This window comes from Molossus molossus, unplaced genomic scaffold (assembly GCF_014108415.1).
Source record: "Molossus molossus isolate mMolMol1 unplaced genomic scaffold, mMolMol1.p scaffold_m16_p_14, whole genome shotgun sequence".
NCBI lineage: Eukaryota > Metazoa > Chordata > Mammalia > Chiroptera > Molossidae > Molossus > Molossus molossus.
The window spans coordinates 19915110-21043533 of NW_023425349.1; the positions used below are offsets into that span (position 1 = coordinate 19915110).

Sequence of the window (1128424 nt, forward strand, 5' to 3'; positions counted from 1 at the left end):
ATCGTTCTGTGGCTTACTAAACATTTAGGATGGGTCTGTTTGGTTCCTAGGATGAGAGCCGAGGGCTGGCTGACCCTTGGTGAGGAAAGACAGAGGACGGGAGAGCCTGCTTGCTGAGGAGAGCCTGGCCCGGAGAGAAGGCCGCGCACTGACGGCCATGGCCCGGCTGCCGGGGTTCTCAGCACGGCCTTGGGTCCCCAGGTTTCTGTTGAACCCGAATCATCATGCACACCGTGTTCCTCAGACACCCGGGAGCACTCCCTTCTCTGGGAAACACTTTGTGGGAAACACTCCACCCCCAAAGTCTGCATGGCCCCCCGCTCAGGACATTCTGGGCCCTGTGAGTCGCCTGACACAGAGGCCTCCTCTGAACCCCAAGCATGAGCAGTGCTCTTCCCCCACCTTCCTCGACCGGCCTCTCAGACTGAGCTGTTCACAGCCTGGTCCCACTGGCTGGAAGGTAAGTGCCATGAAGTCATGGAGCTGATTTTGGTCACTGCAAAGGCCAGCACCTGAATCGGTGCCCAGCTCCGGACACAGGCCCTCTGTGTGTGTTGGCTTCATCAGTGGTTCCCTGACCCGCACAGGACAGCCTGTGACTGCTTGGCCCAGTGAGAAGCGAGTGCACCGGGATTTCGAAAATCTCCCCAGGTGATTCAGAGTGCAGCCAAAGTTGAAAGGCGTTAATGTAAGGATTGCATGAGTGGGTTTCCCCACTTTTTTCTAAAGGAGAATCAAAGAGCTGGAATCAGGGAGCGGAGGCACATGAGCTGCCCAGACAATGCTTTGCAGATGGGGTAGGCAGTGATGAGTACAGATTGGCCCAGGTACTCAGAGCTCCACAGAATGGCTTAGGCCTCCTCACAGGTGACCCTGTACTTGCATTGCCTGGAGCCTGGATCCAGTGCCTTTAGGATCTTAGAAAGCAGCACCTGCCATAATAGCCCGGGGCCTCATCCCAGTCTCCTCTTGTGAGTTGTGTCAGCACAGGGCAGGGAACTCATTACTTCTGTCTTCCAACGACAGGCATTGCCCTGATTAACATCAGAAATGAAGCACCATGTTCATAAAAATCAGAGGTTTCATGTGCCAGTGCTGACTACAGTTACCTCCTATAGAATTCCGGTCAAGGTGGCGGCGTAGGTAAATGCAGTCTCCCTCCTCCCACAACCACATCAAAGTTACAACTAAACTACAACACAACCATCATTCAGAACCACCTGAAATCAAGCTGAATGGAAGTCTACAACTAGGAAATTAAAGAAACACTGAGACTGGTAGGAGGGGCGGAGACGAGGATAGGTAGAGCCCACACCAACGTGTGGCAGAAAAAAATCAGGAGGGACACTTCAACTGGGAAGGTCCTCTCTGAGGAGTGAGGGGTCCCCGTCCCACACTAGGTGCCCTGCTCAGGGTTCCAGTGCCAGAAAGAGAAGTGCCCATAAGTTCTGGCTAGAAAAACCAGCGGGAACTGAGGCTCAGCGAGGCTGTGGCTGCGGGAGCCCCAGGCAGCTCCTCTTAAAGGGCTCGCACAGGGACTTACTCAGACGTGCTCCCTCTGAGCTCAGAGGGGAGGCTGTTGAGGGGCTCCAGAGACATACAGGGAAGAACTGAGCTGTTTGGCCTTGGGAGGAGGGCTGGAGGGGCAGCTTTCTCCTGGACAGCGATGCTGGCAGAGGCTGATGTTCCTTTGGTGAGCCCTTCCCTGGGGTGGCAGACAGCCGGCCATATCTGGGACTCCGGCAACCTGGATCACACTGGTAGCCCCGCCCTGGTGATTCCCTGAGGCCCCGCCGCACCCAACTTTCAAGCCCACCCAAGCTGTTTCCAAAGGCTTTACCATAGGATTGGCCTGTCTTGGATCCTGCTTCAGGGTTTTCTAAAATCTCTCAAACAAGCAGCATCTGATCTCAGTGAGCCCCATACCTCTCGTTAAGTGGCCCCAGGCCTGGCACTAGAAGCAACCAGCCTTGGTTCACACCTTGGCTTTTCCTGGACACCTCCAAGCCCAGCAGGAGAAGCAGCCAACTGCAGATCACTTTGTAGCTTATGCCGGGTGACCCTGGATAGAACACAAGCAGTGGCTGACCTTGCCCCAGAGCCAGCACACCCAGTGGACAGTTTCAGACCACATCGGAACACCACCACCCAACCACCTCCACAATAACACACTCAATGAGCAGACTCAGTGGGTACCAGAGCCCTGATGAAGTAAGTCTTGCTCTGTGTGGTGGGCCCCTACACAGCTGATCGTCCAAGGTAGTCAAAGGCCAGTGGGCACAGCCAGTCCTTGCTGCTGATCAGCCTGAGTAAAACCGTGCCATTGATGTGCCAACAACAATCAAGACTCAATTACAACAGAAGGGTATACAGTCCACATTACGGGTGTACCTCGAGGGCCCAGCTGGTATTATTAGGGAGATTGCGCCACTGGATCCTACAGGACACCTATAACAATAGGCCACCCTATGAAGCTGAGAAGACATAGCAACTCTACCTAATACATAGAAACAATTGTAGGGAAGCAGCCAAAATGAGGAGACAAATAAACATGTCCCAAATGAAAGAAAAGAACATAACTCCAGGAAAAGAACTAAACAAAATGGAGATAAGCAATTAATCAGATTTAGAGTTCAAAACACAGGTTATAAGGTTGCTCAATGAACTTGGTGAGACATTCAAGGGACTTAGTGAGACCTTCAAGGAACATCAACAACATCAAATAGGACCAGTCAGAAATGAAGGATGCACTAACTGAAATAAAGAATAATTTACAGGGAAATAATAGTAGAGTAGGTAAAGCCAAAAAGCAAACCATTGATTTGGAATATAAGGAAGCAGAAAACACCCAGAACAGCAAAAAGAAAAATAATCCAAAAAATGAGGATAGTGTAAGGAGCCTCTGGGACAACTTTGAGTGTACCAACATTTGCATCATGGGGGTGCCAGAAGGAGAATAGAGATGGCAAGAAATTGAAAACCAATTTGAAATAATAATGAAAGAAAACTTCCCTAACTTGGTGAAGGAAATAGACATAAAAGTCCAGGTAGCAAATAGAGTCCCAAACAAGATGAACCCAAAGAGGTCCACACCAAGACACATCATCATCGAAATGCAAAAGGTTAAAGACAAAGAGAGAATCTTAAAAGCAGCAAGAGAAAAGCAGTTAGTTACCTACAAGAGAGATCCCATGAGGCTGTCAGCCAATTTCTCAAAAGAAACTTTGCAGGACAGGAGGGAGTGGCAAGAAATATTTAAAGTGATGAGAAGCAAGGACCGACAGCCAAGATTACTTCATCCTGCAAAGCTATCATTTAGAATTGATGGCCATATAAAGAGTTTCCCAGACAAGAAAAAGCTGAAGGAGTTCATCACCACCAAACCAGTATTATATGAAATGTTGAAGGGTCTTCTTGAAGAAGAAGATAAAAAAACATGAACAATAAAATGGGAATAAATACATATCTATCAACAAAATGAACAAGCAGAACAGAAACAGACTCATAGATACAGAGAACTTTTTGTTGGTTGCCAGAGGGGAGGCAAGTTGGGTGAAAAAGATGAAGGGATTAGCAAGTACAAGTTGGTTGTTAGACCGATGAACCTCAAAGGGAAGGGGGAAGGAGGGATGGAAAGACAAAAACCAAAGAACTTCTATGCATATATGCATAACCAATGGGGAAGGCAGGAGGGGGGCAGGATTGGGAAGGAGGGGGTCAAGGGGGAAAAAAGGGACATCTGTAATACATTCAACAATAAAGATAAGATAAAGAATTTTTTTTCAGTATGAAATTTGATAAGTTTTTACAAGGAGACACCCATGAAACCCCCACCACAATCAGGATAGTGAGTTTCTCATAGCAGTTTCTTTTGTAGTTCCCTTTGGGCCTCTGTGACCCCTCCCTCCCACTGTGCTACCCAAAGCCCCAGGCAACCACTGATCCTCTTTCTGTGTCTAGGGTTTACATTTTCAGGAGATTTATATAAAATGCTTCATCAATATGTTCTTTGTTATTGTTGTTCTGGCTATTTTCACTCAGCATAGTTATTTTGAGATGCATTCATGTTGTATTATTCAATAGTCTGTCCCTTTTATTGTTTGATCCTGTTCCCTTCATAAACATACCACCAATTATTTACCCATTTCTGTTGATGGACATTTTGCTTGGTCCTAGTTCTTGACTATTACAAACAAACAACGTTCCTATGAACATTCATATGCAAGTATCTGTGTGGACACATGTCAATATTTCTCTTGGATTATACCTAGGAGTGAAATGGCTGGGTCATAGAGTGGGTCTATGTTTAGTTTTTTAAAGAGATGACCAACTTTACTAGAGTGACCGTGCCGTTTTACGTTTTCAGCAGCAATGTATGAGAGGTCCAATGCTTGGCAGTTCAAGTAGGAAAAATGATAATGTGATCTACAGAACACAAAACTTCCCAGCAGTTTCCTAAAATCCAAGTAAAACACATCAAGTATCTATGTGAAAACAGAAAACTGTAATGTTGGACATAAAAAGCTTCAAGTATTGCTTCTTCACCCACAAAAACTAACATCGTTGCTTTGTGGTCAATATGCCTGTGATGCTTTTTTAGAAAATCAGAGGCACATCACTTTCACTGATGATTCTGATGTTCTACCAGTTGTATTTGGAATGGAACTCGGGTTTTCCACAGAAATTATAAAAAATGTAGCATTGCATTTAAAATATTTTTTTTCTTTATTGATTTTTAGAGAGAGAGGAAGAGAGAGGTAGGAAATGGAAACATTGATGAGAAAGAACATCGATTGGCTACCTCCTACATGCCCTCAACTGGGGATTTGGCCCCCAACCTGGGCATGTGCCCTTACTGGGAATCAAACCAGTAATCTCTTGGTGCATGGGTCAACACTCAACCACTGAGCCACACTGGTTGGGCTAGCATAGCATTCTTTGAATGTAATCATAAGTTTTCCCCAAATGATTGTCAAAAACCTTATATTGAAAGATACAATTATTTCATGAAGATTTGGATATTAAAAACTAAAAGACAGCGCTGGTGGGTTTGGCTCAGCATTTAGAGTATGGCCCATGGATTGAAAGGTGGTGGGTTCCATTCCAGTCAAGGGCATGTACGTGGGTTTCAGGTTTGCTCCTGGGCCCTGGTCGGGCAGTGCAAGAGAAACCGATTGATGTGTCACTCACATCTGTTTCTTTCCTGCCCACTTCTCTCTCGAAAAATCAATGGAAAAATTAACCTCTGGTGATGTATAACAACCACAAAAACTAAAAAAGTGGGGAAATATTCTGTGTGTATGCCTTTGTTTCTGGTTTTCTCTTGGGACACACAGTGGGAGTGCCCAGAAGCAGACAGTTGCAATATGGCGCTCTGACGTGGGTGCTGAGCTCAGAGGGGTGGTGGGATGAGGTAGAGATGGTGGGCAGCAACAGTGGCTGTCTCTCCCCTCAGCATCGTAGCGCAGGTCACCTTGCACACCTGCTTGCTCACAGGCTGCCATCTATTCTTGGAGAGACGCAGCTAGACAAAACGAAGTGCACAGCCTTGGCCACCCTTTGTCAAGCTCAGTCCTCTCTCTTGGAGAGGACGGCCTATAGCTCACACATGGTGCCTAAGGTTACATAGACCTCAAATACCAGTGACTGGATAGTGGTGGAGCATGGACTAGGATTAATCACATGGGGACTGGGGTGACTTTTGAAAGCAGAAATCCATAATTCCCAGGTTCATGGCCTTGTGCCCAGCTCCTCCTATGATATTGGCCTCTTTCTGTTTTTTGAGGGTGGAGAAGGGGACCATTAGCACAAGGTAGAAATGAGCACCAGCTGGGGTACAGGACCCTAAATCACAACATTCCTCTCACCAGGAAACTCCCCCTTCCCCGCCGCACATGCTGTTCAAATCCCACACCCTGCCTAACTTTCAGGACCTCCCCAAGACCCACCACCTCCCAGGAATAAGTCTCTGACACCATCAGCCCAATTGTGCCAGACATTAGTCTCAGGGTTCCACACACCCCATCCCACTGAATCCCTACAGCATCTATAGACAGATACCATTATCCCCATTAGGAGGACACTAAGGCTCCAAGAGGTTAAATGTGTCCTCATGGCTTCAAAATGACAGAAATAGGAATGAAGCCCAGGTCTGCATGATTTCAAAGCCCATGTTCTTAAGCACTTTCTATTTGATATCACCTCCCCAGCATCAACCCTTGTTCTGACCCACAATTGTCTGAACTTGGTCCCACTCTGCTGGGTTACTTTATATGCTTGAAGTAAAAAGGTTTTGTTGAGTATTTAAAACATTTCCTCGTCTTCATTGTAAGTTGCTTGAAGAAAGGGATGATTGCCCTGGCCAGTTTGGCTCAGCGGTAGAGCGTCAGCCTGCGGTCCACAGAGACCCGGGTTCGGTTCCCGCTAAGGGCATGTACCTTGGCTGCGGTTTGTTCCCGGTTGGGTTGTGTGGGTGGCGGCCACTTGATGTGTCCCTTTCACATCGATGTTTCTCTCTCTTCCTCTCTCTCCTTCCTGCTCTATCTGAATAAAAAATGGAAAAATGTCCTCGGGTGAGGATAAAAAAAAGAAAAGAAAGAGATGACATCTTCTACTTCTCTATTTCTCTCAGTGGGTTTATGGTATATAGCGAGGTATACATAGTGATTAACGTTTGTTCATTCACTGTGGTTGAACTCAGACAAGGAAAAGAAATTAAAATGTGCTCAATGCCAGACACCATACTTAAAGACATTATTTTATCCAACCCTTTTCTAATCTATTCCATCTGAAAGCTTTGTGATAGGTACTAACCTCTTTGGTAGAGATAGTTGCCTTGTTTCTGAGGCTAGTTAAAATGGAGTAACTCACCTGTTTCCACACAGTGTGAGAGTGGTGATACACGGTTGACCAGACATCCCAGTTCTACTCCGTTCCTGTCACATGTAATTAGTTTTCTGTTCCACAGTTAAATCTGGTTCCAAAAGGTAGCCTTTGATGGTATCCACTATTTTTTCTGAGTGTATGATTTGGGTAATTTTAGGTCACTAAGTAGATCTCAAAGAGATGAGAATGACGGGAACAATCTTGGTCACACATCAGTGAATACAGACCATCCATGGAGTGGGAGGAGAAAAGCTGGTGTCCCTTGGACAAAAAAACAAAAAACAAAAAACAAAAAAAACTGGATCCAGAATGAACATAAAGACAGAGAGCTGGGGAGTGGAGCCACCATCAGGGAAAGATTCACTCAAGCGACTGTAGCTGCATCAGTAGTGTTCCTCCCACGATGAAGCTGCTGCTGCTGTGTCTGGGGCTGACTCTCATCTGTGCCCACGATGAAGGAAGCCATGAAGTTGTGACAAGTGACTTTGATATGTCAAAGGTAGAGTCAGGGAGCATAGAGACTTCTGACTTTGGTAGTGTTTGGGGGGATTCTAATTCAAGGTGGCCCTTCTGGTGGGCAAGAGATTCTTTTTTCCCCTCCTTTTTATTGATTTTATTTATGTATGCATTTATTTATTACAGTCTATTTTTAATTTTATTTTTGTTACAGATGTTTCTCCTTTTTTACCCCATTGACACCCTCCTCCCCATCCCCCTGACCCCATCCTCAGCTTTGTTGTCCATGTCCATTGATTATGTGTACATGCATATAAGTTCTGTGGTTTATCTCTTCCCTCCTCCCGCCACCCCCTCTTCTGAGGGTTGTCAATCTGTACCCTACTTCCACGTCCCTGGGTCTACCCTATTCCTCAGACTGTTATGTTCATTATATTCCACAAATAAGTGATATCATGTGGTATTTGTCTTTTTCTGCTTGGCTTGTTTTGCTTAGGATAATACTTTCCAGGTCCCTCCATGTCGTCTCAAAGGATAAGAGATCTATCTTTCTTTCTTACAACTGCATAGTACTCCACATACCACAGCTTTTTTATCCATTCGTCTACTGATGGACACTTGGGCTGTTTCCAGATCTTAGCTATTGTAAATAGTGCTGCTACAAACATGGGGGTACATATATTCTTTCTGATTGGTGTTTCAGGCTTCTTAGGATATATTCCTAGAAGTGGGATCACTGGGTCAAATGGAAGTTCAATTTTTAATTTTTTGAGGTAACACCGTATTGTTTTCCATAGTGGCTGCACCAGTCTGCATTCCCACCAGCAGTGTACTAGAGTCCCCTTATCTCCACACCCTCGTCAACACTTGTTGTTTGATGATTTGTTGATGGCAGCCATTCTGACAGGTGTGAGGTGATACCTCATTGTTGTTTTAATTTGCATCTCTCTGATGATTAGTGATGTTGAGCATTTCTTCATATATCTCTTGGCCATTTGTATTTCCTGTTTGGAGAGAGGTCTATTCAGCTCCTCTGCCCATTTTTTAATTGGGTTCTTTGTCTTCCTTTTGTTGAGTTGTATGAGTACTCTATATATTTTGGAAATTAACCCCTTATCTGATGTATCATTGGCGGTATGCTCTCCCATACAGTGGGTTGCCTTTCCATTTTGACGGTTGTTTCTTTTGTTGTGCAGAAGCTTTTTAGTTTGATTTAGTCCCGTGTGTTCATTTTTTCCTTTGTTTCTGTTGCCTTAGGTGATGTATCAGTGAAAATTCTGTTGCATATGATGTCCAAAATTTTGTTGCCTACATTTTCTTCTAGAATTTTTATGCATTCACAGGTCACATTTAAGTCTTTTATCTATTTTGAGTTTATTTTTGTGTATGGTGTAAGTTGATGGTCTAGTTTCATTTTTTTTGCATGTAGCTGTCCAATTTTCCCAACACCATTTATTAAAGAGGCTGTCTTTACTCCATTGTATGCTCTTGCCTCCTTTGTCAAATATTAATTGAGCATAATGTCTTGGGTCCATTTCTGGGTTCTCTGTTCTGTTCCTCTGGTCTATATGCCTGTTCTTGTGCTAGTACCAAGCTGTTTTGATTACAGTGGCTTTGTAGTATAACCTGATATCTGGTATTGTGATCCCACCTACTTTGTCCTTCTTTTTCAAGATTGCTGTGGCTATTCGGGTTTTTTTGTTTGTTTGTTTTTGTTTTGTTTTTTTTGGTTCCATATGAACTTTTGAAGTATTTGTTCTAGTTCTGTGAAATATGTCATTGGTATTTTGATGGGGATTGCATTGAATCTATAGATTGTTTTGGGTAATATGGACATTTTAATGATGTTAATTCCTCCAATCCATGAACAAGGTATGTGCTTTCACTTTTTTTATATCTTCCTTTATTTCTTTTTTCAATGTCCTGTAGTTTTCTGCAAATAGGTTCTTTACTTCTTTGGTTAAGTTTATTCCTAGGTATCTTAATTTTTGGCCGTGATGGTAAATGGGATTTTTTTTCAGTTTCTCTTTCTGTGAGTTCATCATCGGTATATAAGAATGCCGTCGATTACGTTAATTTTGTATCCTGCTACTTTGATGGAGTCTTTAGGGGTTTTCTATGTATAATATCATGTCATCTGCAAATAATGACAGTTTCACTTCCTCCTTTCCAATTTGGATACCTTTTATTTTTTCTTCCTGTCTGATTGCTGTGGCTAAAACTTCCAGAACTATGTTAAATAAGAGTGGCAAAAGTGGGCATCCCTGTCTTGTTCCTGTTCTTAAGGGAAATGCTTTTAGTTTTTGCCCATGGAGTATGATGTTAACTGTAGGTATTTCATATATGGCCTTTATTGTGTTGAGATATAATCCCTCTATTCCCAGATTGCTGAGCGTTTTTATCAGAAATGGGTGCTGGATTTTGTTGAATGCTTTTTCAGCATCTATTGATATGATCATATGATTTTTATCTTTCATTTTGTTCATGTGGTGTATCACATTTATTGATTTGTACCAGCCTTGCATCCCTGAGATGAATCCCACTTGGTCATGGTAAAAATTTTTTTGATGTATTGCTGGATTCGATTTGCTAGTATTTTGTTCAGGATTTTGGCGTCTATGTTTGTCAGAGATATTGGCCTGTAGTTTTCTTTCTTTGTAATGTTTTTTTTGGGGGTTTTGGAATTAGAATTATGCTGGCCTCATAAAAACTCCCCTGTGAAGCCATTCAGGCCTGGGCTCTTGTTTGCTGGGAGAATCTTGATTACCTCTTCAATTTCCTTAGTTGTTATTGGTCTGTTCAAGTTTTCTATCCCTTCCCAGTCCAGCTTTGGGAGACTATGTGTTTGTAGAAATTTGTCCATTTCACTTAGATTGTCGAATTTGTTGCCATATAATTGTTCATAGTAGTTGTTAATGATCTTTTGTATTTCTGTGGTGTCAGTTGTTACTTGTCTTTCATTTCTGATTTTGTGTATTTGGGTTCTCTCTCTTTGTTTCTTGGTGAGTCTAGTTAAGGGTCCATCAATCTTGTTTATCTTTTCAAAAATCAGCTCTTTGTTTCATTGATCCTTTGAATTGTTTTTTTGGTCTCCATGTCATTTATTTCTGCTCTGATCTTTACTATTTCTTTCCTTCTACTTGCTCTGGGGTTTTCTTTGTGTTTGCTTTCTAGGTCTTTAAGTTGTGAGGTTAGATATTCTGTTAGAAATTTTTCTTGCTTGTTGAGGTAGGCCTGCAGTGCTATGAACTTGCCTCTTAGAACTGCTTTCGCTGCATCCCATTGATTTAGTGTTGTTCTGTGTTCATTTTCATTGGTTTCCAGGAAGTTTTTAATTTCTTCCTTGATCTCTATGGTAACCCATTCATTGTTCAATAACATGCTATTTAGCCTCCATGTTTTCAAATGTCTTTGCATGTTCTAGTTGCATGCCATTGTGATCTGAGAAGATGCTTGATATGATTTCAATCTTCTTGAACTTGTAGAGACTTAGTTTGTGTCCTAACATGTGGTCTATCTTTGAGAATGTCCCATGTGCACTTGAGAAGAACGTGAATTCTCTAGTTTTAGGGTGTAATTCTTTGTAGATATCTATTAAATCCAATGTGTTCTTTATTTCTGATATGTCATTCTTCATTTCTTCTTGGTGGTTTTTAATTTCCAATTGGTTGATTTTCAACATTTCTATATCTTTACTCATGGTGTTGATGTCCTTACTCATGCTGTTGAGTTTCCTTGGGATCATGGCACTGAATTCTATCTCTTAATTTGCTGAACTGCTCCACATTTATCTCATCTTTGATAGAGGTCTCTTGTTCTTTCATTTGGCTTTTGTTTCTGTGTTTCACCATTTTGGCTATCACAGTGGGCTTTGGAGCCTGCCAAATTTTCCCTGTGGGTGTTGGTGTTCTGCTGTTTGTGGCTCCCTCTCCTGGGTTTGGATGAGTGAGGGAGAACCCACGTTAAACACCACTGTCAAATATTACTTTCCTGGTTAGAGTTGCTAGCCCAGGAATGGTACAGTTATCCTCTAGTGTTTTGCCTGGAGGCTATTAGTAGTGGTTACTTGAAGAGCCTTGGGTTCTCAGTTGAATAGAAAACTCCCTCAGGTGCTCAGCATAAGGGGATTTCCCAAAGGTGGGGCAGATGCTGGTTGTTAGTGAGCCTCAATTTGCATTTTAATGGCCCACCTGGGTGGGGTTGAATCTCTGAGGGAGGGCACAGGGCCTCTCCCTAGAGCCCTGGGAAGGAGTAAGATGGCCACTGTCCTGCGTGCTGCAACTCAGCAAAAGCTCTGAGCCCCCTCCAATTTCCAAGTGTCCCCACACAGTTCCAGTCCAGTCCACCCTCCCTCTGCCAGAGCCTAAGGTAAGTGGCTGTGGCTATTTTAGCGTCTGTCTGGGCTCTGGGCTGTGGAGCTGCTTGGGAGTTTAACCACCAGGCCGCTGCTCTCTGTGGGCTCCCAGCCCCTCTCTTGTGCCTCCGCAATCCTACCGGGATAAGAGTCAGTGTCCCTGTTTATATGATCCTCACAAGCTGCTTTTCTGTTGCCTTTTTCCCATTAATTTGTCTTTATTTTAATTGTAATTCCAGTTTGGTCCTGGGAGACAGTCTGTGTGGTTTCCATTCACTCTGCTGCCATTTTGGAATTCTCAAGAGATTCTTGACATATCAGGCAAAAGGGGTGGTTTCTGACCTTGGACTAGGAGCAACCGTGACATGTGGAATGGTGACACGTCTTGGAGTCCTGCATTTTCACTGGAGGGACAGTAGAAAGAGCCTTATATAGTGTCAATTGACCTGAGTTCTAATTCCATGTTGACATCACCTCTATGAGTCCTGGCCCATGGGCCAGAGTTCAAGGAGACAAGTGTTCATGTGGTATCCCCTCTCTTCTTTTCTTCCCAATCATTTTACTGATTTATTGCAGATATCAGGGGAGTGGTATACCATACTCTTGGCCTCAAATGTCAAAGAAAGAATAGAAGAAAATAGTGCCATGAGGGGTTTTGTTGAATCTATCCAATCCTTGGACAACTCTTCTCTGACATTTAAATTTCATATAAAGTAAGTGTGGCCTTTTTACTTAAAAAAAAAAAAAAAAGTATAACAGAAGCTTGAGTATGATCTTGGACCAGTAACCACACATACTAACACACACAGATCACACACACATATGCACATATACACATACATTGTGGGCCTGTATCCAAAGTCAGAGTCTCTCATCTTGCACTGATGTAAGAATTGAGGAACTTGCCTTTTTTCTAGATTCAGAGATAAGAACTGGTAACAGGAATGAGTCTAACTGGGAGAAGAGGAGGTAAGAGATTTAGGGACATCAGGATCACAGGTAGTGTGGGAATAAAGCCTAGATTAAGGGTATAGGATTGGGGATCAACAGCCCAACTATCTCTTGAAAGTATCTCTTACTAGTTGTGTGACCATGCAAATTCATCCTTTTCCACCCCAATTTTTCCTTGGGTAAAGAGGGTAATAATAATTCTCTTTCATGGATTTTTTTTCTTTGCGAGGACCGAGTGAGGCGCTGTCTATAGGGTACTTACCTGAGAGGCAGGCACATCTAGACAAGTATCTGTAGTAGAAGCCAGAGTGATAACAATAGGGGTCGTGGTGACAGAGAAATAGTGATATGGTAGTAGACTCTTTCTTAAAGTATGAAATAAAGTGAAATAAGGTCAATAAAAGCACTTTCAAATTTATGCCAAGAATGTTGAACAGTTGGTTGGAATAAGATATATTATAGTGTGAGGGGGCCAGCCCCATCAATATCTCTTGGGCATCAACTCATTCTGTTTTACAGGGTGAATGGAGAGTGTACTGAAATTTCTTTGCTTGGTGACCCATTAGGAGGGAATGGTGTATATAATGTTATCTGTAAGTATACAAAAAATGTCTTTGTAAATTCTACTACCAACTACAATAAATACACTGAACTTCAATATCTTTAAGGTCTTGATCAATTCCTGATCAATGCTTATTTAGATAATATAAAGGGGCCATCTAATAGCCAATAAGTCCATCTGGGAGAGCCTTGTATGTAAAAACCAATGCCTGGCATATAATACCATCCAAACAAGATGGCAGTTTGGTCATATGTACCACCTAAAACAAAAGAAAATGGGCAAAACCGTGAAAACACAATAAAAAGTGTGAATCATCAGGACAGTTGCTCATTCTCTGCCCACATTCCACTGATTTTCAGTGGCCATTGCCACAGCACATTGCTCGGATAGAGTGCTGGGTATATAATGCCGGTGGGCTTATAGACGGAACAGAGACACGTAGTTGGCAGAGATGGCCCTGGGAGGTAGGTGAGCCTCAGGGAGGATGATTAAGGGGAAGTTGCTACTCTGGCTGAAATTTTCTACCGTTAGTGGTCAATGAGGAGCAGTGGAATTTCTGCCAGTAGTCACTTCTACCCTTAGAAGTCACCAGATGAAGCCTAGGGAGACAAAAATGGAAGGCCTTAGTTGGCGTTCTTTGTCTCCCGCAGGATATGCACTTGAATTTGTTCTGTGAGAGAGAGTAATAGGTTAGAGTTTCACTTGCTTCTCATGGAGCAAAGAAGTTCTGAGCTGTGTTCTTTCTGTTTCCTCCACAGATGCTGGATTCAATATATTGTTGATAAGTGAGGCGGTCTATAGTGACTATCTTATTTTTCAAGTCATTAATTTCAACCCTGAGAAGCCATTCGATATGATGGGACTCTATGGTAGAGTATATTTAATCTGACACTCATGTTGGGGTGGGGAGACAGGGGAATGAAGGAAACCCACAAACCAAGTAGTCCTCCCAATTTTATCCTGGGATATCACTCCTCTGAAGAGAGGTGCTCACCTGGGTAATCCCTCAGGCTACGTGATGGGAAGGTGATGACATTTCTCCTCATGCAGAAGATATCGCAAAGATGTCAAATTCAGGACAGGTTATAGCCCATCCCTAACTTCTGCCTAAGCACCAATCAGTGCCATCCAGTGCCATCCATCTGCCCCTCCCCCACCCCAAGAGCCCATGACCAAGTCACAAGACACAGCAGTTACTGTCACTCTTCCCACAGCCCGAAAACCAGATGTGAGTCCAAAACTCAAAGAGAGGTTTGGAGAACTTTGCCAAAAGTATGGAATTCCTGAGGAAAACATACTGGACCTGACCGATGATGGTACGTGAATCTATCTCTGGTCTTCTCTGCCTAAATCCCCATGTTACTGAATGGAGAGAGCCCAGAGAAACCTGGGGGATCATCTGGTTGCTCTCTGGGAAATAAACGAGATGGAGTTTGACTGCTCTGTTCTGCCTCTGCAGATCGCTGTCTCCAGGCCCGAGGGAGCCATGTGGCCCAGGACTCCAGGTGGGTGATGTGTGACGGAGAGGGGGTGCCAGGGATCACTGCCTTCCAACACCATTAGGGGGTTGTGTCCAAATATCACAATACCAGTAATTTGGTAAGGAAGCTTGTGGGGTGAGCTTGAAATTTGGAATTGGGGGTTTGGGTTCAGGACCTACTCCTTCCATGAGCGTTAGAGCAAACGGCCTAAGCAATGGAAAGGAGGACAGTAGCCTGGCCTGTGTTGCTCAGTGGATTGAGGTTTGGCCCCTGGACTAAGGGGTCCTGGATGGATTCTCGGTCAGGGCAGATGCCGGGGTTGTGGGCTCCATCGCCGGTAGGGGGCGGGCAGGACGTAGCCAATCAATGTATCTTTCTCACATCGATGTTTCTATCTCACTCCCTTCCTCTCTCTCTAAAAAAGTCAATAAAAATATATTTTTTAAAATAATAAAAATAAAAATAAAAGGAGGCCAATGATGTGTACTTTACTGTGTGGATATCCTGCTGGTGAAAAGGCCTTAGTAATTGTTAATGTCCTAATAAAAATCATTAAGACTTAAACTTTGAACTAAAAAAAGAGTATTAGGGTGTGAGTATGAAACTCAAATACATTTCTGTGTTTTGTCCGTCTGCCAAGGCCAAAATGTGTGGTGTCACCCTCCAATTTCGGGTAATACGGTCTTCCCTTCATCTCTGCACATCCTGCACTTCTGATCTGGAAACAGAGCTGACTGACCTTCCGGTGTCTTTCACCTGGAAAATAGGCTCTGAATGTCCTCCTGTTTCCCACCTCACCTTTATTGTGGGGCTTTATTCAGATAACATGGGAAAGTCTTAGCATCGATGGCTTGTATGAAGTCAGCCTTTAATAAAAGGTGGCTGTGGCTTTTGCCATTCTTCCTCACTTTATCAGTGATTCTTCCAAACACCGGATGCTGAGAATGGCAGAAACCAGCCTAGGGTCCTTCATTGATTCCTCTCTCTTTTTCCTACACTCAGTTGAGGAAAGGTTAAGCAATAGAAACAACGACAACAACAAAACACCAGCTATTGATTTAATGCCCTTCTTTCCCCTATTCTGGCAAAAAACATCGGTTGGAGTACAGGCTGATATCTATTTTTTCATTATTTTTCTCTGTAATAAGAACTCTCCATCTTTTTAGTTCAATCCAGAGAGTGCTTAATGGTTTCTGTGTTCTCTCTCTCTCTGTGCTTATTTTAGTGCCGAGTGAATGCTTCCTCACCTGAGCTCCAGGATCTTCATTCCATGGTCCCTGTGTCATCCTGTGTCAAGACCTGTGACCTCATTTCCATCACTATCATCCAGGAGGGCATTATCTCTGAAAATTAAGGATCTTCTCTAAGTGTCTAGACAAACTCATCAGCTCACCAAGAAAAAAGGTTTTCTCAAATTCCAGACTCTCTTTTTGCCTTACCCAGGAGAACTTAACAAGAATAAGACATCCTGTACCTGGTCAATAAATGATTATTTTTGCAGTCATGTGATTGTCTTTGTGTGTGTGAGAGGCCTCGGGCTGACAGCAATGGGTGAGGGGACTCTTGGCCCTCTACCTATAATGATCCTCTAGCATCTCAGTCTTCCTTGAGTTCCTACACATTCTCTGTCCCCGTGTAGCTACTTGTCCTTAAAAAAAAAAAAAAAAAAAAAAAAATCCCTTTATTGATTTTAGAGAGAGAGGAAGTAGAGGGAGAGAGAGATAGAAACATAGATGAGAGAGAATATTGATTGGCCACCTCCTGCCTGCTCCCCACTGGTGATTAGGCCCACAACCCGGGCATGTGTCCTGACTGGGAATCGAACCAGCGACCGCTTGGTGCATGTGTCGATGCTCAACCACTGAGTCACACCGGCTGGACCTGCTTGTCCTTAGATTGTCCTATATCTCAGTGACCCCATAAAGCAAACTATGAGAGTTTCCCCACATTTTTCTGTAACCAAAATTTTATTTCTCAAGAGGGTACTGAGAGACCGATGCTACTGGGGCTGACACTGGTCTCCATGATTTAGGACACTCCTCCAGGCCCCAGCATCCCTGTCATCCCTTCTATGACACAGTTGGAGACCTTTCCTGCTCCGGAAAACCTCCTTCAACCAGGGCTGTTATCACTGGGACCATGTTAAGTGAGAAGCCAGGAAGTGTGGGCAATAGCGATCTTTAGCAATCTGTACTTGGTAAGGTCAGGAGGCACCAAGGAGTCCAAATGGCTTTACTGTATTTTGGGGGAGCTTATGGGCTTTGAAGAAAAAACGTTAAAGTATTCTCTGCACTTTTAATCCTTTTCTTACATCAGATGATTAAAACCATGTAAACTGCTACCTCCGACTTAGCGGGTATAGTGGGGCCTGAGATTCTGATTCTCACAAGCTCCCAGTGATGCCAACGCTGTGCCACCTTGGGAGAGGGGTGCAACAGGTAAAGGGAACTTCTTACCTTCTTCAGTACATCAATGTCTTGGATTATTTTGCTTCACCTGGTGCTGGAACCTCTCAGTCGTCCTTCCGGACTCCCATAAAGGCATCCTCATCCACGAGTGGTTGTTAAACAGGTGTTTCTATGGGTCATGACAGCTGGCACCACGTATCCCATCGTCTTGTTCACATCAACCCAGATCAGTGATCGTTTCAACTAAAAGACACATAGAAAGACATTCCCAATTCAAGCCTATATTTTAATTTTCCAGAGTGTCTAATAAAACCAGGGATCAAATGAAAGTTATGGAGGAATCAGCCATCAGCGGGAGCTATGCTACTGCTTCTGGGTCACTTTGCTCAGGGACTCGAGGGCCAAGCTTATAGCCAAGGCCCAGTGGGGATTTTCCATCATGACATTTAAATTAAAGCTAAGTTGTTTTTTCACTAGTCCATAGCACTCTGCTAACACCTACTGTTCATCAACACATCCGTAGGGTCAGAAAACACGTTGAGTTGGTTAAAGAAAGGGAAATGAGCCTGTTGCAAAGAGCGCCACGGAGAATATCCCCAAAGCAGGCAGGGTGAACTGGGATGACTCGGTAGAACTTGCGTGCCGCGCTTCCTTCCAGAGTCAGCTCTGCCTGCGTATCAGAAACACAGTGGGGAAGCTCTGTTCTTGGCATCCAGCAGGCAGGAGAAACGGGTCCTGTATTAGTTTCCTCTTTATGTTGGAACAAATCACCACACACTCAGTGGCTTCCAACAGCCCTGTTTATTATACTACAGTTTTGGAGGTCAGAAGGCTGACAGGTGGCTCACTGGACTAAACCCCAAGGAGCCCCGTGTCTGCCAATGCATTCAGATCATCTCCTATGTCATTTCTTAGAGTTTTAAAATCCTGTCCTTGGTAGTCTCCTTGTGTATTCTTGGTTGCTAACTCCTATACATTGTCACCAGTTTGTTTGTGTGTCTTATAGTGTACAATTTTTATTTAGAATTGGCCAGTTGGGCTCAGTCCAGATGACCCCAATTTTGTTGGCAACACCCGAAGCATCATAGTTGGGAGACAGTCAAACATATGCTGCTTCTCTCCACCAGGCCTGATGAGGGTGTTGAGCTTGGTCCTGTCAATGTCCTAGAGCTTCTTCACAGCCTGTTTGATGTGGTGCGTGCGGGCCTTGCCGCCCACAAGGAACACAGGTGTGCTGTTGTCTTCTCTCGGCTTCATGGCTGACTCAGTAGTGAGGGGGAACTTGATGATGGCACAGTGGTCAAGCTTGTTTCTCCCCGGGTGCTCTTCCGAGGGTATTAGGCTTCCTTTGGAGCCCCAGTGTCCTTGGCCACTGAAGCTGGGTGTGGATATCTCTTTTCTTTGTGGCTGTGGATGCCTAGCACTGCTTTCTTTGCCTTCAAAGCCTTTGCTTTGGCTTCACCTTAGGAAAGGGAAGGGGCTTCCTTCTTTGGGCTCCATCGTTGTGAAAAGCTATTTGTTTTTCTTAACCATTAGTTATTATCCTGAGTGTTTGCTAGTATAGAGTAATGCTATTGACTTTTGTAATATAATGTCTCTAGCAGCCATGATAAGATTTTTATAATATAATAAAATTAGTTTCAATAATTTGTGGATTCTAATGATTTTCTAGGTACATGGTCATATTATAGCAAACACTGTCAAGGTGTCTTTTTCAATATCGATGCTTCTCTTCCCCCCTTCATTTCTCTCCTCCTTGTAACTTTAGACAGAACCTCCCAAGGCACTTAAATACTGACACCATGTTCTATACTCCAGAAGTTGGTATGGAACTGTGTGGCCCATAGCCCAAATCTATCCCACTGCCTATTTTTGTATTATCCATGAGCTAAGACATTTGCATCAATGTGATATAAGGAACACTATTTTCAACCCCAATGAAGCAAATTTCCAAAAATTTTATTCTAGAAAGTAATCCATCCCTCTCACTAATAGCTCTGTATTTTCAAAAACAAATTATACTCAATTTTCTATTTTGAATTTTATTTTAAAATATGGAAATGTGTTTTCTCTATTTTTATATAATATCTTTGATTTTGCCCCTTGGACTGCAGGACCTATATTGTTTCCTATTTGGCCCTTTAGAGAAGAAGTTTGCTGGCCCCTTCTCTGTACCATGGCTTCTCCCGACTGCCATTGGTTATAGTTATTGGTGCTGCCTTGTCCCCCAAATACACAAGTTTGTCAAATCGAACCCATCAGAGCGCCTTCAATGGAATGGCCATTAAATGATGTAACTGTGGGATTAAGGAGATGTTTCTAAGTTGCCCTCTTATTGCTCCCCTTGAATGACATAGCGCTGAATGGCGGGAGTGCAGATAAATGCAAATAAACTTCCAGAGCAAATGTCAAACCAGACAGCTGCGGTTATTTGGGGTTTCAAGAGCAATAACGAAGACTCCAGGTCTCCCGTCCAGCTTAGGAGACTCTGCCATCTGAGTCTCTGGTCCAGCGACAGACTGGAGTTGAAACTCTGCTCCTGGAAGCAGGCCCATCAAGATGCCAGCAGTTGTTCTTAAAAGTTAGCGTCTGAAACATCGTTCTGTGGCTTACTAAACATTTAGGATGGGTCTGTTTGGTTCCTAGGATGAGAGCCGAGGGCTGGCTGACCCTTGGTGAGGAAAGACAGAGGACGGGAGAGCCTGCTTGCTGAGGAGAGCCTGGCCCGGAGGAAGGCCGCGCACTGACGGCCATGGCCCGGCTGCCGGGGCTCCCAGCACGGCCTTGGGTCCCCAGGTTTCTGTTGAACCCGAATCGTCATGCACACCGTGTTCCTCAGACACCCGGGAGCACTCCCTTCTCTGGGCCCTTCGTGGGAAACACTCCACCCCCAAAGTCTGCATGGCCCCCCGCTCGGGACATTCTGGGCCCTGTGAGTCGCCTGACACAGAGGCCTCCTCTGAACCCCAAGCATGAGCAGTGCTCTTCCCCCACCTTCCTCGACCGGCCTCTCAGACTGAGCTGTTCACAGCCTGGTCCCACTGGCTGGAAGGTAAGTGCCATGAAGTCATGGAGCTGATTTTGATCACTGCAAAGGCCAGCACCTGAATCGGTGCCCAGCTCCGGACACGGGCCCTCCGTGTGTGTTGGCTTCGTCAGTGGTGTCCTGACCCGCACAGGACAGCCTGTGACCGCTTGGCCCAGTGAGAAGCGAGTGCACCGGGATTTCTAAAAGCTCCCCAGGTGATTCAAAGTGCAGCCAAAGTTGAAAGGCGTTAATGTAAGGATTGCATTAATGTAATGTAAGGAAAGGCGTTAATGTCAGGGAGCGGAGGCACCGGAGCTGCCCAGACAATGCTTTGCAGATGGGGTAGGCAGTGATGAGTACGGACTGGCCCGGGTACTCAGAGGAGCTCCACCCAACGGCTTAGGCCTCCTCACAGGTGACCTTAGTTACATTACCTGGAGCCTAAAACCATGTTCCTAGGACATCTGCGGGAAGCCTGGCGCCTCCTGGTGGCCACATGCACACATCGCAACCCTGTCTTCCTACTGTAGAAAGTACCAGGTGTCCTGTGATCTAGACTGAACAGGCACTAGGAGAATATGGGCCACTTTGGGAGGCTTCTTTTCTAAAGCCTGGGGCTCTAACTGGCTTCGCATAAGTTTTCCCCAAATAATTGTCAAAAAACTTATATTGAAAGATACAAATATTTCATGAAGATTTGGATATTAAAAACTAAAAGACAGAGCGCTGGTGGGTTTGGCTCAGCATTTAGAGTGTGGCCCATGGACTGAAAGGTGGTGGGTTCCATTCCAGTCAAGAGCATGTACGTGGGTTTCAGGTTTGCTCCTGGGCCCTGGTCGGGCAGTGCAAGAGAAACCGATTGATGTGTCACTCACATCTGTTTCTTTCCTGCCCACTTCTACTCTCTCGAAAAATCAATGGAAAAATTAACCTCTGGTGATGTATAACAACCACAAAAACTAAGAAAGTGGGGAAATATTCTGTGTGTATGCCTTTGTTTCTGGTTTTCTCTTGGGACACACAGTGGGAGTGCCCAGAAGCAGACAGTTGCAATATGGCGCTCTGACGTGGGTGCTGAGCTCAGAGGGGTGGTGGGATGGGATAGAGATGGTGGGCAGCAACAGTGGCTGTCTCTCCCCTCAGCATCGTAGCGCAGGTCACCTTGCACACCTGCTTGCTCACAGGCTGCCATCTATTCTTGGAGAGACGCAGCTAGACAAAACAAAGTGCCCAGCCTTGGCCACCCTTTGTCAAGCTCAGTCCTCTCTCTTGGGGAGGACGGCCTATAGCCCACTCATGGTGCCTAAGGTTACATAGACCTCAAATACCAGCGACTGGATAGTGGTGGAGCATGGACTAGGATTAATCACGTGGGGACTGGGGTGACTTTTGAAAGCAGGCCACAGGTAGAATACCATAATTCTAGGTTCACGGCCTTGTGCCCAGCTCCTCCCATGACATTGGCCTCTTTCTGTTTTTTGAGGGGTGCAGAAGGGGACCATTAGCACAAGGTGGAAATGAGCACCAGCTGGGGTACAGGACCCTAAATCACAACATTCCTCTCACCAGGAAACCCCCTCTCCCCCCGCCACACATGCTGTCCACATCCCTACACCCTGCCTAACTTTCAGGACCTCCCCGAGACTCACCTCCCAGGAATAATTATCTGACCCCAGCAGCCTAATTGTGCCAGATATTAGTCTCAGGGTTCCACACACCCCATCCCATTGAATTTCTATAGCATCTGTACACAGATACCATTATCCCCATTAGGAGGACACTAAGGCTCCAAGAGGTTAAATGTGTCTTCATGGCTTCAAAATGACAGAGATAGGAATGAAGCCCAGGTCCACATGATTCCAAAGTCTGAGTTCCTAAGCACTTTCTATGTGACGTCACCTCCCCAGCATCACCTCCTTTCTGACCCATAGTTGTCTGGACTTAATCCCACTTGTTGGGTTACTTTATATGCTTGGAGTATAAAGTTGTAGTTGAGTATATAAAGCATTTCTCCACTTTCATTGCAAGTTGCTTGAAGAAAGGATGACATCTTCTACTTCTCTATTTCTCTCAGGGGTCTATGGTATATAGCGAGGTATATATAGTGATTAACATTTGTTCATTCACTGTGGTTGAACTCAGACAACAAGGAAAAGGAATTAAAATATGCTCAGTGACAGACACCATACTTAAAAGACATCATTTTATCCAACCCTATTCTAATCTACTCTATCTGAAAGCTTTGTGATAGGTACTAGCCTCTTTGGGGAGACAGTTTTTTGTTTCTGAGGCTAGTTAAAATGGAGTACTCACCTGCTCCCACCAGCGTGTCCGTGGTGGAACATGGATTGTCCAGACATTCCGTTTCCAGTTCTACTCTATTCCTGCCACATGTAATTGTCTTTCTGATTTCACAGTTAACTCTGGTTCCAAAGGCAGCCTTTGATGGCATCCACTATTATTTTTTTTAAGTGTCTGATTTGAGTAATTTCAGGTCACTAAGTAGATCCAAAAGAGATGAGATTGACAGGAACAATCTAGGCCTCAATGAACACAGAACGTTTGTGAAGTGGGAGGAGAAGAGCTGGTGCCCCGTGGACAAAAATCTGGACCCAGAATGAATATAAAGACCAAGGAGCTGGGTTGTGGAGCCATCATCAAGGAAAGACTCACTCCAAGCAACTGTAGCTGAGTCAGTAGCGTCCCTTCCAAGATGAAGCTGCTGCTGCTGTGTCTGGGGCTGACTCTCGTCTGTGCCCAAGACGAAGAAAGCCGTGAAGTTGTGACAAACGACTTTGAAATGCCAAAGGTAGAGTCAGGGAGCATAGAGACTTCTGACTTTGGGGGTGGTTTGGGGGTTTCTGATTCAAGGTGGCCCTTCTGGTGGGCAAGAGATTCTTGGCATATCAGGCAAAGGGGGTGGTTTCTGACCTTGGACTAAGAGCAATAATAACATGTGGAAAGGTGGCAACACTTAGGGACCTCCATTCTCACTGAGGAACAGTGGAAAGAGCCTTATATATGGGATCAATTGACCTGAGTTCTAATTCCATGTTCACATCACCTCTATGAGTCCTGGCCCACGGGCCAGAGTTCAAGGAAACAAGCATTCATGTGGTATCCCCTCTCTTCTTTTCTTCCCAATCGTTTACTGATTTATTTCAGATTTCAGGGGAGTGGTATTCCATTCTCTTGGCTTCAGACCTGGGGATAAAAACAGGAGAAAATGATAGCATGAGACTGTTTGTGGAATCCATCCTAGTCTTAGACAACTCTTCTTTGTCACTTAAATATCATATAAAGTAAGTATGGCTTTTTTTACTTGTGTAAAAACTCTTTAGAAGCCTGAGTATGGTCTTGGAGCTCTACAGAACACACACACTCATGCATGTGTGCACTCACATTGTGAGCCTGTATCCAAAATCAGAGGAACTAATCAGGCATTGATCTACGACATGATGAACCTGAAGCTTTTCTAGATTCAGAGATAAGAATTGGTGACAGGAATAAATTTAAATGGGAGCAGAGGAGGTAAGAGGCAGTTTGTGTCAGAATCATAAGTAGTGTGGCAATATAGCATAGATTAAGGGCATAAGGCTGGGGATCAACAGCCTAGCTACCTCTTACTAATTGTGTGATACAGAAATTTTATCTCTTTCCACCCCAATTTTCCCTTGGGTAAAAGAGGATGATAATAGTTCTCTCTCATGGTTCTTTTTTGTGAGGACTGAGTGAAGCAATGTTTGTAGACCCCTTATCTGAGAGGCTGGCACAGATGAGCACTCAGCTAATTATCTAGACAAGTAGCTGTAATAATAGTAATAGTGCCAAATGGTGGTAGAGTATTAGTGATATCAGTAGTTGACTCATTCTTAAAGTAGCAAATAAAGTGAAATAAGGTAAATAAAAGCTCTTTCAAATTTGTACCAAAAATGTTCAACAGTTAAGTAGAATCGGGTACTCATGTTACAGGTAATCAGGTGGAGTGTGAGGGAGCAGGCCCCATCAATATCTCTTGGACATCAGTTCATTCTGTTTTACAGGGTCAATGGAGAGTGCACTGGAATTTCTTTAACTTGTGACAAAACAGAAGAGAAGAATATATATAGTGTTGACTGTAAGTATACATAAAAAAGCATTTGTAAATTTCACTTTCAACTTCAAGAAATTTGTTAAATCCTGAGGACTTCCTGTCAAGATGGTAGTGTAGGTAAACACGGCACGGGCCTCCTTTCACAATCACATCAAAATTACAACTAAACTACAGCACAACCATCATTCAGAACTGCCTGAGATTGAGCTGAATGGAAGTCCTGCAACTATGAAATTAAAGAAGAAGCCACATTGACTGGTAGGAGAGGCAGAGGTGCAGCTGGGCTGGTACCACACCCAGGTGTGGTGAATAAAAATCAGGAGGGATACCTTGGCTGGGAAGGTCCTCAGGGAGGGGTCCCATCCCACACCAGGCCTCCCAGCTCAGGGTTCCAGTGCCAGGAAGAGAAGTCCCCATAACTTCTGGCTGTAAAAACCAGTGGGAATTGAGGCTCAGGGAAGCTGAGGCTTCTTGAGTCCCAGGCAACTAGTTCCTCTTAAAGGGCTTGCACATGGACTCACTCAGACTCACCCACTCTGGCTGCAGCATGAGGGAGGCAGCTCAAAAGGCACCAGAGACATACGGGAAGACTTGAGTTGTTTGGCATTGGGGGAAAAGCTGAAGGGGCAGTTTCCTCCTGGACAGACATGCTGACAGAAGCTGTTGTTCCTATGGTGAGCCCTTCCCCCATGAGGCTGGTATGATAGCTTTCCTGGGTAGAGTAATCTTGATTGTAGGTCCAAAGAGAGAATGAGAAAAGCAGTTACTTACTTACAAGGGAGCTCCCACAAGACTATTAGCCAATTCCTCAAAAGAAACTTTGCAGTCCAGAAGGGAGTGGCAAGAAATATTCAAAGTGATGAAAAGTAAGGACCTACAACCAAGATTACTCTATCCTGCAAAGCTATCATTTAGAATCAATGGCCATATAAAGAGTTTTCCAGACAAGAAAAAGCTAAAGGAGTTCATCACCACCAAACCAGTATTATATGAAATCTTGAAGGGTCTTCTTGAAGAAGAAGATCAAACATATTAACAATAAAATGGCAATAAATACATACCTGTCAACAATTGAATCTACAAACAAAATGAATAAGCAGAACAGAAACAGACTCATGTATACAGAAAACCTTTTGTTGGTTACCAGATGGGAGGGGGGCTGGAGGGATGGGTGAAAAAGATGAAGGGATTAAGAAGTACAAATTGATTGTTATACTGGGGAACCTCAAAGGGAAGTGGGGAGGGGAGGCTGGAAGAGAAGAACCAAAGAACTTCTATGCATATATGCATAACCAAAGGACACAGACAATAATGTGGAGAAGGTAGGAGGGGGGTGGGAGCAAGGAGGAGGGGGTCAGTGGGAGAAAAAAGGGGGGACATCTGTAATACTTTCAACAATAAAGTTTAAAAAAATTTATTAAATCCCAATATCCTTAGGATCTTGATCAACTCGTGATCAATGTTTCTTTAGGTAATATAAATGAGGTCCTCTAATAGCCAATATCCTCAATTTGGGAGAGCCTTGTGTATAAAAGCCAATACCTGGCACATAATACCATCAGAATAAGATGGCAGTTTGGTCATATGTACCACCTGCAGCAAAAGAAAATGGGCACACAAAAAAGTAAATTTTTTGGATAATTTCTGATTCCCTGCTCACTCTGCTGATGTTTGGTGGCCACTACCACAGCACATTGCTCAGATGGAGTGCTGTGCATGTAATGCCAGTGGGCTTATAGACGGGATAGAGACACAAAGTGGGTAGAGATGAGCCTCAGGGTGGATAATAAAAGGTAAGTTTCAGCCGTGGCTAAATTTTCTACCACTAGCAATCAATGTTTGTTCATTCTATCCTTAGAAGTCGCCAGATGAAGCCTAGGGAGGTGCAAATGGAAGACATTAGGTATCATCACTCTTTATCTCTCCAGGACATGCACTTGGGTTTTCTCTGGGAACGAGAAGACGAAAAGAGTTTCACTTGCTTCCATGGACTAAAGAAGTTCTGAGCTGTGTTCTTTTTTCCTCCACAGATGATGGATTAACTACATTTCACATAATTGAAGCAGAATATAGTGACTATCTTATATTTTATGTCTTGAATTTCGACAATGAGATAGAAACTCAACTGCTGGAGCTCTACGGTAGAGTATTTTCATGTGGATATTAACCTTGGAGTGGGCTGGAGACAAGCTGATCCTCCCAACCTTATCCTGGGATATCACTCCTCCTCTGAAGAGAGGTGCTCACCTGGGGTAAAACCTCAGGCTCTGTGATGGGAAGGTGATGAAATTTCTCATCATGACATAAGGATATCCTAAAGATGTCAAATTCAGGACAGGTTATAGCCCATCCCTAACATCTACCTAAGCACCAATCAGTGCCATCCAGTGCCATCCATCTGCCCCTCCCCCGCCCCCAGGAGCCCATGACCATGACACAAGACACAGCAGTTACTGTCACTCTTCCCACAGCCCGAAAACCAGATGTGGGTCAAAAACTCAAGGACGAGTTTAGTGAACTTTGCCAATATTATGGAATTCCTGAGGAAAACATACTGGACCTGACCAAAACTGGTAAGTTTATCTATCTCTGGTCTTCTCTGCCTAAATCCCCATGTTACTGAATGGAGGGAGCCAAGAGAAGGTAACACCTCCAATCACTCCCCTCGTCCTAACCTGGGGAATCATCTGGTTGCTCTCTGGGAAATAAACGGGATGGAGTTTGACTGTGCTCTGTTCTGCCTCTGCAGATCGCTGTCTCCAGGCCCGAGGGAGCCATGTGGCCCAGGACTCCAGGTGGGTGATGTCTGACAGAGAGGGGGTGCCAGGGATCACTGCCTTCCAACACCATTAGGGGGTTGTGTCCAAATATTGCAATAACAATAATTTGATAAGGAAGCTTGTGGGGTGAGCTTGGAATCTGGAGTTGGGGGTCTTGTTTCAGGACCCAGTCCTTCCATGAGCTTCAGAGCAAATTACCTATTAAAAGGAAAACAATGATGTGTACCTTACGGAGATACTGTGTGGATATCCTGCTGGTGAAGAGGCCTTGGTAACTGATAATGTCCTAAAAATCATTAAGACTTAAACTTTGAACTAGGAAAGGAGTACTAGGGTGTGAGTATGAAACTCAAGTACATTTCTGTGTTTTGTCCGTCTGCCAAGGCCAAAATGTGTGGTGTCACCCTCCAATTTCGGGTAATACGGTCTTCCCTTCATCTCTGCACATCCTTCACTTCTGATCTGGAAACAGCTGTCTGACCTTCCGGTGTCTTTCACCTGGAAAATAGGCTCTGAATGTCCTCCTGTTTCCCACCTCACCTTTATTGGGGGGCTTTATTCAGATAACATGGGAAAGTCTTAGCATCGATGGCTTGTATAAAGTCAGCCTTTAATAAAAAGTAGCTATGTTTTTCTTGTGTTGTTTTGCCATTTGTCTTTAATTCATTGAAAATTTCCCAAAACATTTAATGCTGAAAATGGCAGAAACCAGCCAAGGGCTCCTCATTGATTCCTCTCTCTTTTTCATAGACTTGGCTGAGGAAAGGTTAAGCAATAGAAAAAAAAAAAAAACACAAAACAAAACAGCCATTGAGTCAATGCCCTCTTTTCCCCTGTATTTTTAGTCCTCACCCTAGGACATTCTGAGAGAGAGAGAGAGAGAGAGAGAGAGAGAGAGAGAGAGAGAGATCAATGTGAGAAATAGTAGCCTTCCATGCTCCCCCACTGGGGATCAAACCTGAAATGCAGGTGTGTGCCCTGACCTGGAATCAAACCATCAACTTTTGATGCATGGGATGATGTTCAACTAATTGAGCCACTTAGGCTAGGCCCCCTATTGTGGCATGTAACATAGGTTATAGTGCAGGTTGATATTTATTTTGTCATATTTTTCCCTGTGATAAAAATTCTCTTTGACTTCAATTCCATTCAGAAAGTGCTTAATGAGTTTGTGTTCTCTCTCTGTGCTTATTTTAGTGTTAAGTGACTGCTTCCTCACCTGAGCTCCAGGATCTTCATTCCATGGTCCCTGTGTCATCCTGTGACAAGATCTGTGACCTCATTTTCACCACTATCATCTATGAAGGCATTATCTCTGATTCTTAAGGCTCTTCTCTAATTGTCTAGACAGACTCATCAACTTACCAAGACTCAGAGGTTTTCTCCAAATTCCCCACTGTTGTTGCCATACCCAGGAGAACTTACCATGAAGAAGACTTCCTGTACCTGGTCAATAAATGAGTAGTCTTGCATCACGTGATTGTCTTTGTGTATGTGAGAGACATGGGTCTGACCGTAAAGGATGAGGGGACCCCCCCCCCCCGGCCCTGTACCCATAATGGTCCTCTAGCATCTCAGAATCTTCTGTGAGTTTCAGGATTCTCCCTCCCCTGCATCATTCTCTGTCCCTGCGAATGAGGGTTGCTTGCCCTTTTTTGGCCTATTTTTAGTGACCCCATAAAGCAAACTATGAGACTTGCCCCACAATTTGCCCCATCCTAGAATTTATTTCTGAAGGGGGTACTGATGAGGGTGTTGACCTTGGTCATGTCAATGTCATATAGCTTCTTCACAGCCTGGTTGATGTGGTGCTTGTGGGCCTTGACATCCACAATGAACACAAGTGTCCTATTGTCTTGTATGTGCTTCATGGCTGACTCAGTAGTGAGGGGGAACTTGATGGCACAGTGGTCAAGCTTGTTTCTCCTGGGAGCGCTCTTCCAAGGATATTTAGGCTGCCTTTGGAGCCCCAGGGTCTCCAGCCATCAAAGGTGGGTGATGTACGAGTCTTGTTTTTTTTCTGTGTGGCTGTGGATGCCTTTCAGCACTGCTTTCTTTGCCTTCAAAGCCTTTCCTCTGGCTAAGGCTGTGGAAGGGACAGGAGCTTCCTCCTACCCTTTGGGATCCATCTTCGTGTAAAGGCTGTTTTTTTTTTTTTATCCTCACCTGAGGACACTTCTCCACTTTTTGGTCAGACAGAGTGGGAGGGAGAGAGAGGAAGAGAGAGAGAGAGAGAGAAAGAGAGAGAGAGAGAGAGAGAGAGAGAGAGAGAGAGAGAGAGAAAACATCGACGTGAAAGGGACACATCAAGTGGCTGCCTCCCGCACAACCCAACCAGGGCCGGGGTGTTTGTTATTTTAACCATTAGTTACTATCATGAGTTTTTGCTGGTATAGAGAAATGCTATTGATTTTTGCAAGTTGATGTCTCTAGCAACCTTGATGAAATTTTTTAATAGTTATAATAAAATTAGTTCCACTACTTTGTAGTTTCTGTTGTTTTATATTGTCATGTTATTACAAATAATGTCAATGTCATCCCTCAGAAGAGGGGATGGGGGTGGGGGGGTGGGAAGAGATAAACCACAGAACTTATATACATGTATGCATGACCAATGGACATGGACAACTAAGCCGGGGACAGGGTGGGGGTGGGGTGGGGTGGGGGGTGCCAATGGGGTAAAAAGGTAAAATATCTGTAACAAAAAAATAAATAAAAATTCATTAAAAAAACAAAAACAAATAATGTCAATGTATCTCTTCCAAAACTTACTTCTCTCTCTGTTTTTCTTTTCTTTTTTTCTATTATTGTAACTTTAGCCAGAACCTCCTAAGGCACAGAAATATTGAAACCATGTTTTCTATACCAGCAGTGGTGTGGAACTGTGGCCCACAGGCCAAAACTTCCCACGGCCTATTTCTGTATAGCTCAAGAGCCGAGACGTTTGCAATCGATGTGATACTGGGAACACTATTTTCAACCCCTATTAAGAAAATTTCCACAACTTTTATTCTAGAAAAGAATCCATTCTTCTCACTACTAAATCTGTATTTTTTTTTAAAAAGTATATTAAATATTCTGTTTTGCATTTCATGAAAAATTGTGGAACTGTGTTTCTCTGTTATTCTGTTAGTACCTACATAATACCTTTGATATTGCCCTTTGACCTGCAAGACCTAACATGTTTCCTATCTGACCCTTTAGGGAAAAGTTTGCTGGCCCCTTCTCTGTACCATGGCCTCTCCTCTGACTGCCATTTGCTATCGTTATTGGTGCTACATTGTCCCCCAAATACACAAGTTTGTCAAATCGAACCCCTCAGAGCGCCTTCAATGGAATGGGCATTAAATGATGTAACTGTGGGATTAAGGAGATGTTTCTAAGTTGCCCTCTTATTGCTCCCCTTGAATGACATAGCGCTGAATGGCGGGAGTGCAGATAAATGGCAAATAAACTTCCAGAGTAAATGTCAAACCAGGACACCTGCGGTTTCAAGAGCAATACTGAAGACTCCAGATCTCCGACCAACTTAGGAGACTCTGCCATCTGAGTCTCTGGTCCAGCGACAGACTGGAGTTGAAACTCTGCTCCTGGAAGCAGGCCCATCAAGATGCCAGCAGTTGTTCTTAAAAGTTAGCGTCTCTGAAACATCGTTCTGTGGCTTACTAAACAGTTAGGATGGGTCTGTTTGGTTCCTAGGATGAGAGCCGAGGGCTGGCTGAGCCTTGGTGAGGAAAGACAGAGGACGGGAGAGCCTGCTTGCTGAGGAGAGCCTGGCCCGGAGGAAGGCCGCGCACTGACGGCCATGGCCCGGCTGCCGGGGCTCCCAGCACGGCCTTGGGTCCCCAGGTTTCTGCTGAACCCGAATCGTCATGCACACCGTGTTCCTCAGACACCCGGGAGCACTCCCTTCTCTGGGCCCTTCGTGGGAAACACTCCACCCCCACAGTCTGCATGGCCCCCTCTCGGGACATTCTGGGCCCTGTGAGTCACCTGACACAGAGGCCTCCTCTGAACCCCAAGCATGAGCAGTGCTCTTCCCCCACCTTCCTCGACCGGCCTCTCAGACTGAGCTGTTCACAGCCTGGTCCCACGGGCTGGAAGGTAAGTGCCATGAAGTCACGGAGCTGATTTTGGTCACTGCAAAGGCCAGCACCTGAATCGGTGCCCAGCTCCGGACACGGGCCCTCCGTGTGTGTTGGCTTCGTCAGTGGTTCCCTGACCCGCACAGGACAGCCTGTGACCACTTGGCCCAGTGAGAAGCGAGTGCACCGGGATTTCGAAAAGCTCCCCAGGTGATTCAAAGTGCAGCCAAGTTGGAAGATATCAGTGTCAGGATGGCAGGAGTGGGTGTCATCACGTGCCTGCAGTGCAGAGTCCCCGGGACTGCAGCTCGCACCGGTGCCTGCCAGGGCTTCCCCAGTAATGCTCTGCGGAGGGTGGTTGGGGCCTCGCAGCCTGGCCCCGGTGATCAGAGGAGCTCAGAGGATGGTTAGGCTAAATGTAGGCCAAGTTTTACTACTATTTCCTATGTATGCAGCAAGTAATTATATAAAACCCTTATTTGTCCTATTATTGCTTTAACAAGTTCAACCTTTTTAAATTTCCTCTTTGTCTGATAACATTGCCCCACCTGATTTGTTTTATGTCTCTTCAATCTTTTTGCCTTTCATTAAGTCACTCTAAAGACACTCAGCTGTGCTTTTTAAAAAACTATATAATTTTATTGATTTTTTTTTTTAGAGAGCGAGGAAGGGAGAGAGAGAGAAACATCAATCGGCTGACTCCTGTGCACCCCCTACTGGGGACCGAGCCCACAACCTGGGCATGTGCTCCGACCAGGAATTGAACTAGGCTCAGTCCATGGGGTGACGCTCAGTCCACTGAGCTACACCAGCTGAGCTCAGCTATGCTTTCTAATCCATGCTGACAGCCGATTGGAAAGAGGAAGAAGTATCTGTCTCCTGTTTCTCTGCTTTCTCGCCTTAGATTTCCTGTTTTCACTGTGCTTTCTCAGTTCCGTAGACTGACTGAGCTGATCACATGTTCTTCCTGTTTTCCCCTTATTAAATGAGATGTTCAGCAGTCTTGAATTCTGGGGTTATTGTCCTGCTCTCAAAAAAAATCTGTTTCTTTAAAACAAAAACAAAATTTTTTTTTTTCTTTATTGATTTTAAAGAGAGAGGAAGGAAGATGGAGAGAGAGAGAAACATCGATGAGAGAGAACATAGCAGCTGCCTCCTGCATGCCCCCCACTGGGGATCTGGCCCACAACCTGGGCATGTACCCTGACCAGGAATTGAACTGGTGCCCTCTGGTGCATGGGTTGATGCTCAACCACTGAGCCACACTGGCCTGGCCAAAATCTGTTTCTTTATTGCACTTGCTGTCATATAACTTGTACCATCTAAGGTGATGAACAAGGAACTGTTTTAGAAAGATATTAACTATTTCACATTTATACACACTGATATACATTAAAGTGGGCTTCTGGAGGAAGGAAAAAAATGCTATTTTGTGTGTGTGTGGAAGTCCAGTATACCACATGCAGTAGGAAGTCATATTGAACACCAAGAACATGATACATGTTCAAATGTGTAGAATCGAAGCACAGAGCTAAGAGAACCATGTTGTTATCAGGAAGGACAGGTACAAACAGAACAAAGCACACACTTACTCACAGAGTTCTATATCCAGATGACTCATTGATATTCCTGCGGTAGAAACATTTTCTCCATCTTCAAAATACTTCAACCTTCTCAGGCCACTCTCTAGATGGATTTAACTTTTGTTTTAATCTAAGGTTCTAGCAATGTCCTTAGTGTTTCAAGGCAAAACTTCTATATCTAAAATATTTGGAGAACATGTTAAGAAAATAGCACAATTACCTATGTGGGCTGTAAGGCTGCTTATATTTAAGAAACGACTGCTTAGGGCCCTGGCTGGTGTGGCTCAGCTGGTGGGGCATCATCCTGGACACTGGAAGTTTGGTGGTTCAATTCCCGGTCAGGGCACATGCCTAGGTTTCCGGCTCGATCTGTGCAGGAGGCAGCAGATTGATGTTGTGCTCTCACATCAATGTTTCTCTCTCTAAAATCAATTAAATTTTTAAAAAAAGGAAATTACTGCTAGGACTCCCAGTAAACATGGTATATTAGGCATATGATTGCCTGTGCTCCCTCCTGAAACCCCACTAAAATAAGTTTTAAAGTTTGGGTGGGAGGAGAGGGAGGTGGCAGCTGAATCCATCACAGACAAAAAAGAATGACAGAGGAAGTAATAGCAGAGGAGGGTGGACACAAATTTGGGAGTCGGCAAGCTGCTCTGCAAGGGCTGAGTTAGCAAACCAGAGAGAGTGAGCACCTGCAGGGGAGGGGGAGGCAAGAGGGGCTCAGCTCCCCAGTGGATCACTCGGGGAGGTGCCAACCCAGGAGGGAGGGAGGCAAAAGGAACACCTGGAATAATGGGCCAGAAAGGCACGTTAGCACAGCGCGCCTGAGACAGGCCAGGCTTTTCCATTGTTATGACTATATTTTAATTCTCTAAAAATTTAATCACTTTCTTCTAACTAAAACCATTGCTTGATTTATGATGTTTTTTTTTTTGTTGTGACATGCCTCATTCCATAAAGAAAATCTCATGCACACACACTTTACTTACTGGCTTTTATTTATTTATTTATTTATTTATTTATTTATTTTTTTATCCTCACCCAAGGACATTTTTCCATTTTTTGTTCAGATAGAGTGGGAGGGAGAGAGAGAGAGACAGACAGAAACATTGATGTGAAAGGGACACATCGAGTGGTTGCCACCCGCATGACCCAACCAGGGCTGGGGACAAACTGCAGCCAAGGTACCTGCCCTTAGTGGGAACCAAATCCAGGTCTCTCTGGACCGCAGGCCGACGCTCTAGCTGCTGAGCCAAACCAGCCAGGGCTGTTATTATTGTTTTAAAATATATTTTTATTGATCTTTAGAGAGATTGGCTGCCTCCTGCACCCCCCCCCCACACACACACTGGGGATCAAGACCACTACCTGGTATGTGCCCTGACTGGGAATTGAACTGGAGACCTTTTGGTCCATGGGTCGATGCTCAACCACTGAGCCACACCGACTGGGCCATAATGCTGTGCCTTTTCATTTCTACATGTTTGAGTCACTTAAAGATGAATTACATCAAGATGACAAAGACATATGGGGGTGCTTAACACCCTAAACCAGAATATTTGTCAATGAGAATATTTTTCAAATGGTCCCACAGGTAACCTTATAATTGCAGAATGAAAAACATACTTTACAATAGCGACATCTGGTGGTCACCCTCTTCACTAAAGCATCACCAATAACAGGTCCGTCCAAAATGATGTCTCCTTGTGTGAGGCAATACACAGTGCACTGCATCACCTATGACAAATTCTTGCCAAAAATGTTTCACTTGAAATTAATCAGACCTTTATCCCTAGTCCCCAGTATACAGGAAATTCAAGGGATATAGAAACAGGTTAAGCACTGAGAACACAGATAAATCCAGAGACAGGACATTTAAAAAACAAAAGTAGCCTAGTCTCTTAAAAAAGTCAGTATCATAGTGTATGCCAACTGTAATTGACATTAAAAATGTTTTTTAAGTCAATATCATGGGGGACAGAAATCAGTGATATAGAAAAACTGGGAGGATTGTTCCTAAGGTACAATTGATCACAGATCTGGTACTTGAAATTTCTAATAAGTTCACTATGGCTAAGGGTTGCATTCTTTGGTGCCCACATTTGACAAAATCTCAGGAAGTTATGAGATATTATTATCAATGAGTTGTGAAGTTGAAAGAAATGTTTCTAAACTATCCTTTAAAAAATTATTATCACATCAAAAGGTGATCAGAGTGTGCAAAGATCCTGAAAGAGGAAAAAATATTTTATTTCTCTAAATTTTGTGATGTTTGAAGTATAGTTTAGCTTTGTGAAATTTGTAATCTGCTGATTTATTTGCTCATTTTTTCTTAAAATTGTTTTTTCTTTATTGATTTAGAGAGAGAAAGGAAGGGAGAAGGAGAAAGAGATAGAAACATCGATGAGAGAGAACATTGGCCGCCTCCTGCATGCCCTCCACTGTGGATTGTGCCCACAACCTGGGCATGTGCCCTGACCAGGAATCAAACCAGTGACCTCTTCGTGCACGGGTCAATGCTCAACCACTGAGCCACACCGGTTGGGCTATTTTCTCATTCTTATTATGTAGTCATTTTGGTGTCTACTTTTGTTGGGGTCATTTTGAATTTTGTTAAGAAGGTCCCCACAATTTTACAAGCTTCAGGCCCCACAAAACTTTGATCTGAATGTGAGGTTAGACAAGTTGCTTTTCTGTCGGAGCCTGGAGAGTGAACAGGGACTACGGGCAAGGTGGCAGGAATGAGGGTAAGAAGAGGAATAGAGGCTAAACCACAAAAGGTCTGGATGCTATGGGACTTGGGGGGTCCTCTCCTGCAGAAAACAGGGAGCCAAGAAGAGTGTAGGCAAAGGCGTAATGTGATCAGAACTTCTGAGCACTGTGGGGGAGAATCTGGAGTAGGGAGACCTATGGCAACTTGAGGCAACAGGCCAGGTAAGAAAGGATGGTCAGACTTTCAATAACGGGGGAACCAGTCATGAGCTCACCAAGACCTTAGGGGAGACTGTGGCAAGAAGAGTTGCTTAAAACCCGATCATCAGAATATTCCCCTTTATAATATTGAGGTCTATACTTGGATTTTCTGTCCCCTTTATTTATTTATTTTTATAAACATTTTTAAATCATTAGAGTGAAAAGGAAGGAGAGAGAGACAGAGAGAAACATAGATGTGATAGAGCCATGTTGACTGGTTGCCTCCCTCACTACTCAACCAGGGCTGGGGATGAACCACAACTGAGCTACATGCCCTTGGCTGGAATCAAACCTGCGACTCTTTGGTCCAGGGGCGACACTCTAACCACTGAGCAAAACTGTCCAGGGCTTTCTGTCCCCTTTAGATATCTCTGCAGAAACTATTTATTATATGATTCTACAACTTAATCAGATTGCTAACATAGTTTTCCAATCAAGTGTTTACACATGGGGATTTGCTTCATTTCACTTGTACGCAATATTATAATGATGTCACGACTCAAGCGTCAGACCACCTTTTGGCATTACATGTAGCAAAAACTTTTTTTTAAAAGAAAGGCCAGTGTAGCTTGTGATTCAAATCAATTGCAATATGCAAATATGTTTCATACAATGGACCACAGCCAACCTGGGCCAACTTTGTATTTTATAAAACAAAAAATCATTTAGCCTTGTTGATTTGGAATGCCTGTCTGTTCTGAGATTTCCTCAACTTGCCATTATTTATGAAAGAAAGGTGAGTCATTTAGTGTTTTTCTCAAAGAGATCAAATAAACAGGCTGGCAGAAACAGGTTGGGTAGTGCAGATTGTACAGTACTTGCTGTAGGAGGACTGTTTGTTACACTGTAGTGCTAGGCAGTCATTCATATGTCCCTGCCCTTTATTTACCAAATGGCAGGATCCTTAAAGTTTTTGGTTAAGTATGACTAAAGAGAAAGAGAAAGAACTGTTGCATAGAAATACTGAACTTGAGTGACTTTGCTGTTGATACTCAGACCATGTTTTTAATAAGAAACCCTTTATACTAATTGGCCTGTTAAAGTATGAATAGAGAAATTGTCTTTTTCAAATATTTGATTAGAAAATAAGCACTTACATGTAACGGAATTCATGGTGTATAATACAACACATTGTGAGATGCTAAATTATATGCCATTTTAACTAGGTAGACAATGCCACAATCAATTGAAATGCAGAAAAATTTTTATATGGCTTTGTATGAGGGGGGTTGCTTAAAGGTTAATAAACACGTGTTTTCTACTTTAAGTACATACTCCCACAAATAAAGTGGATTCTCATGGGACATTGTTCAAGCTGAAACCAGACAAGTGTGTGATGCTCCTGATTGATCAGGCTGAGTCCTCTGGTCCAGGATCTCAACGGCATGTGAGGGTCAGAAGGGCTGCAGGCCAAGGAAGACAAGACCAAAACATTATGCAAGGAGGACGAGAACCAGAACGAAATCTCTCTCCCTCTTCTGCCTGTACAGAGGGTCCTCACCAATAGTGGATCATTTTATAAAACACACCTTTGTATGCCAGGGGTTACTTTAGTCACAAATATACTCTTTATTCTGAAATTAGAATGTCCTCTTTAATTTATTAATCAACATTTTGATGCTCATTGCAAAGATAGGCCTTCTTCCTTTTCCTAGGACGAAGGCCACTGCAGACTTCAGGGAAGTGTCTTTTCCTCTTTTCCCCACTTCTTCACTCCTCGATTCCTCAGGGCAGCTTCTGGCCAATAAGAGATTAAAGTGCAGCCTGGCGGTGTGGCTCAGTGGTTGAGCATCAACCCACGCACCGGGAGGCTGCCGGTTCAATTCTCGGTCAGGGCACATGCCCAAGTTGTGCGCCCAATCCCCTGTGGGGGGCATGCAGGAGGCAGCCAATCAACGTTCTCTCTCATTGATGTTTCTATCTCTCTCCCTCTCCCTTTCTCTCTTTCTAAAAATCAATAAAGAAAAAAAATTTTAAAAAGAGATTAGAGTGCAGAGAGGGAGAAGGAACAGGGAGGGAAAACTGGCTGATACTACCATAAGATGGCTTGTGCTCTATGCTTCGGCAGGTGTTTAAAGCTGACCCTTTCTCGTGTGTGTTCCCTTGAGAGGTTCCTCTGACTACCCCCCCCCCCCCAACACACACACACATGCTGTAGGCAGTGCTCCTTTGACTGGCTTCTTCTGATCTGCAACTCCCCCCCCCCCCCATCTAGTATCTTCCTGTAATGCATCTCAGTATCTCCTCTGGAAGGCCATCCTCTTGGGAAAAAATCTTTCTAATCCTGACCAATATTATCTGCACACACTTCTGAGAATTCTGGCCTTTGTCTTCAGTTATGGGGCGGTATCTCTAGGCTTTTGAAATATCCTACCTGATAAGAATGCCTTCGTTTACCTACAGGTCTTGGGCCACACCGGGGGTCCAACAGTGTGATTTGTGATGGGGGCTTTGGGCCATGCAGGATCAGCTCAGCCTGAGAGGGCTGGAGACTACAGGTCAGCCCCGCAGGTTGTCAACCACGGGACGTCAGTGTCTGCACGGTGCAGCTCCAACAAAAACTCGCCGCGAGGCTCGGGTGAGCTTCCCTGGTGGCAGTTCTCTGTGCAGTCGTCACAGTTTTGCCAGGAGAGGAGAGCGGTCCAGGCGTCCGCTGGGAGAGGGCCGGCGCAGGCTCTGTCCTTGGAACTGCCTGACTCTGCCCTGTGCTGCTCTCCTCTTGGCGGATTTTAATCTGTATTTTTTTGCTGTAAGAAGCATCAATGAAAGTTTAACAGCTTCCAGTGTGAGTTCTTTGAGTGAATTGTCAAACCTGAGGGTCATCCTGAGAACACCCCTAACTTGTCATTGCTGTCAAAAGTGAGGGTGGTCTTCTCCTGGCTGGTTTTGCTCAGTGGTTAGAGCGTCGGCCCGCAGACCAAAGAGTTGCAGGTTCGATTCTGGTCAAGGGCACATGCCTTGGTTGTGGTTTGGTCCCCGGCCCTGTTTGGGGTCGTGCAGGAGGCATACTCTTTCTGAAGATAAATGGGAAAATATCCTCGGGGGAGTAAAAAAAAAAAAGTAAGGGCAGTTTTGTAGACGGTCTCCCCCACATGCCAAGTGCCTTGTACAAGCAGATGTCCAATAAGTGTTCATTGAGTGAAGGAAAGAATGAAGGATTTGTATATACCAGCGAACGAAGCCATGCCAGTTACCGAAGGGTAGAGTTTTCTCAAATGCAGCATGATAAGGTTTATGTGCACATGTTTTGTATGACAAAATTAGATGTTTTAATCCTGTGACTTTTCTTCCCAAGTACACTTGGACTTTCCTGGTCACGCCTTATACATATTCAATTACCACACTACTTCAAAGACTAAACATTAAGTGCATTTCTGCCTGGAGAGTGGGAATAATAGCAACGTCATCAAGCTCTTTGCAGAACATAGACAGGGTTTGAGTGCGGCCTGAACAATTGCCTGTGTGTCTTTCTCCAGAGCTCCTCCAGTGGGGTCACCAAGGGGCAGCTGGCCACAGGAGAGACCCCCCACCCGTAGTTGGCAAAAGCTTCACAGTCAGGAAGGACCACTCCGAGAAACCTCAGGGACACAGCACACTCCCTAAACTGCTGTCCTCGGACAAAACGAGGTCTCCTCTCAGCAAGAGACCATGTTGTTTATGACCCAGAGAAGGACAAAGCCTGTAGACGGAACGTGGAGGCTTCCTCCTGTCCTCCCTCTTTGGAGGCCCAGGAAAGTCTTCTTCTGCCTTCTTTGGCACCTTTGACCTCAGGGTCAGAACCATCCCATCAGCAGGTTACTTTCCATAATCATTTCAGGGCTGCTATTTCCTCCCACACTGTTTTCAAGAGTGAGTAGCTGTGGGGCAGTTGCCATAGAATCATCATCAGCGAACAGAGAGTACTTTCTAATAGTCTGAGAATGAGGCCCAGCAGAGCTCAAAAAGAACTTCATATTCCTAAGTCCTTCTGCCTTCTTTATGGGCTGGTATCTGACTTTCTCCCAGAAGGCAAGTCTAGCCTCAGAAATCACCAAAGAAATATTGGCTACATTATCCAGACCTGGGGTCACTGTCTTTTTTTTTTTTTTTCTTTAATCCTCACCCAAGGATATTTTTCCATTGATTTTCAGATAGAGTGAGAAGGAGGGAGAGAGAGAGAGAGAAACATGGATGTGAGAAAGACATTGACTGGTTGCCTCCCACATGACCCTGACCAGGGCCGGGGATCGAACCACAACCGAGGTACATGCCCTTGACCAGAATTGAACTTGAGACTCTGGTCTGTAGGCCGTCGCATCAACTGCTGAGCCAAACCGACCAGGGCTGCCCTTTTAACTGTTAGATCCCCAACAGGGTGATACAATTTTTGATCAGATAGCCTCAGGTGTTGCAAAATTTTGCTGTAGATATCCATAGTCTCTCTGCAAGGATTTCTACTTCCATCCCAGAAATTTAAAGTCAGCTTCCATTTGCACACTTCCCCTGGTGGGGATGAGAAAACTTGTCATGCAATATTTTCCCAAGACATATTCAATGGAAAGGTATTTATCTTTAAGTACTTTATTTATTTATTTATTTTTTTAATCCTCACTCGAGGACATTTTTCCATTCTTTGCTCAGATAGAGTGGGAGGGAGAGAGAGGAACAGAGAGAGAGAGAGAAACATCAATGTGAAAGGAACACATCGAGTGGCTGCCACCCGCACGACCGACCAGGGCCGGGGACAAACTGCAACCAAGGTACGCGCCCCTAGCGGGAACCGAACCTGGGTCTCTCAGGACCGCAGGCCGACGCTCTAACCGCTGAGCCAAACTGGCCAGGGCTATCTTTAAGTACTTTAAAAGCTCAAACTGTCTAGAAAACAAGATGTTCTCCTCTAGGGTGCTTCTTCCCACATAATATCTCATCTTCATCTGCCCATCTTACCTACTTCCCTGTGACCTTCTCCAGTCCAAAAAGAGGCCAGCCCCTCCTCGCTACTGTAGGATCTTGATTCATCTCGGCCCTCTCCACCCTGATTCTTCAACCAATTCCTTTCCACTGGCTCTTTTCCCTCTGTCTAAAATCCTCCCCCAATAACCACACTTGAAGGCCAGGGATGCCATGTTGCACAACTGTAGAAGGCACCACTGACTCAGTCTGTGAATGGTGGCCCCTGGGGTTGAGCCGTGCACTTAATAGAATGAATGAACGATGAATGGGGAAAAGTAGCATTTCCTCTGCTCACTAGGTGGCGCTCAGGCATTTTTCAACTATGCGATGTGGCAATGGCTCAGAGATTCACTACAGCAACTCAGAAAACTCACTACTATTTTCTTAGTTAAGTAAACCTTTATTATAAGGGTCCTGAGATTATAGACTCAGATTCTAAAACAAGTTTTGGGTTTGCATATCCTCAGCTTGAAACATCTCCAGTGAAGAAGTACAATTCCCACTTAAAGAGCTCAGTCAGCTGTTCATGCATTCGTTCAAGAAGCATTTATTGAACACCTGCTACATATCAGACTCTGTGGTCCATGCTGAGGATTCAGGTGAGGATAAAAACAAACAAACAAACAAACAAACAAACAAACATGATCTCTGCACTCACAGACCTCTCAGGCAATGATTAAAATTCATACAAATACCATGAAATTACAATAGTGGAAAGACCTGCAAATGAGAGGTACATGATGCTATGAGAACATCTAATCGACCAAGACAGGAAGTTCAAGGAAGGCTGACTTGAGAACAGGATGGTTGCGTTAACATCTGAAGAGAGTAGTGGTTTCATGATATGGGAAAATGCTCTTGCTACAGTAAATGGGAAAAAAAGTTTTCAGTTTCAAAGTGCTAGAATGTTAACAGTGGTTATGTCTTCCTGTTGGATTATATTTTTATTCTTTCTTCAGAATTTGTCTGTATTTTTACATTTATTTTTACTATTTTATACTTAGAAAATAATATTCTTTTATTTAAAATATTTCTACCTTAGAAATGGCATTTACATTTGTTTATTATTAGAAAAAAATCCAGCATGAAAGATATCTGCAATTCTAGATACTTTTATGCGGCCACCTAACAATGTTTATAGAAAGTCATGACAAGCCCAGCCAGTGTGGCTCAGTGGTTGAGCATCGACCCATGCACCAGGAGGTCGCCAGTTTGATTCCTGACCCGGACACATGCCCAGGTTCTGGGCCAAATCCCCAGTGGGGAGCATGCAGGAGGCGGCCAATCAATGTCTCTCTCTCTCTCTCCCTCTCCCTTCCTCTCTCTCTAAAATCAATAAAGAAAAAAATTTTTTTAAAAATAAAGTCATGACAAGAATTGTTGCCCCATAATCAACAGAATATATATTTTTATTGCATATTTAAAATTATTTTGTTTTATTTTTCAACTAGTTATTCAGTATTATTTTATATTAGTTTCAGGTGTACAGCATACTGGTTAGACAATTATGTAATTTATGAAGTGCTCCCCCTGACAATTCTAGTACCCACCTGGCACCATCCAGAGTTATTACAATAGCAATATGCTGTACTTTCCATCCCGGGGCTATTTCATAACTACCAATTCGCTGTAGCATATTTTTTTAAGTGATTAGCTAAAAGAACACGATTTTCCATTCACTAAGTATCAGTGTAATAGACCCCACTAATTTCATGTTTGTCATTTAATTTCTGGATTCAGGAGTTAAGTGTTATAATCACAAATACAGGTTTATCCAAATAAGCTATAAGCTATCATTAGTCCACAAGAGCTGGACACTTCAAGATATAATATGGCTTTTATTCCAAGATGGTGGGGGGACATAAGCATTACTTCTCCTTCCTCTTAAAATATTATTCAATGCCAAATGAATACAAGTAAGAATAACTCAATGGAACCAAAGGTAAATAGGACAGATGCCATCAGTGAACAGAACCATCAAGACACATCTGGAAGATGCTAGGCAGAGCCAGATTGAAGTCAAAATCCGTGAAACAGAGAAGTCCCAAAGCTGGTTGGAGGAGAAGACAGCCCTGTTCTCCTTCCTCATTAAAGGGAAGTGACATGGAATACACTCTAGCCCAGATGTGTAATAACTCAACCTAAATATTCAAAACATTAACGGTTTCTGGAAGGGGAAGCAGCTGTATTTTCCCCTCGGCCCTCTGCGGGTCTGCGAATTTGATAATGTGTACAAGGGGGGCCCGGCCTGGCCTGCTTCTGTTCTCCCTCTGGTACGCCTTTTCCCGGGGCTCTGCTCACCTAACGCTTTCACCCCCTGAAGTCAGAAAGTGATTACGCGCCTAACTTGACCGAGCTCATTACGAAGATGACCGGTACGGGCCACATCTCGCCAAGATCGGCTCTTTGTGCTTCGAAGATGACCGGTACGGGCCACATCTCGCCAAGATCGGCTCTTTGTGCTTCGTAAAGCGAAGCTGACCGATGACATGACAGTGCGGGCAAGCACACCCCGGGTCAGGGTGACAGCAAGTGCATCGCCGCCCCTCCTTCCCTCCCTGAATTACACTGTGTGGTTTTTGAGACAAAACTTAATATTCAGGAACAGAAACTTCTTCTTCTTTTTTTTTTTGAGGCACAAAAACTTTCATTTCTTACTTTTTTTTTTAAACACTGTGGAGACTTTCACTTTGAGGCCGCTGATCAAGCGTTGGGTAAGGAGCAGAGCTCAGAGCCCCACTCCCTAAACTAGGGAAGGGGTCTCCACCGGCTCCTGACAAGTCCGGGGGGTGAAGCTCCTGCGTGGAGGGAGCAGGGCACTTCGTTTATGGGAGAGAGTGAGAAGCACAGGCGGGTGTGCGTTAAGAGTTGCCATATCCTGGCCTTGGAGGAGGGCTGGTTAGCTGCGATCGATGTAATCCCAAAGCCTCCTTTGCCAAACATGTCCTGGTATATTATATCAGGAGCTGCCAGGAAGTGATAAGACAGGAAATACGAGCTCCCAGCTCTACATCTAACTTTCGTGGCTGCAAAGTTTTCAATAAATCGGGACTTGGAGAAACAGCAGGATTCTGAGTTCACCTTTATAGATTTGCTTTAGGTAATAATTTGTCTACAGTGTAGCGCTAATGAAACTAAGAGTCTCATCCCAAAGATACCCGTGAGTTAAATCTACAACATGGTCACATGCTACCTGCTGCAAATCCACGCTAAGAGGGCCGAGGCTTTAGTTCCGTGTAACCCATCACCACCGCTGCATGGGAGGAAGGAGGTACAGGGAAGGTCTGAGCCACAGAACTGGAAGACTTGTCCTCACTAACTGTGGATTTGGAGCCTCAGGTTCTTTAGGAGGCTGGTCTAAATAATGACTGACATTTAACTTTTCTACCTCTGAAAGTCTAAACCCATGGTTTCCCCAGACAGTGGAATGTAATAGATCTTAATTTACTATTTAACACAAATTGACTGCGTGCCTTCTAAGTGCCAATGTGTCGGGCTCTGGGGCTTTGATGTCAACCAAAATATGGCCCCAGCTCTCACTGATTGTACAGTCTAATGTTGCCCAAAGACATGGGTCAAATTTATGACCAAAACACATTGCAATTGTGACAAGAAGAGGAGTTACGAGGTGCTAAGGAACCCTATAATGGGTATGGGGTGGAATACATGATTTAGCCAGAAAAGCAAGAAATGTTTTCCTGAGGAAGTGGCATGTAAGCTGAGACCCAAAGGAGAAGTAGATGTTAATTAGGCAAAAACAGAACTTTAGCAGGCTGTAGATAGAAGGAATCACATGTGCCAAGGCCTGTGGTAGGAGGAGCAAAGGACATTTGAGAAATAGACAGCCAATAGGGCTGGAGTAGAAACAGCAAGAGACACATGGTACAAGATGAAGGTGCAAAGGTAGGTAATTACCATGCAAGGCTGGCAGACCATGGTAAGAGGATTTGGCTTTAGAATAAGATGTGCATTTTGAAAAGATAAATCTTGTTTCAGTATTAGAGAGGAATGAAGTGGATACAGATAAAATATTAGTAGTTTATTGTGTGGGCCAAGCAAGAGAAAATGATACTTTGAACTAGGGTGCTGCTATGAAAATGGGGGAAATAATGAATGAAGTCCAGAGATATTTAATAGGTTAAATAAACATGATTTGGTAAGGAACTGCATAAAAAAGGTAAGAGAGAGAAAGATATCTAGCTTACACATCTGGATGTATGCAGTAGCCACAATGATAAGGAACACTGTAATGGGAGGGGAAAGGAGACTATGAGTTGTTGTTTTTTATCCTCACCCGAGGACATTTTTCCATTTTTTGTTCAGATAGAATGGGAGGGAGAGAGGAAGAGAGAGAAACATTGACTGGTTGCCACCCACATGACCCCAACTGGGGCCGGGGACAAACTGCAACTGAGGTACATGCCCCTAACGGGAACTGAACCCAGGTCTCTCTGGACTGCAGGCCGGCGCTCTAACCGCTCAGCCAAACTGGCCAGGGCGAGGAGACTATGAGTTTGATCTTGTATATGTTGAAAAGATATCAAGTAGGTGGTGGATATGTGGTCTGGAGCTGAGAGAAAGGTCTGGATTGGAGACACGATTTAATGAGTCAACGACATATAAATGGTAGTTGAAACTATGTGAGCAGGTGAGATTGGTTACACAAGGGACTGAGAAGAACGCCTATGACTGAGCCATATGGATTCTAACTTTGAAACTGGTTAGAGTTTGATGAGTCTGCAAAGATAAGTGAAGTGGTCAGAGAGAAAGGAGATAAGCCAGGAGGTGTGCTGCCACTAAAGAAGAGAATAAACCCTCAGAGGTTTAGGAGAGAGGTCAAAACTCTCAAGGGCTGCTCAGAGTCAAGTAGGATGAGGACTGAACATGTCTGTTGAATTTAATGACATGGAATTACTGATGACCTCCGAAAAGTCCATTGTAGTGACATGATAGAGCTAGAAGTAAAATAGAAAATCATAGAAGAGTTGGGAAGTTTGAAGGGAATGGCAAAATTCTGAACCTGAAATTTTGGAGAACTAAAGAGTGAGAGTTGGCTGGAGGAACATCACAGGACTGCGGAATTGTTTCGAGGACTCATTTGAGATTGGAGCTACTTCAATGCCGGCCGATAATCAGGTTCATCCAAGGCTGACATTTATTGAAAAGACAGAAGAACAGAGAGTTTGATCTATTGAAAAGGATGTTGTTAAAACGATGTGCCATAAAACCTAATTTGGATTATAGAGGAAGAGAGAAAAGGAAAAGCTACTGGTTTGGAAAATCATGTATTAGTATAGGGTCACACAAGTCCTGATAAGATCAAAGAATCATTGAAGTGGAAGTAGTTGAACAAGCAACACAGAAAGAGAACAGGCTGTAGGCAGAGAGTGGGCTATTTGGACTAATGACTTCGGAGGTGGCACAAAACAGTTGATCAGATACAGGATCCAAAGGAGTCTGTAGCTGAACAAGGTGGAAGTCACTAAAGATGAAAGGCCTTGGCTTTGAGGCCATCAAAATCTCTCATTTGCCATTGATTGAAAACCCAAATCAAACCTGAAAGGGAATGCAGAAACTTTGTTATTAAAATGTCAAGGGAGCCCTGGCTGGTTTGGCTCAGCGGTTACAGCTTCAGCCTGCGGACTGGAGAGTCCTGAGTTCAGTTCCTGCTTGGGGCACGTACCTCAGTTGCAGTTTGTCCCCGGCCCCGTTTGGGGTCATGTGGGTGGCAACCACTCGATGTGTCTCTCTCACATCGATGTTTCTCTCTCTCTCTTCCTCCCTCTCTCCCTCCTGCTCTACCTGAAGATAAAAAGTCAAGGGATAGTTTAGCTTCAGGTACAGCTCTTATGATGTCATTCGGATCTGGGCTCTCTTTCAACTCTGCTGCTCTCTGTATGGGCTCCAATCTCAGGTAAGCGCCTCTCCAGTGGTAGCAAAACAGCTGCCAGCAACTCTAGACTTTTATCATCACCAGTCTAAGAGGAGCAGAAAAGAATAAGCATAACTAAGCTTACATCCTGGGCTTATTCTGATTGGTCCAAACTTGGGTCACATTGCCATCTCCGAACCGATCACTGTGATCACAGGCACACATTTTTGGGACTGGCCAGACCTGAACCTCACATCTACTTGGAGGATGGTTCATAAAAAGAAAAATAGGGTGCCCTGGCTGGTTTGATTCAGCAGTTAAAGCGTCGACCTGCGGACCAAAGAATCATGGGTTCGATTCTGGTCAAGGGCACTTAGCTCCGCTGCAGATCAGTCCAGCCCTGGTTGGAGTCACGTGGGAGGAAACCAATCAGTGTGGCTCTCTCATGCTAATGTTTCTCTTTCTCTTCCTCTTCTCCCTCTCTCTTCCTCCCTCCCACTCTATATGAAGATAAACAGAAAAATATCCTCGAGTGAGGATTAAGAAAAAAGAAAAGAAAACTGGGGTGTTGTAGTTAACAGAAGAGTCAATGTGTGCTGGGCAGCAAGAACAACAGGTGTCTTCTTCTGCAGGGCTGAGCAGGTTGTTCATGAGGTTATTCAAGTTGGTAGCCGAGGATGGGGTGGAGAGGAATCCCACAAAGCCAGTCTTTGATGCAAGAGGAGGCATGGCCTGGCCGTCAGTGACTTCATATGTAAAACAGAACTTGGAGTGTTAGTACCAGTGCCTTTTGATAACTCTGCAGACTGAAAGATCTTTGAGGGCAAAGGAGTTTGTATCCCTGGTACCTACTGGTAGGCCTGATGCTCAAAATATCCCTGTGGATGGATGGATGGATGGATAGTAGATGACAGATGATGAATAGATGAACAAATGAACCACTATATTTGAATATCTCCTGGAAGAGTCTCACAGTATTTGAAGGAAAGTATTTAATTAACAAATGCCTTTTCAAAGTATCTCTTCTGTTCATTTACGTCAAAAATGGAGCATTGTGAAAATAGCACACACTTGGAAGTCACACAAACCTTGCTGTGGATCTTGGCTCTGTGTGAACCTTGTGCAAATTATTTAGCTACCCTAAGTCTTAGTTTCCCCATCGATAACATTGGGCAATGTTAGGGTGCCACCACAAGGTAAAGGTCAATGAAACAATCTCCCAAGAGTATCCATTTGTAACATTCTTTTTTTTTTTTTTTTGATACATTTATTATAGATAGGGCTTAGCTCTCAGCCTGAAAGAATTTTTAAAACTTCATTTCATCAGCACATGGAGAGAGAAGCCATTTCCCAAACAGGCTCACATGAACCAAACCAGACAGGCAGAGAGCGTACTCAGAATGCCAACTTATCCATTTACCATGAGAAATTATTTGGGGTGTCCAAGTAACTGAAATTTTCTCCCTGTGTGCAACTGTCTTTGGGGAGTAAAGTCATAACCAGAAGATTGTTGTGACCGGGCCAGGGGACTGGGCTGCGTCCTGCCAGCAGCGACGGACCCGCCACTGGGAACCCTCGGAGGAAGCGATCACTGACAGGGTTTGTCTCTGTGTCCTAGGAGGAGTTTCCACATCTTTGCTTTGTTCCAGTATATATTTATGTTTCAGAAGGCATCTTATTTTCCTCACTGGCAGTGTCTCGGGGAAAGGCTGGCCCCAACTCCTAAAATAATAATAAAAACAACACCTTTTTCATCAATGAAGCCTGCACGTCCGCGGCGGGCTCTGTCTGGCTTTCAAGATCTGGGTCAGATGGCTTAACTCCCAAGTCCATTGCCGTGAACATCTCCTCTTCCACCTGTTTCCTCATGATCTCCGCCCAGCGTATGTCAATCCACACATGAATCACAGCTGCTGCACTGATATCCATCAAAATGAAAAACAAAAAATCCCACTCATACAAACCATTCATGAGCGGACTTTTCTAAAGAACTGAGGAGGCAGGGAGAGGTCCCAGGAAGGATTCATAGACACACATGATACCGCAGCGTTCAGAGCCATAAGAGACATCTTATCCTCTAAGGTCCCTCTGATCACCCTGACTGCAGGGGTTCCTGTCCTGGCCCTTCCCACCAACAGTCCTCCTCACACCTCTTCCCCTCTCTCCCTCCCTTCTCCCTCCTTCGCTCTCTCTCCCACGCCTCCCTTTCCAGCACATCCAACAGCTTCCTCTCTTTGACTCCAAAACAGAGGCTCCACCCACTTCCTGGAGCCTCCTCCACAGCTGAAATCCAGGCCCCGGGGATTTCACCTTCTAATTGATCAAAGGTATTTTCCAAACAAAGATTGTTCCTTTCTAAATGGAATTTTGGGGCCACCTGTTATGAAAATAAAAGCACTTCCTCCTTGATTGCAAGGTGTCTGGATGAACATCCAATAAACAAGCCTCCATCCACGCCTCTAGCTCCTCTCCATTGATGCAATACATTGTGCATGAGTGATGGCTTCAAAATGATTAAGGTATTTCTGCTCCTCTCCACATTCCTATGTTGGTTGAGAGGACACCCTCAAATAAAAGTTCCCATGGCTACTGGCTTTTAAAGACTGGTGCCAAATGCTGGCTCCCCAACTTACTAGCTTTGTGATCTTGTGCAAATTACTTCACCTCATTGGCTTCAGTTTCTCCACCCAGAAAATGAGAGGGCAGATTAGCTTGAAGACTTCTCGGGAGTCCTATTAAATTAATTTACTCCTGTAAAGTGCTTAGTACATAGTAAGGGCTCAGTAAATGTTAGCTGCTTTAAAAAAAAAAAGTTTGTATTGATTTCAGAGAGAGGAAGGGAGAGGGAGAGAGAGCTAGAAACACCCACCAGCTGCCTCCTGCACACCCCCTGCTGAGAATAAAGCCCGAAACCCAGACATGTGCCCTACCCGGGAATCCAACCGGAGACCTTCTGGTGCATGGGCCGATGCTGAACCACTGAGCCACACCTGCTGCGTTGTTAGCTGCTTCAAAGAATTTTTTTGTTTCTTTCTCCTCAAATATGTGACTTTATCAATGAAAAAGATGAGAGAGTTTAACCTTTGCACTTTAATAAAGCCAGCCTTGAGCTAGAGACTTAAAGCAGTAGAGTCAGGGTTCAAACTGGCTACAGACTATCCCCCCCAGTACCCTACGTCACAGATGGCCAGGCACTAACTCAGGTGGGATCTGCACTCAGAGGTGGAGGGGTAGTAGAAACGTGATAAAAATACAACCCAAACCAGAGTAGCCTAAACTGGGAGAGACACCAACTGCCTGGGTCTAGTTCATTTCTGGGTCAGAGGATTCAGGTCCCAGGCCTGGAGGGTCCCGGGGCTGGCTAGCATCACGATGAGCCGCTCCCACCAGACCTGTCCTGTATCTCGTGTGAATCTCTCGGAGGCCTCTTAAATTTCCCTGGTTTCACAAGAGGAAAGAAGAACTGAGACATCACAGACCCTCCCCGAGAGGATGATGGCTGCCTCTTAGTGTCTGCAGCCCCAAGAACAGCCAGACTCTTCGATTACATGGCCGAAGGGGGCTCCGGTTCAGGCTGTGTTCTCATGGCCATACCTGATTGCTGAGTGCCATCTTCCCCCGTCACCTACCCACCCCCTGGAGCCTCTGCCCCTCACAGGAACAGGCTGGTTGGGCTGCTGGCTGCAGCCTCTGGGAAAACAGGGTTAGGAATGGAGTGGGAGAGCCAGGCATGGGTTGGGTGAAGCCAGCTCCTCCCAAGGTGGGCCTAGCTGAGGGGGAGGAAGAGGGAAGGAAGGAAGCATTGAGGGGACTGCCAGCCAGAGGACACATCTTGAAGGGAGAGACTAATTGCGTCTTTCTCTTTGCAGAAGGCACAGCTGTCTAGGCTTGGACACGGGGGTCTGAGCAGGAACAGGGAGGGGTAGAGAAGACTATAGCTCACCTAAAAACTACCTAAAGGACACATTTCTACAGAAACCCGTTAGAGTTTAGTCCTTACACCCAGAAGTGCATTATCCACTTGGCTTTATGAACTCTTCCTGCAGACTTGCATTCCCTCGAGTGACTTTGGGTTCCTGCGCATCCATGCTGTGGTGGCTGTCAGGGCTGAGCAGCCAGGAAGAGAAGTTGTGGATTTTGACCCTCCATCCCTGGGCAGGATCACTTCTGTCCCTGCACCCCCCATCACCCTGGTCCTCTTAGCAGAAGTGTAGAGGAGGAAGCAGGCAGCCTGGGGCTTCTGGGCCCCTGCTGTGACAAGCCCTAGGAGAAGCCCCGCGACCGTGGGAGGTCCGGGCACGCCCGGCTGTGGGGAAATCCGCGCTGGTCAGGCGGCCGCGCTCACTGGAGCAGCGTGACGCGTCGGCCACGGACGGTGGGGACTCGCTGTGCGCTTCCCTGTGCCTGGCTGCCCTGGGCAGATGCCAGCCCTGCTTGCCGGCGGGGGCGGGGGCGGAGGCGAGGGCGGAGCACAGCCTTTACTGACTGGGATGGGGTAGCGCTGGCCAGGAAGGTCACTCGGCAGCTGGGCTGGCTGCAGTCACCACACACGCACCCTGCGGCTTGGGGTTGTCCCCTCTCCTGCACTCACAGGCGGACGGTTTGCACTCCCGCTCTGGAGCAGCGACCACCCAGTCGGCTCCTCCATCCCCCATCAGAGAGACCACATGGGCCCCGAGTCCACCTGCCCTTGCAGGGGCTACCTGACTCGCCTCCAGGTGAGGACCTGGATTGAGCCCGTGGTGGCCTCCACTCAGGTGGCCAGCTCCCTCTATGATACGGGGCTGCTCCTAGTGCTGAAGGAATCCTTAGGGGTCAGAGCCTCCAACCACAGCACCAGCTTGTCTCCCCGGGGGGCTCTAGAGGACCAGCAGCAGAAGGCCATCTCCAACTTCTACATCATCTACAACCTCGTGACCGGCCTGACGCCCCTGCTGCCTGCCTACGTCCTGGGCTGGCTCAGCGACCGCTACCACCGCAAGATCTCCATTTGTGTGGCCCTGCTGGGCATCCTGCTCTGCCGCCTGGGGCTCCTGTTCAAGGTGCTGTGGGACTGGCCCATAGAGGTGATGTACTGGGCGGTGGGGCTGAACGGGCTCTGCGGAGGCCTCTCCGCGTACTGGTCCGGGGTTATATCCCTGGGATCCCTTGGCTCCTCCGAGGGCCGCCGCTCCATTCGCCTCATCTTTATCGACCTGATCCTGGGCTTGGCGGGATTCTGTGGGAGCATGGCCTCCGGGCATCTCTTCCAGCATGTGTCTGGGCAAGCCTGGCAGGGCCTGGCGCTGACAGCCTGCAGCGTGAGCTGTGCCTCCTTTGCCCTTCTCTACAGCCTCTTGGTCCTAAAGGTCCCTGTGTCAGTGGCCAAGCCCAAGGCACCCCCCACCGTGGATACCGTGTCTGGCACAGTTGGCACATATCGCACCCTGGATCCTGATCAGCCTGACAGGCAGAGTGTGGAGGGGCACCCCCTATCTCCTGAGAAAGCAAAGCCCCATAAATCCATTATTGTCCTGCTCTTTCTGGGTGCCATACTTTATGACCTGGCAGTGGTGGGCACAGTGGACGTGATGCCCCTGTTCGTGCTAAGGGAACCGCTCAGTTGGAACCAAGTGCAGGTGGGCTATGGTATGGCTTCAGGATACATCATCTTCATCACCAGCTTCTTGGGCGTCCTGGTCTTCTCCCGCTGCTTCCAGGACACCACCATGATCATGATTGGGATGGTCTCCTTTGGATCGGGAGCCCTCCTGTTGACTTTCGTGAAAGAGACATACATGTTCTACATTGGTGAGTCTGACGTTCTTGGGGAGGCAGGACAAAGACACTGGTCCCCTGAGTCATGGGGCTGACAGTAGGAATGCTGAGGTCCAGGTGTCCCAGCTTGGCACCAGGGATTGTATCTGCTACCTAGGAGGTTCAAGGAAGACAAGATTATGGGCACTTGAGTTAATTGTGTCGTATTGTGTTATCTGTATTGCCCACTGAAATGTTACAGAATGGTGTCCGTGGCTCTAGGAGGTCGTGGGAGGAGTGGTCAGTGTGCCTGGAGTCGGTAGAAAGGATTCAGAATGGCCTTGGATGAAGGAGATAGGAATGGGTTTCTCTTCCCCAATTTTAAAGGGATAAAACATTAAATCATTCAACTGAATAGGTACCTTAATTAAAATCATTTAGGGTCAAGCAAGAGCTTTTGAAAAATGGATTTAAAAAATTCTCCACGTATGCTTTCCAGAACCAATGTGAAAAATTCCTTCAGGGAAGCGGAATGGCTTCCACGCGAGGATGTCTTCAGACAACCACGAGCAGAGCGCGCTAGCCCACTGCTCCAACAGAACTGTCTGCAATGACCAAAACGCTCTAGATCTGTCTTGTCCCACAGAGTAGCCAAAAGCCACATGTGGCTGCTGAGGACTTGAAATGTGGCTAGTTCATGTAAAGAACAGAATTTTAAATTTTATTGCATTTTAATCAATTTAAATAGCCACACGTGGCTAGTGGCTAACGTATCAGAAGTAAGCCAGGTACCAGGAGGGTGTGTCTTCCAGGGCAAGCTGCACAGCAGTTATGGGCAGAGGGGACTCTAAGTGAGGCTTTTGCTTTATTCAGATTTACTCCTGGGCTGGGGCTGGGCCAAGTGAGGAGTGTCCTCATGTGATTTCTTTCCAGCTCGAGGCCTCATGCTGTTCGCTCTCATCCCTGTCACAACCATTCGATCGGCAATGTCCAAACTTATAAAGGACTCCTCCTATGGTGAGTAAAATGAATCCCCCTGAGTCTCCGACTGGGCTGTCCCAGAGCTGTTTGGCTTGTGGCACAGGGTTCAGACTTGCAGGAGGCACACGCGTAGAGTTCTAGAAGCAATCTCAAATACTCCAGGGACACACCGGTGTCCATTCAGGGCAGAGGGAGTGAACAGGAGGGTGGGGCCGACTCAGAAATCAGTCACTGAAAAGCCATAGTCAAAGGAGACACTGCCACCCACAGACCGCAGGTAGATCCACTGGACTACAGCAGGAGCCCTGGTGAATGAGCCATGAAGGCTGAGAGGGAGTCCTGGGGGAGGGAAGGGTCTCCGGTGAGCTCCCCAGAGACTCGGCTCGCGGGGGACAGGGAAGGAGAGTCAGCTCTGTTCCTTCCACAGGAAAGGTGTTCGTCATCCTGCAGCTGTCCCTGACTCTGACCTGGGTGGTTACCTCCACGATGTATAACAAGCTCTACCAGCTCACCATGGAGAAGTTCGTGGGTACCTGCTTCGCGCTCTCCTCCTCTCTCTCCTTCCTGGCCATCGTTCCGATTGGGTAAGACAGGGGCAGTGTCTGCCATTTGGGCTGGGGCCCTGGGGCTTTGGTCAAGGATTTCTGGACCATCTCTAGCCCATTATCAGAAAGCATCATTTGTTTTCAGTGGGTTCTCAGTAGATTCTCTCACAAAGAAAAAGTCCTGCTGTTCCCCCAAATTAATTATTTGGGAATTCCCGAGAGTCCTAAGTAATGAACAGGAGACTCCAACCAGCTGGCTCACTTCCTGGCGGGTTTGTAATACAATTTATTTATAGGAGCCTCATATACTTCCCTGTATTCAGAAGCTGAGATTAGAAAACATCTTGACCCTCTCAGACCTCTTTGGTTTAGCTCCCTTTAGGTGGGTAGGAGTCATACCTCCTCACATCCATTCTCACTTCCGTCTCTGTGCCTTCCCAGGGCTTGGCACCTGGCAGCTTCTCTACTCAGTGCCCCGGAGACCTCATGGCCACTGGACTGTGGGAGGTCCCCGTAGGACTCAGGCAATTCCCTTGACATCTTCTGGGGAAATCGTCTCATTCGTAAAACAAGAGCACTCAAGTCTGGGAGGTAACAGGCGGGCAAAAAGCTAGAAAAGCAAAGGATAGGCCCTCCAGTCCCATGGCCAGAACACCAGCCTGTCCCCACCGAACAGGACCACAGGGAGCAGTCTGGTCCTCGGCCAGCCCTGTCCAGAGAGAATACGGGACGAGCCACAAGTGCAAGCTATGTCCGTGACTTCAAACCTTCCAGTAGTCACATCTAAAAATGATAAAAATAACAGGTGAAATTGATTGAATAACATACTTGATTTAACCCACTGTATCCAAACTATCCTTTTCACAGGTAATCAATTTACAAAATTAATCAATGAGATTTTCTTTGTTTTTACCGAGTCTTTGAAACCTGGTATGGGTTGTATGCAGATAACACGTCTCCATTTGGACTGGTCACATTTCGAGTGGTTGGTAGCCTGCGGGACTGGTGGCTGCATATTAGGCAGCACAGCCTCTCCCCTCCCCTGAAGCCCAGGCTTGTATCAATCCCACCAGAGGAGACGGAGTTCAATAGATATACCCCAGCAAGGTGCAAGGATTCCTTGTAGAGTTGCATTTTAAAGGGACCTGCCTGGGGGCGCATGAGAGCTGTTTGGTAGTTAGCGGTGGCAGCAGAGCAGAAAGTAAGTGAAGGCAGGTGGGAGAAGCAGGAAGGGATGGTAATATGGCTCTTTTGAGTTCTCACATCACATCACATTTATGTCCCTGCCTGCGTAGAAAGTTGGACCTCCTGAGGCAGGGGCCCTCGATCACTGAGGCTTTTTCAGCTAGAACAGGCCAAGGCTGTACCATCAATCATTAAGCGACATCAATAGGAAAGACCAGTAGAACTCTCTAACCACGGGAAGAAAAGGTACATTCCAAGCACATAAGAACCCAGGAAGGTACATTCAGGTCAGGGGAGCAGAGGAGCCTGTGGAGGGCAGAAGGCTGGGGGGAGAGGTCCCTGGGCCACAGCTGCAAACAGCCTATTTGCGCCCACCCCTGGCCGATTCTGGTACCGACTTCACGTTACTGTAGAACCTGTCCCCTCTGCTGGCTTTTTCCTGTGCAATAGGGAGGGAGCCGCTGAGGAAATAACCGGCCCCGCCCTCTGCGCCCCCCCCCCACAGCGCGCATGCGCGCAGCTACTGCCATCAGAGGAGAATGGCCCCACGCCCCCAAAGGAAATCTACAGACCTACCCTCATGGGCACCCATCCTATGCTTCTCCTCCCCACCCTTTTCAAAATGATAATAATTGCAAACACTAAAGCGCCCTTAATATGTGCCAGGCACTACTTTAAATATTTTCATTAATTTAATTTTCTCAAACAGTCCTCTTATGTAATTACTGTTATTATCCCCATTTTGCAAATGAGGAAACAGACTCTAAGGTATTATGTAACTTCCCAAAGGATCCACAGCTAATACGTGGCAGAGGCAGGATTTGAACCCAGGCCCTCTCCCTTACCTACTAGGTGACATGGCTTCTTAGAGAAGTCACTAGGTGTCTGGGTGCCACCTCTCCCACCTCCTCAGAGAGCTCACTGCACTCTCTTCCCTGAATTCTTCCTACCAGAACTGACCTAGGATCCACTACCCTCTCTCCTCCCCCTCCCCCTACTACCCTCCCCGCCCCCTTTCTCCTCCCCCTCCCCCTCTTTTCTCCTCCTCCTTTTCTTCCCCCTCTCCTCCTCTTCCTCCTGCTCCCTTTTATAGCCAAGCTCTCCAAAGGCTGGTCAGCACATGCTGTCTCATGTCCTCCCCTCCAGTTCACTTTGCAGCCTTCTACAGACTAATGTCCCCAGCTCAACTCCCCAGAGCTGCTCTCACTGATGCTACGATACGACGTCTTCAAAGATGAATCCAGTGGGTTCCCATAATCCTCACCACACATGCTTTCTCAGTGGCCCCCAACACTGTCAGTCACTCTTTCCTTGGGAGGCACTTGTCACTGTCACTCACCTTTCTCAACACCTCGCTCTCCTGATTGTTCTCCTACCTCTATGATCACTGCTCCACAAGCCTCCAAACAGAAGAAGTCTTTGGGGCTCTGCTCTGGGTTGTCTTCTCACTTCATATTCTCTAAGTCATCTAAGTACTTTCAAAACTTCACATTATCACTTAAATTTTCAAAATTGGGTTCTTGACATCTGCTTAAGTCTGTTCTCCCTCCGGGCTTTCCCATCTCATTAAATGGCACCAGCACGCACCCGGGGAAGAGTCAGTCACCTGTGTCTTTCCTCTTCTTCCGCCCCCACCTCCAATCCATCAGGCCTCATCGATTCTACTTCCAGAATATACCTCACATTCATCTTTTTATTTTGATCTTGGTGCTGCCACACCTAGTCCAAGCAGTTGGATGACCAGTTAGCCTCTGAGCCACCTGCCCCACATCCACTCTTGTTCACCTCTCACCTTCTCCCCGCAGGTGGCCAGAGCAGTTTCCGAGAAGGGTAAATCAGGTCATGTCATCTCTTGCTCAAAGCTCTGCACCTGGCTTTCAGTGCTCTGAGGATGAAACTCACCATGACCACAGGGTCCGGCAGCATCTGGCCTTGCCAACCTCTCGGGGCTCCTGTTCCTGCCACGAACCACACTCTCGACTCGGCTTCAGCCCGTTGCCTCCGCTCACGCTCCTCCCTTTCTCGCCTACACCTTTCTTAACCCAACTAGCTGTGGTCTTAAACACCATTTTCTCCAAGAGGATTTGAGAATATCCTCTTCGTGATCTGAAATAGATCCTTTTATTATATGCTCCCCACGCCTCCTATACTTTTCCCCATAGTATGACAGTTGATTATTTAGTGATTATCTGCGGGGACCCTGTGACTGGCTCACCATGTATCCTGTGTGTCCAGTAGCAAGCCTGGCATAAAAGAAGCACTCAAGTGCATTTGATGAATGAATGAATGAATGAATGAATGAATGAATGAATGAATGAACGAACGAATGAACGGTCAAAGGGTTCGGCACCTATTAACAGCACTGCTGACCATCCACATCCCCTGGCTGACCTTGAGGTCAGGGGCTGGCCATCACCATGTGGCTCTTCCCGCTCTTGCTATAGTGGTCCACGACAGGGGTCAGCTGCAGAGTCAGGGCTGCAACCCAGAGTTCACGTGGTCCTGGGCTGGCTTGGCCTCTCCTCTCGCCAGGTTTGTAATATGATAAGTTTTAAGTACAGTAAGTGTCCCTCCCTGTAGAGCCTTTGGACTCATGGAAGGTGAGAAATCAGAGTGACTGGACGTTTCCACAAAGCTTTCCCTTCGAGGTTCGGATTTAAGCTCCTACCCCATCCAGCAGCTCCGAGTGTTTAATCTCATTCAAGAATAGCTTAGACCCCGAGGTACCCAGAGCTCAAACAGGCAAGGAAACCGAGGACCCCAGAGGCTGACAGACACACTGAAAGTTACACAGATCCAAGATGTCAACGTACAGCTATACATTCCTACATATTTAAATATTTTAAATCAATGCAATGATTTATGGAAGAGATAAAGGGGCTTGGAAAGGCAGAAGGTGAGGCAGCTAATTCTACTTGGGATTAGCAACCCTCGATCTTGAGATACATGTGGGAGTTCATCCTCAGGCAGAAGTAAGATGGACAGAGATTCCAGGAAAAGGAAAGGGCTGCAGAGGTACCACGGATGGAATGAGCCTGGAACGAGGGAAGTTCCCGTGGGCCACCTCTCTCCGACGGTGCAGCAGTCTGATGCTACAACGGACACAGCCTCTCAGTCTACCAGCGCTAAGGAGGCGGCCAGAGCCCTCCCCGCCACCCATGGGGAGGAAGCAGCGCGTCTTTGCCCCGCTCCAGCTGTTCCCTTGTAATTCTCTCTTGTAAATTCTTACAGCATCGTGGCCTATAAACAAGCCTCATGGTTGAAACATGCAGACATCCCGGGGACATGAAGGTGCTGACCCGCAGGAGGTGATAACACCAGCAGTGGCCCCTCGGAAAACCACGGGAGGGACCAGGAACTGGTGACCAAAGCAGCCCACTACCCAGAAACCTGAGTTCCAGCCAGAGTCAGCCTCAGAATCAGCTGCTCTGGCTCAGGGGTCCCTGGGGGCGGGGAAAGCGTTTTCCTGGGGATGGAAGAACTGTGTCAGCTTTCAGACACCCTGACAGGCAGAGGTTAGGCTCTGCGGGCAGCAGACTGTGACCTTTAATGGTTTATATTCAAGCTGCGTGCACAGCCGGGCCAGACGCTACAGGGAGCTTCAGACAGAGGCGCCTTTTCTTCCAGAAATTGTCTTCCGGGCTCCAAGGTGTGGCTCAGTAGTCACCTGGGTGCGGTGCTAGGAGTCCCGTGTGGGATGCAAACCCGCGGGGGACGTGGAAGGGGTGTTTTGTAAGAACTGCCAACAGTGAACATCAGTCAATATTTTTAAAATTAAAACAAAACCTTGGATAAATGTTACCTTTCTTCCCGTGGCCTTGTGAACACTCAGGACAGACTCAGAGCTCGGGCTCTTGGCTTCAGGGCAGTTTCGTTGTCGTTGTTACTGTTGTTTTTAAGAAGCAATGATCGCCCTGGCCCGTTTGGCTCAGCGGTTAGAGCGTCAGCCTGCAGTCCAGAGAGACCCAGGTTCAGTTCCCACTAAGGGCACGTACCTTGGTTGCAGTTTGTCCCCAGCCCTGGTTGGGTCATGTGGGTGGCAGCCACTCGATTTGTCCCTTTCACGTCGATGTTTCTCTCTCTCTCTCTTCCTTCCACTCTATCTCAACAAAATATTGAAAAATGTTCTCGGGTGAGGATTAAAGAAAATTAAGAAAGAAAAAAAAAGAAGCAATTATCAAGACATTTTTCTTTTTGAAAAAAATATCTTTATTGATCTTTGAGAGAGAGAGAGAGAGAGAAACATCGATGTGAGAGAGAAACACCTATCGGCTGCTTCCCACATGCCCCCTACTGGGGATTGAGCCCATGGCCCCGGCATGTGCCCTGACCAGGAATCGAACTGGGACCTCTCAGTCCATGGGACGACGCTCAGCCCACTGAGCTGCACCAGCTGGGCTCAAGACTTTTTCTTTAATGGAATATTAAATTGAATACTTTCACTCAACAATACTCGGAAAGTGAGAGGTGTGAAGGGAGGGGGAGAGGAAATACACAGAGAGCCATTTTATTTTGAGGTACTTTTATTGCCTATTTTACTTACATGTACAAAAGCAGACTGGCCTCCTCATAAAGTCACCATTCATAGTACGTATGTGATTCACTCTTTCCCAGGTGAGATTCCCTCTGTAAGTACAGGCGTGGCATTCTTATGCTGGGGTAAAACTTAAAGCTAGAGAATGCATTTAAATCTCAGAGCATTTGAGCTCAGAGGCTTTGTATCTCTGATCCCTTGCGGGGAGGAACAGAACCTCCTGGCACACCTACTAAGGTGCTGGCACCACGCGAGGTGCTGAGATACAGCGAGGACATGACTGCTCCCTCCTTAACAGCGTGTATTGTCTAGTGTGTGGAGCAGACAGGACAGCAGGCAGTGATTTATCCTATAATGAATGCTAACATAAGGGAGCATGTAATCCAGATTTCGGAGAGCAGAAAGGGCTTCTCAGAGGTGGCATATGAGGTGTGCTCTCTCTCTCTGGAGCACACCTGTGCCTTTCCCCTACTTCTTCCCCAGGCACGTTACCTTCGCCTTTTTCTCCTAAGCTCTAAGCGTCCTTCTTTTGCCTCTGTAACTTGTTTCCTGAGCCCATGCAACCCAACTGGCTCACTTCTTTTATGGCTCACCTTTTCTACCTCTGTGACTTTCTAAATAAACTTTTGGTTGCGGTTGGGGAACAAAGAAGCAGCAGCAGCATATGATAAGGTTGGAAGGATAAGGAGTTTCCAAGGCCAGAAGTTGAGAGACTTTCCAGGCAGATGGAACAACATTTGGGAAGGCCTGAAGGTGAAAATATTGTGAAATAAAGGAATTCAACGTGAGGGGGTAAAGAGGGAGGGAGCAGTATCAAGGAGGATGAGACTGGGCGGCAAGGAAGAACAACACAAAATCAAGCTTTTAGAAAATGTTTCCCTCTAGAGGAATGGGGCAGGCTGGCTATTGAAAGTTTTTCTTTTGTTTTTTTTGTTTTTGTTTTCCATTGATCTTCAAATAGAGTGGGAGGGAGGGAGGGACTGAGGGAGGGAGGGAGAGAGAAACAGCAATATGAGAGAGACTCATTGATTGGTTGCCTCCCACACAACCCGGACCAGGGCTAGGAATCGAACCACACCCAATGGTTCAGAATCACACCCACAACTCTTTGGTCCACGGGCCAACACTCTAACCACTGAGCGAAACTGGCCAGGGCAGGCTGAGGTCTTAAGCAGGAGGAAGAATGCTTACCTTCATGTCTCAGAAAGAGCTCCCTGGCAGCACGGAGGAGGAGCTGGTGGAAGAAGGATCGAGCAAGAAAGGGGACAAGCAGAGACCCTTGCGGCAGCTCAGATGAAGGATGATGGGGTACTGACACTAAGAAGCTACGAGGACGGAGAAAAGTGGGTGGACGTGGAGAAAATATTTGGAACTAGAGGTCAACCAGAGGTGGTGATGAATGGACTGTAGAGGGTGAGGTAGACCGAAGCAAGAATGACTCGGATTTGGGTTTCAGGCAACTAGGAAGAAGGTAGAGCTCCTCACTGAGACAGGCACCGTAAACCAGAAGGTGGGGTGGGGAAGGTGAGTTCAAGGTCATGCTCCTATCTAAACTCTCACCAATGTGCTCATTCCCCTTAACTCCCTGTCTCCCACCTCAGCCCCTGAATAATTCCCCCAACCTGAATGAATCTAATTCTTGGCTTCTTCATTCCTGTTCCTGAAAAACTGGCTCTGAACATCTAGAACATTCTTCTTATTTGCACGTTGACCCTGCCATCCACTGTGGTTTTAACCCAAGCTGGGCTCTGGCTCTCAGAGCCCTAGTGGTGGCTCCTGTACAGCCCACCTGTCACTACGGCAGCCGTCCGAACCTTTCCTACTCTCCCCCGGTCACCATTTCTTCTGACAGATGTTCCAACCCAAGAGTTCCCCAAGTGTGGTTCGGGGCCAGCAGCACCAGCAATCCCTGGGCACCTGTTAGAAATACAGGTTCCCTGGCCCCACCGGACTCAACCTCCACGGGTGGGCCCAACAATTGGTGTTTCATAAGCCCACAGGCCTCATTAAGAATCACTCTTCTAATCTGTGGTCCTGACTTTTTCTCCTTAAAATCTGCCCCTGAGTCCCCCTCCTCCTCTCCCTGCATCCTGAATTCTTGAGGTCCCCGAAGCCACGCCATCGGTTCTCTCTCCAAGTACGCTCGTCTACCCCCAGGCCCTCCAGAACTTTCCCACGATCGGGTCCACAGCGCCACCTGGATCTCCTCAAGCATAAATTCAACCCAAACCCTCCTCTCCTCCTCCTCATTTAAATTCATTTCATCTTTTATATTTTCCCCCTGATTTCACAGTTCGCCTCCCAGCTCCCAGGCTGCAGGTCTCCAAGTCACCTCCCTTCTCCTCACCACGGAAATCTCTTAAACCCAGCTTCCTGTCTATCATTTCTTGACACTTTTACAACCTATTCCCACTGAATCCTCCAGCACACTACTTCCATCATCTTTAAAAGAAACCAGTTGAAAAAGGTATAGCCTGCTTCTTAATTTTCAGTGGCAAAGCATCCAGGAAGGCCATATTCAAACAAGTAATGGAAGAGTCTTCCCATAAGGCTATCACATGATGGGTGCCCAGCAGCCTCTCGGGTGCTTTGTAAACATTATGGCTCGTCCAGTCAGCAACTTCAGGGGAGGCATGTCCTCATTCAAAAATCACAACACTGCCCTGGCCGGTTGGGCTCAGTGGTTAGAGTGTCGGCCTGCAGACCAGAGTCCCGGGTACAATTCTAATCAAGGGCACATGCCTCGGTTACGGTTTAGTCCCTGCCTCTGGTTGGGGTTGTGCAGGAGGCAATCAACTGATGTGTTTCTCTTGCATCAATCTCTCTCTCTCTCTCTCCCCCTCTCCCCCCGCCCTCCCTCCCACTCTGTCTGAAGATAAATGAAAAAATATCCTTGGGTGAGGATTAAAAAAAAATCACAACACTGTAGTTCACAGATGTGACCTGCCTAAAGCCACACAGTATGTAGAAAGCTGAAATCTGATCGCAAATCTCTCCTACCCCCTGGCTGTCTCTCTGTATGGCTGCATTATATTGATGATGTCTTCCATTTAACAGTGAGCCAAGTTTAACACCATTTCCAGGTCCTTGTCATCATTCGGCCTAACCGAGCATTAGTCTCTAACTTGCAACACACTGGGGCGCTCTAATGAACCAAACATTTCTTCTTTCCTTACAGGTTTTTAAATAACATCTAAGCAATCAAAAAGAAATCAGGAAATGATAGGTTCTGTCCCAGGATATGATGTTGTGTTTTGCTCTGGGATGGAGTAGGAAGAAATCCTTCGTGTCATTTCTTGGGCTGGCTTCTTGGTTTCATATATGGTTACGCTACAGACACTAGGTAGTTTCTTCATCTCCCCAAATGGGTGCCAACTTGTAGAGGTAGGAGACAGTAAACTGAGGATAAGTCTATGAAGAAGTACAGAAGAATAAAAACTGTTCAATTCTATTTTGTGTATTTTGTTTCTTTTGCTCTGTATATCCTGATTCTTGCAGGAAAACTTTAGAGAAGAAAAAAAAAGTAGGAGGCGTACATGCTTTCGCTCTTATAAAGGGGTACAAATGAGAACATGACTCGGGGTAAAGAAAGCATCTTTTATAGGTTTATTGGTCCGTTACTTTAACTGAGGTAAAGAAACCTTGGAGATATATATACAGGCTAACAGTTTATCAAGCAATACAAATTCTTTTGTTTACCTCAAAATGTAATACTAATCCCATAGTAAACAATGGACAGAATTTTTTATACACAGACATATGGAAAAAAAAGTGGACAAAATCCTCGTGCCAGCATCAAAAATGCAAAAGCTTTTTTTTTTCTTTTTATAATCTCTAGGTTTCATAACAAGGAAAAAAAAAAGGTGACATTTTTTAAAAAATTTGGTAGCTTCATGAAACAAAGACTTTGTAAATCAATCACTTTCTCACCGATCACATTCTCGAACACGTGTTTTTATTCACAGCTTTTGGTTTGGCTTCCTGGCAGCATGGGGAGAAAAATACATGTTTACACAGAGGATTTTATCAACACTTCAGAAGATTTTAGTTTATTTTTTCCTTTTAAAAATTTAAATGTAAAGAATGACTTCCAAACATAAGAAATACAGTCCATCATTTGGACATGACCTAAGCAAAAGTTTTATTTGTCTTTTTCAACAGTTAAAATACAAGTTAGAAAGTGTGCTGGCAGTTTATGTCATGGGAGCATCACGAGGTACACATCATTTCTCAGTGCACCCCCAGCCGCAGGCATCAAAGAGCAGTGCACAGGGGTACACTGCTGGGCCCCTGCTGGCCGGCCCCCAGACCTCAAAGGTGTCCAGGTGAATGGTGCTGACTGTTCAAAGATGCTGGTTTGTTATTCGATGGAGGCCCAGCTGACACGGGGGTCGTTTCAACATACTGAGTCCCATTTCTGTGTACAGTCTACTGTCATCGCTCCATTTCCACACCGAGGAGAAAGCAACCCCCTTCTTCTTTCCAGCATGTGACTGCGGGGCTGGTCTGAGACCGCGAACCAGCCTGTCAGAAGGGGTGTTGACAGGTGTCGCCTGCCCTCAGCTGGCCCAGGGAGCCAGAATCATGCGGTGAGAGCGCAGCAGGTGCCACACTCCATCACCGGTTTTCACTGAAAAAGCTCTGTTATCCTGGACAAAATGATGTGCGTCAACACAAGATGTCTTATGTTTTTGGCATCTGAACGTGCGGAGAATTTCTTTCTGAAATATGCTGCTCTGAGACCCCCCCCCCCACCAGTATCTCTTAAAAAGCTGTTCTGCAGAATCAGAGTAAACCTTTACTATTATCAAAACCTATATAGTTTTGTGTATCTGTATGATTTGTCTATAATCAGAAGTTGTGCCAAAAGGCACTAAATTAATCTTTCGTATTCTAAAACGAAAAGGGTTTTGTGGTCCCTGTGGCTCCTTGCATTATCAGAAATAGCATTTGGCAATAACAATACTTAAGCCTTCTCCTCCCAAAAGGCAGCCCTAATTATGAACCTCGCTTTCTTCCTTGTTTCTTTAAGAGGACGGAGGACTGGCTATGTTAGACTTCTAGTGTTTAAGCTGAACAACTGATTATGTTTCCAAAAACTCCTTTTATCCAGAATCTAAAAAACCCTCGTTGAAGAATAAGGCATTTTAACAGGTGTTGACAAATTCTCAAAGGGTAGAGTTAGGCTTTTAACAGTCTGTGGCATTTTTAAAAGTTTGGATTTGTTGATTTTTCAAGTGCTAAGTACACAGAATGTTTATGTACGAGACAAATAATTTTACTGGTTTGTTAAAGTTATTTTTTCAAAGCCCTTATTTACAGGCTCTCTATAGCAGTAAGAACTACCTGGATAATGTATTTTTCTGCCACCTAGACGGGGTTAGACAGCCACACCCAGAAAGCATTTCACACACATATGATCAAGAAAGAGCAGCCAGGTCCTGGCGGGTTTGGCTCAGCAGTTAGAACGTCGGCCTGTGGTCCGGAGAGACCCAGGTTCGGTTCCCACTAAGGGCACGTACCTCCGTTGCAGTTTGTCCCCGGCCCTGGTTGGTCGTGCGGGTGGCAGCCACTCGATGTGTCCCTTTCATGTCGATGTTTCTCTCTCTCTCTCCCTTCCACTCTGTCTGAACAAAATATAAAAAAAAAAAATGTCCTCGGGTGAGGATAAAAAAAAAAAAGAAAGAACAGTCAGCCTCCTGTAAAAGCCCCGCCCCACCTTTTCTAATGCCGTCAGCCCTGCGGCCCGAGGAGACCAGACATCCTTGGAACAGAAAGCTCGCCGCCGCCTGGGCAGGCTGATCAAAAATTGGTTTCTGGTGTAGTCACTGAATGTAAAAAACACAAGGGAGAGGACAACTCCAACACACCCAGCTCAACGTCTGGCCCAGGGGATGGTATTTTCCTCAAATTTCCTGGCAAATGCCACCTGCCCTCCGAACGGGGGGAACATCCGAAGTGAGGGGGCGTGTCCAATCTGTGGCATCTCCAGGACTTGAAAGTAAGAGGCAAACCCTGAATCCCAACATCATTCTGTAAATGGGGACGACCAAAGCAGAACTAGCCCAGCCTTATTCTTAGACCGCCCAGTTCCACAGGCCTTTCACGAAGGCGTCTAGGAGGGCGGGGTCCAGGACGGCGCCTTGGCCACAGGCAGCCCGTTTCTGAGCGGAAGCACCTCGCAGCTGCCAGATACAGCCCAGCTCTAACCCATCCCAAGGCCCAAACAGGAGGCCGACACAGACCTGGGAGGTGGCTCTGGCCCTCGCTGTCCCCCTCTCTCACCAGCCAGCACAGAGCACAGGGAATGACCACTCTGCAGTCCAGCGAGTGGCGTCTCGCAGGCCAGGTGCCCATGGCTTCTACGCCCCCAACCGCAGGGCCGTCATGCCCTCCTCTAAGGCGGAACTTGGAACGAGCAGCAAGTGTGCGCTTCCTTGTCTCACGTGCACGGCAACTGAGGAAACACATTCAATTCAACATGCAGAACACGCTCTGGGAGGGGCTGAAGTTTGGCCTGAAGACAAACTTACGTTACATTCACCACGATCCCCAGCGTGGTGCTGGGTTGTGTTATTTCAGCTAAAGAAAGGTGTCTGGTGAGTTCGAGGAGCAGCACAGTGAGGTACGAGCCAGCTGCCTCCATAATCGTGCTTGTCTGAGCTCACCAGGAATCATCGTTCAGTCTTATCGAAGGAGAGACCCCAATCCCGACCCTGGCTGTGCAGGGTGGTCCTCCTCCCCCTGGCCGTGCTCCCTGCAGGGGAGCCTGGCACCTTCTCGGAGACCCACCCAGGGATAAGGAAGGGCAGTGCTCACATCTGCTACCCGTCCCTGCTGCTCCCCTCAACACCATTTGCTCCCCAAAATCTGCTCGGTTTCGAGAAATTCTTCTGCCTTAGCCTGGATTTCTAACCTGGGTAAATGAAACCTTCCACTTCTCAGGCCCGGGGCAGTTGACAGGGATGACTGTCCATTCCCTAGGTGCTCAAGCCTCCAAACCTGTCCGTGTGTCTGTCTGCCTGAGGCAAGGTGCATCTGCAAACAAAAATCTCCCAAAAAATAAATACAAGGAGTCGGTGATCTCAGCACCACAGCTGTGTGGAGCCAAGGATGGGGGTGACGAGCCCTCTGTGAGGCAGTCTTTGGCACAGAAGTCTCTGAGTTACACATCACCTAGGGACTCGATCACCTTTGTGTCACTGAGACAGAAGGGAGTGCGTGGGGCTGCTGCCCTCGGGGCCGCGGGAGCCGTGGGAAGGACTGGAGAGCCCGCTTTGCTGCCTCGTGTCCCGCTCCTTCTGGTCCTGCCCCTCACCTCAGATGTCCCACTGGGCCATTTCTCCAGGGACATCTGCAACACACTGCTTTTCCCAGCTCTGCTGTCGAGGGCATGAGGGAGGACAGTTTGCCTTGTTCCAGCGCGCTCTGGTGTCTTAAAGCTCAGGAACACCCCACGGGGACCGAACAGAGGAAGATGAAATCCCAAGATGCCAAACCCTTCCAGAGCCTGTCTCCCGCCTGCAGGAGTGTGCAGGGGTGACCGTGGACCTCACTCCCTTTCCCACATGTCCCAGAGACGAGCCGCATGACTTCTGGAAGGGCTGCCTTCTTTCCCAACGAACCCTTCCACAAGGATGGCCCTGGGCTTTGGCAACTAGCGGCAGACTCGAGTCGAGGCTTCTCGTAACTCCTGCCAGGTTCTTTCCGAGAATTCCACACACTGGACAACGTTGTCAGAGCCCACATTCCACAGGCAGGGCTGCACACGTCCCCAGCCATGAGCTCTTGCTGCTCAGTCTAGTGTCTTCTCCCAAACGTCAGCAGAGGCCCATCAACCCCCCCACCCCCAGTCCACCAGCAAGCGGTCAGGCTGGCCCTGGGCATCCACACTCACACCAGGACGTGCCGGTTTAGAGGTAGAACGAAGCATTGAATCACCCTCCGGGTAGACGGACTGTCCTTATCCATCTACTTCAACGAATCATTTCTAATCGTACCAAACTGGAAATTCGCATCGAAGGATGTTAGAACCACGCGGATGGGGTCTAACAGTGCAGTGAAGTACCCATTGATATAAAAATCACAATTTAAACTGCGACTTTCTCAAACGTAGTGGGACAGAACCAAAGTGCCCTGTGCCATCCAGCTGCTGCCCCAACAGCAGCACAGCGTGGCCGCCGCAAGGTTGACTGCCGCGGGAAGCGGAGTGGAGTGACCTCAACACCGGCGCGCTGGCGGTGTCCGCGGGCGAACCCCCAGGCGCAGCGGTGTCTCAGCACAGCGTTTCATTAAAAAAAAAACAAATACTACCACTTAACTGAGGCTCAGATTTATACTTTTGTAGGGATGAGCCACAGAGGAAAGAACACAAGCAGGACGGCTGTAGCTTCATTTCAGGAGAAGAAACCGAACTGGAAGATATTTTTGGGGCGGGCGGTCTGCTCGTTTGATGTTGGCTTATAAAATAAACCTGGTAATAGTTTGAAATAGAAACTTTAGGTGCAGCCGGCAGCCCCCCACAACTCGGCTACAAATGGACTTTAGCTCAACTAGAAGCAGAGTTCACTGCTGCACCTGTCCCCTTGGAGGCCTGACCAGAGACTGACTTTTCTTCCCAAGCAGGAAACATTAAGGGTTAAAGCACTTCATGGAGGCCATTCACACTGAGTTTATAAAATCTTGACTGTGTCCAGACAACACACCAGCCTCTCACCAGAACTCTGCCCAAGCATTCAGTGGGCAGAACAGGAAACACTGAGCTAGACTTGGGGTGAGTAAAGGCAATTGCACAAAGCGGACGTGGGAGGCGGGGCTTGGCATCTGCCCCTCCATCTCAACCGTGTGGGAGCTACTCTGGCTTCAAGACAACAGATACTCCCCTATCAGGCCTACTCTCTACTCTGATGACATTTAACAAGCAAAAGAACAACATGGAAGAACTTCACAGAGAAAAACGCACCTTTTTTTTTTCCATTTTACACAAAAATAGTTTCCAATGTACCACATTCTGGTGTCAGAAACAAGTCGGGGGAGCACGGCCGCCCGGCCTCCCGAGACACCGTGTAGGGACGAGGATGCCGCCTTGCTCGCTCTAGCACAGGTGTCTGCAGACACTGATTTAAATGGTCCTAGGTGAGCCAGAAACCCCAACCACTTGCCACTCATCACGAGCAGGCAGCAGGCCACGTTCGTGGCCACTGTACGCTGAGGACGTCCCCGGAGGTGCCAACGCCTGCTTCTCGGCTGGAGCGCGCCAGTGCCCAGAGCTGCTGTGTGTCCACGGAAAGCAGGAGGGGCTCCTGTTCACACTGTCCTCACGTCCCTGAAAAGCAGGACCCGGTTCTCTTCCACAACAGGCAACTCCGCCGTCCCCAGACCGGAAACCGTAATGAGATGTCAGAACGCCAGCCGAGGAGGTCTGGTCCCTCACTTTCGAATCTTCGTAGTGTTCCATTACCTAGGCTCCTTCACAGCAGAGGCATGCTGCTTTGCTGAGAGATGATTACAGCCTCACAGACTCCACCAGGGAATAAATACTCATTGAAAACAACGGTCAAAAAAGGCGGGGGAGGGGGGAGACAGAAATACACGAGGAGAGATGATTCTGTGGTTGTTCTCTCAGCGCCTCTTCTCTGGCACAGCAGGGACATTCCAGGATGGGGTGCCGTGCCCTGTGTAGGTAGACGAGTCTCTGTCCCAAGAAGGGACTCACTTGGCCTCTTGCTTCTCCTGCAGAAGTGGAATAATCGACTCCCACGCCACGAGGCACTGAAACAACACGTGCACACGGGATGTCAGCATCGGGTTTCAGGTTGCGGGGAGGGCTTCTAATTCTGCCTGATTCCTGCCAGTCCTGCCGGGTCACCCCTGTCTAATGGTGGCCACATGCGTTATCCATAATAACTACTAGAAAGATCGGAGTAACAGGTGTTGGTTTTGAATACATCACCCCCATTTCTCCGAAAGACCACTGTCTGTCCCAGGTTGACATGCACTGTGCATTCTGAACGCTCATGAGTGGAAATGGAGTCAGTGAAAGACATTCTTTCCCTTTAAAAGGCAGAGGCGAGACCAGGCTGCAAACCCGTGATGAGGCCCTAGGTTCTCAGCCAGGACGGAGACATGGCTCCAGGTGTGGGGGGTACCTGCAGAAGGCTGTCAGTCACGCTGGAGTGAGTCAGCCGGCTGGCTTCCAGGAGGTGGAACCCGCCCTTCCTCAGCCACCACACCTTTGTTGGGATAGCTGCTACTGGGTCTCCCAGCAGCACAGTGGCGGGAGGGAACCCTATATTTGCGGTTTCATCATGTCCAAACTGCCGTGTACTTTACAGTCGCTCTCAGTAGTCCTCACAACACACATTTTCCAGATGGGGAAAATGAGACCCAGAGAGGTTAAATAACTTGCCCAAGACACCCAGCTAGTAAGTGGCAGAGCTCCTGATTCCAAAGCAAGTGTTCTTCCCACTATACTGATCCCCTTTCACCCCAGATCCTGAGACAACTTGGGCACTCTCCTCCAAGACCACCCCACTTAGCTGAAATGATTCTCCTTCTGAGAAGTCTTTTGCAAAGAGGGAAGGACAGGGGATCACACAAGGCCTTTCTCAGAAGCAGCCCAGCAGTGAAGCAGGAATTTGCGCTGAGTCGTCTGGGGGTGAGTTCTGAGGAGCTGGGAGGAGAGAGGCACCCTTAGGTCAAGCAGGGGGAAGAGTGGTAGAATCGCTCCCTGCTTCTGCTTGGTGACTCTGGGGCTGACGAAGCTAGCCTCAGAGCTTGCTTTCAACCAGAGACCCAGTGTGGGTCCAAGGCAGTCTGGGTCTGGCTCTCTTCCTAGGTCATCTCGGACCTGGAAGGATGCTTCTACATCAGTGATGGGAAACCAATGCTCTAGCTCTTCCTACCTCAGGACCCTTGCATAGGTTGCTCTCTTTGCCTGGAATACTTAGTCCCCAAGTCTTTGTCTCTGAGAATCAGATTAAATGCAATTTCCTCAATTTGGCCTTTCCTGGCAACTCCACTTGCCCTTTCCCATCCCCAATCTGCATTACGCCTCCTCGTACTTTCTCCCACAGTTCCTGCTCTCCCCCCGCCCCCAAGTGGTGGAATTATTGTATCAATGTGTATCCTCCACCAGGCTGAGGGCTCCTCAAAGGCAGGGGGCCTGCTGTTCTGTTCATTAATGTGTACCCATCCCTGAACACAGCAAGTACACAGAAAGCACTTGTTAAGTGCATGTAGGAGCCAAGACGAGGTCCCAAGACAGTGACCCTGTATCAGGGAATTCATGAAAAAGCTGTTTTTAATAGTTTTCCCTTGTAATCCTACATGCCTTTATTTTAAGCATTTAAAAGGAGAATTTTAAAGTACATTATTTAAAAAAGCAAACTATTTTGATAAGGGGTCAACAGGCTTCACTAGATGACCAAAGGGACCCGTAACACAATGGACACGAGGAACCCCTGTATGTAGAACCACCACAGGCGTTACTTTAAGCTGTAAACCAAAAGCCTCCATTAAAGTAACCCCAAAACCTCCTTTAACTGGGGGCACCCCTGCGCTGAAGGCCCGACTGGCTCTGGGGAGCAGCTAGCCACCAGGACCAAAGGGCACAGAAGAGAAAACTTCTGCCTTCAGCAGTGACTGCAGCCGAGACCCTGTGGGCACCGGGGCAGGGCAGGGTAGGGCGCTCTGCTCCCCAAAAGCACTGCATCTAGCACAGCTGGGCAGAGACACGCAGGGGCTGCTAAGAAGACCAATACAACAGGGAAGGCGCTGGGACCGGACAGGCGCTCCGGGAAGGCCCCGGCTGCCGGCGGCTTCCCTGGGAGAGCGCGGTGACCCGGCCGGGTGCTCACTACCTTCTCATAATACTGGATGTTCTTGTCAGCCATTCCCATGAGCAGCTGCCGGAAGTCCTGCCGCTTGCTGTTCTGCCACCTCTCCATGTCGGCTTTCAGGTCAGCGTTGAAACACTCCATCCGATCCTGACACTTCTCAACGTCCGCGGGCACCTGGAAGGGGACGCAGAAGTGGGTGCTCTGAGCGTGCACCTGGTTTCTGTGCCTCGAACTGCTCTGCTCACACTTCCGTGCAGGGCCGGATTCCTACGTTACGATGCCACAAACACTCCCCTCTGGAGGTATTCATCTGAAGGCGGAGCCCACTGTTGTCAGGTCTAAGAAGGAATTCTGAAAAAGACCATCCTGACCTAAATCTTCAAACCCATCCAAGCACAAGAGACTCGTGGGGGAAACACCCACCCCATATACAAACAGGAGGAAGAAACACTGCATTCAGAGTCATACATATCTTTTGTCTTTTTTTTTGTTTTTAAATTATTTCTATATTGATATTAGAAAGAGGGAGGAAGGGAAAGGGAGAGAGAGATAGAAACACCGATGAGAGAGAACATCGATTGGCCGCCTCCTGCATGCCCCCCGCTGGGGACTGGGCCTATAACCTGGGCATGTGCCCTGACTGGGAATTGAACTGGTGACCTCTTGGTGCGTGGGTCGATGCTCAACCACTGAGCCACACCAGCCAGGCAGTTTCTTTTTTTTTTAAATCCTCACCCGAGGATATTTTTCTATTTATCTTCAGATAGAGTGGGAGGGAGAGAAAGAGAAACATTGACGTGAGAGAGACACATTGACTGGTTGCCTCCTGCACAACCCCGACCAAGGCCGGGGACAAACCGCAAGCGAGATACATGCCCTTGCCAGGAATTAAAGCTGCGACTCACTGGTCCGCGGGCCGACGCTCTACTGCAGAGCCAAACCAGCCACGGGAGTTCCCTTTTTTTAAAAATACAAAAATGTGTGTAGAGCCCAGCCAGTGTGGTTCAGTGGCTTGAGCATCGACCTATGAATTGAGAGGTCCGGGTTTGATTCCCAGTCAGGGCATGTGCCCAGGCTGTGGGCACAATCCCCAGTAGGGGGCATGCAGGAGGCAGCCAATTGATGTTTCTCTCTCTCCCTTCCTCTCTTTCTAAAAAAAAGTCAATAAAACATATTTTTTTTGATGTGTGTAGATTTTGCAAATATCCAGCAGTATTTGCTGTGTCTAATAATGAGACTAGAAAAGGTTTTCCCATATCATGTAAACTATTCCATTACTTCTGATGCTTGATAATGTCTATCCTCATTAATCAGAGAATTAATTGCAATAAGACTACTGGCCAACTCCCTTCTCTGAATCCCACGTTACAGACAATCTGAAAACTCGCCTGTGCTCCCCAAGGCAGCAGATCCCCAACAAAGAAAAGTTAAAGTTAAGGAATTCTGGGGAAATAAGTAAGAGGAAAATAATTTATGTGTGTCAAAAGAATCTGAAATACAAATTCAAATTTTTCTTAAAGATGACTGTTTCAAATAGGAACACAGTCACCTTAATTTCACAATTCTCCTTTTGCTTCGGTGAGTTCCATCCATCCCACACAGCTAGAAGAGGGCCCAATGTTATGAACGCCCACAGGGAATTATTACCCTGGTTGCCAAAGCACAAAGTTAAACTCTCTCCTAACTCAAGAGCTCCCCTGGGTCCTGAGGGTGGCCAGCGGTCACATGCCCAACGCTGGGTCCACACCCACCTGCCAAGTGCTTCCCAACAACAAATAAGGCCTTTTGTGCACTGGGCCCTGTGAACCCCAGTGTCTCCAAGCTGTGGGTCACCTTCAGGGTCAATCTCTACCAACCAGGGAAGTTATACCCAGGCCTTATGGGCAAGGAGCCAACCCAGAAATACCAATAGTGATGAGGCCAAGGCTGAGGGAGCTGGACACCTTCAGGGCTTCTGAAAGTGCCGAGGGCACTGGCCTCATGCCACCGAGGACAGTCGGAGATGGCTGCAGGACACAGGAGCGAGCCCGAGGAAGCAGCTGGGTGCGGGAATTCACATGTGCCGGGCAGGGAGCTAAATGGGTGAGACAAGGATGGACTGGAGAGAAAGAACTAGGGAGGCCTCCTAGGCAATCGGAAAGGAACGAACTTTTCTTTTAAGAGGGGAAAAGGATGGCCGGTGTGGCTCAGTGGTTGGAGCATCCGCCTGTGGACCAGAGAGTCTCAGGTTCGGTTCCCGCTAGGGGCACGTACCAAAAAAGAAAAAAAAAAAAAAAAGATAAATTTCGCCCTGGCCAGTTTGGCTCAGCGGTTAGAACGTCGGCCTGCAGTCCGGAGAGACCTGGGTTCGGTTCCCGCTAAGGGCACGTACCTCGGTTGCAGTTTGTCCCCAGCCCTGGTTGGTCGTGCGGGTGGCAGCCACTCGATGTGTCCCTTCACGTCGATGTTTCTCTCTCTCTCCCTTCCTCTCTCTCCTTCCCACTCTATCTGTACAAAAAATGGAAAAATATCCTCGGGTGAGGATAAAAAAAAAAAAAAAAAAAGAGGGGAAAAGGAGCCCTGGTCGGTTTGGCTCTGTGGTTAGAGCGTCGGCCTGTGGTCCAGAGAGTCCTGGGTTCGGTTCCTGCTAAGGGCACGTACCTCAGTTGCAGTTTGTCCCCGGCCCTGGTTGGGTCATGCGGGTGGCAGCCACTCGATGTGTCCCTTTCACATCCATGTTTCTCTCTCCCTCCTACTCTATCTGAACAAAATATCAAAAAATGTCCTCAGGTGAGGACTAAAAAAAAAAAATAAGAGGGGAAAAGGAGCCTTCTTCAAAGCACTTAAGCTTCTGGAATTAAAAAAAAACCACAACTTGACTTTTTGTCCGGAGGCCATGCCTGAAGTCACGCTTGCCTTTCCCTGCTGATCCACCCATTGCCACTGGCCGCCTCAGGGGAAACGGACACTGAACAAGAGTGGCCTGGCTTTGCTGCACCCCAGCCATTCCCCACGAACGTCCAGGGCACAGCCTCACCCAGGGAGCCAGGTCTCTGCAGGCCTCAGCCCCCAGCAGGCGGTGGTTCCCTTACTCCTCTCCCGGGACAGCTCATTTTCTGCATGCGGGTGAGTGGGTGCCTGGAGCAACGTCCTGTGTGCTTAACAAAACCACCTCAGAACCAGGAGACGCAGAGCCCTGCAGAGAGGCCTTGGCCCAGGGAGGGGCGGGAGGCCGGCGCTCTGATTCACAGGGGTTCTTCTGTAGGAAGGGGGGCTTCTCACTGGAGGGGCGCTGTGGCTGACCCACACGCCGAGCCAGAGTGACAGCTCTGGAGTTTACGATCGCCCGAGCCTGGCTTTGGGAAACATTGTTAGCTCATCGTTTTCGCCCCACGCCCCACACTCGGCACTGAGGACACTGGCAGTGCTTCGGTCTCAGGCAAACTCGTCTCAAGTGGCGCAGTCGGCTTGGGAAGAGAATGAGCCTCCGGGACAGGGGGCTCGGGGCTCGGCCCGCACTAGAGCCCTGTGCTGAGCACACTGCCGGGCGAACTGGAGAGCGAGTCCAACTGGGAGGAGGGACCGGGCTTCCGTGAAGAAATGCCACGCAGGCGACTCCTTGGAGGTGACAGAGTGGCACGTGTGGTGATGGGGGAGCGGGCACTCCAGAGTGGCAGTCCGTGCAAGTGACAGAAGTGAGGCAGCACTGAGACCCTCCTCAGGAGTAGCTCACAGGCCACAGCGCCCACAGGCACAGAGAGAGAACTCCAGCTGCAAGACCGGGGGAAGGGGGAATGGGGTGCAGAAGATGCGAGCCTGGGACACCTCCCGGAGGCCAGGCTTCCCGGCCCATTTACCTCACGCCCCTGCTGGAACACAGCAAAGCACCTGCACAGACAGGTATGGAGCCGGGTTTCCAGAGCTGGAGAACCACACCTACCACTAACGAGACAGTGACTCGGGGCCTCTATGCCTCAGCTTCTTTTTCTAGATAATACCATCCACCTCACAAGGCGGTTATGAGATAGAATGCATAAAAATGTTAAATGAGACAGAATGCATAAAACACTTGGCGCCTAGCATATATTAAACACCCAACAATTATTTGTTAGTTCTGGTCAGTATCAATATTATACATCGAAGTTCATAAAAGATAATCTAGCATTTGCATAGCTCCTCAGGTCAGAATATTTTATCAAGCTTTATTCCACGTCTTATAAAAAGAGGTTACTTTTTTGTTTTCCAAATATAAACTATTATGATATAATCAAATATAGTCTTTCAAACTTCATGCCACTCCTCACCCTTGCTACTCCACCCAAGGTTTCGCCAGCGGTCAGAGATGAGTCAACACCAAGCTCTACCATCGCAGCTCAGCCTCAGCACCCTGGAGCCAGGGCAGTGGCCGCAACACCGGGAGGGAGAGGCGAGGTTAGGCCGACCCGGTGCCGACAGAACCGACAGACTGGGCAGCTGACCACACGTGAGATGTAAGATATAGAAAGTCAGAGAAAAGTCTGAAGTGTCTAGTCTGTGTGACCAGGGTAACAATAGTCCACTGCAGGGCTCAGGACAAGGGACAGATCCAAAGACCAGAAAAAGGAGGTCGCTGCAGCCATGGAAGGGTGAGACCTTCCCTCCACAAGAGGGGGCTGAAACAACTCAACAACAATGAAACGATCTGATTTTAAATCGAGCAAAGGGCTTCAATAGACATTCCTCCAAAGAAGACATACTAATGGCTAACAAGCACACGAAAAATGCTCCGCATCACTAGTCGTTGTGAAAACACAAATCAAAACCACAATGTGATACCACCTCACACCCATTAGGATGGTTATTATTTAAAACAGACAATAAGAAGTGTTGGTGAGATGTACATAAATTGGAACCCTCGTGTACTGTTAGGGGGGATGTAAAATGGTACAATCATTGCAGAAAACAGTGTGATAGTTCCTCAAAAAATAAAAATATAATTATAATATGATCCAACAATTGTACTTATAGGTGTATACCCCAAAGAATGGAAAGCAGGGTCTCAAAGATATATTTGAACACCCATAGCAGCATAATTCACAAAAAGCCAAAAGGTGGAAGCATTTCAAATGTCCATCCATAGATGAATGAATAAGCAAAATATGGTATTCACATACAATGGAATATTATTCAGCCTTAAGAAGGAAGGAAATTTTTTTTTTATCCTCACCCAAGGATATGTTTATTGATTTGAGAGCGAGAGGAAGGGAGAGAGAGAAACATCAGTTGGTTGCCTCCTGTGTGGGGATCGAACACACCACCTTTCGGTGTATTTGATGATGTTCCAACTGACTGAGCCACACGGCCAGGACAAGGAAGGACATTTTGACACATTCTACAACATGGATGAACTTTAAGGACATTGTGATAAGTGAAATAAGCAAGTCCCAAAAAGACAAATACTGTCTGATTCACAGAGACAGAAAGTAGACTGGTGGGTGCCAGGGGCCGGAGGGAGGGGAGAAGCAGAGCTACTGTTTAACGGGTGAAGAGTTCCAGTTCTGCAAGATGAAGAGAGTACTGGAGACTGGATGCATGACAATGTGAATCTGCTTAACACCACTGAACTGTACACTTAAAAATGGTTAAAACGAGCCCTGGCTCAGCGCTAGAGCATCGGCCCAAGGACCAGGGAGTCGCGGGTTCAATTCTGGTCAAGGGCATGTCCCTTGGTTGAGGTTCGCCCCCGGCTGTGTGGAAGGCAACCGGTTGATGTGTTTCTCTCACATCAATGTTTCTCTCTCTCTCCCCCTCCCTCCATCCCACTCTATCTGAAGAAAAATAGAAAAATTTCCTCAGGTGAGGATTAAAAAAAAATGGTTAAGATGATAATTTTATGTTATGTGTATTTTGCCACGATCTAAATTTTTTTCATATATGGGGGGATAAAAGAGGAGGCTGAGGAAAAGGGTTGGTGGGTAGAACTCATGGGGAAGCCTACATTATAGGGCTAGTAAAGGAATCGGCAAAGGGCACTGAGAAAGAGGGGCAGAGAAGCAGGAAGCGAGTGGGAAAGAGCGGAGCCGCAGCCTCAGGGCTGCAGGGGTGAGAAGGGGGCAGGGGGGCTTTCAGGAGAAGAGGACACGAGGAACCTGGCGAGCTGCCTGAAACGACCCGCTACTGAAGTTGCCCGACTTGGTCAAGAGGAGGCCGCTGGTATCAGACACTCAGGATCACATCTTTCTCGCTTTTGTTTCTTTTTGGATGGTGTTTTTGTGACACTCAGTTCACTGACCAGAAACATCCAGCCTTGCTTTTTATCTGAGTGTTTTGTTTTCGGACTGAGGTATTGTTAGAGCTAAGCTAGCTTGTGTCTGAAGGATGTGGACATGGCAACACTCGGTGCTAATGGTTGGGTGTTGCTTATCACAAGCCACCAAAAAAAAATTCACCAGATTAGACCTCAAAAGGAAAAAACTCCTAAACAGAGAGCAAGACTGCATTTCCTCATCGGGTTCTTCTCTCCCATGAGAACACCCACTACAGGATATGAGTAATTGAAGCGATGGGAGAAGGGTCGCAGGGGTGAAGTATTTTGCGTGGGAAGCAGGGTGGAAATGTCAGTTCACACAACATTCACTTTAAAATGTATTACTGAGCCCCTTCCGTGTGCCAGGCATTTCCAGGCCCTGGTACCCATCTCCACCCAGGCTTCCTCCTTGGAGCTAGGCTGGAGATGTCACCTCATCTGCTCCCACGGGGTACGTGAGGCGGACATGACCGCGAAGCCTGGGAAGAGGGGGCGCATGGCTGCTGCGGGGCGGGCGCCAGGACCAATGACAGAAACAGTTCAGGATGGGGGTGGGCCTCCTCGGCTCGGGGTGAGAGGTGGGTGGTCCGCGGCCCCCTGGGAAGCCAGGCCCGGGCGCTCACCTCCAGCGTCCAGCACCCTGCTGTTTGCCCGGTGCCATACAAGCGCCGTCGTTTTCCACGTGAGCTGTGAAATGGGAAAAGGCTGAGGGAACACTGAGAGAGGGTCAAGTTTGCCTTGAAAGAATGCTTTTTATTTTTAAAAAGAAAAAGAGAAACAAACGTCAGAGAATGGCAGGTGGGGGAGAAGAGAGGGCCCAGGCGAGCCAGAGCGGACACTGAACAGGAGCCCTGAGCTCACCTGCAGGCTGGCGGAAGGCGCGAGCGGACGGACGGAGGCCAGGGAAGGGCCGCTTCCTCCCCTCCCCGTCCCTCTAGCGTCCATCCACACATGCTCACCAAAGCCAGACCCGCCCCCTCCACGGAGCAGGGACCGCGGGGAGCCCGGGGAGCAGGAAAAAAGGACTCCAGCTCTGGAGCAAGACACGCCTGGGGGCCAGTCCCAGCTCCCCATTTGTTAGCTTGGGCACATAAGGTGTATGGAGAATCCCCCTGGACCCTGGTTCTTCATCTGTAGGATGCGCACAACCACACTGATAGGGGCCGAGGTAGGAATTAAATAAGATAAGGGAGCTGACAGAGTTCTGTCTTCTTTGGCTGATGTCACCTCTGCCTCGTTAGTCTGGCTTTCGACTGTGGCCGCTGCAGAGACAGTGGGGAACCTCAGGCAGGCTGTCCCCCAAACGAGGCATGCTCACTTCTCAGGTCTCTAGCCGCTCCAGAGGGGGGTCTCCTCGCTCCGTCTGCCACTTAGAGTCCTTGCTCTGTGGCAGTCTTTGCTAACCCAGAATGTGGTCCTAAGGGCTCTGTCCACAGCCTTGGAGAGGTTTGCCCCAGTGACCCCACACTCTCCTGCTTGTGCTGCACCTGAGAGCACAGCGCAGCACATCCTGCTCCCGCTCCCATGCCTCCACGAGACACACTGTCTCCCCTCCACCATGACACCGCCCACTTCCAACAGCTTCTCCACCGCACAGCACCCAGTGCCCGTAAGAACGCCCCACCTTTTCTCCTTTCAAAGACAACTGTAAGATTGTTATAAAGACTTCTCTCTTTTGAGTTTGATGTAGTCCCTTGTGTTCATTTTCTTCTTTGTTTCTATTGCCTTAGGTGATGATGTATCAGTGAAAATTCTGCTGCGTATGATGTGTGAAATTTTGTTGCCTACAGTTTCTTCTAGGATTTTTATGGATTCATCAGTTACATTTAAGTTTTTTATCCATTTTGAGTTTATTCTTGTGTAGGGTGTAAGTTGATGGTCTACATCAAACTCAAAAGCTTCTGCACAGCGAAAGATACAATCATCAAAATGAAAAGGCTACCCACTGTATGGGAGAGCATCATTGCCAGTGATATATCAGATAAGGGGTTAATTTCCAATATATATAGAGTGCTCATACAACTCCACAAAAGGAAGACAAAGAACCCAATTAAAAATGGGCAGAGGAACTAAATACATACCTCTCCAAACAGGACATACAAATGTCTAAGAGACATGAAGAAATGCTCATCATCACTAATCATCAGAGAGATGCAAATTAAAACAACAATGAGGTATCATCTCACACCTGTCAGGGTGGCTGCCATCAACAAATCATCAAACAAGTGCTGGGAGGGTGTGGAGAAAAGGGGACTCTAGCGCACTGCTGGTGGGAATGCTGACTGGCGCAGCCACTATAGAAAACAATACGGTGTTACCTCAAATAATTAAACATTGATCTGCCATTTGACCCAATGATTCCACTTCTAGGAATATACCCTAAGAAGCCTGAAACACCAATCAGAAAGAATATATGTACCCCCATGTTTGTAGCAGCACTATTTACAATTGCTAAGATCTGGAAACAGCCCAAGTGTCCATCAGTAGACGAATGGATAAAAAAGCTGTGGTACATATACACAGTGGAGTACTACGCAGCTGTAAGAAAGAAAGATCTCTTATCCTTTGAGACTACATGGAGGGACCTGGAAAGTATCATCCTAAGTGAAACAAGCCAAACAGAGAAAGACAAGTATCATATGATCTCACTTATTTGTGGAATATAATGAACATAACAGTCTGAGGAATGGGGTAGTCCCAGAGATGTGGAAGTGGGGTACAGACTGACAATCCCCAGAAGAGGGGGTGGTGGGGGAGAGATAAACCACAGAATTTACATGCATGTATGCATGAGCAGTGGACATGGACTATAAACTGGGGACAGGGCAGGGAGGGAGGGGGAGGGGGGAATCAGTGGGGAAAAAGGAGAAACATCTGTAACAAAAATTAATTAATAAAAAATAAAAAAAGACTTCTCTCTTGGCATCCCTTCTTTGTTCTTCTTTGAACTAATAACATTTGACAGTAGTAGCATTAAAAATAGTCAAATGTGCCCTGGCTGGTTTTGCTCAGCGGTTAGAGCGTTGGCCTGCAGTCCAGAGAGTTCTGGGTTCGGTTCCGCTAAGGGCATGTACCTCAGTTGCAGTTTGTCCCCGGCCCTGGTTGGGTCGTGTGGGTGGCAACCACTTGATGTGTCCCTTTCACGTCGATGTTTCTCTCTCTCTCTCTCTCCCCTCCTCCCTCCCACTCTATCTGAACAAGAAGTGGGGAAAGGTCCTCGGGTGAGGATAAAAAAAAAAAAGAGTCAAATGCAGAATAAACTTCAAGCTCCCTTCACAGTCCAACCTCAAAGTTCACATTCCTGTCCCATTTCATTATTTTTTTTAAATTTAATTTAAGTTTTTGTTGTTGTTGTTGTTAATCCTCACCCGAGGATATTTTTCCATTGACTTTTAGATAGAGTGGAAGGGAAGGAGGGGGGAGCGAGGGAGAGAGAAAGAGAAAGAGAGAAAATCAATTTCTCAAGTGAGAAAGACACATCGATTGGTTGCCTCCCACAGGACCCTGGAGACTAGGGCTGGGGTCGAACCTGCAACCCAGATACGTGCCCTTGACCGGGAATCAACTCCGAGATGCTTAGGTCCGAGGGCCTAGGTATGCTCTAACCGCTGAGCAAACTGGCCCGGACATCCTGTCTCGTTTTAAATGCGATTCCTGCCCCTCTGTTTCCAGGAACAGCTCTGATACCCTCCCTGGGGGGTCACACAGCCTGTGGCCCTGGCAGATCCAGCAGGAGGCAGCTGCCCCTGACGAAGGGCCTGTAATTTCTCCAACTTCAACATTAAAATGAGGAAAGCCAAGTCTGCGCCATCAAAGCTCCCTGGCTCCCTCTGCCTGAAAATAAACCTGCGCTTCCTCAACCTAAAGACAAGGCAGAGCCTGACACCCTCTGACGCGGACATCTGCCCTCAGCCGCACAGGCCGCCCGCAGAGCCTGACACCCTCTGGCGCGGACATCTGCCCTCAGCCGCACAGGCCGCCCGCAGAGCCTGACACCCTCTGACGCGGACATCTGCCCTCAGCCGCACAGGCCGCCCGCAGAGCCTGACACCCTCTGACGCGGACATCTGCCCTCAGCCGCACAGGCCGCCCGCAGAGCCTGACACCCTCTGGCGCGGACATCTGCCCTCAGCCGCACAGGCCGCCCGCAGAGCCTGACACCCTCTGGCGCGGACATCTGCCCTCAGCCGCACAGGCCGCCCGCAGAGCCTGACACCCTCTGGCACGGACATCTGCCCTCAGCCGCACAGGCCGCCCGCAGAGCCTGACACCCTCTGGCACGGACATCTGCCCTCAGCCGCACAGGCCGCCCGCAGAGCCTGACACCCTCTGACGCGGACATCTGCCCTCAGCCGCACAGGCCGCCCGCAGAGCCTGACACCCTCTGGCGCGGACATCTGCCCTCAGCCGCACAGGCCGCCCGCAGAGCCTGACACCCTCTGGCGCGGACATCTGCCCTCAGCCGCACAGGCCGCCCGCAGAGCCTGACACCCTCTGGCGCGGACATCTGCCCTCAGCCGCACAGGCCGCCCGCAGCTGGCCCGGGGCCCCCCCTCCACCACGTCGCTCCAGGGTGAAGTGCACAGGGGCCATGGAGGCCCGCCAGGCCATTTCCTCCCTCTGGGTTATGGAGAAGCGGTCAGATCTTGCTACTATTCCATGGCTTCACAAAAATCAACCTTTTCTCAGTCTTCAGAACAATTTTTCAAGATTTCACCTCAGGACAAGGTCAGCCCCTGGCCCCTCTCTGATCTGTCAACTTGCCCAGATCTGGACCCGCCCCTGTGGAAACTCCCCGTCCCCTCCATCCCTCCTCCTGGGCCGGAGCTGTTGATCCTCTCCCTCTGCGACTTACTAACAGCAGAACTCAGTGCGCCTCGGGTCCGGTCCGGCCTGACCCACTTCCTGGCACCTTGGCGTTCGTCTCACCGACAGCAGCTCGGGGAAGCGGGGCTCAAACCCACATAAGACAAAGCACAGCGGAAGCTTAGCCCCGCTCCCTAGACGTCTGTCTGCCGCTGGTGGTCAGGAGGACAGGTGGTCGGCAGGAGAGGGAGAGCAGGAGGAGCTTCAGGACGTGGAGAAATGATGCCCAAACGGGTATGCTCAGACGAAAAATGTTCTACCGTAAGTGACAACAAACTCAGAAAACCTGTTCAGCGTGCCCACGGCGCCCACTGGAGCTCGAATGGGAAGCAGAGGCTCCACCCAGGGAGCACCCGGGACCGCATCCAACTATGCCCATCTTTGCATCCGCACGGCAATCTCGTCTCTGAACCCCACAAAGGCTAATGCGCAGACCCGTCCAAGCTGGGGACAGCACTGGGATCTGAAGCCAGGGCTGTCCGATTCAAAATCCTGTGCTCTTTCTACTGAACCACAGTTGACTCGGACAGGCTGACAAAGGAGCCCCCTCCTCCACCACCAAAGGACCTGCTGCCCCGGATCCCAAATCGGAGGTACAATTTCCGCTGCCCGACTGTTACGGCTTCCATCGTGACAGTCCCTGCTCTCTGTTGAATAGCACCGCTGCTAAAGAGCTAGCAAGTTAACTGGGCAAGGCTCAGCATCCCACCAGGAAGGAGGAAGTGAAGACTGCCTGCCCATGGCCTAGAGAATGCAGCTGTGCTTGGACCCACTGACTCATCTCGTAGGCTGGAAAGAAACCTTCTCCCCTTGTAAGAGCTCCTGCGGCCAAGAGGCTGAGTCGTATGGGTCAGTGATGCTCCAGGGAAGATTTCAATCCCCACTGGGAGAAGAGAAGTCACCCAGGCCAGCAGGAAGGGGAGAGCATGAGGCAGGAGCACCTCCCCCCAACACACACACACACAGCTGGGCTGACTGGATGAAACTCGGGAGCCGGAAACAGCTGTTCCCTCTGCTCCCCCTGTCCCAAGGCAGGTGTCAACTGCAGCCAGCAAGCCAGGGCACGGTCAAGATTTAATTCGACCTATTCTTCACACCCTTCAGGTCCTGTCTTTGGAAAGAAACTGTCCCACACAGGGCTGAACATATATTAAATGACAAAGCCAGCCTCTGAGAAACCTGTATTCAGGGCTGAGCAGGTATAGATGCTGACAGAACTATTTAAGCGACACATTAAATACTGGATCCTCAGCTTCCAAACTAGACCAGTGGCAGAACCTGCTATCTCTCCTTCCCTCCCTAGCCAGGATAGTAACATCTATATTTATATTTGGCAGCTAAATTGTAACAATGAAAATTTAAAATATATAAATACGGTATTGTGTCATTCCTTTTGTTTTTGTTTTTTTAATCTTCACCAGAGGATATGTTTTTGCTGATTTTTAGGGAGAGAAGAAGAGAAAAAAACATCCACTGGTTGCCTCCCACACGCGCCCAGGCCAGAATCAAACCCACAACCTAGATATATGCCCTGACCGGGAATCAAACCCTCAACCTTTTTTTGGTGTACAGGATGATGCTCCAACCAACTGAGCCACCCAGCCCGGGTTCGGTGTCAACCCTTTATATGAGACTGAGACACGGGCTCAGCAGACAGCACCAGGGACAACCAGACTGCAATGGGACCGGCAGCAGAGAGGTAGAGCGCAGCTGTGGGCACAGCTGTACACAGCTGTATTTCCATCATCTCCTCCCTCGTGACACACAGGACGGAAGAGGGTGCCTAGCTCTCGGGCCAAGTTCCAGCTGCACACCCCGGGCCAGTGACAGGAGTCCCCATCTTTATCATCTGGCTCTCCGTGAAAACGATGCAGCCTTCACTCTCGTCCAGACACGTGGGTGACACATGACACAATGCGACGGGTGTATTCCTAGCTGCTGTGTCGAGCACACTGGATAAACCCCTTTGGCATCAACAAAACCAGGCAATTTATTGAGCTGCTTTGTGTCTTGTTTCCTCATCTATGACAAGAGGAAAGCACAGGGCCTTCCCTCTGGGGCTCAGATGGCTGCTGGGGTGATTGTGTGAAGCAATGAACACATAGAAGTCCTGTGCAGAGTCGGGGTGCCATTGCTGAGGTCTGGGTTTCAGATTCCCAAAGCCAGTTCCTTTGTCGGTGTATTTCAGCACAGAGGCAGCAATGAGGACCCAGGCGGAGGAGGGAAACCAAACAAACAGTTCTGACGTCAAACTATTTCCTTAAAAATTAATCTAATAACATTCCCTACCCCGCACCCCCTCTCTTTTTTGAAAACAAAGACATCTTCCAATTACAAACAGGAAGGGGCAGAGTGACATCCTGATGGCTGGCTAGGTTCTAAGTCGGACTGGAATCCGGGCTCTCGCCCCTGCTGGCTGCGTGACCTCGGGCCTCGGTCTGCCCACCTGCCGATGGGAATGACGACGGCCCCGGAACCACGAGACAGTTGTATGGAATACATGAGAAAATACAAACAGAAAGCGCTAGCCACATGGCAAGCACTCGCATGCTGGCTGCTATCACTCTCGTTTTTAACCCTGGCTGCCTGGGGGAAGGGAGAGACCACAAGTGGGAGCCGCCAACTCCACAGCGAAAGTTTGACAGCTGTGATCCTCTGGACCCACAGCACGGGAGCTGGACGGCAGCCTAAGCTGCATCAGTGCTTCTCGTTTTTTGTTGGCTTTTTTCCCCAACAGGGCACAACCCGCATGCAGCTCGCTCCATGGGCGACTCTCCACACTCGCGTGACACACTCGTCCTGAGCCTCTCTCAGCTTCTGTACTGGTCCCGTCAGGGACTGGTGGCGGTTGCTGGGCCAGTCTGCAAACCACACTTGAGAGCCCTGACTGAGACTGTTCTTCCCCCTCCCCAGTCCCATCCACACAGAGAACTGCCTATGATCAGCAGCGCTGGAAGTCTTGAGAAATAATCACTCCCAGGAAAGAGCAGGAAACTCAACCCAAGTGCACATTACGAAGCCCCAGAAATAAGACTTAAAGGGAGCAGAGAGAGGTAACAGTGGCATCACAGCCCAGCGGGCACCGAGCACCCCGGTGCTCCGCATCCAGGGACAGGATTCACTGGGCGCCCAGCCCGCAGCCCGGGGCAGTCACCCTCCCGGGGCTCCCTGACCTTGGGGCGGTCCTCCTTTCTCAGGGCCACAGCTTCCAGTTTGGCTTCGTACTCGGCTTGCACCTGGTCCCTCTTCTTCAACACGGTCTGTGGAAGGAGAAAGGGAAGCATGTGACAGAGTTCACAAAGGGGCCTCCCAGCCCCGGGCGCTGGCTTCTGTGCCCCCTTCCTCCCCAGATCATGGCGCCCAGGCCCGGCACGTGCTCCTAGGACAGTCTGGCTGTGGGCTGACATGTGACATGCAGTCTGGAGGAGGCAGAGTTTTTGTAAACTTATTTACTAATTCATGCAAACGTTTTCTAACTGGGGAAGAAAGGGGGCAAAGCCAATACAAAAGGCCTTCTGAGACACGAGCTTGGGTGAGAGAGAGATTGAAGACTTACCCCCCAAACCAATTCCAGGAGGAAACAATAACGATTTACAGAAACATTTTTACCACTTTTTTTTTTTTTCCCTCACCCGAGGACATTTTTCCATTTTTTGTTCAGGTAGAGTGGGAGGGAGAGAGAGGAACAGAGAGAGAGAGAGAGAGAAACATCGATGTGAAAGGGACACATCGAGTGGCTGCCACCTGCACAACCGACCAGGGCCGGGGACAAACTGCAACCGAGGTACATGCCCTTAGCGGGAACCGAACCCGGGTCTCTCAGGACCGCAGGCTGACGCTCTAACCGCTGAGCCAAACCGGCCAGGGCCATTTTTACCGCATTTGAACAAAATACAGTTTAAGCCATGATTTTCAACCTGATGTTGCGCTTTAAGGAGAGAAGGAAACCTTTCTCAGAGGCAGCTCTCTAGTGCGGTGACTCAGCCCGACTGAAAGTGTCAGGATCCTGGGGAAGGGCGAGTGGGGTGGCCGGGGCCCACCCATCGCCACGGTGAAGAGAGGACTCTCGGCTGAGAGAACTTCCTGTGCGGAAATGTGGAAGTCGGCAGGTGACAATGCAGGATGTCGTCTGAACTGTTCATGGAAAAGTCTAAGACAAGAGAGCTGATCCCTGACAGACGGACTCGCTCACTGATCCAGCAGCCACTTACCTGCCCTCCACTCTAGGCCAGGCGTACAAAGAGCCGAGAGACCCAGGCCCTACCTGAGGGGATCCGGCGAGGGGAGGGATACAGACACAGTATGAGGCTGCAGGTGACAGATGAGCTGTGTGCAAATCTGGAGTCTCGGCAACCATGCAGAGAGCCAGCCAGGACGGAGCTAAAGTTACAAACCAGGTGCCCAGGACGCGAAATTTAAAGGAGACACTCACCCAGGGTCTGCACAAGTACAAGGTCGGCCCCTGAGCATGAGTGTCTCCCTAGGTCCCCCAGTCCTGGCTCTGCTGCCAGACGCCACCAGGTGGAACCGAAAAGCATGCAGCGGACATTCTAAGAAAGCATCTGTTTCACCCAAGGCTTTCTTTTTTGTATAGATAGGAATTATTTTTTTCAAAATTTGTTTTTATTGGTTTAAGAGAGAGAAAGGGAGAGGGAGAGAGTTAGGGAAACATTAATGCTGCCTCCCGCACATCCCCTACTGGGATTGAACCCATGACCCAGGCATGTGTCCTGACTGGAAATCGACCCAGTGCACCGACCCAGGCATGTGTTCTGACTGGAAATCGACCCGGTGACCTCTCGGTGCACGGGAGGATGCTCAACCTACTGAGCCACACCAGCCAGGGCCCTTTTTCCTTCTTCTCGGAGAATTACAAGCGGCAAACCAACCGTGGTGAGAAGTTCTTTTCCCACTGACTCCGATGTCTCCTGTTGCTACAAACGTTTCTGATCTCGTCCTTCTCCCAGAGGGACCTTCCGGCAGCGTGAGGCCGGGCGGGAAGGCCGTGTCTTGGCTAAGCCGCGGGCATCCTGTGTCCCTGACAATGTGCTGAAAGGTGATGAGTGACTCAGTAGTTGAGAGCGCTCCGGGGACGACCTTCAAAGGGAATGTGTCAACACGTGGAACCTGACGTCTCCCCCTGAAGTAAGAACTTACTTCGAGAAGTGCTTTACCGTGAGAAGGACACGAGGTAAAACTTGCAGTAGCTGATTTTTCACTGTCGGCCCCTCATCTTTCTCCTGCGCGCTGGGGAGCTCCCTCCCCAGTCACCGGCCTTGGACTAGAAAGGTCTCCGGAGCCGCTCACCGGAGCACGGGGCTGCGACGGGCGGTTCCGTCGTCTAACTCAGCAGCGACCACCCCGTGTGCTGACTGAGCTCCTGAAATACGGCTTGTATGATTGAGGAGCTGGATTTAAATTTGTATTTAATTTTATCTTATTTGAATTTAAACTTAGTCACCGATGGCTAGTGGCTGCCATAAATCTAGAGAGTGAAACAAACAAAAATCAGGGGTCCTTTCTGAACTTCATAGTGCCCAGAAAATGTTCTAAATGTACCAGTCTGGGACCAGCAGCAGTAAAAATCCTAATCTCCATCCCCGAGAAATAGACACACGACACCATCCTTGGAGCCGCAGACGTGGCTCGCTGGGGGCAGGGAGACAGCAGGGAGGGGCCGCTGAATGCTGCCCACTGCCATGTCCTGCCTCCAGATGCTTCACACCCTACGGGGAGAAACACATATGTCCGGACGAGGAATGGGCACACGGATCAGTCATGCTGGTCATGCATTCTCGGTCAGCGTGGCAGGAACGGGGAGGGATGGGGGAGGTGTGTCAGCTCCACGCCGCTGCAACAGCCCCTCTCATCTCCTCTCCCTACCCCACAGCAGGCGAGGGGCCGACACTCAGCCATACTCCCTCCCCCAGCCCCTTTGGGCCTTCTCTGCCCTCTGTCTCCTCGGCCACTGTCACCCTCGCCACTCCCAGAGACCAGAACACTGCCTTCCTGCAGGCTGATGGAAGGATTTGTACTAACGCCCCCACATCACTGGACAGCCGGAAAAACTCGTAACAATAACAACAGCTTGCAACCACCCCGGGGAACCGAGAGGATACTGTCCCCATTTGAAATGTGGGAAGGCTGAGGCGCAGTGGCGTCCCCCCACCCCCACCCCGGGCCACCCTGCGGGCTGATACCACAGCGCTGACTCACTCAGGCCTTCCCAGCCCAGCCTGTGGGTTCCCAGTCAGACTGTGTCCAACCACAATACAGGTGGAGAACCAACCATGTTTTGAATCAAGATTATCTGTTTACAATGATCATCCTCTTCACAGGACCTTTGCACACTAGTGGTGATGGTCTGGAAGGACCGCCTCCACCCAAACAACAGGCTGTGTGGGCGACACAGTCAACTAGCCCATGGCAGATGGCGCCTCCACCCCAAACAACAGGCTGTGTGGACGACACAGTCAACCAGCCCATGGCGGATGGCGCCTCCACCCCAAACAACAGGCTGTGTGGACGACACAGTCAACCAGCCCATGGCAGATGGCGCCTCCACCCAAACAAGCTGTGTGGATGACACAGTCAACCAGCCCATGGCAGATGGCACCTCCACCCCAAACAACAGGCTGTGTGGACGACACAGTCAACCAGCCCATGGCGGATGGCGCCTCCACCCCAAACAACAGGCTGTGTGGACGACACAGTCAACCAGCCCATGGCTGATGGCGCCTCCACCCAAACAGGCTCTGTGGATGACACAGTCAACCAGCCCATGGCAGATGGCACCTCCACCCTGAACAACAGGCTCTGTGGACGACACAGTCAACCAGCCCATGGCGGATGGCGCCTCCACCCTGAACAACAGGCTCTGTGGACGACACGGGTCAACCAGCCCATGGCTGATAGAGCCTCCACCCCAAACAACAGGCTGTGTGGACGACACGGGTCAACCAGCCCATGGCTGATAGAGCCTCCACCCCAAACAACAGGCTGTGTGGACGACACGGGTCAACCAGCCCATGGCTGATGGTGCCTCCACCTGCAATGGGGCGAAAGGGCCAGCAGGCCACGTTGGCATCGGCAGACAGGTCCCTCCATCGCGGAGTGACGGCAGAGGCGTCCCTCCCCGAGCTTCTCACGGGACTGCACAGAGGGCTGAGTCAGGGCATACCAGGAATCGGAGAGGTGAGTGCGTGGAGATACTTCCGTGGTCACCCTCGGGTCCCTCCGGCCTCCCCCCGTTTCTGTGCGGCCTCAGCTTTCCCCGTCCACCTACCCAGCGCTGGGGATGCTGCGAGAACAAGCCCCGCACGCCCTCGCTTCGGGAACGCACGCACGGGAGGCAGACAGCGTGCAGGTAGACAGAGCGCAGAGCCCGGAGAGGGCGAGGTGCGGGAGGAAAGTGAGCAGGGAAGGGGGTTAAAGTGTCGAGGGTTTGCAACACGTCAGAACTGCTCATAAGGTGGCCAGGGAGGGCCTCCCTGACAAGGGGACGTTCTTTTTTAATCCTCACCCGAGGATACTTTTCCATTTATCTTCGGTCAGAGTGGGAGGAAGGAAAGGAGGGAGAAAGGGAGGGAGAGAGAAAGAGAAACATTGATGTGAGAGAGACGCATTGACCAGTTGCCTCCCGCACGACCCCGACCAGGGCCAGGGGCAAACCACAACCGAGGTACGTGCCCTTGACCAGAATCAAACCCACGACTCTTTGGTCCATGGACCGGTGCTCTAACCACTGAGCAAAACCGGCAAGGGCGACAAGGTGACTTAATTCACAACATGGAATAGCTCCCTCTCGAGCCCTGTCTTTTTTTTAATGTGGAGCATTTCATCCTGATTTCAAAATGGTTCTAGTAATTTGGAACTTCACTACCCTCTTTCCAAATATAAAGAGGGAAATGACTCTGTTTCTTTAACAAATAAATTGCAAGGAAAAATAAATAAATGGGGAGGTATTTTTAGAAGATTTAAGATACTTATCAATCAAAATACAGATTTTATTTGGATCCCAATTGGGAAAAAATACATAAAAACAGTGCTGATACAGCCAAGGAAATTGAAGGCTAACTGGATATTTGAGAATAATAAGGAGACAAATTTCTTTAGGTGTGATGATAATGCAGTTCTTTCTTTTTTAAAAAAAAATGCTTGTATTTTAGAGCTGTGTACTGTATTTTTTTTTTACATGAGATAACATGACATCTGGGGTTTGCTTTAAAACAACCCAGGGCTGGGGGCTGGGAGGGGGCGGGCACAGAGCTAGAACAAGATGGACTACGAGAGGGCAGCTGCTGGAGCTGGCTGACGGGTACACGGGGGATTGTATCCTTTCACTCTACTTTGGATAAGTCTGAATTTTCCTATAATAAAAGTTAAACAACGGAAACAGAATACTTGTCATACAAAGTATTTATCACAAAGTAATGACAGCCGCGAAACTACAGTGACCAGATACCTTTTGTGGTGTGGCTGCCAACACCTACACTGGATTCCTCCCGAGAAGGTGCCACAGTGGTTTCAACAGGAAAGCACAACGTGTCCACCCCCAAGCTCGCGCTCACACCTGCCCCCGGTGAGGCTGGGAGCTCGCACACTTGCAGGGGGAGGAAAAGGCAGTCCCCAAACTAGCCCCAATGAGCTACCAAAAAAAGCCTGCTCGGGTCCAGAAGGACTTTAAGCTTCAAATCCTTCTGTCAGAGGGGCATTCAGATGCAGGGTTGGGAAAGTATATGAAAGCAGTAGGAACAGCTTGGCCATGCAGAATGACCTGAGAACAGAATGCTCCATTCTCTGGTCAGGGGCTGACAGCAAAACAGACCCAAGAGGAATTCGTGTAGAATGAGTGTTTAGTAAAAAGGAGAAAGGAGAAAGGAGAAAGGAGAAAGAGAAGAGGAAGAGGAAGAAGGAGAAGGAGAAGGAGAAGAGGAAGAGGAAGAGGAAGAAGGAGGAGAAGGAGAAGCAGCAGCAGCAGTAGCTCAAGTGCAAGTAAAAATCGAACACCGGGCATGCTCTCCCTCCCGGGAGCACGCCCGCATCTTTCCCTTCTCCTCTTCTTCCCCCACAGGCATGCTCCTCCTAAACTCTAGGACCCCACAAGACCTGCAGCCAGGAGGGCAATGGGCAGTGGCAGCTCGTCCTGGGCTAACCTCCTGAACCTGTCCCCAAGGCCCCCTCTTCTCTGACTTCTCAGTGAACCAAAGCAGCTCAGGCTAAGTTTCTTTCTTTTCTATAACATTTCTGGAGGGCCAAAGCAGCCCTCTCTAATCTCTCTCCTGATGCTTCTTCTATCATAGGCCCTTTCATGTTTCACTGTCCCCAGCTTTAATACACATTCTTTCTAAATCACCTGGACTCATATCATGAAACCTTTCCTGCACAGTCAAGAACCCTCACAACTACTGGCGGCCTTAGGCAGACCACCCTAATGGCCAGGTCCCCTTTCCAGTAACATATTCTGGAGACCACAAAGGAACCTTGTTTTCTGAGCCTACGCAATGCAGCTGGCTCACTTCTACTACCTTCATAACACTCAACTTTGCTGGTAACAACTGGTGCCCTTTGGCCATCAACATCGCCAGCGCCATATGGTGCTGTGACGCAGATCACCTTATCGCGTTCTCGGTAAGTGGCCCTCACCTCCCTTGGTCCCCCAGGAGAGCATTTTCCTACAGGCAGAAAAATGAGTCTGACTTGTCTTGATAACATAACGTTTAATTAAATTTAAGTTGCCTCTTTCAACACACTCCTTATACACTAGGGCAATGTTGGTAATATTAACACCACACATTTCCCCTTAATTTTTATAGGATATTTGTTACAGAGAATTTGGAAGAGAGAAAAATGTAGAAGAGGGGAAAAGACATCCCTAAATCTCATCTTTCAGGCACAACCAGTAACACATTATGTTTTCATTTCTAGACTCTTCTCTTGAATGACTTCTTTGATGTTTTCCAATGGTCTGTTTTCTCTTCCTGTTATTCAGATGTTGAATATTATGGTCTAGGCCTCTCATTTTTATATCTTTTCTCTCCAAACCTCCATCTGCCTTTTCATTTCACTTTATATGCGATTTCCTTAAATTTTTCTTTTAACTCTTATATTGATCTGTTTTCCCATTTCTATCATGGTCTTAATTTCCATGAAGTCTTTGTTCTCTGGATTAAAAAAATAAATTCTTGCTTTATGGCTATACCTCTTCTCTTTTTGTAGATGTTAATAATTTTTTTCCCTAGAAATTTTCCTCTGCCTCAGTGATGCTTCACTTGATATGCTTTTTCTTCTTTGTTTAACTTGATATGCATATTAGAATCTTCTCTTAAATATTTGGTGACTTCTTGTCTGTCCGCTGATCCAAGAGGGAAACACTAAAAACTGACTGACCACTCTCTGCACATCGAGGGCTTGTTGCTCATTCTGCTGAGCCCCCTCCCCCCCAATGTCAGTATCTCCTAGTCTCTTCTGGCCTGTTCAGATGTTCTAGAAAAGGCTCGCCTACTCCTTACAAGAAAGATAGAAGGCCAAGAGCCAAAGAGAGGAAGATGACTAAGAGTCTCAACGTTCAGTAGCCTTTTACTTAACATCCTGATTTTAGGATTTTTGCTCCCTCCCCCCCCCCCGCCCCTCAACTGTGCCTGGTGTCCAGAGACCCTCTATTTTACCCCCTCTAGAGAACACGCCTCCAGCTCTGCCGGATGGGGAAGGGACAGTGTCTTCTGTGTGAGGAGTGAGAAAAGACTCAGAAGCTCTAACTGCTTCTTGGGTTCCTAACATTCTCATCAGCTCCAACTTGCCCTTAGTCCCAGAGGCGCTTGGTGCTCCCAATTCTTGACCTTTCTGGAAAGCTCCACAGTACAGACCAGGCGGCTTTTTGTTTTACCCCACAGGGAGCTCCTAAGGCAGCTTGTTTGGGTCACCTGAGACCCTCGTCATCTCTGGGTCTGCCTTCCAGCTCCCCTCCTGTCACTCTTTGTCCTTGCAGGCTTGTCTTCGAAAATCATTCCGGTGTCATTTCGGTGCAGTTTCATGACCGAGTTTAACAATGTATTCAGTCTGCCGTCACTGGGCATCTCAGAGTTTTATTTTTACACTTTCTAACTTTTAAAAAACAGTTGAGATCCTGTACATTTCTACATCCCACTTCTTCATATTTTCAAAAAATTAGGGCCTACGTCTATAATCACTTTTGTTTAGGAAAGATTTTTCTCTCCCAACTCAATCTCCTTTTTAGTTTTCGAAAGGCACTAGAACTTTAGGTCAACCTAAAGCAGCGATTTTCAAGTTTTTTCAACTCATGGCACACATACGCTAATTACTAAAATTCTGCAACACGTCAAAAATGTATTTTTTGCCAATCTGACAAAAAAAAGATATAATTTGATTCATTCATACTGGATGTCTACTATTGAGCTGGCTGTTGTCATTTTTAAATTTGACAATCTAAGGGAAAAGAGGTCAGTACCCCTGACTAAACAGTCCAGTATTGCATGCTGTCATCATTTTTAAATTTGACAATCTAAGGGAAAAGAGGTCAGTGCCCTTGACTAAATAGTCCAGTATTGCATGTTTTAAAAATTCTTGCAGCACGTGGTTGAAAATCGCTGACCTAAAGCATCAGCTCGTTACTTGACTCATTAGCTCCACCTGGTGGCTTCTGAGGGGAAAGGTGGGCAGGCTGTAGAAACCATCTCACCATTCAACAATTGGCACTGAGTATCTCTCACTTCAAAGACGAATTCTGTCTTGAAACCCAAATTTATGCATCCATATATGAGATCTCTAATTGCGATCACCAATGATGTCCATGTTATTAAATCCAATAGGTGCTGTTTATCATTTCCTTCTAAAAATATTTCTCTTGGTTTCACTGAGGGAATCCTCCACTTTTTTTTCTCCTACTACACTGACTATTTCTTTTCAGGCTCCTTTTCTAGGTGTTCCTCCTCCTCCTAATTAGGTGCTAGACCATCAAAGAGTACCATGCCTCAGGGCTCAGGCCTAGACTGCTAACCTCAATCTCGGTACTAGATGACCTTCCCTTCTCCCACAGATGTCAATGTCATCTCTGTACAAATGGCCCCCACAGTTCCATCCCCACTCTGAACCAAACTCAGCAGCAGCTGCCGGGACAGTGCTACTTTAATGAGCAACAGGCATTTTTAACTCAACATGGCCAAAGCAACTTGATTCCCAGCTGCCAGTCTGTTTCTCCCAGACTTCCCCTGCACGATGAACAGTACCACTGTCACCCAGTGAAGCCAGAAGCCAGTGGTCATTCCCAACTCCTGCCTTTCTCTCTTTTAAAAAAAATTGATTTGAGAGAGAGAGAGAGGAAGGGGGAGAAGGAGAGGGAGAGGGGTGAGAGAGAGAGTGAGAGAGAGAGAGAGAGCGCGCCACACTGATTTGTAGTTCCACTTGTTCATGCATTCATTGGTTGCTTCTTGTATGAGCCCTGACCGGACACCAAGCCCACAACCTTGACATATCAGGACTATGTTCTAACCAACAGAATTACCTGGCCAGGGCAATTCTTGCCTTTCTTACTTCACATTGACACAGCAAGTCTAGTTGGGCCCTCATCAAAAATATATTCCAAATCCACCCACTTCTCCATCACTGTTTAGTCCAAGCTCCAACACCTTGGTTACCCGCCCCTTGGCTACCTGGGATAGCCTCCTCAGTGGTCCCTACCCCCACTCCCACTTTCTACAACCTGTTCTCCACACTGCAGCACCAGTTGTCTCCTTAAAGTAAGAACTGCATCCTGTCATTCCCTGAATTAAACCAGAGAGCTTCTCTTTTATTCCTAAGAATAAAGTCCAGACTCTTACCAACCATGGCCTTTGAGATCCTACTGTATGTCCTGGCCCCTAACTATCTCTCCTCCTCCCACTTCCTCCCTTGCTCGTTGGGCTCCACTCACACCGGCCTCTCTCACCTGCGAAGACACCACGCTCCTTTCGGCTTTACAGCCTCTGCACTGGCTGTTCCTTCTGCGGAGGATGCTCAATCCTGTACGTCATTCACGTCTCCAACGGAAGCCACTTCCTCTGTGTGGCTTTTCCCTACCAGCCACTGTTCTCTCAGCTCACCCTAGTCATTCACCAGCACCTCTGAGATAAGCATGCTCTTTGACTTGTAAATAAACCTCTCTCTTAAAAAATAACAAGACACACCGCGTGCTCTAGTAATACAGGTGGGGCAAAAGTAGGTTTTCAGTTGTTCGAATGGAAAATAATACAATAATTAATAAATAATAATACAAGAATAAACTGTTTTGTACTCACAACTGTAAACGTACTTTTGCCCCACCCTGCACACCTGTCAATATTTCAACTTCACCACACTGTCAAATTCAATTAAATACTTGCTGACCACCTTCTATGAATTAGACAGTGTGAGAAATAAGATGATCTTGCCCTAACCTCCTTAAGTAAAGTTTCTCTAATTCTTGGCCTGGTCATAATGACACCAGTACTTAAAAAGAGCATCGCCAGAAATTTGGTAAAAACTCTAAGATATTCTCTCCTAGCCCATCACTAACCTAATTACATTACACACACACCATGGAGAGAATGTGAAATACCCTACCAGGGCTCACCTGCAGGTGTCTCAGGGTATTTAACTTGAGTCCTGGGCCTGAGGGAAACTTTGCCATCCCTCCTTCTCGGGCTCTGTTCACTCTGGCTCCACAGCGCCCTCGGAAGACACGTCTTCCACCACCTTCCTAGTACGAGATGTCCTCCTTGCTCCCTGAACACTGTGCACGTGTCCACGCGGCCTGGCGACGCCCTTTTTCTCTGTGCTTTCTCTCCACCTCCAAAGGGGACCGAACGTCCGCAACCATAACTGCACTTCAGGAGACAACCGAGACTCAGCCTTGAAGAGCAGGAGCTGATCTGGTTTCCTCCTTCGTTGATGTCAAGACACAGATTCAAGGTGGCCGATGGAGATCCAAGCTAACTGGTCATTAGAACGATGGCCGCGGGAGAAAGAAAAGACTTACCTGCCGGCCTGTTTCTTCATCTATAAAATAAGTGCGAGGAGGTGATCCCAAAGGCCTTTCAACCTCAGAGAAGAACCCAACCGTAGCCCCATTAGAAGAGGGCTGCATTGATCTCCAGCATTTTCTACACCCGGGGCTCGACCGACACTCAGCTCCTCCTAATTCCTAAGGCACAGGCCCAACTCCAAATCATGAGGACAAGTACTCACTTTGGTTCACTCAAGGCCATCACAGAAGGAGTCGACTGACAAAGGTCAGCACACCAGTTCCTTCCTACCAAGACAAAGTGGGCTTCCCCAGTCTGAAGACCACTTTGTGGTCGATAAGAACACACGTCACACCAGGCCCTCACAAGCCCTCTGCTCCCAGTTTAGTTTTCGTGCCGAATAACAAAGTCTGTCCCACTTATGCCTTAATAATCAGAAAGTTATTCTGGAAGTAAAATTATATGACCCTCTTAGAAAAAGAAAAGATAGTTAAGAATTCTTAAAAAGCAGCAATGTTGCCCAGCCGGTGTGGCTCCTGCCACCAAGAGATCACTGGTTCCATTCCCGCTCAGGGCACATGCCCGGGGTGCAGGCTTGATCCCGGAAGAGGTACACATGGATGTTGATGTTCCTCTCTCATCGATGTTTCTATCTTTCCCTCCCTCTTCCTTCCACTCTCTCTAAAACCAATTAAAAATATTTTTTAAAAAGGCAGCAAGGAGCCACTTAGGACACCTACCCCTCTCCGGTGCCCTTAGTCCCGGCCACACAGACCATGACAACCCTCCAGGTGGTCTTGGCTTTGCCACCAGGGACTCCTGTCCTGCCCAGGCCACTCTGCAGATAGTTTCTGTTGGAAAGATGGGGAGCAGGAGGCCTTGTTTCTTTCGAGCTGGGCTTCACTGGGCTCCTCGTGGGGCAGGGCTGGGGTTCCGGACACTGCCAGTCAGCGCGTCCTCCAGCACGCCCTTCCCAGACAACCCCGCACACCAGCGAGCCCAGCCCTTCTCCGCCCGTGTGCGCACAGGTTACTGGCATCCTGCGGCACACCAAAATGTATCTTTTTGGCCGATCTGACAAAAACAAACAGGTATGATTTTTCATTCACACCGAATGGCTATTGTGTTGGCTGTTGCCATTTTTCTATTTGACAGTCTCAGGGAGAAGAGGCCAGTGCCCCTGACTAACGAGCCCGGCGCTGCGCGTTTTAGTTCTTGGGCACAGGGTGAGAACCGCTGCTGGACTAACCCGATTACTACTTCTTTGGGCTCAGTGAACAAGAAACTTAATGCAGGAGAGCGAGCAAGCGTTTCTTTGACGCATAACTTCAGGCACTCACACAAGCTGATGATGTCTCTCTGTGTAAAAATATTTTAACAGAGAGGCCAGATAAATCCTTGCTAAATGACCATTTAAAATCCTGCTTCAAGTACAAATATATATTAAGTCCTAACATACTTGCCACGTGCAAGAACAAAGTAATGTGTACTGTGCCATCCCAAGATGATGTATGCTTCAGACTTTCAGTTGGGCAAGGTTAAGGGAGCATTTTGGATGAAGGGTATATTTATATAAGAGACAAGTTCAAGGACACCCCAGGGATTGTTTCTTGTTTGTTTTTTAATCTGTTTTCATTGACTTTTTTTTCGAGAGAGAAGAAGGGAGAGAGAGAGAGAAGCATCGATGTGAGAGAGAAACATCGATCGGCTGCCTCCTGCACACCCCGCACTGGGGATGAAGCCCACAACCTGGGCCTGTGCCCTGACCGGGAATTGAACCAGGACTGTCAGTCCACGGGACCACGCTCAATCCGCCGAGCCACACCAGCTGGGCAGGGATTGTAAAAATGTATTTTTGTTTACAAAAACAGATACTATCAACTTTATAAGTAAAGCAAAATATTCTGGTTCATATTAAGCAAGTCAGTATGCTTTTTTTATTGAGATATAAATCGCATATAACATTACATTATTTTTAGGTATATAACTTAATGATTTGATGATTTGTATATATTGTGAAATGGTCACAACAATAAGAGTTAACATCCATCATGATACAAAAAATAGTTACAATTTTTTTTCTTGTGTTGACAATTTTTAAGATCTACTCTTAGCAAACTTCAAGTACACAATACAATAGTAACTACAGTCACCATGCTGCACATTAGATCCCATGACTTACTTATTTTGTATTTGGGAGTTTGTACCTTTTGGCCCCCCCCCCCTTTGCCATCCCCCACCCCAGGATGCCTTTCTATACTTGTTTCAGCCACAGGATTAAAGATGCAATGTATAGATCTCAATTTTTAAAAACATACAATATAATAGAGGAGACTAAGATACAAATTTAAAATCAGAAGCCTTGGTTTTCAGCCTCGGTTCCAATAATAACCAACAAAACTGTCTCAGGTTAATGATCTCATGTGTGAGTTTTAGCCTCATTATCACCATCACTACCACTATTTCTACCTTACAGATAAGGAAACTTATACCATTTTCCCTGATCATCATGAGATCCAAGCCTGATCCTGTCTTTGAAAGTGTTTTATTAGCAGCTTTATAGAGTCCACATGAGACAGTGATTCATTCCACCAGAAACAGGTTTCATTTTCCATTGTTCACACGTGAATATGTATCAAGAGCCTTAAAACGTCCACCTGGCGGAACAAGAGTGGTGGCTATATGAGAGCCCAGCATGCTGTTCTCTCTGCTGTTGCATATGCTTTCAATTTTCCATAGTGAAACTTTTATAACTAGCTGATTCATTTCTCTTTTCACTCCCTCTCACAGAGCAAGATTTTTCTGGTTTCCATTTTTACAACCGAAGTTGGCCGACAGGTTTCTCTCTCGAGATTAGTCAGACCCTACCCACAGAGGTCTCCTTTGGAAGTAGAAAGGGAGCTGCTTGAAGGCAGAGATGCTCAACACTGAGCCACAGCTCCCCTGTTGGTCAGGAAGCTGACCCTTCCCCTAGCCAGTGTCCCCGTCGTAGGCGTCCCCAGCAGCTATGCTCTCCGACCAGCCCAAGTACAGGCTGGGGCCGTTGCCAGTGTGGGCTTAGACGTATCTGATCTTATATTTCATCCTTATCACCTTTATTCTAAAACATTACAATTATATGCTTTGGGTTGGTTCTCTGTTCATTCCTTTTGCTGGGTAATGAAAATGTCCTTTTAGCCCTGGCCAGTTAGGTTCAGCAGTTAAGAGCGTCGGCCAGCAGACCAGAGAGTCCTGGGTTCGGTTCCCGCTAAGGGCACGTACCTCGGTTGCCATTTGTCCCTGGCCCCGGTTGGGGTGGTGTGGGTGGCAACCACTTGATGTGTCTCTCTAACCGATGTTTCTCTCTCTTCCTCCCTCTCTCTCTCCCGCTCTATCTGAAGATACATGCAAAAATGTCCTCGTGTGGGGGGGGGGGGAGAAAAGTCCTTTTAATCTGAAGACTCATGTTCCTCAGCTTTGGAAGATTTTATATTATTATATCTTTCATAATTTCCTTCCCTCAGTTTCACTGTTCTTTCCATCAGAAATTCTGATCAGTCAGATATGCTGAACCTCTGAGTCTAATCCTTCTTACCATTCCTTCACATTTTCAGTATTTTTGCACTTTTGTTCTACTTTCCAATAACTTTGTTTTACTTTCCAAGATTTTTTCATCCTCAACTTCCAACTTTACTCTTCAATTTTATTTCAGCAATCATATATTAACTTCTTAAAGCATTAATTATTCCATTTTTCTTTTTCCACAACATCCTGTTCTTGTTTAGTACGAAGACTTTACACCCCCTTGAACTCTCAGTGAACACTAATAAGAATTTCTTTCAAACTATTTTTTTCTCTCTTAATTTGCGTGCTTGGTTCACTAAGTGTTTGTGTGTCCATGATGTCAGTCCACATGTCTGATCCTGGCTACCCAGGATAAAGGGAACCTGTACCACGTGCAAACAGGCAATAATCAATTACTTTTTGGAGAATAACTACAACAAAGAAAGTACACAAGACGTGAGCCAGCTTACCTTCATGGAGTCAGAGTATAAGATGTATTCCCTGAGCACAGGCAGGAAGTCTTCTGTCATGTCATCTGTCAGCTCTTCCAAGGCTGTGGAGCAGTTGCCAATGCATGCCGACACACCCTCCAGGGGTTCGGCCAGCTCCCCTTCCAACGCGCTCCACGTGGAGTACACAGGCCCATATTCTCTCAGCTCCACAAGGTACTCTAAAGTGGGAAGAGAAGCCAACAAGCTCTGGCTGGGCAGCAATTACTGGTATCGCCTCTCAAGGACCACTGCAGCCGAGAGCTCTCTACATGAAGGTGTGTTTCCTCATCCACTCATCCACCTAAGCATGCTGCCCTTTAAACACTGCTTATAACAATTTTTTTAAATCTCTAAAAGCTGATGTTGCAACCAACTGCACCCCATAATGAGAATGCCATGCCTCTGGGTAATGGGGGTCACGATGCCTTCTGGGGGGAAATGGTAGGAGCTACCAAATACCTTCAAAATTAACCTCTCTTCTACCCACACAGTGAAGCAGTATTTTAACAATGGTGGCAGAGTTTCCTATAGACTTAGGGGATGTTTAAAAAAAAAAATCAGTCACAATGGAAAAATAATGGAATTTTAGGAAATATTTGATACAGGAGATGTGGCCTTACCTAGGCTGACTCAGTCTCTCACTCGGGGGTCACCCAAACACCTGGCCTTTGGGTGTAGATGGTACCTAAAGCTAGCTCCGAAATCGGCAGGCCCCACATCATGCCGTCAGTGGGTAAAGAAGAATTAAAGCATGAGAAACAAGAGAAAGTGTGTTTTCCTCTCACAAAGAAAATGGTCCACCATTTGTCACCAGGACTCTTGCCACGACAATAAGTCACTGCTATTTTTTTAGTAACCAATGGGTGGAAACGATTGGAAAATTCTTTTCAATATTTCACATCACGTGCCAGCAGGTTCCAGAGCACTGTTCAGCTCTGTCTGGCTCACGTGTGTGCAAGAAGACCAAAGGCCCCAACATTCTAGGGTACAGAAAAGCAAGTGGCCAAAAGGTGGGGAGGAGGTGGCGGCAACAACCAGGAAGAACGGAGAAAAGCCTCGTAGCTCCCCAGGTCAGGAAGAGTGGGTTTGAAATGCAGCAGGTGTAGGGCAGGTGAGTCAACTTCACGTTGAGGGCTCTTTGGGACCCTAACTTTGGCAACCACAGGTCACCATGCTGTCCTTTTCCGCCAGAAAAGATGCCCACATTTGTGGGGTTTTTTTTTCAAATATGATTTTATTGATTTTCTTTCTTTCTTTCTTTTTAGACAGAGAAGAAGGGAGAGGGAGAGAGAAACCTCAATCAGCTGCCTCCTGTACACCTCCTACTGGGGACCAAGCCTGCAACCCGGGCATGTGCCCTGACCGGGAATCAAACCAGTAACCTCTTGGTGCATAAGGCAAAGCTCCATCCACTGAGCCACACCTGCCAGGCCCCAGGTTTGTCTTTTAAATGATCATTGCTATCAGTGAAGGGAGGTTTCGTCAATGTCTCCACTTCTGAAGTTCCAGTGAAGAGAGCAGGAAGCCTCCACGCTCAGATGTGGTTTGCCCTGGGGAAAGCAACCACAGGGCTGAAATGCAGGGTGGAGGAGGGAGCAGATTACACTCTGGTCCAGCTGCCTCCTGGCCTCCTTGTGTTTGTTGTTTCATAGCAAACGCGGCCCAGTTCCGTCACTCCAGCTCTTCTGCAGTCTGCTTCTACTTAGCACACTGGAAGGCCATTTCTGCAAATGTGGTCCCTGGGCACCATTAAAATCGCAACCAAGAGCTCACCTATTTCTTCTTTGATGATCCGCTGGGCTATCCGATCGATGGTTCCCAGTTTGAGTGCAAACGTGTCTAAGTATTCGCCTATGGCTGCAAACTCCAGAGGCCGACTCCTCAGCTTGTAGCCTCCGGTGACGTGCTTGACCGACTCGCCCACTCTGGTGAGCAGCGCCATCCCTTGCTTCTTGTAGGCATTCAGGTCCTAAGGATGACACATGAACAAACCAACTCAGAGGGCTCGATCACTCACACTGGCCAGCACTCGGTAACCCAACTCCTTCAGGCAGTTGCTTTCTGGAAGCGGAGGACTCAGAAAATAAGGAGCGTAGGTGGAGGACCTCACCACACACAAAGTGTCCTCTCCTCGCTGTCACCACACCCTGCTCACAGCCCACCTTTCTAACCAGGCGCACTCACCCGAGCGTGCTCTCCTTTAAACAACACTATGCTTCCAACATAATTTAAAAAAACTTTTGACCAAAACAAAAAGTTTCTTTCTCCCTTGCAAAATATCCTAAATTGTCTGTAGAACCAAAAAGTCAAGGGCTGAGATCCATTCCATTCATTATTTACATGTTAACCAAAGCCAAATAAGAAAAGTAGAGAGTAAAGGGTGGGAAGCTGGACAGGGAGGCAGAGAAGCCGGAGTGGACAGCTCAGGGCCAGGGCAGCTGCGGTGACGAGACAACTCTGGGAACTACGGTGAGCGGCACCACCCGCTGCCCCCAAGTTTACCAGGCGAAACACGCTTCTTCCCAGCGCTGAACGCTGGAGGGACTGACAGCACCTGCACAACGGTTTGTAGACGGTGCCGTCTGGTCCTTCTAACCACCCTCAGTGCAAACAGAACTGGCTCCTAGTCCTAGAAGCACATGTCTACAGGGAGAAGAGGGGACATGACACACGGCCAGTGCTTTCTGGTGACACAGCCTGAGGTAGGGACAGGCAGAGGACAGGGAATCGTGGTTAACACAGCTGTCCAACAGCCCCCCTCCCCCGCATATGACACAAACATGGGCTCAGGTCTCCATAAGGGTCTCCGCCTGGTCCACTTCCTTCTCCTCCTCCATGCAGTCAGGGCCTTCACCCTGCTCTTGATTCCACCCTCTCCTATCCGCCTCGCCCCGGCCAGGGCCCTTGCCCTATCAACCCTCCCCTCCCCTGTCTGTGTTTTCAACTTCTAATCCTTCAGCATGTAAACTATACCCAAGGCTCGCCCATCCTAAAAGCAGCCAAGTCTGCCTGGCCGGTGTGGCTCAGTGGACTGAGCATCGGCCCGTGGGCTGAGAGGTCCCAGTTCAACTCCCGGGTTGTGGACTCGGTCCCCAGTAGTGGGTGTGCAGGAGGCAGCCAATCGATGTTTCTTTCTCTCCCTTCCTTGCTCTCTAAAACGTCAATAAAAACATATTTTAAAAATATATATCTATTTTTAAAAAACAGCGGAAGTCACCTCTAGTCCCCTTCCTCCTCCTCCACTTCTCTCCTTTTCAGTTAGGCTGCTTGAGGGAATGTTCTAAAGATTCCATTTCCCCTTCTAACCTCATATGTTTTAAACAAACAAGATCCTCATAAGCACAGGCTTTCTCGAGGCTGTAAGTGAAGCCTTGGAATTCCCAGAGCTGCTTCCGTAGGCAATATTTTTTGGAGCCGGGCTAGATCCTTGGACCGCTTACGCTCCACTTCGGGTAGAGCTCTGAAAGGGTTAGTCAACGCGTCGAATAGTTATTTACAGGACCTGACTGCTGCACCCACTCTGCAAGACGAAAACACTGGTTTGAACAGAGTCGACACTGGCCGTCCCCGGCCTCCCCCAGCATTCCGCGCTGTTGCTTCAAGATGCTGCTGGTTAGTGATAGATCATGTCCTCACACGGAGAAGAATGCGTCTGCACTCACTGTGGCAGAGCATGTAAGTGGGTAATTTAAGAACAAGACCAAGTTTTTCGAGGTGTGTTAAAAGAAAAGATGGGGAGCCCGGCCGGTGTGGCTCAGTGGCTGAGCGTCGACCCATGCACTAAAAGGTCGCCAGTTCCATTCCTGGTCAGGGCACATGCCCAGGTTGGGGGCCCGATCCCCAGGGGGGGACATGCAGGAAGCGGACAATCCATGTTCTTTCTCATCGATGTTTCTCTCTCTCCCTCTCCCTTTCTCTCTCTAAAATCAATAAAGAAAAAATATTTAGAAAAAAAAAGATGGGGAGCTGGGGGGAGGAGGGATGAAGACATGGGGACTTGTTCTTTAACGTGTAGAGTGTTTCGCTTCTCAAGATGAAGAAATTCTGGAGGTTAGCTGTACAACAATGTGAATATACTTAACACTAAAGAACTGTACATTTTCACAATGGCTAAGACAGTAAATTTTATGTTATTTAAAAAGATAAAAGGAAAAGATGGGGTTATTTAGTGCATTTAAGTTCAACAAGTAACATTGAATTATGGCTACACTTTGTTCTGCCTAAATAAGCCAACTCCCTTTACTCACACATGAATTTGGATTTTGATTAAGACATTGAAGGACTATTTTAAAAAATCATTCCATAATGCTTGGCCCACAGATAAATTACACACACACACACACACACACACACACACACAATCTTCCTATTTATTCGTCACACAGATTCCTAATCACAAGGGGTCCAAGTTTTTTCCTCCTTTTGTCTCTCTGTATAACTAAAGTGATTAAGCTTGAGGCCTGCCTGGCCCCTGGACTTATAATTTGGGTGAATCAATGAGTTGTACCTTTTGGAGAACACGGTGGATTTTACTTCGTATGTAAGCTGAAAGAACTATATCCAAGGATCAGTTCATCAGGAAATACTTTTTAAAAAATAACACAAGTCTGACCCATCAGGGCAAAGGCCTCCCGGAAAAGGAGAAGATGATGGGAATGTCACTGATGAGGCCTGATGCCAGCCGAGGTTCAAAAACAGAACGAAAAACCTCAAACACTCAAGGACTCTGCCCTGTGATTGCCACTGTCTGGAATGGCACCTCCCCTAAAGGCATTAATGTCGACTGATGTTATCTGTAAATATTTCTCTCTTTTTTAAAAATATGTTTTTATTGATTTTTAGAGAGAGAGGAAGAGAGGAAAGAGAGATAGAAACACTGATGAGAGAGAGACATCGATCAGCTGCCTCCTGCACACCCCCCACTGGGGATTGAGCCCATGACCTGGGCATGTGCCCTGACCGGAATCGAACTGGTAACCTCTTGGTGCATGGGTCAATGCTCAACCACTCAGCCACACCAGCCAGGCTGTAACATTTCTCAATGTTGCCATTTCAAAAAAGAAAGCCGGAAAGTACCTGGGCCTCAATACGCTTGCCCCATGGGAAAAACGACCTATTTCTGAACATGGGAATGTGACACGTGAGAGCAAACAGAAGGAGCTGGAAGGCAGCTGGCGTGAGACCCCGTTTCTGCAGACGAGTGGACTGGAGCGCCGCCGCGGTGAGCGGGCCAGCTCTGCCAACGGGGAAGTGCGGAGCGAAGCCGGTGAGTCGCCGAGTTGAATTTGAATACACAGAACTTGGTACCTGGGGAGAACCCAACTATTTCTCTGGCAAAGGCTTGGAAAATGCCCCCCTGATCAGAAATTTGACTGTGAGCATGTAGTGCTGAACTGCTCTTGGCCAGGAAGTCTGTTACAGAGATAAAGGGCAGCCTCGAGGGCCACAAAGACCCAATTTCAAATCCCAGTGACACCACTGAACACGTACAAACTCCCCAAACTGCAGTTTCCTTGCCTATAAATGGGGTACGATAAACACACACAGCGCTTTTGTGAACAACACCTTACCAAACACTCAGCAAATGTTCGGACCCTTGCGCGCCCACTGTCGGCCAGAATGGCCTCACCCAGTAATGTGCCAAGAAGTGTTTAAAGAAACACTTATCCCTGCTTTGGGCAAGTGAAAATATTCGCACTTCCTCTGCTGCTGCAAGGGCTGTTTCTCCTAAATCCTGACGCACTAACCACGCTGATGCAAATGGGCTCCAAAAACACAGGGCAGTTCCATGAAGGTGGCTTGTGAGAGATGAAAACAACTTTTTTTTTTTTTTTTCATCCTTACCCGAGGACATTTTTCCATTTTTTACTCAGATAGAGTGGGAAGGAGAGAGAGGAAGAGAGAGAAACATCGATGTGAAAGGGACACATCGAGTGGCCGCCACCCACACGACCCAACCAGGGCCGGGGACAAACTGCAGCCAAGGTACATGCCCTTAGCGGGAACCGAACCCGGGTCTCTGTGGACCGCAGGCTGACGCTCTAACCGCTGAGCCAAACCGGCCAGGGCTGAAAACAACTTTTGAGAAAGAGCTCAGAGAATGCTGATTTGGGGGAAAGAATCATGAAAATGCTGTCGTTACCTTAGCAGTAAGGAAAACATTAAAGTGTTCATTGAAAGAAAGTACAGGATGATCCGTGATCCTTTTCAGGAATTTATCCAAAGCTTTTCTTCTGGTCTCCACAAACTCTTCTGAAAAACGATCCACAACACCTTTCACCACAAACTTCTCAGGAAGCGGCTGTGAAGACACGAAGAAAAATATTCAGAGCAATTGATAAAATGGTGCAAAGAAAAACCACCGGGCTAGCAAATCATTCCTATGACCCATCTACCCAAGAACAGTGTTTCTTAATCAGTCAGATCTTTAAGTAGTTGGTCATTAGCATAAACATTTTTGAGAAATATAAATAAAATCAATCAAAACCACCCTGTCAATTTTAAAATGCAAGAAACACCACACTGGAGCAGGTTTCTGGAAAACAGAGAGCAGCCAGTCAGTGCTCACCACTAAACCTGACAGTGAGTGATCCTTGCACTGCTTGAAGCGCAGATGACAGAACGGAAAATCAGGACAAGATAAAAGTCTAAGGAAAGAAGGTAGACGACAGCAACCACACAGAAACGTATTTAAACATAATGAGATTCTACTCCCAGTTCAAGGGGTGAAAGAACTTGGTGGATGGAGAAATAAGTACATTAGGCAAACCTGTGTAATTTAAAAAATACCTTTCCCTCTGCCTTTTTTGCTTGTTTAGGTTTACACTAAAAAGTTCTTTAAAATGTAACTTCCTTTACTTCCCTTACACAAACATATTTCTCTATCACATTTACTTTGAGCCAATGCTGTGGGCAGTATCAAAGTACCTGGCTACTCAAGTCTCTTGAGCTTTAACCTGTTTCTGTATAAGTAGCTTGATCAAATGTTTGATTAAAGGCTTCCTCTTTACTGCTACCACAAGGAAGAGAGTATTTGCTAATACATAATTTGAAATGTACTTGTTATGAAATATTAAAAGAGCATTTATATTAAAAATAGGCAAATGATCACCCAGCTGACGTGGCTCAGCAGATCCCATGGACTGAGAGGTCCCAATCTGATTCCCTGTCAGGGCACATGCCCGAGTTTCAGGCTCAATCTCCTGTAGGGGGCGTGTGGGAGGCAGCCGATCCATGTTTCTTTCTCTCTCCCTTCCTCTCTAAAAAAAAAAAAATCAATAAAAACATATTTTTTAAAATGGGCAAATGATCTGGTCAATATTTCTCCAAACAAGATAAATAAATGGCCCAATAAGCAATAAAAAGATGCTCAACATAATTAGTCATTAGGGAAGAACAAACAAAACCACAGTGAGATACCCCTTCACACCCACTAGAGTGGCCATAATAAAAAAGAAAAAAAGGAAGGAAAGGCCCTGGCTGGTGTGGCTCAGTTGGTTGGGCATTGTCCCATACGCCAACAGGTTGCTGGTTCGATTCCCCGTCAGGGCACATGCCTGGGTTTCGGGCTCGAGTAGGGGGCATGCAGGAGGTGACCATTCAGTGTCTCTCTCTCACATCAATGTTTCTCTCTCTCTTCCTTCCTCTCTCTCTTAAAATCATTTTTTAAAATAAATACTTTTTAAAAAAGTAAAGGAGAAAACAAGGATGTGTGAGGATGCAAAAAAATTGGAACAGGCATTTAAGCCCACAACCTCTTCCAGTTCCATAATATGACCATAAAGAGACTTTTTCTTTTAAGTTATAAACCCTCAAGAACAAAAAACAACAACAACAAACAACCCCACACCGCACCTCCCCCCAAAATCAACAACAGAAATAAGATACAGCAACAAGGACTTAGCCAACCCAAAAAAGTGGAATACTAAGCCATTTGGAGTGGGAAAGACAAGAAGCAACCCAGATTGATAACACGAAACCTTTGTAAGACTTAGAAACTGGCAACACCAGCACCCCTGAAAATGAAGTACTTGGGGTGTGTATGAATGCAACAGCCTCAACTTGAAAAAGCTTTGCAAAGTCAGTATGTTTTACTTCTCCTGGGATCACCTTTCACCTCTGCCAAGCTTTCTGACACTGGTCAAGTTCTATAATCTCTTGGTACCTCAGTTTTCTCATCTGTGGAAAACAGATAACAATAGTACCGGTCTCATGAGGATTAAATTAGCTATGAGGCTGACTGTGCTTCAAACAGTTCCTGCCACTGAGTAGACACCGGACAGAAGTTTGCATTGTTGGGCTGCAGGAGTGGCAGCAACCTCCGGGGACGACTAATGTGCAGGGGCAGCCAGTGTTTAGTGAAATCTTGAGACGGTGGGAGTGTTCAGAGATAAGGCTAAGAATTGAGGGACTTCTTTTTAACAGAGAAGGAGTTTTATTTTATTTTTTTAATCCTCCCTGAGGATACTTTTCTATCCATCTTCAGACAGAATGGGGCGGGGGGGGAGAGAGAGAGAGAGAGAGAGAGAGAGAAACATCGATGTGAGAGAGACACATCGATTGGTTGCCTCCTGCATGACCTGACCAGAGCCAGGACCAAACCACAACTGAGGTAGGTACCCTTTGACCGAAATCAAACCCATGACTCTTTGGTCCATAAGCCGACACTTTAACTGCTGAGCCAAACTGGCCAGGGCCAAAGAAGGAGTTTTGGAGGGCACAGTGGAAAGGGAGAGAGGGGAGAAAAGTCAGAAATAGAATGACGGAGCCACGCGGGGATACGTCCACGTCAGATCCCAGCAGCGCCTGCCCTTGGGCAGAGTGTTAGAGATGCACGACTGGGTCAGACACGGAGGCCACCCAGCCCGATGTCCTGGCGTCGGGGAAGCTGCTTGACAGGGTACGGCTGTCCTTTAGGATAAGTCCTTTATTCTGATCTACTCTTCTCTCATTTCCTTAGACAACCATCCTCCTGAAACCCTAACTCAACTGCTCACCTTTCGTGCTAAGCAGATTACCATCTCTCTGAAGAAGGAACCAGGGTAAGGGTGGCACATGGAAATTCCCTAACCATTTTGCTTCCTCCACAGAAACCCATCTACTGGGCACCACCCTCACCTCCATTCCTCAGGTCCTGTGGGCAGCATATCCCTCCCCAGAGCTAACTATTCCCTCTGTGTCCTGGGCCCACTAGTTCACTATGATGCAGATGTCATCATCAATTAATTATACCTTCTCTTCATATATTCAACATCTCCTCATCCAGCTCTACTCCCTGAGTCTACAAAGTATGGTTAGTTCTCTTTCTTCCTGAAAAAAATAAACCCAACTATTCCTTCTCTTATATCCTCTCTACTCCCCTTCTTGTCTTATTTAACCTTTTTGAAAAAATTATTTATCTTTAGTTCTACTCTTTCTATTGATTTCGTAATTCCATCCCCAAACAAACGTGTCTTTGGTTCTACCTTCAACGCTGCATTGCTCTGCCATTTCCCACCCAGTGTAGAAACTGTTCTTTGAAAGATGAGCAGGGACTTCCTGATTACCAAAAGCAGTGGATATGTTTCTGTTCTTACCTCATGAGTCTTATTGAGCATACTCTCATTTGCTTATGCTGAATAGGACTTGAGAGGAAGGCCTAGTGAGCAAATAAGTGGGTAGGTCTGCTTCATATAACATAACAGATAACCTCCTGAAATAATTATCCATTCTTCAGGTTTAGTACATTGAACTTCATGTTCAACGAATCAGGGAAGCTTGCTATTTAATGGAACCCTGGGGTGAATCCTTCTACAAACAGAATTTCCTTCTATAATAAGCATTATTATTTCCAAAACTACATGACTTCGAAAATTTGTTTCTTCCCAGCCCAAGTGTCCACCAGTAGACGAATGGATAAAAAAGCAGTGGTACATATACACAATGGAGTACTATGCAGCGGTAAGAAAGAAAGATCTCTTATCCTTTGAGACGACATGGAGGGACCTGGAAAGTATTATCCTAAGTGAAAGAAGCCAAGCAGAAAAAGACAAATACCACATGATCTCACTTATATACGGAATATAATGAACATAACAGTCTGAGGAATACAGTAGACCCAGAAACATGGAAGTAGGGCACAGACTGACATCCCTCAGAAGAGGGGGTGGGGGTGGAAAGAAATAAACCACAGAACTTATATGCATGTATGCATGACCAATGGACATGGACAACTAAGCCGGGGACGGGGCGGAGGTGGAGTGGGGTGGGGGGGTGCCAATGGGGTAAAAAGGTAAAATATCTGTAACAAAAAAATAAATAAAAATTCATAAAAAAAAAAAAGAAAATTTGTTTCTTCCTATTTCAAGCTTCCTTAAAGGGACATGCCTACTCTCAGCCTCACCTTTATAATTACCTTCCAGATTGTTTATGCATAGGAATCTGGGTTAGTGGTGCAATCAAGGGCATCTGAATGAGACAATTCATGTAAATGAAAAGCTGAACATAGCTCCTAACACATGGTAGATGTCAAATGAATAAGGGCTATTTTTATTAATTTGTAAACACTGAGAACAGAAAGCAAAAAAAAAAAAAAGAACTAAAGAGTGGAATGCCCATATATCTTTTAAAATATTTTTAAATTGTCCAGAATGCCATTTCACACCACTAGGATGGCTATAAAAGAACCAGCATTGGCAAGTATTTGAAGAAACTGGAATCCTCATACACTCTGGTGAGAAAGTAAAATGGTGCAGCCACTGTGGAAAGGTTTTGGTGGACCCTCAAAAAAGTAAACATAGAATTACCACATGACCCAGAAAACCCATTCCTTGGTATATGGCCAAGGTCACTGAAAGCAAGTGTTTAAACAAAAACTTGTACAATAAATGCTCAAGCAGCATTATTCATGATAATGGCTGGGGGAAAGGGAGAATGGGAAGTAACTGCTTAATGGGTACGGGGTTTCTTTAGAGGGTGATGAAGATGTTTCGGAATTAGGTAGTAGTGGTGATTACAAAACACTGTGGAGACCATCCAGTTGGTGTCTTTCCCTCCCCACCTTATTCCTGAAAAAATTAAATTAACCCCAAAACATTGTGAATCTCTTCAAAGCCACTGAGTGGTACCCTTTCAAATGGTGACCTTTATCTCAATTTTAAAAAAGAAAAAGATGTGATGATAGAAGATGTCAGAGAGGAGAGAAGATGCTGTGCTGCAGGCTTTGCGATGGAGGAAGGGGCCACGAGCCGAGGAATGCAGGCGGCTTGGGGAAGCTGGAAAAGCCAAAGAACACATCCTCCCCAGAGCCTCCGAAAGAAACGCAGCCCCGCCTGCACCTTGATACGAGCACACTGAGGTGGGTTCTGGACTTCTGATTCCAGAACTGCAAGATAATACATTTCTGTTGCTTAAGTTGCTCCTCTAAAAAAAAAAAAAATGTTTTTTTAATACTCATCCGAGGATATGTTTGTATTGATTTGTTAGAGAGAGCGAAATGGGGAAAGAGAGAAACATCAATGTGAGAGAGAAGTTATCAGCTGGTTGCCTCCCATACATGCCCTGACCGGGGATCAAACACGCAACCTAAGGATGTGCCCTGACCGGGAATTGAACCCGCAACCTTTTGGTGTACAAGATGACTCTCCAACCAACTGAACAACCCAGCCGGCCAGGGCCTAAGTTACCTGGTATGGAGGTGAGGGAGTGGGTAGGATAGAGACTACACAAGATTGGCCATAAATTGATAAATGTTGAAACTGGGTGATGAATACATGAGGGTTCATTGCACCGAATCTCTCTACTTTAATATTATTTGACATTTTCCATAATGAAAAATAACTTTTTTTAACTATACATGCATTTATATTTATATTTATATTTATATTTATATTTATATTTATATTTATATATGTTGGGACCTCCCCAAAATCCTATTTGCCAAGAAAGTATAACAATAACCCACTAAATATTTCAAGGTTTAATCTTAAAATGTTTACATTTTTTGCCCTGGCCAGTGTGGCTCAGTTGGTTGGAGCTTTGTCTCGTGCACCAAATGGCGGTGGGTTCAGTTCCCAATTGGGACACACATCCAGGTTGTGGGTTTGATCCCCGGTTGGGGACTGTGGGAGGCAACCAATCAATGTTTCTCTCTGTCTCCGTCTCTCTCTCTCTCTCTCCCTTCCACTTTCTAAAAAAAATCAATTAAAAAGATATTCACATTTTTATAGCACTTGATACTTTGGTAAAGCACTTTCATATGTATTTCATACTAGTTTATAAGAAAGTACTTTACAACTTGTGGAAAAAAGCATATTTCCTGTAGATTGTCACTGAAAAACTATTTCTGGGTGGGAAATCTGGATAAAGATTTCAATTGCTCAATCTTGAAATGTCCAACTGACTTCTGTCAGCATTTAAATTACTTCTATGAAATTCAACAAATATTCTGTGTACACTTCTACATGACAGAAAACTATTTTTCTTATATTTATCAAACTAAGAGAAAATACTGCTCCTAAGCAAAAACAACAAATAAATAAAAGAGCAACAAGGTGAAAAGCTTTGTCCCCAAGGAGAACAATCACCAAGCCTGGTTTAATTCAAAGCACTTCAAAGTTCAACCATTATTTACTACTTAGTAACTTATCTACTGGGTAGCTAAAGACATATAGATTTAATGGTACAAAAAAGGAGGGCCCAACTGGAAAATGAAGTTAGAGTCTTCACTGATTATTTCATAATAAGAAAAGCAGTTGCTGCATGACAAATTTCTTCTAATTAAGTCCTATGAGTTTACCACTACTCAAAACAAAATTGGGTGCTTAATAAGTACAAAGGCGCCCTTCCAGCAAAGCTTCCTTCCAAGTGAAATTAAATACTACAGGGTTTATAAATGTATTTGCTTCATCTCCAAAACCTGTCTGTGCCCACAGAATCATGACCTAGAACCACTGTGTGCCCCAGCAAACAAAGCAGTGTAAAACCCACTTCTAAGCCAAAGAACAAATGAATTCAAAACCAAAACCACATCACAGTGAAGACTCTGGTGGCTTCTGCAACTGGATAATCAAGACGTACAAAGTGAACTGCAGTTATGAGCTAACAAACACACACCACCAGCACACTTCTCATTTTAAGATGGCATATTAAAAGCATATGATTATTTCTTTCTGCTTTTAAAATTCCAGAGGAATAATGCAATATAAAAAGGGAAAAACCTGTCTCAGCTCCAGAAAATATATTGTTAACAGGACAGAGTTTGTTAAAGACACAAAGCAGAAAAGATTGGGTTGAGAGAAAAGTCAATCGATACCAACCATCTTGTGATTCCACCCAGGCCAAGGAAAGGTAGGCGTAAGGAATAAGGGGTTGGGTTTCTCCAGTGGAGCCCCAGAAGCTGCCAACTTCGGAGCCATAGAGGCTAGAAACAAGGGCAGGCCTCAGGACAGCCAACGGGGAAAGGCAAGAGAAAGGACGTGGGTGCCTCCCCAGAACCACAGTCTGGCTGACTGTTCACCTACCACGTCACATGACTGCAGTGCAGCCCAGGTGAAGGGGAACTTTATCTCCACACTCCTGACATAAGCAGTAGAATCTGAAACCTCAAGAATTCTCACACATTTTTAATCATAATTGACTTAAATTGGTTAAAAACAAAACAAAAACAAAACCACCTTACCACCATTCCCCCTAATTTTCCAAATGATTCAAAAGATTCTAAAGTTAATCTTGAAAAATAAAACATGTGAAAATAGTTAGAAAAGCTCTGAAAACAAAGTATATTGGGAGATGGGGGCAGAAGTAGAGGACCCGTCAACCAGATGTTAAAATGTTCTGTCAAGTTGCAATAATTTAGATAATGTAGGAGGGGTACCAGACTAGACAGATCAATGAAACAAAAGGTTCAGAAACAGCCCAAGAATACACAAGTCTAATGAATGATACAGTGAAATGCACACACTATGATAAAGGTGACTGGGTACATGAGTGATTGGACAACTCACCATGTGAAAAAAGTAAAGTCCTCCCATCTCATATCAGAATAAATTATACATTTACATATTAAAAATAAAGTCAAAAGTAATGGAAGAATATACAGAAGTATGTTTTTAACATCCCAGGTTACAAAAAGGCTTCACAGCCAAAAACTGAAAAGGGAAGATTAACTTAGCTGGGATGGGGTGGGTGTTATTTTTAATGGAGTCAAGTCTAAGACAGATGACAACTGAAGAAAAAAATAGATAGATATTCCAACTGGGTTCATTTCCTTTACAGATGTGGAGTTCTTACCACCAATAAGAAAAAACAGTGACAATAGAAAAATGAAGAGGAATTCATTTTTAAAAGAAATGCCAATGTCAAAAAGTCATGGAAAAGATATTCAGCCTCACTACTTAAAATAAAAATGTACTGCACAAAAATGAATTTGAAATGTGTAAGACCTAAATTTAAGAGCTAGAACTATAAAAATCTTAGAAGACAACCCAGGTAAATTTTCATGAGCTAGGATTAGTTCATGGTTTCTAAGTTGTGATACCAAAAGCATAAGCAGCCAAAGGAAAAAACAAAACAGATAAATTGGACATCACTGAAATTTAAAACCTTTGTGCTTCTGGGGACACCATCAGGAAAGAGACAACCCACTGAATGGGAGAAAAATTTTTGCAAATCATATATGTGATAAGGGACTGTGTCTAGATTATATAAAGAACAATTACAGCCCTGGCCGGTTTGGCTCAGCTGTTGGACCGATGAGTTGCGGGTTTGATTCCGGTCAAGGGCACATACCTCGACTGCTGTTTGTTCCTGGCCCTGGTCGAGGTCCTGCGGGAGGCAGCCACCCAATGTGTCCCTCTCACATCGGTGTTTCTCTCTCTCTCCTTCCCTCCCACTCTATCTGAAGATAAATAGAAAAATATCCTCAGGTGCGGATTTAAAAAAAAAAGAACTATTACAAACTAAATAATAAAAGGACAACCCAATTTTGGTTGGGCCAAGGATCTGAATAGATCTTTCTGCAAGGAAGATATCAAATAGCCAACAAGCACATAACAAATGTTCAACCTCATTATCTGCCAGGAAATGCAAATCAAAACCACAGTGAGATACCACTTCCCACCCACTAGGAGGGTTACTACCAAAACGAGGTAATAACCAATGCTGATGAAGGCGTGGAGAAACTGGACTCCTCACACACTGCTGGCGGGAATGTAAAATGATGCAGCCACTCTGGAGAACACTCTGGCAGTTCCTCAGAGGATCATTATAGAGTTACACATGATTTAGCAATCATATTAATAGGTATACGCCCAAGAAAACAAAAACATATACACAGATGTTCACAGCAGCATTAGTCATAATAGTGAAAAAGTGGAAACGACTCAGATGTTCATCAAAGGTGAGGACAGACAAAATGGGATACATTCACACAGTGGAATATTATTCAACAATAAAAAAAAAATGCAGTACTGATACATGCTCCTGCGTGGATTAACCTTGAAAATATGCTAAGTGATCCCTGGCCAGTTTGGCTCAGCGGTTAGAGTCGGCCTGTGGTTGGGAGAGACCTGGGTTCGGTTCCCACTAAGGGTGCATACCTTGGTGGCGGTCATGCAGGTGGCAGCCACTTGATGTGTACCTTTCACATCGATGTTTCTCTCTCTCTCTCTTCCTCTCTCTCCCTCCCACTCTATCTGAACAAAAAATGTCCTTGGGTGAGGATAAAAAATATATATATGCTAAGTGAAAAAAATCCAGTCACAAAAGATTACAAAGTGTGTGATTCTACTTATATGAAATGCCCAGACTAGGCAATTCTACAGACAGAAAGTAGACCCGTGGTTGCCAGGCACCAGGGAAGATAGAGGGTTTGGAAGTGAAAGGCAAGAAGTAGGAGGTTGCTTTTGGGGGTGATAAAAAGGTTCCAAAATTAATTGTGCTGATAGTGGCACAACTTATGTATACACTAAAAACCCCTGACTTGTACACTTTAAAAGAGTGGATTGTGTGGTATAGGAATTAGATCTCAATAAAGCTATTTTTTTAAATTTTGTTTTTGTTACAGATGTTTCTCCTTTTTTACCCCACTGACACTATTTTTTAAGGAAATAAATGAAAATTTAAGCAGGAGTGGGATGGGAGCGGGGAGGAGAGGGTTAATGGAGGAAAAGGGGGACATCTGTAATACTTCCAACAATAAAAAAAAAAAGATGAAAATTTAAACAATAATTACACTGCATGTTTGGTGGGTCTCCATCTGACAATAAACTCTGCAGGGTGGGAGTCTCTTGTCTTTCTTACAAGGGTACGCATCAGGCTTTGTAAAAAGACTAACACAAAGACGATGCTTAATAACAGGTAGATACCTCCCAGCAATGTTACTGTAAATTAATTTCTACAGGGGAAACATTTTTCTTGTTTTCAGTTTGACCTTCCTGTTTAAATCAGAGATGTTCTCCTATATTAAATTTCTCTCCAGCCCAGATATGCACTAAGAACTTATGAATAAATTTGTTTCCACTTGCTTCTAAAATATCTTCTTCCTCACTGTTTCTACCCTGATCATAGGAAACCATACTTACAGATACTCTGGATCATTCTGGGGCTTCTGGAGACTCATTCTCCTTCAGTTCTGGCTTCAGTGATGCCCATGAGTGCTACTATGTTCCACCAGCAGGGGTTGCTATCTAACCTTTGATGGTTAAGTACCAAACTTGAAATACACTCTCTGCCAGGAGGGGGAGCACAACTCCCCTTGAGCACACAGTGTCGGCTCTGCATCAAGAGTGACTCCCTTCCAAAGAATGTGGAAAGGGGGAGAAAACAAGAGCAACCACACGCTGGAGAAACCTGATAAGCATGACCTCAAGTCAGGTGATCAAGGTGAACATCAACCATGATAAATACTGTTGACAGTATGGACCCTGGATAAGAGGCAATGAGAATGTCACTTAACCTGTGTGCTTTTCCTCCACAAAGTGCATTGTCCCGGTCTAATCATGAGGGAAATACCAGATAAATCTCAACTGGGGGACACCGTACAAAAAGCCTGACTAGTAAACCTCAGAACTCCCAAAGTCATCAAAAACAAGGAAAGCCTGAGCAATTGTCACAATCAAGAAGAGCCTAAGGGGACCCGAGGACTAATGTAGTGCAGTATCTTGGATGGGATCCTGGGACAGAAAGAGGACATTGGGCAAAGACAGAGGAAAACCCGAGTAGAGGACTTGCAGGCAGTAATAATGTACCATGACTGGCTCCTCACTGTGACGAATGCGCCACACTGAAGTGTTCACAAGCAAAACTGAGTGTGGGGTACAGAACTCACTGTACGAACTTTGCAGTAATTCTGGAATTCTAAGACCGTTCTAAAATAAAAAGTCTATTTAAAAAAATTCACTAGCTGTCAATTTTGCCAAATTAAGTTTTTTGTAAAGGTTCTATTTTAAGGAACAGTTCCAATGGTTTCAAAGCTACAGTTTCTTCTTCGGGCACATTTTTAAGTGATTATAAGACAGAAAAGCAAAACTTTAGGCTTGAAGAGCAGAGGGGATACCTGGCGGGGCTGGGGGTGCAGGTGGAGGGTGGGGAGGGTCCCTGAGAAAGAACAGAGTCCCAGCCAAGTCCCATCATTCCCATCACAGCGCCAGCAACATGGCTGCTTCAGCCTTGAAAACCAAGAAAACCACCAGTGTCCCATCTATTCAGCCTCTTCCACCCGTGGGTAAAGAAGCGCTGGAAGAAGCAGTGGTAACAGGGAAATTGGTAGTGCTAAAATTATTCCACCAAGGTTATTGCTGAAAGCGACAGCCGCTGAAGAGGTTTATGACCTAAATTGCCCCAAAGCCACTAAAGCCGCAAGAAACATCTGGAGTGTAAATAGTTACTATTTCTGCTTTTTAAAAAAAGTAGTCAGAAAAGTACTCAATGTGTATGCTGATTCTAAGTAGTCTTTTCTATTTTATTTGCTCTGGTTCTATTTATTGTTTTCTTTATTGATTTTAGAGAGAGAGGAAGGGAGAGGGAGAGAGACAGAAACATCGATGAGAGAGAAGATCGACTGGCTGCCTCCTGCATGCCCCCCACTGGGGATCCGGCCCACACCCTGGGCATGCGCCCTGACTGGGAATTGAACCGGTGACCTCTTGGTTCATGGGTCAGTGCTCAACCACTGAGCCACACCTGCCGGGTTGGTCTGGTTCTGTTTTAAAATGTGCAGATGTAAGTAATAGATAAATATCATGCTGCTTAAATAAATAGAGGCAAGGTGGCTTTGGGGTTTGTTTTTTCGATGGAAAACTGGTTGAGTGGATTGTCTGCTGCGTTCTGGCTCCCTGAATTACCAGTGTCTAAAGAAAGCCCAGCCCGCTGTACCCGGAGGCACCCTTCTTCAGCTGGTGGCAGCTGTCCAAACCTCAAGAACAGTGTCGGGAAGGGGAAACAGTCTTCAGAGAGGTAGCAGATGAGAACTGGAACTCTCCGTGCTTGTCATAATGGAAGTGAAAACCTACCCCACCCCACCCGAGAAACCAGCATACTGTATTGCAAATCAGAAACCAAAACCCAAAAGGTAAAATATACTGTACAGTATCCATACACCTCTGATGAGTGAATCTGGTCTGCAATGTAAGGCAGGTCTGCCCGGTAACTTAAGGGGTGAGAGTTGAGGGGACAGTCTCCGGAAAGAAAATGCAGGAAAGGCAAGTAACAAGCTATGGTGACTTAGTACCTACGGGAATGAGATGAGTGGGCTGCGATTCTTCCAGTTTGGTCCTCAGCCAGTCAAAATCCTGGTATCTTCGACGGACGGAATATTCTGGCAGGTCGAACTCCACCCGAGTACTCTGCGAGTAAGAAGAATGGAGCAACATAAGCATACGGGAATGGGAGCCCGGCTTGGCAGGAGGGGAGGGAAAAAGCTCTCTGAATAACTAAACTGGCAAGAACATACTTTCCTTCCACCAAACACACCTGCCAAAGGGCAGTGTTGTACCAACACGGAATGATGGGTCTGGACCACAGGGCCCAGTTAAAAATTCAAGGATCTAGAATGAAAATATTGACTTTTTTTATTTCTATCCTCAGGAAATGGAACTCAACTATCCCTCAGAATTGTGTTCACAAACATTTGTTTCATTTCCTCCAAGCTCAACTTTGAGAATTTCTTTTAGCAGAATCATTCCACTGAGGATATATGTTGCTACTGAACCCGAATCTGGAAATCTGTTCAAAGGACTTACCGTTTCCACCTTCTGCTAAACAGCTGACACGTTTTGCCAAAGGCGGGGGGTGGGAGGGGGACAAACAAACAAAAAATAGAAAGAACAGACCACCTGCTCATTTAGGAGCCAGATTAGATGAAAATAGAACAAGTTTTGCTTCATCAGCCATATTCTGGCCAGAACCATAACCTTGAAATTATATTGTATTTCAGACGATAAGAAAAAAAATCTACAAGGAAATAATACCAAAATGTCATTGTATTGAAGAGAAATGTTCAACTCACCCCCATTTCTAAATCTGAGTTTTCTGAAATGTGACTGTATCTCTTTGATAATAAAAACCAATGTTACATAAAATTTAATTTATAAGAAAACAAGATTTTTACACATTAATTTGCCCAAATTAAAGTTGTGTCTAAGACAAACTAAAGTTGTGTCTCAGACAAACCATTTTTCCCTATGGGGGTACCAACTCGAAGAGTCACATTTTTCAGAAATTAAAGTATGGAATAAAAATGACTCAAGCTACATTTTGTAATTTACTCTTTAAAGCCAAAAGTCTGCTTTAACCCACAACACCAAGAATATCTTTAAAACACATGGACAAGAGCCATCCATCAAAAAAAAAAAAAGGCTTTTTAAAGGCTTTGGCATTGAAAGTTATGATTTCATCCTCCTCAAAAGCTGTGCTCACACAGTCTGGGCAAAATTGTGCACTTAAAGGACTTAGTCTTGGACTGACCCTTAATGAACTCTTTCTGCATCTTTTCCCCTTTTTAGAGCCCCACACACGAGCTTATACCCATGAAACACAACCTTTCCCTGTGATAGGGTACAGAGGTAGGAAGATACGGGGAAATTCAGTCAATTTTGGTTTTTGTGTTTTATTGGAAGACGCCCCAAAGGAATTAGCACTGTAGAATTGGAGAGGAAAACAAAGAATACTTAAATCCAAAGAACAAACCACTGCTGACAAATGCTCAGACATGCAGATCATGGAAATATTGAGAGCAGGTAGCCCGAAGAACCCTGTGCGTGACTAGTCCCAGCACCCAACCAGATTCCTGAGACACCACTCAGCCTCCTGGAGCCTTGGTTTCCTCCACAGAAGACAGCTGGAGAGGATGTCCCCTGACACCCCACAGAGCACCCCCAGCAGGCTCCATGAGGACCTGCCTGTGATTATGGGCCCAATGAAAAGTAGGTTTTGAAATGTGACAAATGAATGCAACTCATTTTCATTGTATACGGAACAGATGGAGGACTCGACTTTTTGCCTTCTTAAATGTTACATGGTATGAACTGATTGCTTCTCTCTCTCTCTTTTTTTTAATCCTCACCCAAGAACATTTTTCTATTTTCTGTTCAGATAAAGTGGGAGGGAGAGAGAGAGAGAAACATTGACGTGAAAGGGACACTTCGAGTGGCTGCCACCCACATGATCCAACCAGGGCCGGGGACAAACTGCAACCGAGGTACGCGCCCTTAGCGGGAACCGAACCCGGGTCTCTCTGGACTGCAGGCTGACGCTCAAACTGCTGAGCCAAATGGGCCAGGGCTGATTGCTTCTCTTTATTATGCTTTGCAAATCGACTTCATAAGTTATGGTTTATGTAACAATTCTACTCTAACTTTGAAATCAATATTTGGGAACCACAAAAAGCAGTATGATAAAACACATTTTTGTTTCTGCTGTAACCAATTTTACTTTTGGAAAACTGCTTTTTCCCCTCCTATTTAGTCAGTTTAGATATAACTTATTTTAAAACATCAGGAAAAATAAAGAAAAAATGAATAAAAGATCAGCCATACACCTTCTAAATAGAGAAAAATGCAATTAATATTATGGTTTATATCTTCTTATATTTTTTCTATGCATATTAATTCATTTACTCATATTTTTATAGTACTTTAACACATCTTGGACATATTTCTATGTCAGTAAATTCCTATCTACATAATAATTTTAACATATATATAGTAGTTCACAGAATGAATATATCATAATTAAACCAAATCCCCATTTAAGTCATTCCCAGTTTTTCAATCAATGGATAATGCTACAGTAAACATCACTGGGCACCTGTTTGAAAATTCTCTTAAAACAAATTCCTAAGGATAGAATTTCTGGATAAAAGTGATTATTTTATTTTATTTTATTTTTTATTTTATTATTTTATTTTTTTGGTACGTGCCCCTAGTGGGAACTGAACCCGGGACTCTCTGGTCCGCTGGCGACACTCCAACTGCTAAGCTAAACCAGCCAAGGCAGCGTATATGTATTTTTAGTTGGCAAATTGCTTCCAGAAATATACCAATTTATATTCTTACCAAATACTCTCGTCAACACTTTGATGGACTTTAACTAAAAAATATTATGTCATCTTTGTTGCACTTTTGTTTCTTTGATGACTATTAAGATGGAACATCCTCTCAAATATTTGTTGGCTGTAGCTTTTCCTCCTTTGTGAGATCTTTTTTAAAACTGTAAGTCAAGTCTTTTTCATTCGTGAAAGCTCTTCATAGCCAGCTTGTCTGTCATATTTGCAAATGGTTTTTCTGATACAGAATTTTTTAATTCATACATTCTTTTTTAAAAAAATACGTTTTCATTGATTTTTTTTTAGAGAGAAAGGGAGAGATAGAAACATCAATTGGCTGCCTCCTGCACACCCCCTACTGGGGACAGAGTCCACCACCCGAGCAGGTGGCTTGACCAGGAATTGAACTGGGACCTCTCAGTCCATGGGATGACTCTCAATCCACTGAGCCACACTAGTCGAGCTAAATTCATCCATTCTTTTCCCTTATGGCTGCGACTTTTGGTGTCATCCATAAGAAGGCTGTCTTCATTGCAAGCTATTAACAATATTTTCCTGGCTTTTATATTTATGTCTTTAATACTGCCACTCTACTTCTAGGAATCAATCATTAGAAGATGACTTTTCTGCTGTGGCAAGGATATCTGTATAATGATGTTCACTACAATATTATTTAAAATAAAATAGTAAAGAACCAAAGCAACCTCAATGTCCAGCATAAAAAAAGGTTAAGGAAGTTATGGCATATTTCGTTGATGATTACCAGTAGTCATTCTGTAACACATTGTCTTTGAAAAATATGTTTTTATTGATTTTTCTTTAGTGAGAGAGGAAGGGAGAGAGAGATAGAAACATCGATCAGCCACCTCCTGCACTCCCGCCACTGGGGATCGAGCCCACAACCCGGGCGTGTGCCCTGACTAGGAATCAAACCGAGACCTCTCAGTCCATGGGACAATGCTCAATCCACTGAGCCATACCAGCTGGGCATGTAACATATTTTTAATGACAAAAATGCTCCAGTATAGTTTTTGAGAAAACAGTAGGATACAAAATTAATTGTATATAAATTATTATTTCATTGGTGTTAAAAATTAGAATATAAATAGTTAGAAAAAAATGTAGAATTGATAATGACAACAGTCCTCCTTATACTCATCCTTATTTCCAAATTTCATACTATTTTCATACAATACTTTTATAGTCACACACACACACACACACACACACACACACGAATTGCTCATTTTTAAACAGCTCCTTTAAGGACAAAGGGGATGCAACTATGCAGCAAAACTTGTTTGATGCTTTAGAAAGTAATAAGATAAAAAGCATCATCGTGACACAGGGATGTTCACACTCTCTGACCAATATTTATTTTACTTATTTTTACCACAACTTGTTCTAGAAAAGATGTCGTGGTACGTGAAATATGACCAAATGACATAAATTAGAAGTAGGTGAGAAAGACAAAGGGAAAACAAGGACAGAGAGAAAAGCAGAGCCAGGAACGAGGCTAGCAACACACTCACCTCGGGATTCTGCACACTTGCTAAAACTGGGTCACAGACATTGCTGAATTTCTGGAGAGAAACCCAGTCACAGTACTCATAAAATATGCAAGCCAATAAAGCCCCAACTTGAGTTTGTAGTCAAGTTTTCCTCTGTGAAATCCAGGGTCTAACTTAGCAAGGAAATAAGTGTTTATCTCTATTTTCTAATATCTGTGGTAAACAAAACAATAAAAAAGAAAGAAAAGTGCACACCCACAATTCATAATCGGAGACAACACTATACCATTTTGTTCTGTGTATTTCCATATCGTGTTCCACAATCTAGAATGCCGCACAGAGATCATAAGGTCATGGGTTCACACCTAGAGTCAGATGAACAAATAGGTTACCACGTACAAGAGTGGTAATGAAGAATGTTAATTCACCATCACTCCATATGCGTATCTTCTTGGTGATCTCTCGGCATCCCTGCCAATTCTTTTTAAGTTCAACACTTATTTAATACCTAGCACAGAGCCAGAGTAAGAAACACCAGTGAGAGAAAATAAACTTAAACCCTAAAGAAGGAAATCAGACCCTGGCTGGGTAGTTCAGTTGGTTAGAGCGTCATTCAGATACACCAAGGTTGTGGGTTCTATCCCCGGTCAGGGCACATACAAGAATCTACCAGTGAATGCATAAATAAGTGGAAAAAGAAATCAATGTTTCTTTCTCTCTCTCTCTCCCCTTTCCTCTCTCTCTTCAAAATCAATACATTTTTTTTTTTTATCCTCACCCGAGGATATTTTTCCATTTTTTGTTCAGATAGAGTGGGAGGGAGAGAGAGGAAGAAAGAGACAGAGAGAAACATCGACGTGAAAGGGACACATCGAGTGGCTGCCACCCGCACAACCAACCAGGGCTGGGGACAAACTGCAACCGAGGTACATGCCCTTAGCGGGAACCGAACCCGGGTCTCTCTGGACCGCAGGCCGACGCTCTAACCGCTGAGCCAAACCAACCAGGGCCAAAATCAATATATTTTTAAAAAGGGAATTAAAAAGGGAAGTTTGTCAATGTGCACAGAGAACTAATCAATCACCCAGGAGGGTGCCCTGTCCCCTGAGCCTTGTCCAACCCCAGAAGGACTCCTCTTACTCCCCACAAGTGAAGTGTCCAATGACTGTGGCCTGGAGCCATTCCAAAGCATTTCCATTCAATCCAAAATTTACAGCCAACTCACTTGAGAGATTTGGTCTTTGTCAGAAATGCCATCTCTCCTGGCCATGAATGAATCTTAAGAAGTCAGAGTGACCCTGCTTCTCCAAAAGAAACCTCTTCCCTCATCAAATATTAGCCAGCTAATCACATTCTGCTCCAAACCCCGCAGCCCCAGGCGAACCCGAGAAGGGTGACTGGTGAGGCCCCCCTCCCCGCTCGCGGTCCTCTCGGCTCCCTCTCCCCTGACAGAAGCTGTCACTTAGCTGCTCTGTCTCAGCCGTCTTTGCCAAGCTCCCTGGAACACCCATTCCACGGCTAACAACAAAGCCTGTAGTTCAACCTGCCCGAGCGCGGGCCGCCGGCTCTGCCCGGAGAACACAGCCTCCCTCCGGTCCCATCAAGTGGGAAAGCTGCTCATGTTCCCACGTCACGAACCTCGTTTCCAAGACGAGAGTTGCCACTGACGTCCTCCTCATTCCACGCCGCTCCTACTGCCGCCCTGGCCCCGTGAAAACCCTGCGAGGCTCGTGCCGTCAAGGTACAGCCACCTGTCCCTCTTCCCGGGCCACCTACGAATAGCCCTGCCGTTTCTCCGGACTCCCTGCGAGCACTGGCTCCCAGGCTTCCTTTCCAAAGCCCTTCACGGCCTGGGCCCTCGAGAGCCCGGTGGTTCGCACATACAACACCCACTACTAAGCCCGACGCGTCTCCTTCCCACGGTCTCTCCACAAACTGTCATCGCGCAGGTATTTAGACATCTCCCTCTCCCGCCAGCACCCCCGTATTCTAGCCTGCCATTTCCCGATACCCCTTGGTTTTTCAGTCTCCTGGAGCTAGAGTTCCTTGACATTTTGTCCATCCCTGTCTTCCTTCCTTCCTTCCTTCCTCAGCATCAATCCCATGAACCATTACTTCAACCAGTGACTTGCCCACGTGCCCCCTTCCCCACCGTCCACACCACATCTCTGGCAAAAATGCAGCCACCCACTTCTTGCTCTAACAGACCTGGGTGTGTGAGCACATTCCTGAAGGAAAAACAAAAGCAGGCCAACACATTGATCAACACGGTAAATTCCACCACTGGACCCTCAACACTGGCAAGCGATCTTTCTTTACTTCCTCAACCAACTCTCGCCCTCATCTTCCACATCAGTTAATACAAAGCCTGTACAAGTTTTGAAAACGTGTCAGCCCCATTTCTAAACTTCCTTGCCACTCTCAGTAGAAGACCTAATACCTATCCATAGAGAAAACTGCAGCTGGAAGCAAAGAACCCTCAACTTTCTGCCACAGAAAAACTTCCCTTCTTTCTCCAGAAACAATGAAAAAAGTCCCCCTCCCTCAGCAGAGGACACTCCCCCTCCCCCCCACTTCTGCTCAGAATACTATCTCCTCCCTGGTGGCTTTCTACTCTCCGATCTTCAACCAATGTCCACTCTCCACCACACAGTCCACCTGGCACGTAAACAAGTCTCTTCCATCCTTAGAAAACAAACAAGCCCCTCACACGCCCCCTCCAGGGCCTGTTCTTCAGACTCACTTTCATTGCCAAACCACCAACAAACAGTCACAACGGCTTCCTTTCTCACTTCTCACTCAGCCTACCCCCCCCCCCCCCCCCCGCAAACTGGGTCCCGCCCACGACACCAGCGACACTGCTCTCACCACAGTCATCCACCCACAGCCTCCTTGCCGTTAAATCTGCCATTCACTTTGTAACCCTTACCTACGGCTTGACCTCTGCGCAGCACTTAGCCTGTTGACCACTGAGGCATTTGAAGAGAAAAGCTGGTTGGGACATGATCTCACTTATTTGTGGAATATAATGAACAGAAAAAGCTGATGAACAAAATAGACCCAGAGACACCGAAAGGAGTACAGTTCAGACAGACAATCCTCAGAGGAAGGGGGGGGGGGTGAGATAAACCAAATAACTTACATGCATGTGTGTGTAACCAATGGACATAGACAACAATGCTGGGGGGGAAGGTGGTAAGGAGGAGGGTGTCTGGGGGGAAAAAGGAAAAACATCTATAACAAAAATAAATTAATTAATAAAAATAAATAATTTTACTAAAGAAAAAAAATCCTTGCAGCACACGGGTTGAAAGCCGCTGCTATATGGCCTTGTTAAGTAGCAGCCAGAGCCTCCGTGACTGTCCTGGGGAAGGTGTGTGTGACTGCAGGAGAGCACAGGACCCCACGGTGCTGGCAATGTTCTGTTTCCTGATACGGGTGTAAGCTACACAAACGTGCTCACGCTGCAAATTTTCATCGAGCTACTTGCTTATGATATTTGCACCTGTCTCTTTATATAATTCTTCAATAAAAAAGTTTTTAAAAAGAAAAAACACCAACTGGTTGAGGCACGTGTTGGTAATGACTAACTGGTGACGGGGTAAAGACAAGAGGAGGATGGTTTCTCAAGGGAGCTGAAGGCTCCGCTCTCTTTCCTCAACCTCCAGTCGGCTTCCACATCATCACCAGCCTCAACAGCAGGGCCGAAGTAGTAAACCACAGCAATGGGGGAGGCGGGGGGGCGGGAGGAGGGGCATCCCTCTCTTGAAAATCATGTCATGTCCTGGATCCAAGTCCTAGCTTCACCACGTATTAGTTGCATATCTCTGAGCAATTTTCTTAATATCCCTGTGTCTCAGATTCCTCATCTGAAAAAGAAAAATACCAGCAGTATCTATTTTATTGAGTGTGAGGGTTAACTGATGACATATTGAAAGCACTTGGCACGTAACGAATGACAGCGCCTCCATACTGCAGCCTGGGGATTGACAGCATAAAAGCATGCTTACTGGCATTTACTAGCCTAGAAAGATATTTGCAATGTACTGCGGGAATTGACAGCCTGCAAAATACTCATTTTTGTAAGTGAATAGAGACAAATAGTTCCTAAAGTTATAAGTGATTATTTCTGGCTAGAGAGCTTATAGATCTTTTATTTCACTGTTTTAGCTTACTTGCGTTTTCTAACTTATCTATAATAAGCACTTATTACTTATATAAAATAAAATTTAAAGGGTTTGTATTGCAAACTAGTAGAGCACACGGTAAGTGTTCGATAATGAGTTGTTGTGATGATGTTCCTCTCTAGGAGCCAGCTGAGAAAACTACCACCTCAGCCTGCCCTGAAAGATGTCTCTCCACCTTAGAGAGAGAAGAAACTCACGACTTAGATTCGCCTTGCCTACATCAGCTCTCAGCCCTAGGCTCATTTAAAAAAAAAATTTTTTTTTTTTATTGATTGATTTTTAGAGAGAGGGAGAGAGAGACATTGATTTGTTGTTCTACTTATTTATGCATTCATTGTTTGATTCCTGTACATGCCCTGACCCAGGATCAAACCTGCAACCTTGGCACATCAGGACGACACTCTAACCAACTGAACCTCTAGGCTCATTTTAGCTCAGGAATAACCAACTCTGTACTCCGTCCAGCTTTGGTCATCAGGAATCTGATTAGGACTGGGAGTCAAAGTTCAAAGTAGTAGAATAAGTATATGTATGACCTTGACCTCTGACCATTAACTTTGCTTGAGAACCTCAGCAGAAGTGGGGGTTCTGGGGCAAGATCTGGTGTTTGGGGCCCCGTGTTCCTGTCTGTGCTCTCTCATCCCCACACTTTTCTAAGTGTCCTTTTGTACAACATTCAGAAAGAAGGCTCCAAATGAATGCATCACCAAGATTTGAAACCTGCTGTCGCTATCTGAAACAGGAAAAGAAAGGACTCAGTCTGAGATTAGAATTGGAATTGACGGTAATAAATAAACTTAATTTTGCAACAACTTTACCTGGAGGTGTTAACATCGCAGCCAAATGAAAATTCGGGATTAGAACTTGGAAAAAGTTATCCGAAGCCATAATCTGACTTACAGGCAAACAAATAGCCCCAGGAAAAGGAAGAGAAAGAAGAGCACAAGGAGAAAGGGGAAGGAAGGAAAGAGGCAAGGAAAGAGTGGTGAGTTGTAGCACGAGCCTTAGCCTGTGAATCTGAACAAAGGTCCTGCAGTACTAGCATTTTGGGAGGCAAACTGCAGGGCAGAGAATAAAGTAGGGGTGGGAAAACATCAGGGGAGGAAGCGTTGCCTTGCCAGCAAGGTAGTCACCTTGCCATTCAGCTGTTTATAGCGCAAATTCAAGAAAAACAGGTTTTGCATTTCACTGACTGCAGGGTAAAAAAATAAGTTGACCTTAGAGGGATAAAATAAGTAACTGGAAGTAATTCATGGAAATATGTATGTCAACCTAGGACCCCTGAGGAGATAATACACATCTGAGCACCTAGCCCACGGAGCCTGGGAAACAGCAGGAACCCAGTGGCCATGGCAATGGTGGAAGACTGAGAGCAGGTGCATGTGACAGATTTCAAACGTGAACCAGGTGTGAGAAAACAAGGCAGTAGTATCATAGCAGAAAGTCAATAAACATCAGTTTCCATCCTTCTTTTACTCCTTCTCCCCCTACCATCGGGTCTAGTTATACCAAATTATCATCAAGATCTCATCACAGAGGTTTAGTTTAATAGAATCATTCATAAGTTTCAAATGTAATGCGATGTTAAGATGTTAAATGGTATCATGAGAGAAAATCAGGGAAAGTCCAGTTGACCCTTGAATACAGTGGGGGTTAGGGGAGCTGACCCCTCCACACGCATATAACTTTTGACTCCTCATAAACTTAACTATTAATAGCCTACTGTCGCCCTGGCCAGTTTGGCTCAGCGGTTAGAGCGTCGGCCTGCGGTCCGGAGAGACCCGGGTTCGGTTCCCGCTAAGGGCACGTACTTCGGTTGCAGTTTGTCCCCGGCCCTGGTTGGTCGTGAGGGTGGCAGCCACTCGATGTGTCCCTTCACATCGATGTTTCTCTCTCTCTCTCTCCCTTCCTCTCTCTCCCTCCCACTCTAGCTGTACAAAAAATGGAAAAATGTCCTCGGGTGAGGATAAAAAAAAAAAAAAAATAGCCTACTGTCGACCAATAACATGAACAGTCAAGTAACACATCTTTTGTATGTTATGTATTAGATACTGTGTTCTTACAATAAAGTAAGCTGGAGAAAAGAAAATATTACAAAAATCATAACAGAAAACACATATACAGTATTTATTGAAAAAAAAATTCATGTATAAGTGGACCCGCGCCGTTTGCACCCATGTTGTTCAAGAGTCAACCACAGAAGAATAAAATGTTTTCTTTGAAAGACTGTAGTCACAATTTCTCCTTCATTTTAAGATTTAAAAAAATCTACCTATAACCCTTTTCATCGAATGCATCCACTCTCTCAGAAAACCGTACTCACAGTTATAATCAAGGGGAACAGAGTTGTACAAAAGAAGAGAGAAAGCAAAGGCAGAAACCATGGCAGTAGGACTCATTTGCCAAGACCGATCAACATGGGCATATGATAATAAAGGGACCTACTTTGGTGGTAATCCTGTATGTGATATAGGTCTCCATTGTACAGACGTGCTTCTTGGGATCATCGACCGTGACAAAGAGATCTCTGGTCTCACCATCCATGTCATCATCAAGCTGCAGTCTGTTGAGAAGGGAAGACGAAGAGGCTGGACTTGAAGTGCCCGCTGGAGTACCACCGTTAGGCAAAATGAGATCCTGGAAGAAGAAAAGAATCACTTTACAAATGAAATGAAAACAAACACCTGGAGAAATCAGCAAAAGTAGCTAGTTTAGCCAAACCAAGAAACACTTCTAAACAAAACAAAACAAAACAAAACTTTCAAAGACTCTGAGCCTCTCCCTATGTAACGTTTCTTAAGTGAACAGGTCTTTCATGATCAAGAGAAACAAACTGTGGCAGAGCCCTACACCAAACTCGCACTGATTCATCTTCCAGCAAGACTGGAGGAACCAACAGAAGCAAACAGTGTGGGGACAGAACACATAAAGCCCCCACCACCGTCAGACGTCAACAGAAAAGAAAGTGAGCACACCCTCCACATACTCTTTCCCACCTTCTCAAGACCACCACCTGGGCCCAGGTAAACGTGAAGGGACCTGAACCCTCTAAAATACTTAACACGTTTAAAAACTCAATCAACCAACACAAAGAGACAACTAAACATTTTGTGTCTCCTGAAAGAAGTTAATTCACAAAACCACCTACAAAGTAGGCTTGCCAAAAAATTGAATCGGAGTCCCAAACAAATCTTTGTACACAACAGAAATGTTCAGGAAATACAGAGGAGTGAGGGAGATATTAAACACTACGACAAGGATGCAATCAGCAAAATCTACCTTTGTGAAACTAAAGAGAACTAAAGACCCAGTGTCTTCAATAAACTGCAAGGGGGGAAAAGAGAGAGAGAGGAGCACCTAGAGATGTAAAGGTCCTATAAACAACTGCAATAGAACCTGATTAAAATAAAATGTTATAGTGATCAGTTATTTGGTGATATTAAGAATTTATTAGGGGCCCCGAGCCTGGGCGTCGGCTCCTCCCCTCCCCTCCCCTTCCCTTTCCTTCCCCTTCTCTCCTTTGTCTCCCTCTCTCTCTCTCAAATCAATAAATAAAATAAAATTATTAGGTGTGATAACAGAAGTATTAAGATTTTACAAAGTTTTCAGCTTTTAGAAATATATACTAAAATATTCGTGAATGAGCCCTGGCCAGTTTGGCTCAGCGGTTAGAGCGTCGGCCTGCGGTCCGGAGAGACCCAGGTTCGGTTCCCGCTAAGGGCGCGTGCTTCGGTTGCAGTTTGTCCCCGGCCCTGGTTGGTCGTGCGGTGGCAGCCACTCGATGTGTCCCTTCACGTCGATGTTTCTCTCTCTTTCTCCCTTCCTCTCTCTCCCTCCCACTCTATCTGTACAAAAAATGGAAAAATGTCCTCGGGTGAGGATAAAAAAATATATATATATTCGTGAATGAAATGATAGGATGTCTGGTATTTGCTTCAAAATAATTAAGGTGGTGGGCTCTAGATGATATAAGATGCTCCAAAGTTGGTCATTGTTGAAGCTGGTAATTGCAGGTTCATTATATAGTTCTCTCCTTTTTTGTATATGTTTAAAATTTTCCACAATTAAAAAAAAGGGGGGGGGGTGGAATGGGGCAAAGGCCAGGAAAAAAGGGAAGGGAAAAATTTTGAAAACTATGAACTTCTTTCTCTTTGGGCCCTAGTAGGAAACCAACTGAATAAATTATGTCCCTAATATCAAAGAAGGTGCAATCTTACAAGTTACTTTTTTCCGTTTTACGGTTTGATAGAACAAATCCCTGTCTAGATGTGAAAACCTCTGAATGTCACTTTGGAATCATCAGGAGACAAACACCAAGGAATACGGCAGGAAAGCAACGTGACACCACGGAGGTGCCTTGATCAGGAATGAAGAAAACATTCCTGACCGCAGGCCAGCAGATCCCAGCATGGGGTGGGAGATGCCTTCTCCTGAAGTCTCTGTTGCTGTATGCAGGCTGGATGCGACTGAGTCCCCCGATTAGGGGACACACAGGAATTAGAGGTCAACCTGGCCGTCCTGAGCTCCAGCCAATCATGGGGCATCTGGGGAAAGGGCTGGGACAAGGCATAGGGAAGCAAGGCCTGACAGATAATTGAATCACACACTTGATTACAAAACATCCAAAATATTTTTGTAGCTGCTGTACAGAAGGTGCTCACGAGAAGGGACCCCACGTCCCCATCCTCCGCGGGGAAGGCCGAGCCCTCGGCAGCTGCTCTGGGCGTGGACGTGACAGCGAGCCCAGCTACAGCGCAACCAGCTGATTGCAACTGCTTTTTCAGCGTGCTGACACAGAGCACGGTGTCCGGTGTCCGGGAGAGGCATCCTCTCTCTGAGGCTCTGAGACGACCATCACGTTTTCCTCATTTCAGGAAATATTTAAACAGGCACCATGCTTGGCATTGCAGGGGCTCACCCTTACATTTCTCTCTCGCTAGCACACTGGGCCCCGGAATGGCTCCATCAACGGCTAAACATTGCACACACAAAAATAATGAATTAAAGATCTTCAGTCAGCAGCCGGTGTGGCTCAGCGGACTGAGCACAGTCCCACAGACTGAGGTCCCAGTCCGATTCCCGGTCAGGGCACTGCCCGGGCTGCAGGCTTGACCCCCAGTGTGGGGCATGCAGGAGACAGCCAACTGATGTTTCTCTCTCACATCAGTGTTTCTCTCTCTCTCTAAAAAATCAATGAAAACATACACTTTTTAAATCTTCAGTCAGAGAAGCCCACAGCAGCTTACACCGCGGTTTCCACCGTCTGGCCCGGACTGATCGTAGCAGCCTCGTTTCTCGGGGCACCCGTTCCCGGAACCCCCCACGCTGTTCCGTACCCCTGCTCTTTGCTGGCAAAGCCCTCCCCTCCTTTTTATGTGCAGTTGTCCAGGTGCCTCACAGGAATCCATTCAAATCCCCTTCCCCTTGGAAGCCTTCCTTGATGCGCTCCCTGGCAGAATTAGTCACTCCCTTCTCAAAACCTGGATGATAACTGCCACTGAAGCAATTTTAATTACTAATTTACATATGTAACATCCTCAAATACTGTGAGTCTCCAATGACTGTGACTGTGCCTTGTTTACGTGCATGTGTGACTGTTTGCAGATCTCCCGTGCTCCCAGCCAACCTCCCTGACCTTTGCTATGGGGACTTCAGCCAATAACCTTCCAGGAATAGCCCACACGACGGCTAAAATGTATTGGCCAGACGGTGGGACATCAGCTTTCTGAAACCAGTCGTGGGTGAGGGAGGGGAGTCAGTCGGCTGGCTCTCATGGCACATTCTTTCCTCCCGGGGCTCTGTAACCAGGGAAAACACACACACACTCTCATGACGGGTGTTTCACAGAAAATTATCTGAGCCCATACCAACAGCCAGCAAGCTACAAGTATCTGTAATTTCCTGGAAAGGGGTGCCACCAGCTCAGATTTCCGTGGCACCTCTGGACACAGTGCCTCCACATTCTTATTTCATTGCACCCCCATATCGGCGTCGTGAGGTCAGCAGGACAGACGTGGTCTCTGCAGATGAGGAGGTAGACCCCAAAAGATTAAGCAACGTGCCCTGGCCGGTTTGGCTCAGCGGTTAGAGCATCGGCCTGCGGTCCCGAGAGACCCGGGTTCGGTTCCCGCTAAGGGCACGTACCTCGGTTGCAGTTTGTCCCCGGCCCTGGTCGGTCGTGCGGGTGGCAGCCACTCGATGTGCCCCTTTCACATCGATGTTTCTCTCTCTCTCTCTTCCTCTCTCTCCCTCCCACTCTACCTGAACAAAAAATGTCCTCGGGTGAGGATAAAAAAAAAAAGATTAAGCAACGTGTTCAAATGTATCGACACTAGTCATCACTATACTAAGAGCTGAGCCAGGCTTTTAGTTCCTAGTTTAAGGTTCTCATCAAACTGAATCCCCTTAGTATGGCTCTTCCCAACCCAACGCTGCCCCTCACCTCCACTCTCTGGCCATACATCCTCTGGGTAAACATGAAGCTTCTGTTTTTAAAGGCAGGCAAGGAAAGCTAACTTTCTCCTCAGGGTCTTTTTTTTTTTTATCCTCAACCGAGGACATTTTTCCATTTTTTGTTCAGATAGAGTGGGAGGGAGAGAGAAGAAGAGAGAGAGAGAGAGAGAGAAACATTGACGTGAAAGGGACACATCAAGTGGCCGCCACCCGCACGACCAGCCAGGGCCGGGGACAAACTGCAACCGAGGTACATGCCCTTAGTGGGAACCAAACCCAGGTCTCTCTGGACCGCAGGCCCACACTCTAACTGCTGAGTCAAACCGGCCAGGGCTCCTTAGGGTCTTAATACAAGTTATTCCCCAAATGACTCCCCTCAAGACAGGGTCCTTGTGTGGAGAGAAAATATGGACATCTTAGGAGGAAAGGGCAGGGGGTTAGGGGGGCGGCAAGGCCCAGGCTCCCTGCCCTCGAGTCCTCCAGCCGGGGTCTGCTGCGCTGAGACCTGAGCCTGCAGCAGGCATTGTGGGATAGCAGCACCTCTGTGACCAACGTGAAGTACAGAATTTGAGAAGTGAGAGATCCCTTTGGCTCAACACAAAAGCCTCCTGTTTCATTTTTGCTACCTTAGTCAGTCCTCCAACTGCAGCCAGAGCGCTCTGAAAAAGGTTAATCATTGCTAGATCAGTTAATACTATATTGCACATGTGAAAGCTGTTGAGAGAGTCCATCTTTAAGGTTCTCACTACAAGAAAAAGATTCAGGAGAGCTTGGCAAAGCCTCTGAAGGGACCCTTAAGCCAGGGGACAACGAGGGCTCCTGAATGTACCTGGCTTGCACCCCAACCCCCACCTAAGATGCTTCAAGAATGAATGTATCCTACACAAACTGATCAGAAACTTCTTGACTGCCAACTTCATCATAAAGTTATAGTTAAGCCCACGTTGGAGAATAAATTCATAAGAAAAAAATCTCAAAAATGTTTTGTTCAAAGATGTTCCTAACAGTAAAGAACACAGAGTGAAGTCTGGAAAAACCCCAAAGGCACAATAACCAGGAAATGCTACACACTCGTTTTAATTACAAATCTAGACTTCTTGATAAACTCAGTGAATTGAGCACCGGCCTTTGCTTTCTCCCCCTTTCCACCCTCTGGTCCTAATTTAACAACCAAGAGAATGGGAAAGAAAGAGTGGGGGACGAGGGAGGGCAGAAAGAATAAAAAAAAAAAAAAAAAACAGTGGCTGAAATTGTGCCAGACTGGAAACTAGGAAACGGTGGCATCCAAAACTCTCAAAGATTTTCTACTGGGTATAACTGGGACACAGCCGAGCAAAGAACGAAGAGGTATGTTTAACGCATGTCCCTGAGGTTACTGACGTTATCAAGGGTACCTACGAGGTAGCACATGTCCTGAACTCCTCACATCCACTCGCGTTTGAAAGAGGGGTTGTCTACGGAGCACTAGGGGGGCAGAAGGGCAGACAGTGGGGCAGAGCAAGACTACCAGAGTGTCTCCTGGTGTCAAAAAGGGGATGTCAAGCCAGGTGGATACGCCACGTGAGGGCTACCAGCAGAGGGCACCCTGCCCACATAGCTTCATTTCCCCATGATGGGTAGCGATATAACAGAAAGATCAGAGCAACAAACATGAAGGCAACTGGGTCAGCTGCCCTGGGCAGCTCCAAGCAGGGAGCAGGCAAGGCTGCACGTTCCGAAGGGGTGGTCGACGCAGATGGGGAGAGTACCTAAAACAAGAAGGAAGCCAGGCTACACTGGGTCCAACAGAGAGGAGCCAGACCAAGTTTCCCTGACCGGCGGTCCAGGACCCTGGCTTTCTTCCTTCTGACGCCTTTCCCCACTGACAGATTACTCTATTGATCTGTCAACTGATTACTTAACTCAACCTAAGATCCAAGAAGGCAATTCTGACACCAAGTAGAGACACAGGAAATCCAGTAACTCACTTGTTCTGGTGAGAGGCAAATCGCAGGCCTTCATTCTCTGATCAGACACAAGTAAACCGAAAAATAATTCCAGCTGCATTATCTCATCATTCAGACACAAGAAAACCAAAATATGAAGAAAGCAGCACAGTCCTTAAGAGCAAATATATACATTTGAAAAGATTTATCCCATGAAATAGAATACTTTAGGCTACATCTACTTTGTGCTCCCATTTAAAATAAAAGGAGCCCTGGCCAGTTTGGCTCAGCGGTTAGAGCGTCGACCTGCGGTCCCGAGAGGACCGGGTTCGGTTCCCGCTAAGGGTGCGTACCTCAGTTTGTCCCCGGCCCTGGTTGGTCGTGCGGGTGGCAGCCACTCGATGTGTCCCTTTCACATCGGTGTTTCTCTCTCTCTGTCTGTTCCTGTCTCTCCCTCCCATTCTACCTGAACAAAAAAGGAAAAATGTCCTCGGGTGAGGATTAAAAGAAATAATAAAATAAAATAAAAGGAAAAGAGAATTTTAAAATTCAAAGAACATGGGAGAATAAATAAATTAAAGCACAAATTGAAAACAAAAAGGAGTAGCCCTGGCCGGGTGGCTTGGTTACTCAGAATATTCCTATCTTAAACATTCCCCCAAACCTCCATGGGCATTTGCACGAGTTCTCTAAGTTCCTGAGGCCACCAGTCTGTGGTTTCTACAATCTTCCCTAAAGACTCATATTTGCCTACTTTGGATTCTGGACTATTTCTTATGAGGTAATGACTCTTCTTCGTCAGACCTGTTTTAAAGCCTTATTCGTAGGTTAGCAACGTTGTTTAGACTGAAAATATTTTCCTAGCTTTTCTATTAGTAAACCTGCCATTCAAATAAAATGCACCCATAGCCTGATGTGAAACAACCCCTCCAACGAGATCACAAGTGAGGTCAGGATGAAAGGACACAAGTTCACATTCCTTGGCTAAGTGTCCACTGTCTGTTGCTAGCTTTTTCTAAGAATCTCCAGACTAGCAATCGCTTCTCCAGACATTCTTGTGATTCCTGGGAGCAAAGGTTTTCCCCAACTCAGCTGAACTTAAACATGATCCCTTTCCATTCCTTCTAAGGAGGATCCACTATTCCAAGCACACACTGAATACCTAATACACATCAGCCAAAGTGCCGACTCAGGGCTACTAAATGAAATAGGATATGACATCTGTGTCTAAATAATTCAATCTAGCTGGGCACATGGACACGAGAACCTCTAACTATGATGCAACACAATATGGATGATATAGAGCTCTAGGCAAAATGCAGGTGCGCAAGGGATGCTGGGCAACTTGAGAAGCAGGAGTACATTTGCTACATGGGAAAACAAGGCAGAGAGCACGGTGTGGACATTCCAGGCTAAGAAGTCACTGCCATTGAAGGAGGAGAGGTATTTCCAGAAGTCTGTCCCTAACTGGATGATAACTAAGACCCGTAACACAAAGGTTCTGCCTCTATTGCTGGTCAAGTGTGTGCCTGCCATTTGGAGGACTCAAAACCCCAAGCAGACAGCTTCCTAAAGAGATGGATTAAACCTTCCTAAAAGCACATATTCAAAGAGAATGTGTCTCCAATACCTCTTAGCTATGCTATTTGTTCATCTTACAAAACCTGGTCCTAGTTTGCATGCTTTTGTACTGTCATCTGACACAGTCTTAAATATATGGAACACACTCAGTGCTATGTATTTACTTCCTTTATTGATTTGAGAGAGAGAGGAAGGGAGAGGGAGAGAGATAGAAACATCGATGAGAGAAAACATCGACTGGCTGCCTCCTGCATGCCCCACACTGGGGATCTGGCCCACAACCTGGGCATGTGCCCTGACTGGGAATCGAACTGGTGACCTCTTGGTGCATGGGTCGACGCTCAACCACGGAGACACAGGCTAGGCAACACACTCAGTGTATAATGAAACAAGATGGCTATGAAAAATTAAAGGGAAGGTGCTGGTCGGTGTGGCTCAACTGGTTGGGCCTCATCTTGTGCACAGAAAGTTGCTAGTTCAATTCCCGTTCAGGGCATATATATGCCCAGGTTGTGGGTTTGGTCCCGGTCGGGGTGCATACAGGAGGCAACTGATCTATGTTTCTCTCTCTCTTTCCCTCCCTCCTTTCCTCTCTCTCTAAAATCAATAAAAATACCCTGATGCCTAGCCCTGGCTAGTGTGGCTCAGTTGGTTGGGTGTTGTCCCATGCACCAAAAGGTTGCTGGTTCGATTCCTTGTCAAGGCACATGCCCAGCTCAATGCCCTGTAGTGGGTGTGCAGGAGGCAGATGACTGATGTTTTGTTCTTACATCGATGTTTCTCCTTCTTTCTCTCTCTCTAAAAAAAAAAAACAATAAAATTTTTAAATGAAATCCTGATGCCTAGGCCCCATCCTGATTTAATTGGTCTGGGATGCAGTCTGGGTGTCAGGTTTAGAAAATTGAAGAATAAAAAATAAAACAATTTTTTTAATTAAAGGAAAGGGCATTTTTGGTGTTCAGAACAAAGACCTAGACAAAACACTATACTATCCAGAGCTGAATATGTACCAGGTGATCAAATGCCTGTTGATGAATCATCAGCCCAGACCCAACCTTTTCAAAAACAGAAACCACTCAAGTGAGGAACAGAAGAGGGCAGGACTCAATGACCAACAGCAACTGCCAAGTGCTTCCTGTGAACTCCACGCCTGCAACCTGCACCACTCAGCTGTGCTTTAAAGAGCCCCGCACACTGAGCAAGACTGAAAGTGTCCTGGCTTCAGAAACTACTACAGGGACTCTTCCCTGGATCCCTAGGCACCTCGCACCAAAAGTATGTGCAGGTTTTGCGTGTGCACGTGCAAGTTTGAGTCTTCCTTCAGAGGGGACCTATCATTTTTAGAGTCCTAAAAATACCCGTGGGGGGAAAAGTCAGGCACTGCAGATTCTAAACTGTCTCTCAAATCTAAAAAGAGGAAACAGAGGTAACATTTGTATTTCCATGAGCTAGCCAAATTCAAACTGCCCCCTAGAATGCTCTCACATCCAATGATTTGTGACACATACACCCTTCCTTTGGGGGAGGGGGTGTCCTTAAACCCTCAACCCAAACCTAAAAGTAACCTGAGGTGAGAATTTGTTCAATTAGAAGGAAATAGGTGATGATACTGCAATAGCTCCCACTTGCTTGAAAAAAACATTTCGCTTCATTTTCTTCTCCCACAGGATCACAGCATTCTCCCAGGACGGGTTCTGTGGCACCGGGTACTGTCGCACTGACTCTGGAGCCTGCCCTCACCGCAGACGTCCTTCCTGGAACTCCTCGGAGCCTGCGACCGGCTCCCCCGTGGCATCTCTTCAGAAGCCCGAAGCCTCCCTGCCTCCGGCCCACCCGGCGACCTGGCTGCTCCAGTTCGAATTCTCACGTTCCTCCCCCCACGACTCAGACTGGACGTGGGGGATTCCTTTTCACCTCCATGGTTAAATGATTCTTGGGGTGGGGGGGCACTCAACAAGCAAGAGTCCGATCAGAGTCTAAACGGTGAAGAGTAAAAGAAAAAGCAGGAATGGGATATTCTAGAGCAGGACTGCTCAAAAGAGCCTCACAGCTAAGCAACCGGACAGGGAAAGCGGAGCGAGGCAGGGAGGACAGGAAAGGAAAAGGCCTTAGACTTCATTCTGGTCAGTCGGCCCCTCACATGACCTGAGGAGAGACCAGCCCGTGGATAAGGGCCGGTGGACGGATTTCAGACCAGGGTCAAGGAAAGAATGAGGAAAAAAATCTTACAAATGCATTTGTCTATAAACTACGAGGTTAAAACAAAGTCAGAAAGGAGGCAGTTCCCACATGTCGGCAGGGAGGTGTGGGGCCTGTTCTGAAGCCAATATACGAGAGATCAGTAGACAGCAAGCCTTTCTCAAGATGCTATTATTTACATTTCACATATGAGAGGAAAATGTCAACTGTCCAAAGTGAAGAATATGACTAAGTTTTAGGTAAGGCTGCTGTGGTGGAGGAGGTGTTGGTAGGTTAACTTTCCTCAAAGGCCCTCCTACGGTTAGCTGTTGTTTGACAAAATCTAGATAAAAGGAATAATATATATATATTACAGAACTATATAGGAATAGTCTAGATACATTCCTATAATACACATAATTAAATGTTTTAAGCACCTTTCTCCAAGTACTGAAAAACTTGATTATGTATGTCTCTACAAGATGGCAGAGGGGATGGGGTAAAATAATGATCACTTTCTATTTATTCTATAGACAAAAAGAGACATTTCAAACACATGGGAGATTTAAGTCACCTAATTACCAGGATGCTATACTCCCCCAAACCACACATTGGAGGCTATGGAAAAAAAATCCATTCATGTATTCATGCAAACAGATGCTGACCAGAGTTCCCGCTGAGGGGCAGGTACTATCCTCCATGCAGGGGAAAGCAAGCTGACAAGGAGTTTACTGGAGGAATCAAGTGTGAGGGGTGCGGCACACACCTAGGACAGACAGCAACATGGCATAAAGTGATAAATACATGCAGGAGAAACTGCTGTGCTAGAGTCTAGAGAGAGCCAGAGAAACTCTGCCCTGGGAGGAAGGCTTCGGAGAGGGCAGTCAGCTGGCTTCACAGGATGGCAGAGGCCTGGGTTTAAATTCCAGCTCTCCTACTGGCTGTACAGCCATCAGAAAACCACCTAAATGCACCCCCGTGGGCTGACAAACGGCAAGAGCTGGGGGCAGATGGCCAGGGGGCGTGTCTGGGACAGCCTGCTACAAGCAGTGCGGAGCACTCCACGGAGGGGAGGGGACACGGGAGGGGAGGGGACACGGGAGGGGAGGGGAGGGGAGGGCGCTCCGCCCGCAGCATTGCGTCGCAGAACCGGCTCGGGTAAGTGGCAGCCACAGCTGAGACTGTCCCCACGGACAGAACACGAGCCACCCAGCGACTAGCTCCAGGCTCAGGGATCTTAAGAATCTGAGGTGGATCTCCTGGGCAAAGGCTAGCTTTTAAGCAAGAAAGTGGCAATTACACATAACTTTGATAAAAAGAGTTTAGAAAAGGCACACAGAACAAAAAAAGGGATGAGAGGGATCAGTTAGGGAGCTACTGTAATGGTCCGGTCACCCCCGTCCCTCCCCCCGTGGGACCTGAATTGTGTGGCAGATGCCATGAAGAGGAAAGGACAGATAAGAAGTGTCGTCAGCATGAAGGTCAAATGGCCCGAGATACTATGAGGAATGTTACCCAAGTAGAAAAAACAAAGTCTGGCTATACCAGGGAACCATGTTTCAAACACAAGTAAATTACAGAGGATTAGAAACGCTGCAGTTCTAACAAAATCAAGTAAAACCAAGTTCAACAACCTTGTGTACTTGTCCTCAAATCCACAGAACCCATCGTCAGGACAACACAGAGGGAAATCCTGTGAAAATGACCCTGTTCGACCAAGGCTTACAGCAAGGCCACTGAGGACCTGACTTTCTTACCCAGGTGGGAGCTGCCTCCCCAAGTGGATTCCTCCCACTCACCTTCAGCCATCTGTTTCGGTGACACCTGATTCAAGTCATTTTTCAACTGTCACAAGCCAGCAACTCTCACTGAGGGAACTCACCGGGGGAACTGTGCACCAGGTCCATTTAAGGAGGCCAGACGACCAAAGAGCCCACCGGCCGCCATCACAGCCCGACTCTGACATGGCCAGAAGGTCTGCCTTGGATCATCTAACAAATGACCCAAAGAGCAGGGAGCAAAAGATGGTGAGCTGAGCGCCCCAGGAGCCTGGGCTATGATTTGACCCAGAAAGCAACCCCCAAACAGAAAGCAAACTCTTGGGGCTAAGAAATACTCAAGGACTCAGAGACAAAACCCATGCTTTTCACAGCAATCCACACATACACCTCGAAGTCAAGGAGGATAAAAGAAATTAAATGTCTTAAGCTCACACTCTCTGCCAGCGCTGGGCAAGCTTTACACATTATGTCTCATTTAACCCTTAAAATGACTTGAAGGTTGGGGAGGTCAAGGGAGGTGACCTTTATTATCCCTGTTTTCCTACAAGAGATCAGGCCCAGGGAGGTTAGAGGGTAGACAAGTAGAGGCTCACCCAAGAGTTCAGAACAGAGGCTAGTGGCCCTCCACCATCTGCCCCCTTGTCACAGGAGATTCCACTAAATAAGCACCTACCAGACAGGAGACCCACCCCCCTCCTCCCAACCACCAGATTCATCTTTGCATCTGTACCAGCATCTGGTCATGAGCAATTCTTCACGTGTCTCTTCAAACAATTCCTGATGCACCGGCCATTTCTCTCAGGGGATTTTAAGGGCCAGTCAGCTCCAGGAAAGAGCCAACACAAAGGACCAGAAACCATAACAAACAGTTCCATTTGGCTGTCAGCAATCCCCCACAGATGCCCACCACAGCGTCTGCACACAGAAATAAACCTGAGTGGTCAGACACCGTCATGCATGGGCACATCTGGTTGGAACAGTCAGGGACAATGCAGGGGATAAGGGTTTCTCATCCCCAGGGAACTTGTGGGTAACATATATCTTGCCCAAATGGTCTGATGATTCACCCTGCCATTCCTTACTTGATGGAACAGACCTGACTTCTAATATATGATAACTATGGAACTTCAAGCAGTGAGGAAAAAATGTTCAATAAATGCTGATGGAGAATTTAGTTAACCATCTAGAAAACAATTAAGTTATATTCTTCTCTAACTCCAAATGCAAAAATAAATAGAAGATCATATAAAGAATTAAATGCAAAATTTTTAAAAATAATATTAGATGATGGCCTGGTTGGTCTGGCACAGTGATTAGAGCGTCAGCCCACAGACCAAAGGGTCTGAGGTTTGATTACCAGTCAAGGGCACGTACCTGGGTCGTAGGTTTGATCCCCAGCCCTGGTCAAAGCGCATGCGGGAGGCAACCAATCAATGTTTCTCTCTCATATGGATGTCTCTCTCTTCCTCTATCCCTCCCTCCCTCCCTTCTACTCTCATTCAGAATCAATAGAAAAAATATCCTCAGGTGAGGATTAACAACAACAACAAAAGGAGCATTAGATGATGATTTTATCAGGGGTCGACAAACATTTCATGTAAAGGACCAGATAGCAAATATTTTCAGCTCTGCACACCCTACATCTTCATTGCAACATCCCAAGTGTGCTGTAATTGTGCAAAAGCAGCTGCAGACAGAAAGTAAGCAAATGAGTGTGGCTACGTTCCAATAAATTTTACTTATGAATACTGAAATTTGAATTACACCAATTTGCACATACATAAAATATAATTTTTTTTTCAGTCATTTAAAAATAGAAAAACCACTCTGAAGACTGACATTGTCAGGGCTTAGGGAGAGTAAGCATGGCTACAAAAGGGTAGCTTGATTGTGGTGGTGCTGGTTACAGAGACATACACATGTGACAGAACTGAGTACACACATGCACCTGAACACAGGGAGTATATACAAAACTGGGAAATCTGAACGTGTTCTGTGGACTGCACCAATGTCAGTTCCCTGGTATTGTTAGACAAGAAATTACCATTGGAGAAAACTGGTTAAAGGACACCTGGGACCTCCTTATCCACATTTTTTGGCAACTTCCTATGAATCTATAATTTTTCAAAATAAATTTTTCTTCTTTTTTTTTTTCCTTTGTTGATTTTAGAGAGAGTGGAAATGAGAGGGAGAGAGAGAAAGAGAAACATCAATGAGAGAGAACATCAATTGGCTGCCTCCTGCATGCCCCCCACTAGGGACCGGGCCCACAACCTAGGCATGTGCCCTGACCAGGAATCAAACCAGCGACCTTTTGGTGCATGGGTTGATGCTCAACCACTGAGCCACACCGGCTGGACAAAACATTTTTTAAAATTATTAACTGATGGGCTGTACTAAACCAGCGGCTGGCTAGATCTGACCTGTTGGCCTTTGTTTGATGGTTCCTGATTTACCTGAATAGCATATAAAATCCTGAGTTGGGGAGGGGCTTTCGAAACCCAAAACCAAAAGCAGCATCCATACAGAAAAAGACTGACAGATTTAACAATTTTCTTCTCTCTATGTCAAAAAGACACAATTAGCAAAACTAGAAAGATAACAGCAAACTGGGAAGAGGAGTTGAACATATAGGACTATAGGTTGGCTGCTTTGATAGAGTAAACATTTTGAAAATCAACATTAAAAAAGCCTGATACACAAATGGACAAATGATGGCCAATAAACAATAATTGTTCAATATGATTGGTAAACAACAAACTGAAAATGAAAATAAGACATCATTTCTCCCATCAAACTGACAAAGAGTAAAAAGATTACCTGATTCTAAAGCCACTTTGTTTCTACTAACCATACTAAAAATATTTAGAAAAACAAAGTAATAAATATTTAAATTTTTTTTTTTTTTTTTTCCCAAAGCTCTGTTCAGAGCCAAAAGAACAAGGAAGGACTCTGTAAACCGGAAGAGAGAATATGGGCTGGCTGACAAAGCTGTGGTTAGGGGACTCTGGGACTGGTTGATCAACCTTAGCTAAGGAGAAAATGTTCATAGTAGAACCAGTGTCTCTCACTTTCTCTGTTTTTGTTTTTTTTCTGCTGTACTTTCTTTTTAATTTTATAGATTCAGAAACTGAGGCACAAAGTGGCTAAAGTGGCCCTCCAGCTAGTTAATGGCAGAGTTTAGCCTAAAATAAGTTCCTTGACTCACCAGCAGGCTGTCTAGGTGCAATAGGAACCTTCCATTTTGGTCAAACAGATCACGCCTTTAAGGTATATAGTGGTAGAACCAGTGTCTCTTCCTCAATCTTCAGCCATGCCTAAGTGTCATCGATGTTGATGCCAAGGACAAAAATGCAGGAGATAATACCATTTGTCTTCAATGACCCAAGTGCTTTTCCTTTGTCAGCTGTGACTAATGGCAGATGGTAATATTTATGCTGGGTGAATTTCATCTTACTATGAAACTCAAGCCCCAGGAAAGTAGACAGTCCTCAAAATCACCCAAGGAAGCAAAGGACACAAATGGCAGTCATCCAAATGCTGTGCTAAAACTCGGCATGGAAATATTTTTAATTCTATGCACAATGGTGTTACCACACCAAGGGAGGAGTCCACACAGAAAAAGCAGGAAACCCATTCTTCTTGGGTTTTGGTGTGAAGACAACAGCTTCCAAAAGTGTAAGAAAAAAGCTTAGAGCTCTTCCAGCTGTCATCAGCGAACCCACACATCAAGTATTTTTAGGACTCTAGAATGATTTCGCTCCTACGCTAGACCAGGATGATCACTTTGGACATATATCCTGGAGATAAGCATGGGTCTGAGGGCATTGGGGAAGGAGCTTGCATTTCCTCATCTGTAAAACAGGGATAATACTGTATTATCTGCCTGCCTCAGAGAGTACCAAATGAGGGGAATCAGTGAAATGCTCAGGCAAGCCCCTTGCAATGAGTAGGTTCTTCAACTCTCACTCCCATCCATCGTGTCTTCCCTTATCTGCCTTTATCCTTCAACAACGAACATAATCCTTTTCTACATGCTCAACTGCACTACAGGTGGAGAAACAAAGACTGGGATAAGTAACAGAAGGGGAAACGAATGACGGAGAATGGACAGGATCCAGGAAATATCCCCAAGATGGAGTCGATGAGGCTTGCTTTGCTACCATCCCCTAAAGCAGCCCGTCCATCACTCCTAAGGAGATACGTGAGCTCCCCATGAACACCCTCGATACAGAACCAACTGAGGCCCTCACAGGCCAGGCCAAAGAATCACAGAATCTGAAGGTAGATCATAGTTTTGCTAGAGTTTCACCTCTCAGCACATGTGCCAGGAGCACCTAATTACTTACCCATCCTCAGTCTCCCAGTAATTCCCCCCAAAGTGCCATGAGCGCTCACACCCCCCCATCGTGTCTCTGTATGGGATGTTTTCTCTCCCCCTAAGATGACTTTCTCCTCCTTGTTCACGTACCTAATGCCCATCTGTGCTTCAAGACTCAGCTCCAGATATCCCCATCAAGATGCCTTCCTTCTCAACAGACTTCTGCATCCCCAATCCACCAGCACTTGCCAAGTCTGGGTTAGATATCCCCGACGATGCTCTCACCAGGCCCCTGTGCCTAGCGCTCTCATAACACTGACAGTTGCACTATCATTGCCTCTGCCACTGAAACATACGGCGTGAGGTGCTGTGGACCTGGTATCAGTTATCCTTCTATCTCCAGCACTGGTCTGTGTCAGCTGGTAATTTTTAAAAGATGGCTATAACGATACCTCCTATTGAACATGCCATGAACATGACCTGGCTGCTGCCCCTCAAGAGGCAGAGTCTACATCAATCCACTCTGTTGAACCTGGGCAGCCCCTAAGAATGCTTTGGCCAAAAGGATAAGGCAGAAGTGATGCTGTGCCAGTTCTGGGCATAGCCCCCAAGGGGCCCCGCAGCTTCCACGGCCTGTCTTGGAATGCTCGTTCTTGGAACACATCCCCTAGGAACCCATCCACCTTGCTCTGAGCAGCCCGAGACACATGGAGATGTCACTTAGGTCAACTGCCCGCCACAAGTGAGTCATCTTAGTCATCCAGTCCAGTTGAGCCCTCCAAGGACCACATGAAGACTTCAAATAAGAACCACATAGCTGCCCTGGCTGATGTGGTCTAATGGTTAGAGTGTTGGCCTGTGGACCAAAGGGTCACGGGTTCGATTCCTAGTCAAGGGCACGTACCTGGGTTGCAGGTTCGATCCCCAGCCCTGGTTGGGGTCCTGCGGAAGGCAACCAATCAATGTGTCTCTCTCATATTGATGTTTCTCTCTCTCTCCTCCCTTTCTCCCTTCCTTTGATTCACTCTAAAAAAAAAAAAAAAATCAGTGGAAAAAATATCCTCGGGTGAGGATTAACAACAACAACAAAAAAGAACCACATAGCTTGGCAACTCATAGAACCACAGGAGATATGAATACATTTGTGTTTTTACCCGCTTCGTTTGGGAGTGGTTTGCTAAGCAGCAAAGCATAAATTGCACAATGTCTGCCTGGTACACAGCGGGTACAAAGTGAAAGAGCAATTCAGTCAGCTCTGACAGGATTTATGGCACACAGCAAATACTCGTTTTAATAGCTGCTGTTATTAAAATGATGTGCAAGGGGAACAAATGAGGGGACAGACTGGTCACAGAGGCTGTTACCGCCCTGCCAGAGACAAGTATGAGGGGCCCTACGTCCACGCAGTGACGGGCTGAGCCCTGGGCTGGACTCTCCCGTCACTCCAAATTCCAAGGAAATGACAAAAGAAATATCAAAATAAGAATAAACCCATTTTAAAAGGCCAGAAAACAGGGGTGGGTGCTATCAGTTATTTTTTTAAAAATTTTTTTCAGGAATTTCTGGAAAAACAGCACACAGGATCAAATTTACAGAAAAATCTAAGTGAGCCCGAGTTGAGAAACCAAAAACTGAATGGGCCACAGTGGGAAATGCTGAATATGGGAAGCGTCTGGGAAAATCCCAAATTCAGGAGCGACAGTGACTGGGAACAGAAGCAAACACTGAGTTTCAACCGCAGCTTGAGTCAAGAAAAGAGGAAGGGCATTTCTGGATCCGCTGGGAAACACGCCATCTGCAGAGCAGCCCTTCCCCTTCCTGGAGCCCACCCAGCCTGGGGCTCTGTTAGCCACACCCGGACCCAGCCTCCATTCCCTCCTGCCCTCGTCCCATCACGCGACTCTAGAATGATCTCCAGAATGATTTCCTTAGGCTGTGCCAAGCAGGGTTTACGACTTTCCCCCTCTTTTTTTGAAACTTTAGTAAAATACACATAACATAAAATGTATCATCTTAACCAGTTTTAAGTGTACAACTCAGTAGCGTTAATTAAGTACATTCACACTGGGTGCAACCCATCTCCAGAACTCCTTTCACAACCTTCTTCTTTTTTAAAAAAATATGATTTTTTTTTAGAGAGGAAGGGAGAGAGAGAGAAACATCAATGTGAGAGGGAAACATCGATTGGCTGCCTCCAGCATGCCCCCTACTGGGGATCGAGCCTGCAACCAAAAGAAGCTAGGATTGGACTAGACGCCACCCCCACCCCAACTCAGCCCAAACTACAGTCAGGACCAAGGCCGACTGACCCCAGTCTTATACATACATGCTTATACGTACACACTCATACGTACATAGACACACTCATACGTACATAGACATGCATATGTGGCCACACAAACAAGCACCCAGTGGTGGCACAAGAACAAGTCTCACTGCTTGGAGCCACAGCATGTGCCTCCCCAAGAAGGTAGAGGCCACAGAGCCCCCCGTGTGCAGACCAGAAACTCGCTGCTCTCCATTCCAGGCGGTCGCTAGGGCAGGTGATTAACCCCTGCCCTAAGTCAAGACCATCACCTTGGACATCGCATTCTGAGAGCAGGTCTAAAAACATGAGTGCTAAAACAATCATAAGTGAGGTCAAATGTCGATTAAATAGAAAAGTAGAAATATTGGAATGGAATGGAATGAAATGATAACTAAATCCATCATTCAGAAAATCAAATTAAGGAATTCTGCCACATATACAGAGTGAAAATATAATGCAATTAAATAAGCCAAGAATAAAATGAAGCAAAAAAAAAAGGAGACTAAAACCCAAATATCCATAAGTCCTTCCTCCAGAAAAAGGGAATGAAAGATGAAAAGGACATAGACATAGCAGTAAAACTGCAAGGCTTTCCAGTGGAAATACCTAAGAAAAAATATATATCTAAATACCAGCAGGCTGGTGAAATTTCTAAATCTAAGAAGAAAAATCAAGTGATATGTGGAAGAGTACATGAAGAATGAAAAAAAAATCACTGTCAGAGACTTCTCATCTGGAACTCTAAATGCTGAACTAACTGAAACAATGAAATACTGTGCAGTCATTAAAAAGAAAGGAAGGGAGTGGAGGGAAAGGAAGAAGGAAGATCTTCCGGGACCAATATGCAACAATCTCCAAGATCTATGGCTGTGTAAAGCAAGGTACAAAACATTGTGTAAGGGACCACTCGAGGTTCTTTTAAAGATGACATTTATGCATTTTCATATTTATGCATAACATATATCTCTAGAAACTTTCTCCGGAAACTGGTAACATTGGCCACCTCTAGAAAGGGACACCTGCTGCTAGAGGAAGAGGGATGATGGGTCCAGGGCAAAAAGGAGACTCTTCACCAGATGAGTGTTTGCACCTTCTGAATTTTGTGCCATGTGAATGCACTGCCTACACCCCTCCCCAAAAATATATACATATATATCTGTCCCTCCCCCTTCTTCCCTCTCTTCCTCAAACACATACACAAATTGAACATAAAAACTACAAGACAGAAGGGGATAAAATGCATCTATCTGACAAGGCCTTGTATCCAGAATATATAAGAATTCTTAATAAGACTATATATGTAGGCAGTTTCCATCCCTGGCCCTCATCCATCAGTGATGGGAAGGGGCAGGCCCCAAGGGGAACCCACAATCCCCCCAAAGGCTCCCATGCCCCCTGCCAGCTTCCCACTGGGGATGTGACGCCCTCCACCTCTGCCTCTTTCCTGGCCAGAGGCTCAGATGGGCTGCAGGACCACCACCACTAGCAGAACACAGGCAGGAAGAGGCCCTGCAGGAGCAGCTAAAGTTGTAAGAGAAGAATCAGTAACAAAAGATGACAAGAGGAGAAACTACAGAGGGGTATAGGATGGTCTGCCATCTGACACTGTCAATATTACATCCAATCAAACAAAGACTGTATGAAAAAATTAGGAGAAAATAAAGACTCAATAACCAGGAAAGTGCCCATCAAGATTTGGAAGGAATTTCGCTCTGTGGGTCGCTGTAATGTGCACAGACATTTCCAAGGAAATTCTAAACAGCTGTCTGCACACACACACAATTCTGAAGTCTACAGTTAAAACCACGGGTACATGCTGAATGTTGTGGTACTAGAAAGAAACTGGTTAAACAACACACTCAGCTACAGAACCTTCTGGGCCCCACCTGCGTAAGACATGCTAACAAACTGTCACTGCCCAGTGTACTGTGCCTGGTAGCACTTTTACCCTGGTCATTCCACACAGCTCATGAAGATCATGTCTTTTCACTGATACCCTTTGACAGTTTTATATAACCTGAAGTCACATATTTACCTATTACCCTGTACTTCACATTAATTTTTAGCTGTAAAATTGTTAAACTGATTCTTACTGGCCCTGGCCGGTTTGGCTCAGCAGTTAGAGCGTCGGCCTGCGGACCAGAAAGCTAAACTGATTCTTACTGTTATTCCCCCCTTTTTTTTTCTATTTGGTTTTCAGCTTCATTTAAATGTCAGAGAATTTCCTTTATTAGCAACAATGTATTACATTGAATATTTTACAATTAACCACTGAAATTTGCATGCCATATGCACATGTTGCCTAACGTTCTATTTTCCTTCGTCAAAGGCTTATGTAACTTCAAATACTTCCAGCCATGGCGTCTCCCCATTCAGCCTTTGTGTAATCACGGCATCTCATCGTGTTAATTCTACACTTTTTGCAAGGATTTGTGAGTAAGGGTTAGTGGGATGTTTGGAAAGTTCTTAATTTGATAATTACCATGTGTATCCACACAGTTCTACAACGTAAATGACTCAACCTACCAATGTATTTCAAAATTAAGACATTTTTATCCCTCGCTTTTTCAAAAAAATAAAGTCTATGTGGTGTATCCATACAATATTATTCAGCTTTTAAAAAGGAAATCCTGCCATCTGCATCAACATGAATGAACCTGGAGGACATTAAGCTTGGTGAACTAAGCCAGTCACAGGACAAATATGACATGGTACCACTTATATAAGGAATCTGAAATAGTCAATCTCATAGAAGCAGAGACTGGAATGGTGGTTGCCAGAAGCTGGAGGAGGGCAAAATGGGGAGGTATTAGTGAAAGGGGTACAAGGTTTCAGTTACGCAAGATGAGTAAGTCCTAGAGACCTAATGTACAGCACAGTCCCTACTGTATTGTGCACTTAAACATTTGCTAAGAGGGTAGATCTTATGTTAAGTGTTCTTATCAATAATAATAATAACATAAATAAGAGGGTGGAAAGAAACTTTTGTGGGTGACAGATATGTTTATGGCATAAATTGCGGTGACGGTATCACAGGAGTATACTTATCTTCAAACTCATCAAGTTGTATAAATTAAATATATACAGCTTTTTGTATGTCAGTCATCCCTCAATAATATGATTTTTAAAGAATATATAAATAATAGGCAACTAATTCAATATGTATAGAGAGAAATAATTCAAGAAGACCGTGCAATAAAAATAGGCAAAATATTTTAAGATACTTCATAGAAGATATATACATGGCCAACGAGCATGTGAAAAGAAGCTCAACGTCATTAGTAATCAGGTAAAAGCAAATTAAAACCACAGTGAGATCCTAATACACGTCCACTAGGATTGATCAAACTACAAGGCTCACAATACAGTCTTGGCACAGGTGGGAGCTGCTGGTGTTCTCTTAAACTGCAACTCCACTACTTGGAATTCACCCAAAAGAAACAAAAACATTTCAACTGAAGGCTTGTACATAAATGTTCACAGCAGCTTTATTTGTGTCTAAGAATTTGTCCACTCCAGCTAAGTTATAGAATTTATTGGCCTAGAATTGTTCATAGTATTACTTTATTATCCTTTTTTATTTCTATAAGGCCAGTAGTAACTTCTGACTTTAGTCATTTGAATCTTCTCTTTTTCTTGGTCAATCTAGCTATACACTTGTCAATTTTGTTGATTTTTTTCCCCAAAGAACCAAATTTTGGTTCCATTAATTTTCTCTATTGTTTTTCTATTCTCTCGTCTCTCCATCTCCACTGTAATCTGTATTTCTTTTGCTTGTTTTAGGTTTAGTTTGCTCTTCTTTTTCTAAGTGTTGACGCTTAATTCAGTACCAAACTGGAAATAACCTACATGTCCATTAATGAGTGAATGGATGAACTGTGGCATAGTACAAACTACAGATATATCAACAATGCGGGTAAAGAGATTACGTTAAGTGCAAGAAGTCAGACACAAGAGAGTAGATATTTTATGATTCCAAATATACAAAATTCCAGAAAATACAAACGAATATAGTAACAGAAAGTAGATGAGTGGTTGGCTGGGGCCCAGGGTGCAGGGCAGTAGGGACTGCAGGAGGTAGGAGAAAACTTCTGGAGGTAACACTCTGCATCTTGACTGCAAGAGTGGTTTCACAGGTGCATACAGCTGCCAAAATTCATTGACTCCGTTATTTGAAACAGTTATTTTATATAAATTACACCCTGAAAAGTTGATTTTCAGAAAATGCTTTAACCTTCTGTAATGTTTTAAAGTAAAAAAGAAAACAATGAAGCAATCTCTATATATGTCTTAAGGGGGAAAACTCAGCCAAACTGCCATTCAGACAATAAAAGAGTAATGCACACCACTCAGTGTTGTTATATAATGTATACCATCCAGGGTTTTTATTTCCCTTATGTTACTCAGAGATATAACGCAGAACACTGAAAAATAAATCAGAATAAAGCTTCTTCAAGAAGACTTTAGTTTAATGGAGAGCTGCCGTTACTGTGAAGTTTGACACAAATGTTAAGAATTCATATAATAAAAGGGGCATTACTTTTTTAAAAAAAGAGACTGATCACAAGCAGGAACTCCAATTCCGAATGATTTCAAAGATGGGGAAGTAAAAGCAGGCCCAAGTTTTCTTCTTCTTCTGGAGAAAGTTACAGACACTAATTAAATCATGCCTATGTCGAAAAATATAATTATAAGCATTAGTCAAATAGAAACAGGAAATAGAAGTTGGAGGAAAATAAAATTGAACAAAGCAGACTTGATCAATCCACCCAAAGTCAGGAAATGGAGACACAGGAGAGAAAAACATAGCACAATAACAGAAGATATAGACTACACCTAAAATTCCATATAAAACACTAGCAAAGTGAACCCAAGACCAAGTAGGGCTTATCCTAAATATCTAAATGTAAGTAGGGTTCAATATTAAGAAATCAACTAATTACATTAAAAGATTAGTGCAGAAACATAAAATGATCATTTCCACAGATGTTAAGAAAGCATTTCGAGGCCCCTGCAGCTCTGAGGGCCTGGAATTCTGCAGCAGAAAGCCAGCCACTGAGGCTGTGTGAGCAGCGAGTGGGAGGGGCACGGCCTGGACCAGGGGACTCGCCGATGCTGAGGCAAGAGGCGGCAGATGGCGAGGCAGATGGAAGCAGTGCACAAAGACCCCTCATCCGAGGAGCCTGGCGTGATGGGAAGAGTGAGCGGGCAGAGGCAGCGAGCCTTAGGAAACTTCTCTAACAAGGCAGACTGCTACAGGGAGAGGGCAGAGGCTGAGAAAGCTAGACACTGAAGTAAGGGAAGAGACACGGGCTAAGATACAGGAGAGGCTGGTCACCCCCGCTGGCCTGAAGATGGTGCTTTGGGTGAGAAATGCAACACAGAGCGCCTAGTGCGTGTAAATGCTCCAAAAAAAGGGGGGCGAGGCTAGGGAAAGGATGACAGTCGTGAAGCAGTGGTGGTTAAGAGGCTGGTCTTTGAAGTCGGAAAGAACGGAGTTCAAATCCCAGGCTCACTCTCTTCGAGTTCTGAGAGCTTGAACATGCCACTTCACCGCTCAGAGCCTACATTTCCTCAGCTGTCAAAGGGGAATGGATAGTAACTGCGTCACAGGACAGTGCTCCCAACCAAAGTAAGTGTTCTGTAAATGTTAGCAATGGTGACAAACACACATTACTGTGACCTCTAGGTGAAGGTCACCATAACTGAGGGAGCATGTGCTGACTACCCTTGATGAGAAAGAGACCAGAACAAAGGAAAAGAAAAGAAGCAACAATTAGAAAAATGACAAGCAGTCCCAAGCACGTGTTACATGAAAACCTGGTCATAGAGGAGACCATGGTAAGTTTTTCTAGAACCAGGGAATACTAAAATGTTGACAGAGGTTGGATATTCCCGGCCAGCTCCATAGTCAGTCCAGACCAGAGAAGCAAGCCCTGTGACCCCAACTCATTGCAAGCATACCCAGGGGATGATAACAGCCCTGAACCAGAACACGGAGATGGATGACGGGTGATTTTAACAGGACCTGAAAACCACTACTTCCAAAGGATGCTCTCAGGGCCAGCTTCATCGGTGAGCAATTCATGTGATCACATGGGCTACTATTGCTATCTTGAAATTCTTAATTAATATTTTAACAAAGGGACAAGCATTTTAACTTTGCACTGGGTCCCACAAATGTTGTAGCCAATTTTGGATACACTGGTAAAGAACATTCACTAGACTAACAGATACATAATAAAATGTAAGGACTGAATGGTAAAGAATTTCCCATTATCATTAGACCAGAAAACAATTATTCAAATTCTCATTGAAATTCCAACACTGACCATTCATTTAAAAGACAAAATGTAGTTATTATCTAAAACAGAAAACCCAAGGTCTCCTTCAAACATGCTTCACTCTAGAATCTGTACAAAGAAATCACCCTGATTAGCATCTGTATAACACCCCTAGGTCGTGTTAAATTGCAAATATTTGCTTGTTCCTCCTCTGTCTCCGTTCCTGGACCTTGGGTGCCGAGAAGATAAGGTCATCTTGTTCATCTATGTATCCTTCAGGCACGGTGCATGATAGGCCCCCATAAATCTTGGGGAGTGAACAAAAAGTCCAAGTGTCCTTCACAACTGCTGGTGTAAGTCATGCAGTGAACTAGATGCTCCGGACCGGACAGGGCAGAGGAAGGCCGCGACACTGCATTTCTGCGGCATGGATGCTGAGGCCAGCAGGATGACAAGCCCGCTTCCTTAGAACATACCTCTGCCCTAGTAAATAGTCCTGAAGAAGGTCTGTGCTTCCATTGTTGCAATAAAACAACTCTTCCATAACCATTTTTATTCTAATTACAATAAGGTATCGTTTATCTGAACGTCTGAGGCCTGACCTCTCCCACTTGCTTTCCAATCTGGGTTCCCCGCTCAACGAGGGCGCCAAGGAGCATCAGCCTCCTAGACTAGAAAACCAGGCATCCCCACCTTACCCAAACTAGTCATCTTTCCATTTGCTACTCTTTCTTCTTCCAAGCAACAGCTCCACACGAAACCAGGCTAACTAACACTTTCCTAACCTGCCTCTTTCACGGTCAGCCTCTCCTCATCCCAGGCACCGATCACACATTCCCCAGCTCAAAAACCCTCTAGGGCTGGCTGCTGCCTACAGAATAAAAGCAAACTCCACATCGCACCAGTCAAAGCAGCCTCCAGCTTCCTCCTGCCCCGACTTCCCACCTCCTCTCACTAATCCCTACCTCTAGACTCTCAGAACCCACACATGACCCAACTTGATGCAACTCCAGCAGGCACGGGTCTGTTCCAGCTCCAAAGCTTTGCTCAGGCTACTCCCTCTGCCCATGGTGCTTCTCCACCCCACATCTGAAAGCCTCCTCAGACTTCAAGGACCCGGCGGAAACATCTCTGCCACCTTGGCTGATTCGCAGATGTACACCCCGGGAGTGGGGCTGAGCAATAGGAATTAAGCACCTGCTTCACAATACTCCCCACGTAAAACTCAGTTTTCATTTCACACGTTAAGGGGCAAACCAGAGGTTGAAACCAGAGTGAATGAAAGGGGGTTCCTGACCTCCGGTAACCAGGAAGCCCAGGGGGCGGGGCCGGCCAGCTGCAGGCAGAGTGTAGGAGGACCCAGGGGTCCAGGCGGCTTCGGGCCGTGCCCCCTCCTCCTCTCAGCTCTGCCTTCCTCGCTGGCTTCCATCTGAAGCAGGCGCTCTCCGCACTGCAGGAAACAAAGGACCACAATCTAATAGAGACATTCTTTTTCCCAGCAGCCATCTGAGCAAATCTCAGGAAAGACTGTTTGGCACATGTCCACCAAGGAAGATGTTTTGGCCGATGGAAGATACTAATGAAAGACCAGAAGGCAGGATGAGGAGAGAAGCCAGGGTATTTCTCTCTGGTTCAGATAGTGTCCCTGGCAGCTGTTGCTCCCTCTCCGGGGCACCCTTCCTCTGTGGTCCCAGCCCTTGTTGAGCAACCCCACCCTACCATGGTTCAGTTCCCACAGAAACTCCTGGACCCTGCAAACATCACCTCCTCCCACTGATCCTCCAACCCTGAGGGTGACAGCAGCCACCTGCTACTGCCACTGTCCAGGTTTCCTCTCCGTCCTCTGCTAGATTTCTCATGTTTTCCATCACATATGTAACCAATTCCCTGTATTACAGTCTCTCAGTTTGAAATACCTACAGTGGATTTTATTCTCTGAACCAGATCACAACTGATACAGAAACTGACAGAGACTAGGCCAAAAAAAAAAGGCTAGAAATAAAAACCACCACCACCTCACATCTGTGAAAGGCTCTCACTGTACACCAGCCACTCCTCAAGGTAGTGTGTTTTAGAAATGAACCCAGGGTTTGCACAGCAACCCTGCGATGCAGGCACTCTGTTATCCCCTTTCTCAGGCGAGGAAACTGAGGCTCACAGAGATGAAATAATTTGCTGTCACAAAGATTGTAAGTAGCAGAGCTGGGACAACCTGGCTCCAGAGTGCACACTCCAAAACACAAAGCCAAGTGCCGTGATTCAAGCAGGGAGGTACTTGACAGGATCAAGAGGTCAGGTAAGATAAAGGCTGTGAGGCCTCTGCTGGATTTAGCAATGAGGAAGTCACAAGGAGCGCTGAGTAGGAAAGTCAGACACCAGACAGCACGAGGCTGGCCAGTAAGCCAGAGGTAAGGAAGTACAGACAAGAGGAGCAAACCTTTCTTTCAACAAGTTTGGCTATGAAGAGGAGTCATAAAATCAGACAGGAGATGGAGGAGAAGGCAACATCTCAGCAGAGTCTTCTTCACTCTTGCTTTTAGAAATGAGAGCAACTTGAGCATGTTTAAATATTGATGGGAATGAGCGAGTTGGGAGAGTCTGAAGACACAAGCGTGAGGCAGGAGAACAACAGAGCAGTGTGGTCTCCAAGGGGCCAGAGGAGCGGACTGTATAATCCAGAATCCGCTTGGAATCTCTTCTTCTGCAACAGGGTAGTTTGGCGAAAAGAAGTTCTTCCACTGTGATTTCTGTCTTCTCGGAGCTGGAAAATGAGGCCACCAGCAGAAGGAAGGGTGAAGTAGAGAAGTGGAGGGTGTGGGGAGCACAGAAAAGCTCCAGGTCGTCACAGTGCTGAATGGGGTCCTACTGTGGAAAGAAAGGCGCGCCCGGCCCCGAGGCCCCGACTACGGCTGGAATCTGTGGTTTTACCCTGGCAGGGATTCTCAAGGTGCCTTCTCACCTAGGTGTGGGCAAAGGACATGAACACATGGAATGATCTGGATCAGGTGTAAAAGGAGAGCAGAGGAACTGAGTCAAGGACAGTGGCAGAAGCAACTGACAAGATGAGCCATGGAATCTAAAGGAGGCAGGTGTACGGAGAAAGTCAGAGAACAGGTATAGGCAGTTATTACTGACTCAGGAGAGGGTTAGGCAAGAAAAGATGGTATCTGATGGCATTACCTCTGAGCAGGAACAGTTTGGATGTTATAATACAAGGGTGTGCCCATGACAGAGGGCAGCGGAATTAGAAAAGAGGTGAAGGTGACTAGAAATAGGGTAAAAAAAAGGGGGGGAAACACCCCACAACAACAAAAGAAAAAAGAATTTTGCAGATTTGAACAGAGGTACATGAAATGAGGGCATGATTTGAGAAGACTGTGAGTTAGGGGGCAGGGAAATGAGGTGGTATGTCTAAAGATTTTCATGAATAGGAGTGAGGAACAGGGGAGTTAGGAAATGACAGGGAAGGAAAAGTTAGTGGAAAGTCTGCAGTGGATCTCTGCTGTTTCTGCTCGTCCAATATTAATTGGTTCTTACTTCTTCTAATCACAGCATCATCTTGATTTTGCTTTGGAAGCCACCTCTCTCCTCCCTGGGCACCGAGGGGACTTCCAAAATATTAGTGATGTTCTATAGTTTAACCTGGGGGGGTAGGAACATGAGTCTTTATGTTATTATTCTTCAAACCATATCGATACATTTTATTCTTTAGATTATACAGATACATTTCATATACTTTGGATAAAGATTTCACAGTTAAAATAAACAACAAAGCAAACATACAAAAACTTCCCTTTTCCACGTTCTAAAGATAAGGACCAGTGTCAGGTCTGGGCAAACAGAGTTACAAAGACTGGTTTCGGCGCCTGACCCAGTTTAGGCCCGGGAGACACGAGCCCAAGCTTTGGCTGGAACTATCAAGAAAGAGGTGCTCTCTTTCTGCTAGAGTTGTGGAGCTTGTTTGTATAACATAGCCCCTCACGAGCTAGGGAATCCAGCTAACACAGAAGAAAGCAGAGCCAAGCGGAAAGTGGCAGATTCCCAACATCATTTGAATACCTAGTTCCAGCCATCCCTGAAGCCAGATACCTGGGGTTTTTCAACAACATGAGCCAGTTTGCCTTGGGTTTGTGTCCTTTTAACTAAAAAGAAACCTAATGCAGTAGAATAGTCAAATAAAGGCTTCTCAATTTAATAGCCTGTGTGATCCTTTTCAACACATAAGCCAAACCATGCCCTCCTTCTCTGCTCAAGACCCTGCAATGGCTCTCAAAGGAAAGGCTCAAGTTCTCAGGGTGGCCTACCAGGCCCCACCGCACCACACCCTCAACCTATGACTTTCCACTGCTCACTCTACCCTAGCCACACTGGCCTCTGGGCTATTCCCTGCCTTCGGACCTCTGCTTTGGCTGTCCCCTCCACCTGGACACTCCTCTAGACATCCACTAGCAAATTCCCTCACTGTCTTTAAGTCTCTGCTCCAATCTCAAATTCTCAATAAGGCCCACCCGAATCCCCATCCCATGGCCAGTGACCCTGAACACTCCCCTCCCTGCCCTACCGTTCCTTCCTTCCATAGCATGTACTACATAATATGCTACATAATATTACATAAATACCCAATGAGGACAGGGGTCTTTAACTGGTTGATTCATCCCAAGTTCCCAGAATAGCACCTGACTCTTAACAGGCCCTCAAATATTTGCTGAACAAACAAATAAAAAGACATGAGCCTCAGCCCTGGCCAGTTTGGCTCAGCGGTTAGAGCGTTGGCCCGCGGACCAGAGAGTCCTGGGTTCAGTTCCCACTAAGGGCATGTACCTCAGTTGCAGTTTGTCCCTGGCCTTGGTTGGGGTTGTGCGGGTGGCAACCACTTGATGTGTCTCTCTCACATCAATGATTCTCTCTCTCTCTTCCTCCCTCTCTCCCTCCTGCTCTATCTAAAGATAAATGCAAAAATGTCCTCGAATGAGGATAAAAAAAAAGACATGAGACTCAAAAGAACAGAACTTGGCTCATAGGAGGCAATGGAGAGAGAAGACACTAACTTCTGTCTCCTGAACCTGATGTAAGTGGAGTATAGAAGTAAAAGACACCTCCATTTCAGCCCTGGCAGGTTTGACTCAGCAGTTAGAGCATCAGCCCATGGACCGGAAGGATTTGGAGTTCAATTCCTAGTCAAGGGCACATACCTGGGTTGCAGGTTTGATCCCTGGCCCTGGTCGGATCTTGCCAGAGGCAACCAATTGATATGTCTCTCTAACATCTCTCACATCGATGTTTCTTTTTTTCTCTCTCTGTCTCTCTTCCTCCCCTCTTCCTGCCTCCCCTCTTCCTTATCTCTCTATTTAAAAATCAATGGAAAAATATCCTCTGGTGAGGATTATCAGCAACAACAAAGACACCTCCATTTCAAAGACTTCAGGGAAAGCAATAACCTAAAGGGACAGAAAGCATGTGGAAGAGTTCAGTAAAGAGGTTGAGGATGTGGGTAGGGGTGTTAACCACAGCTGGGGCGGAAGAGGGCTTGATGTTAAGTTTTGGGAGGCAAACAGGAGTTGGAGGCGGCTGAGTCAGGGTAGAAGCAGCCCAGAGCAGTTTGCACATGAAAGGAAAAAAGAGACATGGAGCAGTGGTTTACTTACATTTTAGGTGCAGATGAAGGACAGAGTGACATGACCTGATGAGTTTAGGTGGCATTAAAAGAATTAGTCCTAGCAACTTTGGTAGATAGAACAGATTCCTCCCACCCTCCATGGTTTGAATAATTTTAGATTTTGTGGATGGGGGGTCCATCACATATGGACTCCTTCCCAGGACCTTAGAAGCCATTCAGAAGCTGGACCGAGACACAAGACTTCCCGATACATGGCACCATCCTGAATGCAATTCAGGCCCATGGAAAGCAATTCCCTTCACGTAATATAATAACCCTGCACTATAAGCAGCCTGTCAAATCCTCATTCTCCAGGCCCAGAACTGACTCTGAAGAGGGCATCCAGGATCACAACCCTAATATCCAAAAAGGCAAGAGAACAGGCTTCTTTTTAAAGACAGACCAGAGCACTGAACGTTCCCACCTGCCCTGCATGCTGCGTAGGCAAGCAAAAGCAGGCCAAAGGGAAGCCTTCCTTCCACTGGGCTTGATTCATCTGTTGCTTACTTGCTTCCCTTTACAGAGATTTCTCCAGAGTTATGGAAACATATGTGCATGCCAAAATTCAAGGAAAATGTTGCTCCCAGTCAGAGAAAGAAATTACATTGCTTAGCCTCTAAGGAAAAGTGGCTTACTATAAATCAGGCCCTTGGAGTGATGTTATTTTGATGTTCCTTACAGCTGTAAGGAGACTTATTAAATATTCAATAATTAATAATAAGGGCTTCATAGAACCATAAAGGCAGTCAGCAGTAATTAGACTTGGGCCTGACCTCCTGCCCATGAACAAGATCTTGGGGGTACAGGACATTTGTCCTCCCAATACTTATTAGTAAAATGCCCATACTTCTGAGTCAGGTATACTCCACGAGTGGATCATTAAGCAAATATTTTAAATAGCCACCTCTAGTAGCCAGCCTCCAAGATGGCCCCAAAGAGACCTAACTTAATGTTGTTGATCAGTTCTCAATTTTAAGTGAAACTACATATAACGAAGCCACAGGCTAATTATATAAACAAGAGTTACCTTCCTACGGCATCTCATCAACATTATGACAAAGCGATGTTATTCGAAGACCTATACTCATTCATACCCTCTTCCCACATTGTACCAGCAATGGTCTGTGACCAACAGAACATGGCAGAGGGGTGTCACTTCCAAGATTAGATTATACAAGATTGGGGCTTGAGTCTGCGATCTCTTGCTTTCTAGGATCACTTGCTCTGGAGGAAACCAGTTGCCACGTCAAGCAGCCTGATGGAGAGGATCTAAGGCCAGCCAAAAGCCAAATGAGTGAGCTTGGAAGCTCACCTCCCCCATCCAGTCTTCAGATGACCTATACCCTAGTCAACAGCTTGCCGACCACCTCATGAAAGACCTGAGTCAGAGCTACCCAACTAAACTGCTCCCAGATTTTTGACCCACAGGTACTATTTTCAGGTGCTGAATTTTGGAGAAATTCATTACACAGCAATAGATAATGAATTGACTATACTACACAGACCTGAAATGGAAATCAAGAGTTAACCTCAGTTCCTAACCAACATACAGGTAGGATAATTATTCTTTCCATAAGAAAGCAACAAATTATTCATTCAGTCATTTCAACAATTTCTTATTGAGTGTCAAATATGGAGAAGGTATTTCCAAGCAACATAAGCCTTCATATAGTTTATAATCTACAAAATGAATAAAAACAATCACAAAGAGCGCCCCCTCACACACACACACACACACACACACACACACACACACACACACAGTTTTACTCGCTTTTTAAGTCTTCTTGCTTCTAATGCTTTACCCCAAACTCCCCACTCTTTGTTTCTACAAACCCTCTAAAGAAGGCATATCAAGCACCCCTTCCTAGCTGTTGTGAGCGCTCAGTGCAGGCATACTCATTTTAATTGTACCTCATGCCCTCCCATCTAAGGGGGAAAGTTCGGTCCCTTAATTTCACTTAGTATTAGGACAAGAAGGAACTCAGTTCATATTTTACTAGGAGGAGGAAATCCTGATCACAAGTGTCGAGAACAATTCTAATTTCAGCAATTAGTGACAAGTGTCAACAGCAGCGCTAATACAATCACAGCTCAAGTCCTGTTCAAGGCTGAAATGGGGAGGGGTGGGGGGCGGCCCCTTACCGGTCCCTGGACTCTGCTGTTTCTCAAAGCAGCAGGAGGGTGAAGAGGCTCTAAGAAAATCAGAAGCCTCTCTGCACAAAGAAGGTCAAAGGGCGAGCTCTCTTTCCATCGACCACAAAACCACCCTCTGCCAAACCTAAACAGTGTGGGAGGCCGTCAGAGGTGAAGGGAGCCCCAGACAGAAAACCACAGCTGAGTCTCCTCCCGCCTCCGGCTGGGGTTTGAGTCAGGTGACTTCTCAGGGCACACAACAAACCTAAACAAAGATCCCTCCCCACAGGACAGACGTGGGGAAGGTGACTGGCAGTAAGACCGAAGCTGCCCAGTCCTACCTACACCAGAAAGCCATTAACTCTTAGTTCTTGGCAGCCCCGGCCAACTGGAGGAGCTACAAGTTACTCCGCAGCCCAGCCATCAGGGATGCACCAAGAGGAACTTGGGACCTCGTCCCAGGACACCGGCGCCCCGCGCTGCACACACGCCTCCGGCCCCAGCCCTCAGACGGGACCCCTCCCCTCCAGCTGTCACCAGCGCTGAGACCAGTCCCAGCCTGGCAAGCCCGTCCCTTCTGGCGCTTCCCCTGCGGCTGCGACCCTGATAGGGACCGCAGAGAGGAGATGCCTTTCCCAAAGGCTCTGGGGGCGAGGGCACGGCCGCCTCCCGAGAAGGGGCGCCTGGGTGGGGGAGGCCCGATGCCAAAGGGAGCTCGGAATCCATCATCCCCTTCGGGAGAGAAATGAACCTCCCAATCCCTAGCTAAGCGCGCCCCACCTTGTCGCCGAAGCTGCGGGCCATCAGCAGGTCCGGGCTGGGCGTGCTGTCGCCGCCCACGGCCTCCTCGCTGCTGGAGCCGGCCAGCGGGTGCGGCATGTCGCGCAAGGAGTGGGGCCCCGTGGACGGCAGGGCCTTGGGGAGCCCGCCCGACATGGCGTGCACTGCCTGGCGAGGCCCCGCTCGGCCGCAGCTCTGTCGGAGGCCCTGCACCGGCCGGGCTGGAAGCCGCCGCCGCCGCCGCCGCCGCCACCCGCCGACTCGCCTCTGCCCGCGCTGGGCTGGGCTGCTCCGCGCCGCGCGCCCCCGCTCCACGCCCGAGTCCGCCGCGGCCCGCTCGCACCTTGGCCGCGGGCGGCCAGCCAGCACCGCCACGCCGCCCAGCCAGCCCGCGGCCCCGCCCCCGCGGCGCCTCGGCCGCCCAGGAGGGGTGGGGCGGGGCGGGGCGGGGGCCCAGAGGGAGGCGGGAGACGGGCAGCTCCGCCCCCGCCCGCCACCCCGCAGGAAGTGCGCCCTGAGCCCGGGGCCACTGTCCTCCCAGTGTCCAACCTCGCCTCCCAGAGACGGCCCTGTGGAGGCTGCGCGCTGTGGCCAGAGCCAAGGTTTAACGGAAATCGGAGGTGGAAAAAGACGTTGGAGGATCCTGTTCCATTCCACCCGCGTTTACTGATGCGCCCACCCGCAGCCACGCTTGGAACTGGGCGCTCTGGAACACGCACGTGGGTCGGGATCTTCTGGCTTTGAAAATAACCCAAAATGGAAGGACATATGTGACATACTATGAGAGTGGCATAAAAGGCTGTTACTCGGCTCAAAGGAGATAGAGAACAGCAAGTCGAGGAAAGAGCCTGGGGTTTCTTCAAATGCACACTGAGATCCCCGTGCCATCTTGCTTTTGCAGCTAAGCTGAGTTTATGTAAGGTTAAACCTCAAGAGAGCATCAGTAAATAATGAGAGGGAGTGCTACATGTATATGACTTTTAAATTCACACCCTGACTGAACTGCCTTTTCAAAGAACAGTGAGGTTTAAGCTCTTTTTCGAGTTTTTGTGCTTCCTTTCTGGCCTTTGGCTGAGCTAGACTCTCAGCTTTATTTGCTAGCCGAGTGGAGATAGTCAAGGCATTGCTTCAGGTCTTTGGGATGGAAGTTCACTTTCTGTTCCCACCTTATCTGCCTGTGCCGCTTTTGCTTTAGGGCCAAGTCAGTAGAGGGTATATAGTCCAGGCAAGAACAGATTAATACTAACAAAGTAACAGGGAGGGTGACTTATTGTGAGAGAGCAAGTTTTCCCTATTTATTCCCAAACTCTATAGGTTTGTCCCGTTTCACATCTTGAAGTTGGGATTCACTGTGGTCTACACCACGCTTTTATCTAAAAACAAGTGATACTTCAGCAGAAGGAGAATGCAGAGAGTTGAAGCTGGCCCCAAATAATCACAGACTCGTTGAGCTTCAGAGACCTTCCTTATTCTCCCTGGTGTAATTCCTTGGGCCTTAGTCCTCAGTTATTATCTTTTATCTCCACGTGTGTCTGCCTTGTGGGGAGACCAGGACTCAGAGGGCACTGGGAACACTTATAAATACTGCATCTACCTCACAGGAATGCTAATGTCTGGTCCTCTTGGAATTGGGTAAAATTAACACTTTGATATTCAATGGCTACTTAACAACTATTTCAGACCCTATTCATGGTTCTTCTGATTGGCATTAAAATAAATAGTATGAATATAACTAGAAATGACTGTTCTGCAGGTGTACAGCATAGGTACTTCTTACTGAATGGCATTATTTATTTTAACAACGAGACTGCCTGAACATAGTAGAGATATTATTAGGACTCCATACAGATTTTTCTTCAGGACACCAGGGAAGAGTGAAAAGTGAGCTACATCGGAATTCCTGCTTGGTCACCACAAGTAGGTGACCATGAGCAAGTTGCCTAACCTTAATGGACCTGTTTTCTAACCTAAAAGGGAGGAGCACAGGGTAAATGATATTTACCTTAGGGAATGAAGTAGCAGTCTCTAACATTCCTAGCAAAATGCTGGCGTGGAATAGATTCTCCCTAGATGCCAGTTCCCTTCCTTTCCCTCTCTGTCAGGTTTTCTCTACTATTCTTATGAAATGATAATCGTATAGTTTTCATAATTAAACACGCTGCGCTCCAAACTCCTCTATTTCTTCAGTGTGGGTCAGAGTACCATTTTTTTTTTCTATGCTCCCACCAAAAAACCCAAAACAAAACAAAAACAAAAAACCAGAATTCCTGAAAGTCCATTGAAACAGTTTATTTATTTATTTTCCAATTTCCTGGTTGGTCGGTGGCATGTGGCCACAATGATCCAGTGGGCAGTCATCAAAACTAAAGAAAGTGAACCTTTGTGGAAAACATTTTGGTATAAAGTTTCCACCATTCAATTTTAGCCCAGGACTGCCTATTCATACTCACCATTTCCTGTTATATTTCAGTGTTCCTTGTGGTGGGAAACTGTCACTGAAATAAGTGTCCCAGAGTATGTGACTATGCTTCTACTTAAAACGTTTCCAAATCAACATGGTGGTAAGGAGGAAATGTGAAGTTTTATATGATTTTATTTTATTTTTTTATTGATTTTTAGAGAGAAAAGAAGGGAGAGAAAAAGAAACATTGATTTGTTGCTCCATCCATTTATGCATTCATTGGTTGATTCTTGTATGTGACCTACCCAGGGATCAAACCCACAACCTTGGTGCATCAGGACAATGCTCCAAACAACTGAGCTACTTGGCCAGGGCCTGAAATTTTTATATCAGAGCAGAAGTTTATAGCGTTTGGTGGAATTTGTGGAAGGAAACTTGGATTTCTAGGGCTAAGCTCTGAGGAAGAACACACTAGATATATGTGTGTGGGGGCCCAGGGGAGACGCCACCAGAACCCAAGAGCATCAGAACCCTTCCCCCATCCATAGGGAATCTTAGGCAGTTAGGCTGGCGCCTCTCAGGAGGCAGGGCTTCGGCCCCAGAACTCATAAGTTGGCCAAGCTGGAACCCTGTACGCTTCACTGGCAAGTCTGCGAGGACTTCACGTGGAGCACTCAGACCTCAGAAACAAAGCAGAGTCACAACAAAGCATTCTCTCTCTCTCCCCTGGTACAGCATGTGCTTAGGCTGTATTCGTGTTGTGTTAGCTGCTCACCCTCTTCTGGTTTTTAATACAATCATAGCTTTTTTCTACATGGCATCCCAAACCCTGCCTCGGAACAACACCAGCACTTCTGAAGTGGACGGCTGATGAGGACAAAGGAGGTTTTCAAAGAGCATTCAGAGTGACATGGAGAAAGCCACAGAGAGCTGTCTCAAACAAGAGGGGCAACTGAGAAGGCACTGTCGCCAACAGAGGCAAAATTGTGTAGACAATTTAATTTAGCCAACAATGTCCCAGGAAAAAGCAAAAGCCAGCAGATCCGCTTGAGACCAGGATCTGAAGAGTCTTGCAAACAAGAAATTGGACCTTGCCCCAGAACCAGGAGAGTTGCTCGGGGGTAAATGATAGGATCATTTCTCTTTGCCTGTGTACGTGCCTGGCCCCAGACGCATGGAGACTCTGCAGCGGGCAGTGCAGCCCAGATCATGGGCTCTGTGCCCAAGTACCACCTGTGAGTGGTTCTTCTAGACAAACTTCTAGACTCCACCTAAGAGATTCTGATTCTGGGGTGGGGACTGGAATCTAATTTTTAATTTATTTTATTTTACTTTTTTTCTGTATTGATTTTAGAGAAAGAGGAAAGGAGAGGAAGAGGGCGAGAGAGATAGAAACATCAATGAGAGGGAACATCGATTGGCTCCTCACTGGGGATTGGGCCCATGGTCCGGGCATGTGCTCTGACTGGGAATTGAACCAGAGACCTCTTGGTGCATGGATCGATGCTCAGTCACTGAGCCACAGCAGCCGGGAGTGGAATCTAAAATTTTTAATAGCCACCTACCTGATGCTTATGCTGATGCTGGTCTATAGACTGTACTTTGATAAACCCTGTTCTCAGAACTCCACCCATTTCTCTAAACCAGAAATTGACATTCCAAACCTCCTTTTGTAAATAGTGTTTTAAGTGCTTTCTTTGGAGAAACTTCCTGTTTGCTGAAAAGTGCTTAAAACACAAATTTCTCTTACAAAATGCTATTGCAGGGTACTCTACCCTGAACTCTTATGGTTATTTTTATTGAGGATCTATCAGGTGCTTGAAGTTTAGAAGGGCTCAGTGGAAAATTATCTGTTGACAGATTCATTTTGTAGTGCTGGCTGTGAAGGGCCTCACAGCGGAGTGAATACTTTCCAGAGCCCCAGACACTTCTTTTGGCCATGTGGGCTCCTGGTAATGTGGCCTCATCTGGCCAGAGAGAGGCAATTCACTGCCATCTCAAGGGACACCTGCTACCTGGCTTTCTTCACAAGTAGGCAGGCTCTGGAGTGTGTGGGTGTGGATGCATTCTTTTGTGGTGGCTACCCGAGGTTGGGCCAGAGAAGATGCTGAGCTGACAAGTACTTCGAGCCCTGGCACTGAGCCTTATTAACAGTGAATTTTGAATAAGATAGAAACACCTGTTTACTGGCTGTGTGCTCCATGACAATGTTTGGATCCATCTCTAGGAATGATCTTGAAAGGGAATCGAGAAGAGGAACATTCGGACATCATATGACCCAGAGTTCCACTCCCAGAACACAACAGCAATGCGTGTGTTTATTCATCAAAAGGTGGATTCAAGAATCTCCACACCAGCACTATTTATAAGTTTACATAATAAGGCATCTAGTGTGTGATCCTAACTTCATAAATGAAAAAGCTGAGGCCCAGCGGTACTAAGTAACTTGCTCAAGGCCAACCAGGTATTGCTTTTGCTGGTGTACCCTTCCATAGATGCATAGTGATTCACATGTAGGTTTGGGGAACACTGGTTTGGGTAAAGACAAAAGGTAAAGGAGGAGAGAGGGAGGGAGGGAGGGAGAGGTAGGGAGAGAGGGAGGGAGGGAGAGGGAGGAAGGGAGGGAGAGACAGAGAGAGGGACAGGGAGAGATCAGCAGCTATTATTCACAGACCAGTCATCTGCGTCTTTTCACCATTGTCCTGTTGATTTCTCCCTCTCCCTATAAATGCAGTTTTGTGAGGACCCGCTGCCTAGAGCTGCTACAGCCATCTTGTGGCCAAGTGTGGAGCAATTCCTGATACCCTGAGGATCTGGAGTGGATAAGAGCCTGGGTTCTGACGGCATCATTGAGCCGCTGCGCCTGACTCAACTTCTTAAGTAAACAATCAACACCCCTGTGGTCTCAGGCAGCTTAACTGGGACCCCTGTAACACGCAGCTGAACTCATCCTCAGAGAGTCAGAGGAGGAGGAATGCAAGCAGGCAGAAGCGAGTCTAAGAAGCAAGTTTCCCTTTGTGGATAGCAATGTTCTCAGCAGCAGAACCATCCCTCTATCACATGCATTCTCAAAAGGGGAAATTGATTCTCGGGGTGGGGGGTGGAGCAAAAAGTCTTAGATATTACAATGGCTTGTGGCCTTCCAAAGCTACCTGACAAAATCTTATGTCTTAGTATTTAATTTTTCCTTACAAGAAAAATTAAACCTGATCAACTTTCCCCCATTAGAGGTAGTGGGAAGGAAGGAAGGAAGGAAGGAAGGAAGGAAGGAAGGAAGGAAGGAAGGAAGGAAGGGAGGGAGGGAGGGAGGAAGGGTTGAAAAACTCTGCTCTCTAAAGATGCAGGAAAAACTCTAAAAAGAGGAACAGAGCTCCTGCCTTTCAAAGGCAGAGCTTCTGAGCCTTCCCAAAGCCTCTGAATTCCACCAGCTCTTCCCAGACTGTTGCCCCAGGTTCCACCACTGTGGCAGCTCCAGCGAGCTTGCTCTGCCTGCCCTTCCTGTGCTTTGCCACCCAGGTGATAAATGATCGTGCAGGCCCACAGACTCACCCTCGACATACAGAGGTAGTGAGACTGCAGACACGAGGCCTCGTCCTTCTGTACAACCTGTGAGCAGTGCAGCAAGGTGGTGCTGGGACAATAAGAAAATTATACTCAGTACTCAGGTTATAGGTACAGGCCAGGTGACTTGCTAAAGGCGGGGCTTCCCTTACACCCCCAGCTATATGAGGTAATTAATTATGCTGAAGTTTCAGGGTCCTGTGATTGGCAAAGCAGGCTTGGTTTTCCGTGTGTCCGCTTGGGCCTCCTAGATATGGCAGGTGGCTCACCACCATTCACGAAAAAAATGGGAGATTCAGGAAGCTGCACTCACTTCGTACTCATTAATCTGATTCTCTCCTCTTGCTGGAATAGTAGCCTTTGAGCTTCGGCCAAAAAAACTCTGGAAACGTCTAGAAGTTTTATCTGTTGGAATGCCAATCAAACCCAGTCCTCTACAAGACTTCTTAAACCATGCTGTCCTACACAAGAATGAAGGTTCATTCAACTCCAAACTTCTACTGCATGTGGTGTTTCTTGGTTCCTCCAGGTCAGCATCTTTGTGAGGTTGTCAGTCTCATTCAACTGCTTCTTGTCATCAAGTCAAGGCAGATCCAAGTTCTTCCTAGGAAAAGCTACACGTCTACTCCCTTGGAGTGGGATCTTCGGAGGTTACTGATGATACAAGTAAAGTAATGTAACACTGAAAGGAAAGCAGAGTTCTGGGCTCACCATGACCACTGGATTTCTGTACGGCCTCAGAATTAAGGTCTGTTGTGCTCACTATAGTCCATCCATCAGCCCCTGTACTACCCAGAACCCCCTGGAGTGTCGATACATAGGTACTTGGCCAGTACTGTCTGGGGATCAGGAAACTGAAGAGGACACCAGAAACTAAAGCATGTCACTGCTCCATTTACAAAATGGAGCATATGCTACAAAATCATAATTTGATATAGTAGTGTAATTACTAATAGAAGAGAATAGTATTTTTTAAAAAGCTGCCCTCATCTGGACAGCTCCCGTATTTTTCCTAGAGCAGAGAGGTTGCTGCAGAGAGGTTGCTGCATCATACACACTGTCCACTCCTTCCAACTGAGACCCAGGGGGGCCTTCGGCTAGTCGGGCAGTGAAAGGCGGTGGAAAGAATATCTCTCACCTGCAGCTTCAGGTGGTACAGAAATCAAGAGACTGTGCAGTTGGCCATGGCTGGGTAGCTCAGTTGGTTAGAGCATTGTGCTGATATACCAAGGCTGCAGGTTCAATCCCCAGTGAGGGCACATACAAGAATCAACCAATGAATGAACACAGATAGGTGGAAAAATGAATTGATGTTTTGTCTCTCTCTCCCCCTCTCAAATCAACAAATAATAAACAAATAAACAAACAAACAAATAAATAAAGATTGTGCAGAGCTGAGAGCGGAGCCAAGATTAAAAAAAAAAATTAGGGTAAGGTGTCTGAATGGGTCACTAAAGCAAGGTGTGTGTGTGGGGGGGGGTTGATCTAAGCAAGTGTCAATGGTGAAGAAAAGAGCCAGGTTCAAGAACCAGGACAACACGTCTAGAAAACGAGCCTCTGGTGATCCTGAGCAGTATCTTGGGGAGGGAGGAGATGGGGGACGCCACTGGGAGCCGCTGTGCTTGTGGGGTAGGCTGCACGGAATGGCCAGGACAGCCAGAATCCGCTTCTCTGAGCTAGCTGGGGGAATTGGACAGGGGAAATGACTTTTCAGAATTCCTTTCTGACCCACCCACATTATTTGTTCAAAGTAAGCAACTCATTGTCAGAAAGCAGGATGCTCTCTTGGCCTAGATATATTCCCTCAGGAAGAATGTGGCCAGCAAAAATCTCTCTGCCTCCCTCCAATTTAAACTTTTTATTTTAGAATACTTTTAGATTTACAGGAAAGTTGCAAAGATAGTAGAGTCCTCACATACTCCTTGCTGAGTCCCCTATTGTTAACACCCTAGGTCATCATGGTACATTTGTCACAACTAAGAAGCAACACTGGGACATTGCTATTAATATCCACACTATATTATGCAGCAATAAAAAATGAATTAGAGCTTTATGTATTGGGAAATCTATGATAAATTGAAAAGGCAAGTACTGAAGTAATACACAGTGGGATCACTGTATATGAATGAATGCAAATGTGTAACTGTTTACACAAGAATAGGAAAACACATGGTAGGATATGGACCAGACTGTTAAGGGTTTAACGGGGTGAGGAGGCAGCAGGGCAGGCAGGGACAGACCAGATTGCCATTTTCTTTCTGCAGCTTCATATTGTTTACTTTCACACATTACAATGAGCATTTATTTATTTTGTAATTCAAAAATTCTAATAAGAAAATTTTTTTAAATCAAAACACATGAAACATCTGAGTTAAATATTTACAATACCCCCGACCTCTTTTCCAAGGATAAGCAATATTATGTGTGTCAGCCAACCTCCTGCCTGCCATTCTCCACTCCAAAATTGATGTAATTATAAAAGGAACTTTAAGAAATCCCCTTTACACACCAGTTAACAGTGCATAGCATTAAAAAAAAAAACCTCTTATGACAGGCATTGCTTTCTATTTCAAATTAAATGTATAAGCCACTCAGGAGCAGCAAGAACACTTTTTTAGGCACAGCCCTAGACTTCCACCTTAGAGTTATGTCGCACCCCTCTCTTCCACTTCGCAGACTATTCCTCTGGTGCTACCTCACTCTTATCAGATGTGAGACATGTGTTCACAGGCAAGGTTGAATTCATGTCACATAATTTGAGATGCACTGCAGAAGTATTTCCCATTTTTAAAACATTTCACTTTTAATTGATAGAATTTTTTAATGCTTCAGAATTATGTTTCTTTGCCATTAACTTTATGGATAATGTGTTGTTTTTTAATCCTCACCTGAGGATATTTTTCTATTTATCTTCAGGTAGAAAGAGAGGGAGAGAAAAACACTGATGTGAGAGGGACACATTGACTGGTTGCCTCCTGCACGACCCTGACCGGTACGTGCCCTTGGCTGGAACTGAACCCGGGACTCATTGACCCGCGGGCCAATGCTCTAACCACTGAGCCAAACTGGCCAGGGCTATAATGTGTATTTTTAACTAGAGCTGGTATGTTTTCAGCATCTTTATTTTGATGATGATCTTAAAAGGTTTCTTAATATTCTGAATATAAAATACAACATAGCATATGCCGAGTAGTCTGGATAACCACTATTTAATCGACTAATGAAATAGATGTCAGTTCCCACATTTACATTTAAGATCAAGAAACTACCAAATATTTCGACTGTAATTTTCTTATGCTAATGAGGAAAGAACAGCAGCAGGCTTCACACAGGTACACCTCATCAGGCCCATCTGAGCATATGTGCGACCTGGGGCATGAGCACAGATGTAGGCTTACATCCATATGTCTAAATATGTGAAAGTGATAAATCAAGTTAATAGATATGGGTAACGCTATGGCTTTGAAATGACTGAAAATTGGCTAAATATCAAAGACAACTTACTCTATTATTTTTCATGTCTAGGTAGTCTGTTGATATTTGATATGAGTAACAAAATCAACACATAAACAGTTTATAAAATTTCTTGCTTGTATAGGAGCAAAACAATATTGACATTATTATAAGATGTAGCACATAAATCGTATTCCACTGACAGTGTTAAAAGATAAACTGAGGCATATTAACATTTTTAAGAGCTTATTTGAGCAGAAATCTATTCCGACTAGGCAGCACTACAGGGAAAGTGGTTAAGAGAATCTACGGACAGGAGCTAGGGAGAGACTTTATAGAGAAAAGGTAGAAGTAAAGTAAGAAAATTATTGCTCGGTTATAGCTGAAAGCCTAGTTGGCTGTTTGTGATGGGTTGTGTAACCTCAAGGTGTTTGCAGGTTTAGATCTGGGTTCGCTTGTAAAGGCTGCTACAGCGTTAGAAACACCTCAGTCTAAGGGCCTCCTTGTTTAATCAACTTAACAACAGTAACGTCCAATTAGACACATGTTCTTAAGTGATTATAGTTCTTAGATAGTTTTTTATTAATTTTACTTTGGATATATAAAACATGTCCCCTGGTAAGGAAGCAACAAGTAAAGCTGCCAATTATTAAAGTAATACTTAGATTCGAAACTGAATCACAAATGTTACATATCATGTTAAGACAACTGAAATGGGGATGCATGCAATAAATCATTATCACAGAATATCAGTTTATATTTTAATCTTATCCTAAACTACCACTTACAATGCAATTTTTACCATCCCTTAAAGCAGTATCTAGAATCATACAGCAAATAATCTGTGCCATGCTTCACTCATGTATTAAGAAATAACAGACCCCAACTGGAGTCACTCATGCTAAGCCCACTTCACCAAACCAAAACGTAATACCTAACTTAATTGCATTTTCGACCTTCCCTAGGGATGTAGTCTTAATCGGTCAGTCTGAAATTTCCTGGTCAGCACCAGTGAGGTAATCAACCTAGTAGATGCTTTTTGTCCCCCAAAGGAAGGTGATCTTGTCTGAAATAATCCTTTTTCTCCTTCAAGACTTCCTTGTCCCTCCCCTTCTCTGACTTTAAAAACCTTTCCTTTTCTGTAGCTCTTGGTGCTCCTTTCTGTTTGATAAATGAGATGCTGCCTGACTCATGAATTGTTGAATAAAGCCAATTTGATCTTTAAATTTACTCAGTTGAATTTTTGTTGTTTGACACAAGGTACATATAAACCAACACATACGAATATAGGAATATCAATTCCTTAACATTGCAGAAATGTTCCTCAGCCAAAAGTACAACTGTTGTGAATGCTGTACTAATTCATGAGTAACTCCAGAATCACAAATGAGGATAGGAAAAAAGTAAAAAAACGGACATTCAACACTAAACAGAAATAATCGTTGGCTTTGTAAGAATGTATTGAATTAATCTAATCTCAGAGGAAGTGTTCGGAAGTTAATAATTTGTTTTTTTTCCTTACCTAAGTACTTCTGCTCACCTATTCCCTGCACTAAAAAAATCAGTGTCCGTTGCTGACCTTGTGAGATCATAGAAAAAATATCTATTAGTCTTTACCCTCCCACCCCACATTCCTGGTACAGGGCTCCTGAAACCCTTGTAAATTCCTAAGTGGTAAGAGAAGTAGGAACATTCTTTTGTTCTAATATTTGATCTTTGGCATTTGAACTTTTAAACTTTCCTGTAAGTCTTCAATCCTGTGTTAGACATTATACAGACTATCATCAGTGCAGTATACATTGAGGTGCCTGGATTCCAGTCAAGTGTAAGGCCTCCTCAAAGAAGACCTCTACCTGCCCAGACTGCTTTATGCCCCTCTTGATGACCACCTGAAATTCATCATCATAATTATTGATACTACTGGACTCATCATTATGAACCAATCAAAGAGCTAAGATTGCAGGCCTCCTTTCTCTCTTGTGATTCAGTTACATTATAAAAATGAATAACTTTTCTTTGTTCTGTGGGAACACTTCTGGGTTTCGCCTAGCTGTGTTTCTAGTTTGCAAACTTTAAAACTCATGAATAAATCTTTGTCATTTATTTGTAGCCAAAGCGTCCCTCCATGGGGAAAGAGGCAGAGTGACCTAACGCCTTGGTATCTGTGCCATACAGATGGGCCTGCAAACTGTGGACAAGACCTAACTCCACACTGGGTCTCAATCTGCACCAGCGGGAAGTGATTAGGTCACTGTAGAGTTCTCATAAGTGGGATGAGTGCCCTTATAAAAGAGACAATCATCTATGAACCAGGAAGAGCATTCTCACCAGAATGTGATCATGCTGACACTTTGATCTTGGACTTCTTAGCCTCCAGACTGTGAGAAATAAAATTCTGTTGTATATGACACCCAGTCTATGGTATTGCATTATAGCAGCCTGAATGGACTAAGACAGTCCCCAATGATCCCACTTCCTGGTATTCACAGCCTTGTACACTGTATCAAGGTTGGTCTGTGTGATCAACAGTATATGGTAGAAACAATCACTTCCAAACTCAAGTTATAAAAGACATTGTGACTTGTATCTTGGTTGCTCTGTTTAATTCTTGTATCACTTGATCTGGCTGTGAGTTGTCATGTCATTAGCAATCCTATTGGAAAGGCCTGTGTAATAAGCAACTGAAGCTTCCCACCATTAGCCACCTGAGTGAGTTTTGCAAGCAGATCCTTCCATCCAGTTGAGCTCTCAAATGACCATATAATTCCGGGGGCATCTGGACTGCAACCTCACAAAAGGTCCCAAGCCATCTACACTGCCTGGATTCCAGCCCCTCAGAAACTGTAAGGGAGTACATATTTGTAGTTTTAAACTGAGAGCAGCAGCAGTGCAGATTAGCAGCTGAGACCCATCCCCAGCAGCATCAGCAGAGGCTGATGGGGAGTGGTGCCCCAGCCCAAGCAGCAGCAAGGCTAGGCAGCCAAGACCCGCCCCTAACAACTGCAGCAGCAAACTTGGAGTGGGGCCCCTCCCCCAGCAGCAGCAAAGTCCTGGGAGCTGAGCATCCTCAGCCCCCAACAGCAGCAAAGGATTGTGAGCTGAGAACACCCCCTGGCAACAGCAGCAGCAGTGCAAACCAGGTGCTGACACTCACCCGCAAGAGCATCAGCAGCGAGCGATCAGGAGTTGAGCCCCACCAGGCAGCAGTGCACCCCAGCAGTCCATCAGTTGGACCCACACACTGTGTCTATCATGAGCAATACCAGCCACTAGTTGTCAGTCCTCTAGGATCCACAGCAGGCAAGAGGCACCACACACCAGAAAGTCTGGGAGGCATAGCAGTGTTATTTGACACACACCAACCTACCTTTACATCCCAACATCCCTCACTGGGCCTAGAACCACCAGACTGCTAAATAGTGAGACAAAGAAATAACCCCCAAATGAAAGAAAAGGAGGAATCACCAGAAGAAAAAAAACTACATGAAATGGAAGCAAGCAATTTGTCAGATAAAGAATTCAAAGCAATGATTTTAAGGGTGCTCAAAAAATTTATTGAGAACTACAAGCAACTTAATGAAAATTATAAGAGGTCAGTGGGAACTACATCATCCTAAAAAAAAAGGTAGAAGCTATGAATAAAAATCAAGTGGAAATAAAGAATGACATAGCTGATATGAAAAATACCTTGGAAGAATTCAATAGCAGATTAGAAGAAGCTGAAGACTAAATCAGTGAGTTAGAAGACAAGGTAGAAAAAAACATCCAAATAGAGCAGCAAATGGGGGAAAAAAAAAAGCAGAAGGAGAGTTTAAGGGAGGTTGGGACAATATGACATGTAACAACATTTGCATCACAGGGGTACCAGAGGAGAAGAATCAGGGAAAGAAATAGAGAACCAGTTTGAAGAAATAATGACAGAAAACTTCCCTAACTTGATGAAGAAAAAAGTCACACAAGTCCAGGAAACACAGATAGTCCCAAGCAAAATAAACCCAAAATGACCCACAGCTAGACACATCATAAGTAAATGGCAAACATTAAAGACAAAGAAAGAATCTTTTTTTTTTTTTATCCTCACCCGAGGACACTTTTCCATTTTTTGTTCAGATATAGTGGGAGGGGAAGCGAGGAAGAGAGAGAGAGAGAAAGAGAGAGACACATCAACGTAAAAGGGACACATCGAGTGGCTGTCACCCACATGACCCAACCAGGGCCAGGGCCAAACTGCAACTGAGGTACATGCCCTAAGCAGGAACCGAACCTGGGTCTCTCTGGACCGCAGGCTGACACTCTAACCACTGAGCCAAACCGGCCAGGGCCAAAGAAAGAATCTTTAAGGAAACAAGAGAGAGACAGAGTTACCTGCAAGGGAGCTCCTATTAGACTGTCAGCTGATTTCTCAAGAGAAACACTGCAGGCCAGAAGGGAGTGGCATGAAGTATACAAAGTAATGAAAGGCAAGGTCCGGAATCCAAGACTACTCTATCCAGCAAGGCTATCATTCAAAATTGAGGTGAAATAAAAAGCTTCACAGACGAAAAAGAGCTAAAGGAATTTACTACCACCAAACTAGCACTGCAAAAAATGCTAAAAGGACTGTTGGAAGAAGAAGAAGTAGAGAGAGAGGGGAACACGGGCATAAAATAAAAATGGCAGCTAATAAGTATTTATCAATAATAACCTTAAATGTAAATGGCTTAAATGCTCCAATCAAGACATAGGGTAGCTGACTGGATAAGACATATGACCCATATATATGCTGTCTATAAGAGACCCACCTCACAACAAAAGACTCACACAGGATGAAAGTGAAGGGATAGGAAAAAATTTTCCAGGAAAATGGAAATGAAAAAAAAGCTGGTGTAGCAATACTCATATCTCATAAGATAGACTTCAAAATGAGGGCCATCATAAGAGACAAAGAAGGTCACTACATAATATTAAAGGGATCAATCCAACAAGAGAATATAATGCTGGTAAACATATATGCACTGAATATGCACCAAAATATATTTTAAAAACTTCCGGAGGACTTTAAAGGAGAGCTCAATAGCAATAGAATCATAGTGGGTGACTTTAACACTCCACTGACACCACTGGATAGATCTTTTAGACAAAAAATTAACAAGGACACAGAGTCCTTAAATGACGAACTAGATCAGTTAGACTTAATTGATATTTACAGAACATTTCACCCAAAAGCTGCAGAATATACATTCTTCTCAAGTGCACGCAGGACATTCTCAAAGATAGACCACATGTTAAGACACAAAGTAAGTCTCTACAAATTCAAGAAGACTGAAATTATATGACACATCTTCTCAGATAACAATGGCATAAAACTAGAAATCAATGGCAATAAAAACACTAAAAAACATTCAAACACATGGAGGCTAAATAGCATGTTATTAAATAACGAATGGGTTACCAATGAGATCAAGAAAGAAAAAAAAACTTTCTGGAACCTAATGAAAATGAGCACACAACAATATGAAATCTATGGGACACAGCAAAAGCAGTACTGAGAGAGAAGTTCATAGCAATACAGCCTACTTCAAAAAAGAACAAAACTGTCTAATAAACTATCTAACCCAACAACTTAAAGATTTAGAAGGAGAATAAAAAGAAAAACCCAGAGTTAGTAGAAGGAAGTAAATAATAAAGATCAGAGCAGAAATAAATGACTTAGAGACTAAAAAACAAAAACAAACAAACAAACAAACAAAACAATACAAAAGATCAATGAAACCAAGAGCTGGTTCTTCGAAAAGATAAACAAAATTGAGCAACCTTTAGCCAGATTTACCTAGAAACAAAGAGAGAGAACCCAAATTAATAAAATCAGAAATGAGCCCTGGCCAGTTTGGCTCAGCGGTTAGTCTGTCAGCCCATGAACCAGAGAGACTCAGGTTCGGTTCCTACTAGGGGCACATACCTTGGTTGCAGTTTGTCCCTGGCCCCGGTAAGGTTGTATGGGTGGTAACTACTCAATGTGTCTCTCTCTCATTGATGTCTCTCTCTCTCTCTCTCTCTCATCCTCCCACTCTCCCTCCCACTCTGTCTAAAGATAAATGCAAGAATGTCCTCAAGTGAGGATTAAAAAATAAATAAATAAATAAATAAAATCAGGAATCAAAGAGGTGAAGTAAAAATGTACACCACAGAAATACAAAGGATTGTAAGACAATACTGTGAATAATTACATGCCAACAAATGCAACAACCTAGGTGAAATGGACAAATTCTTAGAATCATATACTACTCCAAAACTCAACTGGGGAGAGTTGGAAAACCTGACCAAACCAATAACAATTAAGGAAATAGAAGAATAAATAAAATCCTAGCAAACAAAAGCCCTGGTCTGGATGGCTACACAGGGGAGTTTTACCAAACGTTCAAAGAAGAAGTATGACCTATTCTCCTCAAACTATTCCAAAAAATTCAAAAGGAAGGAAGACGTCCAAGCTCTTTTTATGAGGCCAGCCTAATCTTAATCCCCAAACCAGATAAAGACACTACAAAGAAAGAAAATTACAGGCCAATATCCCTGATGAACAAAGATGCCAAAATCCTTAACAAAATCTTACCAAATCGAGTCCAGCAATATATTAAAAAATTATACACCACAACCAAGTAGGATTTATTCCAGGGATGCAAGACTGGTATAATATTTGTAAATTAATACATGTGATATACCACATAAACGAAATGAAGATAAAAATCATATGATCATATCAATGGATGCTGAAAAAGCATTTGACATAATCCAGCATTCTTTTTTTTTGTTATCCTCACCCGAGGACATTTTTCCATTTTTTGTTCAGATAGAGTGGGAGGGAGAGAGGAAGAGAGAGAGAGAGAGAGAGAGAGAGAGAGAGAGAGAGAGAGAGAGAGAGAAACCGACGTGAAAGGGACACCTCGAGTGGCTGCCACCCGTACCACCAACCAGGGCCGGGGACAAACTGCAACCAAGGTACGCGCACTTAGCAGGAACCAAACCCGGGTCTCTCTAACTGCTGAGCCAAACCGGCCAGGGCCAGCATCCATTTTTTATAAAAACTCAGCCAAGTGGGAATAGAGGATCATATCTCAACATAATAAAGGCCATTTATGACAAACCTACAGCCAACAGCATACTCAGTGGACAAAAACTAAAAGCATTTCCCTTAAGAACAGGGACATCCACTTTTGCCACTTTTTTTAAATCCTTACCCAAGGATATTTTTAATTTATCTTCAGATAGAGTGGGAGGGAGAAACAGGGAGAGAGAGAGAAACATCGACGTGAGAGGGACACATCGACTAGTTGCCTCCTGCACGACCCTAACCAGGGCCAAGGGCGAACCACAACCGAGGTACATGCCCTTGGCAGGAATCCAACCCGTGACTCATTGGTCTGCAGGCCAATGCTCTACCACTGAGCCAAACCAGCCAGGGCTACTTTCACCACTCTTATTTATTATAGTACTGGAAGTCTTAGCCACAACAATCAGCCAAGAAGCAAAAATAAAAGGGATCCAAATTGAAAAGGAAGAAAATGTAGGCAGCAAAATTTCAGACATCACACACAGCATAATTCCCACTTATACAATGCCTAGGGCAAGAGAAACAAAGGAAAAAATTAATAAATGGAACTACATCAAACTAAAAAGTTTCTGCACAACAAAAAAAATAAGAATCAAAATGGAAAGGGAACCCACTGTATGGGAGAACATCATTGCCAATGATACATCTGATAATGGGTTAATTTCCAAATATACAGAGTACTCATACAACTCAACAAAAGGAAGACAAAGAACCCAATTAAAAAATGGGCAGAGGATCTAAAGAGACCCCTCTCCAAAGAGGACATACAAATGGCCTCAAGAGACATATAAAAAAATGCTCAGCGTCACTAATCATCAGAGAGATACAAATTAAAACGACTATAAGGTATCACCTCATACCTGCCAGAATGGCCACCATCAACAAATCACCAAACAACTGCTGGTGAGGGTGTGGAGAAAAGGGGTCTCTAGTACACTTCTGGTGGGAATGTAGACTGGTGCAGCCACTATGGAAAATAATATAGTGTTTCCTCAAAAAATTAAACATTGATCTGCCATTTGACCCAGTGATCCTACTTCTAGGAATATACCCCAAGAAGCCTGAAACACCAATCAGAAAGAATATATGTACCCCCTTGTTCATAGCAGCACTATTTACAATTGCTAAGATCTGGAAACAGCCCAAGTTTCCATCAGTAGATGAGTAGATAAAAGAGCTGTGGTACACATATACAATGGAATACTATGCAGCTTTAAGAAAAGAAAGATCTCGCCCTGGCCAGTTTGGCTCAGCGGTTAGAGCGTCGGCCTGCGGTCCGGAGAGACCCGGGTTCGGTTCCCGCTAAGGGCACGTACTTCGGTTGCAGTTTGTCCCCGGGCCTGGTTGGTCGTGCGGGTGGCAGCCACTCGATGTGTCCCTTCACGTCGATGTTTCTCTCTCTCTCTCTCCCTTCCTCTCTCTCCCTCCCACTCTATCTGTACCAAAAAAAAGAAAAAAGAAAAGAAAAGAAAGATCTCTTATCCTTTGAAACGACATGGAGGGACCTGGAGAGTATTATGCTAAGCAAAATAAGCCAGTCAGAGAAAAGACAAGTATCACATGATCTCACTTATTAGTGGAATATAATGAACAAAATAAGCTGATGAACAAGAAAGACCCCGAGACACAGAAGTAAGGTTTAGACTGACAAAGCTCAGAGGAGGGGGGTGGGGGAGAGGGAAGAGATAAACCAAAGAATTTATGCATATAAGCATAACCAATGGACTCAGACAACAATGCTGTGAGGCAGGGGCAGGGGGGCAGGATCAGGAGGAGGGTGTCAATGAATGAAAAAGGAGAAATATCTGTAACAAAATTAATTAATTTTTTAAAATCTTAAAAATAAAAACAATAATAAACAGGAGTTTTGGGGTAATTTGTTGCAAGCAATAGGTAACTAATACAGTAATTGTCTCAAATTTCTACACACTTGATTTTTTAAAATTGATTTCTAGATAGAGAGGAAGGGGGAAAGGGAGGGCAGGAGGAAGGGAGAGAGGGAGGGGGAGGGGGAGAGAGAGACAGAGAGAGAGAGAGAAAGAGAGAGAGAGAAACATCTATGTGTGAGAAACATCAATCGGTTGCCTCCTGTGGGCACCCTGATCAGAGACTAAACCCGCACCCTAGGTATGTGCCCTGACTGGGAATAGAACCCGCAACCTTTTGGTGCACAGGATGATACTCCAACCAACTGAGCCACCTGGCCAGGGCTCTACACACCTGATTTTAAAGCCTGTCTAGCCTCATGAATTTCCCATATATATTTTATCACAGAATAGCAAGAGAGAATTAGGGTGACTTCAATTGGAAACTGGGGACTAGTATCAACTCTACTTTGATATTGAAGGTCTATAATATTCATAATGGCTTTAGGATGAAGCAATTCACACACTACTACCTCAAACTTCCTTATTATTTAACAGAGCCACAGGACTGTAACATGCATTCCTTTTATCCTGGACTTTCCTCAACTAGATATGTAGGATCTATGACCTACTGACCAAGCACCAAGACATCTAGTAAAACATAGATCTTTCATAGTTGCTGCTATCACCACCATCTATCCCCAGAACTCTTTTCATTTTGTAAAACTGAAACTTTATACCAATTAAACAATGATCGATTTTCCTCCCTCCCCCCTCCCCTGTCCTCTGGCAACCACCAATCTGCTTTCTGTCTTTAAGATTTTGACTACTCTAAGTACTTCATATGAATGGAAGCACACAGTAAACAGTTTCTGGACCCAATTCCAAAGTGTGTGTGTGTTGGGGGGGTCCCCCGTACCAACAAGCAATTCTCATACACCAGCAGGGTATCGAAGAATTCAATTCAATTCTGACACTATCTACCTGGAGACAGCATCAGATTCTACAGGTTAAGGGATCAGTCCTACAAGACCCTCCCACCCCACAACACACACACTTCAGATGCCAGACACAAGCCCAGGTTACCTGTCCTTCTGGCTGACTGGCTACAGATTAGAGGTTCCAACGACCCCCCCTTGGGTTCAATTCATTTTCTAGAATGGCTCACAGAGCTCAGGAAAAATCTGTTTACTCATTAGACTACTGATTTATTACAAAGGATATTAAAGAATACAAATCAGCAGCCAGATGAAGAGATACGTAGGGCGAGGTTCCAAACAAAGGAGCGTCTGTCCTCATGGAGTTTGGGGCCCTCGCTGTGGCACATGGAAAACTTCTGGCTTCCTAACTTGGAAGCTCTCCCAACACCCTCTTTAAGGTTTTTATAAAGGCTTCATTACATAAGCACAATTGATTAAATCATTGGCCGCTGGTGACTGAATTCAATCTCTAGCTCCTTTTCTATCCCAGGAGGTCAGGGGTGGGAAAGAATGTTCCCACCCTATAATCACTTGGTTGGCTCTACTGGCAACTAGTCCCTACCATTAGGTGCTTTCCAAAGCTATCTCATGAACAAAACAAAAGACACCTTTACCCCTTTACCACTCTCAAGGCTTGGGAAATCCCAGAGATTCCTGAGCTGTTAGTCAAGAATTGTGGTGAAGCCCTGGCCGATTTGGCTCAGTGATTTGGCCTGCGGACCAGGGAGTCCTGGGTTCAATTCTGGTCAAGGGCACGTACGTGGGTTGAGTTTTGTCCTCGGCTCTGGTTGGGGTTGCGCGGGAGGCAGCCAATCAATGTTTCTCTCTCTCTCGCCCTCTTCCCTTCCCTCCTTCCCACTTTATCTGAAGATAAATGAAAGAATAGCCTTGGGCGAGGATTAAAAAAATAATAATTGTGGTGAAGACAAATACATATGAGAACTATACATTTCTTATAAATCACAATATCACACACAGTATGTCTTTTTGTGACAATGTCACTTAGCATAATGTCCTCAAGGTTCATGCATGCGATAGCATGTCAGAATGTCCTTTTTTAAGGCTGAATAATATTTTATTTTGTGTGTGTGTGTAACATTTTGTTTAGCTATTTGTCAATGAACACTTGGGTTGTTTCCATCCCTTAGGTGGTGTGAATATTGCTACTATGAACATGGGTGTACAAATATCTCTTCAAGGCCCTTTCTTTTTTAAAAATATGTTTTTATTGATTTTCAGAGAGAGAGGTAAGGAGAGGGAGAGAGAGACAGAAACATCGATGTAAGAGAAAAACATCAATGGCTGCCTCCTGCACATCCCCCACTGGGGAATGAGCTCAAAACCTGGGCATCTGCCCTGCCTGGGAATCGAACCAGTGACCTCTTGGTCCACGGGATGAGGCTCAACCACTGAGTCACACTGGTTGGGTCAAGGCCCTGCTTTCAATTCTTTTGGGTATATACCCAGAAGTGGAATTGCTGGATCATATGATAATTCTATTTTTGATTTTTAGAGTAACCTCCATACTGTTTTCCACAGTAGCTGTACCATCTTACATTCCACCAATGGTGCACGAGGATTCCATTTTTTCCACATCCTCATCAATACTTGTTATTTTCTGCTTTTTAAAAATAGTACCCATCAAATGGGTATGAGGTGGTCACATTTATTTTTATTTTCCTTTTACAGATGATAGGACTAAAGCACCCATAATTTACAAGGGCTCACAATCATTAAATGTCAGAGCTGGAATTTGAACTCAAGTAACTGACCTACCAGTATGTTAAAATTCCTTTTTAAAAAAATTTTATCCTCACCCGAGGACATTTTTCCATTTTTTATTCAGATAGAGCAGGAGGGAGAGGAAGAAAGAGAGAAACATCAACGTGAAAGGAACACATAGAGTGGCTGCCATCCGCAGGACCCAACCAGGGCCAGGGACTAACCGCAACCGAAGTACATGCCCTTAGTGGGAACTAAACCTGGGTCTCTCTGGACCGCAGGCCAACGCTCTAACCGCTGAGCCAAACCAGCCAGGGCATGTTAAAATTCTTGAGGCAAAAGTTACAAAATCTCTCAAGAAGACAGAGGGGTTCAAGGGTTAACCCCACCAAGTAAAGGACAAAATGATTAGCAGCAAGTTAATTTATCTTTCATCTAATAATGTTCTCCCAACCTCGGGAGGCTTAACTTGCCAGGAAATTGCAAAATGTTCTAGGGGTAGATTTTTTCCTCTTTCTCCTTAAATAAGTTTTGTTCAGAATGTCCATTTGGGACTTAGTTTGGAGCTTTCTTATCCCGTAGTTTCTGTATCGTCTAGTCAGGCAAACCTACAAGCAAAAGGTTCTCCTAAGGTTCTATCACCATATGTAGCTTGGCCATCTTTTTTTAGTCACGCTAGGAATCAAAACGTTTTCAACTGAAAAGGGATCCTGGCCAACTACAAAAATGCTCATGTGTTACATTGTATACCTAGATTAGTCAGCAAGAACTGGTCTCAAAGAAATTCCTTCCTCCAGAGCAGAAGTGATGTGTGCGATTTAAGAACCTGGGCCTTAGTATCTGGTAGATCTTTAGCCCCTTGAACCCGCTGGCTGCTTAACATAGGGTAAGTAACTCAACATTTCTTAGTCCCATCCAGAGCAGGGTGCCAGCCTGGAGCTGACGCACAGGAAGCACCTGGCACGCAGAAGGCACTCAATAAATGCTTGGTAGCGTTATTGCTTTAGTCACGGATCCCTGCACAACACAATAGTACATCATAAACATTTACTATTGAGAAAACATCGATTATTAAGAACATATGTTCATATTCTGGAAAAGGTGCATAACGAGTTAACGACCACCGAACAGGCCACACACATCAATATAAGGTTAGCTTTTAACGTCAATGTGTAGATCTAGTGTGCCGGAACCAGGCACCAGGTGAGATTCCACTAGAATCGACTTAGAGATGTGGCACGGCCATATCGATTATTAAACCGCACTAAACACTTCTGCATGCTTAGTTCTTTTCTTATGTGTATAATTATGCAAACGACATAAAAGAAAAATAGTCCTGGGATTTGTGTGTGTGCACCTGCCACCCGAGATAGGTGTTTCCGAGTCCCGGCAGCAGCTGGGTCTCAGTCCCCGTCGAGGCGGATTCACACCGTCGCGGGGCGGCCTGGTGGTGGCTCTTCTCCAGCTAGAGACCTCGACGGAAGGTGACACTGGAAGGTGCTAGGGACCCAGTAGGTCTCCGCCCCGCCCCTACCTAGCTGAGCCATCAGGATACGTCATTGCACCCGCCCCACCTGGGCCGGGTCCCCCAACGTGCAGCCTGCATCTCCCATGAGCCTCTTCGGCTGTCAGTTTTCGGAAGAAAAGCGGCGTCTGCGCTGAGGCGGCAGTTAAAAGTACGAATCGTCGTGGGCAGCGGCTGTTGGGTCTGGGTGGGAGGCGGGACTTCCGCTCCCTCGGGTGACGTCACCAGGAGGCGGAAGTGCAGCGGGGGCGGGAACGTTGGAGAGCGGCACGTTGCGCTCGGTTTGCCGGTCCTGAAGTGGTCGCGCCCCCTTGGAGAGCGCGATCCGACGGGGAGGCCGTCCCTGGCGCACCCGCGTCCCCGGTAAGTAGGGCCGCTTGGCGGCGCCGGGGGATGGAGGTGTGTGGCTCCGGTGCCGACCTGCTGCCGTTGTCTCTGTTGCCCCAGCAGTGGCCTCTCCGCTTTCCTCCCTCCCAAAGTTTCTCACTCCTCCTGTCGGTCCCGGCCGCAGCCCCCGCCCAGCCTGCCGTCCACGCCTGCTTGCAGGGACCCTGCCGAGGTGCAGGTGCAGCCCTGTCACATCCCGGGCTGACGTTCCCCGGCCCCAGATCTGCCCTCTTAACCGGGCTTCGCTAGCCCTGTGCTTCAGCCACAGGGGACACCTAACCATATTTGTTCAAAACCGACATCTGTTTGCTAGCCCTTGTTCTTTCCCGGGGTCCCCTGACGGCATCTCTCATCACACCCATAGACCAGTTTCCCCTCTGCTCCCAGGGCAGTTTACGCCTTTAAAAAAGCGCATTTGCTAAACTTTTTTAGTTTGGTTGCTTGAATGAGACTATATTTTCCCACCGATTATATGTCCCTAGAGGGCAGGAGTAGGGTGTTGCTTATTTGTGATCTCCCTTCGTTTTCCTTTTTATCTTTCAGTGTACACAGTTGTTTCTGGGTACGTTTTTTAAGTGAATGGAGAGTCCCCGTAGGTGAGTGATTTTTCTTCCTAACACTGTGATCGTATTGATGTTATCAATTTGGTAGTATTTGGTAAACAACCTAATGATACATTAAAGACAGTAATGCTAAATGTTGGCATCAACATCTGCAAGAATAAAGATTTAACCGTCACGCTCTAATTAAAAACTTGAGCTTGCAGAGTTTGTGATGTAAGTCTGTGTGCTTTTCAGATGTATGTTTCTGAAGAGATGAAGAAACTGTAAATGTGTCATTGTAGGAAGGCTAGCTGTTCCTGACAAACTTTTAATTTGTAATTGAAGTATGGTGCATTTTGTATGCATGTACACATTTTTTTTACAGGTGATTGTAAAGTGCTGACCAGTTGCCCAGTGAACATAGTTGAAGAAGAAAATAGGAAGATGGCAGCAAACCCTTCAGGACAAGGTAATGCATGCTGGAATTTATTTTATTATCATTAACTCCCCCCTCCCCCCCATAGTAAATGTATTTATTTATTTATTTTTAACCAAGCCAGCTTCCACATCACTGATGGCCACCTGCAAAAGATGGGAGGCCCAGGGCCAAGTCTGAGGAAGTGGTATGGACAAATGTGGAGGATATCAGCAAGGCTGAAACTCACATTTGCCAAATTTGCAATGGACAATTTGTACAGGTCTTTTAAAAAGCATATTCAGCACAAAAATTGCTTGGATTAGATGGTGCTGTTTTATCACATAGTAAAGAGAAAGTAAAATCTGTTATTCAATAATGATTCCATCCAGCCCCTATATTTTACCAAGATATATGACAAGCAAGGCCCAAGATGAAACCCCATGTGTCCTATTTCTCAGTCGTCTGCTGTGTCTGCCCTCACTTGTCTGTTTTCTTAAATCTGGACCCTGGAAACAGACTGTTTGGATTCAGTCAGAATCTTGAGAGCTGCATGACTTTGGGCAAGTTATTTAACTTTCAATGCTTCAGTTTCTTCATCTGTCAAATGAGGATAATGCTAATAACAATACCTGCGTGGGATAGCTATTATTGGGATTATTGAACAGTTCAGGGAGGATCTGGTACAAAGTAAGTGTTATATAAATGCTAGCCATAATACTAACAGTTATTATTGCTTCCAGTTTCTACATCAGGGAGAATTATTTTTTAAGTGGGAAAGAGAAGCACCAATATGGGAGGAGGTACTTCATGGTAACACTTGTTTGGTTGTGGGTGCCATTTAGGTCTAATACAAGAAATCACCTTCTCATGAAAAGACCTTCCAACAACTTCTGGGCTGGAGAGTTCAAACCCAGGTGCATAGCTTGCCAAGGATGCTGACAGCAGATTCCCTCCTTAATGACTTCTGGGGCCTCTGATAATCCGTAGGGTCTGTGAATCTGCTGCCTTTCAGACTAGCAGCCCTGGGGGCAGTCGTACTCCCTTGCTTCCAGACCTGGCTTTGTTATCACCCTGGAAGTGAAAAGCTGCCTGTTCCGACTTTCTGCCCCAGATCCGTGTAAAAGGACAAGCACTATTGTTACAGCTAAGACTTCCAGATACTCAGGTTGGAGTGGACTTTGAGTTTATGTATGGGTAATTGCGTAGCTGGGAGCTCCACCATAAGAGACTATATTTCCTCAGCTTTGCTAACAAACAAGATCCGGCTCATGACAAACCCTTTTGCCAGGGGGAGATAAAGCAGTCAACATTTATTCCCTCTACAAGGAAGGGGCAGGACGCCCAAAGAGCCTCAGCTATGCTGCAAGTTGGGGCGGGCCAGGGCATGGTCCTCTGAGCTACCTGTTTCCCAGGGCCTTTGACCATTCCCAGAGCACTGGTGAGATTGCGTTTCCCTCTGGCTTTACTGTGTCCGCTTTCTCTTCTCGCTGGTTTGGAGCTCAGCACACCAGTGTGCAACGCAATTTAAGTCTTGGAGTCTCTCCTCTCGCAGAGAAACCAGGCAAAAAGCGCATTTTACTAAATCCCCAGGCAGCAAATCCGGAGGAGAAGGTGCCTTAATGGGTCCGGAAATCAGCCCGGGAACTCCGATCCCCGGATCAGGGACCAGGACCCCGTGCCAGCCCCCAGCCCCAACTCAGGTGACTGGCCAGGGCTTCTCTGTTCTCCAGGGGGCTTGAGCTCCGTACCCTCTCCCAGACGGGACGCCAGGCTTAACCTGGAGTTTCATCTCCGCCCCCTGGAGGGTCTCAAATTGCCTTCCTCTGCGGCCAGCTCCCCTGCTCCGGTTTCCACCCGGCGTTTCTGTCTGCGTGCTGGGGCCTCGTAAGTGTATTTTAACAGAAAATTTGGCATAGGGCAGTTACTGTAGCCAGAATAAAAAACGAATAGCAAAGTAAAACCCCATATTTAAAGCAAGTCCAACATTGTAACAGATATATAACATCCTTAATACCTATTAATCCTATATTTAATCAGTGTTAATATTATTCACATTGTAAACCTTAGCCCCCCCCCCCCCAACATCTGTTTTCTCTTGTTCCTTTTTTTTTTTTTGGTTAAGCCTCACCAGAGGATATTTTTCCCATTGATTTTTTTGAGAGAGTGGAAGGAATAGGGGAGTGGGGGGAGGGAGGGAAGGAGAGAGAGAGAAAGAAAGAAAGAAAGAAAAAAGAAAAGAAAAGAGAAAGAGAAACATCTATGTGAGAGAGACATTAATTAGTTGCCTCCTGCACACGCCCTGACCAGGGCCAGGGATCAAACCAGCAACCCAGGTACGTGCCCTTGACCGGGAATTGAGCCAGAGACCCTTCCATGCTCCTGCTGACTCTAACTACTGAGCCATGCCAGCCAGGGCTCTCTTGCTCTTTTACTTGAAATCAGAACCACTTTGAAAGAAGTTATATTGTCACCAAGCTTATATCTATACCTTCATATCTTCATGTGCTCTAAAAACTTTCATACACATTTCAGCTCGCTCTGTAAAGCAAATCAAGTTAGACACATCCTTAAGAAGTTTTTATTTAAAAGTACGTTTTAGCCCTGGCAGGTTTGGCTCAGGGGTTAGAGTGTTGGTCCGTAGACCAAGGAGTCTCAGGTTCAGTTCCGGTCAAGGGCATGTACCTTGGTTGCAGTTCGGTCCTGGCCTTGGTCGGGGTTGTGCAGGAGGCAACCAGTCAATGTGTCTTTCTCACCTCATGTTTCTCTCTCTCTCTCCCCCTCCCCCTCCCACTCTATCTGAAGATAAATGGAAAAATATCCTCCAGTGAGGATTAACAACAACAACAACAACAAAAAGTATCTTTTAAAGGGTAAAATTTAATCTAAGAAGTACTAAATCCCACTTTGTAGTTTCCCGCTTCAAAACTTCAAGCACAATTCCATTTCTTTTCCATATCAAGTCTGAACTCCTGTTTGATCCACCATATTTTTTATTACTCATCTCTGTTCTGGTATGTTCCAATTTTTTTTTAAAAAATCTTTGTTTCATCTTATCTTAAACTCCATATAAATGGAATCGTAAAGTGTGCACTCATTTGTGTCCAGCTTCTTTCACTCACTGTATTGTTGGTGAGGTTTATCCATGTTGTGCCATGTATCAGTAGTCCATCCCTTTTTGTTGTGGAGTTCCATTGTATGAATTTACCACAATTCATTTATTCCTTCTCCTGTTTGGAGGCTTTGGGATTGTCTCAGTTTTGGCCATTGTGAATAAAGCTGCCTTGAATATTTTCTGTAAGCCTTTTTGTAGAAATTTGGATACATATCTGAGAATGGAGCAGCTCAGTGTATAGTAAACTTTATGAAAAACTGGCAGACTTTTTCCCAAAGTGGTTTACCATTTACAGTCAAGCATTGTGTGAGAATTCTGGTTGCTCCACATAAGAGTGTTTTTTTGGAGCCATTTTAGGGGGTGTGAAGTGACATTGCATTGTAGTATTAACTTGCATTTCCCTGGTGACAGATGTTGAGCACTTTTGTAAGTACTTATTGGCCATTGTAAATCTTCTGTTGTGAAGTGTTTGTTAATGTCTTTTGCTTCTTCTTCTTTTTAATTGAGTTATTTTTTTTGCCCTGGCCAGTGTGGCTCCATGGATAGAGTGTCAGCCTGAGCATCGAAGGGTCACAGGTTCAATTCCTGGTCAAGGGCTGGGTTGCAGGTTCTGTTCCCAGCTTGGTCGGGGCATGTGCGAGAGGCAACCAATCGATGTGTCTCTCTTATATTGATGTTTCTCTATCTGTCTCACTCCCTTCCACTCTCTCTAAAATACAGTGGAAAAAATATCCTGGGATGAGGAGTAATGAACAAACAAAAAATCGGTTATTTTTATTTTTAAGTTGTTTTAGAGTCTGGATACAGGTCCTTAGTCACTGCTAATCGCATTATCTGCATCATCCTAGAGCTGATTTCTGTTGACTGTACTTTTTTTTAGTATGGGTCACATTTTCCTTTTTCTTACTCGATTTAGTAACTTAGTAACTTGTTACTAAGTATAGAAAGTAATTTCCTTTTTCTTACTATATTTAGTGATTTGTTATTGGACACTGGATATTCTAATAAATTCTAGAGATTCTGGATTCTTTTATATTCCCCTGAAATGTGATTTTTATTCTAGCAGACGGTTTGGCTCAACTCATACTCCAGACCCTGGTCTCCCTTATGTTGGGCAGCAGCTCAGACCACTGCTCATTCCTTTAGCTTCCAGCTGCTGCTTCATTGCAGGGCTCCCCGGGGTCTCCCCATATATGTATAATTTAGCAGGAAGCAATTTTATAGGCATGTTTTTGGGTTTATTCCTTCTGTCTTTCCCTCTTAAGTCTCTCCCCTAATATTTGCTACTCTACCAGCCCTGAACTCTGTCCTCTGATACCTCAAGACAGGTGAGGCTGTCTAAGCTGTTTGTGGATTGAGGAGGGAGTGCTTCAGGCAAAAGGCCACAAGTTCCCAAATCTCACCAGTTGCAGTTTCTGTTCAATTCTGGTTAGTTTCTAAAACCTTCAAATAATGAATGTTTAGCCCTGGTCGGGTGGCACAGTTGGTTGGAGCATTGTCCTGTACACCAAAAGGTTGTGGGTTTGATTCCATCAGGGCACATACCCAGGTTGTGAGTTCGATCCCCGGTCCTGGTGCATACCGAGGCAACCCGTTGATGTCTCTCTCTCTCTCTCTCTCTCTCTCAAATCAATAAAAAACATATACTCAGGCGAGGATTACGTTTAATATTTATAATTCTGTTTGTGGTAGGGTTAGTCTAACCAAACTATGCCATTACTGGGAGCTGGAAGCTTATTTTAGTATATTAGTTGGATGTAGGACAAACTAAAGGTTACACAGATTGTATAGATGTATAGTAAAAGCTAGCTTCGGTGACAGCTTTACCAGCTGTAACCAGCTAATACTGTTCTGTTCTCTCAAATCACAGGTTAATATTCCCCTATGGTCTTTAATCTCTTCTTTTCCAGGTTATAAGGACTCAGATGAAAAGTGATTGAAATTAAACAAAAATGAAAACAAAGAGAAGTCTATTTTGAAAAAATATGATACTAAAAATCACACAGTTCAGTTCAAATGAAAATAAAAATTTTAATCACCTCTTTGTTCTAATAACACAAATAAATGAGATTTACAATTTGCTGGCTACTGTTTTTTAGCAGTTGCAATAAAATGCAATCATTTTTAGTGTTGCCTTTGATCCATAGTCAAATCCACTACGAAACACAGTCAAAGCCACTTTAAGGGCTTTTGTTAGTGTTTTGTCAGAGATTTTGATGGTGTCATGAAGCTGCTGCTGTTAGCCACCAGCAGAGGGAGTCCCTATCATGTTCTATAGACTCCCAGTGAAAATGTTCAATTCTTATTTATTTGGATCTATAGCAGTTTACTCTCTATATTAAATTATTTCTGTATTGTTTATGTGTGTAGGGATTATGTATTATGGATAGTGAATGTCAAGTGCCATAATTATCTTTTAGTGATAACTGAAAGAAATATGACTAAGAAAAATCTTGATCTGTGTATTTTAATATATTAATGTCTCTGGTGTAGGGGACATAATCCCATTGTGTTCACTAAGCCCTCTTTCAGATCTAGCCTTCTGTCATGCTGCAGTAGTAGTGAGGACTGCTGAATTTCATAAGCTCTTGGCAGACAGTTGCTAAAGTCTCATACTCTTTTCAGCATCCATCCTAGTGTGGAACGTTATTTGATTGAAGTAGCATTTTGAGAATTTTAATATGTAAAGGCAGATTGTCAAACTGGAATTTTTCCAAGGTATCATTCCAAAGTAAAGAATCCTTCATTATTGCCCTGGCCGGTTTGGCTCAGCGGTTGGAGCGTTGGCCTGTGGTACAGAGAGACCCGGGTTCGGTTCCCGCTAAGGGCGCGTACCTCGGTTGCAGTTTGTCCCCGGCCCTGGTCGGTCGTGCGGGTGGCAGCCACTCGATGTGATCCTTTCACGTCGATGTTTCTCTCTCTCTCTCTGTTCCTCTCTCTCCCTCCCACTCTACCTGAACAGAAAATGGAAAAATGTCCTTGGGTGAGAATAAAAAAAAAAAGAATCCTTCACTATTGGTAATATCTAGGTCCTGTGATCATGTGGTGGTAGTTGGATTGGTCTAACCTGATTTCAGATACACAGAGAAATCTGGTGGAATCCTGAGTAAGGAACATGAATTCTTTTCTTTGATTATTTTATAATTAGCTCAAAATGCTTATAGAAATAACTGTAAACCCTGCAGATCAAGTGGTGGGAACTGTTGATTTGGGGCCACTCTGGATGCTCTTAGCTGTGATTTTAGGGTGCTATGTAGGAAGTGGGTGGCATAGCTCCTGGGAGGTTGTCTTGCTTGACCTCAGACCCAAGTAGAAATCTTCCCTAAACCATCTATGTTCCAGAAGGAAAGCAAATTTACCCTTCAGGCTTGTACTAAGGTATGCTACCTCTGAATTAAGAGTTTGTCCCAGTGATTTGTAACTTGCTTTTCTGGAACTTTTTAACTTAGCTGCAGTTCCCTGTATCTACCCCTTCCTCCTATAACTGAACAAAGAAGTATACACCTATACTTTATATACAGACATACATATACTTACTAGGAGAAACAAACAAAAACACTTAAATAATTATGAAAATAAGTATTAATTTTACCCCTTTTTACAACTGTATTTTTATGTATTTTAACTTTCCTTTTTGTATCTTATGAATTCATGGCTTATAAGTTGGATTTGTTCCATTTAGCTATAATTATTATTCTCTTTAATGTTCCAATTATGTCAGCCTGGCTAATGTCAAACTGGCTTCTTTGTTCTTTGAGCACTATCCTGGGCCTTAAAAAAAAATTCTTGCTTTCTGACAAGATTATTTTCCTGCCCTAAGACATAGAACTAGTGCTCCCCAAGAACCCCGGTTCCTTCTAATGGAGGACAGTATAAAATATTTTCTTGTGAACAAATTAATCTTGAGGGAGTTTATATTTCTGTAAACAGCACTTCAGCCCTTTCCAATGTGGTGACTTATTTTGCTCGTCATATAATTTAGACACTATCATATTTTTAACTTTCCTTTTCAAGAATGTTCTATTTTATATTTATAGTGCTTCTAAATCTCTAAAAAGGTGTAACTGTATAATTGTCTTCTAAAAATGCATTAGCCTTTTCTGAAAAAAGGAAAAAAACTGTCTTGTTCCATAGTTGAAAATGTAGCTAATGATGTAACTTGCCTTAAATATATGCAACTTCATATATACAAATGTGGGAGTACCAGTTTCCCTTTTAAAAACAATGTTTTTATTTATTTAAGAGAGAGAGAGAAACATTGATCAGCTGCCTCCTGCATGCCCCCCCCCCCCCCCACAAGCCTGTGACTTCTCAGCCCACAGGACAGTGCTCAACCAATGGAGCCGCACTAGCCAGGGCCCAGTTTCCCTTTGAAAGTATTCTTCACTTCACAAAGAACTCACTTCTGGGTTCCTTTAAATAACACATTCCAATATATACCAATCCTTCCGTAATTATCTTACCTTAATTTGTATTACATCACTTTATAGAAGTTCCTATTGTATAAAATCGGTAATAATCAGCCCTGGCCAGTTTGGCTCAGCGGTTAGAGCGTCGGCCTGCGGTCCTGAGAGACCCGGGTTCGGTTCCCGCTAAGGGCACGTACTTCGGTTGCAGTTTGTCCCCGGCCCTGGTTGGTTGTGCGGGTGGCAGCCACTCGATGTGTCCCTTCACGTCGATGTTTCTCTCTCTCTCTCTCTCTCTCTCCCTCCCCCTCTATCTGTACAAAAAATGGAAAAATATCCTCGGGTGAGGATAAAAAAAAAAAAAAAAAATCGGTAATAATCATATTCTGAATTTCCCATCTAATACATTATCAGATCATTTATACTGATTTATTTATTTGGATAAGGTAGTAAATAGGTTGAGAATAACATAGCCTTCCTTAGTGGACTAAGAACACTGACAGTCAAAGAAATGGAATTAATTTAGAAATTATATATTAATTTAGAGCCTATAATTACTAATTTTTACACTTGATTTCCACAGTAACAGGGTGTTAACTCTAGCTACCTGTGCTCTGATTGTCAAACATGCATGAATTTTTTTAAAGGAGGCTGTTCCTTTACCAAGCCAATAAAAGGTTGTTGAATTATATGCAATTGTTTTGGAAAGTAGAAAATGGTCAGATATGGGCAATTTTATAAATTTAACTTAATACATAAAAGTTCTCTTATAGTGGTTATTATTATGTTTACATAATATTCCTAATTGTATAAAGATGAGTTGATAGCCCTGGCTAGTTTGGCTCAGCAGTTAGAGCATCGGCCTGCAGTCCAGAGACCCGGGTTCGGTTCCCACTAAGGCAGTGGTTCCCAACCTTCCTAATGCCGTGACCCTTTAATCTTCATGTTGTGGTGACCCCCAACCATAAAATTATTTTTGTTGCTACTTCATAACTGTAATTTTGCTACTGTTATGAATCGCCATCGGAAATATGTGTTTTCTGATGGTCTTAGGCAACCCCTGTGAAAGGGTCGTTCAACCCCCAAAGGGGTAGCGACCAACAGGTTGCGAACCACTGCTAAGGTCATGTACCTTGATTGCAGATTGTCCCCAGTTGGGGTCATGCGGGAGGCAGCCACTCGATGTGTCCCTTTCATGTCGATGTCTCTCTCTCTCTCTCTCTCTTCCTCTCTCTCCCTCCCACTCTATCTGAACAAAAAATGGAAAAATGTCCTCGAATGAAGATTAAAAAAAAAAAAAAGATGAGTTGATATTAATGGTTTGTGATGGTCAGCCTTATTAGATGTCTAAATTTATAAATAAGAAAGTATTTAATGATTGTCAATATTTTTTGTTGCCTTTATTTATATAGCACCTAATTTTTAAACCCCTTTGGCAGATTGCCTTGATAAAATTAAGGGAATTGTTCATCAGTTGCTTTGGTATTAGTTGAAGTAAAGGTCTAAAGCTGTGGTGTGCAAACTACAGTAGTCCCCCCTTATCCGCAGGGTATACATCTTCTAAGACCCCCTGGATGCCGAAACCTCAGATAGTACTGAGTCCTGTGTATAGTATGTTTTTCCTATACATAATACCTATGATAAAGTTTAATTTGTAAATTAGGCATAGTAAGAAATTAACAATGATCAATATAACAGTTATAACAATACACTGTAATAAAAGTTATGTGAATGTGGTGTCGCTCTCCCTCTCTCTCAAAATATCTTACTGTACTGTACGTGCAGCATGGATACACTGGACAAAGGGATGATTCACGTCCCGGGCGGGATGGCATGGGATGGCACAAGCCTTAGCTGAAAAGGCTGCAAACCTCAGTGTATATATTTTGTATGTACTCTCAGTGTGTACATGTTCGCGTTTAATTTGGATTTTTAAAACACAGTTTGATACTGCTTCTGGTCCAAGACTTTGCAACTGCTTTTCTAGATCTTCCATTAAGTTTGGAGCTTAGAATCAAGCCCAGCATTAAGTATCGATAAAGAACATATACTTTTGTACCCTGTCAGCTACGCTCCATTTCTTTCTCAGAATTGCTTTCTAGTCAGCTGCAATTTTTTTATATATTCCTTAAAAGATTGTGTCATTTCTGAATAAAAACAGTTGAGAAAAAGAAACACTGTTTTGATCTGAGTATGTCTAATGCTTTTTCCCTCCAGGAAAGTGGCTTCACAAAGAGGCCTAAACTGAGAACTAAGGAAATCTCCCCTCCTAGAGTTTGTGCAAGATAGAGACTGGTTGGTCCCTGCAGCATTTGGGGCCTCAGAGATTTTGTTAAAAAACAAATGCTGTTACCCATACCTTGGTGATTAAAATTCTTTAGAGCTGCGTCTTAAAAGTCCTCGGTTTACATCATAACTTTGCATATAACCATGTATTAAGCTGTTACAGTTGCTGGGAAATAGGTAGTAGGAAGTGGTAACCATCTAAAGAAACTACTCACTAGTCATAATGAGTTCATTATGTTAGAGAAGAGAATTTTGCTATCTGGGTTTGTACAGTCTAGGTTTATAAAATAGCTCTAAAATGTTTTTTATTTCTCTTTTTCTCTTCTCCCAACCCTCCTCTCTTTTTTAGGTTTTCAAAACAAAAATAGAGTTGCAATTTTGGCAGAATTGGACAAAGAGAAAAGAAAATTACTAATGCAGAACCAGTCTTCAACAAATCATCCTGGAGCTAGGTACTGAAGAGTAGTGTGGTTTTTATGTTCAGTGATATAAAAAATAGCTTGGACAAAATAATTCAAGTTGGTTGGCAGTGCTCTGTTTCTTTAACATTGGAATTTATGTTGTTTTATTTCCTAGTTAGATTTGAAAAAATTAGACTATTTAATTGATTCAGTTATAAATATTTAAATTCTAATTAGGATATTTAATTTTTCCTATAGCCTACTTTTAAGAAAAGAGTTCTGTATGATTTTTGTTTGTTACTTAAATTATTTCAGTGTCCCACTTTTTAAGCATTCTGCAAAGTAGGTACATTTAGGGAGCTTAATGATCTTTATTGTTCAGTGTTGTTTCTGCCATCTTAAATCTCTTCCCTCAGATCCATTATCCCACCCAGCCACCACCCGAACTGTCCCGTCTTTTTCAGCCAGACCTCAAAGAGTTGCCTACATTCACCTTCACTTTCTCATTTACTCCTCAACCCACTACAATCTGACTACCAGGTGTCCCCCTCCTCGTCCCTAGAATAGGTTTGAGCCTAGTTCAGTTTCAACCTCCTTGTGGCTAAAGCTGGTAGACCAGAGTCTTTTTCTTGTTAGAGACTTTAGCACTGATCACTCCTTCTTAAAATACTCTTTCCTTGGCTTCCATTCACTCACTGTAATCATACTATCTTACTTTCTTTTGTAAACATTTCTCCACTGCCTGTCTCTTGAATGTGGATGTTCCTCAGAGTTCTGTTCTAGGCCCAGTTTCCCAGTCCGCATCTTTTCAGCGGACAGTCGCATCCACTGTCACAGCCTGTTGCTTATGTGCGGATAACTTCTGCACATTTGCATCTTTAGCCTAGTCCTCGCTCCCCAGCACCAGGCTGCCTCCTGGACATCTCCACTTTGATGTCCAAACCTAGTATTCCCGCCCTGGCCGGTTTGGCTCAGCGGTTGGAGCCTCTGCCTGCGGACCAGAGAGTCCTGGGTTCGGTTCCCACTAGGGGCATGTACCAAAAAAACAAAACAAAAAAAACTAACAAACCTAGTATTCCCCAAACTGAACTCATCTTCCCTTCTCTCTCTTTAACTAACTACTTAATATTCTTGGGTTTCTTGTCTCAGCGAGTGGTACAGATCTACAAGTTATCAAAGTCAGAAATGTGAACTTTAATTGTTTATCATTCCCTTTCACTTCCATTTCCAAGCATTTACCATTCTCTTACGTTTAGACTTTGAAATGTGTCTCAGATCTGTCCATTTTTCTCCATTGCCCTGGTCCTGGCACTGTCATTTCTTTCCTCATTTCTGTAACTGCTTCCTCACTGAATTTCCTGTGGTCTCTGGAATACATTTGTCAGTTGTGTCAGTTAGGATGTTTTAATCTGGAAGTAACAGAAAACCAACAAAGTTGCCATACACATTAGGATGCATGTTAAGCAGGGATGTGAAGATAAGGTGCTCACAGCAGCTTAATGCAGTGGCACAACTGTGTCAGCAGTGACCCAGCTTCCTTTCTGCCTTTCTCCACGAGCCAGCAGCTCTCTGGAGGTCAAGTCTGACTGCAGTATTCTAGGCCTCACCTCTGCAGAGCCACCGTGGAGGCAGAAGCAGGAGATTCCTATTCTCTTTTGCTTTTGTAAGAGTGCGGAAAATATTCTCAGAACCCTCCAACAGATTACCCATCAAGTCTAGTTGCTCAGAATTGTGTACCTTCCCTTGCCTAAGCTAAAAACCAGTAAAGAGAATGGTACTGTCTTACACCAAGTTCACCACCTGAGGGAGGAGCCTGGCCTGCCCTGAAGCATGGGACCACTGATAATTTAAGTAAGTTCAGGTTCCGTTAGCAAGGAAGAAGGCAGAGAAACAGTTGTTAAGGAGGTGATGGGCACTGGCTGCCATCACAGTGGTCTTTCTGAGCCATCGTGTGGCGCTTCTAATCACATCACACCCCTGCATAGAACATTCCCTGGAGTCTCCCTCAGCTGCCAGGGTAAGGTCTGCATCTCCATTTCGTTCACAAGGCTCTTCATAGCCCAGCACCTGCCTTCCTCTCGAGTCTCATTTTCTCCCAACCCTGATGTCCAGTCCTACTAACATGTCCAGCTCTTCTGCCCTGGGCATTTTGCATGCTTTCCCTTCTGCTTGAAACATTCAGGTCTTCAGTTTTCATCATGAATGTAACTTTATGATAGACTGGAGTACCTCAAATCTGTTTGAAAGTAGGGGACCATAAATCGTCAATAAAAGGGTATAATTTGAAGCCTCAGTAAATAATGTAGGTTTTCTTCGTGTACATTAATGTAGACTGTGGGAGAATGAAAAATGTATTCTGGAAGGTCTTTTTAAATTCCTATATGTTATATAATGAAAGATGTGATTCAGAAGTAAGGAAGCCTGTATCTTAAACAGCCAAGTAACTGAGATTCCCGTTTTAGCATTGCACTTTCGAGACCCTCACTTAATAAGGACTTCCGGGACCATGCCGAGCAGCAGCATATTGCCGCCCAACAGAAGGCAGCACTGCAGGTGAGCAAAGTGTCGCTGACGTTCCTGTCTCACTGGAGAGTCCTGGGTCTTGGAAGTCAGCGCAATTCCTATTTCGTATTTTAGTGGAGCAATATCAATAAAAATGTTCCACACATAATTGCAGTGGTTTGCTGATGTTCAGTCACGCCCAGAGGATTTGAAGGACCAAAACAGCAGTAATGAAAATATCTTGTATGGTGTTGACACGGTCATGATTGATTCTGCGCTGTGCCCGGCCAGGGATTGCTTGCGCACAAGAGTTTAAGATATTTGGATGGACAGAATGATTTTAAAGGTTGAACTGTCTAGTAACAGTGCACATATATTTTTCACATTTGTGATGCCATTATATCCTTTGATGTTCTTACTGGTTTACTATTGTGTGGATTCTGCATGACTGTTGTGCAGGAAATGTTTAAAGACTGACTCTTACCATAGGAATGTGATAGTCCATCATTTTACAAAATATATTTTCTTCATAGTAATAAACAGTTTTAGTATTACACTGATCTTGGATAATTTAACTAAGATTCCCAGACAAATCATTATCTATGCTTTTAAACCTTAGAGTCTCAGAAATGGAGGGACATTAGAGCTCATCTCATTTCAGACAACCTAAAAACAGGCCTCCTTTTTTTAATGACAGAGGAGGTCACTAGTGGTTTTCTGTTGTTTACATTCCAACACTCAGCTGCCTTCCCCCTCTCCTTCCAACTACTGCCCTTCTTTCTCAAGCTTCTGCTTTGTTGATCAGAAGCAGAGTACTTTGGGACCTTGTTGCTAGCCCCCCCCCACACACACACTTCAAGGAACACAGTACGTAATCTGTGTTTTTGACTCATTTATTGACGGAAAAGCATCACTGGGGAGAAAGTATGGGTGATAGATGAGTACTTCGTGCAACTTGTTAATATGAATTCTTTATTATTGTCCATCTTCTGTGTATTTAAACAAAATTAGCACAAGAGTTGATTTTTAAAATAAATTTGGTCTCAAGCACTCAGGATAAGTAATTTTAATGCCTTGGTTGAAGAATTATGACTCTTGACAGCTTACTTGCCTTTTTAAAACTCTTTCCCAGCATGCACATGCACATTCATCCGGGTACTTCATAACGCAGGACTCCGCGTTTGGGAATCTCATTCTTCCTGTTTTACCTCGCCTGGACCCAGAATGAAGAAGTTATTCGTAATGACATTGACTTTGTAATATCAAATGCCAAAGCTACTATCGTTCAGTGCTATACAAGCTGTGACTTTCAGAATTTGGTGAACTTATATTTTTCACTTCTTTAAAAGAAAGGTATGTGTAAGTGAAAGCAAAAAAAAAAAAAAGGTAACCAGGGTGGTGAGAGCTTTGGAAACTGTATTGTTTGAAGACTGATTATGCTACTGTGACTGTAACTTATTGTGATGCAGTTTGATTTTAAGGCTAAGTCAGACTCTGAATTAGATGGTCACATAAACTCACCCTCAGCCCCAACTAGTTGGACTGAGTACATCATGTCCACGGTAGACTTTCAAGAGCCATTTATAGTGCTTAACTATAAAGAAATGAGGGTGCTTTTTAAAATGTGAACCAAAAGGCTTAAATAAGTTACATTCATATTTGCTGTTTATAGAATTTACATCAGTGTACCTTTTGAGTTTATAGTCGACCTATCCTGAAATACTCTTTAACTCACAACTAATTTCCTTATTCTCAACTTTAAAAGAAATCCCAAGACTAGGTTACCAACCAGTCTGAAACATCGTTTATAAACCAATGCTACTATAAATTAGGTGACAAAATGCTATTAAAAACAATTACATGAAATGTGGTGGTTTTAAAGTTTATACATGCTCTTATTTGGTGTTACTAGAATGGTGTGCCTGTGTGGTTTCATTGTCTGTGTTTGTTCTAATTAGAAACATGGGCAAGTTGAGCCTTTGTAATTACTTCAAGGGGAGGGAATTGGGTTAAGCAGTTTCTCAACATGACACATCTGTAACAGAATCTGGAGTGCTTGTTTAAATGTGCAGTCCCTCTGCCTTGCCCTAGTCCTGCAGAATTCGAATCTCTTAATTCAAAATAATGTCTGGAAATCATGGGTTAGAGAATTCCGTTTTCATGATACATGTTTATAAATTCATAGATTGTGAAGTCCCTGAACCTTAGAGGTCATGTAGCAAAAAATCTACATTACTTAGTTTTAATAGGATTCAAATTATATTTTATACTAGATCACAACTGCTTATAACTGACCTCATCTTGGCCTTGAGTCCCCATCCTCTATAGTGGTAGGATAAAATTTAAACTTAAATTTCCAGTTTGGGTCAATATTTAATCAAAGTTCATCTCCCTTTTCAGAAAGTTTCTTCTCCCTCCTTCCCTAGACTTTTGCACCTGCCACATGGCCCCCCTCTTACCCACACTAAAGCAGAAGTGGGCAGTTCTAGACTTGGCTGTGCCACGTAGATGCTTTCTCTTGAGCATTTTAAACTGATTGTCTTCATTTGGGTCTGTTGGCAGCTGTCCCTACTGTAACGGTCACCATGACAGCAAAGGTGCCCTTACTCTGGCTGCTGAGGAGCTCCCCAGGGGCTCTGGCTCCTGTCCTGCCTCAGGTCCCGCCAGCTTCCTCATAGTGGCCCCCATTCTCTTGAATTTGACTAAGTTTCTGTTCTTTGTGATACACGATCTATATCCATGGTTCTAATCTATCTACTTGATGCTAGGGAGATAGAAAAATTTGGATTGTAGTTTTTATACTATCAAAGCCTCTATCTAATGTGTGACTTTTATAACTTAGGTTAAAAAGATCTTTTTTCCAGTGATATCTTTTCTAGTGTCTTAGGCTTTTAAATAGATGTTGTCTAAATCCTGCAGTCCTGGCTAGTAAACACTCCCCGACCCTTAAGTCACTTTTGAATTCCATCCCTTTCCATATGCGTTGCTTGACATCTACTCTGTGAAACGCTGTGCTGGGGGGAGATGGTGAGTGATGCCTGCTCCTAGGGAGTTCACGGGAGGAGCCCGCGCTGGCGCAGCCACAAAGAGAATGCAGCCAGTGCAGCAATGGCCCGGGAGGGCACCCTGCAGCGTGCAGCACTGTGGGCGGGCCTAGCAATATTGGCATGATTTTACCTGGCAAAGGAGGGGAGAGCTGCTCCAGGTCAAGACTTCATAATCAAAGAGAAGTAGGAACTAAAGCACTTGTGAGGACTAGAGAGGATGTGGGGGAGGGCACAGTGGACTCAGCCAGAAGCCCTGAGATGAGGTTTCATTATGCTCCCCTCGGATTATGGGTGAATTTGCCTGGCTTGCTTACACTCTCTCCACGTGTCCATCCCATCTGTAACACAGGGCAGAACACACCGTGTCCACTTCATCAGAGTGACAGCATGTAGTCATAGGAGGTTTTGTTCCATAAAGCGTCTGTTTCTGTGTTTTACTTATTTTGTTTATTGTATGTTCCACCAGTAAGATGTGTGAAGGCAAGGATTTTTGTTTCCCTCCTTCCCTCCCTATTTACTACTGTATTCTGCTTAGGGTAGTGTTTAGTGTATGGTAGATGGTCAGTACCTACTTACTGAAGAAACAAATGAATACGTGTGACCTGAGTGGTGATGTAAAAAGGTGTTTTTTTTTTACTGCAAGTCATGGTAATAACGTTTCGAAAGCCACTGCTAAATAATACAGATGATAGTGCTTTGTATGATTCTGGAATAAAAACTGAAATGACACAATTTCAAAGGCAGATTATTTTTCATGAGAATCTATAAGGTATCTCATTGAGTCCCGTCAGCTAGCACAAGTCCCGTTTCCACAGCGCTAAGCTCAGCCCATATTTACTGAGTGCTTTTTTTATTCACTTCTGTGTGCACTAGTGTACAGTAGATGCTGGGAATTTTTTAATGAGCAAATAAAGAATGAACGTGGATGGGGGATGAGACATTTTCCGTCCTCAAGAATCTGACAACCTAGATAGAGCAGGTGAGACAGGCACACAACATGCTGGGCATGACTTAGAGAACGAGTACCCGGCCTGGAAGGGTCGATGAGGCCACGTCAGAGAACAAGCATCTGAGCTTGGCTTTCCAGATGAGAGGGTGTCAGCCAGGAAAAACAGCAACATTCAAAGCAAAGGAAAAGCCTGCACAAAAGGCAGGGAGGAGGGCAGGCAAGGGGGCCATTGTGCAGTGACCAAAAGTCCAGCTTGGCTAGACTTGTGTGAATAGATTTGGATAGATGTATAAGGGACAACCATTAGAAATGAGGTCAAACATAGGCTGGACTCATTTTGGAGAGTCTTGAAATCTAGGGTGAAGCAAGTATTTTTAGCCTGGCACTCAGCTGGGAGCTATTGGACTGTTGAGCATAAGCAGGCATAGAGATGAACCAGTCAGGCCCTCATCAGCTCTCGGGAAAGGGGGACTTTCCAGGCCCCAGAATAATACTACTCTTATTCTGTTGAGAATTCAGGCAGGTATATTCTGTTTATTTCCACACCTCAACTCCAGCCCCATACTCCTCTGCTATTTCTTGTACCCTTCCTCCAAATGTCTCTTTCCTCGCCTCCCTCCCTTATCTACCTTTCTTTTCCCACTTTCTGCTATATCTCTACCAGCAAGAACCTTTTTTATTTTATTTTTTTCATCCTCACCCAAGGACACTTGCTTTTATCTTCAGATAGAGCGAGAGGGAGGAAGAGAGAGAGAGAGAAACATCCATGTGAGAGACACATCGACTGGCTGCCACCCATATGACCCCAACTGGGACCGGGGACAAACTGCAACCAAGGTACATGCCCTTAGCAGGAACCAAACCAGGTCTCTCTGGACCGTGGGCTGACACTCTAACCACTGAGCCAAACTGGCCAAGGCAGAACCTTTTTTTTTAAATCCTCACTGGAGGGTATTTTTTTCCCCATTTATATTCAGATAGAGTTGGAAGGAGGGAGAGAGAGCAAGAGAGAGAAACATCAATGTAAGAGAGACACATCGACTGGTTGCCTCCTGCATGACCCCGACCAGGGTGGGGAACCTAACTGCAACCAAGATATGTGCCCTTGGCTGGAATCGAACCAATGACTCCTTGGTCCACAGGCCAACGCTCTAACTGCTGAGCCAAACCAGCAAGGGCAACAAGAACTTTTTAAGAAAGAAAAAGCAATGCATCCTCACACAATTTTCATTTGATCTTCACAATCTACTCAGCATTAATTCTTCCTTTCCCCGTCCCTCCTTCCCCAGTACAGCCAATGTGCTTCAGGGGAAGCTGGCCACCAACAGCAGGAGTGGGCCCTATGTGCTCCAGACAGATCAGGGGGTTCATTTCCTTTGCCACAGCCAGTCAGCACATGGTGTTTCACACACCACAGGAATCGGTTCACCGCTGCACATGTTAACCAAATCCAACCCAGAGGAGACTCCTGGAGAGGACTGCTGGGTTTTGTGAAAAGCTAGGTTCCCACATTTCTGAGGACACTACCAAAAGGGTGTCTTTCTCTCTAGATGTGTAAAGGGAAGTGTATATACATATAGGTGCTCCTCCACTTATTATGGGGTTATGTCCCAATAAACCCATTGTAAGCTGAAAAATCTAAGTAGAAAAGGCATTTAATACAGCTAACTTACCAAATAGCCTACCTTAAACCTGCTTAGACCACAATATCTAAAGCACACCAGCAACAGAGTACACTGTAGAGTATTGGTTCTTTCCTCTCGTGCTCATGTGCCTGGCGGAGCTGACTCCCTGTGGCTGCCACTCAGCCAGGAAGCCCAAGCTGACCGTGTGGCGAGGCCATATGGCGGAACGCTGAGCTGCCAGACATGAGTGAAGCCACTTCGGACCTTCCTTCTCAGTCCAGCCACCAGCAGAATGCAGCCAAGTGAAGGACCCCAATTGATGCCACATAGAGCAGAACTGCCCAGCTGAGCAGAACTTCCACAGAATTGTAAGAAATAATAAATCATTGCTATTTTAAACCTGTAAATTTTTGGGTGGTTTATTATGCAGCACAGATAATGGGAATACCCTTGATCTCCAAACTCCCTTATGCACTGCCAATGTGATATCTCTACTTGGAAATCTAATAGGCACCCAAACATAACATGTCCAATATCGGACTACTGATTTCTCACCTTCCCAGCCTGCTCCTCCCCAGCAGTCCCCACCTCAGAAAAGGTTATTTGCATAGCTGTAAACACAGCAGTCATTCTAGACTCCTTTATCACACTGTCAGTGTAGCAGCTCTAGCCTCAGTATATCCAGAATTTCATGGGTTCTTACCCATTCCACTGCTATCACTGCTATCATTTTGTTCTAAGTCACCATCATTTACCTAGACTACTGCAATAGCCTGACTGGCCTTCCTTTCCACATTTGTCCCTTGCCCTTCACAGTTGAGAATATTCAGTACAGCAGCCAGAGTGATAGTTTAAAAATGTAAGACACATGAAAAGATGCTCAGCAAATCAGAACTCACAATGAGCCCACTTCACACCCATTCAGATGGCTATTATTGAAGCAATGGAAAAGAAGTGTTGGTGAGGATGTGGAGAAGCTGTAACCCTTGTGCACTCTTGGTGGACTGTACAATGGCACAGCTACTGTGGAAAACAATGGTGGTTCGCAAAAAATGAAAAACAGAACTATCCAGTAATTCCATTTCTGGGCATATACCCACAATAACTGAAAGCAGGGACTTGGACAGATATTTGTACACTCATATTTACAGCAGCATTATTCATAATAAAAGGTGGAAACAATCCAAATGCTCATCAGTGGGTGAGTGGATAAACAAAATGTTATATATTCACAATGGAATATTATTCAGCCTTAAAAAGGAATACAATTCTGATACAGGCTACAGTATAAATGGACCTTGTAGACACTAAGTGAAGTAAGTGAGATGTAAAAGGACAACTATTGTATGGTTCTACTTATATGAGATACCTAGAGTAGTCAAGTTCAGAGACAGAGTGGTGGTTACCAGGGGCTCAGGGGTGGGGCAATGAGGAATTACTGTACAGTTGTAGCTAATGGGTACAAAGTTACAGTATGGGATGATGAGAAAGTTCTAGAAATAGCCACGAAGGTGGCACAACAATGTGAATAAACTTCATGCCACTGAACCATAACATTTAAAAATGGGTAAAATAGCCCTGGCCGGTTTGGCTCAGCGGTTAGAGCATCGGCCTGCGGTCGGGAGAGACCCGGGTTCGGTTCCCGCCAGGGGCATGTGCCTCGGTTGCAGTTTGTCCCCGGCCCTGGTTGGTCGTGCGGGTGGCAGCCACTCGATGTGTCCCTTTCACGTTGATGTTTCTCTCTCTCTCTCTTTTCCTCTCTCTCCCTCCCACTCTATCTGTACAAAAAATGGAAAAATGTCCTCGGGTGAGGATAAAAATAAATAAATAAATAAAAATAAAAATAAAAATGGGTAAAATAGTAAATTTTATGTTATATATATTTTACCACAATACATTGTTAAATATAAATAAAATGCCAGTTTTCTTCTCTAATGAGTTTCCATCACACTAAGAGTAAAAGCCAGACTCTTTATAATGGATTGCAAATATAGAAAATATTATCAAATGAGCCCTGGCAGAATTGGCTCAGCGGTTAGAGCATCGGCCTGCAGTCCAGAGAGACCCGGGTTCGGCTGCCACTAAGGGCGCATACCTCGGTTGCAGTTTGTCCCCGGCCCTGGTTGGTCATGCGGGTGGCAGCCACTCGATGTGTCCTTTCACATCAATGTTTCTCTCTCTCTCTTTCTTCCTCTCTCTCCTTCCCACTCTATCTGAACAAAAAATGGAAAAATGTCCTCAGGTGAGGATAAAAAAAAATATAAAAAATTAAGAAAATATCAAATGAGTCTGTTGTTGAAACAAAAAGAACTTAGCTGAAAACAGGCAAAGTGAAGCTTTTCCTCCCTTGAATCGAATATACTGTTTCTCTTCCCCCCTCAGAGTTATTAAAAGCTTCTATTGAGAGGCTGTTGATCTACTGAAAATGGCCAATGACCAAAATTACATTTGGAATTTGAGCCAAAAGTATTATGTGCTTCCCATTGTACAATTAGCAGGTCTGAATGTTAACAAATGTCAGTTCCTGGTCCAGAGTGATATCCTTATTCTGTGTGGCTTTGGTCAGGCAAACCAGTCCAGTCTATCAAGCAGAAAAAGGTTCGACCTGAGATCTCAGCCCTTCCACTCTTCCAGGAAGTGAGGACGTTTCTTAGCCTCTGCTGTCTGCTTTAATGTCAGGCAAAAGCACCTTTGAAGAGAGAGTTCTGTGGATAACTCTGGGACCTCAGGGCCTTTGCACTTGCTCTTCTCTGGCTGGTATCACTGCTTCCTGTTACCTATGTCACTTGCTTCCTCAACATCCTCCAGTCTTAAATGTCATCTTTTCAATGATGCCTTTTTTGAACACCTTATTCAAAATTTCATTGTCATTCCCCTGTAAACTTGCTTCATTTTTCTGTGGCACTTAGCAACTTCTAATACAGAATGTACTTTACTTTCTTATTTTGTTTATTATCTGCCTTCTCCCACTAGAATATAAGTTATAAGTGCCATCCATAGAGATACTTTTTATATGTTGTTTGTTTGTTTGTTTTTTCATTGACATATATCCCCAGTGCTTAGGACAGTGCTTGGCACATCATCGCAAGTGTTCAGACATTTTAATGAATAAATGAAATAAGTCTGATGTCCAAAAGGAAAACTGGCAGCATGGTCCTCAGTAGTGGCCTCTGTCCCCAGTGAAATGTACACACACACACACACACACACACACACAAATAAAAATTAGGGGGTTCCTAGATGCCTTGAAGCCCAGCCATGGGAACCACGTTAAAAGCCTTTGATCAAAAGGAATTCAGCTGCGACCCCTTCAGATGCTCCTCCAGTGCAGTCTTCTGGAACTCTTCTCAGAGCCACAGATGTTACTACCATCAGGAGTCTCCAGGAGATTCCAAGCCTGGCAATGTTGTAGCGAATACAGTGAAGCTGGCAGCCATAGTTCTGTTAAGAAAACAGAAGTGTGTGCCAGCACTCATTCTTCATTACTGAGCTATTAATTCAAGTTCTCTTAGGAAAGCATCCAACAGTGAAAATACAGGCTCTGAGCAGCCACAAGCAGAAGCTCAGCTCTCCATCCAAGGAGGCACAGACCTTCAGAGAACTGAGTTCTCCCAGTTTAGCCCACAGATGCAAAGCTGCTCCCTGCGAACATGCTAGGCTCCTTGGGACTGGACATGGCCGGCAGGGTGAGCCTGTAGGCTGCTCAACATTGCTAACTTCTGAGGCTGCAGAATCCAAGAGGACTGGCTGCTCCTTAGAGGAGGAGCTCACATGTACAGCATGCCAGAAGAGAACTGAAGAATGAGTAAGACTTGTAGAAAAGGAAGGGGTGGTGGCATAGGAGTGGGGGAAGGGAGCGGGCATCCCGGGCAGAGGGGAATGGGAGGAGCAGGCACAATGGCAGAGAGGGAGGGGATGACGTAACAGCAGGAGCCAGCAATCCAAGTGAAGGGTTTGGAGCTTTATCAGAAAGGCTTGAGAGCTATTCAAAGAAGAAATGATAGAATAAGGCTTGTATTTAGTGAGATTTTCCCCGGAAGCAGTGGAGGATGGGCTGGTGGAGGCAAGGAGACCCCTCGGACTGCCGGTAAATGATAGCAGGGCAAAATAATATGGGCGGACCAAGCTGATGGCGGTGAGGAGAATGGGAAGGGAAGAAACCCAAGGATAGTAAGGTAGGTGGAAGTCATACAATGGAAACTGATGGTGGAGGATGAAAAAGGAACAAGGAGAGGAAGGAGGGAGGTCCTAGAATAACTCAGGTTTCTGGCTTGGGCAACAAGGTGGATACAACTATCATTTCCTTAGGAAGAAATCCGGGGTGAGGATATGGGACTGAGGAGCCTTTCTCAACTGGGTTTCACTAGAGAAGCAAGCCCTGATGCTGCAAGGCCTCCGTTGTCCGGAATAATTACCACCTCTCCCCTGCACCTAGAATGATACTAGTATATGTCCTAAGGAGAACAGGGAAATCGGCACTAGAGTCATTTAATGCATTGTGTGGTTCAGAACAGCACAGTGGGGAAAGGGTTAGATAATGCAGGTCCGCTTATACTAAGGCCACGGGAGTGGAAGAAATTGCCTTGAGAAAGTGGATACAACTGAAGCCGTAAATGAGAGAGTCAAGGGACGAGGAGCCTGAGAAAGGAATGTAGAGATGCAATGGGAAAACCAGCAGACAGGGACACCTTATGTTCTCACGGAAGCTAAGGAGAAGATCATTTTAAAAAGGAGAGTGGGTTAATGCTGTTTCCCAAAGTGTAGTTATTGTGCCACTTGTGATGCTAGGGCTGATTCTCGGGTATAGATAGGCAACCTTTTAAATTTTAATAGTTATGTATTTATATCTATTGCAAGTAATACAGCATCTGTACAGTAACATAAATCATCATAGCTAAGTTATTTTTTGACAGTTACTATTTACCAGCCATTGTTCTGAGTGCTTAATATGTATTAACATTATTACTTGATCTTCACCACAACCCTACAAGGTAGACACTGTTATCCCCCATCTAACGACGATGAACTGAGGCACGAGAGGCCAAATAATTTGCCCAAGTTCCTAGAACTAGTAAGAGGCAGAGCTGGAATTTGAACCCAAGTGGTTTGCTTCAAGGAATCCTGCTTAAAAAAAAAAATCCTTGCCTTAAAATAAGTTTAAGTAAAAAAAGAGAAAAGAAAAAAATGTAAGACTAGAAGTACTCAGCTATCACAAAAACTGTGGAGGAGGCATCAGAATGACTGGCCCTTGGGAAAGAATGCCCTGGCTGGAGAAGAGTTCCATTGAGAAATAATGAGAGAGCAGAGAAATACATGATAGCAGGTATCCATCATCTACACATGTCCTGAGAATATAGGACAAAAAGAAACATCTGGATCATACTGTTCCCTGCCTAGGGGGAGGTCAAATTCTATTCTTTCATATCTGGGCCATCATCCTAGGGACAGACAATAACAAACCACAAACACTGTATTAACTATTAACTATCAAAACGTATTTGTTATTGTGGGGGTTAGATTCTTTAATAATGTCCTCAAAGATTCAGTGGGTTCTTTAAATGTGGCCAAACTCTTCAACAATATTACCATCCTTAAGTGTATTAGAAATGTGCTAAATTACCTCCTTGATTGCATTTTGAACATTTCAACAGCTGAGTACACTGTAAATACTCCGGCAGGAATTTTTATTTCTCATCCTTATTTCTTTGGGATCCCATGAGAAATACAAGAATCTTGTTTATTGTTGAAATATATCTTGTTTAATGTCTTTCATGCCTGTCCCTGGTGTGTTCCCAGCAAAAATGGTCATGAAAATGCTCTAAGCAAAGGAAGAAATAAAACAGGGAAGCTGAAAGAAAAGGACAAGGAAATGTACTGGGAAGGAAGATGGGTGCACCTTCTGGGGCTCCAGGTCCCAATTTGGGAGAGGGCAAGAAAAAGATGGAACAGATTGAGATCAGTCAAAATGTATTAGTCATGAGAGACCCCTCCTTGCTGGTGCTCATCGGAGGTCCTCTCCTTTCAATATTTTGTAGCATGGTTTCTGCAGCAACTCCTTGACAAATCTTTGTCCTCAAGGCCTACAAGGCCATGTGCTAGCCCAGGCCCTTGACCTCCTGGCTCAGAGCACCAGACTTCACAGTACTTTCAGCATGACTAGATCACATCTCAATCTGCATACCATAAACCCACCCCTAAGATGTCTCCAGATCTACTTTCTGAATTAAAGGGAGAGAACAAAATATGTTCCCATCTGGTAGGTACAAATGAAGTCATGTTAACAATAATAATTCAAATTTCACTAGTTCTTGACATTACTGCTACAACTCAGCCTTCTCACCTGAAAATCGACTTTGGGGTGGATTTTTTTCTGTGTGTTTTTTTTTTTTTTTAATCCTCACCCGAGGATATGTTTCCATTTTTGTTCAGATAGACAGAGAGGGAGAGAGAACGAGAGACAAACACTGATGTGCTCACATCAACTGGTTGCTTCCTGCACAACCCCAACCAGGGCCGGGACGAACCACAACCAAGGTACGTGCCCTTGACCGGAATTGAACCCGCAACTCATTGGTCCGCGGGCCGATCCACTGACCCAAACTGGCCAGTGCTCGACTTTATCTGGAGGGTCTTATCTGTGTTTGTCAGGGTCAATAATACTCCCATCTCTCCTCAGGTCCTTCCTGTTAGCTTGAAGATTCTGTGATCTATGGGACTGGCGAGGAGGGTTGTGGAATCTTTAGTACAGAAGTTTTCTCTGTGTGTTTATTTTTAAACTCTGTCTCATAGAAAATTTCTAACATATGCAAAATAACAGAGAACAGTATAACAGTATAAAAATCTCATGTATCCACTGATTTGCTTTAACAGTTCTTTACTCAATACCAATTTGTATGTCAGCTATACATCTGCACCTACTCTACCCATCAGGATTATTATGAAGCAAATCACTTAAATATTTTAGAATATATCTTAAAAAGACAACTCTGAAAAATCTAACGCAAGAGCTTTTGAATCTGGGTTTATGTATGTAAGATGTTTCATGCATATATGTATTTTCCTGAGAAAATGGTCTATACTTTCATCAAAATGTTTAAACTGGTTCAGGATTCAAAAATTTTAAAAATTATTGCTCTAAGTAGAACATTGAGAAGAAAGGAGTCGATTTGCCTAAGAGTCAGTAATTGTCAATAAAGTATCTTTTCACCATCACCACCATTCTCATTCAGAAATTTCTTTTTTTCTCATTATTTTTTTAAATCCTCATCAGAGGATAATTTTTTCATTGATTTTCAGAGGGAGTGAAAGGAAGGGAAGGAGAGCGGGAGGGAGGTAGACAGAGAGAGAGAGAGAGAGAGAGAGACATTGATGTGAGAGAGACACACAGATTGGTTGCCATCCACTTGTGCCCTGACGGGGGCTGGGGCTGAACCTGCAACCTAGGTAGATGCCCTTGACCAGAAATTGAACTCAGGATCCTCAGGTGCTCAGGCTGATGCTCTAACCACTGAGCAACAGCAGCCAGGGTCAGAAACTTCTTAGACATGGTTTTAGCTGTTGTAAATATAGAGCAGTAAACTTCTACTTTAAAAGTTTTTAGGATTGCCCGGCCGGTGTAGCTCAGTGGTTGAGCATCGACCCATGCACCAAAAGGTCGCCGGTTTGATTTCTGGTCAAGGCACATGCCCAGGTTGTAGACTGGTCCCCAGTGGGGGGCATGCAGGAGGCAGCCAGTCGATGTTCTCTCTCATTGATGTTTCTATCTCTCTCTCCCTCTCCCTTCTGCTCTCTCTAAAATCAATAGAGAATTAAATGTACTCTGCAAAAGCCAAAACTAATAATTTAAAGAGCAGAGAAACATTAATTCGAGGCATGTACACAATGGTCAATATACAAACAATAAGAGAGTTTTCCAATGGGCTCTCAGCTTGCCCAGTGAAGAAAGCTCAGTCAGAACTATTTCACCCAGAGCCTTAGCCCCGAAGCCTAGCACAGGGGCAGAGAACTGCTCGAGATGTGCTAACATTTTGCAACATACAAAGGAAAACATTACTTCTAGGAATGTGATACTAAAAAAAAATTCAGAAACCATGCACACTGCTGATTAACTTAAAATAACTAAATTATTTTAATAAAACACAAAATATACATGAGCATTTTTTTATTTTCAAAAATCTGGGTTAAACAGTCAAGTTGCAATGTACATAAACCAAACCAAACAATAACAACAACTTAAAAACAACGCAGACCCTTGCAAATTGTTAACAGACTCTACTAGACTATCAACTAGAGGCTGGACTAGAGAAACAAGAAAATCCCGTCCGACTCGGACACTGTGACAGAAAATAGACGTTACACGTGCTTTCCCACTCGTGTGCTCCCACGTACACATCCATGTGTACGCGTGCAGGCATCACTGGGGGAAGAAAGAAAGATTTGAAAATGGTACAATAAAATCATTCAAGTTACTGACCATTTCCTGTATCATTTAAAATGTTTCCAGTGTTAAGAAGTTATGAATACCCTCTTCTACATTAAAAAACAAACAAACAAAAAATATCCAGAACAGTGCAAACAGGACAGTTTTGTTGCTATCATTTGGAACACCCAGCCACCTAGAAAATATTAAATATAAGCATTGTGTTTCTTATCTGAGTAGTTAAAGCAAACAGACTTTTGTCAGTCACAGCCAAGCAGGGGAGACCCTGGGAAAGGTTACACTTGGAATCTGTCCAAGAGATTCGCTCCATCTGGAATAGGTTTGCTGTGCTTCAGAATGACAAACCAAGCAAACGCAAAGCCACCCGTTAACCATTCTATTGCCAAGTTTAAAGCAAACATGCTGGTGTTGTTGAAAATGTAATTTAGGGTTGAAACTGGCAAGCCAACTTGGGGAACAGATACCACCTTTATTCTGACGGGAAGGAACTGAGCATTAAGGCCGATGAGAGTGGACATCTCTGTGTTTTCAAGCCCTTCCAGTGCAAGCCCATGAAAAACAAAACAACCCAGCTTCAGTGCCAACACTGACATTGTGGACTCCGGGAGTAATTAATTTGGTGGTGGTGTTGCTGGTTTTTACTGCTTTTATTCCCTTAGTAACTGAATTTAAACACAGTTCCATAAATCTCTAAGTACAGTAGACTTATTGGGGGGATCACTTTGTAAATTATATAAATGTCTAACCACTATGCTGTACACCTGAGACTAATATAAAATAATATTGAATTTTCAACTGTAATTGAAAAAAAAATTAAATTAAATTAAAAACAGAAAGATCCTTCAAGTACGGCGACAGAAAGCATCTCACTGCCCCGGCCGGCTTCCTGCTGTGGAAACTAAACTTTTTTTTTGCATTTGTATTCTAAAACAAGTATGATTGTGCCTGATCTCTCATCTTTTTAAAACACAGATTTACATTCTGTAATTTCCTAACTTAGCACTTGTTGGCTCTGAGTTTCAGGAGAGTGGAGAAGCACACAGGATGGCCACAGTCTCAATAAGCTCCAGTCTAGGCTATCAGACCCCAGAGCAAATGTGGGGACCCCCTTGCCTTTTCTCACTTGGACAAGGGACTCTCCCAGGATAGAGCGTTTTAAATAGTAGTGAGAAAAACTGAGAGCAATTTAAGTTTTATTTGTAAAAGATGTATCTGAATTTTCTATGAATACCATAGTGATTATACATGACTTCAGTAAGAAAAATGAAGAAACATGATGCTGTGATATATACCACTTTTTTTTTTGGTACGTGCCCCTAGCAGGAACCAAACTCGGGACTCTCTGGTCCGCAGGCCAACGCTCCAACTGCTGAGCCAAACTGGCCAGGGCTATACCACTATTTTTAAGTGCCTTTTCTTATATTAGTTTAGCCCATTCATGTAAAGACTTGGGCACTTTTCAATAGGTGGATTCTATTATCTATTTAACAGCATACATATCCTTCTGTTAGTGGGTAATGATCTAATATTTAATACCCTAGATTCCCTTGAAATGATATTAAGCAAAAATTGTTTTGTTTTTTTTAACCAAGCTTTGCAGGCTGAAGTACAATTTATCTTTATAGGAACAGTATGTAGATGGTTTATGTCCTGAATGCTTATAACTAAAAATATTGTCTGTATTTTAAGATATGAAATGTGTATCAAATTCCAAAGTCACAACATTCTCCCTCAAATTCCCCCATTGTGTCCTGGCATTTGGTGCTATGGAGTGGAAGTCTGAAGACAGAATGTTCTTTTGTTTTTGTTTTGTTTTTTGGTACATGCCCCTAGCGGAGACCGAACCCGGGACTCTCTGGTCCGCAGGCTGACGCTCCAACCACTGAGCCAAACCAGTCAGGGCTCTTTTGTTTTCTGATAGGCAATGAGTTGCTTTCTGACTGGATGACTGCAAGTGTTTTCATTCTCTGTCCTTGGTCGTTTACAAAGTTATTGTCATGAGGTGCATAGGTAGGGGTCTCCTTCAGTGTGTTTGTGTTTGTGAATCCTTTCAATCTACGTACACAGATTTTCATTCTGTTTAGGAAATATTTTAACTTTATGGTTGTTGATATTTCTTCTCAATACAGTCCTTCCATCAGGAAAAGCCAGTATCAGTAATGTCAGCTAATATTCTGTCTTCTCAATCCATTATCTTTCCCCAGTATTTTCATCTCGTTTTATTTTTTTAAAAGAACATTAGAAAGAAAATTTCAAGTCTGTCCTTCATAGTATTGAGGTGTGTTTTTTTTTTAAAGCACCAGTATTATTTTATGCGTCCAATGTAGGTTTTAATTTGTTTTTAGCTTCCATAAAACTCTTCTTTCTAATATATTTTTTTATTGCCTTTTTCTCTGAACCCATTCCCATTTTAAGATAACGATTGCTCCATAGAAGCAATTCTACTGTTCTTTCAATTATGACAAAAAAGAATTCTCAAGTTTTCTTGTTTCTTGCAGTAGACCACTTTCATTTTCAAACGTTCTGGAAACTGTTCATTTTCCTTGTTTCAGTCACATTTTTAAATATGCATTTTGCTTTTTCTCTATATGCATCTTTCAATGTGGTCCTTTCTTCCCAGACCCAATCTCTTGGTTATGCTCTGTCCGTCTGAGTGTTTGTCAAACTATTTGCCAATATAGCACGTCCAGTTTCTAGCTCAGCACTTTTCTATTGAAGTGGCACCCTTTTCCATCCTATTACCAAGCTTTCGCCCTTGCTGAATCAACATCATACATGAAAAAAAATCACACTATTTGCATGTTTTGCTACCTATTGTTTCTGCTCTCATCTAAAGGGCATTTATCTCCGATTGCAGTATGTCACTAACAGATCCTCTCTGCCTTCTGCTCATGTTTCAGCCCTAGGACTTGGAGTCTTGGACTGAATGAAGAGCTGGGGTGGGGAGGACAGAGAACCTTTCAGATTCCTTCTGGATTCCAGAACTGAGATTTGGCCTCCTCCTGGGTCTTTAATGAGTGATTTTCTGGGAAAGTAGGAGCTCACTGGGAGCTCTACTAGCCAATGTCCTTCTGACAGATGCAGTTTCAAGAATTAATTTTTAAAAAGCCAAATCTTAGCAGCTCTCTCTATGGAGCACGCCCACGTCTTTCCCCACCCCTCCCCCAGGGTGTTTTCCTTGCCGTGGGCGCACGCGTGCGCGCCCTCTCTCTCTCCCCTAAGCTCCAAGGGCTCCCATGTTGGTTCTGTAACTTGTTCCCTGATCCCATTTCTCCTACAGCTCACTTATACTTCTGTGAGTTTCTAATAAACTTTTTCCTATAGTTCGAATTTTAAAAAATCAAAATTTTCCCAGTATAAAGAGTTCTGGATTAATTTTCTAGTTCTGATTCTACCACTTATTGCCTTGCTAACCTTGGATGGGCCTTTAATACCTCTGGGCTTTAATTTCCTTATTGGTAAAATGAGGGAATTTGACTACACAATCTCAGAGTTACTTTTAGCCTATTGTTTAAGTTTCAAAACAGAAAATAAACATGTTCTGATAAAAGAAAAAATAGAAAACAAATAACTAAGTATATTTTGCTATGAGGTCACCTTAAGCCTAAAGATTATAAAAATCCTGATACCAAAATTAAAAAGCAAAAATAAAAAACATGTAATTGTGATAGAGGTTAGGGAGTCTTTTACATTTTAAGCAGTGATACCTATGTCAGATCAGGTGCAATTTATAAATTACTTGACTTTTATTAGAGTAAATTGGCATGACCATCTGCCCTTTAAGGTAGCTAATGGGTAAAACAAGTTATTTACTGGATATAGGCAAGGTTCTCAGTAGGCAGAAAACGTTATACTCATTCACAATGCTTACCACGTGACCAACTGATTAGTAAGAGAGTGCATATAAATTATGACATGGTATGCCTTAAGAAACGAAATACTTCTCAAATACAAACTATGTTTAGTTTTTTAAAAGCTCTGTGATAAATGAACTCTGTGGGCCTGAAGAAGGAAGGTTGGTCTAATGGATTGAGCACTGGCATTGGAGTCAGAAAATCTGGGTTCAAACTTAAGTTCTCCAGCGTATTAACTCGATGAGACATTGGGAAATTTACTGAACTTCTCTGAGCCTTGGTTTCTCAATAAGTAAAATGGGAATAATTAGACCTACCTTGCATAGCTGATGTGAAAATTAAATGAGAATATGAGGCAGCTCTAAGAGAGCATTTACCATAGTGTTGGGCAAATCTGAACCTTCTAGAAATTTATTTGAACAAATAGTAACAATATCTACAGTTAAATACTAAGGAATCAAATCAGTTCTATTGACCATAGAATAGTTAGGAGCCCACTCTCATCTCGTAGGTGTGGGGGAGGAGCTACCTAGTTGCTATTAACAGTAACAGAAGCACTATGTGCCAGCATGTACTCCAGTGATCCCATCTTGGTTCTAATAAATATTTCCTGAAATTATTAACTTCCATATGAGTTGCATTTGAGAAATAATAAAGCACTTTAGTGGAGCATAAAAATCTGATTCTGATCAACAGCTAACCATGAGGAGCTTCTCTGGACTTCTTGGCTGGTAAGAACTAGAAGTTGTCAACATCATCATAATAATCATAACAGGCAAACTTTGCCAGAGGGGTGGGCAGCCTCCCTCAAAGGAGTTTTGGGAACTCTGTGGTGTCAGAATACGTGCACACTGAATACATGATCTCCAGAGGTAAGTTAGTTTATCATCCCACGATCCCCTCTCCTCTCAGAAAGGCAGCGTGGCCTTAGGTCGCCACCCCTCTCTTCCTCCACTCATGTCTTTGCTCAGGTGGTGACAAAGATTTCACCTAAGACCACTGCCTAAACAACCGAATGTTTCTCTTTCAATACAGAGCATTAACAATTCACCCTGAAAGCAAAAGCACTTAAAGATACATATGAATTTGAAACTTTTCATGCATTCTTCTGTTTAGAGCTGTATGTTAACAGCTTCTAAGTACATACTGGCCTTAACTTAGACTAAATGGCAGCTCGTGTGGAGAAAATGAGGTAACTAACTCTCTTGGAGGTCTTCATTTTTGCATTTATTGATGCCTAAAGTTCACTGGCTACTAGCTCAAAACTGGTTAGCAATCCAGATGTCAATAAAGGCAACAAAGTGAGGCCTATTGGGTAAGTGTAATAAACATTCTGTTTACTTATTTAAGTAGTAACATGCGATCAGTGTTAGCCTCAACAGAAAAATAAGCAACACTCTGCTGCCTTCCAGATAGCAAAACCTTTTTAGAAGTTGTGGAACTGAAAACTCAAGAAAACTGTTATACCCAAAGAAAGTGTTCCAGTCTAGTGAGAAGCATTACTTTAAGAAGATTCACTCTATGAGCTTGAGGAATTAGGAATTTTGCTTCCTAGTTTTGTCCCTTCCTGCTTGTATGGTTTTGAAGAACTGAAGAAGTGTAACATTATCCACTCTGGAGGGAGAGCAGACTTTGCCAGGGGAGTAGTGAAGGAGCTCCCAGGCTACTGATCTTACTACCAGAGGCTCCAGCTTCTCCATGCGGATTGTTTCGTCCAGATTCTCCCTATGACTGTCTGCGAACATGCTGAGAGAGTGGTATAGTGCATGATGCTTTTAATAAAATGGAATTGAAATCAAAATCTAGGTAACAGAATCTCACATTTTCTCAACCACCATTTATCAGTTGGGGCAGATTAATACAGCATTTCTATAATCCAAGGAAAGCTGGAAAATGCCACGTAACCAAGGAGGTCATTTCTGTCACAGCTTTGGTTAGGTTCTTCCATAATATTCCCCTCTGTAAACACACTAAACAATGGAAAACCTTTCTTCTAAAGCCTCTTAACATTTCTCCATTCTTCATTTATTTTTGCTCATATCTGAGGTATCAGGGCTTGGCTGTGTTGGAGGTAGAATTGATGGGCATAAACGTGACCAGATTATAAGGTTTGGTTGCCTCTTCAAGTTCAACAGTTCAAAGGAGAGAATCTCCAGAATGGAAGAAATACGTGGTGCAATGCAGATCAGTTGAATACTATTAGTTATTACTATTACCAAGTTGTAAATAAAATAGCTAACATTTATTGCATGCTTACTATGTGTCTAGTGTTATGCTAAACCCTTTAGATTTCATTGACTCATACCCTTCAAGCTGATGCCCTATTATCCCTGGCAGAATAAACTTCCCAGGGGAGACCTGATGGATTCAGGGATGAGGTACTGAGTAAGCCGGGCTCACTTCAGAGCAGACACAGAAGGTGCTGTGGGTGAGAGCTCGTCCAAAGGACCCCACAGGTCCTCCTGTAATACCTACTGCACCACCATTCCTGATGCAGAGCCAGAGGCAACCTGTGTCTAGTTGAACTTGCAAATTTCTGATGTTCATTCCCACTTTTGATGAACAACAATTAAAGGTAAGTAGAGAAAACACTTTTGACTTCCCACACTTCCTTCTCTTGGGATTCTCCTTTTTCCTGGCTCAAGTGAAGAGTAGAAGGTCATGGAGTCCCCAGTGGATACGGTTTAGAGTGGGCTGGAAAGACAGAACAGCTGCCTTAGAACTAGCTACCCTGCCCCTTGAGATCCTCTGAGGACAGGCAGCCATATAGATGGATAGGTAGGTGCTTTGCCATTCTAGCAGGTTTACTAGGCATTACCACATATAAATTTAAAGTGTGTGTGTGCATACAAACAGTCACATCTCCACACAATCACATAATAGACAAACTACCCGGTACAGTGGGTGGCACAGAACAGCACTTGATAAATGTGTTTTCTTTCTCACTCCAACTCCCCAAGGAGGCATGTAATAAACGGCATTCAGGATGCCGAGAGACAATTCTTTCATTCCATCAGATATCACTGGCGCTTCCACCTCCTGGTTTTTTATTATAATCACTCACTTCAGAACTCTGGGGATTTATACGACATCAAATAGGTAATAAGTAATACATTTGAGGCAGAGACGGTTATTCAGCTGATGAAAAGCTACTGTCAACAGAAAGATTACAACCTCTGGATCAGTTATTGCTACTTCTGGGAATGTAAAATCTGAAAAGATCCCACTGATTCCTAATGGCAATTTCCTCTGGAACCCATTTAAAATTCAAGTGGAGATTTTCTTTAATTAGGCTGCAGACTCTGCCCAATAATTCACATAGGTTCTATTTCTGTTTAAGTACAGAACTGACAAGAAAAAATGACCATCTGCTTTCCACAAACAAAATATCCTTTGGGTGTTTAGCAAACTAAAGACAACTGTACCTCATGTTTTGTGTCTCTTTTTAATCAAAACCCTAAAATCACTATGAGAAACCATAATAGAACAGTATGCACTACCAAGTCATCACATTGAGTTTTAAATATTACCTGTTACTCACATACAGATGGAGACATACCAAAATTAATCTCTATTCAGGAAAGATCGACTAGCAAACAACCTTATAAATGTGCAGGAACTAGAAATGGAACAACATTAACACTTAAGGCAGCATTGGTTGAGTCTTCTCTGGTAAAGGAAGTGTTACATATTTCAGAGACCAGTGAATGACTTTTAAAAACAACCGATTAAAATAAATACTAAAATAAGATTTTGAAAAAGCAATAGGGCTGATTTTAGGACTCCTGCAATTCCAACCTGTAGTAGGATTTTAATTTTGAATTAGAAAGCATACAGAAGGAACACAACAGCATCAGGTAGTAGAGCAGTCTTTCCTTAAATACAAAATAAAGATCCCTAGAAATTATCATTATAAACTAGCACTCTTTGGGCTCCTTTTCCACTTCTCATTCAGAGTAGTCATTAGGAAATTCTGCTGATGTTTCCATCACAAGCGGTCAGGTTGGATTTTACCTGAGTGAAACGGTTTCAGACTGCACGAATAACCCATCGTCATGCTCGAATTTGTACGACAACGTCCTTAATGCTGGGTTTGCTTACCTGGTCGGCTGCCTACAGCATCGTGTCCCAAACACTGGTGCCAACCTAAAATGATGACATCTACTGTGGCTGAAAAAGTCATACTTTGACTAAAATAACTCGAAGCACTTTAATAAACACATTTTCTGATTTGTTTCCTTTGCAGCTTGTTTTCCTGGTTCAGCCTCAAAATGACCTTTAGTTCTCTTACAGATCCAGTGCTATATGCTGACAGAACAACTGTATGACACAAAGAACAGATTGAAAAAAACAAACAAACTCTAAAAACTGTTCAAATGAGAAGAGCTTCCACGTGGTGCTGAGAAATAGAACGTAGGCACTTCTGCGTCAGGAGGTTTTGTTTTGATCACAGATCGCTTTTCCAAGCCACTTCCTTCCACTACTGGCAATTCCCTCACGGCACAAACCTTCTCGTGTACTGGACGCCTTGCTCTTGCAAACGGCTTCTGGCGTAGTCATCTTTTTCCACGAAATCGTCTCGGCCGATGCAGGGCTACGTTTTCCCAGTGCTGAGAGTGTGGCTGAGTAAGTCTCCACCACCTTCCACCAAGCAAGGTGCTTGCTCTGCAGGACCAAGTTACCCACCAACACAATATACAGAGGAGTGTCAAGTGCAAATTTTTCTTCTGGAAATAGTGAACATGTCTCCCTCTCTTTCCGGTTCTTATTGTGAGTGTAGTTCAGCAAAGTGTGTATAGTCTTCAAAACATTCTAAAGCTACTAGGCTACTGGGATTTTTGAAAAATCACTAATTCAACAGTTTTCTTCTTTTTTTTTTTTTTTGAGAAAATCTGTGCTAAAAAGGCACTAGACAAAATAAACTCCCTTGTTCCTGTGTACGTAGCAATTACACATTGTATTAGATCCTATAATTTAAACAAAGGTGACACACATTTGGATAAAACTTCCTAATTATTCAGAATCATCTACTTTCAGTTAAAAAAAAAACCCCAAAGACAAAGAAGTAGCAGGTCACACTGACAGAGACCAGCCTGGCCACGAGGTCACGGTCGCCCCCGGCTGCTGCGGAGCAGTGGCCTGGACCCAGGGGTGGCTCACTGGCAGCAGCTGTGGGAGCCGAGCCTCCTGGAGACCTGAGTAAATGAGACGAAGGTGAAGTTCTCACAGTTTTCCAGCTTCACCTTCTTGGCTAAGTTTGGAACGATGCCCCGAAGAGACCGAAGTCCCATCCTCTGCTCCTCATACCACACGCTGCCCATGTCTATAGCCTCCTTCCTGGCAGTAAGGTAGAAAGGGGACTTGGCCTCCATTTGGGTGGGTGGCCGGTGGATGTACATGTACTTGTAGAGGAGGCAGTAAGGGCACTGTTTGTGTCCCCTGGAATGCTCATGGTAGATTTTCCCATGACATATTCTGGTGGAAGCACTCCGGCTCTCCCGCTTGACACTGTCTGTCCGGGCAAAGTAGGGCTGGTTTTGGGGGTCTTTGAGCAGCTCAATGTCACCATACATCAGGTCTGCATGCTCCTGCAGTGTCCGCATGTTCAGGTATTGGCTGTTGTACTTGACCACAGTGGACAGGAGAGTGATGGGGCTGTCATCCCCTAGACACCCTGCCTGCCACATCTCCTCCTCGTCGGAAAGGGAGAAGTAGATGATGTTGCGAGAACGGGCACCTGACATCCCTGCCTTACTCAGGACCCAGAGCTTCTCCTTGAGTTTCTTGGTGGAAGAGCTGAAGGTGCTGCTGGTGATGGAAAAGCCCACACCTGCATTCTTCAGGATGCGGTCCAGGCCTCGGCGAATGGCATGCAGCGAGGTGGCCAGGAAGTCCGAGCCGTCACTCTTCTTAACGGTGACGTAAAAATTCTCGAGCAGCTCGTTCAACTTCACTGCAGGGATCTCAAATGAGACAAATACTGAGGTTACACATTTGAGGACACCCAAATAGCCAGACCCCTCCTTCCTTCTCCTAATCCTCACCAGGGGCGGTATTGCAGACAATACATTTTGTGGCCTCTAGAGGGTTGACTGCTTAGCATGACAGAGTGGAAAGAACAGTGAACTTCAAGCTGGAAGATCTAGGTTCCATACTTGGCTCCACTTACTCTCTTTAAACCTCAGTGTTCCAAGCTGTAAAATTGGACTTGATAATCATCACCTTCTCAAAGGTGAACTATCATGCTTAAATAAAGTAGTGGATGTGAAAGGGTCTGTAAACAGTAACGAACACACACACACGTAAATATATATACATACACATATGTAATAATGTTATTATTATTGGCCTTTACAACGTTCACTATTCCTCTCTGGAAAGCCCTTTCTTCTCTTTTCTAGCAAATCCTTTCCTTCCCTCCCCTTCAGTAAAATTCAACCGTCCTCTCTGAGGAATTCCTGAACAAAACTTATCAAACTCTAAATCATTCCAACACTAATTCCCTTGATATCTGCACATAATGGTGGGTACTGCTGGCCCCACCCAGGGGTGCTGGGAGGGTGACTGCCCTGTCCAGCTGGCAGAGCAGGCTGATGACCCCTGGATTTTCACTTGAATTTATCTGGCTAGGTCTGGAAATGTCTCTGGTTTAATGTTCCACAGGTTTAGATATCAATATTTGTTCAACAGGTAAGAAGAACATAATGACTATACTGAAAATTGGAGAAAGTTCTTTATTTGGGGATGGTAGGAGGAGAAGGAAGCTTTATTTTTAAGAGGAAGTGATCAAGAGAAAACCAGACCTTGCTCAAAGTCAGTTCAGGTTGAATATACAATCCAGGACAAAAGAGTCTTAATAAAAGATGTTTTAAAAGGAGAAACTGTAACATTTATTCTTCTAATGGCTGTTGGGTCAGAGAGAAAATAAAAACTAAATTATAAATTTAAAATGGAAAACCAAACGGAAAACATTACATATCAAAATGTATGAGATGTTCTACTTAACATTCCAATGACATTGTATTCTTGGATGACTGTTAGAAAACCTTATTGAAGATAAATAAACATTATTCAACTCAAAAAACTAGAAAAAGTAAGCCAAATTAAAAAAATAGTAGAGTGAATCAATAAAAATGAAACAAATTACTGAACTAAAAAATACATAAATTGGCAGGGATAAAAATAAAAATTTGTCATCTTTGAAAAGACCTAAAGTTGACAAACTCTGGGAGGTCAGAAAGAAAGAGAGAAAGAAGAGAAAAAGGAAATACATTTATAAACAATATTAGATGAGAAAGACTGTAACTACAGAAAATGAATAAAAAATATGAAAGAATACCATATACTTTATGCACGTTAATTGAAAATCTAGACAACCAGAATGATTTTCTAGCAAAATATAAATTACCAAAGTTGATTCAATAAGAGGTAAAAGATCTGAAGGGCCTCAAACAAAAGAAGAGAGTAAAGTGACCATCAAAGATGCATGCTGTGCCCTGGCTGGTTTGGCTCAGCACTGAAGCGTTGGCCTGTGGACCGAAGAGTCACAGGTTCAATTCCGGTCCGGGGCACATGTCTGGGTTGTGTGTGGTTCAGTCCCCGGCCCTGGTCGGGGTAGTGCGGGAGGCAACCAATTGATGTGTCTCTCTAGCATGGAAGTTTCTCTCTCTCTCCTCCCACTCTATCTGAAAATAAATGAAAAAATACCCTTGGGTGAGGATTAAAAAATAATAATAATAATGCATGTCGCACCTAAAGAGATGGTTTGTGGAGTCCATCCAGCTGTTCTTTTGTATTTAAACCATTTTGAAACATAGGAAAAGGAAAGGGTTTTCATTTTCTCTAACCCAAATCTGATACTCTACAAACAAATAAACATAAAAACAATAACACACAAGTATGTGACTACAACTGTAAATTCCCTTGAGTAAATAAAGGCAATTTTCATTTTGCACAGTAGCATGTTAAAGAAAATGTGTGCACATGAAACCTTGTAAAGCAGGGACATGGCTCCGACATGAACATGTACCAGTTAACATGGTATCACGCACAACGGTACCAATCACACTTGGGACTGCAGGAAATACCAAATTAAGACAAGTAGGGATTACTGCAGAGTGACAAAATGAGTCAAGCTCAATAAATACTTTAATATAATCGATTTATTCATATATTAAGGAAAAACAATATGAATTTGATAAATATTTTTTAAAGTATTTAAAAAAATGTGACCTCCATTTCAATTTTTTAAAAATTCAAATTAGACTTCCCAGTCAAGATGACGGCGTAGGTAAACGCGGTATCGCGTCCTCCCACAACCACATCAAAGTTACAACTAAACTACAGAACAACCATCATTCAAAACCGCCTGAAATCATTGTGAATGGAAGTCCTACAACTACGGAATTAAAGCAGCAGCCACATCCAGACTGGTAGGAGGGGCGGAGGGCCGGAGGGCCTGTGGCGAGAAGGGCTGGTCCCACACCTATGTGTGGTGGATAAAAATCAGGAGGACACCTCGGCTGGGAAGGTCCTTCCTGAGGACTGAGGGGGTCCCCGTCCCACACCAGGTGCCCTGCTCAGGGTTCCAGGGCCAGGAAGAGAATCCCCATAACTTCTGGCTGGAAAAACCAGTAGGAACTGAGGCTCAGGGAAGCTGGTGACTGGAGCCCCAGGCAGCTCCCTAAAGGGCCCGCGCACGGACTTATCGGACTCTCTCCCTCTAAGCTCGGAGGGGAGGCAGCTCGAGGGGCACCACAGACATACAGGGAAGAACTGAGCTGTTTGGCTCTGGAGCGAGGGCTGGAGAGGGGGCTTTCTCCGGGACAAACGTGCTGTCAGAGGCCTATGTTCCTTTGGTGAGCCCTTCCCGGGGGCGGCAGACAGCCGCCATATCTGGGACTCCAGCAACCTGGCTCACACTGGTAGCCCCGCCCTGCTGACTCCCTGAGGCCCCGCCCCGCCCCACCCTGCCCCACCCAACTTTCAGGCCCACCCAAGCTGTTGCCACTTGCTTAACCATAGGATTGGCCGGTCTTGGATCCTGCTTCAGGTTTTTCCTAAATTCTTTCAAACGAGCAGCATCTGGTCTCAGCCCCATACCTATCGTTAAGTAATACACAGAAACAAACACAGGGAGGCAGCCAAAATGAGGAGACAAAGAAACAGGTCCCAAATGAAAGAACAGAACAAAACCCCAAGAAAAGAACTAAGCAACATGGAGATAACAGATGCTGAGTTCAAAATACTGCTTATAAGGATGCTCAGTGAACTTAGTGAGGGCCTCAGTGAACTTAGGGAGGGCCTCAAGAGCATAAAAAAGGACCAGTCAGAAATCATGGATGCACAGTCAGAATTGAAGGAGGCATTAACTGAAATAAAGAATAATTTACACAGCTTCAATAGTAGAGTACATAAATCCAAGAAGCAAACCATTGATTTGGAATATAAGGAAGCAAAAAATGCCCAATCAGAACAGCAAAAAGAAAAGAAATCCAAAAAAATGAGGGTAGGGTAAGGAGCCTCTGGGACAACTTCAAGCGTGCCAACATTCGCATCTTGGGGGTGCCAGAAGGAGAAGAGCGAGAACAAGAAATCGAAAACCTGTTTGAAACAATAATGGCAGAAAACTTTCCTAACTTGGTGAAGGAAACAGACATACAAGTCCAGGAAGCACAGAGAGTCCCAAACAAGATGAACCCCAAGAGGCCCACACCAAGACACATCATCATCAAAATGCAAAAGATTCAAGACAAAGAGAGAATCTTAAAAGCAGCAAGAGAAAGGCAGCTAGTTACCTACAAGGGAGTTCCCATTAGGCTGTCAACTGATTTCTCAAAAGAAACTTTGCAGGCCAGAAGGGAGTGGCAAGAAATATTCAGAGTGGTGAAAAGCAAGAACCTACAACCAAGATTACTCTATCCTGCAAAGCTGTCATTTAGAATCGATGGCCATATAAAGACTTTCCCAGACAAGAAAAAGCTAAAGGAGTTCATCACCACCAAACCGTTATTATATGAAATGATGAAGGGTCTTTTTGAAGAAAAAGATAAAATATATGAACAAACAAAATGGCAATGAATACCTATCTATCGACAATGGAATCTAGAACAAAATGAACAGGTAGAACAGAAACATTCTCATAGATACAGAGAACATTTTGTTGGTTGCCAGTTGGGAGGGGGTTTGGGGGACTGGGTGAAAAAGGTGAAGAGATTAAGAAGTACAAATTCACTGCTAGACTGACAAACCTCAAAGGGAAAGGGGTTGGGGGTGGGTGGGAAGAAATAAACCAAAGAACTTATATGCATAACCAATGGACACAGACAATAGTGTGGGAAAAGGTGGGAGGGGGGCGGGAGTGGGGAGGAGGGGGTCAATGGGGGAAATATGTGGAACATCTGTAATACATTTTACATTCAACAATAAAGATTAAAAAAATTTTTTTTTAAATTCAAATTAAATTGAGATTGGAAAAAATAATCCTCTTACTATGATGAAGAGTACTTTATAGACAAGAACTCTAAACATTATACCCCAGATGAAAACATTAGAATCTTTTTTATAAAGTCAGAATTAGGATGAGCATGCTGAATATCACTGCTATTATATAACAGTGTTCTGGAGGTTCTAGCCAGCCAGGTAAAACAAGAAAAATAAATTACACACACACACACACACACACACACACACACACACAGGAAAGGAAAAAGGTAAAACATAATTGTTTTCTGATAATCTTATTGTTGGTCTAGGAAACTTCAATAAATTCAGCTGAAAAGCCATCAGCAAGAGTCGAGTAGCTATATACAAAACCTAAAAAGCAACAGCTTTCTTACATACCACTAAAAATAACTTTCCAGAAACCATGATACCCAAACTCAGCTGGTTTCAGATTTTTATGTTGTCACTTACAACTCCCTTCCTGCAGGTGTTAACTGCTCTTTGTATTAGTTGGGACTTGTTGGTTGCAAGAGGCAGACCAAACTTGAATGAGCCCAAAAGGGATATCAGAATTAGTGGACTCCAAGGCCATCAGGACTCCTGTCTCTCATCTCTGCTTCTCTGTGCAGAGCAGCTTGCTTTATTTAGCTCAAAACAGCATCTAGCACACCTGATGGCTTTGGATATAGGCAAGAGACCAACTCTTATTATCAGTAGAAAAAAATTCCAAGGGAAGGATTTTGATTGGCCTACTCTTGATCCAAACAACTGACCACAAGATGGGCCACTGTACTAACAGGATAGCTTCTGCAATGACCATCGGGATTGTAGGAGAGAAATGGTTCCTAAATAAAAAGCTCTGAGCAGAACATCTTATTTATTATCTTAGTGCTTAAAAACAAAACAAAACACCTCACTTCTGATAACTTCCTGTTGCCCTTAGGATAAATTCTAAACCTTTTGCCTTATAAGCGAGTCTTTGCAATCTGGCTCCACTCTGTGGTAGATGTGAAATCTAGGCTGGCTGTGGCTTATTCTGACCAATAAAATGTAGCATGAGACAATGGGTGGATTCTAAACCTAGGCCTCAAGAGATACTGCTTTCATCTGCTTTTGTAGTACGGGTTCTTACATGTTCTACTTTTATCATCTTAGTACCTTGTGAGGAAGCCCCATGGGAACATGTGAATCAGAGACAAGTTGTCTTTCTTCTAATATCCAAATAACTACACCAACATGCATATGTCAACTGAGCCCAGCAGAAGAACCATCCAGCTGAGCCCAACCCATAGAATCATAAACAAATAAAATGACTGTTGCGTTAAGCCACTAAGGTTTGAGGTGGTTTGTTATGCAGTGATAGGTAACTGGTACACACCATATCTCTCTAGCCTCATCTCTTTGGCTCTATTTCCAGCCTCCCTGAACTTTGTGTCATTCACAGAAACCATAATGCTCTTTCATGTTCTACATCTTTGCACATGCTGCCTCCTTTGCTTAAGAATGTATTTTCTACCAACATTCTCTATTTGGAAAATCTCAATTCATTATGTCAGATTTTTGTCAGGCTAGCTCAAATTCTGCAGTCTATATAAAGGCTTCTCCAGCTTCCACAAGCAGAGTTACTCTCTCACCTGGAACTCCACAGCACTTAACTTAAATTTTATTGTGGCCCTCTCCATATTGCACAGCCTTTTATCTTTTATATGTCTGTCTCTCAAAGTGGACTGAACGTTCTTTGAAGGCACGAACTATATCTTATACATGACTGGGTCTTCTTCACATACCAGAAGGCCTGAACTATATCACTGACACCCAATGGACTGATAAACATAGGTTAAATCAACACAGTAACCTTGGAGTCAGGAAAATCAAGCTGAGTTGTGATACAGAACATTTTTCTGATTTACACAGAATACCACAAGTTTCAAAGTAAAATAAAAGCAAAAGTAATTCCTGGAGAAATATCAGGTCACAAAATTTATATTGTTTGCACACAAAAAACTGTTCATTCTGGCCCATGTTGGCTGCCTCCTTAGTTTTCTCAGACTGATTTTTGGTTGATGATTATTCCTCCAGGTTACCAAGGTCTTCAATTTGTTATAAAAACATTGCAAGAGCTTCCTTCAGGTCAAGATGGTGGCATAGGTAACTATGGTACTCGCCTCCTCCAACAACCATATCAAAATTACTTTTAATCTACAGAACAACTATCATTCAAAACCACCTGAAATTGAGCTGAATGGAAGTCCTACAACTACGAAATTAAAGAAGCCACATCGAGACTGGTAGGAGGGTGGAGGTGTGAACAGGCTGGTCCCACACCCACTTGTGCGGATAAAAATCAGGAGGGAGCCTTGGCCAGTTTGGCTCAGTGGTTGGAGTATCGGCCTGCGGACCAAAGAGTTGTGGGTTCGATTCTGGTCAAGGGCACATCCCTTGGTTAAGGTTTGGTCCCCAACCCTGGTCTGGATCATACAGGAGGCAATCAATCGATGTGTCTCTCATATTCTTTCCCTCCCACTCTATCTGAAGATATATGGAAAGATACCCTTGAGTGAGGATTAAAAAAAAAAAGTCAGGAGAGATACCTCAGCTGTGAAGGTCCTCCCTGAGGAGTGAAGGGCCCCTGTCCCACACCAGTCCCCCCAGCTCCAGGTTCCAGTGCTAAGAAGAGAAGTCTCCATAACTTCTGGCTGTAAAACCCACCAGAGATTGAGGCTGAGGCTTCGTGAGTCCCAGGCAGTTCCTCTTAAAGGGCCTGAGCACAGACTTACTCTGACTCACTCCCTCCAGGCTCCAGTATGGGGGAAGAACTTGAAAAGCACCAGAGACATACAGGAAAGAACTGAGTTGACAGGTATCAGGGCGAGAGCTGGAGAGGCAGCGTTCTCCCTAAGAGACGTGTTGGCAGAGGCTGTTGTTCCTTTGGTGAGCCCTTCCCCCATGGGGCCCAGCAGACAGGGTGCCTTCTCTGGGACTCCAATACATGCCCACACTGTTTGCCCCATCCTGGTGATTCCCTGAGGCCCCGCTTCACCCAACTTTCAGACCTACCCAAGCTGTTTCCAGTGGCTTCACCCCAGGAAAGGCCTTCTGGGCTTTGCTACGGATTTTCCTAAAATCTCTCAAACAAGCAGCATCTGGCCTTAGCGAGCCCCATACCTCTGGTTAAGTGGCCCCAGGCCTGGCACTAACAGCAGCCAGGCTTAGTTCACAGCTTGGCTTTGCCTGGGCACCTCCAAGCCCAGCACAAGAAGCAGCTGTCTGCAGACAGCTTTGTATGGTGGCCCCAGGTAGAACACAGGCAGTGGCTGACCTTGGCCTTCACCTCCTGGGAGGTTCCAGAACCAATACACCCAGCGGACAGCTTCAGACCATGTTGAAGCACCACCACCCAACCACATCCACAAGCGACACACTTAAAAAGTGGACTCAGTGGGTACCAGAGCCCTGCTGAAGTAAGTCTTGCTCTGTGTGTTGGGCTCCTACACAGCTGATCCTTCAAGGTGGTCAAAGGTTGGTGGTCAGTGGGCACAGCCAGTCCCTGCATCTGATAAGCCGGAGTAAACCCCTCCCACTGATGTACCAATAGCAATCAAGACTCAATTACAACCGAAAGATGTACAGTCCACACAGAGGATGCACCTCAAGTGCCCTGGGGTGATCAGGGAGGCTGTGCCACTGGACCCTACAGGACACCTGCTATAATAGGCCACCCTACCAAGCCTAGGAGATGTAGCAGCTCTACCTAATACGTAGAAACAAACACAGGGAGGCAGCCAAACTGAGCACATAGAGAAACCTGTCCCAGCCTTGGCTAGTTTGGCTCAGTGGTTAGAGCATTGGCCCGCGGACCAGAGAGTCCTGGGTTCGGTTCCTGCTAAGGGCACGTACCTCGGTTGCAGTTTGTCCCGGGCCCCGGTTGGGGTTGTGTGGGTGGCAATCAGTCGATGTGTCTCTCTCACATCGATGTCTCTCTCTCTCTCTCCCTCCCGCTCTATCTGAAGATAAATGCAAAAATGTCCTCAGCTGAAGATAAAAAAAAAAAAAGGAAACATGTCCCAAATGAAAGAACAGAACAAAACTCCAGAAAAAGAACTAAACAAAATGGAGATAAGCAATCTAACAGATTTCAAAACACTCTAAGAAACACTGGTTATACGCATACTCAAGGAACTTACTGAGAACTTCAAGAGCATAAAAAAGGACCAGTCAGAAATGAAGGATGTACTAACTGAAATAAAGAATAATTTACAGGGAATGAATAGTACAGTAGGTGAAGCTGAGAAGCAAAACATTGATTTGGAATATAAAGAAGCAAAAAACACCCAATCAGAATAGCAAAGAGAAAAAATAATTTAAAAAATGAGGATAGTGTGAGGAGCCTCTGGGATAACTTCAAGTGTGCCAACATTCGCATGATGGGGGTGCCAGAAGGAGAAAAGAGAGAACAAGAAATTGAAAACCTATTTGAAAAAAAAAATGACAATATAAAATGTTGACAGGTCTTCTTGAAGAAAAGGATAAAAATATATGAATAAAATGGCAATAAATACATATCTATCAACAATTAAATCTACAAACAAAATTAGCAAGCAGAACAGACACAGACTCATAGATACAAAGAACTTTTTGTTGGTTGCCAGATGGGAGGGGAGTTGGGTGAAAATGATGAAGGGATTAGGAAGTACAAATTGGTTATTACACTGATGAATCTCAAAGGGAAGGGGGGAGGTGGGCAGGAAGAGAGAAACCAAATAACTTATATGAATATATGCATAATCAAAGGACACGGACAATAGTGTGGTGAAAGCAGGAGGGGGCGGGATTGGAGAGGAGGGGGTCAAGGGAGAAAAAAAGAGGGACATCTGTAGTACATTCAACAATAAAGACAAGTTTTTTTAGAAAATTTCCCTAACTTGGTGAAGGAGACAGACATACAAGTCCAGGAAGCACAGAGAGTCCCAAACAAGATGAACCCAAAGAGGCCCACACCAACACACATCATAATTAAAATGCAAAAGGTTAAAGACAAAGAGAGAATCTTAAAAGCAGCAAGAGAAAAGCAGTTAGTTACCTACAAGGGAAATTCCATAGGGTGTCAGCTGATTTCTCAAAAGAAACTTTGCAGGGCAAAAGGGAGTGGCAAAAAAATATTCAAAGTGATGAAAAGCAAAGACCTACAACCAAGATTACTCTATTCTGCAAAACTATCGTTTACAACTGATGATCATATAAAGAGCTTCCTAGGCAAGAAGAAGTTAAAGGAGTTTTTCACCACTAAACGAGCATTGTATGAAATGTTGAAGGGTCTTCTTGAAGAAGAAAATAAAAAATATAAACAATAAAACGGCAATAAATACATATCTATCAACAATTGAATATACAAACAAAATGAACAAGCAGAACAGAAACAGACTCATAGATATGAAGAATTCTTTGTTGGTTGCCAGATGGGAGGGGGGATGGGCAAAAAAGGTGAAGGGATTAAGAAGTACAAATTGGTTGTTAGACCGACAAACCTCAGAGGTAAGAAGGAGGGGTGGAAGAGATAAACCAAAGAACATATGTGTATAACCAATGGATACAGACAATAGTGTGGGAAAGGCAAGAGCGGGATGAGAGCGGGAAGGGGCGGGGAGGGGATATCTATAATACTTTTAACAGTAAAGATAAATTTTAAAAAATATGCAGCATAATAAAAACATTTGGGGGACAGGTCAAAAAAAAAAAAAAACATTGCAAGAAACTGTTTTCCTTCATTAGCCACTCTGAATAGATTTACCATCTCCCAAATTCACCATGGTTTATACATTTGGCTTCCTTGATGTAAAAATGACCAATGAGAAGAGCTTGGTCCTGGGGCTGATGGCTCCAGATGGGAAAGAACAAAATAAGAAAAAAAACTGACTTATTAGGCAAATTCCACCACAATCCTTGAAACTTGAAGAGATATCAGACAAGTAAAACCAAGACTTACTTTTGGGGGAATGCCTCAAACTCCCCTTTGTGCTAATCTTGTCTAGGGAGATGACGGAAGTGAAGAAAATGCGTATGAACTGCAAGTACTCTAATAGGAAAACAAAATGAATCTTTTGTTTATTTGTTTTTTATCCTCACCTGAGGACATTCTTCCATATTTTGTTCAGACAGGGCAGGAGGGAGAGAGAAGAAGAGAGAGAGAGAGAAATAGACGTGAAAGGGACACATCGAGTGGCTGCCACCCACACGACCCAACCAGGGCCGGGGACAAACTGCAACCGAGGTACATGCCCCTAGCGGAAACCGAACCCGGGTCTCTCTGGACCGCAGGCCAATGCTCTAACCGCTGAGCCAAACTGGCCAGGGCAACAAACTGAATCTTAAAGTAACCATTGTTAATAACAAAATGACTTCACTTTTGAAGTTACCAAATTTTATTTATTCAGAAAGAGAGGTACTGAACTTCTAGATGCTCTATTTTCTGAGTGAGTTTAAGGAATACAGAAGTCAATGAGATAGCAACCTCGAGGGAGTTGGATCAGTGACAATTGGGCCACACTTGTATTGAAAAAATACTAAGTTAAATACACACCGTAGATCAAAGAGTGCTCACAGAGTGATAATGACAGTGTATTCACTACTTATTTGGATGATATTTTAAAATGTTATTTAACTCCTTGCTTTTTCCTTTAACAAACAAATAAATTTGAGGCTCACTAGCTGTCAAACCATGATCAAGAGCTGTTACTTATCTTTTCCACTGCCAGCTACATCTTATCTGTAAAGACACATCTTAACTAAAAATATCTTGCATTGAAACCAAGAAAGTGAGATTAAAGAATATGGGCCTTGCCTGGCTGGTGTGGCTCAGTGGTTGAGCATCGACCCATGCACCAAGAGGTCACGGGTCCATCACCAGTCCAATTCCCGGTCAGGGCACATGCCCAGGTTGTGGGCCTGTGGGGGGCATGGAGGAGGCAGCCAATGGATGTTTTCTCTCATCAATGTTTCTATCTCTCTCTCCTTCTCCCTTCCTCTAAACTCAATAAAGAAAAAAAGAAAAAAAGAATATGGTCCTTACCCTTGCTGGGTGACTCAGTCAGTTGGCATGTTTTCCTATACACCAAAAGGCTGCAGGTTTGATTCCTGGTAAGGGCACACACCTAGGTAGTGGGTTCAATCCCTGTTTGGGGCATGTGCGAGAGGCAACTGATCAATGTTTGTCTCACATCAATATTTCTCTCTCTCTGTCTCTCTAAACTCAATACAAATCCTCAGGTGAGGATTAAAAAAATATATATGGGCCTCGATGCCTCAATTCCTTCTTTTAACTACATACTGGCTAATTTTCTAAGATATTGGCCTCTTTCTTAAGAATTTATTATTAAAAATATTATAAAAAATATGAGTAGATTACAGAGGACTGAAATATATCTTCTTCCTCACCCACTATTCCTCCAGGTAACACAAGGGAAACTAAGACATACTAGTACCTGGAAGTGGTGATAGGCACACTCTATTGAACAGTCTCATCACCTGGGATGTATGCTATCTAAGCCACAGAGGGTGTGCAGAAACGAGGCTCTTTTCATGGATTCCTGCATGGAAATGTAAAGGTTCCCAGTGACAGAGAGCTGTCTTCATAGTGACTTCACTGATCTCTGGTCTAGAAAAGTTTAAGCTAGTGAGGATGAAGAAACGGGGATGAGAGGTCTTCGCTGAGGATCGCACTGAACTGTGAGCGGCCTGGGTTAGGAGTCAGCAACACAGCAGAAGACATCAACATCAAAATCAAGAACTACCAGATAGCCCCTTTTGACAGCCTCTTCCCCAACCAGAACCAGACCAGGAACTGTTGATAGAACTACTTGGACTTCCAGTGCTATGAGAGGGCAATGAGTGCTAAAGGGGGTGATGTTTCCATGTGCAAATGGTACTGGTGTGTGTACAAGTCCCTTTGTCTGATATCCTGGGTGTCGGCCTGGGATGACCGCCTGGGAAGGTCTGAACTGGCAGCACCCCACCTGTCCTCTTATTCTCCATCCTTCTCCCCGGGAGGTGAAGGGGGACCTGGGTACATCCCACCCTAGGATCCTAAATTATGGCTTAACTAATAATAAATGCAGGTTGAAAAAGTGTAAACAAAAAGAAAGAAAGGGAGGGAGGGAGGGAGGATGGAAGAAAGAAAAGAAAGAAACAGTGATAGGAGTCTATGAGAATAGGTGAATTTTACAATTTTTGATAAAGGTGAAAGTTACATTTTATTGATTTTGGGTTTTTATTGTTGTAAAATATGTGTATTTATAAATAAGATTTACCATCTTAACCATTTATAAGTGTACAATTCAGTGGCATTAAGTACATTCACAATGTTGTATAATCATCACCACTATTCATTTCTAGAATTTTTTAAATCATTCCAAACAGAAACTGTACTCATTAAACAATAACCCTACATTTGCTCCTCCCTCCAGCCCATGGTAATCTCTATTCTACTTTTTGTCTCTATGAACTTGCCTATTCTAGGTGCCTCACATAAATAGAACTATACATGTTTGTCCTTTGGGTTGTTTCCACATTTTGGCTATTGTAAAAAATGCTACAATGAGTATTTGTTGTATAAGTTTTTGTATAGATATGTTTTTCAAATTTGAATACATGTATTGAGGTGGAATTGCTGGGTGATACCGTAATTATATTTAACTTCCACATTCTCACCAGAAGTGTATGAAGATTCCATTTTCTCTACATCCTCATCAAGACTTGTTGCTATCTGTTGTATCTTTTTAAATTCCTGTCCTTCCTTTCTACTGAATATAAAGTAGAATTTCATGTGGTTTTGATCTGCAATTCCCTAATGTCTAATGAAATTAAGCAGTTTTTCATGTGCTTACTGGCCATTTGTTTATCTTTTTATAATAACTGTTCAATGTCCTTGTCTGTTAATTCTTAAATCCACATCAATTTTGGGCTGGGTTTGATTGATTAATCCTTTTTTAAAAAAATATGTTTTTATTGAATTTTTAGAGAGAGAAGAAGGAAGAATTGGAAACATCAATGTGAAAGAGAAATATTGATCAGCTGCCTCCTGCACGCCCCCTATTGGGGATCGAGCCCTGCAACCCAGGCATGTGCCCTGACTGGGAATCACATCAGGACCTCTCGGTTCATGGGACAAAACTCAATCCACTGAGCCACACTGACAGGGCGATTGATTCATTCTTTAAGAAATATATTTTCTTGCTTCTTTGCAAGAAATGTCTAATAAATTTTGTTTAGTTGAAAGACACTGTGAATTTTATTTCTTGGGTTCTGGATATTTTAATATTAGTATAAATATTCTTTTTTTTTTTAGGATGTCTATAAATATTAGGCACAGAAAACAGGTTCATTGAATAAACAAATGAACCTGTGAGTATAAATATTCTTAAGTCTTGTCCTGGGACATAGTTAAGTTACTTGAAAACCATTTGATAGTTGATATATAATTTTTGAGATGACATGCGCACTATATTAGTTTTAGCTGTACAAGATAATGATTTGACATTTGTATATATTGCAAAATAAATACCACAGTAAGTCTAGTTAATAGCCACACCACACATAGTTAATTTTTTTTTCTTCTGATGGGAGCTTCTAAGATTTACTCTCTTATACAATTAACTATAGTCACCACGCAGTACATTACATCCTCAGGCCTTTTGATCATCTTCACACATTTTGCCTACCCCCTCATCTCTAGCAAGTCCTATCAGTTATCTGTATCTATGAGGTTTTTTTGTTTTTGTTTTTTTAAGATTTCACTTGAACTGCAATCATGAGATTTGTCTTTCTCAGTCTGATTTATTTCACTTAGCCTAATACCTTAAAGGTCCATGCATATTGTTGCAAATGGCAAGATTTCATTCTTTTTTATGGACAAATCATATATATATAATCACAAGTTTTTTATCCACTCATCCATCTATGGACACTTAGGTTGCTTCCATGTCTTGGCTATTGTAAATAATGTAGCAATGAACATAGGGGTTACATATATCTTTTCAACTAAGCGTTTATGTTTCCTTCAGATTAATGCCCAGAAGTAAAAATGCTAGACGGTTACGGTAGTTGTATTTTTAATTTTTTGAGCAACCTCCATACTGTTTTCCAGAGGGCCTGTACCAATTTATATTGCACAAGGGTTTCCTTTTCTCCACATCCTCACCAACATTTGTTATTTGTCTTTTTGATAATAGCCATTTTAACAGGTGTGAGGTGATACCTCATTGTGGTTTTAAATTCCAGTGCCCTGATGATTAGTGATGGTTTGCACCTTTTCATGTACCTGGGTCTTGCTTTTAAGATTTGTTGTGTTCCAGGATTAGAGCAGAGCTCAGTCTAGGGTTGATTATTCTCCGCAACTGATACAAGGCCTTCTGAGTATGCTACCCCGAGTCCTGAGGTGCTTCTAGTCTGGCTGGTGGGAAGAGGTATTATTCCAGTTCTGTGTGAGCTCCAGGTAGTAACCCTTTCAGCGGATTTTCTGCCAGCCTCAGGTCATTTCCTCACAGGTCTATGTTGATCAGTACTCAGCTAAATACTTGAGGAGAAGTGTCTTCTGCTCTCTCAGGTTCTCCCTCTTTGTAGCCCTCTACTTTCGAATACTCCGTCATGCAATTCCAACCCCCTGGTCTCTCTGGACCAGCTCCTTGTCCTGGAGCCGCAATCGCTGGGCTCTGCCGGCATCCCCCTCCCTGCACCACAGCCCCACGCTCCCTAGGCAGCGGCTGCCCCTCACCCGGCTCACCTTGTTTCCTGTCTCTCAGAGATCACTCATTTTACCTTGCAGAACACTGTTTATATTATCTGCTGGTATTTTGGTTGTTTCAGGCAGGAGGATAAATCAGGCTCTCCAAATTGGCTAGAAACAAAAGACTTAACTGACTTTCTCCTGGGTGTGGGTCACCTGTTCCCACTTCTTCCTGTGAGTAATAATATTTGACTGGATGGTAGAAATTGTTGAATTCTGGATTTCTCTTATTTTTTCAATGGACTGGGACTTCTTTCTAGTGTCCTCATGTCCTCGGCCTCCCCAAATTCTGATCTGTCTCCCCTCAACTCAGCAAGATTGCCAGGCTCTGTTTGGGTCCCGCTCCCTGCACTGCAACTCAGACACTGCCTCCGGGCAGAAAGCCTGAGCCACAGTAACTAACCTGAGACAAGGCAGCACTCACCTCCTTGGTTACCCTTCTCTTAGGGATCAAGCCCTGTGCTGCCTGTCCTGTCTGAAAAGACTGTTTCATATACTGTGCTCAGTTTTCTAGGCATAATAGCAGGAGGATAATTCTGGATATTTTCATTCCCTTATGATCTCAAGTGGAAATTTCAATTTATTTTCAAATCTGCTGGATCATTTTGATCAGTACGCTATTGCTTGTACTTTTACTATTATTATTATGTATCAACAGGTTCACTTAAAGGGAGCTTGTACATTTTGACACAGTATTTTCAATCCACAGTTGGGAATCCCCATATGCAGAGGGCTGACTTAAGTTATATAAGCAGGTATTTTACTGTGCTGGGGTCAGCACCCCTAACCCCCACATTGTTCAAGGGTCAACTGTAAGTTCGTTTCTATAAACACTGCATGCATTCTTAGTTTATAATCTACTATCTAAAGTCCTGGGTGTCTAAATCTGTTGTTTGTTTCTAGTCATTCTCTCTCATGGTAATTTATTTCCTTGAGTGGCTTGTGATTTTTTTTCTAGTGGACACATATTTAGTTGATTTTAATCTGCAAAAAACCTGAGCACCTACATCTGAAGGAACGTGTCCCTTCAAAGGCTATTACCAAATAACTCCGTGAGGAGCCAAGGCCCGCTCCTCTCCCAGAACTTCTCAAGCCCCTTTCAGGGTTCTCTCCTCGATCAAGGATTCGTCCATCCACCCACCTGTCTCTCTTCTTCCTTAATGATGTTGTTATTCGCCCTCAGGCAGAGCCCTGCCTTTCAGACGTGCTTACTGCCCACTGCCCTGGCTTCCGCTGTCCTTCCCGTGGGCCCTGTGACGACCCTCTTGTTCTGCAGCGCAGCAGAAAGGCCCCTTGCTGTGTCTAGTGCACCATGCTGTCAGAAGCAGAAACTTGGATTTCCTATTTCATTTTGTCTCTTGTTGGTGCCTTAAACGCATCACCCAGACTTAAAGATACCACCTGCCCTTGGGCTTCCATTATAACCTTAATTTGCAAGACTTTTATTTATTTTTCTTCATTGATTTTAGAGAGTGAGGAAGGGAGAGGGGGAGAGAGAGAGAGAGAAACATCGATGAGAGAGAACATCAACTGGCCACCTCCTGCATGCCCCTCCCTGGGGATCTGGCCCACAACCTGGGCATGTGCCCTGACTGGGAATCAAACCAGCGACCTCTTGGTGCATGGGTTGACGCTCAACTACTGAGCCACACCGGCCAGGCTATTTGTAAGACCTTTAAATCTACACTTCTAGATTTACTATTTCCCCCATGTTTGAAATCCCACAGTCCCAAGTGCTTATTGGACATGTCCATCTGGATGTCTGTCTGATTTAGACTTAATATATCCAAATCAAAACACAACATCTGTATGTTCTGTTTTTACATCCCCAAGAATTTTTCCTTCCATTCATAAACCCCAAACATTTCAAATTGAAAGAGATTTTCAGAACTCATTGTACAACTAGAGGAAGGAAAATAAGGACCAAGGATATTAACTAAATTTTTGCTCATCCCATCCAATTAATTTCTCTAAAATGTCACTTTCATCAGATTTCTTCAAAAACCTTCAGTGGTTTCCCTTTTGTCTAAACCTTAAGACACTTGCAGACCTTATGGTGAGAACACTCTCGCTACTGCAACATCCCTTCCCCACTGCCCCTGCAATAATCCTTCAAATACTCTCCTTACAAACAAAAACGAAACAAAACTTCAGTGATTTCCCAAAAGTCACGAGACTGTAGCTTGGCATTCAAGGGTTATCAAAATCTAGTTTTATTTTTCCATATATGAAGCCTCTGTTACAGTCAAGTGAGTCTAACTCTCCAAATCTTACTCTTCTACATGTCACTCAGCCAGAAGACTCTTGTCTCTATCCAATTCTACTGGAATTCTACCTCTCTACCATAAATGCAGCTTAATTATCAATGCCTTTGCCAGTGTCACCACATTGAAATTAATTTATCCAACTGAATTTGTAGGGGGCATTTCTGAACTGTAAATTCACAGAACACTTATTAAATTCTGCTTTGTACAGTGGACATTTTCTTTCTGTTTTATGTTCTTTCAAAAGCAGCTGTTTCTCCAGGCAGAAAGCAGCTGTTCTGTGTTTCCCCCACCATGCTTGGCACGGTGACGGGCACTCAGAAGCTCAGTGAAGTTGGCTGAAAAAGTAAACTCAAGAGTTTCTTACCTTGGTGATGTCCGTGTGATCTTTGAGCCCATTGGTCATGCACCAATATCGCCACACGTTCAGGGCATACCGTGTGGCTTTGGTAGTATTTGGGCTTACTGCACTGGTACACAGATCATTCAAGTCATCATTAACATTAAACACAGGAAATTTGTTGAGTTTAGTAGAATAGGCTAGAAACAGAAAAAAATAAAAGGTATTAAAATAATTTGCCATTCCCTTCTTTAGAGAATTACATCTTGGGATCACATTAAATAACAGAAAACGCTTAAGAGAAAACTCTTTTAAAATATGAAATTTCCATCAAGTACACATATATTAGAATAAATAAAATAAAGAAAAATATTTCTAGCATAAAATCAATGCAGTAACCTTGCATTTAATCCCAACAATTTTGCACTGTATACTAACCGATGGACTAATGCAGGCATTCCAATAACAAAAGGGGGTGGGGAATAAATGCAGAGAAACAAGGAATGTTCTATCTAAAATTTTCACTGGAAAAAAAACAGCATTTCTAACAACAACAACAACAACAAGATAGAAGGGAAGACAAGTTACACATCCTGTCTCCTTACTCTTAGTATATGAAGAGCTGTTATTTCCCTATAATATATAGTCCCAAAGGTCCTATGTGCCATCCGGGGAAGCCTTGAATTAAATGGTGTTAGCATATTTCTTTCATTCTTCTCACAAATTAATAAAGAGAAAGATATCTGAACCCTGACTCCACAACTCACCAGCTAGCTTAGAATCAGAACGCAAGCCAAGGAAAATGTGAGAAATAGCAGGGATGGTGATAGGCCAGAGAAGTTCACCCGGTCTCAGAAAAAGGGAACAGATTTTAAATAGCAATTGCCAAATTACTTCAGAAGAAAACTGGTTTTCCTCAACGCATCCACTTTAAGTGCTGGTTGACAAAGAGATAATCAAGTCATCAGTGGGCCCTTCCTCGTACTCTGTGATCTACTAAAACCAGGCCTAAACTGTTCAAATTGTGGTCTTTGGCTAAAACAAACAAACAAACAAAAAGGTGGACCACCTCAAAGTAAAAACAATTCCAACCAGTACTTTATATCTACTGGTTCTGACCCTCTCTCTAGAATGTTTCTATATTCAAACAAGGAACTAAAAGGCCGAGAAACAGGGTGACCTACAAATTGGCCTCACTTTGCCTAACTCACCTCACCTTCCAGAGCTCCCACTGAGGAACTCCAAACCACCAGTCTCCTGCTGTCCCTAGCATCTGCCTACACCCATACCACACCTTCCCCACACTTAGCCCGAGACCTCTCCCCTTGGTTTTTATGCCAATCAAAAGTGCCCGTTTTTTCAATTCCAATCTCACTTCTACATAATCTCTCCCTACACTACTCAACTCCCTTATTCTCCCCTTCAGTATGTCTCTCGTTTGCTTTATTCCATAGAACCATGATCTGATTGTGTCCAGAAGATCTCAGTAGGTTTGTACTCCCTGTAAGACTGTGTCTTTACCCTTTAAGTCAGTCATTGGACGGCTGAACACATAATCTGCTTTAATAAATGCTTACAGAAAGAGAGGAATCAACAATGCCAGAAAAGCTACCTGAAGCAACTGAGTCATGTAGGTATATTTCTCTCACTGCCCTCATAAACCGAGATAACTTGTATTATTTCTGGGACTCACTTGGTATTAATGAAAGGATTCTAGTAAAAAGTGTATTATTGTTACATCTAGCACTAATAAATGCTTACTATATGCTAAGAGTCATATAAATTATCTGTCATCTCTAAGCAACCCTACTGTTGTACTTATTTTACAAATAAGGAAACGGAACCTCACACATTTAGTAACTTCATACATCACAAATCTAGTATTTACTGAGATACACTCTCTGTGCCAGGCACTGTGCTGACCCAAGTCACGGAGTTAGCAAGTGTGAGAGTCAGGATTTGGACCTGGGTCCCACTATGGAATCAGATGCTACAGGGATAAAGCTCTCAGTAAAGAATGCAATTTAAATATTAGCCACTTATAAAAAGTATATGTTGGCCCCCAAATTTACTCAGATTAACCTTTAGCAAGAAAAACTAGGTCTGATTGATTTAGACAACACTATAGTTTCCCTATAGATTTTATTTATTTATTTATTTATCCTCACCTGAGGACATTTTTCCATTTTTTGTTTAGATAGAGTGGGGAGGAAGAGAGAAGAAGAGAAGGAGAGAGAGAAACATCAATGTGAATGAGACACATCGAGTGGCTGCCATCCACACAACCCAACCAGGGCTGGAGACAAACTGCAACCGAGGTACGCGCCCTTAGCGGGAACCGAACCCGGGTCTCTCAGGACCGCAGGCCAACGCTCTAACCGCTGAGCCAAACCGGCCAGGGCCAGATTTTTTTTTAATACAACAAAAAATGGATTTATTTGCAACACAGCCCAGTCCCCATCACTTCATTACAGCAGAAGCATAGAAAGGAGTCACACCGCAAGATAGGATGATGGAGTTTAATCATTATGTTAAATGATAACATGTATATATAATTTCACTTTAATCACAGGACAGAGACTGTACACTGAAAACGGAACCCTCTGTTCCCAATGAAGGTCTGCCAGTTGCCTCAATAATATCCTGTATTGGGAAAGGTTCCAATTCAGCAGCGTTACTGTGTGATGTCCTGTTCCTTGGCCTGTCATTGATTTTCCTCGCCTGCTTGTGCTCTGACATCTAGCTGTGATCTGCCTGTCACACACACACACAGGTGTCCTCCTTATCCAGTCAACATGTGGCACCCTGCACTGGGCCATCCTCCAAACATGGACACCTTTCTCATTCCACCAAACTTGGACATCCCATGCTGGGAAGCCCTTCCGCATGCAAGCCTTCGTCACATTTCTTAAGATGGTACCTCACCCCAGGCCACCCCCATGCATGGACGTCCTGCTCACTTCAGTAGGGCTCTGACTTTGCTCTTGGGTTTCTCCCCAGCTCTCCCCCTGCTGTATGGATGCCCTCCGCACCCTGCCCAGGCTCACACACCACACCCTTGGCTATCCCTCCATGGGATGCTCTTCTCTCCCAACTCAAGCTGTTACCATTGCAGGACTGCCCTCCTTCTGAAATCTGTGCCTTGCCCTGTCAGCTTTCCACACCCTTCCCTGCGGTTCTCCTCTGCAGATGCCTTCTTTGTACTTTTCAGGCTGCACGCCTCACTCCAGGCCATCACAGCCCCTTAACGCACACATGTCTACTGTGCTCTCCCCACAAGAGCTTTGAAACAAAATAGTTCAGGGGAAAAGGGGGAAGCAATTGAAGGGAAGGGAAGAAGAGAAAGAAGAGAATTCTAGAATTTCTTTTTTGTTAATAGGCAATTAAGTAATTATATACTTCTAAATAAACTCTTGGTGAAAGGGGGAAAAAAATCAATGGGTCTTAGTAAGTATTTCAAACTGAATGATGGTAACAGAATATGTCAAAGTTATGGATTGAAGTGACTTCAGTGTCTTTAGAAAAAATGACTGCATTAAATTCACAAATTTAAAAAGAAAGGTTGAATATCAACTGTACCAGAACATTATAAATGAGGAAAACAAATATATTCAGAAAAGTAAAATAAAGGAAACAATACACATAAGAACAAAAATCAATGAAATAGGAAAGAAGTGTACAATAAAAAAAAAAAGTAATGCCAAGAGATGGACTTGGAAAGACGAATAAAGTTAATAAACTCATGGCCTTTGTGTTGCCCATTCACTTTTGGAAAGGCGTAAACTAAACACTTTGCAGACCTTTCCTGACATTGAATTTGATGTGTTTGGTGGAGGAGCTGCAAAAAAAAAAAAAAAGAAAAGAAAAAAAGAGAAAAGGCACAAATTTCTACAGCAAGTATGGAAAGGAAGTTATAACTATAGAGCCTACAGATATTAAAAAGGCAGTAAAAAAGATAGTATGAACAACTTGATGCCAATAACTTTGAAATTTTGGATAAAATGGACAAATATCTAGAAAAGCCAAAACTTACCAAAACTGAACAAGAAATATAAAATTTAAATAGCCCATACCCATTGAAAAAACTGAATCTATAGTTTAAACTATCACAATAACAAACCCTTCAGGTTAAGATGGATTTCACCAGCAAATTCTTTAACATTTAAGGAGCAAATAATGCCAAACCTAAAAACTCGGCTAGTGAATAGGGGGGAGAGAGAGAGAGAGAGAGAGAGAATACTATTTAATGTCATTTATAGGGCAGCATAATAGTTCTATAACATGACCAAAAAATGCAATAAAAGAAAATTACCAGCCAACAGAGCTCATAAACAGAGACACCAAAATCCTTAACAAACTGAACAAACCGAATGCCTACCTCACACTATAAACAACAACACAAAAACAATTCCAAATGTATCATGACCTAAACATGAATGGTAAAACAATAAAGTCTCTAAAGGAAACCATTTTTGGGACCATGAAGTAGCTACATATTTTTATCCTCACCCGAGGACTTTTTTTTTTTTTTTTTTTTTGCATTTATCATCAGATAGAAAGGGAGGAAGAGAGAGAGAGAAACATCGATGTGAGAGAGACACATTAAGTGGTTGCCACCCACACGACCCCAACTGGGCTGGGGATGAACTGCAACCGAGGTACGTGCCCTTTAGCGGGAACCAAACACAGACTCTATTGTCCGCAGGCTGACGCTCTAACTGCTGAGACAAACCGGCCAGGGCTAACTACATATTTTTAAACAGAAAACCAATATTATTAGCCCCAAAGTGCAAGATCAATAAATTAGATTTCATTAAAATTAAAAAGACATTTATTAAAATGTACCACTGAGGGGGTGAAAAGGCAAGCAACACAGTAGGAGAAAATATTTGATAAATCTATTGGACAAATCAATTAGAAGGCAGATAGTCTAATTCAAAAAGGATACACTTGAATGGGCACTGCATAAAATAAATATTATTACTATTTCAGGATATATAAATTAAAATACACTCACCAACACTGCAATAATTTAAAGTACAAATTCTGGTTGAAATAGACAAATCAATGCTATATAAGAGAGTTTGGAAAAGATCTGTGTAAATATGCAAATTGAGTATATCACAAAGGCTCCAATTCAAATTGCTGGGAAAAGGATGAACTTCTTCAATAGATACTTTGAGATAATAAGCTATTGAACTGGAAAACCAAAAGTAAATTTAGATTCCTATTTCATACCACAAATAACATATTTCCAAAAAGCTGTTTCCATAAGAAAGACAATGTTCATGATTTGGGGAATAAGGAAAGACTTTCTCAGTATGACACAGCCCAGAGACATAAAAAATAGATTAACAAATCAGATGACATAAAAACTCAAAGTTTTAAAGTGACAAAGTATATATGAAAAGCTCCTACAAATCAATAGGACAAAGATAATTCAAGAAAATGGGCCCAGGATATGACAAGCAACTATTCATAGAAGAAATACAAATAACAAAAAGCATTAGTAATAATCAGATGTTATAATCAAAATAAGATGTATTTCACTTATTAGACTGGGAAAACCACAAAAGGTCCATTTCTAAATGTTGGCTAGGATATGGAAGAACTTGCACTAGCGAAGAAAAAGTTTGGAAGGATACTCATCACATTGGTTAGTATACCTCTGTGAGACTTCAAAGTTTTACAATAATATTGTAAAGTATTATTTTTGCAAGTTATAAAAACTACTAGGACTTTGGAAATGTATACATAGGAAAAAATAAATAAAATGTTCTTTTTAATAAAATAAACAAATAAAATGTTCTTTTCCATGAAAGGGGAAATTTCTTTTAGAAATTTATCGTAAGGGCATAATCAGAAATATGTATAAAAAGGTATGCTCCATTGTGTTCTTTAGGCATATTTATAAAAGAGAAAACTGGAAACAAATCCAATCCAACAAAAGCATTATAAAATAGATTTTGGTATTACTATGCAATGGAAAACTATGTATCTATATAACAATCACATTTTCAAAGGCTAAAGATCTTTTACAAACGTACAAAACAGTAAATACAGTTTGATTACAATTTTTTTAAATCCTCACCTGAAGATATGTTTTTCATTGATTCTAGAGAGAGAGAAACATCGATCAGTTGCTTCCAGCATGTGCCCGGACTGGGGACTGAACCCCTCAACCTGGGTATGTACCCTGACCAGGAATCAAACCAACAACCCTTTGTTACACAGGACAATGCTGTAATCAACTGAGCCACACCAGCCAGGGCAACTACAATTTTTGAGAATATAATTGAGCCTTGAGCAACATGGGTTTGAACTGTGTGGATCCACGTATAAACAAATTGTTTTCAATAAATACGTACAGTACTGTAAAGGTAGTTTCTCATTATTTCCTAAGTAACAGTTTCTCTTCTGTAGCTTACTTTCTTGTAAGAACACAGTATATAATACATATAACATACAAAATATGTATTAACTGTTTATGTTATCAGTAAGGCTTCTTCTGGTCAACAGTAGGCTATTAGTTAAATTCTGGGGGGAGTCAAAGTTGTATGTGGATTTTCAACGGCATGGAGGGTCAGCACTCCTAACCCCCTTGTTGTTCAAGGGTCAACTGACATTTATGCTTTAAAAATTCTGAAATAAAACACCAGAGTGTTAAAAGTTGTTATTTATGGGTAATAAAATTCCTGTTTTTAATTTCCTATTTTATTATATATTATTTGTCAAATTATTCACAATATTTATTGCCTTAACATTTTTAAAACATTATAAATTTTAATTAGAAATACTTTTAAAATATGTTTTTATTGATTTTTTTAGAGAGAGGAAGAGAAACATTGATTGGCTGCCTCCTACACGCCCCCTAGTGGGGAGTGAGCTTGCAACGCAGGCACAGGCCCTGACTTGGAATTGAACTGGGACCTTTGGGTCCACGGGACTGCCTGCTCATCTACTGAGCCACACTGGCTGCGCTAAAAATACTTAAAAAAAAAAAAAAAGAACCAATAGTTTGGCCTGAAAATGTTTGCCACCAAATTCAATGATATATAACCAACATTTTCAGATGATATAAAACCAATATTAAATAATATACAAATTAGTAGCCATTTTTGTCACTTGAAATATTGAAAAAGATTATTATGAATAAACAATTTTAGAATAATAAAACTTAAAAAAAACAACCATTTTCTAACTTGCAGGCTACAATATTACTCAACTTGAATTCTAATATTCTTCCCCTATCAGGGAAATAAAATTTGTCACATTTTAAATGTATAACTTCTTTCTTAAAGTACTAGGAAAACATTAAAAACTAAGTTACAGCCCAGCTGGTGTGGCTCAGTGGTTGAGCGTCGACCCATGCACCAAGAGGTCACTGGTTCAATTCTCAGTTGGGGCACATGCCCAGGTTGTGGGCCTGGTCCCCAGTCAGAGGCATGCAGAAGGCAGCCAATCAATGTCCTTTCTCATCAATGTTTCTATCTCTCTCTCCCTGTGCCCTCCTCTCTCTCTAAAATCAATAAAGAAAAAAAAATTTAAAAAACAACTAAGTTACAACTGTTTATAAAGTAATTTTAATACCATTTAAAATACTATCATATAAAAGTGCAGTCATTTCTATTGAAAATATTCAGCTTTCGGAGTAAAGACTTTGGTAGATTATTCATATGTGTGAAAGAACTACATTTGCATTTCTGTGAGGAGAACATATTTTCTGGTGTTTTAATATGCTTTTCTTTATTAACTAATTTTAGTGGCATAACAAAGATGTCTGAAGTTAACAATTATAATCATTTTTAATAACCATTCCTATTCTGCTCAAAGAACATTGTCAAATGCGCTAAATGCAACAAACAACATATGGAGAATTCTATCTGACCAAAAAGATTTTTCCTAAAGATGAGGAAGTCTGGAAGCTGACATCTACTTAGCTTGGTGTAACTTTGCACAGTTGGCTGACAAAAGCTCCACAGACAGAGAGAGAGACAGTGAATTTGAGTAGAACCTTCTGCTCCAAAACAGGATTTTGGGTATTGGGACTCTAGGAAGCATTTGATTAATTCAGACGTAGATGTCTTCCTAAAGCGTCTTCCCTATCTCATGGGCTGTTTCCAAACACTCACATACAGAAATGCCTCTCCTTGCACAATTTCCCCCTCCTCAGTGGTTAGAAACACTGGACATGGAATGCTTGGCTTAATATGCATTGACTATATAAGGCTCATGCAGAGTGACCAGGACAATTTTGTTTTTCATAATATGGTTTAAGTTGTTTTTAAACTGTTGTAGCTGCAAAAGTCAGCCAGCATTGCAGAAAACCATTCATTAAGTGAATAAAGACTAGTCTTACCCAAACACAAACAAAATACTGTGATTAAAACATGCTCTCATTATAAAGACATTAGCTGATTTTATTGGATTGTTTTTCTTATTTCCATAAGTTTAGGCTGTACCAACAAATAATAAAAACAATAGAAAATTACACTGTTACATTAGAGGCAAACATTATACACACAATGGAATAAGCCACTGGGACATAAAACTAGAATTTTATTTAGAGCACAAATACACAGACAAATATGAAGCACAAACGGTGAGCTGATAAAGATGAAAACATCTTAGTATAAAAGATCAGTGAGCAGCAAAATAAAAACGAAACCAAGAGTATACACTTATTAACAAAAAAGTTCTATCATATTACAAATATCAACCGGCAGAATATTAACCAAGAGTATCACAGTCACATATTTTAACATAGTAACAAATTTCTCTCCATTTCTATGCACCTTTCTCCTCTTTCTTTCACAAGTTATAACTGTAGCAGCTTAAGAAGAGAATTTTTAAATATTAGAGTGAATAGGCACACATGTGCTTTTTTATGTAATATCAGTTAAAAGCCCAGTGGCCAGATAATATATCAAAGATGATAATCTATCAAATAGGGGGGAAAGTAAATTCATCTTCAAAGAATAGGTCTATTGTTCATAAAATTTTTCTAAGTATCAATTGTGTGGTTACATTTCTAAACAGATGCCTGATATTTAATTACACTAAATTGATGTCTAACTTTGTTTTCCCAATTAACTTCTAAGTGGTGGAGTAAAAGGAATCGTGAAATCACTCTTATAATTTGTAAGAAAGATGGAAGACCTTATTTAAGTTGAATACAGCATTCATTCTACTAAACCATCAACGTTCTTCATTTCAACAGATAAATGAATCATGTACAGTGATTCTGTTGAATCCAAAATGCTTCCAGTCATTCTCTCACCAGGTTTCAGCCTATAGGGTTAGAGTTACATTTTCAAATTACAAATGAAAAAGGTACAAGCTATTGTTCACCATGGAGCAAACCTGCATCTAATGCTGGCAGTAAAAACGTTTAGTCATAGTGGAAACATGACCCTATAAATTAGAAACCAAATAAATATGTATGTGCTATTTTATTTAAAAGTTGCCCTAGACATAAGGGCCTCAGGACAGACATACAAAATGTACAGAAGACCCAAAGGGGGTAAATAAATCCAAGAGCAGGATTCAAATGAATGTGCCCACTGCTATCTAACAGGAACAGTTAATGTTAATCATCAGGATATATGATGCCATAACCTTTGGTGTCCAAAATACAAAAGGAGTGCTAAGAACAAAGGCCTTGCCTGAAACCCCGAATGCAGAAATTAAGAAATACTTTAGTGTCACTCTGAAGGCCTCAGAACAAGGGCAGAACTTCCTTAGAATATGCATAATTGAATTTCCTTTTATTGCTTTACTACCCCCTTACAGGGCAAACGTTCAAAGCATATTCTGGAGAAAATCTGCCTTTCTTTTCCTTTAATAAAGAAGTAGCAGGGGCCTTAATGAATTAGTTTTAATATTCTTAGAATTCAATCAGCAATTTCAGCAGCAATGTTTCCAAACAGAGCACTGGCTGTCCCCATGTATCTGACAGTCACACAAAAAGCCTCTGTACAGGTCAGGGGATCATCCCTTCATTAAAGGAGTCTCATCATTCTACACCCATTGAACAGACAGAGTGAAACACTGAGAATTTTGGGCATATTGGTGTAAAAAGGGTCTTAAGGAAGTAGCCTTCTTTTCTTAACATTTTATGAGTGTAAATGTATAAAAAGAGTATAATGATATTTCCCCCATGTTGACTTTCAACAAGTAGTATAGTAGAAATAAGCCATTGAATTATTTTTCTTTTTACTTTCGGAGTTTGTATGAAATTGCTGAGGCAAAATGGAACTACTAGGAACCGACTAAAGACAAGTGGGCATGAAAACATTCTAATGTGTGGCAACAAGATATGTTAAATAAGTCCAAGCAAATGCTGAATACAAGAGTTAATATTTGGGAATTCTGAGGCTTCCATGGTTATCTATAAATAAAATGTAAAAACAAAAATACTTACTAAATGCAATTCAAATAAGCTATGATAATAAAAATAATGTATGCACCTCATAGTCCTCTGTTATTATATTGTCCAACCAAAGAATATCCAGATCAAGAGAAAGCATGCTGCTCTACTGCCATTCTATTGGAGTTCTCTGTGAGGCGCTCATGTATGAGGGTGAGCGGTGGGGTGCAGCGGCAGGGGGAATTTAAGCTGACCTGGAATTACACACATGAAACATTTTGAAAAACTTCAGAATTCCTGCTTTCTTTTTGCAAATGTTTCCCTTTCAAAGAGCTGGGGATAGTGTGGAAGGAAAGCTGACCTGGAATTACACACATGAAACATTCTGAAGTTGGCAACACTTGACAACTGTAATAGTTCCTTCTGTAGAGGCCACTAAGTGCTGGCTCAAAATATTAAACAGCTAAGTACATACTTTCACAAGTCACACATAACATGTCGACTGGCACAGCCCCTTAGCACAGTTTTTCAGTTTAACTACAATATGTGATAGCAGCAATGGTTAACAGTTCCACATAAACACCACAAACACACATGAAAGAGCACTCTACTACAACATGCAAAAATCTCAACAAAGACATCACTCAATATTACACAATGCATAGAAATTGTAACAGTTTTTGGCAAGATATTTTTTGTAACAAATATTTTATAAAACGGAAGTTCTTTTGTTATAAATGCTATTTAAAAAGTTGTAATATAATGGATTATAGATATAAAAGTTCAGTTTGATAAAGTTAATCTGAGTGGATCAATACTAAAATGGACCTGTTACTTCATCCAGTATAAATAATCATTATAAATTAATTTCTAGTGGAAGTATACTAAAGTATTTGATTTATAAAATATAAGAATTACAGAAAGTAAACGGGCATAAAAGTCACTTAAATACAGTATGCACAATTACTGTTAGGATTCTATATTGCTGATGTCTTCCTAATTCTACCAACCACAAATAAATAATTTATGCCAAACATTTTCAAAGCTCTTTGAAATGAATGTATAATGACAAAATGATATCTAATTCCAGTGTAATACAAAGAACATTAGAAGTCTAGCAAATTCAACATCGCATTCAAAAGACAAAATTTCATTGTACTTTTTTAACATCCTAGAATGCCATCTTTTCTCTTCAACTCTTAGTAAATATAATTTGTAAAATATGGTTATTATTTATTCTTGACTTCCCTTTTAGAAGAGTAAGCAAGTTAATATGAGAATTCACACTTTGTATTTCTACATCTACCTGCTGCCAAGTCTCTTTCATAGTCCCCATTTTCTCTTCCCTTCCTATCTCTAAATAAATTCACTTCAGAAACATTCTAATTATGTTGACAGGAATTTGATCATTTTGATTGAAGATGTCCCAAACCTTCAAGATGACTTTTTAAACTTTTCATAAACTAAAAAGGGATATTGTGGACTGCATTCAAAACCAGTAATATAGATGCTATATAACTGGATATTCAAATGAATAACAAGTTTTTTAAAAAGTTACTTTTTAGTTTATAATCGTTATAGATACTTGTGAAAGAATCCTTATTACTGAAAACCGTAGTTTGTTTCCCCTCCATAAATAAAAACTAAATAGAAATGGGGTAGGCTAACAGATGTTTGTTAAAAAGGCAAATGATTACATTTAGAGATCATCTCATCAAATTTCAAAAGAAACTGCCAAAATCAAGATATAATATTACACAATGAAAAATAAAAATACACATGCAAAAAAAATAAAAAGCCTATCTGAAAACTGGCAGCTTGCATATACTTCTAACAGCAATTTGATTGAGGGCTTAAAATTTTTACAATTTTGAAAACAAGGATATCCTTCCTAACTCAGTGAAAATGTAGGGTTGTTTTTCTTCCCTAAACTGTCTATGAAGTGGAAGTCAGGATGCCTGGGTTCCCTTGGTCTAGTCTTGGCTCTGATTCTAACAAGGTGTGTGCACCCAGGCATTTATCTGATGTCTCTGGGCAGTTTCTCTTGCCTGCAAAAGAGGGCTGGTTTAGTTTAGATGTTTCTAGTACCCTGGCCTAATTAATTTTCTGACCAATTTGGTACTCTGACCTAATCAATACCCTGAGTGTAATTCAACTAGGTCATGGTTTACACAAAAACTCAATTTAAATGTATTAAAATACTATTTTAAGAAAAATAATGCAATCTTCAAAACCATATCAGGTCTTTTCCTCAGCTTTGGCAGACCCATAAGAAATTTTTATTATCTTTCTTTTCTCTCTTCAGAAAAGTGAAATCAGAGTTGCTGGCAGTTTACCAATATCATCCTGTCTTTTCTGTTTTGATACCATTAGAAATACAACAAACACCAACAGGATGACATATGCTCTGTATTTCTTTATCCCAGTCACATTCTATGGCAAGGATGTCTTAAAACCATCCTAGCGTCCTCACTTTGCCTTACAAAAAGCTACGCATTCATATCATCTCAGCCAGGTTGTAGTAGGAGAAGCAATGTTTGAATACCATGTGTTAAGAAAAAATAAATAAACAGCCCTGGCCGGTTTGGCTCAGTGATTAGAGTGTAGGCCCACAGACCAGAGAGACCTGGGTTTGGTTCCTGCTAAAGGCATGTACCTTGGTTGTGGTTTGTCCCCAGTTGGGGTCACGTGGGCGGCAACCACTCGATGTGTCTCACTGATATTTCTCTCTATTCCCTCTCCCTCCCTCCTGCTCTATCTCAAGATAAATGCAAAAATGTCCTCAGGTAAGGATAAAAAAGAAAGAAACAAACAAAATACAATTGAGGGCATTCTTGCCAACAGTGCTTCTTAATAAGTAACAATCTGTACCACATCACATGGCAAATGTGCACAGAAAGATCTTGCATATTTAAAAAATATATTAAAATGATCGAGAATGTATTAATTCTTTAGTATTTATAATAATTTTTTTCATGATTGAACACTTTAAAAATATTTTACTGCAATAAAGGATCAGGCACTCCCCATGATTTTTCATGGGAGATTTTATTTACAGATGCTAAGTATTACAACTTTATTTTGGCTAGAAAAATAAAGACCAAAATGCATCCCTGCTATAAAGAAAACCAGTCAGAAAAGGGCTGATTCAAATCAACTAATATATATTGTCTGTAATATATTAAAACTGCGGAGATAGTCAAACTAGAAAAGGCTGATTAAAATTAACTAATATATATTGTCTATAATATATTAAACTGTGGAGAGAGTCAAACCAGGAAAAAAAAAAAAAGGTTTCACAGTCAATCTCTGATTCTGAGAACCATGACAGTATTTTCCCCACAAAACTTTGTTATATAAATAATCATAGATTAAAAACAAAAAAGTAAGAACATTTTATTAAATACTGTTAATTTGCTGGCACCAAATCTGCAGGTAAGGCCAAACTCCCTGGCAGACTGGCAACCAATATTCAGTATCTGGTGGATGGCAATATCACTTCTGGGCTTACAAGAGGTGTTCTATGCCCAGAACCTCCCCATTCCTTGTCTGAATTACAAGGAACTCTCTTGAATTTGGGTTTTCAGTTTATTTGGGATAAAAACAAATAATCACTTTTAAAGATGTATAATTACGTATGCATATACATACCCATCTCCACGACAAAGTTAAGTGTTCTTTAGAGAGTGACACACATTTTTGCTCCCTATTCATGGCTAGGGCACACAAACTCTGCTGAATGTCCCATCTCAAAACTACAGCAAGGAGGCCTACGAAAGTGCTAACCAACATGCCACATGACGGCACTGCTCTCAATCATGCGGAGTTGAATGAATGTTGATGATTTTACCCCACCAGGAATTTCATTGATAATTTATCACTTCAGAGGGTCTACAGAAGCACAGCACATCACTTTGTGAACAAGCAGCTACTGTGGAAAGGACAGAAAAGGATCTCCTTTCAGATCCCGAATGCTCATTTCCGATGAACTGCAATGCGGGCAAACCATTTCACTTCTCTGATTCCCTCATTCAGAGAAATGATACCTACCCTCACGGGACTATTGTGAGAATTACATGAAACAACTTACAGAAGCAGTTAGTACTATGGTACATTGTAAGAACTCAATCAACGATAGTCACTGATGACAATCTATTCCTTTCCTAGGCACGTGTGCACCTATGTGAACACAAAGGATGGTGTAGAAATGGCTTTGCCTTATTATTGACTTTAAAACAGGCTCTGTGGAAGATTCTCCAAAGAATACTCCAAGCAATATTGTCTATTCTATAGCAAATCAACATATCCAATGGCTGAATAACACAAGTACAAATTTTGGGAAGCTATGCAAAACAGTAGTGGCATAGAGTTTGTTTTGCTGGGCTCTAAAAAATGAAATAACACTTTATCACAGTATTTTTTATAAATTCTTTGAGAGCAGGGGCATCTTTGCAACCTCCTTGTGTCTAGATATGAGGTCCTCAAATTTTTGTTGATATGACTATAAATTTTCATCTCAGTGAAGTCATCTGATGTCATGGCATCTGGAAGCTAAGCTGCAGGACGCAGACAAATTAATGCTAACAATAATCTAACTGAAAAACCAATGAGACCCAATCGATGCTAGAATTTTTTCAAATTATTCCTTTGTAGATCAGGAAGTGATTTAACATAGGGAAAAGTGAATTAATATAACAAAGGGAAAATTTAACATTGGAAAAAACAATATAACAAATAGTTTAATTGTTGATGTATATTTATGAATCATATTCAGACCAGCCCTACAAACCAAGATAACAAACGGAATCTTAAGAATAAGCTCTGTTGGATATACATCCTGAATAATACTAACTTCTTCAAACATTATGTTTTTTTGAAAAATTGCTTCGGCCCTGGCAGGTGTGGCTCAGTTGGTTAGAGCATCATCCTATGCACCACAAGGTTGTGGGTTCAATCTCTGGTTGGGACATGTTCGGAAGGCAACCAATCGATGTTTCTTTCTCACATAGGTGTTTCTTTCTCTCCCTTCCTCCCTCTCTAAAATTCCTAACAAAAAAATTGCTATATTTTTGGTTTTCAATAGCCAGTCACTCACATGAATACAGAAAACTGAATTATGCAGCTACGTCATCCAAACTGACAGGTGGGTTTAGCATTTTTGTTACATACAGTGTCATGTGAGGGGCACTGGAAAATTTCTTACATGACATTACACTGACCTTAAAGCGTAAATGCTGCAAATAAAGTATTAGTGTTTTTATATGAACCGTGGGGTGGCCTGGAAAGGCAGCGCATTCTATTGCAGTGGATACCTGATGGACTACTGAACTTTTGCTAAAGCACAGACATGATTCTGGCACCTACCACTGTCACAGTATGGACATAATTTTTTTTTAAGTTACAGTAACAATAAGAACGACATCTTGCAGTGGTATGTCTTCAGTATTGTTTATACAAAAACATAAAATTTAGAGGTAGTTGTAGATTTTTCCTAATTTAACTCAGATTATGTGTATTTATGACGCATATTCAGAGCAGCCCTACTAATCAAGATACCAATTTGGCTATGTGTCTACCAAGCCATTCTTCAGAAAACAGTTTTCTAAATCTGTCACAATGTTCCTATTTGGTTTCAGTTATCAAAGCAAAAATAAATAAACAATCGACATTCTCCATTTAACTGTGTTCTTCTAAGTGAAAAAGCAATAGGATTAAACAGGAGAGAGAGTTCCATTTTAGTACCTCAATAAACACCAACAGAAATTTGAAATGTCCTATTTCTGTTTTCTCAGTGCATACTGACCGCCATTCTTCCTCGTGAGAAACTTACTTTGTTGTCTAAAACATATCAAGAATTTTTTAAAAATATGTCAATGCAAAAATAAGATGCACAATCCCATTTTAAGTGTTCTTTACAGAAACCTTTCCTTAAATATGACGTATACTAGGCAAAAATATCCTTAGTTTTAAAAAGTTATTTTATAATAGGCTGTCCTGTGCACTTGCAGACCAGTTATAGAATAAGGACAACGGGAATGTCTTGTAAAGAGAATTGGGAGAAAGAGACCCGAGGTTCAAAATGAACGGAAGAAGAGAAACTCGAGGACAGGGTGTGCCACCGTGAAAGATAACTCAGCATCCCTGGAGGGCTGGGAAGACGCTGTGTCCCCATATCTGGCTCAGATCACTGGAAACTATGAGTTGGAACTAAGAAAGGTAAACAGAAAAACTCCAGAGTTAAATGATAGACAGTACCACTTCCTTATAATTGATTTGTCTTAATCTCAACATAAACAAAGATAACTCACCTTCCTTTCAAAGTTATTGAAAGGATTAAAGATAATAAACAATATGCATATGTTGAAATGTCTGAAGAAATATTTACCAAAAATGTTAACAGTGGTTATTTTTGGCTAGCAGATATACAAGTGTGTGTGTATGTATTTATGTGTATCTATTTCATAATTTTCATACAATTGGTAACTATTTCTTGTATAACTGATGCATATAAGTTACTTAGCATAGTGCTGGCGCACATACTGGATCAAAAATGGTGCCTATCATCATTAGTACAAAAAACAAAGCAAGATGTCTTCCGTCCTTTCTTCTTGTTTGTGGATGTCTCCTTATGGAGGAAAAGTCATGAAACGAAGTTGATGCCACCACACCAAATCCATGACAGACTTTCCCGTCCTGAGCCAAAGGAAAGGTCTTTCTGTGCTTGTGACTTACTGTTGGGAAGAGCTGCCTAGCCATGGGAAAGCTCAATGAACGTGATGATTTAGCAAAGCAAATCAAAATAAAATCTGTCCTGGTCGTACAATTAATTAACGCATAAAACACCACCTACCTTCCTAGCTAATTGAATTAGGAGGTTACCTTGAAGAACAAATACTCCCCAATAGAATGCCCAGATCCAACAAAGCAATTAAGATTTGGATTTTTTATGCATTAATGATTATACAGGATTGGAATGTAGCTCAGCTTTACTGTGGCCCTAATGTCTAAGTTGATTTATATTTTAAGTATCTTAACTAATAATTCACTACAGGCTTCAAGACCTGAAAATAAAGATTTTGGAAAAACTACCACAAAGAGCTGTTTAACACAAATTATGATTATAATTGCAGGATATTGCAGATAAATGCATTTATAATTACTATAGAATAAACTTTGTACATTTGCAAGAATGCTTTGAATTCAACTAATTTAAATTAGTAACAAATGCTGCTACCTAAAATGAGTGTCAATATTCCTTTGATCTCAACTACAGAGTCAAGTTATCCCCTAGGGAAAAGATACTCAAGTTTAATGCTTATAAAATAAATAATTCAAGAGAGAGTTGAGCTTTGAAGAGAATGAGTTTTTTGTTGTTGTTGTCGTCTTAACTAGTGCTTCTAGATTTTTAGTAAGACGTTCCTATTCTCTACCTTCTCTTTATGCTTGATACACAATCTAATGCTTGGGAACATTTTCAAAGCTTTGGTAGTTTTAAATGTCTTCTAAATCTGATCATCAAATTTCATTTATACTGATTTCTTAGGGAACAAAATAATTCTATCCAGGTTTAAGCACAATAAAAATGAGCCATGTAACAGTCTTTTTGCCACAGTATTGGACTTTGCATATTATTTTAAAATTATATATGTTCCAAAAAGAATGGCACCGTTGTTTTTTCCTTCTACTCCCTTCCCCCACCCAATGAAAAAAAATGTTAGCTAAGCCTCTAGATTTTCATACATTGCAAAAATGAGGCAAGAAGCTAAAATTCTAATAAAGCAAAAAAAAAAAAAAGTATGTAAGTGATTTGATGTTGAGTTAATATCGACACTTTCATATTCTGGATCTGACTGAATGCAATTTTATGTAAGCAGTCAAGTGAGTGCTATCTCCTTCTGATTAACAGAGAATATGAAAAATTTTTTAAATGAAGCCATTGATTAAGTAGCCTAACAATGAGCGGTGGGGTGGGAAGGAAAAGCAGGAGTTGAGGACACAAGTGTCTAGGATGACTCTCAGTTTCCTTTTCGAGTTTTCTGAAAAACGGAATTCCTTCTCTACTTTGTGTTGCCTGAGAACCACTATGGTTTTGTAAGAGTCTGTAACAGTAATTACATTTAATCACCCACAAGTACAATTGTTTTAAGCCTATAAATACTATGTTAGTAATACTAAACTATCTCCATTGGCTTATTTGTAAAAAGAAAAATATATTATGTATTTATATTTTTATAAAGTTAACACTGAGGGTAGAGGAAAGGAAATGACAAGTGGTGTATAATCACAGTTTCTCCGGAAACAGTAAGCAAACCGGGTCTAGCTCAAGCCACCTGGTCAAGCAGTGTCTGAGGAAGAGTCATAGGAGGCGGAGACGATGAAGTTGCCACTGTTGGAGTGCCCAGCCACCGACTGGGCGGCCTGCTGGCTCAGATTGTTACAGATAAGCACCAGCTGGTTGCTCTGCGCCTCGGACAAGGTGCTGCAGCTCTGATACACACTGAAGTTGGTTTTCCTGCCGGGGATGTTGCCCTTCTCACACATGGTCTTCACCATCTTGGCCAGCTTGTTCTTGCCAAGGGCCTGGCAGTTATACCAATGCAGAGCTGCCAAGTTCACCACAGGCTTGATGGACAAGTAGAAAGGGGCATCCTCGTAGCGCATGGCAGGAGGCCGCCGCTGGGCATACTCCTTATAGTCCTGTACGGGGCATGTCTGTGGGGCGTGCTGGGTGGCATACACCCGGGAGTCTGTCCCCCCTCTCTTGGTTTTGGCATTCAGATCACCGGTGTCTTGACCCATCCACTCTAAGTATTCCAGCCCCGTTTCTGTCACCCGCAGCCGGATATCACCCCACTTCAAGGTAGATCCATGGAAGCCTGTGCAGTGCCCAAAAGCTTTTGTGTTGTTGAGCCAGACGAGGTTGAGCAGACCCTCAGGGTTATAGCGGCTTAGCAATCCCCTTTTCCGCAGAATGAGCTCATCAGCAAAGGTGAGCTTCATGGACTTGTGTGGCTTGTTTCCTTTTCCTTTGCAGCGGAGTTCAATCTGCTTCTGTTTCAGGGCCTCTTGGGAACGCTTGAATTCCTTATCCCTGGTGATACTATAGCCATACCTGTGTTCTTTCAGGTACCGTTCAAGTCCACACTGGTAATTGGCCAAGCTGTTGGGTTCATATTCGGACCCATCCTTCTGCCTGGCATCCACAAAGAAAGAGGCAAGGTAGGCATCCAACTCCTTACAAGGAATGACATAAATTTCTCTTGTTTCAGAAGGATACTTGGAGATGAGGAACTCGCGGAAATTGCGGAGCGCAGTCTGCGTGCTCCGGATGGTTTTCTCATTCTGTTCTCTGCTGAGCTCAGCTGCTCTTTCATCCTGGTCTGCAACAAAGTGGGGAGGGGAGGGATAGAGAGGGTGTTGATGAGTTCAGACAATGTACTTTCTACTCTGAAATAAAGTTTCCTTTTATAATGAAAAGGGAAAGAAGAAATCAATTTTACAGAGATCACTGATAAATGTTGTTTACATACCTGCTGCATTGTAATCGCCAACTACTATATTCACAAATGATGTACCAGACAAGGGTATGGCCCACCGCGATCAAAATGAGAATCTTGTGTCACTGGCACATAGCTTAGTGTGTGAAGGTTTGTGGAAAGGGTGAGATTAGAGGTGGCCTTCATTTTAGGTAAAATGTGAGATAGCAGTGTACAATGTATCTTACTGCAATGTGCAAGGACCCCATTAGAACTCACACATTCACTTTGAATCACATCATTTGTGAAACCAGAGGTTGTAATGGTTCCATTTTATTGAATTAAACTAAGATATATGAATTTGTTATTTAGCACATCATTAGAGACCTATGCTTAAAAATTACTAAACAGATCATTTACAGCAGGTCATTCACTTATTCTACAGCACTTCAGGGAAACAGAATTTCTATATGTAATTGCAGGGTGGTATGTAGTAAGCAATAAAAATATCTGGTATTTTGGAAAGTAATGAGGATAAAATTTCATAGCTACAAAGACAGGACAATGGAATTTGAATTAGGCTATTATGAGCAAGATGTAAGGAAGGAAGGGGTCTGTCTCCTAGATAAATTGTTTTATTTATTAGATTATTATTTATGCTCTGACACCAAGGACTGGAGGAGGTGCCTCTTTCCATTATGGATTACCCATGATTAAGTAATGCTGCTCTGGGGTAGAGGTTCTCACACTTGAGTGTGCTTGAGTCTCTAGGACACTCAATTAAAACCAGATTCCTAGGAATCTAATCTGTACTTTAACTAGCACCTCCCTGGTCAGATGAGTTCGAAACAACACATTTTGAGAAACAAAGTTCTAGTGCTTATGTCTAGTGAAGAAAACCCTACTGTATTTTACTGTGTGTGTTTTTACAATGATTAAGTTCAACAATCACTTAAATGGTTTCCTTTCAGTAAGATATTATTTAAATTTGCAATTTTAACATGAACAATAAAAACATTTTTGTCGAAATCACCACTGTTATAGCACACATGGTATGTATGGAACTCACAAAAAAAATCCTAAAAATGAAATTACACAATAGAAAACCAGGCTATTCAACTGATTGTTGAGAGGCAAACATTGAGGTTGTTTTAAAACAACATAAGCATGTAATTTCTGATTCCACAGTTGTAAGGTAAAATATTTTGTTTATCTTAATTATCTTAGATAGGAAAACTTTAATTTGTAAGGTTGCTCAGTAGAAGGAAGTATTTGCAATAACCACATACAATAATAAAAATAAATTTTCTAATAAATGAAATTTTATTCACAAAACACACTGCTTTTTGCATTAGTGTACAGATTTATAAATAAATGATCATGTTACTTTAAAATGACAGACCTAAGGTATAATTGCCAAAATCCTCATAACTCTATAAATGAAATGAATTAAAATTCACTAAACTAATGAAGATATTTTACAAGGCACATTTTTAGATCATATTTCCAAAATTCAAATATAAAAAGTATATTTTATGCTTCATTATACTTAACTTTCAGTTATGCTATTTTCTTCCATTTGAAATTGCTTACATATCAACAATAAAGATGTGTATAAAAATGTGTCTCTTTCCATCAAAAAGATGGAAGCCACAGTTACATGTAACCTTTACCATGCCGGCTTCCTTTACTGTTTACATGTAAAGCCAAAGGGCCAGCACATCTGTTTCTTTTGGCTACTTGTTCAAATATCCATCACAGCAATCCTCAAACTTCAAACAAAGGCTTTCTAAGAAATAAACATTCACAGTCAACTTTAAGGAAAAAAATGTCCAGTTCCTCAACTTTCCCATGGAATCTTTTTAAAAATGTATTTGTCTGAAAAGAAGTCTGAATTTGCACATGTTGACATCTCAAATCTACCATGCTACATACTCTGGGGTGTAACAGACTTTGAGAAGCCAAGCAAAATTTATAAACTGGTGATTAAATCCATAATGTTTCCAGTCCTCTGTCTTATACATATTCTAACACAGGTAAAATTTGCCATGAGAAACAGGGAAATTGGACCTGAATTGCAGTGTTTTGAATTCAGGATTTTTGAAAGGGTTGTTTATAGGTTAGTGAGGTTGATTCTTTTAACTGGAACTGGAATATTTTTCAGGACTACCAAATGTTAAAATTTTATTCAATTTTTTTCAGATTCAGTGTGCTTTTGATTACAAAATGCTTAACAACTATTAACAAATCATATGAAATATTGATTCTAATTATGGTTAACCCTCATCTTCATTTTATATAATATGCAATATTTTCTACCTCCTTTTTACAAAAATACATGAATTGAGACTAACATGGAAAACCTTAAGGTGTCAATTTAAAAATGAGTGAGTAGTATACAGTTTGTCAAAGTTCTTTTAAAGGGTAGGTAAATAAAAGAGTTTAAGTCTGTTGGACTTAATTAAGCAGCATTAATTAGTATCCTCTAAGTAGAAGGTATGAGTGAGCTTGGTTCTCAAGAAATGGTCACTTATTTCTTGCTGCACCATCCACAAGAGCCATAATATTTATTACTTAAACTTAGTCTAAGCTTTTCAAAAGGAGAAGCCATCCCATAAAACCTAGTACAGGTATCCCCGCCCCCCCTTTCAAAAGTCTGCATCATGCCACTTTGCTTTTGCAAAAGATCTGCATAATACTACCTGTTTTCGTTAACTGAAAGAAGTCCAAAGACAATTTTCCCTGTTGCAAAAATAGCTTTCAGTGTTGGTTTTGCAGTGAGCCGTTACAGAGGCAGCACAAACTCAGAACAGCTACAGCAGTCCCACCAAGCCTCTTCCCTGGGAACTATACTCCGCATCTCAGCATCAAGCTGCCATAGCTGTGAACTATGTGAGCATGTGCTCTGTCTCAATTTATTTTGTGTATCCTTTAGCAAGATGTGTCCTAAGGTATTAGAAAAGCCAAGAGAGCGTGTAGGGGTAGAATGATGAGCATAAATTAAGCGTTCCAGTCATAGTGAACGAAATAAAGATGTGTAAGTTCACGGCAACTGGTTCTTCACTCTATGCTATTTCAGCTTATAAAGGTTTCATAGCAATGCTCTATTTTCTGAGAGCGGGGGAAACATGCACAGTGAAATGGGTCTGCAGCAAACGTAGCCAAAAAACGAAAGGGTTTTAGATTACTGATTTCCAAGAGATCTTCTACCTAAAGGGGAGTTCCAGGAACAGCCTCAGCACTTGGCTCAGGAACTCTTACAGGACCCTGAGTAAAGTTTTTACAGACAGCTTTTCTGTACTTATTCACATAGTCTTCATGGCCCATTATTCCAATTATGACATCCCTTATTAGAAGATGGGATGGAAAATAACATAATTAGAGCAGTATCTTGTGTTCTCACTTAATTTGAGATTTATGTTAGATTTAAATTCAGATCCATTTGCATCCACTGCTATAGCAGTCAACAAAAACAAACTCAGATACCACACCCTTTTATGACTTTATGAAAGTAATACATAAACACTGAAGCAATAAAAAACATTTCTCGAGGTTTAACTTTATTATTTTCATTTAAGAAGAGTATTTCGTCCTTTCACTTGATAGAGAAAACAAATGATGTTCAAGTTCTCCTTATAAATCACTCCATCAACCTGTTAAATAAAAATATATTTTAAATTTGGAAAGTAAAAGAAATCTGGTGAGGAGATTTGCATTTATGAAGCAGCAGTTGGGATTAATGTTTCATCCACATTTGTGAGTACCCACTGCATTTCAAGAAGACCTGTGTGGTGTAGTCAAAGGCAAGTCCCTGATGGTTATGTAGATGCCATCATAGCTAGAAGAGATGACTATTACACATAAAACTAATTTAAAAAGACCATACACTGCTATGTAATTAGGAACTGAGTTTGTGGCTCTGGATCCTATAGAAATTCAGAAAAAAAAAGAGAAAAGCCGAACAGAGTTTGAGCAGTGTTGGGGCTCTATTGCTTGGGAAAATGAGGACCTGGGTTAGGTACTAAAGAATGGGTACCACGTGGTTCATCGGGAGTGTAGGGCATTCCAGGAAGAAATGGCATGAGCAAAGGGAGAGATGGGAAGGAATCTGGTTTATACTCATGAGGACTGTAAAACTCTGATCCTGGTTTGGGGGTGGGTGAAGAATTGGTGTGGGAAATAAAGCTAGACCAGTAGGGTGATCACCTGCAGGTCGTATATAGTAGTTATAAATATTACACCAAAGAGAGGACACTGAATATTCTAAGTGCAGAGAACCTCCAAATGCCATGAAAGCTGCTTTTGGGGGAAAAAAGTCAACACCCCAAATTCTCTACCGCTGACATTCTTTATTCCCCTTATTCTGTTATTTTCTTCCATATACCTATCCCCATCTGACATACTACATATTTACTTGATAACTTGTTTAGCATATGTCTCTCCCCAGTGGGCTGTGAGCTCTGTACAAGCCAGGACTACAGTGCTTTATTCCCAGGGTCTAGAAAAGCACTTGAGAATGGAGCACTCATTAAAAATGTATAGACTGGATTAACACAAAAGCTGAAAGAAAAGTTACTGAGATAACTCTGTGTGTGTGATTATACAATCCACTATAGACCATCTAGAAAGGATTGCATTTAGAAAAAACTACGGCAAAAGTCAGTGGCATGAAATTAAACTTTGGGATTCATAGTCATAATTTCAGTCACTTTATCCTTTGTGAAGGCTCTTCAGAGAGTTGCCTGTGGTTCAGGGCAGGTGATGTGGATATCTATAAATAATGGTGTGGAATGACTTAGGAGACCACTGGAAGCTTCCCTGGGCCAATTCCTTACAAAATAAAGACCTATCAGCCATCACACAAATTGCTGCAAGACAATATCTTTTATTTTATTTTATTAATTAATTTATTTTTGTTACAGATGTTTCTCCTTTTTCCCCCACTGACCCCCCCCACCCCCTCCCTCCTCACCCTGTCCCCAGCTTTGTTGTCCATGTCCGTTGTTCATGCATACATACATATAAGTTCTGTGGTTTATCTCTCCCCCCACCCCCTCTTCTGGAGATTGTCAGTCTGTACCCCACACTTCCACGTCTCTAGGACTACCCCATTCCTCAGGCTGTTATGTTGATTATATTCCACAAAGACAATATCTTTATCTTACTCTTAGGATAAGAAAAAAAAAGAATACTTTCACAGAAGTCCACACCAGAATGAATATATCCATAAAATCAAGGGATAGCTCCCTCCCCCAAATCCTGACCTCCACTTTAAAAAGAGATTATACTGACATGGTATTGCCTATTAGGTACTTACTTCTTCCATACATATATTCATTTGAAAGATGTTTTCTTATGACTCTTAGGTTCAAACAAAATAATCTTGGTATTGAAAAAAAAAAAAAAGCCCTGGTTGGTCATCTTAGGAAATAGACCAACTTCAATTTTATTTGTCTGGGGTTACAAAAATCATATTTGCCAATATTCATGTTTCATTTTTGAAAATAGCAAGGGTTCCTAACCCCTGCAATTTATTTTTTGAAAATGGATTTACTTTAAAAATGAAAAACAAATTAATATATAAACCTTATAACTACCATAAACTATATTAAATAGTCAGAGTCCTCTTTCTCCTTTGAACACCCAACTCCTTGCACATTTTTATGCTTTCTCCTAGAACTTTCAAACGCAGGCTATTTTCTAGGATTGTTAACATCGCTAATTGAAGCCAGACTTGTAGGCTATTATGGCTATCTGACCAGCAAATTATTTTTATGCTCGGTTAATCTTTTCCAATGGTGGGCATAAAACACATTTCCTACATAAACATTCAGGAGCATGAAAATTCAGAACAATAGTACCAGTTAGCCCAGTATGATTCTTTATAGTGCTGTTCACTGAAGCAGAAATCACTTAAATAAACATTAGTCATCTGCTCATTTCTCCTGGTTGTATGTTACGTGACTCTACAGCATCTGGAAAAACTTCTCCTTAATAAACATTTAGCAATAAAACACAACACAAAAATACCAGTATTATTAAACAAAGTATAGGCAACAAAAACCCTTTTCTCCCCAGGCACATGAATTGAGTCAGGTCAAGGAGCTGGGTGTGTTGGAAGGTGAGGTAAGATGCTGCATGCGTAAAGCAGTCTGGGCACTGACCTTGCCAGACCCTCACAACAAGGAATTACTTTATGGCCCAGAGGATGCAGGAGTCTATACACTTTTTTTATTACTGATTTCAGAGAGAGGGAGGGATGGGGGGTGGGGAGAGAAACATCAATGTGAGAGAGAAACACGGATTGGTTGCCTTCTGCATGTGTCCTGACCTGAGATCAAACCTGTAACCTGAGTATGTACCCTGACCAGGAATCAAACCCCACCACCTTGTTTGGTGCATGGGAGGACACTCCAACCAACGAGCCACTCCGGCCAGGGCAGGAGTTTGCATTTTTAACAAGTTCCCAGATGATTTTAATATAGGTAGAGTTCCATAGGCCATGCTTTAAGAAACTGTCTTAATGACTCCTTCAAATCAGCCTCAACCCAAGCCCAGTCTCAGTTATAGCACTTGCCATCCTGAGGGAATAGATTTTCTGATCTGAAAAAAGTTTGCCCCTGGCAGAACAGCTGCTCGCTAAATAAATAAATAAACAAACAAATAAACAAACAAACAAACAAATAAATAAATAGTGGTTAAGTGATTTCTGCTTCAGTGAAAAAGACTATAAAAACCATACTGGAGAAGTATTATTATTATTATTTGACAAAATAACGAATGAGTCAAACAATTATTTCCTTCTGAGACCCACTGGATTCATACTTTCCTTTTGCAACTTTTCTTAAATTAAGCTCAACACACCGTTTCCTTAATTGCCCAAAACAGTTTTTCAGGTCTAATCTTACTTGGTTCCTTCAGGGCATTTGACGCTGGTGGTGTAGCAAATGGTTAATAGCTCCAGCTTTGCCAATAAGAGTGTAGTTCAAATCCCAGCTATGCTGCTTAACTAGCTATGTGAATCTGTGAGATTTTTTTTTTAACTTAAGCCTCAGTTTCTTCAATTGTAAAATGGGTATACAAAATAATAATTGTACTTATCTCATAAGAGCTGTTATGAGCACTGAATCAGATAAGAGAGCAGATCACTTTGCTCAGTGTTGGGCACATAAATTATCTAGTTCACCTCTAAACATCTCACTGCTTAGAAACACAATCCAACCCAGGAAATAAAAGTCTTTGTATTTCAACAGAGTTCCTCCTTCTACTGATGCTTTAATTTGTAGCAAATAGATGCTAATTCTTCCAAGCTAGATCTATAAAGGCCACCAATGTTAGGCACATCCTGTCACAGACATATGTAAACAACTGGAGTTAATATCTGTATCTAAGAATGCTCTTAGGAGATCTTCCATTCCACATGACCTAGAATCCTGTTTGAGCTTACCTACTGCGTCACTATAAGAAAAGTCATTATGCGTGACTGTATGAATTCAGTACCGGACTTAAAGGAGGTAAAATCATGCAATTCCCTCTTCTAAGAATGCTGCCTTTTTAAATTAAATTAAGAAAATGAGAGTTTCTCCTCAGCTGCTCCCTCCCCTCAAGAAAGAGCTGTAGTGCCCTGGTCGGTTGGCCCACGGACCAAAGAGCCTCAGGTTCGATTCCGGTTGAGGGTGCGTGCCTCAGTTGAGGCTCGGTCCCCGGCAATGGCTGGGGTCAGGAAGGAGGCAACCAACTGATGTGTCTCTCTCACGTTGATGTTTCTCTCTCTCTCTCTCTCTCTCTCTGAAGATAATGGAGGAATATCCTCAAGTGAGGATTAATAAAAAATAAAAAAAAAGAGCTGTTGCATCCCAGGTGGGACTTAACAAGCCTTTTGATCACTTCTGCTAGCAAGGGACAGCTATAGGCTAACCCACATTTGCTTAGAAGGAAAGATTCACACAGGCTTCACATATAAATGAGATGCAACATTCAGTGGCAACTAAGAAAACAAAAAGGAGACCAGATGATAGGAGTGAAAAGAAGCTAGATGAAGCTTCTCAAATCTCAAACTTAATTTCAAGTCACAGAAAAGAAATTAAGCATTCCAAAGGCGAAAGAATAGAACAGGAGAGTAAATATTGTACTCCATTAATCACAATAAGAAGCACTTGCATCTTGGCCAAAATATATTTTAAATCAACTTTAGAATGTGGCTGCATTTTCAGGCTTAGCAGCATGAAACCCACATGACTGTAATTAATGTAATAAATCATGCTGTGGAATTTTCTACAGAATCTGACAGTGCTCATTGATATACTGCTTATTCAAGACCGTAGAGATTTCTCCCCCAATTTTTTATTATACAGCCAGAGACACTGAATCAAGCATACCTTCTGATATGTCTAAAATATCAGCTGCTGGTGTAATACATAAAATATAGTGAGCTGCTGTCATCAGACTTTGATATACAAAACATCACACACAATTTCCAAAAAGAACCTTGTATTTTAATTCTCGCTTTTCTGCTTAAGGCAGTCATTTAGGATACATGGATTCATTTTAGATGTGACACCTACATTTCCCAGTTTCAGTCTTGAAGCCACAGCTTTACACACATGGCCCTGTTTTCCAGTTAATTCTATGAGGACTCCATTACTACAGAGCACAGAATACTGTTAAACAGGCATTATTTCACCAACCTATATGTGTTCTTTCATCGTTTTTCAACATCTGACCCGTAAGCAAAATTTTAATGATTAGGAAATCATTTTCAAAAGTCAAAATTGGTCCCTGCACAGTTCAGGAATTCAGCAATGACTTCATTTCGCCTCAATGAGTTTCCATACCCTTAAATATGCTTTGCATAAATATCTTCTAATTTAGAAATGTCTAAAGTTTTAAAAAACAGATGGTTGAAGGGTAACTATTCATAAGAGGAAAAGATTACTTTATGTATATTTCCCCTAACAAAAATAATTGTATTTATCATAAAATACATGTTTAATATAAAAATTTCCCCCAAATAAAGGTATAAAGAAGAAAGCAAAACTGCCTAAAAATCCACCAAGCATAGAGAGCCATTGGATACATTTTGGTATACAGCTGATTTAAAATTTTAATTTAAAATATTACTATCTAATCACCAAGAGTCTAGTCCATTCCATATTAACTATACACTTCCGTTTTCTCTGGGGATTTATTTTATTTTTCTATGCAAATTTGCTTTGTCTTATGCCTGGATAAGTTACTACTTCTGACATACTCCTTTTGATCATCTAAAATTATAGATTTTAAGACCTGAATAAGAATTTGGCATTGGATTTATTATCTACTGGTGACACATAAATTTCTCTCTTGGCTACTGAGAATCCCCTATTCAAACTGTTCTCCACACAGCAACCTGAATTTTCCCAAAAGAAAGCAGAGGAAATGAGTTATTTTTTTTCTTTCTACAAAGTTTCCTATTTGCATAGTTGTTACAACATTCAACAGAAATATATTCAGCACTTCAACATGGTAGGCATTGTTTTAGGCACATCTGTGTGTCTCCTTAACTATGAAACATTTTTATCCCCTCCTTGGGGAGACAATTAGACAATAAAAACAGATGGAGATTGGGACTAGCAAAGAGTAAAAACTAAGTTTTGACAATGAAGTTTTTGGAAAAATAAAGAACACCAAGGGAAAGTGGTCCAGGTCCTAAAAGAGGACTTTTAAGTGCTAGCAGGGAGGATACTGAAATGTGTAGAAGAGCCTAATGGTTAAGGGCATGAACTTGGGGAATAGACTGCCTAGGTCAGTAGGTCAGAATCCCAGCTCTCCCACGCTCTCACTGTGTGATCTCTGACAAGTTCAACCATTTTAATTTTAGTTTCTTCATCTGTAAAATGCAGATAATTATGGTCCTAACTTCACAGAGTTGTGGGAACTGAGTTCCATAAGTAATTAAGTGAGATAATAAGCACTCTATAAATATTGACTATTTTTACTGCTATTTGGCACACAGTAATCAAAGAGCACTAACAGCATATGATCCTGCCTACTGAAGAGTAGTTTGGAAGTAAAATAATCATCACCATTTGTTAACAGTTCATCAGTATGTCAGTCAGAACTGAGCACTTCTCATGAGCTTGCTAAAATTCTATTGTTTCAATGACTGAGAACAAACTCAAGCACAATATATAAGGTAGCATCTGATGAATTTAAAAGATAAAATGCTCTACCACAATGGAAATAGTTATAACAAACTTCCAATTGGAAACCATTTCTTTCTTTGAATTTACATTCAATTTACATGACTGCATATTTTAAGTAGTGAGTACCAAAACATGAAGACATCTTTTGCTGATAATGCACAATACAGTAAAAAACACAAAGGAATTATTAATCAACTTGAAACAAAAGATGTATAGCACATAAAGCAAATCACCTCTTTCTTTTTCTGAGTCAGGCTATTAATATTCATTAAATTCCATCCAAGTAGTAGTAACTTAATGGATAGGACAATGTTAACTTCAGTGGATAATAACAAATCATATTATTGAAAAGTTCACAATAAAATAAAAATTTAAGTATTTTTCTATATAGGTTAGCTTTCTATTATTCATTTATAAGTATAGGCAAAAAAAGGAAAATAAAGCTTTTTTCTTAACAATAAGATGGCTGCTTTCCAATATACAGAATAATAATTTAGCAGCAATAATGATAACTGTATAAAGGTGCAGATAAAACTAACACCTGATTCCTGTCCTGTGTTCATAAATATGAACAAACAATTAGACAAGGCATCAGGAGAAAACTGGCAACTTTAAAGAGAAGGATAAAGAAAACGAAACAGAAAAATCAAAGAAAAAGATAATTCAAGGACAAAAGATAATTTTTTAAAAACTTCTAATTAAAATGTTCAAAGAGATTTGAGAGATTATAAATGCATAAAATTTCTTATAAAAGGGACAAATACTGGTGCAGCCACTATGACAAAACAATATGGTGTTTCCTCAAAAAATTAAAAATTGAACTGTCATTTGACCCAGTGATCCCACTTCTAGGAATATATCCTAAGAAGCCTGAAACACCAATCAGAAAGAGTATATACACCCCTATGTTCATAGCAGCACTATTTACAATAGCTAAGATCTGGAAACAGCCCAAGTGCCCATCAGTAGATGAATGGATAAAAAAAAACTGTGGTACATTTATACAACTATGCAGCTATGCAGTAAAAAAGAGAGATCTCTTATCCTTTAAGATGACATGGAGGGACCTGGAGAGTATTATGCTGAGTGAAATAAGCCAGTCAGAGAAAGACAAGTATCACATGATCTCACTTATTTGTGGAATATAATGAACAAAATAAGCTGAAGAACAAAATAGATCCAGAGACATGGAGGTAGGGAACAGACTGACCAACCTCAGAAGAAAGGGCGGGTGGGGGTGGGAAGATAAACCAAAGAACTTATATGCATATATAATGGACACTGACAACAGTCAGTAGAAGGTGAGAGGGGAGGAGAAGGGTGTCAATGGGGAAAAAGGAAGGACACCTGCATCTGTAATATTTTCAACAATAAAGATAAATTTTTAAAAATCGTATCAGAGGAAAATAATTTTTAGGAATTTAAAGATTCAAAGTTTTCTTTCCACATACCAACTTTTGAGAAATTAGAGAGACTCCAGTAAAATGATGAAAAAATAAGAGGGATACATAAAATCTAGGAAACAGTGAATACAACCCAGAGGAAACCTCAGGGTGGGAGGGTTACCTCAGGCTTACATTAAATCAACTAGTCCAAATTGAAACAGGAAGACTTAAGACCCACAATGGTAATGTGTGTGTGTGTGGGGGGGGCTGTTGGGTGGGGTGGCAGGGGGAGGCCACACAGACACGATAAGGGCATACTGCTATTCTGTCAAGAAATGCTACCAAAAATTCTAGGAACACACACACACAAAAATACTAAGGACAAAACAGTACCATGTTTCACTGACTGCAAGGTGCACTTCACATTTGAACATCTCTGAAATTTGTCTCAAAACTCCTGGGGATTATAGTTTCATTGGTCATATGTGTTTTCTTTGTGGAACATAAAATAATGGTACGTCTTAACAATCAATGACATTTCAGGTGCAATGCAATACAGTAATAATAATAATGCTGGGACATACTTATTGAAGACTGACTCCATGTACCAGAAATTGCTCTAAGTCCTTCACATGGATTAAGTCATTTATCCCCACCACAACCGTTAGGAACATTCTCTTTTTAGTGTCCCAGAGGTTGTGAAATTCACCCCAGGATGGAAAGAAATTCCATGTTAGAACACTAAAAGCTATGAACAATATTTACACTGTCAAAATAATATAATGGTGTTTTCTGGTTTTGAATGTTCATAGTCAATCTAAGGATAAAGCAGAAAAGACAGTTATGGTCACAAAAAAAGAATGAAAACAATGACAACCTTGTGAAGTTAAGAAGATGGTAAGAAAAAGGGAGGGGAGAACAATGGAAGGAAGGATAGGAACACTAATATCTTCACCCTGAGGTTGAGAAAGCATATTTATTTCCCTTTTCATTATTATTTTTTATCCTCACCTGAGGACATTTTTTTTTCCCATTTATCTTTAGACAGATTAGGAGGGAGGGAGGGACAGAGGGAGAGAGAGAAACATCGATGTGAGAGAGACACATCAACTGGATGCCTCCGGCATGACCAGGGCCGGGGACGAATAGCAACTGAGGTATGTGCCCTTGGCTGGAATAGAACCTGGGTCTCATTGGTCCACGGGCCAATGCTCCAACTGCAGAGCCAAACTGACCAGGGCTCCCTTTTCATAATTTTAATTTTTTCTATTGATTTCGTGTGTATTTTAATAACATAATCAAATATTAGAAGGGTAATAAAAATGAGTTAAATTTTCATCATTTTTAACAAGGACTCTAGCTATTTCTGAAATTGATAAATCAAGAAACAGAAGTCAAACAATTGTTTAGAATTGTGGAAGAACCAAACAGAAAGGTTCAAAAGAGGTTTCCTTTGAAGAGTGGGATTATGAGATGATAAGACTGAAGTGTGACTCTTAGTGTTCAACAATATTATTTTATTGATTGCCAAATACATGTATTACCTTGATAAAAATAAAGAAAATTGAAAAAGGCAATAAATAGTATTGTTTTTGTCAAAATAAGCAATCCTATAGTTGTAAAGCACTACTACAGAACCAGCCTGCTGTGTGTATAACTGAAGTCAATAAACCAACTAAGGTGCATCAATCATTAAATCAGGTTTACTTGATTGTAAATCTGATCACTGTTCTCACCTAAAATAAAGCTTAAAATCTTGTGGCTATAAAAGCATAACTTATCATATTTTGCCATGTTATACAAATACTTATTCCGGGTCTAATTCACTCTTGCGAACACAAGTTATTAGTTACATAAATGAGATCTAGATTGAAAGAGAAGCTAATGCTGGGTCTGAAATCCAGTGGATAACCTGTACTCTGCCCTTTCCTGCAGAGACCCAAGATGGCCGGGCAGCTCGGTCAGTGAGGAGAGAAGAGAAGCAGGGATGATGGGACACTTCAGTGCTACAGCACCAATTTGTCTGCCCTGTGTCATACATACATTGTTTCATCTTTTCAGACCACCACTAGAAAATCAAAGTCAATGTCTCCTCAATTCTGAACTGCTTCCTGGCAGCTTAGTCAAACCCAAATTCATTGAAGGAAAGTTACATTCTGAAATTTACAGCTATCTCTTAGTCTGCTGTATTTAGGTTCATTTTTCAGATTTGGAAGTCTCAATTATATTTAGGTGAATTTCTAAATATACAGAAATAACAAGAGTTTTTACTTCATTGGTATAATAGAAAAAAATGCCTGTTTTAAAGAAATAAACAGTTAACTGGGAAGACATTCTTGTGAAATACTAAAACAAATGATACTAAGACAGGCTGCAAGCACTGGAGGAAAAGCTGATACAATTGACAATTTCTTGGAAAATTATGCAATTGTCCAACAGAGAACAATTAGCTTGATTCTCTATTTTTGCCTTTCAGAAAACTAGCAATTTCATTCTTAATTCTTAAAGATAGGTCACTAGTTGTTTGCAAAAACAAGCAATATTACAATTTTAATATAACTAGGCTGTTATTTTTAGCGAGTAGAAAGTTGTTTCAGATAAATTATGATGTGGACTGGGTTGCCTGTAGCCTCTGCACATTTAATTTCCAGCTAAGAAAGACCTGCCTTTCATTTATCACACTGGCTTAATTATTCATTTAACCACTTTTAGTCATATATCATCCTTAAAATAGCCTCAATAAATGTATTATCTAAAGGCAATCAATTAAGTCTTACAACGTTGCTCATAGTTGAACAGTATCTTGGTTCCTTTTTTTAAAATTGGGAATGTTTTGAGAGGACAAGTTGTTAGGGTGTCTCTCTCCCATTAGAGTGTAGGCAGTATAAGAACAGGAACCATTTTTTTGTCCTGTATGTAGCTTTATTCTGATAGCCAACTGAACTTGGCAATTTGTAGTCTTCCAATAGATATCTGTTGAATGAATGGATGAATGAATGGCCATGGTGCATTTCAGCACTCTTAACACTGTTTTATCCTACACATGGAGAATTAGGACTTCATTGTAGATCACTGTGTCCTGAAGACATTTCGGTGTTATCTAAAACAGTGCTGTGCCTTTTAACAGAGAATACAGGGTGGCAACAGAGATCCCACGAGGCCAGACACTTGGAGGTCATCAAGGTCTATACTTTCTAACTCCTGAGTCGACCTGTGCTCTCCTCTCTGGAGATTGTATCGTTGCCTTAGTTGAGCACTTACTACCATCTTCTATCTGGATTATGATAATACCCTAAAAAATAGCTCCTGTGTCCCAGTCTCTACTTTCCCAATGCTGTCAGTATGATCTTCTAAAATAATGAACTGTGTCCTCCTCCCCTTGCAGGGCACTTGTGACATCACATGCTCAGCCTTTCCCAAATGGCTCCAGCCCGACTTTCCAGCAGCAACTCTTCTGACTCCTTTGAAATCTACTCTCAAGTCGCTCTCAAAGCCTTGCTTCCCTGAGCAGTCTGCACATGTTCAAGCCCTAATGTCTTGGCTCATGTTTCCATCTACCTGAAATACATTCCGTGAGTCAACTGCTCCTCACTTATGTGTCACTGCATTTTACATGCTTCTTCTAATATACTTGGTGTTGGAGTTGGTTTGCCTGCCTCCTCTTCTAAGTAATATTCCAGTAGCAGAAAATTTGACATTCATCTTTGTTTGCATTTTCACCAGCCCTGTCATATAATTGATCCTGAAAAAATGTTTGATAAATTGATGTGCAAGTGATACGTCCAGATGTGCAGTAAAAACAGACAGAGACACACGTCTCCCTGTTCCTGGTACAATGAATCCTTCTATCAAACTCTGGGTCCTTTGAAAATGACTCTCAGGAAAAAAGAGATGATCTCTTTAGAATATACTCTGGCAGCCGAAACTTTGGAAAAGTGAAAATGGAAGAGGAAGGGGAAAGAATCAGCGGTTCAGGCTATCCCTACACCAAGGCAAACAGGCAGGGATGATGGTGCAGAGCAGGGACTCTATCCATTCCTCTCAGTAAAAAGTAGGAGACCAAGTTTGTTCCCATTGCAACTCCAAGCAAATCATCTAGTTTTTTTGTGCCTCATTTCCCACCAGTAAAATAAAGGAAACAACCTCTTTCCTCGTGGAATTCAGGCAGTGTTGATACTGGAAATAAAAGTGCCAGGTAGATCATAGAGGACATTCTGTTTCTGTGTGTTTTATTTATTCCAGCAGAGGAACTTAATACAATTCCCCATGACAGCATCCCATCATAGTCATAAGAGGAAAATCATAGCACTGAACTTTGTAAGAATAATTCTCAAATTCTTTGTCCATAAACAAGTATACTAGAAGACAATGTTAGTCAAGTTTTACTTGCTAACCAAAAATCCTTCTATATTCAGTAATAAAAATAACAATGTCATAATATCCTCATCATTCCACAATTTTATTTATGCTTCACAATCTATATTTAAAAAGTAATCACATTTAAAAATGTACAGAAAAGTATACATAATAATATTAAAGTGTGCTTATCATAGATCAGAGGGCTTTTTATAAATTAATTTAATCCCATGTCAACCCATTAAAATAGATACATTATTTTCTTCATTTTACAGACGAGAAAGTAAGCCACAGAGAGGTTAACTTGCCAGTTACCCAGAAAATGAGTAGCAGAGCTGGAATTCTTTTTTTTAATCCTCACCTGAGGACATTTTTTCGATATTTTGTTCAGATAGAGTGGGAGAGAGGGAGAGAGAGAGAGAAACATCGACGTGAAAGGGACACATCAGTGGTTGCCACCCACACGACCCAACCAGGGCTGGGGACAAACGGCAACTGAGGTACGTGCCCTTAGCGGGAACCAAACCTGGGTCTCTCTGGACCGCAGGCTGACGCTCTGACCGCTGAGCCAAACCGGCCAGGGCCAGAGCTGGGATTTTAATCCAGGCAACTGGGCATCGGGATTTCCATAAGTAAGCCTTGTGCTTACATCGCCTCTTGTGTAACATAAACTCATATTCCTGCCATTCGGATTTAACACATTACTATTTTATCATATTTTTCACAAGAAAGTGTTACAGATACCATTCAAATTTTCTGTGCAACTGACCATTCCTATCCCCCCTCCTCTCCAAAGGTAACCACTATCATGTATCTGGGGTATTGCTTATCACTCCATGCTTCATAATTAATTATGTGTGCCGCGTGCACATGTGCATGTTTGTGTGTGATATACAATAGTAATGTTTATTTTTTTAAAAAAGTTATAACGTTCTAAATATTATTCTGCAACTGTGTTTTCAAGATTTAGCTATACTAATAAATGCAGATCTGAGTGATGCATATACTGAATTGAGAAGTATATCACAATATCTACTGATAGACACTGAGTAGATATCACAAAGTTGCAAGGTACACCCCAGTACATTTTTACTTTTGAGTTATATATAAATATGGAAGTTTCTCTAGGGCAGATGCCTAGAGATTAAATCCCTAGGTTGTATGATACGCACATCTTTATTAGCTAGTGTAAATTGCTCTCCAAAGTGGTTGTACCAATTTATATCCCCACCAGCAAGCATGTCCGTATTTTCTCACACTTTTAACAACACTTAGGATAGTTAAAATTATTAAATTTTGCCTCTGTGCTGATGTCTCATCGTTGTTTTAATCTGGATTCCCCTATTTACAAATGAGGTTGTACATTTTTCATATATTTATTAACTATATAGGTTTCCTCTTATTAGAAATGCTTCTTCATTTCCTTTGCTCATTTCCCTACTGAATTATTTGACCTTTTCTTTGCTAATCTGTGGCAGTTCTTTATATATTCTCTATATGAATATTTTTGGTTGTGCACATTGGAATCATCTCATAGACTGTTGCTTGTCTTTTCAGTTTGTTTATGATATCCCCCATCCCAGCTAAGGCTTTTATTTTAAGGCTGCCGGCATTTTTCAATTTTTTCCTTTATGGTTTATGCTTTGTTGTGTTATGTTTAAAAAACTCATCCTGACACTAAAGCCATTTTGTAAGATTTCTATCAGTTTTATTTTTTCCACATTTAGATCTTTTAATGTCTGATATGAGGTAAAGATCTAATTTTATTTTGTTCCACATGGGTGACCAATTGTCCAGTATCATTCATTGACTGATCTGTCCCCTTTCCCGATTTGTGATGACATCTCTTTCATGCGGAGTTCCCATATATGTGTAGGTGTGTTTCTGGGCTATCAGCACTATTGCTCTATTTGTCTGTCTTTTCAAGGGACCATTCCAATTTATATACTACAGCTTTATAATAAGGTGTATATAAATTATGTTATATTAAGTTATAACAGATTTTTATTATTGGTAGAACTGTCTTTGTAAAAAATCTAAATACTTTGACAATACAGTCAATTCTTTTTCAACAGAATGACTGTACTTAACCACATAGCCCCTCCCCACCACTCTCCCCCAGTGTAGAAAACAAGGCTAATAATTACTAATTTAAAAACTATTTCCTAAGAACTGCATTGCAGGAAGAAAGGAAGAGAGTGCTCAGAAGCGAGGGGCTGGAGATGACCATCCCTGGCTCCTTAAATACATCATGATTATAGGCTTTCTTCAATACATGGTAAAACCTAACATAACCACCAGAACCATTCTGAGAATTGTTCTTTGATCAACTGGGGAGGAAGGTTCTTTGTGCCACTTAGGGGAGAGACATTCAAGTAGGAGAGTCAAGGGCTGGTGACCTTCAAATGAAGAAATAATGAGACCTTGTGATCCTCCGCAGAGGGGCGGAAGGTGCCTCCAAAAGGCTATGGACAGGGGTGCTGACAGTATAGACCTGAAAGGGTGCACAGTGTTCAGCAACACATTAGGGATCCACATTTCCTCAAGGTTTTCACTTGCTCTCTCTTCCCATGGATATGTAGTCCCATATCCTAATGGGGGAGAAGGACTGATTTCTTCACTGCCAATTGGGTGAGTGGAGGAATGAAACAAGGTTATTGCTTTTAGATAATGTTGCTAACATCAAGCACTAAGTCCCAGAAACTCCTGGGACCAGGTACATAATTTTTCCCTACTGTATGTTCTCGTTGTCAATTATTTATCAACACAATGGCCACATGCATACAATGAGCAAGACACTGGGATTGAAGAGAAGGGTGCCGGTGTAGTTCCATTAACGCCTCCTCAGCATTAACACAAACATGAATAAATCAGGCAAGCATCTAGTCCATTAACTTTTCAAGAGGTCTAATGAATTAAAGCTCGCTCCCCTTTACCAGACCTTACCAAACTTCCCACATTTACCAGCACTACCAATGGCAACTCAAAAAAACTATACAAGGAGATAAAGAAATGGAAGGTAAAGCAAAAGAAGGAAGAAAAGAAATAAAATATTTGAGGCAATACAAAATGTCAATGTCCAGATTCCTAATATTCTCCTATTGGTGCTACCTCCTGGTGATTTTGCTGTTCAATCCCTCTTAGCAATACAATATCCTTCCACAAGGGATCGAACTGAGAAATGGTAAAGAAATAAAACAGATCGTTTCAGGAAACAGTAGCATCATGGGAACTGACATGATAAAAGGTACACCTAAGGGAAAACTAATAATTCAAAATTAACTTTTAATAAATATTCAACATGGGATTTCTCTTATTTCCCAGAATGCCCTTAAAGCCCTGGGCTGAAAGCAAAGGCACTAGGTATCTCCTTCTCCCATTCTAGGTTCAGAGAATATGTTACAAGAAAATGTCCCCACAAAGAACACATTTCAGTAGAAACTCTCATTGGAAAAGAAGGGAAAATTTAGTGTGAGGAGAAGCTCTCTCCCATCCTATGCGTGTAGTTCGTACAGCAAGATAACACATGATAAGGGGCATCATGACACTGGTCATTACTTACCAAGGGGATATCATATATTTTAGCTGAAAATACAAACCTAGTGGCAAAAAGAAAATCACCTTTATTTTTCATGCAACACTTAGGCGAGGTTAACACCTTTCCTAGGTTCAGAGGTTGTATTCCTCCAAATTCTTTGCTTTAAAACAATGAAAACCCAGTCTAGCTAACTTAGGCAGAAAATAATTTAATAAAGGCCACAGAATTTCCTGGAACACGACTAAATTAAACTTGGAGGTGCATACAGACAATGCCCTGCCGACACCACAGACTTGCTCTGGTGGAGACAACCCAGTCACCAACACTCCAGCCTGGGCCTCGAACCCCAGAACTGCAGCTCGAATGCTGCTCCTGGTGCCTCTGGAAACTGACCATACTCACCAAAATCGAGTCTTCTGCTCCTTCTGATTAGTCTGATGTGCCTAAGGTCACAGGACAGCCCTCACTGAAACACAAGCTTGGAAGGCAAGTTTCTGGCCCCTCCAATGGGGAAGTGCTGATGCACAGAGGAGGGAATTCTCTCACACAGGATGTGTTCAGTTACCAGGTACCCAGATGAAGAAACAATGTGCCCCAGAATGTGGATCCCGCATGCCCCAGGTCACTGCTTCTCAACTTATGATGCAACAGAGATTTAAATTTATGATAGATGTCCAAATTAAAAACCTCAAAAATTAATGGAATCTAAGCTACTGGGAGATAGCCAGCAATTCTTCTAATAACGTATGTCTTCTATTCTTGGTACAATTTGCTAAGATTTGGGTTGAGCAGTATGATACAAATGACATGAAAATTAATAAGTTTATCTACACTCTGATTAAAATTTTGTAACTTTGTGGGTTTAGTTCTGAACAAAAATAAGGATGATTTTTCCACCAGGGGAATAGAATTTAAATGGCATTTATAAATTAAACAAAGTGGAACAATTCTCTTTGTTTCTGACTGACTCAATAGTCATCTGTCAAACTATTTATTAGAATAATGTTATTCAAAGATATGCAGCATTTCTACAGTGATTTGATAAAGACTAAAGTCTATACAACAACCATTTTAAATGCAGCTAACTCTGCTTTCAGCTAGTTCTTTCAGCGCCTCTCTTCTTTGCTTAGTCCCAAACAATGCTTTACATATTAACTGTGTAAGGTCCATCTGTACATATTTATTCACATATATTTGGATGTGCTGGATTCAATTATTTTAAAAAATCTATGTTTAGAATGAAGACTATTTATAAATAAATATATAAAAATAAACAAATAAAACTTGTATAGCACAATTATTTACTATAAATAAATATACAAAAACAAATAAATAAACCTTTTATAGCCAAAAGACTAATTTGGGCTCTGTGCAACAAGGTAAATTATAAGCTAACTTTCTATATATTCCCAATAGAAAAATGTCAGATTTTCATCTGTCCCACTGATGTTGCCAATCCAAATAGTGTTTCACTAAAGCTAATAACATCTTAGCAGTATAATATCCTTCCACAGAACAATGGATCAAAATATCAGGATAGTTCCATTGGAAATTCCCATCACCAGTTCTTCATACTGCTTTTTTCTTGAAGGTTCAACTCTAAGCTGAAATAATCCTCCCTGTGAGTGAGAGTAAAGCCAAATCATAGTTTATGATTGTATATGTGCTATCCTTGGCCATGTTTGCTTTTTATAGCTATCATAAAAAGTACAATTTCATTGAGAGAAGGAAAAAAACACTACAAAAATGTCATCTATACAACAATAAATAGATTAAAATAATTTTCCAACAGGCTGAACTTTTTTTCCAAAACAATATATAGTAAGAGACTCATATTTGGTTTAGTAAAAAGCTTCATTCAATGTCTCATTTACTCTCCTCCAAGCAGATGCAAGTAAATGTTGCATCTATGTTTGCAGGGTTAAGTTAATGGAAGGGTGTGGAATATAAATAACAGTCTCACTATGCTCTTTTGGTATACTAACACTCTTTGCAAAATACAATTCTACCTTCGAATATAAATTAAGTAAGAATGCAGAAAACTGACAGGTTAAGTCTTCTTTTTTACAAAAAAAAAAAATTAAAAGTGGTGGTGGTGGTTGGTGGAGAGAAACAAACAAACCAGATTCACAACTATTTTAAGTGCAAAGGTACTACTTATATCCTATATGTATCAAGAGTCAGATTTCCCAGTACTAACACTTTCTGAGCATGAGATAACCTTGTGTCTAATGATGTGAAGATTAGCCAAAGACCATTTTGTTATTAAATGACTGAAGTAAAACTTAAAAGGAAGGAGGAGGAGGAGGAAGGGAGGGAGTGTAGGCGGGAGAAAGGAGGAAGGGACAATTCATGGAATGGGAGAAAATATTTATAAGTCATATATCTGACAAGGGGCTTAGAATGTATAAACAGTTCTTACAACTCACCAATGAAAAGACAATCTAATTAGAAAATGGACAAAAAAATCTGAATTTCTCAAAAGAAGATATACAAATAGCCAATAATCCCATGAAAAAAAGTTCAACATCGTTAGTCATTAGGGCAGTGCAAACCAAAACCACAATGAGATACTACTTAACACACCAAATAGAATAACTATAATTTTTTAAAATAGAAAACAGCAAGTATTGGTGAGCATGTAGAGAAATAGGAACCATTTACATTGCTGGTGAGATTGTAAAATGGTGGAGCCGCTTTGGAAAACAGTTTGGCAGCTTCTCAAAAAGTTAAACAGTTACCATATAACCAGAATTCCACTTCTAGGTAGTTGCCCAAGTGAGATGAAAATATATGTCCACACAAAACATGTACACAAATGTCAAAGCATTATTCACAATAGCCCAAAAGTGGAAACAACCTAAATGTCCATCAACTGATGAAATGAGAAAACAGAAAAAAAGGAATTATCCATACAATGAAATACTATTTGGCAATAAAAAGAAAAGAAATGCTGATCTATGCTACAACACAGATTAATCTTTAAAGAAAGTTACCCTAAATGCAAGGAGACCGTCACAAGTAACTACATAATAGGACTTGATTTATATGAAATGTGCAGAATAGGCAAATCCTTAGAGACAGAAAAGTCAGTGGATGACAGGAGCTGGGAGGAAGGAAACATTGTTTGCTAATGGGTATGGGGTTTCCTTCTGGAGTGATGAAAATGTTTTGAAATTAGATAGTGGTGATGGTTGCATAAATCTGTGAATATACCAAAAACCACTGAATTGTATATTTTAAAAGAGTGAATTTTATGGTATGTGAATTACACCTCAAGAAAGCTATTATTTTAAATTGTAAGAAAAATAAACTGAAAAGTAGAATTTCAAATCAAGATATAAATATTTTCAATTGTATATTTTACTATACCATGACTATGTTAGGAAAACATAAATCAGTTTCCTTTGGGGATCTTAAGGTTGACCCTAATATTAGGAAAGCACTTTGTAAAGAAACTTAATTCTAGAAAGTTATAGGGTAAAGAGGCACAGGTACCTCAGGTACCTCGGAAGCTTTTCCCAAAATACATGACTTTCTTAAGAGGAACTAACATGAAATAAAATATGCCACAAATTTCTGCTTTCTATATCCTCTGTTCATCCTTCTCCATGTTTCTAACTCTGGTCTAATAGATTTGAATCATGAACCTAAAAGTATGACATCCAACCCCCCTCATATAATAATAACACAGATTAAGTAAGTACTACATGTTAAAATTACAGAACATTAGATGTTAGAATTATAAATAATTATTTCCCTCTCCTCTTAATCCATTCCAGTTACTTATATATTATAGAAATGTAATGTGATTCTCTTAAATTTTGAGAGAAGAAATCAAATACTTCTTGTAGAAATGCTTGTTGCTGCTTTTTTAAAACAAAAAAACAAACTTGTTTCATCAAACTGCCACATCAATTAAAATAAAAATGTCAAGTTGGTTCAGACAAATAAATAATAATGGAAAAATATTAGGTCTATTGTCCTTATATGCCTAACCCAACATCATTTTGGCTTCAAACACCAACTAAATACCTTGATACTAATAGGACAGAATAAAATTTTCTTTTCAAAAATAACTTAACTGTATAAAAATCCACCTTAAGATCAGATACAAACCTTAACTCTAGCCATGCGTTATCAACAGCACAATCCTACACCTGTCCTCTCAGGCCTGAGGTACATCAACTGGATGGATGGCCTTAATTCAGAATTTCCTTTATAGTAACACCTGGATGTAATACATTTCACTATTTCTATCTTTCTGAGAATAATAAAGGTCTGAACTCTAGTAAACAGAGTCTTTGGTTTTAGAAGTGCTGACGGCGCAGAATTCTGATGTACATGGATGAGGGACTCACTGTCACCTCACATGCCATACCTGGTATGCACTGTGCCATGGCCTCAGTGGTTATGGTTGGAGCCACTTGGGGCTGCTGCTGACTGGAGCTCACTTCTGGCTCTGTGTTAACTGAGGGAGAAAGGGCTACCTCACAGGAGGACACCTGGCTGGGCAGATGGGGCAGGAAATCTTCAGCAGCAACCTGCTCATCCTGTCCAGGTAGCTGCAGGGCAGACAAAGGGATGCTGATCTGTTTGTTAGGATGGGATGTGCTCACAGGCATCTGCATGGCCACCTGCTGGTTGGTGCCATGGGCACCAGAGGGTCCTCTGTTTGGTGAAGCCAGAGATGCCCTGGCAGTCTTCTGCACCATTGGTCTGGTCATCACAGAGGGGGAGGCAGACACACTATGTGAGTCTAGCTCTGTGCTGATGGCAGATGTTACGTGGGGAATTAGCTTACCAGACCCTACACAGGAGGGACCAGCATGAGTCTGAGGCTTCGGTTTTGCCATCTGTGTCAATGACAGAGCTGGTCCATCGACTCCTCCAGTCAGTTCTGCATTTGCCACAATGTAATAATCTTCCGGAATCTCTTGTTTGATTTTCTTGATGATGACATCACTGCTGCATTCATCAACCATCTGAGCCTGGGAACTTGAATGGAGAGAAGACGGGACTATTCCAGGCCTTTTTCGAGCAATGCTTTGAGGCCTTTGGGTTTGGGGTTCAAAGTCACTATCCTCATCTGTAACAGAAGACTCACAAACCATGTCAAACAAGGTGTTTTCATCTTCATATTCTTCAACAGCTTCATCAAGTTCAGAAGGCTCACTGCAATAAGAGAAGTCACAAGAGTCTCTGGTCCGATTACAGTCTAGCTTCGCTTTCACTGGTCTCCCAGGGTACCTTTCCACTGGGCTAGTTTGTGTCTCAGAGGGCACTCCAATTATACTGGGACTATCAGAGTTAAAACTTCTGTTATCCTGGAAACAAACCCTTTCTTGGGACCCAGCTCTGCAAGTAGCTGTCAGTGGCCAGTGATAAGCGTGGCCAGCACTACAGCCCCACATTGCTGTCAGGTTCCCGTGGGAACCTTCCGAAAGCAAGTGTTTCAGGTTAGGAATGAGGCTGCAAATAGTCCCATGGCTGTGGGCCCAGCTGACCAATTTGGACAGATTCTCAGATGAGGTATGAAGGCAGTCCTCCATGTTACGGGATCAGCAGTGTCTTTCCTAAAGGGAAATAATCAAAATAAGAAGCCATTACTACCAAGATATGTCAATTACTTCAATTTCCTTGAACTGGGATCATCATGTGGCATAAAAAAGAAATGCACTTCAAAGTTGTATCTAGTTAATATCACTGCATATGGACAGGGACTGAAAAATACAGCAAAAAATGTGGCTGTGAAATCTGAGAAATTTTTTATTAGTTTTCTTTATTGTCATAATAATGCACGCTTAACCTAGAGAGAGAGATAACCAGTAAAACAAAACAAAAAAAGTGACCTTTTTCATAGTACATTTTACTTCCAAAGTAACAAAGACAGAAGTCGTCATCCCCTTAATAATAAAATTGTGTATTTTTTAATTAACCAAGAAGATGCACTAACAACTTCACCCTCTGCCATCAGATACTCCTTTACCAAAGGCAGAGTCAACAAAGGCTTAGAAACCTTCTAGGATGGATGTCAGAGAAGGGAAGTCAGTCTGTCAATCCTCTGGTGGGCACCAGAAAACAAGTAACACAACTGGGAGTCCAAGAAGAGAATGGGGGGCTAAATTTGGGAAATGGGGAAGAAAAGTCTTTCGCAAAAAAAGGAGAGCAGATCAGGAGGAGCGCCACTCAAGGGCTTCTTCTGGGGCTGAGGCGCAGGCAGGCTGTAGACCAGAGGGAGGATAGGCAGGCTGGGTGTCGGCACTCTCACCAACTCTTAGAAGCAGTCTTGCCACCTCCTTGCTGTCTGAAATTCCTGAAACACTGCCTTTCACCTCACAATTACAGGTAAGAGATGTGCCTGGTGTATGCCACCAACTGAAGTTCCTACACACCCAAGGATAACCAAGTACCAAATTAGGAATACATCATTCTTTATTTAACAGAGGTTTTAAAAAAATAGTAATAATTTATTATGGGTCCTCCACTGGGTAAGAGTAAGAGCAACATGATGGAGAGGAAAAATGAAATAGGCAGGTGCAATCCACAAGGCAGTGGAAGGGTCAAGTACGGCTCTGCCAAAAGGGAGATCCTGGCCCAGCTGGTGTGGCTCAGTGGTTGAGCGTCGACCCAGGCACCAAGAGGTCACCGGTTCAATTCCTGGTCAGGGCACATGCCCAGGTTGTGGGCTAAATCCCCAGTGGTGGGCATGTAGGAGGTGGCCAATCGATGTTCTCGCTCATCAATGTTTCCATTTCTCTCGCCCACTCCCTTCCTGTCTCTCTAAAACCAATAAAGAAAAAAAATTTTTTAAAGGGAAATCCTGGGTGGGTGTTTTCTTTTCATTCACTTTATGTAATGGAAGAACCTGGAGAGGACTGGGCAGGGAGGAATAAGAATTTCTTTTTTTTAAACTTATCTTTATTGTTGAATGTATTACAGTTGTCCTCCCATTTTCCCCTATTAACCCCCTCTTCCCTGCTCCCATCCTGCTTCTTCTGCCTTCCCCACACTATTATCTGTGTCCTTTGGTTATGCATATCTGCATATTACTTCTTTGGTTTATCTCTTCCCGCCCTCCCTCCCCCTTCCCTTCCCTTCACTTTGAGGTTTGCAACCAACTTGTACTTCTTAATCCTTTCACCTTTTTCACCCATTCCCCCAAATCCCCTCCCATCTGGTAACCAACAAAAAGTTCTCTGTATCTATGAGTCTGTTTCTGTTCTGCTTGTTCATTTTGTTTGTAGATTCACTTGTTGATAGATATGTATTTATTGCCATTTTACTGTTCATAGTTTTGATCTTCTTTTTCTTCAAGAAGACCCTTCAACATTTCATATAATACTGGTTTGGTGGTGATGAACTTCTTTAGTTTTTCCTTGTCTGAGAAACTCTTTATATGTCCACTGGTTCTAAATGACAGCTTTGCAGGATAGAGTAATCTTGGTTGTAGGTTCTTGCTTTCCATCAGTTTGAATATTTCTTGCCACTCTCTTCTGGCCTGCAAAGTTTCTTTTGAGAAATCAAGTGACAGTCTTATGGGAGTTCCTTGTAGATAACTAACTGCTTTTCTCTTGCTGCTTTTAAGATTCTCTCTTTGTCTTTAACCTTTGGCATTTTAATTATGATGTGTCTTGGTGTGGACTGCTTTAGGTTCATCTTGTTTTAGACTCTCTGTTTCCTGAATTTGTATGTCTGTTTCCTTCACCAAGTTAGGAAAGTTTTCTGTCATTTTTTCAAATAGGTTTTCAATTTCTTGCTCTCTCTCTTCTCCTTGTGGCATCCCCATGATGCAAATGTTAGTACCCTTGAAGCTGTTCGAGATTCCTTACACTGTACTCATTTTGGGGGATACCTTTTTCGTTTTGCTGTTCTGATTGGGTGTTTTTTGCTTCCTCATATTCCAAACCAATGGTTTGCTTCTTGGCTTTACCTATTCTACAACTGATTCCCTGTAAATTATTCTTTATTTCAGTTAGTGCATCCTTCATTTCTGACTGGTCCTTTTTTATGATCTTGAGGCCCTCACTAAGTTCACTGAACATCCTTATAACCAGTGTTTTAAACTCTGCATCTGTTAGATTGCTTATCTCCATTTTGTTTAGTACTTTTCCTAGAGTTTTGTTCTGTTCTTTCATTTGAAACATGTTTCTTTGACTCCTAGTTTGGCTGCCTCCCTGTGTTTGTTTCTATGTAGTAGAGGTCCTGTGGGTCCAGTGGTACAGCCTCCCTGATCACCCCAGCTGGGCCCTCGAGGTGCACCCCTAGTGTGGACTGTACACCCTTCTGTTGTAATTGAGTCTTGATTACTGTTGGCATGTCAATGGGAGGGATTTACTCAGGTTGATCAGCTGCAAGGACTGGCTGTGCCCACTGACCTCTGACTACCTTGGAGGACCAGCTGTGCAGGGGCCCATCACAAAGAGCAAGACTTACTTCAGCAGGGCTCTGGTACCCACTGACTCTACTCGTTTAGTGTGTCGCTTGTGGAGGTGGTTGGGTGGTGGTGTTTCGATGTGGTCTGAAGCTGTCCACTGGGTGTGCTGGCTCTGGGGCAAGGTCAGCCACTGCCTATGTTCTATCCGGGACCACCAGATATAAGCTACAAAGTGATCTGCCAATGACTGCTTCTTGTGCTGGGTTTAGAGATGCCCAGGCAAAGTCAAGTTGTGAACCAAAGCTGGCTGCTCCTAGTGCCAGGCCTGGGGCTACTTACTTACTGAGAGGTTTGGGGCTTGCTGAGGCCAGATGCTGCTTTTTTTGAGAGAATTTAGGAAAACCTGAAACAGGAGCCAAGACAGGCCATTCCTATGGTAAATCCACTGGAAACAGCTTGGGTGGACCTGAAAATTGGGTGGGGCAGGGCCTCAGGGACTCACCCAGGTGGAACAAACAGTATGGGCCAGGTTGCTGCAGTCCCAGACATGGTGCCCGTCTGCTGGCCCCATGGGGGAAGGGCTCACCAAAGGAACAACAGTTTCCACCAGCATGTCTGAGAGAAAGCTGCCCTGTAGCTCTTGCCTCAATGCCAACATCTCAGTTCTCTGTATGTCTCTGGTGCCTTTCAAGCTGCCTCCCTACGCTGGAGCCTGGAGGGTACCAGTCAACTAAGTCTGTGCTGGCCCTTTAAGAGGAACTGCCTGGGACTCTAGAAGCCTCAGCCTCCCTTAGCCTCAATCCCTGACAGTTTTTACAGGCAGAAGTTATGGGGACTTCACTTCCTGGCACTGGAACCCTGAGCTGAGGGGCCTGGTGTGGGACAGGGACCCCTCACTCCTCAAGGAGGACCTTCACAGCCAAGGTATCCCTCCTGATTCTTTTAAAAATATTTTTTTCTTTACTGACTAGAGAGAGAGGGAGAGGAAGGGAGAGGGAGAGAGATAGAAACATCGATGAGACAGAACATTGACTGACCGCTTCCTGCATGCCCTCCACTGGGGATGCGGCCCACAACCTGGGCATGTGCCCTGACAGGGAATCTAACCAGCGACCTCTTGTTGAATGGGTCGATGCTCAACCAGTGAGCCACACACGCTGGGCCCCTCCTGATTTGGTGTGGGACCAGACCGTTAGTGCTTCCACACCTACCACCAGTCTCAATGTGCCTTCTTTAATTTCGTAGTTGTAGGACTTCAATTCAGCTTGATTTCAGGCGATTTTGAATGATGATTGTTCTATAGTTTAGTTGTAATTTTAATGTGGTTGTGGGAGGAGGCGCGTATGTTTACCTACGCCGTCATCTGGCCCGGAACAGGAACTTGATGTGTGGTTTAGTTTGTCCTGGTCTTCTACAGCTCTGGGTGACAAGAGGGGCTGAGATCTAACTACACCAGGTGATCTGAGCCTCCCCATTCCCTGCCCTGCCCCCATGGCATCCCATCAGCAGAGTTAGGTGAATTCACATCCTTTAACGTGTTATGAGGCCTCTGTGATGTGGCCACGCCACAGCCAGTCTCTCAAGCCTCATGTTCTGCTAGCATGGCCTCTTCCCACATTTCTTGTGGTCTCGTCTTTAAACAGCTTCCCACCCTCTCTGGGTTTCTAAAAACATGTTCTTTGGCTTGATATGCAGATTTCTTTCTTCACCTGAAAAACCCCTTCAAGATGAACTTGAGACCATCTCCTATTCAAGTCTTTCCAGACCCTCTTTCAGCCCCAGAGATTTATATAGATTCTCTTCACCTGTACACCTCCATCATTTCGAGGAACTTTGTGTGTTCTGTGCCATCATTGCTGACATTCTTGTCGGTCTCCCAGACTGGACCGAGGATTCCCTCAGGACAGAAACTACATGCGGTTATTCATTCATCTACTTGTGGATACAGAAATTAGTAAGACCTGGTCCTGCTCTTGAGATCTTATAATCTTTTGTTGGTGCTGAATAAATGAGCATATAAATACTGGCAACACAATCAACACTCTCAAACTGACCCTATAAAATCCTCCAATAAGAAACATGAGATGTCTTCCAGTCATTTGTCTTGTAAGCATTCGAGGGATTAGAGGACTTTCTCCCTCATGGTGTAACCAAAGCAGAGCTGTCCTGTCTATGTAGGTGAGTAACACACGAGCAGCCAGGTTTTAGGGAGCAGCACAGTAAATGGAAAGAACAGTGACTGGTATGGGACTCAGGAAATCCAAATTCTCGTTCTGGAACAGATGCCCGTGGCTTCAGACAAGTCACTATTTATCTGACTGCACTAAATGACCTTTACATTTCCTTCATATTCCAGCAATTTATGGACTTATTTCATTTATATTCCTTTCATACAACTTTGGTTAAAGAAGAAATGCAGATAAAAGAGACTGGTTTTGTTTATTTTCTTGAGCTGTCTGAATGTGATCTATTGGTGGGCAAAGACTGCTATTTGCCCAGCAGTGTCCATTCCCTTCTTCCTTATAGTGTCCCAATCTGTTGGGGCAGCAATATGCTCACTTAAAATGTATTTCCCAGCTTCCCTTGAAATTGGGTTGGCCAAATGACACAGTTCTGACCACTGATATGTAAACAGAGTCACTTTTGGGGTTTCTGGGAAAGTTCTCTAAAACACAGACTTGGCTGGTTTTTGTTCTCTGTCCTCTTTCTTCCTCCCTGGAACAAGAAAATGATGGCTAGAGCAGAGGCCCACTTGGAGCATGAAATAAGAAGTGAAGGATGGGAGAGAGTAGCCAGAGGAGTTTGGGTCCCTGGTGGCTGCATGGAGCCGCTGCGTCAGCTCTGAGCTGCCTGGGATGCTTTGCTGCATAGGGAACGATGAACCCTGACCTTGCTTCAGCCACTGTTGTTGGAGTATTTTATTACACAGAGCTGAACTCAAGTACTAATTGACACACACAAAAATTATACATTTATCTCTGGTTTTTGAAACCTTAGAGCAGAATCCTTCATTTTTCTCTGTACCATGTCCCAATGCAACTATTTCTCAGATTGGACTCCACAAATACTTCTTGGGAGGTCTGAATTTCTATGTCAAAATGTTTATAACTATCTTTATTTAGTCATAATAACAAACACAATTAATATAAGCATATTATGAATCATCTAAATAATCTATTTATATCCAAGTATTGCTGTGTAACTTCAGCACCCCCTTGCCTTTGTATCTATATTCACATTAGTTACCTAAGGGAACATCACTCAACTTCCAATTTGTTGGGAAACCTGTTCATACTGTATTCTTTTTAGCAGATATCAATATAATACTTCTCTCTCCTTTTAAAATCTTATTTTTAATCCTCACCCGAGGAAATGTATATTAGTTGTTTTTTGGAGAGAGGGGTAGAGAGAGAGAAAGAGAGAAACATTGATTGGTTGCCTCCTATACATACCTCAACCAGGTACTGAACTCGAAACTTAGGTAGGTGCCCTGACAGGGAATCGAATGCACAACCTTTTGGTGTACTGGACGGTGCTACTTTTCTTTTGCCTTAGGCATCATGATTTAACATCATTAAAAATGGCATATGTGATGGTAAAGCAATATATCACTTTAAATGTCATGGGCTAAGGAGAAAATAACTGATTGTGACTTATGTTAATTATGAGAGCATAATTAGCTGATATTTAGAGTACTTAAATGGATTGAGTCCAAGCTGGCAAGAAATAGCTATCAATGTACTACAGAATATGTAAGTTCAACATAAAATAGAATCAGTAATAAAACAATCAACACATTTTCAAAATGCTGAGAGTAAGTAGTTTCTAGAATCTACTCATTTCCTTCAGCAATCTGATGATAAGCTCCACACTAAAAAATGCTTTTTCTGTATTTTCAAGAACTGAAAAATGACTTCAGACAGTATTTTCACATATCTAATATGGACAATGATTGGATTTGGACACTCAGTTTTACAGGGTTATCAATTGACACCATTAAAAACAGAAACTTAAGGAGTCCTGCCGAGCACAGTTTAGGTTAAATATAAGATCTGATTGTCTTAAATTAGCAAGCAAAGCTATAACACTGTATGTTAACTTAGGCAAGCAGACATTCTATGCATTAGTAGTTATATTACTAAAGCCCAAATCAGAAACACATCAAATAGAAAATCAGACTTTCTACCATTAAACCAAACACTGATCATTAGGTTCCAGTAAAACAAAAATATAAAACTAATCATTATTACAGCTAATATTTATTAAACAATTATTGTCATTTCCAAAATCTGACAGTTACCAGCTAAATAGCAGTGAATGTCTACGTTGGCTTTCACTCGACTTCAGTTACAACAACGTACCCCCGCCCCCGCCGTCCTTGAAATCTCTCTTTATAAGGTTCAGCACCTTCCAAAGGATTTGTTGTTGCTGTTTCAATATTACTAAATCTCAATTGCTGATGAGCAACAAAATTGACACTAGAAGAAACATAAAATCTGGGCAGAAATTGAATTTAAAATAAAATCTTCTCAAAAAGAAAGATTTCACTGGTAAATGCGAGCACACATTCAAGGAGGAATCAATACCAGAATTATGCAAATATTTTCCAAAAATAGGAGAGGGGAGCAAAATATCCACTTGTTTGAGGAGGCCTGCACCACATGAGGAGGAGGCTCCTTTAAAAGCCTCGAAATAAGGTTATGTTTTACTTTTTTTTTTACTTTGTATATTTGTATCCCTGTCAAAGAAGAATTTTTTCTTATTGTTGAAAGTATTACAGATGTCCCTCTTTTTTTTCCCATTGACACCCCCCACCCCACTGTGACCGCACTATTGTCTGTGTCCACTGGTTACACATATAAGCATATAAATTCTTTGGTTTATCTCTTCCTGCTCCCCCCACCCCCTTTCCCTCTGAGGTTTGTCAGTCTGTTCCCTACTTCAGTGTTTCTGGATAGGTTATGTTTTTCTTCTCTATTGAGAATAATGTATACTTTCTTGTTTATGTTCCCACTAATTACAACTCTTATAAGATTATATAAGCTTAATTTCTTCATTTTCCCATTAAAGAATGCAATTTTTATATATGCTAAAAATGGAAAAAATATGCAAACAACTGGGATTTTTACCCCCAAAAATAGCTGAAGAAAAGAGTTCCAACATTAATGCACATTAAAGAGGCAAAGAGAAGATACTACTTAAAAATACAGTTAGCCCTGCCCTGGCCAGTTTGGCTCAGTGGTTGGAGCGTCAGCCTGTGGACCAGAGAGTCCTGGGTTCGGTTCCCGCTAGGGGCACGTACCAAAAAAACAAACAAACAAACAAAAATCAGTTAGCCCTGACTGATGTGGTTCAATTGGTTGGAGCATTGTGCCATGCACCAAAGGGTCTCAGGTTTGATTCCCGGTCAGGGCACATACCCAGGTAGCAGGTTCAATCCCTGGCCACGGCACATGGGGGAGGTAATCAATGGATGTTTCTCTCTTACATCGATGTTTCCCTTTCTCTCTCCTTTCCTCTCTCTTTAAAATTAATTTTTTAAAATATCCTCAGGTGAGGATAAAAAAAAATACAGTTAAAGGACAGGAAAAGGGTATTTATTAATATTGAGGCCTAAAATGTGCTTTCCAAAATTTACAACACACCTGTTGTTTCACAAAAATTTTATATGTAAGTTACATAAATTAGTACAGGCATTAAAAATGGGCTTTCGAATAAAAATTCAAAGAACATAATATTTGCTTTCACTTTAAGATCGTATATTTTTTCATTTTCAATCCATCATGTAGTTTTTGGAAATAGACAAATCTAAAAGATACTTTGTACCTAGTAATTTATTTTTTCCTTTATTGATTTTAGAGAGAGAAGAAGTGAGAGGGAGAAATAGAAATATCAATGAGAGAGAACATTGACTGGCAGCCTCCTGCATGCCCCCCACTGGGGATCAGGCCCACAGCCTGGGCATGTGTCCTGACTGGGAATCGAACCGGTGACCTCTTTCTTGGTCCATGGGTCAATGCTCAACCACTGAGCCACACCGGCCGGACTGTACCTAGTAATTTTACAGATAGAGTGGGAGGGAGAGAGAGAGAGAGAAACATCGACGTGAAAGGGACACATCGAGTGGCTGCCACCCGCACGACCAACCAGGGCCGGGGACAAACTGCAACCGAGGTACATGCCCTTAGCGGGAACTGAACCCAGGTCTCTCCAGACCGCAGGCCGACGCTCTAACCGCTGAGCCAAACCGGCCAGGGCTGTACCTAGTAATTTTAAAAAACCACCCTAAAGAATCAAGTAATTCTATATAATGAATATGTAATAACATATATTTCATTTATATTTCAATTCAATAAACATCTGATTACCTGTTATATGATAACCACTGTGTCATAGATTATATTATATCTCCTCAAAAAGATAATTTTTAGTCCTTACTCCCAGTACCTTATTTGGAAACAGGGTCATTGAAGATGTAATTAGCTAAATTTCGATGAGGTCATACATAAGGCTAGAATTCTTGACTTCAAGAAGCTTAGAAATTAATAATATGTAAGTCAATTAATTAAGAGACTATGGTACAATATAAAGTATGTTTCAGATATGGGGATAATGACTGTAATTCTACTTTTGGGGTGAGGAATGCAAAGAAAGTCAGGATCTGCTTTCTGAAAGATGCAAAGGCATTCTAGACAAATGCACAGTGACTTGAAACAGTGCGATGATTTTAGCCAACTATAAGGACATCAGTAATTACTGGATTGCATGTTTAAGATGGGAACTATGGGAGCCCTGGCCGGCTTGGCTCAGCATCTAGAGCATCTGCCAGCAGACCAATGATTCACAGGTTTGAATTCAGGTCAAGGGCATGTGCCTCGGCTGTGGTTCATCTCAGTGCAGGAGGTGGCCAGTTGATGTCTCTCTCTCACACAGATGTTTTTCTCTCTCCTCTCTCTCTCCCCCTCCCTCCCACTGCATCTGAGGATAAATGGAGAAATGTCCTCAGGTGAGGATTAAAAAAAGAAAAAAGATGGGAACTATGGGAAAGATTAAATTGAAAGATAATACAAGGGCAACAGCATGATTGTCTTTGTGCACCAAAAAGAGCTTGGAGTTTACTTAGTGAAGGTCCTTCATTAGCAAAAAACACATGGGCCAAACTCACATTTTAGAAAGATGATTTTTGAGACATATTAGAAGGTGGCAAGGGGCAAAGGAACTCTTTCAGGAGTGTAGACCAGAGGCCTAGGGAATGAAAGCGAGAAGAAAAGACAGCTCTGTTCAAAAATAACAGGAAGCAATTGGCAATGAATTGCTTTTGAGGGATGAGGGTGAAAAGAGAGTCTATCTTGGTTTCTATCTTGGCAGCCAGGATAGATTTGTTCTCAGTCAAGGTAAATATCATAAGAGGAAGAGCAAATGTATAGGTTAGGAGTGGTAATTTGCTCAATTTCCTTTAAAAAGCAATGAATTCAGGAATCACTGATTTTGACAGCATAATGTGAATACAGTATCCCCCCCCCCCTTATCTTCAGGGAATATGTTCCAAGACCCCAGTAAATGCCTAAAACTGTGGATAGTACTTAATCCTACGTATAATATGTTCTTCCTATACATACATAATACCTATGATCAAGTTTAATTTATAAATTGGATGCAGGAAGAGAATAGCAATAATAACATAATAAAACAGAATATTTATAAGAATACACTGTGATAAAAATTATATGAATGTTCTCTTATTAAATCATGAACTTTCATCTTTTCACTTAAAGGAAGCCCCTTATGGCTTTTCTTTGGCATTTCCAAATTAGCAGCGTCACTACTCTTGCACTCTGGGCCATTAATAAGCAAAATAAGGGTGAGTTGAACACAAGCACTGGGATACTGCAACGGTCAACTTGAACACTGAGACGGTTACTAGTGACTAACAGGCTACAGCGTGCAGACGCTGGACAAAGGGATGATTCATGTCCCAGGTGGGATGGAGCAGGGAGGCAGGAGATTCCATCACGCTACTCAGAATGGCACACCATTTAAAACTTACAGTTGTTTATCTCTGGAATTTTCCATTTAATATTTTTGGACCAGAGTTGACTAGAGGTAACTGAAACCACAGAAAGTGAAGCCACAGATAAGGAGGACTGCTGTCGTCTGTGTAACTGACATATAAAAACCTCCCAACCTGTAGACAAAGTATACCTTTCTATAAAGAGTATGCCCTGTCTCATTTTGGGAAACCATTTAAGATCATTTGAAAAGTGGAAACCATTTCAGTTGACTTTCAAAGTCATTTTAGTCAAGCTTCCTGGGCGAGAGTATAAAAATGTACCTTCAGACAGATTCACTTAACTTACTCCCTCGAGTCAAATGTAAAATGTCACCTGTCATCCATTCTTTCAACAAATACATTATTTAAGCACTGTGAAACACTGGGCTGAACTCTGGAAATACAGAGTAACAAAGACAGACAGACTGTATCATCACAGAACTTAAGTCTAGGAAAGCGATGTTCAACCTTTTCATCTCATGGCACATTTCTTTTTGCCAATTTGACAAAAAAATATATATAATTTTGATTCATTCATACTGGACAGCTACTGTGTTGGCTGCTGTCATTTCTTTTATTTGACAATCTAAGGGAAAAGAGGTCAGTGCCCCTGACTAAATAGTCGGGTATACTGTGGCACACCAGTTGAAAATCACTGGTCTCGGAGGAAAGAGAAACAATAAAAAAAATTTTTTTTGTCAATAAAGTGTAGAAGGTGTTACAACAGAGATGGAACAAGGTGCTGTAGGAGCATAAGGCAGGGGCATTTAACCTAGACCAGGACGGGTGGGGAAAGTTACCTAAATACCCTAATGATGTGCCAGTTGAGAACCAAAGGATGCATAGCAGTTAGTCAGGGGAGAGGCAGAAAGAGTGGTCCTGTGTGAACCAGAAGGTACAGAGAACATGCTGTTTGAGGAAATGGAAATTGTTCAGTATGACTGAGTAGAAGATCATAAGGAAGAGCCCATAAGGAGTGAAGATGATACAAGATACATATGAAAAAGTAATCAAGGGCCAGATTATGAAGGTCTTACAAATCATGTAAAACTTTAGGCTTTATTGCAGAGACAGTAAGAAAGTATTATATAGTTGCAAGCAAGAAAAGTGACTTTAGAATCATCATTCTGATTATAGTTGAGAGAGACCAAGGCTAGAGGCAGGAATCCAGTTAGGAGAGACAATGCGGTAATTCACGTAAGATATACTGGTAACATGCCTTGAATAGTAGCAGGGAAAATGAAAAGAAGAGGATACATCTGAAAAATAAGTAAAGGAGTAGCAGACGAAAGATTGGACATGGGAGGTGGGAGGAAGAGTTTATAGATTCTCACTTGACCACTAACAAAGGTTTCATTTATGCCATATCACTTTGAGGTAGGTGCCTTCAAGACACCCAAAAGGAGAGGTACCAAATAGATAGTTGAATATACAGATCAGTACAAAGAGACTGATAAAAGGACTGGTGCACATTAAACATTACAAAACATCCATGAACATTTCTGCACAATCATAACATAAAAATTTGATTTATAAAAACATTGACAATAGCCCTGGGAACTCTGAGCTCAGGGTTTGAGTTCATTTAAGGATTTATCCAAATTTGGTTTGGGGGTTGCTGAGGGGAGCAGAGTAGATAATGTGACCTTACGAATGAGGGTTAACTTTCTTGTATCTCAGCAGTGATGATTTCCCCCCTATGATTCTATTTCTCTGACCATTTCTATAGAAATTTAAGATGAAAGGGCAGTAAATGTATGAGCTCAAACTATGATTGTATAGACACCATTTTGACAAGTGTCAATATGCAGATTATCTGAAAGATGAGACCTGGTAAATCATAGAAGGGTGGACAAAAAAGGAAGTCTGGCCCTGGCCGGTTTGGCTCAGCGGTTGGAGCATCGGCCTGCAGTCCAGAGAGACCCGGGTTTGGTTCTCGCTACGGGCATGTACCTCAGTTGCAGTTTGTCCCCGGCCCTGGTTGGGTCGTGTGGGTGGCAACCACAGATGTGTCCCTTTCACGTCGATGTTTCTCTCTCTCTCTCCCCCCCTCCTACTCTATCTGAACAAAATATGGAAAAAATGTCCTTGGGTAAGGATAAAAAAAAAAAAAGGAAGTCTGGAAGTCTGGTCACACAGGTGCAAAGCAGAGAATCAGCAACATTTTTCACTGAATGGTGTAGATAAAAGCTTCTAAGTCTCCCAAAGGGTGGATGCTGTAGGTAAACCTGATTAGGGAAGGGTCACATCAAACTTTCTAAAAGTTCAACTGTCCTCCTTCAAGCCCAACCTTATATGCATAAAACCAAAGAATTTCTTCACGGACTGTTCTGGAAGTGTGTGAGGGACCACCTCATGTCAGCTGGGACAATGCAGAAGTTAAAAGCATGGACTCCTGTCAAACAGTCTGGGTTTAAATCCTAGCTCTGCCATTTTCTAGGTATGTAACCTCAGGCAAGTTACTTTACCTCTCTGCATCTTAGTTCCTAATCTGTAAAACAATAAGAATAACACTGACTTCGTAGTGTTATTGTGAAGATTAAAATGCTTAGAACATACTGTAAAATGCTTAGAACAACCACTTGATAACTGTTCAACTAAAATAAGGGGGCTTCCCCCCATTTTGGTGGTCTACAATATAACTGCAGAGAACATACATTACAGCACAGCAAACTCATGGAAAAAATGAGGCCCAGAGAATATACAGTACAGTATGGTGTACTTAGTCAAAAATGATGTCCTGCTCTGGCTGGCTTGACTCAGCGGTTAGAGCGTTGGCCTGCGGTCCAGAGAGATCTGGGTTCAGTTCCCGCTAAGGGCACGTACCTCGGTTGCAGTTTATCCTCGGCGCTGGTTGGGTCGTGCGGGTGGCAGCCACTCGATGGTCCCTTTCACGTCGATGTTTCTCTCTCTCTCTCTCCCCCTCTTCCTCCCTCCCACTCTATCTGAACAAAAAATAGAAAAATGTCCTCGGGTAAGGATAAAAAAAAAAAAGAGAGAGAGAGAGAGAGAGAGAGAGATCCTCATTCAACTTTCTCAGACTCTTCAGACTAACACAGTCATCAAAGTACAGCCCTAAATTTAGAGCAGCATTACAGAATAAGGCTCAGTTATCCAGACACCCCTGGGAGTCATGCAAATAGGCCCTTGCAGAATATGGAATCTATTTTGCAGTCATCTTAAAACTTCAGTCCCAGTGTTTCTTTTAAGAGAAATCATATGGGCTTTTCAGTGGCATCCCTCCATCCAACAAATACTGAATGACACTGGCACTAGGGATAATGTTGTCAACAAGAACTCACCATGGCAGGATGACAGGGGAGACAAACAACTAATTATACAAGAAATGATTTTTTTGCAAGTTTGATAAGAATTTTGCAAAACCAATATACTCAGTGCTAAGAGAGCATAAAACCAGAGAGACTTGTTCTTCTGGGAGATCACAGAAAACTCCAAGAAAGGATATTTAGGTTAAGCGCTGAAGGATTAGCAGAAATTCATAAAGAAAGAAAAGGGATGGGGCAGAAGAAGAGAAGAGACTTCTAGGCATAAAGATAAACACAAGCAAAGAGGCTAAGAGAGGTTCTGGAATTTCCTCATTAGATACCTATCTTCAGCAATATTCAGCAACACTGTAGCATCCACAAGAGAGTCAGGATAATAGATGGAAGGATCTGAAGTACTTCGTACCCTACATGCACCACAGTTCACCTGCTCCCTTCTAACCAATGCTGCTCTCACCATATTCTGGTGATGGCATTCGGAAGTTCATTCCAATTGTTCCATATGTGTTTACCAGCAATATTATTTGATCACATTTTAAAGTGGTTTCCCCACCAATGACATGATTTAACACAATGATTCATGGTTTACAGCCTACTCAAAGAAGAAGTGCAGTAATAGAAAAACAGAAAATTTTATCTCAAAATAAGTGGTGTTCACATTCTTAGCTGCCTTTAAATTTATATAGCCTCATTTTCCTGATGGAATTTTCTAAGACTCAAAAGCTAACAGTGTCTGATGATGAAGAATCTGTCCTAGATGCCAAAAATACAGCCCCACCTTGGTAAGTGTACCAAAGGCAGGCTGATCCCATATTTCAGAAAACAATGTGAAAATACACACCTGCCACTCTATTCTCCACTAGACTGCTCTGGCCAAGGTCACTAAAAACCTCCACATCAAGGACATCAACTGACACTCCTTGGTTCTCTTCCTTTGGCTTCTCAGCAGCTTGAAGAGCTTTCTGCCTTAATGAAAAACCTCTTTTTCCTTAGCTTCCACCAGAGTGCCCTCCCCACTCTGCTGTTTCTCAGTTCCCCTTGCTGGGGCTCATCACCCTCTTTTTCACCTTTAAAACCAGAGTTTGTTAATGGTCCTGGCACTCTCCTCATATGCTGTCTCACTAGACTATTGTCTCTCAACCACCCCTACACATTTGGTTATCAGATATATACCCTGACAATTACTATCCAAATTAATCTCTCAGTAAATGCATTACCATCTCCTCAGCTGCTGAAATCAGAATCCTGCAAGTCACCTTTGTCTCTAATATGTCCTTCACATGTCTAAGCACAGAAACCTGCAGAGTTGGTTCAATTCTAAGAACTCATCCCTGGCCTTTAGTTTCCAAAAATTACTAGGTTTTTACAAAGATTCTGGTTTATACTACTGCTAACCTCTAAGGCTTATAGAAAAAGATGAAACATTCAGACAGAGATGTATTTTCTTTATGCACAGTGGATAAACAAATTTTCCTTTTAAACGTAGTAATAAGTATGGATACAATTATATAATATATAAATTAAATCTTACATCTTTACTGGTCCTCAGGAAAGGAAGACAGGTCTTTCTTATTATTGTAAAATATCTGCTCATGGGAATGAGATTTTGGAACTACTATATATATCATAGTAGTAGCCCCTCCATTCTGAATGAGGGTGGTATAAGTGTTCCAGATGTGATGAGTCTGTGACAGGTGCTGGGAATGCAAGTAACCTAGTTTTGTCCATAAAGTGAAATATATATATATATATATATATATATATATATATATATATATATATAAATTTTTTTTCCCTTTACTGATTTGAGAGAGAGAGGAAGGGAGAGGGAGCAAGAGAGAGAGAACATCGACTGACTGCCTCCTGCATGACCCCACTGGGGATATGGCCCACAACCTGGGCATGTGCCTTGATCAGGAATCAAACCAATGACCTCTTGGTGCATGGGTTGATGTTCAACCACTGAGCCACACTGGCCGGGCATAAAGTGAAATATTTTCGAAACTCTGAAGAGGGACACTGGTAATAGAACTAAACCCTGCAATTCAGGTTCACAGCATTCATTTAAGAAAATACTGTAAGAGGGCCCTGGCCGGTTTGGCTCAGCGGTTAGAGCACCAGCCCACAGACCAGAGAGGCCCAGGTTCAGTTCCCGCTAAGAGCACGTACCTCAGTTGCAGTTTGTCCCTGGCTCCGGTTGGGATCGTGTGGGTGGCAACCACTCGATGTGTCTCTCTCACATTGGTGTATCTCTCTCTCTCTCTTTCTCTCTCCCTCCCACTCTATCTGAAGATGAATGAAAAAAAAAAAAAAGAAAATACTGTAAGAGGAAAAGAAACCATTTTCCCGAGAAATGCAAAGGAATTAAAAAATTGATATGGTTTGGTTTAATATTATGTATGATCCCTTTGCAAAAAGCACAAAAACTTCCTTAGTTTATGTTCTCATTCCTTGATTATCTACCTGTTTTACAATTAATACTGATTCATTTAAAATACATATAGCTGAATATGGTTTTATTCGTAGGAAGGCAAATCCCTCCTCATCCCTGTCTTTCAAAATTGTTTTCTAATTCCTAACTTTCATGGCAAAGCGTCCAGTGTTTTACTAATTAAGTATGATATTAGATATTTGTTCCTAATACATTTTCTAATAAAGTTTAAAATGTTTTCTGTTTCTTAATTATAAAGGATGTTGAATTTTATCAAGTAGTTTAGTCAACTATAAATTTGATCTTTAATTGCCACATCCTAAGTTATACTTACAGATTTCTCAGTGTCGACTCACTTTGCATTCCTAGGGCTACTTACCACTTTCTGTCACTAGTGCTTTTTGACCTTTAAAACTAAGTTCGGCGGCAGCCTGTCTCATGGTACTGTTCTGCTAGATGATAATTTCGTCCACCTCTGTGAATCTCATTAGCAGCTATATATTCTGTAATGTTTCCCTAATTATCTCAGCAAATGGCATCACCATTTTCCCTACTGCTGAGGCCCAAATCCCAGAATTAGATTTCTAAATGTTTTTTAGGATTTGGGGATCTTTACAAAAATACACTGCTCAGGGGCTAAGCAGTTGTGTGCAAGGCACCTTCTTGCTCTTTGATCCTTCTCTCAGTACTGAATACAGACTACAGAGAGGTAGAAACCTTACCCAGTACTGTGTCTCCAGCACTACTAACAAAACCTGATACACAGAGGCCTTCAACAAATACAGAACAAATACTGAATGACTACACACCAAGTGAACAAACTCAATTGAGTTCTCATGGATTCTTTGATTTGAAATATGCTACCTACTTGTTCTGTCCACCTGTTAGCTCAATCTTGCATGCTTCCCATGTCCGGCTACCTCCTGCCCAACTTGACAAGAACAGACGCCCCTCATGTACAGAATTACATGAAGCATAGCAGCAGTTGAGAGGAGGGGTTTAACAATCCACCTGAAATATTCACTGGCTAAAGAACCTTCAACAAGTATGTGTCACCTTTAATTCCAACTGTACATTACTAAAAACTGACCCAGAAAGTATGCTACAATGTTATGCCTAGCTCACTGAAGTCTAAGTAAAGAGGGCTGTGTTACATCCAATTCACAACAAAATTAGAGAGTAAAGCTACAGGCCTGTAAATCAAGTAAGAGTATCTGAATTGTGCATGTGTGAATATCAGGTGGTACACTTTTCAAAACTGTGCCCAGTGCCACCCTAAGGAACTCAGCCAGGAGCTGCTGGGCTTTGAAGGCAGCAGACGTTGCCCTGGGTGCAGAGGATTTTTGAGAGAGACCAGCAGCTGGGCCTCCCAGGGAAGCACAGGGGCAGGCGCTGACAGGCTGCTTGGGTCTACTCCAGGAAGATGAGGCATCACCGACTATTCTGAACTCCACCTGGCTCCCAAGAGGTACCAAGTGAAGTCAGAGGGTGAATACCATGACCACCTACTCTGTGTGGTGCAGCACCTCTGTCTTATTTGTTCCTTAACCTTGCACTTGCCTGGCCTCTGCTCATGGGATCTCAGGAGCATCTATGGTAACTAAAACCACAAATGAGTTCACTGACTCTTTTTGTTTTTGTTTTTTACAGTAAGTGTAGTTGGTATACAATACTATATTAGTTATGTTAGTTTTTAAGTGTACAATATAGTGATTTGACATTTTTATACTTTACAATGGGATCAACCCCCTAATTCTAGTAATCACCTGTCACTGTGTAAACTTTCACAATATTATTGATTATATTCCCCTTCACCTTTTTTATCCCTTCCCCCACCTCATCTTTTTGGTCTGTTTCTATGAGGCTGGTTTCGTTTTGTTTGTTTATTTGTTTTGTTCATTACATTCCACATGTAAGTGAAACCATACAGTATTTGGTCTTTCTGTCTGACATTTCACTCGGTAAAATACCCTCTAGTTCCAACCGAGAAATATTTCTTCAAAATGCCACCTGGAGGTGAGCTCTAAGGTAGGATTATCACCTCTGAAGCAAGCCTTGCTGCCCCAGTTTTTGGGAGGACCTTTTGTTCTTTTGGGGGAAACTCATCACTAATTTTTCTAGTGAGTGGAAGAAGACTTTCCCTTGGCTTGTTAGATGCTCAGAACTAACATCTTTACAGGTACTCTGATCCCATGTTCCTTTCTTCCTAATTGTTTTGGGGGGATGGAGGTTCTTCTGAAGTCAACAGTGGTTCAGGCTGTGCACTGGAATCCCCTAGGCTTCTCATCAGAAAATAGAGACTCTGTTTCTTAGCTCCAATTGAGATTCTGCTTCAAGTGATTCTGACTAGCTTTCCCAAAAGGTTAAGCTTGGGGCTGTTTTTACCTAATATTTGGTGACTGTGTTGCAGCTAATATAAGAATCTTCATTTGAGAACCATGGCTCTACATGATTTTTATTGATAAATATACTGTAAATATCAAAACCTTTACTTTTAGACATTCTGCTTATTTTGATTCCAATTATTCACTAGTATAAATGCTACAATGAATATCTTTTTATATTAACCTTTTAATATACCTGTATGTGATTTTGATAACTGCCTAGACATAAAAACAAAAGCAGAGAGCTCTTTAATTCATTTGGTCAAACTGTCTTCATAGTTGGGTCTAGCACAGACAGCTCCCAACTACAGTACATAATATAGTATCTGCTTCCTTACTCCTCTGCCCACGTATGATAGCACTGTTGTTTTACACGTTATCTTAGCCAAAAGGCTGAGAAGTAGTGACAGTATTACCTTTTAAAATCTTTGCTAATTTTAAGAGGTGAAATAACATCTTATTGCTGAGTTGTTTTATAGTTGTAAAAATACTTATTCATTCAATAAATATTTCTTGAACACTTATCAGGCTCTGTGATCAATGGAGTATAAAATGGTTCTTACTCTCATTTATGCAGAAAGTGTCATTAACTCAATAATCAAATAAGTAAATCTAGTAAATGGTACTCACCATCATTACTGTGATAGGTGGTGCCATTAGATCTTATAAAGCAGAGACTTGACCTATTTAGAAATGTCAGAGAAAGCTCCTCTGAGAATTAAAGTTAATAATACACAGTGAGATAGCACCTACTATAAGCCAGGCTCTACTCTAAGCACATTAGATGTTAATAAACTGACCATTATGAGGAGGTACTATTATTTCCTTTTCACAGATGAGAAAACTGAGTCAGAGTTTAAGAAATCTGTCCAATGTCACATACCTAGTAAATTAAGAGTCAGGATTCAAGCCAGTGTAGTCTGCCTGAGTCAGTGCTACTCACCACTACATTATACGACCTCTCAGGTGATGTTCCTGAACCCTGTGCCCATCTGAAAGGGATGATGTGCTCATTGCTCCAAAGACATGGTACCCAAGCTCCTCCCGCTGGCTTTCAGAGCTGCTGCCATTGCTCCACATCTTCCCCCCGACCTTCACCCGGAGTACCCGATCAAGGTGCTGGAGAAGGAAGGAAGGAGATTTTCCTTATTTTTAAATTATTAATCCCCAAATCGCCCATGTTGGTGTTTTCCTGGTAATCATCTCTGTATTGTAAGATATCTGAACATTAAGCACCACTGTTTCATGAGGACATGGGGGAGGGGAGGTCCATCAATTTCTGATTTTTAAACCTCTCATGCCAAAAGTGATTGCCTCTTTAATGACCCTGCCTGACACCAGCCTGGTTCTCCCCAGGCTGGAAATCTATTTATGCACTTGCATATACATTAGGCCTGTAAACACTAAGGGTGGATTACTTTGAACATGGTGAAAGCAGGCTACGCATTAGAAACAAGGGAACTATAAAGGTTTTAAACCAAAGATCCTTAATACTCTGTCAGTCTGCCAAATTTTCTGAAACTTTCAAGTATGACAACTTAAAGAAGCACATTCCACCCTGGCCAGTGTGACTTAATGGATTGAGCAACGACATCCCATGGACTGAGAGCTCCCAGTTCACGGGGCACATGCCCGGGTTGCTGGCTTGATCCCTAGTAGGGGGCGTGCAGGAGGCAGCTGATTGGATGTTTCTGTCTCTCTCTAGCTTTCTCTCTAAAAAAAATCAATAAACACACATTTAAAAAAAAGAAAAAAAGAAGAAGCACGTTCCAGGGATCTCATGAGGAGCACTCACTCAGTTTAGGCCCCGAATGAGTGGTGAGCTAAATTCCCTAACAGATTATTGAGCAAGTGTGCACCACTCCCACAAATAAAGTACAGAAGTCCTCATTATCCAGATGCTCATTAACCATGACCCTATAATCATGAGATTGTGGAGAGAAGCAAAAGCTCTCATACTCAAACATATTCACCAATGAGCTGACCAGTCTCCATTCAAACTCCGCCCCCATACACACAAACCAAATACTAGTGTCTACTTATGGGGACCTGTTTATCTCACTCTCTCATTCTGGTGTTTGGAAGCTGCAAACACCTGAGCACAAAAAAGCAGGATGAATGTAAACTGAAACTAAAACCATTTCCAAAAATGCATGATTTAAAGAAGTTACTTAAAAACACTACAAAACTGCCTGGCCAGTTTGGCTCAGCAGTTAGAGTGACAGCCCACAGACCAAAGAGTTGTGGGTTTGATTCTGGTTAAGGGCATGAATCTTAGTTGCGGTTCAGTTCCCAGCCCTGGTCAGGGTCATGCAGGAGGCAACCAAGTGATGTGTCTCTCTCACATCGATGTTTCTCTCTCTCTCCCTCCCACTCTATCTGAAGATAAATGGAAAAATATCCTAGAGTGAGGATTAAAAAAAAGAAGAAAAGAAATGCTACAGAACTGCTTTAATCATGTGTAAAGCCATTTTAACAAATTAATGTCTAGCAGACTTAGACTGGTTAGCAAATGTGGAGAATTCTCAAAGATTAATGAGGCTTCAATAAATACTTGTGGACTGACTGAATAAATAGAATCAGGATGTACAGAGTAATGTAGGCATTACAGAAAGAAAACAAGGCTGAGTAAAGGCAAGAAAGTGAGAAGTGCAGGGTGCACAGAGAACAGCAAACATTTTCATTTGCTCGCAAACAGAATAGGTTAAGGAAGGCAGCCAGATAGGACTTATGAAAAACAGGTTGGAATAGCATGGAGAGTTACAAAGGCCAAGCTAAAGAGCCTGAACTTCAGTAGGAAGGAGAAACCAGGGGGCTGAAACAGATATCTGCTACAGTCCCATCCACTTATGCCATTCACGAGTTTATATATTATCAAGCAGGAATTTACACATTATCCTGGCAAAACTGAGGCAGCACATCCTCTTTGTCTCTTTGGTCAACTGCTGTTCTGTACAGCTGTCCTCTGCATGTTGAAATCCAGTATGGGGGGGGGGGGGGAGCAGAGTGTAGAAATGTGTAAGTTGTAGAGTTTGCCATGCATGAAAAGAAATTAATAATTTCCATAAACCTTGACTCTCTAAAGTGGTGGAATACAAGTCCAACATTAAATATGCTAAACTGTAATTCAGCAGCTATGAGCTGCAAGGCCCTTCACCAATATTTATTTATTTGTTTAACACCAATAACTGAACATCTACAATAAGTCCTCACTTAATGTTATTAATATGTCCTGCGAGTTCAAGCAAAATGACATATAACAAAACCAATTTTACTTTAGGCTAATTGATATAAATAAGAGTTAAGTTCCTATAGCTTCTCATCCTTATAATGAAACATCAGTCAATACAACCTGCTGTATTCTCTTCCAAGCACTGCACTCAGTGCCAGAGATGTAGCATTACGTAAGACAGATGTGATCCACATTCCCACTGAGTTTAAAGTCTAGCTAGAAATGCCTACAATGAAACAAGTATTACAAAACCGTGTGCCATGAGTTACACTGAGGCCATAATTAGAATTTCAGGTTTTTGATCAATAAAATAAAGGGTTGAATGATGGTCTCTGAGGATTCTCTCAGATCTAACATTCACTCAAGTCTGACAGTATAGAAAAATTTGAAAACTTTTCAAGTTGTTAAACATTTTTCTCCATTGTATAGTAAAAAGAAAAAAGAAAAAAAGAAAAGGCTGCAGATAAGAAAAGGACTAAGTAATGAATCTAACATACTATGGAAATGTGGGAAGGAGGATTTTAGTGCACAAAAATTGGGTACACAGGAAAAGAAAACATCTTTATTAAGACAATAGAGGCATTGTCAACTTCAGACTCATCAGGTCCAAGTTTGAAAATATCTTAACTTATCCTACAGCAAAAGAAAGAAATGTGCCTCCCAGGTATACCCTACATGTGTTTACAGTCGAAAATTAGTGGCGCCCACTTGCTAACGTTGCTGGAATGCTAAGTGAGAGGAATGGAAAACACCTAATGTAGCACCTAGCACCTCACTAAAAAGAAAAGATCCAGATCCCTCCGTGGCCTGCAAAGCCCATTCTGAACTGACCCCATTCCAACTTCTTCAATCATTATCTAATCTAAAATCTATTCATAAATATCAGACAGCAGTCTTTTTAGTTATATTCATATTTATTTTGTATTTTATTGCTAAAACTTCCTTTTTAATCAGTGTATTTGTCTCAAAGCAGAGCAGATGTGCTGCCTATTAGGTATGTAATATACTATAATTGATCATCCTTTCATCAAATAAGACTTTCTTGTGTGTTTTATGGATATTTTATTTATTTATTTATTTATTTTTGTACAGATAGAATGGGAGGGAGAGAGAGGAAGGGAGAGAGAGAGAGAAACATCGACGTGAAGGGACACATCGAGTTGTTTTATGGATATTTTAGAGAGAGAAGAAGGGACAGGGAGAGACAGAGAAACATCGATGTGAGAAACATCGATCGGTTAGTTCCTGAATGCATCCAACCCCAGGGACCAAACCTGAAACCTGTGCATGTACCCTGACTAGGAATCGAACCGGCGACCTTTTGGTGCATGGGATGACACCTGACCTACTGAGCTACACCGGCCAGAGCTCATCAAATAAGACTTTGAGAAATGAGTAATGAGGTCCACAGAAAGCACAAAAATATAAATGGTAGTCTTATTCCTAATAGACCCAAACTGAAACCAACCCAAAATCAGAATGAATTAAAATTTTGTTGTACAGTTATACAATGGACAGCAATAATAATAATAATAATAATAATAATAAAAAGAACATACTATTGATACACACAATTATAATGAATAAACTTCAGAAATATTATGCTCAGTGAAAGAAGCCAGGCACATCAGAATACTTACTATATATTCTGTGTATATGAATTTCAAGAACAGGCAAAATAATCTATAGTGATACTAGTCAGAACAGTGGTTATCTCTAGAGGGTAAGTATTGACTAGGAAAGAGCACAAGGGTGATGAAAAGTGTTTTACATTTTACTTGGTGGTGTTCATATGGTGTTTACATATATAAGAATTTATCGATCTAAATATTTTAAAGATGTGTGTACTTTACTGTGTGTAAATTATCTCAATTTTTTTTTTTTAAAAGAGACAAAGTATAGAGGCAGTAAATGGAGTCTGGTTTCCGAATGTAGGTTGTCTAACCCCAGAAACCAGTCTCTTACTATACTAGACAGTCTTATGAATGTAAACCCAAGGGAGATGAACGGGAACTTAAAATAACAATGTCTGACTACATCCACTGCCTGACATGCTAGCCTCATTTACTGAGTACTTTGCTCTTGGATGTCATGCAGTGTCATCATGTCTAACAGGCACTATCATTTCCTTAGTGTCATTAATCGATCCTCTCTGACTATTCAGATAGCCCAGCTATTTTCAATATCCTTTCTTTCTTGTCTTGGTTTTCTCAGAATAGATGCTATAATAATAAATAGTGGTTCATCTCATGTTGAGAAAGAGGGCTCCAAATTAATTTGCCAAAAATTACTCACTGGGAGCTAATTCGTGAATAGATGAATTCACTGAACATGCCAAAGTTATACTTTTTCACGTACTGAAGAGTTCAATAAAATTTTAGTATTTGCTTTATAGCAGCATTTTAAGAACTATTTAATTTGTAAAAAGCAAAGAGTTGTAGAGTGGTTTAAGTTTTCTTATGAATATATTCTTCATGAATATATTCAATAAATGTGAATATATTCTTTATAATGATTATATTCATGAATATATCCTCCTTATGAATATATTCATGAATATATTCTTCTTTGCCCTACAGGGAAAACATTTTAATGCAGTTTTAAATTAATGAATATCAATATATTCATGAACATTTTCATAAGTTTATATTCATATTCATGAACTATGTTCTTCACATTGGGTCATTTTTTAACTTGGTTTAAAATTTAATGAATATCAATATATTCATTAAGATATATTCATATTTTCAACAGCAGATATTCATATTTATGCCCTGTACTCTTGATCATATTAGAAAATTTTAAGCTCAATTTAAAATGTAATGAATATCAAGATTAATTAAGAATATATTCATAAGAATACAATCATATTTACTGTGTATATTCAAGAAGAATATATGCACAAGGCAACTAACTCATTCACTAATTTTAACCTTTGACAAAATGAATACTTCCTAAAACAGTGCTAAGAAAAATATATTTGTTTTTCTTCGAGAATTGGCATACTTTCTTCTACAAGGGCTTTCGTCTCCAAGCACACCTGAGCCCCAGGATTTACCCAGTGACACACATTTGGGCATACACGAGTGGCGTCCCACTACTTCTCAGACCTTACAGGCTCCTTGACATTTCTGTTTTTCTCATTTTACTCTAACACAGTGATTTGGGATATATGCAGAACTAACTTTTTTTGTGTCTGAATTTAAGAATTTCTAGCAGTCTCACCAGCTAATTATTATCCTCTTCCTTCAGGTATCATTTTCTACATTTTAGAATTGTTTTTCATCACACTGTTTTTTTCATTTAATTACCTGATGTGACTATTCCGCCTTAACTATTTTATTTGTTTATGTGTTTATTTATTTTGGTTAATCCTATTTTTTCCATTGATTTTTTTAGAGAGAGTGGAAGGGAGGACAGGGGGAGGGGAAAGAGAGAGAGAGAGAGAGAGAGAGAGAGAGAGAGAGAGAGAGAGAGAGGAACACTGATGTAAGAGAGACACATCAATTGGATGCTTCCCACATGCTCCCCAACCAGGGCTAAAACCTGCAACCTAGGTATGTGACCGGGAATCAAACCCACAATCCTTCAGTATGCAGGCCAACACTCTAACCACTGAGTCACATCCACCATGGCTTACTTAATGCAATAAATACTTACAAAAATCATAAAAGCTTAAAACTGGAATAAAAGATTGCCATTAAAAATAAGGATGCCTACTAATCATAAGAATTCAAAACTGTTCCAAATGTGTTGGCCTATGCAATAAGACAAGATGACAGATAAAAATATTAGAAAAGAATCACAAAACCAGCATTATTTCTAGATGATATGCCTGTTTACCTAAAAAATAATAATATTTTTAATAGTATTAATAAACAGATAACATGAAATATCAAATAGCTTAGAAATTTAAACAAAAACCAAAAGGACTAGAAAAATATTTTCGGAATTTTTAAATGTTTAAGGCATTTTTCTCTTTAAGTGATTTAAAATTTTGCCCTGGCCGGTTTGGCTCAGCGGTTAGAGTGTCGGCCTGCGGTCCCGAGAGACCCGGGTTCGGTTCCAGCTAAGGGCATGTACCTCGGTTGCAGTTTGTCTCCGGCTCTGGTCAGTCGTGCGGGTGGCAGCCACTCGATGTGTCCCTTCACGTCGATGTTTCTCTCTCTCTCTGTTCCTCTCTCCCCCTCCTACTCTGCCTGAACAAAGGATGGAAAAATGTCCTCGGGTGAGGATTAAAAAAAATAAATAAATAAAATAAAATAAAATAAAATTTTTAATATGTAAGTACTATAATAACGTGATCACAGAAAACATTCTGATAGCGTTTTCCTACTTTTTTACTATCAGATAAAAGTTGATAGACTAGCAAAATAATCACTCATATGACCTCCACATAATCAACTACTGTTAATAGAACATTATAATAGAAAACTTAAATACGGTGTTTTTTTCTAATACCTGATCATTGTAAAATATTCAGATAATACAGTTAAAAGCTACAATACGGATGGACCTTGAAACTATTATTCTAAGTGAAATAATCAAGTGATAAAGAATCACACATTCCATTTATATAAAATAGGTAGAATATGTAAATCTATAGAGACAATGTAGATTAGTGGTTGCTAATGACTGGGAGTGACTTTGGGGAAAAATTAAAAGTAAATGCTAATAAATATCAGGTTTCTTTTTAGGGTGATGAAAATGTTCTCAAACTGATTGTGGGTGATCAGGTTGCAAAACTCTGTAAATATACTAAAACTACTGAACTGTACAGTTTAAGTGTATTTATGGTGTGTAAAATAATCTTAAGTTAATATTAAAAATAATAAATTAATTATAGTTAAATCAGTTGACTTTAAAGAAGTTCCAAGGTAAGTTTGAGTCAAGAAAGCAAGATGCAGAAAAATGTACATATTATTCCATTTTGTAAAACAGTGACAAAACTGCACACATGAATATATGTGTGCATGTAATTAATAAACATGGAATAAATATGGAAGGATACATACCAGACTGTCAATACAGCTTACCCAGTAGGGGGTGCTAACATGGGGCGAGGGCAACTAGAGGGGAAGGAAGTAGTTGCAATACAATATAGGGACTGTTTTGACAAACTGCACTTAAAAAGAAACCCAGCCCTGACCGGTTTGGCTCAGCGGTTAGATCCAGAGAGACCTGGGTTCAGTTCCCGCTAAGGGCACGGACCTCGGTTGCAGTTTGTCCCCGGCCCTGGTTGGGTCGTTCGGGTGGCAACCACTTGATGTGTCCCTTTCATGTCGATGTTTCTCTCTCTCTCTCCCTCCTACTCTATCTGAACAAAAAAATTGGAAAAATGTCCTCAAGTGAGGATAAAAATAAATAAATAAATAAATAAATAAATAAATAAATAAATAAATAAATAAATAAGAAAAAAACCCAAGCCCTGGCAGACTATGTTCACTGGTTAGAGCATCGGCCTGCGGACCAGAGAGTCACGAGTTTGATTCCCAGCCTGGTTGGAGTCGTGAGGGAGGCAACCAATCAATGTCTCTCTCTCACATCGATGTCTGTCTTTCCCTTTCTCCCCCTTACCCCTCCCACTGTATCTAATAATAATAAATGGAAAAATATCCTCTGGTGAGGATTAAAATAAAAAAAGGAAACCCAAGATGTATCATGTCTGCAACTTATTTTCAGATGGTCCAATAAGAAAGTATGCACATGTACACACACATATAATTTCATATATGTATGTATACACACATATAGATTGATAAAGCAAATGTTAATAGTTTATTTAATTATATGATACAATTATTTCTCCATTTTGAAACAGTGTTGTAAATAGACAGCCAAGTTTTCTTGCAATGATTTTTAAGGGCTATTTCTAGGGCCATTATTAAGAAAAGAGGCCTTATAGTTTTGTACAGTTCTTGATTATCATTTTCGTGTCCTGATGAATCCCATTATGAAGAATTCATGGTCATTCCATTGAAAGCTACACTAGCTTCCTTATCAAGGCACAGGGCAAACTTATACCATGCACAGTGGCACACAGCAGACTGGAGGAACTGATCCCATTAACTCCATGAAATGAGACTACTAGAATGGAGCTCCAGTTTTTGATGTTGCTATCCTAATTCCAGAGCTGGGCTACAAAATGCTGTGGTAATCCCACCACTGTTTTATACACACATCAGAATCTTCTATTAAAACAGACTAAACCTGAGGAAGCAACCAGGGAAATGACCACTCCTGTCCCTATTCTCTTCATATGTTTCCCAGTGACAGAAAGAACAGGAGGTTGGGCACTGGCTGTTAGGGACAGGGTTATATTACGAACAAAGTAATTTTCCTCTGGTTTAAGAACAACAACAACAGAAGTCCCTCTGAATGTATTCCTAAATGTTAAGTTAGAAAAAAAAGTATAGTGCCCTGGCCGGTTTGGCTCAGCGGTTAGAGCGTCGGCCTGCGGTCTGGAGAGACCCGGGTTCGGTTCCCGCTAAGGGCATGTACCTCGGTTGCAGTTTGTCCCCGGCCCTGGTTGGTCGTGCGGGTGGCAGCCACTCGATGTGTCCCTTCACATCGATGTTTCTCTCCTCTCTCTCTGTTCCTCTCTCTCCCTCCCACTCTACCTGAACAAAAAAATGGAAAAATGTCCTCGGGTGAGGATAAAAAAAAAAAAAGTATAGTTTTTACATTTAAAAAAAAAGGCTTTAAAAAAAGAAAATCAATTGGGAGTGGGAAGGAAGGGGTGTATGGGGGGGTGGGGCATTGGTTTAAATGCACCTGCCTTTAACTGTGGTATCTTTGCAAATTTTGTGAAGACTGGAACATATAACCTATACAATCTATAAACTATAATCTATAATCTATGCCCCATCCTGAAGCTATCCAGAGACATCAGCATGCTAAAGCTACTCTGCTACTTCCAAGCCTTGATTCACACCTACACCTCACCGTTGAAAAAATTCAAAGCAGCCAGATAATGCTAGGTATTTTTAATCCAAGGAGACTCCCCAAGGTATCTATTTAGGCCATCAGTCTCCTATGAGAGAAATTGAGGCTGTCCCACAAAATGTGGTCTGTCAGCAGCCACATCAAGGCCAGGATTCACTCTGCAGCCTCTAGGGCCCTTGGTCTCCAACTCTGCTCCACTGAGCAGACATTAATGAAGTCGTGGTTTCAACACATCAATACTGAGTGTTAACCTTTACACTCTGATCCACTGTGTGTATAAATGAAGTAAAAATGTATTTGATACAGATTTTTTTTTAATGAAATAAGATATATTAAAATTTTTGTAAAGTGTAAAGTGTTAATGTTATAAAAGCATTGTAGCCTTGGCCGGTGTAGCTCAGCGGTTAGAGCGTCGGCCCACAAACCAGAGAGTTCTGGGTTCGGTTCCCGCTAAGGGCACCTACCTCGGTTGCAGTTTGTCCCCGGCCCTGGTTGGGTCGTGTGGGTGGTGGCCACTCGATGTGTCCCTTTCGTGTCGATGGTTCTCTCTCTCTCCCAATCTATCTGAACAAAAAATGGAAAGATGTCCTTGGGTAAGGATTAAAAAAAAAAAAAAAAAAGGCATTATAACAAAAAATAGGCATTATAACATCTCACCAGATCAGTGCTAGAGAAAAACCATCTGAGTTATGAAATATTTTTTTCAAAGCCCTTTTAACTCTCAGTATCTAGAATGGAACAAACAAGTAAGTACACAATAAAAACCCTTACAGAATATGCTTTATCCTAAATTTTTAAAAAATTTCCCTCATGTCCTCATTAAACAAGTAATACATGCCCATTTTTTAAAAATTGGAAAGTAACAGAAAAGCCATGTCACACTACCTAACAGACACTCACTGTTAACATTTTGGTATTTTTCTTCTGGTCTTTTATTTGGACTTGGGGTCAGTTAGTTTCCTTTGAAACAAAGTTGTGATCAATCTAAGTATTACCATTTACATCCTGTTATCTTAAGCATTTCCCATGTTGTTGTACAACTACTTGCTCTATGTTATTCCATCAGCTGTAACTTAGAATAAACTGAGCATAAAATATATAATGGAATTACTGACAGTTTCTTAACAGTCTCTGAAATATTTAAAGATAAACATATAAAGAATTCTAGGCTTCTACAAGCTAAACTTAATTTCTGGCAAACATACTGCCAATTATAACCAAAAGCCAAATATTATGGAGTCCTTTTTTTAGACTAAGCAATCTTACCACTGAGCATATATAATCACTGAAATACTTCTAGCATAATGGTATCTGTTCAGCTACTGGCAACCATAAATGTTCCTGAAAGCCAGAGAAATGTAAAACTTCTCAAGTATGAGTTGCAAAGTGAAATTTATATCTGAACAAACTGGGTCAAAAACACAATATTTATTCTGAAAAAATTTAATACTCATATACATTTTCACCTATGAGAAGTAGCTATTTACCATGGAATACTATGCAGCTATAAGAAAGAAAGACCTCTTATCCTTTGAGATGACATGGAGGGATCTGGAGAGTATTGTGCTAAGCAAAATAAGCCAGTCAGAGAAAGACAAGTATCACATGATCTCACTTATTTGTAGAATATAATGAACAAAATAAGCTGATAAACAAAACAGACCCAGAGACATAGAAGTAGGGTTCAGACTGACAAACCTCAGAGGAGAGGAGTTGGGGGAGGGAAAAGATAAACCAAAGAACTTATACATGTAAGCATAACCAATGGACATACAACAATGCTCGGGGGGGGAGGGGAAGGCACGGGCAGGAATGGGAGGAGGGTATCAATGGGGATAAAAGGAGAAATATCTGTAACAAAAAAAAAATTAATTTTAAAAATGTTAAAAAAAAAGAAGTAGCTATTTAAATCATCGTGAAAATAAAACCAATCAATACCAAAAATATTTTTATACACTTAATAGCCTGAGTTCATATAAACACATCAAATTATTTTCAATTTCTACACAAAATCATTGAAGAGAATTACTTAAATTTTCAAAAAAGATATTTGAGTACCCCTATAGAAACAGGAGTTAAGGAAATGCTCAAAAACAAACACAGAATGCACACACAAAAAATAAGGATCGATTGTATCTGATTATCATCATTTACTTTATAATCCATAAACCCACAAGGACAGGGCAGAAGCCAGACTGTCTTGTCCTCTTAGCATCTAAGAATAAATAAATGTATAAATGTCCAATGGGTAGGCAGATATATAAACCTAAAGGTCAATCAGGGAAGAAGCTTTACATAAAATAAAGATATCCTAAATAACCATACATGTGGTAAACGCTGGAAATGCTATGATAGAGAATTACAGGGGAAATCTAATGAAGATGATCAGGGAAAGCCTTTTGGAAAAACTGATTCTTAAGCCGAGAACTGAGAGGACGAAGAAGCAAGTCATGTGAAGCGGAGCAAGTCATGTGAAGCGGGGGCGGGGGGGGTGGGGTAGGGGGTAGGTAATGCAGGCAAAGAGAACACCAAGTGTAAAGATGCCGAAGTAGGAAAGTGTCTTAATGCCCAGGCAATACTGTCTATGTAAAAGTTGAGATGAAAAGGCTGGTACATAAACATGTTAGTGCCCGAATGAACTGACCTCAAACACCTCCCAGGCTTACAGAAGCAGGAATGGGAGGAGGGTATCAATGGGGGAACCTGTTTAGCACCTTCCAGAGATATAAAAAGAGAATCACTTTCTTTAAACGTTGGAGAACAACTTAAGACATATATGGACACCAAGACTCCTTGACAATCAATGATCAAGATGGCACTGGGAGAACTCATTAATGGGGATACATCGGAATAAAACACTTAGGAGGAGTTTTCCAATTTCTCCCACTCCCAAGGTCCCTAATAACAACAGCTCCTGAATCCTTTTGTCTTATTCCTTCTCTTCTGTGATCACCCAGATTCAGTAAGCTGAGGGCCTATTTGTTTATATTTTAGTTATACAAATGTAATAAGATTGCAAAACAACAACGATAATCAAGGACACGATGTGGTTTTGCTCAAAAGAAATAAAACTGTGGAATCCTATGAGGACTAGAAAATTACATAAAAAAGAAATATGTAATAAATTCTCTTTCATATAATAGGTACTAGGCAAAATTACTTTTACATATGAATAATTGCAGCAATAAACACCAATAAAGCAGGAGTAATGGCATCATTAAGAACAGCCAAATAAATCAGGCAATGAACAGACCACTGGTGGTCCCCAGAATCGGTCTACTTCGCTATTACTGGGAACATACCATTATGAATAAATGAAAACCACAGGAGATGCTCATTTTCTCAAGATTTGTATGCTTATAGGGAGGTCAACTGCTGTGGATTCCAGGAGAGAATGCATTTCTAGCATTTATGGTCCTGAGAGGATAGGCAATGAGTAACTGATGGGAACTGAGCAAAAGAGAAAAGGACATGTGTCAAATGTCAACTCATAGCCAGCATAGTAAAATGTTCTCTAATTATTCAGTATATAGACCACCTGCCCAAATACCTTCACTGATGAAACCATCTCTGACACACCATTAAGAGTCAACATGTATTGAGCCTTATATACAGTGTGCTGAAATCCTCTGTGGAATTCTGGGGAAACAAAATATAAAACATGGGGCAAGCCTCTTTAAAAAGACGGAGGTCCAAAGATGGCAAATCAATTGTTTTAGAATACAAATGAGGATGTTATCCCAAAGATAATTCTATACATAAAGTAATTAGGCTCTCAGGACACCTACAAAAATCTCGTTTTGCCCACTCTGCTAACCAGAAGTATAGAACTAATACTGCTACATAACAAAGCCAACTAGAATTATTACTGCTACGTCTATGAGAAGATGCAATCCTAGTCTACCCAGATAGCAAGCCCTGACTCCTTTCAAGGCATTAAAATCCTACCCTGCAACAACCCTAAGATGCCAGGGCAGCATCAGGATCATTAAAGACTTTGTAAGACTCCTTTTCTACTGTGACTATTTAAACTTAAAATAATTAAAATTAAATATAATTAAAATTTCAGTTCCTTACTACCCCATTCCAAGTGTTCAACAGCCAATGGTGGCTAATGGTTATGATAATGGACAGTGCAGAAAGAGAATATTTCCAACATCACAGAGAGTGCTACAGGCAGCACTCCTTTGCATCTTTATGAAGGAAGGTTTTTCACTTTTCTACAGCATCATAAAGAAAGGAGCTCTCTGTGGATAGATGGTGGTGATGGTAGCACAACAATGTGAATGCACTTAATGCCATTGAACTGTACACTTAAAAATGATTAAGATGGAAGTGTCGACTTCCGGTCAAGATGGCGGGTAGGTAAACGCTATCGCGTCCTCCCACAACCACATCAAAGTTACAACTAAACTACAGAACAAACATCATTCAAAACCGCCTGAAATCAAGCTGGATGGAAGTCCTACAACTACGGAATCAAAGCAGAAGCCACATCAAGACTGTTAGGAGGGGTGGAGGCAGATGGGCTGGTCCTATACCTACGTGTGGCGGATAAAAATCAGGAGGACACCTCGGTTGGGAAGGTCCTCCCTGAGGACTGAGGGGTCCCCATCCCACACCAGGGCCCTCGCTCAGGGATCCAGTACCAGGGAGAGAAGTCCCCATAACTTCGGGCTGGAAAAACCAGCAGGAACTAAGGTTCAGGGAAGCTGATGCGGCTGGAGCCCCAGGCAGCTCCTTAAAGGGCCCGCGCACGGATTTATTGGACTCTCTCCCTCTAAGCTCGGAGGGGAGGCAGCTCCAGGGACGCCAGAGACATACAGGGAAGAACTGAGCTATTTGGCACTGAAGCGAGGGCTGGAGAGGGGGCTTTCTCCGGGACAAACGTGCTGTCAGAGGCCTTTGTTCCTTTGGTGAGCCCTTCTCGGGGGTGGCAGACATTCGCCATATCTGGGACTCCAGCAACCTGGCTCACACTGGTAGCCCCACCCTGGTGACTCCCAGGGGCCTGCCCCACCCAACTTTCAGGCCCACCCAAGCTGTTGCCACTTGCTTTACCATAGGATTGGCCTGTCTTGGATCCTGCTTCAGGTTTTCCTATATTTTTTCAAACAAGCAGCATCTGGTCTCAGATAGCCCCATACCTCTCGTTAAGTAATACACAGAAACGAACACAGAGAGGCAGCCAAAATGAGGAGACAAAGAAACAGGTCCCAAATGAAAGAACAGAACAAAACCCCAAGAAAAGAACTAAGCGAAATGGAGATAAGAAACCTAACAGATGCTGAGTTCAAAATACTGCTTATAAGGATGCTCAGTGAACTTAGTGAGAACCTCAGTGAACTTAGTGAGGGCTTCAAGAGCATAAAAAAGGACCAGTCAGAAATCATGGATGCACAGTCAGAATTGAAGGAGGCATTAACTGATATAAAGAATAATTTACAGAGATTCAATAGTAGAGTACGTAAATCCAAGAAGTAAACCATTGATTTGGAATATAAGGAAGCAAAAAACGCCCAGTCAGAATGGCTAAAAGAAAAAAGAATCCAAAAAAATGAGGATAGTGTAAGGAGCCTCTGAGACAACTTCAAGCGTGCCAACATTCGCATCTTGGGGGTGCCAGAAGGAGAAGAGCAAGAACAAGAAATTGAAAACCTGTTTGAAACAATAATGGCAGAAAACTTTCCTAACTTGGTGAAGGAAACAGACATACAAGTCCAGGAAGCACAGAGTCCCAAACAAGATGAACCCCAAGAGGCCCACACTAAGACATATCATCATCAAAATGCAAAAGGTTCAAGACAAAGAGAGAATCTTAAAAGCAGCAAGAGAAAAGCAGTTAATTACCTACAAGGGAGTTCCCATAAGGCTGATTTCTCAAAAGAAACTTTGCAGGCCAGAAGGGAGTGGCAAGAAATATTCAGAGTGATGAAAAGCAAGAACCTACAACCAAGATTACTCTATCCTGCAAAGCTGTCATTTAAAATCGATGACCATATAAAGAGTTTCCCAGACAAGAAAAAGTTAAAGGAGTTCATCACCACCAAACCATTATATGAAATGATGAAGGGTCTTTTTGAAGAAAAAGATAAAATATATGAACAAACAAAATGGCAATGAATACATATGTATCGACAGTGGAATCTACAAACAAAATGAACAAGCAGAACAGAAACATTCTCATAGATACAGAGAACATTTTGTTGGTTGCCAGATGGGAGGGGGGTTGGGGGAATAGGTGAAAAATGTGAAGGGATTAAGAAGTACAAATTTATTGCTAGACTGACAAATCTCATAGGGAAAGGGGATTGGGGGGGTGAGAAGAAATAAACCAAAGAATTTATAATCATAACCAATGGACACAGACAATAGTGTGAGAAAAGGCGGGAGGGGGTAGGAGTGGGGAGGAGGGGGTCAATGGGGTTAAAATGAGGAACATCTGTAATACCTTCAACAATAAACATTTTTTAAAAATGATTAAGATGGTAAATTTTGTTATATGTATTTATCACACGCAAAAGCACCTTTCTGTTACACTCTCTCTTTACATTCCAAGGTGGGACACAATTTGCAAATGGTCCTAACCTGGACCCCCTTCAAGGGTGTAGGGCACAACAAAGCCAAAAACTTGTAAGTGGTTGTGATTATATAAAAAAGGGTCAATTCCTGCCTGGCCGATGTTGCTCAGTTGGTTGAGCATAGTCACATGCACCAGGAGGTTGCCGGTTCGATTCCCGTCAGGGCACATGCTTGAGTTTCGAGCTCAATCCCCAGTAGGGGGTGTGCAGGAGACAGCCAATGGATGTTTCTCTCTCATCTATGTTTCTATCTCTCTCTCCCCCCTCTCCCTGAAATAAATAAAAACATATTTTTTAAAAAAAGAGCCAATTCCTGCAGCCCAGTTTTACTGCCCATGCTTTGGTTTTCTGAGTTTTCACATATTCTTAGTTGGGTCTTGGATCCATCCACATTTTATTTCAACAGCATTATAACTAGACCCCTTCTCAAATCTCACACGCACACAATTCTCTCCTTCAGAGCTATGTTAATCCCCTGGCACTAACATCTGTGCCACCAGTGACATCTCGTCAGCTTTGGATGCATGGAAATGTGAATGGAATATTACTGATCAACTCTAGGGTGGGTGGGTGGGGAGGTTGAATCAACAGGAGAAATAAAATGGGGTGGCCCCAGTCCAGTAGCTCAGTCAGTTAAAGTATCATCCTGATATGCCAAGGTTGTGGGTTTGATCCAAGGTCAGGGCACATTCAAGCAACCAATGAATATAAAAATAAGTGGAACAACAAATTGATGTTTCTCTCTCTGTGTCTCCGTTTATCTCTCTAAATATCAATCAATAATTTTTTGTTTTTAAAAAGATGGGGTTGAAGGGACAGACAGACATACATACACACATACTCTCATTCTTTAAAAATTCAAATTAGAAGGATAAAAAGGTTTACCAGAATAAAAGGAGCAAAAGCCTTGGTGCTGGGGGTGGGGGTGGGATGGGGGGTGGTTAAAGGAGAGTAGAGTAGGGGTAGGTGAGGTCAATGGTCCCAAAGTAAGAATAGCTCTAAATCTCTGCACAAGCCTCAGTGCTCCTCAGTTATGAAATCTTACTCAAGAGTCCTGCCTTAAACCTACTAGGAGGTTTTCATATTATGTACACTCTCCACTTGGGGCATATCTGATATACGCAGTGACTTCGAGGAACACAACTCCCCACATAAACAGTACCTAACCACCCATGAGGTCCAAGAATAAAATCAAAGCCATCTGAATCAGAGCCAACTTTACCACTATAGCCCCATCCTGAGTTTTGTTTTATCATTTTCTTTATAGAGAGAGGAAACACTAACTTCATCAACTTAGGTCACACACTGCGTTTTCTGTGTTCTGCTAAAGCACCCCCACTTAATTTCCTAATCCCACCAGTCAGCAGTCTATAAACATGGAACAACTGGCCTTTGAAGGAAGCCAACACGCCTGAAATGGCATCATGCGTGTGGTGTGGGCTTGTGTGCACCATCTGGGAGTCCACTCAGATTCACTGCTGATGCTGAATGAACTTATACTAGCTCTCATTCAATCCCAAGTCTTAAACTTAAGAGCTATTTGCAAATTTCTATCCAGGGCAAAGTTCCTGTTAAGTCTATTAAGACACAGTGGGACAAACCTAAAAGCCCCCCTTTTTTTTTTTAATTCTCACCAGAGGGTATTTTTCCAGTGATTTTCAGACAGAGTTGGGGGAGGGAGTGAGGAGAGAGAGAGAGACAGAGAGAGAGACAGAGAGAGAAACATTGATATGAGAGAGACACATGGATTAGTTGCCTTCCACACCCAGGGCTGGGGCTCAAACCACAACTGAGGCAAGCACCCTTGACTGGAATCAAACCTGCGGCTCTTTCGTCCGCAGGCCAACACTCTTAACCGCTGAGCCAAACCAGCCAGGGCAACCTAAAGGCCTTTTTTTCAAAGGCGAATTCAAGGAAAATTACAGATATACATCGCCCAAGGATCTAATCAGCTGTACACAGTGGTTCAGTATACCACACACAAGCTTTGGCATCAGACAGACATGGTTCAAACCTTGGCTCCAGCAATGATCAGCTGTATAACTTTGCATAATTCACAATCTCTGAGACTCAATTTTCACATTTGTAAGAGAAAAATAACAGTCACAGAATCTTATTTTTATGACTGTAATAAGATAATATATGTAAAAGACTGACATCACATCCAGCAAAAAAAAAAACTACTTAAGAAACTCCTCTCTGCAGAACTGCCACTGTCCAGTTCCACTGCCTTCCTGGCTTTGCTGTATATTCAGCTCTCAACTCAGCTCACAGTCTGTCCTCAATATAAGGTAGCTGTTGTTTACTATGGTACTACACTCCTCATCTACACCAGCTCTCTCCCCTGACCTCACCTTTGCTAGTTTGCAGACTCACTAACCCTGTTCACTCATTAATTCTGACATCTCAGAGCATACGCTACAGCCAGCTGCTGGCCCCAACCCCTCCAGTGGGCAGCCTGGCCCTCCAGTAGCTGATCTATCAGGGCCTGGTAACACTGAGATCAGTTCCGTACAAGTCTAGACTAGCAGTTACAGAACAACCTGTGCTAAAATGGCACTAGAGTATGTGGCTCATACACACACCTTCCGGAAAGATTTGTGCAAAGGTTCGATTTGTTCACTGAACCATTTTCAGAAAAATATTTCACTATGAAATTCTAAACTATCTTCCCCAGAGAGCAGATCTGAAAAATAGCCTAAATTTCATTTAATCCAGGGCAAAGCTTCTGAAACCACATGTCTACTGGCTACTGCTTTAAAACTAACACATCCATTTATGCATGTATCTGAAAAGTCTCAGCATCCTGCCAGGCCCATCCTCTACCCTTAGCATCTGGTTCTCATGCCCCTTCTCAAATTAGAAGTCATGAGTACAAAAAAATTTGATAGGCAGCTGTGCTGATGGTGGCGACAATGGTAGGTGGCTGTGTTGTGGGTAGAAAAAATGCTTCCCTGTGGTCACTTGCATAACCCTGTATCTTGCTAGTTCAGACCATCCACACCTGTTAAGTTAGAGGTACTCCCACCATCTACTCGACTCTAAAAGCAATTAGTACCATATGGATTCAAATTTCCATTCTACCTATTCTGACCACGAGGCAGATGCTGGGTGCTAGATCCACACAATGAGAATAAGCGCCTGTACTGGTGCCCTCTGCAGCTGTTCCACTCTAGGCTGAGCCAAGTCCTTCTGAATTAGTACATTCATCTTGCCCAGCTTTAGACTCAGGGCTGGGTAAAGGGGGTAATTGTTACAGCATTAACCAAGGATCAAGCCACAGAAAAGCAGATATGATAAGTGGAAATAAGAAAACTGGCCCCAACCTGGTCAATGAGGGTCAGGGTCCAAGGCCAAAACAAGCAATGCAAACAACTGCACACATCAAGCCAATCACATCCATAATATGGAACCAAGGAAGGAATCCTGGCTCTTTCAAAGGTACCAGGAACTAAGATGGGTGTATGAAGAACACAGAGTAGACAGATATCAAATGTGACTTCACATGAAAGGAAAGTAGGCCTAGAGCTACTTAGAGGCGGTTGAGATACTAAACAAACAGCACAAGGTTAAGACTTGGGTGGCTGTATTTGGGGAGCAGAATTAGGAACACAGCTCTAAAACAGAATATGAGATACCTTATCTGCAACATGAAATACTAGAAGACAACAAAGATGGTCTACTGCTTCTTAGGGAAAAGCTCTTTAAAACCAGAATTCATTCTATGCCCAGCAGCGATCATTCAAGTGTGTGGACAAAAAAATAAAGACTTTTCATTTAAGGGCAGGTAAGGTAAAAGCATCAGGCATATGCTGTTGCTTTATCAGACACGATAAATAATGCACAAGTAATGCAAAATATCAATTTCATTCTGTCTCTAGTTACTTGACACTATACCACATGCATTATCTTATCTGCCAATGAAGATAGTACTTCTACTCAAAGCCATTGCTAAAGACTGAATTAAATTTCCTTGGAAGTAATATACATGTAGTGTGTGTATCTACCTCTGTCTTTTCTATTTTCCATCTTAAGTATTTTTAAAATATAAAAGCAATTTAATTTGCTACTTCCTTTCTATTTATCAATGTGATCAATAAGGCCAGGTATAAAAAGGCAAAAACTGTTTGCACTTTGCCATTTTCCCAAACACACAAAATTTAAGAACTCCCTGATCTTAATTGAGATGACACAGCATTGAGGGGACTGAATCACCTCTCTTCCATTATACTGATCCACTTCCTGCAATATTATATAATTAGGAACAAGACAAGGTGATGTATTTACATTAGCACTTACTGAAATACTAATTAAATGCTTTAATAATCCAACAACTACGTGAACATAATCCAATAGGATCATATTATTCCCATATAATTATTGTTTTATCAGAAACAAGTTAGTACAAAAATGTCTTTGAACTCCAAAAGGTGCACGAGCATTTCTCCCTGTTATTACATGTAGCAATAATATGTATCTGCTGGAAATGCCTCAAAGAACAGGATTTGGAATTTATTTTCATGATCACTACACCTATACACAATATTTATTCATTCAACAAATAATCTCTGAGCACCTATGTACCAAGCACTAAGGAAATGTTCAGAGGAGTCACAAGGATAATTCAAAACAAAAAATTCCTGCCCTGGCCCGGGATGAGTGGCTTGGTTGAATGGAGCATTGTCCCTTACACCAAAAAGATTATGGGTTCAATTCGCAGTCAGGGCACATAATCCTAGGTTGTAGGTTTGATCTCCAGTTGGGACACGTGCGGGAGGGAACTAATTAATGTTTCTTTCTCTCTCCTTCCTTTCTTCTCTAAACATATTCTCGGATGAGGTTTAAAAACAAAATTCCTAAAAGCCTAAAAGTCACCTATACCTGTCTTTGATAAGGCTTTTGCTATTGTGAAATTACATTTGAATACCAGAATGTGATGTCCTGGTGATAACCAACACTTAAAAACTAGACCATGAGTCCTCGCCGGTTTGGCTCAGCGGTTAGAGCATCGGCCTGCAGTCCTGAGAGACCCGGGGTCGGTTCCCGCTAAGGGCGCGTACCTCGGTTGCAGTTTGTCCCCGGCCCTGGTCGGTTGTGCGGGTGGCAGCCACTCGATGTGTCCCTTTCACACTGATGTTTCTCTCTCTCTCTCTCTGTTCCTCTCTCTCCCTCCCACTCTACCTGAACAAAAAATGGAAAAATGTCCTCCGGTGAGGATAAAAAAACAAAAAAAACAAAACTAGACCATGAAATTTCTAAATGGATCCTGAACAGTTTGGGATGCTATGAGCACACACAAATTCAGACATCAAAAGAAACATTTGTGTTAAGTCTCATGTTAATAATGGTAACAGCATAGATTGTAAAAGGCACATGTTTTATAGAGCAATCAACAGAGAAACCACAAACTAAAGTCAGCCAAGAATGATATTTCTTCTGCTTTCTTTGGCTGTCCATATTTTATTCCAAGAGTTTTATGGTTTTAACTCTTCTTACATGTTGTTGTTGATCCATTTTGAGTTAATTTTCCTATATATAGTATGAGCCAGGAGTCCAACTTCATTCCTTTGTGTATAGAGATACAATTGTCCCATCTGTTGAAGAGACTATTCTTTTCCCATTGAATGAACTGGGCACCCTTACCAAAATCAGTTAGCCATAGATATATAGATATATTTCAGGACCATCAGTTCTATTCCATTGGTCTATATTTCTATCCTTATGACAATACCACAGTGTTCCAATTACTATAGCTTTCTAATAATTTCTGAAACCAGAAAGTGTGAGTTCTCTAACTTTGTTGTTTTTCTAAATTGTTTTGGCTTCTCAGCACCTCTGTCAATCCAAATGAATTTAATAATCAGCTTTTTCATTTCTGCAAAAAAAAAAAAAAAAAAAAAAGGCTGTTGGAATTTTGATAGGGATATCTCTGAGTAATACTAACATATTAACAATATTAAGTCTTCCTACACATGAACCCAGAATAGATTTATTTAGATTGTCTTTCATTTCTATCAGCACTGTTTAATAGTTTTCAGTGTACCAGTCTTTTGCCTCCCTGGTTAAATTTACTCCCAGTTATTTTATTCTTGTAGGTGCTATTGTAAATGGAACTGCTTTCTCAATTTTCTTTTCAGATTATTCATTGCTGGTGTGTAGAAATACAACTGACTTTTGTACCCTGTAAGTTTGCTGAATTCGTTTATTAGCTCAAGTAGCTTTCTTGTGGATTCCTTGGAATTTCCTGTACATAGGACCTTGTCATCTGTGAAAAGAGATAATCTTACTGCTTCCTGTGAACTCTATTCACCTTGGCCTCTTCCACCTGGGTCCCTTCCTGCACACTGCCTACAAACGTCTTTCAGGTGGTAAACTGGAGCAATCATAGGGCTCATGTTATTTGATTCTCATCTCTGAGAGATCACGGTACTTTCATTGCCTGATATCCAATGTCTTAAAAGTCACTTTTTAATATATTTTGTTTATTCATTGTTTCAGGTAGTGTGATAATTAACTTTGTGTGTCAACTTGACTGGGTCATAGGGTACTCAGACATTTCAATGTTATTCTGGGTGTGACTGTGAGAGTGTTTCTGGATAAGATTAGAATTTGAATCAGTAGACTGAGTAAAGCAGATTGCCACTCGTGTGGGTGGCCCCATCCAATCAACTGTAGAGCTTAATAGAACAAAAAGGCTGAGTAAGAAGGAGCTTCTCCTCCCTGACAGCTGAACAGAGTCATAGTCTTTCTGCCTTTGAATGCAAACAAAATATTTGCCCTTTTTGGGTTTTGAGCCTGCTGGCTTTCATACTAGAATTTATACCACTGGCTCTCCTGGTTGTCAGGCCTTCAGACTCTGGAACTATATATACCATTGGCTCACCTAGGTCGCCAACTTACTGGCTTGCAAACTTGGAAGCTCTCAGCCTCTATAATTGCATGACCCAATTCCTTATAATAAATCTCTTTATATATATTTGTATATGTGTGTGTGTGGATGTAGTAGATACACACACATATCCTATTGGTTCTGTTTCTCTAGAGACCCCTAATACAGGTGGAATGATTAATCAGCTCCCAGTTACTCCATCTTGACCAGAAATATAAGTCTAATGTAGTATTAAGGTAATATTTTAGCCCTGGCCAGTTTGACTTAGTGGTTAGAGTGTCGGCCTGCGGTCCAGGGAGACCCGGGATCAGTTCCTGCTAAGTTCCTGCAGTTTGTCCCCAGCCCTGGTTGGTCATGCGGGTGGCAGCCACTTGATGTTTCTTGACCTTTCACATCAATGTTTCTCTCTCTCTCTCTCTCTCTCTCTCTCTCTCTCCCTCCCTCCCTCCCTCCCTCCCTCCCTCCCTTTCTCCCATTAGATCTGAACAAAAAATGGAAAAATGTCCTCGGGTGAGGATAAAAAGAAAAAAAAATTTTTTTTTTAAAGATAATATTTTATTACAAGACAAGTAAATACAACAGTCATGAATACTTCTTTTCTTACTTTTCTACAAGTTTCATACTTTTGTCATAGTCATGAGGCAAGGTTCTTTGCCCTACGTGAACAAAATATAGGATACAGAAGGGGAGGAAGCCTGTTGAAAAGAGTGGAGGGCACAGACTAGGAAATGAGACTCCATATTTTACAAAAACATTTTCATACATTCATGTCTCTCATTTCATATTCTGAACAACCATGAGACTAAGTTGTTAGGTACTTTTAGTTCTGTTGTAGGTAGAAGTGGGGTATTCCTTTCCCCACTGAGTGCTGGGGGTGGGGTCCTTAAGATATATCAAGAAAAAGAATTTTCTGAAACTTGCATGAGAGGATGAGTGATTTTTATTTTTGTGGAATTACATCCCTGGGTTTCCAAAGTCCCATTTCCTTTCATCTGGTCCTAGAAGAAATGCAGCTGGGGTTTCAGCCAGTGTCCAGAGTTTCTGTTCCATGTTGGAATTGGGTCTGGTTTAGCATCAGGCTAGTTGCAGTCCACTAGTCCACTGTATGGGGTCCACATGGCTGTGAGCCATGGTGGTGAATGCAAGGAAGCCAAGAGAGCGCACCCCCTGCAACAAGAGTCCCCATAATCCCAAAAAACACAAGAGGGCGGCCCTGGCTGGTTTGGCTCAGCAGTTGGAGCGTTGGCCTGCGATCCAGAGAGACCCGGGTTTGGTGTCCGCCAAGGGCATGTGCCTCGGTTGCAGTTTGTCCCCGGCCCTGGTTGGGTTGTGCGGGTGGCGACCATTCGATGTGTCCCTTTCACGTAGATGTTTCTTTCTCTCTCTCCCTCCCTCTCAACTCTATCTGAACAAAAACTGGAAAAATATCCTTGGGTGAGGATAAAAAAAAAAACACAAGAGGGCGAACTTCAGTTTAGGGAGCAGTTCTCAACCTTTAGGTCACGACCCCTTTGGGGGGTCAAACGATCCTTTCACAGGGGTTGCCTAAGACATAACAGTAGCAAAATTACAGTTATGAAGTAGCAATGAAAATAATTTTATGGTTGGGGGTCACAACATGAGGAACTGTATTAAAGGGTTGCAGCATTGGGAAGGTTGAGAACCACTGGTTTAGGGGATTAAATATTCCAAATCTTCCCAAGTTTGCAGTGGCCGTGCCAACTCTGGCCAATGATCTGTTCTCAGGTGTGACTGACAAAGTACCTTCCCTATTTCGCCCTTGACTGGGCATGCGCCTATTTTCCTGTCTAGTCTCTTCCCCCAGAAATCTGCAGGGAATAGACTGATGGCTCCTGGGGAGTGTTAAACTGCAGCTTCCTGGCAAAGCTGCACAAATGACATGCCTATAACATTTGGCCTTCTCTTTGCTCCTTTCCTATTATTAATAACTAGGTTAATTACAACAGTATCAGTTCCACTGTACAGATATTAAAACTGGTTCAGAGAGATTAAGAGACTTACCCAAGGCAAGACAACAATAAAGGCAGCACTTGAACTCAAAACCTTTGATTCAAAATTATTTGCTCTGATATACAATTCTAAAGTCAGTAAACACTTATTTACTTATTATTATTTTTTTTTATCCTCACCTGAGCACATTTTCCCATTTTTTGTTCAGATAGAGTGGGAGGGAGAGAGAGGAATAGAGAGAGAGAAACATCGACGTGAAAGGGATGACATTGAGTGGCTGCCACTCACACAACCCAACCAGGGCCAGGGACAAACTGCAACCGAGGTATGCGCCCTTAGCGGGAACAGAACCAGGTCTCTCCGGACCACAGGCCGACACTCTAACCGCTGAGCCAAACTGGTCAGGGCAGGAAACACTTATCATGAAGACGTGGCTGAGGGAAAAATATCTGGAACTTGGGATCAATCAGATCTGTGTCAGAATTTCTTTCACTGACCTATTCTTTGACCCACTGGGACCTAAGTCAATTGATCCTTTTATGTTTTCATTATCCCAATGCCCCATCCTTGCTTCTTTCTTTATGCAGCTTAGATATCATGGTATTAAAATATCCCTTGTACACACTCAATTTCCTCGTCCCTTTCATTCTTCAATATAACCTAGACTATTTTCACATTAAACTTAAGACCATTAAACTCAGGTGGGTCCTCAGGACTACCTAGTAATTGTATTTACCTCCCTAGTCTAGTGGTTCTCAAACTTTTCTGTACATTAGAATAACCAGAGGACTTGTTAAAAAACAGATCGTCTGCCCTCATCTCCAGAGTGTCTGATTCAGTAGGTCTGGGATGATGCCCAAGAATTTGCATTTCTAACACATGATGATATTGATGCTGCTGGTCCAGGGATCACACTTTGCTCGAATCCATGCACTATCCACTGTCCTAATTGAACATCTCTTCAAATCCCCAATTCTTTCTGCTCCATCCTCACTCTCACTGGGGAAATAGAAGCAATCAGAAGATCACTTCCACATGCTCCCAATGTCACATCTACCTATTTACCTTTCTGCCATTCCCTTCTTGGTCTCTCTGTCTCATCTGCAAAATACTCCTCGCCCTTCCTCAAATGGACCAACATTGTCCTCACTTCAGGAATTTTGCACTGGCTAGTTGGAATGCGCTTCTGCCCAGACATCTGCACGATTTGCTCCTTCATTTCCTTTAGATTTGTTTCAGTGTCCTCTTATTAGAGAGGTCCTCCCAGACCACCCTACAAACCTCCCTACCCGTGTCTGGCACTCTCTATCCCCCACTTTGAATTACTTTTCTCCATGGCACTTATTACCACCTGATAGTTTACTTAGTTGTCTGTTCATCATCTATGTTGAAACTGTGAATGGAAGATAGAAGCAGCCAAATTCCCTGGGATTAAAGAGTTAGTGCTAAGTGAACAGACAGCACTGTAATCCATTTGTCTAAAAAATCTAGCTGTTGAAGAAAGAGGAACAAAAAGCAATAGGCTCAAGCAGAGATTTCTCAGGATGCAAAGGCAAGGCTAAAGGACCAGGGGCTAGGACCAGGGCTAAGAGAAAATGCTGAGAATTGAAAGAATGTTATGGGAGACAAGATTGCTTACATATCTGGACATAATAGGTTCACACAGCACAGGATTTTTGCTTTTGTGTTTATATCAGGTATCTACTAAGAGCTAACTACATGCAGGGGACTGTGGGAAATAGCTGATACTCACTGTCACATCTGATTTAGTTGATCTCCACAACAACCCTAGGAAGTAGGAATTAACATCTAGGCCTTTTTTGTACATAACCAGTGACCATCTACTGACAGTTCTGTCCACTGCAAAAATAAAACAGGCTTTCCCTCCCAGTTTCATTCTTCCTTTCTCTTTTACCTTACTTATAATTGACTCTACATGATCTCCAACTTCAGGGTTTCATGCAGTCAAATATCAGCTCTCAGAAGCAAATTTTTGTGAAAAGAGCTGAATCACCTCTTTACCACCTCAGGTGGTTAGGAAGCTGCCCACACAGGTAATCGATGCTCAGAGAATCCGGAAGGCACCCTGACTCACAGGAACCAACTGCTGTTGACTGACTTCATAGTGTTTCATACCAATTCACCCCCAGTTGAAATCTTGAAGCTACGCCACATAATTTTTCATCACAGCTGCTACTCCACATCTTTTCTTCCCATTCTTCTTAGTTACCCAATTTATCCTCAGCTCCTCCACTTTCAACTTCTAGAAAGCCTTCATTCACCAAAACCTTAGAAAGCACCCAACAGAAAATGTTTCAGCCCCCATCCCACCACTTCAAACTTCCACTTATTCTCAGAAATGTTCTTTTCCTTTACCCCATCACTATTCCTGAAAATGGTAATTACTATAGTGCTTCCTTTACAACATCTGTATTCCCTTTTCCTACGACACTGACTAGGACCTCCAAAACAAGGGGCATAACAGCCGTCCTTAACCTGCAGGCCTTTAGTGTTTTCCTCATTTGACATACTTCAGTGTTACCCTTTAAGAATGAGCCTGGCTTATTTGAGCTGTCTTGGGGGTGGAGCATCCACAAGGAGGCAGTCCTAAGCTTACCTAAAACTCCTTCTCTATGTTAAAGTTTATACATACACTATACACTATTCTGCTAATACAGACAGAGAAGGCGTTAAACATATCTACATTACCTTTTTTTTTTTTTAACCATATATTATCTTTCTAGGCACTTTAATCACGTCAGCTTTTACTGAAATGCTTTAGTGTCTTCTTTATCAGCAAATAATTTTCTTTCTATAATATCTATAAATGCAGGCTACTGCTCATTCTGTAGAAGTACAATATAGGTGAATGGCCTATAAAGGTGGAAGTTTTTTTTTTAATTTGTCTTTATTGTTGAAAGTTATTACAGATGTCCCTCTTTTTAAGGTGAAAGATTTTTAAACTGAACCATATAGTTTAACTAGTGGCCAGCAGGGCCAAAGAATCTTATACAAATCTTATTAGGAAAAAAAAAAAAACAATCAGCTTTATGGTATAAACCAGCCAACAGAAAACCGATTTCAAAAACAATTCTCAAATGTTTAATAATGTATGTTTTATGACATGACTTTCAGCTGTTTCACCTTCCAGCTAGACGGATTCAGATTTTAACCACCCTTATGACATTGTACATATGCAGGCAGCAAATGCGATCTACTGAAGCGAAGCTGTGTGTGTAAAAGGGTTCAATTAAATGGTGAAATGTTTCTTGTAAATTAAAGTCATATTAAATAATCATCTTCCATGCAAATTATCTTTCATGGGGTGTTCCAACAATGTGCCATCATCATATGTAGTTGCTTTAATACATGCTTATTTGTAATGCTTGACATAATGAATTCTCCCTCTTTATTCCTGTAGAAATGAGAATGAAAATTTAAACATTTTAATTTTTCCTTGCTAGACTGCCTTTGTAAATGTACCAGTAATGAGATATGATTTCTTCATAACCTATAGTGCAGAGACTGATTTAACCAGATGAACACGACTTCTACATTTATCAGAAACAACAGTTTAAATGAATTTCTGATGAAAAAACACCATATTATCCTCTCCTCATCAAAAAAGTAAAATTTCCCTGGAATCCCATAAGCTCACTCACCTAAATCCTTATCTCAAACTTTTAAGGTTTCTAGACTTAGAAGAACATCACATGCTAAAATGTAATTACAGCCCTGGCCGGTTTGGCTCAGCAGTTAGAGCATCAGCCTGTGGAACAGAGAGACCTGGGTTTGGTTCCTGCTAAGGGCACGTACCTCAGTTGCAGTTTGTCCCTGGCCCCAGTTGGGATCCTGTGGGTGGCAACCAGTCGATGTATCTCTCTCACATTGATGTTTCTCTCTCTCTCTCTCTTCCTCCTTTTCTCCCTCCCGCTCTACCTTGAAGATAAATGCAAAAACGTCCTCCAGTGAGGATAAAAAGAAAAAAAATGTAATTACACTAAATAGAGATTGTTAGCACAATGCATTGGGGATCCACATATTTCCTAAAATTTATATATGTGCAAATATGCATTTTCTGAGAACTCAAAAATTTTACCTGATTCTCACAGGGGTCAAAAATCCACAAAAAGATTAAGAATTGCCAAATAAAGACAAAAGAAACAATATCTCAGTCATACTCTGATCTTGTAGGTACAGAAAATGATTGATGTCCCAGTAGATATAAATTTAGTTCTCTTGGTGCTAATACTGAACATTTATCACGCAGAACAAAAATTCCTACTCTAAAAAAACAAACTAAAGCATTCAATCATAGTCATTTCTTTATCCTCATCCGAGGACATTTTTCCATTTTTTGTACAGACAGAGTGGGAGGGAGAGAGAGGAAGAGAGAGAGAGGGAAACATCGATGTGAAAGGGACACATCGAGTGGCTGCCACCCGCACGACCAACCAGGGCCGGGGACAAACTGCAACCGAGGTACATGCCCTTAGCGGGAACCGAACCCGGGTCTCTCTGGACCGCAGGCCGACGCTCTAACCGCTGAGCCAAACCGGCCAGGGCCATAGTCATTTCTTAAAACCTAAAGAGAAATTCCACATATCCTACCTCAGCATTCCAGGTTAATTATGCGCATATGATGTATCAACCTAAGCCCTGAAAAGAATAACTGACAAGGGTGTTAAGGGGCTGTCTGAGTCATGCTACTTCTTGGACCAGAGCCTGGTGTATCAGCTGAGAATTGGGAAAAATAGGCTAATTCAGTGTCACAATTTCATGTTTCACAAAGGTCTCTGCAAACGTATGGTTTCCTTCCCCACCATCCTCAAATACTTCTAAAAGTCCTTAGCTTAACTATTAAAATTTTCAAAAATGTTCTCAGAGATCTTTCTGCTCACTTTATTCTAATGGACTAAGAAAATTCCAAGGGACCTTCAGTTTCAATTAAATACCACAACTGCTACAACAGCAATGTACTACTAAGCATGTAAGTACCCGAGTCCTGTTAAGAACTTACTCCCCAAATTGCCACACTAGTTAATAGGCACAATCCTCAGGTTCTATTCAGAATTAATGTCCCCACAGACACCCTAAGTTATAACTCATGATTCTTCAAGGAAGGCAGAAACTTTCTTATAAAGTTAATGTGGTGGAGACACGGCTGACTATATCTGCATTTATCCAGCTATGTTAAAAAAAATAAAAAGCAGCAGCTTGAGCAAGTATAATTTCTGAAGACTTAGTACTGAAGAAAACAAAACCCTCACTGCAAAAAGATTTCAGATTTTTCCCGGTATCAAGTGAAAGACTCTTACGCAATCCCCAAATAGCCACAAATACAAAATACATTTGGAATATTCTACGTATATGAAATTATCCTTAACTAAAATGAATACCACAAAAAAAATACATCTAATATTTTTTCACAAAATTTTAAAATAAAATGTCATAGTACTCTGTAAATTAAATTCCATTTTTTCCATACTTCAAATTTTACCAAAAGCTTTTGTATATATTTTTAAAATTAAGTCATTTTTCTAGAAAAACTGAAAAAAAAAGTTAATTCTTAACTTTATCCATAATGTGAGTTCAGTGATTTTCAGCCTCTCTGAAGAGGGGACACTCAAATACTAGAATTTTGGTGGCACCCTTCAAAGGACCGGGTTACATCCTCACTCATCACTCTCTCCTTGATCCCCTTTCACCACTGTGTATCTGTTTAAATCGAGTTCTTTACTTCTCTGACCTATATACTCACAAAGCAAAGTTACTGCATGCTCTAATAAATAAGCAATGTTCCCCAGAGCTGGCTGAACGCCTTTTACCACTCATCCTGCCCTATGTTTCATCATATGACCTACAAAGGCTGTTCACCAAAGTCACAGTGCTTCTCCTATTGAAATAAAAAGAAATATTTTCTCCAAAATTTGATAACCATTTATAAGGGGTATACAGTATAAGTGCTTTAACAGAACATGATTTGGAGCCACTGTGCTAATTAAGACAATCAGTTTTATAATGTTCTTGATAAATTACTATGTGTTACCTATGAAGTCAAGTAGACAGACATATACACACTTTCAACAGTACAAGTATTTGTTGAACTCAACTTTCTCTGGTATTTGGCATTCAAATTACCTTCCCTTCTAGATTTTTAACCTCAATAATAATTTTTCCTATGTCCTTATTCTACGCACATGAACTCATTTCACCTTCACAACAACCCTGTGAAGTATGTACAGTTGTCCCTTGGTATCGACGGGGGACCCTGCAGATACCAAAATCTGCAGATGCTCAAGTCCCTTAGTCCTTTTCACTTTCTGTTCCTTCGGCCTCAAATGCTCTTCATCCAGCTACCTGTACATCGAGCACTTTCACATATTTTAAGTCCTTAACCAAGAGTCATTTTCTGGGTGAGGCCTCCTTGTCAATCTAAATTGTCAAGCCCTGACCCTGAAAATCTCAGCACTTACCCCTAACATGTTATTTTATGTACTTATCTTGTTTATTCTCTATCTCCTCTATTAAAATTAAAGTTCCATGAGGGTTGAAATTTTTGTAATTATTGATTTCCCAGCAAATAGAAAAGTATTTAATGCATATCAAATGCCTAATAAATACTGGCTGAATGAATAATCTCCATAATCATTTTAAACAGCTATATCCTATTCCATCAAGTGCTTATACCAGGATTTATCTAATAATTCTCCTACTGTGGATATACTGGTTATTGGCAGCCAATCTTTCATTATTCCACATAATGCTCTAAAGCAGGGTCAGCAAACTTTTTCTGGTAAGAGTTACATAGCAAATATTTTCTGCTTTGCGAGGTTTCTATAACAACTAAACTCTGCCATTGTAGCACAAAAGAGCTACAAAGAATGTCCAGATTTGGGTTGCAGCAAGCCAGATTTAGCATGTGGGCCGTGATATCCACTTTGTTGAATGTTTTTGAGTATCTTTTCTATCTTTTCAATTATCCAGCAGAATTACTGGACAAATGGGTATGACTGTATTTATGGCACTGTATTTATTTTTTAACAGAAAAATTCTGTTAAATTGCTTGGATCCATCCAGATGCCAGAAAGGATTCCCTTGGCAGACTTCCAAAAGTAACTGACTTGCCACCTTTACTTATATTAAACTACATGAAGGGAACATTTTCTCCCAAAAGATTAACATCTTATGTTTTGTCCAGGAGCTAAACTTTAGTTATACAGAAATTCAATAATGTGGAGCTCTTTGTCTTCTCAAAACAACAGCTAAATGAAATGTATTATTGAACCAGAATTGTCATGAACATGTTAACAACCTAAGTAATTTAGAAAAGAAGTAAACTCTCTGCTACAAATATACAGGGTGGGGCAAAAGCAGGTTTACAGTGGTTCGTATGGAAAATAATACAATAATAAATTAATAATATAAGAATAAACTGTGTTTTGTGTACTTGCAACTGTGAACCTACCTTTGCCCCACCCTGAATGTCGGCTTAGCACTATATTACAGAGCAAATTAAACAAGAAAAGCTGTTAATAATCAAATTAGTGCATCTCTTACCTTCTTTTAACCTACACAGATACCTGTCCCCTTTGATCAATAGGAAAAAAATAGTTTTCCAAGATAACAAAAAAATCGTAAGAATAAACAAGGGCTTCTCAGCAAGCAGGAGGCTTAGTTTTAGACTCTCTTCAAATCTAATCACAAAAACAGAGTAGACCAAGAAATAGACCCACATGTATGCTCAACTGATTTTTTGTATTATTTAATCCTCACCTATGGATGTGTATTTATTTTAGAGGGGAAGAGAGAGAGACAGAAATAGAGAGTGAGAGAGAGTGAGAGAGAGAGAGACATCATTGTGAGAGAGAAACATTGATCAGTTGTCTCCCCTATGCACCCTGATCAGAGATCAAACCCACAACCTAGATATGTTCCCTGACTGGGAATAGAACCTGCAACCTTTCTGATGTAAGAGACAATGCTCCAACCAACTGAGCCACCCTGCCAGGGCTCAACTGATTTTTTACAAAGGCGAAAAAACAATTCAAAGGAGGAAGGTGAGCTTTCAACAAATGGTACTGTAGCAATTGGACATCTATAGGCAAAAAAATGAACTTCAACCTAAACTTTTCACCTTAAGTAAAAAGTAACACAAGTGAGGTCAGGCAGCTGCGGAGATGGAGGATGTGCTGGACCAAGGCGAGGAGCAAAGCCAGTGCAGCGTACGGTCACCAAAAACAAACAAGCAAGCAAACAAAAAACCCCACAAAATGGATCCTAGACTTAACTGTAAATCATAAAACTAAAAAAAAATCTGTAAAAAGCAACATAGAAGAAACTCACTGGGATGAAGGGTTAGGCAAAGAGTTCTTAGACTTGATACCAAAAGCATGATTCATAAAAGGAAAAAGTGGCAAAATTAAAATTAAAATATTTTGCTCTGTAAAAGCCATGTGAAGAGGATTAAAAGACAAGCTAGAAACTGAGAAAAAACAGCTGCAAACCATACATCTGACAAAGGATAAGTATCTCAAATATATAAAGAACTCTCAAAACAGTAAAAAGAAAAAAATCTAATTAGAAAATGGGCAAAGACCTAAAGAGAGATTTCACAGAAGATGATATATAGATGGCAGTAATCACATACAAAGATGAGCAACATTAGCCATTAGGGAAATGCATATTAAAACCACAATATCACTACACACTATCAGAATGGCTAAAATAAAAAATGACATCAAATCCTGGCAAGGAGGTGGAGAAATTGGCTCACTTGTATATATGGCTGGTGGGAACATAAAATGGTCCAGTCACTCTGGTAAAGTTTAGTTGCAATTACTTAAAAAAAAAAAAAAAATTAAACACATAATTACCGTATGATACAGCAATTACACTCCTGGGTATGTATGCCAGAGAAATGAAAAGTTACGTTCATAACAGCTTTATTTGTAAAAGCTAGGAAATAGATTCTGCCCAAAGGACCTTCAACAGATAACTGGTTAAACTATGATACCCCCATGAACTACTACTGAGGAATAAAAAGGAACAAGCTACTGATACTTACAACCACCTTGATGAATCTCCAGGGAATTATGCTTCGTGAAAAAAGGGCAATCCCAAAGGTTATATATACTGCATGACTCCATTTATATAATATTATTTTAAATAACAAAATTTCATAAATTAAATTATTAATGGTTGTCAGAGGTTAGGAATAGGACAGCAGAATGGGAAGAGAATGGAATCGGCTCAAAGAAACAGAAGAGCCTGGCTGGTGTGGCTCAGTGGACTGAGCGTCGTCCCATGGACTGAGAGGTCCCAGTTTGATTCCTGGTCAGGGTACATACCCAGGTTTCGGGCTCCATGCCCAGTGGGGAGCGTGCAGGAAGCAACCGATTGATGTTTCTCGCTCTCACTCCCTTCCTCTCTCTCTAAAAACATATTAAAAAAGAAAGAAATGAACAAACATACACAGGTGATAAACCAGTAAGGGGAGTGGGCGGAAGTTGAAAAGGGTAAAGGGGGTCAAATATATGGTGACAGAAGGAGACTAGACTTTGAGTGGTGAGCACGCAATGCAATATGCAGACAATGTATTATAGACTTATATATTTGAAACTTACATAATCTTATTAACAAATGTCACCACAATAAATTTAATTTTAAAAAATGCATTGAGCCTGGGCTGGTGTGGCTCAGTTGGTTGGGCATCATCTCATGCCCCAAAAGGTTGCTAGTGCAATTCTGGATCAGGGTATATGCTCAGGCTGCAGGCTCGATCTCTAGTAGGGGGTATGCAGGAGGCAGCCAATCGATGTAGCACTCTCACACTGTTTCTCTCTCCCTCTCCCTTCCTCTCACTCTTAAAAAAAAAAAAAAAGCCCTGGCCAGTTTGGCTCAGCGGTTAGAGCGTCGGCCTGCGGTCCTGAGAGACCCGGGTTCGGTTCCCGCTAAGGGCACGTACCTCGGTTGCAGTTTGTCCCCGGCCCTGGTTGGTCGTGCGGGTGGCAGCCACTCGATGTGTCCCTTCACATTGATGTTTCTGTCTCTCTCTCCCTTCCTCTCTCTCCCTCCCACTCTATCTGTACAAAAAAATGGAAAAGTATCCTCGGGTGAGGATAAAAAAAAAAAAAAAAAAAAACTACACTGAACCTAATATACACACATACAAATGAGTATCAGTAAAAAGGGAAATCTGCTTAAGTGTGGTGAACTGTATCAAGCCAATGTATTCATTTGCTAGGACTACCATAACAAAATCTGTTAAATCTGGGTGGCTTAACAGAAATTTTCTCACAGTTCTGGGAGGTTAGAAATCCAAGACCAAGGTGTTGGCAAGTTTGGTTTCTTATGAAGCCTCTCTCCTTGGCTTATAGATAGCCATGTTCTCACTGTGTGCTCACACAGTCTTTCTTCTGTACATACATCCCTGTGTCCCTTTTTGCATTCCAATTTTCTCTTCTTATAAGGCTACTAGATAGACTGGATCAGGACCACCTTAACAGACTCATTTTAACTTAATCACCTCTTTACAGGTCCTGGTTCCAAATACAGACACATTCTGGGATACTGGGGGTTAAAGCTTCAACATGAATTTTCGGGGAATATAATTCCCATAAAAGTTAATATCCTGGTTTTGATATTATAAGTATAGTTTTGCAGCCCTGGACAGTGTGGCTCAGTTGGCTGGAGTGTCATTCCATACACTAGAAGGTGGTAGGTTCGATTCCTAGTCAGGGCATGTGCCCAAGTTTCAGGTTGGATCCTGGTCAGGGTACATGTAAGAGGTGTACTATCAATGTTCTCTCTCAAATCTCTCTCTCTCTGTCTATCTCTCCCTTTCTCTCTCTAAAAAATAAAAATATTATAGTACTATGTGTAAGGAATCGGGGGCGCCGCCGAATAAAACAGAGAAGAGACTGGAGAGCCAATCAGCCGAATAAACAGGGATCAGGCTTTATTGGGTGCACTCCAGGCGGGTTCACAGACTCCGGGGGTGGAGTCCTAGAAGCCGCCCTCAATGTAGGGGCTTGTGTCTTTTATATCTGCCTGTTGCAGCTGGAATTTGTCCCTTAGGGTTTGGCCCTGCGGGGGTTATGCATGGAGCCTCTGGGATATGAATAGATAAGATGGGAGTTAATCTATAGCCTAGAGGCAGGCCGTTCAGGGTGGGAGACAAGGCTGAGCAAGGAGACAATGGTCGAGCACTTTGCCTGGCGCCAGTCCCCCAGGCCATCGGACACTATGAACATGCTAGGTACATTTTATTTTGGTAAGCATACATCTTTGAGTGGAATTACTAAATCATAGGATATATATGTATACAGCTTTAGTAAATACTGCCAAACAGCTTTCCAAATTACTTATATCCATTTACATTTCTGTACCAATTTACACTTCCAATAGCAGTGTGTGAGAATTCCAGTTACTCTACATTCTCACCAATACTTGTTATATTTCTTCATCTTTTTCATGGTTAAATGAAATTTAATCATTTCATTAACTGAGCGGCCATATATATGTATACTTTTTTAATCCTCACCTGAGGACCTGCTTAGAGAGAGGAAGGGGGGGAGAGAGAGAGAGAGAAAACATCGATGTGAGAGAGCAACATCGATAGGTTGCTCTACATATGTGTTGCAACCAGGGACTGAACCCGTAACTCAGGTATATGCCCTGACCAGGAATCGAACCAGCAACTCTTTGGTACACAAGATGATGCTCTAACAACTGAGCCACTCTGGCCAGGCAAGCAGCCATATGTTTTAATACTTCATATAAGCAACAAAGGAGAAAATTTCAAATAATGGAATTTTTAAAAAACTACCTTGGCCCACTCCCACTCCATCACAGAAACCTTCTCCTAAAGTACAGGTAACTCCATCTTATTTAAACATGAACAAGAGAAAGAAATGCAGTCTAATCCTATAAAAGGTACTATGAGAAAAGAAAAAAAAAAAGATTAAAAAGAACTAAATAATGTACCAATAGCCAATGAAGGCACATCACAAAAATATGGCCATAAAGCAGATGAGAACTGTAACATAATATATCACTATGAATGAAAAGAAATTAAGAAAATGACAGAAGATATGAAAGAATGCACGTATCAGAAATAGAAAACCTAAAAAGAAAAAAAAAAGACAAATGATTAAAGCACTTTACTAAGAGAAATGACGAAGTTCAGAACATACTAGGAAAGAAAAAATTCAGAAAGAAAAACAAAACCAGAGGGAACACTAGACTTAATAGATAGATACCATAAAAAGTGCATTAAATAAACTAAAGGATAAAGAGGAAAAAATATGAAAATAAAGCAAATATAAAAATAAGATTTAAATAATTTAAAGAAAGGCATAGACACAAAAGACAAGCAAAAAAGATCCAATGTATATGTAACAGGAGACCACAAAGAACATGAAAACAATAAAATAATAAATACTAAAATCTATAACTGATGAAAATATTTGAGCCAACATAAACACACACTGTATGTCTAGAAAATGGACAGCCAACACAAGACATATTCTAGTAAAATTACTGGCCTTTCAAGATGAAGAAAAATGTGCTTTGGACATCTAGGCAAAAACAAAAACAGTCACTTAAAAAAGAAAAAAAAAGTTTATCGTTGTCAGACTCTGACAATACTTTTTACCAGAATATAATAGAGTAGGACTTAGCAAACTATGGCTTTGTGGATCAAATCCAGCCCGCTATGTTAGTTCTGTAAATAAAATTTTATTAGAACACAGTCATGCTTGTTCATTTACATATTCTCTGTGGTGGCTATTGCACTGCAATGGCACAAATAAATAGTACAATGACAGGGACCTATGGCCCACAAAGCCTAAAATAATTACCATTTGACCTTTTACAGAAAAGTCTGCCAAACCCTAAAACAGAGTAACATTCAAATGCCAAGCAATCTTCTTTAAGAGTCAAGTTGCCATGCTTAAACTTAGAGTGTAATTTCTTTCACTCAACATTTACTTGAAGATTCCCTAAATTCAACTATAAGCAATTACACTAATTCAATTTAGAGTCAACTAGACCCAACACTGCCATCATACCTGCACTCAATAACACATGTGCTGGATAAAGATTCAGTGCTAAGTATATTAACAATAATTATGAAACTTCTTGATTTCAAGTAGCATAGTTCTGGGGGGTAGAGATGGGGGGGCGGTGAAAGTGTTTAAAATAACCGAGGGGGGAAAAAAACAAAAGCATAAAAGACCAAAAAAAAAAGACTTGAAGAAAGAAAATGTCAGCCAAGTACTTATATTCAGCTAAAGTGACCTTCAAGTATGAAAGCCACAGATAGATGATTTTAAATATGAAAGACAGTCATTATTATTCACCTGAGCCATTTATGAGGCTTTAATGAGCTTCAGACTACCAACAACAGTTGCAGAAGCCTTAGCAAAAGGACTTGTGTTGTGCAATGAATATATTTAACTGTAGAATCAAGCCCAATGATGGGCAAAGGTGACAGAGTCATATGTGATTTGCAGGGGGTGAACAGACAGAATTGAGAAATCTTTGAAAGCAGGAATTGACTGGTCTAGGGGCTTGATTATGGAAGATGGGTTTAAGAATAAAGGATGGGGGTCACAGATAGCTCCTAAATTTCTGAACTGGGAAAACGGATGAAAGGTGATATCATTTACTAAGGAATACAGGAAAAGACACAGACTCAAAGAAAAAGATAAGTCAAATTTTGGGCATGTTGAGTGTGAACTGCTTATAGACTATCAAGTGACTATGTCCAGTTGGCCATTACAGACATCCAGATTTCAGGAGAAAGGCCCTGAATGGATGTTAGATTCAGGGGTCATCAGTCAAGAAATGCGTGATATGACCAGGAGTATATAACTTACCATGCAAGCAGCAAGACCAATATGTGAAAAACAGCACCAAAACATGCCCTCAGATTTCACAAAAAAAAAAATAACAGCCTCAGCACTTCCACTGAATTTGGTCACACTAATATTCTCCTGTATTCAAAACCAATTATTAAGAATTTTCTACTTTAGCCCTGGCCAGTTTGGCTCAGCGGTTAGAGCATTGGCCAGCAGACCAGAGAGTCCTGGATTTGGTTCCCACTAAGGGCACATACCTCAGTTGCATTTGTCCCCGGCCCTGGTTGGGGTCATGTGGGTGGCAACCACTCAATGTGTCTCTCTCACATCGATGTTTCCCTCTCTCTCTCTTCCCCCCTTTCTCCCTCTGGCTCTATCTGAAGATAAATGCAAAAAACTCCTCGGGTAAGGATTAAAAAAAAAATTTCTACTTTAGCCCAGCCAGTATGGCTCAGTGGTTGAGCGTTGACTCATGCACCAAAAGATCGCTGGTTCAATTCCCAGTCAGGGCACATGCCCAGGTTGTGGGCCAAATCCCCACTGAGGGGCATGCAGGAGGCAGCTAACTGATGTTCTCTCTCATAGATGTTTCTATTTCTCTCTCCCTCTCCCTTCTTCTCTCTCTAAAATCAATAAAGAAAAAATATATAAATTTTCTACTTTAAACTATTCAAAATAAGACATTTAGAAGTAATAAATATGAAGAGTGAATAAAATCAAAATAAGGACTTAACTACCAACTTTAATTTTGTTTTGTTTTTTCCTCACCCAAGGACATTTTTGCATGTATCTTCAGATAGAGTGGGAGGGAGAGGAAGGCAGAGAGAGAAACATCGATATGAGAGAGACACATCGACTGGTTGCCACCCACACAACCCCAACCGGGGCCGGGGACAAACTGCAACCAAGGTACGTGCCCTTAGCGGAAACCGAACCCGGGACTCTCCGGTCCACAGGCTGACGCTCTAACTGCTGAGCCAAACCAGCCAGGGCTACTTTAGTTATTTTTAATGGCATACAGAGTTGATCATATTGCTATGTACTGGACCTTACACTCAAGTGATAAACTGCCAAGGTAATAAAAGAGACATAAAAGGTGAAGTCACTATAAAATTACACATGTGGTGTGAAGTATATATGTGTGTATATACATGTATGTTTGGAACACAATGGATAGAGGAATGCACTGTGTTATGGGCTGAACTGTGTTCCCCCAAATTCCTATGTTGAAGCCCTAATCCCCAGGCTTTATTTGGACATAGGGCCTTTAAAGAGGTAACTAAATTAAAGTAAACTGAGGTTATCTGGGTGAGACTTAAGGAAATGGATTGATGTCCTTACAAGAAGAGATTGGGACACATTCAAGCACATAAGGAAGACCATGTGAAGACATCTGAGTAAGACGGCCATCTACAAGCCAAGGAGGGGGGCCTTGGAAGAACTCAACCTTGCCAACATCTTCATCTGGGATTTCTAGCCTCCAAAACTGTGAGAAAATAAATTTTTGTTGTTTTTTTTTAAATGCTATTGGTTATTTATTTATTTATTTTTTACCCGAGGACATTTTTCCACTTTTTTTTCAGACAGAGTGGGAGGGAGAGAGAGAGAGAGGGGGAGAAGGAGAGAGAGAGAGAGAGAGAGAGAGAGAGACATCGACGTGAAAGGGACACATCAAGTGGCTGCCACCCGCACGACCAACCAGGGCCGGGGACAAACTGCAACACAGGTACACACCCTTAGCGGGAACTGAACCCGGGTCTCTCTGGACCGCAGGCCGACGCTCTAACCATTGAGCCAAACCAGCCAGGGCTAAATTTTTGTTGTTTAAGCCACCCAATCTGCCATACTTTTTATGGAAGCCCTTGCAAACTAATACAGACAGGATATAGTCCTAGCTGGGTAAGAGTTCACAAATATGAAGTCTCATATCAGAAAAGTATAGCTTTTGATATGTGGTGATTATACTTTAAATAATACAAGGATAAAAGAATTTTAAATAGTAAATATTTACAAGGAAAGACTGAAGGGACAGAATATTTACAATTAGAAAAGATTAGCCCTGGCTGGTTTGGCTCAGCGGTTAGAGTGTCGGTCTGTGGTCCAGAGAGACTCGGGTTCGGTTCCCGCTAAAGGCATACCACGGTTGCAGTTTGTCCTCGGCCATGGGTAGTCGTGCGGATGGCAGCACTCGATGTGTCCCTTTCACGTCGATGTTTCTCTCTCTCTCTCTATCTCTCTCTTCCTCCCACTCTATCTGAACAAAAAATGGAAAAATGTCCTCGGGTGAGGATAAAAAAAGAAAAGGTTAATGTAGTGCTAGTTTTGTTGAAAACCAAGAGAATCCAACCAAGATAGGTCCTGTTCCTGAAATTAAAATGAACATAAAAAGGGTAAATAACACCCCCATCCCCCAAAAAAAAAATCCATCCAAGCAGGTAAAATAACAGAGGCAACTTTGGCTAATTCTCTAGAATGCAAAAGAAAAAAAATGTTTAAAAATATTTCAGCTAACAAAATCTTTGATGATTAACCATCAAGAAACCTTTTCAGGCATCAAATGAAAAGATATTTGCAATGGGTGTTAATGAAATTCCGATTCTTTACAAGTTTTTTTAAAAGAAACAGGTACTAATTACTAGCAATTGCACACACATACTTTTTGCCCTGCACCTAGAATTACAGAGGCCACAGATTTCAAGAGGAGAATAAGGTGTTGGGGAAAGCTATTCTCTAAACTGAGCCAAAGTTCAGGCAGATTAGAAGGAAAAGTGCTAGAGTAAAAATGCATAATTTTATGGTAAGACTTGTAATGTTTTCTAAAGTTTATTAAATGTTTTAATGTCTTCTTAAAGTCTTAAAGTTATATTTCACATAAAGTTGCACAATTTATCTTTTGAGACATATATGTTTTTCTTTCAATAAAAAGGGGCCAATTACTGACATCCTATACCACATCCCTTTGCTTTCTGTATTATTTTAAGTGTGATAAAGTGTTTCTGAAATATATCTTCTTTGTCACTAGAGTCACTGGTATTACCAATATGAAAAGGTCAAAAAACTCTCCAACATTTGTATGTAAGACTTTGCAAAACAAACTTGAATACTGCTGAATAATTTGCCTTTCTCTAGAAAAGTGTATTAAACTTTATTGACAATGATTATAAAATAAAATTCAAAAATGTGCATTTTCGGTACTTTTGGAGTCTTGACCTTTATGTGAATTTGAGACTAAGCTTTACCAAACAACAGAATTTACACTGTAACTAGCCAACCACAATCCTCATTATGGAATCTATGCAATGCATTTGTTACCTAGGAAACAGACCAGAGCACAGACAGAGTGCAATTTCAGGATAGCAAAAGAATTCTCCCGCCATACTGGTAAATAAAGTCCATAAATCAACTAATCAAGAGCAAAGTCTCATGTAAGAGTTAAGCTTCATGGAACATTTTTAAAGAAAAAAAAAAAAAAAAAAACCTGTGGGGCTTCTTCTCCCAACTATGTAGGTCTCTTAAGTAAATATTATGAACAGGTTTCTTTACAAACACAAACTGTCAGAAAATAAACTGTTCGAAATAAATGGCTTCTTTCCAATCTTCAGCTTCTCTATTTTTGACAGTATTTAAGAGAAAAAGCTTCTTTAGAGCCAGCCTCATACATCTGGTAGCAGAATATTAATCCAAGAATAAATTCTACGTTTTCCACAAGTAGCAAGGGTTTGTACTATTCTTAAACAATGCAGGACCATAAAGGCTGGAATAAGAGGTCACTGTCCACACCTCTCACAGTCAGACCTACTTCCCCACCAGGCTACCAAAAAACTGCATGAAAAAGGACTTGAAAGTCATACATCTATTATACAAAATAAAATTGTTACTTTTCAGTTTTCCATTTGATTATTACTAATGATAATACTTGTCATTTGAGGGTTCCAGTTAATATAAAATGGGTACTTTTAGTTTCCTTTAGCAGTACCACATTGAGAACTAACAAACAGGAAAAGGCTAAAAGTACATGGATTTTTAAGCCTATCAAATTCAACTGTGGACAGCTTAGTGTTGTTTTTAAAAAAAAATCTGGTAAATGTCAGTTTATATTGCTCAGCTACATTTAAAATCCAACTTTACACAAATTTAAAATTTCCAAAGTAGTACTAATTTGTCACAGTATCAAAAACAGTAGGAAAAAACATCAATCATGAAAAGTGAAAAATAATTTAAATGCCTTCCTAAACAACAACATACCAGAAGAAAAATCAGTTGACAATATGTAACATTCTCTGGAATGCCTGTGATTACAGTAAAATATTATTGCTAATTATACAAAAATAAAAATAAAAAATCTATATATCACAGTCAAAAAAACAAAACAATAACAAAAAATAGCCAGCCACATAAAGATTCTACACTGCCAATCGCAGAAAACTATTATGCACAACTTACAACTTTGCCAAGTACTTCCCAACACAGGCCACACTCTCTTACTGGTTAGTTTACACAGTGACTCTTTGTTAAACCTTATCGCTGAGACTGACAGCCTTGTAAATAAATACAAAACAAGCAATTCAATTTGTTAGCTTATCTTTTTTAATACTTCTAAGAGCTGATGAAGAGTGTATGTCTAAGAGCTGAAACTCTGGGAGTGTTTTAGAACTCCATTCCACCATTCAGGATAAAGCCTGAACAAATTTCAATACCTATCCCTCTTTGGGTCATCCTCAATGGAAAAGGAAGAGGAACCTTGCTCAAGGGCCTACCAGCAACTCGAACTTAGCTCAGTGCCTTTGTGCAGACTTTAAATTCACTTATCTAATCTAAACTGGAAGTCAGAGCGGGAACTAATAAAATTTGATCAACTCAAAGGGGCTGGCATGATTGTTGTTAGTTGTTGCCTCTTCTAAGTTTTAAATGTACAAAAATATACACTCCAGGCATTTACAAAATTGGGCATGCAATAATATTAATCTGTTAATGTAACTAGGGCAAGAATCTAGGATAAATTTTTCTTCTAGAAAAAAACGACAATATTTTAGGTATACCTGTCTCTTCTTTATAATAACAAAAATCAGCTTGCCTAATTAAAACTGTATTAAAATTGTGTATTGTTTTCTGATGAATTTCTATATCTTGATGGAAATATAACTATTTTTCCACCATGTTTTTCCTTCAAGTTTAGATAATGCCTTTTTTAAAATTATTTTTTAAGAAAGCCTCCATTTTCCACATAAAGCTGTACATATAACTGTCTGAGTGCTCCCCAGTTTTTGTTGTCAATCCTCACCTGAGGAGTTTTAAAACTTATTTTTAGAGAGAGAGAGAGAAGGAAAGAGGGAGGGAGAGAAAGAAACATCTATGTGAGAGAGACACACATCTATTGGTTGCCTCTCAGACCAGGACCTGGATCCAATCTGCAACCCAGGTATGCGCCCTTGAACGGGAACAGAACCCACAACCCTTTGGCAGACACTCTAACCACTGAGCCAAAGGGGCCAGGACCCAAAATAGTGTCTTATAATATGCCTGGTAACAGTGAGATTTAAGTTGGTCAATACAGATTCTCATGCAATTGGCAAAAATAAATAAAAGTCTCCAGAAGTGAGCAGCAGAATGAGATTGTATTAACCTAAATACGAAGATATAAATCCGAACCTGCATTAAAAATCTTAATCTGTAAAATTAATTTTCTGGGCGCTTATTCAACTTCATTTATTGTTTGAGTATCTGAAATACATAGCAACTGCTTATAAGAAACGTAGCCAAAAAAAAATGTAAATCAGAACTATCACAGTACTTTTCAAAACACTGTATCCACTAAATACAGGGGTGGGCAAAAGTAGGTTTATCGTTGTGGGTACACGAAACACTGAGTTAATAAAGCTATCGTAATAATCGTAACTTGCATGTCTTTTTCCATACAAAAACTGTAAACCTACTTTTGCCAACCCCTGCATACAACCCAATTGTTGAGTTACATACAGAGAATATACAAATACATATAAAATAGGAAAAACATGATCACGGGGGGAGGGGTGGGATTAGTGCTAACATTCATGTTCTCCCCACATGTTGTAAAAGCTCTATCTCAAACGAACCCAAAAAAAGGTTTTAGCCTGAACGGAAAGCTAGATATTGTTTGCTGTACTCCAATTTAACCTCCACAGTGGAACCTGTCACTACCTGACTGTCTTGTTAACTGTTTATTTAATAGGTAAAAGGTTCTGTCATGCTAATCCCAAGGAGTCTGGGACATAACAAAACTTTACTCCAAAACTTTAAAATATATATATGTATAATTGTAAAAAATCACAGCCATATTCCATCTTTTATTTCTTGCCTTTAAGTCCCTATCTTGAAAAAAAGAGAAAAGAAAAGAGGCAAACAAGCCACCCCCAAATCACAACCATTCTTTGATTTTGGTCAGCCCAACCTCCTTCTACCCAGGAAAATACATTTCTGGACGTATTTGACAACAAACACAAATCACTGTGCGCAGCCTCAGATGGGGGCGCGGGGGGGGGGGGGTCGGAGGAAGCCCTCCTCCGTTAGAAACAATAAATAAGGGACCGAAGCGATGCACGTTCCTTCACACATGCCCCAAACGCACCTCGGCGTGCCTCCCGGGAGGCACACAAGTCGGGCAAAGCCCGGAACCACCTCTCTCCCTCTCTCCACAACCATCTCAACACTTGGAAACTACGAGGGCAGATCTTTTCTTTCCTTCCCGCCCTCCTTTACCCCTCAAACAGACCCCACAGCTGGAGCAGGCGAGCTAGACCCACGCAGTGCGCTCGCTGCCGCCGCCGCGACAGGAGATGCTGGGCGGCGGGCCGGTCCGGGAGGCGGACCAGAGCAGCAGCCGGAGCTCGCTCCCGCAGCCCCTCGGCCGCCTGGGGTCTCCGCCCCTCACACCCCCAAGCCCAGCGCCGGCCACGTCCGGCCGCCAGGCTCCCAGCCTAGACTCTCGGCCTTCCCACCCTCCCCCTCAGAGGAGACAAAAGGAGGGTTCAGCCGGGTCACTGCGCGGCCGCTTGGGGGGAGGCAGAAGAGACCCCAGCGCGGCCACCCCCTACACAAAGGGACTCCCGGCCCGGGTCGCCGCGTCGGCGCGCTTGTCCCCGCCCCTGTGCGCGGGCTCTCACCCACCTGCAGGTGTCTGTGCGTCTGTCCATAGGAACGCGGGCGGCGGGGGGGCCTGCTGGAGCCGGGCAGCCCGGGAGGGACTGGACGGGACGGAGGCGAGGGAGGGAGAGCGGCCAGAAGCTCGGGGAGCGAAGGCAAGCGGAGCGGGAAAGGCGCCGGGCGGGCAGCGGACGAAGGCGCGGGGCGGGGTGCGGGGCGCCAGCCTGGCTCCGCCGACCAGCGCGCGCCGCTCCGTGCGCCCCGGACTCCGCGCGCCGGCTCGGAGCGCGGCGGTGGCGGCAGCGGCGGGCGGGCAGGAGGCGGGGCACGGGTGGGGCGGGGCCGACGAGCGGGGGCGGGGGCTCGGACCCTGGGCTCCAGCCTGCACCGGAAACGCGCCGTGGTCCTCGAGACCTACAGGAAGTGTGTAACGACACCTTCTACGACGCGCACCGAGCTCTCAGCTGTCGCTGCCCCGAGGAGTTGCGGCCCGATCTTCCTACTACACACACACGCTCCCATGACCTGGGTCCCCGCACCCCGACAGGTGTGCAACTCACGATCCTTGAGACGTTCTGAGGGGGGCAGAATCCCATCTTGCCTCACGCTCGGGGCTGCGGTCCCTGCTACCCCTCCGAGCTCCTTACAGCTCCACCTAAAAGCTAGGAGTGGACCTCTTTACAAGACCATGCTCCGTGTGGGACAGGTGTGTGGCACCTGTTCTAACGCACTAGTCATATTTTACACCCAGGCACGTGCAGGGACACCTCCACCGACATACGTACAACCCAGTCACCGCTGCCTGGTGGAATTTTCTAATCCAACAGCAACACAAGCATCCTTCCCTTGGAAGGAGTGAGGCCGCTTAAAAACACTTTATATGCACTAAGACTGGGAAATCATAACACCAGGGATACCGCTCCGCACAACCTGCTAACGTGTTACCAGGCACCCTCCACCCTTATTTTACCTAGCAAACACTTTCAGAGCATGTACTGTATGCCCAGGGTTTACACTAAGTGCTTAGCGAATATTTATTTAATCCTAAAAGCTCTATGAAGTGGGTGTTAGCATTTTATAGATGGGCAAACTGAGGCACGGAGAAATGAAGAATCTACCCAAGATCATATTGTAGCTGGAGGAACCCAGACTTATACCAGGTAGTCTGGCTGCAGAGTCCATGTTCCTAACATTCTGTCTACTTACAGCACTGGGCATCTCCAAAATAATAATGGTAATAAATAACATTTAGAGCATATCTGATTAGCCACATGTGGGGTTCACATCTTGGCCTCATCCGAACTCTGAGAGGGAAACCTCAGTCACTTCTACCCTTGAGGTAGGTAGGGAAGAGAAGAATATGACTGAGGCAGAGAAAGAGACTACTGAACAAGGGAGGAAGGATTTTTTTTTTAATCCTCACCTGAGGATATTTTTCCATTTTTTGTACAGTTAGAGTGGGAGGGAGAGAGAGGAAGGGAGAGAGAGAGAGAAACATCGACGTGAAGGGACACATCGAGTGGCTGCCACCCGCACGACCAACCAGGGCCGGGGACAAACTGCAACCGAAGTACGTGCCCTTAGCGGGAACCAAACCCGAGTCTCTCCGGACGCAGGCCGACGCTCTAACCGCTGAGCCAAACTGGCCAGGGCGAGAAAGGATTCTTAACACCTGACTCTATCAACATTCCCTTTGGTCTAGGTTAAATAAAAAAAAATCTGTGCAAAAAAATTTTGACAAAATGATATATGTAAAAAAATAAGAATACCAGTTAATTGCTACATATTTCAAAGATGTAATCCTGTGGAGAAATTAGAACCACAAGAATGTAAAGGAACTTGAGACATTTATACATTCTGTTCAGTGCAGCATTATTCACAATAGCCAAGAAGAGGTGGAAGCAGCCCAAATGTCCATGGATAGATGCATGGATAAACAAAATGTGGCATGTACACAGAATATTATTCAGCTTTAACAAAAGAAATGAAGTCACCTGCTAAAATATAAATGAATCTTGAAGCTTTTCCACTAAGATCATGATCAAGGATGTGCCCTCTCACTATTACTTTTCAATATCACACTGAAAGTCCTAGCTAATGCAATAACACAAGAAAAAGAAATAAAAGTTATAAAGACTGTGAAGGAAAAAAATAAAACTGTTCATAGATTAAATAATTGTCTCTGTAGAAAATCTGAAACAAGTGACAAAAAAATCCTCCTGGAACTAATAAATTATTACAGCAAGGTGGTAGGATACAAGGTTAATATACAAAAGCCAATCGCTTTCCTATATACCAGCAATGAACAAGTGAAATTTGAAATTTAAAACACATTACCAGCCCTGGCCGGTTTGGCTCAGCGGTTAGAGCGTCGGCCTGCGGTCCGGAGAGACCCGGGTTCGGTTCCCGCTAAGGGCTCGTACTTCGGTTGCAGTTTGTCCCCGGCCCTGGTTGGTCGTGCGGGTGGCAGCCACTCGATGTGTCCCTTCACGTCGATGTTTCTCTCTCTCTCTCCCTTCCTCTCTCTCCCTCCCACTCTATCTGTACAAAAAATGGAAAAATATCCTCAGGTGAGGATAAAAAAACAAAAAAAACAAAACACATTACCACTTACATTATTACCCCAAAAATGAAATACTTAAAAACAAATCTAACAAAATATGTATAAGATCTATACAAGGAAACCTACAAAATTCTAATGAAAGATATCAAAGAACAACTTAATAAATGAGGTTATTTCATGTTAATGGATGTGAAGCCTCAATATTGTCAAGACATCCATTTGTCCTAAACTCTGTTACAAAGATTCAGTGAAATGCCAATCAAAATCCTAGCAAGTTATTTTGTGTGGATCAACAAAATGATTCTAAAGTTTATATGAAGAGATAAAAGACCCCAAATAGCTAATTCGACATTGAAGGAGAACAAAATTGGAAGACTGACACTGCTTGACTTAAACACTTACTATAAAACTATACTAACCAAGTAGTTTGATATTGGTGAAAGAATAAACAACTGATCAATGGGACAGAAGAGAGAGCCCAGAAATAGACTGACATATAGTCAACCAATCTTTGAAAAAAGAGCAAAGATATAGTCTTTTCAACAAATGGTACTGGAACAACTAGGTAGCCACATTAAAAAAAAAAAAAAATCTAAGCAAAGACTTTACTCCTTTTACAAAAATTAATTTACTCAAAATGGATCACAGATCTAAGAAAATAACATAGGATAAAAACTTAGATGACCTTGGGTAAGGCAATGACTTTTTAGATACAAGACAAGACACAATTCATGAAAGAAATGATTGATAAGCTGAACTTCTTTACATTGAAAGACTTCTGCTCTGTGAAAGACAATGTCAAAAGAATGAGAAAACAAGTCATGGGCTGGGAGAAAAATATCTGCAAAAGATATATCTGACAAAGGACTGTTTTACAAAATATACAAAGAACTCTTAAAACACAACAAAAAGAAAACCTGATTTAAAGATGGGCCAAATACAGGAACAGATACTTCACCAAAGAATATAGAGAGGCAAGTAAGCATATGAAAAGATGTGAACACATAATATGTCATTAGAAAACTGCAAATGAAAATAACGAGATACCACTACACACCTGTTAAGATGGCCAAAATCCACAGCACTGACAATGCCAAATGCTGTCAAGGATGTAGAGCAACAGGAACACTCATTCATTGGTGGTGGGAATACAAAATGGTACAGCCACTTTGGAAGACAGTTTGGTAGTTTCTTACAAAACTGAACATGTTCTTACTATATAATCCATATATTTTCCTTCACACAACTTGCCACATTAGAAACGCAAATTCCCTTTTCTTTGTGCAACTTCTCTAAAAATTTATTCTTCATTTGTTAAGATGATATATAAGCTCAAGTTTTTTTATTTATTTATTTATTTTTACCCTCACCTGAGGACATTTGTTTTGCACTTATCTTCAGATAGAGAGGGAGGAAGAGAGAGGGGACGAGAGAGAGAAACATTGATGTGAGAGAGACACATTGACTGGCTGCCACCCACACAACCCCAACCGGGGCTGGGGACAAACTGCAACCAAGGTACATGCCCCTAGCGGGAACCAAACCCGGGACTCTCCTGTCCGCAGGCTGATGCTCTAACCACTGAGCCAAACTGGCCTCGGGTAAGCTCAAGTTTTAACCATCCTTTTGAGTTACTCGTATCTGAATGCTGCTGTGTGTGTGCATGTGTATACAATTCACATGTTAATAAATTCTATTTGTTTTTCTCTTGCTAATCTATCTTTTGTTAGTCTAATTTACAGGGCCCCAGATGAAAATTTAGGGGATTACGAGGCACTGTATAAGACAACTTGTTGAAATATAGGATTACTAGCAACAATCTTAGAAATAATGTCTAAATAACTTCACTCAATCACTAAAAAAGCACAATGGCATGATTTTCCTCCATATTATTCTTTTATACTATTATAAATATTTTAAAATATGTTTTTATTAATTTTAGAGAGAGAGGGAGAGGAAGAAACATTGATGTGAGAGAGCAACATTGATTGGCTGCCTCTTGCATGCCCCCTACTGGGGATGGAGCCTGCAACTCAGGCATGTGCCCTGACAGGGAATTGAACCACAGACCTTTTGGTGCATGGGATGACGCTCAACCGAGGCCACACCAGCCAGGACTCCCTCCATACCATTGTTTCAGAAATAGGGCTCATTTGGCTACTAGACAACACACAAACTAACCATTCAAAACTTCTGGGGGGATCTACAACTCCAACACTGGTAAAGGGCAGATACAAAAAATGGAGAATACAAGTGAGTCATTAAGTAAGTTGGGGGATGAGGCAAGAGAGAAGGCTTCAGGAATGTAGGTGTGACCACCTTGACTTCTGACAGAATACTGCAGATTGCTCAGCACTTCCTCGAAGTGCAATGGGGTTACAGATGACCTCATCCAACTCCCTCAATTACTAATGTGGGAAGGTTTTTTCCCCCCAAGTTCATGTGTTTTAGTGACCAGACCCAGAATTCCTGACACATAATATTTTCTACTTTTATAAAAAAAATATTTTTAACTTTTTATTTCCCAAAGCTTTGAGGCCATTTGCAGAACACAGAGAAAGGGGAAAAGTCTTTAGAAAACTTCAGTAGAAAAAGTTCCAGCTGGCAACATCTCACGGGACCAAGATCCTCATGTGGCTAGAAATGACTGGGACATGCCAAAGGTGTTATAAGGCTACTAACTCAGTCAATCCATCTGGGCTTCATGGAGGGGGAGGTGGGGACTTCAAGTTCTGTTCAAGGCTAATGTACTGGGAAGTTTTTGTTGGATAGGGCTTGTTAATTTTGGCCTTGAGCTAGTCCCTTCCCATTTCTGATCTTGTTTCCTCATTTATAAAATACACATTAAATCCCTTAACATTATGATCCTATATGAAATGTCAGAATTAGCTAAGTTGTTTAACAGCACAATAATATTAGAGAACTGAACAAGAGAAAGTAAAAGTATTACACTCAGCAAGTATTTTTAACTGATTAAAATGAAAGGTAAGGACTGTTTTTAAGTTTAGCTTTTTAAAAAAGACAAATAAACCAACCATTGTATTAGTTTGCTAAGGCTGCCAGAACAAAATACCACAGAATGGGTGACTAAACCAACAAAAATGTCTTACAGTTCTGGAAAAGTGTAAGATCAAGGTGCCAGTAGATTTGGTTTCCTCTGAAGCCTCTCTCCTTGACTTGCAGATGACCTTCTTGCCATGTCCTCACGTGGTCTTTCCTCGGAGTGTGCGTCCCTGGTCTCTCTTTTGTGCCCAAATTCCCTCTTCTTATAAGGACGTCAACCAGATTGGTTTAAGGCCCATCCTAATAGCCTCATTTTCATTTAATCACCACTTTTAAAGGCTTTATCTCCAAATACAGTCACATTCTGAGGTACTAGAAGTTAGGACTTCAACACAAAAAAGTGGGCAGCAGCCTAGCCAGTGTGACTCAGTGGACTGAGCACTATCCCAGGGACCGTGAGGTCCCGGTTCAATTCCTAGTCAGGACACATGCGGTTGCGGGCTGGATGTATGCGGGAGGCGGCCGATCAATGTTTCTCTCTAACATCCATGTTTCTATCTCTTTCTCCCTTCCTCTCTCTCTACAAAAATCAATGAAAACATTAAAAATATTTGGGCAGCAGACATTTAAGCATGTAACAACCATCTATTCTAATGTTCTCATTTCAAAACCAAGTACATACTTCTGAAGAAAATTTTTATTTTAGGACATTTTTATATAATTTAAATGAGGATACATATTAGCTGAATTACATTAATAATATTTTCCTACAGTTGACTTATACCTGGAAAGCTAGTTAACGAATGAAAAACTGATTTTGTTTCATTAGTCTTTAAAATAGTATTAAGTAGTTTATTTTGTGATTCCTGTGAAAATGTATTATAGATTATCTTCTTTAAAGTAAGTATATAAAAATCTAAGATATCATTAAGATTTTCATTGGTATATAATGCCAAATTAAAAATTTTAGGACTAGTCATATTTTACAGGGGAAAAAGCTCTGAAAAGAGCAAATGTTACTTTACTGCTTGATCTGATTGGATGCTCACAATACTTTTCTTAGAAGATGGTAAATGGTTTATAGTGCTCAGAGAGCAAAACTCACAAAATATTAAAAAGAGAATGTCTGAGAATTCTACTTAATGAAGTTTATGGTTTTGCTAGCTGTTTTAAGTCTTACAGATACAGAAATTCTATTTTTTCCAGAACAAACATGGATATCCTTATAATACAACAGGGAAGAAAATAAACATTAGATTTTAACTTTTGAGCCCTTTTACTTTTTGAGCTTAGATCAACATTTTTTTTCTTTTCCTTCACAGCTTGGCATGCATCTGACTCATTAGCTTCTCCAGTTTGATTGCTAGGGCCATATTTCCTTTAATCTTCAATTTTCCTGACATGAATGCCAGTGTTGGTTTCAGCTTCCCTAAAATGAGACATTGAGAGAGAGGAAAGCATCCGTTATTACCCTTAGGGACATACTGATTCAAGAACATGCATTATAAAAAGAATCTTCTTGAGTTCTATAAATCTATGAAGCACAAAAATTTCATTACAGTATTTTTAAAATCAGTATCCTGGGAATCCCAAGTCATAAACTTAGATGTTAATATCTTATAATGCGAGATATAATATAAAAACAACAATCAGCAAAAGATTATAGCATAAAGCTGAAGATGCAATATTTATATACTTGTAACAGTATTCTCAAGAATTCATGGCCCTCAAATAAATTGAGGTAAACAAATAATATTTTAGTTAATGTTCCAATCTATTATAGTTCATTAAACTTTTAACATTTCAAGTTTAGATTTTTAAAAAATCTCAATGCATATAATATTCTTAAGAAATAATCATTAAAAGTATAGGTATGGACACAAAAGTACATTAGCATCATTTTAACCACAGAAATGTCAGGATATAAAATGTGAGCTTTAAAACATAATTATAGCTAATAACAATGTACAATAAACAGAAGCTCTACCGAAGGAGTAAACTTTGTTTTTATTTGTGACTCTCATTGCAGTGCTAGTATAGAGTCAGACACGCAGAGGAATTAATGAGGAAACTGAGGCTTGAGGATTTTGACTTTCTGAAGGTCACACAGCTTGTATATGATGGTGCTGCAATTCAAAGCAGATGTGTCTGATTCTCATTTATAGTTTCTGAACTATAATATGCTATTGATATACAGGTCATATCTCCAGAGGGCACAATATATATCTGGTGCATTAGTAATCTTTCACTGGGCCATGTACAGGATGTTTGTAGAAAGAAAAAAAAAACCAAACATGTGGGTTAATATACTGTATATATGTTGAGACACTAAATACCTTTATATTATGCTGTATAGGAATTGTAGCAAAACATTTATAGATTGGTTAGGGATAGAAAGGATCAAGTCCAATTCTTTCATTTTAATGAATAAACTGAGCTGTGCACTAGTCCAAGGAAATGTGATGTTAAAATACCTTAATTCACAAATAATGGATTAAGGAATCATTTTAATTTACATGGAAGATACTAGAAGATCTTTATTCTTTTAAGGAACAGAACAGCCTCTCCAAGAACTTACAAACACTAATATTTGGGTGCCCTTCAGCAAAAAATTGGCTCCCTGCTCGTCACTACAGTGAAATCCACCAGTCCACAAGCCCACCAGTCTACTCGTGCATACAGAGCTTCAAGTCAGCTCTATAGAGCCTTGCCTATAAAGATGAATGGACATCAAATAGAGACAAAAACAAACAAACAAAACAGAAAACAATGTAAACAGATAAAAGCAATTTGGAGGAAACAGAGAATGTAGCACAGAAGAAAAGCGAAACAAAGTAAATGAATAACAAACTAGTAAATTCCATAATTCATGTCCTCATTGATAAGAGAAGATATAACACCAGTGTAGCAAGAACAGGATGCTGGAGGAGAAAGGGGGAAGAACAGAAGCACAGGAAAGGGAGAGAAAAAGGACAGGATGAAAAGGGGTGGAGGAGGGAGAAGAAGGCAGAGAAGCAGAAGGGGAATGGAACTGGGTAGAGTGAGGGGGAAGAAAAGGGAAGTAAGGGAAGAAGAAAAAATGAGAAAACAAAAGTGAGCTCTTGGAAATTAAAATTTTGATAGACAATATTAAAATTTAGCCCTGGCTGGCGTGGCTTCATTGGTTGGACTTCGTCCAGTACACTGAAAAGTTGCCAGTTTTGATTCCCGTTCAGGGTAGATGCCCAGGTTGTAGGCTCAATCCGGGGTAGAGGGCATGCAGGAGGCAGCCGATCAATCTTTCACTCTCTTCTCCCCCTCCCTTCCTCTCTCTCTAAAAATCAATAAAAAATATTTTAAAAACAAAACAATAGAGACACTTGCAGATCTCTGGTCACAGCATTTAACAAACACTAATATTTGTCTCTCCATTGCAGAAGTCTCAAGGCCTACTATTGCAAAAGCCTCTCCCTAGCCCTTGCCCCAATAAATCTTTTCAAATAAAGTCTTTCCTTACTATTAAAAAAATAATAATAATAATAGAAGGAAAAAATAAAATAAAGAAAAATGTACAACTTAAAAATAAAAGGAATGAGGTGAGTCAATCCCCTAAAAATAAGATGATTAAATCAGAGAGCTAAAGTTTTCTCCAAAAAGTGAAAACTGAGAAAACCGAGAGAACTATCAAATAAATAACGGAAGATACATTCTCAAGGGGCCCATCAAATACCCAGGAAAATGAAAGAAAAGAAACCACACCATTGTGAAAGTTCAGAAGACTACAGAGAAAGATCATTTTGATTCTGAAGCTTTCAGAAAGGGGAGGGGTAGATACAAAAGATTAAGAAGAATAGTATCAAATTCTCAATGGTAACCTTAGAAGATGGAACAATGCTTTCAAAATTCTGAGAGAAAGTTCATTTCAATCCAGAAATCTCTACCCAGCCAAATAATCAATGTGTTGGTAAAATACAAGTAGTTTTAGATACTCACTGAAATTACCTTTTTTGTATTATTTCTCATGAAGCTACTGGAGAATGTGTGCCACCAAAATGAGGATGCAAACCAAGAGAGAAGACATGGGATACAGAAATAGGAGATTCAATGCAGGAGTCAAAGAAATGTCGAGGATCATAGCTGTGTAGCAGGCTATTATAATGAGCTACCTATTTAGATTTTAACAAGAAGACAAAAGGCTCCAGGAAAACAAGTAGATTGACAGGTAATTTGACACACTGGCAGAGTAAAAAATTGTATCAACAGGTTGAGAGAAAAGTATAGGAAGATTTTGCTTAGTTTCTTTATCAGCATTCTAATGGGGAAAAATAGGGCAATTTTTTAACTCCATGAAAAATAAAAAGTTCTCTCTGAGGAGAAACATAATAATGGTATACTATTTGACTCAGCAGCAAACTATACCAGTATCACAATTATTTAAACACAGAATATTACCTTAAGCATAAGAAGGGGGGAGATGAAGCAGAATTAAGGTGCTATAAAAGAACTTAAATCTTGCCCTGGCCAGTTTGGCTCAGCGGTAGAGCGTCAGCCTGCGGTCCAGAGAGACCCGGGTTCGGTTCCTGCTAAGGGCATGTACCTCGGTTGCAGTTTGTCCCCGGCCCTGGCTGGGTCATGCGGGTGGCAACCACTCGATGTGTCCCTTTCACATCGATGTTTCTCTCTCTCCTCTCTCTCTCTCTCTCTCTCTCTCTCTCTCTCTCTCCCCCTCCCCACTCTATCTGAACAAAAAAACAAAAAAGAACTTAAATCTTACCTATCAGTCTTTAGATTAGTGAGTCTAAAGAAAATAGTATAAGTACACTGAGAAATATGAAAACAATGAAAAACGTAGAGTTAAATACAGAAAGAAATACCAAAAAGACGGGAAGACAGATTACTTCTGGGAAGTAGAAGGGAGAAAGGCCAAAAAACCTTTTTAAATATATATACTTTTAAAAATTGAGGTAATATTTATATGACATAAAATCAGGCATTTTAAAGTGAACAATTTAGTGTCATTTAAGTATAGTCACAATGTTTTGTAACCACCACCTCTATCTAGTCCCCAAGTACTTCATTACCCCAAAAGGAAACCTGTACTCTATACGCATTAACAGTTCCCCCTCCCTCTAGGCCCTGGCAACCACCAATCAGCTTTCTATGGGTTTACCTATTCTAATTTTTCATTTAAATGGATTCATACAATATGTGATCTTTTGTGTCTGGCTTCTTTCACTCAACATGTTTTCAAGGTTCATGCATGTTGTACCATGAAACAGTACTTCATTTATTTTTATGACTGAATAATATTTCATTTTATATAATAATTTGTTTATATATAATAATTTGCTTATCCATCCATCTGTTGGTTGGCATTTGGGTTGTTTTTACCTTTTGGCTATCATACATGGTGCTGCTATAGACATGTTATTCATGTATTTGTTTGAGTATCTGTTTTCAGTTCTTCTGACTATATATCTAGGAGTGGAAATGCTGAGTCCTATGGTAATTTTATGTTTAATTATACCCATATATTTATGGGTTTAACTAAAACTATACATCTATGGTCAACTGCTTTTTTTTTTTTTTTTCCAACTGCTTTTTTTTTTTTATCCTTACCCGAGGACATTTTTCCATTTTTTTGTTCAGGTAGAGTGGGAGGGAGAGAGAGGAACAGAGAGAGAGAGAGAAACATCGATGTGAAAGGAACACATTGAGTGGCTGCCACCCGCACAACCGACCAGGGCCGGGGACAAACTGCAACCGAGGTACGCGCCCTTAGCGGGAACCGAACCCGGGTCTCTCAGGACCACAGGCCAACGCTCTAACCGCTGAACCAAACCGGCCAGGGCGCAACTGCTTTTTAATAAGGTTGCCAAGACCATTCAGTGGAGAAAGAATAATTTATTCAGCAAGTGGTACTGGGACAACTGGATATCTATATGCAAAGAAATGAAGGTGGACACCTCCTACTATACACTATATACAATATTAACTCAAACTGGGTCAGAGGCCTAATTGTAAGAGCTAAAATCAAACATTCTTAGAGGAAAACAAAAGAGTAAATCATCAAAACTTGGATTTGATTAAAAATTCTTAGATCTGATAGCAGAAGCACAAACATCAAAAGAAAAAAACACACAAACTGGTCTTCATCAAAATTAAAATCATGTGTGTTTCAAAATATATCATCAAAAAAGTGAAAAGACAACACACAAAAACTGGGAGAACATATTTTCAAATTATATAACCAACAAGGTGTATAATCATCATGCTGTATACTTTCTTTATATCTGCAATATATGAAGAATTCTCAAATCTAAGGAAAAAAAGACCTGGCCAGTTTGGCTCAGCGGTTATAGAGTGGCTTGCAGACCAAAGAGTTACACGGGTTTGATTTCAGTCAAGGGCACGTACCTCGGTTGCAGTGTGACCCCTGCCCTGGTCAGGGTCATGCAGGAGGCAACCAGTTGATGTGTCCCTCTCACATCGATGTTTCTCTCTCCCTCCCTCCCTCCCTCTGACTCTATCTGAAGATAAACAGAAAAATATTCTAGGGTGAAGATTAAAAACCAACCAACCAACAAACAAAAAGACTACAACAAACAAAAAAACCAAACCTCAATTAAAATAGGCAAAGGATCTGAACAGACATTTCTTCAAGAAAGATATACATACAACCCATAAGCACATGAAAATATGATGAATGCTATTAGGAAAATGCCAATCAAAACCACAATGAAATATCACTTCATACCTACTAAGATTGCTATAAAAAAAAACTAAAAAAATAATGAGCGGCCCTGGCTAGTTTGGCTCAGCGGTTAGAGCATCGGCCTGTGGTCCAAAGAGACCTGGGTTCAGTTCCCTCTAAGGGCATGTACCTTGGTTGTAGTTTGTCCCTGGCCCTGGTTGGGTTGTGCGGGTTGCAACCACTCGATGTGTCCCTTTCACATCAATGTTTCTCTCTCTCTCTCCCTCCCATTCTATCTGAACAAAAAATGGAAAAATGTCCTCAGGTGAGGATAATAAATAAGTAAATAAATAAACAAATAAATAAATAATAATGAGTGGCCCTGGCTGGTTTGGCTCAGCAGTTAGAGCATCGGCCTGCAGTTCAGAGAGACCCAGGTTCGGTTCCCACTAGGGGCGTGTACCTCAGTTGCAGTTTGTCCCCGGCCCTGGTTGGTAGTGCGGGTGGCAGCCACTCGATGTGTCCTTTCACGTCAATGTTTCTCTCTCTCTCTTTTCCTCTCTCTCCCTCCCACTCCATCTGAACAAAAAAATGGAAAAATGTCCTCGGGTGAGGATAAAATAAATAAATAATGAGTGTTGGCAAAGGTAAGGATACAGAGAAATAGAAACCCTCATACATTGCTAGTAGAAATGTAACTGGTGCAGCAATTATAGAAAAAAGTTGAACAGTTCTTCAAAGAGTTAAACATAGAATGACCAATATGACCTAGCAATACAAGAGAAATTAAAACATACGTCCACACAGAAACTTTGACACAAATGTTTTTAGCCGCATTATTCGTAACAGCCAAACGATCCAAATGGCTATCAACAAGTGAAAGAATAAACTATGGTATGTCCGTATGATAAAATATTACTAAGTCATAAAAATAAATTAAATATTGATACATGCTAAAACTTGGATTAACCTTGAAAACATTATGCTAAGTGAAAGGAGTCACACACATAAAATTCAAATATTGTATGATTTCATTTATATAAACTATCCCAAACTGGCAAATCCATAGAGAGAGAGAAAGTACATTAGTGGATGCCAGAGGATAGTGGAGGCTGGAATGGGGAGTGCTACTTAAATGGTATGGAGTGTTCTGGGGTGATGACAAATTTTGAAACTAAAGATAATGGTGGTTAATAGCAATGTAGATGCATTAAATTAAATGCCACTGGATTGCACATTTTAAAATAGTTAATGTGACTTTCATCTCCATTTTCTACAAAAGGGAATGAAGTACTTACACATGCTGCATCAAGAATGAAAGTTGAGAACATGCTAAAGAAGAAACGTGCTGAAAGAAGCCAGTCACATATTTTGTTCTGTATGATTCTGTTCATGTGAAAGTCCAAAACAGGGAAGTCTACAGAGCAAGTAGACTAGTGGTTGCTTAGGACTGGAGGCAGGTAGAGGGGGAGATGGAGCTAATAGCCAATGGGTATGGGGTTTCTTTTTGAGATGATGAAAATGTTCTAAAAGCAACTGTGAGGACAGTTGCAAATATCTGCGAATATGCTAAAAACTGTTGTACAGTTTAAGTGGGTGAACTGTATGGTATGTGAATTGCATCTCAACAAAGGTGCTTAATTATCGATGCTATTAATTATCATGTTACAATATATTTAATTAGTAATTTAAAATGTTCCCACAAAACTCGCAGCCTGGCCTGTATGGCTCAGTGGTTGAGCACTGACCCATGCACCAAGAGTTCGCTGGTTCGATTCTTGGTCAGAGCACATGCCCAGGTTGTGGGCCTGATCCACAGTGGGGGTGCATGCAGGAGGCAGTCAATTGATGTTCTCTCTCATCAATGTTTCTATCTCTTTCTCCCTCTCCCTTCCTCTCTCTCTCAAATCAGTAAAGAAAAAAAAAATCCCAGGCTTAAATATCTTCACTGGTTAATTCACAGGATACAAAATCAATACACAAAAATTAATCGTATTTTTGTGTACTAGCAACAAACAATTCAAAAATAAAATTAAGATAATTTCATTTACAATAGCATAAATAAGAATGAAATAGAGGAAAAAGTATAAACCATAAAAGCAAGATGATAGATGAGACTTTATTAAAACTAAAAACTTCTGTAATTCAAAGAACACTATTATGAAAATGAAAATATAAGCCACAGATTGGGAGATAATTTGCAAAGCACATGCATCTAGAATTTATATAAAACTCTTACAACTCAATACTAAAAAGAAAAACAAGCCAATTAAAAAGGCAAGGAAAATATGTGAATAGACAGTTCATCAAATATAAATAGCTATTAAACACATGGAAAGATGCTCAACATCATTAATCATTAAGGAAATACAAATTAGAACTATAAAGAGATACTACCACACACCCACTAGAATGGTTATAAGACACTGCCTTTGCGACAACATGGATGAGCCTGAAGGACCTTATGCTACATGAAATAAGCCAGACACAGAAAAACAAACACTGCAGGATCTCATATCTGGAAAAGAGTTGAACTCACAGAAGCAGAGAGTAAAATAGTGCCTGCCAGAGGTTGGGAGGTGGGAGAAATGTGCAGATATTGGTCAAAGAGTACAAATTTTAAGTCAGAAGACAAATAAGTTCAGGGGATCTAATGTATGGCATGTTGACTATGGGTAATGATAGCTATTAAGCACATGAAATGAAATTTGAAATTTGCTGAGAGTAGATCTTAAGTTTTCTTATCATATACACACGAAAATAACTATGTGAGGTGATGGACGTGTTAATTAGCTAACTTTAGTAATTTCACAACGTATATGTATATCAAATCATTCATGTTGTATACCTTAAATACATAGTTTTCATTTGACAATAAAGCTGTAAAAAAAGATACTAATAAATGTTGGTGAGGATTTCAAGAAATTGGATCCTTCACACATTCATGATGAATATGTAAAATTCCTGCAGTCACTTTAGCAAAGTTTGGCAATTTCTTAAAGTTATATATCACCCTGTTTGGTTTGGCTCAGTGGTTAGCATGTTGGCCCTTGAATGGAAAGGGTCACAGGTTCAATTCCTAGTCCAGGGCACGTACCTGGGTTGCAGGTTCAATCCCTACGCCTGGTCGGGGTGGTGCAGGAGGCAAACAATCGATGTGTCTCTCTCACACTGATGTTTCCCTCTTTCTCTCTCTCTCTCCCTCCCTTTCACTCTATCTAAAAAAATCAATGCAAAAATATCCTCAGGTAAGGATTAACCAAAAAAAAAAGTTATATATCAACTTATCATATGACCCAGCAATTCCACTCTTAGGAATCTACCCAAGAAAAATGAAAATATACATCCACACAAATACATGTATGAGAATAATCATAGCAACATTATTCATATAGCCAAAAATATGAAGCAATCCAAATGTCTTCCAGTTGCTGAGTAGATAAATAGTTTGTGGCATATCCATATAATGGATTACTATTCAGCAATTAAAAGGAACTGAACTATTGATACATATCGATGAATCTCAAAAGCCTTATTCTAAGTGAAAGAAGCTAGATACAAAACACAATATATATACTGTTTGATTTAATGTACACGAAATGTCCAGAAACAGCAAATCTGTAGAGATAGACAGCAAATTAATGTTTGGCTGGCTGAGGGAGTAAAACTGCAGACTGACTCCAAAAAGACATGAGAGAATTTTGGATGGGTGATGAAATGTTCTCAAACTGAATTGTAAGTGATGGTTTTACAACTTTACAAATTCACTAAAAACCATGTACACCTATAGTGGGTGGGTTTTATGGTATGTAAATTATACCTCAATAATACTATTTAAAACATTGCTTTAAAAAATAACTAGTAAGCCCTGGCCGGTTTTGCTCAGTGGTTAGAGCATTGGCCCACGGACCGGAGAGTCCTGGGTTTGATTCCCACTAAGGGCACGTATTTAGGTTGCAGTTTGTCTCTGGCCCTGATTGGAGTTGTGTGGGTGGTGACCACTCGATGTGTCTCTCTCATGTTGATATTTCTCTCTCTCTCTCATCCTCCCTCTCTCCCTCCTGCTCTATCTGAAGATAAATGCAAGAATGTCTTTGAGTGAGGATAAAAAAAAAAAATAGCTAGTAAGCCTAAACGGTGTGGCTCAGTGAATTGAGTATTGTCCCATGGACTGAGACGTCCCGGTTCGATTCCTGGTCCGGGCACATGCCTGCATTGCAGGCCCAATCCCCAGTGAGAGTTGTGCAGGAGGCAACTGATCGATGTTTCTCTCACATCGATGCTTCCATTTCTCTCTCCCTTCCCCTCTCTTTAAAAAAAAAAAAAAAATTTTTTTTCATTACTGATTTCAGAGAGAGAGGAAGGGAGAGGGATAGAGATAGAAACATCAGTGAGAAAGAACATTGACTGGCCGCCCCCTGCATGCCTCCCTTACCCCCACCCGGGGATTTAACCCACAACCTGGGCATGTACCCAGACTAGGAATCGAACTGGCGACCTCTTGGTGCATGGGTTGACGCTCAATCACCACTGAGCCACATTGGCCGGGCCTTCCTCTCCCTCTTTAAAAAAAAAAAAAAAAAAAAGTAAGCAAAATATCCTATACAGAATCCCTCCACCCAAAATATTTATCAGGTAATCCTGTACAATTTATTTTCTATCATAATGCTTTACCATACAGTGACCTCTACTGGCAAAAAGAAGAGATTTTGATTAGTTGATCACTAGTTGCTTTAAGTTTGTATATTTATACTGTATCATAGATGGCTATGGTTTCTTAAAAGAAAATGCTTAGGATTATAAAGTCTAAAGTATGCCCACTGAGAAAAACAGTAGATGAAGTAAGAACAAAATGAAATAAGAAGCAGAATCAAACTCACTTCCAATGTAAACTACTGCTGACTAATCTCCCCTAGTCAATCCAGGAAACAGAAAGCACATTCACAGAAAGATAAAAATGGAAAGCCCATTATTATAGGTTTATGCTACATAAATAAAATATAAACTTAAGAAGTAACTTGATTCTTTCACCTTTAGAGGACAGAATAGCATAATGATGAAAAGAACACAAGCTTGGGCTTGGATTCAAATTCTAGCTCCAACTTTTCTTAACTCACTATGTGACTTTGGGTTTATTATTTAATTCATGAACACTTCAGTCTCCATTTTTATTAAATGGAGAAAATATTTTCTCTCAAAGCACTCTTTTGAGTATTGCTTAACTCACAGTAATCATTTAATAAATATTCACCATAATTATTGCTATTTCTGTGTAGAAGCTGACAAATTTTTATTTTAAATGGTCATTAAGTTTAAAAAATTACATATTTAGCCCTGGCCGGTTTGGCTCAGCAGTTAGAGTGTCGGCCCGCAGTCTAGAGAGACCCGTGTTTGGTTCCCGCTAAGGGCACGTACCTCAGTTGCAGTTTATCCCTGGCCCCAGTTGGGGTCGTATGGGTGGCAACCAATCAATGTGTCTCTCTCACACTGATGTTTCTCTCTCTCTCTTCCTCCTTCTCTCCCTCCCTCTATCTGGACACATGCAAAAATGTCATTGGGTGAGGATTAAAAAAAAGAAAAGAAAAAAATTACATATTTATAAGATTCAAATTTACCAAACATTTATTGAGCATCTATTAGTCCAAAACGCTGTTTAAGTTTTATAAAGAAACAGTTGTTGAAACACTGAAAAAAAACACTTCAAAAACGATTGAAAATAATTCAAGAGCTAATTATTCATCAACATTGAAAGATGTTAGTTGACTCAGTGGTTAGAGTTTTCCTGAGCACCAAGGGTTCCAGGCTTGATTCTTGGCCATGGGCACGTACTGGGTTGTAGGTCTGATCCCCAGCCCTGGTCAGGGCACATGTGGGAGGCAACTAATCGATGTCTCTCTCTCACATCAATGTTTTTTTCTCTCTCTCTCCCCTGCCCCTCCTTTACTGTTTTGTTTTTTATTCCTCACCCAAAGATATTTTCCTATTTATCAGTAGATACAGTGGCAGGGAGGGAGAAAGAGAAAGAGACAGAGAGAAACATCAATGTGATAGAGCCACATCGACTGGTTGCCTCTCGCAAGACCCGACCAGGGCCAGGGATGAACCACAACCAACGTACGTGCCCTTGACTGGAATCAAACCGTTGACTCATTGGTCCATGGGCTCTAACCGCTGAGCCAAACTGGCCAGGGCCCCCCTTACTGTTTTTATAAGCACATGTATATATTTATAAACAGTCACAGAAATACATCTGATTGTAAACCAAAATCAACTGATGGCCATCTCTCAGTAGTGTGATAAAAAACAATTTTATTTATCTTATTTTTTCTCATATATTTTCTAATTTTTGCACTATAAATATTTAATACTACTATTTTAAAAAAGGGAAAAGTTGGCCCTGGCCAGTATGGCTCAGTTGGTTGAGCATCATTCTAGGCAACAAGAGATCTCAGGTTCAATTCCCAGTCAGGGCACATGCCCAGATTGGGGGCTCGATCTCCAGTCGGGGGCATGGAGGAGGCAGCCAATAGATGCTTTCCTCTCCCTCTCCCTTCCTCTCTCTCAAAATTAATCAATAAAAACATATTTAAAATAAAAACGAAAAGTTGAAGAGACCTCAATCATTAATTATTAACATTGTAAACCAATTAGTTCAGATAGTATATAGGCCATTAGCATCCTGGGTTAGAATCAGAAAAGCAAGACCTACAGGGTACAGAATACACTGTGATCTTCAATTTATGAAGATTAAAACAGAACAAAGAATGGTTCTCTTGGTTAGGGATGCCACAGAAAGCGGGGTCACTGGGCCACAAGAGAAGGTGGTTATTTTCTACTAGGATAGTTGGCAAGAGTGAGGCATGACCTGACTCTCAATAAATGAGCTGCAGCTGAGTCCAGCGCCTCTGGTGACTCAGGTGTTACTGGAATTTATATCTCAGTCCAACTAATAGAAATGAAGCCCACCTAGGAGTCCCCAACATTATCTTTCTAATTATCAGTCATACAAAAAGGAAAATCTGACATCTCCCCATTGGTTGGTTAAAGTAGAAGGGGCAGTAGAAGTAACAGTAGTTACTTCCCAAGATGTGCTCTTTCTTAAAATTTTTCAATTACAGTCAACATTCAGTACTATTTTATATTAGTTTCAGATGTACAACATAGTGGTTAGACATTTATATAATTTACGAAGTGATCACTCCAATAAGTCTAGTACCCATCTGGCACCATACATAGTTATTACAACATTATCTTCTCTATGCTGTACTTTATATCCCCATGACTATTTTGTAACTACCAATGTGTACATTTTTTTTTTATCCTCACCCGAGGACATTTTTGCATTTATCTTCAGACAGCGCAGGAGGGAGAGAGAGGAAGAGAGAGAGAAAACAGACATGAGAGAGACACCTCGAGTGGTCGCCACCCACACGACCCCAAATGGGGCCGGGGACAAACTGCAACCAAGGTATGTGCACTTAGTGGGAACCGAACCCTGGTCACTCTGGTCCAAGGGCCAACACTCTAACCACTGAGCCAAACCGGCCAGGGCCCAATGTGTACTTCTTAATCCCTTCAACTTTTTCACCCAGCCCCACAACCGCCTCCCATCTGGCAACCATCAGTTTTTATAATTTTTTTTTCCTTTATTGAGTTTTAGAGAAAGAGACAGCAACGTCAATGAGAAAGAACATCAACTGGCTGCCTCCTGCATGCCCCCCACTGAGGATCAGCCCCACAACCCAGGCATGTGCACCCTGACCAGGAATCGAACTGGTGACCTCTTGGTGCATGGGTTGACGCTCAACCACTGAGCCACACCGGCCAGGCAACCATCAATTTTTTTCTTTGCCATCTATGAGTCTGTTTCTGTTTTGCTTGTCTGTTTATTTTCTTCTTTAGGTCCCACATATAAGTGAAATAATATAGCATTTGTCTTTCTATGACTTACTTCATTTAGCATAATACTCTCTAGGCCCATCTATGTTGTCACAAATGGTAAAATGTCATTCCTGTTTATAGTCAAGTAATATTCTATCATATACATGTACATAACGTTCTTTATCCACTCGACCACTAATGGGTACTTGGGTTGCTTCCATATCTTGGCTATTCTAAATAATGCTGCAATGAACATAGGGGTGCGTATATCTTTTTGAATGAGTGTTTTGAACTTCTTCTGATAAATACCCAGAAGTGAAATTGCTGGGTCATAATGTAGTGCTATTTTTAATTTTTTGAGGAACCTCCATACTGTTTTCCATAGTGGCTACACCAATCTGCAATCCTACTAACGATGTACTTGCCATTTGTTGATTTATCAATGAATTAATGAAACTGAAAACTCACCTGAAAACATTTTTACAAAATCATCAGTAGACATATTCATTACTACATCTGCCTCATCAGTTGGCTCTCCTTGTCCGGCATTCCCACCCTTGTTCTTTAGATCAAGAAACCACGTTCCACCATCTTCACCTGCACAGAAGATAAAGATACAGAAATAAATGCCAAAGAAGCCCTGGTCGTCTTAAACTCAATAATTTAGAATAATATTACATACTGTTGTTTCCCAAGCTAAAATCAGGTGTCTATCAATTGCAGCAAATATTTATTAAGCTAGGCTAGGCTCTGAAGACTCTGCAACAACATGGTTCTTACAAAAGAGGAATTGGAGGGTGATGTGGAGTCAGGAAATCCCAACTGAAGCTGAGATTTAAAAGTTAACTAAGAATTAGCTGACAAGGAACTGAAAAAAAAGTAGAGTAGGACCAGAAGGTAAAAAGAGAGTGGACAGTGGCATCAGATGAGCTTGTAAAGCAGTCAGATGTGTGCAGTGAGCCATGTACAGAATGTATCAATTGCCTTCATCCTAAGGGGCAGGCTGTAGAGTGACCTGTGTCTGTATTTTAAAAGTGTAAAGAATATACTGGAGAGGGATAAAAAGGATGCAGAAGACTAATTAGATGGAGTTGGGTAATTTAGGAGTCTGGATCAGGGTCATGGCAGTGGGAATAGAGAAAAGTAGGCACATTTGAGAAATAATTTCAAACCAGGACCACAGGACTATGTAACCGATTGAATGTGAAGAGGAAAAGGTGGAGAGGGTACATAAGAATGATTTACTAGTTTTGAGCTTGGGGAATGGTAAATATTGGTGTGTTTTTTACTGACAGAGAACTACTAAAGAAGAGCAGATTTAACAGGTAGTGACAAAGGCATCTACTAGGAATGATGAGTTGCTCTGGACAGTTTCAAACTGAGGCATCTTTGTGACAGCCAAGTGAGTATACCAAATGAAGTCTGACTAGACTAGACATACAAATATATAAGTAATCAGTTCATATGGTCATTGAAGTCATGTGAAGGATTTGAGTTTCCCAGCCAAAGTCTATAGCGTGATAAGACAATGACCTGAAGAACATCCTTGTAGGACAAAGAAGCATGACAGAGAAGACTGAGAAGGCATGATTACAGACAGAGAAGGAAAGCTACTGTCAAAGAAGCCAAAGAAAGGGAGAATTTCCAGAAGAAAAGAGTGGTCAACACCATCAAATGCTGCAGCATTGGGACAAGGTAAGAGTGACAAATGCCCACTGGTGACACAGAAGCCACCAAGGACCTTGGTAGTGGAATGAGGAAAAATGATCCCAGAGCAGAGTGAATCCTAGATGAAAATATGTTTTGCTTATTGTGATTTGTTGTGTTTGTTTAAAACACAGAAGAAACTGAGAATGTTAAAATACATCTGGGAAGGAAGCTGCAGAATGAAAAGGTGGAAGAGCGGGCATAATAAATAGCACAAAGTCCCTGAGGAGACCAGAGAAAATGGCATCTGGAACACTGCTATTCACTGTATGATCGACGGACTGATGTACTATTATAATCTGTCAGAAATGCAGAATTCAGACCCCACCTCAGAAATACTACTGAATCAAATTCTACATTTTAGCCTGAATCCAAGTAATTATCATGAACATTAAAGCTTGAAATGCACTCATCTAGAGTTGAGCTCCATTCTATTGGGAGGGGAAGAAGAGAGGATGATGCCTACCTATAATGGTTAATTTAATATCACATAAAAGAAACTGAGCTCTTTTCCTCCCTGGTTGCTTGAACATCAGCTTCCATCATGAATGACACAGTAACTACCCGGACCAGGAAGTTCATGACCAACAGACTACTTCAGTGGAAACAAATAGTCATTGATGTCCTTCACCCTGGGAAGGCAACAGTACCCACGACAGAAATTCGGGAAAAACTGGCCAAAATGTATAAGACCACACCAGATGTCATCTTTGTGTTTGGATTCAGAACCCATTTTGGTGGTGGTGAGGCAACTGGCTTTGGCATGATTTATGATTCCTTGGATCACGCAAAGAAAAATGAACCCAAACACAGACTTGCAAGACATGGCCTGTATGAGAAGAAGGAGACCTCCAGGAAACAGAAGGAACACAAGAACAGAATGAAGAAAGTCAGGGGTACGGTAAAGGCCAATGTTGGTGCTGGCAAAAAGTGAGCTGGAGATTGGACAACAGAAGAAGTAAAGATTCTTCAGTGATGCCCTGGCTGGTTTGGCTCAGCGGTTAGAGCGTCGGCCTGCGGTCCAGAGATTCTTCAGTGACTTTATCTGTGGTGATTGTGCAGATTTTTCATGAGAGGATTAATAAATAAAACTTTTATGTGAAAAAAAAAGAAACTGAAATAATTTATTAGGATATAGACAAGAGAGTGGTTGAATCAATGGACATGGGTTCTAAGGACAGAAAAGGAAATAAAAACAAAGAAGGCACAGATGGATTAAGATAAAATAGAGGAGACAAAAAATAAAAGAACTAATAATGTCAAAGTTTACCTACAGTGGGAATGAGGTAGCAAGTTCTTAAAACTGTCATTAACTATACTGGGAAGAAAAATATTGAGAGGTTTTACAAAGCTGACTACACTCAGACTGACCTGAATAATCTCAAAGATAAAAATGGCAAGGTGCCCACGGTAGATGATAAATTACTGTATTATAATACCTGTTATGATCCACATGCCCTTCTAAGTAGGATTTTCTTTCAATTACACCTGCCAAGGAGTCATTTAACACTGGAGTATTTTTAATAAAAATTTATTTCATATGTGTCCATATGCACTGATCTTAAAAATACAAATCAGTAGTTATTTGTTATTCTGAGCTGTCTACATTCTAGTTAAGCATTCTGGATACAGCCAACTAGACAAGGTGATTACTAACTGGAGGCTGATTTTTGTCCAAGGGAAATATCCTACTTTGTTTCCTAAAAGACTCAGATAACCAGATGTAATCCTTACCCGAGAGTTCAAACTGATAAACTGCTTGAGTAGCTTTAACAATGTCATCGCTGAGAGAGGCTTTAACAATCCTAAATGTTTCTTCCACAGTTCCAGAATGTGGTTTCAATGATGGCTGTGGCTTTTCTTCTTTCAACTGTGGGACAGCACCTGCAAAATACCATTAATGAAAATGGCCTTAAAGCCTCGGTAATAGAAGGCCACACACAGAATTAATGATCAGAATAGACTTGCTACCAATTAGACCTATTTGATCAAAATAACCTTAAATACATTCAGTGGCATCTAAAAGCATAAATCAAACTAATGGAATAACAGCCAAACACATCAATTATGATTATAAATGTAAATAGTTTATACTCTCCAAGTAAAAGGCTGATTCTCAGGTTAGGTTTAATTAAAGCAAACCGCTACTGAATTATACAGTGTTTATAATAAATGAACCTAAACAAACTACTGGAGTTTTAGGGGTAATAATTAATCACTCCTTCATCATCCACTCTGAGCTCTACAACCAAATGAGAAAAGAACACACCAGAGTCAGAAAGATGAAGGTATCAACTTCAGTGATCAGCAGAGCTGAACTGGGGATAACAGTCAGTAGAGTTACTAGACTACAACTATGTAAGCTTTAATGGGAAAGATACACTTAGAGCATTTAAATTACTTTATAAAAATAAAGACATACATTCGGAAGATGGTGGCGGGCAGGACCAGAGGGAGGGTGAGTGCGTGAGAGAGTGAGCTAGTGTGTGAGAGAGTGTGAGTGGACGTGAAAGTGGACGACCAAACTCCTGCAGTGCAGAGCCGCGGAGCAGAAGGTCCTGTGCTGTGGACAGAGCAGCCGGCTACCACGGTAAGCGGCCCTTCAGGGCGCTTCTCCCTGTGCTGCGGGGAGGTCCCACCATTTTGGAAGATCTTGGGTCTTCCCTGGGAGGAGGCAGTGGGAGTGGACAGGGCCAAGTAACCTGAGCCCACCAGCACACCTGGCACCACTGACCAGTGAACACTCTGTGTAAACACAGACCAGTGCACAGTAGTGGAGCTGCCAAGGTGCTGGTTGCAGAAGCCGTGGACAGCCCGGAGCCCAGCACCATCCCCCAAAGTAGCAGCCCGATCAGAGTCCAGATATACCCCCAGCAACAGAGGCTGGGAGCAGACATCCATCCCCAGGCAACAGAAGCACAGACCAGTAGCTGAGACCCATCCACAAAAACTACAGCAAAAACTGAGCAGGAGTTGAGCCCCACGGGGCAGCCACTAGCAGCGGGACCTGCGGCAACAGAGAAGCCTGTGCAACACAGCAGCTCACAAGAACAGTGGGAAGCCTGAGCCTGAGAGGGATTGTGCTATCCAGCTGCCCGCCCGTGGGACCTGCAGGATTCAGGGGTACCAGAAGCCTGTACAACCCAGCAGGGACTGTGTCATCCAGTTACCCGCGGGTCCTGTGGGGTGCTGAAACACCAGAGAGGCCTGTGCGACCCAGCAGGGACTGTGTCATCCAGTTACCCGCGGGTCCTGTGGGGTGCTAAAACACCAGAGAGGCCTGTGCGACGCAGCAGGGACTGTGTCATCCAGTTACCCGCGGGTCCTGTGGGGTACTGAAGCACCAGAGAGGCCTGTGTGACCCAGCAGCTCATAACATAGGCATAGAGCCAAGTCCCCAAAGGGACTGTGCAATCCAGTTATCCGCAGAACCTGCAGGGTGTGAGGGCACCAGAGAGGCCTGTGCAAACAATTTGCGTACAAGATAGGCATAGAGGATGTGAAAATGGAGTCAGAGTGAATGGAAGCTACACAGACGATCTCCCAGGACCAAACAGAAATTACAACTAAAATAAAGACAAATCCTCGAAAAAAAGCAACAAAAAAGCAGCAGGACAGGACCATATAACCAGGGCCACTGGTAGGATCTGCGCAGGCACGAGACGGTGGCGGGCTTGGAGCCCATGGACAGCAGCAGTCTTAGCTGTGAGCAGCGCCCTTGGGTAATAAAGACCAAGCCCGCTCCACAGCCCAGAGAGCCGGGTCAGAGCTCTAAAATAGCCACAGCCACTCACCTGGGGTATACTGCAGAGGGAGGGCAGACAGGGCTGGAACTCTGTGGGGAAAACAGAGATTTGGAGGGCACTCAAGAGTTTTTGCTGAGTTGCAGCTACAAAGGACAGTGGCCAATGTGCGCCCCCCTCAGAGATTCAGCCTTTCCCAGGTGAGGCAAAGAAATGAATTGAGGCTCATTAACAACCAGCATCTATCCCACCCTCTGGAAATCCTCTTATGCAGAACACCAGGGCTACATTCCAAGGCACTGGGTAACTGAGACTACTAGCCACCAGGAAAAAGCTAGACAATAATTGAACCTTTCCTGGGCTTGCAAATCTACCCAGGAAAGTAAGACTTGACAGTGGTGCTTAATGTGGGCCCAACCAGGCTCATCCAAACCCAGGAGAGGGAGCCACAAACAGCAAAACACCAACAACCACAGGGAAAATTTGGCAGATTACAAAATGCACTGAGACAGCCAAAATGGTGAAACAAAGAAACAAATCCCAAATGAGAGAACAAGAGAACTCTATCAAAGATGAGATCAATGAAATGCAACTAAGCAAATTATCAGAGGTGGAGTTCAGAGTCATGATCTTGAGGAAGCTCAACAGCATGAGTAAGGACATCAGCACCATGAGTAAAGATATAGAAACACTGAAAACGAACCAAGTGGAAATGAAGAATGACATAGCAGAAATTAAGAACACATTGGAAGGACTAACAAGCAGAGTAGAGGAAGCTGAAAACCGGATGAGTGAATTAGAAGACAGGATGAAAAAAAACCAACCAATCAGAAAACCAAAAGGAAAAACCAGGAAGATAGTTTAAAAGAACTGGAACAAATAAAAACGTAATAACATTCGCATCATAGGAGTCCAAAAAAGCAAGAAAGTGGGCAAAGGTTAGAGAATATATTTGAAGAAATAGTCACAGAATACTTTTCTAATTTGGTGAAGGAAGAAGGCATTCAAGTTCAAGAAGCACAGAGAGCCCCAAGTAAAAAGAACCCAAACAGGCCCACACCAAGACACATAATAATTAAAATGCCAAAAATTAAAGACAAAGAGAGAATCCTAAAGGCAGAAAGAGATAAGCAACAAGTTACCTACAAAGGAACCCCCATAAGGCTCTTAGCTGACTTCTCAACAGAAACACTATAGGCCAGAAGGGAGTGGCATGAAGTAATCAAGGTCATGAAAAACAAGGATCTGAATCCAAGACTACTCTATCCAGCAAGGCTATCATTCAAAATAGAAGGTCAAATAAAGAGCTTCCCAGACAAAAAAAAAAAAAAAAAAAAAAAGGCTAAGGGACTATATTAACACCAAACCGGCACTGCAAAATATGCTAAAAGGACTGCTGTAATTAGTAGAAGAAATAGAAAGAAAAATAGAACCACACCAAACAAAAACCAAACCAGCACTGCAAAATATGCTAAAAGGACTGCTGTAATTAGTAGAAGAAATAGAAAGAAAAATAGAACCACACCAAACAAAAATGGGCATAAATAAGTCCATATCAATTATCACCTTAAATGTGAATGGTTTGAATGCTCCAATAAAAAGACACAGAGTAGCTGACTGGATAAAAAAGCATGACTCACATATATGTTGTTTACAAGAGACCCACCTCGCAACAAAAGACTCACATAGGTTGAAAGTGAAGGGATGGAAAAAAAATCTTTCAAGCAAACAAAAAGCAAAAAAACCTGGGGTAGCAATACTTGATTCTGGTAAAGTAGACTTCAAAATGAAGACCATAACTAGAGACAAAGAAGGCCACTACATAATATTGAAAGGATCTATCCAACAGGAAGATATAACCTTGATAAACATATATGCACCCAATATAGGAGCACCAACATATATTAAAAATCTTCTGGAGAATTTCAAAGGAGAAATCAACAGCAACACAATCATAGCAGGGAACTTCAACACCCCGCTGACATCACTGAATAGATCATCTAGACAAAAAATTAACAAGGAAACAGAGACTCTAAATGAAGCACTAGATCAAATGGATTTCATAGATATCTACAGAGAATTACACCCCAAAACTGCAGAATTCACGTTCTTCTCAAGTGCACATGGGACATTCTCAAAGACAGACCACATGTTAGGGCACAAACTAAGTCTCTACAAGTCCAAGAATACTGAAATCATATCAAGCATCTTCTCATATGACAATGGCATGAAACTAGAAATCAATTGCAACAAGAACATGCAAAGACATTTGAAAACATGGAGGCAAAATAGCATGATATTGAACAATGAATGGGTTACCGAGGAAATCAAGGAAGAAATTAAAAACTTCCTGGAAACCAATGAAAATGAAGACATAACAACACAAAATCTATGGGATGCAGCAAAAGCAGTTCTGAGAGGGAAGTTCATAGCACTACAGGCCTACCTCAAGAAACAAGAACAATTTCTAATAGACTATCTAACCTCACAAATTAAAGAACTAGAGAGAAAACAAAAAGAAAACCCCAGAGCAAGTAGAAGGAAGGAAATAGTAAAGATCAGAGCAGAAATAAATGACATGGAGACCAAAAAACAATTCAAAGGATGAATGAAACAAAGAGCTGGTTCTTTGAAAAGATAAACAAGATTGATGCACCCTAGCTAGACTCACCAAGAAACAAAGAGAGGGGACCCAAATACACAAAATCAGAAATGAAAGAGAAGTAACAACTGACACCGCAGAAATACAAAAGATCGTTAACAACCACTATGAACAAGTATCTGGCAACAAATTCGACAATCTAAGCAAAATGGACAAATTTCTAGAAACACATAGTCTCCCAAAACTGGACCAGGAAGAGATAGAAAACTTGAACAGACCAATAACAACAGAAGAAATTGAAGATGTAATCAAGACTCTCCCAGCAAACAAAAGCCCAGGCCCAGATGGCTTCACAGGAAAGTTTTACCGAACATTCAAAGAACATTCTCCTCAAACTATTTCAAAAAATTCAAGAAGAAGAAAAAGACTTCCAAACTCGTTTTATGAAGCCAGCATAATTTTAATTCTAAAACCAGAAAAAGACACTACAAAGAAAGAAAACTACAGGCTAATATCTCTGATGAACATAGACGCCAAAATCCTGAACAAAATACTAGCAAATCGGATCCAGCAATACACCAAAAAAATTATCCACCATGACCAAGTGGGATTCATCCCAGGGATGCAAGGCTGGTACAACATTCGCAAATCAATAAACGTGATACACCACATAAATAAATGAAGAATAAAAACCACATGATCATATCAATAGATGCCGAAAAAGCCTTCGACAAAATCCAGCATCCATTTCTGATAAAAATGCTCAGCAATGTGAGAATAGAGGGATCATATCTAGACATAATAAAGGCCGTATTTGAAAGACCTACAGCCAACATCATACTCAATGGGCAAAAACTAAAGGCATTTCCCTTAAGAACAGGAACAAGGCAAGGATGCCCACTTTCGCCACTCTTATTTAACATAGTACTGGAAGTTTTAGCCACAGCAATCAGATATGAAGAAAAAATAAAAGGGATCCAAATTGGAAAGGAGGAAGTGAAACTGTCATTATTCGCAGATGACATGATACTATACGTAGAAAACCCCAAAGACTCCATCAAAAATCTACTAGACTTAATAAATGAATTTGGCAAAGTAGCAGGATACAAAATTAATGTCAAGAAATCAATGGCATTCTTATACACCAATGATGAACTCACAGAAAGAGAAACTAAAAAAACAATCCCATTTACCATTGCGGCAAAAAAATTAAGATACCTAGGAATAAACTTAACCAAAGAAATAAAGGACCTATTCACAGAAAACCACAGGTCATTGAAAAAAGAAATAAAGGAAGATATAAAAAAGTGAAAGCACATACCCTGTTCATGGATTGGAAGAATGAACATCATTAAAATGTCCATACTACCCAAAGCAATCTATAGATTCAATGCAATCCCCATCAAAATACCAACGGCATACTTCACAGAATTAGAACAAGTACTTCAAAAGTTCATATGGAACCAAAAAAGAACTCGAATAGCCAGAGCAATTTTGAAAAAGAAGAACAAAGTTGGAGGGATCACATTACCAGATTTCAGGTTATACTACAAAGCCACTGTAATCAAAACAGCCTGGTACTGGCACAAGAACAGGCATATAGACCAGTGGAACAGAACAGAGAACCCAGAAATGGACGCAAGGCAATATGCTCAATTAATATTTGACAAAGGTGGCAAGAGCAAACAGTGGAGTAAGGATAGCCTCTTTAATAAATGGTGTTGGGAAAATTAGACAGCTACATGCAGAAAAATGAAACTAGACCATCAACTTACACCCTACACAAGAATAAACTCAAAATGGATAAAAGATTTAAATGTGACTCATGAATCCATAAAAATCCTAGAAGAAAATGTAGACAACAAAATTTCAGACATCATATGCAGCAGAATTTTCACTGATACATCACCTAAGGCAACAGAAACAAAGGAGAAAATGAACACATGGGACTACATCAAACTCAAAAGCTTCTGCATAGCAAGAGAAACCACCACCAAAATGGAAAGGATGGAAAGGCAACCCACTCTATGGGAGAGCATAACTGCCAATGATACATCAGATAAAGGGTTAATTTCCAATATATATAGAGTGCTCATATAACTCAACAAAAGGAAGACAAAGAACCCCATTAAAAAATGGGCAGAGGAACTAAATAGACACCTCTCCAAACAGGACATACAAATGGCTAAGAGACATATGAAGAGATGCTCAACATCACTAATCATCAGAGAGATGCAAATTAAAACAACAATGAGGTATCACCTCACACCTGTCAGTATGGCTGCCATCAACAAATCATCAAACAACAGGTGTTGGCAAGGCTGTGGAGAAAAGGGGACTCTAGAACATTGCTGATGGAAATGAAGACTGGTACAGCCACTGTGGAAAACAATATGTTACCTCAAAAAATTAAAAATTTAACTTCCATTTGACCCAGTGATCCCACTTCTAGCAATATACCCTAAGAAGACTGAAACACCAATCAGAAAGAATATATGTACTCCCATGTTTGTAGCAGCACTATTTACAATAGCTAAGGTCTGGAAACAGCCCAAATGTCCACCAGTAGACAAATGGATAAAAAAGCTGTGGTACATATACACAATGGAGTACTATGCAGCTGTAAGAAAGAAAGATTTCTTATCCTTTGAGACGAAATGTGGGGACCTGGAGAGTATTATCCTAAGCGAAACAAGCCAAGCAGAGAAAGACAAATATCACATGATCTCACTTATTTGTGGAATATAATGAACATAACAGTCTGAGGAACGGGGTAGTCCCAGGGACACGGAAGTGGGGTACAGACTGACAATCCCCAGAAGGTGGGGGTGGGGGAGATAAACCATATGCATGTATGCATGAACAATGGAAATGGACAATAAAGCTGGAGACAGGGCGGGGAGGGAAGGGAAGGGTGGTATCAGTGGGGGAAAAAGGAGAAACATCTGTAACAAAAATTAATTAATTAATTAATTTAAAAATAAATAAATAAATAAAAAATAAAGACAAAATAGCTAGTAGCCCCAACACAGCCTCTTCTAACTTCACAATAAATAAATATAAAAATGTGCCCTGGCCGGTTTGGCTCAGCGGCTAGAGCATTGGCCTGTGAACCAGAGTCCCAGGTTCGGTTCCTGCTAAGGGCACTTACCTTGGTTGCAGTTTGTCCCCGGCCCCGGTTGGGGTCGTGTGGGTGGCAACCACTTGATGTGTCTCTCTCATGTCGATGTTTCTCTCTCTCTCTTCCTCCCTTTCTCCCTCTTGCTCTGTCTGAAGATAACTGCAAGAATTTCCGCAGGAAAGGATAAAAATAATAATAATAATAATCGTAAAACTTCTTAAAATAAATATAAAAATGTTAAAAAAAAAAAAAGGACAAACACTATACATCACCTAGACAGACACATAATCTACTGTCAGAATCTAGGAAGAAAGATCAATAACTCTAAGGTTGAAGTGAGCCTCAGAAACACAGGACTGCCTGTGCTTTACACCTTGTAAAAGATCTCAAGGGAAGAGTAGCTCTGCTCACCTGAACAAAGAAGAAAGGTTCTCACCTCTTTAAACCACTGGATCAGACTCTGGTCTTAAGCTAAAATCTACCCCTCTGTTCCAGAATCCTGCTTTTCATTAATTTTAAATTAATGCTTTTTTTCATATTAAAAGCAGTGCTGTCATTTTTTCGTTGACCCCCCCCCCCCCCGCAATGGCATTCATCTTGGTGGTGTTGATTTTTTTTTTCTTTCTTTTTTTAAAGATTTTAGTAGCTTCTGTTCTAGTTGCTCTGAATCCTCTATATTTCTTTTTTAAAGTAGCTATCTCTTTTAAAATTTTTATTTATTTGTTGATTTTGAGAGAGAGAGAGAGAGAGAGAGAGAGAGAGAAACATTGATGTGAGAGAGAAACAGCAATAAGTTGCCTCCCATACATGCTCTGACTAGGGGGGTCAAACCCGCAACCAGATATGTGCCCTGACTGGGAAACAAACCAACCATCTTTTGGTGTACAGAATGATGCTCCAACCAACTAAGCCACACCAACCAGGGCACCCCTGTATTTCAGATCCAATTTCAAAGCTCACAGCTCCCAAATACCATAAGAGCAGACAGAAGAGAAGGTCCAGGTAGTGGTTCATCCTGGGAAGTACATGCCACCCAAAGCATGACTGATAAAGATGGGGAAGGGAAGGACCTTGGCATCAAGACATGCTGAAGAGAGTAGGTTTTAAGCAGAGGAGGTAAAAGAAGGTCCATGTCCCCCTGGCAAGTTTGGCTCAGTGGTTAGAGCATCGGCCTGCGGTCCAGAGAGAACCAGGTTTGGTTCCCACTAAGGGCAAGTACCTCGGTTGCAGTCTGTCCCCAGCCCTGGTTGGGTCGTGTGGGAGGCAGCCACTTGATTTGTCCCTTTCACATTGATGTTTCTCTCTCTTTCTCTTCCTCTCTCTCTTTCTTACTCTATCTGAAAAAACAATGGCGAAATGTCCTCAGGCGAGGATAAAAAAAAAAAAGAAAAAAAAGAAGGTCCATGTCAGCCCTGCAACTGGCACTAGCTATATGCCTCACAGGTGCCACAACAGAAACTATAGCTCTGAGAAGGATATCCATCAGATGGACAGGGAGGAGAGCCAAAAGCAACCTGTATATCCCCATCATTTGACTGCACTAGCTCTGGAGATATCTCCTAATATAAGGTTGAATTAACAGGGAAAAAAATATCTGATGCCTATGAAAGAACAACGTACCACCAGGGTAATGGAAGGTTATTCTGAACAGCAAAACTCTATCTCTAAACAAGAATTCCTTAACATGAAAACTATATGAGACAGATGAAAAGATAATAGAATAACTGAGATGAAAAGACAATAGAACAAAATGAAAAGAAAATGGGAAACCTGAGATACAAAGAATAGCAAAATTAAAATGAACATTAGAGGCAAAATGGAACAGAGATGAAAGTGTCAAAGATCTTATCAAGTAGTATAGAGTACAAACTTGAAAAGGTCGCCCAGAATGCAGAAAAAGAACAAAGGATGGAAATAATAAGAGATGGTGATAACCACAGGGAAAAGGGAAAGGATAGCCAGGCTAAGAAGTTGCTGAGGAGGATTCAGAGCAACTAGAACAGAAGCTACTAAAATCTTTAAAAAAAGAAAGAAAAAAAAAACCAACACCACCAAGATGAATGCCATTGCAAGGGGGGGGGGGGGTGGTCAACGAAAAAATGACAGCACTGCTTTTAATATGAAAAAAAGCATTAATTTAAAATTATGTACGATAAAATGTTAACAGGATAATTAAAGAATGGATACAGCCCTGGCCAGTTTTTCTCAGTGGTTAGAGCGCTGGCCTGCGGACCAAAGAGTCACAGGTTCGATTCTGGTCAAGGGCATGTACCTTGCTTGCAGTTTGGTCCCCGGCCTTGGTCAGGGTCATGTGGGAGGCAACCAGTTGATCTCTCTCTCTCTCTCTCTCTTTTTCTCTCTCTCCCGTTTCCTCCTTCCCTCCCTCCCACTCTATCTGAAGATAAATGAAAAAATATCCTCTGGTGAGGATTTAAAAAAAAGAAGAATGGGTACAATATAAAGGTGAGCCCCTCTCTCCCTTTGGAAATGAGGGATACACACCAACCTCTGAGAGGATAACTGTAATGTCAACATATATGGGTTTGGATGTGAATGTAAAATATTATCTGAAAAAAAATAAGTTAGATCCCAGGCCAAATATACTGGCCTAAAACCTATATGAATGCATTAATATGTCTACAGAAAATGTCAAGCATAATTGCAATTGACTGAAGCAGGAAGAATACGGAAAAGAGAGCTAACGAAGTAAATGCTCTCTCAGCATGTATGGAGAAGAGAAGCTTTAGCCAAAGGAATGTGAGGATTCTGACCTCAAAAGGATGAGGGCATCTCTCATGGGCAGATGCATATATGGATTACAGTCAATGCACTTGACATATTCTGATCCCACAGGCAAAATCATTCCTATCAAAACCCGATGCCAATAAATATTTATTTTACATTTTACTTACCTGACCTCTCTTGTTCTGATTCCATGGCCGTGATACGACCTGCTGACTATGATTCTGTTCCCTATGTAATTATGCCCAAAGGGAAAGAATAAGATGATCATGGCAACTACATATTTAGTCCATAAGAGGGCAACTTCTTATTATAAATTAATAAATTGGTTTATGGGGGGGAGGGATATATGCTAATTTAAAGGACTTGAAGTATTCAGGAGTTAGGAAAGCAATTTAAGTTGATGGGTTAAAGATATGCGTTTGGAACTGGAGAAAGATAAAATCAAATCCTGGTTCTGCCACCTGCCAGCTGTGTGATCTCAGATGTAAAATGAGGATAATAATACCTGTCTTATAGGATCGTAAGTATTATTAAATGACACAATGCATGCAAAGTATGTAGTACAGTGTTTGGCACACAATAGGTGCTTAATACATATTTGTTGAAAAACAAAATAAATATATGTGATCAATGAGTGGTGCTTATTATTTAAATTTGGAATTTTTAAAAAATTTATCTTAATTGTTGAAAGTGTCCTCCTCCCCCTCATAGACCTCCTTCCTGCTCCTGCACTCCCTGCCTTCACCACATTATTGTCTGTGTCCACTGGTTATGCATATATTAAACTTAGAATATAAATGAGCTCAGTTCGTGTACATCTTCTTCCAAAAGACAGATCCAATCTTAGAGTGCTAGGCAAAAATCAGGATTTTGAACTTGCCTCTATTAGACTTTGATAAGCTCCCTAACTAATTTCTGCCATTCTGTAAAAGGTCTTTTGAGATAAAGACTGACAGTCTTATTTTAATACTCTGATATATCCAATGTCGTATCTAATTTTTAAAATAAAAAGAATTTAAATTTTAAAAAGAACTATCTCTGAGTGATGGGATTTTAAATTAACTTTTTTTCTTTCTATATTTTTCAAATTTTCTACAATACAAAAGAAAAATTTCCTAAGAAATTTTTAAAACTATCTCCAATAATTTGGAGAAAGAACAGATAAAGATAGAAAGGATAAGTTTAACTCAGAAGGGTTCAGCACGAAAATGCATTTGCAGTAAGGGACCATAAGTTTGCTAAATATATAAAGGAAATTTGTTCTTAAATTTTCTAGCAGCCATCTAAAGAATCCATGATCGCCCTGGCCAGTTTGACTCAGCGGTTAGAGCGTAGACCCACAGACCAAAGAGTCGAGGGTTCAGTTCTAGTCAAAGGCACGTACCTTGGTTGTGGTTTGGTCCCTGGCTCTGGTCAGGGTCGTGTGGGAGGTAGCCAGTCCATGTGTCTCTCTCACATCGATGTTTCTCTTTCTCTCACAACCTCCCACCACTTTATCTGAAGATAAATGGAAAATTATCCTTGGGTGAGGATTTAAAAAAAAAAAGAATCCATGATCACTTAGGAGATTCAGTGTCCATAAGATAAAAATAAGGTCAGAGCCCAGAAGAATAACTATTCTTGTTAATAAACCACGTTGAGAAATTCTTCTCGTGGGTCTTCGTTGAAGAGCATCTCCTCTGACATCTTTCAGTAAGACAGTGGCATACCAGAACACAAAGACCAACATGTAAACTCTGAATCAATTCAAGGGGCTATTGTTTCTGAATTATAAAAACAAAACACAGTAAAATTAAAACCTCCTCTGAAGTTAATTTCTCCCATAGTCACAAACTGAGAATGGTATTAGATGTACTTTGATGTGACACATTTTCGCTCAAAATAAAATAACACATCAACACAAAATACCTAAAGACAGTGCCATGGAAAAGAAATAAAACCTTAAAAAAGGGTTGGGATATTTTTCCAGACAACTGTTTTTTTTTTTTTAATCCTCACCTGAGGATATTTTTCTATTTATCTTCAGATAGAGTCAGAGGGAGACAGGGAGGGAGGGAGAGAGAGAGAGAGAGAGAGAAAGAGAAACATCGACATGAGAAGGACACATCGACTGGTTGCTTCCCACATGACCCCGACCAGGGCCAGGGACAAACCGCAACCAACGTACGTGCCCTTGGCCAGAATGGAACCCGTGACTCACTGGTCCATGGGCCGAAGCTCTACCACTGAGCCAAACCAACCAGGGCTTTCAGACAACTGTTTAAGTTAAATCAAATCAAAGGATGTTAAGAACTTCTTACTGGTAGAAAAAAGGATAATCTTCTATTTTTTATTAATTTATTTTTGTTGCAGATGTTTCTCCCTTTTTCCCCATTGACATCCTCCTCCCCATCCTCCCCACCTCGTCCCCAACTTTGTTGTCCATGTCCATCGGTTATGCATACGTGCATATAAGTTCTGTGGTTTATCCCTTCCCTTCTGAGGGTTGTCAGTCTGTACCCTACTTCCACGTCTCTGGGTCTACCCTGTTCCTCAAACTGTTATGTTCATTATATTCCACAAATAAGTGAGATCATGTGATATTTGAAGGACAATCTTCTTTGTTAGAATAAATTAAGACTTCGCATTACTTGTCTAGTTTATATCACAAAATTTTTAAAGCAAAAGACAGAAATGTCCAATTATACGTATCTTTAATTCCCTACATAAAATATGGTCTATATCTTACCATGTGATTCCATTTTCTTGGTAACTGTATCTGGGTATTCATCTAAGAAGAAATCTGGTAACAAAGGATTACCTGAAAAAATGACCACCAAAATAATTAGATTACTGTAACAACTTCAATATATTAAGACTGTAACGCCTGTTTAATAAATATTATATGTTTTTATTTAAATGATCATTCTAGTGCAATGGAAAGACCCCCATGAGAACTGTTAAATTACCTGACCACTAAGGTAAAATAATTTCCCCATAACCCATTTATCATTCTCCCCATGACAAATTTCATCCCTAAGATTCAACCAAAGAGTCACCTGTTATGTTAAGCCCTTAACCGCTCTCCCAGGAGCCTTTGCCCCTCCAAGCAACCCTTCTGTCCTACATCCCTCCAAAGTGCTTAGGACTCATTTCCTACCTGGCCCCAGAGAGAAGGGGATTCCTCCTTAAGAAAAGGATTCCTCTGTCTCTGTCTGTCTGTTCCTCCCTCTCAGATTTAAAAAAACAACAACAACAAAAAACAGGAGAGCAGGAATGTATTGGGTTTGTTATATCCTAACACATATCACAGTACCTAATTATAGTAAGTTCTTAACACTTGACAGGATTTTAATTCAAATCAAATTTAAAATGTTGTGCATAAAAACACTATGTCCTTAACACCTAAAGTGATAATTACACTGTACCAGGGCCCAGAAGACCTGGATCTGGTTCAGATTCTGCCACTTACTCTTACACAAAGGCTTAATAATCTCTCTGAATCTGTTTTTCTAATGTAAATATTAACTACTGAATACTGTGATTATAGCACATGCCAGGTACCGTGCCAAGCACATTATACACATTACTGCTTTTAGTTCTTACGAAAATCCTATGTGGAAGGTATAATTCATTCCCTTAGTTTTACCAATAAGGAAAGTGAAGCTCAGAGACAGTGGGTGACATACCTACAGTGCAGCTGAACAGGGATCAGAACCAGAGTTGTCTTTCCCAAACCCCATGTTCTTAATCACGAAATGATATTGCTTCCCTCACAGGATTACAATGAGGTTAACTAGACAGTGTATATACAAGTGCTTTATAAAACTGTTAAGAGCTATTTTATTGAATTCAGTCCAAACTGAAGAAACAAGGATGATACAAGTCTAAATGTTCAACCTAATGAATAATATGTAAAATACTTTAGCATAAATAATGACTATGTGTCTAGTCTTTAGTATACGTTATATTTTATACATAAAGTAAAATGCATTATCAGCAGCAGCAGCAGCATCTGCGATTTCAGAGAGGAGAATGACTTGTGAACAGAGGACTGCCGAGAACTCTCACATCATACCCTTGTGCATCAGACAGACCCGCCTCACTCACCTTCACCATCTGCCATTAAGCTACTCTGAGAGACTGCATTTAAGAGACAAACTTTTAGAAAAAAAGCCCATAATCTTAAAAAGTTTTTGTGAAAAACCTATTACTGTATCTTCTGTTACCGTATCCTTGAATAAAATCTTTACTCTGTGATTTTAAAACCAACTTTAAAAACTAATTTTCAGTTTTGGTTTTAAGATTTGGAAATGGCTAATACCTGGTGTGACCTTCTGTATCTGTATATCCCCTTTAAAGTCCTCAACTCACTTCTATTTCTCCTTTCTTCTCCTCAACTCACTTCTACTTTTCCTTTCTTCTTTAAGGTGTGTTGGTGTGGGTTTGTCCCTTTATTGGGAGGACAGCTTTTAAAAGAGCATATTAATTTTATAATCACAAAAACACATACAAAAAAGAGAATTTCAGAAAATGTAGAAAAAAGCATCACTTTTTAAAAAACAATAAGCATTACCTGGTTTAATTGCATAGACGTCAAAATTTTTTATTCCTTCTTCTTTTAAGATATTTTCATCAATAATAAAGTTACCAGTAAAACTTTTAGGCTTTTTGAAAATGGAATAGGCAGCATCTGCAATGATGTCAACTTTTCTACATTGGCTTTCAATACCTGATCCTCCCAGCATATCCATAGCAGCAGTGTGTATGGCTGAAGAGAAAACATACACATCTATAACTCCAAATCAAACAGTAGGACTATGGAAGTAACAAGCAAGATGGCTAACCCCTTTATTTCTCAGGTGATAAAAAGAAGGTCCAGAGAGCTTAAAGCATTTGCTAAATGTTCTATTGGCATAACAAGGTAGAAAACGTATGTTCCTTGCTCTACACAACACTGCCTTATACAGAACTCCTTCATGAGACTCACAGCAAAATTCAATTAGAACTTTCTGATTTAGAATACTTAAGAATTTGCATACCATTCTTGGAGTCAAGAGAGCCAGTAAGGCATAGCAAGTGTGGCTCAGTGGTTGAGCCTTGACCCATGCACCAAGAGGTCGCTGGTTCGATTCCCAGTCAGGCCATGTGTTGAGTTGCAGGCTCAATTCCCAATAGGGGGTGTGAAGGAGGCAGCCAATTGATGTTTCTTTTTCACACTGATGTTTCTATCTCTCTCTCCCTCTCCCTTCCTCTCTCTAAAAATCAATAAAAACATTTTTTTTAAAAAGCCTATAAGATATGATAGAAAGAGCACTGAGCTATAAGTCAGGTGAGTGAGATTTTTAGGTCAACTATGCTATTTTTGATAAGCCACTTGAACATCTTTGGACCTCAGTTTCCTGTTTCCAAAATATGAAGCTACTTTCTTAAGTTTATTGTCTCTCTTTCGTCTCTACTAGAATATAGAAACTTTGCTTTTCTTTTTCATCACTGTATGCCCAGTGCTTAAAACAATGACAAACACACCATAAGCTCTCAATAAGTACACTTGAACAATAGGACCCATAACATGAAATTCAGTGATAATTTTTGGAAAAGAAAGTAAGCAAGATCTGTAATGAAAGCTAATATAATTTGGATCACAAGACTCCTAAAGGTGACCCTAAAACTTGAGTCTGAATAAGGAATAACTGGGAAAATAACAAAGTAGCTTTGGATTGATTCTCCTGATTACAGCTTGCTCAAAACAGTTAACAAGGATCTTAAAATCAATAGATTTCCTTTCACATAATCATATGCAGTGCATAGCAGGTTTAAAACATCAGCACTGCCTTTGAGTCCTTCTTTTCTGGACAGAGAGCTTATCTTGCCTCTTTAACACCTGCCAGCCTCTACCAAGCACACACGTATATTCTTGCATGTACTCAGTACAACAAAGATACCACTGATTGTAAAAGTATAACACTAAGAAAACTCCCAATTAAAGTATGACATATCATCGATTTTAAGAGCATCCTGGTATCAAATATATAAAATGTAAAAACATGGTCATCTCAGAATCAATGAAATGTAGTTTCAACTGCCATTAGAACAAGTTGGAAAATAGGTCCTTTGAAAAACAAATAAACTGGTTTTGGTGTCTAGTACCAGAGATGCCAGTTGCCACCCCGTCACTCTGGCCTTCCTGGTTAGCTGAGTTCCCACCTCTATTTGCAATCCGGTCCAGGTACAGAGGACTGCAGCTGTTCTGAGATACTTTTGTTATCTTCCTCTCTGCTGCCAGTACCAAGACCAGTAGCTGCCATTCCCAGACGCCTCACCCCAACCTACATGAAATCTATCCCAAAGTGAACCCTCTTCTACTGCAGTTGTTCTGACCACTCAAGAGGTAAGAAGTAGCAGGCATTTTGATAGCAACCCTCATCCTTCCTCTCCTGACTGCTCTATTTCAGCAGAAACTGAAATGAATTTTATTTTATTTTATTTTTTTATCTTCACCCGAAGACATTTTTCTTTTTTACCCTCACCCGAGGACATTTTTCCATTTTTTGTTCAGATAGAGCGAGAGGGAGAGAGAGGAAAAGAGAGAGAGAGAGAAACATCGATGTGAAGGGACACATTGAGTGGCTGCCACCTGCACGACCAACCAGGGCCGGGGACAAACTGCAACCGAGGTCCGTGCCCTTAGCAGGAACCGAACCCGGGTCTCTCTGGACCGCAGGCCGATGCTCCAACCACTGAGCCAAACCGGCCAGGGCCATTTTTCCATTTTTTGTTCAGGTAGAGTAGGAGGGAGAGAGAGAAACATCGACGTAAAAGTGACACATCGAGTGGCTGCCACCCGTACGACCCAACCAGGGCCGGGGAAAAACTGCAACTGAGGTACGTGCCCTTAGCAGGAACTAAACCCGGGTCTCTCTGGATCGCAGGCCGATACTCTAACCGTTGAGCCAAATCAGCCAGAGCAATAATGCCATATTGTAACTAGCTTTCCTGCCTCCTCTCTCCACAGTCTTACAAGTATCCTATATTCATTTTTTTTAAATCCTCACCCAAAGATATGCTTATTGATTTTACATAGAGAGGAAGATAATGACTGGCTAGGGCAGACATCCCATATTCAGATGCCAAATGAGACTTCTTAAACCTTATCAACAACCATGTCTCTTCACTGTTCCTGTTTTCCCTCTGCTTATTAGTGCTCTCCTGCTTCTAAAATTCTAAAGTGGTTCTCTACTGAATACAAGCTAAAATTCAAGCCCCTAAACTTGGCAATCAAGACCTGGGACCTAGCTCATCCATCTTCCCCCAGCACCTCATACCCGCCCCACATTCCAGTTGATCTGAATTACTTGCAGTTGCTCAAGTTCTGTGGGAAATAAAAAGCTTACACCCTATCGCACAGACACCAGATCAAACTACTTGTCGTTCCACCAAACACACAGTATTTTCCCAACCTGTGGCCTTTCTTGTTCCCTCCCTCTGCTTAGAACGTTGTTTCCTTTGTCAAGAAAGCCTTGCCTAGTTCTTACTAACTACGATATCCCCTTAAGGTCTTCTTTCAATTGTTTACTTCTGTTAGGAAACCTCTTTTCCTGACCATGAACTTTAGCTACATAGCCTTCCTGCTATGTTTCAAAAGTATCAAGTACAGCCTGGTCAGTGTGACTCAGTGGATCGAGCTTTGTCTCATGGACTGAGAGGTCCCAGTTCAATTCCCAGTCGGGGTGCATGTGTGGGTTGTGGGCTTGATCCCCAGTGGGGAGAGTGCAGGAGGAAGCCCATCAATGTTACTCTCTCACATTGATGTTTCTCTCTCTCCCTTCCTCTCTCTAAAAAAAAAATCAATAAAACACATTCAAATAAAAAGTATCAAGTACATAATTAATTTTGCCATGTATTACAAGACTGTAGAGTCAATTTACTGTGCCACCAAATCTAGAACCCAAATGATACCAATGGTCCCAAGATTTCTAGTAAACCTTCTAAAACAAACATCTCAAACCTAAAGCAAAGATCTCAGCAATAAGCTGATTTCTCCTGCCCTTCCTGATAATGTCCTCCACATTCCCTCTCATACAGGGCCCTCCCCATTTTTTATATAAGCTATTTATTGAACCTCTATAATCACTATAATAAAATGAACAAAATAGACATCGTCTCTACCTTCAAGCTTTCATTCTTGCAAGAAAGACATTAAACTATAGTTATAAAATAATTAAATTACAAATGCTATTAAGTGATACGAAGAATATGTACAAATTACTAAATCCAACATCAGTCCCCATCTTATAAAAACTATCAGAAGCATTTGACACAATCGATCACTCTTCTTCCTTGAAACACTTTCTTCAATTGGCTTTAAAGATATCATACTCTGGTTTCTTCCTTACCCTACTCTCCTATGTGGGGTTGTTCTCTTTTTCCCACCTTCTTAATGGCCAGTGGCCCTTTCTCTTCTTCTATTTACTCTCTAGATAGTATTATCCAACCTTGTGGCTTTATGCTGATAACCCACAAATTTCTATCTCCAGTCTGGACCTCTCCCCCGACCCCCAGAAATGCAAACCCAGATGCCTAATGACCATCTCCACGTGTCTGCACAATGCCCCAAACTGAACTCCTAACCTTCCTCTCTAACCTGCTCTACCTGAAGCTCTCCCCATCCCAGTTGATATTAACCCCATTGTTCCAGTTACTACCGCCAAAATCTTGGGAATCATCCTTGACTCCTCTTTTTCTTACATTCCAAACCTAATCTGCTGGCAGATATTGTTGGTTCTAGTTTCAAAATAAATCAGAATCTGACCACTCTCCACCACCTTTACTGCTATCACTTAATCACAGGTACCAACATCTGTGTCTAAGTTACTGCAACCGCCTCCAAACTGGCCTCTCTGTTTCTCCCTGAGAATCTACTAAAAAGAGCAGCCAGAGATCCTTTTACAAACTTAGGTTTGATCAGGTTCTTCCCCTGCCTACCCACCCCCACCCCCACTAGGCTCAAAAGCCCGCAAAGCTCCTCATTTCACTCAGAGTAAAAAAACCCAAGTCTTGGCAAGGACCTGTAACATCTGACCCCCATGTCCTCATGGGCATCATCTTATCATTTCCTACCACTATCCCTCTCTCCAGACACACTGGCCTTCTCCCTGCTTTGCCATGATGCCAGGCACACTTACCTCATAGGACTTTTACCCTTCAATGCTTTTCCCTCAGATACCCCATGGCTAACACATTCCCAAGGCTAATTCTATCACCTCAGTCAAATCCATGCTCAAATGTCAGTTTCTTAAAAAGGCCAAACCTTTCTGTAATAATTAAAATTGCAACCTATCCTCCCTAACACCTGAGACTCCTAATCCCCCTTACCTTGTTCTATTTTTTAGCATTACTGTATATTTTATTATTCATGATGTTACTTGTCTATTGTGTCTCTCCTAATTTGACTGTAAGTTCCTTAAGGACAGAGATTCCGTCTGTTTGGTTCTATAGTGTATCTTCAGCAACTAGAAAATGCTCAATAAACATCTGTTGTATAAGTAAAATCTAAAATGTTTAGAGTCAGACTAAGCTTTCTCTAACTTTGTTAATCCAGGATCCCCAAAACCTAAAGATTTAGGGAGTGGGGCAGGGAGGGAAAGACAAAGTGTGGTGGAAACAAATTCTTTCATCTCCCACAATAAATGGTAAAACTCTTTGAGGGTAAGGACTGCATCACATTCATCTTTGCACCTTCTAATGCCTTGTACACAGTAGACCCTTAATACATTATATGAATAATGAATAAATAGTACAGAGAACTGTGCCTGGAATATAGAAATGTTTGCAAGATGAATGAATAGAATGAAACAAAGAGGAAAAATATTATGTTAGGACTTTGTTATCTTGTAGACCTTCCTTTCTGACTGCCTGACTTTCACTATCAATTCTAGTGACAGCAATGTTTGAGGTGGGAGGAGGAGGTTGAAAAAGACAGGAAGTTGAAAAAGAGTCACAGTAAAGTGTGAACTTTAAATGTCTTTGACTGTGATCTACAATAAGTAACACTTTTTACCAACATGACTAAGAATATGCAATACATATATATATACATGATCACTAACATTTTATTTATATATAACATTTATACATGAAACAAAAGTTTATGAAACAATACCAACCCTGACGACATACAGCACTATCTAGTATTTTCTATTTTCTTCCATTAGAAATAAAACAAAACAATAAAAAAAATAAGAAATAAAAAAATTCTGGCTATTGCCTACTGAATCAATTTCACAATCCACTAAATTGATTTCATGCCTCACTAAATCAATTTCATGACTCACCAATGAGTCTTGACATGTAGTTTGAAATATACTGTAGAAGCACTTTTTTTCACTCTCACCTTTTATCCCACTACAAAACCTATCACTCTCCAGAAAAGCTTAAATGAATTGTGTCTGATACAGAAACATAAAAAATACAAAGAAGCAATACAACATGGTTCTGATCCCATAGTGGGCCAGGAAGTAAAGGAATCTTGGTCAAATTACATAAGAAAGGAATTTTTAACAATTAATTCTTGGAGTCCTGAGAAGAAAACAAAGATGGCAACGAGCGAGCTGGCTGCCACAGCTAGTTTCCTGAGAGTTACATCAGCAACATGGCCCCGTGCTCCACAGATTCTCACCACAGCCCCTGGTTTCCTCAGCTCCAACACCACGGGCCATCAGACCTCTCACTACTGCTTGGAGCGGAGGAAATCCACTCACCCAATACACAGCAGATGGGAAGCAAAGAGAAAATGAAATCCCTCATCTGTTCCTAAGGTGGAGTTCTGGATACGCTTCACACTGCCTTATGTGGCAGTTCAGTTCAAGAGTTCCAGTAAGACTACAGTACTTCATAAAAATACTGGATTAAATGTGCTTTCAACGGCCAACTCCTACCAACCTATTCATCTGCTAAGTAAAAAGCCAGCGAAGTCTCCCCAGTACCCTTCACAGTGTCTACCACATGGTAACTGTCCAGTAGGTATTTGCAGAGTGATGAAAATAAAAAATAATGCCAGAAGGAAAAAGAATGGGTCCCTCGTGAACATAGGAGTACATTAAATGACTCAATGGAAAGAATCACAAAAAAACAGAATGTTGGAAATTCTGTAAGATAAATGACCCAGTTTTTCAAGAAATAAGTGGCAAGGAAAAAAGAGTATAACTACTAGATTAAAAACATTTAAGAGCCCTGGCCGGTTTGGCTCAGCGGTTAGAGCGTCAGCCTGCGGTCCAGAGAAACCTGGGTTCGGTTCCTGCTAAGGGCACATACCTCGGTTGCAGTTTGTCCCCGGCCCTGGTTGGGTTTTGTGGGTGGCAGCCACTCAATGTGTCCCTTTCACATCAATGATTCTTCCTCTCTCTCTTCCTCTCTCTCCTTCCTACTCTATCTGAACAACAACAACAAAAAACATTTAGGAGACAGTGCAGTCCTGGCCGGTTTGGCTCAGCAGTTGAAGTGTCGGCCTGCGGACCAGAGAGTCCTGGGTTCGGTTTCTGCTAGGGGCACGTACAAAAAAAAAAGAGACAGAGCACACAAATGTAATGTGTGGGGCTTGCTTAGATCCTGGCTTGAATAAACTCACTGCAAAGAAGACATTTGAGCCACTTGAGGAAATCAGAACATTGATTAGATATTTGATGATATTAAAGTATTAGAGTTCATGAATTCTAGCTATAATAATGATTTTATGGGTTTTTTTTTAAAGAGCTCTTTTATTTTAAAGATACATACTGAAGTATATACAGATGAAATGACAGTATAGCTTAGATTGTTTTTTTTTTTCTTTATTGATTTTAGAGAGAGAGGAAGGGAGAGGAAGAGAGGGATAGAAACATTGATGCAAGAGAACATCGACTGGCCGCCTCCTGCATGCTCCCCATTGGGGATCAGGCCCACAACTTGGGCATGTGCCCTGACCAGAAATTGAACCTGCGACCTCCTGGTACATGGGTCAACAATCAACCAGTGAGCCACACCGGCCGGGCAGATTGGCTTTAAAATAATCCAGTGGGGCCCTGGCCGCTTTGGCTCAGTGGTGGAGTGTCAGCCACAGATCAATGAGTCATGGGTTTGACTCCCACCAAGGGCACGTACCTTGGTTGTGGTTTGTCCCCGGCCCTGGTCGGGGTCATGCAGGAGACAACCAGTCCATGTACCCCTCTCACGTGATGTTTCTCTCTTTCCCTCCTTCCCACTCTATCTGAAGATAAATAGAAAAATATCCATGGGTGAGGATTAAAAAATAATAATAAAATAAAATAATCCAGTGGGGGGGTCAGGTAGGAATGAAGGGGGATGGAGGCTAGTGAAACCAGAGTGACCCTATGTTGAAAGTGGTTGAAGCTGAATAATACATGGTACACTGTTCTTTCTACTTGTGTACACCTGCATATATGTTTGAACTTTCTATAATTCAAGGTCTAAAAAATAGGTAATAAAGGCCTTAGAGCTTATTTATTATAACTCGTAATTTTATATAAGGGGACACTAGGCACAGAGAGCTACTGCAGCTCACACAACCAAGAACGATGTGGGCAATACAGAAAGTGGATAATTTTGATACTAACAGCATTTGGATGTTTAATAAAAACTATTCTTTCTTTCTTTACCCTAATTGTCTTATATGGTGATCTGAGAATCTGGAAGACAAATAAAAAGTGTAAATAAAAATGCTAAAACAAAATGTGATTCTAAGAGTACAAAAGCCCAAAGGTTATCAGAGAAGAAAAGAGGCAGACTGAGTTAATCAGGAAATCTATTTACACTTTACATCAAGAGTACACATATTTGAAGAGTACCTAAGTAAACCACTTCTTTGATTGTATTTTATTATATTTATATGATTTATTTGCCCAAAACAAATTTTCAAACCACTAAGGGAAGAAACAATGTGTTTTATTTCTCCTTTTTAACTCTCTAATAGTTTCAAGTTTGAGACACAATGAAAAAGTAATGTTTAAACTTTAATAAGCATAACAGAGCTTACACATAGATTTCATGGTAGTTCAGTATGCAAGTTACCAATCTGCCAAATCTACTTATTGCACAGAAAGTTATCCAGCAAATCAAGTAAGGCCTTAGTGTTTTAACTACCGCTTTTAATAAGTTAATACTAATACAACATCATGTAGCAGAAAGGATGTAAGAACTAAAATTTAAAAAAGAACAGGGAGGAAGCAAAACATCTCAGGTTCTGTGATAAGATTTTCAATCTGAAAAATGTAAGAGAATCTGCTGAAAATTTTTTAGTGGTAATAAGTGAGCTCAGTTTTCTGGTATTCTCATTAAAGATAAAGATATATAGCACTGCCCGGCCAGTGTGGCTTAGTGGTTGAGCGTTAACCCATGCACCAAAAGGTCACACCAGTTCAATTCCCAGTCAGGGCACATGCCCAGGATGTGGGCCCAATCCGCAGTGTGGAGCATGTAGGAGGCGGCCAATGGATGTTCTCTCACCGATGTTTCTCTCCATCCCTCTGCCTTCCTCTCTCTCTAAAATCAATAAAGAAAACATATTTATTATAAAAGATATATAGTGTTTATAGATATTTTGATAATAAATTGGAAAATATATTGAGAACAAGAAAAAAAACAAATAATACCTAGTAAAATATTTAATAAAAATGGATAGGACTATTCTGCTTCTGGAAATATGATGAATTAGATACTCTAAAGGGTGGCCTAACTACAATAAAACTATAAACAGACAATGAACATTTTTAAAAGCCATATTGGGCTCTCAAAAAAAAAAATTAAGACTTCTAGTAAAGATGGCAGGGTAGGTAAATGCGGTATCGCCTCCTCCCACAACCACATCAAAATTACAACTAGTCAAGCCGGTGTGGCTCAGTGGTTGAGCATTGACCCAAGCACCAAGAGGTCATCAGTTTGATTCCCAGTCAGGGCACATGCCCAGGTTGTGGGCCCGATCCCCAGTGGGGGGCACGCAGGAGGCAACCAATTGATGTTCTCTCTCATCGATGTTTCTATCTCTATCTCTCTCACTTCCTCTCTCTCTAAAATCAATAAAGAAAAAAAATTTTTTTTTTTTTAATTACAACTGAACTACAGTACAACCATCTTTCAGAAGCCTCTGAAATCGAGCTGAATAGAAGTCCTACAACTACAAAATTAAAGAAGCCACATTGAGACTGGTAGAAGGGGCAGAGGCCCGGACAGGTTGGTCCCACACCCATGTGTGACATAAAAATCAGGAGAACACCTCAGCTGGGAAGGTCCTCCCTGAGGAGTGAGGGGTCCCCGTCCCACACTAGGCTCCCAGTTCAGGGTTCCAGTGCCAGGAAGAGAAGTCCCCATCACTTCTGGCTATAAAAAGCAGTGAGAACTGAGGCTAAGGAAGGTTGTGGCTACTGGTGCCCCAGTCAATTTCTCTCAAAGGGCTCACACTCTGACTTACTTGGATTTGCCCCCTCTGAGCTCTGAGCTCAGAGAGGAAGCTGCTTGAAAGGCACCAGAGCCATACTGGGAAGAACTGAGCTGTTTGGCTTAGGTAGGAGGGCTGGAGGGGCAGCTTTTTCTGGACAGACTTGCTGGTGGAGGCCGTTGTTCCTTTGGTGAGCCCTTCCCTGGGGCAGCAGATGGCCACCACATCTGGGACTCCAGCAACCTGGCTCACACTGTCTGCCCTGCCCTGCTGATTCCTTGAGGCCCAGCCCCACCCAACTTTCAAGTCCACCCAAGCTGTTTCCAGTGGCTTTAGCATAGGATTGGCCTGTCTTGGATCCTGCTTCACATTTTCCTAAAATCTTTCAAACAAGCAGCATCTGGTCTCAGTGAGCCATATACCTCTTGTTAAGTGGCCCCAGGCTTGGATCTAGAAGCAGCCAGACTTGGTTCACAACCTGGCTTTTCCTGGACACCTCGAAGCCAAGCACAAGAAGCAGGCATCGACAGATCACTTTGTAGCTAGCTTATGCCTGGTGGCCCCGGGGTAGAACACGGGCAGTGGCTGACCTTGTCCCAGAGCCAGCACACTCAGTAGATAGCTTCAGACCACATTGAAGCACCACCACCCAACCACCTCCACAAATGACACTCTCAATGAGTGGACGCAGTAGGTACCTGAACCCTGCTGAAGTAAGTATTGCTCTGTGTGGGGGGCCTTTATATAGCTGATCCTCCAAGGGAGTCAGAGGCCAGTGGCCAGTGGGCACAGCCAGTCCTTGCAGCTGATCAGCCTGAGTAAAACCCTCCCATTGACTTGCCAACAGCAATCAAGACTCAATTATAACAGAAGGGTGTATAGTCCACACTAGGGGTGCACACGAGGGCCCAGGTGGGGTGATCAGGGAGGCTGTGCCACTGGATCCTACAGGACACCTACAATAATAGGCCACCCTACGAAGCCTAGGAGACAAAGCAACTCTACCTAATACACAGAAACAAACACAGGGAAGCAGCCAAAATGAAGAGAAAAAAGAAACATGTCCCAAATGAAAGAAAAGAACAAAACTCCAGGAAAAGAACTAAACAAAATGGAGATAAACAATCAATCAGATGCAGAGTTCAGAACACTGCTTATAAGAATGCTCAAGGAACTTAAAGAGAACTCCAAGGACCTTAGTGAGAACATCAACAACATAAAAAAGGTCCAGTCAGAAATGAAAGATGCACTAACTGAAATAAATAATAATTTACAGGGAATCAATAGTAGAGTAGGTAAATCCATAAAGCAAACCATTGATTTGCAATATAAGGAAGCAAAAAACACCCAATCAGAACAGCAAAAAGAAAAAGGAATCCAAAAAAATGAGGATAGTGCCTCTGGCACAACATCGAGCATACCAACATTCACATCATGGGGGTGCCAGAAGGAGAAGAGAAAGAGCAAGAAATTGAAAACCTATTTGAAACAATAATGATGGAAAACTTCCCTAACTTGGTGAAGGAAACACATACAAGTCCAGAAAGCACAGAGTCCCAAACAAGATGAACCCAAAGAGGTCCACATCATCAACAAAATGCCAAAGGTTAAAGACAAAGAGAGAATATTAAAGCAGCAAGAGAAAAGCAGTTCGTTACCTACAAAGGAGCTCCCATAAGACTTTCAGCTGATTTCTCAAGAGAAACTTTGCAGGCCAGAAAGGAGTGGCAAGAGATATTCAAGGTGATGAAAAACAACAACCTACAACCAAGATTACTCTACACTGCAAAGCTATCATTTAGAATTGATGGACATAAAAAGCTAAAGGAGTTTGTCACCACCAAACCAGTGTTATATGAAATGTTGAAGGGTCTTCTTGAAGGAGAACAACAACAAAAATATGCACAATAAAATGGCAATTAATACATATCTATCAACAACTGAATTTACAAACAAAATGAGCAAGCAGAACAGAAACAGACTCATAGATACAGAGATCATTTTGTTGCTTGCCAGATGGGTGGGGCATGGGGGGATGGGTAGAAAAGATGAAGTAAGTAAGAAATACAAATTGGTTGTTACACTGATGAAACGCAAAGGGAAGGGGGGAGGAAGGGCGGGATGAGATAAACCAAAGAACTTCTATGCATATATGCACAACCAATGGACATAGATAATAGTGTGGGGAATGCAGGAGGGGGGCGGGATTGGGGAGGAGGGGTAAATGGGGAAAACGAGGGGGCATACATTCAATAATAAAGATAACTTTTAAAAAATCTGAAAAAAAACATTAAGAGAAATCTACTGATAGGGAGGAGACAGGAGAGGGTGAGCACAGTAAAGCGAGAAAAAAAAACAACAACCAAGTGTAAAAGAATTAGGAGAAATAAATATTGTTTGTATGACCTAGATAGAAAATCCAAAAGAATCTACAGATAAATTACTAAAATAATAAAGTTTACAAGGTAGTTGTCTAATTTGAATACCCTTATAGTGTAGTGAAGGCTGGGGGAGAGGAAGAAGTGGGGAGGAGGGGATTATTGGGGGGAAAAAAGACATTTGTAATGCTTTCACCAATAAAGATAAATTTAAAAATAAATAAATAAACAAGAGCATTTCCATACTTCTGCACCAAATAGAAAAAACAATTATTTCAAAACATACTATACCTAGAACTGTGGCTGTCCCAAGATGAGATTGTTAGAATATTTTTTCTTCTCCACTCTCCCATGCTCATATATGCTCTACAGAATTCAACAACTTCCATATTTCTCCCTCCCCATCTCAGTTTTTAAAAGACAGTTTAGTGCTTTTGGTTAGAAACTAACCTTAAAGTTTTCTCTTATAGTATCTCGTCTATATCAAGTTCTTATTTTATACTTATATTTCATATTCCCAGTAGTTCTATCATAACTCATTTACATCTAACCATATAAATTACAGGATTATTTGCTTGTCATTATTTCCTCTCTTCATTTCCCTCTATTTTGAAAAGTCTCTTCTCTGATTGATTTGTTTGGTTAAACACCTTAGATTTTTCTCAAATGTGATATCCTCGCATGTCCCCATATCTTTCTTTCCTCTTGCCAATAAATGTTCAATTATTATTTCTCCTTTATTTGTTTTTTTATCCTCCTCCTGGGACTCCTAATATTTGCATGTGATGTTTCCAAGGTGTCTCTTTTTTTTCTTCAGGGTGTTTTTGCCCTGAGATATCTCTTACACTTGAACTTATAAGCTAGTTTATTCAGGTGTTAACAGCGACCATTCAATTCTTCAACTACTATACTATTATTTTAATTCAAAACACAATCCCTGTGTAGTTCCAAAAATCACTTTTCATGCTATAATTCAAACTCTTAAGTGGTTAGTTGTATTTATTTAATCAAGGTATTTTCTGTTTCCTTTAGCAGTTTTGTCTCACTGAAAGCTGTACTTCTGGGTGCATTGTTTCTTCTTTCTGTGTCTGGACATTAGCTGCACTGCACTTTTCTTTTTTGTCTCCTAATTGCTCTATTCACACTTAGATAATTTAAATGGTGGCAACCTTGTCAGCAGTAGCAAATACAGCTGTCTCTGCCCCATGAGTAGGTGATGTATCAGATGTATCAGATGTATCAGTAACTGAATCCATCTGGAGGCCTAAATAAGTCTCCCTGGTCCCCTCACTATCCCAGCCTCAAGGGTGGAAAATACTTATCTGACCTATTGCATCATCCTGTTATGTCCTCAGAACTCCATAAGTCAAGCTCTCTCCAGGAAACTCTCTGAGTTAAGTATTTATTTTCTCTCCAGTGTTGGCCCCATGCTGTCCTCTGGCCCAGAAGGGAACAACATCCTTCAAAAGTTCATTTACTTCTCTTATAGAATCAATGCCTTGTTCACTTCTTCCTGCCCCCCTGCCACCTCAACACCTACTCCACTCAGGGGTTTGTTGCTGCTCGGAAAGGAAGGACAGCAAGGACGTGACTTCTAATAGCCGACTTTCCAGAAACGCCTCTACCTTCAAATATGTGGAAAATATTCCAATTGCCATCTGTATGTTTCAAGAAATGTAATGAAGAATATAAAGATGCTTCCAAAGGGAATCCAAAATTATCATTCATTCAATAAATATCTGAGTAGCCACCATATGCAGGGCACTGTCCCAGGAGCAGAAACACCACTATTGATCCCAAAGGAGTTTACTTGGAATGGAGTCATACTAACTTACAGGTTTAAGTTCTGTTGTCAATGTAATACAAGTTCCATTAAATTTTTTAAAAGTAAAATGAAAAACTGGCTCCCACTATGTATTTTCTTTATCATTAAACACACATTTCTGGCATAAGATTGCCATTTAGACATACGATGAAAGAAGTTAAGGTTTTCACAAGCATTATTATTAAATATATGGAAAAACGTATAAAGAACATTGTCCTGATATGCCAAGGTTGCAGGTTCAATCTCCAGTCCGGGCACATAATACAAAAAGCAACCAATGAATGCATAAATTAGTGGAATCACAAATCAATGTCTCTCTCTCTATCTCTCTGTCTCTCCCTCTCCTGCCATTCCTCCCTCTCTCTCTCTAAAATCAATAAGTAAAATTTTTTTTTTTTTAAAGAACAATAGCCCTGGCCAGTTTGGCTCAGCAGTTAGAGCATTGGCCTGCAGTCCGGAGAGACCTGGGTTCGGTTCCCATTAAGGGCATGTACCTCGGTTGCAGTTTGTCCCCGGCCCTGGTTGGGTCATGCGGGTGGCAGCCACTCGATGTGTCCCTTTTACATCGATGTTTCTCTCTCTCTCTCCTTCTCTCTCCCTCCCACTCTATCTGAACAAAAAATGGAAAAATGTCCTCAGGTGAGGATAAATAAATAAATAAATAAATAAGAACAATAAATGAGAATTTAAACAAATTTTTTGAAGTATATACCTGTTTTAGGCCATAATGCATTGACTGCAATTTCACCTTTAAATTCTTCTGCCATTCCAAGCACACACATAGACATACCATATTTAGCAATGGTATAAGCTGAAAGAACAACAACAAAAAAGTATTTAATTAAGAAATAAATTAATCTGTGAATAGAAATAATCAATTTCTTTCCATTACTATTTCCTTTCTGATACATTTTTAAAGAATTATTTAATAATATATATAAAACAATTTTTTAAATGTACTCTCTTTAAGAAAAGAGTTTTTATGGAGATAGCTGAACAGGGATGAGTTACTTTATATATTTCTATCCTAAAATGTTATTAAAAGAATAAAATAAGCTTTCATTTTCCTTATTTCTTAGTCTGTTTTATTTTTCTTTTTAAAGAAAGAAAGTGATCACAAGGAAACTACCACTAGTAAAACAACAACAACAACTAAAAGTTGTAAACTTGTTTAACCTTGTCAATGAAAATAAAATATCTTTCAGTTTTGCTCTGTGCAATAAGGACTAAGTCTCTGATACAACTATTTTAAAGGAGTCACTTATACATAAATTGTATTATTTAACATATTCACCTTAAATCATTAGTTCTGTGAAAGGTACAGTATTTCATGAATAGTTTTTAACCAACTTTACTGAAGAATAAGTTACATTCAATAAAACATACCCACTGGAACTTGAGGGAGCTTTCTGGGATGATGGAAATGCATATCTTGATTTGGGTGTTGGTTATACAGTTGTATACATTTGTCAAAACTCATCAGACTGAACCATTAAGATCTGTGCATTTTACTGAATGTGAATCATACCTCAATTCTATAATTACAGACAAGAGATTAAGAATCTACTTTCCAAAATGCTACCGATTCTGCACAGAAAATGTAGTGCTGAATGCTATATATAAACTGTGATTACATAATAGATACACTGATTTAATACAACACAAATGAACAAACCATCCCCTCATCTTACCACCTACCACAGTGTTGTTTGAACCACAGTGGATTTAGGTTCAGTGGTGGGCTGAGATTGAGGATATGAGCAACTTTACTCTTTTTCAAATAAGGAATACATGCTTTAGACCTGAAAGCAAAAGAAAACGCAAGTCAAATTAATAGCTTTCTGACAACACCCCACTTTTTAAAGTTATATATATATAACTTTATATATATGTATATATATTTAAATATTTTTCTTTATTGATTTTAGAGATAGAGGAAGGGAGAGGGAGAGGGCAATAGAAACATCGATGAAAGAGAACATCGATCGGCTGCCTCCTGCATGCCCCACACTGGGGATCGGCCCACAGCCTGGGCATGTGCCCTGACCGGGAATTGAACCTACGACTTCTTGGTGCACGGGATGACGCTCAATCCACTGAATCACACCAGCTAGGCTAAAGTAATACTTTAAACTACTTCTACAGCCCTGGCTGGTTTGGCTCAGCGGTTACAGCATCGACCTGCGGTCAGAGAGACCCAGGTTCGGTTCCCGCTAAGGGCATGTACCTCGGTTGCAGTTTGTCCCCGGCCCTGGTTGGTCTTGTGGGTGGCGGCCACTCGATGTGTACCCTTCACGTCGATGTTTCTCTCTCTCTCTCTCTCTCTCTCTTCCTCTCTCTCCCTCCCACTCTGTCTGAACAAAAAATAGAAAAATGTCCTTGGTGAGGATTAAAAAAATAAATAAATAAAAATAAAAAATAAATAAACTACTTCTACAGAGCAACTGAATTTGTTCAATAATCTGTAGAGTATATTTGTTTGTTTTTACTATTCTAGAATGAATATAGGAAAAGCAACTAATTTTCATCCTTGAAATACTGTTTATTGGCCTGAAAACATAATCTGCTTGATGATAATCATAAAATCCTTGGCACATTAGCCTTAAATCCAACTAAGGTTATCCTCAAGTATATCTTTCCAAATTCTCCCTCCCCAACACACACACACACACACACATACACACTTTTCAGTAACAGGTAATGTAATTGTCGGCCAGCACAGCTTGTACTATGGCCAAAGAATATGGGTATTCAAGTCAGACAGACATAGGTTCAAATCTTCCTTCTGCCCCTTCCTTGTGTGATTCTGGGAAAAATATAGAGCATTCTACTTCTCAGCTTTCTCACTAGTAAATGTAGGTAATACCTGCTACCATCTAGGATTGACCAAGGAATAAAATGAGATGATATATATGAGACATTTAAAACAGTACATATGTTAAACGTTAGATAAACAACTGCTATTATTAGTATTATATAGGCTGACTTATTTCATCTTAGAAGATGTGCTATTCTTACTTTGCTGGAATTGTAATTTAATAACATAATTCCCAATACATTCCCAAATTTAATTTGCACCAATATGCAATGCAATATGCCTTTGGGAGCAATATTTAGTTCTCTGTTTTTTTAATATTGTTTATAAAGGTAGGCAATTTATTTTACAGGAGGCTCAGGTCCAATATTCTAAATTTTTTCATTATTAAGCTATAACATGTTAAATATTGTAGCTTAATAATTTTATACCTTTTAGTTTTATTTCACATTCAATAACTTCTAGGACTTGAACTTGTCCATTCTTCTTTCAAGTTGGTTTTCTTTTTTTGCATTTATCATCAGATAGAGCGGGAGGGAGAGAGGAAGAGAGAGAGAGAAACATCGATGTGAAAGAGACACATCGAGTGGTCGCCACCCACACAACCCCTATGAGGGCCAGGGACAAACTGCAACCGAGGTACGTGCTCTTAGTGGGAACCAAACCTGGGACTCTCTGGTCCACGGGCCGACGCACCAACCACTGAGCCAAACCAGCCAGGGCTCGAGTCAGTTTTCTTTTTACCAAATGTACAATATTCTTGTAACCATCAGCAATATCTCTTCAAGTTTATAAACCAAATACAAGTAGTACCACTAAAGGGTTTTTATATAATTCCTTTTCAAAGGTGCTTCACTTTTATGGGGGTGAGGTAGGGAGGGGCAAACGGTATTAATGCCATATAAAGGATAGTCATTAAAACAGTGAAGTCCACCTCAAAACAGCAATAGGAAACAAACAAAATCTATTCCAGACAATAAGACCATATTTCACATTTAAAGGAAAGAGCTCATTTCATTTACATTAGAAACACAAGCTTTGCCCTGGCCGGTTTGGCTCAGTAGTTAGACTGCTGGCCCATGGACCAGAGTCACCGGTTTGATTCCAGCCAAGGGCATGTACCTTGGTTGTGGTTCGGCAACAAATTGATGTGTCTCTCTCACATTAATGTTTATCTCTCTCTCTCTCCCTCCCTCCCACTCTATCTGAAGATAAATGGAAAAATATCCTCGGGTGAGGATTAAAAAAAGAGAGAGAGAGAAACACAAGTTTCTCCTCTGATCTATTAGATAAAATCTTTCCACCCACATTTTTCCCACGGGCCCTCACCATTACCAATCCTAAATCAGGTGCCTTTTTCTATAGCAAAATGCCCTATCTTATACATTATATTGAAATCTCTTAGTACCATGCTTAGATACTAATACCTTCGGCTTAATAAAATAGTTAAGTTTATTGAAAGCTTATTGTAAGCTCAAAGGCCTATAGGGCACTGGGTCAATGAATAAAGTGAGCTAGGTAGAGGAAAATCAACTGTTCAAAAATACAAACTTTATTACTGAACCTCTATATGCATTTAACATGATACAAACATATCATACTGGAGATTATATATTTAACTAAGACAAATTAAAATTAAGGGCCTGCCTTTTACCACACCTCTGCCTTCCAACCCAGTTTCTTTAACCCACTAAAACACAAGTCACAGGCCCTAAGGCTCTGGATGACAGGGATCAGGAAACTGGTCCAGATCCTTGCTGAAACCTCCAAATAAGTCAGTTCGTTGGGCCTTAGCCCCACTTTCTCCCTGAGTATGCTTCTCAAGCTTCCCTGAGAAAACGCTCTATAATTATCTTACGTGAATAAATGAGTGTCACTAATAAAATAAAAAATGAAAATGGAAATATTTCATTATGAATTTCTCTTTTATATCTTAGACCTTTCATATAAGGCCAACAACCTGATACCTTTTCTTTGGCCCAAAGGCTAATGTCAAGTCTTTCATTTGGCATTGCAATAAGCCTTTAATTGGTAACAATATTTAGTTTTATTTTTTTTAAATAGCTGTTAATAAGTGTGGGAACTTTCAACAGTGAATAGAATCTTTGCTTTAGAAAAAGGGTTTCTGCTTTAGGCCATCTATTCCCGAGGCATTTGTAGATCTGCTTTTCCAGCATACTAATTGTTTTCAGTACCTTAGAGCCCCATGGCTTATATATTCCATCTGTAGTGATTCAATGACACAAATAGTATTCACTGAGAAAGGCAACTGAACAAGGTTAGTGCCTTCTAGTCTGAAATCAGGGCTTTTTTGTTTTGTTTTAAACTGAACCTTCAAATCTACAACTACAGGAATGTAGTTTAGGCCATCATTTTCTTTCTTAGAAAATGACCTCAGTAGGAACAACTACAGAGAGTGAGAGAGAACTCAATTCAGCAAATGTATTTATGTGATGTGGTTAGGATAGCCAGTTGGTTTCTCTGAAATAGACATCAGTAATGACTTAATTGCTTTTCCATTCCATTGACTGACAGAAAGATATGTCTTTGGATGCAACTCAGTTTCAAGACTGGCATCAAGGAATATCATGCTTCCTGCTGCATTTGATTTTGCTCTCGAACCTCCTAAAGCAAAAGTACACTCTCTTCTGCCCCTGAGGAACCCGGGTGGAAACAGGAGAGAGGAAGGGAGAGAGAGAGGGAAAGATCAATATGAGAGTGAAACATGGATCGGCTACGTCCTGCACGCCCCTCCTGGGGTTGGAGTGCGCCACCAGGGCATGCGTCCTGACCAGGAATCGAACCAGCAACCCTTTGGTGCATGGGAGGATACCCAACCAACAGAGCCACACTCTTGGCAACATTTTAAGCATTTAATTATCCTTTTTAATATACCCAGGCTGTGACCTGATGACCAAAATAAAATTAATTTGGAAAAAAGAAAATGACCTCAGTATATAGATAAAGGTACAGACCGCTCTTGCCAAATGGGTCTTCAAAGGACATAATTTCGCAAGGAATGAACAATGAGAATCATACATTTGTGTTTATATAACTCATAATGTCAACTAAAAAGCTAAGTCTTTGACGCATTCTTTGGGAACTAAACTTGTAAATTCTCTCTTGAGAGGCAAAGAGAGTAAATTTCTTCAACAATACACTGGCCATACGATCTTGTCATACAGAAGATGATGTTTGTATTCAACATGACTAAAGCAGTGAATGTGTTTCAAACCATGGAGGTATATTTAGTACTTAGAATTCATAACATAGTCCATTTTTTACCTTTTGTTTTTTAAGAGAGGGTGGAAGAAAGGGAAAGAGAGAGAGAGAGAGAGAGAGAGAGAGAGAGAGAGAGAAACACAGATGTAAGAGACACACATCGATTGGTTGCCTCCCGCAAGACTGGGGCCAGAATCAAACCTGCAACCCAGGTACGTGCCCTTGACCAGAACTGAACCAGTGACCCTTCGGTCCAAAGGCCCATGCTCTAACTGCTGAGCCAAACCAGCCAGGGCCATTTTTCACTTTTCAGAAAGACACTTTTTATATCTTTGTATCTTGTAAACAATACAATGAACAAAACTAATTTCTGCACCTCTGTGAAACATTCTACATCTTAAGTTTTTAATAAGTATAAAGTTGACACTGACCATTACAGCAGCACTGCCTAGCTACAATTATTAATTTTGACAAATCTACATTAAACTTCCTAAGATATTTCTCAATACTTAACAAGCCATTTCCTGATGTTCATGTCACAAGTACCCAGGCTAAACTATTTTTAAATCATATCAAAATTCTCCTGACACTAAATAAATATAACTAGGTGAGGGGAATATTTCTATCTGTGGTATCATCTACAATAGAAACTGGCACATATGACTTAACTTTTACATACATCATGCCCTTCTAGCCTTAATTCAATACAATAAGCAATAGTATTTGTGGTAAGGTTTATAGTTTTAAACAATTGTTCAAATGAGTGTTCACATTCAATCAAAATTCTTCCACAAAGTTACCAGCTGTAAAAAATTATGACGGTCAGATCATTTTTTCATGCAACACATAACTGCATCACACAGCAGCATTGCTTATTTTATTTGAAAATAAACACAAACCCTATTGAAATGTTAGTCCTTCTTCTAGTCCATTAAGTTTGTCATCACAATCTTTTCTATATGCTTGCCACTGTTCTTACTGTGGTTGGATTCATCCTGGTTTCCATTCAATAGAGATATACCTTACATATTGAATTTATAGAAATATGACCTATCCACAACGTAGGCTCTCATTTTCCTTGAGCACGTGGCCCTCTTGGCATATATCACATTTTCATACATCAAACATAGAAATGGGTATGAAAAATATTATACTTTCCTCTTTATTATAAGAAAAACAACTGTGCAAACACAATAATAAATGGTAATCTTTTAGCCTGTCCTCAGCATCCAGAAGACAATAGAGCTCATGCTCCATCTAACAAGCAGTTGATACTCTGCTACTCAGCTACAGCAGCTATTGCCATGTGGGAATGCTGTTTTTGTACGTGGCTAGATTTTCCAATGTTTTAAGAAAAGCCAAAAATCTGGATTTTTGTGTAAATCTCCTGCTTTTTAAAATGTGGACAACTAATGAAATTTTGAATGTAGATAACTATAAAAACAAATTTTTTAACATTGCCAGGGCCACGTTTTGCAGACCCAATAAAACTCACCTAAGGGCAAAGTTCTGGACTAACAACAAATTTTACCTTTAACTCTTATGACCAATCCTAGGACATACTTAATCATCCCCACTTTACAAATAAGGAAATAGAATCTATAAAGAGGTTTAGTTACTTGCACAAGGTCATCAGATAGCAAGTCAGGAAGAGTGGGGACAGGATATGAACCCTCCTCAGAGTCTGACTCCAAAGCCCAAGGTCTTAACCATCTGTTCGGTGTATACTTTTAAGAGATACAAGTAAGGCAGACAAGCAAGTTCTGTGCAGATCTATCCTTATGTCCACATGAAAAATGGTAACACCTGAGGGGAAATAAACAGATAAATGGACAAATAAAAACGATGAACTGTCTGACCAATCCAGAACAGATCAGGACCACACTTACTTTCATTCTATATTCTGAATTTCCCCTGATGCTGCCCAAGATAGCATTAGCCTTTTGTTGGTTACATTAAAATGTAATTTATAGTGAGCTTCCTGTTATTTATATAATTAAAACTCAAGTGTTTTTCAAAGAAAGGAGAGACTATTGCTGACTTGAGTAATAAGAAGACTTGGTAAACATATACTTATTCATGCAAATATTTGAAAATGTTTGAGCTATACTTAAGTATTTATTAAATTCACAGAGAAAAGGAGCTCTGAATAAAATTATTTAATATACTATCTACTAACTTGGAGCACTTTTAGGCCTTCATAAGGATTGATTAGATTTTATTTATTTTTTAATTTTTATTTATTTATTTTTTATCCTCACCCGAGGACATTTTTCCATTTTTTGTTCAGACAGAGCGGGAGGGGGAGAGAGGGAGAGAGAGAGAGAGAGAGAAACATCGACGTGAAAGGGACACATCGAGTGGCCGCCACCCACACGACCAACCAGGGCCGGGACAAACTACAACCGAGGTACGTGCCCTTAGTGGAAACCGAACCCGGGTCTCTCTGTACTGCAGGCCAACGCTCCAACCGCTGAGCCAAACCAGCCAGGGCTATTTTTTAATTTTTTAAAAATATGTTTTAATAGATGTTTTTAGAGAGAGGTAGAAACATCGATATGAGAGAGAAACATCAATCGGCACCTCCTGCACACCTCCCACCAGGGATTGAGCCTGCAACCCAGGCATGTGCTCTGACCAGGAATTAAACCAGGACCTCAGTTCATGGGATAATAGTCAACCCACTGAGCCACAACATTGGGGCAGGATTGACTGGATTTTAAATTGTATTGCTAATCTGGCTCAAATCTGTTTACTACTAGTCCTCTGAGAAAACATTACCACATTTTCCCCGACAACTCTGTAACTTACGTAAGGTAGGTGCCTCTGGTGTTGACATTCATCATCAAATCCACCCTCTTCGTAGGTGTTTCCATTGTGTTGGTCAAGCTAATAGCACTGGCATTATTCACTAAGATATCAATTCCTGTTTTCAAATAAACAACTTCCTATTAATGTAATTTAAACTTTATAACAAAAATAAAAACATTTACTTTGTATAGTTGAGCCCTAAATTGGTTCATAAATACTTTTTTTAGATAAAATAACTGACCAATATACCAACGTAAGACTAAGCAGCTGTGTCAAAACACCCAAATGATGTTCACTGGCACAATGGAGACAGCCAATCACCAGAGCTCCATATGAAACTACAAGAGTCCTTAGTCCTTAGTGGTTTGTAGCTTCCATTGTCATCTGTTCTCTTACCTCCTTGTCATCCCTCCTTGTCTCCAAGAACTTTAGGTTAATTTCCTTAAAGTTTCCCCTACTCTCTAGCATCTTTCCAAGGCCTGCTCTCCTACCAAGAACACAGGTCTCCCTCCCTTCTAAGGCCCTTACTGAAATGAAAGACCTCTTTTCTGGTCTTAGGAACTGGGAAAAGAGAAAAGACCCAGAGTTTCCATTCCAGGCAAATCATCAAAGTAGATCAAGTGTGTTGTCATAACTCATTCATAAAATAAAATTAATCTAGAATAATAATTATTGCTGTACCTTGTATTCACCCCCCGCCCCCATATGTAACATGTGGTTATATTAACTGAAGAGAGGCAAGAGAATGGGATATGGGAAACTAGTTTTAGTTAGATGTATGCTATTGTTGAGGTGCTAACCTTATATTGGATGATAAATTTGTTATATTATTCAAAATAATTCTTACCAAATCAAAATAAAAACTCATCAGATGTTTAAAGCTTCATTTCTATATAAGCAATACTCATTTCTGGTTATACTCCAAAGACTCAAAAATTTTTTTAAATTAAAGTTATAGTTACACCTGTATTTTATTTATATGCAGTAATTAATTCAGAATTAAGGCACTACCTCCAAATTTCTCAACTGCCTTCTCCACCGCATTACTGATTTGCTGTTCGTCTCTCACATCAACAATACATGGCAAGGCCTTTCCTCCAGCGGCTTCAACTATGAAGGATAAATAAACAAAAAGAGCATTCAAGCACATAAATATTAAACCTTTCATTCTGATATGAAAGTCAAAAGAAATAAGTACACTATTTTCAGAAAACCAATATAAATAGTTATATCTCATAACTAACTAGTGACTCCATCCCTACAGGATAGATGGACTAACCCAGATCCAACTTCAGACTAGGTAGTCCAGTTCCATTAAAAAACAGAGGAATTTTAAAATTCTATTAAAAAACTAAAAAAGAGGGTAATTTTTAAAAACTCTTATGAAAACTGTCAAAAAATATAAAAAAACAGTATAATAAACTACCACAAATCTATCACCTATTTTAAATTATTGTTAATGGTTAGCCAGTTCAATTTATCTAATTCCAATCCGCTTGTTTTTTGCTGATGTATTTTAAAACAAATCCCAGACATCATTTCACTCATCAATATTTCATACGTATTCCCCTAACATAACCACAGTGCTATTAACATAACTAACAAAACCAGCAACCTCAACTGAAGCTGAATTTTTAGCTCTCCCTCCTGGCACTGTGCCTGCACAATGCCTTGAATATAAGCAACTAGATAATTACTGTGAACTGAAAGTCTTAAAATAATGATTTGCGCCCTGCCGGTGGGGCTCAGTGGTTGAGAGTCGACCCATGCACCAAGAGGTCACCAGTTCGATTCCTGGTCAGGGCACATGCCCAGGTTGTAGGCCCAATCCCCAGTGGCAGGCATGCAGGAGGCAGCCAATCAGTGTTCTCTCTCTTCCTCTCCCTTCCTCTCTCTCTAAAATCAATAAAAAACATTTTTTTTTTGTTAATAAATAAATAAATAAAAATAATGACTTGCAAATGGTACAGAGAATAAGTTAACAGAGAGAGCCTTTTCAAAGTTCACATCATCCACCTCTCAAATTTTCTCCTTTCTACTTTCACTCCCCCATTCTCTGCTCAGATCCAAGAACTGCCCTCGTAAGACATGATTACAAGATTTTTTTCCCTCACCCGAGGATATTTTTCCATGGGTTGTTTTTTTTTAGATAGAGTGGAAGGGAGGATGGGAAAGAGAGAGAGAGAAACATCGAAGTCAGAGAGACACTTCTACTGGCTGCCTCCCTCAGGACCCGAGCTGGGGATCAAACCCACAACTGAGGTACGAGCCCTTGACCTGCAATCAAACCTGCAACTCTTTGGTCCTCAGGCCAACACTCTATTTGCTGAGCTAAACCAGCCAGGACATGAGACATTAATTTTTATTTTTAATATTTTTTTTCTTTATTGATTTTAGAGAGAGAGGAAGGGAGAGGGAGAGAGAGATGGAAACATCAATCGGCCACCTCCTGCATGCCCCCACTGGGGATTTGACCCACAACCTGGGCATGTGCCCTGACTGGGAATCGATGTACCTCTTGGTACATGGGTCGATGCTCAACCACTAAGCCACACCAGCCAGGCTGAGATGATTTTTAATGGGAGTCTCTCATATCACTAAAAAGTGCTGGGGGAGAAAGACAGTTTCTGATCACTCTAAGGTGATCAGAAATACTTTAAACAGATACAATTATTTTTAGGGTAGCTTTCCAATAGCTTTAATTTAACTTTCCAGCAAATTCTCTATGTATTCAAACCACAGTGAGGACATCTCATGAAAAACATTGTCATACTCACTTTCTTCAGCAGCAGTATAGATTGTGCCTGGAAGTTTGGGGTGTACTTGTGTAGTCTTCGCAGCAATGACAATATTTGCTCCATCCTTTGCTGCTTTCAATGCAATAGCTTTGCCAATGCCACGGCTTGCACCTGTGATAAAAACTGTACATCCTGCCAGTTTCCTACAACAGAACAAATGTGACCTTATTAGAAACCTAAATGTTTTACTTACTTACTAGTATAAGGAACATAGGCATATTTCTGCTGTATGTTTTCTCCTCTGGGAAACTTTCTCTAAACCCTTCTCCCTCCCCATCTGATTAGCTAATAACTACTGTACTCCCACTGAACAATATTTTATAAATTATTTATTACAGCTACAGCTGGCCAGTCTTTCAGTGATTTGGCAAATAAAATCTGCTTAAATGAAAAGTAAATCTCAAAGAGAAACAAGGAGTTAATGAACTACATAAACATGTATTCTTTTTTAAAAATGTTTTTATTGATTTTTTGAGAGAGAGGAAGGGAGAGATAGAAACATCAATGTAAGAGAGAAGCATTGATCAGCTGCCTCCTGTACATGCCCTACTGGGGACTGAGCCCCCAACCCAGGCATGTGCCCTGACCAGGAATCGAACTGGGACTTCTCAGTCTGTGGGACGATGTTCAATCCACTGAGCCACACTAGCCAGGCAAAACATGTATTCTTTCCCATAGAAGTGTTAACAAAGCTTATATTTGAGTGGTGGGGTTATTTATAAATAAGTATTATCATATTCTTTATATTCTTTGGGGTTTTTCATATTTTCTACAAAGAATACATGCCACTTAAAAGAAATTATCTAGCCCTGGCTGGTTTAGCTCAGCGGTACAGCGTCAGCCCACAGACCAATGAGTCGGGGGTTCAATTCTAGCCAAGGGCATGTACCTTGGTTGCAGTTTGTCCCCGGCCCTGGACAGGGTCTTGTGGGAGACAACCAGTCAATCTGTCCCTTTCACGTAGATGTTTCTATCTCTCTCCCTTTCTCTCCCTCCCATTCAATCTGAAGATAAACAGAAAAATATACTTGGGTGAGGATTATAAAGAGAAATTATCTAAATGCAAATAATTGTTCAATGGATGCCTGTCATTGTTCATAATAGCCAGGGTAGAAACAATGTAAATGTCCAACAACTGATGAATAAATAAATAAAATGTGGTATATTCATACAGTGAAATATATTCAGCAATAAAAATAAATGCAGTACTGATCCATGTTGCAACATGGAAGAACCTTCACCAATTTAGGGATGTTTTCTGTCATTATTTATTCAAACAGGTTCTCTATTCCTTTCTCTGATTCTTCTTTTTCTGGTACCCCTGTGATGCAAATGTTGTTACGTTTTGTGTTGTTCCAAAGCTCCCTTAAACTCTCCTCCTGCTTTTAATTTTTTTCCCCATTTGCTGCTCTATTTGGGTGTTTTTTTCTACCTTGTCTTCTAACTTGCTGATTCAGTCTTAAGCTTCTTCTAATCTACTATTGAGTCCTTGTAAAGTATTTTTCATAATGCTGTGTCATTCTTTATTTCCTCTTGATTTTTATTCATAGCTTCTACCTCTTTTTTTAATCTGATGTAGTTCTCACTGAGCCCTTCATAATTCTTATTAAGTTGCTTGTAGTTCTCACTACATTGTTTGAGGACCCTTAAAATCATTGCTTTGAATTCTTTATCTGACAAATTGCTTTCTTTCATTTCAAGTAGTTTCTTTTCTGGTGATTCCTCCTTTTCTTCCATTTGGGTGTTGTTTCTTTGTCTCACCATTTTACCAGTCTGGTAGTTCTAGGCCCGGTGAGGGATGTTGGAATGTGTAGGCAGGTCGGTGTGTATCAAATAAGGCTCCTGTGCCTTCCAGACTGTTTTGGTGTGTGGCACCTCCTGCCTGCTGTGGGTCTGGAGGCTTGACAGTTGGTGGCTGGTATTAGTCTGTCATGTTAGGCGCTCTGTCTGACTTATTTTACTTAACACAATACTGCCTAGGCCCAGCCATGTTGTCACAAATGCTAAGATTTCATTATTTTTGTGGCTGAGTAATATTCCATTGTGTATATCACATCTTCCTTATCCATTCATCTATTGATGGACACCAAGGGTGTTTCCATATCTTAGCTACTGTAAATAATGCTGCAATGAACACAGAGATGCATATATCTTTTTAAATTAGTGTTTTCATTTTCTTCAGATATATACCCAGAAATGGAATTGCTGGGTCGTATCGTAATTCTATTTTCAATTTCTTTAGGAATCTCCATACTGTTTTCTATAGTGACTGCACCAATTTAAAACCCCACCAACGGTACACAAGGGTTCTCTTTTCATTACATCCTCACCAAAACTTGTCATTTGTTGCCTTTTGAATAACAGGCATTCTGACAGGTGTGAGGTGATAGTTCATTGTGGTTTTGATTTGCATTTCCATTTGTATGTCTTCTTTAGAGAAATGTCGATTCGGTCCTCCGCCCATTTTTTAATCTTTTTTTTTGTTCGTTGAGTTGTATGAGTTCTTATTTATTTATTTATTTATTTAATCATCCTCACCCTAGGACATCTTTCCATTTTTTTTGCCCAGACAGAGTGGGAGGGAGAGAGAGGAAGAGAGAGAGAGAGAGAGAGAGAGAGAGAGAGAGAGAGAAACATCAACGTGAAAGGGACACATTGAGTGGCCGCCACCCACACGACCAATCAGGGCCGGGGACAAACTGCAACGGAGGTACGTGCCCTTAGGTCTCTCTGGACTGAAGAACGACACTCTAACTGCTGAGCCAAACCAGCCAGGGCAAGTTGTATGAGTTCTTTATATATTTTGGATATTAACCCCTTATCAAGTATATCATTGCAAATATCTTCTCCCATTTGGTAGGTTGCCTTTTTGTTTTGTTAATGGTTTCAAATAAAAAAAAAAAAATGAGACTACATCAAATTAAAATGTGTTTACACAGAAAAGTAACAACTACTTTAAATATGTTTTTATTGACTTTTTAGAGAGAGAGGAAAGGAGATAGAAACATTGATGTGAGAGAGAAACCTTAGTTGGCTGCCTCCTGTAACCCCCTACTGGGGATCAATCCTGCAACCCGGCCATGTGTCCTGACCAGGAATTGAACCTGGACCTCTCAGTCCATGAGAAGATGCTCAATCCACTGAGCCATACTGGGTGGGCACAGTTACTTTAAATATTACTCATTCCCTACTTTGTTTGTTTTAATTCCTCACCTGAGGATATTTTTCTATTTATCATTAGATAGGGTGGGAGGGAGGGGGGGGAGAGAGAGAGAGAAACATTGATGTGATAGAGACACACTGACTGGTCGCCTCCCGCATGATCTGACCAGGGCCGGGGACGAACCACAACCAAGATACTGCCCTTGACTGGAATAAAACCCGCAACTCATTGGTCCATGGGCTAACACACCAACCACTCAGCCAAATCAGCCAGGGCCCTCCTTTTTTTTCTTTTTTCCTAATATCTACAAATCTACATCTAATCGAGGGGCCAAATCTGACCGTCCATCTGTTTGTGTATAGTCCTAGAGCTAATAATGGTTAATACAGATGAACATTTATGATCAATTTGATGCTAGGGAACACTAATTTGAACCCCAGTTAAGTGAAACATGACCTCTCTGTTATGGATTGAAATTGTATCTATCAAAAGAATATATTAAAGCCCTAACCTCCAGGTGTACTTATTATACATGCAGATATAATTAGTATGATTGAGGTCATACCGAAGTAGGGTGGTCCCTCAGTCCAATATGACTTGTGTCTTCTTAAGTGGAGGGAAAACTATGTGAAGACAGACACAGGAAGAATATCATGTGATGACAAATGCAGAGATTGGGGCGATGAACTTGCAAACTAAGAATGCCAAGGGGAGAGCTGTTTTTAAGGAGATAGTGGCAGGCAGGACAAGAGTGAGGATGAATATGTCAGAGTGTGAGAAAGAGTGTGAGTGGATGTGAATGTGGACAAGCAATCCTGAGCTGTGCAGAAACATGAAGCAGAGGGTTCCTGTGCTGTGGACGGGTAAGTGGCTTGTCAGGACACTTCTCCCTGCACAGCCAGGAGGCCCTGCCATTTTGGAAGATCCCTAGTCTTCTCTGGGAGGAGGCAGTAGGGAGCAGCTAGGGCCAAGCGACCTGAGTCCCTTGCACCATCGAACCAGTGGACCGCACTGTGTCAATGTGGACCAGTGCACAGCAGCGGTGCTATGGAGGTGCCTGCTACAGTAGCTGCAACCAGCCGGGAGCCGAGCACCATCCCCGAAGCAGCAACCTGATCAGAGCCCAGCACCTTCCCCCACAACAGCAGTGACTGGGAGGGAGTGGAGCCCCACCCTCACCAGCAGCTGAGGCTCAGGAGCTGAGACACACCCCCAGCGGCAGAGGCTCTGGAGCGGACATCCATCCCCAGGCAGCAGCAGCACAGATCAGCAGCTGAGACCCATCCCCATTGGCATCAACAGAAGCTGATTAGGAGCAGTGCCCCAGCTCAAGCAGCAACAAGACACTGGAAGCCCAGACCTTCCCGACAACTGCCTCAGCGGATATGGAGTGGAGCCCCTCCCCCAGCAGCAGCAATGTCCCAGGAGCTGAGCAGCCTCAGTCACCAACAGCAGCAGAGGACTGGGAGCTGAGAGCACCCCCTGGCAACAGCAGCAGCAGTAGTAGTGCAAACGAGGAGATGACACCCACCCCCAACATTGACTGATCAAGAGCTGAGCCCTACCAGGCAGAAGCACACCCCAGCAGCACACCAGCATGACCCATGCACCCCAAAAGGGCACCAGCAGGACCCACGCTTACCAGTAGTGCACCAGGAGGACCCATGCACCCCAGCAGCACATTAACTGGACCCATGCACCCCAAGAGTGCCTAACATGACAGACCAAAACCAGCCACCAACTGTAAAGCCTCCAGACCCACAGCAGGCAGGAGGTGCCACACACCAAAACAGTCTGGAAGGCACAGGAGCCTTATTTGATACACACCGACCTGCCTACACATTCCAACATCCCTCACCGGGCCTAGAACTACCAGACTGGTAAAATGGTGAGACAAAGAAACAACACCCAAATGGAAGAAAAGGAGGAATCACCAGAAAAGAAACTACTTGAAATGAAAGAAAGCAATTTGTCAGATAAAGAATTCAAAGCAATGATTTTAAGGGTCCTCAAACAATGTAGTGAGAACTACAAGCAACTTAATAAGAATTATGAAGGGCTCAGTGAGAACTACATCAGATTAAAAAAAGAGGTAGAAGCTATGAATAAAAATCAAGAGGAAATAAAGAATGACACAGCATTATGAAAAATACTTTACAAGGACTCAATAGTAGATTAGAAGAAGCTTAAGACTGAATCAGCAAGTTAGAAGACAAGGTAGAAAAAAACACCCAAATAGAGCAGCAAATGGGGAAAAAAATTAAAAGCAGGAGGAGAGTTTAAGGGAGCTTTGGAACAACACAAAACGTAACAACATTTGCATCACAGGGGTACCAGAAAAAGAAGAATCAGAGAAAGGAATAGAGAACCTGTTTGAATAAATAATGACAGAAAACATCCCTAAATTGGTGAAGGAAAAAGTTATACAAGTCCAGGAAACACAGAGAGTCCCAAGCAAGATGAACCCAAAGGACCCACAGCTAGACACATCATAAGTAAAATGGCAAACATTAAAGACAAAGAAAGAATCTTAAAGGAAGCCCGAGAGAGACAGAAAGTTACCTGCAAGGTAACTCCCATTAGACTGTCAGCTGGTTTCTCAATAGAAACACTGCAGGCCAGAAGGGAGTGCCATGAAGTATACAAATTAATGAAAGGCATGGGTCTGAATCCAAGACTATTCTATCCAGCAAGGCTATTATTCAAAATTGAAGGTGAAATAAAGAGCTTCACAGACAAAAGAAGCTAAAGGAATTTACCACCACCAAACCAGCACTGCAAGAAATGCTAAAGGGACTGTAGTAATAAGAGAAACAGAGAAAGAACAAAGGCATAAAATAAAAATGGCAACTAATAAGTATCCATCAATAATAACCTTAAATGTAAAAGGCTTAAATACTCCAATCAAAAGACAGGGTAGCTGAGTGGATAAAAAACACGACTCATATATATGCTGTCTACAAGAGGCTCATGTCACAACAAAAGACTCACATAAAATGAAAGTGAAGGGATGAAAAAAAATTCCCAAGCAAACAGAAATGAAAAAAAAAAAGCTGGTGTAGCAATACAGATATCTGATTAGACTTCAAAAACGAGGGTCATAATAAGGGACAAAGAAGGTCACTGCATAATATTAAATAGATCAAACCAATGAGAAGATATAACCCTGGTAAACATATATGCACCAATTACAGGAGCACCAAAATATATTTTAAAAATTCTGGTGGACTTAAAGGGAGAGATCAATAGCAATACAATCATAGTGGATGACTTTCACACCCCACTGACACCACTGGATAGATCTTCTAGACAAAAAATTAACAAGGACACAGAGTCCTTAAATGATGAACTAGATCAGTTGGACTTAATTGATATTTACAGAACATTTCACCCCAAAGCTGCAGAATATACATTCTTTTCAAGTGCACACAGGACATTCTCGAAGACAGACCACATGTTAGGACACAAACTATGTCTCTACAAATTCAAAAAGATTGAAATTATATCAAACATCTTCTCAGATCACAATGGCATGTAACTAGAAATCAATTACAATAAAAACACATAAAAATATTCAAACACATGGAGGCTAAATAGCATGTTATTAATCAATGAATGGGTTACTAAGGAGATCAAGGAAGACATTAAAAACTTCCTGGAAAGTAACGAAAATGAACACACAGCAACAGAAAATCTATGGGACACAGCAAAAGCAGTCCTGAGAGGGAAGTCCAGAGCACTACAGGTCTACCTCAAGAAACAAGAAAAACTCCTCATTGACTTTCTAACTCTACAACTTAAAGAACTAGAAAGTAAACAAAAAGAAAACCCAGAGCAAATAGAAGGAAAGAAATAGTAAAGGTCAGAGCAGAAATAAAACATAGGGACTAAAATAACAATTCAAAAGATCAATAAAACAAAGAGCTGATTCTTGGAAAAATAAACAAAATTGATGGCCCCTTAGCCAGACTCACCAAGAAACAAAGGGAGAGGACCCAAAAAAAAAAAAAAAATTAGAAACAAAAGAGAAGTAACAACTGACACCATAGAAATACAAAGGATTGTTACAAAATATCATGAACAATTATATGCCAATAAATTGGACAATCTAGGTGAAATGGTCACATTTCTAGAATCACACAGTCTCCCAAAACTGAACTAGGAAGAGATAGAAAACTTGAACAGACCAATTAACAGCTAAGGAAATAAAAAATGTAATCAAGAAACTCCCCGCAAAGAAAATCCAGGCCCAGACGGCTTCACAGGAGTTTTACCGAACATTCAAAGAAGATCTAACACCCATTCTTCTCAAACTATTCCAAAAAATCCAAGCAGATGGAAAATTTTCAAACTCACTTTATGAGGCCAGCATAATGCTAATCCCCAAACTGGATAAAGACACTACAAAGAAAGAAAACTACAGGCCAATATCACTGATGAACACAGATGCCAAAATCCTTAACAAAATATTAGCAAATCGGATCCAGCAATACATCAAAAAAATTATTCTTCATAACTAAGTGGGATTCATCCCAGGGATGCAAGGCTGGTACAGTATTCGCAAATCAATAAATGTGATACACTACATAAACAAAATGAAATATAAAAATCGTATGATCTTATCAATAGATACTGAAAAAGTATTCGACAAAATCTAGCACCCATTTCTGATAAAAACACTCAGCAATGTGAAAATATAGGGATCATATCTTGACATAATAAAGGCCATATATCAAAAACCTACAGCCAATATCATACTCAATGGGCAAAAACTAAGAGCATTTCCCTTAAAAACAGGAACAAGACAGGGATGCCCACTTTCACCACTCTCACAACATAATACTGGAAGTCTTAGCCACAGCAATCAGATATGAAGGAAGAATAAAAGAGATCCAAATTGGAAAGAAGGAAGTGAAACTCTTATTATTGATGATATGATATTGCACACAGAAAACCCTAGAGACTCCATCAAAAATCTACTAGACTTGCCCTGGCCAGTTTGGCTCAGCGGTTAGAGTGTCGGCCTGCGGTCCGGAGAGACCCGGGTTCGGTTCCCGCTAAGGGCACGTACTTTGGTTGCAATTTGTCCCCGGCTCTGGTTGGTTGTGCGGGTGGCAGAGCCACTCGATGTGTCCCTTCACGTCGATGTTTCTCTCTCTCCTTCCTCTCTCTCCCTCCCACTCTATCTGTACAAAAAATGGAAAAATATCCTCGGGTGAGGATAAAAAAAAAAAATCTACTAGACTTAATAAATGAATTTGGCCAAGTAGCCTGATACAAAATTAATGTCAAGAAATCAATGGCATTCTTATACACCCAACATGAACTCACAGAAGGAGAAACTAAAAAAATCCTACTTACCATTGTGGCAAAAAAATTAAGATATCTTGAAATAAACTTAACCAAAGAAGTAAAGGACCTCTTCACAGAAAACTACAGGTCATGGAAAAAAGAAACAGAGAAAGCTATTAAAAAGTGGAAACATATACCTTGTTCATGGATTGGAAGGATTATCATCATTAAAATGTCCATACTACCCCAAAGCAATCTATAGATTCAATGCAATCCCCATCAAAATACCAACGACAAACTTCACAGAACTAGAATAAATACTCCAAAAGTTTATGGAACCAAAAAGAGACCAAATAGCCACATCAATCTTGAAAAAGAAGAACAAAGTTGGAGGGAACACATTACAAGATTTCAGGTTCTACTACAATGCCACTGTAATCAAAACAGCCTAGTATTGGCACAAGAACAGACATATAGATCAATGGAATAGAACAGAAAACCCAGAAATTGACCCAATTTTTTATGCTCAATTACTATTTGACAAAGGTGGCAAGAGCATACAGTGAAGTCAAAACAGCCTCTTCAATAAATGGTGCTGGGAAAATTGGACAGCTACATGCAAAAAAATGAAGCTAGACCACCAACTTACACCATACACAAGAATAAACTCAAAATGGATAAAAGACTAAATGTGACTAGTGAATCCATAAAAATCCTAGAAGAAAATGTAGGCAACAGCCCTGGCTGGGTTTCTCAGTGGTTAGAGCGTTGACCCAGGATCCAGAGAAGCCAATTGCCAAGAGACATAAAAAAAACGATCAGTGTCACTAATCATCAGAGAGATGCAAATTAAAATTACTATGAGGTGTCATTTCACACCTGCCAGAATGGCTGCTATCAACAAATCATCAAACAACAAGAGCTGGTGAGGGTGTGGAAAAAAGGGGACTCTAGTACACTTCTGGTGGGAATACAGACTGGTACAGCCACTATGAAAAACTACATAGTGTTTCCTCAAAAAATTAAAAATTGAACTTTCAGCCCTGGTCAGTTTGGCTTAGCGGTTAGAGTGTTGGCCTGCAGACCAGAAACCCGGGTTCGGTTTCCACTAAGGGCAAGTACCTTGGTTGCAGTTTGTCCCCAGTCCCAGTTGGGGTCGTGGGTCATGTGGGTGGCAAACAGTTGATGTGTCTCTTTCACATCGATGTTTCTCTCTCTCTCTCTCTCTCTCTCTCTCTCTCTCTCTCTCTCTCCCCCTCTCCCTCGCAGTCTATCTGAAAATAAATGCAAAAGTGTCCTCGGGTGAGAAAAAAAAAATTGAACTGCCATTTGACCCAGCAATCCCACTTCTAGGAATATATCCTCAGAAGCCTGAGACACCAATCAGAAAGAATATATACACCCTTATGATCATCATAGCAGCACTATTTACAATTGCTAAGCTCTGGAAACAGCCCAAGTGTCCATCAATAGATGAGTGGATAAAAGACCTGTGGTACATATATGCAATGGAATACTATGCAGCTGTAAGAAAGAAAGATCTCTTATCCTTTGTGATGACATGGAGGGACCTGGAGAGCATTATGCTAAGTGAAATAATCCAATCAGAGAAAGGCAAGTATCACATAATCTCATGTATATGAGGAATATAATAAACAAAATAAGGTGATGAACAAAATAGACCCCAAGACATAGAAGTAGGGTTCAGACTGACAAACCTCAGAGGAGGCGGGCGGGCGGGAGGGAAGAGATAAACTAAAGAACTTATATGCATATATACATAACCAGTGGACACAGACAACAATGCTGGGGTGGGGGAGGAGCGGGAGCAGGAGGAGGGTGTCGATGGGGGTAAAATGAACATCTGTAACATCCATAACAAAAACACCTGTAACAAAAATAAATTAATTAATAAAAAAAAGTAGTGTATATGTTCTTTGATTTAGCAACATCACTTCCAATAATTTATCATATAGATACACTCAAATATATGCAAACAGGTGAATACGTGGATAATCATTGCAGCAAAGATGCTGTAACAACTAAAAATGATCTGGTATTCCAATGACAAGGTGCAGGTTAAATAAATCATGGTACATCAATAGAATATTATGTAATCATTAAAAGGAAAGAGCTCCATGTACTGAAAATGTGTGTCCTAAGACATATTAGGTACAAATAGCAAGGTCCAAAAGAGAGTTTGCTACTATTAAAAGTGGTGTGTGCGATGTAATATACAGAGAATATACTATAGAATAGTATACTCGAAACATATATAATCTTATTAACTAAAGTCACCCCAATAAATTTAATAAGTTTCTTAAAAATGTGTGTGTGTGGACTTCTGGTCAAGATGGCAGTGTAGGGTAAATGCAGTACTTGCCTCCTCCCACAAGCACATCAAAATTACAACCAACCCTGGCTGGTTTGGCTCAGTGGTTAGAGCATCAGCCCGTGAACCATAGAGTCTCGGGTTTGGTTCCTGCTAAGGGCACGTACCTCGGTTGCAGTTTGTCCCTGGCCCCAGTTGGGGTCGTGTAAGTGGCAACCACTCAATGTGTATCTCTCATATTGATGTCCCCCCCCACCCCACCTGCTATATCTGAAGATATATGCAAAAATATCCCCAGGTGAGGATAAAAAAAAAAATTACAACTAAACTACAGCACAACCCCCTGAAATTGAGCTGAATGGAAGTCTGACAACTATGAAATTAAAGAAGCAGCCAAATGGAGACTGGTAGAAGGGGTGGAGGCAGTGACGGGCTGTCCCACACCCACGTGTGGTGGATAAAAGTCAGGAGGATACCTCGGCTGGGAAGGTCCTTCCTGAGAAGCAAGGGGTCCCACACCAGGCTCCCTGCTCAGGATTCCAGTGCCAGGAAGAGAAGTCCCCATAACTTCTGGCTGGAAAAACCAGTGGGAACTGAGGCTGAGGGAGGCTGAGGCTGCTGGAGCCCCAGGCCGCTCCTCTTAAAGAGCCCACGCCCGTACTTAGCCTTGCTGCCTCTAAGCTTGGAGGGGAAGCACCTTGAAAGGCACCAAAGACATACAGAGAAAAACTGATTTGTCTGGCCTTGGAACCAGGGCTGGAGAGGCGGCTTTCTCTCAGTCAGACGTGCTGGCAGAGGCCATTATTCTTTTGGTGAGTCCTTCCCCAGGGCAGCAGATGGCCACCATATCTGGGACTCCAGCAACCTGACTCAGTTGGCCCTACCCTGGTGATTCCCTAAGGCCCTGCCCCATCCAACTTTCGGGCCCACCCAAGCTGTTTCCAAAGGCTTTAGCATAGGATTGGCCTGTCTTGGATCCTGCTTCTCATTTTCCTAAAATCTCTCAAACAAGCAGCATCTGGTCTCAGTGAGCCCCATACCACTCGTTAAGTGGCCCCAGGCCTGGCACTAGAAGCAGCCAGACTTGGTTCACAACTTGGCTTTTCTTGGGCACCCCCAAGCCCAGCACAAGAAGCAGCCATTGGCAGATCACTTTGTAGCTTATGCCTGGTGGCCCGGGACAGAACACAAGCAGTGGCTGACCTTGCTGCAGACACAGCACACCCAGTGGACAACTTCAGACCACATGGAAACAGCACCACCCAACCATCTCCACAAGTGACACACTCAGTGAATTGACTCAGTGGGTACCAGAGCCCTGAAGTAAGTCTTGCTCTGTGTGGTGGGCCGCTACACAGCTGATCCTCCAAGGGAGTCAGAGGCCAGTGGTCAGTGGGCACAACCAGTCCTTGCAGCTGATCAGCCTGAGTAAAACCCTCACATTGACTTGCCAACAGCAATCAAGACTCAATTACAACAGAAGGGTGTACAGTCCACACTAGGGGTACACCTCGAGGGCCCAGCTGGGGAGATCAGGGAGTCTGTGCCATTGGATCCTACAGGACACCTACAACAATAGGCCACCCTACGAAGCCTAGAAGACATAGCAACTCTACCTAATACATAGAAACAAACACAGGGAAGCAACCAAAATGAAGAGACAAAGAAACATGTCCCAAATGAAAGAAAAGAATAAAACTCCAGGACAAAATGGAGATAAGCAATCAATCAGATGCAGAGTTCAAAACACTCATTATAAGGATGCTCAAAGAATTTAGTGAGACATTCAAGGAACTTAGTGAGAACATCAACATAAAAAAGGACCAGTCAGAAATGAAAGATGCACTAACTAAAATAAAGAATAATTTAGAGGGGATCAATAGTAGAGTAGGTAAAGCCAAGAAGCAAACCATCTTTTGGAATATAAGGAAGCAAAAAACACCCAATCAGAACAGCAAAAAGAAAAAAGAATCCAAAAAGATGAGGACAGTATAAGAAGCCTCTAGCACATCTTCAAGCATACCAACATTTGTATCATGGGGGTGCCAGAAGGAGAAGAGAGAGAGGAAGAAATTGAAAACCTATTTAAAAATATCTCAGAAAACTTCCTTAACTTGGTGAAGGAAACAGACATACAAGTACAGGAAGCACAGAGAGTCCCAAACAGGATAAAGCCAAAGAGGTCCACACCAAGACACATCATTATCAAAATGCCAAAGGTTAAAGACAAAGAGAGAATCTGAAAAGAAGCAAGAGAAAAGCAGTCTGTAACCTACAAAGGAGCTCCCATAAGACTGTCAGCTGATTTCTCAAAAGAAACTTTGCAGGCCAGAAAGGAGTGGCAAGAGATATTCAAGGTGATGAAAAGCAACAACCTACAACCAAGATTACTCTATCCTGCAAAGCTATCACTTAGAATCGATTGACATATCAAGAGTTTCCCAGACACGAAAAAGCTAAAGGGGTTCATCACCACCAAACCAGTATTCTTGAAGGAGAAGAACAAAAATATGAACAGCCCTGGCCAGTTTAGCTCAGCAGTTAGAGCATAGATCTGCAGTCCCGAGAGACCCAGGTTTGGTTCCTGCTAAGGACATGTACCTCGGTTGCAGTTTGTCCCCCAGCCCTGGTTGGGTGCAGGTGGCAGCCACTCAACGTGTCCCTTTCATGTCGATGTTTCTCTTCCTCTCTCTCCCTCCCACTCTATCTGAACAAAAATAAATGGAAAATGTCCTCGGGTGAGGATAAAAAAAATATATATGGACAATAAAATGGCAATTAATATGTATCTATCAACAATTGAATCTACAAACAAAAATGAGCAAGCAGAACAGAAACAGACTCATAGACACTAAGAAGATTTTGTTGCTTGCCAGAAGGGTGGGGGTTGGGTGGACAGATGAAAAAGATGAAGAAGGAATTAAGAAGTACAAATTGGCCCTGGCAGGTCTGGCTCAGAGGTTAAGAGCATTGGTCTGTGGTCCAGAGAGACCAGGGTTCGGTTCTCGCTAAGGGCACCTACATTGGTTGCAGTTTGTCCCCGGCCCTGGTTGGGCTCGTGCAGGAGGCAGCCACTTGATGTGTCCCTTTCACCTCTCTCTCTCTCTCTCTCTCTCTCTCTCTCTCTCTCTCTCTCCTTCTCTCTCTCCTTCCCACTCAATCTGAACAAAAAATGGAAAAATATCCTCGGGTGAGGATAAAAAAAAAAGAAGTACAAATTGGTTGTTAGAGTGATGAACCTCAAAGGGAAGGGAGAAGGGAGGGTGGGTTGAGATAAACCAAAGAACTTCTATGCATATATGCTTAACCAATGGACACTGAAAATAGTGTGGGGAAGGCAGGAGGGGGGTGGGATTGGGGAGGAGGGGGTTAATGTGGAAAAAAAGGGGGGACATCTGTAATACATTCAACAATAAAGATAAGTTAAAAAATTTGTGCTTGATTATTTAGGGTGATATACAAAATATATCTATAAATGCACAGAATATCTTTGGAAAAATGAAAGACAGCTAATTAAGGATGACAAAACTTACTTCTGACACCCTTTTGAGCTGTTTAAATCTTTTGGCTATGTGCTTGCATGTTTGAAGCAAATTACGTAATGGACATGCCACTCAGCTCAATACACCCATACTTTATAGAAACAAAGTAGAATGGTAGTTGCCAGGCGCTGAGGGTAAAGGGAAAAGAGTTGGTTAACGAGTATAGATTTTTCTAGGTTGAAAAAGTTCTAAAGATCGGTTGCACAACAATGTGAATATACTTAACACCTAAACTATACACTTAAAAATGGTCAAAATGGCAAATTTTATTGTCTATTTTACCATAATTAAAAGTGGAAAATAAAATCCCCCCCCAAAGATACCTATACTTTAAGATTAGTTTTATTTATTACTAATTTGAAAATCACTTTTTAAATACTTAATTATTTTATTATTCCAGAATTGAGCATTCAGAACATGAGGACACTCATTAGGTGCACAAATGTTCCAGTGACCTTTCACCTAGAACTTGCATGCCTTGAGCAAGACGCGTAGTTACTGCCCAAGTCAAGATGAGGCCGGCCCTAAGGGCAGCGGTGTAGCTCACTCTGGATCCTTTAGCTGTAGAATAGGTTTTTAATATGGCTCTCACCCTGATATACCCAACTGCGGGTTACTTTTCCCGTGTTATCCCAATTCTAGCAACACTGCGTCCAGCGCGGTCCAGCATTCCGGAGCGCGTCGGGCAGCTTTATTAACCCTCCTACCGCCGCCGCCGGGCCCCTGGGACCATCCATTCGGGCGCAGCCCCCACGGCCCGATCTTTCCCCGAGGCTCCCCCATCTCCTTACCCGGTATTGGGTAACATGACTCTCGTAGTTCAGTATCGGAGGCGACAGCAATGGCAGCGGGAGGACAGTGAGAGGTTGTTCCCTCCTCATTTAGTCCCGCCCCAGACCCCGCCCCCGAGGCCCCGCCCCGAGGTCTGCGGGGAGTGGGCGCTATAAGCCGGAGGTTGCTGAGCGCGCCTGCGCACGCTGTGGCCGTCCCAACGCTCGGCGCTAGTTACCGCCTCCCTGGCCTGGCCTTCGACAGGCTCCTCGCGCAAGCACTGTGTGAGAGTACTCTGCCCCGCCCCTCTCGCGGTCTCAATAGTGACAATTGGTTTCCCCTGGGCACTTAGATTGCTGTGCGCGTCAGCCCCTACGTACGCCTTTTCCCAGCCTGTAAAGGGTTACTCGTCCCAGCTCTGCGTTCCTTTGCCGGGAGGCGTCCGTTTGAGTCGTGCTTTAGGGACCTTGAGGGCTAGGGTGCGGCTGCTCAGCAGACTGCCCCGGGAATGCTGTGACTCTGGGTCTTCTTTCCTTCCCCTCCCAAACCTGGGCGCCAGTCTGGCTGCATGCTGTCCTTCCGAGGCTGACCTTTTATTTTATTTTATTTTTTCTTTTATTGATTTTAGAGAGGAGGAAGGGACAGGGAGAGATAGAAACATGGATGAGAGAGAACATCGACTGGCCACCTCGCGCATGTCCCCCACTGGGAATTTGGCCCACAACTTGGGCATGTGCCCTGACCGGAAATCGAACCTACGACTTCTTGGTGCATGGGTCCATGCTCAACCACTGAGCCGTACTGGGCGGAGGCTGCCCTTTTCCTCGCAGATACTTTCTGCCAGAAGCCAGTCAGTATTACGTTCAGACTCTCCCATCGAATTTGGACTAAAGCCAGTGTGACCTCGCGGGTCTGTAAATAGCACTAAGTTAGGGGCAGCTTCTGGATCAGAGCTCTTTGCAATAGTCACTCCAAAGAATTCAGTTAACTGATTTTTTTTCACTCTTAACTGGTATCTCAGCAAGGCAATTCCCAAACTCAGTCCTGGAGTAAGGTTAATATTCGGATCCAGTATTGCTTTTGGTAGTACACCTTGGACGTAACTCAGCTACCCTAATGAACTAAAGACTAGCATATTTTTAGGTAGACATGAAGTAACTGCTTTGTATTGTGTAGCGGTAAAACAGAAGGATGAGGAGGTTCTTTATGAGGACTGATTACAGAAACTAGCCAGGAGATGGGTTATGTGCTCTCCCACATATTACAAGCCCCAAGAAGCTCTATTTACATTTGTATCACTTGCCAGTCTCCTACAGGCATCTGAATTTGCAATCCATGAAATGGTACATAGATCCTCGGGAGGAATTTACTTATTCAACAGATATTACCTCCTGCTATGTGCTGGTCACTGGAGATACAGCAGAATGAAAAAGACAAGGCCTCTTTCTATGTGGTAGGAATGAGTTGCCAATGTGTACTTTAGACTGTTAAATATAAAGTGTTTCGGAAAGAGTATTGATAGGGATTGTTAAATGAAAAAACTCTCCACTCGAGTAAGTGAAAAGACAACCTACAGAATGGAGAAAATATTTGCAAATCAAATATCTGGTAACTTCTAGTATCCAGAATATAAAAAGAACTCTTAATTCAGCAACAAAAAGATGAACAACCCAATAAAAAAAAAATGAGCAAAGGATCTGAATAGACCTTTCTCCAAAGAAGTTATACAAATGCAAGTACACTTAAAGGTGGTCAACAGCATTAGTTATTAGGGAAATGCAAATCAAAACCAAAATGAGATTTCACTCTACATCCACTAGGTAGGATGGTTATAATAGAAAAGCTGGAAAATAAGTGTTGGATAGCATGTAGAGAAATTGGAGCCTTCTTCCATGACTGGTGGGAATGTAAAATGCCACAGCCACTTTGGAAAACAGTTTTACAGTTCCTCAACAAGTTAAATATCTGTTACCAGCTACTGCATATCCACACGCAATTACATTCTTAGACACCTACCGAGAAAGGAAAACGTTCAGATAACCACCAGATGGCACTGTTATTTTAAAAGTCAAAATAATACCACAAAATATGTATTAACAATATTGTGATAAATTATAACCTGATTTGGATTAAAGCAAAATAGCACAAGGTTCTCTACAGGACTCCCATAAAGGAAAACTAAGAGGAAGTATAAATTTGAAATGCCTTAAAACTGCATCATTAAAATAGCACATGATACTCGAACTAATTTTTACATTATTTAAATCATAAAATAGTTAAACTTATCTTCACTTGTTTTGTGACTTCTAAAGTCTAATAAGTTTAATTCTCCAATATTAATTTTCAAAGTAATTTTCAAATACATAGGAGATTAAAAATGCTGACTTAAATTGAAATATCAAAAGATAGCCCAGCCAGTGTGGCTCACTTGATTGAGTATCATCCCATGGACAGAGCTCCCGGTTCAATTCCTGGTCGAGACACGTGCCCAGGTTGCAGGCTGGGGGGGCGGGGAGGCCAATCGATGTTATTCTCTCATATCAATATTTCTATCTCTCCCTTTCTTTCTCTCTAAAATATTAATAAAAGCGTATTTAGCCCTGGCCGGTTTGGCTCAGCGGTTAGAGCATCGGCCTGAGGTCCAGATGGACCCGGGTTCGATTCCCGCTAGGGGCATGTACCTCGGTTGCAGTTTATCCCCAGCCCGGGTTGGGTCATGTGGGAGGCGGCCACTCAATGTGTCCCTTTCATGTCGATGTTTCTCTCTCTCTCCCTCTCCTTCCCACTCTATCTGAACAAAAAATGGAAAAATGTCCTCAGGTGAGGATAAAACAAAAAAAAGGACTCTTCTAACCCTGACCCCTTGTATAAGAATATACCTTTTAAGTATATAATGCAGTAACATTCATGTTTGTTAATCACAACCAACATAAGAAAATATATTTTTATCCAGACCTGGTACCCATAGTTTTCTATTCTATTTTATTTGAATTTATTATATCCAATCCCGTTCTTTTTAAGTTGATCATAACCTAGTAAATTTTTTTTTTTTTTTTTTTTTTGATCCTCACCCAAAGATATTTTTCTATTTATCTTTAGGTAGAGAGAGAGAAACATCAATGTGAGAGAGACACATCAACCGGTTGCCTCCCACATGACCCCAGCTAGGGCTGGGGATGAAATGCAACCGAAGTACATGACCTTGGCTGGAATCAAACCCAGGACTCATTGGTCCGCAGGCTGATGCTCTACCACTGAGCCAAACTGGTCAGGGCCCTAGTAAATTATTTCCATGACTCATTAATGGATCATAACCTACCCTTTGGAAAAACACTGCTTTAGTGTGTTATAATTTGCCATTGTATTTTTTCAACTTGCCTTTTTAAGATATCCTAGGCCTCTCTAGTTAAGTATAAAATTACTAATTAATGGTCAGAGGCCAGCAATATGATGTGACTAAGGGTAGATGGATGTTTTCAATGGTTTTGAATGAGTCAGGGACCTCAAAACTTTCCATTTCCTTCATCCACAAGACAGCCCACCTTAGTTCAGAATGTTAAATGAGAAAATCATTGGGATTTTGAAGGTATGGCAGTTGTTTCTGATAATGTACCTAATCTTCCTCATAGAACTCCTAGCTTTGCCTTTTGTTGCTAAATTAATTACTGCCAGTCATTAACTAATAACTACTGGATATTAACCTCATTGTTGTATTTTAATGTCTATATCTCTCTGATAATATATGAGTCCAACAATATAGAGAAAGTGGAAGTTTCTATCTAATACTACCCTTCCAAGATAATCATTAACAGTTTGACATGTACCTTTAAAACTCTGACATTTTTATATAGATGTTGATTTTTTTTTTTAATCCTCACCTGAGAATATTTTTCTATTTTTTTATCCTCACCCGAGGACACTTTTCCATTTTTTGTTCAGATAGAACGGGAGGGAGAGAGAGGAAGAGAGAGAGAGAGAGAGAGAAACATCAATGTGAAAGGGACACATCGAGTGGCTGCCACCCGCACGACCAACCAGGGCCAGGGACAAACTGCAACCGAGGTACAAGCCCTTAGCGGGAACCGAACCCAGGTCTCTCTGTATCGCAGGCCGACACTCCAACCGCTGAGCCAAACTGGCCAGGGCTCTATTTATCTTTAGGTAAGGAGAGAGGGTGAAACAGGGAGAGAGAGCGAGAAACATCGACGTGAGAGAGACACATCAACTGGTTGCCTCCTGCATGATCCTGACCAGGGCCGGGGACGAACTGCAACTGAGGTACATGCCCTTAGCTGGAATTGAACCTGGGACTCATTGGTCTGCAGGCCAATGCTCTACTGCTGAGCCAAACTGGCTAGGGCAATGTTGATCATTTTTAAAGCATAGGGGAGATAAATACTATGTTGTCTTGGAACTGTTTTTGTTTTACTTTGTAAAACATCTATGCAAAACATAGATGTCATAGATATCTTCCCAGGTTTACAACTAAAAGTTTATCTTAACCTTTTATTTTATTTATTTATTTATTTATTTATTTTTTATCCTCACCTGAGGACATTTTTCCATTTTTTGTTCAGGTAGAGTGGGAGGGAGAGAGAGGAACAGAGAGAGAGAGAGAAACATTGATGTGAAAGGGACACATCGAGTGGCTGCCACCCGCACAACCGACCAGGGCCGGGGACAAACCGCAACCGAGGTACGCGCCCTTAGCGGGAACCGAACCCGGGTCTCTCCGGACCGCAGGCTGACACTCCAACCGCTGAGCCAAACCGGCCAGGGCTATTTTTTTTTTTATTAAAATTTTTTTTTTTTTTTTTTTGAGAGGAAGAGAGAGAGAGAAACATCGATGAGAGAGAGCATCAACTGGCCGCCTCCTGCATGCCCCCCACTGGGGATCAGGCCCACAACCTGGGCATATGTCCTGACTGGGAATTGAACCAGCGCCCTCTTGGTGCATTGGTCCACGCTCAACCACTGAGCCACACCAACCTATCTTAACATTTTATTTATTTATTTTTTTTTTATCCTCACCTGAGGACATTTTTCTATTTTTTGTTCAGGTAGAGTGGGAGGGAGAGAGAGGAACAGAGAGAGAGAGAGAAACATCGATGTGAAAGGGACACATCGAGTGGCTGCCACCCACACAACCGACCAGGGCCGGGGACAAACTGCAACCGAGGTACATGCCCCCAGCGGGAACCGAACCTGGGTCTCTCCGGACCGCAGGCCGACGCTCTAACCGCTGAGCCAAACCGGCCAGGGCTATCTTAACATTTTAAAAATAGGTGCATAGTTTTCTTTTATATGACTGTACTCCATATTAATTTTACCACTGTCATTTTTGATGGACATTTAAGTTGTTTCAAAATTGTCTTTATGATAAACAACACTGCAATAAAAGTCTTTATACATATATCACTGTTCACTAATCATATTACATTTTCCTAGAATACATTCTTGATTTGCTCAGTAGCCATACACATTTAACACACCAGGATTTCCCAATCTTGCCATTATTGACATTTTGGATTGAATAATCCTTTGTTGCAGGAGTCTATCAGGTGTATTGTATTGTATTTAGCAGTATACCTGGCCAGTATCCACTACATCAGTGGTTCTCAACCTTCCTAATGCTGCGACTCTTTAATATAGTTCCTCATGTTGTGGTGACCCCCAACCATAAAATTATTTTCGTTGCTACCTCATAACTGTAATTTTGCTACTGTTATGAATCGCCATCAGAAATATGTGTTTTCCGATGGTCTTAGGCAACCCCTGTGAAAGAGTCATTCGATCCCCAAAAGGGTCGCAACCCACAGGTTGAGAACCGCTACACTACATGCTATAGTCCACTCCACCCCCCACCCCAGTTTTGTTTGTTCATTGTGGTAAAATATACATAACATAAAGTTTACCATTTTAACTATCTGTATGTGTATATTTCAATAACATCAAGTAAATTCACATTATTGTATAACCAATACCATCATCTATCTCCAGCCCTTTCAGTTTTGACAACCAAAAATGTCTCCAGAAGGCAAAATTGCCTTGGTTGTTCACATCATCACAGACAAGAATGAGAAATCCAAGATGTCACTGTCATTAAAAAAAAAAGAAAAAGAAACAAACCAACCAACAAAGGCTAAGGATCTGCAATAGATTAAAGATGATTAAAAAGACATTACAACTAAATGCAACACATGCTCCTGGACTGGATCCTACATAGGAAAAAAAAAAAAAGCTATATTAACACAATTGACGAGTTAGAATTTGTACTACAGATTAAAGTGTGTCAATGATATCCTAAGCGAAACAAGTCAAGCAGAGAAAGACAAATATCACATGATCTCACTTATTTGTGGAATATAATGAACATAATAATCTGAGGAATGGGGTAGTCCCAGAGACGTGGAAGTGGGATACAGACTGACAATCCCCAGAAAAGGGGGGAGAGATAAACCACAGAACTTATATGCATGTATATATGAACAATGGACATAGACAACAAAGGTGAGGGCAGGGTGGGGAAGGAGGGGGAGGGGGGAATCAGTGGGGGGAAAAGGAGAAACATCTGTAACAGAAATAAATTAATTAATTAAAAATAAATAAAGTGTGTCAATGATATATTTCTTGAATTTGATAACTGTGCACCAACTCTCAAGTGTGTGTGTGTGTGTGTGTGGAGAGAGAGAGAGAGAGGATGCTAAAATAGGTGATTTGGAGTAAAGATATACAAGTTTTTTCATTATAACTTTTCTGTAAACCTGAAATGAATTCAAACTAAAACGTTTTAAGCTGAGACTTTTGATTGTCTGCTCATGCTTTTCAACTTCTGGTTCCTTCCTAATTTTGTTCATCAGTGCTTCAGAAAAGGTAGCCATAACTGCAGCACAGGATAAAATACTGATCAGTTAGGTGATGGTTCTCAAACTTTAGTGTACACCAGAATCACATGAAGAGCTTTGTAAAACACGGATTAATGGGCCTGACCTTCAGAGTTTCTGATTCACTGGGTCTTTGATAATGGAGTTGAAGAATCTGTATTTCTAACAAGTTTCCAGGTATTGTAAATGCTACTGGTTGGGATATAAGAAGGCACTGGCAGGTAGTTCCTAGCCTTGTTGCAAATTAGAATTACTTAGGGATCTTTAAAGAATTCGGATGCCTAGGTCTTACTCTCAGGGGTTCTAATTAAATTGAATGGTATGAGTTACACACAGGAAGTAAACTCCCAGGTAGTTCAAATAGGCAGCCAGGACTGAGAGTCACTGATCCTGGTCAATGTAATCCCATTCCCCTTGTCAGTGACTTGTTCAGAAATGGGTCTTATCCAGTGCTGATAAAAGCTGATAAAAGTTTTCTTACATTTAAGAAAGAGACCACAGCCCTGGCCAGTTTGGCTCAGCGGTTAGAGCGTCGGCCTGCGGTCCAGAGAGACCCGGGTTCGGTTCCCGCTAAGGGCACGTACTTCGGTTGCAGCTTGTCCCCGGCCCTGGTTGGTCGTGCGGGTGGCAGCCACTCGATGTGTCCCTTCACGTCGATGTTTCTCTCTCTCTCCCCCTTCCACTCTATCTGTACAAAAAATGGAAAAATATCCTCGGGTGAGGATAAAAACAAACAAACAACCAAAAAAAAAAAAGAAAGAGACCACAGAATTGTCTCTTTTCTTCTAGATGTTACTTCTGGATATGATGCTTAGAACTGCTGCATCTATTTTGCAACCATAAGGGGAACTAGCGTTCCCCTTTCCTATAGCTCCTTCAAAGGTAAACTTTCTCCCATAATATGCATGAAGGAAAGGTTGGGGTTGGGGGGCAGTTGTCTCAGAACCCTCCTGCAAGTTTTCTAATACTCCCATTGCTCCAAGGTACACTGTGGGTTTTCCTCACTTTGTGGCTGGCCATCTCTTAGAATTCCAGGAAATATTTCCCTCAGTAGACCACTGATCCCTTGCATGAGAGCAAGTAATGGAGTGGGTGTGTGGATCATGCTATAGTTCACTTTTTTGCTCTGTTTGTTTATTTACTACACCATTCCCACACAAATCTTTGCCAACAAGTTAAGGCTCACGAAAGGGAATTACTATACATAAGCGATTTTCAATCGGTGTGCCACAAGAATTTTTAAAACGTGCAATACCTGACTATTTAGCCAGGGGCACTGACCTCTTTTCCCTTAGACTGTCAAATTAAAAAAAAAAAAAGGCAACAGCCATTATAACAATAGCTGTCCAGTGAGAATGAATCAAAATTATACTTTTTTTTCCCAGATCGGTCAAAAATGTATTTTTTGGTGTGCTGCAGAATTTTAGTAATTAGTTTGTGTGCCATAAGATGAAAAAGGTTGAAAATCGCTGCTATACATATAAAAAAACGAACTTTATATGATAAGTGCTATGTCAGAGACTGCTATTTGCCTACTCATTACACATTCTTCACTTCTTACCAATAGCATCTATTATTAGAGGTGGCACTATGCCCAGTAAAAACACTGCATCATCTCTCAGCCTTTCTTGCAACTAGGAGTGACCATGTGACCAAATTATGGCTCTTGAGACATAAATGGAAGATCTTGGAGTTCTGGGGAAGCTTCTTTAAAGAGCTTCTAACCATTTTTTGACCTTAAGAATGAAAGCCAGCCCTGGACAGTTTGGCTCAGTGGTTAAAGCGTTGGCCCGCAGACCAAGCGGACCAATGAGTTGCAGGTTCAATTCTGGTCAAGGGCACATACCTCAGTTGCAGTTCGTCCCAGGCCCTGGTTGGGTGGTGCAGGAGGCAACCAGTTGATGTGGCTCTATCACATTGATGTTTCTCTGTCTCTCTCTCTCTCCCACCCTCCTTCTCTATCTGATGATAAATAGAAAAATATCCTCGGGTGAGGAATAAAAAAAAAGAATGAAAGCCAGATACTCACATAATGGAACAAACAGAAGGGATCTTTCATGAACACAGAGTGTCATAAAAGCCCTTAAACCACTACTTCTAAAATTCCTTCACATGAGAAATAAAATTTTACCTAATTTAAGGTAGTGTTATTTTTAGTTTTCTGTTATATGCATCTGGACCTATAACCCTTAACAATAATCTGTCTCAAGGCAAAAGTATGAAAAAGAATATAAACCATTGCAGGGAATTCCTCTTGGACACACTCAAATCCGTAGCTTTGCTCTGGCTTCATCCTGCTTTCCTCCCTAAAAGCATGAATTTTGTTCAAATGTCCTTCTTTAAAATGGGCTTTAATATCCCCACCCCCCCTTTCAGGAGATCCCATGCCTCACTCACAGGGGTTGGTCTCATATCAGAATCTATCCTCCTTTCCCAAGCCAAACATCTTTCCAAGTCTGAATTATTCATTCCATGAAGACTATGATTTTAGCAAGAGAGTCCAGAGTGGGTGTGGGTTCCAAGTCCAGTTCCTTTGGAGATATTTCCACCTAATTCTTCCTGGTGTCCTCACTTAACAGTAGCTATTATGTCAAATACACTCACATCTCCCAAAATCAGGCATTAATTCTGAGACACAGTACTCCACTTTGAGTGCATGTACCCTTTCCATGCTGAGAAAGAAACATTTGACTCTTCTATAGTCAAGATAGCTTCACCTCTGCTCACTATAAAGCATTTTATTTTGCAAGACAATGTCAGTTCTTTTTTATCTTCTAGCTTTCAAACTGTTCCTACTACCAAGCATATATAAAATAATTTTTTTTTTTTTATCTTCACCCGAGGACATTTTTCCATCCTTTGTACAGACAGAGTGGGAGGAAGAGAGAGAGAGAGAAACATCGATGTGAAAGGGACACATCGAGTGGCTGCCACCCGCACGACCAACCAGGGCCGGGGACAAACTGCAACCAAGGTACATGCCCTTACCGGGAACCGAACCCGGGTCTCTCCGGACCGCAGGTGGACGCTCTAACCGCTGAGCCAAACCGGCCAGGGCATAAAATAATTTTTAAAAGGGCATTCAGCCCTGGCCAGTTTGGCTCAGTGGTTGGAGCGTAGGCCTGTGGACCAGAGAGTTTGGTTCCCACTAGGGGCAAGTACCAAAAAAAAAAAAAAAAAGAAAGAAAGAAAGAAAGAAGGAAAAGAAAAGGGCATTCAAAGTTAGCTTAAGAATCAGGTTCATGATTGAGCCATCAGTCTCTTAATGACCACTACTTTACTACATAAAGATCAAGCTAGAATTACCCCCAAGCCTTTACTCTGTACTGAATTAAATTCTTGAAAGTGTCATCCTCCTACTACCCTCTACTAAGTTAAATTTTTTATTAAGGTCTCATACTCTCACTGTTCCAGCTGAAGAGAGACTATATGAAGATTTAGTTATCTTCTCACACAGTAACCCTCTACCTCCATGGGTGGGAGGAGGATTGGGGAGATTTGCTTTTCTAGTTACATAAATAACAAATTCTCATAGAGACATGTTCCAGATTGTTCTTTTGTTTTTCTGTGACTGACCTTTTGCTTATTTGCTTGTTCAAGGTTGAATATTTGCCTTCCCTGTGGGCTCATCAGTTAAACATTTTTTTAGAACCGTATTGGGGAGAAGTAACAGCTCTATTTAGTTGTCTGGCATCCCAGGAACCTTTTCACTGACCTTGTGGACTATGATCTGCTTTGTGCACAAGGCTATTATTTTAACAAAGGACATATAAGGAAAAAGAAAATAAATATACTCTAACCAATATATTTGGCTCCTTGTTAAATAGTTATGTCAAATAATTCAGAGGGAAGGTTTGAATTAGTAACCAGAGTGAAGGCCTTGTTCCAATTGTAAAATAAAATTTATATTTCCTATTAGTGATATGGTCTCTGATACCTAAGGGACTATTTTGTCCCATATAAGAACATTTACAATATTATAGGCATCCGTAATACATATCAACTTTATGTATCTATACACAAATGGAATACCAAGGCAGGAAAAGCAATATCAACTCTTAGTACAGTAGGCTAACTTCAGTTCAGGGAGGAAGAGTTATAGGTAACAGGTTAATTGTAAAAGAGAAAAAGAAAAAAGAAAAAGAGGAATCTGCTACCTTACTCACAGCTGTTCCTCTACCTCCCCTTCTTTGAAAAGATTGGGGTAAATCACATCAGTTAACTGGTTAGGGATAAATAAGTTAAAGGAGAATCATGTTAAGAGCTGATGAAAGGAAAGTATCCATGGCTGCTTGAAAAGACTGGAAATATTTTAATGACTGTCATTAATTGTTACATAACTTCCAGGGACAAATGAACAAAACCAGAGACGAAATTTCAAGTTTAATGAAACTAGGGAATTGACATAACCCTACCACAGATTATGAAGAACACCTTTCAATTTGTATCCAAATTGAGGAAAGTGGTGAGATTGGACAATCATTTCCTCTAAACAGAAACTCAGTGCCATTTTTACAAAGTAAATGAGATGGTTGTAAAGGTCAAGTAGTAACCTGAAACTTGAAAGAAGTAAGGACTAGGGACCTGAGTGAACCATGGAAAAATTAAGACCACCCTCAGGGTCCATTCCGAGTTGGCAAGGAATGTAGAATTGAAGAAGAGACAATGTGACACAGATTTTGATTTTCCAGGATTCAGTTTCCTGACCCATAACTGAAACTTGGAAATGAGGGGCAGCTGAAAGGTTAACAGTGAACTGCAAGATCTATCACTGTTGACCAAAGTAAACTGAGCAGATTAAATACACACAGACTACAAGATAAAAATCATACAATAGGGTACATCTCCTGAAACTCTCAAACTAAAAAAAAAACACAACCCCTTGCCCCGACTTAATTCCAATAGAAATGGGTTTCAATCTTTTCCATTCCAGGGTGTTTTTTTTTATCCTCACCCGAGGACACTTTTGTGTTTATCTTCAGAAAGAGCAAGAGGGCGAGAGAGAGAGATACAAGATAAAAATCATAGACAGGGTATATCTCCTAAAACTCTCCAACTAAAACAAAAAACAACCCCCCGCCCCGACTTAATTCCAATAGAAATGGGTTTCAATCTTTCCCATTCTAGTTTATTTGTTTGTTTGTTTTTTATCCTCACTCAAGGACATTTTTTCTGTTTATCTTCAGATAGAACAGGAGGGAGAGAGGGAGAAAGAAAGAGAGAGAGAAACATCAATGTGAGAGAGACACACCGACTGGTCACCACCCACATGACCCTAATCAGTGCCAGGGACAAACCACAACCGAAGTATGTGCGCTTAGTGGGAACTGAATCCCGGACTCTCTGGTCCGTGGGTCGATGCTCTAACTGCTGAGCCAAACCGGCCAGGGATCCATTCTAGTTTGAAATGCTATAGAAGAGTAGGGCTATAGCTACAGAGTTTTCTGGGGAAGGACAGTTATTCAATTATTCTTAATCCATTGAAATTTTAACTTAGAAAAATAACAGAATATGTAAGGACTCAGGAGACAGATAACCCATTAATCTTTCTAAAAAAATCTTGAGGCCAGGTCGGTGTGGCTCAGTGGTTGAGCATTGACCCATGCACCAAGAGGTCGCAGGTTAGATTCCCGGTCAGGGCACACGCTCAGTTTGTGGGCCCAGTCCCCAGTGGGCGGTGTACAGGAGGCAGCCAATCTATAGTCTCTCTCATCGATGTCTCTCTCTCTCTGTCTCTCTCTGTCTCTGTCTCTCTCTCCTTCTCTAAAATGTAAAGAAAAAAACATTTTTTTTTTTTGGTATGTGCCCCTAGTGGGAACAGAACCCGGGTCTCTCTGGTCCACAGGCCAATGCTCCAACCACTGAGCCAAACCGGCCAGGGCTAAAATGTAAAGAAAAATTTAAAAATAAATAAATAAACACTACCAATGAGCACTAATCCACTTAAACAGATAACTATGTCTAAATAAATATGAATATTTATAAAATTTAATGTGATGGTTATTCTTTTTTTTCTTTATTGATTTTAGAGAGAGAGGAGGGGAGAGGGAAGAAGACAGAAACATTGATGAGAGAGAACATCGATTGGCCGCTTCCTATATGCCCCCCAATGGGGATTTGGCCCACAACCTGGGCATGTGCCCTGACCGGGAATCAAACCAGCAACCTCTTGGTGCAGGGGTTGACACTCAACCAGTGAGCCACACCGGCTGGGTGTGATGGTTATTCTTGATAGAAAATTTACATAATGTGAAACTAATACTCTGACAAAATTGACTATAAAAGAGAGGAGAGAGTCATGAGACAGAGTTAGTGTGAGGGCTAATTTTTCATTTCTCAGAGTGGAGTCAATAAATACCTTGTACATTTTTGCTCCTGAAGTTGATGACTTAAGTATGTTATTTAAAATTTAAAGATAATTATTAGTGGAACTAAAAACTAGATCTTCTAATTTACCAGAGGAAGTTACCATAATTCTGATACTATACAAAGTAGAAAGGAGCTCCACTGAGCTGTAGGAAAAAGAAGTTTTAGCCCTGGCTGGTTTGGCTCAGCAGTTATTGAGCGTTGGCCTGTGGACCAAGGAGTCTCTGGTTCAATTTCCAGTCAAGGGCATGTACCTGGGTTGCAGGTTCCATCCTTGCCACTGGGATCATTTGGGAGGCAACCAATCTGTATCTCTCTCACATCGATGATTTTCTCTCTCTCTCTCCCCACCGTCCCTCCTTCCCTCCCTTCCACTCTAGCTAAAAAAAAAAAAAAAAAATCAATGAAAAAATATCCTCAGGTAAGAATAGCAAAAAAGAAATAATTTTAAAGGCAGAAAAAGGAAATTATTAGTAAAGAACATATTGTTTCAGACAGGGTCACTCTCCTAAAGGGAATGAAAGAGTTTTATCTGGCAGCTACCTCACTAGTGCTGACTAGGTGATTCCAGGTTCACTGGTCAAAGGTTAAATTCCTGGGGATAGTTGAAACTGCAATTAAATTAGGATTAAGTCTTGGTTTGCTGACGTGGAGCTTAGCATAAGTGACTCCATTTTGGGCCTATTGTCTCTTTTTAAACACTGGAAAAAGAAAAAAAGTTTCTCTTTGGTGCCAGTATGCCTTTTTGTTTGTTTGTTTGGTACGTGCCTCTAGCAGGAACTGAACTCAGGACTCTCTGGTCCGCAGGCCAACACTCCAACCACTGAGCCAAACCGGCCAGGGCAGTATGCCTTTTATACCCATACTTGGTAATCTCCCTTTTTATGAAAAGGAGAGATAGGTCTCTGGCCCAGAGTCTTCAATAGATAATAGCATCTAGCTAGAATTTAATACTGTTTACACTTAAGTCAATGCTGAAGAGTATCTTCTTTATTTATTTATTTTAAAAAATATGTTTTTATTGATTCTTTTAAAGAGAGAGGAAGAAAGAGACAGAAACATTGATGTGAGAGAGATACACAGATCGGCCACCTCCTGCACACCCCACACTGGAGATGGAGCCCATAACCTGGTCATTGCCCCAACCAGGAATCAGACTGAGACCTCTCAGTTCATGGGATGATGCTCAGTCCACTGAGCCACACCGGCCAGGCACGAGTATCTTCATTATGATTATGCCCTGGCTGGTGTTGCTCAGTGGTTAGAGCAAGAGTCTTGGGTTCAATTCCCAGTCAAGAGCAAGTACCTTGGTTGCAGGTTCAATTCTGGCCCAGTCAAATGTGTGTCTCTCACATCAATGTTTCTCTCTCTCTCTCTCTCTTTCCCTTCCCCTCTCCCACTATACCTAAAAATTAACGGAAAAATATCCTCTGATGAGGATTTAAAAAAAAAGAGTATGTTCTTTAAAAGTCCAGAGCTGTAGGTTACATGGGGTGTATTTTTTTTAAGATGTTTATTGATTTGTAGAGATAGAGGAAGGAAGAGAGAGAGAGACAAACATCGGTGTGAAAGAGAAACATTGATCGGCTGCCTCCTGTAGGCCCTCTACCAGGGATCAAGCCCACAATCTAGGTATGTGCCCTGACTGGGAATCGAACCAGCAACCTTTTGGTGCAAGGGATGGAGTCCAACCAACTGAGCCACACTGTCCAGGACTGTAATGTGTATATGTATGTATGTGTGTGTGTATATATACATATACACACATTTAATCCTCATCTGACGATAGGTTTAGAGAGAGAAAGAGAGGAAAGGGGGGAGAGATTGAGAGAGAGAGAGAGAGACAGAGACAGCTAGAGGGAGAGGAAGAGAGAAACATCAATCAGTTGCTTTCCGTATGTGCCCTGACCGGCAATCAAACCCGCAGCCTTTTGGTATACGGGATGATGCTCCAACCAACTGAGCTACCCAGCCAGGGCTGAGTTTATTCTTTTTTAAAAAAAAACTGGAGAGCTTCCCTGGCCAGTTTGTCTCAGCAGTTAGAATGTCAGCCTGTGGACCAGAGAGTCCCGGGTTCAGTTTCTGCCAAGGATACATACCTCAATTGCAGTTTGTCCCTGCCCAGGTTGGGGTCATGTGGTTGGCAACCATTTGATGTCTCTCTCTCGTGTCAATGTTTCTCTCTCTCTCTTCCCCCCTCTCTCCTTCCTGCAAAAATGTCCTCAGGTGAGAATAAAAAATAAATAAATAACTGGAGAGTTAAAATCTATAGAAGAGTAGGGTTATAGCTTGAATTTTCATCATATGTAAATTTCAACATGTGCATTTCAACATATGTAAATTTTACCTAAAAAACAAACAAACAAAAAAGTAGGAAACAAAAATTGAGGAGAGTGGCGGAGAATGGAGTCAAGTTACAGAAGAAACAAGAATGTCAGAATATTTATGTAGACGGTCCTGGAGTAAGACTATCAGAAAACAAGTGAGAAGAAAGAAATTGTTATAGACACTCATGAGAAAAAGTAAAAAGCATATAAGAATGTTAAGACGGGCAAGGCAAAAATTCTGTTCAGTTTTCAAGAAGTACATGACCTAAAGGTAGGTCTGGAAAAGTTCATTTTGTTGGTTCAGGTGGCAAAAAAAAAGTTAATAGGAATATATTCTACCTTGGGTTTAGCAATAAACACATGCTAAGGGGCCCAACTCTTGGTGTAGGTGTTGCAGAAAAATGTTAGCACTTTACATTAATGATTCTCAAAATTTGGTTCCCACACAATCAGCAGCAGCAACCTCACCTGGAAATCTGCTAGAAATACAAATTATTGGGCCCTACCCCTGAACAGGAAACAATCAATTCCTGTTTAACAAGCCCTCCCAGTGATTCTGATGCATATTAAAGGTTTAACTACTGCTCTACACAGACAATATATCAGTGATTTTTAAATGACCAGTGATTGGTAGTTGGGATCAAACTGTTCCATTTATTTGTATGTTTGAAATAATAATAATTCCATAATAAAAGGTAACAGAATATAGAATATATTACTTGGAAAAAAAAAAAGAATCCAGATATTTGAGAAATGGTAGAGTAGTGCTTCTCAAAATGGGGTGAAGGACCATTTTCTAAAACTTTCAATCCTTTGTAGACTAATACTTCTGTAAAAATATAATAAAAAATAAATAACTAAAAATAGAAATAAAAACAAATACAGAATATTAACCCAATGTTTTTATTATTACATTTAATAGAAATTATATTTCTGTCAAATTGCTATGAATGTTTCTAGACACTTATTCTCATATTTCTTTTCTTGTTAGGGACTAGCAATAGTTCATAGATAGCTGGTGCTGACCCATGGCCCACTATAAATACACAATTCTCGAATGATGTTCTCAAGCAATTCTGCTTTGTAAGCTCATAATAATAATACAAAATAATAAGTATAAGCATACTGATCATTTATCATGTGATAGACACTGTGTTAAGTATTTTTTATGTATCCATTCATTTCAACTTCCCCAAAAAGCTATTAGATAAGTACTATTTATTATCCCTTCTTTATAGTTCAGGAAGCTGCAGCACAGAGAACTTAAGTACCTTGTCCTGGTTCATTTTTCTCTAGTGCTAGTCTAGAAACCTTTTATTTTTTTTCAGTTTTGTTAAAAAAAAATTCTGACAAATCAGGAAATGGGCTTTAGGAGGGGTGATGATACAAAAGAAAAAAGCCATGGCATGGGGATTGTCAGGAGTAGGTGACATTAGTGTCTCCTTCACCCATGCCTGGTGTTGTCTACTAAAGAGGGACTGGCACATTCAGAAGGGGTGGGTGAGCCCTCTACAATGTCTGTTCAATGTAGATGTTTATCTCATCAAGAAGCTCACTAATAATGACCTCAAAGTGATCCTTCATATCATTGAGGATTTTAGCATCATTCTCACCTGACACAAATATGAATGCCAAGCCTCTGGTGCCACACTGACCTGCTCCGGCCACACGATGCAGGTAGGTGTCAGAATACTAACGCATGCCGTTGTTAAAAGCAATATTCAACAGCTTGATGCCCATGCCTCAGCTGAATAGATTGGTGGCCACAAGAATTCATCACTGAAAATTTTAAATTGCTGATACTGAGAAAGCCTCTCCTCCTGAGTCAATCAAAAGTGGATGGCGCCCTGGCCGGTTTGGCTCAGCGGTTAGAGCGTCGGCCTGCGGTCCTGAGAGACCCGGGTTCGGTTCCCGCTAAGGGCACGTACCTCGGTTGCAGTTTGTCCCCGGCCCTGGTTGGTTGTGCGGGTGGCGACCACTCGATGTGTCCCTTCACATCGATGTTTCTCTCTCTCTGTTCCTCTCTCTTCCTCCCACTCTACCTGAACAAAAAATGGAAAAATGTCCTCGGGTGAGGATTAAAAAAAAAATTAAAAAGTGGATGGCAATGGCTGGGATGTCCCCCTCCACCAAGAGCTGGGCCAGGGCAAGGTAATGCTGCATACTGCTTCAGTTATTTAAGATTCTAACTAGCAAATGTGGTCCTAGATCACTCTCAGCCACCATACAGAATACTATTAGTTTTATTGCCTAGGCAGAGGTGTTGCTCTACTTAACTCAAATTGTGCCCTTTTTCTAGTTCTTTGATAAATAATGTTGGAGAACAGGATTCTCCTTTTGTGGGAGTGCAGGGATGGGGTGGGGTGTCTCAGCTTGAAATTAAGCAGGATCAAATATACTCAAGCACATCTAAAGAGGTATGATGACCTCTATTTCCAAGAGATCTACTTCTAAGTGGGACCAAGGAAACACCTAGGTAAGAACCCACCTTCCCAATAGATAGTGGGATGCGCCAAAAATTTTTTTTTTTTTAATCGTCATCCGAGTTAATTTTTTGTTCAGATAGAGTGGAAGGGAGAGAGAGAAACATTGACGTGAAAGGGATACATCGAGTGGCCGCCACCCGCACGACCCAACCAGAGCCGGGGACAAACTGCAACCAAGATACGTTCCCTTAGCGGGAACCGAACCAGGTCTCTCTGGGCCGCAGGCCGACTCTCTAACCGCTGAGCCAAACCAGCCAGGGCGGGATGCGCCAATTTAATGGACAAAAGCTAAGTGGTTAAAGGGCATGATGTCGTGATTATTCTTCAGATTGTTCTCTGGCTTAGCGCCACAGATTCATGCCTAAATACTAAAGGATTTTCTGTGAATCAAAACAGAAAGGGTTGCCCTGGCCGGTTTGGCTCAGCGGTTGGGAGCATTGGCCTGCGGACCAGAGCCCCAGGTTCGGTTCCCGCTAGGGGCACATACCAAAAAAACAAACAAACAAAAAAACCAGAAAGGGTTGTTTTATTAAAAATTTGGAGCCCTGGCTGGTTTGGCTTAGCAGTTAGAGCATCAGCCCACGGATCAGTGAGTCGTGGGTTCAGTTCCGGTCAAGGGCACGTACTTCAGTTGCAGTATGTCCCTGGCCCTGGTCGGGTAGTGCAGGAGGCAACCAGTCGATGTGTCTCTATCACATTGCTGTTTCCCTCTGTCTCTCTCTCTCTCTCTCTCTTCCTCCATCCCACTCTAACTGATAAGTAGAAAAATATCCTCAGGTGAGGAATGAAGAACTTGGAGACATTTGGACCTAGGTGATATAGTATGACAAAAAGACAGAAAAGAAATTCTCCCTTCTTCAGAAAAGTGCTCCAGAAAATTAGCATGGGCTGTCAACTCCTACTATAGGACAGTGACAGGAGATGGCACCTTCTGTGGAAACAGTGGAGTCCTCTGAACCAGGTACTGGATACATAGAGATGATTACATCAGGACCACACACAGGGTGAGGAAAATGGACGTGACTCATATTGGTGGAGAGGTCAGTGAGCATGTAGATGTTTTCAAGCCTTCTCCTCAAATAGTTGGGAAGGACTTTGAAGGAAGACTTGTAATTCAACAGACTGAGCAAAGTCTGTCAGACTCAGTGTGTGTCAACTAGTATAACCTAGTTTGATTTACCAAGGTGCTACAGCATGAAAAATATGAATTATAATCCCATACATTTTCCTTAAACCTTTGATGTTTGTTATTGCTTAACTATGGAACAAACTAGTAGGAAATTAACACTGGTATAATCCACAAATCTTGAGATTTTGCCAATTTTATATGCACTTGTGTGTATCTAAAGTTCTATGCAATTTTATCATGTGTAGATGTGTATAACCAACCCCATAATCAAGATACAGAACTGTTTCATTATCACAAACATCCCCCTTGCTACTCCGTTGTAGTCACACCCATCCCCTTTTCTCGCCATACCCTTCCACTCCTTGGCAACCACTAATCTGTTGTCCATATCTATAATTTTGTCATTTTGAGAATGTTATATAAATGGGTCATACAGTATGGAACTTTTTGAGTGTAGCTTTTTTTTTTCACTCAGTATAATTCTGATTTTTCTATTTTAGGGAATACATATTAATGATTATGATTTTATATTTGTTATGGAAGAAAATGATATCAAAATGTCTCTCTCCCAGATTTACCTAGTAACTGGTTTTATTTCTTACCTACATTGGCATTTTTATATTGCTTTTATATCTTAAGAAGTCTTAACCATAAAAATAAGGTAATGTTGGTTAAATATTAATTACCACTGCATACTGGAATGCTTTAAGGCAAATGTTCAAAGGTTATATATTGTCTAAACATAATAGTTGGGGGGGGGTCTTTTATCAGATGACAGTGTTTCAGAGGAATTTCTTAGACAAATTAGAATAAAAACACAAGGAAGGCAAACTGTTAGATAATTTATAGACTAAATTATTATAACTGTCTTAACTTTCAAAAGTATAGAACAATTAGCAAATACAGAATGTGTTAGCTTCTTCACCATTCAGAAGCCTGGAGTATACAGAAAATAAAGCCTTCATGCCAAACCAGGTCATGTGGGTGATATCTGATCATTCAGAAACTTAGAAACTTTTGCTGAGAAGAACGTGGTATTCCATGCCATATGAATTCTGGGAATTAGGTAGGATTCTCAAGGTAGTTCTAGAAGACCTAAATTCAATTCTATCCACTGTCTTTGAATCAGAGGTACTCACAAAACCTATGGCGCTCAGTCCATGGGAAACTGAATTTATGACCAAGAAGCAGGGAAGAGGGAAAGGTTTCACTTTTTTGTTTTCTGTTGTGAGCTGTTTTCTTATTTCTAGGCTTCTGTTGTTAAAATTAGATGCTAATTGGTTAGGAAACGTCATACAGTTTTGTTCATTTTAGTCAGGTACATTGGAGACTTTTCAGAGTTATTGTTAACACACTGGTGACCGGCAATTTTACACAGAAGTTATCTCCTGTCACTGGCTATTTTTTCGTAATTGCGTATGAAAGTGAAACCATCTAAATAAACTTCAGTATACTTTATTTATACATAATGAATTTAAGTGAAACTTCATACATATCTGCTACATATTATATTTTATACATATTATATATTTTAGTAATTTTTTTGGTGTGGTATACTGTATAGCAATGACCTTTTGAAACACACATTTTACACATTCTAGTTGGATTTGTCTTTTTATATCAGTGACTATTTTTTCTAAAATGTGGTCTTTTAGTTGCCCTGAAAGCCTAAAAGGTGAATCAATGTAAAGAGCTCTTTTAGAAGTACCAGAAGAAGTGTTAGGTTCTGAGCTGCGCTCATTTGAACCAGCAGATATCCATTGCCCAGCCACTTCAAGAATATAGAACACTGCTGTTTTTCGAACTTCGACCCTCAGGGCGAAGAGTCACAAATGCAATAATCCTATATTACCCTGAGTTTCAAAAATTGAAATAGCTAACCGCAAGTGTAAACACGAGTTAACTTGTAAGAGGTCAGCTACGTTTGGGTATGAAAACACGAGTTAATTCATGAGCGGTCAACAATGTTAATAATATGGATAATGATTTGAGATAAATTTCACATTTATTTTTATTTTTTTAAATATGTTTTTATTGATTTTTTAGAGAGACAGGAAGGGAGATGAAGACAGAAAATTCTATGTGAGAAAGAAACATGGATTGGCCATCTCCTGCACACCTCCTACTGGGGATTGAGCCCGAAACCGCATGTGCCCTGACCAGGAATCAAAGTGACCCGTTGGCACATGGGTTGATGCTCAACCAACTAAGCCACACTGGCCAGGGCCACATTAATTTTTTTAATACTGAAATTTGTTAGCTATCTTAAGGAGTAGGGCTAAGAGAAAGCCTTTTTTTTTTTTTTTGGTTTTTAAATAAAGTGTAAATTGGTACAGCCTTGTGGGGATCATTTTGGCAATATTTATCAGATTTGAAAATGCTTATACTCTTTGTTCTGCAATTCTGCTTCTTGGAATCTAGTCCTCATATACAATCATATGTGTGCAAAGATGTTCATACACACATGATGTCCTTTACAATGTTGTTAGTTACTTTAAATAATTAGAAACAGTGAAAATTTCCACTATTTTATAACATGTTAAATTATGGTACATGAAATTATAAAATATACTATGCAATATTAAAAAGAATTAAGTAGATGAAAAGTACTAACATGAAAAAAAAAATCTCCAAAATTATCAAGTGAAAGAAGCAAATAAAAAATGGTGAGGGTTTAGAAGGATGCATAGAGAATTGTTACACTGGATATCATTGGCAGGGGGTGGTTTGTGAAAAATATATTTATAACTTTTTATTTTATTTATTTATTTTAAAATATTTTTTCTTTATTAATTTTAGAGAGAGAGGGAGGGAAAGATAAAAACATCAATGAGAGAGAACATTAACTGGCCGCCTCCTGCACACCCCCCACTGGAGATCAGGCCCACAACCTGGGGATGTGCTCTGACCAGGAATCGAACCAGTGACCTCTTGGTGCATGGGTTGACACTCAACCGCTGAGCCACACTGGCCAGGCTAATCATAACTTTTTAATATTTAATAGTTTGAATTCTTCACAATGGGCACGTATAATTATATTTTTTGTGTAAAAAATAAGGAAATTTAATCAACAGAATATCTCCCCAAACAACAACAGCAAGACTAAATCAGTTACTTATCTTGCTGATATTTTTACTATCTGGCAAGGCAGAGTAGCAATGTTTACAACTGCAACTTAATATTTGGATTTAACATACAAAACAAAGTATATTTGACCTATTAGAAAAAGGGATTGAGATCAGATATAGTACTTTAAAGGTACCTGAGATATTTGAAAATTGGTTTTGGCCAATAAATAAATTATAAATAAACTGAATCACAGAATCCATTCAACCATAAAGGCTGGAACCTGATTTTCTTGGGTACCCCTGCAGTGCTTGACACACAGTAAATACTCAGTAAATACTGACAGAATGATGGATGAATAGACAGTTTAAATATTTTTAGTAGCACACAATTATTTAAAAGCAGCATATTAGCAAGGATAGATGATACCTTGTTACTTGTTACTTAAGCGTCTTGTTACTTGCTTTCCAAATGAGGAAGCAGAGAGGGAGCAGCCCTTTCTTTCCTTCTATTTAGGAGGTTAAGAATTTGGTCCAGGATAGCGTTTAGTGGCTCACGTTTTGGTGATCTGTGAATTGAAAAGTCATTCAAATTAAGAACTAAACAAAATATAAGGGGAAAAAACAAGCGAGTTGCCAACAGTGGCAAGTCGCTTTTTTACATAAAATTATATATATTAAAAATTATATATATACATATACATATATGTATATAGCTTTGCTCAAACTAGAGGAAAGGCTCTATTGTCTGTGAATATAGGCAAATCACTATATTCGTGTCTAAATTTTTATCTGAAAAACGGGAATCACTCCCTTATAGGTTTTTGTGTGTGTGTGTTTTTTTAATGGAGAAAAGCGTAGAACTTTATAAAATGCTGGCTTTGGGTGGACCTTTCCAAACTGTGCAATGAATGTTTCATATAAATTCAGTTCCAGACTATCGGGCGGAAAAGCTCCCGGAGACTAAAATTGTACAAAAAATCAAATGTTCTCAAATTCGGGCAGTCTCTTGAATCTCATTCATCTTAATCACAACCACACCTATCGGGCCAGTGCGGGTCCCAGAGTCGACTCCCAGCGGGCAACGGGTGGGTCCAGTACTGGCTGGAGCTGTCCCCGGCTGGGGTCCCGAGCACCCGAATCTCGGAGGACGACAGCCCCACGCCTGGCCTCTGTGCTTGGAGGCCGAGCCACCGACAGCCTCGCCCAGCCAGGGCAATTAACGCCGCGGTTGGGGGGTTCTCGCGGGACATTCTTACCTACTCTCCGGCGTCGGGCTCCAACGCTTTTCCTGCCGGTAGAGGGAGGTATCCAAGCCAGGCGGTCCTGGGCGGAGAAGCCCCAAGGCCGCCTGAGCCCGCAGGCAGGAGGGCGGGGCGGCGAAGCGGGAAGCACAAGGCGCGCGCTCCCGTGGACGCCGGAGGGAGACGGCAGGCGGCGCGCACGCGCGCACCGGGATGAGAGGAGGGAGGCGGTCTTAGGAAGCCCTCCGGAAGAGGGCGCCCTGGAGCCGAGCCGGAGGCTGGCCGAGGGCGTGGCCAAGGGAGGGCGTCGACGCTAAGGGGCGGGGTGAGGCGAGGCGGGGACGCGCTTGCGGGGTGGGGAAGGCGGGGGCGCGGCGGTGGCGGGAGCGTCCCTGGTTTCCGCCCCTGTTTCCCACTCTCCTTCCACCTCCGACCCGCTGGGGTTGTGGACAGGCACCGCTTGCCTGTCCTCCGGAGCCGCCCTGCTGCCGCCTCCCTCTGCTCGCGGTGAGCCCGTCAGTCTCCGCACTGTGCGCTCCTCCGTCTGGGCCATGGATGGGTAAGTGCTCAGCGGCGCGGCGGCTGCGCCGGGCTGCGCTTGTCCCGCTTCCTTTCGGCTCTGGTCCGGACGTGCCGAGGCCGGGGAGCTGGGCGCGGCGCCGGCGGCCGGAGGAGCGGCCCTGGCTGAGCCCGACGGCGGGGCTTCCGGGCGCCTCCTAGGGGAGCTCGAATTGCGGAGGGGCGGTGCGCCGCAGCCTCGCCTTCCCCCACGGGGCGCCCCCGTAATATCCGCCCCACACACCGGGAAGTGGAGGAAAGCCCGGTGTCGCCGCCGGGGGCTGGGGCCGCCCTCCGCGCCGAGGGTCGGGGAGCCCTGCCCGGCCTCTCCACACTTCCTCTCTGAAAATGGTGCGCGGCGCTGGGGGAGGCGGAGGCGGCGCTCCGGGCGGGCGTCCTCCCGCTTGGGGAGTTGCTGTTTACCGGTGAGGTGGGGCGAGCGCTGGAGCTTCCCCAGGCCGGGAGGCGAGTGGCCGCGGAGCGGCGGACGGCGAGTGCACGCGTCGGTACACGTCTGGGCGGCGACCGGGTCCCGAAGCCAGGGCCCCACGCCGGGTCTCCGCGTTGGGGGAAACCGGCGGAGGTCCCCGGACTTGTGCTCTGAGCTGTGTTAGCGATTCTATACCAGGCGTCTGCACTTGGACACCTCCTCCCCCCGAAACTAAGTGAATTCCCTGCCATGTATGCAAAATATTGTGTAAGTGCAATTTCCGGGGAGCCTGTAAACGCTCTAAAAGTTAATGAGGTCTGTGATTAAAGTAAAAAGATTTAGAATTACCAATATAAATGTTTCTCTTGAGGACCCAGTGGTATGGGATAGGACCTGACAGATATTAATATTTAAGGAAACAACTGGATTAAGATATTCGTGAATCAATTTAAGGTCGTAGTATATGTAGCATCAAGAGTTTTAAATATTTCCAGCTCTATGAAAACCTGCAAATCCACTTATTTATTTCCATTAGGCATTCGAGGTTTTGTTTATTTTGATGACAGGATTTCTGTAAACTCCTCGGTCATAGAACATGTAGAACTTGCTTGAACAGTAAAAGCCGTGTACATGTTGCCATATAGTCAATAATTGTCATGCTGTTGTAGGGACGATGGAATCTTAACAATTTTTGCCTTCATTATATTTCATTTATCCTAGTATCATAATCTTAAGTCTGGGATCAATTCATTTGAGTGCATGTTGTACACTGCTACAGACATTAGACAAAGTTCAGTTTTACATTTCATTTGTGGCTGGATGTTATTTAAAGTATTTTTTATTTAATTGAAACTAGTGTTTAATTGAAGCTTCTCTGAGTGCTTTGTTGAAAACTCATTTTACATCACCTTATTCAATTACACCTTAAATGTGTGCAGAATTTTTCTATTTTGTGTAATTATGCCACTTATTTTAGTTAGGAAGGCTGTGAAATTGGTATTTAATTATGTGGAATGAATTGTAGGACAGTTTGACTTGAGTTATGGAAACAGGTTAGCTTTTTGTACTGGAAAATGTATAGTGATAATATAGAGGACTCTTGGGTTATGCATCTTGGCTATTAAACTCTTGGACAACAAGAACTGTAAACTTAATATTTTGGAGAATGTTTTAAGAAGTTAACTCTCTGTTCTATATGTGGCTTTAGAACTAAGAATGAGTTTAATGATTTAAATATGTGGGGCAATAAGGTACTGGAAGGTAAGTTCATTTGAGAGTTCAAGTAGGTGTATGATTTACTCTGCAGCAGGACCAATACTACAGCATAATGCACAACCTTATTTTTTATGCACAAACCAGTTATTTTTCACATTTAAATTTTAGACAGATGGTTTTTACATTTCAAAAGTCTATAAGGAAAAATAAGTCTATGTGGTTATTGTTTAAAACAATTAAATTTGCATCATTAAATAGTCCAGCGTCATAAATGCGTTTACTTTTATTAAGTAATGATGATATTATTGGTTAACAATACATAGGATTTAGTTACAGTTTTCTTTTAGGAGCTATGTAGACAAACTGAATTGAAGACAGTTTCTTTGGAGTTAGAAGAGATGGATTTTCGTTCAGCAGAACTTTATAGGGTTTTTTACACTTTGGTGTTAAGGAATATGGTTTTGAACACAGTGAATTTTGGCTTTCAAGGGGCTAATTAAATTTCTACATTTCCCCACAGCCTGAAAAAGGTCCTTTTTCATTATTTTGAATATCAAAAAACAACAAACCACGAATCAAACGTATCTTTCTAGTTCCTCCTCAAATCCCAATTGTGTGTGTGTGTGTGTGTTCATGTGTTCATTTCGTCCTAAGATAATTTATATTTAAGCAGTTTTTTTCCATAGTTAACTTTTATTTAAATATAAGCTTAATTTTAAAATAAATTAACTATTATTATTTAAAAAATTTTTATATTTGTCTCAGGTGTACAGCATAGTGGTTAGACAATTATATAATTTACAAAATGATCCTCCAATACAATTTTGATGTGGTAGAACTGATTTAAAAAGCCAATATTTGAAAATTTTGATGTCTGAAATTTGATGGGTTCTGAGAGATTATCTTAGCTGTATTTTAGTGAGCTCTTTTGGGTGCTATATGCAAATTTGCAGAATACCTACTATTTCTGTAAATCCACTCACTGGTTTTCTTTAATTTAAAAATTTTTAACAGGATCATTTGTACCAGTGATTTAAGAGAATGAACTTTGGTGATTTTAGGTTTTGGTTTGGATTTGTTAAAAAGAAGTAAATGGATAAACATCATTTTATTGAAGCACAACTATACTTTTCCAAATACTAAAAGAGAATTTGATTAATTAGTTGTTTCTTACATTTCTATTGAAGCTTTGCTTTTACATTCTGCTTTTGCTAGCTATCCCATCACTTTTCTTTGTATTAACATTTCACAACTCATCACATTCTTATTTTTATTATTTATTATTATAATGCTTTTTCTTTTTTTTCTTTAATCTTATTATCTGTCTTTTAAAAACTTGTTCTCTAACTTTGTTTTCCATTTTCTCTTTTTACTTTTTCCATACAGTGTTGTTACAGATCTTATAGCAGTCGGTTTAAAGGTAGGAATCTTTTACTATCCTTTCATAAGCATTTTTAAATCTTAGTTTTGGCATTTTTTTCCAATGGTAAAATCATCTCACTTGTTTATAAAATTATATGTTTTACTGTGTGATAATAATCTTTTCATTTAGCTCCAAACTAAGTGCTCCTGTAGCTACTTTTACATATTTATTAAGAGGGGTTATAATGTTGATCTGGTGTATTTAAAATGTGAACAAAAAGTTTAGCCCAAAGTTTCCCTTGAACTATCATAGTCTTTTCACTTGTTTTGTTTCAGCAGTTAAATGTAAGCTAGGTTCTGATTTATTTTACTATCATGTCCTTTTTTATGTTTTCTTGGATGTTCTTGTAAGTAATAAAATTTTAACAGCAGCTGAAGTTTCTTCAATTTCTACTATGTGCCAGCTGCTTTACATGTATTTTCACTAATTATTATAAGTTTTTTTAAGTAGGTATTAATATCCCCATTTTAGAGATGAAAAAATAGGTTCAGAAAATTGTATTCAAGTGTGGTGCACCAGAGTTCAAACTCATGTCCTCCTGGTTCCAGAGCCTACCCCCTCGCCCCCCCATTATACCTACCTGCCAGTGATGAAGGTTCTGTCTAAAAGGTGAACAGAACAGCAGGAGAGCTGGATAGTTAATATTTTACAGTAATGATTTTCTAACTTATAAGTCATTTTAGTTTTATCAAAGTCTTCTCATTTATTGGATTCTAAAGTATAAATCAAGTAAACAGTGGTCATCAATATGAGGCTTTTAAATTATAAATGAGAGTTTTAAACTTTCCTTTAATAGTTTGCTATTTGGTATAGCTGAGTTGAGAACTTAATTCTAGAAGCCACTTACAGTTCAGATCACTGGAGAAAATAGAAAGAAATAATTCATGGTTTTATTTTGTGTATTTTATGTAAAATTGTTACACCACTTTTTGTCTATCATTTCCCTCTCTAGCAGTTTCCACACTTCCGCATTTACATTTATTGGGTCTGTTGGTGGTGGTCATATAATTTTAAAACTCCTTAAAAAATAAGCATCAGTACAGCATACAGCATTTGAGATTAACAGTATATGTCCAAGATTACAATTGGGAACTGCTACTTATACTATCTTTCAAAGTTGGTGGAGTTATCTTGCTTTGGCAAATTTTGAACATGTTTTATGTTTTGAAAATAAATTGGAGGAGCCTCTTTTGGTGGGATTTGGGGGTTTTGTTTTGTTTTGTTTTTTTCTGGTATATTTAAGTCATTTTATCATTTGAGAATGATACTCAGAGATTAGAAACTGCAGGAAAGAATATTTAAAGTGAATGTTGTTTTGGTCTTGTCAGAAATGTAATTTATGATTCTAGAGTTAGTTTATCTGGGCAAAAATGAATACATGAGACTCTTGAAGAACTCACCATTTTGTAGTTGAGGAATTATGCTTGAAGAATTGTCATGCCTGTTTTCTTGTGGAGAAAAATATATTTTGATGATAAAAGAAAAATAAAAATGTTATGCACAGGAACTGGATTTGAATACACAATTTGGATTTTTGCAGCAGGCATTTAAAAAACAAAGATCAGATCCTACTCTGAAGAAAAGATAAGTTGATTAGTTCATTCATTTGGCAATCTGTTTTTGTTTTTGTTTTTTTATCCTCACCCGAGGACATTTTTCCATTTTTTGTACAGATAGAGTGGGAGGGAGAGAGAGGAAGAGAGAGGGAAACATCGATGTGAAAGGGACACATCGAGTGGCTGCCACCCGCATGACCAACCAGGGCCGGGGACAAACTGCAACCGAGGTACGTGCCCTTAGCGGGAACTGAACCCGGGTCTCTCCGGACCGCAGGTGGACGCTCTAACCGCTGAACCAAACCGGCCAGGGCTGGCAATCTGTTTTTATAGTATTAAATAAAATATTTAAGAAATATGTATAAAATTATTCATTATATGGAGAGATTTCTCATAAGATATTTTGCTTCTTTGGATCCCACTGAGGAAGTTTAGTTACCACGTCATAGGCTAATAACACTCATATTTTATCTAGATTATATAAACCACAATTAGTGAATTTAAATAAGTCCTTTAAAAATATCAGTTACTGCCCTGGCCGGTTTGTCTCAGCGGTTAGAGCATCGGCCTGCAGTCCAGAGAGACATGGATTCAGTTCCCGCTAAGGGCACATACCTCGGTTGCAGTTTGTCCCCCGCCCTGGTTGGTCCGTCATGCGGGTGGCAACCACTTGATGTGTCCCTTTCATGTCGATGTTTCTCTCCCTCTCCCTCTCCCTCTCCCTCTCCCTCTCCTTCTCCCTCTCCTTCTCCCTCTCCCTCTCCCTCCCTCCCTCGCTCTCCCTCCCACTCTATCTGAACAAAATATGGAAAAATGTCCTCGGGTGAGGATAAAAAAATATATATATATATATCAGTTACTTATCTCCCTCTATTTGCTGTTTGAATATGATGACACAACATACTGTTTTAGCCAGTGCCAAGAGTGCATTTCAGGTTATGTTCCATAAGTTGTTTTCCTAGGGTCAGAAAAGGAATACATATGGATTTCTTTTTTAAGGAACTGAAAATAGCCTTAAATATGAAGCCTATTATTTTAGAGAAAGAAAACTGAATTTTTTTTAGAGATTAAGTGATGTGCTAGAATGTATCAAGAGGACATGGATTCTTTATATTTTCTTTACTACTTTGTTCCCAGTGTTTGGCACATAATAAGCTCTCCAAAATACCTGATGAATGAAAGAATGAATGAATGAATGAATGCCAGATTGTCACACAGCTAATTAGGTAGCAAAATGATGTTGGAACCCAAACCTTCTAATTTTGCTAGTGTTTCTTCTATTGGGTATATACCGTGTGAGAAAAAATTAAATTTGTTTTATTAGGTTGGAATTTTCTTGAAGACAGGTAAACACTTTCAGTCAGTTTAGGGCCATAGCATGTTTAAGATTTACTTATACCTACTTGTATACCCTAGGTATTTTGTGGTATGTTCAGGCTATCAATTTTTGAGCCTTGTTTAAATTAGGCAAAAAAAGAAAAGGAAGGAAGGTAGGTAGGTAGGTTTTGGTATTTCTCATGAAATACTTATTTCCTACTGTGTTATATTTTGAAATGATTTTTGAAACAGTGAAAAGTAATTGCTATTCTTATTTTCAAAATTATTTTAAATGGAGAACCATCCAGCAGATTATGAGTAATACTGGGCATGTTTCAAGAACTTTTATTATACCAGATAAATCAAAGTGTCAGCAGTGTGGGTAACATCCCTTTATGTGTGTGTACCTATGTGTATTTTCACTTTCCTACTTATACTTTAATTACTATCAGCTAGTTTATCTTAAATTCAAATATCTCACACTCCTGGTTATTGTTTTCAAAATAATATAGTAGGTATTAAAACAAATTATTTTTTAAATGATGATCTTCCATATTAAACATGCTTTAATATTTTTCTGGGTTATTTTAAGTGAGTTGATTAGTATAGGAAAACTCAGATGTGTAAGAAGGGCTATAATTGGCTTCTAATAATTACGCCCGTCACTATATAGTAAAGAACAATACAGCATATTTAAGTAATTTTGAAGATTGATTTTCTATTTGCTTGACCAGGGGTTAGCAAAGTGCAGCCTATAAACCAAATCCAACTTGCCACCTGTTTTGTAAATAGTTTTATTGGAATACAGCCATGCTCATTCACTTTCTTAGTGTATGGCTCCTTTTACTATTCAGTGACAGAGATGAGTAGCTGTAACAGAGACCATATGGCCACAAAGCCTAAAATATTTTTTGGACCCTTATAGAAAAAGTTTGCCCACTGCTATGCTGAAACTATAGAAGATACAGAAGGCCTTTGCTGGAAACCTTTTTACTCTTAAACTGAGTATAATTTACATAGAGTGAAATGCACAGGTTTTACGGGTACAGCATAAATTTTGACAAATGTATCCACCTGTGCTTCCTGCTCTCCAATGAAGACATAGCATCACTCCAAAAAGTTTCTTGTTTCCTTTTTCCAGATTCAGTGTAGGCAACTATTCTGATTTCTATCACCATAGATTAATTTTGCCTATTTCTGAACTTTATATAAATGGAATAAAATACAGTAAGTCCTCAGTAAATGTCATCTATAGGTTCTTGGAAACTAACTTTAAGAAAAATGACATATAATAAAACAAATTTTACCATAGACTAATTTATGTAAACAAGAGTTAAGTTCCTATGGCATATTTCTGATCATAGAAACATCACCAAACTTATAAATAAAGACCTAAAACACTTCTAATATTAGGCATTGAAATAAATCTGAGCTAAACGTACACTTAAGAAAGATTAATAAAAGCAAATAAGATAATTATTTTTCAGCTTTCTTGTTTCAGTCCAGTGTTTTAGATGGCTGAAGCCTATCCTGGCAGTTTAGGGTTCAAGGCAGGAACCAACACTGGACAGAGCCCCCTTCCAGCGAAGGGTGCATCATGTACCCACTCTCACTTAGACTGGGACAGTGTGGACACACCAGTTTGCCTCACCTGCATAGCTTTGGAGTGTGGGAGGCAACTGGAATGCTGGGAGAGAAAACCCACATGGACATGGGCAGAACACACAGGGAGAATGTGCAAACTCCACACAGACAGTGTCCATTGCTGGGAGTCTTACTTTTTTTCCTCATCAATGTTACAATGAAACAGTGTTGAATGAAACAATATTGTTGAAGGACCTGCTGTGTTCATACTTCATGTATGCATGTTTGTAGTATGTGCTTTTTGATGTATGGCTTCTTGTACTCAGCAAAATGATTTTTATTTTATTTTATTTTATTTTATTTTTATTTTTTTATCTTTATTGTTGAATGTATTACAGATGTTCCTCATTTATCCCCCCCATAGACCCCCTCCTTCCCATTCTCACCACCTCCTGCCTTTTCCCACACTGTTGTCTGTGTCCATTGGGTATGCGTGTATGCATATAAGTTCTTTGGTTTATTTCTTCCTACTCTCCAACACCCCTTCCCTTTGAGGTTTGTCAGTCTAGCAACCACTTTGTACTTCTTAATTCCTTCACCTTTTTCACCCATTCCCCCAACCCCCCTCCCATCTGGCAACCAACAAAATGTTCTCTATATCTATGAGAATGTTTCGGTTCTACTTGTTCATTTTGTTTGTAGATCTCATTGTTGATAGATATGTATTCATTGCCATTTTGTTTGTTCATATATTTTATCTTTTTCTTCAAAAAGACCCTTCATCATTTCATATAATAACGGTTTGGTAATGATGAACTCCTTTAATTTTTTCTTGTCTGGGAAAGTTTTTATATGTCCATCGATTCTAAATGACAGCTTTGCAGGATAGAGTAATCTTGGTTGTAGGTTCTTGGTTATAGGTTCTTGGTTTTCATCACTCTGAATATTTCTTGCCACTCCCTTCTGGCCTGCAAAGTTTCTTTTGAGAAATCAGCTGACAGCCTAATGGGAACTCCCTTGTAGGTGACTAGCTGCCTTTCTCTTGCTGCTTTTAAGATTCTCTCTTTGTCTTGAACCTTTTGCATTTTGATGATGATGTGTGTTGGTGTGGGCCTCTTGGGGTTCATCTTGTTTGGGACTCTCTGTGCTTCCTGGACTTGTATGTCTGTTTCCTTCACCAAGTTAGGAAAGTTTTCTGCCATTATTGTCTCAAACAGGTTTTCAGTTTCTTGTTCTCTTCTTATGGCACCCCCAAGATGCGAATGTTGGCACGGTTGAAGTTGTCCCAGAGGCCTTTTGGGTTCTTACCAGATTTTAACTCTTAGTATTAAAGCTACTTATAAACATTTGTGTGTGCCTTTGGGTAGATGTATGTTTCATTGTACACCATGCTTAAGAGTAGAATTGAATCTAGGTATGTTAAGAAAATGTCAAACTGTTCTGCAAAATGTACCACTTTACATTCTAACCAGCTTTGTATAGAGTTCAGGTTGCCTCACATCCTTGCTCATTCTTGATATTGCCAGTCTTTACTTTAGCCATTCTAGTGGATTTAACTAGAATTTGCATTTGCCTGATGACTGGTGGTGATTCATACCCTTTCATGTGCTTGTACCTTTTCATGTGATTATTAGCCATTCACTTACCATATTTTGTGAATGTTGGTAAGTCTTTTAACTATTTTTTTAAAATAGGTTTCCTGTGTACAACATATATATAGTTAGGTCTTTTTTCGTTTTTATTTCTCCTTTTTTTCTTTATTGATATTAGAGAGGGGGTGGGGAGAGAGAGAAACATCCATGAGAGAGAACATCAGTTAGCTGCCTCCTACACAGCCCCCCACTGGGGATCGGGCCCACAACCTAGGCATGTGCCCTGACCGGGAATCAAACCAGCAACTTCTTGGTGCATGGGTCGATGCCCAACCACTGAGCCACACCGCCCGGGCATTAGCTCTTTTTAATCCTTCCAGACAATCTGTCTTTTAGTTAGTATATGTAGACCATTCACACTTCAGGGGATGATTAATTCAGTTGGATTACTATTTACCTTTTACATAACTTTTCTATTTCTTGACTTTTCTTTGTTTTTGTCATCTTCCTCTCTTTTTTTTGCCTTCTCTGGTTTTAATTGAATATTTTATATGATTTTTGTTTATTCTCTCAGCATATTAATTATACTTCCTTTAAACATTTTTTAGTGATTGTCCCGTACATTTTAGTGGTTGCAGTGTACAGTTACAACTCATTTAAATCCACTTTTGAGAAATAACACTATATTGCTTTATGTACAGTGTAGGTAAATAGAGCATTCCCAATTTCTCCTTGTCCTTTATGACATTGTTATTCTTCATTTAATTTAATCATATGCAGTAATCACCCAATACGTTGTTACTATTATTACATTAAGTATAAGTTGTTATTTTTTTTTAAATCCTTACCTGAGGATACTTTTCCTTTTTTTTTTAGATTGGGAGGGAGGGACAGAGAAAGAGGAAGAGAAATATCGGTATAAGAGAGAGACATCAATTGGTTGCCTCCACCATGACCCCGACCAAGACCGGGGCCAGGGATCAAACCCACAACCGAGGTACATGCCCCTGACTGGAAATCGAACCAGCAACTCTTTGGTCTACCAGCTGAGGCTCAAACTGCTGAACCAAACCACCCAGGGCTAAAGTTATCTTTTAGATCACCTAAAAATAAGTATAAAATATTTTATTTTACCTTCATTTATTTCTTTCCAACCATCTTTCTTTTCTTAAGTAGATCCAGTTTTTTATTTATATAATTTTGCTACTTCCCAAAGAAAAATCTTTTTTAAACATTTCTTGCAGAATGGGTCTACTGACAATAAATTCTCATGGTTTTTGTCTGAGAAACTCTTTATTCCTTTTTTTTTTTTTATGTTTCTTTTTTTTTCTCCTTTACTTTTGAAGTATACTTTTTATATAGAATTCTAGGTGAGTGGACTGTTTTTTTCTCCCTTAACATTAACTTTAAATATTTTACTCCATTTTCTTCCTGCTTGTATGGTTTCTGATGAGAAAGAAACATTTATAATTCTTATCTATATTCCTCTTTAGGTAAGATGTTATATTCCTCTATAGGTAAGCTGTTTTTGTCAAGATTTTTCTCTCTGTCTTTAGTTTTCTGAAGTTTGAATAATATGCTGAGGTTTATTATAGTGTTTATTTTATCTCTAACATACCCTTTTTATTGTTATTTAGATTTTTCATCCCTCTGCTTACATAACCCATCTTTAAATGTTAAACATCTACCTTTTCTATTACATTCATTAACATATTGATGATCATGGTTATAAACCAGTCTGATAATTCCAAAGTCTGTGTCTTATTTAAGTCTGGTTCTGATGCTTGTTTTATCTCTTTAGTCTATGTTTATTCTTGCCTTTTAACATGCCTTGTAGTTTTTGTTGAAACCCTCAATGATGTATCAACAAATAAGAACTGAGGCAAAAGGCCTTTAGTGTGCAGGTTTATGTTAATCTGGCTAGGAGTTGGGCTGTGTGTTTAATGCTTGCTGTAGCTGTAGGTGTCAGAGATTTCAAATTCATGTATTGTGCTTTTATCTTTCTCCCTTCTTATATAGAGTCTGAACCTTGCAGCTCTTTTCAGCTGTAATCCGTTGCTATTATACTGGAGACCTGTGATATGGTGGTATCAAAGATAAAGCCAGACACTAGTTAAGAGGGTAAGGACAGATTTTAATTAGTAATAACTATTGCAATAGGGAAAAGAACACAACATGAACTGAAATCAACTTTGATTTGTATATATAATTAGGCAATTTAAAAGGGAGAATGAATTTGCTCTATGACTTTCATTCTCTGGATCCTAGAATAGTAATTTTTTAGTTTGTTCGGTGTTTTTCTTTTGTAAGGATACAAGTAACAACTTTCAAGCTCATTTAACTGACCTGGCAGTCTTATTTTTCTTTTTATTTTATTTTTGTTTTTGTTTTCTTAATTGATTTTTAGAGAGAGAGGAACAGACAGGGAGAGAGAAAGAAACATCAATGAGAGAGAACATCGATTGGCTGCCTCCTGCATGCCCCCCACTGGGGATTTGGCCTACAACCTGGGCACGTGTTCTGACTGGAAATGGAACCCGCAACCTCTTGCTGCATGGGTCGACACTCAACCACTGAGCCAGACCAGCCGGACCTGACCTGGCAGTCTTAGCTGGTCTTCGAAATAGGGTTTATGTTATCTTTTTTTTATTTTTTTATTAAATCTTTATTGTTGAATGTAAAATGTATTACAGATGTTCCACATTTTTCCCCCATCGACCCACTCCCGCCCCCTCCCTCCTTTTCCCACACGATTGTCTGTGTCCATTGGTTATGCATATAAGTTCTTTGGTTTATTTCTTCCCACCCCCCCAACCCCTTTCCCTTTGAGGTTTGTCAGTCTAGCAATGAATTTGTACTTCTTAATCTCTTCACCTCACCCATTTCCCCAACCCCCCTTCCATCTGGCAACCAACAAAATGTTCTCTGTATCTATGAAAATGTTTCTATTCTACCTGTTCATTTTGTTTGTAGATTCCATTATTGATAGATATGTATTGCCATTTTGTTTGTTCATATATTTTATCTTTTTCTTCAAAAAGACCCTTCATCATTTCATATAATAACGGTTTGGTGGTGAACTCCTTTAACTTTTTCTTGTCTGGGAAAGTCTTTATATGGCCATCGATTCTAAATGACAGCTTTGCAGGATAGAATAATCTTGGTTGTAGGTTCTTGGTTTTCATCACTCTGAATATTTCTTGCCACTCCCTTCTGGCCTGCAAAGTTTCTTTTGAGAAATCAGCTGACAGCCTAATGGGAACTCCCTTGTAGGTGACTAGCTGCCTTTCTCTTGCTGCTTTTAAGATTCTCTCTTTGTCTTGAACCTTTTGCATTTTGATGATGATGTGTCTTGATGTGGTCCTCTTGGGGTTCATCTTGTTTGAGACTCTCTGTGCTTCCTGGACTTCTATGTCTGTTTCCTTCACCAAGTTAGGAAAGTTTTCTGCCATTATTGTCTCAAACAGGTTTTCAATTTCTTGTTCTCTCTCTTTTGCTGTTCTGATTGGGCGTTTTTTGCTTCCTTATATTCCAAATCGATGGTTTGCTTCTTGGATTTACATACTCTAGTATTGAAGCTGTGTAAATTATTCTTTATTTCAGTTAATGCCTCCTTCATTTCTGACTGTGCATCCATAATTTCTGACTGGTCCTTTTTTATGCTCTTGAGGCCCTCACTAAGTTCATTGAGCATCCTTATAAGCAGTATTTTGAACTCAGCATCTGTTAGGTTGCTTATCTCCATTTCACTTAGTTGGTTTGCTTCTTGGATTTACATACTCTAGTATTGAAGCTGTGTAAATTATTCTTTATTTCAGTTAATGCCTCCTTCATTTCTGACTGTGCATCCATAATTTCTGACTGGTTTTTTTTTATGCTCTTGAGGCCCTCACTAAGTTCATTGAGCATCCTTATAAGCAGTATTTTGAACTCAGCATCTGTTAGGTTGCTTATCTCCATTTCACTTAGTTCTTTTCTTGGGGTTTTGTTCTGTTCCTTCATTTGGGACCTGTTTCTTTGTCTCCTCATTTTGGCTGCCTCCCTGTGTTTGTTTCTGTGTATTACTTAACGAGCGGTATGGGGCTAGCTGAGACCAGATGCTGCTCGTTTGAAAGAATTTAGGAAAAATCCGGAAGCAGGGTCCAAGACAGGCCAATCCTATGGTGAAGCTTGGGTGGACCTGAAAGTTGGGTGGGGTGGGGTGGGGTGGGGTGGGGCGGGGCCTCAGGGAGTCACCAGGGCGGGGCTACCAGTGTGAGCCTGGTTGCTGGAGTCCCAGATATGGCGGCTGTCTGCTGCCCCAGGGAAGGGCTCACCAAAGAACAAAGGCCTCTGACAGCACGTTTGTCCTGGAGAAAGCCCCCTCTCCAGCCCTTGCTCCAGTGCCAAACAGCTCAGTTCTTCCCTGTATGTCTCTGGTGCCCCTCCAGCGGCCTCCCCTCCAAGCTTAGAGGGAGAGAGTCCGATAAGTCTGTGCACGGGCCCTTTAAGGAGCTGCCTGGGGCTCCAGCCGCGTCGGCTTCCCTGGGCCTCAGTTCCCGCTGGTTTTTCCAGCCAGAAGTTATGGGGATTCTCTTCCTGGCACTGGAACCCTGAGCGGGGCACCTGGTGTGGGACGGGGACCCCCTCAGTCCTCAGGAAGGACCTTCCCAGCTGAGGTATCCTCTTGATTTTTATCTGCCACATGTGGGTGTGGGACCAGCCTGTCTGGCCACCTGCCCTCCGCCCCTCCGCCCCTCCGCCCCTCCGCCCCTCCGCCCCTCCGCCCCTCCGCCCCTCCGCCCCTCCGCCCCTCCGCCCCTCCGCCCCTCCGCCCCTCCGCCCCTCCGCCCCTCCGCCCCTCCGCCCCTCCAGTCTGGATGTGGCTGCTACTTTAATTCTGTAGTTGTAGGACTTCCATTCAGGATGATTTCAGGCGGTTTTGAATGATGGTTGTTCTGTAGTTTAGTTGTAACTTTGATGTGGTTGTGGGAGGACGTGATACCACGTTTACCTACTCCGTCATCTTGACCGAAAGTCCCGGTTTATGTTATCTTTATTATTGAGTTGTAAGGATCCTTTATATATTCAGAATATAAGTCCTTTACAAAAATGTTTATATTGATTTTTTAGATGGACAGGAAGGGAGAGGAAAGGTCGGGGGGTGGGGTGGAGAAACATTGATAGGCTGCCTCATGCATACGTCCTACTGGGGATTGAGCCTGAAACCTGGGCATGTGTGTGCCCTGAATCAAACCAGTGACCTTTTGGTGCATGGGATTCCGCTCAGCCAACTGAGCCACACTGGCCAGAGTATAAGTCCTTTTTTAGATATATGTACAGTTGTGAATATTTTCTCTTGGTCTGTGACTTTTGTGTTCATAATGTTGTCTTTTGATAAGTAAAAGAATTTGACTTTGACATATATATATATATTTTTTGTATGGCTTTCTATGTCTTTTCTAAGAAATCTTCTTAGCCAAAGTATATGAACATACTCTTTTATTTTCTTTAAGAAGCCTTGTACTTTAGCTTTTATATATATTTTTCTGTTTGTAAATCCTCACCCAAGTATATTTTCTTTTTCTTTTTCTTGGTATGTGCCCCTAGCGGGAACTGAACCCAGGACTCTGTGATCTGCAGGCTTATGCTCCAACCACTGAGCCAAACTGGCCAGGGCCCAAGTATATTTTTCTATTGACTTTTTTTTTTTTTTAGATTGGAAAGGAGGGAGGGAGTGGGAGAGAGAGAGAAAGATATATCCATTGGTTGTCTCCACGCCTAGTCCAGGGCCGGGGATTGAACCCTCGACCTTAAGTCTGCGGGTTGATGCTCTAATCGCTGTCAAACCAGCCACCTTTTCTTAGGTTTATTTTTGTATATGGACTGTGATAGAGGTGGAGAATCACGTTTCCAGATGGCCATTCATTTAGTTTGGCAGGATTATTTGAAAATCAATTCACGATATGTGAGTGGGTCTGTTTCTATACATTGTGTTCTTATCCGTTGATCTCTTTGTTTATTCTTATGTTAATATTACACTGTCTTTATAACAGTGGGTTTATAATATTTTTAAAAATCAAATATACTGTAGGTCCTTCAACTTTGTTTTTCTTTATCAAAATTGTTTCAACTATGCTAAGTCATTTGAATTTCATTTAAAAATTTAAAATAAGCTCCTCTGGATAATGACTGGAATATAGAGGTCATTTAGGGGGAAATTGACATTTCAGCCAAATTGAGTCTTCTATGAAATAGAATATCTCAATATTTTAGGTCTCTCTAATTTCTTCTAATGCTATTTTGTAATTTTTAGTGTATAGGTTTTGAATGTATATTTTTAAATTATATTTTTATTTTTAAAAATTTTATTGGGGTGACATTGGTTAATAGAATTATATAAGTTTCAGGTATACATTTCCATGATACAAGATCTGTTTATCGCATTATGTGCCCACCACCCAAAATCAAACTATATAGTGCATGTGTATTTTAAATGTATCCTATTTTTCTTTGCTACTATAAATGATATTTTTTCTTGTCAATATATAAAATACTTTACATATTGACTTTGTAACTTAGGACATTGCTATGTTATTCGTTTTTAAAATTCTGTAGAGATTTTTTACGTGCATGATCACATCATCTGTGAATATTGTTTCAGTTTGCTGAATGACTTTTACTTTATTTCTTGCCTTAATGTAAAATTTAAGACCTCCACTATAATCCTGATAGAGAACATAGCATCCCTCATTCTTGCCTTAAAGGAAAGCAGTCAGTCTTTGTTAGCTGTACATTTTCACTGATCTTTTTTAAGAACCCAGTTTTTGGTTTTATTTTCTGTATTGGTTGACTCTTCTGTTTCATCAGTTTCGCTCTTTATTTCCTTCCTTCTTTTTATGTTGGGTTTAACTTGTTTTTCTTGACTTGGGTTGTTTTGTTAACAGCCTAAAACAACATTTGTTATTATTAAGATCTCACTTTTTCTGTGGGTCAGGAATCTGGGCTTGGCGTAGCTGGGTCTCTGGCTCTGGGACTCTTACAAGGCTGCTATCAAGGTGTTGGTAGATGTTGCATCTTCTGGGGATTAAATCTGCTTCCAAGCTCACGCAGATGGTAGTTGACAGAATTTTTACTAAGTCAAATGATTAATTATGAAGATAGAATTTTTAGACGTGCCTCACCCTAGAATGTTTACCTTCTGTTTTTCATCATTTAGGTAGTTATTTAAGGATGCACTCCCACAAAATGATAGTAAACTAAGGACAAGGAAGACAGAAATTAAAGAAAAAGTTGAGCCAATGCAGAAGAATTGTGAAAAGAAGACTCAAGTTAACAGCTGTTCAGAAGGCCTAGAAAGTATTCTAGATTGACACAAGAGGAGAGAGTTTTAGGAAGGAGATCTTGGGAAGAAAAATAGAGACTAGATAGAATGAATGCTGTCATGAACATTTTGAGGGAAATTTGATGATACAATAAAGGACAATAGTGTGAGGAAAATAAAGAAAGGCATTTAAAAATCTCATGGAAAACAAAAAAAATCGTTGTCTAACTATGCACTAAATTAGAACATGGCATGATGTTAAGAAATTGGTCGAGTGTAGCCCTGTCTGGTGTGGCTCTGTTGAGCATTGGCCCATGCACTGAAAGGTCCCAGTTTGATTCCCTGTCAGGGCATGTGCCCAGCATGTGGGTTCGATCTCCAATTGGGGTGCGTACGAGAGGCCACAGGTCAGTGTTCTCTTTCACATTGATGTTTATCTCTCTCTCTAAGCATCAATAAAAACATTTAAAAAAAGAAATTGATAGAATGTAATCAACAATCCATTTGATCTTGATTCTAGGAACAGTCATTTTCAAATGGTCCTAAGGTTATGACATTGGACCACAGAGTAAAAAGTAAAGTATACCAGGGTTACATTTCCTTACATAGTGATAAAAATGTAAATGTTATTTATTAATTTCTGACTTTGAGTCAACCTTTGGACAGGACATGAATGGACAAAGAATGCTGTTGTTGCAGGGCAGAATGTAATTAACTATAAAAAAATAAAAGTGAACCTGGCAGAGGGAGAGACAGAAGGAGAGAACAGATTACTAGCACTAATAGCTTCGTTTTTCAAAATGCAGAATCAAGAAATGTCATATTGACAAAATAAGCACTAAATTACAAGTATAATATTTAAAGATCAAAAATACTTATGTAAGAATTAAAATTAGCATATATTTCAAACAGAGGATAGAAAAAAGAGGAGAGATAAATTTTAAAGTTTTCACATTGAGGAGGTCAGTTTACTTTTAAAGTTGGTAACTCTTAAGTAGTGGTATAAGCATATTAAGTAGTGGTATAAGCATGTCTGGGGACAACCATTAGAATAACAGATTGTTTAAAGATTGGTATATGAATGGAGAGATTTGCTTTTATCATATAAACTCCTGTGTAATATTAATTTGTTATAGTATGTGTATTTGATAAATAAAAGTTAAAAGAACAGAAGTAATTCAACAAAAAATAAATTTATGTGTATATAGAGAACTTTAATCCCTGGTGTTATTCCCCAAAGGTAACAATTATATTAGTTTATTCTTTAATGCAAGTAAAGGCCAATATACATATTTTTTCTTCCTCTTCTAATACAAAAAGCAGCATATTTACAATGGTCTACACTTGGATTTTTGTCACCAAAAGATAGGGAATCTTCATCAAAATGTCCCCATTCTAATTTTTTTTTCCTTTGTTGATTTTAGAGAGAGATGAAGGAAGAGGGAGAGATAGAAACATCTGTGAGAGAGGACAATGATTGGCCACCTCATGAATGCTTCCCACTGGGGATTAGGCCCACAACCTGGGCATGTGCCCTATACCCTAACCAGAAATCGAACTGGTATCTCAACCACTGAGATACACTGGCAGGCCCCCATTTAACAGCTGCAAAATATTTTGTGGATATAGAAGTTATTCATTAGGTCCTGTATTTATGGACTCGTTATTTCCAATATTGTGCTGTAATAAAGTTTCTTATGAATAATCATGGACATAGGTCATTTATGCAGGTGTATCTGTGAGAGAGTCCAGGTGTGGGATTACTATGTCAAAGGTTAAAGGTGTCTCTAGGTAAATTATGACAGATTTAACCTCCACTGGATAATACTATTTTGTGTAGCACACTTTTGGCCAAGGTTGTCCTGTCAAACTTTTGTGTTTTTCCCAGGCTTAATTGTTGAGAAATGTTATCTCATTTTAGTTGCATTTCTTTTATGGGTGACGTAGAACATATTTTTTATCTTTAAGGGATATTTTAAATTCTATTTCTTTGGGATGTTGGTTCTTATTCTGTATTTTTCTGTGGGCTGTCTTTTTCTTTTAGATTACAGAAGCTTTTTTATAAATTAGGGAAATTTTTTTGTCTATGATGAATTGTAGATATTTTCCCTAGTGTGTCATTTGATTTGGCTCTCCCATTCAAGGTTATAAAGGAATTCACTCATATTTTCTTAATACTTGTATGATTAGTGTAAGTTACTTAACTCATTTGTGCCTTTGTTTCCTTGTTTGCAAAATATTGTTAAGTTTTATTTATGAATGTTGAGAAGAGGGAAGTTTCATGATTGGCTTAAAAAACAAGTGAATTTTGCCCTGGCCGGTGTGGCTCAACGTTTAGAGCGTCCGCCTGCGGTCCGGAGAGACCCGGGTTCGGTTCCCACTAAGGGCGCGTACCTCGGTTGCAGTTTGTCCCCGGCCCTGGTTGGTCGTGCGGGTGGCAGCCACTCGATGTGTCCCTTTCACATCGATGTTTCCCTCTCTCTCTCTTCCTCTCTCTCCCTCCCACTCTGTTTGTACAAAAAATGGAAAAATGTCCTCGGATGAGGACTAAAAAAAAAAACACAAGTGAATTTTTCAGAAAATAGTTGTCAGTGTAAGTATTACTACTAGGGCAGTAAATTATTAAGCATGACAACTAACCAAAACCCAGACCTTTGTCACTTTTATAAGACATAGCTATGCTTTCCAGAATTCAGGTGGTCACAAGACTCCTTTGTTAGAAATAGCATTTGTAAGCAGGTTTATGACTAGAATTGTGTTTTTTTCTGCAGCCATAGTGGAAAAGAGACCTTTCACAAGCAGTTTATAAGGGCGTGTGGTTTCAAAGTTAAACACTAATATTCCATTAGTTATCACTTTGAGGGGGAAAAAAGCAGTTGAAAGAGGTTCAGAACTTAAAATGAGATAATGAAGAGGATAGAGCTAGTTTTTTTTTTTTTTCTTTTTTTTTTTTTAGTCCTCACCCGAGGACTTTTTTTTTGATATTTTGTTCAGATAGAGTGGGAGGGAGAGAGAGAGAGAGAAACATCGATGTGAAAGGGACACATCGAGCGGCTGCCACCCACACGACCCAACCAGGGCCGCGGACAAACTGCAACCAAGGCACATGCCCTTAGCGGGAACCGAACCCGGGTCTCTCCCGACTGCAGGCCGATGCTCTAACCGCTGAGCCAAACTGGCCAGGGCTAGAGCTAGTTTTTTAATGAATGGGATGTGAAGTATAGTTTATTGAACCAACATTAGTTACATAATAATACTCAGTGCTTAGAATTTTATGAGGATTTGATATTTTATTGATTCTAAGGCCTTATTTTTTTATTGACTTTTTTAATATCAGGGTGCATTCTAGAGTTGATACTGTATGATAATTTAATTGGCAGCACTCTTTCTTTCTAGATCATTGGTTTTTAACCTTCTTTATCTTATGGGATACATAAACTAATTTCTGCCATTTAATGGCACACCAAAAATACTTTTTTGCCAATATGACCAAAAAATAGGTATAATTTTTTAAAGTATGTTTTTATTGATCTTTTAGAGAGAGAGAAAGGGAGCGAGAGATAGAAATATTGATGTGAGAGAGAAACATCTATCGGCCACCTCCTGCACTCCCCCAACTGGGGATCAAGCCCACAACCTGGGCATGTGCCCTGATCAGGAATCAAACCAGGATCTCTCTGTCCATGGGAATATGCTCAATCCACTGAGCCACACCGGCTGAGCATAATTTTTTTTTTTTAATAGTTTATTGATTTTTAGAGAGAAAGGAAGGGAGAAGAGAGAAATGTGGCCGTGAGAGCATAATATTGCTTGGCTGCCTCTTGCACTCCCCCTACCTGGGATCAAGCCTGCAACCTGGGCATGTACCAACTGGGAATTGAACCAGTAGCAACCCTTGGTGTACTGGACAACATTCAACCAACTCAGCCACACAGGCCAGGGCGGTATGATTTTCATTGATTCATGTTGGAAGGCTGTTGCTATGTTGGCTGTTTATATTTTTGTTTTTACTATCTAAGTGAAAAGAGGTCAGTGACCCTGACTAAATTGTCAAGTAGTGCATGTTTTAAAAATTCTGTGGCACGCCAGTGTACCTCTTGCGGCAGACTTATTTGCTGTGGCACACCAGTTGAATGTTGCTGTTCTAGATGTTAGATTGTTATGGATCTTAACAATCAAAGCCTTCTTAGATTACATGAAATAAGAATGATAAAATGCATAGAATAATAGTACTTGGCACATACTAAGCCAGGGGTAGGGAATCTTTTTTCTGCCAATTCGGCCATTTGAATATTTATAACATCATTCGTGTGCCATACAAAGTTATCAACTTAAAAATGAGCCTGCTATATTTGGTCAACCATTTAATTCACCCCTAAGGTGATGGTGGAAACTGGTTCTCTTTGGTGAGGCACGTGATGTTAGCTGGTATTTATGATGTTGCTATTCGCAACTGCTTTTGCAGGTTTGCTTCAGTCAGTCTGAAGCGCAGTTGACTCTTTGTGATGGGAAGTTTTGAAATGAACTGCTCTCAGCAGTAAATTGTTTCAAACAGAAATGCATATTTCACTACATATCTCCTCAAAGTGGGAAATTCATCATTGCTTATGTAATGTTTTTAAAATTCAAGCAGTGGGACATGGTTGTACCTAGCTTTCAGCTCATCATTGCTTTGCAACAGAATGATTGCCTGTTTTAGGTTATCAAGCACATCAGCTGGTTCCACATTGAACTGTGTAGCAAAGATGTTCAATTCCATTTGTTTACTTTTCACATCCTTGAATCTTGCATTAAATGCCTCAATTAGTTTTGCACATTCACCAGCATATTCAAGTGCCATAGAAATCTTTGTCCTTCCAGAGTGGGAAATGCACTGTTACTCCTTTGAGTTGCACTTTCCCCAGCTTTAATTTGGCTTCACATGATTTCACATTTGAAAGCAGGGAGCTGAGAAGCTGGTTGGAGATCTGCAGCTTGATGTTCAGCTCTGAGAGGTACTTGATAATGTCCACCATAAACGCTAAAATCACACAGCCACTAGCTCTCATTGAATTCCCTGACAGGTTTTCCCTTCATCTACAACTACATGAACTGCTTGACTTCATCCTGAAGTTCGTAAAGCTTCATAAGTGTGTTCCTGAGAGTCAGCCACCACACTTCACAGTGATAAACAAGATCACTGTACCCAGAGTCAAGATCATTCAGTAACTCTTTAAACTGGCAGCTGTTAAACCCTCTGCTTTTGACAAAATTTATGCATGACACTGCTGTTGACATCACATTGTTGAGCCGCAACAACTGTGCACAGAGACTTTCTTGGTGTATGATGCGGTGGCATATAATTAAATCACTTGGATCAAGACTGAGACAATTTAGTTCTTTCTTGACAAATGCAATTAACCCTTTTTTTGAGCCAACTATGGCTGGAACTCCATCTGTAGTAAGGCCACTTAATTTTCAAATGTTAGCTCAAGTTTTTTCATTGATAGAACACGTCTCTCAAACAAGTCGTCACCTCTTGTAATGCCATGCATGGTTTCCAGCGACTCCAGTGACAGCAGTTCTTCTCACATGTCAAACTACAATTATCCCATGAACGTAAATGGCCAGTTGGGCAGTATTTGTTATATCGGTTGTCTCATCACAAGCCAGAGAGAATAATGGAAATCTGCAGAATCCTTCAGTGTTTTTTCAATGTGTTATGCTAAATTAGTAATCTGATCTGAGACAGTTCTCTGAGACAAACTAACACTCTGAAACAATTTTACTTTGGTGCTAACAACTCTGCAGCCACCATGCACTCTTTTACAAACTCTCCCTCTGCATGAGACCTCAGCTTTCTTTGCTATTAGCTTGCTCACTGTATAAATGGTCTGATTAATGTTGTCTCTGTCACGAGGACTAGTGAAAGCGGCTTGTTGTGATTCCAAACTACGCTGAAGAACATTGATTTTACCCATACATATTTGGCCTCCCAAGTCATTGAGTTTAGCATGTTTTGAGCTGTAATGATGCTTTTTAGCTTTTTTTCATTACTGCTAACACATTGCTGCAAACTAGGCACACAGGTTTGCCTTTGACTTCAACAAAAAAATCGTTTGTCCATTTCTCTTGGAAAGATTGAAACTCTGCATCAACTTTTCTTTGCAGTCGCCATTTGTAGAGTGTCACACCACTTAAGTTTTAACAGCTGTCCAGTATGTGTGTCACCAGCGACACAATTATTTTGCTTTGATTGATGTTCTAATCCTGCATATTAGATTTGAAACATATCCAACATTTGTAACATCGACTCTTGAGGTCTTTTCTGTGTACTATAATTTCCTTAATCTTCCTCTGAGATTCAGTTTTTGTGAGGATTGTTGATCGTGGACATTGGATAACGGTTGTATTGGAGTTATCAACTGTGTCAACAAAGAAATTGACAACATTGTTATCCATCGTCAGAGGCAAGGTCATCAATATCGTGAGGAATCATCTCATTGCATCTTTTCTCATCATCACTGGATCATTGTAGTTTCACCACAGTGTGTTAACACTTTCACAGCGTGTACACTCCCAGCCTGCCTGGCACTGACTGTCCTCTGAGTCATCACAATACAGGCAAGATGGGCCTCGGGCAGCCAGTGATAAGCATACATGTCTGTCCTGTCATGTGCTCGTGTGTGTCCTGTCTATTCCATAAGGACGTTCCTTGCTTATACCTCAAAATTTATGTTATTGTGAGTCACTTAATATAAATTTATGGTGCTATGAAAAGAGCTCCTAGATGTATTGAATTTTTAATCTCATCTGCGGTTGCATTGCTAATGCCACCCCTGCACTAAGCAATCAGTATTATCCATGTATTTTGTTAATTTTGCTCTTGTAAAGGATGATTACATGCATATATATTTATATCCATCCTAATATCAAATAATATCTTGATGTGACATAAATGGACCAAAGGGTTGAAATAACATATTGAGGGGAGATTTATTAATCAGACTAACAAGAAACAGGTATCTGGGGTGAAAAATGAACCATTACCCCTAAAAATAAAATGTTAAATAAACCAATAATTGTGCAATTTATCTTCTCTGACCTATGTCAGTTAATATAGTCTATCCAAAATCAGATTCTCTGATTTCTTTGAGAGATAATAATACCTACTCTGCAGAATTTGGGGAATTAAATAATATGTATATAAATTTTTAAATGTCTGTGGACTGACCAGTAGGCAATTGAGCAAAATTATTTCACATTGAAGCCTATTTGGGACAACCAGGACATCTTTGATGACTTTATTTTTCTCCCACCCACATCTAATTCATTAGGAAATCTTTCTAAGTGTATTCAAAATTCAACTACTCTCCACAGTAACTGCCACTTCTTTGTCCCCTCATCTGGATTATCATCATAGTTTCCTTACTGGAGTCTGTGCTTTCCTCCTTGGAAAGGAATATTCTCAACACAGCAGCCAGAACGATCCTTTAGAAAGTAAATCAGATATGTCGCTCCTGTTAAAAATTCTTTGTCCCTCATTTCACACAGTAACATTTTTCTGAATGGCCTTTAAGGCACACCACATGCTCTCTCAGGCTCTTCAGTTCTCTTTTCCCCTTGCTCACTTCTTTCAGTCACAATTGCTTCCTCATTGTTTCCTAGGACATGCTAGGCAATCGATCTCAGTTTTCTCTGCCTACAACATTCTTCCCTCAGATATCTGCATAGCTTACTTCTTACCAATTTTAAGACTTTGTTTAAATGTCACTTTCTCTTAAATCTTTCCTTGACTGTCTACTTAAAATCGTAATTCTCCTCTTTATTCCTTGCTGCTCCTTATCCCACTTAAAAAAAAAATGTATATTTTTCTTTTATTGATTTTAGAGAGAGAGGAAGGGAGCGAGAGAGAGAGAGAGAGAGAGAGAGAGATAGAAACATTGATGAGAGAGAACATTGATTGGCTGCCCCCCACTGGGGATCGGGCCCACAACCTGGACATGTGCCCTGACCAAGAATCAGACTGGTGACCTCTTGGTGCATGGGTCGATGCTCAACCAGTGAGCCAAACCGGCTGGGCCTTATCCCACTTTTTAAAAGCACTTATGACTTTAAAACATACTACTTATAAACTATATAAAATAAGGTTGGGGATTTTTGCTCCCTGGGATTTTCCCCACTGGTTAAAGACCTGGCTCTTTGGTACTCAATAAATATTTCTTGGATTTGTTGAATGAATGAATGAATGAATGAATGTTATTGCTGTGACAGTTATACATATTGAATTCAATATGTATGGGCTATGCATTTATAGTAGGAACTAATTAAATATTCAAATGAAGGTGTGGTTGGATGTCATGAATTAGAATTCTTTTGAAGGAATAGTTTACTAGTCATTAAAAAAATTATTAATGTTTTACTGCTAAGATGCCAAATAAAACGAAAGCAATCTAAATCATTTTATTGAAATTGTGTCATAAATAGAAGATTTTAAACATTGCCACTGTTGTACATTTGAAGAATTTGTCTTGTCTTTACCTACCATCCTTTTTATGCTCACCATCCTAAAATCTCAGAGATGTTAGCCTTGGAAAGGAAATATTACCAATGAGCAATTTGGTAGCTATTCTTCTTTTGGGAGGGGGATAACTGTTCTTTAGGAAATATGTTTAAGGATAATCACTTGTTTAGTAGATAGAGTGTTGATGGGGCGACACTGTTTGTGGGGACATGATCTCCAAGTCATTTGTAAGGGTCGAGTTACCAGTAGCACTGCCTTTGGGTTTTGGATGTTTAGAGTAATAGGCTGTGAAAGAGTGAATGTTAACAAAAAGCTAAATGTTAAAATACAGACAAACTTGAAGTTATCACATACTGCCTCACAATCTGAAACCTTCACTCAGCTTATTCCCTTAGCTTTATAGTTATTCATTTTTTAAGCAAAAAAATAAAAAAAGCTTTTGAACATAAATTACATGGAAAACATTACGGTAGGTTCTGTGAAGGAGAATATAAAGGTGAACAATTAGGAGACCATAATCAACAGTGTTTATAGTGTGGTAAGACTCTACATAATATCACTTTTATTTCTGTGTATGAAAAAACAGTAACAGCAGGATGAACACGAATTTTCTGTTCTGGGAAGTGTTCACAAAGAGTTACTAGACCATCTGCCAGAATTATAGAGGAGACTAGCTACTTTGGTTTCAAGGTAGGACATGGATATTAATTTCAGCATTTAAGATTCTTTTATTTTTTTTTTAAAAAAAAGGTAGTTCTTGGATCATGGACTATTGTGAAGCTTTTTTGATTATCTCTTTTATACTCTCAGTGTCTTGATAGACTAAAACAAATGATCGTATTCTTTTTTTTTTTTTTTAATCCTCACCCGAGGACATTTTTCCATTTTTTGTTCAGATAGAGCGGGAGGGAGAGAGAGGGAGAGAGAGAGAGAAACATCGATGTGAAAGGGACACATCGAGTGGCTGCCACCTGCACGACCAGGGCTGGGGACAAACTGCAACCAAGGTACGTGCCCTTAGCGGGAACCGAACCCGGGTCTCTCTGTACCGCAGGCCGACGCTCCAACCGCTGAGCCAAACCGGCCAGGGCCAAATGATCTTATTCTTGAATTTTATGTTCATTTTAGGTATGATCTGAAGTTTAACTATGAGTTAAATGGTTTATTTTCAGAATCTTCCCTACATGTTACTATAGTGGCTATTTCGCAGTTGTGTAGATTGCCTTTTATCATATTAACAATCTCACATTAATGCTATATAAAACTGCTTCCCATCAAATTTGATAATGAAACACTTTATTTGTGCTTAATTACAGTATTCTTTCGCTTTGTTGGCCCTGTGTATTTAATTATTCTTCAGCAGGAGAGAGCTTCAATAATTGATACTTGAGGCAGTGAAGCTGATTGGTGTGTTGACTTAGCTAGAGAGCTAACAAATCCACAGAACTGCTGTACTTGTGTAAATTTACTGTGTGTTTCTAAGGAGACTGTTGATCCAGACTTGTTCATGCATTTCCCCCCACCCCTGTGATGTCTTTATTATTTGGTTTGTTAAAGCCTTCTATATAATGGTCATTTGTTGACCTGTGGTACAGTTTTTTTCTCTCCCTTTTTAACAATTTCCTTCTCTATGTCACCTACAGTCACTCATCCAAACAAGCTTTTCATTTTTAATGTCTTCATTCTGCTTATCTTCCATGTCTTAAACCATGATCTCTTATAGCAGTCAGACTTATGAAAGAGGTACTCAATTTTACATAGGTCTGCATTGTTTTTCCTTTACTGTAACGGAAAATTACTTTTCAGACACTTTTAGTTTATAATTATTAAGTATAATTTTCAAAAATACTTTTTGTTTTGTACTGAAGTAAAATTATAGATAGTGATGTGTTTTCAGGAAAATATCGTCTAGGAAAGAAAAGTTTTGTTTTTTTTTAAAAGAAGGACGTGTGCCCTGGCTAATTTGGCTCAGCAATTAGAGCGATGGCTTGGGGAACAGAAGGGTCACAGGTTAGATTTCCGGTCAAGGGCACGTACCTTGCTTGCAGGTTCAGTCCCTGGCCTGGTTGGGGTCATGCAGGTGGCAGCCAATTGATGTCTCTCTCTCACACCAATGTTTCCCTTTCTTTCCCTCTTCCTCTGCTTCTCTCTCTCCCTCCCTCCCTCCCTTCCATTTAACTCAAGGCCATGAAGATTTATTTCTATGTATCCTTCTGAGAGATTTATAGTTTTACATTTTGGTATATGTTCTTTTTGAGTTAATTTTTGTATGTGGTATGAGGAAGAGATCCGCCTTCCATCTCTTGCATTTATTTTATTTTATTTTTTTTTTAATCTTTATTGTTGGATGATGTTCCACATTTTTCCCCCATTAACCCCCTCCTCCCCACTCTCGCCCCCACTCGTGCCTTTTCCCACACTATTGTCTGTGTCCATTGGTTATGCATATAAGTTCTTTGGTTTATTTCCTCCCCCCACCCCAAACCCCTTTCCCTTTGAGGTTTGTCAGTCTAGCAATGAATTTGTATTTCTTAATCCCTTCACCGTTTTCATCCATTCTCCCAACCTCCTCCCATCTAGCAACCAACAAAATGTTCTCTGTATCTATGAGAATGTTTCTGATCTACCTGTTCATTTTGTTTGTAGATTCCATCGTTGATAGATATGTATTCATTGCCATTTTGTTTGTTCATATATTTTATCTTTTTCTTCAAAAAGACTCTTCATCATTTCATATAATGGTTTGGTGGTGATGAACTCCTTTAACTTTTTCTTGTCTGGGAAAGTCTTTATATGGCCATCGATTCTAAATGACAGCTTTGCAGGATAGAGTAATCTTGGTTGTAGGTTCTTGCTTTTCATCACTCTGAATATTTTTTGCCACTTCCTTCTGGCCTGCAGTTTCTTTTGAGAAATCAGCTGACAGCCTAATGGGAACTCCCTTGTAGGTAACTAGCTGCCTTTCTCTTGCTGCTTTTAAGATTCTCTCCTTGTCTTGAACCTTTTGCATTTTGATGATGATGTGTGTTGGTGTGGGCCTCTTGGGGTTCATCGTGTTTGGGACTCTCTGTGCTTCCTGGACTTGTATGTCTGTTTCCTTCCCTAAGTTAGGAAAGTTTTCTGCCATTATTGTTTCAAATAGGTTTTCGATTTCTTGTTTTCTCTCTTCTCCTTCTGGCATCCCCAAGATGCGAATGTTGGCACACTTGAAGTTTTCCCAGAGGCTCCTTACACTATCCTCATTTCTTTGGATTCTTTTTTCTTTTTGCTGTTCTGATTGGGCGTTTTTTGCTTCCTTATATTCCAAATCAATGGTTTGCTTCTTGGATTTACATACTCTAGTATTGAAGCTGTGTAAATTATTCTTTATTTCAGTTAATGCCTCCTTCAATTCTTACTGGTCCTTTTTTATGCTCTTGAGGCCCTCACTAAGTTCACTGAGGTTTTCACTGAGTTCATTGAGTATCCTTATAAGCAGTATTTTGAACTCAGCATCTGTTAGGTAGCTTATCTCCATTTCACTTAGTTCTTTTCTTGGGGTTTTGTTCTGTTCCTTCATTTGGGACCTGTTTCTTTGTCTCCTCATTTTGGCTACCTCCCTGTGTTTGTTTCTGTGTATTACTTAACGAGCGGTACAGGGCTAGCTGAGACCAGATGCTGCTCGTTTGAAAGAATTTAGGAAAAACCCGGAAGCAGGGTCCAAGACAGGCCAATCCTATGGTGAAGCTTGGGTGGACCTGAAAGTTGGGTGGGGTGGGGTGGGGTGGGGTGGGGTGGGGCGGGGCCTCAGGGAGTCACCAGGGCGGGGCTACCAGTGTGAGCCTGGTTGCTGGAGTCCCAGATATGGCGGCTGTCTGCTGCCCCAGGGAAGGGCTCACCAAAGAACAAAGGCCTCTGACAGCACGTTTGTCCTGGAGAAAGCCCCCTCTCCAGCCCTTGCTCCAGTGCCAAACAGCTCAGTTCTTCCCTGTATGTCTCTGGTGCCCCTCCAGCGGCCTCCCCTCCAAGCTTAGAGGGAGAGAGTCCGATAAGTCCGTGCACGGGCCCTTTAAGGAGCTGCCTGGGGCTCCAGCCGCGTCGGCTTCCCTGGGCCTCAGTTCCCGCTGGTTTTTCCAGCCAGAAGTTATGGGGATTCTCTTCCTGGCACTGGAACCCTGAGCGGGGCACCTGGTGTGGGACGGGGACCCCTCAGTCCTCAGGAAGGACCTTCCCAGCTGAGGTATTCTCTTTTTTTTTTTTATCCTCACCCGAGGACATTTTTGCATTTTTTGTTCAGACAGAGCGGGAGGGAGAGAGAGAAGGAGAGAGAGAGAGAGAAACATCGATGTGCAGGGACACATCGAGTGGTTGCCACCCGCACGACCAACCAGGGCCGGGGACAAACTGCAACCGAGGTACGTGCCCTTAGCTGGAACCGAACCCGGGTCTCTCTGTACCGCAGGCCGGCGCTCTAACCGCTGAGCCAAACCGGCCAGGGCTGAGGTATTCTCTTGATTTTTATCTGCCACATGTGGGTGTGGGACCTGCCCTCCTGCCTCCGCCCCTCCTACCAGTCTGGATGTGGCTGCTGCTTTAATTTCTTAGTTGTAGAACTTTCATTCAGGATGATTTCAGGCGGTTTTGAATGATGGTTGTTCTGTAGTTTAGTTGTAACTTTGATGTGGTTGTGGGAGGTCACGATACCGTGTTTACCTACCCGCCATCTTGACCGAAAGTCCATCTCTTGCATTTAGATATATAGTTTAGATGAATAATTTATTTTTAACTATAATTTTGAACTCTATAGAAATGTAATAATATAATATGCATTCTTTTGTGACTATGAGATACATTTATGTTATTGTGTAGAGCAATAGTTCATTCTCATTGCTATAAATTACTGAATGTATTTATAAAAATTTATTCATTTATTTTGTTTTATATTTAATGACATTTGGCTGTTTCCAGTTTGGCTAGTAGAAATAATGCTGCTGAGAACATTCTCATATATTTAGGAGCACATCAACGGGCAGTTTCTTACGTGTATCCACAGGAATAGAATATGTAAGGATCCTAGATATTCATACAGTCAGATATAGTATGTTGGGTCATTTTTCCAAAATTTTCTCAATTTATGCTTCCTCTAGCAACATGTAAGAGTTCTGTCTCTACATTCTTATCAAAACTTGATATTTCAGTCTTTTAAACATTTTTAATACACTAATATTTCATTGTTGTTTTAACTTGCATTTCCCTGATGACCAAAGAGGTTAGGCATCTTTGTATATATGTTTATTGGATAAAGTGTTAGTTGTTTTGATATGGCTGGGGAAAAAACATTCATTTACTTACCATGTTTGTGGCCCTCGTGTAGCTATATATATATTCTTGTTTTGGGAATCAGACTGAAAGAGCAGCCTTTATTTGGGATATGTTCTTGTGTCAGAGGGAAAGAAGAAAAACTAGCAGAAACTACTAATATATTGTGAAGATTTTGCTTGGATTTAGTATAGGTTATGTCTGTTCATATTCCATTAGGCCAACACATATCATAAAATCATACTCAGTGTCAGTGGACCAGGGAGGTATCCTTTTCTCATAGGAGGCATTACAAGTCATGTGGCCATGGCTGGGGATGAACAGTGCTTTCACAGAAAAAGCATAGGGCGCAAGTACTCTGGAACAGTAAATAGTCTACCACCTTATTTATGAGGTGCTTGTTCAACTTTTTGTCATTTTCTGTTATTCTTGACTTTTCTTATTCGTTGTGTGGTGGCGGGGGGGGGGTTCCTCTTGTTTTCTTTTGCTTAGTAAGTTGTGGATATAAAACTTTTGTTGGTTATATGTGTTGCAGATATTTACTCTCACTGTATGACAAGCCTTTTTAATTTCCTAGTGATGTCTTTTGTTAAATAAACATTTTAATAATGGAGATATATTTGCTGGGCCGGTATTGCTCAGTGGTTGAGCATCGACCCATGCACCAGGAGGTCACCGGTTTGATTCCTGATTAGGGCACATGCTCAGGTTGTGGGCCAAATACCCAGTGAGGGGGCATGCAGGAGGTGGCCAATCAATATTTATTGATATTTTCCTTTATAATTGTGTTTTTGTTTCTTGTTTAATAAATCTTTCCCTACTTTGAGATTATGAAGATACTCTTTTCATTATCTTTTAGAGTCTTTATTGCTTTGACTTTTGCATTTCAATCTGTAAACCACGTAGAATTAACATTTATTTGACATTTTAACATACTCCGTCAAGTCTGGAAAAGAACTAAAGTGATTTCTAAGTGGTTTCTAAGATCAAATTAACTCAATTTACATGTAGAAACATTGACACTAAATTCACATGTGTTGAAGATATATCTATTAGTAACACATATTTCACCAAATTCCTCTTACATAAGAACATGTTGGGCACATTTAAATTTTAACTGCATTTAAAACTTAAAAAATTCGTCTTTTTATATCCACAGGTAGTAAACAAAGTCTGTCTTTGGCTACCAATATATGTGTTTCAGATGTTATCAGAAAGATCTCTGCTTTAAGTGAGACTGTAATTCCCATCTTTCTGGAATTTAAGATTTTCAATTTTATTTCATCTTATAAGCTTACTTGATTTCTTCCTCTGGTCTCAAGCTGTCTCTATAAACATCTTGTGAAAGAACCAAAGGGAATAGTTTCTATATGTGTAGTATAAGAATTGTTCAAAGAATTGTATTTCTATTAGGCAAACACATTGGTAGTTTGCCTTTCTTCAGCAAAGACTGAAGTTGTTCCCTCCAGGAGTGGTACTTACTCCTAAACATTAAATATCTGTTATAGTACTATTGCTGTTCTAATATTTGGAGGATAGTTTGGGTATTAAGTTTTATCATCTAGTAGATCAAAATATTTGTTCTTAAAAATTGACCAAGTTAAACAGAAACGTTTTAAATAGGTTAGTTTTAACTTTGTGCACAGTATTTATTATCTTTCTTCTTCTTTTTTAAATCTTCATCCAAGGATATTTTTTCATTGATTTTTCAGATGGAATGGGAGGGAGGAGAGGAGGAGAAACATTGGTGTTAGAGAGGCACATTGATTGATTGCCTCCCGCATGACCCCCAACCAGGATGGTGATCGAACTGCAACCTTGACCAGAATCGAACCCACAACTCTTTGGTCCATGGGCCAACATTCTTAACTGCTGAACCAAACAAGCCAGGGCTATCTTTCTTAAATGTAAACTTAAATCTTGGTAATAGGTCTTAGGGTTACAGTGAAAAGTCTGACTTGTCTTTTGGCACTGATCATTCAGCTTTGGAATTGGTCAAAACTCTTACCTGAAAAATAGCATATACTACTTAAATAGTAGTTGAAAAAGTAATATATATTAAGGATCATTTAGAATATTAATGGATGAAAAAAATTGCTGAATAAAAGAAGGATTTGGCCAATATGGAAATAATTACATCTTTATGTTCAACCTAAAAAAAGAAGGTATCTGAAAAATCAGAATTCTTAGGGCATGCTGCCCAAAATATTCACATGCAAATATATTACAAAAACTTAACATACTCATTATACTAAATGTACTTAATATACTAAATGTACTTAAAAATATACTACAGAAACAACATCAGGATGCAATTGCTAAATATGGTTTCTGGTACTTCTTATGTAACATATCAGAGAATTGGCTTTAATTTAAAAAGGGTGCTGGATTATGCTCCCAATAATGTGATGGCAGTTCTGTTTTTTAATAACTGTAATGTAGCCCAGCTGGTGTCACTTAGTGGTTGAGTGTCAACCCATGCACCAAGAGGTCAGCGGTTTGATTTCTGGTCAGGGCATGTGCCCAAGTTGTGGGCCAAATCCCAAGTGGGTAGCATGCAGGAGGTGGCATGTAGGAGGTGGCATGTAGGAGGTGGCCAATTAATGTTATCTCTCATTGGTGTTTCTATCTCTCTCTCCCTCTCCCTTCTTCTCTCTAAAATCAATAAAGGAAAAAAAATTTTTTAAAAAATCATGTGGATATGCAGTAATTCTTTATACAGTTCACTTTTAACCTTTAGCTTTTGTGATTCTTAAGGACTTCTCCTTAAATGCCTTGAAATTCAGATGAAGTAATACTGGTTTTTATACTTTTAGTAGTAAATATGGATCATTATTTGAGACTTGTTTCGTTAACAGAATATTTCTCTTGCTTTTCAGCGGGGATCTGATGAGCTTCTTTCTTCTGGCATCATTAACGGACCTTTTACCATGAACAGTTCAACTTCTTCTACAGGTGTGTATGGTGAGTTTTCATTTTTTCAAAATCTGAAATGTTTTCTTTCCATGGGTTTCCAAAAAAAATTTTTTTTTTTAATCCTCACCCGAGGACATTTTTTTCCATTTTTTTGTTGAGGTAGGGTGGGAGGAAGAGAGAGAGAGAGAGAGAGAGAAACATCGATGTGAAAGGGACACATCGAGTGGCTGCCACCTGCACGACCAACCAGGGCCGGGGACAAACTGCAAGCGAGGTACGTGCCCATAGCGGTAACTGAACCCGGGTTAGATGTTAGAGCATCTCAGGACCGCAGGCTGATGCTCTAACTACTGAGCCAAACTGGCCAGGGCTCCAAAAAATTTTTTTACGGTGTTCTTATTTTGCTCATCTTATAAACATATGTTGAAGTGCAACTATTTATAATAAAAACTAAAATTTATTGTAGTGAAGTTCATATATATGATATTAAGTAACAGCTCTCTTAAATGTTAAGGATTAATTTGGTTTTAATTTGATAATTCATTTTTAGTTTGATGTTCTGTGTGTTACACAGCTGTGATAAAACTATCAATAAGTTTGTGACTCCGGACAATTGAGTAAAAGAACTAGATTCAAACTCTGTGCTTCTTTGAATGATGATGAATTTAGAATAGTAGTATTAAATTTTAAGATGACATTTTTAAAAATTGAAACATAATTTATATCTTATAAGGTACCACTTGATTGAAAAATAAGTATTTTTGAAATTTGGAGACTGTAAAATGACTTGGAAGTGTAGTACTGGAAGGACTGAGCAGTTAAGAGACTCTTTCTACTGTAGCAGTAGTGGCTGTGACGGAAAGAATTGGATAACTTACAGAAGGTAAAATTGGTAGTTATTGGTGATTGCTGTTTAGTGATTAACGTTTGAATAAGAGATTCTATTGATGATTTCCAGGTTTTAGACTTGGATAATTGTATAGGTGGTGGTGCCACTCACTTATATTAGACAATACAGGAAGAATAGAGTTGGGCAACACAGCAGGTTCAGATTTTTATATATTGAGTTTGAGTTCCTCTGGAACATGCAGATGAAAGTATCAGGTTGACAGTGGGTTCTTCTCTCAACATCATGAGAGAAATTTGGAAGTGACTATCATACACAGTTGACAGCTGAAGCCATGAGAGTGGAGAGTCTCTTAAAAGCTGAGATTTTTATCCACATGTTTTTGGAGTTACAGGGAGTTATGGAATGAGTGGACTTCACTTTCCAGACCCTGACCTACATGGGGTGTGGGAGAGTGAACAGCCTTTTTGTAAGGACAATGAGAGAGGTGAGCCAGGTTCAGTCAAGGCAAAAGATGAAAAGAAATTAATATATGGGAATTGGTCCACCATGGTACATTGATCTAGAGGACTAAATGGAAAGATTTTTGTAGACAGGGCAACAGCAGGGTATTTGTTCATGTAGAAGTGTGGACAGATAATGTGAGCATGAGACTAAAGCAGCTTTCTCAAACTTGAACTGGCATCAGAATTACCTGGAGGGCTGGTTAAATGAAGTTTGATTGCTCAGTCCATCCCTAGAATTTCTAATTCAGTAGATCAGGGTAGGTCCTGAGAATTTGCATCTCTACCTGTTCCCAGGTAAAGATGATGCTGCCATTTGAGGAACCATACTTTGAGAACTACTGGATAAAGGAAATGCTAGAATATGAACTTCTTAAGCCTGGTTGTCCTTTTGATCTGGTGAGCTTTTAAAAAATATTTCTGCCGCCCTTGCCGGTTTGGCTCAGCGGTTACAGCGATGGCCTGCAGTCCAGAGAGACCTGGGTTCGGTTCCCGCTGAGGGCACGTATCTCGGTTGCAGTTTGTCCCCAGCCCTGGTTGGGTTGTGAGGGTAGCAACCACTCGATGTGTCCCTTTCACGTCGATGTTTCTCTCTCTCTCTCTCCCTCCCTCCCACTCTATCTGAACAGACAATGGAAAAATGTCCTTGGATGAGGATAAAAAAAAAATTTTTTTTTTTTTTTAAATATTTCTGCCTTTACCCCCAGAGTTATAGTACATCTATGGTAGGGCCCATATGTTTGTTCTTATTTTTATAATTGAGGTAAATTAGTTTGTTTAGTCGTGTTTACATAGTGTAATGGATGACTAGAAAGATTTACATCTTGGTTGATTGATTAGGGAAAAAAAGAAGTATGAGATCTGAGTTTAACAAGCAGCAGCAGTTTTTGTTTTTATATTTTGGATTTCCTCTTGTATCCCATTTCCTAAGTTCAATGTTTCTCTTCCTGGAGCACAGCCTATTTAGTAGCTATTTCAGCAAAGCTCTATAAATGGTAACCTCTCACACTGACTAAATATGTCCATTTCACTATTGAATGATAGCTATTTAGAATTCTAGGTTGATAGTTGTTTTCTCTCAAAACTTTGCTTTTTTTTTTTTTTATTCTCACCCGAGGACATTTTTCCATTTTTTATTCAGATAGAGCAGGAAGGAGAAAGAGGGAGAGGGAGGGAGGGAGGGAGGGAGAGGGAGGGAGGGAGGGAGGGAGAGAGAGAGAGAGAAAGAGAAACATCGACGTGAAAGAAATAAATTGAGTGGCTGCCACCCACACGACCCAACCAGGGCCGGGGACAAACTGCAACTGAGGTACATGCCCTTACGGGAAGGGAACCCCGGTCTCTCTGGACCGCAGGCCAACGCTCTAACCACTGACCCAAACCGGCCAGGGCTCTCTCAGCACTTTGAATGTACTATTTTATTCTTTTGGCTTCTGTTGTTGAGAAGTCTATTGTCAGTCTAGGTTATTTGTAGATAGTACCACTTCTCTGTAGTTATTCTTAATATTTTCTCTTTATTTTTGTTCCGTAGTTTCACTAACTATGCCTAGGTATGGATTGCAAGTTCTCAACCTTGGATGCTCACTAAAATAGTTTGGGGAGCTTTGAAGAAAATACAGATGGCACTACTTAACCCACAGCAATTCTAAAATCTCTGTGTGGTACTACTTTTTATTTGTTTTTAAAACTTCTTAGGTGATACATCTATAGTGCGTGCATCCAGGGTTAACGACCATTGCTGGAGACTTTTATTTATCTTACTTAGGAGTGACCCAACTCTCCACACAGTTGCCTCCTTCTGGAACTTAAGTTAGACATGTGTTGGACCACCTTATTCAGTCCTGCATCTGTTTTAATTTTTTTTTTTATGAATTTTTTTTTTTTTTTAACAGATGTTTCTCTTTTTTTCCCCATTGACACCCTCCTCCTGATCCCTCTCCCACCCCGTCCCCAGCATTGTTGTCTATGCCCATTGGTTATACATACATGCATATAAGTTCTGTTGTTTATCCCCACCCCCCACTCCCTCTTCTGAGATTTGTCGTCTGTACCCTACTTCTATGTCTCTGGGTCTATTTTGTTCATCAGTTTGTTTTGTTCATTATATTCCAAAAGTAAGTGAGGTCATTTGATATTTGTCTTTGATTGGCTTGTTTCACTTAGGATAATATCTCCAGATCCCTCCATGTCCTCTCAAAGGATAAGAGATCTTTCTTTCTTACAGCTGCATAGTATTCTATTGTGTGTATGTACCACAGATCTTTTATTCACTTATCTATTGATGGACACTTGGGCTGTTTCCAGATCTTAGCGATTGTAAATAGTACTGCTATGATCATAGGGTACGTATATTCTTTCCGATTGGTGTTTCAGGCTTCTTAGGGTATATTCCTAGAAGTGGGATCACTGGGTCAAATGGAAGTTCGATTTTTAATTTTTTGAGGAAACACCATATTGTTTTCTATAGTGGCTGCACCAGTCTGCATTCCCACCAGCAGTGTACTAGAGTCTCTTTTTCTCCACACCCTTGCCAGCACTTGTTGTTTGATGATTTGTTGATGGCAGCCATTCTGGCAGGTGTGAGGTGATACCTTATTGTTGTTTTAATTTGCATCTCTCTGATGATTAGTGATGTTGAATTTTTCTTCATATGTCTCTTGGCCATTTGTATGTCTGTTTTAATTTCTTACATTTATTGTCTTCTCTTTCTCCTTAAGGTCCTGTATTTTAGATAATTTCCTTTTATTAAAATTATTTTCTGATTCACTCATCTGTATTTTTGTCTAATGTGCTGTTTAATCCTTCTATTGAATATTTGATTCCAGAGCTTATATTTTTCATTTCTTTGTGTTCTATTTGTTTCACTTTTAAAGTTCACCTAGTTTTGTTTTCAAAAATAGTATCCTATTCTTTTCTTATGGTTTCTATTTCTTTTCCACCCTAATTCTTTAATCTTTAAAAACCAAGTTTTTTTATAGCCTCACATTTTACAATTATGGAGTTGTTAGGGCTTCTAATATTCCTGTTTTTGTACCTGTTAATATTTGGTTATGGTATATTATTTTTCCTTGTGCAGGTTCATAATTTTTGGTTGTTAGATAATCTTTAGCTGAATTGTCTTTTCTTGAGAATCTCCAGGATAGTTTTGTGTTTGCACTACTAGACTTTCTAGGGTATCACTAGGCACTAACATGTTCTAATGTATATATTAGTTTATTGCTTTGGGAATTTCTACACCAGAAGGAAAGAAAAAAAATTCACCATTCACCATTTCTCCATCAAAATCCATGAACAGAGATGGGCTTTTTTATTACCATACATCTGGTAGATGGCAACTTTTTAATTTACCTTTCCCTGAGCGGCTTGGCTATTGATACCTGGAAATTTTTCTTTTTTTTTTTTTTTAAGTCACTTATACATTAAAAATATTTTTGTAACCCGGCCAGTATGGCTCAGTGGTTGAGCGTCAACCCATGCATCAAGAGGTCACTCGTTTGATTCTTGGGCAGTGCACATGCCCAGGTTGTGGGCCCAGTCCCCACTGGCTGCTAATCGATGTTCTCTTTCATTGATATTTCTCTCTTTCTCTCTCCCTCTCCCTTCCTCATTCTCTAAAATGAATAAATGGAAATATATATATATACACACACACACACACATACACACACACACACACACATTTGTATTACTGTATTTGCAATTCTCTTATGCTGTTCATTTGGCTGCCAGGCTGCTATCAGTGGAAAATGTGGGAATTATTGGCCAGGTGCACATAAAACACAATTTTGTTTATCACCAATTCCATTTTATACCTTAAGTAAATCCATAAATTGTTAATTCTTAATTAATTTAACTTGCAAAGTTTCTTCTCCATGTGTAAACAGTGAAGTGACAGGTATTAATATGTTGATTTCATTAATAAAACTTTACAAACAATTAGATTATATGTTTTATCATCATCTGCTAACACTAGAAAAATAGTAATTATTTAATATTGATCCCTTTCAATGGAATCCCAGTAAAGCCTTGGGAAGTCATTCTATCAAAAGTGAAATATCTGACACTAATGGAAATTCAGTTTCACTAAATAGTTCAGCATTAAAGATAAAACTTTTCTGGAGGTAATAATACAAATATAAATTTTGGTGCAACAAAATTTATATTTGTATTTGTCATGGTAAAAACATGATGGAATTGGGAGCTATCTGCTACCTGTGTCTCATTGCACTGTTTTTTTTGTTTGTTTGTTTGTTTTAAGCAAAGGCTCTGAATGTTTGTGGAAAAGTTGGGAAAAGATTCAGTGTCTCACTGGTTGACTTTTAGATTTAACCACTGTATCTGTGATTTATAAATTATTAGACCATGGCAAAAACTGGAAGTTAAAAAACATTGGACTCTACTATGCCTATTCTAGCTTATTTCAATGTAACTATTAATAATAATCTTTCTCAAAAGTGAAGATGTTAAACTACAGAATACTGGAACAATGGTGCCAAATTGTGACTGTCCCAGGCAAACTGGGATATAAGGTAATTCTATTAGGTCTTGGTTGTTAATATTTCTTTTAAAATATTCTTTAGGTTATTATGGACCTCTTCCATATGAACTTTAAATTATTTTATCTAGTTCTAAGATAAATAATTTTTCATCCCACAATATCTTCTCATAAAATCTTAGGGATTCTGATTAGAATTATATTAAATTTATATGTTAATATGAAATGTGGATCTTTCTATGGTGTTGTCTTTCCACCTGGGAACATGACATGTTTTTAGGTCTTATTTTATGTTCTTCGATAGTTATGAAAATGTTTTACACTTTTCATAAATCATGTGCTTTTCCTCTTAAATTTAATGTTAAGAATTTTGTCAGAGACTGTTTATTATATACCCCAATATTTATCTTTTTTTTTTAAGTAACAGAACTCTGATTTTTATCTGGGCAGATTGCTACCAGGATTTAAATGACTACTTTTCCAGTATTCCTTATACCTAGATGTGGTCATTTAATTAAGTCCTGGCTAATGAGATATAAATGGAATTACTTCGGGGCATCTTACATAGGGACACTTTTTCTTCTTTTATCTTGCTGCTTGCAGGAGTTCCAGCTTTCATCTTAGATAAAGAGGATGAGAGTTGTACCCTAACAGAGAGACAACTAAAGCCTGAGTCACTGATAACTTTGTATGTCATTATTCCAGATCTGGAATTTCTACATTTTGACATTTTACATAAATGAGAAATTAACCTTTTTTCTCATAGTAGCTGTTATTTCAAATATATTATTATTGTAAGCAGGAGTGTGATCTCAGAGAAAAGCAAACAAATGAGGTGAGCCCTATGATCACCTTGGTATTTTTCTAGACTGTGTATGGATAGGGAACCTAGACCAGCGTGGCACAATTGCTGAGAGGAAGAGTCTGAGATCACAGTTTGGGAAGGCTGAGGCAACTAGGAGGTCTGGCAGCAGAGTGTGGGAGAGAGGGGATCTCTGTGAGAAAAGTACTCCAGAAATCTGCCTTTGAATCTATTGCTGAATATTAGCCACCCATGCCTTACCAGTAGGGTACACCAGCTCCAGTATAAAAGACTACTCTAAACCTACTCTAATAAAACTTAAAAATAAGCTCCAAAACAATTACCTGATCTAAAGTAACTTTTTTTTTTTTTTTTTTTTTTTTTTCAGAAAAGTGTCTGGCACTAGAAAGGAATAAAACAGGTTCTAGTGCTTACAATATTTGGCATTCAATCAAAAATTGCCAAAAATGTAAAGAACCACAGAATTGTAAAACAAAATCAGTAGAAAAATCATTATACACAAACAGACCTAGAAAATGACAGAGAAGAAGAAATTAACAGATTTGGACTTTGATACAGTTATTAAATATATGTTTAAGGATTTAAAGTAAAATACCAGCATAATAAGAGAAAAATTAAAGATAAAATTGAGTAGATATTCTAAAGATAAAAATTTAATGTCTGAAAGCAATACCTGGCATGGCCTTAATAGCACATTATATTCTACAGAAGAAGTGATCAGTGAATTTGAAGACAGCAATAGAAACTAAAACACAAAGACCAAAAAAAAAAGGACTGAAAAAGAAATGAAAGCTTTATTAGTAAACTGTAGAACAATATCAAGTGGTCTACACATCATATATATAAATGAAGTCCCAGAGAAAAAAATGGTGGTGGGGAAGCAGAGATATATCTGAAGAAATAATAACTAAAAACATTCTAAATCTGGTGGAAACTATAGACCCACATATCCAAAAAGCTCAGTGAACCACAAGCAGGATAAACACATCAAAAACCACACCAAGGCTCATCATAATCAGATTGCTGAAAACCAGGAATGCAGAACAAATCTTAAAAGTGGCCAGAGGAAAAAAGTCACATTTTATTCAGAAGAAGGACAGATTACTTGCCCAAAATTGTGAGAACCAGAAAACAATGGAGCAACATCTTTGAAGTGTTGAAAATAAATACAATCAAATTGGAATTCTGTGTCCATTTAAAGAAGCCTTCGCCCTGGCTGGTTTGGCTCAGCAGTTAGAGTGTCAACCCACGGACCAGAGAGTCCTGGATTCAGTTCCTGCTAAGGGCATGTACCTCGGTTACAGTTTGTCCCCGGCCCTGGTTGGGGTTGCATGGGTGGCAACCACTTGATGTGTCTCTGTCACATCGATGTTTCTTTCTCTCTCTCCCTTTTCGCTCTATCTGAAGATAAATGCAAAAATGTTCTCAGGTGAGGATAAAATAAATAAACCTCCGTTGAGGCACACAAGAGCTTGGGAGCATTTGTTAGTAACAGACTTCCATTTTTTGAAATGGTAAAGGAAATCCTTCAGACTTGAGGAATATTATACCAGGTGAAAACTTGGTCCTACACATGTGGTAATTATGGGGATACATGACTTTTTTTTTTTTTTTTTTGGTTAATTTAAAAGATAATTGAGGGAGGAGGATTCTGGGAAGATGGCAGGATAAGAAGCATGAGGAATCTATCTTCCTACCTAGACAACAATTGTACTGCCAGAATCTGTAACTAATTTGGAAGTCTTGAATCTTGAGTCTAATTTGGAAGGCTTGCAAGTTCCAGGAGAATACTTGGAAGGTAAATTATGGTTAATTTTCAGCTCTTAGCACAGTAGCAGCTACCCATCCCCACCCCCAGTCACATGGCAGGCAACTGTGTCCCTGTTCCAGGAGCAGTTTACAACAGCTTGTGGGAGTTGGGAAGGGCAAAAAAGACCTTGTCTTTTAACTTTTGGGGATCTGTGCTCTGATAGGTAATTGCTTCATCTGATCACACACTTCCAAACAAAGCTATTGTTCTTGCATCTACCCCTATTGTTGCAAGCCAGGCCTCCTTCCCCTCAAGTGACTACTAGAAGATTTAAAGTGCCAAGTGTTCTTCTTCTTCCCCCACTTCATTTTTCCTGTTTATTCCCCTTTGGGAGCCCGACATTAAACACTAGGACATACAAAAAACAACTGCATCTACAGGGAAAATTAGGAAGTGGTCATACAGGAGAAGGCTCAGGAGAAACCTGAGAAAGACCTTAAGTTTATATCTCAGGCTCATTCTTGGCCCAGAGTTAGCCTATAATAATAAAAAGATAAAGAAATAAAGACAGTACATAAAAATAATAACAACCCAGAAAACCCTGGGGAAGGAGAAGAATCTGATTTCAAGAGTTGCCACATCCCCATATTTGATTATTAAAAAAACCACATGTGAATATAAACATCCAAGAAGAGCCCAGGTGTGACTCAGTGGATTGAGCATAGTCCGATGGACTGAGAGGTCCCAGTTTGATTTCTGGTCAGAGCACATGCCCAGGTTGCCGGCTCCATCCCCATTAGGGGGCGTGCAGAAGGCAGTTGATTGATGTTTTTTTTTATCCACACCCGAGGATACTTTTTCCATTTTTTATTCAGATAGAGTGGGAGGGAGACTGAGGAAGAGAGAGAAACATCGATGTGAAAGGGACTCATCAAGTGGTTGCCACCCGCACAACCCAGCCAGGGCCGGGGACAAACTACAACCAAGGTACGTGCCCTTAGTGGGAACCGAACCCAGGTCTCTCTGGACCGCAGGTCGACGCTCTAACTGCTGAGCCAAACTGGCCAGGGCTCACATTGATGTTTTTGTCTCTCTCTAAAAATAAATATCAGTAATCATCCAAAAAGCTAAATGAACTTAATGAGACCCACTGTAATCAAAGTTTCAAAAGACAAAGATAAGACTTTTGAATCAACTTGTCCTGCACAAAGGGTCCTCGGTAAGAATAAAGGCAGATTTTTCATGGAGAGCTTCGGAGGCCATGAGGCAGTTGGCCAGTGTATTCATAGTGTGAAAGAAGAAAATGCCATCAACATGTTGAAGAACCCTATATTCGGCATAATTATCAGTCAATAACGTTTTTGTTTTGTATGTGTGGGGTTTTTTTAGTTTAAATAAATAGAATTTTAAAAAATTAGATGATTTATATGTAACTTATTTGACGCCCAAAGTCAAATCATTGATCTAAAAAGGAAAAAAAAAAAATGATAGAGAAATTAAGACATTCCAAGATAAACAAAAGATGAAGGAGTTTGTTACCATTAGACTTGCCCTGGAGGAAACACTCAAGAGAATTCTTAGGTTGAAAAGAAAGGACACTAGGCCCTGGCCAGTTTGGCTCAGCGGTTAGAGCGTCGGCCTGCGGTCCGGAGAGACCCGGGTTCGGTTCCCGCTAAGGGCATGTACTTCGGTTGCGGTTTGTCCCCGGCCCTGGTTGGTCGTGCGGGTGGCAGCCACTCGATGTGTCCCTTCACATCGATGTTTCTCTCTCTCTCTCTCCCTCCCACTCTATCTGTACAAAAAATGGAAAAATATCCTCGGGTGAGGATAAGAAAAAAAAAGGAGAAAGGACACTAGTCAGTAAGTCAAAGCCATACAGAAATAAAGACCTTAAGATAAAATGCATGGGCAGTTATAAAAGCTATTATTCTAACAGTGGTTTGTAACTCCACTTTTGTTTTCTGCATGATTTAAGAGATTAATACTTATTTTTTAATCCTCACCCGAGGACATTTTTCTCTTTATCTTCAGATAGAGTGGGAAGGGAGGGGGGTGGGGGAGAGAGAGAGAAACATCGAAGCGAGAGGAACACATCAACTGGTTGCCCCCTGCACAACACCTACCAGGGCTGGGGACTGACCACAGCCAAGGTACATGCCCTTGATCAGAATCAAACCCACAACTCTTTGGTCCACAACCAATGCTTTAACCACTGAGCCAAACCGGCCAGGGCGAGACTAATACTTTTTCAAAAAAATTACTAATGTAAAAGCTACCAAGTGACTTGGTTTATAACTTCACATTTTGTTTTTATCATTATTTAGGAGATGAATGAGTTTAAAAGAATTGCTAGTTTGAGTTTCCAGGCACACAATATATCAAGATGTAATTTTGTGACATAAACAACAGAATGGGGTAAGGATAGAGCTATAAAGGAGCAGAGTTTGTGTGTTATTGAAGTTAAGCTGTTATAAATTCAGATAGAGTGTTACAACTTTAGGATGTTAAATTTAATCCACAGGGTAAATACAAAGAAAATAGCTATAAAATATGCACAAAAGTAAATGAGAAAGGATAGTGGAGTAGTCAGAGTCATAGTGATGGAATAGAATGGTGGTCACCAGGTGCTGGAAGGAGGGGATAGGAAGTTACTGTTTAATGAGTAAACAGTTTCAGTTTTACAAGACAAAAGGTGTTATGGAAATAGATGGTGATAGTTGCACAACATTATGAATGGTTCTAACACCACTGAATTCTACATTTAAAAATGGGTAAGATAGTGAATTTTATGTTGTACATTTTACCACAGGAAAAAATATTGAAAAAATAGAGTGCTCTCTTTTTTTGTTGTGGGCCAAATCCCCAGTGTGGGGCATGCGGGAGGCGGCCAGTCATTGTTCTTTATCATCAATATTTCCATCTCTCTCTCCTCCCTTTCTCTCAAATCCATCCCTCTGCAAAATCCATTACGTGAATAAAACAAGATGCAAAAAGAAAAGATAATTGACTTCTTATAGCGAGACAAGAGATAAGTGACTACTTACAGCAAGATAATATATTTTGGGAGTTTTAGTATGTATGAAACAGAAACTACATGACGGTACCACAGAGGGTATGATGAAGGAAATAGACAAGTTCCTAGGTCTTATTATTTGAATGTAGACTGTGGTAAGTGTAAGATGCATATGGTTGATTTAACTTCAGAGCAATTACTTCAACAAAAAGTAGAGTATAAAGATTCCAATTTAAAAGCAGAAATCGTCTGCCTTTTATATGTGACATATTATGTTTTCTTGATAAATTTAAACCTTTATCATTATGAAATATCTTTTTATTCCTTTTCCTGAAGTCTACTTTGATATTACTACAGCCACTCTAGTGTTTACATATTCATCTTTTTTCCGTTCTTTTAATTTTTTACCTGAGATTTTACGTTTAAAACAGGTTTGTTTCTTTTTTTTTATTCTCACCCAAGGACATTTTTTCCTTTGTTGTTCCTTTGTTATTGTTGTTGAGATAGAGTGGGAGAGAGAGAGAGAGAAACATCGATGTGAAAGGGACACATTGAGTGGCTGCCTCCTGCACGACCCAACCAGGGCCGGGGACAAACTGCAACCGAGGTACGTGCCCTTAGCGGGAACCAAACTCGGGTCTCTCTGGGCCACAGGCCGACGCTCTAACCACTAAGCAAAACCAGCCAGGGCTAAAACAGATTTTTTAGCCCTGACCTGTGTGGCTCCGTTGGTTGAGGGTCCTTCTCTGCACAGAAAGGTTGCCTGATGCCCAGTCAGGGCACATACCCAGGTTGTGGATTACCCACATCAGTGTTTGTCTGTCTGTCTGTCTCTTTAAAAAAAAGAAACAGGTTTTTTATTCACATTATATAATTGAGTCTTGCTTTTATCCACACTGATAATCTCTGCTTTTTAATTGGAATATTTATGCTGTTTCCTCTTAATGTAATGATTGACATGACTGGGTTTAAGTCTCATCTTGCTGTTTGTTTTCTGTTTGTCCCATTTATTGTTTGTTTCTTTATTCTTTTGTTTCCTGGCTTTCTTTAGATTATCTCCTTGCTTTTCATTATCATTTTGCATTCTACTTTCGGTTTCTTGAAAATACATATATCTTAAATATATATTTACCAAATTACAGAGCTTCAAAATACATGATGTAAAAACTAATAGAACTAAACAGACAAATAGATCCACAGTTATAGCTAGAGATTTCAACACTACTCTTTCACTAATTGATAGCATAGTAAATGGAAAATCAGTAAGGCAGACTCTGGCCTGTGGGTCAAATCCATCCCTTTGCCCATTTTTGTTGCTCACGAGCTAAGACTAAGACTGATTGTTTACACTTTTAGATGGTGAAAAACAAACAAACAGAGAACAATATTTTGTGATGTGTGAAACTTATATGATATTCAAAGTTTAGTGTCCATACATACAATTTTATCATACTCATTCTTTTATGCATTACCTATAACTGCATTCATGCTACAACTGCAGAGATGAATAGTTGTGACAGAAATTGTATGAACCACAAAGTCTAAAGTGTTTATGTGGCCCTTTAAGAAAAAGTTTGTAGAGCCCGGTTGGTGTGGCTCAGTGGTTGAGCATCGATCCCTGCACCAAGAGGTTGCTGGTTCGATTCCCGGTCAGGGCACATGCTCAGGTTGTGGGCCAAATCTCCAGTGTGGGGCATGCAGGCGGCAGACAATCATTGTTCTTTATCATCAATGTTTCCATCTCTCTCTCTAAAATCAATTTTAAAAATTTAAAAATAAAAAAGTGCATGGATCCCCTAACATAGATATTTCTAGCACTGTCATCCAGCTTCACCTAATTGACACATGGAGCAGTCTCCTCAGTACCATCAGAATACACTTTCTTTTCAAGTTCACAGAAGAATTCACAAGAAAAATTAGAAAGCATTTTGAAGTGAATAAAAATGAATACAGCTTATTAAAGTTGGAAGGGTTCAGTGAGAGCTATTCTTAGAAGGAAATTTACAGCTTTAAATGTTTACATTAGAAAAGAAAAAGTAAAAAATTAATCATCTAAACTTCTAAGTGTAGCATAAGAAGAGCAAGTTAAACCCCAAGTAAGTAGAAGGAAAATATTAAATGAGAACAAAATTAATGACAGAAAAACAGTAAGGAAAAATTAATGAAATCTAGAGCTTTTAGAACAAAAATATAATCAGTGTGCTGCATAACATTTCAGACAATGGACCACATTATATGATAGGTCCCATAAGATTATAATAGGGCTGAAAAATTCCTATCTCCTAGTGACATACTTGTATAGCTCATTACTCACATGTTTGTGATTATCCTGATGGTAAATAAACCTGTGCTGCCAGTCATATAAAAGTATGGCACATACAATTACAGTAGTAGGCTATGTCATCTATTTGTGTTAGTATACTCTGTGATGTTTATGCCAAAACGAAATGGCCTAATGATGCATTTTTCAAGACATGTCCCTGTTGTTAAGCAGTGCATAACTATAGACAATAAAAATAATAAACCACTAGGTAGACCAAAATAGAGAGAGAAGACACTACCAATATAAAGAATGATCTTAAAGATATTAAAGGGATGTTGTTTCGGGCTGAGTGTTTGTGAACCATCAAAATTCATGTGTTTAAGCCCTAACTGTCAACGTGATGGTATTTGGAAATGGGGCCAGTGAGATGGGGAGCCCCCGTGATGTGATTAGTGTCCTTATAAGAAAGGAAACCAGAGAGCTTGCTTTTCTCTCCATCACCGCCATATGAGGATACCGTGGAATGGTTGTTTATAAGCTAGGAAAATAATTCACTTGAAAGTAACGAAGCTGGCCCTGGCCATTTTTGCACAATGGTTAGAACATCAGCCTGTGGACCAATGAGTCGCGGGTTCGATTCTGGTCAAGGGTGCGTATCTTGGTTGTGATTTTGTCCCGGCCATGGTTGGGGTCGTGCGGGAGACAGCCACTCGATGTTTCCCTTTCACATCGATGTTTCTCTCCCTCCCACTCTATCTGAACAAAAATGGAAAAATGTCCTCAGGTGAGGATAAAAAAAAAGAAAGGGACCAAGCTGGCACCTTGATTTTGGACTTCTCGTCTACAGAACCGTGAGAAAGTAAATTTTCATTGTTTATGAAGAATTTGTCCGAATAACTCAATTTAGATGATTTATACAAATTCTGTGGAAAACACAAATTATTGAAACTGGAACAAAAGGAATCGAAAACCTAAATAGCCCTATACCTGTTTTAAAAATCAAATTGATAATTAAAAAGTCCAGGCTCAGTGGCTTTTTTGTGAATTCTATCAAACGTTTAAGGAAGAAATAATGTTACACGAACTCTTTCAGAGTATAGAAGAGAACACTTTCCAATTCATTTTTTGAGGTTAGCATTACCTGATGTAGAAAGAAAAAATATATAGATTAATATCCTCATGTATATGGACATGAAAAGATTCAGCAAGATATTAAATCTCATCCCTATTTTATATATGAAGAGAGAAGGGAGATAATATATCATGGCCAAGTAGGGTTTATATCTGGACAAAGCATTTGAGAAAATTCAGTTCTCATTCATGATACAAGTGTCAGCTAATTAGAAGGGAACTTTTTCAACCTGATAAAGGTATGAAACTATAAAAAACATTTTACTTAATGATGTAAGACAGTACTTTCCCTCTGAAATTAGGAATGATGCAAGGATGTTTAATCTTATTATTTCTATTTAACTTTGTATAAGAAGTCCTAACTAGTTCACTAAAGCTGGAATAAGATTGGAAAGTAAGAAATAAAATTATATATATAGAAAATTATAAAGAATTTAGCAGGGTTGCAGGATACAAGGTCAGCATACCAAAATTTTACTTCTGTATACTACCAATGATTAATTGGAACATAAAAGTTTTAACATGTTATTTACAAGCCCATTAAAAATTATGAAGTACATAGGGATAATTACATCAAAATATGTGTATCACCATTCCACTGAAAACCACAGAACATTGCTAAGAAAAATTAAAGAAAGCCTAAATAAATGCAGAGATATCACGATGTGTATGGTTTGGATGACTCAAATATTAAGATGTAAATTCCTCTCAGTAAGTACCTGACTTCAAGAATTGCTGTAAAGCAATAGTAATCAAGACAGTGTGGTAGCGGCCCCAAATGTCTTATTTGAGAAGCTGGGGATCTTGGAAGGAGTATTGACTACAAGGGTCACTAGGAAACTTCTGGGAATGATGAAATTGTCCTATATCTTGTTTATTGTGGCCATATGGGTATATATGAGAGAAATTGTCAAACTGTCTACAATATGAGTATATTTTATTGTATCTAAAGTATACCCTAATAAAATTGAATTTTTAAAAAGATTCACATTTATAGGATATTTTACCTTGTAGATTCCTCCAGTTTTGAGGTGGAAATATATGAATTTTTAAAAAGCCTCTTCCACTTATCCGTTTAGAATGACTAATATGTAATAGGCATTTAGAAGTTTTCAATATATTGTTCAGTAAAATACAAGATTTATATAAGCTAAGTGTTTTGAATGCTAATTTTCATAATAAAATTTTTGGAAAGTCTGTGGTGTATCCTTTTTTTACAAAGAATAATTCTTCAAGGTTATGTGTTCAGTGCTGTAAAATTTCCTCGTTCCCTGTTGACTTTTATTAAATTATGGCTATAGGGTTTCTTATAAATTTTTTCTACTTTCAGATTAGTGTATTTATCAGATTTTTAGATATAACCATTTTGGGGTCATCCAGATTAGTAGTTCTTAGATTTTTGGATTTCATAAAATAAAATTTTCAATTAATTTTGCAAAGTAAGGATATCAAGAGAAAAAAGTCACTATTGTCTACAATCATTTTAACACCAAAAAGGTAGAAAAAAATATAAAACATTTCTTAAAATCTAGACATATATTATTGGTTTATGTACTGGGCATTGTGCCTAACATTTAGATGTTACCTAATTCAATTTTCAAAATAACCATGTCATTTATACTGATTTTACAGGAAAAGAATCTGAGGCTCAGTTATCAGGTAACTTGCGCAGACAGGATGTCTGATTTCATAGACTGTGCTCATAATATAGCTCCGACACTTATAATACAGAACAATTAACAACCTAAAATGGTGATTGATAATTGCACATTTTAAAAATAAAAATTTGTCATCATGGGTCTTTATTTGATAGTGCAGCACAAGCTCAAATACCTTGTAGTATTCATTTTTTCCCAAACAGTTTTATAGAGATTATATATACTTCTATTAAAGTAACAATCTTTTTAACGTTCTTTTATTATTTTGGAATAGTCTGGGTTTTTCTAGTCTTTAACACCTTTTTCTGGCTAAGAGGGCACAAGGTGGTGGTATTTTAGTCTAGCCATTTAGACCTTTAGGGAGGGCACAAAAAGGCACTCAATACTTGGCTTTCATTCCTATCCAGGATGTTAATGTTTGGTATTTTTGCCTAGTGACAAAGTTGTTATAATCTATGAAAATTTGCACATACTTTAAAAATTCATAATGTCAGGGTCATTTGCTTACTTTTTTCTAGAAACAGTAAGAGAAATGCTTTAGGGTTTTGTGGTAAAAAAAAAAAAAAAAAATTACCTTTAGCCCCAGTCAGATGGCTCTGTTGATTGGAGCATCATCCTGTACACCAAAAGGTGTCAGGTTTGATTCCTGGTCAGGGTACATACATAGGTTTCAGGTTTGACCCCTGGTTAGGGCACATATAGAAGGCAACAGATCAATGTTTCTCTCTTCTTTCCTCTCTCTCTAAAAAAAAAATCAATTAAAAAAACAAACATGTCCTCAAGTGATGTTTATTTTTTAAAATCTCCTTTCAATTTTAGTTTGAATAATGCTTTTTTCACTTCTTAGCTGTGTACAAAAATAAATAATCTCTGAACCTCTGTTTTTTCATGTGTTAAAATTAGTAAGATTTAACTAAGTATAAAACAGTATGAAAACTGGAAATTAATGGACATTTTAGGTGATTGGAAGCCTGTTAAGAGATTTTAGAGAGGAAAATGACATGATACACTATTTTAGTTAGTTTGATAATGTTGGATCTGAGTCAGGATGGGGGGATGAGACTAGAGAAGTAGGAGGGGACAAGATTATAAGTGAGGTTGGTGACATTGAGAGTGGAGATGGAAAATATAATCAGTCATTTTGGAAGGGAAAAAATATTTCATGGTGATTCATGGGAAAGAAGAGGGAGGATAATGAATTTCTTGCCTCCCAGATTAATTCTCAATAAATATTTGACTGCCAATTATTTTTTACAATCTGGCCTAAGCATTTACTATATACAGACACAGAACTGTAAGGACCTCTAAGAATTGATGGTCATTTGGCTCCATGTCAGATGCTGCCAGCATTCATGAACACAGAATTTAGGGAAAAGTGCTTTTTTGGTTAAGTCAACCCATTCAACTGTAAGCAAGTTGAGTTCTGTGCCACAGATACGGGTATAAAATATTACCATATAATTTTTATGTGGTCCTCATGAAATTTGTTTATTTAGCATCACAGATAAGTGATTGTAAAGTTCACTGGTATTTGGAAAAATGATCATTTTAGGCATTTTGAAAGATGATATTTTCTTCCTAATAGTGCTAATTATGGCATTTAGTATTTCTTTTATTTCTTTATTATTTATTTTAATCTTCACCTGAGGATATTTTTCCATTTATCTTTAGATAGAGTAGGAGGGAGGGAGGGAGGAACATTGACATGACGTGAGAGAGACACATGGACTGGTTGCCTCCTGCATGACCCCGACCAGGGCCCGGGACAAACTGCAATGGAGATATGTGCCCTTGACCAGAATGGAACCTGTGACTCCTTGGTCTGCAGGCCGATGCTTTAACGGCTGAGCCAAACCTGCCAGAGCTTAGTATTTATTTTTTTTAATTGTAAAGAAACCTTTGGCTTTTGGATAATTTGTGTTCAGTTTTACACAGTGCTGTTTCTGGGGAAAAACATTTCTGGATCTCATGTACATAAATTTGAGTATTTGTTACAGGCTTTGTCAGTCTAGTTATTGTCAGTGTTAAAATAATAGGATTTAAATAAAATTGATCTGTGAACTGGGATAATTTCTTCTATTTTACTGCAGTGGTTCTCAAACTTTAGGTTGCATCAGAATCATCTGGGTCCCACCCCTAGTTCTGATTCAGTAGTGGGGTGTAGCTGAAAATTTGCATTTTCAATAAGGTGACCATGCTTATGTTAAGAACTACTATTATATAGTGAGGAATAAGATTATCCTCAGAAAGCACAATTTAGCTTTAAAAAATAACTTTAAAAATAGATTAGTAAAAAATATGTAACCCCTAAGAAATAAGAGTTAATTTTCATAAACTTACAGCTTAAATTCAAATCCCCTTAGGTTGTGATAAATACAAAATTTTTGTTATAGTGGTCCCTAAAAGTTATTGTTCTTATTTATTTAGCAATAGAACAAATTAGAAAAGTATCTTTTAAAATACTATAAGGACATTATAAATGTTCTCTATTCACAGCAAATAGTTGACTATTTAGAGGTATTTGGTGCCTCTAAATATGTAATTAATTTACTCAATAATTTCCTTGAAGTTAAAAATTATGCTTAAATTTTCAAAAATTTTAATACCTGTAGTGAAAAACCCAAAAATTCTTGATTGAAAGATGGATGGTTTTGTTTTTTACTGTCCTTCTCTCCTCTTCCCCCATCAACTCCATCATTCCCTAAATTTCAAAACCTGAAACCCTTGGAGGGTGAGATGTGACAATATGTATGATTAATGTAGTATGTCAACCCAAATTAGTTTCAGTAATTTTTTTAAATCTTATTTTTTTAGCTAATGGGAATGACAACAAGAAATTTAAAGGAGATAGACCTCCCTGTTCGCCTTCCCGTGTTCTCCATCTTCGCAAAATTCCAAGTGATGTCACCGAAGCAGAGGTCATATCATTAGGTCTACCATTTGGCAAAGTAACTAATCTTTTGATGTTGAAAGGAAAAAGCCAGGTATGTAATATTTAAAGATTGACCCATAGTGATATATTTCGGTATTAGTGTTAAAGATGATTTTGATTTTCTTGAACTTTTCTGTATTATCTAAATCTCATTTTATTTATATGAAGTAGTTTTTAAATTATAAATTTTGTATGTGACAAGAAGCAACAAACAAAAACATTAATATTGACTAGTCTTTTTCCTCAATAAAAATCATTTTATATTTTTAATTTTAAAATGGTTTATGAAAATATCCACTGATTATCAGAAGACCCTGACAGAGAGAGAATATATAAATTATACCTCATTTGGCAAATTCTAGAACATATGTTTTTCTTAATCTACATAGGAACTTTTAGTGTATTTTAGTTACAGAATTAATATGAAGCTTCTTTAAAAATCTGAAAGAGACTATAAGAGGTTCTTTATTTCAGAAGTTAATAGGTTTTTCTTAAGATGAATAAGGGAACTTTTGTGATGAGCATGACAAAAATATACTTATCATATTGAATGAATAATCACATACTTTCTTGTTCAAACTCAGACCCCATAGGGATGAATTTTTTAGTTCTTTCCTAGTTTTTGGTTGTCCTGAATATCTTTTAAACTGAGAATTGTTGCAAAGAAGAAATAGCAAATCTAGGCCCTAAACATTGTGTGAGACATTGTGATATGTTCCTGTTTCTTACACTTTTCATAAATAATAAGTTTAAGCACATTTTAACTATATTTATTTATTTTTTTAAATATTTTTTCTTTTATTGATTTTTAGAGAGAGAGGAAAGGAGAGAGAGAAAGAGAGAGAGAGAGAGAGAGAGAGAGAGAAACATTGATAAGAAAACATTGACTGGCTGCCTCCTGCATGACCCGCACTGGGGATGTGCCCTGACCGGGAATCAAACTGGCAACCTCTCAGTGAGCCTCAACCACTGAGCCACATAAGCCAGGCTTATTTATAAATAAATTGATTGATTAGCATTAGACTTGTTAGAGATTGGATGATGATGTCTGATTCAGGCCCCTATCTTTAGTAAACTAAAAACTAACATCCCTCTTTAATTCAGACAAGGTTTATTAAGATCTGTAGAAGTTAAAAAACATGTCATAGTATTCAGCCCTTACTGGGTCTACACTCTTATCTTCCATCTCTTGGAGATAGTACATGTACTTAGATCTTTATTTTAACACAGTTGCCTTTGTTGAGAATAGCAGATTTGCTATTGGTTTGAAAAGAGGCAACATCATGGCCATGTGCAATGGTTGTGAGATATCTAACAGCCATGTATCATGTATATTACCCTCTTTCAATAGTATGTCATATACATTATGTCAAATGGCTGTGAGAAGCATCAGGCAACATTATACTTTCCTTTGTCTCTACTTTTGGTTCTGGGTTATATTTATCAGTGCTAATTGACTGCTATGTTGATTGCTTGTCTTTTGATCATAAATTCTGTTTGAAAAATATCTTGTTAGTAATATACTTAAGCAAGAGATTCTGATGTGAGTCACTAGAAGTACTTTTACGCGTAATCTTTCCCATGGTACTTGGAGGTAGTATGTTGAGGGCACAATGGGAATTCTTTTCACCTGTTTTTTTGTGGGTAGTGACTTGATTTTCTTTCCACCTACAGTATGAAAATCGATCCTTTGACTGGATACTTTAGAAAAACAAAAATAAAACCTTTACTGGAAACCATGTGGAAAAATTATTTTTACTTGTGAATTCTTAGGTTTCATGTACTTATAGGAGAACCTTCCTATGACAAGAATCATGTACTATTCCAAATGCATTGTTTAGTTTTTCCTTTGTGTAACTGATGTTAAACATTGCTTTAGTTCTTAACATGTAGTAAAGAGTTTGTAGAAAGAGACCCTCTCCCCATATAGTGAATATTATTAAAATACTTTGCACACTGTATAATTTTTTGTTGAAAAGATTATTAAAAACAAGATAGGAAATGTTGCCATAGCTATTTTTACCTTAATCATTTTTATCCTCTTTTCTTAGAAGTATTAGAGAAAATATATTACTGATACAAGTTGATAGTGGATTTAAAGTGTGTCATGGACATTTATACCTTTTAGATGCATAAATGACTCATAGTCTATTTTATTTCTTGAAGATAGAAGAATTTTATTTCTTTATTGTGGATCAGTTAATTGATGATGTTTGATTCACTGTTGTGTGGCTAACATTACTACTTAATAGAATGTTTTAATTCATTTAATCAATTCAGTTGTGATATATGATTAATTCAGCTAAGTATCATTGAACATTTGTTAATTTAATAGCCTGGAATATTTGCCAAATGGAAACACTTGCCAAGTAAGATAACAAAGGAAGTTCGATTTATAGATACTTGCCATTTTCTATGTTCAATAAGTTTTGTTGTTAAATACATATTGTACAAATTATAACTTTTATACATAATTTGAATTACTGTATGCTTGCTAATTAAATATTTTATTGTAGTTAAAAAGAATTGAATTGTCTAACTAGAAATTTGTGTTGATTTAAAATGCATTTTAAATTTGAGATGTTCTTAAGGTAGTTCTGAGGGTTCAGAGTGGTTAGTGTATGTCTATATTTTATCTTCCTAACAAACCATAAAGATAGGTGGCAAAACCTACCACCTTAAAAGCTCTGTAAGTATCCTATTCCTGTCACATACGTTACAGGAGTCGTGACAGTCAGAACAAGTCATATATAGAATAAAATATAAATACCAAGGTACGTCTTCCATGTTAACTCGTCCTGTGTACTCTGCAAATATTTACTATTAGTTCAGTGATTACAGATATCAAAAAATTGTCGCTTGAATGACTCCAGTCAGTATTGACTTAATATAGGAAGTTCTCTCATTTCCCTAATTTGAACAGTTGAGCCTCTGTACCTGAATGCTCTATTTATTTGTATTCATAAACTGTTTAATAAAAAGGTAAAAAAGAACAAATCAGTATGCCCCATCTCTATTTGAGAATGTTTTAGGAAAGAACTGTTAAATCCCAACTCATTAAAGCATCCACTGACAATGGTGGTGATGCGTACATTTATTTTTGCCTTTTTAATTATATCTAGATTTAGGAGAAACCAAAATAAGAGAAAAACCAAAAACCATATAAATCATTTAATCAACTGGCAGTTTCTCAATCCCAAATCCTGTACAGAACTCAGCTTTTTCAATATGTTCCCAATTAATATCAATGATACATATTGAAGCAAAAATCTTTTCATCCCCTTGGGGGCAATGTTATTTAGGTTGAGAATGCTTGAATTTAGAGCAAGCTGGAATGGCAAAATAGTTTTTAGCTGTCTTTCAAAAAACATGAGCTTTCACTTTACCTTCTTGTGTTTATTGCAGGCTTTCTTAGAAATGGCTTCTGAGGAAGCTGCTATTACTATGGTGAATTATTACACTCCTGTTACTCCTCACCTTCGAAGCCAGCCTATTTTTATTCAGTATTCCAATCACAGAGAACTTAAGACTGACAATCTACCTAATCAAGCTGTAAGTATTAAAGGCATTTTTAAAACTAGTCATAAGAACATTTGGTATATAGTAGACACAGGCAATAGTGTGGGGAAGGCAGGAAGTGGGTAGAAGCGGGGAGGAGGGGATCAATGGAAAAAAGGGGGGACATATGTAATACTTTCAACAATAAAGATAAGTTTTTAAAAAATGAACATATGGTACAATAGCTTAGAATTAATTTTCTGTGTTTCGGAGGAAAGACAAAATCTTTTTTTAAAAAAAATCAGGATGCTTTATTAGTAAAGATTGTATATGTAAGTTCCAACCTACAAGCTTAATGTAAGAACGTAAAGCCAATTAGAAATGTTTGAAATTTGAAGTTAGGGTGTTAAAAATGGCAGATACTTACTTTTCTCTTGAAACTGTTAAAATGAGAAAAAAAGAAAAACTTACTTTGTTATATATCTCTTAAAATTTCATATATAAAAGTAGTTTTAGAAGTCCTTTCTTTTTACAGAATATATAATAAAGGAATTAAGAAGTTGAGGGAGCCTGGGTCGGTTTTGCTCAGTGGTTAGAGTGTCAGCCCATGCACCAAAGGGTTGTGTGTTCAATTCTGGTCAAGGACATGTACCTCAGTTGTGGTTCGATCTCCAGCCCTGGTTGGGGGTCATGTGGTAGTCAACCAGTTAGTGTGTCTCTCTCACATCAATGTTTCTCTCTCTCCCCCTCCCACTCTGTCTGAAAAATCAATGGAAAAGTATCCTTGGTTGAGGATTTTAAAAAAACAAAAGTTGAATGAGCCCTGGCATTTTTGGCTCAGTGGTCCAAGGACCAAAGGGTCCTGGGTTCAATTCCCAGTCAAGGGCATGTACCTGGGTTGCAGGTTCAGTGCCCAGCCCCAATCTAAGTGCATTCGGGAGGCAGCCAATTGATGTGTCTCCCATTAATGAGTGTGTCTCCCTCCCCCTCCCTCCTCCCGTCCCTCCCTCTGTCTTCCTCCCTCTATCTCCCTCTCCCCCCTCCTCTTCCCTCCTCCTCCCTCCTCCCGTCCCTCCCTCTCTCTTCCTCCCTCTATCTCCTTCTCCCTCACCTCCCTTCTTCCCTTCCACTCTATCTAAAGATCAATGGAAAAATATCCTCTGGTGAGGATTAACCCCTCCAAAAAAAATCAGTTAAATGATGCTTCTATTGTGATGTTAAGTAGCTGAACTTAAGATGTTAATAATCATTTGTATAGATATGTTCAGTAAATGATTTATAACTTCAAGATGAATATGGAATATAGAACACCATTATTTCTTATCTATTTTCCCGTTTTTATTTTGGTGTAGTTCATATTGAATATTTTGTGTCTTTCCAGGTTGATTTTCTTGTTGTTAATCCTCACCCAAGGATATTTTTCCATTGATTCTAGAGAGAGTGGGGATGGAGAGAGGGAGAAAGGAGGAGAGAGAGAGAAAGAAAGAGAAAGATCAGTGTGAGAGAGACACATTGATTGGTTGCCTCCCACACTCGTCTAGACTGGGGCCAGGGATGGAACCTGCAACCCAGGTGTGGGGCCGTGACCAGGAGTCGAACCCCCCAATCCTTGTGTGCTTGGGCTGATGCTCTAACCACTGAGCCACAAGGGGCAGGGCAGGTTGATTTTTAAGTACTTAAAATAGTAATTTGAAGTTACTTAAGAGTAGGAAAAATTTATCTACAAACACGTAACTTTTTAAAAAGATTTTTCTTATGATGTTAGGAGCATCTTTGGCCCTTATGCTTTTGCTGTAGGCAAAAGAATCCTTCCAGCTCTTTTTTTAATTTTTTTTAAATCCTCACCTGAGGGTATTTTTCCATTTAGCTTCAAATAGAGTTGGAGAGAGTGAGGGAGCAAAAGAGAGAGAGATATCGATATGTGAGGGAGACACATCAGTTAGTTGTCTCCCGCATGACCCCAACCAGGGCTGGTAATTGAACCCGTGACTCTTTGATCCAAGGGCTGATGCTCTAACCGCTGAGGCAAACTGGTCAGGACTCCTCCAGCTCTTTCATTCGGTGTTGAAAGTTATTTATAATGCAAGGTGTTGAATATAAATTATAGTTATCCACATTATTTAAAACAGTGACATTTCCTGTATATAATCCTTAATTTGCTCTAAGAGATATTGTCATGTAATAAACTATATAAACTTAAGAGTAAATTAAATATTAGATATTTTTAAACTGTAGAATTTTTTAAATGAAAAATTGCCTTATAAATTATAAATATGATACATGCTCATAGTAAGACATTCAAACTATTTAGAAAAGAAAAAAAAATTTTAGTTACCCAGACATAACTAATTAACTAATATTTTGCTAATATTTTGGTGTGTGTGTGCTGCTGCTTTATTCGGGTATATTATTGTCTGTGAATATAATTTGATGCAAATGAAACTAATGTTTTGAAAGCTATTTTTCACTATCATATGTCAAAGATACTGTTTCATGAGAACAAATATAGAATTACTTTGTAATATTTAAATGACTGCATAATACTCCTTTCTATAGGACAGACATAACTTACCCAGTTTCTTTATAATAGAAATTGAGATTGTTTCCAATTTTATGCTTTTACAAATAGTACTGTGGTAACATTCTTATAATAAATATCTTAGCACACTTGCAACATTATCTTATTAGTTTACGTTTCTGGCAACAAAACTACTGGGACTAAGCAGATGCATATATTATATTTTGATTTATGTTCTATGATTGCTTTCTGTAAAGATTATATGCCCACTTTGGATGTCACTGATAATGTATGAGCATTTTTCCTATCTTTGTTAATATCATAGGTGAGAAAGTATATCTTATTGTTTACTTATTTTATTTGATAATTTATGAAGTATTTATAGTGATTTCTGTACGTTTTCCCCCATTTTTAAATTGTGGTAAGATACATATAACAAAATTTACCATTTTAACCATACATTTCAGTGGCATTAAGTACGTTTACATTGTGCAAACTGTCACCACCATCCATCTCCAGAATTTTTTCACCTTCCCAAATTGAAACTCTGTACCCATTAAACTCTAATTCTTCATTTCCCTCTCCCCTCAGACCCTGGCAACCACCATTTGACTTTCTGTCTCTCATGAGTTTTGTCTGCTAGTAATACAGTTTTTAGAATGTTTTCATACAATTGTCAGATCTCTTAAGATTGTATTATAGTTTCTTTTTTTTATCCTCACCCGAGGACATTTTTCGATATTTTGTTCAGATAGAGTGGGAGGGAGAGAGAGAGAGAGAAACATCGACGTGAAAGGGACACATCGAGTGGCTGCCACCCGCACAACCTGACCAGGGCCGGGGACAAGCTGCAGCCGAAGTACATGCCCTTAGCGGTAACCGAACCCGGGTCTCTGTAGACCACAGGCCAACCCTCTAAGCGCTGAGCCAAACCGGCCAGGGCTAAAAATTTTTTTCTTTATTGATTTTAGAGAGAGAGCGGAAGGGAGAGGGAGAGAGAGAAACATCAATGAGAGAAAACATCAATTGGCCACCTCCTGCATGCCCCCACTGGGGATTTGGCCCACAACCTGGGCATGTGCCCTGACCAGGAATCGAACCAGTGACCTCTTGGTGCATGGGTCAATGCTCAACCACTGAACTACGTCAGCCAGGCGTATTATAGTTTCTTATTTTGATACCGTACTTATAAAGGCCTAGCTTAGCAAAATTAAAAAAAAAAAAAGTTTAACCTATGTTCTACTTTTACGTTTTAGTTGTTCATATTTTAATATGTAAATCTTTGTTTTATTGGAAATATTTTTGGGGTGGGGAATAAGGGTTAGGTTTTGGTCTTTATTTTATTCTCAGTGACCAGTTTCTCCTTTGTTATTTTTTAGATAACTGATTAACCACGTATGTGAAACATGTTTTTTGTCATATTCTAGTTTTCTATACACATACTATGCCTACTTACAACATGCGTGTACACACTTGTTAGACATACCTACAAAATTATGCTTGCATGGCCTCAGTGTACCCTCATGTGTGACCTGTTCATATGGTATGCACTCTGTGTCTAATTTGGACTACCTTTTGGATTCTGTCTGTTCCATTCCTATTTCATTGTCTCTGTGGCTTAATATATTATAGGGTAAGGCCCATTCATAATCTCTCTTTCCTGAAATTAATCTGTTAATATATTTTGTTTATTTATCCAGATATGTTAGAATTACTCTGATAACTTCTACCTCCAAAACACAATTGGAATTGAGTTGATTTTATAGATTAATTTAAAGATAATTAACATATTTATAGTACTCACTGATCCTTTGAAGAGGAAATCATATTTTGTTTTCTGTCTTTCAATAGAGCTTTTAATTTTCCTTTATGTAAGTCGTGCAGTTTTCTCATTAGTGTGATTCCTAAATATGTTAGTATAAGTCTTGAAGAAGAAATAAACAATTTAATAAGACTCTTAAAGACAGGATTATTCTAACGGGAAACAATGAGAAATCCCAGTTGCTTGGCAACCAAAGCCAGCCCAAATGACCTAGTTTATTCTACGATAGCCTTGATTTCTTCCCAATACCCTTTCTATTTTGTTACTTTCGTGTAATTTTTATGCATTGATGTTTCATAAAATTAATAATTTTTCTTTTATTCAGAGTTCTACACCAAAACTGAATTCAAAATTGAAGATACCTGTTTGCATATATAAAATGTATCAAATGTCTTTTATTTTGACAGTCTGGGAAGCTGATAAATAACTGCTTTTATTCTGTTTTGTTCTTTGAATCAAGATATCCCAAAACATGCTTATAACTTCTTTTCTAGCTTATGAACATACTTGCCAAAGAGTCAGGTGAATATGAAGTATTTTTGTCCCTTGATTTAATCTAAAATTATACCTAAAAAATTTATATCATATTTTGAGGTACAACATTTAAAAAATGATTGTGTTATTAGCAGTCACTATTGTACAGACTTCCTTGACTTGTGGGTGGAAATTTATAAATCTACAAAGAAATGACCATGGAAGGATTTTTCTCTAAAAAGCCATCAAACTGAACACAAAATCTCTGCATTTCATTGTATACTCATTTTCATCTCAATTTTAGAAATGCCTTCTTCACATTATTTATATCTAAATTTTACATAAAGTATATTTCTCTTCCCTTCCTCAATAAAAATTTATTGTTTATCAGAGTGCTGCTATTTCCTATATTTATAGTTAGTGTAACCATTCCAGAGAGTTTGTTGCCGAATATTTATTTTATTTTATTTTTGTAGATTTTTTTTTTCTTTTTCAGAAAGAGGGAGCGGGGAGGGAGAAGAGAGAGGAGAGGCATCTGTTGCGGAACATTTAAATATGATCTCCTGCCCTGACTGGTTTGGCTCAGCGGTTAGAGCGTTGGCCCGAGGACCAAAAGGTCACGGGTTCAATTCCGGTCAAGGGCACATTGGTTGCAGTTCAGTCCCCAGCCCTGGTCGGGTTCTGCAGGAGACAACCAATGTGTCTTTCTTACATCAATCTCTCTATTTCTCTCTCTACCTTCCTCCCTCCCTCCCACGCTACCTGAAGATAAATGGAAAAATATCCTCGGGTGAGGATTAACAACAAAATTAAATATGATCTATAATAGGAACTCTGTGTCACAGTTTTTATCTGATTCACAGAATTTCTTCATGTTAAGACATTTCTTGTTTTCCCCCCCCGATTTTTCTGTTGTTGTCAGTAGAGAGTATGCCTCAGTTTTATTTTTTGTTTTTAAATGTTTTTATTGCTAAATTAAAAATTGAAACTTTAGAGTTATGGAATAAAACTGCCTCCCCCCTTCCCCCGCCCAGGTTTGTTTCTCAGGTTTTTGTTGTCAAGGCATTCTTGCATGCCTGCTACTCAGAAACCTTTGTACTCAGTGCTCAGTGAAATACATAATAAAGAGTATATTGAGAACTCTAGATAAATATATAGCATGCTTTTTATAATTCTGCACTATGATAACCCTTATACTAAAGAGGAAGGAGTGAAGGGGAACAACAATAACAGTAATACTAGTAGCCACAAGCATATGTATAGAATTGCTTAATATAAAGGATAAGTAGAATTATTGGAGAAATAATGAAGTAAAGTCAGTGAGGTTAAGTTTACTTTTGTTTGTGCAGGCTTAATTTTGATAAGATTGAATCATCTTAATCTAAGAAGTAAGGGAACCATTATTTCACTTAGAACTTCACTACAATGTTGCCTTTTCCTAGACAAATTTCAAAATAAAAAATGTAGTTCTTCAGTTGCACTAAGCACATTTCAAGTGGCTAGTCGCTATCAATATTGGACAGTGTAGGTAAGTGGCTATCATATTGGATAGTATAGGTAGGGAACATTTCCATCATCACAGGAAATTGTGTTGGACAGTGTTGTATTTTATCTTCCAAGTCTCCTTACCTCTGTGTGTGCGCGTGCACCATACATTTATAATAACTGTTTTAATTCCTCGTTTGCTAATTCTGGCCCCTGTGTCAGTTCTGAGTCTTTTTTGATTGATTGACACCACTACCACCCCTTTCACTTCATTGTGGGCTCAAAGTGATGGAAGTCTGAATAAGTTTTCAAAGCTGAAGAAATAGAACCCTTTATTCCAATAAATCTTACTGGGGAGCCCAGTGTACATAGATAACATAAACTGCCATGTTTGAAGTGGGATTGTGGTACTCAGTTTTCCACATATAATTGGCTTCCCAAGAGCATAGTTTAAAAACCAATGACATAAATTATTCAAATAATTATTTATATATTTTCAAAGATAATGCTGCTTTGGAAATGGAATATTTGACAGTTGTTTCACCTGATATAAAAATTTGTAAAATAAAAATGCTATTAAAAGATACAAATAGCCCTGGCTGGTTTGGCTTAGCAGTTAGAGCATCGGCCTGTGGTCTGGAGAGACCCGGGTTCAGTTCCCACTAAGGGCATGTACTTCGGTTGCAGTTTGTCCCCGGCCCTGGTTGGGTGGTGCGGGTGGCAGCCACTCGATGTGTCCCTTCACGTCGATGTTTCTGTCTCTCTCTCCTTTCCTCTCTCTCCCTCCCACTCTATCTGTACAAAAAATGGAAAAATATCCTCGGGTGAGGATAAAAAATAAAAAAAAAAGATACAAATAAAAGGCTTGTATAGTCACGTGCCACTTAACATTGGGAATATGTTCTGAGAAATACTTCATTAGGTGATTTTGTTATTGTGCAAATATCATAGGGTGCTCTTACACAAACCTAGATGGTATAGCCTACTACAAACACTTAGACTATATGGTATAGCCTATTACTCCTAGGTTATAAGCCTGTAAAACATGTTAATGTACTGAATACTGTAGGTAATTGTGCATGGAAACATATCTAAAAATAGAAAAGGTACTTTAAAAATACTGTATAAAAGATAAAAAGTGTTACACCTGTATAGTGTACTCATGAATGGAGCTTGTAGGAACTGGAAGTTGCTCTGGATGAGTCAGTGAGTGGTGAGTGAATGTGAAGGTCTATAGGACATCACTGTATACCACTGTAGACTTTATCAACACTGTACACTTAGGCTACACTAAATTCATAAAACAACATAAGATTAAATCAGTCACAAAAGAAAATGGTGCAATCAACATGGCATACTGTTTCATAGCAAACTTTTTTAAATAAGTAGAAAGCGTATACTCTAAAAGAATAAAAATAGAATAAATAGATAAACCAGTATCATAGTTGTTTATTATCATTATCCAGTATCATGTACTGGTACAAAATTGCACGTGCTATAGTTTTATACGACTAGCATGCAATGGTTCTTTTTACACCAGCATTTCCACAAACACGAGTAATATGTTGTACTATGACGTTTAACGTGTCACTAAGTGATAGGAATTTTTCAGCTTCATTATAATCTTGTGTGACCACCATCTATGTGCGATGTACTTCCTTGATTTATGTCGTTAAGCAGAGCATGACTATATAAGTATAAAAATAGAAGTTGTCCAACTATTAAACATATGGAAAGTAAAAGATGAACAGTTTTCAGAAAGAGATTTATTTTAAATTCTAATGTTTATCATAGCAGAATGTTGGAAAATTACTTATCTCACAGAGTGATGGTATAGTAAATAGTGGAGTAAAAATTAAAATTATGAAAACAAAAGAGAAGAAATGCTAATATTATTATTATTTTTTTAATTCTCACCTGAGAGTATGTTTTTGGTTTTATTTTGTTATTTTTGTTTTATTTTTTCTCTTTATTGATTTTAGAGAAAGAGATAGAAATATCAGTGAGAGAGAACATCGATTGACTGCCTCCTCCGTGCCCCCCATTAGGGATTTTGCCCACAATTTGGGCATGTGCACTGACTGGGAATCGAACTGGCAACCTCTTGGTGCATGGGTCAACACTCAACCACTATGCCACATGGATCGGGCTTGAGGATATGTTTTTTATTTATATTTATACACATACATATGTATATCTATATAATTTTTTTTTTAAGAGAGAGACAGAACCATTGATTGGTTGCTTCTCATACATGCCTGACTGGGGATTGAAGCTGCAACCTGTTAGTGTATAGGACGATGCTCTAACTAACTGTGCCACCCAGCCAGGGCAAGAAATGCTCTTTTAAAACAACATACAAAGTACTGTGATCTTTGAAATTTCAAGTAACACTATGAAAATTAAAATAGCTATATTAAAGTGGTGGGGTTTTCCATTTGTCACACAAATATTATACTAATTATCAACATTCTTAAGCAATGATAAGTATGAAACAAAAGATTGATGAAAACTTGCATTTAATTTCAGTAATCATTAACTATGCCTTTTTTCTTTCACTTATCACTCCTTTACCTACTCCATTTTTTTTTTTTTTTTTTATCCTCACCTGAGGACATTTTTCTATTTTTTGTTCAGGTAGAGTGGGAGGGGGAGAGAGGAAGAGAGAGAGAAACATCGATGTGAAAGGGACACATCGAGTGGCTGCCACCCGCACGACCAACCAGGGCCAGGGACAAACTGCAACCGAGGTACATGCCCTTAGCAGGAACCGAACCCGGGTCTCTCGGGACCGCAGGCCGACGCTCTAACCGCTGAGCCAAACCGGCCAGGGCTACCTACTCCATTTTTAAAATATATGTCACCCATGTTCATAGCAGCACTATTTACAATAGCGAAGATCTGGAAACAGCCCAAGTGTCCATCATTAGATGAATGGATAAAAAAGCCATGGTACATATATACAATGGAGTACTATGCAGCTGTAAGAAAGAAAGATCTCTTTTTATCCTCACCTGAGGACATTTTTGCATCTATCTTCAGATAGAGTGGGGGGGGGGACACATCAATGTGTGAGAGACACATCCAGTGGTTGCCACCCACATGACCCTAACCAGGCGGAGACAAACTGCAACCGAGGTACGCACCCCTAGCGGGAACCGAACCCAGGACTCTGGTCCACAGGTTGACACTCTAACCGCGGAGCCAAACTGGCCAGGGCAAGAAAGATCTCTTATCTTTGAGACAACGTCAAGGGACCTGGAAAGTATTATCCTAAGCAAAACAAGCCAAGCAGAGAAAGACATATCACATGATCTTACTTATTTGTGGAATATAATGAACATAAGAGTCTGAGGAACAGGGTAGTCCCAGAGATGTGGAAGTAGGGTACAGGCTGACAGTCCTCAAAAGAGGATGGGAGGGGAGAGAGAAGCCACAGAACTTAAACGCATGTACGCATAACCAATGGACATGGACAACAAAGCTGGGGACTGGGCAGGGAGGGGTGGGGAGCAGGGTGTCAATGGGGGGTAAAGGAGAAATATCTGTAACAAAAATAAATAATGATTTCAAAATTTGAGACAATCACAAAATTAGAAAAGTTGCAGATACAATCAAAGAGCTTTTGGCCCTGGCCAGTTTGGCTCGGGTTAGAGCGTCGGCCTGTGGTCCAGAGAGACCTGGGTTCGATTCCCGCTAAGGGCACGTACCTCGGTTGCAGTTTGTCCCTGGCCCTGGTTGGGTTGTGCAGGTGGCAGCAACTCGATGTGTCCCTTTCACATTGATGTCTCTCTCTCTCTCTCTCTCTCTCCCTCCCATTCTATCTGAACAACAAATGGAAAAATGTCCTCAGGTAAGGATTTAAAAAAAGAGCTTTTGATTTGTTGAGGCATTTGGGAATAAATTGCTAACCTGGTCTGACACTTTTGGCATGTTTTTCTTTTACACAACCAGGATACAGTGGTCAAAATTAAGAAATTAGTCTCCTAAACAGTTTCTCAGTTTTTCTTTGACTGTTATGACCTTGGCACTTGAGAATTATAGGCAATTTATCTTAGGATTTCCCTCAATTTGAGTTTGTCTGATGTTTCCTTGTGATTAGATGTAATGTATTATATCTTTGACAGGAACATTGTGTTCTTTTTTTCCTCATTGCATCGTATCAGGTGGGACATAATTTCAATTTGCTGCATTACTGGTGGTGTGTTCTTTGATCACTTGATCAGGCATCTCCACTGAAGTTAGGACTTACAAAGCAGGGGAGAAGAGTCTTTGGGGAAAGGTACTCTAAGGCAATGTAAATATACTCTTCCTAATCAGTTGTCAGTTTATATCAGTATAGACTAAAGTTTGCCTGTTTTACCTGATAGGCTATTATTTGTCCAGTGGAACCACCACCACCATCACCACCACCCTCGCCCCAGGGTTGTCTTCTGTGTCCTTTTGACATCTTCCTGTCATCCTTTAAATACTTCTTTGCATTGTAGTAAATAAATAAATAAAAAGAAGGGATGCATTCATTTTTTATGTTCCTTGCTCCACTTCTGGAACTTGATTTAAAGTTTTTGAATAAAAATCATATTCAAATTTTTCTTTGAGTTGGTTTATTTTTTGCCCTGTATTTTTTCATTTCTTCAAGTAAACTGAAGCAACTTTCTTACATATTGTGATAAAAAAAAAAGTAAGTCTTTTTTACTCTTGACTAATTATAAATTTAGGATATGTGCATTCAGGGAGAGTAGATATGTTTGGTTTTATTTAACTATATTACTTTATGTTACTTTACATTGACTAATTTTTAGGACTAACATACTGCTTCTGTGTAACCAAATGTTCTCATTTTGGTTTGTTTATAGAGAGCCCAAGCTGCACTGCAGGCTGTCAGTGCTGTCCAGTCGGGAAGTCTGGCCCTTCCTGGAGCTCCTACCAATGAAGGCACAATGCTAACTGGGCAGAGCCCTGTGCTCCGAATAATTATTGAAAACCTCTTTTACCCTGTTACCCTGGAAGTTCTTCATCAGGTAAGGAGAAAAACTCTTATGAAAGCAGAGCAAATGTGACCTCTGTAACTTTAGTTATTTTTATAGCTTTAGTTTTTTATGTTGTTGATTTTGGTTGATATATTTAATTTTTTTTTTTTTAATCCCCCTGAAGCCCTGGCTGATTTGGCTCAGCGGTTAGAGTGCCAGCCCGTGGACCAAAGGGTCGTGGGTTCGATTCCAATCAAGGGCACATACCTCAGTTGTGGTTCGGTCCCAGCCGTGTTCAGGGCCATTTGGGAGACAACCAGTTGATGGATGTGTCTCTCTTGCATCAATGTTTCTCTGTCTCTCTGTCTCTGTCTCTCTCTTTCTCTCTCAATCTCCCTCTCCCTCCCTATTCCCCTACCTCCCTTCCTCCCACTCTATCTGAACATAAACGGAAAAATATTCTCGGGTGAAGATAAAAAAGAATCACAACCAATGGACATTAGGTTGGGGAAAGCAGGAGGTGGGTGGGAGCAGGGCGGAGAGGGTCAATGGGGAAAAGGTGGGGGGGCATCTGTAAAACTTTCAACAAAATAATAGATAACAATAAAAAAAATCACCCTGTTTCATGCAAGAATAGTATCAATTAGAGATGATTTTGACAGCCCCTGTTTTCTAACTTCAATACTTGATTTTAAAAGGTGTGTAAGAGCCCTGGCCGGTTTGGCTCAGCGGTTAGAGCGTCATCCCACGGTCCAGAGAGACCCGGGTTCGGTTTCTGCTAAGGGCACATAACCTCGGTTGCAGTTTGTCCCTGGCCCTGGTTGGGGTCGTGTGGGTGGCAGCCAGTCGATGTGTCTCGCTCACATCGATGTTTCTCTCTTTCTCATCCTCCCTCTCTCCCTCTCGCTCTATCTGAAGATGAATGCAAAAATGTCTTCGGGTGAGGATTAAAAAAAAAAAACCTTGAAAGAGTCTTCATTAAACTTTAAAAATAAATAAATAATAAAAGGTAAGACATTCTCTTTTTTTAATACCTAAGCATGGAAATGAATGAAGTATAGAATCCTATAAAAAAAAAAAAAAGCACTGGTAGTAGTTATTCCTGAGAAAGTAACGTCAATGTGGAAAACAACTAATTTATTCCTGTTGACTCCCCACATTTGAGTTTTGTTTTGTTTTTTAATTTAAGTGTCCCATCCTTCAACTTGTGAAGTTACAGTCACCTCTTTTTTTTTCAATCCTCACCTGGAGATATTTTCCATGTATCTTTAGACAGAGTGGGAGGGAAGGAGGGAGAGAGAGAGAGAGAGAGAGAGAGAGCAAGAAATATCTATGTGAGAGAGATACATCTACTGGTTGCCTCTCGCATACCCTGACCAGGGCCGGAGACTGAACCGCAACCAAGATATGTGCCCTTGACTGGAACCACATCTGCAACCCTTTGGTCCACGGGCTGACCCTCTAACCACTGAGCCAAACTGGCCATGGCTACATTTGAGTATTTTTATTTTAAAAACTCTGAAAGGAAGGTGTATAATAACTCCTTATATGTAACATGGAAGTATGTTAGATACTGACTGATGCCCTCTGTAGGTCTCATTTACTACCCATTAATATGTCTAACCTGCCTTGATAAAAGACATTCTACCAAATCATGGCCTACTATGAGTATACGGAATTTAAGGACTAAAGGTCACCTCGCTGTGTAATTTTATAGTGAGTAAAACTGAGACTCAAATAATTGATGCATTGAATATTGTAGAGTAATTGAAGAGCCAATTAGAACTCGAGCCTCCTAATGGGAAGTCCAGAGTTTTTTGTATCCTTGTTATATTTTTAACTAATACTCCCTATATACATACCCTCAAAATTTAATATATAGTTATTTGGCAATCTGTATACATAAACATTTGACATCTAGCCCAAAAACTTGTTAGTTTTGTCCCTTTTAACTACATATTGATTTCATTTTATTATACTTGTCAGTTCACTTTTAAAATACTAAAATATATTATTTGCTTATTTTTATATTTATATCTCAATATATATTTCCAGTACAATGCCAGACCAGTCCATAGTTTTTTAACTGTTTTTTCTAATCTTTGATTTGTACTAAAAGTGAAGAGTCCTGGGGTGTGTATGTGCATGTGTATTTAAGAATTGAAATGCTTATTATATTTTACAAATAAGGAAACAGATGCCCTTAGAATTCAAGTCCCGTTTCCACAGTCACTGTACCAACTGGTGATAGAGCTTGGATATTTCCTAATAGAAGCCCTGTGCTGTATATTTAAATAGCAAAATATACCATTTATTTGGCCTAATGTGATCCCTATGATAGCATGCTGAGCACCGTTTTCTTTAAAATTTTGTTTCTTTATTGGTTTTAGAGAGGAAGGGGAGGGAGAGAGAGAGAGAAACATTGATGAAAGAAAACATCAGTTGGCTGCCTCCTGCATGCCCCCACTGGGGATTTTGCCCACAACCTGGGCATGTGCCCTGACTGGGTATTGCACCGGCAACCTCTTGGTGTGTGGGTCCATGCTCAACCACTGAGCCACACTGGCCAGACAGAGCACCCTTTTCTTAAATATGCATTTGTAAAGTAAGTCCTAGGGAGTCCTTCAACACTGGTATACATAGCCACTGTTCTCTAAAAGGGTTCAGGAGTTGCTCAAATGATTGGTTTCTTAGTTCTGGTGGATTTTCTTCTCTTCTGTTTATCCCACAAAATGGCGCTGAGCACTCTGTGATCCATCAGCAGTGCTGCTTTGCTTTTGGTACTGTAACACTGTAGCTACTGCTAACTTATACTGTTTTACAAAGGATATTCTTGGTCCTGTGGTTCAACTTTGCCATCTTTCTTGGTGAATTTAGCCAGGGTCATGTGGCCCTGTCCTATCGTTCCATTTGTCATCTTACTGAGAGCAGTAACAAACCTTATTGCTCTCCCAAAAGATCATAGGGTCCTTTAGGTGAAGAGGAATAATTCTAAGAATCCTCAATAGTAATTTTTGGGGTAGGACTCTCATCCTTTCAGTTACAGCACTTTCTTGTCTAATGCTCCTTCCCATTGTTGTTGAAATCAAACCAAACTCCTTACCTTGTGAGACCCCAACCTCAGACCTCTCCCCATCTCTTTAACCCCATTTTCTAACACTTCTCTGCTTATTTAGCACCCTGACTTTTGTGACCCTTTGGCCCTCTCTCCTTCCCTCCCTCTTATTCCTTTCTTAGTCCATTTCTAAGTTCTATTTCTTAGCCTTGGAACACTCTTCACTGAGATAGTCACTTCACTCAATTCTATATCATTGAGTTTTTAGCTTATTCACCTCCTCAGAGAGTCTTTCTCTAATTACATTAACTAAGCCCTCTCTCCCTGGCTCTCTATCTCATTAGCCAACTAAAGTGTAGTGTAGCATAAGGATTAGGAATACAAGGTCTGGACCTGGTTTGAATCCTGGCTTTACCACTTAACTACCTTTAAAACCCTAGGCAAATATCTCATCTATGTCTTTTACTTATTTATATAATGGAGATGAATGAAGATGGTCTCTAATACCTTCATTGTGAGGATTACATGAGTTAATGCATTTAAAGCACTTAGAACAGTGCCTACTACATATTAAGTGCTCAAGAAATTTAATCTGTAATAATCAGATGCTAGTAAATTACACTGTAAGAAAATGATTCTTGCTTTTCAGTCTTGTGGGTAAGATATAATTTCATAATAGTATAAAATGCAATGAATATTGAGATGGGAAAATACATGGAAGTGTGGAGTTGCTTGCACCTGTTATATTAATTAGAGGATTATTTTATATTCTTTGCTGAAGATTTGGCACTAGCTAAACTGCTCTCTAACATATGTAGAAGCTAGTGGTTTTTCCTTTAGCTCATGCTAAGGGGATTGAGAGTGATTGAGATGGTAATGGTGCTATTTCAGATGAGGGAAGTTAAGAGAGATGTTTCCAATATGACATTTGAGCAGAGGCTTGAAGGGTGTTAAATTGTGTGTATGTGGTAGAATGATGGTCCAGTCAGAAAAAATAGCAAGTGCAAAGTCCTTAACATGGAGGCGTGCTTATTAATTTTTTCAAATATCAGAAATAAGGGGTATGTCATTGGAGTGTACAAAGAGCTATCTTAACACTAAAATAGAAAAGACTGAGGGAGGAATAGATTTGGGGCAGGGGTGAGATGTAGGGCAGAAATCATGAGTGTGTTTTGGACATGTTAAGATTGGTATACCTATTAAACATCCAAGTAGGAGATGTTAAATAGGCATTTGAGTAATAAATCTGCATTGGGTATAAGAATTCTGGCTGGAGATTTGATAATCATCTCAGCATATGGGTGGTATTTTAAAACCATTGGATTGGCCCTGGCCGGTTTGGCTAAGCGGTTAGAGCGTCGGCCTGCAGACCAGAGAGTCCCGTGATCGGTTTCCGCTAAGGGCACGTACCTCCGTTGCAGTTTGTCCCTGGCCCCGGTTGGGGTCATGTGGGTAGCAACCACTGGATATGTCGCTCACATCTGTGTTTTTCTCTCTTCTTCTTTCCCTCCCGCTCTCTATCTGAAGATAAATGCCAAAAAAATGTCCTCGGGTGAGGATAAAAAAAAACAAACGTTTGGATTGTATGGCATTGTGTGGAGAGTATTTGTAGATCAAGGAGGCATTCATTGACTGATCATTATGTAAACTCAGCCCTGCATACTAAAAATTTGTTCTCTGAAGTAGTTCAAAACAGTATTCTCATGTAATCTATTACTTCCAAGTATTGTTATATATGGGGGTATTTTATAAATGTACAAGAGATGAATCTCTTCAGGACAAAGTACTGATCTTTTTGAATTGCAGAATAAAGATACATAACTTGCAAAAATCAATTATTATGGTATTAAATAAAATAATCAGTACTAGTAATATGGAATTCTGGTTAGTAATTCTTACTGTTTTGTTGGCTACAAAAATTATTATAAACAAGTGTGGCCAATGTGCTTGATATTTTTTATCTTCAGATAGAGTGGGATAGAGAGAGAAACATTGATGTGAGAGGGACATATTGATTGGCTGCCTTCTGCACAACCCTGACCAGGGTTGGGGACAAACCGCAGTCAAGGTACGTGCCCTTGGCCGGAATCGAACCCATGACTCATTGGTCTGCAGGCCGACACTCTACCACTAAGCCAAACCGGCCAGAGCTGCTTGATATTTTTTAAAGTTCTAATATGAATATGCTTTGTACAAGTGAATACTAGTGAACATTTTCAGTTTCTGGCGAGTTCTACCTTTATAAATATCACCCTGAAGATTAATTTTACCAGAATTTTATCTTTAGTATTTTTTTAGTCCCATTTTAAAGTCTAAAAGGTTATAATGTGCAGGAGACATCAACAGTTGAGTATGCATTTATATTTGTGACATCAAAATAACTATATTAGAGAAATAAAATCAGAGACCTTATAATCAATAAAAATAAATATGAATGTTTTGAACTTTCCCAAATGCTAATCTTTTGAAGCCAAATCTGTTTAAAATTGAGTATTTTGATAATTATGAAGTAACGTTAAAATCACACTACTAGCATTCTTAGATTCCTAGGTGTTGGTGTTTATTTAATTTACTTTATTCGAAAGTATCAGATTGATTGATTGACTTTTGTAGCTACTCACTCAGTAAATACAATCCAGGGGGCTCTAGAGAGCTATCTGTGGTTAGCCAGTTAAGTCCATTTATATTCTCTTAGCACTTCAGATAAAAATCACACAGCTGTCAGTGAGGATGTCCATTAGGTTTTTTCACATTAAATTAGAGAAAAAAAATCTAAACAATAATCTGAAGGTTAAGTGGAAATTAACTGGGTTCTAGAGCATAATGTGGTATAAAATTATCCTCAATTTTAGAGCAAATTATGTGTTCTCATTACTTCATTAATAAGATATTTTACATCACGGACATTTATATATATATAAATTTTTTTTCTTTACTGATTTTAGAGAGAGGAAGGGAGGAGATAGAGATGGAAACATTGTTGAGTGAGAACATCAATTGGCTGCCTCCTGCATGCCCCACCACTGGGAATTTAGCCCACAACCCAGGCTTGTGCCCTGACCGGGAATCAAACTGGTGACCTCTTAGTGCATGACTCGATGCTCAACCTCCGAACCACACCGGCTGGACTTTTTTTAATTTTTAAAATTGATTTTAAAGAGAGCGAGAGAAACATAGATTTGTTGTTCCACTTATTTATGCATTCATTGGTTGCTGCTTATATGTGCCCTGACCAGAGGTTGAACTCACAATCTTGGCATATTGGGGGCAACGCTCTAACCAACTGAGCTACCTGGCCAGGGCACAGATGTTTATTTTTTTTTTTAATCCTCACCAGAGGATATTTTTCCATTTATTTCCGGCCGGGGGCGGGGGGAGGACATCAATGAGAGAGAGACACATCGACTGTTTGCTTCCTGCGCGACCCGACTAGGGCCAGGGACCGAACTGCAACCAAGGTACATGCCCTTGACTGGAATCATATCTGTGACTCTTTGGTCCTCAGGCCAACACTCTAACTGCTGAGCCAAACCAGCCAGGGCCTATAATTTAAAAAAAATTGCATATTACCATAATTCTACAATTAGGTACCTCTTATATGCCAGGAATTGTACTCAAGAAATAGAAATGATTAAGACAAGCCATTTTGAATTAAAGAAGACAGATAAGTAAACAAATGTATAGTACACTATAAGTAAAACAACAAGATAAATATTTATATGAGGCCAAGAAGGGTATATTATTTGGGAAAGAGAACTAACTATTGAGATTTGGGGAAAGCTGAGAATTTTCTAGTGGCATTAACTCCCTTCCCTGAAGTGAGTTTTGAAAAAGATTTACTAAGTGTTAGGCACAAGAGTTCCAGGTACAGGGAAAGGCTCCTGTTTAGGCATAGAAGTCTGAAACCACTTGCTGTATTTGCAGAACTACAGATGGCTGTACATTGTTGATATAAATAATGCAATATTAAAAAAATAAAATAAAAATATCAGGAGATGAAGTTGGAGAGGTACACTAGGGTGAGATTTTCTGTATTATATCAAAGAGCTTGGATTTTACCAAGTAGATAATGAGGAGGTAGTGAGGAATTTTAAACAGGGAGAAATATAATCTAACTTGTACTTTAGAACACTTCCTGTGGCTGCAGTAAGAAGTAAGACAGTTATTATATGTCCTTTAATATGTTTTTTAAAAATTCTATTGCTACTCATTTATTAGATGAAAAAATACTCAGTGATACACTTATATAGATTGATATGTGTGTGTGCGCACGTGCGCACAGTATTACCAAGGATGAAAATCAAGGAAATATAAGACCTTTTCCCAAGAATGTTTATACCTATATCTTAAAGATACAAAATAAAACACAGATTCTTTGACAGTCAACTGAGAAGGTAAAATTGGTGCTCCTATATTAATTTTAAGAACACAAGAATATACTGAGAAGATACCCTTGACAGGACCAAAATTTTTATTAAAAGAACAATACAAAACATTCCCTACTGTTTTATCAAATTTTATGGAATGGCATTTTCTAGTGAGCCCCTTCCAAGACAGTGGTTCCAGAAATCGAATAATTTTATTTTCTGTAAGAAGTGTTTAGGTTTGGTTCAGTGGTCAGTCAGAGTGTCGGCCCACGGACCAAAGAATCGCAGGTTCGATTCCAATCAAGGGCACGTTACCTCAGTTGTGGTTTGGTCCCTGACCCCGATTGGGGTCATGCGGGAGGCAATCAGTGTGTCTTTCTCACCTCAATGTTTTTTTCTCTCTCTCCCTCCCTTTCTCCCTCCCACTCTATCTGAAGATAAGTGGGAAAATATCCTTGGGTGGGATTTAAAAAAAAAAAATGTTTTACTCTAAGTTAATTATGTATTAAGAACATCTTGTCAAAATGAGTATTTGGACTTTTAGGATACTTTATTTTACCTTGGGTGTTGGTAAAATATACATAAATAAATTTTAGCATTTCAACCATTTTTAAAAAATATTTGTTTAGGGAGAGGGAGAAAGAGAAGCACTGATCAGCTGCCTCCTAGACAGCCTCCTACTGGGGATCCAGCCAGCAACCTTTTGGTACACAGGATGACACCCAACGGAGGTATACCGGCCAGGGCCTATTTTAACCATTTTTAAGTTTATAGTTCAGACATTTTTATTTTATTTATTTATTTATCCTCACCCAAGGACATTTTTGCATTTATCTTCAGATAGAGTGGGAGGGAGAGAGGAAGGAGGAGGGAGAGAGAAACATCAATGTAAGAGAGACACATCGACTTGTTGCCACCCACACAACCCCAACTAGGGCGGGGGATGAACTGCAACCCAGGTACGTGCCCTTAGTGGGAACCATATCCGGGACTCTCTGGTCTGTAGGCAGACGCTCTAACCGCTGAGCAAAACTGAGCAGGGCAAGTTCAGACATTTTTCATCTTCCCATACTGCAGCTTCTGTACCCATTAACAATAATTCCCTATTTCCCTCTTCTCTCTGCCCTTAGCAACTACCATTCTGCTTTCTGTCTGTATGAATTTGACTTCTACTCTTGGTTCCTCATACAAGTGGCATCATTTGTCCTTTGTTGACTAGCTTATTTCAGTTAACATAATCTCTTCAAGGTACATCCATGTTATAACATGTGTCAGAAGTTCCTTCCTTTTTAAGGCTAAATAATATTCCATTATATGAATATACCACATTTTGATTATCCATTCATTTGTGGATGGGCAGTGGGTTGCTTCCATCTTTTGACTGTTGCATATAATGCTGCTATGAAAGGGGGGGTACAAATACCTCTTTGAGACCCTGCTTGCGATCCTTCTTCATATATTCCCAGAGAGGAATTGTTGGATCATATGGTAGTTCTATTTTTAAGTTTTTTATTTTTATTTTTTTGAAAAACCACCATAATTTCCATAGTGCACAGGGTTCCTTTTTCTCCATATCTCTAACCATTGATATTTTCCGGATTTTGTTTGTTTCTTTTGCTAATAGCTATGCTATTGGGTTTGAAGTAGTATCTCATAGTTTTTATTTGCATTTCTTTAATGATTTGCGATGTTGAGAATCTTTCCATATTTTTATTTGCTGAATATTTATCTTTTTTTGTAGAAATGTCCATTCAGGCATTTTGTTCTTTAAATTGATTTTTAGGGAGAGAAAGAAACATACATGTGAAAGCTAAATGTCTGTCAGCTGCCTTCTGAATGCCCCCTACCACAAATGAGCTTCCAGCTTGGACACTTGCCCTGAACCGAAATCGAAACAACTTTTTGGTGCATTGGACTATGGCCAGCCAACTGAGCCACACCAGCTAGGGATAGGGTTTTCATTCTTTTGTTGTTGTTAATCCTCACCCAAGGATAATTTTTCCATTGATTTTTAGAGAGGGTAGAAGAGAGAGAGCGAGAGAGAAACATTGATGTGAAAAAGACACATTGAGCCCTGGCCAGTTTGGTTCAGTGGTTAGAGCATCAACTGTGGACCAGAGAGTTGCAGGTTCGATTCCGGCCAAGGGACACATACCTCGGTTGTGGTTTGGTCCTGGCCCTGGTCAGGGTCATGCAGGGGGCAACCAGTTGATGTGTCTCTTTCACATCAATATTTCTCACTCTCTCTCTCCCTCCCTTCCACTCTGTCTGAAAATAAATAGAAAAATATCCTCACGTGGGGATTAAAAAAATAATAATAATAGAAAAAGACACATTGATTGGTTGCCTCCCATAAGAACCCTGACTGGGGCCAGAGATTGTAACTGCAACCCAGATAGTGTTCTTGACTGGAAATCAAACCCATGACCCTTTGGATGGGGGCTGGCACTCTGTCCACTGAACCACATGAGCCAGGGCCTTGTATTCATTTTTTTTTTTTTAATCCTCACCCGAGGATATTTTTCCATTGATTTTCAGATAAAGTGGAAGGGGTGGGGGGGTTGGGGGAATGTGAGAGAGAAACATCAATTGGTTGCCTCCCAACCAGGACCGGGGATTGAACTGCAACTGAGGTGCATGCCTTTGACCAGAAACCAATGCTCTACTCTTCGGTCTTCGGGCCAACATTCTAACTGCTAAGCAAAACTAGCCTTTTGTTCATTTTTAAATTGGAATTTTGTTGTTGTTCAGTTGTGTAGTTCTTTATATATTCTGGATATTAACCCCTTATCAGATATATGATTTGTAAATACTGTCTTTCATTTTGTGGGTTGCCTTTTTACTCTGTTGATAGTTTTTTTTAATGCACAATAGTTTTTAATTTTGATATAGTTGAATTTATTTTTTTTTGTTTGTTGTCTCTGCTTTAGGATAGTTGTTATTCGTTGTTCTTTCTGCTAATTAAAAAGCAAAATGATTTGCCCTATTAAGGACACTCAGACATAATATTTGATAATAGCAAATTATTACAGCATAGGGAATTCTTATCTTTTTATTCTTAGAAGCAGAAGCACAAGTTCCTGGCTCTTTAGGATCCAAATTTAAAATGGGATGTCAGAAGAAAACAAAATGCATTGTAGTAACCCTGGCCATAGATTTTTGTTTTGGTGAAGTAGAACAGGATTATAGGAGCATTAATAACCAGAGATCTGTCAGGTAACCTTTCCTGCACTGTTTATTCCTCTTCAGCAACACTTCGGAGAGGCCTTCTTTTTTTTTTTTTTTTTTTTATCCTCCCTCGAGGACATTTTTCCATTTTCTGTTCAGGTAGAGTGGGAGGGAAAGAGAGGAACAGAGAGAGAGAGAGAAACATCGATGTGAAAGGAACACATCGAGTGGCTGCCACCCGCACGACCGACCCAGGCCCGGGACAAACTGCAACCGATGTACGTGCCCCCAGCGGGAGCCGAACCCGGGTCTCTCAGGACCTCAGGCCGACGCTCTAACCGCTGAGCCAAACCGGCCAGGGCGGGAGAGGCCTTCTTGACCACTCTTGCACCTTCCCAAGTTGCATTCTGATTTCGTCTCATTCCTTTTCTTTTTTAAAAATTCATAACTTAAAAAAAAATTTTTTTTCTTTATTGATTTTTTAGAGAGGAAGTGAGAGAGAGATAGAAACATCAGTGAGCGAGAACATCGATTGACTGCCTCCTGCATGCCCCCACTGGGAATTTGGTCCACAACCTGAGCATGTGTCCTGACTGGGAATCAAACCGGTGACTTCTTGGTGCATGGGTTGATGCTCAGCCAATGAGCCACACCTGCCAGACCATAACCTTTTTTTTTTTACAACTACACATTGTTATTTATTTGCTTATTTATCATGTGTCTTTTCTTATAAGGGCAGAAAGGAACTCTTATCTCTCTCTTGTTTACACTGGTTTTCCAGTTCATAGAACAATGCTGTGTAAATATTTGTTGAATTAATAGAGCAGTCTCTATTGAACATTTTGGTAGTATCCCTGTCTATAAAATCTCAAGAAATTAGATGCTGATCTCAGAGTGAAATAGTTGATCCATATGACTCTTCTACTTCCATTCATACACTCTTAATCCCATTATCTTATGACAGTAATTAATTTGTTTTAACCTCCTGTTTTGTTATTATGCCATTTATGACATATTATAAAATAGGTTAAATATTTGAGGGCCTGTTGGGTTAGGCACTGTTTTAAGCCATACATGGTGTTGAAGCTTTAACATCTTAGACTTGATTTAAGTTATTTTGATATCAACAATTTTAATAGAGGAAATTATTTTCATTTAAAAGTGAGATTCATGAATCAAGTTGTATTTATAAAGATATGTTACAGATTTAACGTAATGTGTACTTTTTTTCAGATATTTTCTAAATTTGGCACAGTCTTGAAAATTATCACCTTTACAAAGAATAATCAGTTTCAAGCCTTGCTTCAGTATGCTGACCCATTGAATGCACAATATGCCAAAATGGTAATTATTATCTTATTTTTTTTCATTATTCAATTGTCAATCAGTCGCTTCAGTGATACCAAAGGAAGCCATCATGTCTTATCCCTCCAGTTTACCATGTGTTTTTTAAAATTGTAATAAGATATACATAACTTTGTACATATGAGATGGTTTCAAATCACGTATTATTTCTCAAATCTCTGGAACTCATTTCTGTTTGTCATATTTAAAGTAAAAAATGGAGCACAATACTCTTGATATAATCTGACTAATAAAGTAGAATTATCTTTGCCCTTGTGCCTTCATTTACTTCTATTACATTACCCAAAGATTGATTTCACTATTTTTGCAACTATATTCACTGTTGAATCTTGATGAGCTCTGAATTGGTGAAGACATTAAATCTTAGGAAATATGCTGCTGTCAATTCATAGTCTTTTTTTTTTTTTTTTTTTTTAAGTTCTTGAGTGCTTGACTTTTTACAATATGATGTAAAACTTCATATTCAGTTTGGTTATATTTGACCCATATCCTGTTGAGATTTATCCCTAACCAGAATTTTGTCTTATATCAGTATCTGAGTTATTTCTCAATTCTTTGCAAAGATAGGGACAAGGTTAGCTGTACTAATGTGTACCACACAGTGTCTAGTTCTTGATTAGGAATATAGCCTTTATATTTGCTATACCCTCTATCCTCATCTATATATAATTTTGTACCTTTATGATGGCATATTCATCAGTGACTATTACAAGTTAGGCTTTTTTGTTTATTTGTGTATATGTACTTTTTATTGGTCTTGATTTCTGATATATAAATTTGGGCATTTGTGGAAGTCATAAGTGGCTACAAATACTCTTTTGCTTCATTTTTATTGTGAAGGGGGAGGAATTACTGATTTTTGGTCTTGCATCAGAACTGACTCCAAATTTTTCTCAGCTTATTATTCAAAGTATTGAAAAATAAATTTACCCGAGAAGAAAAATGGTAGATAATATTTCATACGTTGTTTTTCTGATAAATATCATTTAGAAGGTCTTTATTTCTTCTTGACATATAAACTGTACTAAAAAGAATTAAGATGAAATGTAAACTTAAAATATGTGGAAACATTTTTGTGGACAAAATAATAGCTAATACAGTGTACAGTAATAGTTTTCTAAGCCTTTACATTTCTCCTTTCTCATTTGACCTTACTAGAGACAAGATAGGGATTATTATCCTTATTTTACAGATGAAAAAACTGAATTAGATATTTTCTTTTTTTCTGTTAGGTACACATAGTGACAGAGGTAAAAGTAAATAAAGGTCTTTGGCTTTTAGTCCAGTGCTCTCTGCTTTATACCTAATAGCCATTCTGTGTTAAAGTAGAGGCTACTTGATTTATCAGTGTTGTTGTCGTGCAAAATATCAGTCCCTTTCTTACATGCTTTAGGCTCTGGATGGCCAGAATATCTATAATGCATGCTGCACTCTGCGTATTGACTTCTCCAAGCTCACCAGCCTTAATGTGAAATATAATAATGACAAAAGCAGAGACTTCACTCGCTTAGACCTTCCTACTGGTGATGGCCATCCATCCCTTGAATCCCCTATGGCTGCTGCTTTTGGTGAGTAGTTTCATTTTGGGTCACAAAGCAAATTTTCTGAAGTTTTACACGTTTCATTTGTTAATCCATGTTATGTCAATTGGCCATTTTCTTCTTGGATTCGCTCAGAATTTCTAAAGGATACTTTTTAAATAAACCTTTATGTTAAGGAAAAAGCAGTGCATGGCCCAGTTGGATATATCATTAGGTTAATGTATACTACTTCTTGGTTTTGCAGCTCTCAAAAGTGTGGTTTATATTTAGATATAGTATTAAATTTTATTACCTGTAGTGATCATTTTCCTTTCCCAGATGACACCATAAAATACTGCTTATTGAGACCTTAAGCAGTATTTAGTGCATCTTTGTTTTACAGGTGAGAAAAAAAGAATCAGCCAAATGCTTATCCAAAATTTTCTAGAAAATACTTTTGTAACTTTATTTTCAAGTAAAAGCTTTTTGTTATTTATAACTGAAAAAGTCAAGTGAACTGTTTAGTTCACGTTCCTGAAATTGTTCTGTTTTTGTCGCACCAATTTTTGTGTTTTATTTGTTTGCAGCCCTAACTTACATTCCGATTTTGCAGAGCCAAAGGTCTATTGTAATTACTGTTTTGATATTAACATGATAGAAATTAAGGCTGTCGTTCAAGTTTGCCAAAACTGACTATCAAATGCAGAATGACCCTTACTCCAATAATTGAATGTATACTTTTGGTGTAATTAATGTTCTGCATTGTGGAAAGAGGACATTTTTAAAATACAATTAAGAATTTTGGTTTCTTGCCCGGCTGGTATGGTTCAGTGGTTGAGCATTGACCCGTGCACCAAGAGGTTGCCAGTTCGATTCCCAGTCAGGGCACATGCCCAGATTGTGGGCCAAATCCCCAGTGGGGAGGATGCAGGAGGCAGCCAGTCAATGTTCTCTCTCATCAATGTTTCTATCTCTCTCCCTCTCTCTTCTTCTCTCTCTAAAATCAATAAAGAAAAAAGTTATTTAAAAAAAAGAATTTTGGAGGTGCCTCATTAGTGCAATAGGTAGCGCCTCAGTCTCATAAATAAAAATTTTGGTTTCTGAATATAAAATCTCAGAATGTTCACATCATTTTTCATTGTGTTAATAAATTTATAGTCATTGCAAAGTAATGCCTATGTCCTAAGATATATGATTCATCAGAGAACAATGCTTTTTTATGCACTGTGTGAAAGTTTACTATTTCCTTTTTTTTTGTTGGCTTTTGAAGCACCACACTCCTGACTTTTTACCTAACTAACTGTCTGTTCTTTCTTTTTGTCAAGTTCCTAGGTTAAATTGTAAGCACTCTGTCCTAGTTTTTAGTAATACATACAGGGTGTGGCAAAAGTAGATTTACAGTTGTTTGTATGTAAAATAATACAAACTCTGTTTTGCATATTCATAACTGGCCTAGTCTTGCCCTGCCCTGTATTATGTATAGAAAACCTTATAAAATGTGTATATGTATTTTAATACCATATATAATTGTTGCCTGGGTTAAGAAATCACATATTTATACATACTGAAGAAGCATTCTTTGTACCCTTCTCATTGATTGTGCTCCCACTCTCCCAAAGATAACCAGTCTCAGATTTGATGATAATCATGTGTCTGCTTTTCAACTTTTTGTTCTTATTTTGCTTTTTTTTTTTTTTTTAACAACTTATTATGCAGCCCTACATACTAATTTAAAGAAATGTTTTCTCCTGTATTTTGAACCTATGTGAATGGAAATATGCTGTTTATTTTCTTTTATTTGTTACTCATTCCTATTCATGTATGTGACTATACCACAGTAGTGTTTATCCGTTCTGAGAATAGACATTTGGTTATTTATATTTTTTAATATGTTTTATTGATTTTTAGAGAGGGAGAGTGAGAGAGAAACATTCATGTGGGAGAGACATTGATCAGCTGCCTCCTACATATCCCCACTAGGGATCAATCCCAAAACCCAGGCATGTGCCCTAACCTGGGAATTGAACCTGTGACCTGTTGGTGCATGGGATGGTAAGTCACACCAGCCAAGCAGACTTGGGTTATTTTAGTTTGAGGCTATTACGAACAGTGCTGCTGTGAAATTTTTCTGATTACCAATGAGATTGACGATAGTTTTGTTTATCTGCTCAACTCTTTTGTCTATTTTTGTGTTTGGTTTCTTGCTTTTTCTTGTTCATTGGTAGGAATTTTTTTTTTTTTTATCCTCACCCGAGGACAGTTTTGCATTTATCTTCAGATAGAGAGGGAAAGAGAAACATCGATGTGAGAGACATATCGATTGGTTGCCACCCACATGACCCCAACCAGGGCTGGGCACAAACTGCAACCAAGGTACGTACCCTTAGTGGAAACCAAACCTGGGTCTCTCTGGCCTGTGGGCCAACGCTCTAACCGCTGAGCCAAACCGGCCAGGGTGGTAGGAGTTTTTTTATATATTCAAATACTAGTCCTTTTTTGGTTATGTGTTGGTTATATGTGTTTCTCCCATTTATGGCTCTATAGTATTTTTATGTAATCAAATTTATTTGTCATTTCTTTTATATTTTTGTTTTTTGTGTCTTCAGAAATCTTTTGTTACCCTGACATCATAAAGCTATATACTTCTAAAGTTTGTAGTATTTTAATAACTTTGTTTTGAAACAATTTAAATTGCAAAAATAGTACAAAAAATTGCCTTATTCATTCATGTTCCTAATTATTAACATCATGTCATATGTACTAGATCATCTCTCTGATTATGTGTGTTCACGTAGGTAGGCAGTCGTCCCCCCACCCCCGAATCAATGGAGAGTAGGTTGTAGGCATGATGCCCTTTTACATCTAAATACTCATTGTATATTTTCTGAGAACAAGGTCATTCTTACCTAAATATAGTTTAATTACCAAAATCCGGGGATTAACATTCATACAATACGGTTATCTAATCCATAGACCTTTGGTCAAGATTCAAACCAGTATCAGGCTAATTTATTTGTTGTGTCTTTTTAGAGTCCTTTAATTTGGAACATTTCTTCATTCTTTGTCTTTCATGACCTCTACATTTTTTAAAGAGTTCAAGTTGGTTATTGTATAGAATGTCTCTCAATATGAGTTTGTGGGTTTTTTTGGCTATAATAATGTATCTTTCTCAGTTTATTACGTCAGGAGACACATTTATACCAGTTTGTTTCATTCCTGGTGATATTAACTTTGATCATGTGAGGAAGGAAGAAACTTTCCTTTATGCTCAAGTTTCTTTCAGCTGGTCTAATAATTGAAACTACATGAGACAAATTAACAAGAGAAAATGGCCAAACTTAAGTGCATATGTACACATGGGAAGCCACATACATGAGAGAGTAAGAGACCCCACCTACACGAAAGGTTCAAAGACAGAATGTGACATTCTGCATTGGGGCTTCAGAAGAGTGGAAGGTGATTGCAAGACCATAAGGAGCAGATATTTCTTCAGTAACTAGTAGTTTGCCCTGCCATATAGATAGGTCATAAAATGTTGTTTGTGGTTATAACTCTTATTATATGAAAGGCCTCTAATTTAAATTCTTCTTGGGGGTTAATTGGGGGCAGAAGTATCTCTTGAGCCTGCAGGGTCTCAGTTGCCTTTTGCTCAAAATAATCTGCATACCACAGAGGCATGTGTTGAGGTGACTCATTCGGAACTCCTACAAGCACTTATTAAAGTAGTTTCTGCAAGGTATCTTCCAGTAAAGTTACTATTTTTCTATTTGTAATTAATTTGTAGGGAGATGTGTTGAGACTATGTAAATACCCTTTTCTTACCACTTTGCACCCTTTAGTTTTAGCACCCATTGCCGAAATTAGTTGTTACTGTAATGGTAGCTTTATTGGTGATTTGCTAATTACATTATTTCTTCTGTGTTTATTAGCTGGGATTTTATTGTAAAGGACTTTTCTTATCATTCTATTCATTCATTCATTCTTTTGAATAAATTTGACAGATAACATTGTGTGAATTTACAGTGTACAGCATGTTACTTTGATACATTTATATGTTAATATTATTGCCAATGTAACATATCACATTATATAATTATAATATATTATTGTCTATCTTTACTATACTGAGTATTAGATGTCTATGGCTTACTACTTGTATTTTTCTATTTTTTATGTCTGTATGGATTTTTATATTCTTATTCTATGAGTCATAATTTTGTACAATAATTTTTCATCTTATGCTTAGAGTGTCCCAGATTTGGCTGTGGTAGCTTTTATACTGGTTTCTGTGTCCTTTTGAAATGTCTCCATTATCATTTGAGCACTTCCTTACTTTCTTGCAGAAGATATTTCAGCTCTTCTTTACCTTCTCTGCCTTAGCACTGCAAAATGAGCCCTGGTTTCTTTTAGTGGGAAATGGTATTTGGAAATTAATATCTAGGCATTAGATGTGCTCATTGCTAAGAGGACGTCATTGTTTGTAGGTACTTTAAATGGGCATTACTAAAATATATGTGCTCCATAAATATATTTTTCTGTGTGTTTGTTTAAAAACTACAAATTTTGCCCAGCTGGTGTGGCTCAGTGGTTGAGCGTCAACCCATGCACCAGGAGTTCTCTGGTTCAATTCCCAGTGAGGGCACATGCCCAGGTTGTGGACCAGATTCCCAATGGGGGCCATGTGGGAGGTGGCTAGTTGATGTTCTCTCTCATTGATGTTTCTATCTCTCTCTAAAATCAATAAAGAAAAAATAAAATAAAAACTAAAAATTTTAACCAATACTTCCAATTCCAATTCAGCACTGTTTTTTTTTCATATTGATAACTTCCTTCTTCAAGAATGAGAAATCTAGTTTTCATTAATCTTAACATATTTAACATTTATTTATTTGTTCGATCCTGTAATACATTAAAAAATAGTTTTAGCATTATTAACACATACCATTAAAACTTCAGCTTAGCTCTGGCTGGGGTTGCATGGTGGTGAGTGTTGGCCCACAAACCAGAAGGTTTGCAAGTTCAATCTCCGGTCAAGGGTATGTACCTGGGTTGCAGGTTCTGTACCTGGCCCTGTCCAGGGCGCATGCGGAGGCAACCTGTTGATGTGTCTCTCTCCCCCCTCCACTCTCACTAAAAAATCAATGGAAAAAAATATCCTCAGGTGAGGATTAACAAAACAAACCAAACAAGAAATGTTTAGTTTATTCCTGGCCAGTGTGGCTCAGTTGGTTGGGCGTTATCCTATGCACCAAAAGGTTGCTGGTTCTATTCCTGGTCAGGACACATGCCTCGGTTGTGGGCTTGATCCCTGGTAGGGGGCTTGCAGGAGGCAGCTGATCAATAGTCCACTCTCACATCAATATTTCTTCCTCTCTCCCGTCCTCATTCTCTAAAAATCAATGAAAATATTTTAATAAATAAATCTTCAGCTTAATGTTCCCTTAAGTAGTTTTTTGAGAATTGTTCCATTGGTCTGTTTGTTTGTCTTTCCATTTGTCATTACCACAAGTCTCAATATCTGATAGAGTAATTCTTTTTACCTTATTCAAGAGTACCTTGTCAATTCTTGACCATTTACACATGAATTTTAGGGTCGATTTACCAAAAAAGTTACTGAGATTTTGATTAGATTACATCAACTTTATAAATCACTTAGAAGATACTGACATCTTTACAATAAAGTCTTCTAGTCTTTGAACATTGTTCCTTAGTGTCATTCAGTAAATTTGGTGATTTTTCTTCATAAAGGTTTGGATGTATTGTTAGATTTATTTGTAGGGACCATACTTTTTAGATTCTAATTCCAGAACTAATGTTTATTGTCTCTATAACCTTGAGCAAATTGCTTAACTGCTCTGCACTTTTGTTTCCTCATGTATGGAATAAGCGTAACAATAGTACTTAACTGACCGGGTTGTGATGAACATTAAATGTGCTAATGTACATACAGAGTTTAGAATGGTGCTTGGCAAAAGTGCAATGTAAGCTTTAGCTATCATTTTTTTTTTCCTAACTGTTGCTAATATAGAAATGTAGAGTTGTTTCTTGATTTTATATTCAGCAAACTTGAAAAACTCTTAATTTCTTTAGTAAGATGCACTGAACTTTATATATAAATGGAAAAGAAAAAGAAAGTATCTAAGATGTTCAAAGGAATTAAAAAAAATTTTTTAATTGCAAGACTTAATATAAAGCTGCAGTAATCAAGCCAGTTTGGTAGTGTTTAAAGGATAGCTATATAGATAAGGGAGCAGAATAGAGAGTCTAGAAATAGAACCATACATATATAGTCAGTTGATTTTCAATAAAATTGCCAGTGTAAAATTCAATAGAAAAAGGAAAATCTTTCAAGTAATGTTTGGACAGGTGGATATCCATATTGGAAGAAAATAAACATTGATCCATATCTCACACCATACTGACAACTTGACTTGAAATGGATCTTAGACCTCTGTGTGAAACTTAAACCTATAAAGCTTCTAAAAGAAAGCATAGGAGAAAAATCTTTGCAACCTGGGGATATGCAAAGGTTTCTTAGAACACAAAAAGCCTGCCCTGGCCAGTTTGGCTCAGCGGTTAGAGCGTCGGCCTGCAGTCCGGAGAGACCCGGGTTCGGTTCCCGCTAAGGGCACGTACTTCGGTTGCAGTTTGTCCCCGGCCCTGGTTGGTCGTGCGGGTGGCAGCCACTCGATGTGTCCCTTTCACATCGATGTTTCTCTCTCTCTCTGTTCCTCTCTCTCCCTCCCACTCTATCTGTACAAAAAATGGAAAAATATCCTCGGGTGAGGATAAAAAAAAAAAAAGAACACAAAAAGCACAACCATAAAGTGATATAATTTATATATTGCACATTAAAATTTTTAAATTTTACTGCTTGAAAGATACCACCAAGAAAACCAAAAGAGCCCTGGCCAGTTTGTCTCAGCAGTTAGAGCGTTGGCCCGGACCAAAGAGTCGTGGGTTCGATTCAGGTCAAAGGCACGTACCTCAGTTGCAGTTTTGTCCCCGGCCCTGGTCAGGGTCGATGCAGGAGGCAACCAATCAATGTATCCCTTTCACATCATTGTTTCCCTCTCTCTCTCTCTTTCTCCCTCCCCCTCCCACTCTATCTGAAGATAAATGGCAAAATATTCTCAGGTGAGGATTTAAAGATAACCAAAAGGTATGCTACAGATTTATAGAAGAAAAATATTTGCAACACACATATCAGACAAATTCATTATGTCAAGTTATATAAAGAACTCTCCTATAGCTCAGTAATAAGAAAACAAACCAATAAAAACTGACAAAAGATTAGAAGAGTTACTTCACAAGATGGTGTATATGTGGCAATAGCACATGAAAAGAGACTCAACATCTCTAGTCATCAGGGAAATAGAAGTTAAAATCACTGTATTTTACTACATGCCCATTAGAATAGCTAAAATTAAAAAGGCTCACCTTTCCAATGATGTGGAGCATCTCTCACTAGCATACTGTTTTTATGTTCACACAAATACTTGTGGGCAAATGTTCATTGTAATTTTATTTGTAATGACTAAAATCTAGAAATATTCGGTTACAGGTAAATGGATAAACAAAATGTTAGTTCATCCATGTGATGAAATACTATTCAGTAATAAAAAAGGAATAATTGATAAGGACAACAGGATTGTGCTGAATGAAAGAAGCCAGACAAAACATTATTATGAATGAGAGAAACCAGATAAAAAATATATGATTCTGTTAAATGCAAAGTAGTCTACATTGACAGAAAGCAGGTCATTGGTTGCCTAGGGACAAACAGGGTTTGACAAGAGAATAAACTTACATAAGCTTTTGACTCCTCTGGAAAATACAGCCTACATTCTTCTTCCTATAAATATGCTCATCACCCTATTATTAAAAACACACACAAAAAAAACCCTCCCTTTGACTTTCACAGTGTAACTTTTCACTGTTGCTCTAAAGCTGTTCTTTCTTTGTCTTTTATATTTTCATTCTTCTTAACCTCTGTTGAACCCCTTCTCCAGAACTGTTTCTCTCAATCCTGAAGGACTATAATCCACTTTTATTTCTCCTTCTAAGGCTTTTCTTTTTCCCCTTTAGAATGTTCCTCTTCCTTCCTCTACCACTTAAGTGTACCAATTAATACTCCCAGGTTTTGTTTTAGCTCTCAATTCTTGTTGTGTGTCCTTTTTAGTGGTGCTCTCATTCATATAGCTTTATTTATTTCTACATAGATGATTTATAGATCTGTGCCTTTTAATAATTAGTCTGATTTTTACCCCTCATTTCCAGTGTTGGGCATTTCCATTTGAAAGTCTTTACCTCCACATTGACATGTACAAAACCAAATTGTTCTTCTAGTAATATTGACTCCTCCATTGGAACTAAGTCCTGTTTTTGTTGATGATGCATAGTCACCAGGCTTCAAAAAGGAAAGGGAAGAATACCAGCATTTGTTTCGTATCTAGTACACACTAAACACTGCTTTTTAATACATAATGTTTAGCTCAAATTTTACCTCTTAGAAACCCAATCTCAGTGAATCCTCTGTGATCCCTTCTTAGACCATTTGCGGTGCATTTGTATTTAAACCACTAGATCCTCAGCATATGAATCTTCTCTAATTATACTGTTAGTTTGTAAACCTCTCAAAGGCAGGCATTTAGATTTCATATTTTCTTTTTATCAGCAGAGTACCCCATAGGTACAGTACAACTTAATACATATTTGATGATTTTTACATAGAAATAATCCTCTAAATAAGGGCAAGAAGCTCAGCCTAAATAACAAAACTAAATAACAGCTAAGCTGTAGTCTTACACCTTGAACCCAATTGAAAGGGGTTAACCTCTAGAATGGACAGAGACACTTTATTCATATACTTAAGGATCACCTGTTGAACAACTTACTTCATAACAGAATATCTTTATCAGTAATATATCCTCATATAGCCGTTTTGTATTGCTTTGATAACCATTTTTATAGACGGTAGCATATTTATTTTACTTTCTCTTTCCATTAGGTGCACCAGGTATAATTTCCTCGCCATATGCAGGGGCTGCTGGATTTGCCCCAGCGATTGGATTTCCTCAAGCTACAGGTGAGTTTTAAAGTTGAATTTGAAATTATTTTTGATGGTCTATGTTTTCTAGGAACTTATCAAAGTGAAAAATATTACTATATTTGAAGGATTTACAATATAAGTATTATGTGTATCAACCATAGAAGTGGCTTATTATATGATACACAGTTTCCTTATATTTACAAATAATTCTCTCTGGTTTCATTCTCAGTCACAAATTTCCATGATCTGTTCTCCATCATTTATATTTTCTATTGACACAGATTAACTATGGGTTGACTATATTAAATCACCTTAGGTTTGCTTTTTTGGATATTGTATAAAATGTATGGACTGCTTCTGTCTTTGCTGATAAGCTTATTAGTTACATGTTGAACAGACTTGTGTCTTATTTATCTCTGTCCGCAATGCCTTTGATGGCATTTAATACATATTATGTAGTCAGTAAATATTTGAATTAATAAACATTTACTGTTCAACTTACTCATACATTTTTGTTGTTGTTGTCAGTAATGGATTAGAAAGATAACCATGAGAGGGTATGCATGCTGTTTATTTCAGGGGATATGTATTTTTTTCTTTGGCTAATGGAGATAATTGGGAGATACCCAGCTGGTTAATACTTTAATAATTACTCCCACTCTTTTCCAAATAGTAAACAAATCAAATCCTATCATAACTTAAAGAAAAGGAAAAAATTACTTTATGGTATCTCTGGTGCCTAAAGAAAACTCTTAAGGTTGGCAATTAGAAGAATGGCATAATGTTAAGCTAGTCTGTATACTACATTTCTGGCTTCCAGCTGATTCATAAATATAACAGTATTTTAAATTGCTACGTAGTTACTTTCTGGCAATAAAAAGAAAAGAGTGATAAGATCGAAGTTTAAGTTTTAGGGTTTTAAGGCTTATTAATATGTTTAATTAAGTGAACATTCTGCCTACTCCATTAAAATGAAGATATTGTACACTATTTTTATTTACTTGAAGCCCCAAAAAATTTAATTGATATACATTTGAAAGTAGTGATTAATGGTTTTCCTCATTTTAGAAATTTCATTTTGAAATACTTCGTGTATAAAATACTATAGTAGATATTAAGAAAAAGAAGTTGATATGACTTTTAAAGTCTATTAGGGGGATACACAGTCAGCCCTCCGTATCTGTAGGTTCCATGTTTTTTGATTCAACCAACTGTTGATTAAAAGTATTTGGGGCCCTGGACAGTTTGGCTCAGCAGTTAGAGCGTCGGCCCATGGACCAGAGAGTCCCAGGTTCTGTTCCCGCTAAGGGCACGTACCTCGGTTGCAATTTGTCCCCGGCCTTGGTTGGGGTTGTGTGGGTGGCAACCACTTGATGTGTCTCTCTCACATCGATGTTTCTCTCTCTCTCTTCCCCCCTCTCTCCTTCCCATTCTGTCTGAAGATAAATGCAAAAATGTCCTTGGGTGAGGATTAAAAAAAAAACAATATTTGGGGCAGAAATGTTATAGATGTATATACTATTTAGTTATGCAAACGATGATTGCATGTTTACTGAACACGTACAGACTTTTCTTGTCATTATTTCCTAAACAGTACAGTATAACAACTGTTCACAGAATTGAGCATTTACTTTGTATTAGATGCTGTGAGTAATCTAGAGATAATTTAAAGTATATGAGAGGATGTGCATAGGTTATATGCAAATACTACACCATTTTATATAAGGGATTTGAGTATCCTCGAATTTTGATATTTGTGGATATCCATGGATACCAAAGAATGACTATGTATATATGCATATACACACATAGACATCTTTCAGTGTAGCTAAAGTGTACTTTGGTGGTATATGATAGACCTACAAAAGTTATTCAGAAGTTTCAGGGTTGGATTGGAGGCACATAGGAAGAAGTCATATAAAGGGCTATTGAGAATGAATTTCATGAAAAAGTATCCAGCCTAAGAAGGTAGTCTGCACAGTTTTAAAATCTAGCAAGATGATGCTAGTGATGACCTTAGATTTATCAAGCAGAATAGGCTGATTGTAAACTATATTTCAATTTAATTACATGATTTTTGGGAAAGTGGTCAGACCCCATCTAATATAAGGAATTTTGAGCTTTAAGAATCAGTGAATTAAGGAACTGGTTCATTTTACATAAACTAGAGATTTTACCTTAGATAATTTTTAAGTTGAGAAAACAAATAGTGGGAACTTCTGAGTAAGTGTGCTTTTTTAAGTATAGTATATAGTACCAGTATTCCCATATGATAGAACTTTCAGTAGTTCTGGAATATCTAAGGGAGTAGAGAGCTCTGAAAATTTTTGGTACCAAAGACTATTGGAATTCTATAAATCTATAGCTGATGGTGATAATATTTATATAGCACTTTACAAGATTACTTACTTTCTGTATGTATACAATGCATGTATACCTGTCTTGGGTTTACAACTCAGTGGTTTTTAGTAAATTTACAGGCTCATTATCACAGTCCAGTTTTAGGACATGCAGTACCACCTGGTACGAGTTTATCTTATGGTAGAAGTCAATATGAAAATTATACCTACTTTATAGAAATGTGTTGGAATATATCTATTTCAAGAAATGAGAGAGTGCTTGTAGCTGATAGATCCTCTGAGAAGCCTAATGGATTTTAAAACCAGTGAATTTAGTTGCTCTGAAAAGTACTATATAAATAATAGAATACTAGAATACTGACTATGATAATGTTAAAGAAAAAGGAACTTGACTTTTTCAGACAGACTCTGTAGGGCTGGAAACTGGCCTTTGAGATCTTTATGGTAGCTTTGACCATTTTCTTCTGTATTTATACTTTTGTCTTTGTTTACTTGTTAACAAGTATTATAATCTTCAGATAACTAAAATATGAAATACTTTTGATGTTTTAAAAAAGGTCTGTCAGTCCCAGCTGTTCCTGGAGCTCTCGGTCCTCTCACAATCACCCCCTCTGCTGTCACTGGAAGGATGGCCATTCCTGGGGCTAGTGGTATGCCAGGAAACTCTGTTCTACTTGTCACCAATCTCAATCCTGATGTGAGTTGAAAAGCATTATAAAATAGTCTTTCAGGAGGAGGTCTGTAGTAGCTTCTGGTCTAGACTTGTATTCAAAATTTTAACTTTGTTTTAAGAATTTTCATTATAAGTCATCACTAGTGTGTGTGTATACATATAGGAAGTATATAAAACAAATGCTTTAAAGAAAGTCAACTGTTATTATAAGTAAACTTATTTAAAATTTTTACTTAAATTAGTGAGACATATATTTATATTATCTTTTTCAGCTTATCACACCACAGGGGCTGTTTATCCTGTTTGGTAAGATTTTTTTCTTTCTTCTGTTTTTAATATTATCTATGATGTGGATTGAACACATTCTATTATTTACTAATATTTATTGACTGTCTCTATGTGCCAAGTAGTGTGTTTGACACTGAGGCTCGAGTAGCAAATAAGACTTATTACTAAGTATTTACAATAAAGTTTTATTTAAAAAAGGAACATAGAGTCCTGGCCAGTTTCGCTCAGCTATTAGAATTTTGGCCCATGGACCCAAGGCTTGGGTTGGATTCTCCGTCAAGGGCAAGTACCTGGGTTTCAAGTTCAATCCCTGGCCCAATGGGGTTGTGCAGTATACGCAACCAGATGATGTGTCTCTCTCTCCCCCACCCCCACCACTACCTCTCTCCCTTCCACTCTCATAGAAAGAATATCCTCAGGTGAGGATTAACAAAAAACCAAAATAAAATATAAAGGGAACATGTAGCTGGGAGTCCCTCCCTCTCTCTCCCTACCTAGCTGAGGGAATCAAAGATGGTGTACCAAGAGAAATGATAGTTAAGCAGACTTATGATAAATGAGTAAGCATTAACCAGGCAGAAAAATGAGGGCAGATCTTTTCACAGATACTAGCAGTGAGAGAGGGCTTCTGGAACATGGAGGGAAAGGAAGTCCAATGCAGAGTGTAAGGGAGAGACATGATGAAGCTGTACACATGGATGGGGCAACATGAAGAGCTTTGTAAGCTGAATTATGGAGCTTGGTTTTAGTCTTAAGCAGGAGAGAAGCATAATGAGATTCAGGTTTCACCAATCTCCGAACTCTCTAAAAGTTTTGTGTCTGTTAAAAAAAATTTAGGCCCTGGCCGGTTTGGCTCAGCGGTTAGAGCGTCGGCCTGCGGTCTGGAGAGACCCGGGTTCGGTTCCCGCTAAGGGCGCGTACCTCGGTTGCAGTTTGTCCCCAGCCCTGGTCGGTTGTGCAGGTGGCAGCCACTCAATGTGTCCCTTCACATCGATGTTTCTCTCTCTCTCTCTGTTCCCTCTCTCCCTCCCACTCTACCTGAACAAAAAAAATGGGAAAATGTCCTCCGGTGAGGATAAAAAAAAAAAAAAATTATATATGATTAATTATTCATATACTTCATCCATCTTTTACTGTATTCATCATCAATATTATGGCATGTACAAATATGAGCAATGAAATAAGTATTTAATATTTTAAAGATTTTTATTGATGAAAATTTTTCATAAAAATCTATTAACATTTAGTGAGAAATATGATTTAATATGCTTAATTATTTTCAGAAATCTTCTTTTGTTTGTTAATCCTCACCTGAGGTTTTTTTCCATTGATTTCTTTTTTTGATAGAGTGGAAGGGAGGTAGGGAGTGGGGCAGAGAGAGAGAGACCGAGACCAAGACCCCAACCAAGCCTGGATCAAACCTGCAACCAGGTACATGTCCTTGACCAGAAATCAATCCTCGACCCTTCAGTCCAAGGGCCAATACTCTAACTGCTGAGCCAAACTGACAGGGCCAGAAAAAATAGTATCATAACTAATTAGGTATAGCAACAATGAAATATTTCCATTTATACCGCATGTGTTTATGAGGTTTCTTTTTCAATTATGACAACCAGTAAGATCAAATACTAAAATAAAATGAATTTAGAATTAAACCTTAGAATACGGAATTGTGCAGTCATCATTATGAAAGCCCAGTTTTAGAACATTTTGATCACCCCATAGAAATCCTTCATGCTCATTTGCAGTAAAAGTTTTTATTGGTGACACCTTTCTGTTAATTTTCAGTAATGAAATCATGTATTAATGATACATTTTCATGTCTCTCTAATAGTCCAAGCACATTTCTTTCTAAAAGTAGTTAATTTCCCACTTATTTCTCAACTTAAAGAACAAATTGTGTTGTTGTTGTTTTTTTAAATAATGTCTATTTCAGCCACTTGTCATTTCTGAAAATGACAGCAAATTTGGAATACTTGTCTTCTTGTTTTAAATTTTAAAAGTACCACTCATGTCTAAGTTCAGTTGCTCCTAGGTGCTTGCCCACAAGATAACCAGCACTACTTTGTGTGCCTTGGAGGTTTTCATACTCATTCTCATCTCATTACAGAGTATGGTAATGTCCCTGGTCAGTTTGGCTCAGCGGTTAGAGTTTGGCCCCACGGACCAAAAGTCATAGGTTCCATTCTGGTCAAGGGCAAGTACCTCGGTTGTTCATGGTCAGGGTCATGCTGGGGGCAACCAATCAGTGTGTGTCCCTCACATAGACGTTTCTCTCTCTTCCTCCCTCCCTCCCTCCCTTTCTCTTCCTCCCTCCCTCTCTTTCTCCCTCCCTCCCTCCCTCCTTTCCTCCTCCCCTTCCTCTCCCTCACACTGTGTCTGAAGATAAATGAAAAAATATCCTCAGGTGAGGATTAAAAAAGGCAAAGTATGGTGATGATGCTACTGCATAAGGGTTTTATTTTTGTAATATTGGTGATATCCAGTAGCACATAAACTGCAATATATTTTAATATGCTGAATGAAAAAAATGAGAGGTCTGGCCAGTGTAGCTCAGTGGTTGAGTGCCGACTCATGCACCAAGAGGTCACTAGTTCGATTCCCGGTCACGGCACATGCCAGGTTGTGGGACTGATCCCCAGTGGGGGCCATGCAGGAGGTGGCCAGTCGATGTTCTCTCTCATCAATGTTTCTCTCTCTCACTCTCCCATCCTCTCTCTCTAAAATTAATTTTTAAGAAGAAAAAATGAGAAGATACCCTTTATATTATAGAAATTTCTGCCTATAATTTTATGTGTATATTAAAAATTAATGTAGTTTCTCATGTTGGTTTTATATAAACAAATCAGTGTAAAAAGAATGGTTAACTATTTTTCTCCCACACCCCAATGAATCATTTGGCTTATTCTTTGGGATGTAGGACCCACTGTGGGAAGCACCAGTGTAGAAAATTTGGATGTAAAGAGATCAGTTAGGAGGCTGTTATGACAGTCCAGAAGTGAAACGGTGATGATAACTTTGATGGTAATGAGGATGGGAAGAAGTGGACAAATGTGAGAGATATTTAAGCCATAGAATCAGTGGGTGCTGGTGATTGATTGGATCTAAGAGTTTAAGGAAAGGAAGTGAAAAGATGACTCCCAAAGATCTGACTAGAGTAGGTATTTAGATGGTAGTAGTATTTATCAACAGAGTTTGTGACCACTGAAGTGGGAAGAGGAAAGGGGAAATCTGGAACATAGAAGAGATACCAATTTGAGAACATATGTATGAAGTAGCCCAGAGAATATATACTTGGTGGGGCAAAAGTAGGTTTACAGTTCATATGGAAAATAATACAATAATTAATAAATAATAATACAAGAATAAACACACATACAACTGTGAACCTGCGTTTACCTCACTCTGTATAAGAAAACAAACTTTTAGCCCTGGCCGGTTTGGGTCAGTGGTTAGAGCATCAGCTTACGGTCCAGAGAGACCCGGGTTTGGTTCCCACTAAGGGCACGTACCTTGGTTGCAGTTTGTCCCCGGCCCTGGTTGGGTTGTGCGGGAGGTAGCCACTCGATGTGTCCCTTTCATGTCGATGTTTTTCTCTCTCTTCCTCTCTTTCCCTCCCACTCTATCTGAACAAAAAATGGAAAAATGTCCTCAGGTAAGGATAAAAAAAAAAGAAAGAAAATAAGCCTTTAAATGTATTAGTAAATTAATTAAATATTACACAGTCAGCCATTAAAATTGTTTTTGTTTTGTCTTTCTAATTAGGAGTGTATGGTGATGTACATCGAGTGAAGATTATGTTTAATAAGAAAGAAAATGCTTTGGTTCAGATGGCAGATGCAAATCAAGCTCAGCTAGGTACTAATCATTAACAATAATGGTGACCTCCCCTTTTGTATAGGAATATTCCTGTAAAATAAATGTATAACTAGTAGTAATATACTTTTACTGAAGAGTACCTCCTTGTGCTAATGTCTGCATTATTATTTGGACCTGCTTATATTTTATAAAGATTAAAAATATTTATTACTCTTGGAAGCTTATTTATATACTTGAATATATTGTTGCTATTAAGAGCTTTGACTCTAGGGTTTTTCTCTTAAGTTTAAACTACCAAATATCACTTGCTTTGTTTTATTTTATTCTATTTGATTGTTTGTTTATATGCTTGTTTTTGTTTCCAGTTAAGTTTTTTAGAACTGTTGCATGACATAAAAGTTTGGGCAAACTTTATAATGATGGTATAAGAAAGTGTCATTCTGTAGCCTCACTGTTCATTTTTTATAGTGGCTGTTAAAATATTGCTACTCAGAATTTTTATTAAAAATAACTGCTTGAGATTAAACTGATTTATTCAGTAACCATTTTCTGAACATTTACTATGTTACAGGCACTTGGGAACTTCCTAGCATTGTGCTGGGAAGATAGTTGTTGTTCTTTGACTGCTATTCTTTCATTATAGTGAAATAAATCATTTCCAAGAGTTTTACATTTCAACCATTTTAACCCTCAAATTGACAATATAATTTTGAATGACTAAATAAAAAGATTTTATGATAACTTAGGACAAATTTCATAGAGATTCTATCTTAATACCTAAACTTTTTGTATTTTCTTTCTATACACCAGCAATGAACCATCTGAATGGTCAGAGACTTTATGGAAAAGTGCTCCGTGCTACCCTGTCCAAACATCAAGCAGTTCAGCTTCCTCGAGAGGGACAAGAAGACCAAGGTCTGACTAAGGATTTTAGTAATAGTCCTTTGCATCGCTTTAAAAAGCCTGGCTCTAAAAACTTCCAGAATATTTTTCCACCATCAGCCACTCTGCATCTTTCCAACATCCCGTATGTACCTAATCAGTTGTTATTCATTTAGATAGTTAATATTCTGTTGGTTAATAATTAATTATTATTATTTTAAACAGTGTATGTTTTAGAAGAGGTAAAAACTCTGAAATTATTCTAATGTGGCATTTGTCCTGTGGACTGATATCTTGTGAGATGATTTATTTGCCATTATGTCTTAAGAATGTTAAATCTTCTGTCATACAGTGCAAAAGTAAAGGATAGCAGTGTTTTAAATTTTCTTTGCAAGTAGAAAATTAGCAGCTAGTTACTTACCTTTCAGTTATAAAAGGGCATAAAAATAAGTTTATGCAGAAATATTTTATTGATACATATTTCTTCACTCCTTTGTATAGAAGTAGACTTAAGTAACCAATATAACAAAGCCATGTAATTTATTATTGTTATTTTTTTAAATCCACACCCAAGGATATGTTTAGAAAGAAGAATAGAGAGAAACATCAATCAGTTGCCTCCCAAACGTGCCCCGACCAGGGATAGAACCCGAAACCTAAATATATGCCCTGATCAGGAATCAAATACACAACCTCTTGTAACAATGCTACAACCAACTGAGCCACCCAGCCCGGACAAATTATGTATTTAAGAATTTGTTTAGCCCAGCCAGTGTGGCTCAGTGGTTGAGCATTGACCCATGCACCAAGAGGTCACTGGTTTGATTCCCAGTCAGAGCACATGCCCAGGTTGTGGGCACAATCCACAGTGGAGGGCATGCAGGAGACGGCCAATTGATGTTCTCTTTAATCGATGTTTCTGTCTCTCTCTCCTTCTTCTTTCCTCTCTCTCTCAAATCAATAAAGAAAAAATTTTTTTTTAATTTTTTTATTTAAAAGCTGCAAAGCCATATTATATAATTATTAATTAAAATTAATATGTTAATTATTTCTTGATGTGACCGCTGTGTATTAACTAGCATTGTAGCAGACTTGTCATCTTCTAAGTCTGAGATTAATAGACTACCCATGGGTCAAAACCATCTGTTTCAGCCCTGGCTGGTTTGGCTCAGCAATTAGACCATCGGCCTGCGGTCCAGAGAGACTTGGATTCGGTTCCCACTAAGGTCACGTACCTCGGTTGCACTTTGTCCCCGGCCTGGTTCGGTCATGCGGGTGGCAACCACTCGATGTGTCCTTTTCACATCGATGTTTCTCTCTCTTTCTCTTCCTCTTCCTCCCTCCCACTCTATCTGAACAAAAAATGAAAAAACGTCCTCGGGTGAGGATTAAAAAAAAAAAACCATCTGTTTCAGTATGGACCATGAGCTAAGACTGATTTTTTTTTTTTAAATCCTCACCTGAGGACATTTTTGCATTCTTCTTCAGATAGAGCAGGAAGGAGAGAGGGAGGGAGAAAGAGAGAGAAACATCTATGTAAGAGAGAACATCAACTGGTCACTACCCACACAACTCCAACTGGGGCCGGGGACAAATTGTAACTGAGGTACATGCCCTTAGCAGGAACTGAACCTGGGTCTCTCTGGTCTGTGTGCCAATGCTCTAACCACTGAGCAAAACTGGCCAGGGCAAGACTGATTTTTACCTTTCCAAATAGTGGGGTAAAGCAAAAGGAAAATATTTTGTGATTTGAAAAAATTACATAAAATTCAGGTTTCACATTCCATAAAGTTTCATGGAACCACAACCACACTCATTCATTTATATGTTATCTGTGGCTGATTTTGAGTTACAATGTCAAAGCTGAAGAGTTGCAACAGAGACTATATGATCATCAAAACCTAAGGTATTTACTGTGTGGCCCTTTATAGAAAACATCTGGCAACCCCTATTCTAATTTTTTAATTCCTTAACCAACAAAGATGGCAATTTTGTATAATTTAATCAAATACACAGTGACAAACTTTGGAAAGGGAGGGAGGTATAAAAGCTCTGGGGTGTGATTGTATGTGTGCATGTGTGCAGAAATATAAAGACTGAGGGAATAGAGAATGGTAAAGTTTGGAATGTTATTGAGAATGAGAATAGTAAATGAATAAGTATAGAAAATAATTATTCTAAATAGTGTTGAATACTCAGGCTCCCAGCTAGTCTCCAGTTAGGCTACTTGGAGAAACTTTGAATCTGAATTGGGCAAACCTCATGCCAACTAGGAAGCCAGAGAAGCTACATAAGAAAACAAGTCTAGATTTTATACAGCTAGAAATTTAGCACCTCATCACTATAAAGTCAGGTAGAGGGCAACATATTTAGATACTGAGGTAGGTTCCTGTCATTGTTACCTTCTTAAGTACAATTCATTATCCAGGGCTGGTCTCAAGTTGCAAACATACATAGGACATGTGTGTACAAAATGGAAAGGACATTAGTATTTTTTGAACCATCTATCAAGTTCTGGGCACTGTGGTGGTGGTTTACTTATGTTATCTCGTTTAATCTCCATATTAAACTTTTAAAAATTGTGATGATAATGTATACACAACATAAAATTGACCATTTTAACCATTTTTGAGTGTGCAGTTTAGTGTAGATTCACATTAAGTACATTTATATTATGTAACCATCACCTTTATCCATCTGTAGATCTTTGTAATGGTCCCAAACTGAAATTCTATATCCATAAACAATAGCCCTGTTTTCCTTTATTCTCCATTCCCTAGTAACTACTACAGTATTTCCCCTCTTGTTTATAGGGGATATGTTTCAAGACCCCCATTGAATGCCTGAAACTGTGGATAGTACCAAACCCTATGTAGAGTATGTTTTTTCTATACATACGTAATACCTATGATAAAGTTTAATTTAAAAATCGGGCACAGTAGGAGATTAACAATAATAGCATAACAAAATAGTATAATTATAACAAAATACTGTAGTAAAAGTTATGTGAATGTGGTCTATCTTATTAAATCAAGAACTTTCATCTTTTCCTTAGAGGAAGCACTTTATGGCTTCTCTTTGGCATATCCGAATTGCCAGCATCACTACTCTTGCACTTTGGGACCATTAATAAGTAAAACAAGGGGACTTGAACACAAGTACTGGAATACTGTGATAGGTGATCTGAACACTGAGTAGGTTACTAGTGACTAACAGGTGTGTAGCGTATACAGTGTGGAAACGCTGGGCAGAGGGATGATTCATGTCTTAGGAACAATGGAGCAGGATGGCAGGCTCAGTATCTCATACTGTAACTGAGTCAGGAATTCAGAAGTTGCCCTGGTTGGTGTGGATTAGTGGTAAGAGCGTGAGCCTGCACACCCAAGGGTCTCAAGTTTGAATCCAAGTCAAGAACACGTACTTGGGTTGCAGGTTCAATTCCTGACTCCAGTCAGGGAGTGTGCAGGAGGCAACCAATCAATGTGTCTCTCTCACATTGATGTTTCCCTCTTTCTCTTTGCACCCCACCCCCTCCACTTTCTCTAAAAATCAATGGAAAAAATATCCTCAGGTGAGGATTAAAAATAACAATAATAAAATAAAATAACTTTAAAAAAAAAGAATCCAGAAGTTGCTTAGCTGGGTGGTTTTGGCTGAGAGTGTATCATAAGGTTGCATCTGAAGGTTTAACTGGGGCTAGAGGATCAACTTCCAAAGTGGCTCGTTCATGTGCCTACTTATTGTCAGGAGGCCCTCAGTTGCTTGTCACAAGGACTTCTTCATATGGCTGCTTAAGTGTCCTCATGAAATAGCAGCTAGTTTCCTCCAGAGCTAATGATTCAAGTGAAGAAGGTAAGGTGGGAGCTGCAGTGTCTCAACCTCCACAATCACAGGTGTCATTTCTACATACCGTTAAAGGTTACAGAGGACATCCCTATTCAGCATGGCAAGGGTGTATTCAAGGGCATGAATCCTAGAAAGTGAGAGAATTGGGGGCCATCTTAGAGCCATATACACATATTCATAATTACCCTGAAAGCAGTTTAAAATGTAGAACTCTGGCCAGCTGGAGAGTCTTTGTTGGCTGAGCATTGTCCGGTGCATGAAAAGGTTGCTGATTTGATTCCCAGTCTGGGCACATACCTGGGTTGCAGGTTTGATGCCCAGTCAAGGAGCATATGGAAGACAACTGATCAGTGTTCCTCTCTCCCTAACATGTCCTCAGGTGAGGATTTAAAAAACAAAACTAAAATGTAGAACTCTGAACTATAGTAGACAAACCAGAACTAGGAAAGTAGCTTTGGAAGTACTAGAGTTAATTACTGAAGCCAGCACTCATTATTCCTTTGAAATAATAAATACAGCCCAGCCAGTGTGGCTCAGTGGTTGAGCATCAACCCATGCTCCAAGAGGTCACCAGTTCGATTCCCGGTCAGGAGACATGCCCAGGTTGTAGGCCAAATCCCCAGTGTGGGGCATGCAGGAGGCGGCCAGTCGATGTTCTCTCATCGATGTTTCCATCTCTCTCTCCCTTTCCCTTCTTCTCTTTCTCTAAAATCAATAAAGAAGAAAACTTTTTTTAAAAAGAAGTAAGTACAGGGCAAAATTAGGTTTACAGTTGTACCACCAATTAATGATACAATAATAATATAAGGATAAACTTTCATGTACTCACAACTGTAAATCTACTTTTGCCAACCCCTGTATAGAAAATTTTTCTTATTCTTTATACACCCGTCCACATTGTTTGCAAAAGATTTGAAACAAAATTCCATTGTTTGAGGACATGTACATCAACCTCAAACATCTTGCAGGGCAGTTGCAAATCATATCTTCATTGCATGACTTTAATCTCTTTGAAATGTGAGATACTCTGGAGATTTAATGATTACAAGTTCATCTTTGTTCATTTGAGAATCAGGGCTAAGATTTTTGGTTGACTCTGTTTTCACAGACCTTCTGTGACAATGGATGATCTGAAGAACCTTTTCACAGAAGCTGGATGTTCGGTGAAAGCTTTTAAATTCTTTCAGTAAGTTCTTTTGAGAAATACATTAGCCTCATTTAATATGGTATGCAAATTTTAAGGTAGTTCAATGAAGTCTTCTAGGGTTGTGGAGAAGGTTTATAGGCAGAATTAATTCTATACCGTTTTTATATTTCTTATACCATTTTCAGGAAAGATCGCAAAATGGCCCTTATTCAGTTGGGATCTGTGGAAGAAGCAATCCAAGCCCTCATTGAACTTCATAACCATGACCTTGGAGAAAATCACCATCTGAGAGTTTCCTTCTCAAAGTCCACAATCTGACCTTTCTGTGAATTTTTCTTCTAAGACTGGACCATAATTGCAGTAAAACATTCAGACATAGACTGAAGCAGCTCAAGACCAATTCTGCCTCTTTTACAAAAATTTTTTTTTTTCTTTCTGGGTTTGCTATTTAAGTATATTCAAAAATTAAGGGATGTTTTCCCCCCTGCCAATATGTGATCAAAGGTGTGTTTTTTTTTCTTTTTACCATAGTTTCTATGAAAATAATGTTCAGGAAAAATAATTTTTTTTTCTTCAGTAATTTAATTTCCCATATTAAATTGGATTTCAAGAGGACAGACTTTCTTTTAGTTTGGGTCCAGATCAGTCTTATACATTTCTAAACTCCTTTGTACTTTAAAAAATTTAAACATACCAACTCTTAAAATTATTTGATGATGTAAGTAACTTCAATTTCTTACAACCAAGTTTTTAACTTTATGATTCAGAATTTGTTCAGTTACAAATTATATCAATTATGTAGCATATATTAATAGTTATACATAAAAAAATTGGTTTGTATTGGAAGCAGATTTATAAACTTCCAAGTTTTATTTCAATGGTTTGTTTTTTTCATTATAAGACACTCCTTTGAATATTGCATATCTTTAACTTTTTAAGACTATTTGGAGAAATGAAGTGTCTCAACTGTCCACAAGGAAATTAAATGGAATCCAACCAGGATCATTATAGATGTCACAATAATTAATAACTTTATTAGGGAAAATCATGTTTGAATTTCAAAATGACACATATTTGCTGAGTAATATAATAAGATCTTAGAAAATTTAAAAAATCTACTTATAAACTACTTTTTTATAATTGTTTTCAGAAAAAGTTTACAGTCTTAAGGAAAATATTCAGGTCTATCATATGGTTTGACAGATTTTTAAAAGTTATTTTTGGTAAGGTCTTCTTTTAGAAAAAAAAATCTCAAGGGTTTTTTGTACCACTATAATCTGTAATACTTATTCAGAATTACTGTGTATTTACTTAATTTCTTATGTGCCTTATTATGTGCTTATGATACAATAGGTTAGAGTTTTATCTAAGTATCTTGAAAGCTATATTGTGGGCTTGGTGAGTGTTTGTCTTTTCTTTCCCTGTTTTGGTAAGGATTTTAAAGTTTTTTTCATTGCTATTTTAAGTAGTTTTCAATAAGAAATAGTTTTTATTCAAATTTATGGTGCTTTGGTGCAGAGATGGGGTGGGGAAGGGTAAGTGGTTTGGAGAATAACTCAGTGCACACCTGTAGGCCTCTTCATATTGTGACCAATAGCGGTCATTGTCTTTATGGCATACTGATTTGGAGCTGTAAAATGCAATCTCATTTTCTGGATCTTCTCTAATCTTTATGATTCATCAGATTTTGTCTCAGGATTACTTGTTTTTTCTCACAACTCAAGCGAGAACTTGCTTTTCTTTGTTGATGTAACTTTATTGCCGAGTGCCCACATATGTGGAGTGTGACACAGTGGGTTCCTTCTCATTCTCAGTCCCATCCCTCTTTGGTTGAATGGATGTAAGAGTGCATGTTAATGTTGCTTCAGTGAGTGTGTAATGTAAAATTGTTTCTTTTTAATGAGAAACTTGGCTTTTGTTAATTACTCCTTCAGTGCTTGATCAGATTTTTTAAACGCAGGATTTGTCAAAGGGACATTTTGCCCACCACTGTTACACTTTTCAGATTCTCAGAGTGGCTCATCTCACCTTTAAGAGGAATGTCTCAGTCTCTGCTATATTCCAGCCATTAATTTGAACACAGGAAATTTTCTACAAAAGAAAACTTTACAAAAAATTGGAGTCGGCGGAAGATATTATAGGTTGTTGAAAAGCAGAATCCACTCTACACTGAGCAACAGGTTGGTAGAATAGGAAGGAGGATACTAAATTGAGACCTTTTGGGTGATCAGTTTAGCATTGTCTGAATCGATAGGTATAATCACTTATCAAGTTTTTATTTTTTCAATTATGAGATGTATTTTTAGTGAAACACTGAGTAAGAGGGGAGGGGGAAAAGTTCTTTGAGAAATCTACCAAAATTTGCTTCATTTTTCCTCTCATACAGGCACTATTTAAATTTTCAGTGGCATCTTAAATTGGATTATTTCATATGCTTTCAGTTAAGAGTTACTGTGTAATTTAAAGTCATGATTCTCATAATATTCAATGTATAAGTGTAGCAAAAGTGTAGCAGAAGGGAGATCATAATGGTGTTGAATGTAATTTTGAAATAGAGCATGGCCTTTAAATCTGAGAGAGAACATTTGAATCCTTTTCAGGGATTTGTGTATGTGTATGTATAGATAAGTGTACACACACACACACACACATACACTTCTGATGTTGTACATACATGTACACATTACATCTTTTAATTTATTGACAAAGAAAATTAATCAAATTAACATTTGGAAAAGTGAGATATTCTTATTTAAAATAGTGTGTTTGAAACCACCAACTTGTGTCTAAGATTAGCTGTGGCACATGGATTCTAGAAATCTACAGTTTTTTGTTGGCATAGTTTCTGTAAAAAGATTTTAAAATATCAGGGTAGTGGAAAAATTAGATCTTTGTTTTTGTTTTTGGCATGCATTCGTTAAATACCTTCTAAGTCATGTTTTCACTGTTGAGCTCACATAGTATTCTATTTTTAAGCTTCTTTACTTTAAGGAGTATTATCACTTTTGGAAGTGTCTTCACTTTTACACAAAGTATGTATAATATTCAGGACTTTAAAAAAATAGCAGTACATGTTTAACAGTAGCAATTTATGCCAAAAAGTTTTTCTTTGAGATTTAAATAACTTGCAGAGCAGTGGAATGTGTTTTTGTGTGAGCTACAAATAGAAAAATGACCCAGTATCTTAACTGATAATTTAACTGAAGAATATCAGCATTTTACCCAATAACTCCTACAGAATGCCATACATTTTTTAAGACTAAATATTGTGATCATTTATTTGTAGTAGTAATGTTTCTGATTTTGTCGAAAGATTCAGATCTCACAGTTTTTAGAGACGTATTTCTGCCTGCCTGCCTGCCTAATTCCTTATGGGAGCTGAGCAATACCTTCTTTGGCTCTACCTCTGATGGTAATCATAGGTTCTGCCTCAGCTGGTTAGAAGTAACTCATGAATGTCTCTGTTCAGTTTCATGTAAGCTTTTCAAAGTTTCCATTCCTTAGGCAGCAAGGTTTATATGTACATTGAGTAAATTATAATGTAATTTCTCTTCTGTTTCCACTAAATCTTTTCGGACAAAAGATGACAAGCTCAAAAGTATTTGCCTCCCACCCTAATGAGTCACTTAAAAATCCAAAGTTTGCAAACTGTTAGCCTATCTCTTAGAAAATCTAATGTGTACTGCTATTTTTAAAACCAAAAAGACAGCATGACTATGTGTGAAAGCATTTTTCTTAGCCTTTTCTTTCTCTTGATCTGTTGTTAACAAGAATAAAACTGCCAGACTTAAAATATTCTACTATTGTGGTAAAAGAAATATAATTTTGATTGCACAAAACTTTTCCTTTAAAGCAAATGTAACTCAGCTGTCTTTTAAAAGAGCTGTGTTGTTATCTACAAGACTATTTACAGTCTTTTTTCAGAGCAAATTCTAACAGTTGTGAATTCTTTTAAAAAAAATAGAAAATTACTAAAATACTAGTTTTAGGAGTTTTATAGAGGGAGAAAAACAAAACGGGACCAAAGTTTATGTGCCTTCTTCAGTAGTCTTAATTGACCTTTTCTGCCTATTCAAGACTAAGGTAGTATCAGTATTCTGGTTTTCAGGAAGTATGTACTATATAGTTTTAAAAGAATGTTACCCCACAGACTATTCATACAAGCAAAGAAATGTAACTGTGTAGATGAAGTCTCAGTTACACTTTTGCCTATATTCATTATAGAGCATTGTGCAGGTCCAAGAACAGAGCTGCTCGCTTTAAATCTTTGTGGTAGTCATCTTAGTTTCTGTAAACTGAGGCATGTGTTCCAGAGAACAGGGATATTTGTCTGGTCCAGTGACCTTGGTGATACTAGTCATAATTGAAAGCTGCTTATGGCAAGTTGAAATCTGCACTGTAAACAGATTTTTGTTCTTGTGTCATTTTCAATTCTTGAATCTGTGTACTAGTTGTAATAACAAATATTTAAATAGCTATTTTTGATGTCATACTCTGGCCTTCCCCCCACCCCCCGCCATTGTTATCCAGATATTTAAAAAATTCATCCCACATGCAGAAAGTACTAATTATAAAGATTGCTGACCAAGCAGAGTTTTGCATCAAAATGTCACCTCATTGCTCTGACCAAAGACTGACTTCTGATTTTAACTCCTCTCTATTAAGCATTTTTTCCCAAGCTCCTTTCTGAAAGAAGACCCAGTGCAAAGCAGCCTTTACTTTCTATTTCCTGTTGGTGAATAGACTACTTAGAGAAAATGGGAGTTGAAATGTGAACAGAATGGATTAGGATGACAAGGGTTTGATGGGCATTTTCAGTACTGTATTTAAGGAAAAAAAATAGCACAGCTAGGAGCCTATGACATTGTCTCATGTTTTGTGTGGTCTGTCCATAAGATGCCCTTTTTCAGTTTATAAGAATGTTCATCTAACAGAAGAAGATGCTGTAAATATTTGTAACAACATTTTTTTAAACCAGGCCAAAAAAGAAAAAAAGGGGGAGGGTTTTGGGAACAAGTTATCATATAAAGTGGTTTTATATAAAACATCGATTGTCTTGTATATTTTGATAAGCAGCAGTACCAGCTTCATTTGTAACACAGTTTGTGGCATTGGGAAAAAGGATTCTGTGATTATTGAAGTGAACTATGTTATAAATGCAAAGAGAAGATAAAATATTAAAAAACATATTTTCTAAATGCGTAGTGCATGGTTAATTCAGTCTTCTGTACACTACAGTGTATTCCATTCTCGTTCAGTTTGTATGTTTGCCAACTATTACTTGATATCTCTAATCTCTTTTCCTAACAAGTATAGCATTGTAGCATGCCTTTTAATAAATGTCATGACATCTGTACGCTCTTAAAATTTTTCTGTGTTCTTGTCTGTGCTTTGGGTTTCCCCTTGTCTTACCTGTAATTCTAATTATGTCATATTTTTAAAAAATTTCCATAGCCATCCATTTAAATTTGTCAAACTTAGAGAGTAGCAAGGACATATTTTTACAACTTCAAAAACCGGAAAACCCTAAGTCTACTAACCACCTCTTTTTAAATTAAGGAACATTTCTCATTTTGAGGAGCCTGTAATACATTTCTACATTTCTAATTGTCCTGTAATACAAATGTCTCTGTCATACTCCCCCTTTAGTACAAGTACATGTTGGCATACTTGAGCACTTGAGTGAGCCCCCCCCCTTACACACTCTCACACACGCACGCACGCATGCACACAATATATGTACAATGCCAAACAACAGTAACAACACTTTCTGTAGTCCAGTTTTTGGCTTCCCTATGGGATTAGTATTCATAAATTATGAGACAGAAGGTGGGATCTCAAATCAAATTTGTGTCCTTTTTAATTAAAGGGTAATCCAGTTAGTTGCTGGCTGCCTATACAGTGCTTGTCCTTAGGTAAATGTTTTATTTCTGAGTTCCTGAAAGAAATACTGGATTGCCTGGCCAGTGTGGCTCACTGGTTGAGCGTTGACCCATGCACCAGGTCACTGATTCGATTCCCGGTCAGGGCACATGCCCAGTTTAGGGGCCAAATCCCCAGAGGAAGGGCATGCAGGAGGCGGCCAGTCAATGTTCTCTCTCATCGATGTTTCTATCTATCCCTCTCTCTCTCTCTAAAATCAACAAAAAAATAAGTAAAAAGCAAAATACTGGATTGTAGGAGTCTGAACAGCAACTTACTGTAATCTTTTACTCTAGGTTCTTTTGGAAGAGGATTTCTTTCTAATGGATTGGAAAATTAGGTAAACCTTACTGATCTTTGGTGGCTCACCTGTAAAATCTGTTATCTCCATAAATGTAATTAGATCAAGTTTTTTTTTAAGCATAAGAAACATTTTTGTCAGGAAAAGATAAAATAATCCTATGACCGACCGAGTGAGGTTTTTATGAACAACTTGAGAGTGAAACGCTTATTTACACAGTAGAGTGCTTATAACCATCACTAAGAATCATGCTTTTCTTTTTTTAGCATAAATGGATCTAAGAGATCGCCTGGTTCAGTTTCCACTTTTTACAGATAAAGAGCAGAGAAGGAAGTGGCTTGCTCAGGGCCACATGCCAGCCCACCGTGGAGTAGACTGGAAGCCAGGTCTCCTTGACGTTACCCCACTACTCTCCATCGCACCCGGTACTGTGGTCTTGTCTGGCCAGGTGCTCTGAGGGTTTCTGTGCCTGGAATTGGGGTGCTTATGCTACCAAACCAATTTAAAGACATTGCATACGTGGTGGTGGTGTTTCTGCAGAAGGGTAGAAATGTTTACCTACTTCTGGAAATTCTCAAAAATGTAATTTCAAGTTATAAATTTGAGGAAACTAACTCCTTAAAAATAAAGTTTCTTTTGCCCTGGCCGGTTTGGCTCAGTGGTTAGAGCATCGGTCTGCGGTCTGGAGAGACCTGGGTTCAGTTCCTGCTAAGGGCGCGTACCTCAGTTGCAGTTTATCCCCGGCCCTGGTCGGTCGTGCAGGTGGCAGCCACTTGATGTGTCCCTTTCATGTCGATATTTCTCTCTGTCTCTTCCTTTCTCTCCCTCCCACTCTATCTGAATAGAAAATGGAAAAATGTCCTCGGGTGAGGATAAAAAAAAAGAAACTATATATATATATATATATATATATATATCCTCACCTGGGGACATTTTTGCATTTATCTTTAGATAGAGCGGGAGGGAGAGAGGGAGGAAGAGAGAGAGAGAGAAACATTGATGTGAGAGAGACACATTGAATGGTTGCCACCCACATGACCCCAACCGAGGCCGCGGACAAACTGCAACCGAGGTACATGCCCTTAGCAGGAACCGAGCGCGGGAGTCTCTCGTCCATAGGCCGACGCTCTAACCACTGAGCCAAACCGGCCGGGGCTAAAAAGTATAGTTTCTATTTGTCTTTGTTTGCTAGGGCTGACATAAAGTTTTAATAGTTTATTTTCTTAATGGTACTAGAGACTAGAAGTCAACAATCAAGATGTCAGCTGGGTTGATTTCTGTTTTTCTGCTTTGTTTTTATTAATCCTTACTTGACATTTTTCCATTGCTTTTTTTTTTTAAGATAGAGTTGAAGGGAGGGTGGGAGAGAGAAAGAGAAACATCAATGTGAGAGAGACACATCAATTGGTTGCCTCCCACATGACCCAATTATGGCTGGGGATTGAACCTGCAACCCAGGTACATGCCCTTGACCAGGAATGGAACTCGCAACCCTTTGGTCCACAGGCTGACACTCTAAACACTGGTCAAACTGGCCAGGGAAGGGTTGGTTTCTTCTGAGGCCTTTCCTTGGCTTGTAGATGGCCGTCCTCTCCCAATGCCTTTGCGTGGTCTTTCCTCTGTTTGTGTCCGTGTCCTAATCTCTTTTTCTTTTTTTAATCCTCACTTGAGGACATTTCTGCATGTATCTTCAGATAGAGTGGGAGGGAGGGGGAGAGAGAGAGACATCGATGTGAGAGACACATTGACTGGTTGCCACCCACATAACCCCAATCGGGGCCAGGGACAAACCACAACCAAGGTACATGCCCTTAGCAGGAACCAAACCCCAGGCCTGTGGTTCTAACCGCTGAACCAAACTGGCCAGGGCCTAATTTCGTTTTATAAGGTAAACCAGTCATGTTGAATTAGGGTCTACATATCTGATTTCATTTTGTCATAATTACCTCTTTAAAGGCCCCTGTCCCACCCTGATGGGTTTGGCTCAGCCGTTAGTGCATCAGCCTGCGGTCCAGAGAGGCCCAGGTTCGGTTCCCACTAAGGGTACGTACCTCGGTTGCGGTTTATCCCCAGCCCTGGTTGGGTCATGTGGGTGGCAACCACTCGATGTGTCCCTTTAACATCATTTTTCTCTCTCTCCCTCCCACTCTATCTGAGCAAAAAAAAAATAAAGGCCCGATCCCCAAATATAATCACATTCTGAGATACTGGGGTTTAGGACTTCAACAAGAATTTTGGTAGAACACAATTTAACCCATACCACTTTAATAAAAATTATTCATTTCCCCAAGGTGCTGATTGTACCAGCAATTGAGCTAGGTGCTGGGAAAGATATAAAGAGTTAATACGTTGACCTACCTCCTAGAAAAGTGTAATATAGTGGAAATGTCAGCCTAAATCCATAAATCAAATAGTCTTGAACTCTTACCTTTGATAGGAAGCCCCCAAAATGTATCCTGAAGCTTCTAGGCAATTCTAGTCAGTATATATGGCTAAAGCTATCATTCAGATGATTATGTAGGAACACATACCATTCAATAATTACCTACTCCTCACTCTTAGAAATAACTTTCAGAGCAAAGGCCATTTCTAAGACACATGCCATAACTTGAACAGTGCAGGAGTAGTCAAGTAAGAGGACACCATCAAATGAGCTGTGCCCAGTTTTTGTGTTGTTGTTTTTTATCCTCACCCGAGGACATTTTTTGTTCAGATAGGGTGGGAGGGAGAGAGAGGAAGAGAGAAACATCGACACGAAAGGTACACATCGAGTGGCTGCCACCCACACGACCCAACCAGGGCCGGGGACAAACTGCAACCGAGATACATGCCCTTAGCAGGAGCCAAACCCTGGTCTCTGAACTGCAGGCCGACGCTCTAACCGCTGAGCCAAACCGGCCAGGGCTGTGCCCAGTTTTTAATGTTCAACATTTGATCATTGAACTGGAGTGCTGGGTTTAGGAATAGTCATGAAGATTTATATATATTTATTTTCTTTTATTCTTATGTTCTAAGGATATAGACAGGGTAATGGGAGAATTCAGTGGTTCTTTTGGAATAAATTGCCCTCAAATTAAGAAAACTAAGCCCAAGGTTATGGAATTATCTACTAAATCCTCTATCCTGCAGAATACAAATGTCAGATTCTGACCTGTTAAGCAGTTGTCTTCAACCCAATGGAAGCTGGTATCAGTTATATTAGTGTTAGACAAAGTACACTTGCAGGCAACAGGCACTAGAAGAGAGAAATTTTATAATATTTATATAGTAGAATACTTAATAGTTATGCAAGTGAACACAATGAAGCTACATGGAAGAATCTCACAGATGTGATGTTGAACAAAGGAAGTCATACACAATGGAACACATGCATAATTCTATTTACATCAAGTTCATAAACAGGATAGTGGTTACCTTTGGGAAGGAGATAATTAAGGGTATGGGGAGAGGTTTTCACTGTGTGGTTAATGTTTTCTTTTTTAACCTTTGTACCAGTTACCCAGGAGTGTTTACTTTCTGATAATTCATTGAGCTTGTACACTTAGAATTTGTGCACTTATCTGTGTTATACTTTATATTTCATTTTGAAAACTGACTGTAATTGAGCAAGGTGCTATAATCCATTCTCCTGTCTTTTTATTTTATTATTTTTTATTTTTCCTTTTTATTAAATTTATTGGGGTGACACTCGTTAACAAAATCATACAGGTTTCTGGTGCACAATTCTACAACACATCATCTGTACACTGCATTGTGTGTTCACCACCCTAAGTAAAGACTCCACTCACCACCATTTATCCCCTCTATATCCTCCTCTACCTACCCCACCCCCCCACCCCACCCCACCTCTGGCAGTCACAACCCTGTTGTTTGTGCTTCTTTTATTTTAATATGTTTTTATTGCCCGGCTGGTGTGGCTCAGTGGTTGAGCATCAACCCATGCACCAAGAGGTCACCGGTTCAATTCCTGGTCAGGGCACATGCCCAGGTTGTGGGCCAAATCCCCAGTGGGGGGCATGCAGGAGGCAACCAGTCGATGTTCTCTCTCATCAATGTTTCTATCTCTCTCACTTCCTCTCTAAAAAAATCAATAAAGAAAAAATTATTTTAATATGTTTTATTGATTTTCAAGTAAATACATTTTTGGACAGCTTTATATTTTACATTTTTAAAAGATTTTATTAATACAATTGACCCTTAACACAGGTGTGAACTGTGCAGATCCACTTATATGTGGATTTGAAGATTCAACCGACTACAGATTGGAAACAGTATTTTCGATATGTGGTTGGTAATCCACAGACATGGAGAGCTAGCTACACATTGTTCTGTGCCATTTTATTTATATAAGGGACTTGAGCATCCCCAGATTTTGATATTAGCAAAAGGTCCTGGAACCAATCCTCATCCTACCCCCCAGATACCAAAGTATGGCTGCAATTAAGTTTTGGGTGAGCCAAAAGCTATACTCTGATTTTTGACTGTTCAGGGGTTGGTGCCCCAATCACTGCATTGTTCAGGGGTAAATATACTATTAGTTTTGCTTTTGCAGCTCTAAGCCTCATCTGGTGCACTATTTAATGTCTGACCTTTTATATATTTTCATCAAGAAAAGCCAGAAAGACCTGTGTAGCTCTCTAGCATCCTAAGAGGAGACTTTAAACAAAAGGCTTAGGCCATGGCTGGTTTGGCACAGTGGTTAGATCATCGGCCTGGGGACTGAAGGGTCTTGGGTTGAATTCCCAGTCAAGGGCATGCACCTGGGTTGCAGGTTCGGTCCCTCCTCAGTGGTCAGGGTCGTGTGGGAGGCAGACCATCAATGCGTCTCTCTCACATTGATGTTTCGCCTTCTCTCCCTTCCATTCTGTCTAAAAAACCAATAGAAAAATATACTCAGGTGAGGATTAAAGAAAAAAAAAAAAGGCTTAGTGAAACTTCCCGTCATTAAGATTCTTAAATAGGTACTAATTATTATAGTGTCATGAATCCCCATGTACCCAATACCCAGATGCAAACAATGGGCCAAGCTTGTTTCATCTATTCCTCCTGCATTCCCTGAACTATTTTGAAACATTTAATTTCATCTACAAACATTTCAGTATGTTTAAGTTCATAACTGCAATTGTTGATAAAGTCTTTTCATACATAGCTTCCCTTTCCATCTTCTTTTCCCCTTGCAACTTATTTGTTGAAACAGCTATTTGCTCTAAAAATTCCCAACAGCCTGGATTTCACTGATTATGCCTCCATGATGTTACTTCTTTAATATGTCCCTCACCCCAAGTTTTCTGTAAATTGAGAGCTGCTGCTTTCTTCCCTCCTTCCTGCCTCCCTGGTTTCTCTCTCTCTCTGGCAAGAATACTTTAGAAACAGCATTGAGCACTTACGTAATGTATCTTGTGATGGTAGTAGCCATTGGTAATCGTAGCTTATATCCATTAATTTATTGTTTTTAATCCTCACCTGAGGATAGTCTTCCATTTATCTTCAGATAAAGTGGGAGGGAGGGGGAGGGAGAGAGAAATATTGACTGGTTGCCTCCTGCAGGACCCTGACCAGGCCTGGGGACAAACCAAAACCGAGGTATCTGCCCTTGACCAGAATCGAACCCGAGACTCTTTGGTCCGTGGCCCGATTCTCTAACCGCTGAGCCAAATTGGCAGGGCTATATCCATTATTTTTAGGGATTGCAAAATGGTGATGTTCTATTCCTTTTGCATGTATTATTTGGATTACTTTATATAAGAGAAACTTTGTTCATTGAATTTATTGAAGTGACATTAGTTAATAAAGTTTTGTAGGTTTCAGGTGTACAATTCTATAATAAATCATCTGTATATTGTATTGTGTTCACCACTCCAAGTCTAGTCTCCTTCCATCAACATTTATCCCCCCTTTACCCTCTTCTATTCCCCCCCACCCCCCTTTCCCTCTTGTAATCACCATACTGTTGTTTGCGTCTATGAGGTTGTTTTCTTTGCTTAATCCCTTCACTTTTTTCACCCATCCCCCAACCCCCTTCCCCTCTGACAGCTGTCAGTCTGTTCCCTGTCTCTATGAGCCTTTCTGTTTGGTTTGTTAGTTTATTTTGTTCATTAGATCCCACATATAAGTGAAATCATATGGTACTGGTCTTTCTCTGACTGGCTTGCTATTTGGTTACTCTGAGGTACAGTCTCCATAGGAAAAACAAAATAAATCTTGATTCTTTTTTTTATTTGTCTGTTTTCAAAATAATTATTCTGTTTTCTATCCTCCAAAAATTTGTTTTTCTTGTGTTTGTTTGTTTTTTAAGCCTGTGTTTTTATGGAAATTTTCTAACATTTGTTAAAGTAGAAAGACTAGTATAATGAAACATCATTTTATTTTATTTTATTTTTTATCATCCTCACCCGAGGACATTTTTCCATTTTTTGTTCAGATAGAGCGGGAGGGAGAGAGAGGAAGAGAGAGAGAGAGAAACATCGATGTGAAAGGGACACATCGAGTGGTCGCCACCCGCACAACCAACCAGGGCCGGGGACAAACTGCAACCGAGGCACGCGCCCTTAGCGGGAACCGAACCCGGGTCCCTCCGGACCGCAGGCCGATGCTCTAACCGCTGAGCCAAACCGGCCAGGGCTATAAAGAAACATCATGATCCTGTCTCCTAACTTATACAGTTCATACTGTGTTTATTTTTTTATTGGTACGTGCCCCAAGCGGGAACCGAACCCAGGATTCTCTGGTCCTCAGGCCAATGTTCCAACCGCTGAGCCAAACTGGCCAGGGCCATGCGTTGTTTAATCTTTGGTCACTCTACTCACTATCCCCTTCTACTTAGAAAATTATTAATTAAGATAATTCATTTCATATAATAGTTATCAGGTCAGTAAAAAGTTTATAACATTTGTAAATCTCTACCTAATTGGTAATTATAGTCCTTTTTTAACTGCTATTTTTTTCACTTAGGACTTTCTGTCTTTTTCTCTTCAGCTGTCTTGCCAGAGTATTTTCAAAGAACCTGCTTTAAAAAAAAAATCCATGTTTTTAACTTTATTGAGGTGTTATCAATGTAACACTGAGTGTACTGGCTTGCCATAATATGCCTCGTGTCTTATGCAGTGTAGATGGTACATTTTCTTTCTTTTCAATTCTTTTTTTCTTTATTGATTTTAGAGAGAGAGGAAGGGAGAGGGAAAGAGATAGAAACATCGATGAGAAAAAAGAAAAAAAGAAACATCGATGAGAGAGAACATTGATTGGCTGCCTCCTGCATGCCCCACCCCCACCCCCGCACTGGGGGTTTGGCCCACAACCCGGGCAAGTACCCTGATTGGGAATCAAATTGGCAACCTCTTGGTACATGGGTTGACGCTCAACCACTGAACCACACCAGCTGAGCTGGATTGCACATTCTCTTTATTGATTTTTAGAGAAAGGAAAGGAGAGAGAGAGAGAAACATCGATGAGAGAGAACATCGATTGGCCGCCTCCTGCATGCCCCCCACACACACACTGAGGATTTGACCCACAACCTGGGCAAGTACCCTGATTGGGAATCGAACCAGCGACCTCTTGGTGCACTGGTTGATGCTCACTGACTCATACCAGCTGGGCTGGATGGCACATTTTCAAAGTCAGGTCTGCCATTACTCAGTTTACAGATCCAGAGGTTCAGACAGGTCAGCTTAGCAAATGAACATTGATGGGCATGATAGGGTGGTGTACAAAATTGGGTCTCTCTGACACACGGGGAACTGCTCCATCCCTACATTCTCCAATGCACTTTTTTACAGAAAAACTTTTTTGTGTGCAACTGACTCAGAGTTGTGTCACTTAAACCCTTTTTGAGGCTTTTTTTTTTCCTGGCCAAGACTGATTATCAGGAAGGAAGAATTCCCCCCACCCCACCCCAGAGTTTCACAGAGGAAATTAGGGTCTACCCCAGACACAGGGAAAGTCAGCCTAAATTTATCAACTGCAGCTGGACTAGATGAGGTTGGAATTTGTTTTTCTTGGAAGCCAACCTCAAAATCCATCCTTTAGCAGCGGTTCTCAACCTGGGGGTCGCGACCCCTTTGGGGGTCGAACAACCCTTCCATAGGGGTCACCTAAGACATAACAGTAGCAAAGTTACAGTTATGAAGTAGCAATGAAAATAACTTTATGGTTGGGGGTCACCACAACATGAGGAACTGTATTAAAGGGTCGCGGCATAAGGAAGGTTGAGAACCACTGCTTTAGAGCATCATCAAGATGAACAAATGAAATGACTTTTTAATATCAACTTGAAGAGTCTAGAAATGGATTTTGTTATAAATGCCTAAAGGAGCAACCAAGGTTGGCATTTGAGGCAAGTGAATATTTCTTTGGCCACCCACAAACTTCAGTATGGAACTGGAGAAATTTATACGAATTTGGCATCAGCATTGAGACATTCCCCAAAATAGGCAAATAAATCGCTTGTTTTCAACTCCGCCCTTCATTGACCTGACAGCCTGCAGTCTTCAGCAACCTTCCAGGGACTCTACAACTTAGTGCAGCCACACCAATTCTTTCTCCTTTTCTTCTTCCCTCCAGTGTTCAGGTTCTCATCCCCTCCAGGGATCTCACTCCATCCAGGAGCCATTATCTTTATCCATTGTCCATTCTCCCCTGCTGCTTCCGCCTCTATTTGTTCTACTGGATTTCCCTATCAGCCTTTTAAACAAGGAATAAAATCCCCAATGCTTCTTTGCCTACCTTTCTATTTCTTATCTTCCCCATTCACAGCCCTACTGCCAAACAGAAGTGTCTTCCCTGCTTCATCTTTCTACGCTCCTCAAAGCCACATCCTTTCTGCCACATCGTAAGAACTAAGAAAAATCACAACATGCTCTCAGATAAAAACCTGAACTCCCCTTGAGACAAAGAACACTTGCTTTGTGTTTGCAGTAGGAACTGTAGCACAGATGGTACCAAACCTGCAATACAGATAACAGCCTTTGGCAAATGTGTGCTGAGCGCCACTTTGGTTGGACAGCTTGTCCCGAATGCTTTCTCACGCGCCTGTCAGCCTATCCTGTCCCACCCGGCTCCCCCATTCTGAGATTCTGATATGCGCCCTTCCCGCCCTTTGGTTGAGAATCACTAATCTAGAGTAAACATTTAGGGAAATAATAATTCCTTCTTTCTTCTAAGTAGACTGTGGACCCAGACTTTCGGCATTAGGGCAAGACATCGGGGAAGTATAGACGACTAGCATGCCAGGCGACCTTTTTCTCATGATGGAAATGTCATTGTCATGTTTCTCTTTTAATTTGTGACTACAAATGTAGGTCATCACCCACAATCGCTTGCTCTTCTGGTTACCAGCCACTATATAAATAACACAGCTACATGTAATTGAATTTCCCAAGATTGCAGACCTGTTGAAAGGGAAGCTATCCTTTATTTCGGAATAGCGGAGATAAAACCTGGAGATGTGACATCCTTGGTGAGACCAAGGTGAATTTTTTTTTCCATCCCCATTTATCCCCTCTATGCCCTCTTCCATCTCCCCATCCCCCACAATCACCACACTGTTGTCCATGTCCACAAGTTCTCTCCTTGTTTTTTATTGCTCAGTCCCCCACCCCCACCCCCAACACATCCAGTTGTCCCCGTCCCTGAGCTGTCTGCCTGCTCTCAATGACTCTGTCTCTATTTTGCTTGGTGGGCAAAGCGAATTTGAAGCTAACTCCTGGCTCTAAACTTGGTTAGAGGGAAGATAACTGAATAAGAATTTATGAAGCATTGTAAGAGGGGGTTTTATACAAATCCCCGAGGAGCACAGTGGAAGGAAGGAGCCAGAATGAAGTCTAGGAGAGTCTAGGTGATGCTGTGGTAACAGGTAAATTCTAAATACCCACAGCTTCCAACAAGGAATAAATGTTTTTTTTTCTACAGGTGGGACAACTATCTTCCATATTTTAGCTGTATCATCTAAAACACATGGTCTCCAGAGTCCCCTCAGCAGGGAAAGAGCAACGATCCTTACATGTCCCTGTTCTTGAATGCCTTGTCTGACGTGACACATGGGGCATATTGTGCAATGTAATTGCATGATTACTTATACTGAAACAGCAGTTGTGTATCTGAAATTCAAATTTAATAGGGCATCTGTATTTTTATACACCAAATCTGGCAACAGTGAAGGAAAGCTTATCTGACATTTGTTAGTCGTTGCCACCCCCAGCAGCCGGGATGGATGGGCCCTGGCGTTTCGAGCTGCACGGCCACCAGACACTTGCTGACGTGTGGATTCTGCCAGGGCGGGCAGAGCAGAGCCCAGGCAGCGGCCAGAAGACCACAGCTGTCGGAGGAAATGCAGGGTTGCTGGTGTGGCCAGGAGAGCTGTCTCTGCTCTGACAGTCCCGCGGGAGCTCTTCCCAAGGCCAGAGCCTCCCATACGCCTGGCCTGGAAGTTCTGGGCTCCTAGGGTCACAGCTGGTCCCACCAGCCAATTGCAGAAGAGGAGAGGGCTCCTTCTGGGCACTGTGTCTGCCCAGATGTCCTCATGGCCACCATGCATGAAGCAGGGCACATGCGTGGCATTGTTCTGAGACTGTGCCTTCTGTATGAACTTCTGTCAGAGGCACAGGACCACCTCTCAAGCCCCCCTGTGGCAGAACATGCAGGTTTCAGAGCACGCGCCGGCAGGCCTGCCCCTGTATTTGCAGAGCCTGGGACAAGAGCGCACATACCTCACATCGAAAAATACACCTTCCTAAATAAAAACATTGGAAAAAAAAGAAAGAAAAGCTCTCACTTTTATATGGCTGAAAGTTGACAGGCTATAAAAGATGACTGAATTTAATTATGCACATGTCTGGGTGTTCTGTTGCAAAGCCAGTGATGTTTGGATGAGTAATAAAGACGCATAATTTACAAGATTTATATAGGCATTCCATAACAGTTGGGTTTTTGTGTTTATTTTAGCAAAATTATGTGAGCATTAAAGATTTTCACATAATTTGTATTATTTTGGCAGTAATCATCCAAAGCAGAGGTTGGCAAAATTTTTCTATGAAGAACCAGACAGATAGGCTTTGGGGGCCATATGGTTCCTGTGCAAACTACTCAGCTCTGCCACTGTAACGTGAAAGCAGCTACAGACAACTTTATGTAAATGTTGAGCAGCATAGCTGTGTTCCAATAAAACTTTATTTAGAAAACAAAAACAGGTGGTGGGCCAGATTTAATTGTGCAGGATTAAAAATAAAACGTAATTGGGTTCACAAGGCACAAAATTTGAACATATTTGATCAAAAACAGTAAATCAAAATAAAAGTGTAATTATCTAGATACATTTTTCAAGACATTGTCTTCTAAAATATTCAAAACCCTCTTAAAATTAAGAGTAAAATCCAAATTATGATTAGTTAATATTAACATTTTAAGTCAAAATCATTTCAATCCGAAAAGAATGGGAAGAAAACAGACAAATATACCAAGTTCCTCAGGACCCTCAGACTCCTGGTCTGAGCCCAATAAAAACTGTTTCTCCAAAAAAAAAAAAAAAAAAGTTTCATAATTCACCTGTATTACTTTTATAATCAGATGATGAACCAGATTATAAAATGATGTGCTTTTTGCATTAATAAATTTAATTTTTGAGAATACGTTTATAATATGCAGGGCCCTCTGAAAAGTGGGGTTCAGGGAAGGGGCATCTCTTGCTATGATTAAAGAACATCCTGGCTTAGAGACATTTCCTGGGGAAGTTCTGTGAGAGCATAAAGGCTTAGAGTTGGGCACAGGCAGAATTTTTCTTTTAGCTTCCTTTCATTTCTGACTTTCTTGTCTGAGTGTCCATAGCAAATCTGACACCTCCGACCATTAGCAAATTAATTGATGTGCATTTTTCTGCGAGAAGACCTTTTCTGTCTATCTCGTGTTCCCTGTTGGGTCCCCATTTTCACCTGTGGTAAACATGCCCATCTTTTAGGCTCTGGTGTGCAGGCCTCCTCCAATGATAACTTTCCTTATCTTGGCAGCTGGAAGGCCCTTTGAGGCCCCATCTGCCTTTGTTTAAGCCAGACAGAAATGCTTCCTAAAAACAGGTTGATCTAGAAGCCATGGTCCTTTCTGTATCTTTGCAGAGGCTGTAAATATATTGTGTCCCCTTGGCCGGTACCTCCCTTTTAAACCACCCTAGGGAGGTCCTGGGAGCTAGCCCAAGGTGACTTCAGGCTCATTATTCCTGGGTGAGTGGAGGGTTGTCCTCCAGAAAAGCCACTTCTAGTGCACTCTGAAGTCGTCATGTTCTGAAAGACCAGAGGGTACACCCGGCATTTAACAATGTAAAAGGTAGCGGGTATGTATTTAAGATCCCACGCTTGAGTTAGAAAAAATTTGAGTGTGTTACAAGGGTTTATTATCAGGACCTGCAGGAAAAGATCCACTTGATTCTCCACTGCTCAGACTATTTCCAGAGTATTGTGTTTAGCTAGGGGTATAAATAAACTCTTTGGAAAAAAAGAAGTTTAAAACAACAACAGAAAAGGGAGTCACCCAGAACAATGAGAGACTCAAAGCGACATCCTAGAATGCCACGTGCAGGGCAGGTCCTGCTCAAATAAGGTGTGATGTGTGAAAGGCATGCTAGTTAAATTGAGAAGGAGGGATTCTGCAGCCAGCATGTTCACAAGCTACAGGAGCCCCTGCTGGCTTTACTTGCCTACACCCTTTACCCTTCGATAAAACATTACCCTGGCCCTGGGCAGTTTGGCTCAGCGGTTAGAGCATCGGCCCGCAGACCAGAGAGTCCTGTGTTCGGTTCCTGCTAAGGGCACGTACCTCAGTTGCAGTTTGTCCCTGGACCCATGGAGTTGTGTGGGTGGTAGCCAGTCGATGTGTCTCTCTCACATTGACGTTTCTCTCTTCCTCCCTCTTTCCTTCCTGCTCTATCTAAAGGTAAATGCAAAAATGTCCTTGGGTGAGGATTAAAAAAAAACAAAAAACTGTATTTCCATCGGGAACCTGTCCTCCTCAGCTTGACCCTGGGATTTGAGTGAGGCTGACCCCACACTGAGGGTGAGCCCTGGTGGCTCTAGGCCAGTGATTTTCAACCTCTCAATCTCATGGCACATAAAGTAATTACTAAAATTCTGCGGCACACCAAAAGATATACTTTTTGCTGATCTGACCAAAAAATAGGTATAATTTTTTTTTCATTCACACCAGATGGCTACTGTGTTGGCTGCTGTCATTTTTAAAATTTGACAGTCTAAGGGGAAAGTGGTCAGTGCCCATGACTAAAGAGTCAGGTATTGCATGTTTTAAAAATTCTTGGTAGGCCCTTGCTGGTGTGGCTCAGTGATTAGAGTGTCGGCCTGTGCACTGAAGGGTTGAGGGGTTGAAGGTTCAATCCCCGGTCAAGGGCATGTACCAGGGTTCAGGTTCAGCCCTGGCTGGGGCATGTGCGGGAGACAACCAATCGATGTGTCTCTCTCATATTAATGTTTCTCTGTTTCTCCCCCCCCCCCCACTCTAAAAATCAATGGAAAACATATTCTCCAGTAAGGATTAACCAAAAATAAAAAAAATTCTTGGTGGCACACCAGTGTGCCTGCCACAGCTCACTGGTTGAAAATTGCTGCTCTGGGCTATTTCTTGATCCTGTTATCCAGTGCAATGGTGTAGCTATGGGCTTTTGTCCCCAAGGGTAAATAGGCCCAAGGCTTTGTGTCACTCTTGGGGAAGAGAAGCTTTCTGTCCTCTGGATCTGAGGCTGAGAGGATACTGAAGCCTATCTTCTCGTGGTGAGGGGAAATTGGAGACGGCATTGGGCAGAGCTAAGAGGAGGAGCTGGGACCAGCAGCACTGTTTGGGTCAGGTCACGTCACACCTAAGTCAGACCTGTCGGGGCACCTTTTTGGCTGCGTGAGTCAATACAGTCCAGTTTTGCTTTGAACGTTTTGGATCATCTTACATCCCTGAACCAAAAGTCTCCTAAATAGTACACAGCAGGGCTATAAAGGAGGGATTTTGAGAGCAGCTGGTGGGTTGGTGAGCTGGAGAGCTAGCCTGTCTGCAGGGCCAGCTGGCTTGATTTAGATGATGTGTGACAACCTGTGTTTTATGAGTATCTAAGGTTTGTGGCCTGTCAGCCTGATACTGTGGCTGATATTGGCAAATTGTATTTAAGAAGTAGCTACCATGATGTGAAAGAATAATTTGATTTAAAAATTACCTGTGAGTGCTTAGGGTTTATTCTACAAACCTGCCAGAGAAAATCAAAGCATAAGAAATCTTTTGAACTGGTTAATACGTGCTTCCTCTTCCATTACCCCTTTGGCACGGAGTCAACGTCTTTCTCACTCATCTCCATTTTAAAACAACTGTGTGAGCAAGTCAGTGCGATGTGGGCATCATCAGAGCCCTGGAGACAGTGTGGGAGACAGGCATCTGGGGACATATCATTTAGTAACCACCAAGCTCTTGAATGAACAGGAAATGAGACATGTAGGGAGATGACTAATCTGAGGCTTTTCTACATCAGCTTACTCCAAGGATGTGCAACTGAGCTGAATATTAACATCCACTGGCAACCTAAGACTGACAATGACTGACTCCATTCCTTTCCTCCTGTCCCAAATAGGCAGAACGCTTACTAGGTACCTGGAGTTTGGCCAGATACAGGATGGCTGGTTAATGTGGCACTCTCCATGACTTTGAGCAACTCACAGTCTAATGGGAAAGACAGACAAGTGAGGGCTACGAGGGACGTGTAGGGGGACTTTGGAAGTAGAAATGTACGCTTAATATTTATGTATTTCACTGTACGTAAATTGATTTTCTTTTTCTTTTTCTTTTTCTTTTTTCCTCACCCGAGGACTTTTTTTTTTCCATTGTTTGTTCAGGTAGAGTGGGAGGGAGAGAGAGGAACAGAGAGAGAGAGAGAAACATCGATGTGAAAGGAACACATCGAGTGGCTGCCACCCGCACAACCGACCAGGGCCGGGGACAAACTGCAACCGAGGTACGTGCCCTTAGCGGGAACCGAACCCGGGTCTCTCTGGACCGCAGGCCGACGCTCTAACCGCTGAGCCAAACCGGCCAGGGCTGATTTTCTTTTTAATAGGAAGGAAAAAAGAATCACTTGAAAGCAGTACTGGAAATTCAGGCAGGGTATTCTTTTCAGAGCACCAAAATAGAGATGATTTGTGCGAGATACAAAGCAAATATGATCAGATTACATGAAAGAGCAAATACATGTACAACCCACAAAAGCAGAGAGTATCTACAAAAAAAAATGAACTTTATCCTTGAACTTCAGAGTAACCTCAAGTTCAGAGACAGCAGGGAAGGGAGAAGGAACTGGTATGATTTGAGCTGGTAATTAATTCATGAGGGGCAAACATCTGAACCCATTTTCTGCATTAGAAGTGGCTACTTCTAAATCTTGTCCCCCAAGTGAAAATTTTTTATTTATTTTTTATCCTCACCAGAGGACTTTTTTTTCATTTATCTTCAGATAGAGCAGGAGAGAGAGAGGGAGGAAGAGAGAGAGAAACATCAATGTGAGAGAGACACATTGACTAATTGTGACCCACAGAACCCCAACTGGGGCCAGGGACAAACTGCAACCAAGGTACATGCCCTTAGCGGGAACCAAACCTGGGACTCTCCGGTCTGCAGGCTGATGCTCTAACCACTGAGCAAAACTGGCCAGGGCCCAAGTGAAAATTTTAAGTAAAGCTTACTGCTTATCAAATAAGATGAGAGTCATGATACCAGAAGCTCCCAGAGAAGGCCCTGGAGCTGGAGAAAGCAGCCACTGCCCAGTGTTCCTCTCCCACCCCAAAATGATTAGAGCTAGGACCTCTGCCACCAAATTTACTGTGAAGAAAACAGGGATTTTCCTCTGGGCTGGAGAACTATATCCAAACTACAAATTCTAAACATAGGAAACTTTCACATAAAAAAAAAAAGAAGAAGAAGAAGAAGAAGAACAGGCAGTCACAATCATGAAACACCTGAGGAAAACCAGCAGAAGACTCATTCAGTTCTATAAATAAATGATCACTCTCCTGATGAAACAGAGGTAAGCAGGAAAGAAAATAATTTTAAAATATGATAGTTGGCGTACTCAGAGGAATTCAAGAAGTTATCACATCTACAGAAATAAAAAGCATTCTATGAAAGAAACAGAATTCTTGGAAATTAAAAGCATGATTGCCCAAATAAAAAGTATATCAACAGATGGACTGAAGAGCAGAATAGGCATGGATGAAGATCAAATTAGTGAACAGGAAGATTGAGTTAGGGTAGTCTTCCACATTCAGTAAATAAAGGCAAAGAAGATGAAAAGAATACGATAAATACTGAGTCAGGAAGGCTAGAGGCAAGTTTTTAGAAATTGCCTACCATAAATTCCAGAAGAAATACATAGAAAGAATTGAGAGAATGACATAATCAAAGAAGCAAAGAGAAAAAAGTCTCTGCTGAAGAAAAGCTCAAATCTATAAATTGAAGAGACCAGTGAGTGCTGGGAAAGAATAATGAAAAACTACATCCTCATGAAATTTCTGAACTCCAAGGATAAAGAGAAAATCCCCAAAGGTTGGTGTGGGGATCATGAGAGACACATCACTGGAAAGAAATTCATAACCAAATTAGCCTGTGATTTTCATCCATAACGCTAAAGCGGGAAGACAAAATTCAGAGAGAAAATAATTTTAAACCCAGAAATCTTGACTCCATTAACCTCTCCTTTAATTATTTTGAATTCAGAATTCTATATTCAGTTCATCTATAATTAAATTATGAGAGCAAAATCAAGATATATTTGGACACGCAAAGATTCAGAAAGTTTACCATCCGGGCATACTTTCTGAAAGAGATACTTGAAGATGTACCAGAAAAAGATGAAGAAAGAGGAAGAGGAGGATATAGACACAAAAAACAGCAGCAAGCAAAGAAACCAGTAAAACCTATAGCTAAGTCCATCGAAAAATAATTGAATAAAGTGTATTTTGCAGATTGCACTGTTTGTCAAGGTCAACATGGGTCTTCACTGTCAGCTGGTATTTATCAAGGAAAGTCTAGCTCAATCAGCCCTCACAGCTGTCCTGGGCTTCCTCAGCAATTGTGTTGGTCATTGCTGGGTGTGCCCCACTTCTCTTCAGGCCTGTGGGTGGCTGCAAGGGTCCTTGAGCTGATTGTGGGTCCGGAAATGGGCTGTCAGCAAGGCTTCCTTTTAGGGTTTGTGGGACAAACGGACCAACCGCTGAAGTTTCCTCAAGTGAGGCAGGTGACTGTATGTTTGTGTGACAAATTGAGGGACAGAGCCCTAGTCTCACTTGATATTTCCACCTCCTGAGGTCAGGGGAAGGACTGGTGAATACTATACCAGCTGCTCCTTGAACTTGAGTCTGTTGGAGTGTCTAAAATTTGGTCCCAAATCCGAATCTTCTGCTCCTCCAGCTTCTGCTGGTGATGTCAGAGGGTGTCTGAGTCCCAGCAGAGTACACTTACCAGTACAAAGTGAGGAGGGATGGCATTTGTGTGAAAATGGAGAGGGAGAGGGGACTTACATGCTCTACTGAGCTGCCACTTCCCATTCATGTTTGTTTTGCTTTTCTGAGAACACTGGTGTTTTGGGTGGGCTACAGGTCAGATAGCACTTCTTCTAGCACAGCCATGTGCAGCGGCCAAGAGTGTATTTGCTACCCCAGTTCTGCAGACTAACTCCAGGCAGAGGATTTGGTTTGTGCCTCTGGGGAGAAGGAGAGTAATCCTATTGTTTCTCACATGGTAACAAGATGTCTGAGAGTCATTGAGCATCCAAGAATGAGAAGCCTACCTTGACTTGACTTAGAGACAGTCATCAGTAGGGCATTTCTCTCTAGAGACAGGGCCCTGTGTCAGTCTTGATAAATCTACTTGAGATGAAGACTCCATTGTGGGAGGGTCAACGTGCTCCTTTCATGTCAGCTAGGGAACAGATGTGTGTGAGCGTGAAGTGGGATATTACAGAGGGCCTCGCTTTTATCTATCAAACACACAATTTTTCAACCAACATAATTCAAAGGCTTCAAACATTTTCCCCCTGAATTTTAAAATTTTTATTCTTTTCAAGGTCTTCAAGCATTTAAATCATTCTTGTTAATGCAAACTTCAAGCAGTGAGTTCAACACCAGAGTATATCAAACTCATTACAATGAGATATTCAAGCCATCCCTGAAATACTCACATATAAGCAATTTATTTACAATTGTAAGCCTGCTAGTGATATTCTCAAGCCATCCTCTGGAAAAGCTGTACACCATTTCTGGTCAGGAGTTGGTGACCAAGCAAGGGATTTTTGCAGGAAAGTTCCAGGATATTTGGTATCCAGCCTCCCTGTTCCCTTTTTCTTCTGGCCTTGTACCCAGGTGGGAACCCACTGGGCAAACCCCTTAGAGATACTGGACTAGTGTTCACCTTCTGTTTGCCTGTCCTCTTCCTCCCCACCCTTGGCTGCATCAAGGCCACTAAGGGCTCTCTTAGAACCCCATCCACTTAGTGTTTGGGAGATGGGGCTTTCCAAGGGAACTTTACTGTAATTCTGATTGGCTAGGATCCAAAATTGATTTGGAAAGTCCTATATGTTAGTGCCAGTCTGGTAAAATAAAAATAACAATTGGCAACTACATTTTTTTCATGGACTATTATTATTATTTTTTACCATTTAACCATTTTTAAGTGTACAGTTCAGTGGCATTGAGTACATTCTCATTATTTTGCAGCCATCAACACCATCCATCCACAGAATTCTTTTCATCTGGTAAAACTCAAACTCTCTGCCCATTAAATACTGACTCTCCATTCCCCTCTCTCCCTAACCCTTGGCAACACCCCTGTTTTCTATGAACTTTACTACTCTAAATGCTTCATATGAATAAACGCATACAATATCTGTCTATTTTTTAACTGGCTTATTTCACTTAGCATAATGCCCTCAAGGTTCATAGTAGCGTGTGTCAGAATGTTAAAGCTAAATAATATTCTATTGTATGGATATACTTTTTTTTTTTTTTTTTTTTTTTGGTTAATCCTCACCTGAGGATATTTTTTCATTGAGTTTTAGAGAGAGTGGAAGGGATGGAGGGAGAGAGAGACATCGATGTGAGAGAGACACATCGACTGGTTGCCTTCCACATGACCCAGACCAGGGCCAGGCATCGAACTTGCAACTCAGGCACATGCACCTGACCTGAATCAAATCTGAGGCCCTTCATCCAAGGGCTGATGCTCTAACCACTGAAAAAACTGCCAGGGCTGGATATACCTTTTTTAATTCTAGTGACAAATACTGATGAGGAGATATGTTTTCATTCTGTGATTCCACGAACTCACTATTGGGTAAGAAGCAATTAGTTTTTCTTACAAAACATATTTGTTTGAAAGCAAAAAATGAGCCAATAAAAATAATTCATGAGCCCTGGCCAGTTTGGCCCAGCGGTTAGAGCGTTGGCCTGCGGTCTGGAGAGACCCGGGTTCGGTTCCCGCTAAGGGCGCGTACTTCGGTTGCAGTTTGTCCCTGGCCCTGGTTGGTCGTGCGGGTGGCAGCCACTCGATGTGTCCCTTCACGTCGATGTTTCTCTCTCTCTCTCCCTTCCTCTCTCTCCCTCCCACTCTATCTGTACAAAAAAATGGAAAAATATCCTCGGGTGAGGATAAAAAAATAATAATAATAAATAATAATAATAATTCATGAAACCCACACAATCTAGAGTACAATGTTTAAAGAACTGGTAAAATATGAAGTTTCAGAGGAAAAATATATACACATATATTAAGTCAGGAATGCTAAATTAGCTAATAGATGCAAAATTGGTTTAGTGGTAATATCATATAGGACAACATCTAATTATTAGGTTTCTCTTCTTTTCACCTGGCAGAAGTCACTTATATCTCTACTGGAAAAATTAATTTGCATTGCTATGGAAAAGAGTTTGCATTATCATCAACTTTCTGCAAGTTAACTTCTTCTACCCCTATGCAGTTTTAAAATAGACTCATAGAAAGTCCATCAAAGGCACACAACCCTATAGAATCAGATAATGTCCAGAAGGGCTACCAGAAAACACCCAGCACCCTACTGAAAAGACAGGCAAATAATCTCTTTTGCCTGTTTCTAAGTTTTGGACAATTTTTCCTAACATCACACACAAAACTATTTAAATTTACTTATTTTGCAGGAGGGCATGGTGGAAAGAGGAGATACAGGTTGGTTTAAAATCTTATTAAATGAATCCATTTTTGTTGAAAAAAAATTACATGATTTCAAAGTCCATGAAGAACCGAGTTGAACAAAAACTTTGTCTAAATAACAGGAGATAGGCTGCCATACCCGCACTGACCATCTCCTGTTCCTCAAAGCAGGCTCTTATCTTTGCTGAACAACAACAACAAAATAATTAGTAAGAAAGCCTGTTGCAAAGGAGGCCAGGAAGTTTATTTTTAACTACTTCTTTTTAAGGCTGCACAAGTTTAGCCCTTATATGGGTGTGCTCATCGGTGGTTAGATTTAGATCAGGCTCATGGCGGAGAGAGACAGCAAGTGAGGACATGGGTGAAGTAGTGAGGGGCCCCCCCTCTCTTGGACAGACCCACAGACATCACAAGTTCAAGCCCTCAAACGGGAACTTATTTCTTCTCCCCTGCAGCCCCAACTGATAACAACTGCCTTTGGGTCTCTGTCTCAGTGACTCCCACCACCATCGGTCCAGTTGCCCAAACCAGAAAATTAGGTGACATCTGTTATTTCTCTTTCCTTCTCCTCCATTACACTGGTCATAAAGTTCAGTGCATTCCACCCCATACCACTCCCTTGCCCCTTCTCTCCGTATTCATTGCCAATGCACTGCCCGGACCTGTCCTCCACTGCTTGGATTCCTGCGGCGGTGCCAGAGTGGTCTCCCTGCCCCAGTCCCAACCCCACAGAGCGGACTCGGGGAGACTCTCCGGAGGAAGTCACGCAGCTTAAAGCCTCAGTCACAGCTTCTGGGCAATCCCCCTTTCTTGGTTCATAAGGTCTTATTTATCCTGTATCTTAATGCCTCTCTCCAACCATCTAGAATACAGTCTTGTCACTGTCTCTTTGCATCTGCCTTTCTCACCTGCTTGGTTTCCTCTCCCCCTTTCTTCCCTTCCTCCGGGGCTTAGCTTACTTCCTGGAGCAGCAGGAGCCCCTGCCAGCCCCTCCCCTACCACAACTCGGTCTTTAAGGTCTTGTCACCCGGTCAAGTTTGTCGCCCCTCGGTCGCCTCGGCGGCGGCTTCTCCCTCTCCCATCCTGCGCTGGGAGCTCCAGCCACCTCACTCCAGGTCCCTTGCACTTCCCCAAGGCTCCCGCTCCTTCTGCCCCTCAGCACGCTTCCCCTGCCATCCCGGGGGTGCCTCCCTGAGCCCCGACCGGCGTGCGCGCCACGTTCGCTTCTCAGACTCAGGGCACGACGGACGTTTCCTTCTGGCACAGCCGGGACCCTCTGTTCAGCTGTGTCACTAGCTGCCGGGTGACTGTCCCCACTTTTGGAACGTACGCGCCGAGAGGGCCGGCCCCTGTCGTTTTGCCCGCTGTGTGTCCCCAGGGCCACCGCGCCTGGCAGGTGCACACCAGAGGAGCGAGTGAATGAATGAGCTGCTGCTGGGGGCGCAGGCCGGGCCCCGCCGCTTCCCCCGGGCCCCGCGGCGCACTCCGCTCCCCAGCGCGTTGCCGGAAGCGGCCGGGCCGGCCCCCTCCCCGCGGCGCCCGCTGCCTTATCTCGGCGCCTCGGGCCCCCGGGGGAGACGCGGGCACGCCGGGAGGGACGCGGCGGCATGGGCCCGGGGCCCCGGGGCACGGGGCGCCCGCCTCGCCGCCTGCTGCCGCTCCTGCTGCTGCTCGGCCTGGCCCGCGGCGCGGCTGGAGCGCCGGGCGCCGACGGTGAGTGCGGGCGGGAGCGGGCGCGGCACCGCGGCCCTGGGGCCCTGGCTGGGCCTCCACGAGCTCGAGCTCGGCGCGCCCCGGCCGCTTCCCCGCCCCGGGCGTGGAGCGCAGGTGGGGCGGCTCCGGCCGTTGGGGATCAGGAAGGCGGGGCTCAAAGAAGCAGGAGGGGCGCCGCGCCCGGGCTTCCCGGTCCCCGCCCCAGGGCGGGGGGGACCTGCTTCGAGGTGGCCTTGCCCGCGCCCCCAGGGACCGGAGGCGAGGTGGGGGCTGGGCGCGAGCGGCGCCGGGGAGCGCGCGCCGGCGTGGAAGGGCGTTCCGGCCGCACTGTCGCTTCTGGCCCGCTGTGGCTTCTGCACAAGTTCTAGACCCGAAGCAGTTTTCTTTCTACCTTTTACTTTTTTCACCTTGATGAAGACCTAGATGCTCATGTGGTGAGGAAAAAGTGTAAGGAAGGTTACAGGAAGAAAGTATTCGTTTAATTCGTTCAACAGGTGGTCCTCTTTCCCCCCGTGATGAGGTCTTCACGCGGGGCCTCACCGAGTTCCTGTTCTGGGGGAGACAGACAAGTAATCCGTTTCCAGGCAGTCGGAGTAGCGCCCCCAGCCCCCCCCCCCCATTCAAACGCAGTGTTTGCATTCAGACGTGTAGAAGAGGTGGAATTCACCCAAACAACTGTAAGAGAAGGCAACAGACCATAGGTGCTTTGAGAAGGTAAAAGGTGGGGGTGGTCAGAGGAGGGAGAGATTACTTCTAGCTGGGGGATTCTGGTGGCCTTATGGATGAGGTGATATTTAACCCGATCAGCAAGGATTGGTGATACTGGGATATGGGAAGATGAGGAAAAGGCTTCCCAACTCAGAGCAAAGGGCCCAGTGATCTGTCCACAAATATGTATCGAATGAATGAATTCCAGACAGAGAGGCCAGGACAGGAAGCAATCCCAGGCACAAAAACAAGGGGCCTGCAGTTCAGATCGACTAGTATGTAGGAGATGGTTGGAGAATGGGGGTGGTAAAGCAGACCTGATTTGCCCTGGCCGGTTTGGCTCAGCGGTTAGAGCATCAGCTTGTGGTCCAGAGAGACCTGGGTTCGGTTCCCGCTAAGGGCATGTATCACGGTTGCAGTTTGTCCACGGCTGGGTTGGGTTGTGTGGGTGGCAGCCACTCGATGTGTCCCTTTCACATCGATGATTCTCTCTCTCTCTCTTCCTCTCTCTCCCTCCTACTCTATCTGAACAACAACAAAAAAAGAAAAATATCCTCAGGTGAGAATAAAAATTAATTAATTAATTTAAAAAAATAATAAAAGCAGACCGGATTTAGCCAGAAGGCAAGTGTGCCTTAACTGGCAGACCAAGGCATTTAGACTTAGTTGCTTCTGGGCAGTGGGAAGCCACTGGAAGTCATTGCAGGTTTCTAAACAGAGAGTGATATAAAATGTGGCCATAAGGAAACCCTCTAACTTCCTTAATAAAACCAAACACTGATCCTCAAGTGGAAGGAAACTTCTATGTAAGAAAAAATGGGGGATACTTTGCAGCTCAGACTCCTGCCCCCCCCCTCAATTTTCTTTATCCTGGGGTCCCATCACTGATGGGAGTTTCTCAATGGATCACCCTTCTGAAGTGGCCATTTTTGTATGTCAGATGCTGTGGTAGGCTTTCCAACATCCTTCCCTAACTTGGCAGTGTGCATAAAAGCTTGTAGGTGCTTGGAGCCTATTTCAGAATTTTTTTTTAACGTATAATTTCTTAATTGAATTTATTGGGGTGACATAAGAAAACATAGGTTTTCAGGTGTACAGTTCTGTAATACATCATCTGTACATTGTATTGTATGTTCACCATCCCAAGTCAAGTTACCACCCATCACCATTTATCCCCTCTTTACCCTCTTCTACCCCTCAAAATGTGTTAAGACTCTGTAGCCTAGGAAACTGTCCAATGTAGTCCCATTGAATTGTTGGGTTAAGATTGTTGGCTAGGTATCTGTCTGCAACGACTTAAGGGGGAAATAGAAGTCAGGGTTGCCTGATTGAGCCTTCTCTCCTTATGTAGGCATTCTCACTTTGTTTATAACCTTGGAGAATCTGATTATTAAGGGCAGGTTTCCTTACAGTGGACAGTGTAGGGAATGACTGAATGCCCAGAGCCGTTGAGGAAGTTGTTGCAATAGCTGGCCTAGGAGTTCTGAAGACTGGCTCCACAGTATGACAGCAGGAGAGGAGGACTGAATGAATGTAGATGATAAGGGGGAAGTGGAACTGGAAGGACTTACTAACAGATGGGAAGGTGCAAGGGAACAGAAGATGAAAGATGACAGTAAGGGTTGGGGACTTGGATCTCTGGTTCTATAGGAGGAGCAAAATGATTTGGGAAAAAAGATGATGAGGTGCTTTAGATACCCTGAACTGGAGGTGATGTTCGGGTTTTTGGATGAAATCAATAGGGAGTTAAGACTGGGACCGTAGATGTGTGCAAATGATGGAGACTTTGTGGTCAGGTGGAGCCTGTGGTAAATAAGAGTAAGAGGATCAAGGAAGATTCTTGGGGAAGATCAAGTTTAGGTGGTAGACACAGGTAGAGGCGAAAGAGCAGCAGCCACAAAGGTAGATGGAGGACAGGTTAGCAAAACTTCAAGGAAACTATGGGAGAAGACGAGGGGTGGAGATGGAGAAGGAGGCTTTGGATTTGGTGACTCAGGTCAGTAGTGAGCCAGCTCCAGATGAGCAGTGAGTGTGAGGGTCAGATGCAGAAGGCTGTAGATCAGCAATTTTCAACTGGTGTGCTGCTAGACTTTTTAAAACACACAATACCTGACTATTTAGTCAGGAGCACTGACCTCTTTTCTTTAGATTGTCAAATGAAAAAATGACAACAGCCAACACACCAGTAGCCATCTGGTGTGAATGAATCAAAACTATACCTTTTTGCCCTGGCCGGTTTGGCTCAGCGGTTAGAGCGTTGGCCTGCGGTCCAAAGAGACCTGGGTTCGGTTCCCACTGGGGGCACGTACCTCGGTTGCAGTTTGTCCCCGGCCCTGGTTGGGTTGTGTGGGTGGCAGCCACTCAATGTGTCCCTTTCATGTCGATGTCTCTCTCCCTTCCTCTCTCTCTAAAAAATCAATAAAAATATATATTTTTATAAAAGGAAAAATTGGTCTACACATGGGAAAGCTTAGTCTCTGGAAGAAGGATGGAGAACCACTTGTCCCTTCCTCCACAGCTATCTCCTTAATGAGTCTATTCATATTTCCAAACCACTCAGTTGTCCTCCCTCCCTGGAAGCCCTGTGGTATTCTCTAGTCCCTTTTGCAGCACCAGCAGCACCATGCCCGTGCCTCTGTACCATATTTGTATGGGACACTTACACACTTACTATTTACATACACATTTCTATGGTACTCTGTACACTTACACCAGTGGAATTGTTTGCTGGACTAAGAGCTCCGTGTGAGTAGGAACTGTGGCTTGTGTTAGGAACCTGGTCCAGGAAGAAATGAAGACCTCCCAGATGAGAACAGAGCTTACTGTACCAAGAGTCAGCCACTATCACATTTGTCAGAGACTCAAAGGCAGGTAGAGGAGAGTAAAGCTTTCTAGTGGAACAAAGGGGAAGACTTCAGATGGGCCCTAGTTTCAGGATGTTGGCATGGAGAGGCTGCAGGGAGCTTACCCCTGAGACAGGCTAGTAAGCCAGGACAAGCAGAATAGGGAAACCGAGATAGATAAACAGCAGTTTGCAGCCACCTAGTAAATCCTATCTTCCCTAAACCAAGGACACTTAAGAGTAAATGGTTTGTACTTCTTCCCAACCAAAGGGTAAATAGCTTAAGTCACCCTACTTGGGGAGATAGAGAGCAGAAATCCAACTAGTGCCACTTGCCAACCATACCGAAGAGCAGATGACATTAAGAGAATAAATTTCATTTTGGCCAGCAGCGTAAAGCTGATGAATATTCCACTGAGATTCTTCCCTGAGACCTCCCCTAAACTCCCAGTCTTTAAAACCCTCAAAACCAAAGGTCCCAGTGCGTGCTCTCCCCCTGGGAGCACAACTGTGCCTTTTCCCTCCTTCTCCTCCTCCCCTTCCCCCACAGTCATGCATCTCCTAAACTCTAAGGGACCCCAGGAGACTTACAACCAGGGCAGCAATGGGCAACAGCAGTTCGTCCCAGGTAAACCCCCTGAACCTGTCCCCAAGGCCTTTTTCTCTGTTCTTAGCCAAAGCAGCTAGCCCGGGCTTATTTGCCCATCTTGTCCCTCTCCTGTTATTCTAGGCCCTTCCTTGTTTCACTGTCCCCAGCTTTAATAAATGTTCTCTAAAATTCACCCAGCCCTGGCTGGTTTGGCTCAGCGGTTGGAGCGTCGGCCTGCGGTCTGGAGAGACCCGGGTTCGGTTCCCGCTGGGGGCGCGTACCTCGGTTGCAGTTTGTTCCCAGCCCTGGTTGGGTCGTGGGGGTGGCAGCCACTCGATGTGTCCCTTTCACGTCAATGTTTCTCTCTCTCTCTCTCTCCCACTCTATCTGAACAAAAAAAAAAAAAAAAAAAATTTCACCTGGACTCACACTGTGAAATATTTCCTACACAAAGTCAAGAACCCACACACTACCTGCTGGCCTTAGGCCGACCCTCTAAAAGCCAGGTCTCTTTTCTGTAACACTACCAGCAGGAGTCCTCTGTGACTGGTTAGGGGATGCATTTGGCTTTCTCTGATTGGTCTTAAGTTGGAATACTGGGGGTAGCGCGGGGGAGCAAAAATTAGGGAAGCTGGCTGTTATTAAGTCCTGACCATTTGGGACTGATTGCTACAGAGGTGGTGGTTTGACTTCCTGGACTGATTGCTATAGATTGTGGGTCAGAGTTCTATTTTACATATGGTCTGGCCATTGTCCATTCTCTCACTAGTTACATTTCATTGTTACAAAAAATGCTTCAGGGAGGAGAGAAAAGGGGAGCTAAAGTCAGATGGCCTGAGTGTGAGGAAAATGTGAGAGCATAGTTGGTTGAGTAGGAGGGTGTTGGTTGATGGTTGGGTGGGGTGTCAGGCCTGAGGGGAATGGAGAGGTTAGGAAAGGAAAGGGTGCGTGGAACCAGTCAGTCCTGTTTCTTAACCTTTCTCTGGCATTGCTGAGTGTGGGAGTGGCAGGGGGACGCATGGGCTCAGGCTTGGCTGGGGTTTGGAAGGCCAGAAGGAGAATGGAGGCCTTGAAAATTTGAGGGGAGCAATGGTGGACAGGGTTGGGGAAGATGTTCTATATAAAGTGCACCTGTCTTTACTAATCATGCATTTCACAGGCTTGGTCTTCACTCTGTTATCATGAATCACAGCAGCTTATTCACCCTTTAGAGTGAGGGAGAGGAGGAGAGAGGAAAATGGAGGCAGTGGATTGTTTTGGAGTGACTTACATTGCTCAAAGGAAGGGAGCAGGATTAGAGCCCAGGAAGCTTGCCACTGCGGCCTGTCATTCATCCCCAGAGACTTGGCCCTGCGCACATCCTCGGTCTTCTGGTCAGATCCTAAAGTGGGCTGCTCAGGTTTCTGCAGCCTGAGATACCAATTGACCTAGTGGCTTCAGCTCTGCAGAGGAGACAGAATGAATGAATTGCCAGATTAAAACAAGTATATAGCCTGCTCAAGAATGAGACAGCCTGTTAGTGGGCGACATGTGGGACAGGAACCTAGGGTGTGGCCTAAATGTAGGGCTGCTTACCTCAAAACTCAAACCATTGAAATGGGGGCACTAGGAAGGGATTGGTTCCTGGTACGGAGGTCAGGGGTGGGGGCCCTGTTATCAGACTGAAGGGGTCCATTTGCCTTCATGCATCAAAGCCCAATCAAACATGAACAGGATTTTGCAGCCAAGAAAGTGAGGGTTTATTAGTTGAGGAAATAGCACTAAACCTGGAGTCACAGGTGAGCTAGTGCTCGAAAGACTTGGCTCCTGATGGCTCCCAGGGGATGGGTTATATAAGTGAAAAATTATTAATCATGGTGGGCAAAGAAGTTGGGGTCCTGGGCTCTACTGATTCGTTGGGGCCAGCATAGAGAGTAAGGAGTATAGTTAGTTGATCATTGTTTTAGGTCCTGATGTCAACCCTGCATTGTTCTGTCTGGTTTTATGAGGATGTGGTCTACTTTCATGGGCCTGGGGGCTGAAACACAACTGAAGTCAAGATGTTATCTTTAGCTTGATGGAAACTGTTTTCTGTGGTTAACAGACTTGAGGTTTTGTTATTAAGATATTTTCTTTAAATCCTCATCCGGGGATATTTTTCCATTTATCTACAGATAGAGTGGGATGGAGGGAGAGAGAGAAACATTGATGTGAGAGAGATACATTGACTGGCTGCATCCCACACAACTCTGACCAGGGCTGGGGACAAACTACAACCGTGGTACATGCCCTTGACCGGAATCAAACCAACGACTCTTTGGTCTGCGGGCCAACGCTGTAACCGCTGAGCCAAACCAGCCAGGGCTATTTTAAGACATTTTGATACTCACCTGAAGCTGGTGTCCTAAGGGCTTAATGATTAAGGAAGGGAGTGGGTGGACAGAGAGGAGAAGGGCCATGTTATAGAAATGGAGTTTCTGTGCCATAACAGCTCTATTGCAGGTTGATCTTGGTCAAATGGGAAAGTGGAGAGAAGAGGGCAAAAAGGCAAAAGGAAGCTGAGGGCCCTATAACCATTTTATGGGAGAAAAGGTTATGGGTTCTTGATAGGCAATGTCAGTCTTGGGTTGGGCTGAGCATTGAAATATAAAATGGCCCTGGTCATTTCGGCTCAGCAGTTAGAGAGTCGGCCCATGTACCAGAGTCATGGGTTCGATTCCAGTCACGGTCACATACCTCGGTTGCAGTTTGTCCCCAGCCCTGGTTGCGGTCGTGGAGGAGGCAACCAATCAATGTGTCTCTCTCACATCAGTGTCTCTCTCTTTCTCCCTCCCTCCCTCCCACTCCATTTGAAGATAAATAAAAAAATATCCTTGGGTGAGGATTAAAAAAAAGAAAAAAAAGAAATACAGGATGGTTCACATTGCCCTGCAAGGATTCCATTGTTTGGAAGTGTAGAGTGCTTTCTGTCTTGGACGATTTTAAAGCAGAGGCTACATTTTTGCTTGTTTCTGTTAGGAATGCTGGAGAGGAGAGTATATAAGGTGTCTTAGATTCCTTCCCTCTCTGGAATTTGATGCAGTCTCTTAAGAGCAGTGCAATTTTATGTCATGTTGCAGAAGACTGGAGATGCTTTCTCTTCCAGAGGGTGGTGTCCCCATTGCTTATTTCCTCAGGTCACTTCATCAGTTTCCACGTGTCTTCATAAGTTTGAGATTCAGGATCTCATGAAGGTTGTGCTGTGGATTTGTTGGTCTACCTGAATGGCTGGGGATCAGATTAAGATTCTTATTTAGGCACTCCATTTGTGCTTTTAAACTACCTTCTTCCCTTGGCAGCGGACAAAATCCCTTCACTGTATTGTCCAAGTCCACCTGCTTTTATTTCAGAAGGGGCTTTAAGTTGTTGCTTGGTATTGAAATCGGGAGTGAGAGGAGCTTGCTCGGGCTGGCAGCCACCGTTCCCTCCGAGGTGTGGGTTTACTTGGTGTGTGGTGGAGAGGAGGGAGGGGTGAGCAGTGCTGAAAACCCCAGGAAGCTGAGTTCCAACTTCTGAGTCAGGTATTACCCAGGAGGCTGGGAGGATGTGGGGAAAGCAGGGAGTGATTCCATCACAGGTGGGGAGAGGGCCTTGTCCCCACCTGTTGCTCGTGGGAGTGGAATTCTTGCGATAGCCTGAGTTAAATAATTTTCTGAGATTCTATGGGAGAACAAGTGATTTATATTTCTGTGGAATTACATTTCGGAGTTTCCGAGGTCCCTTTTACCCACCAAGGAAGAAGTGTAGCTGTAGATTCAGTAGGTCTAGAATCAGAGTCAGTGTCCAGTGTTTTCGTTCCGTGTTGGGACAGTCCAATTCAGCATCAGGCTAACTTAGCTTGTGTTCCCCGCTGCAGTCCAGCAGTCCATTGCATTGGGGCCAGCAGGGCCATATGGCTCTGGAGGAAACGCAGGCGAATGCAAGGAAGTGGGAACAAGAGAGCTCTTTGAGCCAAGAGCACCAAGAGAGTTTATTTGTTTAGGGGATTATGTATTCCCCAATTTTTTCAGGCTTGCAGTTGCCATGCTCATCTGGCCAATGATCTCTGTTCCCAGGTGTGACTGACAGGCACTTTCCCTAAGCACCCTAACTTCACTGCACATGCATCTGTCTCCCCTTTGTTGGACTCCTTCGCCCAGTGATCTGCAGGGAATGGTCTGGTGGTTCCCTGGGGAGTGTGAAATTGCAGCTTCCTGGTGAAGCTGCCCAAATGGCCACGCTTATAATGTCTGGCTTCCCTTTTGCTCCTTTCCTATTATTAATAACTAGCTAATTACAATGGTATTGATTATATAAAATGAGATATTATGGTTCCTGGAGTATCAGCCCCATGAACAGATATGTATCTGTCCATAAAAAATTGTTGCTTTTTGGGGTTTTTCATCATTGCAGTTCTTTATCACTCTCTTTATTAGCATAATTGGCTAGCTGTCATTTATTCATTAATAAAGAATTGTTGAGTGGTTGTTATAATAATGTCTAATACATTCTATTTGCTTTACATGTATTAACTCATTTACTCTAATTCTCAACCATATGAGGTAGGTTTGTTATCCTCATCTTATAGATTTATAGGAAACAGAGGCACAGGGATTGTCAAGGATTACACAGCTAACAAATGTCAGGGTTAGGACTGTAGACCAAGTAATCTCTCTCTTAACCCTGCTTTGAACCACTGTGACCAATACCAGGCACTGCATCTTGCGTGACTTGTTTCTGGCAATAGTGACAGTATCTATGAAAAGAGACATAAATATTCATGTAAATTATCTCAGTCTAGTGCTTTAGAGCTCATACAGCATTTATATTTCTTATTTAATCCTCACAACACGATCTCCATCTCAGACTGAAGTGGAAGACTGGCAGTGTAAGATCATAGAACCAGGGAGCAAGAAAGAAGATGCCAACCTAGATCTCATCCTCTCTTTTTTGGATGTGGTTAAAACTTAGTTCCTGCAGCGTGGAGAAGGGAAGTGAATCTAGCAGGACAGCCCTAGCTGGGAATACAGTAAAAATAATAAAATACTCGTCAGGCTCTTCCTTCTCGATTTTGGAATCCCCGCTCTCCTGTCTCTCTGCTAGTACTTCTAGGCATCCCTGGGGTGGGGTGTCCCTCACCGCTGCAGTCACCTCCCTGCTTTCCTGAGCAGTCTGCTGATGACAGAACTAAAGTCATCCTTGACCTGGATGTGAAGCTGCCCTGGACAGAAGTCCCGCTCAGGTTATAGCAAACGCATAGCGATCTTTCTGTTGGCCTGGAGAGTTCCCCTCGCTGGGGCTCTTCTCTCCGGCACACTGGTCCCAGGGCTATGCTTCGCATCAATCTAGACTTGGTCAAAGACTTCTTCAGTATTGCTGTTTCCTTCCCCAGGAGTCTGACCCAAGTCCTGAGGTTGAGCTAGACCTGCAACACAGCTCATAGCGTGGTCCACCTGGCAGCTTGTCAGAAATGCAGATTTTCAGACCCCACCCCACCCCCACTGAATCAGAGTCTCTGGGGATTGATTCTGTTTTAACAAGCTCTCCAGGTAGGGTGACTGTCTTGATTTGCACCAAATTGAGGGTTTTCCCTGGGATACAGGACTTTTTTTAAAAAATCCTCACCTGAGGATAGTTTTCCTTTTCCATTGATTTTCAGAGATGGGAGGGAGGGAGAGAGAGAGAAACACTGATGTGAGAGAGACACACCGATTGGTTACCTCCCTCAAGACTCCGACCAGGGCTGGGAACGGAACTGCAACCTAGGTATGTTCCCTTGCTCAGGATTGAACCCTCAACTCTTTGGTCTGAGGGCCGTCACTCTAACCACTTAACCAAACCATCCCGGGCAGGCCTTTCAGTATTAAAACTCAGACGGATTGGTCACCCTAATTCCAGATGAATCTTACCTGAGCTTCGGGCTGTTGAACAATGACACTGTGTGTGGTTAGCAGCCCCCTCCCTCCCCATCTCCCTCTCCATCATCTAGTTTTGGATTGGGATTGTGCTCCCTGCCCTTTTCTTTAGGACAAGAGGCTGCTTGGTCCTTCAAGCATTGAGAACTCAGAGGGCCGCCCTACACGGCCCAGCAGACTATGCTCATTGTGGCTGAATGAGAAACTTGGGCTGAGGCCCCTCTTCCTCTGGAAACCACTTTCTCTTCTGCAGGTGGGCTGAGAAGTCTTTGGTACCCTGGCATACATCTTGTCTTTTTGGCCAGTGTGGGGAACAAATGTTTATTGAGCCAAACATACCAGGTACTGTCCTTGGGGTTCCACTTATGCTAAAGTATTCTTAATGAGTCATTAACACAGGTGTCCTGAGGATGAAGTGTCAGAACATTAGAGGGAAAGGACTTCAGGGCCATTTAACCCGCTGCTCAAATGTGGCTCACCTGGGAGCTTGGGGGAAATGCAATATATAGGGCCCCACCCTGGTCCCACTGAATCAGAGACTGGGTTTAACAAGGTCCTCAGGTAATTTGAATGCATTTTAAAATCTGAGAAGCCCAAAGCCCTTGTTTTACAGATGCAGAAACCGAGACTTGGGGAGATTAAGTGATTTGCTAAAGGTCACACATGAATTGGACTCAGCTAGTTTTAGGATCCAGTTCTGACTCTCAAGTCCAGCCCTTTCTTCTACCTGGCTGCTTTCCTACAGGGCCATGTTTTGTCTGTCTGGTGCTATCTATTGAATGAACCTGAACTTAATTAAATTTATTTTAAAATACTTAGGTTCTTTCCTTCACTAATTCAGATGGGACTGCCTTTAATTTATCTGAGTGGGTGGTACTACTTTGCTTCTTAGTTTCTTGTGTGTGTTTGTTAGATTCACTCAACAGTTATATGAAGTAATCTCTTTCCACATGTTAATTTCTGGAACTGGATGTATATAAATGCTGCCATCTTTATAGAGACAAGCATATCATATTAAAAAAAACAAACATGTTACCATTTTTGGTTGATTTTATTAGATGGTGTTTATATCTATTACTGCACTGTACACACGCACTGGGGAGAATGTTCATCATTTTATGTTTAATCACAGCTGGGTCTGTGGACTTGACTGGGGATCCATTATTTTAAAAGTACTCTCAGAATTTTGGTCACATGTGATGATAGATTGACAGTGCCCTATGGAACTGTTTTAAAAGATGTGTTAAAATGTCAAAATGATACCCGACCAGTGTGGCTCAGTGGATTGAGAGTCATCTTATGTACTGAGAGGTCCTGGTTTGATTCCCAGTCAGAGCACATGCCTGGGTTGCGGGCTCTTTGCCCAGTAGGGGGCGTGCAGGAGGCAGCCGATCGATATCTCTCTCTCACATCGATGTTTCTATCTCTCTCCCTCTCTCTCTAAAGAATCAATCAATACAAACATATATATTTTTTTTAATGTCAAAATGGTTACATGCATTTAGCCCATATTAGTGAACATTTAGGTGAGGGGCTCATGCTCACTTCAGCTTTGTCTGTTGTCCCTGTTACCAGGAATTTTTCTGGTCCATTTTCTTCCCATTGCAAAACTTCATCTATGCTGGGGTTAGTGAGGGGATCTGGGCATCTAACTACTCCTTAGGCATATTTTCAGGCAGTTCCATGAACTTTCAGGCCTCTCCCTTATGCTTGCCTTCTGATGTACTCAGTGACGCCAATTACTGAGTTTTTTAAAGTTGGCTGTTCTTCTCTCTCAGGCAATTCTCATGTGTCCACTTCTTCCACTTTCTGAAATATTGTTGACATTCTTCGTCTGCTCTTATCTTCCCTCCCAGGACTTGTACCTTCTGAGTCCTGGAGGTCATTTTGAGGGGGTAGGGTGGGGTTGAGAGTCTATTAAAATCTGTGGTATTAAATCTGAAAATCTTTCATTTGTAATTTAAAGAAATGTTATATGTATTTTTTTATTCTGAGCTCTTTCTTATTCCTAAGTTTGTAGGTGTTCTTTCTTTTTTTTAATCCTCACCCAAGGTCATTTTTCCATTTTTTGTTCAGATAGAGTGGGAAGTAGAGAGAGGAAGAGAGAGAGAGAGAGAAACATCAATGTGAAAGGGACACATCGAGTGGCTGCCACCCGCCTGACCAACCAGGGCCAGGGACAAACTGCAATTGAGGCATGCACCCCTAGCGGGAACTGAACCTGGGTCTCTCTGGACCGCAGGCTGACGCTCTAACCGCTGAGCCAAACCGGCCAGGGCTGTAGGTGTTCTTTTTATAACCCCCTCACCTGTCTTACTTGAGTTTTGATTACTGACCTTTATGATGCACTGACTTTGGAAAAGAAATTGTTTTTAATGAATTAGAATGTATTTTCTAATTTTTAACATCTTTTTGATTTATACTAGACCCGAACATCTTCATAAACCTCTATTTTATTTTTTCATCTTTTTAAAGCTTCCTGCGTTAAAATTCTAGTTGCCCCCCACCTCACCCCTGGCTGTCTGATTTTCTTTCTCTTGTTTAAAGCATAAAGACATGTAAAACTCAAAATTTCTGGAGTAGGTAAGTTTTTACATCTGGTAGTAAACATTTCAATTTTGACATCCTTTTTGTCCCAAGAATTAACTGGGAGAATATTCTGTAGTTACAGATAGGGTTTTTGGGGGGGTATGCTAATCTCATTTTGTAGTTTTATCACATTATTACATGGTAGTCAGATAGTATGACTTCCACAATTTATATTTTTTAAAAAATTTGTTGTATTTTTCTTTATGGTCTGGGTATGATCAATTTTTTTAAGATGCCATGGTTAATTTGGTATTAGTAATAAGTAGTGGTTTGTCTAATTTCTGTGTTATCTTTTGTTTAAAAAAACAAACAACAATCCTGGTTTAGAGTATTTAAAAATCTCCCTGTCTCAGTTGGTTTCATACCCGGAGCAGCCTGAGGGCTCTGTCTTTATTACCAGGGCAGTAATGGGGCCAGACTGAGATGAAATTCCATGCGGAGGTTCTCCTTACCGGGCCACTCCTGAAATTACAGACACCCAGAGTGCAAGGCGACACCTCACTCGCCTCTGGTCGGAATTCTTGTTTGATCTTGAGCCATAGATCACCATCTGGTAGATTTGGATGTTTCAGGAGTTTTAGCCCCAGACATTTTTGCTGCTTATCTAAGTTATTGGGATCTGGTCATCCTGCTGGGACCCGCTATTATCTAACTGACATTGTCAACACGTTCAGTTTTTTCCTAAAAGGAAAATAGATAGGGTAGTAGAGAAGTTTTTCTCCCCACCATTAGCTTTCTGAGGTATAGTTAGTAGGGTTACAGACCCCTTTATTCAGTTGGTCAATAAAAATAGATAGAATGGCCCTGGCTGGTTTGGCTCAGAGGTTAGAGCATTGGACGAGGACAGAAGGGTCTTGGGTTCAATTCCCAGTCAGGGGTACATACCTGGGTTGCAGGTTCAATCTCCAGCCCTGGTCAGGGTCATGTGGGAGGCAACCAATCAATGTGTCTCCCTCACATTGACATTCCCCCCCCCCCCCCGCTTCCATTCTCTCTAAAAATCATTGGAAAAATATCCTTGCATGAGGATTAACAACAACAACAACAAAAAAATAGAATGCTTACATTGTATAAATAATGACACTTGGGCAAATGACATGATCCCTGTCCTTGAAAAACTCATGCATAATACCAAGCTGGGAAGACAGAGCTGGAATAGAATAGAATGGAAAATTAACATGGTTGATAGGGTAATATACAGATGCTAGGGGGACACAGAGAAAGATACATTTCATTTTCTTCAAGGAATGGGGAAAATGTCAGGAGAATGTGATGTTTAAGTTGCGTTTTGAAATAGGAATAGGTGCCAGCTAGCTGGACAGAGATGGAGGGATAAGCATTCTAATCGGAGGGAAGAACCTCATGACCATGGCATGGAGTATGAGTGGACAGCATGAATGGGAAAGACTAGCCAACCTCCTGCCCAGAGAATACCGTGTGTGGTTCGGGTTTGGGAACAGCCAAGCTGGACAAGTTAGTCAAGAGTTAGGCTGTTATGAGCCTTGATTGCCAGGTGGAGGAGTTTGCACTCGACTCTTTGGACAATGAGTAGTTTTTCAGGATGGGATCAGATCCTTTTAAATTTTAATATTCAGATTTTGGTTCTCCATTATAAATGTTTATACACAAAATATGATTCCTCTAAAGTAGGTGATTGAATTTTTCTTTTCCTGAAATATGCTATTTATGATTCAGATGTAGACATCTGTGCCACTTGCCATGAACATGCCACCTGCAAGCAAAGAGAAGGGAAGAAGATGTGTATTTGCAAATACGGATTTGTGGGAAACGGGAGGACTCAGTGTATTGGTAAGTTCTGAATCCTGCGTTAAGTTGAAAAGTTGAATGAACCAAGAAACAAGATTCTCTAGTGTTAAAGAGTTGATGTCCTTGGGAGGAAAACATTGTTATTTTAGTCCCTCTGTTTTTATTACAAGAAGTTTTGTCCATTATAATAGGTCTTTGTTTTAGTGTTTGGCTATGTCCTGTCGCTAGTGTTTCCAAGGAAGCATCCCTCATGTTAGAGGTCATTGAACTTGAATCTCTGGAAACTCTCTGGCCTAACACAAATTTGAAATCTGTTTCAAGTCTTGAGTTTAACTTAGCAATTCAAGTCAACATGGAGTTTCTTAATTTCTCTGCTTGTTTTGATATAAAGCTATGTGTATTAGTATCATGAGAAAAAAACAAAACACAATTGCCTATTAGACTTTTTGGCTAATTGATGAAATACTATTGTTTTGGGTCTCATGTCTACCAGAATCCATCCTCCAAATTTTTTGTGGTTATGACCTTTTGGGGTCTTGGGTGACTTAAAAGAATATAAAAACGACCCTGGCCGGTTTGGCTCAGTGGTTAGACCGTCGGCCTGCGGTCCAGAGAGACCCGGGTTCGGTTCCCGCTAAGGGCGTGTACCTCGGTTGCAGTTTGTCCCCGGCCCTGGTTGGGTCATGTGGGAGGCAGCTACTCGATGTGTCCCTTTCACATCGATGTTTCTCTCTCTCTCTTCCTCTCTCTCCCTCCTGCTCTATCTGAATAAAAAAAGGAAAAATGTCCTCGGGTGAGGATAAAAAAAAAAAAAGACTATAAAAACGTTTAGGCTAGAAGCATCTGAGATTATTTTTTTTGCCTCTTGGTATTTATCATGCCATGAGAATCAGATAATATCCAGATTCAAGCCCAATTCAGAGAGAGAGAGAGACTTTCACAGTAACTTTATAATAGTGAATGTTACTGTAATCACAGTTTCCTCCCAGAACCCTTGTTACATGCAGTAAAAATATTGATAGTTTTGCCTTGAGGTTGTGGACCGGCAGTGTATACAACTTTGTTGTGATATCTTTGTTTTTCTGTGTTTTGTTGTCCTCCCTAAAAAACAACAACTCAGTTTTGAGTTCAAAAAGTCATATTCTAGCACTGGCCTGTGTGGGTCAGTGGTTAGAGCATCTGCCCAAGGACCAAAGGATTGCAGGTTCGATTCCCAGTCAAGGGCATGTACCTGGATTGCAGGTTCAATCCCTGGCCCCGATCTGGGTGCATGTGGGAGGCAACCAATCCATGTGTTTCTCTCGCATTGATGTCTGTCTTTCTCTTCCCCCCCTCCCTCCTTCCACTCTCTAAAAGTCAATGAAAAAAATATCCTTGTGTGAGGATTAACAACAAGAACAACAAAAAGTCATATTCTACTTCAGAGACACAAGCTTCACAACCACGCTCCACTGCTGATCCCTGCAGGCTAGAGATGGGCCATCTTTGCTCTCTCTCTAGGATTCTGCCCACGAGAAGTGTGGCTGCCCGGCAGCCCAAGGTTCCTGGGAATTTCCGTCGTCCCTCTCCCTACACCCATTGCCAGCAGCGTCTTGGCAATGAAGTTGGAGTTGAGGACCATGGATAATTCTTCTCTGCTCTCTCCCTAATGAGGTCCTCCTCCCAGGAAAGCTCCCTGCCCTCTTGATCGCTCTTTGACTTCTGAACCATACAGACTTCTCCCAATGGAAGGAGAGCGCTTTATTAACTTATGTGGTACTTGCCCCCAAACACTAGACACTGCATAGTCTAGTACTGGGCCTGCTGAGACTGTGCCGCAGGTTACAGGTGAGTTATACCTGTGCCAGAGGTGCTATAACATGGTGTTATACCAAGGGACCTAAACATTCCTGAATCTCCTCCAAACCCAAATATTCCTTCTGGCGAAGCCTACAGGGGAGACATGCCTCCGAGGCGACGGCAGGGATGGCAAAGGATGGGCATGTCCCATTTTATGGGCAGCTGGGCTTGTGTCTGCGACCCCGTGCAGTGTTGTCAGCTGGATGGACGCTTGGCCTGGCTCTGTCTCTGTAAGTGCTCCCGTGCACATCTAACCACAGACAGTTTTAACAATGAATCATGTCTCAATTAAATTTTAACAAAGATAATGCAAGAAAAATGAAAAGAAGAAAAACGAAAACCATCCAACACCATGTTAGGGTGTAGGGTGCTTCTGAGTTAGCAGGAATTGAGTGCCATTGTGAGAGGCACTGGAACTGCTTCAAGGGAACCAAGGCTGTAATAATTCACTAAAAACAAACAAAAACTGCGGTGCAGCCCTGGCCTGTTTGGCTCAGCAGCTGGAGCATCAGCCTGAGGACCACAGAGTTCCAGGTTCCGTTCTCTCTAGGCCCTAGCGGCTAGGGGCATGTATCAAACAAAACAAAACAAAACAAAACAAAAAACCTGCGGTTCATAAATTGATGATTGATGGTTCCAACCTCCCCCCAAAAAACAAAAACAAAAACAAAAAACTTCAAACTACTAGCTGGAGCCCTGGCTGGTTTAGCTAAGTGGTTAGAGCGTCGGCCTGTGGACCAGAGAGACCCTGGTTCAGTTCTCACTAAGGGCACGTACCTCGGTTGCAGTTTCCCGGCCCTGGTTGGGGTTGTGTGGGTGGCAGCCACTCGATGTGTCTCTCTCACCTTGATGTTTCTCTTTCTCTCTTCCTCCCTCTATCCCTCCTTCTCTATCTAAAGATAAATGCAAAAATGTCCTCGGGTGAGGATAAAAAAAAAAAATACAGACTACTAGCTGGATAGATCAGCTCTTAAAAGATGCATAAGAAATTGATCATAGGAGTTTCCTCTGACGGTAGAGGCTGGGGCAGAGTTGGCAACTATGGCCTGAGGGCCAAATTTGGCCAGTGTCTGTTTTTGTAAATACAGTTGTTTTTTTTAAGCATATATATATATTTTTAAATTGATTTTTAGAGAGAGAGGAAGGGAGAGGGAGAGAGAGAGAGAGAAACATAGATATGAGAGCAACATTGATCTCTACCCCCCGCCTTGGGGATTGAGCCCGAAACCTGGGCATGTGCCCTGACCTGGAATTGAACTGGCAACCCTTCAGTGCATGGGACAACACCCAACCAACTGAGCCACACAGGCCAGCGCTGTAAATAGAGTTTTATTAGAACACAACACTGCTCATTCTCCCCACACCCCCCATTGTCTATGGCTGCTTTCAGGCTCCAAAGGCGTGGTGGGGCTTTTATAACCAGAGACCTGCGACCGGTCCTTTACGGCCAAAGTCTGCTGATTCCTGGGCCCAAGGACAGAGACCGGAGGGAGGTTTACTTTCATTTTGCATCTATGTCAAATTATTGAGTTAAAAATACTCGGGGCAGGCTTCTGTGGACTCATCAAGCATCCCACAGTCCAGCTCCGCCTCACTGGGTGACTAATATTATCCACACGGGTCACTGACCATTAGCAGGAGCTCCTGCTACAATAGTAGCCCTGCTCCCGGATGGAACGCGCTAATGCCATTGTGTTTCCTGGTAACTGAGAAGTAACAATGTTTTCAGTTAATCACTGCATGTAAAATCCTCCTCCTTTCATGAGAAAAGGCAAGAAGAATGGCCGCCCTGGAAAAGTGAGATTCTGCAACATATATTTTCCCAGGCCTATGATGAGACCTGTTCAAGTGTGGAAAAGTTCAAACGGAACCCCCACCTCCCCATCTTCAAATAAGATGGATTTCCAGATGGAGATGTTGGATTTCTCTTGTGGTTTCATATACACCTGGCGTATGACTCCGGGGGGCCCATGTCCTGTAGTCTGAGAAGCACAGTGGCAGGCAAAGAGGCTGGGGACTCTTTTCCCAGAATATCGATTCCCAAGTCCACAGCACAGGAGGACGGTGGGATGTCGAACACGGTGTGGACTGATAGCCTTTCCTGGGTGTTATCTCACTGTGTCAACAGATAAAAATGAGTGCCAGTTTGGGGCCACTGTGGTCTGTGGGAACCACACATCTTGCCACAACACGCTCGGAGGCTTCTACTGCATTTGCCTGGAAGGATATCGAGCCACAAACAACAACAAGACGTTCATCCCCAACGATGGCACCTTTTGCACAGGTACTCAAGAGGGGGCTGCAGTGACCGCAACTTGGTGATGACAGGGCAGCATCTGGGGTGCGGAGGAGGGAGAGAGCAGGGCCGGGACAGGGTGTGATTTAAGGGAGGGACTCTCCTGTAAGAATGTCCATGAGGGAAATTTGGACATGGCCTGAGTATTAGTTAATAGTAGAGAGATACTGTTGATTTTGTTAGGTGGGAAAATGGTACTGTGGCATTTATGATAATATTCTTATTTGGGGAGATGCGTGATGAAGAATCTGGGTGTTATTATGAAATAGCTAGTGTGATTATATCTGTAAGGTACTTTAAAGGGCAAATGTGAACAATTGTTGAATCTGGGGGATGTGGTCTAAGGGAGTTTGCTGTGATGTTCTTTTTCTTGTTCTGTGTTTGAACATTTTCATAACAAATAACAAGGAGGGCTCTCAGAGATGGTGTGCCATCGGCAGGTTCCTACAGCCCCAGGTGGGCTGTTTGTTCTTGGGGTGACTGGCACTCACCAGATCTGTGCACATTGCCCCTTAAGGTACCCGGGGGTGGGCACCATGATGTTGGCTCCAGGAGGTCAGAATGCTACACCTGTTAGAGGTGTGGACTCCCCTCCCACAGGAACAAGCTGAGTGAGGAGTGTAACTTTTCAGACCTCAGTGGCTTTGATGGTCAGAGTTCTGGGCATATGTTGGTTGAATACAATGGGGTGGACAAAACCCTCCTAATTTTTAGAGGCCCCTGTACTATCAGTAATGAAGAGGAAAAGCAGGAAGAGACTTCTGGTTCTGAGCTGGGTTTGTACAGACTTAATAACGCTGCTTAAAAGCTTTGTTGTTTAAAGGTTTTCATGGAAAAGAGAGGAGAACATGGTTTATCTTCTTACCATCCTCCCCCCCCCCCAAGAACCACAGGTTCTAATGCTCTGATCCATTTTCCCTCTTGACCTGTACCAAGGTAATGATCTCTTCAAGGGTCCACTTGATTTATTCTTGGCATGAATGAGCATATTTATTCAGAGAAGACATTTGATAATATCCTGTTGTTTTAGGTAGCAAATTACTTGCTGCACGATTGCAGAAGTGCAGTGTTGCAGGATTAAATTAGGTGGGTTTTTTTTTTTTAAGTACCAATTAAAAAAGATTCTTACAAGATGATGATCTGGTGTTCAGTTCATTCAATACACATTTCTCATGCCCTTCTGTGTGCCAAGGCTATGCTAGTGGGAGGTGATGCAGACAGCTAATTTCAGAATAAAGTGTTAGTGACAGCTAATTTCAGAATAAAGGGTGCTTAGTAGAAGCCAGAATCCACAGGGGCACTTGGAAGTGGGAAAGGGATTCGGGAACTTTCTGGAGGACGTGATGTTTTCAAGGCTGTGGGAGTTTTCCAGGAAAAACTTTTATAACTATGTCACTGTAGTTCTCAAGGATGCATTCTATTTTTTAAAAAATAGAAGAAGAAAAAAATTAATGCAAGGGTTAAATAGATGTCAGCCTAATAAGAATCAGTCTTCCTGGAATAAAATCCTGGTTGGGACCCTGCTTCTATTTATTCTACTTCTTGTAATTATTAAGTGACGTGTCCTTTAAAAAAAAGTTGACATATCATTCACATACCATAAAATTCACCCCTTTGAAGTATATAATTCAGTGGTTTTTAGTATATTTACCAAGTTGTGCAACAGTCACCACCATCAGATTTCATAACGTCTTCTGCCCTAAAAGAAGCCCCATGTCCATCGGCAGTCTTTCATTCACAGACCTTTCCTCCCGAGGTCTCTAGTTATCGCTTTGTGAAAGCTGATGGATTACTTTTCTTGATGATTCTGAGTTTCTTTTGGCATCACAGTTGCTGCAGAAACATCTTTGGACTTTAGCTGGGTCAGAGGCTTAGCAAGTGTTGGGGTATCAGCAGTTAGCCAGCGTGTGCCTGGAACCACAGGATGTGAATCATAGTTCTTGAATTATGAGGAATCCTGCATCCAGATGTTTCTCATACTTTGCAGAGTTCAAGTCAAGGTCAGGAGCTGGTTGCAGGTAGGCCTCTTTGGACGTCACCAAGGATAGATGAGGAGTGAGTGCAGGGGTTCTAGTGTAGGGGTTCCAGTTCTGGAGAACCTGCAGAAGGTCTTGCCTCCAGGGCTGCCCCCTGAATGACTCCTGGGGATCACTGAAACTTCGTCATGTGCCACAATCCAGAGGAAGAAACTGTGGGGCACTTCCAGTGTGAGGTTGCTGTGAGCTGGATGAGAGTGAATGGACAGAAACGAGACTGTGGGAATAAGGCCTGGGCTGTCATCTCCTGGCAAAGAGGGCCTTGGGGAAGCACCTGGGCTATTTACATCTGGGGCTCGAGCAAGTAAGAGTAAAGTGTGGGGGACATCAACCTGCAGGGGAACTCAGGAATGCCCTCTCACTCCCAATGAGGGGCAATAGTGCCTCTAACGTTTTGGGGGTGGAGCTTTGGTGTAACCATCTTTTGATTCAGAACTCATGACCTAAACACTTAAGATCAGTACATTTTATTGTATGTAAATTAGAAATCTCTTTTAAAATAATAGAGGTAGCCCTGGCCAGTTTGGCTCAGCAGTTAGAGCGTCGGCCTGTGGTCCGGAGAGACCCGGGTTCGGTTCCCGCTAAGGGCACGTACTTCGGTTGCAGTTTGTCCCCGGCCCTGGTTGGTCGTGCGGGTGGCAGCCACTCGATGTGTCCCTTCACGTCGATGTCTCTCTCTCTCTCTCCCTTCCTCTCTCTCCCTCCCACTCTATCTGTACAAAAAATGGAAAAATATCCTCGGGTGAGGATAAAAAAAAAAAAATAAAATAAAATAATAGAGGTAGATATACAGTACCTTTTAAATGAACTACATAGAATTTATTATACAGCTGTATACTATGCTACTTAAGTGGTTTTTCCCCCTGTCGTGATTATTTCTGGTTGTTTTTTTTTTTTGGTTGTTGTTGTTTTGCTATTGGAAGAAATGCTATAATGTTCATCCTTGTACTTACATGCTTAAAAATAATTATCTCCTTATTTTACATTTGATACACAATGCCAGACTGCCTTCCAGAAAGTTCATAGCAATAGTCTCTCTGACTACCACTCACTTTATGAAGGTGTTCAATTCTTCACATCCTCTCCAACACTGGATAATATTAATAAATGATGTGAATGTAACAGTTCTGATTTTAAATGGGTGTGTGTTTTCCTCTAATGTGGCTTCATAAAATATAGGCTTCTTAGCTCAATTTGGCATTTGAGGGGGGAAGGTGGCAGGATAACATAAATAAATGTACTTTCCAAGTCGTGAGGGAATGCTTTTTGTCTCATCTGACTTCGTGAAGTTAGGAGGATCTAGTTCTTAGGTGTCAATATGGAGAAAAGTTGGTTTTGAGAGCATTTTTGTGAACTTGAAAGTGCTTGAATGCATTTTTCTTGTTGGGTCCATTCTAAGTCTTCATGTTTTAAAGACTTAACGAGACAAGGGCTGGTGTTTGAGGGGTACTCACAGGCTAGCTTCTTCTTAAACATTTGCCCCTTTGGCCCTCTTGTTCCAGCGAAGGGTCCTCTAGGAGGACTTTCTGCTCTGTCTCGGAGCTTGCAAATCCAGTGGAACAAGCCGTGGCCACTCCCCAGACCCCGGGCGGCATTGCTCATGGCCACGCTCAGGCTCAGGTATGAAGGAGTGGCTCGTGCTCCAGGGAGATCTGAGTCAGCAGAGATACAAACTCATTCATGCATTGGCTAACATGTCTTGAGGACCTTCGGGCTGCCAGGCATTGTGCTAAGTGCTTTCTACATGTTTTATTGAATCCCCACAAAAAAACCTACTATAATTAGCTTCATGTAACAGAAGTGGTTTAGAAAGGTTAAGGAACAGACATTAGTATATGTAGTAAGTAGCAGAATCAGTTCTCAAACCTGGGTCTTTCTGACTTTCAAACCCATGCTATTATTAGTGGAAAGGGCTAAATATAGAACTGCAGGGCCCTGGGACCAGGTCAGAGTGTCCTGCTCAGTTTTGCTCCTTTCTAGCAAGAAATTGTTCTAGCTGTGGATAAAGTTACATAATCCTCATCCTGGCAGGTTTGGCTCAGCATTTAGAGTGTCAGCCCGTGGACCAGAGAGTCCTGGGTTCAGTTCCCACTAAGTAACTGAAGTTCGGTTCCTGCAACGGACCTCGGTTGCAGTTCGTTCCCGGCCCCAGTTGGGGTTGTGTGGATGGCAGCCCCTTGATGTGTCTCTCTCACATTGATGTTTCTCTCTCTCTCATCCTCCCACTCTCCCTCCACTCTATTTGAAGATAAATGAAAAAAAAATGTCCTCGGGTGAGGATTAAAAAAAAAGGTACATAATCCAATATATAGAATAGGATATAGGGGATTTCCCCCCTTGATTAGTTAAGTATGTTAATAAAGTTGCTTAGAACATTAAAAAACTTTTTTTTTTTAATCTTCACCTGAGGATATTTTCATTTTTTTAAAACTTGTTTTTTTATCCTCACCCAAGGACATTTTTGCATTTATATTCAGATAGAGCAGGAGGGAGAGAGGGAGGAAGAGAGAGAGAGAAACTTTGATGTGAGAGAGACACATCGACTGGTTGCCACCTACAAGACCTCAACCGGGGCTGGGGACAAACTGCAACCGAGGTATGTGCCCTTAGCAGGAACTGAACCCAGGACTCTCTGGACCATAGGCTGATGCTCTAACTGCTGAACCAAACCGGCCAGGGTGATATTTTTCTATTCAGCTAGAGTGGGAGGGAGAGAGATGGAGAGAAAGGGAGAGAGAGAGAAACATCAGTGCGAGAGGTACACATCAATGGGCTGCTTCCTACATGGGACCCCAACCAGGGCCAGGATGAACTGCAACCCAGGTATGTGCCCTTGACTGGACTCGAAGCTCTGTGGTCTGGGGGTCGACACTCTACCGCCAGGGCTAGAACTTTTTTTTTCTTCACAAGCAAACATATATAACCTTGGAGACACCATGGAATTCACCAGTATGTGGAGAAGTTGTTCTGATGAGCTTACTGGGTTTATCCACTCAAGATCCTAGAATGGGTTAGAAAAGTGATGGTTTATGAGCATGAGAGGTGGCAGGGGATTAAAAGTCAAAATCATGTCATACCCATCTTAATGATACCTAGTAGATATATCTAGGCTTCATTAAGGCAATTAATGATACCTTTGATGTCTGTGGCGGGGAATTGTTGATTGGATGATCATACAATTAGATTGTGATGGGAGAGACGGTGCAGTATAGTGGTTCAGAATATGGTCTCTGGAGCCAGATACCTGGCTTCCCACTATTTACCTCCGTGACTTCAGTCCAGGCATTCAATCACCTTCAGCTACTTTATCTTGACAATGGGGATAATAATAGCATCTGCCTCCGAGGTTATTTTGAGGACTAAATAAGATGGAAATAATCAGTAATAAATAATGAAAGTTTAGAATATTGCCTGATAAGTGCAAGATGAAGTGCAGGAATAGTTCCTAACAGTCATAACGATGATTGCTACAAGGCTGTCGAATGACTGTACAAAGCAAACTGATTAAGGACTGCAGTGACTCACACAGCGCTAAGCAGTGCTCGGAAACTGCATGTCTTCTCCGTGCCACTGCTGCTGGGCCACGTTGTTGCCCTACAGTTATCTGTACTGCTGTTTCTTTGGTTAATCTTCACCCAAGGATATTTTTCCATTGATTTTTAGTAGAGTGGAAGGAAGGAAGGGAGAGAGATAGAGACACACATTGATTGGTTGCCTCCTGAACAACCCTGACCAGGGCCAGGGATTGAACCTGCCACCCTTCACCCTTCGGTCTGTGGGCTGACATTAACTGCTGAACCAAACTGGTCAGGGCTGTATTACTTGTTTTTAGAATTCTACTGAAAAAACAAAAACAAAAAACAGTAATTCCCACTATCTTTTGAGGGGTCTGGAGCAGGTGGATAGGCTGTGTCAAAGCCATACATACACATTTACACATTCCTCAGTGGGATTGAAAAAAATCTTGATGCCCTGGCTTGTTTGGCTCAGTGGTTAGAACGTTGGCCGAGGACCAAAGAGTCTCAGATTCAATTTCCAGTCAAGGGCACACACCTGGGTTGCAGATTTGATCCCCACCCCAGTCAGGTCGTGTGGGAGGCAACCACTCAGTGTGTCTCTCTCACATCAGTGCTTCTCTCTTTCTCTCTTCCTCCCTCCCTCCCCTCTATCTAAAACAATCAATGGAAAAATATCCTTGAGTGAGGATGAACAACAATAGCAAAACATCTTGATAAGCTAAAATGATGGATCAAATCTAAAAGCACATGTTGTATTCTACAGTGTTGAAATCATTTCTAAAGTTTGACCTAGATTGAGATTGAATTTATTTTGTTATTTATTTAATTTTTAAAAATGTTTTTATTGATTTTAGAGAGATAGGAAGGGAGAGGGAGAAAGAGAGACAGAGACATCGATGTGAGAGAGAAACATTGATGAGTTGCCTCCTGTACACACCCCAACCAGGGACCAAACCTGCAACCTGGGCATGTGCCCTGACAGGGAATGAAACTGGTGACAGGGTATGATGTTCAACCAATTGAGCCATACTGACCAGGGCTATTTTCTGTTATTTATTTATTTATTTATTTATTTATTTATTTATTTATTTATTTATTTATTTCAATCTTCACCCAAGGACATTTTACCATTTATCTTCAGATGAAGTGGAAGGGAGGGAGAGGGAGGGAGACAGAGAGAGAAACATCAATGTGAGAGGGACACATCGGTTGGTTGCCTCCTGCACGACCCTGACCAGGGCTGGGGACAAACCGAAATCCAGGTACATGCCCTTGACCAGAATCGAACCCATGACTCATTGGTCCAAGGGCTAACACTCTAACCACTGAGCCAAACTGGCCAGGCTCTGTTATTTTTATTTTAAGAATTCTTCCTTGACAATTGCCAAAACAAATAATAATTTTATTATCAATAGTTGTTTAACCCTAAGTTTTACTGGTTTCATTTTTCAACATTCTTCGTTGTGTTTTATTATGTCTTCCTCTTTCTTGACATTCTTTATTCTGATGTTTTTCACTGGCTCCAGTATTTTCTCAAAATCTTTTTCAGAGAAGAAATGTCAGTGGTATGATGTATGGGATCATTCATGGTCTAAAAGGTCATTCCTCTGTTTAAATATAGCCTGATGTTTGCTCCCTTTTCCTTAGAACTCGGTCGGCATTACTCTGTTGCTATCCAGCCTTCAGTGTTTTAGACAAGAAGTCCTAGGTCAGATGGGTTCTCGTTTCCTCATAGACTACCATTCCTTTCTCTCAGGAGGTTTATACATTTCCCCCTTATTCTGTGACATTCAGAATGACCTTCATTTTTTCAACATTCATGCCTGGCAGTTGTAAAGGTTATTTGGATTTGAACACATAAGCTGAGGATTTAAAAAAATATTTCTATACATTTACTCCATTCTCTTCTGCAATTACTCTGAAATGAATACTAATGGTTGCCAAGCGGAATGGGGGTGGGGGATGGGGGGAAAAGAATACAGAATAGTATAAAAATATAATCTAAAAAAATTAAATGGATATTGACTATTTTGGACTGGTCCTCATATTTTTTTGTCCTATATTCTATCTCATATAATTTCTTTTAAAAAAAAATTTTTTTTTTTTCCTTTATTGATTTTAGAGAGAAACGGAGAGGGAGAGAGAGAGACACACACACACATCAGTGAGAGAGAACATGGATTGGCCACCTCCTGCATGCCCCTCACTGGGGATCAGGCCAACAACCTGAGCATGTGTCCTGACTGGGAATCGAATCGGTGATCTCTTGGTATTTGGGTCAACGCTCAGCCACTGAGCCATACTGACCAGATCATCATTTCTTTTTCTGTGTGTTTCGGAGAATTCCTCAAGTTGGAATTTACACATTTATTTTTCAGCATTGACTGACCTATTATTCAGTGCTTCTGGTTGAGTTTTTATGTTTGGCCTTTATATTTTGTTTTCGTTTCCAAGACTTCATTGTTTCTTATTAATGCAACTTCCTCTTAATCTTGTTTGGACTTTTGAGTCTCTTTATGTGTCTAGTGTCTTAATTATCTATTACTACAGAACTCTACTCTCCACCACCCCAAATTTAGTGGCTTAAAACAGCAGTTTATTATTTCTCACAATTCCATGGCTAGGTAGTTTTGTTACTTGTGTATATACATTCAGCGTGTGGCTGGGCTGGGCTGGGCTGGTAGGGGAGAGAAGGCCTTTCTCACACGTCTCGGGCCCTGATGCTGACTGTGGCCTCTCTTCACATGGTGTCTCATCTTTTAGGGCCTCTCTCCCAAGGGCAAGAGCCTGGATTTCCTTACAGCATGGTCACTGGATTCTAAGAGAGGGAAAGAGAAAGCTGCCAGGGTGTCTTCAAAGTTAGGTCCTGGCACAGTGTTACTTTCACCCCATTCTTATTGGCCAAAGCAAGTCTCAAAGCCAGCCCAAGGCCTGTTTTGAGGCCTTGTTATCTTGGTAAAATTAGTGAGATCCTTCGAATTATCCCGATTACCTGTCTTACTATCCTATGTTCATTTTTTGTTGTTGCAATTTCTATTAATTTATTTTTGTTACAGATGTTTCTCCTTTCTGCCCCAGACACCATCCTCCCGATCTCCCCCCTCCTCCCAGCATTGTTGTCTATGTCCATTGGTTATGCATTCGTGCGTATAAGTTCTTTGGTTTATCTCATCCCTTCCCCCTATCGCCCTCCTCTGAGGTTTGCTATGTTCATTTTTGAAAAGCATTTTCACTCTTATCTAACTTGTTTTGTACTTTTTAATCTTCACCCAAGGATATGCTTTTATTGATTTGAGAGCAAAGAAACGGGTGGGAGGGGACAGAGAGAGAGAGAGAAAGAGAAAGTTCAATGTGAGAAACATCAATCAGTTGCCTCCTGGACTTGCCCCAAGTGGGAATCAAACCCGCCACCTTTTGGTATGTGGGATGGCGCTCCAGTCAGCTGAGCCACACCAGCCAGGGCTGAATTTTTTTTAACACACTCTTTTTGGTTCATTTTGTTTGGTGTCAGAGAGTTGGTGATGGTTGTTGGTTTTTATAAATCCCTAGAACAGGGTCACAAGTACTTACAGAGCACCTCTTAGTGAAGAATATATGAGAAGATCCTTTACAAAGTAAAATAAAATTAATGATACAATTGTAAACAAATGCATCCATTTATAAGTGTAGACTGAGAATGTGAAAAATGGCTGTCACAATGTCACATTCCCCTCCCTTTTTTGCCTTTTTCTGTTTTTCTTTCCCTATTATATTTGGATGGGTCTCAAGACATAGATGAGTGTGAGGTTTCCGGACTATGTGGGCAAGGAGGACGGTGTGTGAACACTCATGGGGGTTTTAAATGCTACTGTGTGGATGGATACCTGCCAAAGAGTGGACCGGAGCCTTTCCACCCGACCAGAGATGCCACGTCATGCACAGGTGGGTTTCTGGTGAAGAATGCAGCACCGGAATGTGAGTTTCTGTGGGTGGTGACTTTCTCCTGCTCTGAGCCTGCGTCCATGGGTCTGTGTTGGGGATGTAGGTGGAGATTATTAGTCCCTTTGCACATGTATACAACCTATGAAATAAGCAAATAACAACATAATCAAGATAGAAGGGGCTATATTAAAAAACTAAAATTAGTAAATTTTAGGATTTTTAGCAGTTAGTAGATATTCTGAAATTGACCATTATGTAAACTTGTAAACACAGATGATCTGGTAAGGACCAGCATCTTAAAAGTGACTCTGAAAATTATAAAGGCATATATATGTATGTGCATATGTGTGTATATCTCTCTCTATATCTATCTCTCTTTCTTTCTTTCTTTCTTTCTTTCTTTCTTTCTTTCTTTCTTTCTTTCTTTCTTTCGGTATTTTGCAATTCAAATTTTTCACTTCATTGGACTAGGCTTCTCTCTAGTGAGGGTTGATTGCCAAATTCTTTCAGCCCTGTGCACGTATAGATGCTGTTACCTATGGAGGGTCAGAAGATTGAAGAGAGAGAATCATTGGAAACATGCCCAGAAGTCATGTGGAAATGAATCAGCCTATTTAACATATGGCTGGGGTCTGTGTGTGTAGGGAAGGGGAATGGGGTAGAGGTAGAGAGATTATGAATTTTGAAAATTCATATTCACCTAGTAATGCATTTGATATTAATTTATTTTCAGAAATAGACTGTGGCACCCCTCCTGAGGTCCCAGATGCCTATATCATAGGAAATTATACCTCAAGGCTTGGCAGCCAGGTTCATTATGCTTGCAAAGAAGGATTTTTCAGTGGCCTGGGAGATACAGTTTCAAGCTGCACAGCCTTGGGCACATGGGAGTCCCCGAAATTAAATTGCCAAGGTGAGTTTTTAAAAGGTTCAGGTTCACAGCTTATATACCAATTTGAGATTTCATCTTTCTCTCTTAAATTTCTCTTTGGGGTGGAGAATGAATTAAACCCAATAAATTCCTATTTTTTTCGAATAGGTTTTCAGTTGATTCTCTTGGATTTTTCAGGAATACTATCCTATCATCTGCAAATAATGATAATTCCATCTTTTATTTTTCAACATTTATAAAAGTTATGTTTTTCTCTTGATTGATCACTTGCTAGTATTTTCAGAACAAAAATTTAAATAGCAGTGTTGACTTTGAATATTCTTGTCTTATTCCTGACTTTCATGGCAACTGTATTTATTTATTTATTTATTTATTTATTTATTTAGTAAGTGCCCTAAACTTTTTTTTAAATTTTTAAATTTTATTTTTGTTACAGATGTTTCTCCTTTTTTTTTTTTATCCCCTTGGAACCCTCCTCCCCATCCCCCCCGCCCCGTCCCCAGCTTTGATGTCCATGTCCATTGGTTATGCAAACATGCATATAAGTTCTGTGGTTTCTCTCTTCCCACCCCCACCACCCCATGGCAATGGTTTTTAGTGTTTCATTACTCATTAATGAACTTGGCTTTAGATGTTATGTGTACTGTATCTACTTATGTTCTTATGTGTGCCGAAATAGCACTGTGTGCTCGGTGCTGTTTTAAACACTGTGTCTATGTATTGACTCATTTAGTCCTTACAGTATCCCCATGAGTAGGTACTATTATCACATTTTTACAGATGAGAAAACTGAGGCATGCAGAAGTTAATTTGTTCAAGGTCATACAAATAGTGGTGGAGGTAAAATTTGAATCCAGTTCTAGTTTCAGAGGTTGTGTTCTCAATCACACTGGTATACTACTTCCGTTTTTTATGATGATGACTTTTGGTTTATTTTCTAGTTTTGGCTTTCTCTGTCTTCATCTATTACCAGATTTACTAGTTTTTGGCTATATATACATAAACTTAAGGAAGCATCCATTTTTTCCCATTTTACTAGGATTTTAAAAATTAAAAATGAGTCGTTTTTACATGTCTTTTAGGCATGTATTAAGATGAGCATATTTTTTTTCTCTTTAAACTGTCATATAGTGGGTTATATTATTCGATTTCTTGATAATGATCAATACTAATTGCTGGAATGGATTCTTCTGGGTTTTTGGTGTTTTATTTATTTTTAATGTAGATTATACATTCTAAATTTTACTTAGAATTCTTGCATTGATATTCATAAATGATATTAGTCTGTTTTCTTTTCTTTGCCATTTTTATGGGTTTGGCATCAGTGTTATCCTGAATTTTAAAAAGAGAACATGAAAGAATTTTTTACTTTCTCTTTTGTCTGGAATACTATAAGCAGACTTTTAAAAGATTTGGGAGATTTCACCTGGAAAACTACCTGGATGTGGTACTTTTGGAGAGGTAGTCAAATTTTTTTTTTAATTAAAAAATTCTATACTTAGCCCTGGCCAGTTTGGCTCAGCGGTTAGAGCGTCGGCCTGTGGTCCGGAGAGACCCGGGTTCGGTTCCCGCTAAGGGCACGTACTTCGGTTGCAGTTTGTCCCCGGCCCTGGTTGGTCGTGCGGGTGGCAGCCACTCGATGTGTCCCTTCATGTCGATGTTTCTCTCTCTCTCTCCTTCCTCTCTCTCCCTCCCACTCTATCTGTACAAAAAATGGAAAAATATCCTCGGGTGAGGATAAAAAAAAAAAATTAAAAAAAAAAAAAAAATTCTATACTTAATGGTCTATTTTAGCTTTTTTTCCTTTTTGGTATCCATTTTGATAATTTACACATTCCTAGAAAATTATCTATTTCATCCAGATTGTAAAATTATTTGTAGGGAGAAGTATAAAGCACTCACATTTTAAATTTTTTATAGTTATATTTGTTTATAACTCTTTATAATAGTGAAATATTGGAAACAATCTCAAATGTCTATCAATAAGAGATTGGTTAAATAGATTATGGCATATACATAAAATGGAATATCATATAGCCAGTAAAAATGATGTTGGAAAAGAATATTTATCGACATAGGTATTAATAGTATATTGCTAAGTTGCAAACTGTATGAGTAATATCATCTGATTTTTGAAATAGTTCATATATGTTTATGAAAAAGTTTAGAAGGCTATTATACAGCAAAATGTTACAGTGGTAATATCCACTTGCGGGGGAGTCCTGAATTATTTTTATATTTTATGTACTTTCTGTGTTGAAGGAATTTTAAACATATAACAAAGCTGTTTTCATTTTTGAAAAAAAAGGGGGGGGGCTCATTTTCATTGAATTTATTGCACAACTGAGAAACCTCAGGGATATGCTCGGCTCTAAACACATTTTTAACAGTTAAAAGTGAAAAATTCTAAAACTATGTGTTATTTCTAACATTATCTTTCAGTGGATCCATTGAAATGCAGAACTTGGATTCAAATGTGTCATAATGCATATCAAAGAACTCCCTACGGATTTATACAGGAAACCCCATGTAAAACAATTTGTATGATTTTGGAAACTGGATTTCCATCTGGGTTGTTGGACTGAGAACAGAGAAGTTTAGAGAGTGCTTGTTATATTCCCCAGAGAACTGTTACTTAGACGGTCCTCACTTCTTTTTTCCCTCCTCTAATAATTGCTCTCCGCCAGCGGACACCCTCCTCCGCCTCCCCCATGTCACCACATGCTCACCGCTTCTCAGGGGCTGTGCCTGCTCCTCTCTGAGCACACCCCTTCTTACTTATCCTTCAGTCTTCTTTGGGCCTCCAGAATCTGGGCCATGTGCCAGCAGCACTGTATTTTTAGCGCAGAGTGATAAAGCCACAGGAATTGGGAATTCCACCAGAACACAAGCAAACTGTGAAGGTGGGTGCTGCGGAGGAGCAGGTACTTGCGAAGGCAGCAGCTGTGAGGTACAGATGGCGGCGCTTGCGTCGGAGAGCGGGCTTCCCCGGCGGAGAAGGTACAGTTGGCGGACCTGTTGTTCATGCTCTTCCGATCACTGTGTCCCCGGAGGCTCTGCTGCCCTGGCAGGGGGCCTGTGACATGGGTCCCCATCCACGCAGGCCTCAGAGCTGGAAGTGAGGATGAAAGGCCCCTGTGGTCCCGCTCTGATGTAGGTAGGACTGGATGGGAATGTCACTCACACATTTCCATCGACCCTCTGGAAAAGACAGTAGCTCTACCCTGTATTCCCTATCATTTTGCTATTGTTACTATTTCTTTTTTTTTTCTATCCTCACCCGAGGATATTTTTGCTTATATCTTCAGATAGAGCAGGAGAGAGAGAGGGGGGAAGAGAGAGAGAGAAACATCCATGTGAGAAAGACACACTAACTGGTTGCCACCTGTACAACCCCAACCGGGGCGGGGACAAACTGCAACTGCAACCGAGGCACGTGCCCTTAGCGGGAACCAAACCCAGGACTCTCCGGTCTGCAGGCAAACACTCTATCTGCTGAGCCAAACTGGCCAGGGCTGTTACTGTTACTATTTTTTTTAATTTTCAGCAAAGATACAAGTTGTAAGTGGCAGCTTAGCGAACATAAGTTTTTAAAAATTCAACCAGGCCAGGGGCAAGGTGAGGGAATCACCCAAACCGTGTCATCTTCAACAACAAAAAGAGAGTCCGGGTCTCATACTGGATCTGATAGATCCTGAGACTAAGAAAGTCTGCAGTCTGGCAGGAGAGAAAAGACAACTACACCACTGCCATGCCAGGCTGAGCGCCTTGGCTTATGTGAAGGGAAGGGGCCAAGACAGAGTTTCAGTGGGGATGTGGATTGTCACAAGGAGGTGGAGGTGTTGCTCTTCCCTTTGAGGAGTTTGCTCCCCCCCCCCCCCAGAGTGGTGAGGAGTGGTTTGCAGTGTGGGCACACCAGTGGGAGGGTTCCAGAAACATCTCTCATCCAGATATGCTCCCCTGCCAATAGGGCCACCTCTTCCTTTCGAGCTGGGAATTCTTTTTTTAAAATTGATTTTAGAGAGAGAGAGGAAGGGAGAGGGAGATAGAAACATCGATGAGAGAGAAACACCAACATCTATCAGCTGCCTCCTGCATGTCCCCTGCTGGGGATCGAGCCTGCAACCCAGGCATGTGCACTGACAGGGAATCCAACCCATGACCTCTTGGTGCATGGGTCAATGCTCATCCACTGAGCCACACCAGCCAGGCCAAGCTGGGAATTCTTACTGGCAGTATGTCTGGAACTGAAAAGTCCCTGTAAGAATCCACTTTGATGCATGCCTGCTCCAGCCCACTCCCCCACACAGCAGCAGAATGAATCTCTTGAAACATAAATTGGATTATCCTCTCTCCTTGCTTACAACTCTGCTAAAAACACTGAAATGGCCACTGCAATTGGAATAAAATCCAAGCTCCTAACTATGGCCTCGGAAGCCAATAGGGTTTGGCCTTTTAGCTTCTCTACAGGTTACATCTCCCATTACTCTTTCCCACCGACATGTCAAGTTCATATTAGCTTCAGGACCTTTGCACAGCTTTTCCCTCTATTTGAAATACTTACCAACCTGCTTAAACATTTTTTTTTTATTGTGGTAAAATACATGTAATATGAAACTTTCACCATTTGTAAGTGTACAATTCAGTGGCATTAAGTACATTCACAATGTTGTAAAACCATTTTCGGAATGTTTTAATCATCCTAAACAGAAACTCTGTACCTGTTAAATAATGACTCACGCTTCCTGTCTCTCTCCAGCCCCTGGTAACTTCTATTTTACCTTCTGTCTCTGTGAATTTGTATTCTAGGTACCTCATAGTTGTGGACTTATACAATATTTATCTTTTTATGTCTGGCTTATTTGACTTAGTATAATACTTTCAAGGTTCATCCATGTTATAGCATGTATCAGAACTTCATTTCTTTTCAAAGCTGAATATTATTGTATGTACAGACCACATTTTGTTTATTCATTCATCTGTTGATTCAATCTCCCTGCTCTTAGCATCCCTCTCATTTTTCAGTTTTCAGCTTAAATGTCACCTCTGACACTGTCCTCTTTCTTAGTACCCAATATGTAAGTATATTATAATTATTTTTGTGGTTTATATCAGCCTCACCTACTGGACTGTAAATCTGGGAGCTCAGTAACCACATAGTCTTCTCCAGCATGATCGGTCCGGCACCTGGTGCAGTGCCTGGCACACCTGAGGCCTGTGGGCACTTCCCGACTCCCCCTCAAAAGGTGATGCACCCAAAGGCAGACATAGTGGCGTTGGCTCTTGAACCGCTGCCCCAGTTTACCCTGTGGCCGAGCCTCGCTGAAACCCAGGCCTCCTTTTTCATCCCCCCCAAGTCTCATGTCTTTCCTGATTCCACACCTTACTTTGTTTTCTGGGCCTTCATGCTTGCTTCTCACTTGGCATGGCACCTCTGTGTTTTGATAAACCAGGAACAGGGGTTGCCTCCTGGTTTCCTCCACATCCACACCTGTGGCCCTCACAGCATGGATGGCGCCGTGCTGTGGGCTGACTGTGGAGGCAGAGTTTCCCCTTGAGTTGGTTAACAAGAGTGGGACATGGTTTCTAAAGACTACAAATAGTAGAACCCGATTCTCTAGAGGTGTCCAGCACTTTAAGGTTTATGAGATTTCCATAAACATTGTCTCATTTGATCTTGAGAAACACCTTCTGAGGTGGTTGATAGGTTGGTATTATTCCCCATTTCACAAATATTCTATTTACAACTAACTGGATATTATTTCCTGTTAAGAACCAGAGCAAGGATGTGACTTATCTTCTGTCACTAGCTTGGGTGTCAAGATGAGAACCCAAAGCACTTTCTAGAAGGCAAATTCCATGTAGAAGCAGCCCGGTGACCCCTGGAGATGGAGGCAGAGATGAAAAGCAGCCTGGAAGGAGGGGGATGCTGGGCAAATGTGGCTTCCTGCGCGGTGTGGCCTAGGACCTACCCAGAGTTGAGTCAACTCTTCATCTTTTGGGATTTTCTTAGTGGAGCCTACAAAGTTGAGAAGGGTTTGAAAATGTTTTCACATGAAGTTGGAACACAAATTGGTGCATGCGGATGAGGAGTGGCAGGGAAGTTCACTGCACTGCCGTCTCTGAATCTGCACTAGTGGCGTGGAGAGGATGCTGAGACCATGTCCAGACTTAGCAGGGAACAGTGTTGGTCAGTTCACGATGTGCACTGTGGCTGAGACGGGATGGAGTGCAGTACACGTACCTTGTGTTTGTCGTCTGTGTTCCCAGTGCTGAGAGGTTGTTCTCATTTCAAATAGATTTGACTGGCACCTTACTATGTACTGATCTTTTAAAACATAAAAAAACTCCAAAAAAACCTGTATTGACTTACTCGCTCCCTGCAACAAATCTCTGGTTGTTACCCTTTTGCCAAGTAAATGATGTTAAACTATGTCATTTACAAATGGCTGAAGTCATTTGAGTGTGCAACATGAATGATGATGCTGGTTATAAGACGACGAGAAAGACTTGGGTGAATTTGGGTGAATTTACTAGTTATGCACCCACCTCTAAGGTTCTCTAGACTCCAATTTCCTTTCGTGGAAGTGGATACAATTGTTTTCATCTCATGAAGATTCATGAGATGATGATATGAAGCATGGGGCACTCACTCTGCCTGATTCAGGGTAGCTGCTGAATTAGTATTAGTGATCCTAAGAAGAGAGTCAGAAACCAGTTGGGAGAGACAGATAATGCTTCTATCAAAAATTCAAGATCTTTTTGAAACTTCCTGTCATAAAGTCAGAAGATAAAAAATTCTTAAGCTTTCACTTTACCTAATGTATTATGTTAAAAAAAAAAAAAATCCTCACCCTAAGATATTTTTCCATTGATTTTTAGATAGAGTGGAAGGGAGGGAAGGAAGGAGGAAAGGAAGAAAGGAGAAAGGGGGGGGGGGGTAGAAAGAAACAATTGGTTGCCTCCTGCACAGCTGGGGATCAAACCTGCAACTGAGGTACATGCCTTTGACTGGGAATCAAACCTGAGATTCTTTGGTCCATGGGCCGACACTCTAACCACTGAGCCAAACAGGCCAGGACTGGTTTTGATTCAGATATTCTACTTACAACTAGAGAATTAAAATGAAGAATTGTAATGATTTTTTTTTTAAACAAAGAAGATTCGTGCACAGCTCACAGAATCAAACCCATTATCACTTTTACAAATGCATGATCTTTACAAGAGATGTGCTGATAGACTTTTTTTTCTTCCCAAAACTCAAGCTTTTACCTACTATCACCTCCTCTGCAGTTTCTGAAGTGTTTAGATTTCAGCTGTTTCCATACTAGATACTATTTGTTGACAATAAATGTTTTTATATGTAATGGAAATTTTTCTTTTTTCTCCAAATGAGCTTTCTCTATCTGAAGGAAATATATTGTTAGTTGAGGCTAAAGTTCATGGAAGACTTTAGAATACAAATTACATCAAAAAAGAGTTTTTTCTTTCACTGCCTAAGGCAAGTGGACTTTTTGGTACTAATGAGCTCATTAGTTTAGTTTCAGCAGTTAATAAGCTACTCTTGAGATTGTGCTCCGTGGCTCTCGTTTTCCTTTGATGGTTATGATAACATTTGCTAAATTCAAGTTGCCACAGATTGAGATGTTAGATTCCATCCCCAACATCAGTGATATATATAACTTAGTGCTCAAGTGACCCCGCAAAGCTGGTCAAACTAGAGTTGGCCAAATTCGGAACATTTCATAAAATGCATGAAACTTTGTCATAAAGTTACACTTTGACCCCATTTCTTAGGCCATATTTTTACATATAAATATCACAACGATTAATGTTCATAATAATATTAATTACACGACTACAGGAGATATTTAAAAAATATCAGATATAGACACAGCCCACAGAGTGATTACGCTTAAGGGGAGAAGAGAACATTTTTACAAATGAAATAAATGAAAGAAGAATAGGTGTACGTGCTGAGTTATCTGATCCAGAGGACGAATGGAGTAGAGCTCCTGCTGGTAATCCGCCTAGACTATTTGGACTCTTACAGCCGACCACATTGTGCTAATGTCCAGGTGAGAAGTTTAGAGACTTATTTCTATTATTGGTGGGGAAAGGTGAAAACTGACTTCAATGTGATTTTCTTCGGTTGTCATCCTTGTTTCTACTCTTTTGCCAGAGCTTTTCATCTAGTAGTTTATTTTTTCTGGGAAGTTTTTTTTTTTGTGGTCAATATTAATATGTGAAATAGGTCTATCATTCATCTCCCCCCCCCCCCCCACTCCGGCAGTTGGCAAAATGCCCACCTCAATTACAGCCCTTACTGGTTTGTTTTTCTTCTTCTTTCTCAGCCTGGTATTTATTGGTCTCTAAAGCAGTCTTAGGGAAAGTCCTTTATTACTATGTCAGCTCTGCCATCGATCACATCACTGCGTCGGTGTTTATGATGAGCGCAGCCGCTGTGGGTGATGTGGGTGATACAGTGAGTTGCTGATTAGATGCCAACAGGTTTCCTTCGGGGATCTTTTCTCAGGTAGGATATTAAAGCCCGCAGTGAGGATAAACACTGTCACCTTTGAGATGTGAAATAAAGTTATGATATAAACGTGATCCTTGGAACCCGGCACAGCACATTTCCCCCTGAGGGAGACCTGTTTTGAAGTCAATTGTTTGAATAAAGTCACAGATAATAGGAGAGTAAGGAAAAATTCCCAGCCATGTTCATAATGAGCAGACTGTATTCCTGATGAGGATCCAAACGTCGTTACTTAATGATGTAATTAGCCAGACAAGTGTGTGCTTTAATGAACACTCCTCTGCATATGCAACGCAACATTTCTGCTGCTGATTTTTTTCTTTCCTTTGGGTGGAATCTGTTTTTAAATGGGGTATGTCCCTGTGACAGTGAGAGCTGTGGGAGTTTCATGGAGAACTGTGTTCATTACCTATTGCAGCCTCTGCTGGATTGATTTCTGAGTATTTCTTAATAGGAGCCACCTGCTTTCCTGGATACTTTTTTTTTTAATCCTCACCCGAGGATATTTTTTCCATTTGTCTTCAGACAGAGTGGGGCGGGGGGGGAGATCGATTGACATGAGAGGGACACATCAACTGGTTGTCTCCTGCTTGACCCTGACCAGGGCCAGGGATGAACCGCAACCGAGGTACGTGCCCTTGATCAGAATCAAACACGAGACTCATTGGTCCCTGGGCCGATGCTCTAACCGCTGAGCAAACAGGCCAGGGCTTGGGTACGTTTTTAAAAAAAATTTAAAATCCTCACCAGAGGATATTTTTTCATTGATTTTTAGAGAGAGTGGAAGGGAGGGAGGGAGGGAGGGAGAGAGAGAGAGAGACATTGATGTGAGAGAGACACATCGATTGGTTGTCTCCCACATGACCCTGACTGGGGCCAGGGATCAAACCTGAAACCCAGGCATGTACCCCTGACTGGGATTCGAACCCGAGACTCTTCTGTCTCCGGGCAGATGCTGTAACCGCTGAGCCAAACCAGCCAGGGTTTGGGTACCTTTTAGTCAAGTAGAAGTGGCAGTGCCTGCCATCTCTCCTGAGGGTGGTGGCAATATCTGTGACAGGGTTATGTAACATGCTAGATTCAGGCCACGCCCCCATGTTATGGGGTTAAACATGGGTACCAAGAAAGCTTCAGGAGCTCACACAACTGCAGGGAGAAGATTGAGCAGAAGGAGTTGTCATTAGAATCCTTCCAGATTGATCAGAATATTCCTTCCTGCAACCTTTTCTCCCGAGATATCAGCTCACCTGTAAGGTCAGTCCCAGTCAGGGCCTCCAGTGGGCCCCTTCATGGTCAGGCTGCCCAGATTTAATGGATCTGGACGGGGTCATGCAAACTCTGGTTTGGATACCGACTCTATCTTTTTATTAGGGGTGTGGCTTTTGAATGTGACTTAAACTCTTAGGATCTCTATTTTCATATCTGTATCTATAAACTACTATAGATTTCATGTCCCTAAACTACTACATCTACCTTGTAGGGCTTTCTGTGAGGAATAAGATAGTGTACCCATGTTTAGTAGGATTTCACTGAATGCCATTATGACTTAAATTATTGAGATTTGAACAGCTTTCTCAAAATTCCCTGGTACAAGAGTGATATTAGGTTTTGTGGGTCTTTTTCTAACTTTCATCTACTTGGTGTTTGGTAGGTGTAAGTTACTTCTGTTGGATAACAAATATAGAGGTAATGTATTTGTGTCTCATTATTATACTTACAAATTACTGATGTCTGTTTTCTTCCTCAGGGGCTGCTATCATATCAAAGTAACATTAATTGCATTTTGTACAATGGTCAAGTACAGCAACCTGTCAGCGAACAACTATCTACTGAGTATTTACTATGTAAAATACTATTCTAAGTAGGCATTGTGAGGTACAAGAGATTCTAAGATCTAAGATTCTGTCCTTTACAAACTGTGCATAAATTTGGGAAGACAATATATTTATAAAAAGACACTAAATCCTCGAGCAGGAAATAAAGGTCAAATGAGTGGGATGGAACATTATTCCTGATTCTACTTCTTCTCTTACTCTTGAGTCCAGCCCATCTCCAGGAACACTGTTCTGCTTTCAGAATACACCTCAAGTCCATCCTCTTTCCATCTCTACCGTCCCTCTCCAGTCCATCCAAGACCCTATTCTCTCTCTGTTGGGCCACTGCTGCAGATCCTATCTGATCTCTTTCCTTTTTACTTTTATAATTTATTTATTTATTTTTATTTTCTTTCCCCTCTATTGATTTTAGAGAGAGAGAAAGTGAGAGAGATAGAAACATCGATGAGAGAGAACATCGATTGGCCACCTCCTGCATGCCCCCCACTGGGGATTGGACCCATAACCTGGGCATCTGTCCTGATCGGGAATTGAACTGGCGACCTCTTGGTGCATGGGTCAACGCTCAACCATTGAGTCACACTGGCCGGACTTATCTCTCTCCTTTTAAAACATTTTTAAAAAAATCTATTTTAGAGACAGAGGAAGGAGAGAGAGAATGAGAGAAACATTGATGTGAGAGAGAAACATCGATTGGTTGCCTCCCATACACGCCCTGACTGGAGATCAAACCCACAACCTGGGTATGTGCCCTGACAGAAAATTGAACCCGAGACCTTCAGTGCACTGGAGAATACTCCAACCAACTGAGCCACAGCCGCCAGAGCAGCTCTCTCCTTTCACCCCTGTTCTTCTCCCATTCCTTTTCCATCCAACGGTCAAAATGGCCTTCAAAAACCTCCATCCGATTATTTTATTCCCTTGCTTACCTCCCCCCCCCCCCCAAGGGCATTCAGCTGCTTTTAAATAAAATCCGAGCTCATTGGTAAGGCCTACAAGGGCCCGTGTGACTTGGCCTGCTTTTCTCTCCACCTTCCTCTCAGGCCGTAGCCAGCAGGTTGCTGTTCCCCTTCTGGAGCACAGTGAGGGCTTTCTCACCGCAACGGCTTTGCATTGGCTCTTTCGTTTGACTGACCTGTTTTTCCTTTGCTCCTAATCATGACTGGCTGGTTTTCATCCTTTAGGTCCTTAACTCAGACGTTACCTCCTCAGAGACATCAAACCATTCCTGACCACTCTATTTAAAAAGTCTTTCCCATCCTATCACAGTATCTTACCTTGTACATAACATTTACCACAATCTGTAATTATCATGTGTATTTTATTTATGTCTATGTATTCTCTCCCTAAATTGTGTGAGGGCAGGGATCTTGTCCATTTTGTTCTTTGCAACAGTAATAACGAGATTAGTGTCTGGCATGTACTAGGTACTCAGTAAATGTATGAATAAATGAACAAACAAATATAGGCTACAAAAATTCAGAGGAAGAAGGAACCCCTCTGTTAGTCGTAAAGCAGATTAGCCATTGGGAAGGAGTTTGCTAGGTATGAGGGAGGAAGAGTGCACCTGGAGGAGAAAAAGCAAGGCAGAGGGGAGTAAGCTCAAGCGAGAGGGGCAGATCCTGGCACGTTTCAGAAATGGAGTGGCTCTTTAGAGGCAGTGGGTGTAGGAGAAGGACTCTGACAGATGTGGATTCAACTTTGGATGTGTTATTTAACCATGTCGAGCCATTTCACCTGTAAAATGGGGGAACATAATCCCCAACTTGCAGGATTACTATGAATACTAATGATTTACACGTAGGGTCCTAATGGGATGCCTGTGATGATAAATAGTAGCCCTTCATACCAGTATTTAATTTAGGTTCTCAAATCTGGAGCTTTGTAGAAATGTGGATGGCAAGAACTTAAGTCAGTAGCACTGGTTCAGAAGAGTTATTTGTGTGTGTGTGTGATTGGAGGGGGAGGGGGCTGGTGGTGAGACTCCAGCTTGTGTGTCTCAGAAGCTCCTCAGGTGATTCAGACGTGCAGCTATGTTTAGAACCATATGTTTAATCCCAGCCATGATGGAACCCCCTCTAAGTATCCTGCCAAGGGACTGTCCAATTTGAAAAGCTCTGTGATGAGATCACAGAGTCATGAGTCCAGGTTGCCTACCACAGGGAGTCTACTCCAGTCTCTGAGCCTTAGTCCTTAGAGACCAGGCTATTGAGCTCTTGTCAACCCCAAATTAAAATTTTTGGTATTAATTTTTTTAAAGCCACCATGTCTTCCATTATTCTTGGTCATGTCCATGATGGAAGTCAATTTAGCCCTTTAGTATCTGTACTTCAGCCCTAATCCAACTGTCTGTCACTGAGTTCCCTCCCAAATATCTTCAACGTGCTGTTTAGAATTCCACCTTCAAGGTCCATACACCTATACCCACAATCTCTTCACTGATGCTCCATTTCCTGCTATAACTGAACCCTGGCTTACACTAGAAGATGTTTTAGATGTCAACAATGACTGGGCAGTCTTATGAAACATTAACCACCTGTTCTGTCGGTTGCTCATTTACACACAAATATACTCATGTCCTGGAATGCTTGAGGCCAGTAACTGTCTAAAGGTTTGATGCTGGGAAAACATGAAGGGCCAAGGGGTCTTGTGTTTGGTAAACATCTATGAAAAGGAAACAAATCTCTGAGCAGACATGGGATTCAAGAGGTAGACAGGGTTGGAGGATTTATGAAATGACTACCTCATTCTGGTGCTCTAAGTGTTGATGGTTTGAATCTGCACTGATCAGAGACTAACTCTTCTTTAAAAATCGCAGAGCCAGGTGACTGGGCAGGTGGGTTGAACTGTTGTATTGAGGGTCTTGTGATGACAATAGATGAAACTCTGCTCGGGGAGGCTTCCCTCAGAGAAATAACTCGGGTTCTGCAACAGACCAAGCATCCATGTGGATGGAGAAGAGCGCAATGCCATTAAACCCACCGATTCTGTATCAAGAGCTCATTAAAGAGAAGCCACCTATTTCTAAGGCTAAGAATGGTTAATGAGTTGGAAACAGATCATATAATTTTCTCTACTTTGAATGCTTTATGTCAATAAAATCTAGATACCTGGAGTGCTTAATTTTCATGGCTTTCTACAGATGGGGGAGAAAACTAAAAATCAGAATGAAAGCCAAATGTCATATTTTTTCTCTTTCTGTATGTAGGTATAACTGGTTCTATGGTTTACCTTTGGAATTTTTATGACCATCTGATTTTGTATTTTATATTTATTATGCTTTCTTGAGAATAATTGTATCTCTGAGCTCCCCACGACTGCGAGAGAAGTGTAGCATGTTTTATTTCTTTCCTTCTCACTGCTCAGATTTTGTTGAAATAATTTGGTATTTTATTTTCAAATGATTAAATTTTGTTTTATATTGTTAGGTTTGAATTTTTTTTCAGAAAAGATACACATGGATTTTTTTTAAATTGTAAAATATCTGAAAATGACTTTCTTTTACTCTTATGTTAAGTAGTGTTTAGCTGGGTCAAAAATTGTAATGTCCTTTTCTATAAATATTTTCCCCATTAATTTGCTTTAAAAAGTTCCGAGATATTGTATATATATCATTTAATATTCACCTGGCAACAGAGCCCCTACAGCTGCATTATCATCTGCTCAGGAGTTAATGATCTGAAGGCACATGGTAAAAGGTACCGGACAGTCTTAATATGTAAAAGAACCCTGAGAAGATGGATTATGTCATTGACCAAAGAATTCTTTATAATATAAATAATCTCCTAACTTGAATATTTTTATGTATGTGTTTGTAAATTTTATTAAAGTCAGACATACCTATTGTCTTTACTTCTGAACAATCTGACTTGGTATACCTACAACTGGATTATTTGATGCGATTCGTGTTTTCGCTTTTCCCCGTGTGAACGGCCGCTATCATAACTAAAGGTTTATTTCCACAATGGGAATCACAGGGCTAGAACTCGTGGCCATAACAAGTGCTGTGCTACCTCCCATTGCAGAGGTCTCCTGTGGCCGCCCTCCGGAGGTGCAGCACGCGTTCCTGGTGGGGAACCACAGCTCCAGCCTGGGCGGGGCGGCTCGCTACGCCTGTCAGGAGGGCTTCGAGAGCCCCGGAGGAGAGATCACCTCCGTGTGCACAGAGAACGGCACCTGGAGAGCAAGTACTTTGACATGCACAGGTATCGATTTTACTCTGCAGGGCTCCTGTTTTCTAGAAGCCAATGGCCAGTGGGAGCATGGGACCAAAAGCTGTTCAATTGCTGCCTCACTCTCCGTTCAAGTGCACCGTGCCTGGCGGTGCCGTTTACCTGGGTGGGCACCTGGCTTCACGCGTGTCAGCTAAATCCTGAAAATGTAGAGAGTGGATTGGGACAAGAAGTTGGATAGAAAATTGTAGGCTGCCATCTAATGAAACTCACGTTAAAATCACAATGATTCCTGTCTCCTCTGCTTGGCTGGCTGGGGAATTCTTCTCCACGATCCCTTTTCTCAGGGGCCGTCCTCGAAAGTCCCAACTTAGCACATGTGGACAGCTTTTCAGAGAAAAGGCGTAGTGAAAAATAGATGTTTAATGTCGATTTTTATTTTTAATTGTGGTAAAATACACACGACATAAAATTTTATCTTACCCATTTTTAAGTGTTAAGTATATTCACATCGTTGTGCAACCAATCTCCAGAACTTTGTCATCTTCTGAATCTGAAACTCTGTACCCATTAAACAGCAACTCCCCATTCCCCTCTCCCCACACCCCTGGTACCACCATTCTGCTTTCTGTGTCTATGACTTTGACTAATTTAGTTACTTCATGTAAGTGGAACCATGTAATATCTGTCCTTCTGCGACTGGCTTATTTCACCTAGCACAATGAGCTCCGGGTTTATCCATGCTGTCATAATGGTGGGATTGCCTTCTTTCTGTAAAACTGAGTAATATTCTATGTCTGTATCTACTGCATTGTGTTTGTCCATTCATCCACTGATGGACACTTGTGTTGCCTCCACCTCTTGGCTACTGTGAATTATTGCTGCTGTGCACATGGGTGTGCAAATACCTCTCTGAGACTCTTCTTTCAATTCTCTTGGGTACATACCCCAAAATATGATTACTGGTGAATGGGAGCTTTGAGACTTCAGTTCAGATCCTAGCAGTGCCATGTATTATTAAGCTGTGTGTCATCTGGTAAGGCATTCTTCTCTCTAAACCTCAGTTTCCTCATCTCTAAAAGTGGAAAATACAGTCTGTTTTCCCCACTTCAGAGAGTTGTTGAGAGGGAATCACAGGCGGCAATCCAGGGGGAGCACTTTGGAAAGTTTAAAGCATGGTGCCCATGCTAGGTCTTTACTGAAATTACTCACTTTGCTTAAAGAGGAGCTCAGGAAGGAGAAATGGGCACTTCCACGTGCTTTGTCTCACACCTGTGCTTCCAAGAAACAAGATGGGAAAAGACAGTGATGCTCACCATTTGTGATAGTGGCTCTGGAGGTGTGACATGTGGTTGAATGGCTCCATGAATGCATTTCTAGATGTTGACTTTCTTGGCTCCAAAGGCAGAGTTCTGAAGAGTGAAATCTCAAGGTAGTTTTCATCTGGGTCTCTGGTTTGACTTGCAGCAGAATTATGATAGAATGTATCGGGCCTTGCCAATCAAAGTTTTCCATAGGGAAGTCTAGCCAGAGAAAGCAGAATATGTGGACTGCTGGTGATTATTTGTCCATAGAGCAATAGCTCATAACCGTTTTGGGGATACAAATTTGATGCAATCTATCAATTCAGTAGATATCTATGTAGCATACATGCTGTATGAGGTACTTTGCTAGTCACTGCCGTCTTGGAATTGGGTAAACAAACTTTCCTCCAAAGAAATGCACCGACACATACACATGTAGTGTTTTACAAAATCAAGGTGTCCGTGGGTCTCTGGAAGTCCCTGGGTAAAGCATTCCTGGTGCAGATGGAGATCTCACTTCCACTGCCGAGACCCTGTCTGTGGCATGCAGTTCCCACATTCAGTCACCTCTACCACAAATACCAGAGGATGTAGGCTAGAGACTGCAGCCATAGAAACGTCAATGGGCAGACATGGATAACAGCCCAGAGATCTCTAGAGAAGGTTCATTGATTTGCCCAACCTGCACAGAAAAGCAAAGACAAACCTGTAACTAACAACAAGGACTCTGGGTTTCCAAGTCTTAATAACTGGGGAAATTGAGAGGAGCTAATGCCATATTGGGCCAGACGGGTGATCATTCCAACCTATTATTGCATCTCTAACAGCACCTCTAAGAGTTATTTGGAGAAAGTGAGGCAGCTGCCTCATGGGATGCAGAATTCAACATTTGGGGACGTGTTCCTGCCCCAGAGCTATCTACGGAGTCACTCGGTAAAGGAGTTGGGCATGGCTTCTGGACCCAGCTGTTTGCTTTATTGCTCAAGCTGGTCTGCCGCCACCATTCAGAATTCAATGGGGGCACAAAGATTAGTCAGTGCATGAAAAACCAGTGGATCTGCATGGGGCATAGTAAGCTATTAATTAGCCGATGTTTGTAGAGCACTTTGAAGAACAAACATGTTATGTAACTGCTAATTTTAATTACGTCCCCAGCCTGCCACCTTTCGCAGAGGCTGGGGCTCCAGCTGCAGCTGTTTCCATGGGGTTATGCAAGCTTTGATTTAAGGAGAGAAAAGGCATTCTTCCTGAGAGCTGTTATCTTTCTGTGAGGAGCCCTCTAGCCTTCAATCAAGATTGGCAGCTAAATTCAATTTCCACAGATAAAGGGGGTCATTTACATGTTGATTAATTCATAGTGCCCTGCCTGTGATCACCGGGTGGGTGGGTGGGAGGGAGAGGCTTCTAGAAATGTAATGAGAGATACTGATTACCATGGCTCTTGCTCAGCTGCCCGCCTCCTTTTTTTTTTTCTTTTCCTTGTTTTTCACCCATTTCTTCACACCTTCCCTTCTGTCCCAGCTCCCTCTGTGTATTTTGTGTTTATGTTCCTCCGTGTTCACTTTGGGGTTTTCCCTCCCATCATCTGCTTTTCTGCATAACCTCTGAATGCCCTCTATCCCTGTGCTCTGTTTTCATTCCCTTCAGCCCTCTTTTTGTACCTGAGTGTGTAGTTCCAGACTGGGTGGGGTAATCTGTCTTCATTTCTGTGGGTTGTCCATAGTTAAAAATATTTCTGGAGCTTTATTTCTCTGGACTAGTAGCATGCATCTGTACATGTTTTTAATGGAGTGTGAACTCTAGCAAGATGGCAGGGCTTTTTTTTAAAGGCCGGTTTGGACTGGAAACTCCAGACAGCTGAGAATTAGGTAACTACTTTAGTGTCTGGAAAAACCCCAAGTGGAAGCTTGATGTTCAGTGAGTTGGTTTCCCTCAAGATCAAAGAGGTTGATTCATTCTTGATAAGACTGTCCCTGCTTTTCTGCACAGGTCATTTGGCTTTTTATGTTTAGAATCTGAGTTAATAATTATACGGTAGATGCTCACTCCTTCCACGCTCTCAGAAGGGTAATAACATCTCTATTGGAACACAGACTGTTTATCTGCTGGAACCCTTTCTGAGCCCCCTAACCTGCCTCTGGCCCTGCGTCCAACTGCCCGCAGGCCTCCTGGTGGCAGTCTCTGCGCCTTTGTGTTTTTGTCTACCCTCCTTTTCAACCCAGTGATGCTCACTTGTAACTCTACATATTCCTGATGGAAAAGAAAGGTCATCTGGGATAAATGGACTCATGTTTATAAATAGCCACATGCTGGGATTTGTTTGAATATGTGCATAATGTCTGGACGGTCAAGCATTATAGCCACCGTTGATTGCATACCAATTTACAGGCCCAGAGCTCTGTCAGAGGCTTTATTGCTTGATTTCATTTTGTCCTCAGAAAAACCCTGTGAAATTAAGTACTGTTACTTTCATTTCATAGGTGACTAATCTGAGACTCATGAAAGTTAAACAGGTTTCTCTGGGTCATTCAGTAACTAGCAAATGGCAGAGTTAGGATTTGAACTCAGGTCTACTAGCCTCGAAAGCCCGTGATCTTCTGCCTACTCCAGTGTTTTCCAAGCTTGAATTATTTGTATACCACCCCGACAATGTTTGCTATAACAACAGTATTATTTGTTTAATAGTTTTTTTTAAAACTATTGGTTGCCCCTTGCACACGCTCTGACTGGGACTGGGGATTGAACCTATGACCCTCCAGTGCATGGACCAATGCTCTAACCACTTAGCCATGCCAGTGAGAGCAAAACAATGTATATTTAAAACTAAAATGTATCATTTAAATTTGTTGTTGCCCTAGCCAGTTTGGCTCAGCAGTTGAGCGTCGACCTGTGGACCAGAGAGTCCTGGGTTCGGTTCCTACTAGGGGCATGTCCCACAAAAAAAAAAAAAAAAAAAAAGAAAGAAAATTAAATTTGTTGATCAAGGATACTTTGTAATATACGTGATATCATGAGTTTGAACTACGTGTATTTTTTCTAATATATACAAAAGTTAATACAAAGCAAACATAAAACTTTAAGTACAACCAAAAATCATCCTAAAGTATATAATGCATTTTAGGAAATCCCTACTCTAAGCTGTGCTAGTTCTACTTATTTTCCGTTACTCTAAAGACTTATAAAAAAGAAAAAGAAAGGAACATAGCAGAACTCTTATCACTTAATTTATTCAAACATACACTTATTCAAAGTAGTCACCTTGGGAAGTCATACCCTCATTTCAGTGATGCCGCCATTATCAAAAGCTGTCTGTTTATATAACCCTTGTTTGGGACTTGCCCTTTGAAGTAGTGTATGAGTAATCTTAGGAGGTCCGTCGTATTACCTTTGAAATCATATACTGTTTTCAACTAGAAATGACACTGAGCTTGACAACTTGTTTGCGTCACTTGAATAAAGAAAAAGAATATAAAATTGGGAACCAAGTGAGTACACTAGATGAGTCCCTGCCCGCAGAGGGACTTCTGAAAGAGTAGCTTCTGTTCACTGTCTCTGTTCCCCCCCATCCTATCCCTTCTCTTCCTGAAGGAGAACCAGGCGTCCGGTGCCCCTCCTTCACTATAGCTTTCTCACCAGGTCGGTGATGACCACCCACTGCCACATCAGTTCTCATTCCTCTTGACCTTTCTATAGCATTTAGCGTGATTGATCCTCTGTCCATCCACCCATTCAACCAATCAACCAAATAACAAATATTTTTAAAATACCTGTGTCCAAGGCACTGTACTAGGTTCTGGGGATAGAGATAAACCTGGTCTTTGCCATCATAGAGCTTATATTCAGGAAAGATAGGCATTAAATAACAAATTACAAAATTATTTAGTTATAAATGTGATAAGTAACCCAGAGAAATAATGGATGCTAATAGAATACTCACACACACACACACACGTACGTATGTATGCACGCATGTTTATGTATAATCACAAACAAACACACACCACATATAGAATCTAAAGAAAAGCAAAGGTACTTTATTACCCACTGAAGCTTTGGTTTCCTAAGCCCAGTGTGGAGTTCAATTGGATGCTGTGGATCCTTTTATTTTTTTAAGCCAGAGATGTCTACGGGCCCTACAATTAAATAAGCCAAAGGCCTGCTCTCCCTACCTCTACCCAAAGTCAAACCTCAGATCTTATCATGACACTGTGGTCTCTCCCTCAGAGGAGAAAGAGCCATATGAGAAGAGAGAGATGGAACTTGCCCCCAGCGCCTTGATGATCTGTTCCAGGCCCTTCTTGGGTGCAGCGCCTTGATGATCTGTTCCAGGCCCTTCTTGGGTGGGAGGTGAGGAGGGTGTGGTGGGAAGGAAGGAAGGGGACTTCTGAGGAAGCAGACGCTCCTTTAAATCTTCTCTTTCCTTGACTTCCTGGGCATCACACTCTCTCAGCCGGCCTCTCCCTGCCTTCTGCACTGCTCTTTGTCCTCGGTTTCCATTTTGGTTTTTGTGTCTCCTAGTGTTCTGTCACTGGGCCACTTTATGTCCTACCTGGATTTTTCACTTGTATGCAGGGCTTCAGCTGCCAACCATGCATTGATGACTTTCAAGACTGTTTTTCACGTGGGTATTCTGTAGATAACTCATATTTAGCATGTTCTAAGCACAATCCATTAGCCTCTTCCTCACAAACCCAGTCGGCCTCCTCCTATACTTATTGTGAGAGCAGTAAGAGGTAATCCCTTCAGACTCTCCAATGTAAAGACTGGCTATGATCTGAGTCCTCGCTGTACTTTATCACCTCCTGTTGCTTCTCCCTCACAGTTGATTTGGGATTTCAAATGCAGTGCCCCTGATTTCATCTCTTCACCTTTTTGCCAAATAATTGCTTCAGTGCAGAGGCTTTTGGCTCTGGAGTCAGACAGATCTAGATTTGAACCCTGGCTCCACTGCTTACTAGCTGTGCGATCTCTGACAGGTTACTTAACTTCTCTGAGCCTCAGGCCTGTACAATGAACCCAATAGTTGCAAGCTTATGGGGTTATTTGAAGATGAAAGAAATGATACATTTAAAGTATTATATATACCATCTTGTCTGATAACTCAATACATGTTCAGTCATGATTGATTTTATTATTGCTTCTTATGACTGCTGTGAAGATGAGATCAAGTCTATAAAGACCTATTTGTCAGTCTTCACGTACCTAACAAGGTCTTTCCCCATCTGACTCTGTCCTTCCTCTGCAACCTCACTCCCCATGTTTCCTCTTCCTCAGTCAGATGACACTCTTCTCTCTCCAATCTGAATATGCCACACCCTTTTACAGTTCTAGGCATTAGATGTTTTTCCTACTCTTTATCCATTCGTCTATTAAGGTCATGCCACCAGGGAAGCTGGCTTCCCAGGTCCTTTGGTGACAGTTGATGACTTCTTTCTCTATACACTGTGGTACTTGTGTGTAACTTTGTTCTAATACTTACTGAGTGGTGATTTACCTGCTTCTATGTTTGCTCCCTCCATTAAACAACATGTTCCCAAAAGAAGGACTTGTGTTCTGATCATCACAGCCCAGTGCCTCGCATGGGGGGATGCTTGGCATTCAGTAGACATTCAGTTAATGGTGAATAAAGAACTCTGCAGTAAGTCCAGAGAGAACTTTCAGAAATGTTTCCACATATTGGTATTGAAATTAGGGCATAGCCTCCCAAGCCATCTCTTTGAAAAGGACAGCATTGATGTGGATGTTTAATATCAAGTACGTTTATAAAGAAGTCTTTCCAGCCCTGGCTGGTTTCGCTCGGCGGTTAGAGCATCGACCTGTGGTCCAGAGAGACCCGGGTTTGGTTCCCGCTAAGGGCATGTACCTTGGTTGCAGTTTGTCCCCGGCCCTGGTTGGTCGTGCGGGTGGCGGCCACTCGATGTATCCCTTTCACATTGATGTTTCTCTCTCTCTCTCTCTTCCTCTCTCTCCCTCCCACTCTATCTGAACAAAAAATGGAAAAATGTCCTCGGGTGAGGATAACAAAAAAAAGAAGTCTTTCTAGTGAATCTGTAGGTACCTGGAAGGAAAAGCAACCACACTTTGTTAACTGCTCCTTGGGTTGAAATATCTGATACCCTGTGATCAGCCCTGGGTCCCCTCTGTGCAGACAGCACGGCACAGGCTGGAGGCAGATGGCATTTTTGAGATGTCATTTGCAGTTGTCATAGTGAATGAGCAGAAAGGAAGGACGAGAAAGGAAACTTGCCCTTTCTCATCTCTCCTTGGGTGGCAAAGGGGTCCCGAGTGAGAAGGAAATTTGCTTTACTGGCAGCTCAGAGAGAAGGTGAAGGGTGGGATGTTTCCTTTTCCTTCTGGACCAGGTAGTGAGTTAGCATCAGAGGGGATGTGAGAGTGAGCGTGGGAGCCCAGAGCTCGAAGGCTTTGAAGGGTGGTGGAGAGGGAAGGGGCCAGGGATGCTTGGGGCTTCTTTAAGCTGATAATGGATTGGTGCCAACATTATCTTTATGCTACCCAAGGGAGTGAATGGATAGGATCGTTGACCTCTTAGGGTACCCGGGTCCACAGCTGGAGGATTTCTTTGATTTCAAATTCTCTGTGCTCTGGGGAGGAGTACTGATGTGGAGAGAGCTGCTGTAGAGTCAGCCGTAGGTGATCCTCTAGTCTAGTGTCTCTCCGTGGGCTTGCCTGCTTTCCTCGCTCTGCCTCCGTTTACTCTCATTTACCTGTAACTGACCTGGACTGACCCAGGACCAGGTAATGTGGGACATAGAATCACCATAATGCTGCCAATGGGATGACTGAGTAAAGATGTAAAGTCTTCCGTGGGAAAGGAGAGCAGTAGCCCAGAGTTTATCTGAAGGTGGCGTTGGTTCTGAGTACAGGAGAAACGAGCCAGCCCTCCGGTGTCTGAAGCGCGGGCTGCCTTTTCCTCTTGGAGACTGGGAAGAGATTTACTAGAAAGGAGGGACAGGGGCTGAGTGGAGGAGAGCCATTGTCTTTTTTAAAATTTATTTTCTTGTTTTAAAAATTAATATATTTTCGTTACGATGTTTCTCCTTTTTCCCTCATTGACACCCTCCTCCTGATCCCCCTGCCTCATGCTCCATCCCCAGCATTGCTGTCTATGTCCGTTGTGGTTATGCATACGTGCATATAAGTTCTGGGGTCTATCTCTTCCCTCCCCCCACCCGTGTCCCCCTCTTCTGAGGTTTGTCAGTCTGTACCCCACATCCATGTCTCTGGGTCATCAGTTTGTTTTGTTCATTATATTCCACACAAATTTCTTTTCAGTTACAGTGCATATTCAATATTATTTTGCATGTATTCGTTTCAGGTGTACAGCATAGTGAGGGGGAGTTATCTTCCTCACTCTTCTTGATGGGAGTCTTTCCTTGGGTTTTCCAGAAAAGAGAGGCTGAGGCAGAGGGCTCATATTTATTATACAATAGGCTGTGATGTCTCCGGGAGCCGGGTGAGGGTGAAGGGGATGAACAGGGATGGAAGAAGAGCCCATATAAGGATGCCTTGTTGCACTGGGTCCACGAAGTGCAAGGCCTTTGCTCCATATGTGTATCAGAAACCTGAGGCCTTTCTAGGACTGCCCTTCAGGGAAAAGAAAGATGGGGGAAGACTTACCCACTGTCTCCCTCCCCACGGGGTGTTAATTCCTCTGCACTTCCAGGTTGCATGTGCTTGGGTGTGGGTACCCCAGCAGGGAAGCCCCGGAATGGGAGACAAGACACAGCCATACTGTCAAAGCCCGCGTAGGGATGGAACAGGGAACAGGTGAGGCTGAGAGATTCTGAAGACTCTATAAGGGGTGTCTGGTTCAGTGGGAAAACCTGAATGTAGACTGCAGAACATTCCTGTTTGGTGAGATGAGGATCCCCTCCTCCAAGGGTGATAGTGTGGGAACTTCTATCTGGAGGAAATTTGATTCTTTTTTATGCTATGGTAAATAAAATGGTTTTTGTTTTCATTTTAAGATTGTTTCTTGCTACTGTACAGAATACAATGGATTTGTGTACATTGACCTTGTATCCTGCAACCTTGCTGAGTTCCTTTCTTAGCTCTGATTATTTTTGTGTGTGAATTCCTTAGGATCTTTTTTATAGACAAGATCATGCCATCTACTAATAGAGTTAGTTTTACTGATCCACAGGACATTTGATTTTAAATAGGTAAAAAGCTACATCCTTGTCCTCTTCTCATCCGAACAATTTCCTAGGTGGTTCACTGGGGCCACTGGAAACTGCGTGACCTCAGGGAACCAAGACCCTAACAGGGTTTCCCATGTTGCCAAACTCATGACATGAAATGCATGCAGAATATTTAAAAGAAGCAGAACAGCTCGAAGGGATCAGTGGCTTTGTGATAGAGCAGGATTAAATAGCTTTGGTACAGGAATCCCAGAAGTATCCAGGGACCTGTGAGAATTCATTGAAATTTCCCCAACCTGCTCCCGAGGAAAGTCCAGAGTGGTGATGCATTTCATTTCCCTTCTGGGAGCAGCAGTGACCTGGAAATAAGAGTGCTCCATCAGCCAGTGCCAGGAAGGAGCAGAAGCAGATGGTACCTGTGCAGCCGCAGGGGAGCTTCAGGGCACAGCTCTGGGCCTCCTTCCATCCCCATGACTAGAACACTGGTGGCGTCCAGTGTGCTGTCAGACCAACCATCAGTTGGGATTCTTACTCATATTCACTCAAGCAGGAATCTTTCCTTTTCTTCCAAGTCAGGTCATTCTTGACGAAGACAAATGGGGTGACTGGCCTGGGATAGCTTGACTTGCCTGATTTGGTTTCTGAATCAGCATGAATGGTGAGCAGCAGATATATTAGCTGGGCAGATCAACTAAGTCATGCCCTGCAACGTGATTGCTATTAGGATTTTTCCAAAGCCCGCTGATGCATTTTGTGAGTGGACTATCTCTTTTTCTGTTTTAGAAATAATTACAGAAATTAAGGACGTATCAGTGTTTAATGACACCTGTGTGAGGTGGCAAGTAAACCCAGGAAGAATAAACCCCAAGATCGTATATGTGGTAAGTAAAGTGATCTACTTTTTCCTGCTAGGGCAGAAAAGGGAACCTACGGGAACATGAGGCAAGGGACTTGCCGGAAGAACCTGTCAATCTAATTATTTTCTAATCCTAGCATCCTTCAAAAAAGTGAACAGAGCCCTGGCCAGTTTGGCTCAGTGGTTGGAGCATCGGCCCGCGGCCCAGAGAGTCCTGGGTTTGGTTCCCGCTAAGGGCACGTACCTCGGTTGCAGTTTGTCCCTGCCCCAGTTGGGGTCGTGTGGGTGGCGACCGGTCTGAGTGTCTCTCTCGCGTCAGTGTTTCGCTCTCTTTCTTCCTCCCCGTCTCCCTCCTGCTCTATCTGAAGATAAATGCAAAAAAAAAAGTCCTCGGGTAAGGATAAAAAAAAAGTGAACAAATTTTTTTTTAACTATCTGGATTATTATTATGTTTTTAAAATATGTTTTTATTGATTTTTTAGAGAGAGAGAAAGAGACATTGATGTGAAAGAGAAACATCGATTGGCTGCCTCCTGCACACCCCCCACTGGGGATCGAGCCGGCAACCCAGGCATGTGCCCTGACCAGGAATTGAACCAGGACCTCTCAGTCCATGGGACTGAGCTCAATCCACTGAGCCACACCAGCCAGGCTACATATCTGGATTATTTTATTTTACATTTTTGTTTACTACATTTGTCCTTCAACAGTTTGTATGTGTGGGGATGTATTTATATTTGGTGTCAAAGCTGGTTTCCAAACACTTGTGTGTCACTCCCCCAGAGTCAGCCCAGAGCATCTGCTGACTCAGTGACAGGGTGCAGCCAGTGGTCTCAGGTTGTGACTGTCTCCACGGATCGCTGGTCATTCGTGTGCGGGGTGGCACTACCTAGAGAGACTGCTCATCTTCTGTCACTTTTTAGGGTTTATTGATTTCTGGGCTGATCAGACATCATATCAGATACCTGATAGCAGAGGTTTACCTTCCTCATCTCTCCCAGCTGAGCAGTGCAGTGTGACAGGGACAGTAGGAGAAAAGGATCCAGCACCACAAAATCTCTCTTGGTTGTTATAAGTGGAGTCATGGTGGGTTCTCTTGTCTTTTTCCCTCGCAAAGATACACGTGGAAGGACACCAGGTGGACCCTATGGAATCAGCTCATGAGGAGAGAGTCAACCTGACCACAGACAGCAGGACCCCAGAGGTGTGCCTGGATCTGTACCAAGGCACCAACTACACCGTGAGCATCTCCATGGCCCCTCCCAGGCGCTCTGTGCCAGCCGTCATTACGTTCCAGACAGCAGGTAGGTGTCAGTGAAGTCTCATTCCTCCTAGAAAATGCGGAGCACACGCCCTAGCTGGTTTGGCTCAGCAGTTAGAGCGTTGGCCCATGGACCAGAAAATGCAGAGCACAGGCAGGGGGGGATGGGGGGTGGCGTGCTTCAGAATCAACTGGACTGGGCCGGACAGTTTATAGCTTCTTTCTGAGGTCTGTAGCCAGGAGACTGTCTAGTAGCAGAGATTGCTCTCTATTGATGCCAGGGGGAAGGTACTGTTTCTCAGCTGGAGCATCTGGTTGAAGTGGTAGTAAGAAGGCATTTAAAAGAGGGTTTTAGGTGATGATGCAGTCAGTTCTCTATTATCCGAGGTAAAAGAGGGTAGACACTCGGCTTGTCTTTGGTAAGAAACACAAGTCAGGGACACAGACCAGTGGCTTTATATCTAGAAAGGGAGCTGACCCCAGGACTGGTGGGGGCTGGGTAATCACTTTGATGGTGAGCGAGTGGATAGGAGTAGGCAGTCCCAGAATGCAGGAGGGAAATGTTGGGTGAAAAGAGAAATTGTAGGAAAGAGCTTTGAGAGGTAGTAATAAACCTCATTGCACATAGTTATCACAGATTTTTGTAATACCCTTCTGACAATTATAATTTAAAAAAATAATTCTGGTTATAGAATGTTAGGACTAATTAAATACTTTATAAACAAACCTTGAGAAGCCATTGGGTTCATTTTTTAAAAATTGATTTGGAGGAGTTGAGATAGTTCTCACTTATGAAAACGTATCTCAACCTTCAGTTAATGCTGCCACCAGGAACGGGAAGGGACACAGATTTGGTAGAAATAATAAAATAGACTTCCAATCTTAACAATATAAAGCCAACTATGAAATTACACAAATTAGGTCCCTGGGTACTTGTACATGGGTAAAACAAAATGATTTATTTTTAAGTAAATAATATGTAAAAAAAGATATTATAAAATTAATATGGTAACTAATTATAAAAGCTTGTACAAAATCAATAATAAACTGCTGTGGATTTATTAGGAATATATCTTTTTTAAAAGCTCATCCCAGGACTTCAAACTCATCTTTCACTGGTCGGTCAGAATGACAGTTTGTTGTTCAGGGTCAGCTGTTTTTACTAATATCTCATTACTTCTTCAAGTTAATTTCCACTGGAAAAGCATGGTCTTTGGGGTCAGGCAGACCTGGGTTTGCATCTTAACCCTGCTGTGAAGAGTTGGGTGACCGTGGCTGAGTTGTTTAATGTCCCCAGACCACTTTCTTCCATCTGAAATTTTAAGTGGAATTGGATTAAATGCAAATTAATCTAGTGAGAATTGGGATTTAGATTGAGTCATCTCAATGGGAAACAAGGTACATTTCCACATTATCTACTTAGGTTTTGTCTTCCCTGTTTTTGCATTTTTGTAAAGATTTATCATTTTCTCCCTCTAGATTCTGCATATTCAACTATTGATTTTATTTTCAGGGTTATGCTAGTTCTCTTAAAATGAACTGGGAAATTTTCCATATTTTTTATGCTCTGGAGAAGTTTATATAATTTTAAAATTATTCCCTTCCTTTAGAGTTGGACATATTTGCTCATAAGATCATTTAAGTCTCCCGCTTTGGGGAGATAATTCTTTAATAACTTTCTTCTTTAATCAATTTCTTCTATGATTATTTTTGTCTGTTTATGTTTCTTACATTTTCTTGAGTCAGTTTTTATAATTTATGTTTTCTGTAAAACATGTCCATTTTGTTGAGGTTTAAAATATATTGGCTAAATGTCATATGGAATATTTGTTTACAACTCCTTTGGGGTTACAGGTTATATAACCCCAAGTTATTGATTCATTTATTTTTAAAATATTTTTTTATTGATTTTTAGAGACAGTGGGAAAGAGAGAGAAAAACATCAATGTGAGAGTAAAACACTGATCGGCTACCTCCTGCATGCCCCTCACTGGGGAGTGAGCCTGCAACCTGGGCATGTGCCCTGCCTGGGAATTAAACTGGTGACCTTCATTGCATGGAACGATGCTCAACCAATGAGCCACACTGATCAGGGCACCCCAGGTTATTCTTATTTCTAATTTTGTTGTTTTCTCTTTTTAAAAAATTGATTAGCTTAGCTTGGGATGTCTGTTTTACTACTGTTCTTTTCCTCAAAGAATGGCCCTGGCTATGTGGTAGAGTGGCAGCCCGCAGACCAGTTTGATTTCAATCACAGGGCACATGCTTTGGTTGCAGACCACCCCCAGCCTGGTCGGGGGTCGTGCAGGAGGCAACCAGTCAATATGTCCCTCTCATGTTGATGTTTCTCTCTCTCTCTCCCACTCTATCTGAAGATAAAATGGAAAAAAGTATCCTCAGGTGAGGATTTAAAAGAAAGAATAAACTCTTGGGTTTTTTAATTGTTTTTCTTTTTTTATCTCATTAATTTCTCCCTTATTTTTATAATTGTATCCTTCCTGTTTCTCTTGAGTTGGTTATATTGTTCTATTACTAAATTTTTGAGTCGAATGCATAATTTAACTTATTTCCATTCTTTTTTATTTGATAATAAAAGTCTTTAATGCTTCTCTCTCTCTCTTCCAAATTTGAACTTGGGCTGAATTCCTTGTGTATGAATGGGTTCCAGTTCTCTTTATTCTTACTTTTAAGGCATGATATAATTGCTATTCTGATTTTCCCTTTGATTGAAGAATAATTTATGATTGTGTAATATATGTTCTCTTTATCCTTTCTTTTTTAAAAAATTTATTTTAGCCCTGGCCGGTTTGGCTCAACGGTTAGAGCGTTGGCCCGCAGACCAGAGAAGCCAGGTTTGATTTCCACTAAGGGAATGTATCTCGGTTAAAGTATATCCCTGGTACCCAGGAACGTGTGGGTGGCAACCACTCGATGTGTCTCTCTCATGTCGATGTTTCTCTCTCTCTTTCTTCCTCTCTCCCTCCTGCTTTATCTCAAATAAAAATGCAAAAATGTCCTCGGGTGAGGATAAATCATATATATATGATTTTTTTAGAGAGAGAGGAAGGAAGAGAGAGATAGAAACATCAATGTGAGAGAAAAACATCGGTCAGCTGTCCCCTGCATGCCCCCTACTGGGAATTGAGCCCACAACCCTGGGCATGTGCCCTGACTGGGAATCAAACTGGGTCCTCTATGTCCATGGGATGACATTCAATCCACTGAGCCACACTGGCTGGGCTTTTTATCCTTACTTTCAAAGCATTATATAATTGCTATTTTGATTTCCACATTGATTGAAGAATTAATTATAAGTATGATACAAGTGGTGTTTTTAAGACTTTTATGCTTCATTGTTATTTCTAATTTAATTACATTTGGGTACTCTTTGGGTGAATTTATTGACATTGGGGGGCCAGCTCTTGGCCAATTTTTGTAATTTTTGGTTGGTGCTGGATAGTAGAGTGTTTGCTTATAGGTAGTGTAGATCTAGTCTTCAATTAACTCTATTAATAAGATTTTCTAGGACTTCTGGTTCTTTTTCAAAGCTTTTTTTGCTTGCTTGGATTGCCATTTTTCTCTTAGAAATTCTAATTGTTTCATTTGATGTTATGATATTTATGTTCATGACTAATATCTTAATTGTAGATTCTAGCTTTTACTTCTCATCTTATTTTATTTTACTCTTTTTTTTTTATGCTACTTTGTTATATCCACTGTTTTCTTTTTTGCTACACAGTTTTTTTGTTTTTTTTTAATTTTGTTCAGATAGAGTGGGAGGAAGAGAGAGAGAGAAACATCGATGTGAAAGGGACTCATTGAGTGGTTGCCACCCGCAAGACCAACCAGGGCCAGGGACATGCCCCCAGTGGGAACCGAACCCGGGTCTCTCTGGACTGCAGGCCTACACTCTAACCACTGAGCCAAACCGGCCAAGGCCACAGTTTGTTTTTCAATGATTCTGACAATATAGATTTTGCTTTTATCTTACAATACTTATTAACAAACAAAAATAATCCCATTTGAATATGTATTTCTCAGATTACCAACATTAAGACTGAAACAATGTTAACGTCTCCTTGAATGAGATGTGGAAGTTAGTAATCTTCACTTCCTTTTATCTCTTCCCCTCTCACTTCCGTTATGTTATTGTTTTAACGTGGCATTTTAGTACCAGCTTATTCCTAGTTACTTTTAACATGTATTACATCTTTAAAGAGTTCATTTTATATTGATTTATAATAATATTTATAATAATAATTTAAATAGGTGTATGTTTTAAAGGTCTCAGTGTTTATAGCATTCCAAAGTTTCATACCAAAGTTTCCAAATCTGTTTTTTTATATTTTATCTCTCTGCATGATGATTTCTGTCTTCTGCTCGCTGAGGAATGGGGTACTTTCTGAGCTCATAATTATCTGAGAATGTCTTTTGTTGTGAATGAGAGCTTGACTGAAGAGAAAATTCTTGGGCCATGACCTTTGTTGTCAGAATTCTGGAGGCATTTCACATTGGCATTGGGAATTTAAAGTTTTGAAAGAAGAATTTGAAGAAGGTGTGATTTTTAAAAATCCTATGTAGATAATCTGATTTTTCAGCCTGTATATCATAGAGGTTTTTGTTATGGGTGAAATTCAAGACTTTAATTACTTACTCAAACACATGGGAAATGTTTATTAACCTCGTACTACACGTTTGACATTGTTTTAGGTATTGGGAGTTCAATAGTGAATGAAACAGAAATCCTTTCTCTCATGAGACTTCTTTCATGGCTGATATAAATCTTAATTTTTTTTTTTTACTAAATTTTCTTAGTACCCTGTGAGTTTTTTGGATCTTCAGAATTTTGTCTGTCTACACACTAGGAACATTTTCTTTCATTAAAGCTCTGATGATAGATTTTTTTCCCTTTCTTTTCTTTTTTTTCATTTATCTTCAGATAGAGTGGGAAGGAGAGAGGAAGGGAGAGAGAGAGAAACATTGATGTAAAAGAGACACATCGAGTGGTTGCCACCCACACGACCTCAACCGGGGCCGGGGACAGGAACAAACTGCAACCGAGGTACATGCCCTTAGGGGGAACCAAACTCGGGCACTCTGGTTCACAGGCCGACACTCTAACTGCTCAGCCAAACCAGCCAGGGCGGATTTTTCTCTTTATTTGTTCCTTTGGCTCTTCAGATACTCACTCCTATGTGGAATTTCTTGTCTGTCTGCATTGGTCTTTCATTTTTTTCTTTTTTTTTAATATCCCTGTCTTTCCCCTCTGTCTTCTATGAGGATGTAGCACGTTTGTTCTCCATATGCATTCATGCATACACGCATTGACATTTGTGATCTCTATTTCTAACACACTTTAAATCCTGTTGTTGCACTTTCATTTCCTTTTATTTCTTTGTCTTATCCAGTTTCCTTTTTATTTCTGCCTCAACTCATATCCTCTCCGCTATTGCATTTTATTATCTCACCCTTTATTTGTTTGAATCCATCTTTATATTTTTTACTGAAACTATGTAACACATGTTGCCTAATTTTGTTTAATCCCCCTCTCTTGAGAAGTATGTTCCTCTTTGCCATCTAAGCATGATCTCCTTTTTGTTCTTTGTAGAATCATTTTCTAGTCTTCACCCCCTTCTAGATTACTTATTCCTGAAGGTTAAAAATTTTATACAGGTGTGATTTTTGGGGGGCAATAAAATGGATGCCATTGCCCTGGCCAGTGTGGCCCAGTTGGTGGGCATCATCCTGCCGGTTTGATTCTCAGTTGGGGCATATGCCCAGGTTTGGAGCTTGATTCTCAGTAAGGAGTGTTCTCACAATGATGTTTTGCTCTCACATAGATGTTTCTCTCTTTTATCTCTCTCTCTCTTTAAAAAAAAAAAATCAATAAAAGCTGTGGTCCATATACACAATGGAGTTCTATGCAGCTGTAAGAAAGAAAGATCTCTTATCCTTTGAGACGACATGGAGGGACCTAGAGAGTATTATCCTAAGTGAAACAAGCCAAGCGGAGAAAGACAAATATCACATGATCTTACTTATTTGTGGAATATAATGAACATAACAGTTTAAGGAACAGGGTAGACCCAGAGACATGGAAAGAGGGTACAGACTGACAACCCTCAGAAGAGGGGATGGTGGGGAGGGAAGAGATAAACCACAGAACTTATATGCATGTACGCATAACCGATAGACATGGACAACAAAGCCGGGGATGGTGTGGGTGGAGATGGGGAGGAGGGTGTCGATGGGGAAAAAAGGAGAAACATCTGTAACAAAAATAAATTAATAAAAAAAATCAATAAAAATATTTAAAAAAATGGATGTCATTACCTTTGATCTTACTTTTTATTGGATAGTTTTAGTATGCTTATCTCAGATCTCATCTTGAAAAATTTACTCTAAGTTGGATGATCTAGTGTCCTTTGAGGAGCAGCTGTGAGAAAGCCCACTTTCCTGAGCTTTATTTCTGAGCACTCTGCTGTCTTGACTAATGACGTTGTCACTCTTGGGCCAGCTCAGCAGTGCCTGGTTTCATTATGATGTTATAGCCTATGAAGGCAGGAAAGAACCAAATCTCTCCTTTTGCCAACCCAGGCTGGTGGAACCTCCCAGGTCCTTAGGCCTCTCTTTAGAAAATCTCTAGTGTGTTAAAGAGGGACAGTAGTAGTAGTAGTAGTAGTAGTAGTACATATACTTTTTACCCTGGTTGCCTATCAGATTGCTTGATGAATTCTTAAAAATACAGATGTTCAAGTTTTACTTTAGATCTGCTATATCTGGGTGATTCTGGTGTGCAGTTAGGATTGGGAACCCCTGGGACAAATGGCTGCAGATGGGGTGTTTGTCACTTTATTGTCCTGTGGCCTGACCTTGCTTCCAGCCCCACCTCTGTGGACACCAGTCCTCCTCCAGTTCCATCCTTTGCGACTTTGAGACCATTCTCCTTCGCTTGGAAGGAATGTAGCCCAGTAGCTCTCAGTGTCTTTCTCTCTCCCCTGCTCCTTTCCACACTGTGCTAAGTGGAAATGTCTTCGTGTTTCTGCCCTGTGTGCAGCAACTGACCCTTCTCCCCAGCCCAGATGCAAATTTTGACCCATTTTTATTATTCTCAGTCACTTCTTTCTGGATTACGGAGAGGGAAGTGGGAACCAGATGCCTTTATTCATATTGCTGTCATCCCCTGAATTCAGATCCAATGGCTGTAAGTGGGGAAACCAAATGGAGATGGGAACAGTGTGGACAGTAATCTGCTTTATGTTCTGTTTGTGTACATGTACCCCCTGTGGCATTCAATGTGTTTTTATTGATTTTTTTAGAGAGAAAGGAAGAGAGAAAGAAACATCAATGTGAGAGAGAAACATGGATCGGCTGCCTCCAGCACACCCCCTGCTGGGGATCGAGCCCGCAACCCACGTATGTGCCCTGACGGGGAATCCAACCAGGACCTCTCAGTCCATGGGCCGACGCTCAATCCCCTGAGCCGCACTGGCCAGGCAGCGTGTGGCATTCTTTAACACATATATTTGATGCGCCTCGAAACCATTTGCATACACATGGCAGTTTTTGTTTCAGATGTCTTTATTTATTTATTTATTTTTCTTTTTATCCTCACCCGAGGACATTTTTCCAATTTTGGTACAGATAGAGTGGGAGGGAGAGAGAGGGAGAGAGAGAGAGAGAAACATCGACGCGAAAGGGACACATCGAGTGGCTGCCACCCACACGACCAACCAGGGCCGGGGACAAACTGCAACCGAGGTATGTGCCCCTAGCGGGAACCGAGCCCGGGTCTCTTTGGACCGCAGGCCTACACTCTAACCGCTGAGCCAAACCGGCCAGGGCTCAGATGTCTTTAAAATAAGAGTCGTGAGGATCAAGGAGAGCACAGGTGATAGGCCTTCAGATTCTCCCTCACAAGCACGTTTCCTCATTTCCAGGCGTAGCCACGAATATTTCCTCCCAGCTAATTGCCTTGTGTTGCGTATGTCGGTGATGGTTACAGTTCTGTGGACAGTTCTTATTTTGAGCAGAGTAAATTATTGTTATCATTACTTCTCAGGTAGCTGAGACTCCTGTGAGAGAAATACACATAAAAGGTCGTCATAAGAAGCTTCCCTCTGATGGGCATTTACACTTTTTCTCATTTCTAGAAACCATACAGGCCTGTTTGTTAGGAAATTTGCTTTTCCTTGAAAATTAGCCATGGTACTCCTAGACTCTCTTTGAGTTCTTTATTCGTTACTAACAAACCTCTTTTTTTTTTTTTTTTTATTACATTAAGAAAATGGAGTATTGATAGAATGATTTAGGCTACAGGAGGCATGAAATTACTTTTTTTCTGTACAGTAGTTGAATTAAGTCTGTTTCTGATTATTTTACTGCCTTAGTACTCATCTGAATAGTTCTCATGAAATACTGTCTGCTGTGAGAACACGCATCTCTCCTGGCCACCTGCTTTCTGGTCATCTTGCAGGCTGAGACACTCCCTCCGAGAGTTCTCTTCTGTGGCCTTTGCCTTAATTCCCCTTTTTCCTCTTCTCAGATTTTTCTGGCTTTTTATATGCTTATAAGCATGGCATTTTACTTACAAACTATCCAAGTGGTAGGATTAACTTTCTAAACATATCACAGCTTTATTAGTTTACAGCAATTTAAAGAAATGCATTATTTCATTTGATACTCTCGACAGCCTATGCTATAAGAAAAGCAAGCTGGATGGCTTGATTTCACAAATTAGGAAACTGAAGTTCAGAGGGGTTAAGTGACTTAGCTAAGGTCATGCAATTAAGAAGTTACAGAGCCCTGGCTGGTTTGCCTCAGTGGTTAGAGCATTGGCCTTGGATCAGAGTCGCAGGCTAGAGTCCCGTCAAGGGCAGGTACCGCACTGACAGATTCCATCCCCGGCTCTGGCTGGGGTCATGTGGGAGGCAATTAGTCAATGTGTCTCTCTTGCCTGTCTCTCCCTTATCAATATTTCTTTCTTAATCACTCTCTTTCCCTCCCTCCCTCTTTCTCCCTCTAAAAATCAATGGAAAAATATCCTCTGGTGAGGATTAAAAACAAAAAGCTGCAGAGCCAGGAACTTGAAACAAATGTAACGCTCTTGCTGTTAAACACCCTATTGGCTCTCTTAAAATGTCGAAGTATCAATTGTAGTTAGCCATGATATGTTTTGCTAAGATGATGCAACCTTTCCATATGTTCTTTTTTATCTTTTAGAAGATGACCTCTTAGAAGATGATGGAATTTTCAATATCTCGATATTTAATGAAGCTTGTGTGAAATTGAACAGGCTTTCTAGGAAAGTTGGATCAGAACAGATATACCAAGTAAGAAGGTCTCTTATGTTATTTATTAGAGAATTAGATCACTTAAAAATTTGGATGCTCCCCAAGTGAGGATTCAAAGTATTTAAAACCACTCATAAAATGAACTTCTAGACAGTTTGATTTTTGTTGCTAGCAATGGGTATGAGATGTCTGATGGATGCAAGTGAGGGACTAAAGTGAAGGAAGACATTGTATTTGGTGACTTGCTATCATTTTCCCTGTCTGATATTTTAAATGTATTAATTTAATTTACATGTAATAATTTATTTTACATGTAATGATTTATTAATTTAACTTACATGCAGTAATTTAATTTAGTGCATTTAATAATTGCAGCTTAGTTTGTTATTATTATTATTATTATCATTTTTTATCCTTACCCGAGGACATTTTTCCATTTTTTGTTCAGATAGAGTGGGAGGGGGGAGAGAGAGAGTGAGAGAGAGAGAGAGACATCGATGTGAAAGGGAGACATCGACTGGCTGTGACCCGCACGACCCAACCAGGGCCGGGGACAAACTGCAACCGAGGTACATGCCCTTAGTAGGAACTGAACCCGGGTCTCTCTGGACCGCAGGTCGACACTCTAACTGCTGAGCAAAACCAGCCAGGGCTTAGTTTGCTATTAAATTCATATGTGGATGTGGGAATTTATTAAACTGGTTGCATGGCTATTGGTCCTCATTTACCTGGACTTTCTAAACATCACAAATCTGAAGTAAAATTATGAGTAAGTTTAGGCAGGAACTGAGATTTGTTATTTTTGTGTCATATTTTCGGTGCCTAGCAAATCATCTGGCAGAGAGTAAACTGAGTAAGTATTAAATTAAAACTAAGTAATTAATTAGTTATTTACCAAAAGTACATAATGTATTAGGATCTGGAAGTTCTGATTCAAATTAATATAATAATACAATTTAAAAAATCATTACAATACGGTATAATGAGTGCTTTTATAAAAAGTAAATAAGTAGAATAGCATATTGGGTGTATGTCCAGGTACAATTTTTTTAAGCCAGAAGTAAAGATGGTGTTGAATCATAGAGAAGGAGTAGGAATTAACCAGATAAAAGAGGTGGGTGAGCCCTGGTGGGGTTGGCTTAGAGGTTGGAATGTCGGCCCACAGACCAGAAAGTCCCGGGTTCGGTTCCCGCTAAGGGCACGTACCTCTGTTGCAGTTTGTCCCCGGCCCCGGTTGGGGTTCTGTGGGTGGCAACCACTCGATATGTCTCTCTCACGTTGATGTTTCTCTCTCTTTCTTCCTCCCTCTCTTCCCGCTCTGTCTCAAAATAAATGCAAAAATGTCCTTGGGTGAAGATAAAAAAAAAAAAAAAAAAGAGGTGGGTAAGGGTGAATTCAGGCACCGTGGGCAAGCAAAGTAGCAAATTGAGTAATAGAGAACGTGACTCTCTTGGGAAACAGAGAAAGTAAGAGGAAGTAGGAAGAGATGAGGCAAAAATGTAAGCAGTGGCAGATCATGAAAAGACCTGTGTTGTGTGCTTTTGAGTTTTGATCTTATTTTGATGTCTGTTTGAGGCACTGAAGGATTTTAAGCAGGTGAGTGAAATATTTAATTTTTCATGTTAGAGAGAACACTGGTCCTAGAAACATATTCAAGTACCCACAAATTTAATATATGATAAAAATGATTTTTCAAATGAGTACAGAAATAAATGGTTCTGAGACAGTTGGGTTAACTACTTGGTTAAGAAATAAATGAGCCCTGGACGGTTTTGCTCAGCGGTTAGAGCGTCAGCCTGTGGTCCAGAGAGACCTGGGTTCGGTTCCCTAAGGGCACGTACCTCAGTTGCATTTTGTCCGCGGCCCTGGTTGGGTTGTGCAGGTGGCAGCCACTCGATGTGTCCCTTCCACATCGATGTTTTTCTCTTTCTGTCTCTTCCTCTCTCTCCCTCCCACTCTATCTGAACAAGAAATGGAAAAATGTCCTCGGGTGAGGATTAAAAAAAAAAAAAAGATTTAAATAGAAGTTGTATATACCCCAAGACCTAGCAATTCTACTTTTTAGTATATACCCTAGAGAAATTTTTGCTCTTGTACTTAAGGAAACATATAATTGGGTTATCATTACATCATTACTGACATCATTACATCATTACTTCAATAATAAAATATTAAAGGTAAGTTAAATGTTCACCAGTTGGAAAATAGATAATTGTGACATTGGGTTGAACAATATGAAATTACTGCTATTCAGCCATTTGACCTAATAAATTTAGGAAACTGAATATTATATAGGAGCTAAAAATGAATAAACTAGATCATAATAATTTACCATGGGTAAGTCTCAGAAACAAAATATTGTGTGAAAAACCCATGCTGTATATGTATGGTACAAACGCAAACACACTCAGCAAAAATCAGGTTCTTTAAGACAGAACATCTACACAGGACAGTAACTAAAAGGGTTTTAAATTCAGAACATTTTTTGAAGATGACAGAAGTATTTGTTGAGAATCAGATGCTTTCATGCTCATACTGAAAGTTGGGGTTTCCCAAAAGGAAACCACAGGGCTGTTAGAACAAGTGAACGGTTCCTGGGAGCTGAAGATTACAAATGCCCCCTTTATCATGCTACTTCCTTGTTTTTATTTCAATGTATTCCTTACTTACTAGGTGATCCATTACTGGCTATTAATCCCAAGAGAAGACAGTAAATAATTTTATGTAGAAGACCAATAAATCTCCAGAGCTAGAACAAAAAATAGATGTTATTAATTGAAAAATTTATTCCAACATTCTCTACTCATTTCTTTAAAATTCTCATGTATATAATATGAATATTAAACTTGTCTTGAGTGAAAAAAAATAAGAAATGATTATTCACTCCTACACTAAAATGATTAAATAATTAAATGGGGAAAATTGCTGTTGTATCACAATGAATAAAGCATTATAAAGAAATAAAAGAAAATGTTGCTTGTGTTAATATGTTAGAAAAAGAATAATTTAAGTAACATGTGAAACACTCTTAACAAATCTAGCAAAAGTGAACATTCAAAGGCAGTTTGCAAAAGAGAATATACATATTACTAAAACATACATGAACATGTTATGTCTCACTAGTAAGCAAAATAATAATAATAATAATAATAATAATAATAATAAATTGTGAGATACCATGATTCTTCTATAAACTTGAAGAGAGTATGTTACACACAGCCGTTGGGCACTTTAATAGGCACGACTTTTCTGGCACAGTTATTTGTTCTTTGTTAGTATCTATAAACTTTTAGAAGTGTGTTATAATGAATTGTTCAGGTATACACAGAAAAGCTAAGCTGTTCTCTGAATCATTTATAATAGAGGCAGTTGGAAACAAATGTTCATCAGTGGGGGTTGGGTGAAGTAAATAATCATACCTTCATCTGATAGAACACTGTGCAGACACGAATGTGGTCTGCTCCACACTAGACAGCATTTGCTGCTATTGCCCAATATTCCTCTCTTTTTACCTTGTTGGTTTGACCCCTCTCAATCTCCTTCATCAGATTTCCTTCCTCTGCTAATCCTTAAATCTGATTACCTCAGAGTTGTGCCTTGCCTGTTCTCTTTACGTCCTGTACCCCTCTTTAGGCACCTAACCCAGTCTCTTGACTTCCTTAATCATCTCCATGCTGAGACTCCTCAGTGTGTTTCTTCAGGCCTCATCTAGTCTGTAATCTCTGGCCTCCCTGACAAGCTACCTGTACTCTCTTTCACATGCGTCTTCACATGTGTGACCCTCCTTCCTGCTGGTCTCTTCCCCTGCCCCCACCTGGCTAACTCCTGCCCCCTTCAAGGCTTAGCGCAGTCACCTCCCCTGGAGGAAGGCCTTCATTGACCTCCTCCACCAAACACTGTTCCTGCTATCCACATTGTTTTTCCAGTTCTGACCTTTCATATTCGCAACCCCCTGGTTAATACTCATTTCTCCTTCATTCCACAATTCAGATGGGGAAGCTTCCTTTGATCACCGAAGAGGGGCGTCAGGGGTCCCTCCTGGGTGCTTCTACCACCTCATGTATTACCACACTTACCTCTGGGAGTTTTATTTGCCTGGAGACTTATTTGTGAGTTTCTTTAGTTTAGGACCTTAGTTGCCGTTTTATACACAACACTGTATACTCTGGCTGGCAAGTAATAGGCACTCTATTTACAGAATGACTTGATGACAGAGAAAACACTTTATGATCTATTGTTAAATAAAATAGCTACATTGTAAAATAGGGTCTACAGCATGATCCAGAGTCTGTAACTAGAAAGTATTTCTTTTTTGTTTATAAACTAAACGACATGAAGTTTAGGATGAGACTGATTGTAGGAATGCAGCCTACATAGTGGTGAGATTTTCTCCAGCAGATGTCAACAGTCTGAATGTACAAATGGGGAAGTCAAACATCTGGATTGACCCAGTGTTTTGAGTTTTCTAGGCTGGGTGGAATCGAGAACAAAGGGGCAAGGGCATTGAGGGTATTGGAGAAGAGAATGGCTGACATGATAGAAAATGGCATCTGAGACAGGTGAAGAAGACAAGGATGGGAGTGGTTAGAATATTAGTAGAAAATCTCGAGTGAGGAAATCTGGGGGGATTTCTCGAGAGTGATCGTGTCTAGTGGGAGTAGTCCAGAAGGTTAGGGGACTGCAGGGTCTTGGTGGAGCAACTCTGGTGATGACACAGTCTAGGATGTGGCTGTGGATCTGAGTCACTAAGGTTGAGTGGAAGGACTTCATAGCATTGAGCTCATGGTACTCTGAGGCCAGGTTTTCATAGCTTGTGTTTAAAAATCTTTAAATTACTCAAGAAAATGCTGAAAATTGGGAAAAAGAGGAATCCCCCGGTGAGCCCTGTGTCAGGGTCGCGAATGACGGGAAGAATGACAAAGATGAGGAGGGATAGGGGCTGGGATGAGCCAATGACATGAGCATCAAAGGAAACACTAAACACAGGGACATCCAGCTAAAGCACACGGATTGATCAAGGGCTGATCACATTACTTCTGGGACCTTCACATATATTTTCCTTAGAAGTCCCTATGTTGTACCTGCAACTTGAGTTGGCAGTGGATAGAGTATGACTGAGTTACCAGAGTGCAGCTAGAAAAGAGCAAGTGATATACAATTGCACGGTTGCTTTGAATTCATAATTTGGAGTAGTTCTCATAAGCTTAAAAACCGTTCCATGAGACTTATCTGTGGATTCCTTAGGAATGAAAAGAATTTAGAATAATGTTTCCCAGTAGCCTCAGGGCAGTCTCCTTCACTGGGTGGGCTTTAAGGGATTACTTTAAATAGCCTGACATTTCGTTCATCTGAGATGAAGTTATGCGTGTTAAGTTTAGTCTGTAGCCGTTTGAGGGGGGAGTTGCATAGAATAGGTAGGGTAGCTTTGTAAAGTCCTTCCCCAGTTTAGCTTGCTATTGTATTCAACATAATTCTAAGTGGGGTGAGGATAAATAGAAAGAATCTTGCTTTATCTTTATTTTGCTTGTAGTCTAGCTATCTGCAAACCAACAAAAAATTTAGTGCAACATTTTCTTTTAATCTCATGACAGTTTAAAATTCTGGGTCGAAGGTGGTATCTGAGTGATTTTTATCACGCAACATCATTTAACTTCACAACGGGGGAACGAGCTTCGGTAGTGTGTCTAGACCTGTGCCCGGCAACTGATTACACAGTGAATATCAGCCTGCTGGGATCTCCTGAGCAGCACTCAGTGCAAACAGTGGTAAAAACTGCACCGGCAGGTAGGTGTGCATGCCTTTCTGTTTGTATCTCAGGACAGCAAGTGGAGTGTGCGAACTGTACAGTGTGGGGAGCATAAAGAATGCTAGTCTAGGAGTCAAGAGACAGGGTTCTAGTCCTAACAAACTGCCAACTGTGTCTGGGGTTCAGAGTGCCTGAAATGTACCACCTCTCCCCTTCCCCGTGGGGGTTCTGGCTCATAGACCAAGAATGGAGCTCCCCGGGAGTGGTGGATTGAGCATCCTGTGAAGCCTCCTGTCTCTCGCCCCGAACTTAAGACAGCTGAGCCCTAAAGGAAGCCATTATGGACAGCTAGAGCCAGCTTCCAGGGCTCAGAAATGTGAGCTGCTCTGCACCAGCACCGGCAGGACATACAGGCCTTCTGAGCAGACCACGTGTGAGCACATTGACCCGGTAGAGAGAACAGGGGCCTATTGGAGGTCAGGTTCCTTAGAAAGGCCGCGTGGCCTTGGGAGGAAGCCACACAGAGGCCAGCTCTATCAACTCCACAGCTCTCCCTAGTGGGAAGGGACACAGAAGTCTCCACACACAGGGTCTTCTGTTCTTGAATCCATCGGGTTTCACAGACGGATTCATGGCCAGCCAGGTGGAGAGGCTGCCCCTTCTGAAGGCAAACAGCAGACTAGGATGGGCCTTGCTCCCACCTTTCTGAGCCTCTCTCACACTCACCACTGCTCTTCGGAAAAAAAGCAAAGTCATGTGGTGGTTGCTCAACACTGTCAGTGGAGTAAATGTCACTGAATTGTACAGGGTTGGGCAAAACTAGGTTTACAGTCGTGAGTATGAGAAGCACAGAGGTTATTCTTGTATTATTATTTATTAATTATTATATGATATGAACAACTGTAAACCTGCTTTTGCCCCACCCTGCATACTTCAAAGTAGCTAATTTTGTGTTGTGTGAATTCCACCTCAATTTTTAAAGACAGCTGGTGGATTAGATATGTCCCCTGGGCCTCAGTTAGCTTCTGAGTGATCACCATGACACGACCCAAGTAGAGTGTCTAGAGCAGTCCCTAGTCCATGATGATGATGACAATAACAGCTACGTTCACTGAGCACTAAGTATGTGCCAGGCACTTTCCAAAGCACTGTCCTTGGGCCACCTCAAACCTACCAAACCTGAGGAGGGCATCGCTGTTATTCTCATTTTACAGATAAGGATTGTGAGGCACAGAGAAGTGAAGCGACTAGTCCAGGTCACACACATAGTGAGATGTGCAGCTGGGATTTGAACACAGGCAGTCTGACTCCAGGGCCCTCCTTCTTAAACAGTGCATCTCACTAAATACTTCGTTATTAAAAGGAAAAAGCAAAACTGTGTTTCCAGAACCTAGTGCATAGTCCGTCCAGACTCACCTTGCTTTTTTTTTTTATCCTCACCCGAGGACATTTTTTTGTTGTTTTTTTTATTTTTTATCCTCACCCGAGGATATTTTTCCATTTTTTGTACAGATAGAGTGGGAGGGAGAGAGAGGAAGGGAGAGATAGAAACATCAATGTGAAGGGACACATCGAGTGGCTGCCACCCGCACGACCAGCCAGGGCCGGGGACAAACTGCAACCAAAGTACATGCCCTTAGTGGGAACCGAACCTGGGTATCTCCGGACCACAGGCCGACGCTCTAACCGCTGAGCCAAACTGGCCAGGGCCATTTTTTTGTTGTTGTTCAGGTAGAGTGGGAGGGAGAGAGAGGAAGAGAGAGAGAGAGAGAGAGAAAAACATTGATGTGAAAGGGACACAACGAGTGGCCGCCACCCGCACGACCAACCAGGGCTGGGGACAAACTGCAACCGAGGTACATGCCCTTAGCGGGAACCGAACCCGGGTCTCTCGGGACCGCAGTCCGATGCTCTAACCGCTGAGCCAAACCAGCCAGGGCTCACCTTGCTTTTGTCCATCTTATGCCGTGAGCATAAACCTCAAATGCCATGGATGTGTAAATGTATTCATTTAATAAGTGTTTATTTCCGGCCTACTGTGTGTCACCTGAGAGCTGACAACAGAGCAGCATGAAACAGCCCCAGCTGTCATCATGTTGGAGTCAGGGATCGGGGAGGGGAGAGATAAACAAGTAGGAGGTGCTCAGTGTTAAGATGAATTATGAAACATGGCAAAGGGGGTGGCGGCGGATGGTCAGGGAAGGCCTCTGTTACTAAGTGACATTGAAGCACAGATCTGAGGGAAGTGAGGGAGTGAGCCATGGCAGGGGGATGCCACGCAACAAGGTCTTGAGACAGGCACGTCCCTGGCGTGTTTTAGGAACATCCACTCTGGCTGGAGCAGAGGGAGCTGGAGAAAGTGGTAGGGGATGAGGGCTAAACTCTACCTTGAATATAATCAGGGGCCCCTGGTATCGCGTTCAGAAAGTAAGCCCATGGTTGCCTTCTCCTTGGCCACGTGGGCCCCGAAACGCCGGTAGTCACGATGATGCAGCATGTGCTGTTTCAGCCTCTGTGAGTTACCAAGCAATCTGGAGCCCACCACCGGTCCATTTAAACCCGGTTCAGGAGATACTTCAATCTGACACTAGGCTTCCCATACATTTTGGAAGGAGGGAAATTCACTTTCCTTGAAGATGTTAGAACTTTGCAGTGGGGGCTCCAGATCTTTCTTGGTGCCCATCCCAAGTCTTTTTTTTTTTTTTTCATCCTCACCTGAGGACATTTTTGCATTTATCTCCAGATAGAGTGAGGGAGGGAGGGAAGGAGGAAGAGAGAGAGAAACACTGATGTGAGAGAGACACATTGACTAGTTGCCACCCACACGACCAGGGTCAGGGACGAACTGCCCTTAGCAGGAACTGAACCCAGGACTCTCTGGTCCACAGGCCGACGCTCTAACCGCTGAGCCAGGGTCCCATTCCAAGTCTTTAGAACCTCTTCATTCTCCTTTCTCCTTTGAGCCCTATTTCTGCCCACTCCCCTCCATGGCTGAAGATGTTTATCTCTCTACCGAAAGAGCACCCTTTCTTTGTGGGCGGGGGTTCCCACAATATAGTAGTAGAAATAGTAGGAAACTCTTCAAGTGACATGGATTGTCTCGCATGCCCCGTCACAGTCCCAGTTTTCTGCCCTTTCCTCTCAGTGACTCTATTTCCAGAAAGATCCCAGGAATTATTTTGGTTCTCAGCTCCTTGGGCTCCTGTGATTGAATGCCTTGCCTCCAGAGTCCTGCTTCCTGGTTAGGAGGTTTCCCGTTCATCTCCCTGGGGAATTGCCCTCAGCTGACCCTTGAGCTGCGGTCCAGTTTCTGGAGCTTGTGCTTTCACTGGACTGAGAGGTCCAGGAAGTGCCCTAGGTTATTTGGTTTTTCACCCAAGCCCCACCTTTCCTTAGAAGTGCATTTCTTTTTTTTTTTTTTATCCTCAGCCGAGGACATTTTTTTGTTTTTTGTTCAGAGAGAGTGGGAGGGAGAGAGAGGAAGAGAGAGAGAAACATTGATGTGAAAGAGACACATCGAGTGGTTTCCACCTGCACAACCCAACCAGGGCCGGGAACAAACTGCAGCCAAGGTAGGCGCCCTTAGCGGGAACCAAACCCGGGGCTCTCTGGACCACAGGCCGGTGCTCTAACCGCTGAGCCACCGGCCAGGGCAGAAGTGCATTTCTAAGACTTGCCTGGAGCTGGAACACTCCTTCCTGCCACCAGTTCCTTTTCTGCACGGAAGAGAGAAGGCGTAGGGGTCAACTTCCCAGCGTTCTGGTGGGCCCAGCTGAGCTTTCACTTGTAAACGTCCATCCCAGTTGTTTCTGTTCCTTCTTTATTCCCAGGTCTGGTTAATACCTTCTATTAGATCTCAGTACTTCCCTTCCCTATATTTGCTTTTTGTTTTCACGCTTAGATTTTTGTTCTCCTGACATACTGCTTTGGATTCTTCTGGTGAGCTCTCCATGGAGAGAGGATGATGCTAGAGAATCAGCCAGTGTTCAAATAAATCCTGCCCACCTTTCCTTTCACAAGGAGGTATTTATTTATATCCCGTTCAGCCTATAACCCAGGCCTGGGCCAGATCAATTGTCACCCTTCCTGGAATCTCCTCGTGCAGCTCTGTTTTCCTCTTCTTTCTTAAGTTCTAACTCCCTGCATTTCCCAGGCAGGCTTCCTCCTGCCTGCACTACACCTGCCGTTCCCTGTGCGGGAACAATGCCACCTGGAAACGAACTTAATGATGCTTGAGGAATTCTACACCGATCTTTTGAATCTTTCTTTTTTTAAATATGTCCACATCGTCTGTAACTACATAGTATCACAATTCCAGTTATTGAGGAGTTTCTCATTGATGCTTACTTGGGGTTCCCTATTTAAAACTTTAAGGGGACCTTTCTTGATAGGAAAATACCTGAATCAGGGTGCCCTTTGGGAAGGGAGTCAATTTAGTCTTGTTCTTTAAAATAGTCCCTTTATTAATCTCTTTGATGATTTTTAGCCACTTTCCCTTACCCAGGAAATATTCCTGTCTTTTCTGGTCTCTTTAGAGCAGTTGTATTTGGATATACCTCCTTTTCCTTGTCATATTTTTCGAGTTAGGCCAATATGATTTCACATTTTCTTCTCCTCCTTAGTGTTATTTCCTTTATTTCATTCTCTCCTAATCTTTTCCTATCTGCAAGACCAAATCCTGTTTTGTAAACATATTTCACTTCTTTTTCAGAGACTGGGCAAATCTCCTTTCCAGAAACAAAGGGTTCCAGGCATACGCCTTTTATAACTTCTTCTTAACATTGGAGTTTGTAATAATTCCACTGTATTTTATCTACTTTAAGCCCAGAATAATCCCTGCTATGGAATCCCCAGGCTGGGTCTCTGTAAAATAACTAAGTCAGAGCCATTTGAGAGCCTGTGGTATTGGGGAGACCCCTGAGCCTGTAGACAAACCATGGCTTCAGTCTTTTCACAGTTCTCTCTATCCAAACAAGATGAAGAAGAACAGAATTTGGGGCAGCGAATCTAGTGTTGTCTGCTAATGTCCAGCTCCCCAAAATGCTCTCTAAAAATCTCTCCCTAATGTTCTCAAACTTTAGCGAACCTAAGAATCACCTGGAGAGCTTATGAAAACACAGGATTTGCCTGGCTGGTGTGGCTCAGTGGTTGAGCAGAGACCCATGCACCAAGAGGCACATGCCTAGGTTGTGGGTCCGATCCCTATTGGGGGGCATGCAGGAGGCAGCCCATTGATGGTTCTCTCTTATCAATCTCTCTCTCTCTCTCTCTCTCCCCCCCCTCTTCTCCCTTCTTCTCTCTCTAAAAATTAATAAAGAAAAAAAAAATTAAAAAACAACCACACAGGTTCATGGGCTACATCTTAGAAGTTCTGATTCAGTAGGTCTGGAGTGAGGATTCCAAATGTTCATTTCTAGCAGGCTCCCAGGCCCTGTTGATGCTGCCAGTCCACATTTTGAGCAGTACTGCTCTTAACCACTTAGACCTTAGCTAATATTTGTATCAAATTATTTGTGTCGAACATTGCTCCTGTTTTATAGTTTCTTTTAATTTTGTTTATGATATTTTGACATATAAAAGCTTTAGATTTCTGTGCAGGCAAATCTATTGATCTTTTCCATTGTGATTTATTACATTAATATTAAATATAGATTTAAAAAAATCAAAAGAGTATTTATTTATATCCTTTCTTTATTTCTAAGAACGACTTTTAAGTGACCTGCATGGGCACATAAAAGAAAATAAGTTAGCTATGTAAGCTAAAGAAGAGTAAAAATAAAGTCAGGAACATAAAAAAGATAATAGAAATAAGGTTAAGAATAATTCATATCCTTTGACCTATTTTCTTGTTCATTAGTGGCTCACAAATTTAAGTTTATGTTTTCAATCCATCTAGTTGGAAAGGGAGCCATTACACTGTCCATAACTTTACTACAAAGCCATGTTTTTTGGGGAGAGAAGTAAAAATTTTTCAACAACCAAGATCAGATAGAAATTTCTGATTCCACAGGGTGTCATAAATAGAAAATGTATGAACAGTGTTTTAGGAGGATTTTATGAGGCTATTACTTTTATTGCCCCTCAACATGGATTTTGTAATGCAGAACATCTCAGTTTACTATGGGTTAGACAAGGCCAGATGCCTTGTGTTCTGCTGATTTGACTTGATTCAGGTCTAGGATTAGGGTTTTAATTTTTAAAAATTTTTATTGGTGAAAGTATTATAGCTATTCCTCACTTTTCCCTCATTGACCGCCTCCTCTGCTCCCACCCCCCAGGACTGGCTTATTTCAGATTATTTGGAGGAATGACTGGAATCCACATCTCAAGATGCGTTTCCTAACTATTGTTTCTCTGAACTCAGATTTGATGAATGTTTGGTGTCACTGACTTGGAGACTGATCTTACCCTAATTAGTCAGGGAGCAGTTGTTCTGTGTTGCCAGTTGAATAACAAGGACCTGTGCCCAAGAAAAAGGCTGCCCGCCTCTGTATAGAAGGCTAAGCCTAGGGAGCTGAGCCAAGGGCATTGTGTGAATCTGCTTTGCATGGATGAATGGGTGATCGAGCCCCTCAAATTCTTCTCCATACATGATCACATGCTTTTTGCCTGAAAATTTTATGGTAGTTGTAACCAGATACAAAATGTGCCTTAAGGAAGAAAATATCAGCCCAGCCGGTGTGGCTCAGTGGCTTGAGCATTGTCCCATGGACTGAGGTCCTGGTTCAATTCCTGGTCAGAGCACTTGCCTGGATTTTAGGCTCTATTCCCAGTAGGGGGCATGTAGGAGGCAGCTCATCTATGTTTTTCTGTCACATAGATGTTTCTATTTCTCTCTCTTCCTCTCGCTCTAAAAAAAAAAAATCAATAAAACATATTTAAAAAAAGAAAGAAAGAAACCAAATAACAGCAAAAACCCCAACTTTGAACAGTGTTACATCCCAGCGATTTTCAACCTTTTTCATCTCATACACTAATGGCACACATACACTAATTACTAAAATTCTGCAGCACACCAAAAAATATCCTTTTTGCTGACCTGACAAAAAATAAAAAAATAAAGTATAATTTTGATTTATTCACACCAGATGGCTATTGTTGTGTTGGCTGTTGTCATTTTTAAATTTGACAATCTCAGGAAAAAGAGGTTAGTGCCCCTGACTAAGTCAGGTATTGAATGATTTAAAAATTCTTGTGACACACCGATTGAAAATCGCTCTTGTATTTTCTTGTTCCTCTAAGTCTGTTTGCAACATGTACGTCAAGGACAACTAAAAGATAACAAAGTGATCCCACTATTTATAGAGCAGTTATAAAAATAGTAGCTTTGATTTCAAAATAGTTGATTTGTAGTCATTTTCTGACAATAGCTACCTTATCTAGGCTGCTCCTAATTAGAGGTTTCAAAACCATATTATTTATGGATAAGAGAATGTGTGTTTTTCTGTTCTCTTTAGCAGAGGAGTGCTTGCATTAGTTACATTTGGTAAGTTGGAAAAGAATCACAAGAAGAGGGGACAGAGCATTCTTCTCACTATTATTCCCTGGTCGAAAGCCCTGTGAAGGTGGTTTTGAACAGCATTCATCATTTGAGATGTATAGTGACCTTGTAACACTCCCCCCATAACTGATTCCTGTTTACAGAATTGCAGTCCAAACAAAAAGTAATAAAGACCACACTTAATTTAACTTGCTTCTGATATTTCCCCACAAAATGATTATTATAACTGTGCCGTGGTGGAGGAATTATGTCTGAAGTCTGCCTGCTTCTCTTATAAACCATTAGACTGAGAAAGTTATATTTGCAGTTGGCAAGCCAGAAATTGGCATATATGTTGCATGAATATCCAATTATTTGTAATATGCCCAAAAAGGGGAGAGTAAATTTTTTTAAATTAAAAAAAAAAAGAAGAAAGATAATGACATTGTAGATCCAACTAGGTAGGACCATACCCATGGGGTAAATAAAGATGAATGTTATTTTGAGTTGGAGCCCAGCACTAAAGGGGTGATAAACGGCTTGGAGACAACTGGTTCATCTCATTTTTTTCAGGACCCCCATATTCTAATCAGGTGCACACAGAGGCTCCAAGACGGGCTATTTTTCAGGTTGAAATGAGAGAAAAGATCACTTACATCTTAGTCTTAACTATTCTTTTAATACAATGCCAAGGAAAGCTAACTACAAGATGTTCTTTTTAATTTTATTTCCTTATAACTTTTTAATTTGATATAATTTCAAATTTTTCTCTCTCTCACTTGTTCTCTCATTCTTCTGCCCCCGCCCAAATAAATCCTACTTGGTCATGCTCTATTATTATATGGTGTTGGATTCTGTTCCATAATATTTTCTTTAGAGTATTTTTGTATCAATATTCATAAGTGACATTTGTTTATAGTTTTCTCTCTTTCTTTGTACTACCTTTATCAGGTTTAGTCTTTAGTATTTTCCTTGCTTCATAAAAAGAATGTGAAAGGTTTCCTTCATTATTTGTAAGGTGCCCTTTATTATTACAATTTATTTATTATTACTCACTGGTCTCATTCTGGTAGAATTCCCCTCTGAAAGAGTCTAGGCACTGGGATTTTCTGTAGTTGCTCCTTGATAACTTTCTCAATTTTTTTCTTTGGAAATTGGCCTGTTTAAGATTTTTATGTTTAATGGGGTCAATTTGAGTAAACTGTATTAGGACTTACCCATTTCATCTATGTTTTTGAAATTATGTGCATAATGGTCTGCAAAATAGTTTCATTTAACTTTTTCAATTTTCTTTTGTTTCGATGATTATTTCTCCCTTTTTTTTTTTGTATTTTCTTTCATTTTTTAGATTAATTTAGCTAGTGGTTCGTCTATTATCATGTAGTTTTTAGAAGCCAAGATTTTGTTTAATTAATTAGATCTATTCCCCCCTTCTTCTACATTGGAATTTAGTGAACTATGGCCTGCGGACCGAATCTGTTCTGTAGCCTGTTTTTACAATAAAGTTTTATTGAAACACAGCCAAACCATTTATTTACCTATTGTCAGTGACTGCTTTTATGCTACAAAGGCAGAGTTGAGTAGCTGCTGGCTCAGAAAGCCTAAAATATTCACTAACTGACCCTCTGTGAAAAAAATTTGCTGACTCCTGCTCTGAGTCATTAATTTATTTGTTAATATAATATTTTTAATAAGTTAAATCCATTTACAATTATTGATAAGACTGATATGTTTGGACTCAACTCTGTCCTATTATTTTATTATACTATATGTATTATGTTGTATTTTCTGTATTTCTTTATATGATGTGTTTTCTTTGCTGATTTATTTATATATTTATTCATTCATAGGAAGGTTTTATATATTTTTTTTCTAATGGTTACCTTTGTACCTTTTTTAAATGCTCTGTCTCCCATTTTCTTTTCTTTTTTAAATGTTTTGGTTTTTTTTGTTTTGTTTTTTTATCCTCACCCGAGGACATTTTTCCATTTTTTGTTCAGGTAGAGTGGGAGGGAGAGAGAGGAACAGAGAGAGAGAGAGAGAAACATCGATGTGAAAGGAACACATCGAGTGGCTGCCACCCGCACGACCAACCAGGGCCGGGGACAAACTGCAACCGAGGTACGCGCCCCTAGCGGGAACCGAACCCGGGTCTCTCACGACCGCAGGCCGACGCTCTAACCGCTGAACCAAACTGGCCAGGGCTCTTTTTAAAATGTTTTTATTGAATTTTTTAGAGAGAGAGGAAGGGAGAGAGAGAAACCTCGATGTAAAAGAGAAACATCTATTGGTTGCCTCCTGCATGCCCTCACTGGGGATCGAGCCTGAAACCCGGTCATGTGCCCTGATCAGGAATTGAACTGGGACCTCTCAGTCCACAGGACGACACTCAATCCACTAAGCCACACTAACCGGGCTGTCTCTCGTTTTCTTATATAACTTTTCACCATTTGGTTTGTCAGGTTTTCATGATATGCTTAACTTTTCATTTACTGACTATGTAATAGTCAAATTGATCTATTCTATTTTCCTACCTCTTCTCCTCCCAATGTTTAATTGCTTTATTTTTACTTTATCAGAACACATACCATTTATATTTTGTTCCTTTTACCTTGTTTCACCTTTATTTTGTCTTAAATCTACAATTTGGTATATCAGATAGTCACCATCAGTTTTTCTGTTGAAGTTCCCCTAGTAATCTTTTGGATGAGTTCTTGCAGGTTTCAAACTTCTCTGTGACCTTGACACGGATATAACAATCTTGGTTCACACTTTCTTGATTTGAATTTCCTTAAGATTCAGTTCTATTATTACCTGCTTTTTATTTAGCATTTGAGAAGTCTGATGCAGCCTAATATTTTTTTTTGCCTTTGGATTTTATTTCTTTGAGTGGAGACGCTGAAGATTTTTCTTTATCTTTAAAATGTAAGTTTTACTTGGCTTGCTTGTTCTGGGTGAGGTTTCTCAGGTATCTGGTAGGCCCTTTCAGTATTTATATTTCTAATTTTTGTAAAATTATCTTGAATTGTAGTTTTAAATGTTAACTGTTTCAATGTTTTTCTTCTTTAGAGACTTTATACATATGTTGGATCTTTGTATTCCATTTCAACCACTTTTTAAACGTTTTTACTTCTTTTTAATCTCATGTTGATTCTTTTTTTAAATTGATTTTTGAGAGACAGGGAGAGAGACATTGATGTGAGGGAGAAACATTCATCAGCTGCCTCCTGCACATGCCCCGACCGGGGATGGAACCCACAACCTGAATATGTGCCCTGACCAGGAATGACACCTGCCATCCCTTGGTGCACCAAATGGCACGCCAGCCAATTGAGCCACACTGTCCAGGGCTCATTTTAATTCTTTTTGTTTTCCTATATTTCTTCAATGCTCCTTATTAATTTTTTATTCTAATCTATCCTTTTTTGAGCGCCATGACATTTTTACTTAATTTCTGATATGAATTTGTCTTTTCCTTTTGTTTCTTTCCTGAATTTAGTCACTTCTGTTTCTTTTCCTCCCTGCTTTTTGTCCATTTCTTTTCTTTTCTTTTTTTTTATCCTCACCCAAGGACATTTTTTCCATTTTGTGTTCAGATAGAGTGGGAGGGAGAGAGAAGAAGAGAGAGAGAGAGAGAAACATCGATGTGAAAGGGACACACTGAGTGGCTGCCACCCGCACAACCAACCAGGTCCGGGGACAAACTACAACCGAGATAAGTGCCCTTAGCGGGAACCGAACCCCGGTCTCTCCAGACTGCAGGCCGACGCTCTAACCGCTGAGCCAAACCGGCCAGGGCTGTCCATTTCTTTTCTTAGTTTTTGAATTTTTCACTCAAGGGGTTTTCTTCATACCCTTGAGGCTTATTTGGGAATATTTATTTATTTATTGAGATATAATTTTTTCCAGTTTGTGGTTGTTTTTAAAACTGTTTTTTATTGATTTTATAGAGAGAGGAAGGGAGAGGGAGAGAGAAATAGAAACATCAACTTCGATTGACTGCCTCCTGCATACACACACACCCCCCATCCCAGGGGACTGAGGCCAAACCTAGGTTTGTACCCTGACTGGGAATTGAACCTCTTGGTGCATGGGTTGACACTCGACCCCTGAGCCACACCAGCTGGGTGGTGGTGGTTTTCTTTCTTTCTTTCTTTCTTTCTTTTCTTTCTTTTCTTCTTTTCTTTCTTTCTTTCTTTCTTTCTTTCTTCTTTCCTTCTTCCTTCCTTCCTTCCTTCCTTCCTTTCCTTCCTTCCTTCCTTCCTTCCTTCCTTCCTTCCTTCCTTCCTTCCTTCCTTCCTTCCTTCCTTCCTTCCTTCCTTCCTTCCTTCCTTCCTTCCTTCCTTCTCCTTCCTTCCTTCCTTCCTTCCTTCCTTCCTTCCTTCCTTCCTTCCTTCCTTCCTTCCTTCCTTCCTTCCTTCCTTCTCTCTCTCTCTCTCTCTCTCTCTCTCTCTCTCTCAATGTGGAGTTTTTCACCAGCTGATATATTTTGATTATACTTTTTAAAATCTTATTCTTTTGAACGTCTAGTAATTCTCTAGACAGAATTGGTAATGGAAGAGGATTAATAAGATTTCTAGGTTAAGAGTGCCCTCTTCTGTCATTGAATGAAGTGCAGCTTCTTTAAAGGATTTTTTTTTTTGGTGAGGGTGGGGATGAATTAATTGTGTATTCTTCTATTCTGGGATCTCTTTTGCCTTGTAGGATCTTTTATTTTCTTTGGCTTCTTTTTTCCTGTCACCACTCAGACTCCCAAGGACACCCAGTCCTTCCTTTTCATCTTCTTGTTTCCCAGAAGCAGTGTCTCACTCATACCACTCTCCAGAGTCTCGTAGACTTTGCCTCCTTTGCCTGTCCTCACTACTCTGACATAGCAGGTCTCTTTGCAGTACTTTCACAGTAAGGTAGACTTTCTCTTTCTGGGATGGAGGTGTCTCTCTCCCTCTGGAGTCTTTCACACAGACCTGCTAGAACCCCCCACACCCACGATGAGATGTGAGAGACTCAGAAAGAGCTTTGTTCGAATTTGGTATTTATTTTTCTACTGAAAAATAATTTAAAGTTTGTAGTATTCTCTATCTTCCAGTTATGATGACAGTGTTGGTTTTATGTTATTTTACTAGCTCTTCCTGTGGATCTGATGAATATTGTGGAGGTTGTGTGGAGAGATTTGGATTGAAGGGGCCACCATTCTCAATCAAATTGGAACTCTAATCTATAATAAATTCTATAAAAAATATATCTTTATTGATTTTTAGAGAGGAAAGGAGAGGAAGAGAGAGAGGAACACTGATGTGAGAGTGCAGCATCAATAGGCTGCCTCCTGCACGCCCCTGCTGGGGATCGAGCCCAAAACCCAGGCATGTGCCCTGACCAGGAATTGAACTGGCGACCTTTTGGTGCACAGGACGATGCCCAACAAACTGAGCCACACCAGCCAGGGCTAATCTATAATAAGTTCTTAAATGCTAACTTTTCCACCTCCATATCTTTGCTCATGCTGTTTATTCCACATGAGATCCCTCCCTTTTCTTCAGTTTCTATATTCCCTTTGTCTCTTCTTCCACTCGACTGAAAGCAACTTTCCTCCTTTCTGAATTCCCATACTCACTTTCAGGAGGAAGTACCGGTCATCATTTAGCATACTTACTTTGGAATCATGGTATCTAAATTCAAATTTCAGGTCTGTTTTGTACTCTCTCTGTGACTTTGGGCAAGTTAGTTCATGTGTTTGTACATAAATTGTCTTAACTGTAAAAATGGGACTAACAATACCTATGGCATGGTTTCTTGGGAGACTCAATGTGTTATGGAGAACCAGCACAATACCTAACACACAACAAACAGCTATCAAGTGTTAACTATTACTTAATTCTACCTTATGGCATTTGTTATGCACTCCCTTGTATTTTTGTTATACTGATACAGGGTGTAACTACTCTCCTAGATGAAATACATAGCAAGCGCAGAAACCATGTCTTATTCAGAGGACCTCTATCCCATTGGATTAATATGATATCAGTTATTTAGCCTTTCCCTTATGGCTGCTTGTTTACATTTAAACGATCAGGGATGCTGTTCTTGCCACTGTCCTGGACACTAGGAATACAAAGGTAAACAAGACATAGTCTCTCCCCTCAAGGAGCTGTCAGTCGGTAAGGCCATAGGCCAGGATCAACAGTAACACAATGCATACAATGTAATTGGGGTATTTGCTAGGTACAAAGGGAGTATAGAGAAGTAATGCTTGGTTTTGCCCAGAGTTGCTTGCTGGCATTCATGACAGAAACAAAGTTACAAAGAATCTGATGAATGAAGAGCCACATTTTCTCTTCTGTGAGGCATTCTTGCAGGTCTGTTTTTGCAACCTCAGGGTTCCAGATTAGATTGGTCTTCTGGGTGGAGAAAGAGAGAAGGCAGAGTGAACAAGAGAAGGAATATCTGTATGAGAGACAGGGCATGTACTTTCCATAGCAGAGGATCAGAGAGCGAGATCGGAGGGGACTTGGGCGGAGCTATCCTCTATTGGGATCCTTTTCTCCCTGTAAATTCCTCGGACCTGTGGTTCAAGCTATACGCCCTTGAATGGAGGGAAGGGAACCTAGAGTGAGAGTCACATCTGACCAAGATGGAAGTGAATTTAACCAGTGAGACGCTTCCTGTGAGCAGAAGGAATTGCAGACCTTCCACGACTGTAACATTACGTGTGTAGATGTGACACAGTGTGGGAGTCTAATATTAGCTGATTTCTAGGGGTAACTATTTCCCAACTCAATTTATTTTCCACTGATTTGAAATTCCACTGTTTATAAATTCCCATGCATAGATAGATTGATTTCTGGGTCCTATTCTGTTCCATTGATCTATTTATTTTGTTTATTCCTTTGCTAGTTAGAAACTGTTTAATTACTGTAGCATTTTTAATGGGGGTGATATCCCTAGGGGGCAAAACTCACCCACAAAGTGCCAAAAATTGGTTATTGAGGGGAAAATTATTATTTTTTATATGAAGCATATTATACACATAGTACATAAAACACACACACACACACACACACACACACACACAATTTAAAGACATTTCCCCCCTAATTTCTTACCCTCTATAAAAATTTAATATCACAGAAAAACTGTTTAAAAAAAGACTCCTTGTGGGGCTATAATGAAAAAAAGGTTGAGAAACAACCTTATAGCTTTATAATAGGTATTGATACCTGGTTATGTCCTCTTTCAATATTTTTATTTCAGTCTCCCCCCTTGCTAGTCTCATAAATTCCCCCAGCGGGATTCAGCAGTCATTGCTTTCTGTTGGTTGCGTGTGCCAAGCTGATTCCTACATCTGGAGCCCTCCGTGTGACCCTTGTTTCTCCATTCTTGGTGGCTCACTCACATCCTTCAGGTCTCTGTTCCCGCGTCACCTCCACCAAGGGCCTCCCCCGCCTATTGTGATGCTTTTCTTCGTAGTCTTTACCAGCACACAAGATTATATTTTAATTTGTTTTTGTTTCTTTTCTGCCTTTCTCTCTAGAATGCATTCCATTAGGTGCAGTGACTTTATTCGTCACTTTATCTTCAGCCCCTAAACTGAGCATGCCTGGCACCTACTGGGAACTTTCTAAATATTCATTGGATGGATGAGTCAAGTGATCACATTGAAAGAAGGCCCAGCAGAATCACCATTGGAAGTACATTCCATTTGTAGATTAATTGGTGGAGAACTGTTGTCTTTTCACCTGGGAATCTTCCTATTCATTTATGTAGTTTTTTAAATGTCCTTTAGAGAAAAAAAAAATTTTTTTTAAATCTTCCTGTAAATCTTGGACATTTCTAGTCAGATTTATTCCAAGATACTGGAAGTTTGTTCATGATGCAATTTGTTCATGATGTCTTCTCCTGGGATTAGGGATCTTTTAATTTTTCTGTTGTCTTTTATCTGGTATTTAACTTTCTGATTGCTTCTGTGACAAACTAGTACAAATTTAGTGGCTTAAAGCAACACAAATTTAATATCTTCTGGAGGTCAGAAGTCTGAATCAGTTTCACTGGGTTAAGATCAAGGTGTCAGGAGGCCTGTGTTAATTTGGGGGGCTTGAAGGGAGAACCTGTTTTTTGCCCTTTCCAGTTTCTAGAGGCTGCCTGCATTCCCTGGCTGGTGGTCCCATTCTCCATTTTTAAAAATCGTTATCCTCACCTGAGGATATTTGTCCATTTGTCTTCAGCTAGAATGGGAGGGAGGGAGAGAAGGGGGAGAGAGAGAGAGAAACATCTATGTGAGAGGGAGGGACACATCTATGTGAGAAGGACACATCGACTGGTTTCCTCCTGCATGACCCCAACCAGGGCTGGGGATGAACCACAACCAAGGTACATGCCCTTGACTGGAATCGAACCTGTGACTCATTGGTCCAAGGGCCGATGCTCTACCGCTGAGCCAAACCGGCCATGGCCCATTCTCCATCTTTGTAGGTCATCAGTTTAACTTCTGCTTTTATCCTCAAATCTCTTTCTAACCCTGGTTTCCTTGTCTTCCTTTTATAAGGATGCTTGTCACTACATTGGGCTCATCTGGCTCATCCAGGATAATCTCGTAACTTAATCACAAAGTCCTTTTGCCATGTGATGTGGCATGACTACAGATTCCAGGGACCAGGATGTGGACATCTTTGAGGGCCATTATTCAGCTTATCATACTTGTTCTTGCAGCTATGTAGAAAACTGTTAGTTTTTCTGTTTTGTGTTTGGGTGCACTTTATGAAACTTCTATTATTTATATTTGTTTTTCTATTTTCAAACAATTTTGTATGTTTTTCAGTTGATTCTCTTAGATTTACTGGCAGTTGCATTATTAGTTCTCTTTCTTGATGGTATTTGTAGCTCATTTTTCTCTTGCCTTTTCCTGACTGTCTGGAGTCTTCTGACTAATGCTAAGTAATAGCTAAGAGACCATGCATCCTTGTTTTGTTTTTAACTTTACTAGAAACTGCTGCATTGTTTTACCAAGTATGTTTTATAAGCAGGGTGGTTTCTCATAAACATTCTTTTAAATTAAGAAGTTTTCATCAAATTAAATCCTAGTTTACTAAGATTTTTAGTCAGGAATATATATTAAATGTATTAATCACTATAATTATAAAAATAACCATATGTTTTTTCTCTTTTAATCTATTAATAGCTTTCCCAAGAATGGTCATCTCTGTATTCCCAGAATAAATCTCCCTTGATCAGCATGTATTGTTCTTTGAATGTACTTCTGACTTCTATTTGCTAATGTTTTATTTTGGATTTTTGTATTTATATTAATAAGTGAGTTTGGCATAGTGTGTTTAGTGATTGGTTGTGCCTTGTACAGTTTGGGCATGTGATTATCCAGTCATAGTGAACGAACTGGGGAACTTTCCACCTTTTTGTATGGTCTGGAACTGTTTAAATAGTATCATCGTTACTTTATTTTTGTAAACTTCATCAGTGTGAGGTTCCTTGGACGACTGCTATTTATCTCTAAAACCATGTTCTAAACCCAGGAGTGAGGTTGTTATCCTGTCATCTCTACTTTCTTACTTACTCTGTGTGACCTGTGGAACAGGTTTCCTCTGGGCAAAGCTGCCAATCCATAAAGAACTCTCAGGTCGACCAATTGGCTTCATTTGTAGGAACCTGTCGGGCCAGGGGCTTACACAATAAAGGTGTGGCTCCCAGGAGCCTTTCTTCTTTCAGGCGCTTTGGGAGTTGTCTTGATCACTTCTCAATGATCAGTGTTCCTAGGAACCTTCTCAGCAAGTCTGCGCCATTATTTCCATTGTAGGGACAGGGATCATTATGGAAGGCGGTGAACTTCTGATATCAGAGTTTTGAAAATAGTCTTTATTTTTAAAAGCTGGTGGGGGGTACCTCTACATTACACTGTACCCAATCTGAACTAACTTTTGGATTGATTACCATGAAACAGAGCAGAGGCCAACAAATACTTTGACTGTAAGAGATGAGGAAGCCCAAAGCAAGAACACCCCTCCCCCTTTCCGTCTCGAAAAGCCCAACTGCTTGAGATAGGCATGTTCAGTCCCTCACCCAGAGATTCTCGATTCTGGGCTGAAATATTGTCTTCAGCTTAGAATTGCAAACTGATGTTTATTTGTATAAGTGACATTGTCCAAGGTTGGTACAGTGAGTTGCCGTTTTAACTTAAGTAAACCAAGGGAGTTTGCAGTGAATAGATTTAAATAATTTATTTATTTATTCAATATGTTTTCTTCTTTTTTTTTAGAGAGAGAGAGGAAGGGAAAGATAGAAACATTGATGTTAGAAACATCGATTGGCTGCCTCCTGCACGCCCCCTACTGGGAATTGAGCCCACAACCCAGGCATGTGCCTTGACTAGGAATCGAACCAGAATTGTCATGGGATAACACTCAATCCACTGAGCCACACCAGCCAGGCTAAATAATTTTTAATAGGGATCATCTGATCGGGCATTTTGTAATCTTATATCTTTCATTAGGACTGAGTTTACATAAATATAAAAGTATACTACTACCACTCACTTGTAAATTAAAATACTGCTGAAATCATCCTATGTAAATGCTTATCCTTGGAAAAGGTCGTATTTTTGTATAGCTCGTCCATTGATTTCTCATTCTCTTCTCCCTTCAGTTAAACAGACCATCAGCAACATTTCAATATTTAATGAAACCTGCTTGAGATGGAGAAATATGAAGACAGCTGGTAGAGAGGAAATGTATTTAGTAAGTTACTGAAAGTTACTCTGTTTGTGGGTGTTTGTGTTGTGTGGGAGGTTTAAAAAAAATCTACTTATATAGCTGCCACTATCAATAGAAGAATTATAGTACAGTTATAATCAGAAGCAATAAAATGGGCACTTCTGCTGCATTTTTTTTACTGCAGAGATCTTGGAGATTGTTGAGAAAACCAGGAGAGGTTGTTTGTGTGTGTGCGTGTGTGCAGAGTTGATGTTCAGGCAGGATCTGTGGAGGAATCCAAAGGCTTTTGCATGTGTGTGTCTCTCCACACCAGTGTCCCTGACAAGGGTCTGAATGTGTTACCTAGAGTGTCCAGGGGGAATTTTGAAGCTAGATGTGGTTGTCAGTAGGAAAAGGATAGACCATGGGATGAGCTGTTATGAAAAGGAATTGAGTGGGAAGAGCATGTGTAATCTATTGGCCCAGGTACTGGATGTTACAGGAAAGTGTAGGGAATGTCAGAAGAGGGCAGGCAGAGGAGAAAAACTCTTCCCGGATTTCACCAGACCAGCTAAGAGGATCCTAATTCACGTCCTGCTTTGGAGAAGCCTTACTTCAGATTCTTAATTTTCTTTCTAGGAAAATGTTCTTTGGCCTTGCTCCTAAAATTCCGCCAGTAGACTTTCACATGGGGCCTGTGCATCGTATGTGTGAGAACGAGAAAAAGAAAGTTGCCAGTATTGGGCCCTCGACCCTTTGTACATTTTGATATAAAATATATATTTCTCATACTGATAATATTGTAACTACAATATTTGTGGTATTGCAATTCTAATATTTACTTACTGTTGTACTTTACTTTTTAAATTTTTAATTAATTTTTGTTACAGATGTTTTCTCCTTTTCCCCCCATTGACCCCTTTCTCCCATTCTTGCCCCCCTCGCAGCATCGATGTCCGTGTCCATCGGTGATGCTTATATGCATACGTTCTTTGGTTTACTTTTTGAAGAAACTTTAGAATCGAGAGCAAGAGAGTTCATGAGAAATGCAAGGATCTCGGCCTTTTGAACTAGTGATTCACCTAGTGAACTTTTTTGTGTTTTAGCTCCACATTCAGGGCCAGAGATGGTATCAGAAGGAATTTTCCCAGGAAATCAACTTTAATATCACTACCAGCAGCCAGGCTCCTGAGACGTGCTTGGACCTGCGTCCCGGTACCAACTACAGTGTCAGCATTCGGGCTTTGTCTTCTGCCCTTCCCGTGGTCACCTGCTTGACAACCCAGATAACAGGTAATCTGAAATAAAGGCATTTGGATGAACGAAGTCACCATGGAGCTGTGGACAGGCCTATTCATTTTTATCATTATATTATATAACAAACTATAAGAAGGACATGAAGTTGGAGAGGGGTGTTAAGGGTCTGCACCGGTGACTGTTTTATTTCTTACAAAGATATCTGAAACAAAATGTTATCGTGGGTTAAATCTTGGGTAGTGTGTACATGAGCGTTGGTTAAAGTCCTTCTGGATAGTTGAACTATTTAAACTATTTCATACTTAAGGAGAATTTTTTCCCATTACTGTTTCTTTCTCAGCAACATATTTAATTGTGATTCTGTTGCAAGTGCCTTAAGGTTTCTCTCGGGGGGAAATGATTGGCAGTTCCACTCTAGTCCCTAGCAGATCCACTCACTTTCTTGTCTCTCCTGAAATCTGTGATATCCCACCCCCGCCCCCAACACTCTGAGCCAACACTCAGAACATTAGCTTCTTGTTTTTTATTTCACTGAGAAATTGGAAGTGATCAGGTGAGGACCGGCCACTCCCAGATCTCCCACTGCCGCCTGCATGCAGAACCATGTATTTTGTCTTTTCTCTCGTCCCCAGCCTAGGATGACACCTCCCCCCGCCAGACTGGTGCATTGGATCCCATCTCTTCTTGCCTAATTGTCACTTCCCCCCAATATAGAACTGGTCTCAACACTGCAAAGCCTGTCATAATATCTTCCTTTTTAATGAAAACAAAGAAAAATAAACACACTTCCTTTGATCCCATATTCTCTCCAGTTACTTTGTCTTCTCTCAGCTCCGCTTTACAGAAAGAAGTGTCTATTGTGTAGGCTCCATGTCCTTAACCTCCTGTTCTCCCTTAACTGGGTTCAATCTGGAAGCATTTGCCGGCACTGTTTTTTGAGAGGGTCTCTATCTGGTAGAGTCCGCGGGCCAATTTCGTTCTTACCGGTTTTTTTGCTAGAGCAATGTTTGACATTCCGTCCTTTTATCTTGGCTGTTGGTTCCTCCTACCTTTCTGGCCATTCCTGCTAAGTCTTCGTGGCTAGCTCCAGCTACTTAAAAAAAAATTTAATAGTATCTATTGGGGTAATATTGGTTAATAAAATTATATAAGTTTCACGTATACAATTTTATTTCTTATTTTGTTGTTGTTGATTTGTTTTTAATCCTCACCTGAGGATAAGTTTTTATTGATTTTAAAGAGCGAGGAAGGAGGAGGGAGAAAGAGAGAGATGGACAGATATGAGAAAGAAATATCGATTGGTTGCCGCCTGTATGCACCCCAACCGGGAATCAAACCCACAACCTGCGTATGTATCCTAACCGGGAATTGAACCCACAACCTTTTGGTGATGGGACGATGCTCCAGCCAACTGAGCCACACCAGCAAGGGCTCAAGTGTACAATTGTATATTGCTTCCTCTGTATACTGCATTGTGTATTTACCACCCAAAGTCAAAACTCCTCAGTTTACTCCCCATTTACTCAGGCTGATCAACTCCTTTCTGGCCTGCAAAGTTTCTTTTGAGAAATCAGCTAACAGTCTTATGAGAGCGCCTTTGTAGGTAACTAACTGCTTTTCTCTTGTGGCTTTTAAGATTCTCTCTTTGTCTTTAACCTTTGGCATTTTGATGATGATACGGACCTCTTTCGGTTCATCTTATTTGGCACTTTCTGTGTTTACTGGACTTGAATGTCTGGTTCCTTCACCAAGTTAGGGAAGTTTTCTGTCATTATTTTTTCAAATAGGTTTTTAATTTCTTTCTCTCTCTCTTCTCCTGGCACCCTCACGATACAAATATTGATATGCTTGAAGTTGTTACAGAGGCTCCTTACACTATCCTCATTTTTTTTAAATTCTTTTTTCTTTTTGCTGTTTGATTGGTGGGTTTTTTGTTGTTGTTTCCTTATATTCCAAATCAATGGTTTGCTTCTTGGCTTTACCTACTCTACTATTGATTCCATGTAAATTATTATTATTATTTTTTAATCCCCACTCAAGGATATTTTTCCACTTATCTTCAGATAGAGGGAGAGAGAGAGAGAAACATCTATGTGAGAGAGACACATCAACTGGTTGTGTTGTGCCACACGACCCCTACTGGGGCTGAGGATGAACCGCAACTGAGGTACATGCCTTTGGCCAGAGTCAAACCCATGACTCATTGATCAGTGGGCTGATGCTCTATCACTGTGCCAAACTGGTCAGGCACTGTAAATTATTCTTTATTTCAGTTAGTGTATCCTTCATTTCTGACTGGTCCTTTTTTATGTTGTTGATATTCTCACTAAGTTCCTTGAGCATCCTTATAACCAGTGTTTTGAACTCTGCATCTGATTGATTGCTTATCTCCATTTTGCTTAGTTCCTTTCCTGGAATTTTGTTCTGTTCTTTCATTTGGGACATGTGTCTTTGTCTCCTCATTTTTAGCTGTTTTCCCTGTGTTTGTTTCTATGTATTAGGTAGAGTTGTTATGTCTCCTAGGCTTTGTAGGGTGGCCTATTGTAGGTGTCCTGTAGGATCCAGTGGCACAGCCTCCCTGATTACCTCAGCTGGGCCCTCAAAGTGCACCCCTAGTGTGGACTGTACACCCTTCTGATGTAATTGAGTCTTGACTGTTGTTGGCATGTCAATGGGAGGGATTTACTCAGGCTGATCAGCTGCAAGGACTGGTTGTGCCCACTGACTCTCTTGGAGGATCAGCAGGGGCCCACCACACAGAGCAAGACTTACTTTATCAGGGCTCTGGTACCCACTGAGTCCACTCCTTGAGTGTGTCACTTGTGGAGGTGGTTGAGTGGTGGTATTTTAATGTGGTCTGAAGCTGTCTGCTGGGTGTGCTGGCTCTGGGGCAAGGTCAGCCACTGCCCGTGTACTACCTGGGGCTACTGGCATAAGCTACAAAGTGATCTGCAGATGGCTGCTTCTTGTGCTGGGCTTGGAGGTGCCCAGGCAAAACCAAGTTGTGAACCAAGGCTGGCTGCTTCTAGTGCCAGGCCTGGGGCCACTTAGTGAGAGGTATGGGGCTCACTGAGACCAGGTGCTACTTGTTTGAGAGATTTTAGGAAAATCTGAAGCAAGATCCAAGACAAGACAATCCTATGGTAAAGCCATTAGAAACAGCCTGGGTGGGCCCAAAAGTTGGGTGGGAAGGGCCTCAGGGAATCACCATCACAGGGCAGACAGTGAGAGCCAGGTTGCTGGAGTCACAGATGTGGCGGCCGTCTGCTGCCCTGGGGAAGGGCTCACCAAAGGAACAATGGCCTCCACCAGCATGTCTGTCTAGGAGAAAGCTGCCTCTTCAGCCTTTGCCCCGATGCCAAACAACTCAGTTCTTCCCCATATGTCTCTGGTGCCTTTCAAGCTACCTCCCCAATGCTGGAGCCCAGAAGGAGTGAGTCTGAGTAAGTCTGTGCGTGGGCCCTTTAAGAGGAGCTGCCTGGGGCTCCCGCAGCCTCAGCCTCCCTCAGCCTCAGCCTCCCTCAGCCTCAGTTCCTGCTGGTTTTCCAGCCAGAAGTTATGGGGATTCTCTTCCTGGCACTGGAACCCTGAGCGGGGCACCTGGTGTGGCGGGGACCCCTCAGTCCTCAGGAAGGACCTTCCCAGCCGAGGTGTCCTCCTGATTTTTATCTGCCACATGTGGGTGTGGGACCATCCCGCCTGCCTCCGCCCTCCTACCAGTATCCATGTGGCTGCTGCTTTAATTCCGTAGTTGTAGGATTTCCATTAAGCTCGATTTCTCGCAGTTCTGAATGATGGTTGTTCTGTAGTTTAGTTGTCATTTTGATGTGGTTGTGGGAGGAAGCGATACCACATTTACTTACGCCGCCTTCTTGACCAGAAGTCCACATCATCTTTGTCTAATGACCTATTGAAGAGCACAGAGTAGCAGATTGGATCAAAACACAAAACCACACCATATGCTGCCTTCAGGAGACACATCTCAGCTGGAAGGACAAATATAGGCTCAAAGTGAAAGGGTGGAAAATGATTCTCCAAGCAGATGGCATCCAGAGAAAAGCAGGTGTAACCACACTTGTATCTGACAAAATAGATTTCAAGATTAAAAAGGCAATAAGAGATAAAAATGGACACTTTATAATGATAAAGGCAATAATGCATCAAGAAGACATTATGTATCAATATTTATGTACCCAATTGGGGAGCACAAAAATGTATAGAGCAACTAATAACAGAACTAAAGGGAAAAACTGGCAAAAACACAGTTATAAAGGGGACCTGAAAACTCCATTGACAACTATGGATAGATAATCTAAACAGAAAATCAGTAAGGAAATATTGACCTTAAATGACAGAGTTGACCAAATAGACATAGTCAATATCCACAGAGCCTTTCATCCCAGAATGCCAGATTATACATTCTCCATGCACCCGGAACACTGTGAAGGTTAGACAACATGTTGGGACACAAAACTAGCCTCAACAAATTTAAGAAGATTGAAATCAGACCAAGCATATTCTCTGACCACAGTGCTTTGAAATTGGAAATCAATCAAAAAAAAGAAAAGAAAAGAAAGCCTGAAAAACCACAAATATGTGAAGATTAAATAACATGCTACTAAAGAAGGACTGGATCAAAGAAGAAAAAATGCACATAGAGATAAATGAGAATTGACAATATGACATAGCAAAAGTTTTGGAATATAGCAAAAGCAGTAAGAAGAGGGAAGTTTAGCCCTGGCAGGTTTGGCTCAGCGGTTAGAGCATCGGCCTGCAGACTGGAGAGTCCCGGGTTCGGTTCCCACCAAGGGCACATGCCTCGGTTACAGTTTGTCCCTGGCCCTGGTTGGGGTCGTATGGGTGGCAACTAATCGATGTGTCTCTCACATCAATGTTTCTCTCTTCCTCCCTGTCTCCCTCCCACTCTATCTGAAGACACAGGCAAAAATGTCCTTGGGTGAGGATTAAAAAAAAAAAAGAGGGAAGTTTATGTCATCATCTCAAGAAACAAGAAAAATCTCAAATAAATAACCTAACATTACATTTTATTTTTTTAAAATATGTATTTATTGATTTTTTTAGGGAGAGAGATAGAAACATCAATTTGAGAGAGACATCTATTGGTGGCTTCCCGTGCCCCCAACTGGGGATCGAGCCTACAACTCAGACATGCGCCCTGACCTGGAATTGAACTGGGACCTCTCAGTCCAGAGGACAATGCTCAGTCCACTGAGCCACACCAGCCGGGCCTAACATTACATTTTAAAGAACTAGGGAAAGAAGGCCAATGTAGCCCAAAGTCAGCAGAAGGAAGGAAGTAGCTCCATCTACTTTTGTTGGTGCACCTCCCCTTACCTGCCCACCCCTCTCCTGCTCTGCAGTCCCCCAGGCTCCTCTCTTCCTTCTTCTTCATTATCTGCCCTCACTGCCCAGGTGATCTCTACCAGTCTCATGGCTGTACATATTACCTATATGCTAAGGATTCTCAAATATGTATCCTAATCCTAATCCCTTCTCCGAGTTCCAGACTCATGTACCCACCACTTTTTAAAACGTGTCCTATAGAGCGTCTAATAGACAACCCAACAGAACTTTTGATTTCTCACTTCTTTCCTCATGCTCAGATGAATTTTCTACCCAGACGTCTCTATCTTAGTTATTGGTATTCTTATTCACCAATTGCCCAGGCCTAAGGAGTCATGATTGATTCTGTCCCTCCCACCAATTTCTAATTCGTCAACAAACCCCATTGGCTTGTTTCTGAGATGTGTTCTGAATCCATCCGCTTCTCTTCACTTTTGCCTTCACCACCAGCTACCTAATCCAAGTTAGCAACCTCTTGCTTGGATGTCTCCAGTCGCCTTCTAACGGTCTCCCTGCTTTCGCAGTTGCCTGACACCTCCTCTCTGCCACCCAGTCTTAAACTTCACCAGTCAGAGCCATCTTTTAAAAATGTATATGAGCCCTGCCAGTGTGGCTCAGTGGTTGAGCATCAACCCATGCAACAAGGAGTCACTGGTTTGATTCCCCATCAGGGCACATGCCCAGGTTGTGGGCCCAATCCCCAGTGGGGGACATGCAGGAGGCAGCCAGCCAATGTTCTCTCTCATCAATGTTTCTCTCTCTCTCTCCTTTCCTCTCTCTAAAAAAAATCAATAAGAAAAAATATTAAAAATTATATGAGAACATGTCATTGGACAGCTCAAAACTATCCGATGACTTTCTGTTAGTAGAGAATAGAATCCAAGTCTGCGTACTCTTCCTGGACACTTTCTACACGTGGCTTCTTTACAGAGCAACCATTCAGATCTCGCTAAAATGCTATAACCTTCGAGAGGCTTCCCACCTATCCTTTTATGTGTTTTCAGAAATAGCATTTTTTAAAATGTATTTGTTTATCTTCTCCCTCCTTACTAAAATAGGAGCTCTTAGAGGTGGAGATTTTTGTCTGTGTGTTCTACATTGAATCCCCAACATGTAAGGGCAGTGCTAGCACATAGAGCAACCAAGAAATGTTTTTGTAATGAATGAATACGAAGGCCACCCCAGAAATGGCCAGCAGATAGTATTGGTCTTGAGAAGATGCATGGTTAGTTAAGAAAAGTTTTAGACCCCCTCCCCCGGCAAAGCTTACCACATTTGGGGGCTTGAAAGAAAACTAATGTTTGAGTTGGACATTCCTTCCCATGTAACTTATTAAAATGAATAGCTATGTAGTCTCCTACTTTTTGGTCCTTGCCATGATTGGATGGCTTGCACTGCTAATTCAAATGAGCATTCCATACTTTTCGAGTTGGTGGGAGAGTTTCATCTTGATGAGACACTTATTCCTACCTCATTTCGTAGGTTAAATGTAGCCCTAGTAGCTAAAGCAGTCTGTGTTTCTGTTTATGGACACCAGGGAGCACTATTGAGCTGCTTAAGTTCATTGAAACCACGACAGCATATTTTACCCCTCTTTAAAGAATTTGCAATTTTAAAAAAATGTAAAAACTCAAGTTGTTAAGATCTCATGAAAGGGTGAAAAAAGAACCGTCCCTTTTATAAAAGTGGGAAAAAAAGGGAACCTTATATGTTGACATGAAAATGTATGCCTGGCTGCCTAAGATGTGGCTTTATTTTAGTGAAATCGTGAACTGATTTTTACAAAAACGTTAGGCAAGGAATTTGGGCCTGGAAAATGCAGCAGCTGATTTCTCAGAAGAAAAGTGAACGGATTTTCCTTCTGAGTGTCTTACATTAAGTGAAATCTCACTGACGGGAACAGAATGAAAACAATATACTCCAGTATTGCTGACTTCTGGGGCTATTGAGAACGTTCTAGGAATGTTGAAGGACAGGGGCAAGGGTTGCAGTGAAAACGGAAGAGGGTGCTGGAGAGGGGCAGGGGAGCTGGAACTCTGTTCAGTGGCTTTTAGAAATGTTAGGCAAGGAAGGGGGTTGGCCCTGGACAGTGCAGCAGCTGATTTCCCAGAAGAAAAGTGAATGTAATTTCCCTTCTGAGTGTCTTACATTTAACTAAATCTTGCTCATGGGAACTTCTAGGAACCCAGAACCAGGATTTCTGTGTGGCATAGGAATGGAGGAGGGGCATGGTGCAACTTCATAATTTCATTCAACGAATATTTTTTGATTGGTTATGTACAAAGACATAAGCTAAGTGCTGAAGGAGCTATAGAGATTGTTCCTTCTTCCTGGGAGGTCAAGTCTCATAACTTAATTGACAAGGGAGATGTAGCTAACCTTGTGATACCAGATGACTTATGGTGAAAGCTACCAGTTTTTCTATTGCCATTAATTTCAGTTGATCCTGCTTTGAGTGTCTGGCACGATCTATCTAGGGTGGTGCCAAGGATTAGAAAAGAACCATTGTGGTGTCTTTATTTATGTGTATTAACTTCTTGCATTTACTTAAAGTTTATGTAGTATAAAGTTGGGACTTTGGTTTTGGTGCAAATAAACTTTTCTCCTATTTTTGGTTATTTTAGTTCATTTTGGTGGGTTTTGGGGGAATTTTAACACATTTACACTTAGATCACCTCCTTTCTCTTATACATCTTAATAGTTTGCCTACGTTAATTATGTTAATGTTTTGTTCTACCTATCACAACCCTCAGGTTGTTTACACTTTAATTTTCTTTTCAATATTCTTTTTGACATTTAGACATTTTAAATTTTCACATGATTGAGTCTATTGATTCTTTTCTGGTTTCTGCCTCTGGTCATGCCAAGAAAAGCCTTCCTCACCCTGAAATCATATTAATTATTATTTTCTAATGCTTCTTAATAGTTTCAAACTTAGATCCATTTGTTTGGATGTGTGGTATAAGGCTAAATTTACATGGTAATATTCCCCTTCTCCCCCAAATGATAAGCCAGTTTTCTGTCACCTTTGAGAGGTCTATGCATGTCACACACAATATTTTCACTTATTTATTTAGGTCTATTTATTTATTTTTACTTAAAAAATGTTTTTTCAGTTATTTGGGTCTCTTTTTAGACTGTTGTAGCTTCTTCCATTCCTTTGCCTGTCCTGTGCTTATACCTTATGATTTCAATCATTGTAATTTTATAACATATTTAATATTTTTCGGGTCAAGTTATCTTTCATTGCTTTTCTCCACAGTCTTTAAAGTTTTTTGACATGGCAGCCCCTGTATTTTCCTTTGCTTCTAGGAGGTGAGGGATGTTGTCAACACCTAGGAATGGTAGTGAGGGTCTCCCTTCCGGGTCTTCCCCGCCTTCCATACCCAGGATGAAAGAACTACCTTCTCACACACGATCCATTTCTGGCCTTGGGTCTGATTTGGTTTAAATCAGCCATGAGGCTAACGGCGAGGAGAACAGATCTGCCAAGGACAACAGTTGGGGGGATGGGAAACAGAACCTCTGTAAATATGGCTGGAAAAGAAGGTTATTTCACCTCAAAAATGTGACTAAGAACAAGCCTGATGAAGTAGACTGTTTAAAATCTTAGGCAGGGAAGGCCTTGAGCAGGCAGAGCAGAAAACAGTGCGGAGTCAGGGCACATGCCCAGGTTGTGGGCTCGATCCCCATTGGGGGGCATGCAGGAGGCGGCCAGTCGATGTTCTCTCTCATCGATGTTTCTATCTCTCTCCCGCTCCCTTCCTCTCTCTTTAAAATCAAGAAAGAAAGAGAGAGAGAGAGAAAGAGAAAGGAAGAAAAGAAAGGAAGAAAAGAAAGAAAGGAAAGAAAGAAAGAAAGAAAGAAAGAAAGAAAGAAAGAAAGAAAGAAAGAAAGAAAGAAGGAAAGAAAACAGTGTGGAAACCACACAGTGATGGAATCGACCGGATGGATGGCAGGGGCACAGCTAGAACTGCGGAGCAGGGGCGAGGCGCCTGGCCCAGCCGATGCCCTCCCGCTTGGGCCGCAGGTCCGCCTTCTCCGAGCTGAGTGAGCACTCTTTTCTGCTCTTACCGAGGGCGGTGAGACGGAGTGGTTTTAAAAGGTTACCCAAGAGATTAGAGGAGCTAGAGTTATTAATCTCAGAGAAGAGCAAACAGAGGAATAATTTAAAAGAGTGAACAAGTTAATCTCCCTCTGGGCTGAAAGCAGGAAATGTGTGATAACTACTTAACTTCACTGTGACAACAAAATACCACAGAGGAAAGGGCATGTCAGTGAGGGCAGGAAGGGCTGGGGGCAGAAAGTCTCAAACAGGAAGGGGCACATTCCCCTGGGGCAGGGGGCAGGGGCTTCTCCAACGGCCCCCATCATTCCTGCAGGAACCTAGCGACGGTCTCTCTGGGGAGGGTCAGTATGGACTCTCTTTCTGGATGCCTCTTGGAAACAGGCAGAGACCTTCAGCACATTTGCATGAGGCCTTGATTGTAAGCAGGGGCTGTTCTAAGTGATCTCCTGGGGTCCCTGGCAATGTCGCAGGTTTAATCCATCAATCCGTGTGACCATACTGGACGGCTTTGGAAGAAACCCCAGGCTTGGCACCGTTCAGCGGAAGCGGCAGGGATCTCTCCTCACTCTTCCACGTGGTCTTAGGTGCCTGCATTGCCCGGGGTTCGCTCTGGGCCCTCCTCTGTTCTCAGATGCATTCATACTGCCCCCCTGAGTAACCTTGGCCTCTCCTACTGATGAGCGACTCCATGTCACCACCGCAGCGTTGCTCCTAAGCTCTGGACCTACATTTCTACCCGTGACCTTAGCTAAGAGGCCGAGAGCCTCTCATGTATTTCCTACTGCCTGCTGGACGCTTCACAAGCACTTCAAACTTAGGTCTAGTGGAGAGCTGTTTGTGAACTGCCCCCAGACCTCGAAGAAAGACATCACCACTGACTTAGTTGCCAAAACCCAAACCCAGATTCCTTCCCCTGCCTTATCTTCCACCACACTCTGTTCCATCTCTCCCCCTCGGTCCCCTCTCTCCATTCCCAGTGCCTCAGACCTCGGGCACTTCTCACCTAGGTTTTGGATGACCTACACGTGTGCTCTTTTCCGGCTCATCTTCCAACGAGCTGTCTAAATTGTATTTCTAAAATGTGCATGTGCTAAGAATCTTGAAATGACTTCTCCTTATTTCTAGGACCTGAGACCTGATCTCTACCCACACCGCTCACTTTGTGGCCTGCCTCTGCCCAGCTGGACTCCCGTTCCACCTCACCGAGCGACTGCCGGTCTCTCTCCCCTCCCGCCCCTGCGCCTGTTTCTGGGTCTGAATACGCTCATCCCTCCTTCCATGCAACCTTTCCTTTTGCTGACCCCACAGGACCACTTTCTTCGGGCGTTTGCTCATTCTGATCACACTGCTTTCTTCTTTTTACCATGTTTCAGAGCCCCCCCTTCCGGAAGTAGACTTTGTCACGGTGCAGGGAGGGCCTCTGCCACGCCTGAAACTGAGGAGAGCCAAGGAGCACAACGGACCTGTGAGGTCAGTAGCCGCCCCTCCCCCAGGGCTGCCCGCTCATCCCCATGGAGTGTTTGGGAATTTTTGGGGTGGCAGCACTTGAATAGTTGGGCATGGACTGGACCTTAATTTCAACCGGCACCCTTCCAAACAGAGAGACTTCTAAAGGACCAGAGACGAGCATTTGGGAAATTAAGTCCATATCTTTGATCATTGGACAAGCATTGGTTGGGCGTCTGTGACATGTCATCCTTTGTACTCACATCTCCATGGATATCTGGTAGTGACAGTGAGTCCGGAGCACCATTCCACTTACCAAAACCAGAATATATTTTCCTTTATTATGGATGGCTGGCTTCTGAAAGGGTCATTTGGCTAATTCTTTTAATTCATTCATGTATAGAGTTATGGACAAAATATCACATAGTTAATGACTGCTTCTGGAATCCCAGATAGTTGTAGGACAGAATAATTGACCTCAGTTGGAGCTCTATATTGTGTTCAATTAAGCATTTTATTTACAAAGGTCATGGTAGAATTATGAAGGCAGAATTATTCCTATCTTCAGAAGGGAAGATAGGGGTTTGCCTGGAGAGATGAGCAACTTGCTCACAGGAATAAGTCAAGGAGATGACAGTCACCTTGCCTTCCTTGACCTAACCACAGTCACCTTGCCATCCTTGACCTAACCACAGTCACCTTGCCATCCTTGACCTCGCCCACATTGCCTTATCTTGACCCCATCAGTCCAACGACCCTTCCATGCAGTCAAGGTGGAACTAAACATGAGATAGTCTAAACAAGAACATCGCGATATTCTCTGTGTGTCCATTTATAATGGAAGTTAGGCTTCTTCTGTCTTTCCATTAGTTTAAGTTCAGTAAGTGCTCAAAAGTCTTTCCAGAGATGGCTATTGACTAAATCATTCTGTTTCTCGACTCCTGACAAGCAACTGGAATGCAGTATACTTCTGTTGCTATAAAGAGAACAGAAGTTGTGATATCACTACCTGAGAGAATTTGCGAGAGCAAATGTGATATTTGGGCCAAATCATTACGTAAGGCAAAACGAAAAGCCGAACCACAGTCTACCCTTGTGACTTGCGCAGGCCCGCACCTCCAGAAGAGGAAGTGGCTATCGGTGAGTCATGCAAGGGAGTCATGCATGCGATGAGAAAGAGGAGAAAAGTCCTTCCACAACAGTCATGTTCCAAACAGCCACAACTGCTTCCCTAACGTCACCGGGGTTAATTACCGGCAGGGCAGCGGGGTGGTGCCCGGGCCTGACTGTTGTATCTGAGTTGAGCTGGAGTAGCAGCTTTGCAGTGTGTAGGCAGGCATGTGTCTGCTTCGTGCATGATCTGTAAGGAGCAGGGGCTCTGGGACCCAGGCTTTCTTCCTCAGCTTGGTGATCTTGGGTGGATGATGCGGCCTGTCCCTGGGCTCGCACAATGGTGGTGTTTCCCGTGCTTGTCAGATATCAGAAGTCACCTGGGCTGCTTTATCAGCAAGGCGAATTCTGAGTCAACTCCTGGAGATTTTGATTCAATAGGTCCGGGCTAGGGGCTAGAAATGTGTATCACGGTCAAGCAGCTCAGGTGATTATAGCCGTGCTGTCTGGGGAGACTGCTGTCTGCCATGTGAATAGTGCCTTCGGTGGGCACTGCAGAGTCAGATAGTTCAGGTGAGCTTTGACTTTGCCCTTGAACACCGCCACCTACGTGGACAGAGGAGAGGGACTTGAAGATATGCTTGTGGACAGGAGCTGTGGCAACATTCACTTTCTTCCCTGAGGTCATGAGTCTCCGAGAAATCTTCACGCCCCCAGGAAAGTATGTTGTTACAGGTGTTCCCTTATAGGCCGTGGGTGCTTAGTAAATGTTTGCTGGTGGTGACGGTGACAACTCATTGCCCTCTAGGCTTTCCTTTGTCCCTTTCATAGAAAACCCTTTGCCCGTAAGTGAACCCAGACATTGTGGAAATCAGGGCCCTGGGGACACCTCTGATGTTTGCAATGGAGACTTTCCAATTCCCACACCTGCTGTGGGGGAGGGCTCCCTGTTCCTAACCTAGTGACTCATGGGCCTTCAGCAAGCAGGAGATGGGGCATAAATGAATTGTGCATTTCCTGGTAAAACAGAGTATTGTTGCTTAATGAGTTTTGGAAATGACCCTAATCATATCTGATGCAGTTGCGTGTTTTTTTCTCTTTATTGAAATTTTAACTCAGGAAACATTAGTGGGGATTCAATCACAGTCAAAGACCTGTGTAAGGACTTGCAAAGATATGGAGTAAATCATTCAAATCCCTGCTATCAAGCCTGATCCAGAAAGCAGATGTTCAAACAATTACTGCACCAGAGGCAGGAGATATGTGCTGAGGGGATGGTAAAAAGGAAGGCATGATTCATTCTCAGGGAAACTTTATTCTTAGACTTCCTTTCACTGACAGGTTTTCTATTTGAGGGAGATAAATAAGAAAACACATGACAAAATGACACCTGATTGCTAATGTGTTTCTGTGTCCACAGTTAGGGAATGGTTTCACAATACATGCATGACATTGGGCCATCCTGGCTGTTTCAGGATGTTGTCAGAGTAGATTAACCCATGGTAACCTTGCACTCCTTGCTTCTCATTGATGTCACATGAATTTTGGTATCAGCCTGAGAACTGCAGAGTATGTAAATCACATGAGTTCCGTGTTCGGTTACCATGTGATCTCCTGGAGCCTTTTTGCAGACTTATTACATTAACTCTGTGGGAAATCAGCCTCCATGTGACTGCTAAGCCCTTTCCACAGCTGGGCTTCATTTGCCCACGTGAAAATCACTGATTAGATCAACTTGATGGCTCGTATGCCCAGGGCGGCAATGCATTCAACAACCTCTCTCAGCTAAGGAGGATGGCCTTGGCATTCATGGGCAGACACCCAGCGTCACCTGGGAACAACACCGTGGGTTAGGACGGGAGTTCCTTGACTGTTGGAGCTGTCAGACTAAATCCCGCGTGGGCGAGGACTTCCCTTTTTGTCCAGTGTTGTGTCTCCAGCACTCAGAAAAGTGCTTCTGTCATTGCAAGTGCTCAATAAATATGAATTAATGAATGAGTGAATCCCCAGGCAAGAGTCTGATAGACCTTTTCTTTTTCCTTCTAGTTCTTACCAGGTGCTCGTGGTTCCCCTGGCCCGCCAAAGCACGTTCTCGTGTGATTCTGAAGGGGCTGCCTCCTTCTTTAGCAATGCTTCCGAGGCTGATGGATACGTGGCTGCAGAACTGCTGGCCAGAGATGTTCCCGATGACGCCGTGGAGATAACTGTTGGAGACAGGCTGTATTACGGGAAATATTATAATGCACCCTTGAAAACAGGGAAGGATTATTGCATTATATTACGAATCACAAGTGAATGGAATAAGGTATATCTCTTTAAAAGCTCTTATGAACGCTCTATTTTCTTCTTCACATGAAATTTGAAAGTCTGAGTATTTGTTTTTCCAGTACTTGAGATGGACACTGCACGTAATAACCGTAAGAATGTGTTGAGCACTTTGCCTTGATAAAGGACGGGCAGGTGTGGAGGGTGATAGTCTGAACTTCCTGGGGGACCTGATCGGATCTGCGTTTGGGTTGACCTGGTTGGAGAGGAATTTCTAGATCTCTGTGACTTCCCTGTACTCCTGCCAGGCTGCCGCCTCCCTCGTTCTCCCGGAAGCAGGAGGGAGGGGCAGATTAAGCTCAGTCCTGCCCCACTTTTCATCACTTCTGTGGCTATTGCATAGGCCCCACTCTCCTCTCCCCTGGCCTTCGAAAGGCTATGCTCTTCCATGAGACATAGATCTGAATGTTCATTACATAATAAAGAAATATAATTCGCTGCACAAGCAGAATTGCAAGAGCTGGACCAGTCAGTCAGGGATGGAAGATCTTCTGGATAAACATTGTGATGATTGCCTAGGAGAATTCTATAAGTCTCATGTAAATTTACAGGGATTGGGCATTGAAACTGGAAAGATTATATTAATGTTAATAGAAACATCTCTTGACTGATGGATTTGAGCCATTTTGAGTATAAGGTTCATCACATATTTAAAACTGAAATACTCGATTAAATTCTGTATAGGACACAAGTGTGCCATTATCATGTTTGATATAAAATCAATGGTTACTTTTAAGACTATGTCCAAGTAGCAAAGAGGTTTGGTGATAATAATGTAGGAATTAAGAATTAGAAGGTTAAAGCCCAGAATATATTGCCCTGAACTTGTTTAAAAGGTGTTTCCTAAAAAGTGTTTAGGACTTAGACAAGGCCTTCTTGCAGGAAAACTACCTGGGATCCTGATTTGGCATTTCTAGCCACAGACATAGCACTGGCAATACATTCTGAGTACAATTAAGAGGGCGTCAGAGATCAGCTGTTCCAGCTTGAGACTTTGGTCTGAAAGAGTGTATTAGTCAGATTGGGCTGCCATTACACAGTGCCATAGACCGGGTGGTTTAAACAACAGGTTCCGCACAGTTCTGGAGACTGGGAAGTCTAAGGTAAGGTGCAGGCCAGTCTGGTTCCCTGGGGAGGGCCCTCTCCTGGCTTGCTGACAGCTGCCTTCTCGCCGTGCCCTCATATGATGGAGGGGGAGTGAGCTCTGGCCAGGCTTCCTCACCTTAGGGGGATGCCAATCCTGGCCCCCACCCTCATGCCCTCATCCAAACTTAGTTACCTCTCAAAGGCCCTACTCCCAAATATTATCCCATTGGGGTTAGGACTCAACAGATGAATTTTGGGGGACAAACATCCAGTCTATGTCAGAGGGAATAAAGTGGGAGGCTGTGATAAAAATTCTATTTACAGGAAACTTTCCTGTGATGTCATTGTTATCTCTTTTTCATATAGCTGAATAGAACATGTGCCTGTTCTTCTGGATGCTAAAGGAGATGAAGGGGCTTTGAAAAACATATGTGGACTTGCATATTTGGATTGCAGTTACTTCCCCCATGGGTTACAAATCTATTGGTACTAGAGTCATATTAAAATCAGTAGTGGTTTATTTTTTTTTCTTTTCTAAACAGCTTTACTGAGATAAAATTCACATACCATCTAATTTACCCATTTAAAGTGTGCAATTCTATGTACACTATGTATTTTAGTGTATTCACAGGTTGTGCAATAATCACCACTAATTCCAGAGCATTAGTGATTTATCTTTAATATTTATTTTAAATTGTGGTAAAATAAAATTTACCACCTTAATTTTTAAGTGTGCAGTTTAGTAGCATTAAGTACAATTAAACTGCCATGCAGTCAGTCCCCAGAACTGTCTTCATCTTGCACAAATGAACTCTAGAGCCATTAAACAACTCTCCCCTTCCCCCTGCATGCCATCACCTCCACCTGGCAATTACCCTTCTATTGTAATTGCCTCATCTAAATGGAATCCTATAGTATTTGTCTTTTTGTGATTGTCATATTTTACTTACAATAACATCCTCAAGGTTCATCCATGTTGTCCTATGTGTCAGAATGTCCTTCCTTCTTAAGGCTGAATAATCATATACCACACATTTTGTTTATTCATTCATCTGTGGATGGTCACTTGGGTTGCTTTCATTTTTTGGCTATTACGAATAATGCTGCTGTGAACGTGGATGTACAAATATTTCTTTGAGTCCCTGCTCTCAAAATATTTTGGTATGTACCCAGAAGTGGAATTGTTGCATCAGATTTCACTTTTATTATTTTTGAAGAACTGCCATGCTATTTTCCGCAGCAGCTGCATCATTTTACAGACCCACCGAGAGCTGACAAGGCTTTCATTCTCCCCACATCCTCTCCAACACTTGCTGCTTTCTGTTTTGATAATGGCCACTCTAATGGATGCGAGGTGGCTGCTGCTTTGTGGTTTTGGTTTGCATTTCCTTAATGATTAGTGACGTTCAGCATCTTTTCTTCTGCTTTTGACAATTTGTATATTTTCTTTGGAAAAATGGTTACTTAAGTCCTTTACCCATTTTTTTTTTATTTTTATCCTCACGCAATGACATTTTTGCATTTACCTTCAGATAGAGCAGGAGGGAAAGAGAGAGGAAGAGAGCGAGAGAGAAAACATCAATGTGAGAGAGACACATCAAGTGGTTGCCACCCACACGACCCCAACTGGGGCAGGGACAAACTGCAACCGAGGTACATGCCCTTAGCGGAACCGAACCCGGGACTCTCTGATCTGCGGGCCAACGCTCCAACTGCTGAGCCAAACCAGCCAGGGCAATTTTTTAATCGAGTTACTATTTCTTCATTGTTGAATTTCTCTTTGTATATTCTAGATATTAATCCCTTACGAGATATATGATTTATCAATATTTTCCTTCCATTCTGTAGGTTGGATTTTTACTCTGTTGATAGTGTCCTTTGATGCACAGAAATTCTTAATTTTGATGAAGTGCAGTGTGTTTGTTTTTTCTTTTGTTGCCCGTGCCTTTGGTGTCATTTCTAAGAAATCACTACCAAATCCAATTTCATGAAGCTTTTTCTCTGTTTTCTTCTGGTGAACCACAATGTTTTAATTCTATACCTTTGTAAGTAAAATTTGCAATCAGGAAGTGTGAGTTTTCCAATTCTTTCCCCCCACTCTGTATATCTGTCCCAATAAACAGTATTTTCATGCTCCCAGTTGCTAAGTCAGAAATCTGGGGATAGTTCTTGTCTTATCCCTTTTTCTTATCTTCTTGTCCAGTCCATCACCAAATTATGTCAATTCTATCACATTAATGCTGTTTAAAATTCTTTCCTTTTGTCATTAGCATTGTCAAGCTTTTGACATCTCATGTCTCAGTTATCAATTTTCTAACTCATCTTTCTGTCTCTAATTCTGCCTATCTTCTTTCTCCATAGTACTGCCAGGATGAGTTTTATAAAATGCAAATCTCATCAAGGTACTTCATTTTAATGAGCTTCCTTCTTCACCTGACCCTGCCAATGTCTCTCTTTTGATACACTCAGTTCCCTAGTAACGGCCTTACTCTTTGTGGTCTTTTTTTTCTTCTCCACTGTCTTGAAATATGTCATTCACTGGTTACTCTTGCATATTATCTTTCAGTAGGTGGACTTGATGCCCTTAGCATCAGGCAAAATTTAGTCACATTCAAAACCTTGTGGCCATTTTAAGCTTTTCCAAGAATTTTTCAGTGTAAATATATATATATAATCATTTTAAAAAAATAGAGTAAAAACCTGAATGCCCAAGGTTGACACTTGAGAGAAAATCTCCATGAAGTTGGGGGGATCTTTCTCTCATCCCTGCTATTCAGTTTCCTCTGGGGAATATTTTGCTGAGTTTCATCACAAACAGTAATCTCAGCATCCCTAAGAGACAAATGTGCATGCAATAACAGAGGGGAGAAGAAAAGGTATTTCCTTACCATGGGTTTGTGGGTCTCTTCTACCATGGATGAGCTTTCTTCATACATATTCTTTTTGCTTCCTTCCCGGTTCTTGGCTACAGTTTGGGTAAACGTGGTGGCCAGATAAGTATCATCTAGACAGGGGAAGTGTTATTATACGCCAGGAGTTCTCACAGCCTTGCCTGTCACATGCATCACAATGTCTCGCTGAGCCTGGATGTGACCTCAGAATCTCTTCAGCATCATTCACTAGGCAGCCGGTGCCAGTTGCTCAGAGCTGGCAAGGAGACTGACACGTATCGCCGTTGCCGTTGTTTGCCCGTAGCGTGTGCTTTCTGAGATCTGTGAAAACGATAGAAGTGATCCCTGGGGTCCCTTGCCAGTCCCCTGGATACCTGGTGGTCCTATGGCTGAGCTAGGTGAGACTGTTGCAGTCCAAATTAAGAGCTACAACCCTGAAACGTGGAGAGCTAACGTCTACTAAGCTGACAGCATGTGCCACCTAGTTAAACGTGTCGCTGTGTTTTCCTTTATAGGTGAGAAGGTGCTCCTGTGCAGTTTGGGCTCAGGTGAAAGGTAAAGCCATTTTCTACCTAAGAATGCTGTCCTCGTTTCTATGTCCCATCTGCAGCATCAAGTGTATGTTAATGACATTACTTTGAAAGTTGTCCCAGGTGACAGAAACCCATCTTATATTAGCTTAAGCAAAAAACTGAAAAGGAATGGGGGGTGGGGTGGGAGCTGGAAGCTTATGGAATTCCAACAAGGCCAGCATCCTCAGGACCCCAGGAACTGGGGCTTGGGACCTCACACCATGAGCGGGATTCTCCCTTTCTGTCTCTGGTCTCTGCTCTAAGTGTGAGTTGGCCTCGTGTTCTTTGACGATAAGCCGTGGTGGGGAGGGATGGGCACCGGCTGCCCCAGCAACTGCAGCAGGAACAGGAAGTTTCTCAATTCAGGCCAAGTTTTTCTCCCGGGGCATGTGACTATCTGTTGGATGGATCACTGTTAATAGCAGATGGGGTACTATGACCACCCTGCCTTGGGTTTGGGGTTTACTCGTATGGCCAGTTGGGGGCACGTCAGTGTGATGGACAACCCCATTGGGGTTGCATTCAGAGAAGGACATGATCCCCTCGGGAAAGAGGCACAGGAAACATGTTGGCATACCAAACAAAGAGCTGCAGCAGTCACTGCTTTCAGCCATGTGGCTGCTTAGCCTATACATGCATGTGCACATACGCTAGTAGGAAGGACACCCTCCATTAAGAAGATGGAACGATCCTCCGTACAACCAGAAATGGAATCCCAGAGAAAGAGAACTTCAAGGTGGGCCTGTTATTACCTCCAGCTCCAAGACCAAGCTTCCCAGGCATGGTCCTTTCCTCGCCATCAAATCCAGATGTGCTCCTCATGATCCGCTGAGCAATCTGTGACTAAATGGCAAATTCAGCCATTCTCAGGCCACAGTGTATAATATGGAAGGGAAACCAATACATACTTGCACTTAGAAAGGAGGAAAATACAAAGTACTGTGCACTCATGCTGGGGAGGAAAAGCAAGGATCCCCTGTCCTGGCTGCAAAAGGGGTCACTTGATTGGCCAGTTGGGCTGCCTCGTCTTTTCCTGGGTCTGCCTGGTGGGAGAGTAGTCTTGTCCATTTCCTCCAGAGCCAGACCTAAGAGATGAGCCAGGAGGAGCTCTACCAAGTGCTGCCCAGTTTAAACCTGCCTCCGGCGCACAGCTATCCAGGGTGGGTGGGTGAGGGGACTTGCCTTAGGGATTGAGGAATGACAGGTCATTGTTTGCCAGACTGGGAATTCCTTGGCAGTACATTTCTTCCCAGCCAGCCAGTGGATTTAAGTCCCAGAATTCCATTAGTCTGTAACTAATACCAAACATCTTGTCAAGTTTATGACCTTTGAATCTGGACCTTTTCCTGGCGGTTTCTGAGTCTTAACAACATCCTGAGGAATTCTACCCTTTGCCTGCAGGATTAGCTGAGCCCCTTACATCTTGCCCCTTCCTTCAGAGCAGCATAAAACAGTGGGCAGGTTGGCAAGGAAGAGCTGCTACAACCTTGCCTCCAGGAGGATTCCGGTGGATGGCACTTTAAATTTGCTTTATTGATTTTAGAGAGAGAGGGAGAGGAGGGAGAGAGAAACGTAGATGAGAGAGAACATTGATTGGCAGCGTCCTGCACGCCTCCCCTCCCCCCCCACCGGTGATCAGGCCCACAATCTGGGCATGTGCCGTGACCAGAAATCGAACCAGTGACCTCCTGGTGCATGGGTTGATGCTCATCCACTGAGCCACACCGGTAGGGCCAGTGGATGGCACTTTAAAGTGGGGGATTTGTTGCCCTGTCAGTAGAGGGTACTTAGCAGGAAATGTTTGAACGGGACTGGGGGAATGAAGATTTGTCTGCTTAACCCCTAACCTTACTTCCCCTCTTTTTATCTCTACTCATACTGACTTCAAGGGTACAGGACTTAGTTTTTCAGTTGGGAAGGTGGAGAACATGACCGCCAGCCATCTTGGATTACAGATGGCCAGACATTGAGGGCTTCTCTCTCTTATTTCCAGCTTTCCTGAGATAGAACAGGTACATAATGGGCATGACATTGTATACTTTTTTTGTTTTTTTTATCCTCACCTGAGGACATTTTTTGTTCAGATAGAGGGGGAGGGAGAAAGAGGAAGAGAGATAGAGAGATACATCCACATGAAAGGGACACATCGAGTGGCTGCCTCCTGCACGACCCAACCAGGGCCGGGGACAAACTGCAACCGAGGTACGTGCCCTTAGCGGGAACTGAACCCAGGTCTCTCTGGACCACAGGCTGACGCTCTAACCACTGAGCCAAACCGGTCAGGGAAACGTATACTTTTTTAATTAAAAACATTTTCTTAAAATCCTCACCCGAGGACATTTTTCCATTTATTTTTCAGAGAGAGTGGGAGGGGGAAAGGGAGAGAGAGAGAGACATCGGTGTGTGAGAGACACATCAATTGGCTGCTTCCTGCACGACCCCAACCAAGGCCGGGGTTTGAACTGCAACTGAGGTACATGCCCATGACCAGAACTGAACCCATGAGTCTTTGGTCCTCAGGCCGATACTCTAACTGCTGAGCCAGACTGGCCAGGGTGACATTGTATAATTTTAAGGTGTGTAATATGACCATTTTATATACATGGCTATTGTGAAATGATTACCCCAATAAGGTTACTTGTCTCCATCATCTCACAAAATGACCATATATATATATACATGTGAGTGTGTGTGTGTGTGTGTGTGTGTGTGTGTGAGGGGGAGAGAGAGAGGACATTTTAGATAGACTCTCCTAGCAACTTCCAGTTTATAAAACAGTATTGTTGACTACAGTCACCAAGCTGTGCAGTAGATCCCCAGAACTTGCTCATCTTATAACTGAAAGTTTGTACCCTTACATCAACATCTCCCCATTTCCCCCACCCCCTGGCAACTACCGTTCTATTCTCTGTTTTGATGAGTTCCGCTTCGTTTGATTCTACATATACGGGAGATGATAAAGTATGTGTCCTTCTTTGTCTGACTTATTTCATTCAGCATAATAAGTGAGGACCCTCTTCACAGAGATGTGTGCTGTGTGCTTCCGTGTGCAGATAGGCTAGCTCCCTCCCTTGGAGTGTAACGGAGGCCACAAGAAGCACCCGCCCATTCCAACCCTGGGAACTTCTGCCTGTCCATTCCCTGAAACTCGGAGGGTAGGAATGGAGTGGCCACAAGGAAAAGAGGTGCCCCCCCCCCCCCGCCCCGCGCCGAAGAATGGAGATGGGCAGGTATCCTGGCCAGACACAGAAATGATAGCTTCCAGATTCTACTGCTTTCAGCAATTGTGTGGTGTCATTGGCAAACACTCAAACTGGATAGAAGAAATGGCCAAAGAGCTGGCTGCATTCTACTGTGATTAAGTTAAACAGGAAGGATTTTGCTTTGGAAATATCTGAGTGGCGTTTGGCAGGGCCTTTACCTCACTCTCATATTAAGAAACAACACTGAGAGTGAGTTGGAACCTTTGAATTAGAACTACTGGAAAGCTCTGGAGGTAATAGAACACCCATGGTTATGCTGAAATTCTGAAGGGAATTCTAGCATGTGTTTTTCTATGTACATAACCTGTGATGTGCTCTAACCTCATCTCTTCTGTGAAAAGAAGAAATTGTTCCATTTCACTCATGCCAAGCAAAAGCCCCATCCTTGCCTTTGCCCAGTCATGAATTATGATGTTTACCTATTGCGAACATCAAAAAGATTGCAAAAGGTAAACATCACACCTAAAAGAGTTTTGTGATGGTTACCAGGGAACCAGCAGTTGGTTTGATGGGAAACGCGAAGGCCTGGGCTTCCTTGCCCAAGGTCTGCTAGTAATCAGCCGAGCATCTTTGACATGATGTTTAACTTGGCTGGTTCTCAGTGGCCTCTTTCTGAGATCTCCAAGATCCCTTCCAGCCACCAAGTGCCATGAGTCTGATTTCTTGAGTCACAAAGTGGGATCATTTGAAATATGTGAAATGACAATAAATTGCAATTAGGGAACATTTTTCAGTTGTAGGCAGAAGCCTCTAAGCCAGTGACTTCTCTTTCTTCCCGCACTGTGCACGTTGGGCAGGCCTCTCTGATTTTCATTTCTGTGTTCACTTCCTAGTGGGGATGACTGGCAAAGCCTCCTGTCTCCTCTCCCATCACAAGTGTTCAGGATTTCCCTTTCACTCCAGCCTGCATGCCACCACCGGACTCGTGTTTCTAGACTGCAGCATCGATTTTATTATTTACCCTGACACTTTCCCATGGTTCTCCATTACTTTTTAATCTTGTTTCCAAGGCCTCGGTGTGACACCAACTCACCTTTCTAATTGCATCTCTCATTCTTCTCCACGCATAGACCAGCTACTTGCTAAATATGGCCCCTGCCTTCTCTCCTTAATGTCTTTGCTCATACGATTACTTGCTTACTTCCACCTGGATTGCCCTGAGCCCTTCCAGTAACCTCTACTTATTACAGTCCCACCTGTCTTTCAAGATTAAAATCAAGTGCCAGCTCCTTCTTGAAGCTTTTTTTTTTTTCCTTTATTGATTTTAGAGAGAAAGGAAGGGAGAGGGAGAGAGAGATAGAAACATCAATGAGAGGAACATCGATTGGCCACCTCCTGCATGCTGCCCACTGGGGATTGGGGCCACAACCTGGCATGTGCCCTGATCAGGGATCGAACTGGCAACCTTTTGGTGCATGGGTCAATGTTCAACCACTGAGCCACACTGGCCAGGCTTCTGAAGCTTTTTTTATTTGCTCAACTAGACAAGATGTCTATCTCTTCCTCTCTCTAGCCATTCTGTCATACTTTAGAGCGAGTACACTTGTCTTCTGTAACTAGATTTCCTACTCTGGAGGGAGGGCAGGGCCTGGCACACATTAGGTGCTTAATCAGAATTTATGGAATTGGGCTGAATGATTACCAGGGAACCAGAAGTACAGTTTGATGAAAAAAATGAAGCATAATAGAGACATAACTTATCAAGTGAAATAATCCAGAGAAGATTCACATCAAGATATAAGCCTAGAGTGTATGTATTTGTACATGTGTGCTATGCCTATGCATTCTCTCTCTCTCTCTCTCTCTCTCTCTCATTTAAAACCTTCATAACTGTGGTGGGCAGAGTTGAAAGATGGCCTTACAAATTCCTGGCCCCTTGTACACCCACTTCTCTCATTTATCTAAAGGCTATTGTAGGTGTTGCTGTGAAAAAAATTGAAGTTGTAATTAAGGTCCCAAATAGGGAGATTGTCCAGATGGACCTGTCCTAATCCCATAAGACTTTTAAGTGGGGCTAGAGGTCAGAGACAGGGGAAACTGGAGATTCAAAAGGATAGGTCGATTTGACATAAGGATTTCTCCTGCTGGCTTTGAAGAGAGAGGGGACCACGTGGCAGGAAGGTGGGTGGCCTGTAGAAGCTGAGCAGCTGCTGGCTGGCAGCTAAAGAGAATATGGGGATCTCAGTCCTACAACTGCAAAGAACTGAATTTAGGCCATAATCTGAATGAGCTTGGAAGCAGATTCTGCCCCAGACCCTCCACAGGGAAGTGCAGCCCATCTGACATCTTGATTTCCGCCCTGTAAGACCTGAGCAGAGGATCTGGTCACAATGTGCCTGAACTTCTGACCCACAGAACTGTGAGCTAATACTTGGGTGCTAGTTGCTACGTTTATGGTACTTTGTGAAGCTGCAATAGAAGATGAATTCAATGATGTTGCTGATTCATCAGGCTTATCTTAAAAGAAATTTTTTTTCTTTATTGATTTTAGAGAGAGAGTAAGTGAGAGGGAGAGAGAGACAGAAATATCGATGAGAGAGAACATCAACTGGCCATCTCCTGCACAACCCCCACCAGGGCTGGGCCCACAACCTGGGCATGTGCCCTGACCGGGAACTGAACCGGCAACCTCTTGGTGCATGGGTCATTGCTCAATAACTGAGCCACACCGGCCGGGCTACTTATCTTTATTTTATTTATTTTTTTAATTCCTCACCTGACGATATTTTCCCACTTATTATCAGCTAGAGTGGGAGGAAGGGAGAGAGAGACAGAGAAAAACATCAATGTGATAGAGCCACATCGACTGGTTGCCTCTTGCATGACCGGACTGGGGATGAACCACAACAGAGGTACATGCTCTTGACCAGAGTCAAACCTGCGACTCATTGGTCTGCAGGCCGACGTTCTGACTGTTGAGCCAAACTGGCCAGGGCTGGGCTACTTATTCTTATTTTTATTTTATTTTATTTTAATTATTTTTATTAATTCATTTTTGTTATAGATGTTTCTCCTTTTTCCCCCATTGACACCCTCCTCCCCATCTCCCCACCCCCTTCCCCAGCTTTGTTGTCTATGTTCATTGGTTATGTGTACATGCATTTAAGTTCTGTGGTTTATCTCTTCCCTCCAACCCCTCCTCTTCTGAGGTATGTCAGTCTGTACCCTACCTCTATGTCTCTGGGTCAATTTTGTTCATCAGTTTGTTTAATTCATTATATTCCACAAATAAGTGAGATCATGTGATATTTGTCTTTCTTTGCTTGGCTTGTTTTGCTTAGCATAATACTTTCCAGGTCCCTCCATGTCGTCTCAAAGGATAAGAGATCTTTCTTTCTTTTTTTTTTAATCCTCATCCGAGGACATTTTTCCATTTTTTGTACAGACAGAGTGGGAGGGAGAGAGAGGAAGAGAGAGAGAGAGAGGGAAACATCGATGTGAAAGGGACACATCGAGTGGCTGCCACCCGCACGACCAACCAGGGCCGGGGACAAACTGCAACCGAAGTACGTGCCCTTAGCGGGAACCGAACCCGGTCTCTCGGGACCGCAGGCGGACGCTCTAACCGCTGAGCCAAACTGGCCAGGGCGAGATCTTTCTTTCTTATAGCTGCATAGTACTTCATTGTGTATATGTACCACAGCTTTTTTATCCATTCATCTACTGATGGACACTTGGGTTGTTTCCAGATCTTAGCTATTGTAAATAGTGCTGCTATGAACATAGGGGTCCATATATTCTTTCTGATTGGTGTTTCAGGCTTCCTAGGGTATATTCCTAGAAGTGGGATCACTGGGTCAAATGGCAGTTCAATTTTTAACTTTTTGAGGTACAGGCTACTTATCTTTAAATTAGTTTTCTACTTTGACCTCCTTTGCCATCTACTCTGTGGGCAATACAAGTGAGAATAGCAAGAGAAATCTTACACACTAAAGAGAAGTCACAGTGCTAATTATGTGTAGCTTTTGGAGAACAGAATTTTTACTTTCAGGAAATGATAGTTCATGAAAAACCATCCACAGCCATAGGAAATTCTCAAGCTATCATAAAGTCTGAGAGTAGGAATAGGGCCTTTCTCATCCTCCTCCTTCTTCTCCTTTTTTTGTTAATCCTCACCAGAGGATATTTTTTCATTGATTTTTTTTTAGATAGAATGGAAGGGAGGGAGGGAGAGAGAGAAACATCAATGTGAGAGAGACACATTGATTGGTTGCCCCCTGCATGACCTTGACCTGGGCCAGGGATCAAACCTGCAACCCAGGTGCATGCCCTTGACTAGGAATTGAACCCACAACTCTTTGGTCTACAGGCCGATGCTTTTAACCACTGAGCCAAACCAGCAAAGTGGAATAGGGCCTTTCTAACTGGCTCTTCAGCATCTGTGATATTTCCGTTCATGAAAGGGTTAAAGGTAAGCCCAGAGAAGTCCTATCATTCCTCCTAAGCACTGTACCTCTTCAGGGAGCCATCTTGAGGAGAATGGTGGAGTTTAAGCCTAATGGATTTACTTTCTCCAAGAATGAGTCACTGAGAATCTGGGATATAACACGTGATCGAGTCACGTGGGTTTCTAAAAGAATATTCTGCAAGCGCTTGAGGGGAGAAAAGCATGATTTCATGGCATGAGACCATGGAAGGGAGGATGGCAAACTGTAAGAAATGTAATTCAAACTGACTAGTTTTAAGTTTTCTCAGTAAGGATTTAATAGGGGAGTCCCTAAAGAGGTCCATGTGGCTACATCATGAGTGCTCTTGATTGGACTGGCTCAGATTTTCACGGAGTATGAAGACCAAGTAAATAAAGAGACATATAATCAAGAACTGTTCTATCAGCAAGAATCATGCCCGAAGCCAAAACCCAAGTCATGTTACACTGAATAAATAAAGGTGATTTTCCAATACTTTCATCTGTAGCAAGGAATAGTTGGGTCCTGTTTGTGGATGGTCAAGAGAAGGTTAGGTTCCTCAGTTCCTCCTTTGCTTCTGTCCTGTTGGCTTTTGAGGGGATATTTAAAAACGAGAAGAGCTAACTGCTCTACATAAGTTCAAGTCTTCTGACCTGGATGGAGCACATTCCAGCAGGTTTATACAATTTGCAAATGAAATGGATAAACCACTGCAAGTGACCTTTGAGAAATCTCGATGAAGAAGAGAAAAGCAAGAAGGCTGGAGATGAACAAAGAACACGGAACTTTGTACAATGGAGATAGATTTTGCAAAGTATGGATGATGATGACTTGAAGTCAGGCCAGGCAAGATCTTCAAGAGAGGACTCTGTGTCTCCCCGGTAGAAGCAGCAGCAGTTCCCGGCAGTCGGCGTGGGAGCTGTGGGCAGAGTAGGTCAGATCGCTCTCCTTTGCCTTGTACAGAGTCACTGATTGGTCAGGAAAATATAAGGACATACTAGATTCTGACTTCAGCCAACACTTAACAATGCCCTGTGTACAAGGTGGGGACATGAGAACTGTGTGTAACCTTAGAAACTGGAGGGATGCCTGTGCAAAGGTTGCTTATTAATGAGTTGATGTCAAATCCAGGGACATGTAGGACATGGGTCACTGTCTAGTCATCTTCAGTTCAACATTTTCTTCAATCAAGGATTTAAAATATGTGGAGGATGAAACTAGAGAGGAAACAATGTAGAGAAAACATTGGTAGCCAAAGTTGAGAGGAATGCTGGTAGGTTGGATGAAACCAGCAGTGTAGTAAAATAAAGTACCAGTTTCTCGGCACCATCTCCAATGCTGTATTTTCTCTTCAAAGAAAAACAACCCGCCCTGGCCGGTTTGGCTCAGTGGTTAGAGCGTCGGCCTGCGGTCCAGAGAGACCCGGGTTCGGTTCCCGCTAAGGGCACGTACCTCGGTTGCAGTTTGTCCCCGGCCCTGGTTGGGTCGTGCAGGTGGCAACCACTCGATATGTCCCTTTCACATCGATGTTTCTCTCTCTCTCTCCCTCCCATTCTATCTGGACAAAAAATGGAAAAATGTCTGCAGGTGAGGATAAAAAAAAAAGAGAGAGAGAGTGAGAAAGAAAAACAACCCTAGTGAACTTAGTACATCTCAGTGTTTTAATTTGCATTTTATTCTAGGAGAGCAGTTGATCAAAGTTTCATCAGTCATTTATATTCATGTTTTATGTGTGAGTTACCTTTTCATGGAATTTGTTCATTTTACTTTTAGGTGTTTGTGTTTTCCTTATTAATCTATAACACTCCCTGTGTGTTAACCCCTTGCTGTTTAATTATTCTAAATATTTTACCCAGTGTCCTATTTTCCATTTAAGCTTGCTTATGGTAGTTTTGGTATACATAATCACGTGCTTTTGAATATGGTCAGATCTCTCATTCTCTTATTGTTAGGTTTCTGCATTAATAAATATGCTTAGAAAATTCTTGCCTTCTTTAACATTAGATAAATAATCACTTACATTTTGTTCTAATTCTTTTAGGTTTCAATTTAAAGTCTTTAATCCACCTGGATTTTATTTTGGTATATACTATAAGCTGTTCTGATCAAAAGTACTTTACTCTAAATGGTTAATCAATTTTCTCAACACGAGTTATTAATAGTGTATCATTTCCCCAGTGATGTGAAACAGGAACAAGACAACAATAGCAACCATGGTTAACAATAGCTAACATTTGCTTACTGCTGACTCTGTGCCAGGTACTATTCTAACATATATTAACTGATTTATTTCTCACAATAATCTTATAAAGTAGATACTGCTGTTGTTCCCATTTTATTATATCATCCCTCAGTGGGGAAACTGAGGCACAGAATGGCTGAATAATTTGCCCAAAGTCCCACAGTTAGGGAGCAGTAGTGTTCAAATACAGACTTGGACAATCTGACTCCAGTATTCAAGTTCTGAAATTATTTGATACTTGGGTTTGTTTCTAGGCTTTCTGTTTTGTTCCTCTGTATCCATTCCTATGCTGATACTGTACTGTTTTAATATCTAATAATCCAGATCACTCCCCCATGCCCTGGCCTTGGCTCAGCGGTTGGAGCGTCCCGGGTTCGTTTCCTGCTAGGAGCACATACCAAAAAAAAAAAGACACCACAAATCACTTCCCCATTTTTTTCTTCACCAACTCAAATTTAACCACAGCTCTTTCTTCCATTTTATAATATGGTTTCTTAAAATGTCAGGGTCTTTTATGTCTGAATACTAAATGTAGCCAAACAATATAATCCATGTTTTTCTAGAAGTCTCTTGACAACACTTGCTGAGATAAAGAGTCTTGCAGGGTTTTTTGTTTTGTCTGTTTGGAGGGCATGAGTCCCGCAGGGTTCTTTAGCAAGCGGTGTGTTCCACGGCTGCTTTGGCTGGTGGCAGCTGCCAGGGAGTCTCCTCAGAACCAAACTGCTCTAACCTGGCCGTGGAGAGGAGGGCAGTGGCCACCGACGGAACTCTGCAACGACGGGACGATTTCAAGGCTGCACCGTCCAGTGTGGCAGCCACGAGCCACATGTGGCTACTGGGCATTTGAAACGTGTCCTTGGAACTGAGTGTTTGAAATAGTCAAGAAACTGAATTTTAATTTTAATTACAGTAATTTAAATAGCCACCTTGCGATTAGTGGCTACCCTCCTGGACAGTGCAAGTAGATGAAGAAAAAGTTCAGTAGCTTGAATTATTCTCAAGTGTGCCTCAGTCACTGCCAGGAAAACAAGTCACCTATGTGATGAGGATCTCAAGTTCAGGGGCCACTGTTTTTCCTCTCAAGCCTCTCCCCCGCCCCCATAACAGATCTTTGCTTTTGCTGTTTTCAGCTCCTCCAGGGCAGTGCTGGGTTACCCACAGGGCACACTAAGCACATACCTGGGGTGTTGGTAAAAAGGGGATACAGCCCTGGCCGGTTTGGCTCAGCGGTTGGAGCACTGGCCTGCGGTCCAGAGAGACCCGGGTTCGGTTCCCGCTAAGGGCATGTACCTCGGATGCAGTTTGTCCCGGCCCTGGTTGGTCGTGCGGGTGGCAGCCACTCGATGTGTCCCTTCACATCGATGTTTCCCTCTCTCTCCCTCCCGCTCTATCTGAACAAAAAATGGAAAAATGTCCTCGGGTGAGGATTAAAAAAAAAAAAAAAAGGGATACAAAAAATTAAATAATATTCCAACAGTGACAACCCAGCAAATCATCTATGAGAATTTGGGCTTGGTTTCACTTTCTTACATTTATTCCATGGCTTGGTGGTGTTTTCATTTTTAATTCTGTACACGCAGAGTCCGCCCCTAATATCTTTTCCGTGCCCGGTAGCACATTGCACACAGGTGTTTGTGCTTCCAAGAGGAACTTGCCTGCTGCGGCCTGCGGTGCCGTGTGCCGTGCTCAGGCTGTGGTTCTGTCCTGCAGATTCGCCGCTCGCGCTGCAGCAGATGGTAGGCGTTGGGCTGGGCTCCGTGGCTGTCGTGGTGGTTCTCGCGTTCCTCTCCTTCTTAGCAGTGTGGTATGTGAGCCTGGTTTTGAGAAATGAGCGGCGGAGGGAGGGTGGGGTTGGAGTCATGAAAAACAGCTGGGATTGAGGAGGGTCAAGGAATGCGGGTGGAGGTAGTCCTGGGCTTAGCTGACACTCAGCAGGCAAAAGGCATGAGTAACTCTGCACTTTGGGGTGGGGGACGCCCTCCTGTCTCAGGAGAAGAGCAAGGTTGGTGATGGCTGCTCTGGCCACTCACGGAGTGTTGACTGATCTTCCATGTAGCTTCTCGTGAACGTGCATGGACTGCTCACAGGGACGCACCACAGGAAAACCACGGTGTGTCAACGATTCTGTCCTCTTCTGTGTCTAGATTGCAGATGGGCGCTCCGTGGGGAGGATGTACTGCAGCTGGGCAGATGTTATGACTGCTTCTCAGGTACCTGCACAGAGCACCTTCCATCCAGGTGTGTGGGGGCCTGCAGACTTTCTCCATTCCCAGCTTGGTCCCCTTCCTGGATTCAAGATGGTGACTATCTCTATGGAACCCCCAAAAGGAGGAAACTCAGAAATTGCTGACATCTTCCCTGCTGCACGACCAGTTCTGTATCTGTGAACTTGAGACCCTTGAAATACAGTGAAATATTGGCCACAGGCTACAGATCACATGTCCTGGGCCTGCTTCTTCCTCTGAGTGGTGCCTGGGAAACAGCTCCCATAGGCATTGAATACAAGAGGGTCTCTGCATCCTTTTTTAAGAGCATCTTTGTTCATTAATTCGGAATCCATTCTTTTACAATAAGCAATTAGATGGACTTAAGTTTGGATTAAAATCTGACTTTATGAAAAAGGTCATTGAAAAGGATGGAGATCATTAACACAGGCACACTTGTCAAACATTTTAGAAACAGCACTTTTCCTATAATTAATGGATATCTAATGAGAAATTATGCTAGCCTGGCCACTCCAGGCTCCGCTGCAATGTCTATTTAATACAGTTCCATTAGTGTCCTGTATTCAAAAGCCATACGTGTTTATTCCAGGAAAAATATTCTGTGAATTTAGAATTCTCTTGCATATGAATGAATATTTATAACAGCGTTGGTTAATGTTTTTATTATTATTAATGAGGGTGTCGTAAAAACGCTCTGAGACGCCCTTTAGATTCAGAGGCACTGGGTTGGAACATTGTCGAGCCTATGGCCAGAACCTGTGTGTTTGCAGGGAAGGGGGATCAATGTGCCAATGTTTTATCTGCAGTAACTATGACTGTTGCTCTATCATGAACCATGAAGCATTAGAGCAGCGGTTCTCAACCAATGGGCCGTGACCCCTGTGGGGGTTGAACAACCCTTTCACAGGGGTCGCCTAAGACATAACAGTAGCAAAATTACAGTTATGAAGTAGCAACAAAAATTATTTTATGGTTGGGGGTCACCACAACATGAACTGTATTAAAGGGTCATGGCATAAGGAAGGTGAGAACCACTGCATGAGATGGAAGCAGTCCTGGGCCTACTGTCACTATGCTGAATTTACAGGTGGACTAGAGCAGAGTCAACTTTTAAAGCCTGAATGAGTATTCTTTACTTTCCTTCCTAACCGACAGTATAACTCCAAGGCTCAGTAGGAAGCAAATGGAGAAGAAAGGCAGAGACTTGTGATTTCTCTAAATAGCAGTGGCTTCTCCTCCTCCCTCCCTCTCTAGCCCTGGAGAATCAAAAGCCTGAGGGAGGTAAAAGAGGGACAGTTAGATTGTATAACCTCCAGGAGTCGTGTATAAGAACACCGTCCTGGAATTGGACAATGTTGCAGTCTTGAGGGAAAGGGACAGTCTCTCCAACATGGTGGGCTGGTGTGTTCCCCACTGGCTTACTGGGCATTGGTGAGGGACAGATTTGAGCAGCCTGGGCTTGTAGGCAGATGAGGAGACAATAGGAACAGGTGGAAACTGTCCATGAGGTTGCTCTGCCCTGGAGGTTCCAGCCCAAAGTGTATCCATTCACTTGGGAAGAGTCAGAAAGGTGGAAGTAATATCCTGACACTTGGGTGTTTGATGCCAGCTGTCCGTCCCTGGCCCCTGCCAATGCTGGGCAGCATTAGGAATAATTGTCCTTTGTCCTCTGAAGTACTACCTCAGACCACAACTTAGGGTCAATATTCAGAACCATTCAGCTCTTGTCTCAGGCGAATCATAGAGTAGAGCTCTCAATAGATTAATACTAACAGCTTTCTACTCTTCATTTTTATGTTCAACAATTCAAATTCACACTATTTTCTCAACTTGAGTTAAATTTGTAATCATTACACATTATTGTGATTAGTATAGGGTAGAATCTCTGATGAGTAAGGATTTTCCCCCAAAGCCTCCTCCATCCCAAGAGAGAATCTAAGACCCCCCCCCCCTTCTCCTCCTTCTCCTTAAAACAAAACAAAACAAAATAAAAAAACAGTTTTGTAAACACCATATGTTTCCACAGTCCCCTAATTTCCAGGCTCTAGAATTAAATGCCAAACAAGCTACAGTTGTCCACATGGAAACCTAGCATAACTGTCATTGAAAAAAGAAATCCCACTTGCTTAGCATAAAAATTCTAGTGAAACTAACTATTAAGTAAAATGTACTCTTGGGTATGGTGCAGAGTATAAAAACTGCTCATGCAAGAGAACTAAAACAGCAAAAACATGGACTTTGTCGCTCCTCTAAATGTTCCAAATTATAAGTCACTGAGTGTTAATCCTTAACAGAAGCAGGTGCTGAGCATTTGCAAAGAGTGTGTGCCGTTTTTCTGCACTTCTGTCAAAGAGTTTTCTTATAAACATGAAAACAGCCCTAAGCTTTCTAAATTCGCCTGGTAGATTTACCACAATACTTTTTTTCCAAGTGGATTCCAGGGGGTGGGAGGGCATCACAGGAGACAATAGTGGGTCTTCCTGGGAGAATGTGGGTCCTCTGTCAAAGGACAAGTCAGGTAGCACCCAGAGTTGGGTAATGAGTGCCAGGAAATAAAGCCGGGTTCTAAGGTGGGGATGGAGGAAGGAAGGGTCTTCGTGTTAGCTGTCTCGGGACAGTGCATAGAGGTGAGCACTAAGATCCAGTCTTGAGCTCCTTTCTAGACTAGGGATCAAAATTGGGGGGCTGCCCAGACATGGAGCAGATTGTTCCCTGGCTGAGTGTGTGTGTGCGTGTGTGAGTACGCGTGCGTGCACCCATAGTTTTAATTGATCTCCACCATGGTTTTTGTTTGTACCTGTTCTTCATTCTCACAACAGTTCTGTGTGGTGGGAATGTTAGGGGTTATTGTTTACCCCATTCTAGAACAGAGAAATGGGTTCAGACAGATACGTGACTTGAATTGTGGGGCCAAGTCTGAATGCAAGTCTAATTCTCACTCCTGGGATTTGATAGGCATTGAGCTGATCTTTGGACAGGACTTTTGGTTTTGGTCGAGTCAGGCCTTTACATATCCAGACTCTATCTATCTATCTATCTATCTATCTATCTATCTATCTATCTATCTATCTGTCTTTCTATCTTTTACTAGTGCCTTTACTTTTATAGCACATGTGTCTTTTTCTACCTTTTTCACTATAAGGTACCCCCCCCACACACTTCTCAAAGGAGCCACGAACAACCAAACAAATAGATGGAGGTTAATTAGGGGAAATAGGTACTAGTCCACCTCTGACTCAAGGCATGAACTTGTAGCTGGGCACTTAAGACGAGAGCAGAAGTGATTATATTGAAATTCAACATTAGCTTAGGAATAAAGTTAATTTTAAGTTGATTTTGAAGAAAGTAAATAAGAATTCTGAGTGTTCCCTTTTTATTGCTAAGCTCACATTCTGATTTTCTAAACCTTTTATTTTTCTATTCTATTCATCTAAGAGAAAACCAGTGGTAGTGGTAGACAATCAAATAGTGTTTTAAGGATCTTTGCTGGTTACACTGAAGTCCCTGACTTTAGAGAGAAGCCAGCCTGTGTCTTTTTCTGTGCCCAAGTTTGTGGGCTGGTGATACAATGAAGCAAATCAATTTTAAAAGGAGTGTATGCTTGTTGTTTCAGAGAGAGAGAAAGAATGAGTCACTTTGTTGACGTGCCTGTGTATCTATAGCCATACTTCTTTGGTACACCTTTTTTCCTTGTTTTCTTTGCCTCTCCCCCTCCCCCATACCTCCCTCCCCCTCTCTCTCACACACATTATCTTCCTTTCTCTCTCTCTCATTCTTTTTTAAACAAACTGGGGTCAAACTATCCATGTAGTTTTATATCATGTTTCTTTTATTCATCAATATATCCTGGACATATTTTTCATGTTAATAATGGTTGCATTAAAAATTTGTACCATAAGTTATTTGACCAGTACTCTATTGTACATTTAGAGTGTTTCCAGATGTTAACTATTCTTACACAAGTCTGCAGAATTGTATGCAATTAATACTTAGGCTAAATTCTTAGAAGTGAAAGTGTTGTAATGAAAACCACTATTTGCATTTTATATTTACTACATATTGTCAGAAGAATCTCATAGGAAGTTTATACTCTCACCTGTAGAAAGCCTCAATACCACTGTTGTTGATATCTTTAATCTTCATTAATTTGGTAGGTGAAAAATGCCTTTTCAATGTTTTATTTGTATTTCTTTGACTATTTTGCATGTTGATTGGTCATTTCTAATTCTGTCTTGGTGGATTTCCTTTTTTTCTCAGTACTTGGCATGTTTGTCTTTTATTAGTTTGAAAAAGCTCTTTGTATTGTAGTAATTTTCACTGTTAGCTATCGTACATTTGTAAACAAATTTTCTACTTTATCATTTCCCCTTGACCTGGTTTGTGTCATACATTGCCACATAAAAACTTCAAATTTGTATAGTCAAATTTATTGGTCTTTTTCCTTATGTATTTTGCCTTTGATGCCATGCTCAGAACTTCCAATCTGAAGGTAAGAAATATAATGCAGCATTTTTAAAAATGTTTTTATTGATTTTTTAGAGAGAGAGCAAGGAAGAGAGAAATAGAAACATTGATGTGAGAGAGAAACATCGATTGGCTGCCTCCTGCACGCCCCCTACTGGGGACTGAGCCTGCAACCTGGGCATGTGCCCTACTGGAATCAACTGGCTACCTCTCAGTCAATGGGAAGATGCTCAAACCACTGAGCCACACCAGCAGGGAAAATGCAGCAGTTAAAAAAAAAAAATTTTTTTTTTAAATCTTTATTCCATCTTAAATTTATTTTAGAATAAGGAATGAGTTTGGAGGGATCCTTTTTTTTTTTTTTAATTGTTGCTAAGTGGTTTAGCCAGTTGTCCAATTATATATATTGACTGTTAATTTTTCCCCTAGTGATTTGAATCATATACTGAATTATATCCTCAAGTCTGTTTCTGAACTTTCAGTGCTAATACCAACTGCTGTAACTGTGAAAGTTTTTTTATACCAATTAAAAGTAAGTTACCACTTTTTTCTGTTAATTCTCAGAGTGTTCTCAGCTTTTGTTATATATTTATGTTATACATAATATTATATTATGTATATTTATTATACATAAACTAAAGGATTATTTGGTCAAATTTCCCTCAAAATTTTAATAGTTTCTTTGGGGATGTGTTAAATAAAGAATGTTTCTATCCCAAAACATGATATGTCTATTTAATTATTTTGTGTGTATGTGTCTGTAACCACAAATTAACATTCCAATTAAGCAGTAAAAAGGCTATGCATTCCTTTTGTTTTAAGGCTATAGCCAACCTTCTGGTATCCTAAGAATGTGTAAGTAAAATCTTGTGTTATGCTTTCTTATCTAGTCTTTTTTTTTTTTTTAATCCTCACCCTAGGATATTTTTTCCACTGATTTTTAGAGAGAGTGGAAGAGAGGGAGGGAGAGAGAGAGCAAAACATCAGTGTGTGCGACTTCCGGTCAAGATGGCATAGGTAAAAAAAAAAAATCAGTGTGAGAGAGATGCATCGATTGGTTGCCTCCTGCACACACCCTGATCAGGGCTGGGGATCAAACCTGCAGCCCAGATACATGTTGTTGACTGGGAATCGAATCTGCAACCATTTGGTCTGTGGGCTGACACCTCTAATCACTGAGCCACACTGGCAAGGGCTCTAGCCTCTTTTTCACAGCTTATAAGAAGGCTGTTTGGGGGGAGAAGGGAATGCCCAGCACCAGCTGTAAAAATCCCCAGGTGTCCATAGCGAACTACAAATTCAGAGAGATAATGGTCAAACAGGGAGAGGAAACCTTGGGAAGTGACACTCCCTCAGAACCCCACTTCTCTTTACTCCTGGGAGAGATGGATTGCCCATACCCCTTCCTCTGGTTTCTTTGTTCTATTTTCACTTTCCTCCTTGATAAAAACCCTGACCTGCATCGAGAGGGGAATATGGATTTCTGAGGACTAGCGAGAGGGGAAGATGGAGTTCTGAGGACTAGGAAAAGTCCTCAATCATCTTGAGATCCTGGCACTTGAATAAACCTCTTTCCTTTTACATGCACCTGTCTCATAAGTTTGGCTTTCATTGTAGCAGGCTGTAGAATCCGGATTTGGTTATATGTCTAGAGTATTTTTGTCTTCAACTTGTAGTTTAAATTTTGTTATTCTAGTTTATATTTTGTTATCTTGAGTCACTACCTCAGCTTCTGCCCCTGAATGCATCCACAACCTCTTACTGCTTTCTTATTGTTTCTTTCCCTCTAAGTCTGCCATTTGTGGGGAGAAGTCACATCAAGATGGCTCCTCCAGAAGTGTTCTCTTCCAGGGTGTCTCCTTGACCCATAGAAGCTCCCAGATCCTTGCCACACCAAATGGAGTATTGCCCTATGGATAGCTCCAATCACAGACTAGTTTTCTTACCCATTAGATCCTTTGTCCTTCCATCTGTGAAGCGTGGCTTGCTTCAATGTGGTTCTCACTTTTTGTTGGCCTGACAGCCTCAGCTTCTTGACACTTGGGTTTCTTATTCTTGGGATCAGATACCAGGCCACTGTGCCTGGTGAAGCTTTAGGGAACACAAGTCAAACTCTGAGTGGAGCTCCTTTGTCTAGGATTGTACTGAAGAACACTCCTTACCCCTACCATTGTGGTGGTGGTAGTGGGGGAATTGTTCATCATGCCAATAGTTTTCTCTAAAGAACTCCTTTTTTTGACCTTTTCAATTTAAACCACTTTATATCCTGAGTATTGGGTTAAGGAACTGTCATTTTGGAATATGGAAGTAATTGTAATTGATTATTTTATTCTAAATTTTTTGGAACTTTGGTCAAAAACAAAACAAAAGGAGTCAAAGAGATCAAAGGATATGGAAAAATAGTTCACAGAAAGAAATGCAAATGGCTGTCAAACATAAGAAAAGATGCTCAACCTCGCTTTTAAGAAATGCAAATTAGGGAAGTAGCATTTTTTACCTGTCAATTTAGGGGAAATGCAGAAGTTTAACAACACACTCTTTTGTGAGGCTTTGGGGAAACAGGCACACAGACATTTTTAGTGAGAGCACATAATGATCCAAAATCTGTAGAAAGGAATCCTGTACTATTTACTTTGCCTTTGTCTAGGTGCCTTTGTACTTCAAACCAGCAGTCCCACTTTTGGGACGTACTCTATGGGGTCTCCAGCACATGTTCAAAAGGACTCAGGTGCAATGTTGTTCATTGTGACATAATTTACAATAGCAAAAGCTTCAGCACAACTCAAATGCTTCTCAGGAGGAAACTAGTTACACAAATAATGATACGTCCATGTACACAATGGAATACCATGCAGCTGTAACAAAGGAATGAGAAGAACTCTACGCACTGATACAGAGTGCTCTCTAAGATGTGCTCTTTCTCTCTTTTAATGAGAAAAGCAAGGTGGAGAATAGTGCATATGGGATGCTATCTTTTGTGTAAGAAAGAGGAGGAATTAAAACATTTATTTACTTTACATAAAGAAAGACTGGAATAAGAACAATGAATTAATGAAAATGGCTAGAAATCGATCAAGGGAGAAAGGAGTGGAGGTGGACAGGATGAAAGTATGAGTTTTGAGTGTTGATCTTCTTATTTTGTTTTGAATTTAAACATGTAAGTATGTTACTAGTCAAAAAATAAACAAAATTTCATTAAAAAGAATGTATTCCCTTCAATATCCCATTAAACATGTGTCGAATCAAAATCTGATGGGTACTGCTTGGCTTCCTTCTCAGTTTAGACCAAAGACACTTACATCGTTGCCCGCTCACAAGTTGACTCGTGTTTCATGCCCAACCGCTGTTGACCGCTCACGAGTTAACTCGTGTCTGCATTCATGCCCAAAGGTTGCTGACCGCTCACGAGTTAACTCCGTCTGTATTTGCATTAGCTATTTCAATTTTTGAAACTCAGGGTAATATGGGATTATTGTATTTGTGACTCTTCGCCCTGAAGGTCGAAGTTCGAAAACCAGCACACTGTTCTACATTCTCACGCAGACTCCTTTTCTCCCCCTCCTCCGGGTGTGAGACCGCAGTATCGAAGGTAGGGAAACAAACACAATCCTAGTGTCCAGCCAGCTAAACTTGGACTATCTTCTAACCGCTCACAGTTTGTTTGTTTTGTTTTTTTTTTATCCTCACCCGAGGACATTTTTCGATATTTTGTTCAGATAGAGTGAGAGAGAGAGAGAGAGAGAGAGAGAGAGAGAGAAACATCGACGTGAAAGCGACACATCGAGTGGTTGCCACCCGCACGACCCAACCAGGGCCGGGGACAAACTGCAACCGAAGTACGTGCCCTTAGCGGGAACCGAACCCGGGTCTCTCCCGACCGCAGGCCGATGCTCTAACCGCTGAGCCAAACTGGCCAGGACTAACCGCTCACAGTTTGAACATACATATCAAGGATGTTGTAAAATCTTTCTTTGTCATGTTCAATTGTGTTCAGTTTATTATAAACAAATGACTTTTTTTGATATTTATGTTTTTATTGCAATTACAGTATTACAAAAGTTTCAACCATCATGGATCTCTGTCCGAGTAATTTTGAAATATATTGTAGTGATGTAGAAATTGATAGTTTATCAGAAGACAGTGATGAGTTGGATATTAGACCACCAAAACGACAAAAGAGAAATGTAATAAGATCTGATAGTGAAAGTGATTTTGAAGAAGAGTGGATTGAAAATGATATTACACCAACTTTGGAGGATTATTTAAATATTTCGGGTGTAACTGTCAACCTTAGTGATCCATGGAGCATCAGGGAAGTGATGAATTACTTTTTGGTGATGATTTTTTTCATTTAGCTGGGTTTTTTTTGTTGTTTTTTTTAAATCCTCACCCAAGGACATTTTTTTCCATTTTTTTGTTCAGATAGATTGGGAGGGAGAGAGAGAGAGAGAGAAAAACATCCACATGAAAGGGACACATCAAGTGGCTGCCATCCGCATGACCAACCAGGGCTGAGGACAAACTGTAACCGAGGTACGTGCCCTTAGTGGGAACCGAACCCAGGTTTCTCTGGACCGCAGGTCGAGGCTCCAACCGCTGAGCCAAACCGACCAGGGCTATTTAGCTGTTTCTTAAATCAATTTATACCACCACCAAATGGAACAATTTTACAAAAAAAATCTACTAAAACTGTACCATGGACGAAAGTTACCAATACTGATTTAAAGGCGTTTCTCAGTTTGTTGATATTGATGGGACAAACGAAAAAAATCACATTGCAGGGATGACTGGTCAACAGACCTTTGGATGAAGCTCCAGTATTTTCTAAAACTATGAGCAGAACGAGGTTCGAGCAAATTCTTACATTTTTCCATCTTAGTGATAATTTACAAAATACATCTAATGAAGACACACTGTATAAAATTAGGCCTCTTTTGGATAACTTTCTTCCAAAACTTCAGTCTTTGTATATACCTAAGCAGGAGTTATCCCTAGATGAAGCAATGATACCATATAGAGGACATATCAGCTTCAGAACATATAATCTGGCAAAAATAATAAAATCAGGGCTTTCAAGGAGAATGCTTTGCAGCTTCGAGATCTATTCGGGTGAAGGCAAAAGGCTGCAAGAAACTGTATTATCTGTCTTAGAGCCATGCCTTGATTCCGGGCATCACGTACACCAAGATAATTACTACAACAGCGTTTCTTCAGCTGAAATATTATTAGAAAGGAAAACGTTAATCTGTGGTACCATAAGAGAAAACCGTGGCTTGCCAGAGGTCCTAAAAGAAAAGTCAAAGCATCGTCAGAGAGAGGAAATGACATTTTTACGGAAAGGCCCACTGTCCTTATATCATGGAAAGATAGAAGACTAGTGAATATGACATCAACTATCCACAATGCCTCTATGAAAACAACTGGAAAGCAAAAAAGAAATTCTACGGAAGATAGAGTTAAACCTGCGTGCATATTAGATGACAACAAATACATGAAAGGAGTCCATCGAGCAGACCAATATTTGGTGAACAGCGGTATCTTTTGAAAAAGTATAAAGTGGTCTAAAAAAGTAACATTCTTGTCCTGGCTGGGGTGCTAAGTGGTTAGAGCATTGGCCCGCAGACCAGAGAGTCTCAGGTTTGGTTCCTGCTAAGGGCACCTACCTCGGTTTGTAGTTTGTCCCTGGCCCTGGTTGGGGTCCTGTGGGTGGCAACCAGTCAATGTGTCTCTCTCACATCAATGTTTCTCTCTCCCCCCCTCCAGTTCTAGCTGAAGATAAATGCAAAAGTGTCCTTGGGTGAGGATAAAAAAAAAAAAGCATTCTTTCTGTTCAATTGCGCTTTATTCAATGAGCATTCAAAATTTACTGTAATTACAACAGACAAAATAAAATAAGATACAAAGAATGTCTACTTGAAGGAGCTAGGGAGTGGATATCTGCTGGGTCAAATGAGTGCAGCTCAGAACCTAACTCTTCTTCTGGTCCTTCTAAAAGAGCTCCTTACATTGATTCACCTTTAGGCTTTCAGGGCAACTAAAAGACCACATTTTAGAAAAAATAGTCACCGGTATAAAAAAAAAAAATCCAACTAGAACATGTAAAGTGTGTGTTTCAAAAGGAAAGCGCAGCGAAACCAGATATATTTGCAAAGCATGTTGCGTACACGTGGGTGATTGCTACACAGTATACCACGCCAGAAATATTGCTAACATATATAATATGTATAAAATATACTATGTAGCAGATATGTACAAAGTTTCATTTAAATTCATTATGTATAAATAAAGTATACTGAAGTTTATTTAGATGGTTTCACTTTCATCCTCAATTACGAAAAAATAGCCGGTGACAGGAGATAACCTCTGCGTCAAATTGCCTGTCACCAGTGTGTTAAGATTTGGATGAGACTGGTTTAACTCTCCATTCCAAAACTGATGAAGTAGCCAGCGCTGTCTTTTAAGATTTCTGAAAACTCCATGAGAGGGTGGAGGTGGGTGTGTCACATTCCCACGATCAACTTCAGGGCCTCATTTTTGCTTCCTGTGCGTTGGTTCAGTTGCTAGATCACCTCACCCTCCTGTATGGGCCCCTGTTCTACCTGCACTGACACACTTGTGGGACTCAGCTCCTTTTCATGATTCCACTCAAGGTCTTGCTAAGGACTTTGAGCCTTTAGATAATGTGAATGGACAGTGTATTAGTTTCCTGTGGCTGCTGTAACAAATTGCCACAGACCTGGTGGCTTACAACCACACACATTTATTACTGTATTTTAATTTTCTCACGTTTATTATTTTAGAGTTCTGGAAGGCAGAAGTTTTCATGAGTCTCACTGGGCTCAAGTCAAGGTGATGGCAGAGGTGTGTTCCTTTTGAAAGTTCTAGGGAACATTCATTTCTCTGCCTTTCCCAGCTTCTAGAGGCTGTCTCCATTTCGCCGCTGTGGCTTTGCCTCTGTCTTCAAAGCCAACAGTGTGGCATCTTCAAATCTTACTCTGACTCTGACTCTCTTGAGCCCTCTCCTTTCACTTATAAGGATCCTTGTGAATACATTGGGCCTACCTGGAAATTCAGAATAGTCTATCTCAAAAATTCTTTACTTCATCACACCTACAAAGTTCCTTTTGCCATGAAAGGTAACATATTCTCAGGTGCTGGGATTAGTATGTGGATATCTTTGATGGCCATTATTCTGCCTGCTACAGAGAGTATTATATTTAAATATGCAAGATATTAAATGTGCATATTAATTATCCCTGTTCTTCAATGTTCTCTTCCCTTCCTATCTTCATCTTTAGCAAGTCCCCTAAATTCCTGAAATGTAGAACAATTTTGCTGTCTTATTTATTTATTGTTTTGCTAATCTATGTCCTAAGCATTCACATTTACCCAAAATAGTTTATCAAAGCATTTTTTAAACAAAAATAGTTTCCTCTGTAAGAACTCTGTTGTGAGTTAACTTATTTTAAATTAAATTAACTTTTTTTTTTGTGCCTATGTCCACAGCATTCTAGTTTTCAACTTACAAGGTAATTCATGCTTACTTCTTATTGTGCATGCCCAGATACTTTATATTTTGATTCATACTTTGTCTATTTTGAACTTTCTCTTTTGTTCTACTGATCTATTGCTGTGCCAATATCACCTGCTGTAACTGTAAAGTAGGTTTTTATATGCCAAGCCAAAGTTATCACTTTTTTTCTGTTAATTCTCAGTGTTCTCAGCTTTTATTGTATGTTTATTCATGGATACATATTTATTGTATATAAACTAAAGAATTATTTGGTTAAGTTCTCCCTCAAAAGGTCAGTATTTTTCTTGAGGGTGTGTTCACGAGTTTCCCGAGAACATGTGGTTGGTGCCAGGCTACTTTGCATTAGCCTGTATTTTTGCAAACTCCGATTGTTTCCAAACCGACTTGCCTTTTTTGCCACATGATTTCTGCTTTGCATAATTGCCTGCTTGGTCAAGCATCATGCCACAGTCTGGTAAACTGAGAGGAAAATCAATTGTTTGAACTGAACAACAGGAAAAAGAACCTATTTTGAGCAGAACTTTCTAAGTGAAATGGGAGCCCGAGAATCAAGTCCGAGAGGGAGGGTGCCTAACTCTGCTGAATTTTCAAGCACTTAAACAGAAGCTCCACGATTCTCTGATCTCAGTGGACTCTCGTCTAATTCTGATGCAGCTCCTCAGAGCCCCGTTTTGAGGGTGGTCGCTAGAGTCATTTTCATCTATCTATTTATTTATTTTATCCTCACCCGAGGACATTTTTTATTTTTATTTTTTTGTTGTTCAGATAGAGTGGAAGGGAGAGAGAGGCAGAGCGAAAGAGAAACATCGACGTGAAAGGGACACATCGAGTGGCTGCCACCCGCACGACCCAACCAGGGCCGGGGACAAACTACAACCGAGGTAACCCGGCTCTCTCGGGACCGCAGGCTGACGCTCTAACTGCTGAGCCAAACCGGCCAGGGCTTTTTTCATCTATTTTTTAAGGTTTAAAGTGAATGTCTGTAGTGAGAGGGAAGCTTTTTTTTTTTTTTTTTTCCAACCGTTCCTAACACAAAGGGATATTAATGGACAGAAAAAGAAACCATAACTTAAGTTAGTCTGACTTACATTGTATTTTGGAAATGCTCCAAACTCAATATCTATGTTACAACCTCTAAGTTCAAAGCGTGTAGATTATTATTATTTTTTAAATTATTACCAGGAAAAGTCTTGCTGAATCACCACAAGTTGGTTGGTTTGTTTTTTAAACTACTAGATTCTTTTTTTTTTTTATCCTCATCTGAGGACATCTTTCCATTTTTTTGTTCAGACAGAGTGGGAAGGAGAGAGAGGAAGAGAGAGTGAGAAACATCGACATGAAAGGGACACACCAAGAGGCTGCCACCTGCACGATCATCCAGGGCCGGGGACAAACTGCAACCGAGGTACGTGCCCTTAGCGGGAACCAAACCCGGGTCTCTCTGGACCGCAGGCCGACGCTCTAACTGCTGAGCCAAACCGGCCAGAACTAAACTACTAGATTCTTGCATGTCATTGTCCAAGTGGCTGGGAGTTGCTCTGGGTCCACCCTGAGCCCATCTTCAGGGCCTGTCATTTGGAGAAGTGTATCACCGGTGGTGCTCCCTGCTAAGTACAGAGCTTTGGTGGCAATTTCAAATTAGTGGAGATAATGGGTTGTTAGGGAAATGTGGGAATAACTATCTAACCATTTGGGAAAAAACTTGTTTGTAATCAGCATGGTTAACAAAGAGTTAATAGGTTGGCTACATAAAAGTCTTACACATCAGAGAGAAAAACTGTAAGATCCTCCTACAAGGGGGGAAAATGATCAGACAGTTCACAAGACTGCTGATACTTTTCTCTGGCAGTCATTCCTGTGTTTGAATTTTCTTGCACCAGCAAAAATGGAGCAACAGATGTTCGCTGAGGGGACCTCGGAGAAGGAAGCCAGGTGTACGTCAGACGGCTGACTACAGTTTCACCACCCACGGCGAGGAGTGGTTTTTGCCCTAGTTCACGCAGCGTGTATCCTCACTTTCCACTCCCGGACAGACCTTTTTTATTTTCTTGCCTAACACTATTCTTGTCTCATTGATGGCTTCCAGTTGATCATTGCTGAATCATAGTTTTTAAACCCAAAGGAGGACTTGATATGTGCCCTTGACATGGAGTGTCCCCAATAAGTTTCCCAATATGTTTTTAGAGGAACAAGACTGGAAGTGACAAGTTCTGTCCCATCGCTGTTAACGTTGCATTCCTTGTGAGCAAATTGAATTCATGCCCGACTGAAATGCAGTGATGTAATTTGCTTTTATTTTGACCCCAAGCTTACCCTGTGATGGAGAAATCAGTCCAGTCTTCATTTCACAACACCCAGCAAGGACCTTACTGTGCCCCTTCGGTGATGGAGTTTCTACACGACACTGGTTCTGAGTGCCAGGTGGAGAAGACTGGGAGGGAGGTTCTGGTAATGGGGGAGGGGGAGATCCCAGTAATGGGGACGGGACAATTCCAGTAATGGGGGAAGGGAACATACGAATGTGAACCAAGGCATGGTGTTTCAAAAAGAGACATTCAAGCCCCGCCGGTGTAGCTCATGGTTGAGCATTGACCCATGCACAAAGAGGTTGCCGGTTCAATTCCCAGTCAGGGCACAGGGTACATGCCCAGGTTGTGGGCCTGATCCCCAGTGGGGGGCATGCAGGAGGTGGTCAATCGATGTTTCCATCATTGATGTTTCTATCTCTCTCTCCCACTCTCTCTAAAATCAATAAAGGAAAAAAAAAAAGAGACATTCAAGATTACAGCACAAGGGCTAGAGAAGAAGGTCCGATGTAAGGAGATGTTACAAAAGTAAAAACGAAGGTGTTGATGGTGCATTGGACTGGGTGGAGATGGGAGGGGTACAAGAGGTAGGGAGGGAAAGATGTGCCTATTAAGCCTTTCAAAATAACACTGAGAAAGAAAGGAACAGCTGCTACGCAAGTGGTGACTATAGTGAGAACTTTCCCAGGAAAAACAGACTAGATAGTCATCTAAATGATATATCTCCTCCTGAGTACTTACTCTGAAAGGCTGAACTTTTATTTTAGTGATGCTGTCAGTGTTTAAAGAAATCTGTAATCGTCCCTTTGGGGATTGCCTTCGGAATGTGTTTATGAGCTACAAAAGAGCATCAGTCAGTCTTATTACCCCACAGTGTTCTCTGTCTTTGTCTGTCAGTGTATGGTGAAGACATTATATGTGTATATAAAGTGTATATCATTAAAACTTAGCCAGTGGGGCCTTCATAACCCGGAGTATGTGGCAAATGGCTTTTACCCATTTCCAAAAATCGAATGCAATCTGAAAAGGATTTCACTTGCGGACTCAGAATACCCCCAAAAATGTGCTGTCGGCTCTGATGGCAATCAGAGGGTTCCGACAATATTTCGAGCAGCCCCAGCGTTGGAGTCAGCGTTGGCCTCTGCAGGTGACTGTTGACCCGCGGGCCATGTTCCATGATCATAAGCGCTCTGGGGAATTTTTGTCATCGTGGTTGGACAAGTTGTTATATGACAGTTTATGGTCCACAGTAGCCTCCGGTGCAGTCACTCATGATTAGACCCTCTCCCTAAATCACCCATGAGGACCCAGACAAAACTGGGGAGAAAAGGGGATGTCCTAATGCCGTCAAAGACCAAGACGGACAACCTAGTGGCAGACTTCAGCTCCCTGCACACTCTGGCTTTATTTAAAAAAAAACCACAGAGCCCTTTTGTAAAGGGAGGAAAGGCCTTTCCCATGACCCGGACCAGGAAATAGGCGGCCGTGCTTCTCTGTGCAGGAGAGACTTGCCTCTAGGCAGACACTGCCCCGTGCGCCAGGAAACAATGACAGGAGAGAAATCGTGTGCTTGGCAAGGTGCTGTCTATTGCAGCACATCATTCCTCCGCAGTCAGTGATGGATCACTGGGCTCCCAGGGGGAGTGTTTCTTCCTCCAGCTGTTAGTCCATAACCCTAGAAGTCATGCTGGTGGGACCCTTTGGACTTTCCTCCACGTATGACCTGCAACCCTGCGCTGTGTTGATGAGCTAGAGATTGGTGTCAGGGCACGGGACTCAGTGTGTTCCCAAGGGCATGCTATCTGACTGCAGCCCACTCAAAGTGCCTTTTCTTATTTTCAGTTCTTTTTCATTACTGTTTTTGTTGGTAAAGGGTTTGGGGATTAACACTCACTTCCACCATCATTTTCCGTATAAGTCCTTATAAACTGTTTCCCTTCAGAAAAGTTCATGAGCAAACAATATAAAAGATCATTTGGGAAAAGAAATGACGGTGGGAAGCTTAGACAATTTGAAAACGAAAAAGGTTTTCCTACCAGATGTTAAACGGTAGCGTGGAGGTGCAATAAGTAAATTGGTGGGACACTGAAAGAGACAGATTAATTTAAAGGAAGTCCAGCAACACATCCAGGGCAAACCCTGGTGTCCATGTTTCTGTGGAGCCTAAATTTTGCCCTCTACAGTCGTCCCTCGCCACTTCACGCTTCGACTTTGGCGGCTTCATTTTATCGCGATTTTTTCAAATATATTCATTAAAAAGTTGATCGAGACAGTGAAAATGATACAGCGCGTGCTCGGTTGTCTGAGTCAATTATACACCCCTGTATTACAATTAAAATTAAAATTAAAATTACTGTACGTATGGACTGTGGGCCTATGTACTCGAGCGGGTACCCCAGGACCCCTTCAACGCCAGGTACAACCGCTAGCCTGGAACGGATCAACCGCGATAAACAGGGACGACTGTATCGAAAAGGAAATATAACTGGCTGATAAACATGAACGACAGTGATACAAGTGGAGGCAATTATGGAATACCACTTTTCATTTAGAATAGCAAACATACATGATCAGTGACGATGCAGTAGGAATAGGAATTGTTGCCATCTCGAGGGATGCAATCTGGCTGTATCCATTTAAACGAAAAACATTTACCTCTGGCTTGGACTCTCACACTTCGTAATCCACCTCTAAGAAATAAGCACGTGGGTGTGTAAGTGTATGTGTGTGAGGATCTCTGCTGGGGCTTTGCTTGCCTTTCCTGTCAGAGTGAAGAGGCCTGGGGCCTGTCACTTAGACCTGGGGGTCTGGGTCCAGACGCAAATCTTGTAGACAATGTACTTTTCTGAATTGATCTTTGTCTTACCATTTATTGTTCAGTTCCTCTTTTTCTTGCTTCTTTTCCTCTTACTGCATGTTTGATTTGTCACATAGTGATAGAAATATTTTTAGATGTTTCATTTTAGCCCTGGACAGTGTGGCTCAGTTGGCTCAGCGTCGTCCCATGCACTAAAAGGTCACCAGTTCAATTCCTGGTAAGGTCACATGCCCAGGTCTCCGTGTGTGGAGGCAACTGATTGACGTTTCTCTCCCTCTCCCTTTCTTTCTCTAAAAATCAATTTAAAAATTTTAAAATGTCATTTTATTATATCTTTGTAATTTTTCTTTAGTTTTCAGCAGTTTTTACTTTTATATGTTGATGTCATGCTATTTGATACATAAAAGATCATGGCTACTATATACCAATTATAAATTGTGCCTTACTTCAATTTAGTTATTTTTTTCTTTTTTTCTTTTTATTTTTTTTATCCTCACCCGAGGATATTTTTCCATTTTTTGTACAGATAGAGTGGGAGGGAGAGAGAGGAAGGGAGAGAGAGAGAGAAACATCGACGTGAAGGGACACATTGAGTGGCTGCCACCCGCACGACCAACCAGGGCCGGGGACAAACTGCAACCGAAGTACGTGCCCTTAGTGGGAACCGAACCCGGGTCTCTCCGGACCGCAGGCCGGCGCTCTAACCGCTGAGCCAAACTGGCCAGGGCGTTATTTTTTTCTTGAATATCTACCTAATCTAGAATAATGACTAGTCTCCACTTTCATTTAATTTGCATTTGCCTCATATCTCTTTGTGCATCTTTTTACTATTCTGTATCACTTTTATGTTTTTCATTTGGGATGTCACAGATCACATTTTAAATTCTACTTATGAGGAAGTCAGTGGGGGAACGCAGAGGGGGACATCTGTAATACTTTCAACCATAAAGATGAAAAATAATAATACAAATAAATAAATAAAAATGAATTCTATTTATGGTTTCCTCTAAGATTTTTAAAAGTGTGCTTTAAGCTATAATTCTCTATTTGTCAATGAAGGGACTTAAGAAAGGCAATTTTCCTTCCTTATTGACCACGAGGAACTTAGAAAAGATCTGCTCCTTCCTGTTCTTGACAAAACACTTGAAAGACTAGTTCTGGGTCTATCCTGGTTGGAGCACAGTCCTTATTTTCAGACAATGCAGGTGTTTCTTATTAACCTATGAGCTAGAAAGAGGCAGGAAATGAGGATATTGAGCCTCATGCCCTCTCGCTCAGAGAGGACCAGCTCCCGCTGTTGGGCTCAGGCCTCTCGCTGCCAGGGGTCAGTCTGTGACCGGCCAAAGGACGCGGGACAAGGCAGGGGTTCGGAGCGTGAGCTCTGGGGTTTCTCCACCAAGGTTTGCACCCTGACTGATCATGTACAAGCTGGATGGCCTGGGATGGTTGATTCAATACACTAACACTTCTGCAAAAAGGGGGGGTGGGGTGGGGTGGCCAGAGCAGAATTCTAAAGGTGGTTTTGAGGATTAAGTTACATTTGAGGATTAAATCTACACTCCTGGCACATACTAAATGCTCCTCAAATGTCAGCTGCTATTTGCTTTTTTTTATCATCATCATCATCATCATCATCATCATCATTCGGGAAAGGGGACTGATGAACTTTCAGCATCATTTCTGCCAGAGCTCGAGAAAGTAGTGTAACAACGATTGCCCTCTTTTCTTCTAGAACTTTCTACTCACACATTTTCCACACACCGAACACATGCTGGCCCATAATGGGATAATCATAGAGCTCTTCATGACGAGCAGAAAATGAGACTTTCTTCAGTCAACTCACTCCTCTCACATAACGTAGGGGGCAAGTCCTTACTACCTGCGGAGCGAAGGTGCGCCCCCCAGAGCCCTCTTTGCCCTAAAGAATCCCTTTCCGTACTTGCTTCTGCAGACCTCCTAGTTCCTAGTTCCCACTTCAGTCTTCTTGGAAACCTCCTTTGTTCCAGGAGAGGTAGAAGTCAAAGCCCCAGGATCTTCAACATGCAACTTCAACATCCCCGGGGGGCCTGTCCGGGCACCTTCGGCTCACACTTGGCCAGCTTCAAGGGGAGGAGGGAACGGGGTTCTATCAGGTTGGTAGAGGGTGGTTCTCCTTTTCTGGGTTCATTTCCCCACCAACAAGAGCTGTGACTGATTCAGTCTCACAAAGTCCCTAAGTAGCAAGAGCACTTCATTATCAAGCCCAGGGATAGCAAACGTTTTAATTAAAAAAAAAATTTATACTTTGAGTTGTTCAGTATACGAGGCTCTGTTTGTAGGCGAATCCTCCTTTTTCTGTGTATCTCTGTCAAGTCCTGTGTGTATCACCTGATTTTATCTTTGTGGTTTCATAACATATTTTAGTAGAAACAGACCTAGTTTCCCTTTCAGTGATTTTGTTTTTCAAAGTTGTGGAGCTATTGCAGCAGAATTTCAGTTTGACGCCTGTACCCATCCAGATCCCCTCCCCCTCTCATCGGAGGCTGGAGAAGACGCACAGCCAGTTCCCAACCAACTTTGTTGCCCTAGGAGGACCCCTGGAGCCCCGCCGGCTGCAGTGAGGTCTACCAGGGCAGTTTCTGGGACAGCTCTGGACGGTGTGGCTGGGGCCGCCGCCTCCCCCCTCCCGCCTTGACAGCAGATGCCGACAGCCACCGTGAATTTAAGTCTCGTCTGTCAAGTTAATGAAAAGTAAAGTCAACTAAGCCAGGGGGCTTAATACAGCTCTGCGGAATGAGAAGGCGATTTTATAAAATATCTTCTCTCTGGAGCTGTGGGGGGCTTCGGCGCACACGGGCCACGTTCCTGAGACTGTGTTTCATTTACTTATCCGTATGACAAAACTTGGTCAGGTCTTTCCTGTGTGATAAGTGTGGGCATAAAAGATGATCTCGTTGTGGAACGTTGATGGGTGGGGTGCAGAGAAGGAACAGGAAATCTACCTGGACGGTGGCTTCTGCTTCCCACTCGGGGCCAGCGATCGGGTGCGGGCAGTAGACCTGTGGGTTCTCCATCGCAGCTTCCCAGCCCAACGCCTTTCCCAGGCCCCGGCGTCTGTCCCCTCCCCCCTCCCAGGATGACTTTTCCTGTCTCAAATTTCCTTGCGCAGAGAACATTCCCTTCCGGTGAGCCTGGTCGTCCTTCGGGGCAGCAGGTGGCAGCAGGACCCATGCTGGGAGCCAGCGCTGTTGCCACACGCCAGGGAGGCCATGGGTCCAATGACCTGGAAAGCAGGCTCCGTTGAATGTGTGCTTTGAAGTCAGACTGAAAAGGCCTCTTTGGGCTGAGGGATTGGAGCGACAATGTCTTGACTGAAGTGACATTTGACCTCCCCTTCCTGTAATTGTGCCTGAAGTTTTACAGAGCTTAAGCAAGTCACCCAGGGCAGAAGTCAACAGGTTTTCGGGGAAAAGTGGAAATTGGCTGATGGTGTTCTTTGTATCACAGATGTACAGCGGCAGCTGGCAGGAACCAGTGGTCGGACAAAATGATCAGCAAAGTGACGTATAAGCCCAGACGGTGAGTCACCCGAAGTAGAACCTGGTGTCCTGAGGAAGGCTAAATGGTGCACTTCCCCTCCTTGTCACCAGAACCCTGACTCGAGCTTACCGAGGACAAGACTTCCTGAGCTCAGGCTGGGAGTGCCCAGGCCTGGCCTCGCTCCCGGGCTAGAAAGCGCTGGTCCTGGGCAGGATAAATGACAGAATCGCGTCTTACTCATACTGAGCATTCCAGCAGGGGGCCAAGTCTGGTTCCCTTGCTGCAGGGCCTAAAGATTAGTCTGCAGGCTACTTTCTACTTCCCCCCTCACCTGCCCCCTTTTATCCGAGGGGTTTGAGAATACCACGCTGGGGAAGGGAGCCCTAGAGCGGCTGGGAGGGGTCGAGCGCCCCGTAGTGAGAGAGCAAAGATTTTTCCCCCAGAGAAGGAAAGAATGTGCAGTTTTGATAAGTAATGGGGCTCGGTGGCCCCTCCTCCACAGAACCTCAGGAAGATGACGAGTCTTCTAGAGACGACAATTCCATGTTGAGTATAGAGACATTTACTTGGATGCTGGGTATGAGGGCTCTCAGCTCTAGAAAAGATTCCTTGGGGCGACAGGGCCACCCAACTTCAAGGATCTGTATATAGGCTGGGCCCACAGGCCTCCCGGCGGAAACCATGTAGATAAAAAATTGGCCCATAAGTCGAACCTGGCTGGACACTTGCTTATGTATGACCTGTGACCTAAGAATGGTTTTGAGATTTTGAAATGTCTGAAAAGAATCCAAAGGAGAATGAAGTTTTATGGCATGTGTAAATGATACGAAATTCAAGTTTCAGGACCCACAACTCAAGTCTTATCGGAACACAAGCAAGCTCATCCGTTTACCTGTTGTCTGTGGCTGCTTTCAAACAGCAATGGCAGAGCTGAGTGGTCGTGACGGAGACTCAGCGGGCCTGCAAAGCCTGAAATATTTCCTGTTTGGTTCTTTACAGAAAAAGTGTGCTGGCCCCGGGGGCTCACCGAGGACCAGATGTCTCCTGAATGTTTCGCTCCCCACCCCAACCCCTGATCATTAACTCTAGCAGTGGAGATCGGCATATGGGAGGTGGGAAGAGGAGAGAACCTCTCAATGTCTGAAATTAAACTGCCCACCAGCTTCATGGGATGGGGGCTCTGGGCCATACCTACAATTTCCTGTAAACCGAAGAAAGCAACGTGCTCTTCCCTTGCACATTCAAGTTTGTTACAAATTCATTCCTATCATCCTTTATGTCATGGGCCTTCCTGGGGGAGGCTTTCTGTTGGGCACCCGGGGCCTTTGTTTTCTGGATCCTGTTTTGGAAGTAGCACCCATAGATCTCCTCCATCTCTAGGTATCCAAGTTCTGCCATTGGGCCCCAGCTGAAATGTTTATCCTCTCCACCCCTGGAAATCTGGCTTTGTGGTTTCAACTTGCAAGTTCACCTAATTAGATTTTTCAGAACAAACTTGCTTTCAAATATCCTGACTAGTTTTCCTCAGCCAGTGGAACTGTTTCTCCCAAATTAAAAAGTTGATCTGTGATTTCTCCGTTCCTTTTATTTAAAACTTTTTTTAGAGAGACTGGAAGGGAGCAAGAAAGAGAAACATTGACGTGCGAGTGAAACGTCGCTCAGCTGCCTCCCGCACGCCCCCCATGAGGTATCAAGCCCACAACCCAGGCACGTGCCCTGCCCAGGAATTGAACCCGAAACCTGGCAGTGCACGGGACAGCGCCCAACCACCCGGGTCCCACTATTAGCCCACGAGAGCCCTCTATTCCGTGAATCCCCACTGGACTCTAATGTACACGATCACATTATGCCAACGTGCATTTTTGTGTGTGGGCTTCTTGAGTTCAGGCTGCTTAGCCTTACTGGACAAGAATCAGCGTGACCTGGGTTCAAATTCTGACTTCTCTGTGGACAGATTGACATCTTTGGGCTTCAGTTTCGTCACCTGAAAAATTCCAGTAACACTCTCTGTGCCCCAGAAATGTGAGGATGAAATGAGATAGTGATTTTTAGGCCTCAGTCGCTTTAGTACCTTTTGCAGTCCAACCCGGAGCCCGGAGTGCAGGAGGCAGACACAAAAAAATCAGACACAAAAAAATCACCGAAACTCACATCTGTGGCCGTCACTCTGGGGGCGAGGTAAGGCTCTGGCTTTGGAAACAAGCACGTTGCCCCACAGTTGCTCATTCTTCTGAGGTTTGTGACTAGCCCTGGGAACTAGTAGCATTCCCTTGACCCGCACCTCGGTCCTCATAGTCTCATCCCAGTCACATGGCCAGGGCTGTGGTGGAAACACCGAGAGGAGCGGAGGGGAGAGTTTGGGTGGAATCGGCTGGACTGAATGCCCGGTGCGTGGAGTCCGGGAGAGGCTTCAGGCGGAGGAGGAGGGGCGGGGCTCACGCAGCTTTAGCTGATGCTGCAGGCTGAGCTGATGGGCAGCCCACCCCCCACGCCCTGCCCAGGGCTCCCGCCTTGGGTGCCTGGTCACCAGAGCCATGGCCCACAATGTGACTTTGTAAGAGGAGTTGTGACCATTCCCTCTCTGCCGTAGCTCGGCCTTGGCTTTTGAGCAATCTCACTGGAAACGGAGCCAACTACCCTGGAGAGCCAAACAAATCTCAGCAAGTACATCCTGCAGAGGCAGGGTAATTAATGACCCTAAGCCCTCCAGGTTTATTTATTTTAAATAACCAAGATATTGTTTGTTCTTCTTCCTGTGGAACATGCTCTGTGTACTTACTTGGACTACTCCCTCTGTCTGCTGAGCTGGTCCACCTCTGAGAACCGGCTCCTTCTGAGGATGTCGCCCTGCCAGGAGGGTAGGAATCCGAGGGTGGGAGTCAGGAATCCTGTTTTCTGGCTCTTGCTCCCATCTATCTTTGCCATCATGACTATCCCTTTACACAACTCTCAAATAGAGGCTTTGTCTGCCCCTAGGACAGCTGTGAGGGAGTCCCTGAGGGGCATATGGTGACAGGAGCCAGACAGGTTCTGCACCAATTACTTGTCTAAGACCACTTATGGGAAGTCATTTTGCTGTGAGGACAGGCCAGTGGGGGAGGGGCCTTCCACCTGCCATGTCCTCCTCCCCAGTCACCGCCAGGGTCCCCCTGCTTCCAGATGTCTTCGACAGACCATGTGCCTGGTGGCTTCTCCCCAGACAGTCATGCTGGGCAGAGCCAGTCTCAGGATCCTTGCCCTGGCTCCATCCTGTGCCCTCGGGGACACCACCGTGCGTGGTCAGCCTCGCTCTGCAGTTAAACCTCTCCTCCGTGGGAGAGTCCCGTCAACGTTCAAACACACTCTTTTCTTCCATGCCCCGAACTCAAAACAAAACCCCCCAAACAACCCTCCTCAGACCCCACGCAACCCACTTTGTCTTCTCTCCTCTGCATTCAAACTTCGTGAGAGTATTAGCTACCTTCGCTGTCCCCCCACCCCCTCATCTCCAGCCCACCTACAGCTCACAGCTGCTGGGTTTCTAGGTCAGGAGTCTTACCGCCGGACTGCTCCCTGCGAGGTCAGGCCTCTGCTGACCCTTCTTCTGGAAACGTACTTTCCTTTAGTCTCTGTGACATCTCAGTCCGGGTTTTTATCATTATGCCTCTGACCACCTTTTCTTAGTCTCTTTTCTCAACGATGCCCCTACTTTTGTTGGAGTTTCTCCAAGCTCTGTCCTGGACACCCTACATCTCCTGCACTAATTTCTCAAGAAATTATATCTACTTCTTTGGCTGGAGATGCCCTCAGAGGGCTTAATCCTTATAGCAGAAGGGCCCCACCACAGTCCTGGAGCTGTTGGCTTGGATGTGGAAGGCCAGGTTGGGCCAGGATAGGCCCGAGGAAGAGGGAAATGGAGATTTCAACCCATAGAATCACCGAAGAAGCAGCCTAATCAATGATCTTTCCTCATCTGAGAAAGTCACACACGTTGGGGTTGGTCAAGGTGGCTACACGGTGATGAAGCCAGTGAGCCTGGGAATCTTGCTTGGCCTGTGGCCCCCTAGGCCAGGGCCTCTCGGTCAGATGGGTTAGCCTAAGCTCTTAACGATACACCATCTGTATGATTCCTGTGTATAAAATACCCAGAAGAGGCAAATCCATGGGTACAGAAAGCAGATCCGTGGTTGCCAGGATCTAGGGGGAGGGAAGAACAGGTATGAGGTTGCCTTTTGGGGGGACAAAAATATCCTTCAGGTAGACAGTGGTGATGGTTGTGCAACATCGCTAACGTACTGTCACCAATGGTAGGAAAAAATATGTATCTAGGCCCGACTGGTGTGGCTCAGTGGATGGAGCATCGTCCATGGACTGAAAGGTCCTGGGCTGTGGGCTCGATTCCTACTGGGGGGCATGAGGGAGGCAGCTGCTCAAGGCTTCCCTCTCACATCAATGTTTCTATCTCTTTCTCTAAAAAAGCAATGAAAACATGTTTTATTTTGTTTTTTGTTTGTTTTTTATCTTCACCTGCGGACATTTTTTGATATTTTGTTCAGTTAGAGTGGGAGGGAGAGAGAAACATCAACTCAAAGGGACACATTGAGTGGTTGCCACCCACACGACCCAACCAGGGCCGGGGACAAACTGCAACCGAGGTACGTGCCCTTAGCGGGAACCGAACCTGGGTCTCTCTGGACCGCAGGCCGACGCTCCAACTGCTGAGCCAGACCAGCCAGGGCTGAAAACATATTTTGAAAAAATATGTATCTGGGGTTTACCTAGAAGAACCACTCTGACTGTGAACTAAGCCACCTAGACTAAGGATGCAGTCACAGCTGTGACAGACAAGAAACTAAACCCGAAATGACTCTTCACACGACAGTGACTGAAAAACACATCTTCTCCTAAGCTAGTGCACAGAATGTGCTGTTCCACAGGAGACTAGGCCAGGCAATAACCAGAGGATTTTAAACCACATTAAGTAAGATGCAACTATGGAATAAAAGGTTATAAACACTCTATGTTACTTTGAAGATGGAAGATGAGGTCTTAAACCAAGGAACACAGATGATCTCTAGAAGCAAAAAAAAGGGACTAGGAAACAGACACTTTCTTAAAACCTTCCGAAGGAGAAACAACCCTGATAACACTTCGACTTTAGCCCAGTGAGACCCATGTTGAACTTCTGAATTACAGAATTGTAAGATAATAATTTTAAGTTGTTTTAAGCAACTAAGTTTATGATAATTTGTTGTGGTAGCATTAGGACATTCACACAAGGGATGATAGAAATGTTCTTTCCCTAGCAGTAAAATGCTGATTGTGGACCATAAAGAATGTCAAATCCAGTTTATTCTAGTGGAATAATTGTTCTTATTTCTTCCCAAACCTTTCAGGTCCTTATTCTTTGTAAAGCCTTCACGCTCTTCCCGGGTTTGAGCTTAGGTAGTTGCTTTCTCTTCTGCACTTGCATTATTATATTTAAATGTGTAACTCACATCACACTTAATGTTACCAACAGATTTTAGCATTTGTTTCTCCTTCATGTGGTACTTAAAAGCACCACATGCTATGTTTTGAAAATGTAAAATAATGTTTCTTTTATACAGATAGAGGTTTAACATTTGCAGGATATAAAATCACGTGTGACAATAACTTGTCCAAGGCACACATAACCGCCTGATTAGACATATCTCTACGTCCCGGACACAGTTCTACCCCCTGTGATCCCTGGAGCGGGATGAGGCCAGTTCACCGCACATATAAGCCGGCATCAAAATTTTGTCCAGAACTTCAAGTCAGCTGCTCCTAAAAATTTTCCAAGACCCAAGGTGGGAATAAGGCATATTCCATTAACATGTGTCCCCTGAGTGTCTGCCTAGCCGGTATCTGTCCCCAGGCAGACCTCCCGATCATTGCATGTACCAAAGTGTCTACTTTCTGAGATAGAATTTGTCTTTTCTTGAGGTAGCACACTGTGTGAGGCATCTTGACAGTGACTAGTTACAGGACAGAAATCTCCTCAAGCACTGTAATCTTATCTTTCAATGTTTAGCTTACCAACATAATAGAGCTTATACTCTCATTTCTATTTTGTAGCAACAAAAGTAATTTTGTATAAAACAACGGGATACTCAGGCTCCTGGGGCCATATATACCCCTGACCACAGGTGATTTGAATTGGAAGGTGAATGTAGAATTTAAAAGAGATCTTTGACTATATATATAAAAAGAACAGAAATCCCTGAAAATAGTAATAATTAGAATTTTATAAATGGCATAGCTAATTTGAATTGAGGAGTAAGAAAGGTATATTGAACACTCCTGAATCTTTAAATTATATAAGATGAAAAGAACTGTGAGTATTCAACATACAGCTTAACTGCATTTTTGTTTGTTTTATTAATCAATTTCTGGGTAGAGATGATAACAGAAAAGACTATCCTAGGGGAAAGTGTCACATGGTGATATATGGCTACCTAAATAAAAAAGAGAGAAAAAAGAAATTATGCCTGATACATATTAAACAACAAAACAAAATAAAAACCCTAAAATAATAAAATAAAATAAAATAAAATAAAATAAACCACATTAAGTGACAGTGCACTCCAGGTGTGGTGTGACAGTGCACTCCAGGTGTGTGGTGTGACAGTGCACTTCAGGTGTGTGGTGTGACAGTGCACTGCAGGTGTGTGGTGTGACAGTGCACTTCAGGTGTGGTGTGACAGTGCACTCCAGGTGTGTGACAGTGCACTTCAGGTATGGTGTGACAGTGCACTCCAGGTGTGGTGTGACAGTGCACTGCAGTGTGTGGTGTGACAGTGCACTCCAGGTGTGGTGTGACAGTGCACTGCAGTGTGTGGTGTGACAGTGCACTCCAGGTGTGTGGTGTGACAGTGCACTCCAGGTGTGTGGTGTGACAGTGCACTGCAGTGTGGTGTGACAGTGCACTCTACGTGTGTGGTGTGACAGTGCACTGCAGTGTGTGGTGTGACAGTGCACTTCAGGTGTGTGGTGTGACAGTGTACTCCAGGTGTGTGACAGTGCACTCCAGGTGTGTGACAGTGCACTTCAGGTATGGTGTGACAGTGCACTCCAGGTGTGTGGTGTGACAGTGCACTCCAGGTGTGGTGTGACAGTGCACTGCAGTGTGTGGTGTGACAGTGCACTCCAGGTGTGTGGTGTGACAGGGCACTCCAGGTGTGTGGTGTGACAGTGCACTCCAGGTGTGGTGTGAGAGTGCACTGCAGTGTGTGGTGTGACAGTGCACTCCAGGTGTGTGGTGTGACAGTGCACTCCAGGTGTGGTGTGACAGTGCACTGCAGTGTGTGGTGTGACAGTGCACTTCAGGTGTGGTGTGACAGTGCACTGTAGGTGTGTGGTGTGACAGTGCACTCCAGGTGTGTGGTGTGACAGTGCACTCCAGGTGTGGTGTGACAGTGCACTGCAGTGTGTGGTGTGACAGTGCACCCCAGGTGTGTGGTGTGACAGTGCACTTCTGGTGTGGTGTGACAGTGCACTCCACGTGTGTGGTGTGACAGTGCACTCCAGGTGTGGTGTGACAGTGCACTCCAGGTGTGTGGTGTGACAGTGCACTCCAGGTGTGTGGTGTGACAGTGCACTTCTGGTGTGGTGTGACAGTGCACTCCACGTGTGTGGTGTGACAGTGCACTGCAGTGTGTGGTGTGACAGTGCACTCCAGGTGTCTGGTGTGACAGTGCACTACAGTGTGTGGTGTGACAGTGCACTCCAGGTGTGTGGTGTGACAGTGCACTTCTGGTGTGGTGTGACAGTGCACTCCACGTGTGTGGTGTGACAATGCACTCCAGGTGTGGTGTGAGAGTGCACAGCAGTGTGTGGTGTGACAGTGCACTCCAGGTGTGGTGTGACAGTACACTGCAGTGTGTGGTGTGACAGTGCACTCCAGGTGTGTGGTGTGACAGTGCACTGCAGTGTGTGGTGTGACAGTGCACTCCACGTGTGTGGTGTGACAGTGCACTGCAGTGTGTGGTGTGACAGTGCACTTCAGGTGTGGTGTGACAGTGCACTCCAGGTGTGTGACAGTGCACTTCAGGTATGGTGTGACAGTGCACTCCAGGTGTGGTGTGACAGTGCACTGCAGTGTGTGGTGTGACAGTGCACTCCAGGTGTGTGGTGTGACAGTGCACTCCAGGTGTGGTGTGACAGTGCACTGCAGTGTGTGGTGTGACAGTGCACTCCAGGTGTGTGGTGTGACAGTGCACTCCAGGTGTGTGGTGTGACAGTGCACTGCAGTGTGTGGTGTGACAGTGCACTCCACGTGTGTGGTGTGACAGTGCACTGCAGTGTGTGGTGTGACAGTGCACTCCAGGTGTGTGACAGTGCACTCCAGGTGTGTGACAGTGCACTCCAGGTGTGTGGTGTGACAGTGCACTCCAGGTGTGGTGTGACAGTGCACTGCAGTGTGTGGTGTGACAGTGCACTGCAGGTGTGTGGTGTGACAGTGCACTCCAGGTGTGTGGTGTAACAGTGGAATACAGGTATGTGGTGTGACAGTGCACTCCAGGTGTGTGGTGTGACAGTGCACTCCAGGTGTGTGGTGTGACAGTGCACTGCAGTGTGTGGTGTGACAGTGCACTCCAGGTGTGTGGTGTGTCAGTGCACTGCAGTGTGTGGTATGACAGTGCACTCCAGGTGTGTTGTGACAGTGCACTCCAGGTGTGTGGTGTGACAGTGCACTCCAGGTGTGTGGTTTGACAGTGCACTGCAGTGTGTGGTGTGACAGTGCACTCCAGGTGTGTGGTGTGACAGTGCACTGCAGTGTGTGGTGTGACAGTGCACTCCAGGTGTGTGGTGTGACAGTGCACTGCAGTGTGTGGTGTGACAGTGCACTACAGTGTGTGGTGTGACAGTGCACTTCTGGTGTGTTGTGACAGTGCACTCCACGTGTGTGGTGTGACAGTGCACTCCAGATGTGGTGTGATAGTGCACTGCAGTGTGTGGTGTGTCAGTGCACTGCGGTGTGTGGTGTGACAGTGCACTCCAGGTGTGTGGTGTGACAGTGCACTCCAGGTGTGGTGTGACAGTGCACTGCAGTGTGTGGTGTGACAGTGCACTCCAGGTGTGTGGTGTGACAGTGCACTCCAGGTGTGTGGTGTGACAGTGCACTCCAGGTGTGGTGTGACTGTGCACTGCAGTGTGTGGTGTGACAGTGCACTCCAGGTGTGTGGTGTGACAGTGCACTCCAGGTGTGTGGTGTGACAGTGCACTGCAGTGTGTGGTGTGACAGTGCACTCCAGGTGTGTGGTGTGACAGTGCACTCCAGGTGTGTGGTGTGACAGTGCACTGCAGTGTGTGGTGTGACAGTGCACTCCAGGTGTGTGGTGTGACAGTGCACTGCAGTGTGTGGTGTGACAGTGCACTACAGTGTGTGGTGTGACAGTGCACTTCTGGTGTGGTGTGACAGTGCACTCCACGTGTGTGGTGTGACAGTGCACTCCAGATGTGGTGTGATAGTGCACTGCAGTGTGTGGTGTGTCAGTGCACTGCGGTGTGTGGTGTGACAGTGCACTCCAGGTGTGTGGTGTGACAGTGCACTCCAGGTGTGGTGTGACAGTGCACTGCAGTGTGTGGTGTGACAGTGCACTCCAGGTGTGTGGTGTGACAGTGCACTCCAGGTGTGTGGTGTGACAGTGCACTCCAGGTGTGGTGTGACAGTGCACTGCAGTGTGTGGTGTGAGAGTGCACTCCAGGTGTGTGGTGTGACGGTGTACTCCAGGTGTGTGGTGTGACAGTGCACTCCAGGTGTGTGGTGTGACTGTGCACTCCAGGTGTGTGGTGTGACAGTGCACTTCTGGTGTGGTGTGACAGTGCACTCCACGTGTGTGGTGTGACAGTGCACTCCAGGTGTGGTGTGACAGTGCACTGCAGTGTGTGGTGTGACGGTGTACTCCAGGTGTGTGGTGTGACAGTGCACTCCAGGTGTGTGGTGTGACTGTGCACTCCAGGTGTGTGGTGTGACAGTGCACTTCTGGTGTGGTGTGACAGTGCACTCCACGTGTGTGGTGTGACAGTGCACTCCAGGTGTGGTGTGACAGTGCACTGCAGTGTGTGGTGTGACAGTGCACTCCAGGTGTGTGGTGTGACAGTGCACTCCAGGTGTGTGGTGTGACTGTGCACTCCAGGTGTGTGGTGTGACGGTGTACTCCAGGTGTGTGGTGTGACAGTGCACTGCAGTGTGTGGTGTGACAGTGCACTCCAGGTGTGTGGTGTGACAGTGCACTCCAGGTGTGGTGTGACAGTGCACTGCAGTGTGTGGTGTGACAGTGCACTCCAGGTGTGTGGTGTGACAGTGCACTGCAGTGTGTGGTGTGACAGTGCACTCCAGGTGTGTGGTGTGACAGTGCACTCCAGGTGTGAAGTTGGATAATACACTTATTTTTCCTCCTTCAGATCTTTATTTCTGTGATTGTGAAGTCAGGTTGGATGCTTTGGTGGAACATCTGGTCGCCTGAAGGAGGCTGGTGAAGGAGGCTGACTTGGATTAATGAAGGCCGGGATCTGGCAGGACCCTGCAAGCACTGGGGAAGTCTGGAGCTCCCCTGAGAGAGAGAGCAGGGAGTGGGCGCTGCCCTTTGCTGGTCCTTCCTAGTTGTCTTCATGGAAGCTCTCCTCACCTCTCCCCTCCGAGGGGATGAGGGGACGCAGTGAACTAGATGGAGACCGTGCAGAGCTACCTGGGAAGTCTGCTAAGTTCTAAGGAATGTGTGAGCCCTTGAATGAGAAAGGGGGCCGCCTAGGGGAGGGAGCTGCTGGTGCCCAGGTTCCGTGCTCGCTGAGCAGCATCCGTGACTGGGTGGCTCATGCGGAGCCCGCCTCCCGCTGGCCGGAGACCGACCGGGTCTACACACTCGTCTTGGCCGCGACCTGGACGTTTCCTCCATCCTGCTGGTCACAGAAGGCGAGAGACCGTGCTGTTGGGGGAACCGTCTAGAGCTTGCTTGCTTGTCAATTTCCCCCTCGCCCCCACCACCCACGTCATTTCCTGAGTCGTAAACAGGCAGGAGGAGAGCAGCTGCCCAACAGACAGTAGGGGGACCAGGGTACCCTGTTACACCAGCACATCCTGTTATTGTAAATCTCAGTCCTGCTGTGACATCTGCTGTCCTAGCGCCCCCCCGCCCCCCCGCCATCTTTCTGGCCTATGGTCAGGGGAGGGATTGGATTCATGGAGAGGGACGTTTGCATGTTTCACAGGAAGAGTCTGTGTCCCGTCCTCAGAAACTCGTGAGCCTTGCAACCCGCACCAGCTTCACATTCCAGTTCTCACACCAAACCTCAGTTTCCTGTGTTACCTGGAAGTAAATGAAACAGTGAACCCAGAGTCAGGTCTGAGGACCACAGGAGACAACAGAAAAGGACCCAGCTCTTCTCCTGACTTTTAGTAGGCACTCAAGAAATTATACTTCTTCCCCTTCCCAGCCTCCACTCGCTGTCCCCCTCACCCCTAAGGGCTTCGTTGTTAGCTCTAAATCCAGACTGTGTTTGAATGTGAGACAGTCTCTTATGTTGTGGTGCTCAGTGGAGGGTGGGAGAAGAATGGCATGGCATGTCCGGCCAGTGTGGCTCAGTGGCTGAGCACCGACCCACGCACCAAGAGGTCGCTGGTTCGATTTCCGGTCAGAACACATGCCCAGGATGTGGGCCGATCCCCAGTGGGGGGCATGCTGGAGACGGCCAGTCAATGTTCTTTCTCATCAATGTTTCTATCTCTCTCTCCCTCTCCCTTCCTCTCTCTCTAAAATCATTAAAGGAAAAAAAAAAATTAAGAATGGCATGTCATTAAGAATATGGGAGTCAGTAGGACACTGGGTTGAGGGGAGGCAGCCCCTGCCTCTCCCCACCGAGTGGAGCAGGACCTGAAGGACATTCTGCCTTTGCCCTCATCTCTTCCACAGCTCACTCCTGGCTCACCATCCTCAGCCTCTGCCCCCCTTGGCACCAGTTACTTTGCAGGCGTCGACCTAGCGTTGCTCTCCTCCTGAGTCAAGACTGAGGTTAGATGGGGCCCAGATCTGGGGAAAATGGTAACATACATGGTTTGTCCCTGGGGCAACGAATATCCCGAATTTGGCCCTTTCCTTGCGGTTAGCTGTCTGTGCAATGCCCGATCTCTCCTCTCCATGTTCCCCTCCACCATACATATCTACTCCCAAACCTCAGCTTCCAGAAAGTATGGGGACCGGGCCAGGTCCCTCCAGGGGCAACCTGAGTCCTGCCGTGGAATCTTAGACACGGTTGACCAAGACACGTGCAGCAGTGCCGACGACAATTCCTTGCCTTCACCAGTGACCTGAATACAGGAAGGCAGGTTGGTGCTTGGACTATAATATTCCTCGATGTCTTCTTTCCTTTTTTCTATATCAGCCACTTGAACAAGAACGCCTAGAAAAATAATATCAGCTATCATATATTAAATGTATGATGTTTTTAGAACTATTATAAGTTTATATGTGTTCATTCATTAGCAAAAACTCTATGAATTGGGAACTGTTATTATCCCCATTTTACAAATAAAGAGACAGAGAACTAGAAAGTTGAAGTCACTAATCCATGGTCCTACAATTAGTGGTAAACCAAGAATCAAACCCAGGAAATTGAACTCTACATCCTAGGCTTTTGACACCATACAGATGCAGAATAGGGTGTAACATGACTTTAAGTGTTATGGTCTGAATTTGGGGTCATAACTTAAAGGCCAGTGGTTACGGGGATGCAGTCACTATCTTTGGACTGAAACTTGTTATTTGCTAATTTCTATAATCAGAACGTGTGTGTCGGGATAGAGACTGGTGCAGCCATCTTCGGAAAATATAATTTCCCCCAACATATTTGAAGCTGTTATAAAAATTAGGACCTTTATATAAAATATTAAAGTTTATTCTACTCATAAAAAGAAAGTAAAATTTGCTCACAAAATTTTCCTATTCCGGGTTCCACTTAACACCTTCAAAGCCACACTTATCTAGAGCGTGGGGGTGGCCCCAAAGCCATAGTCCTTATAGACAGAAATTAGACAGACCACATAGAAAGCTATTGCTGCCCTGGCCCGTGTACTCAATGGTTAGAACGTTGGTCCACACATTGAAGGGCCTTGATTCCCAGTCAAGAGCAGTTACCTGGGCTCTGGGCTCGATCCCCAACCCTGGTCCCAGTCGGGGTGCATGCAGGAGGCAACCAATCGATGTTCTCTCTCCCTCTCTCTCCCTCTCCCTCCCTTCCTTTTAGTCTCTAAAACTCAATGGAAAAAGTGTCCTTGGGTGAGGAGTAACAGAATAACAACAACAACAAAGCAATTGCTTTCAAACTCACGTACCCTGCCAGGCTCAGGATGTGTTTCAGTCCCTAAGCTGATACTCAAAAACCAGAGAGGGGGAATTAGTTTCAACCCTCATATTTAGAGAGAGAAGTCCAATCCTTTTGGGTATCCCCACGTGTAGGTGAGGTAGCAGCAGTAAGTGGGGGTGACTGGGTGGGTATCCCCACACATCCCAGATTTCGTGGGACCGGGCCCGTACGCCCTGAATACAGCTGTGGCCTTCTTGCAGCTAATGCCGCCGGGAAGCCTGCCGGGGGCGCTCCGGGGACATGGCTGGGCAACCCACACTCCTCTGAGCTCACATGGGTCCGAACAAAGATGGGGCGCCCGCAGCTGTGTCTCCCCGTTGCGATAACTATGATAGAGCATATATCCTGGCCCTGTTTACTGGAGAAACGGATGGATTAACTGGCAGGAATATTAAAATATGAAACTTTATTATTGGAAAAAACCAGTTCTAATCGCAGATAGTGAAAGTGCATTTGAAAGCACAACGCAGTGTGGTTGAAAGGAGACAGTGATGTTAGTCAAGGATTACTGAGCTGTCATCCTGACCCACACCAAGAGCCTTGGTGATCAAGCCATGTGGGGGCCCCGAGGGTGACAGGGTCTTGTGTTACTGACATCGTGAGGGATTCCTGGGCTCTGAAAGTCAGCTGTCCCAACTCGGCGGGACACGGGACCTTCTGCCTCCTGGGTCTTCACCTCGCAGCACCCACTGGCAGCTTCAGGTGCCTGCGCAGACCAGGAGGACGGTGACGGGTGAGGGATGACTTGCATTTGAAAGCTGAAGGTCACGTGCTGTCCCGTCTCATCCCTGGATGGGCAGTGAGACGCTCTCCTGGCACTACCACGGCATCAAGTTCTGCTCTCCGCAGAAACACTTCCACACGCTACCTTATTTCCTCCTAAGGATTTTGTGAGAAAAGGTAAAATGAGAAGTTATGCAATTAAAACTTAGACAACAGGGGACTAGATAAAACATTGAGCCGATTAGCCTGGTGCAAAGTTGTTTAACTTTTTCTCACAGAACATTTAGGATCTTCTCCCTACCCATTGCATCCTCTGCCCCTACCCCTTCACTTTCTCCTACAACAAAGTCTTTAGTTCACGCTTTTCCAGGTTAAACACTGGGCTCTATGCCCTCTATCTCCACATTCTCCAAGCTTTTATTTACTGTTTAATATTTATTGATTAGAGAGAGAGACAGGAAGGGAGAGAGAGATAGAAACATCGATGAGAAAGAACATCAATTGGCCGCTTCCTGCATGCCCCCCACTGGGGATCGGGCCCACAACCTGGGCATGTGCCCTGACTGGGAATCGAACCGGCGACCTCCTGGTGCATGGGTCAATGCTCAACCACTGAGCCACACCGGCTGGGACATGTTCTCACTCTCACAGTTTGTGAATACACTGCCTTACCTGTTTGAGGGGACTTCTGTAGATGTCATTAAATTAAGGACTTTGAGATGATGAGATCACCCTGGATTATGTGGGTGGGCCCAACAGAATCACAAGAGTCATGGGCCAAGGTACACGGGCAGCTGGGCAAAGCAAAGGAGCGCATATCCCCTAGAGCAGCGGTCTCAACCTGTGGGTCGCGACCCCTTTGGGGGTCGAACGACCCTTTCACAGGGGTCGCCTAAGACATAACAGTAGCAAAATTACAGTTATGAAGTTGCAACAAAAATCATGTTATGGTTGGGGGTCACCACGACATGAGGAACTGTATGAAAGGGTCGCGGCGTTAGGAAGGTTGGGAACCGCTGCCCTAGAGCTTCCAGAAGTGACAGAGGTTGGCTGACACCTTGATTTAAGCCCATAAGACCCATTTTGACTTCTGACCCCCAGAATTTTAAAATAAATTTGTGTCATTTAAAGCCACTGCTTTGTGATCATCTGTTACAGTAGAAATAGGAAATCGATAGACCAAGATATTTCACGCTTAGGTATCTGCCTAGGAGAAATAAAACATGTCTACACAAAAGCATGCCTACACATATGCATAGCTGCCTTCCCCGTAACAGCTGGAAAGAGGAAGAGAATGGGCAGTCACTGTAAAGAGCACCAGGTGTCTTTTTAGGGAGATGGGTGCATTCTAAAGTTAGGTTGTGGTGATGGTTCCACCTCTCTGTAAATGTAGTAAAGCCACTGATCTGAAATGGGTGACTTTTATGCTATGTAAATCATACCTCAACGGAGTTGTTAACTACACTGTTTTATTTATTTATTTATTTATTTATTTTTATCCTCACCCGAGGACATTTTTCCATTTTTTGTTCAGGTAGAGTGGGAGGGAGAGAGAGGAACAGAGAGAGAGAGAGAAACATTGACGTGAAAGGGACACATCGAGTGGCTGCCACCCACACGACCAACCAGGGCCGGGGACAAACTGCAACCGAAGTACATGCCCTTAGCGGGAACCGAACCCGGGTCTCTCTGGACCGCAGGCCGACGCTCTAACCGCTGAGCCAAACCGGCCAGGGCTTAACTACACTGTTTTAAAAAGATCCTCTCCATAGCATTCCTTTGACCCTTGAAGGGAACGTGTGCTTTCCCTCCTCCATATTTCTTTGTGCAGTATCTAAAGGACAATGTCCTAAGCTTCGACTCTCAGCAGTCTCTCCTAACTCTCTCCCGGCGAGAATTCCAAGCAGCTGGAACTGACCTCCTTAGAGCTCTTACTGCGGAGAGGAGTTTGCTCATGCACGTTCAGCGCCCAGCATTTTAAGGAGATGGTAGTAAGGAGAGCGGGGGCCGCTAGAGCACGAGGAGAGGTGGGGTAGAGCGCCACTCTGCTGTTGCTCGGCCAAGATGTGATGGAGACACCCAGGGTTTTACTCAGAATAAAGAATTCAATTAAAACGACTATGAGGTATCACCTCACACCTGTCAGGGTGGCTGCCATCAACAAATCATCAAACAACAAGTGCTGGCGAGGGTGTGGAGAAAAGGGGACTCTAGTACACTGCTGGTGGGAATGCAGACTGGTGCAGCCACTATGGAAAACACTATGGTGTTACCTCAAAAATTAAAAATTGAACTGCCATTTGACCAGTGATTCCACTTCTAGGAATATACCCTAAGAAGCCTGAAATGCCAATCAGAAAGAATATATGTACCCCCTTGTTCATAGCAGCACTATTTACAATAGCTAAGATCTGGAAACAACCCGTGTCCATCAACAGATGAGTGGATAAAAAAAGCTGTGGTACATGTACACAATGGAATACTACGCAGCTGTAAGAAAGAAAGCTCTGTTATCCTTTGAGAGGACATGGAGGAACTTGGAGAGTATTATCCTAAGCGAAACAAGCCAATCAAAGACACATGATCTCACTTATTTGTGGAATATAATGATCAAAACAAACTAGACCCAGAGACACAGAAGTGGGGTGCAGACTGACAAAACTCAGAAGAGGGGGTTGGGGGGAGGGAAGAGATAAACCACAGAACTTATATGCATGTACGCGTTACCAGTGGACATGGACAATAATGCTGGGGGTGGGGGAGGGACTGGGAGGAGGGTGTCAATGGGGGAAAAAGGAGAAACATCTGTAACAAAAAATAAATAAATACATACATAAATGAATAAACATTTTTTTTTTCCTCACCCGAGGACATTTTTCCATTTTTTGTTCAGATAGAGCGGGAGGGAGAGAGAGGAAGAGAGAGAGAGAGAGAAACATCGACGTGAAGGGACACATCGAGTGGCTGCCACCCGCACGACCAACCAGGGCCGGGGACAAACTGCAACTGAGGTACGTGCCCTTAGCGGAAACCGAACCCGGGTCTCTCTGTACCGCAGGCCGACGCTCTAACCGCTGAGCCAAACCGGCCAGGGCAGAATAAACATTTTTTAAAAGAATTCAATGAATGTTATTGGGAGTCAGTTCTTTTATTTAAAAAGAAAAAGTTTAATAAGTCACAATAGTAGATTTCTGTCTTTGGATAAAACTTCCTCAGAGAAATCAACACAATCGGAATAATGTGTATGTGTGCATGCATGCCCACACGTGCCCGGTTGTCGTGCTCAAAAAGAAAATGGACCACGATGACTGGCCTTGGCTGAAACACTATGTTTTTGATCTAAGTCTCTCTTTGATGTACGCTGAGTATCTTCTAGAGAGTGTGTAGAAATTGAAGGGTTAGCTAGAAGCCTTCAGAAATGGGAAATTAGGTTTTATAACCTTTATACTTCAAAGGTGACCTCAAGCTTGAAAATCATAAATCCCAAATTCAAGATGTGGGAAAAAAGTATGTACAGTAGAGGACGTAAACTCTCTGACATTTCCCAAGATTGGTTTGAATCAGGATATCCTGTCTTAAAATGCTTTGCTTGAGTTATTTTATTTCCTCGTATTCTACAACAGTTTCAACCAAAGTCAGCTATGGACACCAAGGGCTCTGTGTAAAAGCCTTGACTTAGAGGTGATCCACCTTTCATCGTTTTCCATGCCTTCCCATGGGGTAGAGAACTGTGCATGCAACATGTATGTCGTATGTTCGGAGCTGGTGGATAAGGCCGTGTGAGCCATGATTGTCTGTCTCTTTTCTGGGCCTTACCCAGTGGGGACCCTCAGAGCCATATGTTGGGTAGAAACAGAAGCCACAGCCCTTCCCTCAAACAGCCCAGGCTCTTGCCATGAGTGCTCCCTGCCCAGCACGAGCCATCCAGAAGCTGAACCTGGTCCCCTGTCCCCGCACGCCCCCCCCCGAACAGGCCTGCCACCATCTGCAGGCCTGGGATTCGTGCACACCGGGTAGACTCCACTTTGGGGGCCAGAGGAAACTCAAGGACTAGGGCAGGAAGCTGCTTTCTTCACCAGGCCTCCTCCCCGTGGGGACTGTTGGCAGCTGCGGGGGCCCTTCCTCTAATGTGGGTTTCTGAGAAATGGAAAGCGAAGGCTAAGATGCCGTCCCCTGTGCTCTCGCTCTGCCACCTGTGCTCCCGCTCTGCCCATGGCGTGCGCTTCACGAAAGCCGCAGGGTTCCGGCTCCCTGCTCTGCACACAAGTCCTGGCTGACAGCGCCTGTACCCAAACGGCCGCCGGGGAAGGTACACAGGGTTGGCGGCACTTCGGCCTCACACAGAACTTTGGCAGGGGGGACAGAGGTGCCACGAGGCAGCCTTACTGGCCCTTCTCTGGCGTAGGCTCACTCCATCCACGCCCACGCCCGCAAGAACGCAGTTACTCTCTCTTAGACGGCGAGGGGCCCTTTCTGACCAGGCCTGTCGTTACTGCACAGCCTCATTTTAAAAATAACAATACAGGCTTCTTTTTTATTTTTATTTTTTTCATCCTCACCAGAGGACATTTTTCCATTTTTTGCACAGATAGAGTGGGAGGGAGAGAGAGGAAGAGAGAGAAACATCGACGTGAAAGGGACACATCGAGTGGCTGCCACCCGCACGACCAACCAGGGTCGGGAACAAACTGCAACCGAGGTACATGCCCTTAGCGGGAACCGAACCCGGGTCTCCCCGGACCACAGGCCGACGCTCTAACCGCTGAGCCAAACCGGCCAGGGCCAATACAGGCTTCTTAAACCTTCTTTCCCAGGCTTTTCCTGCTGGGACTTTGCTTCCAGAAGGCAGGGCCACGTCCTCTGTGGCCTGGCTGTACACAGTGACCAGACTTACGGGTCCTCCTTCAGACACAGGGGAGTGTGGTCACCTCCACTCTGCACAGCCTGTCTTGCTACCCTCAGGCCGCCTCCTCAGGACCACCCAACTCATCAACTCAACCTAGACTCTTCCATTCTGCCCTGAGAAAGAGACGTATTCCTCTGAATGCGGCTTCCAGCCTCCACTGGGATTAAATCCTAAATATATGATTAGCCAAGACATTTCAATAAGTCATGTTCTTAGCTAACAGTTACCGAGCTCTTACTGCGTCAAACACTGCTCCAAGTACTCTACGAGGGGTGACCCTTTTCATCCTAACAACACTGATACAGCCATGCTCCATTGATTCTAAGACACGATTTGTCACAGTCTAACATCTCTAAGATCCAATGCATCTTACAATAAGTAGGACATTCAGTTTAATTGACAGTGCCTTTTTTTTCTTTCTCAGCGATATATAAAATAATGCTTTTACCATACTGATGTCTTAGATTCAATTCAGATAGCACATGCTTCAGTTACTTGCGTTTGGGGACTACTAAATTAAAGAAGTTCTGATGTCTCCTTGTGGGGTTCTCTTATATTGTAAGGCCTCAGCAGGAATAAACATTTACTTTAATAACATGTCCCTATTTTTTTCTTGCTGTGAAGAACACTTTCCTTTGGTGAGTGGCAACATTCTCTGGCAAACCTAATTCTGCTGTTAGCTGCTACTGGGCAGGAACGGTCAACTTTACGGTTGTTGTAACCGAAAAAGGAAGAGAAGATTCTGAAGAGGGTTTGTTTATAAACCTCATGAACTGACCTTTTGGCAGTCTTACTTTTAAAGTCTCTGTCCCACATAATCTTATTGGGAATTATAAATGAAACTCCCCCCCACCCCACCCCCACACACCAATACAAAAGAAATGCAAGTTAAAGCTTGGGTTTCCTTTGAGAAGTCCTTTTGGTTGGTGGATGTGCTTCGAAGATGACTTCACACCTACTTGGGTTTGGGATTCATAAACGTTGGCCGTGTTTCCCAGAATTCCTGCCATGGGGCTATTGGGCAGAATGAGGCTTTGCAGGACCTCAGATAACACAGGCAACAAAAGGAAAATGAAAACCAATAGCAGAGAACACGCCCACGAGACTGTCATGGACCCTGTCCTCACACGACGGAGACCACATGCTTCCCCCCGCAAAGGTCAGTGGGAAACATCTCATAAGACCCTTCACATCCCTCCCACTGCTGGGTATCAGATTAGGGCTGAGCCCGCAGGACAAGCCTAGAGGAGCACGCTGAGTCTAAAATTGCCCTTCATGTGACTATGGGAACCCACGACAGGAAGCTGGACGTCTCTGCAGGTGTCTGAGCTCTGTTGTGGGCCCTTGGTGTTCCTGGGTGCTAGGTCCTGGCCTGGGGTTAACAGCTAAGATGTTTACCTTGCTTCTCTCTTCATACAGAGGTCTAGCAGCCCAGAGAAATGGAGCAGACAGTTCTTTGGGGAGTCCCTAGTATGAAGTCATTACATTCCTGTGTCAGGCTGACGAGCCATAACCACATAGCAAGAAGAGAACCAGTCCTGCCCCCAGCCTGAGCCTGCAGCTTAAGATAGTGACTGTCTTATGCTAGGCAAGGCCACCGAATTTTCAGCTTGCTGCTCTGGAATCAGAGGAACTCAGAGTGGTGGCCTGCGTGGCCAGAGGACAGGTGCCATCCTTCTCACACCTGCCTACTACGTGTGAAATGAAGACGGGGGCCCACACTACTCGCCTGCAAGCCCGGAGCACCTCCGCCTGGGAACGGAGTTTCTGTGGGAGGGGTGGAGCTGTGTCTGAAGGTTTTAGTGGAATGGCTGGGTGTTGTCCTCTATTTTAAAAAATAGTTTATTAACTTTTTAGAGTGAGAGGATGGGAGAAGAGAGAAACATCGATGCAAGAGCACAGCATCAGTTGGCTGCCTCCCACACGCCCCCAACCAGGGATCGAGCCCACCACCCAGGCCTGTGTCCTGCCTGGAAATAGAGCCAGCAACCTCTCAGTGCATCAGACGACGTCCAGCCAACTGAGCCAGACCAGCCAGGCTGTCTTTTGTTTTGAGAGGCAAGGTAGTACAGAGGTTAAATCAACAACTTCAGAACCAGACTTCCTGGGCTTAGAGTCTAGCTTTGTTCCCAAGTAGCTGTGTGACCTTGGGCTAGTTACTTAATCTCTCTGTGCCTTTGTCCTTCTCTGTAAAGTGGTGATACTAATAATGCCTCTCTCAATGGTGTGAACATTAAATTGCTAATATATGTAGCTTACATTAAACAGTGTCTACAAACACAAAAACGTTTGCTATTGCTCAGTGCCCTCAGTGGTAGTTGCATCACGGCCACTAGAGGGAGTTGTTAGCTTTAGGGGCTTGATGGTTTTCATAATAGACACACAATTTCTGGACTGAGGAACCCAGCCCCGAAAAAGCCCCTGCTCACTCCCTCATTCGAATAGGAGGAACTTGTAATTGTTGGAGAATCGGCCAGCCACAACTCAGGAAAAGGCCAGGGTGAGGCCAGGCCACAAGAGACCTTGCCGACCAGACTTGTCATGTTCAGCATGGGGAGGTTGGGATAAATGGGGACCCCAGGGCCAACAAGGACAAGTACTGATTCTTGGCCTTTGAGGGAGTGGTATGCACGTATCCCACGCCGTGCTCCCTGGAGCCCACCAGAGCACCTGCGTCGCAGTGTGAAGAAAGAGAGAACCAGTGCTTGAATCCTGCATGAGGGAGCCCGGGGGCCGACAGTCTAAACAGCAAGTCCACGGGGGACCTGAGATGAGACAAAGACCAAGGTCTGAATGGAGAGCAGAGCAGTCAGGTTGAGGAGGACCGTCCAAGGAGAACGCAGCAGGGAGGAGCACTGTATGGGGCCTCATGCAGAGCCCCGGGGAGGAGGGGAGCTCTCAGGGCCACGGAGCCCCTAGGGACCCTCCTCTGCATGTGACTCAGTGAAGGCTGCGGCCAAGTGGGCACATCAGCACTCTCAGGCCCTGCCTCTCTTCTCACCCGTTGGCAGCTTTCTTTGCAGAAATCAGCTTTGCTCACACCTGGGGGTTTCGTGGTTTCCAGGGGCTCCCATCTCAATGGATTTCACTAATGCATGTCCCTGGCTGACGTGCCCCTCCCTGGCATGGCCACGCCTGCAACCCCAGGCTCCGAGAACTGCCTTTGCAAGTGCGCGAGTGTGAGGAGGGAGATGAGAGAGGGCGCCCGAATCGCCACTTCGGTGGGATATTCCACTCACCACGAGGGCGCGAAGCAAATAGATCTTCTTTACAGAAAGGAAGAAGCGACCTTTCTTCCTTTCAGCATCGGGCAGTAAGACGCGCATCAGCTGCGCCGGTTCCCCAAAGCTGCCTGCGCTCAGAAGGGGCCGCTTTGTGGTCTCATCTGCAGGCCCTGCTGGAAGGTTCCTACGGCCCCGAACAGCTGCCCCACCACCTTGTCTGTGCCTGGCATTTTCGTCATTTCGCATTATTCCTGTTTTTGAGGTATTTCCTTAGAAACAGGAAACTTTACCACCTGTTACTTGACTGGCCCTGCAGGGAGCTGGGCCAAGAGCTGCCCTAACGGGGCACCTTTGCCCCCGTGGTTTCTTCTCTGTGCGGGGTGACCCAGCTGCACCAGGGCCAGTTGTCTCGAACAGTTTCTCCCTGGCTCGAGCGCCACTCCAGGCCCCGGCGCAGTGCTGTGCGGCCTCCTTCCTGGGCACCTACGTCCCCGCTGCCCTGGAGTCCCGTGTCCCCGGGGAAGCTGCTCCGACCACTGCTCATGGCAGCGAGGAGGATACAGATGCCCGGCTGGCCTCCTGGCCGCTCCCCTCCACGTTAGGGGGTGGGACACACTTCCCACGTGTCCTCTTCGCTTTTTCACGGATGGCGTAACCCCCTCTTCAGGAAGTGGAGTTGTGAGTTGCCCACTAGAAATTTCCTGTCATTAGTCTTTGTATCCATGTGCTCAGGCCCGAAATCTCAGCATCATTCCCGATCCCTCCCCTCCCCTCTTCCTTCACACCCAGCCCATTAGCAAGGCCCGTCAGTGCCACCTTCCCCAGGCATCTCAAACCGCAGTGGACACAGTTTACTCCTGTGACCAGAAGAAATGAACTCGGGTGTGCGAGCGTGTGCGCGCGAACGAGGCCCGTTGGTTTGTTGGCGGCTTTTCTATTGGCAAAGGCTTAGAGAATGCAGGAGGTGGAGGGTGATGGTTTGACGGGGTAGGAACAAGAGTTGAGGTCCCGGGGCTTGAAAGGGGGATGAACAAAGCTGAAATTTAAAATACCCTGCATTTCCCACTCCTACTCAGTCACAAGAAAAAAGCTGCTGAGAAGTGTAGTCTGTGTAGTCTGAACACGTCCTCACTTTGCGATCTAAGGCCTGGTGCAGTGACGGCGGGCCTCCCCCGGGCCCATCAGCAGGCGGGCAGAGCTCTGCAGGGTGCTGTTCCCCTCGGGTAACCTGGCTTCCCCTGGAGGCCGAGGGGCTCAGAGGGGCCGGCGGCCGGCCACGGGGCAGGAGACCGAGGATGTGAGGACGCGTTCCTGGGGTCTGGTCTCCTTCAGGGTGGGGACTCTCAGTCAAGGCCCAGGAGGGGGTCTTCCAGAGAAGTGTGGGCAGAGGAGGAGCAGGCTGGGGAGGAGCTTGTTACCTGCACCAGACCCTGAGCCCTGGGAGCTGGTGGGAGGCTGGCTCGTTGGAGGAGCCAATGAGAAGGCTCGGTTTCTCATCCGAAGGCTGGAGTAACTTGGAGGGCACAAACAGGGCCCTGACATGGTAAGTGCCAGACATTAGATTCCAGCTGGGGATGGGGGGGGGGGGAGGCAGAGAGCTGCCTCAAGTTTCACAAAGACGGTGGTTTTCTGTTCCGAGAGAGAGCTTACTAATAGCTCGACCCAAAAGGAAACCTCCTGCGGATCTCTCCTCCTGCCTCCACCCCTCGGCTCTAGGAGAGGATGTGGAAATGGCACAGGGCTTTTTGAACTCCCACAACCAGGGGCGGGGGGTTGGGGAATTGGAAACTCTATTGTTTAACTGTAAAAACTTGCCACTCACGCCCTGGCTGGTTTGGCTCAGCGGTTAGAGCGTCGGCCTGCGGTCCTGAGAGACCCGGGTTGGGTTCCCGCTAAGGGCATGCACCTCGGTTGCAGTTTGTCCCCGGCCCTGGTTGGTTGTGCGGGTGGCAGCCGCTCGATGTGTTCCTTTCACGTCAATGTTTCTCTCTCTCTCTCTGTTCCTCTCTCTCCCTCCCACTCTATCTGGACAGAAAATGGAAAAATGTCCTCGGGTGAGGATAAAAAAAACAAACAAAAAAAAAACTTGCCACTCACTGGGCCGGCTAGCTGGCCAGCGTGGCTCGGTAGACTGAGCGTCCTCCCATGGACTGAGAGGTCCCGGTTCAATTCCTGGTCAGGGCACACGCCCAGAGTTTGGGCTCGATCCCCAGTAGGGGGCGTGCAGGAGGCAGCCCATCGATGTTACTCTCTCAGACGGACGTTTCTATGTCTCCCTTCCTTGCTCTCTGAAAAATCAATAAAAACCTATTTAAAAAAACAAACAAACTTGCCACTCAGATAAGTAAGTCCTAGAAATCTAATGCTCAGTCTAGTGTAAAGTTGTTACGGCACATAATGAAATGAAATGAAATTCATTTGGGTTGTAAGGCTTCGGAGTCTAATTTCCTGGGTTCGAATTCCAGCTCCACCACTCATTAGCTGGTGATTTGGGCCAAACTGCATAACCTTCCTCAGCCTGTTTTTTCATGTTAAAGATGAGGGGAACAATATTACATGTCTTGTAGAATTGTTCTGAGCATCAGATGAGAAAATAAAGAGGAAGTGTTTGGTATAATGCCTGGTCAAACAAAATAAACGCTCAGTAAAAGGCAGCCATGATGATCCCCTGCTCAAGGCGGTGGGCAAGGCAGAGCATGTCCGGTTGCTCTGGGTGCAGAGTAACAAGGTGATGGCATGGTACATGTGACAGCAAAGGGTTTTCCCTGGTGCCCTCCCCGTAATGACATCATCACGCCGGTGGGGAACTGTGCCCCAGGATGAGGCCTAAAGTTGCTCAGACTCTGCCCCCATCCCAGTCTTTAGGACCCCCCTGGTTTATGATGCACCAGAAATGGGGAAGCATGAACTTCCAGAAAAATCATAGTGAGAGAAAATCAACCTCAGAAGGTTGATGGAGCTTGGCCAAAATTAACTTTTGCCCCAAGACAGAGACATGTGGCCAGCAGAACGAGAAATAGCAATTTGCTGTCCTGTGCTTGGGGCCTGGTTCCTTCATCTTGGCTCCCGCTGCCCAAGGTGGTGCGTGGCTCATCTCTGCAGGGCAAACAGGCTGGGGCAGGGGGCTGGGAGGTGAAGGATCCCATCTGGTCTCACAATGCTGAGACTGCTCAGAGGGAAGGAAGACTTTGTCTGTCTGGGCCTTGGCAGACCGGAGCCACTTTAGCTGCTCACCAAGCAGAGGAAACAGGCAGGAAGAGAAACAGAACAGAGATGTGGAAGAGGAAGGTCATGCACTGTGGTTGGTGATGTTGTTGGTTTGGCCCCATCAAGGCTAATGATCAGCTGCATTTATGAGGTGTCTCACCTTCTGATAACCTCAGAGCAAGCCACATCCCCGACTCACCCGAAAATGGGGTGAGCGCCTTGCCTAAGGTGGGAACTGAGTCATAGCTGGATCTGTAGAGCAGGTCTTTCTCCACTGGTGCCCACAGGAGGCAAACCCCAGCAGGCCTCTCTCCTGCTTGGCCCTTCCCCAGCTGGCTCCCCCAACTCCCTGTCCTTCCTGTGCTTCGGGTGCTTCCCTCCCAGGTCCCCCAGTCATCCCGCCCCTGGGCCCTATTCAGACTCAACCGCAGTGCAGAAGGAAACCTCCCCAGCTTCCTCCCCCAGAAGGCCAGCACACAGACGAGCTTCCCTTTAATGATTTTATCGCTACTCAGGAAAGAGAGACAGGCAGGATCACAAAACCAACACATCTAGGAGAGCGGTGTACAGTTTTTATTACTCTAGTCCCTGATCCACATGTGTTCATTCCTTCATTCATTTGTGCATTCATTCATTTACCCATTCAGCAATGGATATGTATTTATTGACTCCCTGCTGTGTAGCAGGGAGGCCTGGGCACTGGGGATTGGGGATGGAACAAGTCACACACATGTGGAGCTTGGCTCCCCTGAGCCAGTCACGGGAGCCTGTGGGTTTTGCCCTCTGCTGTCCCACTGAGGAGCCCACTGGGAGTTCTGTCTCCAAAATCCTGCATTTTAGGCCAGAAGCAGAACCAGACAGTCTGAGCTGTCGACCTGGAGCAGCTAGAAGTAGTGGATGTGCTGGTCCCGGTGAGGAGGGAAGCAGACCGACCCTGGTCTTTGGAGCAAGAGAAAATCCATGGGGACAGAGGCCACCAGGAGGGTGCTTACCCTTCAAAAGCATGAAACCCAAGGACCAGGTATTCTGTGTCTCTTTGTGCGTCCAAGAGAAGACAGAAACCCAGATTAAAATATGAATTCTCCAAATTTTAAAATGTTGACAACAAAGACAAAAATCCAAACAAACAAGCAATACCTCTCTGGGACTTTTATTATACAAATGAAATGAAGCACAGCTGAGGTCTGCCCACGTGTCCTCTGTCCTGCACCCGCTCGGCAGCAACCAAACTGAATCCAGAGTCCTCGGGGCTCCTTCCCCAGACATGTGAGCTCCTTCCACAGACAGTACTGCCTCTAGGCACTGTGTGAGCCCCACTTTTCACCGAGACTCCAAGGAAGCTTCCTAACTCTACTGCCCACGGACTTTGGGGAGGTGGACAGGGAGAGGGTAAAAGCAGTAAGGGGCCTGCCTGGGTAGCTCAGCATCATCCAGAAACAAATCTCTCTCTCTCTCTCAAAATCAGTAAATATTTTTTAAAAAAGAAGTAAGGGAAGGCAACTGCTTGTGGTGGGCCTGACTATGCTACAGCTACCTTACTTCATCGACTCCACACTGCTTGTAGGGTAGATATTTTTCCTGGTTTCCAGAAGAGAAACCTTTCCTAGGTCACTCAGAGCCAGAGCTTATTGCAAGGAGCTTGTGTTCTTTCTAGCATATTCTGTGGAACCAACTGCAGGGGCATCAGTGCCCATGGCCTCAGGGAGCTGACGCAGCCTAGGTGTGGCTCGTGCCTCCCCGACTCGCTCGGCGCTAAGTGGACACCGAGCACCGGGCAGCTGGGGCCGAAGGGGGGCAGGAGCAGAGGGCTCCCCACAGTCCCTGCTGCATCCTCGCTTCACTCACAAGCACCCTCACACGTATCTATCACACTTGCCTTCTGCTCAGCACTGTTTTTGGAAAACTGAGACAATATAGAAACCACCAAGGACCCAATTTCTCCCTACAAAGAGCTTTCAGTTTAATAGGGGAGACCCAGGACCGCCAGGGGACATTGCGTTGAGGACATACCTAAAGCAATGTGTTTGCAAGCATAAGTTGAGATGCTTTGGATTTGCTCTCCCACGAAGGCAGAATTGGAAGAAGGCTACTCAGAGCTGGGGAGGCCCCGGGAGGAGGGCTGCTGGATTTCTTGTCCAGAAGAGACCTAGAGGCGGGAGCCATTGGCCAGAGCTGCTCACTTAGTCCCATTCCAATCCACACATCTGGAATACCAGTCAATGATAAAAAGGAACAAAATATGTGCATGTTACGTGGATGGACCTCATTATGCTAAGTGAAAGACGCCAGACACAAAAGATCACGTGTTGCTATTTACAATAGCTAAGATCTGGAAACAGCCCAAGTGTCCACCAGTAGACGAATGGATAAAAAAGCTGTGGTACATATACACAATGGAGTACTATGCAGCGGTAAGAAAGAAAGATCTCTTATCCTTTGAGACGACATGGAGGGACCTGGAAAGTATTATCCTAAGTGAAAGAAGCCAAGCAGAAAAAGACAAATACCACATGATCTCACTTATATACGGAATATAATGAACATAACAGTCTGAGGAATACAGTAGACCCAGACACATGGAAGTAGGGCACAGACTGACATCCCTCAGAAGAGGGGATGGGGGGTTGGGGGGTGGGAAGAGATAAACCACAGAACTTATATGCAGGTATGCATGACCAATGGACATGGACAACTAAGCCGGGGACAGGGTGGAGGGGGGGGTAGGATGGGGGGTGCCAATGGGGTAAAAAGGTAAAATATCTGTAACAAAAAAATAAATAAAAATTCATAAAAAAAAAAAAAAAAAGATCACGTGTTGAATGATTCGGCAATATAAAATATCAAGAAAAGGCCCACTTCTAGAGACAGAAAGCAGATTAGGGATTGCCTGGGGTTTGGGCTAGAAATGGGGATAAACTATAAATGAGTATGAGAGATCTTATGGGGGTGATGGAAATGTTTAAAACTGGGTTATGGTGTTGGTTATACAAAGTTACTAGTGAATTATTTTAGGCTATCTAAACCCGTTTAAACACACACACACACACACACACACACACACACACACACACACCCCTTGGGGAAGCCAGACGCATAGCCCCTTGTATACAAGGCCAAACAGGAAATAAGTTCTAGCACAGATAAGATCTGTTTCCCAGAACTGCTACTTTCTCATCGAACTTGATTGGCCAGTTGGCCCGTTCTTAGCCTCGAGATCATGAAAGTGGTTTGGAGAAGTCCGGGACGAAGAGTTTTGTTATGCTCTACATCACAGGCAGGCCCTGCAGGAAGGAGGCAGACCCAGCCTCAGACCGACTGCTGAGAGCCGCCCGTGCGACCCCTCTGTGGCGGTGCTCCGAATGGAGGAAAGAGCTAGGATGCCCCTGTTTTCACGGTGATACAGTGAAGGAGGCAGAGGTGATTTGGGGAATAAAAGAGTTCAGTCTCCTTGGAAGGAGAGTAAGAAACCCAAAGGGTGGGTGGTAGCCACAGAGGTGGTGAAAAGAACCAGAATTCCAGCTGATTTTCGCCTTCACTCATTTACTAGCTATGCAGCCTTACGTCACAAAATGAAAACGTCTCTTCACCTCCCTCAGCCTCAGCCCCCTGTGGAACAGTGGTGATCTGACCTATCTCCGAGGACTCGGCAGGGGATTACAAGAGATCAACCATGTGAAGCGCTTAGCGTGGTATCTGATAGGTGCTGCATCTATTACTTCACTCAACTGATATTTTTTGAGTATAGACTATGTGTTAGGCACTAAAGAGACATTGGCAAATGCATAAACAAATAACAATTTTATAGGGTTAAACGCTCTGAAAAAAGTAAAAGGAACAGAGTAGACGGTAACTGTGCGGGAGGAGCAGGGCAGGGGATGGGTGATTTTAAAAGCAAAGTCAGAGAAGAGAAGGCCTTTCTGAGAGCATAGTGTTAGAACAGAAACCCAAATAATGAGAAGACGCCAACTATGCAAAGGTCTGGGAGGAGTATTCCAGATGGAGAGAACAGCAGGTGCAAAGGCCCTAAAATGAGAAAGAGCTTGGTCGAAGCCAGAACTAGAGGCAGTTGAGTGAAGTGCTCATATTCAGGGTCAAGTGTGTCTTTATTTAAAATTTTGATATTTTATTCAACATGGACTTTTTTTGACATCAACTTGTAATTTTTTTTTCATCCTCACCTGAGAATATTTTTCTATTTATTTTCAGACAGAGTGGGAGGGAAGGAGAGAGAGAGAGGAAAAGAGAGAGAGGGAAACATCAACGTGAGAGAAACACATTGATTAGTTGCCTCCCGCATAACCTCGACCAGGCCTGGGGACCAAACTGCAACTGAGGTACGTGCCCTTGACTGGAATGGAAACTGCAACTCTTTGGTCCGCAGGCCGATGCTCTAACGGCTGAGCCAAACAGGCCAAAGCAAGTTTTAATTTTTAATAGAGATACAATTGACATATAGCATTATGTTTGCTTTAGAAGCAGGTCTTTCATCAATGGTTCTCAACAGGAGGAGAACCTCTGCAGGCCTCTGTCCTGCGTGGCCCTCGGTCCTCCATGCCTTTCAGTCACCATAACATAACCATGTCATATTTCTTTAAATTTTCTTTTCCTTTATTGATATTTTTAGAGAGAGAGGAAGGGAGAGAGAGATGAAACATTAATGAGAGAAAACATTGATTGGCCTCCTCCTGCTTGCCCCCCACTGGGGATTGGGCCCACAACCTGGGCATGTGCCCTGACCGGGAATTGAACTGGTGACCTCTTGGTGCATGGGTCGACGCTCAACCACTGAGCCACACCGGCCGGACACCATTCCATATTTCTATATTGCAAAATGATCACCATATAAGTCTAGTAAACATCCAGCACCTTAGATAGCTACAATTGTTTTTTCCAATTTTGATTTTTTAAAAGTATTGCATTAACATATTATTGAGTGAAATAATGTTTTAAAAATTTCAACCAAGCAAATGTGAAGCTCTAATGGGCTTTAATTAAGCGATTCATGAATTGGGCAGCAAGGCATCTAGCAACTAGAAGGGCGCTGCAAGGAGTTGTACAACATGGACGGTTTTGCCCTGCCGGTGTGGCTCAGTGGTTGAGCATCGACCCACGCACCAAGAGGTCACCAGTTCGAGTCCCGGTCAGGGCACATGCCCAGGTTGTGGGCCAAATCCCCAGTGGGGGGCATGCAGGAAATGGTCAATCGATGTTCTCTCTCATAGATGTTTCTATCTCTCTTTCCCTCTCTCCCCTTCTCTCTAAAATCAATAAAGAAAAAAAAATACATTAAAAAAAATGGGAGGTTTTCAGAGACGAAAAAGGATGGGACTAAAAGTTAAAAGAGTGGGTTATTTCAGGCAAAATTAATTTCCCTTACAGGAAGACAGGAAGGTTTTAATGGGAAGCAGGGTAGGGCAAGGGAGCTATTAGGGAAAGAAAACAAAGGGTTATTTGGGGGCCTGGACACCTTTCCTGTGCGGGGAGAGAATGTGAAGGGTTTTCATAGTTTGCCTCTGCTTTCTGCCGTGGGGGTGGGGAATGCAGAGGGCACCAAGGACAGATTCCCGACTGGTGCTTGGCCAGAAAGTTCAACTGCTCAGTGAAAATTCTGTTTCCGGGAGAGGTGGAAACTGCGATTAGATGAGGTATTAAATCCAGGCTTGGTATCATGGGCTTTCGGCACAAGTGATGCCATGTGGGGCCTGTGGTTTTCTGTTTCACACTGAGTTTTTTGTCACCCCTTAAATTTTGCACCTAGGTGAGTGCCTCACTTACCACCCCCGAGCCCCTGCCCTGTGGGCAGAAAGAAGTGGAAGAAATGTGAGTCACCATTGATGTTGATGTTGACGTTACTGCTAGAGATACTTCCTGTAAAACTGGAGATGAGCCTGTGGGCAAGGCCTGTGATTCCGTGATTCCGTGATCTAACCAGGAGGTCAGGGCTGTTCCAAAAATAATCTAATGATAACTATCTCTGTGTTCCTCTTTTTGGAAAAATCAAGAGCCCAAACTCAGAGGTGTCTGAGAGATATGCTCGGACACCCTGAGATTCCAGGGTCACAGCTTCCCCTTGCAACCAAGCAGAAACTCTGTTTCCTCGATAGGACCTTTCTCCTTTCTTTCCTTTTAATTCAAACTTGCCCGACTCACCTGCCTCCTCCACCCCTGTCCGTCCCTTAATCATCAAGCCCTCAGGACAGCCAGGCTTTGGATCGCATCAGGTCATCCTAAGAACAAAGCCTCGGGTCTACTGCCCACAGAGACAGAGTTAAATCAAACTAAAGATAACACCTGGGCCTCACTTGTGTTTCAGCTCTAGATCCAGGAAAGTGGGGAACTCAGACTGACATCAGGACAGATGCAATGATCAACTACCCACACCCTAGCACTCACCAGTCAGCACAGACTGAAACTCTGACCACGACCCTAACTCCCTTAGTCACCATGATGAATGATTTTACCCATATGTCACCCACCCCCTGGAAGCCACTGGGGAGCCAAGTCTTTGAGCATTAGGTCACTTGTGACTCCAGGTGTGGACCACTTCCTCAGTTAAAGAACTCTTACTTTCTTGACTGCAAGCTCCTTTCATGTCTTACTGGGCTTTGATGTGTGCAGGCAAATGGACTCTTTTGGTCCAGTGACAATTTTGGCCCTCAATGTGGAATGGCCTTTTGTCTGTGGATTTGGGGACCCCAGGCCCTGGGCTTGCCACCCAGTTGCCCAGACCTGTTGTCTTGGAGGCAGAGGCTGGACCGTAGTCCATGACTGAATGTCCCAAACTATGGAGCTTTTGTTTGTAGCATAAGAAACGAGGAATTGAAAAAGCCTAGATTTGGAATTTGCTCTGGTTTTGGGAATTTAAGATGTCTTCTGATACTATTTTGCCTGTGACAGTTCCAGGAAAACCACCTGCTTCTGGGCTCAGAGCTACATGAATGGGAACAGGGAGGGAACTATTCTTGAGAAATTTTTGTTTGTTTGTCTGATCTCTCTCCCGATTCAGGGAAACTGGGCAGGAACCAAGGGGAGATCTTGTTTGTCAGTCTGCCTGAGGCTGTGCTCCTTGCCTGTTCAGTCTGTATCTCACCCTGGGGGAAGCGGGCCAACTCTGTGTCTGAGGCAACTGTTCATCTCATATCTACCTGACTGAGCAGACCTGTGTTCAGCCCCCCGAGGGAATAATACTCAGGGTTCAATAGCTGGAAGTTGGGCCACTCGACCTCTCCTACTGTCTTGTCTGTTGTATCTGACTTGTTGTGGCTGGTTGAACTTCAGAAAGATACGAGTTGCTGAACTGTTAGATCTTGTAACTGTTTGTCTCCTGATTGTCCTTTCGTGTGAACTGTCTACTCCTATGACTTATTTAAAATTTCTCAAGCTAGAGGAGAAACATCTGCAACAAAAATGCATTAATAAAAGAAAATTAAAGATTAAAAATAAATAAATAAAATTTCTCAAGCTAGCCCGGCCGGTGTGGCTCAGTGGTTGAGCATCGACCCATGCACCAAGAGGTCGCCAGTTTGATTCCCGGTCAGGACACATACCCAGGTTGTGGGCCCGATCCCCAGTGCGGGGCGTGCAGGAGGCAGCTGATCGATGTTCTCTCTCATCGATGTTTTTCTCCCTTTCCCTTTCTCTCTCTCTAAAATCAATAAAGAAAAAAATACTAATAAAATGAAAATTTCTCCAGCTTGCCTAATGTGCAGCGAGGGCTGAGAACACTGTCCTAAGGGGACTTCAGCCACCTGATCCCCACCCCAGGTGGACACCCTAATTCATAAATAAAAGAAAAGTAAAAGCAACATTAGGGGCACTCAATTAAACCAGCTCACTGGTCCACAGCAGATAGGTGGAATGGACCAACACCCAACGTCAACCGTAGTCCTGCGTGAGTGCCGCTTTGGCTTCCCCCAGTGTAGCCAAGAACTTTCCCCAAATGGCTGGTCAAAATGACCCATACTTTCCCCACTGGTCCACGCTTTTATTATCTATGCATATTCCAGTAAAATTAGGACTTCTCTAAAATCTCTATTCTAGTTCATTCATCTACCTATGTCTGCACTGGTATAACACGGTTTTAACTACAGTAAGGTTATTATTTCTAATTTTTAACAATCTCCCCTGACTACAAAAGTAACAACAGTGAAATAGTCTCCAGAAATAGCCGTTGTTAACAGATAAGTAACTGATATTTAGTGAGCAGTTGCCCTTGGTCACCACTCATCCACGGAGTAGCTTATTTCATCTGCACGGCCCTGTGAGTTAGGGACCGTCATAGTCCCACTCGACAGCAAAGGAAACTGAGGCATGCAGAGATGAAATACCTTGTTTATCGAGTTTACAAACTGCAGAGCTGGGATCCCACACATGCACTGTGACCCCCATGCTCTTACTAGGCTGTATTTGCCTCCCAAATTATTCAATCTCTTTTTCTCTCTGTCTCCCCCACCTCTCTCTCTGCGTCTCTCTCTCTATATAATATATTATATAATTATTATAAATGTTATCATATAAATACAAATTTATGTAAATAAAAATAAGTATATATTGTAATATGCAATATATATTACATTAAAAAATTTTTTTCTTTATGGATTCCAGAGAGAGGATGGGAGAGGGAGCGAGAGATAGAAACATCTATGAGAGAGAACATCGATTGGCCACCTCCTGCATGCCCCCCACTGTGGATCTGGCACACAACCTGGGCATGTGCCCTGACCAGGAATTGAACTGGCGACCTCTTGGTGCATGGGTCAATGTTCAGCCACTGAGCCACACCGGCCGGGCATATATATTAAATTTTTAAAGAAAATATTTTATATACTATTTTTGGAGTTCACTTACCTATCCCCCAACAATGGACCTTTCCAGAGGTGTATATAGAGAATGACCCTGACCTCACTCATTGGTGAGAGGCAAGTTAGAGATCAAGGGCTTTGGCTCACAGAGTGAGACTAACTGGATTCCAGTACCTGTTCCATCATGTCCTGGCTTGTGACCTTGAGATAATTAATTAACCCTCCCTAAGTCATATTCTTCAATTAAAAAAATAAGAAAAATGAAGCCAATATTACCTCTCATTCTGATATTTTGTATGTTATGAATGGTTACTTATAGCGCATTTATAACTGGATAACCTTGAGCAAGAGAATTTCTCCATGCCTCAGTTTCCTCTTCTGTAAAATAATGGATAATAATGGTACCTATCTCACAGGGTTGTGAAGTTCATGAAAGAGTGCTCGACATAGGTAAGTACTTACTATTAGTTCTTTTTTTTTAAATTTACTTTTGTTACAAATGTTTCTCCTTTTTCCCCCCATTGACACCTTCCTCCCCATCGCCCCCCACCCCATCCCCAGCTTTGTTGTCTATGTCCACCAGTTATGCGTACATGCATATAAGTTTTGTGGTTTATCCCTTACCCTCCGCCCCTTCTGAGGATTGTGTCTGTACCCTAATTCTATGACTCTGGGTCTATTTCGTTCATCAATTTGTTTAGTTCATTATATTCCAGAAATTAGTGAGATCATGTGATATTTGTCTTTCTCTGCTTGGCTTGTTTCGCTTAGGATAATACTTTCCAGGTCCCTCCATGTCGTCTCAAAGATAAGAGATCTTTCTTTCTTACAGCTGCGTAGTACTCCATTGTGTATATGTACCACAGCTTTTTTATCCACTCGTCTACTGATGGACACTTGAGCTGTTTCCAGATCTTAGCGATTGTAAATAGTGCTGCTATGAACATAGGGGTACATATATTCTTTCTGATTGGTGTTTCAGGCTTCTTAGAAGTGGGATCACTGGGTCAAATGGCAGTTCAGTTTTTAATTTTTTGAGGTAACACCATATTGTTTTCCATAGTGGCTACACCAGTCTGCATTCCCACCAGCAGTGTACTAGAGTCCCCTTTTCTCCACACCCTCGCTAACACTTGTTGTTTGATGATTTGCTGATGGCGGCCATTCTGACAGGTGTGAAGTGATACCTCCTTGTTGTTTTAATTTGCATCTTTCTGATGATTAGTGATGTTGAACATTTTTTCATATGTCTCTTGGCCATTTGTATGCCCTTTTTGGAGAGGTGTCTCTTTAAATCCTCTGCCCATTTTTTAATTGGGTTATTTGTCTTCTTTTTGTTGAGTTGTGTGAGTACTCTATATATATTGGAAATTAACCCCTAATCTGATGTATCATTGGCAGTTATGCTCTCTTATATAGTGGGTTCTCTTTCCATTTTGATGATTGTTTCTTTTGCTGTGCAGAAGCTTTTTAGTTTGATGTAGTCCCATGTGTTCATTTTTTCCTTTGTTTCTCTTGCCTTTAACTATTAGTTCTAAGAATTAAAGGAGATGAATCCTGGGTTAGCCAGGGTCTAGTACTTGGGGAAAAAAAATTCCATGTTTATATTAGAATGTCACTCTTGTTGAGAACTATCTTAGAATTTCATCTATTTCAGGCAGATTTTAAAACTTTTAGAGTAGCTTTAATTTTCTGATTCTATAAATTTCTTCATTGTTGTTAATTTTATTAATTTGTATTCTCTTTGTCTCTCAAACAGGCTTCCTACTTTTGAGAATCACTGTTATAATGAGCCTCTTTCTTTAGATGTGCTGAGAAAAAAGTATGTAGATAAGTTCTGGTTTTAAAATGTCCAATCCTTTCTTCCTTCCCTTCCTTCCTTCCTTCCTTCCTTCCTTCCTTCCTTCCTTCCTTCCTTCCTTCCTTCCTTCCTTCCTATTATTTTGATCAGGTGGTCATCTATTAGCTGTAATAAATAGCATGGGAATGAACATGTTTTCTATACTATAAAAGCCATACAAAGGCAAGAAATTTTTACTGAAGATGAAAAACACTAGGTACATTTAATTCTCTCAATCACCAATCATATATGGAGGCAACAATACTTAGTGAGCCCCTGTCCTGGCAGAGCCTAGAACCAGAAGAAGAAGACAGCCGATTGCAGTGACAGCTGAGGGCTGTGGGGAGGGTCATACACGTGCTGCGGGGCCCAAGGGCAGGGCTCAGGGTGTTCTTCCAAAAGAAAAATAAAAGGTACATTCAGTCTGAGCCTCAAAGAAAAATATTCTAGGCAAGGCTTTCTTGGCTTCAAGGAATAGAAATCTCTTCAAACTAGTTAAAGTAAAAAACAAAAAGCTTGTACTGTGGTCTGGCCATCTCTCCCATCACGTTGGTGTTCTCTAGTTTGTTTGTTTGTTTGTTTTTTTAAGAGAGAGAGAGAGAGAACATTGATGTGATAGAGACACATCAGTTGGTTGTCTCCCTCATGGGGATCGAACCTGCAACCCAGGCACATGCCCCTGATTGGGAATTGAACCCATAACCCTGTGGTCTGAGGGCCAATGCGGTAACTGCTGAGCCACGCCAGCCAGGGTGGTATTCTTTACTTTTAATTATGCATAGTCATGGACATATTTTCAGTTTTCTTTCAATTTTTTGTCATGATCTATTTAGGCAGTGACGAAATTCAAGTTATTTACTAACCTTATTTCTCGTCCGGCTTTGCTGCTTCCTCGTAACATGGCCATTTTCCTCATACTGCCACATTCCCAACTCCTCCTCTGCATTTCCAAGGCCATTTATAATGCTTAATTCAGTATTTATTTTGCTGGTCCTTTGATTCTGCTCTTTCTGATGCTGGCTCTTCAGCCTGTTGCCTTTATTTCAGAGTGTTTTTGCCCCTCAGATGGCCTGACCATGTGTCTTCAGGAGGGACGAGAGCCCGAACACGCTTATTCCCCAGATGAAGGGGACATGGAGCCTCGGGCAGGCTCAACCGTTCCCTGTTGGGGTGCCCCCGGCCCCCAGGCAATCCCGCACCCTAGGCCATCCGTAAACCGCTTCATCCAGGCGCGGATCCCTCCTAGGCTGTAATTTCCGAGTCACAAATGGGGGGCAAGCACGGTAATGACCAGAAGCCTATCGCCCACCTGCGCAGGTCATAGCAGATGCCCTGGAGGACAGAAGAGCCCTGTCCCTCGGCCTTCCGCGATGCGGCCACCACCCTGCCCTTTCCTCGGGGAGGGCGATGCTGGGGAGAGGAAATGGCCGGGAGACTGCGGCCCCTCAGCCATGCGCTCGCCCTGTGGCCTCTGACACTGATGGGAGGCAGCACAGCACAGAGGAAAGAGCCCTGACTGGGGTCAGGCTGCCTAGGTTTTCATCTTTTTTTTTTTTTTTTTTAATGTTTTATACCTTTATTGATTTGAAAGAGAGACGAAGTGTGTGTGAGAGAGAGAGATACAAATATGGATAAGAAAGAACATCAATTAGCCTCCTCCTGCATGCCCCCCACTGGGGTTTGGCCCACAACCTGGGCATGTGCCCAGACCGGGAATCGAACTGGTGACCTCTTGGTGCACGGGTGATGCTCCACCACTGAGCCACACCGGCCAAACTAGGTTCTCATCTTGGCTCAGCCCTTACTAGCTCTGTGACTGTAGGCTCAAGACTTAGCTTCACCCTGCCTCAGTTTGCTCTTCTGTGTAATGGGGACAGTAATTCCAGCCTCATAGAAGGGTTCAGGGAATGAAATGAATACATATATATGACTTAGAAGTGTGCCTGGCAAACAATAATCACTTTGTATTTGTGTTATTTTTATTACTATAGGATTCCAAAGCCCACCTCCCTCACCGAGACGCAGCCCCTTTCTGTCCCTTCAAGGGCTGCTAGGTTCTAGAGTTCGCCGACATCTGTCTCACATTTCTGTTGCATCTTCAGGGGAGCGAACAAGCAGCTCTTGCTAAGTAAGCTCGTTATCTTGATCAGAATCTGATTCTCTAATTAGCCATTAATGACTTCTTTGGAAAGAGGAGGTTGTTGTACGTGTATCCCACCACCCTGCATACCAAACCTTTAGTTGGCTAGTCCAGGTTTCTGTTTATCATCACAAAGATACGATTTTTACATTATGTAGCTTTTTTCAATAAAAAGAATTTATCCTCTTTTGTTTTAAGTCCGTTTTATTGAAGTATCTTTGCACACAGTGAAATGCACCCATTTGGAGTGTATAGATTAATGGCTTTTGATAAACGTGCACACCATGTCACCACCACCTCAATCAAGATGTGGGACATTTCCCTCCTCCCCAAGAGTTCCTTTCTGCTTCCCTGCCAACGCCCCCCACCCCCCACCCCCGCCACCAGCCCAGGGACCACTGCTCTGCTTTCTTTCACCACATATTAGATTTGTCTTTGCCAGAGTGTCATATGAACAGAATCAGACTGCATGCAGTCTTCAGTGTTTGGTTTGTTTAACTCAACATATGTTTTTGAGATTCATTCATGCTGTTGCCGAAAGCAATAGCTTGTTCCCTTTTCCTGCTGGGTAACATGGGTATGTCATGATTTGTACGGCTGTGTCACAATTTATTTATTCATTGACCTTTAATGGACATTTGGGTTGCATCCAATTTTGGGTTAGTATGAATAAAACTGCTGTGAACATCCATATACAAAGCATTGTGTGGACATTTTTTTCTTGGGTAAATAGTAGTAAAATTGCTACATCATATTGTAAGCAAATACTTAACTTTATAAGGAAGCATCAAACTGTTTTTCAAAGTGGCTGTGGCTTTGCATTCCTACCAGTAATGTATGAGAGTCCCCAGTCTCCTGTATTCCCTCCAACAGGTGGTACTGTCCATCATTTTTACTTTAGCCATTCTAGTAGGTATGTGATCTTATGTTACTGCGATTTTAATTCTTATTTTCCTGGTGACTATTGCTACTGAACATCTTTTCATGTGCTTAATGACCATCATTTATGTTCTTGGTAATGTGTTTGCTAAAACCTTTGCATATTTTAAAAATTGAGTTGTTTGTATTATTATCATTGAGCTACAAGAGGTCTTTAGATATCCTGGATGTAAGTGCTTTTGCAGGGGAGGGGTCCTTGGTTGTAATTTCCTAGTCACAAATGGGGAGATAAGCAAGGTAATGATCAGAGGCCAATAAAATATACATATTATGAATATTTTCTCCCTGCCCATTGCTTTCTTAATAGCATCTTTTATTTTTAAAAAATATGTTTTTATTAATTTTTTAGAGAGAGATAGAAACATCGATGTGAGAGAGAAGCATCGATCGGCTGCCTTCTGCAAGCTCCCCCTGGGGATCGAGCCTGCAACCTCGACATGTGCCCTGAGTGGGAATCAAACCGGAACCTCTCGGTCCATGGGATGACCCTCAGTCCACTGAGCCACACTGGCCAGGTCTTAACAGCATCTTTTAAAGAGCAGAACTTTTAAATTTTGATAAAATCCAATTTATCTTTTTGTGTGTGTGGTTTATGCTTTTTGTGTCTTTCTAAGAAATTTTTATCTAGGTCAAGGTTGAAAATTTTTTCTCCTATATTCTTTTAGAGGACTTATAATTTTGGCTTTTGCATTTATAGTTTGGCTCTTACATTAGGTTTATGATCCATTTGGGGTTAATTTTTTAGTATAGTATGAGATAAAGGTTGATGTGTATACAGTGTGATGCAAAGAATTTCAACGGCACAATTGATCAAAAAGACTATTCTTTCCTTATTCAAGTTACCTTGCCACTTTAATAAAAAATCTCTTGACCAGCCCCGGCCAGTTTGGCTCAGCGGTTAGAGCATCAGCCTGCGGTCCAGAGAGACCCGGGTTCGGTTCCTGCTAAGGGCACGTACAATTTGTATCGTACGGTTGCAGTTTGTCCCCAACCTGGTTGGGTTGTGTGGGTGAGAGCCACTCGATGTGTCCCTTTCACGTTGATGTTTCTCTCTCTCTCTCTTCTTCTCTCTTTCTCCTATTCTATCTGAACAAAAAAGAAAATGGAAAAGTGTCCTCGGGTGAGGATAAAAAAAAAATATATCACTTGACCATATTTGTAAAGTTGTATTTCTAGACTCTCTCTTGTATTTCATTTGTTTATTATTGTTATTTTTTGATGATGATGATGATGATGATGATGATGATGTAATCACCTGGGCAGCTACAGTATTTTTCAGAATTTGTTAAAACTCCTATAACTGTGAGCAGCCTTCCTGGCTCGGGGCCTTGTCCTCCTGGCTGGGGGAACAGTGGTAAGTCTCCAAATTTCTTTTTGATCTCAACTGTGGGGAAAGGTAGCCATTTCGGTGGACATGTGGTTAGGGAGATGCTAGTGGGAATTTTGTAGGTTGGTACATATTTCTCCTCTTCCTCCACCCCCTCCTTACCCCTGCTCCCCACCCCCAGTCACCTGCCCAAGGACACAGCTAGCTCAGTGACTGGCCAGGTCAGGTCTAGAGCTGTGCAGCCTCCCAGAGTCATTACCCTGTAGGTTTCTCATCAACAAGGAAACAACGTTCCCTCCCGTGTTTTCCTCTCCCAGCTGAAACTAAACCTGCTTCAGCCGTAGCCTCTCACTCAAGAAACAACCACCCATCTCTATATTGGGTAGTAATGGTGGCACCCTCAGAATTTTGTCCCCTACCAATAACTTGAGTGTTAGTGCTTCACCTCCCAGCGCGTTTTCAATTTGGTACAAATTGTATCATAGCTGGTCCATTTTTAAAAATATGTATCAGATCGGGACCTTCTCTATATTTGCATGTTTTTGTTTATTTCAATGGGCACAGGCTGGAAGGCACCTTGTAAATGTGTGTTTAAGCTACCCCTTTTCCCAGAAGTGTGATATAGTTTTAACTTATTTCTTAACTTTCTTGAACATTCTATTTTTAATGTGATTTTAGCTCTGCTGAGATAATCACTTGAACATTGTTTTTTTCTCCAGTTGGCATGATTTCTTTAATCCCATATCCAGTGGGAAGTCCAATGTCCTTTCTAATACATTTGCAGATTCGTGGCAAGTTTATCGGCTCCTGGTCATTTCTGGCTTTGAGTTCAAGTTCCAGCTCCCTAAACATTCTTAGTCTCACCTACATCCCACCGCCTGAAGCTGTTTCTCTTCTCTGCTGCATAACTTAGCTCCTGTTCTGTGATTCTTTGCCTGGCAACTGCCCCACAAAACTTCCCACAGGTATTTTTTGTTTTTATGGCCAACTTGTGTGAAGGTTTGCGGTGATGGGGGTGGGAAGGAGTTATACAGTCCGCTTCCCAGGCCCACCTCTCCGTCCTTCTGAAGGTTCCAGGTCTTTTCCTCTTAGAGTCCCTCTCTAGATCACTCTGCTTATTCTACTGAGCATAATAACGACAACATAGCGATAATCATAATAAATATAAAGGGAATTTACTGTGTTCTAGGCACATCTAAAGTACTTTACATATATTCATCATTTAATCTTCATCGTAATCCTGTAAAGAAGCACTTACAATTAGCCACATCTTACAGGTAAAAAAACAACTTAATCATATCTCATTTGCTCTGTTTAGAACTGAACCATTAGAACTGACCAGGGCTTTGAAATGTTGTTTATTTCTTCCCTCTGCCCACTAGTTTCTGGGCAGTAAGCTGAGCGACTTGGAGATTCGTTTCCCCAGAGACATGAACGATGCCCGTTCACGTGGAAGGCAAGCACAGACAGCGGCGAAGCTTTGCATGACGAACTGGAAGACGTCAGCTGGGGTCACCCGACTTGCAAGATTCAGTATAATCTAAACTCCCCATTTAAGCCCTGGCCAGTGTGATTCAGCTGGTTAGAGTGTCATCCTGTACACTGAAAGGTCGTAGGTTCAATTTCCGATCAGGGCACATGCCCAGGTTGTAGGTTTAAGCTGATCAATGTTTCTCACATTGATGTTTCTCTCTCTCTCTCTCCACCCCCCCCCAAATCAGTAGAAACATATCCTCGGGTGAGGATTAAAAAAGTAAAGCCCTCATTTTATAACTTGTAGAAATCAATGACCTTCCCTGATATTTTGCAAATCTTTGGAGAACTTACCTGCTCACGGTCACCTCTGCTCTAAGATCATGTTTCTGCTGAATAGGTTTAGATTATGGACCATCCCATGACAACACATTCACCCTGACATGAACACGGTCACTTTCTCCACTCCCCATCCCCCTACACACGTGCTCTTCATTTGAGCAACAGATGATGCTGAGAACCTGGAGAGGTGGAGGAGTTTATGTCAAAACAATACTAACACCCTGGCCGGTTTGGCTCAGCAGTTGGGGCGTCGGCCTGCGGACCAGAGAGTTCCGGGTTCAGTCCCTGCTAGGGGCACGTACCAAAAAACCCCACAAAAAAACAATACTAACAATTCAACTTTGAATATTAGGGATCTTCTTAAAAGTCTGTTCAGCTCTCTCACCACTGGGGATTTTACTGCATCCATGACCCCTATCTTTGCTGTCCTTTTCTCTCTCCTCTTAGGAGTCTAAAATAATTTCTTTTGTTTGCCAAAGGAATTGAGAACAATTGAACTCCTTCTTTACTTGCCACTTCACGACCAGGTTTTACAACCTGAGCGCCAGCTTTATTTATCTAAATGGATGATGAAATATTTTTTGAATCAAGAAGTGTTTCCGTCCTAAGATAGATGTGGAGACCGCCTGTTGAGATCATTTTTAAAAAATCCATAGTAGACTTTCCCCCTATGTTATCTTAAAAGAAAGATTTGATAACTTCAGGCAAATGTGTAAGTCTTGAGTCACAGCACGAGTTCCTTTGCCCTACTCTAAGCAGCCTAACCCACAGGCAAGAGACGTAGTCTAGGCTCTCTCGTTGAGCGCATATCCACTATGCTCCAATCAGGCCGGTATCATGGCTAGACCTTGTCCCGGAGGGCAAGTGGGAGGAGAGAGCAGTGGAGCATTGATATAACTTATACAACTTTCAATTTCTTGTACTGTAAAGCTAAAATGTTATATATATTGTGCATAATAACATAATGTAATATGTTTGTGAACATATATTAGTGTTCTGCAAATAGATATAACTAGAAGAGCTATTTTAGTGAGACTGAAAGGAAAGCCTAGGAGAGTTCTTTGTCTGTATATTATTCAGTGTATTATATATACTATATGTGTAAATGCTATCCAGCATGTTATATAATTAGAAAAGATTTGGCTAATTTAAAAATAATATTGGAAAATTTGGTTAGCCGTTTGGGAAAAAATAAATTTGGAGTCACTTTGCACTTACTAGAAGAATATATAGATGGATATTTACATAGTCTTAAAGTAAGAAAATCTTTTCTAATCATAATATTAAAGACACTAAAACAGATTTGACTGCCACATCAAAGTAGTGCTCAAGGGGTCTCAAGGAGCCTGAAGGATTGGGCCTCAGCTGGGGATGGGGACAATCTGAACGCTGAAGCATGGCCACAGGACCGGATGGGCTCGGGCAAGATCAAGTTTCAGAGGAAGAGAGTTGAGACAAAATCCACAAATGCCAACAGTTCAAGACTCCTGCTCACACAGCAGAAACATACACACAACACACATACAGCATGCACACACGACACACACAATACACACACTTGCAGACCACTGAAAGGCTGAACACGGGGCATCCACGTTCCTTTTCAAGTACTAGAGGCAGAATGGAAAAGGAACCTGAAGACAGGAGGAGGGGAGGACAGGAGAAACTCCTCACTCTGTCGATGAGCCAAACATATGACTTGGAGAAACACCCCAGAAAGCAGCAGGAGCTTTCAGATAACATGTGCCTTGTATTTTTCACAGAAAAGAAAGAGCATGTGACCTCTGCAGAAAAAAAAAAAAAAAAAAAGATAAAAATGTAGTAAATAAATCAACAGATAAAACAAGGAAGCTAGGAGAGCTAAGAAAAGAAAACAAAGGCCAAAACGCTATTAACAAATACATATCATAGAAATAGCAACCAGAGCATAATTGATGCTATGGCCAGTTTAACATATGATGTAAAGAGCAAGTGTAAAGGATCACATAAACCGCCCTGGCCCATTTGGCTCAGCGGTTGGAGCATCGGCTTGCGGACCAGAGAGTCCTGGGTTCGGTTCCTGCTAGGGGCATGTATCAAATAAATAAATAAATAAAGGATCACATAAACTTCAGATGAAAACACAAAGAAATGAAAGCAATTAGAGGAAGGCAGCGAGGCAGTAAAGAGCAGCATATCCTTTCGACAGACGCTGTTGGATGCTGACCTAGTGGTTGATTCCCAACCCCCTTCTCCCTTGCTCTTTGCATGAGATTTAAAAACTAAATACTCAATACAGGGTGGGGCAAAAATAGGTTGACAGTTGTTCATATGGAAAATAATACAATAATTAATAAATAATAATGCAAGGATAAACTCTGTTTCGCATACTCACAACTGTAAACCTACCTTTGCCCCACCCTGCATTTCAACAAATCTGAATTGAAATCATGTTGAAACTACGTTAAGTGAGAAAAGAAAGTTACAGAACCATACAGGAAAAAAATATATATTATGTGTGTGTTATGGGCTGAATATGTACCCCCCACACTCCAATGTTAACACCCTAATACCTGGTGTTTCAGGAAGTATGTGTATTTGAAGATAAGGTCTTTAAAAAGGTAATTAAGGTTAAATGAAGTCATTAGGTTGTACTCTAATCCAATATAATTAGTGTCTTCATAAAAAGAGGAAATTGGGACAGACACACAGGGAGACCATGTGAAAACAGGGGTAGGGGACACCCACATACAAGACAAGGTGCGAGGCCTCAGAAGAAACCAGTCCTGCTGACACCTTGAGCTGAGACTTCTAGCTTCCAGAATTGTGAGGCAGTAAGTTTCTCTTTAAATCACCTAGTCTGTGCTACTTTGTTATGGCATGCCTAACAAACTAATATAGTGTGTGTGCGCAATAAAATAAAATTGGAGCCCGGCTGGTGTGGCTCGGTAGTTGAGCGATGACCCATGCACCAGGAGGTCACTGACCGGGAGGTTCGATTCCTGGTCAGGGCGCATGCCCAGATGGTGGGCCCGATTCCCAGTGGGGACATGCAGGAGGCGGCCAACTGATGTTCTCTCTCATCAATGTTTCTGTCTTTCCTGCTCCCTTCCCCTCTCTCTAAAATCAGTAAAGAGAAAAAAAAAAAAAGAAAAAGAAAAAGAAAACTGGAAAAAAGCTTATCAAACTCTTGTGGAGGTTATTTCTGGATGGGTGGTTCTATAAGGGACTTTTAATTATACATTTTATTTTACACATTTTTATTTAAATATATTATACTAAGTACAATTTGTTTCTTAATGGAAATTAGTTTAAAAAATTAAGTAGGATAAGAAAAGAGCTAAAATGCACACTAACTGACACATCTCTGTATGTGACCACACATTTGCCCCGGAGCTGTCAATAATACAACTCACAGAAACATGTCTTGGCGGCCAGAGTTCACCACTCCAGAAGATAAAAGCCCAGGGTTGTGGTTAAGTGATATATACCCTGGTGTTGATAGTGGTATCAGTCAAGAGTTTTCCACGTGTCCTCACAAAAGTGACATTGCCAGCATTCTTATCATTCAAAGTATGGCCGGTTCCATGATGGCTGTTTTCCCCCAGCCCTCTGGGTATCACAGAAAATGCAAGCCAAGGCATTTCTGTGGGGCCAGGATCAACTGTACTCACCAACTTGTCACATCCTCACCTGGCCTGCTTTACTTGTTTACGTACCTGTCTGCTCTCTGCGGATGTTTGAATTTGTGACACCAGTGTAAACAGGCAGAGCGTGGACACAGGCAGGCCTCAGGGAGGGAGACCCTCGTCATCCTTCCCTCCCTGACCTGAGCTCCTTACAAACCAGAGGAGTGTTGCCTATGACCAGCTGCAGAAAACCTCTGTGCCATCGACCTAGTAATTTGGTCTGGGGGCAAGAATTCGGGGGTGGGAAGGGTTACTGCAGGGAGTAGGGAGAAGAGCATGGTGTTTTCCTCCTAACATATCCTGAGCACTTACTAGATGTGAGTTGATTATGTTAAGTGAATTTCATGTATTATTTCATTTAAGCATTACAACACTGTGAGGTAGATTCCATTTTAATAAATGGGGCTGCTGAGCCTGAGAAACATTAAGAAAGTTGGTTAAATCTCTCAGCCAGTAGAGGGGGAGGCAGGATTTGAATCCATGTTGTCTGGCTGTAAACCGACATTCTCTTTATCACTACTCCTTGTATAAGAAGGCCTGGTATCAAGTACTAGTGTGGCTACTTGAATGATATCCCTTCCTGTCTCTGAACCTAATCTTCCTCCTTGGTAGACAGAGGGGCTTCACCTCGGTACCCTCCAAAGGAAGGCCTTCTAGTTTGGCCATGCCGGGCTAGGGCCTGTGCGTACCATCATTCCGGAGAACAGCCTGGATGGACGACTTCACCAACAGATGCGGCCGTGGCTTCAGTGCAGGATTTGGCTCAGCTGCGAGAAGATACTTATCTCCGGAGGGCAGACGCTGTTGTCAGGGAAAATGTGGCGCCTTCTTTGCAAGATCTGCCCAGGAGTGTGAGCCACCCGTGGCCAGGCTGCTGCACGATCTTGGGGCCCTTTTAGGGCTCTGCCTGACTCCCCTTCCCTTGGCATCCCTCCTTTGGCCTCTAGGCCCTCCTCACCGTCTAAGGCCCAGAGAAGTGAAGAGACCTGTGAATCGGTGCCAACCCTGGGTTCCCGAATGTTATTTCAAGGTCATTTCCACTGCAGCCCTTCTCACATGTGAAAGCTGCCTCCTCTTCCTCCCGCTGCACAGTCTCTCTCCAACTGCACGGCTTAGAAAAGGCCAGTGCCTGGTGGATCCGGGTCACCGTTTGTTCCCAGCCTTCATCTCGGGGGCATGCAGAGGCCCGGCCTTTCAGAACCCAACTTGCACTTTCTTTACTTGCCCCTTTTAGTTATTTCATTATTATTATTTTGTGAGCAACCTTTTAGAAAAAAAGATTCAATTAAAATGTAACAAACAGCCCTGGCCGGTTTGGCTCAGCGATTAGAGCATCAGCCTGCCGACCAAAGGGTCTCAGGTTTAATTCCTGGTCAAGGGCATGTACCTGGGTTGCAGGTTCGATCCCTGACCCTGGTCAGGGTTGTGTGAGAGGCCACCAATTGATGTATCTCTCTCACATCAATGTTTCTCTCTCTCTCCCTCCCACCCACGTTGTCTAAACATCAATGTAAAAATATCCTCAGGTGAGGATTAACAACAACAGCAACAAAAAGTAAGGAATGTACTGTCGAATGCACAAGTCTCAAATGTGCAGCTCAAGATCAAGATCAAGATACAGAACATTTTCAACACTCAGTTCCCTTTGGCCTCTCCAAACACCCGAAAGGTAACCACTGTTCTGACCTCCATCACTATAGATCTTTACTCACCTTTTTTAATTTTAATTTTGTTAAATCAAACAATTGAGGGCTATCGGAAGTTATATGACGACCTATACAACTTAGTTAAATTACTGAACACCAACTTAACACGAATCTAGTGGATATACATTTTTAAAACATATGTGACTTTACTCTTTACTCAGCGAATTCCCAGGATTCCCACTGACCACAGCTGAAAGGCCAAATCCTTCGCAGACGTTGCAACCCTCCATGGTTGGGCTCCACCTGCATTTCTAGTCTTATCTTTCCCTCGTCCACCCATGATGCAATCCTTCCTCCAAGCTGGGCTTCATTCTTCTCCATAGGCACGCCCAGCCTTATCACCCCTCTGAAGTTTTTGCTCAATTGACAGCCTCCTCTGCCTGAAATGCCACTCGGCCCCTTGTCACATCTCTAAATCATGCATACTTTTCAATTTTTTTTCTTTATTGATTTTACAGAAAGGAAGGGAGAAGTAGAGAGACAGAAACATCAGTGAGAGAGAACATCGTTTGGCTGCCTCCTACATGCCCCCTACTGGGGATCAGGCCCACAACCTGGGCATGTGCCCTGACCGGGAATCGAACTGGCGACCTTTCGGTGCATGGGTCAATGCTCAGCCACTGAGCCACACCAGCCGGGCTATTCACACTTCTCAGGGCAGAGCTTATGAGGCCCTCCTTCTTGAGACCTCTCTTCCAATTGGAAGTGACCCCTCGCCCGCTACGGAGAGCCCATTGCAGCTTGTCCATTCTGTTCTTTTTTTTTTTATCCTCACCCGAGGACATTTTTCCACATTTTTGTTCAGATAGAGTGGGAGAGAGAGAGAGAGAGAGAGAGAGAGAGAGAGAGAGAGAGAGAAACATCGACGTGAAGGGACACATCGAGTGGCTGCCACCTGCACGACCAACCAGGGCCGGGGACAAACTGCAACCGAGGTACATGCCCTTAGCGGAAACCGAACCCGGGTCTCTCTGGACCGCAGGCCGACGCTCTAACCGCTGAGCCAAACCGGCCAGGGCGCATTCTGTCCTCGAGGCGCTGGCACTGCCACCGCGCAGCAGAGTGTCCGCGCCCTCCCCAGTGCCTGCGATCTGCGGGGCGGGGTCCCTGTCACAGGCAGCCCCTGTGCCTCCCGCGGCGCCTGGACCATGCACCGGGGATGGAGGAGGGTGCCCGAGTGCGGAGCGGGAGCCCCAGGCCGAGTGCACGCTGTTCCGGAGACCCAGGCGCGGAACCGGACACTGCAGACGGAGAAGGAGCAGAGCAAAGGGAACACTGCGATGGGAAAGCAGCCCCCCGCCAGCAGAGGCTCGTGGGGGTCTAGGGAGGGACACAACGGAGCAGGGAATAGGTACCGAGCTGTGGGAGAGAACGGCAGGCTGCCCACCCAGCTGAAGGGCAGGGAAGGGCAGGTTGGCAGTGCCACACTCTCCACCGTCTCCAGCAATTCTCATCCATGTGAGAGTCGGAGGCAAAGCCCTTGCTTTGCGGGCGATTTCGTGGGGCGGGGGCAGTGCGAGGAGGAAGCGGTTACAGAAACAAGGATGCAGAAGCAACACCGACCAAATGGGAAGTTAAATATATGAGAATCACAAGACCATGCACAAATGGGGTAACTCCTCAGGGGGATGAGGAAGCAAACAGACACTTTTACTGTCCTAGGTTAGGAGTATGTTTCTCTCTGAAAGAAGTAACACTCATTTTGAGCCAGGAGATGCGCTGGGTCTTGGGGTTGCGACAAGGTGAGACGTCTGTTCCCAGGAGCTGTCACTCTGAGGCTGTGGGTGGTTCCAGGCAGGATGGCCAAGATTGGACGGCGCGCTCTGGCGACGCCTCGAGAAGAGGCTGTGCGTTCAAGTGTCACCTGCAGACAGATTGTGGAGCTGGAGAGCTCCTGCATTGGCCGTGACGACACCTGAGCATAAGGCTGTACAGAGGAAGCATCATCTTCCCCTCTGCCTCCGGAGGAATACCACAGGGCTGCAGGGACAGCGTGTCCTGGTCACCAGACCACTTCTTCAGTGGTCAAGGCCCTCTGGTTGCCAGAGCTCCACATTTTGGTGAAAGTGGAGTCTAGGTCACCACTGTGGTTGCAGTAATGGGTTAGGAAAGTATGACTGCTGACACAGTGACCATTGGACTTTGCAGCCTCTATCGTGTAAGATGGCAAGGAGAAGGAGGACTGGGAAGGGGAATTTTAAAACATTGATTTTATTAATTTATTGATCTGAGAGGAAGAGAGAGAAAGAAACATTGATTGGTTGTTCCGCTTATTTATGCATTCGTTGGTTGCTTCTTGTACGTGCTCTGATCGGGGATCGAACCCACAACCTTGGCATATTGGAATGATGCTCTAGCCAACTGATCTTCCTGGCCAGGGCTGAAATGGGTTAATTATGAGTTGTTGTTGTTGTTGTTGTTGTTGTTTTTATGGCTGCTATGACAAATTTACCACAAAGTTGGTAGCTTAAAAACACCAAGTTATTATTTTACAGTTCTGGAGGTCCGAGGTCCGAAGTGGGTCTTACCGGGTTAGAATCAGAGTGGCAGCAGGGCTCTTTCCCTCTGGAGAACCCATTTCCTTGCCTTTTCCAGTTCTCGCCTGTATTCCTTGGCTTATGGTCTCTTCCCCCATCTTCAAAGCCAGCAAGGCAGTGTCTTCAAATCCTTCCTGCCTCTCTCTTTCACATTTAATGGACCTTTGTAATTACATTGGGCATGTCTGGATAATCTCATTTAAACTTTTTTTTTTTTTTCCTGTATTGATTTTAGAGAGAGAAGAAAATAGGGAGAGAGAGATAGAAACATTGATGAGAAGAAACATCGACTGGCCGCCTACTGCATACTCTCCACTGGGGATTTGGCCCACAACCTGGGCATGTGCCCTGACTGGGAATCGAACTGGCGACCTCTTGGTGCCTGGGCTGATGCTCAACCACTGAGCCACACTGGCTGAGCCAACGTGTCTCTCTTGCGTTGATGTTTCTCTCTCTCTCTCCCTCCACTGGATCTGAAAGTGAATAGAAAAATATCCTCAGGTGAGGATAAAAAAAAAAAAAGAGAGAAAGAGGATATAGATTCCCTAAACTATAAGGTGAATGAGTTCAACATTACTTCTGAAATAATTTTGGATGAAACATGGAAAAGAATGGTCCACATGCACCTACAGGGTTTACTGTGATTACAAGACAACATCGGCTCACTGAGAACATATCACATCAGACAAACTTTCTTTCCTCCATTGACATGGTGTGCCCCTGGTAGGTCTAGAAGGCAGACAGACACTGTGCATCACCAGACTAGTGCCTCACGGAGCTTTGCTAAGGCAGAGACCACAGCCGGTTCATCTGCACACTATCAGTGGTGTGCTGGAGCTGGCTCACGCTGGCTCACAAGAGCTGATTGTGCAGATCCCTTCCCAGCTCCATCCATATTCAGTGACATCACCTTGGTAGTTTGGAATTGCCATTCTGGAAGTAGTTATGCCAGGGAAATCAGCAAACGCTGCAAACCAGGGATTTGTTTTCTGGGTAGTTGGTTAAACATTTATCAGCACAACACTGCCTATACTCTAAGTATCTAGTGCAGCCAAGACACAGCAGGTGCTCAGTAACTGCTGACTGGAGGAATGAGTAACTTGAAAAAGAAATTTGACAAAGTCTCCTATAATCTGATGATGGTCAAGAAAGAGACATTTCAACCAGATGCCAGTGCAACAAAAATCAAATGGAAAAAAAATAGGAAGGAAGGAAGGGAGGGAGGGAAGAAGGAAGGAAGGGAGGAAGGGAGGAAAGAAGGCAGGGAGGGAGGGAAGAAGAAAAAATAGATCTATGTCAAGTTGGCAGGAATTTTCTAAGATTAATAGATTAAAGAGCTCTGTCCTTTGTCCTGTGAGTATTGAGTAATTTTTATATGAACATGAGAGAATGAGTATGTTGTATGAGACTAAGAAACCTTCACCATCTGGAAGGATGAACTGAACTTAACAAGATGAAACGTCTCAGGGGCAAATGTCAAGTCCTGTTCTTGGATTAAATAAGAACTAAAATGATTAAACAAACTATGCAAGCACAGGATGGGGTAGGGGTGGAAGAACAGAGCTAAGCAGTGTGGGATGTGAAAAATGAGTCTAATGTCTGCACACTGGTCAGATGATGGCTTCAAGCACTCTGCCTAGACCAGGCACCACATAACTGAGCATTCCGAGAAGAGTGTCTGGAGCGAAGGGAAACATACACATCGTCGTGTGAGGCATGACAGAGGAAACTTGAAAGTCTTTATTGGAGAAAAAGACTCAAAAGAATATAAGGTTGACACCAAATATGTGGACGACTACTACATAGACAGGGCCATCACCTGCCCCACTCCAAGGGGGCACCCTTTGTGCTTAGTCTAGGTGAACAGCAACACCCCGAGCTGTGCAGTGCTGTCTGCACAGTCAGAAGTGCTGCTCCTGTAAGTGGACATGGAGTTCCTATTCCCAACAGTAGAAACCTGAGAGTTGCATTTCAGGTCAATTTCAGCAAGAATTTCAGAACTCCTGAAAAAGATTTTCTCTTGCCTCCTACGGAGTCAAAGCAGAGGCTGGGTGACCATGTCTTGGATGTACAATAGAGCATTCTGGCAACAGAAACACAAAAGGATCCAAACAGAACATTCAAATGGCTAAGAGACATATGAAAAAATGCTCGATGTCACTAATCATCAGAGAGATGCAAATTAAAACGACTACGAGGTATCACCTCACACCTGTCAGAATGGCCGCCATCAACAAATCATCAAACAACAAGTGCTGGCAAGGGTGTGGAGAAAAAGGGGACTCTAGTACACCGCTGGTGGGAATGCAGACTGGTGCAGCCACTATGGAAAACAATATGGTGTTTCCTCAAAAAATAAAAAATTGAACTGCTATTTGACCCAGTGATCCCACTTCTAGGAATATATCCTAAGAAGCCTGAAACACTAATCATAAAGAATATATGTACCCCCATGTTCATAGCAGCACTACTTACAATCGCTAAGATCTGGAAACAGCTCAAGTGTCCATCAGCAGATCAATGGATAAAAAAGCTGTGGTACATATACACAATGGAGTACTATGCAGCTGTAAGAAAGAAAGATCTCTTATCCTTTGAGACTACATGAAGGGACCTGGAGAGCATTATGCTAAGCGAAATAAGCCAATCAGAGAAAGACAAATACCACATAATCTCACGCATTTGTGGCATATAATGAACAAAATAGACCCAGAGACATAGAAAGGTGTATGGTTCAGACTGACAAACCTCAGGGGGGGGGGGGGAGGGATAAGATAAAACAAAGAACTTATATGTGCATATGCATAATCAGTGGACATAGACAACAATCCTGGCGGGGGGGGGGGGGGAGTGGGATTGGGAGGAAGGTGTCTAGGGAGGAAAAGAAGAAACATCTGTAATAAAAATAATTTAATTAATAATTTTTTAAAAACTGGTTAAAAATAAAAAAAAGAAAGAAAAGCAAAAGGAGGGTGTTATTTGGATGACCTTTAACGTTTTTGCAATTCTGAGAGTCCCTCATCCCAGGGATGGGAACTACTACATTGCATTAGGTACTTTATATATCTGATTTAAATTAATCTTCAAAACCACCCTAAAAAGTGGATGCTATTATCCTTACTTTACAGATGAAGAAATTGATACTCAGAGATTATTTATCCATGGGCATCCAATTATTAAGTAGCTCAATCAGGACTTAAACCTGGGAGTATGTGACTTCTTGATTCTTCCTGGATTGCTGGGGATTGGGAGGAAAGCCAACCACTGCCCACACTCCAGGACCACTGGGTAGCAGGCTGACCAGTGTCGATACCAAGGTTATGGTCAGGGGACTTGTGGGACAAAGCTCACTGAAGAGAACATGGAACTGTCGCTGTGGGTGCTGTTGACTGGCCAGTGCTGGCCGTGTCTTACAGGTAAAATTTCTTCCGTTGCCAGAGCTGACTTTGCTGGACCAGACTCTTAGTTTGCTCCTTCCCTTGTGCTGTCCTCATAAGCTCATAATGCCCTGAAGAAAATGAAGGAGCTCAGAGAAACACAGTTCCTGACTGAATGTCCCTCCTCGGCTCAACGGATGTGAGTCAGGAGTCCCTTATTTTGCCTCTTCACCTGAGACACTGAAACTCAGGTCTCGAGGGTGATTCTGTGGACCCATAGTCAGTCCCGGGATTGATTGCATGGAGCCACAGACAGACTGGAGCAAGTTCCTGGGAGCTACCAGGTAGCTGTCCAACCAGGAAGTGTGATCTTTGACTCATCCATTCATTAAACTGGTTGGCACTACAGCGCGGGGAGTTCACCCTGCGTCACCACATGCCAGAGCCACACCTCTCCGCTGCTGGAACAGCTTGCCCGGCTGGCTCTGGAAGCACCAGAAGGTGATTGTTGACTTGAAAGAATCGGTGCCTTTTCCATTACCCAACGAACTATGTCAAGATTGCTGTTCCTATTTGCTAGTAATTCTTCAGGGTGAGAATTTGGTTGTGGGCTGATGGTGTGTCTTGGGCAATTACTTTTAATTTCTTTGGAGCCACCCCTGTTGACATGACTTGTACTCACACCTGGGACTAAAGTCTACTTACTGTCAGAGGGCAAACACCAGTCCTCACAGTGAACACAGCTAAAATTATAGTCAGGGATTCCTATCTCGTTCTCTTTTAGGCTCTCAAAGGCCCAATTTATTTGGGTCTTATTATTTTTCTTTCTGAATTACCTCTCTGCCATCCATTATTCTGTCCCTTTTTGCTTTTCATGTCAATAAATTGACCACAGAGCCATAAAACGCAGCACCGCAGAAAGGCTCATCCCCCATCAACCAGCAGGTGGAATGCCCTTCGCACCCAGTGACCACGCCCCCTTACATGAAAAGCTGCCCTGACATGTGGCAGGGCCCATGCGGAAGAAACTGGTAAAAGGCAGTGAATATCTTTATTTTTCTAGAAGACTCTAATATTGCCTTGGCTTTCACCACGCTCAGAACTTGACACATTTGGCAGAATGGAACATTGAGAAGGACCAAAGGGGGCGCACAGTACACTCTGCGTGCCAGCTGCCCCTCTTCAGGTCATTCCAGTGATGACCCTAACACAGAGGGGCAGGTTGGGCCTCGTTCTCTGTAGATAGCCCATGTCTGCCCCTCTTATACTGTGCCTGCACCGGGAGGCTGTCTCCTTCTGCAGGGCCCAGTTGCTATACTTCATCTTTCTGTGCACGCTCACAGTGGTGTTTGGATGCTCACCAGGTAATAGGTGAGTGAGGCGGGTGCTCTGAATCTCTAACCTAAGGGCTCTGAGTGTCACTCTGTGGGGACCCTTCTCTTCTAGTGGCTGTATTCATTACAGATGTGGTGTCAAGGTCCTCTGGCCAGAGGACTCCCTTCCTGCTTGAGGTCAGGACTAAAAATGGCTTCTCCATTTGCGCAACACCCTGGCATTTCCTGTGCAGGATTAGTAAATGCGTCTATGGCAGCAGTAACTTTTAATCGCTTTTTGCTCAACATCTCCTATTACGTGGTCACAATCCTCTCATCCTCCAGCAGAGAGGCAGTCGTTGGTATATAGTTTGAGTTCTTCAGCAGCAATCCATAAGGGATAGAGCGAGGTGTTACCTGTGTCATTCTATCGAAGAAATCGGGGGAATGTTTGATGGATGGAGACGTCACCTGCCTATATCTGTTTGCAGTCCAGACAGGCTGTTGGCTACACTGCTGGCCTCTCATATCACGGGCTGGAGGATTCCAAGGACTGCTTCTTCCTCAGGAGGGCCATCCTGAATGGATACTTCCTGAAAGAAAGAGATTAAAAATAAAGCCTGCCATATGTATGAGCATATCTGTAGAATTAATTCCTGGAGGTGGAACTTTTAGGTCAAAGAGCATGTGAGTTGTCATCTTCATGCTGAAATTGTACCACTTTTGACTTCCACTAGCAATGTAAGAGAGTGCTTGCTTTCCTATACCCTTGTAAATAAAATACGTTTTAAACTCGGCCAATTTTATAGGTGAGAAAAGAAGAGAAAATGTTTACCTAACTGTGAAAAAAACCCATGCCAAGTTTTTCATGCGTCCAATCGGAGCCTCAGGCAGGCTGCAGGGGCTAAAATAGCCGGGGGGTGGGGGCAGGGGCGGATTCTGAAAACAGTGAGGTGTTCACTGGCCAGAAAACCTGGTTTGAGCTTGTCATTGTGAAAGTAATATAATCATTCTAACCTCCTAAGGTTCTGGGAAGGAATAAAGAGACTCCTGAATCTGGCGCATGAGTAGATAGTGAAATGTTATTTCTCTCCTTTTCCCTTAAACACTGGTAAGAAGCTACGCCTGAGAAGTGTTGCTTATAGAAGTACCTTGCTTGCAGGAGTACAGATTTTGAGGATCTCTCAGCAGAGGGGAAGTCTAGGAAATGCAAAGTCAAACTCGAATCCACACAGAGCAGATGCTGTCACGGGACATCGGATAGATTTGAGTTTGATCATTCTTTCAGTCAAACAACAGAAAAATGATTAGTAGTCACTTGTAATATAATAGAAAGTGTAATTAGAAAACCAGGTGAGTTTTCCCCCAGGGTCAAAGCAGGAATGAGACTAATCCACCTCTACCATACCTGATCTGGATCCCTGATCTAGTCTAAGACTCAGAGTCTCGCCTAAATTGGTACAAATGATCTCTTCCTGGCCCTGTCTTGGCCTTAATGGGAACTTGTCTCAAGCTCCTCCTTTATAAAGCGTCCCTGCTGTTGCCAGTTTAATTCTCTGGAAGCACCTGTCTCCGTGATATCAGTTTCCTGCTCAGAAACTGGTCCCACAATCACACTAGATGTGCCTTCTCGTCACTTACCTTTTGCGCCTTTCAAATGGAACTAAGTCTACATGGATCAGTCAGAGTCACCAGGTGCACGCAACAGAAACTCTCTGGATATTGGGCAGTTGGCGGGCTAATGGACAAGACCAGCTATCAGCCACAGTCCTGCTTTTGTAAGGGCCCACAGCCATGCCACAGAACAAGCTTTATGAGAAACACACTCGAGTTGTCGCCCCTGAGCACTAATCAGGTCTGGCTTTCTCTAGTGGTGGTCCCTGCTGGCACTTCTGGGTCAGAAATTCAGTTATTGTAGCCATGATTGCTGCTAGTATCTGTGACGTCTCTTCACCAAGAAAGTCAGTCTTAAGGGCTCTGAAAGTCAGATATATATATTATATATATATATCTGCCCCCATTCCTGGCACAGAGCTCCTGAAACCCTTGTAAATCCTAAGCAATAAGAGTAGGAGGAGCATCTTTTGTTCTAATGAGGTGACTCTGGGTGGGCTCCTAGATGTCTCCTGCATGGAGGGTGGTCATCAGAAAAGCCAAGCTGTAATAGAAGCATGGAATTTTCACACACACTCCTCATTCCTCCAGAGAAGGCAGAGGGACCGGAAAGGCAGTTTGGTAACTGATTGTGCCTACGTGAGGAAGCCTCCATAAAACCCCAATAGTATGAGGTTTGGAGAGCTTCTGAGTTGGTGAACACATCCACATACCAGGAAGGTGACTCACCCCAACTCCACTGGGATAGGAGCTCCTGTGCTTGGACCCCTCCCAGACCTTACCCTACATATCTGCTCATCTGTACCCTTCATCCTATCATTGAATACACTGGTAAAAGTAAGTAAAATGTTTCCCCGGGTTCTAGGAGGCTCTCTAGTAAGTGAATCAAACCTGAGGAGAGGGTTGTGGAAACCTCAGATTTATAGTGATTGGTCAGAATCACGGGTGACAACCTGGGCTTGCGATTGGCTTGTGAAGTGGGGTGTGATCCGCAGTGGGGTGGGGTCAGTCCTGTAGGACTGAAACTTTAACCTGTTGGATTGGACTGAGTTAAATTGTAGGACCCCCAGCTGGTGTCTCAGGAAAGTGCTTGATGCAGGGAAACCTTCTCCTATGTGGTGTCAGACGGGTTGTCACTGTGAAGGAGAAAGACACAGGAGGAAAAACTGGTTCTTTTTCCTTACAGAGGTATAAGGTATGTCCTGGGTTTCAGACATACCTCCTCCCTGCCTCCATTGTGCAACGGCAACCCTATTTCTTCTTGATAATCAAGCTAAACCATTCTAGTCAACACCACAACCCCCTTCGCCTGTTCTTCAAGTGATACGAGGGAGTCCCAAATGACCAAGGGACTGTTTCAGCTTTTACTTCCGTGCCATCATTTTTGTGTCCCTGGTGGAAACATTCCCTCTAAACTAGCAGAGCTCATAGTTGTGGAAATGAGCACCAACATGTTTCCAAGTGGGTCATGAGATGCAAGAGTGAAAGATGCCTCACCCACCAGTTCATCTTTCTCTCGCTTTCGGTCCTGCTCAATCCCAGAAGGATTGTAGGTGACGCTGTAAAAGGTCAGCACAGCTCGCTGTAATGTGGTGGACCGTGCCTCCCTAATCTAAAGAGGCCTGCCAAGCAATGCTCCTCTCTCTTAATGGTAGAAATTGCATCTACATTCTCCTTTGAAGGTGCTATCCAACTCCCTGGACTTCATGAGAGATTGATACTTCAATGAGGTGGCAGCCCCTTATATTTTCTTGGGATACATCTCTCACTTTAGGCACCTAGGTGTCTTACCCAGGAAGTATCTAAAGCACCTAAAGCATCCTGGCTTCTCAGTTCTATTAGTTTGATATCATCAATATAATGGGCCATCTACATGTTCACGTACGACATTCTGAGCTCAGGATCACCCTGGGGCTTCAGAAGGGAGGAAGGTCATTAGAGGACAATAAGAAGAGCAGGTGTTCCATGATGAGAAGTTTGCTCTGCCCGACAGATAGGTCACAAAGGTTTATCTCTGATAATCTCTTACTATGGGCAAGGACCTATTTAAAATTCTTCTATGAGTTGAGTGTGGGTGGGGGTGGGGCAGAAGTTTCTCTTGAACCTCAGGGTCACGGTTGCCTTTAGCTCAAAACAATCCGCATACCACAGAGGATATCTTGGGGTGACTCATTCTGAACCCCTGTAATCTCACTGTGGGCTCCCCGACAGAAGAGGAGGAAGAGTAGCTGCACCTGCTAGCCGAAGGCTCGGTGGGATTTGGGATACTCTGAATCACACAAATCCCCCCAAATTCAATTCTTGGGGACCTATTTCTTTCTGGTCAATGCCATAACTTCGCAATAGTCCTATGAAGCTATAAATTCAACTAAAGTTTTAATTTAACGTCCTGCAGAATCAAACTTTGAATATTAGGTAGCAGCAGGGAAAGCCAAGCTGGTCATCAAACCCAAGAGTGAACAGGTGACTGGAACAGGGACGTGACATCAACAGCGCTGAGTGCCATGTACTCAGGAACAGACTGGAGTGGAGAGGTCAGGTAAAGGTAGGAAGTCAGATGAAGTCCGCTGTGATCCTGACATGGAGTGTCCCTGGGTGTCAACCTCCTGGGACTTTGAGAGGTCAGCCTTAGGGTTGGTCTGGAACGAGGAAGGATTCCCTTGTAGAAGGCGAGCAGTTTGTAAATGGCATTCCCATCTGATATGCGTGAAAGGAAAACATCAAAGTTTCTAGCCCCACTTAGGCCTTAAGGGTGGGGATGGTACCACAAATAAACAGAATTCCTCACCAGGATTAAAGCAACAACTTCCCTGTTGGTTTTTCTGCCTTCAAGGTCATTATCACCACGCACTCACTGATATCCATGTAGCAGTCAGAGAAATCTTTCCAACACACAAAACCCTCGATGGCTCCCCACTGACTACAGGATAAAGCCTAAATTCTTAAAAATATATATATATTTTTCTTTCTTGATTTTAGAGAGGAAGGGAGAGGGAAAGATGAGATAGAACATCAATCAGCTGCCTCCTGCATGCTTCTCACTGGGGATCGGCCCACAACCCGGGCATGTGCCCTGATTGGGAATCAAACCAGTGACCTCCTGGTGTAGAGGGTCAACGCTCAACCACTGAGCCACACCGGCCAGACTAAAGCCTAAATTCTTTAACCAGGATTTCAAAGCCCAGCATGGTTGGGCCCTGCCAACCTCTCCATTTTCATCCCAGTGTCCCTACTCCATCACTACCCCTATTCTCAACCCTACAGCTTTCTAGTGAAGTCCCTGAACTTCTTACAAGGCTCTGTAGCAGAGGGAGAAGAATGTTCTTAGAAAGTGTACAACTCTATTGAAGGTGGATTCTGTAAAAGACCATAATCACCAACTTTCTGCTGGTCCTTTATATTACTAAGGGAGAAATTGGGGGTTTTTGTTCAGCTGAGCATCTTGATGGGTTTGGGATCTGCACGGGTGTGCCTGAAGCTAAGTTTGCCCTGTATAAAGAGTGAGATGAATGTGGGTAGGAACCCAAAAAGGAAGAGGAGCTGATAAGTGATAAGGCAAAGAAAGGAGATAGCCAGGTGAGAGAGAGAGAGAGGGGTAGGGAAGGAGAGAGAGAGAGAGAGAGAGAGATCCTCAGTGGAAGAACAGATGAAGGACTTTTCATGGAAGCAGTTTTAAGGGTTTTTGGTACACTGTGGAATGGCATTGCAGCCCCTCCCTTCCGACTCATAAACCTCAACAAAGCTTGAAACCACATTTACGTCCCCATCTTCTGTCACATCCTTACTCCTAAGTGCTGAGATAACTTAGAATTTTAGCCAAGGCCATTACGTTTTCCCCTATAATGTCTTTTTTTATTTTTTATTAATTGATTTTTAGAAAGAGAGAGAAAGACGTTGATTTGTTGTTCCATTTATTTATGCATTCATTGGTTGATTCTTGTATGTGCTCTGACCAGGGATTGAACCTGCAACCTTGGCGTATTGGGATGATGCTATAACCAATTGAGCTACCTGGCCACGGCTTCCCTATAATAAGTCTCATCCGATTCAGAAGTTCTCACTATTCCACGTCATACTAGCATTATCCATTTAGATCATGACCAGTATGTACAAGGTTCCCTCTTCACCACTGTTCTCTTGTATTCTTTGTCTTCTCCCATTCAGACATTTTTGTTTGAGGTTATTTTCTTGAGTACTTTTTTTTACTTATTTCTTCAAGTAGAGTATATGGATGGTATACTTTCTGAGGCCCTACATGTCCAAAAATGCCTTCTTTTTGCCTGCGTATAATAATGTTTTGACTGAAAATGAGATTTTGACATCATAGTCCACTCCCCCCAACAGCCTATACAGTAAATATCATCCCTTTATCTCCCAAGAGGCTCCAGTATTGCTGATAGTTCTTTGAGGGCTTGATTTTCTTTCCTTTGTCAACACATGGTTCTTTCTGGCTGATGAGCTTTAAATTTATCCTGGAAGCTCAGAAATGTCACCAGGACACTCTTCATGTAAGTGTGTGTCTTTTCCTTACACCCACCAGGACTAGGGAGTCCTTTATACCAAAAACATCATCTTTCCTTCATTTTCTTCTATCTCTTCCTTTCTCCTTCTGGAACTTCTATAATCAGACTATTAAGTCTCCACCTAATTGGTCCACTATATGTCTTATAGCTGCACATTTTTCTTCATTGTTTTGTTTTGTTTTGCTCTGAGTTGTTGGGACACTCCTCGCTAACACTAATTTGGTTTTCAGAAAAAAATCATTCTCTTTAATTTCTACATTGAATTTCTAAATTTATTTATTTTTTTATTTTTAATCCTCACCCGAGGACATCCGAGGACATTTTTCCATTTTTTGTTCAGGTAGAGTGGGAGGGAGAGAGAGGAACAGAGAGAGAGAGAGAGAGAGAGAGAGAGAGAAACATCGATGTGAAAGGGACACATCGAGTGGCTGCCACCCGCACGACTGACCAGAGCCGGGGACAAACTGCAACCGAGGTACGTGCCCTTAGCGGGAACCAAACCCGGGTCTCTCAGGACCGCAGGCCGACGCTTTAACCGCTGAGCCAAACTGGCCAGGGCTGAATTTCTAAATTTAGAAGTTATGCTTTTTAGTTCCATAATTTCATTTTTTTCTGCTCTAATTCTGTCTTCTTAAAAGTTCTCATTATGTTTCTTCCCCCCTCATTATATATTAATTGAATTTTTCTTTTGTGTCTCCCATTAATTCTGCCTCAACTTATCCACATTTTCACGCCATTCAGTTTGGCCTCTTTCCTGAAAATTACATGTTCCTTTTGCTTGTAATCTCTTTTGCCTGATAATCTGGCAGTGAGCTGTTGGAACCCCTCGCGCACTGTCGTATGGACCAGCTGTAACTGGGACAGGGAGCAGGACTTTCCTGCGAGGCCTTGGGGGCCAAGTCTCTGTTCTCAGACGCAGGAAAGTGAAATCCTTCTAGTGCTGCTGCCACCAGCGGAATTATGTCCATTTCCGAGAGGTGGTCACGCCAAGAGGCAAGGCAGCCAGATTTGAGTTCTTGTCCTGTGTCTCGATTCTTCCTTTGGTGGCTGAGTTGTCCTAGCTGGGAGAGATGGAGATCTGAAGTGACTATACAGGTTGTCATTTTCCCAGAATCCCCTAAGGATGGGCAGTGCAGGTCTGTTGGCCCAAATCCCTGGGGACTCTGAGGCCGGAGACTGCTTTCTACATTCACTTGGCAGTTTTGGTTCCGTCCGATTAGGCACAGCACCGGCACTCTCCACATATTCCCCCCAGGCTAACCCACGAAAACACAGTAGACATTTCACTTCCAGCTGCTTTGGCTCAGCGGTTAGAGCGCCGGCCCAGGGACCAGAGAGTCCTGGGTTCGGGTCCCGCTAAGGGCACCTGCCTCGGTTGCAGTTCGTCCTCCGCCACAGTTGGGGTCGTGTGGGTGGCAACCAGTCGATGTGTCTCTCTCACATCCATGTTTCTCTCCCTCTCTTCCTCCCTCTCTCCCTACTGCTCTATCTGAAGATAAATGCAAAAGTGTCCTTGAGTGATGATTAAAAAAAAAAGAAGAAGAAAGAATTTAAAAAAGGATTAAAAAAAGAAAACAAAAAAATTTCCGTTCCAGTTACCCTGGTGACAAAGTTCAAAATTGCAGCTTCTAAGAAAAAACAACAACAACTCCTGTTAACATCTCCACGTTTTCCTCTGACTCCATTTCCCCTGGTACCAGAACTCATGTTGCCATCCAGTCTGTTGTTGCCTGTGGACTGCTCCGCAGGTCCCCGTGCTGTCGCAACCTCTGGCCAGCTCACTTCTCGGGGCCACTCTGCGGCTCCTGATCACAGCTCCAGCGTGTGGAGGAGCAGGATTCCCCTCATGCCACCAGTCAGTGCTCAGGACACCAGCTGGGTGTCGAAGTATGCAACTCCTTTCTGACATCTACCTGCAGATAGCATCAGATCCCACACACCAGGGCTCAGTCCCACAGGCTGCTCCCCTCCCCCACTTCAGATGCCAATCTCGACTCCAGGTTGTCACCTGTGCTTTTGACTGACCGACTATAGAGTGGAGTTTCTCGTACACCCTAAATCGGCTCACAGAACCCAGAGAAACATTTTACTTACTAGATTACTGGCTTATTACAAAAGGATGTAACTCAGGGATAGTCCAATGGAAGAGTTGCACAGGGCAAGGTATGGGGGAGCAATTTCAGAGCCTACATGTCCTCTCCAGAGGTGCTACTCTCCCCCAATCTCCACGTGTTCACCAACTTGGAAGCTCTCTGAACCACATCCTTTTACGTTTCTGTGGAGACTTCATTACATAGACACCACTGATTAAATCATTGGCCACTGGTGAAGAATTCAACCTCTTACCCTCTCCCTCCCCAGAGGCCAGGGGTTCCAACCCTATCACATGGTGGGTTCTCGGCAATTAGCCTCTATCTTAGGTGTAGCCTCAAAGTCGTCTCATTAGCATGACCAAAGACATCTTTACCACTCTCCTCATTTAGGAAACTCTAAGGGCATTTGGAGCTCTGTGCCAAAAAAGGGGACAAACATTAAATATATGACTTTTTAAATCATAAATCACACTATCACAGCTACTTCACCTAGAAATAATAATAATAAAAAGATGTCCTAAGGGCTGAGCCTCAACTACCCTGCTCCCAAGGTCACCACCTCCACGCCACTGTCCTTGACTTTTGTGAAATGCATTCCCCTGGTGCTCACCTTCACTGCCATGTTCCCCAAGGTAACTAGAAAGTGCTTGCAGCAGACTCTTAGGAAAGCTTAGGAAGGTTTAGAATTCTTGGTTTTACCACATGGTTGTGGGGCACTGCAGTTGGCATTTTAAATAATTCTTATTCATGTGACAGCGTGGGAACCCTGGAAGCTACAAAGCCACGTGGAAGAAAATTCTCTTCCGGTGGCCAGTTCTAGAAAGACCTCAGCCCCCCACACTCCCTGCTCTCAGTGCCCAGAGTCAGAGAACTTCAGAAACTATCTTTGAATTACACTGAACGAGTTGTCCATTAAAAAAAAATAGTTGGACACATTTCAGCCAGGTAAAATGTTCTGAATGTTGCCCATGCCGCGGGTGCGTCCCATTCCACCTGCGTGTGCAATGCTCTGCCCTGAGCGCCAGCTTCTCCCAGCCTTCGGATCCGTGGGCTCTTCTTGCAGGAACGCAGGCCTGTGCAATGAGGTCTTGCAACTTGCCTGCTAGGCCTTGCAACTCAGTCTGTTGGCTCTAGCATTCTGGACGGCATAATATGGGCGACAATAGGACTATTTATAATCCAAGTGATTTTTCTTCTTGAACACTGGAATATTCACGCTGAAGCACCAAGCGGTGAGGATCAGTTGCCCTAGAAAAGATCATGCAATCCTCTCCGTCAGACTGTGAACAAACCTTTTCTTCAGGCCTTGAAGAGAAACTCTGTGCAGGGGGGAACCAAGCTTTCATTTCCACTTAGTGACCACAGCCTTGTGCTTGAGATCCTTAATCCAGTCACACAGAGCTTTTATTGAGAATGTGGCTTTTCACATGCGTGAAGGTCTTTAGTTCTCACATGGACCCTGACAAGTCGATAACAGTGGAGGCACAGAGAGGTCTAGGAAGTCGACGTTGATGCTGGAAAGCTCGCCCAAGCCGCTTGGCTCCACCGCCTGCACCCCTAAGCTTTACGTGATTAGCTACGGGCACAATAGTGGAAAAGGGATGCTTCTCTTTATTGTTCGTTAATTCATTCAGGAGAACGGACATCGTGTCAGGTCTTAAGCTACGTGCTGCGGACACGAAGTTGAGTGTTACTGATTTCCCTGCCCTTAACATTCCCACTAATAATGAACTAAAGGGGCAATTAAAATAATTAGTGTTAATTGCTAGGGCAGAAGTGAGGGGTGAGGCTGTGCAGGCACAGACACGGGGTACAGAGCCCATGGAAAGATAAGTCACAGAGAAGTTGGCATCTGAGTCGAGTCCCAGGGGTGGGGTGGGAGTTAATTAGGGAAATTGGGGGATCTAGTTGAGGAAGTAACATGCACAAAGGCCCGAGCAGGGAAGTGCAGACGTTCAGGGGAACTGGGAGAAGTTTGTTAAGAGAGTGTATGTGAGTGGGTTTAGGGTGACGGCCAGAGATGAGGCTGAAGGGGTTGGCAGGGAGATAACCTAAATGGCCTCTCTGTATAGAGAAAAGTTTAGGCTTTATTCTGAAAGTGATATCAAGTCATTAAAGTTGTGTGTTTTTTTTTAATCGTTACCCGAGGATTTTCTATTTATCTTCAGATAGAGTGGGAGGGAGAGGGAGAAAAGGGGAGAGAGAAACATCAACGTGAGAGGGACACATCAACTGATTATCTCCCACATGACCCCAACCAGGGCTGGACGAACCGCAACCAAGGTACATGCCCTTGGCTGGAATTAAACCCGCGACTCATTGGTCCATGGGCTGACACTCTACTGCTGAGCCAAACTGGCCAGGGCAAGCCATTAAAGCATTTTTATTTATTTATTTATTTTTTGCATTTATCTTGAGATAGAGCAGGAGGGAGAGAGGGAGGAAGAGAGAGGGAGAGAGGGAAGGAGAGAAAGAGAGAGAAACCGACGTGAAAGGGACACATCGAGTGGCTGCCTCCTACACGACCCAACCAAGGCCAGTACAAATTGCAACCGCGGTACATGCCCTTAGCGGGAACCGAACCTGGGTCTCCCTGGACCTCAGGCCGATGCTCTAACCGCTGAACCAAACCGGCCAGGGCCATTAAAGCATTTAAGTGGTTTTCTTTATAGCAAGAGGGTACTGGTGGTCGTGGGAGGGATGGTCTTGCCTGTAACTTACCAAACTCAAGGGGTTCTCCGCTTGGGGTACTCATTAAAAACCCAGACATGGTTGTCACAAGGTAGTTTTATGTTTTTTGCAGCAAGTAAAGGAGACAGGAGATTCACATCCAAAGCTCTGTCTCCTGGAAGGGAAGCTTAGTCATCCTTTCATACACTATTTGGCCAATTATATGTTGATTTCTTCTTTACAGCTGGCTACATTTATCAGGTTGAGTTCCTATTAGGCTCATCCTATTTACAATTGGTCTATAAAACACTGTACTACATTCCGACATTCAGCAAGAACAGCATTTAGTAACAATGGCCCAGACCTTGAGACCTGTGTTCTAACATAACTGCTCACATATCACAGAAGCCCAACCAAATTCAACAGCATATGTGGCCAGGAAGTTTGTAAAGTTATGAAAATGCTATGTGCATCTCTACGGTATAAATAACTAAAAGATGTAAATAACTAAAGACTTTAAAAGATGTGGAAAATATGAACTGACTAGTATTAATGAAACAAACTGAAAATGTTATTGAAGTGTCAGGCCCCTAAAAGTTTATGGGTAAATTCTTTCAGACTTTCAAAGAACAGATAATTCCCAGCTACACAGATTTTTTCTAGTGCATAGATTTAAAAAAATAAAAATAAATAAAAGCCCAACTGGCTTTTCACAATTAGCATAGCACCACCTCACTCCAAAGCCTAGAAAATAGTTATTAAAACTACTAGCAAATAAAGTTCAGAAATGTATTGAAAAAAGTCCCCAAAGGCCAAGTAAGCTTTACTTCAGAAATGTAAATATATATAATCTGAAAATAGTGTTACTTTAAAGCTGAAAAGGGTTTTGTGCTAACAGAGGCAGAGAAATAACATTTGGGAAAATGTGTCTTTGACCTGGATGCTTGTATGGGCCATTAGCTGCACAAATGCCAATCAATTATTTCCAGGCCTACCCCATCTTGCCTTGGGAGAACGTTATCCTAAATGCAAAGATTATAGCAGTGTTCCATTTATAATGTAAACTATTTTATGTGGTTAAAAAGCAGAGATGTAGCCCTGGCCGGTTTGGCTCAGCGGTTAGAGCATCGGCCTGCGGTCCAGAGAGACCCGGGTTCGGTTCCCGCTGAGGGCACGTACCTCGGTTGCAGTTTGTCCCCGGCCCTGGTTGGTCGTGCGGGTGGCAGCCACTCGATGTGTCCCTTTCACATCGATGTTTCTCTCTCTCTGTCTCTTCCTCTCTCTCCCTCCCACTCTATCTGTACAAAAAATGGAAAAATGGAAAAATGTCCTCGGGTGAGGATAAAAAAAATAAATAAAAATAAAAAGTAGAGATGTAGAATAAGCAATAAAAAAAGCATTGACCTTCATTTAAATAAGATTAAGAAATGGAGTAAGTTCCACTGGCTACAAATCATACATACAAAAGCACTCCATCTTGTCCTGGCCGGTTTGCTCAGCGGTTAAAGCCTGGCCCATGGACCGGAGAGGCTCGGGTTGGGTTCCTGCTAAGGGCAGGTACCTTGGTTGCAGTTTGTACCCGGCCCTGGTTGGGGGTCGTGTGGGTGACGACCAGTCGATGTGTCTCTTTCACATGGATGTTTCTCTCTCTTCCTCCCTCTCTCCCTTCTGCTCTATCTGAAGATAAATGCAAAAATGTCCTTGGGTGAGGATATAAAAAAAACACACACACACAAAAGAAAACACTCCATCTTACCAGTCACTACAAAAATCTTTCCAACAAAATGAAACTGACGTAGTCTAACTTGAAATGAACAAATAATTCAAATAGTATCTCCTACTAAATAAACTTCAAAAGAAAATGAACTATTTTCATCCATGTCAACATATTGTGGTATGTACTAACCTTCTCTATCAAATGATAATACGTAAAGCATTTTCCCTTAAAGTAGATTTATAATAATTTACATTCTTGTTGTGAAGGTTTGAATCTGATTTTCTAGAACAATTTTTAAGAGCTGGAATAGAGCCCTGGCCGGTTTGGCTCAGCAGTTGGGAGCGTCGGCCTGTGGACCAGAGTCCCGGGTTCGGTTCCCGCTAAGGGCATGTACCTCGGTTGCAGTTTGTCCCCGGCCCGGTTGGGGTCATGTGGGTGACAACCAGTCCATGTGTCTCTCTCACATCGATATTTCTCTCTCTTCCTCCCTCTCTCCTTCCTGGTCTATGTGAAGATAAATGCAAAAATGTCCTCAGGTGAGGATAAAAAAAAGAGAGTTGGAATAGAGACGGTTATTAAAAACATGGATTTTCTTTATTTTACTTATTGATTTTAGAAAGAGGGAGAGAGACAGAAACATCGAGAAGAGAGAACATCAATAGGCAGCCTCCTGCATGCCCCCCGTGGGGATTGGGCCCAGGACCTGGGCATGTGCCCTGACTGGGACCTCTTGGTGCATGGGTGGATGCTCAAGCACTGAGCCACACTGCCGGGCTGGATTTCTTTTTTAATTTTACGGTTCATAGGATAAGTGGTAAAGCTGTTGTAGGCAGAACTTGCATGGTCTGGCGGTGCCACGTTCCACAATGGGATCTGCTGTAGGACGGCGCCACTCTGGGCTCTGCGGGCGACTGTCGACCTCACCCTTGTGATCACCGCTTCCACAGTGGCCATCTCACCTTCTTTATTTCTAAGGGCGAGGATTCTCTGAAATTTGTCTAGCTATAAAATTCTCAGATGTACACTCAACTCTTTGTTAATCATTTCTTAAACGTTAGGGTTTAACAAACTCGGAAGCATGAGCTTGGTGACTGGGTCAAAGTGTAGCAGGGGAACCTCGGCCAGAGCCTCTCGGCCTCTCCCCCTCCTCGGGGCTGGCTCTCCAGCGGGGTCTGCTTTCACAGCTCTGGTAAAACGGCCGGCAGCGCCCTGGCTTGGAGGAGCCCGGCCTGGCCAGCCCAGCGGGCGGTGCAGCCCAGCCCATCCCACACGCAGGCCTCCAGCAGCAAAGCCCTTCCTTCCACCCTTTCCTCGGAGCTGCGAGCCCAGGCGAGGGGGGCCGGAGGTGCCGTGGGTCTTTTCTACATGTTTTATGGGCCAGCGCTTCTCAGGTCTGTGTGCACAGTAAACAAGGAGCAGAGCTCAGGCCCCACCCCAGAATAATTACCCCAGAATCTCTGTGGGCCGGCCCCGGGCAGCTATAGGAAAAAAAACAACAACAAAGTTCTCCAGGTAATTCTAACCTGAAACCAAGGTTGAAAAGCTCAACTTTGAGCTACAGGTCTGCCTGTAGCACAGATAAAAGGAAGATTTCAAAACCAACACTCCACAGAATGGGTCTCATAATTCCGATGCAAATGGTGGGACATGTGAAGATTACTTCTAAAGATATAAAAGGAAAGACAGGAAACACAAATACAATATTGCTAATGTTTTGATTGTATTCAAATTTTTATTTTCTGAACAAAAAAATTTAAGGACAATGATTTTAAATAATAAAACATGGCATACTCTAGATACTTTTAAAAGACAGTTAACTAAATTTGGACGTCTACAGTTCTGCTGTGGTACTTTCTTCAACATGTATATTATTTCTTACGATTTTATCATCACTCTAAACTTGCTAGACACACAAAAAAGTCACTCTGTCTGCTCCGGCAAGGCTTAAGGAAATCCTGCACTCCCACACGGAACACACATACAGAACAGTCACATTTTATATTTACAGAACACAAAAAGTCTGTCCAGCCATTTCGGTGTTGTTCCCTTGCCCATGCTGAGCTCCACGAGAAGCTAAGTGATGAGCATGATTTCACTTCAGCAGTGCAAAGGATGGCATCAACCAAACTTCGTTAACCCGACGAAAAGTTACAGACATGGTCAGCAAAATTCAACTTGTCTCATAGTGATTTAAAAACATAAACACAGGGTGGGTCACAACTAGACTGGTTTTCACCGTGCGGCTTTTCCTCAGGGAACAATGCTACCCATTTCACATAGGAAGGGATCCGCATCCAAGCCTTTGTTCATGAAGAAGATGCCCTTCAAACAAACTCATCATCAGGCAAAAGAAAAACAAACAAACCAAAGAGAATGAAGGCGGTTGGCCCAGAGAAAGGCTTCTACAGAATGTGTACACACCGCACACACACATGTATAGATATGCTACAATTGAAACCATGTAGATAGTCGAGGGGCAATTCAATGAATTGGCTCAGTGCAGTGAGAAAGTGTTCGTGTTCTAGGAACTGTAGTTATTGCTAAGATGCTAACGGTGCGGGTTGCCGGGGAAACGCCGCAGCCGGAGGACAAGCTGCGGCGTTGCCCGCGTCAGCCCGCAGCAGGCGTTCACATGGACACATGCCATCCCGTCCTGAGGGTAAAGCAAAAGTGCCACTACCAAAAAAAAAAAAAAAAAGGAAAAAGAAAGGCTTATGCACTGTCCCTTACATATTTGCCTATTTAAAACAATAAAACACAAAAGTCCAGTTCACCACAAGGTAATAAGCACAACCTGACAAGCAAGTTCGGCGGCATGATGGGAGGGAAGGGAAATACAGCATTTACAAGCAGCACTGCTCTAGTCTATTAGGTCATACAAACTGGAATACAAAAACCCAATTTAAATAAGACCAGACTAATGTAATAGTAAAAAACAAACAAATAAACAAAAACGAAACGAAAACACACACACACACAGTAGACTTAGTTGATAATGATTAATTTTCAGAGTAAAACTCATCCTGTCCCCTCTTAGTAACCTACTGCAATTTCTTTATTGATGGCTAGAATATTCACTTACTTAAAAAAAGATATTTAAATACCTGTAATTACATCCTTTTTTAACGATAAGACATACTGTGTAAGAAAATAGCTCGTGTGAAATGTGTCTGAAATGCATTTTCCTCACAACTATCAAAACATCCACTCACACTAAAACAAACCCCCAAGCACTCCCCCCCAAAAAATTTAAGGAAGTTGGGGCGGGTCAGGGGAGGAGAAGGGAAGGGAAGGTTTACCAGCACAGTGATTAACAATGGTTCGAGACAGAACCAACAAGAGTTGGTCAAAGAGATGCCTTCGAGACATGGTTATGATTAAAAACCAAACTCAACCACTTTGGGTTCATTAAAGTGAGACCAAAAATCTCTCTCTCACAGATTCATAGAAATACTAGACTTCAGCTCTTTCATTATTATTTTTTTTTTAAGTTTTTCCGTTTGTTTTCGCAAAGCCTAGCTACTGTCACGACGTGTATCCGCTCTGCAACAACTGCGAGAGGTAGGCATAAAGCATGAAGAGGTTTCCCCGTTCGTACCTCACCGAGGGCTGCTCACTGCGTAATACCGTTCACCTGAGACGGGACAGTGATTACCTTCTAGTCTCTTCTAAATGCCGAAACAAAGCTGCTGCCATCCCATCGATGTTCTAAGAGTGTACTCACAAATAAGAAACTTTCTCTTCTGAAGGGTACTGTCAGTGTTTGCTGCAGAGCACACGCACACATGCACGCACACACTTATATACATATACATATATATAAACATATATATACATATATATATATTTTTTTAAACAAACAAATAAACAACAAAAAACCCCAGTTTCCTAGAACCAGTTCTCTTGATTCTCCACTTCCACAAAATAAAGTATACCATTTGGCCAAGACTACAGGTGTGTTTCTTTTTCTTTTCTTTTTTTTTTTTTTCACAGATGCAAGTGCCATGCAAAATAAATTAAAGAACAGATACCAAAACATGTGATAAAACTACTGAAGGTAGATCTTTAAAAGCATTTATATAAACATAATTTATAATACTTCTTTTTTCCCCGTATGTACAGTCACAAAGCTGTAGTTATACATCTAGGATTTCCTCTGCGGTGCCCCCACAGCGCAACCTGTATCGGCCAGTTCTCCAGCTTATCGTGGGGTCCCATAAGGCCGACAGAAAGATGTATATTGTCATGGATTCCCGGATGAACCAAGCTACTGCATAATCAAGTTTTGAAAAACACAGTGTGCCACCCTAGGAATTAAAAAAAGGAGGAGGAGAATTGATTTACGGTCAGACTAAAGATACAGGTAAAAAAATACAATTCTTTACCCGGCTGGTGTGGCTCAGTGGTTGAGCATCGGCCCATGTATCAAGAGGTCGCCGGTTTGATTCCTGATCAGGGCATATGCCCAGGTTGTGGGCCAAACCCCCAGTGGGGAGGATGCAAGAGGTGGCGGCTAATCAATGTTTTCTCTCATTGATGTTTCTATCTCTCTATTCCTTTCCCTTCCTCTCTCTCTATAAATAAAGGGGAAAAAAAATACAAGTCTTTGAATTCACTCTTTTAAGTACACTATATAAAATCAAGTCTGTTTCCTTAGATACTTTAACTATCTGCTATATTACAATGGTAAAGAAATGTTAATTATGAGTAAATAAGCATTAAAAAACTGCTAGCCAAATATATTCTGAGTATGAATACTTTTTGATTTGCTTAACATCTTTTCTTTTTTGAGTCTTAATAAAATGACTGTATAACCAACTGAAAGCTGAAAACCATGTTAAGCTTTGTGTCCACATCCCACTACCAAAAGGAAGGTTTAAACCTGATGTTAACCTTCAATAGGAAGCTATCTGATTTTTTTTCTACCTTTTCTAAATTAAAAAGTTGATTTTTTTTTAACCCTCACCCAAGGACATGTTTTTATTGATTTTTTTAGTTTTCTTTTTAGAGAGAGAGAAACATCAATCAGCTGCCTCCCCAACGGGCTGGATCAGGGATCAAACCCACAGTCCAGCTATGTGCCAGACTTGGAATCGGACCTGCCACCTTTCTGTGCCTGGCACAGCACTCCAACCAACTGAGCCACTGGCCAGGGCCAAATTAAAAAGTTTTAGTTCCACCAAATGACTGCCAGCCTTGTTCTGCCTATCCACATACCTGGACACCCCTGAGTTGAATGTAGTCAAATATAAACCATGCCAGGCAATGACACATGAAAAATACCATAATATCCCATCTGAATACATGGTGGGCTGCCCATCCGATAATTAAACTGGCAACAAAGCATTCTGAAATTGGCTCACAAATTATTGTAGCAGGAAGCATGTTAATTCGTAATTTGGTCCACCTGAAAAACAATAGCAGCAACAAAACAAGAGCCTGGTTAATAACACTAATCAACTTTCCCCCCAAAATGATCAGTTCTTTACCATGTCATACAAAGGCCCACCTCTTTATTTTTATTTTTTATCCTCACCCAAGGACATTCTTCCATTTTTTGTTCAGATAGAGTGGGAGGGAGAGAGAGGACGAGAGAGAGAAACATCGATGGGATACATCGAGTGGCTGCCTCCTGCATGACCCAACCAGGGCCAGGGACCATCTGCAACCACGGCACATGCCCTTAGCGGGAACCGAACCCGGGTCTCTCTGGTCCGCAGGCTGACACTCTAACTGTTGAGCCAAACCGGCCAGGGCTAGATTTATTTTTAAACTAAGTTTTACCACATACAGATTACTCCCCTCCCCCTTTCTCTTAACAAAGTATAAAGAAGAAATTGCTGATTCACCTGATCATTCTGGATTGAAACTGAGAAATTGAGTACGAGCCAGAGTTTTGCATGGCAACTTGAGTGGACATCGCAAACCTCCAACCTCTGAAAATTAAGACAGTTATAAAATGAGCTGTGATGATGAAGACACACAAGATGACTGGTTATGCACTGACTCCTCCCTGAAAAGAGTCATCAGGGAAAGTCTAGTCCTCAGGATTAGCACCCTACTTAGGTTCTATCATACTTACAAATGTTTTAGCAATTAGGTAGGCACCTGGTGGCACCATCTAAGAGCTGAAAGAAACTACAACCCCTCAGTTTACAATTTAAGAGACCTAAAATACAGGCATTCACAAAGTTCTAAATGGAACGGGTTCTGTATTAATAGTTTAGTGTCTGTCCCTACTAACCAAAAGAGGCGGGGATGGGAGGGGGGATGTGTATGGCAATTCAACAAGAAATGTAAACAGAAAGTGACATTATGTATCTGTATCTCTTGAGAAACACTATGAAACCATAAACTACATGAACACCATTCATGAGAAAATTTCAAAACCATACTTCAATTTTTAAAATCACATCTTTAGTAAATTACCATATAAGGCAAGGATCCCCTTTAATAGCAAACAGTTATCATTTTCTAATTGAGAAATGTTAAGTCAATCATGTAAACAATTAGGTGGCTTCTTAGCAAAATACCAAATAATCTGAAATTTTCAATACTGGAAATAATATTCTTTAAATTTCCACCTACTGGTTTATGACTACACTGATATGTTTAATTCTACTAAAACAAAGAGAAGTTTACACCCATAATAATGAACATGCACAATTACAGACACTTCCTTTTTAATCACTTCAAACCACATTAGGTTGAAGAATGTAGATTAATGAGAACACTTATTTGCATCTTTAACATAACATTATCTATGAATTAATAGAAATTACTTTCTAAAAACATTAACCTACTCTGTATTCGGCAGCAAAAATAAAATAGCCCTGAATCCATGGTTTTAACAAACAGAATAAGCCAACAGAAGTTAGGTGCTAAACATACTATAGCCTAATGTAATTTAGTTTTCTTACCGGTCAGCTATTGCTTTGGCCATAAAGTAATCTTCAGCAATGTATTGAGCAAAAGCTATAAGCCCTCCTGCTTGATCTAACACATCCTTTCTCATTAAACACGACATTCCTGTCACACATTTGAAACCAGTCACATTGGCAGAGATATAGGACCTTGGATGAGAAGTTCCAAAATATACCTGCAAAAACAAAAAACCCAGGAACATATATATACAATTAGAATTTTAGGTATGGTGTTTATAAACCCTTATTCCTAATGAATTTCCTTTAAGTATGATTGAATGTATATCCTATTATTCTTACATACACCAGGCAGTCAGTAACGTATTTGGTTGACTACTCTTGTTATTCTCTTATTATTACTTCTAGGGAAGAGTAGATTCTATTCTCAAACAAACATTACCTTCCCTAAAACTGCAAGATTCAAAGATGTATCCGAATAAAACTTAATTTAGATATAAAATATCACTCATTGTCATATAAAATATTAACGCATATTTAACATACTGCTTCCAGAATGCTCCTGTAACGACACACCACACCCACACATATACGTACATTTTGTGTATACATGCTTGCACACAGAGACAAGCACCTCCCATATTTGTATCAACCCACAGGACACCCATGTTTAACTCCTTTCTTACATCCTTCCACAGCCGGCTGCTTCCTGCCACTGAGTCACTGAGCTTCTCAATTCCCCAGTGTTGTTTTTCAACATATTTTTCAGACACAGGGCAGTTGCTAAAATTCTGTCTCCCATTTTCCTGCCCTTTCCCTAGACATGCTTGAAGTCATGAGATACGCAAGCTGCTGAACTAACGGTAGAACAAGATGGTCATCGCCCTATTATTACATATAAGACCCTATCTATTATTTACATCTTAGGTAGGCTGCCTCTTCTAATTAGCCTGAAAAAGAGCAGTGACCTTTCTCAGTGGCAAGGGTTCTACGGCACGGAGCAAGAGAATGATCCGAGTAATTAAGAATAGGATTCTTGCTACCTACCCCACGCCATGTCCAGACTGAACTGAACCTAACTTCTAAGACCAGAAATATACACCGTAATTCCTTAAGCAGTTATTAAGTGAGGGCTGAGGAATGAGGTGAGACTAGGGACTTGCTAGAGGCTTCAAAGTGTTTTTCTAGCCTGCAGTCAGTCCTCTGGCCTATTTCCAGTCATTCTAAGCATGGGAGATGAAACCTAAACCACGAGGGTGGGTGCAAAATAAAAGATGTTTTCCACCGACATATAAACCAACTTCGATAGTTCTAAAACAAAAACACAATGTGGCATATAAGAATACAAAACATTTTACTTTAAAGGAACAAAAGTTCCGATTATCGGACAATTAGTCCTGTCCAAAATGTCATCCCATCTCTCAGGGTAGTCTCAAGCCCTAGGCGAATAGGAATCTGCTAATAAGAACATTACTCATAACCATGTGCTCACCTGTTCTAAGGTAGCGGCGAAGCCCTGTCTGTCCGCCACATACGGCAGCCCGTGAACCAGGCCTACCTTCTCTGTCATCTGGTTGACCATGTCAGTGAGTGTGTCCGGAAGCACTACAATAGACCAAACGGCGGCAGGGGAGAGAGAGAGAAACATTCGTTTTAGTAAAATGCCAACTAATGTAAAACACATTTTGTGAGTTGTTAAATTATTTAAATAAATAAATAAATTCTTTTTTTCTTTCTTTACATTTGGATCTAATAAAATGAATCTCAATCACTTTTCTAAGGACAATACTTAGATAAGCTTATTTACTCTACATTTTGGGGCCAGTGTATATACCCAATATGGAGCAGAGAGAGGCAGGACATACCGTGAAAACTTACTACCCTGCTTCAGATCCTCCAAACTGGAAAAATGGACAATGTCTCCCAGTTGGAGGCTACAGGGGCAGAGGGCAGAGCACCCCAGTTCTCAGGCCGGCTCCTCCATTCTCCAACTATAGGAAATGAGCCTACAATTTCTTTTCTATCCTAGCTCATAAAACTGCGGGCAGGATTCAAGTGAGATTATACTTGACAAAGATCTATGCACTGAAAACAACAAATACATGACAGCTTTAGATAGCAAACGTGATGAACATCCTCTCTGGTATGTAATGACCCTGATTAATTAGGAGTGCCACACTTCTATTAATTTTCAAATTTGTGTTTTAAGCTAATAAAAATTTTAAATCAGCCCTGGCCAGTTTGGCTCAGCAGTTAAGAGGGTTGGCCCCGGACCAAAGAGTCCTGGGTTCGATTCGGGCCAAGGGCACGGACCTTGGTTGTGGTTCGTCCCCGACCCCAGTTGGGGTCTTATGGATGGCAACCAATTGATGTGTCTCTCTCACGTCAATGTTCCTCTCTCTCTCCCTCCCTCTCTGTCTGTAAAAGTATCCTTGGGTGAGGATTAAAAAAAAACATTTTTAAATCATTGTCCCACCTTCAAAGAGAAAATATATCATTTTACATGACTTCATTTTTTTATTTCTTTCAAGTAAGAAAGAGATCTATTAAATAACAGTGTATCTGGACCTTAAACACCCACATTCTATGGCAGTGGTTCAGAACCGCCACGTCACAGGGGATGCCTGGCACTGGCTGGAAACACTTCTGGCTGTCACCCTGAGAGCGGGGGGGAGGCCGGGGATGCTGCTGAACGTCTCGAAGGACAGCCTCAGCAACAAGCAACTTTCCAGCCCAATGTCAATAGTGTTGAGGCTGAGAAACCCCAGGTAATTAGAATGTAACAGAATATTACAGAACACTAAAATTACAGTAAGTATAAACATTTAAAGCTGCAAATTATAATTTCAGATTATAAAAGGCTTCCTGTTAAAATCATCTAAGTGAAAAGCCATAAATGTGTTTAGTAAAATACCTATAATTTCTGTCCCTTTGTGTGAGATAGTGGATTATATATGCCACAAACAGATCAAAGTAAAAGACAAGTGTCACCTGAACAAGGGGGAAATTTACACCTGTGAGGACCATATTATACCATATAATGGACCATGACTATATTTCTTTAATGGTTGGAATTTTTTTCTTCAAAACAAAAACATTTTTATATGTGGAACATTCCTTGTTAGCATTAAAAAAAAGTCAAAATCTTAATATAATTTGACATAGTACCATGAAATAATGATGAAATGAATTATTTTATTTGCCAAACAAAAAGGATTGATACATTTATTTTCAGATTGCTTTTGGCATTTTATCATTGAATGCATAGTTTTATAAAATAAATAAGAAAAACCTCACCTCTTATTCCACTATCACAAATCCAGATAAGATCATACTTTGCAACTTCATATCCTGGCATTAGATTATTAATTTTAGGATTAATGCCAACCTTTTTGCCACCTAAAAATTTAAAGGTACAGCACTGAAAAATTCATTTAACATTGAAAGTATTTTCTATCATACAGACACGTAGTAGAGAGAAAAGTATTTGCATATTCAATAATTTAAATGAACATACTTGAACATTATGTTTTACATTTATTATTCACAATAATACAGTTAGAAAAAACTGTTCCTTCTCAGGAGAATCATATCATTTATGTTTAAAAATTTATTAGTTTCAGTTTTCTAATTCTCAAGTTCTGTATTATTAATAAGAATGAATCAGTATTTATTGGAGAATAAACCTACAAGCTTTTGGAAATAACATTGTTTTTGCAATAAAACAAAAGTGAACTCCCAATTACAGTGAATGAGATAGAAAAGGCCACACAGAGGAAATATTCAAGAAGCAAAAATAATAGATTCTTATATCTGATTGATGAGTTAAACATAATTTGGGGTTATTTTTTGTCATTTTGTTAATCCCAGATATGAAAACACCACCACTACCTTTGTTATAATAATTTAAGTTTTGTCATAAAGATATAAACACCTTTTGCCATTCCAACAGATACACATAAAGCAAACATGCCCATCACTTCAGTGGGTGGCTAACACCTTAATCTGTAGTTGAAAGCCAAGATTACTGCCACCTAAAACTATTACAGCAAAATGGTTTTTGTAGAATTTGTAACTTACCTATAAACAATCTGGCATCGACATTTGGATATTTTCCAAGAAGCTTCTTACATACATCAATAGCTGGGTCGTCATGATCTTGTACACAAAGGAGTACTTCATACTAGTCAAAGAACACATTTTAGGTAAATTAACCTCTTTTTACAAAAAGAAGCACTCGGTATGTACTGATTGATTAAAAAGAAAAGGCATTAAGAAAAACAAGCAATTGTACACACAAAGTTTAAAAGTTAAGAGAGGATTCATAGCCCTGGCCTGTTAGGCTCAGCGGTTGGAGTGTCAGCCCGCAGACCAATGAGTCCCAGGTTCGATTACAGTTAAGGGCATGTACCTTGGCTGAGGTTCAACCTGGCCCTGGTTGGGTCTTGGGGTAGGCAACCAGTTGATGTGGCTCCATCACACTGATCTGTCTCTCTGTCTCTCTGTCTCTTTCTCCCTCCCTTCCACTCTACCTGATGATAAACAAAAAAGTATCCTTGGGTGAGAAATAAAAAAATAAAAGAGAGGACTCATAATGGATGCAATCACTTATGACACTGTTGGCTGTAAACCGGAGAAGCATCTCCAGAACAGGGGCTTGTGCGCAAGCAGAAAAGAAACTGGAGGGATTGGTGGTGCCCACAGTTGAAGTCTTGCCATTCCCAGACAGGCATGGCCTAGTAATCAGACTGGATCTCAAGCTTCTCTGTGCCCTTCATCACTAAAGATTTACTAAATGTCCAATGGTGCCTAGCTGTGTAAAAGCCAATGTAGAAAGCAAACAAAATAAACACACTCTCCATTCTCTAGAACTTCCTCTCTGAATTTAAGATTATTTCCTGAGGGCGTAATAAATTACATATTGAATTCCAACATGATAAATTTAAAGGGCTTTGCCAAACTCTTCACGTGACAAGGACAAAGTGAGATTAGAATTTTTGCTGTACAATCATTTTTTTTGGAAATTAAGTAGAATTTGATTAGATTCAAAATGTATCATCCTGAAAGAGAAGGTTTAGCCTTTTAATTTTTTGTTAATTCTCACCAGAGGCCACTGATTTTTAGGCAGAGTGGAAGGGGTTGGGGGGAGGGAAGCATCAATGTGAGAGAGACATTGACTGGTTGCCTCCTGCAGGACCCTGACTGGGGCAGGGGATCGAACCTGCAACCCAGGTACATGCCCTTGACCAGGAATCAAACCTGAGACTCTTCAGTCCACAGGCCAGTGATCTAACCGCTGAGAAAACCAGCCAAGGCGTGTTTAGCCTTTAAAAATAAAAAGTTTTCATTGACTTGGGGGGGGGGGGGAGAGGGAGAGGGGGTTAGGGGGAGAGAAGAGAGGGAGAGAGAGAGGGGGAGAGAGAGAGAAGCATCCATCGGTGCTTCCTGGATGCCCCCACTGGAGACTGAACCCAAAACCTGGGTATGTGCCCTGACTAGGAATGAACCAGCGACCTCCTGGTGCATGGGACAATGCTCAACCAACTGAGCCACACTAGCCGGGGTGAATGCTTAGCCTTTTAACTATGAAAATACTCAGGAATTTTTTTTGCTCAGTGCTATGTTTACTCTTTGACAATAAGTTAAGGAAGTCATTTCTTAGCACTTAAGTGGCTGTGTCAATACCCTGGCACGTGTACAGAACACCAGGTCCTGTTCTTAGACTTCTGAATCAGAATCTCTGGGGTGACTGTGACAAGTAACCAGGTTTATAAAATCTTGTACCCTAAGTTATCATTTAGTAAACTACTAAATTTTTTTTTAAATGTCTGCTTTCACATAAAAAGTTGCTACTTTAGGATTCTGTGGGATACGTATTCCAGAAAGTAAGTTTTTTTCCCCCAAAAGTGATGATAAATTCATGCTGACTCAATGACAAATTTAGGGAGGTTAATTATTTCCACAGAACAACAACAAAACTATATGTTGTAAAAAATAAAGGGCAAAGGACATAACTTTTTAAATGTCTAACACACAGGAACTAAGGTAAAGGAAAGGCTTATTTTCTTTATTTCTTTTAATAAGCATGCACAAGTACAAAGTGGAAATAAAATGTTTACAGTGCCCTTGAGCTCAATAATTAGTTACCTTTTGCCATTAGTACAGTATCGTCAGCAAAGACTGGCAATACAGAAATTAGTAGTTTGAGCACAAAAGAGACAGGACTAAGGTCCATGAAGAAGGTAATAGGTAAGATTTTTTTTTCAAGTGAAGAAAATGTTTTCTCATATTCTACCCAGTACCTGCCTTTGACACTGACCAAATTGCCACTCCAGAGGTATTGAAACCAACTTCACAGCGACCTAGTTTCCAGAGATCAGACAAAAATCTGAGAAGGGGAAGGGCCCCGCTTCTGCAGAACCCCCGACATTTCTCAAAAGCGTTGACTCTAAATCTATCAAGTGTCAGCTCTCATCTCAACTTGACTTTCAAAACAATGTTTGGCAGAGCCACCAAAAGGCATTGACCTTAACATTAAGATTAGAAATGTTAAGTGACTTTCTCAAGGGTAATTCATAGTAACAATTAGCTTTCCTAGTACAGTGGGCTGCTCAGCCAGGCTTGCTCTAAAGAGTTCCTTGTTTTTCCAAAAAGATCATAGTTTCTTTAATGTTTTTATAATTTATGCTGTTTTGTACGCATGAGTGAATATAGGGAAAGGAAATGTTTATAAGCAATATAATTCCATAAAATAGAATTAAAAAGTGAATTTTAGCCTTTTTTTCCAGCAGGAGAAAACTTTGTAAAATATAGTACTAAAAATATACTCAATGGGAAGAAAAAACATTAGGTTATAGCAAAAATTTTTGAGAAGTATATGGTGTTAATATAAGTAAGGGAGTATGTAGTTTACCTTTATTCAAATTCAAGGTTTAAAGTTTTTATTTTTATTGATTATACCTCTTAAACATAGTTTCAAATAAAAACAAATACCTTCTGATTGACCTTGGTGCAAATAAAATTCAATTCACATGATCAAAAAAAGTTCAGACTTTTATTATAAACATAACTTTCACTTAATTGCTTCTGATATTGAAAATCATATCGAATTGGAGGTAGCATTCCAAGTGTTTTCTGCAGTAATACGTTTTAAAGAGCCTTCATTTTTCAGCTATGATAACCACACCTCTGTGTCTTCAGTCTGATCAAACATTTATGGGCTGGGCCTCTGTATTTGAATAGTGAAATCACTCCAATTATACCACAGCTAGAAAAACACAGATCTTAAATTGGTTCAAGGTTTTCCCAGCTAACACAAAAATAATTTTTCAGATGTTTTATACTATCTAAAGGATTAGGCATAAATATGTGTTCAAAAATACAGTGTTTATTAAAAACATTAACTTCACAAATATCTCAAGAAAACATTTCATCAATCTGAACGGGATATAAGGTAAATTCCACTATAAATGGATACAGTATGAATACATGATATCTAGAAATAACTTCAGAATACTGCAGATGAGGTTAGCCTCCATCAGATCTTTAGTAAGGTTGCTATACAAATAGCTACACTGACTAATCTCCACCCCCCAAACAGTGAGATAATGAAAGAACAAGAGAAGTATAGAAAATCCACATGTGGTTCAGCCCTTTGCTATTTAAGAATTGAGTATCTGAAACGGCAATAACCATGAATAATACTTTTTTTTTGCTTTATGAATAAGAAGTAGTATTATTCATAAAAATATCAGATTTAAATGTATACATAATAATATTAGAAAAAATTTCCTTGATTCAGCCCTGGAGACATGAGGAATGCAAAGTTTTTAACTATAGTAAACAATAACAAATATCCTCTTAAAATATAAAAGTATTTTCATATATGTTAAATAATTATATTGCATATTGAATAGGAAAATCCTGAATTATTTATAAATAACTAAACATCATGTTTACAGAAACATCTTATGATGACATCTATCACAGTAGAATATAATTCTGTGACAGAATGGACTTAAGATTCCAAATGCCTAAAACATCCTTTGGCACAGAGTCAGCGATGAATAGTGTAAGAGAGATGCCAAGAAGGAAATGTTTTGTTAAGAAAACTGCTCTGAATTCAGAGTTTTGACAATATCAGATACTTAACTATTTTTTAAGAACTAGGTAGTTTTTACAGTTTCTGAAATTTATTTGAAAAATCCCTAATCTTTCTGACTTAGTTTTATTACATGTATTATGCTTCATCTTTTGATAATTGCTTCTATTTTCTATCTTTAATTCTTTGTTGGAAGACTATTGGGTTAAAAAACATTTCCTCTCAAGGACTGTTACACCCCTGATAAGAATTCAAACATGCACTGGACTTGTTACATTTTAAACCAATTCTGTATTTGCTGAAAAGAAAAGAAAGGGAAAAAAAGGCACAAATGCCATAGCCTCACTGTTAGTAACTCTAATCATTAATTTAAAAATTCCTCATATGGCCCTGGCCAGTTTGGCTCAGCGGTTGAGCGTCAGCCTGCGGGACAGAGAGTCCCGGGTTTGGTTCCTGCTAGGGGCATGTACCACAAACAAACAAACAAACAAAAAAATTCCTCATATGGCCAGAATTCACTGAAGTAAAAGCCATCAAGTCATATTAGATGCAGATCACTGAGTTTTCCTGCTACTGGCTGACTCTCTCCCCAAATGCTTTCTATGCTGATGCCAAACAGTACTCAGTTTCATGAAAAATTAATTTTACGACTTCTTCATTTTTTTTTTTTTAATACTCTGTTTTTATTAGGAAAAAATTGTTTTGGACTGAATAAAATCATTTGATTAACAAGTCAAAGCAGATGGATTATTGATGTTTCAGAAAGGAGTTTACAAGGTCCAGTGAAAGAAGAGAACCAGCTCTGATTGAACAAATTCCCCTGGTATACAGGACATTGACAGTTCACTGCTAATAGATTTATGGGCTACTGCTGGGTGGAATCATTTTTTATCAAGGAATACATATCAATATTAGGTGGATTTATAAGATATTTATATCACAGAAGTCTTTCAAGGTAATTAGTATGGTAATAATCTCACCAAAATTTAAACCTAGAGATTCAGAACACATACCAGTAGTAAATCTTGCACATGTCCAAAATTAAATAGAATTTTACAATTTCAACATGTTCTATTTCCCCCGCAATTAGCCTATAATGTTCCTAATCAAATACCAGAGGGAAAAGTTATGTTCAGAATGACAGTGTTTCCATACTTTTGTTTAACAATGTTCGCACTTGTCGAAGTGCAAATATTAAAGTGCATGGGCCTGGCTGTCACACGAGTGTTCATGTCATGGGTATATGCCTCCTCGGCGACACAAAGGGCTCCTGTCCACACTCAAATCTGTGTGATGTTTCAGTGGTTTAACTTCATTCTCTTGTGGAACATTTGCCATTGCCTTAGGTTTTTTTAAAAAGCAAATAAAAGGCAATGAGATAAAAATTTTTCTTTAGATTGCAGATATTTTGTGCTTTCTCTCTACTTTCTAAATTTTCTATTTACACAGCTAATAATACTTCTGTCATTAGAAAATAAAATTGTGATCTAAAAAGGAATTAAAACAATCCCTTGCATATACTGTTACTCATGTTATAAAAAGTATCAAAATAGGTTTCTCCTAAATCAGTGTAAATGCCTGATGACATAATTTAAATGGAAAAAGAACTAAGTGAAAACTAGAGCTCTTGAGATAATCCCAAATTGTAATTTAAAAAGAATTCAGAACAAGATATCAATTATTGATTCATCCCAAATGTTCATAATTAATGGCTATATATGTTCCTGAGTTATTTTTAAAAACTCTTTCTGCAATTAAAACCCCCACTAACTTCTAAAACCATTTAAATTCCATGACTATCATCTCATAAGAAATGCAACATAAAAATTCTATAATTCAGTTTTAAAAGTGGTTTTGTGAGAAAAGGGGAAAAGGTAGGATGATGGTTAAAAACTAAAATGTGAGATTAAGTTTCACAAGGATAAATTTATATGATAGTTATGCCCTGAGATTTTTTTCATAATCAATAAAAATACTCTTTTATTCATAAAAAGAAATTCTCCTTTGCATTTACTTATATAATGTGGGTCTTGAAAAACTTCCGTTTTTCTTATTGCAAAGCTTATTTTACAATTAATTATATTTATATAATTCCTCCTGAATTATACAAGGCCAATTTTTGCATTTTTAGTTTGAAAAAACATCAAGTACAACTCAGCCACAGAAAAACATAAAATATCACCATTCGCAACATGGATGGATCTTGAGAGAATTATGTTAAGTGAAACAGGTCAAGCAGAAAAGGACAAGAAACATATGATTTCACTCATTTGTGACTATAAAAGAGAAAGCAACAAATGAACAAAGAAAACAAATTCAAAGACTCAGACATCAGTACGGTGGTTCCAGAGGGGAAAGGGGTAGGAGACAGGATGAAGGAGTTCAAATATACAGTGACAGGAGACTAGACTTTAGGTGGTGAGCACACAGTGGAATACCCAGATGATACATTATAAAGTTGCACACCTGAAATTTATATATTGTTATCAACAATGTTACCCCTAAAAAAATTAATTTAAAAAATAAATAAATAAAAAATCAAGTACAGTATCTTCACTTTTTTTTTTTTTAATCCTCACCCGAGGATATTTTTCCATTTTTTGTACAGATAGAGTGGGAGGGAGAGAGAGAGAGAGAAACATCGACGTGAAGGGACACATCGAGTGGCTGCCACCCGCACAACCCAACTAGGGCCGGGGACAAACTGCAACCGAAGTATGTGCCCTTAGTGGGAACCGAACCCGGGTCTCTCCGGACCGCAGGCCGACGCTCTAACCGCTGAGCCAAACTGGCCAGGGCAGTATCTTCACATTTAAAAAAAATTACATATGAAATTTATTGGACAGATTAATACATGCATACCATTCAGATCTCTAAAATTATTCAATAGATAATAACACACATAAACTAGAAGACATATATGATTTCTTTTTGCTTCAACTTAGCTCAGATACCTAGACTACAAAACTTTGAAAGTGGTAACACTAAAAAATTAGCTGAATGACAGTCAAGTCGATATACTTAATAAGAGCTGCATTAAGACTATCTCATCTGTGTCTTTTCTATTCTATTTTTTTCATTGGTGCTACCCAGAAAAGTAAGGGCTAAAAGAATAGAAATAAGAGCGCGAGAGCCAACCGCCAGGAGTTTGGTCTGCATATCATCTTCCTTCTCACTACTTGGGCTACACTCTCCCAAAGAAATAAAAGGAAAAGAGTCTCCGAGTGGCAAAAACTATGGAAAAGGAGGCAAGAAGGGTCAAAATTAATGCAAGAGAACAGAGTCCACAGAGGGAAAATTAAACTGGACTGAAAATCAAGGAGGTCGAAATCTAAAGAAACCTCCTTCTCCTAAGTAATATATTGCCCCCAGAATGCACTTTCAAAAGCAGTGTCTCAAACAGGCAATTTAAAAAGCTGCAGAAAAACTAACTACAAAACTCAAGAAATATTAATTTTTCCTACAAAATTAAAGGGAAGAGATAAAAAGAAAGTCCTAGCTGGTGTGGCTCAGTGGATTGAGCATCATCCCATGGACTGAGAGGTCCTGGTTCGATTCTCGCTCAGGGCACGTGCCTGGGTTGTGGGCTCGATCTCCAGTAGGGGATGTGCAGGAGGCAGTCAACTGATGTTTCTCTCGCACATCAATGTTTCTATCTCTCTCCCCCTCCCTCTCTCTCTAAAAAATCAATGAAAACATATTTTCAAAAAAGGAAGTCCCATCTCCAGGAAGTTCTCCTATTATAGAGATACAGATCATACAGATAATTGATAAAAGCAATACATTTAGATATGAAAACTCAGGAAAATAAAACAATTAAAATTTAGGTATGATGAAGCCCCACCTTACCACTAATTATAACTATTTTTGGCTCAAAGCCAGCTTTTCAAGGGGATTTCCATTCTACTTGTCCTGCATCCCATTCCAGACCAAAGGGCCCTGCTCTTACACGCTCACTTCCTCCTCTTCCTACGCACAGGGGACTCTTGTGGAACAGATTTTATATTCAAATTACCAGCTACTTAACAATGTCTGAGTTCCAGGAGGCTTACTCAGGGATTTCTAATTCAGATAGACATATAGGAGGTTAGAAAAGGAATTTACACCCCTCCCTGACCCCATTTCTGTGTACTGTGACTACTGCTACTACATAATTAATTCTTCATACCTTCACCTTGTACAGTCAAAATGCCTCTCTAAGTGTTTACCATGAGAGAGAGCGGAAAAGGGAAAAAAGCACAGTCTAGCCCATTTCTTTTTTCTTTTTTTTTTTTATCCTCACCCGAGGACATTTTTCCACATTTTGTTCAGAGTGGGAGGGAAAGAGAGAAAGAGAGAGAGAGAGAGAAACATCAATGTGAAAGGGACACATTGAGTGGCTGCCACCCGCACGACCAACCAGGGCTGGGGACAAACTGCAACCGAGGTACGTGCCCTTAGTGGGAATCGAACCCGGGTCTCTCTGGACCGCAGGCTGATGCTCTAACCGCTGAGCCAAGCCTGCCAGGGCTAGCCCATTTCTAATGAGGGCAACACTGCACTTACTTTGGGATAATCCAACTCAAAGAACGTTTCCAAGTTGTTGATGAGGTTGGGATCCACTCCTTTCAGTGGTTTTAGAAGAGACACGCCTGGGAGCTTGCTATATGGCTGTTTGTCCGTTGCCTTCTTGTTGAGGTGCAATCGGCTACAAAGCAAACGATGTACACGTTATTTCTGCAGAACATAGTAGTGCCAAATCTACACATAGCATGCACCAAGTTGTCAAGAATTACTGAACTCTAAGTTAAATTCTTTTTTAATGGACATTTTTCTAGAGGGAGATCTGCAAATGAAGGCAAGTACGACCAGGGAAGCTTCCAGTTTAGGAAAACCAGAACTAAGCAGAAAGACTATCCCAACGAAGGCTGGAACTGAAGCCTGTCGTCCATTACTGTACTCCCAGTGCCCAGAACTATGCCACACGTGGGGTAGACATTCGATAAATACACGGTGAAAAATAAACAGCAGCGTGAGCCCACACATTAACTGCCCTTCCTCCCACACTGCCCTCAAACTGGCCAAGAACTTAACATAACGGTCCAGATACCCACGACGGGAGGAAGTATCAAGCCGCCAACCTGGCAAGCAAGAAAGGGGATAAGTAGCAGAACTCCCAACATTCACAAGCTCCAAATGGCAGAGTTGAAAGGAAGGAAAAAAAGTCTGTGATGAGAAAAAAAGGTCTATTAATGACACTGGAAAATATACCAGGTGCCACCAATTCACAAATAAGTTGGTCAAGGTTCCCAGTGCTGGTCCATCCCAAGGGTGTTGCAACACAGGGCTCCTACTGAGAGAAGGCATGCCATTCGAAACCAGAGAATGTGCCCCAGTTAATGTCAGGCTGTCACAATAAAGAAATAAGATGCCATTCAACAGAGTGGTAAAGTTTCTACAGGAAGTCACCAAGGGCTGCTTCGCTCCTTCTCCTAAGTAAGTCTCCTAGCTCTCCAGAGATTAGAACAACCATGGGGCCATCTGCTAGCTATCTTTTTTTTTTTTTTTTTTGCATTATCGGGAGGGAGAGAAGGGGGAAGAGAGAGAGAGAAAGAAATATCAATGTGAGAGAGACACATCGACTGGTTGCTACCCACACGACCCCAACCAGGGCCAGGGTCAAACTGCAACCAAGGTACGTGCCCCTAGCAGGAATCGAACCCGAGACTCTCTGGTCCACAGGCCGACACTCCAACTGCTGAGCCAAACAGGCCAGGGCTGCTAAGACACACATTCTTTCACATTTCAGTATCTCGGAAATCAGTGGCATTTTACAATTGCTGGCAGACAGATGGCAGTCCTAACTTCGTAGCATGAAAACCAAACCAACCAATGAGACCATCTAGAAGATCAAGAAAACACCAGCTTCAATGCATCTTAGGTTTGATGAAATGCACTATTAATCTATGAATGACTCCTGAACTATACCAGTACTACCATCCAAGAGCAGCTGGCCACATCAATGTGAGAGAGACACATCGATTGGCTGCTTCCTGCATGAGCTCAACCAGGGCTGAAGGTCAAACTCGCAACCCAGGTACATGCTCTTGACCAGGAATCGAACTGGTGACCCTTGGGTCCATGGGCCGACACTCTAACATCTGAGCCAAAACAGTTAGGGTTCCAGGTTTTCTTAATATGTATTTCTTTTCTTTCTTTCTTTTTTTTATCCTCACCCGAGGACATTTTTTCGCGTTTTTTTTTTTTTCCTCAGATAGAGTGGGAGGGAGAGACAGAAAGAGAGAGAGAGAGAGAGAAACATCAACGTGAAAGGGACACATTGAGTGGTTGCCACCCCCAAGACCGAACCAGGGCCAGGGGGGGGAAACTGCAACAGAGGTACGTGCCCTTAGTGGGAACCGCAGGCCGACGCTCTAACCGCTGAGCAAAACCAGCCAGGGCTTAATATGTATTTCTTAGTATGTAATTATTGGGAGCCGGTTTGCTCCCAATAATTAAGGCAGAGATGTACCACAGTAAACACCTAATGTTTCAGGTAAGGCCACACAAACATCTTCACAGAAAGAAAACACGTTACCTACAATGGAAAACAACTGAAACCAATAAGAAAGTTGAAAGACGGTGCATCAATTTCGCAGCCACGACACTAAATGCCGAAAGCAACGGAGTGCCAGCTACAGCAGTTGCTCATGCGCGCCAGCCCACGAGGTACTCTTCACTGGTCTTCGATGAGAAGAAACAGAGAGAACGCATTCAGAAACTTTTATAGCAATCTGAGTTGCCAGGCCATCCAAACATGTGGTCAATAATTCATTTTTATTGAAATCGTTTACCAAAGTATCAGTCCATGACAGACTGGGAAGTTTGAAAGGACTGATCCTTTGCCACAGACAGATCTACAGAGTTGACTGAGAGGGCTGAACAGAGGTTAAACCATGACCTAAAATTTATATAGCCACAAAAATTACCACTATTTCATTCCTAACAAAATAGCAGACTAGATGGCTAGAGAAATCCACTTGGTACAGAACATCTAGTTTGCTGGGGTGGGGGTGGGGGGGTATTATATACTTAATTGACTGAACTGCTAATATAGCCACCAAATGGTTCAAATGAAAAAAAAAAAAATGAGGAAGTTCATATAGGTCTCCCTCTGTCCCCAATCTGCCTCATTCTTATCACCCCTTTCCCAGCATTATTAGTGTCTTGCTTATCTTTCCAGAGGTTTTCTTCTTCATTAATTCTCACCTGAGGATACTTTTCCATTACTTTTAGATAGGGGGGGGGGGGTGGAGAGAAAGAAAGAGAGAGAGAGAGAGAGAGAGAGAGAGAGAGAGAAACATCAACGTGAGAGAGACACATTGACTGGCTGCTTCCTGCATGAGCACAATTAGAACCGAGGATCAAACTCGCAACCCAGGTACATGTCCTTGACCAGGAATCAAACTGGCGACCCTTCAGTCCACAGGCCGACACTCTAACATCTGAGCCAAACCAGTTAGGGCTCCAGAGGTTTTCTTAATATGTATACAAGCCAAAACATATACACATATAAATCCTCATGTAAGATTTATATTTTTCTCCCCTTTTTATTTTTTAAAATGTTTCTAACAATTTGTTTTTATTTTTTTAGAGGAAGAGAGAGAGAGAGAAACATCGATTGGCTGCCTCCTGCACACCCCCTACAAGGGATCAAGTTGGCAACCTGGGCACGTGCCCTGATCAGGAATCGAACCAGTAACCTCTTGGTGCAAGGGACGATGCTCAACCAATTGAGCCGCGTGTAGGGCAGACATTCAATAAATACATGGTGAAAAAAATTAACAACAGTGTGAGCCCACACATTAACTGCCCTTCCTCCCACATTACCCTCAAACTGGCCAAAGAACTTAACATAACGGTCCAGATAACTCACCAGCCAGAGCTCTCCCCTCTTGTAAAATACAAGTGCACTAAAAGCAAGTTTTTAAATACATGGCTGAACTGTTAGAAAAATCAAGGACAGCCTCCCAGACAGAAAGGAGAACTCTCCAGACAATAATCACAGGAAATCTGTTCAGAGAACCCTGTGTAACTATGGAATCCCTGACAGGCAAAGCAGAAGAATCCTGGCCCACAGAGAAAAGATGGCGATGCTCAGTCTTGAGCAAAGAGGAAGAGAAAGAAAAAGTCTCTCTGGAGGACACCTCGCCAGTCTCTCTGGACATCAGCAAGCAGACTACCTGTGTTGCTTAAACAAAACCAGAGAGATGGAATACGAGAGACCATCCACTATATGTGACGATGAATACATGAAAAGAACCACACGATGTCTAGAAGTGAAAATGATGATTGCTGACATCAGACACTCAATAGACAGGTAAAGCAGAAGACTGCCATCTAAACGAGAACAGGAGAACTGGAATCTAGACTTGATATTACCCAGAATGCAGCCCAGAGAGAATGGGAGGCAAAGTCACTGAACTCATGGGAGAATTGGAGAATTTGTATCTCTTGGTCCCACTGCATGATCACTAAGTGCTATTAAACCTGTATCACAGAGAAACCTCGCCCACTGGCACAGTGCATTTAGCAAGGTTTTAGATTAAAATCAAGGTTAATTTAAACATTGCTAACCATCCAATGCTGATCCTATCGCTCCTTTCTTCCCCTTCTTCATTAAGACATTTTACTTTAAATGCTAAGACAGATATGCCTCCTATCTCATGAAGGGCTTCTCATATCAAGCATGCAGGACTTTATCAAAGGGAACTCAGTCCAACAACAGTGGAGTCCTCTCCCGCGTTGCGGTGAAGAGACCTGATGACAGTACCGCCTGCCGGGTAGCTCAAAGGGGGCCCGAGTGGTACCGTCCTCCAAACGGGCCAGTTTTATGAGTGGCTCTGACAGGTACCTACAAGGTTTACTACTTTTCAGCCAGTTTTTATTCAGTATTTCAGGACATGGTTTCCACATCACCTGAGCAGTGTGGACCTGGGCTGACTGCACAGGACTTCTTGTGGGTGCCCATTTCTACCCTTGGCCTGGTCTTTCTTTCTAGTGTCCTGGGTACAACATTTTCTCAGTTTCTGGCTCTATACTGGGAATCCAGCTCTACCTTCCTATCATGCATTTGGCTCACAGCCCTGACCTTTTAAGGGGAGAGGGAAGGAGGAAGAGTACTTTTAACTGACATATAACATACACAACACAAAGTCACACAAGTACCCAGCTCAACGAATTTTCTCAAAGTGAACCATCCCTGTGACCAGTGACCAGATCAAGAAACAAAGTATTACCAGAACCCCGAAAGCCCCTGCCTGTCCCTTCTATTTATTCCCTTCAAAGGTAACCATCATCTTGACTTCTATACCAGACTAATTTTGCTGTGTTTTCAAAAAAATTACGTTCTATTGATTTTTTTAGAGACAGAGAAAGGGAGAGAAAGAAACATTGATGTGAGAGAGAAACATCGATCAGCTGTCTCCTGCACACCCCCCACTGGGGAGCGAGCCCACAACCCGGGCATGTGTCCTGACTGGGAATCAAACCGGGACCTCTCAGTCCATGGGATGATGCTCAATCCACTGAGCCACATTGGCCAGTATAATTTTGCTGGTTTTAAATGTTTACCTAAATGCCCAGCTGGTGTGGCTCAGTGGTTCAGCGTCGACCCATGCATCAAGAGGTTGCTGGTTCAATTCCCTGTCAGGACACATGCCCAGGTTGTGGGTCAAATCCCCAGTGGGGGGCATGCAGGAGGCAGCCAGTGGATGTTCTCTCTCTCCCTCTCCCTTCCTCTCTCTCTAAAATCAATAAAGAAAAAAAAATTAAATTTTTACCTAAATAGAATCCTATAGGACATACTCATTTATGAGATTCATCTTGGTGTTTACATTCAGTTATAGTTCATTCACTCTCATTACAGCACAGTTCTCCTTGTACTGATATACCACATTTACTCATCTACTTTCTGTTGACGGATATTTAGGTTGTTGTTTCCAATGTGTGGCCGTTACAAATAGTCTGCAGTCTTGTCTCTGTCCTTACTTATGTATCAAAACCCTGGCCTCCCCGTCCTACCACCCAGAACTTCACCTTTTGGACAAGATGAAGACACGGGGGCTGTGTACTCTCACACCTGAAACAATTTTTTAAAATGAGACAAAATAAAGGAAACAATGGTTTGTAAGACATTGGCTATCAGGTAAAGAGGAGTAGTGATTCCTCCGACTCAGAAAACAAATGAGGTGAGCCCTCCAATCGCCCCAGATGACTGCCCTGAGTAATTTCCAGGCCCTGGCACAGGGAAGGGAAACCCAGGCAGAACCCAGCAGACACTCCTGAATTGATGAGATGGAGCTAAAAGCCCAGAAATATACAAATATCCAGCAGCCGGCAAAGTGAAATGTAGAATGCCTGACATCTAATGCAAAATTACCAGGCATGCAAAGAACCAGGGAAATATAACCAATAATAAGAAGAAAATCAATAATTAGAAACCAACCCAGAACTGTCATTGGGATCAAAATTTGCAGGCAAATCCAACGCACTGCTTTGCATTCCCTTCATTTCTGGGACCTGGAGATTTTCCTTCCTTATTTCTGGGCCGTGTGTGTGCATGCATGCACGCACATATATATAACCATTATAGCATTTTCATGTGTTTAGACTTGCAGTGGTTCTCACATGAGCACTGGTCACCTCTTATTCAGAAGCAACTTCTGTACAAGCTTCTATAAATGCAGCGTGATACAGACTCTAAAGAAACTAGGTTTTAGACCATTTTGAGAGTACAAAGAAGAAAGCATCTGATTTTTCCCACGTGGTGGTCCTTTAAGACTTTCCATATTCCAAGTGTGGTCTACTGACCAGCAGCAATGGCATCACCAGAAGCTTGCTAGAAATTCAGATTCTCAGGCCCCACCCCCAGAACTACTTTAACAAGATCTCCAGGTGACTCAGAGGCACATTCAGGCTTGAGCAGCATTGCTTTAAGACTCATCTCTGCTATATAAAGTCTTCCCTGACTGCACTGGCAAGGCTGAAAAGGCCTGTAGCTCATCCCATAGGCAAGAAGTAACCATGAAAGACTGTCAGAAAGAAACAAGATCATTTTTGTATTTACAGAAGTTAAGAGAATAAAGTAGAGGCGAGCAAGACAGAAGGCAAGGGAAAATATTATTAAGATCCAAAAGAAAAAAGATAGGAGCACAAACTAAGGAGTAAGCAGAAGGTAGCAAAAGAAATGAAAAGAGAGAATAAGAATTCAAAATTCCTGGGGTTTGGCTAGTGGATGATGAAGGTGGGTGGAGAGTGAAGAGGTTACATGGATGACTCTTAGGTTTGGATTTAGGTAACTAGTGTGCCCTTCATAAAATCTGGGCACAACAAGAGATGTGAGACAGTGATATGCATTATTATGAACAAGGGTTCGAAGTTACTATTAAGTCATCAAGTGGCAATGTCCCTTTGTCCAGGAGACTACCATTTTCCAACAATTAATTAAAAATACAGAGTGCCCATAGGCAGAAGTCATAATTTAACGGACCAGTTGCAGAGCTACGAACGTGCATTTTTATAAACATCCCAAATGATTCTGTGAACCACACTTAAAGATACACTACAGTAACTATAAATTCTCCAGGGTCCAGCAAAACAATGGTACATAGTATATTCTCAATATTCTAAAGAATGTTGAGTAAATGAAGAGTAACTAAAAAACAGTTAGATATTTAATGTTTTTTAAAATGTTTTTACTGATTATTTAGAGAGAGAGGAAGGGAGAGATAGAAACATCAATGTGAGAGAGAAACATCAATCGGCTGCTTCCTGCACACCCCCTACTAGAGAACAAGTCCATAACCCAGGCATGTGCCCTGACCAGGAATCGAACCAGGACCTCTCAGTATATGGAACAATGATCAATCTACTGAGCCACACCGGCCGGGCCAAATAGTTATCTATTTAGAGCTCAGAAGGTATGGTTAGTCTAAAGATAAAAATATGGGAGCCATCTACTTTTGGCAAATACATAAGTTCTCCCCAGTATAACATGCCATTAGCAGGTGGCCACAAATGAATGCCGCTAGTATCACAGAACTAGTACTACATGAAGGAGAGGAAGAGTAAGTGAGAGACGACAGAAGTAGATAGGAAGAAACCCAAGTCACAGATGGGTTTATTTGGCTAGGTTGTTTTCTTTTTGAAAGGGTTCAAGAAAAAAAAGACACTGAATGTCAAGACAAGAATTTAAATGTCTACTAGACTGTGTACTTGGTGACCTCTGAGCACTCTGGGCAGGGGTAGGTAGGTAAAAACATGTTAAGAAGCACATGAATGGGAGGTAGTTGTGATAACAGAATAAACACTAGTTTCTCTTGAAACCTGACAATGAGTTAAAGGGCCAGAGACTAAGTAGATGGAGAAGGGGTTTTCAGTTTAATTTTTAATCATTTTTAACTTTTTTTTGTTGTTAATCCTCACTGAGGATATTTTTCCATTGATTTTTAGATATGGAGAGAGGGAGAAACATTGATGTAAGAGTGACAGATTGATTAAGTTGCCTCCTGCACGAGGACCCTGACCATGGCCAAGATCAAACCTGCAACCCAGCCCTGGCAGGTTTGGTTCAATGGTTAGAGCCTTGGCCTGCAGACCAAAGAATCTCAGGTTCGATTCCGGTCAAGGACATGTGCCTCAGTTGTGGTTCAATCCCTGGCCCTGGTCAGGGTTGTGCAGGAGGCAGCCAATCGATGTCTCTCTCTCTCACATAGATTTGCACCCCCTCCCCACCCCAGCCCCACAACTCTATCTGAAAATCAATGGGAAAATATCCCCAGGTGAGGATTTAAAAAAACAACATCCCCCCCCCCATGACCCAGGCTGGTGCCCTTGACCAGAAATCAAACCTTCAATCTGTTCAACCCTTCGGTCTGAGGGCCTACACTCTAACCGTTGAGCAAAACTGTTCAGGGCAATCATTTTTAACTTTTAGTACTTGAGTATATATGGTAAGGGGAAAGAGCTAGTCAAAGGGTAAAGAAAGAGATGATAAAAACAATTAATGAGGGTTAATGGGGGAGAAAGGGAGGATATCTGTAATACATTCAACAATAAAGATGAGTTAAAAAGATGGCCAATAAGCAGGAAAAAACAAATTTAATGACATGTTAGGAGCCACAGTGTGAAGTAGGAGTCACGGTAATGGACAAGCACAGGGTAGAATGGGGAAGGTAGTGGGTGACAGCTGAATACAGAAACGGAAGTGCTGTCACATAACACTGTGGGCTTAGCTGAGATCTGAGACCTGATGTAATAATCCAAGGGCTGTGTGATCACCCTCCCACAGGATTTTGAAAGTTAAGGAGCTATAAATTATGAGATGGTTTGAAGATAAGAGGGCAGATTGATATGAGGTGGGGCAAGACAATGAAGTGATTAATTGTGTGTTCTGGGCTAGATGGAGATGTAAATGAAGCCAAGAGGTGGAGACCACCCCAGGGATAAGCAGCCTAGAGCAGCTGTTCTCAACCTTGAGGGCACAAAGAAAAATCACCCGGAGTCGAAACAAAATAACAATTCTGATGCCCAGACCAACTAAATCAGAATCTCTAGGTTTGAGAGCCATGCAGCAGTGACCTCCCAGTGACCTAGGAAAACTAGATTACTGAAGGATTAGAGAGGACTGAGGTGGAAACTCTTAGCAAGATGAACAGTTATGGGATGGATTGGAAATCAGAAGCCGCTGAAGAAACAAGACCCGTGAGAATGGGGGAGAGAATGAGCAGGGGCCTTCTCCATAGTTATCTAAATGTTGAGTTATTTTCAGGTTATCAATGAAAGTATATTCATTGATATATGAATATCATTCATATATCAATAAATAAGAGCCTGGGCTGGAGGCAGATGCCTGGATTTCTATAGCGGCTTCACAGCTGTGTTATCCTTGGGCAAGTTACTTCTTTACCTCAAGTTTGCCTTTTTTTTTTTTTTTAAAGGTGGATAATGATACATACCTCATAAAGTAGTTCTAAGAAAATAGATGAGACTCAGCCACAGAGTAAACATTAAGGACATTCTCCACCAGATGTAACTTGCCTGAATTACCATTGGTTGCTCTGATAGATTTTGAAGCTGTTGACCATTGATGAGACTTATACACCAAAATGGAAGAATTAGAAATTCTAGTTCTATAGTTAAAGATTCATTTATATTTAAATATTAGGTCATTATGTTGGTGTAAAAAAACAAAACACCATAAACCAAGTCTTGTGTGTTAAGAAAGATTAATGGGGGAGGGTCATTATAAGCCCAAAATTAGGATTAAAAAAGTCAAAACATGGCATAAAACACATTTAATACAAAATTCAAATTACATCCAATAATTAGAATAAAATTATATTCAAAGTTCAAACTACAACTAACACTTAGGAGACAATTTAAGGTTCTACAGACATCATCTAAAATGTAAGAATAAGGCAAGTATGAGAGTGAGGAACATTACATATCAGAAATTATTATCCACTGAAAACAACCTGCTAATTGTTTGCTTGCTGAGCTCTCCTTTTAAACTATGAGATGGGTTCTCAGCTGGGCACAGGCTCTGCATAGCACTGGCTCCTCTTAATTCCTCTGTCTCCAGAGTCTGACTCACATGTTGTGGTCTGCAGCCACAACAATCCTTCACTTGGCTCTGCTTAGAGGGAGAGGTTGTCACCCCCAGAGCTGAGAGGCAAAGGTGAAAGAGAATGTCCACAGGTACAATGAATAAGGTACAGGTACATTGTACAAAGTAACAGATACAATGTACAAAGTAATTACTGGTTACTATGTAATCCAAACAATATCATCTTCTAGATGTTCTGAAGGCTTCCAGGAGAGACTGGATTCTTTGTTGACCATGAAATTACCACACCTACCTAGCACAAGCCCCAGAGCAAAGATTATAAGGGAAGGCCCCACCCGACAGCTTGGAAAGCTCTCAATCGGTAACAGCTTGTGCCAGGCATCAGAACCAGCAAAAATATAATTTGGGATTTTAATAATTCTTAGTTCCTGCCTAACATGTACGTCCATTTGATTTTCAGAAATTTGATTCTGTTACATTTTCAGGAACATATTGGGTATAAAAGGAATGGATCTCCTCTATGGCTAGTCAACTGTTTTGATTTGTTTCATTTATAAAGAATAGTCCCATGTGGCTCAGTGGATTCAACACTGTCCCATGGACGGAGAAGTCGCAGTTCAATTCCCGGTCAGGGCGCATGCCTGAGTTGCAGGCTTGATCCCCAGAAGAAGGTGTGCAGGAGGCAGCCAATCAATGTTTTTCTCTCACATCGATGTTTTTTTCTCTCTCTCTCTTTAAAAAAAAAGAAAGAAAAGAATAAAATCATCCTGAAATGTAAGTGATCAGAGAAAGAAAGAAAGAAAGAAAGAAAGAAAGAAAGAAAGAAAGAAAGAAAGAAAGAAAGAAAGAAAGAAAAGAATCCCATTCATATAATTAAGGCCCGTCACCTCAAGGACAAAGGGGGGTAGGTGCCACAGCACATGGCTGAGGGCTGCCTCTCCCTGCCAACACCAAGGTACTATCCCAGGTGCTTTGTCAGAAGTAACTTAAGTCCAAAAGGTCATAAGGGATGATTCATAGACAAAAGAGAGAGGCTTATATTGTGAGCTAGAAGGACATCTATTCAGGGAACACTTCAAAGAAGTATCCAGGAGTTGGCTCTGCTGGACTTTACAGATGCTTTAGCTGGATGAACCCTAATCGTCTCTCTGCACAGGGGTTTGCAACTTCTGAACTGATGGGATGGCTTTATTTTTCCTAGTTGATTTTTATTTCCTAACATCTCAATCTCTAAAATTGTCACTGTCTTTTTCATCACTAGCTTCTTGTTTTAGCCTTCGAATATTTTAGCACGCCTCCCCGCTCACTCGCACAACAAAATAGTTTGGGGACTATTTTTAAGTGCTTTATTTCACACTTTTGTATTCTAATTGAGTTTTGAGGGCAAGGGAAGCCTGGCAGGAGGGGAAACCCTTGGGGGGGGGGGGGCTGGCTGTGCTCTTCCCCTTTGGCCAGAGTAGCAGCCTCTGCAGCAACCTTAACACAGGGCTACACCGCCCACAGGGTCGCAAGGATCTCACTCAGGGCTTCTCACATGGATTCCTTCAGGGCGCAAAGTCCACCTTGCAGAACAGCCCCAGACGGCGTGTTTTCACGGTTCTGCTGTGTTGTTGAACCAATTTACCTGACTCTAGGAATTGATCTCTGCTACATGCAACCAAGCTTGTTAATATTTCATGTAAAATTAGGATGCTCTATCAGCAGGTCCCGACTTCACACTGTCTGTGCCAACAACCTCCCAGGATTAAAGGCTCCTGTTGTTGTTTCTTATTGTGCCCTGGAAGGCTGTTACTGTGTGTTTACCATCAGTATGTGTCATGACTAAGGCTACTTCCATACAGCACTTTTCTTTTCAAGATAAGGTACTGCAGCCCTGGCCAGTTTGGCTCAGTGGTTGGAGCATTGGCCTGCGGACCAGAGAGTCCTGGGTTCGGTTCTTGCTAGGGGCACATACAAAAAAGAAAAAGAAAAGGTACTACATCCAGAGGGGCTTCACCAGCAACATAAAGCACACCCTGTGGTGCAACCTGAATTCTGCACACACAAGATTCCCCAGAGAACACGTAATAACCAACAGGGACTTCAATTTATAGTGAAACACAAACTATTGCCACTAGATAGCAGACTTATAGACTACAGAATACAAAAGTTTCCATCACAATAGAAAAAGCAGATCTTTAATAATTTTTGCTCCCCTCCAACTCCCCAAAAACCCATTCCAACTCACTAACTCTTTGTTGACAACAGTTAGCCCTAGTGTGTGGAAAACAGAGCATGATATTTTGCTAATAGCAACTAAATAAGAAAGGCACCCAGCAGAAGATGTGGTTCCAGCAGGTCGTGCCCCCAGACACAGAAGACCCTCAAACATACCATAAACTCAAAACCCCCTCTCTTTCAAATCAAGAAGAAACTAAAGGGACTGTCCCAATCCTCTTCTACACAATTCCCCAGAGCTACCCTTTTAATTTAAATTAAACTACTTTGTGTATAAAGTAAATTTCTGTAGATGGAGGAAAAGTGGGAGACACTTGTTATGATTTGTATGTCAACTAACTCAGGATAGCCCTGGGTCCTGCATTCCCCAAAGGACATATATATCTTTTTTAAAAAATATTTTTCTTGCCCTGGCCGGTTTTTCTCAGTGGTTAGAGCGTTGGCCCACGAATTAGAGTCCTGGGTTCAATTCCAGTCAGGGGCACATGCCTTGGTTGCGGTGTGTCCCCAGCTCCAGTTGGAGTTGTGCGGGAGGCAGCCAGTGGATGTGTCTTTCTCACATTGATGTTTCTCTCTATATATATGATGTGTGTGTGTGTGTGTGTGTGTGTGTGTGTGTGTATTTTATTGATTTCAGAGAAAGAGGAAGGGAGAAGGAGAGATAGAAACATCGATGAGAGAGAACACTGACTGGCCGCCTGCATGCCCCTCACTGGGGATCAGGCTCACAACCTGGGCATGTGCCCAGACTGAGAATCAAACCAGTAACCTCTTGGTGCACAGGTCGACACTCAACCACTGAGCCACACTGGCAGGACTTTAATGTTTCTTTCTAATTAATTAGAAAGGAGGAAAGGAGAGGGAGGAAGGGAGAGAGAGAGACTGAGAAACACTGATGTGTTGCCTCCTGCAGTTCCCCTTCTCAGGATCGAGCCCAAAACCCAGGCATGTGCCCCGAGTGGGAATGGAACCAGAGACCTTTTGGTGCACAGGACAATGCTCAGCCAACTAGGCAACACCTGCTAGGGGCCAAAGGACATATCTAAGTGTAAAGATTAGGGAAAGCAAGACAGGCGTTCTCTTTCAAAAACCTTGGGGGCAAATTCAGATTTGTAGGTAAACATGTTATTGATAGAGCCTTGATTCTATTTACCTGGCAATTAACAAGAAATAGTTAGATAAAGATCCCCTTTGGTCCAATGAAGTTCATTCAAGTCCATGGCCACTGAAAGCATTCCAAATTCTTGCCATCGACCTCAAATTACAACAGCTAAATGACAGCAAGTTTATGAATGAGCAAAATATCCACCATTACTACTAGAAAAAAAAATTCAAAGATCGTTTATTCAACAAGTAACAATTGAGTGCCTAGTTGACACTAGAGATACAACAATAAGACACTATCTCTACCCTCATAAACTTACAATCTGGGAAAACAGACAACTGAACACACATTTACAATTTAGATGGGTAAATTCAAGGTATGGTGGAAGTACATAAGAGGGGGCGCCTAACCCAGTAAGGAGCTAAAGTCTAAAACTGCTTGAATGAGTAGGAGTTAAAAAGGAGGGCAAGGGGAGAAAGGAAAGGACAGGAAAGGAAGAAAAAAGGATTCTAGAGAAAATATATTGCATATTTAGGGGAATGCCAGTAACTCAATATTGCTGAAGATACAGCTCTCAGTTCCTGAAGAACTTATTAAGGGCTGAAATTTTAACCCTGAAGGCAATGGGGAACATGGTAAGATTGTAAGTACATGATCTAAGATTAGTGCTCCAGTAGGATAAGAAAAATAAAGCAAAAAGGGAACAAGGCTGTAGGCAGAGATACCAGTAAGCGGAATTAGTTTTCAATAATCTAGGGTAGAGATAAGGTGTACTGAACCAAGGACGTAGGAAAAGGAAAGAAGATGAATCCGTACAGAACCATCACTGAATATTAACACTGAATTACAACTTTCATTTTGCTTTTTAAAGTTGTCACAATCCAGTCCAATTTGGTATTTTCCCAGGCTCAGGTTAAAGGGGCTTGTCAATTGCCTCATTCATTCACCAAAAAGTAGCCCTGGCAGCAATGACCTAGTGATTTTCAATGGGTGAGCTGCAAGAATTTTTAAAATGAGCAATCCCTGACTATTTAGTCAGGAGCACTGACCTCTCTTCCTTTAGACTGTCAAATAAAAAAATGACAACAGCCAACTCAACAGTCGCCCAGTGTGAATGAATAAAAATTATACTTTTTTTTTTGGTGAGATCGGCAAAAAATGTAATACAGTTTTTGGTGTGCGACAGAATTTAGTAATTAATGTATGTGTGCCACGAGATGAAAAAGGTTGAAAATCGCTGACCGAGACTGATCAACATCTGGCCAAATTCCAAATGCATCCTCAGAACTAAACCCAGAAGAGCAGCTCTCGGTTTACATTTCACTCGGCTCAGAACACTAATGTCTTCATGAAAGTAAGGCCGAAATCATACCATCTAAAAATAACATTTGCCGCAAATATAAAAGTTGCAATACTAGAAAAGTTAGCGAAGGCAGAATTAATTTGGGGAAAAAAAAGGCTCCAGGAAAAGGACCTCTGGTTTACTAGAGGGTAGTTAATATTTACAGATATAAGATGTATTTCCACACAGGTCTGGCACCTCTGGTCAATTAATAGAGAAGATAGAGCCTAACACTAAACTTTAGGACATTATGTACAGAGAGGGGGAGGCGAATGATAATCTGAGGGAGGGGAGGAACAGGGAAGAGAGAGGAGAAAAAGAACAGAGATGGAGGAGAAAAAAGGCATGATTTCGTGTTGAGATCCCCTTGTCATCCAGCAATATGGCCCCTTACAGGGTAAAAAGAGAACCGTTTCCAGGCTTTTTTACATGATTTCAACACAGCCGCCAAGTTATCAAACCACACTAGCTCTCCGAAAAGAAAAGCTCCTAAAGACCACGTAACCAGCTCTGCCTACTGAAGCTCCAATCTTTAGTTACAGTTCGGAAATAAGAGGACTGAATTTCAAAGGCTCTAATCTGAACAACATCTTTAACATGATAGGCAGAAATCCCACCAATGTCTGCCATCTAAAATATGTTATGAAATGACTAGGCATCAGTTTAATATTAAAATTGGAAAGGAGCAAAGCAGCAAGTAGAGATACCAGTGAATAGTTTCAAAATATTAAAAATGATTTTCTAGTTTATAAATTACCTCATTTTTAAAAATTGCAGGCTTACAGGAATTCTAAAGACATTTGTGAAATCTGAACAAATAGTTTCATTGAATAAGAATTTTTATTGTATTCATTACTTAGCTCTTTAATTCATTTTAAGAGGATACACTGAAATAGAACATCAACTCTAAATTAACTAGATAACATTACATACCGAATTTAATCTTTAAAAAATAACCAATTTTCAAAAGTGTTTTTTTTCTCAGCAATTTTATTACAAAATTTGTATTAAACTTTTTTTAACAATTAGGGACCCATCGATTATGCACCTTAATCTGAAAACTAGATATGGAGCCATATATATTTTTTAAAACAGGCTCAATTTCCACTAGTTGCATACACAAAGTTTTATAGGAGAGTATTGATAAATGCTTATTTCAATGTCTCTATACTTTAACTTATTTCAAAAGGACTTGAGAGGGACATAGAACATGTGTTTAAAAATATTTTTCAATAAAATACAGAACGTTTACCACCGTATTTTAAGCAAAAGTGCCAATGTTCTTTGACCTTACTTGTCAAAATGTTGAGATGTCACATTTGCAATTTTACTAAATACACCAGAGAGATGGAGAGGAAAAACGACGTAGCTTCCCCTTTAACACAACTCAAATTAACCTGAGAAGTTACCTTTACTTCAGTAAGAAAGGAATCAATATGCATATATGCATAACCAGTGGACACAGACAATAGTGTGGGGAAGGCAGGAGGGGGGTGGGTGCAGAGAGGAGGGGTCAATGGTGGAAATAGGGGAGGAATCTGTAATACATTCAACAATAAAGATGAGTTAAAAAAAGAACGAAAGGAATCAAATCAAACATAATTCTGAAGGTGGGGCCAGAACAAAGAAACTTATCAAAAAGGAAAAGGTAAAGATTTAATTTATACATAAATTCTTGATTATTGGCTTTTATCCATTTCAGAAAGCTATTCACAAGATTCCTTCAATTAGCTAGTCGTTATAATCTATTATAAATAAATCGCCTCTTCTTTATTCTATTTTCACATAACTTTTCAGGGTCTTGTTACTGTCAACAAAAAAAGGTAACTTTGCAGGATATTAGAACATAAATACAAAGCCTTTCTACAGTATCTCAACTAAGTGAAATGTCTGTACTATTCTCAAAAACCAGAAGTATTTTAAGAAAACTGTACTGTTTATCATTCAGCACGAAATAAATAACTTAAAACTATTCTGGAGCTGTCTCAAGTCTAAACATTCCAGATGGTTACTGGGGATATCAGGCTACATCACTAGTGTTCATTTTAATTAAAGAAGTGTGACTTTGTCATTATGTATATAGAAAATAGAGGGAAAGGACCCTGGCCGGTTTGGCTCAGCGGTTAGAGCGTCGGCCTGCGGTCCCAAGAGACCTGGGTTCGGTTCCCGCTAAGGGCATATACCTCGGTTGCAGTTTGTCCCCAGCCCTGGCTGGGTTGTGCGGGTGGCAGCCACTCCATGTGTCCCTTTCACGTCGATGTTTCTCTCCCTCCCTCCCACTCTATCTGACCAAAAAAAAAAAAAAAAAAAAGGAAGAAAAAATGTCCTCGAGTGAGGGAAATAGAAAATAGAGGGAAAGGGATATATACCATGGTGTTATGCTGAAAGAAGTCAACTTTCTCCAAAATGAGCTGTAAATTTAACAATTCCATTTAAAAAACAAGATTACTGCCCTGGCCGGTTTGGCTCAGGGGTTAGAGCATTGGATCGAAAGGTCTCGGGTTTGAATGCCAGTCAAGGGTGAGTACCAGGTTCAATTTCCTGCCGGTGGGGGGCCTTCAGGAGGCAACCAGGAGGCAACCAGTCCACTGTCTCACATTGTTATTTCTCTCTCTCCGCGACCCCGTCCACTCTGTCTAAATATCGATGTAAAAAATAGCCTGAGGTCAGGATTAAAAATATAAATTAAAAGAAAAAAACAAGATTACTTAGTCTGAATAGAAACATTCTAAAAGTTCATCTGAGTAAAAATGTGTAAAAAGCCAAAAAATGTTTGCAAAAGAGTAAGATGGATGGAATTTGCCCCATTTATTAAAACAGTGGATACTGGTATAAGAACTAATAGATCAATGAACTAGCACTGGGAGCATTGAAATATACCCAAGTATACAAAGAATTCAGTACATAATAAATATACTATTTCAAAACTGTGGAATACTCAATAATCATTTAATAAATGATTCTGAGAAAAGGGGCTAAATATTTAAGTGAATCTAAAATTACGGCTCTAGACCTCATCATATAACAAAATAAAATATCTAGTGCATTAAAGGGTATAAGGTAAAACAAAAAACAAAAAAAAAACCTCAAAACACTAAAAGAATACTAACTATATAATAATTGGGGGGAATGAAGAAGATATCAAAATTACGCGAGTCAGCAAACATTAGAAGACGTAACTACCAAAAACATAGAGGCGCACACACACTTTTTTTCATATTTAGTATGTGTACAAAATTTAAAGACAAAAAAAAGAAAAACCCGGGAAAAATTATAACACAACAAAAACAATATTCGTGTTAAAAAGATAAACTCAGCAACGGTTTGCAGCACAGGCAAAGGATTGTAAGCATGTAATTTATAACTATTAACTGTAACTAACATAAATATATGAAAGTATTCAATGGAACTACTAATTAAAGCAATAAAAAAACAAAAATCCAACAGAAAAGAGTAAAAAGCCTGTGACTTAAAGGAAATGAGGACCATCAAACAGTGTTACCAGGACTATGAAGAGACACAACCTTCCTGCACAGCAGTAATTTTCAACCTTTATCATCTTACGGCACATATAAACTAATTACTAAAATTCTATGGCACACCAAAAATTTTATATTTTTTGCTGCTCCGACAAAAAAAAAAGGTATAATTTTGATTTCACACCAGCTAGCTATTGTATGTTGGCATTGTCATTTTTTCATTCAGCAATCCAAGAGAAAAGAGATCAGTGCCCCTGACTAAATAGGTATTTCAAGTTTTAAAAATTCTTGTGGCACACTGGCTGAAAATGGCTACTGTAGAGCAATACATATCAGAGTTTATTTATTTTTAAAACTTTTTTCTTTATTGATTTTAGAGAGAGGGAGAGAAAGAGATAGAAACATCAATGAGAGAGAACATCAACTGGCCGCCTCCTGCATGCCCCCCACTGGGGATCAGGCCCACAACCTGAGCATGTGCCCTGACCAGGAATCAAACCTGCGTCCTTTTGGTGCATGGGTAGATGCTCAACCAGTGAGCCATACCGGCCAGGCTATGTATCAAACTTTCAAATGTACCTCTTCCAGCCCAATAATACTCTTTCAGAAATGTAAACTAAGGAGGTCATCTCTCAAACATGTATGCATATGAACTCATCAGTGTTGTTTGTATCTTGTTAAATTAAACAACCTAAATGCTCCATCAATAACAACAAATACATATTAGTATGTCATAAATGAAAGTGCCACGCATCTATTTAAAATGATGCAGAGACCATACATTTGTTAATATGCAAAAAATATTCATGACGTTTTACACGGAACCTCCATGTGAGCAGCTGGATGTCTCCTTCAGTCTTATTTCCAGCACCTAGAACAGTGCCTTGTACCAAAGAGCTCCCCAGAAAGCATTTTTTAAATAGTTGAATTAAAAGCAGGTTACAGAACAATAATCATAATAACATCCCTTTCTCCTTCCCCTCACTTCTCTTTCTTGGCCCTCTCCCCATAGAAATATAAATGGAAGGATAGCCACAAAAGGTTGACAAAGTAATGGAATTTTGGTTGTGTGTTTAACTTTCTTCTTTATTCCTCTCTGTACTGCCTACATTCCTTATATAGAAAGAATTTTTTTTAATTATTGGAAAAAGTAACAAAATTGTTTTTTAAGAACTCATATATTTAAAATGAATTCCAGAATGTGTTCAGTGACTACAGCTAACAAACTCCAAAAACTAAGATCAACAACATCCAAATGGCATGTTTTCTTTCATCATCAAAGAATTATCAGTATGTCTGGTACAATGTAGCATCTTTCTCCAGTACCAGGAAATGCCACACTATACTAACAAAATGCAGCATTTCCAAAAGACATATACTTCTTCTGTAGTAAAAAGTGAAAAGAAAAAAAACTGAAAGTAATTAATTTCTTAAAGTCTTCCCCATCTCTTATATACCCTATTCTAATTGGTGGTAAAGACAACCATGTCCAATCATCTTTTCTTTTTAAAACTACAAACTCTGTGAATCCATACCAGTAATATGACCTATTCGATTCTTTCATTTCTTTGTGAAGGTTGATTTTAGTTTGAAAACATGTAAACAATTGAAATATCAAAACTAGCCACATATCTCATGTCATTATTTATCCCATCACCCTGTTTTTTTTTATTCATAGACTTTACCGCTATTGGAAATAACCTTATTCGGATTTTTACTAGGACCCTTTTGGAATGTAAGCTCTACGAGGACAGGAATTCTGTCCTGCTCATCACTGTGTCCCCAGTGAATGGCATCTAGTAGGCCTCAAGAAGTATATGTTAAGTTAATCATGAAAAGTTGGGGGGAGGGAAGAGGACACAAATCTAAACAAGACAATAAGAAATTGAAGAAAAAGGGCCCTGGCCAGTTTGGCTCAGCGGTTAGAGCGTCGGCCTGCGGTCCGGAGAGACCCGGGTTCGGTTCCCGCTAAGGGCACGTACTTCGGTTGCAGTTTGTCCCCGGCCCTGGTTGGTCGTGTGGGTAGCAGCCACTCGATGTGTCCCTTCACGTCGATGTTTCTCTCACTCTCTCTCCCTTCCTCTCTCTCCCTCCCACTCTATCTGTACAAAAAAAAAATGGAAAAATATCCTCAGGTTAGGATAAAAAAAAAAAAAAAAAAGAAATTGAAGAAAAAGGAAAGAAAAGCACACTAAAATGTTCAAGCTGACATGACTCGAGTCTACACGCCTTCTTGGAGGTTTGACGGCTATTTTTCAAGGTGGACAGCTGTTTGACACCTATCTGAGGGCACAGAGCTCTTCCAGGAAGACAAATCCACTGGGAGGTCTCCAGGTGGCTGTGTACACCTCCCAGAGGAGTGGAAACGATCATCACCAGATAGAAATGTGGCCCAGGTCAAGAAAGAAAGTAAAAAATACACCATACATCTTGGCCCATATTTTAAAAAATCACACAAATCCCCAACACAATCAAACCAAGCAAGCAACCCTCGGCGCTCACGTAAGAAGAGCTTAGTCTCTTTTCCCCTGGCTGTGCAGTCGCCGTGGAGCCCAGCAACCTTGCTCTCACGCGCCCCTTTCCCTCCCAGGGGCAGCCCCCCCAATCCCTGCTGGTCCAGGGGAGAGGGAATGGGGGGAACATGAGAATTAGTTCCCCATACCCCCACCAGAGCCCAATCCCCTCCCACCCTCAGCTGTCCCTTGGGGCCCCGACACCGCCACGGTCTCCCCCAGCTGCCCCTCACTCACGTGTAGATGATGGCCATGAAATGCATCAGCCACAGTACCAAGAAGAGGACGAACCCAAATAAGGCCATTCCTTTCTGGGCCAGGTCCAGCAGCGCCATCCCCCGGCCCGGCCCGGCCTGCTCCGGCCGTCGCCGCGGACAGCGCTCCCGCAGGAGGACTACAGGGTAGGCGCCCGGCGAGGGGGCGCAAGAGGGGAGAAGGTGGGGAGAGGAAGGGGCGGAGTGGGGTGGGGACGGAAGGGGCGGGCAGGGCCTGCGCGCCCCCGCCCGCGCGCACTCGCCCGCGCGCTGTCCTGGGCGCGCTCGCGACTGCAGGCGCTGGGTGGTCGGGCCGGGTGGTCAGCGTGGCCGTGGCTCCGCGCTCCCCCTCGCCTCTCTACACCCTCGCGGCCACCGGGCGGGCCAACGCGCCTGCGCCCCCGCCGTCCTCGCGCCCCGCCGTCCCCGCGCCCCGCCGCCCGCCGCCGGGCTCCGTGCCGCGCAGCTCCTGCCTGCTCTGCCGCCGCAGCTCCGTGCACTAATCGAAACCGGCGCTGGCGCCCCGGCTCCCGGCGCTCCCCGCCCCTCGCGGCCCCCGCCCTCCGCAGCCGCGCGCCCGCCCCTCCGTGGGGCGGTGCGCGCCTTCCCTCTCCGCCCACGCCGCCGCCTTCGCGCCAGCTGCGTCACTGTCGCGAGCAAACCCCTGGGAGGCTTCTTGTGGCTTCGGTCTCTGCCACCGCCTACTCTTCCGCGTCGGGCCGAGGCGCCCAGGGCGGCCAGAGCTGCAGCCCTAGGCCAGCCACCCTCCGAGGCGACTGAGTGTGACCCCGTGTCCGACTTGGAGGCGGCTTTCCCTCTGCCCGGCTCTGGCGAGCCAGGGCCCTCCAGAAAAGGACACGGGGCTCCAGGCAGCCGCCCGGCTTGCTTCGCAATCCAGCTTCCGACGCTGCCTCGCAGCCTCCGCACCGGGCATTGCTCCGAGCGGCTCAGGCCCTCCTCCAGGCCACGTTCCTGGGCGCAAGGCTTTCCCACCGCCTTTCCCCCAACTGCTTTAATGCTGTGGAGTCTTGGATCACAACGGACCTCAGAGTGAAATAATCTCCTTGTGCCTCCCAGATCTCTAAGCATCTTAGAGACCGCGTGTAATATAAAAGAAACCCTAACTCAGAATGTAAAGAAACAAGTTACTACTGAACTGCTGTTACTAAGACTGCTGTTTAATTGAGTAGCCATATGTGGCTAATGAGCCCTCTAAGTGTGGTTAGTACGAAACTGAGATGTGCCCTGAGTGTAAACCATGCCCTGGAGATCTAAGACCACCTCGTTAGTAAATTTTATATTGATTATATGTTGAAATAATAATATATTTGATATGTTGGGTTAAAGTAAATGTTATTAAATGAATTTTGCTGTTCTTGTTTTACTTTTTTAATGTGGCTTGCTACTAGGAAATTTAAAATTACACAGGTGGATAGTACGGCTCCAAAGAAAGAAAGGGCACTTAGGATTTAAGGTAACTTAGTGTTTATCTTCATTTAAAATCAGTCCAAGGAGATGTTTTAATATAGTACTAAATGTTTCTGTTTGTTTCTTCAGCCCAGATGAGTTTATATTATAGTTCCACAATTGTTTCATGCGTAGACAATGTTTATTATTTCAAATGATTTCTCTTTAAATAATCCATTATCCCCTTGAGAGATTTCAGAATTGAATTAAATTTTGGACAGTTTATTTTATCATTGCAATTATAATAGTTAATATTTGAGGGGAAAAGGAAGGATATCTGTAATACTTTAAACAATAAAGATAAATTTAAAAAGTGGTTAATATTGATTAAATGAGCGACCTCAATCTACCATTAAATGATAAACTACAATCAGAAAAGAGTTAAATTAATGTCCGTATTGAGAACCAATCCTAGATATGCTGTACTGGGTTTAACATTAGTGAGAAAGTACAGAACTTAGAAACCAAACTTCCGTTGTTGACAGTTACTGGTTGATAAGTTAATGTTATAGCAGGATAGTGTATTAACATCGAAATACCATTACAAATGGATATTTTAAGACCTCACTGTTGCAGTTAATCACTTCTAAGATATATTTTTAAAAAACAGTTTAGCCCAATGCAACATTTCTAAAAGGGAAATCTCACAGTCAATGACATCTTACAATTAATTAGGTGTTTTTTTCTTAATCATATAATAGTGCATTTTACCATTAATACCCTCCTAGATTTGATGAACTACATCAGTTGGTCAATTGAAGCATTTTATTGTGTTCTGCATTTCTCCAAAATGTTTTTTGCAACCTTTAACAAAGGATTTTATGCAGTATGATCAATTACATGGAAAATTAGGCCAAAAAAAAAAAAAAAAGTGAATAAGCAGATATTATTAAGGGTTAACAGATTTGCTATAATTGAGCATAATCAATAAATTAAAAATCAGCTATGTTGTACTTGAGCCTAGTTAAACTTGGTTCATCTGAACCTGGTTGCTAATTTTAAAGCAGCAGCTTTAGAATATATAATCTTAATCTTCTAAAGATACTATAACAAATGGCTAAGAGACTTATGAAGAAATGCTCAACTTCACTAATCATCAGAGAGATGCAAATTAAAACAACAATGAGGTATCACCTCACACCTGTCAGAATGGCTGCCATCAACAAATCATCAAACAAGTGTTGGTGAGGGTGTGGAGAAAAGGGGACTCTAGTACACTGCTGGTGGGAATGCAGACTGGTGCAGCCACTATGGAAAACAATATGGTGTTCCCTCAAAAAATTAAAAATTGAACTGCCATTTGACCCAGTGTTCCACTTATAGGCATATACCCTAAGAAGCCTGAAACACCAATCAGAAAGAATATATGTACCCCCATGTTCATAGCAGCACTATTTACAATAGCTAAGATCTGGAAACAGCCAAGTGTCCATCAGTAGACAAATGGATAAAAAAGCAGTGGTACATATACACAATGGAGTACTATGCAGCTGTAGGAAAGAAAGATCTCTTATCCTTTGAGACAACATGGAGGGACCTGGAAAGTATTATCCTAAGCGAAACAAGCCAAACAGAGAAAGACAAGTATCATATGATCTCACTTATTTGTGGAATATAATGAACATAACAGCCTAAGGAATGGGGTAGTCCCAGAGATGTGGAAGTGGGGTACAGACTGACAATCCCCAGAAGAGGGGGTGGGGGGAGAGATAATCCACTGAACTTATATGCATGTATGCATGAACAATGGACATGGACAACAAAGCTGGGGACAGGATGGGGAGGGGGGGAGAGGGGAATCAGTGGCGGGGGGAGGAGAAACATCTGTAACAAAAATAAATTAATTAATAAATATAAATTAAAAAATAGAAATAAATAGATATTATAAAAGTGTACACTTCTTCCCTGTAGCACCACAGCATAGGAGTCTAGCAAACACCCTGTCCACTCCTCTCACTTTTGGTAATTAACATTGTTTGGGGGCTTTGGACTTTTTCCAGTGGCAATCCAGTAACAGTATATGTTAGAATCCATACAGCTTAAACACTAATGTTTTTAGAGACAAACAAAATCCAAATTTGACTGTCGTTTAATGGCCATAGATATTTTCATTTGTAAAACGTAAACAAGAAAATAATCCAAAATGTCTGGTTCAAACCAAGTAGTTGGTTTTTTTATTCGAACCTAACCCAAACACAAATTATTTAATTATAGCTGATTCCCAACTGAAACTAAAATGAAATTGTATTGGTTTGAGCCCCCTGTCCCAGAAAAGAGAACAGAAGGCTGTGAGAACACAGGTCCATAAATTACTTCAGAGAAACAAAATAATTAAACTTTGTGGAATTGATACTCTTAGTTACATTGTGTCCAAATTGTCTATACTATATTTAAAGGTTCCTGTTACTTTTTTAAACTTACAACATTTTTAATAATCAGGATTCTTGATTTGGGTTGTGTCTAAGAAAAACATCATCTTTGGTGAGATTTCTAGACAAATCAAGTTTAATCAAGACACTGAAAAGCTATGCACAGAAAAAAGACTGAAAGAAATTACACCAATTATGAATATTTGTCTTTGAGGAATAAAATCTGTTGATTTTTTTAAATCTGCCTTTTTATATTGTTGACTTTCTATAAACAGTACTGTTTTTATGATGTGACAATTATTTTATAAAAAATTGATGAAAACCATATAGAAATATTGCATAATTTATTTTTTTAAATTATGAGTAGTGCCCTTGCCAGAGTGGCTTAGTTGCTTGGAGTGTCATCCTGTGCACCAAAAGATCTCGGGTTCAATTCCTGGTCAAGGCACATACCCAGGTTGCAGGGTCAGGAGGCAACTGACCCATGTTTCCTTCTCCCTTCCTCTCTCTCTCTCAAAAAAAATTATGAGAGGTACAGTCACTGTGGAAGACAGTTTGGCAATTACTTACAAACCTAAATCTTACCATATGACCCAGTAATCATACTCCTGGGTTACCTACCCAGATGAGTTTTATGTCCACACAAAAATCTTGCACAAGGATGTTTATAGCAACTTTATTCATAATTGCCAAAAGTTGGAAACAACCAAAATGTCCTTCGGTATATAAATAGATAAATAAACACTGGTGGGTCCAGAAAATAGAATATTCAGTGCTGAGAAAAAGTGAGGTATCAAGCCATGAAAAGACATGGAGGAAGCTTAAATGCATATTATTAAGTGGAAAAAGAAAAGGCCAATCTGAAAAGCCTACATACCGTATGATTCCAACCATATGACATCCTGGAAAAGGAAAAACTATGGAGATAATAAAAAGATCTGTGCCCTGGCGGGTTTGGCTCAGCGGTTAGAGCGTTGGCCTGCGGTCCAAAGAGACCAGGGTTTGGTTCCCGCTAAGGGCATGTACCTCGGTTGCAGTTTGTCCCCGGCCTGGTTGGTCGTGCGCATGGCGGCCACTCGATGTGTCCCTTTCACGTCGATGTTTCTCTCTCTCTCTCCCCTCCCCCTCCCCCTCCCCCCTCCCTCCCACTCTATATGAACAAAAAATGTCCTCGGGTGAGGATTAAAAAAAAAAAAAAAAGATCTGGGGTTTCCAGTGGGGAAAGGGAAAGATGAATAGGCAGATCACAGAGGAATTTTAGGGCAGTGAAACTACTCTGTACCATACTATAAAGGTGAATACATCAAAACCTATAGAATGTACAACACCAAGAGTGAACCCAAATGTAAGCTATGAACTCCGGGTGTTCATGATGTATCAATGTAAGTTCATCAACTAACAAATGCACCACTCTGTACAGAATGTTTATCATGGGGGAGGCTGTGCAGGGAGTGCCTGTACTTTCTGCTCAGTTTTATTTATTTATTTTTTTATCCTCACCTGAGGACATTTTTTCATTTTTTTTTTCAGATAGAGTGGGAGGGAGAGAGAGGGAGAGAGAGAGAGAGAGAGAGAGAGAGAGAGAGAGAGAGAGAGAGAGACATTAACGTAAAAGGGACACGGCAGCCACTCACCCGCACGACCCAACCAGGGCCTGGGGCAAAATGCAACCAAGGTACATGCCCTTAGTGGGAACCGAACCCGGGTCTCTCTGGACCACAGGCTGACGTTCTAACCGCTGAGCCAAACAGGCCAGGGTTTTGCTCAGTTTTACTGTGAACCTATGGCTGCTCTAAAAAATAAAGTCTATTAGTGAGTGCTCTGCTAAAAGAAAATTATTGGAAATGTCATGTATCTGAATAAGTAGGATAAACTATTTTGTCAGGAGATCCCAGGGCTTTGCACCTTCTAGACCAGTGATTTTGAACCTTTTTCATCTCGTGGCACACACAAACTACCAAAATTCTGCGACACACCGAAAAATATATTTATTTATTTATTTTTCCTCACCGGAGGACATTTTTCCATTTTTTGTACAGATAGAGTGGGAGGAGGGAGAGAGAGAGAGAGAGAGAGAGAGAGAGAGAGAGAGAGAGAGGGAAACATCCATGTGAAAGGCACACATCAAGTGGCTGCCAGCCGCACGACCAACCAGGCTGGGGACAAACCGCAGCCGAGGTACATGCCCTTAGCGGGAACCGAACCCGGGTCTCTCCGGACCGCAGGCGGATGCTCTAACCGTTGAGGCAAACCGGCCAGGGCCGAAAAATATATTTCTTGCCGCTCTGACAACAACAAGAAGTATAAGTTTTATTCGTTCACACTGGATGGCTATTGTTGTGTTGGCTATTGTCATTTTCTTATTTGACAATCTGAGGGAAAAGAGGTCAGTGCCCCTGATTAAATAGTCAGGTATTGCATGTTTTAACAAGTTTTGCAGCACACCAGTGTGCCTACCTTGGTACAGCAGTTGAAAACCGTTGCACTCAAATAATTATTGAATGAGTGAATCAATAATCTTATGTTGAGAGAGGTCACTGAAAAAATTGCTCAACTTTCTCCTTTGTTTGCGCATACTTTAAATGATTTCTTCTTGAGCTCTGGCTGGTTTGGCCCAGCGGTTAATGTGTCGGCCCGCAAAACAGAGAGACCCGGGTTCAAGGGCACATACCTAAGTTGCAGTTTGTCCCCGGCCCACCAGGGCCATTTGGGACGCAGCCACTCAATGTGTCCCTTTCACGTCGATGTTTCTCTCTCTCTACCTCCCACTCTATCTGAACAAAAAATGGAAAAATGTCCTTAGGTGAGGATAAAAAAATAATAAAAATAAATAAAATTTTTTCCTCTGGAAAAATTATACACTACCACCACCACCCCTTTTATGTTATAAAATGAGATCACAGAGTCAGTGTGAGAGTAACTGCAATTAGTTCACCTAATCACAACCTGAAGACCTGCTGCAAAGCCCATGACAGGCAACATCACATTTTATGTCAATATTGGACATTGTTTCCATGTTTGTCATCATTACAAAGAATCTTTCATATAGAAACATTTTAAAGATCACAATTCAGTTCCCTATGGTTAGTTAATGTGTTGTTATTTTTAAAAGACAGGTATACTGTAAGTGTTCAGTCCTATAGAAACTTAAAAAAAAATAAAGTTAAAAAAAAAAGAGATTCTTAAGAAATTGTGTAAATTTGAAATCTCAAAAACGAAGTTAGAATTGATCAGAAATCTGTGGTGCTAATGCCAAAAGAATCTATTTCATTCTTGTCCTTTTTTCCCCCTAAGCATGTTTGAAATTAGAAAAATGTCTTACCTACCTATCAGCTCAGGTGGTTTTTGTTACCCATGCAACGGTGACTGTGAAAAGCCTTCAGACCCTCAGATACTATGCAACCGTGAATAGCTTTCAAATTCACAAAGGTTCCAGGCAGTTGTCAGCTCAGGGCCTCATCTTGATGAACCACTGTTAGAATGTGTTGGCAAGTATGGGTGTGGTCCAGGGGAGTGTCTGCAGTTCACTACAGGTCATTTCATCCTCAGCTGCTTTGCTAACTCATATCCAAATGACTAATTAAAATGTTTTACCTCCTACTCATTTGTCTTTTCAAATTGCATGTGTTCTTTGTTTTTATCCATAGTGTGCCAGGTTAAAGCACTAGTGTTCATTCTTCAAGCACAAGCTAAATTGAAAATATTTAAACTATTTCTAATATGTCCTGTATAAATTTCAACTATTTTCTTTTTCAAAATGTTTTTGAAATTGCTTTACTTTTAGACAGTTATTTATGACTCAATAATATTTATTTATTAAAGTTTACAACATTAAAATATTTACCTAGGCACTGAGTGTGTGTAATAATCAAACTTGGTAAGTTTATTAGAGAGAGAGGCTCTAATATTTATTGAACACAAGGACCAAAGTTGTGTGCCAGGCAAATTAAAAAAAATTTTTTTTTTTCCTTTATTGACTTTAGAAAGAGAGGAAAGGAGAGGGAGAGAGAGAGATAGAAACATCAATGAAAGAGAATATTGATTGGCTGCCTCCTGTGTGCCCCACACTGGGGATCGGGCCTACAGCCTGGGCATGTGCCCTCACTGGGAATTGAACCGGTGACCTCTTGGTGCATGGGTCGATGCTCAACCACTGAGCCACACCTGCCGAACAAGGGCCAGGCAAATTTTTAAAATATTAACTTGATTTTCAAAAAGTCATGAAATGGTCCTGGCTGGTTTGGCTCAGCAGTTAGAGCGTGGACCTGCAGACCAATGAGTGTGGGTTCAATTCCGGTCAAGGGCATGTACCTCGATTGTAGTTTGTCCCCAGCCCTGGTTGGGGTCATGTGGGAGGCAACCAGTCAATGTGTCCCTCTCATGTCGATGTTTCTCTCTCTCTCCCTTTCTCTCCCTCCCACTCTATCTGAAGATAAATAGAAAAATATCCTCAGGTAAGGATTAAAAAAAAAGGTCATAAAATGTATTCTTGGAAGCCAAAAAGATTAACTACTCAGGTGACATAACTGATAAGTGAGGGAGCTGGAGTTTGGACCTAGGTCTGTCCAGCTCTGAAGTCAATGCTCTTTATATAAGCAAATACAATATTAAGTTTATTTAAATGATATAAAGTCCAGATGGCAAGGTAGATTTGGCTTAGTGTTATTCAGTTTGGCAACCAATGTTCTGTGTAAGTCAATTTTACTACCTGAGACATAGGAAAGTATATTAATAGTTCACATATTTTATGCTAAGATGCACTGGCAGTTTAAACACCTTGCTCTCCTTTTATTTTATTTTATTTTTATTTATTTATTTATTTATTTATATCCTCACCCGAGGACATTTTTCCATTTTTTGCACAGAGTGGGAGGGAGAGAGAGGAAGAGAGAGAGAGGGAAACATCGATGTGAAAGGGACACATCGAGTGGCTGCCACCCGCACGACCAACCAGGGCCGGGGACAAACTGCAACCGAGGTACATGCCCTTAGCGGACACCGAACCCGGGTCTCTCCAGACCACAGGCGGACGCTCTAACCGCTGAGCCAAACCGGCCAGGGCTACCTTGCTCTCCTTTTACCATATTTTTTGCTTCAGTTAAGAGGAATTTCATGAAATATATGGTCATTTCAAAACAATTCATCTAAAAGAAAAAACAAGTAGAAGAATTTTTGAAAAACCAAAAAAGTGCCAATAAAATCTGTTTCCTTGTGTATTATTCCATAGTATTAATGACACTATAATGAAAGTGAACAAAGGAACAAAGGAGCAAAGGCTGTCGAGATAACCTGGATCTCCTGAGTGTATAATCTCTACAAAACACCGCTCATCTTAGGAACGCTTTGTTGTGGTTTGTCCCCAGCCCTGGTTGGGGTCATGCGGGAGGCAACTAGTCAATGTGTCTCTCTCATATCAATGTTTTTCTCTCTCTCCCTCCCTCCTACTCTATCTGATGATAAATGAAAAAATATCCTCAGGTGAGGATTGAAAAAAAAGTGTAGACATATATTTTTATTTCTCTCGAGTATAAACCCCTAAGTGCTGAGTTGTATATTAATTTTATGTTAACCTTGTAAGGAACTGCTGGACTCTTTTCTAAAGTGGCTGCATCATTTGGTTTTCCCAACAGTGTAGACTATTGGTTAAGCACATAAACTGTGAATATCAAACTGACTGGGTTTGAATCCCCATTCTATCATTTCTTAGCTACATGACCTGTGCTGTGAGGACTAAAGTTAACATGTAGCCCTGGCCGATTTGGCTCAGTGGTTAGAGCGTCAGCCTGCGGTCCAGAGAGAGCCGGGTTCGGTTCCTGCTAAGGGCACGTATCTCGGTTGCAGTTTGTCCCGGGCCCTGGTTGGGTTGTGCGGGTGGCAGCCACTCGATGTGTCCCTTTCACATCGATGTTTCTCTCTCTCTCTCTTTCTCTCCCTCCCACTCTATCTGAACAAAAAATGAAAAAATGTCCTCGGGTGAGGATGCAATAAATAAATAAATAAATAAATAGATAAATAAAGTTAACATGTAAAATATTTAGAACAGTTCTAGGCAAATGTAAATTCTATGAAAGTGTTTTATTATTTTATTTATTTATTTATTTAAATCCTCACCCAAGGATATTTTTTTTCATTTATTTTTAGACAGAGTGGGAGGAAGGGAAGGAGAGAGAGAGAGAAAGAGAGAGAGGGAAACATCGATGTGAGAGAGACACATCAACCGGTTGCCTCCTGCAGGACCCCAACCAGGGCCGGGGACCGAACTGCAACCAAAGTACATATCCTGGACCATAATTGAACCCATGACTCTTTGGTTTGAGGGCCAACGCTCTAACTGCTGAGTCAAACTGGCCAGGGTGAAAGTGTTATTATTATTCCTTAATAGACTTCACTTATTCTAATTTCATGTAGATCACTAACTTTTGTTCTCTCCATTTCTCCCTTTACTGTTTCTACCTATACAAAAAATAAAATTAACTACACTTGTAAGTTATTTTAAAAGCAAATCAGTCTCTCTGTGACAGAAGCATACACCACTCCACAATTTTGTTTATTTAAAAAACCAGAATAGCCCTGGCCGGTTTGGCTCAGCGGTTAGAGCGTCGGCCTGTGGTATAGAGAGACCCGGGTTCGGTTCCCACTAAGGGCCTGTACCTTGGTTGCAGTTTGTCCCCGGTCCTGGTTGGGTCGTGCAGGTGGCAACCACTCGATGTGTCCCTTTCACGTCAATGTTTTTTTCTCTCTCTCTCCCTCCCACTCTATCTGAATAAAATATGGAAAAATGTCCTCAGGTGAGGATAAAAAAAAAAAAAGAATAAAAAACCAGAATATTCTGTAGAAACCATCTTCTGCTAATATAGCTGGTTTAGTCAATTAGATACAAATGCAATTAAATGACAATTGTATGGAATAGAAAAGTTATAATTAAATAGTAGAGAGCACACAAAGAGGCTGGCCCATGCACCAAGAGGTCACCTGTTCAGTTCCCAGTCAGGGCATATACCCAGGTTGTGGGCTAAATCCCCAGTGGGGGGAAAGAGGTGGAGAGAAATGTGGCCAATTGATGATCTCTCTCATCAATGTTTCTATCGCTCTCCCTCTCCCTTCCTCTCTCTCTCAAATCAATAAAGACAAAAAATTTTTTTAAAAAGAGCAAACAAACTTTTATTCCATAAGAGAAATGAATTTTAGGCCTTGAAATAAAATATTCTATACAAGCAAAGAACAAGATTTAAAAAGGTATTTAGGATGGGAGCAGGGAGGAGGGGGGTGAATGGGGGAAGAGGGGGACATCTGTAATACTTTCGACAATAAAAATTTTTTTTTTTTTAAAAAAGGTATTTAGATACATTAGGGACCTCTGACATGTAAGAAACAGTGATGTTGAATAAGTGCTAATATTATTTTTGGTAATAAGTACCTTAAAATACTTTGAATAAAATGCATCAGGATATCAAGATTAACAGAAGACAAATTTTTCAGAGTCTTGTTTACATGACATTACTTTTTAGCTCAGAATTGATGAAAAAGTAACATTTGCCTGAATGAGTACCAAATTAACAATGAATTTGTGCAGATGAGTCCTCCACCAGTTTAACAATTTTATGGTTCAGAAATCATATCAGATCATTCCAAAGCCTTTATTTCATTGTGGGTATAAATTTGAAGTGTAATCTCAAATGTGAAGAAGCACAGACAGTCCATTGTGCAATTCAAGGAAATAAAAACAACTATTGGGGACTCTTCTATACTAAGCTCATCCTAAATTCTATTGCCCATTTTAAATACTTTGAGATCATTTGGGTTCAGGTGCCATCATTAATGGTCAGTCACTATGCAATGGAAAATACTGAGCAAAATTATTTGAACAGTCTGTCAGGATGACAAAGTAAACAAAGTAACAAATCCAGTTATTTATTTTCCTTTACAGTATCTCAATGAACATCAAAAGCAACTGTGTTCCAGGAGCACATTGTCCTCATGCTTTGGATACAACGTTAAAAATGATACAATCTTTTTTCAGGAGAAGTTCATAGTTGGCTATTGAAGATCAACACAAAAATAGATCATTGTAATGCAATCTTTTGTTCAAGAGGTATGAGGAGAATTGTTTGGGAGTTGGCAACGATTACTTTTCTTTAGGAAAGTCTAGAAAGATTTCATGGAGAAGTGCTGAGACCAGACGAAAGAGAAAGGTCATCAGGTAAAGAGGGAGAGCAAAGAAAGATGTCCTTTGTGGTTACATTTTGAATCTAAGTATTTGAAACAACGGAACAATCTGGGGGATCATGCTGGGAGATGACCAGAAAACAGTGGGCATGGACATAGTTTAAGAAACAGTGACATTGGTTCACTGATAAATTCACTGATATGTACGTAATTGAAAATCCAGTTATAGGGAATGTGACCATATAAATGCTTGTCTAAATCAGGACACTTTTGAGAAATTAAGGGGCACTATTAACAATCAGGCTAGGAGAACGGTGTAAATGGAGATTGTCCTAGACCAATCAGTCAGCTGGTCAAACACTGAAGGACACAGGAGTCAGGCAGGGCTCAATCAGGGCTCTTGCTCCATTTTTCTGAGATAGTCTTGGCTTTCTCCTTCTTTGTGTGTCAGTATTATCTTTAAGCTGACTTTTCTCATGGTGCTAGATGGCTGCTAACAGTCATCCGTACCTAATGGTTTTCCCTTCACACGCAGGAGGAGAAAAAAAACTTAGTTATTCACAACCACCTAACAACAATTTTAAGTTCCACCTCCCACACACACCCTCAACTGGAATACCCTCCATGCCACTTGCTAACTGGCTTAGGGTACAGCAAGGAAGACCAGGATGGTGAAATCACGACCCAATGAAGCTGGTAGTAAGGATGGTAGTAATAATAATCACACCCAAATTGCACGGCGGTGATGTAAACGGGTGGGGAAAATAGAACTGAGGAGAGAACTACATACTCACTACACTGAGTTCTTCCAAAACAATGGAGAATTTCCAGGAAGTCTGAAATATGAAAGATCCCAGTTAACCTCTCAGAGTTTGTTGTTTATTTTAAATATCAGCTTTATTGAATATATAGTCACTTCCCATAAAATTCACTCTCTTAAAGTATACAATTCAGTGATTTCTAGTATATCACAGAGTTGTACAACTGTTACCACTTAACTTCATAACATTTTCATCACTTCAGAAAGAAACCCCACACCCATTATTGTCATTCCCCATGTCTCCCTCCCTGCCAGCCCACGGCAACCAGTAATTTATTTCTGTCTCTGTAAGTTTGCTCTCCAGGACATTTCACAAAACTAAAATAATACAGGCCTTTTGTGACTACCTTCTTTCACAGACTGTCTTCAAGGGTCATCCACGTTGTTTCAGCACTTCATTCCTTTTTAGAGCCAGGTAATATTCCAGTGTATGGATATACCACATTTGTTTATCCATTCATTAGCTAAGTTGGACTTGAATGTTTCCATTCTTTGGCTTTATAAATAATGCTCTTATGAATATTCATGTATAAAAGTGTAGGCATAGCCCTGGCTTGTTTTGCTCAGTGGTTAGAGCATCAGCCTGCAGACCAATGAGTCGCGGGTTCAATTCTGGTCAAGGGCACGTACCTCAGTTGCAGTTCGTCCCCGGCCCTGGTTGGGGTCATGCGGGAGGCAACCAGTCAATGTGTCTCTCTCACATCAATGTCTCTCTCTCTCTCTCCCTCTCCCTCCCTCCCTCCTACTCTGTCTGATGATAAATGGAAAAATATCCTCGGGTGAGGATTGAAAAAAAGTGTAGACATATATTTTTATTTCTCTCGAGTATAAACCCGAGTGCTGAGTTGTATATTAATTTTATTTCCACCTTTTGAGGAACTGCCAGACTCTTTTCTAAAGTGGCTGCACCATTTCACAATGCCACCAGCAATATATGGAGGTTCCCATTTCTCCACATCCTCACCAAACATGTTATAGCCATCCTAGTAAGTGTGAAGTGCTATCTCATTATGGTTTTGATTTGCTTTTCTCTAAGGCTTAATAACGTTGCTCTGGTCCAAATGTTTGTGATCTCCTTCTCCCCACAAAATTTGTATGTTGGAATCCTAACCCCCAAAGGTGATGTTATTAGAAAGTGGGAGGTAAGTAGGGATTAGTGCTCCCATAAAGGAAATCCTGTAGCGCTCCCCAGCCCCTGACGCCATGGAGAGCAGGCAGAAGGCACTGGTTATGAACCCTGAAGAAGGTTCTCACCAGAACACAACCATGCTGGCACCTTGATCTTGTACTTCCCAGATTCCAAACCTGTGAAAAATACATTTCTGTTGTTTATAAGCTACCAGTCTGTGGCATTTTGTTTTTAGCAGCCTGAATGACTAGACAGAAGTTGAACATATTTTCATGTGCTTATTGGCCACTTGTATGTATTTTTTTGAGAAATGTCTATTAAAATCCCTTGTTGGTTTTTAGATTGGGTTTCTTTGTTGTTGTTTTTTATCCTCACCCGAGGACATTTTTCCATTTTTTGTTCAGGTAGAGTGGGAGGGAGAGAGAGGAACAGAGAGAGAGAGAAACAGCGATGTGAAAGGGACACATCGAGTGGCTGCCACCCTCACGACCGACCAGGGCCGGGGACAAACCGCAACCGAGGTACGTGCCCTTAGCGGGAACCGAACCCAGGTCTCTCTGGACCGCAGGCTGACGCTCTAACCGCTGAGCAAACCAGCCAGGGCTACATTGGGTTTTAATGATATTATTTCTGCTGAGTTGTAAGAGTTCTTTATACATTCTAGCTATATGATTTGCAAATATGTTCCCCATTTTGTGGGTTGTCTTTTTCCTTTTCTTGATAATGTCATTTGAAACATAAAATTTTTCCATTTAATGATCCAATTTATTTTTCTTCTGTCATGTGCTTTAGTGTATCAGAGAAACCACTACCTAATTCAAGGTCACAAGGTTTATTCCTGTTTTCTTCTAAGAGTTTCATAGTTCTGGCTCCTATCTGTAGGTCTTTGATTGATTTTGAATTAGTTTTTGTATATGGTGTTAGATAGGGATCCAACTTTATTCTTTTGCTCGTGGATATCCACTTGTCCTAGTATCATTTGTTTAAAAGACTATTCTTCCCCCCATTGAATGGTCTTGAAACCTTGTCAAAATCAGTTGACCACATGGATTCACTACTCTCAATTCTATTTTATTGATCTATGTGTCTATCCATTTGCCAGCCCCATATGGTATTAGCTACTACAGGTTTGCAGTAAGTTTGAAATTGGGATATATGAGTTCTCCAACTTTATTATTTATTTATTTATCTACACCTGAAGATATTTTCCCATCAATTTTTAGATAGAGTGAAAGGGAAGGGGGGGGGGGGAGAGAGAGAGAGAGAGAGAGAGAGAGAGAGAGAGAGAGATGTAAGAGAGAGACATCAATTGGTTGCCTCCTTCATGAGCCCTACTGGGACCAGGGATCAAACCTGCAACCCAGGTACCTGCCCTTGACCAGGAATTGAACCTGAGACCCTCTGGATAGAAGGCCGATATTCTAACTGCTGAGCCAAACCAGCCAGGACCAATTTTGTCTTTGTATAGAACTATTTTGGTTCTTGTGGGTCTCTTAAGTTTCAACATGAATTTTAGGATCAGATAGTTAATTTCTACAAAAAAGATCACTGCGATTTTGATAGGGGTTGCATTGGATTTATAGATCAATGTGGATAGTATTGCCACACTAATAATAGTCTTCTAATCCATAGACATAGGATGACTTTCCATTTATTTAGCACTTCTTTAATATCATATCTATCTATATATAGAGAGAGATGTGTATATATATATATATAAAATATATATATGAAATTTAAAAAGTGATTCCATTTATAATAACATCAAAAAGAAGTAAATACTTGGGAATCCTCACCCGAGGACACCTTTACATTTCTCTTCAGATAGAGCGGGAGGGAGAGAGGAAGAAGAGAGAGCGAAACATCCATGTGAGAGACACATTGATTGGTTGCCACCCACACAACCCCAACTGGGGCCGGGGATGAACTGCAACTGAGACATGTGTCCTTGGCCAGAATCGAACCCGGGACTCTTTGCTTCGCAGGCCAACGCTCTACCTCTGAGCCATAACGGCCAGGGCTAAAACTGATTTTTGTATATTGATTTTGTATACTAAAGCTTTACTGAACTTATTAGTTCTAATAGCTTCTTTGTGGATTCACTGAGATTTTCTATATATGATTGCAGTATTTTAATTGAAATAATTTTCTTTGTTTTCAATCCGCATGCCTTTTATTTTTTTTTCTTGTCTAATTTCCCCAGCTAGAACCTCCAGTATAATATGAGTAGAAATAGCACAATCAGACATCAATGTCTTGTTCCTGATTATAAGGGGGAAATCTTTCAGTCTATCACCATTATGATGTTATCTGTGAATTTTATAAGGATGAAGAAGTTCCTTTATATTTCCAGATTGTTGACTATTTTTATCATAAATTTTATCACATACTCTTTCTTCATCCACTGAGATGATCATGTGGTTTTTATCCTCTATTCTATTAATATGGTGTATTATGTTGTTTAATTTTCAGATGTTAAGCCAACCTCCTATTCCTAAAATAAATCCCACTTGGTCATGTTGTATCCTTCTCTTTACATATTGCTGGATTCAGTTTGCTGGTATTTTGTTAAAGATTTTTTTTTTATCCTCACCCGAGGACATTTTTCCATTTTTTCCACACAACACAAAAAAATGGAAGGGAAAGAGAGGAAAACAGAGAGAAACATCAACGTGAAAGGGACACATCGAGTGGTTGCCACCCGCACGACCCAACCAGGGCCGGGGACAAACTGCAACAGGGGTACGTGCCCTTAGCGGGAACCAAACCCCGGTCTCTCAGGACCGCAGGCCAACGCTCTAACCACTGAGCTACCGGCCAGCGCTTGTTAAAGATTTTTATGCCTATATTTATAAAAGATATTGTTCTTTAATTTTACTTTCTTATAAAGTTGTTGGTTTTGGTATTAATAATATTGACATCATACAATATCTGGACAGTCCCCTCTTCTAAGTTTTGGAGAATTTTTGAGGGATTTTTATTTATTTTTCTTTAAATGTTTGGTAGAATTCACCAGTGAAACCATTTTTGGCTTGGGCTTTTCTTTGGGGAAGTCTGGTTTTTTTTAAATTACTGTTTTGATTTCTCGTTATAGGTCCTTTTATATATTGTATTTCTTCTTGAATCAGTTTCAGGGGTTTATATCTTTACAGGAAATTTTCCATTTCATCTAAGTTATCTGATTTGTTGACAAACAGTTGTTCTTACTAGTCCCTTATAATTTTTATTTCTGTAAACTTAGTAGTAATGTCCCCTCTTTCACAGCTGATTTTAGTAATTTGAGTCTTCTCTTTTCTTGGTCAGTCTAGCTGAATGTTGTCAATTTTGTTGATCTTTTCAAAGTACTAATTTGATTTCATTAATTTTTCTTTTAAAAAATTCTCTATTTTATTTATTTAACTTTTCTACTTCTGTGTACATGAGGTTTAGTTTGCTCTTTTTTTTTTTTTTTTCATTTCTTAAGGTAGAAGTTTAGGTTATTGGTTTGAGATCTCTCTTCTTTTTTAATATGGTGTTTATGGCTACACATTTCTGTCTGCACATCCCATAAAGTTTGGTATGTTGTAGTTTTGTTTTCACTCACCTCAGAGTGAGCAAATAGGGCACATGAAAATGTCACTAAGCTAACTATTCTTACCTAAATTCAGCCATTTTTCTTAAATAAAGATCTTCAGATGGTATGCTTTGGTTAATTTCCAGAATTCTGAAAAAGATAATTTTGGCAATTTTTGTTAGTGTTTACATTGCTTTTAGTGCTACAAAAAGATAAAAATAAGTGTGTGTGTGTATAGATGTAGATATAGATAGATATAGATATAGATATAGATATAGATATAGATATAGATATAGATATAGATATAGATATAGATATAGATAGTTGTTGTTAATCCTCACTAGAGGATATTTTTCCATTGATTTTTAGATGGAGTGGAAGAGATGGGGAGAGAGCCCTGGCCGGTTTGGCTCAGCGGTTAGAGCGTCGGCCTGTGGTCCTGAGAGACCCGGGTTCGGTTCCCGCTAAGGGCGCGTACCTCGGTTGCAGTTTTTCCCCGGCCCTGGTCGGTTGTGCGGGTGGCAGCCACTCGATGTGTCCCTTTCACATCGATGTTTCTCTCTCTCTCTCTGTTCCTCTCTCTCCCTCCCACTCTACCTGAACAAAAAAAAAAAAGAGATGGGGAGAGGGAAATATCAATGTGAGAGAGACACATTGATTGGTTGCCTCCCACACAACACCAAGCAGGGCTGGGGATCAAACCTGCAACCCAGGCACATGCCCTTGACCAGGAATCGAACCCAAGATGCTTCTGTCCACAGGCTGATGCTCTAATCGCAGAGCTAAACCAGCCAGGGCAGAATTTATTATTTTTATGTTAACTTGAGATTTAGAAGCCAAATAATGAAAAGGATACCTCTGGACAGGTGGCTCAGCTGGTTAGAGTGTTGTCCCATACACCAAAAAGGTTGTGGGTTTGATTTCCAGTCAGGGCACATACCTAGGTTGTGGGTTTCCTCCCCCATTGGGGTATGTACAGGAGGCAACCAATCAATGTTTCTCTCTCTCTCTCTCAAATCAATAAAAACATCCTTGGGTGAGGATGAAATAAAGAAAGAAAGCGAGAGAGGAAGGGTGGAAGGTGGAGAGAGAGAGAGAGAAAGAGGAAGGAAGGAAGGAAGGAAGGAAGGAAGGAAGGAAGGAAGGAAGGAAGGAAGGAAGGAAGGGAAGAACATGATTAATTATATGAGTTTGGGCTTGTGTGATGGGTATACATTGTTATTATTGCACTGCACTTCCATGATCCCTGAACCATCAGTTACATTCCATTAAAAGTTATAGAATGCCTTGGCCAGTTTGGCTCAGCGGTTGGAGTGTCAGCCCGCAGACCAAAGAGTCGTGGGTTCGATTCCAGTCAAGGGCATGTAACTTGATTGCGGTTTGGTCCCTGGCCCTCTTTGGGGGCATGCAGGAGGCAACCAATGTGTCTCTCTCACATCGATGTTTCTTTCTCTCTCTCTCCTTCCCTCCCACTCTATCTGAAGATAAAGGGGAAAATATCCTCCGGTGAGGATTAAAAAAAAAAAAATTATAGACTGATCTCCTTTGACTGTGGTAAATTACACAATTTCCAAAATGTGTTCCATACTTTGGAAACTGGCCCTGACCTTGAGCGTCTATTGGTGGTAGCAGGTGTCCCCAAGAAAGAATTCTGCAGCCGCTGGCTCGGCCATCTGAGTTGTAGGTAGCAGAGTCGGCAGCACAGGAAGTTCAGGAGGGGCCAGGCCCTGAGCACACAGAAGGCAACACCCTGGAGAATGCTCAGAAGTTGATGAGTACACTTCCCTTCACTGAGTGCCCCTGGAAGCAGAACTTGAGACAGGACTTGGATTCAGGTAATTTATTTGGGAGATGGATCCCAGGGAGAAGACAGAGGGAGCAGGTACAGTGAGACAGAGCAGCCTTAAATGTATATCAGGGTAAAATTTGATTTTTAAAATGTGGGTATTTTTTCTTTTTCTTTCACCCAGATCATTCTCTCCTACTATTCAAGGAGCAGGAAGAAATTTTTACACACACACACACACACACACACACACACACACACACAGTCGAAGTATTTGGATTTTGAGCTCTTGAATAGGCTTTTGTAAATATATAGCAGAGACAATACTTTTGAGAGTCATGGTTTTCAACTTCATGACCCTGATGCTTAAGAGAAAAAAGAATAAAAATTTGGTTTTTAAAAATAAGGGCAAAGCTCAAGGACTCAAAGTGATAGAATTTCATCATAAAACTTTTGAGTCAATTTGGGATCAGTGAAGGTTAACTTAAGAGCTATTTTTCCACCCAAAGAGAATAGAAGGGAGGGGCAGTGGCAAGACCTTGGAATCTGCCTGAGTCCTTGGGATGGTTCCTAAAGCAGTATCTGCTAGTGGTGGTATACGATGAGGTCCCAGGAAAGAAACCACTGGCAGGGTTAAGATACTCCAGGACTCAGAAGATAAAAGCCTCAGAGTGAAGCCAAAAGCCTAAGAGAGGGGATAGTGACTGGGAGGAGGAACCTGAGAGAAGCCAGCCCCAGTGTAAACTGGGAAAGTGGGTGAGAGGTCCTGAACACTCAGGGAGGTGACCCATGAAAGTGCTGAGTTTAGGCTGACGTTCTGAAAAGGGCTTGGAGTTAGTATAAAAGCTATGGAATGTGTGCATTGCCTCATCCAAGGCCATGTCCCCTTCCCAGGACAAACCACATCCAATGGCTAATCAACATGGGAATAAAATACCTAGCCCTCCTACTCCAACTTGGGATGGGTCATCCTTGCCGAGGCCTCCACTGAGACTACATCACAGTTTAACTTTTTTCTCTGTTTAATCTTCCTTCCTTTCCCCTTCATAGATGTGGCACTAAAAGGGCTCCCTAATAGACTTCCTGTGCATTAATCCCCATCTGAGTCTCCTTCCTGGGGAATCTAACCTACAACCGTCTTTAAGCTGCTCTGGGAATGAAAGACTTTGTAAATCAGGTTAAGAGTTTGCACGTTGACTGGCTGGTGTGGCTCAGTGGTTGAGCATCAACCCATGCACCAAGAGGTTGCCGGTTCAATTCCCGGTCAGGGCACGTGCCCAGGTTGTGGGCCCGATCCCCAGTGGGGGGCATGCAGGAGGCAGCCAACTGATTTCTCTCTCATCCATGTTTCTATCTCTCTCTCCCTCTCCCTTCCTCTCTCTCTAAAATCAATAAAGAAAAAAATTATTAAAAAACAAAGTTTGCACGTTATCCTGAGAACAAGGTGGAGTCATCGAAGGATTTTCAGAAGGGGGTGATGTGATCAGCTGTGGGTATTAGATCCCCTGGCTACCGTGTGAAGAGTGGACCCAGGAGGGCTTGATTGGAGGCGGGGACACCACACATGTTACTACTGAATTACACAGACAAATATGATAATGCCATTGAATTTGGAGATGTGACAACAAAGATGGAGATAAGCTGACAAATTCTAGAAATAATTAACAAATTCTAGAAATATTTAGGAGGTTCAAGCAAAAGGACTTATTGATTATATGTGGGAATGAAAGAGTGGGAAGAGTCAGAAATTAGGTCCAAATTTCTGGATTGAGCAACTAATGATACCATCACTGACCCAATTCAAATCATAGTTCTTAAAAAAGAGGAGGGCACTTTCTATTTCCTAGTGCATCTGAGTAGCACTGCAAGTCATAAGGAGCCTAATGATTTCCTAGGTTCTGTGTACGGTGACTCTCTCCCATTCACTCCTGATAGAATGTACAACCAACCATCCCATATCAATGACCCCACCACCACTAAAAAAAGGAAGAAACTATTTGTGCCTCCAAAACATATATGCATTTATTTATGCATATATGAGAGAGCACAAATGAAACATGAAAAAATTGAAGACAAGCAATATAGTACAGAGGTTAAAAGCATACATTTTGGAGTTAGACTGAGTTCAAATTCTGACTCTCACTTATGACATATCAAGAGAAGTTATTAACTCAGTTTCTTCTATGTACAAAATATGACACCTACTACCAAGAATTGTTGTGAATATCAAATAAATTAACATAAGTAATGTGCTTAAAACCATGCCTGGCATATAGTGATCACTTATTCCACTAGAAAGTAAGTTCTGTTAAGATAGAAATTTGTCTTTTTTTTTTTTTTTCCTGATGAACTCCCAATGTCTGAAATAGAGCCTGGTACCTAATAAATAGAGTCATACAATAAATATTTGTTGGATGAATGAAATCCCTGAGACGAGAGAGCTAGTTACTACTTCAACATGCCCTCTTCCCTGCCTTAGTAACAGGCTCTGGATTTTTGTCTGGGCATATTACCACCTGCAATTATGTTTTCCATCTTCCCTTGTAGCTAATTTTGGTCAATAAAATATTAACTGATATGTTTTGTGGAACCTTCATGAAAGCCACATAAAGAAAACTGTCCCACCTGGCCAGTGTGGCTCAGTGGATTTCATGTTGTCCCCCGGGCTGAGAGGTCTCAATTTGATTCCCAGGAAGGGCACATGACTGGATTGCAGGCTCCATCCCCAGTGGGGGGTATGCAGGAAGCAACCAATCAATGTGTCTCTCTCACATGGATTTTTCTATCTCTCTCTTCCTTCCTCTCTCTTTAAAAAATCAATAAAATTATTTTAAAAATAATAAAAATAAAAACATATTAAAAAAGAATAAAGATATTTCCCATAGCACTTAAGGGTTACTTTTTTTTAATACCATACATTACAGGGAGAAGATGATTACTTCACACAATTAGGAAAGATTGCAGAATAGGATTCTGAAAAGCAGTTTACAGAAGGTACAGTGGTATTTGGTGGAGTGGTTTAAGTGGGCCATTAAACCCTTGAATACTTTGTAAAGAATTTAACAGGAGGCACGCTTTGTCCATAATCAGAGGAAAAGAAAACACATATAAAGTATACTGAATACACATAATGAATTAACTTCTTACACATAAGTGATTTTATTTAAACATTACAACTGGGATGGTGGATATTATTTGCTACATTTTCGAATAAAATAAAAAACTGAAGCTATGGATGTTTAGTTGGCTTGTCCTCAGTCATAAAGTACGTAGCGAAGATGGGATTTGAACCTGTGTTGATCTGGCCCCAGAGCCCTGCCCCTCCCTTTACCCCTTATATTCCATACAACCAACAACATAAACTCATTCTCAAAAGCCCAAGATCTGTATTCCTCATCACATATCTAAAGATGGTCAACCTATTTCTTTCCTTTGTCATAATCTGCCTTTGCTTTTTTATTTTCTGGCATATTAAAAAAATTTGAGGTCTATTGCTTTAGATTAATCTTTACTTTCCACAGGACTTATTTTCAAGATACAGATTCCTATTCACCAGGTGACAGTGGCTCCTTAGTACCTCCCTCAACCCCTCTGAATGGCCAGAGCCTGTTCTTCCTGTGCCAACAAAATGCAGGTGATTCAACTGAGATTATGAACTTCTCATCGGACCAGCTGAAGAGAGGGATGGCCTACCTTGGCCACACCCACTTCTCCTCCGCAGAGTTTTCCTTAGTTACTAAATATTTCCTCGAGTCTGTTCCAGCTCCTGTGCTCCCTATCTCAGTGAATGTCGTCACCGTCCATCCTATTGCCTAAGAATCCTCTGAATCATTCTTAATACTTCCCTCTTCCTCATCATCACGAAAGTAAATGCCAAGCCCCAATTTTCCTTATCTTTTATGTGTAAAATCAATCCACCCCCTATATCAGTCCACCACTCTCTTACTGACATTACTGCTAATTTTCCCCCTTGCCTCCTCCAGCCCATTCTACAACCAGAGTGGTTACTCCAATGTACAAATCTTACGTCACTCTTCTTTTTCTTTTCATTTTCATTGAGTTATAACTTATTAAAGGTATTCACTTAGTAGAGTACCCAAATCTTAAAGATATATCTATATATTTAAGATATATATTGATTAAAAAAATATTTTTTTCTTTATTGATTTTTAGAGAGACGGAAAGGGAGAAGGAGAGAGAGATAGAAACATCGATGAGAAAGAACATAGATTGGCAGCCTGCTGCATGCCCCCCACTGGGGATTTGGCCCACAACCTGGGCATATGCCCTGACCAGTAATTGAACCAGTGACCTCTTGGTTCATGGGTCGATGCTCAACCACTGAGCCACACCAGCTGAGCTATATTGATATATTTTTAAATGTGCATTTCAGATCAAAATATAAAACATTCAGAAGGCTCCTTCATGCCCCCATTTGAGTCATACTCTACACCCCCAAGGTAACTACGACTCTGACTTTTATCGCCACAGATTAGTTTTGCCCACTTTAAAAATTCGTAAAAGGGGAATCATGTAATAGGAATTTTTTTGTGTATATGTGTGTATGACCTTTTCATTCAGTGTCTGCCATAGTCATTCAGTATGTGGTATATATAAATAGTTTATTATTCTTTATTTAATTCTATGAATAAATCTCAATTTAGTTACCCTTTTTACTATTGATGGATAGTTGGAGTATTTGTAGGGTTTAGGTATTATGAAGAAAGTCATAAAAATTTTTGTATACATCTATTGGTTGACACTAGCACTCATTTTTGTTGGTAGGTAACCAAGAGTGGAATTCGGGGTCATAGAGCATTAGTAGTAGGTATTGTATATAAGAATTCCAGGTATTCCACATTCTCATCAACTCTTAGGGCTGTCAATCTTTTTCATTTTAACCATTCTGGTAGCTTTAACAATCTTTTTATAACACCCCACCTAGATAGAATCCAAACTCCATAACATGACGGGCACAGTTCTTTAGAATCTGACTTTTGCTTATCTGTTCACCTCATCTCTAATCACTACCTTTGACTTTGAAGCTGTAGTCATACTTAACAACCTGTAGATCCTTGAGTGTCTTTGTTTGTTTGGTCTTGTCCTCCTGGCCTTTGCACGTACTCTTCTCTTGTGTCTTCTTTTCATTTGGATAAATCCTTCTCATCCGCTGAGTCTCAGTTTAGACAATACTTTTTAAACTTTTCCAATCTCCAAGATTCAGTTAAATGCCCTTCACTGTTCACTCAGAGTTCCATGGGCTTACTCTTTTCTTAATATGCATCACATTGTATTGTAATTGACCATTGACTTGTCCATTTTTCCTGAGGGCAGGAACTGGATACTGTTAATGTTGGTATCCACAGTGCTTTGACAAGTACGGGCACATAATTGGTACTTAGTAATTTGTTGAGTTCATGAACAAATTAATGAACAAAATAACTGAGTATCAATGGAATAACTCAAATTATTATTAGAAATAAAATTTTCAGGATGCTTCAAGATTAATATATTGATTTCTAAATTTTCATTCCTTAGGTTGTGTTTTTGACAAGTGGAAGGGGGAAAACATAGCAAGTGCTAAATAATTAATCATTCAATCCATGCAATTAGTCTAGGGGACTTGCATCTCATTCTCTTCTGCATCCTGGACTTCAGCTTCCTCTGTCCCATTTTCCATTCTGAGTAGGTCTATCTTTACATGAAATTCAGTCCTTCCATAGGTGTCCACACAAATCCTCATTCATATACATAGGTTTTACTTAAGAGCAGGGGTGTGTAGGGGAGAGATTACATCACATAAAACACATTAAATAACTTTTTAAAAGCCACTTTAGATATTCCTATTTTTATTTATTTATTAAACAAATTTTTTTCTTTATTGATTTTAGAGAGAGGAAGGGAGAGGGGGAGAGAGAGAGAAACATCGATTAGAGAGAACATCGATTGGTTGCCTCCTGCACGCCCCCCGCTGGGGATCAGGCCCACAAACCTGGGCGTGTGCTCTGACCAGGAATCGAACCAGTGACCTCTTGGTGCATGGGTCAATGCTTAACCACTGAGCCATACCAGCCAGGCGGATATTCCTATTTTTAAAAAGTCTGATTCAAAGGACTCCTTTCCTGGCCATTCTGCCCATGCAGAGCCCAGACTCATGTCTTCCCCAGGTTCCCTCTTTTTACTCTCCTGTCACAATCATCTGTTCTCTCAAGTCTTACTGTGGCCCCACCTTCTCCAGATAAACTAATTCCTCTCTTTGACTAAGGCAGCAAGGTTGGTCCCCTTAGCCTGGCCATCAGCTGACACACATGCTCTTAGGTTCCCTTCTCGTACCACCAACAGTTTTGAGTCATTTTTCCCTCCTTAAGTTTCCTCCCTTAAAAATTTGAGTGCCAGTTGTTAACTGGATATTTTCTCCATCTTATTACAACCTTTGCCAGGGTTAGTTGCGGGCCTGAAACAAACAGGATAGGCTTTCTTTCCTTACCCCATCCAAGCTTATCGACCAGACTGCTTCTCTCCCCACTCGTGTGTGCTCCGCTGTGAACTATGGAGAAGAGGGAGGAAAGAGAGAGAACCAATGCAGAGAGAAACTAAAAAGCTTCCGCACAGCAAAATAAATCGTCAAAACAAAGAGGCAACCAACTGAATGGGAGAAGATATTTGCAAACAACACCAATAAGGGGTTAATATTCAAAATATACAAAAAAACTCATACAACTCAACAACTCCCCCCAAACAATCCGATTAAAAATGGGCAGAGGACCTGAACAGATACTTCTCCCAAGAAGACATACAAATTGCCAACAGATATATGAAGAGATGTTCTACTTCACTAGCTGTTAGGAAAATGCAAATCAAAATTACAATGAAATACCACGTCACACCCGTTAGTACAAGGCAAGTACTAACAAGTGTTGGAGCAGTTGCAGAGAAAAGGAACCCTCATTCACTGCTGGTGGGAATGTAAACTGCTACAGTCACTATGGAGGTTCCTAAAAAAGTTAAGACTAGAGCTACCATATGACCCAGCAACCCCTCATCTGGGTATCTACCCCCAAATTTTGAGAACATTTATTTCCAAAGATATTTGTACCCCTGTGTTCATTACAGCATTGTTCACGGTGGCCAAGACATGGAAACAACCAAATGTTCCTCAATAGATGATTGGATAAAGGATATATGGTACATATGTACAACGGAATACTGCTCAGCCATAAGAAAAGATGAATATTGCCATTTGCAACAACACAGATGGATCTTGAGAATATTAAGCTAAGTGAAATAAGTCAGATGAAGAAAGTAAAGAACCATGTGGTTTCACTCATACATAAGATGTAACAGTGAGAGACAAGTGAAAAAAAAAGACAAACAAACAAACAAAAATTCATAGACACAGACAACAGTATGGTGGTTGTCAGAAGGAAAGGGGAGAGAGGAGGAGGTTGTAAAGGGTAAAGGGGGTCAAATATATGGTGATGGAAGGCACACCACTAGTGTGGCTCAGTTGGTTGGGTGTCATCCTGTGCACTGAAGAATTGTCAGTTTGATTCCTGGTCAGGCCCCGGTTGTAGGCTCAATCCCAAGGAAAGCACCTCAATCCCCAGGGTAAGGCAGCCAATTCATGTTTCATTCTCACATCAATGTTTCTCTCTCTCTCTCTCTCCCCCCTTCTCCCCTTCCTCTTTTTCTAAAAATCAATAAAAATATATATTTTAAAATTTTATATTCTTAAAAAAAAAAGCATCTGATTAAGGTCATGAAACTCATCTGGATCACATATTTCATACATGCAAACTATTTCATTTCTATAAGTATATACAGCAGTCATTATCATACTGTTTTACAGGCGGGGAAGCTGAGACTCAGAAAGATTAAGAAACTTGCCCGGGGTCAGACAGGGAAAGATAGAGCCAATATTTACAGAGATTTGATTCTAAATTATGAGTTCTTTCTTGTTGTTCTTTTTTAGCAGTAAGCAAAATAAACTTGGGATCAAAGAAAGCAGAAAGTAAATGACAGATAAATTTAAGGGCTTCCAAGGATTTTTTTTCTAAGTTCTCTAGCTAAATCTGAAGCCCAGTATAAGGGGTGAAGGCAAATTGGGAAGGCAAAAAGTATGGGATATCTCCTATTTCTTCTAAGAAACATTTTCTAGGCACACGGCTTTATAATTTTGGAACATCAGTCTCTTCTGAGGACGAACATTAATGCATAAAAATGCTTTTTTTACACCACACGATATTTTTAGCCCATTATCCATTATGCACGCATATTGCAAATGTCTCATAAAGGTCATGATCACTCCACTCATCCTTCAATTTTTAAAATTGTTCCTTTATTGATTTTAGAGAGAAGAGGGGAGCAGGAGAGAGAGAGATAGAAACATCAATGAGAGAGAAACATTGATTGGCCACCTCCTGCATGCCCCACACTGGGGATTTGGTCCACAACCTGGGCATGTGCCCTGACCAGAATCGAACTGGTGACCTCTTAGTGCATGGGTCAACGCTCAACCAGTAAGCCACACCGGCCGGGCAATCTTTCAGTTTTTCCTGAAACTCAGGTAGCATATTTATTATTTCCCTCACGTCCTATTTTATGTTGTAATAGATCTTGTTTTTTCTAATTAATTTCACATAAAAATGCTTTAGTTGAGATGTTATATTCAGGCTTATATAGATGGAGCTAAATAAGTATAGACCCATATGCAGAGGTTAATGTTCTAACTGTGTGGCTCAGAGAACCTCAGGCTGGCAACATATATGCTGATCTTAACACCATTTCACCTTGAACAGGGTTCTTACCCTCTCTGGGTCTTAGATGTCTATTCTCTGAAATAAAGAGGGATTGCACCCAAGCATTACGTTTCAGGTACTGGAGGAAAGAGGGGCCTCTGAGTTATGCAAGGACAACTGAACCCTCCTCCTCCCATCCGTGCTGTCACTCAAAGTCTAAGGTTTTATTATAGTTATCACCCTTTCCCCCATTATCTTTTAAAAACTGTTTTAAAATTGATTTTGAGGGAGAAAGAAAGGGGGAGAGAGGAAGGGGGAGGGAGAGAGAGAGGAAGCATCGATGGGAGAGAGAAGCATTAATTGGCTGCCTCCTGTACGCACACCGACCAGGGATCGCATCTGAAACCTGGGCATGTGCCCTGACCAGGAATCCAACCAGAGACCCTTCAGTGCATGGGATGATGTTCAACAAACAGCCACACGGGCCAGGGCTCCCCCATTATCTTTTTTTTTTTTTTTATCCTCACCTGAGGACATTTTTCCATTTTTTGTTCAGGTAGAGTGGGAGGGAGAGAGAGGAACAGAGAGAGAGAGAGAAACATCGATGTGAAAGGAACACATCGAGTGGCTGCCACCCGCACAACCGACCAGGGCCGGGGACAAACTGCAACTGAGGTACGTGCCCTTAGCGGGAACCGAACCCGGGTCTCTCAGGACCGCAGGCCGACGCTCTAACTGCTGAGCCAAACCGGCCAGGGCTCCCCCATTATCTTGAGTGAGAACCACTAGCTGGAGTATCTCTGATGTAACAATCTATGGGTATACAAATTTCCAGACCAGAGGTAAATAAAATACAGTATTAATACTGTATATAAACAAAGAGGCTGGTATGTCAGCCCCATAGATGTGGCTCAGACTCAGGTATGCTAAGAGGGTGACCGCCCACAACCCTCAGGTTGGACACATCTTTGGCATACCCTTTTCCCCAGAGATCTAGGAGAGCACACTGAAGGCCATGCCCAGGGCACTGCTGTGTTGGAATCTCATTGCCCTCTTGTCTTTTCGGCATGACTAGCCTGAAGGGAGGGGCTGAAGGTCTTTTCTTCACAATCAGCTGGCTCTGAGCCTGAGCCTGCACTTAGTGTATCTTCCTGGTACCTGGAAACAACATAAACAGGATAAGCAGGTTGGACAGAAATACTGTGTAATGATGACTTGTCTTTCTTTCTTGTGACGTCGTACTATAACCATGGGGCCAATACCACACATATACCAACCACAAATGCATACTTTTCAAAACGTGTGCATTGGTCTACCACTCACCAACACACTAGGGCTCCATCCAGTACACACATACTCTGTCCTCCTAGCTCTCTCTTTCTATCTCTTTTTTTAAATCCTCACCTGAAGATATTTTTCCATTTATCTTCAGACAGAGTGGGAGGGAGAGAGAGAGTAAAAAATCACCGATTTAAGAGAGACACATCGATTGGCTGCCTTCCCCAGGACCCCGACCAGGGCTGGGGACCGAACACAACCAAGGTACGTGCCCTTGACTGGAATCGAACCCAGGCCTCTTTGGCCCGCGGGCCGATGCTCTAACTGCTGAGCCAAACCAGCCAGGGCTCCTTCTTTCTCTTATACCTTATCCAAACATAAACATATAATCTGTCCCTATACAAATAACTTTTTCAAAAACATATCCTATCCATAAATAAATATAGATGTCCCAAAGCTAACTCTGAAATAAAATAAAACACTCTGTTCCATCTGTTCTAACAAACATTCTGTACAGAATTTATTCTTTTTTTGTTGTCAATCCTTTCCCGAGGATATTTTTCCATTGATTTTTACAGAGAGTGGAAGGGAAGGAGGAAGAGAGAGAGAAACATCAATTTGAGAGAGACACATAGACTGGTTGCTTCCCACATGACCGTGACTGGGGCCGGGGATCAAACCTGCAACCCAGGTATGTGCCCTTGACTAGAATCGAACCTGTGACCCTTCAGTCCAAGGGCTGATGCTCTAACTGCTGAGCCAAAATAGCCAGAGCCAGAATTTATTCTTTAATTAATTAATTCAATAAATATTTATTGAATTCTACTGGGTGTCATGCACTATAGCAGCTACTGAGGAAATGATGGTCAGAACACTTTTCCCAACTTCTGTTGCAAAATCTACCAAGAACGACTTCCCTGGGGGTATGGAAATGGAATTATGAAAGAGAACTTAAGTAAATCGGAAGAATCGGTAATGTGAATTGGGAAAGATACACGGTTGTTCAATAATTCAGGATTTGCTCATTATTTCTGCTCTCTTGTTGAAATGGGAACTAGAGAGGAAGCAAAAATTGTGGGAGCACAAAATTTGACATAAGACAAGGCCAGGAGATTGTTTTGGTCCAAGAGAAAACTGAAGAGATGCAAATGGGCCCCAACAAGGTTACATGATGGGCATCTCCTGGATGTCTGGGGCAGCCCAGGATCCAAGGGTGTCCATGATGCGAGGGTTCCGAAATGAAATATAGGACATTCAAATAAACATTCATTTCAGCTAGAAAGCAAAAAGGTTTCTATTAGTTATCTAAAATTCAAATTTAACTGGGCGTCCTACATTTTTATTTGCTAAAGCTGACCACCTTCCATGATGCCAACAGTAAGTGAGGAAGACAAGTTCTCCATTTGTGTACGTTGCCTTTTCAATTGACCAGAAACAGAGAGGAAGTAGATGGAGTCTACCTGAGCAAGCCAGAGCCCAGGGCTCTCCACAGGGTAGAAGGAGGCTGAAGGAGGAGCGCAGAACCAGGGGACTGGCAATGGGGATGAGAATAGATCTGATTACCAAGGGCCCATTCCTGGCTTGGACCCTGTGCTATAGACCCTACAGCTGGGCTTTGGCGCCAAACCAAAATCCACTTCAGATCATGTGTATGTCTTCCTTTAACATTGTGAGCAGATAAAAATGGGATGAGAAGGAGCCAGAAGGTATAAGTTCTCTTATCTACTCTAACTGCATTTTTAACTGAGTTCTAGTTCACTTTGGGATTAACCTGTGATCTGAAATTTTATTCTTTTCTAGAGATGAGTGTATCTGACATTGTTTGCTTGCTAGCTCATTTTCTTAGCAAAACTTTCTTTTATAGAAAACTCCAACTGGTGTAAGAAGAAAAGGATGCTTTTTATACCCAGGACTGGCTACACAATTTGTAGGGCTCACTATGAAATAAAAATGCCAGGCCCCTTGTTTGAAAGTTGCGACGGGTTTCAAGAAGGGGACGTTAAACAGCATGGGGTCCCTCCAAGTGCAGGGCCCTATGCGAGCGCACAGATCATAGCCCACGAAGCTGACCTTGTCTGTGCCTTAGTTATAACAGAGAAAAATCTGCATACTCAGATCTAGGAATGGTGATGGAAGAAATCTGGACTCCCTTTAGAACGCATAGGGATAAGAGGAACTCGGCAGAAACAGGGAACACAAGTAGGACAGGTAGGGGCCAACTGAACCTTCCTCTTCAGTTGTTCTCTGCCTCACACTGACCTTGGAATAGGGGACTTCATCTAGCAGGTCTCCTCCTTGGTTCTTTCCAAGTTTTTTTCACCACTTTCATCTGACATGGTTTTAGAGCCTCTTTTAGTTTTGTTACCTCAGTGTCCCCTCGCCATCTGCCTCGCCCGTTCTGCCGCGGCATAGAAAATCACATCCCAGATGTGGTATGACAACACGCAGAACAGTGTGACAATTCCTCTGTGATCTGCACCCTCCTTTTAATTCACAGTCTAATACTATGTTAGCCTTTTCAACAGCTGCTTCATGTTTGGGGCTTATATTAAGCCAATAAACGATTAAAACCCTTCCATCTAGTTCATAAGAGCTAACCTAAATGAGTCCAAAGGACTTTACATTTCTACAGATGTTCTTTAAATTTAACACTTTGGACTTAACATCTGCTCGATTTAAATGCCGGCTTGTTAGTTTCATTCAAGCATTCCAGCCCACTGAGATCATTGTGGAAATTGATTCTGCCATTTATGGTCTTATCTATCCTTCCTGGCTTTGACTCACCTGCAGATCTGGTAATTCTGCCATGTGTGTCTTCATGCACATCCCTGTTAAAAATGCCACATGGCAGGGACAAGGATAGACAGGACCTTCCACAAGAGACTTGCTCCTGAGTGACACAGACAATAGTCTCGTTCTAGGGGTTCTTCTGTCAGGCATGGAAGTATGTGAAGAGAAACTCATTTGACATTACTTGAGGAGTAAGCAGTCTGAAGAATTATTTCAAATCTTATTCTAGGAAAACTGCTAGAAACCCAAGCATCACCAGAAGAAAAATTTAAATGCCCAAAGAGATACTGGTAGGCATGAGACATAAGTTAAGAAGGAAAAAAAAAATACAGCCCTGGCCAGTTTTCTCAGTGGTTAGAGCATCGGCCTGCGGTCCAGAGAGACCCGGGTTCTGTTCCTGCTAAGGGCACATACCTTGGTTGCAGTTTGTCCCCGGTTGTGCGGGTGGCAACCACTCGATGTGTCCCTTTCACGATGATGTTTCTCTCTCTCTCTCTCTCTCCCTCCCACTCTATCTGAACAAAAAATGAACAAATGTCCTTGGGTGAGGATAAAAAAAAAGAAGAAGAAAAAAATACAGAGAAAAAAAGCAAAGAAATAGGCAAAGAGGAAGGATGGGGATCAAAAGGAAGAACAGACGAGAAATCAAGAGGGAGAGATAGAGCGAGATCTCAGTGACATCCGTTCTAAAAGTCAGGTGACCTTGTTTTAAAATTTATTACGTCCTGCTTCTGAATTCATAATGAAGCTAAAGAACCTCTCTTGTGACTATAATAATTGGACTTATGGGCCACATCAGATAAAAATCAGCATTTCCTGGGGCTAATCCAAACTGACTTGAAACTCTTTCAAGTTTGGATTCTTTTTGATACAAGCAGTCATGCTCCTCTATCTTACAAAAAATAGAATTAGCATCCTTCTTATTTTAATGGAATACTGCCAGAAAAATCAGCTGAGAATAATTGAAAAAATTATTTCCTTGATTTCTCCTAATTAATTGGAGAAATCATTGCCCTGAGCACACAGTAAAAGTAACTTTAAAAAACAAAAACAAAAAAAAAAAACCCACTTTTTTTTCTTTATTGATTTTAGAGAGAAAGGAAGGGAGAGGGAGAGAGAGATGGAAACATTGATGAGAGAGAACATCGATTGGCTGCCTCCTTCATGCCCTCACTGGGGATTTGGCCCAAAACCTGGGCATGTGCCCTGACCATGAATCAAACCAGTGACCTCTTGGTGCATGGGTCAATGGCTCAACCACTGAGCCACACTGGCCGGGCAAGAGTAACTCTTCTTAAAAGAAAGTTGAAGAGATGAAAGACTTCCTTGTGTTTACTCTTCCTATATCTGATACTAAGGCACTTCTGATTCAATGATACAGAATCAGATTTTATTCTTGTCAGCTTTTTCAGAACTCTACTAAAGAAGAGGGTTAAAATTAAGGGCTAGTTTTATTTTTACTGAAATGTGATTATCAGAGTAGGTGCCCAGGACTTGACTTTACCCACATTTACACGTTATGCGCAGTCAGGGCACCCATGACAATTACCATCACCTGTGCTCTTACCCTTCCATGGTGTTGCATGACATCTCTTTTGTTTTTGTTTGTTTGTTTGTTTTTTTAATATCTTTTTTTTTCTTTATTGATTTTAGAGAGAGAGGAAGAGAAACATCGATGAGAGAGACACATCAATTGGCCACCTCCTGCATGGCCCCCACTGGGGATTTGGCCCACAACCTGGGCATGTGCCCTGACCAGGAATCAAACCCGCGTCCTCTTGGTGCATGGGTTGACGCTCAACCATTGAGCCACACCGGCCGGGCCATGAAGTCTCTTTTGTTTGGAATGTCCTTTCCCCCCTTTCTTCTTGGCTAATTGTGAGTAATCCTTTAAAGGATGAGTTCAAGCATCACCTTCCTAGAAATATTTCCTGATCACTCAGTTGAGTTGAGGAATATAGATGCCCCACCTGGGCTCCTGGACGTAGTAACAAATTCTCTCTTTCCTCTACTAGACAGAGTATTAAAGGCAGGAACTGCTTATTATTCATCACTAAATCCCCGGTACTTCACATAGAACCTGGCACATGGTGAGTGCTCAGTGTAAAGAGGAGGACAAGGAAGAAGAGAGGAAGGAAGGAAGTAAAGGAGATAGGAATAGGTTATAAAAATCTCATCCTATGGGATGGCTTTTAAAGTACAGTGCCTGAAAGAGCAGGTGATCTTTAAAAGATTCTTCTAGTCTTATCATTCTAGTCTGCCTTTTTATATACAGATTCCTTCTATCTAAACTCTGAATAATGACCCAGGATTCAAAGAGAAGACAGACGACCATTTGGCAGCGCTGCTCCATGGATATTCGAGTATAGTGATGAATGTCATCCTGTCAGTTCAAGGAAATCTTCACATTTCTGACGCATGTTGAAGTCTGCTTTGTGATGTTATTTATAACCCATGTGTTATCATGGAAAAAAGAGTGTGATGAGTGTGGCAGTTCAAAGCAACATAAGATAATTTAAAAATCTATAATGAGGTAATTGAGACTGACAAAGCAATTATTAGCCAGAGGGAAAAAAGCTCCATTTTATCAGAGGGAATTTGGAATATGATGAACTTCTGAGGAGTTGTTTCAACTACAATCCAAAGGTGTGCTACCCAAGTATTATCAGAATTTCTCAGCCTCTGTTCTTTCTACTCTAAATGTAGCATATACTCTGTTAGGACAGGATACTCCAAAGGGGAGGTCGTGCCCTGGCCAGTTTAGCTCAGCGGTTGGAGTGTCAGCCTGTGGACCAGAGTCCCAGGTTCGGTTCCCGCTAAGGGCACGTACCTCAGTTTCGGTTTGTTCCAGGTCCCAGTTGGGGTCATGTGGGTGGTAAGCAGTCAATGTGTCTCTCTCATATCGATGTTTTTCTCTCTCTCTCTTTCTCCCCCCTGCCCCCATCTGAAGATAAATGCAAAAATGTCCTTGGGTGAGGATAAAAATGGGGAGGGGGCAGTGGTGTTGAAACATCTGCCGAATAGTGCACTTTGACTCCCAGAGAAACAGTAAAGTTATTTTCTAACAAGAATTTTGGGGGCCTTTCTTCTGATAAACATGGTTGCATATTGTCCCTAAGTGGATCCACAATTACACGAAAATATTAGAATTCCTAATAAAGACCCAGAGTGACAAAGGTATTTCCTACTCAGTCACGATACTACAGAATTTTTTTCTGGATTCCACATCTGGAGATTGAGATAAAATTTAGAGTTATAATATCTGGGTTTTCAATACTACTGAAGTACATTTAAATTAATGTGTTAATATGTCCAAGCTTAAAGGCCCTTTGAAGAAAAACATTAGGAAAAGAAAGACTCAGGGTCACTCCACCCCATCCATATACCTTTGATATGTCGGAGTAAGGAAGTTGAATGTCTATGATTGCTCGCTCTCCTAAAGATATATGTGTGCATCTCCAAACCACCCACTTTACATTTCTATTGGAATGGCCCTTCAAACTCTGTATCTTAAAATCTAAAGTTACAATTCCTAATCTTATTCCTAAAAAAATAGTTCCCCTTTTCTGACTTTCTTACTTCTATCAGTGGTGCCCTTGAAGAAATGCTCAAAGAGGATATTTCCCAGGTAAGGCAAATGCCTACTGAACAGGGACCTATCTGGTATAAAAGCTTCTGAGATGCAGGTAGAGAGGGAGACATTGATAATACCAGAGAGTTGGCCTCAAGCCCATGGACTGAAGGATCTCAGGTTCGATTCCCAGTCAAGGGAACATACCTGGGTTGCAGGTTCAATCCCTGGCCCTGGTCAGACTCATGTGGGAGGCAACAAATCATTGTATCTCTCTCCCCCCCCAAAAAACAACAACAAAAGAACCCCGGAGAATTAACTGATGGAGTAAGGCGCGTGAGGATGTAGAGAGGGACAAAATTCAGAGTACAGCTTTAGATAATAGGATTAGCTTTAGCCCAGAGGAAGAAGGAAAGGATATGGACTGATTAGGGTAATTTTACATAATGGAGATGAGGAGCAGAGATTGAAGGTATTCTTTACTACTTTTTATTTTCTTTCTAAGGTATTAAATGAGGTCATCTCGTAAGAGTGAAGAGGTAAGGTGGGACACAGAAGAGGTGGACAATTTGATGAGAACAGAGAATTTTAAAATAACTGCTTTGGGGAATAGAAGAGAGAGCTGACTAGTGATACATCATGGAAGGCCCAGCTGTTTATCCAGGTGGGTTAGATAAAAGGTTAAGAAGACAAGAACATAAAGTTTTGTCAAGACAGCAATTGACCTGAAGAGCTAAGAATTTAGGTTGGATGGAGAAGAGACAAATAGGTGGGAAGAAAGTGGTCTAGAAGGACCAAGGAGTAAGAGAAATGGAAGAATGAAGCCAGGAGGTAGGATTCTAGAGTTTAAGATTGTGCAGGTAGAGTAGTTTGCAGCAGTTGACAAGATCTAAGCTTTGTCTATAAATGGGGCTGACTAGTTATATGGTAGTCATGGGGTTGAATGGTCAAGTAGCTGTTGGATAGGTCATCCACATGGATATTATGGTTATTCATGGTGATTTTGGGACTGGATGTGGATCAGGGGCTGGAGGTAGATGTGGGGGAGGGACTAGGAAATAGTAGTTTCAGTCAACAAAGAGAGCTGTGGTATAACCTAATGGCCTAAAATTCAACAGAGGAACATTTTTTACTGAGGATACAGGAGTAATAGTCTATAAATTAAATTGGGATGTAAGAATGCTGCTCTCTCTGCTGGGCCTTGTGGTAGACGGAGTATGGAAAGCGCAATAGGGGAAGTGGTGTCCTTAGGTGAGAACCTGTGTCAGTTACAGATGTAGAGGACTTTGGTTATCATGGTCCAGGGGTAGGAGTGAGGGGACAGTGGGAAGCTGGTCTTGGAAGTGGCTATAGAATATGTGAACTTTCCAGGGAACTTTCCCCACCAATCCAGTTTTTATTTATTCTTTATTTTTGGCACTTCTAAATATTAATGTCTTCAAGCACAGAAACTGAAGGGCATCCCTCAGTATTCTGATTGTCTGAGTCAATGCAGACGCAGCCTTCCAGGCACCCTCCTAGATTCTGATGAAGTTACACATTTCTCTGAGTTCAGACAGTGTGCATATCCCAGATGTCCTCAGCTGGTCCAGCAAGTTGAAAATGATCAGGAGTGGGTAGTTATTGCATGCTCTGGCTGCCAAGAAGCCTTAGTAATCCTACTACATCCTGGTTCCTGCCTTTTTTTTTTTTTTTTGCATGATAGGTTGCCCAAAAGCCCAAGGAACCCTTACCAATAAATTCTCTGCTGTGTGCTTTCTAAGGACTCAGGCCTTCCACACCAAAAGCAAGCATACTGTTAGGATTTAGGTGTGAGCTGAGAGCTAAGAGCATCTCTTGTTTTTTGTTTTTTTCCCCAAGAAATTCTGTCAGTCAGGTACTCCAAGTATTTGGTCACTGACACAGTTGTATATACTGTTCACAGCAGTGAACTGAAGTAAAGGCCATAGTCTAATAGGTCCAGGGGATGGTTGGGTCATGACCATCAATGCAGAGATGACTGGTGATCAAGGAATTCACAGCCATTCTGATCTTACTGAACTTAAATGTCTGACCTGGCCAAGAGAGGGACTTGAGCTCTTATATGATGAAGAAGGAGATCAATAAGCAGAAAATTGCCCTTCACTTTGAATATCTTCCACCTGCTGTCTGTGGTCTTTCTTTTCAGTTATGATAGTCTGTCTCAACATAAGGTTTCCATGATATGCAGCTGGGTATCTCTCTGAAACAAATGGTTCAAGTTCTAGTACTTGGCTCCTCCCACCTTCCCTGGTCTACTGCAGTTAACTGAGCCATTCTCAGCTTTGTTCTAGGATATGACAACTTATTGTGTGGAAAATATAGCATTATCATTGTTAATAATAGTAGATATTAATGAGAACTTATGTATCAGACACTTTATATATGTTGGTTCATTTAATCATTTTAGCAACCTTATCAGGTTGGCCCTATTAATCCCATTTTAGATAAGGAAACTGGGAAGTTAATTATACCTAAGGTCACAAAGCTAGTAAGAAGAGTCAGTCTTCAAAATCAAATATGGAGACCTTGCTCTTGACCAATACATTATACTAACTCGCCTGTTTTACACAGATAGGAACAGTGTGTGGTTGTTGCAGATTGTACATGTCATTAAAAGAGAACTCTCCACAGGTAGTCTGGGCTGCCTACGTGAGGGGTACAATTCTTTAAGCAGTGGCTGGGTATGAGGAACAACATGATGGGTCTTCAAACATGGATGGATGGTGGAAGACAGTCAACTTAGAGCGCACTGAGGTTGAAACAGGGGGACTGCCCAGTGCCATTCAATTGAATCCAGTGGATGCTAACCTCTTCCATACACACATGTAGGATTAACACATTCAGCATGATTGGAGGCATCCATCGCTTCAGAGAGAAAAATATATGTTTTTATCACTCTAATGAGACATCTCTTCAGATGAAATTCATAATGAAACAATGGCAGGGTGCGATTTCAAGCCACAAAGTCAAGTATGTACTTGTTTCATGCCTGAACTTGTGTCATTAGCCAATCAGTCCACTCCTCCAGGGTGCAAAATTGTAATAGTCTTGATGAACATGTATACACTGGTGGGGGGCAGGAAGGGTAGAGGGGAAGAATTGGAAGGGAAATTGGCCTGTATCCACCACATCCTGTGCTATGTGCTTTTTAGACAAAATCCCATTTAATCCTCAAAGCAACTCCACTACTTAAACATGATCTCCACTGCACAGATTAGGAAACCGGGAAATCAGTCACATTAACTAATAAGGGGTGGAACTGGACTTCAAAGTTCCTGTTATTCACTGCAGCATCCTGCACACTCATGTACAGGTGGGAGGTAACTTCCACAAGGGCTTAATGAACAACAGGGGAAGCTGAAGATGAAGTAAGCACAGTGATGTTTCGTACGCCAAGCGCAATTATATGCTGGATTCACGTGGCGTGAACTGCATAGGGGAGAAGCACAGGGCTCTGGCCTCCCACTCTACTTTTTCCCTCCTGGACGCAGGCCCCACGAGGATACCAACCAGGGCTTCTCATGCTTCTCATCTCTGAGCCAACCTGGGTAAAACCACAGCCTGACAGAACAATAGAGGCACAGTCCTTGTAGTGTACAGACCAAGAGACTGAAGCCCAAAGAGAGGTGAGGACTCATTCAGGAGCAGGCATAGTTAGGGTCAAAGCCACAGCTGAGACCTGGATCTTTCTTCCAGGCAGGTTTTTTAGGTGACAATACGGCTGGCCCTGGGCAGTTCTAGGCCTCATCTCCTTCAATCCTCAGTGTTCAAGACCAGGTGCGTATTTCTGGGGATTCTCTAGAAATTTCCCATATGAAAATCAGTGAGGATGAAGAGAATATAGTTATGTTCAGGAGAGATATTTATGTGGAAGCTGAACATCAATAAAACTAATATGAGGAGTAACGAGAAACCAGAAGACCCATTATGAAGTCTGAACCCCAAGTTAGACATGTATCAGGATCTCCAGAGAAACCCTGGCCGTTGGCTGTTTCCAAGCAGGGGACCTGACGTGGATGGTGATGTCCCTTCTGTACCGTGCTCTGTAACGACTGTGCCTCTCCACACAACCTGTGTTCCCACTCTGTTTATAACTCCTTGGCCCTCCCGTCCGAAAAGTACAACCAGAGAACACAGATCTGTTTCCTAAAACATATGGTACTTTTGTGGGAATGAGAAAAAGTCCTCTACACTCCTAACCCCTCCGGCCTAGGGAGCAGAGCATGGGCCAGATTTCTGCCCTGACTCACCGCCACCAGGCACCCCTTTGCACAATCACACTATGCCGTGGCCCCTTCTCTTCCTCCTTCAAAGAACCAAGATACTTCCATTCATAGTACTTATAATTGCCCACAGACTCTTACCAACTCAGTCAGGTGTGGGTGTAGGAGAGGGCGTTACTCAGGCAGATGCAACTCTGATGGGCATGGCTCATTTTTAATTGAAGTTTGTTCCACTAGGCCCTGAGTCAGAGTCTGACACAAACCCACTTCAGCTCCTGATGTTAAGGGTCTTTCAGATTTCCCTAAATTTAAAGGTGGCATGTGATTCTTAGCGCCTTTCTATTGAAGCAGTGTGTGGTACATATAGTTCAAAGGATGTCTACCCGGCCGGTGTGGCTCAGTGGTTGAGCGTCAACCCATGCACTAAGGGGTCGCCGGTTCAATTCCCAGTCAGGGCACATGCTCAATTTGTGGGCCTGATTCCCAGTGGGGTCATGCAGGAGGTGGTCAATCGATGTTCTCTCTCATTGATGTTTCTATCTCTCTCTCCTTCTCCCTCCCTCTCTCTCTAAAATCAATAAAGAAGGAAAGAAAAAGAGAAGGAAAAGAAGGGAGGGAGGAGTAGGGGTGGAGAATCCACTGGAGAAAGATCATGTCAATGTGATGAAGGATATAGAATACCGGGATCAGCCTTGGGCCATGCCGTATTCAGACAGCTGATGCATGATTAATTGCGCTAAATTGTATGTCTAAGTGGCAATGATCTCCATATGTCTCTCCTCCCACCTCCAGTCCGCAGGTGTGTAATTGCCAGACAATGCTTTAGTGGATGTGTTTGGAACCTAAAAGATAAGAACACACCACTTAATAATATGCTTTCTATGCATGATGCTTTGCTTGACCAGCGAGCACTTATAACTTCCTGAAGGGTAAGTTCCTCCCAAATGCATGGGTCCCTCTCAACCATAGCGTCAGCTACCAAGTGGAGGAAACTCCTAGTCAGTGGCACCAGACTTGATGATGAAATAGCTGGAAAACCCATTTTGAGGGCAGAATAATATGCTGAGAAAGTACAGAAGAGAGACTCTTTATAGCAAGTAGAAGTCATGTCAAGGGTAGTGCCAGCCCCGAGGCAAATCGGCAATTGCATTGTTGACATACTATTCTGGGGAAATCAGAGTGTTTTCTCACAAAGCTGCTGTACTTTGGCTTGTGTGCTGACAAAATGAGTTCTTGCTCATCTCATCATTGGCACTATCATAATCATTATCAACATTGATAACACCAATGTCAGCACATACTTTTTGGGTGCCTTCTCTGGAACATTGTCAGTAGGTTCCAGAAAGTCCTGCTTTTCCTAAAAACCCTTAAACATTAGTAAGATTATCAATTTAAGATTTAGTGATTCAAGCTGGTGGATTTCCAGTCAACAACTTCTACATTAGTATGACAGTGTAAATAGTGTTCAAATGCTGGGGTAGGTAGCATATTAAGATTACATTTTCTCCTCTAATGTCCTCAGCTGTTTAAAACAAATTGTTCCTAACATCAAGGTCAAATCAAAGCACTTGTTTTCTTATATTATCAAGCAATTAAGAGTATGTTACATTTTGCCCTGGCCGGTTTGGCTCAGCGGTTAGAGCATCGGCCTGCGGTCTCTAGAGACCCGGGTTCGGTTCCCGCTAAGGGCATGTACCTCGGTTGCAGTTTTTCCCCTGCCCTGGTTGGGTTGTGTGGGTGGCAACCACTCGATGTGTCCCTTTCACGTCGATGTTTCTCTCTCTCTCTCTCCCTCCCACTCTATCTGAACAAAATATCAAAAAATGTCCTCGGTGAGGATAAAAAAAAAAAAAAGAGTATGTTACATTTTAGCTTGTTTCTTATTTACCTTCAATCACATTTGCCTTATATTGCTACCCCAGCTGCTTCTGGATTAGTGTTTACATTTTCATCCTTTTGAGGTATTTTGTTTTAGATGTGTCTCCCAGACACACAGAGCTAGATTTTTCAAAGCCCATTTTGAGCATTTTTGCCTTTATTTAGGTGAATTTAATTCATTTATTTATATGTTTTGTAATTAATGACAAAATTTAACTTAATTCTACTACCTTAATTCATGTTTTCTGTTCACTCTCATTTTTCTTTTTTTTAAGTTCTTTCTATATGTCTTAATTCTTTTTCTGGAATTTCTCATTGCTTTTCTTTCTTCTTGATTTATTTGTATTTACATTTTCCTCACATTTTCCAAGTTGTCAAAAATTCTTTAACAGTGTGTTTCCTTTATTTCTGTAAACTTTCCTCCAAGAGCCCTTAATCGTCCGGTTTCCATCTGGACCAGTTGCTCTACGGACGTGCTCATTAGCTCCATCCAGGAACCTCTTCCCTCTGCTTTGTCGAGCTAGAGTGCTGCAGTTTGCCGGACTCCAGGTCTCATCTTGTTTTTTTCTGTAATTCTGCTGGGGTACACCTTCAAGTTCCAACCACAGGTGCTTGAAAACAGAAAAGATCCGTTTTCTTCCCTTACCGTTGATTAATAGGTTGGATTATACTTTGAAAATGATCTTCTTTCAGAATCTTAAAATTCTGGAAGGATTTTATGTGGAGGGACGCGCAGGGTCAGAAATAGGTAAGCTGTTTCTTCGGCTTCTGGCAGTCTTTACATCTGGTTCAGTTGTCATCAGTGTCGCACATTAGAAAGGGACAAGACAGGCTGACACATGTCTCAGTGAGGAGTGTTCAGGATTCTGGATCGTCTGGGGAGGTTGACTAGGTTCATTTTTGGGTCAGGACAAAGTACCTGAAGGTGGGCTTGTCTGGCCTGGATTTGATAGGCTGTCCCTGGTTGGAACAGTTCCCCTCTGATTCTGCTATTCTTCAGGCCGGCTCTGCGTGGGGGTGGGGGTGGAGGGGGTGTCACTATAAAGTTCAGATGCAGAACATCTGCATACTTCCCATACCAGACAGTGTCCAGTCGTCACTGGGGCTGGACTGCTGAGATTCACAGGGCAGAGGGAATGAAGAACGAAGAAATGTCCCTTGTTTGTGAGATAAGGTATTATCTACCTGCTGGCCCAATGCCTACAGGACAGAAACAAAAAGCTGGGCCATCTTGTATGACATGAGGTCAGTCGCTGGGTCTATCTCCGTTGCTCCACGCTCACCCCTTGTGGTTTAACCTCCATGCTTTTAAGGCAGCCTTTAAAGCCATGAACTCTCACTCCCACAGGAGGTGGTTATGGAAGTCACAGTTCTCTGTCTCCTCTGTGAATAGGATAACCCTCCCAGAGGGGCAGAAGTAATGCTTCCAATGGTATAGGGGGTGGGGAAGGCTTGGGATGGTGGGGGTTTTCATGGCTTGAAGATGACATCACATAATATGTTCTTTCTTATGAGGTGGTTTGGATAGAACGGGGGGGATGAATTGCCATAAGACTAGTAAACCCCAAGATATGCTGAATGCTTTTCATAATTTTGAGAAAACCCTATTTCAAAACCATTGTTAACTTATTAAGTATCATGTGGAAGCCTTGTTTGTGTGGCCCAGTAATCAACATGCAAGTCCTCAAACACAGATCTAATGGTAAGCCAGTGCTTACTATTTTGCATCCAGGAATATCCATGTCAGGGAGCTGTGTGAAGTTAGATTTGTTTAGAGTGAATAAAAAGCAATAACAATAAGCAATGTAGTGTCATGATTAATACTAGCGCTGTGAGGTCAGGTTTCTGGGTTCTTCTTAGCTCTGGTACACACTAGCTGTGTGACCTGAAACAAGTTATTTGCTTTTACTAACCTTCAGTTTCCTTGTCTGCAAAATGTGATTAATGGTAGTACTTACCCCATAGATTTGTTGTGATGACTAAATGAAATAATTATGTAAAATACTCTAAACAGCCCAGCCAGTGTGGCTCAGTGGTTGAGTGTCGACCCATGCACCAAGAGGTGGCTGGGTGGATTCCTGGTCAGGGCACATGACCAGATTGTGGGTCAAATCCCCAGCAGGGGCATGCAGGAGGTGGCCAATCAATGTTCTCTTTCATCGATGTTTCTATCTCTCTCTCCCTCTCCCTTCTTCTCTCTCTAAAAATCAATTTTAAAAAATTGTGGGAACCCAAATCAGGACTCTGGTCCATGGGTTGATGCTCTAATCACTGAGCAAAACTAGCCAGGGCTAAATGCAATCATTTTTGTATAAATAGTCAAATTAGTATTTTCTTCCTTCACCTCTTTCTATCTATTCTTAGTAGTAATCTAAGTTCTGGAGGATCTAAGTCCTGGGTGGTCTATCATGCTGACTTGGGGGAGAGGAATATAGTTCATCAACATTGTCAAATCACCTAGATGACTTCTGCTGAGAGGATCAATACATTTTCCTATTTCCACCATAACCGTGCTGAAATATCTGTGTGTTTCACAGGTCACTCTGTAACCTCCTTGTCTTGACTTCTCCAGGTCCACTGGCCTCACTTTCAGTCATTTTTGTCTTCTTATTATGGGCATGGAAATTTTTTCCCCCTTGATTAAATATCATCACATAAAAATTTCCATTTTAACCATTTTTAAGTGTACAGCTCGATAGTATTATTGTTCATATCCACAATGGTATATAACTATCACCATCATCCATTTCCATAACTTTTTCATCATCCCAAACTTATTACCAGACTAAAGGGGTGCATTTGCCTACACTCATCGAAGCCTTATAAGACACGGTCAGGAGGTTGCAGCACAGAAAGTAGGGATTATTGCTTGAGGAAGTGGTCCACACCCGGAGTCACCGGTGAGCTAATGCTCAAAGACCTGGCTCCCGATGGCGTCCAGGGAATGGGTTATACAGGGGAAACTTCATTAATCATGGTGACTAAGGAAGTTAAGGTCATGTTTTCTACTGATTGGTCAACACTAGGGTAGGGGTGGCTGATCACTGCATCTGATCCTGATGTCAACACATTTCAAGGTGTTATTCATACTCATGATGAGGAGACAGGGGCAAGCTAGGGATGAGACCATGGGAAAGGAGATAAACTAGAGGACCTTGTAAAAACTGACAGGGTGCAGCTTGCCTGCAGAGATTACCCTGTGAAAATAAAGATGATTTAGAGCTGAACCCAGTTTAGTGGGAAACACAAGCCTTAAAATGTATAGATGTTGCTGAGGCAGAATTCTTTGAAAGAACCAATCAAAAGTTAGCAAGGCATATCTCTACCCCTAGACAATGAAACCCCACGGGCAACACACTTGGGTCCCCTCCCCACTGCGAGGAGTCTGTCTTTCCAGTGAACTTTCCTTTTACTTGCCCTGTGTCTGTGAACTGATTCATTTGTGAGACCACGAGCCCAGATCCGAACACTGTCGCTTGGTTTCAATGATATTAGAATCTATATCAAACTCCAGATCTCAGATAGATAGCCAAATTTCTTATTTTGCTAATGGTGTTCCAATTTGAGAGCAGATGTTTGTAATATTACCTTGTTTTACTCCAGTTCAATCAAAATGAAAAAACAAAAAAAACAAACCCAACACACACACACACACACACACACACACACACACACACATATATATTTTATCCTTACCTGAGGACATTTTTCCATTTTTTGTACAGATAGAGTGGGAGGGAGAGAGAGGAAGGAGAGAGAGAGAGAAACATCGACGTGAAGGGACACATCGAGTGGCTGCCACCCGCACGACCAACCAGGGCCGGGGACCAACTGCAACCGAAGTACGTGCCCTTAGCGGGAACCGAACCCGGGTCTCTCCGGACCGCAGGCCGACGCTCTAACCGCTGAGCCAAACTGGCCAGGGCGATTTTTCCTTTTCTTGTTGTTCAGATAGAGTGGGAAGGAGAGAGAGAGAGAGAAAAACATTGATGTGAAAGGGACACATCGAGTGGTCGCCACCCACACGACCCAACCAGGGCCGGGGACAAACTGCAACCGAGGTACGTGCCCTTAGCGGGAACTGAACCCGGGTCTCTCTGGACCACAGGCCAACGCTCCAACCATTGAGCCAAACCGGCCAGGGCCAACATATATTTTTATTGTCATCTTCACAACAGTGTTATTCACAATAGCCAAAATGTTGACCCACAAATGAATAGATAAATAAAATGTGGCATATACATATACTGGAGCTTAAAAAGGAATTAAATTCTGATACATGAACCTATAAAATAATATGCTAAGTAAAATAGCCAGATGCAAAAGGACAAATACTATATGATTCTGCTTATATGAGATATTTAGAATAGTTGAATTCTTAGAAAGTAGAACAGTGGTTACCAGGGGCTTGGGAGAGGGGAGAAAAGAGAGTTATTGTTTAGTCAGGTATTGAATTTCAGTTTGTAACTATGTAGAAACTTCATTTCTTTACTATTAATTTTTCTCCTTTTTTTTCCTTTGGATTCAATCCGGCCTCATCCAGCACACTGACTCACCTGCCTCCTTCTCCCTTGCACGTCCACTCCCTCAATCATAAACCCTCAGGACAATGAGGTTCTGATCAGCATCAAATAATCTCAGGAACAGCGCCTCAGGTCTGTTGACCACAGAGACAGAGTTTAGGTCGAACTAGAGATAACATCTAGTTGTGTTTCAGTTCCAGACCCAGAAAAGCAGTGAAACCAGATGAAGCAACTGGAGAAATACTGTCCTTGCTCTGATAACAATTCTTATCATTCTATTACATAGATCTTCAAGGTTCACTTAATCTCCTCCTTTGAGTCTGTGGATGAAAAAAAAAAAAAAGGGAGTTCTATGAAAAGAAAGCTTACAGGGTGATCTGATCATAAATTCATAAATGGGCAGGTCATGATGGGTAGTCATGCCCCAGACATATGACTTCTTTAGCAAAAGCTTATCTTTAATTTAAGCAAACCCTGTCCATTGTTTCTGTGCATTTAGGTTGATGTCTCTTTTCAGACCCCTCCACACCCCCCTCACCACCTTCAAAAGAGCACAGAATTTCATTAACTATCCTGTAATCAGTTCGTGTTTTCTCCCACTTTCAAGTAATCTTCCGCATGTTTCCTTTGTAATTCCAAATGCGTAGAGGAAGCCGCAAACTGTTATTTCCTGGAAGCCTTTTTCTCAGTCTGTTGAGATCTTGCTTCCAGGCATGACCTCTGCTTGGCTCAAATAAACTCATAAAAGTTCTCCGCAAGTTTGGACATTTCTTGTGTCAACAAATTCTTTCTTTCGATTGTTCTGGGTCTAGCTAGCAGTAAAATTGCTGGATCGCATGGTAACTCTATGTTTAATTTTTCTGAGGAACTGTGGCATAGGAACTTCCAAAAATTCTCCCACACCACGCACTGGTGTGCAGGACTCCGAGGGGGCTGCCTCAGGCCCATCTACCGGGTTACCTTATTTAGCCATTGCTCCTCCTCTGCTTGTATGCCCTCTCCTGGAGACCAAGGCTTCACCACAAGGTGAGCTACCTCACCAGGCAACACTCGGGGAGCCCCGTGAACTTGAGCAGAATAGCTGATGTAGTTTTTCACTATCCCTCTTGGAACTTAGCCCGAAAAGTGTACCCATGAAGCCAAGTTATTTTCATGCCCTCTCCAATTCTCTTTCTCCTGCCAAGTCCTGGAAATTTTGCTTCCTTCTGGCTAGGAAAACTGTTCTTACATCATCCTATCTTGTTCCAAAATTTGATCATTATGGTATAAATTTTATATTTGGATTTTGGCTCTTGATTTTCAAAGCCGGGTTTCTGAACTTAAAAATACTTTCGCATTCAAACAGACCGACTATTGTTTAAAAGTCTGTGCTTGCAAACCTGTTATTGATGTTATCAATTTCAAGAGCCTACTTTAGAATTCAAAGCCAAGAATTTGACTTTTGTTCTGGCTGTATAGGCCCTCCCCTAGGACAGTACCTGTAGAAGCTATTACTGCCACCTAATAGCTTATTCAAGAAAGCTGGGAAGAGAGTAGCTTGTTCAAGAAAACACATGGGTCAAAAAGAAAACAATCTTCAATATCTCAAAAAATATTTTACAGCTGTTAGCTTGGTTATAACACAAAGCAGCGCTACAAAGTCTTCTACTTAAAGTTTCTAGGGGTATGAAACTAGTCACCTGAGATGACCTCAGATAGTTCCTCAAAACCAGAGTATAATAGAACATCAGAGAACTCAGGGAGCTGAAAACCCAAAATAACATGACACTCACACCTCCTAGGCTGGGGATCCTAGCTAGACAAATGCCATGATCCTAGGCAAATACTAGCACTGAGGTCTGGTACTGGTGACTGACTCTGACATGCTCTCTATGGCTAGCTAAATTGAAAGGGCCAGGAACAGGGTAACACACAAAGCATGTAAGTGAATCACCTTACGTCCTAAAGGGCTCTTGGTACCCCTACATACAGCATCTTAGCCTGCAAGTCCCCACAAAGGGACTCAGCAGGACCATGTACTTGTCCTTTTATTATCTAAAAGTACATATGACAGAAAAGTCACTGCTTAGGAAACATTTGTCTCAATAGACGTGTGTGTGTGTGTATGAAAGAAATAGAGAAAGAGAAAAAGAAGTGCAAATATATATTTTTACCAAGAAAGAACAACAAAGCCCACTATGAATCCCACAAGCACAACTATGGAAAAGAACCATACAACTGTTGAAGGTGTGGGGAGAAACAAACTTTCTTCTACCCTCAAGGTTCTTTCGGCTAGTCTAATAATCAACTAGACATGAAACAGATTAGCAAGAGAAAATGACCAAATTTAATTACAGGTATATGTATGGAAACCCCACATACATGAAAGGGTGGAAGACAGAATGGGGAAATGAGGAATATATGACATTCTGAGCTAAGGATCACCTTGGGGCTTCCGAGGGGATGAAGGTCCAGGAGAACAGATGTTCGGTAATGAGAAGTTTGGGTCTGCCCTATAGATAGGTCACAATAAGTTATCTCTGATAATCTCTTATTATGGGCAACACCCCTACTTCAAATTCTTCTAGGTAGTTAAGTGTGTGTGTGTGTGTGTGTGTGTGTGTGTGTGTGTGTGTGTGTGATGTTGGGGAAGGGGCAGAAGTTTCTCTTGAGCCTGCAGGGTCTTGGTTGCCTTTAGCTCAAAAGCTCAAAACAATCCTCACACTGTTGTAGGACAATGAAAAGCTAGGAAAAGTCTAGGACAAGTGGAATAGGGAAACTGAAGCAGGAAAGTTAAACAAAGCGAAAAGCTTTGCAGGCTGCTTATAGCAGAGCCTTATCTTGAGAATAAAAGGTTAAAACCGCCCATCTCATAGAAAGATGCAGGAGAGCAGGGGGAAGGGAAGAGAGAGAAGAAGAGGTAGAAAAAGAGACGACTTAGTGAAAATCATCCTGAACTTGTTACAGCAGGGAGAAGAGTATAAACAGAAAGGCAGCAGTCAGAATTTAATTGCCAAGTACTTCCCATAAATTGTGGGAAAGCCATAACAAAGAAAAGGGGGCACTTGTAGAGGAATTATTTTTAAAGATATATAGACAGGCCCTGGCCGGTTTGGCTCAGCGATTAGAGCGTTGGTCTGTGGTCCAGAGAGACCCGGGTTCAGTTCCCACTAAGGGCACGTACCTCGGTTGCAGTTTGTCCCCGGCCCTGGTTGGGTTGTGTTGGTGGTAGCCACTCGATGTGTCCCTTTCACGTCGATGTTTCTCTCTCTCTCTCTCCCTCCCACTTTATCTGAACAAAAAATTGGAAAGTGTCCTGGGATGAGGATAAAAAAACAAACGTATAGACAGGAGGGTATATAAAGCAGAGACCCCCACCCCACTTGCTCTTCAGATTAGCTGAGAGCCTGTCTGTGCTTCATAAACCAGATGCAGAGCTTTGCTTGAATGTGCTTGCTTTATTGTTTTAATAAATTCACTAAATACAATGTAAATATTATTTAGGGTCTCTCATTTAAATTCATTTATATGAGAAGACAAGGATAGAGGTGGGGGACAGCCCGCTTCCTGACTCAGGAGGCTGTCCAATAACACCTCTCTGCTGTCTGTGAGAGGTGCCTGTCACAATACCACAGAGCCACGTATTGGGTGACTCATTCTAAACCCCTACAAAGGCCAACAAAAGTTGAACAGGCATTGTGATTCAAGATTTAGTGTTCCTTGAATTCTAGTCTTTATCCTTGCCTTTAACTAGCTGTGGTTTTGGCTAGGTCATGTCTCTTTCTGTGCTCATGTTACTTCCTTCACTTGCAAAATGAAGTTATTAATTATAAGGACTAGCCTCACTCCCAAAATGGTTGTTGACTATTGTAATTAGCAAGTTTTTTAGTACTAAGAATTATGAACATCAACTATCTACATGCTTTACTGGTAATTGTATGGGTGGAAATGCAAAAGTTACACATCCGAGGTTTTTGACATAGGAAACCAAGTGTCACTCAACAAGTGCCAGTTCACAAGAAATAAATGTTTGTTCTGCATTGCAGATATTTGGATGCCTCTCCATAAATGCAATATTTTTTTAAAAAAATTTTTTTCTTTCTTTCTTTTTAGAAAGAGAGGAAGGGAGAGGGAGAGAGAGATAGAAACATCGATGAAAGAGAACATCGATCAGCCGCCTCCTACAAGCCCCCCACTGGGGATCAGGCCCACAACCTAGGCATGTGACCTGACCAGGAATCAAACCAGTGACCTCTTGGTGCATGGGTCAATGCTCAACCACTGAGCCACACCAGCCGGGCTTTTTAAAAATTTTTATCCTCACCTGAGGACATACTTGTATTTATCGTCAGATGAAGTGGGAAGGAGAGAGGGAGGAAGAGAGAGAAAAACATCGATGTGAGCGAGACACATGGAGTGGTTGCCGCCCACACGGCCTCAACCGGGTCCAGGGACAAACTGCAACCAAGGTACATGCCCTTAGCAGAAACCAAACCCAGGACTCTCTGGTCCACAGGCCGATGCTCTAACTGCTGAGCCAAACCAGCCAGGGCTGGGCTTTTGTTTTTATTTTATTATTATTATTTTTTTATCCTCACCTGAGGACATTTTTGCATTTTTCTTCAGAGTGGAAGAGAGAGAGGGAGGAAGAGAGAGAGAAAAACATCAATGTGAGAGAGACACATCAAGTGGTTGCCACCCACACAACCCCAACCAGGGCCAGGGACAAACTGCAACCGAGGTACATGCCCTTAGCGGGAACCAAACCAGGACTCTCTGGTCCGTGGGTCAACACTCCAACCGCTGAGCCAAACCGGCCAGGGCTGGGCTTTTTTTAAAAAATTTTTTTCCTTTATTGATTTTTAGAGAGAGAGGAAGGGAGAGGGAGAGAGAGATAGAAATATCGATGAGAGAGAACATTGATTGGCCGCCTCCCGTATGCCCCCCAACTGGGGATCGGGCCTACAACCTGGGCATGTGTCCTGACCAGGAATCGAACCAGCGACCTCTTGGTGCATGGGTCGACACTCAACCACTGAGTTACACTGGCCGGACTGGGCTTTTGTTTTTAAAATAATTAGCAATAATCGTGCCTCGCCTCATTGGCTACAATACTGCCAAGCACAAAGCTCATAACAAATGCAATCTTAATACTATCTTAAATCTCAAGATCCTGAAAGGAAATGCAAATTAACTTCATCATCTTCATAATAAATATTCAGTCTTTGCCATTCTTGTAATAGCTCTTTTGGTTTGTAATTCCTACCAGATTCTGCTTTCCAAACTTCTCCATGTTCAGAGAAACAGGGACTGTTTTTCCCAAGCAGAAAGAGGCACATAGTCTTCTTATAATTAACGGGCATTCATGTGAATATCCCATATCATATGATATCAGAATAGCTAACTACTCCCTGTCCTTCGAACAAGGTTCATTTAGCCCCAGTCTGTCATCTGAAGGCTCGCAGGGGATCCCTCTGTGCCAGGACCCTGCTGGTGTCCATGCATACCTCATCTCTGTTTCCACAGCAACCCTAAGAATAGTTTACATGTGAAGAAAGTTAATATTGGAGCTTACGAACCTTCTTTCTATGACCACACAGCTATAAAGGGACAGAACCAGGACTCAGACTCAGACCTGTATGAGTCCAAACCCAGGTTTCCCCTGAGATAATGTAGGAAAAGTATTCAGAACAGTCCCTGATTCACAGGAAGTCCCAGGTGGGATCTTCTGTAAGCCACTGTTATTAATTACAGTGTTTCTCTCTTCTTGCTGAACATCATTCCCATGTGCTTGGAACAAATACAGAGATACTTACTAGGAAATGACCTACTCCCAGATCTCATTCATACCAAGAACTTAAGATGACATATCTGTCCAATGCACGGGCAAGGACACAATGTTTCGCACTTTAAAAGCCAGTTTTCAAAGTTATTTGAGAGTACCTCCGACTCCCATATTTTGCCCTCCCTCTGACCTTTCTGCCCGATGTGAAGTTACTGGCATTTTCTTGAAGCCCCCAGAGGGCACTGGGCTCTACACCACAGGTTTCTTTCATTAAACTTAGGGAGACATGATCATGTCTTGTGACATACATGGTTTATATATCTAAAGCATTCAGCACAGATATACAAATTTATGAATAAGGAAGACTGTTCTCTCTTTGCTTGGGGGGGTGGGGGTATGAAAAGCCATGTGATTGCTACATAGGACAGACTCAAGAATATTTTTACCACTGTTGGGAAAACTTCCTGGGGCTGAGACCAGAGGAGAGGCTGGCAATCCTCTCAGCACATTAAGTTTATAAGAGAACTTACATAGGAGGCATGTCCTGGGCAGCGGCGAGACAGCATGGATATCCTCCACGCAGCATGGCAGCTGCTAAGGTGTTATCTAGGTCAGAGCAAGATGGAAAGGGGTACTGGGGCATGACCTGCCTCAAAGAAGGGGAAAATGCCTACCATGCTTGCCCACGGCGGGCAATGCCTGTTCCCTGAAGGAGCACAAACCAGCTCGCTCTAGGGTCTGCAGGAGAGGCAGATCAGCCTCTGAGGGGATTTAAGGGAAGCAGTCTCTGCTCTGCCCTTCGTCTGGCTGGCAGGTCCGGCAGCTCTCAGGCAGTGGTCACTTCGTGGAATGGTCTTGTTAGGGGCAGGAGGGAGAAACAGAATAGTGGGGGCTAGCTAGAGTTAGAAGGAGTATTCATCAGGCTCTGTTAACTGCGATTGCTTTGTTCTGATTAGAGAAAGCACACTCTGACCTGGTTGGGAATTGCATGCCCTGAGACCTGGGAGTTAACCTCAAAATGCGGCCCATTCTCCTTATCGGAGAACTGCTCTCATCATGGAAAGACAAACAACCTTGGAGTCCTGGAGGCCATGTACTGGAGACAACCCTTCGCAGCCCCCAGCCCACATTACTTCCCCATGCCTGTAATCTGTAATCAGTTTGTCCATTGTTATTCCTTTTGCCTATTTCCCCAAGTAATCTTTGTCCTTCTACCCAACATAAGCAGTTGGCTTTTGGGGGTGGGGGACAGAGATTTTTCAGGGGTCTGCTCTCCCACACTGCTGGCAATTTTTTTTTTTTATCCTCACCCGAGGACATTTTTCCATTTTTTTGTTCAGATAAAGTGGGAGGGAGAGAGAGAGAGAAACATCGACATGAAAGGGACACATTGAGTGGCTGCCACCCGCACAACCCAACCAGGGCCGGGGACAAACTGCAACCGAGGTACGTGCCCTTAGCGGGCACCAAACCCGGGTCTCTGGACCGCAGGCCGACGCTCTAACTGCTGAGCCAAACCGGCCAGGGCTATAATTCAACTTTATCTCTGCTTAACTGGCTCAAACAGTGACAGACAGCCCTGACCCATTGTTGTCCGGTTTCAGTGTTCCCTATACAACCAAAAAAAGAGAAACAATAATTGTGTGGCGTGATGAAGGTGCTAGCTAACACTACAGTGATAGTCACTGGATATATAAATATATCAAATCAGAATGTGTACACTGTAAACATACACAAGGTTATATGTCAATTAGCTCTCAAAAAAAGAATCAAGGGTACTTGATTGATCTACAAGCTACTCTGTATAAAACTTCATTCAATTTCTAATTAACAGTCTAACACTGTGAACTTTTTACACACTAGAAAAGGGAATAAAGTTCCTTCTTTAAAGGAAAATAGAAAATTCAGACTTTGCTCTTGTATAAATATTGTACCTCTCTAGCAGCCACACCGGTAGCCACTTTGGAGTCCTCCCAAACAACACTTGTTCTGCTACTAAGTATAGATAGCCACTGAAATACCTCTATGTGTCAAACTACTTTTAATGTTTTATTTTTCTGTTGAATTCAGCTCAGATTCTAGTGTACAAGAATGAGACAAAGTGGCTAGGATACTGGAGGAGACTTTAGGGAAATGAAGGAGGAAAGGGAGAAGGTAAATGCAAACAGAAACTCTCCTGAAATCTTCTTCCTCCACTTGTGAACTCCTGCATGTAGTTACACAAAATGTGGTTTTATAACTAGAATGACTACTCCCTGGCTTGCCTGGGACAGCCTCAGTTTGTTTCTGGTGCCCTACAATGATGATTAATTTGCTTCTTTCATTCTCAAAAGTTTCAGGTTTCGACAGTAAATCATATGGTTACTTTATTTGTAATCTAATCTCTCCAGTTCTAGTCTCATGTAGTGTTTTTTAACTATAAAGGATTATATTTCAGCAAGTCAAAATTTTTATGTCTAGCCCGGCCAGTGTGACTCCGTGGTTTAGCGTCAACCAATGCACCAAGAGGTTGCTGGTTCAATTCCTGGTCAGGGCACATGTCCAGGTTATGGGACTGATACCTAGTGCGGGGCATGCAGGAGGCAACCATTCAATGTTCTCTCTCATCAATGTTTCTATCTCTCCCTCTCCCTTTCTGTTTCTCTAAAATCAATAAAAAAAAAATTTTTTTTAAGTTTTTATGTCTAATTTTCCTCTCAAAAAGATATATACACCCCCATGTTCACTGACGCATAATTTACAATAGTCGAGACATGAAAACAACCTAAATGTACATCAACAAATGGATGGATAAAGAAGATGTAGTATATATACACAACAGAATATTACTGAGCCATATAAAAGAAGGAAATCTTGCTATTTGCAACAACATGAGTGGACCTTGAGGGCATTATGCTAAGTGAAATAAGTCAGACAGAGAGAGACAACTACTACATGATTTCACTTATATGTGGAATCTGAAAAACAAAACAAAAAAGTCAGATATATAGAGAACAGATTGGTGGTTGCCCAAGGCAGGGGTTGGGTGGGGTGTGCATGTGTGTGAAATAGTTATAAGAGATCAAAAGATACAAACTTCCAGTTATAAAATCAGGGGCTGTAATGTACAGAATGTTAACTATAGTTAATAATACTGTATTGTATACTTGAAAGTTGCTAAAAGAGTAGACATTAAAAGTTCTCATCACAAGAAAAAATTGTAACTATGTGGTGATGGATGATAACCAGACTTACTGAGGTGATTATTTCACAATATATACAAGCATTGAATGACTATGTTTTACACCTGAAACAAATGTTACATGTCTATTATATCTTAATAAAAAGCATATACATACACAAACCATAAGACCTAGCCACTCACTACTACATAAACATTCATAGCAGCTTTATTTGGATTAGCCCAAAACTAGAAATAACTTAAATGTCCATCAACAGGGGAAAATAAATTATGATATACTTTTATTGCGATATAATTGAGATATAATCATGTATAAGATTAAGGTGTATAATATGTTGATTTGATACAACTGCATATTGCAACATGATTACTACCATAGAGAGAGGAAGTGAAAGAGAGAAATGGAAACATTGATATAAGAGAGAAACAGCTATCGGCTGCCCCCTGCACGCCCACTACTGGGAATCGAGCCCAAAACCTGGGCATATGTCCTGACCAGGAATTGAACCAGGACCTCTCAGTCCATGGGATGATGTTCAATCCACTGAGCCACACTGGCTGAGCTATCATTTCATTTTTGTGGTGAGAATATTTAGGATCTAGACTCTGAGCAATTTTGAAGTACATAATACAGTACTATTGACTGTAATCACTATGTTGTGCATTAGATCCCCAGAATTTATTTACCTACTAGTGGTATCAGCAGTGGAGAGAAAAGCTGGTGTAGCAAGTGCTAAGTATATGTACTAATATGTCAAGAACATCTTCATTCTCTTCCTTTTGCAGGCCCTCCCCTTATCTGCCAGTATTAGCAGAGCATGTTATTGGATTGAATAGATCCAGGATACATGGAGACAATTCCTCCTTAATCAATCTCATGACCCTACACAAGGAACAGTTCACCTTGTTAAGAGTGTCTTGAAAGCAATCTTCAGTACACCATTGTAAAATGAGTACAGAGGCTCTGGCTGGTTTGCCTCAGTGGTTAGAGTGTTGGCCCGGGGTCAAAGAGTTTTGGGTTCGATTCCAGCCAAGGGCACGTACCTCAGTTGTGGTTTGTCTCTGGTCCTGGTTGGGGTCGTGCAGGAGGTGACCAGTAGATGTGTCTGTCTCACATGGATGTTTCTCTCTCTCTCTCTCTCTCCCTTCCTCCCTCCCCTCTATCTAAAGATAAATGGAGAAAAAATATCCTTGGGTGAGGATTAAAAACAATAAATAAATAAAAATAAAAAATAAAAAAAGTACAGAGAACATAACAGAATGCAAATAAATTTGTGAGAAAATTCTATGTGTCTTTTACCCTACCTATTCTAATGGAAATTTGAGGATGCATACAAATAAAATTATAAATTCAAGAATGAACACCTGCTAATGAAAGTAAAGCACTTAGTTGCTGCAATTAAAATTTCTCTTCATTGTTAGTACCTTTGGGAGAAGAAATGAGATGTGCATGGTTCATCATCTTCTGTGCTCTCTACAGAAAAGGTTAACACTGGCCTGTTCTCTGACATGTGGTAAGAAGCCACGTTTTCCAGGGAGTCCTGAGATTGTCCAATTTACCTGAAACCAGATAGGGAAGGTTAATTTTAAGGTGACATATGAGAAAGTCCAGTGTATCAGAATCAAGTCCTCCTATACAGCTTTTATAGCATGTAATTAGCTAACTTTTTTTTTTTTTTTTTTTTTTTTACTTCAGTCTGGCTTTGTGTCTATTTCTCAATTGAATCATCTGGATTTTATGTACCAGGCTTCTAAAAAAATAAATAAACTGACTCTGTCTCAATAGCTCACAGTCTGTAGGGGAGACAAACAAGGTAACTAGCAATTACTAAACAGTATGATAAGCATTGTCATAAAGGTAAATACAGGGTATTGTATATGTACACAGGAAAAGCAGCTTCTTAGCTTCAGGTAGAAAGGGGTCAGAGAAAGAGCCAGAGATGATACAAGTTGTGTCTTTAAAGAAAAGCAGAAGTTTGCTGGATGGAAAAGAGAAGTACGAAAATGTTCTAGGGAGGGATGATCAACAAAGCAGCCAAGTAGGATACTGTTTAGGGAGAAAATGACAAAATATTTAAAGATTTACTCATTATTTAGCTATAAGTCATAAGAGTTCATGTCTTAATACATTGAATTATCTTTGCATTCCTGGAATACAATCTATATGGTCATGGTATATTTATGCTGTGGTGCTCAATTTGCTAATGTTGTTTAGGACTTATGCATTTATTTCATTAGGATTGGCCTACAGTTTTTTATTTTCTTCTGCTCTTACTAATTTGGTTTCATAGTTATATTAGTTGCAGAATAAGTTATAAAGCTTTCCTTCTTTTTCAATGTTCTTTTTTTTTTTTTTATCCTCACCCGAGGACATTTTTCCATTTTTTGTTCAGGTAGAGTGGGAGGGAGAGAGAGGAACAGAGAGAGAGAGAGAAACATCAATGTGAAAGGAACACATCGAGTGGCTGCCACCCGCACAACCAACCAGGGCCGGGGACAAACTGCAACCGAGGTACCTGCCCTTAGCGGGAACCAAACCCAGGTCTCTCAGGACCGCAGGCCGACGCTCTAACCGCTGAGCCAAACCAGCCAGGGCTTTTTCAATGTTCTATAAATAATATATTCCCTGAAAGTTTTGATACAATCTGTGTTTGTTTGTTTATTTATTTATTTATTTTTATCCTCTCCCGAGGACATTTTTCCATTTTTTGTTCAGATAGAATGGGAGGGAGAGAGAGAAACTTCGACGTGAAAGGGACACATCGAGTGGTTACCACCCACATGACCCAACCAGGGCCAGGGACAAACTGCAACAGAGGTATGTGCCCTTAGTGGGAACCGAACCCGGGTCTCTCTGGACCGCAGGCCGATGCTCTAACCGCTGAGCCAAACCGGCCAGGGCACAATCTGTGTTTAAAAGCATCTTGACCTGGTATATTTCTCAGAGGTAGAACTTTGGTGGCATTTCCCATTTCTTCTACTGTTACTGATCAGTTCAAGTTTTCTACCCTTCTTGTACCAATTTTCATAACTTGCAGTTCTTAGATAATATCCTACTTTGTCAAAATGTTCAATTTATTCACAGGTTAAACTTTGAGTATTCTTATAATTTTTAAATGTCTTGGATATTTACATTCCTTTGTTAATCCCCCACCCCTTTTTTTGCAGTTTTGCAAGAGGATTGTTTGCTGTTAGTACTTTCAGTGGACTTATCTTATTTGTTTATCTTATTTGATCTTTCAAAAGCATTTAAAAATCAGACATGCATTCTCTGTTTCATCACTTTGTCTCTAATGGACAAAAAATTCTTTTTTAAAAAGCTGTGGGAAATGACATAATTCACAAGAAAGGAGAGCCCTCTGGAGGCTGAAATTTCAAAGTTAAGTGTTTGTGGAGCTTGTACTCCATAATAAAAAAAAATCCCATTTGTAGTAACAGTATATAAAACATTTACTAAACTTAATAAGAAACATGAAATGCATATAGTATATACACATATAATAATAGGTAGTACTTATGTGGTACTACATGCCAGCTCCTGTTTTAAGCACTTTACATACATAACCCACTTAATCTTCACAATAACTCCGGAGGCACTATTATTATCATCCCCCACATTATAGGAGGGAAAAGTAGTATACACCAAGGTGAAGGAACTGGTTACATGGGTAGTACCTGCACAGGTGAGTCTGGGACCCAGGCAGTCTGATTCTTGCATGTGTGCCCTAAAGCACCACGCACTATTCGAGCCTGCGTGCACATGTACATGAATGCACAGAAACTGTAAAATCACAGAACTACAAGGGGAAATGAGAGAAGACTTGAGCAAATAGAAAACATATCAGGTTCATTCATTTTGAAGACTCTATTAAAATATAGCAATTCTCTAAATGATAATTTTGATTCCATATCAATCAGAATCCCAGTACAAAAAGTATGGGATCTTGACAAAATATTTCTTATGTTTATTTTAAAGAATAAACCTTAGAGGGTAGCCAGACATTTTTTTTTAATCCTTATCTGAGGGTATTTTTCTGTTTATCATCAGATAGATAAACTGAGAAGGAAGAAGGGAGGGAGGGAGGGAGGAGGTGGGGGGAGAGAGAGAGAGAGAAACATTGAAGTGAGAGAGACACATCAACTGGCTGCCTCCCACATGACCAGACCAGGGCCAGGGATGAACCACCACCAAGGTACATGCCCTTGACCAGAATGGAACCTGGGACTCATTGGTCCACAGGCTGACGCTCTAACTGCGGAGCCAAACTGGCCAGGGCAGAAAATTTTTTAAAAAAGAATAGCGAATGAACCTGTTGCCCAGAAGTTAAAACTTCAATAATTAAAACAGTATAACTAAATAAAGACCACTCAAGAGTAAGCCATCAATAGAACATGTTACAAATCTATAAATTTTATATTTTTATGTCTACATAAGAATTTAGTATATGGGAGTATATGATAAAAATGTAAGCTTAACTCAGAAGGGAAAATTAATAAATCACTAAAATATATAAAAATATTAAATTATAAACCTATGCCTTACACACATATACACAAACACACACACATATATACATATAGTTCCAGAGATTCTAAATATAAAGGATGATGTGATAAAATCAGCAGGAGAAAATATATTTAAATATCTGTATCTTTGGGACAGAGGTGGCTTTTCTAAACATGACCCTAAAAGTAGGAACAGTAAGGAAGAGAATGATCAATGTGGCAGCATAAAAATAAAAAAAACAAAAATTGAGGAATTATTTTCTCAATTTTCTTCCTTCCTTTTTTTTTTTAATCCTCACCCGAGGACACTTCTCTATTTTTTGTTCAGATAGAGTGGAAGGGAGAGAGAGAGAGAGAAACATCAATGTGAAAGGGACACATCGAGTGGCCGCCACCCGCACAACCCAGCCAGGGCCGGGGACAAACTGCAACCGAGGTACATGCCCTTAGTGGGAACCGAACCCAGGTCTCTCTGGACCGCAGGCCGACGCTCTAACTGCTGAGCCAAACTGGCCATGGCCTTCCTTCCTACTATTTATTTTATTTTTATTTCTTTACAGAAATTGACCTTTATTTATTGTACTAAGATCTGTTTAACTTTTGATACAAAGTAAGGTTGCGGGACAGAAAACCCCAGGCGGTTGGAACAGGACCTGTGCACACTGTACCATCACAGCCCACTGTCTGCAGCCCAGAGAGCACCTGCGTAAAACCTCAGCACACCTTGTCTTAGTTGTCTCAGCTAGAAACCTTGTACCTCTAAAAGGGCAGCATTGAGGACTAAACGTGTCTCTTTTTGAACAACTGTGCAAGAAAAGATACTCCTTTTTAAAAAACGTCAGTATAGCTAAACTACAATCTAGTGTCTAGAATGACAAAGAATAAAATGAAATCAAAGTTAGGAACAGTATTAAAATATAGGTCCTACCCCAGTGACACGGAGCCCAGTACAGCACCTGTTATTAACAGGATGCACAGGTTAGGGAGAAACCACATCAAATCTGCAGCCAGAGACATCAGCATCAGAAGTGAAAAAACAAACAAATCTCGAATGAAGACATCCTCACGGAGTCTGTTCATACCGTGAGTGCTGTAGTCAAGACTAAAAGATCCCACTCTCCTTTTAGATTTTTGACAGGGACAACAGTAATCATTGGGCTTCCCCAAAGATTCTTGATTCAAAGTCTGAAACACTTTTCATATGCAAGAGCTGATTTGTCTTCCTCACTCTATAGAGTTTAAGTAGCCTGCAATCATTGCACTGATAAAGGCTGTCACTGTTTACAGAACCTAAAGAGGACCCAATGGCATGCATCAGCTTAACATCCTGCCCAGAACTAGCTGTCACTGTGAACCCAAGAAGCTCGGACAAACCAGAGAGAATGCTGAAATGACAAATGCTGATGGGGAAGAAATGAGAGGGTGTGGATGGCAGGAGGGAAAGTCTGAGAGATGAGTTTGTAAGACTGCCAATATCGCCTTCCCGGGTGCAAGGGGGACACACTGCTGCTGGCGAGCTGGCCCCACAGAGACACTGGTTCTGCCACCACAGATGTCTAAACATCTGCAGTCACAATGTCCTTCCAGAGAGATGCCACTAAGGAGCAGAAAGTTTTTCAGAGCTCTGGTCCCGCCAACAAGAACTTTCCAAAGCAAAGCAGCCCCAATGAGGTTTCAGAATTGTTTTGCTGAAAACAGGAACCAAACTAACACCAAAGCAATACAGGGGATCAACAGAGGGCAGGGGCTGGGCATTGACAACATGGGGCCGTTCAAGTAAACAGAGACAACCAAATACTTAGAAAAGAATTGTAAGCTTGTGATATGAAAGGTTCTCTTTGCAGCATCTCTGATCAGCTGGCTAAAGAAAGGTTGGTGTTGCCCTGGCCAGTTTAGCTCAGCAGTTAGAGCATCGGCCTGCGGTCCAGAGAGACCTGGGTTCGGTTCCCACTAAGGGCATGTACCTCGGTTGCAGTTTGTCCCCACCCTGCTTGGGGTCGTGTGGGTGGCAACCACTTGATGTCTCTTTCTCTCATCGATGTTTCTCTCTCTCTCTTTCCCCCTTCTCTCCTGCTTTATCTGAAGATAAATGCAAAAATGTCCTCTGGTGAGAAAAAAAAAGTTGGTGTTGAACCTCTCTATCAAAGTCTTTGGTGTTTTCTGTTTTCTCTTAAAGCATACATGAGAGAGGAAGACAGTCTGCTGGGTTGGGCCTGTCTACTGAATTTAAGTAACATATAAAAATGTGTTTGTTAAAGGTGTGTGGCATTGGTGTTCTTAACTGGATAATATAGGCTTCAACCTCATGTTGCCTTAGATATTTTACCAGAATGGGAGGGTTTGTTTTCCTTCTGCCTAAATGAACAATTAAACTTTATGTGTGAGAATGAGTCACATCCTAAAGTGCTCGTGTTCTTGGTGGCCAATAAATCTCTTATGACTATGAACCTGAAAGAGTATGTTCATAACATCCACTTGTTCATTCATTCAGCACGTATTCAATAACGACCAAGACCAAGGTACACTGCTAGGATATGGGGGAATAAAACTCTTAAGTCATGGGTAGTATAGTAGAAAGAACCCTCACCTGGAGACATAGCTCTTGGGTTAGAACTTGGATCATCCTAAAACATTTCTGCCCTTTGGCAGATCACTTGACTTCCCTGAGCCTCAGTTTCTTTTTTTTTTTTTTTTAATCCTCACCTGAGGACTTTTTTTTTGTTTGTTTTGTTCAGTTAGACAGAGGGAGAGAGAGACAGAGAGAGAAACATCGACATGAAAGAGACACATCGAGTGGCTGCCACCCGCACGACCCAACTAGGGCCGGGGACAAACTGCAACCGAGGTACGTGCCCTTAGCAGGAACCGAACCCGGGTCTCTCTGGACCGCGGGCTGACACTCTAACCGCTGAGCCAAACTGGCCAGGGCTGAGCCTCAGTTTCTTTACCTGTTAGTAAAGTATAATAATAACCTGGAGAATTGCTACGAAGATTAGAACCAAACGAGCACATTTATTGAGCTCCTACTCTTTGCCAGATTCCTACCAAATATAAAATGTTTATAAAATTATATACAAAAATATGTTACTACTAATAACAAAGTTTGAAGGTGAAAAAAGCCCCACCAGCCCTGGCTGATTTGGCTCAGTGGTTGGAGCATCGGCCCGCGGACCAATGAGTCGCAGGTTCAATTCTGGTCAAGGTTGTGGTTGGTCCCCAGCCCTGGTTGGGGTTGTGTGGGAGGCAACCAGTCAATGTGTCCCTTTCATGTTGATGTTTCTCTCTTTCTCCCCCCCCTCTCTCTCCTTCCCTCCCACTCTATCTGAAGATAAATAGAAAAATACCTTGGGTGAGAATAAAAAAAAAAAGCTTCACCAACAAATAAATACATAAATAAAAGGATCTGAGAAGATTAGGAAATTCAGCTGGGAAGCTTGAATTGGGCTTTGAAAGGTAGGTAAGTATGGGACCTCTAGAGATGTGAGAGAAGGGTGACATAGAGGGTATGATATGAATGGGAGCAAATAGAAGGAAAAAAAACGAAGAGAGCAGAGAACAACAGAACTTTAACAAAAGTGTATGGCGTATGAAGGTCAGCAGTAACTGGAAAAAGTTTGGAGCCAGGTTACAAAGAGCCCTAGAGGCCACACTAAGGAGTCAGGACTTAATTCCTTAGGGAATGAAGAGCTGTATAAAATGTGTGGACTTTGGCATGAGACTGGCATGGGTTTGAATCCTGACTCCTTGCTTCTTAGCTATGTAGTTTTGAGCAAGTCACTTAGCCTCTCTAAGCCTCATTTATCATCTATATGATGGCGATACTAATACTAATTTAAGCCAAGTTCCAAGCATAATATCTGCAATTACTTTAAGCTTGATTAGGCCTGCGTATTATGTACAGGCATTGGTTGACTACTAAAGGACTTTGATGAGCATAGTGAACATAACCTAAATTCTACAGCACTATGCAGATTAGATAAGAGGCTGGGAGGATAAAGAAAATTCCAGGAGTTTAGGGAGCCCTAGGGTTATACAAAAACATTAAAAAGCAGAAACATCAAAATAAGGGTTTAGAGACTATTTTACAGTAGACTATAATTAAGCACTCTTTAGACACAGAGAGAAAACACATTATATGGGAGAGAATGAAGATATACATGAGAAGAAATAACCTATGACCTAAATTCTGGAGGTGAGTAGGGATGAGATAAAGAATCCAAGGGGAATAATACTCTGCCTGATTTCTTATTTGCTTTTATTCTGTAATACAGAATGCATTTGTGTAGGTAGCATAAATAATTTGGGGAATAAAATAGGGCATAAATATTGAAAGATAACATTTTTGGGAAGAAAATGTTCTTTCTTATCCACAGAAAGAAAGGAATAAGAAAATGCCAAATGGGGCTATAGAGACCTTTGGAAATAAAAAGAGAAAAGTGAAGGAACACTATTTCCCATTCAAGAAGCATGTGGAGTCATCTGAAGGGAATGAGACAGGTTTTGCATATATGACTAGAAGAGTGTGGAGAGTGTGGGAACGATTTAGTTTTTAGTTGGTTTAGATCAGAATTTCTTAACTTTGGCCCTATTACTGTTTTGAGCTGGATAATTCTTTCCTAGTAGAGGTGAGGGAGCTTTCCCCTTCATTTTGAGATATTTCGCAGCATCCTGGCCTCTACCTATTAGATACTAATAGTACCTTTTCCCCTAGTTGTGACAACCAGAAATGTCTTCAGACATGCCCAAGTGTCCCCTAGGAGGCAACATCCCTCCAATTGAGAACCACCAGTCTAGGTGTTGTTGGAATATGATAAGGAGCCTAAAGGTATGAATGCTCTCTTATTTGAGACTCTGTTTCTCACATCTAGAATACTGCTGTCTGCTCAGTATTACATACTGATTCTGTCGATAGATAGATAGATAGATAGATAGATAGATAGATAGATAGAAATAAATAAATATGTAGACAGATATAGATATGAAATGAAGGGGGAAAATGATTGACAATTGGTATTGAAGGCCTAGCTGAAGTTGCACAGATATATTTATAGTAAAACCAAAAAGCCTGACTTTATGGTTTTATTATTTTCTCTCAAAATTATGGAGAGTCCAGGTGCAGGACAGGTGAGATAAACCCAGAAGCTAGAAGCCAAAAGAGGAGAATATTTAAATATAGTTTTATTGATTTTTTAGAGAGAGAGGAAGGGAGAGAGAGAGAGAAACATTGATCAGCTGCCTCCTGCATGTCCCCAGCTGGGGATTGAGCTTGAAACCCAGGCATGTGCCCTGACCAGGAATAGAACTGGGACATCTCAGTCCATGGGGTAGCACTCAATCCACTGAGCCACGGTGGTCTAAAAAAAGGAGAATATTAACTTATATATTTTTTAAATCTTCACCCAAGGATATTTTTCCATTTATCTTCAGATAGAGTGGAAGAAAGAGAGAGGGGGCGGGAGGAAGAGAGAGAGACATCGATTGGTTGCCTCCCGCAGGACCCCAACCAGGGCCAGGAACCAAACCAAAACCAAGAGGAGAATATTTAAAAGAGAAGGTGGCCACTAGTGTTACATGTTATTGCTTCTATTTTTATTTTCTTCCTGTAAGAGACTATACAAGTTATCTAACTTACTATTAAATTTGTACATATTGAGCACATAGCATGTGTTCAAAAATTATTTGTTAACTTAATTTATATTCTAAGGTGTAAGATTGGGTCTAAGTTTAAAATATAAAGTGGCAAGAATTACTGTTTACAAAATAGTTTGGTTTGTGGGAAAAGCCTACCCTAAGCTTTTCATAAAATAACTTTTCCTGCACATGAAATTATGATTAATGTCATATCCTTCTTCCCAAATTTAGCTCAATGTCTTATCTCCTCCAATTAAAAATATAAAGCATAGCCCTGGCCGGTTTGGCTCAGCAGTTAGAGTGTTGGCCCACAGATCAGAGAGACCCAGATTCGGTTCCCGCTAAGGGCATGTACCTCGGTTGCAGTTTGTCCCCGGCCCTGGTTGGGGTCGTGTGGGTGGCAACCATTCGATGTGTCTCTCTCACATCGATGTTTCTCTCTCTCTCTCTCTCTCTTTTTTTTTTTATCCTCACCCGAGGACATTTTTCCATTTTTTGTACAGATAGAGTGGTAGGGAGAGAGAGGAAGGGAGAGAGAGAGAGAAACATCGACGTGAAGGGACACATTGAGTGGCTGCCACCCGCACGACCAACCAGGGCCGGGGACAAACTGCAACCGAAGTACGTGCCCTTAGCGGGAACCGAACCCGGGTCTCTCCGGACTGCAGGCCGACACTCTAACTGCTGAGGCAAACCGGCCAGGGCTCTCTCTCTCTCTTCCTCCCTCTCTCCCTCCTGCTCCATCTGAGGATAGGTGCAAAAATGTCCTCAGGTGAGGATAAAATATATATATATGTATATATGATGAATGCAATCTAGGCTGCCTCACACAACAGTGAAGACTTTTTGGGAGATAAAAAGAGAAGTTTTTCCACCTTTTGTAAGGATGATATTGACTACCCTGAATGTTTGTGACATTTGTTATAACTTAGCATAGCTTGAATTTGCAAGTTTAGATGCTACGAAGTTATATATTTTCAAGTTTACTTCATTTTCCTTTACAGACACAGTGGTGCTGTTATGGTTTCTGTGGTTCAACCAGCTAGATTTTTCATGGGTGTGGTTAACCGAAGGAAATATCAAAATTAGTTATCTAATCAATTATTTTTCTGTATGTCTACAGCTCGTATGTTAAAATGATAAAGCATTATAGTCATGGGCTGCTTCACGACAGGGACACATTCAGAGAAAGGCATCATTAGGCAACTTTGTCCCGCGAATGCCATTGATAGTATTTAAAAAAACCTGGATGGCCCAGCCTACTACACACGTAGGCCACATGGTATAGCCTATGGCTCCTAGGCTACAAGCCTGTACGGAACGTTACTGTACAAAGCAGCATGAGACTAAATCAAGCACAAGAGAAAATGATGCATCTGAGATGTGGGAGATATGAGGCTGCTGCCAGCCTACTGTTTTACAGCAAACATTTTTTTTTAGAACTAGAAAGAACACACTCTCAAAAATGATAAAATGGATAGTGGACACATAAACCAGTAACATATGTCGTCATTATCAAGTATTGTGTACTGTACATAATTGCATGTGCTATACTTTTACACAACTGGCAGCGCAGTGGCTTTGTTTACACCAGCATCTCCCCAAATGTGAGGGACGTGCTGCACTACGATGCTATGATGGCTGCGACATCACTAGGAGATAGGAATTTTCAGCTCTGTTATAACCTATAGGACCACCATCATATATACGGTCCATCATTGACCAAAATGTTATGTATCACATGACTGTATTTCCTGTTTATATTCCCATAACTCATGACATCAATTTCCTCAAGGAATAACTTAGTTATTTATGCAAACATCTTATTTTCCCTGCCACACTGACAGAGTAGAATCATTAGCTCTCCCCAGCTAGCATAGTTCCTTAGACATAATATGTGCTTAAGAATAACAGATGGGTAAATCAATGAATGAACTACTTACACCTCACTGGATGGTATTCAGAAGACCTGTGTTCCAGACCTACCTATGAAATTATAGGCAAACTGCTTAACCTCACTGGACCATAAAATATGAGAAGTATTATGGTGTTACCCAGGGAAATATTCAAGTATAGAGTTAGCCCTTCCATTTCCCCCAAGGAAATAAACACTCAAGTATAACTGTTTATTCCAGCTTCTGGCTTCTTCAGGGATACAGAGTCAACTCTAAACATGAATAAAGTTTTCATCCTGGCTAGAAGCTTACTTAGCTCAAGGGAATTTTTCAATGTGTGTAAATGATTCAATAAATATGTGAGGTATGAAATGGCTCATAATTTAAAAAATGTTGAGGGGTTGAGCATGTGGAACAGAAAAAAGTCATAGTGTTTATAAAGAAATCTTGCAAAAATAGGCTATAATAACACTTGGCTTCTTTATTTGAAAAAAGGTAAACTACACGAATATGAAGTGTTAGGTTTGTCTTCTATACTTGTGAAAATTTCCTTACAAGGTTATGCTACCACAGCTCTTTTCTAGCATTATTATCCAGTTTAATTATATTAAATATGTTGCACTGCAATGTTTGCTCTCAATTTATTGATGTAAAATAGTCCCTTACTAATCAAAAGATAGTGTGTGAGACTACACCCATAAATTAGCAACCATAAGACAACAAGTTACTTATGCAACACATCTGTGCAATATTATTTCATTCCATATATCCAGATTTTCCGCATGATCTAGTTCAACTAATCTGCAATTCTGTCACAAGCTGATTATCAGCCACATTCATGCCATGCTCATTTAGGCTGGTGTGTGTGTGTGTGTGTGTGTGTGTGTGTGTAATATTTCATACACATTAGTGCTTCTGCAAAACACTGAAAACTAGCATTTAATAGAAAATGCAAAAAAATGTAGTAACATTATTTCAAAATAACCCAGTGCATATTTTAAGAAGTAAATTAAATTAAACATTTATTTAAGAGCTTACTCTAAATAAGGCATTGTGCTTATTACAAAGTCCACTATCTCAAGAAGACTACAGTCTGGTGGGGGAGGCAGACATGAACAAAACAATCATAACCCAAAGCATGAAAACTGCCCAAAGTGGAATACTGACAAAAACTTTAAGAGTGCCAAAATGGTAACAAATAATTATAAGAGTATCAGTGGGAGGAGGAAATATTTGAACTGAAACTTATAGAATAAATAAGGTTTCAACCTGTGATAAGAACAAAAGAATAAAACAGCAGGAACAAATACTTGGAAGTGGGAGGTTCTGAAAAATGTTCAGAGAATGGCCAATTGTTCAGGGTTTCAAAGTAAATAGGGTTGGATGAGCAGTTGTTCCATGCTAAGGATTTCAGATTTTATCCTGTATGCGATGGAAAGATGAAAGAGTTTGAGCAGAAGAGTGATATTCTCTGGTATTTTAGAAATATCATCCTAGCCCTGGCCGGTTTGGCTCAGCGGTTAGAAATATCATCCTGGCAGCAGTGTATGGAATTGTCTGGAGAGAAAAAACTAGAGCAACTTCAGACAAGGATCTGTGAGCTTCTTCAAGTCAAAGATTTGTTTTCCTTATTTTTGCACCGTTAATGCCTTGGAGACATTATGCCTTGGATTGTCCTGGTACAAAATATGTTCCACAATTGTGTGTAATCTATCTGGGTAGTAGAGAGGTTCCCCGTTACCTTTTTTTTTTTATCCTCACCCGAGGACATTTTTGCATTTATCTTCAGATAGAGCAGGTGGAAGAAAGCAAGGAAGAGAGAGAGAGAGAAAAACATCCATGTGAGAGAAACACACCAAGTGGTTGCCATCCACATGACCCCAACCGGGCTGGGGACAAACTGCAACCGAGGTATATGCCCTTAGCGGGAACCGAACCTGGGACTCTCTGGTCCGCTGGCTGATGCTCTAACCACTGAGCAAAAACGGGCCAGGGCCCCTTTACCTTCCTTTATGGCTCCCCAGCTTAGTTAATATTTAAATATGTCTAAATTTATTTTATTTCCATCTAGATCAAAAATAATAATGGTGAATTAAAAATTACAGGAAAAAGTAATTGTTCTAACATTCTCGTCATATGCATGATTTTAGAAATGATGCAGAAACATTAGCTACTGGGCAAAAAAACAAAGATGATTTAGATAGGGTAAAATTCACCACAGATATATAAAGAAAGCTACTTTAAGAAATTTCCAAAGATAAGTAGGGAGACAAAAATTGCAAAACATATGGCAGACCAAGAGCAAATATGTCTTTTAAAGAGTGTATGGAGCACAGCCGGTATGGCTCAGTGATTGAGCATCGACCCAAGCACCAAGAGGTCGCCATTTCAATTCCTGGTCAGAGCACATGCCCAGGGTGTAGGCCAAATCCCCAGTGGGGGGCATGCAGGAGGCAGCCAATTGATGTTCTCTCTCATTGATGTTTCTATCTCTCTCTCTCTCTCTCTCTCTCTAAAATAAATAAAGAAAAAAAAATTTTTTTTTTTTTTTTTAATAAAGAGTGTATGGACTAGCTGAAAGCATGGACACTGAACCAGACAGCCTGGGTTTGCAATTTTATCTCATACTTTCTAGCTGTTTAATTTTGTGCAAGATACTTAAGTTCTCAATGCCCCAGTTTTCTTATCTGTAAACTGGGGTTTGAACTATAGCATCTAGTTTATAAACAGCTGCAAAGCATTAAGAATAGTGCTTCGCACACAATAAGTCCTCAATAAAAGTTAGCTATTTTAAAGTTATTATTCTTTTGTTGTTGTTGTTGTTTTTATCCTCACCCGAGGACATTTTTGCATTTATCTTCAGAGAGCGGGAGGGAGAGAGGAAGAAAGAGAGAGTAACATTGATATGAGAGAGACACATCTATTGTTGCCACCTGCACAACCCCAACTGGGCCAGGGACAAACTGCAACAGAGGTACATGCCCCTAGCGGGAACCGAACCCAGGACTCCCTGGTCCATGGGCCGAGGCTCTAACCACTGAGCAAAACTGGCCAGGGCTAAAGTTATTATTCTTTTTTTTTAAAGAGAAGACAGGATGTCTTTTTAAAAAATTATTATTATTGGTTTTTTTAGAGAGAGGAAGGGAGAGGAAAGGGAGATGGAAACATTGATGAGAGAGAACATCAATTGGCCGCCTCCTGCATGCCCCCCACTGGGGATCGGGCCCACAACCTGGGCATGTGTCCTGACCGGGAATCGAACTGGTGACCTCTTGGTGCATGGGTCGATGCTCAACCACTGAGCCACACAAGCTGGACTAAAGTTTTTATTCTTAATGTGGTAGAGACTATTGCATATTTCCTAAAATCTGTTCTCTCCTTATTTTAATAATAGAATCTGTAAATTGTAACTATGCACATGACTCTCCAGAATGAACACTGCATCTTCTAGACTTTATTACAGCTGAGAGTGACTAGGTCCTGGCCAGTCAGATGTAAGCACAAGTGTTATGTGGCAGCTTATGGGAACCTTCCTTAAGAGACAGCTGAATACTTCCCAGATTCTCAAAATTGAATAGAATGAAATTGCTAAGGGTTGGTCAGAATACAAAGCAACAGGAACTCTCAAACATTGCTGGTGGGAGTGTAAACTGGTACAATCACTTTGGAAAAGAGTTTGGTATTATTGAATAAATGTGAAGTTATGCATACTCAATAATCCAGAAATTAATTCCTAAATTTATATTCTAGAGAAACATATATGTGTACTAGGATATGTGTAAAAGGATATTGATAGCAGCATTATTTGTAATTGCCAAAAACTGTCATAATCCAAAGATCCATCAACAGTAGAATGGATAAATAAATTAAAGTATATTTATACAATGCTATTATATTTGGCAAGAAACTGAATACACACACACACACACACACACACACACACACCATCCATTGAATAGAAGCAAGAACTAAACTAACATAAATAGTAAGATTCAAAAATAGGCAAAACTATGTCCTTTAGAAGTGCATACTTGTGAAACTTTAAAGAAGAGAAAAGCAATGATTACATAGAGTCAGGATTATAGTAATCTCTAGGTCTAGGAGGAGATTTCCTTTAGGGAGAGTTGTGATTAGAAAAGGAAAAAGAGTTTCTGAAATTCTCACAATGATCTGTTTCTTCACTTGAGTGGAGGTTGCATGGGTGTTTCTTTTTCTCTTTATTGATTTTTAGAAAGGAAGGAAGAGGGAGAGAGAGATAGAAACATCAATGAGAGAGAACATCAATTGGCCACCTCCTGCATGCCCCCACTGAGGATTGGGCCCACAACCCAGGCATATGCCCTGGCTGGGAACTGAACCAGCAACCCTTGGTGCATGGGTCCATGCTCAACCACTGAGCCACACTGGCCAGGCTGGATGTTTCTTTAAAATATATTTTTTAACTATACATTGTCTTATGTACTTTTATATATGACTATTACGTTTCACAGTTTTGTGTGTGTTTTTTTGCCCTTGGTCTCTCATTTTTTTCATTCCTTTTTCTATCTTGCTATCTGAAATATAGATTTTACCACCTGAGCCCATGAGAACAAGGATCACAACATAGAAATATCAGAGTAATAAGCTGGAAGGTAAGTCCCTGAGGATTTTGTGGGGCACAGCTGCCATATCAGTTCTGAAACTTTTACCTCTGTACTTCATTTACATGAAAGAAAAATAAATTTCATATTATTTTAGAATTTTCTATACTTTATATAGCCAAACCTGATGTGAACTAATATACCTATATTCAAGGTCTTCCAAAAGACAAAATAATCAATTAAAAAACTGCCTAATCTCTCTCTCTCTCTCTCTCTTTCTCTCTCTCACATACACACACACACTTAGGCAATTAATTCATGGAAGAAAAATCCAAAGAGCTATAAACATCTAAAAAGTGTATAATCAGCCCAGCCGGTGTGGCTCAGTGGTTGAGCATCAACCCATGCACCAAGAGGTCGCTGGTTCAATTCCCAGTCAGGGCACATGCCCAGGTTGTGGGCTCGATCCCCAGTGGGGGGCATGCAGGAGGTGACCAATTGATGTTCTCTCTCATTGATGTTTCTATCTCTCCCTCTCCCTTCCTCTCTCTCTAAAAATCAATAAAGGAAAAAAAAAAGTATCTCGGGTTTCATTCCCAGTCAAGGTAATGTACCAGGGTTGCAGGTTCAATCCCTCCCCTCACCCCACTCCTGATCAGGGTTGTGCAGGAGGCAAACAATCAATGTATGTCTCTCACATTAAAGTTTCTTTCTCTCTCTCTCCCCATCCCTTCCTCCCTTCCACTCTCTCTAAAAATCAATGGAAAAAATATATCCTCAGGTGAGAATTAACAAAAAAAAAGTTTTTTAATTTAAAAGTGTAATCTCAGCAGTAATCAGAGAAATGTGAATTAAAACAAGATATATTTTTCATGCAGTAGACCAGCAAACATTTTAAAAGCAATGTATTCATTTCTGTTGAGTATTTAGGATAATGGTTCCTTTCAGGCACTATTAATGTAAATTGGTATACATTTTCAGAAGGTAATTAACTTTGAAATGCTCTTACCATTTTAGACAGCAAAGCAACACAATGCTATACCATAGGAATAAAAGCAACAATATTCAAGACGACATGTCCAAGAATTCTTATTGTGGCATATTTTGTCAAGGTAAAAAACTGGAAACAATCTGTTAAATCCATCAGTGATAGAAAGTTGGGATAAATTAAGGCATTACCTTACTATGAACTATTATGCAGCTGTTAAAAATGAGTTAAATCTATATATCTTGATCTAGAATCTTGTTTATGATGTACTGTTTAGTGAGGAAAATAACTCATTTTTACATAATTGGCCAAGCTATTTTGTGTATGCATGTCTGAATAAATTTGTATGAACGTGCAAGAAGGTGTGAAAAAATACACTCCAGACTAACCTTGGTTACCTGGGAGTCAAGGTAGTAATGGAGATTACTTTTCCTGTATTCATCTATGAATGGTTTTAGTTGTTACAATGAGTATAATTATGTGTTGCTTTTGTTTTATGTAATTTAAAATTGGTTTTATTAAAAGTATACATCCAAGAATGCAAAGTAATTATTGTACTTCAATGCAAGATGAACATCTTTGTAATTGATTATTGCCAAACATTAAATCCATATCACTAAAGCAAACTGCACAAACCTGTACAAAATAAAGTAGGTAACTTAAGAGAATAATGTGGTTTATCTACTGGCATTTCATAATTAGTGTCTCATTAATAATTAACTTGAAAGATAACCATGTGTTAGTAAAATAAATAAATGCACATTACTTCTTGCGATCTCCTGGGAAAGAATTTAATGCCAAGCTATGTTATGGAAAGGAAGGCCGGAGTTAACAAATACAGAGAAAGGGACAATTGTTTTTCTTATCAGATGGGTCTAAAGACTCTCCAACGAGTGAGTGTATGGTGCGTGTGTGTGGCTATAAATCAAGGTATACAATTCTCACGTCCCATTGCTAACTTATCTTCCTGCAGCTCCTCAGATGTTTTTCCGCCATCAAAGGCATTGGCCAACGCAGAGCCAGATACCTGGGTCACGTTTGCCTCCTCCCTTTTGCTTTGCTCTCTTTCTGAATCTGTTTGGTTGCTACATCCTCTTTGCCAATGTTACCTCTGGAATGCTTCTGCCCTTGCCCTCCTTCTGGACCTGTTGCATTTGGTCAGGATTATTTAATAACATCGGAGCTGCCACTACTAAAGAAGCTCCGGCTCCTTTGCCAGGCCTTCCTGACCTCACCCGCCTGGCTCCTGGCGGCTTCCCCCCACCTTCTCCACCGGCACCCTCCTTTGCTCTGCGTGTTCCAGATTCTGCTCACCCTCGAGGACCTCGGGGATGGGCAGGTCCTGCCCTCCCGCTTTCACAAGCGTGGGGGGAACACTAGGTCCTTGGCAAAAAAAAGAAGCCGGAAGTGCCGGAGTCTGAAGGGCGGGGCCTGCTCTGGCCTGGCTGGCCAATGGAAACGCCGAGATCAGGGTCAGAGGTCACAGGGCCAGTGGGCGGGCATTTTTGCCCTCGAAGGTCGGTCAGAGGAGGCAATTTTACCAGCGGTGAAAGGTCTGAGAGGCTGGAGAGAGCAGGGAGGGGAAGGGAAATTCGGGTGGACTGGAATAGGGCAGCCCTGGAGTGTCTGGAGGCCAGATCTGTGTGGCTCTGTGGGGACAAGACCCCAGGACCGGCGTCCACCTCACATAATTCGGCTAGGGCAGAGGACGTGGAGGACACAGAAAGGCCAATAGGACTTCCATCCGCTGACTAGACGCTTTATAGTTTAAACAGTGTGAGAAAACCCACGGGCCTCGCTCCTTCCGTGTCATTTTTATGCCACGGAGTGAGGACGGGGAGAGGGGTGATGCTCCAGGCCAATGGCGGAGGGAAGCCAGCCCCAGGGCCCCCGCGGTGCGGTCTGAACTCTGGGGATTCCGCGCCCTTGTATAGCCGTGCCCCCCAAACATGTGCAAGTTGTATTTGTCACTTACACCTCAGTAAAGCTGGGAGGAAAGAAAAGCTTGGGAAACCCTTTCCCACCGCGTGAGCGCCTGGCCTAATTGTTTGTATTCATTTCCATTTTGGCCCAATGAAGACCGGCCAGCGGGCGGCGCACGAGAAATACAGTCTAAAAGCAGGTACGGAAAATATTTGAGGGCTTGCTGCGCTCCAAAAGTTGGCCGTTTTTAAATACATTTCCTCTAACTATGATTTTGCGTTTTCCTCTCCTTGTCTTTGCTTTTAGGGAAAAAAGGCCTATTTCTCTCTCTTCCTGTTCATCCACCACTGTGAGATGGATTCCGCTGTCTGTAATGCAATGAAATTGGGTTGCAGATTAAAGAAACTCTATGAATGCATATAATATACGGTGTCTTATTTAAGGACTATGTATTTAGATGGATTTAAGCGATTAACTTTAATACAACAGTAATTGTTGTTTAAGGCAGTTAATGGGCATGATGACCACAAAATAGAAATGCTGGAGAATTTAAAAAGTTCAAGGAAGGACATTTTAAGGTAAATGCTGACAGACTGAATGGATAAAGTAGGTAGCGTTGGTTTTTAACCTTTTTTTTGGGTTTTCAACTTTTTTAAATGACTTCCAACTTGAGGGACAATCATAATTTTTTCTGAAAGCACAATATCAAGAAATGGAAATTGTAGAATAAACATTTGCTTCGAGGATCAGTGATACACTGTATGGAAAATGTATGAAGTATGATGATTGGAAATATTTCCAAAGAAGTAATTACCAGTGGGAAAATGCTTTGTTGGCACTGTTTAACTAAGTGTGAAAGAGGGTGCCAACATTCAACATCATGTACTCCCACGTTTGTTGATACCACAGACTAACAAGAGTAAAAATAACTCAGATAACTTACTGGGTTTGTTTTCATTGGAAAGCTTATTTTAATATCCAAAATGTCTTCTGATTAATTCATCAAATAAAAGAGTTCTGTTCTGTTTTAAGAAGTTTGCTCTGGCCCTGGCCGGTTTTGGCTCAGCGGTTAGAGCGTCGGCCTGCAGTCCGGAGAGACCCGGGTTCGGTTCCCGCTAAGGGCACGTACCTCAGTTGCAGTTTGTCCCTGGCCCTGGTTGGTTGTGCCGGTGGCAGCCACTCGATGTGTCCCTTTCACGTCGATGTTTCTCTCTCTCTCCCTCCCACTCTATCTGAACAAAAAATGGAAAAATGTCCTCGGGTGAGGATTTAAAAAAAAGTTTGCTCTGAGGTTTTTTAAATCTAGTAATTGAGGAGTTAAGAATGCTCACTTGAGCCCTGGCCGGTTTGGCTCAGTGGTTAGAGCGTCAGCTTGCAGTCCAGAGGGACCAGGGTCCCTTCCCACTAAGGGCATGTACCTCTGGCCCTGGTTGGTTGTGCGGGTGGCGACCACTCGATGTGTCCCTTTCACATCGATGTTTCTCTCTCTCTCGCTCTTCCTCTCTCTCCCTCCCGCTCTAGCTGAACAAAAAATGGAAAAATGTCCTCGGGTGAGGGTGATAAAAAAAAAAGAATGCTCACTTGATGATAACTGAAAATAGGAATAGATTTATAGCCAATTAATGTAGATTGGATTGTCAGGTCTTCTGGTTCAGTACCATAGATAAAGAAATATAGGTAAACTTCAAACAAATTTAAAATGATAATGAAACTAAGGCAAGACCATTTGGATTACCATGTATATTTTATTCACTAAATACTTATTGACAAAAGACTATATGAAACCTAGCTTACATTTGGATTCCCCAAAATATTTTATTTATTTATTTTTAAAATATGTTTTTATTGATTTTTTTTAGAGAGAGTGGAAGGGAGAGAGAAAGAGAAATATTGATGTGAGATAGAAACATCCATCAGCTGCCTCCTGCACACACCCTACTGGGGATTGAGCCCGAAACCTGGGTATAAGCCATGACCAGGAATTGAACCCAGACCTCTCAGTCCATGGGATGATGCTCAATCCACTGAACCACACTGGCCGGGCTCCCCAAGACATTTTAAACGACTAATCAAAATGCTAAGAACTATCTGATAAACTGGACCCTGTCTTAGAGTAACTTTTCTAAACTATAATTCCTCTGGTTTTTCACATATGTGAGAACCATCTTGGTTCAGAACCATCATTCAGCATTCTAAATTTTACTCATTACTTCTTTAGATTAATTTGTTGATTTACCAATAATGACCCACTGACCTAGGAATAATATGCCATGGATGCTTTTCCAAATGAGCTCACTATTAGGGAATTCTAACGTCAGCCTTTTTATTTTCTAATATTTTCATTGATTTTTAGAGAGAGAGGAAGGGAGAGGGAGAGGCAGAGAGAGAGAGAGAGAGATCGAGATATCTATTGGCTGCCTTCTGCACACCCCCTACCAGGGATGGAGCCTGCAACCTGGGCATGTACCCTGACCTGAATTGAACTGGCAACTCTTCAATAGCAAACAGGAAGACACACGACAAACTGAGCCACACCAGCCAGGACAGGCTTTTCGTTTTCTAAGTAAGAGAGTAGGATTTCCCACATCTCACCTCACTGCTTCAGCACAGTATTGCCCTTAGTTATTCAATTTTAAAGCCATGTAAGGAATATGGTTGTCCCTCCCTGGACGGTTTTCTCAATGGTTAGAGCACCGGCCGGTGGACCAGAGAGTCCAGAGTTTGATTCCCGCTAAGGGCACGTACCTCAATTGTGGTTTGTCCCTGGCCCCGGATGGGGTCGTGTGAGTGGCAGCCACTCGATGTGTCTCTCTTGCATTGATGTTTCTCTTTCTTCCTCCCTCTCTCCCTCCCGCTCTATTTGAAGATAAATGCCAAAATATCCTCGGGTGAGGATAAAAAAAACAAAAAACAAAAAAGAAAAGAAATATGGTTGTCCCGAGAAAACCATTACCAGTTTTGTGAACTAACTCTAGCCTCTTTTGCAACAAAATGATCATATTAAATATATTTCAATCCCCCAACTAAAAGTCATATAAATTCAATAATACAAAAATTATATAAATTATTGTATATCAACATATATTATTTACATTTAGATATAAATTTTTAATAAGTGTCATGTTCATAATTAATTTTTTAAATAAATCAGAGCCTTTTTTAAATGAATGAACCAAAGTTTTGTGATTAAGAATGATTCTTCTGCTCCTGACTTTGCTATTTTACCAACTTTAATTTAATTTTTATTTTTTCAGATGTTGAAATTTGTATGCTTTCAAAGGAAGAAGATATGTTTTCAGCATTCAAATATTGTGCAATAGACTATTTATACGAGGTAGGGTGTTACTGGATCACCACCTATTTACTAAGAATTATGATATAAAATGTGTTATCTGCATTTACTAGAGGACTATGATAATTTTACAGTTGTCTTTGTGTTCATCCTTAGTCTAGTTGCTTTGAGATTCATTTAAAATTACTGCCCAGCTGGTGTGGCTCAATGGTTGAGCGTCAACCCATGCACCAAGAGGTCACAGGTTTGATTCCTGTTCAGGGCACATGCCCAGGTTGTGGGCTTGATCCTCAGTGTGGGACATGTAGGACGTAGCCAATCGATGTTCTCTCTCATCGATGTTTCTATCTCTCCCTCTCCCTTCCTCTCTCTCAAATCAATACAGAAAAAAATATTTATTAATTTTAAAATCCTCACCCGAGAATATTAATAAAGACAAAAATTAAAAATAAAATTACTACTTCCCTGGCCGGTTTTGCTCAGCGGTTAGAGCGTCAGCCTGCGGACCAGAGACCTGGGTTGGGTTCCCGCTAAGGACACGTACCTATGTTGCAGTTTGTCCCCAGCCCCTGTTGGGGTTGTGTGGGTGGCAACCAGTTGATGTGTCTCTCTCATATTAATGTTTCTCTCTCTTTCTTCCTCCCTTTTTCCCTCCCGCTCTATCTAAAGTTACCTCAAAAAATTAAAAATTGAACTGCCATTTGACCCAGTTATCCCACTTCTAGGAATATACCCTAAGAACTCTGAAACACCAATCAGAAAGAATATATGTACCCCCATGTTTGTAGCAGCACTACTTACAATAGCTAAGATCTGGAAACAGCCCAAATGTCCATCAGTAGACTAATGGATAAAAAAGCAGTGGTACATATACACAATGGAGTACTGTGCAGCTGTAAGAAAGAAAGATCTCTTATCCTTTGAGATGACATGGAGGGACCTGGAAAGTATTATCCTAAGCAAAACAAGCCAATCAAAGGCACATGATCTCACTTATTCATGGAATATAATGAACATAACAGCCTGAGGAATGGGGTAGTCCCAGATATGTGGAAGTGGGGTACAGACTGACAATCCCCAGAAGAGGGGGTGGTGGGGGAGAGATAAACCACAAAACTTATATGCATGTATGCATGAACAATGGACATGGACAACAAAGCTGGGGACAGGACGGGGAGGGGGGAGGGGGGAATCAGTGGGGGGAAAAGGAGAAACATCTGTAACAAAAATAAATTAATAAATAAAATAAATAAGTAAATAAAAATAAATAAAGAAAAATGCAAAAATGTCCTCGAGTGAGGATTAAAAAAAAAATTTACTTACTACCTTTTTAAAAAAATCCTCACCAAAGATATTTTTCCATTTACCTCAGATAGAGTGGGAGGGAGGGAGAGAGAGAGAGAATGAGAAAGAGAGAGAGAAACATCGATGTGAGAGCAACACATTGACTGGTTGCCTCTCGCACAACCCCAACCAGGGCCGGGGATGAACTGCAATGGAGGGATGTGCCCTTGACCGGAATCGAACCTGCAACTCTTTGGTCCATGGGCCAACACTCTAACCACTGAGCAACACTGGCCAGGGCACTTACTACATTTAAAAAAAAACACGTTTTTTGCCCTGGCCGGTTTGGCTCAGCAGTTAGAGCGTCCGCCTGCGGTCCAGAGAGACCCGGGTTCGGTTCCCGCTAAGGGCATGTACCTCGGTTGCAGTTTGTCCCTGGCCCTGGTTGGTCGTGCGGGTGGCAGCCACTCGATGTGTCCCTTTCACATCGATGTTTTCCTCTCTCTCTCTTCCTCTCTCTCCCTCCCACTCTGTCTGTACAAAAAATGGAAAAATGAGGATTAAAAAAATAAATAAATAAATAAATAAAAAATAAATAAATAAAATAAATAAAAAAAATAAAAATAAAAAAAAAACATGTTTTTATTGACTTTTATAGAGATAGGAAGGGAGAGGGAAAGAGAGATAGAAACAATGATGAGAGAGAAACATCAATTTGCTGCCTCCTGCACGCCCCCCATTGTGGATCAAGTCTGTAACCAGAGCATATGCCCTGATAGGAAATCAAACCTGCGACCTCTTGGTCCAGGGGTCAATGCTCAATCACTGAACCCTGAACCACACCAGCTCGGCTAAAATTACTACTTTTAATATATGTTAAAAATGCCAGCTTGGGAAGGAAATAATTGGCAAATTAACATGAAGTTAAAGCTCTTAGCTCTTGGCAAATTTTGGCTGCTTTTATGAATAATCTTGACTAATCTTTATTGAAAGGAGTGTTGGGGGTAGCGATCTCAGTTATCTTTATGATAAAATCGACCACTTACTATGGGCCAGGTACTTTGTTTATTTGATGGGTTATATCATTTGATCATATTCTATTGTAATGGATTATGTCATTTGATCATTGTAACTACTCCTTGAGGTAGATACTGTTATTACACAGGTTTTACAATTTTGCCGGTTAGAAAACTGATGCCCAGAGAAGTTAAATAGCTTGTACAAAGCTAAGAGTCAATCCAGGCACATTATTAAGGACTAATTGGAATACTTGTCATACAACAATTCACTATTCTTATTACTTTAATTGACAAGTTAAAATTTAGTTTTCTTTATAACCTTGACCCCATCTACCAGGAAAAAAATTACTCCAATATAACTAAAACTGTGTTACAGTTTACAGGAAATAAATACATAAAGGCATGTTCAGGTTTTATAATTCCCTCATAAGTGAGGGAGGCAAATGTGGCATTATAACATGTATATGGTAGGGAATCAGAAGTCATTGTTACCCAAATATATTTATGAATATATTGGCCACTTGCAAAATTAGTCTATACTCAGCCCTGGCTGGTTTGGTAGAGCGTCAGCCTGCAGTCCAGAGAGACCTAGGTTTGGTTCCTGCTAAGGGCATGTACCTCAGTTGCAGTTTGTTCCTGGCCATGGACGGTCGTGCGGGTGGCAGCCACTCGATGTGTCCCTTTCTCTTCCAAGTTTCTCTCTCTCTCTTCCTCTCTCCCCCTCCCACTCTATCTGAACAAAAAATGGAAAAATGTCCTCGGGTGAGGATAAAAAAAAAAATTAGTCTATACTCAAACATCCTCAAACTTTTATCCTTGCCCATGGTATCGTACTTTCTTGTTTGTGTACCACACCCAATGATACAGTACAAATATGATACTAATCAATGGCAAATTGTGCAAAAAGTACAGGATTTTGTAAAATTCATGGAAACTGTTGAAGAACTACTCAAATGCCAGGTAAAGCTATTAGCAAATGAGGATCTTGCAAAATTAGACCAGTTAACAAACAAGAGGAAAAGAATGGTTTGAATGTCAAAGGAGTCAGAGATGTGTTTTGTTTTTTTTATCCTCACCCAAGGACATTTTTTTCCTTTTTTGTTCAGATAGAGTGGGAGGGAGAGAGAGAAACATCGATGTGAAAGGGACACATCGAGTGGTTTCCACCCATACAACCCAATCAGGGCCAAGGACAAATTGCAACCAAGGTGTGCGCCCTTAGCGGGAACTGAACCCTGGTCTCTCTGGACCGCAGGCCAACGCTCTAACCACTGAGCAAACCGGCCAGGGCAGAGATGTCTTAAAATATCTTAATGATTAAAGGTGAAATAATTACTAATATCATGCATATCATTATATAATATAGTTTGTGGGGAGATTATGACAAAAAGTATTATATAAGCTAATTATAAATAAAAATTTTGTTAGGTATAAAATTTTTTTTTTTTTTTTGGTACATGCTCCTAGCGGGAACTGAACCCAGGACTCTCTGGTCCGCAGGCCGATGCTCCAACCGCTGAGCCAAACTGGCCAGGACTGTTAGGTATAAAATTTAATTTTTAATAACTATTTTATTTTTTTAGATAAAGTAACAATCAAGCTGTTTTTCCTTCTTACTGTGAACCTTTGGTTCTCATTTTATATAAATTACTTGAACTGATCTTTTCTTTGTACCATTTATTCTTGGATAATGAGGACCTCCTGTTTAATATGTTATAACACTTTCTGCAAACATAAAATTCTTGGGAAATAATGCCAGAAACTATCATTTGTCCAAGTTCCTAAAATAATGAACTAAAGAGTCACTGAGGGATGACTTCATAGAGGAGCTATTGCTAAGACAAGCCTTGAAAAATGAATAGGGCCCTGGCCGGTTTGGCTCAGTGGTTAGAGCGTTGGCCTGTGGTCCAGAGAGACTCGGGTTTGGTTCCCTCTGGGGGTGCATGCCTCGGTTGCAGTTTGGCTCTGGCCCTGGTTGCGTCTTGTGGGTGGCAACCACTTGATGTGTCCCTTTCATGTCGATGTTTCTCTCTCTCTCTTCCCCTCCCACTCTATCTGAATAAAAAATGGGAAAATGTCCTCGGGTGAGGATAAAAAAAAAAATGAATAGGATTTTGATAGCTAGAGAAGAGTAGCAGGACATTTTTCAGAGGCACACTGTAGACAATGTTGTTGATAAGGAAGTGACTGCTAAATATTAAGGGAGGTAGTGAAGAGAAGTCTATTCAAAGAGCACAGTTAGTATTAGAGAGTAATGGGAGATAATGCTAAAAAGTAAAGGCAGAATGGAATTACAGAGAACTTTGATTTACAAGTTTGCTTAATTGATTTAGCATTCTTTTAAAGAAACAGCTTTATTTATTAGATTTTTAAAAATTAGAATCACATTTCATGGTTGTCAAAAGTGAAATAATGCAAAAGACAGAAAACAAAAGTTAAGTCAGCTATATTATACTAAGTGAAAAAAAGCACATTGCTAAGTGGTATATAAATTATGTGATCCCCTCCCCCCATTTTTTGGTTAAACACACACACACACACACACACACACACATTTTGGCCTAATCTAGAAAAAAAAGTCTGTAGGAAAATACACCAAACTATTATTGATATTACTATGGACCTTGATTTTCTCAGTATGTGGTTCTGTTATTTGATATTTTGTAATGAGCATATATCACCTTTAAATAAAAATAACATTTAAAAGATTGGAGAATTTTAATATTCTAAATATTGATAGATAAATATGTTAAATATATTAAAATATTTCATAATCTTACTTTCTTACATAGAATGTAGTTAGAAAGAAGTTTTGCAGAGATGCTTTATTGCTTCGAATCCCTTCGTGTTTATATCAAGATGGAAATTATCATGCAGAAGTTATTGATCATAAATTTAGGAGGCCATGGACAAGAGGTATGTTTTATTTATTTTCTTAATAATATGTTTAATAATTATTTTAGAGTTTAGCATAGCAAATTAAGAAAATAAAGTGTTTTTCTCATTAAATAAAACACATTGCATTTGTTTACTTAGGTGACAAAATTAGGAATAGAAAAGCTTATACTAGGTATGAGTAGAACAAATAAATGATTTGTTGATGATGAAGTATTAAAACATTCTAACATTGTAAGCATTTGTTACATTATAAAAGGATCTTGATCAACTATTGGAGGCTACTTTAAATTGTAGCCATACATTGAATGTAAAACTATTTTTAAATGTATGTGTACAAAATATCATCTTTTGTTTTAATCATGTAATTGACTTAGGAAAGACTAGGCTCCATGGACAAGTCAAGTTAGTTAACAACATTTATTTGGCATGTATTATGTACCAGGCACTTTTATAGGTGCTAAGAACACAGTCACTGATAAGACATAGAAATAGTCCCTGCCCTCAGTGGGTTTTCAGACTGGTAAGGAGGATGCAGCAATAAAACCATTAAATGTATAAACTAATATCTGATTGATATACATGTATAGAGAAGACATAAAATTATAATGCAATAATAAATTTTAGGAGTAGGGAGTGCTATTTCCAGAGATGATTCAGGAAGAATTTCAAGGAAGAGGTGGACATTTGAGTTGAGATCTGAATTATGAGAAGGCAACAACCATACAAAGATGTGGGAGAAACCTTTCAACCAAATGCAGTGTTCCTGACTCAGAAATAAATCTGATGTGTTTAAGGGCAAGAAAATTAGGCTATTGTGACTGGTCCATGAAATGGAGGTAGATCTGAGAAGTAGGCAGTTTCTGAAAGATAAGGCTTTGAAAGCCATAATATGGAGTTTGTTTGCTTATATTATGGCTAATGTGGTAAGTCATTGGACAGTTTAGGACAGAGAGTGACATGACCTGATTTATGCTTTAGAAAAATCATTCTGGTTGTGTAGAGGATGGAAGGGATAGGAATTGAGAGACAAGAGAAGACAGGCGAGTCGATCTAGGAGCTACTGTAGTGGTTCTGAATTTAGAATACAAGGTGAATCTATACTCTAAAAGATGATGGTGGCTTGGACTAGGCTTATAATAATGGAGATGTAAGAATTGGTTGAAACTGGGATTATTTTAGAGGTCTGGACAACAGTGAGAGTGTTAAAAAGAAGAAGAGGAAATGTCTTCTAGGTTTTAGAATTGAGCAGCTGGGTAGATGGCAGTGTTACTTTCATGGGGCTTTGGCCAGGTTAAAATGCCTGTTAGGCATCTAAATGGAGACATCAAGAAAGCAATTGGCTATATTAATCTTGGAGACATTGATATGTAAGTTACACATAAACTCATGGAACTGGATATCATCAATGAAAGCATGAATATAGGTAAAATAGAGAACCTAGGACAAAGCCTTGGAACACTCCAACAGTTAAAAGTCTGACAAAGAAGGAGGAACCACTGAGGAAGACAAGTGAGATAGGAAACCCTAATGAGTGTGGTGTACAATTCTGAAGAATAAAGTGTTTTTCCCTGGCCAGTGTGGCCCAGTTGGTTGGGCATTGTCCCATGCACCAAAAGGTTGCAAATAGATTCCCAATTCCCGGTCAGGACACATTCCCAGGTTATAGGTTTGGTCCCCTGTCGGGGTGCATACAGGAGGCAACCGATTGAAGTTTCTCTCTCACATCAGTGTTTCTCTCTCTCTCTCTCTGTCTCCCTTCCTGTCTCTCTAAAAATCAATTAAAACATTTTTTTAAAAAGAAGAAAGTTTCTCAAGAAGGGAGAAGTGGTCAAAAGCTGATCGCTGTTAAAAGGTCAAGTAAGAAGAGGATTGTAAGTTGACCATTAGTTTGACTAAATGTAGAGCATTGATGACTTCGGTAAGAGAGATTTCACTAGAATTTGGGTAAGAAAGCTCAATTAGAGTATGTTGAGAAGTGGGATATGAGATGGTGAATTAAGACAGTTATTTCGAGGAATTTTGCTATGAAGGAAAATAGAAAAATGAGGCACTAGCTTAAGGGAGAAGTGATGTAAAGAGAGGGTTTGTTTGTTTGTTAATGTGTGATTTTGAAAAATATGTGTAATGAGAAAAGAGACTATAAAGTATTTGTTTGCCAGTGGTAATGATCTTGGTAAAAAGAAAGAAAATGATGATTGAGGAAAGAAAAATGATAACTTAATAAAAGGGGATAGTATCAAGAGCACAATGAGAGGAGCTAGTATTAGATAGGAGCTAGGATAATCCTTCCATAATGATAGATAGGAAGGCAAGGTCTGTAGGTACTTAAGCCAATGAGATGGTAGAGTTGGTGGTGAAAACAGAGGCAGTTCTTTATTTATATCAATTTTCTATGTTGAGGCAAGGACGTTGACTAAGAGTGGGAAGGAGGGTGAGCATTGAAAATCTGAGAGGGAGGGAAGTATTAGAGTTGTCTTCAAAAATGAGAAAACTGGTTTCATCAGGAAGGTGTACTGTTATCATCTGTCAGTGTTGGATGCCCTTTGGAAATGAGTTCATTCAGCATGGCTGGGAGAGTTTTTCTCAGTAAATTCCAGCTGTTCTGGTGTACTTACACAGCAAGAGAAAGAGGGGCAACAGAAGAGTCTTTGTGAGGAAGTGGTTATGAGAATGGCCATGGGACCTAAACTGAGAAAGAAAGTGAGGACATGAGGGAGGATGAATGTTGCAAACATGAGAGGGTCAATGGATTGAGGGTCTCAGTTAGGTTGGAATAGCTTCCATCAAACTGCTTTTCTAAAAGTACAGAAGAAAAAGTGAGTTTATAATTTCTTCTTACTTATTTCCCTTTTCATCTTTTTAAAAATCATAACAATAACATCCAAAATTATTAGGTTCTTACAATATTTCAGGTACTATTCTAAGCCATTGACATGTCTCATCACATTTAATTTTTATAACAGAACTATGAAGGGCCCATCGTTATTCCTAATTTGTAGATAAGGAAACTGAGGTATGAAGAGGTTAAGAGATTTATCCAAGAGCATATAGTTAATAAATAGCAGTACAAGTATTAAAATCCAGGCAGGGTGATTCTAGAACCTGTACTCTACATAAAAGATGTACACTAAACTTTCATATTTTCTCAGTGAGGCACAGACTCAGATGTTAAATGATTTGTTCAAGGTAACAAAACTAGTAAGAAGTAACACTAGTGATAAAATACAGATCATTTGACTCTTACTTTACTCAGTTCCTTCTTCAGACACTAATATATGACACGGTTCCTCTCCTTAAGGAACCAAGGGTCTAATTTGGGAGACAAGTATAGATACATAAAATTTTAATATATGACCAAATGTGATTAAGTACCAGAGGAAGTGCTACTGACAATATTATGGCCTTTCACAGGGAATACATTAGAGTGAATTGGAATGGTTAATAAAGGCTTTATAAGCCCTGGCTGGTTTGGCTCAGCGGTTAGAGCATCGGTCTGAGGTCCAGAGAGACCCGGGTTCGGTTCCCGCTAATGGCACATGCCGCGGTTGTAGTTTGTCCTCGGCCCTGGTTGGTCGTGTGGATGGCAGCCACTCGATGTGTCCCTTTCACATCGATGTTTCTCTCTCTGTCTCTCTCTCTGTCTCTCTCTCCCTCTATCTCCCTCCCACTCTATCTGAACAAAAAACGGAAAAATGTCCTTGGGTGAGGATAAAAAAAATATATATATATATATATATATATATATATATATATATATATATATAAATAAAGGCTTTATAAGGAATAATATGAGCTGTTGAACAACACTATCTGGGTAGGTAGTAATGTATAAGCAAAAGAGAGGGTGGGGGCTGGAGGGATGAGTGAAAAAGATGAAGGAATTAAGAAGTACAAATTGGTTGTTAGACTGAACCTCAAAGGGAAGTGGGGAGGGCAGGATCAGATAAACTAAAGAACTTCTATGCATATATACATAACCAATGGACACCGATTATAGTGTGGGGAAGGTAAGAGGGCGGCGGGATTGGGGAGGAGGAGGTCAATGGGGAAAAAAGGGGGACATCTGTAATACATTCAACAATAAAGATGAGTTAAAAAAAGAGAGGCTGTAAAAATGAGGATGGTATTTTCTGGTGGTATTGTTCTGGCTGTAACTGAGGGTTTGGGGAGGGGTATAATAATGAAAATAATTATTTGAATATTTGTAATCTGGAACAACATTATGAATAAATAAAGATAATATAAAAGTTGAATGTTTGGCTTCCTTGTATTAAGTCTAAAAGAAAATTCTAGAAGCTAATGTTTACCATGCTCCTTTTTAGTCTCAGCTGTTTCAGTTTGGGGAATGACAGATAGCTCAGTCTTGGATCAATGGAAAGCAAGTCTCACTGTGGAGGAGTTCCTTGAGAGGTATGTATCCTTAACCTCAAATTTCCTTTTTATATCTAGAAGATAAACAGACAACTAAAGAGAGAAGATTCTTTCCTTTATAGCCTCACAGATTTTCTTCTTTTATCTGATGAAAAGTCTTAATCTGACCACAAAGGAGAGGTTAATAGAAGTGATTTACATCCTCATTTTATCTTTCTCTCATTTATCATATATTAACTGTTCTCTATACATTTGAGTTGCAAAAACATACAGAAATAAAGCAAATATGTTGTTATGCTTTCATTCAGTAAGTACACTTTTTGTAGAAAGTGTCTATAGGAAGTACTTTATATTAAAATTAGTATTTTCCCCTGTAGTATAAATGTGGATGTAAGGCTATTTTCTAACATACCTTGTCAAAACATTATTTATTATTAGTTCAGTCATTCATCAAATATTTACTGGATACTATCCTGTGTGCTCAATACAGGATACAGAAATAAGACAGCTCTACTCACAAAGAACACAAGAAAATATGAAATAGAGATTTATAAATAAATAATAACAATACAGTGTGGTAAGTACAATGACAGATATAGGAACACAGAGGAAAATATGAGGAAGAATATCTAACCTATTCAACATTGTTAATGTAGATGCAAATTAGAAATTTCAGTGCAAATGTAAATAATTTACCCAGTTGCTTCACTTCATACCAAGAGTGCTGATCAGACCCAGAAGGATTTAGTTGTTATTCACATTTTCAAGTTTTAGCAATTTAAGTTTTTCTTAGTTGCACTTGAAAGAACCGATTTAGTCCAATATACCATTTCCATCATCTAAGAATTTAAAAGTCAGGTTAGGAAGATAATATGTAAACACAGAAAAAATTAATAAGATAAGAATTAAATGATAATAAAAGATGACCATCATAAGATCACAAGGCATAAGACCAATGCAAAGTATCTATTACATGACTGAACTCCAGAGCAGTGAGGAAGCAGACAGGTATAGTGAAAAGAGCTCTGCATTATGAACTAAAAGATGTGGATTTCAAGTCTTGATTTGAAGAGTCAAGTACTACTTGACAAGTCCTTTGATCTGACTCTCACTTTCTTTGTCAATATAATGATGATGGATCAGTGCTTCTCAGAATTTAATGTACATGTGAATCACCAGAGGATCTTATTAAAAATGGTGATTCTGATTCACCATGTGTTGGGGCACATATTTATTTCCTGTAATGCCTCATAACAACTATGTGAGCTCTATATTATTATCCCAATATTATGTATGAGAAACTAAGACTCAGATTAAGTAACTTGCACACAGTCAATAGTTGGAGCTAATATTCAAACCCTCAAATTCCAGTCTGTCTGACTTCAAACCCTATACTTTTTTTGTTTGGTTTGATTTATGTAACGGCTTTATGAAGATATAATTTATATTTATATAATTCACCCATTTAAAATGTACATTTGAATAGTTTTTAGTATATTCAGAGAATTGTACAGCCATCCTCACAATAAACTTTAGAGCATTTTCATCAACACAAAAAGAATCAATAGTCTTATGAGTATTGTAATATGGACCTGGGTGAGTTAAGATAATTTTTTCTTGTACCTTATATTTTCTTCAAGAGTAAAGGAGAAACTTTAGAGATTTTTCTATCTATGATTTTTAAGATATGGCATGTTCATTTTTCTCTCCAATTACATTGGGGAATTATATTGATTTTGGTTCTTTAAGTTTGTATAGGGAATTATTAAAGCTAAAATATTTTAGGATATCAAGAAAAAAGGTATTAGGATGTGTAGGTAAATTGCCAATTGCCAATAATACTTTTATCTATTGGGAAGTTCCTGGGTCAATTAGGAAACAGGCAAGGTATGGCCAATGTGGAGGAGCCCAAAAATAGTGCCTAAGACTAGCAACAGCAGGAAGTAGTTAACACCCTAAACTTGAAGGCCTAAGGGGATTGAGTAGTAGCAAGCCAGTTAAGAACTGCAGCTGTAGAAGAGGAGCTGTCTGACAAAAGATAGCTGTCAGCAGGAGAATCAGCCACTTCTAAACTATGCCTAGGAGGGAAGGATTTGGGAAGAATAATACCCTGTCTCTCTTCCCACCTTTGATCTCCTGCGAATGTTTCCCACTGGCTGAACCCAACTAGAAGCCAGAGGGAAAGCTTAGTTGGTTCTTACAGATCAGCCTCCCCGGTTGAAGAACAGGTTATAAAAGGTTGGATAATGATATGAAAAAACAGACATTGATTATCCAGCACAAGGGCAGTTGGGCAGTGCATGGCAGGGTCTAAGAATATGTGTACCTTTAACATCTTTGCCATTTTTAGGGAAAGTATCTTGAGAAAACAGTTAGACAAGAGCACAAAGATATCCCTTGCATTATAACAGCAAACAATTACAACAAATTTAAGTTTTCAATAATAGGGAACTGGTTGAATAAATTATGATTTACCAATACAATGGTCATCCATTAAAAAATGAAGTGGCCCTGGCTGATTTGGCTCAGCGGTTGGAGCGTCGGTCTGCGGTCCCAAGAGACCCGGGTTCAGTTCCCGCTGAGGGCATGTGCCTCGGTTGTAGTTTGTCCCCGGCTCTGCTTGGGTCGTGCGGGTGGCAGCCACGTGATGTGTCCCTTTCACGTCGATGTTCCTCTCTCTCTCTCCCTCCCACTCTATCTGAGTAAAAAGTGGGAAGATGTCCTCAGATGAGGATTAAAAAAAAAATGAAGTGAATATACACTCTGATTAACATATAAATGTACTCATGCTTTACTATTTAGCAGAGAACAGGTTGCAGAATACTATGTACATGAATCCACCTTGATTTTTAAAATATTCAAAATAATAGCAAAAATACATAATTTTTAAATTCATTTCTTAAATGGATGGGCTATGGGTAATTTTCTTTATATCTGTTGGGATTTGTTATTGTTTCTACAGTGAATATATGCTATTTGTTAATAAAGATGTTTTAAAATAGGACATACATAAAATTCATAATTTTATAATGTTGTAGAAAAATAGTTACAGGAATGGTGACTCAGATTAACGGTGAATTTGAAGAAATTGTTCCAAGTTCAAACCCAGACTCCCAGAGTGAAATCGAGGAAGCCAGCTTACACATTCATAAGGACTACAGTGAAGTCTTTACACCTATTAGCTATTTAGAAAAATATTCAGCATTTCAAGCAAAGAACCAAGGTAAAACATGTATTTCCATTGTTATAAAACATTTCTTACTAATATACAAATTTATTCCAGTGAATTTGTTTTATTAGATTTAATTTTTTATGTTATTAAAGATACCCACCTGTAAAATTATAATTCTAAGCTTTGCCACATTAGGGAAATATTTTCTTTTATATTAGTCCCCTTATTGTAAGTTAGGTTTTTGGAGTTTAAGTGTGTTGGGCCTCCAAAATAGCCTCAGAGATTTGATTGTAGTGTGCTCACAGCATATTGCTGTAATAATGGTAGCATCTGGGTATAGGTTTGATGACAGCAATCTGGTGTAATGTCAATTTAGTAGATTATTAAGTAATACTTTTATTTTCCAAAATACCCTAAAGATTTTCAATTTTGTCTCATTTATGTAAAACCATAAGTCAAAGTACAGATGGAATAATTTCAGTCTTAGGTCAGGAAATTTGCCCAGTTTTTACAAATTTACCAAAAGTAATAATTGAAAGTGTATTTTATCCAAAATATATCCCAAATCTCTTATACTATTAAAGGGTGCTGAATTCTTCCAATGTTATAAAAACTTGCTGAGAACTACCTTAAGGCTCTATTATATAATTGCTATTATCATTCAAGATATGCTATAATTTGAACATGAAAAATAAATTGGTTGTTTTACTGTATATACATAAATTGTGTATAAATTTTTTGTGTTGGCAAATAGGTATGTAATGATACATAAAGTTAAATTCCTCTTATAGTTTCAGAAGAGAGATAGAGTGATTACATTAAAAACTAGAGCCCTGGCCAATTTTGCTCAGTGGTTAGAGCGTAGGCCCACGGACCAGGGAGTCCCAGGTTCATTCCCACTAAGGGCATGTACCTTGGTTGCAGTTCATCCCCAGCCCCGGTGGGGGTCATGCAGGTGGCAACCAATCAATGTGTCTCTCTCACATCGATGTTTCTGTCTCTCTCTTCCTCTTTCTTTCCCTCCCACTCTATCTGAAAGTAAATGCAAAAATATCCTCTGGTGAGGATGAAAAAAACAAAACAAAACTAGACTTCAGAGCATGATATAATAGGAAGAGCCTGAATTTGGAATCAGATGATTTGATCATAGTCTAAATCCACCCTTAAAAAGTGGTACAAGTTTGGGACAGTTATTAAAATTTTTATGGTTTTTAATGTTCTTCTATAATTTCTTTTTTTAAATTTATTCCTTATGTAGATCAAATAATAAACCTACATGTAAGGAGATGGTTTGTAAAAAAAATAAATAAATAACAGGCTCCCCAAACATAACTATTTTTATTATTATTATTTTAAAATATGTTTTTATTGATTTTTTAGGAAGGGAGAGAGAAATATCCATGTGAAAGAGAAACATCTATTAGTTGCCTCCTGCACACCCCCTACTGGGGATTGAGCCTACAACCTGGGCATGTGCCCCGGCCAGTAATCAAACCAGGACCTCTCAGTCCATGGGATGAAGCTCAACCTAGTAAGCCACACTAGCTGGGCATAACTATTATTATTAATGTGGCAAACTAGAAGTTACTATTGGCAAATTTCATAATATCTATTGTCCACTAGTATCAGAATCTTCTTTATGATTCACTGAATAAAAATATACTTGAGTTTCTCAAAGCAACAGATTCATAGATAGAGAGAACAAACTGACATTTGCCAGATGTGAGGGGTATTGGGGGGCTGGGTGGAAAAGATGAAGGGAATAAGTACAAATTGGTAGTTACAAAAAAGTCACGGGGATGTAAAGAACAGCATATCCCTATTATTTCCATAGAGTCAGTGATATTGTATTAACTATGTATGGTGCCAGATGGGTATTAGACTTATGTTGGGGGAGTATTACCTTGTAAGTTATATAAATGTCTAACCATTATGCTGTGCACATAAGACTAATATAATTCTGAATGTTAACTGTAATTGAAAAATAAACATAAGTACAGTGATACCTCGGTTCTCGAACGCCTCGGTTTTCGACCAAATCAGTATTCGACCAGGAGATTCGAGAAACTTGTCTCGGAATCCGAACAAATATTTGGAACTCGAACTTCCGAGATGAGCTGAGTTGAGCCGAATGGCGTTCATTCGGCCCAGCGCGCCTTGCTTGCGTCATCAGTGTGAGTGCAGAGAGAGAGTCACGCTTTGTGGAGTCACGCTTTCCTATTGGTTTCATTGCTTCGGTTCTCGAACAATTCGGTTCTCGACCGTCCTCCTGGAACGAATTATGTTCGAGAACCGAGGTATCACTGTAAATATTTTAAAAATACATATGAATTATTCATATCCTATATTTCCTAAGGGGTCCTATTTCATTAGAGTTCCTTCTTTTTAAGGCTGAACAATATTCCTGTGTGTGTGTGTGTGTCACATTTTCTTTATCTATATTTGTCAACAAACACTTAAGTTGTTCCCATACCTTGGCCATTATGAATGCTGCAGTGAACATGGGGGTACAGATATCTCTTTCAGATAGTGATTTCGTTGGCCATCTGTTTCTTCCTTTGCAACATTTATATCTCTTTTTTGTCTCACTCTGCTAAGACTTCCAGCACCTTGTTCAACAGAAGCAGTGATAGTTCCATCCTTGTCTTGTTTCTGATGGTAAAGGAAATCCTTTAATGTTTTGCCCTTAAAAGTGATGTAAATATCATTTCATTGTTTACATCACTTTAAATGATGAATCATTTTCAATGTTTATATCATTCTCAATGGTGAAACGTTAGAGAATTTACTTGATTGGGTTGAAGAAGCTTCTTCTTGTTCTGAGTTGGCTAAGAGCTTTTGACCATAAGTGAGGATTAAATTTTACTAACTTTTTTCTGCAACTATTAAGATACCTACACCTTAAATATACAGAATGTATCTTTACTAAAAGTGTATAGTCCTATAATCTAAACATAAATTGCTTTACTATTGTGAACATGTTGTATATGCATTACATTATTTATTTATTTTTTATCCTCACCTGAGGACATTTTTCCACTTTTTGTTCAGATAGAGTGGGAGGGAGGGAGGGAGGAAGGGAGGGAGGGAGGGAGGGGGAGAGAGTTAGAGAGAGAGAGAGAGAGAGAGAGAGAGAGAGAGATCAACTGACTGCCTTCTGAGCAGCCCCAGTCGGTGTCGAACCTGTAACCCAGGTACTTGTCCTTGACTGGGTATTGAACCCTTGGTCCTTCCATCCAAGGGCTGATGCTCTAACTGCTGAGCCAAACTGACCAGGGCATGACTTTAGTTTTTAATCTTATTTATGATTCATACATTTGAGAACACTAATGTTGTCTTTAATTTCAAATCCAATTATTTCCTTAACGTGAATCCCTGGAAATGGAATTATTTTCTATAAGGATTTTTTTAAATTAATAATTTTTCTTTATTGATTTTAGAGAAAGAGGAAGGGAGAGGGAGAGAGATAGAGACATTGATGAGAGAGAACATCGATTGACTACCTCCTACATGCCCCCCACTGGGGATTGGGCCCATAACCTGTGCAAGTGCCTTGACTGGGAATCAAACTTGCGACCTCTTGGTGCATGGGTGTTGACGCTCAACCACTGAGCCACACCAGCTGGTCATAAGGATTTTTTTAGCTCTATGTTCACTACCATGGTATGAGAGTACTATGTTCACACCAACCTTATCATCACGGTATATTACTACTGATGTCGTAGTAATATATTTATATTTAATTAGTAATATAAATTAGTAATATATTTAATTAGTAATATAAATTTATATTTATTATTTATATTTATAAATAAATATATTTATACAATGTGATGGGCAAAATAATATTATGTTCTTAATTGCACTTTAAAAATTACTGGTGCTTAGTGGCCACTTGCATATTTTTTATTTTGTGAAATGATTCTCTCTTTTGTCTATTTTCTATTCTTATATTTTACCTCTATATATCAAAGATATCAATAACCTCAAATATATTTACTTTGAACTTAACCAGTTCTGTCAGTGTTTTCCTTGATGGTTTCTTTCATTGCTTTAATGCTTAGAAAATTCTTCCTTGAATTAGATAAATATTTATTCATCTAAGTTTTTTTTTTTAAGATTTTGTTATAAGTTTAAAAATAAGAATAAGAAATATTTTTCCAAATGGTTTGGGAGTTGTCCCAATATCATTATGGAATAGTCTTTCTTTCCCCACTAATTAGAAATGCCACTTACTAGAGTTTCTTCCTGGATTTCCTACTATGTTATTTGATTTGCCTATTATTTTGACAGTATCATACAGTTTTAATGTCTAATATAATTATAACATGTATTAATAATCTCCTTTTGTTATTTTTTTCCTACTCTCATATCTGTAGTCTTCCAGATTTACTTTATAATCAATTTTCCAGGTTCCAAAACAGACCTCTTGAGAAATGAAATGTTATTGTGACTTTTAGAATTATTACTATAGTCTTTTTAGGCAGGAAAGGGTTTATCTTGCCTTTAAGTTTTTTTAAAAAATTATCCTCATTAAAGCTTTATGGTTCCTCCATATACTTTCTGCATATTTTGTTATGTTTTCCCTTAATATTTGTATATTTATAGCCATTGTGAATGAGCTTTTTCATATTTTTACTAGGTTATTATATGTATTGATTTTATAATTTTTACCAGCACCTTAATGAACTCCTTTATTTGTTTTCATTTCGTTATCCTGGGTTTTTTAGGTAGATAAAAGTCTCTTCTGCAAAGAATAAACTTATCTTCTTTCCTATTAGGAGACCTCTTTTTTTCTGTTTCTTTTCATAGTTAACTAGCATTTTTTCCCCCTGTGACATTTCTACACTCTTCTGCAACAGAGGAAAATAGTCTCCTCATATTTGTGTTGATACATATAATAGAGTTACAGTAATTAAGAACTCCAGGGAATGCTGTATAGCCATAAGAATATAAGGAAGTAGAACCCTTGGTTAAAAACAAACAAGGCCTGGCCAGTTTGGCTCAGTGGTTGGAGCATCGGCCTGCAGTCCAGAGAGACCCGGGTTTGGTTCCCGCTAAGGGCACATATCTCGGTTGCAGTTTGTCCCTGGCCCTGGTTGGGTTGTGCGGTTGGCAACCACTCGATGTGTCTCTCTCACATCCGAGTTTCTCTCTCTTTCCCTCCCACTCTGTTTAGAGATAAATGTGAAAAAAAAAAATATCCTCCGATGAGGATTTAAAAAAACAAAAAAACAAAACAGGGCGGGATTGGGAGGAGGGTGTGGCGGGGGGGGGGGGGAGGAGAAACATCTGTAACAATAATAAATTCATAAAAATCGCCAACAAGAACAATGAAACTACCTTTGTGTTGTCATGAATAACATTAAATTTGGTGTTATGCTGCCATCTAGTGGTTTAATCTAAAAAGGGTGGTTGGATGCCCATACGGTGTGGCTCAGGGGTTGAGTGTTGTCCTATGCGCCAGGAGGTCTCTGGTTAAATTCCCGGTCAGCGCACAGGCCTGAGGTGGGGGCTAATCCTCAATGGGAGGTGTGCAGGAGGTGCCAAGTGATGTTCTCTCTCATCGATATTTCTATCTCTCCCTCTCCCTTTTCTAAAATCAATAAAGAAAAATATTTAAATAAATAAAAAGGGTGGTTGGAAAATAAGACATCCCTGTGGACTTCCAAAATACCAGGATGAGCCAGTAGGAAGGGAAGAGGGCTAGAGGGTCTGTGTTTGAAAGTAGAATGTGAAAATGTGAATATAAACAATTGCTGTTTGGATTTACTATTTTTTTTTTTTTTTTTTTTATCCTCACCCGAGGATATTTTTTCCTTTTTTTTTGTACAGATAGAGTGGGAGGGAGAGAGAGAGAGAAACATCGATGTGAAGGGACACATCGAGTGGCTGCCACCCGCACGACCAACCAGGGCCGGGGACAAACTGCAACCAAGGTACGTGCCCTTAGCGGGAACCGAACCCGGGTCTCTCCGGACCGCAGGTCGACACTCTAACCGCTGAGCCAAACCGGCCAGGGCTGGATTTACTATTAATATAACTTCATTAATATTTACAGAATGAATGTACAAATCAACCATCTTTAAATTTTCTCAGATACGCCCTGCTTAAACATGGAACCGATGGCTAATTTTCTTGGTGTGTAATGGGAAACTCTGGGCCTTAAGATTGTCAGGAACTTAACAGGTTCAGATAAACAATCTCTTAGAGGCTAGATGATATAACACATTCTTTTTCAACTCTTCATGTTAGCAGCAGGCAAAGGAATGGTCCTTGGCTGCTTTACATTACATATTTATAAGCATATGCATACCAATGATGTAGTTGGTCATGGGAGACATCACTCTGTGCTATCCCTCCTCATGCCATTCTAATATTACTTAACTGAAATACCACTGCCCAGAACAAGACCATTGCCCCCCTTCAAGGTGCCTTTTGCTTTCGGGAGCCTGGCTTTCTGAGTAGTTCCTCATCTGAGCTTACATTTTCCTCTTTTTCTTTCCACTCAAGGTCAGTTTGAAGAATGGGGCCAGGTTTTATGCTTCCTCCCTTGGTTCAGAAACTGTTAAAGGCCCGACACAATTAGCTACGATCCTAAAGTAACTCAAACGTGGTAGGATGGGGACAGAGAGCAGAAATTTATTCCAGCAATTAACTGTTAGCAGTAGTGTTTCCTAATGTGTAAGATATATCACACTTCTCAAATAGATACTTTGCCAGATGATTTTCATTGTATCTAATTTTATAGCAACATGCTTTAACAACTTGAGAATGTTAGACTCAAAGTTGGTCTCACTTGTAGGCTTTGCAGACCATCTCCATTTCCTACATATCAGAGTCTCTGGGGATGAATTAGAGACCTTAAGAAGCAAAACGATGCAGAGAAGAAAAAACTACAGTTTTTTCATCAAAAGTCAAATGCTTTTATTTCTTTATAATTTTGTTTAGGCTACCCATGGTTATTTTGAAGCATAAAGACCACAAGAGATTTTCCTCCATTGATCAGACTAATTTATGTTGAAAATGTATGAGCCATTATAACTCTTTCAGGATATTTGGTTACTATTCAGTGTACTAAATAATATTAAAATTTATTGAGCTTTTACCTGTTTACCAGCACTATGCTACATGCTTTATATGCACGGTACAATGAAGAACTAAAGAATTAAAACTGTGTTTGGAAACCCCAATATATTTTTTTAATCCTCACCCGAGGATATTTTTTTCCATTTATTTTTAGAGAGAATGGGAGAGGGTGGGAGGAGAGAGAAAGAGAGAGAGAGAGAGAAACACCGATGTGAGAGAGACACATCGACTGGTCGCCCTCCATACAACCCTGACTAGTGCCAGGGACCGAACCGCAACTGAGGTACAACTGAAGTATGTGCCCTTGACCAGAATCAAACCCGAGACTCTTTGGTCCGTAGGCTGACGCTCTAACCGCTGAGCAAAACTGGCCAGGGCTGGAAACCCCAACTTTATCTAATGGCTCACTGCAGTAACTATCTAGATCTTGTTGTGTAACTTTCAGATTTTTTCTTAGTCTTTTACATTTTGTATTTTTTTTTCAGGTTTGTTTATTGATGATGAAGAAATAATTTTCACAAATAATTTGATGACCTATAAAAGTCATCTACCAACCTTGCAGACTCTGTTGAGTAGGCTAAAACTGTTTTTGATAAAGGACCCCCTTTTAGATTTCAAAGAACAAATCTTCACAGAAGCTGATTTTTTCAGGTACTTAATTGCCCAATGTTGTAAATATTTTTAAGAGGAGACAATATTCTTTGGGTGCTCACATGTCTAGATATTACCAATAATAATATTTTATCATTGCTCTACCTCAACTCTAATTTTAATCATTATGTATCTTTATTGGATACATTTAGGATGTAACTTGCTATTCATAAATATTCATTTAATGTTTTATTTTCTTGTTAAGGGAATGTTTCTCTTTCCAAGGAGATTTGAAAGATCTTATGAAAGAAGATTTTTACATGGATAAAGAGAACTTTTGTCAGGAGAAGCTAGAAGATATAGTAGGTGTAAATGAAGCTATAGTACTTGCTTTCAGTAATATTTTTATAAAAATAGTAAAGCACACTTTAAAAAAGTTTAGTAATATATATGCTTTCGCCATCAACTATTATCAAGTTAAAAAGACTTTATAATGGCTTGAATATGTATCAGCTAAGAAATCAAATTTACTCCTAAAGTAGTAGTTCTAAACTTTGGCAACACATTGGAATTACTTGGGGAATTTTAATATAATACTGAAGCCCGGGTCCTACCCAGATACATTCTGATTTCATTGCTCTGGTGTGCAGCCCAGTTATAGGGAATTTAAAAACCTCTCCCAATGATTTTAATAATTAAACCTGGTATAGGACATAAAGTTATCATGTTCTAATTTAATAATTGGAGACTGAGCACTGACTGGGTGGCTTATTTGGTTGGAGCATTGACCCCATGCATCAAAAGGTTGCAGGTTCTATTCCCAGTTGGGGCACCTATCTAGGTTAAGGGTTTGATCCCCAATCGGGCAATTACAGTGAACAACCAATTGATGTTTTTCAAATCGATGTTTCTCTCTCTCTCTCTAAAAATTTATAAAAATATATCCTCCATTGAGGATTAAAAGAAAATTGGAGACTAGAGCTAGAAATTTTGATTTGTGAGTTATACACAAAACAGATCATACTTGAACTATAAGAGAAATAATCTCATTTAAGGAAAAAAAATAAGAACAGTCTGAGATTGCATTTTAGATGCTGCCAGTGATTAATAGGGAAGATAGCATCTTTGCATATTAAAGGTCAGTCTTCTCAAGGGCAGCTCCTCTTTTCAGCATACAGTTCCAGTAGTACACAAAACTGTCCTGTGATATAAAGAATTCTGGCAGTTGAGAGTGAGAATAACTTTTCACAATTAATAAGCTCAAAAAACTAGGCCCATGCAGATTAGATGCATTTACAAAATTACTTTTAAACATTTTTTGAAAATTTTTATATATGGGGCTTTTCTTTTTTTTTTTTTTTATCCTCACCCGAGGATATTTTTCCATTTTTTGTACAGATAGAGTGGGAGGGAGAGAGAGAGAAACATCGACGTGAAGGGACACATCGAGTGGCTGCCACCCGCACGACCAACCAGGGCCGGGGACAAACTGCAACCGAAGTACGTGCCCTTAGCGGAAACCGAACCCGGGTATCTCCGGACCGCAGGCCGACGCTCTAACTGCTGAGCCAAACCGGCCAGGGCATATGGGGCTTTTCTTAAAACATTCAAAGGAGACACAGATATAGATTAGATATAAGTATAGGTACAGATAAAGATACCAGATATAGAAGTCTTAAGGCATTTAAAGGGTTTCCTTACAATAAAAAAACATGTAGCAAAAATATAATTCACCTATTAACCCCTTTTCTACATTCCCCCTCTAACTCCCCCATCAACTTTGAGAGTTGTGCACACAAGATAGTCTCATGTGTTGAGGAGTCCAGTTCTGTAGAAATGAAAGAGAAACATTCCAGGGATTGTAGTAAAAATCCATTCCATTCCATCTCCCCCTTTTCCCTTCTCCACATTCACCATTTCTCATCTGCTGCAGTGACTGTGTTTAATTTAGAATTAAAAAATGTTTTAGCCCAAAAGAAGATATTCCTGTATCTAGGGATATTGTACATCACTATTATAATCAGTGATCATGCAGGACACCAGTCAAAACACTGCTTATTATATAGCATAATATATTTTTGGCTGCTACACTTCTATTTTTTAAAGGTATGCATAGATTTACAATTTTTGAAGGTGGGTTTCATTTAAAATTGTTACACTAATTAATTAAATATATATATTTATGAATTCAGGAATCTTTATTTGGAAAACCTAACTAAAACCTTGTTTTACTTATATATCAACTCAGCCACCATTTTTTCCTGAGTGTGAATTAATAGCTGCAAGCTTCAAACAAGAAGTTGGTATTCCATCACTTTCAGAACTGAAGGAGTCATTAAACTTAATGCCAGAAATAATAACTTATGGAGATGAAAATGAATATGAAAAGCTTTTCAAAAGAGGTGAGAATTAATTTAAAAATTTATTACTTATAAAAATTACTTAATAATGTTTGTTATAAAAATTCTTGTTCATTAAACTTTTTTCTGAACCTCCAGATTTTTAAAAAGTGTTCTCAGAGTTATTATTAGTAAGACTCTTTCTCATCTTTCTCTTTATATGCTTGCAAGCTTAAAATGTCTCTAAAATTAGTCTAACCATTTCAAGATATACAAATAAAGCTGACACATCTATGACTATACTAATTTTTTACTTGTTTTCTTATATAGAATGGCAAAGCACTAGCAACTTATATGCTAACTGTAGTTAGGTATGGAGAAGCTCAGAGTAATATGATTCATGGAATCAGATGACTGGGAGAATCATAACCTAAAACTAAGATGGTTTCATCTCAGTTAGACTTAGTAAAATATTGTTGAATTCTTTTTCATGAGAATTTGAGCCCAGATTGTCTCCTCTGATAAATTTCACTTGAAATGATGAAAGATATATTCAGTGAGGGAGGAGTGAAGGGGACACTGATGCTTGTTATCAGTAGACCACAGACTTGAAGAAATTTTTGCAGACAAGACTAAAGGGGGTTATTGATCAGCCTATAAGTCAAAGCAAGGGAATGAAAAGCCAACCTGAGTAAGTGAATCAAATTTATATCAAAACTTGAAAATATAGCAGAGCTCAGAATTGCAGGGTTGTCCATGGGCTTTTCAGCAGAACACAAATCTATGAATGCTAATGGAAAAGACAAGTGACTTTACTGGATGACTGTGGTATCACACTCCCAGCCTTCACTTGGCTCTGATGGTGACTAAGTAAGACAGAGTCGTTGCCACAGAGGAATGAACAAGATTACAACAAGGCTGATATAATAGTACTTTGGCTGATAGTAGACTTCCTTCCATTTCTTTCCAGATCTTACTACCAAGCATGCAATTGACATTGAGGATATAAAATGCAGCTCCACAGAGATTTTGACCATTCAAAGCCAGTGCAAACCAGAGTGCCATGAACCAGGTAGAAATTTTGAATAAATTACTGAGTTTATCAGAAGTTACCTATATATGATGTAAAAGTACAATGCATTCACATAAAAAGTCTACTGTGAGACAGTTTTCCTGTTTAGAATTTGATTAGAATCCAAGGTGTTATATTTTCTCTTACCTATTTTTTTTTTATCCTCACCCAAGGACATATTTTCATTTTTTGTTCAGATAGAGTGGGAGAGAGAGAGAGACACATTGACATGAAAAGGACACATCAAGTGGTTGCCACCTACACGACCCAACCAGGGCCGGGGACAAACTGCAATCAAGGGACGTGCCCTTAACGGGAACCGAACCTGGGTCTCTCTGGACCACAGGTTGATGCTCTAACCACTGAGCAAAACTGGCCAGGGTTCTTTTAACTATTTTTTTACATGTGTTACTATCATTAACTTATTATCCTTCTAGCATCAAAACTGAATAATATACAGACAGAATTACACATATTAAGAAAAATGGAATAGCATTAATATTAAAAATAGAAATCTTATAACTCAGTAAATAAAATTTTATATTTTATCTCAGAATAAATAATCTTGCTAATCCTTATTACATTTTTGTAAATTTAACTTTTTAACCTCCCAAAGCAATTCTACCATTATTGTTAATGTTACAATCCTATCAAATTTGGAACCTTAGAATCATCTTTTATTCTAGTGTAATGCTAAATTGTATTGCTTCTTTTTTTAATTTTATTATTTTTTTTTAATTTTATTTTTGTTACAGATGTTTCTCCTTTTTTACTCCATTGACACCCTCCTCCCCATCCTCCCCACTTCATCCCCTGCTTTGTTGTCCATGTCCATTGGTTATGCGTACATGCATATAAGTTCTGTGGCTTATCTCTTCCCTCCCCTCCACCACACCCTCTTCTGAGGGTTGTCAGTCTGTACCCTACTTACAGACTGTACCCTACTTACATCTCTGGGTCTACCCTATTCCTCAGACTGTTATGTTCATTATATTCCACGAATAAGTGAGATCATGTAGTATTTGTCTTTTTCTGCATGGCTTGTTTTGCTTAGGATAATACTTTCCAGGTACCTTCATGTCATCTCAAAGGATAAGAGATCTTTCTTTCTTACAGCTGCATAGCACTCCATTGTTTATATGTACCATGGCTTTTTTATTCATTCATCTACTGATGGACACTTGGGCTGTTTCCAGATCTTAGCTATTGTAAATAGTGTTGCTATGAACATGCGGGCACATATATTCTTTCTGATTAGTGTTTCAGGGTTCTTAGGGTATATTCCTAGGAGTGCAATAACTGGGTCAAATGGCAGTTCAAGTTTTAATTTTTTGAGGTAACACCATATTGTTTTCCATAGTGGCTGCACCAGTCTGCATTCCCACCAGCAGTGTACTAGAGTCCCTTTTCTCCACATCCTCGCCAACACTTGTTGTTTGATGATTTGTTGATGACGGCCATTCTGACAGGTGTGAGGTGATATCTCATAGTTGTTTTAATTTGCATCTCTCTGATGATTAGAGATGTTGAACATTTCTTCATATGTCTCTTAGCCATTTGTATGTGCTGTTTGGAGAGGGTGTCTATTCAGCTCCTCTGCCCATTTTTAAATTGGGTTTTATGTCTTCCTTTTGTTGAGTTGTATGAGTATTCTATATATTTTGGAAATTAACCCCTTATCTGATGTATCATTGGCAATGATGCGCTCCCATACAGTGGGTTGCCTTTCCATTTTGATGGTTGTATCTTTTGCTGTGCAGAAACTTTTTAGTTTGATGTAGTCCCATGTGTTCATTTTTTCCTTTGTTTCTGTTGCCTTAGGTGATGCATCAGTGAAAATTCTGCTGAGTATGCTGTCCGAAATTTTGTAGCCTACATTTTCTTCTAGAATTTTTATGGATTCACGGGTCACATTTAAGAAAAGACTTAAGACTGTTATGTTCATTATATTCCACGAATAAGTGAGATCATGTAGTATTTGTCTTTTTCTGCATGGCTTGTTTTGCTTAGGATAATACTTTCCAGGTCCCTTCATGTCGTCTCAAAGGATAAGAGATCTTTCTTTCTTACAGCTGCATAGCACTCTTTAAGTCTTTTCTTTAAGAAAAGACTTAAATGTGACCCGTGAATCCATAAAACCATTTTGAGTTTATTTTTGTTTATGGTATAAGTTGATGGTCTAGTTTCATTTTTTTGCATGTAGCTGTCCAATTTTCCCAACACCATTTATTAAAGAGGCTGTCCTTACTCCACTGTATGCTCCTGCCACCTTTGTCAAATATTAATTGAGCATAATGTCTTGGATCCATTTCTGGGTTCTCTGTTCTGTTCCACTGGTCTATGTGCCTGTTTTGTGCCAGTAAAAGGCTGTTTTGGTTACAGTGCCTTTGTAGTATAACCTGATATTTGGTATTGTGATTCCACCTACTTTTTACTTTTTCCTTCTTTTTCAAGATTGCTATGGCTATTTGGGGTCTTTTTTGGTTCCATATGAAATTTTGAAGTATTTGTTCTAGTTCTGTGAAATATGTCATTGGTATTTTGATGGGGATTGCATTGAATCTATAGATTGCTTTGGGTAATATGGACATTTTAATGATGTTAATTCTTCCAATCCATGAAAAAGGTATGTGCTTTCATTTTTTTATATCTTCTTCTATTTATTTTTTTCAATGACATGTAGTTTTCTGCAAAAAGGTCCTTTACTTCTTTGGTTAAGTTTATTCCTAGGTATCTTAATTTTTGCCACGATGGTAAATGGAATTGTTTTTTTAGTTTCTCTTTCTGTGAGTTCATCATTGGTGTATAAGAATGCCGTCGATTTCTTGACATTAATTTTGTATCCTGCTACTTTGCTAAATTGATTTATTAAGTCTAGTAGATTTTTGATGGAGTTATTAGGGTTTTCTATATATAATATCATGTCATCTGCAAATAATGACAGTTTCACTTCCTCCTTTCCAATTTGGATCCCTTTTATTTTTTCTTCATGTCTGATTGCTGTGGCTAAGACTTCCAGTACTATGTTAAATAAGAGTGGCGAAAGTGGGCATCCCTGTCTTGTACCTGTTCTTAAGAAAAATGCTTTTAGTTTCTGTCCATTGAGTATGATGTTGGCTGTAGGTCTTTCATATATGGCCTTTATTATGTCGAGATATGATCCCTCTATTCCCACATTGCTGAGCATTTTTATCAGAAATGGATGTTGGATTTTGTTGAATGCTTTTTCAGCATCTATTGATATGATCATGTGGTTTTTATTCTTCATTTAATTTATGTGGTGTATCACATTTATTGATTTGCGAATATTGTACCAGCCTTGCATCCCTGGGATGAATCCCACTTGGTCATGGTGAAGAATTTTTTTGATATATAGCTGGATTCAATTTGCTAGTATTTTGTTCAGGATTTTGGCGTCTATGTTCATCAGGGATACTGGCCTGTAGTTTTCTTTCTTTGTAGTGTCTTTCTCTGGTTTTAGAATTAGAATTATGCTGGCCTGATAAAACGAGTTTGGAAGTCTTCCTTCTTCTTGCATTTTTTGAAATAGTTTGAGGAGAATGGATATTAGTTCTTTTTTGAATGTGCGGTAAAACTCCCCCGTGAAGCCATCCGGGCCTGGGCTTTTGTTTGCTGGGAGAATCTTGATTACCTCTTCAATTTCCTTAGTTGTTATTGGTCTGTTCAAGTTTTGTATCTTTTCCAGGTCCAGTTTTGGGAGACTGTGTTTCTAGAAATTTGTCCATTTTGCTTAGATTATCGAATTTGTTGCTATATAATTGCTCATAGTAGTTGTTAACGATCTTTTGTATTTCTGTGGTGTCAGTTGTGACTTCTCCTCTTTCATTTCTGATTTTGTGTATTTGGGTTCTCTCTCTTTGTTTCTTGGTGAGTCTAGCTAAGGGTCCATCAATATTGTTTATCTTTTCAAAAAACCAGCTCTTTGTTTCATTGATCCTTTGAATTGTTTTTTTGTGTGTGTGTTTTTTTGTCTCTATGTCATTTATTTCTGCTCTTATCTTTACTATTTCCTTCCTTCTACTTGCTCTGGGGTTTTCTTTTCTTTTTTTTTTTTTTTTTTTTATCCTCACTCGAGGACACCTTTTTGTTCAGATAGAGAGGAGGGAGAGAGAGGAAGAGAGAGAGAGAAACATCGACGTGAAGGGACACATCGAGTGGCCGCCACCCGCACGACCAACCAGGGCCGGGGACAAACTGCAACCGAGGTATGTGCCCTTAGCGGGAACTGAACCCGGTCTCTCGGGACCGCAGGCCGACGCTCTAACCACTGAGCCAAAATGGCCAGGGCGCTCTGGGGTTTTCTTTTTGTTTGCTTTCTAATTCTTAAAGTTGTCAATTGGAAATTTTTCTTGTTTCTTGAGGTAGGCCTGTAGTGCTATGAACTTCCCTCTTAGAACTGCTTTTGCTGCATCCCATAGATTTTGTGTTGTTGTGTGTTCATTTTCATTTGTTTCCAGGAAGTTTTTAATTTCTTTCTTGATCTCCTTGGTAACCCATTCATTGTTTAATAACATGCTATTTAGCCTCCATGTGTTCAAATGTCTTTGCATGTTCTTGTAGCAATTGATTTCTAGTTTCATACCATTGTGATCTGAGAAGATGCTTGATATGATTTCAATATTCTTGAACTTGTAGAGATTTAATTTGTGTCCTATCATGTAGTCTATCTTTGAGAATTTCCCATGTGCACTTGAGAAGAATGTGAGTTCTGTAGTTTTGGGGTGTAATTCTCTGTAGATATGTATTAAATCTATTTGGTCTAGTGCTTTATTTAGACTCTCTGCTTCCTTGCTAATTTTTTGTCTAGAGGATCTATTCATGATGTCAGTGGGGTGTTGAAGTCCCCTGCTATGATTGTATTGCTGTTGATTTCTCCTTTGAAGTCCTCCAGAAGATTTTTAATATATTTTGGTGCTCCTATATTGGGTGCATATATATTTGTCAAGGTTATATCTTCCTGTTGGATAGTTCCTTTCGATATTATGTAGCGGCCTTCTTTGTCTCTAGTTATGACCTTTCATGCTTTCTTATCCAATCAGCTACTCTGTGTCTTTTTATCAGAACATTCAGTTCATTTACATTTAAGGTCATTATTGATATGTACTTATTTATTGCCATTTTTGTTTAGTTTGGTTATATTTTTCTTCCTATTTCTTATACTAATTAGAACAGTCCTTTTAACATTTCTTGCAGTGCTGGTTTGGTGCTAATGTATTCTCTTAGCCCTTTTTTTTTTGTCTGGAAAGCTCTGTATTTGACCTTCCATTTTTAATGATAGCCTTGCTGGGTAGAGTAGTCTTGGATTCAGATCCTTGTTTTTCATGACCTTGATTACTTCATGCCATTCCCTTCTGGCCTGTAGTGTTTCTGTTGAGAAGTCAGCTGATTGCCTTATGGGGTTCCTTTGTAGGTAACCTGTTGCTTATCTCTTGCTGCTTTTAGGATTCTCTCTTTGTCTTTAATTTATGGCATTTTAATTACTATGTGTCTTGGTGTGGGCCTGTTTGGGTTCTTTTTACTTAGGGCTCTCTGTGCTTCTTGAACTTGAATGCCTTCTTCCTTCACCTAATTAGGGAAGTTTTCTGTCACTATTTCTTCAAATATATTCTCTAACCTTTGCCCATTTTCTTCCCCTTTGGGGACTCCTATGATGCGAATGTTACTACGTTTACAGTTGTCCCACAGTTCTCTTAAGCTGTCTTCCTGTTTTTTAATTGTTTTTTTTTCCTTTTGGTTTTCTGTTCTGTCTTCTAATTCACTTATCTGGTCCTCAGCTTCCTCTACTCTGCTGTTTAGACCTTCCAATGTGTTCTTTATTTCTGATATGTCATTCTTCATTTCTTCTTGGTGGTTTTTAATTTCCAATCGGTTGATTTTCAACATTTCTATATCTTTACTCATGGTGTTGATGTCCTTACTTATGCTGTTGAGCTTCCTCAAGATCATGGCGCTGAATTCTAGCTCTGTTAACTTGCTTAACTGCTCCACATTTATCTCATCTTCGGTAGAAGTCCCTTGTTCTTTTATTTGGATTTTGTTTCTTTGTTTCACCATTTTGGCTATCACAGTGGGATTTGGAGCCTGCCAAATTTTCTGTGTGGGTGTTGGTGTTCTGCTGTTTGTGGCTCCCTCTCCTGGGTTTGGATGAGTGAGGGAGGACCCACGTTAAACACCACTGACAAGCCTTACTTTCATGGTTAGAGTTGCTAGCCCAGGAATAGTTCAGTTATCCTCTAGCTTTTTGCCTGGAGGCTATCAGTAGTGGTTACTTGAAAAGCCTTGGGTTCTCAATTGAATGAAAAACTCCTTAAGGCCCTGACCGGTTTGGCTCAGCAGTTAGAACATTAGCCTGCGGTCCAGAGACACCCAGTGCAGTTCCCGCTAAGGGCATGTACCTTGGTTGTAGTTTGTCCCCAGCCCTGTTTGGGTCATGCGGGAGGTAGCCACTCGATGTGTCCCTTTCACATTGATGTTTCTCTCTCTCTCTCCCTCCCACTCTATCTGAACAAAAAATGAAAAAAAATGTCCTCGGGTGAGGATGAAAAACTCCCTTAGGTGCTCAGCATAAGGGGATTTCCTGAGGGTGGGGCAGATGCTGGTTGTTAATGAGCATCAATTTGCATGTCAATGGCCCACCTGGGTGGGGTTGAATATCTGAGGGAGGGGCCGCCTCTCCCCAGAGCCCTGGGAAGGAGAAAGATGGCCACTGTCCTGCGTGGCTGCAACTTAGCAAAAGCTCTGAGCCCCCTCCAAATCCCGAGTGTCCCTACACAGTTCCAGTCTAGTCTGCCCTACTTCTGCCGGAGCCCAAGGTGAGTGGCTGTGGCTATTTTAGCGTCTGTCCCAGCTCTGCGCTGTGGAGCCGCTTGGGAGTTTAACCTGAGGGTGCTGCTCACAGCTAAGGCCGCTGCTGTCTGTGGACTCATAGCCCCCCTCTCGTGCCTCCACAACCCTACCAGGATCGAGTCAGTGTCCCTGGTTATATGATCCTCACAAGCTGCTTTTCTGTTGCTTTTTTCCTGATGATTTGTCTTTATTTTAGCTGTAATTCCAGTTTGGATCTGGGAGACAGTCTGTGTAGCTTCCATTCACTCCGCTGCCATTTTGGAATCTCTTGCTTCTTAACTATGTTGATGACACTGCTATTTATCACATTTATAATTGGATTATGTTGATCATCTATTTGGAAGTTTATTTCTTTGTTTATGAATGTAATAGAAGCATACTGACTACTTAGGAATAAATGAGTATCAATTTGTCAAGTCCACCCTAAAAATACATAACTCTGCTAGGTCACCTAGACTCCAGATTTATTAAGATGAAAGATTACTCACCATTAATACTATTTACTTAACATCACCAATATTTAGTATGGGGATTAAAATAGTACTATCTCCGCCCAGCTGGTGTGGCTCAGTGGTTGAGTGTTGACCCATGCATTAAGAGGTCACAGGTTGTATTCCTGGTCAGGGCACATGCCCAGGTTGTGGGCCATATGCCCAGTGGGGGGCCTGCAGGAGGCAGCCAGTCGTTCTCTCTCATCGATGTTTCTATCTCTCTCCCTCTCCCTTCCTCTCTCTCTAAAAAAATTTTTATTTATTAATTTGTTTTTGTTACAGATGTTTCTCATTTTTCCCACATTGACACCCTCCTCCCCTTCCCTCCCGCCCCATCCCCAGCTTTGTTGTCTATGTTCATTGGTCATGCATACATGCATGTAAGTTCTGTGGTTTATCTCTTCCCCCCAAAACCCCCTCCTCTGAGGCTTGTCAGTCTGTACTCCACCTCTATGTCTCTGGGTTAATTTTGTTCAGCAGTTTGTTTAGTTCATTATATTCCACAAATAAGTGAGATCATGTGATATTTGTCTTTCTCTGCTTGGCTTGTTTTGCTTAGCATAATACTCTCCAGGTCCTTCCATGCCATCTCAAAGGATAAGAGATCTTTCTTTCTTACAGCTGCATAGTACTCCATTGTATACATGTACCACAGCTTTTTTATCCATTCATCTACTGATGGACTCTTGGGCTGTTTCCAGATCTTAGCTATTGTAAATAGTGCTGCTATGAACATAGGGGTACATATATTCTTTCTGATTGGTTTTTCAGGTTTCTTAGGGTATATTCCTAGAAGTGGGATCACTGGGTCAAATGGCAGTTCCATTTTTAACTTTTTGAGGTAACACCATATTGTTTTCCACGGTGGCTGCACCAGTCTGCATTCTTACCAGCACTGTACTAAGGTCCCCTTTTCTCCACACCCTCGCCAACACTTGTTGTTTAATGATTTGTTGATGGCGGCCATTCTGACAGGTGTGAGGTGATACCTCATAGTTGTTTTAATTTGCATCTCTCTGGTGATGAATGATGTTGAGCATTTCTTCATATGTCTCTTAGCCATTTGTATGTCCTGTTTGGAGAGGTGTCTATTTAGGTCCTCTGCCCATTTTTTAATTGAGTTCTTTGTCTTCCTTTTGTTGAGTTGTATGAGCACTCTATATATTTTGGAAATTAACCCCTTACCTGATGCATCATTGGCGATTATGGTCTCCCATATAGTGGGATTCCTTTCTGTTTTGATGGTTGTTTCTTTTTCTGTGCAGAAGCTTTTTAATTAGATGTAGTCCCATGTGTTCATTTTTTCCTTTGTTTCTCATAATGATCAAACAGAATAGTTGCTAACAAAAAGTTCTAAAGTATACTTAATTTTATTCAATGTTTATGTAATATGATTTTTAAATTTTTATGTATTCTAGAAGTATTAGAAGAAGAATTAGAAATGCCATTATCTTTTCTACACCTAACAAACCAACATTCTCCTGTGAATTCATTATGTACAGGACTTCAGACATTTCCATTTTCTCCTGTTTGTAAAATGTAAGTAAAGATTATATCTAGAACTCCAATTGCAATTCAAATCAAGCAGTCTTTAATTAAATCTCTCCGTGTAAAGGCAATTTCCAAGATACCTCTGTGAAAAAAAATCTAAGAGATAGAACAGTGTCTAAAGTAAGCAGTTGGAGAGAATATGTGAATATACATATACATACTTGTTTTTATATGCACAGACTATCTTCAGGACACAGAAGAATCAGGTAATGTTAGTTCTGTCGAGAAGGGAACTGGGGAATCTGGACATATGGAAGCTAGTAAGTGATAGAGCCAGGCACTTTTATATGTTAGTATTTTAAATGTGAATATATTACCCTTTAAAATAAAGAACTTGAAAATTTTAAAAGATTCTGGCATTGGAACAATCTTCTTAGGATATTGCCACTGGATGCTTGCCAAGGCACTGCCTCTGTTTGTCACTCACTGCCACGAAAGACAGCATAGTGGTGTATTAGTTTGCTAGGGCTTCCATAACAAATGTCATGCCTTTAATACACAGTCTATGGTAAATAAATTTAATTTTGTTCCTTCACATGAGGCCAAAAGTCCAAGATCAAGATATTGGCAAAGTTGGATTTATAATGAGACCTCTCTTCTTGGCTTGTAGATGGCTGTCTTGTCATGGTCTTTTCTCCGTGCATGTCGGTGTCCTAATTCCTTCTTCTTACAAGGACACCAGTCCTATTGGTTTAACTTAATTACTTCTTTAAAGACCTTATCTCCAAATAGTAACATTCTGCGGTACTGAGAATTAGGGCTTCAATATGTGGATTTTGGGCCACAATAGCCCCAAACTTCTATCACTGTAACCTTAATTGCCCTGTACCTCAGTTTCCTTACCTGTGATATTAGAATAATAATATTTCATACCTCACAGGGTTGTTATGAGGTCTCTGACCAGGAATAACCAAGGATCACAGAGCATTGTGGACAGTGGTTGACCAATAAATTTGGCTATCAACTTACTCCCCTAGGAGTATCAAGATCACATCCTATCTCTAACAGCAGTCATCCACTGACCTTGTTTACCTCTGTCAATGTGATATTGGTGTTGGGGAAACCAGACATGTAAAACCAAGTATTGATCCACAAATCAGTTCAATATCCCATTGTTACTATACAGAATGGTCTGCACTCTTCTCAGAATTAATATTACAGGTCTGAATTATTGTTTTCTAGTTTGAGCCAACATTGGATAACTTAATAACCCAGCATCTTTGCCCTCTGATAGAGTCTGAGGTAGCTTTGGTTGCTATGTTATACCATGTAGCATAAATGTACATTAATATTTTCTAAGTTAGATAATTTGCTATCTTGGAATAAAGTCACCTATTCCTCTGCTTCTTATGCCACTTACAAAATTAGGAACATAACTAGTATAACACCCTTCTTCCTTACTTTAATCCTGGAATTTAATGTGTCCTGAAGTAGCACATTTCCAGGAAAATTACCAAAAAGTCTATCGGTCTTAAACAAATTATTCCGAGAGTGGGTACTATAGGAGCTAAGTGCAGGGTTTTGAGTTCTTAGCTATGATTGGCTGATCTATCAGAGGAGAATGCTGTTGGGTTATAGGGAACAACTCATCCCCAGCTGCTCAGGCTCCTGTTCATGACCTCAGGAAGGTGTCATGGCATAAGATGAAGGAGCCTGACATTGAGGGTCCCAATCATCTTCATCTTCTGGCAAAGAATTCTATCATTTGGGAGTTTTATCTGTGATACAGAGAACTCTGCCATGAACAAGAACTGCCTGTATCAGACATGAGCCCTAAACAACAGCATGGGGCAAGTATAGAAAGTACCTATAATTGGTCTAAATACCTTGACTCCCTTTGCTAAGGTGCAAGATGTTTATTTGAAGGACCTACACTATCTTTTTTAGTGTTCTTCTACTTTTTTATTTACTTCACATCCCCTAATCCATCTGTTAAGGCAGACTGGCAATCTGAAATAGAAACTAGCAGAAATTAGTATAATCTTGAATTTCAATCTGATATAAAAAATATTTACTTAAACAGTAATAAACTCTTTTTAATCACACAAGTTATATATCTGTTTATTGTTATAACTCAAATATCAAATGAGAATTTATGAAGCTTAAGTCTTATCTACATATTAGGACGTGCCAAAGTTAGAATAAGAGACTTAAATTAACCAAGGTCCTAAAGCAATTTGAAATAATTTAAAGATATCTCATCACTAGTACATTCATTAACAAATGGTAAATTGCTTCCATTTGGTTTGTGAATGATAAAAACTTAAAAAATCCCTATTTTAAAAATGTATTTACACCTTAGCTGTGAGACTGAAAACAAAGAAAAAAAGTATTAAAATAAAAATACAACAGAAGGGGAAAATAATACGTACTATTGTATTTTTAACTTGCTTTTATCCCAATAATTACTTTTGTTTCAGAACACAGTTAACACATATTTCACATATTTTCAGTGCTTGCCACATATAAAACTCTATGCTAAATTTTATGGGGCTAAAAAGAAAAGTCTGTATGGCATAAGATTTTATTTCCATGCTAACTGATTACTAAATCATGAACATATTTTTATATATGTTCAAAGAAGATATCAAATTCAGACATGTCTTCAGAAAATTCCATTAAGCATGAGCATATTTGTCTATATCATGCTCTCCTATTGGACATAGCTTGCTTAAATATTTCCCCTTCCTTTTACTTTGAAATAATTTCCTGCAATCTGAGGTGTCTAGTAGCCAGATACCTTGGTAAGGTTCAAGAATTGTCTAGATTCTCAAATTTTGCCACTACGTGCCACATTTTTGGATTATGTGGGTAAATTGGATGGTTTAGACATAAAACCTAGCTTTCTACTGTCAATTTAACCAGCAGTCCTTATCATTAGCATACTCATATATGTTCATATGAACAGAGAAACAGAATACAATCAATTCTCATTTAGGAAGGAGTAGAAGGTTTGGAGGCATAGATTAAGGGGGTTGTGAATTGATGCTCACATCCCTACCAAGGCTAGCTTCTTCATAGTTGTTGATGTGCTATAATTTACAAGACTGTCTGCATACTGGCTCCCTTCTCCCTTCAGCACCCCAAATGCACAGACAGATACACATCATTCACACACCCATCAAGATTGAAGGACCCAAACTAAACTTTAGGACCTGTCACTTCCTGAGAAAGTAGAGCAGACAAAACTTTTTCATACCTCTGATCCTCAACCAGTAGAGGCTCCAAAATTTTGGTTTAGAATGGACTTGGGGACAGCAATTTTGTGAAAGTTTGTGTTGAAATTACTATTTTGTATGTTAAGCAGAGTAATTTTATTTAAATTATATTTTTATTTTGAATGACTGATAGGATTTGTGCTAGCACAGTTCATTGAATACAGTGCTAAAACAGCCTCCTCTGGCTCCAGGTTCACAGAGGGCGAAAGAGGCAGGAATAAGAGGCAAGAAGGAACAATTAAGGAGCTGACAAATTGCCAAACCTTCCCAGGGGAAGAGGAAATATTTGAAACTTGGTCTATGGAACTCTACTTCAGCTTACACATTTATAAAATAGTTAATTTTTCACTTTGCTTTTGAATGTAAAAAATACTTAGAAAACTACTTTTCTTTAAAATATTTATTATACAAAAAGATTCAATATTATTAATGTATTAAAATTTAACTCTTTTTTCCCCCTAGTAATTTGCTTACTGCTGAAAAGTCAGCTAATGAAGACAGTGTGGTGTGGCAATCAGAAAGCTGCAGAAGCTTTTTGAACTCATTTTTGCTTCCAGGTAAAGATGGATTGATTTTGAATGCTAAATGAAATGTATAGACAGAAATGTACAATAACTAGAAATGTAATTGTCAGCTTCGTTATGTTTATTATTATTACTATCATTATAAAAAACACACAATTCCAAAGTTAAAATTTTAACACTCATAAGCCTAATTTGGGGTTGATGCTTATAATGCAGATAGTAATAAATAGTCTTGCTACTTCAGTTCCTTCATACATTTTGATTTGTCCCTATTGAGGCTAAAAGTATTGAAGAAGCTCTGTGCCTGAATATCTAAGATGATAAGTCATCATAAAATCTGATCATACTTCTTTAAGTTTGTTATAATGAATTAGCATTTATGTTTAATAAATCTTCATTTAATTCTTCAAAACTGTTATCTAGTGTACTAATTTAGTCAATACTAAAATAGTCAAGTAATAGTTTCATCTCCTACTAAATATTAGAATATTTTAACTTCATGATATTTCCAAGATTGAAATAAATCTTTTATGTGGCTACTATAGCTATAATATTTTGGATTTTTACAAATATTAGCATCTTGAAGATGAAATACTGGATATAACTTTAAGTTTTACTTTTCCCCCCTAATGCATGAAAATCTATTTTATAAGAAATTTTCAGTGGTTCAGTTTGTTGTTTTTTTCATCTCTTTTGCCCTGTGAAGGGTTAGGGACTATTTGTTTTGGGGGGTTTTTATTGTTTTTTAAGTGCCAAGTACTGAAGAACCCGACAGTCATTATTCAGCTACAGATTTGAAAAAGATATTTTCAGTTGAAGAAGAAAACCTTGTGGTTACCCCTGTAAACCCAGAGTGGTGGAAACAAGGAGGATTCAATCTGAAAGTGACAGAAACTTTGGAACACCTGACTGCGTACTTTAGTTATCAAGATCTATCATCTGATGATACCAAAATGGAGATATTTTTGCCTACAAAAATACTTGAATTAGACTGTAAGTACATAATAGTATATATCACTTGCATGAACATTTTCAGGATGAGACAATGTTAGATACTGGCTTTCCACTAGGTGATTGAAGAAATATAACTAAATTCCAGCATTTAATATTAGCTCTGGCTCTGCCAGAATTTATAACTTTGAGCTTCACTGAGCCCCATTTTCTCCCTTGGAAAAGTATGGAAATTTGACTAGCTGACTCTAAAATCCTTTTCTGTACTAAAATTCTACAATCTTAGTTTTAAAATTTCTAGCCACTTTTTATATTTTTTTTATCACTTTTTATATTTTTTTATTAATTAATTAATTTTTGTTACAGATGTTTCTCTTTTTCCCCCCTAGACACCCTTCTCTGGGTCCCCTCCCCCCAGGATTGTTGTCTATGTCGATTGGTTATGCATATATTCTAGCCATTTTTAATTAGTGACTTTATTTCCTTTTACAAATGATTATATGATATCTCAGTTTCTGTTTACATCAGCCTAGACACAAACCAGCACTGTTATTTCTCGACCTGACAGCTGAACTTTGTTCGATAATATCTAGTAATCTCTCTTCAACAATAGAATACTGTCTTTGTTACCAAAAAGTTAACTCATTTAGCATTTTTTTAATGTATACAATATAAGAAGGCAAAAATATCTTTTGATTATCAATCTTTTGAGTTACTTTGGGTGCTGTATATGCCATTATAAAAAATTGAACATACTTAGCCTGAATTGTATCTTTTTGAAGTATATATGTATTGTTTTAAAATGCTTGTGCAATAGTTACTAAATTCAGATCACTAAGGTGTTAGAAAAGTTTACTTTTATTTTAATATAGATTAAATAAATATATTTAAAAGTGAATTTTAGTAATTATTGTGGATGTTGGGAGACTACTCTAAGGAGATAAGAATTGGGATAAGATGCCCTGGCTGGTTTGGCTCAGAGGTGAGAGCGTCGGTCCGCGGACCAGAGAGACCTGGGTTCAGTTCCCGCTAAGGGTACGTACCTTGGTTGCAGTTTGTCCCCAGCCCCGGTTGGGGTTGTGTGGGTGGCAAGCAGTCGATGTGTCTTTCTCACATTAATGTTTCTCTCTCTCCCTCCCACTCTCCCTCCCGCTTTATCTGAAGATGAATGCAAAAATGTCCTCAGGTGAGGATTAAAAAAAAAAGAATTAGGATAAGAATTGTTGTTAGCAAGGGATGTTTCAAAGACAGAAGACAGAGAAGGCTTGGGATATAGTAGGAAGAGTAATAAACAGACTGCATAAAGCAATTAAACACCAGGCTATACAAGGATGGTTACCTCTAGTAGAAGAATTTTAAAAGAGATTAGGTCAGATTGCTACACAAAGAAAGGGAAAGGAAGATTTTATGAGGTCTTCATATATCCAGAAAAATATATTAAATCTATAAAATTTTATGTCTTTATTATGATATGTAACTATTTTGAAGTTAAAATAAAACACATAATTTACCTTGATATTCAATAACATTATGATGATAGTTTAATCTGATGTTCAAAAAGTAAGCCCTGGCTGGTTTTGCTCAGTGGTTAGAGCATTGGCCTGCGTTCTGGAGAGACCTGGGTTCCATTCCCGCTAAGGGCACATACCTCGGTTGCAGTTTGTTCCTGGCCCAGGTTGGGTCATGTGGGTGGCAACCACTAGATGTGTCCCTTTCATGTTGATGTTTCTCTCTCTCTCTCTCTCCCCCACTCTATTTGAACAAAATATCAAAAAAATGTCCTCGGGTGAGGATAAAAAAAATAATAATAACTGTATCAGGAGCCCATGGTCAAGTTGTCATGGTAAGGGTAGTTAAAGAGAAAGTAGTAGAGAAAAATAATCAGAAAAATGAAATATTAAACAGTTCCTATTTACCTGCTAAACATACCAAGATATCTCTAGAAAATAGCTCAGAGGTTGCAAATTGGTAGCATTCAGATTCTGTTCAGCCCACATATTATTGACCCATACATGTTTCTTTTCTTTTTAAAAAAAATATTTTTTCTTTATTGATTCTAGAGAGAGAGGAAGGGAGAGTGACTGCATGCCCCCGACTGGGGATTTGGCCCACAACCTGGGCATGTGCTCTGACCGGGAATCAAACCGGTGCCCTTTTGGTGCATGGATTGATGCTCAACCACTGAGTCATATCAGCCGGGCTTTTTTCTTTTTTTTTTAAATTAAATCCTCATTCAAGAATATTTTTTCATTTATCTTCAGATAGAGTGGGGAGGGGAAGAGAGAGAGAGAGAGAAAGAGAGAGAAACATTGATTCAAGAGATTGATTGGTTGTCTCCCGCACAACCCTGACCAGGGCCGGAGACCAAACTGCAACCGAGGTAGATGCCCTTGACAGGAATCATACCTGCGACTCTTTGGTCCACAGGCCAACACTCTAACCACTGAGCCAAACCGACCAGGGCTGACCAATATAGTGTTTTAACTTATTACCAACATTAAAAATAGATAGGGTTGCACAGAAATTATCTGTATTTTGAAATTGTATTTAGGATTCCAAAAACCAGACTCAGATTTTTATATGGCAATAATTGGCTGGGGCCAATAGCAGCTCACCATTTTAGACCACACACCCTCCAGTGCACCATAGTTCTCACACTCACGAATTGAGGCCAGCTCTTAGTTGGCAGTACTTATTATATTCAGCATAATTCTTGCACTTTTCTCTTATATTTAATATAGATAATAGGAAAGTAAAATGTGTCTTTTGCCAATATCTCTAATAAACCAAAACCAAAACCAAAAACATTTCTAGACCACATTTTGAAAGGAAAATACAAAATTTATCTTCCGAAGATTATGATTTAAGCACTAGTCATATATTTCCCTAATTTACATTATTTAGCATTTTTTCAAATAAATGTTGTAGGGTATAATTTACATATAAAATACACCCATTCTAACTGTACAGTCTGATGCATTTTGACAAATGTATATACCTGTGAAACTACCACCACAAATAAGATATAGAATATTTCTGATGCCAAAAAATTCCCTGTGTCCCTTTGCATTCTGCAGTGATTCGTTTTCCCTCTATCTCACCCCTCTTCCCGACTGGCTTCACCTCTGACCCCAGCCAGGTAAACACTAGTCTACTTTCTTCTACTATACATTAGTTTTTCTTGTTACTGAATTTGGAATCATACAGTATGAACTTTTTTTATCTTTCTTCTTCCATTCAGCATAAAATTTTGAGATTTACTCACAATGTTGTGTGTATAAGTAGTTCATTTCGTTTTATAACTCAGGAATTTTTCATTATATGAATGTACCATGGTTTTTTTATTTTTATCAACTCTCCTGGATCTGCCCACCCCCTTCCGGTTTTTTACTATTATGAGTAAAAATGCTATGAATAATCTTGTAAAAATTTTTTTGTGCACATGTTATCATTTCTCTTGAGTGACTTTAGGAGTAGAATTGCTGGGTCTTGTGATAGGTGTATGGTTAACTATACAAGGAATGATTAGATTGTTTTTCAAATTGGTTGTACCATTATACATTCACAACAGCAATATGTGAGAGTTCCAGTTACTTTATATCCTTACCAACACTTGGTATCAACAGTCTTAAATTGTAGCCATTCTAATGGGTGGGTTCTGATGTCTCATTGTGTTTTTAACTTGTATTTTCCTGATGACGAATGATGATGAGCATATTTTTACATAATTATTGGTGATTTGTATATTTTTAATATATATAAAATAGCTTTATTGAAATATAATTCACATACCATACAATTCACCTATTTAAAGTGTACTATTCATTGGTTTTTAGTATATTCAGAGAGTAGTGTCATCATCACCACAGTCAACTTTAGAACAGTTATACCAAACCCCAAAATAAATCTTGTAGCCATTAATCTATTCTCTGTATGTATACATTTGCCTATTTTGGACATTTCATATAACTAGAATCATATAATATGTGGTCTTTCATGACTGGCTTGTTTTGTTTAGCATGTTTTTAGGATCCATCCATGTTGCATGCAGCATGTACATATCTTATATGAAGTATTATTCAAATATTTTGTTAAATTGTTAGTTTTATTTTTAAGTTAAATTACAGGGGTTGTTTATATATTTTGAATATAGTCCTTTTTCAAATATATGTACTTTCTTTTGGTATTTGGCTTATTTGGCATGTACGTTTTTTATCCTTAGAGTAACTGTTACCTCCAAGGCTCTAACTTATTATAAGTCTACTGGCAATAGGGTTTTTCTGGAATTCCTTTTTGCTTATTAACCTAACTTCAGTAGTGGAGAAAAAGAGATGCTGGATTTTTTTTATCCTTTAAAAAAGGTATTTTATTCAGACCAAAAATTGATTTTCAAAGCAGTAAACAAAGTAAGTACTGGATCACATTATATTAATAAGAACCCACAACTAAAAGTTATCCTATTATCCTAGTAGAATACTCATTTAGGCATGGAAATAATTTGAATATTTTTATATTTGGTTTTCAGCATGGCTAGACCATAAAACTTCTTCTTTACCTATTGTAGTTATTAATGAGGAATCTACAAGTGATAATTTATTACTTCATCAAAAAAGTCCAACCCTGGCAAAAGAAGTACCAGACTTGTGTTTTGCTGATGAACATATCTCTATTCAAAAACCAACAAAAGAGGAAAAACCAATGGATGATCAAGAACTAGTTTATAGAATAATCCAAAATAGAGAAAAGAAAGATTGCTTGGAACCTAACTGCACTGTACTATCTACTGAATCATCTTCCTCCTCAAAAATGGAAACAGCATCTTTTAAACGTGGAAAAAAACGGGAGAATGATTTGGATCTTTTGAGTGACTTTATTATGATACGAAATAAACATAAAACTTGTACCTCAAAGACTGAAGTCACAGACAGTGATGAAAAAAATGGTGGGTAATTTAGTAATATTTTGGCATAAATATGATAGTGTCAAGGACTAATGTATATTTTATTATAGAAGGTAAAGAAGTAAAGCTCTTCCAGATAGAATATATTATTTTTCAAACTCAAAGAAAATGTCAGTGATTCATGATACTTATTGTGTATGGAGAAAGATATGGATATAGATATAGATGTAGATGTATATTTTCAAAAACCTTTTATTTTATATTTTTAAAAATATGTTTTTATTGATATTATAGAGAGAGGAAGGGAGACAGAGATAGAAACATCGATGTGAGAGACAAACATCAATCGGCTGCTTCCTGCATACCCCCCACTGGGAATTGAGCCCACAACCCGGGCATGTGTCCTGACCTGGAATCAAACCAGGACCTCTCAGTCCATGGGACGATGTTCAATCCACTGAGCCACAACAGCTGGGCAATTTTTTTTTAAAAATTGCATTTGAACTTCTAAGAAAAGTCAGTTTGTAAAACTTGTTGTCTACAACTTGGCCATATAGATTCATAATATTTCTAACTTTTTTTTTTTATCATTCTACCATTCTTTTTTCTCTTTTAGCTGACAGTCTCAGTATTTAAATTACATTTTAATGTATACTACGAATACTTTGCCCAGTTGATTGCTTATAAGTCTTTTTAACTTTACCAAAGACTTTCTGTTTGAGCTGTAACTCTTTTACAGTCTGCTTATAACCGTATCAAAGGTAGTGTAATGTGTCATATTATTTCACTTCTGTTTAAAAATTGGTATTCTAGAATATGTTTGACATCTGTTACCCAGATGAAACAACTACAGAAATATTTATGTATAAGAGTTAGAGCATACTTAGGTCTTACTGTTCTTATACTATTAATGTATACAAGATCTTGCCCCTGAATCAATTACAAAATAAGAAGTAAAATATATACCAAAATATCACCTCTATTACTAATAAAGGCTGGGTCAGAGAAAGGAGCTTGATTTGAGAGTCAAATGGCTTGCTAACTAAACACCAGAATTGGACAGTTACCTTCCCAGTGCCAGACTACTGGGACAGGATTCCCCATAATGGGGTGGAGGGACTGCTTTGAACGATTTCATGATGTAGAGAAGTAGGGTATGTGGAGTCACAGAAAAATGAAGTAAAGTAGAACAGTAGATGTTCTTTTAGGTGTTGGGATTTGTACTTGGTGTTTAATCCTTATAATAATATTCAAAGTAGGTATATTTATCCATATCTTACATATGAGGAAACAAGCTAGTGGCAGAACTGAGATTGAAACACTAGTCTGAGCCCTAGCCGATTTGGCTCAGCAGTTAGAGTGTCGGCCTGTGGTCCGGAGAGACCCGGGTTCGGTTCCCGCTGGGGGCACGTACCTCGGTTGCAATTTGTCCCCGGCCCTGGTTGGGTCGTGTGGGTGGCGACCACTCGATGTGTCCCTTTCATGTCGATGTTTCTCTCTCTCTCCCTCTCTCCCTCCCGCTCTATCTGAACAATGAATGGAAAAATGTCCTCCAGTGAGGATAAAAACAAAACAAAACAAAACACTGGTCTGATGCCAAAGTGTTCATTACCATTCAACTTTCTATACAGCACAGTGTTAAGTCCATTGACCTGAATAGTTCAATTTAATACTGATGTGTTTCAAAGAACTTTAACAATGGTGATCATAATAGAAGAAAGCACTTAAGTAGAGCAACATTAAGTTTCTTCTGAACAATGTAAATTGATATTTTTATTAGAATTTCAAGATAAAGAAGAACCTTCTTTGACTCTTCAGGAAGAAAGTCCTATTGTTTGCACTATTAAAACTCTAGAGAAAATAAATCAGGAAAGGGGAGCAGATAATGTCATTGAGATTCAAGCATCAGGTATGCTTTTAAAATATATTCAAATTAAATTTGAAAGCCCTTTCCTGGGTATCTAGGATATGCCTCATTTTCCATGTAGCTTTCTTTACTTGTTTCAAATATTTCTTTATTTCACTTCTACTTTCAAGTTATTTTGAAACCTGCTTACTGCCCCTGCCTTCACCTTTGCCCTACTCCAGTCTACTAATTGTTATTTCTTCTTTTACACTTCTGCTTCCCTACAATCATCGATAAAGAGCAAACAACTCAGACTCTTGTGCCGTTTTAAAAGTGATCTGCTAATTGTTGCTCCCTTACCCACTGTCAGCGTGATGCAAGCAAGTTATTATTGATTCCTATACTGATTAAATTTTTTTGTTCTATAAAGAAGAATATTTTTTGACTCCTAAAGAATAACCTGCTTAAAACATAACACTCATTATGAAACTCAATAAGAAAACTTGGTATCTTAAATATCTTTTCATTCCTGTTGTTCAATTTTATTTATGACCTTTAGATAATTATGCAATCTTTAAATATTGATATTCTAGTGAAAACTAGAAACTATTTGTCATTGTTACAAATTTGTTTGACTTAAGGTTGTAAGCTAATGGTTGAGAGAAAAGAAAAAAATTACAATTCTCTTTAAATGGCTCTTCATAGCTACCATGTTGAGTTAGTTACAATAAGTTCTTTCTTACAAACATAAAATTATACTAATTCTGTGGGGAAAGTTGTTTTGTTTTTACTAGTTTATTCATGATGAATATCTTAAGAGAGCCTCTATACAACTTTATGTACAATATCATGATTTTTAACTCAGTAAAGAATTTAAATAGACTTCAGGTTTCCATGAAGTAACATGTTTAATTGCTTTGTCAAAAAGAGCACACAGCCCTGGCTGGTTTGGCTCAGTGGTTGGAGCGTTGGCCTGTGGACCAGAGAGTCCCGGGTTCGGTTCCTGCTAGGGGCACGTACCAAAAAAAAAAGAGCACACAATCTCTATTTAAAAAACACTGTTTTTAATGCTGTTATTTTTACAGATAGCCAGTGCCAAGCATACTGTCTCCTAGAAGCAGCAGCTACTCCTATCTTAAAAAAACTCAGATGCCTCTGTACTCTCCCTGTTGCTGATTGGAAATTTGCCACTGTTATTTTTGACCAAACAAGATTCCTCTTAAAGGAACAAGAAAAAGTAGTAAGTGATGCTCTTCATCAAGGTGAGTGCAAATAAAAGTCATGTTATTGAAAAGGATATAAACTAATGGATTATGTATCCAATTAGTGAAAATGTAGACTATGCAGAAATTAGTTATGAATGAAGGCATAACTATGATTCAGCATATGGCACCCACGCACCAAAACTGGAGAATCAGCTAAGTAAGGAGAAAAGGGTAAGAAATATCATCTGGCATTGCTTCTTAGTGAAGCTCCATTAACATATACAGAATGAGGCAAAAGTAGTCTTACAGTTGTTCATATGGAAAATAATACAATGATTAACAAGTAATATATAAACTCTGTTTCATATACACACAATTGTAAACCTACTTTTGCCCCACCCTGTATTACAAGACAGGTTCCTATTTACAGAAACGAAATGAACCCTATTAATGTTAGCATATGAACTATCAAGTTTCCTCCCAAAAGAGGGGGAGAGGTTTAAAAAAAAAAACAAATTAAAGTCAATCCTGGACTTTTGCTTCTGGCCAATGTAGAGTTACAGGGATTAGATTTAACCTTCTGCCAGAAATACAGGGGGGAAAATGAAGACAAAATACATGAAACCAGACTTTTGAGAACCTAGATATCAAGCAATGAGGGACAGTGATTCCTGAGAAGGGAAACAAGTGAGGTGAGCCCTACCATTACTCTAGCATACTGTCTTGAAAGAGTTGCCAGGCCTTGGCACAGGTACCTGAGGCAAAGCCTGGTGGACAGTCTGAGTTAAGGAAACATAATGGAGAGGCCAGGGGGACCAAGTCAGCTAGAGTTAAAAGGATAGAATCTCAGAACAGAGAGCTTCATACAGAGTGTCCTGGAGATCTACAGAGAGTCTCCCTAAAGTATTCAGCATAATACTTCATTACAAAGCATATGTGAAGTTGGGGAACTACGTGAGGGTGCAGAAACAAAGCCATCTGAAAGGGTTGATGGAATTGTACTTTGCATTCATGCAGGGCAAAGACTATGCCACCAGCTAGTCTAGAAAAACTCATAATTTGTGGGGTATTAAGTACCGTACTTAGGAAAGTTTTGCCTTGGTAGTGGGAAATAATTATTTCTAGACTTGGCCTTGCTCTGGACCTGCCTAACAAATCATAAAAGTAAGATCCAAAGGATCAAACTATTTCCAAGAAACTTAACTGCATCCCAGAACAAAGTTGAAGAGGGTTTATATGAATACAAAACTAACTACCAGCGAGGTAAAATTCACAATGCCTGGCATATAAGAGATTATCAGGCATAGTAAGAGACAGAAAAACACAACCCATAATGAGAATAATCAATCAAAACAAACTCAGAACTGACAAAGATGTTAACATCACCAGAGAAGGATGCTGAAACTTATTATAACTGTACTCCATATGTTCAATAAGTTAGAGACATAAAAAAGACATAAATCAAACTTCTAGAGATGACAATACAATATATGAGATGAAAAATGCAATGGATGTGTTTGATGGTGGGTTAAATATTGCAGAAGAAAATATTAGTTAACTTGTAGGCATTGCAATAGAAACAACCCAAAATAAAATACAGGTAGATAAAATCATTTTTTAAAAAAGAAACAAACAAACAAAATTATGTCAGTGAACTGTGAAACAACTTTAAGTAGCCTAATTTACTATTAATTAGATTTCTCAAAGAAGAGGCAAAATAGAGGTAAACAGAAAAGAAAAATTTGAAGAAATAATGACTGAAAGCTTTCCAAATTTCGCTACAAACCCACAGATCAAAGAAATTCAATGTATCCTAAGCACAAGAAGCATAATAAAGCTGCACCAAGGCATATAATGATCAAATTGCTCAAAACCAGTAATAAATAGAAAATTGTAGGAGCAGCCAGAGAAAAAAAGATGTGTTGCGTAAGAGAAACAAAGATAAGAATGACATCAGATTTCTTGTCAGAAATACTGCAAGTGAAGTAACAGTGGAATAACATCTTTAAAATATTGAAGAGAAAAAAACCATCAACCTAGTTTTCTGTACTGGGCAAAAATATATTACAAAAGCAAAGGTGAAATAAAGATGTTTTCAGGTATACAAAAGCTGAAAGAATTCATCAGTTTCAGACTTACACTATAAGAAATGTTCTCCTAAGGGTAGAAGAAAAATGATATCAAATTGGGTTTCTCTGTTCTGTTCTCATCTCTTCCAGGTCATGATTGACATGTTCTTCCCAGGGTTAGATATACTACCCATAATCAGTTCTTCTGTTGCCTCTTGATTCTCAGTAACTACTACATATTTGCCTTATCTTTTTTATTAGATCAGCATTTTTCAAACGTTTTAGCAAAACTCTGTTCAAATAAATATTTCTTGGGATTCAACTATATAAAACAGAGAAAGATAGAGCTTCTCTGGTTAAATTGGGGCAGTGGGTCTAGAATCCTGTCTTCTTGGTCTCACTTCTGCACACAGAGAAATCCAAGCTATCATCCTCAAAAATCTCTGGAGCTACATGGGCACATTAATTAGATATTGGCCTGCCCCTCTGAATACATCTCTCGTTTAAGTTGTATCTTTAGACAAATATATCCAGACATCCAGCTCCATTTGAAGGTAGTGCTTTATGTTATGATCCTCTGCCTTTCTTTTAACCAGTTGGCAAGTTATGAGTTTAATGTTCTTCTTGTTTCATAACTGGGAATCATTTACTTTTTTTCCCACCAAGAGTAGAAATAATTGAATGTTCTTTGGAAGCAAAAAGAGGATGAGCTTTAAGATTAGCTGTCTGAGTTTGAATGTCAGCCCCACCACTTATTCACAAATTGACCTTGGATAGTTACTTAGCCTCATTAAGACTATTTCCTCATCCATAAAATAAGATTCATAATAAACTTGCCTGATAGGGTTATTGTTATAGATTTAATTAAATAACCACCTTATGCCCTGGCCTGTTTGGCTCAGCAGCAGAATGTCAGCCTGAGGACCAATGAGTCTTGGGTTCGATCCCGGTCAAAGACACGTACCTTGGTTGCAGTTCATCCCCAGCCCTGGTCGGGGTCATGCGGGAGGCAACCAGTTGTTATGTGCCTCTCATGTTGATGTTTCTCTCTCTCTCTCCCTTTCTCTCCTTCCCACTCTATCTGAAGATAAGTAGAAAAATATCCTCGGGTGAGGATTAAAAAATAATTGAAATAAATAACCACCTTATTTACAGCCTGGCACATAGTAAGCACTCAATAATAAATACTAGCTTTTATTTTATTGTTTTCCTCACCCGAGGATATTTTTCCATTTTTTGTACAGATAGAGTGGGAGGGAGAGAGAGGAAGGGAGAGAGAGAGAGAAACATCGACGTGAAGGGACACATCGAGTGGCTGCCACCCGCACGACCAACCAGGGCCGGGGACAAACTGCAACCGAAGTTCCCGGGTCTCTCCGGACCACAGGCCGACGCTCTAACCGCTGAGCGAAACCGGCCAGGGCTACTAGCTTTTATTTTTAAACATTCTAATACATGTACTAAAATTCTAATGTATATCTTATGTTTTCAAATATGTTTTTGTTTACTTAGGTATAAATGATGAAAAAGAAATGATGTTCAAGAATGCTGGTCTCTTACACCTTCTTGTCACAATTCGAGATGTCCTTTTAACATGTAGCTTGGATACAGCACTGGGTCAGTGAGGAAATTTTTTTTTTTTTTTTTTTTTTTTTTTTTTTTTTTTTTTTTTAATCCTCACCCGAGGATATCTTTCCATTTTTTACTCAGGTAGAGTGGGAGGGGGAGAGAGGAACAGAGAGAGAGAGAGAAACATCGATGTGAAAGGGACACATCGAGTGGCCGCCACCCGCACAACCAACCAGGGCCGGGGACAAACTGCAACCGAGGTACGTGCCCCTAGCGGGAACCGAACCCGGATCTCTCAGGACCGCAGGCCGATGCTCTAACCGCTGAGCCAAACCGGCCAGGGCGAAATTTTTTTTTTTTTTTAAATAATTTTTCTTTATTGATTTTAGAGAGAGAGGAAGAGAGAGGAGAGACAGATGAAAACATTGATGAGAGAGAACATCGATTGGCCACCTCCTGCATGCCCCCCACTGGGGATCCGGCCCACAGCTTGGGCATGTGCCCTGACTGGGAATTGAACTGGCGACCTCTTGGTGCATGGGTCAAGGCTCAACCACTGAGACACACCAGCCAGGCATCAGTGGGGAAATTTTTAATTTTTCTTTTCTTCCTATTGATATATTTAATCTGAAATAACTTTTAATTTTCTGAAAAAGGTGCACCTTATAAGAAACTATGTAGCTTCTTTTACTTCTACGTTAAACATTACATACATTTTTTTTTTTTTATCCTCACCCGAGGACATTTTTCCATTTTTGTACAGATAGAGTGGGAGGGAGAGAGAGGAAGAGAGAGAGAAAGAGAGAGAGAAACATCGACGTGAAAGGGACACATCGAGTGGCTGCCACCCGCATGACCGACCAGGGCCGGGGACAAACTGCAACCGAGGTACGCGCCCTTAGCGGGAACCGAACCTGGGTCTCTCCAGACCGCAGGTGGACGCTCTAACCGCTGAGCCAAACCGGCCAGGGCAAATATTACATACATTTTAATATAATTATAATAGAATATATATTTTCCTCTGCTTATATTCATTAAAAGAAATTAATTGTACCAGCTATCATTACCTAAAAATACAAGTTTAGGATTCCCTCATCTATGCCTGAATTACAGAGTCCTAATGGCCTTAGGCAGATTTGATTGTATAATCATTATCATGCACTAATTTTTAGTGTAAGATGACATTTCCCATATATATTTTAGGCCCTTATTGAATGTCTGTGGTTTTAAATCTTTGCTAGATGAAATATGACTAAATTATTAGTAGTAAGGTCTTTTGAAATTTTTAGTTGTGTATGTAAATGAGGATATAAACTACTTGAGTGATAAAAATGAAACTAATTTGAATGTATTGGAAATTTTATGATCCTGAAAATTTTTGCTAAACTATCAGAATCATTAGAATATCTTTTTTACTACATTACTGCTTTAGGCCCCTTATTGTAGAATTATTGAGAATTGTTTAGTAATTGTATGCTTATAGGATTATGTTTTATAACTTAGAATTTTTAGAACCTATTTCAAATATAAAGTGAAAATAATTTTTCTCTGATCCTTTACCCAGACATTTTCTCTTATCTGTAACCAGACAATATTCTTTCTCTAATCGAAAGTTTGAGAGATAAGTATTGAGCAGCAGTGAGTTACAATTATACTTCCTCTGCAACACTGGGAGTTATAATACTTAGCTAAGTATTGTATTATCTGGCCAAGTATTAGAACTAAGTTACAGTTACTCTTAGAAAGCCCAGAATGGTGCTTTTCCAATTAAACCACTTGGGTGTTGATGCTGGATCAGGTTGTCTTATCTCCATCCTCAGACAAGTAAGAATTAGGAGCTATAGCCCTAATTTATAGTACCTGGAATTAGTATAAGGGTATATTATCACATGCCCTTCTATTTAGTCACCTGCCTTCATTAGACTTTCTGGCTTCCATAAAAGATTGTCAGTCCTACTAACAGCTAGGCTGATGTTAAAGCAGAAGTGTAATAAGCCCTGGCCAGTGTGGCTCTGTTGGTTGAGCGTTGTCCCATACAGTGAAAGCAAAACATTCGATTCTAGCATATCTGAGCTCCTGTGCTGTAGAGAGAGTACAATTGTGACTCATTTTTGCTCAATATTTATCAAACCTTGAATTAGAGATATAATATTTATGAAGGATTGCTGGAAGCATATTCACCTTTAGATACTCTAATTTACCCTAGGATCAAGACCATTGAGACCTGTATATTTGAATTTTGTTTTTTTGTCCTAAAAAAATGCATATACTAAATTAAACGTTGGCACTACTATTTGGCTACCTTGAATAATATTATAAAATTATAATCCTTGTTGGAAAACTAACTTCTTAAGCCCTAGGTACCAAGTCATAATGAAAACCTAAATGCCTTAGACATTTTTAGTGGAGGACTTTTTCACTCCTCTAAACCTCTTAAAATCAAAGAGCAAGTTAGGTTGTCCTCCTTTCCTTCCCTCTCAATAGTAGCAGAAGAAAGGTCTATGGGGGTTCTAACTGCCTGTCCTGCTACCTTCCAGAATTCGGTATTTTCTCCCAGCTTTCATTTTGCTACCTCTCACAAGCTAGCAAACTGGAAGATTCAAGGTTAAAGATACAGAGTTTCAAAATCAGAAAAGGATTAAAAGACATTTTTAATTATTTTTTGTCTGTGTTATGACTTTTATTTTCTTACAGGTGTTTACCATAGAGTTTCTCAAAGAATGAAAAGCCATGCTTCCCCCCCCACCCACTTTTGTTTTTAACAGGCTATTTGTCAAATGCAAAAGATGTGTACAAAAGCATTTTAGGCTCCTATTTGGATGACATTTGGAGACAGCTAGAGGTTGTACAGTTTATTAGGGGGGGAAAGCCAGAAACCAATTACAAAATACAAGAATTGCAAGGTCAGATACTAAATTGGATGCAAAGTAAACAGCAAATTAAGGTAAATACTGAAATAAAGCAGATAATATGTAATTAGCTTAAATAAAAACTGAATGTAAGATAAACTTGCATTTAATTTTGAAATTATAAAATAAAATAGTCTATACTATTTGGTCTTTGATAGTTTTCTTCTTAAGTAAGTTGACAGAATAAAATCAGACCCAGAGAAAGGATGATTTACATCATTCTTCATGTCTTGAATTTAAAAACAGTTTTTTTATTTTTATTTTATTTTATTTTATTTTTTATCCTCACCCGAGGACATTTTTCCTTTTTTTTTTTTTTTTGTTCAGGTAGAGTGGGAGGGAGAGAGAGGAACAGAGAGAGAGAAACATCGATGTGAAAGGAACACATCGAGTGGTTGCCACCCGCATGACCGACCAGGGCCGGGGACAAACTGCAACCGAGGTACATGCCCCTAGCGGGAACCGAACCCGGGTCTCTCAGGACCGCAGGCCAACACTCTAACCGCTGAGCCAAACCGGCCAGGGCAAAAAACAGTTTTTATTATACACAGTTTTCTGTGGATTGTTTCTCCAAATCTCATAAATGTCTTCTGGTACTTGTAAGTTCATGAATACACACACACACACACACACACACACACACCCAATAATAGAACTACAATAATTTATTTTTAGATATTGAGCTGAAATCTCATCGGCTCAATCTCATCTACAAAAAGAAAAAGAAAAAAATGGCACTTAGTTTATGCCTTGGGTTATATTGGAAATTTTTGCCCACCCTACCTCAAGCATATGAAGGTTACACTAATATATATATTTAAGAGAAAATACTTTTTAAAATCTTTTCAAGCAGAAAAGCGTTTCAAATGCTTTACATTAGATCTGGTTTCAAATTTGGCATTTTTCCTTTTTGTATTTTTATCCCCAACTTTACAGTCACTTGGTAATTTGCTTAAGTCATTAAAATAAATTAAAACAATTAGTAAGAAATTTAAAATTGAAATTGTTGTCTTCACCCCCCACCCACCCACACACACACACACACACAAACCTGTAATGGTAAGTAGAAAGTATAACAGAAATCACTGGTTTTCTCCAACAAATTCACACAATACAGGCAGTCACAGTTTATGTCTAGATAGAATCACCTATATGGGAATACTTGAAGACTGCTAAGAATGTCCTTCTGCAAAATATTTTCCTCATTAATATTTGATCTTATCAGAATTTATTCCTTTGTATTTAAGCATGATATCTTTTGCAACACAAAGTACATTTACTTTGTTACCTTATTGCCATTAGTTTCATGTAAGCAGTTAAGTTTATTTTGTTACTGTAGCAAAACTAGGAAAAAAATTAATTATTTATATATGTATATATATAAGAGAAATTCTTATTTTTTGTCAGGTGCTAATTATAATAAGAATGGATTCAGATAATGAAAAAAATTTACTTATTGAAATCCTTAACAAAATGGAAGGTAGGCAATTTTTAATTATGCTTCATTTGATAACATATGCTTAAACATAAAAAATGTATTGATCTAACCAAATTTTAAAATTAAGATACAGTTAACATACCATAAAATTTATCCTTTTAGAGTAAACAACTCAGTGATATCTAACCAGTTTTTAAATCAATCTGGACTATATATCTGCAATATAAATATTCTATAATGTACTTATATGTACATCACATGTACTTATATGTATATTATTATCAATTGATCCTTTTATTGAATGTCTGCTAGTTGCTAAATAATACTGACTACTTATAACAGCTCTATGAATAGGTTTTATTAACTCAGTTTTACAAATAAAGAAACTAAAGTTTATGCCAAATCTCACAGGCAGTAAGTGAGGGAATCAGAATTTGAACCTAGATCTCTCTTGTTCCACTGTCATTATTCAATTTATTCTTTTACTCACTACTTCCCCTCTGCCAGCCTTGTGCTGTAGAACCCACTGCTTAAATGTAAACTCTTCTACATCTCCTTAAGTGAACTGATAATTCATTCTCTCTCCCTGCCCTCTTTCTCTCTTGCCCTTGGTTTAAACTTTCTGAGAAAGATAATCCCCCTAATTGTATTTTAAGCAGTTTCCTTGTTCAAAGATGTTAAATTCATTTTTGTGGTAGTGAATACATGACACACCTAAAAAATACACATGAACAAAAACACTGAGAAAACCCTTCTTTCGTTCCTGTTTTTTCCAACAGGTTTAACATTGACTGTCTTACATTCGAACGCAAGAAAAGATTTTCTGGAATCTGAAAGTGTTATAAATGGGTAAAAATGTATTTCTTCATCTTTGGGGAGCAAACATTCCACAGGAAACGCACAATTTTTCCTAGAATTTTACTTTTTAAAAAAGGTTTTAAAATAGGTGGAATTAATGTCTCTGCCCGCTTCCTGAAAAATTCTTCACATAGTGCACTTTAGTTCAGTTCATTGCCTTGGGTTATATATTGTTGTTGTCCAGAATTTTATTTCAATCTTACTTTAATATCCCCAAATTATCATTCTTATTGTTATTGTGAGTACAGAAAGTGCCTATTTTATTTAGATTTACCAGATTTTACCAGTTTTTTTTGTTTAGCATTGTTTTTTCATATTTTCTTCCTTTGTTTTGGGTTCTCCTTCTTCATGGGTTACGTTTTTATAAATTCTTTCAGTGAGGGCCTGCTAATAATAAATTTAGTGTTGACTTGTCTAAAAATGTTTTTATTTTGCCTCATTTTATATAGAAATTAATTATTCCTAATATTGGATCTAAATAATAAAAAGAGATGTAAATCAAATAGAAGCCCATAAAAGCTAGACATAGATACCTTTTAACTTTCATCTATCTAGATTGCTCTAAGTAGAAAGCAACCATAGAGAATTTTAGTTACAGTTAAGTGCTGTTATATGACATCCAAAGATGGGAAAGATAACTTTATGATATTTAAATATCCATATTTTTTGTTGTTAAATCATTTATGAAGTTCATTGAGAAAAAATAACCGTATTCCATAGTTGTCAGATAATATTCTATTATATAGATTCTCAAAGATTAAAACCTCACATTTGTAGGAAAATGATATTGATTTTTCATGGTGATTTGTCATATAGATAAGACTCAGGTGATAAAATTAAGGTTCCTTGCATTTGAGGATGTGAAATAGTCTACTTTTTTCGGGTTTTTAAAAAGTACGACCATCAAAAAAAGATTAGCATAATTGGAGAACAAATAAACAGAAGATACACCAGTGCTTTTCCAAGATAACTAGGCACAGATTAGAAAAGAATAACATAAGCCAAGAACAGTCATCTTTTAGCATTCCAAGTAAATAATGGTACAAGTGTAATTCTATTTCCTTGGCTTTCTTTTGTTTGCAGTACAAGTTCCTGTGTAGTAGTATACAATCAATATATTGGAGCAGATTTCCCCTGGAGTAATTTCTCATTTGTGGTGGAATACAATTATGTAGAAAACTCTTGTTGGACTAAACACTGTGAAAAATGGAATATTCCATACATGGCCTTTAAAGTGATGCTTCCAGACACAGTTTTAAAGAGTAAGAATATAAATTAAATTCTTTTTGTCCCATTAGAATGAAAAATTTCTGTTCTCTGTTTCTGATCTATGGGAAGAAAATAAGCATTGGCATTAGAAGAATTGAGTTTAAGCTCTAATCTTACCACTATCTATGTGACCTTGATCAAGTCCTTTATCTCTTACCTCATAGTCCTCATTTGAAAAGTAAACTTTACTGATCATATTTATCTTCATCCCTTTAACTTTAAACGTTTTTAACTTTAAATTTTACTTATAATAGCATAATTATATTATAATTATATCTAAATATCAAGCTGATGCTTTTTTTTTTTTTTTTAATCCTCATCCGAGGACATTTTTCCATTTTTTGTACAGACAGAGTGGGAGGGAGAGAGAGGAAGAGAGAAAGAGGGAAACATCGATGTGAAAGGGACACATCGAGTGGCTGCCACCCGCACGACCAACCAGGGCCGGGGACAAACTGCAACCAAGGTACATGCCCTTAGCGGGAACCGAACCCGGGTCTCTCCGGACCGCAGGCAGACACTCTAACCGCTGAGCCAAACTGGCCAGGGCAATTCTTTTATTTCTAAGTAGTGGATAATATATGGTTTTTATTTTATTCTTCAGACCTTTCTTCTGATTTCTGATTTTTTACAATGAATATGTTTTATTTTTATACTACCACTTGTACATACACCTGTTATTCTCATGTTTAATAGAAAAATAGAACTAGAGCATAAGAAAAAATAGAAATATTTATAAATTTTCTGTTATTTAGGAAGCAACTTGCTGGATAATTTTGGTGGTTTTCTTTTGGAAATTCAGATTCCATATGTGTTTTTTGCATCTGAAGGACTTATTAATACTCCAGAAATACTTCAGTTGCTAGAATCCAAGTAAGTTATTGATTTTATAACTTTAGCAAAGATATACATATGCTAATGGCTAAATATTATGCTATATATATGGTGCTATTTCTATTGGAATTAGACCTGGTACTAACTATATCACACAGGAGTAGTTTTCCAAAAAGTTTATATCAGTGTACATTTCTCTCCCTCTAGTATATCATAGTAATTATTAAATATTATTTTTGGCAATATACATCTATTTTGTGGAGAAAAAGATTTTGTATTGTTTAAATGTATATTTTCATTGCATTTCTCTTGATATTAACAAATAAGAACATTTTATGTTTTTTTTGTTGTTGTTGTTAATTGTGTGGTCATATCCTTGGGGCATTGATAATATTAGGAATGACTATTCTAAAAAAAAAGAATGGCTATACCACCTGTAAAACATGACTATGAAGGTCTAAATGAATTTTCAACTTTTTAGACCTTTAGTTCTAAGGTCATACCAACACTGAGCATTTAAAAATCATATAAAACACTTTATTAAGGCATACAAATTGTTATAGTAATGTTAGATGTTGGGCAATATCTCAAGGAAAGATAACTCTGGTGTGACCTTAGTTAAAATGCAAATTTATTTTCCATGCTTTTGTTTGTATATCTCAAAGCTGTGAGGCATTTACAGAACCTCTGAGCTAATAAAAGGTAGTTAAGACTAAGCCAATTTTAAGGAGAAAGAAAAGAAAATTCTGATAAATGTAGATTGTTTAGTCTCATAGCAGGAAGTTTTGGTTTCATTAATTATTATTTAAAGAGCAGAATAAATTGGTCAATACATTTATAATAGTGTGCAGTAATACTTAAAGTAAATAAGGCAACACATAGTCAACTAATTTGTCATATATACTGAATAAATCGTAATTTCATTCCTTAAATTGATAAGATAGAATAAATTGATATATAAAAAAAAAGGCACAGTAGTTCAAATAATTAGATATGCAGGAGGACAATATAGCTTTTCCTAAAGACTTTTCTTGGCCATTTTATGATGTCACCTCAACATATTGTATTTTACAGCTATAATATCACACTAGTGGAAAGGTGCTATAGTGAGTCATTGAAGTTCTTTGGAGGTACGGAGTGTTATGTAGTAGTGACAGTTGATGAACACACTGCCATAATTTTGCAGGTAAAACTATACAGTAAAAAGTAAATCAAGTAAATTTAAATAAATATATATATGTAATTTATTATTAGCTTTACTATAGAGAGCTTAACCATAACCTGTTAGTGATTTCTTCCAAAACTTTGCAAGTGAGCCACAAGTGCCAAAATCATCCCTGTGGAAATGTCTATTACCAAGCTTCTTTGATGCCTTATAATTTTAAATATATATATATATTTATATATATTTTTTTATTGTCATGGCTAGTTTGGCTCAGTGGTTGGAGTGTCAGCCCGAGGACTGAAGGGTTGTGTGTTTGATTCCTGGTCAAGGGCATGAACCTGAGTTGCAGGTTTGATCCCTGGCCCCAATCAAGGTCCTGCAGGAGGCAACCAATCAATGTGTTTCTCTCACATCGACGTCTCCCCCCCACCTTTCCTTCCACACTATCTAAAAATCAATGGAAAAATATCCTTGGGTAAAAATTAACAACAACAGCAACAAAATATATATATATACAGATATACATATATAGATTGATTTTAGAGAGCAAGGGAGAGGGAGAGAGAGAGAAACATCAATCAGTTGCCTTCTGTAGGTATCCCAACCAGTGACAGACCTGCAACCCAGGCAGTGTGTCCCGACCAGGAGTTGAACTGGCAATCTTTTGGTGCACAGGACGATGCTCAACTGAGCCACCTAGCCAGACAGTGCCTTATGATTTTTAACATGCTTTAAGATTAAGCAAATATAGAAACTTTAATATTTTATATTTACCTATTTTAAATACATTTAGAGAATAATTATAGTGTTAACAACTACAAAAACTAAATCCTAGCCACTGTGCTTCTTAAAAGGGGGTAGTCTAGTAATCCATGATCGCAATATGGGATTTTCTGTAAACTAAGTAGGGATTGCTTGTAAATAAGTTGGTTTTTAGCAAGAGAGAAATTCTCTTCAAAAATCCATATAGTTTAGAATTTGAGATGTATAAATTCTTGACTGAAGCTCTATGATGTTTGCTTGATTGGAGTACAAATGACAAAGAAATTATTTTAATAGGGTGGAGTGGGAGACAGAAACCAGTTTGATGGTATGGAGTAGAAATTAATGATAAATATGAGCAAACTTTTACAATATAAGAATTATACACTGGAAACACAAAGCTCTGTTAGAAGGATTCTTAAGAAATAGTGTGTATTGTATATTTAAAGTTCTTTAAAAAGCAACTATTTGGGGGGAAATATTGTTTGGGAAAACTGTTTTAATCCATAGTTACATAAGTTACTGTAGTAAGCCACTTCCTGAATTATTTACTCTATCAAAAATTGTGTTAAAAGAAAAAGAGAATTCCAGACAATTACATAGAGATTACTAGTAGTCCATTAACTGCTGCTTTCTCATCTTCCTTAAGTAAGCATTTGGAGCAAATTATCTATTTTAAACATATTTTTGTATTGCCTAAACAGGGGTGGTAATCCCTGTTTACAAAGGATTTGACCCAAATAGCGGGCACTCTGTAGGCTGCTTTCTTCATGTCTAGGACTTTGGGCAATTCATGAGCCTTTCTTGCTGAAACTATCACTAGTTCTTTTACATCTACTGTAGCTTCCCCCTGCTACTTCCAGTGTGATTTACATTTTTTCATAAACTAGAAGCCCATACCCATGCTTCTTTTCAAGTTATAATTTATATACTCTAGATTCTTGAAATATGCTAGCAATGATTTCATAACAACTATTAACCTAGTGAATCTTTTTATTTATTTTCTGGTAGGACCTAGAAGAATTGAATTGTGAGAAGGCATCAGACAACATCATTATGAGACTGATGGCATTATCATTCCAGTACAGCTATTGTTGGATAATTTTTTATGCCAAAAAAACATTAAACTCAGAGTAAGGAAACATTTCTTCATCTAAAATCACATTCATATATATATATATATATATATATATATATATATATATATATATATATATATATTTTTTTTTATCCTCACCCGAGGACATTTTTCCATTTTTTGTACAGATAGAGTGGGAGGGAGAGAGAGGAAGGGAGAGAGAGAGAGAAACATCGACGTGAAGGGACACATCGAGTGGCTGCCACCCGCACGACCAACCAGGGTCGGGGACAAACTGCAACCGAAGTACGCGCCCTTAGCGGGAACCGAACCCAGGTCTCTCCAGACCGCAGGCCGACGCTCTAACCGCTGAGCCAAACTGGCCAGGGCACATTCATCTTTTTTTGAAGTTATTCAACCCTCTTCTGTGGATAGAAAAAGTTATGCTAATTTTCCACCTGCTCATCTAGTTTGCTTTAAGTCAGGGATTCTCTCAAGGTAGAGGCATGCCCACAGGAAAACAAATGGAGATTTTGGAAATATGTTTCCCCTGGACATTCTGTGCAAATCATCCTCCCCTCTTCTACCTCTTAAGATATGCTGCTTGAAGTGTTTCACTTCTTATTACTTTAAAAAAAATTTTTTTTTTATCCTCGCCCGAGGATATTTTTTTTTCTGCATTTATCTTCAGATAGAGCAGGAGGGAGAGAGGGAGGAAGATAGAGAGAAACATTGATGTGAGAGAGACACATCGACTGATTGCCACCCACACGACTCCAACTGGGGCCTGGGACAAACTGCAACCAAGGTATGTGCCCTTAGCGGGAACTGAACACGGGACTCTCTGGTCTGCAGGCCAATGCTCTAACTGCTGAGCCAAACTGGCCAGGGCTACTTTTTAATTCTGGACTTGTCTGTTAAAAGATAAGTCATTCTTAAATCCCTTCACTGTAAAATCTTATTAAATACACCAACTAACTAGCATCTTGCTATACCTTCTTTCATTAATGTTCATTACTGAAGAATTACCAAAAGAAAATCCATGCCAATACACTGACCAGTAAAGGGATGAGTTAAATTTCTTCCCCTTATAGTCCCTCCCCAGCATCCCCTAGAATTAACAATATTATTTTTAAATGGAAGTGGAGCCCAGCCAGTGTGGCTCAGTGGTTGAGTGTCAACCTGTGCACCAAGAGGTTGCTGGTTCAATTCCTGGTCAGGGCACTTGCCCAGGTTGTGGACCCAATCCCCTGTGGGGGTATGCGGGAAACAGCCAATTGATGTTCTCTCTCATTGATGTTTCTATCTCTCTCTCCCTCTCCCTTCCTCTCTCTCTCAAATCAATAAAGAAAAACAATACTAATAAAAATGGAGGTTGAAATGTTTTGTTTTGTTTTACAAAAAGTGCTGAGCTGACAAAAAAATGAGTCTGCCACACTAGTATTATCTTGTTTGTTTTGTTTTTAATTATTTTTCTTTATTGATTTTTAGAGAGAGAAGAGTGGAGAGGGAGAGAGAGATAGAAACATCGATGAGAGAGAACATCGATTGGCCGCCTCCTGCATGTTCCCTGACGGATTTGGCCCATAACCTGGGCATGTGCCCTGACCAGAAATTGAACCAGCAACCTTTTGGTGCATGCGTCGATGCTCAACCACTGAGCCACTCTGGCCAGACCACATTAGTATTGTCTTAGCCAGGTTATTCTAATAACATTATGAAGTATAGAAAACAAAATGATTTTTTAATAAATATAATCAGATGTCAAATGAGTAGAAGTATAGTAATATAATTCTTTTTAGGTACTATCTTACAGAAAAGACTCTTCATCACCTAGCACTGATTTACGCAGCATTATTTTCATCTGGGCTAAAATCAGAAGAACTGGATGTAAAGGTATTCTTTTCCTATATGTTTGTTCCTAAGTATTTTTCATAAACCAAAATTATACTCAAACTCATATACCTAATGAGAACAAACATTAAATGGGTAAATCAAAACTGCTTAAAAGCCAAATAAAGAACAGTTTTCAAACTAATGAATATTTTTTCCACCTAAACTTCTGTTCTAAAAGCCTTCAGTTTAATACATTTAAAATCATGTTGTTTTTTTTATCTTCACCCGAGGACATTTTTGCATTTATCTTCAGATAGAGTGAGAGGGAGAGAGGGAGGAAGAGAGAGAGAGAGACATCAATGTGAGAGAGACACATCGAGTGGTTGCCACCCACATGACCCAACCGGGGCGGGGACAAACTGCAATCAAGGTACATGTCCTTAGCGGGAACCAAACTCAGGACTCTCTGGTCCGCGGGCTGACACTCTAACTGCTGAGCAAAACTGGCCAGGGCTAAAATCATGTTTTATCTCTTAACTACTACTTAGATTTTTTTGAAATATAGTAGGATATGAATAAAAATATCTCTTGATCAAAAATGCTCACTTATGAAAGATATACTAAGTTTTTATCTGCTGTAAAATGGAAATCTCAGGACATACAAGTAAAGTAATATTGTAGTAACCTTTAATTAGTCTTTTTTCTTAGCTCTTTTTTTGTCAATGTTATTGCTCTGGAATTTAGACATTCTTCCAAATCTGGGGCTCAGTACTCTTTCGTTATCACTTTATAGTCTTCCTTGATAAACCCAACCATTCCCACAAATTTAACTTTCATTTCTGAGTATAATCCTTAAAATTTTCTTCACATTTATTAAGGCCTGAACCTGTATTCTCACATTCTACTGGAAAGCTCCACGTGAATATCCCACAGGTACCTCAGACTCTGCATGTATTAAATACAGCTTCTCATCTTCCCCCAAATGTAGTTCCTGGTATTTATTTCCCAATCTATCAATAGAAAAATCCTTCTTTTAACTCTGCAGTTACTTCTCTAGAATATGTCTCTTCTTTCTACTCCCACTATTTCCCTAAATTCAGGCCTTCATCACCTCTCACTTGGAGCTTCATAACTAATCTTATTTCTACTGTTTCTCCACTTCAATGTGTCATATATATTGATATCAGTTACACTTTTTTGAAATATGCATGTGAATATTCACTCCCTAGATTGTAAGCTTCTGAAGGAACAAGAACATGTTGATTTATTTGTGTATTCCTGGCATCCAGCACAGTACAAGTAGAGACAGTGCAAGTTGCCAAGTATGTACCAGGCTTTTGATAAATATTAGTTGTTGAGTTGAATTTTCTCGCTCAAAGGACCTTCCATAGCTTACTGTTTGATTCAAGATAGAGTTCAAACTCAGCAGCACTCCACAATTTGGTCCCTACTGATCCTTCCTTTGACATCGTTCTACTCACCATTTCCTGAACAGCCCCCATACTATCACCTCTCAGCCATTGCACAAAAATGTCATTCTGGCCTGCTTTCCCCCAAGAATATTATTCCCCATCTCTTTATTGCCAGTCTTCATGGTTCTGTCTTTTTTGCCCAGCTCAAACACTATGTTCTTTAAGAAATTTGCCCCAATCATTCTGTTGTAGGATAAATCTACCCTCCTATTCTCCCAATAACACTTTGTACCTTTATTATAGGATGAGGTATTTATTCATACACCCTGCACCCTGAAAGGTCAGAACCAGGCCCTTTTTCTTTCTGAAATCTATAGCATCTAGCACAGTGCTTTGTACAGAGGAAAAATATTCAACATCCACTAAGTACAATGAAATCAAAGCACAACCTGTTAAGAAAATCAACAAATGATCTATTTTAAATAAAATCCACATAATTTTGATCCATATTAAACATAGAAATAAAATTCTTAGAAAAGTTATCTAAATAAATGAATGGCAAATATAAATTTGTCTCACTGATCCATTCAAGTAAAGTTTTACCACTTAATCAGTCTCTTTTCTTCCTGGCTCATGGTAAGCAGTTACATACAAAAATCTGCTTTAGAGAATCATTTCATCCCTCTACACACTCACATGATACCAGTTACTGACACTGTGTTCCGATAGTGACATGGCTCACAGAGGACATGTTGCAAGGAAGGCATTTGGGGATGAAACAGGAGGTACTGCCCAGGCACAATGCATTTCAAACAAAAGTCTGCTCCCACCTGGATCAAGCTATTTCAAAAGCTTTTCAAGTTTTACATAATTTAAAAACCAGGTCAGTTTTCCTATGGAATTTGAGAAACAGCTCTGATCAAGTTACTCTTACTCTATTATCATTATGTCACCAATACTCAAACCTCCCCTTCTCCTGACTTGATGACATTATTACATTAAAGGGGACTCTCTAGATTCGTACTGTTTTAGAATGTATTATTGTTTTTTTTACCTTACTTTACTTAGTAATATGGCTTTCAGCCTTTTAGAGTATATTAGTATGGAATTTTTTTTTTCAGGTATCTAAAGAGCGGAGCCATAAATGAAGTATTAGGAAGTTTAAGTAAATTTTCTTAAACTAAAAGAAAATACTGTTAGTAGTGTTATGGTATATTTTATTCTAATTAAAAAAAATATTCTGTACAATTCTTATGACCTGTCTTTACAAAAACACACATAGATGCACACATATACAAAATTTGGAAAACAATGTTAGGGGATTCCTGAATCTGCCAAAGTCTAGCCATGAGTTCTGCTGTAATAAAGTAATATTCATTAACACCATCATAAAATTATGCCTTTTAAAATAAATTTAGCCCTGGCCGGTTTGGCTCAGCATTTATAGCATTGGCCTGCAGACCAAAGAGTCTCGGGTCTGATTCCAGCCAAGGGTACATACATACCTCGGTTGTGGTTGGGTCCCCAACCTGGTCTGGGTCGTGAAGGAGGCAATCAATGGATGTGTGTCTCTCTCACATCAATGTTTCTCTCCCTCTTTCTCTCTCTCCCTCCCATTCTATCTGAAGATAAATGGAAAAATATCAAGTGAGGATTTAAAAAAAATAATAATAATAAAATAAAATTTACATTCAAATATAAGTGTCAAATATTCTCAAAACGTTTAGCCATAAAATAAATTTGGATTCAAACAGTGTATTTCTGTGTACTGTACACATATTTAATATAATTTAAAGAAAACCCTTCTTTGGAATATTTATAGTCCCCAGGTATGTACTAACAATTTTATATTTGAAATTATTGTGAAAGAAAAAATTGTCATAATTATTTTGTGAGATTTATTTAGTCCTTGCTTTTTAAATTTCTACTAGGACATGATATTTATATTTCTAAGATATGATTGTTTAGGGTGGTATTTCTATGTCCACATTAAACTGCTAACCCATGAACTATCTTTTCATCACCCGAAACTAAATGAAGAAGATAAAGACAGAAATAAGAGGAAGAGAAAGACTGGCATTTCAGAAGAGAGAAGGGCATGGAGGGAAACACAAGCGACAAACAGAAAGTGGGGGAAATTAAGAAGCTCCTTTTTTTAGAGTTTAGTTTAATACACACACACACACACACACACACACACACACATTTTTGAGAGCATTATCTTATTATTAAATAAGATCGGATGAGAAAATCCCAAAATGCTGAGATGACTACTCTTAATCAAAATCTCATTTTTTTCTTTTTGAATAGAGCTTCAAATTCATCAGTAAATATCCTTTATTTTTAACCTTTCTTTTAAAAAATGTTACACTATATTTTTTATATTTTTTCATTGATTTTTTTAGATATAGAGGAAGGGAGAAGGGGAAAGAGGTAGAAACCTTGATGAGAGAGAAACATTGATCGGCTGTCTCCTGCACACCTCACACTGGAGATTGAGCCTGCAACCTGGGCATTTGCCCTGACCAGGAATCAAACCAGCAACCTCTCGGTGCATGGGACGATGCTCAATCCCCTGAGCCACACCAGCCGGGCTACACTATATTTTTTAAGTTCTTATTTTATTGAGAACCGGTTAACCTAGAAAAAGTAAAATATTAAACATTACTAGTGATATCCAAATGCTTTTTCTTCTCATATGGATGAAATATAACACCAAATTTATTTCAAAGATTTTTATTAATAAATGTCAATGGAAGTGAAGAAAAATAATTTAGTTCCAACAATTAGAAATTACAAGGATATCATTCTTTTTTTTAATTTAATTTTATTTTTTATCCTCACCCAAGGACATTTTTTCATTTTCTGTTCAGATAGAGTGGGAGGGAAGAGGAAGAGAGAGAGAAAGAAACATCGACATGAAAGGGACACATCGAGTGGTTGCCACCCACACAACTCAACCAGAGCCGGTGGCAAACCACAACCGAGGCACGTGCCCTTAGCAGGAACCAAACCCGGATCTCTCCAGACCGCAGACCAACACTCTAACTGCTGAGCCAAACCGGCCAGGGCAAGGATATCATTCTTAAAGAAGGAAAGAAAATTGCATACCCTCATAAATAAAATGTCCTGGATTTCACATAGACAAATTAATAAATTATATTTAAAATAGTGTTCAAAGATTATAATCTTCTGTTTTTTTAATTTTCTTCTCATTATAAACAATTTTTGAATGATATATTTTGTTTTTTAATATTCTCTATAGTCTAACATTAAAACATACATATTTTAGATTATAATTGCTCCAGGAGTGGAAGAGACTGCATTGATAATCCGACAAATTGCTGACCACAATTTAATGACCTCGAAGAGAGATCCTCATGAATGGTTGGACAAATCCTGGCTTGAAGTGTCACCATCTAAGGTTTATTTCCTAAATAAATAAGTTAGATATGTGCAAAGCAAATATAAACACGTATTTGAATTCTCTTTCTGGTAGCATATTTTTGCCCTCCAATACTTGTGTGAACATATATGACAATAGTCATAATATACAATAACATTTACTTAGATCATTTTCCAGAATCATTGTATTTGTTAATTTCACAGAACTGTTTTAATGGGATGTTTTATAATGAACTTTCAAATCTAAGTTATTAAAGGGCATTCTAATGACTTTAATGCCTAATATTTTGAAAAACATAACTATTTTTCTAATTCCTAAATTAAAAATTTTGAGAATAGTAAATTAAGAGAATAGCAAAATTTTATCATTTCATGATTTGTCGATAATTCAACTATATTATTGAAGCTCGAAGTAGAGTTGTGAAATACTTTTAAGATTAAAAAGTTTATTTTTAGGTATTTCTTTTGTTTGAGCATAAATATTTCCAAGATCTCATACCAACTCAGTGTTTCTGTTACCTTTACTTTTAAAATATGTTCAAATCATGAAGCCTTAAAAAAGAATGAGGCTCTTTATGTACTAATATGGAATAATAATCTCCAAGATAGATTGTTAAATGAAAAATCAAAGTTGCAGGACAGAGCATGCAGTATACTACCATTTTGAAAAACAAGGGGAAGTTAATATTTATATGTATTTGTTTATAAATTAATAAAAATACCTCTGAACTTTGGTCAAGATGGTTGTGTAGGTAAATGTATTGCATCCTCCTACCACAACATCAAAATTACAACTAAACTACAACACAACCATCATTCAGAACCACCTGAAATCGAGCTGAATGGAAGTCCTATAACTACGAAATTAAAGAAGCAGCCAGCTCTGGCCGGTTTGGCTCAGAGGTTAGAGTGTCGACCTGTGGTCCAGAGAGACCCGGGTTCAGTTCCCGCAAAGGGCATATACTTCGGTTGCAGTTTGTCCCCGGACCTGGTTGGCCCTGTGGGTGGCAGCCACTCGATGTGTCCCTTTCACATCGATGTTTCTCTCTCTCTCTCTCCCTTTCTCCCTCTCTCCCTCTCACTCTAATCTGAACAAAAAGGAAAAATGCCCTCAGGTGAAGATAAAAAAAAAAAAAAAAAGCAGCAGCAGCAGCCACATCAAGACTGGTAGGAGGGGCAGAAGACTGGTAGGAGGGGCAGAGGCACGGACAGGCTGGTCCCACACCCATTTGTGGTGGATAAAAATCAGGAGGGATACCTCGGCTGGGAAGGACTTCCCTGAGGAGTGAGGGGTCCCATCCCACACCAGGCGCTCTGCTCAGGGTTCCAGTGCCTGGAAGAGAAGTCCCCATAATTTCTGGCTGTAAAAACTAACCGGAACTGAGGCTCAGGGAGGCTGAGGCTGCTGGAGACCCAGGCAGTTCCTCTTAAAGGGCTTGTGCACAGACTTACTCAGACTTGCTCCCTCTGAGCTCCGAGTGGAGGCAGCTTGAGGGGCGCCAGAGACATACAGGGAAGAACTGAGATGTTTGGCCTTGGGACGAGGGCTAGAGAGGGGGCTTTCCCCTGGACAGATATGCTATCCGAGGCTGATATTGCTTTGGTGAGCCCTTCCCTGGGGCGGCAGACAGCCGCCATATCTGGGACTCCAGCAACCTGGCTCACACTGTTTGCCCCACCCTGGTGATTCCGAGGCCCCGCCCCACCCAACTTTCGGACCAAGCTGTTCCCAAAGGCTTTACCATAGGGTTGGCCTGTCTTAGATCCTGCTTCAGAGTTTCCTAAAAGCTCTCAAACAAGCAGCATCTGGTTTCAGCAAGCCCCATACCTCTCGTTAAGTGGCCCCGGGCCTAGCTCTAGAAGCAACCAGCCTTGATTCACAACTTGGCTTTTCCTGGACACTTCCAAGCTCAGCACAAGAAGCAGCCATCTGCAGGTCACTCTGTAGCTTGTGCTGGGTGGCCCCAGATAGAATACAGGCAGTGGCTAATCTTGCCCCAGAGCCAGCACACCCAGTGGACAGCTTCAGACCACATCGAAACACCACCACCCAATCACCTCCACAAGTGACACACTCAGTGAGCAGACTCAGTGGGTACCAGAGCCCTGATGAAGTAAGTCTTGCTCTGTGTGGTGGGCCCCTACACAGCTTATCCTCCAAGGTAGTCAGAGGCCAGTGGTCAGTGGGCACAGTCAATCCTTGCATCTGATCAGCCTGAATAAATCTCTCCCATTGACATGCCAACAGCAATCAAGACTCAATCACAACAGAAGGGTGTACAGTCCACACTAGGGTGCACCTCAAGGGCCCAGCTGGGGTGATCAGGGAGGCTGTACCACTGAATCTATAGGACACCTACAATGATAGGCACGCTATGAAGCCTAGGAGACATAGCAGCTCTACCTAATACATAGAAACAATCACAGAGAAGCAGCCAAAATGAGGAGATAAAGAAACATGTCCCAAATAAAAGAAAAGAACAAAACTCCAGGAAAAGAATTAAACAAAATGGAGATAAGCAATCAATCAGATACAGAGTTCAAAACAGGTTATAAGGTTGCTCAAGGAACTTGGTGAGACATTCAAGGGACTTAATGAGACCTTCAAGGTACTTAAGGAGACCTCCAAGGAACTTAGTGAGAACATCAACGACATAAAAAAGTACCAGTCAGAAATGAAGGAAGCACTAACTGAAATAAAAAATAATCTACAGGGAATCAATAGAGTGGGTAAAGCCAAGAAGCAAACCATCAATTTGAAATATAAGGAGGCAAAAAAAACAACAACAACAAAACAACAAAAACCACCCAATCAGAGCAGCAAAAAGAAAAAAAGAATCCAAAAAAATGAGGATAGCGTAAGGAGCCTCTGGGACAACTTCAAGCGTACCAACATTCGCATGATGGGGGTGCCAGAAGGAGAAGAGAGAGAACAAGAAATTGAAAACCTATTTGAAACAATAATGACAGAAAACTTCTCTAACTGAAGGAAACAGACATACAAGTCTAGGAAGCACAGAGAGACCCAAACAAGATGAACCCAAAGAGGTTCACACCAAGACACATGATCATCAAAATGCCAAAGGTTAAATACAAAGAGAAAATCTTAAAAGCAGCAAGAAAAAAGCAGTTTGTAACCTACAAAGGAGTTCCCATAAGACTGTCAGCTGATTTCTCAAAAGAAACTTTGCACACCAGAAAGGAATGGCAAGAGATATTCAAAGTGATGAAAAGCAATGACCTACAACCAAGATTACTCTAGCCTTCAAAGTTATCATTTAGAATCGATGGACATATCAAGAGTTTCCCAGACAAGAAAAAGCTAAAGGAGTTCATCACCACCAAACCAGTATTATTTGAAATGTTAAAGGGTCTTCTTGAAGGAGAAGAACTAAAATATGAACAATAAAATGGCAATTAATACATATCTATCAACAATTGAATCTACAAAGAAAATGAGCAAGCAGAACAGAAACAGACTCCTAAATACGGAGACCTTTTTGTTGCTTTCCAGATGGGCAGGGGCTGGGGTGATGGATGAAAAAGATGAAGGAATTTAGAAGTACAAATTGGTTGTTAAACTGATGTACCTCAAAGGGAAGGGGGGAGGGAGAGTGGGATGAGATAAACCAAAGTACGTCTATGCATATATGCATAACCAATGGACACCAACAATAGCGTGGAGAAGGCAGGAGGGGAGAGGGGTTGGGGAGAAAGGGGTCAATGGGGAAAAAAGGGGGGACATCTGTAATACATTCAACAATAAAGATGAGTTAAAAAACACATAAAAAACAAAAATAAATAAATAAAAATATCAAGAAATGATAACATTGGTCATCTCCAGAGAGAACTGGAATATTGGGGTGGAAATGAGACTTCTCACCTCTCAGTACCTTTAAAATTTTGAACCATATGACTTTTACTTATTCAAAAACTAAAATTATAAAACAAATAACTAAAATACAATGTTCATATGTATTTTTTTTTTTTTTTTTTTTTTTTTTTTTTTTTTTTTTAATCCTCACCCGAGGATATTTTTCCATTTTTTGTACAGACAGAGTGGGAGGGAGAGAGAGGAAGAGAGAGAGAGGGAAACATCAATGTGAAAGGGACACATCGAGTGGCTGCTACCCGCACGGCCGGGGACAAATTGCAACCGAGGTACATGCCCTTAGCGGGAACCGAACCCGGGTCTCTCAGGACCGGAGGCGGACGCTCTAACCGCTGAGCCAAACCGGCCAGGGCTCATATGTATTTTTAAATCACAGAACTTGTACATGCTTAAACAAAACACAGTGCTATCAGCAATTATAGGCATAATTAACTATGATGTTTGTGTGTGTGCGATTTCCTCCCTGCCAAGGTATGTCCAGTCTGCTCACATGTGTGTCATTTGATAATAATCAAAGAGGGTGCAAAAAGCCAGTGCAATCCAGGAAAAGGGAATATAGAGATGGCTGCTATATTTCTAGATTTTTATGAGATCTCCCTGAAAACATACATTTTTAGACTGTCAAGGTCAGTTCTGGTTGATAGAAGTTCTTCCTATTTACTCTTTACAACAAGACTTTTCTGAAATTATAACATCTCTTAAATATCATAAAGATGGTTCTTAAACAGTGATAGTATATGGTCTACAAAGGGAGAGCTAAAGAAATCTTGAGGTCCTAGACCTAGACCAAGTCCCTGAAAATATTTCTCTTTAGAAAATGTAGCAGTATTTAAAACAATTGTCATGTGAAGAAGATGAACCGTAACAAATCTTTTTTGGATGTGTGATTAGACTGAATAAACTTTCAGATCCTTCCCATTTCTGAGAGTGTATGGATCTTTGCTGCCAAAGAAGTTTCTTTCTCTCCTGGCCATACTGTTTTTCCAGATATCACAAATTGAGTGTAAATGCAATGACAAATGTTTAAATCCAATAGAATGGGTAGAATAAAATGGGTCACTTTCAAAAGGCTGATTATTCCTTAAACTCTTTTCTAGGAAGAAATGTACTTACTTGATTTTCCATGTATTAACCCATTGGTGGCTCAGCTCATGTTAAATAAAGGACCTTCACTACACTGGTTATTATTAGCAACTCTTTGTCAACTTCAGGAACTCCTACCTGAAGTTCCAGAAAAAGTGTTAAAGGTTAGTTATTTGACATTTATATTCTTATGTAGGTTTATTTCCTTTCCATCTGAGTATTTATTTTTACCGTAAGGGTTTTCAAAATGAAGGTATCCAAGTGTAATTGTTTTGGACTTCACACAGCAAAGAAATAATTTACTTGAATGAAATATTTAGAATTCTCATTGGCTGTCAATCACATTATACATTTTAATGTTATCTTATATAGATAATTCAGTACAGTTTATCACACTTTAGTTTTGAAATGTTATTGTGCCCCTAAATATTCAATTACATTCTATTCATATGGGTTTACATGATCTCTTCCAAAAAATCCTGACACCCTTCATAATAGTAGTGAAGAGAACTTTAGCCTTATTGGTAGAATTTTTAAATTTTTATCAAGGAAATGGTATTCATGCATAACTTGTATAACTAAGAATTACATTATAACTGATTAGAAAATAGATGCAATTTACAAAATTTTTCTTTTAATGGAGCCTAATTATGTTATTATGAGTCAATATAATACCTATGAATGAAGTACTTATTTATATTTAGCCTCCTTTCCATATAGATAATCATTATTATTTATATTTATTTGGCTGATGTTTGTATTGTATTAATTAATTTTTTAATATTTTTAGCATTTTTGTGACATCACTTCTTTATTCAAGATTAATTCTTCTTCCACAACAAAATCACCTCAAATTTCATCACCTCAGAAAAACAGGAATCAGACAAGTACCTTTCTTTCTCAGAGTTCATTTTCTGATTCTTCCGACTGTGTCATTCAAGAACATAATGAATATTACCAGTATTCAGACTTAGGAGAGACAGTGCAGCAAGACACAAACAGCATTTCAAATGATAACTTTTCCCTAATGGATCAAAGAGAAACAGAAATGCCATGTGCTTTATCACCTGTGACTTCTTACAGTCAGACCTGCTATTGGAAAGACTCCAGTTGTAACCCTAACATAGTGCAGAATAATCCTTTTCTGATTAATATGGAACCAAGGAACTCACCTGGTAACTCCTTTCTAAACCAAAATGATTCACAGACAGATGTCTTTTCTTTGGGTCTAGCACAAATGAATTGTGAAACCAGAATATCACCAATCAACACTCAGAAGAGAGTTGCCCTTAATTTTATAAATTATCAGAAGGGAACACATGAAACAAAAAGACCTATAAATAAAGATGTATCTGCCCCTATCTTTTCATTAGAAGGCTCTCAATCACCTCATTGGAACTTTAAGAAAAATATATGGGAACAACAGACTCACTCATTCAACTTACAATATGGTGCAGAGCAGACTCCATGTGCCACCTGGTACCCTCAGAAAGATAATTTATTCACTAATCAGCAAAAATGTCTATCGGATGAGTTAGAAGGCCTCATATGCAAAAGTTCAAGTGTTGGACCTAAAGAGACTTTCTGGAAAGAATTACCATCTGTCCCCAGTTTGGATTTACTTTGTGCTTCTGATTCTAATGTAAATAAAAAAGAATTCAACAGTCTTTCTTTCTACCAAAGAGATAGAACATGTTTAGGACAGAAAAGGCATGCTGAATCTTCATTTGACTCAGGAGACAAGAAATCATTAACAGGTAACAGTATTCAATAGTTCATAAACTATTCTCAAATGTAATTTAAAATGATAAAATCATCTCCAAATTTAAAAACATTTTAATTACTACAGTTAAAGATTCTTCAATAACTTTTGGTTTCAAAGAGAAAATTAGAATTCTAATTATAGATATCTAAGGAAATAAATGCAAAGAAAATATGTCAAATTCTTGTAGCATTAGATGAACTAAACGTTAAACTTCAGAAATGAAAAACACAACAAATCTAAATAAAGCAGAAGACTAAAATTAACAAAGATTAAACAGAGAAATCAGTGAATTAGAAAATTAACGTATTTGTCAGTCAGGGATATTTAATGGGCTAAATGTATTAAGAGTTTATTATATGCCAGGGGCCATTCTAGGCTCCTTATGTGGATTATTTAATTCTGACAATTCTGTAGTAGTAGTAATAGTAAGTAGATACTTACTATTAGCTCTACTGTGCAACTAATGCTTCTAAGCAATTGATCATATCAATTTATTTTATTTTATTTTTATTTTTTTGTTAATCCTCACCCAAAGATATTTTTCCACTGATTTTTATTTTTATTTTATTTATTTATTTTTTTGTATGTGCCCCTAGCAAGAACTGAACCTGGGAACTGAACCGCAGGCCGACGCTCCAACTGCTGAGCCAAACTGGCCAGGGCATTTTCCACTGATTTTTAGAGAGAGTAGAGGGAAGGAGGGGGAGAAAGAGAGAAACATCAATGTGAGAGAAACACATCAATTGGTTGCCTCCCACATGACCCCAACCAGGACCAGAAATGGAACCTGCAACCCAAGTAATGTGCCCTTGACCAGGAATCAAACCTGAGACCCCCTTGGTCACGGGCCAGTGCTCCAACTGTTGAGCCAAACTGACCAGGGCAATCATATCAATTATTTAAAAGGATCTAAAACAAAATATTAAGTTCTAATGGTCATACAAAGTGACCTTGCATGATGGGGGAGAGGGGAGAAGAAAGGGAGAAGCATAAGCTTCAAGCTCCTATTTTGCATAGGCCCTTTTGTGAAACCTGAGAGAGACCCTGAACATCTTGTATTTTATATTTTACTATAAGAGGACCTCCCAAATTATGTAAGCCCCAGGACTCACAAAACTTGGATCTGATCCCCTTTAATAGTCAATTTCTTTTGTTCCTGATTTTAAATATGTTTCTATTGACTTTTTTTAGAGCAAGATGAAGGGAGAGAGAAACAGAAACATCAATGTGAGAAACATCGATGGGCTGCCTCCTGCATGCCCCCTACTGGGGATTGAGCCTACAACTCCGGCATGTGCCCTGACCAGGAATCGAACTGGGACCTCTCAGTCCATGGGATCACACTTAGCCACACTGGCTGGGCTGTTCCTGATTTTTTGTTGTTGTTGTTCCTGATTTTAATAAGTATTCTGGCCCTAGTTTTTAAGAACTATTGTGAGGAACAGATGCTGAATTTTATCCAAACTCTTTTTGGCATCTATTGGGGAAAATCAAACATGTTTTCTCCATTGACCTATTAATGTCAAGGATTGTATTTACAAGTTTAAGAATATTAAATCACTTTTGCCATTTCTGTAATAAACCTAACTGGCTTTTGATGAGTTATTTTTTTAAATATACTGTTGATTATGGTTGCTAATATTTATGATTTTCATAACTACATTCATAAGGAAATGAATCTATTATGTTATTTGTACTCTGTCACATTTTGACATGAAGGTTATTACAGCTTCATAAATGAATTGGATTAAAGTTCTATCTTTTTTCCACCCTGGAACAAATTAAGCATGCAAATTACTATATAGTTTAGAACATAGGGCCCCCAGGATAGGATAATCCTCCCATTTTCTCAATGAGATTTCAGAAAACATTTTATTTATTTACTTATTTAATATATATACATATATTTTTAATTTTTTTCTTTATTGATTTTAGAGAGGAAGGGAGAGGGTGAGAGAGAGAGAAACATCGATGAGAGAGAACATCGACTGGCCACCTCCTGCATGCCCCTCACTGGGGATCGGGTCCACAACCTGGGCATGTGTCCTGACTGGGAATTGAACTGGTGACCACTTAGTGCATGGGTCGACACTCAACCACTGAGCTACACCAGCTGGACTCAGAAAAGATTTTAAAATAAATTTTAATATTTAAGCTTTAGGGATAGAAATATAATTGTTAACTACCTACCCATATTTTATTTCATTAATTTAGTTATAAGTATATATTTTAAATTATATATAAGTACTTTCCAATTATTTCCATAAAATAATTTTATTCAAACAGTTCACATAAATCTTTGATTATCACTATGGCAATTTTTTACTTTTTACTGTGGTTTTCCATAGCACATCTTTACCTCCAAATATGTTGTTTAAGATATAACACGTTTTAGCCCTGGCTGGTTTGGCTCAGCAGTTAGAGCATCGGCTCGTGGACCTGAGAGTCCCAGGTTTGGTTCCCACTAAGGGCACGTACCTCTGTTGCAGTTTGTCCCCACCCCAGTTGGGGTCGTGTGGGTGGCAACCACTCCATGAGTCTCTCTCACATTGAGGTTTCTCTCTCTTTCTTCCCTCCTCTCTCTCTCCTGCTCTATCTAAAGATAAATGCAAAAATGTCCTCGGGTGAGGATTAAAAAAAAAAAAGATATAACACGTTTTGCCCGGCTGGTGTTGCTCAGTGGTTAAGCATCGACCCATGAACCAAGAGATCACTGGTTCAATTCTGGTCAGGGCACATGCCCAGGTTGTGGGCTAAATCTCCAGTGGGGGGCATGCTGGAGGCAGCCGGTCGATGTTCTCTCTCATCAGTGTTTCTATCTCTTTCTCCCTCTCCCTTCCTCTCTCTCTAAAATCAATAAAAGAAAAAATAAATAAATAAATAAAATGCTAATTTGGTTGGCATGTACCTTAAAAAAAAAAAAAAGATATAACACGTTTTGAACTTATATTGATGCAGCTATAAAAAACTTTATCCAAAGTCATTGGCATAACCTCAAGATAATGTCCATTGGTCGTAGAGGTATACATTTGTGATATCCACGATAAAGTCATCTACTACTACATTGTGTTTTAAATTTGCTTATAATGGCATCCAACTCTTGCAATTATGAGATTATATCTCCAGGAATAATTACTAAAATGGTTTTTAATTTTTTTTTTATCGATTAATCAATTGACCTCTAAGCATTCAAATCTAGGATATTTCAGGGTAATGTATATCATTTATAATATAGGCATGTAAGGTGAGTCCGTACATCATCACCACCTATCATGTAAGAGAGCTCGGATATTACAGATTACAACATTACAGATACGGGTTAAGGAACAGGCTTACAGAGGGAAAACTTAAAAGCAAGAGTCTTGGATTGAAAAAATGTGGTACATTTACACAACTGAATGTAAGGAATAAAGATCTCTTACCCTTTGAGACGACATGGGAGGACCTGGAGAGTATTATGCTGCGTGAAATAAGTCAGTCAGAGAAAGACAAGTACCACATGACCTCACTTATTTAGGGAACGTCATGAACAAAATAAGCTATTGACCAAAATAGATCCAGAGTCATGGAAGTAAGGAACAGATTAACAAACCTCAGAGGAATAGGGGTTGGGAGGGATGGGAAGAGATAAACCAAAGAACTTCTATGCATATACACACAACCAGTGGACACAGACATTAGGTTGGGGAAAGCGGAGAGAGGTAGGAGTGGGGAGGAGGGGGTCAGTGGGGTAAAGGCAGGGACATCTGTATTACTTTCAACAATTAAAAAAATAAAAAAATTAATTTAAAAAAAGAAAAGAAAGCAATAGTCTTAGATCTAGGGAGATTTAATTATTTGTGCAAAGTATGAGCATACAAATATGTGTTTATAACAGTAATTAGTACTGGGCCATTAGGTATAGGTGCGTTTATGCAAAAAATGTAATTTTTTATAGTCATTATTTTATCCCAGATTGAAATTTTAAATTTGTAGATAGATAATAAAAAGACAGGCTCCATCTGAATAGCTGGAAAAAAAATAGCTACACTTTATTATTATCAGCAATAAAATGGTTTTCCTTTCTCTCCTTTTAACAGATTTTACGTGCTCACAACTACCACAATTCAAAAAACGACGTCTGTTGTATGAAAAAGTCCCTGGTAGAGTTGATGGACAAACTCGTCTGAGGTTTTTTTGAAAAAAGAAAGATAGTGCTACATGCCACAGTCCATTGTTTTGTTCATAACCCAGTAACAAAATGATTTAGATTTGGACATATATTAAAGAAAATGCACTTGTTCTTAGATGTTCTCGGTTTTCTATATTAAGTTTTCATAATACATATTCTGCCCTATAGTTTGCCTCTTTGCAAGTTAAATATTCTAATTAGCATAATAATTGTCTTAAGATCCAGTATCTCTGGATTGGTCCTTGTTAGGGAGCCAAAAGTGTCAGTTCAGCCTCCAAGGTACTCTCCCAAACACCCATCACATGGAATTGTTCGGAACAGCCCCAACTTCCCAGATTGGCTCTAGCAATAGAAACTTCGATTCTTTCTCTGAGAGCATTTACCTGTGAAGTTTTCCGTGTTTTAAGAGGAGTTACTTGCATTTAGATTCATTGCTGGTGAAAGTGATGGCTGACCTTTGAGGTCTTTTGAGAGGCCTTACTCCAAGTTCCTAGGCCCAGCCCAACTTTTGTAGATGTCACCAGAACATCACCTGTCTCTTCCAATTGTGATGGACATAAGATACTCCTTCCCTTTCCACTGACACTCTGTACACCTGGAATCAACACCACAGTCCCACCTCCTGCCTCTCATTGTAGAAGCCTGGATATTCTCCCCAAATATTGAGCCCCACCCTAAAACAAGGGATCCAAGGAATGGAGCAGCCTGAGTGGAAGGGGGAGGGGAGTGCAAACTGTAGCAATCCAGAATGAGGGCTGAAACAAATACAGGTTTTTCTGTCTTTAGCTTCTTTATTTGGTTTGTTATTATTTTCACCTTACAAAAGTTATTAATTCAATACTTAATTTAATGTAAATTCCTTATTTATTTAAATTAATTTTGATATAGACAAATATACACATCTTTTCTTTTTTGATTTCTGGGTTTCCTGCCTTGCTTAGGAAGACCTCTTTTACCTTAAAGTTTTATAATTATTATCCTAATTTTTCTTCTAATGCTTTTGTATTATCTTTCCTTAACCCATGTGGATTTTTTTACATAGTGTAATACAAGCCCAGTTTTATTGTCTTCCAAATGGATAGCCAATAATGGCAGCATCATTTATTAAGTAAACCGTACTTTACTTTCCTACTGAATAGAAAAAATAAATCAAGTCTATTTCTGAAAGATTATGATCCATTCATCTATTTGCCTATTCTTACACCACAATAATATTGTTTGGGGCTTTGTTTTTTTTTTTCCTATTTTTTAAAATGATATTGTTTTGATTCAGCAATTTAAAGTAAGTTTTGTGTTTTTTTAATCCTCACCCGAGGACATTTTTGCATTTATCTTCAGACAGAGTGGGAGAGAGAGAGGGGGAGAGAGAGAGAGAGAGAGAGAGAGAGAGAGAGAGAAACATCAGTGTGAGAGAGACACGTCGAGTGGCCGCCACCCACAGGACCCCAACTGGGGCCAGGGACAAACTGCAACCAAAGTACATGCCCTTAGCAGGAACCAAACCCAGGCCTCTGTGGTCCACGGGCCGACGCTCTAACCACAGCAAAACTGGCTAGGGCTAAAAGTAAGTTTTTTGTGTGTTTTTTTTTTATCCTCACCCGAGGCTATTTTTCCATTTTTTGTACAGATAGAGTGGGAGGGAGAGAGAGGAAGGGAGAGAGAGTGAGAAACATCGACGTGAAGGGACACATCGAGTGGCTGCCACACGCACGACCAACCAGGGCCGGGGACAAACCGCAACCGAGGTACGTGCCTGCGTGCCCTTAGCAGGAACCGAACCCGGGTCTCTCTGTACCGCAGGCCGACGCTCTAACCGCTGAGCCAAACCGGCCAGGGCTAAAGTAAGTTTTAATAACTAATAAGGCAAGGTTCACCCTCCCTTATTTTGTAAACACACACACATACACACAGGGTTTTAAAAACTATTCTTGGACACTTGATTTTTCCATATGAACTGAGATATTTTAAAGTTTTCCTGAAAAGAAAAATAGGAATGCCACTAAATTTATATAAAATTTAGATTTAGTAATATTGTATTTTAATAAAATTATGTTAATATCCTATCATTTATGTAGACCCTGTTCTAGAAACATCAATAAAACCTTTTCCTTTTTATTTTTATTTTTTTTCAAATCTTTATTGTTGGATGTAAAATGTATTACAGATGTTCCACATTTTTCCCCCATTGACCCCCTCCTCCCCACTCCCGCCCCCCTCCCACCTTTTCCCACACTATTGTCCGTGTCCATTGGTTATGCATATAAGTTATTTGGTTTATTTCTTCCCACCACCCCCCAACCCCTTTCCCTTTGATGTTTGTCAGTCTAGCAATGAATTTGTGCTTCTTAATCCCTTCACCTTTTTCACCCATTCCCCCAACCCCCCTCCAACTGGCAACCAACAAAATGTTCTCTGTATCCATGAGAATGTTTCTGTTCTTCCTGTTCATTTTGTTTGTAGATTCCATTGTTGATAGATATGTACTCATTGCCATTTTGTTTGTTCATACATTTTATCTTTTTCTTCAAAAAGACCCTTCATCATTTCATATAATAACGGTTTGGTAGTGATGAACTCCTTTAACTTTTTCTTGTCTGGGAAAGATTTTATATGTCCATCGATTCTAATTGACAGCTTTACAGGATAGAGTAATCTTGGTTGTAGGTTCTTGGTTTTCATCACTCTGAATATTTCTTGCCACTCCCTTCTGGCCTGCAAAGCTTCTTTTGAGAAATCAGCTGACAGCCTAATGGGAACTCCCTTGTAGGTAACTAGCTGCCTTTCTCTTGCTGCTTTTAAGATTCTCTCTTTGTCTTGAACCTTTTGCATTTTGATGATGATGTGTCTTGGTGTGGGCCTCTTGGGGTTCATCTTGTTTGGGACTCTTTGTGCTTCCTGGACTTGTATGTCTGTTTCCTTCACCAAGTTAGGAAAGTTTTCTGCCATTATTGTTTTAAACAGGTTTTCGATTTCTTGTTCTCGCTCTTCTCCTTCTGGCACCCCCAAGATGCGAATGTTGGCACGCTTGAAGTTGTCCCAGAGGCTCCTTACACTATCCTCATTTTTTTGGATTCTTTTTTCTTTTTGCTGTTCTGATGGGGGATTTTTCGCTTCCTTATATTCCAAATCGATGGTTTGCTCCTTGGATTTACATACTCTATTATTGAAGCTGTGTAAATTATTCTTTATTTCAGTTAATGCCTCCTTCAATTCTAATTGTGCATCCATGATTTCTGACTGGTCCTTTTTTATGCTCTTGAGGCCCTCCCTAAGTTCACTGAGGTTCTCACTAAGTTCATTGAGCATCCTTATAAGCAGTATTTTGAACTCAGTATCTGTTAGGTTGCTTATCTCCATTTCACTTAGTTCTTTTCTTGGGGTTTTGTTCTGTTCTTTCATTTGGGACCTGTTTCTTTGTCTCCTCATTTTGGCTGCCTCCCTGTGTTTGTTTCAGTGTATTACTTAATGAGAGGTATGGGGCTCGCTGAGAAAAACCTGAAGCAGGACCCAAGACTGGCCAATCCTATGGTTAAGCAAGTGGCAACAGCTTGGGTGGGCCTGAAAGTTGGGTGGGGCGGGGCCTCAGGGAGTCACCAGGGCGGGGCTACCAGTGTGAGCCAGGTTGCTGGAGCCCCAGATATGGCTTCTGTCTGCCGCCCAGGGAAGGGCTCACCAAAGGAACAAAGGCCTCTGACAGCACGTTTGTCCCGGAGAAAGCCCCCTCTCCAGCCCTCGCTCCAGTGCCAAACAGCTCAGTTCTTCCCTGTATGTCTCTGGTGCCCCTCGAGCTGCCTCCCCTCCGAGCTTAGAGGGAGAGAGTCCGATAAGTCCGTGCGCGGGCCCTTTAAGGAGCTGCCTGGGGCTCTAGCCGCTTCAACCTCCCTGAGCCTCAGTTCCCGCTGGTTTTTCCAGCCAGAAGTTATGGGGATTCTCTTCCTGGCACTGGAACCCTGAGCGGGGCACCTGGTGTAGGACGGGGACCCCTCAGTCCTCAGGAAGGACCTTCCCAGCCGAGGTGTCCTCCTGATTTTTATCCGCCACACGTGGGTGTGGGACCAGCCCGCCGCGCCCCCATCCCCTCCGCCCTCCTACCAGTCTGGATGTGGCTGCTGCTTTAATTCCGTAGTTGTAGGACTTTCGTTCAGCTTGATTTCAGGCGGTTTTGAATGATGGTTGTTCTGTAGTTTAGTTGTAACTTTGATGTGGTTGTGGGAGGATGCGATACCACATTTACCTACCCGCTGTCTTGACCGGAAGTCTCTCCTTTTTATTTTTTAAATATGTTTTATTGATTTTTTTTAGAGAGAGAGGAAGGGGGAGAGAGATAGAAACATTGTTGTGAGGGAGAAACATTGATTGGCGACCTCCAGCGCATCCCCCACTGGGGATGGAGCCCGCAACCTGGGCATGTGCCCTGACCAGGAATCAAACCGGGACCTCTCAGTCCACGGGATGAAGCTCAATCCAGTGAGCCACACCAGCCCGGCAATAAAACCTTTTCTTTATAACTTGCAACTTATGTTAAACTCTCAAGTATTTTTTATTATTTTGTCATTGAAGTGGAAATGGGATTACTGTATTAAATAGCTATTGCCAGTGTAGAAACTGCTTATTTTTCTATATATACTCTGTATCCAGAAACCTCTCAAATTCTATTACAAGTTCAAGTATTTCTTCTACTAGATTCTGATGAGTTTTCAAGGTGTGCAATTATATAATCCATAAAAACAGATATTACTCCTAAAACGTTTACTCCATTTTGTTTTCATCTTACCGTAGTAATTAATAATTCCAAGCAATGCTGAATAGTGGTGGTAAAGGTATTCCATTTTGTTCCTAATATGCTGAATGTTTCCACTTTTCACCATGCAGTATAAAATTTGCTGTTGTTTTTATCCTCACCTGAGGACATTTTTCCATTTTTTTGTTCAGATAGAGTGGGAAGGAGAGAGAGGAAGAGAGAGAGAGAGAAACATCGATGTGAAAGGGACACATCGAGTGGCTGCCTCCCACAGGGCCCAACCAGGGCCGGGGACAAACTGCAACTGAGGTACGTGCCCCCAGTGGGAACCGAACCCAGGTCTCTGGACTGCAAGCCGACACTCTAACCGCTGAGCCAAACTGGCCAGGGCTGCTGTTGGTTTTGATAAACTGTTGCTATCATCTTTAATTTCGTTCTATTCCCATTTCACTAGTCCACTTAGTTTTTATTCAGAACAGCTATTGAATTTTATCAAATGACTTGTTGGCATAGATTCTCTTTAAACCATTCATGGAATGAATTACCTTGACAGATTTCCTTATATTGATTTGTCAGATTGTATCTCCTCTTGATATACTACTAAATTTGTTTGCTTATATTTAGGACATTTACATCTGTATTTGTGAGATGTCTATAGTTTTCTTGTACTATCTTACCAAGATTTGCAGAAGGGAAAAGCAGAATAAAGATAATTTTTTTGTGGGATTTTTGTTTTTTTGGGTTTTTTTCTTTTTTTACATACAAAAAGCTATACATAATCAATGTATACAACTTGATGAGTTTGGAGATAAGTAAAACCACCACAGCAGTCTATGCCATGAACCTATCTGTCACCTCCAAAAGTTTCCTCCTGCCCTGTTATTTATTATTTTTGTGATAAAAGCAGTTAATATTAAATCTACCTTCTTAGCTAATTTTTAAGTATACAATACAATAGTGTTAATCATAGATACTAGTTTTACAGATCTCTAGGACTTACTCATCTTGTAAACTGAAATCTGTTAAGGGAGATTTTTTAAAATGCTTATTATTGTTAAGATGGAGAAGGGAACGTGTCTAAATGCTGTTAGGAAAGATCCAATGGAGAAGCTAAAGATAAAGGAGAGAAAGGATAGTGTGACATTTCAGAGAAGTTGAGTCAGATCCAGAGAACAAATACAAGGGTTAGAAAGGGATGCCTGAATTATGATTTGGAAGTTTAGTGGCCAGAACTTTAGGGAGTTCCCACCTAATGGCTTTTATTTTCTCTGTTGGAACAATACTTATGCTCAAAAATATTTTCATTTATTTATTTATGGTTTTATACATAGTTATTTCAAGAGTAAATGTTGTCAGTAATTGAGTTGTTTCTGTAGTTTATACATATATCTATTTTTCACAAAATTCTACAAGTACTTATAAACAAAAAAAATTTACCTCCCACTTCCAGCACTCATTCTCACACGCAAACAGAAATCCATGAAACCTTTAAACAAAATCAGACACCAAATGTTGCTGTCATAGAAAATGATGAGTTAGGCAGACATTTTATTTCCAAGCTCTTCAAAGATTATTACAAACACAAAGTATCATTTTAAAAGTGTCTCAAATCAAATCAAAGGCACATCATCAAAGTAAAACACTTAGGACATTAAGAATTCATTTAGTTGTGAGACTTTCACATTGCTTTGTTTTTAATCATTTGCAGTGTTCTGTAAGTCACATTTTAAACATTTTTGAAAGGCATAAAGTAATACAGTATTTTTTTAAAGTACAACCACAACTATAAAGTAGAGGAACTTCAGAAGACAAAGATCAGATCTGCTTCATACACGGAATGGGGAGATCCAATACACAGCACGTTTGTCTCTCTAAACAAGTTTGCTAAGAGACAGCTTCCATATTTAGTGTTAAAAATAAAACAATCTCTCACAAAAATCAAGACATCACTTGATTAATAAAGTCTACCGCCCCCCCCCCCCCCCCAATTTTACATTGGCTTCTCTTCATTTAAAAATTGTAAATTCATGAGAAAAGGAAAAATTTTGTCATGGTGTAAATATCTTAGGAACAACAAATTTAAAATATTCGAGTTTTTTTTCAATAAACAAAAATGTTCTCCTCAAAATGTAAACATCCAGTAAATAAAACATATATAATATTCCAAGTATAGAAACACTAGTAATTCACTTATGAAAGAGGTGCACTTTTGTATATTTGGTGGTAAAGTGTTTGTTTGTCTTAACTATAAAGCATTTCACCAAACAAACCAGGCCATTATTATTTAAAAGTCTATCTACTTCTTCACCCAGTTTCCTTATTTGAGTTGAAACTCATCAAATTTCTGTAGAATTTTGGCTTTGGACCAGGTCATAGGAAAGTCATTTGGTTAGAGAAAACTGTTCTCTTGAGACTTGGAGGCAGTCATTCGTCTCTTAGCATCTGAGCATTCATTCCTCAGCGAACTTCTTTCCTACTGGAAAGAGAATTCAGTTCATTTTCACTTCAGTAACATTTATACATGAAATTAATAGTCAGCATGTCATGGGGCACTTGAGTATTCTCAAAGCAGAGAGTAACGAGTTAATTTAAAAAACCCATACCACTGGAGGAGCAGCACCCAAGAAAGTGCTCTGTGAAAAGATCAGTGCTATGCCAGCGTACATTATTACTTTAATACTACAAATGTGGGCTTTTTTTTTTTTTATCCTCACCTGAGGACATTTTTTGCATTTGTCTTCAGGTAGAACGGGGTGGGGGAGAAAGGGAAGAAGAGAGAATGAGAAACATTGATAGGAGAGAGACACATCGAGTGGTTGCCACCCACACGACCCCAACCGGGCCTGGGGACAAACTGCAACCGAGGTACGTGCCCTTAGCGGGAACTGAACCCGGGACTCTCTGGTCTGTGAGTCGATGGTCTAACCACTGAGTGGAACCGGCCAGGGCAAATGTGGGCATTTTTCATGAAAAGGTACAATAGTACCTGATAGTACAATTGCTTCTTTTTAATGTGAATAATTGCCTTTACAGGTACTTGAAAAAGGACCTAAGATGATAACTACTTACTTTATGAAAAGCCATTAGAACACATAATTTGAAATATGTTGGCCCCCAAAGACGCCAATAACCTACTCCTGAACTCTTCCAAAAAGAAGAAAAAAGTGAAAATGTGAATGAGACACCATACAATGCATTAGAACCCACGACATTTCTAATATGCCACCAAAGAGATGTTTTGATTGCAGTTGGCTTTTAAGGTCTTTTAGCCTGACTCACACTTTTCCCCAGTAGCTACATTAAAGCTTCCTCCATTAAAACAAAGAGATATATTCTGAAGCCTTTAGGGAAGAAATCACAGCTGGTAGTAGGAACAAGTCTCCTCCTCTGGGGAGTCCTTAGTCCCAAGAGTAGCAAGTCAGTTGATAGCACCAAGCAGCAAATGACAATTCTGGGAGGGTGTAAGGACAGAGAATAGGATTAAGGTCAAGAAATCACCACCAGCTAACAGTTAAAGAGCTCCACTATACGAGTTGGTGCCAAGAGGACTGAGACTCTCCTAATCAGATGTAATCCACAGGCAGGGAAAATATAGACTCGAGTCACCCTTCAGGGATAGCTGTGCCTTTTACTGCTTTTCATTTTCATTCCCCCAAGATATTCAAAATACAGCTGCCCAAACCCTTGGGAAGCCCTGTGATAGTGTCATGGCCTCGAGCCAGCATGGTGTATCATGACTCACCAGTCTTCAGAATAAAGCACAGGATCTGGGCTCTCGGAAGGGGTTGCTTCCCGCTGGAACGCCGACCAGTAGGGCATCCTTGCAGGCGTTCTGCACGCAGTACTGTTGGAGCTCTGCAGCGGCCTGAGAGACCTGAAACCAAGGGACGGCAGCTGGACACGCCCCCACCGCCAGATCCCCCACCGCCAGATCCCTGGGGTGGGGGGATCTGATAGTCTGCAAAATGCTCAGACAGCCCGATCACACTTTCTGTGACCTCCAAAAGTCTCTTTTTTTTTGCTGGAAGTTCTAATAACTGAACTCCAAAGGGGAAAGGTTACAATTTCTATGAACCCTGATTTAGGATATTTTTGGTGAATTGCTTAGTCAACAAAAGAAAGAAAAAGCAGTGTCTCTGGTTCTTTTAGAATCCTAGTTCTGAGACTAAACTGGTAAAGAAATAGCTTGTTCTAGTGTTCCCTTTACAACTTTTCACTTATAAAGTATGCACTGATATATCCACATTTGCCATGTATGCAAATCGTTATTAATGTATACAAGGCTGGAGTCTTATCCAGTGTACTCAAAACAAGTGACAGAGTTCTGCCACCTTGCTTGGAGGCAGGATAGCTTATTGGTTAACAAAGCACCTCTGGAACCAGACTTCCTGGGCTCAAATTCAGCCATGTCACTACCTGTATGAACTTGAGCGAGCTTCTTAACTATTCAGTACCTGTCTTCTCATCTGTAACGTGTTTGGAGTACCCGTCTGCCTCATTGGATTGATGTGACAACTGAGTTAATGCATGTAAAGCACTTAGGGCAGTGCTGACACATAATTAGCAAAACATTTGTGGCAGATTGCAGAGAAGTAACAATATTTTGCAACTGCTGTCACCAAGAGCTAGAGTCTAGGCTTGTCTTGTGACTTGCTTTGACCAGGAGAATGTAGTAGAAATTATGGGCAAGTTCCAAGCTTAGGCCATAAGAGCCTTTGCAGTTACCTCTCCTGCTGTGATTGGAACTCTAAAATCATCATCTAATGAGATGACTGGAGATCTTTTTTTTCCTAAAATTTTTTTTCTTTATTGGTATTAGAGAGAAAGAAAGGGAGAGGGAGAGAGAGATAGAAACATTGATGAGGGAGAACATCAATTGGCCTCCTCCTGCGCGCCCCCAACTGGGGATCGGGCCCACAACCTGGACATGTGTCCTGACTGGGAATCGAACCGGCGACCTCTTAGTGCATGGGTCAACGCTCAACCACTGAACCACACCAGCCGGGCATGACTGGAGATCTTATGGAAGAGAAGCAGTCAGCCAGTCCCTAGCCAACTACCTGCCTACCAACCTCTAGATACATGAATGAGGCTACCCTAGATCACCCAGCCACTGACCAACCCCCCATTTGACTGCAGATGCATGGGAGGGCCCAGCAAAGATAAGGAACTATGCAGTTGAACCAGCTCAAACTGCTGACCTAAGAATTGTGAGTTAATAAATGCCATTTTAAATCACTAACTTCTGTTAGACAGCACTGATTCAATGTATTCTGTCTTTCTTCTTATCCTCCATTTGATGCATATTTGTACTTGAATGCATTCCTCACTTCCCGTTTTTCTTGCACTGAAAAGGTGTTTTGTGTAAAAACTCATCTATATTGTACAAAAATTATTCCAATTGCTGTTCAAGTATTGCTCCCACTTTCTGTTAATTTTCCGTTTCCAAGTAACTGGAAAATCAACTCCTTATGTTACAGGTCTCTAGTTTCTAGAATGCTCTTAGGAATTTTGGTTTCATTAATGTAATAACCATTTATGTTATATAATATAAACACATAATACTATCAGAGTAATGTTTAAGCTTACTTTTCCCTTAACAGAAGTTCTGTCATTTTCACATGAATTATAATTGGAGTTAATGGTTATATAGAACAGTGATTAATTCAAAAGAAATTTGGAACCAATTACTCTCCTGCTTATTATCTCTGCATCACAGGGAACAGGTGAACCCATACATGAGTAGAAGGAGACTGTCTCCCAAGACTCCTTGAGAAATTGGCCTAACTGAACCCTAACCTAAACAACATTGTCAAAGGTTAAGGTGAGCTCTGGCCGGTGTGTCTCAGTTGGTTAGAACGTTGTCTCATACACCAAGAGGTGACAGGTTCAATTCCCTGTCAGGGCACATACCCAGGTTTCAGGATCAATCCCCAGTCAGGGCATTTACGGGAGGCAATGGGTCAGTGTTGTGTTCTCACATCGATGTTTTCTCTCTCTCTCTTTTTCTCTCCCTTCCTGTCTCTAAAAATTTTTTAAAAAACATGAAGGTGAGAGGACATGGAGGGAAAATAGGAGTAACGGTGGTCAGCATTTCTCTTTGGGAGAATTCAAGCCCAGACACTTGGAAGCTGTAGCCTGCTACTGAAGGTGGGATAATGCCGACCCAAATTATATGCCTTTGCCTGGTTTGGGCCCATGCTCGCCCAGCAACTCCTGAGAGGCTTCTCCAATGCAAAGAAGGGGTCCTTGGAAGGATATAGAGCATTCCAATCACCGGGAAGGGATGCTCAAAAATTGGTGTCCTGGCTTATTTACCAGTGGGCAAGTCTGTTAGAGAGAAGACATCTGTGCTCCCTGTGAGATCTCCTGCCAAGCACCCCAGAACATGCTATCATGAGGACACCCCTCAACTAACTTTATTATCTGAGTGACCTTGAACAATTCACTCAAATTCTCTAGGTGTCAGTTTCATCACTCATAATAATAATTATTTTTTAGAAATGTGTTTTTATTGGTTTTTTAGAGAGAGGGGGAGGGAGAGAGAGAGGAACATCTATGTGAGAAACATCCATCAGCTGCCTCCTGCATGCCCCCTACTGGGGATTGAGCTGGTATGTGCCCCGAAGTGGAATCGGACTTCTCCGTCCATGGGACAACACTCAATCCACTGAGCCACCTGCATTTCTTAAAAATATAGATAAGAATATGTTCCCTGGCTTCTTCACGGGGTAGACAGGCATCTGGCTCAGTTTTCCTTTCCACCTTGACTTGCTACAAGTGTAGTTTCAGTTCCCCGACCTCATCTCCTCAAACAACCTTCTTCTCAATGCCAACAGTTAGAGCCAAGACCTGTTAACTGCTCCACGTCTGAAATTCTACACTCTGACATCCTGCTTTCTGATCACAATCTCTCCTACCCATCCAGGGTGCTGCTCCCTGGTCTCACCACACCTACTCTTTGATCTCAGGGAGAACCCGTTCTCCCCTTTCCTCCAGCACATCACCGGGAGGCTTGCTCTGCTCCTCTATCCAGCCTAGTTCAACCTCTCTCTGGGCAGACAGACCCTCAACCTCCTGGCACTCCACCCCCACTTCCATCTTTCTGGCATATCTTCCCTGCTAACGCACTACTTGGATCAACTACCATTCAATGGGCACTCAGATTCCTGGGTGGCTAACTACGGCTGGAGATGTCCAGCAGGTATTGAGCTGCGTGGGCTGAAGCTCAGAGGTCAAGGCTGAAAGAGGTAACTAGAACATATAGTGAAGAGACCAAGGCAAGGGACGAGCCGAAAAAGATGGCTGAGAGATCCCTGTCTCCTCTCCCTCCAAATCTCCTCCTCCATTTGTTTCTTCCACTCGGCCTCAAAACAGGGCTTTTTGTTTCCTAAATTAAAAGAAAAAGAAAAGGAAAGGAGCCCTGGCCGGTTTGGCTCTGCGGTTAGAGCATCAGCCCTCAGACCAAAGAGTCGCCGGTTGTACCTCGGTTGTGGTTCATCCCCGGCCCTGGTCAGGGTCGTGGGGGAGGCAACCAGTCGATGTGTCCCTCTCATGTCGCTGTTTCTCTCTCTGCCTCTCCCTCCCACTCTATCTGATGACAGATGGAAAAGTATCCTTGGGTGAGGATTTAAAAAAAAAAAGCTGTTTCCTCTTGAAAACCAATTTCTGTTTTTTAAAGTCTGCCTACCTTATCACAATATAGATTCTGCTTCCACTACTACTGAAACCTCTTCTGCATCCCATCACCCTCTCTTTACCTTGTTTTATAATCTCCACATCACTTGTGTCTGAAATTATTTTATTTATTTTTAATGTGTTTCCTGTTTATCTTCCCCGCTAGAACCACCATATCCTCAGTACCTAGGATAGTGCCAGGTGCAGAGAAAAGGCGCCAGTGAGGTACCTAGACCAGCACAGCAGTGTTCATAGACACGCAGTGTACAAACAATGCTTCGTATACACAATAACACAACAGATGCTTTTTAAACAACTGACGAAGCAAACACTGGACATGTTGACTAAACCCCAACTTTTGCTTCAGTAACCTTGCTTTCTCTTGGTCCTCCTCTTCTCTCAGCCACCCCTTTTGGCTGGTCCCTTGCCCTGGTCTCTTCACTAAGGCACCTTTTCCACCCTGTACGTTCTAGTTGCCTCTTGCAGCCTTGACCTCGGAGCTCCAGTCCATGCAGCTCAGTACCTGCTGGACATCGCAAAGTCCGCGTACCCAAAACTGCACTCTCACCCCGCTCCTCCTCCCCTGTGCGGTGGCAAATGGCCGCGCCACTCCTCCTGTCACCAGGCCCGAAAGCTGAGCGTCCTTTCTCCTCCCTCTCATCCCATCGCCAAGGCCCATCCATTCATTCGGCCGCCTCCGCTCTCTGGCCTCCACCCTCGCGCGCCACCAGCCCAGCCCGGGCCTCCGGTGCGTCGCCTGCATCGCTGGTCTGCTCGCGTCCGTCCTGCTCCCCTCCGTCCCCGAGTCCCGGCCCACCCCGCGGGGACATCCAGCCCGCCTCCCCGACGCCCCGGCCCGGCCTCCTCCCCTGGGGCCGCCGTCCCGCCGCTGCCGGACTCCTGATCGGCTCGGCCCCGCGGGGCTCCCACCGCTCCAGCCCGAGCAGCGAGCCGGGGCGAGGGCGCCGCCCTCCCGCCCTCCCGCCCTCCCGCCGCCCTCCCGCCGCCCCGCGCGTCCGAGCCCGCGCAGCCCCGCCCCGCCCCGCCCCGCGTGGCCTCTCGGGCCCGGCCGCCGGCTCGCGCTCAACCGGCTCAGCCGCCACCGGCCGGGCCCCCAGACGCTCCCGCCGGCCTCACCTTGATCCTCTCCACGCCGGCCTCCAGCTTGAGCTGCTCCACCAGGCGCTGCAGGGCGTGCACGCTGGCCCCGGAAGACATGGCGACGGCGCTGCGCTTCGAGGGCGGGGGGCGGCCGCGCCGGGCGGCGGGGACCAGAGCGCCGGCGCCGCCCCGGGGCGGGGAGGCAGCGGCGCCCGCCCCGCCCTCGCCCGGGGCCGCCCTGCCTCCCGCCCCGCCCTCGCCCGGGCCGCCCCGCCCTCGCCCGGGGCCGCCCTGCCTCCCGCCCCGCCGCCCGCCCCGCCCGGGGCCGCCCCCTCCGCGCCGGGCGCCGCAGGTAAGCGACCGTTGGGGGCCGGAGCGGCGCGAACCCAGCGCCTCTGCATTCTGAACACAGGCGAGGCCGCCCTACACCTGCGGCCCCTACACCTTCCACGTCGCGGCCCCACGGGAGTCTGTCCTTTTAGAAACGCAGTGTCCTGGCAAACACACTCCGTTTCCCCATCGTCCCCTGTAAGCCTTCGCTCCTCCGACGTGTGTTTTCCTCACCCTTTTACTAACAGTGGGTTATTTTTCCAGCAAAGGGGCATTAAATCACTCTTCTCCATAAAAATAATGGAACGGGAAGGTGTGCCTTTCAGCCGTTATATCAAACTGGCAATAATATACCTTCGATTTTCTAAAACATGTTTTTATTGATTTTTTAGAGCGGAGGGGAGAGAGAGAAACATCATGTTTGAGAGAAACATCAGTGGGCTGCCTCCTGCACCCCCCACCCCCCATCCAGCCGGGGCATGTGAGTCCACGGGAAGATGCTCAGGCCACTGAGCCACACCAGCCGCGCTACCTTAGGTTTTCTTTCATTATTTTTTTTATCCTCACATTTATCTTCAGATAGAGCGGGAGAGAGAGGGGAAGAGAGAAAGAGAAACATCCATGTGAGAGAGACACATGGACTGGTTGCCACCCACACGAGGGGGGGAGGGGGGACTACTGCAACCGAGGTACCCGCCTAACCCAACCCGGGACTCTGATCCTTGGTCCCACGCTCTAACCGCTGAGCAAAACTGGCCGGGCTACCTTCGGTTTTCTAAACTGATTAAAAAGAAACTGGAAAAGCACATCAACAACTTATTTAATGTGACACAATATAATGCACTGTGAAAAAATTATTTCACTTCCTTAACCATTGCATTAGTTTTAGAACAGAATGGACCAGGAGCTAAAGATTCACCAGCAGGTTTGTATGTTCAGCTTCTCCAGAGAGATTTTATATTTATATATATTTTTTATTTTAGAGACAGAGGAAAGGGGGTAGGGGAAAGAAACATCGATGTGAGAGAGTAGGATCCCCAGTCACCACCTAGGTATGTGCCCTGATGGGGAATTGAACCCACAGCCTTCTGGTACTCCAACCACTGAGCCACACTGGCCAGGGCTTCATGGGCATTTTTGAGACTTTTAGACCCAAAAGAACTTAGGGCTACTTGATGTCCCTTTGAGCAACCATTCCAAACATGCTTGTTTATCCCTTCGGTAAATGCAGGCCTTAAACTAGTGAGCAGCTGATTATTCTGTTGTCTCTGAAAGTTTCTTTCCTGACCTGTCATCTCAGCTGCGTCACGTTGTACCCAACGCAGCAAGAGGCCCCAGCTGCTTTTGAAACACACAACTGCAACCCTAAGGAGCATCACTTTTCTCACTCTACACAGTACCTTGAACAAGGTAAGGAATTCAAACACCTATTAAAAGAATAAAGAAACAATGAGGTTTAAAATCATCAGTAAACACTCGACTGCCATGGATTTTAACAAATGAGAGGGAATGGTTCCTGTGTCCTCCGAAGACAAGGAAACACTTACTGAGCACTTTATATATGCCAGCACTTCCCCCAACTCGCTTAATTCGCATCATAATCCTGTGAAGTGCCAGCTGGAGCGGTCCAGTGGTGAGCCGGTTCAGTTCCTGGTCAGGGGCACTGAGCCGGTTCAGTTCCTGGTCAGGGCACATGCCCAGGTTGTGGGCAGATCCCTAGTGGGGGGCATGCAGGAGGCGGCCAGTCGATGTCCTCTCTCATGGATGTTTCTCTCTCTCTTTCCCTCTCCCTTCCTCTCTCTCAAAAATAAAATAATTTTTAAAATAATAATAATCCCGTGAAGTAGTGCCTGTACTATTAAAAGTGAAAAAAAAAAAAAATGGAAAGAGGAAATCTGTTAACACAACAATGAAAATTAAAATTAAAATAAATAAATAATGAAAAAAGCCGAGGCTCAGAGGGTAACCTGTCTAACGTTGAGCTGCTGGTCAGTGGCAGAGCCAGAAACCAAACCCTGGTCTACTGGCTGTGAAGCCCGAGCCCTTCCACTGCATCCTGCTTGCTCTCCTTGAGCTCACAAGGAGAGACTATTACATAAGAAGCGTCTCCACCCTGGCCGGTATGGCTCAGTGGTGAGAGTGTCACCTGCGGACTGAAGAATCCCAGGTTTGGTTCCAGCCAAGGGCACGTACCTCAGTTGCAGTAGGTCCCCAGCCCCGGTGGGGGTTGTGCGGGTAGCAACCAATTGATGTCTCTCTCTCACATCCATGTTTCTGTTTTTCTCTCTCCCTCCCTCCCTCCAGCTCTATCCAAAGATTAATGTAAAAATATCCTTGGGTGAGAATTAAAAAAAAGTTTCTCCATCCTCGACTAAAACTGAAAGGAGTCTGTAAGAAACCTCACAAGACCAGGTGATCCATTCAATACACAACTGTCAAGGATATTCTGAATCCTTTAAGTACTAAGAAGCGGATAAAAATTTATAATTATGTAGGCTTTTTAATTACCCAAAATATTTCTCAACTGAGACCACGTCTGATTTAGGATCTTACAGTAGCTGGCAATCAAATCTACTTGAAACCCTAAGCTTATGTGAACTTGCAGGCTTATAAAATTTTAAATCCTAATTATCTAAAAAGTTCCTCTCATTTCACAGATGAGGAAAACAGAAAGGTTAAATGATTTGTTTAGCATATTTTAGTTATTAGATTCCAGATTTGGCCTTAGTCCATATTCAAATGTGAAGAGTATCTTATTTGGCAAATCAGACTAATTATATTTCACCTATAAACAACTAGTTCGTATGAATACCAACATTTATCTGTATCAAATGCATAATTATAACTCATCAAAGACCACGTCTGATTTAGGATCTTACTGTAGCTAGATCTATTTATACCAATGTCTGATAAAAGCCCTATCTAATTTTCAGAGTACAGTACTTTGTTTAGGGTCAGCAGACTGGTTCATAACACTAGCTGAATGTTAGCTTAGCAATGGCTTCCACTTACCCAAATTAGCTTCAAAGTTTGGGTGTTAAAGTTTAATGGCCTTTCAGTCAAAACAAAACAAAGCAATCTCTCTGCCCTGGCCAAGTTTGACCCGCGGACTAGAGAGTCCCAGGTTCGGTTCTCGCTAACGGCATGTATCTCGGTTGCAGTTTGTCCCCGGCCCCCCGGTTGGGGTTGTGTGGGTGGCAGCCAGTCGATGTGTCACTCACATCGATGTTTCTCTCTCTCTTCCTCCTTCTCTCCCTCCCGCTCTACCTGAAGATAAATACAAAAATGTTCTCGGGTAAGGATAAAAAAAAAAAAAAGATCTCAAAGAAGATGAATTATGATTTTCTAAACATACATTCAATAGTACCAAAATATTTAATTCTTCAATTTCAACTATTTTTTCATGTAACATTTAATTTTTAATTTTTTCTTTATTGAGTTTTAGAGAGAGAGGGAGAGAGAAACATCGATGAGAGAACATCAAATGGCTGCCTCCTGCATGCCTCCCACTGGGGATTTGGCCCACAACCTGGGCATGTGCCCTGACCAGGAATCAAACTGGTGACCTCTTGGTGCGTGGGTTGACGCTCAACCACTGAGCCACACTGGCCAGGCTTCATGTAACATTTTAAAATCCTATATACTAATTGTAGTGTTTAAGATTCAGGAACAGTCCTGCCCGGTATGGCTCAGTTGGTTGGAGCCTCATCCCGTATATCAAAAGGTGATGGGTTCCAGTTCCGGTCAGGGCACACACCCAGGTTGCAGGTTCAATCCCTGGTAACGGCATGTTCAAGAGGGAACAGATTGATGTTTCTGTCACATTGATGTTTCTCTCCCTCGCCTTTTCCCTCTCTCTCCCCTACTCCCTCTCTTCCTCTAAGATCAATTAAAAAAAAAAAAGATTCAGTCACAATACCTACCTAATACATGTGTAATGAAACAGCAACCTATGATTTGTAGAACTTGGAGAATTCATCAAGAAATAGAATCAATAAGGAAAGGGTTAGTAGTAAAATCTGTTATGAAGATATCAGACATGAATAGAACCCGAAGAGTAATATTAGCACAGATCTCAATTATATGAAGTGATAATAAATAGCAATGAACGGCTAAGTGCTATTAACTCCTGACTGCCAAGCAAAAGGAAATGTTGATAGCCCTCAAATGAAGCACAAGAACAATGTTCTAGCTGGTGGGGCTGTGGGCTCCTCTACACCAGGATTCTTCTCTAGATGTTTCTAAACTGGGTTAGCTTTGAGGTTGGGGTGGGGGGTGAGCAGAGTATGGAGACAGTAAAGATACCCAGAGTACTTGAATGACACTTGTCATAACTAATGGCCTCTCCTTCGCTCTCAAATGTTGAAACAGTTATTTTGTTGAGGAAAGAGAAGAACCATAGTCCTTCCATTAAGGAGAGTCCATTCTTCTTGACCCATACAATGACCATGATTCCAAAAGACCGACCACATTTTTACCAAGTAAGCAGGCTGCTAGGACAGTTCCAGAAATTAGATTTCTAGGAAGTTGGGAAGATATACAGCAATCTAGCAGATAAGCAAAATAATATCCAAAGATACATTGTTTTTATCAGCTAAACTTTGTGACTGCTAACATATTCATTCAGTCCTCTTTATTGTTTCTTGTCACTAGGTAAAAAATACCTAGAACACCAGAAATTTTCTTAAAATTTTAAGAGGGGCAGGTGCCTACATTTCTTTTTGATCCTTATACCATATGGTACATACTTCCATTCTTAGATAAATACTATTGTGTGTTAAATATGATTCTAAGAGGTGGGGTTGCTGACTCTACAGACAGACACAGCACATTTGAAAGGCATTTAAAAGTTGGGCATTTGAGGTTTGAAACAACTTCTTGCGATTTAGTTCTGTAATTTCTCCACCCTCCTAAAAAAGAGATGCATAAAACACTTCCATCTGAAGTTTATAAAAATATAAACACTGTATCATTTCAGAATTTTAGATCTGTAAAACTCCTCCCACAAGTTGCTAATGAGGCAACTTATTAATGACTCACAGATTAAAGAACTCACCTCAGGTCTTTCTCATTAGCAAGGACAGAACTCTTCCCTCTTGCCTCTTTGTACAGGTCACATACTTGGGCTGAGCTTCTGAAAGGGCTAGTTTACTTTATAGAAGCAGACTCTGCCTATCTACTATCTATAGTAATTTTTAAAAATTATGTAATAGAAAAGCAGTGTGTTAACCTTTGATGTAAAATGGCATACCAACAAACTTGACATATTGCAACCATTTTATTAATATGAAGCAGTGGGATGAATCCTTCAACAGGAGTACTGATTCACTACCATGAATGTGTGTAGATACTTTGGTGCAGTATCATACTTGCTTCAGTCAAATTACTTGTGAATTACTGTCACTTCCACATGTATAAGACATTTATAATTCACTGTCCGAAAGAACAGCACATAGCCAGTCACTTCTTTTTTCTGGATTAAAGGCAAGTAAATGCATTCATGTACAACAGGTTTTTCACCACTTGCGGACTTCATAATATATGAACAGCTTTTCAGTACATTATTTCTGCTTCGTCATTTTTTAAAAAATTGAAGTGGGGGTAAAAAGCAATACTGCGGTACAAAAGACCTTTTTATAAGGTCTCTTCTGGAAAAATGTTTGAAAATAGTTATAGTCCTACAATGACTGTGATCAAGATCATCCTACAAGGACATGAACGTAGATCCACTCTCCTGGAGAGTTTCTGGTCTTCCTGAGAGTATTACGGCTGGGGAGAAGGAGTAGAGAGACCTTCTAGCAGAAAACTCTCCCAGAGAGATTTCTGAACATATTTCAATGCCAGAGTGACTGCAATGAAAATGAGGTGATAGCTGGAATCATTTCGTTGAAGTTTGTGTCTAGAAAGACACTCAGAATAATGTAATTAAATGCTGTTATAATTTGTTATGTTTTGTGAAAATATCAGAGGCCACGAAAGCAGAAAGATGTAGTACTATAACAGAATAAGGAAACATGTTAGAAGAATAAGCACTTAACACGTAAAAATTTTCAATGGTATCTAATAAATTTTCATGTCAAATCTTTTAACTAAACATATAAAATTTTTAAATGGCAACTAATAAATCTTCATGTCAAATCTTTTAACAAAATTCACAAATAGATTATAAAAATTTAACAATCATAAATGTCGTATGTATAAAGTTTTAAGGTAAAGTTTAAATTTCTTCACTATTCTGTTTAATCAAATACTTGAGGAATTTTAGCTGCTGCAGAGGAGCAGTTGATACATTTCTAAAATAATTCACTTATGAAAATAATATCACAATAAGTTTTGGCACAGCAGCATTCCAGCAACCTTCAGTCATCCACAAACGTTAGCCGTCCGGGCCCTTCATTGCGCATCCACCTCCTGTATCTCTTCCACCTAGGGTCATTGGCCAGTTTTTTCTTTAGCTCTTCTTCTTGTTCTTGTTTGTAGACCTATAAGTATAAATAACACTAACTTTATAATCTAAAGGGAAACATACGACATTAACTTTATGGAATATTTACATTTTTCAAATATAAGTTTAGGTAAAGTGTCCAATGAATGTATTGGTTCATCTTCTGAAGACAGTGCACTAAAAATACTAAGCAATTAAGCACTTTAACATTTAGTGTTAAGTACAAAAGAACAGCCTGGCTGGTGTGGCTCAGAGGCTGAGTGTTGACCCATGTACCAAGAGGTCATTGGTTCGATTCCCAGTCAGGACACATGCCCAGATTGTGGGCCCGATCCCCAATGGGGAACATGTAGGAGGCGGCCAATCGATGTTCTCTCATTGATGTTTCTATCTCTCTCCCCCTCCCTCTCCCTTCCTCTCTTTCTAAAAATCAATAAAGGAAAAAAATTTAGAGAAATAAAATAAAAAATAAATGCCCAAAGTTTAGAGGCATTACAGTAAGTTAATTTAATTTAAAAATACAAGTAACTTTTCATACATATGTTAGTTATTATGCAGAAGATTCTGTGCTCAACTTATTTTGAAATGAAGTTATTTCAACAAAATTCCAATCATTTATTCCCTCTCTGCTTTTTTAAAAATGTCTGTGGCTAAGCTTACAAGACTGGAAGGAAATTTGGGGAAGACCACATTTTAGTTAGTGCAGTTACCAGACAGTTGCTGTGACACCCTTGCAAACATACATCATCATCCCATCTTAGTTTAACACAACAAATTAGATCATTCTTAAAATGTTCAGCATCAAAGTATTCAAAGTTTCTTTCTAAAAGACAAATTATAGCCCTCCCACGTTTGGCTCAGTGGTTGGAGCATTAGCCAGCAACCAAAGGGTCATGGGTTTGATTCCTGGTCAAGGGCATGTGCCTGGGTTGCAGGTTCAATCCCCTGCCTGGCTGGAGTCATGTGGGAAGCAACCAACAGATGTGTCTCTCTCACATCAGTTTCTCCCTCCCTCCCTCCCTCCCCTCTACTCTATCTTTAAAAAAAAAAACAGTGGAAAAATATTCTTGGGTGCAGATTAACAAAAAATAAATAAAAAGACAAATTACAGTTTAAGAACCCACTGTCAGCCCTGGCCAGTTTGGCTCAGCGGTTAGAGCGTCGGCCTGCGGTCCAGAGAGACCCAGGTTCGGTTCCCGCTAAGGGCACGTACCTCGGTTGTCCCTGGCCCTGGTTGGGTCGTGCGGGTGGCAGCCACTCGATGTGTCCCTTTCACGTCGATATTTTTCTCTCTCTCTCTCTCTCTCTCTCTCTCTCTCCCCCCCCCCTCCCACTCTACCTGAACAAAAAATGGAAAAATGTCCTTGGGTGAAGATAAAAAATAATAATAAAATAAAAACCCACTGTCCCAATACCAAATATAGTCATACTTTCAATAAAAGTAAAAAAAAAAAAAATTTTAATCTTCACCCAATGACACATTCATTGATAGTTCAAGGCGGGGCAGGAGAGAGAAACATCGATCAGTTGCCTCCTGTATGTGCCCCCAACTGGGAACTGAATCCTCGACCTTTTGGTGTGCAGGACGATGCGCCAACCAACTGAACCACACCAGCCAGGGCTAAAAGATCTTTACTCATTATTTAGCTCTTGGATTTAAGAAATTTGAGTGCACTTCTGTGATCCCTTACATACACCTAGTTTTACCTTGTTAGGAAGGGGATACAAACATCCCAGCAAACTCATTACTCACCTCATAATTCTCCTTTATCCAGAGCTCCCGTTTAAGAAAAGTTTCTTTCTGATGATCTTCTAGACTATCAAACTGAGACTTTGACATCTTCATGGATTTACGTATGAGATATAGTCTTTCTTCTTCTCCATATTCTTTGCCTTTGATATTAAAATTATAGATCCACCGGCAATACCAGACTATATATGAGCACAGGTGAAAAGGAGCTAAGAGAATTTGAAACAGAAGAAGATCACGTATCTGGGGTTTCTGATAGCCTCCTTTTATATCTATTTTACTTTTTATAATGCTCTTTATAATGTTCTCCTCCTCATCACGAATTTCCTCTTTGGATTTTTTGCTTCTGCCCTTCTCTTTGGCTTTTCTGAGCAACCCCTGCTGCTTAGCAATCTCCATGGCTTGGATGCGGTACTTGGGCACTGTGGCCAGGTAGCTGATTGCCTTGTCGTAACTATTCCACCAGCTGAAAAACTAGAATATTAAACAAAGAAAAATGAGTCATTTTTATTATCAGAATTCATCTTGGTAAGCACTCCCCACCCAACCTATTCTTATTAAAAATAGGGACCTCAGCCCCAGCCAGTTTGGCTCTGCGGTTAGAGCATCAGCCTACAGACCAAAGAGTCCCAGGTTTGATTCCGGCCAAGGGCACATACCTCAGTTGCAGTTTGTCCCCAGCCCTGGTGTGGGTCATGCAGGTGGCAACCAATCGATGTGTCTCTCTCACATCAGTATTTCTCTCTCTCTCCCTCCTTCCTTCCCTCCCTCCCTCCCACTCTGTCTGAAGATAAATGTAAAAATGTCCTCGGGTAAGGATTAAAAGAAAATATATATAGGGACCTCAATCATCTTACTCTGTAAGTAAAAGATACAATTGAATAATGCCTCTGTGTACAGGGCTGGATAAGTCAGATAAGTTCTGAGCTGAGCCAAAAAGCCATAAATCAGACAGGAGACACCCAAGATCAGAGGACAGACAGAGCGATGGAATCTCACACCTGTGATTTCACATCTTCACTACTTGGCTCTTCCCTATATCACTATTAAGAAATCTCTGTCCAGTTTTCTCTGAAGACTGCTGTCTACTTACTGGAGGAGGAGTTAAGTGGCAAAACTAACTGGTAAGAAACTTGTTTTAAGAAGTCATAGGATATAGACTCAGGCAACCAGATCCATTCCCGTCTCTTCCCAAACCATCTACACACCCTATAGTTAATGCTCATCATATTCTGAACTGAAAGATTCAAATATATTTGAACTCTTTACTTACTTGGACAGGAAAACATCTAACTTATTTTGTAAATATACTCAACCACAAAGAGTTTTAGTAATTGTCAAAAAAAGTCCTATTCCTTACATTTCCACACATTTAATTTGCTGTATTTATAGTAGCAAAATATTAGAAATAGCAAATAAATAAATAAATAAATAAATGTTATTAGGGGGTTACATTATCTAAAATAGAAAAGTAAAATTATCCCCGTTCTCCCCCTTTGAAAGGACAATAAAAGGTGACATATTTAAAATATACAACCTTGCCCTGTCTGGTTTGCTCAGTGGTTAGAGTGTCAGCCCGTGGACCAATTAGTCGCAGGTTCGATTCTGATCAAGGGCACGTATTTTGGCTGCAGTTCCTTGCCAGCCCTGGTCGGAGTTGTGTGTAGGGCAACCAGTCAATGTGTCTCTCTCACATCGATGTGTTTCCCCCCACCCCCCACTGTATCTGAAGATAAACAGAAAAATATCCTCGGGTGAGGATTAAAAAATAAATAAAATAAAATATACCACCTCACCCTGGCTGGTTTGGCTCAGCAGTTAAGCATGTCTGCCCATGGACCGAAGGGTTGTGGGTTTGATTCCCGGCCAAGGGCACATACCTGGGTTGTGCCTGGGTTCAGCCCCTGACCCGGTTGGGGTCGTGCAGGAGGCAACCAATCCATATGTGTTTCTCACATCGATGTTTCTCTCTTTCCCTCCTTCCATTCCACTCTATCTAAAATTCAATGGAAAAATATCCTCATGTGAGGATTAACAAAAAATAAAAATAAATAAAACAAAATATACAACCTGTCCAAGTTTTCAATAGAAATTCTTATTGTCATATAAATTAAATCTCATTTCTGGAAATTAAACTGGAGAAGCAATTTTCAAACTAGCAAACTGCTTCATTCTGGCCACCTGATATGTTCTTTTCATCTAAAGAAGCACATGATAGGTGTGATTAATTTTTTTTGTTTGTTTTTTTTAATCCTCACCCGAGGACATTTTTTCATATTTTGTTCAGACAGAGTGAGAGGGAGGGAGAGGGAGAAACATCGACGTGAAAGGGACACATCGAGTGGCTGCCACCCGCACGACCCAACCAGGGCCGGGGACAAACTGCAACTGAGGTACATGCCCTTAGTAGGAACTGAACCCGGGTCTCTCCGGACCGCAGGCTGACACTCTAACCACTGAACCAAACTGGTCAGGACAATAGGTGTGATTAGTTTAAGAATAATAGTAGGGCCCAGCCGGTGTGGCTAGTGGTTGAGCATCGACCCATGCACCAAGAGGTCACCAGTTCGATTTCTGTTCAGGGCACATGCCCAGGTTATGGGCCCAATCCCCAGTGGGGGGGCATGCAGGAGGCAGCCAATCAATGTTCTCTCATTGATGTTTCTCTCTCTCTCCTCCCTTCCTCTCTCTCTAAAATCAATAAAAAGAAAAATATTTTTAAAAAAATAATGGTAGGAAAAACTCATTTCGGGCTGAAGTTAAATGTTTGTGACATTTTCTAAATTTTTTTTTATCCTCACCCGAAGACATTTTTGCATTTATCTTCGGAGAGAGCGGGAGGGAGAGTGGGAGGAAGAAAGAGAGAGAAACGTTGATGTGAGAAAGACACATCGACTGGCTGCCACCCACACAACCCCAACCATGGCCGGGGACGAACTGCAACCAAGGAATGTGCCCTCAGCAGGAACCAAACCCAGGATTCTCTGGCTAAGGGCCGATGCTCTAACTGCTCAGCCAAACCGGCCAGGGCAAATGTTTGTGATATTTTAAAACAACATGAAAAGTTAAGCTCCTTTAATCTACTTCAGCAGTGTTGAACCCGAGCACAGGCACCCTCTGCAGGTCTGTGGGAATGTGGGGGCATCTCCAGTGGTGACAATGATGGCAGTATGACTAGCTTTTGGTGGACAGGTGCCAAGACTGGTTAGTCACGTTAAAAAGTTCAGATTTTTCCCAAGTTTAATGGAAAATTATTGAAAAGCTCTACAAAAGTAAATGATACAATCAGATTGGCATTGAATCTGGTTGTCAGGTGGAAAATACTCCAAGGATCCATTATTGAAGGTTTTTTTGGTAATTATATAATGACATTCATCAATTTATTGGATTTCCCACTGATAAAAGATTCCAGTCACTGGTTGAAAATTATGAATATTTTTCTAATGTAAAAATATCTCAACTGGAAGTAAAACTTTACAAAAGGTACTTCTAGTTCAGTCTGAATGCCTTGCACCAAGCAGTGTACACTCAAGCACGTGTGCGTAGAACACACCCACCAATACCCACCTGAAACAGTGAGATGGCGCACACACTGACCAGGATCACAACTCTAACATCCACTTTCGGGGCCAAGCGCCTGCTGTAGTAGTGATAGTAATGGCTGTAGTATTCTTCTGGGTGATCCAGCATGTAGTCATAATCTTTTCGTGTGTCTTCATCCTGTAAAATAACATGATGTCTAATTGCATAGACATTTCCTAACATGGCCTTAGTTTATAATCTGTTAAGTCAAATCTAGAATTTTATAATTATGCAAGGTTAAGCTGAGTAAAAGCACTGAAACTGTCAAAATTTTTAAATTCCCCATCCTGCCCTGGCCGGTTCAGCTCAGTGGTTAGAGCGTCGGCCTGTAGACCAATGAGTCTCAGGTTCGATTCCAGTCAAGGGCAGGCACGTACCTCAGTTGCAATCTGTCCCTGGCCCTGCTTGGGGTCATGCAGGAGGCAGCCACTTGATGTGTCCCTTTCACATCAATGTTTCTCTCTCTCTCCCTCCCTCCCTCCCTCCTACTCTATCTGAACAAAAATGGAAAAATGTCCTCAGGTGAAGATAAAAAAAAAAATTTCCCCATCCCTCTTCGAAGGCACACATTAATTTATTTCCAGAACTTTAATATTAGCTCTAAAGCATGATAAAAAAAAATCTCCCTAAATTCTTGAGTACTGTTAGTCCTCCTAGAAAAATAAAAACACTTTATTAATAATTAATGATGCTTTTTTAGCCAATGTTGTGCTAATAAGGGTGTTTTTCATGTTCTTTAATTAAAAAGTATGTTGACACCTACTCTCAATAACCGTTGATACGGAGAAAAAATGTTCATCTCTATTGTATATATTCACAATCATTTTGCAGCTTATGGAGAAAGTTTTCTGTTAAAAGCAATGATTGAGACAACAAAAAGCAGACAAAGCCAGTCTGTGCCTACAAAACTGAATTATGCTCATCTCAAAGAAATATCCATGCAGTATAGTGGTCAGAGTCTAGCTTTGTTGACTTTGGGTGAAATTTTTGGCCTCTATGAACCTCACCTTTTTTTGTGAAATTGAGATAACACCTGCTGTACTAATTTTACAGGGTTGTTTTATCAAATGACATACATTATACAAAAACATGTTACAAACACACAACACTTTACTATTCATTTTATTGTAACATCTTGTTACAGTCCAGGTCACAAATAAGGTAACATATAAATCTTTCTTCATCACACAAACATGCTGAAAAAATTATAACACTCTGAAATGCTGCTCTGTTTACAAATGTTCACAAATAAAACATTTCTTAAAACCTCCTCTAAGTTGAATCAATTTCTAACAGGGATAAATGCCAATCTTTAACTGAGCTACCCTGGTTGAAGAGCTACTAAACTAGGTTATGAGTTGCTTTTTATCACACAGGAAACCTATTTTGTCTGTGTCCAAAAAAATGTTAAAGACTAAAAGCACAACAAAGTATTTACTCTCTATAAATGAATACAGAGAAACCATTATGAAAACAAAAATCTTTTTTCACCTAGAGGATTTCTTCTTTTAGGATTAACTAGTCAACATGTGTAACATTGCAGACTCTTAGGCAAAGGCATTTGAAAATCAACACCTGGTGCTCTGTTACTATAAACAGAGGTCCTGGGGTCTGTTCAGGGCCTTCTCCTGAGTCCTCCAAAATGTAGTTCTGTCGATTTCAAATAAGAAGTTTGCTAATGACAAAAATCTTCCCTGTACCCATCAAAGTCATGTATATTTTCTATTCAGAATTCTGAATTTGAATGAGCACATTTTCAGTGACAAATCTCTTTCATTACATTCAAAATATTTTAAAATTCTGACTAGAATTCAAAACTAGATGAACTAGAATCTAGCACAGTTAGATATGAATATATTTAAACTCTCCATTACACTGTATAGAGGGCCAATATGAGAACTGTCTGTTACATATGAAAGCCTGAGCTCAGGCTGATATATTTCCTTGTATGTTCATTTCTGTCAAAAAAGATTTTCTTGTGGCACATCCCTCAACTATCAATCAATTATTCCTTCTATAAGCCATTTCCATATTCTAGAGCTTGTAACCTAAAGAGTTAAACTTTATAGGCCATGACAGCTCTGAAGACTAAAGCCCACGTCACTTGCTGCATCTCATTTTGAGTACTTCAAGACATCCTTTAAGAATTTTTCCATTCTCCCTCCATTTGTTTTGCTTTTGGGGCTAATTAGAAATGCTCTGCTTCTGGCCTGAAATCCTTGGCTTTTAACTGAGCTTTCCAATCTTGGCAGATGCCTTTTTAAAATGTATTTCTTCAAATGTGATTCTTCTCCTTGCTCCAACTAGATTAGAGGCAGTTTTGAAACCGACTGCCACACTGAGACCAGATTCCTACAGAGCTCCAGCATCACTATCTATGCGGGGTCCTTCCCCAGCCTGACTGTACTTCTGGTTGAAGTACACAGCAAGGTCCCCGAGTGTGACTGAAATCTGCTATGTGAATGTCATGCACCCAATGGCTATCGTTTCTTCTTTGTCCTCTTGTCTCTGTGAAGGTCACAATCCACAGAACGCAGATATCCCTCATCAAGCATTTCACCCAGATCTTCCCCGAGGTTCACCATCTTCTCACTGGTCCCTAGATTTGTGCTGTCGTCAAGTGCTGAGCTCCTCTAACAGGAAGGTCACCTAATACTCCAGCAACCAGCAACTGCAAAATCTACACCTGGCGTCCGGCCTCTCCTGCAACCAGAGCCCACAGACTCTAATCAGAACTCACTAACAAGCCTTCAAACTACCTCATTCCTGCAAAGGCTTCAGGACCAAGTCTGATTTCTCTTAGGATGGTTTTCTTTTCCTTGGAGTCACCATGAATTTATGACTCTGTTTTGGTCATGATTAGAGACAAGAATGTTGGCCACCTCCTTATTACAGCATTTAATCAGCCAGAATATTTACTCGGTTTATAGCTTTCCCTCCAGAATGAAGAAAATTATTTTAGGCTGGGGCATAATATACTTCAGAAGATGTTCAAAGTTGGCACAAATTGGAGAGTTAGGAGCTCTCAATAATCTAAGTCAAAATCCTACTTGTTAGTAACCCACAAAGAATCAACCTAGTAGGAACACAAGGATACCAGGAATATTAGCAAAAAAAGAAAAGATAGAGACTAGAATCCAATTAGAGAGCTACAGGTACATACTTATTTTAATACCACGTATTTTTCTTTTCCTCCTTCGCATCTTGAACTAAGGTAGTCCCACATTTAAAAAAAAAAAAAAAAAAAAAAAGCTCCATGGCTAATGAAGTAAGTTAAATTTTCCTTGGCAACCAACAAGGCCTCCATAACTGCCCTATATTACCGAGCAACATATCCCTCTCCCCTCTTCTGTCCCTAGCACATGTTCAGATAGTAATTTCTGAAATGTACTGTGTTCTTCCAATCCAGCATGCTCTTTCATACCTGTCTTTGAACACAGAAGTCTTTCTAACTCAAATGCCCATCCCTTTCTTCCAACCTCATGAACTCCTGTTAATCCTTTAGGACACAAATGTTACTGCTTCAGATAGAGTTATACCACCTTATCACACATATTGCCTATTTAGTATAGCACTTATCACACTGTAGTCACCAGTTTTTCCTTTTCCTTGAATGAGAACTTCTAGGAGATTGGTAGGGTGACTCATTAATCTCTGTATATTCAAGACCTAGCACAATGTCTGGCACTCAGTAAATGTCATTTTAAAATGAATGGAATTTTGTAAAGGCTCTCTCTCACTCTAATCTCTCCAGCCACATAGGTCTCTACCTCACCAGAAAGGCTGGAGGGGTAATAATGTCACAAAAAACTTCAGTTTAGTAGAAACGATTGCTTGATGTCATAGCTTATGAAAGTATGCTACGGTGGCTTAAATGGCTTAAACCTTAAAACAGTTTAATATCTTACCTTTCAATAAGTAGTACTTTTTCTTTCAGCAATTTTGTGGATCCTAAGGTCCCAGGGTCAGGAAGATTCCAACTTCTTTCCAAAACCAAAACCTTTATACTTGTTTCTTCCTCCTCTCTGTCCTGAGCCTTGACAAGCTGGCAATAAGCTCCTTGTTTCTAATCTCTACAGGAAAAAATGGTGCTGCTGCTGGTGTCCACGCCACTCCCAATCCTCTTGGGCATATGCAGGAGGACTGGAACGTAACCACCAATATCTAGATCAAAAGTGAACAAGAGGAAACCCACAAGCAAAGAAAGTACGGAATCCTTCCTTCTCTTAGGAAATGGTCATTCCCCCTCCCCAGAGGCAAAAATATATTATGTTCTTGTCCTTGAAAGAAATAATGAATTGTTTAATCTTAATAAACATAAATTGCAATAATTTGATATTGCAGCAAGCCAGTTTTACATTAAAAAGTTTCTAGTACACAGATAGTAAAAACCTTTTAGGATGATAAAGGCCAGGAATCAATAATATATAAAAACACGGTAATAATTTATTTGGGCTTAAAAATATATTAATCCTTTTAAAAAAAGAAATACATACATACAAATGATCGTTTTAAAAAGAAAATCTGCTCCCCTAAATTTTTTATTCCAGGCCATTACATCCTACTAAAGAGGATGAAAATAAACTCTATCACTTTCATTTCTTTTCTTGTTCCCTGCCCACCAGCCACTGGTGCAACTATCTTTTCCTATTCCTCCTCTCCTCAGTCTACACGTGATCCCAACAACTCCCATGATTTGTAGTATCACATACATACTAGTGACACTCAGACCTGTTTTCCTGTGTCCACCTATTTTCAAATATCTCCTGAACATTTCCTAAATGTAACAAAAATACCTCAAACTCAACATGCTGCAAACCCAAATCTGTTCCTCTGTGTTTCAATAGTATGATATTATCATCAACTTGGCTACCTGAGCTTTAAAAAAAACCTTAGTTATTTTCGATTTAGCAAATAATTATGCAGGGCAGTAAGCCTTGTGTGGAACCCTAAAGAAGATAAACAGACAAATAGATAAGATCCTAGCCTCAAGAACTCTCCCACTTAGAAGAACCTAGCGAGCAAGAAAAGCACAAGTTGACATGCAAAGAAACAAGGGCTGACGGACTCTGCTGAAGACCACTGTGATGGGACTCGGAGGAGAGTGAATGAGTGCCGGATTCTGAAAAGCAAGTAAGGTGTGGTAAAACTTCTTCCAGGCACAGACACCAGCAAGTGTTAAGGTACAGAGGACTCAATGAATATAGGGATTCAGTGCAGCTGGAGCACTGGGGAGATTCGGAAAGAATGGAGTAGGATATGTGGCCAGGAAGATAGGTTTGGGTAAGAACTGCGGAGGATCTTACATGCCATGCTAAAGTGTTAGGGTGTTATTGTCTGTGCTAGTCAAAAATAAAATGTGTTAAAGTAAGAGACCAGTAGCATTGAGTAGAAGTATGTATTTTTGAAAGATAACTCTGATAGTACTGTAAAGAATGAATGAGGGATAAACAGGTTTTAGAGACTAAGAAGTACAATGACTAGGACTTAGTGATTAAAGAAGTACAAAAATCAATCATGATAGTGAAGGTTTTAATTATAGTTACTGTGTGAACCATGTTACTCTAAGATAGAGAACAGAGGATGAAGACAACAAATTTGGAGAAGATGCGAGGGAAAACTGGTAAATTTTGAAATGGGAAGAAAAAATAATTATGGATACCTTTTCAATCTATCCTGTAGGAGAGATACGCCTTTGTCTTTGAAAAAGTCTATTTTAACTTTATAAAGGCAGAAGTAACTTGTAGAAAACTAGAAGTAATGCAAACAGTTCTTGTTTACAGAAAGACAAAATGTGGCCGGTATAATGCGACTGACCATTGCTTGTCACACTGGCCAGCTTTATAGGCAGGTCATTGTTCCTTGTCTGACTATAAATGTGTGGGCTTTTTTCTCTTTTGAACCAATTTTGATACCTTACTGGTTCCCTCATTAATTAATGAGTTAAATAAAATCTCTGATCCATATTTACTTTGTATTTGTATGAGACCCATGATTATATCTTCTTTTTAAATGTATGCTTTGAGGCTTTGAGGGGGTCAAAGGGGAAAAAAGGGAGAAACATCTGTAATACATTCAACAATAAAGATGAATTTTTTAAAAAATGTATGCTTTGGTTCAATGGTTAGAGTGTCAGCCCATGGACCAAAGGGTCGAGAGTTCAATTCCTGGTCAAGGGCACATATCTGAGTTGCAGGTTCAATCCCAGCCCTAGATGAGGTTCTGCAGGAGGCAACCAATTGATGTGTTTCTATTACATCAATGTATGTTTCTCTCTCCCTCCCTCTCACTCTTTCTCTCCCCCCACTCCCTCCCACTCTATGTAAATGTCAATGGAAAAATATCTTTGGGTGAGGATTAACAACAACAACAACAAAAATGCATGCTTTAACAAGGATGAACAAAACTGATTTCAGACATGTTTAATTTGGGGTACCTGTGCTACAGATGAGAAACAACTGAAAATATGAACTTAGAGAACAGGTAGATTTTAGAGTTGTCAAGTATTTAGTTGAGTTTCACCAGGAAAAGCTTAGAAAAGAAAAAGAAAAGAGTACCAAAAGGACAGAACTCTAAGGGAAAGCAATGTTTAAGGTGTGGGCAGAGGAAAAGACGACTCTGAAGACTGAAGAGAAATGGCTAAAAAGACAGGAGAAACGGGACAGAACTACAGCAAGGAGTCAAGGAAGCACATCTTCAAGAACTACATGGTCACCAACATCAGATGCTACAAAAGGCCCCAGGAAGAAGTGAAGAGCCCTCAAAGCTGCTGCTCAGAGTGCTGTTCACCTAAGAACAGTTCTGGCACCTGTGCTGGCAGACACGGCGGTTATGGCAGCTTGAGCCAAAGGAAGACGAGGAAAACAGTCAACGTGAAAACAGGAGGAAGCTGTGACTGTAGCTTTAACAGAACAAAAAAGTAAGTGAAAGGAATGCAAGATGAACCAACCAAGAGAGTCTTGTTACCAAAGAGGAATGATGAGATTCCAGAAGACCATGATGGAAATCAGTTCAGACACCAAATACCTCCTGCCTTCCGCAACCATCCTCAATATTGTTCCTAGAATTTTCCTTCTGAATCAAATATCAGACTGTGTTACTCTCCACTTTGAAACTCCTGGTAACTGTTTAATACATAAAGTTCAAATTCCTGAACACAGCTTAAAGGGTTGCTCATCATGTGATCCCAAATTATGTTCCAATCTCCTGAAACAGTCTCCCTCAGATGCACCCAACAGGCTTTGTACCTATAGTAGTAGATCCCCTAAAGTCTATGAAAAGATGCAGTAAGTGTCTTTGCGCTGTGAACATCTCAAAATGTTACCCTTACCTATGATGCATTTGCACAAGCTAAATTAAAATGTCAAGTGCTCAGTTTCTGATTGGTTGTTGGTAACATCATGTGTCAGGTGTCAGAGCACTAGAATTAAATACATTGTGTATAATCAACCTTGGCCATAAATAGGGTATAAGAGCTAAAATTAAGGGATCAGCAAAAAATAACACTTATGGGTTCACAGCAGAAGTAGCAAATGTGGCACATGAGGTACCACACCCTTCTCAGTCCATGGGAGAAATCACTACCACACCTGTCATCTTTCCCACTAAATCCAGACAAGGCCTCAAAATGTTCACAAGTGTTTCCGGGAGTCATGACCAGTCAGGATCGGCATGTGAAATAAAAACTATCTGCTATCAAGCTTACTTGATTTGGCTGTTCTATAACAACTGTTATAGAAATTTACATAATTTCTATTATTTTTATGAATACTCAATTATTATGGATAACTGATTAAAATCTGGATTTATGCTGGGAAAGAAAAATAGTAATACTAATAAGTGCCGTTATTTTTTCCCCCAAAAGCAAAGAGTCCCTGGGAACCAAATAATAAAAGTAATCCTTGGTGGAGAAAACACTCCCTACTGCAACACCTCACCACACTGTATCACTCCTGGAACAGCCCTGCACACTGCTTTTGTTGATCAAATTCTCCTATCCACAATGTCCCTTCAACATCAACCTTGGTGACTGTTCTAGATCCAGATCAAAGAACACACTCTTCTCCAATCCTCCTATTCCTTCAACTGCTGTGATAGAATCTGCACATATTTTTATTTATATTTTTTATTTTTATTTTTCTTCATTGATTTGAGAGACAGAGGAAGGGAGAGGGAGAGAGACAGAGACAGAAACATCAATGAGAGAGAACATCGACTGGCCGCCTCCTGCATGCCCCCTACTGGGGATTTGGCCTACATCCTGGGCATGTGCCCTGACCGGGAATCGAACTGGTGACTTTAGCTTGATAGCAGATAGTTTTTATTTCACATGCCGATCCTGACTGGTCATGACTCCCGGAAACACTTGTGAACATTTTGAGGCCTTGTCTGGATTTAGTGGGAAAGATGACAGGTGTGGTAGTGATTTGGTGCATGGGTCAATGTTCAACCACTGAGCCATACCAGCTGGGCTGGCTACACATACTTTTATTATGTAACTTAAATAAATAACCAAACAATAAGTATCTGTCTCCTTGTTATACTAAAAGCTTAACAGCAGGAACTGTACCCTTTTCACTGTTGGGGTCTCCTCTTCCAGCACCAGTGTTAGTACTGGTTACAGAAAGGGCTAAGAAAACACACTGAGGGAGAACGATAAACAGTGACATAAAAGGGCAGGGAGTTCAGAATCCCCCTTCTGGCCAAATTCTTCCTAAGTGCTAAAGCCCTGCCCTTTAAGGTGTGTTCTTGTGACTACCCTGCCAAGACAAGGCTAGAGTAGCAGAAGGCTCTCCCTACACATCCCTAACTTAGATAACTTTCATGCCAGGATCACTTCCTAGACCTTTTCGATGTTCTCTTGTGGTCTTGCAAAATGCAGTCAAATTCTGCTATTTTCCCATTTTCTGCCATAGTTTTTCTAAGTGCATCCTTCCCACCTAATTCCTCATCTGCTTATTTTTATGCCATGCTGCTTATTTTATCTATTTTATCCAATTCTTATCTATATTAAAAAATTATTAATGTTCTGACTTAAAAACCTTCAGAACGCAATTTCTCCTTAAAAACAGAAGCACAATTTTTCTCTCATGCAGGAATTTTTCATTCATACCCAACCAATCAACTTTATCTATACCACTCTTTAAAACTAAAATTAATTTGGGGTGAAATGCCAAAGTAGACTTCATATACCAATGTCAAAACTCTAGAAATCCATTTTTTATTTCCAATCTATCTGAATCTATCTCCAGATATGAGATTTTACTTAACAAAATATTCAATATCTGATGTGCCAGACACTGTGCTAGGTGCCACGGATACACCCACACAAAACTGAGGAGTGTGGCTTAGTAGCAAGGGGAGAAGGGCCACTCAGTGTTTACAGTGCATTGTGATAAGTGCTATATCCCATAAAAAGACCCAGTGTTGACATACTGAGTCTGTTTACTGAACTTCCAAAGTTCATGATTCCCTCAATCCCCAGTGGTTAAGTACACTAAATACTATTTCATTGTCTTCACTCATATTAAGAAGCAAATATAAAGCAGTGTGTAAAATCCTAATGTTTTGAAGTCCTGCTGAGATCTGAAATTTTTTTTTAAATCCTCACCCAAGGATATTTTTCTATTTATCTTCAGGCACAGTGTGAGGGACAGAGAGAGGGAGAAAGAAACATCGATGTGTCATCAATTGGTTGCCTTCAGCACGACCCCGTCCAGGGCCGGGGACTAAACCGCAACCGAGGTAAGTGCCCTTGACCGGAATCGAACCCATGACTCTTTGGTCTGTGGGCTGATGCTCTAACCACTGAGCGAAACTGGCCAGGGCTGAGATCTGGAATTTTAAGTTATTTTTTAAAATTAAATTTATTGGGTTGACAATGGTTATTAAGGTTATATAGGTTTCAAGCCAGACAGAAAAGTTAAGAAGCATATGACTTCACTCATCTGTGGGATATAAAACTGGAATTCTAGGTTATTTGAGACCGTGAACTAGGACAACTTGAGGAAAGCCCCTATCGTTGCCCATCCTTCTCTTCTGTGGTTTTCCTCAACCTCTCTATGCACAGACATAATCTTTGTTGCTAAAATGACAATGATAGAATCTTTGTTGCTAAAAGAACAATGACTAAGAGCATAACAATGACTAAGAAAAGCACACTTTTCCTTTCCACTGAAGACTGAACACTGCGTTTCCCCTGCTGGAGCTGAAACACGGAAGATGCCAGCACGGAAGATGTCACACCAGAGCAGAGCCGAGCAGAGCCACGAAGAGCCGAGCGGCACAGCTGTCTAGCCAGAGAAGCAGCTGGGCCCCGGGGCCACCTAACGGCCGTGCTGTTTGCTGTTTGCACTAAATAGTTTCCTTCTTCACCACACCCCAAACTGGAGATTCTTGTTGGTGTTGACATCCATGGCAGTGAGGATGGGACTCTGAAGCGACGACCTGATATCCTGACGCATTCATTCCGAAACCACGGCGTCTGGCACTTGCTCGAGCCCCTTACGCTTGAGTTATCTTTCAGGTAAGTCCTCTCGGATCCAAGATCTCCGACTCTTGAGGTTGAGGTCTCAGAGACTTTATTCAGTTTAGACAGGAGACCCTCATCCAGTGACTTTGGTTCACCCATTTCGACTGAGGGCCCCCTCCATACGACTTGGGTTTGGTGCCTAGCAGGGGTATCCCTCAGTCTTGTTTGGCACCGAGGAGGATATTCTCCAGGGAAGGCTTTCCTTCATCACGTTTGGTACTCAGGGAGGATAATCCTCCAGGTTGAGCCATCCATAAAGTCTCATCCATAAGGTCTGCGAGGACGCTCACATTGATGGGCACTCAGAACACCACCACACATAAGTAGTACAAAAGGGGTAACCCATGCTCTAAATTTCCACATGTTAATCAACCACCGTTTAGGACTTTGGCTGATGACATGTACCAAAATTATGGCCCAAAGAATTGCAATGGGCCTAGGCCCCTGGACAGAGATCACACAAGATGATCTCAAGCTGTGTTGGCCAAGATGGAGCTCTTCTACAACCCAAAGGCTTGTTTATTTCTGTGCTAAATCAGAACAAAGAAAATCTTATACCTTATAGAAACCTTGGGAAACTTTTCTTTTTTAAACTGGTACCTTGAGAGCGCTAAAGAAAACCAAGAGGCTACTATACTATTACCTCCCTTAAGAAAACAGTAATTCTAAATTGGGTAAATGCCTTGATAAATTAAAATGGAAACCGGCGCTCACAAAACTGGAACAAAATGGGGGAACTCACTGGAAAACTTTTCCTCTGACCTTTGTACTGGTGACTCAAAAACCAGGTTTACTAAAAAAAAAAAAAACCTCAGAGGACCCCCCCCCACCCCAACTACCACCCTCTATCTTGACCTATTTCCCCCCTTCCCCACGTTTGTCTGCAAATGGGCAGCAGACCTCTGACACTAAGGTTTCACCTCTGGAGCCATTTTTCCATCTTCCCCCAGGAAAACCTGCCCCTTTTAAGACTCAGGCCTTTGAGGGCCATTCTCTTTACTTTTGGAGCCTTTCAACTTTATTGTGAATACCTGCTTTCTATTTCTTTTGTACATGTTTGTTGATAAGCCCACCTTAAGGAAAAACTTTGAAGAGAATCTCAGATCTCTCTGAGACAATGAACTGCATTCTTTGATTTTTTTTTTTTAACAGCTTTAAAGGAATTCTTATGGCATGAAAAAACTTTGACCATCTGAGCAAAACCTCAACCCAGTCCATCTGCCAGAAAACATATTTGAATCCATAATTTTTCTTTTGTGTTTTGTATTATGCTATGTGTTTATATGTGTCTATGTATATCTGACTGCTTAGGTAGACCAAACCTTAATATTTAAAGAGCTAAATTTTACTTCTAAGCATTTAACTTTCTATAATTGCTTGCAAAATTTCTTAAGTGAATGATTAAATGTGTAACAAAAATAAGGGAATCTCCGTTCACAAAAGGGGAAAATACAACTAGGCTAATTTGATGTTTGGAAAGTGGATTTCAAGGATAAAAATGTATTAATGATGATCCACGTGTACTTTCCTTGGGTAGAAGCATGCCCATGTTGAAGGGCTACAGCCATAACAGTGACTAAAATACTTCTAGAAAGGATTTTTCTTGCTTGGAAAGTCCCCAGAGTCCCACAGAGATCAGGGAACCCATTTCACTAGACAAATTCTACACCAGGTGTGCAAAACCTGGCTGATACTGCAGCATTTCCATTGCGCTTATCATCCCCAGTTCTCTGTTTTATAGAACAAACTGACAAGATACGTAAAATTCAATTGGTAAAACTTGTTGAATCTTTTCATCTGCCTTAGCCTAAAGCCTTCCCCTTGGTATTGCTTCAAGTCAATTCCTTTTGGTATATATCAATTGTCCTCTTCTAAAATTGTTACTAGAAGGCTTGTCCTATGAAGCTATATCAGGGAATGTGTGAACCTACCTTATTACGGAGACCTTCTAACTTACTGTGAAAAACTTACAAAGGCTTTTGAAATTAATGCAAGCTCATAGAGCAATCTTTCCACAGTGTGCGGCGGGGAGACAAAGACACCAAACATCACAGCCTACAACCTGGATGCATGGTCCAGCAAAAAGACATCTCCACAAGGACTCCCTCCAGCCTCTCTGGAGTGGACCATACCAGGTACTGTAATGAATCCCTGAGTTGCAGGTTACTTGGTGTTGATACATGAATTTATGTTTTTCATTTTAAAAGGCTCCCAGACTTGCACCTCATTCACCTGATTAAACACCCCAGCCTATAGGAGACCTCACATTAGACTTATCCAGAGCTTGGCTTTTGCCTTGACAGTTGTACATTAAATATCTTATCTTTCAGTCTGTATATGCCTTGCTGAAAGAGACCATTATGCCAAGAAAATGTTCTATTCTGTTGGTATTATTTCTTAAGTAACTATTAATACCCCTTTCATAAATGGATATAATTAACTCATAGACTAGCAGCTTTCTTTGTAATTCTTTCTTTTCTCCTTCCTGAGCTTATTCTAATCTCTGACTTTAACTTGTGAACGAACATCTGTCTAGAATTGATTAAATTATTCCATTTGGATCCCACTGAGCTCAACAAGACACTCTCATGCTTACACACTGAGTATCACTGATGTAAGGTAAAAGTTAACAATCTAAGATTTTGTAGAGGGAAAACCGCACAGGCAAATCCCTCTAAAGATTCCCTTTACACTAAGGCAAAATATTACTTACACATGAGATTAAAACACTCAATGTACTGAAAAGTAGGGAGCTTTCTTAGATTAAATTGAAAAAGAATGTGTCAGAGACACCCCCGAAGTGTCCTCAAACCTGCCTGCTTCCTTTCTGCCTCCATAAAAAGGTAGAATTTGACCCAACATATTGCCTCGTAATGTATAATTCTTTCAGCCGAGATTTCAAAGTGTTTTTACAAATATGAATTAACAAGCTTCATCATCACTTCTGTCCACAGAGATGTTTCATTTAAGTAACACAGAAATGTACGTAAATGGTCTACTCAAGGTCACCTGAGAAGTCTTTTGTGTCATCTGGAAATGGATATTTCCAGTATAAAAATACGCTGCAGCCTCATTGCAGATCCAAATTCATTGCGTCCTTTGGCAAGTTCCACTGGAGGGACCAATCGTCTTTTCATCTTTACAGCAAGGCTCCCAGCAACTGGCCTTTCCTCAGCCTCACCAAGTGCTTCCATACCTGGAAACCCAGACCTCAGCCCTCCTCCTTCCTATCTTCGAGGACGGAACGTGGCTGTTTTTCTAAGACTTTTTTACGAATCACTTTGATTACATATGTAGTTGGCCATATCTTCTTTTGTTCCCCTAAATTATTCTACTAATCCAGTTAACACCTATTTATGAAACACTTATTTTGTTGCTAGACACAGGGAACACTATAGTCATCCTCCCTACATGGGAAGGGCAGACAGTAAACATGAATCAACCACACTGTGGTCAGTGCTATAAAGATGACAAATGTGATGGGCGGGGTGAGGTGCATAGGAATGGATGGATCAGTGAAGCCCTCTCTATGCAGGGCCCTGCGGCTGATGTATGGAGCCTAGTGGTAGTTCTGTATAGGATGGTGACAGAGACCCTGCTGTGTATAGGGAGGACTTTTGGGAACTGAAGCAGCAGATACAGAGAGTGGGCACTTTATGTATCATACTTGTGTCTATAGAATGGCAAAACTTTTCAAAAGTAATGACCCTCAAGCCCAGCAAAAGAAGAACCGTGGAATATATAATGAAAGACCCATAGCTCAACATGGCCCAGGAGGAGGACCTCTGGCCCCACAGTGAGCTGCCCTGGGGTGACATGGACCCCCAGGTAACAGAGATAATGAAGAACCTGGGATTTGAGTGGAACGAGATCCAGGAATCAGTAACAGAAAGGAAGTACAACAAAGTGATGGGCACATACCTGATTCTAAGTACCACGAAAACCAAGCTGAAGGGCCATACCATCAGGTTAAGACCCACCTCCTCCCCTTACCCAACGCTACAGTCCTTTCCCAACCTGTGAGGTTCAGCCATCAGGGCAGAAGACCAAAGAGCCTGCCATTCCCCCAACCAACCTGGAGTCAAGGATGACCACTCCCACACCCAGCCGAGTCTGGGACTGCCACCCCCAACCTAGTCCTCCAATGTGGGCCTGGGGGCTCCCCTTCCACCCACAACAGCAGCAGCGGTGGTTGTGGTGGTGGTGCTCCAGAGGGAACCAACAACAAAAATTCCTTCCATGCTGGGCAGCCTGATGGTGGAACTCCAGCTTCTCCCTCTGGCCATAGTGAAGGCCAGCAGGGGGTAGCTAGGAGGGTCTTCCGATTTCTGTTAAGACTCATGTGCTGTAGGCATCCATTAATAAGCAGCATCTCAAGAGAGAAAGTCAAGCCAGAGTAATTTTTAAAATCGTGGATAGCCAAGGCAGGGCCACAGCCAGACTCTGGGTCAAGCCACTCTCCCTACATTTTAAATGCCGGCCTTGAAAGAACTTAAAGGTGCTGAGCTCAGGGAGGCCAGCCACGTGGTTCAGGAGATGAGTCAGAGGCTGCACGGAAACAGCTGCATGTGAGAGCAGTGCCAGAAATACACGCTGTGTGTGCAAAAGCCTCTGCGTGCAGGAGCTGGTCCAGCAGACGAGGGAGGTGGGCAAACCACTGTGCTACTGTCTGCAAGGGATTCATTTCAGGCTGGAGGATGGCCTGGAGCCCACTGGGGGTCAAAGGGAGAGGCTGCCTTCACTGTGGGCCCACCCCTCTGCCCCCACTTGCATGACATTTCACAGAACGGACTTTGTCCTGGGCCCTTCTCCCCTGTGCTGCTCTTTTCTCCCTTTTTTGTGGGGGTTTGGTTTTTCCAAGTCTTGTAATAAACTTGATGCTCCAGGAAAAAAAATAATAATGACTAAGTGTGATTGTCTTACCAAGTGTATTTTAATATTACTGTACTTATTTTTTAACGACCACCATCCCAAAAAAAATCTCAGAGGCATTTATTTGATCAAAACAACCTCAGAGTCAATCTTATACAAATATATTCCCATTTGGTGATGTATTATCAACATTCAGAGATCCTTGGTTATTAGAAGTTTTGATGAAACACCCTGTAAGGTTATAATGAGTATATAATATAGCTTCTTATATGTTAAAAATATTAAGAGATTCAAACAGTCTAACCACTATGCTGTACACCTGAAACTAACACAGAATAATATTGAATATAAACTATAATTGAAAAATTAAAAAAATAACTCAAACAGACTAATGATAAAAGAAATTAAGAAGGGTATGAAAAAAATTATGGGGGTGAAAAAAGGCTCCTGGCTCCAATGAATTTACAACTAAATTATTTCAGATTTCAAGAGAGAAACAACTTCTATTAGATACACTGTTCCAGAGATGAAATTCACCTGTGCATTCCACAATGCAAATATAAAATCAATGTTTTCCTCCATATATATGACAGCAATTACTGAACATGGCAGCGAAGGACACAGTCTTCCCAACTCCCCTCCCTCCTTTTTGGCTGGCTCTGTAGATTAAGTACACCTCTCCCGGGGCTATCTTTATGGAGAAAGATAGAAAGTATAACAAAAATAGCAAACGAATAAAATGTGGTCCAGTCTGCAGCTGCTGCCTCCAGATGTGTGGAGTTCTAGATAGGCTTCTGCAATTGTCTTTATTCCAGTGCCACTGAACTCCACATCCCCCACTATTCTATCTGCCCAGTTCTTAACAAAGGCCGTGTGGACCTCTTATCCTTCGCACGCTCTTTCCAACCGCAGATATAATCCATGCAAAAACAGTTATATCCCCATTGCCTCAAGGGGTTAATTTGGAAGGCTGAGGCCATCCAAACTAATGACTCCAGTTCATTGGATCTTTGAATTACCCAGAAATGATGTTCTCTGACAACATTCTCACAATTTTCCATTAAGACAGAAATAAAATCAGACCACCCTGTTTGTTTTTAGTAACTTCTTTGACACACAGCAAGTCAAAGTCCTTTTCCTTATTCCAGGAAACGGCATCAGCAACAAAGGTGGTTTTTTGTTCTTGTTTTTAAAGTTTCCTGAGCCATGGACAGTTTGGCTCAGAGGTTAGAGCGTTGGTCCACGGACCAGAGAGTCCCGGGTTCAGTTCCTGCTAAGGGCACGTACCTTGGTTGCAGTTTGTCCCCGGCCCCCATTGGGGTTGTGTGGGTATGTGGGTGGCAGCCAGTGTGTCTCTCTCACATCAATGTTCCCCCCCAACCCCCGTCTGAAAATAAATGGAAAACATCTTTGGGTGAGGATTTTTTTTAAAAAGGGACTCGTGCCTGGTCCTTGTGGCTCAGTGGTTGAACGTCGACCTATGCACCATCAGGTTGCTGGTTCAATTCCCGGTCAGGGCCTATGACCAGGTTGTGAGCCCGAACCCCAGAGGGTGCACGAAGGAGGCAGCCAATTGATGTTCTCTCTCATCAATGTTTGTATTTCGCTCTGTCTCCCTCTTTCTCTGAAATCAATAAAGAAAAAAAAAAATTAAAAGAAAAAAGTATTACTATCTCCAGGCATACTAGTTTTTAACTGCCCAAAAGTTCCTTGCTCTTGAGTGAGCAAATCATTTTAATGTACTTTTTATTACCTGACGAATCAGTGCTAAACTTTAGAGGCAACTATTACAGATCTACTAGATCAGCCTCTAAATTCGTCTCTTCCAGAAAATGGCAAGAATACTGAGTCTTGAGGTTCCTCCCAGCAAGAATTTCTCTACTGTCTCTATATCTTGGCACTTGTTTTACTGATATGCTCACCACTCTTGTGCCAAACCTACCCATCTCCAACCACAGCAGAAGGTTCAGTTAGTTGCTAGTGCTTCTGTTGCCCTCTCTTCTGGAAGTTCTCCGTCTTTCAGCGCTTCCTTACATGACCCCAGGGCTTTGGAGGACCAGCAGCAGGCTTTTCTGGTTGCTGGTTTGGACCACTATCTTTCCTCACTGCAGAAAAGCTTGGATTAGGGCTTCAGATGCTGGCTGCCCTGGATGGAGAAGTTCTTCCCCATTTTTCTGAACTCTTTCCTCAACTGCTCTTTATTCTAAATAATAGGCAATGAAACCCTCTGGCCTCAATACTGTCTCCCCTCTCTTCCTCCCACCCCTACCATTCCTCAGTTAATTGCCAATAAAAATTACAATCCCACCAATGCCAGTGAAAATGTGGTGAACTAGCCACTCATTTTATGACTCCATACTATCCAAACTGCTCTCTGGGAAGCAGGAATGAAGAGCCTTTGACTCCTTGACCCAGTATTTTCAGCTCTGGAAAGGGAATCTGAAAAAATAATCCATTGTTAAATTATAGTATACCCACTCAAAGTAGTCATTAAAAAGAGACTATTATAGCAACATGAAAAACTGGCCTCAGAAAGAAATACCATACAACTACAACTGCTGTTATGATGGGGCCTTTGAAGCAGAAACACTTCCACCAAGCATGATTTATACTTTGTGACTTCTTACATGGTTTGCTTTTCCCGGTAGTAGAAGAAAACAGGATCAGGCTAAACCTCCTTCTCCCCACAGGACTCAAGGAAACCTTGTCAAATGATTTAATACATGCAAAATATTTCCTACTAGAAACCGAGAGCCTTGGACCCCAAATCATTAAGCACCTATTTCCAGTGTAAGAGATTTCTCAGTTAGCCCTCCTAAAAACCCTGTGGGGAGGTATCATGACCTTAATTTCACAAATGAAGAAACATCTACCTCGGCATATTAAGTCACGACCCAAGGTCATATGGGTGGGTGTCAGGCCAAGAGTCTTCCGACTGGTTGTTCATTGACCTTATGTTTTTCTAGATCCTTAAAACCAAGCTACAAATACCATCCCCACAAACCAAGTTTCTGTCATGCCACATGGGCGCTCTCACACCATCATTCAATACTGCAGACCTGTCCTGTGTTGCAATCACCGGTCCTGGTGCTAATAACCACTCTGTTTGCCGAGTGTGAGCTGCACGTCATCAAAATGCTTTCACGAAATCACAAGATGCCCAACGTGTCATGCCTTGCATGACAAGGACTGTCACAAACAGGGGGGGCCTGGCTGTCCCGCGAAGGCCAGTAGGGTGTCTATGTCAATGGGCCCTGCGGGCTCTTTCACAGGGCCACGTGGGGCAGCGCGAGCACCCACCGGGGTCGTGGCGGTGTCTGCGCCCGGCGCGGGGGTCACAGAGCACCTCGCCCCGCGGGCTGGGGGCCGAGGTGCCCGCAGCCCACCCGTGTCCCAAGGCCTCACCTTGAGAGTCTCGTAGGCGGTCGCCACCAGCAGGAAGGCCTCCTCGGCGCTCTGCGGCGTGCGCCCGGGGCCCTGGTCGCCGGGCTCGGGCCGGTAGCGGTCGGGGTGGTAGCGCCGGGCCAGCTGGCGGTAGGCCCGCGCGATCTCCGCCTTGCTGGCGGCGCGGCTCACGCCCAGCACCTCGTAGCAGTCCCGCGTGCCGCAGTACAGCCCCTCCACCAGGGCGCCCGCGGGCCGCGCCCGCAGCAGCGCCAGCAGCAGGGGCGGCAGCAGCACCACCCAGCGCCCGGCTCCCCCGGCTGCCCCGCGCGGACCGAGCGGCGCCGCCATGCCTGCCGGCCTTGGCCGCGGCTCCGCCACCCAGCCACGCTCCCGCACGCCGCTGCTCGCCCGGCTCCTCCTCGCCCAACTCCAGTCAGCAGCCGCCGCCGCGCAGGCGCACAGGACGCCGCTGCGGCCGCCGCGCACTTCGCGACCGTTGCCAGGGAAGGACGCCCGAGCCGCCCCGCAGCTTCCGTTTTGTCAGTGAACGCCCTCCTAATCCCAGTGGCCGAGGGTTTGTCTTTGCGGAATTTAAAGGCGCACTTAACCCGTGTGTACAGAGCACTTTGCCCCCACAGTGCCCTTCACATGCGATCCTTTCCACATCGCGATTTCACCCGCTGCCAGTGGTAGTCTGGCTCTCTTGCCCTCCGATTAGCAGCGTCGGCATGGGTGCACAAGGTTTTAAAGCCTGGTCTGCAGCCCCGGACGCCTTCCTCTCGCTAACCCCTGCTGCCTTTCCAAAAGGAAGATGAATTTAGAGATTCTAGGCGTTCTCTGCCTGCTAGGGACCCTTAAAGTTCACTCATGGCCATCCGGTTCGGGGTTTCTCTACTTCCACACTATTGACATTTTGGACTGGATAACTCTTGGCCTTGTAGGTGCTGTCTTTTGCACTGTAAGATGTTTAGCAGCACCCCTGTCCTCTACACACACATATCCCCACCAGGTGTGACGATCAGTAAGGGCTCCAGATATTGGCCAAGTGTGTTCTGGGGTACGGCTGCCAGAAAAAAATACAGGTCATTTAGTTAAATTTGAATTTCAGGTAAAGAACAAATAATTTTTAGTGTAATTGTGTCCCAAATATTACACGAACCTATACAGCAACATGGAGATCTTTGCCTCAGAAAAATAGTTTCTGTCATTTCCTCAGTAAATATTTGAGTCTACTATGAGCTAGGCACTGTTATAGGCATAGCGGTGAGCAAGGTAGACAAGGTTCTTGACCACAGGGAGCATATATTCTAGTGGAGGATGACAGATAATAAACAAGCAAATAAACTTTAAGAAATAATATATTCTTTTAAGAAAATGAAACAAGATAAAGATATATATATATGATTATATAGCATATACTATCCACTATTTATATGAGAGAGAGCATATACCATACACTATGCGTGTGTGTGAGAGGAGAGAGGGAGAGAGAGAGAGAGAGAGAATTCATGAAAACACATAGGAGAGTCACCTAACCTGAAATTATTAGAGTCAGGGTCAATTGTTAAGGTCAGTTCCAGGAGGAATTAACATCTAAACTGACTTTGAAGGACAAATAGAGGATGGATTGAAGGGTGGGAGTGAGGGAGGAGTTTTAGGATAAGGGAATTGTAAATACCAAGAAGAAAAGAGACATAGGCAAGAAAAAAAAAAAAAATGAAGCTTTTCAAGAAATAAAAGTGGAGTTGGAGATGAGGAATGGAGGGGATGAAACTAGAAAAAGCCAGATTGTGAGGGGTCTTTTTGTTCCATGTTGAAGAAGTTGCTCTTTATCCTATGAGCAATGGAAAGCTAGTGTGGAATTTTTAAGTCGCAAAGTGACACCTTCCAATGTGCATTTCAGAACTATTACTCTGAGAAAATGAGCTTGGAGATGTCAGAAAGACTATTGAGACAGTTATAAGAATTCAAGTAAGAGATGCTACAGGCCTGTCTCAATGGAGCACTGAAAATGGAGAAAGAATAGAGAAAAGCTGGGACACATTTATGAAGCAAAATGGGCGATATTTGGTCATTGGTTCTGGAGGAGTGAAGGAGAAGACTGAGTCATGATAATGCCCAAGTTTCTGGACTGGGCAACCAGATGCCATCCCTGAAATAAGGGACACAGAAGGAAAGTAGGCTTATGGTATAGGATGATGCGTTTTCTTGAGACACGTTCTGTTTGAAATGCCAGCCACCGCCCCACTGGACCACGTCAATTCTATATATGAAACATTTTTTTTTTTTTATCCTCACCCAAGGACATTTTTCCATTTTTGTTCAGATAGAGAGGGAGGGAGAGAGGGAGAGAGAAACATCGACATGAAAGGGACACATTGAGTGGTTGCCACCCGTACAACCCAACCAGGGCCGGGACAAACTGCAACCGAGGTACATGCCCTTAGCGGGAACCGAACCAGGGTATCTTTGGACCGCAGGCCAGTGCTCTAACCACTGAGCCAAACCGGCCAGGGCTATATATGAAACATTTGATGATTGTCATTGAACCTTGCCTCCCATGGGCTCTTCAGTTAAGCAGGTTCTCCAGTCCACTTCCTCCAGGCAGGCTCCTCAGAGAAGCTGCTTGCTACCTGTTCAGGGCTCTCCTTTTCCAAAGGGAAGACATCCCCATGCTGCTCTGAGAGAAAGGAAATTTTCTACATTACAAATTTGGTCATGTTACTCTTACCCAACTTCACCCTCAAATACCTTAGCATAGATTTCATGATCCTGTGACAATCTAGGGTCTCGCATACTCTGCTTTTGCTCATTCTGGCCCCTCTGCCCAAGATGTTTCATCTCTGTGATGCCCTCCAACCCCCTATATTCTGCAGGACTCAGCCTTAGTGTCTCCTCTATTCGGACCCTTCCCAAGTGACAGTCCCACAGCTGAGCTTCAGAATCAAGATCAAGCTATCATAGGGAAGGCTCACCTCAAAGCAGATAAAACCTGGGTGTGTGGCTTTTATTAATTTATTGCCTCTGAGCGGTAAACTCACATTCCTTTCTGTGCTCTGCAAACTGTATTTCCCCGTTGCCTGGCTAGATGTTAAACTCTGCCAATAGAGGGCGCTTGAGGCACGCTGCCAGGCTGGAAAAGGATAAAGATCTTTTTTTCCCTCCAAGTCAATAGATCAACGTGCAAGAGTTCCATGTTCGGTGTCAGTTTCATTAGCGATGGCTCCTGTTGTGGGTTGAATTATGTCTTTCCAAAAATATGCATTCGAGTCCTAGCCTCCAGTGCCTGTGAATGTGACCTTATTGGGAAATAGTCCCTTTGCAGATGCAATTAATTAAAATGAAGTCACACTAGAGAAGGGTGGGTCCTAATCCAATGGCTCATGTCTTAAGAGAAAACAGAAATGCACACACAGGGAAGATGACCCTGAAAAGACGGAAGCAGAAATTGGAGTTATACTACCCACAAGCCAGGGAACACCAAGGATTGCCAGCAATCACCAGAAGTCGGGACAGAAGCATGAAGCAAATTCTCCCTCAGAGACCCAGGAGAATCCAACCCTGCCAACACCTTGCTTTCAGACTTTAACCTCCAGAACTGTAAGAGATGCATTTCTGTTGTTTTAAGCCATACAGTTTATGGTCTTTTGTTATGGCAGCCCTAGGAAACTAATATAGCTCCAGTGGGCATCATTGTCACCACATGGTGGCAGCTGTTAGCTCTCAGCAGAGGACAGCTTCTGCTCCACAGCAGCAGGCATCATGCCCTTGTGACAACCCCTTGGAGCAATAGAAGTAGAAAATGGATGCTTCATAGGTTCAGGATTTCCTTTTAAGTATAATAACATTTTAAGCCAAAAATCTCTTGTTACCTAAACTCTGGCCATTGCCTCTATTTCTTTTAGTCCAAAGTTTAAGCTTAGCCAATCACAGATGGAATTTTGAGGTTAGCCTCTGCGTTCTATTTCTTATCTATTTGTCCTTTGAATTTCTTCACACAGTATACATCAGGAGAGTAAACAGTGATTTCTTTACAGGTAACCTTTAGCCAAATGACTTCAATGAGTTAGTCAACTTACAAGCTACCAGAGTTTAGTGATTAGCAACTTGATCACAACTGTATTTAGAACTCTGGGATGGATCTCTACAGCACTTCTAAGTTTTGATAAACAGTACTGGAAAGTCATATGGAATTCAATTAACCTGGACTTGAAGCTTTCATAAACTTTATTTCATTTGATGTTCACTTATCACAGACCAAGCACACGTACGTGTTCCAAAATATGTCTCCATTAATAATAACATTTGCAGACTTCCGGTCAAAGTGGCAGGTAGGTAAATGCGATACTCACCTCCTCCCACAACCACATCAAAATTACAACTAAATTACAGAACAACCATCATTCAGAACCACCTGAAATAAAGCTGAATGGAGGTCCCACATGGAGACCGGTAGGAGGGGTGGAGGCACAGAACGGCTGGTCCCACACCCACATGTGGCAGATAAAAATCAGGAGGGACACCTCAGCTGGGAAAGTCCTCTCTGAGGAGTGAGGGGTCCCCATCCACACCCCTCTCAGAGTTCCAGTGCCAAGAAGAGAAGTCCCCATAACTTCTGTCTGGAAAAACCAGTGGGAGCCCTGGCTGGTTGCTCAGTGGTTAGAGCGTCGGCCCGCAGACCAGAGTGACCCGGGTTCGGTTCCCTCTAAGGGTATATACCTCAGTTGCAGTTTGTCCCCGGCCCCAGCTGGGGTCGTGCGGGTGGCAGCCACTTGATGTGTCTCTTTCATGTCAATGTCTCTCTCTTTCTCTTTCTGCCTCTCTCTCCCTTCCACTCTATCTAAATAAAAAATGAAAAATTGTCCTCAGGTGAGGATTAAAAAAAGAGAAAAAAAATATATATTCAAAGTGATGAAAAGCAATGACCTACAACCAAGATTACTCTATCCTGCAAAGCTATCATTTAGAGTCAATGGACATATAAAGAGTTTCCCAGACAAGGAAAAGCTAAAAGAGTTCATCACCACCAAACCAGAATTATGTGAAATGTTGAAGGGTCTTCTTGAAGGAGAAGAAGAACAAAAATATGAACAATAAAATGGCAATAAATACATATCTATCAATTGAATCTACAAGCAAAATGAGCAAGCATAACAGAAACAGATTCATAGATACAGAGAACTTTTTGTTGCTTGCCAGATGGGAGCGGGCTGGGAGATGGGTGAAAAAGATGAAGGAATTAAGAAGTACAAATTGGTTGTTAGACTGATGAACCTCAAAGGGAAGCGGGGAGGGGGTGCAGGAAGAGATAAGCCAAAGAACTTCTATGCATATATGCATAACCAATGGACACAGACAATAGTGTGGGGAAGGCAGGAGGAGGGCGGGATTCGGGAGGAGGGGATCGATAGGGAAAAAAGGGCGACATCTGTAATACATTCAACAATAAAGGTAAGTTTAAAAAGCAAAACAAAATAAAACAAAAAAAATAACATTTGTACCCGGCCGGTGTGGCTCAGTGTGGCTCAGTGGTTGAGCATCGACCCATGCACCAAGAGGTCTCCAGTTCGATTCCCAGTCAGGGCACATGCTCAGGTTATGGGCCTGAACCCCAGTGGGGGTCATGCAGGAGGCGGCCAATCAATGTTCTCTCGCCTTGATGTTTCTCTCTCTCTCTCCCTCCCTCTCCCTTCCTCTCTCTAAAACAATAAAGAAAATACATTTTTTTAAAATACTAACATTTGCAAATTTGCAAGTACACTCACAATTAATTCTTGCACATTGCAAGAAGACGCAAAATTAAAATATTTCCCTTCAAAACGGAGAAAGAAATGCTTCAAAGAACATATGTTTAACCCTGGCTGGTTTGGTTGCTCAGTGGTTAGAGCATCGGCCCACGGATCAGTGTGTCCTAGGTTCCTTTCCCATTAAGGGCACGTACGTACGTTGGTTGCAGTTTGTCCTCGGCCCCTGTTGAGGTCATGTAGGTGGCAGCCAGTCCATGTGTCTCTCTTACATCGATGTTTCTCTCTCCCACCCCCCTCCCACTCTATCTGAAGATAAATGCAAAAATGTCCTCAGGTGAGGATAAAACAACAACAAAAAGAACATACCTTTAGAAAAATAAAATTGTAGTTTAAAAACTAATTCAACTTACTTGAGAATGGCAGTGACTTAAAGATACAAGACCAGCCCTGGCCGGTTTGGCTCAGCGGTTAGAGCATCCGCCTGCGGTCCGGAGAGACCCGGGTTCGGTTCCCATTAAGGGCGCGTGCCTCGGTTGCAGTTTGTCCCTGGCCCTGGTTGGTCGTGCGGGTGGCAGCCACTTGATGTGGCCCTTTCACATCGATGTTTCCCTCTCTCTCTCTTCCTCTCTCTCCCTCCCACTCTGTCTGTACAAAAAATGGAAAAATGTCCTCGGATGAGGATAAAAATAAATAAATAAATAAATAAATAAATAAATAAATAAATAAATAAAAAAAAATACAAGACCAAAGGCACGATCCACAAAAGAAATAATTGATAAGCTATACTTTGTTAAAATTTTTCAAAATTCTGCTCTGCAAAAGAGTGTCAAGAGAATGAGAAGACAAGCCACAACCTGGAACAAAATATTTGCAAAAGACACATCTATCTAGTAAAGAACCATTATCCAAAATGTCCAAAGACCTCTTGCTATAATTTCTGGATACAAGACTTATAAAAGTCTTTCCATTCAAACTCAGTATACGTTCTTCATACTTTTATTGACTTGGTTGGCCTACAATTAACTCATATTAAATGAGCAAAATTCACAGCTACACATCCATAAATCAGTAATTGAAAAACAACCATTCTCCCCTGGCTGGTTTGGTTCAGCGGTTAGAGTATAGGCCGGAAGACCAAAGAGTCTCGAGTTCGATTCTGGTCAAGGGCACATACCTCGGTTAGTTGGTTCCCGGCCCTCATCGGGGCCCTGCAGGAGGCAGCCAGTCAATGTGTCTCTCTCACACTGATGCTTCTCTCTCTCTCTCTCTTCCCCGTTCCCTCCCTCCCATTCTATCTGAAGATAAATGGAAAAATATCCTCTAGTGAGGATTAAAAAAAGAAAAGAAAAACAACCATTCCATGTGACTTTGGGATATTACAGTATTTCAAAGTTCTTTATACTTATAAGACAAAGATTTGGTACTACAAAATCGTTATAAAATAATTAAGACTTCCGGTCAAGATGGCGGGTAGGTAAACGCGGTATCACGCCCTCCCACAACCACATCAAAGTTACAACTAAACTACAGCACAACCATCATTCAAAACCGCCTGAAATCAAGCTGAATGGAAGTCCTACAACTACGGAATTAAAGCAGCATCTACATCCAGACTGGTAGGAGGGGCGGAGGGGACGGGCTGGTCCCACACCCACATGTGGCGGATAAATATCAGGAGGCTCCCGCGGCTGGGAAGGTCCTTCCTGAGGACTGAGGGGTCCCCCTCCCACACCAGGTGCCCCGCTCAGGGTTCCAGGGCCAGGAAGAGAATCCCCATAACTTCTGGCTGGAAAAACCAGCAGGAACTGAGGCTCAGGGAAGCGGAAGCGGCTGGAGCCCCAGGCAGCTCCTTAAAGGGCCCGCGCACGGACTTATCAGACTCTCTCCCTCTAAGCTCGGAGGCAGCTCGAGGGGCGCCAGAGACATACAGGGAAGAACTGAGCTGTTTGGCACTGGAGCGAGGGCTGGAGAGGGGGCTTTCTCTGGGACAAACGTGCTGTCAGAGGCCTTTGTTCCTTTGGTGAGCCCTTCCCTGGGCGGCAGACAGAAGCCATATCTGGGGCTCCAGCAACCTGGCTCACACTGGTAGCCCCGCCCTGCTGACTCCCTGAGGCCCCGCCCCACCCAACTTTCAGGCCCACCCAAGCTGTTGCCACTTGCTTAACCATAGGATTGGCCTGTCTTGGATCCTGCTTCAGATGTTCTTAAATTCTTTCAAATGAGCAGCATCTGGTCTCAGCTAGCCCCATACCTCTCGTTAAGTAATACACTGAAACAAACACAGGGAGGCAGCCAAAATGAGGAGACAAAGAAACAGGTCCCAAATGAAAGAGCAGAACAAATCTCCAGGAAAAGAACTAAGCAACATGGAGATAAGCAACCTAACATGCTGAGTTCAAAATACTGCTTATAAGGATGCTCAATGAACTTAATGAGGGCCTCAAGAACATAAAAAAAGGACCAGTCAGAAATGAAGGATGCACAGAAATGAAGGAGGCACTAACTGAAATAAAGAAGAATTTACACAGATTCAATAATACAGTAGGTAAAGCCAAGACGCAAACCATCGAATTGGAATATAAGGAAGCAAAAAGCACCCAATCAGAACAGCAAAAAGAAAAAAGAATCCAAAAAAAATGAGGATAGAGTAAGGAGCCTCTGGGACAACTTCAAGCATGCCAACATTCGCATCTTGGGGGTGTCAGAAGGAGAAGAGTGAGAACAAGAAATCAAAAACCTGTTTGAAACAATAATGGCAGAAAACTTTCCTAACTTGGTGAAGGAAACAGACATACAAGTCCAGGAAGCACAGAGAGTCCCAATCAAGATGAACCCCAAGAGGCCCACACCAAGACACATCATCATCAAAATGCAAAAGGTTCAAGACAAAGAGAGAATCTTAAAAGCAGCAAGAGAAAGGCACTAGTTACCTACAAGGGAGTTCCCATTAGGCTGTCAGCTAATTTCTCAAAAGAAACTTTGCAGGCCAGAAGGGAGTGGCAAGAAATATTCAGAGTGATGAAAAGCAAGAACCTACAACCAAGATTACTCTATCCTGCAAAGCTGTCATTTAGAATCGATGGACATATAAAATCTTTCCCAGACAAGAAAAAGTTAAAGGAGTTCATCACTACCAAACCGTTATTATATGAAATGATGAAGGGTCTTTTTGAAGAAAAAGATAAAATGTATGAACAAACAAAATGGCAACGAATACATATCTATCAACAATGGAATCTACAAACAAAATGAACAGGTAGAACAGAAACATTCTCATAGATACAGAGAACATTTTGTTGGTTGCCAGTTGGGAGGGGGGTTGGGGGAATGGGTGAAAAGGTGAAGGAATTAAGAAGCACAAATTCATTGCTAGACTGACAAACCTCAAAGGGAAAGGGGTGGGGGTGGGGGGGTGGGAAGAAATAAACCAAAGAACTTATATGCATAACCAATGGACACAGACAATAGTGTGTGGGAGACTTTTTGCATGGCATCAATTTTGTTAAAATCTGCTCTGCCATCGCCTGCCCCAAGGCAGGATATCTCTGCATTCTGCATTTCTTTATCTCTGCATTTTGCATTTCTTTAAGTAACCATTTACTCAACAAGGCAGTCTTTGCTGACCTTTTGTTCCTTTTGTGGTATTTCCTGGAATTGCTTCCGGAAAGCTTGGTGCTTGGCAAAAGGTGCTTCTTGCCCTATATAATGTGTGAATTACCCCTGAATAAATGAAACTTGATCAGAGCCCTGTCTTGTCTCCATTTCTCGTGTCTCTTGTCCCTCCTCATCCTCACTCCCCCTCTAGAGTCCTCGTTGCTCGACTTGCGGGACGGGTCAATAGTGTGGGAAAAGGTGGGAGGGGGGCGTGAGTGGGGAGGAGGGGGTCAATGGGGGGAAAATGTGGAACATCTGTAATACATTTACATCCAACAATAAAGATTTGAAAAAAAGTAAAATAAAATAATTAAATAAGCCCTGGTCGGTTTGACTCAGTGGTTAGAGCAGCAGCCTGCAGACCAGAGTCCCGGGTTCGGTTCCTGCTAGAAGCACGTACCAAAAAATAAAATAAAATAAATAATACTATAAAACTGGAGAGAGCTAACTTAAAACCAGCATTGTCCAAAACATCCTTTTGGTTGTCTGCTAGCCCAGAAGTCTGCTAGTGTGAATGAGGAGATTTATGTAGTTGTACTACAAATTTTATTGCCAATCCCAGTTTTAATTTTGTCAGACTTGTATGAGTAGAACCTCTCTTCTGCTTTCTTGACATATGCCTACTTTTAAAAAATATTTTTTAATTGATTTTTTTGGATAGAGAGGAAGGGAGAGGGGGAGAGAGATAGAAACATCAATGAGAGAGAAACATCGGTTGGCTGCCGTCTGCAGGCCCCACACTCGGGATCGGCCTGAAACCCAGGCACCTGCCCTGACCGGGAGTGGAACCTGTGACCTCTCAGTGCATGGGAGACGCTCAATCCACTGAGCCACACCAGCTGGGCAAGGCCTACTTTTTTTTTAAAGAGCTAATATCTGTTTCTTTCTTATCTCTTCTGTCAACATCCACTTGAAGAACAGGGTCAGTGCGGGGAGGGGGTGGATTCTGACTATTAGTTCCAGTTTTTTTCATATCCCCTTACTCTTTACTATTCAGCCCACTCAGTTACTTCTGTGGAGAAATTCATTTCACAATTCTCCCTCTCTTCTGGCATTCTTATGTAGGGCAAACAGAAAAATCACACAACTCTCACAGCCCACTCCAAATGGGTTTATATCCTGGACTCGCTGAGTCATCAGAGAGACAGAAGCCAGCTGCTTACTTGCTGATCACCAGAGAGACATAAAATCTTGTTGAGCAGAGAGATTCTGGAGAGAACTCATCCTGGCCCTGGACCCAACAGAAACTATGCCAGTTCCAAAATTGTCCACCAGAGGGTGCTACCCCATCCTTGCACAGTCTACTATTATGGCTAAATTCCACAATATACAACGATTTCCGTTTTTCTTAGCCTTTCCTGCGAATGCATAACAAAGCACTTTTAAAAGCCAGACATCTAAGAAGGGAAACTAAACCCATCTGATTGGTTTCACAGACAGAAAGGAGAAACTAAACATAGCTCCAATGCTTACTCCCCTGGCCTGGTTCATAACAGGATGGTGATTAAGAGGATTTTGAGCCAAACATACAATTTAGACACTGGAATTTGGCTCTGTTTTTATTTATTTTTTTTGGGGGGGGGGAGAACAATTTTTATTTTTTATTTTTTTTATTATTTTATTTTTGTTACAGATGTTTCTCCTTTTCTTTCCCCATTGACACCCTCCTCCCCATCCCCCCCACCCCATCCCCGGTTTTGTTGTCCATGTCCATTGGTTATGCGTACATGCATATAAGTTCTGTGGTTTGGGCTCTGTTTTTAAAAGGAGGAAAAAAATTTGCAAGGAAGGCTCTCCAATGTGCAGACTGACTCTTATTTATTTTTCATCTAAATAATCTGTGAAGTTAGATATACAGTCGTTTCAGAAAAATTCCCCACGGTAAGGTTTTACATGGGACGCTTAAGGACATGTGAATCTACTAATTAGCATAATACACTCTCGGTGTCTTGCTCCAGAGCATGGGCAAGAGATATAAATTTGGGAGCCTCTAGCCTGCCTTGGATTTTTGTCTTTTTAATTGCAGTGGAAAGCGTTCTAGTTGATACAGAAGAGGTTAATTATGCAGAAGGAAATAAATAACCCAAGTAGTCTAAGAAGGTAAGAAGAGATGTGACCCAAGTACATTAACCTTTGGTAGGAGGAGAGATACTTCCTCCATCATCCCAGGAAGGAAAGAGAAAATGGGTGCAGATGCTGATAAGTTTGTAACTTTGACGATGAAAAAACAGGGTCTTCGGCCTAATGGCTTCTATTTCTCAATAAGGTCGGAGCATCTCATGAGGGCTGAGGTTTGAGAATGGAAGGGGAAGTATAGAATTGTTACCACATTGTGTGAGAAAGCAAATATATTGGAGAATTTCTGGGGTTGCCGAGTAGCGTTGAGTGTGCCTATTATGACTGCGATAAAATACAACCAGTCTGGTTGTGTGATTTTTCTCCAATAATGCTCATGGGAAGGCATGACAAAGACAACAGTCAGTTTTATTGAGTGTTAGGATTATGCCAAGGGACATGATGGAGGAAGAGAGAAGTCAGGAAGCTGAAGGCATTTACCAGGGAGTAATAATAATGAAGCACCTTGGAATCGTACCTGAAACTAACTTGGACTGAAATCCATACTCACTATTATTATTATGGTAATAAAAGGCCAGAAAGTCAAAACCAGGGAAAGCAGAGCACATAAATAAAAGACCCATAAGTTATTAAAATGGAGCTGTATGCGCTACTGGCTCCTCATTCCTTGTTCCTTTCACGACAAGAGGCTTTTCGTGAAGCCTGAGGGGTTCAGGGAGGGCATTGCCAAACACCAGCATTGCATTTCACCCTTACGCCAAATAAGCATGCCCAGAAGTGTCTAGGCAGAACCCTCAGTTTCTGCTATTGGGAACCAACCAAGAGATGTTTCTTCTCCCAAGCATTCCAGAATGATCAAAAAATATACACCCCTTTCTTTTTTTGTTTTTATAATTTTTTTTTAATCCTCACCCGAGGACATTTTTCCATTTTTTATTCAGACAGAGCAGGAGGTAGAGAGAGGAAGAAAGAGAGAAAGAGAAACATCAACGTGAAAGGGACACATCGAGTGGCTGCCACCCACACGACCCAACCAGGGCCGGGGACAAACTGCAACCAAAGTACATGCCCTTAGCGGGAATAGAACCCGGGTCTCTCTGGACCACAGGCCAACACTCTAACCACTGAGCCAAACTGGCCAGGGCGATACACCCCTTTCTTGCTGACTCACTCTTCCTGGCCACAAGCTCTAGCTGGGCATGTGGTACTCTAGCAGTGAGAAATGGGTGCTTGTTATTAAGTCCTTCTCCCAAACAAAAAGATTTTGGAGGGCCATGGGGCTTGAGGGACACTGGTGGAAGGAGATTGTCCCAAGGAGATTGTCCCAAGGAGATTGTCCCAAGCATTGGGGGAGGTGCTAAGTGTAAGGAATCGGGGGCGCCACCGAATAAAACAGAGAAGAGACTGGAGAGCCAATCAGCCGAATAAACAGGGATCAGGCTTTATTGGGTACACTCCGGGCGGGTTCACAGACTCCGGGGGTCGAGTCCTAGAAGCCGCGCTCAGTGTAGGGACTCGTGTCTTTTATATCTGCCGGTTGTATCTGGAATTTGTCCCTTAGGGTTTGGCCCTGCGGGGGTTATGCATGGAGCCTCTGGAATATGAATAGATAAGATGGGAGTTAATCTATAGGCTCGAGGCAGGCCGTTCAGGGTGGGAGACAAGGCTGAGCAAGGAGACAATGGTCGAGCACTTTGCCTGGTGCCAGTTCCCCAGGCCATCGGACACTAAGCTGAACCGAGGTAACAGGCAGAGACTCCAGACCAATTCCATGGCTCCAGAATGTCCAGCAGGAGTTGGGAGACAGCTCCTGAGAGGATGGAGTGTAGCCCACAATGATGTGTGAAGAAGAGAGTTTCATGGGCCACAATGTCATTTAGATCACACACGTGTACACATACATACACCTTCATACCCAGATGATCATTAACAAAGCAAAACTTGCCCGGCCAGCATGGCTCAGTGGCTGAGGGTTGACCCAAGCACCAAGAGGTCAGGGCACGTGCCCAGGTTATGGGCCAAATCCCCAATGGGGGGCATGTAGGAGCTGGCCAATCGATATTCTCTCATTGGTGTTTCTATCTCTCTCTCCCTCTCCTTTCCTCTCACTCTACAACATCTATAAAGAAAAAAACAACAAAAACAAAGCAAAACTAGTATTTTTCTGGGTTTACCACCTAGAAAACTTGAACCAACGCTTCTCAACCTGTAAAATGTGCATCTGGATCACCTGGGGCTCTTGTTTAAAATGTAGTTTCTGAGCCAATAGGTCTGGAGTGGGACCCAAGGCTCGGCATTTCCATTTCTAACAAGCTCACACTGCTACTTACTGCTGGTCCAGTGACCACACTCGGAGAAGCAAGACCCTAATCCACTTAGCGGTGACCCATCCCCATGGCACAACCATTCCTTCGCGTGCTGGGCCTTGCCATGGGGCTGACTTCTAGATAACATCTTCTTCTTATCTTTTCTGTGCCTTTATTGAGCTTAGCATGACAAAGAAGGGCAAAGGACAGAGTAGATACCCCACAAACCCCATTTGGGCCAGAAGAATTCAGGGGAGGGAGATATGCCCAGGGGCAACCTGAAGGAGCCCAAGTAACCTACCAGGGAGAATCATCGCCAGACCCACCCAACCAAGCGGAAGTTTGAGGGAAGGGGGCCGGCTATTGAAGAGCAAGTTGGGGAGTGGATCTAGAGGGCAAATGCAGAAAATCCAATAGAATAACAGGTCCTGCCTCTCCTTGGAAACGTTTTATTGCTTACTGCTACCAAAGAGCACACTGGTCTCTCTGTTAATCATCATCGACTTTTGTCTAGCCCTGTGAAGTTGGAGATTGTTTCCATGTTCATTATATAACAACTCTGTCGGGTACATGAACATGTGTCGACTGTTCTGTGATACAGATGAAGCAATTGCCCCCGAAACAAGATGAGTCACCCCAGGGTACAAAGTCGGTAAGAGCCAGGCCAGCATTCAAATCCAGTTTTTCTGGTCTTCCCACCCTAAGTACAAATACCTCTTAATCTTTGTGCACAGTCATTAATGAAAAAAGTAAACATCAGTTTTATTACAATTTAAAATAAGCAAAAGCAATCTTTGGTTAGTGAATTCCTGACTCACTCCCTAAATGACTTGCCTTAATAGAAAATTGCCAAGTCACAGGCTGATTCAGAGATAACTTTCCTGAACTTGCCTAGACCTGCAGGTTTGCAATGAAATGTACTGTTCTTAATTCCAGCAAATGCCTAATCACAAAAATACTTAACTTACTTATATTATTTTTAATGTTATAACCAGAAAAAACAATCTGTTACTGTACAAAGTGTGAATTTTATGTGACTAGTAACTTCAACCTAAATTAAGAGTATTCTAAAAATAATTGCCTTCACCTAAAATTCTTTTGATTGAAAACAAACTAAAGAAGCTTTGGGACAGATTTTATTCTGTAATAAGAGAAGCTAGGGCAGGTTACAGTATAATGTCTCTGAATCCTGCCTCCTTACATTTAAAAATTTGGGGTAATTTCCTGTATATTTTTTCTTCTTCTCTTTGATTCCTTCTTTCCCTCTCACTCTCTCTTCCTTCCTTCCCTCCTTCCTTCATTTCTTTTTTTTAAAATCTGTTTTTAATTGATTTTTCTTTTGTAGAGAGAGAGAGAAATACACCCATCGGCTGCCCCCGCACGCCCCCTACTGGGGATCAAGCCCACAAACGGGGCATGTGCCCTGACCGGGAATCGAACTGGGACCTCTCAGTCCACGGGAGGACACTCAGTCCACTGAGCTACGCCGGCTGGGCCTTTCATTCCTTTCTTATACCTACTCTGGGAACACAAGTTTTCCTATGAACCAGGTACATTCCTCAAAGGTTCCCATTGAAAGGTGATCTATAGTAAGGTATAGAATTGGAATAATCTATAATTTGTATATTCTATTTATTTGAATGGACAAAACAATGAAACATTATTCAGCCTTAAAAAAAAAAAAAAATAAGAGAGAGAGAGAGAAGGATGTCTGGCTGGTGTGGCTTAGTGGTTGAGTGTAGACCCATGCACCAACAGGTCGCCGGATCGATTCCCAGTCAGGGCACATGCCCAGGCTGTGGGCCTGACCCCCATTGGGGTCATGCAGGAGGTGGCCAATCGATGTTCTCTTCCATCGATGTTTCTATCACTTTCCTTCTCCCTTCTTCTCTCTCTAAAAAATCAATTAAAAAACAAACAAACATAAAAATAAAAAAGAGAAGGAAATCCTATCCTATGCTATAAAATGGATAAAACTTGAGAACATGCTACCTGAAATAACCTAGCCACCAAAAAAGACAAATATGGTATAATTCCACTTATGTAAGGCATCCAAAGTAGTCAAAATAGATGTAAAATTGTGGCTCTGGCCAGTTTGGCTCAGCAGTTAGAGTGGCGGCCTGCGATCTGGAGAGACCCGGGTTTGGTTCCCGCTAAGGGCATGTACCTCGGTTGCAGTTTGTCCCCGGCCCTGGTTGGGTAGTGTGGGTGGCAACCATTTAATGTATCCCTTTCACGTCGATGTTTCTCTCTCTCCCTCTCTCTCTTCCTCTCTCTCCCTCCCACTCTATCTGAACAAAATATCAAAAAAATGTCCTCGGGTGAGGATAAAAAAAAAAAGAAGTAAAATCCTGGTTACCAGGGGTTGTTCAGTGAGTTTCCGTTTTGCAGGATGAGAAAATTCTAGAGATCTGTTACACAATAATGTGAAAACAGTTAATACTTAAACTGTACACTTTAAAATGGTTAAGACGGTAAATTTGATGTTCAGTGTTTTTTACCACAATTTTTAAAAAATACAACAGGCATCCTTAGCTTTCAGGCTATAGAAAAACAGACAGTAGGCTGGATTTGATCAGAGGGCCACAGATAGTTTGCCAACTTCTGACCTACTCTGTAGTCATGGTCAGATTTCTCCCCACATTTCAGTCATGCTCTTAGTGGCTGTCCTCTCCTCCCCAGCTCAGCCCACGCGCTGCATTTGGTTTCGTGTCTTCTTGGTCTCCTTTAATCTAGAACAGTTCTTTTTTTTTAATCCTCACCCGAGGACATTTTCCATTTTTCCCACTCAGATAGAGTGGGAGGGAGGGAGAGAGAAACTTCAACGTGAAAGGGACACATCGAGTGGCCGCCACCCTCATGACCCAACCAGGGCTGGGGACAAACTGCAACCGAGGTACATGCCCTTAGCGATAAGCGAAGCCGGGTCTCTCTGGACCGCAGGCTGATGCTCTAACCGCTGAGCCAAACCGGCCAGGGCTAGAACAGTTCTTCAGTCTTCCCTTGACTTCCACGACCTTGACATTTTCAAAGATTACAAGCTATTATTTTGTAGAAGATCCTCCCATTTGAGTTGGTCTAGTATTTCCTTATGATGAAATCCAGGTTATGCATTAACACAAAACTGATGCTGTGTCCTTCCCAATGCATAATATCAGAAGGCACAAAGTAATACGTGTTTGTCTCATTATTGGGGATGTTGACTTGGACTATTTGTCCGTCCGGTTTTTCCACTGTCAAGTTACCCTTTTTTCCCTTGTAAGAAAGAATTTGTGAAGAGATACTCACTTACTTATTTTAGCTTCCACGATTTTTCCCTGAATCAATTATTAATACGTTGGTTGCAGAATGGTGACATTTTAATTCTATCATTCCATCCACTTTGATTAGTTGGCATTCTAAATAAGGAAGATCTTTTCCTTATCTCTATTTACATTTAATAACTTCTGGTAACTTATTTTATGAGTGATAAAATATGTCAATTCCATTAACATGGTAATTGTTGTTGTTAATTGTATGGATGCCAACATGTTGATTTCATCATTTTTTTTATATATAAAATTTTTTTTTTATCCTCACCCGAGGACATTTTTGTATTTATCTTTGGATAGAGTGGAAGGGAGAGAGGGGGGAAGAGAGAAAGAGAAACATCGATGTGAGAGAGACACATCGAGTGGTTGCCACCCACATGTCCCCAACCAGGGCCGGGGACAAACTGCAACCGAGGTACGTGACCCCAGCGGGAACCGAACCCAGGACTCTCTGGTCTGCGGGCTGACGCTCTAACTGCTGAGCCAAACAGGCCAGGGCTCATCATTCATTTTGATGTTCAAATTGTCTTCGATTTGGCCAACAGAAGTTCCTTTAAAATGGCTTCCATGTCCTTTTGACACTCTCCCATCCTTTTTTTTTTTTTGATCCCATCATATTTTGTAAACTTTCTAACTTACTGGTACAAGAAGATGTTTCAGGTTCATCTTCTATTTTTTCGGCCCCAGTCCCAGCTCCAGGCATCATGAGGCAAAAAGAAGGCCTGCCTCAGAATTACATCAGACACTAGCAATGGGGGGGGGGGGGGCCTAAGGGGGAAGCCAGGTGAGAAAGGACATTCCGAGACATTCAGCATATTTGTATGTCAGAAATAACATTGCTGGTAGTAGTTTACAGATCTCCATAAGAATGACCTGTCCTAAATGTGTTCTTACCTACAAGAAGAACCCATCTCATCCGTATGGGAAGGTAAAATGGAAACGTGAAAGGTACGGGGCTTTGGAGCATGTTAACTCAGACTCAAATCTGAACTCTGCTACCGACTAGCTTCGTGAGCTTGTCTAAGGTTTTTTTACCTCTCAGAACTTCAGTTTTCTGAGGCTCTGAGGAAACTAATAATATGTGTTTTCCTGCAGTGTTATTAATTACAGAAATTTCCCTAAAATCCACTCCACATGTGCCAGGCGAGCTTTGGAAATTCTCACCCACGGGCTGAGGGCGGGGTGGAGGGCATCTTAACCAATCGCCGTAATAGTCCTTCCTTCACCTAAAAGAAAGTTGGACTTGATACATTCTCACCAGGGGGTTGCACAGGCGTAGCCTGTTCCATTCCTAAGGAGGTCAGGGCTGTTTACAGTGGTTCCAGAAACCACAACTACAATGGCTTATAAAACACTTTTTTTTTTCATGTAACAAAGAGTCCCAAGTAGGAAGTCTAGGGCTCAAGGAAACCAGTTTCCTATTCTCTGCTGGTACTGCCAACTGTAGTGAGTGGCTTTCTTCTCCATGGTCACACAGTGTTTGCCACACCACCAAGAAGCACCCCCACCTTCCAGGCAGGAAGGACAAAGAACAAGAATGCATGTCTGTTGAGTTTGTCACTTCTAATTTTAATCAGGAAAACAGTAACTTTCCTAAAAACCCTTCCCATTAGATTTCTGGCTGTGTCTAATTGACCAGAACTGTGTTAAAACCCCAGCTACCAAGGAGCCGGGAAAGCAGAGTTCTTTAACCGAGCACACTGCTACCCTGAGCAAAATTGGGTCTGGATGCAGGAAGGACAAAGGGGAGAATGCATATTGGACAGGAAACTGGCATTGTCTTCCACTGGATATACTGAGCACGCGACGTTTTTCAAAGTCTTTGTGTCTGGTCCTCTGCCGTTCATTGCATATGCTTTTTACTCAGGTTACTTGGCAATATTTCTGTTAGAGAAGAGAGGAAACCATAAACTCTCTGTGCCCCAAATGGGAAAGGACATGTTGCAATTGGATGTCACCACTTGGACAAAATATTTCAGATAAAAAATAGGGAAGTAGGCTGTCTTATATCCATGGAGCTGGACTGTGGTAAAGTCTCCCTTTGTTTGCGCTGCTTAAAGATGACGGCAGGGTGTCATGGTGTTTTCACTGCTAATATTTGATTTTGTACCGTAAAGCCAGAGGGTTGAGTTCATCACTGGTCTACTGGATTCTCTCTCTCATTAATTTGTGTGCCATGAAAAATTGCCCAGCCGGTGTGGTTCAGTGGATTGAGGGTTGACCCATGCACCAAGAGGTCACCGCCAGTTCAATTCCCAGTCAGGGCACATGCCTGGGTTTCAGGCTTGAACCCCAGTAGGTGGGTGTTGTTGATCGATGTTTCTATCTCTCTCTCTCTTTAAAATCAATAAAAACATTTTTTAAAAAAGAAAAAGAGCCAGCTGGTGTGGCTCAGTGGTTGAGCGTTGACCCATGCACCCAGAGGTCGCCAGTTTGATTCCCAGTCAGGATACATGCCCAGAATGTGGGCTAAATCCCCAGTCGGGGGCATGCAGGAGGCAGCCAATTGGTGTTCTCTCTCATCGATGTTTCTATCTCTCTCTTCTGCTCCCTTCCTCTCGCTCTAAAATCAAAAAAGAAAAAAACATTTTTAAAAAATAAAGAAAAAACCCCGCCCCATTTCCTCCTCTTTTCCTCCTCTTACTGTCGGAAACTATTGTGATGTGTCGATGTGTAGTTTTGTTGTTTTGTAAAAGTTCTTGCATAATGTGCACTGCGGACATATACTTTTAACTTATAGAAATAGTATCGGCTTACGTGCATCATTCCATTGCTTACTTTTCTCATGCAGCACTATGTTCATCCATGTTGCTTCATGTACATCTAACCCAGTGCTTCTGATTGTTACATAATACCTCACAGTGTGCCTCCACCGCATTTGAGCTAAACATTCTGTTATGGGCTGAATTGTGTTCCCCCCAAATTCATAAGTTGAATTTCCAACCCCAGTACCTCAGAATGTAATCATATTGGAGATAAGACATTCAAAGAGGTAATTAAGGTCACATGAGGTCCTATGAGTGGGCTCATATCCATGTATTTGGAGACAGGACCTTCAAAGAGATAATTAAATTCAACTGAGACAACTAGGTGAGTGCCTAATCCAATATGACCGAAGTCCTTAAACAAGAGAGACACCAGGGATGTGCCTGGACAGAAAAAAGGGCGTGTGGAGACACAGAAAGAGGCCATCAAGCAAGTCAAGAAGCAAGGGCTAAGTAGAAACCAAACCTGCCAACACTCTGATCTGGGACTTCCAGCCTCCATAACCAGGAGAAAATAGATTTCTGTTGTTTAAGCCACTCAACCTTGTTACGGCAGCCCTAGCAATCCAATATGCACTCCCAGAGACACCCAGATTTCTTTCAACAACTTTGTTGAAAACTTTTGAAGCCAACAAACCTTTCCTGCTAAACTGACAATACTGTACAGCTAACATTTGATTATAACTTAACCTTATCTTAAGAAACTGAGATGTCTTTATGTTGGAGTTGTGAATCTTTCATTTGGTGCCTTGTTCATTGAAACCCTTGCAAAGAAAAAAAAGGAATCCTATTCCCAATGCCACATGATTTGTCTAGGCAACCAAAACCTAAGCTTTTCAGTCTTTAATTGGCCAGAGATTGGTATAGAAACAGTCCAGTCAATAAGAGGTTGGGGACTTTTGTTGCAATTTGGGGATATGAATATTTTTCTCTCTTTTAGGTTAGTAAAGTGGCTACAGCCATTCTGTCACCATGAGGAAAGCAAGTTTTAGGATTATGCTGATGCCGTTGAGAGCAGTGTATCAGGATAAAGTATGCCAAGTCATGATTCAGCCCAGCCCTGAAGTTCATCCTACTTGTGGACTTTCCAGTCACATGACCCAGTAAATCTGCCTTATTTTTTTTAACCCAGTATGAGTGTTGTGTAATTTGCAAGAAAAAAAAAAAACAAACCTTTATCCTTAATGATACAAGTAGGTGCAAGGTTACAAATGTGAATGTCAGATCTGAGTCCTTGGTCTCAGCAGTGATGGAAGGCATAAGTTCATTTGCACTCATCAGATTGGCAAAGGGTGAATACAATAACAGCCCTGATGTTAGCTTTTGGTAACAGAAACTCTTATACATTGATGGTAGGACTATACATTGCTACAATATTTTTGGAAAGTAATCTGACAATATATTAGGTTTAACCTTAAAAAATTGATATTTCTTTAGGGGAACATGGTTGAATATCAACAGTTTCATATGATTCAACCTAATACATTAAAAACACACATTCTTGGCAACCACTCGATGTGTCTCTCACATCAATGTTTCTCTTTCTCTCTTCCTCCCTTTCTCCCTCCTGTTCTATCTGAAGATAAATAAAAAAAAAAAAAAAAAAAAAAGTCCTCAGGTGAGGATAAAAAAAATAACAAAAATAAGTAAAAGAACACATATTATTTGACCTAACAATCTCACTTTTAAGAATCTATTGTATAGGAATAAAAGCATTAGAAGGTAAAGCTCTTTATACAAGGATACTTATCACAGCTCTGTTGATAATGACAAAGCAAAACAAGATTAGAAATACTAGAAACAACTTCAGCATTGAGGAATAAATTATCGTACACCCAAATTATGGGATATTGCCCATGAACTAAATAAGTAACAAGTTATATTTGTGCCTATATACATGTAGAGATGTCCTTGAGGTTAAATCAGAGTAGCATCTTTATTTTGTTTTTTGTTTTTAGCCTCACCCGAGGACATTTTTCCATTTTTTGTTCAGATAGAGTGGGCGGGAGAGAGAGAGAGAGAGAGAGAGAGAAAGAAACATCGATGTGAAAGGGACACATCGAGTGGTTGCCACTCACACAACCCAGCCAGGCCCGGGGACAAACTGCAACCGAGGTACATACCCTTAGCAGGAACCGAACCCGGGTCTTTCTGGACCGCAGGCCGACGCTCTAACCGTTGAGCCAAACCGACAAAGGCAGAGTACCATCTTTAGAATTATCCCGTTTTTTAAAAAAACAGGGAGAAACAACCCTCTATATGTATATGTCTGAGTGGTATAGAGAAGGGAGTGAAAGGGTACATACTGCCTGGGGAACTTTAATTACCTTACAGAGGGGAATGGAAAGCATTTTATATTTATGGACACATTTTATTCATTTAAAATACATTTAATTTTCACAAAGCTCTATTCTTATCCTCATCTTGCAGATGGGTGAACTTAGGCAGGAAGAGGTTAAGTACCTGGCTCAGCCCTAACCGGTTTGGCTCAGAGGTTAGAGCGTTGGCCTGCGGACCAGAGACCTGGGTTCAGTTTCCCCTAAGGGCATGTACCTTGGTTGCAGTTTGTCCCCAGCCCTGGTTGGGGTCGTTGGCAGCCAGTCGATGTCTCTCTGTCTCCCTGTCTCTCTCTCTCTCTCCCACTTTATCTGAAGATAAATGCAAAAATGTCCAGGAGTGAGGATTAAAAAAAAAGTACCTGGCTCAAAGCTGCACCACTAGGAAGTGGTGGGGGCTGGCTTCAGAGTGGTCAACACAGACAAAAGGGGGGCTTCACTTTGCACACACCCCCTCCCTGAGGACTCCTCAGGGGTCTGGGAGAGTCCTGTCTAAAGCTGGATGTTGCAGGTCTGGGTTGGGGTGGGGCCCTCGGTGACAGGAGTGTGCATGTCTACTTGGAAGAGTCTGTAAAGGATTCACAGAGGAGGTGACCCTTGAATTGACTCATCAAAGGTAGGTCAGTGTTCATCAGGCAAGCTGGGACCTGCGGGCAGGGGACCACTACAAAGGGCACCAGCACCCAGTACAAGGGCACCGGCACCTGGTTGGAGGCCTGGATGCCACACTATCTGCGGGGGTGAGGGGAACCCCGGGAACTAGGCCAGCATTGGTCCAGACCCGGGCTGTAGCTGCTCCATCCCGGTCCCTTGTCTTCGCGCCTCCCTGCTTGAGGCCACCGCTCTTCCCTCTTCGGGTCCCCAGTTAGGACACTGGCAGGGTTCCAGTGGGCGGCTGTTCACACACACACACACCCAGGACACAGCTCCGCCCTGGGGGAAGCCCCACCCTCCCTGGAAGGGTACTTAAATCCCCACCCTGGATGCTGGGTTGAGTAATCTCCTTCTCTAGCTAGTGGAACCTCCGGGCTCGGGTAAGTACAGGGCCCCACCCCAGCCGCACTTTCCCCGCTGAGTTCCGGACCCCCTTTGCGGAGCGTCTGCGTGTTGCTGTCCCCCTCCTTTGGCTGAATACCCTCCGGGCGCATGCGCTCCGGGAAACGAAGCAGATGCTCCGATGCCCCGGGTCCCGGCCAGGTCTCGGGGAGCTCTGAAGCCGGTGCGGGAGGGAGGGCGTGGCCTGGACCGAATGTCGGCGGCACAGGCTGGCTGGCTGCTGCGGGGAACTGGCGGGACCGCGACAAGTGTGGAAGGAGAGGCAAGGCTGCGGTCGGAGTTCCGTTAATTGGCACCGGTATGCGCAGGGCGAAGAGGTGGGAGCCTGGGGCAAGTGTGCCTGGACGGGGTACACACCTGGCCCCCTTCCGCGGGTCGGTGGGATGCTCGCTGAACTGCTCCCCCCTCTGCGGCCCGGCCCTTTCCAAGGGGCTGCTGGGCTGCGGAGAATTCAGAGTTCTCAGCTGCTGCCACTTTGGGAGAAGAAACCAGAGGGAACAGCAGGGCTGCGGTTGGGTCCGCTCCGACCGCTCCACTTGCAATGCGGAAGCGCCCCCTGCCGGCCACAAGTGTCCACGACCAGGGCTGGGGACGCAAATCGCCCGCCAGGCGCCCGCAGCTGCTGCACGGATGGGAAGGCGCGGTTCCCGCGTGATGCAGGGCAGTTCAGAGCAGCGTGAACGGTCTTCTCTCGGTTTTGTGTGGGGTCAAATTTAAATCCAAACAAATCCTTGATTGCTTGTTTGGTGCCAAAGAAAACACCCGTCCGAAAACTAAGGGGAACGGCAGCACCTGTGTTCAAGTGTTCGAGACTGTCACAATGTGTTGTTCTATCTATCCAGACCATTTTCAACGGGTGCCCCACTAGAATTTTTTTAAATTAATTTTTCTTTTGTTACAGATGTTTCTCCTTTTCCCCCACTGATTTCCCCCTCCCCCTCCCTCCCCGCCCTGTCCCCAGCTCTGTTGTCCATGTCCATTGTTCATGCACACATGCATATAAGTTCTGTGGTTTATCTCTCCCCCACAACCCCCTCTTCTGGGGATTGTCAGTCTGTACCCCACTTCCACGTCTCTGGGACTATCCCATTCCTCAGACTGTTATGTTCATTATATTCCACAAATAAGTGAGATCATATGATACTTGTCTTTCTCTGTTTGGCTTAGGATACTACTTTCCAGGTCCCTCCGTGTCATCTCTAAGGATCTTTCTTTCTCACGCCTGCATAGTACTCCATTGTGTATATGTACCACTGCTTTTTTATCCATTCGTCTACTGATGGACACTTGGGCTGTTTCCAGATCTTAGCTATTGTAAATAGTGCTGCTACAAACATGGGGGTACATATATTCTTTCTGATTAGTGTTTCAGGCTTCTTAGGGTATATTCCTAGAAGTGGGATCACTGTGTCAAATGGCAGTTCAATTTTTAATTTTTTGAGGTAACACCATATTGTTTTCCATAGTGGCTGCACCAGTCTGCATTCCCACCAGCAGTGTACTAGAGTCCCCTTTTCTCCACACCCTCGCCAACACTTGTTTGATGATTTGTTGATGGCGGCCATTCTGACAGGTGTGAGGTGATACCTCATTGTTGTTTTAATTTGCATCTCTCCAATGATTAGTGTCGTTGAGCATTTCTTCATATGTCTCTTAGCCATTTGTATGTCCTGTTTGGAGAGGTGTATATTTAGTTCCTCTGCCCATTTTTTAATTGGGTTTTTTTGTCTTCCTTTTGTTGAGTTGCCACTAGAATTTTAAAACATCCAATACCCGACTGTTTAGTTTGGGGCACTGACCTCTTTTCCCTTAGATTGTCAAGTTGAAAAAAGGACAACAGCCAACACAACAATAGCCATCCTGTGTGATAGAATCAAAATTATACCGATTTTTGGGGGTGGGGGGTCAGGTCAGAAAAAAATGTTGTGTACATGTTTGGTGTGCCGCAGAATTTGAGCATTTAGTTTGTGTGTGCCCTGAGATGAAAAAGGTTGAAATTCGCTGCTCTCACCATTTAAAAGATGCGCATAAACTTCTGGTTGGTTCTTTGTGTTTGATGCTATTTCTTAGGATTCGTTTCATGTGCAGCAAGAAACAGAATATTTGCACACCGGGTAGTTGTTCAGTGATGGCTGGGAAGGATTTTTGTGTTGGTTTACATTTTTCCTGGCCTTGAAGATTTCCACAGAATCCTCCATTTTCTCTTCTGTACGCTGTATGCTGGCAATGATAATAGTGCCTATCTTATAGGGGAGTTTTGAGGATAAAATGAGATCATGCATATGAAGTGCTTAGCACAGTAACGAAAACATAGTGAATGCTAAGTAAATGTGATAGATGCTAAATGATAATGATGAGAAATAGATGACGGGTACATTCCGCTGTCTGGCCACAGTGCCATGGCTAGGGAGCCATAAAAATCCAGTTACTTCCTGACATTTGACTACTATGTTCTAGGAGCTTCAGGATGGTTCATGCTAAGAGCTGGACCTTGAAGAAACACTTTGAAGGCAACCCTACAAGTGGTAACTTTGAGTTGAAGACAGTTGAACTCCCACCCTTAAAAAATGGAGGTAAGTCATAATCATATAATTTGAGTTGAAAGAGACTGTGTCAGTCAGCCTTTGCTGCGTAACAGGCTAGCCCCAAAGCTTAGTGACTTCAAACAACTATCATTTATTAGTACACAATTCTATGGCCTCAGTTCTTCTTTGTGTGGCCTTTCTAGCAGGCTAGTTTGAGCTCTTTATTTCCACAGTGGTCTCCCGAATCTAGAGCAGCAAGAATCGGCTAATTCCATGTGCAAGTACTTTTCAAACCTGCACTTGTATCATGTTTGCTAGTAAACTTGTCAAAGGTTGAAATTCGCTGCTCACATAGCCAAGCCCAGATCAAGGATAGAGAAACAGACTTCTTGTTGGGAGGAGTGGCGAAGAGGTTCTCACACAGAGATGGGAGGTTATTTGTGGCCATTTTGCAATCTGCCACAGAGATTCTTTCAAAGTTCTCTGTGTGAAGCCTCGATGTCATGTTGGAGAACCCCTCTTCTATCTTGGTAATTGAAACTCGTGCTTGGGTGCATTATCCTTCAGGACTTTGTCCAGAACACGCGAGGATTTCCTCTCTGGCCTGGTGAACCCAACAATGACTGTGGGGTAGAGATAGTCTGTGTGCAGAGCTCAGACTGTCCCTGTGAGGAGTCAAGGAGGTGAAATCCTCATCCTTCACTGAGGAGCCTCCTGTCCACTTGGGGGAACTGAATGGTCACGTTAAACCCAAAGAAATCTAAGGGAGAGAAATGGCAACACACTTCATAACATGTTTGGAAATTAGCTTTGTAGAGCAGACTCTAAGGAATGTCTGCAAGGGATATTTGGCTTTGTGAAAAAGGAATGCAATCAAGTAGCTTGACAAACTTATCAGTCCCATCTAAATTGGTATAGCTAGGGCTCAGTTTCAAAATTCCAGAGAATGTGTATATAAAGGTCAGGCCAGCAACACGCATATCTTTAATACTACTGACAGCCCTGGCCGGTTTGGCTCAGTGGTTGGAGCGTTGGCCTGCAGACCAGAGAGTCCTGGGTTCAGTTCCTGCTTAGGGGCACGTACCAAAAAAACAAAAATTCTAACTGGCCCTGGTAATGCAGCCCTATGTGAGCACTGCAGCGTAGTGGTTACAAATACGGCCCTAGGCAAGTTACTGATCATGAGCATAAATAAAATGGAAACAGTAATTGTTGAGCATATCATATGAAATCATCCATGAAAAGCATGGAGTGCTGTGTAAATATGATGATGATGATGATGCACAACAACAACTGGCTGGACTGGGCCAAATGTGCGAGTCCTTGTCTCTCCAGGAGAAGGCACAGGTGAGGGCAGCCCCGCAGCACTGAGGTGTGTTGGTTTAGAATGTCAGTGGCCACAGAGGCAGCAGGCCTGGAGTGTCTCATCGCCTATGGAATGCTTTCTTTTGTAGAGGTCCTGCTGGAAGCTTTGTTCCTCACCGTGGACCCATACATGAGGTATTACTTCCCTCCTAAAAATTCTTATATTGTGCCCTGGCCGGTTTGGCTCGGTGGTTAGAGCATCAGCCCGTGAAGCAAAGAGCCTCGGGTTCAATTCCGGTCAAGGGCAGGTACGTGGGTTAGGGTTCGTCCTGGTCGGGTTCGGGGCCTGAGACAACCAGTCGATGTGTCCCTCTCACATCAATGTGTCCTTCTCACGTCGATGTTTCTTTCTCTCTCCCTTTCTTCTTCTCTCTCCCTTCCTCCCACTCTATCTGAAGGTAAATGGAAAAATATCCTCGGGTGAGGATTAAAACATAAAATCAAATAAATAAATAAAATTATCTTACATTATGCGGTAGACCCTATTTTAAAGCAGTTCATCTTTTAAAATATCCAACTGATTCAGTCATTTCCCCCTGATTCTCCCAGTACAGTGTCAGTGATTACATGTCTGGGTGCTCATCTTTTGCAGGCAAAGGTCAGAGAAGCTTGGTGAGGGATTACCCCGGACCCTTTTTTTTATAATCATCTCCTATCTTAATGTCCACAATTTGCCTCTCGTTGCTCGCCAGAATTGCGTCCAGAAAAATGAAAAGAAAAAAGAAACCAATCTTCAATTTTTCCATTTCATTACTGGCAAATAATTCGAGTAGAGAAAGATGCTAAGACTAAGAGTATATTTCCTTGCCTTCTATTTACCTGTGTTCTTTTAATTTCGGTAATCTGCAGCTGACTCAAACTGTGTACTCCATAAATACTCAGGGAGGGGAGAGAATTAAAGCCTTCATACACCACAAACTCCTGAGTCATTTCGTGCCTAAGTAATTAATGTAGTCATGCTTCCTTTACATAATTTTTTTCCTAACTGATTAATAGAGATTGAAAGCTAAGACACCGGTTGAGTGCCTACAATTCAACTCAATTCTGACACTATCTACCTGGAGATAATGTCAGAGCCCACAGATCAAAGGCTCACAGGACTGTCCACCCCCCTTTAGGTGCTAATTGGAACTCCAGGTTGTTACCTGTGCTTCTGGTCAACCAGCTATAGAGCGGAGGTTCTAACAACACCCTCCTTGGATTCAGTGAATTGCCTAGAGCAGGAAACAGTTTACTCACTGAGTCACTGGTTTGTTCTAAGATGACATAACCCAGGGACAGCCAAGTGGAGGAGATGCAGAGGCAGGGTATGGGGAAAGGGCTCCAAGCTTCCACGCCCGGCACCGCCACTCTCCCCACACCTCCACGTGTTCACGGACACAGGCTATCAGAACACTGTCCTTTTGGAGTTTTGTGGAGGCTTCATTACATAGGTATGGTTGATTAAATCATTGGCCTTTGGTGAATGACTCAACCCCCAGCTCCTCTCCCCTTCGTGGAGGTGAAGGGTGCGGGTGGGAATGAAAGTTCTAACTTCAACTCTGATCCTTAGTTGGAGACTTTTTCCCAAAGTCACCTCATTAACATAACAGAAGACACTTTTGATGCTCCCGCCACTTAGGAAATTCTGAGTTTTAGGAGCTCTGTGCCAGAAACAAGGACACAGACCAAATATATGTATTTTTCTTGTACATAATCACAATATCATAGCTAGTGTTTGGGATAACAAGTATCCAGTGGTGCCTGGGTTATGTTTTTAAAGTCATTGGTAGAAACGCACCCACAATTGAGCATCATGGCAAGTTCCTCAGGTTCATTTCGTAGACACGTATTATCAGAATGCTTCTTTGGGGGGTCACGGCGTAGAATTTCTGTAGCAGCTTTCCTCCCACAATGCACCCGGTTGTACTGCCCTCACTTATTGAGTTCCATTTCCGCACACACCCCAGTGGTTTTCCATCTGGCCTGAAACTCAAGACAGTTTTTCCCAGATACTCTTACGTATCAAACATGGATTTTTTTTTTTTTTCCCCAGGTTGGCGGCCAACAAATTGAAGGAGGGTGATATGATGATGGGGGAGCAAGTGGCCAGGTAGTTATTTCTATTTATCCCACTGTTTGGAAAATATGTCTCTACTTTACCTTCTGCTGGGCCCTGTCTCTGTCCATTGCTCTCACAATTTCTTCAGCTTGTATGGTTCACTCATTGTTTGATCTTCAAAGCAACTTGGGAGTTCTACCCTTTTCCTGATTAATGGGAAGGGAGGAAATGCTGTGACATTGTCATCGTTTCAACTTCACTTTGCTATCCTTACTTTTAATTAGTAAAAAAAAAAAAAGTATTTGTCCAGTTCATAATTATTTTGTAAAAAATCAAAATTTGTATCTTAAGAATGAAAGTTTCCCCATCATCTCAACCTTAGAGATAACTGTTTTTAATGTATGAATATTTCAAAATTTTTTCAGTACACTACTGATATTTATCATTTTAAAAAATAAGATTAAATGCCCATCAGCAAATTGCTTTTCTCAAAATGTTATAGATATCCTTTGTTGGTAGTATATAAATATCTTTTAATGGCTGCAAATTATGCCATTGTTATCTGCCATTTAACTAATCCACTACTGATAACTGTTTCCTTTTTTTTTTTTTTTTTTACTACAAATGGTTCTGCAAGGAACTTGTATGCATTTATATGTGTGTATCTGTGTATTCTTTGACCACTTGGAAAAATAATGTTTTACATTAAATGTCCAGAAGTACAAATTCTAGGTCAAAGGAGATGCACATTTTTAATTTGAAGATATGATGATAAGTTGCCCTTCCCAATGATTGTATGAGTATCCACTGCTATCAGGGTCATAGTCACGACCCGTGTGCCCAGACCTGCATGCTCATTGCTTACCATCAGCCTTGGCCATGTGAGATGACTATGTTGATATTTCGTGCCTGGTTTAATTTGCATTTCATTCATTCTTAGTGATGTTGACATTCTTTTTGGAAATTAATGATCAATTTCTTCTGTGATTTACCTTTTTATGTCCTTGTTCTTTTTCCTTTAGGTCTTTTCATCTTTACCCTAGTAGTTCCATTTAGAGAAGTACTGCCTAAGGAAATAACAAATTCTTATTTATAAATATAAATTGAAGTATAATTTACATTAAGAAAAATACTGGAAATAAATTACATGTCTAATAATGGGGAAATAATTAAATTTATTACAGTTTTTGAGGGATTCTTACTAACATGAGAAAAAGTATAAGTTATATAGACTAGTGTAATGTTGAGAGAGAAAAGTTAGGTTACAAAACAAATAAAATTACTTCAGTTATGTAAATACATATACACACATTTAAAAATATATTAAGATTGTCATAAAATACACCAAAATACTACAAGTTATCTTTGTTTCATAGGACTAAAGGTGATATTTTTATTTTAAATGTTTTACATTTTCTTAAATAAATGTATGTTATATAACTTTATGATCTGGGAGGCAATAAAGAATAGTAAGAGTGGGTGACGATGGAAGAAAGGGAATCAGCAAATGAGACTAAAAGGAACAGCTTAGCCCAGCCAGTGTGGCTCAGTGGACTGAGTGTTGTCCCGTCCTGGTCGGGGCACATGCCTGGGTTGCAGGCTTAATCTCCAGTAGGTGGCATGCAGGAGGCAGCTGACTGATGTTTCTCTCTTGCATTGATGTTTCTCTCTCTCTCTCTCTCCCTTCCTCTCTCTAAATAGTCAATAAAAACATTAAAAAAAAAAAAAAGTGGGAGAAGCTTAGAGGAGAAGGTAAAAAGCCTGAAGAAATTCTGGAAACCAATGGGGAAGAGTTTGGGGTGATCCAGTGTGTTGAATACAGTAGAAAGGTAAAATCAGATAATGAATGAAGAGTGTCCACTGGATTTTCTATCAGGGAGTTGTTATGACCTTAGAGGCACAGTATGGGTGCTGCATTGGATTATCAAGTGAATGGGAATTGAAGAGGAGAGGGAGGAGGGAGGGAGGAAATGGGATTGTAAAATGGCAGAGTTGAGCATACTTAAGCACCGAGGGGAAGGGACAACAGAGAGGCAAGTGTTAAAGATTCAGGAGAGAGGAAGGGCTAAGGAATGGAGAGTGGCCCCTGATGAACATCAGCAGCTGGTGTCTAGGGCATCTTGGGACACAGAATGGACACCTCTTGCTTAGAGAGAAGAGAAATGGGTTAGGACAGATGCTGGATCAGTTGAGAGAGTTCCTTTCTGATGGCCCATATTTTTTCTCCAGAAGGAGAGCTCAATGGCTAAGAATTAAGCTGGAGAGATGTGGGTAGGGTATTCATTCATTGGACTATCAACCTCCGTGCTCTTTGTGTGCACCAACCACACAGCATCCCAATCCTCTTCAAAGGCTTTACATGTCCTACTGTGCTTTATCTTTCAGAGTTGTGGAAAGTAAAAACTCAGCCTTTCCAACGGGGACTGTTGTATTGGCTCATTCAGGCTGGACAACACACTCCATTTCTGATGGAAAACAACTAGAGAAGGTGTCTGCAGATTGGCCAGACACATTACCTCTGTCTTTGACGCTGGGAACACTTGGCATGCCAGGGTGAGTTTTGTGGGTATATGTCATTTGTTTGAATGCCTGACACTCTGGATTCCCAAAATGATTTGTCCAGAACTTGGAGATAAGAAGTGACAAGCTCAGCCAGTACGGTTCAGTGGATTGAGCATCGTCCCATGCATCAAGAGGTCACCGGTTCCGTTCTCTGATCAGGGCACAGGCCAGAGTTGCAGGCTCTGTCCTCAGTAGGGGGCATGCAGGAGGCAGCTGATCAGTGTTTCTCTCTCGGTGAGGTTTCTATCTCTCTTTCCCTCTCCCTTCATCTCTCTCTAAAGAAAAAAAAAATCAATAAAAACATTTTTTTTTAATGAAGAGACAAGACATTATCAGAAGCTGATTAGAGAAGATGGTGAGACTGTGAATGGAAGAAGAGTGGGCTAGGCTAGGGTTAGCCTTAAAACTAAAGGAAAGAGGGCAGATCAGGTCAGAGACACTCAGGCACAAAGAGGAAGCGGAGTGAGAAGCAAGGTGGGGCGTGCTCCCTCTCTAGCAGCTGGCTATGGGAACACAAAGGTACTAGCTCCTCCTGCCCTAGGAGGGTCTTAGCTTCATGCATCACCGTCTCTTCCTCCATTTCAGAATTTAAAACTGAAAAGAGAGTTCAACCTACCTTGGTTTTCTGCATCTATATCCTTCCTCACCTTTCCCTATACACTTCTGAGTTTCCTGAGGGGCAAGGAGACCGGGACTTTAAATAACGAAAAAGAATCACAAGTATGGTTGTGCAGTCTCTCAGCTTGGCACAGATTTAAAGTGCTCAGGTGTCTCTTGGCCTCAGGAAGTTCTTCCTATCCCTCAGGAAGACCCCTAGTCACTTTATCCTGTGTCTACTCTCCAGGGCCCGACTGCACTTTGTTTTTTTTCCTCACCCGAGGACATTTTTTCATTTTTTGTACAGACAGAGTGGGAGGGAGAGAGAGGAAGAGAGAGGGAAACATCGATGTGAAAGGGACACATCGAGTGGCTGCCACCCGCACGAACAACCAGGGCCGGGGACAAACTGCAACCGAGGTACGTGCCCTTAGCGGGAACCGAACCCGGGTCTCTCCGGACCGCAGGCGGGCGCTCTAACCGCTGAGCCAAACCGACCAGAGCCCGACTGCACTTTGGACCTCAAGTTTCATTTTATGTCCTGGAGAAGCAAGGGTGACTGAATTCCTTTTGGAGTTCCCAACACTTTTCTAGCCTGGAACTCACTTATTTCTGCTCTTTTACTACGTTATGTAATCTTTTCCTTCCTGCCTACCTCCCTCCCTTCCTCCCTTTTCCCACATGCCCTCCTTTTCTTTTTCATACTTTTTAAAAAATCCTCACCCGAGAATATATTTTTCTATTTATCTTCAGATAGAGTGGGAGAAAGGGGGGAGGGGGAGAGAGAGAGAGAGAAACACTCATGTGAGAGAGACACATTGACTGGTTGCCCCCCGCACGACCCCAACCAGGGCCAGGGATGAACGCAACAGAGGTACATGCCCTTGACCGGAATTGAACCTGTGACTCATTGGTCTGAGGGCCGATGCTTTAACCACTGAGCCAAACCAATCAGGGCATCTTTTTTATACTTTAAAAAAAATATGTTTCTATTGATTTTTTAGTGAGAGAGGGAGGGAGGAGAGAAACACGGATGTGAGCTCGGCCAGTGTGCTCAGTGGCCGTCCACGAGGTGTGGTGGTCTCTGCACTCGCTCCATCATACTGCCTGAGCTGGTCCTTGCAGGCCTAGCTGTTCTTTCCCCACGAGATAACTTCAACATTCCACTTGGGGTGAAATAAGGAAGTTTCAGAAGCTTTCCCATACTGTTCTGGAGCCATGAGAAACTCAAGGTGTTTCTCTCTGACCCCCTCATGCCTAGACACCGCACACCATTGTATCTGCTCTGTGGCTATGGCACAATGATGACATCAGACTTTCCCATGAAGCTCACCGTCTCACCAGGACTTAGATGGGAACGAGGCATAAGCCGTCTATTCTTAGATCTTAAAGGGGGACCTAATTTTTTTTACCCCTCAAGACTTGACCTGGTGATGGACAGGATGCAGCCCCCTTCCAGCCAACTCTCCATTCCCACCCTAGTCCCATGGTCTTTATTTCTGTTTCGGGGAGGGGAGAGGGCGGAAGGAGGAGGACCATCAGTGGCTGGTAATACTCATTTCCTATTGTTTTCTTTTACCCAGACGTATGGCAGTGGGCTGCTGAGAAGGTGTTTGGGGGTGTATTTGAATGAGTTATAGGAAAGCAACAAATCTACCCACATAACCTTAATTTTCTTTCCTCAGCCTAACAGCCTATTTTGGCCTACTCGACATCTGTGGTGCGAAAGGTGGACAAACAGTTTTGGTCAATGCAGCAGCAGGAGCCGTGGGCTCTGTCGTGGGGCAGATAGCTAAGATCAAGGTCAGTGTCTTCCTCCGGGAGCCAGCGTCACTCAGCACCACAGTGTGCCCTGGGATGCGGCCGTGAACACAGCACACCTGCCCTAGTCTCAGAGCTCAGTCCTGTAGATCTTGTTAGAAGGTGGAGCTTGGGAATGATTGAGAAATGGGCGAATGAGGAAAATGGTGTAGCAAAGGTGACCTGATCTGACAACACGGTAGCTACCAAGGTATATCTGGCCTCTGTCTAGAGTAGTGAGTTTATAATAAACAATTACCGCTTTCATAGTTTTTGCTCACATCTGTGTTACAGCCTTACCTCCTCTCTTTATGATTGCCCCAACAATAGAAGGAAGGACTTTCGATCAGTCAACTAAGAGTCTTTACCCACATGGCCCCATGGGTTTGGTTTAAAGGCTACGGCAGGCAGCCCAGAGTGGTGGGGCCATGGCTTGAGAACCCACCACCTCCTGGGAGGTAGTTAGGACATGGAAACATTGGCTCCGATTTGGGCTGGTGTCTGATGTGATGGGCACCAGCAGCAGGCAGCTCAGACACGGTCAGGATATGTCACACAGCAGGAATGTTCCAAGGTGATCTGGCTTAGCTGATCCTTTGCCCAGAGGCTGGGATGCAGAATTCAGGACCTAGTTCCTAGGGAAAGAGGTAGATAGAGTACAGATGAATACAGGGCTACAAGCAATAGCCAAGGTTTCAGGCTGGTCTCTAGTGCTAATGGGAGCTTAGAATATAAATAAAAGATGAGGCTACCATAGAGGTTGCAGGAAGGATTTATTTATAAGTAAATAAATAAATAGGAATAGATGTTAAATTTTATCAAATGTTGTTTCAGCATTTATCAGGTTAATTTTGCAGTTCGTGAATTATATTTGTTTTCCAGTATTGAACCATTCTAGGATTCCTGAAATAAGCTTTATTTACCTATGGTACATTATGGATTTGTACCTTTGAATTTTATTTGATCAAATTTTGAATAGAATCGTTGCATCTATAATTATAGATGGGTTTGAAGTTATTTTGTTCTAAATTTATCAGTGTTTACCTTTGGGTTATGCTAGACTCACAAAATGAATTAGTAATATTTCCAATAATCAAATGTTAAATGTCTTCTTAAAACTATGAGGGATATTTATTTCAAAAGTTTGATAGGACTTACCCTCAAACCTATTATTCTTTTAGAAACCCCACTGGAGACTGCCATACTAAAAATTTGGTGCTTAATCCTTAATCCTTAATGATTAGTTCTGCATTTTAGAGAAGTCACTTTGGCCTCGGTTCATAGTTCCCAGGGACAAAGTACTAGGGAGAAGAAGTCCAATTAGGAGACCCTTACATTAATTCAGACAGAAATTGTCATGCATCGACAGTAGAGATTAGAAGTCAGAGCCAGCTTTTAAGGATGTTTGGTAAAAAACAATTAAACCTGGTAATTGGATATGGGTAGGAAGGGAGAGAAACACATCTTCTATGACCCACTTGTCTCAGGTTTGGATAACTGTGTGATACCATTCACTACAATAGAGAATAGAAAAAGAGCAACAAGTAATAAGCAAGGAAAAAAAAATTCCATTTTGGATACATTGACTCCAGGGTATTCATGTGAAGGTTATTAGAAGTACTGATTTGGAAGTCACTCAGAAGAGAGGCATGGGCTGGAATTAATAGGTGAGGGAATCATCTGTATGAAGGGGGTGTTGAGGTCATATCATCTTGTGAATTTATAAGTCTTGAAGGAAAAAGGACAAGGTTGGAGCTTTTGCAAGAGTTTTTTCTTGAATGATGAAGGAATAGAAAAAGTATATAGCAGTCATTGTCTGTACAGATACATATATGAACCCTACTTCCCCTAATTGAAAGTACACAGTGGCTCATATTCTGGTCTTCATGATCCATTCAGAATATAAGAGAGTTTTCTGAATAGCTACTTTTTATGTGCCAATGTAATCTCTAGTAACATCCTGAAAGTGCTTTTCACAATGTTCTCCAGTTCCTCTACATTTAAGTAGCATCTAGTCTCACGCTTTGAGCCAAATCAAACAGTAAGGTGGGCATTTACCAGGAGGGCCTGTCTATGAAATGAGAGTCCCAGAACTGAGCCAAAATAATAGTCTAAAGGACAAATACACCAAGAGGTAGCATGCAAGTCATTGCAAGGGAAGAGAAGCTCCAGAATAAAGGGACGAGAGGCAAATGAAGGTGTTGTCAAGCCAGCAGGTTGAAATGAACTGCATCAAAATGCAAAAGGTTCAAGACAAAGAGAGAATCTTAAAAGCAGCAAGAGAAAAGCAGTTAGTTACCTACAAGGGAGTTCCCATTAGGCTGTCAGCTGATTTCTCAAAAGAAACTTTGCAGGCCAGAAGGGAGTGGCAAGAAATATTCAGAGTGATGACAAGCAAGAGCCTACAACCAAGATTACTCTATCCTGCAAAGCTGTCATTTAGAATCGATGGCCATATAAAGAGTTTCCCAGACAAGAAAAAGTTAAAGGAGTTCATCAGCACCAAACCATTATTATATGAAATGTTGAAGGGTCTTTTTGAAGAAAAAGATAAAATATATGAACAAACAAAATGGCAATGAATACATATCTATCAACAATGGAATCTACACACAAAAAAACGAACAGGCAAAACAGAAACATTCTCATAGATACAGAGAACATTTAGTTGGTTACCAGATTGGGGGGATGGGGGGAATGGGAGAAAAAGGTGAAGGTTAAGAAGAACAAATTGGTTGCTAGACTGACAAACCTCAAAGAGAAGGGGGATTGGGGGGTGGGAAGAAATAAACCAAAGAATGTATATGCATAACCAATGAACACAGACAACAGTGTGGGAAAAGGCGGGGGTGGGGGAGTGGGGAGGAGGGGGTCAATGGGGGAAAAATGAGGAACATCTGTAATACAGTCAACAATAAAGATTTAAAAAAAAAAAAAGGAATGAACTGCAAACCATGTTAACATAGAAAAGATCTGTCTGGCAGTCAGAGGCAAGCTGAAGTTAATCTTGGGTTGTCGGCTGGTTCAGGGACTATTTTCACTTATGGGGTCTTTTGGCTCATCGTGGTATCCTCATGTGTGCTCAGCACTTCGGAGGGTGTTCTGACTGTGCTAGACTAGAAGGGTGGAGTTGGTGTATGCTTGTGACTTATAAATGGTTTCTATTTATTTCCCCCACTTAGGGCTGCAAAGTTGTTGGAGCAGCAGGGTCTGATGATAAGGTTGCCTACCTTAAAAAGCTTGGATTTGATGTTGCCTTTAACTACAAGACAGTACAGTCTTTGGAAGAAACTTTGAAAAAAGCTTCTCCTGATGGTTATGATTGTTATTTTGATAATGTAAGTACAAATTAGACTTAAAATCTGATTTGCTAACAAAGTAACTATACAAGGAAATATGCTTCTGGAGTTTCCATCTAAAATCTATGAAGAAAGGACATATGGTTTAAAAAAAAAAAATCCCCACAGCCCTGGCCGGTTTGGCTCAGTGGTTGGAGCGCCGGCCTGCGGTACAGAGAGACCCGGGTTCGGTTCCCGCTAAGGGCGTGTACCTCGGTTGCAGTTTGTCCCCGGCCCTGGTTGGTTGTGAGGGTGGCAGCCACTTGATGTGTCCCTTCACATCGATGTTTCTCTCTCTCTCTCTTCCTCTCTCTCCCTCCCGCTCTATCTGAACAAAAAATGGAAAAATGTCCTCGGGTGAGGATAAAAAACAAAACAAAATAACCCACAGCTTTATTGTGATATACTTCACCCATTTAAAGTATACAATTCAATGTTTTTTAGTATATTTACAGAATTGTACAATTGTCACCACAATCATTTTGAGAACATTTTTATCACACATTTGTACTTATTAGCATCCACTACCCACTTTCCCCAAAAGTGGTCTTTTGTGACTGGCTTCTTACACTTAGCATGTTTTCAAGGTTCATTCATGCTGTAGCATGTATCAGTGATTCATTCCTTCTTATGGCCAAATAATACTAGATTGTATAGATAGACCACATTTTACTTATCCATTCATCAGTGGGTGTTCATTTAAGCTATTTACACTTTTTGGCTATTATATACTGCCACTGTGAACATTCACGTGCGTGTTTTGTGTGGACATGTTTTCATTTTTCATGGGCACACCTGTGAATGGGATTGCTGGGTTATATGACAGCTTCACGTGTGCACTTGTGGTGCTGCCAGACTATTTTGCAGGATGGCTGCACTAATTTGACATTCTCATTTGTGAGGGTTCCAGTATCCCCACATCCTCACCAACACTTATGATTTGTCGTTTTGATTATGGCTATCCTGGTAGTTTTGAAATGCTAATTTCATTGTGGTTTTGATTTGCATTTCTTTAATGACTAATATTGAGCATCTTTTCATGTGCTTATTGGCCATTTGTATATCTTCTTTGGAGGAGTGTCTGTTCAAATCCTTTGCCCATTTTTCAACTGAGTTATTCGTTGAGTTGTAAGGCTTTTTTATACATTCTGGATACAAGTTCCTTATCAGATCTAGGCAGTTCTTAAGTCACTACAAACACTGAACCATTCATTGCTCCTAGGAAAAGTATGTACCTATATGCACATATCTCCCATAGATTACAACCTTAAAGCCTAAAAACAATTCTTCCTATAACTTCCATTTTATTTCACAAAAGAGAATATGAGGTTCAGAGTAAGGTTAAGTAACTTGCCTGAGGCTGCCCCACTAACTAATCCTCCCAGAGTTGGGGTTCATACGCCATCCAAATGGCCCCAGAGCCGGGCGTCTTGAACTAACTTACGCTGCCTCCTGCTGTCTTACCGTCCGGCCCTCTCGAGAGCTGAGAAAGGAAGGCAGAGCCCTGGCCTTGCTTGACCTTAGCTGGGAACTTTGCATCTCGTTCCCTGCTCTGCACCTGTCTGCAGATGACCAGGCAACGCCCTGTGACTATTGATTTGGGGATTATAAATACATTTTAGCAAGTAGTCCAATTCCCAAATATGGAATCCAGTAATAATGAGGATTCACTCTATGTGGTTTGCAAATGTTTTCTCCTATTCTGCTTGTAATTTGTCTCTCACTTTCTTCATAGTGTCCTTTAAAGCACAAAAGGAAATTTTTTTTTTGCCCTGGCCAATGTAGCTCAGTGGTTAGAGCATTGTCCCCTGCAGGGTCATGGGTCTGATTTCCAGTCAGGGCACATGCCCAGATTGTGCGTTTGATCCCCAGTTAGGCGTGTGTGGGAGGCAGCCAACTGATGTCTCTCTCTCCCTCTCCCTCCCCCTCTCTCTAGAATCAGTGAAAAGCATATCCTCTGGAGAGGATTTGTAAAAAATTTAAAGCACAGAAGTTTTTAATTTTGGTGGTCCAATTTATTTTTTCTCTTGTCCCTGGGGCTTTTGGTGTCATGTAGATTTACCTCTTTGTTTTCTTTTAAGAGATTTATAGTGATAGCTCTTACATTTAGGTCTGTGGTGCATTTTAAGTTCATTTTGGTGGTGATGGGAGGGAGGAGTCCACTTTCATTCTCTCCTATGTGGATATCCAGTTGTTCTACACCATCTGTTGAAAAGACTATTTCGTCCCTAGTGACTTTTGTATTCTTCTCAAAATCAATTGACCATAAATGTAAGGGTTTATTTTTCAACGCTCAGTTTAGTTCTATTGATCTATATTTCTCTTCTCACACCTGTCTTGATTAATATACCTCTGTAGTGAGTCCTCCAACTTTGTTCTTTATGTCAGTTGAGTATTTTTCCAAATTTTTAGGTAGGGCTATGAGATTATTGAACTGACCAGAGACCCTCATGATGTAATAAAGTAAAATTTATGTTATATAAGGTATGGTCCTTTTGTAAAATGGAAATGCCCAGTTTCTAATATCTTTTTTTAAATGTAATTTTCTGCACTATTGTGCTAATTCAATCAGTTTTGTTGCTGCTGAAACAAGTAATGTGAAATGAGAGTAAATGAATGATTTTCCTGAATCTTCTAGTGTTTAAATTGAGGTATGTATTTTTTGTTTATTTTTTGTCCTATTTAGGTGGGTGGAGAATTTTCAAACGTTGTTATCCCCCAGATGAAGAAATTTGGAAGAATCGCTATATGTGGGGCCATCTCTACCTACAACAGAACTCGCCCACTTCCCCCAGGTAATGAGCTCATGTGGGTGGTCACAGGTATAAGAAGAGTAGACAAGGGGAAGATTCACAGATATGGCATCAGAATATGTAAAATATTTTAGTGACTATCAAAATATTTAAAAGACTTTCTGATATTCTTCATGAAATAGTATTTATCAGCATATATATATGTGTGTGTGTGTGTGTGTGTGTGTGTGTGTGTGTGTGAGAGAGAGAGAGAGAGAGAGAGAGGAAGGGAGAGAAATAGAAAGATCGATGTGAGAGAGAAACTTTGATCGGCTGCCTCCTGCACACCCCCTTCTGGGGATCAAGCCCCAAACCCAGGCACATGCCTGAACCAGGAATCAATCTGGGACCTCTTAGTCCGTGGGACAACGCTCAGTCCGCTGAGCCACACCGGCTGGGCTATCAGCTTATATTTTTATAGAGAGAAATAACAGGATCTGAAAATATGGAACAAACACTTATTATTAAATATTATCAAATATTTACCTATTTCCTGAAAAACTGTAAAAAGACAGCCATGATTTAGAAACAGAACACCTTGGTCTGGCTGGTAGAATGGCAGGGTTTTTAAGGATATCCAGGATATTGCTGGAGGTGTGGGCACGGTAGGTGGTGACTTGAGGTGGGTGAAGGGGAAGACAGGCTGCCGTTTCCTGCAGACACTCGTGGGCAGTGCTTCCTAGCGCAACAGGACACCCTGGCCTCACCTGACTGACCGTTTCCACTAAAAGGGAAAGGAGCCTGCATTTCTCCCCCCATGCCTCGATTGTCCTTGTTTTGTTTCTCCTGTGCCCTGCCATGCCCCCCATTCCCCGCTTCTTCACTCTCTTATGCTGAGACCACCCCCTCCCACCTCCATCTCTACAAGGGTCTAAAGGCAGTGTCAGTATGTGTTAGATCCCCATCTCTGAGAGATGTTGTACAGGACTGCTATTTTACAGATGGGGAAATGAATGGCTGAGTGGTCCAGGGACTCTTTAAATCCTGTTAGCATCAGACTCCAGACAAAGCGGTCCTTTGAACAACTCAGAGTCCTTTTCTGCTGCTACAATTCTGTGCTGTTGGCGAGATTACAGATTTACTGTGGTCCAAAAAAAAAAGAGAGAGAGAGAAAGAAAGGAATCTTCCAGATTGTTATCAGGGTCTACGAAACCACAAATAAACTGGTTATTCATTCTACAATGGGCTTGACTCATGGGATGGAAACCTTATAGCCCCACTCGTTAGCAACACACAACGTGCACCGAGACAGGGGGGCCAGCGTGAAAGGAGCCGAGGAAGGACAACCTGTAGATTCCTTCCCGAGCCGTGAAAAATCAAAGCCACTACCTTCTCCGAGAAGGAAACTCCAGGTTTTTGACAATCTTATTATTAGGTACCCCCCCACACATCTATATTTTTTTATTTGATGCTAAGCTACCATCATGAGAAATTTTCTGCCTGCCAATCGAACAAAGCTCCAGGAAGCATTTTCTTGACCACAGTCCAATTAGGTGCTGCCAAATATTTTGGCTGCAGTAACTTGATCTAGTTTTTCTTAAGCGATTAGTTGGAAGTTCAGCTGCTCAGATAGGTCTTTGAGGTGTCAGCTGACCTTTCCATTCCATTTCAATCAACTATGATTTGGCCCTGCTTGTGATCTCCAGAAAATCTAACATATTTCACTGCCAGGATAACTCGGAGGCAAGTAATTATTTTCCCCAACTTTAATGCCACATTTGTTCTTTTGTTCTCAATAAAGAAATCCACATTCCCATCAGGGGACAAGCCCAGAAATAGTATTTCCTCCTCTCTCAAGATGAGGGAATAAGGGTTCCAGCCCATAACCCAAAGAACTGTGGTCGGTGCGGGACTTCTGAAGAAGCCCCCTTTCTGCAGGACCAATCCAGAATTTGCGAGTCACTCTCTCTTTTTTAAAATTTTTTTCTTTATTGATTTTAGAGAGAGAGGAAGGGAGAGGGAGAGAGAGATAGAAACCTCAATGAGAGAGAACATCGATTGGCTGCCTCCCGCATGCCCCCCATTGGGGATTTGGCCCACAACCTGGGCATGTGCCCTGACTGGGAATCGAACCGGCGACCTCTTGGTGCATGGGTCCAAGCTCAACCACTGAGCCACACCAGCTGGGCAAGTCACGCTCTTCTGTCACCCTTGTGTCTCAACTCGTTTTGCATCAGTTTTTTTTTTAAGTTTTTTAAATTGATTTTTAGAGAGAAAAAGGAAGAGGGAGAGAAAAACATCGATGTGAAAGCAAAAGATCCATCTGCTGCCTCCGGCACGCCCCCTACTCAGCATGGAGCCTGCAGCCCAGGCACGCGCCCTGACTGGGAATCAAACTGGCAACGTTTCGGTGCACGAGATGACACCCAGCCAGCTGCGCCACACCGGCCAGGGCAGCATCGGTTTTTTTTAGGTCAGGATGTAGCCCTATTTTTCTGACTACTAGTGTTACTTTCTTTAAAGCAGTGAGTGGGAACTTGAGGCTTAAGTGATGTAGTTATCAAAGATGCTGAAAATAGATTCTGCCACTCTTGTCGCTTCTGGTCCTGACTGCACCTGACTTCCTGGATTGGTAAGACTGTGCTCAGGTGTCATTCCCTCCATCTCCGGTCACTTGGGACAAGAGACCAGGCAACCGCACAGCTTTTCTCTCTCACACAGAACAGTACTACCCAACAGGCTGCAGGGTAGGTAGCCTTGTGCTTTTTCTAGGCTGGGGGTTCTCAAGTGTGAACCCAGGACCAGCGGTATCACCATCTCCTGGGAACTTGTGAGAGAGACAGATTCTTGGGGCCTACTCCATAGACACAATTGGAAACTGGGGAGGGGCCCAGCAATTTCTTTCGACAAGCCCTGCACACGATTCTGATACACACCAAAGCGTGAGGCCCACTGTTCAGGCTCACTCTTGGTTTCCTGAACTGGCGAGGACGGGCGCAGGCGTGGGAGTTGCTGAGTCCCCCGATCTCCTCTCTCTTGTCGGCTTAGTCCAGGGGTGGACACTAGTGGTTTTGCCTCTCCTCTGAGTACAGAACAGAAGGGCATGGCTTTACACCATAAAATGATGGCATTAAGCCATCAAGAAGAACCTGCTAAGCACTGGGAATGTGAGGGTTCTGGAGTGGTGCAGAACGTGTCATCTTCAGGACCTCTGTCTGTCCCATGGAACCATCTGGGAAGTCTTTGGCGGGCCTCGCTCCTGGCATGTCAAGGACTCCGAGTATGTCTCCTATTCCTAACAAATGACCACAAACTCAGTGGCTTAAAAACAGCAGAAATCGGCTGCTCTCTCCTCTGAGTAGGATGGGACAGTCGCCGCGCGGCTAATAAAGCTCTCTTAATTTGACCCCCCCCGTCCCCTCCCCCCAAAAAAACCAGCAGAAAGTTCTTGTCTTTCAGTTCTGGAGGTCAGAAGTCTAAAATGAGTCGGCAGGGCCGTGTTCCCTCCGAAGGCTCCTGGAGAGTCTGTTCCCTCGCCTTTTCTGCTGCCTGCATTTCTCGGCTGCTGGCCCCTTCCTCCGCCTTCAAAACGAGCAGCATGAAACTATCAAATCTTCCTCTCCATCTGATCTCTGCTTCCATCATCACATATTTCTTTTCCCGTCTCTGACTTTTCTCTACCCCCTCGTTCCCTTACAAGGACCCTTGTGATTATATTGGGCCCACCTATCCAATACACAATAATCTCTCCATCTCAAGTTCTTAATCATATCTGCAAAGTCCCTGTTGCCCTGTAAGGTGACGTCACAGGCTCTGGGAGTTATGATGTGGACGTGTTTGAGGGCCAGCATTCTGCCCACCGCGCTGTTGATTTGTGGGCAGCCTGGTAGATCAGCAAAGAATGGAGGAAACGAAGGGGAAGAAGTCAGGGAACAGTCAGTGGCCTGACTTTTCACCATGGCCGCCTCCCTGGATCCTGTCACTCAAATGTGCCCTCCTCTTCACAGGCCCGCCCCCAGAGATTATCATTTATCAGCAACTCCGCATGGAAGGGTTCATTGTCAGCCGCTGGCAAGGAGATGCCCGCCACAAGGCTCTGAAGGAACTGCAGAAGTGGGTCTCGGAGGTAAGAGGTGCAGAGCCGCCCCCTCCAACTGTGCACTGGATCCCGGTCCCTTTGGAAACTGTAGACTTCGAATCTCCACTGCAAATACATCTCACTGCTGCCTATTTTACTGCCGAGTCCCTGGAAGGGGTGTCCACACTCACTGTCTGCAGTTCCTCTCTTTCCATTCTTTCTTAAAGCCACACATCAGGCTTTGCACTGGTCACTGGGCCTCTTCTCTGCCATCCCTTCGCTGGCTCGTCCAGGCTCACGGCTTTACATTTTGGCAGGTCGACAGCTCCCGAATGTCTGCCTCCTGCCCGCGCTCCCCGAGCTCCGGACCGCTCGACAGCTGCACTTGGGTGTGGGATACACATTTCTGACTTAACACGTCGAAAATGAAATGTGTTTTGATCTTTCCTGCCAAACCTGCTCCATAGATAGACCTCGCCATCTCAGTTATGACAGTTCTACCCTTCTCGTTGCTCAATCCCCAAACCCTGAAATCGTCTTTGATTCCTTCCTTTCTCTCTTTCATACCCATGTGTAACTTGCGAAATTCTGGTGGCTCAGGCTTCATAATACATCCAGAACCCGCCCACTCCTCCTACCTCCACTGCTACCGCCTGGGTCCAGGCCACTTGTCTAGGATGTTGTGTTAGCCCCCATCTAGTCCCACCTTGGTGCCCTTGCAGACAATTCCCAACACGGCAGCCACAGTGGTCTTTTAAAGCATAAATCAAACCATGTCATTCTTATGCTCAAGACCCTGCAAAATTCCCTATTTCACTGAGACTAAAACTTACAAGGCTATTTGCGATCCTCCATTACCTCTTTGATTTCATTTCTTTTTTATTTATTTTTTTATCCTCACCTGAGGACATTTTTTCATTTTTTGTTCAGATAGAGTGGGAGGGAGAGAGAGAGAGAAACATCGACGTGAAAGGGACACATCAAGTGGCTGCCACCCGCACGACCCAACCAGGGCTGGGGACAAATTGCAACCGAGGTACATGCCCTTAGCGGGAACCGAACCCGGGTCTCTCAGGACTGCAGGCCAACGCTCTAACCGCTGAGCCAAACCAGCCAGGGCTGATTTCATTTCTTAGTGTTTACTCCCTTCGCTCTGCCCAATCTTTCCCCTCACCTCTCCCTTTCTGTGACTGCTTATTCTCTCACCTGCTTCACGTCTGCTTACAACTGCCTTGTGAATGAAGCAACTTGGACGGTGACCCTGTTTTAATTCTGATTCCCCTTCATCCTTGAGTCTCCTTATCGTTGACCCATAGCAATTACCAGCGTTTAATATAACATATACTACAATTCACTTCTTTATTAATGTATTGCCCATCTCCCGCCCATGAGGATGTAACCCCCAGGCGGGCAGCAGTGTTCATGCGTGTTGTTTGCTCCCAGGGTAGCGTCTGAATCCATCCACATCAGGTGAAAGTGTCGAAGAGATGAGGGGCATATATTTGTGCCATGGCTCCTCCAGGCCCTACAGTAGCCATGCCGTGAGATGCAGAGGAAGAAGCCAATCCCTTTGTCCTGTGCTGGGATCATTTTCCCACCAAGACCATGTAGCCTTCTAGCCGATAGAAATCTGAATAACCAAGATGTGTTATTTTAATTTGTAGAGGGGAAAGTGCTATCACACTTTCTAGTTCCTGGCTTTATGATCATTTCCCGACTCAAAGAAATTGATTGATCCTCTGGCAACCACTGGTGGTTGGCGTTTCTCCCAGGCTAATACTTGGAGTGCGGGGCTGGGCCCCTTCCAGGAAGCTGGGAAGAGCTGATGTTTTTGTTTTGTTTTGTTTAAGTTCCCGATGTGTAGCTTCTTTGTCCCATTGGTGAAACCGAACCTAGAGCTTCCATGGTCACAGCTGCCAACAAGGAACCACCAGGCTGGTGCCCATAATGTGCCCCTCTGACCAAGTGAACCTAATAATAGTTTTAAGTAACTAGGGAATTGGCCTAGTTTCCCATCTACTTATTTTTTTTTTTTCTCTTCTCTCGCCTTTTAAAAATACACTTTTTATTTTAGAATAGTTTTAGGTTTACAGAAAAATTACAAAGATAGTGCAGAGAGTTCCCATACCCTATATTTTATACCCTAAATTCCCATATTATTACATTTAATATTAGTATTCATCCTCTACTTTTTACCTTTAAACTGCATTGTAGCTTTAAACCCTTTCCAGGTTCTTTGCCTTTTTAAGAGCAAGAATGAGCTTGGACTTTCTAGTCAAGGGTTCAAATCCCAGCTTCACTGCTTACTAGTTGAGTGACCGCAAGCAAATGGACCCTCCATAAGTCCGTAAAGGGTGCTAACCCATCACGGGAATACATTAGGGGGAAAATGATATCAGTAACTCAGGTCTCCACATAAGACCCCCTAAAAAAAACTTTAAAATGTACATTATGGAGGGAGGTGGAGGAGGGTGTCAATGGGGGAAAAAGGAGAAACATCTGTAACAAAAGAAAAAGAAAAAAAAAAAGTACATTAGTCCCACTTAGTAGACTGCCTTGTAGTAGCAAGAGAATGAAAAACCTTCCTTGCTAAATGAGCTCTTCCCTCCCAAACTCCTAAGTGAATGTTAAACACACATGCAAAGAATCTTGGCTTGAAGGGAAGACAAATGATTAAGGTGCCGTGGTACTTATGTTTGCTGAACAGGCTCTGCCCCCTCAAGGGTTAAACACAGGCAAAGAAGCTACATCCTGGGCAGGATGAGCGCAGGTAACACCCTAAAGGGTGCTCCTTTCTCCACCTATTTTCACCTCTTCTGAGGTCATTACATCATTAGACTTTTCAGTTAGAAATTACTTAATCACTTCCTTGACATTTCTCTTGTTACGCTATGATCGGATGCCTATTATTAAATTCCTGTGTGTACTCTGTAATCTGTTCCCTACACTGTGTATGTGGATCAGGCCCCCCAAGTGACTCCACCTTCACGGAGCACAGGACCTCCAGTTATAGTTCCAAGTTTCCCATGATGTACCTGATAAATTTGTTGCTACGATGAGAAGTGTGTATCATTTAGAATATGATATTAATTTATTATATTTGTTGTTGTTTTGATGCAGGGGAAAATTCAGTACCAGGAATTCGTCACTGAAGGATTTGAGAACATGCCAGCTGCATTTATGGGAATGCTGAAAGGAGATAATTTGGGGAAAACAATAGTGAAAGTATGAAAAGGAAACGACACATAGATTCTAGGAATCTTTGGATGATTACTTAATTTTGTTTCACCATTTAGTAAAAATGTATACTGCCTTCATTATCTAAAAAATAGTGGTTGTAATGAGTTTGAGCTACCTAATAAAGTATATTTAAACAGTATGTAATTAGCAATAGAGAATGAAAATCTCGCCCTGGCCGGTTATGCTCAGTGGTTAGAGTGTCAGCCCGCAGACCAAAGAGACCCGGGTTCGGTTCCTGCTAAGGGCATGTACCTTGGTTGCAGTTTGTCCCCGGCCCTGGTTGGGGTCGTGTGATTGGCAACCAGTCGATGTGTCTCTCTCACATCGATGTTTCTCTCTCTCTCTTCCTCCCTCTCTGTCTGAAGATAAATGCAAAAAAACAGTGTCCTTGGGTGAGGATAATTAAAAAAGAAAATCTCATAGTGAACAACAGCCTGTCACCTACATCTCCTTCTGGGTTATGGTAGAAAATAGTGGCTTTGGAGTCCAAAAGTTTACTGCTTCTGTGACCTTGAACTTCTGATTTTTTTCATCTGTCAAGTAAGAATAGTACCACCTGCTTCATATACATATTATAAGTTTGTTTAAAACACCCACATAATACCTAGTATGTATTAGATGCCCAATGAGTGTTAGCTACCTCCCTGCAGAAGTTGGTGACTTTAAAGTCATAAGATTACTACCCCTATTGCTTATGATTACACAAGAAATAATCAGCCCTGGCTGGTTTGGCTCAACAGTTAGAGCATTGGCCTGTTAGGGTCTTGGATTCGAGTTCTGGTCAAGGGCATGTACCTGGGTTGCAGGTTCAATTCCAGCCCTGGTCAGGGTCATGTGGGAGGCAGCCAATCGATGTCTCTCATTCCCATTGACATCTCTCTTTCTCTCCCTTCCTCCCTTCCACTCTATCTGAGGATTAATGGAGAAATAATCAAGCCCTGTTTGGGTAGCTTAGTTGATTAGAGCATCGTCCCAATATACCAAGGTCGTTTGATCCCTTGCCAGGGCACATACAAAAACAAACCAATAAATGCATAAACATGTGTACCAACTAATTAATATTTTTCTCAAGTTAATAAAAATAAATACATCAAAGAAATAATCTTTGCTAATGTACAGGGCTCCAGGGAAGCCTATTCTGTTCCTCTGCGGTGACTAAGGAAGGAAATCTATCATTCACAACAGCTACAAAACAAGATAACACATGGGAATGTATATGAAGGCTACAAAAATGTGTGAGATTTATATGAAGAAAGTTTGAAAACATTATTGAGGGCCTGGCCAGTGTAGTTCAGTGGATTGAGCATCGTCCCAAAAACTGAGAGGTCCCGGTTCGATTCCCAGTCAGGGTACATGCCCAGTTGTAGGCTCAATTCCCAGGAGGCAACCAATCCATGTTTCTCTCTCATCAATGTTTCTATCTTTCTATCCCTTCCTCTCTCTCTAAATAAATTAAAAACATTTTTTTTTAAGTGCAGAACTCACATACAGTATGTTGTTTAAAAAAATTATTAGGGTAGAGACTGACAAACCTCAAAAGGGGGAGGGAAGAGTTAAACCACAAAACTTATATGCATGTATGCGTGACCAGTGGACATAGACAACTATGCTGGTGGGGGGATTGGGAGGAGGGTGTCAATGGGAGAAAAAGGAGAACCATCTGTAATAAAAATTAATTAATCAGTAAAAAAAAAGCACTGAGGAATACAAAAGATTTTAACATATGGAAGTATCATGCTCTTGGACAGGAAGATTCAGGATCATAAAGATGTCCACTCTGTTGATCAATCATGCCACCAAGGAGAGGAGGGATTAAATTATAGTATAGTGAGCCCGGCAGGTGTGGCTTAGTGGTTGAGCATCGACCCATGCACCAAGAGGTCGCCAGTTCGATTCCCGGTCAGGGCACATGCCCAGGTTGTGGGCCCAATCTCCAGTGGGGGGCATGCAGGAGGCGGCCAATCGAAGTGCTCTCTCATCGATGTTTCTCTCTCTCTTTCCCTTTCCCTTCCTCTCTCACTAAAACCAGTAAAGAAAAAAAAAATTATAGTGCAGTAAAAAAATGGGAGAAAAGTGTGTGTGTAAAACCTCTGCAAAGATATAATAAACTGATGAAATGGTTTTCCCCATGGAAACTAAAGCGTGCCTGCAGGACAGGACTGAGAAAGACTTCACACTGTGTAGTGTGGGGTGGGGGTTACACAAGGTAGACATCTGCAAAATGCCTACTTTTGGAGTTCTGAGTCTTATGAACAAATTATCCACTATTACAATACAATTAAAAAGTAAAAGTCCCTGCCCTTTTGTGTCCTCTCCTTACATGTAAAACAGGAAAGTGTGGGCACACCCAAGACAGAACACCCCTGGTGTTTTTAACTCTCGAACTGGTGCACACTGAGCCCCCAGCACCTTGTTAACGGCTCTGGTCCACGTGGAGATTTCTGCTCTAGGCATCTCCTCCGGTCACCAGTGATTTTCTGCGTCCGCCTGTCTGACTCACCAATTTCCAAGGCAGCATTTCGCCCCATGACTTTAGTTCTTTGCTAGATCTAGAGTTGTTGGGCCCTGGCCAGTTTGGCTCAGCGGTTAGAGCATCGGCCCGTGGACCAGAGAGTCCCGGGTTCAGTTCCCGCTAAGGGCACGTACCTCGCTTGCGGTTTGTCCCAAGCCCCGGTTGGAATCGTGTGGATGGCAACTACTTGATGTGTCCCTTTCACATCGATGTTTCTCTCTCTCTCTTCCTCTCTCCTTCCCGCTCTATATGGAGATAAATGCAAAAGTGTCCTCAGGTGAAGATTTTTTAAAAGTTGATTTTTTTTAGTTTGTTCAAATTTTTCTTGTTAGGATGGAGTGATGACTGCCAAGTATAACATATGTCAGACCAGAAACCAGAAGTCAGGAGTGTGTATTTTAAATCTTGATCATATTTACCCTTTTTTTCTCTAATGGTTAATGTTTTCAGTTTTTCACTGAAGAAATCATTGCCTAGCGCAAGGTCATAAAATTTTTCTCCCGTTTTATTCTGTAAATTTTAATCAGTTTAAATGTTGTGTTAGTTCTGTGGTAAAGGAGGAATAGGGATTGGGATTGACTGTAAAGGGAGAAAGAGAATTTTGGGGGGTTGATTTTAGTTTTGGGGGTGGGGATTACATAAGGTAGACATCTGCAAAACTCGTAAAATGGTACACTTAAATGTGTGCATCTTACTGTATGTAAATTATACCTCAATGAAGTTAATTTTTAAAAAGGAAACTATGTCCAGTACGAAATGTTGGCCACAGGCAAGAGCTTGGTTACCACCAAAGTGCTACAGACTCCTGGCTACTTGGAAGGAGAAAGAAGTACAATAAACAGACCACGTAAGGCCAAAGTCTGTAAGATCCTCAAGCACAAGGTACGTACTTTGTGGGAAAGCCTCCCACGTGGGCATGAATGTATTTTTTCAACTTAGAACACAGGTCTTGATGTTTCCTCCACTCTCACCTACATCTCTTTCTGGACTTTACTTTGCTCCCAATGGTAAGGTAGGTATCCTTTTTCCAAGTCACAAGCCAGTTTTTCCAACACAATGTATGAAATAATCCATGTTTCCCTCACTGATTTGAAATACTTCTTTAATATGTGTTCTGTTCCTAGATATTTGGTTCCATACCTAAGACTCACGTGTTCAACTAATCTTTGTCTTATTATTTTGCCACTAACGAAAATAGGATATTTTTTCCTATTACATTTTTGATTGGTTATTGCTGGAATTTTGGAAAGGTTTTAAGTACTCTTGACAATCTATGCACAATTTTTTGAATCAAGTATTAAAGAAGATAGTGTTATTAAAAAAATTGTTTTTTCTTTATTTATTTTTAGAGAGAAAGGAAGAGGTAGAGAGAGATAGAAACATTGATGAGAGAGAATATCGACTGGCCGCCTCCTGCATGCCCCCCACTGGGGATTTGGCCCCAAACCTGGGCATGTGCCCTGACTGGGAATTGAACCGGTGACTCTTGGTGCATGGGTTGACACTCAACCACTGGGCCAAACCAGCCAGGTAACAGTGCTATTTTTGATACAGTATTTCAGATGAACACATTTAAAGTTCTTGCCACAATGTTTCAGACTGATGCTTACAGGTAGGTCAGAATTGCTGCCAAGTAGATCACTGGACTTGACATGACACAATGCCATTAGGCCCAAAGAAATACCTGACAGTTCCATTGCTAAATAAGTATAAACAACATAACAGTAGCAGTTGGTGACGTGTCCAATTGTTTAGATGTGTGTCCCTAAAATTTTAAATATCTGCTGTGAGTTCGCTACAGTGCCCTGGAACGCCATGGTGCCCAGCAGGGGCCCATGGTCCTAAGCTATTTCGACCAAGGCTTTAAAACATTATATAATGCTCCAGTTCTTGCTTTCTCTGGGATCTTGGAGGTGGTATGTTCCAGATGGCCTAGCTACAAATGTTGAAAGGTTGCATGGGAAATAAACTACTGAATTAAGCCACTTTGATTTTGGGGGTCCTCTGTGGTTAGCTAACTCTGTACTGTCCAGTATGGTAGCCATTTAATGCTACTGAGAACTGGAAATATGGATAGTGCCACGTTTCATGATAAAAAACAAAAAACAAAGCACAGTAAATATTTTTCCATTAAACACAACTTTATTGTTTCAGTAGAACTACAATTCACTTGAACTGTTGTATCGCATAGGACATTGCTGCTGTAACACTTGTACAGGAACGTGCATTATTTCTAGCATCACAGATAAATCACCAATCTAGTCAGTATCAACAGACTGATTCAGTTTAGATGACTGTTTTCTATGCACTGAAGTAACATTACAATGTGCTCACTTGGATATTTTACGTACACAGCACAAGCTGAAGTACACCTATGCAGAGAGCGCACATTCTGGCAATACTGATGTAAATCGGAATCATAAACTGAGATTCTTAGTACTTTAATTATACTTAAACTGCTTTCTAGGTTCAAAAATACAGAAAAATATTTAGATTTTAAATGAAGGCATATTACTGTGGCAGAAATCAGTGCAATACAGAAGCTAGTACCATGACCAGCACGGCAGAGAAAAAGCGTGGAGGAGGGCAGGGTACACATTCAATGACGAAGGGCAAGTGCAACTTACTGCAGGCACAGCAAGATGAGAAAGCTGTCTGCTGTACAGCAAAGTGTTAAAGATACCACACTAGACAATATTTAAGACAATACCTAATAGTAGTCACTTTTCAGCAACAATCTAGTAAGTTTGATACGTATTCTTCTAATAGTCAAAAAGGAATCAAAGACATTAGTCACATGAGAACTAAATTTCCAATACAAAATTTAAACAACTTTTTACCAGGATTTGAGCTTATAAACTTAGCCAGCTATAAAAGTCTGAATTCTCACACACACAGAAAAGAATCTTGGATGGAGAAATGATAAGAATATATTAGTTTAGGTAGGTTGATTTAGTTAGAAATTTACAAGGAAGATACTTAAAAAGATATTTACAAATACTGAAAATACCAATTAATCCTGTAAGTAATTGTGCTCACAGAATACAAGAAGTTTCTAATGGTATCAAAGATCAATTGATTCAAAATTTTAAAAATTGCCAAGTATTTATCTTCAGCTTTAGATGAGTTGTATAACATAAGACACAGACAAGTGAAAAATTTGGGTATATTGTCTCAGAGAACATCCAAATTTACAAAGAAATGTCAATTCATTACCTAAAGACTCACTTAGAACAAATGTTTTTGACAATTTTCCATCTATCAGAGAAGAATTTCAGCTAGATAGAAAAATCTGTTTCTATTATAAGAGGAACTCTAGCTGTGTCAAGTCAAAAGACCAGATATACTGGCATTTTAAAGCAAGAGAATGATGTTTCTTCATTGCTTTGTTCCACTGTCTAATACTGAAAATATTTGTGATCATGTCTCTGAAGCAGACTCCAAAAAACGAGCCATGGACACAGATGCTAAAATTCTTCAGTGTGTAAGTGGAAATGCTATAAAATAATAATTGCCAATTTATGAAACTGTACTGAAAGTATGAAACTCCTAAAAGAAAACATAGGGGGAGGAAATTTCATGACATGGGATTTGGCAATGATTTCTTGGGCATGACACCAAAAGCACAGGAGAAAAATAAGCAAAAAATAGGCAAATGGGACTACATAAAATTTAAAAACTGCTGTGCAGCAAAGGAAACAGTGCCAAGAAAATGGAAACAGTTCCCATGGAACCAATGGAATGGGAGAAGACACTTGAAAATCGTAAATGTGACAAGGTATTAATATCTGGAATGGATTTTAAAAAACAGTTAACAGCGCTATCTACAATAACTAAGATCTGGGAACAGCCCAAGTGCCCATCATTAGATGAGTGGATAAAAAAAGTTGTGGTACATTTACACAATGGAATACTATACAGCTGTAAGAAAGGAAAATCTCTTAGCCTTTGAGACAACATGGAAAGACTTGGAGAGCATTATGTTAAGTGAAATAAGTCAGTCAGAAAAAGACAAATATCACATGATCTCACTATTATGGAATATAATAAACAAAATAAGCTGATGAACAAAACAGATACAGAGTCATGGAAATAGGGAACAGACTGACAAACCTCAGAGGGAAGGGGTTAGGTGGGCAGGAAGAGGTAAACCAAAGAACTTATATTGGGGGGGGGCACACAGAGGATGGAGGGAGGGTATCAAAGGGGAAAAAGGAGGGACATCTATAATAAAAAATTAATAAATTAAGTATTAAAAATAAAATAAGTAAAAACAAAAACCTGATTAAATAATGGGCAGAGGAAAAAAATAGGCAAAGGTCTTAAATAGATAATTCCTTTAAGATATACAAATGGTTAACGAGCATATGAAAAGATTTTCATTAATCATCAGGAGAATGCAAATCAAAACCAAATGTGTTAGAATGGCCACTATCAAAAATACAGAAAAATATAGTGTTGCTAGGGTATGAAGAAACCCTTCTCTACTGTTGGTAGGAATGTAACATACTGCAGCTGCTATGGAAAACAGCATGGAGGTTTTTCAAAAAGTTAAAAATGGAATTACCATACGATTCAGCAATCCGATATCTGCGTATATATCCAAAAGACTTGACAAAAGATCTCGAAGAGATATCTGCACACTCATGTCCACTGCAGCATTATTCACAATAGCCAAGAGGTAGAAGCAACCTAAATGTGCATCGACGGATGAATGGATTTTTTTAAAAATGTGGCATATGTACACAATGAAATATTACTCAGCCTTAAAAAAAGGAAATCCTGTCATATACTGCAAAGATGAAACTTGAGGACTTCCAGCCAATTCCACTTCAAGAACCGAAAGCAGGGACTCAAACAGGTATTTGTACAACAATGTTCACAGTGGTGTTATTAACAATAGCCAAAATAGTGGAATGGGAACAACCTAAATGTCTATCAACAGATGAATGAACAAAATGTAGTATATACATACAATGGAATCTTATTCATCCTTAAAAAGGAATGGAATTCTGACACAAACTACAACACGAACCTTAAAAACACTGCGATAAGTGAAACAAGCCAGCACAAAAGGACAAACATTGAATGAATCCATTTATATGAGGTTTCTAGAAGAATCAAATCAGTAAGAACCAGATAGGAGAACAGGGTTACCAGGGGCTTAGGGGAGGGAAGAGTGGGAGTTATTGGTAACGGAACAGAATTTCAGTTTGGGGTGATGGGAAAAGCTCTGGGATGAATGTGGTGATGACTGAACAATAATGTGAATGTACTTCATGCCACTGAATTGTACATCCAGAAAGGGTTAAAAAGGTCAGTTTCACGTTATGTATTTTTACCACATCAAAAAAGAATTCTAAAATAAGTAAAGAAAAGCAAACTTGTTGACAGGAGAAAACTTGTCTCATGGTGGAACTTGAAAGAAATGTCTTCAGTAGAAACCCATTAAAACAGCAAGGTCATCATTTTCAAATAAACATCCTGGAGCAAGCCTCTTCTGAAGAATTTTGTTTTTTAATTTTTTTTTATTCTCACTCGAGGACATTTTTGCACTTATCTTCAGATAGAGGAGGAGGGAGAGAGGGAGTAAGAGGGAGAGAGGGAGTAAGAGAGAGAGAGAAACATTGATGCGAGAGAGAAACATTGAGTGGCTGCCACCCACATGACCCCAACCGGGGCCAGGGACAAACCACAACTGAGGTACGTGCCCTTAGTGGGAACTGAACCCGGGCCTCTCTGGTCCATGGGCTGATGCTCCAACAGCTGAGCCAAACCGGCCAGGGCGCCTCTTCTGAAGATTCTTACAAATTTAATTCTTTCTACAAATTCTTTTTTTCCCAGAAAACAAAAACAAAAACAAAAAAACAAACAAACTAGGGTTTATATATTTTCAGAGAAAAACAAACCAGGGTTTATATCTTTAAAAAAACTTAAATCAGGGTGAATGGTTCTCATAAGTCAGTCCTTTAGGGCTAAATGTCTCTGGTCAGTCTCTTTAGCAATAACTATGCAGATCGATTTATCATACAGCAATATTTGAACTATAGGCTTTGGGGGAGTGAGGGCACAAGGCAGAAACCAAAACCACTATCCAGAGGTAGCAGTGCAAACCTAAACCCACAAAATCACCGCAAACATTGCTGCGTCTCAGGTGAGCACTAGGGATCTCTTTGCTTCGATAAACCGAAAGATTTTTGCTTCAGTTCTCTTTTTATACGCACTGCCTCCGATTTCAACTTCAGCAGCTCTGTACCACTGTTGAATCAGTGGGGCTTCTCCAGAACCCTATGACCTGAGACCCAAACCTAACTGACTTAGGGTTTTTAGTCCCCTTTTCAGTTAGAAACTATTACTCAAACTCCACCAATGACATTAGTAAGGGACAACCCGCTAACATCTGTCTCCTCCATTCCTTTGAGGTCTAAACTCACAATAGAAAACTTAAGTGAAAACGTATGATCATTTCTATATTCTTTTCCTGAATTTGACTATCAGTGGAGTCCCTTTAGATTTAGAATATGTATTCTCCAGTTGGTAGCGGATCAGAATATCAAATTCCTACCACGGGCAGGTTATATGACTGAGAGAACTTGGCAAGAAGAGTAGATTTCCCAGCTAAAGGTCTCAAGCCACCTGAAATATGAGTCTAGTGTTGTCATCCCTTATATTTTTCAAGACAAGCCTTTTTTTTTTTTTTGGTATGAAATTTCTTATTTTTTAAATGGTGGCAACTAATTCCACACACACATACAAAACCTTGCCATGAAGACCAAATAAAACATGTCAAAGGGCCCAACTTTAGCTTGTGACCTTTGCCACAAAGAATGTTTACACTCCAATTATCGGAAGCTGTACTTAGTATAGGCAACGTTTAAAAAAATAAAACTCTATTTTGCAAAAGGCAACCCGTCCACGATAGCTGTTTTCAGCACCCGTTTCCTCCCCCGCCCCCCACACCACTCCCCAGTCCATTTTCCTAGGACTGTAACTCTCGCGTCTCAGATGGCTCTGGTGCGTGCCCTCTAGATCCCCAATCCTCTCAGCCAATGTCCCAAGAAAAAAGAGGTTAGGGTGCTTCGTCCAACTAAAACACTCCCTGAAGGCAAACTTGTTTCGGCTTCCCTGACTTGTTCCTGTTTGTAGCACTCTAGCATCAAGTATTCAAGGCATCCAGTATTCAGAAAGGAGACTACAGTCTCACTAAGCCAGAAGTTCAGTATCCTAAAGGAGTCCTTTTCTACTGCAGAAACTTGAAAATTCCAATCAATCAAACACGTTTAACAATTTCCACAGCTTCAGAAAATATGAGGTACAAAAAAATACAGCTTAGAAATTATTAGTCCCAACCCTTCCTTCTACCAGTTCAGAAAATGAAATTCAGAAAGGTCAAATGATTTCACCCAAGTTTATACAGCGGATTGGTTGGCAAACTGGGACAGAACCCAGGGGATCCGACTCCAATCAAGTTCCCTGTTACACTGCAGGGTAGTGGAAGGGGAAGCTGGGAGAAAGGGAAATCTCCTGAAGAGGTTAAAAAGATAGGTCCTGGGTACCCTTCCCCTGATTTTTAAATTCATATTTGGTCTTTTACAATCAATTCATATCTTGTACTATTTTTACTGCCCGCAGGAATTTATCGGCCCTAACTACCATCTTCCAAAAGTTAACATCCTTTCAAAGAAGGAGGAATGGGAAAAAGGCCATTTTTCCTAGATGTCAACCCATCCAAGTTGCAGCTACTAAGCAGTATGGTGGTGATTTGTATCCAGGTTTCCAATAAGGGACCATTGTTAGTAAATTTCCCCCCACCTTACTCTAGTCCAAGGATTACTCTCCAGAGTGAAATCCTCGATGTCTAATGAGGCCTGAATTGCTTTTGAATGTCTTCTCACATTCGTTACATTCATATTCTTTTCTTCCAGTATGAATTTTTAGGTGTTCTACAAGAATGGAGCTTCGGCTAAAGGTTGCTCCACAATAGTCACATTCGTAGGGTTTCTCTCCAGTATGAATTCGATGATGTTCATTAAGAGAGGAGCTCTGACTGAAGGACTTTCCACATTCCTTACATTTGTAGGGTTTTACACCAGTGTGAATCCTCTGATGACGACTAAGGAGTGAATGGGTAGGGAAGGCTTTCTCACACTGACTACATTTGTATGGTTTTTCTCCTGAATGAAGTCTCTGATGATAAATTACAGATGTAAAATGGCTAAAAGTCATTCCACAATCGTTACATAAGTATGGTTTTTCTCCAGTGTGAATTCTCTGATGTCGGGTGAGGCAAGAATTCTGTCTAAAGGCTTTTCCACATTCACCACATTTATAGGGTTTCTCTCCAGTATGAATTCTCTGATGCTTGGAAAGGGATGAGCTATGACTAAAGGATTTTCCACAATTGTTACACGTGTAGGGTTTTTCTCCAGTATGAATTCGCTGATGTTGAATAAGAGATGAACTGTCACTAAAGGGTCTCCCACATTCTTTACATTTATAGGGTTTTTCTCCAGTATGAATTCTCTGATGTTTAATGAGGTGGGCGGTGAGGGTGAAACCTTTCCCACAGTCATCACATTTGAAGGGTTTCTCTCCACTGTGAGTCCTGTGACGTGGTGTGAGGGGTGACCTGTCACTGAAAGCTTTTCCACAGTCATCGCACAGATGGGGTTTTTCCCCGCTGTGAATTCTCTGTTTGGTCAGTGAGGTGCTATGGCCAAAGGCTTTTCCACATTTGCTACACTTGCGGGTTTTTTCTCCAGTCTCTACTCTCTCATCCTTCTTCGAGGTTGTATCCTGACATTCACTTTTCCGACATTTCTCACATATAGGGGTTTTTCTTCTCTTAACAAGGGATAAGCTTTGAGTAAAGTCTATCCCACAGTTACTGCACTTCTGGGGCTTAGTCCCCATATAAATTTTCTGGTGTTTCTGACGTTCAGCAAGAGAGGAAGAGTGACTTAAGACTTTCCTGCCTTCGTTACATTTCCGTGGCTTTTCTCCAGTGTGCTCTTTGCGGTTCGTAACAAGATCTGAATGAAAACTAAAGGGCTTCTTGCATTCGTTATGCCTCCTAGATTTCTTCTTTAAGTAGACTCTCAGATGTTTAATTATATCCGAAGTTTCCCTGAAATTACTTCCAAAGGGGCCCTTTTCTGGGTCAAATTCCTCACCCTTGTTGCCTTTCCCATGAGTTTTCTTTCGTGCACCTGCTCCTTGTGAATATTCCTTAGTGCTACGACCCTCCTCTAGTCTGCTGTGTTTGGAAGATTCTCCCATCAAGTCAAAATCACTGCCCATTAAGTACTTTTCTATTATTTTATCTAACGTTGATTCATCCATAAGAACATCTTGATTCTGAACAGATTTCTTCAATTCACCTCTAGGTTCACACTCTAAAAGAAATAACATAGAATATTTCCTGTTTGTAATAAAGGAAGGTGCTGTATTTGGGCAGTAATGACTATAAGGATTATGACTTGGACCGTTCTCAAATAGAGTCTTATAAAACAAAGAAGGGAAAAGTGATATAGAGAAAGTAGGTAACATTAGGGATTGGAAAAATATTGAGGAAGAGAAAAAGTGTATGCTTTCTAGTTAGAAATCCAAGTTCTCACCCTCATTTCAAATTTCTGTAACAGGTTCAAACTATTCTTCCTATATCCAATCTATTCATTTTTCAAACAGTAATAACAATAGTGCAAACATTCATTGAATACTTACCAAATGCCAGGCCAAATATCAAACATTTTACTTGTATTTCACTTAATCTTCACAACAACTCTATGAAGTAGGCCCTCTTACTATCCCTGTTTTATGGATTTGACAAGTAGGCACATAGAATGTAAGCAGCTTCGCCCAAGGTCACACATGTTGTAAGTGGTAGTGCCCTATTTTTAACCCAGTGTGACACTAAAGCCCAGGTTTTTGATCCCTACACTATATTGCCTCTCCTTAAAGCAGTCCAACAGCACCGAGTTTATAGATGTGCTATGCAATTACATCTATGCTAGATTTCCAAAGGTTACCACTATCTGGCCCTAGCAACCTTATGGACACACTAATCAGGCATCCATTTACTGTCCCTAATATACTACAGCATTTTCAATCCTATTCTTTTACTCTAAACACTTCACACTACATAGAATGCATCACGCAGCACCTTCACTATCAGAAACATTTATATTTGACAGGGCCTAGGGTTCAAGTCCTGCAATCTCCACAGAACTTTTTCCGCTACTCGTTATGCCCTTCTCTGAACTTTGAATTCATTTATTAACCACATCATCATCTTGGTTCTTAATCATGAGACCTTGTCACTTTTATAAAATTACTTTTTAAGCAGATAACTATAAAATACAAAATCCTATTACCCAAAAATTAACTACTGTTAATAACTCCGTGTATTTTCTTCTAGAAACTACAACAAAAAATAAATATTTTGATTTTATTTATTTATTTTTTAATCCTCACCCAAGGATACGAATTATTGATTATTTTAGAGAGAGGGGACTGGGGAGGGAGAGAAAAAGAGAAAGAAAGAGACAGAGAAGCATCAATGTGCAAGAGAAATATCGATTGGTTGCCTCACCTACACACCCCAATGGGGAATCAAACCTCCAACCTAGGTTAAGTGCTCTGATGGAGAACTGAACCCACAACCTTTCAGTGTATAGGACAATGCTCCAACCAACCAAGTCATACTAGCCGGGGCTAGAAATTGCTTTATATTTTAGAACAGAAAAACTATGCATAATATATAGGATTACTTTTCTCATTCAAAATTCTTTCTCATTTCATTGGTCATTCTTCATAAAAATAATTTTAATAAATTACATAATAATTATATATTGTAATATTTGTTTATGTATTAATATAACAATATATTACAGTTTTATTATTCCCTTCTGAATGTTTATCAAATGATTAATATTTCCTCAACAGTCATAAAAATGTAACTACTGAAATAAAGGGTAGAAAAGGTATACTATCACATGGAGCATGATGAGAAGTACTTGAGTCCTCATCTCTAGTCAAATGATCATTCTTTACATCTTGGTGAATTTGATTTATAATAGTATTGTTGCTTTAAATGTATACTTCATTGTAGCTCAGTTGGGCATCATCCAGTGCATCGAGGGGTTGCAGGTTCAATTCCCAGTCAGGGCACATACCCGGGGTTGTGGGCTCAATCACTGGTAGAGGGCCTGCAGGAGGCAGCCAACTGATGTTTCCCTCTCCCTTCCTCTCTTTCTAAAAATCAATTTTAAGTATCTTTAAAAAGAAATGTATATTTCATTGCTGACTAGTGACTTGGAGCATTATTTTCACGTCCATAGCTATTTAAATTTTTATTTTGTCAGTTATTTTTAATTTTATCAGCTATCTGCTCAAGTTCTTTGACCATTTAACTCAGTGTTTCTTATTGTTTTACATGAGTTTTTTTTTTTTTTTAAATAAATTGTGGTTATTGACTCTACTTTGCCTGTCAAAAACTTTTTTCCTCCAGTCTATTGCAAATGACTTTTTAAACAAGTTGTACACCTAAATGATGCTTCTTTTATATAATGGAAGGACATATATTTATACTAATGCTGCTTAGTATTGGTATAAATATAAATGCTTTACTCAAAACATTCTTAGAATCCACTTTTAGAAATACTCTCACAAATACTACTTAAACATAAACCAACTGCTGTCCTTTATTTGTGTAACTATACTGGAAACAGCCAATAGATTGACTGAAATGAATAGATAAGAAGATGGAATAGCACAAAGTGAATCATTGGGATTTTTTTCTTTAAAATAAACTAAGGTAAAATAAACTAAGGTATTGTCCTGGCCGGTTTGGCTCAGCGGTTGTGGCGTCAGCCTGTGGGCCAGAGAGTCCGGGTTCGGTTCCTGCAAGGGGCACGTACCAAAAATAAATAAACAAACTAAGGTATTGATATTAAATAATTGTTTTTCAAATGTAAATTTTATATATTTATTAAATTTTAACATAAGGAAAGGATAAAGAAAAAAAAATCCCTCAAAGATAACCAGTATTAACATAAATGTTCTCTAGATATTAAAAATCCATATAGCCCTGGCTAGTTTTGCTCAGTGGTTAGAACATCGGCCCAAGGACCAAAGAGTTGCAGGTTTGATTCCTGGCAAGGGCACATACCTTGGTTGCAGTTCAGTCCCCCTCCCTGGTCAGGGTCTTGTGGGAGGCAACCAATCGCTGTCTCTCGCTCACATAGATATTTCTCTCTCTCTCTCTCTCCCTCCTTTCCTAGCACTCTATCTGAAGATAAATGGGAAAATATCCTTAGGTGAGGATTAAAAAAAATCCAAATATACCTATATATTCAGACATATTCATGTATATGTGCACTTTATTCCTTTAAACAAAAATGAATTATATTCTACATGCTATCCTCTGGATGAATTTGTAATTATCCTTAAAGATTCAACTCAAATGCTAATTAAGCTGTTGCTCCTATATTTTTCCATTGCTCCTTATACATGCCATTAATATAACATAAATCCCATTACTAACATTTTTTGTTTTGCTATCTGTACCTATGGTGTCCATAAAAACGCACCTTTCAAATCTCTGCTGAGGCACTTAACTGACAGCGAACAGCACCTGTTGTTGCTCTATGAGTGCACCATGGCCTCACGCCAAGGCCACCTTCCCATGCTGGTCCTAGTCAATGACCAGTTTCTCCGTTGCAGGTCCATTTCTGAGACATCGGACTCTGAGAGGCAACTCTGGCTCCAGGACTCTTTTTTTTGGCCTTGCCAAAGTGTTCTTAAACTGCATTTTAGTCTGAGATTCTTCCTACGCACCCTTCCTTCCTTCTCGTTCACAGGTGTTATACCTACATCGTGCTCTGACATCACTCCTGGCTCTTCCAGCGCCCACCCCGTTTTCTTTCACTGGGGTTTCTCCTAGTAAGTCTCTGGCATGGCTAATCATGTCTTGGCATCTACTTCTCAGAGAAGCCAAACTAACAGTCTCCCCTGTGAAAATGAACATTCCAGGAAGGCAGTGTATATTCTAATCATCATTTTATTTTAATTTTAGCAGATGGCCCACCCAACATTTCAAAAGCTCTTCCCAAATAACTTAGCAAACAACTGTTTTAACTTCCTTGTCTACTTTTCACCAACTCACCTGGTCTGGAGCCTTTCGAGACTTCTTTTTCCATCAGACACGGCAGTTCGACCCATGTTATCTGGGAAACCAAATCTAATTTGGAAACTGGAAAGCCTGCTCATAGAGAAAAGAATCAAAAATGGCTGTTTCCATAGCACGAAGACAACCAACATTCACACACAGCTCTGGTTCTCCAGGGAAGAGAGGATGCGATCACATCATACGTCGGTATTGAAATTTGAGGAGAAAACAGGGGAAAGGTATGGCCTTGATGACAGCAAAATGATGCTGAACATTTCCAATTCAATGAAGCAAAGACTCTTTTTTGGAGAAAACAATGCAGCAAAAGTAATTTTCAGGGCCCATTTTTAGGATTAATCATATCACCCCTGCATGCCCAGCCAAAACAGTTAATAGCACTTATCTTTCAATAACAATGGACAAAAAATAAAAATAAAAATACTCAGCTTAGATGCTAAATCATAAAAAGAAGGTGTCTTTACCCAGAAATTCCAGGTTCCTAAAGTTCTCCAGTAGCACTTCTTTATATAGCTCCTTTTGAAAAGGTTCCAGCTTCTTCCACTCTCCTCTAGAAAAGTTCACAGCTATATCCTTGAGTGTCATGAGTTCCTAGAACATCAAACAGTCTTTTTGCATTGGATTATTCCTAAATAGATCCTAAGATTTCAGAGAAGTGGTTAGGCTGTAAAGTATTAGTTCTGATAGTATTTACATTTCTAAGGATTCCAAACCAAGCTACCAATACTTATCTATTTCCTTCTTAGCTTATTGCATTGGCTAAAATATGCAGAAAATCATTAACAGCAGTAAGGTTAAAACATCCTTATCTTTTTATGGGCATTGTAAGGACTGCTTTTTATTTTTCAACACTATCCAGGTAGGGATGTTTTTCATCATGCTAGGAAATATAATTCTATTTTCACCAGATTAATTTTAGCAGGAATAACTTAAATTTTAGCAAATAATTGTTTTTGCTTTTATTAGAGTCAGACTTGTGACAAATTCCCCAAACTGAAATAAAATAGAATGTGAAGAATAACTTTGAAGAATGTGAATAGGAGACTGACTTAATTATTCTATCTAGTATTGTTATACCACTCAGTGGGAGGTCAGGAAGTATTCACATAAGAATGAAAACAAGTCTGGCTGGTTTGGCTCAGCAGTCGGCTGGAGGAATGAAGAGTCAAAGAGTCATAGGTTCGAGTCCAGTCAAAGGCATGTACTTTGGTTGCGGTTTGGTCCTGGCCCTGGTCCAGGTCATGTGGAAGGCAACCAATCAATGTGTCCCTCTCACATCAATGTTTCTCTCTCTCCCACTCTATCTGAAGATAAATGTAAAAGTATCCTCAGGTGAGGATTAAAAAAAAAAAAAAATGCATACACACACACAGACACACACACGGAATTAAAACCAATGAAAGGAAACTTACTCTGGACTCAGTATTTGGAAGGACAGAAACCGTTTTATCTTCCTCAGGGTTCTCCTCTTGGGAAATTACAGAATCTTGAAAAACTGGATCTAGGAAGGGAAGAAAAAATATCGCCCAGTCTTTCAAATGAATTCCTCAGAATAGAAATTCTTATGTATGTCTCTGGAAAAAATGGTTGTAAGAAACAAAAAAAAAAAGTTTTCTCCTACTCTTTAAAATAGAAAGAAGAGCCACAGATAGTTTCCTATTGAAACCCAAGTTATCCTCTATCTTGTAAATTAACCTTTCAATTCCCAAGCTCACAAAAAACTGATTTCATTCATTCCATACACCCACAGTTTAAGGTATTTAATTTGCATAATTATTATTTTAAAAATATTTATAAGATGTATTAAGGTGAAACCACATACGATTTTATGTATTCATTTGTGTCATAGTCCTACCACAATGCTTTGCACAAGAGTCACTCATTAAATGAAAGCACCAAGCTGGTCTCAAGAATGGACTCTGAAGTCACCAACAGTCTCCTAAAGACAAAAATTAGGAATCTGAGCATATGAACTGAATATATTAAATACCCTGAGATAGTAACAGCATTTCTAATAAGGGAAAAGTATTTTTTTAACTCATACTTCATATTCTTATAAAAAAATAATTTTAGGCAGCTTATTGATTAGACAATCAATGGAAATTAAGAACTGCAATCAGAGAAAAGAGGGTTTTAAGGAAACTGCTCTATCTTACACAATGTTAGAGCAATCAATTCATGAACTAAATGTTTTAAAATGTTTTTATTGATTTCAGTGAGAAGGAGAGGGATAGAAAGATAGAAACATCAATCGGCTGCCTCCTGCAAACCCCCTACTGGGGATTGAGGTGGCAACCCAGGCATGTGCCCCGACAGGAAATCGAATCTGCGACCTCCTGGTGCATCCGACCTCCTGGTGCATCCGACGGCGCTCAACCACTGAGCCACACCAACTGGGCCAATTCATGAACTTCTTGATTGCAGAGGCCTCCACACAGAAGCCCCAATTTTGTAGAAGCACCATGTTGCAGTGACAGACAAGTCAGAGAGGAGTCAGGAAGTCCAAGTTTTAGATACACCAATGAACCGCGTGACCACAAAGTAAGCCTGTGGAGGTAAACACTATTTCCCCATCTATCTCAGAACTCCTGGTAAAATACAAACTGTCACACATGCCCTGGCTGGTTTGGCTCAGCAGTTAGAGCATCCACCTGCAGTCCCTAGAGACCCGGGTTCGGTTCCTGCTAAGGGCACGTGCCTCAGTTGCAGTTTGTCCCCGGCCCTGGTTGGGTCGTGTGGGTGGCAGTCACTCGATGTGTCCCTTTCACGTAGATGTTTCTCTCTCTCTCTCTCCCTCCCTCCCACTCTATCTGAACAAAAAATGGAAAAATGTCCTCGGGTGAGGATTAAAAAACAAACAAACTAAAAAACTGTCACACATATGTATTGGGAGCCTTATGGTAAATCATATACAAAAATATATGGAATATTTGTAGCATATATTTTATAAAAATTGAACCACATGCTCTCAAAGGGCTAACCACCCTAGAAGTCTTTTCATCAATATTTTACAATGACAGAATGTTATAATTCATAGTTTATATTTTATACTTATATATAATGTATAATAATGTAATTATGAAAATGTAAGTCAGCTGCTCCCTAAGACTATGAAACTGCACTATCCAATGGGGTAGCATCTGGCCACATAGAGCTATTTAAATGTAAGTTTAATTAAAAATTCATTCCTGCCTTGGCCGGTTTGGCTCAGGGGTTGGAGCGTCAGCCTGCGGTACAGAGAGACCCAGGTTCGGTTCCCACTAAGGGCACGTACCTCGGTTGCAGTTTGTCCCCGGCCCTGGTTGGTCGTGCGGGTGGCAGCCACTCGATGTGTCCCTTTCACATCGATGTTTCTCTCTCTCTCTCTCTCTTCCTCTCTCTCCCTCCCGCTCTATCTGAACAAAAAATGGAAAAATGTCCTCGGGTGAGGATTAAAAAAAAAAAATCATTCCTTATTTGTACTGGCCACACTTCATGTTCTAAACTTGAAGTGTAAAACAGTGCAGAATACATTTCCATCATCACAGGTTGGACAGCTCCATTCTAGAAAAGTGCTACTGTATACAATGGAGCTGGAAGTTAAGGCCTGGCTGGATGATATGCCAGTGACTCCAAGCGTTTTCAGATCATTTCTTTCCTGCCTTCTGAAGTCCCCTCTTACTCAAGGGGAGGAAAAGAAATTTTATATATATATATATATATATATATATATATATATATATTTGTTGTTGTTGTTAATCCTCACCTGAGGATATTTTTTCCATTGATTTTTAGAGAGCGTGGAAGAGAGGGATAAAGGGGGAAAGAGAGAGACACATCGATTGGTTGCCTCCCTGACATTCCCTCACTGGGTCCGGGGATTGAACCTGCAACCCAGGTATGTGTCCTTGACCGGGAATAGAACCTGTGACCCTTCCATGCAAAGGCAGACACTCTAATTACTGAGCAACACTGGCCAGGGAGAAATTAATAGTTCTTGAGCATCCACCATGTATTATACCTTACCTTCTTTAATCCTCACAATAACACTATAGATAAGATGGGATCCCCTCTTTACAGATAAAAAAAAATAAAGTTCACCAGGCTGATGTAGCTCAGTGGATTGAGCGTTTTCCCATACACCAAGAGGTTACCAGTGCAATTCCCGGTCAGGGCACATGCCCTGGTTGTGGCTGATCCCCAGTAGGGGGCATGCAGGAAACAGCTGATCAGTGTCTCTCTCCTCTCCTCTCTATCATAAAAATAAATAAAAACATATTTAGCCCTGGCCAGTTTTGCTTAGCGGTTAGAGCGTCAGCCTGCGGTCCAGAGAGACCCGGGTTTGGTTCCCGCTAAGGGCATGTACCTCAGATGCAGTTTGTCCCCGGCCCTGGTTGGGTTGTGCGGTGGCAACCACTCAATGTGTCCCTTTCATGTCAATGATTCTCCCTCTCCCTCCCACTCTATTTGAACAAAAAAATGAAAAAATGTTCTCGGGTGAGAATTTAAAAAAAAAGATTAAAAAAATAAATAAATAAAAGCATATTAAAAAAAATAAAGTTCTAAGAGGTGATATAGCTTCTCCAAAATCACAGAGTAAAAGGCAGGGGCAATTCAAACACAGTCCCACCTCCAAACTTAGTCTTAGTCTCCTCTTTGGCAATAAATTGCTATCTTTTGGGGAGTTCACTCGCATACGCTAAGGAGAGCTCACCACTTCTTCCCTCCATCTATAAATCTCACCTTCCTTTTTGTCAAGCGTCTGGGTCAAATCCTCTATTAAGGTCACCACTTCCTCACTATTCTCAGGATGTTGTGACTTCACCCAAATCCTGATCTCCCCCGGCAAAGTGGTCAGGAATTGTTCAAACACCAAGAGCTCTAAAATCTGTTCTTTCGTGTGGATATCTGGTCTCAGCCACTGAATGCAGAGCTCCCAGAGCTGATTCAAGGCTTTTCTGGGTCCAGCCTCCTCTGAGTAACAAAACCACCTGAACCTCTGTCTGAAAGACTCTGGGTCAGCAGTGTTTCCTCTTTGGATAGCTTCTTCATCCTCACATGTATCCATTCTTAGGACCTTGTTTTGTTCATGTGAGGCCAGAGTTTCAGGCTCTGGGGAGACAGTCGTCATCTTGTTCACAGGCACTATGGCTTGCAATGTATGTCACCAGCGGGAATTCAGTCCCCTTCAGACTCCAACTGAATATCAGTACAGTCCACCAACAGGCACTATACACAGCAAATATCAAGGATTCCAAAGATTCAGCTTATGGTCTTGCAGAAACTGTCAAGAAATATAAGATATTAAATAAGTGAATCAAATCATTACTCCTAAAAAATATTGTTCCAGGTTTGGTTCATAGATATAGACATATAGATACATAGATTACATATAGATATATACTCTCAGAGACCTAAAACAGCCCTGCCCAACTACTAAATTAAAAGCATAATTTTCTTTGTAGGTGAAAAACTGAGGAGTTACTTAGAGGTAATTAAAGTACCCTCCAAGAAAACAGTTTCTTCAGACTAAATAATTCTCATAAGCAAAACTGATCAGAAAAGGATCAGGGCTACAGGAGGATCTAGTCAAAAACCTATTCATCAACTCCTGCCCTCTTTCAGTGAATGGCCACGTATTTCTACCAGATGCTTAACTCAGAAGCTTGATTTCATAGTTGCTCAACTCAGAGGCTTGATTTCCTATTTTCCTATAAAATTTCTCACATAATCAACAACCCAATTCTGGAAGTTTTATTTCCTAAGAACCTCTTCATTCTATCCTACTGAAACTACCTAAGTGCAGGCTTCTCCAATTCGGTATCACACTATAGCCTAAGGATTCCTTCTAATACGCAATAGGACCCCTCCCCAACTGTCACCAGATAAAATTCAAACTGCAGAGGCCATGCATAATGATCTAGAGACCCTGCCTGGATGACCTCATCTCTTGAGCTCTATCTAGCTGCCCCTGATGGACACTGCAATAAAGGACCTCCCGGTTCCCAGACACACTATGCCCTTCCATTCTTTGCACTAGCGCCATTCCTTCTCCTTGGAATGCTGTCTTCTTTCCCTCTCCAAGCAAACGTTTTCCATTCTTTAAAACTGTCACTTTTCCATCCTTTCAACTGTCACCTCTGTGTGAAGCTTTCTCTGATCCGCAAGTGCTCTTCTGCAGACAACCTGTCCTGTGTGGCATGCATTCTTTCATTCTACAAATAACTGATCTTCAATGAGCTGGGAAATGGACACTAGGGAGACAGGCATGGACAGGTCAGACAGGGTCCCCACTCTCACAGTGCACTCAGGAAGTGACAATACTGGCAATGACAATACAGCCTGAGAGTACTACAACGCAGCGAGTGCCAGAACACTCTCCTCCTGTTGCAACTATGGTACCAACAAGTATCCACCTGCGACCGCATAACCCGGCACACAGTATGTATGACATCATTTATTCCTCTGCCAAACAGTAGGTGCCTATCACGTACCTGGCGCCTTGCGGGGCACCTGGGACTCCGCGGTTACTAAGACAGCCGTCTCTGTCTCAAGGGAGCTTACAACACAAGCACCGCGAAAATGTGACGCAGGAAGAAAGAAGTTCTGCAACAGGGGGCAGGTGGGGATTTGCCTCACTAGGGACGTTGGCAACGTCTGAAAACATTTTGGTTACCACGACTAGGGGGTAGGGATGCTGTTGGTACCTCGCGGGTAGAGACAGGGATGCTGCTTAACATCCTGCAATACACGGGGCAGCCCTTCCCCACTCCCCCACGCACACACAAGAAATTTTCCCGCCGAAAATGCAAAAACGCCGAAGTTGCAAGACCCCGGGAGCAGGGAGGGGATGGAGAAAAGCTCATTCATTTAGGACAGTGTCCACCTCCCACAGGAGCGCGACTCTGGGAGCGTACAGCCAGGTCGGTCGCCTGCCCTCGGCCCCCACCCTGCCCCAAGTACATCCTCAGAGTCAGCGACCTGGCGGTGACCCCCAAATTAGGGGCCCGGGACAACCACTACCTGCATCAGGACCAGCAGTCAGGACCAACGCTACCGCAATGAGCTTCTAGAAACTGATCCTGCAGCAGCTGCGCGCGCAAGCCGGCTGGGAACCACTGCGCCTGCGCAGGGGCGCAGAACTACGATTCCCGGAGTGCGCTGGTCTCGCTTTGCGAAAGTGCTGTGCTTTCCATAGGCTCCCACCCTAGCCTGTTGCGCACGATCATTGGGAAGCAGCAGGTGGGCTCGGCCACAGAATTATTGCTGCGCCAGAGGCCTAAAGGCCTAGAACATTCTGAGGTTTTCAGATCCATGATGTTATATCTCCTTGGTAACCTCAAACCATCCCGCCCCCCTCCTTTCCCTACCTTTGCCTGAAATCGAGGCTGGAAAAACCCACCTCAGAAGCGTATTAGTGATGCATTCGGTACAAGCCATGATTAATGCTGCAGCTTGAACTAAACATAAATTTTATGACTTTCAACCTGCCACCATGGTCCAAAACACCATCATGCTTCACCTGGGTTATTGCAATAGCCTCTTGATTTCACTCTTCTTTACAGCCAAAGAGATGCTTAAAAAACGTAAAACAGAATATGTCCCTCCTCAGCTTAAAACCCTGCAAAGACTTCCCATTTCACGCAGACTAAAAATAAAACATGTTTTTACAGCAGCCTATCAGGCCTATGGAATCTGGCCACCCATGACCTTCCTACCTGCTTCTCCCACTTCCCTGCTCCAGTCACTGTGGCCTCCTGGCTCTCCCTCTCCCTCCAACCTGCCTGGCACTTCTGGCTGACATGCTCCTCTGGGAGGTAGCAGGATGATCCATTCTGCCACTCCTTCGTATCTTCTCAGTGAAGTTCTCCCACCACTATATTTATAGTGGAACGCCTCTGCTCCCCACTCCCGTTCCCCCTTCGAACAGATCATATAATTTTCATATTGCTTACTACTCAGTATCTGTCTTCTTCACTAGACTATCAGTTCCACAAGATAAGGATTTTTATTCTGGTTTGTTCCGTGGGAGTACATTCCCCAAGACCTCGAACAGTACCTGACACATAGTAGGTGCTGGAATAGATATTTGTTGAATATCTGAATGGGCACTTGTATGGTTTACAGATAAGGGGCACAGCCCAAAGGACTGAGAACTCCAGAAGGATTATTTGGAGGGTTCTAATGATAGAAGATTTTTGGAGGGGTGGAATTGGGAAAGAAAGACGGTCTAGATTGAAGGAGCAGGGTGGGTCAAGGCCCTGAAACTTAAAAAAAAATTATTTTAAATATGTTTTTATTGATACTTAAAGAGGAAGGAAGAAGGAGAGAAAGATAGAAAACATTGATGAGAGAGAAACATCGATCGGCTGTCTCCTGCACACACCCACTGAGAATCGAGCTTGCAACCCGGGCATGTGCCCTGACTGGGAATCGAACTGGGGACCTCTTGGTGCATGGGACGACACTCAGCCATGGAGCCACACGAGCCCAGCAAGGCCCTGAGACTTTAAATGGACAGGCCAAGCTCAGTTAAATAAAACCACTGGGCTCATCTCAAAGACAGCAAGGCAAGGTGAGGAAACAGGGATGCCTGTGGTCAGGAAGATGCTATATACCAGTCCAGGTCTGAATGCATATTTTTCTCCACCTATCTCTGCTTGGCTGCCTGAAAATGGAGGGGGCATCAAGGAGAAGCTGGGGAAAGTAGAGGAATATGAAATGAAATTGGCTTAGTAGTTTAACTAGGCAGGTAGGAGAAACTTTAATTAGTGGTTCTCAAACTTCAGTGTACCTTAGAATCACATGGTATTCTTCATTTGAATACACATTTCAGGACCCTTCCCACAACACAACTTGTTGCAGGTGATCATTGGACTACACTTTGAGAAACACTGCATTAGTTGAAATATTCTGTAATTAAATGATGCTACACATGAATGAATTACCAGGAAAGAATGAACCCTTCTTGGAATTGGTGGCCAAACTGTACATTTTTATTAGAAGCAACGATCGTGGTAAAGAGTGGTGGATTGTGCGTCAGTAAAGAAAGAGCAAACGATAAACCAATTAGTTTCACTTGCGAACAAGCTGGTGGGATCTCTACCCAGGATGAGTAGATTTACGAATACTTCAAGCAAACAAATCAACTTCTTGCTTGTTTGTTTTTTTTAGCTGTTTTGGCTTCATTATGGAGAACAGATTAGAAAGAGGTAAAGCTGGAGACAAAGTTGATGCACTATGTGGCAAATTATATTCTATAAAAATAGCTGAACCAATATATCCACATCTGGATATATATTCTTATGATGTGATGTTAATGTCCTTCCATTGAGAGGAGGTATGGTGTTTCCTACCTCCTTGAACCTGGGCTGACCTCTGTAACTACCTGAGCCAATCGAAGGCAGTAGAAGCAATGCTGCCTGTCTACTAAGATTGGGTAAATCAATGTAACTAGCACCCAGCATCCAAAAGTCCCACTTCCCCTTTAATCTCTTTTAGTCACCTTCCCGAAGGTACCACTATTCTGACTTGTGATAGACTAGAATATTTTTACTTGTTTTCATACCCTACACTCTAGACCTGTGGGTTGCCTAAGACATAACAGTAGCAAAATTAGAGTTGTGAACTAGCAACAAAAATAATTTTATGGCTGGGGGTCACCACAACATGAGGAACTCTATTAAAGGGTCACAGCATTTGGAAGGTTGAGAACCACTGCAGTCTAGAGTCTAGATAACATGAATTATATATCTACTCTTTGTATATGGCCTCTTTCATTCACATCATGTCTGTGAGATTTACCAGTATTGTTGCATGTGGTTATAAATCAATGGAAATCATTTGTTTTCATTGCTGCATAATATTCCCCTATGGCGTGTTATTGATATTTAAGTTTCCTATTTTCATAGCCCCCTGCCCAGCCTCTGTTCCCCTGCATGGGGGGGGGGGGCAGTATGTGTGTGTGAAGGGACAGGTCTGTCTGATTTTCCTGCCTTCCTTCTAGAATCACCCACTTTAAAGAAACTGAAGAGCCAAGGTCCTCCCTACCTGCCTCGTACAGAAAATGACACCCAGTGCAGGGAAGGGTCTTGCCCAGAGGTCACTCAGCTGGTAAAGTGGCAGCTAAACTAGCTTTGAGCAGAAGCCTTTTAGGAGTAGGAAGCACATCTTCCCCCACAGCTGGAAGGAGGAGGGCAGCCTAGGAGTTCAGGATAGGAGTTTCAAAAGTTGTTGTTTAAGTGCCAAACTCTATCCAAAAGAAATATTATAGGTGAAAGAGGAGCATTCCTAACTGAAACCCTGTGTTCCCCACCCAGGCAGCCTTTGAGATGTTTCCTTAGGACCCTAAAGGCTCCTGAGCTCTTACAGTCTGAGCTGCCTCAAGGACACAAAGGCTTTGCCACCTAGTGCCTCTGGTCCTGGCTCAACTGAGACTCCAAGGATTCCAGAAACAGTCAGAGGCCATGATATCCTCTCTGGGAGACCTGATCATCTTCTCAAAAGAAAACAACAGAAAACTCTTCTGCCTAGCTCTGTAGAGATCTAAAGGGAGCAGGCAGGGGGAATGTTTTGCAGAAAGAAAGCAATAGCAACCTAGCTAGCAAGCTACAGGAAAGGTCCACTAGAGAGAAAGGAGGTGAAGATACAGAGCAAAGGAGCATTTTACAGAGTGAAGACGGAGACACTAGGAGGGAACACACAGATGGAGAGATTAGCCTTACACAGCCAGAGCCAGGGGCCACTGTTCATTGTAACAGAAGGAAAGGAGGCAAGGAAGAGTGAAGAAGCAAGTAGGTATGTAACTGATGGCGTCTGATGGAGTCTGCTGAGAGATTATCTTCTGAGACCTTAGCAGGAAAAGTAGGTAGGAGTGGGATCTGAAACTTGTTAAGATTAGAGATAGCTTTTGGGGGAGAATATGAGCCAACTAAGAAAAAACTGGGAGAGTCCCCTGCAGTGTTAGAGACCACCAATGTATGTCACATTAATATGTACATTGAGTGATTTTTCTCAAGATATGCAAAGTAGTCCTAGAGTAGATACAGAAAAGAGGGATGTTTGGGTTGATTCAGGAGATGGGATTTTGTAGGGTGAGTTTGTCAGGAAGGTAACAGGACAGGAGTTGAGGATATGAGCAAAAGGATGTTTGAGATGAAGGATGGAATCCAATTTAGCTAAGGAAAATGAAGAGTTAGCTAATCCAAAGGAAGTAGAGAGATCAAAGAATTAGAAATCAAAGCTTAATAACCAATGTACTGATAAAGTTAAACATATACCTACTATGTGACCAAGCAATCCCACGCCTAGGTATTTACACATGAGAAATGAAAACATACACCCACTTGTATGGGAATATTTATTGTTGCTTTATTAATAATTGTCCAAAACTGGAAACAGCTCGAATGTGAGCGACTAGTGAACAGATATGCACACAATGTAAGCTACTACTTTCTGTTACTACTCAGCAACAGAAAGTAAACAAACTACTGATACATGCAAAAATACAGCTGAATCTCAAGAGCAGTATGCTAAGTGAGAGAAACCAGACACAAAAAGTACACACTGTACGATTCCATTTATATGACATTCTACAGAGACAGAGCTACAAGGACAGAAATGAGATTACTGGTTGCCAGGCACCAGGAGTGGAGGAAAGGGGCTCAAGGGAACTTTTGGGGGTGATGGAAACACTCTATTGCGTGATTGTGGTGGTGGTTCCATGATTGTGTCTGTCAACTTGTATGCTACATACACTTGTCAAATAGAATTGCACACCTTAAAATGTGAATTTTATTATAAGTGAATTATACTTCAATAGAGATGAAAGCATATTTGTATAGGACTGTTCATGGCAGCTTTTTGGTAACAGTTAAAAACTGGAAACATCTTGCCCTGGCCGGTTTGGCTCAGCGGTTAGAGCATCCACCTGCGGTCCGGAGAGACCCGGGTTCAGTTCCCGCTAAGGGCTCGTATCTCGGTTGCAGTTTGTCCCCGGCCCTGGTTGGTTGTGCAGGTGGCAGCCACTCGATGTGTCCCTTTCACATCGATGTTTCCCTCTCTCTCTCTCTTCTTCTCTCTCCCTCCCTCTCTGTCTGTACAAAAAATGGAAAAATGTCCTCGGATGAGGATAAAAAAACAACAACAACAACAACAAAAACTGGAAACATCTCAAATGTCCAGCAACTGGTAAATGGATACACAGTAAACAATAGTAGTGTAGTCAGCAATGAAAAGGAATGCACTCTTTTTACAAAAAATATTATTTTTTCTTTTTTTATTGATTTTAGAGAGAGAGGAAGCGAGAGGGGGAGAGAGAGAGAAACATTGATGAGAGAGAACATCGATTGCTGCCTCCTGCATGCCCCCTATTGGGGATCAAGCCCACAACCTGGGCATGTGCCCTGACCGGGAATCGAACAGGCAACCTCTCAGTCCATGGGTTGATGCTCAACAACTGAGCCACACCGACCAGGCAAGGAATGCACTCTTGATGTTTGCCACAACCTAGATGAAATCTCAAAGTGCAAGAAGTCAAACAAAAAACAGCATACAAAAGATGTGATTCCATTCATATACAATCCTAGAAAATGTAAACTAATTTTTAGTGACAGAAAACAGATAAGTGGTCCACCTGGGAGGGGAGAGGGTCTAGAGGTAGAGAGAGAAGAATTACAAAGATCCATTAGGAAATTTTTGGAGGTGACAGATATGTTCATTATACTGCTTGTGATGATGTTTTTGTGGGTGTCCATGTATGTCAAAACTCACCTTTGCTATTCTTTAAAATATATGTAATTTATTGTGTATCAATGAAACCTAGATAAAGCTTAAAATTCTGTAACTCAATACACCTAAGTTTGAGAAAAGAATGAATGTACTGGAATAATTAAGCAAAAGGCAGATGACAAAACAGTGGTGGGTTAAAAGATGGGAAAGCTTTAAGAAGCAGGAATATTGTAGGTGGTGACCAAGTCTAGGGTGTGCCTGTGGGGGTGGGTCACTGCAACAGAGTGATGGTGAAGGGAAATGGAGAAGAAACATTCAAGGAAATGAAAGGCCAAAGTGTGGGATGGCTCCATCAATGGATGGCGACATCCAAGAGGCTCCAGAATTTAGGATGGAGAGGAAGACATAGCTAGGTGGAACTTTGACCTGGAAGTCCCAATGAAGAGCTAGGAAGATGCTGGTTCAACCGGTCTGGAAGTCCCAATGAAGAGCTAGGGCCCTGGCCAGTTTGGCTCAGTGGTTAGAGCGTCGGCCTGCGGTCCAGAGAGACCCGGGTTCGGTTCCCGCTAAGGGCATGTACTTCGGTTGCAGTTTGTCCCCGGCCCTGGTTGGTCGTGCGGGTGGCAGCCACTCGATGTGTCCCTTCACGTCGATGTTTCTCTCTCTCTCCCCCTTCCTCTCTCTCCCTCCCACTCTATCTGAACAAAAAATGGAAAAATATCCTCGGGTGAGGATTAAAAAAAAAAAAAAAAAGAGCTAGGAAGATGCTGGTTCAACCACCTCACCCAGTAGAATGCGAGATATAAGAGATTTAGCAGATCATACTGGAGAGGGCTACTCAGGAAAAGGCAAAATCAGATAAGGTAGGAAGTGAGAGTGAATTCTGTGAAGCTGTTGAGGATATAAGAGTGTTTGTAAATACTACACAGTTTCCAGAGGGCTCAGTGGAGGATTTGGGGGTCATTATAAGAGGTTGGAATGAATGCACAGAAACATGGAGTTTGTAGCACAGGAATAGAAAGATCCTGGAGGTGGGAGGGGACAGGACTGAGGATTATAAGCGACAGAACATATCTTAGCCTGGGGTAAATTCGAATTTGGTTGCAGCAGTTATTCTCCCTCTCTCTGAAAGTATCGATATATTGTTTGCCTACAAATCTTCCCTGCCTCGTAGACATTGGCCCCATCCAGTTCCAAAGGTAACCTGGGCAGAGGCACAGTGTATCTATCTCTTTGGGGTTTGGAATTAAACAATTCTTTGAACCTCTGAATACAAAGGCTGGAAACCCATGAAACATGCTGCGGGCACTCTTGACTCAGAAGTTAGTTCTCATCCTCTGAGCTGGCTTGTTGCTCAACACTAAATGTCAGTCTTCCCCTCAATGCCCCTAGTCTGGGTCCCAGTGCCCTTAGGCACAGGAGACGGAAGGCAGGTGCTGCAATGTGGCTGAGTGATTTTCTGAGTGTGTCCCTCTTACCCAATCAGAGTTGATGTCCTTGCTGACTTAGGATGTTCACCTTTGCCCGGCCAGTGTGGCTCCGTGGTTGAGTGTAGACCCACGCACCAAGAGGTCGCCAGTTTGATTCCTGGTCAGGGCATGTGCCCAGGTTGTGGGCCAAATCCCCAGTAGAGGGGGGAGGCAGCCAATTGATGTTCTCTCTCATTGATGTTTCGCTCTTCCTCTCCCTTCCTCTCTCTAAAAAAATAATAATAATAAAAAAAAAATTTAGCCCATGGACCAGAGGCCCGGGTTTGGTTCCCGCTAAGGGCACGTACCTGGGTTGCAGTTTGTCCCCGGCCCTGGCTGGGGTTGTGTGGGTGACAAGCACTCGATGTGTCTCTCTCACATAGATGTTTCTCTCTCTCTTCCTCCCTCTCTCCCTCCTGCTCTATCTCAAGATAAATGCAAAAAAAAAAAAAAAAAGTCCTCGGGTGAGAATAAAAAAAAAAAGTTAAAAATAACAAAACAATGTTCACCTTTGCTTTTATCTCAGCTGGTGTGTTCCAATTTGCTTTACAGTTTGGCTTTTGTCTTTATTGACAATCTTTGTTCCTCTGTATCACTCTTATAAGTCACCTCCACTACTTTTTGACAGTAAGTGGGTGGGAGGGGAGAGATAATGGATAATTAATGCTTGCTTAGTTCAACATATTCAAAACCCATCTTTTCCCTAGCCTCCCTTCAAACCTATTTTTCTATCTCGGTTAGGGACATTATCTACTTTGTCACTTCTCTAAACTGGAAATCTCAGAAATTATCTCCCTGTCCCAGAATCCCTATATCCCATCTGTCTTGGAATCGCCTCCTGGATTTGAAATTCAGCTCTCCATTTCTATTACTTGTCATCTGAAAGGCTGCAATAACTGCCAAAATAGTTCCCTTCCCTTTGTCCTTTCCTGCACATTTATTAGACACCTGATGATACAAATGAATCGAGTATGGTATGAGGATTTAATGCAATTGGTCACTAACAGTCCAGACAAAAAAGAATGACAAGGGATCACTTAATTCCTATTGTCTTATGAAAGACAGCACAGAAGTTTCCCGAGATTCAAACATTTTTCTGGTACCAAATTCTAGGAAAAACTATTCCTTGGGTAAAGGACATTAGAAATCATAATACTCAATTTCTTCAAATGGATTTTCTTTTCAAGAAAAATTTTAGATTAAGACTTCAGACTTCCGGTCAAGATGGCAGATAGGTAAACTCTGTATCGTGTCCTCCCACAATCACATCAAAGTTACAACTAAACCACAACACAACCATCATTCAGAACCGCCTGACATCGAGCTGGATGGAAGTCCTACGACTAAGGAATCAAAGCAGCAGCCACATCCAGACTGGTAGGAGGGGCGGAGGGGACGGGCTGGTCCCACACCCACGTGTGGCGGATAAAAATCAGGAGGACACCTCAGCTGGGAAGGTCCTCCCTGAGGACTGAGGGGTCCCCTCCCACACCAGGTGCCCAGCTCAGGGTTCCAGTGCCAGGAAGAGAATCCCCATCACTTCTGGATGGAGAACCAGCGGGAACTGAGGCTCAGGGAGGCTGAGGCTGCGGGAGCCCCAGGCAGCTCCTTAAAGGGCCCGCGCATGGACTTATCAGACTCACTCCTTCTGAGCTCCAGTGTAGGGGAGGCAGCTGGAAAGGTACCAGAGACATATGGAGAAGAACTGAGTTGTTTGGCATTGGGGCGAGGGCTGGAGAGGAGCTTTCTCCTGGACAGACGTACTGTCAGGGGTCTTTGTTCCTTTGGTGAGCCCTTCCCCCACAGGGCAGGCAGACAGCCACCATATCCAGGACTCCAGCAACCTGGCTCTCTCTATTTGCCCCGCCCTGGTGATTCCCTGAGGCCCCGCCCCACCCAACTTTCAGGCCCACCTAAACTATTGCCTGTTGCTTTACCAAAGGAATGGCCTGTCTTGAATCCTGCTTCAGATTTTCCTAAATTCTTTCAAACAAGGAGCATCTGGTCTCAGCAGCCCCATACCTCTTGTTAAGTGGCCCCAGGCCTGGCACTAGAAGCAGCCAGCCTTGGTTCACAACTTGGCTTTTCCTGGGCACCTCCAACCCCAGCACAAGAAGCAGCCATCTGCAGATTGCTTTGGAGCTTATGCCTGGTGGCCCCAGGTAGAACACCAGTAAGTGGCTGACTTGGCCCCAGAGCCAGTACACCTAGTGGACAGCTTCAGAATACTACGAAGTACCACCATCCAACCACCTCCACAAGTGACACACTCAAGGAATGGACTCAGTGGGTACCAGAGCCCTGCTGAAGTAAGTCTTGCTCTGTGTGGTGGGCCCCTGCACAGCTGATCATCCTAGGTAGTCAGAGGTCAGTGGATAGTGGGCACAGTCAGTCCTTTCAGCTGATCAGCCTGAGTAAAACCCTCCCATTAATGTACCAACAGCAATCAAGACTCAATTACAACAAAAGGGTGTAAAGTCCACACCACGGGTGCACCTTGAGGGCCCAGCTGGGAGATCAGGGAGGCTGTGCCACTGGATCCTACAGGATACCTACTACCACAGGCCACCCTAGGAAGCCCAGGAGAAATAGCAACTCTACCTAGTACAGAGAAACAAACACAGGGAGGCAGCCAAAATGAAGAGACAAAGAAACAGGTCCCAAATGAAAGAACAGAAAAAAAACTCCAGGAAAAGAACTAAGCGAAATAGAGATAAGCAACCTAACAGATGCAGAATTCAAAACACTGCTTATAAGGATGCTCAATGAACTTAGAACTTCAATGAACTTAGTGAGGGACTCAAGAGCATAACAAATGACCAGTCAGAAATGAAGGCGGAACTAACTGAAATAAAGAATAATGTATAGAGCCCTGGCCAGTTTGGCTCAGCGGTAGAGCGTCAGCCCGTGGACCAGAGAGACCCGTGTTCAGTTCCTGCTAAGGGCACATATCTCAGTTGCAGTTTGTCCTCAGCCCTGGTTGGGGTCATGTGGGTGGCAACCACTCGATGTGTCTCTCTTATATTGATGTTTCTCTCTCTCCCTCCTTTTCTCCCTCCCGCTCTATCTGAAGATAAATGCAAAAATAATGTCCTCGGGTGAGGATAAAAAAAAAAATAGATAAAACAGAATAATGTACAGAGATTCAATAGTAGAGTAGGTAAAGCCAAAAAGCAAACCATCGATTTGGAATATAAGGAAGCAAAAAACACCAAATCAGAACAGCAAAAGGAAAAAAGAATCCAAAAAAATGTGGATAGTGTAAGGAGTCTCTGGGACAACTTCAAGCATGCCAACATTTGCATCTTGGGGGTTCCAGAAGGAGAAGAAAAAGAACAAGAAATTGAAAACCTCTTTGAAACAGTAATGACAGAAAACTTCCCTAACTTGGTGAAGGAAACAGACATACGAGTCCAGGAAGCACAGAGAGTTCCAAATAAGATGAACCCCAAGAGGCCCACACCAAGACACAGCATCATCAAAATGCAAAAGATTCAAGACAAGGAGAGAATTTTAAAAGCAGCAAGAGAAAAGCAGTTAGTTACCTACAAGGGAGTTTCCATAAGACTGTCAGCTGATTTCTCAAAAGAAACTTTGCAGACCAGAAGGGAGTGGCAAGAAATATTCAGAGTGATGACAAGCAAGAACCTACAACCAAGATTACTCTATCCTGCAAAGCTATCATTTAGAATCGATGGACATATCAAGAGTTTCTCAGACAAGAAAAAGCTAAAGGAGTCCATCACCATCAAACCAGTATTATATGAAATGTTGAAGGGTCTTCTTGAAGAAAAATAAGATTAAAAATATGAACAAACAAAATGGCAATGAATACATATCTGTTGAAAATTGAATCTACAAATAAAATGAACAAGCAGAACAGACACATTCTCATAGATACAGAGAACATTTTGTTGGTTGCCAGATGGGAGGGGGTTTGGGGGAATGGGTGAAAGAGGTGAAGGGATTAAGAAATACAAATTGGTTGTTAGATTGGCAAACCTCAAAAGGAAGGGGATAGTGGGTGGGAAGAAATAAACCAAAGAACTTATATGCATATATGCATAACCAAAGGACACAGACAACAGTGTGGGGAAAGGCAGGAGGGAGGCGGGAGTGGGGAGGAGGGGGTCAGTAGGGGAAAAAGGAGGAACATTGTAATATATTCAACAATAAAGATAAGTTTAAAAATAAAATAAAATAAAATGAAAATTTTACATTTTACTAAAGCAAGAACAACTGTGAGCCTGAATAAAAGCCTAAGGCAGAGCACTACCTCTGTGGATCTCGGTGAACTAAAGGAAACGAGGCAACATGGAAGGCAGAAAAAATTGAGAAGTACCTTTAAAATTATGAGAAGTTATTTTCAGTTTAGGATTCTATCTCAGCATTCTGGATATTTTAGTGTAGATTAGAGTACAAGTTGAAAGGGTTAATAACGTTTTAAAAAGTAAAGGCAAAAGCTTGCAAAAAGCGGAAACTGTGAAAAATGCCTTGCTTGAACGACTTTTGCTCAAACTTCTGTTGAATACAGATTATCTGGATTATCCACAAGGCCAGGAACCACCAGCAGATGCAGGATGAGATAACAGACCAGTCCAACTACAAAGTGAGCAACGGGCCAGGCAGAGTACGTCTGCAGAAACTGGCAGAAGCTAGAAGCAGAGTATATAACCTACACCCCAACTGTTATTTGAGGCTGACTCCCTTTTTGGACTCAGCCTGCCTGTACCCAGGTGCTTGCAATAAAGTCGTTTTGCTCTACATGGGCCTTGTGGATGTGATCTCCCACCAACTCAAACCTTTTACAATTTCCCAACGTTCACCTCCCAGTCTACCTTTGTCAAGAAGTTTCTAAATGAGAAATTAGCTATGATTAATTTAGAAATACAGTGATACCTTGGTTCTCGAACATAATTCGTTCCAGGAGGACGGTCGAGAACCAAATTGTTCGAGAACCGAAGCAATGAAACCCAATAGGAAATAATGGAAACTGGATTAATTCGTTCCAAGCCCCAGAAAATGCCTATTTACTGGCCTAATTTGTATATAATATGTAGAAAAACATAAGTCTCAACAAGAAATAAAAGTGTACAGTATGTCTAAGGGTTAAATTCAGTGTAAAGCGTGACTCTCTCCACAAAGCGTGACTCTCTCTGCACGCACACTGATGACGCGAGCAAGGCGCGCTGGGCCGAATGAACGCCATTCGGCTCAACTCGGCTCATCTCGGAAGTTCGAGTTCCAAATATTTGTTCGGATTCCGAGACAAAAGTTTCTCGAATCTCCTGGTCGAATACCGATTTGGTCGAAATTCGAGGCGTTCGAGAACCGAGGTATCACTGTAGAAATAAATAAATAAAATAGAAATTAACTATGGATTAATCTAAATCAAGCCCACTGCCTGTCTTTGTAAATAAAATTTCATTGGAACAGCCATGATCCTTTGTTTATCACTATTCTCATTTTATAATGGCAGAGTTGAAAGTGTATGGTCCACAAAGCCTAAACATATATATACAATCTACTCCCTTACAGAGAAAGTTTGCTGATAGATGCATAAGGAACAGGAAGGGGAGATGATGATGGAAACAGGCAGCGTATTGGAAAATAGAAACAAAATGAGAATAAAAACGAGTCAAGGATGACAAAAGAGGATGACGGGGTTGCAAGAAGTGTTTGATGTTTGAGAGATGTTAACAAGGTTAAGCTGTCTTGACCAAAAACAAACACTAAATAAGCCCAGCCAGTGTGGTTCAGTGGATGGAGCATCCTTCCATGGACTGAGAGGTCCCAGTTCGATTTCTGGTCAGGGCACATGCCTGGGTTGTGGGCTTGATCCCCAGTGGGGAGCATGCAGGAGGCAGCAGATAGATGGTTCTCTCTCATGTCGATGTTTCTATCTCTCTCTCCCTTCCTTGCTCTCTAAAAAAAAAAAAAAAAAATCTAAAATCACTTCCATTAAAAACAAAAAAACACCAAATATATAGTGAGGGGGTAGGAATGGGTGAAGGTGGTCAAAAGGTACAAACTTCCATTTATAAGATAGTAAAGTTCTGGGAATGTAATGTACAGCATGGGGACTATAGTTAATAATACTGTATTGTATATCTGGAAGTTGCTGAGAGAGTAGATCTTAAAAGTTCTCAACACAAGGAAAACAATTTGTAACTATGTAATGGATGTTAATTAAACTTATATTAACTATTTCACAATATATACATATATATTGTATACCTAAAACTCATACAATATTATATGTCAATTATATTCCAATGGAAATATACATATATATATGAATGAGAAATCACTGGTAAACTTTGAGAGTAATAGTGTTGATCTTTATCAGGATAGAGCCAGAAGCCAGAAGCCAGAATGCAAAGGATTAAAGACTAAGGACTTCTGTTTACCTTCAAATGCCATAGAGAAAATAGACTAAGGCAAGGTAAGAGGGGAAGTGACAGATTAGAGCCATGTTAAGGAGAATGAATATGTGCTATTTAGACTAGTGGGATGTGGCTGCTATTGTTTGTCTTAAAGTCCAACTTTCCTTTCCCCCCTCTTCTATTAATAGTCCCAACTCCCCGCTGCAAGATGGACAATCCAAACTAAACCAATCAACTCTCCTGTCCCAGGATTTTTTTTTTTATCCTCCCCTGAGGACATTTTTCCTTTTTGTTTTTTGTTCAGATAGAGTGGGAGGGAGAGAGAGAGAGAAACATTGACGTGAAAGGGACACATAGAGTGGTTGCCACCCACACGACCCAACCAGGGCTGGGGACAAACTGCAACCGAGGTACGTGCCCTTAGCAGGAACCGAACCCGGGTCTCTCTGGACCACAGGCCAACGCTCTAACCCGAGCCAAACCGGCCAGGGCTGTCCCAGGATTTTAATCCTGACACTGTCGAGGCTATCAAACTTTGTTTTGTGTTTGGATCAGCTACACCAGAGGTGACTTTACTTTCTACAGCTATGAGAGTCATTCCAAATACTCTTGATCTGACAAAGTAACTGTGGGGGAGGAACAAACTTTCCACTACCCTCAGGTTTCTTCCGGTTGGTCTAACAATCATATAGACATGAGACAGATTAGCAAGAGAAAATAACCACATTTAATACTCGCATGTATGGGAAGCTGGCATACACGAGAGAGTCAGAGACTCCATTCAGGAGAGGCTCAGAGACAGAAAGGGAGCATGGATTTATAGACATCCTGAGCTAGGAATGAGGTAAGGTGCCTTGGGGGCTTCAAAAGATGATTGTAATGCAGAATGATAAGAAGAGCAGAGCTTTAGTCAATAGAAATTTGCCCTGCTCTATAGATAGGTCAAAAGAAGTTATCTCTGTCCCTGACCGGTTTGGCTCAGCTGTTAGAGCGTCAGCCTGTGGTCCTGAGAGACCCGGGTTCGGTTCCCGCGGTTGCAGTTTGTCCGCGGCCCTGGTCGTGTGGGTTGCAGCCATTCGATGTGTTCCTTTCACATCCATGTTTTTCTCTCTCTATCTGTTGCTCTCTCTCCCTCCCACTCTACCTGAACAAAAAATGGAAAAATGTCCTCGGGTGAGGATAAAAAAAAGTTATCTCTGATCATATCTTATGGACAAGGCCTCTAATTGAAATTCTTCTATGTAGTTAAAGGGGGGTGGAGTGGGCACAGAAACTTCTCTTGAGCCTGCAACTAAAGTTGCCTTTAGCTCAAAACTGTCTGCATACCACAGAGGCACATCCTGGGGTGACTCATTCTGGACCCCACAGGATCCCTATAATATATATAGTGCACTTAAGGCTGGTGAATTAATTTATTACGTAAGTAAGATAATTCAATTACTTAAGACAGGAGTTGCTTGTTCCTTATTGAATATTAAATAAGCTATAATTATAATAACAAGAAATAGAGCATGCATATACTTGAGATTTAAACATGACCTTTGTCCCTTAAGGATTAATTGATTCATTGTGCTCTTCTAGTCATCAGAATGTAAAATTCTTCTCATCATCTCTTTGTTGTTGTTGCTGAGAATGTTGGACTAACAAAGTACTTTGGATTTCCAAAGAATTTGTCAGCAAGATTATTTACCTCTCATCTATTATCATTTCAACCTAAAGTTTCTTTTAATTTTAACCAAGGTTAAGTCAAAGTTTGAGGCGTATAATTTTTATTCTACAACATTCAGAAATGAAAGACTGTGCTGTTGCTGAATCATCTGGTTGTAATTTCCTGGGGAGTCTTGAAGTTCCTGATGCAGGGTTCCTGGGAGCTGCCTGCTTCCTATCCCGGTTCCCTATCCTTCCTGGAGCCTACCTGTGTCATTTCTCTTGTTTCTGTGAATGACTTTAATATTCTATTCTATAGATGTTTTTGCACTTACATGAGTCGGTTTCTGTGCTAAGAACCAGAGAAACCCTAACTGATACAGCTCAGTGATGATCTACAATAGTGAGTAAAGGTGAGGGAAAAGATGGAATTACAGACTACTCCCAGGTCTCAGGTTCGGTCAACTGGATGCTGGTTCCACACACTCTGAGGGGTACAGAAAGTAGGTTTGAGAAGGAAGATAAGTTCAGTCGGGGATACATTGCATTTGAAGCTCATGTAGGACGCGTAGGTGAAGATGTAGAAGAGATTTAACTGCATAGAGAAATTGCAGAGTCATTTGGTAATTGAAGATGAGGGAGTGGGGATTGCAAAGAAAGAACAGGTAGAGTGAGAAGTGGTCTGAGGCTAACACACCCAAAGAGGTTTATAGGGATGGCAGAAAAAGACAAAGCAGTGAAGGTAACTGATAAGCAGAAAAGAACTAGGAGGAAGTGGTATAAGGAAAACCAACTGAGAAGAGAGAGTTTTAAAATGGAAGATGGAGTCAATAGTTCAAATAAGACTGAGAAGAACAAGTGTTCACTGGGGTTTGCAGTCAGCTGATCCCCAATCGATTAATTTCAGGGAAGTCCAGTAGGTTGAGGACAGAATTAAGGTGCCCTTGAAATGTGAGAATAAAAGAAGGATTGGGTAGGTTATTTATTTTATTTTTTTTAAAGTAAAGACTATGGACAGAATAAGATAAAAAAAAGAACACTGAAGATGCTGGAGCAAGGGTCCTCCAGGAGTACATGGAGATTTTCCTAGGATACATGGGCCTGGATAGTATTAAGAGAATCAATCTCTAGATCATACATATTCTTTGTTCAAATTGTTTTGGCTAAGAAGACCTCCTATTTCACAATGGTCTTTCTCTCACTTTACAAAAGCAAGCCATATCTCTCAGCATCTCCAGTCTAACTGTGGTTGATTGCCTCCAGAGGAAGAACTCTCCAAGACAAGGGGACAATTTGATATGTTAATTAGGTAACAAGGAAGTGAATGACAACTGGGTATCTTTTTTATTTTTATGTTTTGCAAAATACCCCTGTCCTTTTCATTGGCAGATGCACTGCCAATAAAATTTTACTTATGTTTAATAACTCTTAAAAGTGATAACAAAAAATGCTAATCATTAATAGTTGAAGGCTTAAAAGAAGTTGCAATATATTTGTTGTTTTGATAAATTATGTACTTTTATTTATCATTACTCAATCATAATAATTTTAAGTAACCATAGAAAAAGTGTTTAATATTTTGAAGAAAAGGATAAAGTGACCAGTAAGACTTTCAAGGTTAAAACTATATTGCATTAGTATAAATTATTGTGGGAGAAGTAATATTGAAATATTAAAATACAAGTTCATAGAGAAAATGCAATTATGTAAAAATTCTGACTAGTAAGCTTCTTTATGTATCTTTTTTTTTTTTTTTTTTTATCCTCACCCGAGGACATTTTTCCATTTTTTGTTCAGATAGAGCGGGAGGGAGAGAGAGGAAGAGAGAAAGAGAGAGAAACATCGACGTGAAAGGACACATTGAGTGGCTGCCACCCGCACGACCAACCAGGGCCGGGGACAAACTGCAACCGAGGTACGTGCCCTTAGCGGAACCGAACCCGGGTCTCTCTGTGCCGCAGGCCGACGCTCCAACCGCTGCGCCAAACCGGCCAGGGCTATGTATCTTTTTTAAATAGACAATGGTAGGCATCAAAACAATCTTATTTCGAAAAAGTTTTATTTAGATTCTATACATATTTTTTAAAAAGTGATAAAAAGGTCTTTATAATGATAATATTTACAGTAGAATTTGTTGCAAACTTTCTTCTTTTCAATTATTTAAGTTATGAGGGAAAAACTTTGATGCCAACCTTAAAATGTGTGAATGGATTACATTGTTTCTCAAAATATTTTTTTGGGGTGTGTAAACAAAAGTTTTTGAAGTCACTAAAAACATCAGAAGAGATGGGATCTTCTGATAAATCCTATCCTTAGTAGAAAGGTTGCCTCATCTTCTGAAGTGCCACGTGTAGAAATATTTTGTACTAGGTCAGCTTTTTGCTTTTTTTCAGTGATATTTGGGAGCGAAAAATAAAGTGAATGGGGAGATTTGCCCAGGTTGGGAATTGATTGGCACTGTCTGTGAGATAGAAACCAAAGAAAGAAGGTGCGAGTAAGAATTCGTTGCCATTTTTGGGATTTAGGCTAAAAATGAGCAAGTGATATCAGAAGGGGACACACAGACCAGGAAGCAATTGAAATGGTTGAGGTGGTGATGACAATCTAAAAGATACTCCAGCCCGGCCGGTGTGGCTCAGTGATTGAGTGTCCTCCCCTGCACCAAGAGGTTGCCAGTTCGATTCCTAGTCAGGGCACATGCCCATGTTGTGGACCAAATCCCCAGTGGAGGGCATGCAGGAGGCAGGCAATGTATGTTCTCTCTCATTGATGTTTCTGTCTCTCTCTCCCTCTCCTTTCCTCTCTCTAAAACCAATAAAGAAAAAATTTTTTTAAGATACTCTAAATCCACAAGAATGAGAGTATAACAGTAGAAGGATTCTATAAATGGTGGTTAGAGACTGATTTTTCTGAGTCTGAGTTTTAGAAAGCAGAATGTTTTGAATCATAACATGATTTAATGTACAGTGAAATATGTCTTTAATCAATAACTGACCGAAAAGAGCAGAGATGAAGATCATTAATGTTGTGAACTCTATTGTAGATTGGGCCCAGTCTGACTCTTTCAGCAACCAAAATGAATACCATATGAGGCTTATTTATATAGAATTTTGGCTTGTTTGGGACTCCTTGGGAATGGATAATTGAATCATTTAGGATAGCTGGATTTTTTAGATAGTTTAGAATTGCTTATTATAACCATTGTAGGTGAAAAGTTTGGTAAAATATACTCAATACTTCCTTGTTTTTTTGATGCTGATATACTAGACATAATTTTACTCTTTTTCTTTTTTTCATCTTCACCCGAGGATATTTTTCCATTTTTGTTCAGATAGAGTGGGAGGGAGAGAGAGGAAGAGAAAGACAGAAACATCGAGGTAAAAGGGACACATCAAGTGGCTGCCTCCCGCACGACCCCAACCAGGGCCAGGGATGAATTGCAACCAAGGTATGTGCCCTTGACTGGACTCAGACCTGTGACTCACTGGTCTGTGGGCCGAAGCTCTAACTGCTGAGCCAAACCGGCCAAGGCAATTTTACTATTTCATGATGTCAGGATTAACACCATGAACATCAGTTATTCAAGTGAAATGATTTCAGGGCCTATGGGGTGGTCAGTGCTTTTTATACTTTATAAATAACTCCAGCATGCTTTGCGTTTTGAGTTCTTACAGCTTCTTTTCAGTTTTCCTGTTTCTTCTCTTGGTGTTAGGGTGTCTATTAGCACTTCTGTCATCTGTGCACCTACCCAGAAGAGCGCTCTCTGATATTCTGCTTCTAATCTGCTTTAATTGTGGAAATGAGATTATTCACTTTATTAGAACTGTGCACATATTTAGTGTGACTAGGGCCTACAAAAAAAGAGGGGACTTTTATTTATTAAAATTTTTTTTTCTCTTTATTGATTTTAGAGAGAGAGGAAGGAAGAGAGAGAGAAACGTCAATAAGAGAGAACATCTATTGGCCACCTCCTGCATGCCCCCCATTGGGGATTGTACTCACAACTTGAGCATGTGCCCTTACCAGGAATCAAACTGGCAACCTCCTGGTGCACGGGTCGACGCTCAACTACTGAGCCACACCGGCCAGGCTTTTAAGAGTAAAAGACACATTTTTAGTTCTTGAATTTTGTGATATATATTTTCAAAATGTTTTTTATTGATTTTTTTTTTAGAGACATCAAAGTGAGAAATATCAATGGACTGCCTCCTGCACGCCCCCTATTGGGGATCAAGCCTGGAATGCAGGCATGTGCCCTGAGGGGAGTGGGAATCTCTCACAGTCCATGGGACCACGCTCAATCCAGTGATGGGCACCAGCCTGGCGGATTTTGCGATATCATACTTTGGTTTCTCAGTGGTCTCAACTTCTCTGTTCCCTGTTCATCCCCTTCCCTCCTCCAATGCCTTTTTGTCTGTTTTTGAAAGTTGAAGTAAATTCTATATAGGAAGTATCTCAAGGCCACTATTCAAAACAAAAGTGTCTAGTAAGGAGATGAAGCTATGTAGTGGGAAAAATAAACTGTAAGAAGTCTGAAGGGAGAAGCAACTATAAAAAAAGCTATAAGTATAAAAAAGCCACTGTGATTGTAAGCATCATTATAGGCTGCTACTAAGTACTGTATATAATAAGGTGTTAAAGGCGTCTTTTTTTTTTTGCCTGACAATTCCACATATACATATTAAAATGTGTGACTTCAGCCCTGGCTGGTTTGGCTCAGCGATTAGAGTGTCGGCTCACAGTCCGGAGACCCGGGTTTGGTTCCTGCTGAGGGCACGTACCTCTGTTGCAATTTGTCCCCAGCTCCGGTTGGGGTTGTGTGGGAGGCAGCCACTCAATGTGTCCCTTTGGTGTCGATGTTTCTCTCTCTCTCTCCCTCCCACTCTATCTGAACAAAAATGAAAAAATGTCCTTAGGTGAGGATAAAAAAAAAAAAAAATGTGTGACTTCATAAATATATATCTATAAGAATGTTTTACAGTAGCCTTGTTTGCAAAAGTAAAAAAATTCTAGACAACCTAAATGCTTATTCGTAGGTAAATGAGTAAGCAAATTTTGTCATCTATTTATTATGTAGCCATTTTAAAAATAATTAAAGAAATGTTTTATTAATTTTTTAGAGTGAGAAATAGAAAAATCAATGTGAGAAAGAAACATCGATGGGCTCCTCCTGCATGCCCCCTATTGGGGATCAAGCCAGCAACCAGGGCATGCATCCTGACTGGGAATGGAACTGGGTCCTCTCAGTCCATGAGTCACCGCTCAATCCACTGAGCCACACCAGCCAGGACATTATACAACCATTGAAAAGAAAGAGGTAGGCCCAGTAGGTGTGACGCAGTGGTTGAGCATCAACCCATGCACCAAGAGGTCATGGGTTCGATTCCCAGTCAGGGAACATGCCCAGGTTGTGGGCTCGATACCCAGTGGGGGGCATACAGGAGGTGGCTAATCATTGTTCTCTCTCATTGATGTTTCTATCTGTCTCTCCCTCTCCCTTCCTCTCTCTCTAAAATCAATAAAGGAAAAAAAATTAAAAGAATGTGCCCTGGCTAGTTTTGCTCAGTGGTTAGAGCATCGGCCTGCAGTCCAGAGAGACCCGGGTTCGGTTCCCCCTAAGGGCGCGTACTTCGGTTGCAGTTTATCCCCGGCCCTGGTTGGTCGTGCGGGTGGCAGCCACTCGATGTGTCCCTTTTACGTCGATGTTTCTCTCTCTCTCTCTGTTCCTCTCTCTCCCTCCCACTCTACTGAACAAAAAATGGAAAAGTGTCCTTGGGTAAGGATAAAAAAAAAAAATTAAAAGAATGAGGTAGTTTTGTACATACAGATCATAGTGTTTAAGAGTCTGGATCCAGCCCTGGCCAGTTTGGCTTAGTGGTTAGAGCCTTGGCCCGCAGACCAGAGAGTCCTGGGTTTGGTTCCCGCTAAGGGTACGTACCTCTCGCCCTCTGTTGGGGTCGTGTGGGTGGCCACCAGTTGATGTGTCTCTCTTACATCAATGTTTCTCTCTCTCTCTTCCTTGCTCTCTCCCTCCCACTCTATCTGAAGATAAATGCAAAAATGTCCTCAGGTGAAGGTAAAAAAATAAAAAGAGTCTGGATCCACATTATAGGGGTTCAAATAACCTCTCCATCACTTTGCAGTTGTGGCAATTTATATATGTTCATATATATAAAACTGGCCAGGGCTGGATCCAGACTCTTAAACACTATGATCTGTATGTACAGAACTACCTCATTCTTTTATTTATTTATTTAAAAAAGCCATCTGTCTTTAATATCCCTACTTAATAACATTGCTATGAAGATTAAATGAAGTCATCCACCTAAAACACTTTAAACAGTGCCTGGCACATTAGTATTAGCTATTGTTCTAATGTTATCATTACTGACAGGGAAGGACACCTGTGATACATTGTTTGGTGAACATTATACATAAAGTTACATAGTATGTGTAGTATGAACCCAATTTTGTCAAAACAAACAAAAATTGTGTACACACATATCTGTGATTTTCATAAATGGACTCTGGAATTTCTATATAGGAGGAACTTATGAGTTGCTAGCTGGTTTTGTCTGAAGTTATAATTGTCTAACTTTCTTTAAAAAAAAAAAAAAACTTACGCTATTCTTTTGGAATGACTTTATTGTTGTTTTTTACCCTCACCGGAGGACATTTTTCCATATTTTGCTCAGACAGAGTGGGAGAGAGAGAGAGATGGAAACATCGACATGAAAGTGACACATCGAGTGGTTGCCACCGGCATGACCGGGGACAAACTGCAACCCAGGTACGTGCCCTTACTGGGAACCAAACCCAGGTCTCTTCGGACCACAGGCTGACGCTCTAACCGCTGAGCCAAACTAGCCAGGGCTGAAATGGCTTTAAATGATCTATTTGAGGTTATGGGAAATCAGTTTCCCCAAACAAGTCCTTGGTGCAGCCACTTTATATATTCATAGAAATGGTCAGAAAAGGTTACACCACTGTTAATAGCAATTATTTCTAGGGATAATGCAGGGAGGTAGGGGACAACCTTTACTTTATATGCTTCAGTATTGTATTCTTTGCAAATAGTTCATTGTGCATTGACTTTGTGTCAACATCAAACAAAAGAGCCAAAATGTCCTCAAAAAAGGGATTGTTAACTTACTGTACTATGAAATCATGAACAAAAAGAGTGTGGTGTACAGCCCTGGCCGGTTTGGCTCAGCGGTTAGAGCGTCGGCCTGCGGTCCAGAGAGACTCTGGGTTCGGTTCCCGCTAAGGGCACGTACTTCAGTTGCAGTTTGTCCCCGGCCCTGGTTGGTCGTGCGGTGGCAACCACTCGATGTGTCCCTTTCACGTCGATGTTTCTCTCTCTCTATCTCTTCCTCTCTCTCTCCCTCCCACTCTATCTGTACAAAAAATGGAAAAATGTCCTCAGGTGAGGATAAAAAAAAAAAAAAAGAGTGTGGTGTACAGCTTTTTGAATTAACATGGAAGAATGTTTACGGAGGAAAAATATTGATGCAGAACTTTGTAGTGATTGTAAAGCCCCTCCCCATCTAAGTCGTATTTGGGGCTGCACATGTATGTGTGGAGACAAGGCGTTGGAGGATGTGCGCTCAACTGTACCTGTTAACCATAGTTTTCTCTGGGGAGTGGGATGAGGGAAGGGCTTCTACTTTTACTTCTATGATATTGTGAATCACTTGAATTTTTTTTACAGAGATCATGTATAATTTCTATAATAAAAGCAATAAAGGAAATAATATCTTTAATGTCGTGTAGTACTTATGTTTTTTTTGGCTGATGTTACATCTGGAACGACATATTCAACTTTCTGGACATTAATTAGGGCTATACTGTATAGAAGTCCACTTTTAGGAGTAAATGCAATTTTACCTCATTTAGAATCTTGATTTCTTCCTCTTATTAAAAAAATGTATCTAATCTTGTACCTAATTTGTTATGACAGTACCATCACTTAAAGCACAGCAATTATGCAACCCCTTAATTTGAATTCCATTTTGCAAGCATTTTTTTGTTTTGTTTTTCCGGTACATGACCTCACGGACAAACTGAAGGTATAAAGTGAAAATCTGTATATTCAACGTAAATCACTCGGGTTAC

At 41.6% G+C, this 1128424-nt stretch overlaps 16 protein-coding genes, 1 long non-coding RNA gene and 2 pseudogenes across 34 annotated transcripts; 11 read left to right on the top strand and 8 right to left on the bottom strand.

The window, feature by feature from the left end:
- Positions 1-7288: 7288 nt before the first annotated feature.
- On the top strand, positions 7289-14771 carry LOC118629250 (allergen Fel d 4-like). Its single transcript, XM_036260281.1, has 6 exons — positions 7289-7384; positions 12272-12408; positions 13166-13239; positions 13967-14077; positions 14423-14524; positions 14668-14771. The coding sequence occupies exons 1-6, from the start codon at positions 7289-7291 to the stop codon at positions 14769-14771; spliced, it is 624 nt and encodes a 207-aa protein (XP_036116174.1).
- A 3326-nt stretch (positions 14772-18097) lies between these two features.
- Positions 18098-29127, bottom strand: LOC118630035 (annotated as a pseudogene).
- Positions 23360-27071, top strand: LOC118630286 (allergen Fel d 4-like). The gene is made up of 5 exons (XM_036262119.1): positions 23360-23427; positions 24169-24242; positions 26249-26359; positions 26690-26791; positions 26968-27071. The coding sequence occupies exons 1-5, from the start codon at positions 23360-23362 to the stop codon at positions 27069-27071; spliced, it is 459 nt and encodes a 152-aa protein (XP_036118012.1).
- A 21913-nt stretch (positions 29128-51040) lies between the features above and the next one.
- On the top strand, positions 51041-58648 carry SLC46A2 (solute carrier family 46 member 2). The gene is made up of 4 exons (XM_036261582.1): positions 51041-52236; positions 53116-53199; positions 53591-53747; positions 58125-58648. Exons 1-4 carry the CDS (start codon positions 51114-51116, stop codon positions 58180-58182), a joined length of 1422 nt encoding a protein of 473 aa, XP_036117475.1. The 5' UTR covers positions 51041-51113; the 3' UTR covers positions 58183-58648.
- Positions 58649-67930: 9282 nt separating this feature from the next.
- On the bottom strand, positions 67931-163206 carry SNX30 (sorting nexin family member 30). Of its 2 annotated transcripts, none has more exons than XM_036261714.1 (9): positions 163051-163206; positions 130093-130284; positions 119140-119250; positions 106572-106730; positions 102203-102398; positions 100409-100608; positions 85572-85658; positions 71289-71441; positions 67931-69198 (listed from the first exon to the last, which is right to left on the bottom strand). In XM_036261714.1, exons 1-9 carry the CDS (start codon positions 163204-163206, stop codon positions 69139-69141), a joined length of 1314 nt encoding a protein of 437 aa, XP_036117607.1. In that variant the 3' UTR covers positions 67931-69138. The 2 variants fall into 2 exon arrangements, with proteins under 2 accessions (XP_036117607.1, XP_036117608.1); XM_036261715.1 differs by lacking the exon at positions 163051-163206 and adding an exon at positions 152735-152828.
- LOC118630010 lies at positions 149655-149846 on the top strand (annotated as a pseudogene).
- A 22781-nt stretch (positions 163207-185987) lies between the features above and the next one.
- On the top strand, positions 185988-201072 carry LOC118630287 (INTS3 and NABP interacting protein). Its single transcript, XM_036262120.1, has 6 exons — positions 185988-186007; positions 186575-186627; positions 186959-187042; positions 197145-197247; positions 199659-199749; positions 200831-201072. Exons 3-6 carry the CDS (start codon positions 187018-187020, stop codon positions 200924-200926), a joined length of 315 nt encoding a protein of 104 aa, XP_036118013.1. The 5' UTR covers positions 185988-186007; positions 186575-186627; positions 186959-187017; the 3' UTR covers positions 200927-201072.
- A 21356-nt stretch (positions 201073-222428) lies between these two features.
- KIAA1958 (KIAA1958 ortholog) lies at positions 222429-454871 on the bottom strand. 3 transcript variants are annotated; one of them, XM_036261805.1, is made up of 6 exons: positions 454784-454871; positions 453955-454093; positions 285127-286321; positions 261103-261186; positions 241465-241637; positions 222429-223576 (listed from the first exon to the last, which is right to left on the bottom strand). In XM_036261805.1, the coding sequence occupies exons 3-6, from the start codon at positions 286295-286297 to the stop codon at positions 222770-222772; spliced, it is 2235 nt and encodes a 744-aa protein (XP_036117698.1). In that variant the 5' UTR covers positions 286298-286321; positions 453955-454093; positions 454784-454871; the 3' UTR covers positions 222429-222769. The 3 variants fall into 3 exon arrangements, with proteins under 3 accessions (XP_036117698.1, XP_036117697.1, XP_036117696.1); XM_036261804.1 differs by lacking the exons at positions 222429-223576; positions 261103-261186; positions 454784-454871 and adding an exon at positions 235126-235224 and having other exon boundaries at positions 453955-453976; XM_036261803.1 differs by lacking the exons at positions 222429-223576; positions 453955-454093; positions 454784-454871 and adding an exon at positions 306215-306365 and having other exon boundaries at positions 241545-241637; positions 260137-261186.
- Positions 357466-431369, bottom strand: HSDL2 (hydroxysteroid dehydrogenase like 2). Its single transcript, XM_036261813.1, has 11 exons — positions 431288-431369; positions 416147-416310; positions 414381-414479; positions 413370-413484; positions 406220-406323; positions 405234-405332; positions 390467-390661; positions 388640-388711; positions 375435-375584; positions 372462-372590; positions 357466-358868 (listed from the first exon to the last, which is right to left on the bottom strand). Exons 1-11 carry the CDS (start codon positions 431302-431304, stop codon positions 358756-358758), a joined length of 1257 nt encoding a protein of 418 aa, XP_036117706.1. The 5' UTR covers positions 431305-431369; the 3' UTR covers positions 357466-358755.
- Positions 374212-374672, top strand: LOC118630108 (40S ribosomal protein S24-like). Its single transcript, XM_036261815.1, has one exon. The coding sequence runs from the start codon at positions 374245-374247 to the stop codon at positions 374632-374634; it is 390 nt and encodes a 129-aa protein (XP_036117708.1). The 5' UTR covers positions 374212-374244; the 3' UTR covers positions 374635-374672.
- Positions 454872-455136: 265 nt separating the features above from the next.
- On the top strand, positions 455137-558802 carry PTBP3 (polypyrimidine tract binding protein 3). Of its 6 annotated transcripts, none has more exons than XM_036261811.1 (14): positions 455137-455327; positions 488427-488502; positions 507761-507930; positions 511284-511430; positions 522532-522696; positions 534469-534579; positions 535994-536168; positions 545131-545208; positions 548090-548229; positions 548478-548511; positions 552259-552351; positions 553123-553339; positions 558149-558226; positions 558373-558572. In XM_036261811.1, exons 2-14 carry the CDS (start codon positions 488478-488480, stop codon positions 558503-558505), a joined length of 1566 nt encoding a protein of 521 aa, XP_036117704.1. In that variant the 5' UTR covers positions 455137-455327; positions 488427-488477; the 3' UTR covers positions 558506-558572. The 6 variants fall into 6 exon arrangements, with proteins under 6 accessions (XP_036117704.1, XP_036117703.1, XP_036117700.1 ...); XM_036261810.1 differs by having other exon boundaries at positions 488427-488511; positions 558373-558570; XM_036261807.1 differs by lacking the exon at positions 455137-455327 and adding an exon at positions 458375-458391 and having other exon boundaries at positions 488427-488511; positions 558373-558532.
- Positions 558803-560257: 1455 nt separating this feature from the next.
- On the top strand, positions 560258-707768 carry SUSD1 (sushi domain containing 1). Of its 6 annotated transcripts, XM_036261798.1 has the most exons (18): positions 560258-560367; positions 564677-564835; positions 600664-600777; positions 604703-604858; positions 614193-614345; positions 615079-615258; positions 629637-629816; positions 640033-640130; positions 641223-641409; positions 650589-650698; positions 656251-656443; positions 674533-674624; positions 675686-675872; positions 686643-686739; positions 689872-690130; positions 694643-694682; positions 706321-706414; positions 706755-706863. In XM_036261798.1, coding segments are annotated over exons 2-18 (2295 nt in total). In that variant the 5' UTR covers positions 560258-560367; positions 564677-564681; the 3' UTR covers positions 706756-706863. The 6 variants fall into 6 exon arrangements, with proteins under 6 accessions (XP_036117691.1, XP_036117689.1, XP_036117694.1 ...); XM_036261801.1 differs by lacking the exons at positions 560258-560367; positions 564677-564835 and adding an exon at positions 586171-586328 and having other exon boundaries at positions 706755-706901; XM_036261796.1 differs by lacking the exons at positions 694643-694682; positions 706321-706414 and having other exon boundaries at positions 706755-707768.
- An 88977-nt stretch (positions 707769-796745) lies between these two features.
- Positions 796746-836028, bottom strand: UGCG (UDP-glucose ceramide glucosyltransferase). Of its 3 annotated transcripts, XM_036260980.1 has the most exons (10): positions 816545-816605; positions 815084-815168; positions 814509-814650; positions 805943-806045; positions 805160-805261; positions 803355-803467; positions 801902-802080; positions 800831-800917; positions 800199-800388; positions 796746-799288 (listed from the first exon to the last, which is right to left on the bottom strand). In XM_036260980.1, exons 1-10 carry the CDS (start codon positions 816588-816590, stop codon positions 799118-799120), a joined length of 1218 nt encoding a protein of 405 aa, XP_036116873.1. In that variant the 5' UTR covers positions 816591-816605; the 3' UTR covers positions 796746-799117. The 3 variants fall into 3 exon arrangements, with proteins under 3 accessions (XP_036116873.1, XP_036116875.1, XP_036116874.1); XM_036260982.1 differs by lacking the exon at positions 815084-815168 and having other exon boundaries at positions 816541-816605; XM_036260981.1 differs by lacking the exons at positions 815084-815168; positions 816545-816605 and adding an exon at positions 835465-836028 and having other exon boundaries at positions 799040-799288.
- Positions 836029-913550: 77522 nt separating this feature from the next.
- Positions 913551-990465, top strand: SHOC1 (shortage in chiasmata 1). Its single transcript, XM_036261825.1, has 27 exons — positions 913551-913595; positions 918649-918772; positions 923077-923164; positions 926164-926348; positions 933872-934037; positions 934243-934354; positions 936226-936379; positions 937287-937388; positions 946177-946285; positions 949978-950072; positions 950790-951032; positions 955516-955932; positions 957680-957799; positions 958822-958998; positions 962523-962627; positions 965345-965523; positions 966896-966968; positions 967706-967775; positions 968868-969046; positions 969809-969926; positions 970962-971073; positions 972826-972947; positions 974695-974788; positions 979433-979564; positions 984535-984684; positions 985311-986277; positions 990365-990465. The coding sequence occupies exons 1-27, from the start codon at positions 913551-913553 to the stop codon at positions 990463-990465; spliced, it is 4539 nt and encodes a 1512-aa protein (XP_036117718.1).
- Positions 990466-997175: 6710 nt separating this feature from the next.
- On the bottom strand, positions 997176-1004115 carry GNG10 (G protein subunit gamma 10). The gene is made up of 3 exons (XM_036261441.1): positions 1004012-1004115; positions 998940-999071; positions 997176-997673 (listed from the first exon to the last, which is right to left on the bottom strand). Exons 1-2 carry the CDS (start codon positions 1004090-1004092, stop codon positions 998946-998948), a joined length of 207 nt encoding a protein of 68 aa, XP_036117334.1. The 5' UTR covers positions 1004093-1004115; the 3' UTR covers positions 997176-997673; positions 998940-998945.
- Positions 998981-1035244, bottom strand: LOC118629800 (dnaJ homolog subfamily C member 25). 2 transcript variants are annotated; one of them, XM_036261440.1, is made up of 5 exons: positions 1034891-1035220; positions 1016068-1016220; positions 1012504-1012974; positions 1010663-1010787; positions 998981-999071 (listed from the first exon to the last, which is right to left on the bottom strand). In XM_036261440.1, exons 1-4 carry the CDS (start codon positions 1035218-1035220, stop codon positions 1010665-1010667), a joined length of 1077 nt encoding a protein of 358 aa, XP_036117333.1. In that variant the 3' UTR covers positions 998981-999071; positions 1010663-1010664. The 2 variants fall into 2 exon arrangements, with proteins under 2 accessions (XP_036117333.1, XP_036117332.1); XM_036261439.1 differs by lacking the exon at positions 998981-999071 and having other exon boundaries at positions 1010349-1010787; positions 1034891-1035244.
- Positions 1025812-1031494, top strand: LOC118629802. Its single transcript, XR_004959511.1, has 4 exons — positions 1025812-1025826; positions 1026262-1026607; positions 1028632-1028748; positions 1029568-1031494. It is a non-coding gene; the product is annotated as an uncharacterized LOC118629802 (long non-coding RNA).
- A 22765-nt stretch (positions 1035245-1058009) lies between the features above and the next one.
- PTGR1 (prostaglandin reductase 1) lies at positions 1058010-1082540 on the top strand. Of its 2 annotated transcripts, none has more exons than XM_036260987.1 (10): positions 1058010-1058101; positions 1060581-1060696; positions 1062103-1062148; positions 1064049-1064105; positions 1066440-1066607; positions 1068899-1069016; positions 1072196-1072351; positions 1075038-1075146; positions 1079091-1079209; positions 1082282-1082540. In XM_036260987.1, exons 2-10 carry the CDS (start codon positions 1060591-1060593, stop codon positions 1082390-1082392), a joined length of 990 nt encoding a protein of 329 aa, XP_036116880.1. In that variant the 5' UTR covers positions 1058010-1058101; positions 1060581-1060590; the 3' UTR covers positions 1082393-1082540. The 2 variants fall into 2 exon arrangements, with proteins under 2 accessions (XP_036116880.1, XP_036116882.1); XM_036260989.1 differs by lacking the exon at positions 1058010-1058101 and adding an exon at positions 1058321-1058421.
- A 9862-nt stretch (positions 1082541-1092402) lies between these two features.
- On the bottom strand, positions 1092403-1105142 carry ZNF483 (zinc finger protein 483). The gene is made up of 6 exons (XM_036261366.1): positions 1105102-1105142; positions 1102822-1103362; positions 1099512-1099600; positions 1098564-1098690; positions 1098079-1098174; positions 1092403-1094308 (listed from the first exon to the last, which is right to left on the bottom strand). Exons 2-6 carry the CDS (start codon positions 1103207-1103209, stop codon positions 1092744-1092746), a joined length of 2265 nt encoding a protein of 754 aa, XP_036117259.1. The 5' UTR covers positions 1103210-1103362; positions 1105102-1105142; the 3' UTR covers positions 1092403-1092743.
- Positions 1105143-1128424: the final 23282 nt, after the last annotated feature.

Bases quoted from the DNA above. Each gene is read 5' to 3' on its own strand.
- LOC118629250 (XM_036260281.1), top strand. From the start codon at position 7,289: ATGAAGCTGCTGCTGCTGTGTCTGGGGCTGACTCTCATCTGTGCCCAC. The intron at 14,078-14,422 runs GTAGAGTATATT...CTCTTCCCACAG, and splicing joins CGATATGATGGGACTCTATG to CCCGAAAACCAGATGTGAGT. The intron at 14,525-14,667 runs GTACGTGAATCT...CTGCCTCTGCAG, and splicing joins ACTGGACCTGACCGATGATG to ATCGCTGTCTCCAGGCCCGA.
- LOC118630286 (XM_036262119.1), top strand. From the start codon at position 23,360: ATGAGACTGTTTGTGGAATCCATCCTAGTCTTAGACAACTCTTCTTTG. The intron at 24,243-26,248 runs GTAAGTATACAT...TTTCCTCCACAG, and splicing joins GAATATATATAGTGTTGACT to ATGATGGATTAACTACATTT. The intron at 26,360-26,689 runs GTAGAGTATTTT...CTCTTCCCACAG, and splicing joins TCAACTGCTGGAGCTCTACG to CCCGAAAACCAGATGTGGGT.
- SLC46A2 (XM_036261582.1), top strand. From the start codon at position 51,114: ATGGGCCCCGAGTCCACCTGCCCTTGCAGGGGCTACCTGACTCGCCTC. The intron at 53,200-53,590 runs GTGAGTAAAATG...TTCCTTCCACAG, and splicing joins TATAAAGGACTCCTCCTATG to GAAAGGTGTTCGTCATCCTG. The intron at 53,748-58,124 runs GTAAGACAGGGG...AAATTCTTACAG, and splicing joins CTGGCCATCGTTCCGATTGG to CATCGTGGCCTATAAACAAG.
- SNX30 (XM_036261714.1), bottom strand. From the start codon at position 163,206: ATGTCGGGCGGGCTCCCCAAGGCCCTGCCGTCCACGGGGCCCCACTCC. The intron at 119,251-130,092 runs GTAGGTCCCTTT...TCTTACTCGCAG, and splicing joins CATACAGGATTACCACCAAA to AGTACTCGGGTGGAGTTCGA. The intron at 69,199-71,288 runs GTAGTGAGCACC...GTGTTGTTTCAG, and splicing joins ACATCCAGTATTATGAGAAG to TGCCTCGTGGCGTGGGAGTC.
- LOC118630287 (XM_036262120.1), top strand. From the start codon at position 187,018: ATGGCAGCAAACCCTTCAGGACAAG. The intron at 187,043-197,144 runs GTAATGCATGCT...TCTCTTTTTTAG, and splicing joins AGCAAACCCTTCAGGACAAG to GTTTTCAAAACAAAAATAGA. The intron at 199,750-200,830 runs GTGAGCAAAGTG...ACTCTTTCCCAG, and splicing joins AACAGAAGGCAGCACTGCAG to CATGCACATGCACATTCATC.
- KIAA1958 (XM_036261805.1), bottom strand. From the start codon at position 286,297: ATGGAGGACTGCCTTCATACCTCATCTGAGAATCTGTCCAAATTGGTC. The intron at 261,187-285,126 runs GTATGGCATGTG...ACTTTGTTGCAG, and splicing joins CATGGCACAGTGCATACCAG to ACCAGGATGAAAGAGCAGCT. The intron at 241,638-261,102 runs GCGAGTTCCTCA...TTCTGTTTCTAG, and splicing joins GACTGCGCTCCGCAATTTCC to CCTATTCTACTAAACTCAAC.
- LOC118630108 (XM_036261815.1), top strand. From the start codon at position 374,245: ATGAATGACACAGTAACTACCCGGACCAGGAAGTTCATGACCAACAGA.
- HSDL2 (XM_036261813.1), bottom strand. The intron at 405,333-406,219 runs GTAGGTGGTAAG...TTGTTCTTTCAG, and splicing joins GTGGTTCAAACAACACTGTG to CTTATACCATTGCTAAATAT. The intron at 390,662-405,233 runs GTATATACTTCA...TTTTCTCTTCAG, and splicing joins TGCATTATGGCCTAAAACAG to CCATACACACTGCTGCTATG.
- PTBP3 (XM_036261810.1), top strand. From the start codon at position 488,478: ATGAACAGTTCAACTTCTTCTACAGGTGTGTATG. The intron at 488,512-507,760 runs GTGAGTTTTCAT...TTATTTTTTTAG, and splicing joins TTCTTCTACAGGTGTGTATG to CTAATGGGAATGACAACAAG. The intron at 553,340-558,148 runs GTATGTACCTAA...CTGTTTTCACAG, and splicing joins CTGCATCTTTCCAACATCCC to ACCTTCTGTGACAATGGATG.
- SUSD1 (XM_036261796.1), top strand. From the start codon at position 564,682: ATGGATCTAAGAGATCGCCTGGTTCAGTTTCCACTTTTTACAGATAAA. The intron at 604,859-614,192 runs GTACTCAAGAGG...ATGGGTCTCAAG, and splicing joins CGATGGCACCTTTTGCACAG to ACATAGATGAGTGTGAGGTT. The intron at 686,740-689,871 runs GTCAGTAGCCGC...TTTTCCTTCTAG, and splicing joins GAGCACAACGGACCTGTGAG to TTCTTACCAGGTGCTCGTGG.
- UGCG (XM_036260980.1), bottom strand. From the start codon at position 816,590: ATGCACCGTCTTTCAACTTTCTTATTGGTTTCAGTTGTTTTCCATT. The intron at 800,918-801,901 runs GTAAGAAAACTA...CTTAATTTTCAG, and splicing joins GCCAAAGCAATAGCTGACCG to AGGTTGGAGGTTTGCGATGT. The intron at 800,389-800,830 runs GTGAATCAGCAA...ATTGTTTTTCAG, and splicing joins TTTCAATCCAGAATGATCAG to GTGGACCAAATTACGAATTA.
- SHOC1 (XM_036261825.1), top strand. From the start codon at position 913,551: ATGTTTTCAGCATTCAAATATTGTGCAATAGACTATTTATACGAG. The intron at 936,380-937,286 runs GTGAGAATTAAT...ATTTCTTTCCAG, and splicing joins TGAAAAGCTTTTCAAAAGAG to ATCTTACTACCAAGCATGCA. The intron at 937,389-946,176 runs GTAGAAATTTTG...AAGTATTAGAAG, and splicing joins ACCAGAGTGCCATGAACCAG to AAGAATTAGAAATGCCATTA.
- GNG10 (XM_036261441.1), bottom strand. From the start codon at position 1,004,092: ATGTCTTCCGGGGCCAGCGTGCACGCCCTGCAGCGCCTGGTGGAGCAG. The intron at 999,072-1,004,011 runs GTGAGGCCGGCG...CCTTGGTTTCAG, and splicing joins CCGGCGTGGAGAGGATCAAG to GTCTCTCAGGCCGCTGCAGA.
- LOC118629800 (XM_036261440.1), bottom strand. From the start codon at position 1,035,220: ATGGCGGCGCCGCTCGGTCCGCGCGGGGCAGCCGGGGGAGCCGGGCGC. The intron at 1,012,975-1,016,067 runs GTGGGTATTGGT...TTAATATTCTAG, and splicing joins GCGCCATCTCACTGTTTCAG to TTTTTCAGCTGGTGGAATAG. The intron at 1,010,788-1,012,503 runs GTGAGTAATGAG...TTATACTTATAG, and splicing joins GGATAAAGGAGAATTATGAG to GTCTACAAACAAGAACAAGA.
- PTGR1 (XM_036260987.1), top strand. From the start codon at position 1,060,591: ATGGTTCATGCTAAGAGCTGGACCTTGAAGAAACACTTTGAAGGCAAC. The intron at 1,066,608-1,068,898 runs GTGAGTTTTGTG...TTCTTTCCTCAG, and splicing joins GGAACACTTGGCATGCCAGG to CCTAACAGCCTATTTTGGCC. The intron at 1,072,352-1,075,037 runs GTAAGTACAAAT...TGTCCTATTTAG, and splicing joins ATGATTGTTATTTTGATAAT to GTGGGTGGAGAATTTTCAAA.
- ZNF483 (XM_036261366.1), bottom strand. From the start codon at position 1,103,209: ATGACGACTGTCTCCCCAGAGCCTGAAACTCTGGCCTCACATGAACAA. The intron at 1,099,601-1,102,821 runs GTGAGATTTATA...TTCCCTTCCTAG, and splicing joins GACGCTTGACAAAAAGGAAG to ATCCAGTTTTTCAAGATTCT. The intron at 1,094,309-1,098,078 runs GTGAGTTGGTGA...TATTTCTTTTAG, and splicing joins CTCGAAAGGCTCCAGACCAG to AGTGTGAACCTAGAGGTGAA.